General features: G+C 39.6%; 20 protein-coding genes and 1 pseudogene across 23 annotated transcripts; 12 read left to right on the plus strand and 9 right to left on the minus strand.

Moving 5' to 3' along the window:
* Positions 1-138,860: 138,860 nt before the first annotated feature.
* Positions 138,861-528,543, plus strand: astn1 (astrotactin 1). Its single transcript, XM_053329701.1, has 24 exons — positions 138,861-139,167; positions 211,744-211,925; positions 233,198-233,448; positions 233,893-234,035; positions 239,392-239,541; positions 256,682-256,831; positions 258,582-258,731; positions 264,152-264,319; positions 276,541-276,625; positions 279,519-279,593; positions 285,318-285,455; positions 297,175-297,325; positions 318,810-318,976; positions 324,215-324,409; positions 335,164-335,291; positions 361,200-361,304; positions 369,657-369,845; positions 482,236-482,513; positions 484,439-484,572; positions 485,091-485,242; positions 509,822-509,957; positions 513,956-514,056; positions 515,508-515,691; positions 528,306-528,543. Exons 1-24 carry the CDS (start codon positions 138,861-138,863, stop codon positions 528,541-528,543), a joined length of 3,957 nt encoding a protein of 1,318 aa, XP_053185676.1.
* Positions 528,544-534,264: 5,721 nt separating this feature from the next.
* On the minus strand, positions 534,265-609,677 carry pappa2 (pappalysin 2; the record flags this gene model as incomplete). Its single annotated transcript, XM_053330640.1, has 27 exons — positions 608,671-609,677; positions 604,041-604,273; positions 603,463-603,690; positions 602,683-603,281; positions 591,929-592,077; positions 588,554-588,693; positions 588,168-588,321; positions 587,202-587,394; positions 586,115-586,248; positions 581,138-581,320; positions 579,777-580,080; positions 575,781-575,909; positions 575,590-575,675; positions 570,427-570,623; positions 567,775-567,888; positions 565,728-565,863; positions 565,411-565,585; positions 563,944-564,009; positions 563,770-563,866; positions 561,001-561,178; positions 558,442-558,655; positions 556,603-556,771; positions 555,935-556,067; positions 554,816-554,937; positions 549,782-549,853; positions 537,954-538,052; positions 534,265-534,375 (listed from the first exon to the last, which is right to left on the minus strand). Coding segments are annotated over exons 1-27 (5,400 nt in total), but the record flags the coding sequence as incomplete, so codon positions are not given.
* Positions 609,678-618,633: 8,956 nt separating this feature from the next.
* cop1 (COP1 E3 ubiquitin ligase) lies at positions 618,634-634,119 on the plus strand. The gene is made up of 20 exons (XM_053329742.1): positions 618,634-619,227; positions 619,359-619,418; positions 620,285-620,382; positions 621,680-621,744; positions 621,865-621,984; positions 627,111-627,179; positions 627,321-627,380; positions 627,585-627,664; positions 628,087-628,150; positions 628,508-628,622; positions 628,783-628,918; positions 629,345-629,488; positions 629,572-629,680; positions 629,823-629,904; positions 630,017-630,133; positions 631,332-631,449; positions 631,539-631,663; positions 631,961-632,121; positions 632,472-632,516; positions 633,458-634,119. Exons 1-20 carry the CDS (start codon positions 618,863-618,865, stop codon positions 633,473-633,475), a joined length of 2,151 nt encoding a protein of 716 aa, XP_053185717.1. The 5' UTR covers positions 618,634-618,862; the 3' UTR covers positions 633,476-634,119.
* Positions 634,120-638,996: 4,877 nt separating this feature from the next.
* Positions 638,997-657,736, plus strand: xrn1 (5'-3' exoribonuclease 1). Of its 2 annotated transcripts, XM_053330218.1 has the most exons (40): positions 638,997-639,193; positions 640,556-640,788; positions 641,027-641,124; positions 641,661-641,770; positions 641,878-641,988; positions 642,078-642,163; positions 642,264-642,351; positions 642,465-642,633; positions 643,374-643,441; positions 643,681-643,815; positions 643,904-644,064; positions 644,159-644,248; positions 644,642-644,798; positions 644,905-645,024; positions 645,148-645,317; positions 645,397-645,514; positions 645,633-645,728; positions 646,912-647,015; positions 647,208-647,342; positions 647,461-647,623; positions 648,338-648,451; positions 648,987-649,085; positions 649,174-649,289; positions 649,415-649,561; positions 649,674-649,763; positions 650,160-650,295; positions 650,472-650,528; positions 651,830-651,962; positions 652,118-652,187; positions 652,455-652,650; positions 652,753-652,842; positions 652,936-653,019; positions 653,130-653,210; positions 653,350-653,478; positions 653,616-653,742; positions 653,867-654,039; positions 654,162-654,275; positions 655,380-655,485; positions 656,811-656,989; positions 657,119-657,736. In XM_053330218.1, exons 1-40 carry the CDS (start codon positions 639,119-639,121, stop codon positions 657,416-657,418), a joined length of 5,028 nt encoding a protein of 1,675 aa, XP_053186193.1. In that variant the 5' UTR covers positions 638,997-639,118; the 3' UTR covers positions 657,419-657,736. The 2 variants fall into 2 exon arrangements, with proteins under 2 accessions (XP_053186193.1, XP_053186194.1); XM_053330219.1 differs by lacking the exons at positions 648,338-648,451; positions 648,987-649,085; positions 649,174-649,289; ... (15 more) ...; positions 656,811-656,989; positions 657,119-657,736 and adding an exon at positions 648,101-648,303.
* Positions 657,737-662,363: 4,627 nt separating this feature from the next.
* On the plus strand, positions 662,364-665,684 carry LOC128369564 (uncharacterized). Its single transcript, XM_053330641.1, has one exon. The coding sequence runs from the start codon at positions 662,364-662,366 to the stop codon at positions 665,682-665,684; it is 3,321 nt and encodes a 1,106-aa protein (XP_053186616.1).
* A 15,587-nt stretch (positions 665,685-681,271) lies between these two features.
* Positions 681,272-691,742, plus strand: sall2 (spalt-like transcription factor 2). 2 transcript variants are annotated; one of them, XM_053330262.1, is made up of 4 exons: positions 681,272-681,861; positions 683,535-683,681; positions 685,530-689,404; positions 690,417-691,742. In XM_053330262.1, exons 2-4 carry the CDS (start codon positions 683,606-683,608, stop codon positions 690,708-690,710), a joined length of 4,245 nt encoding a protein of 1,414 aa, XP_053186237.1. In that variant the 5' UTR covers positions 681,272-681,861; positions 683,535-683,605; the 3' UTR covers positions 690,711-691,742. The 2 variants fall into 2 exon arrangements, with proteins under 2 accessions (XP_053186237.1, XP_053186238.1); XM_053330263.1 differs by lacking the exon at positions 683,535-683,681 and having other exon boundaries at positions 681,747-681,861.
* A 1,990-nt stretch (positions 691,743-693,732) lies between these two features.
* Positions 693,733-709,116, plus strand: mmp14b (matrix metallopeptidase 14b (membrane-inserted)). The gene is made up of 10 exons (XM_053330264.1): positions 693,733-694,342; positions 703,014-703,162; positions 703,271-703,393; positions 703,715-704,022; positions 704,534-704,695; positions 705,020-705,171; positions 705,259-705,397; positions 705,527-705,677; positions 707,150-707,265; positions 707,390-709,116. Exons 1-10 carry the CDS (start codon positions 694,241-694,243, stop codon positions 707,920-707,922), a joined length of 1,935 nt encoding a protein of 644 aa, XP_053186239.1. The 5' UTR covers positions 693,733-694,240; the 3' UTR covers positions 707,923-709,116.
* Positions 709,117-716,873: 7,757 nt separating this feature from the next.
* acin1a (apoptotic chromatin condensation inducer 1a) lies at positions 716,874-734,474 on the minus strand. Its single transcript, XM_053330261.1, has 18 exons — positions 734,337-734,474; positions 731,655-731,720; positions 731,432-731,543; positions 731,272-731,327; positions 728,167-731,067; positions 727,467-727,622; positions 727,151-727,236; positions 724,424-724,481; positions 722,399-722,438; positions 722,032-722,174; positions 721,746-721,889; positions 721,442-721,637; positions 721,152-721,297; positions 719,118-719,225; positions 718,930-719,037; positions 718,541-718,841; positions 718,357-718,457; positions 716,874-718,240 (listed from the first exon to the last, which is right to left on the minus strand). The coding sequence occupies exons 1-18, from the start codon at positions 734,472-734,474 to the stop codon at positions 717,881-717,883; spliced, it is 5,220 nt and encodes a 1,739-aa protein (XP_053186236.1). The 3' UTR covers positions 716,874-717,880.
* A 2,240-nt stretch (positions 734,475-736,714) lies between these two features.
* On the plus strand, positions 736,715-738,186 carry c12h14orf119 (chromosome 12 C14orf119 homolog). The gene is made up of 2 exons (XM_053330266.1): positions 736,715-737,476; positions 737,575-738,186. The coding sequence occupies exons 1-2, from the start codon at positions 737,039-737,041 to the stop codon at positions 737,746-737,748; spliced, it is 612 nt and encodes a 203-aa protein (XP_053186241.1). The 5' UTR covers positions 736,715-737,038; the 3' UTR covers positions 737,749-738,186.
* A 669-nt stretch (positions 738,187-738,855) lies between these two features.
* Positions 738,856-760,712, minus strand: si:ch211-14a17.10 (golgin subfamily B member 1). Its single transcript, XM_053330642.1, has 72 exons — positions 760,640-760,712; positions 760,445-760,509; positions 760,152-760,176; positions 759,806-759,865; positions 759,645-759,734; positions 759,474-759,542; positions 759,286-759,384; positions 759,029-759,115; positions 758,782-758,880; positions 758,316-758,381; positions 758,136-758,225; positions 757,633-757,719; positions 757,453-757,542; positions 757,216-757,305; positions 756,905-756,988; positions 756,718-756,780; positions 756,559-756,621; positions 756,400-756,468; positions 756,178-756,261; positions 755,883-755,969; positions 755,174-755,257; positions 754,996-755,064; positions 754,790-754,879; positions 754,571-754,660; positions 754,385-754,474; positions 754,235-754,297; positions 754,083-754,145; positions 753,718-753,780; positions 753,559-753,627; positions 753,337-753,420; positions 753,042-753,128; positions 749,840-749,923; positions 749,662-749,730; positions 749,456-749,545; positions 749,237-749,326; positions 749,054-749,143; positions 748,904-748,966; positions 748,752-748,814; positions 747,941-748,009; positions 747,667-747,750; positions 747,439-747,525; positions 747,226-747,309; positions 747,031-747,099; positions 746,834-746,923; positions 746,655-746,744; positions 746,477-746,566; positions 746,272-746,361; positions 746,097-746,177; positions 745,919-745,981; positions 745,610-745,672; positions 745,245-745,307; positions 745,086-745,154; positions 744,767-744,829; positions 744,615-744,677; positions 743,804-743,872; positions 743,530-743,613; positions 743,302-743,388; positions 743,091-743,174; positions 742,896-742,964; positions 742,699-742,788; positions 742,520-742,609; positions 742,342-742,431; positions 742,137-742,226; positions 741,962-742,042; positions 741,784-741,846; positions 741,633-741,695; positions 741,162-741,521; positions 740,895-741,038; positions 740,641-740,784; positions 740,403-740,444; positions 740,270-740,317; positions 738,856-739,601 (listed from the first exon to the last, which is right to left on the minus strand). The coding sequence occupies exons 1-72, from the start codon at positions 760,710-760,712 to the stop codon at positions 739,048-739,050; spliced, it is 6,411 nt and encodes a 2,136-aa protein (XP_053186617.1). The 3' UTR covers positions 738,856-739,047.
* A 5,971-nt stretch (positions 760,713-766,683) lies between these two features.
* On the plus strand, positions 766,684-771,342 carry dhrs1 (dehydrogenase/reductase (SDR family) member 1). The gene is made up of 9 exons (XM_053330265.1): positions 766,684-766,814; positions 767,309-767,458; positions 767,719-767,862; positions 767,978-768,057; positions 768,353-768,485; positions 768,629-768,769; positions 768,866-768,935; positions 770,656-770,736; positions 770,841-771,342. The coding sequence occupies exons 2-9, from the start codon at positions 767,315-767,317 to the stop codon at positions 770,975-770,977; spliced, it is 930 nt and encodes a 309-aa protein (XP_053186240.1). The 5' UTR covers positions 766,684-766,814; positions 767,309-767,314; the 3' UTR covers positions 770,978-771,342.
* Positions 771,343-773,089: 1,747 nt separating this feature from the next.
* Positions 773,090-778,284, plus strand: homeza (homeobox and leucine zipper encoding a). Of its 2 annotated transcripts, XM_053330027.1 has the most exons (3): positions 773,090-773,533; positions 774,320-774,410; positions 774,838-778,284. In XM_053330027.1, the coding sequence occupies exon 3, from the start codon at positions 774,856-774,858 to the stop codon at positions 776,860-776,862; it is 2,007 nt and encodes a 668-aa protein (XP_053186002.1). In that variant the 5' UTR covers positions 773,090-773,533; positions 774,320-774,410; positions 774,838-774,855; the 3' UTR covers positions 776,863-778,284. The 2 variants fall into 2 exon arrangements, with proteins under 2 accessions (XP_053186002.1, XP_053186003.1); XM_053330028.1 differs by lacking the exon at positions 773,090-773,533 and having other exon boundaries at positions 774,209-774,410.
* A 473-nt stretch (positions 778,285-778,757) lies between these two features.
* On the minus strand, positions 778,758-781,411 carry LOC128369566 (RING finger protein 212B-like). Its single transcript, XM_053330643.1, has 13 exons — positions 781,395-781,411; positions 780,889-781,010; positions 780,707-780,759; positions 780,515-780,589; positions 780,129-780,235; positions 779,931-780,033; positions 779,795-779,823; positions 779,669-779,709; positions 779,522-779,546; positions 779,343-779,409; positions 779,086-779,143; positions 778,919-778,949; positions 778,758-778,764 (listed from the first exon to the last, which is right to left on the minus strand). The coding sequence occupies exons 1-13, from the start codon at positions 781,409-781,411 to the stop codon at positions 778,758-778,760; spliced, it is 735 nt and encodes a 244-aa protein (XP_053186618.1).
* A 4,638-nt stretch (positions 781,412-786,049) lies between these two features.
* LOC128368979 (uncharacterized) lies at positions 786,050-787,937 on the minus strand. The gene is made up of 9 exons (XM_053329917.1): positions 787,871-787,937; positions 787,610-787,776; positions 787,430-787,533; positions 787,232-787,320; positions 786,971-787,151; positions 786,778-786,883; positions 786,592-786,677; positions 786,191-786,282; positions 786,050-786,114 (listed from the first exon to the last, which is right to left on the minus strand). Exons 1-9 carry the CDS (start codon positions 787,935-787,937, stop codon positions 786,050-786,052), a joined length of 957 nt encoding a protein of 318 aa, XP_053185892.1.
* Positions 787,938-789,806: 1,869 nt separating this feature from the next.
* LOC128369567 (uncharacterized) lies at positions 789,807-791,790 on the minus strand (annotated as a pseudogene).
* A 788-nt stretch (positions 791,791-792,578) lies between these two features.
* nedd8l (NEDD8 ubiquitin like modifier, like) lies at positions 792,579-794,362 on the plus strand. The gene is made up of 4 exons (XM_053329748.1): positions 792,579-792,705; positions 793,614-793,661; positions 793,757-793,839; positions 793,928-794,362. The coding sequence occupies exons 1-4, from the start codon at positions 792,688-792,690 to the stop codon at positions 794,049-794,051; spliced, it is 273 nt and encodes a 90-aa protein (XP_053185723.1). The 5' UTR covers positions 792,579-792,687; the 3' UTR covers positions 794,052-794,362.
* A 151-nt stretch (positions 794,363-794,513) lies between these two features.
* On the minus strand, positions 794,514-810,093 carry ap1g2 (adaptor related protein complex 1 subunit gamma 2). Its single transcript, XM_053329747.1, has 22 exons — positions 810,005-810,093; positions 809,080-809,282; positions 808,425-808,549; positions 807,995-808,136; positions 806,532-806,628; positions 806,335-806,411; positions 806,149-806,244; positions 805,671-805,751; positions 805,223-805,321; positions 805,078-805,133; positions 804,208-804,321; positions 803,388-803,528; positions 802,884-802,938; positions 801,871-801,993; positions 799,450-799,539; positions 798,756-798,883; positions 798,092-798,196; positions 797,830-797,977; positions 797,329-797,485; positions 796,961-797,112; positions 796,061-796,159; positions 794,514-795,814 (listed from the first exon to the last, which is right to left on the minus strand). Exons 2-22 carry the CDS (start codon positions 809,278-809,280, stop codon positions 795,707-795,709), a joined length of 2,394 nt encoding a protein of 797 aa, XP_053185722.1. The 5' UTR covers positions 809,281-809,282; positions 810,005-810,093; the 3' UTR covers positions 794,514-795,706.
* A 2,386-nt stretch (positions 810,094-812,479) lies between these two features.
* Positions 812,480-816,867, minus strand: slc7a8b (solute carrier family 7 member 8b). Its single transcript, XM_053329386.1, has 7 exons — positions 816,752-816,867; positions 814,814-814,937; positions 814,461-814,564; positions 813,937-814,033; positions 813,696-813,845; positions 813,155-813,332; positions 812,480-812,716 (listed from the first exon to the last, which is right to left on the minus strand). Exons 1-7 carry the CDS (start codon positions 816,865-816,867, stop codon positions 812,589-812,591), a joined length of 897 nt encoding a protein of 298 aa, XP_053185361.1. The 3' UTR covers positions 812,480-812,588.
* A 7,226-nt stretch (positions 816,868-824,093) lies between these two features.
* On the minus strand, positions 824,094-831,984 carry prmt5 (protein arginine methyltransferase 5). Its single transcript, XM_053329754.1, has 16 exons — positions 831,884-831,984; positions 831,456-831,574; positions 828,581-828,666; positions 828,255-828,389; positions 828,020-828,132; positions 827,856-827,905; positions 827,587-827,750; positions 827,339-827,500; positions 827,174-827,251; positions 826,577-826,635; positions 826,260-826,382; positions 825,772-825,947; positions 825,354-825,557; positions 825,138-825,248; positions 824,980-825,044; positions 824,094-824,884 (listed from the first exon to the last, which is right to left on the minus strand). The coding sequence occupies exons 1-16, from the start codon at positions 831,982-831,984 to the stop codon at positions 824,732-824,734; spliced, it is 1,899 nt and encodes a 632-aa protein (XP_053185729.1). The 3' UTR covers positions 824,094-824,731.
* A 1,336-nt stretch (positions 831,985-833,320) lies between these two features.
* On the plus strand, positions 833,321-834,316 carry psmb11a (proteasome 20S subunit beta 11a). The gene has a single exon (XM_053330645.1). The coding sequence runs from the start codon at positions 833,321-833,323 to the stop codon at positions 834,314-834,316; it is 996 nt and encodes a 331-aa protein (XP_053186620.1).
* A 1,098-nt stretch (positions 834,317-835,414) lies between these two features.
* psmb5 (proteasome 20S subunit beta 5) lies at positions 835,415-843,158 on the plus strand. The gene is made up of 3 exons (XM_053329902.1): positions 835,415-835,669; positions 837,264-837,570; positions 842,453-843,158. Exons 1-3 carry the CDS (start codon positions 835,445-835,447, stop codon positions 842,734-842,736), a joined length of 816 nt encoding a protein of 271 aa, XP_053185877.1. The 5' UTR covers positions 835,415-835,444; the 3' UTR covers positions 842,737-843,158.
* The last annotated feature ends 201,047 nt before the right edge of the window (positions 843,159-1,044,205 follow it).

The raw sequence follows: 1,044,205 nt of genomic DNA on the forward strand, positions 1-1,044,205 counted from the left end.
TGTGTACACTTAATCACATGTAGTATATGTGACTCATCATAAGTACTGATTGCAAATAAGGGTCAGCACTAGTCCACTCTCCAGGTGGTGGTGGTCATGCACATGAAACTGTATGGGGATTCCTTCCAAACACCAGAAGCAGACAACATTTGAATAGGTGGCAGTTTAGTTGCAACAATTACAGTTTAGCTATACTAAAAAAACAAAATCTCATGTATATGCATAAAATAACGCCAACACACTGAAAAGACATGAGCGAGATAAAAATGTGAGTGAGTGTCTTCTTCACAGGCTGTTACTCAAACTGCTCGCTCACCCACACAGATCATTCAGCGGTTGCAGAGGAACAGAGATAAATGCTACAGTAGCAAGTTCTGGATTTCTGGATGTTCAAAAAATGTGCAAAAATCTTGTGACTGAAACAGCTGTTTAGCACAAAGGCCCAGGTCACCTGACAGTCACATGATGTGCCAATCCCACTCTATATTCACAGGTGTACTGAAAACCAGCTCCTAGCTTGCTTCTTGAATACATTTACTCTTAGATTGTTTTCATATCTGATATATATCCAGTCTACATAAAACAACTGAAGCACCAACATGTACATTCATTCTTATTGAATTACCTGTCAGCATGCATATAAACCTGATGTCTGGAATAAAAAAAAAATATATATATATATATATATATACATATCACACAATCATTACTGACCTTGCTGAATAACATTATTATAGTTCATAATAATCAATGTTATATTAGAAGCTTTGTTCATGTGTGATTCCTTTTTTTTGTCATGGACTCTGAGCGGGTTCTTGACAACATGAAATAACCTTGTATGATTAGCCCTGCATTTTCACATATTATTTTGTTGTTGGGGGAATGTGTGTATATGACGTGTTAGTAGGCCATATCTTGTTATTGCCCCTCAGCCCCCCTCCCAGTTTATTTCAGCCCAGCCACCAAAACATAATGTTCAATTGATGCTACAATGTGTATCCACTGTTTTTCCAATCGGCTTCATCTATTTCTATCAGTGATTGCCACAGATTACACGATGCCCACACTGTAGAAGACTCATTCAAAAAAACCCACTTAACCTCACTTCCACTTTCAGTAACATCATAAAAACATAAAAGCACATGAATAATAGTTTCTTATTAGTGACTAGCAGGTGGACTGTCAGTAGTTGTTCTAAGTGGTTGTTATGCGTGTACTTACATGCAAATTAATTTTCTCATCTGTGTAATCACTTGTCAGATCAATTTCAGCCAACCTCGTTTTTCAGCAGTGGTGTTAGACAGTAATCACCTTGGTGACACAAAATGACTGAGCCCATAATGCTGATTCTATAAAGTGCACTGAACTGTAGGTAAAAGGTATTTCTCATTCTAACTGGAAGATTAAAAAAAAACATTTCAATCTGCTTCTTTTGTTAATTTTCAGATGCAATTTACAGTTGAAAAGCAAGTGAAATTAGAAAATTAGGCTATACATTCAAGGGATCCTTCCTTCATTCCTTCCCCTCCTTCCTCCCTTCTTCCTTCCTTTCCTTCCCCCTTCCTTCTTTCCTCCCTTCCTTCTTTCCTTATTCCTTCCCTCCTTTCCTTCCTTCTCCCTCCCTCCTTTCCTTCCTTCTTCCTCCCTTCCTTCCTCCTTTCCTTCCTTGACTCGAGGACAACAGGAGGGTTAAGAAAAAAATCAGTTTCCAACTATTACTACTGGTGATTTAGACTTTTTGTTCTTCTTCCCGTATTCAAAAATGTATTTATTTTATCCTTGAACATGCAAGTTATTCTCAGCATTGGAAACAGTTCTGGCTAAAAGTGCTTAATTCAAGGTCCACTTTACTATGGTAAGCATCCTCGAGAGACTCCCTTACATGGCTCAAAGTCTTTAACTCACAAGGCATCAACAGTTACCACTAAAAATTCAACACGTAAAGATCTCTGCTGGTACATCTTACACACAGGAGCCAGCAGAGAGAAAAACTAGACTGCATGCAACAGCTGTGAGAAGCATTTCATGAATGAAACATCACCGACCCCAAGACAAGACACTGAATAAACTCCGGAAACATCTGTTTATGAACAGCGGTCCAAACCGGCTCGCCACTCATCTCTCATGTGAAGCAACCAGAAATTGCTCTAACTTTGGTAGAAAATCATCGGGGACTGAGCAGCTTTTAGGGCTTTTTAGCAAGATGAATCATGCTTTTTGAGCTGTGCTGCAGAATAGATTTTTTTTTTTGCTACAGTGCTGTGAGAGAAATATTCTTCTGTGAACAGTTTTCTACAAAAACAACTTCTTATTGTTTAATGGATGATGATTATCTAGTCAGTCTAGAATGAAGCCTCCACTTCCTGTCATTGCCAGTGCTGGCCATTTATAGTAAATGGTAAATGGACTGTACTTATATAGCACTTTTCTTTTTGACCACTCAAAGCACTTTTACACTACATGTCACATTCATCCATTCACACACACTGTTGGGCACCAGGGCTGAGTATCATTTAAAAAATTATGATACCAGTACCAACCCAAGTACCCTTACTGTCATACCAATACCAACTGAGTCAATTCCCATCATGTGAATAGAAGCATTCAATTGAAGAAAATAACACCAATCCTCCACATCTAAATGATTTGATTTATAAGCAAATGCAATTCAACGTCTTCAGGGTGGGCCAATCATTAAAATCGCATTAAATCGAAGAAAGCTTGTGTTGATTGGCTGTAAGCAAATCCATATAAGTAGTCATATTTTCTAGCTCTGGGTGCAAAAACGATCGATTGCAGGTATTATTTGATGGGAGATGTTTTGATACTACTTGGTATTTATTTAATTGATTTATGTTGGTTGATATCTTAAAGGTATTGACTACTGATACCAGGCCCTAGTTGGCACAGACATCGGGAGCAATTGGAGGTTAAGTATCTTGCTCAAGAATACATGGACATGCGGACTGGAGGATCTGTTGGACAACCACTCTACTTCCTGATCCACAGCTGCTCTATAAACTATGAATTACACAGGAGTGCTTTGATAGTGTGTGTTACCACACATGCTGCATAATCACAGTATCCCTGTGCTGCATGTCATTTCCTGTTGGCCTCTATGCCATCTACTTTCAAAGGCAAAAATGTCCAAAAAACCCTACTATGAATTACACAGAGCCAAATGATAAAATAGACCTAAACAGACCCTGCATGAATAACTGGTACTGTAATGGTACTGAAGTAGTTTCAGCTGGATTTTCATATTGTATTATATTGCTATGATGGTTCTGTAAAATGCCAATCAGAGCTAAATACACTTTTCGTATTGAACCCTGCTTAAATCAACCATCTGAATAGTTCATGACTTGAATAAAAAAGCCATCAAAGCACTTTGCAGTGATTGGTAGTCAAACCATGGCACCAAGATACATGATTGTAAAAAAAACCTTCTAATGTGGCAAAATGACACAGCTGTCATAATGAAAGTGATCACAGCTATGGATCAAACTATGAGACGCAGAGTGAAAAATGTGCAAAGTGGCACCACAGCAACGCTTGTTTGGACAAGAATGTCATCACCCGCCTACGTAGAGATCAGGCGTGATAGCAGCGCCACCACACTCCAGCCTCAAGTGCGAGCTCTCAGCATCTCATGTCAAACTCCTCCTCCAAAAATTGCTTTTATTTAGTCAGAGCATGCATAAATCGTTCTTGTTTTGTTTTTTTTCTTTTTAAAAAGGTGACACTTTGAGAAGACTTTACAGCGCCCTTCAGAAAAGTACAGGCTTGCTGTTCATTTCACCGTTAATGACTTAGCAATAGTGCTTGGGTGGACTCCTCTGGGACAAATCAGCATTTCAGAACGGTTATGTAAAGCAGTGGAGAAGATGCTTTAAGTGGATTGGGAGTCTAAGTATTCCCTGTTTATCTTACAAACAAATTAGAGAATTAATTTCAGGTGGATAAATGCAGGCTCTGACATGAAGAAAAAAAAAACAATACCCAGGGTGCCACATTTTTAATTTTCACTGGCTGTACCCAGAGATTGCCGCAATTTTGAAGAAGCAATTAGCAGTCATCTGTCACACGAATGTATTTATGCATCTAAAAGCAGCATGAAGACTTGATGAAAAGGATGGCGGCGTTTCATGTGATGTGCGCAGGTGCAAATTAAAGCTGTTTTGCCTTGTTGGTATCTGATTCCTCTTGTTGTTATGTTCTAGAAGGGGTCAATCATATAATATGCAATTAGACAGCGATGTATGCAGAGCTTTGGGTGCCTGTTTGATATGCGTAGAGCAAAAACAAAAAAAAATACAGCAAGGAAATGTTTTTGAAATATTTTTAAAAGCAGGTACAGGGAAGAGAAAGCAATTACAGTAAGCTCGCCTTGTTCAGTCAACTCCTATGGGAGCGACGCAAGCAGAAGTCAGTGTGATGATACAGTGTGCTGCGGCTCTGTGAAGAAACTTTATGCGGCTTCATTTTGTAGAAGTCACACATAATAACACTCACTTTGCTGTGTTTACTGACAAGCAGGAAAAATGACAAAACGGCCTCGAAATATGCGGAATATCTGTGTCATGTGATCATAATAAAGCACAACATGCATTGTTTGACAGGGACGTCTTTTTGTGTAAAATGTCAATCATTCCGTTTTTATTCATATAGCTCCAAATCACAACAGAGGTCACCTCCAGATACTTTTCACATGTACAGTGCAAAAAAGTACAGTACAGCACAGTGCAATACAGTTCAGCACAGGACAGTACAGTACAGCACAGCACAGCACAGTACAGTACAGTGCAATACAGTACAGTACAGTACAGTACAGTGCAATACAGTACAGTACAGTGCAATACAGTACAGTACAGTGCAATACAGTACAGTACAGTACAGTACAGTACAGTGCAATACAGTACAGTACAGTACAGTACAGTACAGTACAGTACAGTGCAATACAGTACAGTACAGTGCAGTACAGCACAGTACAGTACAATGGAATACAGTACAGTACATTGCAATACAGCACATCTTTTTCTGCTGTCTTTTCCTTTTCCTGCTCATCTTTGTAAAACCCAACAGTTCCAATTCCAAAAGCTTACATTCCTATTTGCCAGCTTTGCAAATAAACTACAACATGAAACTAAAAATATTGATGCACTTTATACCCAGTGGCAGCTATTGCTTTCCTCTTGGTGTATGTATGTATGTGTATATATATATATATATATATATATATATATATATAATGGAGGGAGAGAGAGAGAGAGAGAGAGAGAGAGAGAGAGAGCGTTATAGATATAGATATAGATATAGATATAGATATTTAGATGTTGGAATTTCATCGATTCAAAGAAATTCCTGCGATGGTTTCTCACTCCAAGGAAGAGCCAGATTTGCCTTTCAAATGAAGTTCTGCAACTTCTTAAAATGCTACCTCTTCCAGAAATAAGAAATCTACCCATAACTGCCAGACCTCCTTCTTCTTCTTCTTCTCCTGCCTGCGCTCCTCTCCAGAGACTCCCCCATCCGCTAATTATAAGATGCATAAAACATGCCGCGAATGTCAGCGAGACAATGGGGGGGAAATTGTGAATTTTTAGACCTGACATTTAATGTTCTCCTTGCATTATTCACACACCCTTTGCGTATTTACCCTTCTCTCACCCAACTTGGGGAGCAGGAGGTAACGTATAAAAAGGCACGAATATCCCTATCCGTTGGGAATGGGGGGATGGGTGTGTGTGGGGGAGTGTGCTGGTGGTGGTGGTGGGGGGGGGGGGGGGGGGGTTAAGGCCAAAAAATCGACCCCACTTGTCGTGCTTAAACAACGTCTCAGAGATGGCTGCAGAGCCTGGGCTTATGTTTATTGGATTTTTCTCTATTGCCTTCGCCAAGCTTCACAGGCATCCAGTGAGTTGTTCTACCGTGTTTGCACAAAAAGGGAGAAGGCAAGAGGGAAAAGGAGGGAAATGAGAATCACTGGGAAAGCTGGGAAAGCTGGGGATGGAACAACAAGAGGGAGGGAGAAAACGAGTACAAACAGACAAATGTATTGGCAGATCTCTCAGACAATGTTAAGCCAGGGAAAAAAAGAAAGCGGGGCGAGAGTCGTTCCAAACGCTACTCCTTCCTCAAACTCCCCACCCAGCCGACCGAGTCACCGAGCTCAGGGCTTGAGGTGAAACCAGTTTGACCTCCTAACTCGTTTAAGCAATTCATGCTCCAGTTTCGGGGAGGCGGAGAATTATGTCGGGGGAGGCGCGCTGCTCTGGCTTTTTTTTCCTCCTTTATGAGTCAGACGAAATTACAACCTTCGTTTTTCTCCACGGTGCAGAGAGAGAACATGAACCTGCAGCGGAATTCATCAGCTCGCTATCTGCGTATTGCAATTACAGTGGTGGGGAATGCTCATCGGATCTGACACACATATGTGTTTTGTGTCCGTTTGAAGCAGTGGATATGTGTATCTGTGCAGATTTGTGGGTTTGTATGTGTATGTGTGTGTGTGTGTGTGTGTGTGAATGTGTATGTTTGTGCATATGCTGCTGAGCACCTGGTCAGGCCCTTGGCAAACAGAGCAGGTGGAGGTCCATCAGCATTAGAGGCCAGCTGTATTCCTCCACCCCAGCAGCTCACTACTCACCTCTCTGCATTTATACGAGTCAGCAGCAATTGCCGGCCAGCTGCACACCTGCTCTATAAACCACCCCCCACCCCCCCTACGCCACCACCCTCCTCTGTAATTCTAGCTCACCGCACACCGAGGCTTAGGGGGAAGAGGAGAAAAATGAGAGCGGCTGAGAGAGAAGGAGAAGCGAGAGCTGGACCGCTGCTCGCTAGAGGTGGATTGATGCTACTTGGAAGAGGATGACAGTCAGAGAGAGAGACAAACAGGGAAGTTAAGAGAGCTATAGAAGAGAGGGAGTGACATATGAATATAAAAGAAGAGACAAAAGAGAGAGGGATGGAACGTCGGGGATGGGCGCAGGATTCAGATGTGAATAGAAAACACAGGATGGAGGGCAGGAGATGGATTGGAAAAGGTTTACCAGACAATCCTGTATATGTGCATCACAGTTTAAAGTTTTTCACTTCATTTTTTTTTTTTTTTAATTACATAATAAATGTAAATGCCCTAAAGACCAGAAAAAAGGCACAACAAAAGTAAAAAAGTTTGTTTCTTGCTGCTCACAATCAACTGCCACCATGTCTTTTGCATTAAAAGAGATAAAGGCAACAGTAGATGTGATGTCTTACTGTCTATTTCAGTTTTCAGGAGCAATTTGAGGTTAAGTATCTTGTCCAAGGACGCAGTGACATGTAGACTGGAGGAGCCAGGAATCAAACCGCCAATCTTCCAATTCGTAGACAACCGGTCTACCTCCTGATCCACAGTTGCTGCTATTACATTGCTGTTTATCAGCTGCTGCAGTGTCTGCTGCTTCCAGGGAACCGGGGTTAAATGCTGCTGTTTTAGACTGTAAGCAGTTACTCCCTGTGTGCTTTATTAGTTGGCAGTATTTCACATTTTAGCCTTTAGATTCTTGTCAGCCTGTTTGGGAAATGTAGTAGCTGTGTGTGTCAGCAAGTAACACACTCTATGAAAAATACATCTACATTTCTCCTTTTTTGGACACTGTTGTACATTTGGACTTTCTTTTTCCTTTGTTCACCATCACACAGCATACTCCTTTCATATAAGAGATGCACTAATGACACAGGTCTGCTGAGTGTGTGTTCAACCCACGCTGCATCCATTCACATGATGATCTATGCTTGTAACTCCTCACGTGTCTTATAACAACAGTCAGGTGTCCGTATGAGCACTCAATTGGACGACCGAAGCTTCAGATAAACATTTAAACACACTTAAGCACAGAGTAAGTGCATTATTAAGGGATTTTCGAAAGGTCATTATGAAAAGGAGGAATGATTATGGCAAGAAAAACCTATTTCAATGTACATTTGGGCTCCTGACTGTTGTTTGAAGACAGAAATGGAAAAAACGCCATCTTTAAAATGAAGTCATCATGAATCATTTTTCATACAATGCTGCCTTTTTTTGTATTCTGTCAAAGCAACCTTCCTTTCAACCACAGATAATATGTATGTGTGCACTTGTGTGTGAAATTGTGTCTCTTTTTTGTCTTGCCTCACCTTTACTATTGGTAGCAGTATATTTTTCAGCTCGCAAGTAGAGCGGTGGAAGAAATGACGATTGCCCGACTGATTCAAGCTAAGTTTGTTTTGTGACTCACTCGCGAAATCCCAATATGACTTTCGAGAAGTCATCAACTGAACAAATAGAATAATAAAACAAGACTTGTGCTCTAATATATTTATTCGTAATTAGAAATGCTGAAACCATTGACATTATCTGGCAGCGTGATGGGGGGGATCATTCGAGTGTCAATATTTTAACACAGATTTGACAAAGTTTGAACGGAAAACAAAATCTGTCCGAGTCTTCCCACTCACTGAACTCAAACAGAGACACTCTTGGCCCACAATGCATCAGCGCTCAGCATCTCTTTACATTGGCGTCCATCTTTAATTCCGTGGCTTTTTTTTTTGAGTTTATAAAGTAGCTTGTTGACAAACCCGGAGGGGGAAAAAAAGGAGTGAAACTACATGATTAAAGCAGGAAAAGGGTAATCGGTGTGCTCCAGCCCACTCCTACATGGAACTGTCAATATTTTATGAGGCCATCTCAAAACCCGCTGAGACGATTAGGAAACCTCATCTTCACCAACTGAGCTTGCCTCACTTTTACTTTGAGATGTGATATTAAATAAATCCCAGGAAATAAGAATATTTAAAGAGTATATATATATATACACATATGAATCTGTACACTGATACATATAGATACATGTTCTGCCATTAAAAATGGTGAGTGGATTAATCATGTGAGAAGAAATTAAAAGGGTATGGCAGGAAATCTGATTGAAAGAAGGAGAAACATACAATCAGCTTTTTCTACAACACATAGCTCTTACTCACCCCACCCCCCAAAGAAACACACACACAAATATAGCCACACACACAAGAACAGCTGGTTTTCAAAGCAGCAGAGTCAGTGTACAGTGGAATGCTGATAATGTCAGGAGACACACTCTGATGGGCTGTGGTCAGAAACTGGAACCACCGACAAATTATATGCCTTGGTAGCTCTGTGTGTGTGTGTATGTGTGTGTGTGTGTGTGTGTGTGTGTGTGTGTGTGTGTGTGTGTGTGTGCAGCACATATTACATGTGTGCGTGTGTGCGACAGCCTTATCAGTGCGTCCTCTGGCCAATCTCCAGCTAGACAAACAAACAGCCATATGGTCAATTAAGGCCCATCAATACCTCTGTTAACATCTTTACCAGCTGATAATTAAGAAAACAACAGTCTGTCAGCAGCACGCTCTACTGAAAGTCATATCACCCCATCTCACATACCCCATGCCACTATGCAGTGTGAGGGACATCTGTCTTAAACTGTTTGTTGCTAACACCTTGTGTGTCATTAGCATTTTAAAACCCTGCTTCAAAATTTGCAGGTGATTTTCTTGTCTGGTGAGCTCACCAAGAGAAATCATGACATAAAGTGACATTAGACTATAGCAGTATTTACTTACTATCTCTATCTGCTTATGCTACAAAAACATCTGTATACAATAGGATAAAGCCCAGGTGAATGGAAAATTTGAGTATATGGTTAAGCTAAAAACAGGACATAATAGTTCATAAAGCTCTACTTTTTTCACTACAAAGCCACTCTAAGATTTGTTTTCAAATGTAAAGTGTACTACAAATAAAATGTACGTTAGACAATAATTAATAAAGTTAGTTTGAAAAAGGATGTTATTATTTACAAAATCTTTAAAAAGCTCTGCTCGCCTATTTGCATGCACTTTTGAGACAATCCCTTACTTTCATGATCCTATCACACAGAAAAATTATATTGTCAATAAGCTTAAAACGACACTATTTGTCCCTGGCCAATAAGTTAAAAAAATGGATTTACGAAGCAAAAACCAATGCACCATAGACATATAATGTATTACATCAAAAAATATTATCACAAAAAGATGTCCAAATAGCAAATGTTCAAGTTTCAAAACACAAAGGACCCTTTCTGTGGAGCATCTGAGCATCTTCTAACAGCCACTCAACATGCTTGCTTGTATACTAAATACACTGTATAGTAGTATGCAACCTTCAAACTGAAGTATATTGAGCTCTTCTACAGATTCTTTCCTCCAAAACATTTCCAATGAATCAGGATGTAAATCTAAAGACCTTACAGAAACAGAATGTTCTAAATAAACTGTGAACATAATGCCATTATGTTGCACAAAATGGGATTCAAGCAACTATTCAAGTAAAGCATGCAGGAAAACATCTGTGTCTATGTAAGGTTGGACTGACCATGATCTGCTAGACTCCAGCTAAAAACACCTTGTTTACTGTCTTAATTCAATTAAAACAGGAATAGAGGAACAAACACAGACCAGCACGCCCCAAATAACTCTCAGTGAGTGTCTCAGCTTCATTCATTAATCCTCTGGAACTTTGTTAACAGGTATTGAAGTAGTGCTGCAATAAATAATGGAAAAAACTAGTCGAGTTCTTTTACAAGTTACTAATTAGTACGTGCCGAAAACTGGTATTAAGAATCAGGGAAACAATCTGATTTTCATCACTTATGTACAGAGTAATTACTCCCTAAATGTACTGATGGTGGCATGAATCGTAAACCACGCAGGGTGCCATCCTGCTTATCTAGGAGAAGCTAAGATTCACACACACATTTATACACCGTTGGCATAGCCATTGGGAACAATTTGGGGTTAAGTATCTTGCCCAAGGACACATCGACATGTAGACTGGAGGAGACAGGAATCAAACCACCAATCTGCCAATCCATGGACGATTGGCGATTGGCTCTGAGCCACAGTCGCTTGTGTTAAGTATAAATCATATTCTCAGGCAAAATTACTAGACTTGGTGATCTACTTAGTTAGAGCATCATGTTGGAATACAGTAGGACTAGGTAGTGTTTAAAAAATTACAATACCAGTACCAATCCAAGTACTCTTAAAGTGATACTGATACCAACTGAGTACTTCATTTGATACCCATTACACATTTTGTGCTTTTATGTGGTGTAACAGTCATGTAGTGTAACTAGACTTTAGAGTGTTTAGGTGGTATCTTGGCTGCTGTATTGCTAAACGCTAACTCAAATTCACCACGACTTCACCACCACAGATGGGTTGTAGGTGGTGTGACAGTGGGCCAATCACGTGTCGCATTAAATCAAAGAACGCTTGCTTTGATTGGCTGTGAGCAAATGTTCTAGTTCTGGGAGCAAACAACATAGATTGCAGGTATCGTTTGAAAGGAGATGTTTCGATACTACTTGGTATCGATTTATTTCACTCAATCCCCTAAATAAAAACATACATGCTACTATGTAGATATGGCGCTACTCTATAAAACCCCACATATATATAGATTGCCACCCTATATCTTTCCATGTGTGACATCCATCCATTATTCCCTTCCTCCTTCTTTCCATACAGTGCTCATGAACCCCCATCCTTTCTCCCCATTTCCCTACCATGTTCCTCCTCCTACTCCTGCTCCCGCCTCTTCATTTTACACAAGCTGCTTACTACTGAGTCAATCAGCACCATAAAGTCACTATGTGCATACTGCAACATCTTTATTAGCTGCTAGCTAGTTTAATCCCCTCCAAATTGGTCCACACAGAGTCAGCTGGGCTTCTGTTGTTATTCTGCCAGCAGCAGCAGAAAGCAAATTCTAGTAATTGAAAGGACCACAGGGAATGGAAACTCAAATTACACGCACCATACAGCTATATGGGCTTACCTGAGGCTATCTACGGAATATACATGAGACTTACTTATGCCAAAATACCCATGTGCATAAACAATCTGCTTAAAGTCATAGGAAGGATGCTGAGTGGTCACTCTTAAAATATTTCAAAAACTACTTAAGCCGAGGTCCAAGGGGAAATTGCCTGAAAAATAAAAAAAGTAAGAGGACCAAATGAGCTGGAGAATGAGAATATAAACTCACAAATATTTCTAGTGCTCAACACACAAGCAAAGAGAACAGTATTGTTTCATTACAATTATTTCTTAAAGCTGCACAAATAAATTATTTTTTATATCAACACCAGATGAAATGACTGGGTAATGTGGAGGGGTTTCATGTAGTAATGGGCCCACAAAGAATTTGCTTTTATGTCTTCATTTGAGTTCAAATGACATAGTAAGTCACCAAATAAACTCAATGTAATATAACCACAGCTGGCTCCTTTTTTATTACCTACATAGGACCAAATGGCAGACAGAAAGTTAGTAGCTAGCTATTACACAAACTGTGGTGTAGCATTGTAGCATTGTATTTTTTGGCTGCACCACAAAAGCAGGGCCAACTGTATCTGTCTTGTCACTAACTCACTAACACACTGACTGACTGAGTGATGAAGTTAAAATGAGGGATGGAGCTATGGGGTGGCTTTTGTGGCTTCAGCGCCAAATGTTTCCTGAAAACCCCCAAGTTTATGCAAATAACATCTATTTAAGAACAATGGATCTGTGTGCTGTCACTAGTGTGAGTTTCAAGTTTAACATGTTTCATGCATATGGCGTCTTTCTAAAATAAATCACTTTCATGTTCAGGGTAAATAAAATGAATGCCAGTTGAAAGACAGTTACAAATGCCAACTTTACTCACATGAAACATACTGTATTGGGGTAACTGCACAGTAACTGCATTAAAATGATTTTTAGAGTTGCGATGGGCAAGTGATGTAATATATAAAACATAAAAAAGCCTAAATCTTCATTCAACCCAACTTACAACAGCGGTATATAATCTTATGTGTACAGCACCTTGAGGTACAAGTGCTATATAAATAAATAAACTTAAACTTAAATATAAACCAACATGGAATTAGAAGCCAAAAAAAACTCGAGTGTGATGTGCGCTAACAATATTATCCAGATAATGTATCCAACAACTTTATAACAGTGGCGGCTGGTAACAAAAATATTTTGGGGGGAGGGGCACAGTTTGATGGTTGGTGGTCGTAGGGTTAGTGTCAAACAAACCTTAGTGTCACTTCATACCGCAGCAAAAACAATAAAATAAGAAAGGAAAACCAATCTAAAAACAACACAACACACTATATGTCCCCTGGTTTGTCCCAGTATAGTATCTCAGACCCACAGAGAGAGGAATAAAACATTATAATTACATATGATAAAATGCCCATTTCCCTCACGTCACCTAAAGTTACCAACAGTTAAAGCAGACTTACCAATAAGGTAATATGCTTCAAAAGAGACACCACCATATATATTTTAGTTATTGTGTCTTCAGTCCTGATTTTACTGTAATCTGTTAGTTGTTGCAATACCTAAACATGACAATAGATGGCACATTAAGCACTATACACTGCTGTGATTAAGCATAACTTATTTAACTTATTTTAATAATGTACCCCAAATTAACTGTAATAGTCAAAATGACTTGACTGCCACTGAATGAATCTACTGTATGTTCCTCTTATGGAGCTTGGCATAGAGGAGGAGATGTGGCCAGCTGCAGACAGAATTCAGCAATGCTAAGCCTGCTAAAAAAAAGTATTTTTCAGAGAGATGTTTAACTCTCGTTCCTCCGTCGTTGTTCACAACGTTTCAGTGCTGACACTTTGAAACAGCAAACAGATAAAACAATAAAAGGAACAACTCACACTACATCCAGCTAGCCAGCTCCGTTTGTCATAACAGCAGCGGGAGAAGCTCCGGGTCTCAGTTCGTCCTTTATCACCTGCTGCTGTAGCCGGTCCGGTCTAAACTGCTCTATCTATATATTGTCTTCTAGTTAAAGTCTTGTGAAATTATGTTTTTGTAGAGAAATTACCAAATAATCTTCTTTAATTTCCGCGGCTCCACTTTAACGGCATCTCCCGAAACTACCGTCAGCGGGAGCTGACGAGAGGGTGTGAATGACAGCCGGAACTGTCCAATCACAATAGATAAAAAAAAAAAAAAAAACTTGGGCGTGTCCACACTGAGCTGTGCCCGGTAAAACTGAAGAAAGCCAATCAGAGAGCCTCAGGTCATGTGCTTGTCAAAAATTTGAGGGTTTACTGCCATAGACATATATACGTCTATATATATATGTGTGTTACAAGAAAATACATTTTATTTAATAATTATTATTTAGCATTATCTAATTTATTTACATTTACTATGTTTAACTAGATTTTCTCTAGATATTTGGAGGCCACTGGTTTATAATGTGATAATATGTCAATGATGTTGTTTTTTTAGGCACATCACTGCCTCGATGAGAAAAAAAATCAATGCAGCTTTTAAAAGTCACATTTTATATGGGTGTATTTTGTGTAATTCCACAAACTAAAAAAAAAGAAGCTTGTCAGCCTCATTGCTGTTGCTTTCAAGCCCCATTTAAACTCTTTATAATGCCAAATGTGCAACTAGCAAAGTTTGCCAGCTACCTTGAAATTGGCTGACTGATAAATCCTGAAAATGCTGAGTTGCTTGGTTAAACTGAACTCCTAAACTTTTATCCCAGCACACCAGCTCACAGAGGAGACATTATACATCAAAATTCAAATGTCACGACATACATATTATCATAGCTTCTAATTACTGAATCACCCCGAGCTGATGCTAAATATAATCAGTGCTGCCTGCTTCAGCACAACAGCCAGTAACAAGCTCTTAGCGGATTCCTTCCACAGCTGAGTAAAATCTTTACATATACAAACAGTTGGCGGATAATTGAGTGAGCATTGGGCTCCTTATGGGCGATCAGATGCTTACCAGTCTGGCCACGTAGGCTAATAGGGCAGCCATGCAATTAGTACTGGTCCAAATGTATTTGTAATGATTATTCCCACTATTACACAGACAAAAGGGCTTTGACCGAAAACACTAACTAGCCACAATGTCATTGTGATAACGCCTGGATACACATAATGCCGGACAAGCCGATTCTTGACATATTCAAATGCCGCAAATAGAAGCCACATTGTCAACCAAACACATCCATTAATGAGCTTATGGTAGCTTTTGTGGATGCACAGCTGTGTGACTGGGTGAATATATACAGATTGTAGTTGTACAGAGGAGCTCCTTAGAGAGTGAATACATTCTAACTAAGCAGTCACCACAGTATGAAATTAGGGTGATATTGGAGTCGAGAGGTTGGCTTTTCATCCACAGATGAATACACTGATTGATTTTGTGCAATTATTTGCTTTTGTTATTGTGCTGCTGATGAATAATAGCATATTGCATGTCAGTTTGAAGGTTGATTTGAGGTTGATTGATTTTGGAGGTGCTTCAAATTCCTATTAATATAAACCTCCCCTCCTTCTAATAATATTTGACCTGCCTCTGATACTTCCATTTGTGACAGCAGCCAAGCAGCAGTGACCACAGTGTGGACTGGCAGGGTCCATTAATCAGATGTGGTCAGTCCTGCTACCTGCCAATACTGCTAAGTTGACAATAACAGCCATTAATGAGTAGAATTAGCCATCGGCGAAAGCCCATCCCATTTAAAAGGAAATCTATAGAGAAACAAACAGCTGATCATTTACCCACTGACTGGAAAGGGTCACTTACTGCCATCAGAGGCTCCCTGATAGTCTGACAGACATAAAAGGACACACAGGACAACCAGAGGAAAGAGAATCATGAAAATTGCACAACTTAACCAAATCCACATCTCATGCTCTGTTACACACATGCAGTCATTCCAGTCCATGAAAATAGAATGAAGCTCCGCTGGCAGTTTCATCCCTGATAAATAAAGCTGCTCATATGCAATGGCCTGCCTTTTGTTTGTAGTATTTTTCAGGGCAGCCACAACAAAAGGCTGCTAAAGCACTGTTCTTCAACAAATCCATTAAGCTATTAGTACAATCAGTAGCAATGCTGTAATTAATTGTACTATCAGAATAATAAGTAGTGCAGTGCTGGCTGTGAATCTTGGTTCATGTCAAAGGAATACTCTAAAGGAACAGTTGGCTATTAACTGAGCTGGCTTGAGCACTTAAGGCCTATCAGATCATTGCCAGGCAGGCCATATGTAGGGTAATGGGCCAACCATGGTGTAAGAATGAATCCAGTGATAGAGGTGTTGAACTTGCCAAATTGCCCTTATCCTCATAGACCCGGAAACACAGGTGGACTCATTTGGATTCCAAACACATTCCGTATCTGTGTAACCTTAGTAACATTTTTATGGGGAGCAGCCATTTTAGGCTGCTGTGACCAGACACATGCACACAAAGCTAGATGTGAATAAGAATGAGAGGCAAATTAAAAGAGGGAGATTTGCATGGTTCAAGGGAACAGGACCTCCCATCAATAACTTGGGCAGAAATGGAAAAGGATGGGATTTAGACAGGAATCACAATATATCCAGCAGTGGAATGTAACTCAGTACTCAAATATCTTACTTAAGTAAAAGTTTGAAGTGCTTGAACTTTTTCTGCTACTTTGTTACCCCATTTACACCTCAAATTAAAATGTGATCCGTCTCATGCTTGTTGACAAGTCTGCCAGATGTGCCCAGCTGATTTGCATATTGAGATCAGAGACCCATAGATTGGTTGTCACTAACCAGAGACAGATCACATGTTTAAAGCAGATCTAAATGGGGCCTGCAATTCTGCTGCACTACATTTCAGAGGGAAATACTGTACTTTTACTCCACTACAGTTATCTGACAGCTATAATTACTGGTTACTTTCCAGATTAAGATTTAGCATACAAAATATATATTATATATATTATGTTTTTTGCAGGATAAGGATGCATGATAAGTTATTTTATTTTTGGCACTATAAGTATATTTTACTCATCATACTGTTTCACTTTTGAATGCAATACTTTGATTTGGAGTAGAGTACATTTATGTTATGTTTTCTATTATGTGCAAATTAATTTGCCTCAACATGCCTGTTTTAACCTAAACAAACCCCATATTCTGTATATTTTAATTTATTTTACTAATTTAGTCATTTGAACTTAGATCATTGATTTACTTCATGACTCTTCATAATGAATTAGCACTCTGACCTTTTAAATGCTGTGCTGCCTTGTGTGGTTCTGTATTTTTTTCTTCATTGTTGAGTCAAAAGTGCATTATAATCCAACATTTTCTTATATATAATGGATGCCCCATTAAATGAGCCAGAGTTTATGGTCTATGGTCACATTTACGCTGACAAGGGCTATGCCATCCCTTTTAAGGCCATTTCACAGGGTAAGTAATGGCCGCCCAGAAGTCATTCATCTTCAATAAGTGGTGAGCAGGCAGGTGGAGAGCAACGGGCCGTCTGGCAGCTATAGCGGCGAGCAAGTTTGTTCTGAAACTGTCATGTTTATGCTCATTCAGCGCTCGCCCACACAGCTGCTCAAGTTTTAGAAGAACAGGAGGTTTCTTTGCATTACGTGTGAAATGATGCTCCATAGTGGAGAGGGTCAATAACATATATTGATAATGTTTAGCTGTATTTTGCCTTCTTATTAAAATGATATAAGATTAAAAGATGAATTATCTTCTCTGTTATGGCAAAAAGTTAAAGAGCACTGCAGATGACGTGCAAGAGGCGGTGAATCACACCAGAATGTTATTCACATAACCTTATCAAGTAATTAAAAGTACATTCATTTAATGCCACCGGCTATGTATTTAAGCATGCACTTGTTCTGTAACATGACATGCCAATTTTAGTCCAAATATCATCATGGGGCTGAAACACGGAGGGGTTGAGAGGCCACATATTCACCCTGGCTCCCCAAATTGAATTTTGGTGTAAATATGATCAGTGGCAGGAAACCTTCACAGCATGGAGGATAGTGGAAATTGAAACAAGTGTGTCCTTCACAGTAGAATCAATGCTTCCCCTTGATAAAATCTGAGTCACCAAACACTGGCTTAGCCTCTCTACAAACTTGTTTCACGAAGGACTGTTGGCATCACACATCACTTAATTCTGCAAAATCCACAATTTCTAAACAAAACTTTTTTTTTAATGATTTCTTTCTACAATGTCTGAGCATGCAACAATGGTATGGTTAGGTTAGGAAAAGATTGTTGTTGATTGTGGTGGAAAACGCCAACCAGAAGAGAGAAGGAGATGGGAAGTGTGGTTCCATTCAGATTATAACACATAAGGTTGTGTTTCAGCATTGACGGTATCTGACTGCCTCCTAACTGATGAAACAGCACAAACAATGCCCACCTCATTAAATGCTGGTTAGGATTTCCTGAGGAGTGCAAAAATACAACTGGATGATGGTCTGAATAGAAGAAAAAAAGGCTTCCCAGAGCTGATATCAATATCAAGATGGAAAGCCCAAATGAATGCCTGCGTGATTCTCAATCACTGCACCAACCAGTGTGCACTTTTCTAAATCTAACATCTCAATCAGCTGCATCAAATCTTACAAAACCTCCATACAAGTGGAATCCAAAAGGATTATCAATCACCTTAGTCTTACCAAGCACACTGAATGGAAGCGTAGTCAGTAAATGTGTCAATTGCTTTTTTGGAAATTCACATTTTGGCAGTTCTACCATGGTTAAAGCTGCAAGGGCCCACAGATGGAATATTGCTTACCATCTTTATCCATCCTCGCCTTGGAGTCATAACATAGGGATAAATCCCAGCTTTGGTTGTAATCAATGTTTCTACATCAAATAGTCTTCAGGCCCAGACAGTGTCTGATCTATTTCTTACTAAGCTTGCGAGGCCAGTCTAGCCACCATTGGCAAACATTACATTCTGCCTTCATTACATTGGTATTTTGTGAAAACATTTCTCATGTGTCTAGTTTCATGTGGCCAGACAAATAGCTTCTCTTTTTTTATTGTGCGACTACGGGCCAGATAGCGTTCATTAAAATCCTTGAAGTTCTTTTACCATTAGGGAGAAGGTTTGATGTGGAATCTTGATGCATCTCTTTGTTTCAAACACTCATCCACTCAAATAACCTCTATATCTGAGGGCTTTTTGATATAAACAGTGGAGCATCTGCTGCATAATTCAGAGGTCCTAGAACTTTTTCAGTTCTAGACCAAAATGAAAAATGTAATCCCATCCCCTGGGTCTCATGCAGGCTCATTATTCATTGCCACTAATGTCATCCAGGAACCCCAGCAGAGGCAGCGCCATGAAATATTGCCGGTCCCAGCACATAGTTTAAGAAAGGATACAGCATGATCTAGTGTATGTGTGGGCAATGTGTCATATTTGTTTTAATTCTGTGGGAGGTCATGCAAGTCACCAGGGGCGAGCGTTATGCCATTGCTCCATTACCATGTGGAATGAGTATGAAAGGGCTTGAGTGTTATGACCCTGTCATCACAGAAATATGTTCCTCATTGTAACTGCATTGCTTCTGGTGGTGATGCTTAATCAAGGCCAATTGCAAGGCCATCGTCTCATCTCGCCAGCAGGCAACACATGTTGACGCGTGTAACTTGTACTTCATCCTGAGCACCTCAGCGGTAATGAAATCAGCTGCTGTTTGGGTTGAGATTTTTTTAAATTAGAAATAAGAAAACAAACAAAAAAATAATAGGAACACATGACCTTGGACCGCTTTCAAAGAAAATAATCTTCAGGAATTTCTCAGGGGAGCATATGTTTCTATTTGAACCTGATTAAAACCGTGCAAATTGAATCTAGTCAGCCACAAGCAGTAGAATTTGACTTTCTCAGATTAGCATTTTGGTGAATCAATAAAAGAAGCAACTCAAGGCCTTTTACAGGGTGGATTAATCTGTATGAGATTCATCAGAGTTGCCCTGTGGGATGGAAGTAGCCCCCTCCCTTCTTGTCTGTGTTTTCCAAATGAGAGAGACACTCTTGGCCCACAGTGAAAGAGAAGGCATGACTGAAGGCTTATTTCCCCTTCCAACATCATCAGGAGCAACCTGCCTCCATTACAGGAGCGCATTAGCAGCTTATAGTCTGTTCATTGAAATGTGTTTAAGAAGTCCCTTCAACTGTAACTGATGTAGTATAGTCTCCCGGGTATGTATACCACACACACACACACACACACACACACACACACACACACACACACACACACACACACACACACACACACACACACACACACACAGGAGTATATCTCCTACTCCATCACAGATAGATTGAGAGCTATTTCTTAATGATCTTTTCCCCCCCGAGATTCCTATGGAAAACCATTTAGTTAGCAGCACTGCTCCTCAATAAAGCCCGAAGAGGTCTTGTAATTGGTTCACTGGGCCACAGCAGTAACGCTTCATTTTGCTGACCAGAAACTGCAGCAGTTTGCATCATAAAAATGGCCCATCATCATGCATCTGTGCTGTATTTAACCTCCGCTGGTGTTACGGTGGTCGTTTTCACCTTTCCGGTCTCATGAACGCAGCACTGTCAATCAAAGGGTCGTCAAAAACTACAGCCAAAAATGATGCCTCGGGTCATTATTAGAGATATCAAAGACAATAGACACATTTTATATAATTAGAGAGCTGTATGTCATACTTTGGTCTGGTAAGCCTCCCCCAATTTGATTTGTGAGACATATTTGCTAAGCCCAAAAACCATTTTGCAGTACTGTTCTGTTCATGACGCAAGCTTAGATAAACATTGGGATCTTTGTTGCCGTGGCACCGCAATGACAGTAGAGCCCCAAGGAGACCCCAATTATCAGGGGAAGATTTAACAACAAAGCTAAGAGTTAATGTATGTAACAACTACATGACTGAAAGAGGATTAACTCCCATCAACCAGACCGTGACAAAGTGCCAGATGATTCCATTTGACATCTCCACCCTACAGAGTTCATGTTATCCCTCTGACAGCAGCCTGTTCACTTAAGATTTGTGATAATGACCAAACATTTCCTAAAGCTATCAAACTATCAAACAGAACAAGAAGATATAAATCCCGGGGCTTCTTTGCTGCCCCTTTGTCAATTATTAGACAGTACCCGATGCCCGGCAACATTGAGATATTTTCCAGTTAAATTGACTCATAAATAAAACATTGGCTGCAAATATTCAGCAAATCTAAATGTCTGTCTAAAGTGGAGAGTCATTGCGGCAGAGATAAATGTTCTTTTTCATGTGTGTTTCTGTTTCTGAGATGTGAACGGTGTCTGAAGGCATGGTCAAAGTGATCTTCTCCATTAAGACAGGGCTTCTTAAGCTAAGCACGTACATCCATTAGCATCTATACAGTACTCCCACTTCATCAAAAATCATGCATATCCATGTAGATGATAGACAGAACTTCCAAAGCAGCTGTTTTTTTAATGCACTTAAATATTATGCACTACATCCACCTCTAAAGAGGCAATGCCCTGGAGGATAGTCTATTATTTACTGTTTACTGTGATTAGGTGTATGAGGGAGATGCAGGACCAAAGCACTCATAATAACAAGTACAGAACATCCTCAAGGGTATAATGGCGTTTATACAATAGCTCCTGGTGCATGTGTGGGCAACTAAGTGAAATGTCTGCTATAAAAGACATATGTTAGACCAACAAACAGAGTGCTTTGCTTAATACCTCCTTGAGTTTCGTAAGAGTCAGAAAAGCAACAGTTAAAGCCAAGTTGCATTGTTTTCTTAAAATGAACACCAGTATTACACTGCTTGGTTGAGACTGTGTGTTGTATAAAGGTTTTATGGCTTCATCCTGATTGGATTATGATGCACTTTTTTATCTCAATAACAAGCTTATCTGCTGCTACCATATAAGAGACAATTGAAGCATATGGTTACTTTCACGACACTGCCAAACTTTAATTAGAGTGATGAGGATAAATGCTCATGAAAACTCTCATAAATCTAAAGACTTTGCATCTCTGAACTGTGCCGAGCCGAACAAAAAGATAATGAAATAACAGCAGCAAGGTTCAATCCTGTATTAGTTCCGTAATTAACCCATTAAGGTTTTTCTTTGAGGCTCCTAACTGCAGGAATTGTACATAATAGGGAAATAATTGTGAACAGTGCAGCCTTTGAGTATTTCTGTACTTGAACAAGAACTTGTTCACCTGTGTCAACCTCATCCATGTTGTTGCCATTGTTCTGTCACAATTTTCCATGAATACAGAAAATAAGCTATTTAGGAAGAATACCTTGCCATCTTTAACTGCATCCTAAGCTCTTATTGGTTTCTCCAATCAGTGGAAACAGCGAACACTGGCCTCAACAGTAGACCTTTTTCAATTGGTAAATCTGAGATGTGGGTACCTATTTATGGAGAGCTAGAGCTGTACATGGACTCACTGGAGAAATCTCATGCAGAATCTATCAATCTATCAATCTATCTATCAATCATCTAATTATAAGTCAAGACTACATCTAGGGTTAGGGTTAGGGTACATCACATAAGGACAGATAACAAACAGGTATCATGCTCTGAAATATTACTGTTCATGTGTCTTTCACTTTTTAATGAGGAACTGCCAAATTTCACATCGCACCTCAGTTTAATCCCAAAATCCTGTCTGTGGTTGGCTTTACCGTCACACCACAAATGAACCCTACTGGGATTGAACCAAGAGCCCTCTTTCCAAGTGTTCTCTGTTTAACTGACTTCTCACACACGAGACTTAATCAGCCAAACCAAAAGGGTTAGGTGTGAAAGCCCCATAATATATGGAAAACATGGGTTATGAATACCATTTTCTGCTAATCGTTTTATTTTGTGTCCTTCACTTGTGACGCATTAAGATCCGCTGAGCCATTTGCCTAATAACCAAGCAAGCGCAAAACTAAACAAATGGCGCGTGAAGGTTAAACCATATATTCCATACAACTGGCTGGTTGACAAAAAGGCTTGTTTCCAAAAAAAAACCTAGCCTGTGACTTCTGATGTGATTCCTTTCCCATAATTTCCCCCATTCATGTGCGCCAGGCTGTCATTGCTTTCAGTTGTCTCATGGAACTGTAATGTGATGGCACCCAAGAGACACGATGATACCCGAGGTGTTCTTTACTTTGATTACGGGTGCTGTATGACAAGGTTAGACACAAGAAAAATTGCACAAAAATGGTGTCATTAAAGAACCAAGAAGTACAAATGTTCATCTGTCATCTATTTCTCTCAGAGAAGGATATGAATGGTTCGGCAGCAGTCGCTTCGTAGGCTCAAATAGTCTACACACACTTAATAATAATAATTTTCACTCGCACAACCATATTGTAGGAGTGTGCTCTTTCAGCCTCCATGTATGACTCTCATGTATGAGGTTCAGATGAAGCAAGGTGGGAGGACAGGTGGGTGAGTAGTAAAGGTTAACAGAAGAGATCAATAGCAATGTATCTACTGACATATCCCCAATCGACTCCAACCACTATTTTAAAAATCACTCACAATATACTCAAAAGCCAGAGCTCATTGACTTTCTACTTGTATGTAGGTGAGCATAGATGCATGTATGTGTGTGTATGTGTGTGTGTATGCATTTTTAATTGGTACGGCCTGTCCTCTGAGAGTCCCCCACCACTTCTCAAACAATTAGTTTAATGGAGCATTACACCAGTATCTGGGTTAGCAAAGTCAATACATCGACATCCTGCAGACATAAAGTGTCAGTGCAGCCACTCATACGGCCATGGAAACTCTGCCATGCACTTTAGATTACACAAAGTGCACTCTGGTTAAGCAAAATCCACTATTAGAAGAAGTGTTATTCATGGAAGCTTGGATGTTTGAGAGATAGATTTATAAGATATTTAGACAGACTGGAAGACAGATGCTTGTTGTGACACTTGCAAGTGATCTAATGACAGTACACAATTACTGCCTTGTACATACCCTTGTCCAAAAAAGGCCATTTCTAGTCAGTCAGCCACAGCACAAAGGCAATGAATCTCGTCTGTTTAAATGGAAATTAATTTGCTAAATAGAATCTGAATGAAGACAGAAGTTATAGTGGAATAAAAATATCAGTGCTGAACCCTATTTGGCCAACAAACCCTATTATCCTAATTCAGATCAGGCTAATGTACTTAAGTGGAGACGTTCGGTGTAAATGCTGCAAACTGACTTGATTAGAGCGGTTTCAGTAATTGAGGAGGGCAAGAAAAGGATGCACAGACAGCACTCCTGCAATCGTGCCAATAAGTCTTCAGAGTTAGGTGAAAGCCACCATGAAGGACGAAAGAAATAAAGGATCCTTTAATAAGAAATTAAGCAGCTTTAGTAGCATGAGGGTCAACTATAAAATCCAGTATACTAATGATAATCTTCAAATTAGTGTTCGATGAGCATTCAAATCCGGAAATCCAAATTTTGGTCAAAGCAAGTGTGTTTTTAGCATCTTTCTAAAACCTTTTTTCCAACTGACCCAATGTAGGTTTCTGCATGACGACGATTGCTACATACAGTATACAACCAATATAAACCCAATGACTACGGGGGCTGGCAGAGCGCTCGCTGTTGCTGTTGCTCAAAGTTTAAAAAATAATCTCCTCCTCCTGCCAGTGAAGGACTCCAGATCAGTGCAGAATCCGGTGTGATTCATGGGTATTATTCGTCCCGACACTCCAGCTCTGCTCCTAACTTGCCCCCTCCAGAGCTACCGGGACTCAGCAGCTGTCTTTCCCTTCACTGTCCGCTGCATTTATAAACACCTGACACACTCAGAATCATGAGAGACATCGCTTGTAGTATATCTGGACAATTTTCCATGCTCAAAAATACAGGGAGAGAGTATGTTAGGTAGGCGCTGTCATTGTGTGTGTGTTTGTGTGGGTGGGGGGGCCATCAGAGTCCTAACCCATGTCAGCTGAGGGCGTTTAAACAACCCCGGCGAAAAACACTGAATGAGTCGTCCATTAAAAGTGTGCATGACAAATATTTCTTTATCTGAATATGCAGCACTTTTCAAGCTTCAGGAGATTAGCCCAAATCAACCTGAGATACTGTCAACGGAAGACATTTCCAAAATTGTGCTTTACCACCTTCCCCTTTTTTCTATTGACACTAGAAATGAGAGCTTACTGCAAGTCTGCACAACAATATTCAAGTCACGTACCACTGACAACACAGGCAGAGTTTAAAAGTTTGCCCTTTTCCCTCCCAGATCTCAGAGCAAATGCTATAAAAAAATAAGAGGGAGGGGGGCAACATTTAGATTTCCTTTAATCTTGCCACTCAAAATTATACTCTCATTCCTACAAGCACTTTAGAAACTGACTTGCAAGCAAGTACTCCTTTATCCATTCAGCATGGCTGCCTCGCCTCTTCAATGTACGTGTCTGAAGTGCGGGTTCATATGAGGTGTGTGTTTTTGTGTGTGTGTGTTTGTGTGCGTGCATGCTTGATGATTGTTACGGTCTTATTCCTCTTGGCCCTCGGGTTACAATGTGCATCCACTCAATCCTGCTGCGGTTGATGACGCTTCCTAGGTCTGTTAAAAGATTTGTTCTTTTCACATCTGTCTCTTACTCTTTCTACCCTAAACTTCAAGTAGATTTCAAGATGTAAAACCAAACTGATTCCAAAGATGCAGCATATCAAACACGTACCTCGAGAATATTTTGGACTTGTTGTAATTCACCACTCCACTGAATTGAACCTGTTGGCTACAAAATTTTGCAAACTTCATAACACGAGCATTTCCAAAGCCTACTTTTTTTTATCAATTTTGAGAGAGTCTTTAACATTTCAGTCCTGAGTGATTTGGCAAAATCGGAGGTAACTGGTGGTTCTAGTTCCATACAAAATCAACATACATCAGTATTGGCCACTGGCAGACACACCTTGAGCTACTAATATATCGGTTCAGCACAAGCAAACATACTGTGGGCTGAAAGGATGTATCAAGTCATGTTTTTATACTTATGACTAATGCTGTGGTACAAGTACATGGTTTCAACCCGATAATGGACACAACTGAAAGGAAAATGAACATTGCCTGCAGTGGTGTATTCACAGTCTTGTGGGAGGCTCTAAAAAATGATTGGCTATTAAACACCATTCCTATCACAAGCTATGTAATTGACAAATATAACCAAATTGTAGATAGTGACAATGCACATTTGTGCTTTTTAGTTACCAGACAAAATGATTCCCAAACTCTGGCAGTGTTTTTAGCCATTTGATATCCTGCTGACATTAGAGCTTCTAATATTGTGAGACATCCTGTTTGATACGTGATTCCAATCAGAACAAGATGTCAGCCAGCTTCTCTTTGCTGTAGAAGTGCTTGGCTATCAGCAGTCCCAGAAATCCTCCGCACACCACAGGACAGTTCAGGACCCCGTAGATGGCTGTAAATATCAACCGTGTTTGATATTCTCAGGGTGGTTCACGGATTGATTGCTGTGGTTAAGATTGAATCTGGACTGTAAATGTCTCAGAAATGTTAGTGCCAAGCTATCATCTGCTGGTTGACTGCGGTTATAACTGCTCTCTCCTTTGTGCCACATCCTCCCTTCCCCTACCTTCTTCCTCCATCTAAAGGCTAATCTTCCAGGCTCCTGGGTGATTGAAAAATAAAATTGCTAGTTGAATCTTTGCTTTCAGCTTTTTGTGGATGAAACACTCAAAGGAATAGTTTGACATTTTGGGAAATATGCTTATTTGCTTTCTTCCTGAGGGTCTGATCAGAAGATAAAGGTAAAGTACTATCAATTAGCCTAGCTTAACGTTAAGACTAAAGGCCAAAGGTAACAGCTAGCCTTGCTCTGTCCACAGTTTAAACAAATATGCCTACTAGCACCTCTAAATTTTACAAGACATTATATGTTATTTTTTCACACACAAACAGAGATGTAAGAACAAGTTGCGGTTTGATGAAGAGGTGGGTGCTATAACAATGTTTAGGAAAAAATGTGTAGCTAGTTAATAGTTAGCTTCTAGAATCTGGGTTTCCCATTTCCTGATGTTCTCTGAAGAGGATGATAACACTAACCTTTTCAAACACAAGAATTTCATTTCATTCAACCAACTGAATCCACAGCTTTGTTATGCTGTGCTCTGTTTCCATCCCAAATTGTGATTTAGCCTCCTAAACCCTATAAAGAGACTGAAATCATGCCTAGGTTGATTTGGTATAATATAATATGTAACTGCTGAGCCTCTAGCATGGTTCTTTTTGAAAAGGAAAGAAAAATTTGAATGTCTTACTTACATAAAATGAAGTAGTATTTCCATAATTTGTACAGTAAAGGCATTCATTTCTGTCAACCTCAATTTGTTCAATGCTGATAACATTCAATCTTTTCTTTCCTTTTGTTCACCTTGTTTATTTATTTCTATTTTATTTGTTGACCTCAAGATCTATTGCAAAGCAGAAGACATTTCCGTTCTAGCCAATTTTGACTAGCACATTTATAAGTCTATACTTTTGTGTCTCTTATTACGCGTTACCCTTGATAATGAAGCCCATTTGTCAAACACATTACTGCTCTGTTGCTGATTTTATTCCTGCCTGCAAAAAAGAGAGAAAGTCTTACTTGGAAATGTTGAAATGTATTTAATGGTTCATATTAGATGCAAATTGCTCTAATTTAGCCGTAGTCCATTTATACCTTTGGGGGAGATGGGAGAGTTTCTCTGCAGGGTGAAATGATTTTCAGTATGAGGGGGAATAATAAATCTATCACAGTTTGTCCCAGTTTCGTATATGCAGTGTTTCTTTAGACATTGATTAGGCTGTCCTCATTCTTAGTTAATGCTGAGATTGCTGAGAACAGTATGTGCTGTAAATTTGAATGAACACTCATTCAGAAGAACCCAGAATAGTTCCAAAGGGAGGCTTTCAGAATGCATCCAAATTAGATGTCCAGACCACCTCAGCATGGCTCCAATTGCGATTCAGCAAGTTCTACACCAAGCTCCTTGTCGATGTCAGAGCTTTAAATGTCAGCCCAGCTACTATGCAAAGGAAACCCATTTAGCCCATTTGTGTGCATAATCTCATCCACTGAGTCATTAAGCAAAGCTCATAACCATATAGGTTAGAGTTGAAACATAGATGATAAATCAAGAGCTATACATTTAGGATCAGCTCCCACCTTACCATCTTAACAGCCATTTACAGCAGCAGCAATAATCATGATATGGCACCAATCCATCTGTCTTACCCACATTTGTGATTCCAAGAAGATGTGTGTAGAGGTGTTTCTCAACTATACTTAGAGTTGTTGCTGCTCCACCCTCGGTTCCTTCCCCAGCCATATTTGGTAATGCATCTAACCACGTATGCCTAGTTTTGCAGATAGTGGTCAATAAGACTATTAACTTTCTAGAATATGTTTATTAGACACTGCTACATTTCATCAATTCTGTGAAATCTTGAGCATTTTTGTTAATTGATTCCAGACACCTTTTGAGAATCTAATAATAATCTTGCTGGTAGTCTGTACTGGCTACTCATTTTGATGTAGCTGTCCAAGAATCAGCCATGTGGTTGTTTAGGCAGGCACAAGCTGTTTCATCAGCACCATATTTCTCTGTCATTTCCCTATCTCTAGAAGTTGAAATAAACATTCTATTAATATGTGTTCTTGTTCATCAAATATGTATCTCAGTTCCTCTGGGGTAAATTATCTTGAAGTGCGATACTGTTCACAAACTCCTCAAATGCTCAGATGACACACCTGTGACAGAACAACTCGTCATTTAATTAGAAGATATGTAGTATATTTTCATGCTAATTTGGTCATCAGTCTGCACACTGGAGAACCCATAAAAATTCAAATTAGCTCATGCGTGCTCTTCTGATCACAGTGTATCAGGTACGTGGTCTGCTTAGGGTGAATAGACAGAAATAATGGACAGTTCAGAGAATCTAATTTCAATGCAACAGACATAGTCCAAGGTCTGATTAAGTTCATATTAATAAAGTAATTTTCTTTCAGTCTTACCTTGTCAAAGACAGTCTCTGATAGTAATGTGTTGAATTAATTTTAATACACTGTATGCATGGTTAATTTTAGGAAAGATTAGCAAAAGCATGAAAAGGTGGCAGGTATTGAAAAGTTCTTTCTATTCAAGAAGAAGCAGGGTAGAGACAAAGATGGGGACCAGGCCACACATTTAGGCGGTTTGAATGATAGCATGGCTGCACTGAATCAAACCAACAAAAGTGTTGAAATATTAATGGGGCTGACATACATAAGATTTACTTAGATATTAACAATTAGGGATATGTCATAGTTAAATTATCCTTATTTCCTCACCACTAACCCTGCCATCATCATCATCACCACTGGCACCCAGAGTGGCCCATATGTGTAACCCCCGTAATAAATTGGTTTGGTGGGCACATCACTGGTGATTGGTGCTGCTGCTAAAATTAGCAGTACTGGTTTGGTTTCATTCAATAACATTAAGGAACATGGAGAGTCACTAATAGAGCAATCTGTGCCTGTCTCTTTAGCTTTAGGAGTATGTGCCAGGCTTACAGAGTCCCACCGCTATTTTTTTGATCAATAACACATGTATTGGCTTTTCTACTAGGGTTTCACTTTGTGGATCGATACAACAATAGTTCTGCATGGTGCTCTGAATTAATCACACATGGGCTAGCATGCATGACTCACTTGATTCCTACAGTCCGGATCTAACGCTGGAAATGTTTCTTTAGGGAAGTCATTTATTGCTGTGGTCTATAAAAGTTTCTCGATACTGCCTGTCAGGCTTCAAGGCTTTGCAGTGTTTGTATGTCTAGAGAGTACATACTCTTTTGCTCTGTGGTCTCTCAGTGCAGCCATAAGTTTTGAAAAATACCTTTTTCCTCTAAGCACCTTTGAGGAGAAAAGCATTTCGTGCCTGTGCATGGGACCTTATCAGAAATTGGTGTAATGCTGTTTTTCTACATCACACACAAAAGGAAGAGAAAAATTGATCACCTAAACTATTCCCAGGCCTCAGATTAAAGCAGCTTTAAAAGTAGGGGTTTGTCATAGCTGCTTATTTACCACTATGGAAACATTGGGACTTCTCCCCCGGCTCTTTAGAACTGCTGAAGCCATTTGACAAATCATTTTCTCCAAGCGATATGTTTGTAGAGTTGCTGAGTGCATGTGTTTCCATTCCACTCTAATAATACAGAGCTGAGCTGAATTGAGCAGAGATGAGATGAGAAACTAGACTGGACCACGTTGAACTCAGTGATGGCGTTGCACATAAAAATGGATGCGAGGTTGAAAAGGGGAACACAACTAAGTAAAATCAGGTCAATCGGACTCTAATGGACAAAAAAACGAAAAAAGTTCCAGCTCAGTTGTAGAGCTGCCAACTGTGTCTACTGCACACATTTATTCAACATCTCAGCTCATGTACTTGAAACACAGATATTCACCAACCTGGTGCTTTACCAAAAACACTATTTTGGGGACCAGGAGAAGCAATGGGTATATTTTTATCCTAAACCTCCCCCTGTATTTGAGACTTGTGCATATGATAGTTCAAACTTGTATTCATTAAACCCTCTTAAATCCACAATCTTCTCATAAATTGCATCAGTTAATTGGATGAACACGACCAGTACATGAGAAGGCGTGTATTCATTAGTATAATCAACTCATCTAAACTTCCTACATAAGGCTCCCATATCCCTTTGGGAGAAGAAGAATGTCACGCAGCAGAGCCTGAATCTTCCAAATTAAGGTATTAGAATTCTAACAAGTTTAACAAATACTCTTGGGAAAGGTAGACTATCTATACATGATTCGTACAACAGACCTAGACCACTTTGGAATTCACACCCATTGAAATAGTTGGAGTACTACTATAATACTGATAGACTCGTAATGGGACATCTGAAATAAACATCCACTGATGCTGAGGAACCAAATGTAGCCTTGGGCTGCAATGGACTAAAAAGTCTTCAGCTCAAACCATCTAACTCAAAAGACGTCATTGGAGGTAAATTCTCAGATGTTACGCAGCTCCATCTAAAGCCACAAAAAGCTTACTACAACTTTTTTTGTAAATGTAATAGATTTTGTTTGTGTAAATTGGTGGCACTCCAATTTATGGGAAAACTCTATGTATGAGAACATTTGTGAATGTGACCCAATTCTCTCAAATCACCCACCACTCAACAGATGTGTTGAGTCTCATATGAGGCATGACATCTTAAAGTCACTCCATTTTGAGTTCTTTACTTAAACAAGGCTAATAACTTGGTGAGAGGCACACAAAAGTGCTACTTTAACAATCAATTATCTCCCATTCTTCCGAAAAAGGAAGTTTTCTCTACAATATTGCAGTACACAATTGCTATTGCAGTACACCCTTCCAGTTGACTGAGAAAAGAAAGACCACCAGTGTAATTTTTTCATTTGACTTTGACAACTTTTCGCTTTAGTCAGAGCCCTTTAGTGAATGTAAAAGCTCTATTTGTGCATCACTTCCAGTAAACTGTGTTCTCCTTCAAGGAACCAGGCCATCTACAAACACTTTCATCCTTTTTCAGAAGCAAAAGACTAGAACAGCATTTCTACATAACCACCCAAACTGCCGTCAACTGTTCTGTAACCCTTTTATCTTTAATTGTTTCTAGTGAATTCTTGGGGATTCGGGGACAGCAGTCCTCACTACTTCTTCCATTTATCTATATATCTCCCTTACTGGCTCTACCCCTGATTCACTTCTACTCCACTGTGTCCCCTCGCGAACATGCCTTCCTCTTCTATCTCGTCCTTTCTCTCTTTTTTTGTGACTCTGCTAACAACACATTAGGCAGCTGGATTCAGACAATGGACCTCTTTCTGCCTTCCCTCTCACTTCAATACCGAGGCTTCAGGAAGAGGCTGGAGAGACCTTTTAAACCTCTTTAAAGAGCCAGATCAATAGAGAGAAGGCTCTGCTGGCACTTTGCCCCTAAAGCAAGAGGAGGCACGTGTGGAACAAAGGTAGGGAAGGTTAGAGGGTTTCAGAGGTTTCGATACATGGGCTACTTCTGGGAAAAAAACGACTCTTTACCACTAAGTGTAGAATGAGTGATGGAAAAAATGCCACTGGATTTAAGAACTGAAACATACTTTTTTAGGACCACAAAGACATGCATTTTTAAAATGAGTTTTTAGATTGGTTTTATCATATGCTCCAGGGAAATAAAACTTATTCAGCACGTACCGTACTTGACCTTGTGAAGTCACAGTAGGCCTACATAGTGAAAACAGTGATGTGAAAAGGGCTAGATAAGAATGTGGCACCTCAAGACCAGCGGTTACTTTCTTTCTGTTTTTTTGTAAGGTTATACATCAGTGTCATTGCACCAAACACAATGACAGCAAAAGGCAACAATGTTGATTTTAATAAGGCTGTACTGAAATGAGTTGCAAAGAAAGTGGCTTTAGTTGACCACTTCTCAGAGGTTTTCAGTCAGTTTTCAAAGCTCATGAAGACCTTTTTAAACTGAAAGTGTTTCTCAGGTGGGGAGCAAGGTCATTTCATCTACAGGATGTGAAGTGATTGCTATTTATATACACAGTGGTGTTATATGCCTTTGAATTCACTTTGGTATTCTCTAAATTGTACATATTGTTGTTACATAATGTCTCTCCAATATCTTTCCGTTTTACTTTTTTTAAGAACATAGTTTTATACAATTTAAGCAATGCTCAGGAACTTTGCTTGTTGACAGCAAAGGCAACTGAATGCTAAAGACCCAATAAGTTGTAGGTTTTTCTTTTTACATACAATGTTACATTTGTCAGATAAATCGGTGATGGCATGGTATCAACATGAATTGCTGTTGAGCACAAGGACTGTTTGATATTATGACTGGGGAATGCCATACGATAGTCTGAAGTTCTACATATTCTGACTTTACAGATAGGCAAACATGAAAATAATGTCACATTATGTCTCATAATGCTCTGAAGTGGATATGGAGATGTTGAGGTTCAGCAATTGCATTCAGCAGATTTTTATGGACAGAAAACAAATTTGCTATGAAGAAACAATTTTGTAGTTCATTCTTCAGTTCAAATCTTGTTTTCATCAGTGTACATTCCCAGTGGGAAGGCATTAACATTTATGCTAGAGGAACTGTGTGCTGTTTTAACTTTGGAAAAATGGCTACACTGGTCCTTTACGTGTAACATCAAGTGCATACTGTTTCTGCTTTTTGGGCCATGTACATTTCCTTTGCAGTTTCCACTGCAGTTAATTTCATGAAACTGTTTTCATGCTACCTTCTTGGGAATGTTTCTCTTGAGAAAAAAGTCTCTCTATATGAGACTTTTGAATAAAGAAAAGAAAGAAGAAAGTAGTTCCTACTGTGTATCAATGTTACATAAAGCATGGTACATTCATAACTTATTTTGGATTCATACAAGCACAAATGCATTTTAGATGTTTCTAGGGCTTTGGTGTGCACTATTTCCAGCTTTGTCAAACTGTGGTGTGAAATAATTATGAGCAGGTGGGTTGGGTGCTGAACCTTGGAGCGGAGTGGGTGCAAAGCAGCATTGTCATGCCAACTCCCAGCCCTCAGGTTAAGAGAGAAGAAAAGAGGCAATAACGAGGGGGCAGGCCACGAGGAAAGGTCAGCTGCTTTAAATAAAAGGTCTTCCTCATGAATCTGGTGGTAAAAACCGACGTGCTTTGTATGGTGTTGACACACAGTATATAGATGCAAACTAGCAGGTTAGACATACCTGTGAAGAGATGATTATTTAAATTACTGCCAGGGGGCTTTTGCATGAAAATGTTGAGTTTTTTGGCCACCGTCACTTCTCTCAGTGTACTGTCAGAGTGGTGCTGTGATGCTGGAGGCACAGTGCCCCTGGCACTGCTGCCATGCCAACTCCAATCATGTGTCCTGCATCGCTACATAACAGCTGAGTCCCCTGGGAGGATGCAGCCAACAGCTAACGAGAAACAAACACCTCCCTGTTCTTCATGCACAATGAGAGATGGTCACACAGAGAGAGCGAGAGAGGTTCACTGAAAGAGAGAGAGAGAGAGAGATGACCAAGATAAAGGCACGAGGATAAAAAGCCAGCAAACAGAGAGTTTAATTTGCTGGCTGCTGCCTCTAAAAAGCAGTGGGCCACCGATTTAGCTAGCCCGCTGCTGTTGTATTTGTTAGTTACATTGCACTTTATTTTGACAAAGAAAAAAGTGACTGGTGTGCTGTGTGTGAAATAGACTGTAAGCAATTAGCTTCTCCACAGGGAATCTTTAAATGCGAGAGTAGGAGTGGAATAGGGTGATGACTGATAGAAGTTTGATTTAAAAAGTTTTCCTGAAGTAAAGTCTTGCTTGTAAGATGAAAATGATGATGAAAAGTGACTATTGAACTTCTACTTTCTATTATGTATAAATGTATAACAGAAAGACAAAAGTCGAGACTTGAGTCCGCATGATTCATAATTCAAAAACATTCCTCATTAATCTTATACTGTCCCTTTATGCAGCCCCTCAGTTCAGCCTCTGTTTCTAATTTCAGCCTCAGTTTTACCTCTGGTCTCTTTAAGACCCCCTTCCTGTTGTGTTAAGTTACTGCTGATATAAACCCAACTTTTTCTGCCTTGCTGTTTCATATTAAAAGCTTTTAAATGACTAAATAATGGGACATTTTTATTGTGAAAAACTTACAGGAATAAGCAGAGTTTGGTTTGCAGTACTATGAGGATATCTGGAGCTTTTTGTGGTGCGGATCAGTGACAAATTAATGCAGGGAGGGATAGTACAAGCAGAAACAGCCACAGTGATGATGATGTCCAGCCAGACAGGTAGAACAGATGGCCATATATAGAAATCAATCATGAGCCCATGCTGACTCGGACTGAAAGTGGAAAAAGACATACAGTAGGAAACCGAACGTTCAGAGCAGTCTGAAGCCAGTGCTTTTAGCTAACAGGAATAACTTCTACATACAGTAAGTTACCCCATTTCACGCTTTGGTCACGTTTAGACTGTAAAATTATATATATGACTGAAAATATGAGAAAAAGCATAATAGGTCTCCTTTAATGCCTGCAGTGATTACTGAACGGCTCTTTAATGAAAGCTCTTACTCTCCAGCTCTGCTTCAGACCACAGAGACTGCGACTACTTTCCACAGTTAGATTTAGATGTTAGAGAAGAGGGATCGCCTCGCTCCTTCTTATGTGGCTGAGGCACCGTTTAGTGTAGCCCCACAGGGTAGAAGTTTGAAATTAATTTCCTAAATTCCAAAAGTTTATAAAAAATGCATCAGTAGATAATGGAGGCAGCGGCTGCATCCCGTCTTTCCTATATCTGTCAGTTGCCTCGCTCTCACTTAGTCTCTTTGTATTTCTCTTTTCCTCTTCATCTCTCAGTTTTGTCTGGCTCTGGCCATCTCTCACATTCCCTCTTCCTCACATAACTCACTTCCCTCTCGCACTCTGAATCTATATCCACGGGCGTTTTCTGAATCTTCTTTCAGCTTCACAGCAATGGAGGAGCAACATCATTTTCAGACTCCTATTCAGTCTCCTGGGTTCATCTGCCGGCCTCTATATTGCCATGAAAAAAAAAATAAGAGGAAGGGGAAAAGCTCTGCCTAGGACATTTAATATCCCTCCTACATGTTTAAATGGGCTGAACATGAGTGTATGGCTTGAGTCTTTATGCAGCTTAATGTAATGACTAGTTCGCTTCCCCACTGATAGGAATATGTGGGTTTGGCTTTGCCGAAAGGAAGTATTAGAGGTTAAAACTGCAGCTTGAGCTGACTTGTGTATCATATGTTGAAGCACAATCTGAAGGTTCTGTATGAACCTGCAAGGGGTTAAAAGGGTTATTCATTTTAGGATTGCTAAAAGACAAAGACTGTCTCTCCTATCATGGCAGTCAATAGCTCACAGTAATACATTTTGACAGGTAAGATGAGTTAAACCGAGCAATCATTCAGCCAGAGTTGTAGTGTAGTGTTAAAGGATGTTTGTTCAAATGCTTGAAACAGCTTAGTTTTTTTGAACATTCGTCAGGATTAAAGTCCATGTGACGTTAAAAGAGACCACAGCATGTACCCATACCCATGTTACAGGATACTTAAATACCTAACCTGTTTAACTCAAATGAACTATGTTGCATTTGAATGTTCAGGTTGGTTGGGTTGGGCTGCTGTGAAAACTGTCCATCAAACTCTGGTCTGGACCAGACCTAGACTAAGACCACCTGAAAAGGCTTAAAAGGTTTGCTTCATTTGTGGTGTGAAAGTATACAGTAGCAGACCAACTACAGGACTGTCAATGTGAAGTGCCAATGAAGGAATCTTGATAGGCAACGTTGATATGCATGCTAATCATTGGGTAACAAATACATATGCTGTGCTCGTGTCCTATCTTATAGCAGTTCCTCATTAAAAAGCAAGTGATACATTGTGAACACTCTGGGATGTCAGTCAAATCAGATAACATTTTCATTTTATTTGAATTATTCAGTGATTTTAAGCAAATAACACCAAGCCTGTGACCAAACCTGATTTAAAGATTCATTATGAAAAATAGGATGGAAGTTCAAATAAATGCAATCTGACCCGTCCAAAATCAAAGGGGTGGTTTGGGTGGATGGTTAGATAGATGCCCACTTTTTTAAGAACCATACTGTAAGTACAAATGTCATTATTTGGATTATGGGATTAATGATGAGGATGTGTTGACAAATCATTTGATTTAATTTTGCCACGTTAAATTCTGAAATGAAATTAATTAAAAACAGTGATTTATTCAATTAAAGTAAAAGAGGATTCAAAGAAATGTAATGGGAAATAGAAACACTAACCCTGCCTTACATATGGTGAGGAAACATCAACCTAAAATGTGATGATGGATCAATTCAAAATCAATGTAAGAGCCATTACAAGTTAAAAACAACCTGTTAGAAAGCAGCAGCCCAAATCTGGGCCATCTGCCTGCAGGTGTTCGGTTTAGATGGACTTGCTCCAGGGGAAAACCAGTTTACCAAAAAACTCATTTATAATCCCAGTATCACGGTCCCTTATTTTCCAACAGGTGCGCCCCCTGAACCTAATTGAACAACAGGAACGGCACAGAGTGGTGGATTAGGACCAACTGATTTGTGGATAACTGCTTTCTCTCTGCTCAATTGTTGCAGGTAAGAAAGTGCAGTACTGCTGTATCTGCTGTTGACATCCCTGAATCTTCTGTTGTATAATTTTCAACAACTTTCAATTTCATCAAGGCTGACACTTGCTTATTTTGGCATGCTGAACAGCCTGTAGAGTATGATCTATCTTGGAACACTCTATGTATCTCCCCTAATACTCCCCCATGCCTAGCACAGACCAGCTGTCTATTTTAGATTGCTGCGTCTGTAATGCCCATACAATCCCATTATATTCCCATGCTTTTAAAGCTGATAGGCAAATATCTTTGGAAAGAGGATGTTGAATATTTCAGGTGGCCCTCAGCAAAATGGGAGAATTATTTCATTGGATAGTCATTTCCAGAGGAGATGGGCATCAGCAGTATAACCTGGCTCATCAGGGAGTGTTTTTAGTGCAGGACTGCTGACAAAGCTTCCGCCAGAAATAGCTCATGACTTGCAATTTAGCCGTGGACAAAAACCGGAGATGATTTTAGGAGAAGACGATAAGACTCCAGCTCCGATTTCTTTTTTTGAGAGACACAAACCAGTACCGCCGGATGATACTTTGTTATATTTGGCTACACAAATAAATTCAATTTGTTGTTGCTGTCATCTTATTTTTTTTTTATTTATACGGTGGTTCTTTTGCTGACATGAGTCCCATGGGACATTTCAGGTGGGTTGCACATCCTCTGACAGGGGAAGCAAATTAGGAAAAAGACTACATGAGCATGGAGAGGGCAGACGGGTGTTAATAATAATAACAGCAAAAAAATAATAATATGGGTTTGCACAGTATGCTTATGGCAGTACCAGACAACCATCTTGGCTCATAGTGTCACACTGAAGCCTCCACAACAGCTTGTGTCTGGTTCTCTGTTAATTTGTCATGGCGTTTCTTGTTAAGCCGAGTGCGTCATTGCTGTCATATCTTATTAATAATAGTGTGTTACAGCTTTGGGAGATAGGATTAACATTTTTGGTATATCCTGTTGTGTCTCATATGCATTTTTATGTACTCTCAATATTCATTTATTTATTAAGAGAACGTTTCACTTGTGGGTTTTTTTTAAATTATTATTATTTTTCAGAAACAAGTCACTATGTTTGCTTTACATGCTTATATTATATTACAGTGTATACGCTGCAGTAGGGAGATGTAGGCAAATAGGATTTTGGACAGAAAGAAACAAACACTCAAAAACAGATCCAGAGAGTGTTTGTTCAGCCTGTCACATGTACTCAGGGTGGTGGTCAAAACTAGAGGTCCCCTGTTATCCATCCGCCCTATATAACTGCAGCAGCTGCCACTGTAGCCTATCCTTCCCCAAGCGTCCTCTATGACAGCTTACTCCCAGTTATTTGGATTTCTTTTGCTTCAGGCAACACAGTCCTGACACAGAGCTCACTTGTTTGGAGTTTATGAGATGTCAGGCTGGACCACTTCATTACAAGTGTAAAAGGGGGATTTTTAAAAAAAAATATTTACTTTGAAATGTGCAGGTGCTAGCAACACATTGTGTGTTAACTGTATTTCTGTCTTCAATGAATGGAAGACAAAACACCTTTCATGTAGCAGAAGGAAGATGTTGAATTTTATCATGAATTTTAATCATATTCACAGATGTAGTGTTTGTTATGTGTTGTAAACAGGTGGACCATCCCGCAAACATGAAGCCCTTGTTTCATAGGTGTTCATCTTGGAATTGTGATTGGCAGGAGCCAGTACAGTCACCAGCTGTTTTAAGCTTTTCATATTCAAATCTCACCTAAATCAAACTGTCAAAGTGATGGTTGCTATACTGCTACTTGCCTGCAATCAAGACAAAATTCCATTACCAAAAAGATGTCAAAATACTTCAACAGGGAAAAAACTCAATGCACAACACAAGACTAACACTCATAGTATGCCAGTTTAACATATTGATTATCTTGGTGCTATTTTAATATTATCTACATGAGAGTATACAGTTGTACAGGAAGGTACAGGGGAAGTATTGAGGTTGTTGTTGCAGTATGTAACATTAGACATATTGATTATGGTTGGGAGAAAAAGGGTTTGTGGCTTTGAGCTTATATAGTTTGAGCTTGTGTGTTTGCTGTGCACTGTCTGTCAAATGTTTCAGTCTCTACAGACTCAAAAGTTTAGGAAAGAAGAAATGTTGGAAATACATCAAAAGTGTGTGTGTTAGTTTCTCACTAAGCTACTCAATCCTGAGAAATACCCGTTGTTTTTTGCAATGATGAGAAAAAGGTCAGTCTGACAAGTGTTTATGGAAGTTATCACTAACTTTTTGAGGGTTGTTGAAGCTGAACTGTGTATACTGAGTCACTGGTGTCACTATATAGGCTTTGTTTGTACTGAACTGAATATAACTGTATAAACCAACAACACAATAAACTTACTGAACGCACTTAATTTTAGAGTGAACAGTAATGTGACTGCTTACTAATATGTTTACAGTTATTTAAGAAAAGAAATTAACCAGAACATCTTTAAACTGAAAAGAATGTAATTGTTTTAAAAGGACCAAACTATTCATCATTTCATATGGTTTGTACAGGACTGTGACACTTCCTGTTAGGTTAAGGCTACTAAAACATTTGATTAATGTTAACAAAAATTGTAGTTAAAAAATTGAAATGTCAGTCCATATCGACTTTTCCAATATTCAAAGGTGAACATATATTTTCTATTACTATTGACAATGAATCAAATTGCTACATGTACATGTATGTTAGTACTTCCTTAAAGCTAGGCAACCTATATTGTCATGGCAACAGTGAGCACCACCAGAATTTGCATACAAAGAACGCAACAAAAACTGTAATATATAGGTACTAAAAATGATCATCCCTAAAAGCTCAGAGCTGAGAAAAAAGTACATTAATATGCTTGGGTCTGAAAACATGTCACTTGAGGTTGGACACAGGAAGCTAACGGTGGTCTCTAAATGCGCCTCCCCCAAAAAAGAAAGTCACCTTTTATTGATGTCATCCAACCTACATCACTTCCCTGGGTCATAATTACTACGCTCGCTAGATGGCATAAACCTGCATATATAGGTCGTTTTTTTCTGGCATCAATTTTTAAACTTGATGACAAGTTGACTTTAAAATATGTTTGCTGACCCCTAGAGGCCAAAAAAACTAAATTATTGCTGCTTTAAGTTTAGGGAAAAAAGAATAATCAAAGCACACTGTATTGTGCTTCAAGTCACTGTCAATTTATTTAAGTTGTCTAAACATAACCGTAAAAATTCATTGACAGTTAATATTTTGGGGATTTATTCATTATGGGTATTATGAATTTTGCATGTGACAGTTTTTAAATAATGCTAACTTTCTAAATACTTTTTTCTTCATCATACAGTCTATTAAGAGATCATCTGACACAGACATTGAAAAAGTGAGTAGTGGTTTTGAAGTAGTTCATTTTAACTATGCCACTAAATCTCCTCAGAGATTGTAATGATTGAAATGGCAGGAAGTAGATTTTAGCCAGTTTACGGTTATTAAAATCTTCACTTTCATACTTTGAATCTTAGACAGCTTATTATAAGAGGTTACAGCTAGTTCTCTCATTATATACTGTGTGAGGTTTCCAGTGTGTCACAATAAATCAGTCCCCACTGATATTTTTATGCACTAACTCAGCATTGTGCACTTTTTTTGTCACATTTTCTGCTCCGACTTTTGCCAAGAACAATAAATTAGCTGAAACGCAGCCGGGGCCAGTATTGTTTTAATGAACTGGAAGTGTAAAGCACCACGAGGCAACTACAGATTGTGCTGTGGAAGATATCAGACTATCTCTTGTCTCATCTTAGCTCACAGGTTTGAGGCAATGTTTCTTTTACTGCAAACAACGCAGCGACATATCACAATAGCTGCAGATGTAAAGAAGAGCGGGCGTTTGTACAGCTGCTGCATTATATAAAGCTGTCTCATCCTTTTCCTTATCTTAAATGCACTTCTGAAGGGTATGCTTTACATTTAGCCTCCAGGTCTTATCTCACATCTTTCTATCTTATCTAAAAGGCAGATGTACACTCAAATTTACTAGCACACACACACACCCTTCTGTATATTTAAACTATTGCACATAAACACGTTTCATACCCTGACAAGCAGGGTTATACATAAAACCCAGACATGTATGACTATCTGGACGCTGAGAATACACCATGGGAAATATGATAGATGGCAGCGGTCACGATGCATGATGGGAAATATGATAGATGAGTGCAATGACAGCGACCACGCCTTTTTGGTTTTTGCCTGAGAACAGCACAAAAAAAAAAACAGGATCATGATGAATGATTTCGCATCATGAAACCTGATGAAGCCCCGCAGTTGAAATGTTACGAAAAAAAAATAGCTTACAGTCATTATTTGTGGTGTATAAAATCTATTTATACAGTAGGAAGCAGATTTACACACTGCTTCTTCTATGTTGCCATTTCAGCTGACAGGAAAAGAAATGTATTCCTGCTTTGTCATGATTAGTATCAATGTTCTGTTCCGAGCCAAATACTGACTCTTCAAGAGCCGGGTGGAAAGTATTTCTCATTGACTCTACTTTCGATTTCTTTGAGATCTGTTCGAGTAGTAGGTTCATTTATGTAGAAGCTTACATAAGCAGAAGGTCACAAAGTTCTTAACAAAAAAATAAAATGAAGACTTAGGTAGAGTAAAAGCACCAGGGACCTGCATCGCTTTGAGGATTAAGAGGCATATTCATAAGAAAGGGAGCACAAAATTGATGGAGTAATCATCCCTATCTGTAAATCCAGCAGAAACCTTGACAGACCTCCTATCAGGCTGCTCTGGGAAGAAGAATTACAAAGTTTTGGTCTAGACTGAAAAATTGCCTTAAATGTAGGCTCTTTTAGCCCATCATTTAATTCTCACAGAACATTCTGAACACAAATAGGAAAGATGAAAGATGAGAAGTGTAAAAGTGTAAAAGGTAATTATATATGTGTTGTTGTTTTTTTTTTAACTTTTAACTGCTTTTACAGCTAGGAAGGTTTAGTTTGATTTCGAAAGATGTTTAGGTCAAATTTGGATGTATAAACTCTACGATATCTGAATGTTGGAGATATCAGCAGCTCAATCATATAGCATAGAAGAGGAGATAATTGGAATTACATGCAGTTGTGCAAATAATGATATGTAATCTCACACATATGAGCAGATTTGTGCAAAAGTTGCTGTAAATATCGAACATTTGTACCTTCTCAACAAATTTTTGTTGTACTGCCTGAGTGGAGCTCAAATAAACATACGCACATTCAAACATACATACACAGTACTTTGATTGACATTTGATGCATTGCACTCACTTTTAATCACTGTTTTTTTCCTGATGTACAATACGCACAACTACACTTTCCTCATTGTTGGTAATAACATGGGTGGGCTTGCATCCGTGCACCCACTCTTATCCATGCTGGTTCACAGTTAGATTCAGTGCCAATTGAGTGTTAGTGCGACAGCGTGAAAGAAGCATATTCCTGTGCTTTGATTAATCAAAAAAATCATAATAATAAAACCATGGTGTAATTACTCCATGTAGGATTATTTTAGAAAAAAACACATTTTGAATGCAATGTGTCCATTTTGATTAGTGACAGTTCTGATCTGCGTAATTTTCTCATGGGCACAACACAAATGCATTAGAGCTGTCTCATTATCGTTCCAACACTGAAGTATGCATAGGATTACATTAGAGTTACTAAATATAAGACTGGCACTGTGTGGTTTTATCAGTCAGTGTGTTGATATGTACAGTAAGTCTGGAAATGTGTGTGTTTGTGGATGTTTTTGCAAATATGAAAGTGGTTGCCTCAGCAACATAACTGTAGTACTGTCTCAAAAGCATTCTGGATGTGTGTTAGTGTCTTTTCAGCATGTGTACATAAGCTGCTATGAGGTCTACACTATAAATGGATTTTTAGGTATACATTTACATATACTCCATGCATAGACTTGTTAGTTTTCTGTTTATTTAGCTTCTAATGTTTGAGTTGTAATATTAATGGAAGCTCAATAAACTATTATTGACAAAAAGAATAGGGGTCAGCAGATACAGCTCAAGCAGCAGAGGAGATATGAGTTTTCCACACAACTAAATAATGGGTCTTGAGCACATGGAGTTCACTCACGGCTGCCTGTCTCACCTCCTGGAGCAGATTCTCATCTGTTCAGGCCTGTCTTTGGTAAACAGGCCATCTTGTACAGTACACATGGCAGAGGCAGCTCCCGGCCAAATCTGACAGATACTAAAAAAAAAGAAAAAACAAAACTGCAAGAAAACAACAAGAAAAGCAATAAGCTCTTCCATGTTTGATACTTGCAATTCGCACTTGCTGTTCCTCCATCTGTTTGGCCTGAACTGACTCCACGAGCACACACTCTCTCATCAACTGTGATTCCGATGTATACCCTCAACCAATAAGCAGCCCCCTGAAACAACCCATAAAAGTAAATGTTGCACACATCCCAATATGTACGACCACATGCTTACACATCACTTCGACCCCTCCCGATATCCCCCATATCGTCTGATTTATTCATGGGGGCTGATTAGGCTGCAAGGCCAATATAAGCCAGTAGCACCATTGTGAGGGTAAATTGCTGTTAGTCTGAGCTGCTTGCTAGATTTACAGCTCCCTAATGGGGTGAAATTGGAGGAGCGATGGTCGGTTTAATTAAGGAAGCCAAAAGCGCTGAAGAGCAGCTTCCAGAGCGCTGATGTGTACATGCAGGTGGCATAAGGTTGGGAAGGGGGGATGAGAGATGATGCATAGATAGATGTGTGTTTACATGCCTTTACCGTTATTTTGTCAAAGAACCTCTACTGAGAACCTTCCTTCTTTCCCAGCATGGCTTTATCACAGTCATCCAGCACCACTGATTGCTGCCTGGGACCAACCAGGACAATTACAGTCTCAGCAAGAGAAAGCCTGAAAGGGGAACTCCACCGATTTTGCTTACAGGCGTTAATGAGTACTATGTAGTAGTAATGTTGTCTATGCAATGTGAAAACATTGTACAAAGCCTTTGCGACTCCAGAGGGATCTCAAGAGATATTACTTGAATCAGCATTGTTTCTGCTGCATTCATTTTTATCCTCACTGTCGAGCTGGGTATCAGTACTCAATAATATTAAGGTATCGACCGAAATAAATCGATACCAAGTAGTATCAAAATGTCTCCCATCAAATGATACCTGCAATCAATCCTTTTTGCACAAAGGACTAGAAAATATGACTATTTGTATGAACTTACTCAGAGTCAATCAACGTGGATTTGGATTGATACTGGTATTGTAATTTTGTAAGGATACCTATCCCTATTGGAGTGCTTCTTCTGAAAAGCATTCATAATGTAACTTAAATGTTATTTGTGGAAATATTATTATTATGTTTACGGCACAAAGTTTGTCATATTCTAATTTAGATAACAACTGTTAATGTAGTCAATGTTTATTGGAATGCCTGTAAAGCAAAATGATACATGTGTAGTTAAAAGTCCCGGTGGTATTGTACTCTATATCATGGAAGGACACATGTCCAATCAAATTACTTGGTTGGAACTAACTGTTGTATGATTGTCAATACAACAGCAACAAAAACTCTTAATTCTATTAAATTAATTCTATAGAGAAAATCAATAAAATTGTATGAATACGTCTAGTAATTGGAAATCAGGTTATAGACACAATGGCTGGATGTGTACATTGTAGTTTGGGGGGTAATAGGGTACCTATAACAAACTTAGAAGTCAAAGGTATCAGTAGTGGTGAAAACAGTGATTGTTCAAAACCAAACCAATAAAAGTGATCATATTAGTGTGTCTTTGCCGGCTGATGCTTAGTTTTCATCAACTTGTGTAGCATTAAATCAAAGCTGACGTGAGTTTGTGTGTCTCTCTCTCTATTTCGTGCATGTGTGTCTCTATCTTAACCTCAGCATTATATAAATCTCTATGGACCGGCTTGCTTTGCTTTTATTTTCCAGGAAGTTTCTGGAGCTGTCCCGCTGTGAATCTTCTGTGAAAAGCAGTGGGGGAAGGCACCCTGAGGAGCTGCTCAGCTGTTCACTGTGTGCTATTAAAAGACTAACACTGATAGAACAATGAGCTTACATGTATATCAGGCAGATATGATGTGCGTTTTACTAATATTAAACGACATTTGTCACACGTTGGAGCCCATCTTTTTCCTATTTCATGCTCAATGTTCTATCTAAGCTACAAGATGATTTTTATTTAATCTACATTGACATCATTGGGAATTGGATCAGGGAAGAAACACAAGAAGCTTCTATCAAGTCTCAAATATGACTTTTACCATTTTAAAGGTGGTATTCCAAACAGACAACTTTGTGTGCTTAATGCAATTGAATCTTTATCTTAACTTCCAAACTGTGAGTCACAAATTGTGCCATATCCCAGTCATATCACCACAATGGTTGCCATTGTCTCCAAGGAGTGGAGGCATTATTCACTGTCTGTGGAGCAGCCCCAGGATTTGTCTCAGGCTGACGTCATCACTACGGGCTAAGCAGCCTATAAAAGGAGATGATTCAATTTCAGCGATTTCACCTGAGCTGTAAAATGCAATTTTTTTAATTAAATCAATTAAATCGATTAACTCTAAAAACTAAATCGAATGTATTTATGTTTTTTTTATGTTACCGTTGAACATGAATATTACAAGCAAAGAAATAGACCAAAATGTTTAATTATGGTCAGCTGAGGAACAGATTTAAGATTTTTCATATTTTTTATATTGTTTTACATGAATATATCCTATATTTATGTGGTCCTAAACTGATCTGGCAGTGCTATTATAAATCACTTCTGTGTGGCAGCATTTAGAATTAGGAGCCTTTCTTACAGGAGCAGTTGAGGCACACAAAAGATCAGTTGGATTTTCTTTTATACTTAAAGTGCATGTACTTTATATCCAGCAGTGATGGAACTTGTGGCTACTTCCTAGTGCAAATAGCGCTATATGTAACTTAATTTGCCTCAGCAGAAGATGAAGAGGTCACTTGGCTGATATTGTAACAGCAGGTAAAAGTTATTTCCTTTGTGTAATATATTGTTCCTTCTTATTTTAAAAAGCTGTTTGAAAGCTGGAATCGGATACCATAGGGCCCACTTTCCCTCATAATACATCAATTCTTGTACAGGTAGCAATAACTAACTGGACACTTTGATCTCTAGTGGATATTAGGATAACCTGTAAAAACTTTTTTTTTAAGGTTCTTGAGAAAATATTACTTTAAAATGTGTCACTTTTATTACAAGGTTAGATTGAAGAGAGATGATCATAGAAGAGTGTTTCCTTTATGGAGTGCAAAAGTAGAAATGAAGGCATATTTTCTGATCTACAGTAAGAAAGGGTTAGTATATTTCATAATAAACTACGACAGATAGAGTTGAGGTTGCCTAATATATATTTAAGTGTCCATATTATCAGATAGTCTTGTATCACATCCTGGTAACATGAAAAGATGTTCATCAGCAAGCTAACTAATCTAAGCTGAGCAGCTGGCTCCATTGGTCCACTCTACCTGTAGCCTATTAATCTATTATAAAACCTGTCTGGATATTAGAGTAACTTGTAATAACTTTTTTTTATATTATTCCACCTACAAGGTTTTTAAGAAAATATTATTTTTAAAGGTTAGATTGGGGAGAGATGATCATAGAACAGTGTTTCCGTCATGGATAGTCTTGGCTAAGGCATGAGTGCTAGACAAATAAAGGCTAATTTTCTAACCTCTACAGTAAGAAGGGGTTAATATATGTCATAATACACAACAACAGATAGAGTTGAGGTTGCTTGATATATATTTAAGTGACTATATTATCAGTCTTGTCTCACATCCTGGTAACATGATTTGATAGAGGGAGGGAAATGCTTCTTTGTTCATTAGCAAACGAAGCTAAGCTAAAGTAAGCTAATCTAAGCTAAGCAGATGGCTACATAGGCTCAGTCTACATAAGGCAGTTCATAGTACATTACAGTACGTGCACATCTCCTCCCCTGTGTTACATGTTTTGTTGTATGTTGACTGCCTAGTAAACGTGACACAAGCTCACATGAGGACAGCCTTGCGCGATTTCGCTAGAATTGTACAGTGTCTGTTTTTAGGTTGAATGGCGCTCATTGCTCATAGCATGCACAGTAAGTTTGCTGTTCTGTGCCACAGCCAGAGTCCACAACTGAACAATATAACTAACTTAACAACTGTAGAAGACCATATGCTCTGTACTGACCAGCTGAAGTCAAGTAAAGCTTGTAAATGGAAGATTTCTTGTTGTGTGTCATTCCACCCACGCACGTCTAACCAAGCTAAATTCAAAGAGGTCAAAGTACAACAATAGCTACATGAATCATAAGTCTGTCTTTGAAAGAATTTGTTTACAGCTGGGTTATTTTTTCCTCAGACTACTTTCTTTATCACTCCTGGCTTTTTTTAATTATAATAGCCTGAATCCAGTTATTCTTGGAGAAATTATAGCCTTCAAGTTCTCATGGGGGCAATTATGGCATTTAGAGACAATATGTGTCCTACTTCTATTACAGAAGCAGACTTTTTTTTAAAAGGCACTTTTAAGAAGGAGAACGACCCCGGAGAGGTTCCAGTATTGTTTTGAATATAAAGAATTGTTTATTCAGCATCAGTATTCATTTATACTTACAGAGATCATTTAAATTAAAAGTGCAGATTGCAGATAAAATGAAAATTAACTCCAGGCCTCTTGAGGACCATCGCTATGTTTTTGCCCCAAATAGTTAGTCCTCGCTATTCCCCTCACTACAATGCTCCTGACTAATAGTGGAGATGACAATACACATGTACACAGCACAAGTACACTATTGTAGCAAAAAAAGTTTCTGGCTACTGTCTCACTGTCTCAAACATTATTGATTATTAACTCTTTGATGACTGAGCTGCCCTTCAGCAGCACAAAGAAGTTTTGCTACGGAAAAGAGTCTCGCTCTCACAAAAATAAATCATGTTTTGCACACTTCTAATTTTCGGATCAATCTTGGAAAAAAAGCTTTCATTCAATGTAGGTGCATTCTACAAGACAGAATGAAAAGATGAACAAATTGCTGGAAACGCCTGAAGAAATCGACAAAAATCATCTTCCACACAGGTGGATAAAAAATCCTGGTGACGCTGACAGAACCTGCTTTCATTTTCAGTCTTGATTTAAAAAAAATAGGATGTGCATGTACTTTGTGTGTCTTTGTGAGGTTACAAAAGACGTGATTTATTAGTCTGACATACGCCCGGGCTGCTTTAGGAGTCCACACGGCTTCCTGAACACACCTCCTTTATCTCTGGCCGGCTTACAGCCCTGAAATTGCAATCAGAGATACACAGACACAGACACACTCATGGCGGTAAAAGCCGAGTTGCAAAGCATTGTACAATAATTTATATTTCATTTCTTATTCATTAACTTGCTCAAGCTCAGACTTAGAACCTCATCACCTCGGCTTCACAAGCTGGATGTTTTTGTGTGTGTATCTGTGAGTGTGTATATGAGTGTGTGTTTAGAGGAAACAAAAAGGGCCAGCTCGTGTGCATAGGGAAAACATGAACCCATTAAGGCCTCAGGGCTTATCTATTAGCTGGGAACAATCTCAATGACCTTTCTGTCTTTGCTAATTTCACACAATGGCCTGACCTTTAAGCAAGTCTGTCGCAGACATGCGGCCAGTTAAGGATCTTTGCCGCAACAATGGCGCTTTATCCTGCCTGACGACGACAAAGAAGGCTGTAATTATCTCCTCTATTATTACTGAGCCTCTTGGACTGTTTTTTCCCCTCATTCTATGCTTGTGGAAAGTTGATATTAAAACGATTCATTTTCCACTTATTGTGATTCAAAATGTGTTCATTCATTCATGTTTGTAAATGATCTATATTGAGGTATTTGCTGATGAATAGTCATGTCTCAGAATCCATTTCAGCTGCATTGTGGCACTGTATTTATTTAGTTTTTGAAATCTTTATTAGCTTCTAAAGATTATACTTGAAAGCAGGAGAGGCTGTGGAGAGATTCTTTAGAGGTGAAAGAAGAACTCACATCTCCTACTTAAATGAAAGGACAGATGTAATATCAGAATATGATACTTGAGATATCAGGTTTTCTGGTTTGCAAGAAAAATCTCCCGTGAGAGATTGTTAACACTGATGCATCAATGTATAAGTAGTCATGTTGTTTACCTACATTATACAGATGAGCTGTTTATTCCAGTGGTTTTTAACCTAAAGGTCAGGCTCACTATAGAGATATAATAATCTGGGGATCAGGGGATGGCTAACGTCGTAGGACAACAGGACTAGAAGGATTTATTTTGGCGTTTGGTTACGATGGGGAACTGGCCTTTTCCTGAGGTGTACAGAGGTTATTTCCATGACTGCGTCAGTTTGGTATCTTGGGGACTCAATGTAAGTCCCAGAGGGAGGAGAGCAGCAGCAGAGGTTGTGGCATTGATAATCCTGCAGTGTACTGAAATCTCTGTTCAGAGCAGGAGTATAGAATACACAGTGCACCTGTGCTCTTTAACATCTTAATTGCTTTCTGTGATAGGAAAACAGTGAAAGAGACATAGAAAGATTAAAATGTTGAGCTGATGATACATCCATCCAACAGATGAGATATTTGTGGGAAAATGTCACATCTTTGAGCCATTAAGAATTATAAAAAAATATATAGAAGAAGAAGAAAAGGGAAATGTCTGTTTGGTGGAAGTAGACCTGTCACAATGACTACTTTTATTGGATGATATATTGTCTCAGAAATAATCACGATAAACAATATTATTGTCATTTGAAGATCATTCTATACAACGGATATAATCATAATATAATAGCATAATAATGCAAGAGGGTGGGATTGGAGAGTGGGTGCAGAGTGCCATTATATTATTTACTTTTAATTACATATAAGCAATGCTGCTGGCATCTGCAGTCTCCACTCAGGACGTACACAGTGAGGAATGGAGGACTCTACTTCCCATGAATATTCTCTTAGCTGCTAATGTGAAGTGTGGCAATACTGAGGTCAAAAAAAAGATCATGGTCACGGTCCATGTATCATATGATAAGTCCATATATAGACATGATGATGTCCGTAATTACGTTATTGTACAATAAGTCGATAACGTGATTAGTGTGACAGGTCTAGGTAAATAGCTAATAAATCATAGACATCAGAAACATGACAAGGTCTTAAGTAAGCAATTTGTTTTTTGTAATCATCATCAGTTTAATCTTCAGCAATGTAATGTATTTTATAAGATAAATAAAATACGGTGAAGCAAGAAGAGCAAAATGTCCCTCTGAATTATACTGAAGCAGAAGTATGAAGTAGCATAAGATGGAAATACTTATTATAATAATTACACTAATAACACTCAAGTACCTAGAAATTGTCTTGAGAAAAGCGTACTCAGGTTCTTTTCCACCACTGTTATTCTTGTGCTTTCTACAGAGCAGCAGCAGGTGTTTGTGAACCGTTGTCTGCCCAACGGTAAAAGTCATTTTCTTTCAATTTTGTGGCATTACGGAGAGTTTGATCAAACATGTCTGCGCACCGCCTTTGTCTTTTTCACTCCTTCCCGACATCCCGGTCATTTGATTTCCCTCGGCGGCTTCTTAAGAGCAACAGAATAAAGGCTTACGGATAAGCATAAACTGAGCCCCTTTTCCTCCATGGCTTCATTTAATTGACTAATCTGCTCTGCCCTGCCCATGAGCGCAGTAAGCCAGTTGTCAACTCAAAGAGGCCCCTCACTTCAGATAAATGAAAGAAGAAGAAGAGGAGGGAGGAAGAAAAAAAAAAAAACACATCCAAGACTGGAGCCGGATTTCGCCCTAAACAGAGAGAGAGAGCGAAGAGACTTGTGAATTCTATTAAGATGTATGAGAAGACAGTTGCCAAAGCCATTTAATCACGCTACCATTCTGTTTAATCCTAGCCTGGCAGATGTGTGCCTGTAGGTGAAGCAGGAAAGGGGAGATGATGAGTCATGCAGCCAGTCAGTGCACGCAGAACACAAAACTAGGAAAACATTATTTTTTTAAAAACATACAGAGTCACATCTCCTCCCCCTCTCCTCCTCCTCCCGGCACTTTTTTTTCACCCTACAAATGAAAAACTATAGCTCAGGTGACAAGAGGATGAGTCTTTTTCCGCGTAAAATGTCTCTTTTTAGCCGGCTGTCGCTGTGAAATATGTGTGCCGACACAAAGGTTTGCGTGAGTGGGTGTTGGATATGATAGGCCCTGAATTTTCAACGCTGAACCCTTCTGTCACCTCTCTTTCACAGTCTGTCTCTCTCTTCTTTTTTCTTTTTTTGTCCTCCTTCCCAGAGGCTTATTTGTCTTCTCTCCCTTCACTTGCTATCATCTGCAACATAAAACAGGGGGGTGGCATTAATCGTGCCACAGACTTTTTTAGAAGAGGTAACATAAATTTGCATGATGGACAAGAAAAGGTGGGGGGAGTCGATGCCCCAAACGAGGAGAGGTGTGACACCTGTGGATAAAGCACCTGATACACACTTAACATTTTGATGTAGTGCAAATGGGCCATGTTATGTACATGCAACCCGCAGGCGACAGTTACTTTTTATGACACCTTTGAGCTCGCCGCTTGCTGCTGCCTGATGTTGTTCATATTGATTCTGACCCAGTAAGGGCTAACTGCTCACAAGCCGCACGGCCCCTTTCAAATCACAGTGAAATGTTTACAGCTGTGTCACGGCCTGAACACAACAGGCCTAACATATTAGCATCATGCCACATCCATCCCTATTTTGTTATGCTGTGATGTAGAATGTGAAACTGAGAAGGTTGTTTTGAAAGTGTGGGAGTCCATGTGAACATCTGCATGTTTTTTGTTTTTATAGACATAGCACCAGCATTTCTGGCATATGTGTATTCTGCTGTCTTCAGATGGCTCCAGGTATTTTACTGTAATTAACTGATGGGGGAATCTCTCATATAGTAAAGAACAGCTGTTCTTTAAGTCTAACTCATTACATTATTCTGCACAGACTGCTTTAAATAACATTAAATATTCATTTTTTTTAATGCCGATTTCAATGCAATAGGCAACCTGAACTCAATGCAGTATTTTAGTGTGTTTCAGCTCATTATTTTGGATCATTCTACACTTTCTCAAATGTACATCAACCCACACATGCCCAGCACACTGATAACATAGAGCAGGCTTGTTCAAACTATTCCATAAAGGGTGGTGTACCTGCAGGTTTTTGTTCCAACCAATCAAGAGCACACCATTCGACCAATCAACTGTCCGAAGACTGAGATCAGTTGATTAAAGAAGTGAAACCTGAGGCCTGTACTACGAAGCTGGATTTTCTCTTATCGAGATAACTTCAGGGTTAACCCTGGGTTTTCCGTACTACGAAGCTGGTTCACTTCTTACCGGGGTAAATCACCATGGTAACTTATGCTGAACGGCTAACCTGCTCTGGAGCAGGTTATGTTCTGGATAAGAGATCAATGAGTACAAAAGCACCACCTCCTAACCAATCAGATCTCTTAGAAAATGACCTGCCCATTCTTAGAAGATCCTGTCAACATTGGTGCGTGGATCGTGAGAGGAGCGCTTAGGAGAGAATGAGCTTTTAATGATAGATGCAATTTTTTAATTGGCCAAAATATATATTTAAAAAATAATCATTGAGGCACGTGGGGGTTATTATTCTGTATGTTATACAGTTGGTTTGAAATCATTCACTCAAATGGTTGAAGCGCATAATAGGTTTGTATTTTGAATGTTGAATATTAAACTAACTTAATGTCTCTTATGAGAGGAAGGGCACTGAGGAAGCGCTCCGCCCCAAACGTCTGTGCCGTAATAAAGTGACATTGTGTGATCAGAGTGCTGTCCGTTCATATTGTCTGATAAATTAATATTGTATGATCTCATGAATTTACACATTAACAGAGTCAGCAATTTTCTGCCAGCATTCCTTCCTGGCTTTTGCTGCAGCAACAGTGTTGCTTTTGGCCTGGATGATGTTTGAATTCTTCATATTTATGAAGAATAATTGTCTGCTCCTCCATGGTAAAGTAGGATGCTCTGCAGGGTTTCTCCATGTTTGTGATTGGTCAGACGCTGCAAACACCTCCCCTTTATGTGAACGCGCAGAGATCCAGATTGGAAAACCCTGGGTTGATTTACCGAGTTGATAACCAGCTTCGTAGTACCGCTTATCCTGGACTGCGAAGATCTGGTTAAGTCAACCCAGGTAACGGAGAGATATCCTGGATAGGTTAATCCAGCTTCGTAGTACAGGCCTCTGGTGTGCTCCTGATTGGTTGGAATGAAAAGCTGCAGCCACATGAACCTTAATGGAATAGTGTGGACACCTCTGGCACAGAGAGACAAAATATCCCTAAGGAGTCAGAGGCCAAAACACAACAAAACAAACCAAAAGAAAAAACAAGAGAGAAGTGTTTGCTAACATGTTGCCATGGCAGATTCATAGGACAATATGTCAATATTTCTCTACTGCCTCCAAATGTCTGAAAAATCAATACTGCTCCTCTAAGTATGAGTCCTTTTCTGTCTTAATTTTGTTTTCAGTTTGTTGAGAGAACCCTAAAACTACCTTTAAAAAAAAGGCTTTGGGGCTGGTGATTTTTATTATGCCTCAAACTAATGATTATTGTATGATTTGTACATATAAAATGTCAAAAAGAGTGAAATAAATGTTGGGAAGCCAGGCTGACATCTTCATATTTCCTGTTTTATTGAATCTACAAGTAATAAGAAGCCCAAATATGTTTCTGTTAAAATGCAGATGCAGCAAATGTTTGCATATGAAAGACTGGGACCAGTGAATACTTGGCATCTTTGCTAAATTATTAATCAATTATTTAAAAAACGTGGTCAAAATTCTAATTTGATTCCAATCAACTCAATGTTAAATTATACATTTGTTTCAGCACCAAAAACACACATTTATTTTAGTTCTGAACATGATCTGTGATCATAACAGCACCTTTAACCAAAACAGTTCAATAGTACAAAATAACACCCTTTTGTTATCATTAAAATAATAATAGTGAAAGAATCAGCTGCAGGTACCTCTGTGTGACATTTGCTGCTTACCAAACAGGCCAAAAAGCGCACATAAAAAAAGTCTATAAAGTATATAAATAAGCAGCACACTGTGTCCTTTCTGTCCATAACATAATAATTCATGACATCAGACTACAGTAAACAGCTCACTGAGTGTTTGCCACACCGACTAAAAGTGATTGCTGTAACTATGGCTCAGTAGTGCTCAGCCAGTCTTCTGTTAAACACTGTGAAGCACATAGAACAGCGTGGGTGTGTCACTGTCACTGTCAATAAGCTCCTATTATTAATACATAATAACCAGCCGTCGGCTTTATGAATAAGGGAGCATGTGGGTGGGTTAAAAAGTGTGTTAAAGGACAAATCTGCATTTAATAAAACCCCAAAACAACAATATTGAACCAGCTGCTGGTTCATTTCTGGGTTCATCCATTTTGTTGTTATTATGATATTTTTCATATTTCCTTTCTGATTAATGGACATGGTTATCATCATTACCAAGCTTAGGGGTGAGTTGAAAGTCACTCTGGGAAATGTAGCACAGTGTAATAATATATCAATCTTGGAAAGTGTTCAAATGTCATAAATCGGTCGTATGACACAGTAAAAGATAATACACCAATATGATGCACATCAAAACTGCCATAGCTTTTGTTTTCTGTGTAAGCCCACACATCAGAGGACACTATGCTACTGTCCTAATTCTTAGTGTCAACATCTTTTATCATGATGATGCTTCTGTATGGTGCATCGAAAGTGTGCTACAGGTCTCAAATGACAAGACAGGCCTTAAAACTTCATCAATTAGTATTTTTTGATATGAACAACAAGCCAAATGACAATGTACAATATTAAAAAAGGGTTGCTCATAGTGACAAACTCGCTCAGACATATCAGCCTTCTTAGAAGCCAACATAGAAGCTACTGTTAGCATAGATAATTAAGACAATTAGCCAGTATGAGTCTCTGAACGTATTCACACTCTCCGCCTTTAAATCCCGCCTGAAAATGTGCTTATTCCAAGTGGCATATTCTGTCTCACACAAACTATGTAATCACATTCTTGTTTATTTATTGTACTATTGCACTATGTAGTCATATTCATATTTATTTATTTTATTTATCAAAATTGCACTAACTTTCACATCAATGTTACCTGATATATAAGTTTACTGTTGTTGTGTTATGTGTGTCTTGTAAGGTGTCCTTGAGTGCTTTGAAAGGCACCTTTTAAATAACATGCATTCTTATTCTTATTCTTATTCTTTGTATTATTATTATTTCAGTGGGCAAATGTGGTTGGAACACCTGCTTCAAGCTGCACCAATCAAACATTTTACAATAACAAAGTAAGTTAGCAAAAAAGTGTAATGTTGAAAAGAGTCACTTGTAGCAATGAACCCACAGATAATTGCTATCTAATGGGAGCGAGTCGGAGAAACTTGCAACATTATTGAGCCACATATATTTCTCAGGAGATGGTTGGGACCAAACCGGATCTTAAAGGAGACTATTGAACATGAATTCATAATGTTGCGAGAAGTTTCAAGACAAATGCTAATGTTGCTACATGCCTGGTGGATGAGTAACTAGGCTGCTGTTTGCTAACATGCTAGCCATCACATCAACTTTATATGTTGAATATGCATGTGGTGATTATCTGTGTTATAGCATTGTAAATAAAAGTCCAAGAGGAGCTTAATAATGAAGAAATGCCTGACAAGCAAGCTAACGTTTTTCCAGTCACTTTATTCTGGTGTGCAGCAAAACAAGCTAGGCTAAGCTAGCCTGCTGGTTTATTTTCTCAGTCTTTCAGGTCTGTGAACTTAAATTACTGTCTTTGACCATTGCTCCTCGACATCAGTTCCAAGATATATCAACCAGGTAATCCAAAAGCTGTTGTTTATGGCAAAACAGTCAAAAGCCAGTAACACAGGAAGTAACATCGGCATCAAACGTAAACGCCTCACATCAGCTAGAGTCTGTCCTTCAATGTAATTAAACCCAGCTTTAATCGATAGTGTAATTTCGTCAATATATTTTGTATTTTAAACACAAGTGTTACACAACTGTCCTGAATTGTCAGATGATTTCAAGGCTCACAAGTGGAAATCTTTCTGACTCTTCCCGTCCACATGCATGGTAACACATAAAGTATATTTCAATTAATCTCTATTGAATTTGACAGCTGGTAGAGAGACTTTATCCTCGGGGATCTAAAAAAAACATGTAAAGGTTTGTTAATAAAATCCTCTGAGATAGTTATTTGTGACATGCACATGAAATAAAGAGACTGTTCCAATTCAACATTCATGTAGTATGTGATGAATTCACAATGTAGGATACTGCGTGACCTGCTAGAAGACTGATAAAAGACTAGAAGAAGACACATAAAAACAAAATGTGTGGTCCTTTTTCAGACGGAAAGAAATACAGGGAGAGAATCAAAGAGAAAAATAAATTCTGATGCCTTCTTGCTCCAGAATTTTCTCTTCCAATTTAGTCTGATTTGATGCTTGTGTTTCATCTGACCGTTGGGTTTTCCACATTTGTCGAGGCAGTGCTTGCTCCAAGATGAGACATGTGAATGTGCTGTATGAAGTTTTAGTGAGTAGTAAGCTTTGCTTTTGAGGCACTAGTGTGAACAAGTTTGCCTTTAATATTTTATCTCATCTACAAATTCATACGCAATCCATCTTCAAAGATATAAAATCTTATTTAGGTGAAGCCAGATTTGTACGCTGCTGGCACAAAAGTTGCATGCATAAAACCAACATTCCTTCACTATATGGGGCCAGATGTAAAAACGGTCTTGGTGTCAGAAAGGTTAAAAAGGTCAAGACAGTTTTGACTAACAATTAAGATTCCTGTCAGATGCCTCCAGGTGCTGCCCTGACCTGTCTTGTTGAGAGGCTGCAGTACCTTACTGATTTGTCTCCATTAGACAGTTTCTAGTTTTAAATGCTGGTCAGCCCACATACACATCTCATGTACTCTAGTCCACATTCAATCCATATTTTTTATGTGTTTTAAAAAAAGTTTTTCTGTGGGTTGCTTTGGGTAAAGATTTGCCCATCTAATGTGATGTCTTAAGTTGTGGTTTGAATCATAAAGTCTACAAAGAATTACGCTCTATGATCAAATGATTAAAGGGGAGAGTGTGTAGAATTTAGTGCCATCTAGTGCAACTGTCTTGTCAGAAATGGAATATAATATTCATAAGTATGTTTTAATTAGTGTATAATCACCTGAAAATAACAATTGTTCAGGTCCTCTTCCATGGAGTCTACCTTGTTGCAGCACCATGTTTCTACAGTAGCCCGAATGGACAAACCAAACACTGGCTCTAGAGAGGAACTTTAGCATTATTCGTGAGTTTCGTAACCACCATAGGTTCTCTTACTCACTCGAAGGGTGACGGGAAAAGGTGGTCATTAGTTGGTTGCAATCTGCAACTTCATTGCTATCCCACTAAATCCTACACACTGGTCCTTTAAATTATGGGAGTAGTTTTAGCTAGGCAACAGACAAGAAAAATGGATGTTCCTTTGATTCTTCTAACAGCTAAAAGCTGCTTCACCATGTTTAGTTTGAACTCTGGGCTCAACTATCTGACCTGAGTCAGTAGATCTCAGAGCTCTACTGGGTTTATATTCTACTAACATGTCATTCATGTATTCAGGACCTAAACCATTCAGTGATTTGTAGACCAGTAGCAGAACTTTAAAATCTATTCTATAGCTGACTGGGAGCCAGTGTAAAGACTTTAGAACTGGAGTAATGTGCTCTGATCTCTTTGTTCTGGTCAAAACTCGAGCTGCAGCGTTCTGAATGAGCTGCAGCTGTTTAATGCTTTTTTGTGGGAGTCCAGTCAGAAGACTGTTACAGTAGTCGAGTCTACTTGAGATGAAAGCTCAAAGGTCACTTGACTTCCAGTTTTGAACCTTTTTGACACCTTTAATTTCCCAATAATTTCAATTTTTGACCAAGAAATTGTAATCATTTCCATGATTGAAAAGGATGTTGCCAACAAGTCTAATTGGAACCAAAAAAATTCGAGTGTTTTTAAAAATGTTGAGTATAAATATGAAAGTAGTTGCTTTCCCAGTTGAGGAACACTGGCTAAAAAAGTACAAGAAAAGAAAAAGACAAACACCTGTGGATTTGGGATTAGAGTGTATCAGTCTATCATCTGTAAAATGCTTGGCAGCAGTCTGTGCACATCTTCCTCAGACTGAGGAAGGGCATCTTACCAGTGGAGGATTTCCATACCTGCTTCCTGCCTCCGGTAATCTGAAGTACATCACACGTCTGGCCGAGTTTTATTTCAACAGTCTAGAAAATAGATAAGCAAGTGACAGAGATGGAGATAACGCTAATCCCAGAGTGGCGCCAGGTTGAAAGGAGTGGCCACTGCACAACGACAAAGTAATGAGGAGCCCGGGGTGCTGAAATAGAGGGAACGAGAGGGAGGGTGGGGTAAGGGGGGGTAGAAGGACAGGGTGGGCAGTGAGGGAGATAAGGAGAGGCTTGGAGAGAAAGTGGAAAGATGATAGATGAGACAGAATGAGAGAAAAAGGAAGAAAAGGAGAAACAGATAGAGAGGGTGCAAGAAGGGTGAAGCAGAGGGAGGAAAAAGACAAGAGGAGGTAATGAATGTGCCGAATAGGAGTGTGAGACTGTGGGCACATCCACCGGAGGGGTCTGAGCTACATTATTACAGCCATATAATATGCTGCCAGGTGAGACTGCACACCATGGACATCCAAAACTTTCTCCCAGTGTCTTTTTGACTGTTACCTGGTGTGACACAGCTACTGCAACAAGTCTGAAAATGCTGCTTCTGTTTGGGCAAAAACAGCAGGATTAATGTCAGGGACACATTGCAGCTTGGTTAAATATTCTGTTCTAAATATCATGTACTATTTTAGTTTTGTTGTTTTACTTTATTTATCTTACTTTTATTGTTATTCTATTATTAATCATTTACTCCTTATACACTTGACACTTATTACTCTATCATTTTTATTGTGTTGTAATTTTAGAGCGATCTTGGCCCAATAATTTAATTTGCATTTATAGATTTGTATTTGGCCACTTGGGGGCAGCAGAGGAAGCTGTGAATGCAACATTGATATACTATAATTATAAACCTGTATTAAACTGTTATACGTATTGGCAAATGATGTGTTTTTACACCCAGCAAAGAAAGAGCAACTTTATCATTTGTCATTTGGAGACATGTTACTACCCTGAAGTGAAATGCGAGGGAAATATTGGACTCTTTCATAGCTAAATGTTTAGCTGTGTTCATTTGTCTGCCTGCTGTTTGGTGGTCGGCTGATAGCTAACAGTGAGTTTTTCAGAGCTGTATAGATCAAAACTGCTGCCTGCAGTTCATAATGGGAAATAACGCTGATGAGAGCTGTGAGATTCAGTCAAAACAATACAGATACTGGATCCTAAAATGCTTCAAAGATTTAAGAGGAAGTGTATAATTGGGTAGTAATTCTTTACCCGTTTGTCGCATTTAACGCACATTTGATCGATTATTGATATAAAATAGTGATTAGTGTAGCGTTTAGCCAAAATCTTGGTCATGATTAAAAGGAAGCCAGTTTGACTTCCTCCCACAAGGATTAGTAGCACTATAACAATGTTCTTCTTCTTCTTCTTCTTCTTCTTCTTCTTCTTCTTCTTCTTCTTCTTCTTCTTCTTCTTCTTCTTCTTCTTCTTCTTCTTCTTCTAATGCTATTATTTTAGTGATGGCATTTTCAGCTACTACACTCCTTGCTGTGTACATCTGCTGGACCAACCCCCCTTTTCTTTCTCTCTTCCATTCCTATGGCAATAAAGATAACAAACCAACACAATAAGATTTGTAGTATGCATTAGATAACCTTTCTGAGAATGATGATGATGATGATGAATGTTAAATTAATTGCTTAAAGCAGTCATAGCTGTGAGTTGATTTTCTATTACATTTTAATATAGCTGCCAAGCATGCTATGATAATAAAATCCACTTAGCTCATAATACAATTTCATACTAGGTGTGAACATTTTAGTTTTCCTATTATAAAAACATCATAGATAACCAGGGAATATAATTAGGTTGTTTTCCAAAAGAGGAGCTGCTAAATGATATAGAAAACACATTGCAGTAGTTGACTGTGTTATTGGCATCGTTCCACATTGTTCCCCGCCCACTATATCGTGAGTGCAGCCCCAGTCAAGAGCAGTCTGGCTGCGATGACAAGGACAAGGAATGACAAATCTCTTCAGAGCGATGTCTCTGTGGCAGACCTGAATAACATGTTTGACTAAAGTGTCAAATATTTGAACTCCTTGAAACGCCTGACGTGCTCTTGATCTGTCGCACCAGATAGCCTCAGAAGTGAACACGACACCCCCAGAAGAAAGATAATAGAAATCAAGCTCTGCTTCTGTTTTTTGTTTTTTGCTGTGATTTGGGGAAACAGCTTTGGTTTTCTTTGAGGTATACTCTTTGAATTATACATCAAAATATATCCCTATGAATTTAATCTAATTGGTACTCATTAAACTTATGTGTTCCTATGAGGTAATGAGGCAAATAAAACCCCACATTTGACTACAGTGGGCTGGGTATCATTTAAAAAAGTTATGATACCAGTCCCAATTCAAGTACCCTTAAAGTGATATCGATACCAGTTTAGTAATTCATTCAATACCTATTACACATTTTGTACACTTGCTTTCATCTGGTGAAACAGGCGTGTAGTGTAGCCACACTTTAGAGTGTTTAGGTGACATCTTGGCTGCTGAACTGCAAATTCACAACGACTTCACCACCACAGACAGGTTGTAGCTGCTGTAACAGTGGGCCAATCACATGTCACATTAAATCGAGGAACACTTGTGTTGATTGGCTGTGAGCAAGTTCATACAAACTGTCATATTTTCTAGCTCTGGGTGCAAAAAGAATCAATTGCAGGTATCATTTGACAGGAGACATTTCGATACTACTTAGTATTGATTTCTTTGGGTCAATACCTTATAGGTATGGAGTACTGATACCCAGCTCTAGACCCCAGTAGTTTCAATTTGTACAGACCCTCAGTCAGAAATTGTTGAAGTGTTCATACAATCTCCTCCTAGTATTTCTACATATTTTCATTCTTGGTAGAAGGACCGACATCAAGATGAATCCAAGAGACTTTGAAAATAAAGAAATTGATCCTCTGAATCAGAACTTTTGTTGTTGTTTTTCTGACACAGCTGACAGCACTTTCTCATCCATACACTCCTCATCTCTGGCTAGAAAGAAAGAAATAGCCTCTCTATTTCTTGGATTATTTATGGAACACAAATTCCATCTTCTTTTGGTACCTGGTCCACTTCCAATTCCTCTTCTTCCCTCTGTGTTATTTCACTGCAGCCACAGCTTGTGTTTTTAAGGCTTCACTGTCAGCTTGTTTCTCAATTCATATCTTACAAAGCAACTCATACACTTTTGTTATGTAGAGTCAGATCTCCAAAAAAAGCCATTAATATGATAGATAAGCATTAATTTTTCAACTAGTGAATAAAGAATTGTGATTAAGGCATGTAATAATGAGACACAGTTGAAAAATATGTAATCGAGACATGCTGTGGGGCCTCAGGGTAAAAACTTGTTATTGACCCTCTCCTACACATGGCAGCTTCATGATTTCCCAAGACACCCAGAAACCTTCTAGTACTTAACGGTTAGTTGATTCAAACAATGACTTGATTGAGAGGATTATTTATCATTTTGATGAGCAGAAATTCACTGGTTCCACCTTCTCCAATGTGATTATTTGCCAGGTTTTTGCATTCTTCTGTGACAATCAACTCTATTTCTTCAGGTTTTGGACCATTAGTTGGAAATTACAGTACCAGTCAAAAGTTTGGACACATATTTAAGGAAATGGGAAGGTGTATCCAAACTTTGAACAGGTACTGTATGTTAGTGTGGGCTCTTAGAAATTGTGTTAGGCATTTTCCCTCACATTCTGACATGCTATATACTCAATAGGTCTCTACAGAAATAATCAGGGAGACCAAACAAGGAGAAAAATTTAGTGACTAGCTGGTAAACATGGTGAAACATTTAGCATTTAACAAGAGCCAGATATTTCCCTAGTCAGTAGAGAGCAAACACAGAGCTAAAAGAGAGTGAATATTGGATTTACAATCACCAGGGGGACAGAAACATGACTCCAAATGAATGATGATGTTGATTCATAACTGCTGGTGTGAAAATAGGCGACTTTTTGCTAACAAATTCGACATAGCGACTCTGAAGGTGGTGAAGGTGTCAGTATTGTGTTCATAGCTTGTAGTAGACAACATTTAGTTTAGGTTTAAGGTATTTAAACTAGATTGGCATGGACCAATCTACAAGACCAAAACTACAAGATATAGATAGTGATCTATAATATTTTCTGTTCTGGCTATTTGAGAAATGGTGCCAAAAGGTTGAGCATGGTTGATAATCGAGCCTTGAATGATGTGAGGGTGCTTTTTTATGACACAAGACTTGACCCATTCTCTTGATGACAATAATATGGTCATTGTCAGAAACCTAGTATGTCCAAAACAAAATTACAAAAACTACTTTTTTAACCTTTGCTTACAAAGCTGCCATAAGCAGTTATTTACAACTGATAATTTTAACACCAAAATGACGCCAAAATTAATGATCAGCACTCGATACATCTGGTAACCTGGTAAGAGTTACTGATCAAATGCATCCAATGAAGGACACTTAGTGAGTGAAAATAATATTATTGAAAAACTGGAATGACTTTTCTGTAATTTTTACACTTTGCAAAGTTATCCAGTGGGCCGGATTTGAACCCTAGGTGGGCATGTTCTGGCCCACTGGCCATATGTTTGACACCCATGATCTACAGGAATTTACTTTATGTAAGTCAATAAGAGAAAAAAAGAAATACAAACTTCAACCAACACGAAAGTCTGTCCCTCAGTGAAAAACAAAACTCTGTCTCTACTCTTTCTTAAGCAAAGTGAATATAATGAATCCATTCATTTTCACCGGTTATTGATGATGCCTGAACGACATCAGGTAACCACATACATCATAACTCATCTTTTAATTAGGACTGAATGGCTTATGTCACGATGATGGAAAAGCGATTGGGACGGTAATACGAATGTGTGGTGGAGCATCCATCCTCCATTAGCGCCGCTCGATCCCTCCCCTCCATCGCACTCAGAAACAGTCACAGTGAACGTGTGCATCTCTATCAGCTTGCAGCTGAAGCTGTGGAGAATTAGCACAGCAATAGTGCTGTATTTAATTAAAGTAGTAAATGCAAGCGCTACATCTGTTGGAGTAAAAAGGACACCTGTTCGTACTATGTGAACACATGATTTCTGCATAGCTGCCATATGACACGCGTCTTGTACAATCCTTTCACTTCCTTTCTTTTTCTTTCTCCTTCTCGCTCCACTTGACAGGTGACATTTCCCTTCAGGTGTTACTTAATGGCCCTGGGACCAAGCCAAAAATACTGAATATGTAATATTAAAAGCTTCACCAAGTGTTTTTGTGAGTGGCTGAAAAGCTGACAACTTTTTGGGTGGGTGGGGGCTTACAAGGAATTGGTGGGCTATTCATGTAATATTCATAGGTGAGAGCACAATAGAGGGAGCAATATACAGAGGTGTCAACAGCTAAGCCGCCTGTTGCATAAGCCTGTATGTACACACATCAAAGCACAGCTTGATAGGTCAATTATCGAGCCGAACTCACTTACAGCTGCCTCTCAGTCATTGTAGCTGGAAAATGCACGAGGGATAAAAAAGACTGACTTTTTCTGTTTTTGTAGTGCATGTTAAGAAAGTTAAGAACCACCTTTTTATCTTTTTTTTCTTGCTCAAGGAAAAAGAAAAGCAATTAATTAAAAAGAAGTTTGCGTATGAAGATGCTCAGCACTCCTCCTCGCTTCTCTTTTGCCTGGAAAGTGTGTCATCACTGCTGCATCAGCTCTATTCCAAGGGGAGAAAGGGAGTCTCTGCTTTTTTTTTTTGTATTATTTCCCCCCCCCCCCCACTTTCTCTCTGAATCCTCCAATTTTCCAAGAACATCACAATGCTAATCTCATTACATTGTGTGTGTGGGTGGGTGGGTTAGGGTTAGAGAGAGAGAGAGAGAGAGAAAATGGTGCAGTCACAACAACCTAGGGACAACATGCTCAAAACCATGGAGATGATAGTAGAGCCTCCTATCACTGCACCCCCCCCCCTCCTCACCATACTCAACATCACCATACTCCTTCAGGTTTCAATCCCTCGGGACCCGAGGTGGGAGTCCAACATCAACACAGTCATCAAAAAAAAAACCCCAGCGGAGGATGTACTTCCTGTGCCAGCTCAGGAAATAAAATGTGCCTGAAGAGCTGCTGATCCAGTCTGACAGTGCAGTCATCGAGTCTGTTCCCTGCACATCCATCACTGTCTGCTTTGGATCAGACACCAAATACAAGATTATGAATGCAGACCTGAGCGTTATCCCAGGCGTGTACCCCTCCAAAAGTAGGAAACGGGGCTGGAGAAATGACTGCAGAGCCCTCACACCCTCGACATAACCCGTTCCAACTTCTCTCCTCTGGTAGGTGCTACAAAACACTGTACACCAAAACCACCAGACACAGGATATACATTATCTTCCACTTCGCTGTCACATTTAAGAACAGTTAACTCACTGTGGCACTGAGCAATGACCCTGCAACATTATAATACTCACTACTCCTGCATATTATATTCATTTTAGTATGAAATCCATAATGTGTTATACATTTCACTCACTACTGTAAAGGCTGTATATACTGTACATTTCTTTTGTTTTGTATTCAACTTATAATTTTCTGCTGTTTTCCTTTATTTTAATTTGCATTGTTTGTGTGTAATATTATTTAGGTAAATCATTATTTATGTTTATTTTGCATTGTTATGTTGTATTATCTCTTATAGGTGAGGTTTTAAATTAAACCCAGTGTGCTTCTACCTCACCCACACGTGTTTTATTTTTATTTTACTATTGTTCTCTGACTTTTATTTTACACATGTGTAAATTAACCAATAAACCAACCTACTACTAATAACATAATACAGGACTCATCTCATCCCACCAATCAGCTCTCCACTCTGCTGCCTTCAGGGACACGTTACAGGTCTATGAAGACCCGCACTTCCACACTAATGAACAGTTTTTTATCCAAGCACTATTAAAGAACTGAACTCTATCAAATAACACTGTGCAATAATTCATGATTCGTGCAATAATTAATAATCTCCTGCTGGGGTATGCAATACAATTTATTATTATTATTCATTTGTCTGTTTATTTATTCATTGATTCTACATTCGAATCATAGTTGCTTGTGTTCTTTTATCTTTTTTTATCCTCCACTTTTTTTTGGTAGTTTGTTTGTTCTTTTATATGCCACTGAAAGGAGAAGCACTGACATGTTGTACAGTTGCTGCTCTATTCTATTCTATACAGTATGTATATAAAGCAAGGTCTTTTTTTTCCTTTACCATTCAATATGTATCACTCTGTGCAGTATTTGTATCCTGCTTACAATTGACAGAAATGGTTTCACCTAAAGTCAGTCTTTGAGTGTACTCTTGAAGACTGTTGAGTTGTTATTATATGTACAGTAAATACACTGAGAGCCTATAAATCAGGGTCAAATTCTCATATGTGTAAACATGACCCATAAAGATTATTGTGATTCTGAGACATGGTTGAGTCTGTGCATGTGTGTGTGTGTGTGGAAGTACAAAAGGATGAATATGCTTCCATCTGTGTATGTCTGTCAGTGTGTGTTTTAATACAATATTCACATACTCCCATGGTGCTTTTCCATCAGGGAAATATTAAAAGCTCCTCCATAACTTCCTCTCCCTGCTTCACCAACTGTTACGGCTTACACAGACTGAGAACTGGGCTTAATCATCACACGGGGAGAGATTCCCTCCAGACCTGCCAAGCGAACTCAAACCCCCGAGCGTCATATTTTGTGACTCTCCCCCTTTCCACCGGGGGTTGGGGGGCTTGATATTTAATGCATAGGTGCCGTGGCAGGCGGTGATGGACGGGAGGGAGAGTTGAAGTTGACGTCGCGCTGGCAGAATGCAAGGGCGTCAAAACGGACCCACTGTCTGTGAGACACATGCCATGAGGAGAGATGGGCGGGTGGGGTGGGAGGATGGAGGCACAGGGAGAAAGGTGAAAGGGCTAAGAAAGAGACGTGAGAGGTGTTGAAGATGGTTGGAAAGTAGAGAGACATGAGGGGAGAAGAGGAAAAAAGTGGGATTGTGGGATCTATTTCTATCTGGGTGTTTCCTGAGAAAGCTGGCAGAGGATTAAGCCTCAGACACTGAAATATGACACTTAATGCAAGGCCAAGGACCAATCACAAAATGGCATGTGGCATAATATAATATCAATACACATAATGAAATGTGCCAAAAAATTGGGTGTGCGTGCCAATGAAAGCCTAATGTTAATGTGAAATAAGGAGGTTCACTGTATATCTAGATATTACATATATCATAAAACAAAGATAAGATCAAGACTTTCAATTTGACAGAAATACAATATGAAGAAAGAAAATGTTCAGAAAACACAAGAGTTATACCAATTCAGCTCATTAAGATGGCATCTTTGCAATCTGTATTTGCAGTATTATCCATTAGTCAGTATAACACACTGTGGAGGACCATCAAGATGAACCTCACCACCTGTAAATCTGAGTCATGTTAATTCTGCCTTCAGGAAACAGCCAGAGATACTTGTCATAATGGAAATGAAACACTTGAAATTAGTCTTAAGTTATCAAACTCACTGGAAACAACATGAAGCAGATACAGAAATGTCTAGTTTTTCTCTACTGGAAATATTATATCTTGCATCACTTTGTTTTATGAGCTACAGCCTCTAAAACTGTGTTCTCACCCAGTTGTCCACCTTGTTATCTAAACTCTAATCCATATGAGAGGGTAGTAGAGTAAAGGACACACTGGAGACTGCAGATTGATGCACATCAATAATCCACGATATGCCACTGTGCATCTCTGGCATCATGTCAACTTTCCAGAAAAGCAGCAATTTTCATCACATTCACTTCTCAGATTAGAGCATCCACACTTCTGTACTCTGAGTACCTCTTCAGTCTGTACCATACATCAAGAGGTGCCACCTGGCATTTTGGGCCCCGTGAAAGTATATCAAATTGGGCCCCACCACCACCACCACACACACACACAGGTCACTCCAACAATGCGCAATTTCTGGAACTACACCTCGACCGTAGTCCAATACTAAAACTGTATGATATTTACTGATGTTGAGCTGTTATATTATAACACTGTGTAGACATGCATACAGCATTCTGCATATAAATAAAGTGTTAGTTTAATGCATGACTTTAACTGTAAATGAAATATTCTATTGATGTCTATTATTAATGATATGTTAATTAAAAAATGATCTAATGTTCTGATATTTTTAGGGTCCCTATCAGTCACGGGCCTTCAGAATCATCCTAACTTTTCACCTCCTTATAGCGGCCCTGCATTAGGGCTGGGTGATACAGATAAAGTCAAATATTTTTGACCAAATACCTCAATATCGATATCGCAGCAAGACTGTAGGGATGACTATTGGTGCAGGTAGAACAATCTGGTAACTTCAGAAAATTACATAATTTTACTCTAATGCAGCCTTTAAAACCAGGAAAAGGCAACACTTATGCCATATGACGATATTACAATAAGCCAAACTAGCCAGTCAGTTAAACCTAGGGAGGGCAGAATAATGACAAAGTGGGTAAAAGGTAAATAATAGAACACTAGGAAAAAACACCTATGCTATATCACGATATTATGATATCCAAAATCTAAGACTATATTAAGTCAATCATGACCACACAATCAAATGATGGTTGGCGTTACATTTAAGTCCTTGCAGTGGATTCACCAGTGAGCTTTGTGCCCAACGAACAAGACCTTATACGAATGACAACTTAACAAGGAAGTGACCTGCTGGAAGAACCAACCAACACATTATCTGTACAGTTATATAATAAAATGATAAGTAGAGCTTTAGAACTGAGCACACACAGTGGACATGGCTACACTTTTATATAACAGTTAAACACAACCATGAATGTCACCCACGTGTCAAGGCCTTTACACTGGAGGATGCAGTCAGTGAGCTATTCATCATTATAAGCATCATGTTGCAGGACTTGTAATGTCCATAAGCATCAGAGTGGATTCGCCTAATAAAACATACATGGTGTTTTGCTCAGTGACAATATTTACTAAAAGTAATATGTGAAAGCCTTCCAGTGTATTCTTTATGTTAATATAGTGATGTAGGGTTGTGGAGTGTGCCGATGTTGCCACACAGCTGTGGCATGTCATATTTCACTGTAATATAACTGCTGCAAAGGATCATAATGTAAGGGCTCCATCATGCAGCAGGTGTTTCAAAGTCTCATTATGCTGTACACTACCATTTCTCTTTGCCTAAGGGAGTGGATATACTTAGGCATGGTGCAATACTGCCTTAAACTGCCTTTTTAAAAAGAAAAAGGATCAAAAAAATCAGGGTGTATTCAACTTTTGAAATATACTTGGTTGACCTGAGAGAAAAAAATATGTTTTGTAGCTTTGTTAAAGGGATCTTCTTCTGCTATTTGCTTACATCAGAATGACTCTATTCAACCTTTTAACACTTGTAATAGATATGTTTACTTGGCCATTTTATGTCTCTCCATCTCCTACGCTCTTGTGGATTGTTGAATGAAACTGTGAAGCATTTCTTGTCATTTAGCTGAGAAAGAAGCGGTGCGTTTTGTCCAATTTTGTTCCATTAGGTAAGCTGAAGGCTTGAGCAGGACTGGTAAAAAGCGAGGATGGTAACAGTTCTTCGGGCTTCCTCATTCGTCAGATCAAAGGAACAGCATCTACCGGATAAAAACATGTTGTCGCGCTGCTGTTTGAAGCTAGCGTGAGAAGCAACCGCCCACTGTTGTTCATTAATCTTCTGCAGGTAACGGTAGCTCGGTTAGTGACAAGCAAAGGGGGGAAAAACACAGCGGAGAAATGATGGAATTCAGGTCAGCGGTAAGGAGATGGTGACCGATCAAACCCAACCTTACAATCACATGCAAATTGTGAAAGAGGGTTACACTTAGAATGGTGAGGATAATTCTTCCAACAAGTTTTAGAAGATAACCTTCTCACCTGCGTTTTTTAGATATTACAATTTTCAAGCAAATCGGCTTCTCGAAAATTGATCGCATTTGAAGTCGGTTGAGCTCGGCGAGCGGTGACGACAGCAGGAACAGCAGTGGGATGTATGAAATTGGCCTCGAATGCTGCCAGATTCAAGCAATGCAGAAAACAATTAGACTGTGACCACATGCATGAAGAGTAAACTGAGAGAGACAGAATCCAACAGCGGAGCAGCACCACTATTACACTGTTGGTGTCTCACGAAAGCGAGCCATTTGTAAATGGGTTCAGATAGACAGATCATTAAATTTGTATATGAAGCTATAATAATACAAACAACCAGGGAGCTCTTTGTTTTTTCTCTATACTGTGGAAAATGTGCAAAAAGGTGGAACTGAGTGAATATATTTTATGTGTACTTATTGGCTGAGAAAAAGGGAGATTTGTTTTATATGAATGTCTGTATGTATGCATGCACATGTGTGTTAAGCGCAACGATCCCATTATAATTAAAATTACAACCACATAGGAAAAACTGATATAAAGGGCAAAAATCTCTCTTCTTAAATAGTTATCTTTGCTCCTGTGCTTCAGGCCACTCTTGCAATCTAGCATTGTTCCTCAATCAATCCCCAAATTTTGAGTTATCTACTTCCTGACAAAAAATCTGACACTGTTAGGTTCAACTGGCAGTAAAGTTACCAACACAAGGAGTCAACTTTAAGTAAACAATATCCAAACTGCAGCAATTCCAACTTTCTTCAACATCAAAATGTATCAAATCTGAACTGTCATTGAACCTCAGCTGCATGGTGTATCCTGTTATTATAAATACTGTATACAGTCTATGTATTGTATTTTGTATTTGATCAAAGTATGATATATATGGATGTATGCAAGTTTATTCATAGGTGACATTTTTGGGAAAATCCTTGCAGCTGATGCGATTCAATCCCTTTAGGATTTTCTGTTGATAAAGGTTGAGCCTCTGCAGGTGGCTTTCTTTTCTCTGTGAAACCAATCTGTTTATCCCACACAGTGCGGTGGATGCTACAGTACCTCAAACAATAAATGCATCACCTCCTGTGCGGCAGAGTCTTAACAGAGTGTTTAAAATCTTTCACAAGCTGGAGGTTGAATCCCTATTGTGTTTTATCAATAAGCAATAGAGACTCTCTGGTATAGGGAGTGTCGTGGACTGCTGCCTCAAATACTGAACACATGCTGGGCCAAATATGATACTGATGACACCATATTGTGAATAGCTGTGGCAAATACATGTACATATTTCATCATTGGATTTGTGTATTGATGGGGTCATTGTAGAAGCCTCATCTTCTAAGCACTATCAGCACTGCTGCATTACAAATGGCACACTGCGCTCATCATTCATCATTCACTGTATTGAGTTTTCTGAAGGATCCTGCTGGAGAGAAACCTAAGATTGACCCCATGACAGATAAAATTACAGCTCAATACAAAGAAAAGAGTGACCGCCTGACGCACTACATGGATCAGAGCTTTGACATACATTTCCATCAATCAAAGCTCTGTGTCCTCATTAACATTAGAGCTGCCACAGCGGAAAATGTACCTGTAGCAGTTTTTCAATCATATGTCCCCCTATCTCTGTCATTACCGAAATGAATGTTAAGCAGCACCCCCTTTTATTTAAAAAAGTGAAATGAAAAAGTCCAGATTAAAAACACAGGCATTTACACCTATAACCACCACAGGGTAAAATTTACCCATATATCAAATGCATTCGCTTTCAAGTGATTTATGTTTAAATATTCAAAGTTGCTAGGCAACCACATTCATTAGACTGTGTGATCTGACAACAGTCATAATTAAATTATAAAAAGAGCAGAGGAGAATGATCTGCAAAAAAAACCTGTGCCAAGCGCCTGAAGTGCAGGAAAGCTGTCTGTGGAAAATGCACAGTCAAGATGCTCAATGTCTACTTAAAGTGTTTGAAGGACACATAATGCTCAAATGAAGATGCTCTAAGAAGGAGCAGATCTAATTTGCCCGTTGCATTACTGTTTTCATGAAAAGGACACCAAAAGAGAAATATATACTTGTGTTATGATGTTCTACATAAAAAAGCTGTAATGGTTACCTCAAGTTTCTTAATGATGTTATCTTATTCGCATATTGTGCAAATGCCTGAATGAATAATTGATGAGGTAAAATTGTGCAATTGACTTTGTCATGTGGATTTTGTTGCGACATGAAATCACCCATAAGTGCAGTGGTTGTTTACTATCATTATAATGTCTCATTATTGTCCATTTGGGGTATTTCTTTGGTCATTTAAATAACATTGGTTATTTTCAACCTTAATGTAATAGAAGTGATGGAAGTGATAGAATAATATAACATCACACAAATATGCAATTATTTCTTTCTAATAGCCATTTTCAGCATAATTCCAGACTGATGTATACTAATGGCCATACAACAGTTCTAACAGTTCTAAAGCATACTTAGATTATTTTTTAAAAGGAATAAAACACAGGTGATTATTACACAAACTCATTTAATGATTGTAGACATTCCTTTGAGAAGACAATGCCTTATTTAAGTATAGTTTTAGAAATACAGTAGCCAGGTGCAAAGTAAATTCTACCTGTTGGTGGTTTTAGCTATATAGCGACCCCTGGTGGTTGTAGTGTTAAAAACCTACTTGTATAGATGCATGTGAGAGTGTGTGGGTGTGAATATTTGCCTTCTCAGAGGCTCATTGTTCAGTCCATTGGTCATATTGCTCATTTTAAATCACCTCATCAACTTTAATACTTTCTATGAGCTAATACACCCATCAACCTGGTCAAGGAGACGCACACACACCCACACGTTTGATATGCTCATTACTTCAGTCAAGGATACACACACCTTCATCAAAGTAGCTCATGCACAAATGCACTACCTCACACCTGTTCACTTACACAACCTCACTTTGTTGGTAATAGCCTTCACACATCTACACATTTTCAACATGTGCCCTATGTTGGAGCGTTTGATAGATTGGTAATCCCTGATGGCGATTGCCCCAGAAAAAGGTCACTGGACTCAAGCCGGACGCCAGGGGAGGGCAGATAATGATAAACATCCATCTTGAAGTATAGGGGGCAAATGAGGGGACACAAAAGCACTGGGGTCTATGATATGTTGTGATGTGGTATGTGTTATAGGCTCAGATTCTTATTACCTTCTCCGACAGCCAGACCAGCTGTGCTCGGGTATCAGAGTATTTTCTTTCTATTTGCAGTGCTTCCCAGAAACTCTGAGTGTAGGATTGCAAGTGTAATAGTGTCATGTGCTGCGTTTTAATGGATCGCTACATCATTGTCATGGATAGTAAAGCCTTACTAGAGAATAACTTAATGATAAATAAATGAACCACAGCTGAGGTGAATGGAAGCTTTCATCTTGCATTTTTGGTATTTTTAGAGCATCTCTTTGACTGAAAAAAGCCACTTTTCTGGAAAACCTACCTCTCCTTTGTGGTTTCACCATTTCCCATTGCTTATAACTAAAGGTCTTCATAGACCCATTTGGCTCCTTGTAACCGAGATCCAGGACCAGAGTCAGGTCAAGCCTAATAATGATAAGTCTAATTGGATCAATTGTGAAGGGTCTAGGCCCATCGTACAAGTGCCAGTGTTGGTTTTATCTCTCTGTTAGAAGCTGATTGGGTCAACAACACTTTGGAATAACTATCCTCAGGTCTGTCTAGATCAGATTTGACAGTCGTTGGGTGTCTTTGAAACTGAAACAGTTTCATATAGATTTCAACATGGGTTGGTATGGCATTGGGTCCAAAGTTTTAGACTCTCTTTGGGGTTTGTGCAAACAGTGTAGCAGTCAGTTTTCCAGTTTCACTATTAAACACCTGGGTCTAATATGGCATCACATCCTGTATTATGCTGCAAAGTCCTCCAGTAGTTTTATCAATTTTATGAGTGTTCACTGTAGTCTGAAGCTGTTTGACACTTGGGCCACATTTGATATGAACACATCCGACATTGTAAGTTTAAATATATAAAAATATACAATTTCTTTAATTCTCTGTAAAATAATGTTGCAAAATTAATATGGTGTGGATTTATTGATATTAAAAAGAGCACACAGGGCACTTTACATAGTTGTTTCACATAAATATTTAGCTGAAAAACTGCTACACTCACACTGACACTTGAGCTTTCAATTGCTGCCATCCATTATTAAATGTTAATCAGCCAACGTGCACAGTCATCTTTTCCATTAAATTTCACAGATGGACTCATGACAGTGTTTGACCTCTGATACAGGTAGTCATAATTGTATTCACAAAGGGAGAGTAAATCCAAATTTTAGCTTGAAGCGAGCTCTAACAATAGATACAGTTACATTAAATGAGGAAAAAATGAAGTATGGATCATCCTAAACACTATTTCCCTGATCACCCACAGATTGACAGGTATGCTTTTAATTTAAATGTACAGTTTGAAAGAAAGGTTGCAGTTACCAATTCTGGTGTTTAACAAAACAGGAAGTATGTTATTTTTAGATTTTGAAGAGGCTGTGAATTAAAAAAGAAGAAGAAAAGAAGTAACCCACTGCGTCAGAATTGGATGACTTGAGAGTCTCACTGAGTCATGGAGAGAATGTGCGTTAGCAGCTGACAACTTTTGGACAGCTCCCACTTTCCAATTACATGTAGGAAACTCTATTATACATATAAGAGATCACAAGATGGTCACACTCTGCTTCACAGTGCTATGAAACCGGCTGTAGTGGGGAATTTAATCTACAAGGAACATTTCAATTTTCCTACCATTAGTTTCCAGAGATTTTAATTAAGCATAAGCCATAAATCTCCATTTTCCCCCCATTTCTCTGCTGTCCCTCTTTACACTCTGTGCTCAGTCACTGCGCTGCATAAAAACCAGAATGCAGAGAATATGCAAACAAAACATTTCACTGCATTAGTTTCAGTACACACATGTGATGCAGTGTTAATATCATGGGCGCTGCGGTTTCACTACAGTAAATCTCCTACACCATTTGTGCAATATAACACTTTTTCTATATACAATAAGAGAAAGAACAACAGACTCATAATGATGCAAAGATGGACTACTGAGGATTAAATGAATGGTGATTATATTCTTACATATGATCATTTACGTGACCCTAATAAGTGAGATGGGTCATGGCATGATTGAAACACATTAATCCACAATAAATACAATTCCCTATATGTATTCCAGGCTACATCTTGTAGCACGGCCTCAAGCAACTTCAAAAATTTAAAGACCGCCTACACACTGTACAATAACTTGGAAATCCCAACAACTGGATTTAAATAAATACATCCACACAGCCTTGCATAAAAGCAAACATATACAAATGAAACCATTACCAGCAAAAGAAGCATTCACACTAGCTTACATCTCGGTTAACATTAACTTTATAAATCAATAATCATCCACAACTTTTCTCATTCTATTTTACAAATGTGACCAAAAAAGTATCAAATTAAAAATCTACCCTTACTTCTAATCACAACACTGAAAAACTTTAGGTTTTCAAGTGTGTTTAGTTATTCTGCCATATGTTAGATGCATTTATCCCATTCAAAAGAATTGACCACCCCTATTTCTTATCCTTGATTGCAGAGATAATATATACATACATTTAATTGAGGGCAGAAAATAGAACCAAACCATAAAAGATGGACTTGAGGCCTGGTTTAAGGACTCATATGATAAAATGATTTATTGTAGAACAGAGTGGTGCATTATTTATTTTAAAATTATATATTCTTGCCTAAATTAAACATTATGCAGAATGAAGCTCTATATATGTGTAGGTGCAAGTGTAAGTATAACAAAGAAAAAGAGATAGAAGACAAGCGCACACACACACACACACACACACGTATTAAAACCAATCCTACCCTCATACATCACTGTAACTGCCATAATAGTTGCCTCTATATGAACAAGTTCACTTACTCAGAACATTTTACAACCCTGGATTTCTGAAAAATCAGCAATAAAAGTTTGCAGAGAAGATAAATCCATCCTAAAGCTCAGTTTTTAGCCTGTGTTTTATCAAAATATTTGAGTTGATAGAAGACAAGTGCTGGCAGAAAGGATCCATATTATATGAAGTTTTTTTAAGGCCCTTTTCAGAGAAAAGTGATTCTAACCTTTATTGATTTTGCATTTTGTGATATGATGACCAGCCACTCAAAGGTCAGCTTTAATTTTTACAAGCTCGTTCCTCTTTGTAACGATACCTGGAAAACGCCTCATGAATAATGCACGTTTCTCCACCAACCGAACCTTTGCATGCTGATGTTTTTCCAATTATCTCACAAGCTGTAATTCTCCAGTGCTGCAGTTCAGACTGGAAGTTATTAAAAAAACACGAGAGGGAGGGGTATATTTCACAGGCTTTATTTTCTCATTCTGGGCCAGCAACAGGGTTTAATATGATATTGCTCTCAATCTTAGGAGCAAATCTTCTCTCTCGTAAAAAATCAATACCTTGCTCTTTCTTTTCTCTTCATGCTTTTAATTCTGTTGCCTCCTCTTCCTTTGTTGCAACCTCTGCTGCTCCTCTCCTCTATCCTATCGCCCTCTTTCCATTTCAAAAAGCAGGGCAGCGGAGTAATCTTCATGCGCTTCAACGGGAACTCTCTCTCGGCAGTGTAATCAGAGTTCCACTGGCCCTCCAACCCTGCCTGACCCTTCCTATCTCCTCCCTGAGTAATGGGCTCCAGCCTGAGCTCCTTGGTGACCTGCAGGGACCCTTCCAACCCTCCCATTCTCGTCCTCTGCTTCTTCACACTCTCTCTTTCTCTCCCTTTCTCTCTCAGCGGCCAATTAAAAAGCAGCGACAGCGGTTGACAGGGGCCCCACTGGTGCGAGTGATTGGACGAGGCCCAGCCTGCTCCCGGGCCCGCGGTGAGAGTCGGCGGCTCGTCCGTCTCCTTTGATCTCCGGCGACTTCCCGGTGCCCAATAAATCATTTTCTCAGTGAGCGGAGCCTCTTTGACCGAAGCAATCAAGAAATTCCACTTTATCTGCCGCCGATATCAAAGCAGGCTTCACCGTTAAACATTAAATGGTGATTTCGAGATGACCCCGGGATAGGTTTGGCCACTTGGTGAGTGGAGTCAGATGTGATTTATTGTATTGGTGTGTATGTGTGTTAAGGAGAGAGAGAGAGGGACCCACAGCACAGTGTAATCACGCAGAGGAAAACAGATTTACACTTCCAGACACAGATGCTCGGCTGTCATTTACAGGATTTTCAAAGAATTTGAGATTATAACCTGATTTAAAGAGTCAAGCAATGAAGATCCAGGACAGTAAACTGTATTCTGATCCAATAGAGGGAGCAGCTGGCCCAGACTGAGCCGTCTGTGCCTGTCATGCCCTCAACGAAGCTGAGATGACTTCACTTTCTCCTGAGAGGGTTAAGAAGCATGAAGTCCTGCCTGATTTATGGGTTAAAACTTGCAAGACATGAGGTTTACCGAATAGAAAAGAAGAATAGAACCAAAAAAAGAAAGGAATTCAAGGACCAGATCACCCAAATTACAAAATAAAATGTCCTACTTTCCTCAGCTTTCCTTCCTGAGCACCACAAATGAAATTCCATCAGTGTGACCACCAGAGTACTGAAGCAGAGGCAGACCTCACAACCTGGACGAACTAAACGAAACCACCATGAGTAAATGAACTGATTCGTTTTTCATAATTTAGGTAAACCAATGTTTTAAAATACATTTGATAAGCTGTTTTGAGAGTTCCTCACTCATTAATTTGATTCACAGGGCTTTATATTGGGGCCAGACACAAGTAGAGGAGGTCTAATCAAACAGGATAATGATCGGTAGTGAGAGCCTGTTGTGTATGCTGTGTGTTTAATTGGAGGAGCAGCTTGTTGAAAATTCTGTGATAGCATAATTGGTTGGAATTTTAATTTGGTGGTTAAGCGTGGGGTAATAAACACACGTGCATGATGTTCCAGGAAACAAATGTAATGAGGTTTTTAAGAGCTTTTGAATAAAGTGACTGAGAGAGGTGAAAAGTTGATGTTGCTTCTTTTGTTTTTCTATTATGAGTTTGCTTTAGATTCATTTTAGCCTCAAAATTTGCAACCTTAGCTTGAATAAATGCAGGTGGTGTCAGGGGAGAACGCAGGTTGGTAGCATCAGATGGTGGACTGTTGGATGACGTTAGAGACCAAGAAGAGGAAGAGAATCAAGGCAGAGCCAAGGATCAAATGGTGGAAATTGATAAAAGGAAGGATGAGTTAAGACAGGCATTGGGCAGATGTCTGGGAAGTGGTGAGGGAAGGAGATTGATGTCAACTGGACGGAGGAAGGAAGACATGGAGATATGATGGTGGAATGAAGAAGTACAGGAAACTCTATGGAGAAAGAGGTTAGCGTAGAAGAAGTGGGATAGCCAGAGAGATTAAGAAAATAGAAGTACAGGGAGAGGTGGCATACAGTAAGATGAAGAGAGAGGTGGCAAAGAATAAGGACAAGGTTGGACATTAAAGAAGGAATAAGGTCTTGTACCACCAAGACGACTTGCCAGTGAAAAGAGGAAGTGCAGAAAAGTATACGGAGGAAGAGGTAGGCAAAGAGGAAGTGGGATACTCAGAGAGATGAAGAAAGTAGAAATGCATACAAGGAAATGCAGCGTAAAATGAAGAGAGAGGTGGCAAAGAATAAGGACTAGGCGTATGGCAAGTCATACGAGAGGTTGGACACTAAGGAAGCAAAAAAGGACCAATAGCCAATTGGCTATAGAAGGACCAAGCAGGTTGGGTGATGAAGGATAGAGATGTCAATGTGCTCAGGAGAGTGTGTTGAGAAGGTGGAAGAAGTACTTTGAAGGGCTGATGGATGAAGATTGGTGGATTAACATGGATTACGTGAGGACAGCTATGAAGAGGATAAAGACGGGAAAGGTGGTTGGTCCAGATGACACACCTGAGGAAGCACGGAGGTGTTTAGGAGAGGTGGCAGTGGAGTTCTTAACTAGATTACTTAACACAATCTTGTGAAAGTGAGCGGATGCCTGAGGAGTGGAGAAGAAGTGTACTAGTACAGATTTTGAAGAATAAGGGTGCTGTGCAGAGCTGTAAAAAGGAATCCTTATAAGAAGGGCAGTGAGACTAGCTATGCTGTATAGTTTGGAGGCGGTGGCACTGAAAGACAGGGGAGGGAGCTGGAGGTGACAGAGTTGAAGATGCTATGATTTTCATCGGGAGTGACTCGCCTAGGCCGGATTAGGAATGAGTATATGACAGCGACTTCTCAGGTCGGACAGTTTGGAGACAGAGCGGGAGAGGTGAGAATGACATGGTTTAGACATGTGCGGAGGAGTGATGTTGATTATATTGGGAGAAGGATGCTGTAGATGGAGCTGCCAGGCTAAAAGTAAAAGAGGAAGGCCAAAGAGGTTTATGGATATGGTGAGGGAGGACATGCAGGTGGTTGATGTGACAGAGGAAGATGTAGAGGACAGCAGGAAACGATGTGGTGACCTCTATTGGGAACAGTCAAAAGAAGAAGGACCAGGTGTAAATTAGTCTTGAAAAAAAACAAAAAACTATGGGCTGAGACATGGTGGAACCTCTCCGGGAATTTGGGTTTAATTTAAGTGGAATTGTGTTCAAATTGCTATAAAAGGGTTTGGGTTAGGGTTTAGGGTTAGGGTTAGGATTACGGTTAGGGTTCAACTCTAAATTCATCTTTCTCAGTTTGGCAGATCAATATGAGGAACTTCATCCCCTCAGATGTCCAATGGGATCAAGATTGGGATCAGCTCAGGTTGATTTACCTTACAGATGGATCAGACATTCAGTCAGGGATGATCAAGTACTTTTAAATAGTTTGTCTACTGTTACTGTTCATGCTTTGTGTTGTTTTGTATGTGTTCCTATTGAGCTGTTGAGCTGCGTTTGTTTTCTATCTCAGGATGGGCAAAAAATGCTGTAGCATGGTCAATACTATTTACTTGTCCAAGAACAAAGAAAATACAATTAGTTAATGATGGTATACAGTTTATATTCACAAATTGGATATTACATCTTCAAAAATGTTGCAGACCCATTGTTTTACGATGAAACAACACCAAATTAAGAAAGAGAAAATCGATCTCGGTACACAACATAAACTGGAAAGAAATCCTTGATCAGGCCTACATGAAAAACATTCCATTACAAAGACGCTCTAATAGAAAAGCACATTGTGTCTTTTTGGAGGAAACCGAACCACAAGCTCCATCACTTCACATCACTGTGAACCTGCATCACGGCTAAATGTAACACAGCTCTCTGCTTCCATCACTTTGTCTCACAGGGAAGCCATGACCTCTCTATCCATCACAATGAATTCACCCATGCGTACACACATATATACACACGTACACAAAGCATGTATACATACAGTTTTTATTCTATTAATTGGTCGCTGGCTACAGACGAGTGCACACATACAGACTTTCACAAACATTTACAAGCTAAATGTGCTGCCGCCGGAGATCACAGATGTAAACACGTGTTCACCTACAAGTTTATTTACACGGAAAACTCACATTTACACAATTAAACACACACCCAAACACGTATAGGCTACATTACCAGCGACTCAATCTCCCTCCATGCTTGGATCTCTCCTAGTCAATAGCAGCAAATCCCCTCACAGCTTTTAATCAGATGGGCGACTATTGGAGCTTAGCTAATGAATGTACTGGGTTAATATAATCTCAATAATCTCTATGAAGTCACTAATTGAACCATATGCTAAATGTGATGTATGACTTCATTAGGAGCTGATGTCTTTTTTTTTATGTGATGCTGTTAGTGACCTTGACTGGCTTAGTGCGTCACTGTTGAGGCGATGGTCCAATCCTGTTAAAGCTATTCAGTGGAGCTGGCACATCACGGCTGACTGCAGGATCTGCCGAGACGCCAAGTTAAAAGCCACGCTGTAAACTTGGAACGACTTCTGATAACTGAGAGGAGGGGAAGTACAGAACAAAGATTTACTAATGTAATACTGGAACTTGGGGGTTTGTAATGGTTTACAAACAGTAGTAGCATACTGAATATAATGATTAACCTGCATTTGCCCAAAGGCTTTTAAGCTGTAATTAAATTAGATTGGCTTTAGCCTGTAAATAAAATTAAAGATAAATGTACTTTCACTTTGTGGAATTCACATTTGTTTGGCAGTTGCTTTTGCCCAAAGGGTCTTCCATTTCTTCCCATGCAACATTTGGAAGCAATTTTTGGTTCATTGTCTTGCTCAAGGACACTTTGACACATGGAGCCAGAGTTTGAACCATTGACCTTTTCACTAATCACCTGCTCTACCACCTTCACTTCAGCTGCCTCAAGAAAAATGAAAGAGGTTTAAAAAATGTTTTAATGGAAAATATATAAATTCCTGTTCAGAAAAAAAGCAAATATATTAAAACTAAGCCTGCAAACAATTCATATTTATTGCAGTATTTATTGTTTTTTTCAATTAAAAGATTAATGGCTTGATCCATTTGGATGTCAGAAAATGTGCATGTTGTCATCCATCAAATGCTTATTTTGTCTGATTAACTTATAACTAAAAAAAATGCAAATTCTTCCACTGGAGAAACTCTAATCTACAAATGTTTTACATTTTTATTTGAGTCAATTTAAGGGTTTACTTTAAGGAATTGGGGAAACAAAATTAAGTCTAATAAAACATCAAATATGTCTAATTTCTGTATTACTAATATATTTACCCTGAATTATATTTTTTATAATTACATTTTCAGTGTTAAGTTATTTAGAGATGAAAGAACTGAATCTAACAAGAATCTAATTTGAGTCTCAAAAGGCTTTTATTGATGTTCAATTATAGATTTACTATTACTATTACTGTAGATATTTATTAAAGAAACTTGCACAAGAAGGGGAATAGCTATTTAAGTCTGTATATTGTCCACAGAAGCAGAGAGCTAAGTATATCCTCATCAAGCGCTACTGTATGTGTCCTGAAAAGCAAAACCCAGGGTGGAAAAAACCCAAAAAGCACTCGCCACTCCTCCAGATGCTTAATCTAACAGAGGTTTTTGCAGCTGGACAGTCAGAGGACACCTTTTAGAAATGTTAGGCAGTAAATCAAACTCAAATTGTGGACAGGGGGGACACGTCCTCCCCATCCGAAGCAGAGGGTATGCCCTTGGATAAATTAGTTGTAAAAGTAATCAATTGGGCAAATCGTTGCTGATTAATTACCAGCAACTGTCAGATATTCAATTACCTGTCTAATTGTTTAAGCAAAACTTATTAAATTGTGATATCATGTATAAATTGAGGGCTGTAGACTTGCGTATTTTATATCATATAACACTGCACATGTTTCATTAATAGTCACAATCCTGTCTTTAACCTCACTCTGTTCTCCTGTTGTGAAGTTGCTGAGTGGCTGATTTCAACTGCTCCGATCAACTATGAGCCTGTATGTCTTTCCTGAACTGCTGTCTTATGTATGAATATTGATTGAGATCAAAAGCCTTTTACTTAAAGATAGCACATGCACACACGGACACAGACACAGACACACACACACACACACACACACACACACACACACACACACACACACACACACACATTCCTCCCAAGCATTGCATTTCACAGTATTCCTCCCTGAGATCCATGTGTTTGCCTTTTGGTGTCGTCAACTGCGAAAGTCAGATTCACATGAGCGCCTTTCCCAAAACTGTACGCATGAGTAAGTTCAAAGGCGCACGATTGGGTTAGTCAGCCAAAACGCAAGGGGGGGTGGGAGTGGGGGGTTATTAGCCTGCATTTTGGAATGTCTTCTCATGAATTAAATATGTAATCAGACATGAAAACCCAGCCAGACAAATTTAGAGCTTTAACTTTGCCGAAGCCAAGCCAATAAATGAAGAAACATGCCTCTCCAACGAATAAATTAGCATTATTAGGGCCACACTTCTTGGGGAGCTCATTTTCCCTCCTCTCACTTGGAAGAGTTTCAGTGAGTTATGTACTTAAGTATCAACATGTCTCTGTGACAACAAATGAAAAGCTGAGGGACTATTACTGATATTCAGTGAGGATAAACAAATCTCTCCTGTGCTCTGCACAAATTCACCCTGTGCTGTGAACTGAACGTGAACACTGCAATGTTGTGAACACATAAAACGGCACTGTGAAGATGCACTAAGCAGGATTTTTATGTTTAAAAAAAAACAAATTTGAATTTCATTAAATGGGGCCAAAATAAACTAGTGCTTTTGTTATGAGCACTGATAAGAAATGTTAAATATTGCAAAATCTTAAGTTGTTAAGAATGTCGCTTCCCCCTTATTACCTCCACCCAACATAGAAGAGTTTGTGATGTCACAAGGCAGGATTTCTGCTTAATGAAGGGTCAAAATAATCATAAATTGCATTTACTAATATATCAGCCACTGGGGGGCAGAATAACTCGACAAGTTTACAGATACACATACCTAAACATACTCCTAATCCAAATAGTTGTTGTAGTAACCGAATGAAAACAACAACAACAAAAAATATTTTTTTGTGGCCACTTGGTGGCAGTAGAGTTTAAATTGCTGCAGTAGTTACCTTAAATTATTTACCTTAAATATAGACAATAGACCTCAGGAGCACATTCTCCTCTTTTAGAAAATACCTCAATGAGAGAGTCTATTGAGTTGCAGCTAGTGGAAGATAAGCTACAGTCCAGAGGTGACTTCAGGACTCCAGCCCTCCATAAAGTTGTTATGGCTAACATGTCAGTAACCAATTGCCTCCAGCAGACATGAGGCAACATTAACTTCCAATTCCCGCCATGTTTATTGCCACCTGATTAATGCTGGTTCAATTTTCACTCTGCTTTGACCTCTGTCTTACTCTCAATCAACACCTGAGAAAAATATGTGGCTCTTTAGCTGCTCGAAGTGGGACTGAAACACACAGCAGACATGGCATGACGCCAAAACAGTGAGCTGAAAAAGCCTAAAAAGCTTGTGGTGCGGTGGGTTACAATTCTCTGGGGTTTACACAAAAGGTGACTTCTTTAATTTGACTATTTGATTCATTGCTAATATAAAAACAATGACTTAAATCAAATATTTAGGCGGTTAAGGGCTTAAGGTCCCTACTTTTATAGATTTCCTTGCTGTCACCTCTCCATTGAATAAATCCAATGAAAGTGAGATCACTTCTCCTAAAGTGTCATCCATATTATCCCCTGTAGATTCCACACCTTGCCTCTCCAGCTCCTCACATGTAACCGTGGTGACACACGCCTCCTGCGGGAGCAGTGGTGACGTGTCTAAACGGGCAGGGAGGCTATTATCACATCTTCCCATATGTTCGTGCCAAAGTCAGTTGGGCTGATGCAGCTGCCTGATAGGTTTTTAATAAGCACACCCAGCCGTTGCACTTCATTCCACTTTGAAGCAACCCCGCTCAATCACGAGGGAATATGGCTGATGTTTGGCTGTAAAATGTATTCCAGGGGCAAACGTGGATGTTACTGATTTAAGAAGCCGTGATGTTTGACTTGACTTTTCCTTCGCAGGGTTGGCTAATTCTTTTACAGCCCATGCATGATGTAAAACAGCATTAATGTAAAGTGTACTCTACGTGGTCACGCTCTCTCACTTCTTCCGTCTCTCTCCTTCTACTATCAAAACTCTTCCCTGTACCAAAAAGCCTGACTAAATGCTTGCGCAAGCACTGTGCACATGGATGCTGATAAAGTGGGTCAAGAAAGTACAATTGGTACATTTCTGCAGCATAACCTGTTTTGGCTTACGGCAGGTTGTGTGTAGGTGGATGGGTGGGTGGTGGAGAAGATAGGGGGGTATGGGGGGCAAATCTCCAGCAACAGTAAAAAAAATCAATGGGTGGGGGTTTGAATGTCAGATCCTATAAATCTGGTTGATATAGCTCAATACGCAGATCAATGCTGTAACTTATAATCATTGTACTTCTCGACACTAAATGTCTTCTCTAATCATCATCGGGAAGCGGAGGGGAAGCAAAAGGGAAGGTGGGATGGGGAGGAGGTGAGAGAAAGAGATTCCCATGCAATCATCAGACATTGTTGTGCAGACTAAGTCATGAATAATGTACTGCTTTAGCGCTGAGAGAGTTTGGCGTTCCTTAATGTTCCTTCTTCGTCTGCCATGGACCTGGGTGACAGGTTTTAGGCTCATCACTTATATATGAATTTAAAGTAACAATGAACTACATTTTTATGCAAATGCTTATCGGTTCTGTATTTTACTGTTTGCCTCTCCTGCAAAAACTCACAGAAAGTGATGTGTTTTCTGTTTAGCAGAAACAGTGATTTGTTTGTTGGGGATGATTAGTAGAACTGAGCAGTGGAAAAGAGGAAATGAGTGTCACCTACAAAAAAAAGGTCCGGCACAGATATAGTACCCCAGAGTACTTTTTGAGTGTCTTCAGTCCTAACACCCTTTGAGGAGAGACTTGCCCAAAGTGTGCACCTTATTCCCTCTTACACAATTATTGCACCTTGCAACTCTCTATGAATGTTGGCTTAACACCCCACCTTCAAGTGTTGCTGTGTTTTTGCCAGACGTGGTCATACGACACACTGTTCAAACTAGTTTGTTTCAAGACTTCCCCGGATTTAAGAAACAGACGAAACTGATTATCAAATCATAAAGTGAGCACTATACTTTGTAGCATTGTGCATTCAGCCATTTCATGCATCTTGGTGAAGAGCTAAAAGCCAAGTTTAAATGCAGCCCAGAACCACAGAGACAGTTTGCATAGTACAAAAGGTACAGAAGGTGTAATGTACAAAACAAGGTTAAGTCCATCCCTGAGTGAGTGTTTCTTCTTCATTTGTAGGCCAGTTCACAATTCTTTTGCATTTTTGTGCAGTTAATAAACAGCTTCTGGTGCTTTTTCACCATGCTGGACTCAGATTTGCATCAAGTGCAGGAGATGCAGATTTGTGGCCTGTCTAAAGGTCTTAGTATGCTGATAAGATCCCATGTTAGCCGACCATGTTTAATGGCAAGTGTTTCTGACCATACTCAGATGACTGAATCATCACAAGGTCTCCCCAATGTCTCTCCACAAAGTCTACTTACATGGTTTATTTTGTTCTAAGTGTAAAAAAAGAGCATTTGAGAAAATACGTCAAAACCTGTCTACTTTTTTGGGGCTGATACTATGTGACAAACACTGTTATATTATCATACTGTATGTGGTAATATGGCAAGAATCTTCTATATTACAAAATGAGTAATTATCACAGATAGACATATATTGTCATATTGTAAATTTTATGAAAATTTCATTGGAAATCATTTAATAGCTTAGAAAAACACTATCAATGTCTGTTTTTGGCCAGTCCATTGAAGTATAGACTTAAAGTCATTTACATTGCATTACTGCCAAAAAGCAGCTCTGCCTATTAATTGGCAGCTTTGCTAACAATGACATAAAGCAACCAGTCTGCATTTTAAAAGCTTATCTAGGGACAGGATTTGTAAACTACATGCTGTGGTATGTGGCATACGTTCTTGCTATATACTTGTTTGTTGTATACAAATAACGTCATGTACCCTCATGTGCTAGAAATGTCTGCCTTCAGTCTTTTATCTCATGGTATATATTATCATCTCCTGAGACTAAGACTAAAGAAAACTTATAAAATTGCATCTGGATGTTATTTAGATATAAGATGCTTAATGTGAAACGTACAAATGGGGCCAAAGCCATTAGACAAATCAACATCAGCTCACTAAGACATGTTTGTGTCACGTTTATGTCTTCACACAGTTTGGCTTTTTAGTTCAGTGACAGAACTCCGGCGAAAGAAGAAGAGGTCATTATACAAACATTTTGCTCTTGACCGTCCTAAAAACATGAGTCTGCAAAACAATTTCCTTGGGTGTTATGGGGAAAAAAAACAATCCCTAAACAGATTTTCCAAAGAAATTCATTAATGAGACAGACATTTTTCTACACAACTCAACAGCTTAGTCCATAAGAATATTTGGAAGCAGCTTTAAAAAAAATCCTCAAAGGATTAAATAAAAAAGAAAGCTGTTTTTTTTCTTCTTTTTCCCTCAATGCAGTGGTAAAAAGGGTATTAAACACACCCCACCCACATGCACAACACACACACACACACACACACACACACACACACACACACACACACACATGCACACACATGCCCCATCACTCCTACCCACCCCCTGTGTAGACTGAAATGTCAGCAAGGCTTTGGACTGCTACAAGTCCATGTTGAAGCCCAGCTCAGGATTAATGTACATATGGGAAACAATGGAGCGTTCACACAGCTCACTCAGTCCGATTCTCTTCATCCCCTCCTACCATGGTTGCAGTGGGATGCATGTGGCTTCTCCTTAAAAAGAGACAAGCACTTTGATGTACAAAGAGGAAGAGGAGAAGGGGCAAGAGAGAGAGCGAGAAGGAGAGAGTTTAACTGCCTTTCATGTCCCTCCCTCCCAACACTCCAACGCTCCCCGTTTTGCCTTAAATAAGCCACTGAAGCCCTGCCATGAGAGGCGTGTCAGCGCTGCAGATTGGAGCAGCGGCAGTGGTGGTTAGGGGTATTGTTTCATCTTTCTTTTCTTATTCCCCAGAGGTGCTGTTTCTAATGGCTGGCACAAAAACAGAGGAGATAAAGAGAAATCTCAATCTTTTGGATAACAAGTTCAGAGAGCTCAGCTCAGCTCAGCACCGGCTAGCAGAAGTAAGTTTAGGTCACTGCTACAAAGAAGACAAGAACATTTAAAATCCAGTTACATACCATATAAAACAAAGGATGTCTAACAGTATCACAGGACAGGACAGAAACTGTCAGTCAGTGAGATGAATTAGTAGATTACTAGTGAGTTAAGTGACAAGAATTATGATGATATTTAAAGTTTAATGTTATTAAGCATTCACTGGTTTCAGCTTCTTTAATGTCTGGATTTGCTTCTTGTTTTACATGATTGTAGATTGGATATGTTGAGGTGTCGATGGGGGAGGGGCACTTTTAAGATGTCATTTTGGGCTCTGGGAACTTGAAATGGAGATTTTTCATGTTTTAAAAAGCAAAAAGGCCAGTTCTCATAGGTCTACTTCGGAGGAATCCAGATACCAAGAACCTGAATCAGACCAAGTCCAAATTATTATACTCAGTCTATTTTAAAAGATGTATGCTACTAAATGACAACAGCACATTAGATTATCTCTAGAGTCTTTTACTTCACATTTGTTCTTTGCACATTATTATTATTATTATTATTATTATTATTATCATCATTATTATTATTATTATTATTATTATTAGTTTTATGATGCAGCTCTTTTGGACTGTGGTTGCTTGTTATTGGTGTTCTCTCTGTATTAACATTTTCAATCGGGTGTGATTATTCTCCGGTCTAATTAGATCAGGTCTGACTGTGGTTGGAACCTCTTCAGACTCAGGTCTCTCTTTTTTTTGAAAATGAATTCATGCTCTTTTGGTTTGGGAATGTTTTTTCAGGAATCCATTGTTTGTTCTGAGCAATTGAATCTCAATATGTCCTCAATGTGTCTTGGGGGCGTTCACACTGGTACTTACAGCTTTCCACTTGAGATCTGATAACCCCAAGACATGTTAATAATGCCTGGTGTAAACAGAGCCTACTGCTCTTGTGGTTGAATGGGAGCAAATCCCTGCAATCAGGTTCAGAAATCTGGTGGAAACCCTGAAACTAGAAGAGTGGAGGGTGTAATATCAGCTTATTAAAATCCGTGATTTTAAAATGGGTGCCTACAGTACATGTTGTGTCAGGTTTAATTTGTAGTGTATTAATGAGAGAAAGCAGAACATCCTAACATGGTCTGAAAGTCCTACTGCACATTTTTAGTGTTGTCTAGGTGTCTAGTAAGAATGATTATACCCTAATGCAGCTGACTCAAATGATCCCACAAAGCAACATAAAGCTTACAACACAACCAATGGTCACAAACCTGGATAGCAACTGGAACTATTTTAATTTTCCAATCTTACACACTGGTTACTCTACAAAATAGAATTTCTAATTTAGTGAGTGCTGCACAGTAAATGAGCGAATGATTTTGGACACGGTCTTTGTTTTATTTGGCTAAGTTCCAGGGTTTCCTGTCTTTACGGGTAGCATAGAGACTGTTTCTTTACTAGAAGGCTGTTCCGATGGAAATGAGTATCTGTTGAGTGACTGGAACTTCTGTGTTTTATTTCTAATGTAATTTTTTAGCTAATGTAAAATTCATTGACCTCCACTGTGCTGGTGTCAAGTAGTAATAGCAGCGATGGATAAGAAGTGTAGAAAGTGCAACCACCTTAACTTGATTCACCCACATTTTATTGCAGAGTGCATGGTGGTGCAGTGGGTATCACTGTCTGTCATCATGGCAAGAAGGTTCTAGATTTGAACCCAATGGTCAGCTGTGGTTGTTCTGTGTTTGCATGTTCTCCCTTTGGCTGTAGGGGTCCTCGTTGGGTACTCTTAATTGCGGGCCTCTAAACTGCCTGTAAGTGTGTGTGTGTGTGTGTGTGTGTGTGTGTGTGTGTGTGTGTGTGTGTGTGTGTGTGTGAGAGTGGTTGACTGTCTCTACATATCCTATCCCTGTGATTGACTTGTGACCCGTTCAACGTGGACCTCGCCTCTTGCCTAATGACAGCTGAGATTGGCTCCAGCTCCTCTGCGAATCTCTAGAGGATAAGCTAATGGATGGATGGACATTTTTATAGTTTTGAAGTCTTTATAATATGACAAGACTAATTAAATTGATATGACAGCATGGTCTTTAAAGGTAAGACAACTTCATTAGCTTATGCAGTTATTAGATTTATCTTTAAATTGGTGGTCATGAATAAAAAGCATAATTTGCCCAACTAGTGTACTTGTCTATCAGTGTGTGTACTGTGCGTCAGAGTGTACAGAAAGTTCATTCCTGATACAGCCAAGATAATGCAGCCTATTCTATATCTCACAATACTGTGGACTCACATCAGACCTTCCACCTACGTCTTCAACACAACAGAGATACAAATGTACTGTTCTTCTATCAATCAATAATCAATTACTGACGGACCACATTGAGCTTTCACGACTACATAAATACATAAAACATCACATGTAATGATCAATATTTGAGAAATGAATTAATCCAGCGCTTGGATTGATTTTAGCTGTGTTGAGCTTTAACCCTTTACCAACCACTTGCATTCAAGGTTAAAGTAGGTCACTCTACTGTGTGATGTACCAATTATTTTATGAAAAGCCATCTTTTGTGTTGTTATCGTTTTGTTATTGTTTGTTTTTTATGATGACCACAACAGCTAAAAACTATGGTGTAATTTAAAAAAAAAAAAATTATATATGATGATAAGATATAAGTTGTATAGATCCCTAAAGTGCTCAACATTAAATAACACATTATGGAATATATAATATAGTATATAAATTGCACAAAATATATAAATTATTTTTAACACTTCAGCATTTTCACAATGTCATGTATTGTCACTTTACATGGCAGTAGTGTTGACGCCAATCCACATCCCATTCATTTACAGCCTATCTGCCACTTGGTGGAAAAAAAGGTTAAATTAGAGCTACAACATTTATTTTAATTTTTAAAAAATAATCCATTAGGAGAACTCCAGCGAACCCATAAAGTTGGGTGACTCACAACAGACAGATTTGTTTTAATAACTCTGGTCTCGGCAGGTGGAAGTTAATGCAGCAGAGGCCAAAAAATATCCTGAAAATAGCTCCGAAAATGCTGGATCCTACATTTCCCATAAGGCAACTCCATAGCGCCGTTCATTAGATGACATCACCACTTAAGAAAGCTCCCTCCAGTGTTGTTAGCGGTTCCCTTTGTCATGATGATGCTTTACAAATCTTTACAGTGCCCCTTTAATTTAATATTAAAAACAATTAATGCAAATCAAGCAGAGCGATGTAGCACTCCACTTTACAGCAATGTGCATCCACGTTAAAAAATAAACCCTGTTGTTCACCATTACTGGCTGATAGATAGATGTTATACCTCCACCACATGTGAAAAACAACATCTCACAATGCTACGAGGTGAGACAGGTGGCCCATCTGAAAGCCCACTTATTATATTCCAATCGTTGAGAAATCTGCACTTTCAATATCTCCTCTCGTCCTTGCAGTTTTGGAGGACATGGCTGTATCAGATGCACGAGTCATTCTCTGAAGAGCCTACAAGCCGCGTACACACATTTACATTCGTATACATGAATTGAGCTGATGCACTTTTCTGCCGAGTGACTCACAATGGGAGCAACAAACGGATCCGGCTCCAGTGGCTCTAGTTTTTTTAGACCGCTTATGAAACAGAGCAAAGGTCACAGACAGAATACACTCTGAATACACGCAACCTTGAATGAATCTGTGACAGAGAGAAATGCAAAAGGGAAAGTGAGGGGGAAGAAATGATAGCTAATAAGAGAGGTCGAAATGGATTTTTCTCTTTTGAAGAGGGCAACGCGAGAGCAGAGGTATTATCTGATATTTCTGTCACTCAATGTGCTTCCACTAAAACGTCGCAATTGCACAATGCCCAACTGTGTTGTTTGGAACAGGAAAAGACTTCATAATCCCAGCAGGTTTAGACAAATTCAACACATTTTCTTTTTGTAAAACATTAGCGGGAAACAAAGAGGTTTTTTACTTTTGGTTGAATTCATTAAACTTCATCACCTTCCTGGGAGAAACAGTCCCAGCAAAACACAGATGCCACTTTGCTGAGAAAGTCAAGAGATATCCATAGAAATATACATCACTCAGTGTAATCAAACTGTCATCTTTAAGAGGTCTTTTTCAGAGTTGTTAGCTAAGAAATGTGTCTTTAGAGGCTCATCTATTTTAGCTGTGGGATACTGTACGCATATAAACTATGAATGTCGGCAACAACTGTTCCAAAAGTGCAGATTAGAAAGCACTGGGGTGGTTTAACTTGGGAGTAATAAGAAGTGGTTTAATTTTGCTCTTTGCTTTTAGATGTTGTGCCGAGAGAATGCAAATAAGAAATAATAATTAGTAAATTATAGATTTTGTTTCACCTACTGTGATATCACCTCTGACACTAACAGCTTTATGATTGTGGAAAACAAAGCAACAAAAACTCACTTCTACACAATCCTTATGAAGGTGAGGGGTGTAATTAGTTACTTTCACTCCATTTATTGAGGATTTTTTATTCATTAAATCATGGTTTTCTAATCACTGTTCAAGGGGTCTGTTGAATCTTGAACAGTGTATACAATGTACCATAGCGCCTTTCTAACCCCCCTTTACCCCACCTTCTAACCCCAACCCTGAAAAACATCTGTATTTTTCTTACTGTCAATTGTAAACTCAATGACAAAGACTAAAACAAAACAATGTTTAGTCCATCTTGCTGTACTTTCTGACTGTCCAACCTCCACTGGTTTCTATATCGGTAAATCTCCAATAACAGGTCACTAATATATAGTTTCATTTCTTGAATATTTTCAAACAATCTTGTAAAAACAGCTGGGAACTGCAGTTATTCAATAAAGTGACTCACACTGGAGGAAATAATGCATTTACTGGGGACTACTTTCTGCAGCGGATGAATCCACGTGATACTCTAGTAGGTATTTCTGCCAGCAGGACGGTGTGTTTGTGTGTGGATCAAAATAAACGAACCCTAACATGTATTTTTCTTACTGTCAACAATTTCAGTGAAGAAGACTCAAACTAACAATGTTCAGTCCATCATTTCTAACTATCCTGTCCTGTGGAGTTCAGCCTCAAGTCCACTGGTTTCTATATCAGTAAATCACAAACAACAGATCACAAACATGTAGTGTCAGTTCTGAAAAATGTTCCAACAATTTTGTAAAAACAGCTGGCCACTGCAGTTTTTAGATAAACTTACTCAAACTGGAGGACTTAATGCATTTACCGGGGACTATTTTCAGCGGCGGATGAATCCACGTTTTATGCTCTGGTGAGTATTTCTTTTTTTTTTTTTTTAAAGATTTATTCGGCATAGACGCCTTTATTTAACAGTAGACAGACATGGGAGAGAGAGGGGGTGTGACATGCAGCAAAGGACCTCCGGCCGGGATTCGAACCGGGGTCGACTGTGTATATGGCATGCGCTCTAACCACTCGACCACCTGCGCGCCCCTCTGGTGAGTATTTCTGCGAGCTGGGTGGTGTGTGTGGTAATTGAATCAAAATAAATTACAAAGTGTGTGTCTGTGGTAGTTAAGAAACATGTCAGCCAGTACTGTGTTAATAGTAAATGGACAACAATAGACAATAGAGTATTTTGAGTTGCTTACATACTATTATGTTGCCTTAGTTTAGTTTAGTTTAGTTTATTTGGATCCCCATTAGCTGTTACTCAGGCAACAGCTACTCTTCCTGGGGTCCATAGATGACATGGCTGACCTCAGCATGTCATCAGTTTTAAACACATTAACCTTTAGTCTGATGAAGATAGGGTTAACATGTTACATTAAGTTCCATAACCCTCAGTTCTTCCACTAATTAAATATTTTTATGTATGGACTTCTAGCGGTGACATATTGTGACAATATTATCATGATTCAATCAGTCTCGGGAAATTGTAATTGAAATTTGTTTAACACATTTGTTTATGTCAGATCTACCATGCACTGTATACAGCTGACTAAAAAGGCCATATAAGAGAACCAGACATTTTTTAAATAGGTGTAAAACTGTATTCTAGGTTTATAGAGTGTAAGAAAATACAGTTTCGTGAGCATTATGGGAAATGTAGGATCTGGTCTTTGTGGATATTTTAGGATGCTCAACTTCTGCAGCATCAATTTGGACCATTCTTTCTTTTAAAAACCTGTTTCTGGCAAATCCCTCAACTTTCTAAAGGTGGGACACTGAACTCCCTTTATCATCATCATATTGATTTCAGCAATAATACCCAACCCTAGTCACATGTATTTCTATTTTTAAGGAGGCTTGACATGGTAAAGGTTCAGTACACCTATTATAGCTATAGAAATCTCAAACCCATATATCTGCAGCTTTGTCCATTATATGTATTTAAACACTCTGTCAAAGTCCTCCTCTCCCACCTGAACAGATCACCTAATGGACACTCCCATCTGCACTCACTGTCAATACTGAATACTTATCGCTGGCTTCTCCTTTTTTTCGCCCGTCGTCCTAGTCATGATGTCAGCTCGGATGCACACTCACGCTTCCATTAAAGCACATGTCATTAGAGCCCTCGGTGTCATGCACTCAACCTCTCATTTAGAGCTACAGTATATCACATAAACCCTCCGCACTGTCAGCACGTCTCACTCTCATCTGAACATACACCGTGGAGGAAAGAGCTGTCAGCTGTCCTCTCCAAGTGAGCATGGAGTGTGTGTGTGTGTGCATGCATTGATTTGATTGGTACAGTATTTGCAGAACTGGAGAGGCGATTTCTCTCTCTCTCTCTCTCTCTCTCTCTCTCTCTCTTAGAGCTCAAGTGTTTGTGCCTTTGCTGAAATACTGAATAGGGTTTTGACAGTCCCCCCCCCCCCTTTGTTCTTTTTCCTCTGTGATTTGTTTGACAAGACCTCATTCCCACTCCGGGTGTCCTGCAGTGGCAGTGGGTGTTAAGTGTAAATGTGAGGCAGCAGCCCTTCTCTTTCTCTGAGGATTTCTTACGGCCGCATACAGTGGTTTCGACAAAGTAGCTGACAGGTAAATGTTGTGCTTATATGGTTCAGAGAAGCTGTGAGAAATTGCACGGTGCGTAGCAGGCATTCAGGGTGACTGATAGAGCAACTATATCACACACACACACACACACACACACACACACACACACACACACACACACACACACACAAACATGCATAGAAATACACTGAGAGGAGAGATGGAGGCAGGCAGGAATGTAGTGGTTGGTTGGGAACACACACACACACACACACACACATGTTGGTGAGATGAGGCAAAACAGAGGTTGAAGGATAAGTCAGGTTCAACTCCAGTTTCTGGTTAAAATAATGTGACAGGACTGGATTGTGGTGCACACACATGAAAATACAACATGACTGCAAAGTTATCCTGTGCACATACACTACAATTTTGCACACACACACACACACACACACACACACACATTTCCACAGCATGGTCATACTGTGAGGCTGCACTAATGTATTAAAAAAACCATTCAAATCATACGCATTCACACATAGAATATTTATGGGAGCTGACGCCTTAAGACCCACGTGTGATCTCTGATTATATGTGCACGTGCACCATCTTTAGTTGAACAGCACCGTTTTGAATATAAAATCTGAATTTATTGTCCCTGTCGATGAGGAAACGGACAAATGTGCTTCCCATCTGATTCATCTAAATTTAAGTTCTGGACTCTCCTCTTCATGCTGGTCGATCATGCGTTCATGCGTCACGAGTTAAGCGGTGTCACACAGCTACTGGCCACCCTGATCCTGCACTGGCTTCTGGCTTCGTGTGTCTTGTGCGTATCATACCGGGAGTGCGCTGCGCGTAAAAAACGCGCCTTGGCACGAAAACGCACAGCACAGCTATTCCTTATTCCTCCTGTTTTAATTTTTTCTGCAACCACGCAAAACACAAACATGTAAACTCACCCAGGGTGTGAACACAGGTCCTCCTGGCGCGTGTCTTGATGTGTGTCCGTGTATCCAGTTAAAAAAGAAAAAAGAAAGGGGGGATTGGAGAGCCAACAGCGGCAAAGGCGCTAACGAACTAGTGGACGGCAGCCAAACCACCACCGACTTCCCTCCTTCTTCTTTTCCTCTCTCTTAACCCTCCTTCTCTGTGTGTGTGTGTGCGTCCCTCACTCTTCTCCTCTTCTCCTGGTCAGGTTATGCAGCGGTTGTAATAATCCAGGCATTGTCATCAACGCATTTGAAACCACAGATGGAATTTTCTCCTTTTTTCTCTCTCTCCCTTTTATTTACGCACGTTTAGAGTTCAGAGGAATTCTCCTGTCTGTCTGACTGGAGATGCTGTGCAGTGTAATCCGCGCTCAGAAACAGTCTGAGTGAACAGTCCACGATTTGAAAACGATCTCGAGTCAAAGCTGGAGTTGAAATATTAGAATATGTGAGCCGTTGTTGCCCAAAAAAAGACGAGAAAGTTTGCTTTCAGAGTGACTGAAACGCAGCTGACAACGAGTGAGAAAAGGAGAAGTAATCCAAGCAAAGATATCTTCTTTTTCCCCACTCTACAATCTCTGGACCAAAAAAAAAAACTCCTCTCAGAGGGATTACAGCGCACCTGCTGCCGGAGCAGAGACGCGCAGGTATCCACAAACTGCACGCCCTCCCCTTCTTTCTGTATGTGTGTGTGTGTGTGTGTGTGTGTGTTTTAGTCCGCGTTTTTATTCCCTGTCTGCTGAGTCTCTCTGCGCCACGGTCATCACTCAGTGTCAAGCCTGGTGTTGCCTCTCCAAGTACCTCAGGAAAGCGTCTCTTTTCACCAGCGCTCTCCTCTCCTCTGACACTCTCTCTCTCTCTCTCTCTCTCCCTTACACTCTCTCTCCCTCTATCTCTCTCCTCTCTACAGTGAGCTCAGTCCATCCTCCTGTAAGTAAAGCCACACCTCCCCTCGGCAGTGATTGGCTGGTAAAAGGAAGAGGAGGAAAAAGAGGAGAGGGAATGAGGTGAGGGGCAGTGGTGATGCGCACGGAGGAGAGGATGAGAGAGGAGTGGGATAGAAGGTGAGGGGGGAGCGAAAGGGAGAAGGATGAGGAGAGACACGAGAAAGGAGAGGATGAAGAGGAAGATGAGAGAAGTGGGATGAAAGAGAAGTAAAGAAAGATGAGTGTGCCAGGAAAGGGGGATAAAGGAGGCTGAGAGAGAGAGAGAGAGAGAGAGAGAGAGAGAGAGAGGGTGGGGGGGGGGGGGTTAGTTTATGCACTGTGCTCTGCCTAAAGGGACAGGCTGGCTAATGAAAGTAAAAAACGCTTCCCTCCTTTTTTTTTCTTTCTTTCTTTTTCTTTTTTGTACCATCTAATTCACTGCTGGAGCTTTAGCCAAATTTGTCCACTGCAAATCTGCATTGACTCCGGGAAAAAAAAATCATACCGGCAATGCCCCCCCCCCCCACCCCGCTAACACCACCCTCACCCTCACCCCTCCTCCTCCTATTACAGAGCAGAGTCACACACACTTCTGTCCCCCTTCTCTTTATAAAATCTGGTGTCTGTCAGCTGAGCAGCCTCCTCGGTGAGTCTGTGATGAATAAGTAAGTGGCTGAAGGGAGACTTGGGGGGGAGGGAGAGAGAGAGAGAGAGAGAGAGAGGGAGAGAGAGAGAGAGAGTGGAGTGCATGTTGAATATACTGCCTAGGGGCGTCAAAAAAGGGAAATAAGTAACAGCCTGAGCCACCTCTGTAATAAGAGCAAATGAGGTAGGCGATTGTTGTGGGGCAACCTCACACAGTATATAAGAGGGGAGGGGGGGGGGGGGAAGGCGAGACTTAAAAGAAAAAAAAAGAAAAAATTGCTTGACAGCTCCTGGGAGAGGCTTTGATTGATGGCAATGCTCCAGGGAGTGTTTCCATATGAACTTGGTTAACTCAGGAGCCACGAGAAGCATTCATCACCGACTGCCATACGGGGAATGGATTGGGGGGGGGGGTTTGGAGTGAGATGCTCACCGCAAGCTCGGCGGCATTTTATTCTGAAAAAGGCACCCAGGGAACATCTTCACAGGCTCAGCGACTACCTATTTGCAGCTATTTTAGGGGCTCGCATCAACAAATCTCCAACGGCGCCTCAAATCAAAGTAGCAACGATCTGACTGGAGCTGCTGCAAGTCACTCATCAAGTTTCAAGGGTCTGAGGATAGAAAGGGGGGATGTAGGTGTAGACGAGGAAGGGGAAGGGGAAGCATTGGTAACTTTTGGGTTGTCTTGAAATATTCCATTCACATGACATTTATTTTAAGATTTAGTACCTCACAGTGGACATATCTCACTTTCTACAGAGCTATTTCACCAGGCTTGTCAGAGAAGGATACACACAGGAGTAGCTGACAACATTAATGATGCCTGACTACCATTAAAAAGTCCAAATGAACGTACGTCAGTCAGCAGTGTCCTACCATGAACTTGTCACTGTTGAGCAGATTAGTGGAACTGAGGACCGGCTGTCAAGAAAAAGAGAGTTCCACCTATACACCGTCACATTGCTCGCTAAGTTGTCGGACCGTGATGGAAAGTTTAAAAAACAAGGAACTAAATTGATGCAGCAGAGGCAGATATATATCGTCTCAGGTGTGTTATGCAAGTGATGGAGGATAAAAAAGTCAGACTGTATCAAAAAAGTGTGTCTGGGTTTTTTTCCCTCTATCTCTGAAAATGTGTTTGACTGGAAAAGGAAACATGGAACACGAGAAAGAGCAAGTTACTGTGCATGTAGACTCTAAATTAGTTCTAAAATAGTTAAGATAAATGTGTGCCTGAAAGAATATTGCCAATTTGTTTTAAAGTATAAATTACTTAAAAAGAGATGCAGCATTATACACTATACATCATCTAATAGAGCTAATTTCCATTTTTATAGATACAATTTAAATAAACTAAATTGAATTTGACATTTAATTTAAAGGAGGAAATGTAACTTGATATAGACATGAAACCACCTTAGCCTCAAGTGACATCACTTGGGGAAATGTATCAGATTAGACGCAGCTCCCTCTGGAGCAACAAAAGGATTTATACTATTTTTCTTCCATATATGTATTATTACTCCCCAAGATCTGTAAATACACTTAGATGTGTAAAACTGGTAGTTGCCCTATAACAGTGCACCTTTAATTTTTCTACTTCCTGTTTCAGGTGTCAGTTTAAGTTTCAAGTATTAACCCTAACATACAGTAGTGTTCAGGGTCACATTTGACCTATTTCTACATCTGAGAGCAGTAAAAAACTTTTCTTTTAGCCTGGAATTTGATGCCTTCCCCTAATGTGACTTTGAATATAATATATATATATATATATATATATATATATATATATTTGACTCATATTCATCCAAAATTTCAAGACAGTTCATTCTTCTCATTTAATATAAATTGTTGAAATAGTTGGACCATAATATAATCTGCTCTCTGAAAGCTTCATTAAGGATAAATCATGTTTATCTGTGACTGGTGAGGTCTTCATGAATGATTGTGGTTCAGAAGTTTGGGATAGAGACTAATTATTATTATTATTATTATTATCATTATTATTATTATTAGTAGTAGTAGTAGTAGTAGTAGTAGTAGTAGTATTAAAAAACATCACCAGAGTGGTCCCTATAGCGTAGTGTTTAAGACCCTGATCATGTTCCTGGTTAACAGCAGAAAAAAGTCAGCACACTGCAACTCCCAATGCAGGGACAATTTAACAGGATACTACATGTGATGTTTCAAGCCATCTGCTCTTCTTTAGACTAAAGACAGAATGTATAGTCACCATCTTAAATAGACAAAGACCCAGGTCACCTGACAGTCACATGATGTACAAATCCCACTCTATATTTACAGGTGTACATATACTGTAAGTGTAAAAAAGATCATACAAATCATAATAGTAGCACTATAAAACTAACGAAAACATGTGATAAACAATAATAGAAAAAAATAGAAAACAGAACTATAAATAATGTATATAGCCTACATATATGTACAAAAAATCCATAGACATATAGATGGGATCCCAGAGCACAGTAGCAGAACATCAGGCCATATAGCCCTAATAATATCAATATGGCTAAATTTGTTTTGAACGATACCAAATAATCCAAATACCACCAGACCTACATTATGTAAGGCTTCATGCTTCAAACATCTACAGGAAGTGTTGATTTTTGTTAACAGTATCTTAACACCAGTTTTGAAAGAAAAAAAAAACACTAGCAGCAGCTTTATTGGTATGACATCACCTCATCATATCATTCATACTGATGGAATTTAAGCAGTGGAATCCATTATGAACACTTTTGCATGTGAATAGAGTAAATGTTAGATTCTAAACTCTCTTCAATACTATTTAACCCAGCTTTTGTTGTGAAAGGTCTTCATTCATGCTGGTCATGACCATTTAATACCAACAGTCACATCACGTCATTCATATTTACCATGAACGTCTCCATAACTTTCCATACTAACTTTGCACACTGTCTAAACAAGACTTCTTTCGACGCAACCGGCAGAAGGGGAGTTATTTATATGGACTGACATCAGAGGGACAGTCCGAGCCTGTTTGGCAGAGCAATAAATAAACGGCGGCCTGCGGCGTGTACCCCGAAAATCAGCAGCTTCACAGGGACGAGAGACTTCACTGGGATATTGGATGGAGTCTCGAGCTCGGCAATAGTATCAGATGAGCAGAGAAAGCAATGTAAATTCAAATTTGGTTCCTGTCAAAGCATTCAAGGCTCAAAAACAAGAAAATGAATCAGGCATTGTTTGCATGTACAGTATATATATATATATATATATATATATATACACACACACACACACACACACACACACACAGACAATATGCTGCTTTTTTTCTACCTAATGCATCAGTGATTGACCTGTTTATTAAAAAGACTTTAAATATAGATTTTGACATAGACAGAATTTTTTTAAGTTTATGAACAAGCAGCAGGGGTCAAGCATGTCAGCGCTGACAGTTATAGAAGAGCACTTTACTGGCAGGATGTGCGTCTTTAGTGCATAACCGTTATATTTTGTATCATGGTGAAGGCCAAGTGTACTTTTTTATGTCTCTTCAAGATACTCAGTGTGGGATTGCTCACTCCTGCTCTTGTCATACCCTCGAACCCCTCCACCCCTCCTTCCCCCGTCCTCCTCCTCCCACTCGAAACAAATGAGAGATTAAAGCAGAGACGTCTACAGAACAGAAGACTGGGAGCAAAAAAGGATGACTGCAGCTCACTGAAATCCACAGGATATTTATTTCTTTTGTCTCGGGGCTTAGAAAGTACAACACCCACTCTTCAGCTTCATCTCTCTCTCTCTCTCTCTCTCTCTCTCTCTCTCTCTCTCTCTCTCTCTCTCTCTCTCTCTCTCTCTCTCTCTCTCTCTCTCTCTCTCTCTCTCTCTCTCTCTCTCTCTCTCTCTCTCTCTCTCTCTCTCTCTCTCTCTCTCTCTCTCTCTCTCTCTCTCTCTCTCTCTCTCTCTTTAATTATTTGCCATTTATTCTACAGTGTGCTGTCATATTAAATACCGGACAACATTAAATAATAATAATAATCATAGCTGAAGGATGTTCATGTTTCTTTTTAGTTCACACGTGCAAAAAAACACGATTTCTTTGATACTGGAAGGGCATCTATCGTTGAAATCACCTGCGATAACAGCTATCAAAGTGAAATGCCAAAAGATGAATTAAAATGCAGATCAAAGTGGGATGCACTGTCAGATAAGTGCCATTCGAATTTGTTGATGCAAACGTCTGGAAATGTCAGAAATGACTTGTTGAGTGAAGAAATTAAATCAAATGTTCTTTTTTTTTCGAGAGAGAGATGTCGCCTGTTGAGCTGACAGCAGTTAAAGAGTGAATAAGTGTAAATAAATATATAGTGTGTGCTTCAGTCTGTGATGTTTTTGTGTATTTGTCTAAAAAAGATGATGCTTGCAAAAAATCTACATACAACTACTAGAATGTGTCCATCGGTCACAAGTCAGCAAGCAACGCCCTTCCCCCCCCCCCCCCATTTGTAACAGTGTAGTCATGTTCTGACAGAATAGCTTCAGGGTTAGTTTGGAGAGTAGACCAAGGCCTATTTCAACCATTTCGGTTGATTTGGGTGGCTATATCATTAGTATTAGCACCAATGGATTTTTTTTGAAAATCAAGGTATATTAGCTGTATTATGTGTGGGTGAAATGGAGCAGCAGTACTTGACTATCACAGAAAACCTTTTAAATCAAGTTATGGCAGGAGACAATGTTGACAGCCAAGTCACCTTAAACCTCAAATTTATGGTAATTGGTAAATGGACTGTACTTATATAGCACTTTTCTAGTCTTTTGACCACTCAAAGTGCTTTTACACTACATTCATGGAATTAAGTATCTTGCCCAAGGACACAACGACATGCAGACTGTAGAAGCCAGGAATCGAACTGCCGATCTTCCAATGAGTGGACGACCGGCTCTAAATCTTGAGCCACAACTGCCAATAAACGGAATCTCAGTGGACGAACCTTTAGATTGTATGATTGGTGGAAAACTACTCTACCTCACAGGTTAAATGGAATCCTGCTGAGGTGTGTAGTGACTCAGGGGATTTTATACATATAACAAAATATATGCACACAGGTGTTTTTAACAAACGAGCATCAGGACCAGACCACCAGTCAGCTCAACCCAAGCCCCACTCTGTTATGAAGAGCTGCTGGACATTCAATACACATGTATTGAAGTGTAGATCAAGAAGGTCCTAGTCTTATGAAAAAAAGATAAAAGCATGACCATAGTGTGGTAGTCACGGTTGCTCACCATCCACCACAGTTGGCTTGTCTCGTATGTATTGCAATATTGCAGTTATTGCGAAAGCCTTACATGTGTATTTTGAGCAGGAACTCGCCAAGGTGATTCCATAGCATAGTAGATTGTTGCTATGGCGACTAGGGGCACTATTGGACAGGATGGACTGGATAAAAAGGGAGGACAAACGGAAATCAGTCAAGACACGTCAAACTGGTCTGGTACTTTTTTGGTGGAGCTTCAGTGGATTTGTTGAGGTTCTTCAGAGCAGCAACTTCAAGCAGGATGAAAAAAGCTGTCAATTATGAAGTCGTTAGCAATGCCAAAACAGAATTTCTAGAAAATCTGTTGAAGAAAACGCACGTTTATCCTCCCATTGTCATCATGCGGTGTTGAACATAGCATAAAAGCCAGAGGTAGAGGCCAAGGTGGACGAACCAATGTGTTGGAGTGAATTTGATCAAATCTTTGCTTTTCTGGAGAGTTAATGTGGGTTATGACGCTAGCGTCTGGTTTGAGGAATTTTAACACAGGACACAAAAGGCACGGACGAATTGATGCACTGTTGCCTTGAGAAACAAAACAGTCATGCCCCATGATAAATAAATATGACTCACTGCTTTCAGTGCCAGACAAAAGTAAAGGTAGATCACTTTGGACAAGGTTACCGTACTATAGCTCACTTAAACAGCAACATTTCAAGTAGAAGCAACCAAAAACTCTTTTCATTACACATGAGGTCAAGCATTGTCCTGCATTAAGTGCAGATGTGTCTGTTATTGTGAATTCTTGATGGGGTGAGTCATCTAACTCCAACCTATGCTTTTCAATGAGATTAGGGACTATGGGACTGTCACCTACTTTTAATCAGATGTTACTGAGACAAAAATAGATCCTAAGCAATGGACACAAGTGCAAAAAATGATTGTACCATTGACTGAATACAGTGTCAGCTTTTATGGAATTTAAAAAGTTAACAGTGAATCTGTGAATCTTTGAGCCTCAGGCAAATCATCCTCATCACCCTGGGGGCTCCGATCACAAAGACCCGCGAAGTCACGTTTTCTGTCTGGGCCCTCTGGCGATGAGGTATTTTCACACTCTTGTGAAAACTTTGAAGCAGTCAAACAGACGCAGACATGCAAAAATAATGTGATTCATTTATGATTTCCCTACATACTGTATGATTGTATTTTTTAATGATACTAACCTGTAATCATGCTCTACTGATGGCTGTAATGGAATACATTTGAGTTTCAACCAGACAGACTACCCTCACCAAGTTTGTAGGAAACACTTGCAACTTCAGAAAGCTGACTATGTGCTTTTTTGTGTGTATGTTTGTGGGTATTACTAAAGTAATTTTCAAACACACACACCAGATTGAAGACCAATTGACTGAGGACAGCTTGTGCAATTGGGGACAAATGATTGGATCAGTCGTTAAAGTTAAGGTAAGGAAAAGGTCTTCAGAAAATGAATGTAAGTCTATGTAATGTCCCCAAAAGTGACTATGGTCGAATGTGTGTGTATGTTTGACAGCACACATATTTGTTAGAAGAGTGAAGTAGCTCTGGGCATCACTGGGGCCAATCTGCAGCCCCGTAGATGAGCCAAAGATTGACTTTAGTTCCACTTTAAAGTGATAAGTCTGGAATTGTATTACATCTCACATTAAGCATGTGCTGTTCATCACCAGCAGCAAATGTAAAAATCTGCTTCAGTGTCACTCCTTCACTTCAGCCAACAATTCACTTCACTTTACCCATCAGTAATAACTCATGACATGTTCACATTAAATGTCCATTTTGGTGCTCACTGCAACTAGCTAATGTAAGCTGTCCGCCTCCAGCTCTTTCAAAATCTGCCAGGGTTGTTATAGTTTATTGTCTCAATTTAATATTTAAATAGTTCCAAACAAGCCAGACGGAGTGAGCTGGCTGTTGAAGAGCGGAAATACTTCAATCAGATGTCATGTAACATTGCCATTTGTAATAGAATGATAAAAAGTCAGTTGTACAACATAAACTTTTTGAATGTCTTTCAGCAAACAAGCTTAACACCATAGTGGATTAAATGTAACCAGATTTACAGACTATGGCCAGTCAAGATGCCAGCTTTGAATGCTAACAAATGAATCGTTGTATAACCTGGTAGATACTCAATAACATCATAATGTGGATAGTAAACCAGGAAAAGAACTTTAAAGGGACTTTAAATTGGATATTGCAAAGCAGGAGTTAACAGGACAGAGGCTAACTACATGCTAGCTTACTCTGGACATCTATAGGCAAAGTGTTTCATTATCTCAGATTATTGGAGCCAACTTCAGGCTAGTTTTCTGTTAATTCTACATGGTGGAGCTGACTCAAGGCCCCTACTGCACTTATTCTGATTGGTTGAGCAGTCAACAGGCTGATATTAATTCTGACTGGTGGCGCTGACTACAGGCTCTTGCATCACATGCTAATCTGACAGAGAGATGCTACTGGCAGCACAAAAACAGAAATAGTAACAGAAATTGTCTCCAGGCGGGATGAACAGCAGGTTACAGCTATTTCCTTTGTGTATTAGTGTTATGGCTTATCCTAAGGTTTAAATTTATATGAGGAAAATATAGCGTAGCCCTCATGAATGGTTAGAATGTACACCTAATCACCTGCACGGTGTGATACATGTGTTAAAATGCTGAGTGTCTGTAAAGCCTCTTTGTCACTGCCACCTCTCTGGGCTGCTTTTCTGAGTGTCAACACATTACAAGTGTGACTCGACCACAGTGAGTACTCTGTAACAGCAGTGGAGCCATTTCTTCTCTAATTACACCAGAAATAGAACGTGACGGAGCACCCGCGTTGCTCCCTTTATTCTTGCCCCCGTGAAGGCAGCAGTCCCTAAAACATTAAAGGGGCCAACAGAATAAGGAATGAAAACACAACCTTAACAAAATCATCTTTAATGTCAGTGACAATTTCAAATATATATACTATATTTTAGATCAAATGTGATTGATTCTTTTGAATTTTTTGCTGGAACAAGAAAAAAAAAGGTATTTTGGGGATATATCGCAAGTGCAATGCATTCTAATGAAGTTTGTGTTGCTAACTGTAGCATACAAGCAACACTGTAAACATTTTTTAGCCGCAAGTTAACATTTTGACCGTCACCATCTTGGTATTTTGGAGCCAGAAGTGACCGTATTTAGACAAAAGGGTGGTGCTGAACCTACCGTTAGCTGCTACCTTGGTGAATCTGGAAACTGGGGTTAAGGCATGGGCCCATTACCTAACCAATGTTATGTTGCAACTTGTGAATCACAACATAAACCAGCCCCTACAGTATACAGTGCCTTATTGTCTATTTAAGAAGAGTTTAAACTAGCAATTGACACTCTGAACGCATAATAAAAAACTGTTTACCAAGGAAATAAATCAGGTGATAAGTAGGGTCATTTCTTGTAGATTTCTACACCATCAGACTTCTTTATATAGTGGAACCTCAGTGCTGAACACACTGCAGCTATTTAACACGAAGAAACAAACTTATGTCACATAAAATCCATTTATTTGGTTTCATTATTACTCCAGGTGTGTCCTTATGACTGTCAGACTGATACAGATAGCATCCTGCTACACAACAATAACCTACATTAGCTTTCCTGCTAAAATCTCCTTATCTAATGTACAAATATGAAGTTTGTCCTGCAATGAGCCACCAAACCAACAAGTCACTTTGGTTTTGTTACTGTAGATGCTAGTATGGTCCACATACACAAAGAGTAGTATTTTTTTCCTTTTAGTAAAAAAACTATTGACAGTACATTTTAATCATGCTAACAATTGTTATTGCGAAAAAACAAAACAAAAAAGAAAACTAAATGTGATTTCAGTTGAACTTAAAATGAGTCACTCCAATGTCAAAACACTCCAGAAATAACTCCAAAGAGAGCAAAGGAGGTGTAAATTACCAAGCAGATATCTACAAAGTAACATAAAAACATGCAATTTAACTTCAGTTGCACTTTAAAACATGAGTCAGTATGATGCTTATAATGCCAAACATGAACAGTGTTGAACAATTAGGAAAATATCTTGTTTTTCCTCATATTCTTAAGCTGTTTTTCATCTTTCAGTTTTGCATTTCTGCATTTTGTTAATCTTCTCTAGTCCACTTAGCAATGAATTTGTTAATTTAAATCCACTTTAGAGCTAAATTTGATTTGACTGTGTGTAACTCAGTCTTCTCCCCCCCTTACAAAACTCTGCCTCAATGTCACGGCAGCAAAGCAAAGACAATTAAGGTGTATAAATATGTAAATATGGTCACGGCAGCTCAGCGGGAGGAACAGCGTAATGACATTTTCTGCCCTCGTTTGGCTAATCCCCAAGACACCTCCGAATTAGAAACCTTAATGACAACCAATAACGCACAGATGGTCAAACTCTGGGGGCACACCGGCCCTTCTGATGCTGCCCAGGCTCCTTGCAGCATTGCTCTTCATGCCAACAAATACACACATACACACACACACAAGCACAGGGACACAGAGATAAACACATGCAAACAGGCAAGCCGGCACTGGCATGCAGGGAAGCAGGCAAACAAGGACGCATGATGCAGAACACACACAGCGCACACACACATATGCACATTACCTAGCCAGATGCCACCCGTGCCCACGGGGGTGATCATGGTCGTAACTAGAAGGTCAAGTCTTGGCAGGCCATTTAAGGCCAGCCAGGGCAGTGCCACCGTGTGTTTTTTCCGTGTGTGTGTGGAGGTTATTGTTTGGTGTCTCAGGTAATATGTCCGGCGAGGCTTTGCAGCAGATGTCGACCATCCGTCTTGCAAAGCTGACATATAGAAACACTCCCCGCTGTCACTTCTCAGGAGAGTGTATGAGAGTCAATGCAGGGTGAGAGGGTTTGTGTATGTGAGAAACAGAGTGAGCGAGCGAGCTGAGTCGCAAGAGCGAGATGTTTTGGCTGCTTTCCTACAGTAATTAGTTCAACCTAGCTATTTGTTCTTCCTACCTCTATTAGATGGGAAAATGTTTCTTCAGGGAGTTACAAGTTTTTCAGAGGGCAAAACAGTGCAATGGAAGTAGAAAGATTTGTTAGAGTTTGCCAGACTCGGTCAAAAAAAAGTCAAACATAAGAGTACATATATATATCAGGGAGCTCACAGATATGCATAAGGCAAACAAAATAAAACATGCCTGCATTTTAAACCGATTTGATATGTAGATCATTCCTTTCTTTAAGATACAATTTAATCTTTTGAATCCCTAATATAAACTATTTCTGTTCAACTTTGAGCTTTGGGTAATGGGTACATAAGACAACAACACTAACTTCTCTGTATTTATTTATAGTTTTTGGTGTTTTTGTGATGATTAAAAGGAGCACATGCACACCATCTTTGGATATTTACTGTCATGTATCAGAGCTTTTCAAACTATGCTCCCTTAGATTTGTTCTGATCCTGGTTGATTTAACAAGTTCACTTAGACTTCCTCTAGAGAATACTATTAGGAAACACTCTGTAAATGTCTGTTGCTATGCAGACGATACCCAGTTCTATTTATCACTGAAGCCAGATGAAACCATTCAGTTAAATTAACTCCAAGCATGCCTCAATAACATTTAGACAATATTCTGATAGTAAACTCAGACAAAACTGAGGTAACTGTGCTTGGACCTAAACACCTTAAAACACATTATCCAATGATATTGTTAATCGAATAGTTTTGATTAACAAGTTCCAATTCCCCATGCATGTACATTTAAGATCACTAGTCTCCACTTCAACATGATGATGGAGAAACATACCTCTCTCTCTGTATCACTCCCACCTCCACATGCTCCGTATGAAGGTGCGTTGTAACCTGCCGAGTAGAGAGCAGGGAATTTTCTTCAGTGTTTGGCAAATATTAGCAAAATAATTAATGAGAAAACACATTAGGAAGTGCAGTGATTGCACAGACAATGGACATCCTCATTAGACAGGCTACTTCAGATTACACAGGAAAACACCAGAGGCAGCAACTTGATGATTGCACATTAAGTATTAAAAAGTTAACTGAAAGCACCCCATTGGCTATATACACCACACAGATGATTATGGGCTTAATGGATGAACAAATCAATGTGTTATATGTATTTACATTGTGCTTTTTACAGCAGAGCCATCTCTAAGACGCATTGAAAACACTCACTAAAAGAGAGAATGTTATCAAAGAAACAGGCCTGTGTCATATGAGGAGTTTAAAATGCCCTAGTGTGCTTTTGTTTGTTTTTACGGCATTGACCAATTATGCAAAATGAATAAAATATGATGTAATTGAAATTCTTCAAGTTTATATGTTTTTTTCTCATCGTACAGTATATTTAATCTATGATTTGCGTTTTTGGTTGTCCTGTCACTGAGTCATTTTCTCCTGCTTTGTGTATAACAAAGTGAATCATACCTGATTACTGCCCATAGGTTTGGAGTATATCAATAAAGAGAATGAGGGGTAAAGGGAGAGAAAAGATGCCATGTATATGATGGAATAGTGGCATTAGATTTAGTCATAGGACACCAAATGTTTTTATAGACATGATTTCTTCCAGGGGAGTATAGTTGGCTACTTATTCCCCACTGGCTGGCTACTCTATATTCTTGTGGTAAGCATCCTTGTGGTTATGGTCTGTAGGTCAGGACATAACAAAACCTTTTATGCTGAATCTTGGAAACAGTGATCTATATTTTTCACCATGTGCAGCATTTTATTGACCACACAACTAATCAGTTAATTGAGAAAATAATAGTCAGATTTGTTTATCTCTCCATTGTCTTGTTACCAATGAGTCGTGTACTGATCACTGGTCTCACTGGTTAAAATGACATGAGCTTCTTGTTGACAGTCTCAAATTTAATAGGTCTGTTGTCAGGTTTGCGTCCTCTCTCTCTCACACAAGTTTCTGTAGTTCTCACAACACCAATGAAGTGGCAAGCTGATCACATCACATTAAGTCACATCTGAGAAACAAGCTGGAAAAAAGGACATCATGATTAAAGCTTTAAACCACAAGATTTTTAAGTTGATGTGAAATTGCTCTTCAATTGAAATTGAATCTGGAAACAATGTATTTAGGACAAGCTGTCCTATCTGTCTCTATCTGCACCATGTATTACAGTTACAGTATGAAAAATGTCCTGATCAAAATAATAGTTTTATAATGCAATCAGAAGATATCAGCATTGGTATTAGCGGAAAAAACATTTTAATATGCTGCATTAAAGACCCATATTCTGAACCTTTGAACACAATCTTGATACTGAGAGCCACGTCTGTCAAGAAGCTAATTATAATCACATCTCTCTGGCAATCACCATCAAAGACACAGGAGGCACAGTCTCCAGGTGCTTCATTTCCCATCCTCGTGCTTCATTTTGCATTTTCAAGTTGCACTTCACAGGAGTTCAAGTGTATCTCACACCTTTTAGCATGTTTGCCTGTTATTGGAAACCGAGGGGAGCGATAAAGATCTGCCCTCCCCACATACAAACTCCTCAGACAGCACAGTGATATAATATTATTCTGGGCAGGGAAGCCTCATTGTACACGTGCCAATAAATTATTAACATCTTTAACAAATTATCCATAACCAGAATGTGTTTAAAAATTTATTGAGCACATTACTCACACCGCGATGTGGTTCATTTCTGCTCATTACACTCCACACTGGAGCAACAAAACAAAAAGGTTCTGTTCCATTTGGAGGTGACTGTTTGCAAAGGCATACTTGTCAGGATTGGGAAGGTTACTTTGGAAATGTACTAGGTTACAGATTACAAGTTACCCTATTTAAAATGTAATGAGTTATGTTACTATTTTAATTACTTCATTAAAATAATGTGATTTATTACATTTGAGCACTTTTTCATCATTCTAATGAAAGTTTTCAGCTGTTAGGGTGACTGTATTATATTGTCCTTAATCAAAAGAGTCCTTTCTGAGTCCATGGACTAGCAAACCTGAAACATTTGGTTTTACTAATTTAAAAATTGTCTTTTTCTGAAGACAACAGTACAGTAAAGGCCGTAAGCTTCATTTAAGTGGAGGAAATATGGAGGGAAATCTTTTGGTGCTGGTCATTATTCTGTTGAGGGGTCAGTATCACATCTTCTGTCCTCTATCAATCCCATCATTTAAATATTGCCCATTGTAGCATTGCTACAAAGTGCACCACAGACATTTCCTGAAAATACTGTTTTTCTGTACAGACTAGCATTTTACAGCTGACCCATTTTTCTTGTTATTTTAATCAAAGTGTCTGTGGATTCTCGGTTTTGTTGTGTGTAGTTTCATGTTAAACATGCTGTAGATGATCATGGAGGTCTCTACACAGTGATGAGGACACATTCATAAACTCAGGATGCACAAACAAACTACTGTGACCCTCATAAAAATCTTGAGACTCACCAAACTTGTCGTCCTCCTCTTCCTCCACCAGTCTGGTCACTCTGATCTGGTTGATCTTGACTGCTGTAAACCTGCAGTTTCAAGAGAAAAGCATCAAAATGATAATTTCTTTCCCCGTCCTTTATATTTAAAAAATGGATTCACAGTGTCAAACAGCGACCGGATTAAAAACTGTACCTCACTAAAGCGGTGTGCCACAGAGCAGAGGTACGGCAGCACCACAGGTGGCTCTTCATCACTGCGTAGTTCCTGACACCACTCGTCTGCGTGAGCTGTAGAGACCATAGCAACAACCATCATGCATTTAAGTTATGAAAAAAAAAGTAAAAGTCCTGAAACTGAAAATTCCAAGATTCATTTACATATAAAAGACAGCTCATTTGCATATTTTAGAAAACACACACACATGCATTTTTCTTCAGTAACTGTAATGGATTACAGTTACATTTATTTTGTTGTGAAAGTACATGTTACTAGTTATTCCCCAACACTGATACTTGTTGATGGCCACTAGAATGAGATAAGCAGTGCAACTGTACTGTGCGCTATTTAAATCTGTAAATAATACGAAACACATTTAATTGGCCTGTCAGATCAAAGCTTTGCAACAGATGCTATGTACCGGAGAACAGGATTACCAACTGTTTGCACAACAGTCAGTGGTTTTAGGGTTGAAAATCAAATTAGAGCTGTATGGAGCACAAATCCAACAAACATTCCTTTTCATGTATCTTTTCCATTTATCCTGATGAAAGTCTCACTCTCTTAATATATAAATCCCCTTTAATAAGAGAAATAGAGGAAGTCATGAATTTGGATGGATGAAACCAGGAACCTTGTTGGTTGGTGTAACAGTGGGTGTCATGTGAGGACTCAAATAATTCCTGAAAAGGCTGTAGTCAAAAATAAATATGTAAGTGGGAGACGCCAGCATGAGGGTGCATTCATCAGTCAGTGTTATCCTTTCCTGATGTAGGGAGGTTAAATAGGATTGTACCAAATTCAAGGTAGAAAGAATGATTATAAAGGCGTTTTTCACTTTTGATTTTATAGTCCACCTAGCCTTAAAACCAAAGGAGAGGTGTTTTTTGGGCCCCAAAGACTATCTAGACTGTCAAGGCCTCAAAACTCTAGAACAGTCTTCCTTTAATGTTTTGGTAGGGGAGCACCTTGTAACACTATGATTATTATTTACAGTACAAAGCACAAAGATATCAAAGAAACTGTTCTCAATGCCTACTCAACTAGGAGTGTAAAAGAAGAAGAATGTAGCCTTGTTAGTGCTGGGAATGTGGGGGTGGCATGGTTGTGTGCTAGCAGAGATAGTGAAATCCAATATCCTTCAAAATACTCAAAAGGTCAAACAAACAGTCTGTTAGAATAGAATATATCCCTCCATGTATGACTACCCAAACTACCCGCACATCTGAACACAGTGTGATGAATGAATGAAGAAATACAAATGTTGATTCTTCTTATAAAAGTCAAGAAGAAAGCACCAAGTTAATTTACTGTAATATAGACAGTACTATGCTAAGCCATTGACACCTGATCCATAAATGACAATTCCAGTTAAAGCATCCCATCCACCATCTACTTTCTTCAGATCTTTGTTGCAGTCACTTGTCTAGACTAGTCACTTCCACCAACTCCTCCTGTGAAAACCCTAAGGTATTCCCCAGCCAGTTGGGATATAAAATCCCTTTGGTGCGTTAGAGCCTAAAGCTGGGGTTTTGGCCCAGTTGGGCTCACCCTTCAAAGGACGGCTTCCAGGAGGCATTAGGTAGATGCCCAAATGACCTCAACTGGTTCAATTTGTTGCAACCTCAAAGATGTTCCTCAAAGATGTTCAAGCTCCTTACCCTATTCCTTAAGGCCATGATAATACCAACATCAGCACTGGTTGAGCAAATTTACAACTTTTATTTTGTTTTTGCTGAAGTAGAATAGTCTGACTTTTGAGAGAGCAACTTTTTGTTGGCAAGTCAGTCGTTGATATTTTTATCTTTTAAGCCACATTTTGAAGCTACACTATTAGATCCTGTGTATTTTACCAACTTAAAACAATTTAGCTATCAGACTTTCAGATCTTATGTTTTTAAGTTTCCTGGTTGGGATGTGCTGCATAGAATTGGCTTGTTTTTAGCATAGGAATAAGCTAGCCAACAGTAACCGCAAATAATATCACCACTGCTTTTATGATTTCACCATCAACACCGCTAACCAGAAGGAAACCATAGCTATCAAACCTGCGTACCAGAGGCTGAGTCATTGCAGCAGGCCCAGTCTTTGGGCCTGTATCAGTAAGGGTCATCCCCTGTAGGACTGTGTGTAAAAGTCTACATTCCACTGTGGGCTCCCCATGTACAACCCTAGCAGGTAAGTCTTACCCTGTGTCCTTGCCTGTTCACTACACCAACAATTATGGAATTTACCATGACCCCTTTTACTGACCACAGCTGCTTCTCTTTCCCCAAGCGACCACCTTCTGACCCTGTAAGTCATGCCTCCACTCACCTCACGATACAGATGCAACAGCTGCCTTTGCCTGACCCAGAAAATCTCTGAGCTGAAGTGATAATATCCATCCTGTACCAGATCAAAGGTGAAGAGCAGATCCTCACCCCCATGATCAAGCGTCAAGGTGACATGGACTTGGTGAAAGGGGGGGTTGTGGGATAGTAACAGCCCTGTTTAAAGATTCATACCAATACCAGCAAGTGTCATTTGGTAATTTTACATCATTTGAATAACTCTGCACTCTCCTTACATTTTCACCTTGCATTCTACTTAAAATTATTCATAAGACCTCTAAGATACTGAGCATGACATTTGCTGAAGGAGCTGCGTGAACTCATCTGTGATTTGCAGACATTTCTTTTCTCCTAATAGCCGGTGACTTCAACATCCACATTGATAACCCAAAGGATAATTATACAAATGAACTTAACACACTGTTTGACATTTTTGGCCAATGTCAGCATTTGAAGGAGCCCAACCACTGTCAAGGACATACCCCAAACTTGACTTCATCCTCTAAGGGTCTTTTTGACTTGTCTGTTAAGTCCAACCCTCAAGTCAGGTAATATCTTCACCTTCAAGTTCTGCTGAATAACTTCAGTTCCAAAATACTGTATATTATAAACAACATTGCACCATTAAGCATAAGACAAAGATGAAGCATAAGACAAAGGCGTGAGTGTACCCTGGAAACATGATTTAAGTGTAAGGCTGACAAAAAGAAAGTACAAATAAGTCTAACACAAATGGTGTAAAACTAATTCTCTGTGTGTGGCAACTAGCACTAGCTTTTGTTAATTAGACATTTTTTGCAACTTTACCTGTTTTGTGCTGAATGTATGAATATTGCCTAATTTACATGCATGTAAATGGTACGGCAGCACAGTTTGCACCCACATTTCACCTTTTTGTAGGTACTTTGTGAATTAGGCACTATTTGTTTTGTCTCCTGCCAAATCAGGGATTATTTTGTCACCATTGAGTACTATAATTCAAAGTACATGCCCTTTCCCTTGCCCCTGTGATGTTCCTCAAGGGTCAATTCTCATCATGCTTCTGTTTAACCTATACATCCTCCTACTTTCAGAACCATAACCTTACTTATCATAATTATGCTGATGACACTCAACTTTACTTACTACATTGTTATAGAGGCACTATGCAAATGCAGTGTGCAAATAAATCATTGAATGTTTCTAAACCTTTTCCAATTAAACAAAGAAAGAACAGAGCTACTTTTATTTTGCTCAGGGTTACTGCTCACCTGAAGGACAAGCCACTGAAAAACAATAGAGCAGATTTAACAGACAGTGTTTTAATTGACTCCAACCTAAGTTTTAACAGCCATGTTCAAGCAATAATTAAAAACAGCATTTTTTAATCTTAAAACATAACCAAAGTCAGTGACCTTATGACAAAATATGGTTTAGTAAAATTGATTCATGCTTATCTCATGCTTTTATGTTTCTCTCTTATTCCATTAATTACTGCAATGGACTTCTGACAGGACTTCCTAAAAACAGACCATGAGGCACCTATTCAAAATTCAGCCACAAGAGTTCTGACCTAAACCAAATCTCAACACTGGTTGCCAGTAAGCCACAGAATTGATTTTGAGTCATATCATTTATTTATAAATCTCTACATGGAGTTGGCCCTGAATATATGACTGATATTCTTAAGAAATATAACCCTGCGAGACCTCGTATATCACAAGGGAGTGGACTGTTGGTGGTGCCCAGGGCAAAATCTAAACAAGGAGAAGCTGCTTGTAGTCATTATGCAGCACAGCACTGGAACCAACTGCCTGATAGTCTTAGGAACGTCCTGACCCTCACAGCTTTTAAATCCGGACTGAAAACCTTATTGTTCTTGAGCACTTTTTAACTAAATATTTCTACAATACTATTATTTTTGTGTTACTATTATTTTGAATGTCTTTATTATTTTTTGTATTTCTGTGTTTTCCAATTATGATGTTCTAACTTTGTATTGGGTTGCTTCAACTTCTCTGTAAAGCAGCTGGAATCTACCTGTGTGTATGAAATGTGTTATAAATAAAACTTCAAAACTGCATTGCCCTAAAAAGAAGAGATTACACAGTAGAGTCATAAACTGTTTTCATGTATGCTACAGGTCATAAAGGTGTATTTTAAATTGAGAACAACAACTCTGTCTCTGTATAAGACTCTACCTGCTCAGGAGACTGAGGTCTTTTTGAGTGCAGGGGGCGCTCCTGAAGACCTGCTTTGACTGTTGGAATCAGCTATCTTTTATGGGGCGATCTGCTGGAGCAACAGCATCTCAGCTGCGTACAGGAAGAGACTGAACAAACTCATAAAGGCGGCCAGCTCTGGTTATCATAATTCATGCATGAAAGGGTTAATGTTCCTCATCACCATCAAACAAGCAGACTACACTAGAAATTGTAAATTGAAAAATTTCAGGATATTAACATATTGGCCCAGTCATCATCACATGCCTGAACTTTCACCTCAAAACAACATATAAGTAAGGATTTATATCATATCTAACACAGAATGATGAAATGGAGATGTATTAAATGATATGGGCACATCTTTCTGCAATGCATCCATCTGCCTTGAGACATCTGGGTCACACGCTACAATGAACTAAAAACTTCACTAATGTCAAAATAAGTTCAGTTGAGAGTATCAGTAGATCAGCCTACATTTTATAGCTCCTCCCTACTTATGAGTCACGAGCGATGTCCAAGGTGCTAATCCCCCCACCTCCTAATGACGCAGGAGACATCTGACTGCAGTCTTACTGGGTTTCGCTGCCCATTTTACTCATTCAGTCACACTTGTTAAAACCGTTATGTCACTGTACGTATCAGATCTCAGAGTCTCTCTCTTCTGCACTTTAGCAAGTGCTGAACTTGATTTGACTGATATTAACATGTTTTAACAGAACAGCTCTCTGGAGGAAATGTCTTCAACATGCCTGGCTGAGCTACATGGCATCATGTTATTACTTTGATTATGAATATCATGTCAGGTCTGTCAGGTCAGGTTTAATTTAATTAATATTAATTTCCAGGTTATATGTTATAACACTCTAATATGGGATATATCTCTTCTAATATTTCAGTGGTCAAACTCTGTGGCAGTCACAGAGCTGCAGTCTGTTTATAGTTTGCAAATTCAGAGGCTGTAAAACTATTTAATAAGCTTTTTATTCAAATTAGATTGAGGCCGCTTTTTTATGTTTGTCAGAAATAAATTATATTATGTGGATCCAACAAAGAATATTTAAATAAGGCTTTTTTTAAAAATGAAATTAAATATGAGTCAACCCAGCTCCCAATTCCAATCACTTTTATGCTGTTCCTTATAACATTCAATAAATCTGTTATCTGGTCACAGCGTCTTAGCCTCAAATCAAAGTTCTGAATTCTTAATATTCTCTGACATAAGTAGAAGACATTAAATGTCCAGATGATGTCAGCCTTTAACAGTAAACTGATCAATCACTGGTAAAAATGTCAGTGCATGCCATCAGCTGTTTTGAAGTCATAACTGCACTTTGCATCAGTCCCGACCTGTCTCCCTGATGTTTTCCTAAACTACACTTCAAGTCAGTCAATGTCATGAATTTACATATTATCAATATCTCTCTCAACACTCTTTCCACTATGAGGGAGTTGGAAGAGGTGCTTCAGATTTGATCAATCCTGTGCTACATACATTTGGATGCAGAATAGGCTACCTTTGGAATCAGTTCATTTATATTACTGCTGGCATGATGAGTCATTTTTTTTACAATCACAACCACAGTTGGGGTAATGCATTTCAAGATAATGTTCTCTCATGCCAAGTTTCACCTTTATTAAAGTCATGAACATTTTGTATAATAAGTAGTTGATAATGTGGGCTCAAGTCTTCCATATTCATTAGGATGCATCATAGAAATATAACCATTTGATCAGATTTGAATATTTAGAGCAAATTGTTATACAGTTGGATTTGGTGGGAAAAGACTCTGCTGTTGCCCTTTTTGACATCCTGGCTGGCCTCAGATGAATATGCAGCAGGAAACAGTGTCCTAATTCAAGGGAAATATACTCAACTAAATATATCTTATTCATGCGAAGCAACAGTTCTCATCAACAAACTGTTCTCATCAGACATGTAACTATACTGTTGATCACAGGACTTGGAAACTAACAGCACATATGTTGCAGAGCTACGGTTAAGCTACAGAGTGAGCAATCATGCCAAAATTGGATAAAGTATTTCCCAGTAATGGGCTAAATATTATAGAAACCCCCCTAAAAGACTCCAGCCCATACAGGAAGATCCAACGTTAACTGTTAGATTCACAGCAGTGCAAATGAATACATATACACTGCAATAAAAGAACAAATTGTGGATTAAAACAAGATTAAGCAGCTTAATATCAAACTGAGCAGCATGTGGAAACCATACAGTAAATGTCAATATTCAAAGCTAATCACTAATTGAATCTAAACAGCAACAGCACAGCAAACATAGGACATGGCAAACGACACTGCAGCTTCCTGTATTACTGGAAGCAAACATACAACCATGAATAAAGTAGCAGATACTGATTTCAGTCTCTGAAGATAATGAGTTAAAAACCAGAGCCAGCCCTTTACAGAGTGCTTGTAGTTTAACAGCAAACAGGCAAACTGGGCGTGTGTGAGGTCAGCATGATACTGAACATTAGGGGGGAAAATGACAGTGACCTGATTGAATATGATTGGACGTTAGTGGCCACACAGCTGTGATTGAGTCAATCATTGCGAAGCATATTAGAAACAGGTGGTGCCAATCAACCAATATTTCAGTGCTCGGTTTGAAATAACGCTACCATCACTCACCTGTAATTCACTGCAGTAACAACTTCAACATTTAACTGTAAAACTGCTGTGTTGTGGAACCCTGCTGATGTGTGGTGGAAGTATAGTAACAAAAAGAGGGACTTTGACACTATTAAGACTGTAACATTGAAATATATCAACTTGATTTGATTCATTTGAAGCTTCATATTCACTTCAGATGAGCTTTTAAATACATTTTTACACAGAAGGAGGACTGTGCATTTTGGCTCCCATCACTTCTATTGTAAGTGCATTATGAAGGGATCTACTAATGATCAGTATGAACAGGAAGAATGATTACAGCAAGAAAAACAGGCTTCAATTTTCATTTGGGCTCCTGACTGTTGTTTTAAGACAGGTTTGGAAAAACTGTGAAATTGTCCTTTAAATTGGTATCAATGAAGGCTGAAGAATAGACTCATTTGCTGGCTGTTGTCATAACTGTTTGTGGGTGTCACAACACTAGCATTAAATTTGTTATAAATATGGCTTTTGGAGAAAAAAATAATTTGAACGTACCCCTTTTGTTAGAATATCACAGGATGGATATGAATATATGAGAAATTAAAACTCAGATGGCACTTTTCTCAAGATTGTAAAATACCAAGCTGCCCAGGGTTGTAATCAAAAATAGGATGAAATATGAAATACATCACCTGATAAAAATGAGAAATATGGGATTTTAAAAGTGGAATTTTCTCTTTTTTATGGTTGAATATTTCACAAATTAATTTAATAAAACGCACATTTATTTGTAGCAGAGATTTGTGGATTTTTCTTATGTTTCATGATGTTAAAGTAGTTATAAAGCTACTGCCTGTAAATACTAATATTTTCAAAATAACATTCTAGGATTTTTTATTTATTTATCATGTCTGTGTAGATATGTCATGCTATTAAAAAATAAAATATCCCCATGTTCCCTGCCCATGTCTTCATCAAAGTCCGGTTCCGCTGGGATGAACACCAGCATAGGACATAGGAGCATCACTGCATCTGCCCCCAACATGGATGCATAAGTTAGTATGTCAGAGGGTCCCTGGAGGTGATCCATGCTGTTTGACAGAAGAGGTGCACAACTAATTTCAGGTACAAGAGGGAAACCTGAACACCAGACAACAAGTGTAAATACCATGGCAGATGTCTCGGATGGTTCCTAACCTTGTTGTCCTTTAGATTTTCTATTTTTTTCTGCCTCTGGAACCCGGTTTGACCAGAGCATGAAATGACTCCTTTGTTCTCTGTACAGCTGTGCTGGGAAGCTTCTGATACAGGCAGTCCTCCCTCAGAATCCAAGGTGCTCTGGGTCTTTTTTTTCCAATTTGGTCTTGATCTCATGTCATCTCCAGTAATCTTTTGAACAGCACTGTTCGTCATGCTTAGGGGATTTCTCACAGTGTATTTTTTGTCTCCTTAATGATAAAATCTTTGCATGTAAGCCATCCTGCTTTCATGTGTGGAACTACCTTTTACAGGTGACCTTTTCTTTTCTCAGCCAGATGTTTTTCTGCAAAGAGCAAATGGCATTTTCTGGTGCTAAGGCTCGAGCAGTTACATCTCTCTTGTTCTTTTGTGGTGTTAGTTAGATCATTATCAGTAACACTGAAGCGTGGCACATAAACTTTCATGTTGACATCTGGTACCCTTACGGATATCGTTTTACTGAAGCCGTAGCTGGTGGCCTTCCTTCTTTTAAAATGAACTGTTCTCTGTTTCAAGTCAAGTGTCAGCACAATTGGCAGGCAGGATAAAGACACTGAAAAAAAGCCTTCTACAAACCAGCAAAATATTGTATAATCTTGAAAATTGCTAGTTTCTACCAAAAGAAACTGCCTGTATTGTTATCATTTAGGCAAATTGATATGATTTCTCGAAACTAGGATTGAAAACAGGCCACAATAAAACACCATCACTTAAAAAATGGTCTACTGTATGTGTTGGTCTGGGGTGAAGCGTCAAACGTCAAATTTGGTCGTTGGGCTTCTTGGATCAGTGATGTGATCACTTGAAAGTTGCTCACTTTAAGGAGAAGATATGTGAGCAATAAGAATTTGACTTATAGGCTGATTCTTTAGAGCACAATTCTTAAGAGTACACACTGCATGTCTTCCTATCGACGGAAATCGTCAAAGCAAAGCCCCAGATCAGAGGTAAATCAGTGTTTACTTGGCGCTTGCAAAATTGGCACTCAATCACCATGTATGAACCATCCGAAGAAGTGATCCAAGGGACTCGCTGATGCATCGCAGACACCCGAAAGACATAAAGCAGACTAAATATCTGGACCTGTTGGAAAGTCCAAATCCTATAGCGTCAAAAGGGTTGTGACTGGCAATGATGGTGGCAATGACCTACAACCAATGAGACTGCAAGACATGGGGTACAGGAAAACCTTTGGAGAACACCTCCACAACGACCACATCGACAGGCATAGCTACAAGAAAATGTCCGTGATCTGCTTGGACCCAAGCAAATGATAGAAGTTTGGGAGGAGTGACAATGCGTTTTGGAAGAAAAAAGTCCAGTCTCGCGGGTATCACATGATTTCTCGAGTCCGTTCTTGCATGTGTTTTATGACCAAGTGTAGTTTGGAGATCAGACAGACTCGCTAGGTATTCCTCCTGGTGAAAGGTCTTATAATGCATGACATCCTGTCGCCAATCAGTCCTATAGTATGCAAAACACAACGACTTCAAGATTCCTGATTACAAGACAGAAATCAATGTGAACAGAACAGCAATGTGTTGACTTTGATATAGTGTGTGAATGTAGTGTGTGTGTTTGGGATTAGCAGTTTCATGGTCTTTGCAACTGATGAGTAGGAGGACCACAAATAAAATGGAATTTTCCCTCTTACAGTACATATGTATCCAGTTATACAGTGAGTGAGAGCTCATTTAGTGTACTGCAATTACTTTGTTTAAAGCTATAATATTAAAGTCAATGTATGATGATACAAAATATACTTCTGAGCTTGTTCTGCCCAGTATCAGTGGTTTACCTTTCAAGACCATTTTCATAGCAGTTTTATTCAGTTCAAATTGATTCAACATTAAAAAGGGATCATGATGCAAAAGCTTCATGATGACACTGTAGCAGGATCGACAGCAGCAGTGTTGCTGAGGTTGCAAGTCCTCTGCATAAATACTTCAAATGTCTCATTGTGGAGAAAAGCTCTCCAAATATTTCCCCCAGCCAGGGGTTTACACAGTATCTATTTCTTATGGTAATTTCTCTAGTCCCTGGTTACCATGGCAATCTCTCACTCTGCAGCCACTGGTTGGTTGGAGAAGTTAAGCTAATAGTGATCAGCTGACAGTGCACATGACTTCAAAGAAGTCAAGTAAATGATGGTAAATAGTTTTTTTTCAAATTTCTAGTCAACACTGCACTTCCACAAACATTCAGATAAGGTGTGCATGGTTTCTTTTATGTGTCCAGACCGTGGATCAGAGAGTCAGACACTAAAAGCTTTACTATTTATCTAGGTCTGTGTCTCCTGCAAAACTAGCTCCAATGATTCAGTGGTTTCACAAAACTGCAGAGTACAGCAATAAGTTGCTCATTTACAGTGTCATATCCAAACCTAATTTTAAAGAATCTGCTGACTTATGGTTAATTCCCACATCACAGAGACCTGGTTTACTCTGGAGAGAGGGATAGAAAAGAGAGGCAATTTGATAACCACAAGTGTTTTTCTCAGTGTTTCCTGAATGATTTCTTCCATAAATAGATACTCTTATTGATAGGAGATGTCTCCTTATCCACAGTATCAATCCAAAACTAGAAAATAGCTCAATCTGATTAGGTTTAAAGGGAAGATGAAAAAAAGTAAACAATTCTCTTTTCTCGGTTGCCTTGTTGTTATGGGATAAATTAACAGTACCATTCAAAATGACATACTCCTTTACACATTTACACTGTCCTCAAGAATACCAAGACCTATTTAAACACTGATACTGAGAAGTCATGTGCCAGGCCAATGAATGCAGGTATAACTACAACAAAGCAGCATCCAAAAATCCAATGAGGACAGTAAAAGAAAGAAGCATGTTTAGTTTGACCATCCCGTATTGGTCCAATGCAAATGTTTCCAGTCGTCCTGTGCAGGAACAGAACCCATTCAAATCACATTTCTCAGATTTTATATTAATATACCATACGCACTTACTCACCCAAAACCACATAGAAACTGTCTGCTACCCCACTACTACTTAAATCAATTCAATCTAAAGTAAAGAGAATCTAATAAAAACTGCATTCCACTGCAAAAATACAAACAAAAAAGTAGAATTAAATGTGGACCCCTGTCATCTTAAGCCACATTAATAAGCAATCTAATCTCAGAATATCATATTTGGATTTTGTTCTCAGACGTTGTTTTTTGTTTTCTAGTATATGATGTGCTGCATTTACTGTATGTACCACATGCTGGTCATAGGAAGGTGGTCAGAATTGATGGATCCTGGAGTGGTTTGTTTGTAACTTTGATCCAGCCTAACTACTAGGTGTACTGTGTGAGTCTGAACTGAACAGCTCCTGTAGCCAGGTGTGCTTTGCATACTGGGATTAGTGAATTTAACAAATAACATTTCTAGTAAATAACAATAAAATTAATTGAGATCTGACCTGGCCTTGTGCAACAAAGATCATTGTATTTGGCCAGTGGAGCTTCTTCAGGACCTCATTTCAGTGCTTACATTATATATGTGTTCTTGCCCAGACACATCTGACCTATGAGCTGAGTGAATTTATTACGTGGCTTGTAGTGATGCCTTTTCTCTGTGTTATAAAGAACTAAACTTGAGGAAAACACACCAAGTTTACCAACTCATCTAGAATAAATACATCCTGTCTTATGCTTTAACTCACTGTATTTTTCCCATTTTCTGTATTTTTACACTGAGATTGTGTAAACATAATAAATAATTGTGTTTTAGTTGCTATGAGATGATATTGTACTGTAAAAGCAGATGTGTTCCTCATGAATGCATCTGCTGTAGCAAATAAGTAAATAATGTAACTTCTAGGAGGTGAGATGCATATACATACTATACAAACCTTGTTGTATCCCTAATAGAAGATGAGGAAAATTGCAGTCAATCTTATATATCTGATAAAAAATTTAAAAAAAATATCCTTAATATGCTTTATGTACTATTTAGATTTTGATAGTAAAGTCTGTGGTCCATAAGAGCAGATGATTGCAGGGGATTTCAAAGAGATTGAAGTAAGCCGGTGGTTTGATTCTCTCAGTTAAGCAGTAGATATTGTTTTACAGAAATACTTTAGATAACCCAGACAGCTCTATATTCTGCCTCCTGAGATAAAACATGTTTTTTTAAATAAAAACTCATAGCGAATGTCCTCAGGTCCTATTGGAAGCAGACTGTGCAATGAAAGGAACCCTTTGCTTTGACTGTACACAACACACAAATATACACAGAACCCATGTAACCAACTATTTCAGGCAAATCCAGTCCTGCAGTGGTGGGTAAAAAGGCTCGACGTAATCTGGGGCCGGTTTGTCTGAAGTGGCACGTTTATATCGTACGCAGAGCATTTGGAGAGGCTGTAACTGTAACGACAGCCTTTTTCTAGGCCTGTAATCAACTTTGCATCCCACGCACAGGCTGAGGGGAGAGAGAGAGAGAGAGAGAGAGAGAGAGAGAGAGAGAGAGAGAGAGAGAGAGAGAGAGAGAGAGAGAGAGAGAGAGAGAGAGAGAGAGAGAGAGAGAGAGGAAAAAGAAAAGATGAATCTGTTTGCTCCTGATCACAGAACAAGCCATACAGCGGGACAAAAGCCTTGCCTAGTGTGGCAACGGGGGAAGAGTCTGAAGATTAAACAGTGAGATCTTTCTCTTGATCAGGCCCACAGTCTGCCCTCCCCACCAGCCCTGCACCTGCTAGTCACAGCCCCTGATGTATGTGCTCTTTTCTTCCACTCCCCCCCCCCCCTCTCTCTCTCTCTAAACTTTCACTGACTGTCTTTCTTCTGCAACCCCCCCCCCCCTCCATCCATCCTCCACCCCTTTTTTCACCGCTTTTGATTATCGGCAGCGACCCAGAACTCATGCAAGCGAATCTATCGGATTTTCATCTCTGCCTCGCTTGCAATCACTTTCACATGTGCACGCCGTCTCACAATCTCTTTGCACATACTGTACATTCATTCTCCGATCTCCATCTCTCTCTCTTTTACACACACATACACACGTACACATACACACACATTCACATTCGTAGAAACCTATTTTGTCATTCTCTCTTCAACTCTTCCCTCTACCCTTTAATCATAAACACTGGAATTCTGCATAATCCCAACTAGACTCGATTTCAGTGTATCACTGTATAATACATAGAAGAGACACTTAACACGAGTTGACGTTACAATTGTTCTCGCTGCATTAAGGAATTTTCAGGTGAGCCGCTAAATGTAGTCTCGAGACTAAATGAGTGCTAAATGCCTCTAAACTATTTAGTGAGGAAGAAAATGTAATTTCGGTCATCCCTACAGGGGAATCCTTTGTGTCTTGCTCTCTAGCAGAGAGATTAGAGGTATAGAACTGGTGTAGGTTAACATTCAAGGACACTGCAGAAGGTTGGGGGCCCATGTGTTGAAGGACAGTTTATCACCTTGCTGCCAGGGAAAATAAAGGGTGAGGTCTATGGAACCGAATCTGGGCCATTAGTTGCCAACCAAGTTGCTTACTTTAAGCTTGCAATGTGAACGTGACAGAGGAGGACCCTTCTTCGTTGTTACGCTGTCATTATTTCATGCCCCTAAAGTAATATCTGGGTCAAAAGAAACTGAAACTGAAAAAAATAGATCTGAAACTGAAAAGATGGGATTTGAAATTGTGAAAAAGAATAAGATTTGGATGACTTTTTAAATACATTGTTGTACTTTTCAAAATTCAATATCAAACCTTGGACTTTCACTTTTAAATCTCTTTTTCAAATGAAGAAAACTAATGGCCCAGATTTGGCTTGATCAGCATTATTCTGTATTTTTATATCAGCAAATCCTATTGGACCCCAAATCAAAAATTCTATGTTAAAGTTACATTATTGCCAAAGTTAAATTACGTACTATTGGATCAATACTTTTTAATACAAGAAAAAAATATATATAATCAACTATACTCATGGCCAGATCTACCATATGGGCAATCTGGGAAAATGTCCAGGGGCCCTTGAGCAGAATAGGGTCTCTCAGTGATGGGCTCCACAGAAATATGACACAAAGCTTGATCCATTCTCATATGTGAGTCACAAAGTTTCCACCCAACAGCAGTATTATCCAATTAGATTAAAATAAAAGGGGGGGGCATAAGCGTCAGTGCCCAGTGGCCCCTGGGGTTACTAATGCAGCCTCCAATATAACAGTACAGTCAGTTAGAACCATAGACTGTATAGAAGAAATGGACGAAACATCCGTGACGTCACCCATTGGTTTGTGGACTGCTGCTCGGAAGCCAATCGTTTCGAATCTGGGCAGCGCCATCTTGAACATTTCAGGTGTATGCTGGGAAAAATAAAAACACGGATTCTACTTATATGGGCATTCAACCTGTCAATCACGATGTAGCCACACCCTAATGTATACCCTGCTTTATCGTCACATATAAAATCAGGGAGGGCAAAATTTCACAAATGAACATCATACTGTAGGCTTTAAACTAGCGATTGAGACCATAAACACATTTTGAAAATGTTTACTGAGGTTAGAAATCAAGTGAGAAGTTGGTGAATTCTCCATTGACTTGTATGGAGATGAAAGTCCTTTTGACACCAAAACAGTCACCCCCTGGTGGCCTTTTGATAGAATGCAGCTCTAAGTTACTTCCGTGTTGGCTTCATTTCAGAGGGCCGGAACTCCCCGCCTGGTTAGAACATGTATAGATAAATACAAAATGTTGAGAAATCAGAAGGAATCTGTTCTGATAGCGACGGTTAAGTCAGAGTTCACACATCACCAATCTTTTCTTCAGTTTCAGCTTTCAGTTTCAGCTTTCAGCTTCAGCTACAGTGCTGTGCTGAGTGCATAGTGTATGAGTGAGATTTAGGGCCCAATAGCAATTGAGCTTGTGTTGTGTTTGATTGAATTGGATGTTGTGTGCCAATTTGATGCTCCAATGCTCCTTCAATGTTTGTAAGAGTGGATGGTGTTACTGAAATATCTGAGTCTCAGAACCAGGTGACTCATTTCTGTTTGTTACTCCTGGCTTTTTAAAGCTAGGTAGTGAAGTGAATGAAGGACAGTTGTTTTAAGGTCTTGCCAGAATTTGAGGGTCCTTCATTCAAAAGGTGATGTTCAGAGAGTGCAGGCTTAATTCTGTCCTGTAAGCAGTGTGTGGTATAATCCTCTGTGCTCTTAATATCTCTTTTTTATGTTTTATGTTAACATATTATCCGTGTCTTTGGTAGCTGTCATTACACCTGCCCAAGGCCTGCAGTTCAAAATGAACTATGATGGCTAAACTGGTACTTTTGCAGGAATGTATATTAATGTGTACTGTTGATATGACTTTTAATTGTATGAATAGATATTATTTTGTAGAATTCTGCTTGCATGTTGTTTGTTTTTTTGGAATTTAAAACACAGTGCTCCTTGGGGAGGCAGGGTACTATTATTCAATACCAGTGCTATTGGTTAAATAATTACTTTGAATACTTCCAGGCATTTATTTTGAAAAAACTGTTATCTATGTGATGACTATCTCTGTGTGTGGCACTCAACCCAGCAAGAAACCTGTTTGGAGTCTTGAAGACAAACTCATTCTTTGCAAATATCATCTAAAAACTATTCTTTCTTTAAACATGAGAATATGATGTATCTATGAAAGATACATGGGGAAAGCTCTTGGTTATGATAATAAACAATAGGTAAATGATGGTTACAGTTATAGGCAACTACAACACTTTGGGGAAAGACTGTAGTCAACCATTGATTGCAGGTCTGTGATGGGATGCAAACTGTGTTGTACTGAATCAACCAGTGTGTACAACATTGTGAAGGATACTAGACTGCTACAAAAGCAACCCAGCTGCTAGTCATCCCCATACTCAACCACTGCAACTCCCTCCTCATCTGACCCACGATGTCATCCAACTAGGTCATCCACCAGACTTCGGCAGCTTGTCCACCACCTCTCTGTTTTCAACACCAGCTTCATGTTCCTGTTACATGGGGTCACTGCCCTGCTCTGCTTCTGGACAATTGGCAGCATTTGTAGACCATGTGGTACCTTATCTAAAAATGTGTTAATTTTTGACACCCCCAACAAAGTAAAGAAAGAGAGTCATTACCATTTTCTAGAAAAAGCTGGAAAAATAACCAAAAACATGTTTCGGACTACAAACAAACCTATGCTAACGCTAACTATCAGCTCATTCCTGAAAACAACACCAACGACTCTACTGAACTGTAGCAATGAACAAGTTCTTAGTTGTTTGACAGGTATGTACTTTTGGAGATGGTTCTTTGGACAGAAAATGATTTACATCTTGAAAAGCGGATGAGAAATACTTTGTGGACTGCGTTTTTGAGTCATTTTCAGCCACGGATTAGTACTATTTTATATACTACTGACTATTTACAGCAGCTGGGTGGTCTATGTGGGGTTGGCTCAATATTCAGCCAGTACCACACTTTGGTCATTTGATATATTCTTCTTTTTTTCTCTTTTTATTGCATTTGCTGACAACAACAAAAAAGAAAAAAAATTAGAATATCATCAGAGAAGTGATGTTTAATGCTGACACAGTATATAGAAAAACTCCAAATCACCATTCAAAAGTTTCTCTGGGGCCTTAAGGCAATGTACCAGAAAAGTTTCACTCTTTATCTTAGCTTTATCTTTGCTGTCACTTATTTCTTCTGGTCTGACAAGTAGCAGAAAACCGTGAAAGTTAAAAAAGGGGTAAACAAATTCAGAAATAAAAGCTTAGTAAAAACACTTATTTGAACACTGACAAATGTTCTGTCTTGAGAACCACCAGGCTACCATCAGTAATGAATGTGTGATAGTCTGGGTGCTGTTTACTCCACTTATTTCCCTCCATCACTGTTAACTTTAATGTTTAATGGTCAATCATGGTCAATTCACTTTTTTTTGCCCTATTTTGGATTTTATAACTCAATAATTTCTGACAAGGACCGAAAGAGAGAAATGGCACTTAATATGGCACCACAGAGCTGCTTAAATATTAAATGGACATACAGCGGTGACACAGAAAATACAATCTTCTTTTCTTACGGCTTTGCATACAAATCCAAATGGCAATTGTCTGGTCAACAAAACAGTCCAGGGATTTGGAGTCTGAAAGCCCTCGGCAAATTTCTGTCTCAATCCAATTTCAATGGAGTTTTGCTTTTTGTTTGTTGTTCGCTTTATAGGCGTGGAAATCCAGATACAGTATAGTAAAAATAAAACAAATCACTGTAAAAATGTTTAAGTCAAGCCAACATACTAGCATAAGCCTTTTGACATTGCTGTCTTGAAAGTGTATTTTGACTGAAGCTTCCTATAGAATTAATAATTACATGAGACTCATTTGCAGAATGTCATCATTTATTGGTTTATTTTATTTCTCTTCAGCCTGATGAGTCTCCCAACTTGATAATGTTGCCAGTAAATTGTTTAGCCCTCCTCTCATTAACAGGCTTTCAGATTAAAAGAGTGTTTCTACCAACAACTTCAAATTCTTTTACAGAACATTTTAGCACCTTTCAGCTCATTGTTTTGGTTTTACGACCTGTTACTTTAATGTTTGGTTTACTCTCACGAAAGGCAATGGTTTTAAACAGGAAAAGCTGTACACAACCAGCACCTAACAGCAGACAAGAAGCTAACTGAGCTAAAAATTGGGCTTCTTTACAGCCAGAAAACTCCAAATGAATGCTCTCATGAGCTCTCATTTTGCTCTGTCCTCATAAGATGATAATACGGCAGTAACAGTTTACTGCATCTCCAGTCCACAAGTGACAGAAAAATCAAGAAACTTTAATGCAAACCTTTAATTAATTTATTTAGCCAAATGTGTTTATATTCAAAGTATTAAGATTCGTCATTACCATCTCACTTAAATTCTGATGCTGCATTCATGGCATATATGAAATTTACAATGGGAACAACTTTGGTATACTCATGCATTGACGTCAGCTGAGCCTATTTTATGCAAGACTTGAGACAGACACTGGACTACGGAGCCCCTAAGGGGAAATAAGGGAGAGAAAAAAAGAAGTAGATGGGTGAAAATAAAAAGATACATACTTTTTTATTCCCCCAAGATATATTTTGAATTGTACAAAGTACTTCTTGTCAAAACCCAAGAGAGGAGAAGAAGAGAGGGAACTGGTCATGTTCATAACAAAATGAATGAATGGTTAAGAGATTAAGTTAAATGGTAGCTTAGGTGAGGATACCTACATGTATGTCTGTATCATACATTTGTATACAACTCATTTGAGGCAGGAATGTTGCACCATTATTATAGATTACTATTACATATGTTTATGAAAGAAAGATGTGCCATGGAGGAGGATCTTCAAAACTTTCTACAATCCAGAGGAGTCCAAGAAGAAGACATAACTCCCATGAAAAGGACAAGGTATTAATGGTTTCTTGAATAGCTAGAGTTAAAAACATAGGCATGATTTATTAAAGGGAAGTTTTACCCTGTAACTTCTCAGATTATATAACTGCATATGTTTTTAAATCAAATAGAATTTTCATCAGTGGTGAAGATGTTTATATGAAATTGGCTTTTCAGGCTGATGGACAACACCTTCCCATACTGTGATGGTTTGTTTAGATTTGTCACAGTGTGTAGTATTGTGAATGTGGCTGGCTCGTCTGCGGACTCCTAGTGTTTCTATGTGTGTGCCCCTATTTGTCTCTCTCTGCCTTTTTTGTTTTTGTCAGTATGTGAACCTGGCGTGGGCGTGGTTCTCTTCCCTGCCCCCTCTGTCTCCTGACTGCTGACTCTGCTAAACACTCACACCTGCCTGCAGTGTGCTCATCAGTCTGCCCAGTCAACACATGTGCCTCTCATCAACTCACCTACCTGCAGTTATATCTACCCTGGCTTTCCAATCACTCATTACCAGGTTGTTATCTTGTGTATTTTGTCACTTGCTGACCTGCTCATTCTGGTGCCTCAGGACAGCATCAACTTTGCAATATACACTTATTTTACTAATAATCGTGTCCTGTGTTTGACTCTTGTTCATAACAGTGTAGTCTGTTAGATTGATGGATACTAATACATTTCCGCCTACAACAGGGGTGTCAAACATGCGGCCCACAGGCCAGAACCGGCCCACTGAGGGGAGTAATCCAGCCCACTTTCCTTCCTCTGTTCTTTTCCTTCCTTCATTTCTTCCTTCCTCCCTTCCTTCTGTCTGTCCGTCCTTCACTGTCTGTCTTTCCTACCTTTCTTCCCTCCTCCCTTTTGCCTGTCTTTCCTTCCTTCCTTCCTTCCTTCTTTCCTTACATCTTTTTAAGGATCCGGCACACGAGATCAAATTGGTCTGTATGTGGCCCTTGAATGAAAATGAGTTTGACACCTTTTTTTGTGAACTTGGACAAATTGAAAATGAATGTTCTTCTTTATTGTCATTTTTATGATGAGTTAAGAGCACTGCTATTTAATGAAATGTCTGTTCAAAATCCAGAAATATGTTGGTGCTCTGATGATGACAGAATGCAATAGTTGTCTACTTTTGTCTCTAAAGCTTGGAGAAAACATCAGGATGGTTTATTCGTTTAGTATTACCTGTATCTGGTCTATTCTTTTCTTCATGGTGTGGACTGGGTACTTTGTACATTACGCATTAATAAATTAAATCAAATCAATGATATCAAAATGGTTAAAAGTTATTTAAGAGCTTCAGACCTTGTTACATCATATGATTTTATGCTCAGCCATTTATGGTCTTTATTGTGCTATCAGTACTCACTGTGAGTCCAATACATTAACCATTGAGAAGACTGTGAAGCAACACTTAGTTTCATGTGTGATGGGGAAAAGTTGAAAGTTCAAACATTTAGCATTTAGACATTTTTGGACACATTCTATCTTCACTGCTCTGTCACAAGATGGGGCCCAGCAGGTTTAATTGTATAGGACCTTTCAACAACAAGGCAATTCAAAGTGTTTTATGTAAGACATAAAAAGGCACAAGAGAGATCATTGTTAACCAAGATGGCTCCCTTACATACTATTTATTGTCCAGTTTTCACCATTGGACTTGACTGTGAATGCCCAATGCACCAAAATTTGTATTCCTAAAATAGTTCAAATACTAGAATATAGTGATGAAGAGGTTAACTAAACTACTGTGCACAGGGCTCTGCTAAGCATCAAAGTGTATGACATTAAAATGCTTTTCTTTGCAGGTAGAAATGCATTTCCACCAAGACAATGAATATGAACTCTGCAGTGTTCCCCAATACAGAAACACCAACTAGTTCACAGCAGGTACACAGCAAGTATGTTGTCTCTTACAAAGATGATTTACAACATATAACAATAATGTATTACACAGTGCTCCATTATTAAACATAGCAGCTATCTCAAGACAAGGTTTTGAAGAGTCTTCACATTGGAAAAGCTCACTGTACCAGGTCACTCTGACCAGAAATGACTGCAATACTGCTGGTTAGCAGCCAAATATATTTCCTGCCTGCTAAAATGATTATAGCTTATCGGACATCAGCCAACTTGATAGATATTACTATACAGACAATGTCACAATGACAAAGCTCTGCCATTAATGTTGTACAGTTGTTCTGAATGATTGATTCAAGTTTGTTGATCTCTCTCTGGATCTCTTTTACATGAACTGTAATGCCATCAATGATATTTTTCAATGTCCCTGCTAAAAAAACATACATGTTTCACTGAAAGAGATGGACATTAGCTGGTCCTGGTTCATTTGTTTTCATTGCTCAGTCATCCTGGACAAAATAAGATGTTAAAAAAAGATGTTGATCTATAGAACTTAAAATGAAATGATTGCATAGGAGTTATGAGTAGGTTGCAGTAGATTCAGCCTCTGGGTTTGCAGGATGTCCAGATGTTTTTTTTTTTTTTAATATACGTTACATCTGGTATTTAATACAAATTACTCTTGCAAAATGCTATATAAAGTTTTCACATATATATCTTGTATTTGAGTAGTGACATGATTTTGACAGCTGAATAATTAGCTGTTTTCCATAAATCTGTCTATTGCAAGCATATCTTTTCTGAGGTCATTTTTGGAATAACATTCATACCTGCAGTTATAGATGTTGTCTTGGTGTCTCTCGCTGTCGTAGATCAGGGAATCTGTTCAGCTGGACGTCTTTCACCAGTTGATAGCATGACAGCGGACAAACAATCGTTGACTCCTTGTAGCTCCCCAGAGGAAAATTTTACTGCTCAAAGCTTGCTCCTTTACGGCTCGTGGAGCAATAGGTGAGACATGACTGCTAGCAACAGGAAACTTACTTGAGACACAACAGAGCTTTATTTGAGACCTCCTTTGAAAACAAAAATGAGAAATACTAGAGCTACTGTGGAGCATATATATTGACACTTTAAAATGTTGAAATCACCATTTTTAGTATACACCACTTTATAAAGCACAGCTTGAACAGAATCATAATAACTCTTGACATCTCTGACAATAGTGATCTCTTCAGAAAAAAATGCAGATTGCCTTAACCAACCTGTAACAACTGACTGTTTCAGCTAGCAGTTTAAAGACAGTCTATAAATGTGTCTCTTCTCAGTGAAACTTCTTAAAAAAGTGTCTAACAGTGTTCCACACAGCTGCAAAACAATGCAGAGCATTCAATTACTTTAGTCTTTAAGCTGTATTTGTGTATGAGGAATTATTTACCATGGTCACCTTAACAAATGTCTTCTCAACCGATGTCCATCCATCCATCCCATGCGCCATAGTGCATGACAGAAAGCCCAGATTACAAATAAATTCCCTTAACATACCATAATAACAAAATAACTTTGTTTTGTAATTTTCAAATTTTGGACTCACTATAGAATATGAACAGAATGATTGAAACACAGATTCATAGGAGCATGTCAGATCTACCACCTGCTGACCCAGATCTGAATATTTGTGTGTATGGGGGAATAATTAACGATAGAGTATTTTAAAACAAAACACGATAAAGTCCTGTGGGCTGAATACACATATGAAAAATAAACATTTAACAACAAAATAAGCAATGTACTTACTTAGGTCCAGATTAGACCCAGATGTGTTGGACCTGGAACACCAGCCAGGTTGTTCACCCCCTGTAACACAGAAGATTAATCATATTTATCATTTCAGTTATTTATTATTATGTTCCACAATTAAAATAGCTTGGTTGCTGTCCACATTACTTGCTTGTTTATAATGAGTAGAGATACATTTGCTCAGGTGAATTGTATGAGGAAAGAAGTATGTGGTGAAGGGATGATGAAATCCATTTCTTAAGTACTTTCAGCAAATCCCACATTAATATCATGTGTTGCACAGAAACCCTACTACTGAGACTACAGTCACTTCACCAAGAAACACATACACTCTCTAAATGCTCTACAGGTCTTTATTTCTGGGTTAATCGGCTTATTGAAATTATTTCTTACTATAACTGACTACTACTGAGAGCTAAGATCACCTTACCCTGCCTACACATTAAAAATGAATAACCGGACTACTATAGCTAACACTGCTCATGCTAACAAGTTCATAGTCTTAGGTGTGGTTTTGATGCTAACGTTAGCTAACGCGCTAACGTTACAATATGCAGACATGTTTTTGCTGAGGGAATCAGAACACGAACACTTGCCATTTACTTTTACTACAGGAGACATATATCATGTTATTTCCCTTTAAATAACACTCCACTGTGTGAAGCTGCACCTCCCTTCTGCTCTTTTCTCTTATTACATCATAGCAGGGTGAAACCAAAGGTGGGTAGAGTAGCCAAAAATTGTACTCAAGTAAAAGTACTGTTACTTCAGAATAATATGACTCAAGTAAAAGTAAAAAGTAGTCATCCAAATAATTACTTGAGTGAGAGTAAAAAAGTGCGTGATGAAAAAACTACTCAAGTACTGAGTAACTGTTGAGTAACATCTGATTTATTTGTTAACACAAGCATTCAATCAGACAGACAAAAATACAAAGTAAACATCTTCAGGCAAATTAGCTTAAAAATAGCCTAAATCAAAATAATCCAGGTAAATTCAAGTACTTCAATAAAAAATTAAATCAATAAAATAATAAAAAAATAAAAATAAATTGAGCAATTGAGTGTGTGTGTTTGTGACAAAACACTGCATAATGTAGCTTCTGTTTCACACTTTTTGTAAGGTAAACATACTTTCAGTATGAGACCAGCTGTTCCTCCTCGTCTGTGTCTGCATTGCCGACCGTTGATTCTGACATTTTTCATCCGTTTCTCTTTTTTGTTTGCTACGACTGCAAATTGTAAAGCTAACTCGCAGAGATTGAGTATGGTCATGTGACGAGACTGCATGGTAAGTGGTGGAGCCTTTAGCGGAAGTCTCTCTCTCTGTCAAAATAAAACATTAAAATCAGGCGTAAGCGGGAGAGATAAAAATAATGATTCTTACCATAGACTGTTTCACTCAAATATCAATAACTTTTCTCCTCCAATACAAGTAAAAGTAGCTTAGTCAAAAAATTACTTAAGTAAAAGTATTTAAAAAAATATCTCAGGAAATACAAGAAAATAGCTTTATTGTCATTATACAATACACTGATGCGATTCTGCAACAGACATGTTTATAGCTCAAAAATAAACACATAAAGTCAAGAAGCCTCAGAACACAGTTACATTTCAACACACTTAACCCCTACCTTGGACTCTTTGATATGAATTGTATAAAAAACATGAACAGAAAGTCAACTTAATCATTCAACTGCACTGCAACAGTTGCCATATGTTTAAACCGTTTAAAAATGGCAACTATGATACTAAAGCACATACAATTATGTTTAAAATGTTCATCTGCAATTTAACAAACATTAAGCTAGCTAACATTAGTAGCTACTTTACCATGACATACTTTTTCAGGTTGGAAGACAAGTTTTTGTAGGCCGTGATATAATTTGTTTGCGGTAAGCACAACAAACATTTAAACTGAAACGAATCAGTTTTTGTGACAAAAATCTCAAACATGGGTTTGAGATAAGGCCACGGGTGCTTGGTGGGAGTTTCTCCAGTTTCTTCCTCCATTTCTTCGTATGGCATGACATAGTAGAGGTACGGCAATATGACTAAGACAAACCATACGCAAATCAGCAGAAACAGTTTATTTATCAGCTGACGTGAGCTCAAAAGTAGCGAGTAACGAAAGCATCAATAGAAATGTAGTTGGAGTAAAAAGTACAATATTTGTCCTTCGAATGCAGTGGAGTGAAAGTAAAAGTATCCCCCAAAAATAATACTCAAGTAAAGTACAGATACTCAAAAACTGTACTTAAGTACAGTACTCAAGTAAATTTACTTTGTTACTGTCCACCACTGCTTACTCCTAACAGTAAACTACAGATTAACACACCTCCATTAGAATGATATTAGCAACACACATAATATGATAGCCACCTGGTACCATAATGTTATGGCTCACTAGGGTTAGGTTATGTCCTATTCTGGTTTTGCTCTCGACTGCAGAATGTTTTGAAAATTCTCCTTCATAGCACATCTTTCTGTAAAAAATGTTATATGTCATTTTAGGCCCAGAATAATGGCACAACATTCCCACCTTAAACAGGCTGTATAAAAGGGGCTTAAGCAACGTTAAAGCTAACATAAGCTTTTAGAATGCTAACATAAGCTAGTTAGCTTTGCCCAGTGAGCTCACAAAACTTGCTAATAAAGGAAACACAGACTTTGAACATTATTTGAACATACTGGTAAGAGTAAAGTTATCAAAGCTGTAAATTTACATTAGTGAACTAACATTAACTTATTGAAAAATCTACCATTAATCACTTCCGTAATGTTATGAATGACCGGTTCACTCTTTTCTTCTCTCCTGGGTTTTTCCTGGAAGTACTTCTTTTTTAAAAAATCTTTTTTTACGCTCATTAATTTCTTTCTCCTCCTTGTCCTTTTAGGGGCTCTGTACTGGATACTTTTGGTTATATTGTTCAAAATTAAGGAATGTTTTGGGTTTTTTTTAATCAACATTTTATTTTAAACCCCTGATCAGTGTTTACTTGACAAAGGCTACCTTTAGACTTGCACATTTTAGGTTTCTTCATATACAAGACTGTCCATGCATGGATCATTTAATTACTGGTCAAATATATGCTCCTTAATTACTTTTTACCTTAGGATTCTAACTATTAGACTCTATCTTCCCATCGGCAACATCACATGAGAGACAGAGGAGAAAAGCAAAGTTTCAAGGTCATGATTAGCATTTACAGCCGGTAAGCTGACAGAGAGGATATGGTTGGAAGCATGACTTTACCATCCTTCCAGATATAACATCACATGAACATCGCATGATTGCAGCTGGAAGTGTTACTGGCAGGCATTTAAATGCTCCATACCAATCAGAACACTGAGTCGAGATGGGGACACAGGAAGCCACAAGCTCGGCTAGTAAATGATTTTACAAAGCTCAGCTTTACATTCAAACATCTGTATGTGACTTTATTTCATCCACCACAATCCCATTACACTCTTTTTAATACTGTGTGGATGATTGCATGTTCCATTCAGCTACCATAAATCCCAACTACTAATAAAAAACCTGACAGTGGCGATGGATGATACCGTACTTTATTCATTATTAACATCAAGCTGCATGGCCACAATACCCAGTTTTACACATTTGTAGATCTGTTACTATGTGAGTGCTCATGAGAGGGGGAAAAGTGTATGAAAATTGAAGTTCAAGGACATGTTCACCTTTTTTCAAGTAGGTCTTAAAACCTGCCGAAATTAAGATTTAAAACAATTTTTCTTGCTGTAATTATTACTCTTGTTTATACTGACCATTAGAAGACCCCTTCATAATTCATTTACAATGTAAGTGATGGAGGACAAACTCCAAAGTCCTCCTTGTGAGTACAAATGTATTTTATGTATTTGATCTGAAGTTAATATGAAGCTTCAATCGTCCAAATGAGTCAAATCAAGTCTTTTATGTTTCAACGTTAGTCTTTTTAGTGCCAAAGTCTTTTTGTTACTATACTTCCACAACTCAACAATGAAACACAAAGAGGGAATTTGATGCTAAAAAGACTGTAAATGTGTCAGATATCCACTTGATATGACTAACTCACACTGCTGACGCCTCATGTGCTTCACATCTACTTTCAAATACAAAATGACTGTGTGGACACACTATGGCTCCCCCCCCCCCCCCCCCCCATCACTTACATTGAAAGCATATTGAAAGGGGATCTTTTGTATGAACAGGAGGAATGATTCCAGTGAGGAAAACCTCTTCCAGTGTTCATATGGACTCCTGACTGTTGTTTTAAGACCAATCAACCAATCCTTTTAATGGATGCCTTTTTTTTCTTGTCTTTTTTAAAACATTTTTTAATTTTTTTTTTACAGCAGACAAAAAAACACTGGTGTAACTATTAACACCATTAATTGCTACATTACAGCACAGAGCTGTTCCTGGAACAGGCCATCGTTATGGTTAGATGCACCTGTGGTCTCCTGGCTATGACATGGGAAAATGTCTCTATTATATTATTTCATTCAACTGTCCCAGTAAGCCATGACAATGTGACAGGGAGCCAGTATGATGTGCAATACCAGGAACCCAGCCAGCTAAATGGAATTCAATGAAATCCATTCATTAATTTCATTATGTATATATGTGCTCTTCCTACTGTGACACACGGTGGCCTACAATAATTATATAATCAGGGCACTGACATCTTGCACTTGTACACTTTACTCCTTTTCTCAAGATCCTGAGGTTTTTATTTATGTAATTTGATATTCAGATGAGATGCTCAGACAAGTGAGAGTGAAAACAGATGTGCACTGTTGGGTCCTCTACACCTTGCTGTGTGTGTGTGTGTGTATAGTTGTTGCTGTAACAGTTTTTTTTTAACTTCATATTGTTCACTCTACCTTCTTAGTGCTTGTTTCAGCACCCCCTTTAAAAGGCTTTACAGTGTCAATTCATGTGTCTGTAGTGGTCACACCAAAGATATAAAAGGACACAGACAGTGAGTTTTATTCATCAAGGACATCCACACCATCAATTAGGCAATTATGTATGAACCCAGTCAAGTGTCCACACCATCAGAAAGCTCGGGCAATCTACTAAAGATGCTCAGTAGTGTTGCTTAGTGATGATATGCAAGTCTGCATGAGAGGGCAAATTAAATTACAACTGATGCTGCTTTTGTTGATGTGACCCCAGGGCATAGTGGCTTGCATGTCCTGTTGGTGATCCAGGCATGGCCATTACACATCCATTTGAACACTTTATCGATCAATTACAGTAAACGGGTCAAAAGCATTAAAAACATACAGCTGTCACCCAGTTAGTAGATTCAATGCTGTATCTTCCAAAAAAAAAAAAAAAAAATCATGTGAGGGATTGTAGCCTATGTGAGAAACAAGAGGCGTTTGTTTCCGACACTGTGAGAGCCCGCCGGTGGATCACACCCCCCCTCACTCTCTACTCTCACTCATCCACCAGGCTGAGCGAGAGTGAAGCAGCTAAGAGAGAGAGAGAGAGAGAGAGAGAGAGAGAGAGAGAAACCAGCGAGGAAACGGAGAGACTGGAGATGGCGAGCATCAACATGGGGCCGAGACCGCTGCTGCTGAAGCTTGCTTGCTGGGTGCTTCTGGCCGCCCTAACGGTCAATGTCCGGTGTCTGAACGGCGACGAGGACCAGAGCCAGGACACGGAGTGCAAGATGAAGAGCGTCACCGTGTCGGCGCTGCCGTTTTTGAGGGAGAACGACCTAAGCATCATGCACAGTCCGTCGGCCTCCGAGTCCAAGCTGCTGTTCTCCGTTAGAAACGATTTTCCCGGAGACGTCGTGGTGGTGGACGACCTGGAAAACACAGAGCTGCCGTTTTTCGTCCTCGGTGAGTTGTCGAAACACAGCGGTCTCCCCGGTTCATTAGCCGCTAATTGAGCAAATGAAACCTCCTTTACTATTTATTATTACACCCGAGCATCAGTCTTACTAGCTAAGGCCTTTGCTACATACCTTATAAGCTACTCACTGTTATTTAACACATTGTGCCACATGTATAACAACCATGAATTCATATCTAACACAATTAGCTGCTTTTACGCGTTATAATCAGTCAGGCAACGGTCGATAATTAGCCTAGCGCCTGTTATTGGTAACACAGTGGTGCTCAAACATCATTTAGCACTTATTAGTCGAATAAAAAGGCCTCTTAGCATCTCAGTGCTAACACAATTAATATATTGTTTCTTTTAATTATAGCCAACAGTGTGTTTAGTAGTAAAAGCAGCGGTACTTTTACGCTGTGAGCACATTCATGTGTATTTACCCCCTAGCTTCATGTGTAGCGCAACAGACTTGAATGTAGCCAAACTCCACTCACTTTACTACAACTTTTGCGCTATTCTGTTTCTGTTGTTAATGCGTCACTTTGCGCAGGTTCCCGTTTAATATGTGCTGCGGGGGATTAAAACAAGGCATTTCACACTTTTGGTGTTCACTTTCAGGCCTTTTTAAACTTACTTTACCCAAGTTTAGACCGAAGCAAACTCTATTTACTTGGTGTTAAAGCAGCGTTTGAATAACAGTGAGTTTGGCAGAGAGGAGTAAAGTTTGCATTGTGAGAAGTGTGTTTGTCGCTGTCCATGGTGCTGAAACTTACTCCGCGGCGCTTCATGAAAAGTTAGAGCCGCTGGAGCTGAGTGACTCTGTGTCACCTAGTTTAGTCAACTTCAGGTGTTTGTTTTAGGGTTTTGTGTTATGTGGGTGAATTTGGCTTTGTTCAGTTATTTAGTGTTGCAGTGATATAAGCTGGCAATCAACTAGAAAGCAGTAAAAAAGGTTTGTGAGTTAGTCTGGTAAGTGTTAGATCTAGAGATACTCTTTTGGCCATGTCTGGTAGGTGTCACTTTGAAGGAGTTGCTTACTTTATACTTTCACTTCATTTGCATACTGTTCCTTTCTTTTCCTTTAAAGTGTCGTTTTTATTATTTTGATGTGTCAGATGTGCATAAGCAATGTGCAGTGAGTGTCTTAAAGTAAACAAAAAAAAGCTTCCTGTTTGAAAGTTGTCACATACTGACTTGGGACTCTTGGAAGATTTGCCAGTGAGCTAAAAAGAGATCCAAATAAATCAAAACAAATCAAACATACTGAATATTTTTGTAGAAATCAACAGAACAGACTTCAAGTTTAGCCTAGGTAGTTGTCACATTGATTTCAGGGTGGCCTGTTGCTTTCAAACAGGCATGGAAGTTATATAAGTTTGCAGATGTTTTCATGGGTAAATTATGTATGGTTTTATTTAATTTATGTGGAAACAACACTTGTTTTTGGCATTTTTGCCTTCATCAGACAACAGAAAGTGGAGAGCTGGCAGGAAATAGGGGGGAGCAAGTGGGGGTTGACATGCAAGACAAGTCCCTGGCTGGACACAAGCTGATGTTCAGCATCTTAAATGCCTTCACCGTCGCGACTCCCCAGAAATTTGACTTGGCTGTAGTTGTACAACACCACCCCTGTGAATTCAGACCAGTTCACTGTTTTACTTGCTTTACTTGGAAATCACTAGCATCCAGAGGTTTAACATTGCACAATTAACTGAAATAACTTGCCAGATGTCCAAATGAACACACACTAAGCACTTGGCTAACACAGCAGTTGCAGCAGTTGGTAGTGTCTTACAACTCATAAGGTTCTGGAAAGCAATTAAATCTCAATGAATCCAAAGCAAGCCAAATTCATGCTAAAAGAGCTTTGTTATCCTGGTGAGACAGGAGTAGGACTGATTTGGGATTTGTCCCAAGGATTGGTCTTGAATTGATACCCAACCATGACAGAGCTAAGATACAACATTCATCAACACTGTCTGTATTTGAATGTCTTTCAGCTATTAATTTAATGTTGGGCATTTTCAGTTTTCCCTATATGTAGCCATCCACTACTTATACTGTATTTACAGTAGACAGGTTAGACATCTCAGAGGAGTGGGCTTACTGGGGTAAATGAAAACACAACTAATGCTATGTGTAAAAAAGGGTTGTCTGTAACAGGGGTTGCACTGGCAACCCAATGAGATCATGCTCAAAATCTCAAATTTCTCCACAGAAAAGTTTAGTCATGTAGTTAGACTCTTCCACCTCATTGAAGAATCTAAATATTATAAAAAAATGCAAATGTGTTTTTCATCCAAATGTCTTCGACTCAGATTTGAGATGAGCACAGAGAAACTTTCCATCTTCCACCAAAAAAAAAACTCATCACTGCACCTACATCACTCTGCACAGAGAAGATTACACACTCAAGTGAAGTAACAGTAAGCGAAATACATTTTTCAGCAGAGGTACTTTAAACAACAAATTCAAGCACAGATATTAACTTTAGCTGCACGACTGGCTGTGATGGTCTGATGGTCCTCCAGCTGTCAAAAACATCCTGCTCTTAAATATAGCATACATACCTGTGTGCATATATTCAGTCACTGCTCTTAACACAAGCCTCTGCCTGTTGTTTTTATGAATACTGACACTGTATTAATAAATCCTAATGATCTCCAACCCTAGTTTCAGTATGACACCCTAGTTTGGTACTGATACCAAATGGCACTTTCTTTATACTTTTATTTTAGTCATTTTATTGTATTTTATATAAAATGATAAATTGGATGGGCCATTATGTCATCAAATAGTAGCTTCTTGTCATTATTATCAGTTTCTGTTGTCTGGTAAGTGAAAATAAATTACAGTACACAAATGCCAGAGATGTGTTTGAGGTCACTGATAAGTATCATCATTAATGTGCACCAAAGGCCACTGACAAGTAGGTCTCAAACTAACTATTCATCTATTCATCTACCAATTCTTTTTTCAATCAATTCTTTTTTAAGTCTATAATATGTCAAACAGTGATGAAAAGTCCAGATAATGTCTTTAAATATCTAGTTTTTTTCCAACCAACAGTCCTACAGCCAACAGTCCTAAATATATATCTGTTATTTGACTTATTGTTTCAAACACAAACTCTGCCCCATGCCATATTGAATATTTTTTCCATTTACTAAAACTGCTCAGTGCATCAGTGTTAACTTAGAACTTTGCCAAAAAATAAGTTTAATAAGTAAAAGGAAATATTTGAAGACAGGAAGGAAAGGAAAGAGAAGGCAATGCATTTGACTTGGTCAGATGACTTTTTGTCTCTTTTTTATACTCTAGGCTACATACACATTTCATTTGATATTGAAAAAACTATTGAGGTTTGATACCCAGACCTGGCAGGAGACGCTGTTAGATCAAGTACATGTACAGCAGAGAACTGAATGCAAATGTTTGAAGGTTAAACATTTAGAAGTAGACATTGTAAAACCCAGCACGACTTCTGCAGTGCTTTGGAAAGCCAGTGTCATCATTTATTCAGCCGGTTGTCTTTGTCAGTTTGAGCAGACACTGCAGTATATACACTGTTATGTATATGTCTGTTTTAATTAACAGACATATGGACGTGGGGAATAGTTCTATGATGGTCCCTAATGACAGTTCCGCTATTATTGAATGTTTATGCCATGAGACTGTGTCAGCTTTATGAATACTTTGAATAGTTCATTTGAAAAGGCCTAATTTAGACAACTGTTAATTCATTATGGGGTGGAGGGAAATAAGCTAAGGCAAATAAATGCAAAGCACAACAGACCTCTTAGGACTGATGTTGCATATTAATGAGTTTGAATTTGTGTCTGGCATTTTCCTTACGTAGCATTCTACTCTGGGACAGGAAACATTTAATGAAAATTCACACTGGGGAGACCAACGCCAAGTACTAGCATCCCTGCTACCCAACTATGAACACTTGAGAAGTTGCAAACTATTTATTTATTTATGTTCCTTTCTTTTGTTTGTAGTTTGATTTGTTTTGCTGTCTGACAAAACCTCCTTTGTGAAATACAGGTGCCAGCTTTGAATTACAATCCAGAACTTCCTGCCTACATTTGATACCGTTGTGTATATCTACGGAGTCCTCCGGGGGTCAAATGAGAAAAGAAAGTAAATCCCTATTCTCAGTTTAGAATTCTGTACGCACACTTTATACATTTTGTTCTCAGATTCATAATATGTGCCCTCGAATTACAAATTCATGTCCACGCATTTGCTAGTGGATATATATTTAAAACAATTTAAATATATTTTCGATACATTTTGATTTGTTTGACCATAACTGTGGAGATTATGTTTCATGAAAGAAGGAGTGAGACATAAAAGTATTAATATCAAGTGTATACACATTTAACATATATTTAGAACATGATGTAATGTAGTTATTAGCATACATAAGGACATCTTTAAAGACCAGTGTGTAGAATTTAGTGTCCTTCCATTTAAAAAATGTAGATGGCTGCAAACTCTTCAAGAGACAGTGTTTGATTTGACCATTCTGGGCTACTGTAGAAACATGGTGGAGCAACATGGTGGCCTCTGTGGAAGAGGACCCGCTCCCTGTGTAGATATTACAGGCTCATTCTAAGTTAACAAAAACACAACGATTCTTATTGTTAGATGATAATAGACTAATTATTAAAACATACTCTTACACACTGGTCCTTGTTATCACTTCTACTACTTCATTACCTGTTGCTTCCATTTTTGGGTGTCTACAGGAGGAGTTATTGTTGTTGTCTACTGTTAACTATAAGTAATAGTTTAATAATTAATAATTTTATAGACTGATTATTAATGATTACTATGGGGGTATGAAATAATGTGTAGAGAAACATGGTATTTCTGGGTTAGTGTGAATTATCATGTTTGATCAAATTCCTAGTTAGGGGTACAATTGGACAGTCACTGTTAGGGGGAGGGGTTCTGAGGGCTTTAGAAAATAAAATTGGGCATGGATTCGTAAATTCAATAGCATTGATTATAAGCCATGTGCACAGATTTCTAAAGTACAAGTACAGATTTAGACATGGATCTTTTTTTACTCAGTTAATTGTATGGTTGTGTTGTTAACAAGCAGTAATTACATTTAAACGGGTGTTTCAGCAAACGCCTGCTGAATGCTGTTTCTATAAGCAACTCTGTTCAGGTGGTGCTAGTGATACTAGCCATCTCATTGGCTGTTTGAGTCTGCAATAGCCTCCTTATGATTAATGTTGTACACGATTCCTCTCAGCATAATCACTGTTATACATGGAGCGTGGGACATTGTGCCAGGTGTGGTTTTTTTCAGAGTGTGAACACATACTGTAGGCCAACTCAGAATCAATAATGACACAATAACTACAGAACAGAGTAAAACAGATGATCTGATCAGACTGGGGAGCATGTTACACTGTGTACCTCTAACTGGGAAGATATCCCACAAGCACCAGGAATTTACTGGATTCAAGTGTGTGATGTCTCTCTTGTTGCACTGTCTCTGGCAAGGTAATTCGAAAATGTCTTTTTCTCCCTTTTTTCCCCTTCAGTTGAACGTTTGAGCTTCACTGTGCAGAATGATTTATGAAGTTTCAGTGTTCTCATTGAACATCTTATTTTAAAATTTTGGCCTACGAGCATGATTCATGACATTATTACTAGTCTGGAGACCAATATTCAATTTATTCTTGAAGCATCCAGTGCAGAATGGAGAATAGACTTTCCAATGAAAGTAGAAGACACCTTGTCTCCAGCATTTAAACCTCTGTGATGACATGTATTTGCATATTAATAGATCCTTGAATAAAAGGAGAAGAGGTAGGTGTCATTTGAAGGATATGAAAGTGGTAAATATACTTGTATTGTTGCTGGAGGGGTTCTTTAAGAACATGGAATGCACAATGGATTACATTGATACTTGTGGTCATTGTAGGGGTTAAACAGAACAATTGGTCTTCACTGACTTTCTCCATTAATAGTCTTAAAATGTCTTGTTTGTGTTTTGACCAATCTATCCAAAATACTCAGATTACTGTCATTGAAAAGAAGAAAACATATTTAAAGTGTTTTATAGTTTTATAGTCAGTGTATAAACAGTGACATTTGTTTCCATGGATTTTCAGTGTGTATTAAAACTTCCATAGGAAGGTCTGAAACCACAGGAGCAATTCTATGGATGTGTTGATAGTATTTTCCACCATTTAAATGCAACTGACATAAATTCAACCCCCTTTCACATGATAATAAACAGTACTGTAGCTCATCACACAGCACTTTCCTTACCAACAGCAGTCTCATGTCCTCGTCCAAGTCTCATCAGGACACTTTATCCTCAGCTCACCCTCCCCAGTAATTATTTGAGTTTTTGAAGACCACAGAGACAGAGATCAGAATCTTTTAAAGGATGGACTCAATGTTCTAGTTAATGGCCAAAACCTTAAAGTTCCATGCCTCATTTTGAGAAGAGAGAAGGGGAAAAAAGAGGATTCTTGTTAATGGCCATGCTGTGATTCTTGTATTTTTCTTCGCACATCAACCTCTTTGAAGTAACATCATTTAAAGAAGTGTTTCTGGTTTATAAATGCATTTGTGTGTGCGTGTGTCTATGTGTGTGTGTGTGTGTGTGTGTGTGTGTGTGTGTGTGTGTGTGTGTAGTTTGGGTGCAATTTAAATTCCACATTTTTTCCACCTTTTACAGTAGCTCACATTTTTCTCGCCAAATTGCTTCCCTGTGAAGCATCTAAGAAGCAATTTAAGAGGGGGGAGGGGGGGCAGGGTGGGGGGTTCTGTGACTGACAGTAAATTTCAGCCGCAGGACTGTAGCCACTCGTTAGTGTCAGAGAAGCATGGCTACGTTATTAGAAATTTACCCTTTTGGTGTTGTGTCATAAATTGTGCAGGAGGTGAGGTAATAAAGTCACCCTCTGGGAGAGACCAGAGCTGTGTTTGCTCTGGCAGTGATTTGCACATCTGGGCCGGAGGCTCGGAAAGGAAGTCAGCCCCTTTAACTGCCTCCCATTCAGGACAGCTTTCTGGAACAATCATTTGGCTGGTAGAGTTCAGCTCCGTGCCATAGAAGAGATCCTTTTGTCGCCAGTGAATTGAACATTAAACTCCAGTGTTGCGTGCATTGTGGCAGCCTTTTTTTAACATTTTTAAACTATATTAAAGCTGACAGGACTTCCAGAGTTATACTTGTGCAGTTTTGGATGAAGACATGCAGTAAAAGATGTCCGAGACCAGTTCGAGAATGTGAACAAGAATGTATTTATTCCTGCAGTAATGAAGTTGGACAGTAATGATGAAGTCAATGAGAAAGGTGACACTTCAAAGCAAAATAAGACCTCAAGTTATGACCTTATGGCCTTTAATTGATATATATAGTGGAGAGACAGACAGGACATTTGGAGGGAGAGAGGGGTAAATGACATGTCTTAAATGTTTTAAATTAGGATTTTAATGTGGCACACCTCTTATGTGTGACTCTCGATTAATTTGCCAATTGTTCCCTAATTAATTGTTCGATAATTTGTTATCAGAGTAATCATACCAATTATTCCTTAAGCAAAAACGCCAAATATTTTTTGGTTTGGTCTTCTGAAATGTGAGGATTTTTGAGGATGTTTTTCTTTGCTGTATATGACAGTAAAATGAATGTCTTTGTGTTATTGAAGTATAAACAAGCAATAAGAACTTATCAACTTGAGCCTAGAATGTGGAGTTCATACAATATTCTCACAATTTGTAGACATATAATGAAAAAAAAATCAACAATGACTATAATTTGTGGCAGTCGCTAGGCGATATGAGGGGGGAATACCATCTCCCTTGTTAACACCCCCCCCCCCCCCCCCCCCCCCCACCCCCTTCATCCCTTTCTAGCAGAGAGAGTGCAGATGCTGTAGGGTTGTTCAGTAGTCTGCCTGACTCATTGATCCTTTTTTAGAATCTATGGCCCCAACCACAGCTCTGAAATATCAGAAGCCTGACTGTGCTGTGTATTGATGAATCTAAAGCGCTGTCCGTGGTGCTGAAGCAGCAGACTGATTTGTAATTGTGGCTTTTTCTCTCAGTTCTGCCCTTCTGTCAGTTGCATCTTGGATCTATAATATTCTCTAAACTATACACCAGAAAAACTCCATTCTATAATACATTGTATCCTATATACTCCATAGAGTTTTGTCAGCTTCATGATCAAAGTGACTAGTTGCACCTAGTAGTTGTGGAAGAGCAAGAGGATCATAGAGTTACACTGCTGCCTGTAGTATCTGTAATATTGCTGTGATCATTCTGTAGCATCCGTGCTGCTGAAAATAAACCCATAGACTAAACTACCTCTGTAGCTAAATACTTCAAGAGGAGACATGCCTTACAGTTTTTACTATAGATGTTTGGTTTAACCTTGGAGTGGAGCAGGCCATGTGACTGAGGAAATTAACATGCACTGACTGCACCACACTCAGCTGACACACCTACTTCATTTGAGGTAAAGTTTACACCTTCAAAACTATAATGGGTTTTGAAAAATGAGAATTAATAAAAGGAAGCAGGAATCAATGAATGTTCAGCATTTTTGTAGCATTTAATCAATTATTAAAATTACTGTAGATCAGTTGATTGATGAGTATAATTTCAGCATGTCTTAATGATACTGTCAGTTCCTCTCTATTCTCTGTGGACCAACCATAGGAAACGTTTCATCACAAAGTAACATATAAATACAGTGTATAGTAACAAGATTTAATTTATTTATTTATATTTTAATTAAAAAACATTGCATGTTTCTGCTTAAATGAACACTCATACTCAATAAATGTCAAGAATCCATCATGAAAATATGCTGGTAACATCACCACAGAGTCTTCTCTGTATGAGTGAATACTGATTGACTCCTCCCTGAGCTCTGGATGAAGAGAACACCATTAATGAAAAAAAAAAGGTGGAGAAAAACAGTGTGTGTACCGTCATGTAATATTGCATTTAATCCTTGTCCAGTTGCGTGTATAACTTTGAATCACCCAAAGTGAATTCAAGCTTTTTTTTCTGATAACTCCAGTTCAGTCACTGTAATCCAAACCAGGCTTATTCGTCACACTTGCCTTAACCCATATTCTGTTACCACTCTGCCTCTGTGCTGTTGCATGAACACAGCAGCAGGGAGGATGCATCCTTACTGCAGTGCTGCTGAAATCAGTATCGATAACTGTTGGCCAGGGTTCTACAACATTGCCAAATTCTGACAGCGGTTGCCACTACTGAAGAAGAATTTCAGCATGGCAGGGGACCCTGATGTGAAACAGTACCCCCCTGAGCAATTAAAACTAACTTCATACCCCCCCCCCCCCCAACCCCTACCATTATAATGAATACGTTAGAGACGTGTAATCTCTGTACATGTAGGATGTCAGAGACGCTTAGTGGGCACACAACTCATTTATTAATTGGATTTTAACGCTGACTAAAGTGCTTTTTCTCAGTGTATGGGAGTTAAATAATCACAGGCACCCTTGGCACAGCTGGAGGCAACACTGGTCAGCGATCCCCGCTTAAAGCGCTTAAAGGAATGCTCTGGGTTTAAAGCCAGGATCGTATTTGTGGCCATTATTCTTATCAGTAATCATGCTGAGATTGACGGACTTTGTAACTGTGCTAAAACTTTATAATGATGAACACCAGTTATCAGATGGTCAGACAAAAATCTAACAATCCAGGTCGTCAAATTGTCAATTCTTTCATTAGTCTGTTGACAAAAAATTAACCATCAACTATTTTGACAATCAATTGATCGTGTAAGTCATTTACAAAGAAAAATTCAAACAATTTTGGCATGACAGTGGTTCTAGCTTCACAACTTTCTTTTCATGTAAGAGAGAGGGCAGCAGGTGGTCCCAAATGCAAGAGACCGAAGGCAGGGCTGCAGAAAAAGGGTTTTATTTTGGAACTGACAAAAACAAGACAAAACTTGATGAAACTAGATGGCAAGTCTTGACAGAACTTGACACTACTTGCCGAAACTAGAAACTGAAAACCAAAAACATGAGGCCATGACAATTCAGTCTTTTTTACCCATTTGACATATTTGGATATTGGACAGCTGCTCAAACAAACTGAAAAAGTTTAGAACAGGAAAAGGACAGAGGAAAATTCTGTGTACTGTCAGTAAATTGAATTAAGAAGAATCATTAGTCCTGCTCTGGATAGGTTTGGTCATTCAGGCCTTTTGTCATTACAGTTATTAATAGGGAAGCCTTGTTCTAAAGTTGGAACCAGTTCTACATTTGTTAGATCCAGGGTTATTTTTTAACGTTGATTCTTTTATCAGGACTTGAAGAAATAAGCAAGTGAGATTAGTGGAATTAGAAAATATTTTTTTCATTCATTTCCTTTGTCCTCTGCTTTCTGTGTGAGTTTCTGGTGAAGTGAAATAGAAAAAGTTACATGAGCTTAGGACGCTACCGTAAATGTAATAAAAGCTTTGCATGTAAAAAGCCAGTAAGTACCTGATCAACAAGCATTAACATGTAGAAAAGACATATTTACTTAACAGTCTTCCATCCACTGCCAGTATGTTTTACCATACTGTAGCACTAATTAGGCTAACATCAAATATCTATGAAAATGCTAACATGAAAGCTGTCTGTGTCTAACTGTTAAGCTTAATTAGCCATATGTCTTATAAATTGTTGAATTCTTTTAGACTGGCTGAGATTTGAGGTTTCTTTCCAATGAGTTATGTGACTTTTCTGTTCTCTACAAACAATATTGTGTTATACTTATATTATAAATCCCTTAATCTCCATACTGTAATCTGTTCAGTTATTTGTGTATTTTTTGCACAGTAATAAAAGAGTATTGATTGAAAGTACTGATATTAGTATCAATAAAATCCTTATCAATAATGTTATGATAATATGTTAAACATGGCTGGTAGGCTTTATCTGAGCACACAGAGCGGCTTCAATCAAGTTACTGGGTTGTTTATTCAGTGGCATTGCACATTTATGTGATGCGACTACAATACATCCCTTCTATTGACAGCGGGCTGCGTTGCCACATTGTATTATGCTACTCAAAACAGTGAGTCATTTGATGTAGGTGCAATATGTACAAGCAGGTGCTGCTGTTATTGGATTTTTATAAGAAGCTATAAAGGCTGTTTTGTATTGTACAGAGCTGTGAGCAGTCATATGTGACCCACTGGAAGAACACACACATCTGTTGTCACAAAATGCTTACTTTGTTCATCTATGAAAGCATTTACGCCCTCTGATTTTGACACCTGTGATATAATATGCAGTTTTCCAGCATATATTCACAGTTCTGTTACTTTTTAAATAGTGCTGACTGCAGCCCTAGTCTCCAATGTGTTCATAATAAAAGAACACAAAGGATTTAATCTGTGGTTTTGATTTAATGGCGGTGATCAAAAACCTGTCTACTCATCTAAATTATTGTAAAGACCTTATCCAATTTATGTCTTATTGTAAAGCTGTTCATTTACTTTTGAAGAACTTTTCTGCTTTAAACTGGAATAAGAACACACACCTTGATTAGAGCGTAACCTGGACAGGTCAGCACATTGTATAACGTTCTGTCATCAAGGACTGCAGACTGCTGCTAGTTGAAAAGACTTCTAACCCGCTCATTAAAAGCAGTAATTATCTTCTTAAACTGCTGCTTCAGGTGTTTGGAGCTTCTTATCCCACACACTGCGACTAAACAGCACAGTGGGCACCACAGTACACAAGCACTGTTTGAAGCTGCTTTTAATGGCTTCTTTACTGCAAATGAATTATAGTGGTCATGCATAAACTACAATCCAAGTTTTTTTCTTTTAGTGGGACAGAAAAACAAAGTATTTTGATATATTTTGTCATTTCCATTTGTTCTGTATTAAATAATATATGTAGAAGATTGTGCCGTACACTCTTTCACATAACGTGAGGTAGAATTTCATGCCTGTGTCCTAATTTCTAATTCCTAAAATATTGTCACAATTTAAGTTACTATAAATTATTTATTGTTAATATTTTTTCACCTCAAATACAACACATAAAAAAACACTTTTCTTGTCACATTTTTACACAAACACCAATTAAATTAAATTAAATTAAACTGTTGATTAATGATTGTTAAATTCAAAAATTACAACAACAAAAGAGGGTAGAGCTTTTTCACTGTGTCCTAATTCTTAAAAAAAATATGACAATTTTAGTCAATATAAATGTTTTATTGTTGTAGTTTTATTCAGTGTGAACACCCCAAATACAACTACACACTTTTTTTTTCACTTTTTTCAAGCTCCGAGTTCCTTCCACCAACACCATTCAAGTTATTTGTAATTGTTCATTAATAAATGTTCTAAAAAACAAAGAAAAAAAGGATTTTGATATATGTTGTCTTTGTCACTTTTGCTGTATTATATTACATATGTAGAGGATTGTGCAGAAAAAGTAGTTCTTGACTGAGTCATGATTTTAGTCACTATAAATGTCTTATTTATTCTGGTTTTGTGTAGAGGATTGTACCGCTCTGTCACAGAAAGTAGGGTAGAACTTCTCAGCTGAAATGTTATTCCACACAGTTCCCAAATGTGTTCAACATACAGTAAAATCATCACAGCAGAATAGATAGAGATAGCAGCTTCTGTGTCAGTGAGGTGGAATTCACAACTCTTTGAAATACCTTCACAATATTCCGAATTTCACATCCCTGTATTCTCTTAGGATTGCCTGTTCTCAATTCCCAGTCTGGATCCTCATCTAGAAATACCAGCGGTGGGGTTGAGCATAGCTCTGCGGGTAGAGCGCCCGCCCCATGTGTTGAGGCTACAGTCCTCGTTGCAGGTGACCCCGGTTCGAATCCCGAGCCGAGCGGTCTTATCCTGTGTGTCATTCCCCCTCTCTCTGCCTGTTTCCTGTCTCTCTCCACTGTCCTGTACATTAAAGGCAAAAAAGCCCGAAAAAATATACTTTAAAAAAAAGAAATACCAGCGGGATTATGAAGGGTTGTTAATTTCGGAGAATTTCCATCGGATGTCGGTTTGGGGATTAGGAAAAGTTACTGTTACAGTTACTGTACATTCACTATCCAAAGCAAGAATGTCAAAATTCTACATTGATTTAGTGTGAATTCAGCTGTCAGCACTGTGCATTCATCTGTATGCAGACATACTGTATCTCTCATTCATCTTCATGCTCTGTTGTTGAGTTTAGCTTTGGGCCTAAGTTCTGCATACATTAAGGTATCTGACTTAACACAATGTACAAACCAGGTCAGCTACATAAAGTTAGGTGTAAACTTGTAATATATTCTATTAGGACAAATAACTGTTGTTGTGGAGCAAAGCCCTTTTTGAGTAACCTAAACAGTTTTTTCAAGTATTACATTTATACATTATTCTATCAAGTCTCTGGTTATGAGTCCTCTTCCAAGACGTTGAAGTGATCTGATTAAATTAGTCAGATTTGATGACAGTCCCATATTTAATTTCCTCTTCCACTATTCATCCCTTTCAGTTACAGTATGTCTCAGTATAGTACAACTACCTTTCATTACTGGCAGTTTTAACAACAGCTGAAAATGTATATGCTTAAAAAGTATGTTGGAGTATATATACACTCGATGATCACTTTATACAGTAGAAAGAGATGCAGAAAGAAAAAAGGAATATAGCAGCTAGTGAGTGGTTTCCATGGCAACATGATTGGGTGCTTAGACAGGAGTTCTAAAGGAAGGTGGCATTTTTTATCTCCACAGCAGGAGAAAACAGGAAGGAAGGAAGCAAGAGACATTTGGGGTGGAAACATGAACTCTGTACAGTGCTGCAGTCTGAGTAATGATGAGCGCTAACCCTAAGAGACACTTTTTTGTCTTTTTTAGAGGAGAGATGGCGGGTAAACAGTATGTGCCACATACATAGACGTTGTTTCTAAAGGCTGAGGTTCTAAAGATTCATTTGAGAGTTTTGTAGTCATAAATATGTAATAAACATTGTGTTTTGATTAGGTGCTTATCAATCTACTGGCTAGCAATGTGAACCCATATATGTAGAGTAACCCAAAGTTTCATGTTACAAATGTTCAGTATGGATCCCCAGCATTTAGAAAGTGCTAGATACTAACTTGCATATGTTGGACAATTAGCATGATTAGCATTAATTAGCATAATCACCTATATGGACAATATTTCAGCAAATGCTTAACTGATTTGGACAGCATTTTAGTGATTTTGGAGGTTACTGAGGATGCTGAATCTATGTCTGACAGTTTTAAAACTCAAAATGGCCTTTAAACCACAAGTGCTCTTCTAAAACATCTAAATTGACTGAAACCAGGAAAGGCCATTTTTTAAAATCCCAGTGGGCTGATTTTAATGAATTTTCATTAAAAACTTAATTAGCTAATTAATGCTAATTATGCTAATAATGCAAATTGCCCAACATATGCAAGTTAGCAATTAGCAGTTTAGATTAGCATAAAGTGGGCATGTCTGTAAAGGGAGGCTCATGGGTACCAACAGAACTGTTGAAGTATGAAACATGAAATCATAGAATGTTGTTCGGCTCAGGGACAACTTCGTCACAGTCCAGGCACGGCATTGACATTGTGTTGCAGTAGATGGAAATTCGTTTGATATGACAAAATATCTAGTGACATTTTTTGCTATCTTGTGCTATGTATTTGTAGAGCATGACTGAAATCTGATCAAAGATCTGCTCTGATCAAAGAACAAGACCAGGCTTTAGAAGCCAGTGTTATGGAAACCTTTCGGTCACTACCAATCTGAAGTAATACATGAGTAAATCTCCTCAATTCCTCTGTGATGAAACATTTCCAAGACTAATCTCATTCCTAATAAAGACAGGTTTCGGCAGGAATGGAAAAAAAAAAGCCAAGCAAATTAATAAATCACCAAACAGCAGCAACATAAAGACACACTCAGATACATAGCCAGTTTTGTCAGCTCCCTCAGAGCTTGTTGATGTAGTTTTCAAAAATAGTATTGCTGCCCACATGTGTTTTATGAGACTGTTGGACCTGGAGAGATCAAGGGAGAAAGGAGGTGTAATCTGTATGCAGGCTCACAGAGGCCAGTGGGAGAGGGCTAGGAGCTGGACAAACAGTCAGACTCTGGCTAGAATTGTTTTTCATCCTTGTTTTAAGATTAGGGTGTAGTAATTTATGGCACACCATGAACAGACCGCCTTTGAGAGTTCTTAGAGCAAATAAAATGAAAGATTGAGGAATCTTGTTATTACGTGCACACACAAGATCGACGAATTTCACGTAGAAAAAAGGAAAAAAAACTCCTCCAATGTTCTCAGATTAACTGCGGTTAAAGGAGACTTTGCGGGGGAAAGTTCTCGTGGTAAGAGCATGCTAGTTTGCCGGTTTCCCCCTCTGATGTCCTGATTTCATCACCCCGGTAAAAAGCAATACATCTTAATTTGCTACTGTTATCACCGGCTGGCCTCGATCTGTCAGTTTCTCAACCTCTGGGAGAGGTGTTGCTCACAAGAAGGACATTGGTTCAAAGGCATTACGGCATTCCACCACTCATTTTTTAAAAGGCTGGTTAGTCGTAGGTTTGAGTGAAATCCGTAGAGCCAGTTTTGATTCTCCTGATGTCTTCGAAGGTCTTTGGAGTAAGAACTCTTAAATGTTCGACAAAACTGAACTTTGATGTCAGAAAAGATTTGATAACCATTTCTTAGAGGACTTTGATCATCTTCTGGGAATCAACTACACGAGGGGAATAAAAAGAAATTAATTGAAGCCTCAATGTATTTGTCTTCATTAAGTATACATATAACGTGCTTTTATGAGAAAGCACTCTAATATTCAATATTAGTAGCAGTCTGATGACCAGTGCTTTTACTTTATTCACTAATGACTAATGTTACACAGGATAAACTATTAAAATTCCACTAGAGTTGATTCATTTCTTTACTTTATGCAAAATATGATGCACTTAAAGGAGTCCCAAAACTAAGAAAATGTAGTAGAAGTGAACACAAGTAATAAAATCTAATATATAATAAAATAGTTAATGTCAAATGTATACTTTTACTATTGAAATCACAAAACTACAACTAAAACTACTTAATAGCTTGGTCAAAAATGGCAGAAAACTGTGAAAAAAGTTTCCTTAAAGACAAGGTGACATCATCAAGTTTGCTGTTTTATCCAACCAACGGTCCCAAATCCCAAAATGTTGAATTTATAGCCACAGCAGTAAATCCTCACCAATGACTCCCAACTGTGGACTGTTCTTTTTTTTTTATTTTAAAAATGACAAAAACGATCAATCTGTTGTCAAAATAGTTGCTCCATCAACTATTCTTTACAACTCTACTTGTCTTGTGGCTACTTCAGTGACCTCATATCAATGTATATCAATTTAACTATGCATGTCAGTTATTCTACTATATAGTTTTGTTGATCATCTCAGTTGTCAGTTGATGTTTTATATGGATGTGTAGTTGTTTGGTATCTGCAACTTTCATATCTCAGTTTCCCTTTGGCATCTGCTGACCTCATTAGGTCAGTCTCAGCCTCAGTCTGAATCAAGAGAGATATGGTTGCTTTAGATCAATCAGTCATAGCCCAATATAGGACACAAACTTTCTCCTATTGGCTCTTGGTTTTTGAAGATACACTGTTTTTATTCAAACCTGGGTCAAAAGTGAAGGACAAAAATTAGCATCTGTTCTTTTCAGTGTGGTCTTGATATGTTAAGCCTGGCACGTTCTTAGACTGAAGTGGAAGTTGAACTGGGATGAGATGTATATCTGAAAGAAATTTTAGCAGGCCAGTTTCATAGTTGAAATTTTAGATACTATATCAATATATTATGATATTATATATTATATATCATTATTATATAGTACAACAACTCATCTTACAAAATGGCCTTGAGTTCTCTAAGACTGATACACCGTGTAATGTAGCATCAATTGGTACTGTAGCCTAATTGTTAACATACTGTATTTCCTCAGATAATGGCCAGGGCCTTTATTTACCTCATCTGCAGAGTGCACCAGGCCTTTATTAGAAGCAGGCTTATATTAGAGATAGGCCTTTATTTCTAATTCTATCTGTTTGATAAGTGTATAAGTGGGCATTACACGTAAAAACACATGTCATTATGGTTGGGGACAGAGTTATTTACCTTTAATTCGTCTGCAGTCTCCACTCAGGACGTACACAGTGAGGAATGGAGGACACTACTAGCTTAGCCAATGTGACATGAATAGCTTAGCTGCTAATGTGAAGTGTGGCAATGCTGAGATCGAGGTCATACCGATCTCATGTTTATCATACAAGAAGTCTGTAATTATTGTGACAGGCCTACTCTGTCACTTATAGTTAAGTTCTATTAATAATATTTTAGCAGTGCACAACTTAGCTTTAGCATGGGGCTAGCATACACAACGGCTTAGCCGCTTTACCCTGGTTACTCTGGTAACCCATTTTCATGCAGTGTCACTACTGTTATATCCATCACCCTCTCGTTACTATGACAGTCAGTTAGAGGGCTACACATGTACTCATAGAACTGGAGTTACAGCCAGATTACTGCTATTCATGCTTAACTGCATTGTACAGTATATATAAGTCTGTATTTAGGCACTACACCCCCTGCCATTATACCCCAGCTTTTAATTGATTGCCATCTTTTATTGGAGGAAGAATGGTAGATTATGCCAGGCATCACATTACCATACACCTCATCTGCTATGCATAAGAGATATTATGATATAGAGCGTTCTCCTTTCTGCAGCCAGATAATGAGATTAAAACTTAGCTGCTGATCAAAGGCTGCAGCTAATAGGTCACATAGTAAAATATGCTTCACTTTCTGACATGTTGTTTTTAATAACCCAATATTTGGAGTCTTTATTGTCACAGCGGCGCCGTACTATTTTATCCCTTTTTAAATTGGATTGCATCGAAGAAATGATCATCCTAATTAAGCCCTTAAAGTTGAAGACTAAACGTAATACCTCATAAAAGTCGATGGAAAAGTTGGCAACGGTGCGGGAAAAGGTCTTGAAATATTCTGGGCTCAGGTTCAATGCGAGTAAAACCGAAATCTAAGTTGACGGACAGACGGCGCTATGTGTTTTTCACAGGAAGCATCTCTCCCTCCCAACACATTTCTATCCACTTAAGTTACAGTGAGGAGCAAACAAAAAGAGATGTATATTGTAGCAGAGGAACATCTTACATGTCCTGCTCTGTTTCCAGTGACATATCTCATAAAGTCCCCCGGCCTTTCCATAAAGCATTTGGAGGTTGAAACCAAGTGGATTAATGGGGATATTATTTTTTTTAACACAATGTCAAGATTGTCCTGAGGCTGGTACCGGGGCTGTGCCAGGCGGCTTGTGAATGTGGCGCGCATGTCAGCCGTTCCATGTTAGTGAAAAATTTACATGGTCATGAATTTTCAATTTTGGCAGGGATTGCTCGCTCAGGAAGCTTATCACCTATAAACTGTGCTGCTGGTAAAAATAGAGCCGATTTAGTAGAAAAATGGACAATGACACAAGGGTATGGGGGGAAAGAGGGGGTAAACGTTTAACAAGAGCAGGTTATGCACAGCCATGAGATAAATATTTAACCACTTTCTCAGGGAATTACTGTAATATTTCATTTCATTGTATATTAATGTATTACTGTGAGGCAAAGAAATGATTAGCACATCATTGCTGTTGTCACGATTTCAAACTCACTTTATCAATGTTTTTTGGGAACTTTTTCAGTCAATCATGTACAGAAATCCTAAAATATTAGCAGTGAATATTTAGCAGTATATTGGAGCAGCTAGTGCAGGTGTACATAGAGATAACACAGAGTGATGAGACTTTTTATACACAGTATCACTGCATAGAACAGGAAGCTGTAGCAATAGATTGTCTGACTGGTTCATATATTATTAAAATAACATTTTGTCTGCATGTGACTCCATTAGAGTAATGTCCAATCTTAGTCCTTTTATTCTATAAGTTTGGATGTTTTGGTTCTACTTTATCATCATTCTATACCTTTTATCTAAACTTTTTACATTTTATTTTTTGTTTTTTAATCTGTTTTTTTAACCTAGTCTAGTTTTTGTTAAACTCTATCTTTTTTATTTCATTGTACTTTGTTTTTTACTCTAACTTTTAAATGATCTTTTTGTCTTATTCTCCTATTTTTATTCATTTACTTTTTACTTTATTATAATGTTCTAAATATCTTTATCAGTTCTTTCTATGCAATTAGTTCTCATCGTTTTCTGGCTTGTCTTTATGTCGTCACTTGTTCTGTCTTATTATCAGCTTGTAAATCAGCTGTGAAGCATTTTGAGCTACATTAGCTTGTATGAAAGCTGCTATATAAATAAAGTTTGATTGATTAAATGATTGAGCGATACAATTTCCCCATTAAGTCAATAGCACTTAACGTGAAAGAAGAAATGACACATTATTTGTCTTACAAATGAAATTGTGAATAGCCAATACTAGCAAACTTAGACTATGATTGACTGTGACTGAGTCAGTTCTCCTATTTTATGACTCTTCTCTCATTGTGCTACTGTTTCACTATATTTTAGCAGATCATATGCATTTCAATGGCCTTATCCCAAAAATAATGTTAACAAATTGTAACCCATCAGGAGACATGTCCACTAATGAGAGAGAGAGAGAGAGAGAGAGAGAGAGAGAGAGAGAGAGAGAGAGAGAGAGAGAGAGAGAGAGAGAGAGAGAGAGAAAGAGTGTTACATTCCACTAGTCTCTCTTTAAACAGAACTAAGTTGCATTTGCTTGATTGACATGTGTCTCAGCCTATCACAGTCTGTCACCGCAGTGCTTTGCTCACCCCCAAACTCTAAACACACACACACATACACACACACACACACACACACACACACACACACACACACTCACACACACTAACTTTATCATTGATGAAATGTATTTTGGGTCTCCAGTAACTGTCAAGACTTCAGCGAGTGGTAAACTTCAATACTGCCTTTCCGACTGTTTATTTAGAAAGCTCACGGGGCAGCTGCTGCCAGACTAATGATCTCCCAACATGCCACGGTCATGAATAAAAGAACCAAATACATCTTTCATTCATTGTTATTTATCTAGTGATATTTCATATTCAAGTGCAGCTGATTTGTGCACAAAAAAAGGGTTTCTTTGGATTTGCCTTTTAAAATATATGAAATAAGATGATTTTACTCTTTATCCAAGGCTCTACCTTTAAGATATGTTTTTATAGCTCCCACTTTAACCCGTGTCATCCCCATTGCTCCATCAGTTCTGTCTCCGTCTGCCACTCTTCACCCAAGTGTATCCTGAGTAGCATTCCAATATATATTTATTAGCTACTATATCAAGGATATGAGTCTAGCATGTTAACATATGCAAACAGAGCTCAGCAGTGTGCATGTGGGGGCGCCCCCGTCTCGTCACACACACCTTTCAACTTGCTTACTACCTGCAATAAAAAATAAAAATAAAAAAGCCAAAGAAGCTGGCAGGTGTAAGATCACCAGCCAAGCAGGGTGGCTGTGTGTGTGAGAGTGTGTGTGTATACGTGTGTGTGTGTGTGTGTGTGTGTGTGTGTGTGTGTGTTCCTTAAATAGGGTGTGACATTAAGCTGATGATTAAACCCCTCAAGGGTGACAGGTGAGGGAAGCGAGAGACAAGCTAGCGAGGTAGCAAAAGACAGCTGACGTGCAAGAGAGGAGGCGGGGGGAAAAAAGGTGACAGAGAAGGAGAAAGAAGGAGAACCGAGGACAGGAAAAATGAAATGAGGTCAACGCCAGAGAGAGAGAGAGAGAGAGAGAGAGAGAGAGAGAGAGAGAGAGAGAGAGAGAGAGGGAGGAAAGACAAACATTAGGAGTGGTGTGATGAGGCGGTCGATCTATTAGATAAGTGTTGGTAATTGTTAGTGAGACCTCTGCTAATAAAGCTTCACTTTGTTTGCTTTGGTGTAATGTAATTAGCTTCAAGATTGAGTCATTCCCAATATGCAAAATGTTGAAGCATTTCTTATTTACAGTTGCAGAAACACCACAGCTGTGCTACAATATTCTGCTGACCTTCAAAATAAAGCGTATCTTAACACACTGTACCCCTTACATCATATTTAAACAGGCTGTGTTGCAGAGAGAGCTAGGAAACTTTCAGAACAACTTACTCTGAAAGCGCTGATACGTTCCTACAGCTGTCAGAGGCTTCACAGCTTTGTGTCGGACTCGGGTACGTTTCTATTTCCTTTTTACAGTCGCAGCCTGCGCTTCTAATAGTTTCTGCACACCTCCTGAGCATCTTTTTTTTGTTGTTGTTTTTTTTGGTTTTTACTCTCCAGGTGTTTCCAGGCGTTCGCTGGCTAACCGAGAGGAGAGTAGACATGTTTCCCAGTCCGTGCCAAGTGTTAGTACACAATTTTGGACCCACTCACACTTTTTTTTTCTCTCCTTCTCTGGCCACAGTAGTCACATCTATATTTTTTTAGTAAGTCAAACTTTATTCAAACTTTATGCTTGGCTTGCTACCGTAAGAGGTTTCATTTTTGAGTGAAGCAACCCTTTAATTCAACGTGTTTTGGCACATCCTGAGACATCAGCACGCTCAGATGGCGCCGGTGCTTTTTGAGTTCCAGCGTCTACAGTTGAGCAGTAGTGAATTACCCGCAGCGGACCTAATGCAGTGTGTGTGTCACCTTCACACACACACACACACACACACACACACACACACACACACACACACACACGCTCGCCTTACAGCTGATTGAGCCTGCTAATGTGTTTCTGCTCAGGTTCAGCTATGTGAAATAGCAGAAGCTGCAGGAAGCTGGGGCACATTCATCATTATTTAGGTTTTTTTTTTTTTGTTACATTTATTTTATTTTAGTCTAGATAAAGATGTCAGGCTAAATTTTTGGTAACATACACAAAACATGATGCACAAGACATTCAGACTATTTCTATTTTATGGAATGAGGCACATATGAAATAAGATAAAAAACAAATATTAATAATCTCACAGTGTAAACATCAGTTTGTACTGTGAAAGATTCATTTTAAAGGAAGGTCTCAAGGTGTATTATCAACAGTATTTTTAAAATTTGCATTAAATTATTATTATTTGTTTTTGTTTGTGTGTTTGTTTTTTTACTTTATCAAATAGAAGTGAATTAACTCATATTAACCCTTTTTTAGCCATCTTCAATATTCACATTCATGTTTTCTGAAAGTGACACCAGCTGATTCACTGTCTATGCCTGATGGTTAAAATAAAGAATAACAACTGAGGCCGAATAATTCAGTCAATGTATTGATTAATCATTTGGTCTATAACATTTTAGACAAGGTGTAAAGTGCCAATCACAAGTTTAAAGTTTGAAGGTGACGTCAATCAACAGTTCGTAACAACTGATTAGTCACTGAACTGCTTCAGCTCTATGTACAACAGTGTAGTAGTGTAGTATGCATGTCACCATATATGTAGTATATAAACACAATCTCAAATTTCATTCCTTTTCTACAAAGTCCTACCATACTCATAAATGTCTTTCTTTCACTTGGATGTTTGAGCTTCACTGTACAGAGTGATGTATGTTCACAGTTTGATACTGGATGACTGTCATCTGCTGAAAGTGGAAAGTTTCTCTGTGCTCATAGAAAATCTGAGTTGATGAGTCGGGCCATTGAGCAAGACTTGTGACATTTGGTGTGAAGACTTTTCAGTGAAGTAGGAGACATCTGACGTTCAGTAGTAACATTAGTGAAATAAACAATGATTTTAGTAGAAGGAGTCGATGTATAATGATATTATACACATATTATATTCCAAGCAGTGTGGAATATCTCACAGTAACCTGGTGTTTTGGTTTGAAGGACTCTGTATTGGTTATTAGCAGCAGGCAGACCTTCAACCAGGAGGCTAACTGTCAACGCTGAATTGATGTGTTGCTTTTCCATCTTGTGTACTGGTCATACAACAGCTTCAAACCCACATTAAGACATCTTGTGTTAGCCCTCCATACTCTCTCATCTATATGTTCTGTCAGTCAGTGGCTGACCTGCTGCAAAGTAAAAGCTATTAAACCTAAAGTTATATTGTGGGTTAGAAAGTTAATGGGAAAAAAACAGACAACCTTGTAAATGGGAGTCTTTTCAACAAAAGATAGATATTTTTTTTTATTTTCCTGTACTCAAAAGGAAAAAAATAATAACCCAGAGTGTTACTTTGCTCCTATCAGTGTTCAAAAATGCACTCAGATTACAGGAGTTCACACAATAAGAAATGTTCACAAATAATCTGACATGCTCACACTACAAGATTAGAACAGAAAACGTATCCAGATTTTGGTGCCAGAGGAGCTACACCCCACCTTTAGCTTCCTGTCACAGTCACACATGCACACACTCACACCCTTCTTCACACAACCCCCCCAACCCCTCGGTTGTCAGAGAGCGGGGTGAATCAAAGGTAAATCAGACTGAACATCCTTTAATACCACTGCTAGTTATTTTCCTATCACCACTCATCAAATTATGAACTTGACATTATACAATATTTGGCACAATTACAGTTTTCTGACATAATATCAGTAAACCATCGGTAATGCTGGTAAATTGAAATAGGGATGCACAATCGCTAATGTGGACACACAGTGCTGTGGTTTCTAGTGATACACTGGTTTCTACAGATGCACAATGACTATAGTTCTGGGGAGGAACAATGGTCTTTAGGGATACAAAGTGATCCAGGGTTTAGGTATGCAAAAGGATGTCTAGGGAAGCCAAATGGTGTGAAGTCTCTGGATGCACAATGATCTCCGAAGTTAAGACTATCTATTTTCTGTTTTACATTTTCCTATAATTGACAGCTGGGATTGGCTGAATAACTTGAGGTCTGGCAGTGGACAGTAGTTTCTAGGGATGGTCTGAGGTTTGGGGATACACAATGTTCTCCATAGCTAAAACTGTTTATTTTCTATTTAACATTTTCATATGAGTGACAGTCAGCTGGGAATGGTTAGTGATTTGGGGTTGAGTGGTTAATAGTGGTTTGTAGGGATGCCCAATGGTCTGAGGTCTGGGGATACACATTGTTCTCTATAGCTTAAAGTGTCTATTTTCTAGTTTACATTTTCTTATGACTGACAGTCAGCTGTGATTGGCTCAATAATTTGAGGTCTTGGGGTGGACAGTAGTTTGTAGGGATGCTCAATGGTCTGAGGTATGTGGATACATGATGTACTCTAAAGCTATAAGTGTCTATTTTTCTAGTTTACATTCAGCTGGGGTTTGCTTAATGATGTGGGTCTAGGTGTGGACAGTGGTTTCTAGGGATGCCGAATGATCAGGATTCTAGAGATTTGAAAAGAATACCATTTATTACAGTATGCAGTATCCAAATATTACATTATAAAACCACAATAAAACTGATAAAGAGTGGAAGTAAATGTCAAAATACAATAGTCTTGAGGTCTGAAATGGATACACTATTTCCTGAGGTCTAGGGATGCAGAATGGTCAGGAGTTTCTATATGCGCAATGGTTTAAAGGGATGTGCAGTATCCTGGGGTTGCATAGTGGTTTCCAGGGATGCCCAGTGCTTTATTATCTATTTAGATGTTCTCAGAGTGGAAATACTGATATAGCCATATAGGTAAAAACTATAATACTCTTTTTCACAGTTTTTGAAGTGATGGAGTCATCAGAGCAACAGTATGCATCTGACAGCTGTCCATTTGAAGCAGCGGGAAGCTCATAGTGCCAGAAGTCAGTAGAATAGATAGTAGGAGCTTCACACTGCGGTAAATATATGAGTTCTCCTTTTTTGTGATTGTTGGAAAAACAGGTGAAATTACGTAGGGTTTGTCTTTTAAGTGACACATCCAGTCTCTCTTGGAGGTTGTACTCAATTTAAAGACTGCTTTTATGTTTCTTTTGTATAACAAGACGTACCGCTTCAGAAGAAAAATGACATTAACAGAGATATGATACATTTACTAAACCCTTCCCCTGTTTTACCTCTGTCATAAGACACCTCTGAACGCTGTGGCGGGGTGAACACGCGTCCCTGAACACAACGTAGTACAGGCTGTGATGGACTCTCACAGTGAATATGTGGCTTGTTAGAAGAAGATTGCTGCGCTGCTTCTCTTTCCTCTCTCTCTCTCTGCTTTCAAACACATACACATAAATTGAACAGCAGAGCACAGAGGTGGACACAGTGAAGTGAACCAGGTGAAGCGAAGATAACTGGAAGATTACTCGAGTTGACAACAAGTACGCCAGTTACTGTAAGCGAAAATAACACCTTTGAGAGTAAAAAAAGCCAATAAACACCTTATCAAACCACTTGTGGAAAGCAACACGTCCAACTGTTCTGTCCACAGTCTCCAGATGTATGATTTACACAACCACAGCATGCTTCTTCAGCTAATAGTCAATTTTAAAGCTAAAAAGAAAGCTGTCACTAATATTTAAAGGTGGCTAATTCTTGTAAACCTAAGTACAGACTGAGACAAACCAGCCTCTCCTCCCTCTGCATTATGGTGAACCTGTTTTGTCACACATGCTTTTTGGCTGTTGTTATGACCAAAAGTGACATATTTCATCCTATAATTGTTACTTTTGACTATTTTTTAAAGACCGTGTAAAATGAATTCAGACATTTTCTTCTAAACACATTAAATAGGTCATAAATGTATTTCTAAAAAAGGTGTAAAAAGCATTTCAACCTTTTAGATTTGAATTGTGGAGCTAGGCTTCACAAACTGTGTTTCAAGATTTCTGTGTTCAGGATTTAGTGGGCGGGTCTGAAAATTAGCATAAACCAGCCCCTGCTGCTGTAGAGGTATAAATACATTCAGCGCACACTACTACTACTACAGTCTACAGTTAGCCAGTTAGCTGAGTTAGCCGCTGAGCTAGCCGCCGAGCTAGCTGCCAAGTTAGCCACCGAGCTAGCAGCTGAGTTAGCAGCAGAAAGCTCTAAGACATATCGCCCATGTTTCTGGTAGAGGTGGTGACTTTGATTGACAGGTGACACTTGGTAGGGGGTGTGGTTTCAGCGAACTTGGCGGGCACTCCCACAGCGTTTGGGAGCAGAGAAAAAGCCTGAGTTTTACACAACTTTGAAGCCTAATTTCATATATTCACCGATTTTTTTAATCATTCAAATTTGGCAGGGTGGTTAACAACACACTTTTCCGTGGTATGTCAAACTCAGAACACATATTTATTCTTACTTTACACGGACTTTAACAAAATTTGCCGTCTCAGGATGGTTGTTCCTATTTACATAGACGTAACGGTAGTATTAGATTGTTTGTTTGTCGATGTTCAGTCGTAGTGGATACTGTGAAAAGAGTATGGGTCAAACACTCCTTTTCTTTGGTTTATTTACCTGCAGCGGTGAATCACATTAACAGCAGACTGAGGAGGACGAAGGACAGAAAGAATCACTGATTCTGACTGATGTCTGTATCTGTGTCCTTCACTCTTCCTCAACTTGGGATTTGTTTCCTGTGAGAAATTGTTGACTTAGCTGTAAAAGCTCTAAAAAAACAGTATTAAGTTGTATTAAAAAAAAGAATCAATTCTAATCTAATTGTGTTTATTCTTTATGAAAAATGACAATTAAAAAAGCAATTCTTTAGTAGTGAAAAATAATAAGAGTATTGATAAAGAATTAGTCTGACTTAGGATGAGCAGGTTTTATATATTTATTACCTTGACTGCAGTTTCTAATGAAGTTCAAAGATTGCTTATTTCTGACAGTGTTAATCTCGGTCGATGATCAGCCTTTAAAAAAAAAATCAGTCGGCCTCTTCTATTTCTCCGGCAGGATCTTGTAACGTATCCCGTCCGTAGGATTAATAAAAAAGGGCCAGAGTGAGCAGTCCTGATTGAATCAACCTCCAGACAAGACGAGGCATTGCTGTTTCCATATAGATTGGTTTGAGACTCCCCGTGTATCTGACGCCTGATTCTAATCTGAATTTATAGATTCACGTGCACCAAATTCCTCACATCAAACAGGAGGGAGGAGGCATCTTTAATTCAATAAGGCTTATCTAAACTCTAACAGGCAGCTTTTAGGAGAGATGCTACACATACACACACACACACACACACACACACACACACACACACACACACACACACACACACACACAAAACAGGAATACATCTACACACACACATAGACACCTGCACAGTGACAGTACAGAAGATATATAGGTCTGCTTCTAATCAGCATGTGATTTTTGTTTTCCATTCGCCATTCTTGTTGTCATTGTTTCTATTAGATTTACAAACCCACTTTTTTTTTTTTACCGTTTTCTGATGTGCCATATGTGCTAACAGATGTTATCGTCGTAGCCCAGAGGAGGAAGACAGACGACCTGTCTTCACAACTGAAGCTGAGAAATTGTGTTTCTTTTTTCTTTTTCCCTTTACGGTGGAGCAGCTCTCACATTTGCATTCCTCTCCATGCTTTTTTCCCCCTCCGTCTGCCTGTACCGTAACAATGGGTTACTCCACCCCCCCCCCCCCCTCCCTCCTCCCTCCTCACTGTCAGGAGGGTTGTTTTTTTTTGGGGGGGGGGGGGTTGTATAAGTTTTTCGAGGTAAGCCGACAGTTGGCTCGAAGAGATACGCCTTGGTTTTTTTCAGAGGTGTACCGTTAGCGCAGCTCGCCACACATTGTCAACTCCGATATCGCTCCAGGCAGCCCCGCGACAGAAATATTTATTATGGATCAAATTATCAACAAACATAAGAAAGCACTCCTCTAAAAAACCCCCACCCACTCTCCCCTCTCCTCACAGATCTCTATTAATACGCCACCATCTCCCAGCATTCTTTCTGGACACTGTGCCAACATTGCAATTAGACCACAGCTTGCTTTATTTACAAGACCCATCACGTTTAATTAACGCGCCTACAATTCAGCAGCCCAAGCCCCCCCTCCTCCTCCGTCCTCCTCCCTCCACTCCCTCCCCTTAAGAAAAAAAGAAGTGGCGCTTTGCTTAATTACTGCAGAAATGAAATTTTAATAAAGCTAACAGAAGAACTCGACACGCAATCAGGAAGCCATTAAGTAGATGAAGGTAATCCGGCAGGACCGAGAGTAAAATTAGAAGTCAGCTGTGAGACAAAAAGCAGGAGAGCGAAGAGGCCGAGCTCTATGAAATTGACATTTGATTAAAGCTTGGCGAGATGCACCCAACAGATGCTAAAAAGTTTTTTTTGTCTTCTCTCATCAATTAGGCTGATTTTGCAGAGAAAACTTCATCTACATATTTATCTTTAGATCTAACAATCTATTCTTCACTATTATTCTCTCTGTAATAAAACAGGACAAAATGGGATGTTTTAGCTTCTTTTTGTGGCAGTTTTGAGAATGTAACACATCACAACTCAGCAATGAAGCATCTTCTGCTATGATTCACATCATGTGGCTGCTGTGTGTGTGTGTGTGTGTGTGTGTGTGTGTGTGTGTGTGTGTGTGTGTGTGTGTGGCTGGGCCTTTGGCAAATGAGAATTTATATGTGCAATATGACAAATAACAGACGTAATTAAGATGGATGTGGAGTTAGTTTGCGCGCTGGGGGCTGTCACAGTAAAAGAAGCATTCTCAGACAGGAGGGGGAAAGCATCATAATCATCATTTTGGATGCGAGTCACGCTTTGGGCCCCCCCGGGATAACGTTACGACAAGCCTTCCAGAGGGTGAATTATTTGTGAGAATGTAAGCAAACAAAACATGTTTGGGTTTTTTTTTTTTTTTTTAGTTTCTTTATATTATGAGGACAGTGATAACCTGGTCCACAATGATCCAGACAAATGTAGGGGGGAAAAAAATGAAAAATGCATTTCCAATTTTTTTCTGAGTAAGCCGACTCTGTTTGTAAGACATCACAAAAACAATGCTAAATGAGGCTGATTGCTAAAGGCAGCGTGCCACCCTTGTCTCTCAGCGCTGCCAAACAGTCATTGTGATTCATGACATGTGAATGTATAGTTCTATAATGACTGCGCTTTCACAAATTGCCGCACGTGTTGAGGCTTAGTCATTGTTGCGCTGGCAAAGTAAGTCATTCTGAATTGTGACATTTTCTATGGTGCTTAACAGAGATGCTTGGAAGTGAAACATCTCAATGGAGAGACCACACAGGATGGATTTAACAGGCTAGAATCATTGAAGAAAGATACAACTGATCTCTTATGGTTTCTATTTTTAATAATAACACATGTAGCTATAACCTATGACTAAATTATAGCTCATTTTTACCTATGTTAACCTATGTAACAGAAATGAAATGACCAGTAAGATGTAGTAGTAATAGGATTTAGAAGGTTGAGGTGTCATTTAGGAGTCTTGTTCACTCAAGCATTTAAATCAGCGACATTCCAGTTGAGAGAATGGAGCGACTGTGGGAGTGGAAGAATCATATTAGCCTCGTCTAATTTTTATGTAATCCTCCCCTGCTGAGTATGTGGAAAAGTTTGCAATCAGTTGATCTGATTACCCAAGCAAGCAAATAAACTATTTCACCACAACATCCAGCCAGTGAAGAAGTACTTTAAAATTAGTATTGGCTACATTATTCAGGCTTTACAGTGTGAGGTCACAAGAAAAGATTTACTGTGAAGTGTTCCTGTTCATCTGATTGAACCTTTAAAGAGTAACTAGTGTTTTTCTGTTTTCCACACCTGCACATTTCCACATGGCCTCTTCATTGAAGCCGGAATGAAATAAATGAGTTGGAGATTCTGTTCTGATCCAAACATCCTCTTAGAAACAAAAGCCACTGATCATTGTTTGTGTCATTCCTCCCTAATGAGCAAAGCGGCATGTCCGAATTCACATTATTTGCAGACTTATTAGTCATACTGATCCTGTTTTGAGCGGCTCTAATTGCCTGAAATAATGACATCCTCGCCCCTGCTTGGACCTCACTGTGGGAAAAGCAGCCTTCCCTGATGAGGTCAGTGCTACATTAAGGCCGGTCAGAACTATCGGTAGGAGGACAAGACGAGGTTTGATTGGTAAATCAGTCGCAGTCGCACACAGTAGCAGGAAGAGTGACAGGGAGATTTTTGCATTGTCATCATGTTTAATAAAAAAAGAACAGGTATAATATCCAGTTGGATGTTGTAGTTTTATTACAGATGAAAGGGAAATAGCTTAGATGTACACATTTGGCAGCAGAGGCAGAACAGCATGGTGTGAAACCTAAAGTCCTGCATTTTGAAAAGATCTGTCAGGTAAACTTAATATCAAATCCAGCTTTTAGTTGGCAAATCTGGATGTGTCACCAAACTTCAGTTCATGAACTGATAAAGTTAGTCCCAGCTTTTATCACTAGACTGCAGCGCTGCATCAGGGTTAATGCTCTACACTAGTTACATAAGGAATGATTGAATAATGAAATAGGCATTTAGTGTGGCACAATATTGTCATATATTATAATAATCTTCCAAATGCATAGATCATATTGAAGTAGAGTTAAGGAGCTGTAGCTGTGTTGGGGTTGAAATTAAATCTTGGTCAAGAAACACATATCCCAATGGGCCCCAAATTATAGGAAATGTTTTAGAAAGGAGGAGTTTGACATTTAAAGTGTTTACTGAGTTGTTCCTGTCTATAGCAGATAAACATGTCTCCATAAAGAAACAAAAAAAGCAGCCTGTAGTGTTCTAAAACTAAAGCCTGGAAGCTTGATGAGGAACAGAAACCTGCTTGGCTCAAGAAAAGTTGCAGTCTGGTCACGGACCTGAATTCTAATCGCACTGTTGGGTGCTTAAATTGAATAGAAATTAGATTTTTTTTTTGTTGGCTTAGCAAAAAAAAAAAAAAAAAAAAAAAAGAAGGCAAAGAGGGCAAAAGAGAAAGAGATATGCCATAAATTCTCAAAGTAGAAGGTTGCACAAATAAAAGTGAAAGCTGGAGTTGGTATACTTTGCTATTTGTTTTATTTCTGGGTTTTTAACAGTATATTTGCAACGATTAAAAAATATAAAATGTGTATGCAACTGTTGAAAAGACAGCCACAGAATGATTGAATAATAAGTATGACTATGTTCTTGTAAGGATAGATTTGTAGATTTGTTGCCATGGAAATGTACATTGTCCTGAACTTATAACCGGTAATCATGGAAGAAGTGTTTGAATTTACATTACAAGCCAATTAAAACAGGAGGAAATCTAATAAAACAAGACTTCTTACTATTCATTACCTTTAAAACAGATAGGTTATAAATAAAGGCCTGTCTCTAATATTGACCTGACTCTAATAAAGGCCTCTCTCTGCAGTTTAGATAATAAAACCACAAGCCACTATTTTCTTCCATTTACATTCACAGTATTTGCATTTTTAAACAAGTTCTTTAGCAGTTCAAGCACAAATATTTGTTGCTTTGAGAACTAATACAACACAGGTTGCCGATTGAACTGCCAGCTGCCAGCATATCATAACTTTCTTGTTGTGTGGGTCTACTTTTTTTGACATTGAAATAAATAAATGCAAAGAGCTCAAACACATTAGAATGAACTACCATTAATGCAAACCACAGTTTAAACGGGATCTAAACTTTCATTTGTAATGCAAATTGTGATATTTATTCAACCTCTGTCTCTTTCTTCTGCAGAAAAAGATTAATTTCAGATTGTTTTGTGCGTTTTTTTACTGTTATTGTGTTGTTCCATATTGGGTTTTTTTTGTAATGTTTCATTACAGTTGGGAGCAGGCTTCGTTGAACCCATGTCTTTGTTTGCTTTATCCATTTTATCACAGATGCTCATAACTGAGATTAAAGAGGGTTGCAATGTTTCTTTTGCTTTTGCCTACTAATATTTTTAGACATAGCAGTGTTCCTGCTGACTTTCTGCTTTGAGTCTGTCCTTGTTTTATTCCATCTGTGAGCCACGGGGTCCACGGTCAGTTTGTCGGGGGTCTGCAGTCAGTTTGTGTCGACAGAGGTGAAAACTGAGATTGCGTGCGTCTCTGAAAAGGCACAAGTGTCCTAACCAATCAGAGGATGTGGTCGTGTTGCCACTTGAGTGAAGAGCCGTTGAGGTTTTTAGGGGAGGTCATTGGTCTATGAAGTGTTAGGATTGATAAAAAACACATTCAACAGAAAATAGCCAATGGATAACAGAGGTGTTTACTGTAAATGTATAAGGAGAAAAAAGTTATATAGTTATAATATTTATTATACTTATTTTGTCTTTTACCCTGAGATTTGGTAACGTTTCCTAAAGTGACCCAAAATGCACGAAAATTTAAATATTTTGACATGCTACACTTTTGTAAATTTGGTATAGACACTTTTTATGAGGGGATTCATAGACAAGGTCAAAATTGACTCTGATAGATTATAAACAGTGTGTAAGAGTTAAACATGTTGAAGGTACTCCTGAATGTTTCTCTTTTCTAGCATAACCTCTCTGTAATTCACTTCCAGCACCTTGATTATAATTGTTCTCTGGCCCCTCCCATGTTTTTCTCCCTTCTCCTTGACTGAGAGCAGTTGCACATCACGTCAGAAGCAGACAGACATAAGCTAGCACCTCCCGAGAGTCACAGCCAGTAAATATTAGGTTAATTGCTCAAGCACATTAGCACTTGTTCCTCATGGTTGTCATTGACTTCCATTAGCATCAATTAAGATTAGCCTGCCTTTAATTCAACAAGACGAGGGGAGATGGGTTTATATTGCTGAAAGGAACGAGAGTGTGGCTTCCTGTCATTCAGCGGACGCGAGGAGACGTGAACTGGAGAGGCAGCTGAAAGGACACACAATGTCCAGTCTTGAAGCTCTCAACACAATTTTCGTAATATGATTTCATTATATCTGACATGCCGTATTGCAGAGTTGTACATGTCGGTGACTGCTAATGGTCACTTAATGGCTGAGTCTGAGTTAAGTAGAGCGAGTTATGTCTTATGGATCCATGCGGTTCATTGTGAAATACAGATGACATGCTGGTGTGCGCCTGACATTTAAATGGCCCTGAGCTGCGTTATGTTGGTGCCCCGTGTGGAGCACAGTGCAGATGAGGCAGTGCATGAATAGATGCAAGTATTTCAAATGATGGGCCTCATGCAAAACATTCTCTTGAGTTTCTCTTATATAGTCTCTTCATTTTCTGTTAAGAGAAAAAATAAGAGAAGTCAACTCCAGGTGTACCAAATGTTCTTAACCACCCAAATTTACTCATAGATAAATGGATGGATGGATGGATGGATGGATGGATGGATAGATATAAACATCCATTGTCAAGACAGCCACATATAACATAACCTAAAAACACATCTCTAACTATCCAATGGAAAAATCAAAAAGTAATTACCCCAAAAATTGTACAAAGATGTGTGTGTGTCCTTTTAAACTGTGAATAAGGGCAGGTGTTGTGCTGTGTGCAGATTCTCTGGCTCATGTCCAGGAATCAGAGAGATGCCACCATAAAAAAGAAAATAATAATAATAAGAACTTAAGCAGTAATGAAACCGACATACTGTAAAACAAACAGTGCGGTTAATGTAGTCCTCATTGGGTTCAATTGACCAGTAGTATTTCTTTATCTCATAAATGTAGTATTCCAATTACCACAATTACTCTGAAACATAATATAACTTTGATTAAATGATATCCATTTTTTCTATCTTCCCCAAATTTAAAACATATTTTTTCTTGCTTTGGAAAAACAATTTCTGACCTGTGAAAAAGAGATGGTTTATATATGTATATATATTGGTACGAGTGCTCTCAACCACTAAAATCTTCTCTTATCTAAGAGAAGAGCAAAAATAATGTCAGTGGTGAAACCTAGACATCAGTGGATACTAAGAAAATAAGAACAAATCAAAGGCAATGCATATGGCTGTCATGGAAAAAAGAAAACCCTACTTGATGAGAATCTGAAATAAATTCAAAGAAAGTTTAGATGTTTTTATTAGTCTTTATTATCTTTGCGCAAAGAGGTCAAACAGTCAAATAGAGTGTCATGCAGTTGGCAGGGTGCAAGGCAAAGAAAAAGGGGAAACACAGGATACACAATTCTGCCATTTAGGTTGGTTTGGACCAGACTTGCAGATAGAAAGTTGGGTCACAAGGTTGAACACTTCTTCTTCAAAAACAGGAACCATCTGGACAGTGTTATTCAAAGGCCAAGGGGTTACAGACAGAGCAGAGAGGCTAAAGAGGGGTCAAGAGTCTGCAATCATCAAGAAATAGAAGTATTTTAATTTCTCCTTTACACTGATCATTTTCACTTTAACTATTAACCATAAATGGTCAATGCAGAAGACTTCATGAGAATTGACGTACATGTTGTTCCTGCGAAGAACAACAGCAGCAGCAGACAAAAGTTAGCGAGGTTGACGGCTGCAGCAGCTGTTAATGCAGTCAGTGTAACAAACAACAGTTCCAGGAAATGAAATAAATGAATCAATGTTTCTCTAATTTACACAATCCATATGTGCAGAGGGTGGAGATGTGCCAGTGAGGTGACTGGAAGGCAGAGTGTGTGTCTCCAAACAGGCTTAATGCGTCTGACAACACAGTGATGTTTACTGCAGCGGTTTTCCATACACAAACTATATGAAAACTAATTAAACTGGTACTCAGTTTTAGAAGGTTTTATTACAAAACTCCCAGCACTTTGTTCTCCAGTTCTTTAAAGATATTTGATGTAATCTTGTATATCTTGGATGATCATTTCATTAGTGAGATACTGATAATAAAACAGATGTTTAAATTGGGCTCAACACCTACTGCAGATGTTTTGCATTAAATGTCTTCCAGCCTTGTCCTCATTGCAAAGCTTTTAATGTGAACAATCTGTCGAAAGTGAAATAATGCTGTGAAAAAGTTCCTTATGCTGAGTTTACAATGAAAATGAGAACTAGAGGTGAACCAGTGAGGACAGAAAGCTTCTCTCTGTAGTAATGTCTCTAGGATTTCAATAGTTGTGGTGACCTGAGGAAAATTTAATAATGTACAACTATGAATATGATGAGTTTCTAAAGCTGATTTTGAGGTTTTTGCATCAGTATTCTTCAATATGTTTTTTCTTTTGGCCAATGAAATCAAATGATGCAAGGATAAAGTGATTTAGTAGTTCTCCATAACTATTAACTCAGAGGTGCATCTGTGGAAATATTCATGGGGTGGCAAATTAATAAATAATCAGTCGAAAAATCTAAAGGTTGCATCAGAAATATAAAAAATATAAATTAAATTTGCGAATCTGGAAACATCTATTCCAAATCTCTGTGGTTGTTCTCCTTCTTCCGCCTCATCATCTTTCTGAGCATCTTTGCCTTCCACACTTTCATTCCCCTGTTGCTCTCTTTCTGTCGCCAGCTCTCCTGATGTATCTCTCTGTTCATTAGTTGCTGTCCTCTTTGCTAGGAAAAGTTAATGTCACCCTTCCTCTTCATTTTTACAAGTGTCTCCTCCAACATTCACAGTGACTGAAGGTTTTCCTTTCATAGTCACTGTTATTAACAATGGTGTTCAACTTAACACTGAATGTTGTTGAAGGTTTTAGTGACTTTGTGTTGTTCTTCACTTGCTGTCCCCTCAACGCATCACAACAGATTAAAAATAAAAAGACTCAAAGTGATTACTAATTATAATTAAGGGTTTTAAATCAGCCCCTAGGTAGAGATTTACATATAAATATGATATTCACCAACAGTGTTTTATACTCTGTGAGGCCACACACAGTGTTTCCACTGTTGAGATATATCCAATAATGTTGATTAAACGGCATAAGTCTGAAAATGTGGTGAAGGTCCAAATTCGCTGCACCCCTGAATAATTTAACTTTTTGTTTGGGGCTAAGAGTGAGTGATTTTACCGCTTTTTAATATGGGTGTTTTTTTGTGTACGACTGATCTGAAATTTGGTCATGTTTGTCTGCAAAATGAGCAGTTTCAGAGATGTCGGTAGCTGCAGGCAATCCAGAGACACTCGTAAACACTGGTTTAATCCGTCCCTCACACAATCAAACAAGTTACTATTACTAAACAAAACACGCTTCAACAAAACCAACACCGCCTCTATCCATCTGCGGCTGCTCTGTACTTACACTAGTGGAAGTTGGCAACCTGACAAAGAGATTTAGCAGGGGGAAAAAAAAAGTCATCCAGGACTGGGAGGGGCCGCACAGTAGACTGCTGTGGCTGGGAGAAAACAGAGCTGCTGCCCGCTGCAGGGACGGCTAGCGGCAGCTGGCGTGATGTCCATGCTGCATTCACTTGCACTCAGACATTAGGGCTTCTAAATTTCTGCCATATGCAGCCAGAACCTCATATGTTTTTGTTTGATCACTTAGTATAGCTCCTGTTTTATTTTGAAATGTTTTCTCCTTGTGTTTTTGTCACCTTTACTTCCTGTGTTTTCCTGTCTTTGTTGATTACCTCATGTGCTTCACCTGTGTCTTATTTCACTCACCTGTGTTCGGTTTGTAATCATCCCTTGTGTACTTAAGTTCTAAGTACACAGTTACTTTTTTTTTTTTTATTAAGAAAGACCTTTTTTTGTGGGCGCGCAGGTGGTTGAGTGGTTAGAGCGCATGCCACATACGTAGCCGACCCTGGTTCGAGTCCCGGCCGGAGGTCCTTTGCTGCATGTCACAACCCCCTCTGTCTCCCATGTTTCTTGTCTGTCTACTGCTTAATAAAGGCATCTATGCCAAAAAAAAAAGAAAGACCTTTTTTGTCAGTTTTGCTTTTGGTATTCAGTGTCTGCATTGAGGCCAACCTGCTCCACTCCCCTTGTGATAATTTTCTTTCCAGCCACAACATGGAAATATATATATATTTTTTAAGTTAGATGTCCAAAATTGGGGTGGCAGCTTGTGTGGCAAGGCAGTGTTTCTTTTTAGGAGTGTCAGCTGCAGTACCGTGCTGGCCCAGTAGAGGCCTTTAAACACCATTCAGGCCTTGTAATTTAAAGGAAATATAATTTAAAGAATATAAGAAGTGAATAAAATATCTATTTAAAAGAAGAAAGGAAAGGGTTTGTGCGTGCTGCTCAAAGCAAAAAACAAATATTAGCAAAAGAGGACCCCTAAATTGGACAGACTGTAACAGGAGTAAAAAGTAGTTCAAATGTAAACTGAAAAACCGGTCACAGACAATTATTATTTGAGTGATGTATCCATTATTGTGGCTTTGTTGTATACCTGCTGGAGCCTTGAGTGAACAGCTGAAGAAATGCAAATAGGTTCTTAGTAAGCAGATTGACACAATGACTCATAGAGAAAATTAATAACATGTCTTCCTGACATGACACTGACATGTGAAATTGCCAACAAATGTATAAAGTGTGTGTGTGTGCGTGTGCGTGTGCGTGTGTGCGTGTGTGTGTGTGTGTGTGTGTGTGTGTGTGTGTGTGAGAGGCTCTTGGTTATCCAGTTCCAGCTGTAGAGTATTAAAAGACACCTTTTCAATCAGGTATCCACTTCAACCTATCTTCAGCCTCCAATTTAAAGCTGTCATTCAACAAACTAAATGTCAATCCTCTGATACCTGGGAAGGACAAAGGTCTGACATCAAGGTAACACCTTTGTTCTACAGGAAGCCAAAGTATTTCCCTCAGGAGAAGAACATTTACTTTGGTTGTTGGGATATTTTATTGTGTTTTCCCAAATTAAGACTATTAGTAGAAATCAGATAATTATGTTTTATTGGTGAAGAAAATCATGTGCAATTATTAAAAAGTGTTTGGGTACACATTGCTAGAGGGAAGGAAGGTGGTTAATTCCATTCATAGATGGCTCACGACTCTTTTGTCATGAGCGTAATTAGCTTTGACATTTCATCCCCCACCCTGTGGGCCATTATTTCGTCTTACTCCCACAGTTGAAAACAGAAAGTAAATTAGTGGTTCCTGAGGTTAGACGTCGGAACAATCATGAACCAGTCATGAACATATGTGACTCTTTCACAATGAGGAATTCCACACATTTTAAAACAAGGGAAGATACTCTGATCTGGAGTTACTTTCCACATCTCCTTTTTATAGCCATGCAATCTCAGTATAACAACCCCCGCTGGCCTTGATTTCTTATTTAATCAATAATCTGCCTTTAGGGTAAGTGTCACTAACTTCAAAGCTTCAAAAAAGTGTGTTAAGAAAGCTTGTCTTTTATTCTCCCTGCATCCTTTTTCCACAGAACAACACATGGATAAAACTTGTGACAATTGGTAGATGATAGTGACTATGGCCTTTGGGCCTTTATTTGGAGCAGCCTTTATTTGGAGCGTGCTTATATTTGAGACACGTTTGTATTTACAGTTTCCACTTTGTTAATGCAAATCGAAAACACTTCCAGGACATTTTATGTATTACAAGCCTTCCAGTCATTGGAAGGGAAGGCTCGAAGATAGTATGGATATTGCTATCCATATCATATTGCTAAAAATGAAATACTCTTATTGTACTGAACAAATTAGCCAGAATAGACATGGAAAATTTGATTAATATCTGTTATGAGAGTATAGTGAGTGTGGAAGTAGTCTAAATACCCATCACTGATTAAACAAACCAGATTTCATTTTTCTCCAATGCTGCATTCAAACTGTTTTTCTCAAAGTCCTCCTTTATTAGTATCGCTCTCATCTGCTTCTGTTTTGTTTGTCGTAATGACTTGTGCTGATTAACGCTGTTAACCAATCTGCAATTAGCATTTTGCAGATGTATCATAATTGAACATGTGCTCACCCCTGCAAAGCGCTAACAGTGCAGGCATGAAATTACCTTTGAGGTACCTTCAGCTTCAAACGCTCGGAGAAACGAGACACATTTGGTTGGGGGGAGACAGATTTAAAGCATGGCTTGTTCTGTCTCCTCTATTCTCACCTCTAACTCACAGCAGCCTTTCATTAAGACACAAAAAACACGCATACCAAATTAATAGCCTTTCTTCTTAACATAATCTAGTGAGAACTGACCGGTAAACAAGAAATTATTCTTTCATAGTCAGTAGCTGGCAGACAGTGATGTGAGAGAAGCAATAGTGCAGTGCAACACACCCATGTGGTGTTTGAAATGCCTAGAATTGATCTGAAGTGTTTATATAGATTAGAGATGAGCTTCTGTGATTTTAGGCTGGAAATAAAGACCTTGGAAATAAAAGATCTAGAGAGTAGATCATATGGAGTCATGAGTCATCATTTTGAGGAAACGTTTAATTCTTAAATTTGCATCATTATAAGGATGCATCTAATCATTGTGGGATTTAATAGAATTATAACCTTTTTTTTGCTTTTATATTAACAAAATTCTTATTCTATTCTATTATGTGATCATGCACTGCATGGGACTCTGGACCATCAACAACATATCATGCATGTTATTTAGAACACTTGTCTGCATGTGTAATACATAGCTCAACTGTAGCTAGATAATGCATTTAACCCCAAAAAACATTGAGGCCAATTCCAGTCATAAAGAGAGGCTGCTTGCTCAATGTTTAATCAGTTGTCATGCAAACCATTTCCTGCTCCTCTAAACTCCAGCATGTACGAGTCTGCTTCAGTCCACTGTGATCCTCTGGGAAAACTTGTCACAGACTGATGAAGTCATTACGGATTAAAACAGATGCATGATTCTATCGTTTGTCTTGAGCGTTCAGTAGTTTGTCTAGCAAAGCGTTTATGTCTTTTTTTTTTGCGATGGTTACCAGAGCCACATTAGTGTTTGTAGTCTCTGTGGTCTTTTAAAAGCCGGATGTTTTAGTGGTCAGCCCCCCAATATTTTACAGTGTTTTCCTGGTCTTGATAGCTTTTTTGTCATTTTGGTCATTTTTTGTAATGCATCAGTTGGTTGGACACATTTGTGGTGCTGTATTTGCTTGCAAAGTAACATTGCTGTCAGAACTAATATATGAAGAATATATGTTTTGTTTATCCTCCGCTTAATCATTGGGTTTCCTCAATTATGATATATATATATATATATATATATACACACATCTCTAAATATATGTGTATATCTATATATATATATCTATTTATATTCATATCTATATTGTTCTCAATACTTTTTCTCTGACTGCATGCTCACTAGTGTTGGGTATCAGAACTTGATACCTTTTTAAAGTAAATTGATACCAAGTACTATCGAAACATCTCCTGTCAAACCATACCTGCAATTGATTATGTTTGCACCCAGAACTAAAACTTATAACTTGCCCACAGCCAATCAACACAAACATTCTTGGATGTAATGCAACGCGATTGGCCCACTGCCACAGCAGCTACAACCCATCTGTGGTGAATTTGAATTAGCAGCCAAGATGCCACTTAAACACTCTAAAGTGTGTACACTACACGCCTGTTACACCGGATGAAAGCAAGTGTACAAACTGTGGAATGGGTATTGAATAATTGGTATCGGTATCACTTTAAGGGTACTTGGATCGGTACTGATATCATAATTTTTAAAATGATACTCAGCCATAATACTCGTCCACTGTCTCACACACTTATGTTAAATACATTTACATTGATTCCCTTTTCCTTCCCCCCTTCTTCCTTTGAGGGGACACAGTTTGTCACATGGAATTATGCTCACTTGTCATTGTTGATGCAGCTTAGGCAGAAATCGGAGGCAACTGGTTTGATGCAGAGTTTCTCCTGCTAATACAAACATGACAGAATCATTGTCACATTAATATGAGATTGCAAAGAGGCCTGAATCAGGATCATGATCTTAATACGAACGATTACGACTTCAATTCAGAGTCAAACTACATTGGACAGTGGTGGTCTTTTTAGTGCATACATTTGATCTTAGGTGGTCCCTGTGGGAATTCAACCTCTTACTGTAGCGGTGAGATTGCAGCAAGGAAGGAGCTTCAGTGTTTCTATTTTATCGCTCACTCCTCTTTGATAACTCTCCTGCAGCCCGCCTGCTGGAGGGGAACAGCTTTAGGAGCTGGGAGGATTTACTGTCATGATGCAGAGGACAGGTTGCAGGGATCTGTTTCCTCGAGTGCTTGTTCAGCACAGCGGCATCTACATACCAGGGTTACTACGCCAGCACCCAAGTTTATGAATAGGGAGAAGAAGGGATATTACTATTTTTATTAATATTTTACTCATGCTAAAATTGGTTCATTTTGTCAGAGAAAGAGTACGTTGTAAGAAAATATGCTGGTGAGGCAGAAAAGTTTGAGTGTGGCTTTGTGTCTTTAACACAAGCAGAGCAAACTTTTTCCTCATACTATGCAGGATCTGTCAGTTGGTGTTCATAGACACAGTATTCAAAGTTGGCGCCTCCTCCTGGACTAGAACAGAGAGAGAGAGTACGAGTGAATGACAAGAGCGAGAACAAAGTAGTGAATCAGATAAATAAAGTGTTATTTTCTCATTGTTTCACAGTAGTTACCTTCTAAAACACAAATACACACACCAACACCGCTAGAATTTGTATGATGCAGAGCTTCATCTTGTCTGCTGTGGCCTCTCTGCTCTCTCTCTGCTCTCTCTCTCTCTCTGTGTGTGTAGCTCAGCCCCGCCCTGGGTCAAACACACACACAGACCTGCTGCTCTTTAAACATTCATCACACAGAGACAAAGAGGAGAGCGGAGCAGAGGAGAGGGACAGAGACAGTGATGTTATTGCCTGAGGGGTCACACACCTACTGCCCAATGGAGTAGTTTCAGTGTTGAGGCTGAATTCAATGTCTATGTCACCACCAGCATCAGATATAACATTTCTGTAGTCATAATCACCAATTTCTTTCATGCCAGGCTCACATTTGCAATGTTGCCAGTCTTTCAATCAAGACACAGCAATAATTTATAGTATCAACATTGCCTAATCTGACATGTTGACCACTGTGAAAGCATTCTAGCATTAGTAAATATACATTATTCATTAGGTTGTAATGTAACTGGCTGAGGGGTCACACCTGCAGCCAGTTGGAGTAGGTAATCATTAATAATGCTTATTTTATGGAAATAGCTTCCTAAACAACCAGCTGGACTACAGAGAGGAATCTGAGTTGTAGGTAAAGAGAAACCTAAACAACTTTTGGTGAATAAAATGTTTCATTTCACACAAATAAATATGTGAACAGAGATAAATAATCTTAAATGTTTAAAACTGTATTTCATTAAAAAACAGCTAATTTGAGTGTTTAATATAGTTTATAGTAGGGCTGGACGATTAATTGAATTTTAATCGCGATATCGATTTTGGTCTCCCGCGATTATAAAAACGTAATAATCGACATAAAACGATTATTGTTCCGCCCGGCGCGGCGCACCTGTGACATAAATCCAGCGCCCCCTTCTTTCCCAGCAAGTTCTGTGTCCCGCCCCTTATGTTAGACCCGCTGGAGGAACGGTGTGTTTCTGCGCAGATCTGGGAGATTTAAAATGACAGAAAGGCCTTTGGTTGACAAGAAGAAAGGTAGGACTGGGACATCTTCACTGCTCTTAAGTTTCATGAAAAGTTTGGCGTGAGATCACACAGCTATCAGGACGCTGCGCTCTCACACGCGCTGCATTGATCGTCACACACACAAGCGCCCGCAGTCACTCTCTAGCGCGCTCTCTTGCTCGTTCACTCCAGACTCCGGGAGATTGTGTCTCATTTGCGGGCGTCAGGGAGCCGCTATCAATATGCAGAGAGTTGGGATGTATGGATTACATAATATATTAATTTCTGTGCGGTGGGATCTATCACTTCTCAGCGTGAGAAATGACAGGTGTGGCGTGAGAGCGTGTGAACTGCTTGACACAGTGCAGGGCAGCCAGGGGATTTTTATTTTGGTAGGTTTTGGCTATTTATTTTAATTTATTGTTTTTACATATTGCTATTATTATTTCCATTTATCATTATATATATTTTTCTTGATTTTAATTTATTTCTGGTTGTGCTGTTCAAATATATTTCAAGTTGAGTTCTGGTGGTTCAATAAATGCTTATGTTTAGATCTACAGTATGAATAATCGTGTTTTATAATCGCGATTTCAATATCGATCAAAATAATCGTGATTATGATTTTTGCCATAATCGTCCAGCCCTAGTTTATAGTGACTTAAAATGCTCTATAGGCAGATAAACAACACTTAGTCATTGTGTTGGTGAAGTTCATTACAATTCAAGTAGTTAGTTTGCTGTGAAAAAAATCATAACTTTTAAGAAAGTTAAAGTACAAAGGGAAACACTTTTTTATTAGCTCGATTCATCATTTGCATTGAGAGTGCTGTGTGTGTGTGTGTGTGTGTGTGCCATATTTGCATTTCATTAAGGTGTGAGGTGAGTTAAGGTTAAAAAGGGAATAGTATTGAAAAACATTTCATAGTGTGATTTAAATTGAGTGATTCATACTCTACAGCTAATTGGAGGCGCTGTCATATATGTGTAATTCATAATAAGGTTAAATGTTTAAATGCTGGTCATTTCATTTCTGTTACATAGGTTAACACAGTCAGCCACAGGTAGAAATAGGTACCCATAGCACTACAACACTTAACACATTGCCACTAATTATATAGCTACATGTGTTTAGTGCTACAAAAATGGCATAGACATATTTAAAATAGACTAAATATTTATAAAAGAAAGCAAAGAAATGCCATAATACCAGATCTTTAAAGTGGCTACCATTGATATTTTAAAACAATGTATCAAATAGGGTTGAAACTCAGCATCAAATCAAACATTCTTGTCATAAATAAAAGGTAAATTGTTTGAAATGTATTCATGTTAAAACATTACATGTAGATAGTGAGGGAGCGATTGAAAATGTTGGGTTTTTTCGGTCTTTGGTCACGATCTGAGTTCTGACACGAAGAGCTGTGTTTGACACTTCCAAGCTCTGTAAACAAGAGTGCAGTCTTGTGAATCCTCATTCAGATGTCTAGACATGTAATCTTTGCTTGAATCATAGCATCCTTTTAGATCTCACTGATACGAGCTGGCCTTCGGGAAACTGGCTCAATATGAAAATGAGACTCCCATCTTCTCGCCTCCTGAGAACCACCAGCAATGAGGGATTTCCACACACTTTTAGATGTTTATTTAAAAAAAAAAAAAAAACTTGTTTGGGTTACACCAACCACAAACCAGAGAGATAGATTTAACTTCATTTCTGTCAGCACCCATGTTGTAGTCATGTAACAGTCATGATCAAAGGATGTGCTCTCAGTTGAAGTGCCAGCAGCCACGTGGTGATTCTGAAGGGCCTTTTGCTTATGCAACACTAACTCGCTTTTCCTTAATTAATACAACCTCTGAACTTGAAAGTCAATTTGCTCCCATTATAATTAACATTCGCCTTGGGCCCCTTTGTGAGGGTTGGGCCCCGCACAGATGAACCTGACATTTAGTTCAAAGGAATATTAATGTCAGGGATGTATAAAGCACAAGGTAGGTCAAGCAAATAGATGTCAGCATGCATGTAGCTGATCGAAAAAAAAACTGACTGAGGATGAAAAGGTGACAAATTAGATTCCTCCAAGGGATCCCAGATGAAACCTTGTCTGTAGGCTGCTGCTTGAAAGGTTCTCTGCTGCATGATGGTGCACAGATACGTTGGAAATCAGAGAAAGGCGGAGAAAGCCACCCCCAAAAAAATGGTTAAAGGTGTGAAATAATGTACAGTTAAAAACAGCTACTGTGTCATATCATAATACAGTCAGGACTATGAGGTGAATGCAGATTAGATATCATATTTTTTGTAATGCTGATTCAATAACTCAACATACTTGAATTTTGTATTCATGTTTTTTTAGCCAAAATACATACTTCAAATTAGTAAGATTTAGCAAAATAAGGTCTTGTCTTTCCTCAGTTTCACAGTAAGCATTTTGATGATAAATTGCTTTTCATACAAGTATATCTTCTTTGAAGAACCTGTGTAAATATAATGCTTAAAAAAAGATTAATTTGTACCTTTTAAAAAGCAAGGACCTAATTTGTTTTTTAAAATATGTTTAAATAATCTTTACTCAGGGTCCACCTACTAGCTTTTTTCCAGAGCTTTCAATCATTTCGTAGCCTATATATTAAAAAAAGGACATTAAAAGGTGTGACATCACCTGTTAGTTTGCAATGGAGCTAGTTTGAAGCTCAGAATTGCAGCTTTTGGTCTGTGCCATCTTTTCCATTTGGAGCCAGCACCTTCCAAATAACTTAGACTGAAGCCAACACTAGCAATGTACACATGAGCTAACATTAGTGACTTTAGCTGTTGTGCTAAAAGGGCAAGTATTGTAATCAAGTAACATTAAACCCAACTAAATATTGCAGGAAAATATCTGACAACGAGAGCAGCGGGTGAGCCAATTGTCAATCAACACCTGAATGTCAAATATCAAGCTACTATAAGTCTTTAAAACGTATCAATAGAGAAACAATTTCCAAAGTGACCACCAGCACACTTATTAGAGGGCCTGAATTTAGAGATTGAGACCGTAATGACCTAAAAAAAGATTGACTAAGTATTTCTAGAAAGAAGTTGACACTTTTGGAGCCAGCATCCAGCAACCATTGTTAGAATTGAACCTTAAGGTATTTCTGCATTGGCTTTAACTTCAAGTTGTGTTGGATGCGACTTGAACACATCTCATAGTCTTCATTGGTAGGAGTTCATCCACCCTGCCCTACTGCAATGCAGATGGAAGCTTAGAAAAAGCTACAAAAAGCTCAACCTTGAATTAAAATGATTTTGTGAGCAAAAAGCAGTTCAGTGTTATTTCCTTGCTACTAATTAAAATTTATTAGAAAACTTTGTGTGTGCTTTCAAAAAACTTTGTCTCTAAAGGTCCTGCTTACATTCTGACAGTCTGTTGTGGTGCCGATCGGCTCTACTCACTTTGTATGACCATCAGACGTCCTGGCCCCTGTAAGACCTCACTGAATGCATCGCACATGTTTCATCAGTGCTGGTCCGTCGCTGACATCTGAGTTTGGCTCTGGCGTTGTGAAGACAGAGCCATTTTCCACACGGATTCATTTGTGCGGAAACAGATGTAGTATTTGCATAATTCATCAGCAGCTTGTTTTGTGGATGGATTAAGGTAATCATTGGTTACAAGTAAATCTGTCTACCTGTACACAGTACAGGGAGAGCATTTGCATAATAAAACCAACTTTGCCAAACAATGTCCAAGAGTGAGATCTCACTCTGCATACAGAGTGCAGATCTCTCACTCTGCTGCATATTAACAAAATGTATGCATACCACTTTATAAAATAGCCATATTAATTTAACAGTATTTATAAACAGGGCATTTGTATTGCAATATAAGACTTAACATTCCAGTGAATGTATATTGCAATGAAAGTTGGGGGATTTGTGAGCGATAGATAAAAAAAAATCAAAATCAAAGAAGCTGAAGTGGAGATATCTGTTCAAGCTGCCGGTCAGAAAGCTCAAACAACCTACAAAACAAAACATAAGAGCAGCATTGATTCAGGAGGTCCTCTTGTGAAAATGTCAGCTTTGCATTTCTAAGTAAGATTTGACTCTGTTTCTTTTAATGAATTTGCAACAAAAGTGTTCAACAGTGTTGGAGCTGTACTTTTGTCATCTGATATTTCTTTGACCAATCCTTTAATAGGCACAATGTATATTAATGAATATAGAGGGGGTCAGGATGAAAGTATAACCTTTAGTATAGATGCATTTATTTAGAGTTATTTTATTGTTAATAACATACACAGGTTAACTACTAATACCAGCCATTTGAGGATAAATGACTTGTATGCAATCAGGTTGGAAACTGACATAGTGAATTGGTCATTTCTGACAAAATGGTAATAATGATAGTTGGAGTACTGAATATTTCTGGCATATAATTCTCATTAATGCTTTGTTTAGTCCTCTAAACGTATGACAATGTTACTCTCAAATCAGTATATCATGTCATCATGTTTATCATGTCAGTTTATCATGTTAATTGTATGAAACTGGTCCAATGCATCAAACTGGCCTTAATGCATAATCACCATTTTCTCTTGTAAATAACACTGGGTTGGAATTTAAGATGTTTAAACCGCCCTAGTACTTACTCATCACTTTCCTTAACAGCAATGATAGTTGAAGCAAAAAAAAAACAATTACACAAATGGACTATTAAGGGTTTTTTTTATCGTGAACCTATTAATGTCAGATATAAAGACACAAACCTAATCAAAGGCTTTTTTGTTCAGTCACTTGTTTAGAACATCAGTCCACATTAAAAACAATACAAAGTAGCCTTGAACAATGGATGGTTCACACACATTTATTCATTGTTTTTGTGAGTATGTGTGTTTTTGTTGTTAGTTTTCAGGTCACATCTGGACTAGTAAAACCTCTGGTGGTCTTCCTCATTCTAACCCTGGGCTTTTTCCTGCCAACACAAAGAGCAAAGAAATACATCTTTAATAACAGCAGGACAAAAGTAACAGCGTGTTACTTTCGTCCATCCCCTGTGTGGACCCTACCCTGGCTGCCACCAAAGATAGGCTTGCATGATGAATTAAACCTTCACCGGTACTTAGCCTTTGGATATATATATATATATATATATATATATATATATATATATATATATGTATATGGATCTTATACAAATAAACAGCAAACACTAGACACACCAGGTTTGTTGACCACCAGATAACATAAAGGTTTGAATATAGTCTTGGTTCCTGGTACGGGAAAACAGCCTCTCACATTGATCTTGATCTTGATCCTGACTGGCAAACTCACACCTCTTTCAAACCCCATGACATCAGTTTGTAACACAGATTTCCTATTACAGATTTTTAGTCTTAAACCCAATAATCACAAAGACCCCACCAGCTGCATAAAGCTCCCTGTAGAGCCTCAGAAAACATACGAGTCAGTCTTACTGGCGAAACGCTTCTTTTCAGATCTCAATATTGTCAGGTATAAACGCTTGAAATATCACGTTTGTTGTAATCATAAAAAAAACAGCCTTATTTTCACGTAGACCACAATTAACCATCTTTTAATTAAACCTGATTATTTTCATGCAAACAATAGTAATATTTTCATCTAATCCAATCTACTTTGCTAAGCGAAGGTTGGCATCACCGGTCGCTTAACACAACCTTTTTTTTTAGCGTTCTAATCATGTTTAAGCATATTGAGTGTGTAAGAGTGTGACTTTGACACAGTGGGTGGCATCTCTGTGTAAAGGTATTACTGTAGCAGCCTCCCCGCCACGCAGCCTTTGTTACCACGGCGCTTCTGGCCAACACCAATTGAGCAAAACACAGAAGGCAAACACTGAATACAAGCTTGTTGGCAATTTGTAGTGGGACGGAGCTTTGCATGTGATTTAGTTGTTTGCTTAATATGTTTAGACATGGTGGGGTCCACACTGAATGTAAGCCGCGGTGCAGATTATTACCAGGCCGCTGATTACTTCTGACACAATTAGTCACACTGTATGTGTCATTTCGATTAGGCACCGGAATGGCTTCGGAGGTAGCGTAACACAGAGGAGTTGAGGAGATGATGATGATGATGATGATGGTGGTTGTGATGATGTCGGAGCCAAAATGTTCCCCCTCTCCCCGATTTCTGATCAAGCCAAGATTGTCTCCGAGCCAAGATTGTTTAGCTCCGGTGTCATTTTTTTGGAAGATTTATGGGTACTTTTCTACACCGCCTGCCATAAAGCAGTTTTCCACCATGCGAGTCAGTCTGCAGGGGAACAGGAAACACTATTTTCAGGAGAAAAATACAGTTCAGAGTAATCCCGAAGGCTTCATTCACACTGCTCAGCTGATACGGTTGTTTAGCTTTATTTTTTGTCACTTTCTGAGTTGTTGAGAAACACGACGAGTACTGAAGGAATTTATACATGGCAGAGTCCAGATGCATTAATAATGCATTCCTCATATTATATAACACTCAGTTTTATTTATACACCTCAAAATCACAGTTTTTCCAGTTTTAAGGTGACACCAGGTATTGTTTTAACATAGAGAAACATAGTCAAGAAAACAGGTCATTTCTCATATAATAACCAATAACCAATTTATATTTTCTCACTGTTGTTGTTATTCTGCAGAAGCCTGTATGCTTTTATCTCGTTATGGTAATATAATATGAGTGATATCTCCAGTGGCAATAACACATGAAATATGCAGCAGAGCGTTCGTGTCGCCGCTTCATTCATTCGTCACCAACGCCGCCTCATTCATCACCTGTTTGGCAAGCAGCTGATTATAATAATGTCATATTAATACAGGTGTATAGTGTTCACTCCCTCTGCCACCTACAACCTTCTGCTTATGTGCTTTATTTTTACACTGTTGATTTAACTAGGATGTAAGGTGTTTATTGAAGGGTGGATAAATGTTCCCAGCTTAGTCCTTGTTGTTCAAGCTCACATTTTTGTCATCTTTAAAAAAAAATGTGAACAGTATAATTAGCTGTAAATGGTCAATTCCTCTAGAGAAGTATATCAGTAGTGACATTATTATAGGAAACAGTTTTAAATGGAAACTGGGCAATGGATGGAAATGGATTTATTAGAAAAGGTGCTGGCAGGAATGATTTATAGGTTTTATTGTAATACAGTATAATTTGTTCTTGTCTTTGTACAACGGCCATCTAGGACCTCAAGACCAGGCTACTCTCAACTTAAGAGATCCCCAAAGCTCTTGATAATCTAAAGTATTATTAAGATAAGATAATAAGATAAGATGTTCCTTCATTAGTCCCGTGATGGGGACATTTACAGTGTTACAGCAGCAGAGTGGATAGCAAAAAATAGAAAGAGCATCAAGGTAAGGCATCTGGTATTGCATAGATTTAAGTGGAAAAAAAGTGCATAGTTGAACTGAAAGGCATAGTATACTGATATTGCCCAGTACTGTACATTAAAAGTACATTAAAAGGGCAAAAATGTTACGTTAAAAGACATGATGAATAACTTTAATTCTTAAGTTTTCAAAAGATAGAGGAAAACATCTTAATGTAGCAGTTTTATATACTATATAAAGGCCTTTAGCCCAAATGTACTCATATTTGACACGCAAACAGGAGTTCTATCTGTCAAGCAGACGCCGTAAACCGACCTATGATCCACTTGAAACACAGAGAGCATTAAGATCGTCTCTCTGGTAACAGCCTGTCAGATGGAGGGAAGGACTCTGATCCACATATAGCCGTTCATCAGCGCAGTCAATGAAAGTCACCTTCACTTTGCTCCAGATGTCCAGATTGCAAGGAGCCTTTTTGACTTGACGCTCACTCCATCCTTTCCTTTAAGTAGGGACGTAGAAATTCAGGCGTGAGGGGAAAAAAAATCAAGTGCAAAAGGCTGACATAATAAGACTGATAGAACATGACTAGGAGTATATGTATGCTAGTATATGAAATCAAATGACATCAGGTTTAAAAAGCTGTGATGTGTCTCATATACAGCGTTGGTACCATCTGCGCCGCCAGTGAAAAATCTCATATCAGCGACAGTTACTGTGTCAGACTGTAATACGTCTGTCTGTGTATTAAGGTAACCCTCCCGTTTTGTTATTCCACACGGGGGAGAAAAAGATGGCATTGTACGCTTTTACAAATTGTCTGTTTGCAACAACGCTTCTTCATTTTCACTCTGACACCTCGTCTTTTGTCGTCGCTTTCGAAGCTTTCACAGCCTCTAAATAGATCTTTATTTGTCTAAGATATTCGTCCCACAAAAGACTTTTTTTTTCTCCTGACCCTCCATGGAACCCTCCTGCTCAAACTTTTATGTATTCTTGTGGCACTATCACCGATTCGCCAACAAAGGAGCGGGGGGAAAAAACCCCCCAAAAAAACGAAGGAATAGAAAAGCCCTGCTGTGGGCTTGTGCAGAGCTTCAATCAAAATCCTGGAAGCTAGTTGACATGCAGGGTGTGGAGGTCCCTGCAAAGTTATTGAACTTCTATCTTTTTTTTCCACCAGCAGCTTTTTATATTACCTGGCAAAAAAAAAAAAACGTCTTTTTTTTTTCCCCCCTCTCCGCCCTTCCTTCGTCCAAAGCTGGAGCCTGCAGTTTGAAAGGCTCACTGTCCCTAGATTAGGTTCTGCTGGTGTGTATGATCAATGAACCGGAGCCGTCTCGCGGTCAGAGCGGCACAGCAGGGGGTTACAGCTACATCCCGCCAAGTGGCTGGATGGTGATAAGTTCATTGTTGTGCCTCCTGCGTGCCCCAGATAAGCCCCCAGCACGTCGGGAGTTCGCCGCCACGGCAACGGCAGCAGCAGCAGCAGCAACAGCAGCCACAACGGCAGCAGCCCCAGTGTAAGCCGGTTATGGCTGGTCAGACCGCTGCGTTCCTACAGATTGTCATTCCCACCTCACAGGGTGTTTAGTGCTAATTTAGCAGGCTGATTACAGAGGAAAAACACGTTTACCGCATTTAACACGCCGAGCTTTGATTCTCAAAAGACGCTGATGGCACGCCGTATTTATACAGTGGAATAAAAAGTCACACAACTTGTGTTTAATCATCCTCAAAACAGCTTTATATTAACCAGAAAACTGGCGGGTCAGAATCCTGGAGGGGTTTGGGAGAATCAGCGGAGGGATATGTGATAAATCCTTTTTTTCTCTTCTCTAAACAACTGTTGCTCAAGTATGTTTGATCAAGACATTTAAAGGGCAATGCCACTGATTTTTACACATGTTCAGCTTACATCACAGTTCATTTACAAGCTGGTAACATCACAGAACAAGGACGACATAAAGAAAAGGAACTAAAACGATAAGAGACCAATGCATGAAGACCAAATAAAAATGATAAAAACGTTCAAAAAAGAAAAATGTGGACTCAAATAAATAATAGTTGCAAAAGAAATTCAGAAAAATAAATACAAAATAAAGGCATAACTGATAGACTGAGAGTAGATTGTAATTACAGAAATACCTTTCTTTTCTTTTTTTTATATAAAGACTGAAAATAATATTTTATAGTCTCTGGAAGAAGACACGCCTGAGGAAATAACCCTGATGACGTCACAGTGATGTCATCAAGGAGCCTGCCATACAAACTAGAGGCATGGAGTTTGAAAGAAATGGGCATTTACAAGGTATGGATGGTGTAATGGAAGATGCTGCTGAGTTACATTAATGGGAAATGTAGGATCAAGCTGTTTTTTAGGGCTTGACCCGTCTCGAGAAGCTGCATTGATTTTCATGCTTTTTGATAACTTAGTGGAAGAACATTCAGTGGAGTGCCCCTTTAACCTGCTGTTTTTATTAGTGTTTTATACAGTGTGCCACAGGAAAGAAACACTGCGCCTGAGATGAATGATGGGAAAAAATTAGTTCTTCTGTTTAAAAAAAAAAAAGTGAGAGATTCGATTGTGCAATATAACACCACACTCTTTCTATAATGCAATCAATATGTGTTAAAGCCTGCAGCGCCTTTTTTTTTATTGGTATTAGTAAATTTTATTTTTGAGTGTGTATCTCAGCAGCAGTCAACAGCTTTACTGTACATTGTTATTCGATCCGTGCAGCATCGATGTTTTGTCTAAAGCCAGCCTTCCAGTGGATGGACATGCCTAACTGCAGTAAGGGGGGCTCAGCTGACTCCAGAATCATGGATTATACAAATCACAAACGCTTTTCTCATGTCTTTTGCTTTTTTTTTTAGTTTTTTTTTAAGTGGGATAACACAGAGGGGAGAGGCTGTGTTTGGTTAGAGGATAGAACAGCAGTACGAGGAGTTAGAGTGTCTGTTCTCTACACGGGTGGAGTATGGTGTTAACTCCTCTGAGGTCAAGTACTAATACAGGTAATACACATATACTTTGTGTTAAAGCTTATTGCTTTCTAGGGAAACTTGCAACAAAGTGCAAACTTTTCTTCAATAGTTTCATCATCCAGCAGCTTTGAGTGAAATCAAACATTGCTTATCCATATTAATGTAACATGTAATTAAATATGCATACAATGTATTGAAGTTTGACTGTTATTTGATTTTAAATACAATTTATTATACATACATGGTTTGGATATATGGTCATGTGACTTCAGGCTAATTATTATACAGACAGGCTAAGAGACAAAAGAGAATATCCAATAAGAGACATGGGTGACACCATATTTGGTCCCATAAACCAGAAGTCTGAAGTCCCATCAACCCAACACATCCTGGTAGATACTTCATTAGCTGATACATGAATGAATGCACATAATTGGTTACTTTTTTAATATAGGTTTTTTTATCCTTTTGAAATTGTCTCTGCCTCTTCACCACTGTTTAGATATTGCTTGTAATGTGTTTTAATGAAACCGCAAGCCGAAATGTGTTGGTCTAACAATACGTTTGTTCTGTATACTACGAGTGTTGCTGGAGCTTTGACCTTTTTCGACTTTTTTCCCTTCTCCATGCATCTGGGAAGTAGGTGAAGTTGTGCCAGAAAGCTCTACTCTGCTGGAAGTCAGAGCAGTAGGAGCAGGTGGAGGGTAGAGAGGGTACTGTTTGTCTGACTGTTGTTGTTAGCTTGAATTGCTGTGGTTTTGGCACGCTTCCATTATCTCTATCTGTTAGGTTAGTTTTTCACTGACTGTTTGCACTGTGCAGAGCAGATTGGAGATGCAATGCATGGATGCAGCCTCCTATACATGGCATTAAGCTTGGAAGGTCAAAGAGAAACCAAGGGAGTGTGAGGTAATGTAATGTTTGGATTGTATATACAGTACAATAAGATTCATTTTATCAGGGGAGGAAACCTGACCAGAGGTGCTGTATCACACTGCTAAAGCAATTTACACACAACACAGTTTACAGTAGCTCTGTTGAGTCTGCGAATCTTGGTTTGGGCTTAGAGACTTCAGATTTACGACAGAAAGCAGGAGCTAACAGAACACTGTTATTGGAGGAATTATGGGAAGTGTAAGGTCCAATGTTTTTGGAGTTCAGCCCAAAAACACTTAAATCTCACAGCTTCGAATTTGACCATTTTTCATTTTTTTATTGTATTTGATCTGAGTTCTCCCGAATGTACGGAAATGCAAAACCAACTTGCAGCAATTCTCCTTTAATGAGAGTATCAGTTGTTTCTTACATAATCAAAAGAAATGTTCAACACTGTTATGATTTATGTTTTACCAGTGCAGTCTGTCCTCTATATATGTTTCCCCCACTCTCAGTTTCCTGTTTCATCTCTCTCACACACACCCTCTCACACACCTTTTTGTTAGAAGAATACAGACTTTATCTTTCATGCTACAAGAACAGTTTCCTTATTAAATGATCAGAGAGTCGATGGGGGGAAAAAGGGAAGGAACAGTTACAACTGTTTCAATCCTGCACACCTTTTCCACCCTGCACATGTTTCTTATGGTTACAGTTTGTCAGCCACATGCTGGCTCCATTCTGCTTCAGCGATCAGCCATCACTGTTTACCCCACTGTAATAATCACTAGATGGCACAATCGTTACTCTGAGGACGGGATCACATCGGCAGCTGTTTTTGGTCCAGTTCATTTTGTGGCACTTTCGTGAAGCCAGATGTGGTAAGCAGACACTTCATCCTACAGACGGAAGAAAGCTGACTCCTTGTCTTTGTCTCTTACTAAGAACAAATAAAGAAAGAGACGGGTGTGAAACTCAGGCTGTGGTGTCGGTACTAATGCATGAGTCTCCTTACACCAAGAAACCTTTGCATTCTGCTGTTGCTGCCTGGAGTTTCTTTAAATTACATTCTCACCACCAACACACCTCAGCTCACTTGGAAAGAGATGGAAAGATCTTGATGTGTGTTATTTGGTACAAACTGCGATTGACTGGCAGGGTGTTACCATACCATCTACCCAGGGACTACCTTTGGCTACCAGTCACTACAAATACCTCGATTTTTCAAATGCTTCAAAGTAAATCACTAGGAGTATTTTACAAGTTTAAGAACATACCCTAATTGCTTTGCTTTTTGTTTTACTTAACTTTAATACTCTATCTATAAAGGATTAGAAAAGTGACAAGACATTTGTGTTGAATATAGGGACATAAAGCCTTTTTTGGTATTATGCCCACACTTTTCGTCAGTCATTTATCGGAAAAACTGCCAGAGCCATTGAACCATGAGCGTCTCACTCATATATATACTTTGCAAGATGAGGAGGAACAACTAGTTATTCAGTCAGCGTTGAGGTACTTGCACTACTTGGCAGGCATGCTAAATTGCCTTTTGGGAACGCCAAGCAATATCCTCCCCGTGGAACACCGTGTTCAAGTATTCAAGGTGACTTGAGCACCTGATTCCCTTTAACTGTATTCTCCCATGCCATTATTCCTTTTTTTTCTCTTCAAGTGGTATTAAAGGACACTCGTAGTTTGGGTTGATGAAACGTGGACAGGTAAATTGGCAGATTAAACCACTAGAAAACATCTTCAGCCTAGAAATAGGCAAGTACAGTAGGGACACAAACAAGGCACTGATCTGAGGACCTGTAGTGACTTGATTTGACATCAAACCATATCTCTAGCAGTTGGTTGCAAGGTTACATTTGCATACAAGTCTCTGGAAAAAAAGGAATAAAACCTTTAAACAATGCTTCATCTGCTAGACAGGAAAAGACAACGCATGAAGTATGAAAAACATATGAAAGCTGATGGAGCAGGGATTTGAGCAAAATGGGGATTAAAATCTTTTCCACCATCAACATATATTTCTTCATCTCTCAGACATAGAGATTAAAGTGTTTTCCATATCCTCGGCTCGGCACAAGAACAAATGGTCGAACCAATGAGACAGAACAGAAATCGTAATTGCTATTCGTCGCAGGATGGCAAACAGCTCCGGCGTTTGTTTGGTTCATTGCGTCCCGCGCGTGTCCCTCTTTGCAAGAGCTGACGTGCATGTTGAATGAAGTCAACATGAAGAAGAGACGACCGCATTACAGGAGAGCGTTTGAACGTCCGCTTCGTTAATCTCATTCTACACGGAGGTTGACGCACTGCTTCTTTGTTCATAAGAGAGAAGATGTGTATTCTATCCAGCTTGGAGTGATCTGTGGTTTTGTGGCATTTAGGGATGTTTTGGCTCAATAATGTAGAATAAATGTGTTCTACTGAGAGCTCAAGAATATGATTTCATTAATGTCAAAGTGATTTTAAATGGTTGGTTTACCAAAATGATGTATGCTGAATGTACCTCTAGCCTAATAGAAGTGAGGTGGAAGGAAATTTGTTTGTGGTGTTTAACAGGATTTAAGAAATGGAGAATTTAGTGTTTGTTCTGGATAATTAGAACCACTTGATTCACTAGAAGGAAGCTCCAAACAAAGCAGAAATGTGTTATACACTTGGCAAAGGCTGGGTTAGATACCACTAGAGGTAATCAGTGTTGGACAAATTCATTACAGTTCTGTAATTTAGTTTTTTCAGTAATAAGCAGTATAAGTTATATTTTGTGGATGTTGATACACAAAGTTTAAATCTGATTACAGTCAAACAATAGTCTTATTTTATGTGAACTCTTAAGATAAACCCTTTTTTGATAAGGATGTCTTAAACTTGCTTTTTAGTTTTCTTTTTCTATTAAATCTATAACCAAGATATGTACTGAACCAATATTTCTTAACCTTTTGGTGGACATACAGTACTATTAATAAAGGCAATAGTGTTTCTAAATACATGCTATTGGCATTTCTGTGCTGATATTTGTTAAACTGTCTGCAGTTGTGTCAGTATTGGTGTACGTATTGTCAGTTAGCTCATATTGACTGATCTATGAACCAGTCTGATTAATCAGTCTAACTCTATTCAGTCAATACAGTTGGTAGTGGTTGGTGTTAGATAGAAGGTTGATATACATTGTCATGTCTATGTGTTAATTGAACAGAGTGGAATCACCTGGGCTTTGTTCAGAGATGGATGGGGTAGGTCAACCCTGCAGTTAGGCGTATAGGCTTGCTGCTTGGTAAACCAGTAATATCTAGTGTTCCATTTCTACACTAGTGATATTACAGTAGATGAGACAATTGTGTGGAGGTTTTAGAGCTGTTTAAGTTTTGATGGAACTGGACTGTGTAACAGAAAGTAATGCACGGACAAATCCAACTAATTCCTTTTGCCTGTCAGTCATGAGAAATATGAAAATAAATACAAATGTCTTTTCATTGAGTAATAATGAGTTATAGTTTACTTGAGAGATGGGACATCTCAAAAATGTGGAAATTACAGCCTGCAACAAATCAAGAGTTTACATGATGTTTATTATACATATTCATATTATTCATATGAGTGCACTCAAAGAAAGTGTCCTTCTTAAAAGCATTATGTGAAAGAAGTAGTGCAGGGTGCAGGTAGGTTACATAAGCTGTAATTCTACTTGTACACATCAATGCATTCGTGATCTTTGCAGAGGTAAGTATCTATATATTCCACTCCAAGGCTTCAGCATAAAAGAATCAAACAAAGCCGTAGCTGCAGAGTTAGCAGTCTCTGCTATATTATGTTTGCCACCTCATCCAGCGACGCATCACGCCTCGACGCCTTTCATTTAAACTGCTTAGCAACCTGTCGAAAGCATTCTTCATTTATTTCTTTATTTTTTATTTTTTTGTGAAACTTCCACTGTTGGCAACAATGCCTTTATTCTGCTCCGCCTCGCTTTAAAAAAAAATTGAATTCATCTGTCTGATCACATACACAGAAACTCCATGAGCGGAATTCCTAATCGCCGGTAAGTTGGAGGGGTCGGTCTCGTTGAATCTCATCAAACCCGAGCACCCCCATGTATTTTACAGCAGCCGCCCGCGCCGAGAACCTCCTGTGATCTCGGCTCACCTTGAAGTGGACCACCCCCCCACCACAACCCCCTCTGTCCTCCACGCTCTGTGTCCCATACATAATCATCCGACATGAAATTTTTAAAAGAAGAACTTCTCGAGCAACCGCAAATTACCATACGCCGGCTGTCTAGGTTAATACGTGGAGTAGCGTGTCGGGTGGCGAGCGACTTTGATTGATTGCTCTGTTTCCTACTCTCATTCATGTAGAAAATTGGCAAGGCCCGACGACCAACACCTTAAAAGCATTCTCCAGGAACACGAGTGTTTATGTCTATCTGTGAAGGACTTCTACAGCTTTTTCCATCCACCGTTTGTTCCTTTCACGTAATGCGGCGGCTGCTCGGACCTAAAAACAAAAGCTGCAGCCATCCAGCATCATTTAGGAGTACCTGCTCACTCTTTCTTCACTGTGTTTCATTTATGAAGCATAGCATCTTTGAGCACAGACATCAAGCCTTCTCTTTAATTACCGGTTCGGTCGATGAGATCGATACATAGAGGTTTTTCCACATGTGCCCGACTTTGTAGGTGGTGGTGGAAAGGTGAAGGGGGTCTTTGATAAGGATTCTAGACATATTCAAGCTGTCTCTTCTACATGTGTGTCGAGTTCACATTTTTGAGAACTCGCCTGAAGTTTGAATTTAGATCAGACCCTGATCAAAAACCAAAAAAAAAAAAAATCCAACACTGCATCTTTCTCTCTGCCTCTCCGTCCCTCGACTCCGATGCAAGGATCACCCACACCCCTCCACCCCTCCGCCCCTCCATCCACCCATTAAGCCCCTTTTTTACTATCTTCCCTTCCCCTCCCCTTTTCTAACCAGAAGCTACGAGAGGCGAGAGGTAGGAGAGGGCAGCTTCCACCCCCCCCCCCCCCCCCCCCTCCCTGACACTGCATGAGGATGTGAGCAGAATAGTTTCAGCCTTCACCCTTCTCATACCATCACACGTTAACTCACCCCAAGACACACACACACATACACACACACACACACACACACATACACACCTCTCTCTGCTGCTGTTAAATCCCAGTGCAAGCACACAGCTCCGTAGCCATATGGTACCCCCCCTCTCTCTTCTCCCTCCCCCTTCTCCCGCTCCCACTGGGCAAACAGGCCTCGGATAACAGCACTTCTCTCAGACCGTTGTTTAGTCGCTGATCTTCCCCCGAAACAGATCTGTAGGCCTGTCTCATTACTCCTGAACGCCTCTGTCGATATCTTCACATTTAACACTCGGCCGCGTTAAGGTTTTAAACTGACCCTATGGTCTTCTGCCTGTCCCATGAGTAGGCTATATGTGCTCTGTCACCATGTTGCTTTTTTAATATAACATAATGTCTGCATGCCTAAAAGAGAAAAATACCAATTCTGTGTTAAAAACCAAACAAACAGTCATCTTATCAAACTGAAACACAAAGTGGGTCTGCAGCACAGACACTTTATAGATTCACTTTATATAGCGGAATTAAATTCTGGCGAGGTGTGAGCACTTATCTGCTAACAGGAAGTTCCCAAATTGAAATGTAAGAGTCAAAACAGCGGTGAGTAAGCACTCGAGAGAAAGCAGGAATTAACATAATCAAACCCTTTTACCTCTCTTATTCTTTCCTATGTGCTTATATCCTTAATGCATTGCAGACCAGTCAGGTGTTTGATTTTTTTTTTTTTAAGTTAAAGTGGTAATTTTGTTCTAATTTTACACTAATGTCACAGCAGTGTAGCTTTAAATGAAAGGTAGCATTAATTCTCATATACTGGCTGAGCTGAAGAGAGAACAGGCTTGTGTTTTTAACAGGCTTATAAAAGAGGCTGTTTAACAAGCACACTGCATCATACTTTAACAAGAGGCCTTACCCGTTTTCTGATCCGCTCCCGTTTTAATTTGGCGTCGATGCTATTTGCTGTTACCGCAAATTCAACACTTCCTCCGTGATTATCGGTTGTTAAAGATAAATTGAGGATCATTTCCACGGCAGTAATTCCATCAGTGCACCAACACTCAGCATCAGAGTGGTGTTGTCTTCTCCAACTGAAATATTATTGCATTCAGTCTCTGGGTAGGCGTTCAGTGCTAGGTATTCTGCAGGAAGTGTAGAACATAAAAAAAACTTTTATATGTTTGTGCTGGCCATGACTTTTGGATGACTTGGATATTATTTGAATAAAGGCTTGAATTTGAGACTTTAAGTTAGTTACATGTTTCTTAGTTTAGTTTATTTTGCACAAATTAAAAAATACACCAAAAAAGATCAAATAACATACAGTGCAGGGAGAGGTAGGACACCTGAACGGGCTTATTGTTTATTTATGAGCCTAAAAAATATTAAAACTTCACAGTGTTGCAGAAAATAATAAGACTATATAAACTAAATAATATATAATAATAATAATAATAATAAGAAAATAAAAACAACAGAAGATACAGAATGATTGCATATGTGAGTGTAATATTAACACAAGAATAAAAGAGCCATGATGTCAATATCATGATGAAATAAATAGATATGAACTTATATTAGCTATTATTATTATTATTATACAATTATTTATCACTGACTAAGATGCATTAAGGTATTGATGTTATTATTTTGCTTTAACAATGACTTATATTTTACCATATTTTAATTACTCTGTACTTTTTTTTTCTTACAAAGCAGCATTTATGTGTATACAATGATAATACAGATTATGCCTATTGACTTGCCCAATTTACTGCTAAAAAAGGAAGGATACCTTATGACTTCTTCATAATATTCTTCATAACATTGTATAGTCTTGGCTTTTAGAAATGGATTGAATAAATGTATAGTTGTAGTTCCCTATAGCACAGCTCTATAGTGTAAAGTACATACACAAAAGAGGACACCATGTATTTTGAGCTTGGTAACATTATTTGTCTGCAATCCACAACAACAAAACACTTCCATTTCTATTGTAACCTAGGTGGATAGTCTGGCACAAACCATAGGTGGGTGTTGTAATGAATCAACATTTGACTCTAAGCATCTTCTAAAGGAGGAAACATGTTGATTAGATGTTAAACAACTCCTGGTCTCATACCATCAAACATCCTTTTTCTGTCTCGTTAATGAAATGTTTGTGTCTTTTTTAATTAGATGACTAGCACATGAGAACTGTGTAGTGTGTCACCATCTGTAACTTATAGAAAACAAATGAAAAAAGAGCAGTTTATCAAAGAAGAAGATATCATTATATTGTGGTTTTCTTAGCAGCTATGTTGATGTCACTGAAAAGCCACTTATGTTATGAAATGAATGTACAGAGTTTAACAAGACACTTATGTGAAGTAGGGCAGAGAATGTGCAGTACTGTAAACACGTATACTGCTATTTTACACAATATGATATATATAAGAGATTTAAAAAGTGCTTTAAATAATAAGAAAGAAGTAGTGAGGGACAACCTTTTAGCTTTTTATTTGATTTTACCTGTTTTAGAAAGCAGCAGAGCAGCAGACTGCATGCTGATTTAAAGATGGAGCCAAATTAAAATTCACAGCACATTGCATTATGGCCCAAACCAGCATGTTGTCAAACTGGGGAGAAACTGGTTTCTGTTGCTGGGGGAGATTAATGACTCAGCATAAGATAAAACAACTGGAGGCATATAAATCACTGCGTCTGTCTAAACTCTGTGTGTTAGCTTAAAGGCAGCATGAATATATGGTGTAATATGTTGTATGGTGAGAATAACACACCAAATCCAATATCGGTCATGGCAAGAGTTTGAGTTCATAGTATATCTACTCTGGAAAAGTAAAGGAATAGTTAAACATTTTAGGAAATACACTCATTTGTTTTCAATGTTTGATATCAGTCTTGTGTATTTGCATTAAATACGGAGCAGAAACCTTGTTTTAACATCTGGAAAACAAATATCATCATTTGTTTAATCCTCACCCAAACTGTCAGAAGTGTGAGAAAACAACAGGTCTTGGTTTTAGAGATTTATAACAGACAGATGGAGTTACTGTGTGCAGCTTTGTGAAGTGGTACGGTCCCTGTATGTAGCAGCTAAACATAGCAGCTAAACTCACCATAACCATAGATACTGCACACAAAGTACTGGGCAGATGGATTAACTGTTGTTTGTGGAGAATAAGTCACAGCTCACACCATAAATAGTCATTTAGCCTGGTTACACGAAAGAAAATTGGTTAAAAAAAACCTTGATTGTTTCTTTGTTTAGTTCAAAATTCCGACAGCACACAAATGCATCATTTCCTGTTAGTACAAAACCTTTATTTAAACAAGAAGAATCAGTGAGGTTGCAATGATGTTGAAGTACATACACGTTAAACATGAAGACAAATAAGGGAAAAAAAACACACAAATAAAAATCATTTAAAACAGTTACAGTGTGAAACAGGAAGTAAAGTAAATAGATTTATTATATGCTAACTGCAAAAACAAGTTCATTAAGATGTAGTTAACTGTATAATGCTTGTATGTACCATGGACTAGGGACACAGATCCAGTTTTCCTGCACAACAGTCTCTCCTTATATTCAGTAGTCAGTAATATTTAATTTCCCCTTTATTCTAAATGACATAATGATATTCTGAATAATCTCCTATCTGAAGAATCTCAAATATAAAAATATGTGCTCATATTACAATAGAATGAGATATATTGTAGCCTACCTTTTTGAGTGATGGTTTTCATGACCTTTTTAAGCTTGGTATCCATGGAGATAATTATATTATTCCATCCATGCCACACATGAAAACAGACAGTATATATAGGCTGATGATAGAAAGAGCAATACAGTAAACTTACAGTAAGGACTAGGCCATGTATCAGCTTCAGTGAAACTCCTATAGCCATGTTCACATAACCCAGACTAAAATATATTCAATAAAAATATGAACTTTAAAGGGTTTTTTTATGTTAAAGTGGTCTCAAAAACTTTCTGTCATGGTTTAAATGCTATGTTTACTGTGTGGAGACATCATAGCCAGTCAGAAATCAGCCTCTCTTTGGTGTAGTCAGAGGACGGGCTTGAAGGACGACCTCAATGTGTTCACATTGGAATAATGATCTGGAAATTAGTACCTTGTCGCTCCTTCACACTCATCCCTCTGTCAGCCGCCGGGGCTCTCAGCCTGAGAACACCGCGTTCACTTTAATGGCGGTTTATTACTGAGAAGTTTGGGGAATTGAGAATCAACAGCTCCAACGCCATTTCTGCTTATCGCCATGTGCCCTCTGGTGACGATTGTTATCGTCGTCTCAGCTCAACAGAGTGAAGTCAGACAGACGGAGAGAGAGAGAGAATACACTTGTGGCTTTGCAATCACTGAGAGAGTTAACTCCAACACAAGCTGCACTTAATGTCTTCCAAACAGTCTTATTTTTTGTGTTTTTACATACTGTGCTATGTGCATTCATTGATGGGTAAGGATGACTGAATCCTTGCCTATATTACTTTTTAAATTCAGGAGCTAAATATATATTTTTTTGTTTCTTTGATAGAATGACTTTCTATTAAAGAAACAGTTCTAGATCTAGAGTATTGGGGACACAGCCAAAGTAAAACCAGAAATTCAGTGTTAAGTTTTAGACATAAGAAATTATTGACCCTTACATTTGTAATAATGTAACTCAGTACAAATGAATTCCTACAATTTAACCTTGCACAGTATTATATTGTGCAGTTCAGTTCAGTTTGTCTGGCTTGGATGACTTTATACTCAACAAAGTCAAAATAATTTGATCTCTCAAAGCAAAAAGGATAAAATTGACATGGTAACATAGAGTGCATTGAATCCATCTTCACTTTCCTAGCGATGGATGTTGTAAATTGATCAAACAGCATAGAAGGAAAGGCTACGTCTATAAGCAGGTACATGACAAATGATACCTTTTGATTATTGCATTGAGATGGAAAGATTCAACAAAAAAAGTAATAAACTAAAGTAGTAAATAATACACTGGATGATTTTCCTTTTAAATATAATACACATTTCAGAAGGTATTCACTATTTCTTTACATTTGCTACACTTACTATGAACTAAGGAACAAATGAAAATAATAAAGTGATCATTGAAATTTGGTGAAAGATGCATATACAAAGTTTTGGACTTTTATTTGGGCTTATATAGTAACATTTTACTTTATGTCCCCATAAATAACATTAATAAGTAGTATACAAACAGTTAAAATGATTTATAACACACTATGACATAGTACTTAGCAGATAAAAGAGCGTTTTAATATACTTTTGATAAATGTCATAACTCCTACTGTGGGAACTGGAAGTTGGTATATAAACAGGTAATAATAGAGTAAAACACTGTTGTAATGATATGAAATATGTCTGTGCATTAATACACTTAAATGTCTTCTGCTCAGAAGTACAGCATAGTTTATTATAAACCACTTATTAGATATGTATATACTGCTAATAAATGCTAAAGAGAAGGACTTCAAGTAACATTTCTAATGCTAGTGAACCCAAAATATATCCATCATAAACACTTGATCAGAGAATTGAATAAAAAAGTTTGCATTGAGTTGGAGTGGCTAGTTGAACAGCGAGTAGACTGCAGGTAAAGTAAGGACTTAGACTTTCTATTCCATCCACCTGCACTGTGTCAGAAAAGGTCAGAAAACTCAGACAGATATTTCATACCTGTCTCAACATAATCAAAACTATCTGCATGGTTAGATCCCACTAGAAGTAAATGATCAAACACAGTGTGTTTCTTTTTTCTTTGTGATAGGGGTGAACTGAACATCTCACATTGTACTGACAGTAGACACAAAGAGAGCCCTGCTGACGTTGATGTTAGCAGTAATCTGTAGCCTGAAGAAGCCAGAGGGCCTGTATGAATGTGCCGCTGCTCCAGTTTAACACTGAGCCCCTCATCTTATCCACAAGCACTCTCCAATAAGATGAATGATTTTATTCCACAACTGACACTTCACTGTGATGTTATTGCCTGGAACTGAAGACAACCTCCCCGCTGGGTGCTAAAATCTGACAGTTTTATATTGCTGAATTCTCTAAAAAAATAAAAACGACTCCAAACAGACTGCTTTACAGCCATTTGTATACTTCTGTGTAGCATAAATCTCACCACATTACTGTAAGCATCGCATTTATAAATTCTCAAATCCCCTGTAAGGATTTTTCTAATTACATCAGCTGTGCATGGATAAGCAGAGGTCTAAGTGGCTCGTGACTTGGAAATGGAGAAAAAGATTTTTTACTAACTTTGTCATCTCATTTTAATGCAAAGCGCAAATTGTGGGCTTACCTACCGACAATACTCGTGTAAGAAAAAAAACAAAATGCACTGTGAAACCGTAGTAATCTATCACTTTCTGGCAGCCCGAGTGCTCTGTCAGTCAATTAGGGGATGGAGAAAAAAAATGTGCTTTGTGCTGAGACATTTGTTTATGCTTGGATTAGGCTTTCAAAATGCTTAAGATAGATACTTTTAAAGGAATTGAAACGCCTTTTAAAGTAAATGGTCTGACCAATCTGCATTCAGGGGAGCTTCGCTAATAATGTGGCGTAATCAGATTACCTTGATCCATTTGAACGCTGGTAGGTGGCCCCTCTCCACTACTCCTCTCATCCCTTCTGACATTTTCCCCTTTATTCCAACCCGCCTCCCCCCACCTGCCTCGCCACCGGGTGGTACTGTACAGGGTCCTGTGCAATACAAGGCGGCAGTCTCATTAATCTAGCTCTCATGGCTAACTAGTCCCCCGAGCATAGAGAGATAAAGAGAGCACACTTTTTTTTAAAAAAGTGCCCTGTCACATTGTGGCACATCATTTGCATTTAGGTTAAAAACCAGCCGGGACTCTTAAATCTTATTTATGGGTAGAGGGAACTCCTTCACTACACTGCAGCATGGGGGCATCAGTTATTGTCAGGCCCAAACCTTGTTATAATCTCACCATTACAAACACACATGCACTGTTGTGACACAGTAAAAGCATTAGGTGTGTTTGCTTTGTAAACGGGTTATAATCTATATCAGGGTTGTGGCTATTATCCAACATGCAAGTGTTTCCTCTGCCAGTAATCAGTATAATGGGCTGTCTGACAAAGAAGGCGGTGTAGTCTCACACAGCGTGAATGGCGAGGGACCGCATTGTAATCTTCTGCATGAACAACATGTGCACAAAATATTAATGCCTGCTCTTACCATGAATACTTTAGGCCAGGTAAGTGCTTACATGCATGATGTACACAAGGTAAGACGGCAATTTATATATGAACGTTTTCAATTAGCTAGGTGCTTGGGGAAAAAGCCTGGGAGATGAAAAATGGATGGGATAACAACATGGATGTATTGTAAGAGCACATAGGGAGCTGCTGTTCAGTTGTCAGATGACTTTTTTCCCCCAGTGGTCACTAGCGATACTGCGGCGCAAAAAGCATTTTCCCCAAAGACCACCATTGTAAAACAATGTTGACAGGACACCTTGAACAGCAGACAAAATCAATAATGACTCTTTGTATTATGAATTTTTGATCTATGGAGGTTTTATATTTGTAAAAACCTTTCTCAAGCCAAGAAAAATGATTTAAAAATCCATGATAGTATAGTCTGTGAGTCGTGCTGGATCTTGTGGGCAGAACCAGTCAGGGAAACTCTACTGTGTATAGTGAGTTGGTCACATAATGTGGAAGTAAAAGCAAAAGTTAGAAACTCTTTTTTGTGTATGCGCCAGTTGAGCAATTCTAATTGGACTGAATGAACGCTGTTTTTGGTCCATCCATGGATAAGAAGAGTCTACAGCCATGTTAACAGGCCTGTGAGGCTGTGCTAACATGGTGACAATGATAATGTATTTGACAAATGTATTTGCAGGTACTTGGCAAATTCAGGTTATTACAATTTATCTTGAATTGAATGTTTGTAACCAACTTTTATGGCAATCCAATAGCTGTTGAGTTGTTTCACTCATGACCGAAGATCCTCTGGGAACCATGCAAGTATGCACCAAATTTTGTGCCAGTCCATCTAGTAGATCTAAGTAAGTATTCTCCTGGATAATTAAGCTGTATATTGATCAGAGGAAAGTTTAAGGGATCACCAAAGTTATTGAGATTCATCCTCATGGGACCATGAGGATGATGGATCACAAAGGTTCTTGGCAGTCCATTCAAATGTTGTTATCAGCTATATCACTCTGGACCAAAATGTTGGGCTGAACGGCTGGGTATCATTGTCCTATGTATGAGCTAAACATTTGAGATAACATTGAAATAAAAATAGTTAATTGTAGTGATTTGGTTTTGCTAGGTATAAAAAGCAGGGGTGATGGGGAAATCGATTATCTTCTTTTTTTAATTTAATGAGTAAATAATTACCTTTGTGTGACAAACATACTGTGGACTTTCTACATGGTCACTCAGATATTAACGTTAGCGGGGTGGAGCAGTGTACAAACTAGCTAAGTAACACACATTGCAGCATTTAACAACTTAAACCAACTCTGAGGTGAAGAAAATAACTCTGTGCTCAGTCCGTTTCACCTCAACAACCCAACACCTGCTCAGTGTCTTGGACAATGATGGTTTCCCACACAGCTAACGGTGCAGAAGAGAGGCTGCTCTCCACTGCTGGAGACACTAATAGCACAGTGGAGCACTCCTCATGTTGTTACTATTTTAAATTGAGAATAGAATCCAAAATCCAACAATCAGAATCAAATAGGAACGTTAGATTCCAATTCTTATTAACAAGCTCCAAAAACACTAGTAGTACATCTCCCATCATGCAATAATATTTAGTTTTTTTGCATTGGACCCTTTGAAGCATGATCCCAGTTTGTAACACAATCTTTCCATTAGAAATATGTATTCTCAAAGAAAAGATTTTATGTTAAACTTTGATCTTTAATAATTAGTGTCATAATAAAGCAGGGATTATAGACGCAGATAAAACAGGATAAAGAAGAGAGAATAATTGATAGCTTAGAATCCTTTGAGAGCCACATTGTGCAGGTGCAAAGGTGTAACTGGTTCCATGTTCCTCAGGTTTAGCACAGTGTAAAATAGTGTGCTGTGATCAGCAGGAAAATGTTGCTTGCCACCACATCTTCAACAGTAATCAGTGTAATGGTGTTGTGCAGCATGGGTTTAGACTGTGTGTGTGTGTGTGTATATATATATATATAGATCTCTACTGTGAAGTAGGTTGTGTGATGTGAGAGCTGGATGTCGTGTGCGTTACATTGCTGCACCTCTTTACCTCAACGCCCTCCCCCGCGGCTTTCCACCCCTTGTTGTTCCCGTCCTAATTCTCATCTCCCATGCTAACACAAGTTTTTTAACTTACTGTTTGAGCCGCTCACTTCTGGACTTTTTCTTTTGATCAAGTATAATCCTCATTATTATTTACAGACCGCGACGTCTCCCTGCTACCACCGCACGAATAAACCAGAGCGTAGTATGGACTTTGATCAATTATGGACTATTCACTAATGGAGTGTGTCCCTTCAGTGTACCCCCCCCCCCCTTCCCCCAGCACACACACACACACACACACACACACACACACACACACACACACACACACACACACACACACACACACACACACACTCTCCCCTTCTGCTCTGCATTGTACTCGCTCTGCCTCTCTGTTAAGTTCATTGTGACACATCTGTATATAAAAACAGAGCTTTAAATAATTTGATAGTAGAGCACAAAAGCTTACATGTATATATAATAGATGTGTGTACAGCAGCGTGTCATGCTAGTAATTAGTGTAATAGTGTATTGCAATGGCAGAGGGTCCAAAGCAATCCATAAACAGTATGAGGATGTATACTTTGTACCATCCAGTAAGTATTGGCAGTAAACAGCAGATTCCTTATTAGTATTTTGTAAGTGAATGATGGACTTGGCTACAAACACAACAGTAAACCAGGAATTACACAATGCAAATACACTGAGTAGATAGTGCTATAAACATGTAGCTATATATAAAATGTTTATTTTTTTCAGTGTCACTGTTGATCTGAAATGAAAGAAAATGTGACCTAGAATGCCATGTTATTGATGGACCTCATCTTCAAATTCCATGCACCACATGAAGCTGGACCAATGGCCTTCAAGCATTTTTCTCATAAATACAGTCCATAAATAGTTTTTCAGTGTGTGTGTGTGTGTGTGTGTGTGTGTGTAATACATGTAGTCATTCAGTGTTATTGTTATTAGTAAGAATTAAGACACAAGGTAGATTTCCATGTGTGCAAATGATATTTTCTATTCTAAAATGGATCTAATTTGACATCTGATACGTACAGGGTTTCTGTGGTTAAGATTGTCACTAACATTAGAATAGCTGATCCACCTTAAAGGAGTCCACCTTAAGTTGTTGGAAGCTTCAGGGCTAACCTCTTTCACTTTGACTGGATGGCAAGCAAGACACGAGAACTCAGCTTAGGTCTTGATGAGTTGTGGCATTTATTCAAAGACGAAGAGGCTAAACTGTACACAAGCTTTACTCTCTCTCTTTATCTCTCCACCACTCTCTCTCTCCACCACACTCTCTCTCTCTCTACCACTCTCTCTCTCTCTCTCTCCACCACTCTCTCTCTCTCTCTCTCTCTCTCCACCACACTCTCTCTCTCTCTCTCCACCACACTCTCTCTCTCCACCACACTCCCTCTCTCGACCACTCTCCCCCTCTCTCTCCACCACTCTCTTGACCAATCTCTCTTTCAACCACTATCTTTCGACCACTCTCTCTCTCTTTCGACCACTCTCTTTCGACCACTCTCTCTCTTGATCTCGACCAATCTCTCTTTCGACCACTCTCTCTTTCGACCACCTTTTCGACCACTCTCTCAACCTCTCTCTCTCTCTCTCTCTCTCTCTCTCTCTCTCTCTCTCTCTCTCTCTCTCTCTCTCTCGACCACACTCTTTTCTTGACCACTCTCACTCTCTCTCTCAACCACTCTGTCTCTATCTCGACCTCTCTCTCACTCGACCACTCTCTCTCTCTAGACCACTCTCACACTCTCTCTCTCGACCTCTCTCTCACTCTCTCACTCTCTCTCTCTAGACCACTCTCTCTCGACCACACTCTTTTCTTGACCACTCTCACACTCTCTCGCTCCCTCTTTATCTCTCGACCACTCTCTCTCTCTCTCTCTCTCTCTCTCTCTCTCTCTCTCTCTCTCTCTCTCTCTCGACCACTCTCTCGCTCTCTCTTTCACAACCTCTCTCTCTTATACTTAGTCCTAGCAGGGGATCACCTCAGTGGCACAAATCCTGATATATGTTTTACATATTAAAATGAAATGGTCTAATTGAGAGTTGTGTTAATGCTGTTATTCTAAATATGATCTATCAGAACAGGAAGTAGTTTATTTAAGTGAGTAAATGATCCATGAGGTGTTTATGTGAAACTGAAGTGAAAAGTGTGAAAACAATCATTAACTAAATATAGCTTATGTTCTGGTAATTAAACATGTCATTCATTTACATGGTGTGAGTTCATGCTATCAAAGTAGAATGCCAAACAGAGTGCCAGTCAAAAATACATCCAGATGTTCATGCTAGGTTGCACTTGGAAAAACCTTTTTTTAAATGTAATTCCTGTGTAACCAGACACTGGTTAAGAACATCTTTTGATCCCAGCAGCAGACAGTTGGAGCAGTGTGATGGAAGGGGTGGAGGTGGAGGTGGAGGTGGAGGTAGGATTCAGTCTGGAGCAGCGGTTGCCCTCTCTGTGATCTCCGTTTGGATTTATGTCTTTCTAGTCTGCACTTTTACTTCTCTATGACTTATGAGCCTGATGCATCTGTGCTACTCCTCTTCACACTTACATAATAAAAATATCAGCCATAAAGCTTTGTCATGCATCCATAATGTTTGCCATTTCTACACTGTGTATGTGTATGTGTGTGTGTGTGTGTGTGTGTGTGTGTGGTGTGTGGTGTGTATTACTAATATATCAAACAGCTAGGACTGGGATGTATGGTGTAATGAAGTGAAGTGTGTAACAAAGCAGAGTGTTTCCTTTATGCTCTGCTGCTGCCATAAAATCACTGTTTACTAATCTTTATGATCACTGATGATTAACATTATTTCAACAGTAGAAGCTGACAGAGGAGTGTTACATATAAGAAGGGATGCTGGCTGTTAACAATATGGAGACAGATCACTTTTACTGGTTTCAACTGTATATCAGCAACTTGTTTACTAAGTCACATGTGGCTGAACTAGCCAATCAGAAGCTAGACTACACTAAATGAGAGAAAACTACTGAGATAGCTTCAGGCAATTATTGGAAGTGTTTACAGATGTCGATATGAATATTTGAACATGTTGATATGTAAATAATAATGTATAAACACACATATGGACATACTTAACTGTGTAAATAATGAACTGTTTTAACATTATAAATATTTAGTAAATTAACTTACATATATGAATGAACTTAAAATAATATAGTAAACTATATACTAAAGTTCTGGTATTTGGCAGATAGAACAATTTTACAATCATGTTCCTCAGATAATAATTACCAGTCTATTCACTTCACATTCAGAGAGATCCAGGTAGAGGAAATGTCCTCTAACTCTAACACTTATTGTCAGTTTTCAATAAAATAATAAATACTTGAAAAAAAAAAAAAGTTCTTTTGTCATTTCAAGTATAATAAAGACTGTGTTTATGTAATTTGGATAACAAAGATTTTTTAATCTGAAAATGAGAACAATGACATAAAAGGTGTAGTGTCAGTTTCTCTTTATCTTCCCATCTTAACAGTCTCAATTCATTTTATAACAAGTGATCTCAACATCTCTTAACAACTGAACAGCTTTAACACATGCTTCTCTCTTTCTCTCCCTCTTATATCCCACTCTAGTACTTCCTCTTGTCCAGAGAGAGAGAGAGAGAATTAAGATGGACTTTAAATCTGAAATGTGTGTGTGTTTATTTTCTGTGACTTCAGTTTGGATTGGAGTGGGTATGTTTGCACAAAAGCTTTGTGCTCTGTCTCATCGTGGAGCTTCACACTCCACGCTCTCAGAACAAATGAGACTTTGTGGTTTTGAACTTCCTGTGAGAGAAAAACATGGAAGAATTTGTCTATTCTTGATTAAAAGCTCATTTTCACTCTTTACTTTCCTTTTATTTAGAGCACACTGTTTGAAAATACTTCTCCCTGACTCACTAATTTCTAAACTCTCCCGACTGATGTCTCTCATCTCATCTCACCCGAGTGGCGATGCTTATCGGAATGCACAGATTTGATTGGCTGGGTGGCATCACATGATAATAAGATACAGAGAACAACCTCATAGGCAGACTCTTGTTTCCAGGAACATTAGACACTGTTCCATCTCTACTTTTGACTTAAATGATACTGTTTAAATGAGAAACTGTGATTTTGGACCTCTAACTTTCGTTATTGTCCTTGGACTTCAGGTTGGTGTTCAAGCTATTTAGGACAGGTGTTGGGCTGCATCTGTCCTGAGTTACAGTACATTACCAGTAAAAAAGCGGATGAATTGACTGGAAGGATTGACCACACTGATTGTCTGTGTGTTATTTAGTGTCTGTCTGGTTTTAAATCATAATGACTGAAGCTAAACCATCTGTATTTGCTGCTTAAGAGCTCAAAGCTAAGTGGATCTTCTTCATGATGTTGGAAATGGTTTCTCGTAAATACGTTGTCGTTTTTTTTTAATCCTCTTCATCCGTCTCTTGTGTCTGACAGAGATCTCCGGGAATTCGGAGGACATCCCTCTGGTCCGCTGGAGGCAGCAGTGGCTGGAGAATGGGACTCTGCTCTTCCACATCCACCACCAGGACGGCAGCCTGAACCTCCCAGAACCCACCGATGATCCGGCCAACGATTCGGCAAAGGAGGAGCTCCGTATCCTGCATATCTCCGTCATGGTAAAACTAAAGTTCTGAGGCTGGTTTTTACTCAAAGCAGCTACAAAGAGGAAATAGTTCAGCTTTTCTTTTGACACGTAGGCATAAAAAAACCCTTCATCTTTAATTTGCATAATGAAAACAATAAATTAAAGAAATTGCTTTTCTCTTATTTTATACAGATGGACTGTTTTTTTAATTGTGGTTGAGTTATTCTTCCCAAAGCTTAAACACCCTCACAGATATCATCTCTGTGATAAGACTACATCCACTTTATCTCCTTCTTGTTTTTGTTATTCGTGTATTTCAAACACGGCTGACTGCATACTTTTATCAGAGTAAAGGTTTTTTTTTGGTTTTTTGGGGAGCAGATAAATCCTGCACATGTCTGTCATAGAACAACAGCCTTTTTCTTTTTTTACTGCTAGTAATAGTGTCTCATTTACAAAACATCTCTCTCTCTGCTATAATAGCTCAACCTCGTCCCCCATAATTTCTATGATATCTCAGTCTTTTTTTAAAACCCCTCCACTGTCACCCCACAGCCTGAGTTGTTTATATTGAATGCGTATCGAACGCATGGCGTGCACTCTAGCCTGCTGCCACAGGGCGCTGACATGTTCAATAAAGGGATAAGCCCCAAGAGGCCGTGGTATACAGTGATTTTTAGAACAGCAAAGGGTTGTTAGGAGTGATGCGGGGCTCGATGCTGGGATGGTTTGTCAAGTTTTTTCTCTTCTTCAACAAAAACATTGTTGCTAGTGATAAACCGCGGGATCTTTCAACAGACACCAGGATCAGCTGATTGGTGGATCATTGATGTACCAGTTAAACCCCACACATAGACCAACAGAACCGCTGACACTATAGGAGTGGTCTCCATCCCTGCTACTGGAGAGCTACTGCCCTGCATGTTTTAGGTATTTCCCCACTCTAACACACCTAATACTAGTAATTAACTCATTATTAAACCCTTGACATGCTTCAGCTGCTTGATAATGAACTAATAATTAGAATCAGGTGTGTTAGAGTGGGGAGATACCTAAAACATGCAGGGCAGTAGCTCTACAGGAGCAGCGTTGGAGACCACTGTGCTATAGGGTTCCCTTTCCCATTTAGCTCCATTTTTGGTGATTGATGTAAAATATATAGTTGGACCTTTCTTGGCACAACACATCAAAGGACAATGAACGTACCACATAGTTCGGTTATGAGTCCCAACTTCGTTGACAACATGGCTGCCAATGTATCAGAATAATTCAATTCAGTTTTATTCATATAGCACCAAATCACAACCAAAGTTATCTCAAGGCACTTACACATAGAACAGGTCTGAGGTCTAGACTGTACTCTTTAATTTCATTTAAGGAGATCCAACATTCCCCCATGAACAAGCACACAAATATAACTTGTCAAAATATGTGGACAGTACAAAATAAGACAAATATGAACATGAGTACAACATTAAGATTGTCTCTCTCATTCATTTCGACAATTATGTCCCCGAATATAAAAATAAAGGGGATGAGGAGAGTAACAGTGATGTTATAGAGTGTAAAACAAAACCAGGACAAACCCTAACCCTAACCCCTAACCTAACCCTAACCCTAACCCAATCACAATAAAAGGTCAAGTAAAAATCTACTTTCTCAATAAAAAGACAGCAAAGACAATGAATTAAAAAGTGATAATGTTATCGGAGGGCAGAACCTAATAAAGAAAACACAACCAGCACCTCCCATCCAGTCTTAACCCACCCAGTACATCAAACTTAACCAAATCTGACATAGTGAAACAATTAGTTTGACGTAGTAATACTGATGTAATGTGATCACAGGTGTCCATTTATAACATAAACTCATGTTGGCAGTTGTCCTGTGTTAAAGCGTAGGCTCAAAACTTCAAAAACCGATCAGTACTTTTACCCTTTCAATGTCCAAAGTTCCAAATTTGGTTGCAGAGTGTAGATTTTTTGCATGCCTGCGCTGCATCAAACCTTATCTGCTATGTCGGCAGAGTAGGAAATGAATCCTCAGATCTCGCAGCTTCCTCCTCTTGCCTGAGGAAATGTATATTTATTAGATCTTAGATACTGTACGCCACACCTACTCCCAGTGCCCTTTTTTACAGCCCAAAGACATTACAATCGTGCTTTTGATGGATGATATGTATTTTCAGACATTGAAAGCACATTATGGCTGCGTACACAAATGATTAGTCAGCTCCAGAAGACTTTTTTGCCAGGAGCTACATCTGCTTGAACGGAGGCAGGGAGCCGCACTCTCCCAACACCCGCTGAATGTCAACCACCTTAAGACCTTGAGATAATGACAAATAACTGACCTTGACAGTCCTCTCCATGTTTTGCATGCATTAGCGAACATCAAGCCGATCCGGCGGGGCGCCCAGGTTCGAACGGTGACAACATTTGTTATGTGGAAATGAGAGAGCCGGTGTGGAGGTTCTGCTTCTTACCTCTTTGATTTTCCTCTAATCTCACTCTTTTTTTTTCTTTTTTTTCTTTTCTTTTTTTTTACCTCCCCTTCTCTATCTGCATTTCACATTCCATCAACCTCAGGTCTGTGTCTTTGTGCTCCCTTTTCTGTTAATTCCTCATCCTGAAAGAACGGCAGCAGTGTAGCCACCAGGGCTTTTTTTTCCCACAAAGGTGCTGGTAGAGAAGGATTAGCATGCAGATATGAGCAGACCGTGACAACAGATGGAAGCGGTGTTGCCGCTGCGCCGCCCAAGCCCTGCTGCAGCTTGCCACCCGGCTGGAGGCCCCGACCTATAAATCCAAAGCCGTGTCACTTGTTCAGCACCTTGTGGATACAAAAAGGGTCTCCTGAAGGCTGCTTTACGGAGCTTTTTAGCTCGAGGGCACACCTGTCACTGGACCCCTTTCTATTGTCTGTCTTTGGAGGCACAGGTGGGGCGCAGCGATGAATGTCTTAATTGTTTTAAGTCTCAGCAAAATCACATGAAACCAATGTGTTAGAGAAACCTGGCCGATGCCTGAAGCTTTACACAACCCCAAATAATGCTCAGTACATTGTTGGAAGTCATTGGGTTCAGGTGAGGTAGCTGAACTCTGGATGCCAGATTTTTAGATTTAGTTGGTGAGTTATTTTTTCATAAAAGCTATTCAGAGAGCTTAAATAATGACAATTCATGACATTAATAGTGCTAGTACTAGGAAAGCAAAGCATCAGTCATTGGGAGCTGTTCGAATTCTGTCCCTTTAGAAAAGATTAAGGCTAAAACTAATGACTTTGTTATTAATTAATCTGATAATATCCCCCAACCCAAGGCAACATCTTTATTTGTCAATATTGGGTTTCAGTTTCAGTTTTTTGTAGACCCAGCAAAATAAATTCTGCTTTTAATCCATTTAGAGAGAATATATTAGAGGATTATGGCAAAAATGTCTCAGTGGTGTAACCATAAAAACTTTGTACCAAATAATTAAACTAAATTCTCAATAAAACACCATATCAACTAGTTTGGCATGATCTTACATTATAACGTGTATATTAAATAAAGCTAATGGAATACAATTGTTCTAAATATTACATTTAATCTGGAGAATCATGGAGATCAGGAAACATTTAAATTGTTTTTAAATGAAGTAATTATTAGTGGAAGTCCACTTAAATACACTGTAGGTGGATAAAATATTTATCATTCTTTTGTGGTTACACCATTTGACATTTTCAGGAACATTCAGTCTTACTTTTGGTAAAAAATGGTGCAAATATCATTTCAAATGACATCAAACCAACAAAAATACTAAATGTACATTTTAACAAACCTGATGCTGCTTTATAATTATTTTTTAAGATATTTTTGAAATGCTCATCTTACTAACCCTTATTTATCACTGACCCATAAATCATATGTGCTTGAAAAATGTTGTCAACATAGTACATTTTCTGTAACTATATCATCTATAAGTATCCATATCCTATTAACAGCATGCTAGAAGTTGTCTAATAGTGTTAAAAGACACATCCTACCTTTTCTTTTATATTTGTCTCAGGGGTTTGTGTCCTTACAGCATGCTTTTTTAATCAAACACATGAAACAGAGTTGAACTGGTCTCAGGTCTGCACATGCTGACCAGGTCACCTCGGCCAGGAAGCAGAACGTCTAATCAGCCACAGTTCATTGCCTGGCCACCGTGCCCATCACGACACTGTTTACGCCTAATGGATGAGTGGGGACTCCAGCGTTTTTAGGCTTGAAGACAAGCCAGTCTTATCATGGGCCCGATCCTAAAGGGGAATCAGGTTCATTTAACTGCACCAAGCTTGGAGTCTGAGGCCAGAAAAGCAAATGTTGCCTGCTACACCAGCCAGACTGTAATCTTACCTGAGTATTTCATTTATTTTCACTCACTTAAATGAATTTTTTGAAGAGGATATCCAAATTTGAGCCAAGAAGTGAATCCTTTCCCTTCAAAATGCTCTTTTTTGAAGTGCTCTGTAAAGTGGAAGGCTCCCTCATGCAGGGTTCAAAGCTTCTCCCCCGTGCGTTCACATCCAACAAGGTGACCACGGTGTCCTCCTGCGGCCGCCGCTGCTCATCCATAATAGATGACTAACCTTGTGTTTGTCTGTACCGACGCTGGGTGAGACACTGTCAGTTCAAACGCACACATCCTCAACTCTAGCTTTAACCCTACAGACAGAGACAGCCACCAAGTAAACCCCAGACTCACATAAAGACCAATACAAACGCTATTTATTTAAAGCGGTATCGAATATTCAATGTGGCATGACGGGTCTATCTTTTGAGACATTTAAGCTCCAGTGTATTATCGTCATACACAATTCCCCCCTTTTAATTTGGAAATTTTAATCAGCTGCTGTTTTGCCACAGGGCCTCTATGGATCAATCCAATCATACATACAGTATGGAGGCATCTAAACCAAACTCAATCACTTATATAAAACATGTTTTTTCAAGCTGGATTGAATGTGTTTTTTTTCCTCAGAGGCCATAAAACAACTTTTTTAATTTGTGCAGGCACTATAGTGAAACCTATATAAAAAATAAATAAAGGAATAAAACAGAAATCAAATGACAGAGTTATGCAATAAGTAGAAAGCAGAATGTACACTGATAATGCACAAAAATCCCACTTGTCTGCATTCACTGCAGTCATAAATGCCACAGGCGTGGCAGCACAAGGCACAAAGTCACAGCCATTGTTCATTTTTACTATATATATATATATATATATATATATATATACACACATATATATGGCAATAGGGGCAGATTTGGTTTACCTCAGCTGTGTGGAAGCCCTTGAGGTACAAGTTTGCTGAGGATCAGTAGTGTGAAAGAAAAAAAGCCCCTCACTGTGCCCGCTCAACCCAAAAGGTGAAGAGCAGTGGAGTCTGTCAGAGCCGTATGGTGTCTGATGTTAACAGCAAACACTGCCAGGCTTGCTCCTTTGTTTCTGTCTGCTATGTTCTGGCTGAGTTAGAAACTTTGACACACACACACAAACACACACACACACACACACACACACACACACACACACACACACACACTGTAGGTTTAAATACTCAACAAGAAGTATTAGTATGTTTGTCCATTGTCCTAAAGATATGTTTATATGCTTCTAATTTGCAACATATCTGAACATGTCTATGATTTGGTGTCTAAGTGATACACTGTTAGGGCTCTGGCTATCATAAGGACACTGAGCTCATGTGCTTTATATGCTTTTGGTAGAATTGCTGGGTGAAAATAAGGAAAAGGAAGAAAAAGAAAAAAAACAACCCAGTAACCATCCAGTGTTTTTCAGTTCAATAAAAATACATTCAATCATTTTTTTATCGTGTAGAGAGGACTTTTCAACCTTAAAACTTACAGACATTATCTAGAATAATGGCTTGCTGAAACTATATTACTTTTTTATATGCTTTATTGTCATATAATGTTATACATCTTGCGCATGTAATATAAGCTACATAGTTTTTTTCTCAACATAAGCAATGTGATTAGGTGTGCCATCTAGTGTTAGAACATAGTATCAATCATTTTATGTAGCAATCAGTTCAGTAGTTATCATTACTAATTAATATTGCTGAATGAATATTTGTGATCTTTAATCAAAAATGATTGTGTAGGATTGACAGTTTCAACATGGATGGATATAATATGGATTTAATTGAAAAACCTTGTTTGGTTTACAACACAAGCTGAAGCTAAAGCTTTGGTAGCATTGACAAATGACAAGAGGAAGAAATGAAAGTCAGAAAAAAAACACTTTCACAATGTTTATCCTCTTTATTCCATAAAGCCAGAGACAAACTTAAAGTCCAAAAGCTTTCTGGCAAAAAGCAACATTGGATTTATGCTATTGTGTGTCCTCTCTGGGCTTTGCAAATAGTAAATACTACCATGCCCTTTTATTTTATTAGAAATATGGCTACCAGATTCATATTTATGTCTGAGAGCTGTGAATGTTTACATCCCCAGTAAACTGCTTTTACTGTGGCAAGTACAAAGGGCCCTACACTAAGTCCATTTTTATCTAACTACATGCTATTTCAAAACCCTCTCTACCAAGACATTACCACACCTCTAACAGAATGTCCTTTTTCTTTGGCCTGTAACAGATTTTTCAAATTAAAATGCACTCACACCAAAACACAAATTGCAAACAAAGATTGAATCAGGATTTCTTGACATGACAATCAAGTCCAGAAAGACCATTTCATCTCCCAATTCATAATTTCATAATCTTCCAGTGATTTTTGAAAAGTGGGAGCGGCATTACTAAGAGACAGCGATTCACACACACACACACACACACACACACACACACACACACACACACACACACACACACACACACACACACACACAAACACACACGCACTAATATTAAGCATTTACAGGAGGACAGAGAAGGCCATTGCGACACAGCTCAGCTCATGCGATATTGACATTCATGCGGTGACCCTGCTAAAACCGCCGTTGATAACATTGATCGTATAAACCTTAAATCAATGCTGGCCAGACCACTTGTAAAGCAGTAGCCTCACTTGAATCCCGGCCTCCAGAGCAGCTCTCTGAGCATCACAGCATGGCGTGTTTTTGAAAAGCCTGCCGAGCGAGACAAACCGATCCATAGCTCCCCACCCTCCCTCCCCCACCCCCGTACCCTCCCTACAGCTCCCCTCATGGGCTGTGTGGAAGGCACGCTGCCCAAAAGCCTGGTCTGTTTGTAGAGCTGCTGTATCTCTGATGCAGGGAACACAATACCCCGGTTTGCTTTTTCAACAACAACTAATGAAAAGCACTATTTTAGTAGAAAAAAAGGAGCATTTCTTCTATTTAAACTTCATTCATCAGTATTTTTTACATAAATAATTGATTGTGTAATGTGAAGAAGGTCAGTTGCAGTCATCCTGATAACCAGAGTGGATTTCCATTTAGTTTCACTTTGTACATTGAGCCATTGTGTCATGTTGAGTGCTTTCTTGTGACAGTGAGGGTTCGAATGTATCAGTCCGAGCAACGTCGTTTTTGTCCAGGGTCAGTTGAATTTTTTCATAAAAACTGAAGAAATCTGAGAAATGTGCAGATTGAAGACTTATTTCCAAAAGTAGAATTTAGTGTATTTTTGTGTCATCGTATTATCGTGGATGAAGCTAGTTGATGAACTAGCTTGCTATGTTGACAGATGATTGATCAGCCCTTCAAAGTTCAGATTGGTTGCGGTGCAGTGAGAGAAATTGGTGAGGTGAGCAGCTATTCAGAGGCTGGGAACCAAGCACAGTGTTTGTAGTGACAAGTGCAATACATGTTTATTTATAGATAGATAGGCAATGTGTGTGTGTTTGTGTATTTATTCCCCTCAGCTTTGTAGAGGATATTTCAAGGATTGATTTTTAATTTTTAGGATTGGAACACATTGATTTATGTTTCCATTAACAGTTTAAACACGAGGACCGAGATGGACCATCTGTGAAGTTGGGTCAAAGTATGGCTGCCCCACCTCTTCTCCTTGCATTTGCTGTTAAAAGAAGTGTTTGTTGCAAGATTCGGCTTTCATATCTGTTCTGAAGACCAGAGAAAATGTTTATAAAAGCCTCTGTGTGTTCAGTTCCCTGAACTTTTGCAGCTTCTGACTGAATCTCTGTGGTCTAAAGTTTAGCTTCTCTCCTGTGTTTCCGTTAGTACTTTCAGATACCTGTTTTATTTTACTGTTTCCAGGCTGCTTTCAGCCGTATCGGAGCCACGTTAAGTTACTGCTGATGAAAACTTTTCCTGTCACTGCTGCTGCTTCATATTAAAAGCTTTCAACCGGCAAACTGAGGGAAGGCTTTTATTGTGAAGAACTGATAGGAAATGAAATGTGTTTATCCACTGTTTTACAGCAATGACTTTGAGCGTGACTCACAGCTGGGGTGTACATATATATATACAACCTGCTGCTTTTCAACTTCTTGTGCTGGGCTGATTGGCCGAATCAAACCGAGTCAAACCAGCACATGTGTATGCCCTGCTGTAAAACCAAGCTAAAACCAGCTTCAAACCAGCACATGTGTATGCCCTGCTGTAAAACCAAGCTAAAACCAGCTTCAAACCAGCACAAAGTTAGTGACTAGCTGGTGAACATAGTGGAGTATTTCACAGCTAAAGAGCCAGATACTTTGCTCAGGAGTAAATGGAGACCAAAATCAAAGCCAAACATGTGAGAGTGAATACTATACTTACATAAATCAGGTGGACAACAACACTACTCTTAATGAATGGAGATTTTTGAACTCACCATAGTAGGAAAAGCACAGGTGTTACTAATAATATTAACAATGTCTATGTTTCTAAGCAGCATGAGGCAGCACGCACGATATCAGGACCCAGAAATTGAAGCAGCTAAATGGAATTCATCCATCATTCATCATATTATTTACTCCTGCACTTTCCCTGTGTGACATGTCAAAATGTCTTCTTTGAAAAAGCCCTGTTGTTTTGTAACAGGTCACCACTCCAACTCTGTGAAGTAATACCATTTAAAGTTTGTGTTTTCAGCTTGCTCACAGTCCCCAAGTGGGATTTTAACCTTTTACTGTTTTTTCAAGTTTTTTTTAAAAAAAGGAAAAAAGAATAGAATATAGTAGGTGATTTGTACTTGGATGCTATTTCTTTTTTTATTGTTAGTAATAAAGCTTTCCTGTTAGCTGAGCTGACATAAATGCACCACTGTTCTCACAGCACATACATATTTCAACTATCTCCACATGTATTAATAAAGCCCACATTAGACAAACATAGTCCACTCCAAGTAGAATGGAGTAACTGTAATTATGTTCAGGTTCAGAGTAGTGTGAGTTAAGCAGGAGGTCAGAGGACCAAAGTAGGTCTGTGATATCGACGGTAATTCTTCTTATTAATGTGGTTCCTTTTGTTCCTGAGTCTGTGTCGCACTTCAAGCTGTGAAAAAAATCAGTCAGACTCGATATGGCGTCAACAACAAATCATTTCCGCTCTCTGTTGGGATTTTGGAGAGAGCTAGCGTCTTATAAAGCAGACGGCATGCTTTTAATAAATAAGGGTTGCACAGGAGCTGAAATGTTACATGCTGGTGGGTTAGTGTATTGTCTCTTTGCAAATTTGGAGGACATCTCACACACACATGCATGACCTCATACTGAAAGAAAATGAACCATGGACTTTTAGCCTCAGTTTAATTTCCTATACACAGAATCCTGGCCACACTGATTTGTTTTACTATGTTTACATGTAACGCCACACTACTGTTGAATTTTTAAATACAGAGATTTTTGAAAAGGCTGTTGAGACCGTTGTAGTTGGTAAATGGAGATCAGTGGGTGTAAGGTATTATTATATACTCTCTCAGCCAATCACGTCATTGCTCTCATAGCTCTTAGACAGTTGTGCCAATCATAGTTAGATAGTCACTATAATTAAGATAGAATGTGATTTGTTGAAGCAGTTGGCATGATTATATTGGACCAATGCTATTTCAGCAATAATTCTAATACAGCTCACCTTATACATGATCACATTATTAAGTAATGTTAGAGAACAGTGTTCATACATGAGATGCTACTTTAGCTAAAAGGATAGTTGGAGGTAGTAGAGGTGTGTGTGGTTATACTGTAAGAGCATGGTGTCCTTTCCAGGTGATGTAATGAATAGCTGCGTGTAATGCTCTGGCACGGCACTTCTCAGAGGCTGCAAATATATGAACATATCAATCCTGCTGCCTTCACATGATGGAAAACAGTCTCTATATATACCCAATGTATGTGAATGGTCATGTGATATGTGTTTCCAGGTATTTTAGTATGGACAGAGATTATTTCTGATGTGTGTAGAGATGCTTTTCATTTATGTAATGCAGATTTAAAATGAACTCGTATTAGTGTTGATGAAGCGTCAGTCAGTTCTCCAGCTGCTGCTTTAACTGCTTGATAATATTCAGCTTCATGGACACTAAAGCCATTTAAAAACAAAGGCTCATCTTCCCACTGTCACCTTTTATGTAATCTATAAATGTAAATCAGGATAAATCCATCATGTAGTGACCCTTTCAATAACACAAATACATGCTTGTGCACAGCAGACATTGATGTACTATATATATATACACAATATATGAAAACATGTCCAAACATATGCATTTAGAGATTTAAAAGCCATTCTATTCAACATAAATACCCACTTCTGGTCCTGTATATCAATCCTAGCAGAGAAATTCTACATAACCCAGAGATTATTAGGACAGCTGATAAAAGAGTCCAGATATGTGCGGAAAAGATTCTTCTATTATCGCCTCCATTTGCATGACATTGTGTTCCTCGGGACAACACATTCCATCTAATCTGAATCCAAGGACTCAATAATCATCACCATTCCCTGTACTAATGGTAATTGAATATCATAAGGTTTTATGCACAACAGCGAAGCTATTATTTTCCTTGCGTTCGACCATACATTTCTAATTTTCAGAGCATTTGCAGAAACATGGTGGATTGCCACCTCTCATTCACTGCCACCAAATGAATTAGTCACACCTGAACGAGTCTAAAAATGAGTTTTGGATTTGTGCAGATGAAACTTTAGGAACGGAAGTCGCTTGAACATCCGTGCCAAGTGATATTGTGAATATTCCGAATACGACAATACACACACACACACGCATAAAAGAGAAAAGCAGCCGACTGTGGAGTATAGCATGTAGACACATATACGGCGAGATTAAAGGGAAATGTAATTTAAGCGGAGGTGTAAAGCAAATTTCAACATGAAAGAGAAAATAACTACACCTAATTGGAATTAATGGATTAAAATAAGGAAATATGTGCACAATAAAAGTAGCTCCTGTTAGACTGTGCAGCTTATGATGGTATAACATGTAGTTTTGCAGAATAATTATATGATAGCACACACTAGTAAATCATATATTAGATATTACACAAAAATAACACTTACACAGAATTCACTTAAAGAAATACATGATTTGAACATGATTAGACTATTAAGATGCACAGCCACGTATATTATAAAAGAGTTCAGCATGGAGTATATATTTATATGCATATGATACATGTACATATACCATACAATAATAATAATAATAATAACTTGATTTATGTAGCACCTTTTCAAAACACTTAAAAACATACAACACAGAGAGCAGTAACAAGACTAACATTAACTATATGAAAACGGAGGAAATATAATAATATAATACAATATATGTACACTCTTTTAGTCACTCAATTTATATATCCATATATGTTGTGTAATTGCTTGGCTATATCTATGGATAGATGATGGAGGAAATCAGCAAAATTATCCAATTCCTTTTTTTCCCTCATACTTTATTTATTGTCATCACTTTCATTTCATGCATTCTGCACTTACATCTCCTATCACACAGCAATGACAATCCTTCTTTTATGTGATTAAGTGTATCAGTCAGTGAATACAGCACAATAAAAAAACCTAAATCAATAAATTAATTAATACAGCAATTAAGCTAGCAATTAGCAATAATATTCAAAGTGCAAATACATGTCATCACAACACAGTGTGGATGTTCACATTCATAAGAAATTCAGGAAAAAATGCAGAAATAAGTGGTTAACAAAACAGACAAACCAACAAGAAACAACAACTGAACAAACAAACAAAAAGAAAGAAAGAAAAAAAAATCAACCTCGGTTTTGTTTCATATTCAAAAATACATGCAGGGCAAAATAAGAAATTACCTAATTCCATTGTGTCAGTATACTGTTGGTTTATGATGATGGGATGTTTTGGGTAGCAGGGGATTTGGGTTGGGAGTGTGTGGTGTTTCTTCTTCTTCATCTACACCAAAATTAGTGACAAGCCAAAAGGGAAAAACTGAAGTAAGAATAAATAAATAAATAAAGCAGTTTCTGACTAAGAAGGTGTAGGCTGAAGCATTTGCTTTATAACACCTACCCTTCTTCCATTAGTCATTCAGTAGATCCCAATGTACATAATCAACACAAAACATCCAACAATGCAGAGAAAATACACACATACATACACACTTGCTTATACATGCATGCAGGGGTGCCACTAGGGATTTTGGGCCCCACCACCACCACCACCACCACCACACACAGGCCACACCAACCATGCCTAACTGCTGTACCCACACCTCTACAGTAGACTCTACAGAGTACATTGTAAATAAAATCATTTATTAATGTATTTTGATCATTATTTAAGTTAATTAAGTTAATAAAAATAAATAAATAACACTCTATTCTAATCTTTTCTGGGCCCCTGTCAGTCGTAGGACCTTAGAATAAACTTTAATGGTCAAGGTTACCACACTGGTGCAACAATAGCACATTGAAGTGCTACTGTTGATTGAAAACAGCATGTGAACATTGGTAGTTTGTCCATGTTGGAGAGACTGTCTGGTCCAAGCCTTCCTGTCTCAACAGATAAATACACACCAGATTCTATTGGTGATACTATTAAAGACACTCTACATTATCTATAAAGCTTGCACTGCTCACAGTAATTAAAACAAAAGATGTAGTAAGTGAAAGAGACAGGGAAAGAGTGGGGTGTAATGCCAAGAATGCTGCAGCACCCACACCTCCTGCAACTATAACCCAGTGTTAATTCATGTGGAAATGCCCCTTTAAATCTAGTGAAATTATAATTGCCTTTTTTTTATCAATAGAATAGTTTATAAGAACAGTAAATTGGAGATGTTTGCATTGTTGTTTTTAATGGTTGCTATAATCCAGCTACAAATTTAACATAATCCATGTGACTGTATAGATTGAGCCTGGCTCTAGTGGGAATTTAATCCCTACAGTGAAATAAACAGAGAACCTTGTTATTAATGCACTTATCATTCCTCATACTTTACACATGTAAACATCATAACTCAACATTAAGCCTCACAGCGTTTTTTCTACTGTTTTCTCGATTTATTTGGTAGCCATATGCTACTTGTTAATTCTCCAGCTCTGTGGTTTGAGAGCGGAGCATCTCAGGAGGACTTGTGAGCTCCAGTGCTAATTTGTAATGTAGCGTACCACTTGGTTAGATTGGAAACTGACTGCTGTTGTTGTTGTTATTGTATAATGTTGTTGTTGTGTTGTGATTTTACATGCCTCGTCTATTAAATCATTTGAGTTTTGCTATTTTTCACACTCGCCCCCCTAATTGCCAGGCAAAGCTCCTCTTGTCCAATACTTCAAACAAAAAAAGGCTGGAAATTGTTGCTTTTTTAAAGAAAGTTGGTGGTGACTTTTTTCTATTATAACTATTAGTATTTACTCAATATGAATATCCTGGCTTGCTTGAGTGGTTTCTTCCAATATTAAAGAGCTTATTGGGTTTTCATATTTCAATTTTGCTGTTTATGCATCTTCCAGGTTGAATCGCTTTGGGTACATTTTGACATCAGCAAAAAAACAAAGCAGCAGTCTCTCTATTAAAACCGGTGCCATTATTTCTTTTTTTTTCCTGTGGGAAGTAACTGTCACTGGTTCGGAGAAGTAGGAAAGAGACAGTTGGAGCACAGACCTTTTCATGCCACTTTACCGCCGAGCTGTTCCATGGACACAATATCACAGGTTAACAGCAATATTCTGTTAACTGGTTTATTCATTACAGCGGGGATACTCAATCTCAGCGTGTCAGAGGGGCACATCAGGAGTTTAACCCCAATAAGACCTTAATGACAGCACGGCCAATAGCCTGGTCCTTCTGTGCATGTAAATGCTCACAATGTTCATGCCTCAAAACCTCTTTAGAATTACAAAAGCAGTGAGTGGAGTGGCACTGATTGCTGCCAGTGTGTTATATTGCACCTGATGCTTTAACGTCACCCTGTCATTTTTTGTAAACAAATAACTTTATGTTTAAATTCACTCATTCTCAGTAAAGCACATGGCAAATACCGTTGAGGCCTATAAACACATTGAATGAATTTCCATCACTATAAAACACTGGGATTAACAGTGTTGGAAGGACCCAACGCTGCACTGCTAAATGAATTGCCATCCTTTTTGGAAGAAATGTGTCTTGGCACATTACCACAAACTGTCCAATGGAGTGCGATACCATTGGCAGGATCAGTCATTGTGCCTTATTGTAATTAATAGAAAAGGGTTACACCTAAGACACAAAGGCAGCAGCATGGTGGTTAACAAGAGGACACTCGTGTAATGGGTAACTGTATGTTGCATTCACTTCCCAAAATCTCAACATGCGTTGGCTTGTGTGGCAAATAGGTTGATTGGTAGCTTCAAAAAATAAATACATATAACATCTGCAGCTGATTTCATTTTTTGCCTAAAACGTCTGCCATTATAATGATTTAAAGGTGCTGTAATCAGAAGAAATACAGCACACATTGTGGCTTTAAAGGCATCAGTCCAACGATGCAATTTTCCATTCTCAAGAGACTCAATTTAAATAACTCACACAATTAATAGTGTCTTAACGAGCTTTAGCAAGTGACTGTTCAAACTGCTGACCATGAATTCCAACAGCTATAATGACAACTGTCGTCGACAAATTTACTGAGCTGTCGCTAATTGACAACACTTTAAAAGAAATTTTAAAAACTCTGAAAAACATCTGACTCTGGAATAAAACCATGATTTCATTTAAATGGTCAATAGGCAGCAATTATATCGCACTTTTCTAGTCATACTCATCAAGCGTGATGTAGAACTTTCTTATCTATGGTCAGTCACCCATTCACACACACACATAAACACAATTACACACCAATTTGGGATCCAGTATCTTGCCAAAGACAGTTGGACATGCAAGGACAAGGAGGAACCAGCTCAAGTGTTTAATGGAGACCCTCCATTCAACCAATTTCATTTAACTCCCAATACAATACATGTTTACATGATGAATGCAATTCAAGGTTTTACAGTGATGCCTTCTCACCAAACACACTTAAACACTATTATGGATTCATGTCATATATTAGCCTTTATTAAATGCATCAAATTGAATCAAATGGTTTCAACCATTTCAGTCATTAATACTCATTTCCAGTGGAGAGACCCTCTTATGACGGCTGTGAAATAGGGGTTGTGACTTTCAACATTTGTTCAATGTCAAAATCAGGAGCGGATCGTAAAGCCTCTCGGTAATAATTCTCCCAATTCAAGTTTCATCTCATTGGAGGTATTCAATGGGGCAAAGGCTCTAACTGTTGATTCAAGTCGGTGCTGTAACCATTGCGCGGAAGGTTTCGGTGAATGAAAACCGTCAATGTCCATCATTAATATCGTAACTCGACATCAAATTCGATCAGTGCCTCTGATCAATTTTCTGTCCCATGCAAGAAACTTCCTTTTTCGCTATCTCGTCGCTGTCAGATAGTCGAGATATTTCCGCCATCCTGCATCTTAATGCCTCGCATCCATATACTAAGTGACAGATTGATAGCTCGCCTCTAATACCATGCCCACGCTCTGTCAGACTTGAGAAAGGCCATGTCTTCTCTCTCCCATTCAGGACTTACATGGCAGGGAGTGTAAGTCACGGGGTGCACTGGTGCCATTATAACATCATCCTCATCCGTTAGTAAGTGGATTATGGGGTTGGAGCGCTGGCACGCTTTGATGTGTGGTTGGGTTTTATTGGCTCTATAAGAGGACACAGCCCACTTAGTCCTCACTTTGATTCCAAGTAATGCCTGATATGAAGCCGTCTTTTTCTCCATACTGCCTGTTTTAGCCCCCTCTCCACATGGGCGCTAATGCAGGTTGATGGGTTTGAATTACATTTGTCACCGAGGGAGATTTGATTCTGAACCATTTGAGGTACTTGACATTTGACATCTTCTTCTTGTTTAGTCAGGGTTGAATGAAGCAGTGGCAGCGCTGAGATTAATCCACTGTATGCTTTGATAGCAAAGAACTGACATGCTCATATACCAAATTTGAACATTCTTGAACTTTAATTTCACCTATTTTTATTTAAATTTGACCATCTGAACAACCATTAAAACCACATGAAATCTCGTTCTCCAAGTGTCATACAATAAAACACACTTTAACTTGAGAATAATGTGTCATAAATGATAGGAACACAAGGGAAAAGCGCAGTTAAACATCCTGTTAGAGCCTGAAGACGTCTTATAGAGATACATGTGGCATAGTGTGTTGTGACCCAGTTGCTGTTGGCTACAAGCTCTGGATCTCTTTTTAATTACAACTCCACATAGAAATAACCAATGTATTGATTCCTGTTGTTTTTAAATGTGCTGATAAGGGAAGTGTAGGGAAGCACTGCCAAGACTGGAGTGGATGTGACACTATGTTGTACTTCTGGAGGGTGGAGTACAAGGCAACATCACTGACTTTTCACTGATTTTGCTTTGGCCCAGAGGACAGAATGACTCAATAATGTATATTCTGGAAAAAGGGAAAGGACCGCCACTGTGTCCGACTGGGACCAGACCAGAGTAAATTGATTGCATGACAATTAGTAAAGTTCAAGTTCTTTTATTTATTTAATGTTAAAACTGTGAAAGGCAGAAGAAAGTCTACACACTGTAGCTCCCAATGCAGCTGTAGTTTAATGGGATATCAAGAGTGACGTAGACCTCCAGAGCACAATAGCAACACATCAGGCCTGATGTTCTGGGAGTACTATTTATGTCTATAGATTTTTTTTTATGTGTGTGTGTGTGTGTGTGTGTGTGTGTGTGTGTGTGTGTGTGTGTGTGTGTGTGTGTGTGTGTGTGTGTGTGTGTGTGTGTGTGTGTGTGTGTGTGTATAGACATATCATTCCATATATTTTTCTGTTTTTGTTTATCTTATATAATTATGTGTTGCATTATCGTCCTTACACTTATATGTACACCTGTAAATATAGAATGGGGTTGACGCATATCATGTGATTGTTAGGTTAACTGGGTCTTCATCTATTTTTGATGGCGACTAGATGTTCTGTTTTAGTCTGAAGAAGAGCAAGAGGCTCAAAATGTCACTCTTGATATCCCACTCCAACTACATCCACTGTTCCAGCACCTGGTTTCACATTTTTGGTTCTGCATGTGCACGTCTACCACACAATTGTTTCAGTGTTAAAACACCCATAAATATATTCTACATTCAATTCTCTAACCGTCCTAACTATGATTTATTGGATCCTACATGAACAATAGAACAGTTTGGGTTATTTCAGTATTTTGTGGGGTTTTTTGTCGATCTTTTTGTTTTTCACACTCGGTTGGAAAAGGTTTAAACTTGATAATAATCTATGGTGTTTTGGAGGATTTTGTTTTTGCTTTTCAAAGCATTTTTTCTCACATTGATTTTTTACTTATTCAGTTATGGATGTAATACTTTGCGAGAAACATATGGTATAAGAACAAGTTATGGCTCTTTCTTTTCTTTTGGAAGGGGGGAGAGAGTGGTTGAACCCAAGCTATAAGTCGCACTTATACTTGAAACAGTATTATAACCTTGCAGATATGTGGCTGTGAGGTTGGACCGTCTACATCCAGCAGACGTGGACCAACATTAACATTCATGTGGAGTTGTGTACGAAAGACCAATATTTATTCTCTAATTTCTGTTTTGGTCTCCACCAGCTTTAGTTCTTTAGCTGCTAAATGCTCCATTATGTTCACTAAGATGCTGAATTTCTCTTTGTGACATGTTGTGCTGGTCGGGTAACAAACAATGAATTTATCAGAGCTTTTTTCTCTTAAAACAGCTGCCTGCTGATGAGAACTGGAGACCTGAGACAAAAGCAATAAAGCTTGCAGCAGTACAACCAAAACATTAGACTTTGCTGAGCTGAAGTGATTGACACCTTTACACATAGTCACTTCATCCATTGTGCAGCGTTATTTATGCTGTAATCATCATTTTTTTGGAAGCTAACTCTTTTCTTTAGAGTATCTAGTCATTGTTTTATCTGAGAGTGAGTCGATAACTTCATCAGTGACTTTCAAAGTGCTGCAAATTTAATCATTACAAACCAAATGACTCTGCTCTCCTTTTGACCACTGTGCATGCAGATTTACTGCATAAGTGGCCCATATCATGGTGTCATTTGTTAATGTCCTTGACTATGCAGATTAAGCAAACAACTTATGCAAATGGGACTCTACTTTTTTGCCAATTTAAATTAATATGAGCAACCAAAGCCCCCCCCCCCCTCACCCCCCCACACCCCGTTTTTTATTCAGCCTCAGAATTCTTAATATGTTTGAAAAGGGATTTTTATGTAAATGACTGATAATAATCCATTTTTCATTTCATCATTTTTTTTGCTTATCTTTCCATAACTCTGCTTGTTTGACTGAACTGACACAGTTTAATTCTAATTGATTTTTTTTTCTTCCCTTTTTAGTTTTATCAGGTTTCATTGAATCCTTGTTATTATGCTGTTGTTTTGGCCAGACTATTGATTAACATCATTCGCTTACTAATTTTGTTTTTTTTACAATAAATGAAAACCTCGTACTGCTGAAATGACTTTAAAAAGGGAAAAGTGGTGAAACTCTGGATGAGTTAGTGTCAGGAGAAGTTCAGCTCAGGCAGCACAGACAGAAACATCTGTAACATCAGCAGGCTGCAAGGACAACTTACCCAGTCCTTTTGTTCTCATTTTAAATGAATTTTTCGATCCTCTCTGTTTTTTGTGTGTTTTTTTTAAATCTGTCTCCAGAGAAAAATTGCCTCTGTACTTCTCTGTGTGATCTCACCTTAACATTTTTATAACTCTTTGTGACATCTTCCAGATCCCACAATGGATTTGATTTTGATTTGAGTTTTAAGCTGGCTATCAGATAAAGCACGGGGATGCGGTAAATTGCACTGCTACAAATGAAACATAATGAGTTTAAGTCCAGATTATGATCACGTCTGCATGTTCTCTCCTCCTCGCTGTCACTCCTTCCTACATTATCCCTTTCAGCAACCTTAAAAAAAAATGCAAATAACGGAATAAGATAAGTGTAACTGCCCAGAAATCTGCTATCATTGCTTTTATTCGCCGAGGAAACATGGAGCATGATATTGAAGCTGACAATCGCTGTCTGTCTCTTGTTTTTCCACAGGCTGTGTGCTTTCCACTTGCCTCCACTTTGATCCGTATCCTGCTTCTCGGCGAGATTTTCTCTGACTCTGCTCTCGTTTCTTTCTCTATCTTTGACACTCTCGCTCTCGTTGCCTGTCTGTCTCTCTGCTTCCTGTCTCTTTTTGTCTCTGCCCCCCCCCCACCCCCCCCCCCCCCGCCTGCTAACCTGTCCTCAGGGCAGTCTGAACACCCTTCATCTGTCCATCTTGTGCCCTCCTTCTCAATCCTCCACACACTCCCGCAGTTGCTGGTGTAGGCGTCGCCGCCGCATCCCTCCAACACACAAATGGCCTCATAAGTTATTGAAATCAGTGAAAAGAAGCTAAATGAGAGTGGTCATGTGTCCTGACCTAGTCATCTGGTATCAGTGCTTCCTTTTGGAGAACATGTATAAGCTGATATTCAAAGTCACAATCCACTTTTGTCTCCTGTGTCTCCGTAGGCGGTTGAACAGAGATGAATTTCTTATAACGTTTTTATTTTATATTTCAGGGTTGTGATGGAAATTTGAGTGCATATGTTGATCACACCAAAATTCACACTTTTCACGCTGTGAGGAGAATAAGACTCAGGGCAACTTCTTGAAGAATAATTCCATTTTATTATAACTTGGGCTTTATTTTGGCAGTTTTTGGCTGAGATTCAGGAATACAGCGATATCCTTAAGAATGGGGTTGACGTCCAGTCAGAAACTTATTCAGGTTCACTGAACTTGAGTAACTGAGAATAAAATAAAGGCAGACACTAAAGTTATGAACCAAACTTTCACCGTCATACATCACCATTCAAGTTTACTGACTGGCTTCCTGATTCAACTGTCAGATGTTCAAGTAAAGTTTAGATGATCTGGTTGAACTGTTGGCAGTTACTTTAATGAGTCTAATATCATTATAACCAACAGGACTGATGGACAAAACTATATTACAATTATACTACAATTATTGGTTGTCCTAGCAACACAAGACACATTCTTGTACATCAGTCTTCCATGTCTGCAGCAGTCACAAATAACATCTGTCAAAGTAAGAAGTGGAAATATCTGTAACTGTAATTGAGCTCAATGTCAGACAACTGAGCCTCAGTGTGCCAGAAGAACAAACACTGGTCTTATACAGTAATAGCTACTTAGCAGGTTTTGGGTTCTTGTGTGACACAGATATCTGTCACTGTCTGACTCTTCAAATGCAGCAATATAGTATTGTCTTTGAAGAGCTTACCCTGATGTAAGAAAGTTCAGGAACCTCAGCTTTGACAATAATAAAGTTTGGATAACCGGAACAAATCACAGGGGAAACGTTGATTATAGCTGCTCACATTCCATATGGCCTTAAATTACTAGACATCAGTCAAGAGCGGTCTTCTGAACTGTCCTGTACTTCCTTTCAAGGTGAAATGGCTGCACAGTAGCATGAGAGCTGCTGTCTGTTAAAAAACACTGTAGGAGTTTTTACACAAAATTGCATCTGCAACGTTTTTCAAAATGTGCTGTTGGCATCACGGCTTTGACTTTGATCTGTATTCTACTTGGCAAGATTCTCTGACTCTGTTCTCGCCTTTGACTCGCTCTCCTCCCTCTCTCTCTCTCTCTCTCTCTCTCTGCTTTTTTTCCCCCCTCTCCTCTCTCTTTATTTATGTTCTGCCTCGGCTTCAAATGCCACCCTCTTCCCCCTCAGGGCGGGATGATCGCCCTTCTGCTGTCCATCCTCTGCCTGGTCCTGATCCTCTACACCCGCAGGCGCTGGTGTAAACGCCGTCGCATCCCTCAGCCCCAGAAGAGCGCCAGCGCCGAGGCGGCTAATGAGATCCACTACATCCCCTCGGTGCTGATGGGAGGCCAGGCTCGGGAGAGCTTGAGGAACTCCCGTGGTCAGGGGCCCAACTCCAGTGGTACCCTCAGTATCCGGGAGACTCCTATACTGGATGGGTACAAGGAGGGTTTGGGGAGATGGGAAGGGTGAATGTAATTTGATGTTACTATTTGCTAAAAATAAGCATATTCAGCAGCTGGAACTAAACTGATTGTATTATTTAGATCAATTATCAGCAGACATGCTTTGTAAATCCAGATTTTACACTGCATCAAGAGGCAGCAATGAAAAACAGCTTGAACTTAACTACCTAGAAAAAAGATGATTTAATGCAAACTGCTAAGAGCTAATATTTAAAAAATATATAACTATCTGCCATGAGTTTTGAATTCAAGGATTATAAATCTGCCTAGTATGGAAGGTATCTTATCAGTACCTTCTGTCACACTCTGAAATATCAAGCGCTCCATCAAGCGCGTTATCCGCTTGTAACATTTTCGTTCTTAATTTAGATCAACCGAGATAACCCAACACTGATTGAGTTCTGCCTCACCCCCCAGGTATGAGTACGACATCACCGACCTGCGTCACCATCTGCAGCGGGAGTGTATGAACGGCGGAGAGGAATTTGCCAGCCAAGTTACCCGAACTCTGGACTCCCTCCAGGGCTGTAATGACAAGAATAATATGGACCTCGCACCTGGTGAGTTACACAAATAAACAGGTCAGAGTAAACAGTGATGCTGAACATGCAAACACAAACAGTCTGAATGATTCTCTAGTTAATATTTTATATGTTAATGAATCAAATGACTGTGTAATGTGGTATGAACAGAGTCGTTCACAGGAGAAAGGGGACTCATCACTTAATTCTGGTTTGTATACAGTTGAGTCTCTCAGCTCTCATCAATCAGGCCCACAGAAATGTATATCTGTAGCCAAATGCTAAAAAATGGCATTAAATGTAGTCACATAACAGTATAGACCTTTACTTTCTTTTGTATGATGCAAAAAGGGTTTTTTTTTAATTTTTTATCAAAACCTACGTATTTTAACAGAACTTTCCTATGTTATGTATATTTTCTCCTTGTGGTTCTCTTACCATTATTTCCTGTGTTTTCCCGCCTTTGGTTGATTACACCAATATGTTTTCCCTGTGTCCTGTTTCACTCACCTGTATCGTGTTTATAATGATTTCTTGTCTATTTAAGGTCAGTTTTCTATTCAGTCCTGGTTTTCTTTTTCTTTTTTTCTTTTTAATGATTTATTTATTTTTTATTTTATCCTGCGCATGCTGCATACAAACCCTAACCTTAACCTTTTCCTGTCAGTCCTGACTTTGCTTTCCATTGTGACACTAGCCTTACTCATCAACCACAATGTTAGCTTTTTAGCAAACAAGTCATGTTAAACTCACTGTACGCTACCTGCCCAGCAACATACGGTAGACAGACAACGTTAGAAGCTAGCTAGTGTAAACAGCAGAACTAGCCTGTCAAAAAACAATAGTATAAGTCTAAAATCCAAGCTGGCAAAACTACCTGTAGTTACACCATTGTAATCTAGAGGGCGTAGTAACAGTTGGATATAGTATTGTTTAACCATAGAACATTAGTTTTTAACAATGATTTGTAATGGTTTTGGAAAATTAGAGTGCATTACGATGGCTGCTTGATTGCGTTAATGTAACTATGGGTCATTTGTGATGGACCTATACTGTACTGTGTTCTATGATGCATTCCTACACTGTGTCATTTATTTACAATTACTGTAATTAACAGCATACAAGTTAAAGGTCTGCTTCATGCTTCAAAAGGAAAACTTGTTACATTTCCAGAGTGAGCGAATGAAAGTGAGGAAGAATTGCAAGATGTGAAGTTAATGGTGCTGAAAGAAAAACAAGGAGAAAGTAAAGAACTGATTCAACAAGACAGAAGCAACTGACTCAAGATTTAAAGACAAAGTTTGAGGAAACAGAAACACACAAAGGCTATCCAGGTGTTACGTGATGGAGAGATATGAACACATTCAAAGCAGGAGGCAGAACAGCTGGATCTAGATGAATTAATCCTCCGCTAAATATTTTTTAAAAGCTCAATCTGTTATCCAAATGTAAACGAAAGGACATCCTAACAAACTAAAGTCAAAGTGCAAGATTAAAACCTGCTGTGAAAGGATTTACACAGCTTTTAATACGGACACCAACACTGCACAACAACTCTATTAACCTGACGTTCTCTGTGTTTGACCTCAGTAACTGTTGTAAACACAGTTTCAGTTAATATGAAACAGAACATGCTGATTCATCTATAAGTCAAACTGTTTGAGTAAATCAATTCCCCAGATGTCAGTTCTGACTTTACAACGTGATTCTAAATTCAGAATCAAATGAAATGATCATTAACAGAGCGCTAACAGCTTCAATAAAAATCTGAAATGGAATTATTCATATTCTAACACTGTTTCTGAACTCAAAAACAAATGAAAAATGAACCCTACCCTACTAATCATTAATAAAATAACTTTTTTTTATTTATAGAGCACCTGTAATACAAGGGATGTGCCTCAAAGGGCTTTACAGAGAAAAAATAAAATGCAATACAATAAAACAACAGCATATAAACACATTTAAAAAAATGAAATTCATGTGATGTAGTGTAGCTCAAGTGACAAGGAATGTGGTAGGCACGCTGTTGTTTGAATGAGTAAAAACTGATTTATTCAGTCCAGCGTAACAACAAAAAGAATGCGTATCCAAAAATGAAATAAATAAAACAATTAAAAATGAACTGGCTTAACTCAAGATACTCAACTAAGGCATGAACAAGTGCACACAGCTACACCGTCATCCTCTGACCTCCTCTAAACCTACATCTCTCCCCTTAAATAGGCCCTACACTCAATTAGGCTGAACCATTACTACTGCAGGGGTGTCCTCTCCCTCGCACCAATTGGCACTTAACAATGTTACTAATGTTACTTACTCAGTCAGTACTGTTCACCATCCATCAGTCCCAACATTTCCTTATAAGACAAAACAAGAATAAATCATAAAGATATGAAATCAACCCTTTAAGTAAAATATTTGTGTGTGTGTGTGTGTGTGTGTGTGTGTGTGTGTGTGTGTGTGTGTGTGTGTGTGTGTGTGTGTGTGTGTGTGCACTTTGTCACAATGCAATTCAACACTTTGTAAAATGTGTGAACTGCCTCAAAAAGTTCATGTCAAGCCATTTGTTCCAGATGAAAATATAAGAGTTTATATCTTAATCTTTATATTAAATATGTATCACAGTGTTACTCAACTCAGTCTCCCAGCTCATTATTTTGGTTTTATTTATTTACATTCTTATATCTTCATTTCCTTTACTTTAGTGTCTGTGAAACTTTACTGATCTTTTTCGATTAATAGATTTTTTTTTAGCTGGATTATGTTTTTCATCCTCCAATTTGGAGGATAAAAGAAAAATACAACCTAAATGATGTTTTTTAAGCAGGGAACAAACATAATATAATATAATTACATTAACACCAGCTGCACTAAATGGAATAAGCGTCAAATTGAAGAAACTAATTGTGTTATTTTCTCATACAAGCTGGAAATAAATAAACATATAAATAAATGTTGAACCGGTGTTAGAAAAACATTTCACAAACATAAAGCCTGAACTCATGTTGACCCTGAAAAATATTCAAAAAATATAGCGAAAAATTAACAAAAGGGGAAGAAAATACAAAATAATAAGTATAAGACTTAAGAGTTCTATGTTGGATGCAGATATAAGTATTAAACTGTATATTCCTCATGCTTAAAATAATCAGAAGACCAATATCCCTGCCAAGAATGTTGTTGTAAGGAATATATTTTTCATCATGGGACGTTGGAGTCAAACACCACTCCCATGAGAATGACTGTATGAAGTGGAGCAGTTTTGATGCAGGTAGACTCTCAGAATTTCAATTAGCCGCAGATTCACTGCTCGGATTCATCAAGATATTGCTCACGGTGACGGCATACTACACCATGTTCTTATAAAATCCAAACAGCCCCACCCCAACCGAGGTGATGGAAGTGCAGTAATCCTGTGCATTATGCATTTAAGATGCTTAATGCGATGGACTAGAGAAATAGAAAATGCAGGCAGCAGGCCATGCATGGAATATTGAACTATATAAACACTTGAGAGGTCACATAGAAAATGGCACTAAAATACCAAAGACTTAAGACTACAATAACAAATTCAGAAAATATTTTTGGCTGCTTTGACCTTTCTTACTGGAATAATACAATAGTTATGAATACATAAACAAGTTAAAAAAATAATGGTTTGTCTCTATCAATTCATGCCTATTTTCAATTGTAAGCTTCAAATATTTGTATTCATGTACTGTACCTAGTAGTGTGCCTGCTTCGTCGCATCATATCTCCCCTTTAGATGTTAATAAAGTAATTCTTTTTTAGAGGAATACACATTTTGGTTTGGAAGCATTTGACTGGATACTGGAGGCTTGCCATGTTTTTGTTATTTCAAACATGTTCATGGGTTTTGTGTTAAGACGGAACTTTTGGAAGCTTTATTCTCTCGTAGAGTGAAATGAAGCTTCCAACTTTGGGTGTTGGAATGAAGTTTAAATAGCTTTAAAGTTATAATCCGAGAAGATTTCAGTTGTGGTTGATTTCATGGTTGACACTGAGGAATTACAGGGTCAGCAAACACTCCTCAATCAGCTACTTTGTCAGAAACATAACAGGAGAACAGCTGGTGTGTCTGTTTAAAGCACAGCCAAACTAGCTCATGTTGTTTGCTGAAGAAAACAGTAAAAAATCTGCCTTTTTTTCCATCATGCTGTGAGCAGCCGTGATCTGATTGCATTGTAGACACTGTGTGAGTACTATTCCACAGAACAGCAGGACATGGTGAAGTTTTGTTACCATGCTCACATTTCATTGTGGCTGCTCCAGTTTTTTAACAACAACATTTTTAAACTTTAAAATGAAGCAGAAGCAAAGGGAAATGTTGGGTTTGCATTAGTAACTTAACACAGATCTAGCTGTTATCAATGAGATAACATTACAAACAGTAGGCAGTAACGTTGCTGAATGATTACTGTGAATCCTACATGTGTTGGTAGGACCTTGACACAGACAGAGAATTCATTATAATAATGATAATTACAGAATATAAACCCATTGAATAACTACAGCTGGAAAAAATAGACCATAATTAGTATTAAAAACTCAAAGTTTGATTTAAAGACATACTATGCCAGATTTTTGTAGGAAAAAAAACACCCAAAAAAACTATTCATAGGCTCATAATAATAATAATATTAGTAACTTTTATTAATACATTTAAAAAGAAGATAAACAAATAGAAACTACTAGAAACAATAGCAACAAATGAAACAAAATACATTTAATTAACATAAAAGTTGAAAAAAATGTTGTTAATGGTGTTAATTGTTTTAAATGGTGATGTAAATGAAGCCACCAAGGTTGCTAACCAGATTTCAACAAGAAGAGTATTCTAGGGTTTTGGGGCCCTGCAGCAAAAACACAGTCTAAATCAGGTAACAGTTTTGTTGGTAAATCTGAGGTTGCATACAGGTATACAGGCATAAAAGCTGACACATACATGCTGGAGAAATACCATGTAGTGTTTTAAGGCTATTACAAAAATTAGATTCTTTAAAAATGTATTTGTTTTCACTGTTTCTCAGAATCTCTTTCTGATTTTCTCCTCTGAAACTTAAATACATTCTGTATATTCCCTTAATGAGTTTTAATTTCATGCCAGCTTTTCTCCCTCTTTAATTTAGACTGTTTGACTTCTGCCCCAGTAAACAACACCCTGTTTTCTTAGCCCTGCTATACTTTCTGCTTGGTCCATTTCAGTTTTAAAACTCCTGCATCCAACCAAGAACATATTTGTTTCCATGTGGCTGATTCCTCATTTTTGGAAAGGAAAAAAAAACAAACAAACAAAAAAATCAGTTTGTGGTTCAACTATTTGTGGCTTTTCTGCCTCCATGTTTGTAATTATATCCCATTTTCCCCCCAGTGAGCGACAACACCAAGCTGGCCCTTATGAACAAATACAAGGACAACATCATCGCCACAAGTCCCATCGATAGCAACCACCAGCAGAACACCCTGCTACCGCACAACACGTCCACCAGCCAACGCAAACGTCTCTCCAGCAACACCCGCGGTGAGTCACTCCCTCCCATAGATTTACCCTTTGACAGAGGATAGAAGAAAATAGATCACATTGAAACACCACCGCTCCATGATATCTTCCCAGCACCAGCAGCAACAAGCACTACATCGTACAGTTACATTGTTGTGTTTTATTGTGGTACTAAGGCTGTCAGATCGATTTAGAGATGATGGTTTTCATGTTCTGTCCTACATCTACTGTAAGTATCTTTATGAATCCTGTTTGTATGAAGGACATTTACATCCCATTAGAAAACAAATATTTTCTCATGGTATCAACCACATAATGGCTACGTAAGGTCAAACTGAAATATGAGCTATTGTGATATTGCACCTATTGTGCAAACATTTCCACTTTTCAAAAGGATAAATTATTTTTTGAACGTGGGCATCGTTTGACGGAAAGTTGAGAGGCGGTGTTGCTAGGAGACATGCTATTAACTACTGTGGTGCATTATTGACTGTCAAATATGCATAGCCTTCGAATGATGATGAAAAGAGTGTTTTTCCCCACTCTTCAACAACATCAAATAGTGTTAGTAATCATTAGCATATCAAGTCCTTTACAGCATTCAACATTTGGAAGGACATATGTTGTTTACAGTTTATTTTTTGATTTAGAAAGTGGAAACTTGTTAGCCTAATTTGCTGTTGTTAGCACTGATTACAGCTAAATGTTATTAATGTTATTTCAGTGCCTGTTGAGCCATTGGCAGCATCCGCATGTTCAGCGGAGTGTTTATTCCCTTTTATAGAAACGAAGGGTCTAACAAAGCAGTAACTACCATGGCTTGAGACTGAAGCCGGTTCAGAAATACCTTAGAGTGCAATACCACCAATGGCCACTAGGTGCTCCAACTGATTCACCTTTAAATAATGTCAATCTCTCTCCAGAAATAAAAAGTCAATCATATTTTTTTCAATGTACCAATCTCCAAATCCAGGCCCTCTGATAATTGTGCTGGTGGTCATTTATTAGATCTGTTAATGAGATTTTAAGACTTTGATGTCTGTGGGCATTGATTGACAGCTGTGATTAACAGTCGGCTCCCTTGCTGCTCTCCACCGGGTCCAGGACCTGCAATGAGTCCGACTATTGTCGCAATATACAAATGTAATGGAACACTCAGAAATGTTCTTGCTATTATAAAAATATATATAGTTTTGTCAATAAAGATGAGGTGGGGAATGGAGGTATTAGGTGTTCATCTCACTGCTGCAGTGTGATCAATGCCCAGCTGCACAACTCTTTTATCTGCAAATGGTTATCTCTCCCGGGGTCTATGGAAGGAAGGAAAAAAAAATAAAATAAAAATCACAGTGAGTCACTGAATTGCACTACACCGGTGAAATCATTGGCAATATCATGAATGCCCTTTGGAAAACTCCCAAGGACCCGGAGACATTTTCAACTCGTTGGTTAAAAGTTATCAATAGCATAGTAAAAGAACACAATAAAATGTTAGGAAAGTTAGAGCAGGATAAGCTCTTTGCAAGACAGTGGGAATAAACTGTGTGGCATAACACATTGACCTTTGCACAATAAATCAATAAAAAGAAAAAAGTGTGAATGTGGAATGAATGTGAAACCTCAACATGTGCATTTTTTAGTTTCGTCTACCAACATAACCAAATTTCTCTCAGCTGTGCTTCATTCATATCATTCAGAAGTACTTTGAATCCATTTGTGCTGCTTTCAGTTTGTACTCACCACTGTCATCATCATCATCATCATCACAAACCCCCCTCTTCTTCCTCCTCCGCACCATCTCTCCTCACAGTCACCCCTGTCTGCCCCAGCTGTGATAGCAAATGAGTTGTACTATATGACAGAAGATTGAAGAACTGGAAATGAAGACAGAGAAAGAGAGGGAGAGAGAGGTTACAGTTGATGAAACAGAGAGACATCATCCCATTATGATAAACAAGAGAGAAAGAAGGCAGCGACATTTTCAAAATGTCATTTTGGAAATTTTCAGTTGAACTCAGACAATAATTCACTTTCCTCCACACTCGGCTGCCTGGATGCTTTATTCTCAGCCCAATTAAAAACAATTCTGTGGTGTTGCGGTGAAGAAAACTCCAAAAATACATTTCTTCTCTGGCTGGAACAGTACAAAGTGCACAGTAATCCAGAGACACTTTCCGAACTGTCATAAAGACTGTTATTGTTAAGCAGCAGGGACAGAAGCGAAGGTGTTCGTCTGTGCGTTTTATCACATGGATTTGTTCTTGCAATCATCCATTTTTATTGTGTCTCATTCATGACTGGTGGAAACCCAACATGACTCTTGGGAAAGTTTCTCAGTATAAAAGAGGAAGCAGAGGAAGCAGATTTTTGCCTTTCTTTGACCTTGGTTCTTTCAGTCCACACCTGCTGCCACCGCCATTCCTGAACAGTGACGTAAGCTCAAATAAAAGAACCAGAGAGGAGGAAAACAACTTTCAAGCAAACCCTTTTTATCAGTAATAGAGGGTGAGAACAAAGAGTGAAATGTCCCAAACACCCAAAGGAAAGTGGCTCCAGGCTCCCTCGGTAGCTCCAAATGGTGGCATTGGAATATTAAGAAGTTCAGAGTCCGGGTATTCTGTTACATCACTTCAGTGAACTGCAAACAACAGAGTGGTGTTTACCTTCCCAGCTAGTCCGTGAGGCTTTATACCAAAGTGATGAGAGAGTCAAAAGATCCAACACTGTGTTCATACCGATATTAGCACCATGGCAAAGCAACACGGCCTGCCCATTCATTTTAATGATATCACTGTGTTGGCACAGCAGAGTTCCTGACAAATAGAGCAACTGGCAATGTCATCCAGCAGACATTGAACTGTTCAATCAAGCACATGTTCGTGGGAGATGACTTTGGAATGTGAATGGTAAAATTATGTTGTATACTGGTGTTGGAACTCACAGCTAGCAGTAAGTTTGGTTATTAGGAATAGTTAATAATTATCAATGACATGTATTACTGTATTAAAAATCAATACAATAATAAAACAATACAATTATTAATATCATTATAAGGAGGCATGGCCCTGATGTGAGGGACCAATAACCAAATAGTGGATGTTGTCTCAATAAAAAAGTGTTTATCCAAGAATGTCAACATCTGGGTTTGAATTCATCAAGCTGGTATTACATTATGTGTGCAAACAGCCACAGGAAACTTCTCTTTAACATGTACAACAAAGTTTATACATTTTAACGTTGTCAGTAACACTTCGATCAATAAACTTCTATCATACAACTACATTAAGCAAGCAATCATACACAATAGTGGTTGTAAACAGCAAAACTATACAGTATTGGTGGAGGGTTGTGGGTGGTTGGGTAGAGGGGGATGCGAGAGAGGAAGGAGGAAGAACAAGATTTAGGAGTGTGAACCCTGTGAGGTTCAACATCATGTAAGAGTTCCCATCAACCAGGATGACTGAAAGACTTAAAAAGGGACAGTTAAATCAAACAAACCCCAGTCAGTCATGCACCTCCTCCAGTCACCAAAATTGCGTTGGACAAAGCTGAGCACGTCTGTTTCATGCAACATGTGTCTGACCACAGAGTAGCGTGTGGTAGACTCGCAATATGTGTGTGTGTGTGTGTGTGTGTGTGTGTGTGTGTGTGTACATGCAAGGTTAGTGGGTGAAAGAACAAACTATCTCAGACTGTAGGAGAAAGCTGTGCTTGCTTTTATTTCCACAGTGACATTGCATGCAAACATCCTTATTTGGCAGCTGTGGTCTGACTTCAAAGAATAAAATGCAACCCATGGCCTCACACATGATGATAAGCTAACACAAAGCAGTCCAAGCAGTTGAACAAACACAAATCAGCTTAGTGTGATAAACACAACCACAAAAAGCAGGAAAACAGCAATAATATTTTTTCAGTTTTCCCACAACTTCACAACAGCCATAAAGCTGAAAATAACACACACTTTGGTAAGCTATCTCTGCCCAGACTTAAGCCTCTTACTTGGACCATTTAGGGGAGTGAGTAGGTGGGTGTGTAGTTCGTTGGTTAGGTCAGCTGGATCCTGACAGAGGCCGTCTTCTCGCTCTGTCGGTGGGTTTCCTGGCAGCTGATCCTTAGTTGTGGAGGAAACGGTGAGTCAACTCATGTAAAGACCAGCAGGGCTCAGGGGTTATCCTTTGCCTTTCTTCTGCAGGAAGAATAGGAGCACTGCGTTGCACAGCGGTCTCCTTCTTTGGATCCAGTAACATGCTCAGTTGAACACAAATACTACTTGTCCAGCAAGGATGAGATTGTGTGGCCTAGTTACAATTAACTTGTGTATATATGGTGATTACTTTCTTGTAGCTGTGTAAACAGCTGGAGGCAAAGTTGAGGGAGGGGATTTCTGGTGTTAATTCTCTGTGTGATGTCATGGCAGGGCAGGGCAATCCCTTGAGTGTTCTGGTGGGTCTCGTCCAATTGAAGCTGAGAGTTTAACTCTGCTGGATTTTGCAGGCCTGCTTTTGTCTCATACACATGGTCAATGAGGCACAACAGTGGAGAAAACAGAATGTGAAATTCTGTGTCATTGTGTTATAAGAGGCTGAAAATGGCAGCATTAGTGATTAGTTTGGGCACTTACAATGACCTGTGTTCCTGTTTCATTACAAGGACCTCTTGTGGCTGTACATATGATGACTGGTGTCTCTTGGACAAAAAAGCAGAGGTATCAGGAAGTTGTTTGTACTGAAGTCCTCTTGGGGATGCGTTCTGAGTGAATGAGTGGTCATACAAGGCTAGTGGGAGCATGCGTTCTATACCCTTTCTAATGACAACAGTCTACATTGGTTTATTTGAACAATAATCATTTTAGTTGACTATAGTCTACTGTACTAACCAAACCTTAACCATAGAGGTTTGGCTTGGTTGTTTACATTGGAGGACTTAGCTGTGTGGTCATTTTTGCATTTGTTTAACCTTGAAAACTTCCAACATTGTATTTTATCTTTGCACTTGAAGCAACATTCCTGGAACTGCTTTAACACATTGCGGTTTTTGGTCCAAAAACCCACTAATGTTGGTGAGTCTGAATTTGACTTGAGCAAATCAAATCTACCTCTGGTATGAACAATCTGGTCACATCAGTATTTAAGATGGTAAAATGTCACAGCAAAACCTCATATTGTCTATTGATAACCATGTTATCAATGGATTTGCTCGCTTGGGCTAAATACTTCTTTAAATTGGTGAAGTATGATATTGACCAATTGCACATCTTGGCAATGTCGATCTTTGAGGGACCAAAAATCAAGAGAGTCCAAAACAGAGGCAACTATTAGCTCAGATAATTTGTGACTCTTACTAAAATGTTTCTGTCACACAAGTGTGTTAGTGGTTAGCTCACCGGCTACAGTAGTTCACCAAACAGCAAAATATGCAATGCTTGAAGTTTGGGAATGTGGCGTATGCATTTTGCTGTGCTACTGCTGGTGTGACCAGAGCTTTAAGTTGTAAGGAATACTACTTCATTTTCAAAATCATAGAATAATTGCAAACAGTCTGGTACCCATGTCCAGCCACTGAGTTTAAGGGTCTAACAATGCTCTGTCTACTCAGTCCATTTTTGTCACATTTGGAAAGTGTTGTATCCTGCATATATAACATTACAGTTCTCACAATGACATGGCATTATAAGACTTCATTTATTCATACGACACACCTGTGTACGACATTGTAATGACAACCACTGTCCGTCACTGGCTTGTTAGTTGTAACTGCCCTCTGCTGGAATCGAAGAGGAATGCAACAAAATAGAAACAGTAAATGATGTTACACTTGAATCACTTTAACTGACTGTCTGAGAAAATCTTGTCTCAAATGTTGTCTTAAGTGTCAGCATCACTTGGCATCTCCAGGCTTAAAACACAATACAAGTCAGCAGTTCCAGGACACCAAGGCCTGAAGAGCCTCACTGTTGCAGTCCAGCAGCAAATTAAAAAAAAATCTGTGTTCACGGATTGATTCAGGAGCTCTGTGTTTTGGTGTCTTCCTCAAAAAGGCTTTTTCTTTTTCTTTGTCTCTTTATCTCTGTCTTTTTCTGACTGTATCTGTTAGAATACGGACAAGCCATGGGTCTCATTTTTTTCCCTGCAAGCCAGACAGCCCACTGACACCACAGTTCCACGCTCAGAAAAAGAAAGGGAAGGTCTCATTCTAAATCATTTAGTAAAGATTTGACTTTAAAATGCAGAACATGAAGCCCAAAACTACAGAATGGAAAAAAAAATCTCTGTGCATTCCTTAGGGTTGTTGTATCAGCTTTGCGTATGAAAATAGAGGGGATTTGCCTCTTAATGCACTCAGCCAACACACACAAATACATACGCATACACACTTGAAATGTTCGTGCTTCAAGGTACAGGTTAGTATTCACAAAAGCCAGCAGCATAGGAACGAGGCTGTCTAAGCAGGCAATTAGATCTGCTTCATGTAGTTTTGAGGCGTTGTTGTTAGCGTTTCCAGTCAACTATTTTCATCTTTGTCATAAAATATGCACAGATGGAGCTATTGTTGTCCTCGGTGGGCAACTTGTGCATGTGTGAGGCGAAAGCAGGTGAGGTAATGACTCGATCCCTTTTTGCTGAAGATGCCCAAGTGGCTCTCTTCACTTCATATGTCAGCATGTTTTATGCACTACAGAGTTACTTCTGAAGCAGCTGAGTAACAAAGTTGGCAAACAGAAGGAAGCAATGTCAGGAGGGAAGGGTGTGGCCCCCATCTGTAGTTCATGATTATTATGGCTTATCCTTCTGGACAGTACAATGCAATGAAGCTGAATTAAATTTGTGGACATGGTTATGGTTTTATTGGAGGTATTATTCTTCTGTATACATAACAAGGGTTACCATCATCTGTCATGTATCAGTAGGATAAAGGGTGACAATTATCATTGAGCTAGGGCAAACAATTAAGTCCCTGAACAGTAGTATGTTTCTGGGTGTCTAAATGAATTCAATCTTAAACATTTAACTTAGAATACATACCTTTTTACAGCATACATTTTGAATTGACAGTGAATTAAGTTGAGTTGGAACTAATAACATTAACGATGGCTCATTTTGACTTGAGTATGTCAGTAAGCCATATGATTGACACTAGAATAACACTATTGGTAGTAGCAGTATTAGGAGTAATGTGTTTATTGGGAGCATGTAAAGTCTTAAACATGTAAAGTGTTAAATATAAATGTTACCATTTGGTGTACTGTACCAGAATCTTCATCTGCAGTCACTTCAGCATATAAAAAACAGCACAAAGCAAAAAAATACACGACACTTACAAAATACAAAGCTACACGTCACTGTGTCAGATATTCTGAGTTATTAGCATAAAAGGTCTGTTTGTTTGTTCTACTTTGTTGTCAAGAAGAGAGTGGGAATGTAAGGATGCTAGCAAGGAGCTAGCAAACCAACTAGCAGGTGAAGCCACGAGCTAACATGTAGATAACATATTATTCATGTTTAGTGTGAGCTGCACTTCTTTCAGCTTCTTATATTCATACATGTGGCACCTGTTGTGTTGTCCATAATCTATATCATGTTGGTTATATCCCAAATCTATTTGTTTAATGGCCTGGATTTTATACTGTGCTCTGACCCCTAGCGATAGCTTTATATGTCATGGAACTGTGGACCAACTCAGACAAAGTATTACTTCATCTCATCTTTAGAATTCCACAGGATTAACTAAAAAATACTTATTTTAACAGTAAGGAGGGAGATTTAGTTATTCCTTTTAAAATGAGCAATTGGACTCAAGCATCATCTGTTAGTAATGACTCAATGCTTCAGAAGTAATGAATAATTATTGTCTTTTAAGAGTCTCTCCTTAGTGTTGTTCTTTTTACTTTTCCAATTAGTTATGCTGGTCAGTGTTTTCTTTTTTCTTTTACAACACTCCAACTTATGTTTATATGTCTTGGTCAAAAGTTGTTTTTTTTATTTAGTTATTTTTTAGTGCTGCTTCTCAGTCATCTAAGGCACAGTTTTTGGCATGACAACAGTCTCCAAAAATATCGTCCGTGCACTGTAAAGTCGTGACTGGTTGTTTGTTCAGAAACTTACCACTCCTACGCTTTAATTTCACAGATACTTTGCAGACAGTTGCAAACTTCTCCAACCTTTTTAATGTGAAAGAAAAAATGATGTTACTTGCCCTGCCTTAGAAACATATCATGGACATTTAATGTTAAATAGGCAGGGTTAATGGAAGTCTCGTTTGATTGAAATGTGGTAAATTAGAATAAATGTGGGAGGTGTGTTTATTTTGGAATATAGTTGGTGAAGAATTTGTGCATCTTAAGCTGTCTGCATGTGGAGCCCCTGATCCTTCATTATTCAGCTACAGTGGTTTTGTCCTTTAATGAAAAAAAAAGTAAAGCACTCACATATTGTGTTTCAGAGTCTTTTCATACTCCCAATGGTTAATTAAAACCCCCAAAAAACGGTGCAAGCTGCCAAATCTTTGTTCTCACCTCTGTGAAGACTTGCACATCTAAAAATATACATATTCTTTGAGTTTTGGTTTGATTCTCAGCATTAACCTAGGCTTATCTGCTTATAAACTGAATTCTGTCTTCAGATCCAATTTTTACCATTCACAAACACGCACAGTCGCCTTGACTGAAACATTTGTTGTCAAAAGACTTTTTCTGTTACACCAAAACTAAAAGACAATCTGCAACTTCAAGCCTCCTTATGTTGAGGGGTCTTTTGGCTCATGCTGTAGATACCATTAGTGTTGTTTGTTCTAATAAACACTACAAACAACTTGTAATTACAGTTATCATTTCCAGTCATAATTAAACAGTCTTTATCTACCGTTTCTACAGGTACTGTAAAGGCAGGTAAGAATATTACTGGATTATATTTTCTTCCACATTAAGTATAATACAACCAACTTTATATAACACACTATCATAGAGCAGCTAAAATATCTCCTTTTCCACATGTTACTTTGCTGTGAATGGGATTAGACGTCAATGCAAACTCCAAACACAGCGTTGGTTCTTTCAATACAACAACAAAGTCAACAGAAACATTGTTGTCTCTTACAAATGATTTCCAGTCAGTTCTACTTTGCATTTTTCAGTCTGTGTTAACATAAACAGTCAGTCAACTTTAACACCGACTATACTGATGTTTCACATTGTAAGTCTTTCATCGACTCAAAAGGCATCATTGATTCCATTTCATATAGGCTTTTAATATGAAGCATCAGCAGTTGATAGAGTTGAGTTGCACTTAAGTGGTTGAAATTGATTAGCAATCAAAAACAGTAGTGGTTGTTAGAGGCACTCTTGTAGTAATAATAATACCCTTGCAATGTTACTGTGGTAATAAGACATTTTTATTTTTGTACTGATGAATCAATACTGTGGAATTCCACCCTCCTCTTTATTGTTTTCCACTCTTTATTAATGACCACTCTTTATTTAATTGTGTCCCCAGTTACTATCTTATATAATGGTAAGTATGACACCATTTAGTTATTATTTTTAAATAGTATCAAGAATTGTTTCAAATGGGATTGTAATGTATCATTTTCAAGACAAACACTCATTTTTTGGTTTTACCCATTGTTTTAAGTTAGCTCTCATTGCAAAATGGGCTTATTTCTGTAAACAGGGGCAATTGGTGTCTCTGTCTTCTTGGACTAGGAATCAGCTTGCAGAAACAACACTCTTTTATTAAAAAATGATTGATATTCCTGTGATAGCTTTACTTCAAGTGGATGTTTCATTGTACAAACAGCTGCTATTGATGATATCAGTGGTCTAGACGTGTTAGTTGCTGTGGCATCCCTACTTTCTTGACTTGTTGATTTATGTGTTCACTTCCTCCGTCCGGGTAGATTGTCATTCAGGTGCCTCTCTCTTGCTCAGATTCTAACACTCTTCTATCTTTATATGGTTGTAGAGGAGTGGGGCAGAGGACATATTAACTTTTTTTGTCTTTTAAAAAGCACTCGTGCCTGCTGTGCATGTTGAGCGGTGGGTGAATATCCCACAGTGAATCTAGACGGGTCTGTCTTGTTTTCATGGCAGCGTTTAGCACAGCACCTTTTAGCTCCTGTTTAATAGAGAAGGATGATGAATACCTGCTGTGTTAGATCTAGTCTTGATTCCTCAGGAGATGCTTTTATTCTTCTCTGTAAGCCAGGCAGAAACACAGCACTACATTTCTAGTGTCATCCTGGTCAGAAACGTTGAAGGAAATAGTCCACACTCCTTCCTCTGTGATGTATCTTAATGACTCTTAAATTCCTGTCAGCACCAAGCTCAACCTATGAGACCTGTGATACCATTGACATGTTTTTAGCAAAATAGTTAAGAGAACGCTTCTCTCTAATTGGAAAACTTTGATTAAGTAAACCTTTCTAGCAGACGTGCCTTTTGCACTTGATTATTTTTTAATTTAACTTTTGCTTTAATCTTGAGCAAGAAATGTTATTTAAAAAAAAATTCAGCTGCACCTCTCAGTGATGGGTTGGTATGCATTCACATCACAAGCTGTAAGGCACATTTTCTCTCGACTGTCTACGAAACTACTTTTCTTCTTGTATATAACAGAGGGAGACATTCTGTCACACTTTGAACCACTTTAAGTTATTCCAGTGTAGAACTATTACATTGTAACCAGCACGTCTTTTATGTTCCCTCATCTTTAAAACTCACGTAGCCTCAAAGCTGTCCTTGACATCTTAGTTCTAGTCGGGTGTTCAGAGAGCCAATGAAAAAGGATGGTTTCCTGTAATTCTGGACAGGAACAGTTGTAATAAAATAGAACAAAAATAACAGATGGTTTACTTTGGTTGATCATTAAAATTTCGAACTTGATGACGTCATTAGATGAAAAGCCAGCAGATAACCAAAGTCATTAAGATTCCACCTCTGGAGACCATGGATATCTATACCAGATGTTTGGTGATCCATCCAATAGTTGTCATGAAATCTCATTAAAACCAAAAATGTCTACCTCATGGTAGACCCTAGCAGGGAAGTCAGGGGATTACAAAAGACAGTTGGCATCATTACTGGGGTACAATAAACCTGTGTACAAAATCATGGCTACCCATTCAATTGCTGGAGTATTTAAGTTGGGACCGAAGTGTTAATAATTTTCCCGAAGCTGGTTCCATTTTCTCAGATGTGTGGCTTTTCTGCTTTTCCTACTTCTATATAATTTATATTTGAATACCTTTTCATTTGGGGCTTTTGATTGACCAATATAAGCAACTCAAACATGCCACCATGGACTGTCAAAACCTTTGCTTTTGTTGTTTTGAAAATGCTTTGTGATGTGAAAATAATTATTCCATAGATCAGTAATTAAAGTGATCATTGATCATGACATGACGGCAGCCGCGGGGCCAAATACTGCAAACAAGAAACTTTAACTAAATTCTGGCTAAAACTTTACTTAAACTTTCACTATTAGACTACTTGTTTTTCCATCAAGTGATTATTTTTGTTATGAGTGCTCTTGCATGATTTTGGACTTTGAGGAACTGGAATTGAGAAGTCGTCGTCAGTGTTTTCTTTGCCTGAAGAGTACCCAAAACAGTTCTCCACACTGGGTGATTGTTATTATCCATGTTGATGCCCTGATGAGTTATTTAACTTCTTCAACTTAGTTTGTAATCTCATTAAGGCTACTCAGTCTGAGACACACTCTCACAAAGTCTATGTCCCAAATCAGGGTCAAGATATTTAAACAGACTGTCCTATTCCAAAGGTTCATTCAAATATGAACATTTCTTTTGCTAGAGTTAAGAAGACACTACTCCTTGTGACCATTAGTATTAAACAACATATTTAGCTCAGGTGGCCATTGGTCAAATGATATCATAAAGTTACCATGAGGTTGCACATATTTACAATTTTGTCGATGGCAAACTTGAAACGTTTTAACCATCCTGCCACTATATTGTTTGCTTCCTGTGAGCTTTTGGAGTTTCACTTGCAGAAGAGCAGTAGGTTTACCCCAGTACCCTTCAGTTGTTTGAAGGCCATATCTTCATGGGCTAACTTGTGACGAGCTGATGACCATCAAACAACCCCCGCATCTATTGTACTGTAATATGGCATACCAGCACTTTCTATATAAAAATTACATCCACTTGATAAAGAAAGACAAAGCTGAATGGTGACACTTTAAGTAAAGCTTTGCCCAGAATCCCACAAACATTTGGTTCCTGATCAATGGAATATTTCTTTCCATATGTTACCACATTTTGACATGTATAGATTACTTATTTTATCCAGCCATTAGTCAAAAATGAAAAGGTATTCAATTTATGAATTAAGATTACAGTATATCAGGAAAGCCTTACATCTAAAAAAGTGGAACTGGCAAACGCTTGTAATTTTTTAGTCATGCTACTTTGGTCCAGACTAAATTATATCTCAACTATTATCAAATGCCATGAAATTTTGTAGAGATACTCATTGTCCTCAGGGTGTGTTGAAAAATTCTGTGTAGTATACAATGCCTCTTGTTTCACAACTCAGCATTTTTCATACCATCAATGTGCCTGCAAGATGGATATTTATTTAAAGTCTACACATCATTCCGTCTTATTTTGTAGTTATTGGAAAATGCTTCCTGCTGAAGTACTCCCTTCTTCACCAATCTCCGCTTAGACATTTTATTTGACTTCATTTCATTGCAGCGTTTTAATAGCACGCTGAATAATGTTCCCGAGGACTTTGTTCACTGCCAGTAAACATTTCTGGGGGAGAAGTGTGCAGTGAATATTGCTTTATTATTAAATCAGTGGTGTGAAATGCTGCTGAAACAATGGTGTCATCAAAAAAAAAAAAAAAAGCCTTCCCACTTGTGAAGTACAGCAATGCCAACATCTGTGCTGTCAGATAGTCATGGCTGCCAATAATGTTTACACGACACATTCATATCCTCAGCGCATATTGTTTTAAAACCAACAATATGAAAAGCTGATGAAGCTGCCGTCATGAAAAAGTCCTTCTTAGTTTGTCACATTGACACCGCTGCCAACAGTGTTTTCAGTCCCCCCCCCCCAGTCCCCTCATTGTTTTCAAGGGATCTTCTCCACTTTAATCAAGCACTGCGTCTTGGTTGGGGATTTTTAAAGCTCTTTTCACTGAGCAACATTAGCATGAATTTTATTTCCATTCACATTTATCCCGCTGAGGCAGCAAATCTTTGCTGCTTTGATGGATTTTCCCTCTCACTTTTTTTGATTCGCAATCCGCTAACACTTGTAAGACAAGCTTCAATACATGCCCTCTAAATGTGGCTAATGCCTCTGCTAAAATACTCTCCATTGAAATGCATTGTGAACATATGGTAAGTGCAGTTTATTTATCACAATGTGCTATACACATATATATATATATAAGATATATATAAGATCATACTGTAGAGGTAAGTCACAAAGCAGTCGGGCCAATTCACAGCAGAATTTTTCCTCCTACTTCGAAGCAAAAGAGAAACATTTACTTGCTCATGCAAAACAGAGAATGTTTGAATGCTATGAATGGGATTATTTTTGCAATGGATGCTGCTTTTTTTTTTTTTTTTTTACCTTTTATCCAGCGCTTTTCCTTGGCAGCGTAACAGCACTTTGACAGGGCTCATGTGTTTGCATCTTCAATTAATCCCAGCTTAAAAAAAACAACCACCCCCCAAAATTAAAAAAATAAAGAGTCATGTTGGTATTGTCCAGCAAAAGGCCACATCAACATGTGTTATGCATGATTAGCAGTTTATTTAGTGTGCATGTGTTCAGTCTCTCATGCTGTATCCATGTCATCCACTGTTTCCATTTATAATTCGTCAAATTGATTCACTTTGACAGTCACTCACCCCATTTTGCCCTTAAATACCCCTGAGCTAATATATCATATATAAATAAAATATCAGATCAGAGTTACTTCCAGCTGTTTAACACAAAGCAATGTCAAGCTGCAGATAGCTGGAAACATTGTCTCTATTGTAAAACATTTGTTGTACTTTATTTAAAATAAGATCCTTAGTATACCCAATAAAAAATATAGAGAAAAAAAGATAATTAATCTCAAACTGTAAAATCTGAAAATCAATCAACTATTGTATTGATGAAGCAGTTTGGTAGTACCAGTGTCTGTTTCTCAGTGTACAGTATGTCATTGTTGCCCTCGGGATTGGACTGAATGTCACATTGGATATCATCAAAATGCAATAAGCATTTTTTTTAAATGTTTTTTACATTTTATAGGCTATACAATTAATTAATTCAAATAATATCAACAAGGTCAATACATAATGAAAATACTTGACAGGAAATGACTTAGTTACAGCAGTTACACACACAGTCAAGACAGCCACACGTAACATGAAGGACATCCCTAACTATCCACTGGAAAAACTAAAGATTACTAAAATACCCCAACATTGTACCACATGCTTAAATATAATGTAATAGAATGAAAATAAAAGGGGCAATGAACTGTTTTCCGTTGTCAACATGAGATAACACAATTGCTTTAGATGGTGAAAAACTAGAAGATTATTGTTAATGTTTACTCATATAAGCAAGTTAAAGCATACTTTAAGTTGATGTAATAAATTACAGTACATTAGTCAACCATAGCTATGTGGTAGAAACACACCATGTTTCAAACATATTCCTAATCCAGTTTTAGAAAAAAACATACAAAATACAGTGTTGTTGACAAGGTAAATACATTAAGAGGCAGTAAAATTAATGATATTCAAAATTATACATCGGAGAGAAAGGTTGAAAGTTTGAAGAAGAGCTAGAAAAAGTTAGTAAAGCTGTCACAATACACAGGCAAGTAGACTGTAGAGCAGACTGCACTTTACTAATGAACCCTACTTCAGAGAAATCCTGTAATTATAGAATAATCAATTTGTCTGAGCAGAGGTTTATAAAGCTGTTTGTTTACCTTTGAATCTGACACATTTAATATAATTTCCTAATTGTTCAGATATGTCTGTGTTCCCATGGAAACTCCAGAGATAGGTAGTGGCAACCTTATCAGACACTTGCGCAGTGTATTGTTATTGATCAGCGACAACACGATTTAACTGTTATTCAACTGTAGTGCTGCTGTACATGTTGAATTGAATAGCTGGGAATCATAGATCATAGATACATCAATGTCACAATGTAACATTATTAAAGCAGTGAGCGTTTTATAAAGTCAAAGGAAGCAAAACAAACTGTTGACCAGAAATAACACAGTAATGTCATATTGATTACTGAGAGGTGAGAGAATATTTATTCCTGTCTCTTTTAGTTGACAGGCAGTGTCAGTTTTGTTAAGGCTAGAACACACAGCTTGATGCAGGCTTGTGTTTGAAACAGGTGACAGTAACCCATTACATTATAATAAAAAACATAGTAAAATTTGTAAAACATCTAAATCTAAATTATTTAAGACTTTAAACCTATCTACACATCAAGAAAAGATGCACAATGTTGCAATAGTGGCAACCATAGCAACCCATGCTTCATTTGTGATTATATACAATTGGTGGAATGTTGTTAATATGATAGTTTCCTCATATTTGGACTGTCAAGTCCATTGCTGTGTCTCAAATTGCCTACTTCTGTACTTACACTTAATATTTTGAGTGTGTTCACATTGAGATGTATGGAAAAATACAGTGCACTGTAATTACCAGGATGGTTTCACTCAAAACAGTCAAAAAGTTGAGTGTGGAACTATGGACACTTCTCGCCCTCAATGGTCGCCATCTTGGCTACATAATGGAAGAGGAGGGATCACTTTTCTGACCACAAATGGCGACCGAGGACAGTGTAACTACGGTGAACGGTATGGTTTACATTGTACAAATGCATCATATGTGTGTTTTTTACACTAAGCACCACTTTACTGTTGTCACATATAAGCCATCAGTAGGTTTATTGGGTTAATTTAGCAGTCCAAATATTTGGTACCGCAAACACCAATGCTAACGCTAGCTTGCTAAGTACCGTAAAATCATTTCCTGTAAGTGCGCAATGGTTGTGTTTCATTTAAGACAACACTAACCTGTCAAAATGTGTGCACTACATAAGTCAGTACGTAGTGTACTACACAGCAGTGTACTAACAGCAGTATGTGATATGAGACACAGCATGTTTGTAGTTGGTTGACATATTAGCTTTTAGCATAAACTCAGATCAAGTAAACCTTTTTAAAAAATGACAGAATGCATTGAAAATAATACATTTTGGTGTGAAATTATAATGTTGTAATTGCTAATGTGACTACGCTTTAAGCCCTTCACTCTTAATCTTATCCAAAATGATTGTAGCCGTTCAGCAAGTCTTAAAATAATGAGGAAAAAATGGTGAAGTGGATGTGATCTAAAACTCTTTGCACTTCAGCAAGAAGAAGTTTCATTACTAAATCAGTGTACATTTCCAATGCTTTAATTCTTCCCACATATCCCCCAGTGTTAATATAAAGGAGCGTTTGAATTTCCTCTTAATATCTAACTTGATTTCCTACATTACTGTATTCCACTGTGCAAAGAGCTCACCGTAGAAGAGAAGAGTTTTAATAAATGGCTCAAGGTGAGGTACGAGTTGTTCATATTGCATTCCCCCAAGGATGGACTTCTTACTGTACAACAATTTAACAGCTTAAAATGAGAGAAACTCAAGAAGCTATTGTACCCATGTGCTCACATCCATGGGGATGGTTTGTCTGGCTTCATTTTCTATCAGGAAGTCACAGCAGGTCTTCTTTTAGTCTACTCAAGGATCTATATTAATGTACTCTTGTTAGATCAGTTATCACAGTTTGAGTGGAATGGAAAAATAACTGTAATGTTCAAAAAAAAAAAGAAAAAAGTTGTTTTCAAGCTTTTCTTTAATGCATGATATCATTAACTCTGCTTGGCTTCCATCTCCATTAGCCTACATTTCAACTATTGATTTTAGAAAACTTTTATGCTCTGATCTGTTTCAAACTGAATCCAGCAATGGGTTCAGATTCCCTTCTGGCTGCCCTTTCCCTGCCATCAGTCTGAGGCGAACTTGAGGACAAATTCCCACTCACCATTGGTCCAGAACTTTCTCTTTTTGTTTCATTGGAGGTGTATTTTTTGTGTGAATCCAACAGCGGGTTCAACTTTCTTGAACCCAGACGGGGACTCTGGGACGGAGGCAGACAGCGAGCCTCAGCTGGCCTTTTACACCGATCCAAACCGCAGTCGCCGCCGGAGTCGAGGTATGAGAAATGGTAACGCCAACAGCGCTTGGGGCTCAGGGGGTAAGGAGGACTCGTACACCTACAGACAGTTTATCCCGCCGTCTGACGGTATTACCATCGTCACAACGCATGACAAGTAACCTTTATAGTGCATATAGCAGATGGATAGTCCAGTGTTGTGTGTGTGTGTGTGCTCGTGATTTGGACTCCTTATGGAAACACATAGACTTTGTGTAAATGCTGTGTGCTGTATATATATCGGTGTGTTCATAGAGTGTTTTGTCAGTGGTTGTGAGCATGCAACACTGATCTCGGTGCATCTGCATACAATCTTGTTGACTGAAATCAAACAAGACGACGAGATCAGAGGTTTTCAGTGGCAAATATTTAGATATTGATTGCATCTTGAAACATAAAGAGCACCACTTTTTTGTAATAATGTTGCACACAAATATGATTTTTTTTAAAAAGAGGATGCTGTGCAAATACTGTCAAAGTGAAAGTCGAGCAGCACGCTTTATCTGTCGGCATGCCATGTCCTTGCAGCTTTGATGTACAGTAATGGGGTGTGGAAAGGAGAGACGGAGGAGGGAAGAAAAACATTAATAAAAAAAATAAAGAAGCAATGCACTCAAAATAATAGTTGCTGTCAGAAGGTGTTACAAGCCTTTACAACGCCTCCAAGCCAATTATTCCCCCGTCATGTGCACAGGTGTCACAAACACGGCGAAGCCTCCAGAAGTGCAGCCAACACCTTTAATTAGAGCCAGGTTTAAGAATAGAATAAAGAGGTTGCGATGCAGCTATAACTAATGTTGTTTAGATCCAGGGGAAAGGATGATTCACAAGGCCTGACAAAAATATTTCTTCAAGTCAGACGACTGATGAGAGGGAGGATGAGAATATTGAAATATTACGCTTTTTTATTTTTTATACAGAGAAGATAAATGTCCATGGGATAAGTTTTGCAATGAAAATGCAAGCCAATATAAACTTTAAAAAACGATGTCAAAAAAAGGTGAAATTTCGCCCACATGCATAGTTTTCTGGCTAAGTAACTTGATTAAATAAACTAACTTTACATAGAAATAATATAACAGGGTCAGCTCTCTGCCTTGCCTTTAGTTTAAAGCATCACCTCTGGCACTTTTTTGAATGAGAAAGTTCTTCCAGGGTAATTTAAAAGTGACAATGTAATCTAGAGTTATTCCGCTAGTGAAAAATAACCACTTTAAACAAAGCGCGAGTGGCTCCAGTCAAGGTCATTGTGTGATTTTTGTGCATGTGTGTGTGTGTATGCATGCCCCTGTGGGTATGAGGTTACGTTTAACACTTTCTGTGTTGCTCTCTGGAGTCAAAGAGATAAGGGAAGCATTCTCACTGTGGCGGAGAGAGAGGAGAGGAAAGGGGAAGAGGGAAGGTTGCGAAACAACCTCTGAACCTTTTTTATTCAGGCCCATGTCTCTTTTTTTCCCCCCACATCCCAGCGTGGGTGTTAATACCCTTCAAAGGTAAATCTTATTTCTGTGGCACCGAGTGGCCCCAGCCTAAACCTCCCAAAGGCTGGCATTTTTTGATCCAAAGGTCCTTTTCATGGGCGCTAAGCCCGTTTTTTGGCTTGTTTGTAAAACGACTCTGTGTAGGCAGTGTGTAGATGTTCCTGTAACTTGAGCGCATGTGTGTTTATAGTATGGAGGTGTTGTGTGTGTGTGGAGGGGGGGATTAAGTGCGGTCACTGCTTCACATATCTCTACTCGTTTGTTGTTCCCGCCTCCTCCGTTCCCCTTCCTTGTTTGTTTGTTCACAGCAGCAGGTTCCCCACGGAGCCCCATCAATAAGACCACCCTGACTCTGATCAGTGTCATCAGCTGCGTGATCGGCCTGGTTTACTCCTCTCACCTCTCCTGCAACCTTTCGGTGCGGGTAATCCTACATGTGCCGGAGCACCTCATCGCTGACGGTAAGGTTTTACACCGGCTTGTGATTATTAGACACACACACACACACACACCTACCTCTCTGTGGGCACCCAAAGCCCCGGGGGGCTGAGCTAGCTTTTATTTTTTCCGGTGCTCTCCAGGGAGTTCAGCCCGCTATATCTCTCAAACCGAATGCAGGCATTTTACGGTCGAGCTGCTGATTTTGTTCTCTCTCTCTCAAAGACAAAGGTAAATGCCAGGTCAGCCCCCCCCCCACCAAGGTTTCCCATGTGAAACCACACAACAGATGTGCCCTCAAAGCATCAGAGCACATTGAAGCCAGGTCGCAGTGACCACCCGCCGCAATCCCCCCCAGCCCCCCCTTGTACTTCCTGATATGTTGAACCACCTCGCTAATGAATTTCAATGTAGCACCTGCAGTAGAAGAAAGCACCGCGGGGGCCAAGCGCTGGCTCCTGCTGGCTCATTGGCATTTTTCAGCTGTCACAGGAGTGAGCTTGGCAGTCCAGATATATTATAGACTGTGACTAGGCTCACTCATCTATCATCTGGAGGTCTGATTTGATTCGGAGCGCTGCTGCCTTTCCGGTGGTATACGCTGGCCTGCCAGGAAGATATTAAAATTCCAGGGAGGCGTCCAGGGAGGGAACTTTGAAAGGAGATGAAAGATGGCGAATTCGCCTGTTGAATTACAAAACTGGGATCGATTTAGAATGTTTCCATAAATGTCTCCACAATCTCATCAGACTTGATTTGATGTCACGGTGAATCAGATGAAAATCTGGATTCCACCACCAGGGAAAGAAACTATTAATGCCAACAGCTGCGCATGTGTCTGCCTTCAAACACTGTGAAGAAAAAGCACAGTAATGTAGAGTCACACCTTTCTCCTTGGCTTTCACATCAGGGAAAGCAATCATGTGGAGATGTTTGTCTGTTTACATTGGGGTAACAATATCTACTATTCAAGATTCATGACAAAAGACACCACAGAGTTTCTTTACAACCAACTTGGAGATAGTGTAACATACAATATCATCTCAAATAGTGTTGTGTGGGAATATGTTTTTTTAAAGCCATCTTTCTTCTCTGAGTTGTGACCAAATCATTTCCAATATGTATAACTATCCTGTGGTCCATGTAAAGACAACATGTATGTGTCAGTTCTGGTGAGAGACCTTTTGTTGCATGACATATCTATTCCTGGTCCTGAACCTTTATGCTATGTATCATAGCTATGAAAGGCAATCAGCCAGAAGCTGGACATTCCAATCACTCAGCAGTGAGTCTTCTTGGTAAATTTTGGGTTGGAAAAAGTACACAATAAAAAAAAGCTAACAGATGGCTGGACCCTGTGACCAGACACATACATAGAGAATGCCACACCCGAGGACAAGTTTGACAATTTTTATTCACAGGTAATACCAAATTTAACTAAAACTATGGGAGTCAGGAGGCTTGGCCAAAAAGAACAAAAGATTAGTAAAGTCATGTGCCAGTCTAGCAGTTGGCCATAGGACCAAGAACCTAATCTAATGAAACAAAGCTAGGAAAACTGGACCGCTGGGTCACCGTCCTCTAAAGGAACAAAATGAAACAAAAAAACAAAAACAAATGAAAAGTGTCTCAATTGGTCAGGGCTGCATGCCAGGAGGAAAAGAGAGCTCCTTCTCTAACCTCCCATATATATGGTACTTATCAGCCAGCTCATCAAGAGCACCTGAAAGTGAAAGGGAGAAAACAAAAAGGGGGGGGGGGGGGCCATAACAGTAACCAAAAGAAATATTTACTCTGACCAAGACAGGCCTCCTTCATGGAAATATTACAGTGATATGATTGACTAGAACTGTAGTCTCATCTATCTTCTGGCCACTGGTGGCAGCACTAAGCAAGCTGCTGTTGAGCACCATTCCAGTCATGGGTGAGGAGGAAATCATGCAACATCACAGATTTTACACAGTTTGTATTCATTTTAATGGAAGAGACTTTTCTTGGTTGGAGTTACGGCTGGGTATCAGTACTCAATACCTTTAAAGTATCAACTGAAATAAATCGATACCAAGTAATATTGAAATGTCTCCGGTGATTTAATGCGACATATGATTGGCCCACTGCCAACTACAACCCATCTGTGGTGGTGAAGTCATGGTGAATTTAATGATGAGCGTGATTGGCCCACTTTGAAGACTTTCAAAATGCATTTGTGTAAAAATGAAATCATTTAGATGTGGAGGAGTGGTGGTATTTTATGCAATTTAATGCTTCTATTCACATGATGGGTATTAAATGAAGTACTCTTTTGGTTTCAGTATCACTTTAAGGGTACTTGGATTGGTACTGGTATTATCATATTTTTTTTAACGATCCCATCCCTAATTGGAGTAAATCATTGGTTTTTCACCTTACAGTTCACTGAGGAGATTGTTTACAAGTCAATACGTTTTTTATTTTCAACATTTTCCTATGGCAAATTCTTTGAGACACTAAGTGACTGAAATGTCTAGAGACTGCAACACATGTTATGGTAGTTAATTTTCTTCCTATGTGTTCCAAAAACCAAATAAACAAAAAACTATTAATATTAATGGTTCAGTTAGACACTTCTTGTTTTTCAATTGTGTTGATTTTTTAAGCTCTTTTGCTTTGTGATTTTTGAACTCATAAATATCTGATGTGATATTGCTAAATTTCTGCACAACAGCCCTACTCTGACCTTGATTAGAGTGCTGACTAATCGACTATTTAAGTGCCACATCCACTCCACTGATTCCCGCTGTGGAAGAGATTCACACTTGAAGCGATGATGAATATCTCAATCAAGGGGACTCCAGTGTCACATCAGAAGTCAGTTTTTAAAAAACTGACTACATACCCAAATAAGGACATCAAATGCACCATAAGACAAAAACTGTCACGCTTCTTATTGGTTCCTTGAGTTTGAAATTTTTCCCAACCAATTTCATGTCTCTTCACAATTAAGCAAACAAGATGCGTGTGGCCGTTTGGACTGGTGCGCTCTATTTTTAAAGGGATCATCAAAGGGAATGGCGCTAACTAGGACACTCTGAGCCTGCCAAGAAGTCATTAAATATGCTTGGGTTAACAAATGCCCAGTGCAGCTAGTGTTTTTTTGGAAAGGGCTTTGGTCAATGAGTTGTGCTGCTAATTCACAGAGATCACACAGAGATCTTTTAGTATCAGGTATTATAGTGACACCTGCTGTGTCTGGTGTCCACAGGCCTCGGTCTCCTGATACACTTGATGCTGTGGTCTTTATATGGATAGTGACAGCATATAAGTGATCTTCTGTTTTCCAGGTTAGCTTTAGTGGCTCTCAATGGAAAGATTACAGTAAATCCTTACTGAAGAAAGACAATTTGCAGCTTTATGTAATTCACTACACATAGATTCCTTGTTTCATCATGTTCCCTCTTTATTATAAGAGAAAGAAACCCGCTATAAGTTTCCTCAACTGGTCAGATGACAGAATTTTGAAATTTGCATTGAAAACAGCTTAATGATGCAACTTACCAACATTGTTAAGGTTTTTAACTAGAGCCCAACTAATGATGGATTTTTGGATCCGATACCAATATGAAGTAGTAAAGAAATTCCAATATCAATTTATTAGTTGCTCATTTTATACATAAAGATTATTTACATAAACACCTTAAATGTAGTTTTCAAAAACTTTTGACAAAAATATGTAATGAAGGCATGATATTTTACAGTTTGACAAACTTTATTGTTTAAAATGACATCAGTACACTGAAACGATAAACTTCACTGGGAATTATAAATCATATTTATGTATAAATAACTAGAACTAACTAAAGTAAAAAAAAAAAAATAGCAAGAACATATATGTAAATATTAAACTTGAATTAAGAAAAGGGATCAAATACATACTAAATGCTGTCTATATAACTACCATAAATATCAGCATATATTGGACTATTACAAAACAAAATCAAATATTGGTTAAATATATAACTTAACAAAATATTGGCATATATCTGACAGCATATAAGCAGATATATGCAATAAGCAATATATCTGCATTAGGCCAATCTCTGCCGATAATATCTACTGACTGATATATCAGTAGTGTGTGGAGATTCCTTGGCGGTTCAGGAGACAACTGTTAATTAATTGCCAGTTGTTAATCTTGTAGGCAAAACTGCTGAAAGCCTTGAGAAAGACTTACGACCCTCTCAAACAGCTCATGACAAAGAGGACCAAACATATAACTGAGAGTCAGGATTGCACAGATAATAAACCAACATATTAACAAAACCCTAACATTTCCAAGAGTTTAAGTAGAGGTTTTTTTACAGTCCTTTAACAAAGTTGCCATGCTTACAAGGCAATGTACAGTGGACACACACAGTGAATCTGTGTGTGCCATCATCTTTAGTGTAACTGAACTAAATGCACACTATATGGACAGTCATTGACTCAGTATGAAATGCATGAAAAACATAGAAGCGCGTAACACAATTTTCCACTTTACCAATGTGAAGGACGAAGAAGACGAGGGGTTTCACAGTAAAACCTGTCGGCAAACAAATACACACCCAAATCCTCCACCCAGAGCATTAAAACAACCCAAACCAGAACGAGCTGCTTCATTCTCTACACTAACATGCCATTTAGTTATTTATGACATTGTCTGACCCTTTAGCATTTTAATCTGAGCACATATTTGTCCAAACACCACAAAAAGTTCTCAAACCTCTATTTTCCCCTCACCATCGCCTGTTCCTCATCCTCTTGGCGCATCATCTGTTTGGCTGCAGGGAAAGACAGCGGAAACCTCAGCTAGCTGCCTGTGGTTACTGATAACAAAAAAACAAAAAAAAAACTCTATCTTGTCATTATAGGTATTGCTTCATTAACATGTTTCTCACAGTCTGGATATTTTCATCTTTTTCAGTTTTTTGGAGCCGTCAAGGTTTTTTTGCGTGTTAGCTACAGCTCTGACTTTCATAATACTAAATAATAAATTGAACTTTCAAATATTGCAGCAGGAGTTTGGACAGAATTGTTTGAGGCTTTTAATCTTAACTGTGTTGTAGGTCAGATTCATCTTGAAGCCAAAGAGAGTCTCACCTGTTAGAATTATTATTATTTTATTAAATCATCATCAATATTTATTTTTTTCTTCTTTTTTTCACCTCCCTGTGGATTCCAGTTTGTTGTCTTTAATTCAGATGAAGATATTTCCGTAGAAAAGTCCAAATATTCCATCCATGTCCTTTTTAAATTATGGAATCCCAATCTTCAGTTATTTGGAATGAATTTACTGTCCCTTTTCCCCCCTTCATCTCTCTTTCTTTCTATTCCATCCTTGTCTCTATCATTATTTCTTCCCTCTACATCTTCCCCCCTCTCTCTCTCTCTCTTTCTCTCTCCTCCCTCCTCCCTCCTCCCTCCTCAGGATCAAGGTTCATTTTGCTGCAGGGGAGCCAGTTGGACGCCTCAGACTGGCTGAACCCGGCACAGATCTTGTTGTACTACCAGCAGAATGCCAGCGGGCCCTGGGTGAATGAGCTGTGTGGACGACGCCTCCTGGACCCCTGCGAGCACCAGTGTGACCCAGAGACAGGTGAGCCAAGAGTGAGACAGAAGCAAGCATCCATTCTGCGCTATACCCAAATTGTTACTATGGAAACCTTATTAATTATTAGTTGATGTGAGCCAGCTCACAGCTCTCTGACTTGACTGGCTTCCATCATCATTATCATCTCCATGGAGACAACAGTTACATTAGGTCAAACGTTAAGATACCTGGCTTATTATTGTATGTATGTTTAATCAGTTGCATGTTAAACTAATTTCTGGATAGAATTCATAGAGGTAAGTCTTTGTGCTGTTACATAATGATGTGATTTATCATTTTAACTATTTAATCTGGCAAATGAGTAAGAAGCTAAATGTTTATTTGAAGTAACAACAGCGCAGAAGGTAAAGTCCACCTTTAAGGACCAATGAATAAGTGAATAAACAAACTGTAATAGTAAATAATGTCACTACTATTCATACGTACGGCACAGGCGGGTTAAAGTTTGACCTCAACCAAATAATGTGACTAATCATGGCCTTGCAGAGCTTTAGGTGTATTTCTATGAAGTTTTGTATAGAAAACATAGTGAAGTGGTAGTGTTAGACACTGAAAGTGAAAGTGTGGCCTCAAACCCTGGGGAGTCCAGAGATACTGAAAATGCACACTGTACCAATTTTAATCTGCATTTTTCTAATTTTTCATACAAACAAAAACATGTGGCATCAGGATAAGCTGTAAGACTTTTTAATCACATAAACAAAATCTACAAAAAGTCAACACCAAATATGCACAGCATGCAAAACATAGCTGTGAAAACCTGACATTAAGCCACCTGAGAATCATAGTCCACATTTGTTGGCATTTCTGATACATCTTTTATATGTGTCTTTTTTAATGCACTTGCCCTAATATTGCACCTCTGAATACAGTGTTTCCTAATTTCTGTAGATTTTAGGAGTTTAAGACAAATTATTGATAATGTCTTTAAAAAAATAAGCAAAACTGTATTGCAGGTCTTCAGTTTTAAAGTCAGTCCTCAAAAAGTGAAGTTACACGTAAAAGCGTCACTACTCAACTTTTTGGTTTATGTCTACGCAGTGAATGGTTTGTGACCTATTCACCAAACATGACTACTCTTAAATATTTAATACATGTGCTCATACAATTATACTGCACTTGTACTACTATACCACTTCTGTTAAAGATGGATTACACTGAATGGACAGTTTAACAAAGCAGTTGCTTGGACACGGCCAGCTTGATAGTATCATTATAGAGCATTGTTTAGTTGATTATCCTGTCATTGTAAATGGCTTGTACACTTGTCGTGTTTGGATTAGGAGGGGTATTAGCTACTGAATGGTCTCAGTCAACTCACTCTTGACCCCTTGCTGTGTTTCTCAACAATAGCACAGGCAGTGGATGTTTGAAGAAGCCTCTGTAATTGTTTACAGGTGTGTCCCTAACTGTGCTCCAACAGGCTGCAGGCCTGAAATGGAAAATAGATAGCTTGGAGCACTGGACCGGGTTTAGCCCAGGAGAGCTGTCTGTGGAGCTGATTAGTTAGTTCACATGTCTCCACTGTCAACTTCATTTGTACTCAGCAAGTTGGTACATGCTGTATAAAACATCTAGTTTAAAGATCCCCTGCGGACATATTTTTATAGAAAATACTCTGTGTAGAATAATTGTGGCTGTCTCATATTGTTTATCCATAAAAAGTTCAATTGCATCAAATATGCAGGTTCTTTTGCTACAATTTTTGAAACACTGGACAGAAAATGTCTCCTACTTTCTATACTCTGTATGTGCACTGGAGGTTAGTTGCATATTAGACCATAATTGGCTCTAAGCTAGTTGTGATGTCACAAATCATGCTCACAGGTACATGATATTAAGTCAGATTCAAGGCACAGAGAAACGTCTGCCTTTAGTAGATGAATGTGAAAACAAATTTCACACATACTGTCCATCATTCTGAACAGGGAAGCTCAAACACACAAGTAACAGCACAGTAAGCAAAATGCATTAAAAAATGTGTGTGTGAAGCTTTATATTTTCTATTCTGGGATTAAAACAAGACTAGAACTGCAGCCTCTTGGTTCAGCCTCTGTCACTAACAGGCAGTTTCTTGTCTCTTTAAGGCCCCCCAACCAATGAGCCCACTCTGTTTTGATCGGCCAGCTTTCAGGAAGCCTGTAAAGGGGCAGCTGTATCAGAGTTATGTTAAGTTACCACCGATGCAAACCCAACATTTCCTGGTTTGCCTTTTCATATTAAAAGCTTTTAAACGATTGAATAACAGGAGACTCTTATCGTGAAGAATTTACAAGAAATGAAACATGTTCCTCACCAAATTAGCAGAGCTTCAACAGTATGGCAACCAGCACACCTCTAACAGGTAAACACTCACAGCGTGCCAGCTCGACTTGAGTCATGGCTTGGCGTGACAGTCCCCAAAACAAACACGGAGCAGTGAACTCACATTACACGGAGCAGATGGCCATGTAAAGAAATCTCTCACAAGCTGACGTTGGCTCAGGCTGGAAGTAGAAGAAATGTGGGAGTGTTCAGACTGAAGCCGGTACCTTATGCTGACAGTGATTATTTCTACATACCATTGGCCATTTTAAATATATAAACATTCAACGCTGTAACTGTCAATTATGTATGATTGAGAATAAGGAAAATTATAGGTGCCCTTTGTTGAGTAATTTGACAAAATGTGAAGCTGCTTGTCATAACTCCATCTGTAATTGCTCTGCCTGAATAGATGTGGGATATGAAACCCAGCTATTGAATTGTTTACTCTGGGACTAATAGGCTCTCAAGTATACTGCATTTCAAAGCCAAAAACAAAACAAAAAAACAGGAGCTTCAAATAACAGTTTCAGTGATGGGGAAAACACTAAAAGACAGAATTAGAGTTAATTACCTCAATAATAAACAACTAATCAAACAAAATGAAATGGCATGTCTGAAAGATTTAATGGCCAGCCAACCATAACCAATATGAAGCTTACATTAACCTCCATTACATACTAATGCAGAGAAACTCTCCCTAAAACTATTGGAGGTAAAAATGGTGGATAATAGACGACATATTGGAAGGTCAGGTCACTACATAATTGCTCTATATAACAGTTGGAGACAATTCAGTGTTCAAGAACCCATTAAATGGTAAATGGACTGTACTTATATAGCACTTTTCTAGTCTTTTCGACCACTTTTACACTAAGCCATTCACACACTGATGGCAGGGGCTACCACGCAGGGTGCCAACCCTCTCACAAGGAGGGAACAAACATTCACTCACACATTAATGCACCATTGGGGCAGCCATTTGGAGCAATTTGGGGTTAAGCATCTTGCCCAAAGACACATTGACATGCTGCAAGGAATCAAACCTCCGATCTTCTGATTGGTGGACAACAACTCTACTTCCTGAGCCATAGCAGCCAGGTTGTAATGTCAATGACATATGACAACTAAAGCATCCAAATTATAAAATGAAACCCATAAAACATCCATCATGTGGAGGTTTTGTCCCCCTTTGGACACATAATGCCATATCAGCACCAAAAATGAATATTCTTGCTTTTTTTTCAAATTTTTGGGCATTGTTTGCCTTTATTTGAAAGTACTTGGGATAGAGTCCAACAGGAAACAGGGAGAGAGAGGTTAATGACCTGCAGTAAAGGTTCCCTGCTGGAATCGAACCAGGGATTTTTGTAGACTAATCTCACATACCTCTGTCAATTGACATATTGGTAAAGGGAGCACTAACGAGGCTCCTAAAATTAATTGAATGTTAAATCATCACAAACCTTTCCATCTGAAATAAATAAACTCCATTCTTCCTACTGACAAAATGTTCACACAGGGATACAATGACCTTTAACTGTGAGAGAAAATGATGACTATAAAACTATAAAACATTTCTACTGTGGATAAACTAACTCTGCACTGTTGATTATGTGGTGTTGCTGTATCGGCAGACAACATCTAGAGCTGCCACTCGACAAGCTAACGCCCCCTATCTCTTACACATATCAAACGCTGATGTTATATTCGATCAAATATCGGATCAATACTGGCATCTGGATTGTAGTGAGTTTCCACTGCTCTCGCTGTGTGTTTACTGTGTGTTCCTTCTTGCTGTGAAAGCCACATGGGGAGTTAAATGCGCAGTTTTCTGTCAAATCTGTTGTCAGATACTCACAGAAGCTCTTGGTTGTTTTTTTTCTTAGTGTTTGTGTAACCTCACAGTTGACGTTGTTTGTGCTCAAATTCAGATATTCTCAACAAAAGCCTTTCCACCAAAAGGTTTTCCCAGATCTTTTCTTTTTCACCAAGTAGAATTTTTGCACAGGTGAACAAAGAAAGATTTAAGGCCGCAAAATTGGAAATGTATACACAATGGCATTGGTATGATCTGCAAACATAGACGACTTGCCAACCCTTTACACACTTCTATCTTCTATTCTGTTGCATATAGTTTGTTTTCTTGTCAAGTGTCCCTACACTACAGATTGATGGATGGATGGTGGAATGCAAGCTTGAAGCCATGTCTGAAATGACTGATAAATAAATCATACTGTTGGCATGTTTAGAAAAAGCAGCAAGTCAATACATTTTGATTAAAATCCATCTTTGTGAGCAGCAGACTGGATTATTTGAAAAAACGCAGAATGAAAAGTAAGCACCAGCTTAGCACAATATTGTTCTGCTCTTCTATTTAATCTTTACTGGACTCTGCATGATCACGGGACTAACAACCGCTTACAACTGATATCTTTGCAAATGGACTATTTCACACAGACTGTCAGCTGCATAGCTAAACAAGACATTGATGTTAAACACAGCTGGGAATCTAAAATCTTGCCTGTAATAGCACGACTGGCAAACTGCTGATTGACGGGATGATACATAATGTCACACTGAGTGAAAACACCTCGAATTTATGGAGAATCAATTTGACCTAGTTGTTAATGCAGAACATGTTTCTGAAATATGAGCAACAACCATCAAACACAAACTTAAACTTTAAAATATGGTGGAGACACAACATTTGATTTGAAATGAGCAGACACTACATTGCAGATAAGAAGGCACGGCAGCACATTTAAAGTCTAATTATTGTGTGTTTGCCTCCACCAGCTCCTCCGCAACATTTGAAATTAGGGCCATGTGAAGCTACTGTACATTATGTTTTATTCAAACCAGAGACCACATTCAAATTCCAAATGATGAGAACAGCGTGCTGATAAAACAGAATTGTAGAACATTTTATTGTTCAACAAGTTCTTTATCACTCCCTCTGCCAGTGAATGCATTTTGATCTTCCCTGCCTCCAAATTCACTATGAAGAAAGTGGGAGGCTGTAAAACAGAATAATATAATACATCTTGTTGTTTTAACAAGTTAGAAACAATTTAGCTTGAAAAAAGTCCTCATTTCTGAAAGTAAATCTCACTCCACGGATGCCAATAAATGCTAATTTGAGTCAACACTGCGTAGTTATTCTCAGACTTTATAATAGTTTAAGCGACTTTAGTTCACTTAGCAAATCTTTCAGTAGTAAATTAGAGGATAATCTGTCATACATATAGGTTTTTGTCAGCAAACATTTTTTAAAGTGAGTTGCTAATGTTTTATATTCTTGTGGGGGCAATGACAGTAGAATTCAGATACAAGAATTACTGAGACTAGTAGAAAGAAAACAAAGAAGTGTATCAGAGACTGAGAAACAACAAAACTTTAAATTAGTTTCAAGAAAAATGCCATTACTTTCTTTGCATTATGTATTAGACCTTAAATGAGTATCTGTAATCATGTTGTTTACTGAAAGTAATAATCAGACTCAGTTTTACGTGCAATAAATAAATGTCTCTTACAACAAGTCCCCTAAATTAAAGGACAAAATATTTCTAAAATGATGCATAGAAGTGTAAAGAGTGGTCTATGTGTGGTGGTTGGGTCAATTTTGGTGGAAAGAAACAGCAGGATAAAGAAAAATAACTCAGTCAGGCATTTTAGTGAAAATGCCAGTCCTCCCATTTGTTTCAATAGGGGCAGTACATTTAGGATGTGGGGAGTGAGGGTCGTCAGGGGCGATGCAGCTGCTTGCGGCAAGAAAGTCGAACCACAATCAACTTTTGGAGAAACGCAAGCCGACATCGCACTGCGGTGGTCAATCAGAGCCGGCAATTAGACCGATCAGAGCTGTAAAACCCTGCCACGAGGGAGGACTAAGATGTAACTAGGAAAAGGGGGAGGACATTTCTCTTCGTTTGATAACGTTAAAAAGAAAGTTAGACTTTGCTGATGGCTTGCCGACTCATTTTGAACGAGACGAGAAAAAGAGAGCCCCAGAGAGAGAGAGAGAGAGAGAGAGAGAGAGAGAGAGCAGTGGTCAAGTGAACTACAGAATTAATGAAGAGAGCAAGAAGTGATGGCGAGAAAGTCGGTGTGTGAGAGGAATAACATGTTATTTTCAGATTCTTTCATAGTGGGTATAAACAAACATCATCCATACCTCGACCCTGCACCTCCTGATTATGTGTGAATTCAGCCTAACTCACATTTGACTCAACTAAGTAAGCGCCAAGCGTTTTCTTATCCGACATCCTTGTCAACAGGATGACATCCCAGTTCAATACAACTTTATGATTGGATAAGATTAGGCTATGTTAATCATGAACAACTTTTTCAGGGTTAGGGAATTATTTTAAATTTCATTTGTAATGGTTAGGAAAACTTTATCGTCATGGTTATAATAGTATATCCAACCCTAACTAATAACCACCAAAACTAAGCCAACATTGAGTTTCAGTATATACAAAATAAACTCACATTTTAAGTACGTACATAAAGCAATGAAACATAGTTTGTATTTCGATCTGCTCTTCCAAAGAGAGGCAAAAAGTCCAAGTCTACTGTAAAGTCACACAAGGTTCCAAGCTTCAATATTTGACCATGAGGTGAAAATAACACCTGTGCAACAACTCCTGCACCGCACATCAAATCTGTGTGAAATGTTACTGCAAAAACAGAATTAAATAAATAAGGAAAATACTGCAAATGATATCCCTATTGGTGATTTTTAGTCCTGCCTGGATTCTTGAAAAGTTTTGAGCCAGTGTGTCCCTCAAATTATGAGTTCAGGAAGAAATATCCCATTTAGAGCAAAGAAGTATCTTCCTTGCTTTGCATTCATTATTCAGTGGCCTAACTCTCCCCCGGGAAGTACAGAGTGACTTCTGAGACCTTTAAATGAATCAAAAAACTGGGCTAGTGTGTCTCATGTCTGACTTTCTTAGAATAATTTCAGACACTAACCCACCCACCCAAACCCACACTCAGCCGACTCCTTGAAATTATGTATGTACCAGCAGGACCAGCAGAAAGGCTCTGGTATTTGTATTGTATTTTTCATATGATCTATTCGTAATCAAACCATTGTGCGTGTGTATGCTTGTGTGTGTGTGGTTGTCAGCATGATACTGTGCACATGAGTGAGTGGAAGTGTGTGTGGGCTGCAGGGAGATTGCAGGGGTGCTATAGATAGCTTAAATCCAATCCTCTTTTCTGCTGGAGGAGATACTGATGAAAACTGAGATGAGCTGTGACAATATCTGTGCTGCTCCTGTAAGACATTAAAAAAGACAGAGGATGTTGTAATGCGCAGTGCCTCCCTTCCCACAGAGCCCTAAAACCGGGCGCTTGCGTGCCGATGTTTACGGGCTCCATACACCATCTTCTTCCCGTCTGTTGTAGAGTGTGCGTGTGGTACTTTTATGACACACAAAGAGACATGTTGTGCCTCTGGAGATGCTTGTCCCCACATCATAATATACTGACCTGATTAATGTGACTGCATAATAGATCAATGTGTGGATATCTGCTTGGTGAGCTAAATAATTTCAAGAGTGAATGACGAAAAAAAACATACTTCTGCTGTTGTTGCCGACACAGCAAATCAAGGCTTCCAGGCTATATATAGGCAATCTGTGCATAAATGCAGTTTAATCTTGTGTGTTCTAAAAGGTGACAAATAGCAAGGTGGGATGTGATCAAAGTAAAGTAAAACTTAGAAACTGGCTCAGCATCTGTATATTCAACAATGAAGCAATGTAACACCTGTGCAATGAAACGGCAATCAAAGCAAGATGATCATTACATTATGTTCAGAGCTACAGTATATGCATGTTGGGGACGTGATGGAAAAGCAGCCAGGTGATAGTAAAGGCTACGTGAGGAGGCGGTTTCAAACTCCTACGGAAATATTGTACAGGTGATGTTTCAGTAAAAACAACCTTCATTCAAACATGAATAATCTATGAGAGGCTGACTGATGCTGTTTTGTAATTAAAAAATATCTCTGTCAGTGCTCTCTGGTGGTAAAACTATGTAATGACAGCAGTTTTTCTATTTATTGGTCGCTAATTTACCCACATGTTGATCTTTGGATCTAAGATAGTACATCTGGAGTCTTTTTCATGCTGCTACAAAGTCAGCAGTGATGTTGGGGGAGGTTGGGAAGGCCAAATTCTGATTTTGGTTTAGATCAGATATTCTCAATGTGTTTGGTTTTTCGGCCCAGCAAGCGAAATAAGATAAGCTTTGCAGACCAGCAAGTAACTTACAACTTCAAGCCCAAATGTATAGCAGACTGAGCCAACTTTGCATGGACTAGAACCAGGTTGCGTCCAAGTCGTCCAGAATAAGGCCATTTTCAGACCTGCGTTTGTCCAATTGGATTGGACTCTAGTTTGTTTTCCCCTTCAGTGCATATGTGCATTTGTTTGGTTAGACCTAACACCCCTAGATTTGAACACCTAACCCTAATCCTTACCCAACTGTACTCTGGTGCTGACCAAAAGAACCACGCTGAGATCCTTTAGAGAAGTCGGTCTTGGTCCAGTCCCAAAACAACTCTGGCATTGTTTGTGATGGGAATGTAATCCAACCTTGATCGAAAAGAAACTGAATCAAGAGGAAAATGCACCGAGTTTACAACAACTCGCCAGCTGATTTGGATCAAAGTAACAAACTATAGGCTAGAAAATGTCTTCAGTGGTTTAGATAAACTAGCAAAACTTTTGACTGTTTCAATGTCACTGTTCCCAGATACTTTAAAACTCAGCTTGTAGTAATCCTGAAGTTTCATATGATGCAGATCCAACAACATAGTTGAGCTGTTCAGACTTAAAAATGATCTTACCTGGACTGCTCTTAGTCTGTACAAATTGTGTCTGACATTTTCAGACACTGTTGCAACTGTAGACTGGACTGAAAAAAATATGCCAATAAAAAATGCATTTTTCTCTACCTCATCCCTCCTATAAACCATTTAAGTTCTCAAATTAATATGTCTTGGTCAGTCAGAAAAGGGAAAATAGATACAGGTAGATGTAGTGATCATGATTATTAATTGGAAAATGTAAGCATATGCTGTCTATTGTTGGGCTTAAGCAGGATTCTCTCGACTCTGTCTCAACCCTCTTGAGCCTCAACTCAACTCAAGAGCACATAGCACAACTCATGAATACAGATATACTATCAAATACATACAGAATCAAAACCACAAACTGCTCTCTCTAGTCAATCCCTTTTGATTCAGGTAACATGAACAGGGAAATTCAGTGAATATGATTTGCTTTAGCCTGGCAGGTACTGACAGTTGACCTTTTCCATTAAGAGTGGTGTATAAAAACCCAGGGCCTGTGCCCTTCACTTGCCTCCTATTGAGCATGAGCAAAGCATGTTATACATGTTACCCCTGAGTAACCATCTAAACCAAAGGTGAAGCCCCATCAATCACAGTGAGCAAAGTCAAGGCCGACATTTCTCTTGGGAGCTGACAGCAGACCAAAAAGCTGATGCTTCAGTGTTCTTTGCTAAAAGGTTTCACTTATCAGGAGGAATCTATGTGGAGCATCCACATCACTCCACCAGTGAATTGTTCTAGTCCCATTTGTGGGGGATTGGACCTTTCAGAGTCCAGTTTCTCTTTCTTTAAAGTGATCAAACTAATATCAGCAGATCATATCAAGTAATCCCACATAGAATCCTGAACATCACAGTTGAGAAACATGATAACAGTGCCTCCATCTGTAGGCATAACAGATGAGATATACTATTGGTACTTGCCCCCAAATGTTGCCTCAGGCCTGTGTTATTAGTAGATTTGGGGAAGAGGCATTCCCAAGGTGTTGCTTGGGTAAATAATGGGTCTATTCATTTGACTAATCACTGATCTAATCACCTCCTATTTAGGTAAGAGATGCTATTCAATCAATGAGACCAGATAACTGTCTAAAACATTAATATAGACTGAACCTATTCAATTTAGATATTTGGAGTAATGATTCAGAGTTAATATCATTATTTACTTCCATTACATTTCAGGAACTAAGAAGACTAGGCAAAATAAATGGATAGTTATACTTGTGATTAAAACACATGATATCATCAAAGGGGTGCACAGTGGATCTCATTAATTGAAAATATCAGTCATTTTAGTAGTTAGGAATTGAGAACTGAAGCTCTTTTCTATGTAAAGTATCAGTGTTCAACAGAAGGAGGTAGGATGCATTTAGATACAGCAGTGAAGGGAGTTCTGGGCTCGCTGCACTGTTTTTTCAGTTTATGCCTTTTGGCCACAAGCAACAACAAAACAAGCAGCAGCTTTGTGTGTGACAGCTCAGACAGACTGATTTCTAAACTTGCCAGATAATCCACTTTCTCTGACTTTCTTCCAACTCTTTCCTTTCTGCTCCTGTCTCTGTATTGTCTCTGTACTTTCCTGAACAACTCAGGATACCTGCAAAGACAACACATTTTTAACACACTTTTTTTCTTCTTTGTCTTCCTCTCTTTTTTTCTTTTTTTTTTTTGGGCATTCATGCTGCCTGTTAATATTGCTTCCAGATATAAAGTGAAACTGAACTTACAGAATGTTAGACAAAGTTCATGCCCTCTACCTTTTTTGCGGACATTCTTACTCAGTTATGTTTTATTTTTCTATTGAGATACTATTAACTTTATTCTCCCAAAGGAAATTTAGTAGAAGTTTAGTATCTGATTGAAAAAATGGGCTAATTTAAGATAATCAACTATTTTTAATATAGTAGTGGTTTAAACAAAATAACTACAAATTCCAGTCCATTTCTCAATTAAATGCTCTATAATATTAGCACTGTCAACAGCACACATTTATAAGTTTAACAAAGTTTAATTCCACAAAAAACTGTGTGGATATAATTTGCCTCTGCAAGCAAATTAACTAATTATATTGGATTCTACTGAAATTAATTGACTTTGGTCAGAGCGCAAAAATTCATGTATAAAGTATAATAATAAGGACTTTAGATTAGATTAGTTTAGAAAGTCTTTATTGTCCCTGAGGGGCAATTAGATTTGCAACCAAATTCACACCATGAAAAAAACAGTACAATACATAGAAACAATAAATTACAACCTAAATAATAAGTGTCATCAGGTGTGTACTGTGTATTTGCTGTCAGTATGTTAGAAGCATTGTGAGTGCACTGAAGCAGAGAAACCTGGTAAATTGAGTCAAGCTGTGAGCATTGTTATAATTGAAATATGCTAGTTGTTTAGTGTTAGGTTTATGATGTGTGTATGTGAGTATTGGAAGAGTTCCTTGGTTTAGATTGTTGCAAACATAAAAAAATCAATACACTATTCTGCAAAATGAATTATATTACATATTTTGTGATATTGCTTTAGGGTCATGAGCATTCAGAATAACAGTGTTAATTTTCACCTCAAGAATATAATAAAGTCTGTCATACTTCAAGGTTTCTGCGTAATAGCCAGTGTGAAGTACATTGTGTCCTTATCAAACCTGTCAGAAAACCCATCCACTAGCATGATTCACAGTGGGGCGCACCATGGCTTTCATTAGGTGCCATTGGTCATTGCTATTTTTAGAGCAACTGCATTGTACTCTTTTGTGTAAAAGTGTAGATTAAAAGCGCTCCTGCTGGAAAACTTTGTGAGATTTTACTGAGAAATGTGGATGAAAATATTATGGTTCAAATAGCTGGAAAAACTTGACTACAGCATTACAAATAAGAGATGATTAAAAGTGCTCCAGCTGCCTGAAGAGGATCATTTTAGGGATAGATCTCATGGAGTAAACTGAAGAGGATGAGCAAAGGGATCCTCCAATGAATTGGAAGAGGCTTGACGATAATGAACGCATGATTGAATCGCTGCCTTTCTGTGTGCAGGAGAATGTCTTTGCCTCGACGGTTACATGAAGGACCCGGTCCACAAACACCTCTGCATCCGCAGTGAGTGGGGGCCCAATCAAGGGTAAGTTATGATAATTGCCTCATCGTGGTTTTATGATTGCTCATTATCAGTCTAAAAATTACTGGGAAATAATTTATAACAAAGGAATCATCCTGCACATCAAACAAGGCAATTCATTTACATGGAAAGATCAAACCATAAGAAATGCAATGCTGCCAATGATAATTATTATTCTGATTAGTTTTGAACTACACAGCATCGTGACTGCTGGTTATTCATATACATAAAATACAGATAGTTGTAGATAGTTCTCAACAGATTGTTATAGATTATTTTCAAAAGACTGTGAGTAATTGAATCGGTAGTATAAAATAGAATTACAGATATTAATTCGATATACAAAACACATAGGGATAAATAAATTGTGTATGTCATGCAATGTTATATTTTCATTTAATTGACTAAAAGTTATTACCAAAACAAGAGTGATGATCCCTACTATGGGTTAAGCTCCAAATGTCCTTAATCCTACAATTCCCATGATGCAATACTAGGATCTTTTCGTTAGACTCACTGGGCCTGAACAAAATCTTTCAAACTTCATAGCTCCACTTTGTAAAGAGAGCTTTTTCTATAAATCTGCACTTCTATGCCTACTATTAAAAAAACAAACCTTCAGGGCATCGCTATGACATAATCAGAAAGTTATTTCTTGTTGACTTGAAAAAGCCTCTCAGAACCACAGCGTCCCAGTGACTATTAAACTGATATTTATGTATAAATCAGTAGAGATTTCCCAAAACAATAAGACTTAATGTAATAAACCTAAAAAGACAGTTATATAAATCTTAACTCTATCAATAAATTGTGTCTGCAAATGATGAGTCAGTAAAGTTGGGCTTGCATTATCAAGCTTTTTGGTCCGCTCATCTCTTTAGGTGCAAGGCCACTTCTTCTATATTACAATAATGACTCTGAGTGATGACTTGATATCTTTTGGCTTTGAAAAATGCTGTTTCAGACTCCATCCCAGGAAGTCATATTAAACGCTTAATTGGGGTCATATGTGCTTGTGAAAAAGTCCTTGACATTTGGCTAACTCTGCTGCCACAGTGCCAACCACTGGGTGACCACTCAGGGTGTACGTGTAGGGGTGCTTTCACATCAGAAAAAATAGTGTTCACCTAAAGGACAGTTCACACTGGGAGCCCGCATACCAAAAATATCTGGAACGGTCATTCTGGTGCATCGTTCTGATGTGTTTAAAATTTGTTATTGGGTTATCTGTTTGACCGCCTTCTTCTGCCAAATTTGACCAGATGCACACTGCAAGAACATGCATTGTAATTGAGTTGTTCCTATTAGGCCCTGGACTAATCAGTGTGTGTGCCAAGGTTTGGTAATATGATGATATAGATTTCTCAACTATAACATATTTTTCCATAGTATTATACATTAACATTGTATAAAGAGTTACAGGGTTAGGGTTAGGGTTGGACTTTTAGTTTAGTTTAGGTTGTTTCAGGTCATTTTCGAGCAAGTCCAACTCAAACACATATGCAAATATATAACACCAACCTTTCATACAATAATCTTTATGTACATAACATACACAACATAGAGACACACAAAAGTAAGTGGAATAACAAAAAAACATTTAAAGTTTTAAGATTGTGATTTCAAGTTATTAAAAGCATCCTTTAAATGCAAGTTGTATTAATGAATTTATAACAGCTTTTGTAAAATGCATTAGCTTATTAATTGATGCTAGTTAAACACTGCTAAAGAGTATAATTATTAAAATAGCACACCCCCAGGCTCCATAGATTTCTCTTGCGGCAATTACATTGTTTATCGTGGCTATTTATGTCATAAAGTGAATCAGAGTTGCAAGTAATCACGTAATTAGATATGCTGATGCACACATTTTGTCATCATGCACCATCAGCAAAATACGTCGTTGTTTATGTGACAGACTGACACTGAGCTTACTTCCACTTTAAAGCTATTTGGCATACATTGAAGGTGTGCCAATGTCTATAACTATACATCTCCTTGTGGATTAAACCAGACAGAACAGGACTCTACCCTCTGCCAGCTTCTTTGCATGTTCAGAATGTGATTTCTTTTTTTCGGTCGACATTTTTTGGGACTCCTGTATTTCCCCCCCTTTAGCGCAACCAACTGTGCACCTCTTATTTCCCCCGGTGCTCTCCTGGTGTCCCTGTCACAGTGTGAAGGAGTGGGCATCCCAGGGGTGACTTAAATGTTTAATGAACACAGCCTGTGGCATGGGGAGCCGCTCCTCTCTTCCTCGATGTTCTTTTTTCTTGCTTACAGTAGTGCAGGAGTTTGTTCGGAATGACATCGGGCCCCTGTCACTTCTCCTCCTTACACTCTCACTTTGCAGACTGTTTAGTCCCAGAGCTGCCACTCCCCATTAATCTCCATCATTCTCCCTCTGTCACTTCTGCCTCTTGGCGTCTGTCTCGCCCCCTCCGCTGTTTCCTCTCCCTCTCTCTCTTTCTCTCCACTCCTCACTATTTGTCTCTCTTTCTCGTCGTCGTCTCTCAGTCTCTCCCTCTTTCTCCTTGTCTCTTTTCTCTTCTCCCGTTCTGTCTCATGCTGTCATCCTCTCTTATCCCCATCCCCTGGTAAACAGATATGAGCCAAAGTCACATTGCGTGTCAGCTGCAAGAGAACACATTTTTCAATCAGCATGTTTACACACAGCACACATCGTAATGCGGCGTGTGATTTGTGGCGCTTTGAAAGGCGGGAATGACTCGAAGTTAGACACTGAAACATGGCTTTTGATTTTAGGGGGTTTTAGATTAGGAGGATGGGTACACTGAAAAATTTAATGCTTCTCTCGCTTTGCTTTTAACCTACAGTTTTATTCTCTCTCCTCTTTTTTTGTCTCTTCCTCTGATCTACTGCTTTTTCATGATAGTCCCTGGCCTTACACCATCTTCCAGCGCGGTTTTGATCTTGTGATGGGAGAACAACCCTCTGATCGCATTTTCAGGTAAGACGAACTTCACAAAACTTTGTTTTTCATGACGCTGCACAATGAAAGCTGCACAAAACACTGTACAGTCAAATAACTTGTCATATTTCTGAGACGCTAGCTTTGATTGGCTCTCCCTCATGATTAAAGGGGATTGAACAGCTCTTAGTGCAGCATGCCTTCTGTAAGTGCGACAGTCAGTTTTAAGGTAAATGGTAAATGGACTGTACTATACTGCTATTCTAGTCTTTTGACCACTCAAAGTGCTTTTACACTTAAATTTCACATTCACCCATTCACACACATTTATACACCATTAGTGCAGCCATCAGGAGCAATTTGGGGTTCCTGTAAGTATCTTCCCCAAGGACACATTGACATGCTGACTAGAAGTGCCAGGGATCAAGCCGACATCTATGTGAATGACCGTTCCACTTCCTAAACTAAAGGTACTATGTAAGTAAAGGTACTATGTAATAGAATGAGAGATTAGATTCTCAACTTGGAAAAGCAGATACACTTCATTTCCCCTCAGCTCAGGTTCTCAGTTTGTTTTTTGATGTTGGGAATCAAATCTGAAGGCAATCAAAGAGCTACTGTATATTGTATGTCTAAGACTGATAGGAGTAGGCAAGCAAGGCAGACAAACACATGTACACTAATAACCTGCCTTACTTATTTTAGGGATCGTCTGATCACAGTAACCTTTCATTGGCTTCTGCAGTATCATAACAAACATCTAGTGTTGTTTCAGTCCCCCACTTTAAGTATTGTATTTTTTTTCCTGCACACATAATCACACAAATTCTTCTTGGCATATTATCTTAAAACTAGTATTTATCTTTGTTTTTTTCAACAACACACAAATATGCACAACTGGCTTGTTTGGAACGGAAAGGTCAGTTTAATGGAATTCTGCGGTCCTTCTCCTCAACCGTCCAGAAATAAAATAAAAGTGTATTTATTTTCGTTTGTTTACCCTGGTAACTGTGGTCCCAAGAAAAAAAAAGGACACACTGGCTGACCTACTGTTTTGTGGAGAGAATAGTCACAAGGATAGCCAAAACCAAAATATGTTTGGAAGGCTGTTTAATTTCTAGTTTCTAGCAGAATTCAAAGATGCACTTTAATATATAAGTTCATTTATGTGTTAACATTACATTTGTCATCTCTCACTGCATTTATCTTCAGTATTACTTCAAAAGATGATTTTTTTTTCTTGCTCTCAACAAATCTCTCAATGCCTACCTTGTCTGTGGTAAACCTTGTGGTAAAGCCCATTCATTCCTACTGAGGATTTAATATTTTTTGGCCTCTTGGGGATAGCACAACAAGAAATAGACACAACACATGTCATATTATCAACTTATAGAATTATTATGATTAGGGCTGGGCAATATGACCAAAATCTCATATTCTGACATAGGTCAGAATTTATCCTGATAAATATACCTATCCCGATATACAGTAGCACATTTTAATTCAATGAATGAATAGTTGGTCCAAATGATGAAAAATACTGCCTTAGCAAGTGTGATTTACAACAAGTTAGAGCTGATTATTTTCTCTTCTTAGACAATACATATCATCATATCACAGAACCCTAGTTATGGTTAATGTGTTAACCTTTCACATCCCAAAAGCACACCTACAGCAGGTAGAAAGCCAGCTCGACTTCAGTGCTTTCAGCATAGCTCAATTGCTCAAACACAATGAAACAATGCCTATAGTTGAACATTAAGCAGCTAAAGAGCCAGACACAGTATTGTTCTCAGGAATGGGTGGAGAACAAAACTGAGCTAAAATGGAACATGAATATCGCGGATGTCAGGAGGCCAGAAATACAACTTCAACTTAGGTGAAGCCACAGTTAATAGCAAAAACAACTGTTTAACACATTCACCACAACACTAGTTCTCTGCTCCCAAGTGGCAAATAAAAGTAATAAATAAGACATCTCAGAATAGATTTCAATTTAGTTTAACATCTTCATCAGCCTTTTCGCCCAGGGTTTCATAACATTAAACTGCACTGAATAGAACATATTGTCAACAGAACACCTCTTCTCTATATTCACCAGGTGCCATTTCACTAAAGAAAAAGTAGTAGAGCACTTGTCTGTGGCAGACATACCTAACAATGTTGTCTTGTTTCACTCCCTGACTTAAAAAAGGCAGAATCTAATAGAGGATGTGCTACCGACTTTATTAAAGTTCCTTACTCCTGCCATGACAGTATAGTTGAAAAGACAGCCAGAGACTGTTTGTTCCACTGCTTCTAATAACAGCGAAGCTCATACAGTTTATGCGCTTCACTCTCATTGCTCTTAGCATGTCTTTAAGTTGGGAACAGACGGAGGAGGCTGGCACCATTCTAATATCTCTAGGAAGTGCTTTGATACATCGCTCTCTCTTACTAGTGTGCTGTCTGCAAGAAGCCTTTTCCTTTTCATTCCGTCCAGCCGTGCAGTTTAAAACCTCTTTGTCCTCAAACTGCTCCCACCCAGCCATCCATCCCAATTTAACGTTTCAGTCTCCAGCTTTGAGCTTCACCAAACAATCCCCGTCGATTTCAGACGCATGAAAAAGACCTTGAATACCAGCGAGTGCTATGAGAGCCGTGCAGCCGTCATCTTGTTTGCTTAAGCAGATATTACCATTAAACACAGAGGCAAATGAGGCAATTAGAATCACAGTGGTATGGAGAATAAAAAGCGAAACAAAACAAACTCGAGGATGCATACAAAATCCTCCTGCGTCACAGGAGATAAACACTGAGAGTCAGCATTCAAACACTGTTTGCCATTCGCACAGTATTAACAGCCAGGAGATTCTCTAAGGACTGCAAACATGTTTTCCACTCAACAACTGTTTTCTCCGGGGATCCCTTAGTGTTTTCCACCTCCAGTTTCTCATAAGGTGAACCAAATAAGTCATATAGCAGCATATGAGTCCCTAGTTGTCCATTATAAAGCTGTGCTTGTTAATTGGCTGCTAATTTGTCCTGTGGTCACCCATATACGTCACAGGGAATTTCAGTTCTCCTGCTATACACAATCCCATAAGAGATGGTGAAAAGGCTGAAGAGAGAGGTGGCAACAACTTCCTGAAAAACAATGTGGACATATAACCATTTAAATAGACTCACCACTTTATTATAACTTGCTACAAGTCAGTGTTTTACAGTAAATGGAAGAACAATGGCACTTTGATCCACAGAAAACTCCACTTTGAAACAAGAGGAGTAATTGGGTGGATGTAATTAAGTGTTCCATTTCGGCAGTGGTTTAATCATTCTGTTCTTAAAACGACTGGTAATGAATGCAGTGCTCGCGATCTAGCGCCCGTTCCTTATGCTTAGTTAGCATTTTATTGAATGCAAATTGAACAATTGTGAATAAGAAAATATGTTTAGTCTGCATAAAAGTGGTTGTTAACCATTTAATCAACAAGTTCCCTCTCTTTTGTGCTACAAGTTCACATGCATAATTCATCCCCTCTAATAATGCATTTGATGTTAATCAGCGTGCACTGTTTAACTTAAAGTTGTATCCAGGATTACATTTCATCTGCAGAGTGTTTAAAGATTGATGATATGCATTGACTCACAAATAAAGAATTGTTTTAAAGCCCTGGTTCCAGACATCTGTTGTTTACAGATTTATAGCGCGGTTTTGTCTCAGGGGACACTGCTATCGGCTCTTTTTTTTGTCAGGGTTTCTTATTTGGTATGCATTGCGTCCATTAGCACACAGTGTCCCTCTGCTCAAGAAAGAGTTATGTAAAAGGAATAACTTTGCTGAAAGGTAAAATAAATAACCTCCAACCCACTTGATGCCATTATTCTGAATCACTGATGCAGTGAAAACATTCATCTTTGAAAAGTTTGTTGCTTTTACGTCACATGCTGGTTGTTCTCGCACACTGGGAGGACAAGACCTTGATGAGGTGTTAACTTAAACATACATTTTACACATTTAGCTGAGTTTTATGAGAATTTGTGTCTCTTTTGGCTTTCTACTGTCTGGGAAAATAACCCTATTTAGAGCTTCATACTAGGGATACTGTAAGGGTGCTATTAAGTCTGAGATTCCTGATACTGATCCAGATCAGCTTAATCAATAGTGTTTATTTTGTCAGCTATTTATAGATATAGCCTTGGTTTTAATACCAAGATCAAAATTTTGAACAAACATTTGAGTAAATTCCATCCTTATTGTTGTGAATGTCATTAAAACTAATAAAGTAGCTCTTTATTGTATTGTAAACATTTTGACATATCTGTCTTTTTTGAATCATCAATACATTAGTTGACAAACCTTTTGCAAACATTTTAGTCTAGTTTTAGTCAAGATTGAAAGTTTTTGTCAAACTTAAGCAAATTGCTTCCAGTCTTATTTACTTACTTATACTTACTGAGTAAAACTGAGCACATCTATATTTATAAGCCAAATTATATAGATGTTTTGTCAATGATTATGTACTCGTATTCCTTTTCAGTTTATTTTTCGATGGAAGTTTAAAGTGCTTTCAGACAACCAGCAGTTGCAATCACTGCCTCCGTTATGTCCAACGTGAACATGATAATAGTCAGGTAGTTGGTGCAAGGAGAGGGAAAGTAGTTGCCACTCTCAGTTTATTGCTACTGCTGTTAAAGTTGGTAGTTATTTTTTTCAGCTTGTTTCCATGACCACAGAAACTACAGCAAAACAATACAAGACTAATTTTACTGGTGTCTAAGGGCATTTTTTACACTTATAGTTAATTTGCCCTGGTCCACATCAGTTGATTATTGATTGCAGCACCATGAGTCATGTTAGAACGTTTACTTCATCAATTAGTCAGATGAGTCTTGGGGTGGGACCAATAACTTAAACACCTGGAAAAAAGGTCGACTGGCCAATTCTAACATACTACTTTACACTAGTCCAGGTCAGACCTCTATTCACTCTCTGGCTAGGTGCTAGCAGCTGTTAAATTTACTCATCTGCTCATCCCATTTAACCTGACTAAAGAAGTTACAGGAGTTACCTGAATTATACAGCTGTGAACAAACAGATCAATGAAGAGAGATGGTCAGCTTCAAAGTCTGATTAACCTGTCTGGAGCATTAAACAATATTAATGGTATCAATTAACAAAACTAGCTGTAGGCTATTAATTATGTCATAATGCAAACCATTTCATCTTTTAAGCTACAACCCAAACTATTTACTTGCTAGTGGTGCCTGGCTTGCCTTGGTGGTGGTACAGTATGTCTCTGATGCTCATTCAAATGCTCACATTCATGTCACTGTTGATACAGCAGTAAACACTCACTGTCTAAAAGCACCTTTGGCACAGTTCCTCTTTTAAGTAACATCCCACACTATTTAGTGCTTGATTAAATGTAGAAGTTGGATAGCAGCAGCCTGTGGTGTATGGTTCAGGGTAGCAGTAGGATCAGAGGTGAGCAGTAGCCATGGTGGTGGTGGTACGTCTCGCATTCATGTCACTGTTGATACGGCAGTAAACATTCACTGTCTAAAAGCACCTTCAGCACAAGTTTTGTTTCTGTTTTGTCTCATCAATATCTCACCGTCTTCAAGGATAAAAATTCTGTTGACGAGTACATCTCGATTTTTGGTTTTCATTCAACTCACTTGCTCTTGTTTCCAAATGTTTTCCTGCCATTTTCTGACATTTGCAAAACAAAAAAAACACTTAACCTTACTTGTCATACATACCCTTCTCATCCTCTGCAGATTCACATACACCTTGGGGGAAGGAATGTGGCTGCCGTTGAGTAAAAGCTTCGTCATCCCCCCTGCCGAGCTCGCCATTAACCCTTCGGCCAAGTGCAAGACCGATATGACAGTCATGGAGGATGCTGTGGACGTACGGTGAGAGATGTTTTTTATTGCTCTGCTAGTGTGATGTTACAGATACATGACAATAGAAGCTCCTACTAAAGAAATAAAAGGTCCTATAAGGCATAAGGCAGTGACAAAAGGTAGGATTTTGCTGACCATTGCACCAAACTTTAGAAGAGCACATTTATTTTCATTGCTGTACTAAAGTATTACCAGGAGTTTCTTTCCACTTGGGTTTTTTATTGTTTCTGATGAAGCTTCATAACACAAAAATAGATATTGGCTTTTTGATAAATATTCTCCATGACCATCTTTTTTCATCTGGCATCCCCCAAAATGTATTTGTTACTCTGTGAATGTCTTACTGTTTTATATTCCTATCTAATCAGCATTTTTCTTTTATTTACTATTGTTGTAGCAAGTCTTATGCAGCCCAGAGAGGTTGATAGTGATGGGAGGCCTTAGTGGTCATGATTCAAAGGGTAATAAAACTCTAAGATCTAATACACAATCGATTACAAAGAAGAACAAAAAAAGAAGAAGAAAAAAACTACTAGCCAATTGAAAGCCATAAAAGCTTATTAATTGTTAAAGGATTCACATCTCCAAAGAAAAGCTGCTTTGTGTGAAATTACTGTGTATTTTGTCTGGGCTGCAGACAGGGGGCCGTAACTGAGTCAAAACAATTCTGCAGTTGTAAAGTGGACTCGGCTGACAACAGTGACACAACAGAACAGTCTCAGAACAGTCTTAGAACAAAATCACTCAAGGTGCATCTGACATTAGTGGGGGTACATTAGTTGCTACAGTTGGGGCTGGCAACAGCAATTTAAAATAGTGTTGCAAGGATCAACATGAACTTTTTGGCTGAAGCAACCACAGACCAGCCCTATAACCTTGAACGTCTGTCACTGGCTGACTGATTGAGTGATGAAGTTACATCACTGGTGCGACTGGCCTAGTGTTTTAGTTTTCCCATTGGTCGTTGCGCTTTCAAAAAAATTGACATGAACAGCTTCTATTATGTCCTCAGGGGGTGTTTACAGTGGATCCCAGAGTGCAGCTCACTCTCAGTGGGACTGAAAGTAACAGCCCCAAAATTGTGTGCTCTCAAAGACAACATGGCACGGATGTAGGTCACACAGCTCATAAATTGTTAGCCTAACATGCTAATCCAATATAAACATGGATGAGACCATATGTTTACAGACAGATGTTTATTTTAAAATTGCTGATCATGAAACCTTTCCCTAAGACAAATGAATGAAGTTGTACACAATTACATATGTATTGAAAACAACCAGCTCAATTAGCATGTGTAATTTTTCTGGCACAGATATGATGATGAAGCAACATTGAATAACATTGCATTTTAACATTTTTACACTGTGCAATTTCCATGACCATTTAAACCAATTGGTAAATGGACTTTACTTACATAGCACTTTTCTTGTCTTTGACCACTCAAAGCAGAAATATTACATACCTCACTCAACTTGCCAAGGGAGCGGCATGTAAGGAAAATGCAGACTTGTCCGCCCTCAGGTCTAGTGCTACTAGCTTGATGAATACACTTTCTCTGAGCTGAAAATAGAACAAACATGCAGTGAAATGTAAAGTGTACGTGTAATGCTTAAGGTGCTATCCTTAATGTAACATGCAAAACATATACATGCTAGCAGCACTAGACCTGAGGGCAGTACACCTACATGAGGGCAACCCCTTTGGTCTGCTGCAGCAGGTAGCGCTTGAAAATGGACATACTGCTTGTCTGTCTTTACTGTACATCATCATAGCAAGTGGACAGATAATAATACGCCTGAAAGGACTTTTCTCTTTTCAGTGCAGTGACTGCTTAGTGTTACCCTCAACTCAAAATTCCAGTTTGAGTTGAGGGCTCCCAGTGTATTCTGCTGGCTGCTATAGTGTTATGCCATGTACCAATGCCATACTACATACTAATCCAAATATTATGCTTCGTAGCGTGTTCACTCTGGAATATGTACAGTACTCAAAATAGTCAGTACTCATACTGAAGAACAACTGATCTTGTGTGTGCTCATGATGGACACTATTCTCCTAAGGCAATCCACAAAGGAAGTGTGGATAGGAAAGGGATATGTCGCATGGAACTGGGACACAGTTTTTCTCTTGGTTTGATGCAGTGGTTCTTTGACTGTCGGGCTGGTTGGGGCCCCTTGGGGAGGAGGCGTAGAGGTACTGCAAGGCAATCATGTGTAACCATGTAAAAAATGCAAAGTAGAACTAAAGTTGAACAAATCTCTTTTATTTCAGGACAGTAAACAAGTAAGAACATCGCTGTGCCAGAAAAGTTATCAAGCCTCTGGCTGGGAAGATGTTTTGGCCAGCAAAATTAAGTGTAATGGACAAATTTCTGACAAGTAAGACTAGAAATTGTTTATACCCATCAAACAAACACCTCAGTCTGAGTCGTAGAAACAGTCTATCTGCATTGAAAGTGTTATTGGTCTGTCCATATTGGCTGTGATTGCATTGTAAGTGAAGGGATACAAAATCCTCATTCATCATTCTGTGCAAAAATAAACTGTCTGAATTAGTCAAATTATTTGGGTGTCTTGCAAAGTTATTGTAACCTTGGGGAGGACAAACCTATACACTCTTCTGAACCAAGTTTGCATTGTGGCCAACAGCATTATGAGTCACCTGGAGAGTTAGTGTGACTACAGCTGTTCTGACAGTATTATGTTGTTGCATAAAATCTGTGTGAACAGGATTAGTTGAAGTAGAAGAGGTAGGCTATTATAATTAGTGGTGAGAATTTTCTTTTAGTATATGCTGGATATATGAGTTGTCAACAACCTAGTGTGCACAACTGTGTCAGATCCTGCCTTAATTTGCCAATGGTTGTTTGCCCTGTGAAAATCATGTCAGGTAATATTAGTCTTGCTCAAATGAATATCATTATGTGTGTTGTGTTATGTGTGTTGACAATTCTAAACTTGTGCAGTGTGGTTATTCATAACTTTTGCTGGTTGGAATGAGTATTTAATGTCATTTTGTACAGCCACTTAATATTGCATCAGTTTTCCTGTACCCATCACTTGTTAGTTTGACATGTATCAGATCAGATGTACAATATCAGATGGATTGACATGGAATTTGGTATCAACAGTCATGGTCCTCAGAAGATGAATCCTTAACACTTTGGTGATCCCCTGACTTTTCTTGTTGCCATGACATTTGATACAGGTAACCATGGTGACAAGATGGTGAATCCTAATGACTTCAGTGATCTCCTGACTTTTCATTGAGCACAACTAGCAGTTCAAAACATCACCACCACAGACGGGTTGTAGCTGCTGTGACAGTGGGCCAATCCAATGTCGCATTAAATCATGGAATGCTTGTGTTTATTGGCTGTGAGCAAGTCCATACAAATAGTCATATTTTCTAGCTCTGGGTGCAAAATGGATCGGTTGCAGGTATCATTTGACGGGAGACATTTCAATACTAATTGGTATCGGTTTATTTCAGTCAATACCTTAAAGGCACTGAAAGGCAAGTACTGATACCCAGCCTTATCACTTCTCCAATGAAATACCTCAACATCTATTAGATGGATTGGTTACAGCATTTTAAAAAGATATTCATGGTTCCCAGATAATAAAACCCGAATGACTTTGGTGATCCCATCGCTTTTCCACTTGTTCCACAGTGAGGTTGACATTTGTGGTTTTGAGTGAAATGTCTAATATTGGAATTATCGCCAACATCAGGTCAAAGTTTTAATGATCCACGTTGCATCACAGGAGGTGGTAATTATGCTTGTAATTTATGCTGAGTTAATTAACCAACAACCAAAGAGAGTAAAATGCAGATAAACTCTTTTTAGACCATCAGAATTTAATATATTATGACCCAAAAAAATTCTAATTCATCAAAATAATATATCACCTCATGTATCTTGTGTATGAAGGTGTGTAGTGGAAAATTATATTCACAGATCATAGTTTCTGGACCCTTTAATCTCTACACACACACAATCATTGGCTGTACTGATCAATAAAAGCCATTGATCACCATGGTAGTTATCATATGATTAATTATGTGCTGTTTATACTGATTATTATAATCAAGTTAACAAGAGCAAAACCATTAAGATGATCAGTGTTGATGCAGGTATACAGTATGTGATGATGCATATAATAAGACATAATTAATTGCATTGTGGAAACAGAAACAGGAATAGCATTTTATTCCAAGTGCCATAAAGAACTGAGAAATATCACACTTTCATTACATGCCATGATACTTGTAATAGAAAGTGGGTTTAAGAACAAGGTTTATGTCAAATGACTGACAGTTTGGATTGGACTGATTGGACATGACATTATATTCATGTTAGTATTATATTTGCAAAACTGGGGGAGATTTGAAAGGGTGAAAGGGGAAACAGAAACTGAAGTTCAGCTGCAAAATGAGACTTTGCCTGAATAGTTTTGAACTCATTATATTAAGGGAAGTGTTTTTGATTTATTCGTATCTCACACAGTGATTTAAAAAAATATATTGTAGCCATTTGACTTCTGACTGTGCTGAACTTCAGTGAAAAAAAAGTCAGAGAATACATAAAAACATAACCTAGAAAAAGATAAGTGTATGTGTGCTTGTTGCAGAGCAGAAGTCACCAGTTTATTGCTAATGACTTTAGAGTGTGAGAGAGATGTGTAGAGATATTCATATCTGAGGCTACTCTGTGTGTGACTAATTAAAACTACTGTCCAAGTCACAGCTGGTTTAAACCACCAAGACTAATGGAAATGGTAGTCAGAGTTCAGTCAGTCGTCACATATTTTACATCAATTTTTACCATTTGAGTGACAGCAGCCATAGATCACATGCAGATATTACATGGCTTTAAATGATTTGAGTCGTACTAAGGTTTGCTTCAACAGTCAAAGCTTATGTCAAAGTCCTCCTGAAAAAAAATGTAGAGAGTCATTTGTTTCATATGTTTACATTCAGGTGACAAAGCTGGTGTAAAGGAAGTATTAAGTATTACTCTTGACTGTTCTGAACAAATGAGAAGGTAAGAAGTTGGGTGTAAGGATGGCTCAATAAAACCTGAGACTTCAACACAGTGGACAGCTGTTTGTTTGCTGTTTCCAACCATCAGTTGACATAGTTTACTTGTTTTAAAACCTTGATAGTTCCCTGACTTTATAACACATTTATATTACTATAACCCTGATGAGGAAGCGCCACTAAATTAAAAGAAATACTCATTTTAACCCAAACCAAGATCTTTTCTTTGACCCAAACCATGACCTTACTGTAACAGGGTGTTGTAGTTCCCTAATTTTAACCATACATTAAACTAAATCTCTTAATTTCTGGATGCCCTACCAGCGATAACAGTGCCACTGGAAGGGTATTGTGAGCTACTGTCTCAATAATAATAATCCCATGTGTTGCAATAAGAGACACACAATGATGATTTTTTTCTGATTTGCTATATTTATATAACACTGAAAGAAGATCAATCAATCAATCTTTATTTGTATAGCGCCAAATCACAACAGAGTTATCTCAAGGCACTTTACACATAGAGCAGGTTCTAAACCGAACTCTTCAGGTTTTAACTTTAAAGAGACCCAACATTCCCACATGAGCAACAGTGGCGAGAAAAAACTCCCTTTTAACAGGAAGAAACCTCAGAACCAGACTCAGAAGTGGGCTGACATCTGCCTCGACCGAATCTTTGAATAAATGTTTACTCTGTATTTTTGAGGCCTAGGAAAGAGGGATTAATATGTATTCATTTTTAATCCCACCTCCTGCTCTTGGAAATAATGCAGTGTGTTTTGGGATATATTGTTTATACCCTGTTTTGTACTTTGACCTCTTGTCACCAGTCATCTTTGTTACATCCTGTAGAACTGTACTATTTCTCTCCATATTTTAGATTTATGCAGTTTTGAGCACAACTCTGCGGTTGTCTTCTCCCTTTTTTTCTATGTTTACACATTTCAATTCCCTCTTCTTTTTCAACATTTTATTTTCATTTGGCAGCTTCCTTCAAGACGCTGTGTAAATAACTCATTTCCCTCTGATCCATGATCTGATGAACGCTCTTCAGCTTTTCCCCTAGGGGCCACAAGGAAACACTGTTAACACCTTCTGGAAGCTGCTGATTTACTATGCTTTTGAGCTGCATTCTCCCACGTTTGATAATCATTTGTCACTGTCGTGCTCCCTGGCAGACGGATAAATAAGCGATGCGCCATCATCTTCCCTCCCATGATTAGCTGGCTTCATGGCAGTTAAAATCACTGGATCAAGACATAGCCTTGGGTTTTGTTTTCTTAATGTATTTATTTGTGCTTTTGTGGCATTGCCTTGAGATCATATTCAAACAGTCTCTGTAGCTTGTGTATTATTTTGGCTTTTTTATATTTATTGAAGTTTTTACACTTAAATTACAAGTTCTGAGATAGAATGTGCTAATAGGAAATCCAACATCCAATACCTCCTTTGCCCCTGTGTTGAACAAAAGCTAATTGAGTGTTTATTATTGCAATATATAGTTTTACATCTTCTATAACCTCAAAATCAAACTCAGCAACGCAGTTATATGAAGACATACTTTTACATTACAATCCTGATCTTTTTTTTTGTTGAGTGTTGATGGTAATTTTCAGTTCTCTCTCTCTGAACTGAATAACTAATGCTTTGTAAATTGCAGGGTATAACACTGGCATTTAAACCTTTTCAGTGAAAAAACAGGTTGCTTGAATGGTTCTTTATACTGCTTGTTTTGACATACATTCACTACTAACCCTTTTATTGTTTAGCCAGCCATGTTAATCACTCTCATAATTGAGGCTTTATTTATTGGCTCTTTCAACTGCAGGAAGGTGTTTTATACAAAATGTTAATTATATCCAGGTAGTCCTTTTTGGCCATTCATCTTAAGTGTCTCCTAAATATAGGTTGGCAAAACCATTAATTTTAGTTGTTCATACTCTAAATCCAAACATGTTTGTTATATAATAAACTCTCCTAGGTGAGATTACTTTTACAATTTGCAGATGGGTATCATATCTTTCATGAAGGCAGTGAAATTAAATGTATTTTACTGTTTTTGATGCACTTAGATTTTTGGCATTTGGACATTTTGTTTTGTGACAAAGCTAAATAAGACTGCTATAATGTTCTGATTATGTCTGTGTGCATTACCAGTAAGATCAGATAAACATTTTAATTGTCATTTTCATCAGATAGGTGCACATGGATGCTATGCTACTGTACAGGCAATTATAGCTTGGAATGACAATTTCCTAATTTGAGGATCATTAGAAGGGTCATCCTTTTTTTTAACATGTATAACCCCTCTTGACAGTATTTGTCATTTTGTTAGACCATTCAACACTTTTTATTTATAATTCAATGCTTTGTGGAACAGTATCAAAAGACACAATAAATCCAGACAACCGCTTTAAACTGTACCACAAACTGTTCCTGTTGCCCAACCATTCAAACTTCCAGTGGAGCTTTCAAAAGACTTATTACCTTACTGAGAAAAATATATAGCTTTGGTCACCACTGCAAAACAAAAGACTGACACTAACCCCAACCCTAACCCTAACCCTTGACATAGAAAAGCATGAACTAAAAGCACATCATAATTCTTTCATGTCGTGTAGCCGCTTTAATGTTATACATTCATGGTGAGTGTCACACAGCAAAGTAGAAATGTGGGAAAAAAAGAAAAAAAAGCATGAATTTGACCCCACAGCAGGTTAATGATCAAGCTGGACTGAGGAATCATACATGAGCCTGAAAGGTTGTGTTTCTGTCAGTAATTACTTTATCATAAACAGTGTGACCTAAAAGGATATGAGAATTCTTGAGAATCACACAAGTCTGGAGTAGGCCCTTGAAAACTGCTGAAGGTTGGTAATAAAAAAAAAAGGTTTGCTAATGGATCTAACATCTATCATTGTGAAAGCACAAAGCTCTTCAGAATTGAATAAGGCCTCCATATTTTGTAGCACAATACATCTGTCCACAGGTGGAAAGTTTGCAGGCATGCTAAGTGCTCTGTGGAGCTGTACTGTATGTGAATGTCATTTCCTTTGGTGCAGTAGGTATATGGTCAAAAACATCAGTATTGGACAAAGTAGTCTCAAAAACAGGGCCACTTCCTGTCTGCTGTTACAAAAAAGTATGAAGTAAACATTTAAAAGGCTGAACATTCTTTGATGGTGGTTCTTGGAGCTCAGAAGAAGGTAGTCTCATTCATGTCACGACCTGGCCTAGAGGAAACCCTGATTCCCCATTTCCCAGCCCCTAAGAACCATCATCAACAAACTTTCGCAGCCCTTTAAATGTTTATTTCATACTTTTTTGGCTTCAGGGTGGGCTAACAGCAAAACAACCAACATAATCTAAAATTACCAACTCAGACAAAAGAACTGGTAATAAAAATACATGAACTAACTCATCAAAAACTGAAGAATAGAGAAACCAAAATGCTGGCCACCCTTAGAGAACCTGGGCTGCTATTTGAAAAGCTATTTCAACAACATATTGGTCAGAAGTGGAGAGTGAAGAGCCCATAAGAGTTTGGGGGGGGGCCGGCCTTTAAGCCACAATCTTGGAGGTTGGAACCAATCAGCTCCCTGAGCAACCTTCAGACTCACACAGTCCCAATCATTCACTCAGCCAGTCAAGGAAGCTCACCTGCAGCCCATTACACACAAGCACCACAGCAAGATTACCAGAGAGGTGAAGAGAGAGCCACAAACACCAGCACAGAGCAGACTACAGCACAGTATAAGTCCATTCAAACTAGAAAAAATGATCCAAAACCAATATAGTGTGTGCTGTCATTACTGGAAAGGTTTGCATTTTAATGGTGCTAAAAAGAAAATCACTAACACTCTGTTATGGCATGTCGTTCAAATGTATTTGTATGTGAAGGAAGTGTATACATTTAAAAATAAGTATTATTGCTCTAAAGAACATGCATATGTGTCAGTGTTGTAATTGTATTTCACTGAATGACTGACAATTTGGATTCGCTGGTGACATTATATAAAAAGTTCAAAGGATCACTAAAGTCATTAGGATTCACCTCTGGAAAGCATGAATAACCCACATTTAATAGGAACCCATTTCACTCAAAACTACAAATGCACACTTCATGGCTAGAGGAAAAGTCAGGGTTCACCAAAGCCAGTTGGTTTCATTTCACAATTGACCAAAATCGACCAAAACTCCATGGCAAGCCAGTCTGGACCAAACTGGTGGACCAAAATCAGTCCTATAATTTCTAGCTCTTCCTTTCTACATTTGCACATGATTATTCTGATAATATATCCAGATAATGATCATATGGGGACACAATGGGGTATTGGATAAGTGCCATAGTCTGGTTATAATATTCTCTTTAAAATGTTTTGGTCCTGGTTTAAGGGTCATATTTTTGTTAACTCCCAGAGTTTTTTTCAATTAAAGATTGGGATAACGTTTCATCTGCACAAACTCTATTCACTTAGCTCATCCATACACCACATGAAATTCTACATTTTCTATGTTTTCTATTCTATGTTCTCACAAACATGAGATACCCCCCCCCCCCCCCCCCCCCCCCATTACTGGTGAGAATCTAAGAATAGAAAATGGCCAGTGTGATGTTCCACTGCTTACATATTTTGGGGTGTAAGGAATGTTGTAGTTTCCCCAATATTGTCTTAAATCTTTTTTAGTTTTTTGTGTTTTTTTAATTGTAAATTACGTTGCAAATCAATTTGTGTATGTCTTAACTGTAATTGCAGTACCCAAATAATTCAGCATTCACACTTGCTGTGAGTTTCATCATCTGCCGACGCTCTGTTCAACGGGTCCCTCCTGAATAAATGACAACAAAGCAAAGGGCAATTATAACAGAAAAATTGGTTTGTGAGATAACATCAAGTTGACTATGAAAGGGAAGGAAACTCTGTCTTTTCTCATAGGGAAACTAGGAGGGAGTGGGGAGTTGCCTGAGAGGTCATCATTTTCTTTACCCAGGCGAGGTTCATGGCAATGCTATTACAGAAACTCTTGTTTATCATCAGCAGAACAATTTCTCTACATAAATAGCTCTGTGATTTAGATTCTATGAGAAAACACAGAGGTCCTCTTTACTTTGTTCTTCATCACCACCGATCTCAAATACTTTCCAATACTAACCACTGTTGTCCTTCTGCTGGACTATCTGCTTATTGACCTTGCATGAGGTTTATGTGGAACAAAGAAAAAAAATCACAAAAACACAAAGTGACTGCTCAGAGCAAGGTTAAAGCAATGAATTCATGGGTTGTTTTATTCCAGGAGTCTACTACTTTGCATAGCAATCGTACTGTGGAAAGCCATACAGTAGTTCTTCTCATGATGGGTACACAGAATGAATTAAACATGCTGATATGTGTAATTCATGAAAATAGATACCTTCTCACTGAGTTAAATAGAGAACAAGGTGTCACAGAGTGTCTTGCAAAGCACAATGTTGAGGCACCACTTTGACAAGAGAAAAAAAGAAATGTCATCTTAATTTTAATGAGAGGAAATTGCATATTGAGGCTAAACTAATTGAAGACTGGATTTCAGTCACAATCATTATCTTGTTTCTCAAACTCATTCAATTATATCGGTAATTATTAACTTTTCTGACATAGAGCAATAAAAGATGAATTAATGTGGATAGCATTGTTAAATATACATAAAGTGACACCATGAGGTATAGTGGTGGACAAATCATGCTCATGCTTTATAGCTAAACACCTGAAAAACCTTCTTACCATTGTATCTGGGTTTCATTTCACCACATGGAATGTTTGTTTAAAATATGTATTTATACCGTCTACGTCTGTCTCACAATCAATTACAAACCATTCTACGTCAGTGTGTACTTCAGCAGAGAAGGCTTACTATATGAAAAATGTTTTAAAAGCATCAGGTTTGTTAAAATGTACATTTTGTATTTTTATTGGTTTTATATCATTTGAAATGACATTTGCACCATTTTTTTAACCAAAAATAAGACTGAATGCTGCTGAAAATGTCAAATGGTGTAACCACAAAAGAATGATAAATATTATTTATTTGATCCAACTACAGTGTATTTAAGTGGACTTATACTAATAATTACTTCATTTTAAAAAATGTGATGTTTCCTCATTTATATGATTCTCCAAATTAAATGTAATATTTAGAACAATTGTATTTCATTACCTTTATTAAATATAAACAATCTATAATGTAAGATCACATTACACTAAACTAGTTGATGGTGTTTTATTGAGAATTTAGAGTTTTCAAGCAAGTTTAATTATTTGGTACAAAGTTTTTATGGTTACACTACTTAGACATTTTTGCCATATTTTGAAATTTGAACCTTTTTGAATTTGAGGAAACCACATGGACTCAAAGAAACGTCATTGACCCATGTAACATTGGAGAGTGCAGCACAGCTAATAGATTGCTCCTGTCTGGGGCTTCATTTCCTTTAAAGTTCAGACCTGTAAACATGTTTGGTTCTGTCAGCAGAGTAAACCTACTTGGGAAATTTCACTGTCAAAAATGATTTGGCTGTGGTACATTAAAAATTGTAGCAAGGCAACAGTTTACCATCATTTACCACAGCGAGCCCCAATGAGTAGTGTGCACATGCATGAATCTAAACCATCCTTTTTTTGTCACTCTTTGTCCGCTTTTCCAGAGAGGAACTGATGATCAGTTCATCTTTTGACTCTCTGGAAGTGCTCCTGGACTCGTTTGGACCTGTGAGAGACTGCACCAAGGACAACGGGGGCTGCAGTCGCAACTTCCGCTGCATATCTGACCGAAAGCTGGACTCCACTGGATGCGTGGTGAGTCATCTTTCTTTTCTAAAACTATGGCTGCCATACATTAGCTACAGTAGTGGAACACGACCTTTTGCCTCAGATTTCTATATAAATCACATTCAATGTGCTTCACAGGATATTATACAGTCCATATACATCCTTTTATGATTAATACAGAATGAGATATACTGCTGAATGCCCTCACCCCTAGCACGCGATTACATCTGTAGAGACAAGCCTTTGGGATTTTTGATAGGGTGCCCACTTATATGGCCTCTTCACTGCTGGTTCATATTCTGATGTATGAATTTCCTCTTGTGGCCATCAGTGTTAAAGCCCATCTACCCGTATAAATATTCATAAGCGTATCTGCAGGCCAAGATGACCCATATCAAGGACAACTGGCAGACCTGTACTCTATAATGTGTCTGAATAGATATTTTAACTTCGCCTCTTGTCTCCTATTGCTTCTCACGCCGACAACACATTCATTACCTCCAGGTGGTGTTTAGCACACCAGGATATGTAGCAGCCAGGTTTGTTTTCTTCTCCATCTGTTAGGGACTCCAGCAATACCAGTCTTGTTATTTGCAGAATCTTAGTGCCGTCTGCTAGTGTTTTGCTTATCCTAAATCCCTCTCCTCTATTGATAAGCTGTCAGGCATCCCCCCCCCCCCCTTCCCTTAACAATTTCATTTATTTTCAAGTACTTTGATGCACTTGAGAAGAGCCTTTCAGGTGGGTTGGGAAGATGCTATTTATGCAATCCTGTATGTTTCATCTCATCTCTTACAATACATCTCGAGGAGAGGGGAACAGCTTGCGAGATGTTTTTAATGGGAAAATGTTTCATTTGTAGATTAGAGGGAAAATGCCTCTTAATATGTAAGCAATTATATATCTAAGTAGTATGGTAAATAAATGAGCCAACATTGCTGCAGGTAATAGATAAGCATATAAAACCAACGCTGAAGTGTATTTATTGATCACGCTTGTTATTCATCATCTGACCTTAATCACTAAGTCTGAGACTTGAGGCTAAAATACAGTAAAAATGCTGCGTATATCTGAGAGGGGCATTAAAATTAGATTGCAGATTATTCTTTTTCAGTTATGGCACATTCAGTATCCTTTTACATATTTCTACTACAATAAGATATAAGATACATTGAGGACATTGCATTTCCATTTCTGCAGTGCCCTTTCCAGTTATGACTTTTCAATAAACCTGACTGAGAATAATGGAAACTTTCATCTGGGAATTCAAAGGTGATAAAACTTCTTTCTTTTTTTAAAGTAAAATAGCAGGTTGAGTGGAAAAGGTGTAAGGAGTTTTACAAGACATTTTACAGTACAATGAAATTTGATGGAATCACTAAAACAACACTCCTCTCTGAGTCCAGACATTTCTGCCTCTATGACCCAACATCAGTTACCACAATGTGCAGCTTTGGTTTTTGTAGTTTACTTCTCATATTTAGAGAAATGGTCCAAAAAACATCATCAGTTTGGCAGGTATTTGGTCATAAAACAAAGTATTGGACAAAACCAAGTGATGATCTACTTGTGGCACCACAGGAAAAGTCAGGGAATCACCAACATCTTAGATTAGATTAGAAAAACGTCATTAATCCTCTGAGGGGGAAACTCATTTGCCACCAAGCAGCTCATACATACAACAATACAAACAATACAATCAAGTAAAGTAGATGAATAAAACACATTAAAAACATGATCTTCAGCGTTGGATCAGAACAACAACTAAAAGTGTTAAACAGTCTGACTGCTGCTTGAACAAAAGACCTTCTAAAACGTTCAGTAGAACACTGAGGCATCACGAGTCCCTCACTGTTAAAGACTTCATGTAAAGGATAGCCTTCATAGGGTTAAACCCTTTTTAATTTGGACCTCGTTCTCTTTTCAATAATGACTTGAAGAGAGTCTGGGTTAATGCCAATCACAGAGCTATGTACACCTTTATCCTCTGGAGACTATGAATGTCTCTACCAGATGGGATAAATCAGTGTGGACCCAAATGGTTCTCAGTCCAGTTTTTATTGGTATCTCAATCATCTAGTTGGATATAATGTGTCAGATCCATATTTTACAGTATTGTATTGTATCTCTGCTCTCTGCTTCCAGTGACTCATTTTAATGTTGCATTATTCACTCTGTGCTTCAGAACAATCTTGAAAGTCTATAGTACAAAGAAGCGTATTGAATATTAGCTTGTTAGTATTTAGCTGATGTAATTAAGCTTCCGGGCCTTTTAAAGGTTTAGCTACTGTATGCCATTAATCCCAAAACAAATGCTCAGACAATCAACTTGTTTATTTCCTGTGGGCTTGCAAATGTCACAGACCTGCTGTTTGGGAAGATTAAATCTCCTGACTAAGCAATTAGATTACATCACAAATGTATTACCGCTGCCCGAGGGCACTGGCTATTCAGTGGCTCTCATCACATCCTGTGGCTGGCCAGGCCACTGTAGTTAAGTCAGCAGTCTCACAAACATCTTACTTGTTCCTACAACTAGTGGATAGAAGTTGGACCCTGAGAATAAGGTATGCTATCTGAAATAGCTTTATACACAGTGTGAAAGGAGTCCACTAAGTTGCAACAACATTGCACTGGTATGCCAGAGAGTGAAATATAAATCCAATTTCCGTCTTGTACCAGGAGATGACAGAGTGGAGATTTTTAGCCCAGGCTTTGAAGTCTCATGGGCATTTGATTATGTTTTACTTAGTTTAGACATTTATGTTTTTCCCGCTCTTCCCTCATGTGGGGAAGCACAAGAAGTAGTCCAGATATCTTGTAGTGATATTCTTTCTTTACATATAATTACTGGATGCTTTTATACAACCGCCCGTATTCATCAGCATCTAGAAGGCAGCTTCTTTGTGTTGCAGTGTGTTGCAAATCCTTGCCAAAAGCATCACAAAAAATCCAATTCCTTCTCCCTGAAATTAATCTCAAATGGATCCAAAAGAGAAAAAAAATCTTGCCAATGCTTTGAAGTGTCATGAGACTCTCCTTTTTTTAATGGCATTAATTATTTATTGTCCTGTTATATTTCCATCCCCGTGAGCATGTTGAAGAATACTGATATTTTCTAAAGAACCTTTTCAGAAAAAGAACAAAGTGAATGACTGTACTTAGTTGCAGTACTTATCCCTTAATGTTTCTGTTTGCCCATCATTTGTGAATGTTCACTATGCTCCACTATAACTAAAAATAAAAGAGAAATTCATCTCTGGAATAAATGTATGATTTCACACTTGAGTAAAGCCCCATTGAGAAGGAGCTGGGTAATATGTAAGACAAGAAGGAGAAAAAAAAAGTGATTGTGAGAGCACCATGAGGGATTGTCAGAGCGACCCAGAAACATTTTACAGAACAGATCAACTGCTGCTGCTATTAAAAGCAATTTATATGGAAGAAGTTTTCTGTCAAGTTTTGTTACTTGCAGACATCAGATATATGGCCAATTCAACAGAACATGGTAACATAATAGCATAGACCAACATGGTGGGTCACTTTTTAATTCAAATTCAAAGCACAGCTTCAACACTGAAAAAAAGATTCAATCTCAGACTCACAATTCAATTCTATTTACACTGTTTACGTGTTTCTAACAGGCATGTTCACTCTGATCTACTGTTGCCATTTTTAAATTAAAGTATTGTTCTCTTCTTTAATGTGCTGGCGGTAATTGTTGGGCAACTGTGTCTCAGGAGGGAGATCAGTCATCAGTCATCCATTAATCAGAAGATTGGTGGTTCGATTCCTGTCTCCTCTAGTCCACATGTCGATGTGTCCTTAGGCAATATACTTAAACCAGAATTACTCCCGATGGCTGTTCCAATGGTGTGAATGGTTAGTTTCCTCCTGATGAGCATGTTGGCACCCTTTGTGGTAGCCCCTGCCATCAGTGTATGAATGTGTGTGAATGGGTGAATGTGACTTGTAGTATAAAAGTGCCTTGAGTCATCAAAAAACTAGAAAAGGGCTATATAAGTATAATCAATTTACCATTTACAGTCCATTTAATGTGAAATGAAACACAAAACCCCCAAAAACAAGCAAGGACAGTAATGTGTGGCTCTATTTGACTTCTATTAGTCATATTTTAAAGACTTTTTTAAATGGGCTTTCCTTTACAGTAACACTTATCATAAAAACAAATGCCAACACGCTTGTTTGTTTGTCTCTGAAGAGAGGCATCGGAGCCACCACGAAGGAATGGAGCCACCTTCATTATAGAATCTAATGTTAGGCTAGGATTGAGCTACACAAATGATCATTCTTTGTCCATTCAAACTTTTTTTAGTTTTTGTTTTTGTCATTTCATTTCACATTTTATGCCTTGTTTATGATGTATGCTCTGCTTGGATTTGTTTAATTATCAAACCGACTCACTAGTCTTCCTGTCTGCCTTTCATGTGTAGTGCATGTTCCAAGTAAGCAATAATATGTGCTTCAAGCTTTTAGGCACATTTATTTTAAAAAATAAATAAAAATGAGTGATGATTTCACAAATATTGGGAGGTGATATTTAGTTTGATTTAGGGTCAGTTTTGCATGAAAATGCTGGGATTTAATGAGCAGGTGCTACAAACACATAAAAGTAAGGTTTCGGTCAGGTAGCATGTGCCAGAGAATGTAACAGAGTTTCTACTGACTAAATGCATCAAATAACTAGACATTTTTAAAAAGTGACAGAAGTGAACAATCATAATACGTGGAAAAAGATGAAAACAAGATTTGAGAATTAATTAAAACCAAACCAAGTAAATATGGAGTTATGGCTTGGTGCTTAACTTTTCTTAAACTACACGTTCACGAACTGCAAACAGTCTGGTGATGTTTTCTGCATCTTATTATAACATTGCGTTGTATTTTTATTGGAATTGCCTGTTGTTGGTGCTCATTTCCATTTCCTGATTAATGACTCTAGTCTGTTAATTACCAGCTATATTGTAATTTATTCAGCAATTGACAGTATTGCACAGGTGGAGTTGAACCTTGTGGCCTCAGGAGAAGTTTACTCCTCTCTATTTCTTCTTAAAGCTTGATGATGTCATCCAGCTCTCCTGCATTTGCAGAATCTGCCTGGAAGTCATTCCCAGGTGCTGCTGCTGCTACTGCTGCTGTCTTAGTAAATCAGACACTAATTACACACAGATTGTGAGCACAAATCGAATGAAAGCGGCAGCACAAATGTTCTCTGCGCTCTTATTTATGTAAACCCGCCTCAGGATGTACACTATTATCAATCACAAAGGAGATGTAGATAAAAAGAAGCAGGTGAGTTTAGCAAGGATTTTTCATTGATTTTGATCACCGTCTCTGTAAGAAAAGCATAACTCATTTCTTAAATTGATTGGTATTCTGTTTGAATGTCATTATTCCGCCATTTTTATCTCCAAGCGACTCATCGCAGGTGAGCCGAGCCATTGATCTTCACCCACACATAAACACATCGCGCTCCTGTCCATCACCGCACGGCAGCGCTCCCAGCTGCCGTTGCATATATTACTGTGCGTTTTAGTAATTATCTTGTGACTGTCGAGCTTATAAATGAGCCTCTCATCCGTCTAATCAGGGTGGTAAACTGGCTGGGCCCCAAGCGCTCTGATTCCACCCTAATCAATTAACACCTTGTCTGAGTCTGCGCTGCCAGTAGCTGTCCTGTCTGCATTTAATATCTTTCCCTGTGCGAGAGTCGACCGACGCTGGCGGTCTCCAGCGCTGACCCACCCCACCCGCTCCGTCTCGTTGATGTATTGCACTCCCGGGGAGAGAGGCGGGCGAGCGGTGCCTGTGGCAGTGGGAGCGTAATAATCACAGGATGATTGTGAGATTAATTAGCTTCATCTTGTCACTTGTCTCCCCCTGCAAAATGGTGGAAAAACAAGGATGTTGTTGACAGTGCTGTTTGCCACCAGGACAGAATGACAAGAATAGCTGGGCATCATCCAAACAGCTCATGAGATATGTGTGTGTGTGTGTGTGTGTGTGTGTGTGTGTGTGTGTGTGTGTGTGTGTGTGTGTGTGTGTGTGTGTGTGTGTGTGTGTGTGTGTGTGTGTGTGTGTGTGTGTGGGTATGGGGCCTGATATATAAACTGTCAGTACACAAGAAATGTTGATCATTAGAGTTGTTTTAGTGTGCTTTACGGCTGTTTGTGTCTGCTTTATAGCACTACACCGTGGAGAGAGAGAGAATGAATTGTGTGTATGAGGTATAAACAATGATGGTTATGGCTGCATTTGTAGTGACAGTACAGTGCGCCAACATGGTCGGATTTTATCCCTCAGACAGATTTGTGTGTTCCAAGTTATAATAAATGACTTGTTTTCTCCCTGATGGGTTAGACAGCTGGGTCACTCTGCCTCTATGAGGTTCCACTGTACTGTAAGTGTGTGTACGCATGTGTATCCATCCATGTGTTATGTTTTTGCCCCGTGAATTACAGAGAGCAGAAGACTGCTGGTGGGTTGTTTTCTCTGAGTTCAAACATTCGAAGGTCAGAAAATCATGATGTTTTTGACAGCTGATGAAAAACACCTCAATTGATTGGTCAAAAAAGGCTAGAGTTTGACCTGCTTTAAAGTTTTTTAGTTTAAATGGGAGTTTAGGGGCTTTTTGCTTATTTATTATTCATTTTCTACTGAAAGTAAACAAAGAAACGATCCCCCTGGATAAGCTTTTGTAGGTAACTGCATCACAAATCTACTTCTGGTGCAACTTGTTAGCTAACCAAGCATCCACCTCACAGGCTCGTTTGTTAAGGCTATCACTGTTGATTTAGCTTGTGTGCATGTCAGAAAAGTTGTACCAAATGAGAGAAAAATTTTTGTAACTGCAATTGTTCAAATTACAAAAAACCCCCAAAAAAAAACAAACAAAAAAAAACAATATACACAGTTTAATAATCTGTCACTGTATCATAAAGCAATTTGTTCTACAAATGTATCCAAATACAAGCATCACATAACTCAATGGTCTGTAAGTAGGCCTATTGTGTATACTGTACTACATAAATCTGAAAAAAGTATTTCCTCTTCATATTGCACTTCTATAAAGGAAGAACTTGCAAGACACAGATTAAAACAAAAGAGAAGTTGGAATGTACCCTACAAAGACTGAGATGTTCTGACTGTTTGGACCTAGTATAGTTTAGGCTATTACGCTTTAACATGTCGATATGTCCTTGGGCAAGACACTTAACTCCAAATTGTTCCCGTTTCTGTGCCAACGGTGTATGAATGAGAATTAATGGTTAATGGTCCTCCTGATGAGCCGGTTGGTACCCTGCGTGGTAACCATAACCCTAACCCTGCCATCAGGGTGAATGAGTTGTAATGTCAAGTGCTTTGAGGGGTCGTAAAGACTAGAAAGGCGCTATATAAGTGCAGTCCATTTACCATTTAATAGCATCTTTTGGTCAGACCCTGACTGTGTGATGAATGCCAATGTCTTTCAGTGTTTCACATACAAACTCCCAATGAACAGTAAACTGAATTCAGTGTGTAAAATCTGTAGGGCTTGGTGTCGTTTAAACAATTATGATACCAGTGCCAATCCAAGTACCCTTAAAGTCATACGCATACCATTTGAGTACTTCCTTCTATACCCATCATGTGAATAGAAGCATTATATTTAATAAAATGCCACCACTGATGGATTGTAGCTGCTGTGACAGTGGGCCAATTATGTTGCATTAAATCGAAGAATGCTTGCGTTAATTGGCTGTGAGCAAGTTCATACAAATAGTCATATTTTCTAGCTCTGGATGCAAAAAGGATCGATTACAGGTATCGTTTGACGAGACATGTTTCTACTCGGTATCAATGTATTTAGGTCAATACCTTTAAAGGAATTGAATACTGATACCCAATCCTAGAAATCTGTGGACTGTCCTTTAAATGAAACAACAGCAACACACTTTGTTGTCCTTTTCATAAATTATGGCATTGAAAGTATTAGTAGGCCGGTCAATTCTGATGCATCTTGATGAGTTTGTGATTCAAAAGGTGAAGCATGATTAAACTGAAGAGGCGAAAACCCTGAACACCACAGTAGTCCAAAAAAAAGTATCTCTTTCTTTAAAGTACTTCAGTTCCAATTACTGTTGCCCCAGTCAACAACTTACCACCACAAAATACACCCTATAGTGTTACACAATTCTGCAGACAACCACAAACCAGAAACTAGATCACGTCATCTTTCACTGGTTGGCTGCTAACTTCTTCAGCTGAACAGGGAGAAAACTGAGATCTTGGATGTGGGTGTTAAAGCCCAGAGACAGCTGGTCTACCAGTATCTGGCATCCACATCACTAAAATAAATGAACAAATTAAAAAGGAGGAGTAACCATGGATGCTGAACTCAGTTTTAGGGATATTATATCAAGGTTGCCTTTTTCTAACTCAGAAACATTTCCAAAATCAGAGGCTTTTTCTCCCAGTTTGATTCAGAGACACTCATCCATGCATTTCTCATGAGCAGGCTGGACTACTGTAATTCTCTGTTTGTGTCTCCCAAACAAAACAATCCATAGATTACACTTTATCCAGAACTTTGCTCTACGAATTTCAACCAGCACAAAAAAAAGGACCATATAACTCCAAACCTCCGAAGCATTCACTGGCTACCTGTTGTTTTCGGAATACAATCCAAAATCCTCCACTTGGTTTACAAAGCACTTGGTGGTCTGGCTTCACAGTACATTTCAGACATGCTGTCAGTTTACAATCCTCATAGATCTCTCTGGTCACAAGGTATAAATCTCCTCAATGTGCCTAGAGCATTTTTTAGTCTGCTGTCTGGCACTCAATGCACCGAAAGAATAGAACCCACACTTTGTCCTTTTTAAAAGCAAACTAAAGAGTTTCCTTTTCAGTTGAGTATTTTCTTAAGTGAACACACTGTATTTGTACAGTATGTATCTTTGTAGGTATGTGTATGTATGCATGGATGTGTGTAAAGCACTTAAACTGTTTTCATCTTTGCATAGAACATCAGCATGACGCTCTTAGCACTTAACAGAGCTACACACACAATTATACAATCTGCACTGCATAATAGCAGCAGAATACACCACCTGATGACCAGCCAGGTGGTCTTTAATAACATTTTTTTGAAGAGTAACATACAGTACAGTATGCTGCTGGCTAAAGCACTTCTGTTTAACACTTTGTATTGGTGCAGTAACCCTTAGGCAGCAAAAACCAATCTTGACTGGGATCACATTTTAGGACACTAAGCAGTGTTGAGTGGAGTCAATACCTGGCAGAGATATAGCTAGACCTCAGCCCTAAAGAGGAATAGGAGCACATTAGATTGTCAGTACTGATGTTTTCTCTCCTCGGGTCATTGGATTTATGTGAGAGTGTGTTTACACGGAGAAAGTTGATAAAAGCATCTGCTGAAGAGCAAGTCAACTATGGGTTAATTTGTCTTGGAAATTTGTCGAATAATGGAAATGTGGAAGTTTTTTGCTGAATGTGTTTATTTTAAACTTAAAGTTTATTTAATTTCAGTAACTTCTGAAGCACTGAAATGTGAAAAACAAAATGATTCAGACAAACCCTGCTTTTTTCAGTAAGGAATAATTCATTTGAATGATTATGTTTTTTATTTTATGTACAGTATGACTGGAGCATTTCCACTGGGTGTACCGCTGTCATGCCCATCTCACTTTTCAAAATCCTGTTTTTACATTTATATTTGAACCCTAACCCATTTATTATTTGACTCTCTAAATTCTTTCTGAACATTTGCTTTTAACAATCTAACTGCTAAGACCCATATTTAAGAAGAGAGGAGTAAATCAACATCTGAGTCAACTTCAACTAGCACTCTGTGCTCTGAACAGTTAGGCTTTACAAGCTGCAGATTTTTTGAACTTTTCTTTACCTCAGTTTTTCTCTCAGGCAACATAGAGGGTAAGGCTGTATGCAGTCTTGACAGGAAGACCTGCAGACAGACTCAGAGATGAACAAGACAAGGTTTGTCTGCACTGTGAATAAAATGATAGAGACAGTTTAATTTGAAATGACAAATACAGGAAGTGGCAACAAATAGTGAACAAGCCCACAGGAAGTACACCAGGCATTGATTGAATCCAGTTTGTCACAGGGCCTTTCTCAATACTAAGTACCCCAACTTTGGACTTGTGTACTTACTAGTTGATGTTAGGGAATTTTCCATCATTAATATGCACTGGGTCAAACTAGGCTTTGCGGTCATAAGCAAGGCCTCACCAAATGATAGGTTCAGTACACATTACATGGCCTGATGCTTCCTTCAATTCTGAAGTTTCTCTCCTCCGGGTATAGACCTTAAACCACACAGATAATGCCCAAGGTTGAGTCATGCCCAAATATGGACAGATCCAACACATCTACAATATACAGAATTTAGTGTACTGGTCTATAGACAAAACATTGCTTAGACAACACTCAGGACCTTTGTCCTACATCCAACACTATATCAAACTTCTGACTCCAGCTGCCTCTACTCCATTCAGGGAAAACAGTCAAACACATATCTGACCTCGGCTGCTATAGCAACACTATCAGAATGGCTCCTGTTTACCCCAAAAGGAGCAGACACACTGCTTACCACTATCTCAAAAAGGAGACAGTGTCTAAACCTATCATTTGGTGAGGCCTTGCTTATGACCGCAAAGCCTAGTTTGACCCAGTGCATATTAATGATGGAAAATTCCCTAACAGCCGAGGTCAGATATGTGTTTGACTGTTTTCCCTGAATGGAGTAGAGGCAGCTGGAGTCAGAAGTTTGATATAGTGTTGGATGTAGGACAGAGGTCCTGAGTGTTGTCTAAGCAATGTTTTGTCTATAGACCAGTACACTAAATTCTGTATATTGTAGATGTGTTGGATCTGTCCATATTTGGGCATGACTCAACCTTGGGCATTATCTGTGTGGTTTAAGGTCTATACCCGGAGGAGAGAAACTTCAGAATTGAAGGAAGCATCAGGCCATGTAATGTGTACTGATCATTCCTTCAATTCTGAAGTTTCTCTCCTCCGGGTATAGACGTTAAACCACACAGATAATGCCCAAGGTTGAGTCATGCCCAAATATGGACAGATCCAACACTTCTACAATATACAGAATTTAGTGTACTGGTCTATAGACAAAACATTGCTTAGACAACACTCAGGACCTCTGTCCTACATCCAACACTATATCAAACTTCTGACTCCAGCTGCCTCTACTCCATTCAGGGAAAACAGTCAAACACATATCTGACCTCGGCTGCTATAGCAACACTATCAGAATGGCTCCTGTTTTCCCCAAAAGGAGCAGACACACTGCTTACCACTATCTCAAAAGGGAGACAGTGTCTAACCCTATCATTTGGTGAGGCCTTGCTTATGACCGCAAAGCCTAGTTTGACCCAGTGCATATTTTTTTTTTTTTTTTTTTTTAAGTATATTTTTTGCCTTTAATGTTCAGGACAGTGTAGAGAGACAGGAAACAGGAGGCAGAGAGAGGGGGAATGACACGCAGGATAAGACCGCTCGGCTCGGGAGTCGAACCGCGGTCGCCTGCAACGAGGACTATAGCCTCAATACATGGGGCGGGTGCTCTACCCGCTGAGCTATGCTCAACCCCGACCCAGTGCATATTAATGATGGAAAATTCCCTAACAGCCGAGGTCAGATATGTGTTTGACTGTTTTCCCTGAATGGAGTAGAGGCAGCTGGAGTCAGAAGTTTGATATAGTGTTGGATGTAGGACAGAGGTCCTGAGTGTTGTCTAAGCAATGTTTTGTCTATAGACCAGTACACTAAATTCTGTATATTGTAGATGTGTTGGATCTGTCCATATTTGGGCATGACTCAACCTTGGGCATTATCTGTGTGGTTTAAGGTCTATACCCGGAGGAGAGAAACTTCAGAATTGAAGGAAGCATCAGGCCATGTAATGTGTACTGATCATTCGTTCATTTCTCCTCCATGGAGTAAATAAACCTTTTCAATACAAGACATCCTGGACTCCTGTCTACTCTCTCCATTAATTTATGGGCTGCATAATTAAAATCACTATCAGTTGAGACTTGGCAAGTTTAACTCATGAGTACAAACTTGTGAGGATGCAGTACGACCAATCTGCAGTTGAAACAGTGGTGTACTTTTTGACAGTAGAAGCTCAGCTTCAACATAACTACCTGACTGTACTGTGACAAAATAAGGTCAACTCAAAGCTCCACTATCACTTTTGTCTTCAAACAAAAACCTCATTGCCAGAGAGATACAGACTATTAAGTCTGTAATGTAGCTATAATAGAAATCCAAACTGTTAATGTAGTTCAATAAAATAAAACAAAATGTAATATAGACTTATCTGTTCTTTTTCATAAATTTATATTTATTGAAATGTGGTGATATCTGTTCATATAGAGACTCAGAGGCAGTGCTGTGGTTCTGTCAAGTAAAGACATGAAGATTAACTTAATATTCAGACAAAGTCATGTTGCAGATGCAATTTTTAGATTTCATCAGTGAGACCAAAATGTATCTTCCAAAAGGAGTCATATATCAAAATGCTACAGAGACATTAGAGCCGGCAGTAAATCTCCAAAGAGCTGCACAGATCAGTTCATTGGATCTTGTTCTCTTGTAATGACGACATATGTTGACCTGCCGATCTTCTCAGGAGTCAGGTTATGGCGAGTGGATAGTGCCAATTTAAGGATTAACAGCAGTAGGGGCAGTCAACCCTTTCGTTGCCACCAGACTTTGTGGAGTTTTGAATGAGATTGATTAGGACTGCAGTGGAAAGAACGTCTACTAGCAACAGTGGCATATATCATACATTACTGTATAAAAATGGACCTGCTACAGTAAGTACTTTTGAACATGATAGACATCCATCACACATGGACAACAACAGCATTTTTTTGTATAGCACTTTTCATCTAGTACTCATAACTCAATGTGCTGTACAAATAAGAAAAACATCAAAAATACTTAAAATAGATGAAAAATGATAAAACATTAAGATAATTAAACATTAGAGAATGCAGACTTTATGCTGCTATTGAATGGGTGAATTAGAGTTAGGTGAATTAAGACTTTTTAAAAATGTGTTATATATTATTCCACTTTCCCACCACAATTCTAAAATGGTTTTATTGCCGTTCATATCAAGTTAATCATTATTGCGAGTGGTAAATGACCCCTATACAGTGGGTTTCATGAGTGTAAAGTTTGTTATTTGGATAAACTGAACAAATAATGAGATCTAAACGGTTTCTTTCTTGCTGGAAAAGATATACATTCATATCCTACAGACATTAACAGTCCTACAATGAAAATTGCAACAGCTTAATCTCTGTCATTGCTGCCGGCTGATGCAAAATGCATTCTGGGATACCTTCATCACTCAGTCAGTCAGTGTGTCATTGAGTCAGTGATCGACAGTTGCAGTTAGAAGAACGTATTACTTCATTGATCTTCCACTTCTGAAATCAAACTTTGACAAAAAAGTTAGCCGCTAACTGCTCATTAAAAAATATAACTGTAACAAACAGATGGAAAAAAATGCAGTGGAAAGTCTATACTCATTTAAACATGCTATCCTTAGTACTAAATTCAACAATGTTGAAGCTTCATCTTCCAAACTACATTGACTTCAGTTTTGGCCTCAATAATGTAGTTAAATGTAAAACTGTAGCATCACCATAACGACAGTTGCTGTCTGAATTTTGCAGAGAGCTGTGAGATCAATTGCATATTTATTAGTAGTGTACCAGGACTGTGATGTGTATAAAGCAGCAATCCCCAACCTTTGTTTAACTTTAACTATGAAAGCTCAGATCCTCAGATAATCCTGCTGAAATGTCTGGTTCCTCATAAACCAAAGAGTGTCTGAAAACAGCAGAGAAAAAGAAAAAACAACACGACCTCATTAGATCACAAAACTTCAAATACAGCTCAAACTTAACCAGACACTTGCCACACAGTATAAATAATGCTAATAAACTAATAAAGCATTCTTTTGTTAGAAGTTCTGCTCACAGTAACAAGGGTCTGTTTAAGTTATTAGGTTTTTACTACTAATTCACGAAGACTGGAACATTCTCTGAATTTACAAATCTCACATTTGTTTTAAGTCCATAAAGTTTAATAAATAACTTAAATAACTTCCTGAATATTTTGTGGGTAGCAGCCGACTACAGCTCAGCACAGATTGTTATATCATTAAAGTGCCAGATGTAGTGATACAGCAGTATCAGCCCCAGTCAGTAAGGAAGGTCTTCGAATGCAACATGGCCATTTGACCTCAGTCACGCTCCCTGTTGTGCTCTTTGCACTTTGCTGTGAAGGAGGTGAGTGGGGTTACTAAATGTCCAAGATTTTTCTTGGCCAAAATTACTCACCATCACAACCACAGGAGATAGGAATGAGGAGCTACTGCTCTGGGACAATCTGGCCTTTGACCCACGCTGCTTATCTCACCACACTTGCCTGTGTAAAATTATCTCAAGGCAACTTCTGCTATTAAGAAACATCAAAGGAAAGTCAAAATGTTGGAATAGTGTTTTAGGCTACAAAATGTGATTTCTCTAACAGACCCCATCAGAATAGATACATTTCTCTGTAAACTTGACACAATTGCTCCTGTGGGCTTCTCTCTCAACAGTGTGGAAAAGCCTTTAAAGTTTCTGGCAAATGCATTATCCCAGTTCTCTATTTGATGCATCAGTCAATATGCTTTTTAATGCTATGAACATATTTAATCCTAGAGTACCATTTGAGTTATACATGGTCTTAATAGACATGGTTATATAGGTTTTGCCCAGGAGAAATACATACTTATACTGCACAATCTAAATGTGTGTCCAGTTGAGCTGAATTTTGATATCATGAAACAAACTGGCATGATAAAAAAAACATTTTCCCTGTAGAAAAACACTGGTGCGTGTATTCAAGGTTCTTAATCTGTAGATTATAATTACCAACTCTGCTGGGCTCTCGAAAATAGAAGAGGTAATTTGCCTGCATTCTCTCTAATGGCCTTCAGGGGGCAACTCCACTGGCTCCAAAAAGAAGTCTGATTGTATCGAAGTGTATTTCGAAAATGAGAGTAGGGTCATTTTCAAATGACTTTCTTGACTTTCTTGATTTAGTGCATAAAATAGAATCAGAGTATGCTGTAGAGCATGACTATGTTGTGATTGACAAGTCACTATCACAGCAACAATGTTAGTTAGGTGACATAACCATGGTGTAACTCCAGAATCACAGAGTCTAGCCTTCGCCATCCATTATAGTTATTATTATAATTTTTTTAGTCTCTGGTTAAGTCACACATTTTCATTACTCAACCATATTCTCCAACTAGAAGTATGTTTATGTGATAAAGGTCTGAGTATACGTAAGCCTAAGTGCTAGTCAGATCGTGTGAATTGCACTTAGACTAGCACATATTAATATCTGAAACCCTACTCCCAATGGTAAAATGGGATATATCTGCATCGGACAATTTTTTACAACTTCCCAGTTGTGCAGATATGAGAAGGCAGGGTTTTTCTGTGAATATTCTGTGTCATCCACGTCATGGTATATCAAGATGAACAAAGTCAAGTGCAGCTCGACTTGGTCGAGAGGTTTCTGATGATTTTTGAAGAGGCATTTTGGATGAGAGGCTTAGAGAATCTAAAGCCAGTCTAAACACATCTCTAAGGACATTTTCAAATCTACAGTTTGTTTGCCCCGGTGTAAATCAATTGACAAGGCGTGCATTTTCCCCTTGGTTTGGTTTTGTCATCACACAGAACAATGTAAGTGAACCAAAATGCATCATGAGCAATGCATCATCACTGAAAGTCATGTGAGAACATTCACTCCACATATTGGTCAGATGTGAGAACACAAACACAATTATTATATCTGTATTTTGTTGTTAGTCCAGATTGCACCTTAATTCATTATCCAGCCAGCTGCTAGCAACTGTTGATTTCACTTACTTGCATCCCAGTATGCAAAGCCGCACCATTAATCATTTAGACTGTCAAAGTATGTACTCAGTTTTAATTTATTTGAAATATTAATTGAAATCATTGTGTTGAGGTTACAAAGACATGGAAAATAATTATTGGAAATAGAGTTATCAACCCAAGTTTAAATGTATGATGTAAAATATTTAGTTGAAATAATAGCAGGCTCACAGCAAACCACTGATTACTATACATCAGTATCTTTTTGTAATTGTTTGTTGATTTTGACGGTAGCTTCACAGTAGGGGACGGATACAGACAGCAGACTAAACCACGTTTCAAAGCAAGAACAGCAAGTGTAATTTGTTAAATTTTTCTTAAAGACAGTTAAATGAATCAAGACCTTTTGTACCTTCTTGATTAGAATCCTTTGAACAATGATTAATACTTCTCTGTTCTTTTTTTTCTGGTGAATGCCTTAGCTTGCTGTTTAAGTCTTCAATCATTGTAGTTCTGCACTGATCTGCCTATCAGACTAATTTGAAAAGTGCATAGCTTATCCAACTCCTCTCACAGGGATTTGTTGCTGTTTGGCAATGGCACAGTGCTGATTCCCTTAAGCCTCAAAAGCACTGCAGGAATTTATCTCCATTAAGAAACAGGATTAAAAGGCATGGTGGTTCAAGGGTTTTTCAGAGCAAGCTTTGTACTGCTAGCTTCCTCTACAGCAGGGCAGACAGCACTCTCACTCACTGTCCAGTTATTAAATGGTCCAAGATAAATGGTGATTACTTTGCCTTCAAAGAACTCTTTGTTAGTGTCAGTAGCTGGTCATTATCTAGTGACCAGTTCATTATTTTGAGATGAAATATGCTCTTTCCAGTTAGCTGCAAAAAGACCACATACAATACCTGAGTGTGATGTAATTTGCTTTACACTTAAGGTTATAACAACTTAAACTCAGACTTACTGACCAATGCAATCACAGGGTTTCAGTAAAATATTCTTTCATCCTGTAGTAAGAGATAACTAAGTCAGTCCCGAACCTGTGTCTCTTCAGGGCTACCGAAACTTTGACCTACAGCAAGCAACATTATAGAAACCTGTCAGTCTGAAAACACAGTGCTACAGTCTAACTCTCAGAGCTTTTGAACTCTAAAAAAAAATGTAGAATGCTGTGCAATGAAGGCAAGATTTAAAAGTTCACGCTGCTCTGGAGGGATTAAATCAACATTTTTAGCAAGGTTCTTAACCTTTTCAAATATCTTAAATCACAAGTAAGAGCTAATTACCTTTTTCTCATAAATGTCATATGGATATCACTTTAGGGAAGACAAGCAAGATATAAAATAACTATAATATATAAACTATAATAACTATAATAAATTCCCAATTCTTTTGTGAGAAATAAATTACCAAGAAGCAACACTTTGGGAAACACCGTTTGTTTACCTTCTTTGCACCTAAACCTTTGAGGACTTTTAAGAAGTGTTAATCTGGATTATTTTCTTATTACACCAGCCATGCTGAGTCATTAGAATTATTCCACCTTACTCTTTGCAAACAAAGCAACCTCGTTTTTAATCAGATAAAATTTAAGGATTTAGAGACTGTTTACTTTGGGAGTGGTTTTATACAGAGGATTAACAATGATTTACCCAGGATTATAGACCAGATTTGTGGAAATCTCAAGTGATAACAATCCAGAGACAAAGACTCCAGCAAGCGCATATTCTTAATGATTATTATACTATGGACAGCTGGAAAATGGCCCAGAGTTATCGCTATTCCGGCATGTCAGAAGCCTATTACGGCAGTCTATAACTAGAGCTATCTGTGGTTGGCAAGCTACAGTGCAGTGACCCATCAATACAGATTCCTCTCAGCCTGCACCACATGTCCACACATCCATTGATTGCACTGAGTTTCAGTGATTTAAAGACTCTGTGCCACAGATGTGTTAGCCGATTCAATGTCGCATGTGCTCCTTGCATTACAGGTAATAAATCATTTGTCACAATGGCCCCTTGCAGAGTGACAAAATCAATATGAGTTTCTCAAGGGAACAAGACCAGTAACCACTCTTTCAACATGTGGCCCCATTCTGTACAAGCATGACAACAAATACCTGGTCTGGAACTCTAACTTATAAGGTTGACACAGTAGACAGAGGACGTTTTACAATAGATCCATCCTCTGTCAACAATTGTAGCACATTGGTTTTAAAATAGTTACAAGTGGCATATGCAGTATACTGTATAAATGATTCTGCAACAATGTACTGGCTATTACTGTCCTCTTTTTTAAACGATGTAGACACAGTCAATTATGAACTTTTAAATGTCTGGTCCCTCAACTACAAATCATACTTGTTATAGAATTAATTTTATCAACTGGCAAAAGTTGAGAAAGCCCAGCATTGGACTGTGTCATGCTTTTTACTGGTGAACAGAAAGGTTCTACAAACCACGTTTGCTAAATGAGGATTTACAACCTGGTCAGTAATGTGTCACTATGTGTTTTTTAGAGTAACATATCCAGAAAACTGCCAAAACTCTTAACAGTGATGAAAAAAATTATCATTTCTTTTTCTTTTTCTTCAAACCACATATTAGATCCCATTATAACTGCATGTGCACACGTTTGACTTAATTCTAGGTTGTCATATTCAACCTTTCAGCCTGCCAACCTTCCTTAGACCTTTGATTTTCATTGAACTCTCCAGACCCTGTCATTCCTCATATTACCCCAAGCTATCATCACACCGACCTGCACACTTACTTCTCATTTCTTCCTTTCCTTTCTTTGTACTGTCTATATTCTTTCCCCTATGGGCATCCAAATGAAGAACATATCTACCATCTTGCCCCAGTACCTTGCCAGATGATGTCTAAGCCAAAAGCTTACAGCTGTTACTGTCTGTGCCTACGTGGTTTGGATTTGTTTGCCAGCTCGGGCTGCCAAATGCAAGCCTGTTTATTTATCACAGTATCTTATTCAACCTGCTCCGACTTTATCTGCACTCTGGTCATCTTCCCAGTTGCCTTCATTTAAATCACACTAAATAACACACATTGCAGTAGCTGGGCTATCTTACCAGTTATATTTTTGCTTCATCCGTGTTATCATAAAGTAATGTCAGGCTTACAAGAAAGAAAGGTTGCAGTCTTGGTTTTGGGACAGTACTGTTGGGAAAGGGTTTCTAGTCTGTGTTCAAAAACATGTACGTACTGTAGATGTAAGACCACCAAATGTAACTGTTAGGGATCAAGCAGTAAGGCAATGAGCAGACAGGAATATAGAGTTTTATTTACCCCAAAATTAAATATTTTACAAAAACCGAGGTAAACTTATTAACTAAGCCTATAAAAGAGATCAACAAAAGATAACTATACTCAATATAACAACAAAGAACTGAGATGTGAACAGAACAGGACAATGATACAGAACTACTTCTACTACATTACTACTAAAGTGGAGAGTGAGTGTGTTAGATATTAACCTGTGTGGCTGTGACCATCACTGTAACCTGCAATCTGTACAGTATATATGCATGATCCAGGATGAATAACATGCGCGGCTAGGTGCAGGCTAACTGTAGATTGTGCCAGTCATTTGAGAGCAATGACTTCTAATACAAGTTCTTCATTTAGAGACATTTGCGTCAAAGAGCAGGCCATTTATAGCACTGCATTGGCATATCAACGGAGTAATGGTGAGAAGTGGGTAGCTGTAAAGGCCACTGTTAACACTTGAATGAATATGTGTGGCCATGAAGAAATGAATGAAGCAGCTGATGCCAGTCAGATTATTCAACTAGTTCTCCATCTCTCCATGCTCTCAGTTAGTTAGATTCTCTAAAAACAAAATACATTATAGTATACATCCACAAAAAATGTTAAGTAGACTGGAATCCACAACAGGCATGTTACGGTTTTTGTTTGTTTCTGGGATTTAATTAAAAAAATATATCTTTTTTAGCTAAATGAGTGACTGGGGCCCTCCTAAAGAATACAGTATCCTGAATAATAAAATGAGGAGTTGTAAATACCTCACTGCATAGAGGAAACCAACTGCCTTGTCACGACTCTATAGGTGGGGATACCTTGTTAAAACGCACTCCATCAAAGTTTCCTTTGAAGTAATAGTTGATAGAAAAGTTGATGTGAATGTGACTTGACAGGTCTGTGCAAAAAAATGTCTCAGGGAAAACTGAACAAGATAGTGGAGGAGGGGAACCGGGGTGAAGTTAGGTCTCACACTACTTTTGTAAATTCACTCCAACACACAGTGCATTTCAATTAAGAAGCTGTTCATTGCTCTGTAAAACTATTATTTAGTCTTTCTCAAACTTTATCAATGACACCCATTCATGTTTTGCAGGGCTTGTATGGAAATTAGAATTGAAACCCACAGTATTGCTTCATCTTAAAGGGGGTTTCATGATAGATGACACTGGTTCCCTTCCTTTTCATCACTGTTCTCATCACTCCCTGTGCCATAGTAAACAAACTAGTTTAATGCATAGGCTCTGTTGTTTCTAATGCACACAAGATGAGAGTTGAAAGGTCTAGCTATTGATTATGTCATGAAGAATTGACCTACTGTGGTTGATTATTGAATGAGTTCAGCAGGGACAGGATTTGTCAGGGAGCGATTCACTATTCTTGCATTACGATGTCACAATACTACAACACATGAGCAAGTAAGGACACAATTATTAATGTTATCTGACACTAATTTGTTAGTTTTTGTTTTTTTTCATATTGACTGCTTGACTTTGGTTAGTCACACTCATTCTGTGGCTCTAGTAATGGTAATGGAAATGGCAGTCTGGGCTAATATTAGCATAGCTTCCATGAGCTTGCTAGCGTGCTAAGGTTAGCATTTAGCTCAAAACACCACTGTGTGTAAGAACACCCTCCCAGAGCTGCTAATGTCTTGCTATCATATTGATATGTTTAAAAAGATTTTGTGATACATTACAAATTATACCTGTCAAATATGTAACTTATACATGTAGTTGTCAATAAAATTTTAGCAGGAAAGATTGATGGTGTAAATGTGATAACATGTCCATTGTACTCAATGTAATGCAACCTGACAGCTTTCCACCTCATTGATAGAAATGACATGCATGGATGTTCCTGTTTGTCCATTTGTTTTTAACTCTTTGTGTACTTTGTGTCACCAGTGATCATTTCCTGTGCCTCTGTTGTGGTCTCATTTTGTTATTTAGGCTGATAATATGAGAATTTAACATCTTGCCTTGTGCAGTTTTACATACTAAGCTCTGTGTTCACACAGGCTGCACTAATGGGAACAAAAATCTGAGTGTTTGAATTCTGTGGCACAGATGTTATCATGTCTGTTTACCTGTCCCATCTGGGATGAGAGTTAATGTGGCTGCTTATCACTTTTTTTTGTTTTAGGCAGCTGTAAGAAAGTGTCCCTCCAGCACACAGAGTTAAAAGTCAGTAATTGCTAACATTAGTCATTTTAAAAACACCTACTCCTCCTTACAGTGCCCTCCAGGGTTGAGTCCTATGAAGGATGGGACCGGTTGCTACGACCACCACATCGGCATCGACTGCTCTGACGGTTTCAACGGAGGATGTGAGCAGCTGTGTCTCCAGCAGCTGGCCCCTCTAGAGGATGACCCCACTCTCTACAACATCCAGATGTTCTGTGGGTAAGGAGGAGCACATTCACTAGCTTATATTTTTTAATTACTATAATTATTTTATTTCCTAAGCATGTTATATTAAGTCCTGTCATCATTCATGTGGTGTCCAGTCCTGTGACTGTCTGCACATTGATAGAGAAAGTAATACCCGTCTCTGTATCATTATATCAATACTGAAGGATTGAGTATTGGTTTTAGCACATTTATTTTGACAACAGGACATTTTACAGGCAAATTGATGATGCAGTTTGAATTTTTGGAGTCTCCAAAATTGCAACCATTGAACTAAGTATTTGTTTGAATAAACAATAAGTGCAGTTTTCAGTTTGATTGGGAAGAATAGTCATTTATTGGATTGTTTGTTCCCTTTTGGATGAATACTTTATATATTATTTTAAAAATATCCTTATATCTGCTAACAACTACATTGTACTTTATTATAAAACATTCATTAACTGTTTACACACTGCTTGTAAAAGCTAAATATTGGGACTTTAAGTAAAGTGTTACCTACAAAAGTCAGGTAATACACAACCCCAAAATATACATTAGGAGCTGTGTTACCATGCTGATGGATGGCAAACATCAGTGCTCCTTGCTATATATTTTTCAAGTCTCTGATATCTATCTACTTGAAGGATGAACATCAATACTCCCAAAAAGATCTTTCCCTTGTGGTCTTCTTGATGATGACGATGGTGAGCGAGGTCCAAAATATGAAGATCTACTCACTATGAGGTTCACAGCATATTATTCACACCATTATTTCATATTTATAAAAGTATTTAGTGAGGCCAGCTGGAGTCAATTAGTTGAGGTCAACAGCAACAACAATGACTCTTAATTCCTCAGGTGTATCATGCAGTAGTCCTGTATCCATGTGTATTCATTATGTTTGCCCACTTATTAAGTGTTCCTTTTAATCTGACACTCACACAGCTGTTGACAGTGATTTAGATCTTCCTGCATAACAATACTATGTGATAGTTGAGTAAGTCTAACTCACCCATCTGTACATTTAATGTGTGTTTCATTGATTTAATAATGCTTAGTCTAGAACAATAGAGGATCTTTTAAGTATTAAGTAATTTGTGTTTGCTCTAGTAGTCAAGATAGATAGATAGATAGATAGATAAATAGACATATATCTTTATTGTCATTGCACAATCATATCAAGTACAATAGTACAACGAAATTGGACTATATATATATTTTGCCTTATATAAATATGTCTCCCTCCACATTTCTAGTGACCTTTCATGTACACGTATATGAATCTTTAATTTGTGTGGGTGCTACATGAAATATTCTAAATGCAGCAGTTCAAAATCAATGCTTGCAGTTATTATGTATCTAATCGCTGCAAGCAATGCTACTTAATATAACTAAAGCTTTTAAATGCTTCTTCCAGCTAGTGCAGCAAGTGACATGAATTTTCCCATTAAAATCAAATTTTACCAGCATCTGGTGCCCCGTGTGAGGCGATTTCACTCCCCGCTCACGTCCTCGAGTGTGATTCAATACAGAGCTGGGCATACTGTGGAAGCAGATATTCTTTCACTTGCTAAATTCTCCAGAAATCAATGAAATTCATTTGCTTGGTTAGGTTAGAGCCCAGCCAAAACTGGCCAGCTGAACAAAAATAAGCAATATGTTAGTGTCATGATGGGTCGGACAAGGCCAACAGAGTATTAGTGAGTAAGCATGGTTGAGGGAGTTGATAGAATGAGAAAGGAATGTTGGGTTGGTTCGGTGCTGACATGTATGCAATCTTTGAGAAATGTTTTTGGTAGATGGTGGTTAGTGTGGACGGCTGGTGTTTTCATACCAGACATCCCACTCATGAAGGATAATTTTTAGTAAGTCACTCACTCTGCAGTGTGGGCAACAAACTGCAAGTCCTCCATAGATTAGGAGGTAGTGGAGAAAGTGGAATGCTGTCAGACCAGGATTTGTTGTCGAGTATTGAGTCTGTACAGATTCTGATGTGCTGTGGTAATAGTTTCTGAGTCATCCACTTTACAATAGAACGAAGCTTCCCCCGTGATGATAGATAAAAAATAGTTCACCTGAATGAAAGTTTATTTTCTTTTCACCTTCTTTTAATCGAACTCTCAGTCTGAATACTTTCCCCAGTCTTTGCTTTAGTGGCCTTGACAAGTATAAAATCTTGAGGGAGACGTTGAATACTTGGAATGTTCTGGGCAGAAGCCTGAAAACACTGACTATCAGCTGAACATTTCAACTGACATTTTATTTATCAAAATTTATCAGTAAAAAAGTTACTTGGCCCTGCACAATCTGAAGTTTTCTATATGATGATGGATACATGTAGGACAGATGGCCGTGACAAGGTTCATATTGATGCAGCACTGGGGAAGTGTTTTTTTTTCCTTCACTTATTCAGGAGACAGGTATTAGATTGTTGTCGTTTTTTGCCTCCTGCTTTTTCAAATTAAGTATTCAAGGACAAATTTTAAAAAAAAAGAGTCCTGATTGTGAGCATGTAAAATGCATAATTCAAAAAAAATCTGAACAAATTAAATGATAAAAGAGAGTAAATGCCAAATTGTGGAAAGCTTTTACATTTTCTGGGGGAGCATGGGCATTTCATAGAGATAGAGATGTTCATGTTGGTCATTTTTGGGGAAAGGTTTTTAGTTTAATACGTTCGGTAATACTCTTACAGCCAATAACTAGACAGTCCAATAGGTGCTTTTAGAGATTTGCAGGGAGAAAACAAATTTATAAGCATCTGCAGACCGGGCCAGATTTTTAACTGCATTTGGACTTATAGCAGGTTCTGTGAGATCTTGTGGACATCTTTGCAAAAGCTGTACAAATAGGTTGATAAAAGTTAAACTTTTTCGTATACTACAGAGTAAGAAATTCCAAGTGAGATGCCACTGCATTGATTTCAGTTCGCTGACATCCACCCACATCCTCAAATTAATCCATGAACTGTTGATATAATCTACATTATATAAAGCCTAATGTAGGTCTAAGGTCAGTCGTAGTTACTATATATACTTTGTTGAGATATACATACACATAGAGATCCTCTCAGGACTGAGCAGGCATGTACATATATGTTTCCTTCATTGACCTCTCTCTCACTTACCTGTTGGCTTTGTTTCACCTTTTATAATTGAAGCTTGGTGAGCTCATGTAAGTCAGTCTAATGTAATGTTTGAAAGTGTACATAGAAGTCATAAGTGATGTAAGAGATGTAAAAATCCTCTTTTTTTAAATCATCCTGATAGTGAAAACATTATCTGGTTCTGTAAACATCAGTTTTCTAATTGAAGTCAGCAAGCTGTTGTTTGTTCTGTCATATTTACATTCAACATCATGTTGCAGATGCGTAGTGCCTCACCAGATTTACATAAACACTAACTGCTGCATCACCTAATTCTCAACAACAGCATTTTGTTGTTGTCACTTCCCACAGTGCAGATGTGGCTAATCCTCCACTGTTCCCACTGGAGACAGGCATTAGCTTTGCCACGTTTGGCATCCAGCTCCTCTCATTGTGAATCCCTGACAGATTATCTTTCTCTTCTTAACCCCCCCCCCCCCCATTTTTATCATCTTCTCTATTTCCCCTTCGCCTGTCTTTTGATTCATTTCACAGAGTACATCAGACACCCACATGTCAAAACATCATCAGTATGAGAAGAGTCTTAGGAGGACTCTCACTGTTTAGATTATAGCTCCCTTTTTGGGATGGAGGATTTTGTGCTGGTTGAGTAGAATTGATTTAGCCGATTTCTCACTGTTGAGTTGTGAGGTTTTGAGTTCTGAATATTTTGAACGCTACAAAAATGTAGAAGCAGATATCTCACATTGTACAAATCCATATTATTGACATCTGATTGTAAATATGTTTACACTATACATATTCATCACATAAGAAATGGAATCGAACCCTTAGCTTTAAAAGATAAGTCTGGTCATATTCTGTATTTTCACTACAGACAACAAATTCTATGAAAAGATTACATTTAACAGTGAATTGATCCTTTTAAAAAGTGTTGTCCAAATCTGGATATCTTATTCCTCTATGTGTAGAACACCATTGATGTTCAATAAGCCACTCTGTTGAATGGGCTGGTGTATTTTTTGTTACGATGAAAAGATACACAGGAGTTAATTTTGAGAGCCATTCCACGGCTGAAACTAGTCACCATGAAATGCAGCATTTCCTCCCTTTTTAGTAACACTTTGTAAACACTAGATAGCCCAGCTGTTACTCAGCATTGTTAAAAAATAAAACTGCATATTTGTGAATGTTTACCGTGGATTTATTAAGAGAACTGGATGTAGCGCCACTGTTCAGGCTTGCTGACAACTTTCCCTTGTGGCCACTCATGGTATTGCAGCAAAAATCATTTTCCCTGTTGACCACTATTATAAAACAGACATCTATAAAATAGTTTACAGGACACCTCAAACTGCAAATAACATCAACTATTACTATTTGCATTATGGATATTTAATATAGAAAGGATTTGCATTCATAAATCTTTACTTGTGCCTAGAAAAGTGGTTTTAAAATCTGTCACATCATCGCAATATAAGGAGTCAAGCTAGAAATCACGCCGGGTCAACTCAAGCAAAAAGGATGCTAGACCTTCATGGGTCATATAGCTGGCAAGGGGTTTTCATTCTATTGAATAGGCACCATCTTTGAGTCCAGTATGTGGTTCTTGTAATGCATCTTTGATTTGTACATATTTAAATAGCTTCATCAGGACTAAGGTGTCTTGGGGCTGAGTCTACAGAAAGCAGTCAGATCAGAAGCTAAACCCAAAGAAAATGTGGTCATGCAGCTCAAAGATTGAAACTTCTTGATCCTTTTCATCTTCTTTGTGATCCTCCATAATCATTTTAAACCTGCCAAGAGAGAGTAGCTCCCTGTCATATCATTGACGACTTAATTTAGAGCTTTGCGTTTTTCAGATTTACTGTCTAACCAGCTCCAGCTCTGTAAATATCTGATTAACATGAACCTAAAAATGCTCTTGTTTAATTTTCTGCATACTAATGATTTTCTCACCCTAAAGATCTACATTGAAATGAGTTTAGGAAATGCGGGAACAAAGAAAAAGAGAAAACAAGGCAATTAGCATACAATAAAGGAGCAATGTGTAACCTAATGTCACAGTTCTCAGGAAGGACGGAAGGAGAGAAGGAATGCTCTATATGAATCATTAATCAATTTAATGACTCTTTTCACTCTAGGTGTATTGAGGACTATAAACGGGGGCCAGATGGGAGGTCGTGCCTGCCGCTGTCTGAAGCCTGCACTGAGGGGATAGACTGCGGGGAAGCAACGGACATCCCAGCTAACCAGACTGTGTTTGGAGACCTTTTCTACGGATACAACAACCACAGCAAAGAGAGTACCACTGGACAGATCCTCAAGGCCACATTCAGGTAAACACACAAGCTGTTTGTGAAGTGAAGCATGTGGGACATTGTTCTGCTATTTGTATCTCAACAGGGAAACAGTTTGGCAGGGTGTGGGCGCTTGGCTCCCACAGTTGTGATATCCGTGGTTGAGCTGTTTTAGTTCTCATACTTTAAAGTGCTTTTGATGAAATGATCTGTGAAGTGGCAGATGTTTTTAAACACTGCATCACATGTCAAATGTTAATGCTGCATATGGATAAATGGATAAAAATGAGACACACCTGGCATTAAACCTGTAACTGATTTTCTTATCTGGATAAAGTCATGCTAATGTAGGCAGAATGCTATTTAATCAGCCAGATTACATCAAACAGCAAATACCTTGGTTCAAGGCTGAAGCCAAAGTAGATGTACAATAAAGTGTAATACCATTGACAGCCACTAGATGCTTCAAATGACTCCCGTTTAAAAAGTGTCAACTTCTCTCTAGACAGTCATTGGGACTCACATTGAGTCAAACTATTGTCACAATATTTCTTTTTAATGTTATTTAATAACAACATCTGCCACATTACCACAATTTAGCTAAAGTAAAAAACATTATGCTGAGTGTAGAGAGATTGATGTTCCCAGTAAGCTAGTCTTAAATTGGGTCCAAAGTAGCAGGGCCTGTTTCCAGAGTGTGAAAGGCATCACCCTGCACTCCCTATTTGGAAGCTCCTGGCTCCAAATGGAAAAGATGGTGCCAACCATATGCTATAACTCTGGGCTTCAACCAGCTCCAATGAAAACCAACAGGTGATACATCCATGTTTATATACAGGCTAAGGATCACAACCAGAGGTTTTCTCTGGTTTCCAATGTGATTGAATCTCAGCTCGGTGTAAATTAAATCTGCATGATGTGGCCATATTAATAAGAAAAATACACATATCTGACTAATTTGAAAGGTTACCACCATAAAGCTATAGATGTAAATAAACAGAACCCATACAGCAGCATTGACTTCCTTGACGTGGGAACTTAATTGATTGGTACATTCTCCAGCTCCATCTGCAAATTGAGATCTGATCACAGCGCAGGCAGGGTCAAAATAATAACAGTTATGTGAATTATAACTGCACAGGCCCATGATTAGGTAATTAGATAATCCAGATAATATCAAGATTTTAAGGCCATACTCAAGGATCATTGACACTCTTCGATCCTTAAAACAGCAGAAACTGTTCAAAACCATAAATCCTGTTACTTACAAGAAATTCTATTCTAATCAATGTCTATTCATTTTTGCTTGAAAAAATACATGCAGAGAGCAAAATATGTACATTTACACCAGTTCAGAGAGCCATCCAACAGCTACAGCAAATAGTGATTTTGCCACCTTTAAACAATATACCCAATTGGCTCCAAGCAACAAATGTGCCTTCTGGCCTGCTTTACACAGTAATAAACTCATGTTCTGCCAAAAAGACATGCCCCCAGAAAACAAAAAATCCCCCAAAAGGTAGGTTCTGTACCTCTGGCTACTCTAGCACAGAGATGCTGATCAGATTTATTTCCATACTTCTTTCCGGTAGATAATTGCACATTCTACATTCCATATTCATCAGGGGAGTTACTACAAATGTATCACCACAGGGCAAAAAATAAGCAAATAAGACACTTATTGAAAAGTCAGTAACCAAGCAACAATATATTCCGTCAGATGCCTTCCATGGGGATTCCTGCTTTCTCATATTTAATTCCACCCCCATTCAGACAGATATATAGTGCATTTTAATGTGCTGAAACCCCCTGTTGAACACCACTGTTATTGTTGATAGAGGTGTAAGTAACCTAACTGCCATGTGTCACAACCTTTCGGACTCTCTCGGGTATGAATGCAGTTTAAATCAGACAATGGTAAAAATGGAAACATTTGTAGTGCATACATACATAATCAGGAAGTAGACGCGTCCACAAAGGTTGTAAAAGCTCCACAGATTGAATTGATATATTTAAAGGTTATTTCCTGATGGAGGGAAGATTTTCTGCTAGATTGTATGTCATTTCCCAGTAAAAAAAGATAATAGTGATAGTAAACATTGCCATTGTCAGGGATTGTCCTCTATAAAACATGAGGCATTTCTCCTATTCTTATGGAAATACTCTGAGGGGATGAAAATACTAAAAGACCCATTACCTCTGTGGGGTGGATATAAAGCCACACAGGTCTAAGGAGATGCCTTTTTCCCCCTTTTGTGATTTGTATGAATTTTCTGTGGATAGTAGAGTACTTTGAGGTTGGTTAATTATCACTACTCGCATATTGTAATCATTTCCACTGAACTCAGGAAGCCAGAAGGTCAGCAAAGTCGTCTGTAGCCGAGGAATTTAATTTGGGCGATGCATGGAATCCGCCGCCTGGAGGCAACTCACTCACTTAGGGATCCACCACAGGAGTCGTACAGAGAGTACAGAGAGAAAGGGGAGGGAGGGACGAGTCGAGCAGGAAAGTTAATATCATCAAGAATCTAAATCTCAAATGCTCTGATCTCATTTGAAAAGTGCTTGTGAATGGAGAGTGAGGTCTGAGGCAGACTTTGAAGAGCACCACATGCTTCCTGTGTGGATGAGGTGGTGGGAAAGGGAGAGGGACTCTTTTGGGAGGCATGGTTAATGCAAGGCCTAATTATAAGAGATGGCAGCAAATGAATTAAATCTGACCAGGAGCCAGTGTGCTGAGATTGAATCTAATTGGACCAGAGGAACATTTGAATGTAAAATGAACAAAAGTCACGGGAAAGGAGAATTTGCAACTGAACATCTCTAAGATTCATGGAGGGCAGTGGAGCTCCTTATTTCAAAAGCTGAAAGACAAATAAAACTGTAGAAACCATTTGGAACACGTGATAGTGAATGCACCATGATAAATCTGTACCCAAGAAAACTAAATGTCAAATTTTAATGTTGGACAGCAAGAAGGATTATGCTGCCGGCTGGTATCAAATGGATGCGCAGACTGTAATGAAAAATGAGGTTGATATTGCAAGATACGTAAGATTAGGTCTTCAATGTTGCATTAACAGAAAATGTCAGATGTTAAACGCAATTTCTGATGAAGGGGCACTCCCTCAATTTATATTTACCCGTCATGACGGCATTGCACAGTCTGTTGGATCAGTTGTATCATGTCTGCTGTGGCTCCTCTGGAAGACATCACAGATCTGATAAAATCACTGTTGTGTGATATCCCATCCCCATAATCCCAGTTTGAGCCAAGAAGTAGATATTTTGAACAAAAAGTCTACATTACAAATGAAGGACACGTAGCTGGACAGAAGGAGAGTCATTATTTGTTGAGAAAAACACAAGTATTTTGAAGTTTAAGTGAACTTTGCAGGTGATGTGATTGCACACAAAGTCAATGGAAAGATGCATCCACTCAAGTTGAAAATGTTTATGTTTTACTTTGATTTGATTTATTTATGCCTGCAGTAGAGTATACTGAAAAACTGCAGAATACAATCAAATCAAACTGTTAAAACCTAGAGAGAACATACAATAGAACATTTTCACATGGACATAAAGTTGCGTTTTCGAAAAATGTGTTACAATATTACAGATCTTCACTACTGTGTAATCAGTAATCAGTATTTTTCTAACTTCTCCTTTCAACTGCTCTCACTTTAAACCTGTGCAATAACAATATTACTCATTTACATTTGTATATAATGTTACTATTATTTACTATATATATCTTTTTACTACTATTGTTTTTTGATTGCTTTTGTACTTACACACTTTTTTACTATCCACTGTGCTGCTGCAATATTGTAAATGTCCCCATTGTGGGAGTCATAAAGGAATATCTTATCTTATCTTATCTTAAAAAGTAAATGCAGCTCAGATTGCCTTTAAGAATATGTTGGACTCTTGATTTAGAACATGTTTGAATTTTAAGAAGAATTATGATTTGACTCGAAGCAAAAATATGCTTGAACCCCACAGCTTCATGAGCCTGTTGTTATAAATGTACAGAGACAACAGCCCAAAGTAGAGATGGAAAGGAAACAAGTGAGAGAACAGGAGCCTCTGGTGAGTTGAGGGGTTCATTCAGAGGCTAAACTACACACAAACAGGCGGGCGCATAAACTCCCTCTGACATGCATCTGTGGTCGGGCGCTCTAATTTACACAATGAATGAAAATGTGCTTCTTTTTCTGTCTGAACTCATAGCTTAATGAATTTGGGTGTTTTGTAAAAGTAGAAACAGAGCCACAATGGAAGCAGCTACCAGATTTTAAACTAAGTCTTTTGAAAGCCTTTTTTTGCAACTTGACCCTTACTTAAGAATAAAACTCTTGATATCTAGACTTCTGCTGCACCGATTTTGACCATTTAAAAATCTCTTGCAAGACCCATCCGCATAATTGGTTGGGTACTCTTCAAAGAGAAATAACATCAGGAAAGTGTCTCTTCCCCCTTTTTTAAATGAAACGCTGAGCAGCAGATTTGTTGCCTCCTCCTTTTTTGAGAAATCTCTGAAGCTTTGAGAAGCCGTCCTAAACACAGGACTCAGTGGCCAAATCTCTTCATCACTTCCACTCCCTCCGCTCCCACTGGACAGTAATATTGAGGACCAAGGAAGTTCACTTGACACTGTGTTAAATGACCCGTAGTCGGAGAAGCTTTCAAACTTTTTGGAAAATTCTGTTATCTCGTAGCCACTGGAGGCTGAAAAAAGTGCAGCACGGTGGAATGTGGAATGTGCAGCATGTTATTATTGAGCTGCAGTGGTATCAAGAAAATATGCAAGGAGAAACAGCAATGTGGCCTGCTGTCCTGCTATATCCTTATTAAATGGACTGTTTGCCCTTGAGAGGAAACTAGAGAGAGAGAGGGAGGGGGTAAGTAAGGAAACCTTTATGTGATGTTCACTGGCACTTCATCAAAAGACCCTTCCCCACTGCTCTGGAGTGGCGCAAAGCATCTGTCTCCATCATTCAGCAACGATGAAAAGAAGTCCACCAAATTTGATATTGTTTAATCATGAGTGAAGGTTTGAAAAAGGAGGGAAAAACACAGAGGCAGTCCGAACACACTGGAAATTTAAAAAAAAAGATGTTTCTCTTTTTGAATTTTTCCTTCAAACCCATGCTGCATACATCTGTAAAAACATCTTCTTTCTTCCTCTGCTTCTTTATTTACTCGCTTCACCTCGCTATCTGGCGCAAAACGCCCCGCTCGTCCACTGAACATTGAATATATTGTAAACAATCCAACAAGTCAAAGTTTTCAGCACTAATCTTTTATTTATCTGGTGAGAAAGACCTGGATAGGGGGGAAGAAGAAGAAGAGAAAAAAAGGATTTGCTTGGTGACCCCTGCAAGGTTTTTTCTATTTAGACTGTCTGGAGCAATAACAGAAAGAAAGGGGGGAATAAAAGAGAAACAGCAAGTGGTGAGAGCAGATGCCCAGTGGTGTAACGTACACACACGCACACACACACACACACACACACACACACACACACACACACATACATATATATACACATGTAGAAAATAGCCACGGCACTTAGGCACAAACACAAACACATACCCACACACGCACAGACACACACACGGGCATATAGCTACAGTCGGTGTGTGGACTCCCCATCTACTGGACAGCCAAGTCCTTTCAAGCTACGTCTCCTGAGATTGTAATCACACACACACACATACACACACACACACACACACACACACAAAGCTGGTTCGATTCTCTCCACCCGGCACGGCTCCCTCACGGGTCATCTTTCAAGCTCGCCAGCCCTGAAACGCTTCTCATGTTTTTCGAAAATGGGAAGTACATCCTAACCATCCCCAGGAAGCTTCCTCTCCTGCTTCAGAGGCTGAGACTTGTTTATCATTTCAACAAAAAAAAAAAAAAAATGGAATGGGGAGAGAGGTGGTATTTGTTTGATTTCCTCGTGTCTATGGGAAGAAGTGGATATCCGGTCGTATCATCATAACAGGCAGCAGGCTGGCTGCTGAGGAACGGCCAGATGATTTCGCTTGTAAATAAGCCAAATATGAAACGCCCAGGAGGAAAAGTCCTATCGAGGCGAGATCTCAGGAGTGCCAGGCGCCCCCGATATGATCTGGGTTCATATTACAGAGCTGTGTGACAGGGGCTTCTATCTTCCTGTCTCTGTGGGTGTCAGCGGGCTCCAGTAATGAGATGTTAAAAAGCTAACCTCCTCTCATTACTCCCCTCACTGTCCTCCCTCTCTCCTCCTGTCGTCCTCTCTCTTTTCCTCTCTCTCTTTTCCTCTCTCTCTCTCTCACGCGACAGGCTCAGTGCAGGTTTTAATGAATATTTTAGCATCCTTTGTTCTCATTCTGATGGCTGCTCGGGATCAATGATTAGACCACGCTCCCACCTGACAAACCCCACCCAAACTACTTAGTGGGGGCATCTCTTTTTCACTTCTCTGATTTTTTTTCTTCTTCTTTTTTCTTTTTTGGTTCACAGACTCCCACTGCCTCGCATTATGTACAAGAACCACACCCCCCAAAATCCCCCCCCACCCCCACCACCCGGAGAGGAATACCCTCACTGACTCAGTTAATTAAAATAGGAAATGTGTTTTAGGCCATCTGATGGAGAGGGTGAGGTAGGAATTGGTTCTTGGTGGCCACTAATGAGTTCTTTTTGAAAAATGTGGCTTTATTCAGTCACTTATTTACAAGGTTCAGCATGAAGAAAGCAGAAAAAAAAGGTTCTTGTCATTAATCAAAAGCACCCTTTTGTTTTTCCGTCACATTTTGCATTTCAGGTCACATTTAGCAAGGGAACTGAGGTAAGGTGTATCAGAAATTAATGTCTTCGATAAGTTTGGGCAGTTTGACAATAGTTCCTCCAACTTCAAGACAGATTTTGCTCCGAGAAAAGGAATTCTGACATCCTTTTGCAGATGGCCAGATGGTCGTTCAATGTTACATGTCATCATCTAACAAAATGAGCAATGAAAATTGTCAAGAAATGAAAGCAGTGACTGGAACTTGACCCGTTTTCCACTTGAATGATTCAGAGGGAAAAGTAAATAAAAATTAGTGACATCCTCAGTTAAGAAAACTGAGATTCACTCATCATGTCTGCTGATTGCCGAGAACAGTCGTAATTGCTTCCAGCAGAAACCGACAGATGTTTGACTCCAGTGTCAATAAAAACCTCCAAACAACCTTATTTTTCATGGTTTAAGCCACGACACTTCAGCGACAAAGTTGATGATGCATATATGTATCCAAGTGCATAATATATTCCACTTCTACATCATTATTCCACTCCAGAAACTCAAGATGCATGAAGAGGCATCATCCCAGTTTAGTGCCTTACCATTCACTCGCATTAGCAGATAAGCTTTGTTTCACATCACCTGCAGCCAACTTTAACAATGTTTTTATGACTTCAATTTCTTTCTAATTATGTTCCACCCCCGGCCACGCTGTGACCATGCAAATACAATGTCATTTGAATGGTGATATTTGACGCAAGGGCTCCGGCGCTGTTTCCATTCCAGCCAGTGGCTTCTGTTGTTCTCAAGCTGTGACTTTCCCAAAGGCAACAGTTTGCAATTTGTAAATATTTGTATACCTTTTTTTTTTCTTTTCACATTTTCACAGCTCAGGCCCAGAACACTGCATGAATCAACTGCTACATATTGTATAATGGCGTGTATTAAATGAAAAAGCACTGTGTGAACCATGAGGACCTCTCATGCTTTTTTAATGGCTGCTGCTATACATATTTTAAACACGTTAGGCTTTTATCACAGAAAATCCTCTATTTTATAAAGCAACTGAGAAGACCGTCCATTTTCTCTAATTGAGATGCTGTACGTCACATTTGCTCTTTTAATATCTGGTGTCAGATATAGTTACTGGCAGCATAGAGAAAGTACTCATTAGAAATTTGAGAAGAGGAAAATAAATAGCTGTAAATTAGTCATTCCTAAATTATGACAGATGATGTTTTGCTTCTCTTATCCCATTGGTGTTCTGTGGTATAGAAGCTCACAGATCAGCCATGTTGGTAAGCTATATGCAGTTTACTGAAAGGATCATTTCCATTTTTCACCACCTGGGTCTTATTTTGATAGTTCGTGTTGGTCTATCTGTAAATCGTATGCATACCTGCGTGCAGAGCCATATTTTCGCTGAGGGGTGCAGCAGAGCATAAATTCTGTGCATGTCTTTGTATGTGAACATGCTTACACACTTACCTCCAAATCCATCTGCAATAACACGTGACAAGTTACTTCCACTTCCTGTCGACGACCTAATAGAATAGAGATGCAACCCCTCATTAGTGTAAGTGACAGGAAGTCTGTTAATAAGGTCTCTTAGATAATGCTGGTTTATGTACAACCTGCATCAACATCTAATTACTCTATTTTTACACTGGCAGTCTTCATTTTTGCCGATGTTGCCATGCCTGGGTGAGGCTACCCTTACTTTTACTGTCAGAAATAATGCTCAAAACTGTAGTGGCGATTTGTCCTAAACATAAAAAATAGGAAGAAAAATAAATAAATAAACTCAAAATGAAACGACCACTGAAGCACCTCAGGAATGAATCTTTCTTTTACCTTTTAAGTAAACAGACCAAGAATAGTGAAGTCTGCCACCTCTCATGCTCTTCCTGGTGCCTGCTGGTCCTATACTGTACCTGCCTACCTATAGAAATAGATTCACCTCTGTGCCCCAAGCTGCCCAGAACCCTCAAAACAAAAACATTAACCAAAATTATACTTATTATAATCAAACTAATTCAGACATATTCTGCAACAAAAAATACATAAATATAAATTATTACATTTAACATCAATAACAAATAGCTCCAACCACAACTATTAAAATATGACCCAAGTTGTAATGAATTGGCTTTATCGCATGAAGCTGATTTTATTCATAGTGATATATAAAGCTTGGATTAATTGAATTACATGAAAGTTATTTATAGTGAAAGACACACAGGGAATTATCAGCCAGCTCTTTTCCAATAACTATTTCTTAGTGTCTATTAGCTCTACAACTACAGCCTTACTTTTGGTTCAGTCCTGTTGCTCTCCTTAACCTTGCTTCCAGCAGCACTGACAGGCCGGCAGTTATCTTCAGTGCGGAAAGCTCAGATAAACTGACACTATCTGCTCAGCACTAGAAGGCAGACATAGTTAGCTGGTGAGCATAGTGGAGTATTTAGCAGCTGAAGCCTCAGAGGTTACAGACCAAAACAGAACTTGAACGATAATGAACAGTGGACTACAATTGTCAGGTGGCCTGAAACCCGACTCCAGCTGAATGCTAATAATGCTCCATGTCTGCTTGATTTGTTTTTAGGCCATAATATGTCAAGCATGTGATGTTTTTAGGTTGTTGTCAAGTTCATCCCCAAGGAGAAAAAAAGAAAGTGGAATGCAATTTCTTTAATACAGCAATTACTTCTAGCTGCCTAATGCTGCTGTAAATATACAAGATTGCTTTTACATTTAAAAATGTAAAATAATCACAGGACTGCAGACACCAGCAGGAGTAAAACAAACACACATTGTAATCATATTTGGTCCCCCCAGACACCATCCTGTGACTTAAGTTACTGATTTATTGAAGTCATTCTGTTGTGGAACCTTGTTGTGAACCTAAGTGGCATTGAGGCAAAGAATGATGGAGCGGACAAAATGAGTGAGTTCAACCAAGAGTCACTCCTGGCAACAGACAAATGAGGACATCAGCTCTCCGACTGAAGATGAGTCATGTATCAGCAGAACAATCAAATTTAATGAAATATGACGGGGCTTAATGTGAGGCTTTGTCTCTTCAATACATATGAGTCCTGCATAATTGTTATTTTCTATTGATTTGCCCTTAATGATCTGCCAGAAAATATTGCTTTATAATCTGCCTCGTATGACACACACACACACACACACACACACACACACACACACACACACACACACACACACACACACACACATACTTATTTATGCATCATTGATGTACTCTGCTGCCCCAGCCTTCATCTCTCTTTACTTCATTCTTATCTGTGTTCTCCACCTTTGCCTGTCATCACTGCTGCTTTAAATAAAGGCTGTCATTACATATGATTCCTATTTTTGGTGAATGTGGAGGAACTTTATTTTACTAACTCAGGAAAATGGTAAATGCATTGTACTTACATAGTGCTTCTCTAGTCTTTTTTGAGCACCCATGTCACATTCATACACTGATGGCAGGGGCTACCACACAGGGTGCCAACCTGCTCATCAGTGGGAAACATTAACACATTCATTCACCATTGGCATAGCCATTGGGAGCAACCTGGGGTCAAGTATCTTACCCAAGGACACATCGACATGTGGGCTGGAAGAGCCGGGGATCGAACATGCAAATGGTGGACGACCGCCCCACCCCCTGAGTCAGAGCCGACCAAAATAAAACCTGTAGGTCACTCTGTAACTGTAGATAGATCTGCATTTGTAGACAGAATTTGGGGAACTAGGTCTGAGCTGAGTCAAAGTCCATGAGGATGGTGGGTTTGGGCGAATTTGAGAAACTGTACCATTTAATACATTTTAATTTCACCTGCATTTCATCATCCGTTCATATTTATCTCTCTTATATCACTGTAGCTCTTTGGTGTTTTTATTTCCCTCCTTACCTTCTTGTCTCCCTCCTTTTGCCAACGTTGGATGACTGAGTTCCTCCGTCTCTAAATAGGACCTCCTATCATTTCTCTCTTCACACCAGGCAGAAGAACTTTGCCCGTGGCATCGAGCAGCAGCTCCCAGATGGTATGGTGGTGGCATCGGTGCCAACAGAGGTTCAGTGCCACGAGGAGCTGTCGGACCCCGTGCCCGACCCAGAATACCTCACAGGTACGAAACCATATTTCATAGTTACGCTGTGGGTTCACAGCTGCACCGGAGTACTTCATCACTTGGTTGTCGGAAATTTTCATTCCTCAAAAAAAAAAAAATCAACTTCTCAGAGCTTGAAAAACTAAAATGAAATGCTGTTTGAATACCCCGAGGTTTCTGCATATAAATTCTGACATTCTAGTCATTTGTTATGTCTGGGCACTCTGCCACCCTGAGACCAGACCTGGGACCCGGTTTGGGCTAGGACCAAATTACAATCTTGTCACCAGGCAAAAACATCACTGGACAATTCTGCATAACCACAGATTAACTTCAGTGGCAGCATTTCCCTGCATGCATATATAGAAATTCAGATGTTTTGGGGCAACGTCATTGTTATGGTTCATTAAAAAGCTGATACCAGGTCAGGGTTAGGGTTAGAATGTGATATCTGGTCTCCTGCATGAAAGTTAGATGCACCACCTATCCACTACTTCAATTACACTTCTTCAAATTCCTCTGGGCTTCATGTGTGGGGTACACTACCTCCCATATCAGCATTGAGAGTTAGTGTTGGACATAAATCCTGAAGTTGGGAGTCATCCAATATGGATGTTATTCCTGGAGATACTGGGTCTAAATGGTCTTGAGTAGATTTCTATTGCCCCGAGTCTCATGGCTGTGTGTCAATATGTCTTATACCCGAGTGGATCCAAGTGCACTCAATGGAAGCTCTGATTACATGGTGAATTATAATCATCAAAGCAACAGAGCAATTTTTTTTAGGCGAGATTGGTCATTAATTGGTGGAACATCATTCTGCTGCCAGTGTTGGTGTCTATTTTGGGTCTGTTTAGCCTGACCGTATTTTTTTTTAACTAACTAATTATCCTTGGGTTCATTTCGGATCAAGTCTCTTTTTTTCCCCGAAAAAATGTAATTTTGCACCTCACGCTCAGGTAGGTTATCCAGAATTGCAGAAGTCAAGATTCTTTGTAACTTAGCAACATTAGGGAGGTCAGACTCCTCAGCTCGCTGTCCAAGTCAATAATGAACGTGAAGGGGAAAAATAGGTAGCGCATTAGCAAAATAATGATGTACCACCACTGTCAGGATTCATTAGCTGGTGGCATCAGAAGGCAGCTCGCTGTTCTCTTCATTACCAGCTCAGCACATGCCAGCGATGTTTGAACAGCACACAGCCGTCCAGCGTGAAACAGCTGCCATTAACACAGAAACGGGGGAGAGAAAAAAAAGAAGAAGAAAATCCTTGGCTTGCTCTAAATCAAGCTATTTCAGAAGGCCACAGATTTTCATCCATCCATCTGGATGCCTCATTATCTTCTGACCTCACTCTTTTTTTTAATCTTTCCTTTTTTGCTAAGTTTTATTCTCTAGATGTTTGAAAATACCCGGAGCCATCATATGGCATGAGTGTTTGATAGAGTAACTGAAGAGGAAAACAATCCATTTGACAGGAAAGCTGTCTATAAAGAACCGCTCCAATTTGACAGAAGCTTAGGATAATATTTCCACTCTTACCTTTTAGTCTGGCTTTTAAGTTGTAGAATATGTCGAAACAGCAGACATCTGTAATGGAAGGGATATCCTCATCCTCCTCTTTGCCTTCATTACTCATAACCTTTCTCTTTGTGTTTGAAGTGCAGTTGAGGGTACCGCAATGGAGAGTATAAAATTAATAATTTTATTTCAGCATATTTTCCTGGAAATGTTTCAGGCAGCCTGCTGGCTAAGCTTACTTCACACACCTGTGTAACTGCCTCTGAATTGCCTTACAGTGGAGATAGCAGCAGATTGCAGGATGGGTTTATCGCTTGTTGATATAACCGCGGAGATACAAGGTCAGTCACGGCGGCAATTCAAAACCGCATTGCGCGAGGTTACGTCCGAGGTGATGGACAATCACTGCCTACAACTGCCATTTTATTGGAAACTTAGGAGGATATTAAAACTCTAATCTAAATGGATCTTCTGCTGTCGCGTTCCTGAGCCCTCGTCCCCTCTTCGTCCCCCCCTTCTGACTGCTCAAACCTTTTTATCCCTGCATTGCCCCTGGGCTCACAGTGCACACGGCCCAGAACAGAGTGTAACACAGCAACACTCCGCCTTTTGTGCCTCTGTGTTGGGTCTTTGATGCAGCAGCTGTGGGCTCTATTGAAGAATAATATCATGAATGGAGATATCATTTCAAAGCATCCAGCAGGGTTCCATAGAAGCACACAGTGTACTCTGGGACAGAGTGCTGCAGTTTTCCAACCCAAATGAGTCCATGCCTGATGCTGGAAGGTGCATGGAAAGTATAATAAGGTGATCCGAGGAAAGATGTTAAAATCCAGGGTCACCTCTGGGTTATCCTCTTTTCCTCTAGCTTCTATAATTCAGTGCAATCTCTGAATGATCAGTCAAAAGTGAAACCTTTTTTTCTCACAGTATTTTGTTAGTATTCAAAAAAACTACATCTCATAAGTATAAATATATATAATATGGCAATAGCTTCATCACAGTGTTGTGCCAGTGTTGGATGGTGTGAGGTAAGAAGCCTTGAGCTCTTTTATATTTAAGTTGTTTCTCAATAAACTGACACACTGTTCCACCGCCTTGTCAGAAATGATGCAAGTATCCTATAAATGCCTCCTGAAAGCTGACAAGCATTCACTCAGTGTCCATAAATGCACCCAGCTGTGCTTCAGGCATAACAAACGGGTTAGTTGAGTTCATATTCTGCCCATCTACTTATTTTTTTACAGAGGGTAAATATAATAGCTGTTTTTAACATCAACCCTGGAATAGATAGTACTGTACCTGTTCTGTTCTCTTCTGTTCTGTTCTGTTCCGTTCTGTCCTGGTATATACCATTCAGTATTATTCGAGGTCATATGATATGTTATATTTTTCTGTTTTGGTCATGTGATTTCTTTTTTTAGACTGCAACAGTTGGTCCTGTTTGTTCCTTAATCCTACTTTAGTTACCTTAAAAACTTGTTGAAATCAAAAGATATCTTTTAAAATAGACATAGACTAATCATTTGTCAGTTTATTATGGCTCACTTGTGTACATGTGTGGCCTTTTTCACAGTAGACATTCTGACTCTTCAAAGCAGGAAAACCAGAGGTTCAGCCATGTGCCTCAAAGCGCTTGGGGAGTTTCATACTATCAGTCATCAAACTGTACAACACCACAGCTACCAGTACCTCCCACTCCCACTAATAAGACTGAGGCTGTCCTTACTGTTTAATCCCAGGAACACTGCACACTTGTATATAGTATAAGGAATGTATGTATATTGTAAATTCATGAGATTATTTTGGAGATTGTATTTAGTATTTTAGACATAGTTTTTTGTATATTTTAAATACATTTTTATCATCATTACCAACGTCTCTATGCCATTAATTTTTCCATTAAGCAGTGAATGAACCTGCACAATACCACAGCTCTGAAAATGGCTCCTTTAAATGGAATGCAACCATCATTAATGTCACCTGTGCATTTCTGCCTTGACATGTCAAAATGTCTGCTGTGAAAAGGGTCTATTATAATTATTAGGGGGTATGATATTAAATTCACATTCACTTAATCTTAGTTTCATAGAAATCCTCCCAAATGAGTCATTTCCCTCCTAAAATGTCTCACAAATCACCTGCACTGGCAGAGTGATGAAAACGGGATCACAAGTCGGTCCTCTCCAGCGTCGACTGATAAAACATTCCCAACAGTGTGTGAAGAAAGTACATCGCCTCAGTAAATTCACCTGACATGTACTTTGTTTTACTGTATTTTACAGTCATGCTAGTGCATTCAATTGTTGAAGTGTTTTTCATTTTGAAGTTTCTGCTTTACATGTTTAGAAAGTTTGACTGCATGACATTTAATCACAGGGATAATTGAGATTTCAATTAAACGTTTAAAATTAAACCAAATTATAGGGCTTTTTAAAATATAAGACATTTCAGGTGTGGGCAAACATGAAGAGGTGGAAAATGAAGGCATGTAGGTACACTGTTTGAGATACACTGTTTTAGATTAATCTATTTTGTTCATGAAAAGATACAATTATGTACAATTTCTGTTAACTTGACAAACAACAAATTGGAGTTGCAACAATCAGAGCTCGCTATTTTGAGTACAAAAAATGAAAATCACCTAAAGTTGTTGAAAGGTCGTGATGACTATTGGATAAATATGGAGTTGTACGCTCCCGGTCTCATTGCAGAGTATGATGACAGCAGTACTTGGCACCTTAAATGGAAAAGAACAAGTTTTTCTCCCAAAAACAGTTAAGGCCAGAAAGTTTTTGAAAGCTAAAATCTCACCAGCTGGCAGAGTAATCATTGAGTCATTGGTACTGATCAGCAATCTTGTCACCCCACTATGTAGATATATTATGGCCATAATGTTCTACAGGGCAGTATTGGCCTTTTTAAACAGATGGCCCGTCATACGCTCATTGAATTCATTCTTATAAACATTTGCTACCTCTCAACTGTATGACAGCGAGCTCTGCGACGGCTGCAGGAAAATCTTGTTTCAGCTTAGAAATCTTGGCTGAGAAAGTGGTGACAACATCCATGAGAAGTCACCTGGGGCGTCTTCTCACCTTACTGCACCTGTTCTCTTGGCCTCCACATTTCCACCGAGTGCACAAACAGAACCATCCAACGCAGCGCTCTCCAGCCCCAGCTAGCTGATTCGCCGCCGCTTTCCACTCGTCTCTTGGCATGCCATCAGCATTATCGCTGTGCCTGCAGTTAATTGCAAGGCTCAGGTAATTGTCCATGGGGTAGACACACGTGCGGAGGCGGCAAGCAAAGAGGAACTTCTGTTGAGCCACAATGAGCGCATGTCACCCCTCTGTCCCTTGCTGATTCGTCCAGGTTTGGTTGCTGTGGTCAGTGTATTTGTCACAATACCAGCACTCCTTGTTCCAGCCCTCTCTGGCCCTCGCAGGGGTGAAATCATTCATCTTCCTATTCATCTCCGGGCTTGGAAGCCATTCATCATGAGGCCAGAGACCTCCATCAATTATTCCGATGGGAGAACGCGTGAGGAAAGGGAGGCTTTTGAAAGGCAAATACATCTTGATTTAATTGGAAAGCAAGTATGCTCAAGGCTGCTAAGCAGATTTCCCCGAAGATGGAGCTCGAGAGATAACTGATCAGAACAGAGGAGATAGACAAAGAAAAATGAAGGAGGAAAAGGGACAATAGAGAGTAAGAAAGATGGAATGAAAGACAATGAAATTCAGTGGATAAAAGGTGGGAAACAAAGAGCAAAAACCTTTAGGGGACCCAACAAATGAAGGCGGGACAGCCATTTTTCTCTGCAGTCTTCATTCATAAGATGAGCTGAGTGGGGGACGGGGAAATCCATTGGTGGAGGGGAAAAGGGCAATGTGGGAGGAAGGAGCATGACCTGTTCTCCGCTTCCACTAGCGAGCGTATAATGACACTTCCTGTGCTATCAGTGTCTTTGAATTTATGTCCACATGGCTGTATGTCCAGACAGATGTAACACACCATAGAATGCCAAAGATGAAATAGTCACCCCTGCCAGTCACTGCCGCTCTGCAGCCGACCCCCATGTCATTTGTCATCAAAGCCAAAGATTTATGCTTATAGGTTTGGAGAAATGGCTGACACAAGAGTTTAAGTCCTTGTAAAAGTTTCTGAAGAGAGGAGACAGGAAGGACTTTTTTTAATACTTTTTGGTAAAAGTGATATAGAATCCAAGGTCAGATTACCAACCATGAAAAGGGGACAACTATGCCACGGCCCAAGACCCTCAGGGTCCCAGGCTCTCAGTTTAACAATTACTTTGTGGTAATTAGATTTATAGCAAATTGGTTAAATTATAGCAAACTACACTATTACAACACAAAAGTGCCTAAAGGTGGCTGTGGCATTTTTACCTAATCTTGAGTCTTGACCTATGTCAACATGTAGTTTTAATACCTGTAATAATTCACTTGGTATTATGCGTACATGCATGCGTACTGTCCTTTAAGAGAAATCTGTTCAATCAAATTATTAGGGGCACACTGCAAACATTGGGCAGGGTGTCATACCACTGCTGACTGGCATCTGGGACACTGGGAGCAATGGGTTAGTTAGGGGAATGTGTGTATAGGGGCACTCAGAGGGGGACCACAGCTAATTTGTACCCCTGTACTTCTGCACCTACCATTATTCATAGTCCAGTATGCTTAGTATTAGCTTTCATAGTGGACTATTCTGCATACCACAATTAAACTTCAATGCCAACATTCAGTGCCAATGCAGGAAATTGTTTTACCTACACCCTAACTAAACTTTATTGGCCATTTCCACAACCATTCTCTTAACTATACCGTTGTTGCCATGAATAAATGTGTTGAATTGTCCAATTGCTCAGTTGAATAGTCCTCTAGTGGCTATATGCTTGCCATATAATAACAAAATTGAATCTTAGCTTGTAGATTTTTTCTAAACCTCTGCATATTGTGTCAGTCCCTTTTTCTTTCAGTCTTTCTTTTTAGTTCTGAGACCATGTCAATCTATCATCCACTATTTTTGAAAGTGTGCATCTTGTTCAGAACCATCATCCTGTTTTAAAGCAGTATTAGAATACTGACATTAACTTTTTTAAGCATCATGCATTTTATTCCAAAATCCTGTAGACCCCTGTGCAAAGGTTCATGTTGATAACAGCACCTCATATGTGATTCAATCACTGAGAAAAAATCAGTTCCTTGAAGTAGGAGGAAAGATGGCTCTTCTTTATTGACAAGATTTATCTTCTTGCACTGCTACCGATTATATCTCAGGAGCATCTTGCCCCTTTTCCCTTTAGTTTTTGGTATTTGTGAGAGAGAGAGCAAAGGCGAGACTTGTAAAGCTTTCACGATTTTCTATCATGCTTTTCCGTGAATTGTAAAATCGTGCCAAGAAAGTTGGTACATCTAATCTCTGATCATCTTTCACATTGTGCTTCAGGGTTTGAATATAGAAGTATGGACCCAAAATCACACTTGGGCTGAAATGTATGAAATCGCTGTTGGATGAACTTCAAACTTTTTTCTATTAGAATTTGACTTGACATTTATGCTGAAAGGTTAAGACACAAAGTTAAATGCCAATTGTTCCAAACTCAGCTCCTATCCATTAATAATACATGGTTATGGGTCCAGATTGCAGTTTAGGGTAATGAATATCATTGCAATCAGTGTGTTTTAATATGTAGAGCCTTGATTAGAATTGAATTGATCACACAGTCCTCTGGAAGACAGCCTCTTTTATTTATTGTTCTTTTCTTAGCTCCGAACCAGCCAAGTTTTCTTCATCAAGGTTATCCTTTGTGTTACTGTATTCCCCTCATCTTGTCATGTTCAACCTGGCCTCCCCTCGGGTTTCGCCCACAGCCTCTCCGCACGCTCCCCACGCTGCGAGCCTTTAGATAAGTCAGCACAGAGATGGCAGAATAATCTATATTTTATAAGGCCTTGATATAATTGGTGGCAGTGAGGGAAGGTCATGCCTTAAGGGACCATTGTGTTTCCCCCCGTCCGATGATATCTCTGGACGAAATCCTCAAACGACGGCCCTCTGTTTCTGTTTTTCGGTGGCATGGATTGGACACGACGAGGCAGCGAGTACGGTGTCACTGTTTTTAAGGGGAGTGGAGATGCACAGTGTGCTGGAGCGCAGCAATTATTCAGCATGTATTTACTTTGAAAAACATGCGGGGGACATAATTTATTCATCACTGAGACACATTCTAGAGTGAATTCTTGAGCGTGACAACAGTCATGGCTCGTAGGGAGGATTTCTATGCCAGTAGTGTTAAAAATAACCTTTCTTTTGTGAGATAAAATGTATTAAATGTGAAAAGTTTTTAGTCATTAACAATAATGCAAATGTCTATTTTTTAAACACAAAGCTTCAAAATGATACTGATGCTATTTAAAGATTGACACTAATTCATTTAATTTGTCTGGTGAAATAATTAGTATATTAAATATGTTTTTGTTGTGTTTTTGGATATTGTATATTTCTCTTTTAATTTTTTCTTTGATCCGTGGTTTTGCATCTTTCCCATTTTCCCTTGATTCCTTGGCAACTTTAATGAGATTTACTGACATGGAACTTAAAAAAAAAATGCAGTTGGATATCATGAAATTGTATAATACAAAATAGAAATAGAAAGAAAAAGATAATGTTGTTATACTACTGTGGGGTTTCTTTGTTTATTTACATCAATAGGCTCAAATCATCCATTTATATGCAGCAATATTCAATTTGAAGCCCAAACTCATCAACTTTGTATTGTTACATATTAATTCAACTGGAACCATGACGTATCCTGATGCTACATGAATTAATGTAAATGTTGGACTGTGAATGGAAAAAATAAAATGAACCCAGCCTGAAAACAGTTCCATTGCCAATTAAGTTCAAGTTCCAGTCAAATTAATTGTCCCACTTGGGGAACTGTTGATGCAGTAAGCATAGAAACACCCATTGCACTACATTCAGTCAGACAGTAAGCCATACCATATGACAGACCCATAACATTATACTGAAGAATCAATATACTGCTTAAATGTGTCCAAAATTCTTCTGTGAAGCATTCATAGATCGGCTGATTGGTAGACTCATCAACATTCATAAGTTAGTAGTTTCTCTGGCACAGTCTAATCAGCTGATTTACAAGCTAGGGCCTGATAGTAAAACTAAGCATTGTCATTGAACAGGAAATATTAAAAAAAATAGTGTCCTCATGGGGGACAATGGGTTTATTTCACTGTATAACACGTAAAATAAGCCCACACATACACACATAAGTAATTCACCAGTGTATAAAACTATTTCCTTACATTTACACATTCCTTTTGCATCAACGATAATAAAGTTCCAACATCCTCAAACGATCACTTCCGGATTAACAATGTCGTAGCTTGTTGCTGTTGCTAAAATTAGTCAAATGTTGTACAGCATATCAAACTACAAACTGCATTAAGCATAAATACACAAGTTACAAGTTTCAACCATAACATTTGAGGAGGTTTTGTACCTGGTCCACTTCTGTTTGGGGATTGGTTGTTGATTGACTTCACCAAGATGCCAGCTGTCTGGTTTTTATTAGTGATGTATTGTGCTTTTGCTACCACTAGGTGGCATAAAAAAAGCAAGTACAGATGAGGACAGAAGGTCTGCGTTAAATAGAATGAGGTCCAGCAAACCCGAAATGTAATGTCACCATATGAGTAGTAAAAACATGATCCATGAATAATGTGATGATCAAAGTTCTTCATCACAGTTTGGATTATTTTATGTAACTGAAAGCATCATGCATTCAGGGAATGACACATGTATAGTTCCTCTACAACTCAAAATGAACTTAGAAGCTAATAGTTGTTTTTGTTTATTTTAATATAATATTTGTGACAATTTTGTTACAAGATTGTAGATTACGATGTATGATGTTGTTGATGGCATTACTGTAGTCCTGAAAAAGCGATTAGACCAGCTTTAACTGCTGACCATGCCCCTGAGGGTACGTCTCCAAATAACGGTAATAGAATGTTATTCTGATTAAAATCATTTGGCTAGTTGCCCCCTTTGCATTTTTTTAATGGTGACTGCAGCAAGAGCAGGATTTAATTGCTGAATATGTTTTAGGTCTGCCTTTGGTCACTCTATGGAGAAATGGCAAACTGCTAGAAGGGTTATTGGAGTTTGGGCTAATCAAAGCAATATTTCAGGCATTTCTAGATATTTCACTGATTTTTACACTCATACAAATGTAGCCAGAGTTTAACTGCTTGTTGCATAAGTAGTTGTCGCAGCAAGAAGTAAGATTTGAATTATTCCAGTAGATAATATGAATGATTAATATGCTTCCGGGTGCAATTCTTTTTGGAAGGGTTTTGAGTTAAGAGAATATGTATCTGTTAAAATAAGAAGAAATCATCTTTAGTGGCACCTGCAGTACTTATTCAGCACAGATGGAGGATAAAAGATGAAATACCTTTATGATCCTCAGCAGAACAAGTCTCTTTATCAACAGCTTTTGGTCTTAGTGTTTCATCTTCAGAGGTTGGTGAAGGGCATCTACAGCCCATCATTTCACCAGCTTTGTCATCCAGTCCCCTTCCGTCTCTCCCCTCCCTGCCCCTGGGAGAAAAAGTCAACAGCAAACGCTGACATAGGAGCTTCCATACCTTTGTCTTGTTCTTGGATGTGATCAATCTGCCCTCACGCACACGTGGCCGAACACGCGCACCCACATTTCATTTCACACACATGTTAAATCACTACCAAACATTGTGATCACACCTCGACTGTGCTGTGCTTTGACCCGTTGATGTTACTGCACTTTAGCTGTACCCCCCACCCCCCTACCAGGAGGGTTGCAACCACGCAACACTTCCTGTCACATCACTTTCTGTGCTGGAGTTTTCTGCTTTGTCAGTCTCCACGGATCTCTTTTCTTAAGTGCTTCTCCGTCTCTGTGTCTTCTTCTACAGCTTATGTCTCTTTCTCTGTCAGTATTTTGTGTTGACAACGCTGTTCAACATCCATCTTCATCGTAAAAAGTGAAACTTTCATCAAATGCACTTTGCAGAATGTTGAAGGAAATATTTGAAGTATTATGCTTTCCAATTGTGGATAAACTTCCTTGTCTTGTGTCTATTTTTACAATGGTTTTTATATTTTAAAGTTGCATAATTCCATAATTCATTGAATATTCTTTATTTTTAACAAAAAACAGATATATCTTACGAAGCTGCTGAAGAAGTGTTGCATTCTTTTCTTTTAATTCATGCCTTTGCAAAGACTTTATCATGGTATTTTTCTGCTTTGTGCATGGTCAATTAATCAATCACTTTAATAATCATAAGTCATTTAAGACCTATTTCAACCAGAACATTCCCACAACCATGAAGACACATGACCTAAAGTAGGACTGACAAGTCCATTTTGTTATAACCATGTCTCTGCCACAAATTACCTTTTTTATATGCGACTTATTTTAGTCGGGGAAAAAAACAGTCTTTCCTTTCATCCTAAACCTTAACCTAAACCAAAAAGACAGTGTCTAATATTGAATAATAAAACTGTACTGTTTGTAACCCACAGGATAGTGACTTACAAGAAAAAAACAAAAACCTAACTATAACAGTGTTACAATATTGTTATTTCACTCAAAATAACATTTGAGTTGTTTAAATAATGAGATATTCAATATCCAGTGAACACATCACAAAAGATTGACAAGCTATCTTGGGCCAATCAGAGATGATCTGACTGCATCTATTCCCACCCCCCTGCTCCCGTCTTTTGGGAGTGTGTTTTTTTCACCTTTTACTTACGGAGTGTGGGAAGAGACAGAAACAGTAGTGTCGGAGAACTGCTAACAGAGTTGGTGAAAAGACTAAAAAGGTTGATGAAATTTCAGGAAATACCAGTTAACCTTTATAATATATGCGGTATGGTGTGTCTTTCACAAAGTGCTTGTGGAGTATCTAGATTCTAGAAAAAGCGAATTAGCACAGTTGCTAGCTCCAGCGCTAGTAGCCTCAGCTAATAGCCATTAGCTCCGACAGTGGTGGGCCCTTTGATGTCTGTGACCTTCCCGCACACACTTCGTCTATATCACGCCAACGACTGTCAACCTGTGAGTTAACTGAGCGCCGCCATTTCATTGGTGAGAGTTATTTTTTCTTCTAAATGAGAGAGTTTATTTAACTTGAACCTCATTGAGTCATTTTTATGCACTTACTGTTTACTGTTAGCTGTGAGAAGATATTTTGTAGAAAAAAGAGTTTTTCGTTATAAAGTGGATGAAAGTAATTTTATTTTTTATTTATTTTTTGCACGTGTCAATGTATATTTTGGTTACTGTACTTTTACACAGCCTACATGTTGGAAGTGAATGTATAAAGTTAAAGGAAATAGAAAGTAAGGTGTAAAGCCTACACAGTGTTATTTTGTATTTAAAGGTCTGTATTAATGCATTTTGTGTGATTTGAAAAACGGATAAAATTATTACTGATAGGCAAACAATAGTTAAAGTAAAACTAATGATACTTCTCTGACACTGTCTATTGACTGGTCAGGTTTTTTAAATTGAATCTGATCAGAAAGAAACTGAATGGAATGTATTTACTGTGCATTCAGGTTAAAGGGTGAACTCAAGATAGACACTTTGCAATGAGGCATGGTGAAATTGAAATTAGAGCAATTGCTGATGTGATAAAACCTTATGTCTGTGAGTCTCATTTAAACATTTCACCCTGCTCCAGCAGCCGAACCTGCTGGTCCTTTACATGCTGTAACATTCATTCACCACATATCAGTCTCTTATAGGAGTGTTATATGTTTATGTTGACTTTTTTCAGTATTTTACTCCCTGATCTCACCTGAGTGTTTTTGACCAGACAGGACTATAAAGAACATTTATGCTTTGGCTAATGTTTGTAGTCATTAAGCATTTAGCAGATGCAGAGCAGTGTGTTTACTGCTGCTAAAGAATAGTGTATAAATGCAACTTTGCTGGGACAAAGTAGATTTTTCTCCCATTCCTGTTTGTATTTCTGCCACATCTGAAGAGCCATGAGGGGGGAATTATTTTCAATATTTGAATTGATGTAATGAATGGATTTAAATGGGACAAACAGTAGTGGAAAAGGGAGACCAGGAGCTTGAGAATACCTATTCTCCTTAATTTTGGTTATATATTTTTTGTTTTCTCATTCTCTTTTGGTTTCTCTTGCTAGTCCTTTGTTCATTTGGACATATATTCTTTATATTGTTCTTTTTAGTCTAGTCAGGAATCTGACTGCATAACTTTCTTATAATATCAACAAACATGACAAGAAATATCCGTCCATTTCTAGTGGAAGACAGTACTGCTTGCTGTGTGAACAAAGCTACCACCAGAACAGCCTTCTTTTGGGGCAAGAAATTCTGGCTGAGGAACTGAGGAAATGTAGTTTCTTCTTCTTTAAAAGTAGGTAGAGAAAGGTTCCTGAGATGCCTCATGTGGCCCATAAAAGGTTCCTGTGATGGAAACAGGCATGTGGTGTCTCCTGACTTGAATGTTAAGCATATTTAATTTTGAAGTTTTGGTTTTTGGGTTAGGGTTAGGGCATGTCAGTAATGTCAGATAATCATTTCAAAGGTTTCAAACAACAAAGGATGCCCTTATAAAACCTAATTGCATTTTCTAGCAGGTTGAATTTAGGCTCTTTTCATTGGCAGGAGGTGTATTAAAGCTATAGGTTGATGTGTAAATACACACAGTGTTCCAACATCCTTTTCTGTTTTCAGGCAACTCAAATATAACATTTGACACTCAATTAAAATTCAATTTTGAATGCAGACACTCAACAGTAATCATGTTTAGGAAGAGTTTTTAATTTATTCCACAACGCTGATTAATTGCATTGAATTGCTCCAGCCATTTCCTGTGTTAAACGTCAGTTAATTAGCTGACAGCATTGGATGGGATAATTAATACAGCTGGGGGTCACAGCGTGTTACCAGAGGGGGGGAGGGGGGGGCCTCAGGCGGGAGCTCTGGAGGTTCCTGGTAACAGAGACCTGCCTGCCTTGTTGCCACCTGCAGTCAACATGAGCAGGTGGCTTGTTTTAGACCCTAATGAGACTCGAGGTTTGAGTCAGAATGTTCTTCTTAAAGGCCCATTCTTTAATATTTGAAAAATAATTGGGCAGCAGTGTCACAGCAGGACAATGGCTGGTGGATAAATGACATCAGTGGTCCACTGCGGAGCAAACCTCTCTATCAAAGGTTAGGGGATATGAGTTGTTTGTTTTTTAGAGGTAGGTGAAGGGCATCTAGAGCCCATCACTTACTCCAGGTTTGACTTTATCCACACATCACTGCATCCACCTCCACACACACGCCTCAGAACTTTCTTTCTTAGCCTGAACACTAAAGACAGAGACCTTTTGTTTTCAAGCAGATGTTCCCTTTAGTCAGATCAGATTTTATTGTGTTTGGCTGCTGATTCATTTTATTATTATTATTTCATTGAATAGCATGTCATCTTTTTTGTTGTTTTCATGGACTTCAGAGTGAGAAAGTTACAAAAAGAAACTTCAGTTCGACTTGCATCAGCTATTTCTTTCATGCTTCATAATCACTGGCCTTGCCACAGTTGTTTGACTACTAGCTGACAAGTAACTCCCTATCATATTCATACAGTTGCACAGCGTGGCCATTATAACCTGACACTGCTTGCTATTTCTCCGCCGATAGATCCATGTCATGCCTCTTGGCCATTAAGATCTGCGGATGAGGGCCCTGCCGGTTCCTCCCAGGTCACGGTTTATGACTAAGGGGTGGTCTGGCTTTTGTTATTATAACCCCCACACTATGGAACTCTCTGCTTACTGAACTCAGTCTGAACACATCAAGTATCCAGGTTATTTTAAATGTCTTCTTAAAGCTTTCTCTTTGTGAAAGCTTTTGAAGATTTTTTTTTAAATAATTTGATTGTTTAGTCTTTACTTTTGCCATGCTCATGACCTTTGACCTTACTCATTCTATCGGCCTGGCCTAATTTCATTATTTTTTTTGTAAAGCACTTTGTAACATTGTTAAGAGCTAAATGAACTTTATTATTATCACATATAATGGGGTTTGTTGCCTCAGCTCCCCCCACCACCCACCATTGTGTCTAAAAATAATACACTGCATCATTAAAACATGATAACACTATGTTTTCTATTAGCTGAGACCTTTATTATTGAAATTAACAAGACAGCAATATGACTGGCTCAGATAATATGAATTAACACCACACCCCACTGGTTTATATTCTGCTGTATGCATCTCTCTTTACACAGGGCCTATGTATAGTGCCTATTGTAAAAGAAAAGTAGAAGGTTCACTTGGATATTGTCCTTGTACAAATTACTGTTGCAATTAACAGGACCTATAGAATGTGATTCAACACATCCAGCAAGGTGACTTTAATTTGACTCTTCCACAGTTCATTTTTCTGCTCATTAGATAGGTTTGAAAGTAAAAGTATCACTTTTGAACCCTGGTTCTACTTTTAGGCTCATAAAATACATCAGTGGTTTTACGTTTGGTTGACAGGTTCAGTTTGAATTCCATGCCCACAATCAAGATTAATTTCTTTTCATTAATTGCCAGTTACCAATAAGCTGTCCATATTTTTAGATTTTTAATTAGGTGTAGAAAGAGGTGTAAATGAAAGAAAACCGTGGTGTTAGATGCCTGTTTAACAGATGTATCAGAACATGGTTTATTTATAGTAAAGCAAAGACTTGTGTGGGCAGTGTTTAAAACCAGTAGGATGGGGCTTTGAGGCAGGCAGAGTGGCAGTGATTCATAGTTCAACCCAAAGTCCCTCTCTCCCCAAGTCCCTCATAATTAAAGTCGAAGCATATGGCCTTGTGACCATGCAAGCTCAGAGGTATCTGCTCAACTTTCTTGGCATCTTATTTTGAATCGCTGGCAACGACACCCCCCACTACCCCCTCCAGGCCTTCCTTCAGCGCAGCGGAAATGAAAAGCGTGTCACCTTGAGTTGTCACGAGCCACATCTGCCAGCCTCATTAGCAAGTGTTTTAGGCTTATTGATAATGTGTTTGTCAGCATGGTTTGTTAAGACGGTAGATATATTTGTCAAAACATGGCTTTATGCACAAAATCACACGTGTACTCCACTGTCACAGTTGTTGTCACTTACAGCTGTTGGATCAACCTTAAGCACACTGAATGGGCTGATGACTTTCTTTCAGACGCACTTTATTTTTTTTAGTTTTAATTGCATTTTTAATTTGCTCCTCAAACATACAGGACTGAATCGTTCACTTTGATTTTACCTTTAAAATAAGCAGACGTGTAGCAGAAGCTTTTAGTCAGTTAATGGTTGGTTAAACAGAGTCTGGTGCCAGGTTAGCAGATGTGATAGACTATTAAAATGGGAATTTTAACATGTTGCCATACAAGAATTTATGAATTAGCATTAAACAAATATTACAACTAAAGCTGTCATCTGGCAATTTGTAATTAGCCTTGCTGGCATTTTGTTATAAACCAAAGTATTGGACCCAATAGCAGCACTAGATGAAAAGTTAGGGGATCACCAAAGCCACTTCAGAGGGGGGCATTAATTCCTGTATCAGTTTAAGCCAATCCAAATAATAGCTGTTGAGACATTAAAGTGTCCTCCTACTGGTAGCGCTAGATGAAAAGGGGATCAGGGGAATCACCAAAGCCACCAGGATGAATTAGTGTTGATCTTTAATGTCACGCCAGCTCATTCAGTAGAGATATTTCTCTGTAATTGAAAACTTTGACCTGCCGGTGGTGCCAGAGTAAACGTCAGAGGCTCAACAAGTCAGTAGGAGTCATCCTCTGGAGATTACAAATGTCTGTACCAAATTTCATGGTAATCTAATATTTGTTGAGAGATTTCAGTCTCGGCCAAAGCCTAACCACTTGGCCAAAAAAAAAAAAATCCTTATCTGACAGTGCCACAGATTAACAGTCTGAGTTGAGTTCCATTGTCACAGAAATACTATTTGAAAGGACTGGGAATCCCACAGAAAGAATCAAGGAAGAGGCACAGGAACCACACTGCCCCGAGGAATAAAGAGGATTCACAGGGCATGGCTCTAACTCTTCTCCCTTTTTTTGCATCAGCAGTGGTTCACAGCAAACCTAATATTGCCTTTGGACATGGTTTAAATGTTATTTCAGAGGCCACCAAGGACATTTTCTGGTTGAACGTGGTCCACAGGAACAGTAATGTTAGGATTAGTGTAAGCATTTTTGCGAAGACTACCTGCCTGAATGAGATGAGCATGAGTGGTGAAGGCCCATATGGTGATAATTCTTCACAGTAATCTTCCTTTGCCTTGAAACGCATTTGGCCTAGGCTCTAACATAACTATCCCCTGGGTGTTTGCTCGTCGTTTCAGAGGGCCAATATTTTGTTCCGTCTTTTTTTTTCTTTCTTCTTCTTGTCAGAATTGTCTGGGGAAGAAATCAGGGCTATGCTGTATTACATTTAGTCTCCCATTAGATTAGAGAATGGGCCTGGTGGATCATTCCCACTGTTCCTCCTCACTTTCTGTACTTCTTCCTCCTCACTCACTCTTCCCCCTCTCTTTCCCACTAAATCATTAATTTTATCCGAGAGTGAAATGGAGCACAGGCCAGACTAGTTAATGGGGTTCTATGAGCCATAAGATTACTTTCCTACCTGAGCTCATTCCTATGAATCTTCCTTAGAGAAGCGACTAAAATAACAAACCACTTCCAGCCGTGAGGCGATGTTACAAGAGGAGTGCCGGGTGTTTAGACAGGCTGTGCTTTCCGTCAGCTCCGTGCTTTCAATGTCGAGCATCGGAAAGCCCTGCGCTTGTCTGATATTCTCGGCCCCGCTTCCCGACGGGACGGAGTCACACATGTTAACAAGAGAACTCAATTTACATTCCCCAAGCAGTCTAATTGGAGTCAGAACAAAAGCAGCGTGAGATTTTCTCTCCTTTTTCTCAATGGAAATCACAAGTCATATTGAGGTTTTTTTTACTGACATAGTTTTTGTTTTACTCTCTATTAGTTCACATGCAGAAACTTTGCTATTTAAGTTGTACTGTGCTTTGGGACTTGTAAGTCTCATTATCTAGGATACTCATTATTTGACTTATTTAGCATCTCAACTGAGTTAGCTGTTTTGTCAGAGAACTGTCAGCACTCTTATTATTTCTTGTGACCACGTTAAATGGCTTTAAAAAATATACATAGGATCAGTTTGACACCTGAACTCAGCACTGTTGTCACACCTGTCCATTCTGGCTAAAGTTCTGTGGATGATTACATGTGCTTTGCCAAAGCAGTTCTTTCAGTGAGCGTGATATCAGAAATATAGTTGGGAACAGTTCAATGGGCTTTGTGAAAATAAGAGTTGCTAGTTGAGAATCCCATGATTATGCAAATAGGAACTAGGAAAGGATTTGCCACAATATATTAATTGGTATTAGAACATAGACAGATAAATTCTGCAGTCTTTACTGGATATATTTGGTTCTGCTCAGCACCGAGCCGCAAGATCTATTACCGGCAATTCAGCTTAAACCATTCGCTGTGTTTCATTGGATAATGTGTGTTGGTGATCTTTAACAGTTTAGCACACAAATTCTCCTTTGTGCTCCAAGTGCTCATGTTGGAATACACTATACATTTATTCAAAATAAGGAGTTAATTAAAGGGTCTCATGAGCTGAATACCTTGGGACTTCATCTTTAATTGCACAAAAACTCATTCTGTGTCACAAGATCCTGGAAAATTAGACAATTCAGGTGCATCAGAAAGATTAATAAAAAAAAGTTGCTTTCTTTTAGTTTAACTTGGGTAGTTTATCTTTCTATTTGAACAATGAAAAAGCAGACACCCTTACAAAGATGGATCACTGAGCAAAAAACTCCAATAGTTGGGAACTGATCTCTGGTTCTCATTGTGGGATTCATAGAGGGGCTGGAGAGTTTACTTCCCAATGGACTACTTCACACAGTATCTTGCAGAGCTGGATTATTGATTCAGTTTTACTTTGATTTATGTAACTGCTATGCACTCTAGGCCCAACGTGGTCATGCCTATATGAGTTTAAAGTATAAATATAAAGCGTCTAGACAGAAACCTTCTGCTTTATCATTGAAACTTCCTGCTTACTTGTTGTAACTATGTATTTTTCTATTTAACTACTGTGTGATCATATAATATTGAATGTTATGGTTGGTATAGTAGATAAACATCAACCCTGATAACATTATACCCAGTATTTTTGTCTCCACCATAGACCACACGTTAGATTGTTCCCACCATAAAGGGTTTTTGTTTGTCAGGCTGCATAGTAACAGCAGGAGATACAAGTACTTTCCACATGTACCTTACGACATTTTTACAACTTGTATTTTTACAAAAGGAATCGGTACATAATGCAGCCCTGACCAAGCTGCTTCCATGAAAGGCTTTGGCACTGACTGCATGGAGAGAGAGAGAGAGAGAGACTGTGAACTTGGGATGTTTGCAAAGTGAAGTTCAGTCAAATTAATCATTCTGTCAGACAATGAGAGCAGAGCACCCCAGGGCTAAAAGGGAGACAAGGCCTTTCAGCAAGAAGAAGAATACACTGCGCTACTGTATATGTTTTGGGCTTGTTATTCATTTTCACTAAGGGAGGTGGAGGATGGGGATGGGGAGGTTATGTAGTGGTGTGCTCTTGCTCTCTCGGTGCCGGGGAATATATCTATCGTTCCGGGGAGCCATTTCCCATAAGAGGGGATAAATGGATGTAGCTGAAGGTGAGGACAATGCAGGAACATCACATTTAGAGGCTTATTCATCAAGTTCATAGGTGGTGTCAGGCCTCTGCCAAATGTTGCATTTTCACAGCACCCTTGTAAAGGAACTGTTACTGGCCATGCATGCATCCCAACACTCATATCCAAATTGTGCCTGCATTTTAATGCTCAAGTAGCTGCGTTTGTTGCTCAGCTTTAATTACATTTCTTCCATGTCCATAATTGGTTCCATTCATTTGGACAAGAACCAAATAGATTACTTTTTAGTTCTTTCCAAGTTTAAAATTTAAAACTAAAGGCCACCAGGTCATGGCTTTACTGACCATTGCAGCCTAATTGTAAGTTCTTATTCAGAATTTTATGATTGTAGTTTCGATCTCATGTTTGCAACAATGCAACTTTTTACCTAAGTCATGATGACCTGTGAGGTTGCTTCAACATCTCCAATATGGCACAAATTTGAATTAAATGCTGTCAGGTTACAAATGGTTCAACAAGGAAATATGCACCACTATCTCAGACCTACTAAGTGGTGCACACTTTGGCCAGCGTTAGCTACTTCAGCTAAATGGTGCTAACCATTTAGGGCAGGTATCAGAATCAGATTACATTAACCTCGCCTTTTTTTGGATATGCCAGCATCTAGTGGCTGTTGATGGCACTGTAATTCCAAGTATACACAGAATTTTTGAACAGCACACAACAGCAACAGTGAGTGCTCTGTTTGTGCCTCTACACTGTAGGTTTGGAAGCCCTCAGAGCCCAATACACTGACTACAGTTATGTGCCATCAATGGAGGAAAATAGACTTGAAGCCTAAAACAATGCTTCAGGTTGCAGTTATGTGTGTATAGGAAGTGTGATATGCAAGCAGAGAGTCATTTTTTTCATTATGCTAAGTAGAAATGTCTGGTATAAATGACAATAACCTGATTTGATTACTGTGGAAGCGTACTGTTCCATCAGACGTACATCAGATTAACAAGTGAAAAATGCTGCTGAGACTCTTTCAGTGCAGACACAGTGTAAGGTACTTTCACATTGGCTTCAGCCTCAAGCTGTGCTATTTGCTTGGTTAAAATAGAAGAGTAGAGTAAAAACCAAATATATTTGGGCACTGTTGGAGTGAGAACCAAAATTCTATAATATGTAAATGATGACTTTAACAAAAGAATTTCTGAGACTCTTTGGATTATTTAGACTGGTGAGAAGAGAGAGGGGCAAACAAGATGGTCATAAATAAAGACACAGAATGTAATGTAAAATCCATCACTAGATATCATTATTATCCAACCCTGCATTGTCCTCCAGCTGTGCTGCCACTGCAGTGAGAAGGAAACAGGACTTAAGGCTGTCTCTCACTCACCAGGTGCAAAATATGGTGCAAGCGGCAAGGTGCGATCCTTGTCATTTTGATTAAAGCTTTTAAGACACATTTACATAACACTGACCTATGTTTGAATTCCAAAAGCCATTACACTACCAAATACATGAAGATAGTGTACTGTTACAGATTCCATGCCTGAAAAATGTATTTTCTACATACAAACTAACACACACATATAGTACATATACTGTAATTTCTCAACATACAGTTTTTTTATAAATAGCATGAATTTTGTTTCACTGTGTTTTCTCAGTATATGGATTCATTTGCTAAACTTACACAGTTTATATGTTTCTTTATTACTTTAATGTGGCCACCTGGCATCAGAGAAAAACATTTGTCTCAATAAGTAGAAACAGTATGATGTTTTTAAATAGCATCTGTATACTGTTGTTGTAGTCACACAATCATAGGTTGATCTCTACAATTAACAATAAGAAGGCCACATTTGTAATCTGTTTAAACATTTTATTCATACATAAATCAGGCATTAAAATGAATTCTGATTTGTTAATACTTGAAGCACAGTTTATTCTCAGAGAAATGACAGACTGTGACATTCATCCTCGAATACGCATCACAAGTTCTCCATATGCTGTTATTTGTGTGAACCGTTGCCCCTTGCTGATGATGACATTGTTCCCCTCTCTTTTTATTGTCTTCCCCTTGTGTCTCAATTGATCTCTCTTTCACACACGTCTGCTCTCTCCCCTCCCTCTGTCTCTTTTCCGTTCCCTTCTTCCACGGCCGTGCTTGCAGGATATGTGTCCCCGTCACAAGCATTATCCAGATACCTTCTGGATGTGCTTGTGAACACGGTGGGAGCAGTCATAGTGATGTATGGCTGTAATCCCACTGCTGCAGCATGACACGGCTGTCAGTTGCTATGGGAGACGAGATGATTTATATTCTGCAGCTCTGCCTATGGCCCAATATAAGTTCCTTTAATGTTAACAGGCCTGATCCTGGATTCTGATGCAAAAAACAAGGAGGTCCTAAGACTGACGGGAACAAATGATCACAGACACTTTAATAGCTCTGGTTTCATAATAATTGATGTTTAATTGTAATGTAATAATAAAATAAATTTGAGTCGACATCTCTGACCAAACGACAAGGCTGGGAGATTATTTATTAACTCCAAGACCTGCTCACTGAGAATCTGTGCTCCATCACTTTGTAGCCAGTATTTAGAAATGTGTAACATTCACTTGTAAGATTATAAGAGTCATCACCTCTATTAATTATGCCACCAATTAATTAATTAATTACAAGGAGAAAGAAAGGAATCAAATGAATCACTGTTGTATCTGAAGGTTGTACATTGTGAATATAGTGGCTGCCTTAGAATGAATGGGTACATTTAGTTAAGTTATTTTGGACAGAATGAATGAGTTGATTAATTAATGTTATCAAACTAATCAAAATAGCCAATAAGAAGTAAATAATTAACTAACAACCAATGCAAATGTATGTAGAATTAGGTCTTTGCATCAACTCCTCAGTCAGAATGCTTGTCAAATTTCTATCTGTTTCTGTGGGTGAAGGACTGATGATGAGGCCAACTTTTGGGAAAATATCACGCGAGGCTATACAGACTCGGTGTGATCTTCAGGTCACCAGGGCAACAGTCAGACGAGAACCACTGCATCTTGAGTGAAGACCTCTGGTTCACAGCTTTTTTAGGAGGGTGAATCCAATGCTGGTGAGGGCACAGACTCCATGAGGCCACAGAGTCAACTAAACACACTGTAAGGCCGTGTGATTTAGTGTTAGCATTCAAAGGCAGGCTGGAGGATTGAAGATGAGCTCTAACTATTAAAGAGTTCTTGGTAAAGTCTTTAAAAAAGTTTTAACTTTGCGATATTAGAAAATGAATATATATTCAAATGAAAAGGTGTGTTATACTGGTACTCGGCTTGTGGTTTTTAGGTGTATTTCAGTCTTTCTGGAGCTCTCAGGCATAGAATAAAAAGGACAACGCCCGAAATGCCAGTCCATTCTAGCTGCAGGGTCAAGAGGAATATAGAAGAAGCAGCATTTTTTCAGCAAGCCACAAGGCCAGTAGAAGACAAAGACTTGTAAAGCTTATTATAGTAGTAATAGTATAGGAGGTATGTCTTGGAAGAATAGACTTGCCATTCTTTTGAAAAAGGATATGTTGATTACTAATGAATTGATTTGTATGAAGTGAAAACTGGTCTTCAATTTAACAGTGACTCATTTTATTAAAATAAAATATTTTTATTATATAAAATATTTAAAAAACTATTTATTCATTTCTGTCGGCAATGTTGACATATTATGAGAACCAGTGAGGAAACATGTAATATTATAATATTGATTAGCAAATAAAAAACAGACTAGACTCATTTTTTCTAATTTGTAGTTAAGATAATGTGACACACAGCTATGGTAATAAATGATCCTCACACTCAACAATAGCCAAATAATACACTCATACTGTTTAAAATCAAATACACTTATGTGATGTTGTGTAAATTCACAGATTTGGAACAGTTAGAATTCAGCATAATATCAAACTAATGAAATAGTTCTAAAACACAATAAAAGTTAACATGGGTTAGCTATATCAGGATACATATATTTATACACTTAGTAGCATGTTTAACCATTGTAGACATTGACTGTAAATGAAAGGAAGAAATAGGGACATACTTAGAAGACATTTAGCTTCTACCAAAGTTCACAGCTTAAGAGATCCTTTCCTTCTGTAGCTGAAGAGAAAAATAACGTTAATTCAAACTGTCCATGTTTCCTTGACATCCTTATGGCGTTAGGTCAGAGGTCATTGGATCTATGTGTGTGTGCCCCCGCATCTGCACACACAGTTAGATTAATAGAAATCATACTGGTGTAGAAAGAATTGGACTTTTTGTCTGTGCCTGGGTTTTGTTTCATTACAACATGATGCTGCATGTATAATTGATGTGTATAAAAGGGGGCAGATTAGTCCTCTTAGGCTGTGTTAGTTAAACCACTTGGTGTCTCACAGTGTTTCATAATGGATATCCTTGCTGCCTTGGTTGTACCGTTGTTATTTCATTTACACGTCCTCATGTTTTGCTTTATCTGACACCGACTATTTGTTGCTGCGGATAAGACGACAGGTCATCGGTCAGTGGCGCAAGATGCATGCATAATGTTTGACAGACCGTGCAGTGCACCAAAATGAAAAGAAAAAAAACCCATCGGCCCATGTGTGACTCTTGTGGCAGTGGAGATAGGTGATATTGATTTCAGCAGGGGGAAGGATCGGTAAATGAGACAAAATCAATAAAGATAATATACAGGGCTGTGTGAAAGCAACATGAAGAAATGGTTATGACAGAGTTACATTTAGCTACACTGAAGTACAGTGTTGTTAAATCTTGTTGATGACTGGGATCTGCAGTGATGGAGAGACTGGGACAAAAATATTGACTTTTACTGAGTCAATTAGTCAGTTATTTGCTTAGTCAGCAGTAGGGCAGGGGATTCATAGCATGTCTGTCTGAATCCGGTATTGAATCCACCAATCCATAAACATTTGATACTTATAAAATACATTTTGGTTCAGCTTCTCACAGTGTTTAGTGTAAAAGTGTTTTTTTGAGTTTTTTTAGTAAGCTGGTCAGTTAGATTTTTTGTGTACATGTGGTTCAGTCAAATTTAAAGGGGTTAAAATAACTTGCACACATTATTATTTGTGGACCCAGCATCACATTTCTGTATTTAAAAGAGAATATATTAGAGGACTACGGCAAAATGTCTAAGTGGTGTAACCAAAAAAACGTAATAATTCATCTGGAGAATCATGTCAATCAGGAACAATGAAGCAATTATTAGTATAAGTCCACTTAAATACACTGTAGGTGCATAGAATATTGAATATTTATTATTTTGTGGTTACACCATTTGACATTTTCAAGAGCATTCAGTCTTACTTTTGGTACAAAAACAAATAGTGTAAATGTCATTTCAAATGACATCAAACCAACAAAAATACTGAATGTACATTTGAACAAACCTGATGCTGCTTTTAAAACTATTTTTAAAGAAATGTTCTGCTCATCTTGCCAACCCTTATTTATCACTGACCCAAGCAGTGATGACAGACATACTCCAGTTTTGAATGGCAGTGTAATTATTGTTTACATCCTGTAGATAAAACTAGAGTTTAAATGTTAAATATGTATCTGACACATGGTAATAACAGCTGTAGTCTACATTTGCACACTTTGTTTTTCACATTTACTCCCAAATGGTGATTTAGAAAAGTCTTCATTTAGGATCGTAGAGAGGAGTGAGGGTAGAAGCTGTTCTCAAGCCTCTCAGTGCTGGATTTATTATTCCTGAATCCCAAATTCATTATAGTGACTGGTAAATTAAGAGTCACTATACTGATGCTGTGTACACCACATGATCTCTATGATCCGTGAAGTGGAGCTTTTCATTAACATACAGTGAAATAATGAACGTTCTGGAAGATTGTTGAGATTATGCTTTTCTTTTTTCTTTTTTCTTTTCTCTTTTTTTTTAATGTTAGTGTTTTTACTTGACATGATAATCAGCAGAGACCCTAAACCCTAACCCTAACCCAAACCTTCCTCAAATTCATAAAATGTGGCTGTGCTCCGTCTTACTCTGAGTGTTTCTTTTTTATAAACGGGGGAAAAGTCGGTATCCTCAGCATACCATTGATATGAAAATCCTCATGTTTAATATGAATGTGCTGTATATTCAAGTGGGACGTTGGCCTTCACTTTCATCTAACGCTGAACACTTCACCCTGCCTTCTACTATATCGCTATTTCTGAATAGATTTTACGTTAATATTCCCATTTTCCCGCGCCTTTCCGGGGAGGCCGAGCCGCAGTTTTGGCTCCACTTTGATCTAACACTGGAGACTTTGCTTGCTTCCCTCTCCTGTCATCTAATATTATATTAATATGTATTAAATATTCCTCCTGATTCTTCAGGTAAAGTAAACAAAACTGAGCTGTAGGGCTTTCTTTTGATCTAGAGCTGGATATGACAATCTCGTATCCACTATAGGGAAGTAAATGTCATGAATATTACAATTTCTCTATATGGTTTTACAGGTGTGACGGTACCAAGACTACATCCATATGTATCAATGTGTGTTTTTGTGTGTGTGTGTTATTGCAGGAATGGTGAACTACAGCGAGGTATCTGGCTACCCCCTCGTTCAGCATTGGAGTCTTCGCTCGGTGCTGTACCACGTCAAACTCAATCAGTGGGTCCTCTCTCAAGGTAAATCACTCACTGCTTCTGGAGATTAATAATTTATATCTTTTTCTTATTACCGATTGTTTATTTATGCTAGAGAAGACTGTGCCCGGGTATCTGTGGCATAAACTCAGCGCCGTCGACTATCAATTATTTATCACGTTGTAATTAATATGACACATCAAGGTTAGCAGCTCATCATAAACAGCTTGGGTATTTTGTTTAATTTTCCTTCTTCTATCAGCGATGTGATTAACAGGCAGGCTGCCAACTTGTTTCCAGACTGGGATGCGTTCGCTTCTTTGTCGGTGCTGAAAAACACTCCACTGATGACTTTACGTAGCTTTCAACGCCAAAAACGCCAACGCCTCATTTTAAACATATTCAGACTCCAGCACATCACAACAGGGCGCTACGCTGGCAGTTTTTTGTAATGTACCTCTAAATTGTTCAACTTGGGTCCATTATATCAAATTAAACCCTTTCTGAAGCAGTCAATTACAGACAGGTTATGGTTCTTCTGTTGAGCTGTGGTGCTTAGTGGGAGCTCTGAGAGGCAGTGAAAGGGTTAGGGTCAAGTTTCCTTTAATCACAAATGAGCAAAATGTCATTGGAAAAGGGCAAAAAACAGGGAGCAATTGGTATTACGACCTCAACTTCTGTGGTAATGTTATAATAAGTCATGAAAATGTTTAATACCCAATAATGTTTAGAAGCACACCTGCTAATCCCACAGAGTTATGGTGAAGGAGGTATTCAGATACAGTGATGCCAAATAAGCATCAGCAGCTTTTATTTTTCCCCCCCCTCAGCAATAATCAAGAAAGTTCCTCTGAATATCAAAGGAGCTCAACAATCCACATAAAAGGTGACCTTTCCAGCGAGCACCGGAACCCAGGTGCCTCATAACGTTGGGTGCTAAAGTTAGGTTACTGCCATCTGGCCCGGAGCAAATGAAAACACAAAGTCATAACAGCAAGTGACTAAAAGAATGGACGTTTTCTTTATTTAAGAGGAAGTAAAATTGCCTTGGACAGATCTCCAGGGTTTTCTAATGGCAGGAAGGAGACATGTGGGAGGGTCAGAGAACGATGAGTGATGATTACACTCACAGTGGCACAGTGCTCAGGAGTGAGGGGACGTGCTGTCACCTGTGCTGGAAACAAATCCATGCAACATTTGGTCAGTAGCATTAGGGTTTTATTCCCCAACACTCTTGTTATTATAAATACACAAGATCAACACAATATGATTCACTCGAGTAATGATATGTCTGAAGTTGAGGCTGGATAGCAGATATTGGTATGATTAGATCTGAAGGAACCAAAAATAAGGATAACTGACAAATAAAGTAAATACCAGCACATTCTTATGTCAGTTTGCACTTTAAGTTACAGCAGTTTAGTTTGGGTGAGTTCACATTAGGGCTGGGTATTGTTAAAAAATGACCATGTCAGTACCAATCCAAGATAGCCATACTAATTAAGTACTTCATTTGATACCTATTACACATTTTGTACACTTGCTTTTATGTGGTGTAACAGTCATGTAGTGTAACTAGACTTTAGAGTGTTTAGGTGGTATCTTGGCTGCTGTATTGCTAAACGCGCTAACTCAAATTCACCACGACTTCATCACCACAGATGGGTTGTAGTTGGTGTGACAGTGGGCCAATCACGTGTTGCATTAAATCGAAGAACGCTGGTGTTTATTGGCTGTGAGCAAGTTCATACAAATAGTCTGATTTTCTAGCTCTGGGTACAAAAAGGATCGGTTGCAGGTATCATTTGACAGGAGACGTTTGGATACTACTTAGTATTGATTTATTTCAGTCGATATCTTAACCCTCACATACTGTTCATGCTGACTCATAATTCGTCTCAACACCAATTCACATTAATGAGTTTGCCGTTAGTTATTGATGAATGTTTGATTAATCCTTAATGAAGCTGTCAGAGAGCAAACAGTGTATTGTATTAATGAAAAAAAATACATTTACAATAATTATATATGCTCCTGCAGGACATTTTGTAGAATATGAATAATGATTTTTGATTTTGTACTAAGATGTGTGTCAGATGTATTAAAAAAAATACAATTATTTGGGTCACATGAGTGAGTGGAAAAGTATAATGTGTTTTTACAGCTCTCAAATGTAAAAATGGGTCCAGTTTGACCCATGGACAATATGTAAGGGTTAAAGGTATCAAGTACTGATACCAAGCCCTCAGATTTACAAAAACATCTCCATATGCTGAAGACATTTCTTACAATTTAACTTTGCACAGGATAAAGGGCTATAGATTCTCTTTTTCAGATTTTGCCATTGTCAGTGTTTTCAAAAATTTGGTACCATATCATTATTTCAAAAACCCCTCTGACCTCTGCCTGTAATTATTATTTCAGCATACTCAGCGCCATCCACAACTACCAAACCATTAGTTTCAGCTGCATCTTAACAATTTGAAATGCCCCATTTTAGAAATTCTAAAAAGGTAACAACAAAGGTAAGGCAAACTACTGCAGCACTAGGTTTACACAGATCACTGCATTACTGTTTTCACTGTTGATTTTTCAGTGTTCTTACAATATGATTTAGTTGTGTTTTAACCTGTCAGAGTGTAGGTCTGGGTTATCTTTGTTTTATCTTATTGTTTATATTTTGGTACAAACAAACAAACAAAAGAACTGAAGATTATGAATTTTATGACACATGACACGGAGAAGAAAAATACATTATATAGAAATAAATCTTCCCAGGTCTAAGTTTTTAAAATGATTACAAACATGCTTTCAGCTCACCTAGACTAAAAAAATAACATATTTATTTCTAAACTAGTGTGTTCTCTTTGTAGTGTCTTACTCACAGTATGAATCCATATACAGAACATATACTAATAAGTGTACATCCAATATTGAGGTACATGTGATAAATAGTGTGTAAATGTATATGTGGGCCACTATCTTTTTGGTTGTTCCTGACTGAAATGAAGCACCACGTTATTTCATGCAAGACATGGAAGTCATACGGCCCAGCTGTTATTAGCTGACAGCTCCTGATTGATTCAGCATTCCTTATCAATCTCACACCAATCACAGCCATTCTCACAACAATGCGGCCCATTTAAGTACACTGATCACTGCTTACAAGCTTGCCTCCACCTTTCTGGTTCAGGGTCACAGCCTGGGTTCACAGGTCAATCTGAAAATCATGTCTTACTGTGTATTAGGGGTTTGGCATTGTGCTCCCTGTTGTCACTTAATATCAATCTATGACAATAGTCTTCCTGACTTAAACTACAGGTAATAAATGTACATGGTTGAATTGGCTTGATGAAGCCGTTGGTGATCTAGCAACAGGTAATAGCAGCAGAAATCCTCTCACATCATCAAGTTTTTGGTTAGATATTACAGGAGCATTTTCCTGAATATAAAGTGCATGTCACATGCAAATCTGATGATTGAGACCGATAGAAGGGTGGTTGGATGAAGACCAACGTAGAGAAATATGTATTTCATTTTATTTTCCTTGTCTTTTTTCTCTTTCTTTCTGATAGCCTGTCATATATCACAAAGCTCTGTATCTATAGCAAGATCAAGCCGTTGTGACAGCGCCTGCCACGGAAACTTCACAGAATAAGATAACTGTGGATAGGTATTTAGTCAAGCAATACTTCTTCTGAAGGCTGCTCCTAGCTGCTGACACGTCAGGGATTATACACAATATTTTCTGACAGATTCCTCACTGCTCAATGTGTTATTGTATGAAAATATATCTGGTTTGTTTGCCTCACTACATAACTTGAGTTATTCCATCGGCAGTGTTTCAGGGTGAAATGACATTTGTCGAAATTTTACATTCAGCCTGGATGGAGGGAAGCGCGTCATTTCATAATTTGGATTTTTGTCATGTTTTTAAATGCATTCATTATTCATAAATCCATCACGAACAGTTCCCATTCTGGTAAGTGCAGCCACCCTACTGTAAATACAGCCATGACACCTCTAATGCATTTCCAATGGGCGCTGCTGTGGTTTGAAAGTGGCTGCCGCGTCTGCCGAGGATACAGTTTCTATTTTCTCTTCGCTCAGACGCAACTCGGCAGCCTTTTACTCCCATTTCCCACTTTAGCTCATCATATTTCAACAGCCACCGGAGGGGTGAGGCTACTGATTTGTACATCTGATAGCAAAGCCCCCATCGCTCATCCACACTGCACTCCTCTGTCTCTCACTTCAGTGGCCTCCTAATTTAATTTTAGAGAAGTAAGAGCGAGCGGAGCGTGAGTGCTGAGATATTAATACGGCTTCCTCTGGAAATGATAATGATAAACTGCCATTGCGCGTTTTTGCTTTCCAGAGAATCCCAGTGAGCACATGGTCATCTTGTTATACGGCGGTCTATGTATCACATCAAACATGCTTCCCCATGTGTTTTATAACATCTTATGTTTGACTGAAGTGGGGATAGCATTAGGGGACGTGTTCTTTGCTTGTTTTGTCAATGAAATGTGTCGTTCTGCTCCCTGAAAATCCACAGGTATCATGACAGAATTATTCACATTAGATTTTACAAGTCCTTTTATCCACCATTGTGAGAAAAAACCTGTCACTTCAGCTTAGGTCTCTCCCAGGACACAAAGTCCCTGAGGCGGATTTGCTTTTTAAATTAGCTATAAAAAGGTATCTGTAACCCCAAGGTTCTTACTACCACTTATCCAGGTCTAAATAAAGAGAGAAACCGTAGTCTTCTACACCTCTGTGTCATACTGATGCTTCTCTGCTGTAAAGCAGTGGATGCTGTTGCCATGCATAGACAGAAATAGGGCCACATGTTACACAAATGGTGTCTTTTCATTGAGAAAAACTTTTTACAATAAAGTAATAGTTTGAGGCTGACATCTTCTTGTCAAAATACATTCCATAAACACTCACAAATGATATATTTGAATGAATTATTACTAGAAGGAAGTAGTCATGATAGCAGTAATGGTAAGAGTCTTCACCAGTAAAGCAATGCATGCAACTGCTGTAGGTTTCGTGATGGTCTAGGTGGCTCAGGGACCCCAGTCTCAGTTTGTAGCCCACTTGCTCTGGAGCTTTCAACCACATTACCTGTCCCCTCATGAGCACACTGAGTTTGCTCAGTTTATATGGAACTGTAGCTTCCATACCCTCTGAACACCTTTTTCATCTTTTGGTGTCCGTAAAAATTGCTTGACATTTCATTCCTGACCTTGTAAACAACAGCTGATGGAACCATTTCAGTTAATGGTCCACCTACCTGTATGTTCCGGAGCTTTTTTGGTGTATCACACAGTCTTCCAATCTGCTGATGTGGACAGTGTGAAAATGGTCAAAGGCTCCAGAAGACGTGGACTTTTAAGACATTTTTTCATAATAAGAATGAAAGTACTTGAATGTACTAAACCACAGTATCAGCTGTATAAATAAGGGCTTTAATTCCCTGCATTATCTCAAAGATGGGAGCTGTGCCTAAATTGACATGATGCTTTTTTTAAGTAAAGTTTCTTCATAAATTTGTGTTGAAGCGAGACTGTGTAACTTCTGAAAGTAGAACTAAGACAAGTGAAAACTGAAATATTACTGTCCATGGAATAAACAACCAATCTTACATACATCTAACCTTAATGTTTAACTGCCATTACTGGGACAATGCAACAAGGAGAAATTGGTATGGATATGAAAACCTACCATGTACTTATTCATGAATGAAAGACTGACAGTAGCCTGACAGTGGAACAAAGACAACTGCTGACAAGAAAATAAAGACAGAGTTGCAGAGCAAAAGGAGCAAGTTGCAAACATGAAAGTTCTCCCATTCTGTTTGAAACTCCGGGTGCCCATAGCTTAAAGAAAAGTGTACTGTATTTTGTGTCTGAATCTCCCAAGAGGCATTATTTATTTATCCACACCAAACTTTTACCTTCATCAGGTATTCTGATGCCAATCCTTCATCAAGTATTAAGAAGCACCCTCAATGTTGTTCAGGCACCTTAACTGAGCCTCTAATACACACAAAAATAGCATTGACATCAACATGATTCCATTTTCACTGTGTCTAAGTATGTAGAGATCATTATTTTTCTTTATTTTTTTCTCATGAGGGACCATTCTTGTTCATGTCCATGTGTGGATAATCAGCTGTCTTTGGTTGAAAGGGTTCATGAATAGTAAGTAGCTGGCTCAGATGTCCACTAAAGCCGTTTAAGACACTTAATGCCAGACGCCTGACAGAATCTGCCACTTCATCCACTGTAATTTCAAATACCTATGTGCAATTATTAAAGTGAAACAACCCAGGATTAAAAAGGATCACAAAGTTAGACACCAGTGCTTTAATAAAGGTTGCTAGAACACACTGATGATATGTCATTATCACACTACTTCAATTATTTGTGAGAACATGTGGCAAATGACATGGCATTTGATTCAAACTTCAAACCATTGACACAACAGTATTTTATACATTTTTCATAGTCACTTTGAACTCAACAATTTTTAATATCACATGGAGCTAAAGGCATGTTTTGTTTTTGGGCGGGGGTGGGGGTGTGTATCTACCTCTGCAGCAACTATTAACCCTTACATACTATTTGGTTCAAATTTGACTAATTTTGACATTTGTCAGCTGTAAAAACACCCAAAATATATTTAACCTTGAAATGTAATGAGTTTTCTTAAAGTGGCCCAAAATGCACAAAAACTTGAATATTTTAAAATATTATACTTTTGTATAGATGCTACAAATGTTTGGGGTCAAACTTGAACCTTGTCTATTGACATGGATTTTTGATTAAATTAACAGTTGTCTATAAGCTGCAGGTGCCTACATTGAAACAAAGGAACTTTACACAGGCTTTAAAGCGATGGTTCGGCATAATTTCGACCTAGCGTCATATGCACCATGAGGTCTATCTAATATAAAATAGTGGAGTGAGAGCCCTCAGCTGAATGGCTTAGTACAGGCGCTAACGGGAGTGTATCTGGTAAATGACCCCACTAATAATGCCTGGACTGCTATCAAACTTCTACAGTAGTACAAATAGAGTCTTTACTCATAAATGGATGCATTGGAAAGTTTGTAAGTACACTAGGAGTTTATTAAAATAAACACTTACCTGATGGCTTTTACTCAGCTGCTACTGCTACAGCTGGAAACATTGTTGAAATATTACGTGATCACTGAAATACTGTGTGGTCACGCGATATTTTGACGAAGCTTGTGAAATTAGCTGCGTCATTGTTTAAGCCGAGAGGTTCAAAGCGTGGGAACAAAGTAGCGCCTTATAGTCCGGAAATTACGGTACAACATAGTAGCAGTTTTTTTCTCCAAAATTGAGTGGTGTAAAATCTAAAAAATACACTCTCTCTGCTCTCTGAAACATTGATCAAGGTTTAATCACACATTTATTGATCAGTCAGATTGAATATTGATGCTTTCTGTTTGGGATAGACACTTTTTATGAGGGACAAAATTGATTAACATACTGCAGGGGTGTAGAATATGAACAGTATGTAAGAGTTAATACTGCAACAACTGCTGCCTTTACTTCTATAACTGCTGTACTTTTTTACTAATGATATTGATAATAATGGTGGATGGATGGCTGAAATAATCATGCAAGTCCTTTGGTTACTGAGCCATTAATATAATAAGCAATTAGCATTTACAAATATTCCTCTAATGTCAGCAGCGTGTCCCAAATACCATAAAAAATGGTTCTCACATCTGGTGTTCGAACTGCTAAAGTGGAACATTTTTGTCTGCCAACCATCACAGGCATTTTAAACACAAACACTCTACATTTAGGCATCATCATGTTTTTCTGCTCAAAATGATAAGCAACTGTGGAGAGCAAGGTGGGAACATAATAGAGTGCTTTTCTGATATTGTTGTGAATACAGTGATTATATTAAAGCAAAGATCCATGCAGGGAGAGGTGGAGCACGTACATGACTAGAGCTAGAATAAAATACACATTAAATATAGCATATGACAGGGTTATAATGAAAAATATTGACAGTGAGATTACAGCAATTTAGTAGTTGAAATACTTATTATTCTGTGTCCAAACATTTGTAATAGGAACTCCCCTTATTTACTTCCTAAACAGCATCTGTAGTTTATCTGGGATCCATACAAATCCAGTAAGAATCTACAGCTTTATGTGCCTTAGAAGATAAGATAAATATTTATACCTCTAGAAAATGTGAGCAAACAACAACTTACCTATATTTTCCTGTTCACCCAGACTTTCTTTTCTTCTATTCTGCTCAAGAATCTGATTCAGGTTTTTGTTTCAACTGGAAACATTCATCAGCTTCTTTTTTTCCCCCCCTCGGTCCTCCCAGCCTTCAGCTCAGCCATCCATTCTCTGGACGGCGCGACACAGCGGAGCGACTTTGTCTCCATCCTCAGGGAGTTCGGAAACCACTATGTGCAAGAGGCGGTGTACGGCTTCCAGGAGTCCTGTACCATCTGGTACCCCAACAAACAGGTCCAGAGACAGCTGTGGCTGGAGTACCAGGACATCAGCAAAGGTAGGACACACACACAGTCTTACACTGTGAGCGCACATGATAAAGAATGATAGTTATAAGTGGATAAATGAATGGCAAAGGTAAGACCAACGTGTGTATGTGTGGCTGTGTGGGAGGTTGAAGGAACATGACTTTAATTCCTGCAGTTATTTATACGTTCATTGATTGTACTCATTTTATAAGCTGTCACCCCCACACTATATATAATAGAGAGTGTGTGGTGGGGTGGACTGGATTATCATATAACAATTTTAGAATTGGCAGGACTCTTGATCATACTTCAGCTGGGAGTAAAACGCTTGCTAGGTGAAAAGCTTATGTGAGCTATACATAAAACCTTTTTAGTAAAGCTCTTCTCTTGTCCCTCTTTTTATTGGTTGTATCCAATTGAAGAGCAATGTAATGGGCTCCAAGGATGGCAATCTTTCACAAATGTTCTGGAGGCCTTTTTCCACCATTAGAGGTTGTTTTGGACCGTTTATAAAGGTACCCTTCTGTGATTGTTGTGGTAGATCTTTTATAGGTGTTTTGGATGTTGTGTTGGCACCATAAACCATGCAAACAAGCAAGTCTCATCAGAGGTGAGGGTGTGAACCTCAAACCTTTTTGGTACTGATTGAAATGGGACTATGGTGAATATAAAAAAGCATCAGGTACCAAAATCTAACATTGAATGTCTGGACAAAATGAATGTGTGGGTATCCATACCAAAACATAAAAGGTACTGTATCAGAAAGACTTGATAGACTTGAGCTGGATTGGTTGAAAAAGTGCTCTGTGTTGTTAAGTACATTAACTCAAGTACAGTATTTCCATTTTTTACTTGATACTTCTACTCCACAACAATTCAGAATGAAATATACCTGTTTCTGCTTAAGTTACCAATCGGAGTACTTCTTGGCCACTGGTTGTGAAGACGGCAGCACAGAAGCTCTTTTGTGCATTCTTATTATTTCAAGTACATTCAGGCTGGTGATTGTACTCTTAATAGCCAAGCAGATGACACTTATTTAACGTGTTTCCACATAAAAGATCCTGTACAAACATTCATGTGAAGCAGCAGCCACATGTAACGTAGTGAAGTCATCCATGTAAATGACAGCTACATGCATTTTCTTGTGTTAGAAAGATTTTTATGTTGGCATGTCACATCTGTTCGCTGTCTACACTGCATGTGCATCAAATATTCCAAGCATTGTAACGCTGCAATGCTTTTGTCATGTGTTTGACTATCACACTGAAGCACAGTGTGTGTTGTAGATCAAAACAGGCTTTGCAGTAAAATCAGCATTGTTCTATCTCAAACAATTACAGTAAACTTCACAAGCACTGTGCAGAAGCACTTTAAGTAGTTCTACTTAAATGAAAACTCAAAGAATCAATGCCTTTGCTTTTTGTTCTATGACTCAAAATGCCAGCACGTCAGCCATCCATCTTTTTGTTACCTGTGCTTGTTTTCTCAGTAAGTCAGAGCAGACGTAAGTAATAGCTGGTCTCTCCTCACCGTTTCACCTCAGTGGCTCCATACTGTCCGCAGTCGTTTCCTTTTGTTTGCCTCGGCCACTTTTCTTCCCTTCCCTTGTTTTGTCCAAGGACACCCCCGCTGCGCTCCACTGTTCACTCCCAGTTACCTCTGTGCTGACAGATGGCATTAGATGACTGAGTTTTCCCACCCTCATGAAAAGCCCATTACTCTTCATTTTCAGCCTCTTCTGACACACCACTGGCAGACGCTGCTAAACGATTCAACACAATCAAAGAAAAAAGTGCTATGCCCCTTCTTTTCATCCTAGTGACTTTAAGTTGTTCTCCAATTCATGCTAGATCAAGCAACTCTTTTCCACAACTTGTAGAGCTCAATATTACGTGCAGGACCAGTGGAAAGTTTGGACATATGTTCTCATTCAAATGAATAGCAGTCTATGTAAGTACTACTGGCTAATATTGGTATAGGGATCAGTCCCAATAATCCTATATCAGTCAGGCCATACTTTGTTATATGGTGCGATCATATGTAAAAGATGTATTGACACCAAAATGCTGAACAGCAGATTGCAAGAACAGAATAATGAGGACAGATTTGTACATAAACATAAATCATGAATAATTCCCAACACTTGATTTTAAATGTTCCACAGTTTTCCACAATTTCCTGTTAAAATTAACTGAGATACTTTTATAAGGAAACTTTTGGAAAATAATCAGTTGGTACACAGCCAAGCAATTAATTCCTTCTCCATACTTTTAGTCAGTGCATAGGAGGCAGTTTGAACATGTGAACATGCAGAATTAAAGTGTAGGCAAGCATATGTTCTGAGAATCAAGTTTAACATCAATTATTAATGAGGGCTTTTTTTCTTTGATGGCAGTTTTTAAAGAAGACTTCTCCAGAATCAACAACTGCTTTATGAATTAAATACAACTTAATAAACTCAGATAACTGGCTCAGAACTTTGCCTCTATATATGTATATATTTCTTCTATAATTAGTACAAAATTGCTTGGTTATTTTGGGGAATTTACTAGGAGATTATTAGTAAAATACAGAGATTTCAAATGTCCAATGTCCAAAAAACTAAACTACAGCTATACAAATAGATGTTAGTGTATAGTTCATATATGCAGTCACCCTTCCTTACATGCAGCATACATTATCATACAGCAGCAATATAGTACAGCTACTATACATAAGATCATTTGTATTTGCTTAAAGCTATTGCAACAATCACTTTCTATTAAGCTTATTGTTGTTATATTGCTTTGGATGAGGCCATATACTGTATTTGCTCAGGCTGTACTCTTGTTATCAGTCCCCATGTTGAAATAACAATAAAAACATCAGGTTTGCTCCATGTGGAAATGAAAATCTGATTGCCTGCACTGTTGCGAAATCTATCCAGAATCCATTTTTCCATCGAGCAGAGAGCATCATGATTACATCGGGATGTGAAGATCTGAAATGATTCAATATAAGTGGGTAACTGCTTCAACCTGGCACAGGACCATCCGTTTCAAGGAAAGAAATAGATTTCATTGGCAAAAAAACTCTAAATCAGAGTCATCTTTCTTAATCTCTTCCCGGCGTCTCGGAAACATCCTGGCCTTTTGGAGGGAGTAATGAGCTCACAGGAGAGTTTGATGATCCATGTCCTCGCCCTTTGCTCCAAATACAAGATCTGCCCGACTGCAGCTTCCTTCCATATTCAGTGAGAAGGGCGGCTTGATCATTTTCTCTACCTTAGCTACCTTGAGCACAGCTGCTACCTGCACTTTGAAAGCTTATTTGTGTGTGTGCTTCATAATTATAACTCCAACAGAAAAAAAAGATAATAGAATAAAAGATGAACTCTGTGTTTTTGCAGTACTTCATTGAAACTTTAGAGTGTTGTAGAAAAGAGTGGACTTGTTTAATACTCAAGAGGAAAACCACATTCACATATCAAATACTGTGTGGATCACTCAAGAATGTAAGAGGGAAGCATTTGTGGATTCTCATCAATACAAAATGACACTGTAACCTAAAATAACTGTTCCTCCAGTGTGGAATTTCACTTCAGTACAAAATCAATAGGAAATCATCCCAGGAACTGTGATATTCTGTGGCAATTGTGCATGGACTGTAAATTATAACCCAGCAGACCGGAGCTCGGTAGGTGAAAGAGGCGCATAGTACTCCATGCTCTGTAAAGTTAATTGACAACTTACACCAGTTGTTTCCTAATGACCCAGGAACTTGAAAACAACACATACACACATATACACACACACACACACACACACACACACACACACACACACACACACACACACACACACAGTGCCTGACTGTCATTGCTGTATCAGTCATGTTTGTAGAGATGCAGCCATAGCTCGTTAACTGTGGTCAGTGAGTGTGTGTGCGTGTCTGTGTGTGTGTGTGTGTTTTATGTGTGTGTGTGTGTGTATTTGGCCATGATGCCTTGTCTCTGTGATTAATAGCACTTCTCTCTCTGCACTTGGATCTGATATGAGTTTCCTATTGTCAGACACATGACCTCAATTACTACGCCAGAGATCAGGCATCAGCAGCTAGAAATCCTCTGTTGTCTTTTTCATGTTGCAGCAGTTTATTACATTGAGGAAAAGTATTTGATTTGAAAGTTTAAGACCTTTTAAGTACTATTTGAAGCAGCTGTAATTACCATGTGGAATAATATGGTTGTATTCCCCATATTAGCAGGGTTTGGTTTATGGAAGCTGTGTTGATGGAAGTACTAGAATAATAGCGTATGGATGGATGGATGGATGGATGGATGGATGGATGGATGGATGGATGGATGGATGGATGGATGGATAGATGGATAGATAGATAGATAGATAGATAGATACTTCATTGTCATTGCACATTGGTTTACAGCAGCTACATCCACACTTAAGACTTCCACACATCACATCACATAGAAACACATCTCTGACTATCCAATGGAAAAAACTAAAAGTTACTAAAATACCCAAAAGTTGTAATAATAAACAAATGTACATATGTATATATATGTATGTTTATATATATATAAATATATAATAATGAAATATTCAGTGTGCAAGAAAGTACCAGTAACATGTGGTACTGTGTCTCCTAAAACCACAATTAAATTATTTAAAAACTGCACTAATATGTTAAACAAGTCCTCCAAATGAAACATACATATGCATGGTTTGACCATGTGCATTCAGAATGACCTATCAGCACTTATTGGTAGGACATCATTTATCTGTGCTTTCCAAAACCATTACACATCACTGTTAAAAATAATGTTTTATATGATGTTACAAAGCTGTTGTTAAGGTCTGCTTAGGTTTTAGATGCCCACGAGGTAATGGTTAGATGACTGTTGTAGTTACAGTTTTTTAAAAAACATCCCAACTCTCAGTTAGAAATAGGACACGGAGAGCTTAATGTCTGCGTTCACCCCTCCTCCTCCTCTGATTGAGGAAAATTGTCAACATGAGATGTGTATAGTGAAGATTTGATGAACCCACAGAGAATTATGACCTAATTCTGCAGTTCTCCTCAGCTATACAGAGCATATTAGAATATTTCAGCTAATTGTTTTGGTTTTATGGTCAACAACTTTACTGTAATAGTTCAGTAACACTGCTCATCAGTTTCCAGCAGCAGTAGGAAGCTGTAAAAAGCTCCAATAAAAATGTTGCACCCTACCAGCCTAGCACCAGACAGCTGACTGACAAGGTTAGCAACTCCAACATATTTGATCATTTAGATAGCTGAAGAGGCTAAGGCTATGAGTAGGTGTTGATGGAGACTAACAGAGTTGAAAGGAAAGTGAATATCAGACTCTAATGCTGCTTCATGTATACTGGATATGTAACCATGCTAACACATAAGCTAAAACTACTGATACCATGATAATATGTCTATGTTCTGTCCTTAGCTTGTTCCTCAGGTGGATACAATATTAATAAAGGAACTTCTAAAAGACACCAATCCACAATATAAATGAAGAAGAAGAAAAAATAAGAATACATATGTTTCTTAATATGTCTAGAGAGTTCAGTGAATGGTTTGAAAGGTATGAAAATGATGTGAATAATATCCTATGTCCTTCACAGTCACCAGATCTTCAGATTTTACAGAATGTGCTTTGAGAGCTATGTCCCAATTTCATTCAAATCTTTTGAAATGGAGTCTACAGCCGCCTCCATCTTCTCAAGGTGACATGTTTTCATACTTGTCAGGAAAATCTCAACAATGCCACCAAATACCATGTGGGCTGCTTAAGAATATAAAAATCTTTAAGGAATCTTTAAAGCACTGCCACCAAACTTGGTTTATTACTCCTAAAATGAGGACAGTACCGCAGCCATCCCAAAAAGCCTTCACTAAATACACAGGCTGGATGTGAATATGATTAGCCTTATTTAGCTCGCCTCGTCTCTTGCTCACTTAGTGACCTGTCACATGGAAAATTTGTGAAGACCAGCTCGCTTCAAAACAGCTTCAAAATAATTAGATGCTTTGGAGTTCTGTCAAAACACTCCAACAGCAATTAAAACTTGAATATGCTTCAAAAACACCTAAAGGTGACATTATGAAGCTTGTTAAATTGTTAAATGCCAGTTGGAAATTTGAAAATACCATATAGACATGAAATATTCAGGCAAACAGCAAGAGTATGTCTGCAGTAAACAAACCGTGTCAGTCAGACTTACATCTCTTCCTATAGTTTTCTCTATCCATACCTATCTCTCTCCATTATCCTTTCTGTCTCAGGCTCCTACTTTCTCTCTCAATTAAATCACCATGACCTCCTTCCTCAACCTCGCTGCCCCCCCACCCCCCACCGAGTCAGGTGTCAGCTCTTTACCAAGCTCCAGCGCAACGTTGCGTGCTGGTATGTGTGTAAGTGTGATCAGCCTGCCAGCAGCCAGGTAAAAATAGGTGCCTTATTTATTCTATTAGGACCTGTCATTTTAAACAAAGAAGGCAGCGGAGGAAGTCTCGCTTCAGGGGTGAGAGAGTGGAGCATAGGAGGATGAGGAGGAGGAGGAGGAGGAGGAGAGGAGGAGGGGAAGGCGAGCGATGAGGAAGAGTGAGAAAGACATGGGTGAAATAATTCGGAACTGGCCCTGACCTCTGTGGCCTCTCTACACTAGCACGAAGCACGCACACATATCAGATTAGCACCAGCTGCCCTGTCTGGTTACCAGCTGAGAATTACACAACAGTCACTGCTCATACCAAACAAGGCATCTCTAGTTGTGTGTGTGTGTGTGTGTGTGTGTGTGTGTGTGTGTGTGTGTATGTCTGTGTGTATGTATGTATTTATATTTATATATATGTGTGTGTGTGTGTGTGTGTGTTTGTCTTATTTTGTGTATGAGTATAATAGCAGTGGTGGTCTCCAAGATATGATATACATAACAAATAAACATGAAGACATTATGCATAGTGACCAATGAAAACCATGAACTGTATCTCAAAGTGTTTCCTGAAAACTGCATTTTTACAAAGTTGAATGAAACACAGTAAATTAAGCACAAATGAAGATACATTGCTGTGATGAAACTACAGCATACTGCTCTTAATTACAAGCAGTGAAAACGGTACAGAAAGGCACAGTTCTGTTTAGAAATGTTCCAAATTACAGCATAGAAATACACAGTGTAAATAATAATAATAATACCAAAAACACCTAAATGAACTGTATATCCCCTCTAATTGGCTGGGTTGTTTTTTTCCAATCGAGTAAACAGTTCATGAACAATACTTTTTCTTTCTTTATTGATGTATTTCTTTATTGGTTTCTTTCTTTCTTTCATTCTTTTATTACTTGCATGTGTTTGAATAGCGGAGGAGGTGGTGGTGGGGTTGATGGTGGGTGATAATTCAGAGCTCTAGCTTTTACCAAGGTAAGAGATTCAGGGCTGATTGGTTGTTTGAATGTCATTGGTCTGGCTGCTGTGTCTACTCAGATTATGTGGGATTCATGCTTAATTGAAAACTGCAAAGAAAGTACATTTAGGCTGATAAGGGATTCACATTGTTGGTGGTGTGATGAATTTTGTTGATCACCCATTCCTAGTGGGAAACCATATATACATACATATGCATCTGATGACTATTATTTGGGTTAAAAGGGCTCATTAAGGAACAAAGCAACTGAATAACAGGGTTAGTTTTATTTTACATTAACAATATATTACTAGATTGACAGAAATCGCAGAAAATATGATAAGCGTCATCTAACAAGCCTTTCACTTCAGACTGTACAATCTACAGTACATGGTCAAGGTCTACAAATGTTTGGTCAGAGTGTTGAACTTCCCTGCCAAAGCCATACTTGTCTAATATGTTAGCTCTAATACCTGAGAGTAAAGCCCAAAAAGTAATCATAGATCGAGGCTGTTCATAGAATGATTGTGTATTTTCTCCCAACATGGCTGTCCGTAACCATTGGTAACTACTTCCAGAAGAAAAATGGCTGTACGTAAAAATAAATAAAACGGTTCCATTGTGACTTGTTTTCGATATTAACCCTTACATATTGTCCATATTCTGATGTGTCACAGTATCCCCTTCATAATTAGGCTCTATATCAAATTTCTGGACCACAAAACATAAACTAATACCTCATCAATCACTGATAAATGGGTAGTTAATTCTTAATGAAGCTTTCAGAGAGCAGAGAGACTGCACTCAAGTTTTTAGGCTTTTCTTTAATGAAGAAAAACATTTATAATCACACTATAAAGTGCTCCTATGTTACATAAAGCAGAAGAATGTAAGGACATTAATGAATTGTATAAAATGTTTAGAATACAACATTTTTTGGAGTGATTTTGAAAAGAAATACGGTTCAAACACTGCAGAAATGTGTATTAGCAGCACAAAATGTGTTTTAAAAGTTAAGATATTTCCTTTTTTTGTATATTCTGGATAACATTAGGAGAAGCCATCAAATAAATGTGACCCTGAACAGTATGTACGGGTAATAAGCAATAAGAAACATGGAGGAATGATAGATATTCTGCAGTATTCAGCAAGGAGGACTTTGTGTCTGGAAGACATGAGTCATTTGTGTGGGCTACCGAGGTAAAATAAGGTTCAGTACTTTCTAACAAATTACTAAGATACAGAGTGGGTTTTTATCACTTAGTGTTCTAAGAGGCTCCTACAATACTAATGCACAGTTGATAAGTGAATCATGATCCCAGTAATTATCATGTCATACAATAAAAGGAGATCAGAAAACTTTGCTCATAATACATACATGATACTTTCATAATAAGTTCAATAATCGGAGTACAATAACAATATATCTCATCTGTAAAAATAATATTTCTTATTTCTACTGATGCTTTGCTGATCTTTCTCAGATCACTACTTAAATACAAAGAAACAGCACGAAAATGTTGAACTGTCTAGTATCAGACATGTTAATGAAATCTGTTAGACTCAGCAAACAGGTGAGTCGTCTGCATACAGAATGACTTCTCACTCTACAACTATCATAAAGGTTGTTCTAAGAAAAACATGAAACATTTTCAAAGCCGGGTTTTTGGATAAAAAAAAAGAAAAGAAAAGTAAATCATGCATTTTACACTTTCATGTTTGATTGCTGGCAGACTTCCTTACTGCTTCTATCAGCACATTACTACGTTTCTTGCCGTATAACCACCACAAAACTGTTGATCAGTAGAAACCAACAACAGACCCTGTTAGCATGCAAACAAAAAGCTGATTCACTTTGCTCTCTAGTGCTACTAGTTGTCAAACTCAACATAAAGGTAGCTTTCAAGTAGCTAGTAATATTGTGGTGTATATGGGGTTGGTAATGTATTGTCCTTTCAGCTGCTAGATACTAGAATGCCTATGATTTATATGTTAGGCTGTGTTGGTGCTTATTTTGTGCTCTTGTTGGGTGATGCTTTGTTGCAAAGTGTGTTTTCATAACTCGCTGTAAATCAATGTCAGTATAATAGCTCTTTGTCTTCCTACACTGATAACCTTACTGCTACAGACTGCTCCGGTGTCCTCTACTCTACCCCCTTTTAAAAAGTGTAGTAATGTTGAAAGTAAGTTTCAGAGGGAATGTATCTGTTCAAATATGAAAGAGAACATGAGATACACAGAATGAGAGGAGGAGGAGCTGGATTCATGTATTGTATAATGATGAGGGGGTGCTGGTTATTATAAGGATCTATCTGATACTTAGAATATGATATAGAACAGAAAATGTGTGGTAATTCATATTGTTGTGTGTCCGTTTAGGTTGGTCTGTGTCATCATCGGTGTTCATCATTTCTGTACTGAAGTGTTATTCTCTGAATGAGACTTTGACTACCTGCTGTCCTGCCCACGTTTTACAATCCAATATTCTTTTCAGCTCTGTTTTCTTACTTCTACTTTTTGACTGTTTTTTTCCAACACCTTTAATTAAAGTTAGTTGAGCCAAGTATCTCCAAGTATTAGTCATAATATAATTTAGGAATGTTTGGATGTGTTTTTGCAGAATGTTCAAAACAGCATTGAGTCTCTCTTCAACCTCAACATGAATGATAAACTGTGGTTCCATAGGTCATTTGATCACAGTTCTGCTTTGGCAGCTATAATTTCAGTGGCAAACATCTGGATTCATAGCCGATCCTCATTAATCAAAGATGCATGGATTGGTCCTGATCTCAAGCCCGTCTTCTGGCTTATGCTACTAGTTTCATCCATAACCTTCTCATTTTTTTGACTTACTTACTTGATGACTGCACACACAATCCCTGTATCCTGTTTTTTGTGGGTCATATTTAGGGCTGGGTATCCTTTTTAAACAATTACAATACCAGTACCAATCCAAGTACCCTTAAAGTGATACTGATACCAATTGAGTACTTCATTCATTACCCATCATGTCACAACTCCTCCACATCTAAATGATTTGATTTTTGCACAAATGCATTTTGAAAGTCTTCAAATTATTAATATTCATTAAATACAAAATGCTCAAAATGAGTAGAAAGTCAAATAGTCATATTTTCTAGCTTTGGGTGCAAAAACGATGGATTGTAGGTATTTTTTGACGTGAGCAAGACTATATCATAATACTGACATTAAACACATGTAACTGTTTGTACATGATTACACACTAGTGTGAGCAAACAAACTGCTGGGTCACTCCATCAGTGGTCACCAGTAGTTTCTAAGGATGATGACGAGAATCAGTGCCCAGTAGGGTGCCCCTCACCTCGTGAGGTTTAATGATGTAATGTGCCCATTCCAAATCAGCAGGACACACCTTTTATAAGTAACCTGGCTATCATTAAAGTCATTTTTTACAAAAAATATATCCATCTTCTTTGATGCCCGTCCACCAGGGGGCATCCTAGGTGACCGGTTAGCTCACCTATGCTGGAAAACTGACCTGTTAATATAAGTTGGTCTATTGCTGGTGTGGCAAAACATTAGATTAGAATTCAAATGTGTTTCTTGTGGGGTTTTTTTGCTGAATGCAAGCATTTTCTGAATCACAGATACTCACATTGCTGTAACTGAATTTTGACGATTTTTCTTTTTAATTATTTATTTATTTGAATCTCTTCAGACCTCTGTAATGTTGAAAAGAAGGGTGTCTGGGTACATGAGATAAGAACTGGAAATCCACCGTAGACAAATTGAAAGAATATGCCTTCATATAGAGATTAATGCTCTTAAAATCAGTAAAATATTCAGTGAAAGATTCTACAAAATATAAGTAAAAAAGCACCAGTTCTGGTCACAGTGTGGTTAAGAAGTAATTATTGATTCTCTAGGAAATATGTGATTTTCTTTTTCCCCCTATAAGATGGAGCTTTAAACAGTGTACTATTTCTTAACACCAAATCTTATACAGGGCTTCCTGGGAGGAAATCTTACTAAAGTTTACTTTAGGAGATTGAGCATCTGTTTTTAGCGGCCTGTGTAGACATTTAAAAGCCTCTGCTCATATCATTTTTTATCTGACCTCTTTTTTTCTCTCCTGTCAAACCTACTGTTGTAAGAGACAGGTGAGGTCAGAGAATGACAGTAAAGCATGAGTCCAGTCCAGCCTTCAGGGGGGAAAAAAGATGAGGGGAGGGTGGCTAGGGCAGAGAGGAAGGTGAAAGAGGTGAAGAAAAGATTGGAGTCATTAGACAAAAGATGGACAGAGGAGCCGGATAAAGAAAATGAACAAAAATGAAGGATCTGACGTCGGCCAGACAATTTGAAGATGATAGAAAAGAACAGAGGGGAAATTGAAAAGAAATAAAAGTTAAGGAAGCAGAGAATGTGAGAGGAGCAGATTATAACGACGAAAGAATGAGCCTGACAGGGAAGGAGGAGGAGGAGGAGGAGGAGGGATAGAAGAGATGTTGTGGAGAGGAGGTGAATGCTGGAGCAGCTGTGATACGGAGGCAGTGGGAAAGATCTGAGGTGGTGTGGGAGGAGGTGTTGGAGGAGATGTCATCTGCCTCTCCCAGGAAGAGGCTGGGTGATAAATGTCTTCTGCTTGTTCAGTTACCAGACAATTACAGACAGACGTGTAACAGATGCTTGCAAACTCCAAAACGTCTTTTCTGATAGTGTGTGTGTGTGTGTGTGTGTGTGTGTGTGTGTGTGTGTGTGTCTACAGTTTCCACGTCCGCATGTGTGAATCACTTTTCCTTCTGTATTTGTTTACGCCTGTATCAAGTATAAGTGTGTGTTTGTGCTTTTGTGAGCATTTATAAATGTGCGCCAGTGCGTGCATATGTGTGTGTGTTTGTGTGTGTGTGTGTGTGTGTGTAAGATTCTGCAGCAGAGGGATAGAACAGAGTTTCATCCAACTTGTCACATCTAACGAAGTGGAACTGCTCCAGCAGCTAAAGTTGAAGTTGGAGATGAGAAACAGATTGTCCGGCTGCTCCGCCGCAAAACTCGTCGGAACACGAGCCTCGTCAGCACAATCACACACAACTTGCCTCACCAGAACTGGCAGGGCCCAAGGGTGCGTATCGGTTTACATGCAACAGGATTACAGAAATCTCATTACCGCAGGATTATTTGAGAACAAAGACAGACAAAGAAGCATGTTACCGCTACCGAGAAATCACTAATCAAATGGTAGATACTTAGAGATTATATAGCGGTGCCTCTCTACATACACTGCTGCAGGGAATGGATCAATCATTGTTTTTTGGGTTGTTTTTTTTGTCCAATCCAGAAATTCTGATCTTTGTGTACTAGCCAAAAGTCAGAGAGGAGCTGTGGTGTGTGTGGTGGATCAATTTTCTGTTTTGAATATTTAACCAAGACCACATTCTTTCTCTGACCTGTAATTATGTGGTTGAGTGTCCCAAACATAACCATGAAAATGTTAATCAGTAGGAGAAAAATAAATGAAAGAAGTTGCTGGTGAATATTTTGCAAATGTGATCAGTATGAAGATTTTGCAATAGGAAAAGATATCTAGCCACGTAGGAACTGCTGTAGTTTGGCCTGTCACGATAACTACTATGATGTATCGTCTCAGAAATAATTACAATAAACAATATTATTGTCACTACACTACACACAGACTGCCATTATGGTTGGGGACAGAGTTATTTACCTTTAATTCTTCTGCAGTCTCCACTCAGGACGTACACAGTGAGGAATGGAGACATGAATATTCTCTTAGCTGCTAATGTGAAGTGTGGCAATATTGAGGTAAAAAATAAATGATGTATCATATGATAAGTCCATATAAAGACATGATGATGTTGATAATTACATTATTGTACAATAAGTTGATAACATGATTATTGTGGCAGGCTTAGAAAGCCAACATGGTCACAATGACAATGCTAACATGCTGATAGAAGAAGAGGTAAAATATTAGAACAGCAAGAGCTTTTCTACAGCTAATGCTTCTGTTTGTAACATTTACACAAATGTATTCAATGACGAATCAGCTGTGTTTTGTGTGTATATACAGTGTGTGTGTGTGTACATGTACACTTTGGGATACATGATCAAAACTGGTAAAATGTGTCATTTAACGTATAAGCCAGTGACATAAATAAGAAATATGTCATCCTCAAATAAAGGATGTCATAAAAGCAAATGTAATCAGGTAGTGGCATCAAGGTTCTGTTTGCTCAAACAGCTGTAACTTTAGTTATCGTTCCTCACTTATATGTCACAATGATGAACCACCAAGTCATAATTACTGGATACAGTAATGAGAGTTTAATCTGACATCTGTTTAGTATGTTAAATGATGATTATATGATCAGTCTATTGTCATTTCTTTACTTTTGGTATGTCTGTGTGATTTAATAATACATGTTGCTGCCACTGAATGTAATGTTAGGAGACAAGGTTGCAAGATGTGAGTTTGTGCTTGTAAAACACTGGCAGGCGACAAGAGTCATGTGGTAGCATAGCTGATGACTTAATGACTCATTCTTATCATATCACCTTATTTACTGTTAAAAGTGGTGAGATGGCACGTCTTAGTGTGGGTGCAAGATGTTTTGATTGGCAAACGCAGGAACACAGCACAGCAGCTCACCAGTTTGTCTTATGTTTTAATTGTATGTGTGTGTGTGTGTGTGTGTGAGGGGGTTCTATCTATCTCTCTACTTGTAAAACATACACTTTGTCATTAATTGAATTTACACATTTGGATTTATGATAATGTTAACCTGGCAAGCAAGGCATGATTTGTGAAGTATACATAAATATGCCTCAAAGTAAACTCATTAACATGAAGTAGCTGAGCATTAGTGGCATGAATAGATGTAATTCCACTGTCAGGTTTATACACTGCAAAAACAAATCATTAATTTAGTTTGTTTTTATATAATTTAGTCTCCTGCCTCAGATGATGCAGGGAAATACTTTTACAGTATAGTTTCATTTTTAGTTGATTTTTAAGGCAAATAACAGAAAAGGTCATATTAAAACACATTCTAAAATAGTTAAGTCACTTTTTATTACATTCATACACTGTTTATCTGCTTATTACATCAGTAATATTTGATCTTTTACAGTTCTACATAGATTTAACATTAATCTAACGTTATCACAGAACCCTTAAATAATCATTAATATTTTTAGTCATGCTGCCAACAAAAATCTTTCATCAGATTCTGATTAAATATTTTATTCAGACTGTGAAGCGCTCATAGGGCATATATGATATTCACAGGCATGTACAATACACTGTTAAGGCATGGATGCTTATCCCATATGTTCCCATGCTCACTCAGAATCATACATACACACACACACAGACACACACACACACGCAGACAGAAAAGAGCAGGCAGCCTTAAATCCCCTACTAGACATCTGTGAGTCATTTTCCTTGTTCAGCAAAACAGCCAACCATTTTAGACAGGTTTATTTCATCAAAAGTAGAAGCCTAAAAGATATCATAGGGAATGAATAGTCTGTCTGAGTCAGCTTAGTGTTTGATAACTAGAGGCATTTTAAGTTTTAAAGGAAAGGATGGGTTGTGTAAGGAGATGTTTGCTGCCAAAGAATGCAGTATTTTGGGGGCCACATTTTTGTTTTCTCAGCTCCCTGTAAACTCGAATAAAGTTTGGTCAAATATCTGCATGTTACACATTGAAAGCTTTAATGTTGTGTTGTACATGTTATATCATGCATATCATATCTACCTATGGATAAACACAATCAAAGTGGCTTAATATATAGTACACAAACAGTAGAGGCGTTGATGGTGTGACACAACAATATCATCCTGTAATGTGAGATATGAGGGTTTATCTCATCTTCTGCTCTCAGGGAAAAGAGCAGTTAGATTCCAGCCATGTTTGTTTGGTTAGAAGTAACAGCTGTAGTAAATAGTAGATCTAGCTGTCATCTGGCTCTGATTGTACCATGGTAGTCAGCTCAGACCTAGAACAACTCTTGCCCACCTTTCCATGACTGTACCTTTTTATGGAGATCGGCAAGATGCATTTTCGGAGCAACATCCCCACCTTTAAACGGTTGTGTAAAAAGAGCTGTAGTTACCATGCCAACACACAAAGCCACACTAGTAATAGAGAAATCAGATCAGAGACACAACAGCAGTACTTTAATCTGACCTTTTGTGTTACATATTAGTGGTTATTATTATTATAATTGTCAAAACTTAATGAATGAGCCTTTGTATGTCTGTTGTATTGTCAGAGCAACCTCACACACAATCTGCTTTTCTTCAACTGGAGCAAAATATTCTGTGAGACAAAACCCACCATCCTTCCACCTTCACCTCTAATCTGAAATACACTACTCATGGAAGAACAGGCGGCATGCCGGTTGTGATTCATTATGTATCGTAGCCCACCTTGTGTTCAGTATTTTCTAATCATGTCCTACAAGATCTGTTTCACTCCAGCCACTTGAACATCCACTCTTCTCCACACAAATTAAATTCCACACTCAGCCAGTCAAGGTCATCCCACAGATGAAATTTAAACATTTTATTTTCCTTGGCGGGAACATGTGGAGGAGGAGATGGAGGAGTGGAAGGGCGACAGGCCACGCATCGTCATCGCTCTCCCTCTCTTTTCTTCTCTTCCCCTGTTATTATTATTCTTGGTTTTGCTCTGGCTAGAAAAGGAGCATTTTGACCCGTTCACTGTCTTTTCTTTTCCAAAGAGTGAGCTTTTTAATATGTCTTTTTCTTCTTCTTTTTTTATTTCATTTTCTCATCTCAACCCCCTTCCTCTTGAAGTCCTGCCTGGAGGGAATTCTCATTGTTGCATTCTTCACACTCCTGCATTTTTCTATCATCTCTTTTTGTGCCTGTACTTATATGGTTCTCTCTTTGTGTTTGTGGTGACAGATAAGACAGCAGAGAGAACCTTTTTTGTTCAGACCTGGCTGCTCTCATGACATACTTGATCAATTTCTTACGATTTCAATCTTGTGTTTTTAGTAATTGATCTTATACAAATTAAACTTCCAGTGGAGTATGAATGATTGGATGCCTGATGAAGTGATGAATGATACATAACTTACATTATGGTTTTGAAAACAGTCATGTTTCATTTTAAGCCAACTGGTGTACAGGGCTGTTTTGATTGTATATCCAAGTAAGATACCTTTTCATCAATTTCATATGAAAGCAACACTACTCACATTTGTGGTTCATACCTGAAAATACTGTAGTGATATGCAGGTCATCTGATTTAAATGTATGTCTTGTTTGCGGTTCTAGCCTGAGAAGCTAATGACCAGCTAAGCCATTAACCAGTCCAATAGATTGTTAGGTTAGACATGAGTAGACACCTTGGTTGAATGTATAGTGGACTTCTCATTTCCCACCACTGGTGTCGGCCTCTCAGTTATGAGCACTAGCATACCATTGGCTTGCCTCAGCAACTTCTCAGTAGTCTTTCTTTTAAGATATATAGGCAGCATTTTATATGTTTGATCCTTTTTTAAAAATATATGTATGTCTTGTTTTTTGCTCTTTTGTATATAACTGTTAAATTCCTTCCTTCCTAAATTACTTTTTAAGCTCAATTATGATATTTTAAATAATGAACTTTATTGTTTGACTGTAAAAGTGTTTGAGAACTACATTTGAGGTATCACAGTTAAAATGTATGTACATATTCTGCATATATAAGCTTATCGGCCGATATATCCATATTGGAACTTTATCGGCCCCAAAAATCCAGCATCGGTCGAGCTCTAGTCTTACTCTGTGCCATAACTATGAGTGCAGTGGAAGTTTAGGCAAAATGGCAAAAAGCTTACTACAGTCAGTGTACACTGTGAGATCAAAACCTCTTTCTGTCAAATTTCTGAAAGGTCATGAGAATTATAAACGACTAAATGCTTTTCCGAACACTAAAAGTGTGACCGTTACCTTGACCAAGCCCAACCTTGATTATTGTGCCTGGTGTGACATACACATGCTTCTTCTGAGCTGTGCTGCTGCTGCTCTGTCGACGCAAACTAAATAAAGAAGAAAGGTTTGAAATGCTGCCTCTCTCTGAGTCACATAATGAAATGTCAATAACACTGCAGGGAACACATACAGTACCAGTCAAAAGTTTGGACACGCTTTCTCACAATTCCAATGAATGGAAGGCTGTGTCCAAACCCTTAAAAACACACACACACACACACACACATATATATATATATGAAAGAATAGAAGATCTAGTGTGTGAGCACTACTCCGTCTTAAATATTAAAACCCTGCTGTGCACACTTCCCACACCACATTAAAGCATTTGTCTGTTGCTCTGCTCCCCCACCTCTAACTCCACAGTACCACACCATATCCTATCAGTCAACCCAATTTCCTCAACTAGCCGCTTCCTCCACGACAATCTAGCGCGCTGACACTGATGAGCGAACAGGCCATTTGTCCTGTACTGCATGGTCTCTCTGCTTCTGAGCTCAAACTATTTTTGACTTCTTTTTCTCATTTATAAACCCCCTCTCTTTGTCACCCCCTTTTTTTTGCTTAGCACTTAGCTGTGTGTATTCATAGTAGAAGGAAAAACAAATGTGTGCTGTTGACTTGTTTTACTGGCCCAATTACAGCTAGAAACACATCATCCCAGCCTGAATAGCAGTTTATTGAGTTTTCCTCTTTACAAGTTTATAGATGTGGGCTTTGCTGCTTTTCTTTCTTTCTGATGATATTGAAAAGTAAATTTGTTGGATGGATTTGGATGAGAAACACTGTTGTTGTTGTTGTTATAGGCATTTTTCTATAAATAGCATTAATTTCACAGTGGATTTATACACGCTGGCAAACCACAAGAGTTTGTTGGTTGGACCAAGCGTTCTCTTCCTCTTATTAATTTGGGATTAGGCTAACCCTGTCTGTGTACTGTGCTTGGCTAGTATGCTCATTCATTTAGGATAGTGTGTGTGTGTGTGTGTGTGTGTGTGTGTGTGTGTGTGTGTGTGTGTGTGTGCTTTGAAGGCATTTTCTCAACTTCCAGAGTCTAGCTGGTCTATGATTTAATGAGGACACGTGACCCAAATGCCTTTCCCATGGAGAGACAGACAGACAGTGAGAAAGAAAAGAGTGAGGGAGAAAAAAGAGAGACAGAGATATCAAGGACAGTTGGGGAAATCTGTAAACTCAGCTGGGACGTCTTAGTGGTAAATCTATCCCCCGTCCCCTAGTGTCTTCACAAATGTCTAAAAGCAGCAGCTTTGCCAGCTTTGTAATCTGCTGCTTGACTAGAGTCCATTTTTAATTTGCAATCAAGGCACATTACTGAGCTGTGTGTGTTTTTTGATGTTGTAAATTCTCTTTCTCACATGGGATTTGTGTATGCATCAGTGAACCTGGGTAATAGCACTGCCTCTTTTATGTTGCATTGTAATGATTATCACATATCAAAATCCAAGTAGAGGGATACAATCTGGTAGTTACATGTTGGTTTGTTGTAAGAATCGGTTTATTACTCACCAACAGAGTGAAGCACAATTACTTTGTAGTTATGTTGGACTTTGAATCAGATGAGGGAGTGTATGGTGAAGCATATGGGTCGATGACATATTTTTTGTGTCCATGTGGTTTAGTCAAGTTTAAAGGGGTTAAAATTTGAAAACAAATATGAATAACTTGCACACATTATTTGTGGACCCAGCATAACATTTCTTCTTTTGATCCATTTTATATTAGAGGATTACGGCAAAAAATGTCTAAGTGGTGTAACCATTAATACTTTGTACCAAATAATTAAACTTGCTTAAAAACACTAAATTCTTAATAAAACACCATATCAACTAGTTTGGCATGATCTTACATTATAACTTTTATATTAAATAAAGCTAATGGAATACTATTGTTCTAAATATTACATTTCATCTGGAGAATCATGGAGATCAGGAAACATTTTTAAAAAAGTGTTTTAACTGAAATAATTATTAGTATAAGTCTTAAACACACTGTAGGTTGATAAAATATTGGATATTTATCATTCTTTTGTGGTTTCACCATTTGACCATCTTCAGGAGCATTCAGTCTTTGGTAATAAAAATGGTGCAAATGTCATTTCAAATGAAATAAAACCAACAAAAACTAACTGTATTAAATGTACATTTTAACAAACCTGATGCTGCCTTTAAACTATTTGAATTGATCATCTTACTAACCCTTATTTATCACTGACCCATATATATTAATCATCATTTACAGATGAGGCCTCCAATGTATTGTAATGTACTGACAGTGTCAAGAAAAAATCAAAATGTATGAGCTTTATAAAAGTAGAATTTATGGCTGTTCTCGTATTGGATTAAATTAGATTGCACACATGTTCCTTATTAAGTGCTTCTGGGGATATTTTTACTTTTAGGGCATTTTTTATATAAAACTGTATAAAAGTGAAGAAGTGTCACTGTAATAAGTTAAGAAGACTGACTGGAGGGTTACTAACATGGCCTTTTTAGTAACAATATACAATAACATCCCCATCCCCTATGTAAGTTGTAACTGCTTTTCTTTAATGACATTTACCGCCTCATCAACAGTTGTCAGCTTGGTGATGGTACAGCCATGTTCCTGACACTTTATCTCACAGCATCTCTTCTATTGTGGCAAGAAATGGGCTCCACATACATCTAAGTCTCTTCAACTTGTAAATGGTGTACTTATGTCAATTTTGACTGCTGCTGTCCCTCAAAGGAAATCTATGGAACAGATTGCTTGTATCTGAGAGAAACCCCTGGATAAACACAGAAACAAACCATATGTTATGTCTTGTTTTGGGCACAAAGACAGGAGACCAGGACAAGAAGAGAAACAGCTGGAGATCAGCTCTGAGATGTCACACGCACAAAACAGAGTCAGAGTAAATTGTTACAAAATGATTTGTTTAAAAAAAAGAGACACAAACTGCAGAAATACTCCAGCTATCAAGTTTGTAAAGAATGTTTTTTTATAAGCTTCGAAGTTTAGTCAGTGACCGGAGTGGTGGAGGCCAGAAACAACAAAGAAACAGCAGCTACCAGATTGTCTTCCTCTACTGGAGCTCACCAAGCAACTTTAAACCAAGGAAACAAATAAAGGCTATTCTGCACTAAAAAGACAGCAACTTTGAAAGATACCCACTCCATTTTGCTACACAGACTTCTCAAGATTCACAGTTTCAGACAAACTTTGATATACATTTTTGTGCAGGATGAGGGCAGTAGATTTTTGCCTCCATCTCTTTCAAGAATACTTTCAGAGTCAGTTTGGAGAGTAAGAGCTGTTATAGTGATTAAGACCTAGTTCTTTTTTAGAATATACTACTGTATCCTTTAAAGTACAATAGAAATTAGATACCAACCTACAGAGTTGCATTGTAATTTGAATGTCCTGTTCTCTTCTTTGAAAAAGAATTCAAGTTTATTTGATTTTTACAGCACTTTAAAAAGCAGACAGACTTTGCACCAAAGTGCTTCACAAAGGCAGGCATGTATATGCACACATAGGCATAAAAGGAGTAAAATTAAAATTAAACCAAATGTAAGCACAAATTTAAATCCCAAAGAAATCCAATAGTCGATCTAGGTAGCGTTTAAAAAATGATGATACCAACACCAATCCAAGTACCCTTAAAGTGATACTGATACCAGTTGAGTACTTCAATCTATACTCATTGCACATTTTATGCACTTGTTTTTATATGGTGTAACAGTCATGTAGTGTAACTAGACTTTAGAGTGTTTAGGTGGTATCTTGGCTGCTGTATTGCTTAACGCGCTAACTCAAATTCATCACGACTTCATCACCACAGATGGGTTGTAGCTGCTGTGCCAGTGGACCAATCACATGTTGCATTAAACTGAAGAACACTTGCGTTGATTGGCTGTGAGCAAGTTCATACAAATAGTCAGATTTTCTAGCTCTGACTGCCAGAAGGATGAATTGCAGGTATTGTTTGACAGTAGACATGTTGATACTACTTGGTATGGATTTATTTCGGTTGATACCTCAAAGGTATCCAGTACTGATACCCAGCCCTAAAAGTGAGTCTTTAGATGCATGTTAAGAGTATCAGCAGACTCAGCCTGTCTAATGGCCTCTGGCAGGTTGTTCCAGAGCTGAGGGGCCGCTACAGAAAAGGTCCCCAGCCAACATGCTCAGGTGGGAGGATCTGAATCAGAATTACTACCCAAAAGGAAAACATCTTATATTTTTTGGTTTCATGATTGTGTTCTCTTCTGTGCATAAACCACAAACCACTATATGGACACATAGACAGGATGCACAGAGTCAATCAAAATATTATATTCAAAACAGCATGTGCATGAATCAGTGACATCACTGTTTTGTCATAGATTGGCAATGACACAGCCATACAGCCGACTGAGACGCAACACAAAAAGAGCCACGGCCCTTGTAGCTGTAGACACATTAGCTATCTTGCTAATGTGTTACAGTTCAAACAAGGTCATATGTCTTGCTCTGCACTTCGGTTTGCTGATGTAGCTCCAGAGAATGCTGCACAAGTTTGTTTCTACAGTGTCTCCTCGTTCCCCCTGCTGGCTCAGCTGTCAATCACACAGACAGCAGCACGCCCACTCCAAAGGCCTTTTTAGAAAATCACTTTGGCATGCTTTGTGACAGCAGGAATGGATGTTTAATTGTGTTTTCAGTTGATCTTTAAAGTCCACAGGAGTGCGATACCCTTGTCCCCACAAAACAGTATCCCAAGTGACAAATTACTGGAAGTGGATTTCACAAAGCAAGCAAGCAGATAACTGGTAAACACTGTCTGACATGAGTTAAGCACTTTGTCACTTCAAACAAAGATAAAGTGCACTGTATGCAATTGAAAAGAAAGTAGATTGAACGTACGCGGGGCAAACAACAGTGTGTACTTGTATGAAACACCCCAAAAACTAAAGATATGTGGTTTTTCATTGTGAAAAGAAAGATAAAGAAATGCATGAATATAATAAAAAACAAACAAAAAAGGGGCTGATGTGATTTTAAAAGCTAAATTTGAAGAGTGTACTTTTTCTTTTTTTTTGGCTTAATACATAAAACCTGACCTTGTGTGATAGAACAAGATCAACAAAAATAGATGCAGTATGTGAAATCTCTTCACATTATATTATACACATGGAAACACATCAAAGAATAAGAAGGCTTTCCAAACACTTTGATATGAAGATCCCCCAGATAGATAAACATAAGAACTGGATAGAAACCCATCTGATTATGTATTATTGAGTATGAATTGGCAAAGAACCTTGCAACTGCAGAGATTGAACATCAGAACAACACATTCCACAGTATGATGCTTTAACACATACTAGCCTACTACATGGTATATTTGACTGTTTCTGTCACAGATAGGTTAAATCTAACCAGAGGCTGTCTCCACTCATTCCCTGGGACATTTGATGTTGCATGAATGGAGTTAACTGTTGTTTTAGTATTCAGGGCTCTATTCCCTCTCAGCATGCAGCATGTACTGTATGAGGAACATGACCTGCACATTTTTTCTCTTTATGCGTTAAATCCAGCAGTGATTAGACAGAAGACCTCACATCCATAGTAAAATGCTGACAAATTGGTAACTGGAATTAATTGGACTGTGTTCCACATCCTGCATGTAAATTGGAGGCATTGCTTTGGCAGAAAGGTTGCTATTGAAGCCTGTGGACAGAGAGAGTGTAAACACGTCTGTAACAATGTGTTTGGACAAGGTGGTTAACCAGTGGGTCTGTTTCACTGATTAACATTATGATTAATACAAAAAAAAGAGAAGCATATGCATCAACAGAAACTCTTTAAGCTGATTCATCAGCTGTCACACTCTAAATGCATTACAACATCATTTCACAGCCTTTTTCTATCCATTTTGCATAATATAATTAGATTTTTTTGCAGCCCTCTTCATAATCAGCACACTCGCTGTGTTCCATAGTTGAAAATATTGCCAAGTCAGGCCTCCATGCACCCGTTCACCACATGTAGTCTGTCCCTGTGCTTACTCCTCAATCGCTCCTTTTATTTCAGCTTTTCAACCGCAGTTCTAAAAAGAGTGGAGATAGTTAGTTCCACCCTTTTAAGTGTCTAGCTGACACACTGCAGTTGAGCATTCTGATGCTTTTCAAAGTCAGCCTCAGATGGAGGGTCAGTATTGGACTTCATGCTCAGGTGAAGTCTGGTTTCTCCTTTTTGATAAAGCGTAAATATATTGATCAAAGATATCGATTTAGATAGCTTTTAAAACACAGTACGGTATTTGTGAGCCAACAGACATGCCTGTTATTTTCTGAGTGTGCCCTCCGTGTGAGGAAGGATCACACAAAATAACAAGAAGGGAATATTAAGAGAGCAGTTGATTGGTATTCTGTTAGATTCACAGAGGTCGATGCAATTTCTAAAGGGTCAGTTTTGTTTGGAAAATCCTCTGCGTCTATACACAAGTGCAAATATGTGCAGGTATGGTAAAGGGAATCATTGGTGGGGAAGAGAAAATTGAATTAACTTGTTATCTATAAAAATCTCAATGAAAGCAGAAAAAGGATGAAATCCCTCGTTTTTTAAATCTTTTTTCCCCCAAAGCAAACATGTACATTTGAACATGTAAATGATGTACATTGGTCGCTTTATGAACAATCATCATATATCTTTTTATGTCAATCTCTTATGTTTCACTTTTAATCACTTTATCACTGATGTCCAAATGTATTTCATGGAGTTTAATCATTACCATTGTTAATATTTGTCAATATTAAATAATTATTTGAATTAGCAGAATAAAAGGTTCTAGGAATGGCTAGACTCATTCAGTCAGATAGATATTTTAACACCTATTGAGTGGACTTCCATGAACTACATGCAAAACTAACATTTCCCATCAGCATCAGCTTTGTATTTGGTGCTAATTAGCAATTGTTAGCATGCTAACATGGTAAACGAAGAATAGTGGTATAAAATGATCTTCAAATGACAATAATAATAATTGTTTATCACGATTATTTCTGAGATAGTGACAGACCTACTACTACTTTCACATTTACTTGATCACATCTGCTGAGTATTAAAACTCAATTTTTTGGCTTTTATCTATCCAGTTTTCTTTATAATAATATAGTAGCCACAGAAAGCATTACAGCCTCACAGAGCTGCACATATGACTGTAGTCTTTGTGTCATTGCTACACTTTTATTATGTCTTTGTTCTGTTGAATCTTAGAGAATGCACCTGTCAGATGGTCCAAGCAGCAGATTGTGTAATTACATGTTGCCTTGGTGAGCCAGATGTTAACAACAGGTGCACAGGTTTAATAAAAGACTTGTGTATGTAAATGTGGCTTTAGATCTTCATAACTCCATTTCTCATGCCAAAGAACAATCCCTCTGCTTCATTTACAGTGAAAGCCTTATTTTATTGTCATATTTATTCATAAGTCAGTGTAACTGGAGGGGGACTAGCTCAATTAATTACAATAACACAATAAGACATTTGGTTCTGATCAAACAAACAGTTTAAGGAATTATGTTTTACAAAAGTTTTCCTATATTTTATTTCTAGCTTCTAGCATTCTCGCCACTGTTTAAAAATGCATATATTTTGGGCTGAATTGCAAACATTTGGGCTCAACCCCATCCATCTTTTGGGGAGAATACATCTACAGTAGCATAAGTCTAGTAACATGTTCTCAACGTCACCTGTCTCCCCTCTGCTGCGCTTTCAGTGTGTGTTTGGAGAGCAGAACAGAGGACACAAGGCAGCCTGTAAATGACAAAACACTGAATTGAGTGCAATGAAACGAGATAAACTAGATACATAACAAGAATAAAAGGGAGGAGTACAGGACGTTTGCATCACTAGCTTCCCAAACAATGACACAGAGGTCAGTTCATGTTTCAAACAGGGCAATGCACAGTGGCTCCCAAACACTAATTATGATCATTGATTTCCAAATGAATTAATATTTGTTAATATACAGTTCTCTACAATTCTTGGTGAAATACTGTATATCCACACTTTTAAAGTGACTGTTTGTGAAACACTTGCCCAGTTTCCATCTTGCTGTGTCTGCACACTGTCACTCAGTGCTGCACTGGAGGACTCATCCCACACAACTTCATCCCACACATTCATTAAGTAGAAAATATGCAGGTTTGTCTCCATATTACATTTCTCTCCTTCAAGGCTGTATCTGAAGTTCACTTTGGAAAAAAAAAGAATCTTGATCCAAAAGCCATAAGACAGATATGTTGTTATTCTAACATTCATGTTTTTCTGTGGCTCGTCTAAAAAATCAACCCTGTTTGTGCTGCTGGTCAAAATTTAGAAAAAAAACATTTTGACTGACGCTACCGCTCTGAATAGATTGAAACTTATATTGTACCGTCAAAAAAAACGTAGGTTTTGTCCCAAAGGGAGCCCTCGCTAATTACACTGAGAACAAGACCTTTTTAGCCCATGTGTAAAGTCAGCTGGAGTCTTTCTGATTGGCTCTTTAAGTATTTTAATTACAGCTCGTGTGGCAAAGGCTTCATGCTCCAGCAGCGTTTTTGTCGCCGGAGATTGAGATGGTCACGGATGAAAAATTGCTGAAGTTATAGAACGGAGCATAATGGATGACTCACATGGAAATACGATGAGATAGGAGATTATGATGGTGTGTTTGTCTGCAGCTGTGTGTGTGTGTGTGTGTGTGTGTGTGTGTGTGTGTGTGGAGGTTCCAGTGAGGCGTAGAGCAAATGAAGAGTGACAATAGTGTTCAGGTGGTTTGATAAGTGAGAGAGTGTGTGTGTGTGTGTGTGTGTGTGTGTGTGTGTGTGTGTGTGTGTGTGTGTGTGTGTGTGTGTGGAGGTGCTTTACTTTATGTAAACTTGGCTTAAGTCTAATTGTCCCCTTTTGCCACTGCTGCAAATCAATAGTTTCCTGTTTCTACAACATCAGAGACAAAATCTCCTCCTCTGGCATTATTGAATAAAACGGAAGAATTAGCTTTCTGCCCAAGGGCCTGTGTGTATTTTTATGTGTGTGTGTGTGTGTGTAATGGCAGAGAAGCATCAAGGCTTAAAACTGACAAGCTCCACCACGTAGCTGGAGCATGGCTAAATGTGCGTGTGTCTGCATGACTGTTGTGAGATTTCACATTTTGCACGTTTTACAGTACACACACACACACACACGCACACACACACACACACACACATATACATACATCCAGTTATACCCATCCCATGCTGCGCTGTAAGATAAGCTGAGGATGTGTGCCAGGTGTGTGTTTATGTACATTACCAGAAGGAAGCGAGAAGTTAAAGCTTCATGTTCAACACACACTTTCTACAAATATATTCATAATTTTAACTCGTGTCTCAGTGCAATTTTCATATTCATAGTTCTCATAGTAAAAAAAAAAATGCTGAACTAATGAACAGCAAAGATGACTCAGTGTTGAATCATCTCCATGTCCAATGGTAGTTAAATTGATTCTGGTCAGAAGTCTGTTTTTTGATACCATGGTGACTTTTTTTTTTTTTTTTTTGGCCCAGAAACTTGTTCAGAAAAAAGTTTGCAGTAGAGCAGTTACTGTGAGTAATGAGAGCAGCAGAAGTTTGCCAGGCTTTATGATCAATGCTTTGTGGATCTATACTATAAGTGTATGTGTTAGGCCACAAAGACTTTCAGTGTGTGAGTCAGTGACAGCTGCCGGCTGTAATTGAGGTTTGATAGAGTAGACAGACTGATGATTTCAAATGGATCAATTTATTCTTGTATACACTTTATTTTCAGAGCGTAAACATCACAAAATGATGTTAATGATTCACAGGTGCATAGAGTTTGCTTTCATGCTCCCCTGTGGCTGATAAATAGCAACTCATATCAGCAGTTTTTTCACTATGTCAAATATGATGTAATGTTAGCAGCCTTTAGGTAGAGGAGATACATTAACTGAATGCTACACATTCATGATGTAGAGCACTGGAATCATCTCATTTCTTACCACTTTCACCCTGTGACTAAAACTAACTAACTACCACCTGTCATTTCTGATTTAAATTCCTTATATGATGTTTTCTTTTTAGTTTACTTCCAAAAAACTTCCTTTATTGTTTTCCAGGGAGTTGTTGTGTTTTTCTAAATGTTGTAAATGAGCACAGACAAAGCATCATTCTGTTATATCAGTGTGTCTTAGGGATTTAAAAAAAAAATGCAAAGCTTATTATGCAGATGATGCGCTGCTGTTTGTCTCAATGTAACAGACATTCTGTGCTTCTGTGCACTGAGATGAGTCATGAGATTGTTTTCCATTATTTATTAGTTTAATTCAGCTTAATTAACTTTTCTATTTATTTGATTTCAATTGTCACAATAAGCTGGGTGGGTTCAGACTTCTTTCTCCTTCGCTACCAGATAAAAACGTATTTGCATGATGTCCCTTATCAGTAATACATGAATCAAGGTGACTTTTTGTCATTTTTGAACTAATTAATAATGACATTTGATGTCCCGTGTTGTTGTCCTACCCTCTTTATTAATATCTACTTATCAGAGTCGTGTTGCAAAACTCAACATTTCCTGCTTTTAAATGACTTTTACTGTGAAGAATCTACATGAAGAGTTTTGTTAATGGCACTAAATACCAGTCAAAACAACAACCTATGGACATATTTTGAGTTGTTTGTTGAGCACATAAGTTATAAATAATGCAGGTAGGAATAGTACAAGCAAAAGCAGTGATCATTTTTGATGAAGAGCTGTAGATGAGCAGCACACCTCCAACAAGTGAACTACTTATTTTACTTTGACCTGCTGTGTAACAATTCACAGTGTGCCAACTCAACTCAAGTCATGGTTCAGCAGGATTACTACCAAAACTATGGAAAAACACCACAGTGTTATCAGAGCAGAGCAATGGACTTGTGTGCTGTGTGTGGGGCAGAAAAAGAAGTATGTCACGAGATGACATCAGCTTGGACTGAGAGTAGAAAAAACATTGAAAACCAAGCATTCAGAGCAGTCTGAAGCTGGTGCTTTTTGCTCACAGGATTACTTCCACATGTGTACATCATTATTTGATAATTTAGCAATGTTTAATATGAACATCAGACATTGTTACATCATATTTATGACTAACAATAATGAAAAGCATAACAGATACCTTTAACTTACAGTTTTTACAATTTACAGCATAAATATTGTAGTTGACTTTGTTTGCAGACCGGCTGTTAGTTTGAAAGGGATTCTACACAGTGGGTGTTACATTTGAGTTTCATCTGTGTTTGCTGCTGTTGAATCATAACAAATCATTCATTACCATCTGAGTGGCACTGTTTGGCACCTTTCATAACTTGTGAAACGATGTAAGCTGTGAGATTCGTGAGAGAAGCGATGGGAGAAATTACCTGAATTTGTTTACATAAGAGTGAAGTTAAAAAAAAAAAGAAATCATAACTTGGCTGGCAAAAGATAATGATAAAAACAGAACAAACTGTGCTCCAACCAGCACAAAATCATTTCTCTCCACTCTCACTTATCAGCACTCTGTGGAGGGTTGCTAATTCAGCCAGCATGTGGAAGCAAAACATCTTGATTAACATATCTTAGTAAACTCAAGGTCCTGCTCTGAGGGCTTGTTTTCTAGGTAAAGTGTATACATAATTCTGTTAGTTCATCTTTGCCACACATAAGCTGCAAGCAGAAAAAAAGCCCCAAAGCTCCCCAGTGCAATACAGCAAGCGTGATGATAAAATCTGTTTGACTACAGTTAAATTTCATCATTGCTTCTTTGTTCTTGCAGCTGCGCCAGCATTGCCATTGAGATTGCCGCGCTCCCATCCAGCAACTCTCACCCACATTTCTTTTTCATCAAAGCAAAACTGAGCCCTGGATTCCATTTCATGGGGTTAAGTATGTGAGATTAGGATATAGAACACTTAGTTTTCCATGGCCCTTTCAATTAAAACACAAACTAAAAGCACCACCACTCATCCTCGCCACATGGCAGCAGTGAAAAGAATAAAGGACTTGTACACACACATACACAGGGATAAATTAACTTTCGCTTCCAAATGGGAATTGAGCCAGCAATTAATTTGTTGATGAAAAGGCATTCATCTTTAATTATTTCTTGTTAGGTTAGATGTGTCAACCTCTTCCTGCAGAACGCAGCTCAGTATCTGGGGTTCTGCAGGAAATCAACTTCAGCTGAATTGATTGTCAATTGAAGTCAGACACTCATCAGCCTCACCCCATGGCACACACACACACCAAAGTATACTCCTCTCTTCCTCTAGTGCAAGTGGTGTCATGCTACTAAATTGCCCCCTACAGGCCAAAAAGCACTACAGCACTTTTTAGTTGAGGAAAGTGTGAGTCCCAGCAGTTTGACTGGATGAACTGTAACAGAGCCCTTGGGGGCCAAGCCAAATCTGTTTCAATGGAATTATGAATATTAAACACTGTAGCAGAAACTTCCCCCATACCCTCCCTCCCGTCATCCCTCCCTCCTTTTGTTTGCTAACTGAGCTGTATCAGTCCTCCTAGTTTATTCTCACGTCTAATTATCCCTGCAGAATGCAATAAGAGCAGCAGACTCTCCATTCAGTTCTTTTGTTTAATTACGTCTGAAGATGAGGGAGGAGAGGAGAGGGCAGACACTCGTCTAAAGAAGAGGGCTTTTGACTTCCCAAGGCTTTTCCATTTTTGCATGCAGCATACACACTCTGAGTCTGAATCAAGCACAGGCTGGTTCTTGTTTTTTTTTTTTGTTTTTTTTTTCTGAATCAATTTTATTGGATAACGGATTTTGACAGTGTCCTGCAGAAGCCTCACATGTCTAAAATTATACATGTGGCTTTTAAGGACATGAGGAGATGCATAAGTAAAGGGTTATGGCTGCCTTTACCGTGCATAAAACCCACTCATGCTGAATTTATATGAATTTTTATTGGTGAAATAGAGTGATTTCATCATTTTGGACCAGCATAAATCTTTGCTTCTGGCTTTTTGGCTTGCATTTGACAGGGACAGTAGAGATAGGAGAAAGAGAACAAATGACATGCAACAAAGTTACCTGTCAGAACTCGGATGTTACTCTTGTAACATTGTGCATACATGGTCAAGGTCTTAAAACCCTAAACCACTAGTAAACGCCAACAATTAGGTTTTGTTTAGGAAAAATGTTTGGATATGTTAGATATGATAGAAGTAGGATTCCATTATTATACATTATTGCTGGGTTGGCTCTCCCCAACATGAGTAGAGTGCTATTGACCTTCTCTGAGCCAAGCATCTCAGTTTTGATACCAAGATTTGAATGTGCTGCTGGATTGATGAAAGACTCTTCTTTAATTGCCATTAGGATTTTAGTTATTTTACTAACACTATTATCAATACATATCGGTTGGATTCTTTATCGTAACTCTTGTCTATTCTTTTTCATTTCTAGATTAAGATGAAAGGGAAGAATTGTGTTTTATAACTATAACGTTTAAAACAGAATACAATCACAACAGGATTAGAATTGATTTGTATTTTAAATGTAACTAAATATTGTTTCAGAGCAGCAACAGTAGTGTTTACAACAGCAAAGTCACTATATAAACTCACTAAACAAAGGTAAAATGGCAATAAAATGAATACTATTACTGACATTGAGCACATACATTAATCAGTATCAGTCCTTCATCCTGCCCTCTGTCCTCCCTCTGCTGCTGACATGATTCACTGCCTGGTTTATCATAAAAAAGGTACGGATAAAAAGGTCTGAACTCACAAAAAGTATCCCGAGGTTCTTCAAATATTAGAACTGGTTTGAGTTCTCTGTTTCAGGTAGCATCACCAAAGTACTAAAAAGGCACAGGGAGGTGACAAAGCCACTGTGCCTCAGGGAAGCACTGTTCACATTGCACCTTAATAAAAATAGAGCTCATGAAGTTCTACAGCACATACCATCTGTCTAATCTCCAACATGAATACTGTGCAATGTCAGTGTGTCAATAAGACACTACAATAGGCAACATGTACCTTACTTTTATATGCAAAACATATCCAACACAAGGGAAGATGTGAGATTCATGCTACAGTATTTTAGTTGAAAAAAGAGAATGTTTTACCTTTTTTTTTCTCAGTCCTTCCTAAATTAAAATTCCTGATGCTCTGTGTAATGACGTTCTTGTCACTGCTTAGTCACACTATTCAACTTCATATTTGCCCAGCTAATCATTTAAAAATGTATCTGGCACTAATCTGTAATTGAATGTCCACATGTGTTTCCTGCTCCCTTTTCTTTATATCCTCACCACCATCTACAGCACTGATCACTCATATTTAAATATACATATATTTTTATCATCAGTTTCTTATTTGAACCTTTATCAACCCACCTGGTTCTTTGTTCTTTTCTACTCTGCTGCTTTTTTCTCTTCTTTTACTGTTAAAATAAAGTAAAAAGTGAAAGTTGTTATCACTGTATGAAAAATGTTAGTGCTGAAGGTTGATAAGACAGAAGATCAGTAGGAGATCATCCAGTTCCTTTCACACCAGCTTACCAAACACCTAATAGAAGTTGTTGGTCCAGCAAAAACAGCATGATCCCTCACTGGCTTCCCAGCAGCAACCACTGCCAATTGTGGTAGCTACCTTTAATGCTTCCAACCTAGGGATGCTGAGTGTTTTTTTCTCTGCATGATTCAAGGACCTTACACACTAAATATAGTATCAAAGGCTTAGTTGATCCGTATGAAGACCGTTTATGAATCTATATCAGACATTTTTCCAATCCTTTAAAAGCCAGTGCAAATCCTTTTCAAAAGTAAAATGGTCTTATTATGTGTTAATAAAATAATATAATAAAATTATTCACATGTTAAGACATGAAACATGGCCTTCAACCTCTCTTTTGTGTTTCAAGGCAACATCCATTTTCCATTCAGCATAATATGGATAGCATTTTGATCTGAGGAAATTGTTGTAATTCACTACTATATAAATGTGCAGCTGACAGATTGAGAACAGAACCTGAACACATGCTGTGTAGCAAAAAGCAGCCGCTTTAAGTCAGGATCTGATGCAATGGTTTCTACACTGAGCAAATACAAACAGATAGGTGTAAAACACATACACAGGCACAGTTGTTAAGTAAATACATCTACTTTGAACACCACAGAAAGTGAATGTCCATATCACAGTCCACAAAGGACAGACTTTGTCTTTCAGAAGCTCAGTGTGGATCAACACCTACTCAAAGAAAACTACATTTAGAGAAAGACCGATAAGAAAAACATTCAAAAAGCATGTCACTTGGTTGTTTTTACTACAAAGTACATATTTCAGAAGCTACATATCAGCTGTGTTAAGTTAAGCTTTTGTGTGCGTCACTTTTTCGTGTAAGATTTTTACTTAGGGGTGACTGAGCCACATAATCCAGTAAACCAAAATGTTATAGGTGTCCATAAAGTCCAACATTGACATGTTGAGTATATGTACAGTGTTTGTTCTACAGGCGTCCTCTGTGAAATCATTTCTACCTTGCTTCTGTTTGGAATTGGTAAAATTTTATCACAAACAGACAGCTTTGCCAAAATCTCTGAATAAAATGAAATCATTTTGTGTGGTAAACAATAAAATAACGCTGTGTTCTTAGCCAAGGTGTCTATCAGCATGCTTTCAATCATTTTTTAAGATAAGAGTCCCCCTACTGAATCCCAAGAAGCTCACTGCAGCTAAGATGCCAGTGTGTTTGTGGAGGTGTGTGTGTGGGAGGGAGGGTGTAGGGGTTGATTAAGGCTGAAATTTTTGTCATTGACTCAAACTTGTGGGCCGGTACTTCTGCTTCTGCTCTCCGGGAGTGATTGGCATAATCAAAAGAAAACAGAGAGAGAAAGCGTCTGTTTGAACAGAGAGATGCAGTTGGCCAGAATCAAACCTTTACACAAAGGAATCTTGTTTTCTCGAAGGAGTTGTAGAAGGTAATTTGATGTAAGAAGTCAGAGTCGGTAATAAAAAAGTAGATTTTGTTCCCAATTGCTCCATGGTGCATGTTTCTTTTTCGTTTTACACAACACCAACCTTCCATGTGAGAAACCGCTGTCAACTATGACAAATAGCTCTGTGGTTTTAGTGTGATTAAAGAGGCACCTGCATTGACAAAATCAAATTTCTCTTGTCAACTTGATTGGGCCTGTCCTTGTAAGAAGATGCACATTCATCAAAGGCTTTTACATATTGATTTTTGCATTCCTCTGACACTGAATTGTGTATTGGGGCTTTTATCTATTCTTCTAAGGCTATTCTAAGGCTTTTATTTATTTATTTATTTACTTCATTTGTGTTTAAAGCAATTTGAAAACACTTTAAATTCAAAATGCATAAATGTAGCAAAACCAAAAATGTCATCACCTATATTTTGAAGGTACAGAAAACATCAGCAGTTTAAAATGACCAGTTTATCATGACTTTTGTAAATACTAGGATGCAATAGGTGGAAACAACAGAGCCACCTAGCATAGGTTGCCATGGCAATACTCAAAGATGGCGCACATTCTGAAGGCAACCGCGGTATCTCACAGCCATAAACTGTATGAGACCTTAGCAATGATGAAAGTGCTCACAGCTCCATAATCAACATAACAAGATGAAATGTTCACATACACCGAATCTATTCAGCAAACCCACGAATTATGAAATAAACGGTGTATTTTGCTCCGCTTGCATCGGAAAGAGAATAATGAGGTAATTAACACCCACAAGATGCACATACACAACAGTGAGTGCACCTGCCTCCATTGGCATAGGTCCGTATCACCACACTGATTTGTTTGACAGTAGGAGTTTGAAATTTCTGAGGGCTTTTTGTGCAACATCAACAACTAAGGCATACATATTTATCGCTTTTCCTTCCCCTCATCTGAATTACAATGAATGCTGGAGGTCCACAGGGTTCAGTTACACTACAAAGATCAAACCTCTGTATACACAGTTGGAGAAACTCTTAGACACATGGACCTCACAGGAATGAAAGAGTCATGCAAAGCAACACAAGCTGGCTGCATATGGGGCCAGAACAACGACAGTTCAAGTTTGGCATCGGAAATAAAATTTGGCATTGAAAACAAAACCTGAACCGAAAATGGAAACATTGGCATTGAGACACTAGTATAGGAGAAAAAGCTTTATTGGCACTGAAGCAAGTACTGGCAGTAAAATAAGTTCCACTGAAAAATGAATCATTGACATAAAAAAATGCAATCTCACAGTCATATTTTAACTTTTTTTTTTTTTGCATTATGGTGTAATAATGCTACAGTAGTAATTCTAGGTAATGCCATGGAGATACATCACAGAAGAACTGCACAGATCAGTTCATCAGATCATTTTCTCCCTAGGATGACGAAAACAGTGGCTGAGAGTTGAAATTGAAAACCAGTGTCACTGGGATAAAAACTCATAGCATTAAAAAAAAAAAAAAGTCACTGAAAAAAAGACAGACATGAAGGAAAAAGAGCTGAACATGACATTGCTGACATTGAAAAACACTAGAGATGGAAGGATCCACCAATTCTCATCAGTGCACCAGCATAAATGTTCATGATGCAATTGCTTCAATGTGCACTGGATACAATTTGAGATAAACTCACAATGCATCATATATGGAATTATTAGTATATATGACACATGCCTTTATTGTTTAGAAATGTGACCAGGTTGATTAGTTGATTCCTATTTCAGCCTCGGTGGTGGATATCTACATCCCTAAAACACATATAATAATGCTTGTCATATTTTTCATTATAACTGTTTTTCAGTGCCAATAAAACTTTTTTTTCAATGCCAATGTTTCCTTTTTCAATTCAGGATGCCAAAATGTAACTGGTTGTTCCTGTCCAGTCAAAGCAGTCACAGCCAGCACTGACAGCTGCTGTGTGTGTGGGTGATAACCCGGGCATTGCAATGTAGGACTACTGATGTGATGAGATTTGGAGTGCAGCCTTTTCTTTTTCTGTCATCTGTTGAGTTGTTTCTTCATCAGTATATTCTTTACTTTTCCATTTTTCAATTAATGTTGTCATGACAACTACAATGCATAGAAGACCTCAAGGCACAATACCCTCAAGATGCATGTCACTATGTCATGGTATTACTGAAATATAGTATCATTGAATTGTATTTTTATAGGAGAGTCTATTTTTTTGGATCTTTCACTCAATGTTTGGTTTCTGCAAGATGAAACAGGGTTACATTCTATCATCCAGACAGTGGAAATGATGGAGTCTGTATACTTAAAAAGAGCAGAAGAACTTGGACTGATAATGGCACAGTCATGCACAACTGTGGACTGTGGCAGTCGACACTACTGAGTCACACCAGTTGGTCACACAACAGAAAAGATGGCAACTGCCACTAACAGTTCACACGACTTGATCTGAATGCCAGTCTAAACAGTCTGGTTGACCAAGCATGTGACAAGTAGCTAAATATAAATATGGAGGAATTATCAATACCAAGCTTTCAAAATGCACAAAAACATCAAAATCCCTGCAGGAAACATTGTGAAACCCATATGAAAATATCCTTTTAACAGTTTTCATTTAAATAGGTGTGGTGATATTGACTGCTGTTTCCTCTGTTGGAAACACAACTAAGCCCTTTGTAGGTGGGATTAAGAATTGTGACTAAATGGCAGTATGGCAAATTTCCACAAAATGATGGCAAGTGTAGATCAAATCAAACAGGACTTACAGAAATAATTTTAAAATGGACATATTTTGGCATAACCTGTAGCAAAAATTACCAAAGACTCTGTGTTAACTGATAATGACATTGACAGGAAACATGTCAATCATTACTGATTGCTTGGGGCAAAATATCCCCCATCTCCTGCCTCCTAACTCAATATCTCACAAACAGAAGATGACTGACATGAACACAATTTCAGACTGAATAATTAAATAAACCAAAAATGGTCAGGCTACTATTTAAAGGCTTTCAAAATATGTTGAAACATAAGTCATGTAACATCTTGGTAACCAATGGTCTTTGATAATAAGTTAGAACCACTACCAATCATGGTCCCTGTTTATCCAAGCATGGTATTAAAGGTAAGCTTGACTGGAGCACCCCAGTAATGGAATGGTCACATTGCATGCCACATAATTGCAATGTTCCAGGCTCAATTCAAGTCTGGGGACCTTAGTTGCATGTCATACCCATCTCTCTCCCCTTGATTCCGATCTACCTCTTCACTAATGACTGGCAAAGAAAAGGCAAAGAAAAAAAGGCACTGTATGGGAACCACTTTTACATTTTACATTTATCTAAACTTTTTTTTTAAATTCACTTGTGTACTGTAGTTATTCCTCACCCTTGCCTTAGTGGTCACAGTCAATGACCCATTGACCTATACTGACCACAGTATAGCCTATAGACTGTTTATTTTTTATTCATGAAGTCAAGTTTCATAGCACATCTCTACATGCCCTCTGCTGTTTCCAAGCACTCAGATTGAAAACTGTAGAATAGGAATAGTATGGTCTATATTGCATGAGATGAGATTATGGGCTGTAATGTCAGAAGACCTCAGGGGTGTACTGGAGTTGGGATGGACACTGAGAGAGCCAGTAAAGAGACAAACAGTGCCAATATAAACTTTATGGATTTTCTTGACGGTTCACCGACCCACTGATATTTGTCCCAGTTTGCTCAATGACCAGTAAACCAGTGGGAGACCTTATTGCACATAGACTCAAGGTAATGTACTTTTTGAAACTTCTATTTAGACCATATGAAGCTCAGGAACCTGTAGGCCATTCCATTATTTTCTGTATACATGCAGAGTAAATACATAGCATCAAAAGGTTACGCGGTCCTATTTTTTTCTTGACCATGCCATGTAAGTTTAGAAAGCAGAGGTCAACACCCGCTGGAAGACACCGATTGAAATGTTATAAATGTGACAGTCAGCCTGTGTAAACATGTTTTAATGTAAAAAAGAAATAAATAAATGAAAAAAGATTTAGACATTCCTTGAGCAGAATAAGTTTCTTTAAAAAAAAAAAAGTTACATTTGACAAAACCCTCATGAATCTGGAGTAGACATGTGGTAGACTTTAAAGCTGTGGTTGCTGTCAGCCCGTTCAGCCAGAATCAGCCTCTGAGAAGCACCACATTCCTTTTTTTTCAGGGAAACTGTCTGAAAAACTTAGCAGCAGGTCCATTGCTCAGGATAAGTTGACACTGTTTATTACGTTAAGAGTAAACTTTCCAGAGAACACGTGTTCTTAGGTGAAAGGAGCTGATTTCTTTTTTCCGTCTTTACTCACATTTTCACTCAAGCTGCTAAGTTAAGAATAAATTCATCATCTTTGTATTCACAACACTAGTTAATAAGAAATATCCCCAGTCTAGAATGAATGCTCTTTGCTGAATAAAGTCAGCAACAAGGCTTTATAGATGGAATCTCATCAGAATACAAGGTAGTACATCAGACTCTTGGATTATCTAATAGTCTGTCAGTATAACATGGAGACCTACACCTTTTGTTCATCTACCACATCTCGCCTATTAACAAGTGTGATTAATTGCCTTCTCACACCACTGTGCCAGCGTCTGAATCAGATCACCGCCACAGAGCCACAGATTGCACAAATGCTAGAAGATGGGAATGTTAATGAGCAGAGCGCCAGCCAGCCAGCCTCGCTACTTACCTTCTATCTTGATGAGGGGAATGAAAATTAGATCATGAAGGGAAATGGAGAATCGGAGAAATAAAGATAATATCATCCGAGCAGCGGCATACAAATTCGGCTGTGGTTTTGTAAACATGTGCTTGAGTGTGGATTGCCTGGCAGTGTGATGTATGGAGACAGGATCGTGTTTAATTTAAGCGCCTGAGCAGATATTTATGCTGACTTTTTTTTTTCTTCTTTCCCCCCCAAAAAATCAGAGATAATCCTCCCCTGCTTTCCTCTCATTTGTGCTTACATCAATCTGCATCTATGACACTCTCTTCTTTTCTCTTTGAATATGTCTCCTGGTTTCTCCTTGAGATTCACAATCCCCAAGCATTTTATTTTTATTTTGGTAAAGCACACAAGGCCGGGACCAATAATGTAGGATTCCAACCCAGACGACTCCCATATTAACCTTCATTTCTGTCTTTGTTCATGCCTGGCACGGTGTGATATTGCACTATGTGCGTTGTGATACGATTTGCATGAATAAACAGTGTGTGGAGCTGTGTAATGACCTATGAAAAAGCTGTAGGCAATGCTGTCTGCAATGAGATATGTAGGAAATCGGAGGGCATTGAGTGCTGAATAATTATCAGGTATGTAAATGTGTAGGGGTTAATGTGTCTCCATGTGATGCATGAAATCAGGCTAATGGATGTAACTATAGATATATGAGGATCTTTGCTGGATCAGTACTTGTATGAAAACCCTTCTGAACCACAGAGTGTCTTTGAATATTGCATACAAAGGTGCTATAGACCCCCAGGCTTTCACATGACAATAAATACCTTGGTCAGAATATAATACTGTTTCGTATTATAAGACCACCCCTATGGTTTTGTAAGAATCAGGATTACGTGTGGGCTCTTTCACTGTTTGAGATTTTACAATTCAATACAGTCCCTGGTAATAGGACTGCCATTCCCTGATATACATTTCCCAAACTCACTGAGTCCTCATGTTCATTCCATCTATCATGCTTATTTTTCAATGTGACATCTAACAGACGTGTTTTTAAAGTTTTTCAGTGCACTCTTCTATTAAGCTCTTAGAAGCATTTGGACAGATTTCCCTCGAATGTTTTGTTCAGACTGTCCTGTGAGAAAATGTCAGACTGACCTGACATCTGCTCACGCTTCTTTATGCCATTAATAATCTGCTGCTTTGCACATTTTTTCTCCATTCTGTCAATTTTATTAGTAATGAAGTTGGGAGACACTTTCCACTATTTCCTTCCTGGTTCAGATTACACACTGAAGACAAGAAAAATACAAACTTATGGCATTTTCTAAGCTGCTTAGTTTAGAATCATTTGGACAGATCTGAACACAGCATTGTACTACCAATAAACACTACCAAGACTAGTGCTGGGTATAGTTTAAAAACGTTACGATACCAGTACCAATCCAAGTACCTTAAAGTGATTCCAATACCATATCATTCCATACCCATTCCACATTTAGTGCACTTTTATTTGGTGTAGTGTAACTAGACTTTAGAGTTTTTAAGTGGCATCTTGGCTGCTGAACCGCTCAGCTAACTAACTTAAATTCACCACGACTTCACCACCACAGACTGGTTGTAGCTGCTGTGACAGTGGGCCAATCACATGTCACATTAAATTGAAGAATGCTGCCGTTGATTGGCTGTGAGCAAGTCCATACAAATAGTCATATTTTCTAGCTCTGGATGTAAAAATGATCAGTTGCAGGTATCGTTTGATGGGAGACGTCTCAATATTACTTGGTATTGATTTATTTTGGTTGATACTTTGAAGGCATCGACTACCGATACCCAGCACTAACCAAAGGACTTCAGTGGTAATGGTATCAGTCTGATCACATACAAAATCTGGAGAGGTTTGTTTGTGGTGGGAACGTGATGGCATCTCAATCTGACCCAATCAGAGATGTAACATTTTGATTGAAATGAACGTTTTCTGTGTGAAAAGGAACCGAAGAGGAAAATTTAGCTTTAAAGCAACAATATGAAACTTTAAAAACTCCATCACTTATGATGTCCTTTAATGCATTACAATCCTCTCTTTAAAATGCCTCTTCATTCCACACCCATGAACTCAAAGTAGACATTTTGACATTTGAACAGTTGAGCTCTAAGCAGCCTATAATCAAGGACCCACTGTCCTAAATAGATGCTTTCTCAGTGCGCCTAAATCCTTAAAATGTGCAACTTTCCATTAAAATCTTTTCAAATTCTGTGTAAAATATTCAGACTGTGTCACTACAATGGCCTGGAAAGCAGCTGGTAGCCATCATTACCATCACATAGAGAAACCAGTGGGCACCATCTCGCTGCAAGCTTATTAAAACACTTCCACAGGTTAGGCCATTAAATTCCCTCGTTAATCCCGTGCTGCTCATTTCCTCAAATTCCCTTCCATCCTGTTTTTTTTCTCATCCTATCAATCTTTCCCTCCAACCGTCTTTACCCATCTCCATACATTTGCATATCCTCCTCACATTGACCCTATATAGAGCCGTAAGACTCCGTTTCAACCGTGGAGCTCCCACAGAGCTCATTTCTTCTGTTCTCAACCTAGTGCCGTCCATTCCCTCCAAGGCTCCAAGGCTCTTTCACCCATTCATTCCTTCCCTACCTCCCTCTCTCCTGCCCATCTGTCCATATTTGCATATCCCAGGTGGATTAGCTCTTTTTCCCTGACTTGTCCACTTTTTTGTCTATATCTAACTGTCATACAATTCCCTTCCTTCCTTCCTTGCTTTCATCCTCTTGAGGTTTTTTTTTTTTTTTTTTACCCTCCCTCTTGTCTTCTGTCTTTGTTGCCTTCTTCTTTCCTTCCTCTCCTCTTGTATACATCCTCCATATGCTGCCATTTCCCAAGTGACCCCATCTTGGGGCCTTTGGAGTGTAGTAGGGATGATTAGATGATCAGAAGCTCTTCCTCACAGTGGGAAGGAAAACTATCCCACACCACTGATACACACTGAAGGCATTACTCCTCCATCCTCTTGCCTTCCTACCTATCTTCATTCCACCTAAGCTCCCATTGAAGCTTTCCAAGTTACTCTAACCTCCCAGACATTCACCGTAATCCCACCAGTGATTACATCTGTATGCCTAGGGCATGAGAGAACGTGCGTGAGAAAGGTATAGGCCCATGTCTTCCGTCACACATTCACACCGGTTCACCAAAGATTGTGTGAGACAGAGGAGAGGGGAAGGAATGAGGATAAAATAGGGGGAGACAAAAGGATCGGTGGTGGAGTGAAGGCGAGCCGGAATGGAGGGAGCAGGAAATAGGAGAGCAGAAGAAATGGAAAGGCATGGTGTAAATGAGAAAATGGAGGGAGAGGAGAAACAATGAGCTGCAGCACAGTGAAAAGAGAAATGGCAAGAAGAGGAGGATCTACTACAAGAGAAGAGTTGAGGATGAGGGAAGAGAACAAGAAGATGGGAATTGACGAAGGGAAGGAAAGATTGGGAAAGTGAAGAAGAGGGAAGAAAGTGCAATATGGTGTGAGAAGAGGAAAGAATGGTAGAGTAGAGAGACAAAAGGAGAGGAACGAAAAAGAGATTATGAGAGGGCGGGAAATGTAAGGAAAGGAATATGTAGTAGAGGAAAGAGAAGCAGCTGGAAGAAAAGTAAAGGGAAGATTAGGAGAGGAAAAGAACAACAGAGCAGAGAGAAAAGGAAAGAAGAGATTAGGAAAGGAATAGAAAGAAAAGGAAGGTAAATGCAAAGAGAGAAAAGGAAAGATTAGGAGAGGAAAGGAAAGGAATAGATAGAAAAGGAAAGGAGAAGAGAAAAAAGCATAGATTAGGAGTGGAAATGATAGAAAGTAGAGGAGAGGAGAGAAAAGACATTGAAGGATAGGATAGGCAACATGGAGAGGGAATCGAAAGGAAAGGAGCTGAGAAATAAAAGGAAAGATTAGGAGAGGAAAGAAATAGAAAGACAAGGAAGAAAAGAAAAGGAAACATTAGGAGAGGAGAGGGGGAGTAAACAAATTGTAAGGAAAGGAAAGACGGTCAAGTAGAGGAGTTTAGAAGAGGAAGCAGCAGCTCTGAAACCATAAGTAGGCCAGTGGAAATTTCAGAGAAATTGATTAGCATTCAAACAGACACAGTAGGCTGCAGGGGTGGATGAATATTTATCATCAAATGTCTTCCAATGGCTGGCACATAGGCACACCTAAAGGCTGTGAAAAGAGAGAGAGAGAGAGAAAAAGACAGAGGGACCTATGCAGACGGAGAAGGCAAAAAGAGAGGGAAACAGCAGGACAGACCTCCAGAAGCACAAGGAGAGAGGAGAAGAAGTATTAGGGACAGACAGAGAGTGAGTGACACAGAATGAATACATCCACAGGCTGCTCTACTGCTACTATCACACTACTAGGTGAATAGATGTAGGCTTTGACTGACTTCCACTGCACACAATGTCTCACAGCACTGGTAATGCATTTGTATGTGTGTGTGTGTGTGTGTGTGTGTGTGTGTGTGTGTGTGTGTGTGTGTGTGTGTGTGTGTGTGTTTATGACTTTCACCTTGCCCAGGGATGTTTTGTTGTATATTTCTGCGGCGGTATCCCTGGGGTGTGTCCTTGCATTAATTAGCAGGATTCAGCCGCACATGGGTAGATGGCTGCAACCAGAGCGCAGCAGCACACAAACCAGCCCCCCCCCCCCCCCCCCCTACATCCCACCCCACCATCCTCTCCTCCAATCTCTGCTCTAGCTCTGACAGCCTCTGCTACTATGTATATATAATTCCTAGGTGAGATAAACCACTAAAAAATGCTGCAGCCAGACTTCAAACTGAAGCATTTATCTGAAGTTAAAGCTTGCTATTTGTGTTGGCAATCAGTAGCCATTTGTTTCTGACTTTTTTTTTTTTTTGGTTAACCCATGTTAAAAAGGCATCATTTTCTTCCTATTTGTTATTATTTTTCAATAAAACTCGGGTTTATCTAGCTTTTGATCCTTTGCTTTCTCGATTCGCACCCCCACAGTTCTCAACACCTCTGCTCTAACAGCTGAAGAAAAACTTCTTGTTTATATTTTCCCAAATAATATTTCTTGATGGAGTTGCCACAGATTGACCTCATGTGTTTTATACTTTAAAAAAAACAACCTCAAAACTGCAAGTAAGCTATTTACAGTACAGCAGCTAAAATATAAGTAAGGATACAGGACATTTATTGGCTCATTCAATCCTATAGTTATACCAATAGAGAGACTGCATGCTATCTAGAAGGACAATGAATGTCCCTTTGATCAACTATGACAACCCTTTCTTATATGTCCAGTGGTGGAGAGTAACTAGTTTCATGTTACAACCTTACATCATTTAATTACAAAATAAATATAAGTGTAATCCTGACAAAAATGTCTCATTAAATTAGTTACTTATGAAAGAGGTTATATCTGAAGTCAGACTTTTAATATGTTGCAGATTTTTTAACATATACCATGTTACTGAATACATATATTGCTTAATTATTTGAATCAGTTTTTTTAATATTTTCTATATGTAACTAAATCATGATGTGGGTTTAAATTGTGTCACAATATCAGTTAAGCTCATGCCAGACTTTTGACTTTTTTCATCAAATATCTTTATTTTATATTCCAAAATGAACTAATGAATACATTTTCAAATGAGAGATAAATGTTGCTTTATAAGAAATGATGTCTCTTATAGACCATGTCAGTATTCATGAAAAAGAGCTGAACTTAGATTTTGATGCTTAATGGGAACACTTTCCAACCCTGACTATATCACAGTCAGAATCAGATATCATACAAAGAGGGCATCATGTTCTAGTTTGGAGCGCCCCATGTAACCTTCAGGCTGGGCAAGACTGCTCAAGTCTGTTCTCTTTTGTCTTTATTTTGCTCTTTTTTCCTACTATCTCATTCCCTTTCTTACAAAATATCCTATCTGTATGTGCTGGCCCATGATGTGAAATATTCATATGATGCTGTCTGTTGTTATTGTTTGATTAACGCCATACAACATTTAAAAATAAAAAGATGCATTCAATTATATGTATTTTATAATCCAGCATGCACACATTTAATTATCAGTGTGAATAATATGAAAGTCAAAGCTGCAAAAATGTCAACAAAATTGTTTGCTTTCATAATGAATAATGAGCAAAATGAATGTAAAGAGAATTACATTGCACTGAGCAAATACAGATACTTTACTCTAGATTTAGTATTTTAGAAGTGCACAGACAAAGCTTAGTGCAGATTACAGGTGATTACAGGTGATTTACTCTTCCTCTACTTCTACTTTCTGCTGGCAGTTGATAGTAAAATGGTGTTTATGTTCACATATTACTAGGGATGCTCGATGTTGGCTTTTCTGCCAATATTGTCCAACTCTTAATTTACGATTCCGATATCACCCGATACCAATATATGCAGGCATTTTACACCAAAACTGTTATAGGTAACAACATAACATATCTCCTAATGTGGAATTAACACATTATGCCTCAGTTTATTGTGATGCCCCACTAGATGCATGAATGCAACATGGCTTTCCACATGTAAACACTGTCTGTGCAAAATAAGAGAACAACAATAACTTAAGTTATGGAAAAAAGTGCCAATATGACACTGCCATATTTATTATGCTGCTTTGCAGTCATTGCAAATTACAAATTTACTATCAGTAGGACACTTGGAAATAGTTCCAAACCACAGGCATAAGTCCCCGTTTCCACTGCATGTATCAGAGGGCCGATATTATCAGACATCCCTACATAGTACAAGAAATGAACTGATAACCTGTAGATTGTGATGCATTCATTTTAGACATCACCATTCCAACGAATTCCCTCTTGACAGTACTAGAAAGACAAAATAAGCTGTGATAACTTATGGAGTGCTAATGGATGTGACGCAGGCTCACTACCTCTGCAGTTTCACACTTGAACCTGAATGTGATGTCACTGAACTGTGCAAGGTTAGACACTTGTAAAAATACATGCTCAGGAGGAGTCTGCTGGGAAATGAAAGACATACTGTACTCATATATCTTCTATGATATCTATACTGTTAAACCTGATTAAACAGTGTTGATATTTATCATGTCCATTTTTGTCCTTATACTAACCCCTCTTACTCAAGTTTGTGTTATTGTCTAGTGAAGTGTTTTGGTTTAAGGAGCCAGTGTTACCATCTGCTGGAAGCTCATTTCAGCATGTTTAGTTTCTCCTTGGCAGTGGATGTGTGTGCTGCCCATGTGGATGATAGCGCTCACCAAGTTCCAACCCTCTGCCACATTATGTTTCTCCATGTTTTCTTTTACTGTATGCCTTTCATTGTTCATGGCACATGTTATTTTATTGTATTTTTTCCCCTCATCACCTGCCTGCACTAGTGGAGCATGAACGTTCGATACAGCCATTTTCAATTGGATGATTCTGCAACACACAATTTGCATCAAATGCGGGTGTTCAGTGCCAATGCTGGAAGCAGAGTGACTTGTAGCAAAGCGGAAACTGATGCTGGGACAGCTGTTATTCATTGCGAACAAGATTTGGCTTTGCAGCCTGAGGCCCCCCGCTGAAGCTTCAAAAAGTGCCTAGATACACAGGGGAAGTTGACTTTATGCAAATGTCCTCTGATGCAGTGCAAGTGACAACCAGATAACAGCTGATTCATGAAATAACACAAAAACGTATGGACATGTCATGGAAAATGTCTGTAAACATTAATATGAAATAATACACAAAACACTGCTGGGTTTAAGATTACATCATTCTTATTGTACAACAAGCTCAGTCAGCTCATCTCAGTTGGAAAATAACAAACCTGGTCAAACATATCAGCTTATATCATTTTACCCAATAGAAGATGATCACAGAGCAGAACATATATATGCACATCTTACACTGGTCATGCATCCCCAAAGTCACAGCCTCAAGTCATATGTGATTTTTTGATACCTTACGATGATCCTCACACCCAAAAATAAGTGATCTTACACCCACAATCCTGGATTAAAATGATCAAACCAATCATTGATCTTTCTTAACTTTTACAGACACAGATGGCTATCATTGTTGGTTCACAGCAGCTACGTGACAGAACTGTCCATATGGAACACAGCATGTAAATGACATGCTCAATGCAACATACACACATACAGACCTACAGAGAGTCGTGAGATGCCAGAGACTGCCTTCTACTTTATATCAAAGGCTGTGTGGTAAATGGATGAGAAGCGTATACAATTTTCATGTGAGAAATCATGTCCTATCACAAACCAACAAGAAGTGGTTTGTATTTTACTGTAGAGGAGGTATAATTTTATGCAAATTCAAAAAGCAACATCACTGAAAAAAGGAACGCCTGCACACTGGCCGCAAGCCACAGAATTTATTCAAATAGACAATTGTTTTGATCCAAGGCAGATCTTCATCAGGCCAAAGTGTTTTAACCCTTAGAGCCTGACAGATGCAATATACATATAAAGTCATTTCCATTCTTTTCAGTTGAATCACTCAATAAGTTGTCCTCACAGTTAGGTGGAGCGCATATCAAATGAAACAGCACAACTTGAGCTTGTGTGAAAACTAACTTTAAGTAATGAGCACAGAGCTCTGCATCCATCTCCAACCCTATTACTTTTATTTGAATTGCTCACATCAGAACTTACCCTTTCTGTTGATGCTAATTGATTCTCTTAATGACAAAGCATAGTTAAGTAATCCAGTGCTGACATTACAGCAAATGTATGCATCATCTCATTGTCAATATATGGTTGACAATACATCCTACTCTGTATGAAATATGAACATAAAACTATTAATGTAGCTGCTAACACCTTCAGTGAGTTGATTATGACTGACATCTTCTGCTGACACTTTGTATGAAAAATAAACACCAATCTTGACGTGCATCTAGCTACTAACACCTTCAGTCACTTAGAAGAATGACATCATCTCCTGACACTTTATAAGAAAAGTCAACATGAAGCTATTAGACACATCTACCTGCTAAAACCTTTAGTCACTTAGAAGACTGACATCATCTCCTGACACTTTGTAGGAAAACACTTCACTTAACTATGAGATCCATCTAGCTGCTGACACCTTCAGTCTCTTATTTACCAATGACATCGTCTCCTGACTGTCTGACGGCATCTGCTGACACGTTGTATGAAAAATAAACACGTTTTCTTTCATTTAAATGATTCCAAAGTTGTGGTCAAAAGACCTATGCAGGTCACCTGTGCATAAGTAGGCTCATGTGCACATGTGCAAACAAATTTTTGCTACACATTAAACACATACTGTAATTTTTTTCAAATTGTTAAGTCAGAGAGCCCACCAACACGGTCGTGATGTTCCTAGATTCCAGACAATCACCCCTACACTATTATTACAAGGTATCTCTGCCAGCATTTTATAGTGAGATTACACACCAAATGATGGTAGAACTGGATAGCCTAGATCAGTGGTCACCAACGCTGCTCCTGGAGAGCTACTACCCTGCATGTTTTAGGTATCTCCCAACTCTAACACACCTGATTGTAATAATAAACTCATTATCAAGCCCTTAACAAACTGCTGCTTGATAATGAGCTAATAATTAGAATGAGGTGTGTTTGAGTGGTTAGATACCTATAAAATGCAGGGTTGGTGACCACTGGCCTAAACTATTGTATCCTTAAAACAAAGAAAAACAACAAACAACCTTTTAGCAAGACTTAGGTATATAGTGTTTGTGCTAAATCTGGTGCTTAACTATCAAGTATATGTTGAGATATTTCATTGGATAAGTCAATATGTGTAACTGTTGGTGGTTTTATTGTGATAAGCCGAAGAATCGCTAAAGTCATTATCACCATGAATGAATTCCAATGGAATCCATTCAGTTGTTGATATGTTTTGTTCAGGTTGGGCCAGGGGGCAGTCCAAAGTGTTGGACTGACTGTCCAACTGAAAACAGGTTGATTGGTTTTACCTGATACAATAGCCTATTTTATTGCTTGACATACTACACATATCCATCACTAAGGTAATTAGATGCAAAGTATTATTAGGCCTTATGTCCTTCACTTTGTTCTCCTAGATTTCCCTTGCTGGTTTAAAGGTTCATTCCTCCAATCAAAATCCTCAAAGTCTTCCAATGTATAGTGTGCTGCTGTCTCACTTAGCCTGCCAATCATAAAGGCAACTCAAAAGACAAAATATATTATCTTGTCCAGGCTGTTACTGTTTGAAGACTCTCTACAAAAGCAGCGTTTACAGTCTGCCCGCACATGGTGTAGCGATATCATATAGTCACTACATTAAAATAGTCTTTTTATATCCAACATGATCAGAGTAAATGGTTTTTGTCCTTTCAAATCATTATCATTGAGAGGAGGAAACATTGGTTCCCTCATCATATGGAATTGGCTCTCTGATTAAATGAGCTTTCATCATTCCTTCCACACACCCCTCCCCCTTGTCTTTGTCAGTGTGTGTCTCTACAGTCAGATCATCTTCCTTATGAAGTCATCCAGTAATGAGGCGAATCACATTAGATGAATGGATAGGCTGACTAATCGCATAAAGCCTGTTAATTGGATGAATATTGTCATGGCTAACTGTTATAGCATCATAAAGTCATAGAGCGGATGAGGGTGGCACTGCTCTGAGGTAGCATTCATGGGCTAACGTGAGGGCAAGTAGGCATGACAATAAGTCAAGGAGGATCTTACAGGCCTTATGCTGTACTCGCTCTCGCTCTTTCTCCTTGTCACATATCTCCGGCTCCGTTCTCTCTCATCAGCCCCTGATAATCATTTTTAATTCCAGACCCAAAAGCTTTTCCCGCCCGCCACTCCCCCCCTCCCTGCCCACCTGGGGGTATTTCATCAGCCTTTTCTGCTTAATTACCTCAAAGATGCTGTCAATCTTGTGTAATTATAACTCAATTCTCAGCGTACTGTCTCAGAAGGGCGGGCTCTCAATTGAACCGTTAAAATCCAGTTTATTTGCATGACCTCTGGAACTCCCCTGTATAATAAGACAGATGTTACACTTGTCCTCAAAGGGAAACCCTACCCCAAGACATTCGCTCTTCTTGTGACACTGAATGCCAAATTTAGTGTCTATTAACATGGATAAATAGGCACTGCTTAACAATTCTCCAGCTCCTCCCCTTACACTGCAATTGAAATGCTATGCTAAATATGACTAGTCTTGATACATCATCCATGTTCAGGGTTTTCACTATGGGAGTACTAGTTTTTCACTTTACTAAATCAAGCATACTGTTATTGTCAGGAGGTAAGAATTAGCATAGCAATAGGTGTGATTATCAGTGAAAAAGCCCACTTACAAATGTATGTCCCTGCTTATGTATTTGTTATAGACAAAATACAAAAAATAGGATGGCATTATTTATTTTTCTTACAAATACCATGAAAAACAAACAAACAAACAAACAAAAAAACTAAGTCCATCTCAGACTACCGTGCTAATATGGTCACAATGACAATGCTAACAGGGTTTCCCGCAGAAAATGTGTTAGTTAAGGTGGTGGGGAGCAGTGCGGGGGGTGTCTTGTCAAAAGTAGGCTATAAGACAGCCACGTGTAGCCTAAATGGTAAATGCAACTAGCCTTAATGGAGTGGACAAAATATTAGGAACACCATTCAATATAATCATGCACACCACAATCACTCAATAATGAACATAAAGCAGAATTTTCACCTTATTGTCAAAAAATGTATAAGCTTCATAAACGTAGAATTTATAGCAGAGCTGCTGTATTGGATTAAATTAGATTGCACAGGTTAAGCAGGCTAGTTATATTCAGCTTCAGTAGCATCATCACGTTTTTGTTGAATCTGCCTCACTCTCTCTCTTCAAGTCTGTTGAATGAGAAACATCTGAGTGACTTAAAATTGACGTTTTGTAACATCAGTAGATAAAACGCGCAGCACCGCAGCATTTTACACATTGCACCGCTAATATCACCTGTTCAGTTGGAGCCGTTCATTTACTCAGAGCCGGTTCACAGTTAGCCGTCACAGTTAGCCTGAAACTTGTTACTATAGTAACGTCACAGTTACCTGTTTGAGGATTAACGTTGTTAATGTTGACATCACATGGCGCTGCCGGTGTCATTAGTTTTTCGGGCTCCGGTGTTTTTTTCTGAGCAGGTTCTGCCTCAGATGATGTAGATTTATGTTTTAACCAGCGGTCTGTGTTTGTTTCCTTAAACTTAATATCACTGTTAGCTTGTCTGTGTTATGCTAGCGGGAGGTACAGAGAGCTACAGGTGCGTTCAGGGTCGAACTCAGACAGTCGGACACAGCGGTTCCGGCCCGCTGCAGACGTTGGTTGGATTTATTTATTTTATTTTATTTTATTTTTTGAAGACGTTAGTTAAGGCGGCAGGCGTGTGTTGCTTAGGCGGCCGCCTTAGCTGTAAAGTGCTGTGGGAAACCCTGGCTAACATGCCTGATATTTAGCAGGTACATTTTTTCCATGTTCATCTTATGAATCTGATGGGATCATTAGTTTTGCAGATATTTGGTCATCACCCCAAAGTTACTGTTAACATAATAAACTGAGATTTTTATCAGATAATTTGAAAATTCTGAGAATCACCAGCAAGAATGTCTGTACCAAATTTAGCAGCACTCCATCCAACTGTTGTTGAGACATATCACTAAAAAGCATAATATACCTCTTGCTGTCCCCAGTACAAGGGATCACCAATGTATCACTTCACCCAATGGAGACCATGACTGTTAGTACGAAATATTATGGCAATCCATCCAATACCTTTTGAGATATTTCAGTATGGACCATTGTGGTGGACCAACTGATTGATCAACCTACACTGATCATTGATTACTGTACATTGACCATTGATTGAAAACAGAAGACTTTACTCAAATATAGAAATAATAGTTTGCTGAGGAAAACAATAGACACTAAATTGTGTTTACGTCTAAAGGACAGTTTGTTTATTGCGTTCACTGTCAAATACCAACACAGATCCAATGTCAAAAGAGACATATTGCTGAATGATTTCACGGAGAAAACATCATAAAACTGTTTTTCAATTATTTTTGTGTAAAATAATAATAATGATGATAATAAAATCAGTCTTCCAGTGGAAACCAACAGTAGCTGGAATACCAGTAGGCTCACATGTTGCAGAAGTTACCAATACAGACTGTAGAAAAACACAAGTTCTATAAGACCTCTGACAGTGTTCTCTACCATATCTCTGTATATATACAGTACTTGCCATTCTTGAAAATTAAATCAGGAAACCTCTGTGACCTCGACTGTGTTCCTTTTATTATTAATGCTCAGGGTTAAAAAGAATAGCCATGCTGACCAATGCCATGCTGATCTCATATTAAATTCAAATGTACATTATGTTTGTGAAAGGAAATTTCCATTTTAAAATTCCATCATTATACCAATCGATTTGAACAGGGGCAGACCTCATGTGACTCAAACATGCAGTAGTTGGAATGGATATTGAAGGTGGAGGTCAGTGTAGTGGATGGGCAATTTGACTTGCCTTTAGCTGATGGACACTCTTAAAACATGTCTTCCACTGAAATGTCTATTTACAGTATCTCTCATTTAAATGAAAAGGAATTCAAATCTGAATGCACAGCAACCCAGAAGATGTAGTATTAAATACAACGCTGATTCCCCATTACTTTTAATCCTTTCACTATAAAACTATTTAGATTTTATATGATACTACAAATAAACCACTTTTCGTTATTGACAGCTCATGTTATTACTGATTCTGGATTGTAATGTTTCATCAATAACTGGTTAATTCTGGTCTTGATAGCCTTTTTCTGAGTGTACTTAGTCACATAAGGGTTGTCTTGTTCACCGTATTGATTTTCATATCAAGTGTCTATCAGCATCATGTATGAGCAGACACTATAGTTTACAAAGAAAGCATCAAAATGAACATTTCACCAGATGTGGTGACTCACTTGTGAGCTCTGCATTGGTACAATTGGTTTCTGTTTTACAATGAGTTTCTGTGCACTTTCATCCCCTCAAGGTGAAACAGCGGAATGAAAGAAGCAGAATATAATATTTGTACAGTGCCATGCTACGTTCCTGTGTGTGTTTGTACCAGATGGGAAATGGACAGACTGTCCTCTAAAACAAAAAAAGACAAACAAAAAAATGACAGGGTCAGTCTTTTATGCAAGTATCTTGTTTTCCATCAAAATACCTTCTACAGCAATACCAAACCTGCTCATAACAACAGACTAACTTTTGTATGGTTATTTCTAGGTATTCACAGTACTCGGTAAAGGTGAGGGAAATAAATAGTTTAGGTATAAAACAGGAATCACAACATATTACCTTACCATGACCACTCACAATATGAACTCCAGTCCTCAGTGTCAGAGTCTTGAACTTTGTTACCCCAACATTTCGTCCACTAAAAAAATGTGAGTTTAGTTTATTAAAGAGTAACACCCTCTGACAATGTTGTCGTAGTGAACATCCAACGGTTTAACTTAACTTCAGATGGCTACAGTGAACAGCAGCCACATATATGATATCCCTGATATCACGATATGACAACGTGATATCAGGGAGATAGGGTTGGCTGTTTGTGAATTCAACACTAGCCTTATAATTCCTCAACACAGTGTCTGCCTGGTAACTGTATGTGTGAGGCAGTGGCTAAGAAGCACCACATTAATGATGACACATGCAGTACATCACACATTTGTTGCTTCACACCTTTAGGACAGTAGCTCTTTTGATAATAAATTCAAAAAACATTTGAAATGCTGCCACCAAACATCAGCACAACTGTATGACACAGAAACTGAACTGATGTACAAAACTCTCTCTAAGAACTATGTTAGTTGTCATCATTGGCGCCATGCTTACTGTCACCAATAATAAATGAAACCAGTTCTGTAATATCGGAGCTTCATAATTACCTCAGTCATGTTTAGCAGCAGCAGGGCTCTAAGAATACTTGTTTTTTATCAAGACAGCTGTGCAAAAGTGCAAATCAGACTTTTTAAAATAAGTTAATTGCGTTCAAAAATGTTTTAAGTCGTACTAGAATTTGAATTGTGATACTCATTAAGATACTAAACATCACTCAGTGTATTGGTCAGACATAGAACGTTCTGAAGTCCACACAGCTGGTTGTCAACTGTTGAAGCAACTGAAGCTGTCTGCCTTCTATGACCAACTGACATCTCCAAAATGAAGTTAAATATCTAGTAAATGGCACAATAGAGTGCATTTAACAAAGAGTTCTGTTCTGAAACTATAGGATTAGTAATTCTTCTTTTGTTGGAAGGATAACAGATGCCTCCTGGTGAAATGGAGAAATTTCAAAGAGCATAGAGCAGATTCTGTTTTTTGAGGGTTTTTTTTTAACTGAGCACCACAGAGGCACAGAACAACACGTGAGTGAGACGAAATTAGAGGGAAAAAAAGGGAGTGGTGGAGGGAGCTCTGTTTGTATATGTCTCCATTAGTAATGATTAGCAAAATACTGGCATATTTTCAAATTTCCAAAGAGAGCGGAGAAATCACACAGAGCAACACCTTGCAAAACATCGACCATTTGGTTTATTTACATACGCACACTGTTGGGGGGATTAATTTGTTAGAAACAGCGTGATTCTCAGAGGGAGACACAAACAAACACAAACAGACCTGATTAGCACATCATGATTAATGATTTTGACAGCTAATTTTGAAACTCGCACAGAAACCATCAGTCTGTGTGTGAGCGCGTGGCTATACGCTGCTCGTGCTCATGCATACATTGATCAAAAGTTTGCGATGACTCACAGCTGTATGATTACACTCACATTCACATTTTTTTTTGTGAGTAAGCTGCTTAATCCAAATCTGTCAGGGGAGCAGCAGAGGTTTTTGATGAGTGATGTGTGTGTGTGGGAGCATATGTGCACATGTGCTGTGCATGTACAAAGTGCAGTCTATGAAGAAATACCTTATAATTAAAGCAATTTTTTACAGTTAGTCAGAGCAGAAATGGGAAACAACTTGTAGCTGAACTTGTACCTTGTTCACATTTATTTTTCTCCCTTTGTCCAAATTGCCATTTTCTCCCTTTAAAATAAATGGAGAGCTCCCCACAGAGAGAACCAGAGGTGTTCACTTTTCGAGTACTTTCGAAAGTTGAGAGAGTGATGTAACTTTTCGGAAAAGCACAGAGTGACACGAACAACTTATTTTTCAGCTGACTAATCATGACAGAAAAGTCTCATGCCCTCTAATAGGGCGACCATTTCTTCCAGCTACACCTGTGCTTGTTACACAGTAAGTGAATATCAGGAGAAATCTCTGTTCCCCATGGTCAGTAATTGGTAAATAATATCAGGATTGTTACAAGCTACAAAGAGTGATGAGATCGATGAGCTGAGTGGAGAAAAAATCTTCACAAAATGTTTCTTATCACCAAAATGCTGCTAAAACACCTCATGCAACGTGATGAAAGCATATGCTCTTGCTCATGGGTGTTGTTACCAAGTCATTTTAGTCATTTAGACATAAGCCGAGGACATTGAGGCGTGATGTAGAAAAGAGGATGGAGCAGGATGGATACATTACCCATAGGAGGAATGCAGTATCAACAGGTGGATTTAGTATGGGCTTAAATAAAAGTCAGTCACATCAGATCCTCTCATCCCATTTAGAAGTAGGACATTGTTTATTGGATGATGTGACATGTTTTTGTGTGCTGGTTTACAACAGCAGGACGTGAAGATTTTGCTCTCTGATAGATAGATAGATAGATAGATAGATAGATAGATAGATAGTTGGATAGATAGATAGATAGATAGATAGATAGATAGATAGATAGATAGATCTGAATGGAACACTTGTAGGAACCAATCTAATGGAAAATGCTATGAAATTTAGGATAAGAACACCAAAATCAGGCCCTATATATTAATAGAGCACTCCAAGTATGCTTTCAAAGGCAGACAGTGTGCCTTTTAGATGACATTACATTTAGGACACACATAATAATAATAAAGTAAAGTATTTTAAAAGATAGTGATATATGAGCAAATTTGGGAATAAGTGCAATTAATTTTCAGGACAATACAATATACCATATATAGCCTATTGATAGATAGTTTCCTATATATTAATTACATGATGAAGTGATTTCTTTATAGTTGATATGCACAGAACTACATTATAAATGGAAACAAGTATCAATTTGCTTGCTTTATGATGGATACATGTGTCTAAAGAACTGAAAGGATAATGATGATTTTAGATGACATTCATGGGGACAATCACCATCTCAAGATGAAAATTGGATCTCAGTCTAAATGAGACAGAACTCCACATGCATGAAAGTCTATGTAATTATGGCAAAGCCTTGTGTGTGCTCTCCCCAACTAATGCCGTGTAAATAGATTTTTTCTGTTTGCATTTGCAGCATGCTGCGTTCTGAGTAGGAGGTCCAATTTCATGCTGAAACGAGACCAGAATGTGCCCTGCGCTGTGTGTTCTGCATTAACCACAACTTTAGCTACACCACTCCACTGACCTCAGCATAAGTGGGTTTGTTTGGAACACCAAACAACTGAAAAGAAATTATGGAGATGCGCTGGAAGAAAATGGCATTTGCAAATGCAGTTAAGTCAATCAAATCAAACTTTATTTGGATAAGTGGCATTAGTTTTATACTAAGCACAAGCTCTGCTAGGGATAAAAAGAAATCACTACAATGTGTCTGGATTTATGCTAAAATGGGTTAAAAAGACACTATGGACAAAAGTATTGGGACACATGGCCATTCCACCTACATGAGCTTTCCCATCCCATTCTAAATCCATAGGCATTAGTATGGAGTCATTTCCACTCCTCTGGAAACTCTTCCAGCGACAACTCTTCTGACCAATCAGTGGCCGGCAGTCTGTTGACGTCACATTTAGTATCGGCTCGGCTCGCTTGGAACCTCAGCAGAGCAGGTACTAAAAAAGGTATCAGGTACTATCCCTAGTGGAAACGCAAAAAAAAAACGAGTCGAGTCGACTCGTGCTGGAACTGTGTAGTGGAAAAGCTCCATTAGTTTATCGTTGTATATGTAGCAGGGACATTTTACAAATAGACTTATTGCAATGGTGGCATCCTCTGACAGTACCACGTTTGAGTTCACTTAGCTATTCAGTACGACCTGTTCTTTCACAAATGATTATGAATGCAGACTGAATATCTTAGGTGCTTGATATTATACGTGTGGCAATGGGTCTGGATGAAACACCTGAATTCAATTACTGAGTTTGGGCTGCATCTTGGCAGGAAAGGTACAATACAAATAAAATTATTATGACCATAATAGTATATAACAGAAAACATGTCTTCATCACAGTGGAGTAGATGAACAGATAATCATACTGTAGGTGCTGTTATATATGTGAATAATGCACCATTCACCATCCTCCTGTAGCCTGTGTCAGCTTTAAAAATGATATGTGGAGCTTCTGGGTGGCTCAGGAGAATAGGCCTCATTGTTCTGTGGTTATGCCACAGATATGAAAATGTCTCAGAATTCATATTGCATGCAGTACTATCTTTCCATTGTGTATGTGTGTCACTTGCTGTGCACAAATTAATGCAAGCTGATTAAAACAAAATAAAAATTCTCTTATTGAACTAAATAAATAAAAAAGTTGCTCCGAACAGATCCTCACGCTGTTTGAAACCCTGCAGAGCCACATTGCAGTCTTCCTCGCTCACTGCGCAGTGGTCTCTGTAGATATTAAATATTGATAATGGTTATGTGTGTATGAATACAGTATGCTTATCACTACGAGGGATGTTTGGAGATTATGGAAGCAGGGGATATGAATCTGGGCTAATAAAAAGTGGGATGTATTTTTAATTATTATTATTTTATTAATTAATTTACTTTCAAAACAAGCCTACAGTATAGCAACATCCCAGCAGATCCAAACTGACCATTTCAGTTCAAAAAGGAAATACAGATAATTGTCATTTGGTCACACTCTGTCAGGAAGAAGATAAGAACATCACCTGTTCTTTCTAAAAAAAGACTCATTAAATGATTCTCGAGGTGAAAGCTTTGATATCATCCTCACCACTTCAGTCTTGAGGGAGAGATGTAGATGAGCAAGAGGGGAAAGGTTAATTAAGACATATAAATGTCCAGTCATGTCACAACCAAGAGATAGACTGTGCAAAATGAAAAGGAAGTCAGTGTTAAGATGTTTATGTCAGTATTTTCATTTTGAACCATTTTTAGAAAAACTACAACTGTATTTATTTTTTACTTGGTAATAGCAATGTGATATGATTGAATAAATAGGGTCTACATTAGATTATCTAGAAAATGCCTCCATAATCTAAGAAGATATTGTGTAACTGTTATATGTTACATTACATGTCATTCATTTGAGAGGTCCTTTTTTACTAATGGACTTTACACTATACCTTCAAACACTATAAGAACAAGAAACAACATCCCTTAAACAGACAACTAACTACATGTTCAGTCTATGATTTGGACCACAATTCATAAATTATATAAAGTGTCACCTTATGCACAAATGTGTATGTTGTGTCATGTAACATGTGAATTGGGGAAACTGTAGTGTATGTATAAAGGTCTTATATAGCTCTAATATTTGTCCTGAAAGGTAAACAACAAGTTATCTGGCATCTATGGTCAACAGTATTGATCATTATTGTAATAGACTTTTTTGGCATTTATTGTACAGGTGACAGTGAAGTGAGATGGGTATGACATGCAACCAAGGTCCTCGACTGGAATTGAACCAGTGATGTTGTGGTATGCACAGTAACTATTCAGCTACTGATGTATTATGTATTTTAGAATGGCATGGGAATGCTATGAGCACTGATTGTTCTAATGAACTGCTCTGGCAGAAGAAATCAAATCAAGAAGTTAAAGGTTCTTGAATGTGTGGGAGGACCCAATGGGGAAATTGACACAATATAATATTCCATAGATATTATCATACACCATTAAGATAAGGGTTAAAAGAATGAAGAATAATCTGTGCTGAACATCCTGGAACATTTCTGCATTGTAGATGGGAGTGCACAGTGGTCAGAACATTCCAGGTTAAAGTTGTGGGAGTTCTGAGTCAACGGTCTGGTTTAATAAAACCTTTGACTCCCAGCTTGTGTCTGCTGGGGGAGAGATCTCAAATGCCAAGACACACCATGTCTCAAAGTGTGTATACTCAATCATAACAGTTGGCTTGGCCACTGCTTCCAGGATTATTTTAAGACCCTGGAAATCAGTGAAAGCCTCTGATATAAAGGAATGGACAATGGTAGGAACAGCAGCATATGAAAGTATGCTCAGTAGATTGTAAGGTGATGAAAAAGACATGGATTATGTGTGGGAATGTTTTTTGGGCTCATATCCGAATCACTGATATGCCCACCTAAAGGCAGTGTTCTCCTTTATTATCTCTTCATTATTTATACTCTGCCCTACGATACTTTCCCCTCTCAATGCTGCTGTTAACACTGTTGTTGTTGAGCAACTGTTTTCTCTGTTTTTCAAAAATGAATACCTTAGTTAAAAAAAATCGAGCATGTTCAGAGATCTGCTAAATTTGGTGGGGGGGGTGGGGTCTTATGTAAGAAATTAGACTTAGGAAAGCTGCTGCTACGTCATTTTGGAACATTTTTCTTGGGACAGTAGTTTGGTCAATCAAATGTGTGCAAGCAACAGCACAAGGAAGCATACCTTGTAACAATGTGCCATGGCTACCTTCCAAACATCCTTCCTCAAAGGAGTAAAAAACAATAGCATCTTGGTGTGTGATAAGACTTTAAACTAGACTCCCTGGTTTATATTTCATCTTTTCTATGTGTACCTGTAGTGACACACACACACACCTGTACTACACTAGCACAGCTCTTTGGTTTTTCTTTTGTTTTTTTGTTTTTTTGCAGTGGTACTATTGTCCATCTGAATGCACCTTACTGCTGTGTCTATGCTTCCACTTCCTTTATTATGACACTCACTGATGATTTTGCTGTGGACATTTGAAATCACCACAGTCATGTCTTTAGATTCTTATAGTATTATATGCTAAGTAAGTAATCTCAAGTAAAGTCAGGTATGATGGAATTCACCAAGCCAGTATTAGACTCTGTGTGTGTGTGTGTGTGTGTGTGCGTGTGCGTGCGTGTGTGTGTGTGTGTGTGTGCGTGTGCGTGCGTGTGTGTGTGTGTGTGTGTGTGTTTCTCATTCCCTCTTTCTTTCTTTTTCATGTTTCTTTGATGTTTGAATAAAAAAGGGTCCCAGCCTTGAGCAACCCAGTCCCGGTGCTGAATTCATATACACTTCAGTATGATGACGTTGTTTTTCCTTGGTCTCTCTCTAGGTTTTGAGGGAAGCAGGTTTGCTTTGTAGTACGTGTGTGTTGTCTTGTTTTTCAAAATAGAGAGAGATGAGTAACATATGGGCTGTGTGGCAGACACTAAGGCATTCATTGTGATTATGTCTTTGTGGACCGTCGTCCTCCTCTAACACCTTTTGTAGATATTATTGGTTCTCTTACTGTTTATTGTAGACATAGGGCAAATTAACTTTGAATGAATGTAGAATCATACAGATTAAGACTTGAAAATAACACAAATACCATTGAGCCTCTTTTTGTCATGTTTGCAGGAGACAGCATTGCTCATTTGTTCAGATTTGATTAGATTTTTATGAGCAGCTATTACAACAGTGCATTTTTCATCATTCCTGTTAGTTACATGTTGTCTGTGCACCTGTTCACAATTTACTCATTAATTTACTATCATTTTATTCAAATCTATATTATATATAATCATCCCAAGTCAAATATGACTGTCCATCACTAAGTCGTGCAATGGTCATACTATTCCACTTTCCAGTTGATGAACACACAATAACCAACAGACTGAAAGTTAAAGTAAAGGTTTTTTATTTCTCTGTATGGTCCTTTCCATAATGTTGTCAGTCACTTACAACAGCAGTCTGAACCTGTCAAAAACAAGCACTTTTTGTGGATATACATAGATGGGGCACTATTGCCCTGCCGTACATACATAGTCGCCTGTTTCACAGCTGCTGGCTGCAGTGCTTTCACTCAATACAGGACCAATTTCAAAAATGGTTCCCATTAGTCACTCAGACACAAAGGGTCCAGGTTGAAAAGTATTGAAGTTTCCCTATAGAGAGAACCTTCTAGTAAAAATCTAAATTGATTCATTTAAATGCTCTGGACAATACACATCATGTGGGCAAAATCATGCATTGCTGGAATCTGTACTGAACAAGTTTTATTTTCTATTTTGGAAGTTGAAATGGAATAGGCTTTGACATTCTAATGATGGATTGACCTGCAGCATCTTACAACCAACATAAAAAGATCTTTAGAGTTGTTAAAGACCTTTACAGAAGGCTCTTTTGCATATTCTCTTTCATCATTGAGAAATGAATGCAACATTTGCCTTTCACATTAAGCAAACTCTAAGTTCCATAGTTGTAATGCTCCATCATTATACAAATATCAAATATATTCCATCTTGTCTGTTCACCAATACATTAAAATCTTCATATGACACAGATTGCAACCATCAGAAAAAATCTACATGAAAGGTATTTTTTTCCCATGGCTAAATGAAAGCCTCTCTGGTTAGTTATTTATTTTCCTGCAAAGACAGAACAGGAATATACAAAAAAGAAGAAAGGTCAAACACTTAGTCATTCCTTTCTGTCAAACTTGGTCACATAATGACTGACAATATGTTAAACATTTCATTATTATTTATTATTATCTATATTTTCTGCAACCTTTTGCATGCTGTACAAATCAATGGGACTTACATTCACATACAGCTCTCATTGTATCCTTTACATTGAAGTAGTGAAGTGACCAGCACACATGTGCTTCACAGATCCTAACTTTTAAGGTTGAATTGTGTTGAGTGCTGCCTCTGAGATGTGAGTGACTTAGAGCAGGTGAGGACTATGAGTCTGTACCAGTCAATCTGTGACAACCTGTGTCAGTGTTTGATAGTCTGCAGTGTGGGGGATGCTTTCCTGTAGCTGACAATATTTGTTAGTCCTGCCGACATTGGACTTCTGGGTAGCTAACTTATCATAGACAAGATGTTATATCCATTTCAGACTGAGACATGGGCATTCCCCTGTCCTGGGTTAAATATGAGCCACACATCACTGGCCTTTGGTGATGCAACTTCTCTGGAGTGTTGGGGGACACTTTGAAACCATAAACAGTGGAGGTACAAGTAATACTCCACAGAAAATTGCTTCCTACATTACAAACGATTTAGAAAAGGTAGCTAAACAAGATATTTCGCATGGAGAAACACCTACACAGACACACATACACACACACACACACACACACAAGCATGCATGCTCTGTGTGGGGCCAACACGAGGATGGCAACCTGCTGTGAACACATCATTTATTAGCAGGCATTTAATCACAGACTCAAATGAGCACCAATGGAACTCATTAAGAAGGCTGATGAAGATCAGCCTCGACAATAAGACAGCATGAGGGGAAGGAGTTCAAGTGGAAATTGGATAGATAGATAGATGGGTAGATTGGTAGGTAGGTAGGTAGGTAGGTAGGTAGGTAGGTAGATAATATACACAGAGAAAGAAAGTCAACACATTAGATCAGAAACAGAACAACAGTTGTTGGTTATTGAATTTTGTATCTTCCATCTTGGTGTGTTGTCATCTGTGTGGAACATCACACAGGGCTGTGTACAAGAGAGAGATGTGAAACACTCTCATTTGAATGTTTTTGTCTTCCCCCTCATGCTTTTTTGTGTTTTCACAGAGGCACGTCAGACAGTACACAGAATGAGTCGCATTGTGTTTTGCTCTCTTGTAGTTCTGGCACCGTCTCCGCACTGTAATCCAACATGAGAAATGTCAGGAAATGGCTGCCTTTTGTGTCATAACTTTCCCAGCTTTTTTTGTCCTTTTAGTGTAGAATCAGAATGAAATGTATAGAGTGATTTTCTTTCGGTCGGCATATGTGCGTTCCTGCAGTTCCAAACATACAGTATCAATCTAAAGTTAGGATACATTTTGTCATTCAAGTGAATGGGAAAGTGTGTTCAAACTTTTGACTGGTACTGTACACTGAGCTGGAGAATCTGCAGGAAGTCTCCTGTTTAGTATTTCATCCCAAACCCTAACCCTAACCCTAAGACCCTAACCCTAACTCTAAGCCAAATATCTGTTTTCCCTTTTAGCAAGAGACTGGTTGTGTTGCAATGCTTTCTGACATTGCAACACAAGCTCAACTCACGTAATGTCAGTTGGTTTCCCAACAGAATAGCATACTGTGTAACTCTTGGCGGGGTTATTTTCCAAGTCAGCTAAGGATAAAATGATTTTGAAAAAGGCCTTCATGGTATCTTCTGTAAGCAATAACATCTTTGCAAACATCTACACCTGGAGGCAGCACAGTCTTATTAAGCCAACAGCCGAGCAGTGAGTCCAGCTCATCTAGCGGTTCACATCCCCCCAACTCCCTCCCACCCCTCCTCCTCCATTTTCACCAACACCACTGTAAATTGAGGGACGTTGTAATCAGCGGTGTGACTTGGTTGGTAAGTGACGGCATCGATCGCCTGGGATTGAAGAGTCAGTCTTAATACCAGCTGGTTTCAGGAGTGGAGTAGTGTTGAGGCGCAGGATGCCAAGGAGGCAAGAGGGGTTTTTATAACGAGGATGGATGGACAAGTCTGGTGGAGGGAAAACTGGTCTCCGCTCTCATTTGGAAACAACCGCTTCAATCAAAAGACGCCATGGTTTAGAGACTTGTGATTTAACTGTTCAATCCCTCGAGGAGGTTAGAATTAAGGTTTGGAAAGTGTTGTGCATTTACAATGGAATTGCATTCAAAGGTTTCCAGAGTGTTGTGCCCTTGGGGGAGTTGCATAGTTTTCCACTTTTGGGATTATAAAATAGAAAAAATCGAATGTATTGCCTTGTTTTAGAGACAAAGTAAGATTAAGTATAAGGCTCCTGAGAAACTAACTTTATTTCAGAAAGGTCCGTGGAGACAAAGATGTTGTGTTTCTTTGAGTTTTGCTAGTATGAGTGCACCAAGCCGGATTCAACAAACTATCTTAACTGGCCAAAGTTGTCGTAAATCACTTTTGATGACCTGTTCGTGAGTACGTTTGCGTTCTTGAGATCTCCACTTAACAATAATAAATGTCCCCAAAATTGCCATATAATGCTCCATACTCTGCTCGGTTATGGGCAAAGTTTCATTGACAAAAATGTTAAAGTAATAACAAGAATTTCACATCACAGAGCGTCAAGTCTTGTTTTTAGAGAACAACAGATAAAAACATAAGTTTCATAAGTGTCAGTAAGGGATCCAAAACAAGTAGTGATAATGACGTGTCATCAGAGCAGCACTGTAATGTGACAGAAATGAAGAGGGATTGCTTCAACACCTGAAGATAGATGCTAAAAAACATCTCAGACTCTCATGATGGGAGGCAGTCGAGGGAAGTGACAGTTACTGATCTATTAGGAGAGAATAGTATCTACAGTAGGTGATGTTACACTGTCAGCTGCAACACCACATCATACTGGACAGAGACTCACAATGCCAGTAACAAATGTTCTTAAACCAGTCATAAGTGCCTCTTCAGAATGCATGAGTCATATGAGTGATTCTTGAGTGAGGCCCATTGGCAAAGTAAGATCTTTATGGTTTCTGTTGCTACATAACAGCCAATGTAGCTGTGTATAACATTTTAAATAACGGCCAATAAAGGAAATGTATGCAGTTAATTAAATTGTAGGGACTACTTTTTTTTTTTTTAAAGCATCTGATAGACTTAGTAGGCTCTTATCTATGACGTGTCCTTACAAATCCATACTGAAGTTCAGATGCAGTTTTATTGATGTAAGGAAAAAAACAAAAAAGACTGAGAACCAGCTGCACAAAAATATCAAATAATACCTGATGTCTTCCGACTGTAAGAACATCGTGATGATGGAAGACGTCAGTGACCATCAACAGAAAATATCGTAACTCTACTAACTCCCTTTGTCCAAAACTCCCACTGCCACCCAAGTGAACAAGTAAAATAAGAGGAAACCAAATGTTCTATGGTCATCTCAAATCCATATACTACATACCAAAAAGTATATGAACACAAACTTTACACCAACACATAATTATCAAACGTCATCATCAACATAACATCATCATCAACAGCATCTAACAGCCTCCACTCTTCCGTTTTCAGACTTCCCATCAGATTTTGATCCTGGCTGCATGGATGCTAGTCAGCCACAAGAGCATTAGTGAGGTCCAACACTGATGTCAGGAGATAAGGCCTGGCTCACAGTCGGGGTTCTAGTTCATCTAAAAGGTGTTGGATGGGGTTGAGGTCGGGGCTCTGCTCAGGCCGGTCGACTTCTTTCACACCAGTTTGGGAAATCAATTTATTTGTAGACCTGACTTTGAGCACAGGTTTCTATAGATTTGGAAGAGCATTAAATCTCCTTTTATGTTGCTGCAACAGAACCTAATAATGTAATAATTTCCCAATATTGTAATAACATTATTACATTTGTTATTGAATTATGAGGGTTTTTTATTACATTATTGGGAGTTATGGCATTATCAGGTTCTACAGGGCCTAACCCAAAATGAGAAACAGCCTTACTAAGACTTATGCAGTCCATTAGAACTGTCCTGCAATAAACCTGTATCAAAGTTTTCATGTTTTTGTTGGAACTATTCTAGAGATTATAGTGTTGTGGAATTACATTGTGATATACTAAGAAGGCTTTGTAATATTTAGTCTACCCTAAATGATATAAATGAAGTGGACAGGGTATTAAAAACACCATTCAGTATAATACATTACAATTTAGGATTTATTGCAGGGTTGCTACACTGTATTAGTTTTAGTAATTAGATGTACTGTAACTAATCAAATTGGGCCAAATTGTGTATTTAACAACTCAGTGAGTAGGAAGATATCGGAATGTGTATTTGTAGGTTACATGTGCATGCAAGCTCGTCTCCATATTCATGTGTCTCTAAGATGTGTAAGCTGCCGAGGTGCGTTCAGCCATTTCACACTCCAGATGTCTCCTGGGGTACGGGAAAGAAAAACATACCCTCCCACACACCTCCAGTACAAACACACTAATACCAAACCTGTGATTTTTTATTATCACAAATGCCATGACAATCAGGGATTTAGTTGTGTGAAAGATGTGTCAGACACACCATAAGATAAGAAACCAAGTTGTTTCTTTGTCTTGTTTGTCGTCAACAGAGAGAAAGATCAATCCCAACCGATGACACACACAAATAAAAAGATTCCTCCACTAACAGGTAGAAACAATTAGATTAAATCAACCGTCTCTTAACCTGTTCACGCTTGTGTTTGTTGACTTCCTCCCCATGGGTTTACCCTTTGGTTTGAGAACATCTACCTACCTTCACGCTACCTTGATGCAGAGACTTCCAACTTGTGCGTCTTGACATTTCGAGCTAGGTTAGTCTAAGCAAACGAGTCATTAATTTCATCCATTAAAATCGAAGTGCTTGAAAGCAGTAAGTGAGTAATCCCAAAACTCCAAGAGTCAATTAAAATCTGCATGACTTCTTTGAGAAGAGCTTTCTTCAGCTTTGCATCTGAGACACACACAAAAAAAATGAACCTGAAAATAGATACCTGTCGTGCACAGCAGGCTTGCTTTAATATAAGTTTGCTAATTTGTTTGTTTCCTCCAGCAAGGTGGAAAAGAGTTCAGAAAGCCTTTCATGCCTGAATGCCTAAATTAGAAGAGATCTATTTTATTTATAGAGTTTCATTTAGTGTAAACGTTAGATGTCCTTGGTTTGATTGGGTTTAATTAGAATGCAGACGTTTGTTTGGGAGGAGCACGGGTGGAAGGGTTGGTGAGATGAGATGAGAGCTGTTTCCTCAGGTCGGACAGAGTGCTTGTAATCTAGAACGGCAGCTGTGATGTATTTGTGTCGCCGTGTCGTGCGCCGCTGTAAAATCCTGAGTGGTTCTTGTGAGCCACATTCACTTTTAGTAACAATAAGTGAGTCTTTTACTTGTCTGTGCGAGGCTTTCGTCAAGGTGCGCTGAAAGTCCATTTCCAAATCGTATGAAAAATCCTTCATTCTGACAGCAGACATCGCCACGGGCCAAAGATAAATCTGAGCTTCAACACTCCGAGCTCAGCGCAAAGCATTTTTATTAAACAAGCTGCTGGCCTACCAAGTCAATTCATCCAAATCACTTCTGCATTCTGTGGAGCTGTAGGTAGATGATAAAAAAGAAGTTCAGTTTGGTTAAATATTCCACTTTATTTATTCATCTTACCATTTCAAATTCAATGCAAATTAGTTTAAATATTTTTCCACATTCATTATTTTGTGGCTGTTTAATACATAAGTCTTACAAAGCACTAAAGTAATAAGCTAATTAAAGAATTTACTGTGATCAAACATACTTATTATAATAAAGAAAATAAGTTTTAATATTTCAGGAGTGTTTGTTCAAATAAAGAGATTTAGATTTTCTTTTTTAAAAAGGCTGTGTTCTTGCAACACAAGTAGAATCTAGTTTATGGCTTTTGTTTTAGCAGCCTTCCATTAAAAACAACCCTGGACTGCTTTGATTGACTTGACTTGTGTGTGTTGCTTAAGGTACCTGTGAGAAATTACCCAGAAAGTCCAGTTTGAGTTACAGATCCCTGAGTTTGAAAGCTTATCTGACACAGGATTTCACAACACTGGAAAGTTATCACAGCGGCAGTGATTTCATTCTAACCCTGACTCTTCCCTCGCAATGACCGCCAGATCAACGGTCAAAAGTCGACACATGCTTGAACGTATTTCACTGGCCTTCACACGGTGCCTTGTCAGAGATTGACGCATTGTGTTGCAGTAAAAGTTAAACCTGCTTCAACTTTTCTTTTTTTCACTGAATGATTTCATGTTTTTGTCAGAGCCCCCCACTGAGGCACCAGATTGGCCTCATTAAAATGAACAAGAGGGCAGCACTTTTCTTCACGCGGGGCACATTGGTGGTTTGAACGCAGCCTGTGCTCACCCTACATCCACACAATTGTGTTGATCCAACACTGATGTGGGTGTGTTATGAATATTCTGCCTTCATTTCTCACTCACGCAGCAGCTCTTGTGACAGACAAATGGTAAGCACATCTCTTCACCTTCACAAGGAAAGCCTCTGTACAGGAGGCACAGTATGACAGTTACTCAGTGATCAAGTCACTTCATGTGGATAAAGGTATTAACACAATACTGATGACAGTGATATATATCTTAGCAATATTTTTGAATATAATTATGTCGTTAGAAATTAGGCTCATCTCGCTCTCTCTCCCTCTCTCTCTCCCCTCCCTCCCTCTCTCTCTCTCTCTCTCTCTCTCTCTCTCTCTCTCTCTCTCTCTCTCTCTCTCTCTCTCTCTCTCTCTCTCTCTCCCTCTCTCTCGGTTCCATGTACTTACAAATAAAGGCTCAAAACTACCTCTTCTACTACATGTTTAGATAGATAGATAGGTAGATATTCTTAATTGTCCGCAAAGAGAAATTCATTTAGCTCAGGTCAGTTCCATACAGACAATGAAAAAATAAATAAAACAATAAAGTGCAAAATCTTATTTTGTAGAGACAAACATGATTGTAAAAGACATTTCAAAAGAAAAACATTGCCTTCCACTGATTCTGTGAGTGAATTTCAGTGATTCAGTTTCTGTGTGTTCAAGTCTTTTCCATAAATGTACATAAGGCAGTGTGTAAAGAGCACTTCTTTATATTTACATGTGTTAAGCCTGAGGAACTGTTGAGTTGTTAACAAATGTACAACCCATGTAGGTTACAGTTACTGTAGTCTGTACAGAGATGACAGCAGCTGATCAGCTCTGCAGCCCTAATAGCCCAGATCATAATAAACAGTGTCATAATTCATCAGGTCTTCAGCATAAAGCACACAATCTGTTCATGTTATCTGTATTTTTCCACAACTGTCTTTATCTTTCTTTCTGTCAATTTCTCTCTTTCACACACTCTCCACTTCCATCTCTCTTTCTCTTTCCCTTTCACACACACATACACTCTGTACTGTACTGTAATGGAAAAAGTGATTAGCACACTTAAACGGCATGAGAGACACCCGGAGCCTTTGGGTGATTTGTTCCGCCATAATTTCTTTGTTAATTACTTCTCTGGGGAGGCATGAGAGAAAAGAAGGCCCCCGGGTAACTAAATCTGCCACACTTACACACTGGCCTGCTTTTGGGAGACACTCTCTTCCCATCCCCAGCTCTCTTCATATCACTCTCCTCCCCCCTACTCTTATTAACTTATGGCTTCCTCATTTCTGGTATGGAAAACCTGTGTGAGATTCCCATTTAACCCTTTCCTGTCCTCTTTTCCCCTTTCTTCTCAGCTATGCATCACCTCTGTTTCACCATTCATTCTAGCCTTTCTGTCTTTCAAATGCCCTCCTCTCTCATTTCTACACAACAATGATTTTTCACTTTGCATCCCCCCGTCCCCTCCTCTCTCTGCGCACTTCCTTCCACTTCGTTGCTACTTTGTTATTCCAGAAGTCTTTCCCACTGTAGTTCCTCATCCCACATTGACAGCAAAGTGTACATTAAAGCACAGCCACATCCTCACATCACTGATTTATGGCACTTGACAGATAAATTACCTTTAGGCACGAAAGACAGCCATCATGAAAGGAATGAAACACCGCAAGGTGGCAGGCTTCAATTCAGTCTTCAACCAGAGGTGAATTACTCACATTTTTGCCAAGACTGAAGGAAAGTGGAAATTTATAACATAAACAGCACTTGCTTTTTCTGATCTCACTTTCATGTGCCTCCTCTAACACTTTTTAAGGTGGTTTTAAGTCTGGCATGTAAATCAATCACACTAAGCTCAGTGTGCAGCAATAATCTGCCTTTCTAGAGTCCCAGGCCTTCCTCTTTACCCAGCAGATTAAAATGCATAATTGGGATTTTGAGATCTGAGTTATGCTTTCTTAAACAGGTATTCAGCCGCCAAAAATAAGAAGACAGAAGTATCGACGAGTAGGGCAAATCCTCAGTCTCTTAAATGTGATTGTGTTTCTTCCCTGACTGTTCTGCTCTTACATGTTCACAGTCACAGTAGTATTATAAGACCTGACATTTGTTCAATTTTTTTTTTGTAGATAATTGAGTGATTTTTAAACTGGAACCTTATTATGCACTCATTATAGGTCACTCTGGTTAGGGCCATTAGCTAAATGACTTTAATGTGATCCAGTGAATTTAATTTGGTTGTTTAAAAATAGGAAGGTAGGAGAGACGTATCCAGTCACCCACACAGGCCGCTCAGCTTAGCTTCACTGTGTTGTTAATGTTTTATTTAGCCTCCAGCTCTATTTTTGTGTTTCTTTTTTGAGTGAGTTTTGTTCTGTAATTCTGCATTTACTGAGAATCAAACAGTGATTCATGATGGAGAAACTGGCCTCACCAGAAAAACAAAAGCATTTGTTGCTTGTTTATATACCTCTAATAACCTACACTTACATTTACCTGACAAATACCTTTTGTGGCCATGTGAACAATGACTGTTGCCTGTCAGAAGCAAAGGCAGAAGCAGTGTGATGTTATACAGCAGCAACACCTCTCAGGGAGGAGGTCAGAAGAGATGGACAGGTCAACAAAGAGTGTAACAGAACAGGCAATATTAGTTTTCAGACAGATAACATTGTCTTCTATTAAACAGGACCACATTCATTAAAACGCAACTTGACACCCCATTGTAGCTTGAGCAATTCAAAAAAAGCATTCAAAAGCAGGCACACATCCCTGCCAGGTTTAATTACTAGCTTTTGTTTCACAAGGCCTCAGCAAATACAGCAGAGGCATTAGAGACTGACAGAATAAGTGATGTGAGATGTGGTAGGAAGAATGTAAAGTTGAAGAAGTGAATTTTGCTCTGCAGAAAGGCAAATAACAGTAGTGATGAACACTATAGACTGGGATCAGGATCAGTTTACAGTGAAATAACATGACTGGTTAAATTACCCGTCATCCCTAACCCTGACTAGTATGATACTGTTTACTATCTTCCTTTAGCCTAATCATGTAGTTTTACCTGAGCCAAATTAAGCTTAAAGATAGTGATGGCATATCAAAAACAGTCACATGAATTATTTTTGTAATGTTCATATGTATATGTAAGTAACCCTAACCCTTACACCACACCAAACACAGATTTTGCCACTAAAATGACTCGTGAATGCTTTCACCTGTGTGTAATAATTTAACTATTTGTGGAGTCAAGTCGAAATAGAATAAGTTTAAAGAAAAAGGCGTCACTTCATGAACTATCCTGCTGTACAGTGAGAAATCTGAGTGAGCTGACCTCGTGGAAGACATACAGTACAGGTGTCTGAAGACACTTGCCAGCCACTAATGCTGTTTGGACAGATGAGTGGGTGTGAGGCAGGTTAAGATGCCTTTCAGAGTCTCCCTCTAGATTTGGAGTCTGACTGAACTGAACTGCTGTAAATGACCTTTCACCACTTCATCTGGGTCTGGATCACATGAATTCCATTTAGGCTTATTCTAAAGCTTTTTGAAGTCCGAAACCCATATAGTTCCATAATGCACTTACTTGTATAGGTTTATTCTGTGCCTCATTTCTTGGGTTGACACTGCAGGATATCAGGAAGCAATTGAATTCTTTTAGTCTTTAGAAATCTAAAGGCTCAAAAGGTCTGCACTTTAAATGCACCATTACGTACAGTTAGAGAATGGAGTACTTGATTATTAACACTGTAGCACTTTGAGTTTCGCTATAGTGCTTAGCAAATTGAATGTATTATTTATTGATACATCTGAAATATAACTGCTAAAATGACCTTCCCTTTAGAAATATGCTAGTAGACCTTTTGAGTGAAGCAATTACCCTCCAATAGATCTATCCAATGACAGAATATGGGGGCTGTAATGGTGAGTTTCTACCTGTGAATAAGTGTGAATAGAGGGGCAGCTGAAACCCAGCGAGCAGTGCTTTGTGAAGCTTCCCCAGGCAGATGAAAGGTTAAATCAGAGCATTTACCCCGAGTATCCTGTCCTCTAAAAATCTGTTAGGCGTTTAGTACATGAGTGGGTGGCAGAGGGATCATTTTTGACACAGTTAGGCGTGAGTCAATTCTCACACTTCAAAAGGTCTGGAACAAAAAGCGTGAACCGCAGGGTTGAAGGAGACTGGCTTGCTCCCAGTGATGGAAATGCCCGGGAAAAGTTGTCAGAACCGTTAGCTCCGGCATTTACAAAGAGGGGCCTGTATGCTAAATGACAGGGTTGCTGTGGTGATAACCTTCCATGTTGTCTTCTATCCTCGAGTATATTCTGATACGTTTAAATCGGGGGACCTTTTAATTACACAGTTATGTACACAGAAAACAGGTGACCTTTTGATGAGCATTAACTGTTGTTTAGTTAGATGGCGCTGACCTTTTATTGGTTACAGAGAGAGAGTGCTTATATGTGAGAGTGTGACAGGAGTAGAAAGAGCATACACACATGTTTAGGGTTTAACACTGAGGTTTTATTTCATTAAAGTTATCACAGAATTGCTGAGGGGGAAAACAGTCACATCACACTTCATGTATTAACATATTCCTTCCTGCACACACACATAACCAAACAAACACCTAAAGCAAAACCATTTGCATATATTAACTAAAATTGTATGTGTGATTTAATATACACAGTTAAACTTAACAGTAGCAGTAGCATTAAAAGTATACTGAAGTTTAAATATAGCAGTACACAGCACTAACAATGACTAATTAAGAGCATACGTTAGGCATTCTGCTAAATTCTCGAGACAAGAACATAGAATAGGATCATTATTACAACCCCAGTTATCATATTTGTAGTTGTGGCCATTATTAGTGTCAGTAAACATAATGTTGTACTCAACAAGTTAATTGCTGAGATCTGGGAACACTGTGAAACAGCTAAATGAGGGTTATACCCAGGTTAACTACAATTATTTGAAGGAGAAAATGAAGACTAATGGTAAAATTAAAAACCATAGTTTGTTTAACAAGCTGAAGTCCTCCACTTCAGCTTTTAATAATAGTAATTATAATGTTTATTTGTGTGTTTTAGATACATTTGAAATCTAATGGTGATCTTTGGAACAGATGGAAATGATGGCCAAAAGTACCCAAATAAAAAAGTAGTGTGACCCTTCTGGGATTTTTTGATGGAGGGATGAGAATCATTGCTGTGAACATTCAGTGCTGGCCAATGAGCATGCATCAAATGATAGAATCATCTTTCAATAATTGTACAAAGGAAAACATTTAATATAGTCACAGCACCAAAGTTATATTTGTTTACAAGTCATTTAGAAAAGCAGGTATCCAGTAAGAGTTTGTGGCGTTCTCTAACCCATCACAGCTCTCCACCTGACTGCACTTTGGTGGTTGGGGCCCTCTCTGCATGACCCAAATAACAAAGCTTTTATCACCCTCCTGGTTAACCTTTGAAGCTGATGATCTCTCATACACATAGAGGCTTATCTCTGAGCCCCAGAGGTCCAGTCTGTTCCAGGCTTCCACAGAGATGTCATTACTGTGGGACCAAACTATAACACACATACTTAGCTTAATCACTCAGAGGCTACAGTTGATAGCAAACCTGAATCGACACCTTGCTGCAGGTTTATTTAATGACCTGTTTGCCATTTTAAAATATGACACCACAGGAAGCATCAAAACAACCTGCAAAATCTTTTTATTTACTCTCACGCTCTGTCTCTACATATCTACAGCACAGTGTGTTTGAAAACAGCAGACCTTCACTCAAAGAATTAAAAAGTCATCCTTAACCTTAACCTTAAATAAATAGATATTTTACCTCAAACCATGTTCTTATATAGGAAAGCAAGTCGTGCTTAAACCCAGGCAAGCCTTAACCATAGTGTTGTCACATCATAAAACATGTTTAACTTTCAACAGGGAACAATTATATTGTGCTGCAGATAGAGGCATCAGATCAGAAAACTTAAAACTAAGTACATATTTTGTCATTTAACTTGGAGGATTGTTATTTTGTCAGTAAAATGTCATTACTGCAGAATAGATACTGATAGAACCACGAGAAGACTCCCTCTGAAGGTTCCTGGGGTTCTGCAGCTGATCTATCTGGATCCACTGTTAGTTGGTATGATACATTGCAGTACATCACCTAAAATGAGTATAATTCTAATTACACACAATAGTTATAGTTCATTTACCTGAGCTTACATGCTACAATAGTTCAGCTCTGTTTCTTTTAAGATCCCAGTCTGGGCAATTTGGTAAGAGTACAACAGCCAGATAGATAAACACAGAAGGAACAATGTGCCTCAGTAACATATTAAGGAAGGTTAGTGTGGCCCCTTGGACACTCTGCATTGAACTATAAGCAAACTGCAAAAGGTCTAGAAAGGTCTTAGTTTCAGACAACAGTTCCTCCTTTACCAGGTTCTCCAAACATTTCATAATGAGGGATGTTAATGCTATTGGCCTGAAGTCATTTAGTGTCATGGCATGTCTAACCTTTGGGCACAGGCCCCATTGTGGCTTGTTTCCACATTTTGGGCACTCTCTGGAGGGCAAGTGATCTCTGAAAGTTGTTGTAGAACACTGGCCCCAGTTGTTGGGCACAGACCTTCAGTAAAAGCCCACTAATATTATCTGGGCCAGGACTTTTCCTCACATTACAGCCCATAAACACCTTTTGTTAAAACCAATTCATCAAAGAATTTGTTACCACAACCAGATCCGTCTCTAACAAGAGTCAAAAAGCGTCACATCGTAAAATAACCTGTTTTACTCCTCTGCCAGTTTGATATTTGAACCATACCCAGCTAATTCAACTTTCTTGTCAAAACAGCTCTTAGACCTAGTCCTTTCCAAACAAAGCCTAGGTTGTTCTTGCTCTGTTCCCTCTCTAGTTGTGTTACATCATTTTGCTTGGCTTTTCAGATTTCAGTCCTCATTTCCTTCTTCAGTATTTACCTTTCAGACAGATGGCCTTCCTGAAATACCTTACATCTTTCATTCATCTGTATTTTTAGAGATTTTGTGGGCCAAGGCTTACTGTTGGGAAAGGTTTGACTGACTTATAAAAGACAAGGTTGTCTTCACAAAGAGATGTAACTACAGGTAACGTCTGTGAGTTCATCAATATCTGAACAAGAGTCTGTACACTCCAACAACCTTGTAAGGATATAATAAACTCTTCAGTCCAGAATCTAAAGCAGTGTTGTTGACAGGGATGAGGAAAATAGTGTTGTGGTTCATTGATCCCACAGGTGGCTGAGCAACAGACTTGTATGCTTATTTAACTGATGCATATCAAAGATCAAGAGTCCTGATATATGTACATATATATATATATATATATATATATATTATAGATGTAGTCTATAATTTTTGTACAATATTGCTAAAAATCTCTGCTGCATTTACTTAATTTGCCCTGGGAAATGTATTAACCACCTTGATAAACAGTTGTGGAAATAAACGGGGAAGGTATTGTGGCCGAAGTACACACACTCTTCCTCACAATAGCAGATCTGCACCATTGATGATTAATAGGACAAACACTGCTACCTTGACTTTTCCCCATCATTGGTTAGTTTCTGTCAGTGCATAAATGAACGCCAAACCCATCAATAGTGAAGCAGTCATCAGTGTCACTGTCTTTTAGCCACATCCTAAAAGTATCCCTGTGGGCACGTTGGAAATGTTCTGCGGTTTGCAGATCATCAGTCTTGTTCTTAAGAGATTGGACATTGGCCAGGACGGTTGTGGAGAGGGGAGTCCGGTTCAACTGAAGTGTCCTCAGTCTGTCCCACACCACCTTTTCCCCTATGTTCTGCATTTTCTGAAAGTTTTGATTCAAACCCATTACAAAAGCCATTAGTTTGGACTCCATTACCACACGGTGAGCATCGGTCCATTGGCTAACGAACATTATGGGGCCTATGCCATCGAAGGAGAAACTCTCTACCTGTCTGTCTCTGCCTTACCCGTTTTTTGACAGGTGTTGAATTTAGACAAAGAGGAAGGGGGTTATGGCCCACAATAGGACTACGATTGTCATATCCATTCAGCAAATTTGACATAACATTAAGTCACTGAGAACTTTACAAATGACAAAAACATATGAGGAGACTTTCAAGTGGTCTCCATCCTCTCATCCAACTCTCAGAAAGAAAGCAAACAAGTGCCTTCCCCAAAATGTTTAAGCCTTTAAGTTAATTTCATATGTTTGAGAAACCTTAACCTAAAACTTTTTCAAGTTGTAAGTATCGTGTCTTTGTGAGCAAGGAAAGACCATCCTAAACAAAAGTTTTTTTTTCCTCTGGGCAGCAATTTAGGTTTTAGAACCTAAAAATTAAGCACATTTTTTGCCAAATAATCACATTTTGACCAGTACTCCTCCTTCATGAGGCTTTTATAGAGTTAACACTTCAGAGGTAATGTTAGGCTTAGGTTTGGGTCAGGGTAAAGGATTGACATGCAGACAGTTAGAGGTTAGAGGGTCACTATGCTGAATGGACAGTCCTCATAGGATCACATATACAAGAATATTGAGCATGTGTGTGGGCGCACATCTGTGTGTGCATGCCAACGCTCCTCCCTCCGGCTCAGCAGCACATTATCCTGTGACTCGCTGTGGTCAGAACCGCTAAATTACCCACAATGCATTTCATCACTCTGCACTCAGCCTTGTCTGACAGCGAGAGAAATGACGCCACGTCAACACCTCGTCACTTGCAAACCCTGGTCGCATGTGGTGTTCACCTTTCATCCGAAGTCCTTGAAAGACACACACACACACACACACGCGCGCGCGCGCGAAAAAAAAAGGTGTGTAATCAAAAAATCATCAGCCTGCACGAGCGCATACATGCATACAAAAGTATGGCGGCACACAAACTTCCTCGCACGTACAGGCTTTTCCTTTCTGTCTTCTTCTCTCTTACAAATATTCACACACACACACACACACACACACACACACACCCGCGCACTCAAAGAAATCCATTTCTCATCCTCAAATATACTCATAGACACACACATATGCTCAATCCCATGGGGACTGTAGACTAAATCAGTGAGTGGAGTTTCAGTGAATGATGGTGACAGGATAGACAGGATAGATAGATGATGGGAAGGAGAAGAAGATGAAAACCGAAAATGGATTTCAGAAGTCCAAGCATGTACACTACCTTTTGGTTTCTGTCTTGAGTGTGTGTGAGAGAGAGAGACAGAGAGACAGTCAGATTTCTATTGTCTATCTATTCTGACAATAGGAGGAGAAGTGCTGGCATCATCAGACAGTGTGGTGCATGGAAATCTTGAATGAAGTGTCAGTCATCGTGTGCATTTGCACAAACATAAGGATGTACTGAATATGCAATGTGAAGCATACACACATGCACAGGAATGCTTTGTTTATTTCTCTTTATTTTATAACTTCTCTCTCTGCCTCAGACACAAACACACACACACACACACACACACAGGTTCCAGGTGTCAGAGGGCCCAACCATTTCTAGCAGGGCTCTGAAAAGTGTCTGTCAACCAGCATAGCTTCTCTCTTTCCAACCTAAACTACAATGACAGCCACATCATTACTACTATAGGAGGTGTTTGTGTGTCTGTGTGTGGGTGTGGGTGTTAGGAATTGTGTGTGTGTGTGTGTGTGTGTGTGTGTGTGTGTGTGTGTGTGTAGTTATTACTATGCCAGTGTCCATCTGCTCCGCCTTGACAAAGTGGAAAGTTTCTGACCAACTTCACCAGATGTATTATAGATCTCTTTCTTTGAGGCTTTCATGTCTGTACAAAAGAGTGTGTGGATGAGAGAGAGAGAGAGAGAGAGAGAGAGAGAGAGAGAGCATCTATAATATATAACGCCTTTTCTTATATCACATTTGATATAATATTAGCATATTACTGTATATGTATTGCTAATCATATGTGTTAATTGTTAATGTTCTGAACTGCACTGGCAATATGGGTTTCTCTTCGTTCATGCCAATAAAGCTTCTTAGAATTTAAAAAGGTTTTAGAGAAAGACAATGATTGTGGAGGAAGAGAAATACATGAGGATGTTAGAACAGAGAGGTAGTGTAATGATGGTCAGATGGAAAAGAAAGGTCAAAAATAAGAGAGAAAATGGGAAGGAAAAGGATGACATGGAAGAGAAGTGAAGTGGAGAGATGGAGAGAGAGACGGACAAACTAATGATAGACAACAAGAGCAAAAAACTACACTTGGACAAAATGTAAGAAGAGAGTAGCTGAAATGGTACAGTATGCTTCTGTTCTGAATGGACGTACAACCATACAGATGAAGAGGAATTGTATTGTTGAGAGGACAGGCTAACACTTGAAGGACTTCTGAAGACAGATATTTTTGGCTTTCTTGGAAATGGAAAAAAATGAAGAGACAATTTTATGAAGCCTGCAGAGACCAGACGGCTCTGGGCAGAGATACTTAGATTGACCATCCTCAGCTGTCAACTCAAACATTACATTTAGGTCTGAGGGTAATCAATGTTGTGTAATCAAGTCAATTTGTCTCAGAGTGTTTTACAGTCGAATCAACCTATGATAACCTCTGTTCTTAGACTTATGGGAGAAATACCAAGAAGAACAACAACTGAGGAATCCATTTTTCATGATTTATGGGTCAGTGATAAATAAGGTTTGGCAAGATGAGCAATTTAAAAATATCTTTAAAAATAGTTTAAAAGCAGCATCAGGTTTGTTAAAATGTATATTTAGTATTTTTGTTGGTTTGATGTCATTTGAAATGACATTTGCATCATTTGTTTTTACCAAAAGTAAGACTGAATGCTGCTGAAAATGTCAAATGGTGTAACCACAAAAGAATGATAAATATCCAATATTTTATTCACCGACAGTGTGTTTAAGTGGACTTATACTAATAATGACTTCATTTCATATAATGTAAATGTTTCCTGATCTCCATGATTCTCCAGATGAAATGTAATATTTAGAACAATTGTATTCCATTAGCTTTATTTAATATAAAAGTTATAATGTAAGATCATGCCAAACTAGTTGATATGGTATTTTATTGAGAATTTAGTGTTTTTAAGTAAGTTTGATTATATGGTTTTTATGGTTACACCACTGAGACATTTTTACCATAATCCTCTAATATATTCTCTCTAAATGTATTACATACAGAAATGTTATCCTGGGTCCACAAAAAAAAGAATGTGTGCAAGTTATTCACATGTTTGTTTCCTAATTTTAACCCTTATAAATGTTATTAAAGCACATGGACATAAAGAAAAGGTAATTGACCCACATGCAGAAAGAACGAGCAGAAGTAGAATCACAGTATTAGTTTCTGGACAAATGATGAACACTTTAGGGAAATATGCAGTTATTTAAACTGAACAGCCACTAAACAAACATACTTTTGGAAATATTTAACTTACCAGCTCCTTGTTCAGTGTAGCATGGAGCTTAGCAACCAATCACAGGCTGGATCAACAGTACAGGCAGCCAGTCATGTGAGGCAACATTCATATTACATGCTGAAGTGGCCCAAAACCAATATTTTTGCCTCCGAGTGACTCATATCAGACTTTTTTTCACGGAAGTGTGAGCAAACCAAATCAGATCTTTTCATATCAGATCCAGGCCACTTGCATATGTGGTGTGATTCATATCCGATATCCGACTATGCGACCAGAATTCATGTGTGAGGGATTTTTTTCTTTTTCTTTTTTTCCGTCTCACTTCTCTTGCCTGTCGTCAGCATTCAGCGTTGGCACCTCACAGCTCGGTAAAAATAAAACATGAGCAACAACAGCGACAGGGGTCAAAGGAGAGATGAGGAAGTTTTGAATTAGTTGGACATTTGTGGAAGAAAAGTTTCTATTCAAGTTGTTCTGGAGGGAACTTATCATAACAGAGCCTTGTTATTCTTGTCTGTGCAGCTCCCATTTCACTTAAATCTGTGCACGTCTGACCGTTTAGTGTTCACGCCGCAGCGAGATGCATGTCACTTACAAACATGAATGTGAACCATCAACACAAAAGGATCGGACATGACAAAAAAGTCTGAATTGAGCATTAAGGCATGTAATGTGAGTATAGCCAAAATGGACACACACTGCTCCAGCAGCAGAGCAGAGAGAACACAAGAAGCATCACACTGTCTGCTGAACAACAGCCAGCCAGACTCTCGCTTCCTCTCAGCTTGAGCCAGAACTTCATTCATTTGTAATGAACTGCACGCATTCCCCATCTGCAGTGACAGCTGCAGTGCATTTAAGAAGAGGCATACACTGAATTTATACAAAGCATATATCCAGTCCTGTATGTATAACTGTGCACATGTGTTATATTTGCTGTTATCCCTGCTTTTTATTCCACATAACCAGCATTTATTTATTTCAAATATAAGTTGTTATACTGGCACGGCATCAGTTAAGTAGATGGGGAGCTACAAATGCGCTGTGTGTCAAATCTGACAGCTGTTTGCAGCTGTCTGTATGCGGTGATATTTCATAATAGCAGCCATCTGCTCCTCATGTTTTTTGCATGTGGCATATACATCAGCTGTGCTGTCACTGCATGTAGACAGAGACAGAAATTATGAGCTTTGTCTTTATAGTTTTCTTTTTAGCGCACATCAGACACAACACAAGAACAAGGATTGTACATGACATGTTAGATTTGTTCTTCTTTGGTAGAGAGCTTTATGGCACATCTTAAAAAAGTGAATAATTCCATTTCATTTTTATTTTATTCTGTGACTGAACATTTTTGTAGAGCATGGCCTTTTACTAGATAACATTTTACAGCCTGTTTTCAGGCATATTAGAATCCTCACTCCAAAAATTCACCTCCTTACAAGTCTAATAAAGTCTGATTTTCTTAAATGAGTAAGAATATTTCAACGAAGAAAATCAAGTTGTAGTTTTATAAAATAAATTCAAGCTTTTTCCTTTACTCAGGGCAGCTAACCGCCTTAATCTTTCTTGTTACAGAGATGGATACAAATTTCTAGACATGAATTTATCTTCTTTTATTAACAGAATGAAGGTTTTAGGACAGCAGTGACTTGATAAGATGGAGATTTTTGCACTGTGCACCTTCTCTCTTACAGTTCACTTCTCTTAGTAAACAAGTAACCAGGCCTAACATCCAAATGTTACATGACCAGAATTGCATCCAGTGGCTTGTGTTTCTTCAACAAAGAGTTTCAGACTCTGGACTAAATGACTTGTTAAGGTGGAAGTGACGGACAACTTCATGGGTTGTCCAGCAAGTATTGGGTCATCGGACAATTTCCTGACACAGAGCAGCTTAATACAGACAGGGGCATCATGTCTCTGGACCTCTCGGCTTGCTCTCTATCTGTTCCTCCATCACCCACATCAGTCTATTTCCTTTCATTTGTCCCGGCTCTCCTTTTCTCTCCACCATGGCACATCTAAATGGTTTGAGCCTCCATCTCTCGCTCCCTCTCACCCCTCTCCTTTACAATTTCTCACCCTCTGCCTTCAATCCATCCATCTCTCTTTGGTAATGCATCTAAAGTGACTCTCTCCCTTTCTCTCTCTCTCTCTCTCTCTCTCTCTCTCTCTCTCACTGCTTCCCTCTGCCCTATCCATCTGTCCAGACTGGTGTGTCTAAAAGGCTTGGGGTGGTGTGCTGTGCCAAGCCGAGTGCACAGATTTGGATAACCGCTGTCTGGAGATATGTCTGAGATAACAGCTATAGTCACTCACTCCTGGCCTGGCTGCCAACATGTGTGTGTTAGAGAGAGAGAGAGAGAGAGAGAGAGAGAGAGAGAGAGAGAGAGAGAGAGAGAGAGAGAGAGAGAGAGAGAGAGAGAGAGAGAGAGAGAGAGAGAGAGAGAGAGTGTGTGTGTGTGTGTGTGTGTGTATGTGTGTGTGTGTGTGTGTGTGTGTGAGAAAGATAATCCCAGAGCCTCTTGCTTCTGTCCCGGCCAACAGTGGTTTACAGCTGATAGCGACAGCAAGGAAATTTCACGCATCGCAGAAGTGGACACCTCGAAAAATAGATATACTGCAGAGGGGGAGAAACGTATGGAATGTGTAAAAAGTTTTGACAGGTAGTCCAGGGAAATATAGCAAATGAATACAGATGACAGTATGTGATGAAATATGAAGACATCTAGACTTTACACAAACTTCTATAATATTGAGTTTAATCCTGTTTTGCCAGCAGAGCAGCTTTTGCAAGTGGAGGCAGAGACTCTCTCAGGTTTCAACAGCCTTCCACAGGGATGTTCGCCCATGTTTATTCAGGTGCTTTCCACCATATCAACCCAGCCCTGTCTTTTAGTGCATCTCTACTTGGAGTACCTCTCTTCTATCCCATTGCACGGATGCTTAGTTGGATTCTCGTCATGTGACCGCAGAGGCCACAGAAAATAAACTGATTCGACTGTCATGTTCATGGAACCATTCACAGGCATCTCCAGCCATGTGGAAGGAAGGCAGTGAAAACTTTCAAGAAGTGATTCAACTGAGTCAACGTGATGTTTGCTGTGTTTTTTGTGGGGGAGATTTTATCCTCAAGAGGCCCTAATTTGTGTCATGAAAACCCAGCATGCACCACCAGCATTCAGCGGTGTTTACAAGTGGCATGATGGATGCAGTTTCTCCTCAAGTAGACAGGTGAAAGTCAAGTCAGGCGTGGCAGAGCGTGCATGTTCAATAAACTTCTCCCAGATGCCAAGGTCTACTCATCAAATTCACGGTTGGCAGCTGCCGATTACAACCTCAGCGTTCCACTGATGGCCAGTGAGCAGCTCCACTGGGGACAGTTGGGGTTAAAGACCATGCTGTTGGGCAGCAGAGAGTCTCATGGCTTCACTTTCCTGTTCATATTTTGTAAGCACTTTGGCTGCCATACATAGTCAGTGCTGAGGTACATTTTATTTGGCTGTTCAGGCTTTTACTGGTCGTTCCCACAAGTGTTTTACAGGACAATGTGTTTACTCGTATTGATTTTTCAGAGGACGTGAGCATCGGTTATTTAAGTGTGTGACGATACCAATTAGATTCTGTCAGGATCGGATTGCTTACCAATACATTTTAGAAATTAAAAAAACAACTCTAACCCCTTTTTTTGTATTTAGACATTTCGACATTGGCCTCATACACTCTTTCCCCTCTAGTGGTGACACTTTTAGACAGTTTCTACTGTGTTTCTAAAGGCTGCTGTGGGTTCGATCTTGTTAACCTGCCTGTCATACCATCGACCAAGGCACTCGCATAGTGAGTTCCTAGGTACTGGACTGTGGCTTCCCACTTCTCCTAAATAGTTTGGATGGGTTAAAGGCAGAGGGAAAATTGAGGGTATTTGTTCAAATACACTTCACGATGTTCTGTCACAGTACAATATGAGTACTGAACCAGTAGTTCTCATGAGGACCAAAGCCCGGTCCTAATGAGACAATATGTTATATCTGAGGTAATGGTCAAGCTAAGGAGGTATGAATTTAGGTTTGGTTAAGGTTAGGTATGAATTGGTTTGGGTTAGGCTGTCTTACAATGAAAGTCAATGCAGTGTCCTTGAAAGGATAGTTGTGATAGCTTCACAAAGTAAAATATCATACAAAACAGGTTTAGGGTATTCTTTTCTAGAGTGGAGGTTAGCCATTAGGTCTGGCATTAGCAGTTAGCTCCACTAGGTGTTAGCTTAGCTTATCTACGATTTGGTGACCAAATATTAGATAACACAGTTTAGATGTTTGGTACATAAGCTATATTTACCATTGGAATATGATGTGAAATATTTACCATTGTAGCTATTATTCTTCAAGTTATTTCATGTTTAATGCATTATATATTGAACTTTTACTGCTTCTTTGCCTTTGCTACCAATGGCAAATCTGAAATCACTGAGCTCAGTTAATCACTTGGTTCTACACACTGAAGCACTGTATTAGTAAAGTGACAGAACCAACCATGTTCAGTTACAGGGCTGTATTAGAGGGCTGTTGACTCAATGACCATTTATAATGATTATTGTCCTCTACTCTGCACCAGTAAAGCATCATCACTGTGCTCTTACATCACTGTCCAACATTATTGTTGTGGAATTTGATAGAATTCAAAGCAGTTAAAAATGTAGTTTAACTTTTTAACGTTTTCTTCTGTCTCTCTCCCCCACTACACAACAGAATAATACAGGTGCCTTCAGAGTATGTTTTTAACATGGAAATATTAAAATATCTTTGGCTACAGTACCTTCGGCTTGGTAATACAAGAGCAGTAAAAACTGTCAGTGTTTGTGAGTGGGAAGCCGGTGAGGGATTATGCCTTTGTTACTATCTTTATTATCTAGTACGTTACTCCGGTTCACTGTGGTGGATGAAGGTTGATAGAGTCCTCGTTATGAGCTAAGTAAATTAAGCTACCCTCGTACTGGGTCTGAAGACCTTTTCATTTTGTGTGCCGAACACACTGCACAAGAATCTTGGTTGAAAAAATGCTATTAGAGATTTTATATATATGTATCTAAGCAATGATTTCACACCTTAATAATTAACACCCTGCCTGTGTAATACTTGATAATGATGTGTCTGCAGAGACAAAGCTGAATTAATTCACAGGCTGATAGTTACAGGCTGGACACTGTAGATAGAAGAGACACAAAACAATGAGAAATAGTTCACAGTTAGACATAAGTGTGACATTTTTGTGACAATTTTCGCCATAGTTTAAAATTGCAGCATGTATTCTCTGGCTATTCACATCCCACAATATATATCACATTGCTGCCTTAAAATAGTCTTAAAAGGACAAGTATATATAAGATTGAGGTGGATCCATTGGCGGATTTAATGGCAGAAATGTATTATAATATTCATAAGTATGTTTTAATTAGTGTGTAATCACCTGGAAATAGGAATCATTGTGTTTTTGTTAGCTTAGAATGAGCTCCTTATATCTACATAAGGAGAGGGTTAGGGTTAGGGTTAGGGTCCTGTTCCATGGAGTCCACCATGTTGCCATGTTTTCTACAGTAGCTTTTGTGAGTTTTGCAGCTACTGTACATACTGTACACATAAATGCTTAGAAAGGAAGGGGGAGGGGTATTCATTTGGCTGCAATCTGAAGCAACACTGGTCCAGTTTAATTATAGTATCAGTCAAATATGTTCTTTGAAAAATGATGTTTGAAGAAATGGAATACAGCACATCTGATTTTTCCCTTGAGTGAAATGTATCTTAACTATTTCACAGTTTTCCCCTCATCAAGTTAAGTGTAATGAAAGAGACCTCCAGGCTGCGATATCTTCACTTTTATTCCCTATGGGTCAAACTCCCAAAATTCAGGATACTACTATTAGCATTTCTGTTAAATGATTTAACGCTCAAGCCCATGACAAGATAACCCTGATGACATCACCAGGATGATTTTATTCTTTGCTAAGCTTCCCCAGAGCCACAGAAGACATTATACAACTACTGTACTACTACATCACAGGCTAATAAGTACTCTTCATGATGAGTACCATAAAAAAAGGGCACTTGACCACATATTTAGCATCATCCTACATATGGGCAACAGATGCTTCTCATACATTATTCCATTTATATTTTCATAATTAAAAGCCTCATGTAGCAACATTGTAGTCTAAGGGGTTATTGGCAGTTTTTATTGTGTGTAAGTACCCAACAAGGCCATATTTGTCTGAAATCGTGTCAGTTGAAGGTCTTTGAAAGTTTCTAGAAGACAGAAAATCAAGACACAATTTCCTGTGAGCCTCATTAAAACCAAGGCAATCATTGCTTTTGGTAATGCAGAAGGATTTTATAGATTTCATACAGATTATATGACCATTACATTCTAATTACTTGTTTACAGAGTAGAATGTAAGGATTTGTTTTGAATAATTAACAACAGGCTAAATTTTGGGTAAATCCTTCTCTTTGGCTGTTCCAGTATACATGTAGTCGTTGGAGACTTCTGCACAGTATGCACAAGCCACATGATGTCTTATTTCTCATACTCAGCAAAGAACTTTTTGACCCTTAAGTTGGCTCTGAAACAGATTCTTAATTAATTCTTTAGATGTGATATGTACTGGACCTGGCTATAGTCCAGCACTGTGAGTTACAACATCAATCAAGTGGAATATTCCAAATTTCAGTGTTTCCAGCATGAAGCACCCTCTTTTTGTTACAATCTCTCCAATACAGCTCTGTAAAGAAACAACTGTGACACCAAATACAGAAAATGTTGACCTGAAAAGACTTTAACTGAAACTCCAGCTGAATTTTAGAAAAATATTTGACTATAAAACTCGCCTTCCTTGGCACTGTTAGGGTGGTGTGGTCAGATTTGATTGATGATAGGCTGGCAAAATAAGCAATAACCTGCCATATTACCAATCATATTTTGTAACTGAGTCCCGCCCACGTCAAAGCAGCGAGAAGAGGATAGACAAAAACAAAAAAATGACAGAAATAACTGTTATATAACTGTTGTGTGTATGTGTGTGTGTGTGTGTGTGTGTGTGTGTGGAACCCCAGTACACAAACATAAATACATAATACACACACACACACTTATAAAATAGGTTTTCAGGGCATTTCAACTCTGTCATGAAAGCAAAACCATCCTTAAACCACAAATCTCTATAAAAAAAATAAAAAAATGATACTGCTGATTGGCTCACACTTTTTTATTAAAACTACATAAGACACTTATATATAACACATAACATATAATATAACACATATACACACTTATATATAACACATAACATATAACACACTTTCTGTATGGTTCCACATGGATACAGTGCTATAAACAGATGCTGTTAATGCATATTGACCCATTTCATCCACTGTAACCTAGCTGCCTCTGCTCTCTGCATGTGAACTTTCTCTACATTACCACACAACACAAATTAGTCACACAAGAGCATGCAAGCAAAGAGACAAACACCATTTTAATGTGCGTGTCAGTGCTCATGTATTTGTATGCAGAGAGCTACAGCAGTGTTTACTTGGAAAATATTTGAGAGGTGTCGTCTGAGCTTTCCACACTGTGTTTGCTCCTTGTTGTCGCTCTACATACTGTTTGACAAAATGCTGGAACACAGGAATCAGCAGGCTGTTCACAGTGACCAAGCATCAAAAAGTGAAGCGAAGATATGTTTCCCTAAAAATAAAAAAAATCACAACTCAGTCTGAATCTGTAAGCATACAAAGAGAAACAGCACCCGAAGAGAGACGCTAATTATCTCAGTGATGTGCTTTTAAAATTCATTTTTGAATCATATTATTAACTTAATACTTATGGCAATTTAGGCAAGTCATTGTTTCTGCTCTAGTTTGTGCTTTATGTCTCTAGATACTTGTTTCAGATGCAGACCATTGCATTTCATGAACAACTGAATCATTTTCTCAGTTCTTGAAAGAAAAGATTCCCTCCAAACATGTAACGCTGCGGGCTTATTAAGCGGAGATCTGGCCACCGTTGGGAACAGTGTGTGCTTTCAATAGCAATCAGCAAGAAAGAAGCCAGTGGTTTCTAAGAGACAGGAAGATGTGTTCCTGATAGTCCCGTCATGAGCTGTGCAGGGTTGAACCAGCGTGAGCCGACAGTTACATGCGGCTGCCAGTTTCATCCTTTTCCAAAAAGGCTCATGTCGAGATTCCCTCTGTGTCAGTTTAATTTGCTAAGATGGGGGATCGATAATTGGTAAGGGAGTCCAGACTAAAGCTGTCCTTTTAAAGATTGTGTATTAAATGATCTTTTCAGATACTCTGCATTATTCTGTGCACAGTTTTATAACAGCTTTTAAAGTTTGCTGCCTTGTGGGGCATAAAACTCATTTGCGGAATCCAAATTGATATTCAGAGCAATTCTCGATCCTTTATTTGTTTTTAGTGTAGGTTTATTTTATAATGTATTAATATCTATGAAATAAACAGAGCAAATTGAATTAGTTTGTATATTGTGACTATTTGCATACAGCTAGAAAGAAAAATAAACAAAACTGTCACCACCTCAGTTTTCACAAAGTTTTGCAGGACTTTCAACAACCTCGAACTATAACTGCAGTTGTTTGAAACACTTTGAAGGACTCAATCACTGCTGGCAAACGGTTCCCATTTAACAAGCACTGTGTCTTCTTCACTCTGCACTATACTGGCTCACTTTTCACTCTCCTGGAATACATGCACATATTGTCTTCTTCTACTCACGTTGAAGTTCTCATACCAGTCCTGACAGTGAATGGTATAACATGTGACAATAATGCCTGAGTTATACAGGGACTCTCATGCTCTATGGTTTGTCAAAAGTGGAGTAAGAATACTTTATTTGTCAGTTTGATGGCTGGAGAAAGCTTATAACAAATCCTGATGCTCCAACTCTTGAGTTAAACTCCTGGAGAATAGTTGTAGACAATGAAATACATTCCACAAATGAACTCAACATGCTACCTTTTATTTCCCCAAAACTGGATTGAACTGATCAAGAATTCAAGCTGGTGTCACCAAACCTCCATGTCCCCAAAGTCTTAGGTTCACTGTGTGTCTGTTCATTTGGTAATTTGATTAACTGCATATTTGTTTTGGGAATTCCACTATATTAGCAGTAGATCATGAAGGGGCCCAACAGCAAATGTTTGCACTGTGGCCCCCTAACAGGTTAAAGGATCCCTGTGGAGTTTTCTTACAAACAGAAAATTAGCTTTTCCCCTCCGGAGTGTTACTCTCTAACAAACATGTTGAATTCATTTCCTTCCTCATTAAACATTAGCAAATCCTTCACCTTTTTAACTCAGCTAAGCTCTTGTCATGTAAAAACATCGTAGTGTTACTCCAGTCTTGGTGATTTTATGGGGCCCGTTTGTGCGTTGAACTCCAAACCTTTTTGAATATGAAGTGGAATAATGTAGAACAAGTCAAAGCTAAAAACAAAGTGGATTTCTTCATCATTAAGATGCTCAGTTGTGGGTTTAGAGCCTTTATTTTATAGAAGTAACAACACTGTGAAAAAAACCCATTCCATTACAAGTCAGGCACTGGAAATGTCAATTAGGTACACATGCATTTAAAGTGCCAATTAAAACTTCTAGGTACTTTAATCACTGATGATGCATTATATTGTGTGGATTTAATATATGTTTTGTATGTAAAATCTTAATCTGAAAAGTAACCAGTGACTGCAAACTAAACATAGTTGGAGCTCAGGCTCAGGGGGCTTTGTAAAGACAATATTAAACAACCAGTAGTAGCAGTACTCATTCTTTACTCAAAATGTCAATTTCTCACATCCGTACATGTTGGAGCAGGAATCCAATATGAAATATAAGTGTGGACAATGCAAACAAGACCTTAGCAACCAGCATAGCAACTACGCTTATGGAACAGATGGTCATTAATGCTGACGCCAGCTAGTAAATAAAACCCTGGGATTGACTTGCAGGAAGGATTTCTACATACATTCAGGATATTTAACATCATAACAGTATTTAAATGACAGAAAACCATACGCCCCCTCTTTAAGTGGAAATGCTTTTATTTTGGTGGGTTAGGATGAATTCATTTATCATTTTGACAATTTTCTTTTCTTTAATTGTAGACTTTCAGTTCATCTTCCTGGATCGTCACTGTCAAGTGTACATCATGTGTACTCTATGTGGTTATATTTAGGTTTTCAGATGGATTGAATGATTGAATGTTGGCAATTCTAAAGTTTTCTAAAATAAAACCTACAAAACCTCTGGATATCTGTTGAAAATCCACAATCATGAAGCAAGTTAGATAACAGATGCAAATAAGACAATAAGAAGTTGGGGGATGATGTGTGACTGTGGTCCCCAGCATTGTGGATATAAATCAATGTTAACGCCACTGCTGCTGCCGCTCGCTCGTCTCTTAATGAAGCCACCAGTCCCCACTAACAAGCTTAACGAACGTCTCAGATATCAGGCAGTAATTGCAGGGAGACTCTTCTCTCTGCCTAATTACTGATATTTCCTGCTGCACCGATTGGACCTGAAGCAGGCGGGGAGGGATGGAGGGATGGATGGAGGGAGGGAGGGAAGGAGGGAGGATGGGGGGGGGGGGGGGTGGTTATTATATTCCATTTGCTGGGACAGCTCCTGCAGGAAGACTGCACTCTCTGAAATGTCTTCCATAGGTTATTTATACTCACTGGAAAGTAGGAGAGAGCGAGTGAGAGAGAGACACTGAGAGAATAAAGGGAATGAACAGCTCAACATTACAGTATGGTGTGTGTGTGTGTGTGTGTGTGTGTGCGCATGAGAAATTGAGGTCTGGCAACTTAGCCTCTGTTGCCTCTTTCAACCTCTCAAATCCCCCAACCACTAATCAATTTCTCAGCACTGAATGCTCCAGTCCATCATTATTGAATCTGTTTTCTTCTATCAGTATCAGTATCTACCAGTCAGTAGCAAGTGACATATCTGTCATCCACCAGTTGATGACTTGTGTTGTCATTTAACAGTTTCTTTTTAATTAACACATGCAAGGTTGTTATTATGAGGAGGAAATTATGTGGTTTCTTTTCTTTTTTTTAACAAATAACAGACACTGACTTCTATCTCTCTCCTCTGTTTCTGATTTTTCTTGCATTCTTTTTGTATATTTTATTTTCTATATTATATCTTCCTTTCCTTATTTACAATCTCATGTCAGCATGTGCTCCTTCCTTCATTCCTCCCCTTCTTTTCTCCTTTACTTTTCTAGATTCTTTGGTGTCAACTGTGAATCCCACTTGGATCGATACATCCTAAATCCCTGTGGGATATACATGTCCATTCTTTTCTATTCTATCAATGGCTTTTTTTGTCCACATGGTTTAGTCCAATTTAAAGGGGTTCAAATTTGAAAATTAACTGATGAATAACTTGCACACATTCTTTTTTTGTGACCCAGAATAACATTTCTGCTTTTAATCCATTTAGAGAGAATATATTAGAAAATTGTGGCAAAAATGTCTAAGTGGTGTAACCATAAAAACTACCAAATAATTCAACTTGCTACTTAAAAACAGTACATTCTCAATAAAACACCATATCAACTAGTTTGGCATGATTTTACATTATAACTTTTTATATTATAATATTGATCATTCTTTTGTGGTTACACCATTTGACATTTTCAGGAGCATTCAGTCTAAACCAATACTAAATGTGCATTTTAACAAACCTGATGCTGCTTTTAAAACTATTTTAAAGATATTTGTGAATTGCTCATCTTGCCAACCTTTATTTATCACTGACCTCTATCCTGTTATTCAGTAGCCTTGCACCCTCATGTGATGTGCATATACTGTACTTACACTCCTTGTATTGAGAAACTCCGAGGTAACATGCTGTATTCTTTTTAAGGTGTTTTAAGCTGCTATAATGAATCAAAGAGAGAGAAATATGCTGTTTGCACTGTGCTAAATCAATGGCTAAACTGGCATGACAAACTATGATCGATTGGCTTTTGGATCATACTCACACATGAGACCACAACATCCCCATATGCTCCCAGGATGAGTCATTCAAGATAAATTAACAGGATGAGCAGGGAAAGCCAAAGCTACAGAAAACAACAACAGCAAAAAAACACATAATTATACATACTGAGACCAATCTACTTACAGTATAGGAGCTTATCTATAAATTCCATCTGGCATTATAACAATTGATTTGACTTACTGTACACCAGTTTTCTGCAAATAAATAGTGACAGACAGTGAATCCATGAGTCTAAAATTGTGCAATATGTGAGGTGAGATGAGCTACTAGAGGATAATTGTGGTAGAAGTGGGCTCCCCAGGGAACAGTGTTCTCACATTGCTTTGATTCTACCTACACAGCCAGAGATTTTTATGTTAAACCCTATAGCTTGTCAACAGCCTTCAGTGAGCCTCTGCTTCCGAGCCCCTGTAATGAAAAGTGATTGAAACACACCACGGAAAAGTGATGCCCCCCTCTCCCGCCGCAGTGAACTTTAAACAGGTTTTCGCCATGTAAGCTGTGAGATGACGCACTTGATAATTCAATACATTCAATACCCCCCCCCCCCCCCCCCGCCCCCCTTTCAACACACACACACCTTCTTTTTATTCATTATTTATTCTTCTTCTGTTTAATGCCATCCATTTCAAACTACCAATTGTTTGCCATTTGTGCTGGCTTTGTCTTGAGTTTATCAGGGTTTTTTTGTATGCAAAAGTTTTCAGATGCCTTTCACCCAACTTCTTTTTTTCTTTTTTTTCAATTTCTCCCTCAGCTTAGTTCGGATGCGATGAGAGTTTAGCGGTCGGGAGCAGCGTTAGGCCCCCGCTGTGAAGGTCAGCGTCGTGTCCGATAAAAGTGGCGCTGACGAAACTTTCTCTTCTCCCTCGCCTGCTGTAATCTCTCTGTGTGAAAAAAAAAAAATGCCAGCTACCAGGCTCATTTGGAGAGATAAGAACCCCAAATGCACCAAGCCACCCGCAGCAGAAGAACAGCCAGGGAATAAATATGTAGATGATAAAAATGGAGGGAAACTTTCAAGTAAATATATTCTCACACTGGGCTGGCATATATCTGAGAAGCTGGAACCAGGTGTAAATTATATATATATATATATATATATATATATATATATATATATATATATATATATATCTGTGTGTGTGTGTGTGTGCTGGCTGTCGAGTCTTCGCCGTAACTCCCAGTTGGCAGAGTAAAATGGATGGCCTCTGCTATAGATTTTTGGCAGACAAGTCCCCCTACAACCATCTTATATCTTATTACCAACAGCCTCAACGCTCAAATTGATCTTTATCGGTGTGAAAAAAAAACCAAAATCCCCCATGGCATCGTCGACCTTTATGGTCCTTACCTTTCACTGGTGATTTTTTTTTTGCTCCCATGAGTGTTGGTGTGAGGGTTTTTGTGTGTTCCCCCATGCAAGCCTTTAAGAAATAAATAAATAAAAAAAAAAGCTCCAGCAGGCACACCAACAAGCATTGATGGAGAGTCATTTCTGGAGCAGTCACTGTAGTAAGCATGTCCAAGGTGATAGCCCTCAAGTTGTGCTTAGATAGGAAGGAAATGAGATTTTTTTTTTTTTAATATAAATCGAAAATCTAGTATCATCCGCCTCCTGAAACTGTCATTAACATAAATATGTTGTCACAGTCGTGGGTTTTTTGTCACTTAGGGAAAAAAAAGTTGTACTTCTGTTGACAGTCAAATTATAATTTTTTTTTTACATTGCTGATGAGCTGGAGAAGAAATTCCATCATGGGCTGAATCACACAGTTACTCAGTGCTGACAGATCACCGATCCGAACACTTAGAACCTGCCTGTCACTTTCATGAAAAGTAGAAAGACGTTAAAGCTGTCAACACTGAGCTAAAACTATATTAAGTATTAAATGTTCCTTCTGCTGCACTTTTGTTTTCACTTGGTATGATTGTTAGGAGAAAAAACTCCCATCCCTCTATAACTGAGACATACTGTTGATTCACCTTATTTACCCACATGACTTTAATTATAATGGTGCTGATTAAGGTCACTGATCTCTATTCACACAATATATGAGAAATGAAAACATCAAAGTAAAATACAATTAGTCATAAGCAGCAGGCAGGCAGCTCTGTGCACAGAGGAAACTGAACTGGACTCACAAATAATTATAGCACATTCTCACATTCTCTTTGACTCTCACCACCCACTAACAAGAACATAGTTGCATTGACTGATTGTTTTTTTGGGCCACAGAACAATCTGAAAATGCAACATCTATCATATTATCACCTTATTTATTTGCTATGGCACATGTGTTCTCAAACAACTCATGAAAAGCAACATGAGCCTCCCACTGGAGTCACATTTCTGTCTACCTGATGAAGTCCAGCATTCACTCTTCTTTTTAATCAGTTTTTTTATGTGGCTCTCTACCTGCTAAATGCTCCACTTGGTCCAACTGCTATTTGCTGGTTTGCAAGTAAAACAAAGGTAATGTTGATAATTCTCTGTGGCCTCATCATGACAAGCAGCAGCTTTGTTGTTACATTTAATGATTTGACCCATTTTCAGTGTAAAAAATGTTAATTTTAGGTGAAGGAATTCACTTTTATCTGTGTATCCTTTAAACATAGCCACCATCAAATTGTGAGTAACTCAGAGTTCCACCTTTATTGATAGGTCTTTGAAACTGATGTGTCCATGTAGAATTATATTATTCTCCTTCAAGTCTAAACCTTTTTATCTCCTCCCTCGTGAGTTACACTGGCTCCATCTTGTATTGTCTCTATCTTATTTTCCACTGGTCACCTGAAGCACCTTAAGACCTTACTAACTATGGCTGTGTATCGGTACTTGCTACCATTAAGGTATTGACCAGAATAAATCAAGTAGTATTGAAACTTCTTCCGTCAAACAATAGCTGCAATCATTCTTTTTTTGCACCCAGAGCTAGAAAATATGACTATTTATATGGATGTGCTCACAGCCAATCAACGCAAGCGTTCTAAGATTTAACGCAACATGTGATTGGCCCACTGCCACAGCAACTACCACCCATCTGTGGTGGTGAAGTCATGGTGAATTTGAGTTAGCAGCCAAGATGTCACCTGGTTACACTACACAGCTGTTACACTGGATATAAGCAAGTGCACAAAAGTAGTGTAATGGGTATCAAATGAAGTACTCAATTGGTATCAGTATCACTATAAGGATACTTGGATTGGTTCTGGTATCATATTTTTTATACAGTACCCAGCTCTTGTAGTAACCCTCAGAAGTTAAAGTGAAATCATCCCTCTGCACCACCACTCAGAGAATTGTAGACATAACATCTTTTCTCCCCCTTTGTTCTGTCTTTCTTCAAACTTTTACCAGCAATCAAAGGGGTTACAGAGCAGTCTGGACACCAGTAGCTTGTTAGAGCTTGTTTTTGTAAAGTGAAAGAAACACTTTGGCTATTGGGTTTGATAGGAGAGTGTTGACAGTACTAATGAAGGTAGACTGAAAACTTCCTGAGGTGATCTGAAGTCAGATGTGGACATACTGACAGCCAGGCTCAGAGGCTGAAGTTGGCTCTCAGTTGATGCAGATGACTTATTTTTGTCTCACATCCTGTTGCAAAACACCACAGTGGTGATGACGTAGTATAGAAATGGATGCTGATTTGTACACTGTCAGTGAAGTGAAGAGTTAATTTGTGACATTAAACTACAGATTGTTATTGTTAGTTTGGCACATCCATTGTGTGACAAACACAGATCTAATATCCACCTTGTATTGAAGTATTTCATTCTTCTTCATTAAATCAGATCTGCAATTATTCCCCACATAATAACAGTGCTGTGGTCTATTACAGCAGCTATTTTCATAACAATAGCTCCATGACCTTTAATGTGTTCTCAGTTTGTTAATGATACACAGGAGGTGATGGAAATCTACACTCATCATTTACTCATAATTGAAGCTTTAAATACTTTATTGTTTTCGTGTGGTATGGATGTGTCTTATTTTGTAAATGTATTGATTTGTAATGTAATGTTTTGGGAATCAATTAAGAACTCTGTGTCACTGTGTGTCACACTAATTGAATTCCCCATGTCTTTAATTGACTTGTGTGTATGTATCTATAATTATGTATAGATTTATGTTCATAGGTCAGTAGCTTCTGCCATTTTCACCTCCTCATCAACAAATGGGTAAATATCTCTTATTCAAAGTAATAAAAATGTATTATTCATGTGTGAACACCAGCACAGTCGAGAAAGATGAGATATAATACAATACGATATAATATTATACGATACAATATAATATTATATGATACGATATAATATTATATAATACGATACAATATATTATACAATACGATACAATATATTATACAATACAATATGACACAATATAATATTATACGATATAATATATGATACAATATAATATTATATGATACGATATAATATTATATAATACGATACAATACGATATAATATATGATACAATACAATATATTATACGATACAATATGAAACGATATAATATTATACGATACAATACGATATAATATATGATACGATACAATATATTTTACGATACAATACGGTACAATGTATTATGCGATACAATATAATACTATATATTATATGATACAATACAATATATTATGCGATACAATATAATACTATATATTATATGATACAATACAATATATTATGTGATACAATACAATATATTATGTGATACAATATGATACAATATAATATATGATACAATACAATATAATATATGGTACGATACAATATATTATACGATATATTATAAATTACAATACGATATAATATTATACGATATAATACGATACAATATAATATTATACGATACCATACCATACCAATATACGATATAATATTATTATATTATATCTAATATTATACGATACGATAATATACGATCCGATACAATACAATATAATACAATACGAAACTATACAATGCGATGCGATATAATATTATACGATACGATACGATATAATATTATACGATACAACACAATACGATACGATATAATACCATACGATACTTTACAATATGATAAGACTCCACTGATTCCCATAGGGGTAATTAACAAAAGTTACAGCAGAAACAAGGAGACAAGCGAGAACTAGGAGTAATAACTAACAAGTAAACAAAGAAGTCAAGTAAATGGAATTCAGTCAATATACATATAAATATTACAGTACTTAGGCTATATACATGACCTGACTTGTGGATTGTAAAATAAATATATAACAGTTTTAAAAAATACATTGCAGATATTTGCAGAAGTAAAGGTGTAGCTATAGTTATACATGTATATTTTATATAGGTGAAGTAGTGAACCCATCCATCCATTCTCTTTTCAGCGTATCCTCCAGAGGATCACAGGGGAGCTAGAGCCAATCTCAGCTGACATTAGGCTAGAGGCAGCGTACACCCTAGACAGGACGCCTGTCAATCACAGGGCTAACATATAATATAGAGACAGATAACCATCCACACTCACTTTTGAAGTAGTGAATATAAAATAGAAATAAAATATGCAGTGGTGATATGTCCATCCAGCTATATTTCTACATATTGTGGTCTGTGTGGGGTAGGATGGAGAAGGTGGTTGCAACTTTTCTTCTATAGTCTGATGAGCCCTTCATCTTGCTGTTTGAGGGGGGGATTACACTGTGACCCCCATCTGCCACAACTCACTATAGTGTGTGTGAGAGAAGATGGCACTTATCTGGTCCCTCATCCTCCTCCATGCCACAGCCTTCAGACTGTCCAGTTTCAGATTTGACCTTCCAGACCGACTTATAAAGCGTGCCGGCATCAGCAGCTGGCTCGCTACCACAGAGTGCTAAAACATCCACAGTACCCTGTTGCACACATTAAAGGAGTTCAGCTTTCTGACAAAGAACAGTCTACATGAAAGCATGTGTTTTCTTATCACATTGAAGTTTCTACTTAAGTTGACCTCCCTTTGAAGGAGAAATGCTAATTTCTTTGAATTCCAAGAGAATGTCCATTGAAAAGCCTGGGATTTAAAAAAAAAAACAACTCAAGCACACACCAAGATATAGTATGATGTTATATTTATATAGAGATAAAAGTGCATTTAAAATGTATATCAGTACAATGAAACAGAATGTCGAATTTGGATTCTTGAATGAAACATCTTGACATGGAGTCTAAAGTTCCTTCTGTGAAAAGCACAAAGAAAAGGTCATCAGTCGAGGAGTTTCTTTGCAGCCAGTAACATATTCAGGCTCGTAAGGCAGCACTACTTCACTGATGCAAACCTGGCCTTTTCTAGTCATGCTTCATGTTATTTCTCAACCACCAGCAGTTTCTAACTCCATTACACCTTATTCAAGTCGTCTCTCTCCCGGAGACAAAACAGTCTCTCTTGGGTTCATTAAAGCCTCCTCCAGCTCCTGACATATAGGGGTGCAACAGAAACAGACTGGAGACCACCATCAGCTAAGAAACACTTTGCTACACTACATTACTCAGGTCTTTAGTACCAGGCGGGCTCACACCACTCAGCATTATAGCCGGCAACAATTCACAGATCTTTGAGAAAGAAAAAAAGAAAGAAAGAAAGAAAAGGGGGAAAAAAGCCGGCGGTGTTATGTTTGACTGGGAAGCATGCAGGTGGAAAAAGTGATAAATCGCTCTTGGCTAAAATCTCTCAACAAAAGCCATCATGTTGAAAAGCAGATGGGGCAGATAGAAAGAGGTAGTAGAGACAAAGACAGAGGAAGAAGAAGGAAAGTGGTAGAAATGAAACATTAGAGACCGTGCCTACATGTATGGTGAAAAACTACTTCTGCTCCAGTTATGGCCTTTTTTGAATGAATAAATACTTTATTATCCCCGTAGGGGAACGATTTCCCAGTGAGTAAGCATGTCAGTCTCCAGCATGACCGAAAATGCAGAGTAAACAAAACAAAAAAAACAAGACGCAAAGAATTAAAAATAAGGAAATGATTTGTAGTGTGTGTGCCTTCACTTCAAACATCCATGCAACCCCATTGGGCGGTTCTGGTCATCACTGGTGTGTGCTGGCCTTTTACATTGTCATTTTTAACAAACCCTAAACTCTAATGCTCTACTTCAACCATATTTAGTTTCCCTGTCATAGAAATAGTTCTTTAATTTTTTATAATACTTTATAATTTATTGTCATCATATAATTCTATGCATCTGTGGTGTGATGTAGTATAAGCTACATAGTGATGACAACCTTCTTTTGACAACATAAGTAATGTGTTAATATGTGTCCTCCCAGTGATACAACATACCAATTAATGAATGTAGCAATTGGGTAAAGTAAATCACTAACAATATTTACAGTACAAATTTAAATTGTTACAGTACATTGTAGTCATTTTAAATTCAAATAAACTATACAAGGCCCTATCCAAAATTAGGTACCTATGGTGGTCCCTTTAATTTAAATCATTTTAAATTTGAAGAATGTTACTGAATATAATCTGGACTTTTGCCAAATTGTTCCATATCATTGTTGATCCACCAACCAACCAATTAACAACATTTCTTCATACGCTATCTGTATATTCCTGAGGATATATTTTTTTAGCTCGTCACTCTAAAATGTGTTACTTGCACACTGAACGATGCCAGTTCCTGTATCGAGTGGAGCTGGCAGGTTTTTGTCACAGACAGTTCCAGGCTCCTATTATACCATTAATTAGTTCAAGAAAGTATGTGCTAATACCAGCTTGACTATTCTCCCAAGGCTATTATTTAAAATTCAGCTTGCACAGACAGTGAGAACCCTATGTAAACACGTCTCAGTGGATATCAGAACATTCCATATATTGTGATCCTGTTTTATGCATCAACCTATCAACCGAACACTTGGGGAATCTGATATTTACATTAAGGGAATATTTATATAGACCTTGCAAGAAAAAAACTTTTAAAAAACCCAAGGAAAGTAATATGTATAAATAAGAGAAAGCAGTACACTATGTGAAAGGTAAAGCTGATGGATATGAACCATGAACATGTAGAAACACACTGACAGACAGACAAACAGACAGCATTACTGGACCCTTCAGTCTTCATGAAGGAGATGCCACTAATGGGTCTGTCAGGCCTCGGTCAGCAGCCCTAATCAGCACTTAGACAAACAGCGTCTGCTCTCAGCCCGCCATGCCCCACATACTGCTTTAAACATAAAGCTTCCATCAAGGCTTACCGAGCCTTGTCAGATACTGCTGTAGATAACTTCTTTCCGTGTGTGTGTGTGTGTGTATGTGTGTGTGTGTGTGTGTGTGTATGTTGGTTATGTAGTTAGGGTTTGCAGGATGAAGCAGGATGAGGCAGATTGAAGGTCTTTGCTCAGCTAGGCTTGACTGTGAAAGCCTGCAAAGGTAAAAAGGGTAGGGGGGTAGGCGGGGGGGGAGGGCACGGTAATGCTGCAGATGTACCGTCACGTAAAAGATTGTGCGGTCTCCACATGCTGTGATGTAAGTCCAGATATTTTTCCATCTTCTTTATCCGTTGATCCATGTGTGGGTACAGGGAATAGATTTTTCGCCCATGCATGCCAAAAAGGGTCTCAAAATCTCACATTTAACACATTTATTTAATAAGTGGTTTTCTATCAGCCTGGATTGTGTATTCTTTGTAATATGAGAACCTTTTCACTTTAGTAGAGCAAAAAATGTTTTATAATATTAATATATTTTATAACTCCCCTATTAAATTTTTTGTACATTGCAATAAAGTAAGTATAAAAGCAGATGGGTGGAAACATATGGTCACAAAGTGATACAATCTGATGCTCTGCCAAAGGTCAACATCACTTGAAATAGAACTCCACTTTCCCTAATGTGATAGAATCACAGTGTATTTCAGAAAAAGAAAACTATTGTACAGTAAAGTGTAAAGAACTGGTACAGCCACAAGGAAATACAGTACATGGAAGTGAATTGAGATATAAAATGAATCATATAAAATGATTCACCAGACAAGTTTAAAAACAGCAGAACATATTTGTCCAAGTTTTTCTGATTTGACATTTTTAGTGGCTAACATTTTAAACATTAGATATTATTGACCAAAGTGAAGAAATGAATAAGCAACAAATTAAAATTCAAGCTTGGATTTTTAAAAAATCAAATAATTTGTTATTATCATAGATTAACTCTCAAAAACACCTAAGCTTTATCAGTGATGTTTGGGGTTTGTTTTATCAAAGTTAATTACCTGTGGCATGGCAATCCAACTACTGTTGATTTTGGTGCAGATATTGCTAAATCCTGCTTAATGCAGGGAAGTATGTGACATCATCTTTTCTGAAACTGAGCATCTAGCATCTAAAAACTAAAAAGCACAGAAAAAAATCACAAATACAGCAATCCCAAACCTTTTCCTAACTGGCATAAATTTAAATCATATGTACATACCCAATCCCATCACTCATAGTCAGAAGCTGATTGAGAAAGCACCTGTTCAAAAAACTCGAAAAATCCGATTTCACGGGTGATTCTGCTGGCATTTGAACTGCCAAACAGAATCATTCCTTACTTTGAGCTTCCACTTCAGGTGGCACAGCGCTGAGCTCAGAAGATCATTTAGCATATCTGGCCTGCAGCAAACACACTGGGCCTCCTGATGGTGTGAGACGCATCAGTCAGCACCATTCACACATGAAGCCCCTGCCAACTGCGTCCTTGTGAGCAATCCTGATGAAAACCATTGAAAGCACCCCACAGCTAAACAAGGAGCATATAGTGCTGCAGCATGCCCCACAGCTGAATAATGCCGTGACTTGTCTGGACTTTACAATGTGCATTTGTCTTTTCTGATATTCATTCTAAAGCGGAAGAAATCAGTACCACAACAATTTACGGGTCATTAATTGAAATAATCGGCTCTATATGTTGCTGACAACATGCTTTTGGAACAATAAACCAGCAGAGAATTTGTTGAATTATTATTCTAACTGCAGTTTGATGCAAAATATCCATTCTTCGCCAGTAAACAGATAAGTAATTACCACAAAATGACCAATCAAATTACTGTAATCTGTTTCCTCAGCTTCATATTTCCCCCATTACCGAGTCCTTAATGTGAAGGAAGTGATGAATCCCGGGTCAATGAGCCGTTACAACAGTAAATTAGGGATTTGTAAATTGATATGACAGAGAAATGGGTTTTGCCCTCTGGCTGGGGTGCGGGTCAGCCAAAAAATTTGAGTGTCTTGCTCTAGGACACATCAGCAGTCATAGTGGGGCATCAAACCCAGGCCTTCAAGTGAATGACAACCTCTCTATTCACTAGTTTCTTTATATCATGCAGTTACTTTTACCACAGCTTATTATTACATCCTGAGTTGGCTTTAACAGGTCGGTTCCAGATGGCTGCATGCATGTATTATATAAGTGTACAGTATATAATATATTCAGCTTTTTTGGTGTTTGTGCGCCGGTTCTGATTGTCATGTTGAAGTGGGTGATTGTCACGCCGACATGGATTCACAGGGGAGTTCAAGTGCTGTTACACTGCGTGGCATACACATGCTAATGCATATCCACCCACATACACACACATTTCATTCTCTGTCAGTCATTTCAACTTATCAGGCTCTCACTCGCACGCCGCTCCAGCCCCTCCAACCCCTCTCAGTCTCTCACACACACACACCAAACATACACACACAAACACAGTAACAAATGAATGCCTTCCCTGCATCTCGCTGTTTTGCTCATATCCTCCACGCAGATGCAATCACGCCGAATCTCAGTGTGGCTTTGCAGCCGAGGGGAGAAAGATGCACACTTTCTATTTACAATTTGCTTTAGCCGGATACGGGGCGAGCGTCGACCCCGCTGCTGTGAATTATCAGGTACAAGCTCCATGTGGCTGCCAGGGAAGATGTCGCTTCAAATGCACACACACACACACACACACACACACACACACACACACACACACACAGGCACACGCCGAGCAAAACTGCACAACACACATCTGAGAAGATTTGCCTGTCACACAGATTTGTTTAAGCGCTCTGATGTATTCCTTTCAGCAGGTTTGGGAGTTTAGAATGTATTATACAGACAGACACACAGCATACCCAGAGTATTGTTTATCTATGTGTCATTCAGTTTCTTCTTTGCTGCCTCTAATTCTGTTTATCATTTTATTTTTCCTCTACATACAATAGGCGTGATGGCTCCAAAACCCCCCCTTTTTAATGCAGTTTTCCATCTCACTGCTTTCCCATTAGCTAAGCTACTGCCTGCTTTGATTTCCGACATTCAGATCAGCAGGAGCTCGTGATTACATCCCATAACCATATAATGTTCATTTTGGCCAAGAACATTTAAAAGGTTAGGTGATTTGCCCTGCTTTTTGTCTGCTGAACAGTGGAGCATGTACATTGATAGGTTCTCTTTCCAAAACATGCTCTCATGCCAGTGGTGCACCACCACCATCTAGTGGCTGAAATTGGGTACTGCACTCTTGCTGCAGTCTCAGTAAATGGTGTAATTCCACACAAGATGGAGAGATGGGTTCACGCTGAGAAAAAGCGGGAGCCACGGAGGTGTCACGTCAGCCATTTAGTTTAAAAGCCTCCATTAAAAAATGAGGCTGATGGTGTCAGGGGCTAAAATCACAGTGCTTTGATCACGTAGATGAATGATGATTTAATGAGTCATCTTTTCACCAAGAGGTCTGATGAAAGGAGATATAATGGAGTGGATCCGCAGGGCTGCAAGAGACAGGAAATAAAGGCTTTCACTCAAAAACACTGTAATATATCAACGAAAAAAGTATCTTAATATTACACGTGTCTTCCTCTCCCAGGGTCTCTCTCTTTTCTTTCTCATACTTATAAACATTTATTGACTTAAAAGTATATTTTTGTAAACAGAAGGACTGACTTCAGACAGTCAGTGTCGGATGAACAGGAGTTATCTCTCATTGCAGAGTGTGGGAGGACAGGGTGGATGGAGAGGTATTATATGAATATGAATAGCTCTGAGCTCCATCTGTTGTGTACTACAGAGATGATGAGTCACTCTGCTTGGTACAGCATGGGTCAAAGAAGCCCCAAATCCCCAGCTTCATACCACACAAACGCACACACACACACACACAAAGTCATGGATCAGCACATGTACCAGTACATGCCCATGCTGCGACTTTCCCATCATGCATCTGTCCTGTGTTTACAATTTAGAGAAGCCTATTAGGTATTCAGCTGGTATCAAAGATTGCTTTGCAGGCCATGTCCAAGCCTTCTGTTGGGAGAAACATTTGGAAACGCTCTGTAAATCACTCGTCCTGTGTTCTCTCTTTAGAAAGTCTGAAGCCTAACAGGAGACAAATATATTTAAAGGGTTTGTTGTTTGTTTCATGATGGAATCCCCTATTTTTGGATTACATCAAGGGAATACTGTCAGTTCCTGCTGAACATTACAAGAGCCACAGACTGAACACCGAGCCGTATTAGCTTTCCTGCTAAACTCTCCTTAGAAAACACATCTTGTCCTGTACCTTAGCTTGTTTAAGGACCCAACTAACAAACATTTACTGCTGAAGTGCACAACTAACAGCATTGCCGTTATTTTTGACTGAAAAAATGAGTTGATAATTCTGATTTGCAGACTTAAATTCTTAAATATGCTAATAGCTAAACCCAAGTGTGGAGGTTAAACCCTTTTTAAAAAATCTACATTCAGTGAACATTAACCCAGGTTCTAAATCCAAATTGAGCATTATCCTAAAACTGTGTATTAGTTGATCTTTGACATTAAAGTTATGTCTAAATTAGCAAACAGCTGTCTATTTAGTACTATTGGCAATTATTTAAAGGCACTTACTACATTTCTGGCAAATGTAAGTGCAATATTCATTCTTCTTATTGGTTTTGTGTCCAGCAGACTAGTAGTTACTAAACCTTAAACTCTCTAATAACTAATAGCTAACGTTAATATAGCAACGGAAGGAAAAAGTTAGCTAAGTGCAAACTTGATATTGTCTGCCGTTTTATACTGGCCAGGTAATGTACAATTTGTCTATCCGAGTTTTTTTCACCTTCTATGTGTTCATAACTATCAGTAACAGTTTCCTCATTACAAGTAATAACTTTAAGCAGTAAATGTTAATGTGGAAAAGCTTCAGCTTTGATCCTCACCTCCATGTAAACTTTAAGTTAGCTTTAATGCTAACAACATCTTAACACAATTTAACCCTGCGAGAAAGCGAGGACTGATCAAAAACACTTCTGCACTTCAAAAACTGAAATATGTTGATGCAAACATAAAAATAACACACACACACACAGGCCCACAAAGGTGCTCTATGCCCCCTCCCTCCCCCATGTTCAGAAATAGATCAAATCAGGTAGCATCTAGCAAAAATGGATCCTAAATTATATTTTTGAAAGGACAGCGGGGTGGAGCATACTGAAAATGGAGCTTCGTTTTCTGTGTTTTGTCTTGTCATCACTTTTCTTTGTAAGATGTCTGATGCTGTCAAACATTACATTAATGAGCTGTGTGTATGTGTGTGTGTGCTTGCATATGTGTGCATTTTGTGCAGATTTATTTTCTTCAAAGCAATATACTGCTCATCATTAGGCTCCTCAAAAAGCAGACAAATGTTTGTGTATGTGTGTAAAAACTGACAGCAGTTTAAATGCTTAGATAAGTGTTGGAATGTGCATTTTAGACTTTAAGAGAGCTAAAGACTTAAAGAAGAAAAGGTTGGGTGGGGGTGGGTGGAGGGGTTGGGGGGTTGGTGTTAGCAAGTTGAGATTTAAAAAGGTAGTGAGAATTCAAAAGCGGCGAAAGTGTCAGGAAATGTGGGAGAAGAGGGATTGGTTTCCTTGTTTTAACAGAGCTGAAATGTTATATTACGTCTTCCCTCCCTCACACCTACCACACAAGTATTTGCATTGCGGAGAAGAAAAAAAATGTGATTGTGCCTTTTTTACTGATAAGAGAGCCACAGAGAATCACAAAGAGGCTGTAAAAAAAGGCAGGGAATGACAAAGGGAGAGACATGTTAAGTCAAGTTCAAAGAAGAGCGTGGTGCTCGCTTGTTCTCTTTTGTGTGCCAGAAAAATACAGCATGAATATTAGATAGAATAACATTCATACCTCACAGCTACAACTCATAGTTCATCTTGGGAAAGCAAATAGTCATAGAGACATCCGTGCATGAGAAACCATAATATTCTCAGCATCAGAGACCTGTGTCCCTGAACGCATCACACACAGCAAGATTCATGCACCACCTGTCCCTAAAGATGTAAATTTAATCTGTTCTGAAACTCCAAACTAACACATTTATAAAGCTCTGGCGATCTTTTTCTCCTAAATTGATACACATACTGTAGTAGCATTGTTGCACCAACAACAGTCTGTTCTCTCTCACAGGCTACATCACTGATGGATTTTAAAACTTTTTCATGCTGCTGAAGTCTTGATTAATGGGCACCATTCATGCGTAGGGAAACTGAGCGGGAGCAAGTGCTAATGTGATTTTTGGTTTACCCCTTTTGCATGTATTGTTTGATCTGATATGAAAAGTATCTCCAACTTGAAATGTAGTGGTTTACAGTATATCATGGTTTTATGAAACTCATTTGATTTTCTTTATGCATAAGAAATGATAACTGAGCCACACTCTTCCTGCATCTACTGTATCTTATAAGGTGATACAACATGCACCTTTATGTCCTCATTGTCAGTATTTTACCTTGTGCTGCTGCAGCCTTTATGTTAAGGTGTTTTATTTTCTCATGAAAGTGATTCAGGCACAAGACCGACATGCAAATTTGCAATGCACATACCATAGACAGAAAATATTGTCCATATATACAAATATATGAACTTAGAGTAGATCTAGGAGCCAAATTGTTGCCTAATATGCCTGTCAGGGAATCTCATCTTGACATATGAATGAAACACGCATATAAACAAATGGTTAAAAACAAGCTCACTTAAATTTTGTAGAGCTGCATCCACTGTGGCCATAATTAACAATTGCAGGATTAAGATAAATGCCAAAATGTAGTGTGACAAGTAGACAAGAGTCATGAATTCTGCAAACTGCCACAGTAATCCAGTCCATTATACATCAATATCATTCTAAAGTTTGTTATCACTGGTTAACGTCAGCTACTATAAATGACTGTCATACCAAATTGAGTAAAGCTAGGGCAGCAAACCCTCTGAGAGTATTGAACTGTGCTATGTGTGTTATATTTCTGAGTTCAAAGTCTCATTTGTAAGAGACATAAATGCTTGTGCTATTTTCAAACACTTTGACCTGACAAAGATCTGACACAGATTGCAACTATTCTATTTGAATACATATTGTGGCTTAAGATCAGTGTGTACGCACTGCTTTACATTCAAGACAAAAACAGTGCTCTTTCTTCAGCTATTCAAAGTCATGCAGTCTTCCTTTAAGTCAACACTATATCTGTACATACTGTACTGTTCTGTCTATATTATATACTTACCCACTAAACTATAAATTTGTGAAGTGGAACTTGTGTGACAATCTACTGTCATCAAGAGTCCTCAGGCAGGGCTGCTCGTCCATTTTAATATTCCCCCGTGGTTCCAGCTGACACTGAACGCTGCTGAACTAAACCAAAAACTAAACTGAACTAATCATTGCCAATCTACTTTGCTCTAAAAGGCTCCCAGCTGTCCTAATGTAACTGCCACATTTAATTTCCATCTGCCAGGAGGTGGCAAGTGAAGATAGAATGATGAGAGCTGATTAGTGGGAAGTGAGCCAGTTTGACAAGGATAGATTCTAGTTTGGCTGGTCAGGAGTGCGAGGACCTTGACATCTTTGGGAGCAATCAAGTACGCAGGTGTGTGGGTGGACTTGTATATGTGCACTTGCACAACAGGGGTCTGCAATTCACTTTTCTCAAAGTACTGGTTGTTTTTTTCCCTTTATCTCTCTATTTCCTATTGATTTACTTCTACCCACCCACTTAAACACACTACAAACAAAAGCCTAATCTTCTTCTTTATTGCCTTTGATTGGTCAGGTAGAGTCAGGGCCTGCAGAGTGCCTCTACTGTGGGTGTTTTGCACTCAAACACACAGTCATGTTTCCATCACTTCAGAGGACATTACACTGACTTACATTCATTTTGTTGGGACTTTTCCTAACTATAGCCACTACTTTCTTAATAACACCCCTTACCCTAATCTTAACATAACCCTAAACTAACCTTAACTTTAAAATACGTCTTCACCCTAAAATTAATGATTTACAATAAATGGATTTGCTTTTTGTCACCATAAGGGAGGCGAATTCCTGTAACATGACATGTGTAAAAAGTTTGATGTCCCCACAACATAAGGAATACCTGGTATACACACACACACACAAGACCACTCAGAAGTAAAGATGTGTGACCATCCAGAGTTTGATGTCGTTCTCCCCTGATGTGATTGCCCCCTCTATCAGACCTCATTTCCCTACACCTCCCTCTAATTGGTAAGGGCTTATCTGCCAATTGGTCTCAGCGACCTAATCACAAGGTCTCAAAGCAGCATGATAACATTGTCATAGATACAAACACTCAAAATGCATGCACAGGCAGCCACACTGAGCAAGGGAATTACAAGTGAGTAATGGTATTGGACTTGAAATGTTCTGTGGGACGTATACATAGATACACACCTGTACACACACACACACAGCTATTCATTTGGGTTCATTCTTTCTCTGTCTCGGCAGCATTCAAACGTGAGCCCCTGTTTTGTTTCTTTGGTACTTTGGCACTGGTCGTCATTGGTAGCTGGGTTAGGTGAGGAATGCTTAAATGGGTATCCTTTTCTGTTTATTAGGTTTGGCCAAGCTGATTTTCCAACATTAAAGCCACTATGTGTAGGATTGTAACATGCATGCCTTTGGTGCCCCCCAGTATTAGTATCAAAAAAAGACAAAAAAAAACAACTTATGCCATGATATTGAAAGATAGTGTAATCAAATAAAAATGATGCACATAGTGATATTAGTTGGTAACCATTGATGATTTAGGTAAGTGGTTCGTAACTTCTTTCCTCAAGGGTCCCTTATCTTACCAAAACTGACGACCCTCATCAGAGTTACATCTTTTGGACCTTTTTTATACAATGTAAATTTGTATCATACATACCTAAAAGGCTTCTTTTTGACACATTAAGTGTTCTCTTCTCCCTGACAATTGGCCATTGTTCCAGTAGCTCTTTGGCTGTTTTACTTTTGTAATACAGGATGAAGCTATTTAACTGACTTGCTACATTAGGTTTGCAGAGAGGGAAGGCTCTGTGAATATGGCTTATGCTTCTGTCCACACATATACATTTTTATCCTTGCAAGACTTTAGTTTTCTTTTCCCCCTGAAAAGTTAACGATATCAACTTTAAGACTAAAATGTATTTGTTTTCTTCACAAAAATGAACAATATACTGAGACATAACAACACAACATTCTCTTTCTCACACCCATTAAAATCAAAAGGGCTTTGCAATCCCATGTAAAGCTTTGGTGACCCCTATGGGGGTTAGGGTCCCCACCTTGGGAATCGATGCATAAGGTTAATATACCCAGAGAATTAATTTGCAATGATCAAGGACCCAAATAGCCCTTTTTCACACTGGCCTCAGTAAACAAATAAACTGAATATCTTAAGAATGACATTGTTTTTTTTCTTGAGTGTTTCTCTTACTTGCCTGAACAGAAATACAATCTGCCTTTATTCAGCTGAAATAAACTTTCTGTAACTTGTCAATCATGAAATTACTTGGAAAACTGATAAAGATTTTAATGACTCGATAGGTGTCAGCTTGAGCGAAGCAAAGTGTTTGTAGTTTTAAAATGTGTGGGATATGAGGTATAATCAACAAGATTTAATTACCAACACACCCACACAAAAGCAGGCCCTGAATATTGTTATATCTACACTTACATTCTTAATCTCTTTTTAGTGACAAGTCACCCACAATCAAGTACACACACACACATATACAATAAACAAATATGTACATTCACGCACACATCCAAACACGAGACGCTCTCTAACTGGCTTTTATATTTGATTACTTAGTTGTTCTGTTTAGTAATTGTCTAAACAAGACAAATAAATTATTGTTTGTCTTCATAGATTGTGAAGTGGAAGCAATGACATGCAGTATTGCAAATGTTTGCTCCTAGAAATAGTGAGCTGTTGTGAAACTACAGTAGAAGTAAGAGAGACAGAGCTGATACTAAAAGGAAATTCAGTAATATACAATTATCTAGACACACAGTACATCTGTTACACTGAATTAAAAGAAAATTGAGTAAGCAGAGGAAAATCAAATCACAAGTTACATTAAAAGTAGTAACATTAAAAGTAAATGCATTAGCACAAGGTGCATTAGCATTAGACCTGTAAGGAAGAATTGGCTTTGCAGTCATTATAGTGCATGTGTGCAGGCCCCTGAGCATGCACATGCATTCTTTCCTATAATCCCATGGCCTATAAACCTGTACTGTATTCCATCAAAGGCCCGTGCAACAAACCTATTCCCTAATTGGTGTTTGAGCTTTTAAATCGCCTGTCTGCCCACAGCCGAGTCAACTGAAAAATGCACTCGTTTTTAAAAAGAAAAATAAATGAACTGCATATAGTATCTTTCTAGTCTTATAGACCAGTCATGGACATGCACCAGCGCCTTACAGTACATGCCAACATTCACCCATTCACACACACTTTCAAACACTGATGGCAGAGTCTACCATGCAAGGTGCCAACCTGCTCATCAGGAGCAATATAGCACTTCCTGTTCAAAGCATGAAACTATGTTTCTTTATTCTCCCATACACACAAACACACACGAATGGCGCAGCCATAGGTTGAAATTTGGGGTTTAGTATCTTGCCCAAGGACACGTAGACATGCAGACTATAGAAACCACTGACCTTCAGATTAGTGAACGACCCGCTCTACCTCCTAAGGCAGCCACAGTCACCACAGCTGCCGCCTATAAGCAGAAATCCCACTCTGTCTGAAACAAAAGAACATTTTATGAGGCATAATTGACATTCACATACGTACTTAATACAAAAATTATTCCTAACAAACTTTTGCAATTTTTCAGGAATCTGGTGCATACAAAACATGGAGATCTGGTTCCTTTTGAATCAATGGTGTGTTGTTTTTGCCCAGAAAACACATGTGTGTATGTTACACATGAGCATTAGGGCGTTTGCACAACTGCCGTGTTTAGTTCAATTCAATCAAACTTAAATGCATTTACCCCCTTGGTGTGGTTCATTTGGGCAGGTATGAACCAAACAGTCCAAAACAATTGCTCTTAGACCTTGTTGAAGAGGTGGTTTCAGTCCAGTTAGAAACTTTGGTATAGTTAATTTGTGGTATCAATGTGACCCAACTGCAGGAAACATTGCACATTTGATATTAAACCAGCTCCTGTAAACAGATGCGCTATGCATTATGCTGGGCTGAGGAAGAGCTTGTATTTTAAACATGAATTGAAGGTTGACCTGGAACGCTGACAAAATATTTAGCCTTCTCCTACTCAGCTGACTGGAGGCAGCACACCTTCAAATAATGTGAAATAACAAAGTGTTTGCTATTTATTGCCTTGACTTGTGTTCAAGTATGTTATTTTGTTCACATATTATGGCTTGGTATATGGCCCAGATGATAACTGCAACCATACAGAGATGCCAATGCTGCCAGTCCACTCTACTCCATTCTCCAGATTTTTGACCAATGAACAGAGTGACAGCTCCTGCATGGCTTTTGTTGATACATTTTGGGTCACTTGACATTTTTCCTGTGTCAAACCAAACTGACTCAGAGGCAAAATGCAGAAAAGTAGCAACTTATTCACCAAAGCAAACTGAGTTGGTCAGCACCTGAATGTCTGACAGATTAACAAGTTGTTGGATAAATTACATATTATTTACAGGCGACATGGCAATTCCATAGGCAAATAATAGGTGTGAATAGAAGAGGCTTTTGTAAGTGCGTAGAGATTCTTAGAATTGCATTGTCTGCAACAGATGGGGGTTTGTGGATGATAGGGATGTCTGTGTAGCAGATGGTGAGTGAGGCAGGCTATACAAGAGAAAAAAGGAATATCTAGTCAGCGTCCCTGTCTGGTGGACTCACACAGTTAGACTCAAAGGTCTTGGGGCTGGTGCACAAAGGTTGACACACCAGGTTCAACCCAAAAAAAACCTGACAATGGCTCTGAATCAATTCAGAAACAAAGTTTCAAACATACATGTCAACCAACTTGCTTAGTTCAGTCTCTCTTTATAGGTTTTTAGTGAACAATCCCGCAACTTTCATAATTTCACAACAAAGCAACAATAGAGGATGCAACCTGGTGAAACTAAGACAGTGAAACCAGGAAGTGCTCTGCCCCCAGAAAAGCCTAACAGCCTAAATCTGAATCAAACTCAGGAACAAACTTTCAAAAATCAGAACTTTTTCTGATCGCTGAGATTGCAGTTTGTTTCCTCATTTCCAACAATGAGTCAACATTTCTAGTTTTAAATCATACCCACAATCACACCCCAATGTCAACCATATAACCATGACGGTGAAGTAGTTATTTTAACCCAGACTACCAGCTTTCCTTAAACCTAACCAAGATTGAATTCCTGCATACCTTCAGTACTTACTTAATTAGAGACACAACGTTTTGGTCAGGCAACAGATGCCCTCCAATGGTCCATGGTAACCACACCATACCAAGGTCTCTCAAAATTCAGTGCTGCTCATAGTTGTTCATTAGATAACACTTACTTTAAATAAACATGTAACTGAGCTAACTGCATGAGTGGACTATAAAGTGCTTTTGTACTATTTGGATTAATAACTTCAAACTATTATTACTGTTTGAACAAGGTGGAGACTACTCTTGACTCTCTTGGTTTCTACATCTTTCTCTGTCGGTCATGTTTTGTGGCATCTCATCAAACTTCATAATCTTGGCAATTCTTAAGGTCAACAGCAGCCTATTATATCAGTAATTGTAAGAATAATACAATGTAAACATTTCATTGATAAATACAGATTTCCCTCTTCCCCCTGTTCACCTTCTGCGCTAGAGGGATCATCAAACTCTTTGTAGCAGTAACTGTGGCAAAAATATTTGTACTGCTCCTCTTTTATTCTGGCTGTGATGTAGGAAAGCTGAAAAAAGTCTCCTAAAGTGAGATATGGGAATGTGGGAAAACATTAATGCTTTGTAGTTTTTCGATGCTGCTACAAAGGAAGGAAATATTCTCTCAGTTCAGTGTTTTCATTCCCACATCCACTTGTCTCATTACGAGGATCATGTGACCTTGCCAGCTATCTAGTTTGTATGAATATCAGTAATATGAATAAACATTAATCATGAATGAAACATGAATTACATGAATAAATAATAACTTTTTAGACTTCCTTTTTTATTTATTTATTTCTTTGTTTAAATAATAAGCCAATTAACAAATTTCCTATCATCTGTTCATACAGGTAACTCGCCTTCGGAGGAGTCAGAGGAGCGTGACAAGGAGCCCAGGACACTGACCTATCCTGCATACATTGCCAGTCTGCTAGACACGGGTGCTAAGCGTATGGCAGCCGGAGTACGCATGGACTGCTCCAGCCAGGGCCAGTGCCCTCGTTCCTGCCACCTCTGTCACATGAGTCCTAGGGCAGCACAAGGGCGGCAGCAGTCCGAACCTGTCCTGCTTCAGATCACCAAGGCAGCACCCATCTATGAATTGGTTTCCAACAATGAGACATACCAGGTGTGTTTTTGTCCTTAAGGTACACACAGTAACTATCTAGGACTGTCTAGTGTCTGAAAGCACCAATTTCTATCAGCACCCATTATATCATTTTCTGTTACATCTAGAAAATTGGTGGCTGCACCTTCTCTCATCTTCCTCAACTGGATTATCTCACTTACCTCTTCAATGAATGGTTAAAAGAACCATTCGTTGTCCAATGTCCTTGTTATCCTTTGTTCAGTAAAATCTAAGCTTTACTTTGATCTGGAGAAAGTAAACTTTTCCATCATTTTCTCATCTAAGCTAGCCTAATGTACAAGCACTGCAACTACTAATACAAAGAAAATGAATCCAGCTATGAATATGGGTGTGTGTGTGTGTGATCATTAAACCAGTCAGTACATGGTGTCTTGTAATTTAACTCAATGTGTTTGTGACTGTATGTAGGTGATCCATCAGGCCTGAAAACCCCACAGCCTCATTATGAAACACATGACAGAGACAGAGTACCTTGTGGGTTATCATGCCTTACACAGATGGCAGCATGCTGTGCCATAATCTGCCACACTGTGCTGTGACTTATTTGACTACATATTGACACTGTAGGTCGATACTGCCTCTACTCCTCCAGCAGGAACAAAGGTCGATATGGTGCCATCCACCCCCAGGCTTTCAGATGAATACAGCTGATGTTATTGACTAAAGACTGTGCAGCTGCTGGTGAAGATGCAATGCACAGACTAACTTTTGGATGAATGTAGATTTTAGACTTTGTAGAGTCAGTATCATTATTAGATAAGATAAAATATTCCTTTATTAGTCCCACGACTACATCGATAAAAAATAATAATGAACAATAAATAATAAGTACAAAAGCAAAAAAAAACAGAAGTCGTAAAAATTGTGATAAAATAATTGTAAAGATTAGTACATAAGAATTACAGGTGTATATCTGTCTTTGACAATTCAACACATATCTAGATGCATATTCAGTGATCTGATACAAAAACAATACATTTGAATGTGACTATACAATACAATGATTTGATATTTCTTTCTTATTAAAGAATAATGATGTATTTGTTTTTAATACCTAATAGAAAAACATCATTATTCAATTATTTTTTATTGGAAATACTGAATAAAAAACTTTTAGCTCAGTTCCTAAGAAGGATGTTTTTATGTTTTGTTTTTTAATAAAATGCTGCTAACTGTGTAGCTAGGTATTAACATCAGTTTCCATGTCAGTGTCATAAACATTGATTTAAAGTAATTGTGATCTTTTAATAATGCTTTATGGGCTCATTTAATCATAAATGAAATAGCTCATAGCTTCAGGTTATTGCTTCCAACCCGAAAGAGTTTTGAGGCGTGCTTTGAAAGTAGCATTAGCTGCTAATGCTAGCATCACTCACCACAGGTTGACTGATATCTAGCTTACTGTGGACGCTTACATCACATGGCATAAGTAGTAAAGTAAGTCTGTCAGACAGTCAGGTAGTTTGTTCTGCTACAGACACATTTTATAATCTAATGTTGTGCTTTGTTGGACAGTAAGTAAATCTATTCAAGTTTCGAGGTACTTCTACTTAACTTAAATATTTCATTTCATTTCATTTTATATTTCAACTTGAAATGTAGCTGCTGTATGCATAGTTACTAGTTACGTTTCAGATTAGATTTAATATCCAAAACACAAGATCACTTTATCACATATGATTATTATAGATTAAACCATAATAGTATATAAAGCAATTAGCTGTACCTCAACCCACTAAAACAAAATACAGCTTACAATGATAATAACATCAATATTGAATGAAAAAACTGTAATGAATGACTGTAAAATGATGTGACAATACAATACTGTTTACATAATCTATGTTCCAAAATGATATGTTGTTTGAATTTTGGCTGGTGTTTGTAACTTTCTCTCTCTACAGGCTCTTCAGGAGGCGATGATGAGCATGTTATGGTGTTCAGGGAAGGGAGATGTTATTGATGACTGGTGTCGGTGTGATTCCAGTGCTTTTGGCACAGATGGACTGCCCACCTGTGCCCCGCTTCCTCAACCTATGTAAGTAACTTAGAATAATATTACCTTCTCCAAGCACATTACTCTCAGATGGACTGTGGTTAGTACCATCCATCATTTTACTGGCAGAGCTCTATCTCCTGCTGCAGCATTCCTGTGTAATGTGCCATCAGGTTCCATGTGTACGCAGAATTTCATTGCAACCAAACATTACAGCAGTCATTGATTTATCTCTCCTGTCTGTTTGGGGTGTGCTAATCAATGAAATGAGTTACTGTATTGATTGGTTGCCATGAAAACTCTGTACAAATCATCTTGATGCCATACAGCTGCAGACAACTGCTCAAGAGTAAGTCAACTTAGACATTAGGGTATAAATGGTTATATTTCCTGTTGACAAGAGTGTCTGTGACATTGCATAATGTGTTTTCACCGGGTTGCAGTTTTGTTGAACAGGAGCTATAATGTCAGCAGCTGTCAATTACAGTAATGGGACCAGTTTGCTGATAAGATTTTTCACTCAGTGGCATGATTTTGCATCTCTGTCACTCTGTTGCCAGGCTGAAACTGTCTTACAGCTACGAGCCCAGCAGCTCATTGGTCATCATGGAGTGGAACCACACCGAGTCCCCAATCGGCGTGCGGATCGTTGATTACCTCATCAGCCAGGAGAAGGTGACAGAGAGGACCGACCACTCCAAAGTTGAGACAGGTACCTCCATCCAGACCTGCCCACATCAAGAGTTTGGCCAATGACTTTTAACAAGGCTCAACAGTTTGGAAATTGTGAAATGGGCTAGTGTTGCCAGAAAAGCAGTAATTCCAGTTTTAATGGTGAGACATGTAGCTCCAGAAAGTTAAGTATGAGTTATTAATATTCTGGACTGTTCTATTACACTTTTATAGATACAAAGCTTTACCACCCACCCTCTGGCTCTCACAGTAACCAAGTGCAAGTGTAAGTCTCTTGCATTAGTATAGTTCAGTTCTTCCACCTCACTCCCTGTGTTTCCAATGGTTACTGAACTGGCAAGAGGGACAGTTGATGTTTTGTGTACCACTTTGAGATGGGTAATGATGAGTAAGTCACTTGGCCTCGGTTTGTATGGGCAGCTGTTGGCCAGTGTTCATTATTTGTGCTGGCGCAGACTATAAATGCCCCAATTTGTCAGCACCATGTGGCCACAAAGGCCTTATTTGTTTTATCTAGTCTACCCCCTGGAAGGAATCCTGGTCCGAAGGTGATAAATAAGGGATTTTGTAAAAATGTAGGTCTACAGTTTACACCAAGCACTTACTACATAGAATCATGTTTGGGAAAAGTTCTACTTCAAAAAACATAAAAGTCAATAAATAATAAATAAACTCAAAATACTTAATGGTCAATCTGATTCAAGCATAATGTATTTCTACAAGCACTGATCATCTTGTATATAAATATGCATTATCTTTTCAAACAGTCATACTTTCAACATTTTTTTAGGCCTATTTTAGTTGTAATTTTTAAAGCCTCCACTAGATGGTGTACAGCAGTAACAGTATTAGAGTTATGGAGTATTCATTTACAGTATTTAGTTTGTTGATTAGACTTATTTTTTTTACTTCCCCCCGTGCTCATAAACAAAAGATTTTATTTCACAAAATTATTAGGCATGTCCGTTGTATTTATATGAACATTGCTATCAAATATACTACTATAGCCTAATTGTTGACATCATTTGCACAGAATATCAGTCTGACAACGTGATTGGCAATATATCCACAAATGTAATCAGAATCATCACGAAAACTTTCATCATCAAACCTTTCCAGTAAAAGTTTCCTTCAGTGAAATGGCCTTTTCCCAAGCAGCTTTTCTTAATTTAAGTGTTTTCACTGTTTAATCCATATGGATTCAGTGATTTGCTTATGAAAGCATGTTTTCCCTCATGTTTTCACTAAAAGGAGAGAATCATATGAGCAGCTACAGGAGCAGCAGGAGTGTGTGGATCCTTTTCATCCATAACAGAGAACACTTCTTATTTGGCTGGACCTATATGAGTGGAAGCTGGCAAAACAGGGGCAGTTTATTTTAGCAGTAATGACCCAATCCATAATGGAGACTGTTAGAGTTCCCTGTGTGAACCAAAGTTTGTTTGTAGCTTAATGAGAGAATAAACTGTATTAGTCGGAACATTGAGGATCATTAATCAATGCGGTGAATTCAGAGGGGAGAGGAAAGCAGGAGAGCATTTTCTTTATTAGTGCTATTAGTGAATATGAGCTATGGGTTTAGCAGTAATGGTTTGTCATAGCTGTGAGGGATTTCATTTTCTGCAAAAAAAAGTTGGAGCCTGACTGAAGAATTATTTATGTAAGTCAGTATTTCAAACCCTCAATGGCAGACTCAAAAATAGTTCATTTGCAAAAACAGATACCTCCATTTTTATACATTTGCATAAATCATGTTTTTATTGTGCAGGCAAAGTAGTTATTACTTACAAAGTTGAACTTTATTTTTTTCAAACTTTTAGGGTTTTTTGGCAAAAACAAATAATTCCAACAGTCGGTTTTGTGTTTTTTGTTGTCTTTTACATAAAACAAGTTGGCACAACAAGTGCTGAAAATTGCAACATTGTGGTGTCATTAAAGACCACAGTTTTTTTGAAGAGCTACCACAGTGGTGATACTCAGTATTCAGTATGTCACCATATTCAGTGTGACTAAGTATCTCATTTTTTAAAATATTTCACAGTATTCAATGTTTCAGTGTAACTCTGTTTTACTTACTTCTTTCTTTTTATGCCCTGAAGAGATAAAAGCATGGGCTCATCCAAATTATTCATCTTTAAAGATGACTTAAAGTCAGGGTTACACTTTGACTTTCAGACAGCACATCTCCAGCTGAACCATCGACTGTATTTAAAGATGAACGACACATCTCCACTTTCTACTGCTGTGCAAAATTGAAGCCAAAATATAATGTTTTCTGGGGTTGTCATCTTGCTTGTGTGACTAAATTTGCAACCAGAGCCTGCACAGTAGAGTCGGGGGGGTGGGGGGGGGGGGTGACTGCCCATGGGACACATCCCCTGTGTCGCTGCCGAGACCCGAGTGAACCCAGAAGCCAAGAGCCAAAACTGCCAGCTGCAGCTGGTAGTGAATCACAAATGAAAAAGTACATTAGTGTCTTCCATCAGAAACTGCTGCAGTCTCTCAGCTCATCTGCAGCATCTGACAGATATTTGAGAGCAGCTTTCATTCATGACATCACACCAAGATTTTTATTTAATGAAACAACAATTTAAAAATTATAAACAGCTACTAACTATTACTATTTAATAATGAACACTTGAACATATATTAATGAAAAACTACCTAAAATAACAGAAACCGTTTTTGGGGGGAAAGTATTTGATGTCCCATCCTCTAACATGGAGTAAGCAGGACTTGTGGCCTTTACTGCAACCAGCCACTAGGGGGCGATTGAGATATTTTGGGTTCAATTTTGGGGAGCTGGCACAGTCTTTTGGCTGAACATAATTGCTACCTTATTGCGTCACCTGACCTGAATACTATGCACTGATTTATCTGCTTCAATTCAAGACCAGCGCTGGTGTTTAATATTCACAGCTTGCAATGTCACGCTTTCGTAACTAAACACACTGTATTTAAGGTTCACAATGTGTTAGGAATAACTCATGATGGTCAGTTCTTTTCTTTTTTTTTAAACAGATGGCATTTATTGTTTTTTACAAATAAACACTTCATTTAACACTTACTTAACTCTATAAGCAAGGACCAAAATATGCAATGTCAGTTTTACTGTGTAAACTCTATAAATTTTACATTAAAGAAGGCGAGGCGGCCGTCTCTCTCTCTCCTCCCCTCTCGCCTTTCAAGCGGCACAGTGTATTTTTCAAAGATTCGTAATCCAAAAGCATATAAACATGTTAAATCATGATCACAGGGCATTCTCTGTGCTTCAAAGTATTTTTAAACGTACTGCCAAGGCACGGCTGTCTTTTGCCTATTAAGGCTGTGGAGATGTGTGTTTCTGGAAACATCACCGAATATAACTCTGATGTAAAATTTAAAATATTTCTTTGCTGGAGGGACAAAGCAGTAAAGACACCACCAAAGGCTGTCATGAAGCCGATTGGAATTGTGTTTTTTGATCATCCACACATTTAACAGACAAGTCTGAAGTAGGCATGGTGGATTTATCCCCTGAACAACTGAGATACACTGACGTTACACCAAATCCTCAGCCTATAGGCTACAGTGACAGTGAAGTGTATATACTGAAAACCCCTTACTAATAATACATTTAAGGGGCTGCCACAAGTGTGATGCAACTCAAATAAATAAAAACATATATCAAACATTTTCTAAACATTTTTTATTTCAAGATTAATTAATAATCTATATTAATAATAATTAATTTCATTATGTCCGGTCAACTTGTATTTTATTAGTGCGTATCACATATTTATCCAAAAGTTTCAATCAAACCTTCAGCTTTTGCAGCCCCTGGACATTTGATGCAGTGGGATATTTGCCCATTTTGCCTGGTCGGTCCTCTAGGTTTATTCATTGTCACAGTCCCTTTATTTTTCTTGTATTTCTTCTGTGTGAAATTGGAGAAGAGAAATGGAAATAGTGCAATGACAGTGGTACCGTTTTGCTAATGTACACTGACTCAAGGAGAACAGCTGAAAATTTTCTTCATGTACCTTTTGAACAAATCGCCTGTGTCAGTTCACTATTACGGCTGTGTTCCTTAGTGTAACACAACAAATGTTTGTCCCATTCCCTAATCTATGCTGTCAGAGTGATAAACAGAGGAGAAGGAAACAGTAGATGCTGGAGTATCCAGCATGACTTTCTGTGGTTGGGAGAACATTTTGCTGTCCGGCTGTACTGTCAAGATATAGTGTTTACTTAGACTTAAAGTTCAAACAAACTTCTTATCAACCCACAAAGTCTATCTTTCAGCCATCAGAATAGCACTTTGGTACAACATCAAAGTTTTTGGAAACCGTTAATCATGATCACACATGTTTAAAAAAACCCAAAAAAAGCATAATTTCTTTGTGACTCAGCAGGAACTGCAGCAATTTCAAGTACAGATGAAGTCGTTACTAAAATAACCTGCTTACACTATGTCTCTTTGTTGTTATCAGTTAGTAGTTGATAGAGATAGTGAGGGAGATTACAATCAGATAAAAAGCCTTACAGCAAATGGTCTCGTGTCTAACAAGATATTGTAACTATCATGGAACTTGAAAGCGTTTTCATGGAAATTAGCATTGGTACCTTGCATGAAACACAGAAACTGTGGCACAGGAAAATTCATGACTGGATTATGGTCATGCTGCGCTTTTCTAGTTTACTGGTTCTGTTGCACTGTATAAATGAGACAATGCTTGCACTTTAGCCATCTTCATTAAACGAACTGAGATGACGTTCTTACACAAGGGAACTTCTTTACTATCCCTTCAGCCTCTCTCGCTCGGATCATTTCTTGAGAGTTTCCAGTCACTTACAGAGCTAATCACTAGCTCTTTCTCAGGCTTTAAAGGATGGCATAGATATTATGCTACAGTATGTTCTCATTAGAAAAACAAACTCCAGTCTCTTCATTAGCTGCTTCAAACAGAACTCACAAACACGCAACTTGCCTGGAAGGTAAAATCTATCACTGCAAAACTGAGGCTGTGGATGAATTTCTCAGACCTTTTCTCGTTTGTTGCCAAAAGCCCCATTTTTATTCATTCTCTGCCACAATAAAAGCATGACACTGCACAGTTAAAAAAGCTGAGTTGACTTTAACATCTGCCTTAGGATGTTGGCGCTTTCTTTTACTACTCAATCTACTGAATCTTTATCTATAAAATTTCCCCAACTTGGATTAATAAAAACCAAGCCAAATATTATCCAGTACTATTTAGTCTTTGGAGTTGAGTAGCACTCAGAAGCCTATCTCTTTTTACTTGAAAAGTTGGCTGAGATTACTTAGATTTTTCTTATTGTCAACATGTGCTTGTGCAGAGCCAAACCAACAATGAACTAATCCTACTTACGAGTATTGTGCCTGTATCCAAAGCCTGAAATATCGGCATCACTCTGTTGTCCAAAAACTGTGCTACACATCACAAAGTCTTGAACTCCTACTGAAGTTCTTTGAGATATTTCCAGCGAGAGCAAAAAGTCCAGAGGTTGTAGCTCGTTTATTCAGGTAGTTAACGGAATAGTGTTCCTACGCATTTGCAGAGCTGGCCATACAAGGACCTACCCCTGAGACGGAAAATGTTATTGCTGTTATTAGTCTTTGGAGCCATTTCTAAACAAACTAACATGTCCTAACTCTTGGTAATGAAGGAACATGTCACCCAGTGAAGCGGTATGTTCCACTCATGTGTTTTTAATGGGTTTTGGACAACAGCGGAAGACAATATATCAGGCTATGGATACACACACAATACCTTATCCTTACCCAAAACATTTTAGTGCTGTTTCCCTACCAAACAAACAACATCACTTTAGTATCCTACAAACAATGTTGCACACAGTCATTCTCTACTAATTCCCAGTGCTGGAGTATGCCTGGAGTATTTTTTCTTGATGAAGTTAGTACTAATTCGTAAGAGATCAGCACAAAAGACAAAGACCTTTCTGGTACAGAACATTGATGTTGGCGGTGAGTCAAAGTCCAGCCTGCTCTGCAAGTAAGGGCTCCACATCAGTTCAGGCCTGTTTGAAGTGCAGGGCAGCTGTTTTGATTTTGTGGACTCACAGAGATATTTGTTGTTATGCTGTTGGTTTGACTGTAAAGAGTTTCTTCATTTTGGAAGAAGTTGAAGAGCATCAAAGCATTTGGGTTTTTGACTCCAAGACATACGGCACCTTTTAGGTTCCAAGTATGCAGAGAATGCTAACATGTTGTGCTTGTATTGAGTTTTGAAACCTGAACATACATATTCAACATACATATTATTCATTTTCAAATGTTGTCAGTTGTAATTGACACCATATCAAATTACAACAGTTTGAAGACTTATACATGGATTCATGTTTTAGGCATCCATGCCCAAAGCCTCCAAGCATTTTCTTTGATATTCTTCAGTTACCAGTTTGGTGTTTATAGCTGTCTTGTTGGCAGGAAAGATTAGCATATCTTGAAAGTCTGCCCTCCACTCAAAAATATGTTTTTCTTCTTGTTCCTACAGTTGGATGTTTGAGCTTCAGTGTGGGGAATGATGCATGTGCAGAGTTTGACACTAGAAATCTTTTTTTGTTCTTCTGTGCTCATTAAAAATACAATTTTAAGGGATGGGTCTATGAGCATGATTTGCAGTATCACAACTAGTTTGAAAGGTATTCACAGTCTAGTATGCAGGCTTACACAAGTGTGATGTGGAAACTTGAAGGCTCCAGTGCACAGACACTGGGAATTGACTTTTCGGTGAAGTAAGACACATCTTGTGTCCAGAAATTAAACTTTTTTGAAATGAACAATATGTACATATTCACTTTAATGATCTTCACATGGTAATTATGCTTTTTTAGACATATTAATGAACCAAACAGAGTATTTTTAGATGTTTGAAGGGCATCTTAAAGGTTGTGATAGTTCCATTTTCTTCTACTGGCAGTTAGTTTTGTAATATACAGTGCAAAAGTCAGCTAGAAGCAGCGCCAGTGCAGACTGATACTGTACTACTGACTGAACTCAAGAAAGACCCAGTAGCATAGCTGCAAGAGAGACGAGTCCATCCTCCCATGGGTTTCGGATGACGGAGTGCTAGATGTGACCCTATTAATGTCAATAAATGTTTGCTTTGGGCTATCTCAGCTTTTTCACCCACTTTAAATGACACACAAAACACAAAACTTTCTTCTAAAGAGCTACAAGAGAGCGCTGCGTTCAGACAAAACCTGACGCCCAAATATATTTGAACCCTTTCACCTCCTTCACACCCACCAGACACCACGAAGATAACGTATATGTCAGAGGATCACGCAGTTTGCTGAGATCACATTCCATAACTTCTGAGTGTTGAAGTTGTTAAAACTTTTTACAGCTCCCTCTTGCTGCCATTTGGACTCTCCGATGTGTGAAATTGCCCGGCGCTGCTCTAATTACACTGAGTGAAAGTTATCCAGCTATGGTTGCTTCATTTTCATTACAAAATAGAAAAACACACACACACAACGAGTTCGATCGGAGCTTTCCACCTAGGCATGATGTTAGTGAGAGCCCACCTCGCCTTTCACAGATGATTGATTACTTTGAAGAACTCACCCTGAAGTGAACACAAAGGTAAAGATGACTGGGCATGGATGTTATGTTGAGTTACAGAGGAAGAGGAGAAAAGGACCACCACGAAGAGAAGAGGAGCAAGGGAATGAGAGAAGGAAACAGAAAGACAGGAGCAGGGTTGAAAAAGATGGAAAGATCTGGAAAGCGGCCTGGGCTATGTGGTTTTGATTTTAGCCGTCAGTCTTCTGTCATCTCAGAGAATCCGTCTCACATGAGCTGATGTACAATTCTCCACAGATCTCCCCTTGGCTTGCCTTTCCTTTTTGTTTTCCTTCACCCCTTCCTCATCTTTCCTCTCAATCTACTGTTCCTCCTCTCCCGTCACTTTGCCCCCCCTCCCTTCCCCTCCCGTCCCAAATTCTTATCTCATCTCTTTTAATCTGTTTTTGACCACCTCCTCTTTTCTCATCCTTGCCTCCTCCTTCTTTCCTCGAGTTTGCCCTTTCTCTGGCCTCTTCTCTCTTTTCTTTTTACCACATGTTCTTTCTTCACATCGTTGTTTTCCCTTTTCTCCTTTCTCATTATCATCCTCTTGTCTTCAATTTTCTGTTTTTCCCCCAATGGCATAAAGAAAGGGTAAACCATAGGTCAGATAAAGCAGCTGTTGGATAGAAATTACAGGATATACAATCAATCTAGTCGGATGTATACAGCCTTGAGGTGTTGCGCAACATTTTCTCATTGCAAATGAATGAGCGAAACTCCCAGCTCAGTGGATAAAGGCTATATCCATGACAATACATTTTATAGGATAATAAATTATGAGTTATGATGGATGCCTTGCAATATCTTTACACCATGATACTTTAACAGGCATTGATGTAACTGTGCAATGTGGTCATTTAGATCAAATGGAATCCCCATTCAAGATAAGTAAGGGAAGTCCATCAACAAGAATGTATGTGCTTGGTTTCTACAATTATGGATTTACAGTAGGGCCTATATATAACATTGAATTATACTTTACTAAATACATGGCTTAACCGCTTACTGTGGGTGTGGTGAGTGTAATAAAACTCAGAATGTGTATACTGTATAACATAAATTAAAGCTATAAACCTTCCTAAACTTAAAGACAAATGAATCTACTATGTTTCAGTGGTTTGTTAATGTTGTTTTTACAGTATCTGCACCGGTTTTCTCCAAACTTTTTGTCTTTAAACACAGACAGTAAAAGGAGCATGATAGTATAATATCAGGGCCAAATGTGGAATTGTGAAAATGCGATGGATGAGTGGATGGTGGTTGTACTACATCCAGAGATAGTTTCTGTTTTTATCATTTTTTTTCCACTTACATTTTTCCTTTTACCTCTGTGTATCTTTTCCTACTCCTCTGCTACTCACCTCAGCTCTAGCTGGTGTGGTCTCCTCACGAAATGTTACATTTTGATGTTACAATTCTGGGGGGAAAAAAGGTGCAATCTTCTCATCAACTATCAACCAACTGTTGACACTAGGATTTGCATTTTAACCCAATGTAAATAATTTGTTTTAACACTAGGGCCACTGCTCTTGCAAACTGTTTGATGCTACATCAATATCTGAAATATTATGTCTTCCCTGAATTTAATCCCCAAATGGGCTGCATGATAAATTCCAGAAGGACTGTGAAAACAGAGCATCCATTTACGGGAAAAGATCTGAACAGACACTACTGATCATCTGTGGAAGAAACACAAAGATACAAAAAAAAGAAGGAATATCTGCCCTTTACTTTCTCTGAAGGCTCATCAGAAACAGATGTCGGAATATCCCCACGTTTTCTACAAAACATCCTTAAGATTGTGTTGTTTATACACAGAGTATATAGTCATTGACAGCTGCACAGTTGCATTTGTGTATTTTTTTTCATGTTTGTGATTATGTAATGTTAGACAAGTCTACATACATACAGCTGATGATTATAGCATCCAGGACTCAGCTAGATCTGGAGCTGACAACAGCTTGTTTGTGCAGTAATCTCTTCCTTAACAAGCTTCAGGCACACAAGGTGAGATCATAGTGTAAGCGCACACATAGACACACGCATATGCACGGTCCCCAACAGATGTGTGGAAGCTTCATGAATAGGAAGTCTGCTTTAAGTCAGGGTACTACTCTGCTGGACCAGTCTCGCTGTGAAAACAAACATCCCCTGAGCTGTAAGCAATCCAGTGATGTAACAGCTTTGATCACCCAGCGAGGGCAAGGTTTGCTCAAGGGTCAGTGGAACACAGAATCCAATCAATAAACACATTACTCACCTATCCACATCACACATACAGACAACGGGGTTGACCGGAACATGTGTGCTTCACCCCAAACCTAAACCAAACCGAGCTTCCTCTTAGCACCAGTCACTTCCTTCCAGCTGCCACTGCTTGACCACCTCCACCTGCTTTCTCTTTACTGCAGTGAGTGCAGCACTTTGTCCGTTTTAGCAATCAGCAGTTGGTCCCTTCAAACATATTATATGTAGTTTCCACACACAGCTTTTATTCCCAGCACCCATTCAACCACACGTTCCATGCTTTTCATGGTACAGTTTTGGTAAGGCTAGCATCAGCCCAGAGGTCCCTTTACCTAACCACATTCCAGGTCCACCTCGTTAACCCTGAGGCATTCTCAGTCTAGATGAGATATGGATATGTAATTCTTTAAGCATGTATTGGATGAACCCCTCAGATTTCTGTAAAGTAAGATATACCCTCCACTGGGAGGCATCTGTGGTGATCTGTGGCCTGAACCACCTCATCTGGTTCTTTTTGATGCACAGTTGTTCTTGTCCTCACTCTTTCCTAATGTATGGGTGTATGTACCCTGTCCCTAAGGGTGAGCCCAGGCAACCTGCAAAGCAAACTGATGTTTTTACTCTTGCTTCCATCCAGTCATTCAGTCCCAACCCACAGGATGTGATCATAAAAGGACATGTTAAAAGGAAAAAGCATTTTCAGGATCATCTTGATACAACGTATGTAGACATTGCAGCAATATGCTATTCAATCATCTGCTAGCACCACATCTAGCACAACCAATAACAAAATACCACTTGATTTTAAGACCTCAGACACTGCAGGTTTACCCATCTTTGCCAAAATGATCATTGAAGTCTCCCTGTGAAGTCTTAAATTGGAGCCATCTCCAGGACCTGCCCAAGGCTATATTTTCAGAACTCATTCTAAATATTGATCTGTGTCAGAGTTTCTCTTTCTGCATTAGGCATCACTTGAGGCGCTCATACTCAGGGACTGATGGATATCCTCACACCACTTGGGGGTTCTCACCATGTACAAATCCATTTTTGAGATTTAGGTTCCTATCAAGAAGTTCAGAATCAATGCTGCAAATACAAGTGTGCTGGACAATATGAAGTCAGAACTGGACATGAGTCTTCCCCAAAAGAGAAATTACATTCATCTTTCTATTATCCAGTTTGTATAGCCATGGTTCAGTCTCTTCGAGTACCCTTTCCAGGCCTGTCTCCAAATTGTCTCAAGACATTACCATGGGAGATCCACAAGAGCCTCTTGATCCCTGACAGTGTTGCAATGACCTCCAATGACATCACATGATGACACATTTTGCTTCCGGATTATTTATCTATATCTACTGTTAATGTACTCAGACCTACACAGTATATAAATTCTGATTTTCATATAACTAATTCAAATATTCTAATATACTGTAAACTATCATTTATGTAAATACGTTTGGCCGTTAACAGATTATTGACTCGAGTTCTCAATAGAGAGCCCAATTATTGTATGTCATTACTATAAATATGATGTGCACCAAAACTGTTTTAATATGATTCCTTATTTAATTGAAGGCCTGTTTTCTGTATTTATTTTGCCTTCTTGATTTCCTGATTTCATTTTCAGACAGGGCTAAAATTGTAAAAAAAAAAAAAAAAAAGTTTCATAAATCCCAGAGAAATAAAAAGGTTAATTTGATAATTAGTAAAGGTCATGGCTAAGGTACGGTATTTCCTTTAATAGTGGCCTAAGCCTTTATTTACCTCAACTACAGAAGGTACCAGGCCTTTATTGGAAACAGGCTTATATTAGAGGCCTTTCTAATTACCTCTGTTTGATTTGCTCATATTTCAGTAAAAAGCCTCCTTGTTTTCTGATCTGCTTCCAATTGCTCTCTTAAATTTTTGTTACAGCATTATGCTGTTAATACAGACTCAACACTTGGCCATGGAAATAATCCCTTCATTTCCTGCCTTTCATAGTGAAACATTTGCAGGCATACCATATGCAACAACACCCAGACAATAAAGCAAAGTGGATCAGAATGAATGAATCAAGGTTTAAAACGCCACCATTGTCTCAGTTTGAACCCTGTAAAGCATATTGGGTACATTTATTGGAAATATAGTGTATAACAGTAGATAACAGTTTTGCAAGGCTGTTGACATTTTTAAGAACAGTACCAGTAATTGAATTCTAAAAGTGTATTCTTAAAGGTAATTTATCATCAGTGCCATGTTAATCTGCAAGATCAGTTTAATATGTACCAGAGGGTAAATACACCCAGATGTCACAAGCCATTCCTATTTACAGCACAGTCAAATATTCTGTAACAATCCTATCCAGCTTCTATCATAATCCAAACTGAAAAATAGGATATTGCCTAAATATTACAATTATTGCAACATTAGTGGTGCAATTTCAGGTAGTCACTGTCCTCCTCCTCAAAATCACAATCCTCGGCATTATCACTGTACTCCTCATCATTGTCAGTAAGAACAACTTTATTGTTAAATAACTCCTCTTTATTTTCCTCATCCTGGGCTGCTTGGCATCTCTTAACGCAGCTGTCTGAGCTTGGTGAGAGCCTTCCGTCCACCAGTGTAGGGCTGCCCCTCCCTGAAGCAGAGGACGGGATTGCCTTTGCTCCACAAACTCTTAAGGATTTTCTGATCACATCTTGGTCAAGTTTGTGCCAGGCAGTGACCACAGAGTACATGAGAGGTGATGGGTGGGGGCTTACCTACGGATATGCATTCCTTATCTGCATCACCAGCAATCCACTGATCGTAGGGTTCACGTAGACTAGTTGAGGGGCTGGTTCCACATCATATTTTGGGCTTATATGGAGCAGCTTCCCAGAATCACTGCTGTTGTGATATTGATGCATGAGGCAATGGCGCCTTATAACACTATTAAAGATTCAAGAATTTTATAAATGACCCTTAACAGTATCATTTTGATTGTTTGTGTTTCCATAGAAGACATTAGAATCTGATCTGTAGGAGCTCAATGTCTTCCTGAGGTGAAAGAAAGAAACACCTCATCTTTAAGGAATTCATTCCCGTCAGTGTCTCTCCCTGTCTGCTGGGCATCCAGATGAAGGAATGACCTAATACATACAAAGACACATACGCACATACACTCCTTTTTTGTATTTATTTCTTCTGCTGGTCATTGACAGTGTCAGGCTATCCAGATTCACATTTTCCTTTGGGTTGGACTTGAAAGACCAGAGCACATGAACAGACAGCTGATGGGATATGTTTACTTTTTTTTAGAATATTGTAATCAAGATACAGCATTATTAAAATGCTTCATTAGATACAACAGGAATATTAATTTAAACTGTGGAAGCAACTGTGAGCGAGCTTACAGCATCAGTAGCACAAATCATCTTTTATTCTCATTAATTTTATTTGTGCCATAATATTTTATCACATCCATCAGCTGTTCTCATTGCTGCTTTGAACTGCCTATTAGCAAGGGTTACTTTGGCTGAAACCATCCCTGGAAAGATGATGGGCCTGTTTGGGCAACATCATGAAGAAGATAAATGTACTGTATGTCAAAGGCTACACTGCACTGGTAAATCAGTCTCTCTGGCATGCGCTCGTGGAATTAATGAAAAACACTTCACTAATAGCATTCCGGCACTGTCTGATTCCTCCCAACTCTTGCTTATATCATTCTCCATGTGGATTTGCTATTCTTCTTGTAAATACCACACACAACCCTCCCCCTTGCCTTGTAAAAAAAACAACTCTACACCTCTACAGTACATGCAAATGAACAGCAGAGCGCACTGTGCTTGTATGCTTGAATCTACCTTATGTCTTATTTGCCTCAACATGATGAATTCAAGCATAACAATCCTAATTGAGTTAATGTCTTGTGTTGTCCAGTTAAAGTCACCATGGCAAGCTGAACTTCAAAACCAATTCAAAACCCAACCATTAATCCAGTCTGAAGGCTGCTTAAATATTATTGGTACTTCAGTTGTATCTGTTGAACCAACCTAGTTGTTTCATACAATAGCTGGATAATTAATCATTTAAATAATAATTTAAAAACACATTGGTCCAGAGTAAAATATCTTGGCAATATTTCTGTCCAGATATTCATTGTCCTTACATGATCATCTGTAAAAACATGGTGATCCACTGCTATCAACACATTAGCATTGTTGTTGTGAGCATGTTAGCATCCTGCCACGTTTAGCTACAAGCATTGCTGTGCCTAAGTACAGCCTCGGTGCTATCTAGTGCTGCTAGCCTGGTTGTAGACTTTGAATCTTCTTTTATCAGCTAGCAAGCGTCTCATTGAAATTGTCAGTGTTTAAAGTTGCAACCAATGAAAAACTGGTTTACCGCAGCAATCACAATGGTGTGTGTGTGTGTTCTCAAATGTGATTTATCATTCTCTCTTTCTCTAACTGGCCCTCTACTAGCTATCAGTTTTGATGTTTAATGAGTTGTAGAGTTAGCATCAGCCTGGCCACCTAGTGGTCAGTAATCAATTAATTGTAGCAAAAATTCTTGAAATCCACAATTATTCAAAGAAAGACCATTATATTGTTGAAACATTAAGACCTTGTTGTGACAACAGATAAAAACCTTCAACTTCCTCCACATCTCCTAAAGAGCATCACAATCACTACAAAGTTCTGTTCCATTATAACTGTTTGGACTGTCAAATTCAGCTGGGAAAGACATGTTGGATTTAACAGCTAATTATTCTGGCAGATAGTCAGTACTAACCAGGAAGGTGAATAATGTATCATTTTGAGATGCTGTTACATGCTGGTAGTTGACTATATTGTGTTTTTGGCTAAGAAACCTTTGGCAAATTCGCAAGCCAAGTAGTAGTTATAATGATATGCTGTGCATATAATGAGTGTGCTGGTGAGCATGCCATATTCTGCATTGGTCTGTTGCCATTGCCACATTACTTATTTATTGTGTGAGAAATCCTTGCCAAAACAATGTTATAATTTTGTCTTTGAAGGAGAAATTATACCAGCAATAACAAAATAGAGCATCAAATCAGGTTCAGGTCTCTGCAGGACCAGGTGGGTTTAATCAGTTTAGGTTTTGAAGGCGTGGGTACAGACAGGGATAGGGTTTCAGTTTTAGGCCTGTGCAGAAGTCTAAAGTGAGAGAACTTTAATTTGGAAAAAAGATGCAGTGTGTCTGCTGTTTTACACAGAGAACAATGCCACATTAAACAGAAAAACCATATTTCAATGAACACTGATCACTGGCCAGTGAAAGCAAGGAAGAGTAGCCTTGATATTTTCAGCCAGTGGTCCAGGAGGATCTGGAGTCCCAATCAAGAATTGAGCATTGTTCCTCACTAACAGAAAGTGAGGAAGGAAAGGAATGTGTTGTCAGAAGAAAATAAGGAAGGATGCATAAAAATGACGGAAGGGAACTGATATTATATACTCCAACTTCTGTTACATTCATAACTGTCAAGGAACTAGCACAGCTCAGGTGCTGAAAGGACAGTTGCAACCACTATATTCACTGACTACCATGAGAGCTACCACCGAAACTACTGGTCAAATCAATGGGTGAAAATAAATTATACAGGCAGAAAACAGGCATGGCTTTAAAGTTTTAGTGAAACCAAAAAGTTCAAACTGAAACTGTGGGCCTTGATCGATCATTATAGATTTCAGTTCACAAGTTCAAGTGTTGGACATCTGCGTGCTTTCAAAGACTTTCTATTGGGATTGTGCTTCACTAAGCATGCAATGAATAAATACACTTGGAACAAGCGGGTGTGAGCTGACACGTTTTTAGAAGCACATCGTTTGCGTGAGACGAACAACTGATAACTGAACTCCAGAAGCACTTAAAAAATGATTTCAGTGTGGATTGCCCATAAAGGAAAAAACGTCAATTGAGACAAATTGAGAGGAGAAAGACAAATAATGAAAAATGGAGAGGGGAAAGAAATTTAAGAGAGATAAAAATGTTGAGAGAGCCCAAAATCTTTTTTTAAAAACCCATAGAAAGCACTGATATGTGTGTTTTTGTTTCATTGTTTTCTACCTTTCCGTATAGTTGTTTACGAGGTATTACATGCATGGAGTCTTAGCCTTCTCAAACACTGCTGGTGTGTTATTGACTTTATCTGCTTTTGTCCAAGGTGTTTCATTCTTTTATTGACATATTTGGCAAAATTTACCGTTGGCGTGCAAAGCACTCTCACGGCAACTGCTATCAATTTGGTCAGACGCACAAATTATAAAACAATTTATCGCCTCTCTGAAGATGTAATGTTCAATGAATTATACTGCCGTGACGCAAATGGCAGCTCTGCAGTATACATATCAAACAGAAATTGTGAGAAAGCGCACGCAGATTCAAGTGCCGTTCCTACTTCTTTCACGCAAGACCGCTTTCTTTCTTTTTTTTTAATGACACCCTCAGGCCTTCTGACCCCCCCTCGTCCTCATTTTACTTTTCCTCCTTCTTCCTCCGAGTCAAGAATTGCCCATTCATATCCAATGGGATGTTGTCCTTCAGAAGTCGAAAACAATCCTCTCTGTGTGGCCAATCATCATGGTCTGGTAGTGGTTGCGTTCAACTTCGTAATGCCAAGAAAACGAGAGTGAAGGGATTGTCAGTGATCTGTTGTTGTGTTGCCGGACCCATTGCCTTTTATTCAATGGAAAGGTAGACAACTAAGTCCAGATGGTATGTTGAGGTTTTATCTGCCAATTTTGTGTGTGTGTATGTGTAGCTGCCAATTATAGCTAGTTACAAGGAAGCTGTCTGCTTTAACTGAAGTGGATGAATTCCCAGGCAGCCCATAGTGAAACCTGTTATAGGATGGAGAAAGGAGAACATTTAAGCCCAAGTGTTTACCTTTATAGGCAGCATCTGTGTGTTTGAGTGTAATTTTGTGTGTGTGTGTGTGTGTGTGTGTGTGTGCGTGCGTGCATGTGTGTGTGTGCGTGCATGTGCTCGCACATTGCTACGGCACTGTAAACTTCCCATTTGCTCGCTCCCTCTCTGTGCCCCGCTCTTGTTTTCTTCCCGCCCCGCTCCTCTCAGTTCATCAGGTTCATCATATGCGTCTCTCTAAACCTGAATACTGTGTTAGTGGATGGCTGCCTTTTCTGTAAGACATAGTGATATTTCAGTAAAATAAGTATATAAAAAAAAGGTTTATGATGGTGTATTTTTAAAGTGTGGTGAATGTAGTTCACCATGCCCTTCATCTTTATCTATTATCTTTATTATTGTGTGTTAAGTACAGAGCTGGAGTCAGGGTTTCGTTAGCCTAGCTTTGTGTAATGAGCAGAGGCAGTTGAAACAGCCAGCTTTCAAAAACACCTACCAACAGGCAGTCTACCAAGCCACAGGTTAAACAAATGAGATACAATGTGTTAATTAGTCAGTTTTAGATATTTTTCAATTCTGGACAGAGCCAAGCCAGGTGTTTCCCCCTGCCTCTAGTCTTTATACTAACCTTGGTTAAACATGTGTTGACTCCAGCTCCATAATTAACACACAATGGGAGTGTGTTGTGAGTTAAGTTAAAAGGAACACCTTAGAATAGGAATGTAAAAAGGATGCTCGCAAGTTGAAGTGTTGGACATCTGCGTGCTTTGAGTTCAGTATACTTTTACCTCTTTTGTTTCCATATAGGACTATCTGTTGTCTGATCCACAGTAAAAACATTATCATCTTTAGAGCACCTGTCCTTTCCATTAAGAAGCAGAAAAAACAGCAGTGGATTGGCTGGAAGGGTCAACACACACACAAACTCACACACACACTTACGCACATGCACACACATATGCACACTAAGGGTCTGGGCCTGCACAACTGAACTGACGACAGCAGGCACGACTTCAAAAGGTGAAACATCCCATAACTCACATCAGTCTCCTGGCAATCCTTGATTTTTCCAACCAATCAGACTTTAAGAATGCTGAGGGTAAACAACTCCAGCTGAATGACAAGTTTCTCAGAGTGCCCCCCTCCCCCTTTTGCTAAAACCGGGTCTCCACAATCTGTGTGTGTGGTGCGTGTATGTGTGTGGTGTGTCCACATTATTACTCTGCATAGGACAAGATTTTCCGCTGTAGACAGACTCTGTTTTATTTGACCAAATTTGAAAAAGACGATTTGTGTTACCTTTGGTCATGTTTGGTATCTTGTGCCCAGCGTAGGTGGTAAAACACTCAGTGCGGACTACATTTATTCAAAATTAGTCACTCTTGTAAAATCTGCTCGCATAAAATACTCTGCATCAGTTTTACTACAAAATTTGAACTCTTGAGTCCGCTTGCTATTTTTTTCCAGAGCTTTCAACCGCATTACATCTTCAGCAGATAGAATTTGCTCCATCGTAGAGCTGTTTTCACTTAAGTTTCAAAGTATGTAACCTCGGTCACATGATAACAAGTGATTGTAAATGAGGAAGTTGATGCATGGAGATGCGGTTGAACTATCACACTCAAAAATGACACCTGAGGAAATATCTACCTAATATCTCCTTCCTTCTTCATAAAGTATTTGCAACTTTTTTCTTAAAAGTTTGAAACAGTCTTCCACTTCCCTGCCTTTGTTAGCTCACTGCTGCATTTCCTGGCACATTACTGCCACCTGGTGGTCAGTGGAACCGTGTGAAACAATTGGCAGGAACATGTATTGTGTCACTTGCATCACGTCTATATTTATTAACCTTTTATTTTACCTTGAAAGACCATTGAGGAGGAATTTTCATTTACAAAGGTGTCAAGAAACAACAACACAGCGACGCAAAAAATATGTAGGTAAACTGAAGAAAATAAAATGATGAATAATACAAGTAGACATAAGATTACAGTGAAGTTAAAAACATTTACAATCATTTAAAACAATAAGTGCATCTTCGTCCACAAGACCAACAAAATAGGGACCATATAGTGCTACTAGAAGGCAAAGCGTTCACACTATATCTTTATTTATTGCTCCAAATAGAAAGTTTAAATCTGAAATTCCAGTCTGACTCTAACATGTGTGAAAATGGAATTTCATGAATGTTTTATCTATCTCCACAAGGTTTGTGGGTGGACTGCCTGCACGAAAACAAGTAGATCCGTGCCTATAGCCATAAATTTTAGAAAACCAATTTCAATACCATACTTTTACTATCACATTCACACTATCTCAAATAGTGGCTGCCTAAAATAGCGGATGCCTGCACAGGAGCAATCAGGCTAGAATTCCCTGCCTCACACAGATTTACTGATGTCGCTAAATAGACAGATGTACAACACTTCCCAAATGAACCTTTAACAGTCTACCGATGTCATCTTAGGATAAGCCGTCTGGCCGGTGCTGTAGAAAAGAAATGCTGGATCATGTTCCTCAGATGGTGGGGAGTACAGACTGTTACACCATCTGAGAGAAAATACATTTCAATATGTTTTGAAAAGTCTGAGCTACTCAAAATGTGCTGTTTTTTTCCTGCCAATAGTTCAGTTGTCACTTCCAAGATATGATAAATCATCAGACCTTCATTTTCCCTTTTGATTCAAAGTGTCATCCGACTGCTGTTTTGCCGCAATCTGCATTGTGTTCAATGTACAAAAGGGTTATTTCTCTTTTACATTTGCCTTCCTAAATATTGAGCAGTGGAGGCTTTGAAGAAGTTGATTGACAATTGTGTTGGAACCCCATGCTACAATGAAAAATGGCTTTTCTTTATGTACTGTGGCTCACAGTAAATCAAGGAGGTCTTACTCTGTTAAAGTTTGAGCATCCTTAGGGAGGCTTACGCATCTATCTAGAATATGTGCCGACAGAATAACCCTATGAAGGGGCAACCTAGACAGAGATTTATGATGATGAAATGTCTCTGCAATCAAGCCAATAGATGAAATAATCAGTTAATAATAGGTGATATGTAGAATCCAAAAGGTTAGAATTCTTCACATAGTGTTTTCATAGGAATTTTCAAGTTCATCATAACAGTCATAAGCTGGCCAAGTCAGCAGCCGTCAAGGGTGAAGTATTGCTCTGATTCATTTCCAGAATCAATTTCATTTTTTTAGCTGTCTGTCAGCAATCAGCGGCACTAAAGAAACATTTTGTTTCTATGTATTCTTTTTCTTCCTCTGATGTTGAGTCATGTCCATAAATGCCATGGCAGCACACAGTGTTACACGTCTCCTTTGACTGAGATATTTGTTATAGTCGAATTAGGTGCACTTTCTGTTCCTTTGGCCAGCAGGCCACCCACATCAAGCATTCCTCTCGTCATGACAGTGCGCTACAGGGTTCCTCAAACTGTTTTTAATGGGCTGCTCACTGCAGTTCTGGTAGGATTGATGGGATTGACAGCAAAGATTGTACAGATGGTGGCACTTGAATCTATAGAATAATGTTATGCATCTCAGTCTGCCACAGTTCAAGGTGAACCAGTGATGCAAAGGTATTTTCAGAGACTCATTTTTGTGCTGTGTACCTCCGTGTTTTAATAAGCTCATGACTTTGTGTTTGAGTAAAGGCTTGTTAAAGGGTTCATGAACAAACCGTTTTGAGTCAGTCTCCTCCTTCTACTTCACAACTTTTCAACATGTGAGAAAGGTGGTTTGGGAATGAGAGCAAACAGGAAAGTGAGAATATGAGCATGTGAGAATGGATCACCCATCTGCACTTGGCTAACAATTTTCTAATCACAGTCCATTTTACACTGCCAAAGGCAAAATACGCGCCTTGACATCAGTGATTGAGGTGAGGCCAAACATGCAATATGGTTCAAGAGAGCAATATAACAGACTTTCTAGTGGGTTTTATAGTGTAATGCCTGTTTATCACGACTCAGGTCTTCTTTTTGTAGTTTTGGACGTATTTTTCTATAGGTTATGATAGTTGGTTATAAGCCACAATTTCACTTTTTACACTCTCACAAGCCAAGGTGAAAGTAGCATGACAGTTCTATTGCACTCTTAGGATAGAGGTTAGGATGGATTACTGAGCTTACAAAGTGTTTGACACTGGAGAACTCTGTTTGCACCTCATCTTCAAACATCTGACCTTTCTTTTGAGATTTATTTTTAACATGACCACAATCTTTCCTTAAAGGTGCATTTAGTGGCATCTAGTGGAATGGACCTGGCAGCAGTGGAATATAATATTTATAAGTATGTTTTAATTAGTGTATGATCAGCTGAAAATAAGAATCATTTGTTTTCATTACCTTAGAATGACACCTTTTAGTGAGAGGTTCTTCTTCCATGGAGCTTGCCATGGTGCACCACCATGTTTCTACAGTAGCCCAGAACAAACAAACACTGGCTCTAGAGAGGGCCTTTCATGTTTTGCCAAGTTTTGCAGCCACCATGGGTTCTTCTACATGCTAGGAACGGGAATTCAGCTGGTTTCAATGTGCAACCTCACCACTAGATGCCACTAAATCCTACACACTAGTCCATTAACGTTCAACAAAATTTATTTCAATTGCCGTAACGTAATCAAACCCTTAAAAAAATTAAGAAAATACTCTTTTTTGCTTTCTTGCAGAGAGTTAGATGAAACATTTCCACTCATGTCTTTCCATTAAATGGAGTTACAGCCAGGAGAATGTTAGTTTAGCTCAACATTCAAAGTGAAAGCAAGGGGAAAACAGCTAGCCTGGCTCTGTCCACAGGTTAAAAAAATATCTGCCTACCACAACCTCTAAAACTCACTAATTAACACGTTATATCTTGTTTGTTCAATCTGTAATGAATCCTCAAAGGTCATTTTTACCTTTTTAAACCAAATGTGGTGTGTTTATGTTATCCGAGTAGGGGGTAGTAGCCTCAATGTGATATGAGGAATCAGGCTATTGAGGGCCCCCTCTGGAGCCACAAATACATATGCAGTAGTAGGCTGCTCCCCAACACCTGGAAAGAGCTTTTGATGTGTATATCAATGTAGTTCCCCTTGTTGATTTATTGAGTTCTAGAAACAGTATAAAAGCATTACAGATTAGCCAGCTCAGAAGCACATTTGAATATCAATTTCAATCATGTACCACACTGTACTGCTGCAGTGGTCATGAGGGGATTTACAATAAAAGAAAAAAGGCAGGGTATCTACATGTCCTGCCTTTGGAATCACTGGTCTTATATATAGCGAGGCATGACAGAGAGCCAAGCACAGGAAATTGTTTAACCCTTTCTATCCTGTGTTTTTCTTGCTGTCTACTGTAGCTGAAAGGGAAAATAAATAGCTCCCATGCTGTATTTCTCTTATTTCTTCAGCCACAAAAAGATTGAATTTGTGCCATGAATGTACAGCTAATTTAAGTCTCATTCTGTAATGCTGGGCTGTTTTTATTCGACTCTTTAAGTATGTTTTTGTAAGCCTCATAAAGACCCTGCGGTATGAGACAGTTGCGGTAAACATGGACAGTTTGTAAGTAGTTAATACATCCACAAATCTAAACTGAACTGCTAATGTTGCGATGCTTAGACAGACCATAACTGTATATTAAGATTGATGCCGCTCACAATTTCCCATTTAGAGCTCGACTTGTTCAGATATTGAGAGAATAACTCAACATATTTCCAAACTGCGTTCTCCAGTGAGGTTTTCAAACACTGTTTCCTTTTTATACGCCTCCTTACACGCCAGACAGATATTCCAACCGGCTTTGCAATTAATATGCTAAGTGGTGCAAAGCCTCACAATGTCACTTTTCATTTACATCTCCAGGACTGTTTATATCTTTCACTCGCGTGTCAGTCTCTACACTAGGTAAACACCTCGCTCTGACAGCTGCCACACACTTTTTTTTTTAATCCTCACGCTCTCTCCATGACTCCGTGGCACTTGGCCTACTGTTTACCAGCTGGTGACATCGGCCAGAGTTGACAGGGAAGACATAGGTGACCACCTCAGAGCACCTATCATTCACACATTCACGTATTTACACACACATAGAGGCAAAGCTCTTGTGGAAGAAAAGGCACAGGTGACCACCCCAGGGTGTCCATCACATCACACACATCCACACACACGTACACATATGCCTGTCTGTGTGTATAAATACACACAGACAGGCGCTGCTTGTGTAGAGGAGGGTCACTTATGACCACCTCAGAGCACCCATCTCTTCACATTACCTACACACACACACACACACACACACACACACACACACACACAGACTTTTTTCAAGCAGAGGGGTTTTTCCCCTGTACAGTGAAACACACACCCCAGTAGCCAAATGCCCTTTTGACGTACGAGGTGCCAGCTGGGAAAACATAGCTAGCTGCATGTGTCACCACCAAGCTGGGCAACAGGAAAGGAGCCCTGAAGATGAGGGGATGGAGGAGGAGGAGGAGGTGGAAGTGGAAGTGTAGGTTCACAGGGTTGCTCTCATATGTGAGATGCTCAGGTTATCCCTGATTATAACTATTCAATCCACTGCAGTTTTTTAATGTTGTTTTGAAATATAAACTTAGTCTTAAAATATATATTTGATAGTTTATTTATTCTACAAACTTTTGATACAGATGGATAATGCAGGTCGTTATAAACATACCCAATTATAGTTTTTTCAATCATGTTGCACATGTGAACTAAAAATAGGATTTTGTGATTTTGTATTACGCAAGTGTTTCAGTCCACTTTGCTTTTATTGTTGCTTTTTTAAGGTTTCGACTGTTTCAAAGAGTGTGATTGTTTTATTACCCTGTAGATGACGTCAAGGACTTATGTATAAGGTGGGAGTGGTAGAGCTGCAGTAGAGGTGAGAGAAAAGTCATAGCTAAAAGGTTTAGCATTTTGAATCTGCTGGGAAAAAGCGGGTTGGACAATGAATGTGTAAAACTCTTCCCTCCTGCAGCATCTACTGTCAAGGTGCCCTTAAATAAAGTATCAAACATCCAGCCACAGTGAGTGGACTGCATGTGTAAACCTGCATCTGTGTGAAACAGAACACGCTGTTCTTTTTGTTTGTCTCTGAAATCAATGGAAGTAAATGGCTGAGTAAGAACATATTAGGTTTCTCTAAAAAGTATATTTTTGAAGTGATCAAGAGACTCCTAAAAAGAGAGATATTCATTAATCTATGAAAAGATCAACTTCCCTTTTCATCATCAGAACTCGAAAATGATTGTGTTGTTGCTGTGCTTTATCAGACCTTTAACCCTCATGGATAAACCTTACAGTGTGTTGTGCTCAACCATAGCAGTGCTCATCTCTTGCGAATTTTGTTGAGACTTCTGTTATCAAAACAGCAGAGAGCTATGGCTAATGTCAGCCTCCATAGCAGGCACATGCTTATGCAGTATACTTTATTAAACCCAGTGGAGGAGGCCCTATCTTACCTCAAAGTAGTTTAAAATGCATATTTAAATTCATTTAATCATGCACTGTTTTTACAGTTGTCTTTTATTTTACTTTATTTATTTTCTTCTGTTTATTTTATCATGTTTGATGCATTGTTTGTTTTGTATGTGTTTGTAAGGTGTGCTTGAGTGCTCTGAAATCTGCCCATAAATAAAATGCATCATCATCATTATTATTATTATTATTAACTTGTGATTCTTATAATATTTAGAAAAGTTCATCATAGTTGTATTTTCAAAGTAATAGTTTTTTAAAAGAGAAAAGTCAGGCACTAGCAGCACATGCATTATAACATTTCATGTAGCATGTTCTCATATTTTACATGAATCACTTCGGGGTGACATTCTGGGTTTAATGATGTCATATTAACAGAAATGTTTCCTTCTCTTTGTGCCACAGAAACGCTTTTGAGCTTCGTGGATGACATCTTGTCTGGAGCCAGGTCTCCATGTGTGATGTTAGGGGACATCCCCAACCTCCTGTCCTCTTCCATCAGCATGATCATTCGCTGTCTGGAGCCTGATACCACCTACATGTAAGCTACTGACTGTTTATCTCATGAACATGTCAACTATATAAATATGTATAAACTAAATGGACCCAGTCCTGATATCAGTCCATACTACATGCTACTTCTAAAGAGGTTTTGAGTATGTTGTGTGTTCTCGTGGACAAAATTAGAAATTCCTGTCAAAACACTTGATTTTTGAGCGTGCTATTGATAGACACTATTGTCCAACATTTCAAAGGAAATAGAGGAGCTACTCACAGCTGGAAGAGATAAGCATTATCATGATTGGGGTTAGACAGCTCCAGAAAGATCATAGAAAACAAACGAAAAATTATCTTTGGATAAACATTTGACTGAAGTTTAGTAAGCATTATCACAGTTTGATTGACATCTAACTTTGTAGAAATGGCAGAATTACTATAAAATAGTTGTATGTTGATTTATCATACACCAACTGCAAAAATGGCATACTATGAAGATTAGTAATACATAGTATAATTAGTATGTAGTATGGAACACAGCAAAGGTTTATTTGCCAGAAACAGCATGTGTATCTGAGAGATGTTACATGTAGCTAGCTTCATAGAAAGTGACTGATTTGGCAGTGGGAAGTAGCTAGTTTACCTTCCAACGTCTCCAAAGTGTCTTACTTACACATTGGTGCATTTAACATATGAGGGAATACAAATAGAGACTGTGTTAGGCAGCTACTTTGTCAGAAAGTGCAGCTGTCTGTTTAAAAGACAAAGCCATGCTGTTTTAATAAAGAATGAAGACACAATGTCAAATACATTTCATTTCCTTTGGCTGCTTTACAATGAAAGTGTTGCTGAACGGACTTATATGAAGCAGCAGTAGAAGGATGTTCCGTTTGTTCTGGCACCGTGTAAAGAGAGTGAATGGTGAGGTTGTTATTATATGCACTGGATTGTTATTATATGCACTGGATTTCATGAATGAATCGTTTCCCTGTGAATCCTGGATGCTTAGGTAATAGGAATCTAACACAGGAATGGTGGACTTCACCACTCTCAATAAAAACTGCTATACAAAGATAATTACTGAATGTAAAAGTATGGAATGGCTATTGCTCATTTAAAGCCACAAATGATTCTCATGTCATAAGTGGTGTACATCACTGCATGCCACATTTTATTTTTATATTACCAAGCATCATTTTTAATCTTTATATTACAATCTACTAATCCTCAGTTACTGTAGAGCAATTAAAGGGGACCATTACTCTCATTTCCAACCTTATTTTTATTCTGGGAGTCCACTAAAATAAGGTTGCATGATTCACAATTTTTTAAACTCCGTATTTATCTTATACTGGCCCTTTATGTAACCCCTCAGCTCAGCCTCCGTCTCAAACAGTCAGTCTTAGCTCCTGTCTCTTTAAGGCCCCCTCCCCATGAGCCCACTCTGTTCTGATTGGCCAGCTTTTGAGAGGCCTGCTGAGGGGCAACACTTATCAAAGTCGTGTTAAGTTACTGCTGATGTAAACCCAACATATCCTGATTTGCTGTCTCATATTAATGACTAAACAATGGGGAACTTTTACTTTGAAATATTTCAAGGAAATTAAACGCGTTCCTCACCGAATTGGCAAAGTTTCGTTAGCAGCACGAAAAACCGTTCAACACAACAACATCTGGAGATATTTGGAGCTGTTTGAGTGGATCAGTTAGAAATAATGCAGGGAGGAATATTACAAACAGAAACAGTCAAAGTGATGATGATGTGTGATGAAGAGCTGCAGGCAACCAGAACACCTCTTACAGATATACTACTTGTTTTATGGATGGTATGGATGGAAAAACACTCAGTGTGCCCACTCAACTCAAGTCATGGCTCAGTGTGACTACCCTGAAAATTATGGAAAAACACCATAATGTTAGCAGAGCGGAGCAGTGAACTTGCCTGCTGTGCATTTAGCAGATGATCATATAAATAAATCCATCACGAGGTGACATCAGCTTGAGCTTAAAGTTAAAAAAAGAAAATGTTGGGGACCAAGCATTCAGAGAAGTCTGAAGCCGGATCACTTCTACAAACATTTACATCATTATTAGACACTTCTGCCATGTTTAATATAAACATCTGATATTGTAATATTGTATATAAATATGACTGTAGATGAGGACCAGCATAATTGATCCCCTTTAAATATTTCTCCTCTGTGATTTTATAGTATTTCCTTCTAGTGAGCCAAAGAAGGCCAGTAGGTCAAATACAGGTTAAGTTAGAAGTTCATGACCACAGTATTTTTTCACGTGTATTTAAAGTCCTAAGGGAAACATTGAGTTCATTTCAAAGTGAAGTTTTTACATGCTGTACTAATCATTGACTAAATGTGTGGGGTGTGGCACCGATCCTTCCTTTGAGAGGTAGGTAATTGGTCCAATTCACTCTGTATTTTTGGAATAGTATGAGTCTCTCAGCAGACAGCTGTTGATGCTAATAGTAAAAATATGATTTATTCCATGTTACATTTAAATTGTAGGAGTTTGTGAAGTAGTGAGTTTCTCTGCGCGCGCACACACAAACATATACACACACCGGATGCTCTCTACACATGCTGACACTTATCTCACAGACAGCCTGCCAGGAGGGAAACCACACGAGAGAGGAAGAGAGGAAGAGCAAGGTGGAGAGGAACGAATGAAGAAGAGGGGTAGAGCTGGAGAAGTAGAGGCAAAGTTTGGGGTAGAGACAGAAAAGGAGGGGAAAGTGAGAAAAAGATCAAAAGCTACAAGTGGAGGTAAAGAAAACAAAAAAATAATAATTTTAAAAACAGGCTAAGAGGCCCAAGGACGAATCCCCTTCAAATAGTTTTGGTGTATGCAGGCAGAGTGAGCAGCTACACATGCCGCTTTAATCCCAGTATCAGCAGGACTCCTGCACGCTCTATTCTGTCTGGCAGCTCATTCATCTCTCTGAGCTGAGGCCTCGTCGCTCCCTTACAAAGCTTGAGATTGGCACCTTGAATAGCGAAAAAGATGATGTATTGTGTGGTGACAGGTATGTACATGCTATTATGTAAGCATGACACAGAAAAAACGTTCAAATAGTGTAAAATCTGATGCTCAAGTTGTCAAGTTTCTATTATCACTGAAGTCTGCATTTAATCCACAGATTAGGCTATTAGCATTCTGATTATCAAGATGTCAGCAGGCAATGTCTTCATAATTCATTCCTAACATTTTTATCTGTAAGTTCAACTTGAATGAAATAACAATGATATCTTATATATTTACTATTCTCTGATGCTGCAGGTGGATGAAATGTTATGTTTCAGCCACTAGGTGGAGATATTAATTCAGAGAAATGGTGTCTTATTAGCCCTGTGAAGAAGTGTTTATTGTCAGTCTGGCACCAGGGGAAGTTCTGTATTGATAATGCAGGCTCTCATCTCCAAGGGGAGTCATCTAATTGAATTACCAGCTGCAGGAAATGCAGCAGCTGCCAGCTGAGAGGTTGTTGGTGCTGCTGACATGATGTTGGTACAACAGAATCATCACACTCCTTTGCTGGAGGCCCATATATTACATTTTGCAGAATGTTCTTGATTCTGTATTGTTGATCTTAGTGTGTGTGTGTGTGTGTGTGTGTGTGTGTGTGTGTGTGTGTGTGTGTGTGTGTGTGTGTGTGTGTGTGTGTGGCATGGCTATCATTATGAGCCAATTTAAGTTTAATACCAGGGAAGTGAGGACATTTTTGCAAAGTGAGGACATTTCAGCTAGTCCTCACTTTCTGACACACCTTCAAAGGACTGTTTGAGGTTTCAGACTTGGTTTTAGGGTGAAGGATAGAATTGGATTTAGGTTCAGTTTTGGGTTAGGGTTAGACATTTAGTTGTGATGGTTAGGGTCAGGCGTTAGAGATTACATTATGTCTATGAATGTCCTCACTGAAATAGCTTTACAAATGTCTGTGTGTGTGTGTCTGTCTCTGTGTGTGTGTGTGTGTGTGTGTCTGTCTCTGTGTGTGTGTGTGTGTGTGTGTGTGCGTGTGTGTAGGTTCCGGCTATGGGCAGTAGACAACACAGGGCGCCGTTCCAGTCCAAGTGAGGTCACCATCAAATCTCCGTGTCCAACTGTGGATGACGTCAAAGCACAAGGTGAGAAAAAGAGACACAGACTGAAGGCAGAAAGGTTGCTGATTGCTGGTGGCTTTTAGAAATTAGTTTCATTTTCCAACACTGTACACATGCTGAAGGTGATAGTGACACTAAAACAAAAGTACTGTGTACTGTAATGTGCAATATGGGTTTGTTGAGTAGTTTACAGGATTAAGTCAGTGAGTGATGAGTTGTTAAAGGGAAAAATGTGTGAGATTCCTCTTCTTAATGTTCTATTAACCAAATGAAATGTAGCTACAGCTGTAATTCATATTTCTATAAACAAACATATTTGTGTGTTTTGCAGTTTGCAAAATTTGAACTCAATAAATGTTAAGATCAGTTCATTGTGTGAGTCAAAGAATCACATACAGAAAGCTTTAGTCTCTGGATCAGGGCTGCTGTTGGACACTGTACTCTGCAGTTTGATGAGGATATTGACTATAAAATATGTTAATCCACATGGTTAAAAAATTTAGCCTGCTGCTGATTTGAATCAGCCATTGTAAAAGTGCGCCAGCTGGTGAAGTGTGATACCACTGGGCTTATGCTGTTGATTTGAATGCCTGGAAATACATGAATGGTGTGAAATACAATATTTCCAGTGCACTGGCTCTGTTTTGGACAGACTTTATTGACATCGTCATGCAGAAACAGGTGGATAAGTCCCCAACCTGACAAGCCATGAAAAACTTCCCATTAAAAAAGAAAAAAAACTCAGACCACTTTGTATTTTAGAGGGATATATTAATGATTTATTCATTTTAAAATGGCACCAATACCAAAATATGTGTGTAAAATGACATCTGCCTTATTAATCTAAAATGCAAAGTGGCACTGCAGTTAAAAAAAAAAAAAAAAAAAGGGAAAGAGCACCACATTTTTTAATGGAGACTCCATGGATTTCTTCTTTGTCTACAGATATTCTGCTGTACATTATGTACTGGGTTGAAAAGTTCTCCACACAAAGGAAATAGCACATCAAACCTAAACAATGTCAAAAAAACAGAAGAGAAAGCTGAGTCTTTCCTTTATCTCCCTTTATCTTCGCCCTAGCAAATGAACCTTTTGCTGAGAGAATCTGCTTAGACCCTCTAACTCATGGTTATGATACAGAAATCTATAATTAAGATATTGTTATATGCTGATGATGTTATGTTATATATCACTCTTATCCTGTCACTTATTATATATACATATGATCAAGGGAAATGAAAAAGAGCACATTATGATCAAATTGCATGTATCTTTCAATTTATTGTTGTACTCAGGTATGTGTCTATATGTAAAACACTTTACAGAGAAGATTCGTCACCAACATTAGACATTCTTCCTGTCTCTTCTTCTGAAATCACTTGATATCAAGTATCACCAATCGACCAGTTTTCTATGTACCATGAGACTGCACGAAGTTTGTCGGTGTTGACCTGTGATTGTTTTTGCCCTTCCAGAAATTGCAGATAAGATCTATAACTTGTTCAACGGCTACACCAGTGGGAAAGAGCAGCAGACGGCTTACAACACTCTGATGGACCTGGGTGCTCCCACACTGCACCGAGTGCTCTACCACTACAACCAGCGATACGAGAGCTTCGGAGAATTCACCTGGAGGTGTGAGGATGAGCTAGGACCCAGGTATGAAAAATCACTTCAATCCTTTTCTTTTGGTCAGACGTTTCAATTTCGGTTCTCAAATCAAGGTAAAGACCAAAGAGGCTTTTCTTTTTTTCTTTTTTTTACCTTCGAGGCAACTTTTGCTTTGATTCTAACTGAGGAAGGAAAACAATGTAACGGTAAGGCTGTCAAACTATTGGAACACAGTTTGTAGTTCAAAAGTGCCCACGTCTTATATGTAACCTCAGATCACAAATATGCATTCCTTCAAGCAAATTGATCATCAACTTGAACTTGATGGCCAATTTATCAAAAGACCCAACAGTATACAAAGCCCTGTAGGTCTGTCCTGAGTCAGACTTTTACAGAATACCAAAAGACTGAGCCGTTTTAATAATGTGTAGACTGTGTTCACTGTAATCAGTCTCTGAAATTGTGGAGTGTGTGTGTGTGTGTGTAAGTGAGTGAATGTGTGCCTACTGAATTCATGAGTTGCCCTCCCACTAACAAAGTGCAATCTGTCGTACTGAAGTTGTGCAATTGACATTGACGTCTTTGAACAATAACAGTTCTAAGACAACTGCAAGATTGGCTGCAAGACTGAAGAAAAGTGGCAACCAGACAAGAGTCTGGGTTGGATCAGAGCTTGGTGTGAACACCACTTTCAAGTGCAGTTTAAGCAGACGGTCTTTTCAAAAATGAAATGGTGATCAACAATTTCAAATATGCTAGAATACCTAGATACTCATTAAACTGTATACAGTCCATAGAAATCACACATATGGTAGATTTGGACCAGACTACAATTACAGATATGCCTCAGTGGTGATTGCTTTACCCCCCACTGCACATGTTAAACTCTAATCAAACCATACCTTGAATTGCTAAAGCTGTATCCAAGGTTGAAAGTATAAAGCTGAAAGAAATTCCATTCTCAGACCAATACCATCAATGAACTGAGTTTTGGAAGAAAACAAAACAAAAAAATGGTTAGTGTGGTTGATTTTGACTCACACACACCGTCCTGCTGCCAGAAGTACTCACGAGTGCACCAAATGTGTATCTATCCGTAACTGAAAGTAGTGCATACGGGTGTATATGTATATTACTCCTGTTAAAAACTACAGTGTCCATCTACTTTAGGAAATTACTATAATTTGTTTTAATGAAACTACATATTCATGGCCTATTTTGATAGATGTGTGTCTTCATAAGGAGTAGGCTTTCAGCTGAGGGCCACAGACACAGAAGGGAAGTCGTGAAGTATTGCAAGTTGGGCTTGGTTTTGGTCTTTTTATGGTGATTTGTTAACACTAACATTGCCAGCCTTACACCGTAGTTTTATGTGAAAAATCAACTGATGCAAAGTATCCCGGAAAAAAACATATAGTGAGTTGAAACCTGGCTCAGCTTTTTCCACAGTACCATGTCATCCGGCAAGCAACTGTACTCGAAAATGTCAAAACAGAGGATAAATGTTTCCTGAAAGTTTTACAACTTTCCAGAGTTGTAAAACTCTGTCTTATACTACTGTGCAGTGTTTTGTCATCTGATAAGCCTTCCAACTCACAGATGTATAACTCAAACTGGCCTTCGTGGATCTTGTCTTATTGCTGGTAGATGCAGCAAAATGCCCTCACCTGCACAACCACTTGTTTTTTTAAGCTTTGTGCCATTTTCACAGAACATTCTATCCTGCTCTCGCCTTTTGTGCAAAAACAAAATTCTCCATGTCTAATAAAGAATAATACATACACAGGACAAGGGGGTAGCCCTACTTCATAAAGCCCAAACAATCTAAACAAAACCAAAACAAAGGTAATCCTACCTAACCAAAGCATTTCCTTTGCACATTTTTCAAAGTAAGTAAAAATTTGTTCCAAAACTACCTTTTTTGTTCCCAGCACAATTATAAAGACATCCTACAGTGGCCCGCACAGCCAAATCTCCGTGGTATCGGCTCATTCAATGCTTCGCGTTGTCCAACTTTTGTTTTGTTTCTCAAAGGTGGGTAGATGTTCCGCTCCCAGCATCCAAAGTGCTGTCTTTGATTGTAGGCAGTTGTTTGTGTGAATTAGAGTTACAGGGAAATTCATTCAAACTGACTGGGAAGTGAGCTTAACATCCGTGACATCACCAGGACCATTTAGTAACAAGCAACCAGGGAGGGCCCCATATTTCCCCCCAAACTACGGATAAGTACCTATAATGTAAAATTGTAGCTTAATGTTTTATAAACAGAGCCATGTGTCCGATATAAAATATACTTATAAACGGCAGTCTGTGGTACATGCTTTCACTTTGGCAGGTGAAACTGATTAGCCGAGGCTCCCTTAATTCTCTCTGTTTCTCTCTCTGTCTGTGGGTTCCCCCACCCTAAATGAAAGGTTGCTTTTAATAGGGCCCATGCTGGAAAGAGTTGATGTAATTGAGGGAGTTGCTTCTGAAGTGTTCCATTAAAATACACTTAGATTAACAGTCCCCCCAATTTAGTTAAAGGAAGGGGTGATTAATGTTAATAAAGGCACCTCAGAGCTGGAAAACAAGTAGAGAATTGGATTAAAGGTGAGGCTTGGCAACAGAGAGAGGAAGTATAAACATTTTGTTTAGCCAAGTCATCAGATAGACATCAGCCCTTTCTATGTATCTAGTTTGATTCAAGGAAAGAGCTTCTTTACTAGAGCTGACACAGAGCTCTGTGTTGTTAGCAGGCAGTGAGGTTAATGGCCTTACAGCTCCACCGCTGTGTGTCTGAGTGTGCTGACAACTTCCCCGCGGCGTCAAGACGTTTGTTTCTCTGACGTTATTTGACCGCTGGGGAAAACAAATGCAGCAGACAAATGGTTGTACTGACGCCAGGCCAAAAATACTACTGATATCATTTTTATCAAACCAAAATAACGGGCATGCAAAGTTTCTGACTTTTCAAGCATACAATGTTGATGTTGGCCTGGTCTTGTAAAAGCACCTAAGATCATTTTGATCATTGTCATTCAGTTGAACAGAGGCTGACCAGAACAGTGAGGGAAATTAAAATGTGATCTAGATTCGTCTTAGCATGAGTCAACATCATGGTTATATTAGGATGAAGATTATGTTTCTGTTTTAATCAGAAGTATCAATCAAGTGCTTTACAACTAAGCTCACCTGGCTGACAGGAGCCTTTTGATTAATAGTTCAGTGTTGAGTTTCCCTTCTTAATATTACCACCATAACACTAAAAGGATGTACTTTATCATATCATGCTCTAGTTAGATTCCTTCCAGTAACTGTGTTAACATTGTTTCAATCACTTTGTCATTGAAGCAACGGTGGGAAAGAGTACCTTGAGATGAAACTTATAGGAGGAAACTTAAGTTAACCATGCTGACCAATCCCAGTTCTTCCAGACCGCAAATGGTATCTCTAGATGCTATCGCCGTAAGGTGTAGTTAGATTTTGGAAGAGGCAGCCCCACAGTTACGATGTAGCTTTAGCACATAGGTATAGAGGAACCCTTTGACGCTAAAGGTATAAATCCAGCTAAAATTGGCATGAAAATGACAAATTATTGTCAGACATGTTTGCGGGCACACTGGAGCCGATCCCCGCTGAGATTGAGCTAGAGGTAGGGTTCACCATGGACAGGTCACCAGTCAATCACAGGGCTGACACATAGAGACAGACAACCATACATACTCACATTCATGTCTTTGGTCTGTGGGAAGAACCCAGAGGAAACCCACACCAGTACAGGGAGAACACGCAAACTCTACACAGAAAGGTCCTCGCCGGTCAACGCTAGACAGTAGACAGTCCTCGTTCTCCATCAACCCCCCCCCCCCCTTTAAGTCCCTTTTGTTAGTTTTTTTTTCTTAATGTTTTTGGCCTCATAAGAGAGAGTACATGTCTCCTGACCAAACAACACAGATCTGTGGTACAACTGACAGTAAACAGCAGAGCAGACAGGCTCCCCTCTAGCGCACACACACTGACCACGTACTGTACATGTACAGACCACAGACACAATACTTTACTGATGCACCCACACACACTCACTCACTCACTCACACATGCACGGACTGTCTCATCTTCCCAAATCAGCTCAACTTGTTATGAGGAGAATTCCCCAGTTTCCTTGTCACAAACAATGAGGACTGAATAAACTTGATTTTCATTAGCTAGTCAAAATACAGATAATAAGAACCCTGCTCAGGCTCTGATTCAATGTAAACTCATATCAGCCAAGTAAGCAATATCTGGAAACAAATGACAAGACTATTTGGCATCCTCAGGAGGACATTTTTGTTGCCTTTTTCATGCAACATCGCGTGACGTTTTAACTAAAACCATAAACTCACCGAAAGGCTGTCTCTCCAAGGCTTGACACTTCTTCTCCTGAGGGCCAGACCTTGTCATCGCCAGGGGAGTACCCATTATTTAAGGCACGCCGCTTGGCTGTTGACTTAGAAACGCTAGATGTTTTGGCTGGGCTGAAAGAAAATCCTCAATCCGCGCCATTTCAGTCCTGACCGTGTCCTTGGTTGGACTCCGTGCCCTTTGAGGAACTGCAAAATATTAGATTTTTTTTCTATTTCCTTTCTGTTTTTACATGACAGTCTCTCTAATCAGAGGAGTGCTTGCGATAATAAGTATTGTTATGGTTGGAATTTCTCTCAGGAAATCATAATCATAATCACAGCAGACTGTTTACTTTGCTCTCTGACTTTTTTTAGATGAGGAAAGGACAAAAATACACGCAGTGAAAGCAGAAGTGCCTTTTGGCTTCTCGTCCAACAGTGATTTATTGGTTTCTGTGATACTGAATAGTGAGGAGAAACATATAAATATTTACACAACGTGATCTAAATTTCCAGTAAAAGTATCCCATTAACAGTACCAGAATACTTTGTTATGAGTTTTACTTAATTAAAAGTACCTCATCTGCCCTCACCAGGAGACATCCAGGGTGCTACTGTTTCCTGTCAAAAGCACCTCTATATAGAGGTACTGGAATTGTCACATTATTTTTTAGTAGTTGATAATGACTCTTCAAGTATGCAGTTTATCAAATCGTAATATTATATATTTTTTCCTATGCTGACCTAGAGAAAAGAATTCTAATAGTGGATTAAATAGAAAAATGTGACGGTTGAAGGTACAAACACTTCTACATCTGTGGTGAATAAGTTTGACCAAGTTTTAACCAAGAAATGATGTTACATACTGGTTATTTCCAACAGCAGATATGTTTGATAGGAATGTAAATATACACCTTATATTTAGTTTTTTTGTTGTTTTTATTGATGGCACTAGCATAGCGGCTTTGGGGATAACATTGACTGTAGGTCAGGCAACCACTTTGGTCCTGTGTTAAATATCTATTATATCTATAATATCTAAATTATTGGATGGATTACCATCAAATTTTCTACAAATATTCATAGTCCCCAGGTGACGAACCTCACTGATTTTGGTGATTCCCCAAGTTTTTCTCCAGCACCACAATTGGGTTGACAGTTTTTGGATGTTAGAGAAAAGTACTGAATGCCATGAAATATTGGGAAAGATATTCATGTCCCCCTCAGGATGAATTGTGATAACTATGATGACCTCCAAAGCCTCTGCCACTAGCATTGTTGCACACTCTTTGTCTTGTTATCAATATAATTTGGACATTTTCAATGAACCTTGTCTGCAAAATATTCACTGACAACATATTTCATCATATTGTGTTGCAACAAAAGTTGAGCAAGGTGAAACTTGGTCTTGGGTTGTGTGTTAGTATCCCGCAGAGCTTAAGTTGTTCTGAATTCAGCTTTAGAGGTTCACTAAGTGGCTAATATAGTGGAAATAGAGCTACAAACATGGACTGGAGAAACACTGAAGCACAGAAACGTGTGTTAACACTGCAGAGGATGTGTTCACACATGTTTGTCAGTGCGTACGATCCGTTCTGTCATAAATTTCAGTCTTCTCATGGACAGTTTGTGAGGTCCTGGACAGATGATGAAATTTATGACACACTGCCCTTTGCCAACCCTGAAGGCCACACAGATGCGGAAACTATAAATTAACTAAGAGGCCAAGTCCATATAATCAGAATCTAGAATCGAGTCCAAGTACTTCCTGCTATCACAGAGCTTTAGTCTGTGTGTCAGTATGTCAAATACCTAAGTGCGTCAGAGTGGACTCTTTATAAGCTCTAATCATAATCATAAAAGAAATATGTGGTTTTTTGAGGTGAGGGGCAGGAAAAATGACTTTTATTTTGTCTTTTATCAACGGTAGCCAGTCATTTATGGATGATACATCACGTTGCTGTCTGTGCTGGGTCTCTCTTTTTGAGTCTGAGCAGGTTAACCACATTTTTAATTCTATCTCAGTATCTTTAGGTCTATTTGGATTGGGCCGTTCTCTGGATTCTTTAAAAAAATGTAATGGATCAGGTCCAAAATGACTTGTATCTCTAATGTTTTGAAGTAAAAATGTTTCTGATCCTTGCCTGTCTTGTAGACTGGTTGAATTTTTCTGACTCTTTTTATATGAAACAATCAATTGACTCATGCAACTTAAGGAACACTGAATATTTTTAGTGTAACTATAAGCATTTTATAAATTTGCTATTTGATTGAAATGATTAAAACAGTGTACACCTACACACCTTACCATGTTAAATGTGTGCCTTCAAGTGTGACCATGTATGTACACAGTGCAGACAGTACATACACTATGTGTGGATGATTGCATTTGACATGTGCACAGTCAAAACCACACAGAAGTTGCAAGTGGGACTTTTTTTAAGGGGCACTCACGTATCTTGAAAACCATTTTCCACTCCTATACATGCACTGGGATTTATGGTGACAACTGTTGCTATTTGGAACCTGTGAAACGTTCCTCTGCCTTCCTGAGAAATGAAAGCATAACAAACCACATTTTTTTCTTTATTCTAAGCAAATAAATATCCCAATTTCCTGAAACCACTGAAATCTGTGGCAAAATATTGGGAACATAAAGGGGTTTCAGAAAAATGATATGAATGACAGCACACTACCAACACAAGGCTTCTTGTCTGCAGACAGGCTGTCCAAGACGACTGACATCATTAAAATTATTATTTCTTTCTCTGGAGCCCCCATAGCAAAAAAAACAGGGGCTGTTGGCAGTTATATTTGCAAAGGAGATGTTGTCCTGCTGAGCATCCATATGTACATATAACACTGAAAATATACTCAGATTCCAAAAATAATGTATTAACATATGCCAAGTGCTTATTAGCCAGGCAGCTGCACAGAGGATGTTTCTTCTCATGTGTCTCTATATGTAAAATGGTTTTCAAATTAGAGAGGAATGCCAACAATAACGCAGAAATATGTTTGACTTAATCTGTTTTGCCTCTTTGAATGGAATTACGGCCTATTGTGGCGTTCAAAGTACAGTCATTTTCCAGAAATAATACGGACATTCAGCGGAAATATGGTGATGTGCTATATGTTTACAGAACAGCAGTTGATTTGGAGTGAGTCTAGGACAGGAGATGAAATACTGTACAGGCCTCCACAGGCCACACAGTGTCTGTATTATTACAGTGTGTTAGCCAGCGCCAAGTTTAAGAATTGCAGCTTATCGACAGGATCAAAAATAAAAGAAGACTTCTGGGCCATCACTTTGAATAAGTGTTTGACAAGAGGATATTAAGTTTACCACAGAGACTTGAAGACTCAAGCTACTTCTACTATTATCTAGCCATAGTTGATAGTTTTAGTTTTATTTCAGATCATGGTCTTTATCCAGACACAACTGCAACTCAGTGTAGACTAGACTGGTGTCATTTACTACATTATGTAAGTATACTTGTGTTTGAGTATTGTTAGAGTTTGATACAGAATGTGACACACATGGCAGACTTTAAATTAAAACCTGTGCATGTGCGTGTCAGTTTCTGTGTGTATGTTCACTCTGGATTAATTCACAAGAAGATTAATCATAGCACAGATGCAGCCAGATGTGTTTTGTTTATTTTTTACTCCTCTTTGATATTTGAGCTTCAATGTGCAGAATTATGTATTGAAAGCGTATGAAAAGCTCATCTTAAATCTAAATTCAAGACATGGAGCTACAAGAATTATTTGTGATATTACAGCTAGTATAGAGCCAATCATAGTGCAGTATTCAACTTACACAGGTGTGATATGGAAACTTGAATCCTCTAGTGCACAAACACTGGGCATGGACTTAACAGTGAAGAAGGAGACATCTTGTGTCCAGCAGTGAAACAGTTGTTTTGCCTTTATTTTAGAGAGTAACTGGCAGAGATGCCGACAGGGTGCAAGGAGAGAGAGGGGAATGACCTGCATAGGTCTCTGGCTGGAATCGAACCAGGGACACTGTGATTATGTGGCATGCTCTAACCACTGAACCACCAGGGTGCTCCCAGCAGTAAAACTTCTGATATGAACAGTATTTACATAGGTTGTTGAATGAGAGGGAGGATGTGGACCACAGATGAGAACTTCAAAGCTGACACCTGATTCATACTCACTAGGAGCACATGATGAAAAGGTTGTTTTTTGCACTTGACAAAACAACTCAAGGTCCATTTACTTCCTGTTCTAGAGGTTTTAGTCAAACCACACAATCTTCATCAGCAGATTGTGTTTACACAGTTATCATGGACCAGTAGATATAGTAGATTTCCTTATTATTCCTTTTTATTCAAAGCACTGTAAGGACTTCCCTGTGTGCTTAAAAACGGAAGTCCAACATTCATTCTTGGCGTTGGAAGCAGCTGTTGAGAAACTGACGAAGCTCATTTAGTAGATCTTCAGAAGCTTCAAACTGCTGATGAGGGTCCAGAATGAACTTAATCACCAGTCAGAATCTTGACTTCATCAACACTATGGCAGCTGTCATCATTTTCATCCATATCGCTGTCTCCATTTTCAGTCCTATCTCTGTTACCATCACGTTCACCTCTCCATCATCATTTTCATGACAACCATCATCACATCATCATCATCATCATCATCAGATCTGCCTCGTGACCACCAGGTGAGTGTCTTTGATGATAGACTGAACATCTAAATTCACTGCAGTTTGCTTCCACCTGCACATTTTTCACCCTTAAAGTGAATTAAATGAAAGCTCGCAGCAGTGAGGATGAATGCTTGCAGGTGGCCGGCATAGAAATAGACATGAAGACAGAGCGATGGATAGGTAGAAACAAATGTTTATTCCATCAGTATGGTCATACATTTCATTCATTTCCTTTAACTGCTGCATATTGAATGTGTAGCCTGGGTGCTCTGATGTGTCATCAGTTCATCAGTATAATGTGCCGTGGCTCTGGTGACTTTGGTGCATCCAGCAGACTTGTGGCTTGGCAGAATGGGGACTCTGCACTGTAGAAGTGCTGGTTTGGCTGAAGAATGAGGAGAAACTGTGTGTGGAATGAACGAAATCTCGTCCCGCTGCCATTTTCTGACTTTAGACAAACACTGACAGGGTTTCTTAACAAGGGCCAAACGGGCTGCATCAGGCTTAATGGTTATTTATTGCGCTCGGTGTCCCTATGAGATGTATTTATGTGAACTCTGTGCATCATGTTACTAATGGAGATGATTTTTCAGCTGGGCTGGTTTGGCCTACAGACAAGTTCAAGCATTTCATAGGAATCAAACAGTCTCTCGTCTGCCTCTGCCTGGTATCACAGCCGTCCATTAGCCTGCTTCCCTCCAAAGCACCAGCTCTTTCCTTGCCACGGCCATTCATTTATTCATTCATTCACTTTTCCACTGTTTTACTTTCATCATTCCCACCCAGACCCTCAGCAGCCACTATGTGTGCTTTGGGTCAAAGTTGGAATGTGTCAGTAACCGTGCACCTTACTCTTCAGACAGGAAGCAGTTTTGTGGATGGTTCGGTTTTAGGTTTTGTCATGTGATGATGTCACTCTAAAACAACAGCAGAGCCATGGTGTGATTAATGGGCTGCAGACAGTCTAATGTATCTGAAGCCTGATGTGCATCAACACTGAGATTCCTCTTTTCTTCAGATGCTTGGCAACAAGCATTTCCCACAGTTCACTGCATTTCACAGTTGCCGGTTGGCTGCTTGATTTCTGTGATGCCAACAGCTCTCTAAATACTTTCTAAAGAAGCAATGTGGAGGGTTGGGCAGCCTCGGGAGTAGATGTGCTTCTGGTTAAAATAAGATAACTTTATTGTCTGTCATAAACAAAAGAAATTCTTGTTTGACACGGCACATCAACAAGCAAACACACACACACACACATTTGTCTTTATATCCTTGTGAGGACCCTTATTGATACAATGCATTCCCTAGCCTTACCCTAACCTTAACCATCACAACTTAATGGCTAAACCCAACCCCCACTACAAACCTCTTGAACCTAAATCCAATTCTAAAATTGCCCTTTGATGTTGACCACCAAATTTTATACTGAAAAACACACAAACACACAGGTTTACATAAGTAACTTTTAGGGGTATTTACATAGACTTTGCTAGAGACTTATCCTAACCCTAACCTTTAACTTAAGCCTAACCTTAACCACTGACCAAAACATCCTGGTGTGTGTCCCTGAACGTGACTTAAGACACAAACCAAATATGTTAACTCATCATCTGACAATAACATAGTTAAACAGGGTGATGATTTTAGAAGGAATAAAAGTTTTTTGTGGATGTTTTTTGGGGCCAGTGGAACTTTGTAGCATTGTCCTGATGGCGGTAACTGAAAGGATTGGATCCGGCTAATCAGAGTGGCTTTCCTGATTAGTGACCAGGTATAGAGTTCACATAGGGGCATTTGGGGTGACCCAGTTCTTTTACTTGCCTGATGAGTTATGTGGTAAAGTTTTGTGTTTGGTTGTGAGGACTTTGTACCAGGGTGAAATGTTAGATGAGTGTAGATTCAATAAGTGTCGTGTAAACCAGGGTTAACATGTCCTTGCTGACTTTAAAAAACCTTAGCTTCCTCAGCAGGCGGAGGCGCTGCTGGGCTTTCTTGTACATGGGGTCGGGTGTTCTGGGAAAAGGACAAGGAGGTGTCTATCTCTCCATCCATACTTGTTCTACCAGCTGGCCTTCGATACTGAGGGCTTGGAAAAGATGTGGTTGTTGTGAGTCTGGTTTCTGTCTGCTCCCACAACACAGCTCCTTGGTCTTGGTGATGTTGAACTCCAGGGAGTTTTTCCGAAATGTCCGGACCAGGTTGTTTACTTCCTGATGGCATTCAGACAGAGCTTTGGTGCCAGTCAAGTGGGCCACTAGGGCCATGTCATTCGCGCACTTTAAAAATGTCATTCCTTCACTGCCGCAGGAGATGTTGTTGGTGTAAACAGAGAAGAGAATGGGGGATAAAGTGCAGCCTTGGGGGACTCCTGTGTTTAAAATCAACTTACTGGATTTAAAATCATTCACAAGCACCTGTTGTGGTCTGTCCTGTGAAAAAAACCTTATAATCCATAAAACCAGTGTCAGGCTGACCTGAAGTTCCACTAGGCGGTGCAGTATGGTGTTTGTGTGTATAATATTAAAAGCAGGAGAGAAGTCCATGAATAAAATACAAGTGTTGGGGTATGCTGAGCCCAGGCGTCTGGCCGCAGTGTCTAAAGGGTCAGTCTTGTGTCCTCCACCCCCTGTTTCGCCTTTTAGGCAAACTGGAGCGGATCCAGTCTCTCTGCTGGTCATACAGTACTTTCCCCAGGCATTTACACATCTCTAATGTCAGGACAACTGGCCTGTAGTCTTGTGGGTCTTCATGTGTCTTTTTAGGGATTGGGGTTATGGTGAAGTGTAGCAATCATTTCTCTTCTCCTGTTCTACTTTGCTATTTGGATGACTTCTTGTGTCCTAAAGTAGGAGCAGAGGGGCAGTGGCTATCCAGGGGGGCACTAAAGTCTTGAAAATGTTGAAAACTGACCATTCATAGTAAATTATTGGATTTGGCAGAAAAAGGCTCAGCTCTTTGACGTAGTTCTCTAAAAAAAAAAAGTGAGCAGAAATGAGTCTGCTGGAGCGCTCATCCCAAGCATGGACAATAAATCGTAGTTAAATCAAATAATCCAACAACCTGTTGTCCAACATGAGGAACATAAAAAATAGAAGATATTGAAGGCATATCTCTGTTTTGTGGTAGCTTGCAGAATTATTTAAAGCATCATAATATAACATTTATTAGTCATGTATATAAGTCAAAGGGGGCAATTGCAATTATACAAACAGCCTTTATTGGTCTGTGAAGAACACTGCTCAGTGAGTAGCATGTATAATCCTGGTTCTCTAGCAGTTTATCCATCAGTTCCTCAAGAAAGGGCCGAACGATGTGTTTCTGATGCCTCTAATGCTGACTGGGATTCATGCTAACCAGCTGTTCATATTGTTATTATCACGTGATGGTGTAGACATGTAATGTGTTTTACAATGCAAACATCAAATTCATTTATTACCCCTTGCCGATGATTAAATGGAAGTATACTGTATTGTACGGGTGATTTTTGTTGAGTCCATCTCCTTCACAAAGAAATGTATATTGTCTATTCTTTTTCAGGGGTTAACAGGTTTGTGGATGTCATAAAGGTTTAAAAAGCAGAAACACAATTTAACCATGTGTGTTGTTCATGCCAACAGGAAGGCCGGCCTCATCCTCTCCCAACTGGACGAACTGTCCCCGTGGTGTAAGGGTCTTCTTCAGGAGGCAAAGATCGGCCTTCGCAGGATGTCCCTCAAGTTCCTGTCCTGCCGTTACACTGACACCAAAGCCTTTGGACTAAACTGGGCGAACATGGGCCAGGATGTCCACAAGGCCTGTGACGAGCAGACGCTCACTGTCATGTATAATGACTACGGCGAGCCCAAGGAGCTCTAAAGCTATTCTGAGGTTTTTGGTTTGGATGTGCACAGGAATAGAGATTTGTCAAACTCAACAAGGAATCAAATAAAATGCAGGTTTTTCATTTATTTCTATAAGATATGTGCATTTGAAGTGACATGAATAAATGTTAATGTCCATAGATGTTTATTGTGAGATAAATTGGTCATACCAAAAGAAAATCAATATAGGAGAACAAAATGTTACTCCTCCAGTCCACTTACAATCTTCTTATGAGGATTAGATCAAATCAAACATTCGATGCATCCTTCAGACAGAAGCTGATCTCTCCATGAGTCCTAATGACAAAACATCTCATAAACTGGAGCCTCACTGCTTTATTCATCTCTGCTGTGCTTTTCTTGACCTAGAAAATAGAAATGTAAACTTGACACATGTTGATTCACAGCTAAAGCACTTCTTTGTCTTTCACCAGACTTTCATCAGTCTTGCTGTATGAGTGTAGTGGTGCATACAGTGTTTTCTGAACAGATCAAAGCACCGCCGTAATTCTAAGAAAAAACATGATTGAAAGCTTTGACAGCAAAGCAGCTGCAGGTACGTGATGTAAAAGACTAGCTCGTTGCTTAATTTAAGGTTGAGCTCTGTCAACATCTGGAATCTTGGAAAGGAGGATTGGAAGGCTATGACCACTTGAAAACTAAATTAGATCAGACCTCGGCAAGACCCTCAGCCCTCAAGGCCGGGGTTCTTCGTCATTTCCTGTTTTGTTTCTGCTCAATGCGACGTGGCATGAAAAGTTTATAATACAATAAAGTAAATACACATAAAAAAGATGAAATATGGTATTGTACATTCAATGCACATGTTTTAGTGGAACTAAATGTAAAAAAACTCACTTTGTTGGACTTTGTTAAATCTTGGATAAAGAAACGTTACTTTGCATTAATCTGATCATTTACTACAGCGTCATCTAAACAGAACACCTGGTATCATTTAGCTTCATATTCAGTGCAATATTAAAACTTCATGAAGGGTTTCACATCAGCTCTTTTGTGCCTGTTTAAATCCAAACGTAATCATATCTTTACAAGTACATCACCTTGTATGATAAGGAACACTTACACACTGGAGACCGTTGATGTCAAACAAGAGGCCAAGAAACTGACGATGATATTGATCACGACTTTGTAGGCAGTCCATGTCCATCTGGCAACATGGATACATGTGATGGTTAGTTGCTTCTTAGATTTGACTTGTTTACATGAGGAATGGACCCAGGAGATGCTGATTCCTTTTACAGTTAATAATCATAGCAGCTTCAGTTTAGCTAGCATGCTCCAACCACCGCCGACAGCTTCCCGTGCTCGTCGTGAATAAATGGAACAACAGTAAGCAGGTGAACACGTGGTCTCTACAGCTGTACATTGTGTGGGTATTGGCTGCTTTATTGTGTGGAGTTGCTTATACTGAACATCATCAAAGACACGCTGTTTTTAAATCTCTTTTTATATATTTTAAATGTTAGTATCATGACCTGGTTTTGTCATTTAAACACATTGAACACTTATCGGAGTGTGATATATATATATATATATACATGGAATTGTCATGTAGCACCAGAAACAAAGCCAGTATTTTACAAACGGTCTATGTTTGTATGTATGTGAGGTAGCATGTTAAGATAAGGCTAAAGAGATTGAGATGTTATTAGAAAGATAAAAATGGAACAATGTAGATAGAAGATGTAGAAGATGGTCTGCTGGAAGTTATTTTAGTAGTGTAGACATTCAAAATGAACGCTTCATATAGCATCATGTTAAAGGTTTAGTGGTATAACCTGCTGAATGTAGTACTTACAGCTAATGAAGTTGTTATAAAGGAGGTTTACTGACTAACAGTGATCACAGAGGGATCCAACTGAACTGAACTTGGAGGAATTGTGTACAGTCCGATTCATTATCTCTACGTATTGCCGCAAACCTGCCAAAACTATCAGAACGTATTTCATTTATCATTATTATTATTATTATTATTATAGAGGAGAGATCATTCAAAATCTAACCAATGAACACTGTTACAAGTGACATTTCTGTATTGAAACTGCTAATTAACAGTGTCTTAATGTTTCTGACTGCTTCTCTGTATGTTTAAACCCCATGCAATAATGTACATCTTTAGAGAGAGTCTACTGACATTCTTTTCAACTAATCCAGTGTGATTGATTTGCCTTGATTTGTCATGTTCCTCAATGTTATTTTTATTACTGTGCAGTGGCCATGTTGGAGATTGATGTCAAAGAAATGCAAATGTATATTAGTCGTTGATTTTTAACAAATCTCACATGTGAATACTAAACTGAACGCTTGTAGATTTTTGTATAGGCGGCAAAGTATTTCATAAATGCATCACGTTCTAGCACAGTGCAGTGTTTTCCTCCTGTATATAAATGTACAACGGGTGATATTTTATGACATTTCCATGTGCTTTGGTAGATACACTATTGTCCTGTAATATCTGCTGTGTAGCTTAGTCAGATTAATCCACTAATGTAATGTTCTAATGTAAAAAAAAAAATGTTTTTACTTCTTTTAATCTGATTTTGATCTGAAGACAGCTTGAAATTAGATTGGACTTTAAATGATTGGTTGATTCATAGGTTAAAGTATCATTTTGTTGCACATGAATGGTGATATGACAAAAGAAGTGATTTGAACTTGAAATGAACCAAGCAACAAGAATGACACCTTTTGACCTATGAGAGAAATGGGAAGCAACCATCTACTATCTGCATGATATATTGTCTATACTGTATGTGGCTATCATAAACTCAACTTTTTTCACTTTGATCTTTGCTACTTCAAAGAACAATAAAGAATATATTATGAAACATGGCTGTATGAATATTCTTCCCCCTGCTGTTATAAATCTACCAGAGCTTACTACAAGAGATGTTTTTTATTTTATGTTTGCACATAAGTTATTGATAATGTTGTAACTTAATTTGTGGAGTTGTTTATTCATACTGGAACTGAAGTTACAGCTTATTGTTGCTGCTCTGATCAGTCAGGGAGGAGCACTCTGACTATTAAGAGGAATTACTAGTTTTATTCCTTCATATTAATATCATCTGATACTAAATTTAGTGAACTGACTATTTATATTGAAGTGTAGTCATTTGTGATTGATGCAAGATGTCATGTATATACTCTACTGCATTTGTGAATGTAAAGTATTACAGTCGTATTCGCTCTGCAGGAAGATGCAGGTCCGTGATATTGATACCGTCGGCATCCCTGCTCATATATTACACAAACCAAATGCATGTCCACATAGAAACCAGCTGTGGTAAGCGTCATTCAGAAAAATGTGGCCTACCTGGAATTTGAAAAGGAGGTTAAAGTAGAAGTCAGTCTACTGCATGGCCAAATCGAATGCCTTCATCCATGATAAAGCATTATATCTAAAGTGAAACGACTTCATTGCAGGTCTGCACATTTCCAACCGCAGACAGTTTTGGAAATGACTCCCTAATAATTTAGAAGTTTGTCCGGGTTCAGAAGGTAAAAGTTTGTGGGTAATAGAGTTGTCATGACATATTGCAACCGCATGATATGAAGTTTTAGTGGTAGCTGAGTTATTTGTGCTTACCATTATAAGCACAGTAGGTACGGTATGTCTGCAGTCTCTAAAGTCTACTGCCTTCAGAGTTATGTTGTCTGTTCAAATTACTAAAACCTGATGAGAGAGTCTTAACTTCAATATAGAATATCTGAATAAATGAAATGACGCCTGTCTTTAACTATCAGCAAAGAACTTTGTTTGCAAGTTTTGAACCAAAAAAGCAATTATGGACCAAATAAATGTGTGTATATGTGTATGTAATGTGTGGTCTGTCTTATGTTACTTTTGAGGACACATTTCAGATTTAGGACCGGTACATTTGGTGTGGCTTGTCCACAATTAGTTGAGGATTGCTTGTGCATTGGGACAAAAGTTGTGTCCCCAATTGGAAAAAGGCTGATTTTGGGGTCAGTGATGAGGGTTAGGGTTAGGCAAGAAGTGTGAAAAATGAATGTAAGTCTATGTTATGTCCCCAAAAGTGACTATGGTCTCACATTGTGTGTGTGTGTGTGTGTGTGTGTGTGTGTGTGTGTGTGTGTGTGTGTGTGTGTGTGTGTATGTGTGTGTGTGTGTGTGTGTGTGCACCAACCACCCTAAAGCAGCTACATATAACTACATTATATTTCCTTCATATAACTGGAGTTCATTTTATTCAAACATCATTTGTACATGCACAAAACAAACAAAAGACACATCCTCTATGAACAAACACAAATCAAATAAACCAGCAGAAAGACATAAAAGGAGTCGATATAAAGTTGCTATTTATTTCATATAGAGTATAAAGTATTGTAAAATATCACAAAGAACAATGATTACACTTTTATAGATACAATATTTGGATGGGCTACTTCATCATTTCTGGCTAATGGATAGCAGAATATTTCTGACATACATACAATATATGCAAGCAGAAATCTGTGTTGAGCTGAAAAGAAAAGGCATGGCTGGTTGTCCCAAAGATATTGGGTTTGTTTTTTTTCTTTTATAGCTTGTCTCTTTCATAGTGTGTAATATAAGAGTGTTTGTGTAAATATAAATACGACAGCATGAAGCCCTGTGCACATGCTGTACGGCACAGATAAATGATGTTATTACTGGACGTGTGATATAAATAGAGTGTTGACTTCGTGTGACTAATACGTGATCTAGTAGATATGTTAGGTGATCCAAATATATTAGTCTATACATGTTAGTCTTTTACAGTGTGTATCCTTTTACATTCCTAACAGCTAATGATATGACTGAACTGTTTTTGTAGAAGGATCTGAAGCACGCTGATGAAGATTTGAACTGTTTTAAGTGTTGTCTTCTTTTCCTTTATCATCTAGACTTAAATCTTCTATATCTTGAGTAGTCATCAGATGAGTTAAAATGAACAAACGTGCCTTTTTAAAATGAGTATACGGTTATGGCCCTTGGTATGATTTGAGTAACCTACTTTGAAACTTCTATTGGATGCTAATATTTTTCCATCTAACAGTATAATTAGGTAGTTAGTAGCAATAACTCTCACTGTAAGGACTGTGCATGTGCTTAAATGTTTTCAGGCACAGTCAGTCCTTTTTGGTTTCTTTATCCTGACATTAATCAACTCCAGAAAAGTACTTGAATCCATAGACAATAGTGATTTGATCCAATTATGACGACTTGATTTATACACAAGTGGACCGACAGGGTTTTTTCTTAACCTGAACTGAACCAGACTTCAGAGTTTTCCTCCGTTAATGCGCCCTATTTTTATTCTTTTTGTATTTTTTAAAACATAATTTTCTGCTATTACCCGAATCCAGCAGTGAAGACAACCCTTAACCTCTTAACAGGAAAAGAAAACATTACATCTGCTTGTGGATATTATTTGACTGGATTGAAGCTGGAACACATAAATCAAATGTATAAACCACTCGTGATGCTTTTTAACAACAATATTGCTTTTGATTGAATTAAAAAAAGGGGGGGGCTCTCACTGTATGGCCTGACTTCAGTCGCATTCTCTGCGTCACAAAATGTTAAAAATCAGATATTTTTTGTTTGTTTGTTGTGGTGTGTAGCTTGTGGTTTGACTCTGTTTAACACAAGTTCAGCTTCTTTTATCCCTCCATCTTAATGCATTCCTCCTCCTCCGGCTCCTCCTCCTCCTCCTCCTCCTCCTCCCAAGTGTTTGGCATTGCTCTTATTCTCCTCGGCGTCCGGATCACGGCAAGTGCACTCATCCTGATTGCAGTCCGCCCCAAACTGAATGACCTGTCAGTAAACAAGCACAACATTCAGCGCTCTGCTTACCAGAGCCACTATAGATCTTTCAATCTGCGGCTGGATTCAAACAAAAACACAAGATGTGACATTTCAGGCCTGTCTGGTGCAGATGTCATTTTTAATGGATGATTAAACCGAGAAAACACACATTCCATTTGGTTGGTTTCCCTGTTTAAAACTGTCTGAGATGGTTCTTTGATGAGATCTGATAAAAATCTTGCTTCTATATTCCATTGGAAGGAAGTGGAACAAAAGCATAGAAAGAGAAGTATGAAAGTAAATATTACATCAGGACTTTTAGTATAAGCAGAGAAAAATGCACAAGTTGAGGAGGCATCCCAGTTGGGTTGTTACCTTTCAACTGTAGCAAAGAGCACGTCTTTGAATGGCAAAAACAGACAATAAAAAGTCAATGTGCTTGAACTGAGCTAGCAGCTAGTGGACAGTTTTGTCCCCTTCTCCTACATTTGGTTTGTGCTGAAAGGTAAGTACCGCTTAGTAACCCGAGCGTGGTCTTATTAGACTTGTTGTATTTCCTCACAGTTTCAAAGAGAACTCCCACGACCCCCCGGAGGCCGATAAAGTGCATGATGTCAAATGGTTCAACGTGGCCTTTGAACGGCGAGAAACCTTGAGGGTCTTCAGGGGGAATGGAGGGAGGAACGCACCGCCGTGGAGGTGAACGGATGAACACATGTTAAGAATCAACAACAAGAGGCTGCCAGCTCTTGTCTAGGAAGCGAGCCATCACCACAAGTTGCAAAATAAACTCTGGTGCCCCGCGAAGCAGTCTGTTGCAAGAAATGTAAACATTCGCTCCTGGAGAGAAGGAGTGAGGGGGAAGATTGAGAGAAAGAAAGAGAGAGGGGGAGAAAGGAAGAGTGGGAGGCGAGGAAAGAAAATAAGGATGACGGCAAGCAAGGCGAGAAGGAGAGTGGGAGGTAGCAGCTGGTCGGCCTTCACTGCTGATTGCACTCAGTTTTGGATTGAGACGGGGTTGATGGCAGGGTAATAGTTTCACTGAACGAGCTGCAGAAGGCCCAGCTTCACTTAAAATGCGAGCAGTCCCATTTAAGACGAATTGGCGCGGCCATTAAATGTTTCCTTAACAGCTTCATCTTGATTCATTGATGCAGGCGTGGAACAAGCCAAGCAATACTCCACCTTTGATGCCTTCTAACAACCTTTGGAGAGAGAGAAAGGGCTTTGCTTTCTCCTTTATCCACAGAAACAAAAGCCAAGTCTTTTGGCTGTTATCGAGTGTTTGGATTAGTTGCCTCCCTGCTGTTTACTGCAACATATTCATGAGCACAATTCATGTGACGAGAAAAGCTTTCGAATCGATGAATTCAACCTTGCATGCAACCCAAAGCGAATGGTGTCATGTCATCTACGGCTTCCTTCCGTTCGCTCTGCTTCTTTTACTGCTTTGGCCCCCGCGTCGGCCTAAAACAGCGACTCGAGTTAACAAATCAAAGGGAGATTGTGTGCTTCCATAGATGGTGTGGCAGCTCAGATCTTTTCTCTGCTGGCCAATGACTGAATCCCACCTGAATCATCTCTGGTGTATCCCTCCTCCCTTGTCATCACTGTGACTACCCCTGTAAATAAAACCAATACTGCCTGTGCACTCCATAAAAAGTAGGCAGCTGGCCTCTGTGGACTGATCCAGACGCAAATAGATATGAATATTGATTCAAATATTTGATGTAGTTCAGATGTGGATGACTTCTGCTGCCAGATCCTGAAACAATCTGTATTACCAGCAGAATAAGGTAAATCACCTCATTGTTGTCTGTGTGTTTTAACCCTGATTATAGGTAAGTACTGAAACTGTAGAAAATTGCCAAAAAATATCTCAAGTCTCAAGTTTTAATTTTTTTGGCAGTGGAGAAAATATGTGATCTGGGTCACGCTGTGTTAAAAACCTGTAATTTCCTACACCTGCATAAGTCGAGCCACATAGAAACAGAGAGTTCTGTAAACAACCCCCGCCATCCAGCGCTCTTCGTTACCCTCCTCCTTTAACCTAACCTCCCCCACCCCCACCCCCCGCTAACTGCATCACTCCGCTGGAGCGGCGGCGGCAGTCAGGATGCTGACTCTCACGGCGGTTTAGTTCACTTCCTAAGAGCAACCCCTGCTCGCCGAGCTGCTGTTTTACAGTGGCCGAATGAACCGCAGACCATCAGACACCTCGCTGCTCCCACCCTCAGACCCCCTCCCTCCCCCTTCCCCTTGTAAAAGAGCAGTTAGTGGCAGTCTGGCAGCTCATTTATTATGACGGCAGCTACAGACTCGCTGAACTCCTTCTCCATTTAGGAAGGAGCTGCCAGTGAGTCATGGCGTGCTGCGGACATGGAGGAGACAGCGGAGGCTCGGCCAACTGTAGGCTATAGGAATTAATAGGCAGGGCCCCCTGAATGGGTGTCATGAATATGTGGCTGTACAGTAGCCAAATAGGGTATAGTAGGAGGAGGGGGGGGGGGGGTAAGCTACTCCCAAAACGTCCACACAGGAGAGAAGTTCTCATGAAAGCGCAGAAAAATAGGAAAAAAAGACGTGTTTATGTAGAGGTAGTTCAGGGAATGAGTGCCCTGGTTTCCACCACTGGCCCAACGCGGGCTTCCTCATTATTATTCATACCATTCCTCTTACCCACCCAATATATACAGCAATCATTTACTGCAATTAGTGTAATGTGATACATTTGCATCTTGTAGCGAGCACGAATGAGCTATCACCAGTGAGAGCATGTTAGGATGGATAAACACGAAGATATCCAACATATTCTTCATACTGATTAGGCCTGTACTAGGCTTCTTGTCATCAAATTATAGACCGAAATCACGCAGTAGAGCTGCGCAACATAAACGCTTTTTATCCACACTAAACATGCTTTAAATTAAGTGTTTTCACCAGTTTAGTAATACATTAGGATTTTCATGCTCATCTGCTAAAATTGTTATAGTGTAATAAAAAAGAATCTCTTGTGTTTATATACAAGTATTCTGACACCCTGACTCCTTGACTCATTACTTGTAGTGGAGAAATGTCTTAATATGAGAGGTGAGAAAGCCTATAGCAGCATGGGTGGTGAAAACCTGCTTATTTACCATTTGAGTGGAAAAGCTGGAGGGCACAAGTCTCCTCTGTTGTTTTAAGTACAGATGAGGGAGACTAAATAGGCTCAGTCATTAACAGGAGAGAGGGGAAAGTAGCAGGGATCTGTGTTTGTTTGTTTAGTGGAAGTCTCCTGCGTGGCAGCACAGCACTCCAAAAAGAGATGGATTTCTTACTACTGTAAACAGGAAGAATCTGGCTTTGAATCCAGCTTCAGCCTCTAAGCTCCATCTTGATTGCGAGACGCGAGCCCTGCCACCTTTGTAACAAAGTGGACAGACATTATAAGTTATATTATATCTATTAAAAGAATACCCTGGAGAAATATATTTTATTATTGAAAAAACACAAGCCAGATGGAGTGAAATGAAAAATCAATCTTTCTCTTCCTGTGTAAATATGGCAGACAGGAGGTATAGCACTGGAAACGCTTGTTTGTGTACCTTTCTGGTGGAGAGTGTGGACGGGCAGCAGTCTCCTCCGTCATACTGGCAGTAGGCCCGGTTGTTGATGGTGTCACACCAGCCATCCCCTCCAAAAGGCTAGACACAAGTCACAAACAAGAAAAAGTGGTATTTATTATGGTTTGAGAAAGTTGTCTCCCAACACAGCGTGGAAGGCCAAACAAAGAAATGTAATCCACGTCTTCCCAGAAAACAGATTTTCACTAAGTGGCAAACATTGTCATACAATGAAGTTGTTTGGAACAAATGTCCATGAAACAAATCAAAATAAACTCTCATGCAACATGATCTGAGTCCAGTCCAAGTTGTACATTCAGTCATACCAGTGAGTCAGTTGCATGGTTATTGTTTGCTCTGACAAATGTCATAGAGAGGTCGACTTGTATACATTGAACAGGCTGGAGGCAGGTTTTCAAATCAATGTACAAGCATCATTAGATACATGATTTATTTGCATAACTTGTTTTTTTGCTGTGGAACATGTGATCCAAGCTTTTTGCTCTCAGTCTTAGCTCCATATATCTATGCAGTCTATGCACTTTGGGGTAAACAAGTTCAGTCAATAAGAAGCATTAATGCACTGCGTACATATATATATGATATTAAGCAAGTAGGTATTCTAACCTAATAATAATTCTATACACATTCTCCAACTCCAAACTTGAATGCTTTTTAGATTTAATCATTCTCAGGTGATATGTATTTGTGTAATGAGGACGGGGTTGGCCTAAAGTGATTAACACCTTATATCAAGGTGTGAATAATTATAAAGCAGCTTCATTACCTCTAGTGAAATGGGCCAAAAAAGAGTTTTAACTGACACTGAAAAGTCTAAAATTGCGAATTTCACACTCTTGAACTAAACTATTAAGGTGTGACCACCGCTGACAATCAAACATCCTGTTGCAAGTAGTCAACACGGTTGCAAAAAATGCATGGCGAAGACAATGCACAAATTAACTGCGAAAGACTTGAGAAGAATTAAACATGAAAATCCCATCATCTTCTAGCCACCATATTCCAGAACCGCAACCTACCTAGAGAGTCCAGAAGAAGGATGTGTCAGGTGATCAAAGACATGGCTGAGGTAAAGAGGGCTTAAACAGGACCACCACTGACTAAGATTCACAAGTTGAAGTGTCAAGATTGAGCCAAGAAATACTTGAAGACAGATTTTTCAAAGGTTTTATGAGCAGACGAAATGAGAATGACTCTTAATGGACCAGATGGATGGGCCCGGGGCTGGATCACTCTTGGACACAGGGCACCACTTATCAGGTGCCAGCAAGGTGGTGCTGGTATGGGCTGGTATCTTGAAGAATGAGCTAGTTGGACCTTTTCAGGTTGAAGATAGACTGAAAATCAACCCCTAAACCCACTGCCAGTTTCTGCAAGATACTGTCTTCAAGCAGCGGTACACAAAGAAGTCCTCAGCATTGAAGAAGGTCATGATATTTATGCAGGACGATGCTCCATTACATGCCTCCAAGTGTTCCACTGCTTGGCTAGCCAGCAAAGGCCTCAAAGATGACCGAATAATGGCCTGGCCCCTTCCTCACCTGACTTAAATCCTATTGAGAACTTATGGGCCTTTCACAAATGTGAGATTTACAGTGCGGGAAGACAATACACCTCTTTGAACAGCATTTGGGAGGCTGTGGTGCTGTTTCACTGAAAGTTGATCGTCAACAGATCAAGAAACTGACAGACTCCATGGATGGAATGCACATGGCAGTTATTGAAAATAAGGGGTGCTATATTGGTCACTGAATATTTCTGAAAGGCCAAAAATGTTATTAAATTGATGTTTTGCGTTACTTTGTTTGTTACACTAACTCTAAAGATTGTTGGGAAAATGTCTTTTTGTAATTGGGTTAATGGCTAATAATTCTGCACACTTATATTCCTCTGAGAAAGACAAACCTCACTTTTCCTTTATGAAACTAAAATTCAGGTTTGAGGTTCAGTAACCTACTACCTGTGCTACCAAATACCTTACTGCCATCTTCTTTTAGCAATAGTCTTGAGTCTTGGTTGCTTACTTGGTTGATACCAGGATTATAAATTAAATGCTGAGGTAGGCTTATATTAGTGTATTTCTCTGGATAAACCAGCAATGTATCCTTCACATTAGCTTTGTAAAACATTGGCAGGATTTGTTTAACATTCTTAAGATGTTGGCCTAACACAGTGAAACATTATAGAAAGAAGTCTGATGAACCCAGCAGTGTGTCCAATGTGCCTTGAATGCTAGAGTAAGTCAATGGTTGGTGCTTTAGGATTAAGGCCATGTAGCCTGATGTCTGTTATGGTAATCCTTTGTATGGTGGATTTGCATAGTTTAAAGTCTGAGCTAGATTATGACACAAGGGACTGAAACATCATATTGAGTATACTGATAAACAACGGCATACCCCAAGACCTGTTGCGCAAGTAGAATCTGCTTTCACTTTTGAAATCTTTGTGAAGATGGAGTAAAGGTTTTTTTTTCTTTTTTTTCTTTTGGCATTGCAGAATAAATAATATGACAAACTGATACAGAAAATCATTCAATGTAATTAAATGCAAGGATATGTTTATTTTTACATCCTTTTTGACTGCCTTTTAATTAAACTACGGTGGATAGAGTGGACAAATACACATGCAGATGTCATTTAATGACTGTCAGGTATGCTTCATGTTACTTAGAATACCTGTTAATGACAATTCCTCAAACTGTTTTTGCAATGCCTTGGCCAGTGTGGGAGTCATTATAGAGAAACTCTGGAGTGGGGTGCACATTTGTGGAATTCAACTTACATTGAATCTCAAACTTTTCATGATGAAAGCCTTTTTAATGTTTTCGACTAAACCTTGAGGGCTTCCCTGAAGTGCCAACAATATGAAAATAAGTGCAGAGTGCCAAAGATACTTTTGGCTTTCTCCGATGGACTGATGGAGTCATTTCAAAGTCTCAGGGTTCTACCTAAACTGCGCGGGGGGAGAAAGCAGCTGCTGAGAAGATTTCTGCAGTTTTCTCTTCACTTCAAAGAACTCCCTACTTGACGAATCCCCTTGCCTTTCCTAACTAAACTGCCGTGGCATAAATAAATCTATTTAATTGTTCTGTTGCTGAGTAAATACTTTACCAGCAATTGCACCAGATGCCTCACCCAAATCACTACTAGTATGTAAATCTTTGAATTACTTTTCTTGTCTTAGGTAGTCAAGAATAATACAGACAAGCTTAGCCTAATGTCACGTTTTATTTGAAATTTAATGAGATCCATAGCTGAGCTTTATTGTGGGTTTTATTATTTCATGTACATCTATTTCCTTGCTGAGAACTGCTAAACCCCATGCTTTACACACATGAGGTTAATTTTGAGGTCAGGGCTCATGTAGAGGTTAATTAGTATCTACATTGCTGCCAGGCAGCATATATTTTGTTTTCGACAGAAATGCGCAGACCCATGTAGAGTATTAAACCAGCAAGACTTGGCTGCGCACCTTAGTCCCCTATGTGTAATTAAAAGGTCAACTGGTTTGTGTATTACCTTTATACAGGAACTCCCTTCAAGTCAGTTTAAACGAGACAGAGATGTACAAAGCAGCAGTAGCCAACCCCACACCTTGCTAACATAAATATTTCACCTCTTAGCATCGGCTGTTTCAAATGGGAGCATGTGCTGTCATCAGCACCTGCCAAGCGCTTCATCAGAACATTATAAAACACAGATATGAATTCTAGTGAACACTCATCTGTCAAGTAATATATTTATTGTTTTACTTCTCGTCCATGTGACTGAAAGTGTTTTTCCTTTTGATAGGAAATACAGTTCGTGGAGTTTAAGGGAGGTGTGTGTATGTGCGTGTGTGTGTGTATTGACGGTGGATATAGTTTGGGGGGTTGTAAAACAGTCCACCACAGTGTGCCAAATATTATAGGATATGACGCATAGGACTTGGTGAATCATTGGCTATATGTACAGAATAAAGAAAAGAATGCGAGAACTAGAAAACCAGAAAATGCTGTGGTGTGTTCATGTACTGCAACAGGATACAACTATGGATTACTCCAAAAACTACCATTTACATGGGTCTGTTACCCTTTACACTTCATTTATTTTTGATCCATGCTTGGCATATTTAAGTGTATTATAAGTAGCTGGATTATAGACTAATTAGAGGCATGTTAGGTGGTGAAACCTTTTCAGTAATGTGACACTGCCTCTTTAAGAGTTTTTATATTCGGGTTTCTCGCTTACATACGTTTTAGAAATCATTGTTATTGCCAAAAAATCTGTGAATAAACAGATGACTTAAGTGCACATAAACACATGATTGAAGTTCAGTGCCTGCATTTCAAAATGTCACTCACTGCCAGCTGACTGCAAACTTTTGCTGCTGGGGGACTGAGCTTGCGCTTCAAAATAAAATGATATGTCACCAGGTCAGCTGTAAAATCCCTTTTACACTGAAGTGTCATATGCAACTTTTCAACTGACGATACATCCTTGTGTTAGCTAGGAGCTTTTCCACTGATGATTCACTAAAAGACTTATATTGAGGCTACAAGAAATTCAGCCTTATTTATGACCTATAACTTCTCTGACCACGTAGCTTAGTTATGGTAAAAGAAGAAGCAGGCATTGTGCTGGATAAATGACGAGGTGCAGGTGAAGGGCATTCATTGCATTTCGGGTGATCCCTAAAGCCGCCTAAGACTGTAATGTTTCATAACTGTATGGAAATTTGACATCACTGGCTCTGAGCTCTAGAGTACTTGGAACCCTCATGGCCAGCAGTGATCACTGCAGAAAACACCCCCAGGGTGAGAACAGTCTGGCTGTTCTCAAAATGCTCTTGGAGAAAGGATAGCATGTCCTGCAGAGAGCAGGAACGTGGGTTGATGGTTCTGGACTTGGACTAGTCCTAAAACAGCTGTAAATGAGCTCCACACACCTTTCCAAGTCAGAGAAGATCTGGTACATTGTCGCAACACTTGCCTCCTGAGTAACTCCCAGTGGAGATATATCAGGCATTTCCAACTGGAAGACTCAAGGGAGACCCCAGGGAAGACCCAAAACATGCTGGAGAGATCATATTTGCAGAAGAGCCTGTGAACACAGCTGGATTCCCCTAGAACACCTGGAAGATGTGGTTAGGGCAACGCAAATTTGGCCACTGCAAACTGAAACCTGGATAAGGTGGAAGAATGGATGGATGGATAGGTAGGGGGAAAATAATTTAAAAATAAGTCAAGCAATTTGTGGTGTCAGGAAGCAACAGCAATATTAAGGAACATGGGCATCTATTTTTATGTTGGCAGCGCAAGCAGAGTTACGACAGTGTACTTTCCTGAGCTTGAAATTAGCCTTGCTCGTCTGTGTTCTAATTTGGTGCAGTGAACACGGTGCACTGGTGGGAGACACAATAGGGTGGGAGGTTCATTCAAATTAGGCCATGCAAAGAAAAGCTCTACTTTACTGTGCTTATTGTCTGCACTTGCCGATATTTTTTTATGTATTGTATTGTGGTGCAAATTGAGTCTTGACATTATCGACGTCTCAGAACCACTTGTGTCTGTCGAGCATCTTCCTTGGAGCAAACGTGCACCAATAATTAAATGATACCTATTAAACACTCTACATTCAGTCGATGCACTCGGTCAGTATAAAAAATTATGTTAAATGTGTTTAAAGCAGGAACATCGGTAAAGAAGTCTGCATTTACTCAAGACAGTTTATTCTTTCAGTATCTGTTGTCTTCTCCTGCTTGATACCATGTGAAAAGCGTCTCCTTCAGATGTGTTTACCTTCATTAAATTACATACGAAATGACTCCAGGCTGCTACAAAAGTAACCTCTATATTTGGATATAATTTATAATTCTTTTTTATGTGGGAGATTACTGAGGTTCATCAATCCTGTGCCTCCTTCCCAAATTTATTTTTAGCAAAAGTAGTGTCAGTAATGTTTTATTCCTTAAATGCATCACAGTACGGGCGCTGCTGTCACATCAATTACAATATGTCAGATTAATGGGATCAAAAAAGGGCTTGACCAACCATATTTTTCATGAGCTAATGTAACTGTTTGATTCACTGTGATTGGCTCAGCTGTTTCACAGCTATGAAGCTAGACTGGCTGAGAGAGTATTCATTAATCACCACACCCTCCCATCCATATTCACCCTCATCCAACCTTTCTACACTTTGTTCTGCTACACAAACATGAAACAAAATAGCAGGTGCGCTTGGACGCAACCAAGCAGTCAAACAGCACCCAAGACCTACCACTGAGTGCATTTTTGCACTTGCGTGATTAAAATAGGGCCCATAGGCTTAGCTAACAAACTTTCCTGCGACAGATGAGTACAAATTTCCATTGCTAAGGAGAATAATCAGTAGATGGTATGTGTGCAATCAGACATTTTTATCTTAGTTAATCAGAATTTCTAGACTTTCTCTTGGATAATAAGCTTTCTATTTGGAAAGCTAATAAAGCTTCTTCCAAATAATTTGTTCTGTGGAAAGACTACTATAATTCCACTTATTGTAAATTTACCAAATATCATTTTTTATCCCGCTGTTCAACAGTTAGGGCTGTCTGTCCTGTGAACTAGCAACCTCTACTCTTCTGGCTGCCTTCACTCTATAGGGACTCATTTGTTTAATTTGTTTTGGTCGTGTTTGTCTTCAATTATACAGCTACAGCATGTGTCTCCAAATACATTTGAAGAAACAGAGTAGTGTATATATATATTTATCAATAGTCTGTAGTCGTGCAATTGTAATCACAGTTGATAGACACTTTGTTTAAGCTAGTGGATAGAGTACAGCCAATAAATCAGATATGTTCTGTTTGTGAATATTCTGCTTCATGCAGATCTATTGTGATATAAACACAGCTATCCCTGATCCTTAATGTGAACCCCCATCATTGCTTATTTTGTTGCTTTGTCATGTGATCGAGGGGATTAGCACAGCCTCCATCAGACCAGTTTAAACAGATAGATTATAGCTTATTTGCCCAAATGCCTCACATTAAGTGTTGCATGAGTCAATACATTTAATTGGCCTGCAGTTACACACTATTATCAAATTCTTTGTCCTTATTGGTCCAGGAAACAATTTAGACATGTTGACAAATGACACTTCTAGAAAGAAAGAACAGGTATTCTATCAGTGATGGAACCCTCTGTTAAGGCTAAAAAGTAGATAAAAACCCTACTGAACACATCTGGGCCTGTCAGCTGTATAGGGGCTGCCATGATGATGCAGTAGGACGCCTCAGCTGATATTCACACTAATTGTTGAATTGGTTTAAAGACAGAAAAGAAAGTAAGGGAGTGTAAGTAAGAGAAAGAGAGAGAGCTATGGCATCTGGATGAGATCTGGCATAGAGCATATGCAGCACATGTGGTCTGGTATAATTTACAGTGTTGTCATGGAGGAGTGGGTTATAAGCAACTGTTTTGCCTAGCAACATTCACGGGAAGGTGGAAGGGGAAAATGTAGAGCTGGCAGGTAGGAAGAATATTTTAATACCGTGAGACATCAACAGTTTATGTGTTCCATCAGTAGTTCCAGCCTTTTCTGAACCCAACGGATGAATGCCAAATAAAAACTATCTGGCTTTATGATTTTAGATGATTTACTGTCACTGCTAAAATATTACTGAGCAGAGATGGACGTTAAATTGTAGATTAAACAAACTTTCATTTATGATACAAATTGCAGGGCACACGAATTGTAATGATACAGAACATAAGCTCAAAACTGTAAAGTCTTCCTACAGTGGCCCATAGAGGTTGCAATGTTAATTACACTCCACAATAAAAAATAAAAAAAGGAGTTGAATGAAACAAACTATTACTATGATAAGGAGATAAGGTGGTCAGGAGTTTATCCTTCTAACCGGAGGGAAGACCATGAGGTCATCAAAATCTGAGGAATTTTTACCCTCAGATTTTAGCTCGACTGTGCTCAGGAAATTTCATGGCCCATTAGTTTTGATATTTCTTGCGTAGAAATGGAAATGTTGGCCTGATGGTGAAATGAGCGTGAAAGTTCATTCTTGATCTTGGAAATAGTAGATCTTCACAAAATAATCATACCTCAAGGTTTCTGGAGCTTTCGACATAATCTCATGGTCTTCGTCAATGGATCAAGTTTGCTCAGTTGCCGTGGAGATGTCTCACTTCTCCAAAGAGTATTTGTGAAATGGCATTTCCTACATATACAACCACCAGTCATCATGTGACCAGTTCCATATTTAATTCATGTGATGGCAATTGCACCATTTCCATAGCAACTGAGCAAACTCTGTCCACTGATGAAGACCATGAGATGTCGTTAAATGCTGAGGACTTTCAATATCAACAGAGGTTTTGGCAGGAAATACAGCATAGTTGTTTATATACTGTTATGGACCAGCTGTAGAAGAAGTATTCAGATACTTTAGTGAAGTTAAAGTACCAATACAGCAATGTAAAACTACTATATTACAAGTCCTGCATGAAAAACCCTACCACAGTAAAAGTGCAGAAATATTATGAGCTTGATGTAATTGAAGTATGACAGTAAAAGTACTGCAGTATTATGAGTGATGTAGTATGCAGTATTACAGTAAAAGTACTGTAGTATTATGAGTGATGTAGTATGCAGTATTACAGTAAAAGTACTGCAGTATTATGAGTGATGTAGTATGCAGTATTACAGTAAAAGTACTGCAGTATTATGAGTGATGTAGTATGCAGTATTACAGTAAAAGTAGTGATTTATTATATATGACATGATTAGATTATTAATAGGGTTATAGTGTTAGAGCAGCATGTTACTGTTGTAGCTGCTGGAGGTGGAGCTAGTTTATACTACTTAATATACAGTTAGCTAGTTTATACTACTTTATATACAGTTAGCTAGTTTATACTACTTTATATACAGTTAGTTAGTTTACACTACTTGATATACAGTTAGCTAGTTTATACTACTTTATATACAGTTAGCTAGTTTACACTACTTTATATACAGTTACACTACTTTGTATACAGTTAGCTAGTTTATACTACTTTATATACAGTTAGCTAGTTTATAGCCTACTACTTTATATACAGTTAGTTAGTTTACACTACTTTATATACAGTTAGCTAGTTTATACTACTTTATATACAGTTAGCTAGTTTACACTACTTTATATACAGTTAGCTAGTTTACACTACTTTATATACAGTTAGCTAGTTTATACTACTTTATATACAGTTAGCTAGTTTACACTACTTTATATACAGTTAGCTAGTTTATACTACTTTATATACAGTTAGCTAGTTTACACTACTTTATATACAGTTAGCTAATTTAATCCAGTGGTTCCCAGAGATCGGACCCCTCCAAAGGTTCACCAGATCAATTTGAAAAGTCGTGAGATGATTAAAGGGAGAGGAAAGAAGAAAAACCAAAGTTCTGATACACAAATGTGTTTTCAGCTTTTGGACTTTTTACTCTAATCTTTGATTTTTCCTGAAATACTGGATTATTTGAACATTTCTTGAAATTAAACCATGTGAGAAGTTTAGAGGGAAAAACACTAGTTTCATCTTTAACAATGTGTTGTATTTTAAAAGCTTGTTATATTATCCATTGTGTCAAATCTTCATCTGAAAATAATGTGGCATCAAATGTAAGGACTCAAGCAAAGTACCTGAAAACTGTACTTAAGTACAGTAATTCATCAATTGCATTTAGTTAGTTTCCACCACTGACACTTACATTGGTATTGGGGAAATGATCTGACCTGACAGTGGCACATTTTGAATAGTCATACCAAACTACAGAGCAATCTGAACCAACTGAGGTACATCATCATGCTATAGGTGTATTTATAGTTCTGTGTTTAGGGCTGATAGCATAAGTATGGCATATGTGCACATAGCAGCTGTACTGATGATGTAGGCTATATTCTGTGACTAATGTTCAACTCAAAAATGTACCAAATCAAGGGGCTATGGCAGGTGCTGAGATATCATGGCAACATTACGAAAGCTGAAAAAAATCCCAATAATCCTCTCCTTTTCCTTTCCTTTACACATCAAGCAAAACACCTCCACTGCAAACCATCTGCTTCACCACAACCAACATTCTCTGTTACAGAAAATGGAAGAACATAAACAAGGCACAGCAGGAGTTTCCCCATTTAATAATGGGACAAGGAAAAATCAAAGTTACTTGGATGCAATTCTGTTTTTATGTGAAATAACCTACAGCCACTACATCACAGAGTGAATAAGAAAATGTCAACACCGGTACTGTGAAGAATATAATGAAAGCACAATACTGCTTGAGAAGTGTTGTTGTCTTCCATAATTCAGACTGTAGTGTAAGAGTGCAACTAACAGGTTTAGTTTTCATTCTTAGTATTGCATCACACTAAGATGACTTTTTATCCACTATTTCTTTTCTTTGTGCGTAAGCTCAGACAGAGCAAAGTCTTACATCTAACAGGAGGAAAGGTCCATCACTTTTATTTTAAACCTGTAACCAATAAGCAGGATGAATATTTGTGTTGAACTGACTTTATATGCTGTATGTTCTGTCTCAGTAAAGAAGAATTTATAGGTATACACTTAATATCATACATGTGGTAATAAGCTTAAAGTTAACTTTCACTTTGTCGTATTGAGTTACAGTTTCCTATGAAAATCATTTTTACTTGGCACATACATGAGTACATTCACCAGACATTTGACTTTTTTACCTTGTCACTAAAAATGAAACTAGTCCCTTTGTAAAACAGTATGAGAGTTCCTGCACCTATTAAGTAGAGTGTTTTTAAACTAGGCAGAAAGATTTAAAGGCCTTGTGTCAGGCTGAATAATTAATCTAAATCTAACATAATCCAGTGATTAATTGATTTTCCTTTATCAGATAATCCATTAGTCTTGGCAGGCATAACAACATTTGGCAATGCCCAGATCCCTGGGAAAAAAAACCTATTTGGACACATTTGAAAAGGATTCTTGTAAAGTTTGAAGTGTGAGAATATCAATTTCTGCCTGAGATTTGTCATCATGAAATGTGAAGCACATTGCACACTAGCTCTGGTATCTTGAATAGTGATGACAACAGGGCTACAGTGTGTTTTGCCTCATGTTTAATATTATTGGAAAAGTCTGGCTAAAGCAGTAAATTTAATGTGGTTATGCCCAGAAATGGTGTAATTGTTTTAAGGATTAAGTATTCCCTTTTTCGATGTTAATAAAATATATTTGATAATAACAGGATGAAAACCTCACTGAGATCCTTCTGACCTTGAGGCTTTGAAAGAACACATACGCACATACTAGACAAGTTATGTAAGAAGCAGTTAAGCAAGAGGTATCAAACACCGTGTTCACAAAGTGCCTTAGAGTTGCAGATACGTGATATCAACTTGAATGGACACCAAAGGACGAGTGCATGTGCAATATCATGGAAGTTGCCAGGTGTATGGTTCAAAACAGGACACACTGTATAGTCATGACCACCATTCGTTAATTTTATCTGGTCTGCTCAGATTTGTGACATACAGAAAGGAAAAATCTTAACTCAGGTACTCTCATCTGCAGTAAATATTGTTGTAGTTTTTGGCCAGATGCAGTATCAGTTATGGCTAAAATAGACATTCAGTCATGTAACAGTTTCAAAAACCTGGGCAAGGTTGGATGGAACCGTATTTGCCTGCTGAGTTGGCCTTCACAATATGCATTGTGGATAAAAGGGCAGGATGGATGAAAGACAGTATCCGCACATACCGGTGTATTTGACACAGGACCTGTTTGGCTCTTACCTCACATGACTGGATGCAATGGATGTGTTGAGGGTCAGGGTACCACTTCATCATCCCTGTGCAGACTATGCTCTGGAAAACAAGGCACACAAGGACAAAAGTTGAGCAATGCAGCCACAAGAAATGGATCACCATCGTGTAGAGCCATGGAAAACAAGCCACAGCCACAAACACATTTCTTTTTTTTGTAGGCTTGACACGGCAAAGTAGGACTGGATTATAGGGAACAGTAGCAGTATTAAACTGGAATTGGAATATCAAACCACCAATCCAACTATTTGGGGTGTTTATGTCTTGGGTGACAGAATTGAAGATAACACTTAATAAAAACAGGAATTGACAGCTTAACCAAATTTAAGGGTCATTTGTAAGTGGTACATAGTTGAAGTCACTAAATAACTGAAAGATCTTAAGGTCATCACTGACTTTGTGATGAGATTCATTTACCAACTACTGTTTCCAAAGTCAAGAATGACATTTCAATCTAAACTTTAGGGGCCAACCTGGATGAAAAATATTTACAATGCTTCAATTTTTTTTTTTTTTTTTTTAAATATCTACAACTCCAAGATTCCAAGAGAAATTGGGCAACTGGCAATCGTCTAGCCAAACCTATTCCATGTTTATTTGAAATTCAGTTAAATTCATCTGGGAACATGAATGTGGTCAACAAATTTCATGGCGATATGCCTGTTGGATTATAAGACACGTGTACAAATGTGACATTTTGGTTTGGTGGTGGAAAAGCCAATGGAGCATTGAAAATGGTTTGTGTTCATCCTCTGGGGATAATGGATGTGTGCCCTAAATTTAATGGGATTCCGCCCTTTATTTCTGTAAAAATACAGAGGAAACATTGGCACTGGAGGAAAGATCAAGGAGGTCACTAATGGAAACCTTGAATATCCACAGCAAAACTTTGTAGAAATCAGATTATTACAAACTTTGACTTGAAGGTGGCATTGTGGACATTGTGTATGTCCATTATGTAAAGCAGGCATGTCAAACTCATTCCACAAAGGGCCATGTGACTGCAGGTTTTCATTCCTACCAAGCAGGAGCACACCAGAGTCGACTCATTTAATCAGCTGAACTCACTCTTCAGTCAGCTGATTGGTGCACATGTGTGCTCCTGCTTGGTTGGAATGAAAACCTGCAGTCACATGGCCCTTTGTGGAATGAGTTTGACATAAGGATTCATAATGAAAATATACAACTACAACATCTCATATGCTTACAGTTTAGTCATTTAGTGGCAAATCAGCACATTACATTCCTCATAGTGTCGACTGATTCAGATACAGTTAAATTTGTGCCAATGATCCACTAGCATTTGGCCTCATACATACACATGAACAAGCCTACATGTTGCACTTATTCTGATTACTGACTGTGCAGATACGTGTTCTTTTTATAGACATATGCAGTACATTTGTGTGTTATTTGTTTGTTATGCATGAAAAATTTGTGATGGAAGGGAAAAAAAGGGTTTTATTCGACTTAAGTAGAAGCAAAACATAAAAATTTGTGGTGAAATTTGGGTGAGGCTTGTGGTCTCGTGTAATTTATTTGACCCCAGGAATTTACAAGGTGGTTAGCAGATAGCTGATTGACTAACAAATACGAATGGAGAAAGCGGATCCTCCCCTGTGATTTCCCGAGCAGCCTGACGCAGCAAAGGAGACCTGATTCTGAATTTGAGATAACACAATGCCTCGAAATCACAAGGCAGTGTCAGAGATATGGCGCAAGTTACCAGACCTCCATCCAACTATTTGACCTTGGCAAGGGTGCATTTACTGGCTGGCTGGCTGGCTCTCTGACCACCCAAAAGTAAGGTGAAACCAGAGCAGTGTTTGCGACAGCGTTCACGTAGAAGCGATTCCTGAGATATGATGTTGGGTAACATGACCCACCTTTATAACAAAAAACAACAGCACTCTAACCCCAGAACCAAGACCTGACATTCCTAAGTTTGTTCATAGTGACTTGTATACACGGTGTGTGTGAGAGATGTGTGTATTTCCTCAAAGGCTTGACGTCAACTGCAACCTTTACTCTTGCTATCTGCCTGTGATTTCCAGTAATGTGAAAACACTTGAAATGATAACGAACACACTCTCAAATACACATTGGGAGGATTCTGTTGTGTGATGGCGTGTGATTATCTGGTGCTGCTGGGAATTAAAAATGTTTTTCTAAAAAACTCTAAAAGATACTGCCTTGCCAGCGAGTCAGTCAAAAACCAGATATGAAACACATTTACACATCTTATGATGCGTTTAAAAAATTGAGAGAGAGTGATTTTTGGTCATTTTCAGTCACTCGGGGAGACCTTTGGACCAGTTTTTGAAGCATCTTGAAACCATTCTTTATGTGAAATTAACGTCATTTATTGTGTTATTATTCACAAGAGTGTGCTGCAGAATACGCCTGTTTTAAAAGGTGCTTGATTTCAATATTGACTTTTAAAATTATTAAACTAGAAAGGAGTTGTTTTTAACAAAAATATAATAATTTCACAGCAATTTCCTGTAGTCTGTAGAGGCAATCACTTCAATAGACTGAAGAAAATTATCTTGAAGTCCAGAAAAAATAATAAATAGCTCGAATTATCCCACTCCACTGAATGTTTTACAGTAGAAGACTTACAAATTACTATATTTTTTTACATTTAAATTGGAATGTAGTAATGATTATCTCTAATGTATGTTAAGGGGCATATATTTATAACCAGTCTTGTAATGCAGCTAATAATTGTGTAGTTAATTCTAGTTAAAGCGATATGAAAAGTCTAGATCAAGGGTGTGAAACCTGTTAGTTCAGACAAATATATACACTCACTGTCCTCTTCATTAGGTACACCTGTGCAGTCTATTGCAATCCAATACAACAGCTCTGCTTTAAGTGCTACATTTAACAAGTTTATACATGTTCAGTTTTTGTTGATATTGTCAGGAAGGTGGTAATTCTACTTTGTGTACAGTATTTTATTGATGTCATAGTGGGTGATGGTGGTGCATTAGGGTGCAATGGTGTTCCTAACATTTTGGCCACTCCATTAACATACATGTTATATACAAACATACAAAAAATACAAATTTGATAAAGTAGAATTTATAGCAGAGCTGTTTTGGATTGAATTAGATAACAAAGGTGTACATAATGAAGTGGCTGCTGACTGTATATATAATACATATTATAATTAGGACTACAAGAATATCTAGGAGTACCTTAATGAGAGATACTAATAAAATGTGTCTAAGCCCACTGAGGAAAAACTTGACAATTATCTAAAGTTGGATGTGCACTAGAAGATCAGAAGCCTTGACTGTGAATGGTGAGTAAAAATGAGCAGGAATAACAGTACATTTTATTGAAAACCTGGTCTAGATCTTCCTTGTGTGGATGCCACACATTACTGGCTTCAACCTAACAAAGCACAAACCCTTTTGAGAAGTATTTTTAGTGTTCAAAATCACAACTCCATACTCTGGCTCACAGGGAATCACAAAGTGAGGCTTCTTAAGTGTGTTTGTTTAAGTGAGTAAATCCACTGTGTTTGTGTATCGACTGTTTCACAAATTAGGCGTCTTTGTCTTAAACTGTAAGTGATCTTAGCGTTGGGCTTATCCATAAAGGTGAGTCAGTCTGGAGCAGTAGCTCAGTTTACTCCGTGCTGTTGTTCAGACCACCAGATGTTTGGATGCATTATTCATTCTGATGGGTGTTTTTGTGTATAAAAAGAAGAAAAAAAAATCTCAGCGCTGTTTGTCAACGGATCAGCTTTCACGGCGCCCCGGATCGGTCGCATGGCAGCAGGCGAACAAAACAACAACTGTTTTGCGAAAGCTGCCAAGAGTTTCCAAATGGTAGCGAAACCACAATCCCTTGCTTAGTTGCTTATTTAAACCAATCAAAGTTATCTCATTTTTCACCACATCATGCTAAATGAAACAACTTAGAAACAGGTGCAGCCACATCTGAAAGCTGATCTGTGCACCCTCCCCCCCCCCCCACCACCACCTCAGCTCTGTATTTTAATGAACAAATGAGTCACCTGAGCATTAATTAGAACCATATTGTATAACTATATTAATATATTTAATGCCAGCTTGTGAATAAAACTAGTCTTTACCAAATATAGATTTTGCTGCAGATATCAAAATTGCATTTATACTGCCAACAGCAGATCATTTGAATTTTAGATATTCAATGTCAGAATAATGATCAGGCCAAAAGGAAAAAATTACAAAGTATTTTGAAACCTGTTGTTTCTTTAAAAAATGACATATTTGGTGAATCCTCTGAACAGCATTTGGAGCATGATGAGACATATTTTATAGGTAGGATGAAATTCTATCATATGTAATATTTGTCAAGTCTGAGAAAATGACTCTAGTGATATTAGTACACATTAGTAATGTCAGGCTGATTAAAGAGTACGCTATATAAAATATTTTTAGAGCTTGAGCCCCTCTCTCTCAAGTCTCCATTACTACCATAGTGACATACGGAAAAAAACAATGGTTGCCTGAGAGGCAGTAGATGAATCTAAACACCTATTCTTTTAGAAGTACATAAAGCATTAACCTTGAAACCACAATGGGACAGGGTGCATACCGGGTTTCACAGACTGACAGCACTCAACCTGCTGAGTAAAAAAACACAATTGTGTTGGTCTACCACTAAGACAACAGTCAGCAGGAGACCTGAAGATGTGTTGCTATGTGTCTTCTGTCCATGTCCATGGACGTGTAGCAACATTAGTTGTGTGACTATAATAGAAGCAATTCCTTGGCATTTCCTTTTTATAATATGCAGTGGAGATATGCTTAAATTCAGCTTATTAAATGAAAGTTAATCAAACATGAAATATTTTAACAATGCATAAGGAAATGGATGAATGATGTTTTTTGAGTTATTTAGTATTTGAGAGGTAACGGTGCAGTGCAGAAAAGAACTGAGCTGACCTTAAGTGAACTCAAACAGAAGAGTAAAAACAAACTGGAGGAAGCTGACACCCCTCCTCACCTGGACTTTGGTGGGCAGCATCCAGTGCTTTAAAGAGTCAGCTGTAGTGCCATTGGGCAGAACCACCGGGTCACGCAGATCCATGTCCAGAGCCACTACGCATGTTGGGTAGCAAACAGCACCTGCAAGGAAGGTGTAAAAATGTATTTTTTAAAAAATCAAACACTTACCTCTTATCCCTCATTTACATCTGTTGAATTTATTCATGCGCAAACATTGAGGAGAAAACAGACCACAGAGCGTCAGACCACGCCGTCATCTGTCATCTGTGGCTCGGACTTTTGGCAAGCGTCACCGTACAGTAAGAGCGATACTACTGTTGGTCTGTGAGCTTGTGAGAGTACGTCTGTAAATTCAAGTTCCCAGGAGTATCCTCTTGGTATTTAATAACAAATTTTCCTACGGTGCCATAAAATATCAGTATATTTCAACGGGCAGCCCGACAAATCAGTTTAAAAACACCGCTTTTGTCCGCTTGCCAGTGCGTGATGTCATAATTTATTTTCGCAGTCCCACAATGCCAAACGGTTAATGTTCAACAAATATTTGCTAAAGCGTGTACTGGTGATTTCATTTAACACCCGGCACTCCAAACAGAAAATGCTTCAAAACCTCATTTACAACAATAATAAGCAGAACTGATATTTTTGGTATATTGAGTCAGTGCAGTAACATATTCCTCTCCTTCCAAAATCCTCCAAATTTGTTCTTTAAAGAAAAAAAGTGGCGTTATTGGCCAATTGCTCTCAATGTGTGGCATCTGTACTCCAATTTACCTTCTCAAACATAATACATACTCCTTATTTTTGTCACAGATTTGTCACATATTTCAAAGAGTATTTTGTACACTAGATTTCCCATACTGTGTGCTAGTCAATGAGTCAACTCCAAATCCAAGTCAAAGACAGGCATTATACAGTGACGGATGAGTATGAGAGAAAAGGGAAACATAAATGTTGATGCTCCACCATCATGACTGTCTCATCTGTCGAGAAGTTGTGCATCCAGTCTCGTCAAATATGACTAACTGTTTGACAGAACTTTGCCCCAAAGAGAATAAAATCAGGAGTGTTTACTTGATGGATTACGCTGTCATCCCTTTAAGAAAATGACTCTCACCGACATCCATCCCCAGATCACAGCTGTACTCTACAGAGTTAAGGTCAGGAGGAGCAGAGCAGGATCCCTGGAGCTTGGAACACATGGTGAACTGTGCTGTCCATTTACCGTCCTTAGTGCAGCGAATCACACTCTGGAAACAAACACATGTACTGACATTCATTGTGGTCATCAAGGAACTATGTGCTGTCTTACACGTTTGCTGCTGCACTGTCTTCCAACAACTCGAGAGAAACTTGATGGGGAATAATTGATTCAGTTTCAGTTGAATTGCAACCATAATGCAACAGACTAATTCAATAATTAATGAATGACTTTATTTCTGGATTTAAATGATACCCTAAAAAACACAAACAAAGGCTTTCATCTCATCATTTTTAACTTACATTCTAAATGTAGCCTCTAATGTAAAAAGAGAGCACTCAGAAATTCTAAACATTGTAATGTAGGGACAATGACAGCTCCTTCACATGTGCATGAATAGTAGCATATAACACAACTGCAGCACCGCAGCATGTAGTGTACATAGCTGTGTCATTGATACATGACTGCAGCTATAACCGCTGCTACAGTCATCATAATGGCTCCTGCTCTGAGCTGAATGACTGAAATTGAGTCTTGATTGTCACATGACTGTCGATAAAGCAAACGGACATCTGGACTCTTACGTTTTCTGAAGCGTCTGGGCATTTTAGGGTACAGAGGCTGTCATAGTACAGGCCATTGGTGCAGGTATACATGCCCTGGAATACATCAGGTAGGGCCGGGCAGGATATTGGCTCACAGCCAGTTTTCTCCCACTGCCCCCCCTCCAGGCACTCCAACTTAAAGTATTTCCTAGAGACAGCGGGAGCATATGAAAACAAAACATTACTTCTACGTCCAAGCGGCACCAACAGGCTTTTTAGGAGTTAAAGTGCATTCAGGGTTTGTTTTGTCTCCGTGTGGATTGTCATGACTACATGATATTTTTTTCCCATGTCTTCTCCTTTCTTTTCTTTTGCATGTTCTCACTGCATTTTAAAGTGATGGATCAACTGTTTTGCTTAAAGTGTTAGTTGGATTCAGGTGTACTATGTGTGTATTACAACAGAACTCCCTTAGGTAACCACATACACACATATTATACAGATACACTCTATAGCCCCGCTCAACTTCTCTTTTGTCCCGTTTTACTTTTACTGATTCAATAACAAAAAGCATACTGCAGAGTACTGCCCACTCTATAGTAAAAGAGATCTCCAGTGTGGGGCATGTAGTGTGTAAATGCAACAGTATGTGTTATAACATAAATTTACGTGGGTACATGTGTCAAAGGTAAGAGTAAAAAGCCTGTTTAAAGATCTTTAATAGGTGCTGCTGTTCACATTCACATGTTGGACTAATAAAGCATCAGGGGTTATTAAAATGTTTACACATTTGTTTGAGAAAGCTTGACTCATAAAGATACCCAGCTGCAAATGGATCTCTACATAAAATAGTTTTTCACCTCATTGGATGGAAATTTAATATAATACAAACCTATAAATGTATATTTTACTGGCCGTATCATATAGTAAAAGATAGTGAAACTCAGATTGTGAGTTATCTGATATGCTGCATTTTAATCACAATGCACGACAGTACAATGAAGAAAATACAGCATTGCTACATATCTTATACATGAACTCAATGACATGATCGGTAGGATAATACATACTATAATTTGTGAGGAGAGATAGCTGACTTCATCTACAGCGGGGTATAAACTCACCCCAGAGGCTGTGTCTCCTCCTAATGGGAAACCCTCATCTCATTAACAACATGTGAACTGTGTTCAGTAATGAGCAAGTTGCCCAATGAATACAATTGGCAAAGTCATGACGAGGCCCAGTTAGCAGCAGTACAAATTTTATTGGACCCTAATGTGAGCTTGTTACAAAACTGAATATAGTTTTGCAGATGATGGACCGAAAAATGCCTCTTTAAAACTGCACCCATTGATATTTAAAGCTTAGCCCTAGGAGGTTTGGGTGTACATGTGATGCATTTTTATACTGTTGCATAAGATATCTAAATCAAAGATCCTAATTTTATTAAGCAGTGCGTAATGGGAATCTTGTAAAATAAAGGAAAAGAAGGAATTTCCTCCATTACGCAGGGAGGCATGGATGATAAAACACTGCATTTCATTTACTTTGGTCTTTTGTCTATGCTGACTTACTCGTATTTAAAGGAATTGCACAACCCACAGAACATGGTTAGAGTGAATTGTTGTTGCAGTTTTTTAAGTCCTAGTTTATTTATAAATTATATGCCTGAAATAATTAATGTCTTTATAATTCGAAGTGTTTTTTTTTTTAAGTGTCTCTGAATAACTCAGACACCACAGGAAATAAAATATAAATACTGTTTTCACTACATACATTTTTCATGTTGGTGATCTCAGTGTGAATGCTCCACAAAACCCTTGCAGCAGTAGTGCTATTCTCTGTCCACTGAGCTGCAAAAGATCCCACAACACTTACCTCGGTGTCTTCTTTTTGAGACTCCCTATTACATAGAAGCCTGGGTTGCATTTGTAACGGCAGACAGAGCCAACATCATGCCCTGAGGCCAGGCAGCCTGCTGTTAGCAGCTTGGTAGTGGGTATGTTTGGGACCTCTGGACACTCTATCTTGCAGTAGGCCTCTGGGAAAGACCACAGGCCATCCTCCAAACACACCAACCTGTCACTGTCACCTAAAGAGAGGAGAGGAGAGGAGAGGGTGGCATCACATCCACTTTTCTTACATTAAAGTGAGACTGTAACAAAGCAGTGGCCCCGGTGGCCACATGTGGTAATTACTGGAGAATGCTTAATTTTCCAAGTTTCTTTACAGACGTCATCATTGGGCAACATGACTGTAAGTGAGTGGAATGGAAACTAGCCAGGGCACAACAAAACTGTCTCCTGGTGAGCTATAGTATGTTAACGTCTTGTTTTTCTTCATAAAACCACATACGCTAACAGTAGACAAGAGTCAGCAAACTGACATAATGACAGCAATATCTAGTGCTAACATTAGCCACCATAAGCTACTGGTCACACCAGACCAAGGCTGTAGCAGCAAGTTTCTCTTGAGCTGGTTACTTTAAAGAAATCATCACTGGGCAACATGATTGAGAGTGAATGGGATAGAAAAAAGCCAGGACAGAAAAAAATGTGGTGAGCTAAAGTATGCTAACATTAGCCACCATAAGGTACTGGTCATATCAGACCAGGTGAGACTGTAGCACTAATACTTGTACGAATGTTGAATTGAGCAAGTTTGTTTTAGTGCTTATGAATTCAGCATTTAATTTATGAGAGGAAGAGAGTTATAGGCCTGCTTTAAAACTTACATCTATACTAGTTATATATAGGTTCTGTACTATACAACTAAAGCACAAAAAAAGTACATACTGTAGGAGCACAACTAGGTCAACATCATGGATTCATTTCAGTCCCGGAGAACATTCTGGTTTTGTTTCATGGCTCTGTCTTGTGCAGTTATGTGGAGAAGAATGATGAAGAAGATGGCTTCTATGTTGCCCAAAGCTAATATTTTCTATGCCTGTATGGCCCCACATGAAGCATTAGTACTGGTATGTGTGGAGAATCGTAACACCCTAAACCTTTCACGATTTTTATTGGGTCTATAAAATGTAATGAATCTTTAACATGGCATCACATTTTTTATAAGCTATTTAAACATTGTGCTTGTGTTGTGATTATCAAAATACATTACAGCTGTACTGGTGTGTAATGAATATATTCTCGTGAACCCTGCTTTCAATGCTGAGTGATGCATGATGGCCTTCAAACATATTTCACCAAACCAAAAACCACAAATAGAATTATTTCTGTGCAATCTGTGTTTAGATCATGAATACATGGGTCTTAGTGCTGACTCTACAGTGACATTCGAGCTTTCACTGCGGCTTTCCGACCACGAATATAAGTGTGTGGACATCACGCTTGTTCCATCTAATCACTTCAAGAAGCATCTACTACATTGCGTAACTTGGATTACTGAAGCGGAGTAATGCATCTTTACTTTTGTCACAAAAACACACAAATTTGTACTTTTGGCTGAGGACAAATTTGTGTGCGTGTTTGTGCATGTGTGGTGGTATTCCTGATTATGGGTGCCACGGGCAATATTTGTACTGACTGGTTATGATGCAACCAAATGTTTTTGAAAACATTGTGGACATCTGAGTGAAGGGAATGTGTGCCTTTGTGTGTTTGTTTGTGTGTGTGTAATAAGGCACCAGAATATGCCATGTACATGTTTCTACCAGCGTTCAACCTGAATTTCAACGACTGCAACACAGTAACATTTTAAAGGTTGTAAAGCTGAATGAGAAAGCAACATGAGGAGCAAGCCTCATTGAGTGAAGACATGGTTGTGATTTTGAAAATAGCATTTCCACTGTGATTTTATTGCAACACAGTAGATTAGTTCCTCTTGTCTACGCTGTTTTTTCAATTAATTTGTTTAAACAAACACTATAACTATAACAGGATGCACACTAAAAAAAATCAGGTGTTCAATTTTAAACCATTATTGCATAAAATCAAGTTTAATGTCTAGTTTATTTTATGGACTGTAGTGACTGGAAGAATGTTGCTGCAATTTTCAGAAGGTGGGTCTTAAGGTAGTATTAGTTCTCTATCTGAAAAGAGTGGATGAGCCTAGTTTATGGTTTGATTATGGCATCAATCATTCAGTATTGTAAATAAAAGTTTGTTCTTCAAATTGAAAAGTCATTGTGACTCATTGAATTCCACTTCATCTCACTGGTAAAAACAGCCAATAACAGATGAAGACTGTCAAAAAACCATCATAGTTGCAGTGTGAAGGAGTTCTGCTTCACTTCCTGATGGCTTTCCATTGCTGTTACATTCATTTGTGTTTTACAGGCAAATTGCTAGTTGTATCATCATTTTGAGGCATGTTTTGAAATCTTTCCATGGTTAGTCTGGTGCTATGAAGTGTGACCACATTTTTACAGTCAGTTGTTTGTTCATGATCCATTGCACAGACACATCCACAGTTTACCTTGTAGTATTGCTGGCGATCCACAGGTGAAGGAACACTGTTTACCAAAGGTGGTTCCCCAGGGGCAGCTGAATATGGCGTGGTAGACGTGAGACTGATCAGGCAGGCCGCAGTCTACAGGCTGACAGCTAACTACACGATCCCATGATCCGTGGAAACACTCCAGAGCTGTCTGTCTCTGACGTAATAGAGGGGGAACAAGCGTGAGAGAGAGAAAGACACAGAGTTTAAGGGTGGCTGAGGGGGAATTTGCTTTATGACAATAAAAGGGATGCATTCCCAAGTGTGTGTGATGATGGGAGTATCCTCGCAGTGGATGTGTCATCTTTTTATGTGTACAATTCCCAAATTCAAAAAAAGGACAAACTGACTTTGTCAACAATCTATAAAAGTGTCACATAACAACAAATTAAAAACTTGTTTTCAATAAATACTCAAAGGGGAATAACTGGCCAAGAACCCTGTAAACATGCTTGTAAGTATCTGATGATTCAGAAAAACACACTGTTTACTGATTATATAGAAAATCATGAAGAGTATCAATCAAACTGAACTTCAGTGAAAGTTCAGTCAGGAAGAATTTCTTTTGCTCAAGTCTGTAGTTTTATCTCTCAAACCATCTGTCATTTCCATCCCTCACACATGCTCGCTCATAATTTCCTTGCTGTCATAGCCGGGGGTGTCGATGGAGACATCAGCTGTCCACGTCTAACCAATGGCAGGCAACACACCTACACTGTCAGCCTATCATCAATCTTTCTCAATATGTTTTCTCCTTCACTGCCTTGACCGCATCACCGTCAGGTATTTGATGACATTCAACAGCAGTAAACACATTATGGTTGATGCAGCCTGACATTCAGCTCACTCCAGTTGTCTTCAGTAGCAACTATGTTAAGTGCATGCTTTCAAAAAGCTGTTTCATGCAGTCGTAATCAAAGCGTCCCATATAAGCACTGCTCGTAAGGCAAATTGCTCAGCAGCTAACATTTACACGAGTCATGGGTATGTTTATTCTGTGGCTTTCACTTTATTTAATGTACTCTTAATGATGAAACAACGTACGGCTGTCAAAGTTGCTCAATCTCAAGTGAGCCAATATACTTCTACAAGATGATTCATTCAGCATCAATGGTGTGAGTCTCTCAGCTACAACTTGTTTGTAAGATTCATTCATACCTGAACAGCTATGGTAAGCAATTGCATATAACTGGCGGTCTGTGGTTTCATGTTTAATCTCACCTCTACTTAGCTGCTCTGTTTAGGTACTTATTTCTGGTCACTACTGGGCTCTTTTGGTGGGTTCAATCATTGCTGAATTCAATGAATCAATGTATATTACTACCTAAGCCTAATAATCACTATAAGTCATTTCTGAACATTAGCATTGCTAGCCAAGACACAAACATTGCAAGCAAGTTGTGCTGGCTAAGTTCAAGTTGTCAGCTGTTCAGGTCATTCTCACCATTAGCAAGCCAAATTCACCTCTGTTAGTGAACGCAACTCCTCTACCTTTTGTATCGACTCCGTACCTACAGCATTTTTTAAGAGGGTGTTCGACAGTGTTTTAAGTCATGTCCTGAACATTATAAATCCATCACTTCAAACAGGAATCTTTTCCAGCTGCTTTCTAGTGGTTAAACCCTCACAAAAAACCCAACTTAGATGGAAACGCTGTGTCCAGCTAGAGGCTGACATCCAACAGGAACTTTTATTCTTATGATATACTGATTTATGATTCCTATCCAGTCTTTAAATTGTGATGTAAAACCCTTTTAAAATATTATTTTCCAGGTCCAAGCCTCTTCTTTTTAAAATGCCACAGTGATATTATGTACTCAGATGTGACTTGCAGTGGTAATACAGGCATGGTGTGAAGCATTGTTCTTAAATACAGTATTACACTGGAAAATGGTGAATTGCACGAAGCATAACAATATAATGGTAAGTCTATGTTCAAGGTGTAACATAAAATAATATAAGGTTTAGATTGGTGGCTAAAGCCTAAATACTGCAAGCCGGTCACTGTTGACCTATTTGTAGCTGTCCAGGTTAGTGCTGACCTTGTGTTCCTTGCCTGTATTGTTCCTAAAATTCAGTTTTTTATATGACAGGCAGTATCATCTGTAAAACTGAGCACCAACTGAAGACCTATAATCTGGTTAAACTGGTTTCTATCATCACTCACAGGAGATGTAATTGCATTACCCAGTCAGCTGGGTTTTTGGAGGCAGAAGAGAAATGCAACCACAAATGGGTGAGTAAAAGAAAAACAAAGTGTTATAAATAGTTAACAAATGAATCTAGTGCTACTCTAGAAATTATTAGAAAGAAACACTACAAGCATCATGTATGTCATTGTGTTTCTCACAAGACTTTCATACTCACACTCCTAAGAGCAACACATACTATAGTGAATCATCTGTGTTTTGCACTTTAAATCTGTTGAACCTGATTAAATATGAAACTATGCATAACAGGATTGTATATATCATAGTAGGAACGGATTGTATAAATATATAAATGTTTATTTATTTTGAACATGAGAAAAAAACAAATCAAAACAAGAAGAACTGTCCGAAAAGGAGTAGGAAGCAGTTTACACTATAAATAAATGCCTACCCTTTTTTCACTACTCCTCCATTAACTCATATATAATTTAATAACAAGTATAAATGGTATCTATATAGATCAACTGAGATAACTTGATATTAAAGGGACATTATATGATGTTTTTTGACAGTTCAACTCATAAAACATTGAGTGTACCTGGTGGGGTGGGATTCCACGGCCGTTGAGGACAGTGATACTGAAACCACGGTGACACTGAACAGAGCAGTGAGACAACTCCCCTCCTCCCGTACACCTACAGAGACACACACTGACATATAGATTCTTCTGCTTCGTTATTTCAGCTGTAATTCATCTTTACAAAGGGCTTACCTGACAGAGGCGTGCTCTAACTGGGGAGGATTGCAGCTCTCCATCTGACACGGCTGCCGCAAACAGCTATTGCACGGATGCGGGGAGGGAAGGAAGGAGAGGGATGAGAGGCAGAGAAAGTAACTTAGAATCCTACACTGAGCTAGGTTAGCTAATTCAGTCACTGCAAGGTTTTTGGGAGGCTGTCATTTTGGTAATTTACCTGTTTTGTGAGTTCAACAAGCTGTTATTAATGCCTTACACAATCCCTTACATAAAAATGCCGAGCCTGGAAATTTATCAGTTTTACTGGCATGTGGGGCTGAAGCCAATATTCTAAAAGGTTTGCTGTCATGTTTTAATAACAAATGTGTCAAACTCCCAAAGACCTGACATTTTAACTTCACAAGTAACTTTACCTCACTGAAGTAAGATTAGATTCAGATGTTTTCTTAATTTAAATGAGAATACTTCAAGTTTGCATTCAATATGATGGGATGTATGCATGTGTGCAGTGCTATAACTGTTTCTAAGTTCCCTTTTCTTGTACTATATAAATGGGTTGCATGCATGCAGTGTGCGTCTGTGTGTGTGTGTGTGTGTGTGTGTGTGTGTGTGTGTGTGTGTGTGTGTGTGTGTGTGTGTGTGTGGGTCTGTCATACTGTAGGGTACTTTTGGGGACACATTTCTTAATAAAGACCAGTTAATTAGGGACAGCTTGTCCAACTGTGGATAAAAGTGTAACCAATTGGTAAAACACAGATTTTTGGTTCAGTGGTTAAGGTAGGGTTAAGGTAGGGTAGGGTTAGGATAAGTCTCTAGCAAATTAATGTACAGTACAGTTAGTCTGTGTATATGTAATATATTAATATACACACAAACTTTTTTTTCAAATATGGTTACCAAACAATTGTGACACAAATGTGTAATGTAACTGTAATATTTTACAGTTTAAGAACAAACTGAAGTTTAAAAAAAATGGCATCAGTGCACTGAAAGAGTAAATTTGAATGGGAATTTAATATGTATATATTAAAAAAGGATTAAATATACATTTGGCCGATACAGCTTTAAAAAATATCGGCACATATCTGATGGCATAAAGACCAATACCGATATATCTGTGATGGGCCAATACCGGCTGATAATATCGGTGATCAGTCTGGCTCTAATATAAATACCCTAAAAGTGACTTCAGTAAACGTGTGTTTGTTTTCAGTTTAAAACCAGCATTGTGAGGACATTTTTGCTGGACCTTTCAACTTCAAAGGACAATTTTAGAATTGGATTTCAGTTCAATTTAGTAAGGGTAAGGATACTTATTGTTAGGGTTAGGAGAAGTCTCCAGGAAATTAATGTAAATCTATGTAATGTCCCCAAATGTAACCTAGGATAATATATATATGTGTGTGTGTGTGTGAATGTGTGTGTTTGTGTGTGTGTGTGCTAAGTAGGTAGTTGTGGGAGAGCCCACCCTCTGATGCGCACCCGGTCAGGGCGAAGGTGCTGAAGTGGCAGGAGGTCCTCAGGGCGATGCCTCCTATTGCCACAGCAGGGGAGGAGAAGAGCAGGATGACGGAGGCCGTGAGGAAGAAGGGTCGAGAGAGGTCATGAGTCACGTTCACCACCAGCGGGTTCCGATGGCATGAGAGGTCATGTGTTCCTTGGGAGATGGGAGGGTGTCATTCATACTTTGATTTGCCTCATTGGGTGCTTTATAGTCTTAATCATAGGACATTTACTTACTTTAAAAATACGTACGTAAGAAAAGAAAAACACATACAAACTGATCAAGTTAAAAGTACCTAGTGAGTGGTTCTTGCCAGTAGTATCAGAGAGGAGGATGGTGGCAGTCCTCCGACACTGCTCCCCAGACCAGGACCCATCTGAAGCCAGATACACCATCACAGAGGCTGCTACCCCAGGATGGACAAATCCCACCTGGATCAACAGATACAAAATGAAAAATGCTGCTTTGAGAAGAGTCAGAACAAAAAACATACTGTAAGAATAGTATGTTGTCATCAGTGTTGTGTCACTTGGAGTAACAATGTGTACAATAAATTGAAATTCTAAGTCACAAACACGGCAGATTCAGATCCATCAGAGTGGACATTGAGTAGAGAACAGTTCAATAGAGTGACTCTGACCATATGAGGAACAGATGGGTGCTACAGAAGTGGTATGGTGATTGTGTTTAATGAACAGAATCCTGCGTAACTGCTGTGATTCCAAACTGACCTCGACGTCTGTTCTCTGTGATGGAAATGCAGCATTTCACAGCCACCTGTCAAGCCTACAGACTGTGAGTGTTTCATACTCAACTATTTCGATTTCAGGAAGAATGACGCCGTATAGAAATCATAAAGACCTTTCAGAAAATGAGAAAGGGCTTCCAAATGGAGAAGCAGACCTGTTAAATGAGACAGATGCCTTGATAGGGACGGCTGAGGAACGCTCTTCAGGTAGCACGAGGCTAGGTATTTTAAGGAGAGGGGGGCCTTTCAGAGATAGAGAGAACACTTCAAGGAAAAAAGAGGTGTTTCAGGGAGAGTTGGCAGATACGGGCGTCATAATGAAGGCTTTTCAGACGGTGAAAGAGTTTTTAGGGAGGAAGGCGGCCTTCCAGAGAGAGGTTTGCGAAGATGTGCCTGATAAAGAGGGCGTCCATAAAAGAAGCAGGGGATGGAAAGATGAGTCATTCAACTAAAACTGTGGAAATGATGAGAGGGAGAAAGAGAGAGAGAGAAAAAAAAAATGAATGCGTACATGTGAGGAAAGAAAGAAGCGAGCTTGGGGCTGTAAAGGACCCTATAATGTAGAGCATGACCGACAAGGTTTTGAAGCGTTCAGTCAAATCAACAACTAGCCTACGCTTAGTCTGGCCCGGCGACGTTGATTGCGGGAAATGCGGCTGTGGAAAGATGAAATAATACAAAACAACTAAATATGAGAACCAGACACAGGCTTGGAATGGAGAGCCAGGTCCAGATACAGTGAGGTACACAAAGCAGGACATCTACGTGAGGCACTGTTGGCTGGAGAATGTTGGAACTTTGCGAAGATAAGCGAGGCAATTAGGCCTGTGAATGATTTGAACTGCAGCAGCTGCATTGTATTCTGCTGTCACCGCCAGGTTTGACAACGATACAAATGTAATTCATTTCAAACATTTCTTCTTAATCACAAATAAACAATTAGTTAATGATATATCATGTTTGAGAATCATTTTAATGATTAACACAGCCGGTAATACATCTCTTTTTGTGGCTATTCTAGAGCCATAATATTTATAAATTACGTGTCCATGTTGAGTAAGTGTATGATTTCAAAATGATTGTTATTATTCCTTCAAATGCCAGTATTTTAATAACTTCTGAACCTTTTAAATATTTAATTATGAATGATGAGTTAATTATACACTCTGGTCTTAGTAAACTAATACTGATCATTACTGAGTGATTTTTTATTATTAGTGCCCTCGCAGTCAAAAATAAAGGCACAAATGTAAATAAAGAATGAGTAGAGGGTTAGTCATGACTTTGTAATCGTCTACAGACCATTAGCACTGGACTAAAACGTTAAAATTAGTAATTATACTCACCAATGCATAGTATCAATCATGGGATTGTTAGAAAGTAAGGAATGTGTGTGTGTATGTGTGTGGGTCTGTGTGTGTGTGAGAGAGAGAGAGAGAATGAGCCAGTGGTTTGTGTGCGAAGCCCTTCAATCCCAATTTAAAAAGTATTGGAAAGTGTTGGAAACTGGTGAAAACAGAGTAGCCACCCACAGTCGTTCAGAAGAGGAGAAAACAAATACAGTGGGTGCACGTACACACACACACACACATACCTTCAGCCAATATGAATGTTCCAAGTCATTATTTGTGTCGGACCGGGCCGTGCAAGGGAACCAGGCATCGTTGGGAGGGTTGTCACTCATCTCAAGGAGCTGGTTTCTGCAAAGCTTCAAAGACAAAAGGGGAAATACACAGTGCTAATTGTGCAATGAATAATAATGACAATAATAAGAAGAAACAAGAAAAAAGTAGTACAGTCTGTGGTCAAATATTCTTTAAGGTGAAATAACAGGAAATAAGTGGACAGTAGGGGGAAAGTTGTCAGGCATGGTGGGTGGGACACTTTCCAGGTTCTGTTCCCATCTTCCTACCAATGTTTCTTCTGCATGAGTGTGAGTTTACATCTTTAAAGTGCTCCTCCGCTCGAAAAGGGTGTTTGCTTATTGTCACTTCACTTAGATGTTGGACCTCCATTGTGCAAAATGATGCATGTGCAGAGTATTTCTTCTACTGAAGGAAAGGAAAATTGCTCTGTGCTTAGTTTCAATCTTGTTTCGAGACATGTTCGTACCAGTATGATTAGTTTGGAAGCAGTACTGTTAAGTTGTTCATCCGTAATATTCACAGTAAGTGATTTAACCACCATTCTTGTGCCTTTTAAATTGAGAAAACCTTTTTATCCTACACACATTACATTATCATATGATTTAATTGGTGGTATTGTCATGGATTGTATATTAATGGTGTATATAAATTCTATTGGACTATTTTGTGCCTTGAAAAGAGCCTTGAAAAGAGCCTTGACATTCTCCGGTACTGGTCAGGCTGACCTCCGTTGAGACTCTTTGATTTGTCTTGTTTATTGAACCTTTCCTCATACAGACAAGTGTAGCGTGACAAATGCCAGGAGGTTGGCCAGTTCTGAGATGCTGGAACCAGTATGTCAGACACCAACAATCCTCCCTTGATAAAAGTGGCTTAAATCATTAAATTGTTCCTTGCCCAACCGAGCAGAACTTGCTTAACCCCGCATCTTTGTTTTTGTTCCTGCTTCGTTTGTAGGGGAGCAGCGTTGACGTGAGCACACTTGACATAATTTGGCATATCGGCAATGATGGACTTGAGAGGCCTCATGCGATTGCTTTTTTATGGGAGATGTCAGAGCTGGATAATGATTGATGTATCTTGTATTACAGTTGTAAAAAGCAAGGAAGGAGTTGTGCTGTGTCAAAAGTTGTTGTGCTGTCTGTCATAGAAGGTCGTGCCAGAACAAAGTTACGAGCAAAATCCTCCCTACCTCAGGTTTTTGTCTTTACCGGTCGCTGCTCAATCGCATTTTCACTCATTCGTCTCTCGGAACAGAAATTATTTTAGTTTGGTCAATGATGCACTGCCTCATTACAGGCTTGCACTTTAATGCTCACTCCAATCTGAAAAGTTTTGTTACCCTTTGTTATCCCCTTTTTAATTTGGTTTGGAGTGTGTAAATATGAGGCTGTTTTTCGAATACAAGAGCTTTTGACTCACTAAATTAAAACAATGTTGGCGTGCTGCACTCCACTCCAGTCAGTGCAAGGACAAATTATGTTCCATCTCAAGTATTAGATTTAGGCTGTATTAATTATTAATGGAACCTAATACATCTGCAATCCATTAGAATTTGTATTTTTGTGACTTTGTACACACCTGACTGATGTGGATTTTCCTAAACTGAGTCAGAGAAGTACACCAGTGCGTCTGGACCATATTCCTGAAGTAGATGCTTTACTTAAATAGCCAGTCAGGACTGTGATTTGTAACGTACTTAGTATAGAATGTGATGACTCTTTATATACATGTACACTAACACCAGTAGCGATGTGAAGTAGCAGGCTGTGTTGGTAGAAAATAATGTTTAATGTAAGTGAGAACAAACTTTAAAGTGATCCATCTTTAAGGTTGTGAATATTGCCTCATATGAGGGTTTAGGCCAAGGCTGGATTAGTACCCCCAGGGGCCCCTGGGCACTGAAACTCATTCTCATTTTCGCTAGTTGATCATTTTTCCTACACTCACGTTGATATAACGTAACCACAGTGTATTGTGGCCTGCTAACCAATCCTCACTTGCCCAGCTATCAAATTGACAAATAAAACAGTCAATCATGACACTTATTTTCCTGGAACTTTTATTTTATTCCGATTGGATAACGATGCTGTTGGGTAGAAACCTTGTAACTCCATATTTTGTTTTGGACATACAGTGTTGGCTTTGTTTCCGACAGTGACAAAAACTATCAATGTCAAGAGAACGGGTCAAGCTTTGTGTCATATTTCTGTGGAGCCTGACCAAAAAGTAAGTGCACTTTTTTGTTTTTCTCCCATTAAGGAGGGCCCCTTTCTGCTCAGGGGCCCCTGGGCACTTGCCCAGATTGCCTGTATGGTAGATCCGGCCATGGTTTTATTCATCTGGTCAACATTTTGTGAATTTATGCAAAACTCTTTTTTTGTGGTCATGTTCAGGGAATTGGCCAAACTATGACCAAAATTTAAGGCCTACGTCTCAGACAAAAATGGTGCTGAGATTAATACATCTTTCAAATCTGCTGAGTCAACCAAGCTGTTTAGAAACGCAGCCAGCTGCTGACATTGTTCCCCCAGAATTTCCACAATGGCCTTGTCATCACCTGGAAGTCTTTTATGTACCCTGTGGTTTGTACTTCATACCTTTGTAAGCGACGGCTCGCCGGTGGCAGCCTTGGCGGGGCAGTTGTGGGGGTCCTGGTGAGAAGCTGTGGCGGTGGATGCCCACTGGTCTGTGTAGCCCAAAGGTGTGAAATACCCACAGTCCTGAACACTGGAGCCCCGCTCGAACTCCTCACACACACCGTCACCATCAAAAACATAACATTGACTGGGTTCACCTTTGGAAGACGGAGAAGAGAATGCGAGAGAGGAGGATTTATGAAAGAATATAAAGCCTGGTTTCTTAATCTGGCAGGGTAAACATTCATCCCCCACTGTTAGACTCCCATCCAAATCTCTTTGTCAGTGAACCAAATCTGAGCAAATCTATTCTGTATTTTCGTTGGCCACTTTTAATGTTAGCCCTGTCAACTCAACCATATCAGGCTCTCTGCGCTGTCAACGGACTGTAAATGATGGTAAGGAATGAACTTTGACTTCAATTAATTATTGAGGATCACAACAATTTTGTAATGTTAATAGGCAGGAAGAGAACCTAATATGTGCCTTGGCCAGTTAGTGTGATCCCACAAGCACCTCAATGGGCCACGGGTATCTATAAGTCACCAGGTGACAACAGCCGCATTATGTGATACAGAGAACTGTCAAAGCAATGCTCAAAACCTCATCCAAGTCTAACAGAAAGAAAAAACTGTGACAGGCAGGAAAGTATTCATTTTGCTATTAGTGGCTTTTATCAACTTTCAAGAATTCAATTACATAAGCAGGGGACAAATAAACAAAATCAGCCAATAAGGGTCCATGGGGGTTGAAAGTAGCTTGAGGGTAATAAAAAACTGTTTAATACAACATTTTACGATTATTTTATGGCATCTTGTCGTTACCTGCTCTTGTCATTTGCCTCTTTTTAGGCAAATTGTCAAAACTGTGTAAATTTTAAAGGCTACTGAATTAAAAGGTAATAGTTTTTAGTGATAAATTATTTTTAATTCCTACTAATGTAGGTGTGTAACACATACAAAACATGTCCAACGGTTTATCAACTTTTAAGGCTGTTAATTGTAAACTAATACTTGTTTTCATGTACTGTATGTTTCCCAACTCTTCTAGCTTTTCCCACACTTTCAATGACATCTCCTGGTCTTTATTGGCAGTTGTCATAAAGATATCTAGAGATGCAGTTGAAAGCTCTGGAAAAAGCTAGTAAGTGGACATAGAAGGATAGGGTTTTTTTTTTTTTTTAAGAATGAACTTTCATGCTCCAATTTCCATGAATGTTTTTGGGGTTTGCTTTTCTTTCATTTACTGTGAGGTGATCTTGCAGCAAATCACTTAATTTGACTCTTTAGTAATGTGCCATGGAATAAGGTCAAAGACGCTTTCAGATTTTGGTAAAAGGTAAAGATAATATTTAGTCAAAACACCCTAATGACTGCAGTAAAACCTGATGAAATCAGTCATCGCTCATACTTTATTTCCCCATAGGTTACTGTAATGTGCTGCTTGGCCAGTAGGTCTGGCAGTATTTCTCAGCCAGTGTATAGTGTATAGGAATTTTGGACTAAAGCTGGGGGAAATAAACTAAACTAACACACTTCCTGTAACACAGCTGCACCTGAGCTACGAGAAGTGATTGTGTGAGCAATGGAATAAAGGGTATTGATAATAATGTCCTGCAGCGCTCTGTCAAGAGTGGGAAGCACAAGATGAACAACAGCTTGTTAATGCAGCAGCTATTCATAAAAGAGGGCGGAAAAACATCAGACACTTCAGACGCTTGGCCTCATTAACATCTGGACGGATGCAGAAGTTAGACAGACAGAGCCGCGTCAGAGAGTCAGCGCTACACAATTGGCTTCAATTAGTTTACGGAAACATGTTTCTGATAAAATTTGGCCTGGACAGTTCAAGCGCCATATTGTCATCCTGGGTTCATTTGGCAATACAACACCAAGTGAACTCACCAAACACTCCTCCCCTGCTTTGACAACACCTGTGAAAATTATTAAGTCTTTTTAATTCCAAGTCTTGTATTTATCAAGCTTCACAAAAGAGGACTGATTGACAATCTTCGCCCAGACTATTAAGACCATCTGTTTTTTGTTTAAGGTCAGCATGTTGTAACCATATTGTGCAATTGAACCTTTATTTAATCAGGCAGTGTAAAAATTAAATTAAAAATCTGTAAAGTTTATTAAAAACAAGGACCTGAAACCTGTAAGAGGCATGTCTCAGTGACCTTAAGAGACACAGCTGTCCTTGAGTCTCTCTGTGACATAAAGGACTTTAAAAGTAGTCGGTGTGGTGACTGAACTATACACAACTACAAATCTATTGTAAATTTGCTTGAACACAACAAAACAAGAGCAAGACAGGAAGGAATGAGCCAGTTGGGGATAGTGGGAGTTAACATGGTCAAGCGAATGTGACATTAAGAGATACATCTTGTCCGTGAGTCTATCTGTGACCTAAAGGACTCTAAAAGTAGTCGGTGTAGTGACTGAACTATACGCAACTACAAATCTATGGTAAATTTGTTTGAACACAACAAAACAAGAGCAAGAGGAAGGAACGAGCCAGTTCGGCATAGCGGGAGTTAACTGGGTCAAGCGAATGTGGCAACGAAACCCAAACAAATATTCTGTCTATGACTAACAAGTACGACTGAATAATTGGTTTTAAGTGTTGCAATTTGTAAAAACCTGTTTTTGCCAAATTGTTTTCCTTACTAGTCATGATGTGTTTTATTGTAAAACAAAGACATGTAATAGTTTCAGTCACGGCATGGCTGGTGGGAGAGAAGGGGAGGAGGGGGGTCAGTCTCTGCTTGTTTCCCCTTGACAAATAAATGGACTGGATGACGGAAATTTTAGACCCGTAACAAGCTCTCGTAACACAAACCCTCACACCGCACTTTGAATAACTACCATCCAGCTGCTAGTGGGAAACAACACACACAGCCTAAAAAGGAAGCAGCTAACAAACTTACTCAGCTGACTTGTCACATCTTCTCAGCAATATCGGGGTATGTTTCTGAAATTACACCAAAAGTCGGATGTGATAAAAAGCCGTACTCATTCAACTTAGCTTTTGGCGACACAGAGGGGGGGGGGGGGGGGGCATTCTGTATGGAGGATGAATTTGAAAGCTGTGGAGGAACACCACACACCACAACAGTAGAGCTGATTTCTCATGTCATGGCGGTTAATAAATGCTCTCATCCAGTCTGAGTCGCTCAATGACAAACAGACATTTGGATCGGCAGGATTCTGTGTGTGTATATGTGTGTGTGTGTGCAGGTATACATGAAACCCCCTGATGTGACATTATAAAACCACGCATGTCGATATGATTCATGTTCTCAATGCTCTCTGTCTGGTTTTACTCTACCACGCTGCACTTATTGAATGTGTTTACCAAATATAAGGGTCAAAAAACACATGTTTGAGAGAAGCAAAGTCTTCAGCCTTCTGCTTACAATGTTCCGGGTAAACTCCCTTCCATATTGTGTTTTGAGGCTTCTGTTGTGGCCTGTCTGCATGCTTCAGACTGGGCGAGGGCGCAGACACCAAAGTTATGTTGTGCTAGGGTGGGATCACAAACGATGGGGGTGCTCTCTGCGGCTTCTTTGTTTGTCTTTTGCCATCTTTATGCTGCATGTTTTTGGTAGTATTTACTGCTTTTTAACCACCTGGCCCAAGGGTTAGCTGAGCAACATTTGGCCGTGACCTCATGGTAAAAACAGTATATGAGATTCATATTAAAAGGATTGCAATCTTTGTGATATTTTGGAGGTCTTACACAAGAATGACTTTTAGATTGAGACATGGCAGTTCCTGTTATTTTGTATTCAAAGAGTCATGGCAAAAATACATCATCTTCAATCCAGCATTAGCACAACTACACGTGATTCTTATTTTTACAGATTGGAGTGAAAAACATCAACTCGAGCACAAACAGATAACATAAAACAGAACCTGCGGGTCGGAGTTTAAAAGTTGAAGAGCCTTAACAGGTGAATCTTTTTTTTCGGCGACGGACTCTTGAACACCCACCAAGTTGTTTTCTGGCAACCACATTAGTCACTGAGCCACAAATTAACTGTTTCTTAATGTTTCTCATCTTACCATAAATCTTTGGTTGTTTATTCAAAGAACAAATCGCACATTCTTGCCTTAACCTCACCAAAGTTAACCTGGCATAAACCCTTACCGCAGTTGCTCTTTCCTAATTCTGAGCTTCTTGTTGGGTTAAAAAAAAAAACGTTGCCAAGAACGGATGAGAAGTAATGAACCTCCCCCCTTCTCTCTTCACCCCCCATCCCCTTTGCATGATTTGATTTTGGCGGTCGGAACTACAAGGTGGCCTCCAATCACTTAACTATGGGGTCATTGTACAACAATTGTCAGAAGCAAAGGCTTTTACAGCTGGTTATGATCTCTCTCACTGGGGAGTGCTGGCTGACTGTTGCAGATGTGATTTGATAATAAAAAGCATATTACTTACTTTAGCATATCAGACAAAATGAAAAATGGCAACAGGGTCTCAAACATAACCGATGTTGTGTGCTGATTTTTTACAAGTCTCCAAATCCAAACCACAACATGATCTTTGATCAAAATCAATAGGCCTCATTTATCAATATTCCCAAGTCTGTATTGATTGCTCTGAGTCTTAAAAAAGGCCAAAGATTATTTAATAAAGGAAACACGTCTGACATGTGTTTTGAGACTAAAGAGTGTACTTCAGTGCTGAGTGTGTTTTTCTGCTGTTTCTCTGCCAGCCTAATATCAAAACGCCTCAGATTTCTAAACAAAACTTGTGACTTCGCGAACCAAAAAACTTTGCTTTCACCCTTTCTGCTCATCTGTTTTCTCTTATGTTCTGTGATGTTACATTAATGGTTTGTGGAATCAATTCAAGCCTGAAACTTTTATGTCTTGTAAATTAAATTTGATTGGTTTCATTTTTTCTTCTTCTTAATGCCGCTGCATGCACAAATGAGAAATTTCTGGCTATTTTGTGACTGCTCTTTTACACCAAATGTTTATATGGTGTTCATGTTTCTCATGAGAGCGAGGGCAGAGTTTTTGGGGTTTGATGTATGACAATAAAATAGTATTTCCATTGCACCGACTGTTACACCATGTGTAAACCTAAGATGGAACCAGAGAGCTCGCTCACCGTTACAGTTGAAGCCCATCTCCTTTTGGCACTTCTTCGAACATCCGTCACCATCCAGCAGATTACTGTCGTCGCATTCTTCTGTCCTAAAGAGAGAGGAACATCATCGCTTTTATTTGCCATTACCAGTTCCATGTCAACATTTAAGTAGCCATCACTTGTATAAATACATCTGCTTCAGGGCAACAGACCCTTGTATGAGGCCATCCCCACAGTAGGACTGCCCATAGGTGTAGAGGAGAGGTGGGGAGGGATCGCTGAGAAGACCATCCGCCTCCACCTGGATCGTGTACTCGTACTTTTCTCCCTGCCTTATGGAGCTACAGAGGAGAAGAGTGGAAGAGAAGAGAGGAAATTGTTTCGTGAGTGCTTGAAATTGTAAATTTTTTTGGCATAATAAAATTATTAAGTAGAATGTTATGTTCTTCAGAGGAGCAGTAAGCAAGACTTTATCATCGTATAATCTTTACGGGCTTGTTGATCAATACCAATGACTCATTCAATACAAAATTGCAAAAATATTGCGGTTATTGGTGCATGTGGTGCGGTGCATGACATAATACCTCCTTGCAAACGTGCAAAAGTGCTATGATTGTTCCCCAAATAAATACATGCTTCACTTCTCTTGATGGATTCTACTCACGGGATCGGAGCAACAAAAAGTGGGACTTGTACCAACCGCGGCTTCTATCCATAACCTTGCAGTGTCCAGTGACCTTACAGCCACCACAGAGGGAAGTGTATCTGTATTGATACCTAGGCTCCAGTGTCGGGAACTATTGATCTGTTTTGGTGGGCCGTGTCTATAAAAAGAGCCTCTCCTCTGTTTTCCGAGGACAGATCTACTGCTTCTGTGTCTGCACTAACCAGGAGAAGTACAAATCACTCAGTATCTCAGGTGTGTCCGGTTTCCAAGCTCTACGAATTTCCTCTATAAATTATGGATCAGAGAAGGAAAAGAAGATTTTGAAAATCTCCCCACTTTCCTATTTATCTGCACTGTATCTATATTTGGCCATATCCTCCTTACTTCCAACCTTCTGCCACAGCCCAGTGCTTTCAGATGCCTCTCATTGGTGAGGTTGAGGTCATGTTTTTCCCCTTTGCCTCTCTTTCTCAACTCTATTTCCTCTGAGACTGCTAGAATAATTAGCAAGAATGGTAATACAATATTGCTTTTCATGTGTTGCAGAAAAATCGATGTTTGTGTTATCCTCCTAACCCTAACCCTAACCCCTAACCCTAATATAATCGAGTTCCAGTATACCATCGATGGTAAACTGGACCAAGAAACATACACTGTTTGACAATGTAATGGAAATAAAATGATTTAAACAATAAAAAGTCTACAAGCCCATGCCTTTTATTTGGCTGAGAGGTCAATATATATAACCCTATAAACCCTAACCCTAACCCACCCGAGCACTTAACAGTCTACAGCCATGCCAGCACCTCAAGACGTCCTTTATCCCAAAGGTTATTGTCAGCATACAAACATGCTCTCAACAACAATACTATGATGTTAAGCATTTAGCCTGTTAGCAAGCTATTTGCTAATTAACACTAAAGATAAAGTACAGTTGAGGTTAGTGAGAATGTCTTTATTTTAGCAGGTATGTATATGTACTGGACAACCTACAATGTTGACCTGCTGATGGTGCTAGATGAAGTGTTAAGGGATCATCTAAGACAGATGTGTCCAAACTGTTCCATAAAGGGCCGCATGTTAGCAGGTTTTAGTTCCAATCAATCAAGAGCACAGGATTCGACCAATTGGCTATCTGAAGACTGAGCTCAGTTGATTGAATGAGTGAAGACTGGTATGCTTTTGCTTGGTTGGAACGAAAAACTGCAGCCACATGGATGACCATTTATGGAATAGCTTGGACGCCTCTGATCTAAGAGATTACAATTCATCCTGAGGTCGACATAAATGTGTGTAACAAATATCATGACAATCGATCTAATAGTTGTTGCTCAAAACCATAAATGTGAACCTCATGGTGGCTACAGTAAGGTGATCACCAAAGGCATTCGGATTCATCGCCTGGTAATCATGATGTCTGTACAAAAGTTTGTACCAATCCATCAAGTCGATCATCATATTGAGATATTTCTTATTACGGGTGATTTCCCATTGTCTGGGGACCATGACTGTCTGTAGAAAATTTCAAGGCAATCTATCAAATAGTTTAGAGATACAAGTATGATCGTCTACCCCTGTCATGGCCTGTCACATCAATAGCATGGCTAAAAAGAGTTGAGAAACTCTAGAGAGAAACACTGGGTTAACTGCATACTTCCAATGTTGGCAAACATCCCTGAAATCCACATGATGGTAAAAACAAATGTGTTTAAGATTGCCACAACTACTCATTTGTATGCTAGCTGTGGGGCATGGATTTCCAAGAAAAGTTAGACATGGACATATAATTGAAAGACAACAAGACGATTTTGTGACAACATAATGGAGCTAATCACATGTAATTACACAGAAATGAAAAGGATTTCTGTAGTTTTTTCATATTTTAATTCTTAGGAAATTATTGATTAAGTCTTTTCCCCCTCTATATACTTCTCAGTGAGCCTGTGCTGACCATGGTGCAGGTTCAGCGGGAGGAAATGGCTAAGCGCCAGCTCCAAGCAGTCACTGGTGTTTATGGCCTCTGCTGCTCACATTTGGTTCATATTCAAAAAAAAAAAAAGCCTCTGCTTACTTTTCCTCACCTCTGCTGCGGTTTCGTCTGCTTCTGTCCCTTCTTACCCTTCCTCACCTCTGGCGTCTCCTTCCCTCACCTATTCTCCATCTGAGTCCTCATTTCTTTTCTTCTCCCCTCTTTCGTGTCTCTCTGCTTATCTCCTCCAATTCTCTGTTTGTTGGTCCCCCTCGCTCCTTCTTCTTTTTCATCTCCTCTTCCCTCCATTATCCCACCCTCTCTCCCCCTTCTCTTCCAAACTCATTGCTCTCAAACACTCTATTCTCCTCACATCAACCCCACTCTGCCCTCCACAGTCCCACATAACTCAATTCCCACCGGTTCTTACATCTTTTTGCACTTAGACACAGCTTGTGTAACATAGGAGACGTGTTCCCTGAAAAATAAACTGTTTTTGAAGCTGTGTCCACCTAACATCCGCCTTACTCTGTAGAACAGCAACAGCTTCTCAAAAATTCAGAGTACCACAGCGTTTGAAATCAGCCCCAAATGATCTGTAATCATGTGACACAACCATCATATTATGGCAGGTTCTTATCAGGGTTTTTTTGTGTGTGTGTGTGTGTAAAAGCTGTATCAAAAAAAGCGTGAGAGTAGACAGATTTAGAGGTCTTTTTTTAGGGAGGACTGCTATTTGGTGAGATAAAAAACTGGCTTGTGGCTTTACATTTGGATTCCGGTAATCATTTGGACACCCCGCAACACAAAGCAGAATACAAACTGATTCAACTCAGCCCTGAGACTTCAACAGGCTTTTGATTGAGTATATGGTTGTTGAAACAGATTTGGATCCGTAGCCACAGCTTAGCATCCCCATGTTGAAAGCATTTGTGTTCTGAACTTTTCAAACAGAACCAGACCCACACTTTTGAGAGACAGATAACCAGGAATTAACAGATTTGAGGACGGACGGGCACACACACACACACAGAGGTAAGCTGTGGAATTTGCACTCCTTGCTGGCCCTCACTAACTTTTTTTTCACCCTCCGTCTTATTTTCCTCTGAGCTTTGGGCGTGTGTGTGTGTTTGTGTGTGTGTCTAAGCAGCATTAGTAGTTGGCACAGCCTCCATGTTATAAATATTCATCTATACCTGACAGAAAACCAGACTGGTGAACTTGCCTCAGGTGGAGTCCAGGGTATTTTAGGTTAGTTTGGGCAGAAAAACAATACACCTGACAATTCCTATTACACACTGTGGTAACCTCCTGCAAAGCTGGTTGTTTAATTTACGAACAAAGTATGTCTCTCTGAGCACATTTAACAGCAACCCAAAATTGTTGCCACAAGGTTAATTCTCCATCTGCGGTCACTTTTACAATACTGATAAAGTTAGAGCAAAATAACACTGAAAGCATTGCCGTGAAGTTTCCTAAAGCTGAGTTTTCTGATTTTGATGAACAATTTATGATCACTGTCTTCTTTACGTGGGTATTTTTTTGAAAATCAGTGACTATGGCGACATTTACCTGTCAGTGTACGTCTGCTGGGTCTGAGGGGATGGGGATTTGGTGGTGAAAGGCGGCTGCCGGTGAATCCGATACAGCAGAGGTTGGCAGCCGGTGCACAGAGGGCTGCCGAGGCCCGAAGACAACATGGCAGCATCGATCTCCATCTTCTCATCGAAGGTGCAGAGCTTTATGGCGGCGATGGGAGTGTTGTGGGTGTTGAGGCGCAAAGTGAGGGGCATGTCGCAGAAGACGTGCTGTGGTCCGAGGTTAATGGTATTCCCCGTTTCTGTTATCAGCTCTATGTTGGCTATGGCTGGGTTGTCTGAAGAAGGGAAAGAGATATATTTCTATATACAGTTTTTGGTCTGTATCCAAATCTTTTGCTGTCATTTTCACACCCTGTCTTCAAAGAGATAAAGAACTAGCTCTATGTGTATGTATGTCCTCTGCGTATTTTGAGACATGTTCATGTGATCCACTTTGTATTTGGTAGGTGTATTGCTTAGGACCTAAGGAAGTGCAGTGTCAAATTTGGTGCAATTTGGACACACTATACTTTTGAAAGCATTGAAGCAGCAATATCGGAGGCCGAGTAATGGCCCATTCCGAACAGGCATGTTTGGAACAGGAACTATACTAAATATATATCAACTTTAGCTAACTGCCTTGAAATTTTATGGTTAGAGAAGAAAAAGAAAGTTAAAGATTCAGGACTCTGATTAAAGTAAACTTCAAGCACCCACTGCTAAACATTCACCTACTCGGCCCTGATTACAAATGGAAGTCTTTAAATTTTGTGAGTTTGGGGCATTGGCTGCACTGATTTCTGCAACTGTTTTCAAACTGAGGGTTTTGGGTGCTTACTATCTTACATGGCTTAGTAACCCTCAGTAGAAACTGTTTACACTTCCAGTCTCTGAGCCTTTGACCACAAACTAACTTCTTTTAGTGAATGCCAACCGCACATTTCTCTCTTGCAGTCCTGCTGAATAATGTAACACATCCCCTGCTGCCTTCATTAAATATAATTGGCATAATCAATAACAAATTTCACATTTAGGCACATAGTTTTATGCAAACGGAATTGTAATTGAATAAATAATCTACTCAGTTTGTTTTACGATGGTGGACCAAGTGTTTCTCCTCAGGTTTCTTTCAGCAGCTGGGGGTAAATATTCTTTGTCTGTGGTGAACTGAATTTATACAGTTAAAGTTCTGGTAAACTGATGAAATTCACGATTAATCGCAGAGATGCAAATCTCATCATTTTTGCTTAGTGCAGCCTTTTCTGTTTTTCCACTGCTTGTTCCGAATTATATAACTCACAACTGTTTTTTAAGTGCAAATTTTGTAACATATAATTATGGCATGAGACTTACTCGTAGAGATGTAGGTGACCCAGAGGGTTAGTGCGTGTGGGACAATGGGGTAGAGAAATTTCAGGGTGAGGGTGCAGCCCTCTGTGTCGGGACATGGTGATGTCACATTGGTGTCATAAAGGCTAAGCTCAGGACTCCACGCCTGGAGACTCGGATCGCATGGCTGCTCCACGTCAGGTGGGCCTGGGGTTCAAACACATTACAAAGACACACATGTTTTGTATTAATGTACAGTGAGGGGCTCTTAATGACTACATTTGTCTCCTTCAGTTATACATCAAGATCAAGATGGCTGAAAATACCTCTCAATAGACTTGCCTTTGCTTCTGAACCGACAGTGAAAGTCGGATTCAGAATATGTAAGTAACAATTTCTCCTCCTCTACTGTTGTTCTCTTCAATAAAGCATTTAATCCGTATTTGTTGCGGTGGAACTGCACATTGCCCAGCAGTACAGTGCTGTGGTAACTGTGCAGGCTCAGGCATAAATCTGAATATGTGTTACTGGCAAGTTTCAGGAAAAAAAGATTTTCCCCTTTAAAAAAAATTGCTGTGAACATAGCTCATGGGCTATTGGCTTGGTGTGAAGTACTGTCATTTGCACCTCGTGTGTGCGTGTGTGTGCATGCATATGCGAGATTGTGCCAAACCAGGCTGTTAAACCAAACAGACCAAATGCAAAAAAGAAAAAGAAACAGGCTCACAACAATGACCAGATATGTACATGAGCAGCAGTCTATCATTAATCAGCACATTTGTCTAAATGTCAAAATAGTCATTGCATGGCCAACAGTAAGAGGTGCTGAAAATGTATTTCCCCAATCAGTCTCTCATCCTCAGAGAAGGAATCCTGTATCTATGAATACACAATGTTCAGCCAAAGTTAAGTATGATGCTTTGTATTTCTGTACATCCCCCAATATGCATCAATATTTGAATATGATGACAGATGTGCAGTGTTTATCGTAAGCTGCCAAGTAGATGCCACCATTGATCAAACCACATCCGCGCAGTGCTGATGAAGCAGATTAACTAGGGTTTAGTTCTAATAAATAATCCTGAAATGTATGTCTGTGGTGTTCTGCCTTTTCCTCAAAATGTCTTGTCCACTTCAATTTAGCAGTGACTGATTTAATACATTTCCCACTGTTACTTTTAGCATCTACCAGCAATCTCAGCTCTCACAAGTAACAAGAGAGAGCAGAATTTTCCAGATGAAAAAGTTACGAGTTCTGCTCTCTTACTTAATGCATGGCCCGCATTCAAAAACACAGTAGTAACACCATTACGCCGGGCTAATGAGTTGTTAATTGTTACAGTGTCTGTGATTAGCACAGTTGAATCACATTACAGTAGGGTTATTATCGGCTGTCCCCGGTGAAAGCCAAATAAAATCATCACGTTAATGAAGTGTTACATATTTCTCACACGCTATGATCATCCATGTGTGGAAACAAGATGGATTGCCAAACTGTCAGAAAGACAAAGAAGAACAGGTAAATCATGTCAGTGAGTGTCAGCTGGGTCCAGACAGGCGAGAACCACTGTAGAAGTCAATTCTTTAGGCCATTTCTTAGTTTATTACATTCTCACAGCTATTTAAGCACCACAGTAAATATATTGATAAAAAATCTTAACCATTAGATTAAAATGTTTGTCTAATGTAGTAATTAGCAGGAAGAAATACAAATTTGAGGTATCTCCAGTACTGAAAGGGATTTGAAACCACTGCCTACGTGGTACAGGTGGAATTCATTGCGGAGTCGGTGTGCTTATACAGTTTAAAAGACATACAGTAAGATCAAAGGCATGTGGCAGTGCAAAAGTACAAGCAGTAAAGCAGAGCCAGTGTTACATGTTCATAAATCTGAACACACACAACACGACGGCACAGGATCGACCCTCTCTGACCCCAGTTTTATGGCTGCGCTGCAATATGTCAGATAAGAAGCCCTTTGTCATCAGTTTACCCACTGCTGGGCAAATCTGCGTGAGTTCATCCTTGTAAATTCAGGAAACATGCAGTGAACATAGCAAATATCTATGAAAATCATATGTTCATGAAAATCCATTACTTGCTGTTGAAAGCTGCAGAAACTTCTTTTTTCTTTATAGTAGCAATGAATCAAAAGTCTGTAAATAATTGACAAATCCAAAGAGAATGAATCTATTTTGGATTCATTTTAGTTTTCCTGCCCATGACTCCACTCTTATCAGCCTCATTTCCAGGTTGACACTCGGCCTGTCAGGATAACTACTTTTGTTGGACGATATATTGCGATAAACGATATTATTGTCATTTGAAAGTCATTTTATACCACTGATATAATGATGTGTGGCAATACTGAGGTAAAAAAAATGATCAAGGCCATATCCATCTATCATACAATTGATATATAGACATGATCAGATGTTATTGTACGATAAGTCGATAACCTAATTATCACCAGTGGATAATTGTTCACATCGCTAAATGTTTAGAAACTATAGAGACTATTGATACTTTTTACAAGGGTTGCATTTAAATATGTTTTTATGAAAAAGTTGGTTTAAACACATAAGAGAGTAGTCAGATATGTTTTTAATTACTGGCAAGCAATTTTCTCCATATTCATTAACACATGTTTATGCAGCTACAATTGGCTATAAGGTTCACATGGTAAAATAGAACAAATGTGTATCACACCCTTTGGTTTTCTGTAGCCTATACAGTATTACAAACTGTGTGTATGCATGAACTCCTATATAAAACCGAGGCAAGTATGTATTCATTTCACAGTCATACTATTTTAATCTTACTCTATATCATGTGTTTACATATTTCATGTATTTATTTCATATTTTAATATAAGAATCGTGTCAATGATTTTTCTCTGCAAACTCTTGTTATGTTTAATGCTTTTGTTCTGTTTAATGTCCTTGAAGTTCTTTTTAGATTATTACTTCAGCTACAGAAAGGATTCATTTCCTCCACAGGTATTACACATTTCCGTCTTTATCTATCAGTCAGTTTAGAAGTGTGACATTAAAGTTTCAGTCACCCTCTGCAGAATGACTTTGAACGGACTTTACCTTTCATCCCCTTTCCCTGCTCTGTCATCCGTGACAAACTGCAGTACAATAAGCGATGTGATCCACCTTTAAAAGCCTACTTTAAATGTCCTCATTTTGAATTAAAACCCCCACTTTAATGCTTGATGCAGCACATAAACCAATTTAATCCCTCTCAACAGGGGAACAAGCTCTGGTCCGCTCCCTCCGCCCGAAAAACTGACTCAAACCCATCAAGGCTGTGGCAGAGGCAACATTTTGAGGAGATGTAAACTGAAATGTTGCCAATGATTCTAGCCAACAGTGTTTTGCCATTAAACTTATGTTTTGTGCTGCCAGCTATGATATCCATATTAAATTTGTCCAATTTCCTATTTCCCCTTTCTCTGCACAAGGCGATATTGCCCATCTCCGCTGGCTGACAAAGTGACCCCAAGCATCATGGTCTTTAGAAGTGGGAAAGAGTGAAAAGGGAGCCAGGGAAGCCAGTAGACTGGCTGTCTCCTTAGCTATGTGCATACCACTGTTTAGAGTAAGACTGTAATTGACTCTTTATCATCATTATGATCCCGCAGCGAAAGAAAGGGAGCCGTAATCCCCCCTGTTCCTCCTCACCGCTTGTTTTCAAAGCATAAATTCCAGCAGAGGATTTCCACATATTTGGGTAGAGTTTCCACGGAGGAGATGGAAAGTGGTATTATGTTAGTAAGTTCATTCGTTCTTTTTTTTTTGTATTCCTCCTTCTTTATTTTTTTCTTCCTTAATTTGTTGTTTGCTTCCTTGTGTTCCTTTCTCTTTTTTTCCCCTTTTTTCTTGTTTCTTTTTCTTTCACCCTACATGTCATGTCAAAGGAAACTGGGCTTCTCCAAAAAATTATGATTGGAATAACAAGGACCATGTGCTTACATGAAGCGTAATGTTTCAAAGTACAGTGCTACAGGATACACTTTTTTTTTTTTTTTTTTTTTTGGCTTTTTTGTTTATGACGGAGGTTCGGTGTTTGAACAGCACCCAGACATTACCCAGAGTAGACGCTTTCCCTAATAATCCTTGTTCTCGCTTTGGCTAAAACAAGACAGAGACAGAGAGAGGTCTGTAGCTGAGGGCAATTATCATTTAATGATTTTCTGCTTTTTCCTCTTCCAGGAGCCATTAGCCTTGCACGCACCTGAAATTTACAGGGAAGAGACGTGTGTGTGTGTGTGTGTTGTGTGTGTGTTTGTGTGAGTGTGTGTGTTTGGTGAGGAGAGCAGGAGGAGGAGGTGGAGGTGGTGGTGGTGGTTGGAAGGGGGGGGGGGTGATCTGCTCTGTGGAAACAAGACAGAAGTAGAACTCAAGGACACAAACTCAAACCTGAAACCGCCACGTTCCTTCCTGTCAATAATTATTGACAGGAAGGAACGTATCAGAGGGAAGAAGAAGAAGAAGAAGAAGAAGGAGTCCACTACTGTGGATTTTCATAGGAGAAACTGGTTAAAACAACAGTTTGCTATCTCGCTACTCAAATTCAAGCTGGCTGTCATTTCTTTAAATAAATTCACACAGTAGAAAAATAATTAATTTTGATTCGGTAACTTAAAAACCTTCTCACATGGTGAAAATTTGAACTGAGTGTTAATAATTTGTCTGAGACTTTACATGCGGCTCCAGCAATCATCTTTTCATCTTCAACAAGAACAATATGTCATCACCACATCTGTGCCGCAGACTGTAATCTTATTCATGTGTTATATTGTTTACGCCGACTAGAGGAGAGGTGCAATAAGTAGTACCGTGAGTATAACAAATTCTGTTTGTGTGTTGTAACAAGTTCAAGGCTACTACTCTGAAACACTATCCTGGTGTGTACATATTCTGGTGTTTAAATATTCATCCTCTTTTCTAAACACACATACATAAACACACACACAGTAATTATATGACTGACCGACAGCCTCCTCAGGTGTCCAGTAGCCTGACGTGTCACAGATGCGAGGTGAGGTAGCCTCGTGGGCGTACTGGTGGAAAACGCCGTCTTTCTCACACTCTCCGCAGCTGACACCAGACACATGGAAGGAGGAACTAGGATAAGAGAAAACAGAGCTGCTGTTTCGTGAAATAGCACAGACGCTGTGGCTTTTAGTCATCACAACAAGGCAGATGGGTGTCACTTTTAATACGAGGACTACAGTAATGCTGGGCCAAGCTGTTTTTGTTTGGTTTTTTTTCACCCCTTCATGGACTAAACAGGGAAGTTTGAAGGAGCTCCAACCCAAATCACATTGCGAAATTCAGCCTTCTTGTGTCCACATGTGGAGATATAAACCAGTTGCATTGACTGTCCCGTAATCAATCGGCCACTAGTCAGTTGTTTATTGTTCAGGTGATCTTTGTCAACTTATAAAGTCAGCATGCATGACAACATCATTTTTACCATGTGTTTGTCTTCACAACACATGAATAATAAAAACAACACTGGAAGGTAAACTGCTGATTGTTTTTATTTGCAGCCTGAATATGCTTTTAATTATACTTTCCACCTGTGGTCCAGCATGTGATAACACATTATGTCACCATTCATACTGTAAACATGGATGTTTATCACTGCTACACCCCTTTGCAGTCTATTTGTGGGCAACTTTAAACGGACAAATCTTTAACTTTACATGTCATTCACTTGTGTGAGGGTAAAGAGGCAAAACATGTAATCACTCATGACTAGAGCTTGACCAATAATGGATCCAATGGACCAATACCGATATTGGGGAATAAAACAATTCTAATATTGTAGATTTTGCTATAATTATAATAACAAAAGTGCTCAAATCATGGGAGGAACGGGAGAACATATTTTTTCCCAGTGATGTGGGTTTAAATGTAATGTATTTGAATCCATAGTTGTACATTCTTTGCCCCATGTCCCAATTAGGATTGGTATCATGATGGAAAAATGAAGTGTAGAAAAAAGGCAAAACTCAATTTGTTGTATCTCTTAAAAGGAAAATAATGAGGCATTTTAACCCCTGTGACCATACCTTTGATAGAGTGGTCCCCTAACAGGTGGCAGCCAATAGATAGAGACAGAATCTGGGCCTTGGGCAGTCACTATTGGGGCCAGAGGGATGGGGGTAGGTTGACGTTCCATCAGCCAGTTCTGGTAGACCAAGTCGAGATAACAGTGCATCCGAGCCACTTGGTTGGGAGTGAAGTGGTTGGTGCAGTTGTCATCTGATGTGGTGCAATTAAATAGAACAAAGCCCCATTAATCATCATGGATCAGGATCAAACTTGAGCCTTCACCTAAGTGCTCCACAGATCACATGGCTGGAAATAATTTGGTTTATTTCAGACATCTGAAGAGAGGAGGTAAGATAACAGCGTGTGAACGTAACACCAATGTCCTTAATTAACCTTTTTGAGAAAGTAAATCAGATACCATTTAGAACTAATGGTTGTTTTTTCTTTAAAGACTAAAAAGGTATCATTTTACTTTAATGACCCAAAGAAAAATGGATGATGATGTAGGTGCAGGGTGTCTTAAAGTAGATCAATATTTGTTGTCGTCCACTGAAGAGAAATTGCACAAAGTGTCTGTTTTATTGGTACTATAACATCTACTCTTGTCTTGATTTTATTAATCCCAAAGAGCCACTTGATATGATTTTAGGTAGTTTCTTGCGTTGCCATCTATGTAGATTAAATACTTCTGACAGGCTGTAACCGAGAACCATGTGTTATTCCTACTGAATTTAGTCTCATACAAAATACAGCACTGTTTCTAATAATGCAATAATATGTTAGGCAGTGTGTCTATTTTATGTTCTCTGTCATCAGTATCCTGCAAACGTTTATCTCTACAGTTTCATCTTTTCAGGAATAAAGGAGGGATTAGTTGATTTTCGTATGTTCCACATGGACCGCTCATTTGGTCATTAATGATTTTCAACATGTTTGACTATATGTCCACTGTTAATTACAAGTAAGCAAAGTAAAGAATGTACCTGTGTAACTCATGTAATTATTATAAGGGGTGTCCTGGTACATGGTGACTCCACAGGTATCGTTAACAGCTCCGGGATCATGACAGACTTTAGATTTGGGTGTTGGGGCAGTGTCAGCGCAAAGATCTCCAGTCTCCATGGATGGCGTGGTCTCCTGCAAGTACACATGACAGTACTACTAGCAGAGGACTGAAGGGAGGCACAGCTACAGACATCACATGAAGAAGTTTTTCTTTAGCTTTTATGTCATCTTGAGGAGAATTGAAAGTGATTCATGTTTCAAGCATAAGGGTTGAAGAGGAACACTTTACCACATAAAGTTAACTGATACAATATACAATAAGTTACATAAATATCATCAAGAGGAGAAGATTGAACAGTCCTACCTGGCATGGGTCATCACAGGATTCCCGCTCGCTCACCCCCTTGAAGACATGGTACAGCCCAAAGATGTGGCCCATCTCATGGATCATAGTATTGTGGTGACCAGTTGTACCAAAGTATGATGGGTTCAGCACCATCCCGCCTGAGGGCAAAAGGTAGAATTTGTTGTATGGGCTATGGTATTATTACTATCTAGACATTCATATATTTTGAAAAGCCAGTCAGTCACATTAAGAATATTAAGTGCCTTGAAAGTGAGTCTTCACAAGATACACATACCACACGGTCACCTTCTTTCATTCCACCACTTTGACAGGATGTAATGATATGGTACCCTGTCCTTCAACAGGTGAACTTGTTTATTGTCCTTTAGCAAGACAATAAATCATGAAACCAAGTTCAGACCATGAAGGATTGCCTTTTCACTAAATTTAAGGAGCATCTGCCAAATCATAAATGATGTGGCACTGTTGTGAAATCCATATTCTAACTACCAGCTACTGTGTGTGTCTATTCAACTCCATTTTTACCCTGGCATTTCCTAAAGAGAAACAGACCACTATACTAAAAAGACTAAGCACTGTGACATTTAAAAACCAATTAGGTACAGAGTAAAACTTTAGTACTCTAAACCAAAAACAGGAAACAGGACACAGTGAGGTGGCTACCGGTGGATATGAGCCACTTTTGCCTGCCTTTGCCTCATTTTCCTAAAAACTCATAGCTACCACCACTGTCTTCCTTGTTGGGATGAAAAGTGCATGACCTTGGTGTCTGCTCCTGCACTTCCCTGAATGGAAAAAATAATTATGTCACTTTGTTTTTTACAGGCTTAGACATGGATTAACCAATTCTTTTTACTGTAGAAAAGTTACAATTGTAATTAAAAATCTAATACCAAAGAAAAACTCATATAATTAACATGGTATCTCAGTGCTGGTAACTTAAATCTCATGGTTTTGGGGTTATGATGAATTCTTAGAAAAATGGCTTAAAAGTGGACATACAAGTTTTCTGCAGCATGCTGATAATCGCAGTATCAAGAACAGACATGACAGTTATTGGTTTTCTAATTAGAAACAGTGTGTTCAGTGGTGAAGACATTGAGGAATGAAGACATTAAATACGAAGAAACTAAACAACGGGGCCTCCGGAGACGTCTTGTCATCCACTAACTTATTTTTAAACAGGGACAGATGCAGAGCAACTGAAATAAATGGAAAAGGGGGATATTCAGTAGGATGCTGGATTCAGCCGAGTTTATTCTAAAATATAACATAAAGTCCCTTTTTAAATCAATTATACATTACATATTATTTGAAGCCCAGAAAATATAAATCATGTAACCTGTTCTTTTTGATACTGAGAAAACTTTAAAGTGGATATAAGCATTAGTTTTTAGTGAACAAAAGCTGTCAGGTTTTTTTTATATTAATTACACAGTATATTAATTTATAAACTCTGTGTTCATAGACAGCTATTCAGACTGTGCTCCCTTAACCTGAGATGTCCAGCTCATCCATTGGTGGTGTGAGCAAATAGACCTACCTCTATACTCTACTGCAAACAAATATGATTCAACAAAGATGTAATTTGTTCCCTTTTTCATCAAAGTGGTCAGAGTTTGTATGTTTTTTTGTTGTAGATATCTGGATAGAACTTCAATTTCAAAATAGAAATCAATCAATCTCAATCTTTATTGAGAAATGAGGAAAAAAGTCTGTTCAGTGTAAAGATGCATCAAGAACAATGGTCAATGGCTAAATGCCGGTGCAAATATCAACTTTTTTGTTTAGCAGTGCACTTGTTTGGCTTTGATTATGCTGTGTGGGCTAATTTGATGTATATTATGGACATAAAAATGTACCTGTGTTTTGCCTATAAGGCTACAGCTAACAATTTCTTACGTTGAATCACCAACCGTATTAGTTAACTACCAATGTAGTCTATTAAATTAGATATTAGTACAAATCAATTAACTGTCCATATAATCAATCATTTTAGGGTGAATGAAGCAAGACAAAAGATTCATTGGTTTGCTGTGATATTTCTTCAATTTAAACATATTCACTTTACTAAGTGTACATAACTGCTGGTGAATCTCCTTTGTCTTCTAAACAGCCTGGCTTTTCGATGCATGGAATTCACTAAGTTGCTGGGAATGTTATAGGGTTTTTTGTGCATGCTGACTAGTGCTGGGTATCGGTACTCGATACTTTTAAGGTATCTACCGAAATAAATCAATACCAAGTCATATCAAAACGTCTCACATCAAACAATATCTGTAATCGATCCTTTTTGTGCCCAGAGCTAGAAAATAGGATTATTTGTATGGATTTCGATTTCATGCAACATGTGATTGGCCCACTGCCATAGCAGCAATTTATTGCTTCTATTCCCAAGATGAGTGTCGAGTGAAGTACTCAATTGGTATCGGTATAACTTTAAGGGTACTTGGATTGGTACTGGTATGGTAATTTTTTAAACGATATCTAGCCCTAAAGTTGACACAATACAATCAAGAAGTTCCACTGATAATTGTAGAATTAAGGTCAGACATTCATGTTGCAAACCTACACACCCTCCTGATGTTCTACTGAGTCGAGACAGGCTGCACAGATCGCTAAAGCGAGTAAAGAAAGGTCCCTGACATTTTTCTTGAGAACACCTTGGTCAGACAGATGTCAGTTTCTGACTGTCCATCATCAGATTACAACACAAATAAAGACTGTGTTTTCTCCCCAGTTCAAGCAGTTATGTGCCTCTAGCCGAATATTATTCCTGACTGACAGTCGCAGAATCAGACTTGGGATATGTTGTATGTTCTACTGTACGTACCTCATGTGCCCCTCCACACACTACTATTACACTGAGGTCTGTGTCTAGAAGTACATTTGCCCCATGTGTCTCCTTCTCACTACTTTGTACTGGCACCAGAAGAAGAAAGTTCATAATAAATAAAGAACAGCTGGCAAGTAAGCATGGGTGGCAACATTGCCCACACTGGCATTTGTTTGTTTGGTTGTTGTTGGGTTGATTAGCCTTTTCCAGTGGAAAGGGGCCTAATGATTGGAAGAGGAAAGAGGCAATGTGCCGGGAAAAATCTCTGCCAGCTCCAATTGTTCTCCCCATCTCATTTAGATACCGCCAAAGCAGACAACAAAGGATGGAAGGCAAGGGAAGAGAGGAAGGAATGAATAAAAAGAGAAAGAGGTGAAAGAAAGAAGAAAAATAAGAATGGACAAAGCTGGAGAAGGAACAGAGAAAAAAGAAAGACAGAAGACTGAAAAACTGTAAAGATAGACAACAGACTACAACAAGGGATGAAGACAGAATAAAGAAATAAGAAGAGACGTACAGTAGTTTGATGTAATTACCTTGATGGGTAAGAGCCTCCTTTGCCCATGGCCAGGTTGCAGCTCCTGCCAGCTCCTCACGCACCGAGTTGCTCGCAAAGAAAACATTGAGTATGTCAGTGCCACTGAGGCGTAGCTCCTCCTTTAGCTCTTTCACACTCATGTAGGCCCTGTAGAGAGAAAGATTTTCAATTTTAGTTAAGTTGTACCCAGAGCTATCAGACTGTAAGTGCTGATCAGGAATGCCATGTGAAAATAATGCATTTCGTTAGGACCCCTGAAAGTAAACTGAGATGAAAAGGTGAAATATGTTCAGGCATCGTATGAAGCAAGCCTATTATCTCAAAGTTGCCCAAGTAAAACCTTGTAGCAGTTGAATGTTAACGTACTACCTTCTCTGTTTCCATAGTAAATGAAGATGGTGGACAATTAGTAGAGTATTTTCACAGTAGATGTATATGTGGTTGTTCACCTTTTAAAATAAACCTGGCTACACTACACCATAATAGTGTGACTAAATATTTTCAGTTTGTAAATCAGCCATAGTCATCAAATATAGCTTATGCTAAAGGGTTGTAATGTCTATGTGCGTATCACTGAAACAAGGTTAATTTCTAAAAACATGATGCATTGAAAGAAATACATTTCTTTAAATGCATTTATTGACTGTGCCTGAAACTTCCTTGAGTTATCTTTGTGTATTTGAGAGCTTGGTTCATGTATTTAGCCAAGCATAGCCCTAGTAACTTACCGCAGCCAAACAGCGAGCCACAGCCAAACTTTTCAAATCTTTTTAAAATATGCTTTTTCCCCAAAAAAATTCTTATTCACAAACTGAATCTTTTTAGTTAGCAAGCTATTTAGTGATACTTCTACCAATCATAGTTTTTTTCCTGAGTTAGCTCAGAAACGTTAGCTAGAAAAGTGCCTAAAGCCAAGAGACGATTAAGACTTCTGAGGTTCTGGATGCAGTCACTGGGCCCAACTGTACGCTCCAATTAGCTCATACTGAAACCACAATGAGTGTTACCACATTCTCTAGTTTTCTTCTTACCACGACACCAAAAACACCCATACAGGTGTTTTCACTTATGTCTGTTTAGGACTATTTTGGCTTTTTCAGTCCTATGATTGGCATCTCTCTTGTTAATTTTGTAGAACTTAACCTTAAAGGGTTTAAGATGTAAGTTGGTCAACTTAAATCCCACTAGTTAAGCAACAACACCAATATGTCATCTCAGTATATGCAGTTTGTGACCTAAAATAATTCCTAGCATGAATATTGTTTCTTCTAATTTCAACTTGAGCAGAAACTAGCATTAAGCTAGCTAGCTCACTTTCTGTTACCAGTGTTTGTGCCACACAAAATCTGGCAATGCGGCACGTTCCCACAGAGTTATGCAGCGGTATGGGCGTGCTTTATGCTTCAGAACATAACTGACAAACAATAAGAAAACAATATTTTATTTATCTGAATCACAGCTTTGATCATCAGTGCCCCTGGATATCTTCATTCACTCTCTTGTTTGCTCTCTCTCTCTCTCTCTCTCTCTCTCTCTCTCTCTCTCTCTCTCTCTCTCTCTCTCTCTCTCTCTCTCTCTCTCTCTCTCTCTCTCTCTCTCTCTCTCTCTCTCTCTCTCTCTCTCTCTCTCTCTCTCTCTCTCTCTCTCTCTCTCTCTCTCTCTCTCTCTCTCTCTCTCTCTCTCGCTTACAGGTTGATCCAGGGAGGAGAAGCCAACTTTAACTGCTACTTTTTTACAAACACCAACTGACAAATCCTGCATGGTATACCTTTAAGTCCAACTTAGGCTAAATACATTTTGGACGAATATATACTGGAGGCTCAGGAATTTCATGTAACCTCTGGTAAATATTTGTTCCTAAAGGTTATTACTATTTTAAGCATCCAGACAATTGAGACCTAAAGAATTTTGCTCAATGTGAATGCAATTACATGTTGTAAGAGTGGTAGTAGAGTTGTACACTCAGTGTTGGGAAGCTTTTCAGAAGAGGACAGTTTGCTTCAATCCATCAACATCTGTCTTTGGCACATAATTAACTTCCAAATCATAATTGTGTGAATTGGTCAGGGTAATTCAAACCACTGACCCCCATAACCTACAACCTCCCACGTCTTTCTCTCTCTTCCTCTCTCTCTCTCTCTCTCTCTAACTGTGATAAATTGGGCTGGAGGCACTATGATGTATGAAGCCCACTTTGTTTTCTCTCGACTGTGGAGATGTCACATGTCATTTTTCTCCTTTGCTTTCATAGCTGGAAAGCTTTTGCACCTATCAACGTGAGGACCTGCTGGGTCTGAGAGCCTGACTGCCCAGCGCTCACATGCCTGACAGTTCAGGCTATTAGTTTTGCCTTCTGTCATTTTCTGGAGCATTACAACTGCTTGATGAAAAAAAAAATCTGGCTGCGTATGGGAATGTGTGTATGCATTTCTTTGCATTTGCTTTATGTGTATAAATATTAACACAGCCAAGTGTTAGATTTAATCAGTTCATATTTATAGAAATACATTATGTTACATGCATGAATCATACATGTTTGTGAAGTATTTTTGTCTTTCATCTTGCCCATGCAAAGCTTTGGACTTAAGTGTTTTTTTCGACAATTATAACGTAATGGTTTATTGTTTCATGTTGTATTTCCTAAGCAGGGAGTTACGGCTTTATGTGATTGATCAAGTTCAGCTGTGGGGCTAACTTTGTTAAAATTACTAAGCCATACTTTAATCTTTACCTCAGTCACTCTCAGTGTATTTGGATGATTTGTTTTATGTTGCATTCTTAAAAAAGAAGTTAAGGTTTATGCCTTTGATCAGGCTCAGCTGTGGAGGAAAATTTATTAATATTGCTTAACCATGCTTCAATCTTAAAAGGCTTAAAAGTGCTCTGTTTTGTTTTTTTATCAGAAATATAATTTATATAATTGCTCATTAAAAATACCCTCCAGGTTTGGCTCAGTGCTGCTTACATTGTTCCAACAGCCTGGAGGTTAGACAGGTGAGCTTGTGACTGGAAGATCTTAGCTTCCTGCTGGGAAGAGTATGGATGAAACAAGACTAGGTCAAAACCTAGTACAGGGGTATTCAATTAAAATTCAAAGAGATCCAGTTAGAAAGTCATAATGTCTAACTTGTGTTATGATTCAGTGCCACACAAATTGAAGTAGCCTAGTAGTGGTGTCAACATCTGTATGTAGTCAGCTGACTGCCAAGTTTGGACTTACGTACTTGCTAGTTCAGACTTGGCAAGTTTGACTTGGGAGTACAAACTTCCGAGGACGGGAGGATGTGGTACTATCATTCTGCAATTGTAGCGTACTTGTTGAAAGCAATAGCTCAGCTTCAACACAACTACCTGACTGTACCGTGACAAAATATCTCAACTCAAAACTCCACTAACACTTTTTCCCCCCACAAAATAATAACCTCATTAACAGAGAGGTGCAGCAAATTATGTTATTCAGTCTGTAATGTAGCTGTAATAAAAATCGTAACTGTTATGTAGCTCAATAAAATAAAACTAGATCTAATATAGACTGATCCGTTCCTTTTAATACATTTATATTTATGTAAATGTGGTTAGATTTCTGTGAGACCAACATTTATCTTCCAAAAGGAACTGTATATCAAAATGCTACAGAGGCATTAGAGCCAGCAGTAAATCTCCAAAGAGCTGCGCAGATCAGTTCATTGGATCATGTTCTCTCCAAGATGACGACAGACATTGACTGGCCGATCTTCTCAGGAGTCAGGTTATGGCAAGTGGATAGTGCCAATTTAAGGATTAACAGAAGGAGGAGAAAGGGCAGTCGACCCTTCCATTGTTGCCAGACCATGTGGAGTTTTTTAGACATTGATTAGGAGTGCAGACAAGAGGCCGTTGGAGACGTTAAGGCGAGTGCATGGAAGGAACGTCTGCCGGCAGCAGGGTGACTGCAGTGTATATCATGATTTGCTGTATAAAATACACCTGCTAAGTACATTTGAACTTGGTAGCTTGGTTTAAAGCCATGTGATATACATGTTGTCTCCATGTATGTTGAAAACATGAGAGAAAATTTCCATATTGCTGTTATTTGGATAAATAGACCACATATAGGGATCTTAATGGTTAGTTTCTCATTTGAAAACAAATCGAAACTTGATAACGTTACATATTAACAGTCTTACAGTGAAGATTACAAAAATTTAATCTCCATCATTGCTGCCGGTTTCCGTGAAATGCGTGAAGTTATGCCATTGGCTGCTTTCAATGGCCTAACTTCACCACTCAGTCAATGAGTCTGAATAAATGTACAAAGAGAACTGGATACAGCAACGGATGTGGGGCTCATTTATTCCTATGAAAGTTGCTCAGCGGTGCATGAAGCCAAACAAGGCACTTACTGCTGTAAAGAAATACCTGGATGAAAACTTACTCCACACACTCTATGGACCCAATGCGTTCATGGAGGATGCTCAGTAGAGGCTTCTGCTGTCTGATTAGACTGAATGGATCAAATTCTGATAGTGAAACTAGTCTTTACAGTGGTTGTGATGTTTAAAACAATGTATCCGCTGATTTACAAAAGTCTCTTTCACAATGTAGGTCTATGGGAAAAAGTCTTTTTGAGCCCAATAGCATCATGTAATTGCACGGGTTGGCCACTATGTCAAATTGGCTTCAAAGCCCGGTGCTCTTGCTGGGGCTTGGTTTCTAGGGCTGGCCCTGCTGTTACGGTCCAGCCAAAAAGAACAAAGTAATCCCCATCCTGCCATACACTACCGTCAATGTATCATTAAGTGAGGCATTTCACCTTTGAATTGGTCCAAAGGTGTTGCTCAGCAGCCAAGAGCCCTGCATGTGTGTAATCCTCCTCCTAATGCAATCCCTCCCTGAGTGCATGTGTTGTTCTGTAAATATGAATGTGTTTTCTCAGGCACTTTGCCTGCCTAAATAAGGTTTAAGATTTAAGATGCTTCAGGGAAACCCTGCTCTCACTACATTACTGAAGCTGAGTTCAGCCGAGGCTGTGTGCAGTATCCATCATCCTAGGCTATGCAATTGCAAGTGACAGAAAGTTGACCACTAAAGAGTTGACTCTTCAACTTTAGAGACTCAGAAGATGTCTCAATGGAAGTCTAAATCCAACCTGGCAAAAATAATAAATGGCTCTACATGATTGAGGTGAAACCCCTGGTTATGAATTTTAAAAATTACCATTTGTGGGCAATTCAAACACTGTGCGAAATCAACAGCAGAGTCAGCACTAGCACTGTCACCATGTAAAACTGTAACTGTGTGTCCATTTCAAATATTATTGTGAACAAGTCTGTTACTTTGAACTCTCACGAAACAGGAGACAGACTCTAAAAATATCACGCCAACAGCCAAAAATTTTAACATATTATATACTCAACTGTTCACTTCTGTCTTTGAAACTATGTTACATGTTGAGGTAAAGTAAATACAAAGCATCTACAATCCAAACATTTGTTCCTCAGGTCTTGATAAATGCAGTGCGAGGAGAAAATCCCAGCACACACAGTCACTTTTATTGCATGAGTGCAGAGTGCTTCGATGCAGAAGCGTACTTTTAACATACTGAGAACCAGTCACCCACAGCGAGCACTCAGCAGTCACATTTGCATGCAACGGCAATGTTTCAAATTTGGACAGGCATGCTATGGCAGGGTCAAGGCCTCGCCTTCGATAAACCTTTTCGCTAAACCCCTCCCCTAAACGGCAATTATCCAATCACGGCTAAGCAACTGTAACTAGGAGTGGCAGGCCTGTCAAGTTTTGGTTTTCTCAATAGCATGGTGTGCATGGGACTGCGGCGCGATACTCAGTTTTATGTTCTCGTTTTAAAACAAAGCAGCTGCAAACAATAAAAAGTCAGCTGGAAATAGCATTATAATAGCACAACCCATGGAGCTTTTGTTAGCTTAATTAGTGAGTAAGCTACAGCTGATAAAAATGTGCTAGTGACAGTTGTTCATTCAGCTGGCAAAACTGTGGGTTAGAATTTGCAGGTAAAATTGGGAAGTCTCTTTCTTTTTTTTTAAACACCTCTACCTGAAATCAAGGACCCATTGTTTCAAAGAAGGATTTGAGTAATAAATCTACCCTTATTCACCTAAACTGTGCTGTAAACTGTATGGCGCCATAGAAGAATGGTTAGCTTGACAGGCTTGGTAACGCGCTCACTTAAGTATAAAGCATAAGGCAGGCGTTAGGCTAAAGACATCAATGGATCAATCGTGAGGTAGGATTGTCCCACAATGTCATTCAGATGTAGAGCAGCGTTCACTGTTCTGGGAAACACTGTAGTAATGCTTTTTTATTAGTGAATAAAACATGACCACAATAAAACTTGATCAGAATAAAATTTGATCTGAAATAAGCATATCATGCATGAGATTTGCATGCACGTAAAGCGTCAAACAAGGTTGGAACAGGGTTGTTCTATCAGGGGAGTTGCCTGGAGCTCTTTGCGCACGAGCGCACTGTCCAGAATTTGCTGACCAAAAAATGTTAGCAAATCCTGGACATGTGTCTCAGCATAAATGGACATGATGTCCCCCAACTCCCCATCACTCCCTCTCCACCCTCGCCTTTCTCTCCATCTTTCCTGCTCGCTTTCCTTTCTTGTGATGCCAGAATCTGCGGTGTACCTGGCCATTGCTCGAGAACTGGCTCTTGACAACAAATTTGTGTCGTGACAGCAGCTGGCTTCGAAAAAACCTCTGGCCCTGTACTGGCCAACAGCAGCTGCACACATATAGGGTCCCACAATCTGAGTACCTGGCCAAGAGCTCAAAGAGAAGAAGGGGGGAGGGGGATATCAAAAACCCAGATCCCAAACATAAAACTGGTTCAGTGTTCTACAAATGCCAGCGAAATGTCATCCTCACATTAATTCTCTCTCTGCTTGAGAAAGATGCAAGTTGGGATCCAGGGACACACACACGCACGTATGCATGCATGCATGTCCAAGCACTCAAACACACAAAGCGTTTTCAACAAGCTGGGGTCAGGACCTTTCCAGAAGACCTACACTACTGTTAGTCCACCGGGTCCAGTTTTTATGACACTCTGGTCTCGTGTGTATTGGCTGTTCATGTTGTTTTAAGTGGAGGGTCGGGAGCTTATAGACAGGAACTCTGGCAAGAGTCATTGCAGAAGTTACATCACTGCATAGAAGCACATACTGTGACTTTAGAGTTTAGCTTTCAGATTCAGACTTGGAGAGACCTTATTTATGAAAGTCTCTCATGAAAAAAGAAAACCAGATCAAATCCAGAGTGGTGATTTATAAAAGCACACTCACATCAAAATCAACACATCACATTGATCTCTCCAATTCTCTGTCATATATCAAGCTAAAACCGATTCCCATTATTACCCAAAGGTAAGTGCGGTGGAAACATTTTCATTTGGTTCTTTGGAATCCTCTTTGCAATAACCATCAAATTAAATCTAGAATAAATCACAGAGCATTTCATGTAATTGAGGCCAAAGGAGCAGACCTCTTAATAACGGTGTGTTTGTGCAAAACAACAAAGCAGAGTGCTGTCTGCTGTCCAATTTTTTTCATTAGTGTCCATCTCCTCTCTGCAGGGCAGCGAGCTCAGGCTGAGAAAGGGAATATCTGACCATAACAACGGTTTGTCCCACCAAGCTCATGACAAGGCAACATAAATTAACATTTACTCATGACACACTCAAAGACCTTCCTGCACATGGCCAAGCAATGAGACCACACACGCGAGCCAACTTTTTTTTTTCTTTTACTTTTACCTAACTTTCACCTGTGTCTTCAAGGGAAAGAGTCAACTGAGCATTATGCTCATTTCCAGAAACAGCCCGTTTCACATTTCACAACTTCATACAGTTGCACATATTCACACATGGTAACTTCAAAGTGCAAACACAGTCTCCAACTCTTAGCCATTGGAAGCTGTCCAGTTCGACTTTTCTTCGTCTGTTGGCCACAGAAACAGTTGGAGGGCACCTTGAGCAAGGCACGTAAAGAGAATGTATTGTGCACATTTCCACATCCATAATTTTATTCTGGAGTTCTAGTGGAATATCTATGCAAGATTTACAGCTCAAAAAGGTAATTTTTTGTCTTATACTGGCTCTTTATGTAGCCCCTCAGTTCAACCTCTGTCTGAAACAGTCAGTTTTAGCTCCTGTCTCTTTAAGGCAACCCTCACGATGAGCCCACTCTGTTCTGATTGGTTAGCTTCTAAAAGCTTCCTGACTTCTACCAGCTCCGGAGGCTACATAAACAAACAGTAGTAGGAGGATTTCACTTTTATTTTGCATTAACGTTATTTACTTCTCAAATACATTGTAGAAGTTAAAGCCAAATCAGAGCAACCTTAGCAATGAACTCAGCAACAGGGTCTGGGTTAGGGTCAGGGTTAGGGTTACCATGATACATCGTGGAAAAATTAGCTCACTCCGGGAAATATTATTCAAATTTCAAAATAGCCACAACATCACAAGGAAATGTCATAAATTAGAAGTGTTGTTTCATGTAGCATTATAACTCCTCAACACTCCAAACAAGATAGCAAAATAACCCAACCGTTACCTACAATATATATCTGACATTGCAACTAAGACACGGGTATAGGTCTTACATTGGTACTACTTCCTGATTAGTCAGAACTAAAACATGGATAAGCTGCTATTGGTACTCATCGAGCATTTATTCATTTCTCAGAATGCTTTTTACATGCAGTTAAGTCTTTTTTTCTGTAGGTACTTGGCCATCTATCAATTACAGCACACTTGTAAGCATACATGAGGCTTTGTCTATTTTTTTATTCTTTATTATTTATAACTGTAGACAAATTATGAGGATTAATCATTTCTGAGAGGATGTGAAAATGTAAACAGGCTAACTTTAACTGTGTTTTCGGCCTTTTCTTACCCTTTCAAGCTTATGGCAAAGTGGGCAATGAGCACTCTACCATATAAACATATAAAGTTCAGTTTACTCATTATTATTTTTTACTCATAACTGTCTGTGAAAACAGTTGTCTTCTGTGGCTCTGGTGGGAAGTCTTACAAACCTGATGATGTCATTGGGGTTATTTTCAGCCTCTCTCAGCTTGGGCTCTGAGACTACAAACTTATAGTGAGTTTGTAGCGTGAGAGATGTGGGTATTTAAGTCTAAGAAAAATTATATTGAATTGTATTGTGGAAAATGTAGGATCCAACATTTTTGGAGCTAAAACAATACTGGGAATTAGAAGTCAAGGATATCTTGGCCTCTGCTCAAAGATTTTGATCATTTTTTAAAATAATGTGTCACTTGCAAGTCCCTCAACTTTATGGAAGTCTTCAGAGAACCCCTTTAATTTTCTAAATTATTTGACTCTTTTTCCAAAAGAAGCCATATGGACAGCACAGTATGTTGACAGTCTAAATAGTACATAATTATATGGTGCAGTTTACTCTTAAGTGAAATGAAGAACGCAATTTCAACTTTTGCTTTAGTTACAAAGTTGGGATTTGTTTTATGGCACAAGTAGTCATAATAACAAATCTTGTATATTGGTAATGAGAGGTCCATTTGATCAAAGAAAAAAATTGTGTTTTTCTGGTTTAAAAAACATTAATCCATCCCTGTGTTAAGCTGTCACACTCTGTCAACTCCAGACATCAAGTTCTAAATCTATCATCTTAGAAAATAGCTCCAGTTCCCATGTTCTGTTTCCCAGCGGCTCAGTGTAAAGCTTGTGGTTTCAGTTTGGTTTAAGAATCGGGTCTTTAAGAACCTGGGCCGACGACCTCATGGCGAGACTTCATGCAAGCTATTTGGAACTCTGCATGAGCCTGTCTGTCAGACCAAATGGAAGGCAGCAGGCTGCCGCTCGAGTTGTTTAGTAAAAATAAGTGTGTACTTTGGCCTCTTAACCCACCATCCCCACTTCACAGAACTCTCTCTAAAACCACTGGGGAAAGTGAAAGTACCAATTTGTACATGTTGCATGTTGAGCTGTTCATAGCACAGCCCTTCAGAAGCACTGCAGCGTGCTAAGACAGATATTCACCTCATGGGGAGTCTTATTAGTGGCCATTTATGCCCAGAGACTTCTTGCCCCTGGAAAAACAAGTTCTCTTCAGTGGCCGAAAAACCTAATCCCCCTGGTACTTTCTCTACTGTGTCTTACCTACAATGTAGCCTTTTAAAATTTCCTGTTAAAATGTTTGTGACCAGCTTCAACCTCCCCATGAAAATGAATTACTTAAAATGGTCTAAATACTGAGCCTCTGAGTCACTTTTTGTCAACATGCATGGACAAAGATGGTCATTGGTATTTTAATCCTACCTTTGATAATGTTTTATAAAATAGAATTATAATTAGACTCTGGAAAGATTCACAGCACTAATTTTATCTGTACAACAACACAGTACTGTCACGCTCACCACTCTGACTCCTCTGAGTTTCTCCTCTCTAACTAAGTATTGTTTTGATTCACTGATTATTTCCAGTCCCTTCCATTATCCCATTTTTGGACAGCGGTTAAGCTACTGTCACTGAAACCCAACACATCCTAGCCAAATGTTTCATATTAAAAGTCTTCCAGGGGCTCAATGGGCTTAATAACTCCTGATCCTGGTAGGCTTTTAATGTGAAAAATCTAAAAATTAAAAAAAAATTGACAGTAGCTTTAATGAGATTGGAAATAAGTAGTGAATGGAACCAATAGTTCATGCAGATACTGATATGACATTTGTCTGTTAACCTCACCTGTCAGGTGACTCAGGATCAAAGCAGGTCTTGAGGACATCTGTGACATCCGGGTCACAGCAGTCTCCATCATCATAGTCATAGTGTATACTGTTGCACTCCATGTTACAAACCCCGTCCTGTCTCTTCCAGTTATAGCAGGGCCCCAGTCGGAGGCAGTCCCCACCATCATGGCCCGTCCTTGGGTGGTCACACTCAGGATCACATTGGCGGTTACCAACCTTTCCAATTCGACAGTTGCTGAGAATAAACCGCTGTCGGAGGCTAGAGTTTTCAACAGTGTGTATGTTCATATCTAAGGTGATGTTGTAAGGACGAAAAGCCTCTGTGAGGGCCTGGTGCTGGAGCTGGATCTGGTCTTGCGACACGGTTGGGTCTCCTCCATCGTCATTAGAGAGGTTGACAATCCTGTAGCGAACCCGCTTTGGGGCACGGAGCTGCCAGTTGTTGTTGTAGCTGAGGATGATGTCAGTGTTGTCACATGGCGTCAGGCCACAGGGTGGCGGCAGGAAAGAGGAAACAAGCTCTTCTTCAGGGACAGGAGTGGTGATGATGGTCGGGTGAAGGCCAACTTTGTGTGGAGTCCACAACTGTTCCACCTAACAATTAGGAGCAAAAGCAATTAACTTTAATATTGTTTCCCATCTATTTTACAATATTTTGACTAGATGAGTAATGCTGATGAAGACCAAAATAAAATGTACTAAATCTACATAACCTAATGGCTGGAAACTGGACTGGAAAAACTGACAGTGTACTGTAGAAACTGAATATAGTTACATTAGTGAAGTCAGCCCACATCGCCAGGACAGGCTCGCTCTTATCAGTTTTGAGTGGTCGCTTCAGCAGGTCCTCGTGAGAGCGGGCGTAGCCCCACAAGACTACGCCTCCTATATGGCCCCTAAAGCTGTGTCCCTGCTCTGATTGGTTACTGCCGAGGAAGAGGGTTCTGCAGGTCTTCATGAAGGGGCTGTAGAGATTACCTGACTGGAGACTGCTTTCGCCCACCTGAGAGGAATGACAGGGAAGAAAGGTCCATCAAGAAGTGAGGAGTGGCAGAAACAGGTATTTTAATTATTAATCATGAAATCTGAAATATTCTTCATTTGGCTTAATGTTTCAAACAGCTAAGTGCACGTTAAGCACTAATAAGCACTAAGCGGAAAAATTACGTTCTAGGACTCAGTCTTACAATCTTTTATGCCAACTGTCATCAATCAGGTAGCCCAATGACTAATTTAATGTTAAAGAAAAGAGTGGTGTCGTCGTATTTCAGTGATCAAGAACCTGAAAATACAGAGGTACATGGCAAAAACACAACCTAATAGTGGACCAAAGCTTGCACCGAAACCACACACCTTAGCTCCATCAACATACAGGCTCATGTTGTGACCGTTGTAAGTGGCCATGAGGTGAGTCCAGGCATTTGTTCGGTACCGCTGGTGGCTGTAGACAGTGGTGGATTTCACGGCTCGGTCTGTACGGAGCGTGAAGTAGAAGCGTGCATCTTTGGCGCCTACAGATTCCACAGTGCGAATGCCTACCGACCAGCCCTTCTCACTCAATGAATGGGAACAGTTGTCAAACACACCTACAGCACAGGGGAAAAGGGGGTTAAAGTAAGCCAAAATGTTTTCTTATCGTAATAATTTTGCAGATTAGATGGAAAGCTAATTTACTAATGGCCACTACCCTAGAGAAAATGAATAAATAAACACACAAACAAGCAATCTTATTAAGTGATTACAGTCCTGCAGACACAGGAAGACTGGCAGGCAGAGAGGCTGAGACACACCGATAGAGAGAGTACGACAGAGACGGAGAGAATAGACAGAGCCAGAGACAGCGGGAGAGAACAGAGAGGGGAAGGAGGACGGAGGTATTTCACTCAGCCAAGGCAAGGCCCTGATGTTTCCATCTGCTGTTGCAACAGACACACACAGATCCACATCTGCTCCCCAGATGTCAAACACTGGGACAGCGAAGGGTCAGGGAACCCCTTCACCCTCCTCAACACTGTGTGTGTGTGTGTGTGTGTGTGTGTGTGTGTGTGTGTGTGTGTGTGTGTGTGTGCGTGCGCATGTGTATATGCTTACATGCGTTTGTGTGCATGAGTGTGTAAAGTGGGCAACTGTAGCAAAATATCCCCGAGGAGGTGAGCCAGTTTCATGGTTAAGCATTTAATTCAGTTAAAGAAAGCAGCAGTTAGGAGGCCATAGCTTTGCCAAGTGAATTAGATTATACAGTACGTCGCCAACTGTACTACTAAATGTAATTACGCAAAAACATAACTGTATATGCAACAAATGAAATGCTAAAGGTGCTATATATTGCACTTTAACATCAAAAATTCATCAACAACTTAACCTTCCATTACCAAATCCATAGCAAGGTTATTATTTTACGGCACACAACAGGAAGAGGATGCTGTTATTCAAAGTGAAATGGAGCTTAAGGTTTCATGTGGCTTCATCAAACCATTGATGGCAATGGTGAAAAACACACTATACCACACATTATTTGGAGACCATCAATCATCTCCACCACACTGTCATTTGCTTACCGTAATTGTAATATTGAATGTGTTGTTTAAAGCTGCGTTCATTTGTTTTCTGGCCACTTGAAGGCAGCGGGCAAACGTGTTAGCAAAGAACACAGAGCAACATTAGCATTCATTTGGAGTTACAAATGTACTTCTAATATTTACTCTCCTTTAAGCTCAGTTTTGAGCTCCACCGGCTATGAAAAAGCTGCTAAATGTACCATTACATTTACTATGTGTTTGCTAACAGCTGTTAGATGTTGGGAAGGTAGCGCAGCCAGAAAACAATAACCATGAGCTAAAGGATGCTAAAAACGTTAGCTAAACTAGGTAAACATAAAACTGAGAAGAATTGCGGCATCTGATTTTTCTGTGGTTTTATCATTATGAATGACATCTTTTACATTAAACCTAGTAATTTAAACCATTGTTTATTTGTTTTTAAATATGCAGATTTAAACAGTTCTACATGAAAAGAAAAAATAAAGATTGAAATCGCAATTATTACCATTTCTGGACAAATAACAAGTGTATTTTGAATCGAATTTATTCCGTAATAAACACCATGTCATGCACAAATTTAGCAGTAACTCTGTTGCTCACAGTTGGCACACACTGAAACATAACCTCCCACAATACACAGAACCAAATATTCAATAGGGCATAAAAATGAAAGACAGTTTTATATCAGATCCAATGTTAAAGGCATTATGTTTGTCTAGACTTGGTTTTAACACATTAAACGCAGATGGTCAAACTTTTACAACTTTGAAAATCAAACCCTGTTTTGAGAATCTAGTACTTGTATTCTCTTAGCATGTGTGGTCTTCTCTTTTTAACAATTTAACAATGTCATAATGTTGCAGTCTTGTTGAAATTGCGAGACCCATACCAATATAATAGCCATTATAATCAGGCAATGCCATCAGAAACACATTAGTATTGGTATAAATGTTTGTTGATATGCAGAAAAATAATAACATTATATAATGCATCACATTATTATACAAGGAAATGAGTTCGTGTCATCATACGTTTGTTGACCATCATACTCTGTTTACAGCAGAGGGTGAAATTAAATGTACAAATAAGTAGATCATCAGTGACCATTAGAAGTCAAACCAATGTCAATGTCATGTCTAGCAGAAACAATAGGAGTTTGTTTTGCACTGTATTTGTCAGATTCCTTCAGGACACTACAAAGAGAAAGGCCCATGCCACAAAATGCCGCCCTCACATAAGGAAGCAATGAGGGGAAAAAAAGTTGAGTAATGGAGTCAGATCTTTGATCAGAGTAAATGTGAGCGGACGTAACAGTTTGTGGTCTCCCTCACTATCTGGACAGCTGCGGTGCTGCACCATAGAGCTTTTATCCTCTTCAATTTGTTTGATGTATGTGTTGTTCTGTCAAATATGCAGCTTTTCTTGATGTGGGGCTCACTGGTTAAAAAAAAATTAAACGGCGATGGTCATCTTCATGTGAAAAGACTGGTTAAATGCGCCTGCAGCCGTTAATCAGAATCAATGGGAATCCACGGGCGAGCTGACTATGAGAAGCGGGACTGAATGAAACACACCCTGGGAATTTTCAGGGTTATGTAACAGCATACTCATGTAGGGTCTGGATTTAAAATGAAAACACTGGTTCAACTAAAAATGGCTTAAAACAGATTATTATTGAAGTTATATAATATTTATTTGAGTCTGAAATCACCTACATTTACCTGCTGGCTCTAGGTTTAATGACTATTTGCTGTCGATTACCATAATGTTGACATTATTGTGGCCATTGTGATCAACTATTATCATCATCATTATCACGACAAGCTATCCCCCCATCATCATCATTCACCTTCATTAACACATTACCTTTGTCAGTAACATTATCCAGTCATACTAATTGTAATTGCAACATTGTTGTCAGTATTATTATCCCATTACTCCCATCATAATTATTAGTGTTGTCAGTAGTGGTTTGACCACAACCTAAAAAATACTGAGGTTGAGAGGATGTGCTGGGATAGAGGTTTTTTTGTTGTTGTTTGTCTTTAAAGTGCTTAAATGGAAGACCCGATGTGCTTGACTCACGGTCTTGAGAGAGTAATGGGGGCCGACACAAAGAAAAAAATCACAAAAATAACAAATGGAGTCGTTGGCACTCTCACATACATGTATCACTTCTTTAATGATGCCCATTGTCTATATTTGGTAATTTAATTGAACATGCATTGCTATTTGGAAATATAATGCAGTATCTCAACTCTATTCTGTAAGTTTACCTTTGTATTTCATAGACTGATTTTCAATAAAGAAGCCTTCATCGAAGCACAATTAGAGTGATGTTCTGATTCTTTTATAGAGATAACCCAACTTCCTCTATCTAGTCTGGTTCATAAGTCAGCACCAGTTGGCAGAGCACATCTGTCTAGACTTGGATGAACCTCTATACATCTTCAATTGTGGTTGACAATTTTTTCAACTGACAATTATCAATGTCACCAAGGAGTATTTCAATTACTGATTGAGCTGTTGAATGTTCTGATTTGGTCTATAGTCTATAAAACAGTAGAAAAAGAGTGAATAAAGACATAGCCACAAGGTCAAACTGATTATTTCCAACCAAATGTCCAAAACCAAAAGAAATTCAATTTACAATGTTATCTAACAATGATTATTATTCATCAAACATCAAATTTGTTAGTGATTTGTTGGCAATATATTTTAATCGACTAACCATTTGATGTCATTATACATTCCTGCTCCCTGTGATTTTTTCATCAGTCAACATACCTCAATTAGAAGCCCTGTGTTGACCTTGTGGTGAACATTACACCCCTGAGACCAGTGTATTTTCCTTCGAAACCATATAATGAAGAAAAAAATCACATTGCACAAGAGACTGCTGTTAAAAGAGCAAACCCAACTGCTGTTAAGTTTACTGACTAACACAGGCTATTTGCAATGACATACAGCGTCATAAGGCACATGTAGCAGAATGACATTAAACAGAGTGGGAGACAGAACAAGCAACAGCAGACAAGCAGAGAGGTGACAACAAAGAGGCTGGAGCCACAAAGCAAACAGACACTAACTGATGCTGGACAGGAAGACATTTCTATCAACAGGAGCATGATAGAAATATCCTGAAACAGACAATTAACCTGTCAAGCAGAAATATAAACACAGGGTTATGCTTTAGCTAAGCCTGTCACCAGAAAATGATATTTAAATCCACAGAGAGGGCCAGTGTGATTGGATATAATATTTGAAACGTGTTCCACTCCTGATGTTATGCTGTCACTGAGCAAGGCATGTATCCTAAACTCAGTGTGTGGCCTGTGACTGTGGTTAAAACTCTCAGGTGGAAACAGGCTATGTGAGATGCCAGTAAAGACTTTTTTCCTACATTGGTGCCTGTGATGCACACATGAGCAGCTTTCACCCACCTGCTATGACCGCCGGGTTGCTCTGCCCTCCTTCGGGCTTCACCCACAGCTCCAGGCTGAACTTGGCCCTCGGCAGCTCCACCCCTGCAGCCGGTTTCACCTTCAGCTGCTCCCGGCGCCCACTGAAGTACAGGGCGGTCATCCAAGAAGGGGGCACCCTTGGCACGGGGCTCCCCCATGGAGAGGAGCTGCCGACGGGCAGGCTCGCAGGCTGATCTGCCTCTTCAACCTCCCCGGAATAGTCGCCGTTACTGTCCTCAAGAGTACCCGTCGAAGGCTGCTGATCTCCATCTCCTTGTTGCAGTCTGCGGAGCCCCTGGAGCCCCTTGGAATCTGTTGAGCTGTCGGGTAAAACTTTCTCCCAGCTGGAGTTGGTTTCCTCGTAAGGAAGCGTCCCGCGGAGGTTGCGAGCAAACCGGGAGCCGTGTGAGGACCGTGCGTGGCCGGAGGAAGAGACGCTTCGCCCGGCGTCTTTAAGTAAAGACTTCCCTGGCTGCTGTGTGGAGTCTTCGCTGGCGTAATTTGTGTCTCTCCCGTCATTCGGCGAGCGTTGTTCATAGACCCGTCGAGACAAGCCATCATGTCCGTGCCCCGCTCCCACAGCCACCGCCACATCTCCCGTGTCACCCCAGCTTCCCCTCTCCTCCCCCGCCGGAGCGACCCGGTGCACCCCGGTGTCAAACCCGCACCCTCCTGCACAAACCACAGGAGCGCTCTTACTGTACAGCTCTCTGTGGCTCGTGTGCGTCCTCGAACGGGCCACTGGAGGGCGGTGTTGGGACGGGGAGAGGGAGCGGGGCTGCCGCCGGGACCTCCAAATGCCGGAGACAGTGCAGGGTTCACCTGCTATCCTGGGGATCTCACGGTCTGCCCGCCGGGCCAGGGCGCGTTTGTACCGGCTGAGTGCATCGGAGCGAACCGGGTTGAGCAGCCACGTGTTAGTGATGAAGACGAGGAAGATAGCCAGTAGTCTGATCAACAACATTTTCTCAGGTTAGGCAAAGTATTTTTTTTATTTATTTAATTTTTTTATTATTATTTTTTTTTATTTTTTTGAGAATAAAGAAAAAAGAAAAGATCTTAGCTCTTAAAAAAGTCTGTGTCTGGTTTCCCAAGTCAGCAGCAAGGAGATCTCACACCAGACTGTGGTTATTAGATTTATTTGCGCAAATTTCACTAGAAATAAAGAAGCAGCTGTTAACGTTGCCTGTTTTGGGAATTTAAAAATTCACTTTTCTTGGTAAACAAATTAAGAGAGTAATCAAATATAAACTGTCAGTGCATTCCAAAGAGATCAAAGTAAAAAAGAAAAGAAAAAAGAAAAGAATTATAATGTCACATTCAGAGTTTCTCACATGGACTTATTGCATAATGAGGTTCTTGGTATATGTTTGGTATTAATTTTGAGCAAGGTAGACTTGAAGAATCACAGAAATCATTCAGATCTGCAGCTTAAATGAATGTAAATGCTTTGTTGGCGCAGCTGCAGTGGATCTCCACTCTCCTGCACTTTGCGCGGACCTTTCAGAGGCGACGCTTTACCTCCTTTCCATTCATGCTCACTTTCTGCAAAATATCTACAGCCTCTGTCACTTTCCTTTCTGTTTACTTGCAGAAATAATAATCCCCCAAAAAATGTAAAACCCTACTTCTGCGCGCGTTTCAGCACTAAACCCATGAGGTAAAGATTTTTTTTTGGAACGTCTTTAAGCTTTCTGATTTAAAAAAATTGAAATCACCTCACTTAATTATTTTATTACTGAGGAAAACATGAATAAATCAGAGTTCCCTCCATACTGATTTTGCACCAAATCTCCTACTTCTTTTTACCTGACCATTGCTGCATCATTTAGTGCGTCCTGTTCCAAAATATGGCTGCAAGGTGAATCAGAGTAATAATTTAAAAACAAAAACAAAAAGAAAAGGCACTCCAGAGGCAGAATGAAGTACAGTGCAAAGTGCCAGCCCTAAAATAGCTACCCTACTTGTTGAGGGGAAGAAAAGAAGCTTTTCCTGCAAATTTTCTCTGAGAGAGGACAAAAATATTAGTCCATCAAACCCTCATCACGGTTCTGCGTCCGAGCGCGTCAGGTCCTCTTGGTTTTTGTTGTGCGTCTTGTGTGTGCGCTTCAGAGAGTGACTTGCTGCTCCTCTGCACCGGTCCATGCAGTAGTAGTAATATCCTCCTCCATTCACTCCTCCATCTCTCTCTCTCTCCCTCTCTCTCTCTCCCTCTCTCCCTCTCTCTCTCATTCTCCCGAGTCCAAAAGGGTTGTTTTTTTTTATCAAGGAGCCCCTGCCCGCCCTGACATCACCGGTAGGGGAAGTGTGCTGGAGGTGGTGGTGCTGGTGCTGGAGGAGGAGGAGGAGGAGGAGTAGAGGAGGGAGGGTGGGGGGCGTCCTAACCTTGCCTTACGTTTGTGTTTTACAAGGGAAATCCTCTCTCTCTCTCTCTCTCTCTCTCTCTCTCTCTCTCTCTCTCTCTCTCTCTCTCTCTCTCTCTCTCTCTCTCTCCCTCTCTCTCCTACAGTCCTATGCTGTGCACCCCTTTAATGCAGAGGGCAGACAGGAAAACAGAGGGCTGTAAAGCTTATTTATGTATTTATTATTCTTGTCCTGACCTCCCATCCCACCCATCCACCCATCCACCCATCCATCCATCCATCCATCCGTCCATCTCCAGTTGTGGAAAAAGTACTCAAATCATAAAGTAAAGTATAGTAAAAGTATCAGTACTGTGAAAATACCCTGAATCCTACATTTAAAGTGATGCACACAATGGAATGCATTTAATAACACCAAGCTCAGCCTGTTGTGCTTAAGTACAACTTTCTTGTACTTTGTATTTCCATATTTCCATTTGATGCAACTTTATACTCCTACTGCACTCATTTCAGATGAAGATATTATAGTTTTTACATTTATTTCATCCTAAATTATAAGATTTTAGACATAAAACACGTGACAAGCTTGTACAACTATGTTACACTAGTACTAAACTGTGTTAATTTGGAAAGAAATAGCTCCACCTTCACCAGCTACATTCGTAAAATGCCACTTATATGAATGTATCAGTCATAATAATCCAATAATATCATTCATAATCATGTAACACTCACAGGGAATGAGTTATGAGTTGAATTATGAGCACTTATAGTACTTGACATTGACTTTTACTAATAAAAGTGTTGCTACTTTTATTTAAGTAAAGTGTTTGAATACTTCCCCCACCACTAGTATAATGTGGTGAAGTGCAAGGAAATTACGCCTCTCTATTATATTGTATTACATTATATTATATTATATTATATTACATTGATTTATTTGTGTTGATGCATTTATGTGTAATGTATTTTACTGTTGTAGTTTGCCATGGTGGTGCTACTTTAAAGTATTTTATATTCACAGTTTGATAGTTAAATCTATAACCATAAATCATATTGTACAGGTACAATATGAATGTGGTGGAATATGTGACATTAGATTGATGTATTCAAGTACAAATACCTCATAATTTAAGTGCAGCATTTGTGTAAATGTACACAATGGGAGGCTCCACTGTCAGCCTGGCAGTGGATGAATGATGGTGGAGGTGGCCGAGCTGGCGGGTGAGAGGGGTGGGGAGGGGTGAGTGGAAGGGGGGGGGGGATATGCTGCAGTAACATAAGTGTGTTTGATGTCTCCCACTCTCTTTCTTCCTTTACTCTCTCTCTCTCACACACACACACACACACATATACTCTCTCCAAAAGTGAAGGAGGTGAGGTTTGAGTAACCCCCCCCCCCTTCCCTCCACCTTCCCTCCCTCACCTCCCCTGGCCCCCTTTTCTCTTTTTCCTCTTCCTTTTACTCTCTCCCTCCCTCTCCTCTTCTCTTGATCTATCTATCTATCTCGCCAACTCATTCCCTCCAGCAAATCCTCCAATTAAACCCCCACATAGGTCGTTCCAGAGTGACACATAGGTGCATTTCCTAATCAGGCGAATTTAATAGGAATAATTAGCAGGATGACATCATTTGTTAAATCACTGCTAAAAAAAATAATGATGTTTTATGGCGTGACAATGCTACAGTTAAGGTCTGGTTAGGTTTAGGCACGAAAAAGCACTGGGTTGGGGTTAGAGGAAGGAAAGATCATGGTTTAGGTTAAAATAATCATTTGAAACATGGTGTGGGTTAAAATTAGGCAACCTTTCTCACCATGGCAACAGTAAACAGCACAACAAAACTGTCCTGACTCTCGGTCAAGAGCGTGACACTCGCTGTTGGAAACGGGAGATCGCTTGTCGCCATCTATCCATCTCACCCACCTCCTCCAATTATAGCAATTTGTCACCTAATATTGACGTCATCTGCAGTTCCGCACTTCTCCAGGTCGTAATTACTTCGGCAACTAGATGGCGTCGGTCGCACAAATTCACGTAACTATAGGTCGGTATTTTTGGGTTTTGTTTTTTTTTGTTGTTTGTTTTTTTTGTTGGCAACTGATATCAAAACCCCCGTTGCGTCGTTTTTTCGGTGTCGTTTTTTGGGGAAGACGGTCTCCAACATTCTCTGGTTCCCTTCAGTGGTACAACACAGACAGGCCCAACATCTGTCTCGCACATGAAAAGGGTTTTTTTTTTTTTTTGCGAGCTTTTTATCTTCCAAATATGCTATCTGCTTGTGTTCGTGTGGGCCGAGCCAGGACTGAAAAAACAGGGAGAGGACGCATCGGGTGAGAGAGAGGAATGAAAGCAGGAGAGGATATAAGGAGAAATATACAAGGAGAAATGTTATATAGTAATGGGAAAGCTGAAATAACTGAAAAAATATTAAGTAGGATGATTTAACATATTATTGGATGTGAGAGACTCTCTTTATGGTTTTAAAGGATGCTGAAAGTTTGAGTTGAGCTTTCAACCACATTAGATTTTGCTCAAAGTTTCAACCCACTGAGAAAATGCCATCCATTGAGGGTGACTCTAGGGGGGGAAGCTAGTTAGGGTTAGGGTTAGGGTTAGGGTTAGGGTTAGGGTTAGGGTTGGGGTTAGGGTTAGGGTTTAGGATTTTAGTTTTTTGTTTGTTTGTTTGTGTTGGTTTTTTTTTGGCAATCAAATTTTTCCAGTGTCAAAAATGAACTTTCCTTCCTGAGGATACACCGCTGTTTTTCCCATTAAATCGGGGCGACTGTGTTTCCATACGTTCTGACGGTAAATGTTACATCCACAGCCATCGCAATCGGTTACAACCTGCACGGTCCCTCGCGGCCACATCCTCCAAATTTTTGACTGAACAGAGTGATACTACTGGAGGAATTTTTTCCCCTTCATTCCTGCTTAGCCAGCAGAAGAGGTGACTCCTCAGAGCACAATGTAAGTGAATCTTCCTTCAGTGATATCCCACACAGAGTTTTTTTGCACTAATTCCAGCATTATCCAATTTTTTTGTAATTTATGTGTTGAAAACATGCATTTTAACTGTTCTGGAATGTCTTTATCTTTCATCCCTTTCTGTCAGACTGTGTATATTTGCAGCGTATCATATATGGTTGAATATTTTGACACATGAAAGATATCTTGCAAATGGAAAAATAGCTTTTGGCAACTTGTGCAGACCTTCCTAACTCAAAAGACAGGTGTACTCGCTGAGATGTTTCCAGCCACTCCAAACAAAATCTATACTGATCTTTAAAATACTATAAAACTTTATAGCCTCTATATACTGTCAGCTGTTTGTAGACTGTTTGTGTTTTAACAACCAGATGATTTTAAAGCCGGGGTTGATTTGTGCTGTCGTGTTTGCGATTATGACTAATTACCTCAATAAAAGATTATACATCCATTTAAATGTTTGTTTGTTGTTTCATTTATGTTTTCAGTCATTATTTATTCACCACAAAAAAAAAAGAAAAAGAAGTGGCTACTACTACTACGGGCATCTGTTGCTGTTCCACACCTTCTGAAATGTCGCCCCTTCCTATCCTCTCTCCCACAGACCTCGCTATTTTTTGTCAGGCTCAATTTGCAAACAGGGCCCTGGCTCGAGGCTGGAGATGGAGATGGAGGAGGAGGCCGCTGGCAGCTATGGCAGGGGCCCCCGAAGGGGCAAAAAACGGTTCCTAAAGAGTGGGAGGCAGGAATTCCACAATCCCAGCCTGCCTGACTGAGGGATCTGCCTGCTAAACATTCAGCTTTTTCTGCTGGCAAAGTGCCCTTTGAAATCCAGCTGCAACTGTGTTGGAGAAAGAAAAAAAAAAAAGAAGAAAGAAACAAGAGAAATAGGAGGGGTGGGTTTCAGAGAAAGCAACACACAAAAAAAAAAGCGAGGGAAAGGGAGGATGAAGGAGAAGAGACAGAAGAGGAAGAGAGCGATAGAGGGGTGTGCGATGTGGGGTAGAGCGTGTGTGTGTGTGTGTGTGTGTGTGTGTGTGTGTGTGTGTGAGAGAGACTATGAATGGGCGTGCACCACCGGGGCCTCACCCCCCACTGTAAGGGAACTCCACAGATTATCCTTCATCTGAGCTTGTCGGTCTTGACCTCACTGACCCTGAGGCCCGCTTTCTGTCTCCCCTCTCTCTCTCTCTCTCTCTCTCTCTCTCTCTCTCTCTCTCTCTCACACACACACTCACACACACACACACATTTGCTAAGTCATTCATTTCTCCACGCACCCTTATTATTTTCTCTCTTACCTCTGCTATACCCTCTGATGCGCTGCCGACCCCTCCGGCTCCACCCAGTTGCCACTGTTGCCACTACACACAACCACACACACACACACACACACACATACACACACACACACACACACACACACACACACAACCTGGTCAGTCCCTCGTGCAAAAGAGGGGGGGACCCAATAGGAGCAAATCCAGGCTGATGTGCAGGACAAATGAGGAGGGGAAGAAAGAAGAAAAGGGGAGAAAGAAAATAGGCGAGCTTTTCACCACCACCGGTATAAAATAGATGGTGGGAGGAGGAGGAGGAGGAGGAGGAGGGGTAGGGGGCACTGAGGGGGACAAATGCAACACGATGTATATACAGTACTGCAGGTGCTTTGCTTAAAGTGTCAGCAGTTGCATGTGTGGAGCTTTTAAAAGCTTCAAGTTAAAAGAAAAGACTGATAGTAAAAATGAAAAAAACGTATGCAGGCAAACATTTTTATAGTTTTATGTGGTTTTATTTTGTTGATATCCCTCCTATCACTCTACATAAATGCATTATCTCTATAAAAAGCCAAAAGTTGAATTTAATGACATAAAAAAGTGTATTTCTGTGTCAAAATGTAGAGAAAAAAAACACTAGAAAAATTCTCAAGTTGCAGCTTTAAAAATGATTGTAGGGTTTAAACATTTCAAACTGCCACGTTATATTTAATGCAATCAGCCAGAATGTTGCATAAATACTGAGTAACCATATTAACACACTGACTTTCTGTACCTATTTCTAAATGAAGCCCATCTTTTCCCCCACTCCACCCCCACCCTAGCTTGACTGACTGATGCTAAGCAGCACAGAGAAATCTGACATTTCACACGGTGGTCCTTTTCAGAGAATTTACTCTTCGACCTATCCAGTAATTTTCCTTTGGCTGAAAAATGAAAAAAACCTTATTTCACATCCTAACTTTGCTCCATAATGCTACATTTTTTTTTTTTTAAATCCTTCCACAAACAGAAACATTTGCCTCCATGTTGCCTGCTCGTGCCTACATGGAGGAACCCTTATTTACTCACGTGGAGGTAAAAATGGAAAAAGCAAGTAGCAGAGCTTGGATGAACTGCGAGTGTGAATGCGTTAATGCTCTTTAGGTTTTATTTGAAAAAAAAAAAAGCTGCAGGTGGATGCTTGAGTGACAAGACGCTGTTTTTCTTGGCTCCGTAGCTGCGTGGCTGCACTTTAGGGGACGTGACCTACCTGCTGGTTTTTGGATGTAAAGGCGATATCATCACAAATCATAAGGACAAACATGAGGAAAGAATCTGTGGTTCTATGCTGGAGTGAAACTATTAGAATAAAATACTTCTAATTTTCTAAGAAGAATAATAATTTTAAATATATTAGATATTTGTATATGATCCTTCTATAATGCAAGATTTCTTGATTATTATAGTATGGTAATGGTATTATGGTTCTGCTGCTATGGAGCTGTACTTTTTTATCATCTGTTTTATCAGTTTGCTGATACACCGGCCTTTTATTCAGTACTAGATATTGATTACATGCAACAAAACTGATGGAAAGGCTCAGCTTGATATTTCTCTTATGTGACATTTTGATCAGATTCCACAGAAATATATATAGATTTACTACGGCTGTTGCAATTTATTCTGAGTTTCAAATGAGGATTTCAGAACAAAGAGAATAACATTATGATACCTTTTATTTTTTTAATGGTTTTATCATATATGGTAAGGTAAGGTGAGATATCGTCATTGACCCCCTAGAGAGAAATTCAAAAACTGACACATTAGCCACGTAATGGTGAAAGTGATAACAATAAAATGAGATCAAATAAAATATACAAAAATCTCTGTATAAAATAATCTGCAATTATATAAATCTGCAATATACATACATTTCTGATACTATATACAAGAGTGCAATGTTCCTGGGATTTACAAAGTAAAGTTCAGTGTTTCTTGGATTCAAGTAAGGACAGCCTCAGTCTTTTTTAGTGGGAGTGGGAGGTACTATGAGCCATCAATAAATGCAGGAGTTGAACTGTTCTTGCTGAGAGACGACTGTTTTACTTCCTTTGTGTGTTGGCTTCATTTCATGTCTGCAGGCTGTGTTTTGAGGTGTTATATTGGATTGCATGTATCTGTGAAAACATAGTCTCAATTTAAAGATTCACTTTCTTTTTCTGAGCTTCTAACAGTATCAGATTCAGGTATGAGTTCAAAGCTCAGAAGTCCACTGATAGCTACATTCAAATGACTTTACAATATAATGGAGTCCAGTCAAACAACATAAAATACAGTATAATGCCAAAGACAGTTTGTCAATTTTACCAGTCAAACAAAAGAGGACTTGTATTAGATTGCACAACACCACAGCTCCCAGTACCTCCCATTCCACTGACTAGGACTGGGATTAAGACTCAAACCACACATCAAACACTCACAGTCAAAAAAAGACTGATGCTACACATGTTCAACAGTATGCATGAGTGTATTTACTTTATCCCAGGAACATTGCACATGTCTCAGATTTTCTGCACATTTCACATTCATTTTTATCAGTATGAGAGTCTCTATGTGAATCTCAGGAACATTCACATGTATATAATATCAGGAACTTCTGCATATTACACACTTATATATTGCAGATTTATTTACACAAAGATCCAGTGTACTGTTTCTAGTATTTTATTTATTTCATCCTATTTTGTCTTATTTATTGTTGATCCTATTTTTAGTACACTTTCACCCTTATGCTTCGACTTTTTTCCACTGTGCTGCTATGTTAATTTGAATTTCTCCCATGATTTCTCCCAGGGGGGGATCAATAAAGAATACATTTTATCTTAAAGACTTGATGGGGGGAATGTAGTAATTTATATTTAAGGTAAAATTAAAAAAAAAAAAAGTGGAAAGTTTTAAACAAAATATATATATTATGTGTGTCTAATTTTTTTTAATGTATGTATTTATTTTTTGTTGTTCTATCCTGCACAATCATCTCGTGACCCCTTAGATTTATCCAGCGACTCTTTGTGGGGGCCCCGAACCCCAGTTTGTGAGCCACTGATTTAACCACAGTGACCGCTGTGTGGATATTTCTATGGGCGCGGTTGCACTCCTGCTCACTAGAGGGCGCTGCGTGAAAGCCGGCGGACACTGGCTACCTGGGTAATCGAGGAAACTGAAGAGATTCCACTTCGTAGCTAACAGTTGCTAGCCGGCTAATCTCCTGGACAACGCAGTTGTGTTTTTTTACTGGCCGTTTCAATGTCCGTGTCTTTTTCTCTTTTATACTACTGTAGTTTTTACATAGTCCCGTCAGTGACAGAAGCGAGGCAGACACCGACAGGTGACTTTAAAAAACGCTGAATGTTTGGTCACACTGCTGCTTTCTCCCAGGATGCTAGCACATAAGCAAGTCGACTAGCTAGCCTGTCTGCTAAAGTAGCCGAATAAGCAGCGCCGTCCGGATGCTTTGAACAGCAACGCAGCGGATTTTGGGGAGTTTCTAGTCGGTCCTGTATGATGTCAAGCAACCGGTCACAGCAGGGCGCCGGCGGGGCGAGTTCAGTGCCCAGCACAAGTAGCAGCAGCAGCACAGGAGGAGGCACCGGGAACACGACCGGTGTCGGTGGGAGCAGCAGCGCAGTCACAAGTAATGGTAACAGCGCTGGAAATGTTGTGCCCTCCCGGACCTCGACAGGAGCCGGCGGCGAGGGCAGCGTGTCGGTGCCAACTTTGGCTGCCGTGCCGTCGTCCCGGGGAGGCTTCGCTTCTCTGAGCCGACCCTCTGCGTCCTCTGGTAGCAGGAAGAAGTCCCTCCACCAAGCCCCCCTTTACAACGGCCTCTTAAATTCATACGAAGATAAAAGCAACGATTTTGTCTGGTTAGTTTTTTCTTGTCTAAAAGTGTAGCTTACATTTAGCTGTTAGGTTGTATTGTAGCTGCTGTAAAAGTTTGAAAGCTGATTTTTTTTGACACTCGTTTAAATTGTTTTGTTTGTTTGTTTGTTTTCAGTCCCATTTGTTTCGAAATGATAGAAGAGGCGCACATGACAAAGTGTGGGCACAGTTTCTGGTAAGTGTTGTAGTCGTTTACACTGGAAATATAACACACCTTGCTGTAGAAAACTGCTCCCTCATATTTAACTTTTAACATAGTCATAAACAAAGACTTTCACCTTCCTCTAGATATTTCCTCATTTTTAGCAGTTTCCTCAACTTCTTAAATACACTTACTGGTTCCTCTACACCTCAGCAAAGTTTAAAAGCCTTATCAGGGTTCCCATGGTCATGAAATTCCTGCAAAAGCTATGAAATTAGAAACTGTTTTCCAGGCCTGGAAATGGTTTGGAATTAGGTGAATGTTTTGGAAATCGATAATCGATATAAGTCAGGCTGCATGAACCTGCCCCCTGAACTTTTACCATGTCAAAAATCAGTAGATTAATTTAATATGAATATACTAATCGTCAACTTCTACACTTTTAACTTTTTAATATGTTCTAATATGCACCATCATTTAGTTAGATCAAAGTGTCAAAACACCTGTTAAAAGGGACTAGAATACTCTGTTAAAGGTGTTCTGGGGGAGGACCCTTTGTTAAACTACTTAAATTAAGTCATGGAAATGGGGTAAAATATTACGGAAAAGTTTTGAAAATGCATTGGCAAAAATGTGTGGGAACCCTGCCTTATGTATGTCCCCTCTTTAACATATAAGCCAGTCTTTACATCATGTTTTACCCCTTGCAAAATATGAGTATTTAACAGGTATGGTCATGTGAGTGAAGTCGTTGTGTGTGGATGGGTACATGCTAGAGTTCAGGTGTCAAACAGACCGAAATACTGTAAGGAAAGGATGAAATGGTTCAAGTGTTAACATGAAATTCTCTCCAAAATCTATGTATTTTAACACAAACCCTTCTTCTCCCTCTCCCGCAGCTTCAAGTGTATTCGCCAGAGTCTGGAGGACAGCAACAGGTGTCCAAAGTGTAATTATATCGTCGATAATGTGGATCAGCTTTACCCAAACTTTCTTGGTAGGTGTTTAAAAGGCTGAAGTGGGGATTTGTTATTTTCCAGATGATCAGAAAACGGCTGAAATGAAACAGTTTTTACAGTGCTGGTCCCATAAACATATGATATAATTGTCTGTTAGTTGCCTTGGTGCACATCCATTGTCCTACATTTTTAGAATCAACACATTTAAATGAATTAATATGACATTTTTACATTTGCTACTATGATAAAGTGAGAGGGAAATTTAGTATATTAATGTTTAGTGAAATGGAATCATGACCCTGTTTACACCTGACAGTAAAATGCATCTGATCACAAATGGACAGGTGTGAATGCACCCGAGACGCATTGAGATCTGATCACTCAGACCACATTCTTGCCTGCATATGGCCTCATAGTTTCATCTGTGTACATGAAAGTGTCCTTGGGCCACACTGAAGGTCTGTCTACCTAACCGACGTCCTCCACCTAAGTGAAGTATGCACTCTGTCACGTGCCAGTGGCGTCGTATTAACGTGCAAAACAAGAAGCAGTCACAACAACAAGCGAACTGAATTCTTGTGGACGTAGTACACACAAAACACGCTGTCTGATTTCCACTCAAGCTGAAGAGTTTTGTTTTTGGTCTCTACAGATTTCTTCTTTTTTCTTTTATTTTTGGATAGACTAGACACAGGAAGGGTGTCGCTGCCTCCCGCCACTTAAAAAAAATAACAACAAGATATTTGTTCTTTGAAAACAGAAATGATGCACGATTGATTTGCATGTAGAGCGGTGGAAATGACATCTTGATCACAAGCGGTCACTGGAGACGCTAGGTGTGAACATCACCTATGATTTAATATTGTCAGTGAGTGAGGTTTGGTCAAGCACTTCATGTCATTCTGCTCAAATCAGAACAAGGTTTTACACATGATACTGCTCTTGAAGTGAAGCTTGCTAAACTTATAAAAGGATTAATTGGACTCTCCGTGAATTTAAAAGTAATCCACTGAGAAAAGATTTTTAAAAATCAAGAAAAAAAGAACCTATGTTATATATAAACACGTGATGTTTATGTATAAATGGCTCAGCTTATGTTATCACATGCTGCACAGGACAGATTCCAGTGATACTGAAAAAACTGCTATGAAAGCGACCTGTGTGTCCTTTTTAATCACAGTCTATCATGAAGCAAGGAAACTCGCTCACTCAAAGTTTCACAGCTGCTCCTCTGTTGTTTAAGTCACACTCTGGTTTTGTTTCTGTCATTTACTTATTGAGTTTTTCCCTCTCTCACCACCACCACCTACCCCTCCTGATCTCACCATTTCCCAGTGAACGAACTGATCCTTAAACAGAAACAGAGGTCGGAGGAGAAGAGACTAAAATTAGATCATCCTGTAAGTGTATAACACACATAATTGTTTGTTTCTCTCTCTCTCTCTCACACACACTGATTTTTATTCTCACATTATTAGGAAAGTTGAAGTGTTTACTAATCAGTGTCTGTGACCCTGCAGAATGGGTCCAGGTGGCAGGTCTTCCAGGACGTGTTGAGTCCTGACCAAGAGAACCTGGACCTGGCCAACGTCAATCTGATGCTGGAGCTGCTGGTTCAGAAGAAAAAGCAGCTGGAGGCGGTGAGTAAAAGACGTGCTTTTTATCCTCTTCTCTTCATTCTCTTCCAAACGTTTCTTTCATTTTGGCCGTTAAAAACTCACACTGGTTTGAGCAGTACTCTACGATGAAAGGTATAAAGTTATAATGAGGCACAGATGACTCACAAGCAGTTATTTTTTATGTTAACCCTTACATACTGTTCATATTCTGACCCAGCTTAAGTATTCCTTTATAATTAGTGCCTATGTCAAAGTTTGAATCGCCAATGTATATTGTGTTCATGTTTTCATTACATTTGACACCATTATACTCACAATCACACTATATTATGATCTTATGTTATCTAAAATAAGAACATAATGTGGTGGCAAAAATACTTTGCTCTGTGGTGAGGAATAATAATTGCAGAATCAACACTGATAACAACACTGAGCCCAATCATAAATTGAAAGAACTTATTACAGTGTATCAAGTCAATTTGAAACAAACAACAACAGAAGCCAACATACATAGACAGGGTCTCGTTATTCGGCCGAATAAGGTGCAGCCTCTCTCAGCCTAGATGCCGTCAAGAGTCTGGACACCTGTTGACTGTGAGACTGGCCTTTAAATATACTAATGACAGAGATGGTTACATAAGCAATCAATCAGTGTCTGTCCTGAGTTGTACTACAGACAAACAGTTCAAACTTTATTTACTGTCCCATGTTTTTTAACATTGTTTGTTTATGACTAGTCATTGAATTTAGCGCTATTTACCCAGACAGTTCATTCAAACACACATTCAGAGAGAGAGTACATTATCCGCACGATTTGTACATACTACATCAGAAAAACAGATTAGATATAAGATTTCCTTAACACATAACAGCCATAATCAGTAGTTGATTTACTGAAAGTGAAGGATGCAACAACATTTGAGCGGCAGGCTCCACCTTCAACAACCTCTGTGTGCAAAAATGTATACCAGCTGCACTAATATTCATAATTTTAAAAATATTTCCATTTTTGGGCATTCTAGGCCACTGTAGGAAAAGTCATGAAATTTCAGGCTTAAATAATGTCATTTATGTGTTTTTAGTTGCTTTCAAATGTTAAAATGGGTCAAATTGAACCTGAACAGTATATAAGGGTTAAAGGTAGAAAGACACACAGTCACTTAACCATTATATACTGTTCAGGGTCAAATTTGACCTGATCTTACATTTGAGGGTTGTACAATGTGCAAACTACTGCATAAAGGTGTCATGCAGCTGCATGTTTTCATTCCAACCAATCAGGAGCACACCAGGCTTCACTCATTTAATCAGCTGAGCTCAGTCTTCAGACAGTTGATTGGTCAAATCATGTGTGCTCTTGATTGCTTGAGACAAACACCTGCAGCACACAGCCCTTTATGGAAGAGTTTGCACATGGCTGCTCTATAATAAACACTAAACAGTTCACTGAACAGTGAGCAGCAAATCAACATTTCAGACACTAATTAATCATGAAAGTAGTGTAGATGCCATGGACATTAAATCAGAGGTTAGAACTGATATCAGGAATGCTTTGATTGCTTATCTACACAATAAGAAATGAGAATTTATTCATTATTATGAAATATTCAAATCATGAACACATTTTTGTAAACCTCCACTTTTGTTTTGAAAGGATGACAAGGGAGTTCTATAGAAATGTGAATGTTTTACATCACTCTGTAGGTATAATTATGGGAGTTTTTATACTAGCGCATCTACAGTATGAGGAGGTTTATCAGTTGCTCTCCCAGCTGATTCAGTGAGCAATGCTATATCTTGGATTAGCAGTTGTACCATAAATATACATGCAGTGTCCTGTGTTTCAGGATGTGTTGAAAGAGTCACGAGTTAAATGTTGGTGTTCTGTAATACTTACACACACACACACACACACACACACACACACACACACACACACACACACACACACACACCGTGTGTTTCCTGGATTACACTGGCAATAAAAAGCTTACTCTGAAAGTATAAAACATCCCTTTTTTCTTGTTTTTGACCAGCTGCATGAAATGAAAATGGCTCACAAGAAAAGAAGTGGACACCAGTCTTTCCTGTTGACTTAGAATGTGTCCCTTCAGCACTCTCTTATAGTGATAGCACACATAAAGCTTTAAAATCCTAGTTATGAAATTCCTAATAATATACAATTTATTTATATAGATGTTGTAATCCATAAACATCACCATAAATGTAATGACATTTAACAACTTAACAATAACATAGCTTATATAGGCACATGTCCATATATGAATGTGACAACATCAGATCAGATGAGGCTGTGATATATACAGCTGGTTAATATGTCTGTTGTGGGCACAGATGAAACACGATGTGCACCTGGCACAGAAGTGAAGATTTATTTAGATCAGTTCCACACTTACCAACTTTTAATTTAGTTACAGCCGTACTATATTAGTGGTGCAGCACATATGCAGGCTGTATATAAGACTGCCAGTGACATGTTCAGCTCATTCTGCCTTTTCTGGCTTCTAACCACCAGCAGTAAAGCTTTTCCACATGTTTACCACAATGTCCTCTTTAAGTTTCAAGTTATTTTATTTCTATAGCACTTTAAAAAGCAAACAAATTTTGCACCAAAGTGCTTTACAAAGGCAGGCATACGTACACGCATACAAGCATAGACAGAGCAAAATACAAGAACAAATTTCAAACCCTAAGAAATCAGATAACAAATAAAACAGATTAAACAGAGTTAAAGGCCAGAGAATACAAGCTCAAGCTGTCTCTGCAGTGAGTGACAGTTTTCTCCACTATTGCACCGCCCCAACAGAGCTTTCCTTACATAGAGAAATGGGGGCGTGCTAGTGTGCTAATTACCAATAATAGGATTCTAATTCACTGACTAAGAACAACATTGTCTGGTGCGCACGTGTCATAAATCCAATGGTAACTTTGAGCTGGACTTATTTCGTGTGTAAAAACACATATTACACCACATATTAGTACATATTAGTAAATGAGGCTCATTAACTCACGAACCTTATCCTGTAATCTAAACCTGACTCCAAGGTCTGTGTTCAAGAAACACAAAATCTCATCTGGAGCTTTAGTTTTGGAAATCGCATGAGCATAAAGAAAAAAAAAAGGTGTTTATTAGGGAAACATTGATGGCTTTCCACTGGATGTTTTCAGACCACAGTTTATAGATGGAGGTCTTATTTTCATCCTCAGAGCAACAGCAGCTGCTCCAACGTCAGAGCTGCAGCTCGGGTGAAGCAGGGGCATAAAAACAAAACTTTTTAGGCTCGTGTCCTGGAACACCACAACAACAGCACAATTTCTTCTTCAGGAGGAGAGCAGCATACAAATGTGCTCTAATCATAAAGTGCAGCTTTATTTGATCTGACTGTATTGTCCCTAGGGAGGTGAATTGATAAGATTTTATTGATACCAGATGATGATTCTGCTGATCAGTCTGAGTCTTGATTCATCCCTAATTGTCCCCCATGTGCACTACCACTGTGGGCAGTTCATCCTTCCATTGCTGTGAAGTGAGAGAATCACTAGAAACTCATATTCAGTCACTCAGTTTTCTCATACCAGTTGGAACAGAAATGACTCTGACTATCAACAGCCCCCCCCACACACACACACACACACACACACACACACACACACACACACACACACACACACACACACAATTAAATAACCATGTTATAAATTATGACTCAACAAAAACAGGAAAGGAGGAAACAGTCAGAATTCTCATGAATCTCCAATGAGGGAACAGCAGAGGTATGATAAAAATGTAAAAATTCAACATTGCCAGAAACAAATCAAATAAAAGATAAAAAGATATATGATCAAATATAATAGTAAATAATAAAATAAAATAGTGGACAACCAAGAGGACACGTGATGATATTAATACAATGAATAAATAGTTACATATATATAAATATCTCACACAGCCTTAACTGACCACACTATCCACTGCTTTACTGATCCTCAGTGATGCTTCTCTGATAGTCGTGTGATTTTTGGAACATGGTGATTGGGATTCAGATGAAAATAGTCTGTGTTTATCTTCCTGCTGAAATAGTTCATCTGGCTCATTCACTGAATTCACTTCAGCTGCTTTTAATATTTTTGGCTGGACCGCAACAGCAGCGCCAGCTCTACCAAAACCCCAATGTGTGTCCATCATTGAGTCATCGACTGACTGACTGACTGAGTGATGGACATTGGTCGTTTGAAATGGGGACAGCAAAGTATCCCAGAATGCATGTCTTTATTTAGAGGTAAAAATTTGGTTTGGCTTTCTATGCGGACGCCAATGTTTTTTTGCTTTGCTTGTTTTTAAAGAGGTTGCAACTTAAAGAAACAGTCCATCTTTTTTCTTTTTTCTTTCTTTTTTTTGACAGTGTCAGCATTCTCAAATATAATGAGATACACAGACAGAATCAGCAGTTTGTGTGTGTTTTTCAGCAGATCTTCTTTGGAAGTATTAGACTCTATTCCTCATGTGTTTTCTACAAATGTTACAGATTTTTGAAGTTTTGTGGTGGGGTTTCAAGCTCTTAAAAGATAATATCTCTTAAGTTGTTGTCGTAGCTTACTTCCACTGCTGTTTGTATTAGCTTAAACCACCAAATATGACCATTAATCCAAAATTTGACTTTACTTCCTGCCCTTGGTAAATTTTACTATTCTAGGCATTTGAAGCATGAGAAACCTCTGGCCACAGATGTCAACATTAGACTCCCAACACCCTATAAACACTTGGGTTTGGGATTGTTTCCTGTAGTTGAGCTTAAATTATCATACAATGATCTGTGCCTGGTTTTGAGTAGCAGAGCAATGAGATGGGTATTCTCAGGTGTCAGTTGATTTTCATGTGCCCAAATATGTTACATTTTTGTTAAATGACTCCAAATGTTCTCGGTCTTTTTTTCTGCACAACAGGGTTTAGTCTGAGTGGAAGTGCAGTCGATGTGAATATGAGAATCTGTGCTCTTTGTCTTTCCCATCGAGGGGCTTAACATTTTTATACTATTTTTATGATCTTTTCAGCAGATAAGCAAAAATAATGTGCAGCTTTACTTGTAGTTGTGTGAGATCATGTACGATGTCTGTCTCTCCACCAGGAATCCCAAGCAGCTCAGAGACAAATCCTCATGGAGTTCCTTAAAGAAGCCAGGAGAAACAAGAGAGAGGTGCTCTTATTTCTATACAATCTCCAAATTATCCATACATTGCTGCTTCAATGTTGTACAAATATAAGAAAATAAAAAAAAAAAACAACATAAGTCATAAAATGTGGTTTTATTTATGTGCATTTTTGGTTCTGTCAACAGCAATTGGAGCAACTACAGAAAGAACTCAACTTCCTCGAAGAGGACATTAAACGTGTCGAGGTAAGGCAACGGCAGCTCACCTTCTAGTCGAAAGATGCGTTACCAAACGTTGAATTCACAGTGTATTCTCATTGGGAAAGGTAGAGGAGCGGTGCTGCAGCATGACTATGAACATGCGTTATATCGCCAAAGGATAAAACAGAAACCTTCTCTTCATCTCGAAAGCCAAACATGTTATTTGCGTGCGTGTGTGTGTTTTTCCAGGAAATGAGCGGGCTGTACTCTCCAATGATGGAAGCAGAGTGTACCGTGCCTAATGTCGAGGCTCCCTCACCAGCACCCAGGTACAAATGACCCTTGACTAATTATCTTTATCGTGCATGACTGCACAAACACCATTCTGCCTTTTTTTTATTTAATTTAATTTATTTAGTTATTTCAAAAATAGAAACTAATTCCCAGCACAGATCTGCGCTTCCTTGATTGAAATGTTTTGCTTTTTATCCTGAATGACAACAGCAGTTTTCTGTATGTTTATTAAGCTGTACCTTCGGCTCTCCTCTCATTTGTATTTATCTATCATTATTTTTTATTATAGCTAAACTATCAAATCTCATGTACTTACGTGTGTGTGTGTGTGTGTGTGTGTGTGTGTGTGTGTGTGTGTGTGTGTGTGTGTGTGTGTGTGTGTGTGTGTGTGTGTGTGTGTGTGTGTGTGTGTGTGTGTGTGTGTGTGTGTGTGTGTGTGTGTGTGTGTGTTGAGTAGCTGTAGTAGTATTATGGAGCCACCAGACTACAGTCAGCCTCCTGGATTTGGTGGAACAGCCCAGGTCAGTCATAAACGCATACATAAACACAGCTGCTGTTTTTACTCATTTGCAACCTTGTTTGAAAGTCATTCCTGTTCTTTTCATCAAGATCTTGCTTGATTGAAGTTTTTTTTTTTTAGTCCCTAAAATGATTCCACAGAAAGAAAATAGAGATACAAATGTGTTGCAATATGAATTTCAATTCTTCCTAAAACAAACATGTAGGGAAGTTTTTGGCATGGAATCAATATCGTTAAAATCAGGACCCATATACTCAGAAAAATCAGCCCTTTTTATATTATAAGTCCTTCTAACAGTGTAAATGTTGGTATGACTGGTGGACTTTTAGAAACCTAATTTGACTGCACTGTCTAACAGGGAAAAAGACAGACCTGGTACAACAGCACTCTGGCGTCAAGGAGGAAACGGCTGACGGCTCATTTTGACGACCTGGAGCAATGCTACTTCTCCAATAAAATGTCGCGCATCACAGGTAGTAATCCTGCGGTAAACGCCATCAGTGTTCTCCTCCTAGTACAACAGCAACCAGACTACCAGCACCTGTAGATGTAGACTTGATGTTAAAATGAGAATGTATTGCATAGATGTTTAATAGCAGGATTTACAGTGCATGTCTGGTGTTTTCTTTTTAGATGAAGGCAGGAACTTAAACCAGCTGGATGACTTCATGGAGTGTCTCTCCAAGTTCACCCGATACAACTCTGTGCGGCCGCTGGCCACCCTCTCCTACGCTAGTGACCTTTACAACGGCTCCAGTATTGTCTCCAGGTATGATGAGGCAAAGCATGGTCTGATACACCTGGCAGCTTCAATCTTTAATGACTCAGTGTGTCACAAACAAGATTCTGAACAAGCCTGCGTTAGTCACATGGTGAAATTATAGAAATGATGTTCTCCTGAAATAATTGAACAGAATTGTGTGACTTGAATAAAACCAGTCTGGTCAAAGTCTAAATTCATACTTTCTTAAGTATACATACTGTCTTAAGCAATAACCAATCTGTGATTAAAAATGTCCCTAGCACAATGTTAGTTTCATATATATTTAACTTTTTTTTCCTTTTCAATAGCACAACGTTTTTATCACAATAGTGTGTTATCTATTATAAACTGTGGAAAATGCATGGATATGTTTATTCTAGGGTGATTTTGATCAGTCTACTGTCAGTGACTGTGTTCTCACCTGTGTTTCAGTATTGAGTTTGACCGTGACTGTGACTACTTTGCCATCGCTGGTGTGACCAAGAAGATCAAGGTGTTTGAGTATGGCACTGTGATCCAGGATGCAGTGGACATTCATTATCCTGTCAATGAAATGACCTGCAATTCCAAAATCAGGTAAATAACTAACTAATGATCTTTCTAAGAATATGAGGAGGGGTGAAGTTCAATGCTCTAATCCCAAATTTGTTTTTTCATAGCTGTATCAGCTGGAGCAGTTATCACAAGAACCTTCTGGCCAGCAGTGACTATGAGGGTACCGTCATCCTGTGGGATGGGTTCACCGGCCACAGATCCAAGGTCTACCAGGTATGATACCCAAGTCCTAGAGCATTGCCAATACTGGTCAATTCCATGTTCGACCAAATGGATGGTTCGGTTTAAACTATCCATTTCATGAACAATGTTGCCATGGTGACCTTTTTAAAGATTTCTGTCGCTTTATTTTCAGGAACACGAAAAAAGGTGTTGGAGTGTTGACTTCAATCTGATGGACCCTAAGCTCTTAGCCTCCGGTTCTGATGACGCTAAAGGTAACCGAGTCTGTCTGACAGGTTATCAGACAGAAATCACGTCCCACTTTCAAGCTTCTTTTACAACCTCTTTTCACCCATCATGAATTGTTCTCCTGTTGTTGTTTTGCAGTGAAGTTATGGTCAACCAATCTTGACAACTCTGTGGCCAGCATCGAGGCCAAGGCCAATGTCTGTTGTGTTAAGTTCAGTCCTACCTCCAGGTATCATCTGGCCTTTGGCTGTGCAGGTATGATAAGAATTAGCTTCAGGTTTTTACTGGAAGATGGGTTTTTTTTTCCTTCTTTGTGTAATGCAGTGTATCAGCAGATTTAGATGCAAAATGACTTTACATCCAGGTCAAGGGTGTTTTTGGGGGGTTTTTTTATAAACACTTCTAGGTTTACAAGTCCATAGTGAAATAAAAAACAAGCCAGACGTCTTCTACATCACAGACAGATAAACTTGTTTTCCCCTACTGCGGTGTCATATTATTGTTGTGCTCTGACATGGCACAAACACCTCACACCATTGCATTTGTCCTTGTAGACTTCTAAATTCTTCTGTGGTCACACAGACTCCGGTGGTCCAGACAAACTTCTGAAATCTTCATTCATAACTTTCCCAAGGGAGATATAAGGATTGTAGTACTGTTGAATTGTTGTACACAGAAACAGTCCTTAGAGTGATGAACATTGGATGAACAGAGCTCAGTGTTATCCAGCGGTGAATTGCCCTGGCTTATTTACCCCATTCTCTGTGTCTCTGAGGTCCAAGTCCACTAAGCCTAGGAAAAGGAAACCCCTCCTTGACCGTAGAGTTGTTGGTTTACTGTCAGGAGTAAATCTCCGACTCTACTACAAGCCAGCAGCACATAACTTGTTAGAAAAACATATTTTAGCAAGCGTCAACAAAGATTTTACACCACCAGTTCCTTGTGGCTACCTGCCTTGTGGTTACTGGGTATGGCATTGACATGACCTGACATGTTAAGAAGTTACGGAAAACACCAGAGATACTGATACAGAGACTGATACCATGACACAAACATCCACAGTCCCATGACTCGGTTCCATCTCCAGTGTTGCATGCCATACTAAAATATGAAACAAACAGAGGGAATTAGAATATACAATATAAACCAGCCTGGTACCCTCTGCAAGTTGAGGTAAATAAAGGCCCTGGACACTATTAGAGGAAATATGGTGATTTTGTTTACTTATTAATGCTGAGGACCAGTCTACTGTTTATTTTTGTGTAATCTATCTTCATGGTCTTCTTCAATGTTCTTGATATTCCACATTATCTTTTATTCAATAAAACCCAGAACTCCCCTCTCAAAAAAGAAACAAAACAAGGTCTGAAATAAGTCATTGCATCCCTAGAGGACACCAAACCAAACCAGAAACGGCTTCTTCAGGACTATTTTCTTCTTCTCTTGCTCACAGACCATTGTGTTCACTACTACGATCTACGCAACACTAAACAGCCGATCATGGTGTTCAAAGGCCACCGAAAAGCTGTGTCCTACGCCAAGTTTGTCAACGGAGAGGAAATCGTTTCTGCGTAAGTCTGCTTATATCGAAGGGGGTGGGGGTTCAAATCGATGCCTCACATGTTAGACTCATTCTGTGTTAAAACTCTTTATACGACAGGTCAACAGACAGTCAGCTGAAGCTATGGAATGTCAACAAACCTCACTGCCTGCGTTCCTTCAAGGGTCACATCAACGAGAAGAACTTTGTGGGTCTGGCCTCCAATGGAGACTACGTAGCCTGTGGTAAGCATTTACTGTGAATCAACCTGAGAGTATATCAGCCAGGGCTGCAACTGACGATTATTTTAATAATCGAGTAATCGGTCGATAATTTTTTCGATGAATCGGATAAAAAGTAATAGATAAATACTGGCTCCACATGTGAAGTGAACAGCTCCACGACATAGTGAGTGACGCATTAATCACGCAAAACATTTTTATCGATTTGTTGAAAATGAATGAGTAATTCAGCTTTCTCTTAATGTCAATACATCACCTGTTTGTTTGTGTGTGTGTGTGTGTGTGTGTGTGTGTATGCAGGCAGTGAGAACAATTCCCTGTACCTATACTACAAAGGACTTTCCAAGACACTTTTAACATTCAAGTTCGACACAGTGAAAAGTGTCCTGGATAAGGACAAAAAGGAAGACGACACCAACGAGTTTGTCAGTGCTGTCTGCTGGAGGGCGCTGCCTGATGGAGTGAGTTCATCTCATTATTTTATTGTTTGTTCAATATTAGACCAGCTGGTAAGTTATTGCTCTCTGCTCATAGGAAACAGAACATGTCAGAATAATGCACACAAGCTCTTGTTAAGTTGAAAGTGTGTTTGAGCCGTCAGCCTGTGTCTTCACCCTAAGTGGTATTGTGATGGGTAGAAACTAGATCAGTTCAATAGAAGGAATTAAGCAATTGATTTATAATAGGTTCCTATTTTGATTATTGTCACATTCACATTTTTTCTAATATTGTCCTTTAGTTAATGAAATATCCATGAAGTCACTTTCACTGTGTTGACCTTTTTATTAATAATACTTTCTTTTTTTTCCAGGAGTCAAATGTATTAATCGCTGCAAACAGTCAAGGAACAATCAAGGTTTGTATTTCAACACTTAATAATAACCACAGGCCTGTTGCTTCAGTTGCCAGACTACTGTGGTGAACTACGAACTACAGTCCTGTCTAGTTAGAGCTTCATTTTTTTATAGACAATTACAGTATTGTAATAATTATTGAAAGTCATTTTTCCAACAGAAAATGTCTCAAATCTGAGGATTTGCTGCTTTTCTTTGTCTTATGTAATAGTTTTTCTTTAGGTTCTAGACTGCTGTTTCAACAAATGAGCAATTTTAATGTCATTTTTGGCTATTTGAAATGATAATGAATATTTTTATTTAAAAAATAGTTGTGAAACAAGAAATATTTAGAAGATTAGTAAATAATGAATTATCATTCTTATTTGCACCCCTCTGTTATTGTTGCCCCACAATTTGTCCAACAATTCCATATGTGATATCAGTTATAATAACATATAATTTGTCTTCAAAACATTCCCACAGTGACACATTGAAATGTCTTATTTTGTTTGACCAACAGTCCTACACCACATATTCAGTTTTTACACTGAAAAACCACAAATCGTCACATCTGGAAAGGTGCAACCTTAGATTGTGACATAGTTTGCTCGAAAAATGACAAATGATCAAAACCAAGGCCAGTTAGTTTCAATCAATCAACCAATACTTTGAGTTCCAGTGCAAAAGCCTGTGTTTTTCTGCATGTCAGCTATTATCGTACTTTTCTGTGAAGGCTCATTCATATTACAAATGATGCCTTTCAGAGCTATTGGCGGTCCTGCACAGATCATAGTTCCAATAAAAACAGTAATTTTTGGATGTTTGTACAAAACACACACTATAACAGTGACAATGAATTATATTTTCATATTTCAGAAGCTTTGTGTCTTCACTTAGTCTTCACTTTTGGACTTTTTATATCCATCTAAGCAGCATCAACATGTCTTTTCTCTCTGTGCAGGTGCTTGAGCTCGTCTGAAGGCGCTCTGGATCTTCATAGTGTGATGAGAACTACCTTCAGCCTCTCTCTGTTTGGTTGAGAATCAGTCTGATGTGATGGACAGAGAGGCCAGGCTGCCTGCTGAACTCAGATGCCCGACACCTTCGGGAGAGCTGAATAAATGGAATCTGTCTTATTTTTAATGAGCTACAGCAGAAAGACTTTGGACCAGTACATCAGTATAGAAGGAGATGTGCTGTCATTTTACAGCAAGATGAACTGAGGACCTTGCTTGGGCACAAAATGGAACAAGAGACTTTTGAAAGCATTTTTGTTTCTTTTTCAGTAAAGATATATCAGCTACAATAGAACACCTCTTTATGGTTTTAGGTCAAATCAAAACTTGTACCCTTTTTTTAATTAAGCTGTCGCTCCTGAAGGGTATAATCCAGCCAAATGCTACTAGTGTGATGCATTTCCCTTTTTTAAAGGCCAAAGCACAAGAGTCAATGACATGCAAAAATGATGTCTTCACATAAAGCTTTTAACTCCCCCCCCTACCCCCCCCCCCCCCCCTCATTGTTTGTCATTCTTGTTTTCCCTCTTTATGTGTAGTTTTTTTTTTGTGTGTTTATTTTTTTCCAGATTGGGACAAACCAGTTTTAATAAATATGATGAATTCATTCTGTCAAGCGTATCGTCAGTTCATTAGAAACGGCAATTGAGGAAGAGCGGCAAATTATCTAAATAATTCACTGTCACGAAATTCCTCTCTGCTGTGCTGATAGTTCTGTTTGAACAAAAAACAACAGTTCTCATACTATTTACGGTGTTGATCTGCAAAGCAACATGAAACTGGATTCTTGTTTCTTCTTACCTCACAGAATCAGATTTAGCTTTCAAAGTAGCAATGGAATTACTCTGATTATTATTTAAAAACTTGTGTGTCCGTAGAGTGGTGATCCATGTTGACTTTGACACTTGGAGAGGATTTGATAAACACCAATACATTCTAAGATGTGCTGGGACTAGGGCTGGGTATGAGTACTCATTAAATGATGAACAACAGAAATAATCGATACCAAGTAGTATCAAAACATCTTCTGTCAAACGATAACCTGCAATCGATCCTTTTTGCACCCAGAGATAGAAAATCTGACTATTTGTATGAACTTGCTCACAGCCAATCAACGCAAACATTCTATGATTTAATCAGCATGTGATTGGCCCACTGCTACAACCCGTCTGTGGTGGTGAAGTCGTGGTGGATTCCAGTTAGCATGTTTAGCAGTTCAGCAGCCAAGATACCATCTAAACACTAAAGCGTGTCTACGCCACACACCTGTAACGCTGGATAACAGCAAGTGCACAAAATGTGTGATGGGTATCAAATGAAGTACTCAGTTGGTATCAGTATCACTTTAAGAGTACTTGGATTGGTACTGATATCGTAATTTCTTAAACGATACTCAGCCCTGGCTGGGACACATAAGGGATGCTCCTAAAATCATCAGGTGTTTTGGCTCTTGCAACATCAGACACCCTCACTCAGGTGACCCAGCCAGGGTTGATCAGACCCTGACTTGTGTCCCAGCAGCATTGGCCCATGGTGTGAACCTAATGATCAGACCTTCTCCGCAGCCTCTAAGGTGGACTTGATGGCTATGCTTTTGTTAGCTCCTGTGATGCCAAGAAGGGTGTAGAGCTTGCACAATGAGTAACGGGCAAAGCCTCTAAACCCAAGCTTAATAGGCTCACAGTGAGCTTTTCTAGCTCTGGCTATGACACTACTCCATTTCTTTGTACTTGGACCGCTTCCGTTGGTTTGCTTCTTCTATGCTGTCCTCCCAAAGGACAGTTAGCGCTATGCTTAGAAGAGGCAGATGTCAGTACCACATTTGGTCTCAAGGAGGTTGCTGTAATATAGTCCGGGAACTTGAGCTGCCTGTCCAGGTCTACTCACAGCTCCCAGTCTGGTGACCGAGGTAGGCCAATCAGCTGGTGATGTAGGCCACCAGAAGTGCTACAGTGACTTAAAGAAAAAAATAAGAGTTAAGATGAGAAGGCCTTCCTGAATAGAAAGGTTTTCAGCCCTTTTTAGAAGAGTCTAGAATCCGTGCTGCGCATCCTCCATGGTGAGGAGCTTCGGACAAGGGGCCAAGCTGTTGGCAGATCTGAGGGTGCAGCTGGAGGTTTGCGTTTTGATCTGATTTTGTAGTTAAGGAGGTGCATGTCTGTTGATGGATTCGTAAGTTTTTGTGAGTAGCAGGGCTTTGTAGTCTGTCCCGAAGGAGACGGAGAGCCAGTGCAATAAAAAGAGAATTGGTGTTACATGTTCGTGTTTTTGCGCTCTCCACAGGATCCTGGCAGCGCTGTTCTGAATGTTCTGGAGTTCCTGGATGCTCCAGCCAGGGATCCCTGTGAAGAGCACATTGTAGTGAGGAGACAAAGACATCTGACAGGGTTATAGAGGGAGGAGGAGTTTAGAGATGTTTTTGAGAAGGTAGAAAGAGGTTTTGGATAGATGTCTTATATGGGCATCAAAGTCAGCTGAGGGTCAGACAAACCTAACAGCAGGATTAGCAACTGAGGAGGGAATGAGGATGTCCTGGGTGTCAAAACTGAGATGAAGAATGGGGGATGACTGATTCTGGAGTGAAGTGCCAATAAGGAGAGCTTCAGTTTAGCTGCTGTTAAATGGAGGAAATGTGCACTCATCCAGGCCTTTATCTCCTTATGACATTTATTTGTATAACTCAATAAATTATTTCGAAACGATTTTGTCATGTTTTATATTTTTTGGCATTTTCACGCATTCTCTTGACTGAGCTTATATGTGTGAGTGATGTGTTTACTGCTGTCATCGCTAATGGCTTTCATATGTAGCGTTTGAAAATCTTCAGATACACTTCTGTGTGAGCTGAGTCAACAGAGGAGCGGTATTCTACTTCATTTGTGTGAAACAAGCATCCCCCTGAGGAAACTTTACATGATCTTCTCTAATGTAAAGATACATATGGGAAAATAATGATAAGTGACTCGGCAGTACAGCAGGGAGTCTCAATTCTCAGATCTACAAGATGAGAATGAAATGAACTGAAAGTTTAACAGAAAGAATGAACAGAAAATGAAAAAATAAATGAGGTAATGCAACAATATTTAAAGAGGTGTGGTCTGAGGTTCCTTACAACCAAAGGGGATCAAGTAATCTCACTGTCTTGTTCATTATGGCTCATATATTTGTGTTATGTGTCACATTATATGTGTCATATTTAAAGGTCCTGTGGTTGTTCATTAAAGTAACATTTTATAAATCATATTTATTAGGTGTTTAACATTTCTTTATTTCTACACAAGCTTCTTTTTAAATTTATCTTTTTTTTAACAAATTGTACTAGTTATGTGTTTTTTATAGAGCACATCCATGTACAAATGAGATTAAATGTAAATGTTTTACAGTAAAATGATTGAGAAGCATATTTTTACAGTATGTATATTCTACCATGACAGTTTATGAGATAGATAGATAGATAGATAGATAGATAGATAGATAGATAGATAGATAGATAGATAGATAGATAGATAGATACTTTATTGTCATTGCACATAAAAATAAAATGAGCCCAGCAACAAATTATTCTGTTTTCATTTATAATCTGTTTTAAAGAGGTGTCGATTTACTTTATGGTAGTTTTGGAGGTTTGTGGTGCTGTTGAATTATATTGGGTTATACTGAGAACTCAGAAATAGATGAAAGAAAAACAAGACATGTTTCTTCAATTCATTTGGGTTGTTAGAATTCTACTCAGGTTGGAGTGGCTCTGAGGTGTGCTGGTCATTTTGTGAGCTTGGGTCACCAAACTCCCCATTTATAAGAATAAGATGAATATATTAGTAATAAGGTATTTTTAAGGCTCTTCCAAAGCAGATATTTTGAAATGTACAGGAGTTACTAACAATATTAATAATGGTTCTGTTTTATTCAGGTGTCCCAGTAAACCATGAATGACAGTGATCCAGCATGCACAATAGCAGGAGCCTGAAACTGAAGCAGCTAAATGAACTTATGCTGTGAAAAGGTCACTTGTCCAACTCTACAATATAAATAGAGGAGTGATGGAAACATCAGTCTGTACACACAGTCAGTAAAAACACCTGTGGAGGTGGAACACAGCTGTGTAAGAGTCTTTAAATGTGATCTTTTTTTTTTTTAACAAGCGTTGAAAATGCACCTGGAAGTGATAGATTAGAACTCTAAGCCAAAAGTTCACCCGTCTGATGTATCACTAGGTGCCTGAATGAAGCCCCATACACTTTAATGTGTATGCGGTCTATCATCTATCATCACTCATTAGATTAGGCTAAACAACGATTTTGTCGTATTATAAGATGATCTATTGTATGCATAGAGCCACTTTTGATAACCTGTTTACAGTTCACAGAAACAGATTCAACTGTATACAACAATAAAGATGATTCTGTTTCTGACTATATCTAATATTAAATGACAAGTAGGAGTTTTAGCAAGTCAACGATGATTATACTAAATTGTGCAACTTAGGGGGGAAAAAAGGGTTTCTTCCATTTTACCCCCAATAAAAGTTTTTGGGGGAGTTTTCTCTTATTTGAATTGAGGATGTGAGCACAGAGAATGTGTTGCTGTACAGACTACAAAGCCCCTAGATGCAAATTTGTGATATAAATCACAAATCATGACGTTTATTCATTTTAGATTGCTATTTACTCATTTCAATTTGCGCTATTTTTCTTTTAAGGTCAACAATATTTTGTTTTAATATATATGGAAGTGCCTACTAAAAATGACAATAAAGGAAATCTTGAATCTTGAAAATATTGAATACAAAATTGACTTGACTTGAAAAAATGCAATATTATGACTTTTTAAAATTCATTTTATTGTCACTAGAGCCCGACAGATAAAGCACTCCACCGATATTGGCTTATCATAGATATATTGGTATCTGAGTGTATGTTCCTCGATATGTGTCAATAGTTTTTAAAATGTATATATATATGTATATATTTAATACATCTTATATTTATAAATATGTTAAATGTGTTTTTTTCTTAATTCAAGTTTGATATATACATAAATGTTTTTTGTTTTTTTATTTATTTATAGTTATTAATAATTCAATTCCCAGTAAAGTTGACTCTTTCTGTTTACTGATGTCACTAAATAAAATAAGGTTTATTCCTAAACTGTAACAACATTTGATGGATCATTGCAATACATGTGTATTCATACCTCTATTCTATAAGTATATCGGCCGTTACATCGATATCGGAATTGTTTTACTCCCTATTGGTACTGGCCCCTAAAATCGATTATCGGTTGGGCTCTAATTATCACCATTCTTAAATTATGTATGTCTTCTTTTTTTCTAGAAGGAATAGGTTTCCGAACAGGGAGGAGAAGAAACGAAACCCAAACAAAAACAAAAAAGAGGAACGATCGTTTCCTTGGTGGCAGCGGAATGTTTTAGCAGACGGACCACGGACAACTAGCTAGTTAGCGGGGCCGTTGGAAACAAAACCGGACTCCACTGAGAGCAAGTTGTCAGTTTCCCCAGTTAACCCTGCACTGTGTTCAGTCTGTATTCAAGTCCCGCTTTGGTTTGAACTGTGTTATAATTGGGGGCTGAGGTTTCTGCGGTCAAGATGGGAGTGCCGAAGTTTTACCGCTGGATCTCGGAGCGCTATCCGTGTCTGAGTGAAGTTGTGAAGGAACATCAGGTAGGAGAGCAGAGATGTTTTAGCTTCACTGCTGAGCTAGCAGCGAGCTAAGTGTAGCGGGCCGTAGCGTTATAGTTCACGTAGCTTTAGCTAACCAACAGGACAGCTTTCTTAACTCCAACATAAACACCTTCGTTATTTAATAACATACACAAACAAACGACGGAGCGGAATTCCAACACTAAGCAGCTTTATATTTAGCTCCTCTTCATGTACACACCATAGCACAGGTCGGACTATAACTGAGCTATTATATTTACCAGCTTGTTTAGTCTTTGTTGGGCAGGAACATTCTAAACAACAATAAAGCTCCCAGTCAGCTAGCTACTCTTAACTAACTAGCTGAATAGTGGCTTCCGCTAGTTACTGTTGTCAATTTACACACATTACGTGACGTTACTTAAGTTGTTACGTCAGTTGCTTAAAATGCGTTAATTCTGTAGTCAACTTGCAACGTAAACTAACTGGAAACTGTGAAGTAGAACTCAAACGAGTCACTGAGTTGTTTACGAACTTAAGAGGAGCATATTATGGACTTTTTGGTGACCTAGTTTACTGTGCGGCGGAGGAAGATAGTATTTCATTGACTGAGTGGCGGTTTCATCAGCTGGACGTTGTTCAGTGTCACTCATGTTGCATAAGACAGTTCGAACCTGTGTGTGAAGCCAAAATAAAGACTTTGTATTGTGATCAGCTTTATTCTGGATATGAACAATCACCAAGTAAACCCCTCTGTGATACTAAAGGTCACTCTGCTGTAATAGGAGCAAAATATAACAAATTAGAGCTGTAACAAGTCCATATAGTTATAGTAAGAGAATGATTAGTCAGCTGCCACGTATTCAATTCATTACCAGCTATTTTGATAAGTTAATTGGTTTGAGTTATATTTTTTTTAGCATTCCAGCTGCTCAAAGTGCATATTTTCTGTTATCTTTAGTGCTCTATTAGAGTAAACGGAATCTATTTGGCCTGTTGGTTAGAACAAAACAAGACATTTGAATCTGTCAGAAGCAGTAATACACATTTTTTTTTACATTTCCTGACAATTTATGGACCGATCGACTAAGCGAGAAAATAATTAACAGATTCATTGATGATGAAAATCATTTTTAAAAGCTTTACAACTGGTAATATTTTAGTCTCCTTGTTAGAAAACTAACATGTCAGTGTTGTGGGAGAGGTTACATTTTTTTTGTCTGTATTAATTTGGAGGAACTCACTGGAATGTGTGTGTTGATGGACAAAGATGAGCAAAATTTGTCATGTTAAGGATACCCTACTCCCACACTTATTTGGTGTATATTTTACTCATTATCACACATAATCATTGCATTATTTTTGTTTGTTTTTTCGCTTCAGATTCCAGAATTCGACAATCTCTATCTGGACATGAATGGGATCATTCACCAGTGTTCCCACCCCAACGATGAGGACGTCCACTTCCGCATCTCCGAGGAAAAGATCTTCGCTGACATCTTCCACTACCTGGAGGTGCTCTTCAGGATCATCAAGCCGCGCAAGGTTTTCTTCATGGCCGTGGACGGCGTGGCGCCAAGGGCAAAGATGAACCAGCAGAGAGGACGCAGATTTAGGTAGAGAAGTTTGTTTATTCTCTTTTTGGTATTTTGGGTCATGTATAAACTTCTTAACAAGAATGAGGCCCAAACACACTAAAAATAAAATGCACAATCTTCAGTTTGGTTTAAGATTGTAAAAAAAACAGTCTGCAGGCAGAGTAACAGCTAGAGGCTGACCCACTCTCTTTTATATTGTCTTTTGTGTGTGTGTGTGTGTGTGTGTGTGTGTGTGGGTGGATGTCTGTGTGTCTAGGTCCGCCAAAGAAGCAGAGGATAAGATAAAAAAAGCTCTGGATAAAGGAGAGGTGCTTCCCACAGAGGCTCGCTTTGATTCCAATTGTATCACTCCAGGTAAGTGACGCTCTGAAGCTTTAACACAACATGAACAGCACACATTAAAACTGATAATATGAAAGGAACCACAGTGGAATGTGTAGAGTGGGCAAATGGATGGTTCAATCCAGTTATTTTGTATTTTTTCAAATTCGCAGTTCATCTCATTTGCCATTTGTTTGTTTTACATATACTGGATACACAGCCTGCAGCCCTGTTAATTTATTTTTATATTAATATCAAATTGATTTCAAGCATAAAGCTCAGCCTGGATATGCATTCATTTCCATTTGATTCAAAAAAGCATCTCAACATATAACATCTTCAATTTTATATATTACTGCATGACTTTCATCAATTGATACAAGAAGTCGAAAGATGAATATTAACTTTATTTAAAATAAGCTCTAAACCTAGTAGGGGTGGGAGTCTCACCTGCCTGTATGAGGATAGCAAACTGAGGGTGGGAAAGACATCATTGTACAACAAGCTCAACATATTTGTAACGCAATGGCAGCAATATTTATAATGATAATTATGTATCTGTCTTCCAGGCACTGACTTCATGGCAAGACTCCAGGAGCAGCTCAAGTATTTTGTCCACAACAAGCTCTCCACTGATAGGCTGTGGCAGAATGTCAGAGTCTACCTGTCCGGTCATGAGGTGTGTGTTTCAATTTGTGTACAGCTGATTGTGACAGCTAAAGAAAGTCAATGCTGATCATACTGAGTGTGTGTGTGTGTTTGTGTGTTATCTCCTCTTCCTTATAGACACCAGGGGAGGGAGAACATAAGATCATGGAGTTTATTCGCTCTGAGAATGGCAAGCCGGGCCACAACCCTAACACCCGACACTGCCTATACGGTCTAGATGCTGATCTGGTAGGGGTTGTCTACACGTGCTTTAAATTTGTATGTTATCACTGAAACTCTCCAGATGCTCACACTGTCTCTCCCTCTGTGTGCTGTAGATCATGTTGGGTTTGACCAGCCACGAGCCAAATTTCTCCCTGCTCAGAGAGGAGGTCCGCTTCGGAGGAAAGAAAAACCAGAAAAGGTTTAACACGCTCTCCTCTACTCTTAACTTGTTTTCTGTTTTCTTTACTGTTATTTACATGTCTGTTCTAAAATGTTCTTTTTCTTTTCTTCTGTTGTAGGATAACAGCTCCAGAGGAAACAACTTTCCACTTGCTTCACTTGTCTCTCATGAGGGAGTACATTGATTATGAGTTCTCTGACATCAGGGTGAGACACACACACACACACACATAATATGGGATAAACAATATATAGACCGCTTTACTACATGCAGTCTTTATTCTGATTATGTTCATAAATGTTTTGTTTTATTGTTTTAGAAACACATTGGTTCTGACTATGACTTGGAGCGAATAATAGACGACTGGGTCCTAATGGGGTTCCTCGTGGGAAACGATTTCATCCCTCACCTTCCTCATCTTCACATCAACCACGATGCTCTGCCACTGCTGTACAAGACCTACATCAGTGTACTGCCCAGCCTTGGGGGTGAGAAACACACACATCAAGCTTTACATTTCGCTTATCTTCAACGCAAGTTACAATGTTGAATGTAAATATCAAACAAAAGGGCAACACGTCATACTGTGAAAGCACACAAACCAGATCTGGTGCCGTAATATTGCAACCAAGGGCTGAAACACTAATAAAAAATAATGTGACTTCCCTGTGACGGCACGCACCTGTCACTCAAATTAGTCATGGCTTTAATTATATATAATTTCAACCCTTAATAAAATTGAAACTGGTGAGTTGTATAAAAATGCATCCCCTGTACACTTGTCATGAAAGGGAAAATTAACTATAGAGCCAAAAAAAAAAGAAGAAGAAATAAAGAAAAGTGTTTTGTACCAGGATGTAAAATGTTTATTTTTGCTGTAAATTTAGGTATTTTATACATTGGGGTCTATGAGGATTGGCTAGCTTTTGGAGTCAGCCTCAAGTGGCCATTCAGGGAACTGCGATTTTTGGCACTTTTTCTGCATTGGCTTCAATTTTTCAGCCTCAGAGGTTGCCACTTGGTCGGCAGTGCATTTCACCACACAGCACGTTAGGGCATTTTTCTGTTGATTGCTAGCAGACAGAAATGATAAGGAGACACCTTCGCACAATACAAAATCACTGGAGAGCAATGAATTATTCTCCCCTATGAGTGAGGGTGGGAATTCTCTATTGTTTTGTTTACATACATAAGATACAAAGCTGAATTTGACTCTTTTTTTACCCAGGTTATCTGAATGAGAACGGCCACCTAAACCTTAGGAACTTTGAGAAATACCTGGAGAAACTTTCTGAGGTGAGACAACACACCAACACTCTAAAACTCCAAATGAATGAATGCAAGCAAAACATGTTTTTCTATTATTTTGTTGAAACGTGGTTAGTGCTGTTTTTTGTTATTCAAGTGAGTCTACAGCCAGTAGACTGAGTGATCCATTTGTTGTGTTTTTTATGAATTATAACCTGGGCATGTATTCTAACAAACCATCATTAGAACCTTTTTATTATAAGTAACTATAAACTCTTTCTGTCCAGTTTGACCGGGAACATTTTAGTGATGTGTTTGTGGACCTGAAGTGGTTCGAGAGTAAAGTTGGTAACAAGTATCTGAACGAGGCAGCGGGCCTGGCAGCAGAGAAGGAAGCTGCCAGCAAAGACACCAACAAGGAGGTAAAGACTGCAACACTCACTCAGTGTTTTCATGTATAGTTCCAGTCCTGTATCAATAACCCTAATGATTTGTTGTGTGTGTGTGTAGGATTCGTCTCTCTGCCTGGCAGCTCTGACCTCATCAGACAGAGTGACGGAAGGAGGGAAAGCAGAAGACGAGGAAGAAGAGGAGGATATGTTTGAAACGGAGTTCAGACAGTACAAACGTACATACTATATGACCAAAATGGGCGTGGATGTGGTGTCAGAGTGAGTGTATAAGCACAAATACACACTTAACATAAATCAGTTGAGTCATTTGCAGATGATCCCTAACATATGCTTTTTATCCTCATGTCTGCAGTGAGTTTCTAGCCCAGCAGGCCAAATGTTACGTGGAAGGTATCCAGTGGATTCTGCACTACTATTACCACGGCGTCCAATCCTGGAGCTGGTGAGGACTTCTCTCTTATCTCACTTACTTTTTGTTTGTTTTCATTCCAGCAGCCTGAGGACGTCACATCATGTATCACTCACAGATTTCTATCTAGCAATCAATCAAACTTTATTTATATAGCAGCTTACATTCAGGTTAATGTAGTCTAAAGTGCTTCACAGCTGATTGACTAGCTGATAAGACAGAACAAGTGAAAAAACAAAAAACAAATTACAAACAAAATTGAGACCAACGCACACAAGAGAAAATAAGTGATAAGTAAAATAAATAAATAAAAATAAACAAAACAAATCAAGTTATGAGTAATTAAAGCACTTAGTGATTAGTTAAACATCTCCTCTCTACCTGCTCTTAAATCAGTCTTTACATAATGCATATGTCTCTCTCCAGGTACTACCCCTACCACTACGCTCCCTTCCTGTCCGACATCAGGAATATATCCGGGTTAAAGTTGACCTTCGATCTCGGAAAACCCTTCATGCCCTTCCAGCAGCTGTTAGCGGTCCTGCCTGCTGCCAGCATGGCACTGCTGCCCGAGAGTTACAGGGTAACACACACACACGTTGCATACATTTTGCATATTTATCAACCTATTCAGGGATCACGCAGGACTCTCATGTGAAATGATGAAAATTATGTTTTTAATGTTTCAGCCCCTGATGACCAGTGAAAATTCAGCCATTATTGAGTACTACCCTCTAGACTTTAAAACGGACCTCAATGGGAAGCAGCAGGAGTGGGAGGCTGTGGTGCTCATTCCCTTCATAGATGAGGTAAACACACACACACACACACACATACACACACACACACACAAACAAACACATTGGTGGAGATAAAATAATGCCATTGTGCTTAGTCATGGTGCACTCGTGTGCTTTTGTTTTTTTTAACAGAGGTGCTTGCTGGCAGCCATGGAGCCATGCAATCATAAGCTGACTAAAGAAGAGAAGGCCAGGAACTGTCACACAGAGTGCGCCGTCTACACATACGACCCCGAAATAGACTTCTCCTACAGCTCCAGCCTACCTCAGTTGTTCCCCGACATCGTCCACTGCCACGCCAGGTAGATACATCACATCGAATGAACTGATGCCACATTTTCATTCCACACAGGTTAATGGAGTTGTGTTTGTATGTTACAGGAAAGCAAACATCGCCATGGACGCCTGGCACGTGGGGTTAGATCACGTGGGCAGGCGCATGGATAAGTCAGCTCTGTACTTCTGCGGCTTCCCCACCCTGCAACACATCAGACACAAGGTAGAGCCGTTACACTGAAGCTACACTCATTTTAAGACTAAACATGTTGCTATTTTGTAGGTTACTTGGAAATACAATAATAATAATAAAAATAATGCTCTTTATTTCTCTCTCTTAGTTTTACAAGAAGAAGAGTGGCGTGGTTGTGTTCCAGCAGAGCAGCAGAGGGGAGAACACGATGCTGGACATCCTCCCCAGCCAGGAAGGAGAGCCGGTGAGCTTTTGTTTGTGTTTATTCCTTTTAATCTAGAAGTATTTATTGGGGAATCAAAGCAAGACTGTCGGAATTTCTGCTGAGCAGCAGCAACAACAGCGGCCTCTGCTGCTCACAAGTGGTAATTACAGGACACTGGTGCATTTAAATCTGTTGATATCTGAGCAATGAGGCTGCTGCACTGTTATAACATGAGGGTATGCAACACACTAAAACAGTTATGTTGTGTCTGGACCACAAGCGTAGCATGAGCTGCCCACGCTACGCTTGTGGTCTGGACACAGGGTTGCTGTTGTGACATCCCTCACCATGCTTCTGGCTGATCTCATTTCATCAACATCTAAACCCACTGCAGCTGTGTGCTAAAATGTAGTTGGGAACAGTGAACAGCTTATTGTACCAGTACAACCCAAGTTGCATAGTGCAAGAACAGGAGCTTGAGGCACAGAGTGGGAATAAAAGAGGTGTCAAAAGTGATTTTTTAATTGTTATTTTATGGTAAAATAGTTAAAATAGGATCATATTGCTTTAAAGTTTCCGTCTGGAACTTTTACAAATAAATTAGCGTCCGTTACATTCAAGCCCTCGCCAAATGAGTTCACACAATGCTGATTAATCCTATTACTGCCAGATAAATCTCTCTGTATTTCACAGTATACAGTAAATTCCTGCTCTGGCTGTTCAGTTTTGCAACCAGAGACTTTCAGTTTAATCTCTGCTAACTTGAATGGGGATGAAATCATTTAGTTGTTTGGCTCTTCTAGAATTTCCAGATATTATTGGACCAAATGGCAACAGAGTAGACTGTGGTGGAGCCTGCAGCATAAGCACATGTTAACAGTGTTTTTGTAATAACGCTCACTGCCAGAACGGGGAGATGAAAGTCACACACTCCAGCTTTGAGTTCTTTAAAAGTTTGCATTACAGTATTATTTGATATATATATAAATATATAATTATTAATACATATATACCAACACATTTATATTCAATAAGCTATTTAACTGACATGAATGTTAATAGACAGATATAATGAAAGTAATAGAAATTCTCAATAAGTGGTGTGGAATTAGTTTAGTAGAGTAGAATTAATTAGGAATTTGAACAGAATTAATCATTTTTAAGAGTGTAAGCTTCTGCGTGTTCTTGTCCACATGTCTTTTTTTTATCTCTCTATCTGCAGGTCTGCGATGATGTTGCTGCACGAGTACTCGGCAAGCCGGTGTTTGTCAACTGGCCGCATCTAGAGGAAGCTCGTATTGTTGCAGTGTCGGACGGAGAGACAAAGTGAGAATTTGACACCTTTGCCAACAGTGATGTATATAGCTTCTAAAATATAGCTTAAAAAATTATTGTCAGTGTGTCAGTGGATGCTGACAAAGAAACTACCACTGGGGGGCGCCAGAATCAACACATCGTAGCATGCATAATAACCCTGAATCATCCATTCTGAATCAAATATTCAACTGTGCTTTGTAGGTTTTCTCTAGAGGAACCACCAGGTGTCCAAAGAATCTATGACAGGCCCTCCACTCCCCCTCCCACCAAAGTCAACCGCCTGTCAGACAAGGAGCAGAAGGACTGGGTGAAAGACGTCCAGGGAATCACTGAATAGTAAGACACAAATGAAATGAATGCTGAAGTAAAGGTGTTATAACAAGATAGTTATATTGAGAAAGAATATTGTATTGTCCCCAACATTACAAATGCTTTCTTTCTTTCATTCTCAAAGTTTCATGAAGAGGAAAGGCATCATAGTGAATGAGACAGTGGTGGTTTTATACGGCCAGACGCTGACGGGAAGGAAATACGTCCCCAAAGCCAACGGGGTGGTGGAGCTAGAGAAACAGTGGTCCAAACAAGTTCTTCCTTTCGCCTACCAGACTGTGGTTAAGGTACACGCATACATATATACATATATTTATATATACAAGAAGGAATACACTGATAAAACTCATTGAATCATGCAAAAACTGTTAAAACTGGGGGGGTTGAGCATAGCTTAGCGGGTAGCGCACCCGCCCCATGTGTTGAGGCTATAGTCCTCGTTGCAGGCGATCCCGGTTCGAATCCCGTGCCGAGCGATCTTATCCTGCGTGTCATTCCCCCTCTCTCTGCCTCCTGTTTCCTGTCTATCTTCACTGTCCTGAACATTAAAGGCAAAAAAGCCCGAAAAAATATACTTTAAAAAAAAAAAAACTGTTAAAACTGAGAAAAACTTGAGAACACTTGAGAAAAGGTTGGAGTCATGTTTTCAGTTATGAGGTTTCTCACACACACACACACACACACACACACAAATACAGACACAGACAGAGTTGCAGTATCACCTAGTTTGAGATTTGATGCTAAACTGTGCTGTTTCCCATCAGGGTCATTGAGGCTACAGAGGAACCTGCCTGAGCTGAGGAGTGCAGACAAGCTAATTCATTCTAAACTAAATAAACTTTGCAAACAGCGTGTGTGACTGTGTTAATCTAGTGCAGGATTTAGTGAAGTGAGGCACATATCACAGTGTACATTCAACTGATGATCTTAATAATCCACTCTTTCATCACCTTTCTTACCCACCCGCTCTTAAAATCTGTGTCTCCTTCCATCTTTAACAGGACATCAAGGCCTTTTACTCGTCCCTGACCTGCTTTAAGAGCTTAGACGAGCTCTTTCCTCCTGCAACTACCGTCTTCATGGTGGGGAACCCGTACTACGGTGCCATTGGAGAGGTGCGTTAGCTGATCTCTGCTTCTTGAGGATTAGCATCCCTTAGGCTGTCATGATAACTACTTTTGTGGGACAATATATTGGCTCAGAAATAATCATGATAAACAATATTATTGTCATTTGAAGATCATTTTATATCACTGATGTAATGATAATATTGTAACATGAACATGCAAAGAGGGGGGGGTATTGGAGAGTGGGTGCTACACTTCTGTAAAAACACAGACTGCCTTTATGGTTGGGACAGAGTTATTTACCTTTTTAGTTCCACTCAGGACGTACACAGTGATGAATGGAGGGCACTACTTGCTTAGCTAATGTGACATGAATAGCCTCTTAGCTGCTAATGTGAAGTGTGGCAATATTGATGTAAAAAAAATGATCAAGGTCATGTCCAAGTATCATATAGTCCATATATAGACATGATGATTTCGATTATTACGTTTTTATACGATAAGTCATAATTACTGTGACAGGATTACATCAAAAGTGTCTCCTTTTCTAAATATCTGTTGCTTTTCAAACCTTACGGAACAGGTGCAGGACTCCAGCGATGTCATCAAAGACGGCCGGGTCCGTGTGGTCTTCAACGTGCCGCACGAGCCTCAGTTAGAGCCCTTAATCCAGAACCAGCATGTAAGACACACGCACACTTTTTAAGGCATTCAATTGAGAGTATTCTTCATTCTCACCACCTAAAAACTCATCTGTGTGTATCTTGTAGAAATACTGTGTGAAGTACAGTCCCGGATACGTCCTGGCGTCTCGCCTTGGCATCACCAGCTACCTCGTCTCCCGCTTCTCAGGAAGTGTTTTCATTGGCAGAGGATCAAAGAGGAAGTGAGTTTTTAGTCACCTTTTGTGATCTGATGTATCACAGAAATATTGAATGCATCATAAATCATCTATGGTTGTTTGTTCCTGCTTTCTCTCTGTATCAATGTGCTCTTCTCCTCTTCTCCCAGTCCCTGCGGTGAGCAAAAAGCTAACGTTGGCCTGAATCTGAAGTTCAACAAGAAGAATGAAGAAGTTCCCGGATACACCAAGAGAACTGAAAAAGAGTGGCTATACTCTGCTGCTGTGGAGGAACTGCTCGCTGAATACCTGGACCGGTAAGAACAATAAAACATTTTATTTTAAAAGCGGTCATTAGAAAAGCTTTTGCTTTCAAAGTAGCCTCATGAAAGAAGTGTCATTTTTGATGGTTTTTTTATGCCTTCATAGATTTTCCGAGGTATTTAACTCAGTGTCCAGAAACAGCCATGATGATGTTTTCTATGAGGATGACATCTGGCCTGGAGAGGACCAGAACGGGTAAAAAACACACACACACACACACACACACACAAAAACCCATCACACTTTGTACAATAGATTCTGTCTCTTGTTATTTTGGAGACAGTTGACACAATGTAATTGCACAATTTATGAGAAACCCACAACTCTGTCCAACTGTGGCTTCTGTTGTTCATTATCTCCTCTAAAAACGTTCTGGCAAATCTGGCAAAGACTATGTTTACTGCAGAACTCAGTGTTCACATGCACCAAAACAAATCTTCCTTCCAAAAAGGTCTGCAACCCAAAAAACATCACAGATAAAGATGTATTCAATTAGGAAATGATTTTAGCTGCAGCTATTCTATGTTAAATGCTAAATTTAACCATCTGACTGGATTTTGGATGTTAAATTACTTGATGGACGTCCCGCAGGGCCGAGAAGGTGTCTGAAATCACCTCATGGTTGAAAAGCCACCCAGTCAGCTCCATCAGCAGGTCGTCATGTGACCTGCAGGTGCTAGACACGGCCATCGTTGAGAGGATCGAGGAGGCGGTGGAGAAATCCAAGGTGACACACACACACACAGCTTGTAAAAATGTGTCTGCTTCTCTGTCCTTACAATGTGTTTCTGTCACACTACACACACACACACACACACACACACACACACACACACACACACACAGCTTGTAAAAATGTGTCTGCTTCTCTGTCCTTACAATGTGTTTCTGTCACACTCTCAGGTGAAGAAGAGCACCAAGAAAGTCCGTGTGACTGTCAAGCCTCACCTCTTGTTCAGGGTAAGTTTATTTCACCAGCATGTCAGTCTGAGGGAATTTTATTATTTTGGGTTAAAGCAAATGTAAATCTATTTCCTGGTGACATGCTGTAAGATTCCACCTTAAAGAGTCAATACATTTTCTCACTCTTCTCTTGTGATATGTAGCCAGTGGTCACAGTGTCGAAATATTACATCATAAAAAACTTTTCTCTGCTCACATCTTATTAGAGTCTCATGCCCAGACAGAAGTAAATCATATTTGGTTGAGGCCCCATTTATACATACCCGGTTATTTTTAAAAACGGAGACATTAACCATCGTTTGCACCCTCTGTTTAGACGCAAACGGAGAATTCGCCCCTGAAAACGATGCTTTTTAAAAACTCCGGCCATAGTGGAGATTTTGGAAAACTCTGTTTGCACGTTTGCATGTAAACGGAGAAAAACGGAGATTTGGGGAACCGGAAACTGCTCCTTGGTTAAATGTGACATTGTTTATAATCTACAGTCTATGTTTATAATCTATGGTGATCATGGATGTAGAATAGTAGTCACATTTATGTTGGTGCAATCCTTTGTATTGGTTTGCATTTGCAAATACAAGTGTTGTACTATGTGGAGGAATGAAGTGATGTTGTTGTTGTTGCTATGCGGGATTGTGATTGGCTAACGTGGGCTTGAGCTGCTCTTGATGACATATATACACGGGTTAGTGTACACGGAAACTTTTCTGAAAACAGACTGGTGTGCACGCAGTTCTTTTTGTAAACGGAGAGGGTGAAATGTCCCTTTATGAAAATAGCCGGGCACGTGTAAACGTAGCCTGAGTCTGACTTTAGATGTTTTATATTCAAGCTCATTATCAAGCCCTTAACAAGCTTCAGCTGCTTAATAACAAGTTAATAAATAGAATCAGGTGTGTTTGATTGGGGAGATACCTAAAACATGCAGAGCAGTAGCTCTCCAGGAGCAGGGTTGGTGACCACTGTTATAAAGTTTCTTGAAATTGGTCAATTCTAGTTAGGAAATGACACAAACTGGTTTTAATAAGCACAGAAAAAATTATATCAAAGCCTGCCAATACGACTATAAGCTACTTCCATTAACTCTTACTTACTGTTCATATTCTGACTCATTATTAGTCTCTCTACACCAATTCACATTCATAAATTCACCATGAGTCATTAATAAATGTTTGATTAATTCTTCTGTTTGATTCATCTAATGTAAAAAAAAAAAAAAAAAACGTTTAAAAAATGATGTCATTGGCTTTGTTTACCAGATTTTATCCAGTTTTAAACGTGTGTGTGTCTGTGTGTAGCCATTGGAGCAGCAGCAGGGTGTGGTCCCAGACCCCGACGGCGAGTATCGCCTGTTTGACAGAGTCATCAACGTGAGGGAGAGCTTCACCGTCCCTCTGGGACTCCGAGGAACCGTCATCGGCATTAAAGGAGGTGAGGACACGCACACTGTCTTCCTCTCATTCCTTCATGTAGATTAAAAATTCTACCAAAGCGTCGACCATTTTCTGGGGTAAAGTGAAGATGTCTGATGTGAAGATATGAAGAAGAAAACATCATTCAGTTTAATATTGTGTTTGTGTCTGCAGCTGAGCGGGAGGCAGAGGTTCTCTATGAGGTGCATTTTGATGAGGAATTTGCTGGAGGACTGAACATCAGGTAATTCAACACTCATAGTCAAGTCTTGCCCAGACAAGCCGTCTCCTTCACGAAAATGAACAAAACATACCTGTATATAATACATAAGTGTATGTGTAATCACAGCACTGTTGAAATATGTCAGCTGTTTGCTAATTGGCTAATATTTCCAAGTTAAACAGCTGTTCAGAATTTCAACCGTTCCACTAGTCAATTCAAACTCTCCCTTTTGACACCAAAATGATTTCTGATCTGATCACGTGTGACTGTGTTCGTCCGCGTCCTCAGGTGCGCGTCACTCCGTGGTTACCGCCTCCCCCCCTGCGCTCTCATCAACCTCTCCCACGGCGCCCGAGTGGATCACACCTCCCACAAGCTCACCGCCATTGTCAAACCTCAGCCCGCTGCGGCCGGCAACTTCAACTCCCAAAGGCAGATGGGCGGCCTCAACCACTCGCCGCGGTCACCCTTCATACCCACACAAGTAAGACAGCTTAACAGCTTCACTGTTTTTTTTTCTCTCCACTGTTTGAAATGATCTAATAATCAAACCTCTCCTCTTTATCTCTTTCTTCCACCTCTGCAGCACAACAACAAACACAACACAGTGAAAGCAGCGTCCCAAGGCAACAGGAGCTCTCCCTCTAAGGGTCCCATCCAAAAACAACAGGCCAAGGTAAGCAGGGGGCATTTTTGTCAAGCCTCCTTCTCACTTTTACTCCTTTTGACAACTGTGGTGCTTTAAATGTGCTTTCTGTCCTCCTCCCAGGGTAAAGAAGAGTACAGTAATGTGTGGCAGACTCTGCAGAACTCAGGACCTCCTACCAAACCTCCTGCTCACTGGCAAAATAATGTAAGTTTGTGTGTGTTAAACGAAGGAGAAAGGAGCCTTATATAGCTCTATACGTATATTCAGATTCATGTTTCATATATATACTTAATGTGTGTGTTTGGACTTAGCAGGCCCCAGCTGGTAACATCAGGCTATTGAAGAAAAGCGAAGATGCCAACTCTCTTTTACCCACACAGAACACAGCCAATAAGGTACACACACTTCCTTTTTTTTCTTTCTTTAATCTCCCTTTTTTTAACTTCTGTGTGTTTATTAGTACTGTAAAGGGAGAGTACAAAGTTTTAAGGTTGGCAGGGGTCATATCTACTCTGCTGTGTCTTCTCACATTAGACCACCACTGAGTTTGAGGACCTGATAGCCAGTCTCAAGATTTCCAAGGGTACCCCACCTCCTGCTGCACCTGCACAAGCACCCACCAGCCAATCAGACGGGCCGTTGTCTCCACAGTCCTTTGCCATGGTGAGTATAAATAAAAGGCACCCATTGGTTGAAAAGCATTTTTTAGTGTTAAGTACAATCACAATCACATTATTTTTATAAAGGATAATTGAATTGACCTTGTGTGTGTGTGTGTGTGTGTGTGTGTGCTGTTGTAGAAGGGGACCATGATGCTGAAGGAGATGCTGAAGATTGACAGCGCTGGAACAGGAAGTCCCTCCCCCCAGGACATGGCCTCCTCCGGGGGTCAGCAGCAGAACAGGAGACGATCATCCAAAAAACTGGGTAACAAACTGTTCATTACTGCTGACTGCAACATGATCAAGTAGTTAAAATTAGGTCTACAATTACTACTGACTCACAATTTCAACCACTTTTCTTTTTTTCTCCTGCTTTTTTCTCCCTCCAGCTGCAAACATGAACGTCCCACACGGAGACACAGCTTCACCAGTTCCTCCTGCGTCCGCCACCTCGGCCAACCTCCCCAACACCATGCTGGCCAGTAAGGTGTCAGAGCTGGCGTGTGTGTGTGTGGGGTTGGGCATGGCACCACCCGATTTCAGCTTCATAAGGAACAGACAGGTAACACTGCGCACTCTGTGTTTTTACTATGTGTTATGCTCTCCTGAAAAGTACACAGATTTTTCTTATATTTTGCAAACCTTGTCCCCTCTGTCTGTGTGTGTGTGTGTGTGTGTGTTCAGGGTCTGGTGGTGTGTCAGGTGAAGCTGTCCAACGGGTTGATGGTTCATGGTCCACAGTGTCAGTCAGAAAATGATGCCAAGGAGAAAGCTGCTTTCTTTGCCTTACAAAGACTGGTACAACACACACACACATTTGTGTTTATGTGTGAACGTGTGCATGAGAGAGTGTGTGCGTTTATCCATCAGTCAAACTTTATTTATGCAGCACCTTTTAATACAGGTTAACATAATTCAAAGTGCAAAGACAATCTGATAATAAGACAGAACAAGTGACGACATGAAGAAAAGGAATAAAAAACAATGAAAGAACAAATTGCAAAGAAAAAACAGTGACCAAAGCATGCAAGAGAAACTAAAATAAATAAAACTTTAGATAAAGTAAAATATATTAAGAATGAATAAATATATAAGAATTAAAGAAAAGTTTTATTTAAAGTTAAAAAGATTAAAAAACAACGTTAAAGTAGATTGAAAAGACAAAAGAAATAAAGTTCATTAAAAGCTAGATTAAAACTAGGTTAAATAAGAGATTACAAGACAAAAGAAGCATCAGATAAGAAGATAAAATCTATAGAGTAATAATAGTAACAAAATAAAATAAAGTAGAACAAAGTTTTAAAAATATCAAAACAAAATTTCAACACTTCCAGCTGTTCTCAGTTTAGTGGCAGTTATACTTGGTAGGGTCTAAAATAAATAATGAATTATTGTCACAAGATCATCACTAAGCTGTTGTTTAGAAGCAGCACACAGCACGTGATGCTTTTATTTGAACCATCCATCCTTCAAAATGAAGAAAAAGATTAAAAAATGTTTAAAGAGCAGCCAATAAATGGAGACTTTTATCTTTATTTTCATATCAGGAAATAATGTTGGCAAGTGATGACTCATTCTTGACAGTGTCTCATAAACCAGAGCACACACTTTTTTTAAAAATGTATAATTGTACCCAACAAAAGCAGAACTTCATATTTTGGAATCTGTCATTCAATGAATTACTGTTGCAAAGCCATCTGTTATCCAAAGAAAGAAAGTTCAAAATAAGTGTTTTTATTTTCAGTCTGAATGTGATTATAGCAGGTTACTTTAATGACTGCTAAACAGAATACTTGTTTTTCCAAATAGCACAATGTTTTAAATATGAATGAAAATATCAGAAGTGTTGTTAAGATCTCCATTTAAACCTTTTCTTGTCTGTTTTCTCTTGTTTATCTGTAGAACTCAGTGGGCTCAGGCTTCCCCCTCCCACCTCCTATGTTCCCCGGGATGGGCCAGATACGACCTCCACCTATTGGAGCCATGAACCCAGTCTTCAACCAATCAAGTAAGTGTCCCCGAGTGTTTCACTCTGAGTGATTGTGATCCCACCGGGCATCACGTTTCAGAAGCGTCTCTCTGCTCCGCTGTGCTATAAATACGCACCGAGTCTGTTTTCAACAGAAGGCAAAGCGGCGTCAATCTCATGTCAAGATCGAGAAATAGCAAAGAGCATCCGGTCAATTTTCAAAATAAAACAACCTGTCCAGACACCCGGTTGTATTTCAGCAACAAACACGAATAAAACAGACAAATAGAGACCATTTAACTTCTTAGTCTACTGACCCACAGTAGAAGCACAAAAAAATGACCAAATGTCTAATAGGATAAAATGGGTTTTAGATTGAAAAGCTTCACCTTTAACATCATAATGTTCTACAAAAACACTTTTCTGATAGTTATTCAACATCAGAACTCAGGAACAGAAGAGGAGATTGTGACCATATTTCACATTTAGTCAGATACTGAATTGGTGACACTGATCTTGGGTGCCCACCTTGAAACTGTGGTGATTTTATTAACTAAATTAAACTAACTAAATTGTCAGTACAAATATTATATGAGTCTGAACTGACATGGATGTAAACTGTAACTTGATTGAGTGGCAACTACAAGATGCTATTTCTAGTTAATTTATTGGTCTTTTTTTCTGTCTTGCTTGAGTCCACATAAGTAAATTAACTGTAGCTTTTCAGTAGGCAGTTTTCTCATCAGTCCACTCTGTTCTGTTTTTGACCAGAACAAAGAGATCAGAGCACATTACTCCAGTTTTAAAGTCTTTACACTGGCTCCCAGTCAGCTATAGAATAGATTTTAAAGTTCTGCTACTGGTCTACAAATTACTGAATGGTTTAGGTCCAGAATACATGAATGACATGTTAGTAGAATATAAACCCAGTAGAGCTCTGAGATCTACTGACTCAGGTCAGATAGTTGAGCCCAGAGTTCAAACTAAACATGGTGAAGTAGCTTTTACACAACTGGAACAAACTACCAGCAGAACTGAAATCAGCCCCAACAGTGAACACTTTTAAATCCAGGTTAAAAACACTTCTCTTCTCCTGTGCTTATGATTGAGCTCTTTTAAAGAACTTTCATTTGTACTCTATGTCCTTTTAATGATTTTAAAGCTAATTTATTATTTTATGCTGCAATCATTTTATTTATGTCTTTCTATTTTTCTGTACTTTGTTTTTATTATGGGGGGGTGGGGGTGGGGGTTAATTGTATGTTTTACATGTTTTTCTGTTTTATGTAAAGCACATTGAATTGCCATTGTGTATGAAATGCACTATATAATAAAACTGCCTTGCCTTGCCTTGCCTTCTGCAGGTGGCTTGCTGTTGCCCCCCCAGGGTTACCCCGCGCCTCTATGGGGGATGCCTCTTCCTCCCCACCACCACCAGAACCAACCGTTCTTCGGAGCTACTGGGACATTCCCCGGTGCTGCTCGCCCCCAACCTGCCACATCACTGCCCATCGGCTCACACAACCAGTTCATCCCGTTACAGGTCAGCACATAAACACACACACAAACTTACACACGAATGAATAACTGTTGCTGCTTTTTATTTTAAATCTGATAAAGTCACATTACAGTCACAGTAACAAGGCTTTTCTTTCTTCTTGAACATCGACAGGTGACTAAGAAGCGAGTCTCGGCCAATAAGAAGAACCAAGAAACTCGAGAGTTCTACAGCGCCGCCCACACCGTCGCCAGGAACCAATCGCAGAAAGCCCAAAACCAGGTGTCCGGCCAATCAGACCAACAGCCCGCCAGCAGCAACCCCTCCTCAACCAGTCCCAGCCCAGCAGACGTCGTGCCCATGACCCCTCCTCGGCAAAACCCCCCATCGACAGGCCACACCCCCGGCTCATCCTCAAAAAGGAAGCACAGGAAGCTGGCTGTCAATTTTGAAGCGGCTAAAGTCTCTGAGTGATGAGCTGCTGTGTGTGTTTGTGTGCGTGTGTGCGTGTTGGAGAGAGCGAGATAGGCTCAGCTGTATTAAGGCCTGACTCAGCATCTCTGATCAAAACCTCCGTCATTGTGAAACATTTTCACGCAACGTTTCAGTGCAGAAAGCAGCTTCAGTCAAGACATTGGGTCATATTTTCATGTTTTACTAACAGGAACATTTCCCACTTTTATTTTGTCATCTGCCTCTAATCACACAGATCAAACATGGCATCTCTTCACCTCTTCACTTCAGGTCAGGTACACTTGTTCATCAAAAGTTTGCTCCATTCTGTTAAAATGAAACAAACATTTTCATGAGGAAGGAGGCATACTTTTTATTTCAACTTGGATTCTTTTTTTGGTAGCTGTGGCAATAAGTTCTAACAGCAAGGAAAACATTACAAGTATTTGCTAAGATTGTAGAATTGGGGAACATTGCGAAAAAAATTAGCTAACCGAAAGGTCAGTCAGATGATTTCTTACATTCTTCTTTACTTTGCTCGACTTGTAGTTGCGGTTTTCTGAGATGACTGGCGTGGAGCGTAAAGACAGCCAGCAGCAAAAGTTTAACAAATGTCATAACAAATTCTCATATTCAAACCAACCAATCAGAATACGACATGAAATGACATAGAATAAGCTGGCCAGCAAAACATTTCGGAAGCACAACTTCCGGAGGGGCGGGCGGGCGCTGTTATCCACTACATGAATTGCACATAGCCTCAAATTGGGATCATAGAGTTTTTTTGCATAGTGTGACGTGAAATAAACCTCCATGATAGTCGTCACACAGTCTTGTGTGCTGCATATTTGAAGACCTATTGAAGCGTAACACTGCCTTAAAAGTGCATTGTCTTAATGAAATCTGCATTTTAGTGTCAATTCTATTGATAAGCAGTAACTGCTCACCAGTGCCGATTTTTACAAAAACAATAACCCTAATTTCAGTAGAAAAACCTGTTTCGAGTCATATGCACAGTATTTCAAATTTAGATGAGCTTAATTGACTAATTCTCAGATCTTTTTAGCCTTTACAGCCTCCTCATGTCAGTCTCAGCTCTGCCTCTGCACCTCTTTTCAAATGTTGCCTTCTGTATCTGCAGCTGAGGGACATCACAGTTTTCACATTGACTTTAGGCACTAGCATCATGGCAACATACACTAAGAAGAAACACTTCTTGATGTTTGGTAAAAGCTCTTGATGAAATCCGGATCTTTGGTCTCAGGAACGTGTAGCCGTAATAGAAGCTCTCATCATACACGAGTCTTAGATTTGCGCTGCAGTAGCAACTTGGGCCTGCTTTCCGAACACTTTCCTCTGAACGCTCACACACATACTTCGTTATTTACATGCACGAATTTTAGAAGACTTGTTTGCATGCACAGTGGGGGGTGTTGGTGTATTTATAACGCTTAAAATCGACCCTCTATCACAGCTACACTGATCAGAGCATGAAGAAATAAAGCTTACAGTGTTCACATGCATCAGGTTTGTTAGGTTTGCATCAGCGGTGTGTTAATACGGCTAACATTTATTAACTGTTGTGATGTTTTGTGATTGTTTTTTTCCCCCCGTCAAGATAGAAGCTTTGCTACTTTTTATTTCCTTCAGTGACCTTTGACACCCTGCTGCATTTTTATACTTTTTTATGGTTTGTTTATGGCACCTAAAAAGTAAAAAGTTTTCGGGGGTTAATTTTCCACTGCAGAGCTGCTTTACACCAGCACATCAACCAGAGTCAGATTCCACCTGGAGTAATTAGTGTTGCACTCACCTTTTGATCTGTCCTTTTTGATTTTATTTTTTTTACTATAATGTGGACCTTGTGACAAAGTCCTTTTCAGAGTTTCCAAAAGCATCCTGATTATCTTCAAGGCTGGATTTACACAGGTGCAAATAATTCAAATTTTACCCTTTTTTTCCCCTTGGTATACATTTTTAGGCTACAAACATTTGAAAAAAAAATCTTGTAAATATATGGACGCTCACTTGATTTATTAGGTCGAATTTTGTAAATGAAATCCGACGATTTCAGAGTTTCTTTTACGGAATAAGGTCTCGCCTGTGTGTCGATAGCTAGAATTTAATGTGACAGTTGTGTGTATCTGCATCATGTTGTTGTCACGGTCCTCAGAGAGTGTGTGTGTGTGTGTGTGTGTGTGTGTGTGTGTGACCTGGGATCATACATGCACACACACACACACACACACAGATAAATTAAATTAATCTGTTGTAATCAGATGAAAAAATGTAATTTCTGTATCTGTGTAAATGCAGCCAAAGATCATTATTAGTTAAATGTAATGATGAATAATTTAATGGCGCGGATGCATTCAAAACAATGAACATTTCTTTGAATATCTTTGAGATGCTTTTGGAAAGGTTCCAGCAGGTCTTGGTTGACAGTTTTCTTAAGCTGTGTGGCTATTTTAAATCCTGGCCTTTATTATTCTTAATATACACATTTGTACACCTGGACTTATTTACCCAAGCACACATACATACGAAGATCTGTCCATTTTAAAGATTTCTTTTCCTTTACGAGCTATGGATTTTAATCTATACCCTTTTTATAGACGCTCTTGGGGTCTTTTCTAAGCAAGCGGAGTAGTAATATTGTTTGAATAATGTTTGTGGTGAAGCTACAGTGGTGGAAGCATCTGTAGCGACAAGTAATATGTATTTTACTTTGTCCTTGTTTTGAGGGACGTCGGCCTACAGTATGTTTTCAATGTTTTTGTCTTTTTTTGTTTTTAAGGCTGATATCCTCACGCCAAACCCTGGGACTCAAGTCTATAAGGCTCTGGTGCAATAAGGGGAGGTTTTTTAAAAAATTGAAAAAAAAAGTGGAAATTGAAGCACACCTGTTGTATATCTGTTTGTTTGTTTGTTTTTTTTGCATATTAAAAGAAGTTGAGAATTCTCAATATGAAGAGATAATGACTTGCTGTTTTGATTCAGGAATGTGCTGTACATATCCATTGATTAAAGTGACTTTTTTGTTACAACATGTCTGCTTTTTTCGTACGAGGAAATTACTTTTTTCAGATTCTTGAAAAATGACGAGCATTGATATTGCACATCTTTTCATAACCTTCCCATAACGTTGAGCTATGACCTGACTGCAAATATATGAAATGCTGATTAATTGTTAAAACCCTGATGATACATGAGATCAATGTGTGGACCATGACAACTGATAAGTCTACATCTAAGGAAGGCTATCATTTTATGAATCAAAGTAAGGCTTACTTAGATGTAGGGGCTGTAGTAAGGCTATAACCTTACTTAGATGTAGACTAATCAGTTGTGATTTTATGAGTCATCTACATATTGTTCTCATCAAGGTAAGGCTGTAGGCTTACTTAGATGCAGGGGCGTTAGTAAGGCTACAACAACTGATTAGACTACATCTAAGTAAGGCCTTACTACAGCCCCTACATCTAAGTAAGGCTATAGCCTTACCTGGATGAGATCAATGTGTGGATGACTCATAAAAATCACAACACCTGATTAGTCTATATCTACATGAGGCAACAACCTTTATACAGCCCCTACGTCTAAATAAGACTATAACGTTACTTTGATGAGATCAATGTGTGGATGACTCATAAAATACCAACTGATTAGTCTACATCTAAGTGAGGCTAAAGCCTTACTACAGCACCTACATCTAAGTAAGGTTATAGCCTTACCTTGATGAGATCAATGTGTGAATGACTCATAAAATCACAACAACTGATTAGTCTACATCTAAGTAAGGCTATAGCCTTACTACAGCCCCCTACATCAAAGTAAGGCCATAGCCTTACTACATCACCTACATCTAAGTAAGGCTATAGTCTTACCTTGATGAGATCAATGTGTGGATGACTCATAGAATCACAACAACTGATTAGTTGATAACTAAGTAAAGCTATAGCCTTACTACAGTCCCTATGTCTAAGTAAGGTTTCGGCAGGGCCTCTCCTGCCGAAAAGTGACTGCACCCTATAACTCTTTATTGCAAGGAGTGATATTGTCCAAATTGACTGTACGTGCACCTGGTCTCCTCTACTACTCATGCTGAAAAGACAGAGAATGTAACCCCTTCCAATCCAGAGTTACCGGGTGCAGTCACTTTTTGGCAGGGCTTCTCCTGCCGAAAAGAGAATGTAAGCCCTTCCAATCCAGAGTTAGGGGGTGTAGTCACTGTTTGGCAGTGGGCAGGGGCAGGGAAGACAGTCACTGTGGATTCAGAGACTAAGTCACTTACAGTATTCTATAATTAAAAAGAAAAAATGTTAATTTAAATTTGCCATTGTATGCTATACCTATGTATACATATACTTTAAGAAATAATTATGTTAATACATGTTAAACTTATGAATCATTATTTATTGTTCTCTGCTTTCATATATTATCACTTTATTTAATTGTACTTGGGTGTGTTTTTTCCAGAGTTGTACATTGCTGTACCATAAAAGATTATACTGAGGTCAGCACATCCGTATTAACAGGAAAGAATATTTTAAGGACACAATATAAGAGGAGCATGAGAGTAAAATCAATATCAATTAAAAAATTGAGTGAACATATTTTCCAAGAGGTTGAACTGTTCCTTTAGGATAATAAAAGTATCAATAGTGACACAAAGTGGTGACAAGCTGAAGTTAACAGGCTATTTCTTACAGCTACCTTCTGTAATAATTTTGCACTGCTTCAATGGTATATCACTGAAGATGTGTCCAGACTAGGCATCAGAAGATGTATGTACACAGCAAATACCCTGAGTGATCAGTGACAGCCAGGAAAGACTGGATGACAACCATGAATAGTGTGGTGACTACTGGAGAGTCAGTGACAGCCCGGAGAGACGGCAACCGGGGCAGAAAGGGTCGGCAACCCAATCTGCATCCTCTGAGAGGAGGAACCCCACCAAGCTACGATGAACTCTATGGAAAAATACCCCCAGGGGTGCCCGAGAGGGGGGGAGGATGAGCAACCCAGCCGGACAGATACAACGTTAACAGACCCAGGCAACGGACAAACGACTACGAGCATGCAGTGTACATGCGGTAAAGTCTGCAAAAACATCCGTGGCTTAAAGATCCACCAATCGAGGATGAAGTGCCTGTTGGGAGCAGCAGCAACACTACGCACAGGTGTTACACCTGGTGAGACGCAGGAGGTGCCAGGCCCGGAGTCACCCCATAGTGCCCAGAACCTCCAAGTGTTGCAAACTAATCCCTCGAGCATCCAGTCGGACAGAAGGTGGATCAAATGGCCTGCAGCTAGCATGACTACCCTCTGGAAGCAATTCGATGACGACGTTGACCATATTCTGGAGGCAACTGCGAAAGGAGAGGCTGACAGGAAGCTGCAAGCTTTGACAACAATCATTGTCAGCATTGCAGCTGAAAGGTTCGGCGAGGAGGAGAAGAAAACCGTCACAACAACGTACTCCAAGAATCAGAGAGCTGTGAAGATTCACAACATCAGGCAGGAGATGAAAGCACTGAAGTCCCAGTACAAGGCAGCAGGACAAGAGGAACGCACAGGCCTAGCCCAGCTAATGTGCATCCTCCGGAAAAAGATCAGAGTTCTCCGCCGGGCAGAGTGGCATCGGAGGCGGCGGCGCGAGAGGGCATGTAAACGTGCTTCTTTCATTGCTAACCCCTTCAAGTTCACAAAGGATCTGCTGGGGCAGAAGCGCAGTGGCAAACTGGCCTCCTCACAGAGAGACATAGATCAACATCTGAAGCAGACGTACAGTGATCCAGCAAGAGAGCAGGAGTTGGGAGAGTGTAAGCACCTCATAGACCCCCCTGTACCAGAAGTGCAGTTTGACATGTCGGAGCTGCAGCTAAAGGAAGTTAGGGAGGTTGTCCACAAAGCAAGGGCAAGTTCTGCTCCAGGACCGAGTGGCACTTCATACAAAGTGTATAAGAACTGTCCCAAACTCCTGCTGCGTCTGTGGAAAATCCTGCGAGTCTTCTGGAGAAGGGGGAGGATCCCAGAACAATGGAGAGTGGCTGAAGGGGTCTGGATCCCAAAGGAGGAAAACTCCACTCGGCTAGACCAGTTCCGCATCATCTCCCTGCTGTGTGTTGAGGCAAAGGTTTTCTTCAGCACTGTTTCCAAACGTCTGTGTACCTACCTGGCAAAGAACACCTACATCGATACATCTGTCCAGAAAGGCGGCATTTCAGGAATGTCAGGATGTTTGGAGCATACCGGTGTAGTGACACAGCTCATCCGGGAGGCCAGAGAGAACAAGGGCAACCTATCAGTGCTGTGGCTTGACCTGGCAAATGCATACGGCTCCATTCCACACAAGCTTGTTCAGCTCACTCTGATGAAACATCATGTACCCAGCAGGTGTAGAGACCTCATCGCTGATTATTACAGCAATTTCAGGATGAGGGTCTCTTCAGGAGCAATAACATCCAGCTGGCACAAGGTAGAGATCGGTATCATCACAGGGTGTACTATCTCTGTGACACTGTTCTCACTAGCCATGAACATGCTCACTAAATCTGCTGAGCCAGAGTGCAGAGGGCCCCGTATGATTTCCGGACAAAGGCAACCACCCATCAGGGCATTCATGGATGACCTCACAGTCACGACAGAATCGGTCCCAGGATGCCGGTGGATTCTGAAGGGACTTGAAAGGCTAGTGGATTGGGCCCGGATGCGTTTCAAACCCGCCAAATCCAGATCAATGGTGCTGAGGAAAGGGAAGGTGGAGGACAAGTTCCGGTTTACCATCTCAGGCACAGCCATCCCAACTATCTCAGAGAAGCCAGTTAAGAGCTTGGGCAAGGTTTTTGACTGCTCTCTGAGAGACACAACATCTGTCCAGTTGACATGTACTGAGTTGGAAGGCTGGCTGAAGTCCGTGGACAAGTCAGGCCTACCTGGGAAGTTCAAAGCCTGGGTCTACCAGCACGGCATTCTTCCCAGGATCCTGTGGCCTCTCCTCGTCTACTCAGTCCCTATCTCAACAGTAGAGATCTTGGAGAGGAAGGTCAGCAACCACCTCCGGAGATGGCTTGGTCTACCCAAGAGCCTAAGCAGCATTGCACTCTACGGGAACAGCAACAAACTGCAACTGCCCTTCAAATCCTTGGAGGAGGAATTCAAGGTAACCAGAGCCAGAGAAGTGGTTCAGTACAGGGACTCATGTGATCCGAAGGTGGCTAAGGCAGGGATCCAAGTGAGGACTGGCAGGAAATGGAGGGCAGAGGAAGCGGTCGAAGAGGTAGATGCAAGGCTGCGTCACAGGAGCCTGGTGGGAGTGGTCACTCGAGGTCGAGCTGGGCTTGGATCCTTTCCAACCCCCCAACTTAACACCAGGGGGAGGGAAGCGCGGCGACTTGTTCAGGACGAGGTGAGAGCAGTAGTGGAGGAGACAAGAACCTGCAAGGCGGTGGGTATGAAGCAACAGGGTGCTTGGACAAGGTGGGAGAATGCTGTTGAGCGAAAAGTGACCTGGGCTGAGCTCTGGAAAGCCGAGCCACAACGCATAAAATTCCTAATCCAGGCAGTGTATGATGTACTCCCAAGCCCGTCAAACCTCCACACATGGGGCATAACTGAGACACCAGCATGCCCTCTGTGCTCCAAGCGAGGAACCCTGGAACACATCCTAAGCTCCTGTTCAAGGGCACTTGGAGATGGACGGTACAGGTGGAGGCATGACCAAGTCCTTAAGACCATCGCTGAAGCCATAAGCACAGGACTGGCGTGGGCAAAACAGTTCCGCCCCTCCAAGAAGACCATCGCCTTTGTCAAAGCTGGGGACAAGCCAACTCCTGCCAGAAGAACATCAGCAGGCATCCTGACGTCTGCAAGAGACTGGCAGTTGTTGGTGGATCTTGAACATCAGCTGAAGTTCCCCAGCCACATCGCAGTCACCACCCTGCGACCAGACATTGTCCTTGTGTCTGAGTCCACCAAACAAGCGGTGCTTCTTGAGCTTACAGTTCCGTGGGAAGACCGCTTGGAAGAAGCTTTCGAGAGAAAGCTCTCCAAGTACGCAGGGCTGGTCAGCGACTGCCATCAAGCTGGTTGGAGAGCGAGGTGTTTCCCTGTGGAGGTTGGATGCCGAGGATTTGCAGCCCGTTCTTTGGCAAGAGCCTTCAGCTATTTAGGTATCGATGGAGAGAGGAAGAGGAGAGCCATCCGCAGTTCCACCGAAGCGGCAGAAAGGGCCTCAAGATGGCTGTGGCTCAAAAGAGGAGTACCATGGAGTCATGGTGGTTAGCTAGCCGTCTGGACACAAGCCGGGACTTGATCAATCCCGGTTGGGTCACCTGGAGGAGGGCGTATGATTGTTGAAAGACCCGAAACGTCCAATGAGTCCAGGCACATCACTGAAGATGTGTCCAGACTAGGCATCAGAAGATGTATGTACACAGTATAAAATATGAAGTTTACTAGACATAAAGTATCCCTCTCCACTGTCTGTTAAAAAAATGTGTATTGTTACTTCACTGTGCAGTGATTGAAAGTTGAAACTTAATAACAGTTTTCTGTCTGCGGGGGGCAGTGCCTCAGTAGTTAGAGCGGTTTGATTCCCGTTTCCTCCATTCCACGTACCAATGTGTCCTTGGGCAAGATTATTAACTCCAAATTGCTCCCGATAACTGCCAACAGCATACAGTATGAATGGGTGTACAAATGTGTCTGTGAATGGTAGTCCGCCCTCCCCCCGGTGAGAAGGTTGGCACCCTGCATGGTACTTTTATAATAAATATTTCCCGAGTATTTTTTTTATATTGAATATGTCTGGCAGAGCTCTTTAAATAACTCATACCTGTGAAACTAGTAATTACAGCTGATTTATGTAGACATTACTCAGCCTCCTACTCGACAGTCATTTGTTACACTTTAAGTTTAAGAGACACTGATACTGACAGCAGACTAGCCATATTCAGCTGTTGTTTTTCATATCACAGGGCAAGAGTCTTTGTGAGTATTTGGCATTCCTGGAGCCCATGAGAGTGGATGTCAACCAAGTGGGGGGCACGGAAACTTATTAGGTAACTTAAATAATAAACTGTTTTTCAATAAGTTCACAGTTAACAAATGAACCCTTGTTCTCAGATGGCTTTTGTTATTTACTTCTACTGAATGTTGACATCAGCTTCTATTCTATTCTTTATATATTGTCTAGGTTAATCTCTTATTAGTTCATTCTATGTATGGAAATGTATGGCAGTAGTCTCTTCTTGCACTACTGTAAGGTTACAGTTAAGCATTCATTACATATTCTTGCTTTAATGTTTAATTATGCTTATGTGTGGAAGCATGTACTGTATGTGGTTACATTCATTGTTTGGGTGTATATTGTCTGTCTATGTTTAACCTTTGGGCAAAATAAAACTGGAACAAGAAGTTAAGATGTGAATACGTGTGGTTATAATTTTAGACAGCTGCTTTGTCTGTTTCCATCACCTGCTCACCTATTTAGCCTTATTTTGTATATTATCACAGAAGGATAGATAGGTAGGATAGGTTATCACATAGCAAAACCGAGTCTTGTCTTCCCCAACATATTCATTTTGTAATATCTCTCTCCTGGTTGGATGCTCCTGCTTTGCATAATTTCTCTTCCATGAAATGCGCCCATCAAAAACAGCTCCACTGAATGACAGTGAATAACTACTCTGTTCTTACAAGAAATAGAGTTGGGAATAATACAAGAAAACACAGAAGCAAAAGTAAGCATGTAAAGCTTGGGGAAATAATTGATGATAATTGATGTAGCATATTCTTAGTGGTTTCTAAGTTTCATAGCATGGTAAAACAGAAAATATGCCACATATCTTGGAAGCATAATCTTATTCATCTATCAATGAACAAAAATAACATGTTCCAATGTTTTTATTTATACCTTTTTTGTCTTTGACGTGAGACTGGATTTTGACTCTGCAGATATTAGGTCAATATGCGAAGGATGTACAACAACAGCCAGATGACCAGGATCCCTGAGAATACTTCACTTCTCTTTTGTGAAGACTCTCCCTACTACACAAACATGTTGGGCATTGTGGTAGACTGGGTGATATTTCTTGTAGGACCACCTGAAGTCTGCCTTGCCTGCCACGCTCTCCTGAATCTAGTCAAGAAGGAAACAGCAGCTCCGATCTTCGCCATAAACATAAATCATCAAAGTCCGCTGTATGGCACGAATGTTCATCTGCTTGGGCCTGACCTCCAGTTTGGGCTTCATGTTGCTGATTTCTGTAGAGAGGTATTTAATGGTGGCCTGTCCATTGTGGTACCACACAAAGAACAATGCAAATTTTACCATCCTGATCTCAGTTTGCATGTGGACTCTCTCTCTCTCTCTCTCTGGCCTACTGCTCCCTGGATTTTGTCCTCTTGACCCACACCAGATACTCCTTGTTTCTATTCTCCATCACCTGCCTCCTCCCTGCTCTTGTGGGTCTCTTCATAGCCACATGGAAAGCCCTCAGCAGGCGTACAGCCACTTTATAGATGGACATGATCTTTAAAATAGAATATCAATTTATTTGCCTTTTACCTGTTTTTATTTCTTGTTAAATGTGTCTGTATTAATATAATAGTTTGTTTAGAAAATATGTACATTATCTACACCGGTGGTGAGTGTTATTATCAAAATGCTGTCATAAGGCTCAACCTCATTGCAAAGTGCCTCTAATTTTCTGTCTCTTAGAGACACCTAGTGGCAAAATTATTGTAAGACATAAACCACAGCACCTCTCAGCTACAGTGTGGGCTACCAGGTGACATGCTTGAGAACTGATAACACAATGCTTAATCTATGTGATGTAAAAAAGAAAACTAGTGTCAATCTAGAAATTCAGTTCAAAGAAAGGGAAGGCGGCACTCTCCAGTTGGTGGTGAGGAAATGCAACAACAGGTACAACCACTTCAACATCAAGGCCAATGATCCGTCTCAAGTCACAGGACTTCTGGAGAAGATTAAGTGGATAATTATAGACAGCATGCTCTATCTTAATGCAAGTGAGACAGACAACTGGGAGGAAGAGCAAATTGCGGCAGAGACCATATCATCTCCTGGGGAGCCTTGTTGAGATGTTCAATGATTTTCGCAAAGGGAGAGAGGAAGACCTTGTGCTGAGTATTAGGAGAATACTAATCCAGATAGACTCATATTCAACTTTACAGAAATTAATCTTTTCCAGACAGGGTATTTCAGTGAGTCTTGACTTTTGTGTACATGCTAGCTAGACTAAGCTGGTGAACATGGTAAATATTATTTTTATATGCTTAGCATTGCTGTTGTTAAGAACGTGAGCATGCATTTAGCTCAAAGCATCACTATGTCCAAATTCAGCCTTCCAGAACCACTAGCATGAATGTAGTCTTGTTGTAGCCTACTATATTCCCAGGAATCACTTGTAAATCAAATGGCATATCCCGTACTTTAATGTCTTCAGCTCTGAGCTTCTGGCTTCTGTACACCAGGAAGACATGTTTTATCAAAAGCTGAGACTGTGAAGGTATGATCTTGACAAGGGACGAATAATTGTTCTGTTACTTAGTTTTATATGACAATTCTATAGGGTATATATTTTAAAATACCTTAGATGTTATGTTATGTTATGTGATGTCATGTGGTGTGTGTGTGTGTGTGTGTGTGTGTGTGTGTGTGTGCGTGTGTGTGTGTGTGTGTGCGTGTGTGTGCGTGTGCGTGTGTGTGTGTGAGCACAGGTCCAATGAGAAGAAAGTTTCTACATGGCTGAGAGAGCAGCAGTGTGGGAGACATCTGAATATCATTCTGATCTTCAGTCATCATGGAGCTAGGCAAATTAATAAATGACGTACAGTACATTGCAGAACATAGGCCTACATCTATTTCAGCAATTGGATATCTTATATTCAAGTTAGACAAGGAAATTATTTTGGCACTGATATTAAATATTGTGAAACTACATTCTCCATACAGTCAGTTGTTGGTTTATAAGGTAAGATTAGCTAAGTTACAGTTTGGCACTTATTACATATTCTTGCTTTTCTGTATTATACTTGTGTATGGAAGCATGTACTCTATTTGGTTACATGAATTGTTCAGATATATATTGTATATACTTTCTGTGTATGGGTTTAACCTTTCGGAAAATAACATTGGAACAAGAAGTTAAGATGTGAATACATGTGGTTACAATTTAAACAGTTGCTTTGTCTCCATCACCTGCTCACCTGTTTGGTCTTATTTTACATATTATCACAGAAGCATAGGTCACATAGCTGGACTGTTTGTTCATTACATAACAAAACAGAGCCTTTCTTCTCCGACATATTCATATGGTAATATCTCTTTTGTGGTCTGTATAATTCCTCCTCCATGAAATGGCAAGATCAAAAAACTTTGGACTGCTCAACTGAATGACAGTGAAGAACTAATCTGCTCGAACAAGATATTGAGTTGGGAATCATGCAAGAAAACACAAAAGCAAAGGTGAGAGTTTAAAGCTTGGGGAAATAATTGGTGAGAATTGATGTGAAATTTTTCTTGGTGGTTTCTTAGTTTAGATTCTCAGTTTACACCTCATAGTAAAACAGAAGAAAGATACCTAATACCTTGGAAGTATAATCTTATGGATTTAACAAAAATAATATGTTTAAGTAATCTTATTTAGTCCTTTTTAGTCTTTGACGTGAGACTGTGGATTATTAGTTAACATGTTTTTTTTCATGTCAGGATGTTTGGAGGAGGAAACGGACAAAAACTATTCCTTTAGTGTGAATAATTCCACAGCTGAAAGCATCAAGGTCGATACTAAAGATGTCCAACTACAGCCGGATGACTGGGAAACATTCTCTTCTCTTTTGTAAAGACTCTCCCTACTACACAAACATGTTGGGCACTGTGGTGGACTGGGTGATAATTCTTGTAGGACTACCTGAAGTCTGCCTTGCATGCTGCGCTCTCCTGAATCTAGTCAAGAAGGAAACAGCAGCTCCGATCTTCGCCATAAACTTGCTCCTGTCAGACCTCATTCAGATTGGACTCTCAGTTGTCTTTATCATCACTAGGTTTTTTGATGCCACCATTGAGCCCTTCATCAAAGTCCGCTGTATGGCACGAATGTTCGTCCGCTTGGGCCTGACCTCCAGTTTGGGTTTCATGTTGCTGATTTCTGTAGAGAGGTATTTGATGGTGGCCTGTCCATTGTGGTACCACACAAAGAACAATGCAAAGTTTACCATCCTGATCTCAGTTTGCATGTGGACCCTCTCTCTGGCCTACTGCTCCCTGGATTTTGTCCTCTTGAGCCACACCAGATACTCCTTGTTTCTATTCCCCATCACCTGCCTCCTCCCTGCTCCTTTTCTTGTGGGTCTCTTCATAGCCACATGGAAAGCCCTCAACAGGAGTACAGCCATGAGACATGAGAAGAAAAACAGGAGGAGGGTTTTAGGGGTTCTGAGTCTGGTATTGGGGACATACATAGTTTTATTTTGCCCCTTCAGTATAAGAAATCTTTACTACTCTCTCCAAGATGATAGTACAGAGGACTCGGCCAGGGAATGGTCTGGTATTTTGACTACTGCTCTGCTCTACATTAGCCCTCTGATAGACTGTTTTATCTATATTTTCATTAGGAAGGACATAATGGACACAATAGAAGCTTTTCCTTGCTGCAAAAAACCACTGATGAAGCTTAAAGAGTTTCAGGAAAAGGTATCAAGCACTTCTCAGACAGAGACAACATTTTAGCTTGAGGGCTACAAAATGAGCTTCTACTTGTAGGAGTTTTCCTTTGCGACTCATATCGGGGTCTATCTCACGCTGTCAGAAAACAGAATTCAGCTGGAAAATCCTACAAAAGCAACACCAAAAAAACTAAACCACTCCAAATGTGGAGCAGGTTTTAAAGTCAAACTGTTTTGATCAGTGCTATTATCCAGCTTATTCAGGAAGACAGATGGGAAAAAAAAGCTGAAACTGTGAAGAAAAGAGAAGTTGTGCTACTTGGTCTTATATGACAATTCTTTTCTTTTTCATTTCTATTTTAAAGGAATAGGTTTATATTTTTGGGAAATAAGCATATTGATACCCCTCATATGTTTGAACAGTAAGTAGGTTAAAACCAGGAACCAGGTTATCTTAGCTTAGCACAAACCAACCAGCATAACCAGGGAGTAAAAAGCTAGCTTGGTTCTCTCCAAAGCTAACAAAAAAACACCCAACCAAGAAATAATCCAGTCCATAACTCCCTGTAAAACCACAGATAGTAATTCTTACAGTTCTGCTGTCATACTGGTTAAACAAACAATAAAAATGCATAAATTAGTGAGTTTCATAGATGCTATGGCATGCAATAGAGCCAGGAAATCTGTTTCCAGCTGCTTACAGTCTTTATGCTAATCTAAACTGAATAGATGGTAATGGAAATTTGCATAACTTTCTTTTCAAATATGGACTAATGTAATGATACACTATATGGACAAAAGTATTGGGACACACCTCTTAATCATTGAATTCAGGTGTTTCTTACAGACCAGACCCATTGCCACAGGTGTATCAAATCAAGCACCTAGCCATGCAGTCCGCATTTTCAAACATTTGTGAAAGAATGGGTCATTCTGAAGAGCTCCTTGAATTTAAATGTTGCACTGTCATAGGATGCCACCTTGGCAGTAAATCAGTTTGTGAAATTTCTACGGTCCACAAGATATTACATTTTCTTGCTTTAATGTATTATGCTTGTGTGTGGAAGCATATGCTATATGTAGTTACATTAATTGTTCAGATGTATTTGCTTTCAGCTGAGATGTGAATACATGTGGCAACAATTTAAATAGCTATTTTTCTGTCTCCATCACTTGCTCACCTGTTAGGTCTTATTTTGTATATTATCACAGCAGCTTAGGTCACATATCTCTACTGTTTATTTATTACTTAACAAAACAAAGCCTTGTCTTCCCCAACATATTCATAACGTAATATCGCACTCCTGGTTTGCATAATTTCTTTTCCATGAAATAGGCAGATCAAAAAGCTTTGGACTGCTCAACTGAATGACAGTGAATGACTACTCAAGAACAAGAAATAGTGTTGGGAATAATGCAAGAAAACACAAAAGCAAAGGTGAGAGTTTAAAGCTTGGTTTCTCAGTTTTGTTTCTCAGTTTACATTTAATTTTAAAACAGAAAAAAAGATACCAAATACCTTGGAAGTATGATCTTATGGATTTAACAAAAATAATATGTTCCTCTGTTCTTATTTATTCCTTTTTAGTATTTGATGTGAGACTGTGGAATTTGACCCTCCAGATTATTAGTTAACATGTTTTTTCATGTCAGGATGATCGGAGGAATGAGTGGACACTGATAAAAGGAAACGGACAAAAACTATACCTTTAGTGTGAATAACTGCACAGCTGAAAGCATGATGATCAGGACACTTAAGAATACTTCACTTCTCTTTTGTGAAGACTCTCCCTACTACACAAACATGTTGGGCATTGTGGTGGACTGGGTGATATTTCTTGTAGGACTACCTGAAGTCTGCCTTGCCTGCCACGCTCTCCTGAATCTAGTCAAGAAGGAAACAGCAGCTCCGATCTTCGCCATAAACTTGCTCCTGTCAGACCTCATTCAGATTGGACTCTCAGTTGTCTTTATCATCACTAGGTTTTTTGATGCCACCTTCGAGCCCTTCATCAAAGTCCGCTGTATGGCACGAATGTTCGTCCGCTTGGGCCTGACCTCCAGTTTGGGCTTCATGTTGCTGATTTCTGTAGAGCGGTATTTAATGGTGGCCTGTCCATTGTGGTACCACACAAAGAACAATGCAAAGTTTACCATCCTGATCTCAGTTTGCATGTGGACCCTCTCTCTGGCCGACTGCTCCCTGGATTTTTTCCTCTTGAGCCACACCATATACTCCTTGCTTCTATTCTCCATCACCTGCCTCCTCCCTGCTCCTTTTCTTGTGGGTCTCTTCATAGCCACATGGAAAGCCCTCAACAGGAGTACAGCCATGAGACATGAGAAGAAAAACAGGAGGAGGGTTTTAGGGGTTCTGAGTCTGGTATTGGGGACATACATAGTTTTATTTTGCCCCTTCAGTATAAGAAATCTTTACTACTCTCTCAAATATGATAGTACAGAGGACTCAATCAAGGAATGGTCTGGTATTTTGACTACTGCCCTGCTCTACATTAGCCCTTTGCTGGACTGTTTAATCTATATTTTCATTAGGAAGGACATTATGGACACAGCAGAAGCTTTTCCTTGCTGCAAAAAAATACTGATGAAGTTTAAAGTGTTTCAGGAAAAGGTATCAGGCACTTCTCAGACAGAGACGACATTTTAGCTTGAGGGCTACAAAATGAGCTTCTAGGAGTTTTCCTTTACACTTCATGCATTTTTGCTTGGACTGCACTATAAACTAGATTTGTCCATTCTCATATCAGGGTCTATCTCACGCTGTCAGAAAACAGAATTCAGCTGGAAAATCCTACAAAAACAACACCAAAAAAACTAAACCACTCCAAATGTGGAACAGGTTTTAAAGTCAAACTGTTTTGATCAGTGCTATTATCCAGCTTATTCAGGAAGACATGTTTTCTTAAAAGCTGAAACTGTGAAGAAAAGAGAAGTTGTGCTACTTGGTCTTATATGACAATTCTGTAGGTTCTGTAGGTGTATTAAGGAGGACTTTTTTCATAGATCAGATTGTTCTAAGTTTTGTTTTCTATTTTAAAGGAATAGGTTTATATTTTTGGGAAATAAGCATATTGATACCCCTCATATGTTTGAACAGTAAGTAGGTTAAAACCAGGAACCAGGTTATCTTAGCTTAGCACAAACCAACAAGCATAACCAGGGAGTAAAAAGCTAGCTTGGTTCTCTCCAAAGCTAACAAAAAAACACCCAACCAAGAAATAATCCAGTCCATAACTCCCTGTAAAACCACAGATAGTAATTCTTACAGTTCTGCTGTCATACTGGTTAAACAAACAATAAAAATGCATAAATTAGTGAGTTTCATAGATGCTATGGCGTGCAATAGAGCCAGGAAATCTGTTTCCAGCTGCTTACAGTCTTTATGCTAATCTAAACTGAATAGATGGTAATGAAAATTTGCATAACTTTCTTTTCAAATATGGACTAATGTAATGATACACTATATGGACAAAAGTGTTGGGACACACCTCTTAATCATTGAATTCAGGTGTTTCTTACAGACCAGACCCATTGCCACAGGTGTATCAAATCAAGCACCTAGCCATGCAGTCCGCATTTTCAAACATTTGTGAAAGAATGGGTCATTCTGAAGAGCTCCTTGAATTTAAATGTTGCACTGTCATAGGATGCCACCTTGGCAGTAAATCAGTTTGTGAAATTTCTACGGTCCACAAGATATTACATTTTCTTGCTTTAATGTATTATGCTTGTGTGTGGAAGCATATGCTATATGTAGTTACATTAATTGTTCAGATGTATTTGCTTTCAGCTGAGATGTGAATACATGTGGTAACAATTTAAATAGCTATTTTTCTGTCTCCATCACTTGCTCACCTGTTAGGTCTTATTTTGTATATTATCACAGCAGCTTAGGTCACATATCTCTACTGTTTATTTATTACTTAACAAAACAAAGCCTTGTCTTCCCCAACATATTCATAACGTAATATCGCACTCCTGGTTTGCATAATTTCTTTTCCATGAAATAGGCAGATCAAAAAGCTTTGGACTGCTCAACTGAATGACAGTGAATGACTACTCAAGAACAAGAAATAGTGTTGGGAATAATGCAAGAAAACACAAAAGCAAAGGTGAGAGTTTAAAGCTTGGTTTCTCAGTTTTGTTTCTCAGTTTATACCTAATTTTAAAACAGAAAAAAGATACCAAATACCTTGGAAGTATGATTTTATGGATTTAACAAAAATAATATGTTCCTCTGTTCTTATTTATTCCTTTTTAGTATTTGATGTGAGACTGTGGAATTGGACTGGATTATTAGTTAACATGTTTTTTCATGTCAGGATGATCGGAGGAATGAGTGGACACTGATAAAAGGAAACGGACAAAAACTATACCTTTAGTGTGAATAACTGCACAGCTGAAAGCATGATGATCAGGACACTTAAGAATACTTCACTTCTCTTTTGTGAAGACTCTCCCTACTACACAAACATGTTGGGCATTGTGGTGGACTGGGTGATATTTCTTGTAGGACTACCTGAAGTCTGCCTTGCCTGCCACGCTCTCCTGAATCTAGTCAAGAAGGAAACAGCAGCTCCGATCTTCGCCATAAACTTGCTCCTGTCAGACCTCATTCAGATTGGACTCTCAGTTGTCTTTATCATCACTAGGTTTTTTGATGCCACCTTGGACTCTCAGTTGTCTTTATCATCACTAGGTTTTTTGATGCCACCTTCGAGCCCTTCATCAAAGTCCGCTGTATGGCACGAATGTTCGTCCGCTTGGGCCTGACCTCCAGTTTGGGCTTCATGTTGCTGATTTCTGTAGAGCGGTATTTAATGGTGGCCTGTCCATTGTGGTACCACACAAAGAACAATGCAGTTGTCTTTATCATCACTAGGTTTTTTGATGCCACCTTCGAGCCCTTCATCAAAGTCCGCTGTATGGCACGAATGTTCGTCCGCTTGGGCCTGACCTCCAGTTTGGGCTTCATGTTGCTGATTTCTGTAGAGCGGTATTTAATGGTGGCCTGTCCATTGTGGTACCACACAAAGAACAATGCAAAGTTTACCATCCTGATCTCAGTTTGCATGTGGACCCTCTCTCTGGCCTACTGCTCCCTGGATTTTGTCCTCTTGAGCCACACCAGATACTCCTTGTTTCTATTCCCCATCACCTGCCTCCTCCCTGCTCCTTTTCTTGTGGGTCTCTTCATAGCCACATGGAAAGCCCTCAACAGGAGTACAGCCATGAGACATGAGAAGAAAAACAGGAGGAGGGTTTTAGGGGTTCTGAGTCTGGTATTGGGGACATACATAGTTTTATTTTGCCCCTTCAGTATAAGAAATCTTTACTACTCTCTCCAAGATGATAGTACAGAGGACTCGGCCAGGGAATGGTCTGATATTTTGACTACTGCTCTGCTCTACATTAGCCCTCTGATAGACTGTTTTATCTATATTTTCATTAGGAAGGACATAATGGACACAATAGAAGCTTTTCCTTGCTGCAAAAAACCACTGATGAAGCTTAAAGAGTTTCAGGAAAAGGTATCAAGCACTTCTCAGACAGAGACAACATTTTAGCTTGAGGGCTACAAAATGAGCTTCTACTTGTAGGAGTTTTCCTTTGCGACTCATATCGGGGTCTATCTCACGCTGTCAGAAAACAGAATTCAGCTGGAAAATCCTACAAAAGCAACACCAAAAAAACTAAACCACTCCAAATGTGGAGCAGGTTTTAAAGTCAAACTGTTTTGATCAGTGCTATTATCCAGCTTATTCAGGAAGACAGATGGGAAAAAAAAGCTGAAACTGTGAAGAAAAGAGAAGTTGTGCTACTTGGTCTTATATGACAATTCTTTTCTTTTTCATTTCTATTTTAAAGGAATAGGTTTATATTTTTGGGAAATAAGCATATTGATACCCCTCATATGTTTGAACAGTAAGTAGGTTAAAACCAGGAACCAGGTTATCTTAGCTTAGCACAAACCAACAAGCATAACCAGGGAGTAAAAAGCTAGCTTGGTTCTCTCCAAAGCTAACAAAAAAACACCCAACCAAGAAATAATCCAGTCCATAACTCCCTGTAAAACCACAGATAGTAATTCTTACAGTTCTGCTGTCATACTGGTTAAACAAACAATAAAAATGCATAAATTAGTGAGTTTCATAGATGCTATGGCATGCAATAGAGCCAGGAAATCTGTTTCCAGCTGCTTACAGTCTTTATGCTAATCTAAACTGAATAGATGGTAATGGAAATTTGCATAACTTTCTTTTCAAATATGGACTAATGTAATGATACACTATATGGACAAAAGTATTGGGACACACCTCTTAATCATTGAATTCAGGTGTTTCTTACAGACCAGACCCATTGCCACAGGTGTATCAAATCAAGCACCTAGCCATGCAGTCCGCATTTTCAAACATTTGTGAAAGAATGGGTCATTCTGAAGAGCTCCTTGAATTTAAATGTTGCACTGTCATAGGATGCCACCTTGGCAGTAAATCAGTTTGTGAAATTTCTACGGTCCACAAGATATTACATTTTCTTGCTTTAATGTATTATGCTTGTGTGTGGAAGCATATGCTATATGTAGTTACATTAATTGTTCAGATGTATTTGCTTTCAGCTGAGATGTGAATACATGTGGCAACAATTTAAATAGCTATTTTTCTGTCTCCATCACTTGCTCACCTGTTAGGTCTTATTTTGTATATTATCACAGCAGCTTAGGTCACATATCTCTACTGTTTATTTATTACTTAACAAAACAAAGCCTTGTCTTCCCCAACATATTCATAACGTAATATCGCACTCCTGGTTTGCATAATTTCTTTTCCATGAAATAGGCAGATCAAAAAGCTTTGGACTGCTCAACTGAATGACAGTGAATGACTACTCAAGAACAAGAAATAGTGTTGGGAATAATGCAAGAAAACACAAAAGCAAAGGTGAGAGTTTAAAGCTTGGTTTCTCAGTTTTGTTTCTCAGTTTACATTTAATTTTAAAACAGAAAAAAAGATACCAAATACCTTGGAAGTATGATCTTATGGATTTAACAAAAATAATATGTTCCTCTGTTCTTATTTATTCCTTTTTAGTATTTGATGTGAGACTGTGGAATTTGACCCTCCAGATTATTAGTTAACATGTTTTTTCATGTCAGGATGATCGGAGGAATGAGTGGACACTGATAAAAGGAAACGGACAAAAACTATACCTTTAGTGTGAATAACTGCACAGCTGAAAGCATGATGATCAGGACACTTAAGAATACTTCACTTCTCTTTTGTGAAGACTCTCCCTACTACACAAACATGTTGGGCATTGTGGTGGACTGGGTGATATTTCTTGTAGGACTACCTGAAGTCTGCCTTGCCTGCCACGCTCTCCTGAATCTAGTCAAGAAGGAAACAGCAGCTCCGATCTTCGCCATAAACTTGCTCCTGTCAGACCTCATTCAGATTGGACTCTCAGTTGTCTTTATCATCACTAGGTTTTTTGATGCCACCTTCGAGCCCTTCATCAAAGTCCGCTGTATGGCACGAATGTTCGTCCGCTTGGGCCTGACCTCCAGTTTGGGTTTCATGTTGCTGATTTCTGTAGAGCGGTATTTAATGGTGGCCTGTCCATTGTGGTACCACACAAAGAACAATGCAAAGTTTACCATCCTGATCTCAGTTTGCATGTGGACCCTCTCTCTGACCTACTGCTCCCTGGATTTTGTCCTCTTGAGCCACACCATATACTCCTTGCTTCTATTCTCCATCATCTGCCTCCTCCCTGCTCCTTTTCTTGTGGGTCTCTTCATAGCCACATGGAAAGCCCTCAACAGGAGTACAGCCATGAGACATGAGAAGAAAAACAGGAGGAGGGTTTTAGGGGTTCTGAGTCTGGTATTGGGGACATACATAGTTTTATTTTGCCCCTTCAGTATAAGAAATCTTTACTACTCTCTCCAAGATGATAGTACAGAGGACTCGGTCAAGGAATGGTCTGGTATTTTGACTACTGCCCTGCTCTACATTAGCCCTTTGCTGGACTGTTTAATCTATATTTTCATTAGGAAGGACATTATGGACACAGCAGAAGCTTTTCCTTGCTGCAAAAAAATACTGATGAAGCTCAAAGTGTTTCAGGAAAAGGTATCAGGCACTTCTCAGACAGAGATGACATTTTAGCCTGAGGGCTACAAAATGAGCTTCTAGGAGTTTTCCTTTACACTTCATGCATTTTTGCTTGGACTAAATTGTTTCTCACACATTACCACTAACTGCTTGTGAATTTCTGAAATACACCACAAACTAAATTTGTTCATTCCCATATCGGGGTCTATCTCACACTGTATTAAAAGGAAGTCAGCTGAAAAAACTAAACCCCGACAAATGTGGAACAGGTTTTAAAGTCAGTGACCAGAGTAGCTCAAGTCAAGACCAACATCAAGAGAGAGAGAGCGGTATTTTTCAAAGTGCAAATACTATGCAAATTTCTTCAACATACTAAACCTTTCATCAATTCATGCCAGTGTATATAATAGCTGACTAATAAGTCCATAGATAAGATAATAAAGGTACTAAAGGTAAAGCTGAATAGATCTATTCTCCTTCTTTTTCGTTATTTTTTTTTCAGCTGCATATTTACTGTTTTGGTTCACTTTCACTACAATCAATCACACATCAGACTTATTTCCCGCCTCTTTTGGTGGGTTTGATCCTTCACACAAGACTTCTGTGCACACATACACACACACACACACCTCTGATCAACTGACAATAACTTGAATTGAATATAGAGGTATATTATATGTAAAACATAAATGTATTTGATTTTTACCTGTTTTTATTTCTTGTTAAACATTTCTGTAACAGTTTGGTTTAAAATATGTACATTATCTACACTGGGGTGAGTTTTATTATCAAAATGCTGTCATAAGGTCAGCATCATTTCAAAGTGCCTCTAATTGTTTGTCTCTGAGAGACACCTAGTGGCATAATTATTGTAAGACATAAACCACAGCACCTGTCAGCTACAGTGTGGGCTACCAGGTGACATGGTTGAGAAATGAAAACAAAATACTTAATCTTTATGATGGTGATTCAAAAATTTCAACATTGAAATTGCTCAAGCACCTAGACGACACTTGAGCACAGTTTTACCTGAACACATCACACAGTCTGAATGTACATATCACACAAACACTGCAGAAATTCATATTGTTGCTGCTTCTTCCTCCTCATTCTCCTGATTCCAAAACTGATATAATACTGAGCCATCAAAATGAATTCTTCATAATTCATGAAATTAGTGGTTTTGGGAAACAACAGAACGGAACGTCTTGCTCAGTAACCACTAACCACACAGTCTTTCCAGCTACAGCACCATCATTAGCTGACAAATTCAGTTTTGTGCTGCGACTGTTAAACTTTAAGTCCCTGTTGACTTTCTTCACACCTTGCTCAAAATAGTCACAATCTGAAACTGGGATATATTAGTGTTTCAGCAGTACTGCAGTCAGGAGGGGAATTATCTATAATCTCTACACATTAGGCCTACTATACATCATAGTTTATAGACTATGGCGGTTCAACAGTGATAGAGTGAGTAAATTAATAAATGAATGATACAACGTGAGACAAGGAAGTTCTATTTCTGCTATAACCACATTGATACTTTAAGAGCCAACTTGATCACCAGTCAACTAACCACATTAAGACATGCAAGATACATTCTAGTTCCTCATAAGACTGTAAATACCTTGTAGGACTTGGCTATTATTGGATTTTATTTGGATTGATGGATTTGTTTCTATAGATTTTTTTTAAATCTCCAAATGACCTAAATAAAATGGTGAAGTGGTCCAAGTACTTGTCTTTGTCAGTGGAGATGGTTGCATTGGGTGACAATTTGGGTTTCTAGATCATCTAGATCAGTACTGTACATCTATACTTCCTGTTCACTGTGAGTCAACGACCCACAATAGACCTTTAAAGAGTGTAATGCCAACCCATCAGATGTATTGAGATAGCAAGAAACATTGCAAATCATTTAACTAAATGACCTATTTTTAATTAAAATCTGAAATAATAATGTTTTTTATTACAAAGGTGGAACCACCATTATCCACACCTGTGCCAATCTTACATCACCGTCACTGATTCAGCCGTGCTTTTGAAGTGTGTGCCCGGGCCTGTGCTCCTATGTGAGCTGCACACTGAGAGCCAATGTGGAGGTAACCTGTTTCCCAGAGGACCGTCTGGCTGCGAGGGCCATTAATTATAAGAGACAGGGAGCCAGACAGACAGAGAGACAGACAGATTGAAAGACAGACAGCCAGACAGACAGACAGCAGGACAGACAGTACCGCAGAGAGCGTAGACAGGCCGGACAGGAGCAGGCCCCGACAAATACAAAGAGAGGAGGAAGAGCACGCACGGCCAAGAAAAAAATAATCCTCCCCCTGTACTGAGTACTACAGCTGTCTGCACCGCCCCTGTCTTTCCTCCTGCCAGTGGACTATGAGTAAATACATTCACGCATAATAACCCTTTGTCATAAGAGAAAGAAACGCGATTTGCGGCGGAGATAAATAATTGAAAAAAATGCGGCTGTCCGACTGCGCATCCCTGGGAGTGAATAGGGAAATGCTGCGCCAGTGTCCCGGCTGAGAGACGGAGCTGATCTTACCCAACATAAGCTCCGGTGCTTTTCCCCCCTTGTCATACACAATATCGCTGCCAAAAATCATCGTTTCAAACATGGTAAGTTGTTTTTGTGTTATTATTAAGAAGGTTGTGTCGGCGACGAGCGGCCTGTGGGGGAAATGCACATCCGGGACTGTATTTTTTGGAGAAGTCATAATATTTTATGAATCATAACTTGTTATGATGTGGGAGCGCGCGTGGCGTGCAACAGGTCGCCGTACAGTAGCGGGGACGCGCATCTATTTTTGCGCTTGTCTCCAAACATTGGAGAGAAACGTCCGACCGTCGTAAACGCGATCATGTTGGCAAGATGGCACGAAAAACAGGAATGCGTTGTTGGCACAATAGACTTCGGGATTTATAAAAGCAACGATATTGCCTGTTTTGACTGTTTTATAACTATTACAGCTTACACTTCTTTTTGCATTTATAAAATATGATCAATTACGCAGTGACGCATGTGTTTATAATGATCTTCTTTTTCGATCATTGTTACTGTTCGGAAATCACTGCTTGGTTTGCATAGACAAAAGTGTCCACAGGGCCTTTATAGAGAGGACATAAATCCAGTGTTAATCTGTCCATTGGGGTGTTGAATGAATAAGACTTCCACAGTCCAACAAAAGCAGACGTTTTAATTAATTTAGTGGTCATTAACTGATTGGATAACCGCACTGTAACAGTTAGACTTCATATCAAACGTCGGAAGCGTTTTATTATTCTGTCCACAAGCTTCAGGGAGACAGAGGGGAGGTGAAGGGGTGTTTAAGGGGGGGGGGGGGCGGTGGGGTGTCATAGGGCCCGGGGTGAAAAATGATTTTCCTTCTCACTCAGGCTGTGTCTTTCTTTCAATAGCCTACCTCTCTCCACGTGGTAAGCAGTCGGGATGAGGGTGAAAAGGGAGCATTGTGCGTCCAGTCAGTGGCCTTATGTGTTGGAGAGGCTCTGAGAGGGTGATGTTCACTCAGCTGTGCTCCCTCAACGCCATTGTTGCAAATTCCTCCTCATTTCAGTCGAGTTGTTGACTGAGCTCACACGGGAGCCTGCTGGTGTTGAGGCAGCATCATGTAGTCCCACACCACACATATATACACACCTTGAGTAGTGTTCATGTGTGGCAAGGTGACCTGTGACATATTATATGCTTTGGTGAAATGTCAGAAAAATGAACCAGAATTATTTTAACCTTGGTTGGCTTTTGCACCCACCTACACGCACGGTTTCCTCCTGTTACGTACAAGTAGATATATAAAAGGTAAATGCGTAAAGGCTTACCAAAGGATTGCCACTCTGAGTTTTTCATATCACTAATCGCAAGCACAGGCAATGAGGGCCATTATGTGATGAACTTAAGCGTCAATGTATGAGGGTTTACTGAAGAGAGGCAGTGGACTCTTGGCTCAAAAGAAGGGGTGTTCACTCGCCATTTGAATGCAAAGTAGTGGATGAACAAGTGAGCTGTGTGTGTGTGTGTGTGTGTGTGGAGAAGAGAAGGAGGGCCAACGGTGAGTTTTGAGAAAAGGGAGACTTGTTGAGAGAAACTGTCACACATGCCTCTTTGGCACTTTAGTGCTGTTTTTCTTTCTCTGCACCACAATGCCACCAACGTGGACCTGCTTCATTATGACTAATCGACCCGGAGCACCCAATGTAACATTTTTGGAAATTATAGGCTATAGTTTTTCCTCATTCTTTTCCATTTAAGTAATTTAGAAACTTACTTTTTTCAGTGTGCAGGGAGACAGAATAAACGTTGTGTGTTGGTCAGTGCTCCCCTGCTTCGGTCCCATCCTGCAGGAGCATGTCCCGTCGGAAACAGAAACGACCCCAGCAGCTTATGAGCTTGACCCTCGGTGCCTGTCGGATACTTGAACATGGTGAGAAATAGACAACATATCAAAAGATTAATGGTTATTCAGTATCATGAGATTAAGATTGAATGAGACTTTTAAAGGTCACTAATGAAGTCACTTTTCCTCAACATGAGGAGAATGAATGAATATTAGTGTCTGATTTTATGATATATCTCAAACTGTATCATTAGACATTTTGTACATATTGTGAATTTTCACCTAGAATGAATTGTCCAGCCTCATATGGGAAATAGCAGTTTAGGATTTTGAACTGAAATATTATTATAGGTCATTATAGGATTGTGACTTAATTTAATTAATTAAGGTGATTATGAGGTGCTAATCAAAGTTTAATCAAAATGTAATATGGAATTAAAATGTATGTTTTGGTGCCTATTATATTTGCCCTCCAAGAGAAAGAAGGCATGTTAAAATGATTTGCTTACTCTGTCTTTGTGGTTGCAGTGATTAGTTGCTTTCTCTGTCCTGTAAAATCAAAGTGTCTTCACTCCTCCTCACTGCAAGGTTCAAAGACACAGACCACCCAGAACAGGAGGACAGAAATCCACAGAGAAATATTTGTTTTAAAAAAAGAAAGGAGAAAAAAAAAGAATGTACAGTGAATTTGGAAATGTGTTATAAAGTCTAGATACGGATTTGTAAAAGATTAACCATGAGAAGGTCAACGAAAAGGAAACTTTGTGAGGCACTGTATAAGGTGTTGTAACTGCAATAGCATTAGACCCCATTGTCCCTTTTGAGCTTTGTTGCTGGGCACTGGAGCATGAACATACCCATGAAGAAGTGTGTGTGTGTGTGTGTGTGTATTTGACTGTGTGTGTGCACACTTGTGTGTCTATTTGTGTCTGTCTGTCCACTCCAGTTACAGGAATAGGGGCCACCTTGTCACAAAATTGTAGCTTTCAAACAAACAGCTTTCAAACAAACAGCAATAAGTACTGTATGTGTCTGCGTGGGCATTAGCAACCCTTTGCATATAAAGTGCTTTTTGTGCTTATGTGTGTACTGACAGGTATGCTGTGTGTGTGCATTTTCACCTCTGTCCCTCAATACTTTTCTGGGCTAATTTACTTTGTTGATGGTCTGTGATTCATCATGTCTGTATGCTGGGCTGTTTGTTTTCTTTGCACGCCACCTCTCTTCCTCTGCCTGCCCCTAAACCGTATCAGGAATGCGACCCCAGTGTTTAAGGTCAAGTCTGCCAGCCAATCAGGCACCCAGTACAGTGTCCAGTACCCAACCAGAACCTGACCCCTAATACCCCATTGGGTTACTGGGGGAAGGGCTCTTAAGAAGATAAAAGCAACATTGAATGGAGGAAAAGAGACGGAAGAGGAAAAGAAGCAGGGATAGAAGAGTGTCTTGGTGTGTGACTGTGGCTTCTTTTTTATTAAGGGAGGGGGGTGTAAACTCCATTGTCTTGTGCGTGTTGCCCTGGAAACAAGGTAGGCTTCTCTACTGGTGAGCAGTGTATTATTGCAGACCAGTGGAATCTCTGTGTATGTGTGTGTGGAAGCATATGTGCCTGCATGCATGATGTGTGTGTGGTCATGGTGATGGGGAGGCTGCAGTTGATGAGGGTAGACAGGACAAAGAGGAAAATAAAGCAGTGGTGAATGATAAGGTGGTTGAAATTAAACCCAGATGTTAAAAGTCACCTCTTAGATCCCTGAACGCTATCATTTCCTACACCTAATAACACCATCTACTAACTACTGACTTTTGTTAGCTATCTGTAAGTGTCCTACAACTTTTATTATGATTAAGCTATATTATAAATAAAGATTGCAGACTACTCTATAAACCTTGATATTTTTTCATGATTTTCTTTTCTTCTTTCAATTTCCCTAGATGACCACTTGGCAGTGAAGTCAAACTCCTATCTATTTATCCCGGATTCTCCCTTGTGCTCTCCATCTTCCTCTCCTCAAAGCTCTCAGCTGCCCCTCGCTCTTTGCCCAACTTTCAAGGGCTCACAGACACCCCCCCTACCCATTGAGGGTCCACAGCCATCCTGCTCACCAAGCCAGCCCTTCCACCAGCTTCTTAAAAACCCACAACCTTCCGTTTCCCCCGATTTCCCTTACCTTCCTCTCTCTCCCCAAACTCATAATCCAGCAGCCCATCCACTCTCTGTTTGCAATATTGCGTCTTCTGCAAGTGCCCTCATCCACTCTTCCCGAAGCGCACACATGGCCTCTCCCAAACTAGGGCTGTCAGCCACCACCACCACCTCCTCTTCCTCCTCATCATCGTCTGCATCCCTATGTCCGCCACCGCACCCCGGAAGCCCCAGTCGTGTGCCTGAGGGTCCCCCAAGTCCTGTTACTCCCACTCCAAGCCCAGGAGTGACATCTGCTTCAGCTGCACCTTCTCGGGCCCAACTGAGCATTGCCCTGATCCTAGAGGAGTTGCGAGTGCTGCAGCAAAGGCAGATCCATCAGATGCAAATAACAGAAGAGATCTGTAGACAGGTACTACGCCTGGGTGGAGCATCGTATGCCATAGACACACCCTCCCAGTATCTCCTCCCTCCCCTTCCTCAGCTATGTCTGGAAGGCAGCAAAAGGGCTGCCAGCCCAACAACGCAGCCAGGTGCATCTCAACCTTCCACCTCTGTGGCTCCTCTACTGGCATGTTTCTCCTCCCTGCTCCCCTCTCAGGCAGCCAACAAATCCTCAAAGCCAAGCAGTTCTTTGTCTCAAATCCTGCAACCCCACAAGCCCCAGATGGAAGGCACAGGAGGGACTGCAGGGGCTCATGGTTATCTGAGGGCTAGTTCTCAATCCTCAGCCTCTTCCACCTCTTCCTCTGCTGCCATCTCCATGGCTTCCTCCAACTACCCACTAGCCCTGTCTTTAACTCTGCCCAACCGTTATCTTCATGAGAAATCTCCAAATACCACTTCAGTGAGTGGGCACAGTGGCCTATCCTTCCTGAACTCATCCCTCCCAACATCAGTCTCTGTTGTCCCAAACGCCCAACATGCTCTGCAATCTGTCTCTGGAGGAACAGACTCTTCCTCTACATCCAACAATACTGTCCGTCTCCACCATGCCTGCCGCTTTTGTGGAAAAATGTTCAGCAGTGACTCTGCCCTGCAGATACATTTACGTTCACACACAGGGGAGCGGCCCTACCAGTGTCCAGTGTGCCTCAGCCGCTTCACCACGCGAGGCAACCTCAAGGTGCACTTCTTACGCCACCGTGAGCAAAACCCAGAGCTCTCACTTTCACTCCTGCCACCATCATTGTTTGGGGTAGCGCTAGGGTCCACTGGGGGGTCCGATATGGGACAGACTGTGAGCAGTGGTTGTAGTACGAGTGGCATGAATATGATTCAGAAGAAGCGAAAAAGCAGGCCTGAAGATGAAACATATGGAGATAATTTGGAGGTCAGTGGTACCAGCACTGGGCTCTCTCTGGGGGCCTCTGGAGGAGCCACCCCTTCTACCCTACCTCTGCCTCCAAGTGTGGATCTGGCTTTGATTTCCCACTCTCTGCTGCAGCTCAATAGGGCTGCAGCTGTAGCCGCTGCAGCTTCTATTGCCTCTGGCTCTTCCCACTCATCCTCCTCCTCTTCAGCTTCCACCTCCTCTCTGGCCACCTCCCTCCTCTCTAATTCTTCCTTGTCTTCGTCTTCCACCATAACAGGGTTATTCAAGGGTGCCAAGCAGCAGCATTTTGATGAAAACACTCCTCCTCATGGCCCCATCCTTTCTCCTGCAGCCTACTCCCAGCTAGCCCACCTACCTAAGCTCCTTTTCCCATCTGTCTCCACTTCTTCTGCTACCACTGCTGCACATTCATCTCTCTATAACCATCCAGCATTGGGATTGCTACGGACTCCACTACCCTCTACTCCAGGGTCCCACCAACTTGCCTCTTCCAGCCATTCTCAGCTTTCTTTCCCATTCTCTTCCTTTCCTAAAGTCCCAGGTCCACCCACCACCACTCCATGCTCCGTGCCTTCCTCCATGGCTACCTCCACTCCTACGTCTGAAACTTCAAAGCTGCAGAGGTTGGTGGAGAAGCTAGAGAAGGCTCCTCCCCACTCCACCTCTCCATGGACTTCTCCCTCTACTTCCACGTCCATGCTGGAGGTGTTATCTAGTAGTACCACTACCTCTTCAGCAAGTTCAGCCAACAATCGTTTCACAAACACCAGCAATTCTGCAACTTATGTCATGGCATCCCCATCATCCTCGACTCTTGTCACCACTTCTGTTTCAAACTTCACTCGTGAGATGATTGCTGCCCTAGGCATGAGTGCCAATGGAGCAGGTGCTATGGCAGGGGGCATGCTACCATCACTGAACATCACAGGTCCAACTGGTAACCTGACAACCAATCAGTGTGGGATGTGTCTACGGGTGCTAAGCTGTCCCAGAGCACTCCGTCTGCACCAAGCGACGCACCTTGGAGAACGCCCTTTCCCATGTAAGATATGTGGGCGATCCTTCTCTACCAAAGGCAGTCTACGGTCACATCTGGCCACCCATCATGCCCGACCACAGAATGCACGTGTGCAGAACTCTTGCCCACTGTGTCAGCGGAAGTTCACGAATGCCCTAGTGCTTCAGCACCACATCCGTATGCACCTTGGTGGACAACTGCCCCCAGATGGCACAGAAGATTCTTCACATGAGATGACAGCTGAATCTAATACCAAACCCTTGTCACAATCCCAGACCCAATCCACTGACTCAAATACTGTCTCTAATAAAACATCTCCTCAAGCCAGACACTCTAAGAGCCCAGCCCCAAGTTCACAATTTCAAACGCCACCTGTTGGCTCAGTCTCTGTGTCCGGCAGTATGAAATCAGTTGAGTACACCAAAAATCCTGGCAAGTGTGGGTCCTCCAGCCCAGAACTCATCCCTCCATCTGACCTTAGCCCTGACCCCTTCATACATCCAACTACACAGACGCCACCACCAGGCAGCGTGGAACCCCCTGTCCTTTGTGTTAGCGTCCCCTTGCCAGCCCCCCAGCAGACAGATCAAGCTTCCCATGTTATTGAAGATAATCAAGTTGAACAACAAGCCACTGCTGATGTCCCTCTCGCTGAATCCACCTCACCTATTTCCTCCATTGTGACAAAATCCACAGTGTCCCCTAATGCTATGGTAGTAGATTGTGGAGCAGATGAAACATCTACCTGCTCAGATGCATTCCTTGGTTCCAGATCAAACCAGGATGATTTACAAAGTACAGCTGCCCATGGTGCCCACCATGCTTACACCTGTTCTAGTACTATTTCCAACCTGAGTCAAGACATTCCTGATGATCTTGCTACACCAACCCTGGAGTCAGATTCAGTCTCCCCCAGACCTCAATCACCAGAGCCCATGGAAGAAGACAAAGACCAGTCTCATCCACCAGCAACACCAAAGCAAGACCAAGAAACTGTGCCTGATGAAGATCCCAAAATGACGCCAGCTTTGGAGACTGCAGACACCATCAGTGCTGAAGAAGGGGGTGCATCACATAGAGCTGCCACATTTGTAAGGGAGACACGTCAGAGCTTTAATTTTGGTTCATATGGGAGGGAAGACCGAATGGAAAGTGTGAAAATTAGCGGATCGGCTTCAAGTGAAGTGGCAGATGTTTCTGTTCCCATCAACCTTGCTCCAACTCTCCCATCTCCAATGTCTCGCCCTGAGAAGAAAACCTATTGTTGTGCTGAATGTGGAAAAGAGTATGCTAGCCGCAGTGGGCTGAAGGTAAGGAAAAAGACATTCATGTGGTGTAAAAATCATTTGGACAAATTAAGTATTACCTGTTAAAAAACATCTACATGTGCTGGTTCAAATAACAAACTAAAGGTACATCAAACAATCTGCGCAGGTCCAAGTGAATTTAATTTAATGGAGCAACATTTTAATCTAAAAGATAACTTTGTCAGGCATTGTCATCATGAAGCAGAACTAGCATACATATAGACACAACTACATCCATAACGTCATGATTGAAAGTCATTTTACTCTTAGACCGAACCAATCAGGGCAGAGCTGGAAACACATGCTTCTATGGAAAGGACCAAAATAGAATAAAACATTAACAAGAATGTTACAGCAGAACATATTAAATTGGATAAATCCTGAAAATGTAATACATAAGTACATAAATAATTCAAAAAGGTAACGATTATCATTAAAACATTTAGACTTAAATAGTAGATAATAATAGTAGGAAAAATCATAAATACTTGGAAAAAAATTAAAATTGTCAATACTAAAATTCCACCTTAGGTGAAAAAGGTGTTACGGGTAAAGTTATTCCTTTCTCTCTTCAGAGTGATGTTATTAATGTCTCTTCCCCTTCTGGAAATTTTCCAATGTTCGGACTCAATGCATCTTAGTATAGATGGATTATGTATAAACAAAATAAAATGCACAACCACTGGATTCTTTTCATCAGTAATATGTATGGTACAACTCTGAAATAATAAAAAATATTCTTAAAGAAATTATTTGAAGTTAATTGTAAGATTAGTTTGTTATAGGTCTGTATTGAAAATGTAATTTACAGTTTTAGTACAGCATCATATTCTGTAGTTCAGGACTTGCACGCAGCATCAGAAAAATGTTGCGTGCTCCAGTCAAAGTTGAGGCTCAGTTACCCATGGATTTCATTCTGCACTGCGTTTTATTGTTTACCTTTTGATAGTCACTATAACTGAAATCAGAATGATTTTTACACATTATTCTTTAAAAAAAATCTATTCATTCACAGGGGCACATGAAGCACCATGGTATAGCTACCAAAACAACACGTCCACCAGCCCGGAGTAGTCGTTCCTCCACTGACCAACTTCCTTCTTCTACATCTATGACGTCCTTGAACATTCCTGCCACCAGGAGCTCGGCAGGTTTCTGGAACCAGTACCAAGCTTTCCTCAACACCAGTACCGAGTCAGCTGATGACCCAGCCTCTGGCAACAAAGGAGAGAATGAGTCGCCCGTTCTGTCTCAGATGGATCCAAGAGTTCCAGAGGACGCTGAGGAAGAGTCTAGTGAAGGACCATGACTTGAGTCAGCATGATTGTCTGGCTGATGTTCTGGTGTCAGTGTTCACCTTTTGGTGTATGGAAAGTATGAAATTTTGCATAGTACTGCTTCCTTAACACATTTCAAGTAGCCTGTCAGTTTGATAGTCAGAGTAATATGTATGTGAAAGTTGTGCGTCAGTCAGCTTGGTCTTGTGTTAAAAAAAAAAAAAAAAAAAGCTATTGTACAAATAAAAGTAAAAATATTCAAGTAACAAAGTGAGTCCAGTAATTGCTGTGACACTATGCTGTCTGGCTGAAGTTGTTAATAATTTGATGCAAATTCTAACAAAAAAAGAGTATCTCTTTTGTATCAATGTTTCATATCAAACCTGGGTCAATTAACTCTTGGTGGGGGGGTTTTCTGAACGTATCAGGCGCAGTTAGTTCACAGTTGAACAAATTTGATATTATCAGCTAACAAGTCAAAACACACAAATTGTTTCAAATAATTTTAATCCATGATCAAAACATTTTCGTACTCATTGTGTTTCATCATGTACCAAATCTGACCCAGTGGGCACCAAAGGAGGCTCAAGACAACCAAAAGTAAATGTTTCTGCAAATGCTACCTGGCGTAGGTCTGTTTGATAACTAGACAATTGGTTCCTTCAATCACAAAGGAAACTGATATGAATGAGGTAAGCAAAATGACATTTTGTTTTGCAATAGCAAACAAGGCCAATATGAATGTGTTTTTATGGAAAATATTAATTATTTTGTCCCCCATCTTGTGGTTCAGATAAACTACTCTGTCATGTCATTGTGATTTACTTTTCACTGTATTGTCCTGTCAAAACAAGAAGCACAGCTGCAGTGTTTGTGAACCCAGTTAGGACATGGTCTTTGTGTGACCTTTGGCCTTCAGCTTTGTGAATATTATGAATGTTGTTTGGTCCAAAAGTAATATCTGTAACACATTTTCAGTTACTAAAGTTACTAATACTTTAAGTTACTATATATATCCGAAGTCTCTGTCTGTTTGTTGTAAGATGTACTTTAAGTATCTCTGTATTAAAAACACATTTGGAAAGAAATTCTTGCTCAGTCTTGTTTGGGAGGATTCTGCACAACACATATATTGTAACTGGCATACTAATATTACTTTCCATACACATAGTGTTTAAAAATGCTTATAGGCATTTTTATGTCTGGTCATAACTACCATGTTCCCACACACAGATGTCATTGATCCCCGCTCCCTGCCAAGACAATCAAAGCTCTCCTCCCTTGTGCCACATCAACCAAGAAGCTGAGGGGAGTGGAGGAGGCCAGCTGTCTTTTCACAGCTGTAGCCAGCATAGCAGCTGAGCTCATAGTGTAGGTTACAGGAAACATATGTCAAGTCAAAAATTAAACAATCACTCTCTTCAGGTATGAATGTTTAAATTTGTTTCTAAGTGTATGTGTATATAGCTGGTAATACACAAAGTCCACAGCAGCCACCTTACAGCCAACATCATTAAATGTTTAAATTCATGTGCAGTATGTGCGTTAGAGGGCGCACTTACTCCTTATAAGCAACAGAGATGAAGAATTTACATTATGTTCAGGCCTATTCATAAATGTGAAAGAAGTGTACATAAATGTAAGGACAGACAGTATTAAAGTGATAAGTGCTCAATAATTAGATCATAAAACAGGTGGACGGTTTGAAAAATTGTTTAAGTGTTTGATTATTATTGAGTTTAGTAAAAACACAGACTAACTTCAATCACCATCAGCTCACATATAAAATATATGATTGCATTAAAGTATGCAGGTAGATAATTAAGTTTCTAATGTAGGGGAGGACAGGGTTGATTGTCACACGGGTTGGTTGTCACAATCATCAGATCTCCGTCCCTAGAGGGCGCTGTGTTGACACTGAAAGTTTCAGAAAGTAGGTGAGATGTTACTTCCAAGATCATTTCTGGAATAAACCATTTGACATTGAGATGAGAGGACGTTTAGTGTTTTTCATGTGTAAAACCTCTTCGATGTTTCTCTTCTAGGCTTGTACACAATGAGTTTATAATAAGCAATCATTACCATTAAAATGTATGAAGAGAGAGCTATAGTTGGGTAGGTTTTCTTTCATGTGGTTGTTAGGGTTAGGTTGGCACATGTTGGCATACATATACTGTATGGTGTGATATATCTATTTCTTTCTTTCTTTCTTTCAAGATAGTAAAATGAGCAGGAACTTTGTCAGAAAGACAAACAAAAGTCCAGACTCTTCCAGATGTAATACTCAGAGCAGTCAGAGAGGTGAAAATAAAGAATATTGCTATATAAGGATAAAAAATGCACTTACAGGGATGATTTGTCCTGTTTATGTCCTTTTGGTGCAGGAGATGTGTTAGGTTGTTCTATTTCAATGAAACTTAACATTTTAAATACATTATTAAGATTGTCTGCATTTTTGATTTTTCCTTATTACAATAACACAGGGACAACCATCCCCATAGTGTGACTACCAACCCCATGATGGGGACGGTTATCACAAGTGCACAAGACATATTTGACGGCCCATATCTTTTGAACAGAATCCGCTAAAAGAGAGTAAGACCACCCACTCAATTCCTACCTGACACTTTAGGCTTCAGATATAAATTAAAAGGGAAAGTAAGGGTGGTAAGTCAATTCAAAGGAAAGTAAAAAGTGTGCCTACCAACCCCGTTCTCCCCTACTGATAAAATAGCATCCCAATATTCTTATGAATGTTTCTAAAATCAGCCATGGCATCACTGAAGGCTATATTCTTTCAGGACTAATAACTACGTCATTTGTTGACTCATTATAGTTTTTGCATCCTGTTCCCTGCAGCTTCATGCATTTTAAGGAGCATTAAGCCATTTAATCACCGCCTGAGGGTAAGAGCTAACCGTGCCAAGACCGATGCCAAGGTCACCAAGTTGATTCCAGTCCTCCATTTCAGAAAGGGGCGGGCTGATTTAGGAGAGGGGGGGCGGGGGGTTTACAACCCTCTACTTTCCAGCGTTCTCCGGGGAGTATCAAACTACCACGTCTGCAGCGAGGAGAGAGTGGGGAAAGGAGGGAGAGGCATCAAAATAAGCCGACCGGAGAAAAGGAAAGAAAGGACAGCTAGAAGTTAAGATTGCTTCATGAAAACAAAGTCGGCTGCAACATCTGGAGCGAAGCGCCATCTGAATTTGGACATAAAATACGCACAGCCTCCATCTTCAGAGCCCCCCTCCAGACTTTGTGCTTCCAGTACGCACTAATTTGGTTAAAAATCGCGAAAAACAATGCACAGACTGAACAAATACCTCTCGTAGTTTAAGTAACTCCAAGAGTGAGGCGCACTGCTGCATATCATTTGGAATCTCTTCTTGTGCTTTGCGCCAAGTCAAGCACGGCTGGAAATTCGTCTCGTGGGATTTCGGTTGTTTTTTTTTTGTTTTTTTACAGATAATGTTTTGACACATAGAAAAGTGAAGATTGTGTGAAGTGTTGCAGGGAGATCTGTGAGTTCTTGATTGTCCCCCCCCCCTTGGAGAGTCAAGCGATGGCACCAAGGCTGAAAACGCTTGTCCGACTGCTGCTGCTGGCGGTGGTGTGGGAGCTGAGCGCACAGGGAACCACGGACAAACGACAAATCAATCCAGAGGTAAGGATCCTGAGTCAGAGCTGGTTAATGCAGCCAAAAAATGAGGAAAGAGGAAACATGACTGAATCAAATACTACAGGAAGAAACCAGAGAAATAAAAACAGTAGAGTCATACAGATAGATTAACCTAGAATAGAGAATAAAGATAAATGAATATAAAATGAAATAAAGCATGATACATGAATCCAAAAGTTATGGAATAAAGTCAGTTAAATGAGCATAGATAAGAAGAATAAAGACAGATGTTAAAAATCTGGAATAGAGGAATAAAGGGAGATAAATTAATCCAGAGTTTAGGGAGAAATCCTGAGCCAGAGTTGATTAATACAGCCAGATAATTAAATCCAGAGTTGAGGAGTAAAGCCAGATAAATAAAATTCAGAGTTGAGGAGTAAAGCCAGATAAATAAAATCCAGAGTTGAGGAGTAAAGCCAGATAAATAAATACATCCAGAGTTGAAGACTAAAAGCCAGATAGATAAATCAAGAATTGAGGAGTGAAGTACATTTAAAGGGTAGATTAACTGGTGACGAATGAATCCAGACATATTCCTACAGTGTAACCTTTGAAGAACAATGATGTAAAACAGACAGGAGGATATGTAAAGGGTTGATTGTGAGTGAGTCAGATACAAGTGTCTCTGTATATGAGCATGAAGGATCTGATAGAAAACAGTACTTTCATGGCGCTGCACATAATAACAGACTAGTTTGGTTTTCATGCAAAATCAGCAACCATAAAGGCTTATTTAAAACTGTGTGTCCTTACGGATTGTAATTTCAGCATGTTGCCTACTGGCTGGCACAGAGAGACATGGGAAGGGCTTTGACCCAGGGTGAGAGGAAGCAGCCCATAATGATGATAGCACTCATCAAAACACTGTGAAATGCTGACAGGGCAAAAGCAAGGAGAGCAAAAGAAAGCAAATGAGAAGAAATGCATGAGCTTGTATTGTGGTCGGGACAGAGGCAATTTTTGTGGGAGTGGAGGAGGAGGGGGGGGGGGGGGGGTTTGAGAGTTGCGGGCACAGTTATATTCAGAGGGATGGGGAGATGTAATTGTTGACATCTGTCCTGAGTTATGGCTCAGCGGAGATTGGGGGGAGGTGGGTTTTTACAATCGGAGAGGTTCTGCAGCATCTCAGCTACAGTCAGCTGTGGAAAAACACTCACCACAGTTTGAACTCCTTACATGAAAGACTTCCAATAACCCACCGATATGAAGTACCAGCTAGTACTAGTAGAGTTATAGAGGAAGGTTCTGATCTTTTCCCTTAGATTCTACTTTGTTCTCTTCTGTCCTGCTCTGAGTTGTACAGTCAGTTCTGTATTATCAGCAGTCTTACAGCCAGTTTTAGGGAGTGCTGTGTTATGCTGCAGGATGTGACATTGTTATGATAACTCTCTACACCTGCTTCCTTCAGTATGAATTGCCTTATTAATGAATAATGTGTATGTGTGTGTGTGTGTGTGTGTGTGTGTGTGTGTGTGTGTGTGTCTGCATGCAGAACAGCGGAGCCTGAATGACTGTGTTAGATCATACAGTGGCGCCAAACGTCTCTCTAATCATTGAATCCTGACTATGGACTCTGAATTATAATTCCAGCTGTGCTAGTGGAAGAAAGTTAGCACCATTGACCTACATTACACTGCCAGCTGAAAGGCACCATTTGTGATTCAAATGTAAACATAGGAGCAGGCTCACCACCTAAATTTGAAACTGAGGATTTGAACCAATGATTACTTTACTATTGTATTGCACCAAACTACAATTAAACCAGTTATTCATATTCTGATGCTTTTAAAGGGTTGTTCACATTAGCAATATATGTTAACACAAAGGTAGGACTATATTTTCATCTAATACGCAAAAATGTTTATTATATTTAACACTCCTATTGTGTTTGAAAAGGACACTCAGTGTTTGTGGGTCAAATCTGACCCTTGTTTGAATTCATTAACAAGTAGTGAAAAAATACTAATTGTCATCCAGTTAAATGTTTTATCTGCTAAGTGACTTATTTTGTATTCATAACCATATTTTTACTTACTTTGATGATCTATCTACCTTAGACCACCTTAAAAAGGCACAATATATCTATGTTATTGCTTGTGATGAACAGAACAGTCAAATATATTATAAGACCAGGAGAGGCTAATGATAAACTAAATAATTCCCAAAATAACTTAACGTCTGTTGTGTTAGGGGTCAAAATTGGCCGCAAATATTTTCCTATGGCAAAAGGTGAAGGGTCTTAAATAACAACACTTTATTTTGGTCAATCACACAACAAGTGTCATCTCTGGCATAGTGTGGGTTGGTGTGTGTTCGCCTGTGTGCCAGGTGTGTGGTATGATGAAAAAAGCATGAGAAAGCCCAAGCCAATATACTGCAGCTGGGTGACAGGTGATGTGAGTGTGTGTGTGTTCTACTTTCATTGATAAATTTCAGACTGAAGACAAAAGCTGTGCCCACAGTTCACAAAAAGCCTATTTTGGGGTCAGTGGTTAAGGTTAGAGTTATGGTATGGAAATGAAGTCTATGTAATGTCCCCAAAAGTGATCGAAATCCGGGTGTGTTTGTGTGTGTGTGTGTATGTGCACTGTGCCAGGTGGGCAGTGGGATGTGAGTAATAAAGTATTAAATAGTTGCAGCCATACACACGCCTATACAGCTGCAAGACAGATGACGTGTGTGTGGTTGTGTGTGAAACTGTGCATGTGTTTGTGGGATCATATTTCCTGTGTGTCACTCTTCAACAGAATTCAAGTCAATACCCTTTCCTGGCATGAAATACCATTTTAATATTGTTACAAAATATTATTATACTATTAATTTTTATTGCAGGATTTTACTATTATTATTATGTTGTTGTTGTAATTTGTATTATTCATGATGGTCTGGCAACATCTACCATGTATTTCTCTGCATAAACAACCCATAATTACTACTGGGTCAAATGTGACCCATAACACCACAGATGTAACTTTTTTTAAATAGGCATTTATAAAAGATAGTTGTTCAAAATGTATTTGATTGTACTCAGTAGACCACTGTGGAGGATGTAATGAAGCCCTGTTTTGATCACACTTCTAAAACTCAGAAATGGGTCAAACTGACCTGAACACAACTGGAGGGTTAAAATTGAATTGTTGAATAACAATCATATAAAACATATATTTATACTCAGAGGAGCATATACACAACTAAGCTACTGGAAGATACCTTAAAGGTAAAAGCCTAAGAGTAACAGAGTTGCACAAATGAAACTTTAACACTGAACTTTCAAAGTGAACTGACATTGTAACTGAACCACTCTGTAGCTTTCAACAGCAGTGATTCAGAGGACTGTTATCAGCTCAGCTGTGATTACTTCCTGCTAAAAATCTTCCTGAAAGAATGCGATAGCAGCAGAGACTATTATGAAGCAATGTCTCTGATGCAAATAGTTAGCTGCTGAGGTATTCATTTTATAAACAGTGCTTGCACAGGATTAACTGTACTATTAGTATACTAGTGCACAGAACTGAATTAACAGTTTCAAACAGTGAACTAGTGGTAAGAACAGTGATGCGTTCACTTGCTGATGTACCTTGTGAAGTACATCTGAAGGGTGATACGGACACTTAAAAGTGATTTATAATAACTACACCCTCACAAGTCAGGTTTTTTTCCTGAAAATGATCCAGTTGGAAGATACAAAAAGCGTATAAATGTTCAGTTGTGAAATTTAACATAGAAATTACCACTGCAACAAGTTATTTGCTTTGTTGGTTTGGAAATATTTTGACTCACATTTATTTTGAGGTAAACTTGTGTTCCATCACCAAGAACAGCAACGTCAAGGCCATTCAACAGTTAGTAACTCAACAACCACAATGTATTGAACATGCCAACTGTCTGCCTCAGAGCCTCTTAGTGCTGTATAAGCAGCATTCCTGTGATTTAAATAGTCAAAAAGTACTGGTTGTGCCTTTAAGTAGAAAGGCTATGGAGTTTTTTGCCACAGCAGAAGTGTACAGTCCCGACCTGAAGTGGCCTGACCGCTGTGTTGGTTCAGTGAGTTTGCATTCATTTAGTGTTTCACCTCCTCTGTTTTTGATGACATCATTATAAATGGTTCAACCGCTGTTTCTTTATTTACTTGATTAAGAAGTGTTTGTGATCTCATAAATTGCCTCCACAAAACCAAAATTCACCATTATCTATCAGTGCTCAGTTCCGCTGTGAGTAGGATGTTTGTGTTTTATTTAACAATAAGTCTAATTTAGTAAGTGGCTGTGTGCTGGTCATTGTGTCTGTGTTGGAGAGATAAACACCTGGGGGCTGTGCGGACGCAGAAGCCATTTCCTATGGTCTGTGGTAGAGACAAGAGGGTGGGCAGTTAGTTTTTGCTTCCCCACTAAACACCTCAGTGTGTCAGCAACTACAGGACTCTCCTACACACACACACACACACACACACACACACACACACACACACACAAACAGATCTTTTCTTATGCCCACATGCAGAAATGGGGGTTCAATTCACAAAAAAGAAGGATAAATTGTCATGACATGAGAGAATGAAAGCGAGACAGAGAGGACAGTGAGGAGGCTGTTGCAGATCAGAAAGGAAGGCATTATGGTGATGGGAATGATGCAATGTGGGAAAAGGACAGATGGAAAATGAAGCAATTATCTAGCTGAATAGGACAGGATGTAAGTCATAGTTGTCATGCACGGATGTATGAATGTATTGTATGTCTCTTCCAGTCTGCTCATAAGGAGAAGTGATGCTTTAGAAGAACTGGAATAGATTAAACTGGTAACATTACACCAGTCCAATCCTGATGTCTGACAAGCTATATAAGTTCCCATCATTGATACCACCTGTTGTGTTCCAAATGTGTTCTTATGAATGGATTATAAAGTCATTATAATTTAACTATTATTTTTAGCTTTTTAAAAGTGGATATTGTTGCAGAAGATGGACGTTTAGTTTATTCATTACATTTAGCTAACGGTTTCACTGTTCATCTATTACTTTTAGCTATTGACTTAAACTGTTATGTTTAGCTTTAGTTTAGTTTAGTTTAGTTTTTTTTTGAGCTTACTATTTCAACTTATGTTGCTTGCTAAGTAGTTTTCATACACTCTGCAGACTGGTGATAATTATGTGCTGTATCCCTTACAAAATATATAGTTCCCCCTGCAGTGCTCGTACTCCTGTTTGGGAATCTTTGACTTAGCGGAAGGAAGGAAGAAGGAAAGAAGGAAGGGTGTGTAGTTTTTAAACAAAGCCACATCCCAATCATCCTCAGGGTGGTCTGAAGGCAGACTCCCTGAGGATAGGTAGTAGGTGTTACAGGAAATAAGGTAATGTGCAAAGCCATTGCCTCATTCCCTGTTCATGAACGGAACAGGAAGTGAGCATCAAGCCAGATTTTGGGAAAAACTTTTTTTCCCACCAGTGACAAAATTATGCAATGTGGAGGCATGGGATGAATTTATTGTTCAAATGACATTGGCAGGGAGGAGTGTTTTTCCACTCATCCTGTGTCACCAGTTCTTATTGTTGTTGGCCAGGGGATGGATGTTTTAGTAGACAAAGGCTAGAAGATTACACACACACACACACACACACACACACACACACAGTTAAAGAGATTTCTACGTGTTTGCTTAAGTGCTCCTAGACAGAGGGGTCAGAGGGTTGTAAATGACAGCAACAGGAAGAATGAGCAATAGCCAGGAAAGGTTTAAGAAGTTTAGGTTTAATGTGTTGTACTAAAAATGCTTCAACACACATTTAAATTAAAGAGAAAATTCACACAAACGCACTCAGTCACACGCTAAAAGCCAATATCGAGCAGTCATTTCATTTCATTTTCATTTATGACATCTGACATAATGCTGCAGCTGGACAGAGTGTGAATGTGTGTAATGAGGAGCACTGTGTGTGTGTGTGTGTGTGTGTGTGTGTGTGTGTACGCGCTGTATACCCAGTATGCCTCAGTTGGACTCCCATCGCTGTTGACCAGAGTTTCTTTCCACTGGCCCACACCAAACGGAACAACTGACTCTCTTTTCTGAAACACTATCCCTCCCTCTCCCTCTCATCCTATGCAAAAACGAGCACTCTGCCTCCCGACATGCATAGCAACCGTTGCTTTATTCTTGTAGATCTTCCATTAAACAATAAACTCACAACGTTGCATGTGGGCGAACTGTGCCTTTAACCACAAAAACCACCTTCTAAAAAGTACCTTCGCTCTGTGTCTTTGTGTCATCAGAAATCACAGAGTCAACACTGACTTTCAGACTTTTTCTTTTTTTTTTTCATACAGCAAGATTTATATGTTCTACATCAAAAAAGCTGCGTTAGCTTGGACTGTCATTTCTCCTGCCACTGTAAATAGTGACTATTTCCTCTTCCTGCCTCCTCAGTTACTCAGCTCATTAATGGGTCAAAAATAGCAGAGTGCGACGGTGAATAAGACTTTGTTGAGTCACCTGAGGAACCCCATGTAAGAGGCGCGGGAGCCTTAAAGCTAAAACAAGTGTTCAGTGTCACTCAACAACAGCCCTTTGACTGAGCTGAAAAAAAAACAACAGTGAATGTGTGAAAGAGAAGAATAAGGTTTAAAATTGGGCCTTAAACACTCTTTTCCTTGTATTAACTGTGAAGTAGATCTCAGTCTGTGATACCGGGGGCTGTTTTTGACCACTATTCGCATTTATGTTGACTCCAGGAGAAGCATAGCGTACACTAATAATTATAAATGGATCCACAAACGGCAGAGTCTCATTATGAGTCTTAATAACAACCTTTAGATCCAACTAACCTCCATTTTTCCTCCTCTCTCCCCCTCCTTGTGTGGATGTGCTGTGCAACAGTGGCAAACAGTAAGTCTTTATATGTGTCCACTGGAGCTCCGTGGGTGAGTCAGAACCAGAAAGGGCTCATTCAGAGGTGAAGTCTAAACACTTGGACCTCCGTGTATTCAAAAGACAGACAGAGAGGTAGAGATTAGACCTTCCAGGGCCTCTGAAAGTGCCATTCTGCTATTTGCTCCTGGCCAAACTCACCTAAACTGGACGAGCATCAGGGATTTTCATACGTGTGTAATATAAACGATACATCCAGATTTTTGTGTGCTGTGCGTTTTTTTCGGCGGGGAAATGGTTAAACGATGATGCTAAACATGTTCTGCCTTCTAATATTTTGCAACTATCAGTAGCAGATAGGCTAAAGAGCAATAATTGAGCTGCTCTGGGTGCGGTTGTTCATAAGTATTTACCCTGAAGTCTCTGGGTTTTCCATAAGAGAAGGATGAGGGAGAAGAGAGGAGAAGGGGTGGAGTGACGAGGCGAGGACAGAGACATGGACGTGGGGGGAAGAGTTTGACTTTGAGGTTTGGATGAGATGAGGAAGAAATTCCCAGTTAAATTACTGACTGACGCTGCTACTCAACTGGAGACTTTGGCTGAGGTTGCCCAAGGCCTGAGTCTCACCCTGGGACACTCCCTATCTCTCTCTCTCTCTCTCTCTCTCTCTCTCTCTCTCTACTCTTTCAGTCCCCTTCTCTGCACATACACCCACTCTGCCTGTTTGTTTTTCTTAAAATCCAAACCATCCAAACCAAATAATAATTATAATGATAAATCACATCAATTTAGGTCACATCATGCCCCTAGCGTGCAAGGTAACCTTTATCAAACAAGGTCATGGAATACCCAAACCATAAAACACGTCGTAAAAGTGCACTAAAAGCTCAAAAAGTGACTGTGTACAACAGAAAATCAAAGTAGTCTGGGTTTTCATAGCGCTCACAATACCCTCAGTGTTATTTTTTTGCTCTACTGTGAGAGGGAAAGAGTTTAGAAGAAGAAGTAGTGTGGGAGAGGTGCGGAGCAAAGCCGCTGGCCCAGGTCCAGATGTCAAACCAGCACCGCAGTGAAACGGGTTTCCAGGGGAAAATAAGGTCAAGCTTAGCTGAGGCCGAGAGCTCAGGAGCACTGAAGAACTCAGTGACCATTGCTTGAAAGTCTTCAAACAAATGTTTTCATCATGTATAAAGTCAACAGTAGGAGTTGACTGAATTGTAACTCTCTACACTGAAAGTCAAACAAATCAGGACAGTGTAGAAGTGTAGAAACTGCTGTTAATGTTTAACTCTGAGAAAGGAATTTTCTCATACAGTTTCTGTCTTACAAGGTTTTTGTTGAAACCTGAACTCTTTGTTCGTGTTGACCTTAGTTTCATTAGTCCACTAGTTCACTGGAGAGCTGAATGCTGATGGTTGAATAGCTTTTGTATTCAGTCATTAAATGGAGAGATGCCAGGTGCTTCAAGTAATGCTGCTCCTGCTGGCTACACGATATTAAAACACAGAAAAACATTATTTAAGAGCTTATTTTCTCTGTCTGTGTGGAATGTGTTTTTGCAACAGTTGCATAAAAACATCTTTAAGTTCTTGTAACTGATAATCATTCAAAACAGTACCTTTTCCCTGCTTCATTATGTTGACCAACAAACAATCAGTGTAAATATAGAGGATTTCTGTGTCTGTTTCTAATTGAAATGGGGTTTTTTCACCATTCTGAAACTGGAGTTTCCTTGGTTTCATTTTGCGTCATTCCACATGAGTCACATTGTTGACACCTTCTTTTCTTTTCTCTGCAGTCATGGCTACAGCAGTATGGTTACTTGCCCCCAGGAGACATGCGGACCCATTCCCTCCGTTCACCTCACTCTGTGCCCTCCGCCATCGCCGCCATGCAGAGGTTCTACGGCCTCACTGTCACCGGCTCCTTTGACCCCAAAACCATCGAGTGAGAAGCTTCAAACTATTTATACATACAGTGGAAATAAAGCCATTGTAAACACATTTATACTAGTTTTTACCTTGTGTTGAGCCAAGCTTGTCTTGTGTCTGTCAGGGCCATGAGCCGGCCACGTTGTGGTGTGCCAGATAAGTTTGGTGCCGAGCTGAAGACCAACCTGAGGAAAAAGCGATATGCCATTCAGGGCCTGAAGTGGGACAAGAAAGAGATCACATTCTCGTAAGTCAGCAATGCTACACGTGAACGTGCTGGGACATGATGGAGCTGTACTCAAAGATATTTAACTGTACTTAAAGATATTTTTTGCCTGTCTAATCTGAATGTACTGACGTTTGAAAACCCAAATTAATGATGAAACTCTTGAGCAATTGCATTGGTTCTACAGGCCTAAATAAACAGTAATTAACACCAACACTTGATGATGTAAATAGTAGATAATAAAAACCTTCACTTTCCTTGTCTCACACAAACTAATTTGTCTCTCCCTGTCTCACCTGACCCAACCCCCTACACCCACATACACAATTACACATTCTTCAGTATACAGAACTACACCCCAAAGGTGGGCGAGTACGAGACCCACGAGGCCATCAAGAAGGCCTTCAAGGTGTGGGAGAGCGTCACCCCGCTCCATTTCCGGGAAATCCCCTACAGTTACATACGTGACAAGGTGGAGGAGTTTGCCGATATCATGATCTTCTTCGCCGAGGGTTTCCACGGTGACGCCAGCCCGTTCGATGGCGAGGGAGGGTTTCTGGCACACGCCTACTTCCCCGGTAATGGCATCGGTGGAGACACCCACTTTGATGCATCCGAGCCATGGACAATTGGAAACCGGGATCTGCTAGGTGCGGCTGACATTTTGATTACTAAGGGATCTCTTTTCTTTAGTGATTCATTTAAAAACTGATGACAAAACAAAACCTTAAATGTTCAGTTTCTTTGCATGTTGGCAAGACTCCTTATTTTGGTCTTTTGAAATACAAGCAGCAACATGTTCTGTCTTGTGTCAGTATGTTTTAGGGCGTGAAAGCTCCAGGGTATGTTGATACTGCAGACATGGAGAAACAGAAGTGTTTATTTCTGGTTTGCAGCATCAGCTATTTGAGTTAAACACATCTTCACATGATCTGAAAATGACATTTTTTATAATTAGTAACAGGTCAAGTATCCATGTGCTTCTGAGTCACATTAAAGTATGACCTTAAGTCACAAAGACTTCCTTGTTTTCTATGTATATATAGAAAATGATTATATATAAACAGTATGTGCTCTTAAAAGTGCTAAAAGTTACGTAAACTGCCCATCCAGTAAAGAAAAGTCATATTAAATGATATTTTGGTGTTGACATTGTTTCAGGTAATGATGTATTCTTGGTGGCGGTGCATGAACTGGGTCACGCTCTGGGTTTGGAGCACTCCAATGATCCTTCAGCCATTATGGCTCCTTTCTACCAGTGGATGGAAACAGAGACCTTCCAACTTCCTGAAGACGACCTAAGAGGCATACAACAACTTTACGGTGTGTTCCTCGACACAGTTAGCATCCAAATCATGATCCAAATCTTCAAAAGATGCTAAATTCTAATTTCCTGGTTGCATTTTTTTACTATCAAGTGTTGGAAGCAATAGTAGAAATCATTTACCTATGTAGACTTGAAAGGCTTAATTTTGCCCAAAATATAGCTTGTGCCACTTTTGTTGTTTGTTACTCTGTTGTTTGCTCCTATGTAATCTCCGTGCTGTGTCATTAAGTTTAATTCAATCTAACAGGACCAGCATTGGAGGATGTGTAGAAGTTAAAAACTACATTTAGGATTCAATTTTCTCATCTTTGTTTACATAGGGACTGGATCGGGCCTCCCTCCTGTGACGCCTCATACACCTTACAACCCCCAGCCCACCCACTCACCAGACAGGCCTCGCTTTGGCCCCAACATCTGTGAGGGACACTTTGACACCATTGGTATCCTCAGAGGAGAAATGTTTGTGTTCAAGGTAAACCTCTCTAGAGTATCGCTGGTGTGGCTCAAGTGACTTTTTCTGGAGAGCTATAAGTCATTTCTTTGTCTTTTTCCTTTATAGGATAAGTGGTTCTGGCGAGTGCGTAACAACCACGTGCTGGACGGATACCCCATGCCAATTGGTCATTTCTGGAGGGGTTTGCCCACAAATATCAATGCTGCTTTTGAAAGGGAAGATGGGAAATTTGCTTTCTTTAAAGGTAAGTTTTGCTTTGGTATTTCACATGATTTCCATTTTAAAAGGATAGCAGTCATCATCAGACAAGCAACTTTTTGCAGCCGCCTATTGTATTTCTCTCTTTAATCTTGACTTCTCTGAATGTCTGCAGGGGACAAGTACTGGGTGTTCAGTGAATCTTTGTTGGATTCTGGTTATCCAAAGAGCCTGAGGGACATGGGCACTGGGCTTCCAAAAGACAGAATAGACGCTGCTCTCTACTACACCCCCACCGGACAGACATTTTTCTTCAGAGCAAACAAGTTAGTCATACCTCGTGTGTGTGTGTGTGCATGCGTGTGTGTGCGCGGCTGTGTGTGTGTGTGTGTGTTTGTATTACATGACATGATGAAGTTTATAGACTGGTGAGTCGAAGGAAAATCCATTTGCGGCAGCCCTACTAAAAGATATGTTTGAATGATGACCATATAAGGTTGACACACTTGAACTCAGTCACTTCTCCTGAATTACAAACCTGCTTCTCATTTAAAACGTTGAGGGTAGTTTAAAGCTTGCAATGACTCCCCATATTTACACCACTACACCATTGTTATGAAAAAGGTGGGTAAAACCACCAGTGAGTGATTATTATAATGCAAACAGCCACCCACACAAACAAAAGTCAATGACATTTCAAGAAAAGCACACACACACACACACACACACACACACACACACACACACACACACACACACACACACACAGCAAATTGCATAAGACAACAGCTCAGTGCTCTGAAGTCAAGTCTCAAAACTGTCAAGTCTCAAGCCAAGCCTGAAGTCAGTCAGAACAAGTTTCAAGTCATGTTTAAAGTCCTTTGGGACAAGACTCAAGTCCTTAAGGGCAAGTCTATGTCAAGTCTCACATATGTCAGCTCCTAATCAAATCTCAACTCAAGACAGAAAAGTCAGAATTAAGCGTCCAGTCTACCAGAACAAATCTGAAGTCACGTCTGAAGTAAACCAGAACACGTCTCAAGTCACATTTCTAGTGCTAGAAGTTGAGTATCAAACGGGAAAAAATTAGTCTCAAGTCTATGAGAACAAGTTTCAAGTCTTCAGTAATCCAGACTAGTCCAAGATAAGTCTCAAGTCCTTTAGGGCAAGTCTAACTTGAGCCTCAATTGTCAGTTTCAAGTCAAGTCTCACGTCAAATATCTAGCCTACCAGAACACGTCTCAGGTCATATTCCAAGCTCTTGAGGACAAGTCCAAGTAAAGTCTCAAACAACTGAGAAAAAAATCAGTCATTAGTCAATGAGAACAAGTCTCATAGTAATTGAATCTGGTCAAGTCCCAAATATGTCAGAATAACTTTTCAAGTCCAAGTCAAGTCATTTGTGAGTCCAAGTCCAAATTGGGTCACAAGACTTCATCAGCAAAGTACAAGTCAGAGTACAAGTCTGTCTTACATTTGAACATTTTCCTTCTAAGCGGTGTTAACTTTCTTTCCAAATGCATGAGCTTAATAATTTAATATTCAAGGTGTGTCGCTATGCAAGGTCTTCCTGTCGCTGTCTTTTTTCTGGGGTCAAAACATGCACATTTTTGCTTTTCTGTCTCAAGTCGAGTCTCAATGAACTCAAATCTCACGTGAATCAAGTCGGAGTCAAAATTAAAGTCCTCATAACTGTGACTTAAGTCAGAACCAAGTCCAAATCTCAGGTTTACAGTTCTATGTTAAATTCACATTAGCTATATCCTCCTTTTAACTTTCTCTCTCATTCTTTGTTTAGGTATTATCGTTTCAATGAAGAGACACAAAGTGTTGACACTGGCTATCCAAAATCTGTGAGTGTTTGGCAGGGAGTGCCTGACAACCTCAAGTCGGCCTTCATGAGCAAAGACCAAGGTAAGGGTGGAGTGTCTGGAAACTTCCTAGCTTACTGATCTTTGGATTCCATTCTAACATGTTGAGGATGTGATTATTTTGAGTTCATGTTGGGTTTATGACATTTCCTTGTTTCACTCCTCAGCGTACACCTACTTCTACAAAGCCAACAAGTACTGGAAGTTCAACAACCAGATGATGCGCGTGGAGCCAGGATACCCTAAATCGGCCCTTCGTGACTGGATGGGCTGCCCCAATGAAGACCCCAAGACAGACGGAGGAAGAGGCGGAGGTGGACACGACAAAGACAAGGAGAAGGAGAAGGACAAGGAGAGGGAGGATAAGGACAGAACTAGAGATAGAGAGAGGGAGAGGGAAAGGGAAAGGGAAAGGGAGAGGGAGAGGGAAAGGGAGAGGGAGAGAGAGAGAGAGAGGGAGAGAGAGAGAGGAAGGGAGCCTGACACAGGGAAGGGGAAAGAGGAAGATACGGAAGTGATCATAATTGAAGTTGACAAGGAAGGAGGGGTAGGTGGCGGTGCAGGAGCAGCGGCAGTGGTGGTGCCGCTATTCTTGTTGGTGTGTGTGATCGCAACCCTGGCAGCCTTGGTGTTTTTCCGTCGGTACGGTACCCCACGCCGACTCCTCTACTGCCAACGATCTTTATTGGACAAAGTGTAGACGGAAAAGAGGAGGAGGAGGAGGAGGAGGAGAGGGAGACAGGAGAGGAAGACAGTGAGAGAAAAAGAAAAAAGTGGAAGGTAATGTTGAACACAGATAATCAGGCAGAATAGAAAGAGATTTTTTTTTTTTTTTTTTTTTTTTTGTAAAGGGGAACGAGCAGAAGGAAAAGCGCCAAACATGCATTTGAAAAAAAAAAATTCTTACCACCGCCAGATTCCTTTTGCTCTATCTCTCAACCACTCCGTCCTTGCATTTTTTTTTCTTTCTCTCTTTGCCTCTCTCTTCTTGGATACTGACGCCAGCTCATTGCTGTTTGTTTTAGCCTTTTTCAATGTCTTATTTTTTAGTTTTTGTCAGTGGTCAGTGTTTGTGTCATTGTGAATTTACGCTTGGAAACCTGCATTTTCACGACGCCCATTCTAGCATGTTTCTTCATGTAAGCAACCAACGTGTTTGATCCTTCGTTTTTTCTCCCCAGAGTTGACTTGCACACTCATATGTAAACTCACAGAGATGCATTTGGAAACCACAGTGACACAATCACGGTGTTTCTTAATCTTCCAGTAAAGTTTCAGTGTCAGAGCCAATATGGACCTAGAGGGTAAACAAAACACTAATCTACTTCCTTTTGAAGCATGAGATCACATCGCAGTCGAGCAATAAAAATACAGCTGTGTCTTTTCCTTTTTTATATCAATGTTTTTAATGGTAATTATTATTTTATAAATGATGTTGTCATTGTTATTATGACTATTACTATTATTATTGTTGTTGTCCTACGTGTAAAGAATGTGTTTTTGTACATTGTCATTAAAAAGTCCTGCTGGACAGTGACATACAGTTTTGAAAGTGGCCTTAATTTTATATGTGGGGACAGTGAATGGGGAAGGGGGTTATGTGTTCTTGAAACTTGATTGTCTTTTTTTTTTTTTTAAATCTTGAAACCATCTCAAATGAAAATAAATTGAAGATATAAAAAATGACTCCTTTTTGTCATTGTACTTGTTTACAGTTTTTAAAACCATGGTGCTACATTACTAGTCAGGGGATATAAGTAGTTGCACAACAATGATAATGATACTAGTGATGATGATGATAATGATAATGATCTAGTTGCCTCCATGAGATTGTGTCTGTGTCCTTATTTACTTATTTTTTAAAGCTTTTCCTACTACTAAATAAAGTAATTTCAAAAGTATTTCTGTGCTTTGATTTTCACTTAGTAAACATACACTTTGTCTTTCTCTTTCTCTCAATACTTTTAGCTAATGGCACCACTCACCTCCTTTAATGCTGCAACATCTTAACTTAGACCTACCTGCTTTCATATAACCCAGCTCTTACCTGGACTCTTCACCTTTACTTCACTTATTGATCATATCTCTCCTCCATCTGGTCTTCCCCCAGTCTTCCTGGACCTCCAGGTTTCTTGCTCCCCAACCGCACCACTCTGCATTACTGGGGCTCGAAAACTGGCAGGCCAGAAACTGGGTCGGAAAACGCGGACTGGATCCAAAGCTTAAGTAGAAACAGGGATGAAGACGATTGTGTCAACCCATTGCTGCACAGCAGGAAAACATATCTCAGCCATACTACAGTTAAAGAGGGTGTGTGTGTGTGTGTGTGTGTGTTCTTGTATTTCCATACTTATGAGGACCAAAGAATCCTTCAGTACAGCAGGACAAGAAGGAAAATCATCCAAAGTGATCTTCTTTTGTCAGTGGGATGAATTTAGATCAACAGTGAGGAAATGTAAGATTTCATCATGGGCTCAAACAGTGAATGTGATCAATGCAGATCCATCAAATATAGAGATAAACACATGTTTGTGTGTGCATGTTTTGCACAGCTATAAATGCCTTTATTTGTGAAGTATACCCTGTTCATGTGTGCACACCCCTCCACCATGAGCCAATAAAAGCTCAAACTGCGAGCTAAGGCGTCTCCCTCCTCTCCTTAATGATCCCACTAATGAACAACTGCCATAGAGACTTTAAAGACTGCAAAGATGACTGACTGAGAGAGGAACAGAACGGGTTGGGGTCAGCAACTCCATCATATGTTATGATTACAGTAAAGGCGTTTTATGCAATGAAATGATGAGGTATTTTCCTATTGTGCTGAAAAGATTTAGGGCGCCCATTTGTCTCCACTTTGCTGCAGTGTTTTGAAGAGCCAGGGCTAGGGAGAGCAGTCACGAGGATTTTTGTGGGGGGTGGCGGGGAGAAAAAGGAGGAGTCAGGAGGGTTAAGTCACATTTGGAGGCTATGGATGAAGCAGAATTCCATGAGCAACATCTGGAATTCCAACTGCATCACGAGGGCCAGATGCACAGCGGGACACAGCATGGGGGGGGGGGGGGGGGGGGGTAGTTTTTAGGGGATAGTAGTTGGCTTGAATTTGTTTAATCAAAGCCACGGCAACTTGTATGTGAAGCCACAATCATGTGTTTTTGCAGATTGAGCGTGTTCATCATCACTGTGACCCACACACAAGTGAGACATTTAGCACTGTGGGTCATTATTGGATGTTTTCTGTTTTCCACAGCTGATTCTGCAGAGTGAAGAAAAGAATCGCCTCAGCATAATTCTTCCCCGCCGCCTCTTTTCTCTTCTCGCTGTGTAACCGGAGAGCCTTTTCACTGTCTGCGAAATGACTCACTTCTTTTTTTTTTTTTTCTTCACAAAGCCTAACAAAGGACCACACCACAATGCCCCCGGTCTCCTCCTGCAATTTCCACTCCTCTTTTCCTCTCACATTTCACCCAGATAAATGAAAAGCTGATCTCTCGCCCTGATTTCACTGCTACTTTCTTTCTACACAGTCTGCTCCACTGTGTAGCGCAAACACAAGCGTGCCTTCACATCTCCTCGATTAATCTCAATGTGTCATCTCTGTCTCGTTTCAACTCTAGTCAACTAACGTCACATGCGAGTTCCTTCTATGTTAGTGTCTTTTCCTGCGCCGGACACTTCCTGTGCGTCTTGGCATGCACTGATCCCACAGGCTGATGAATGGAAACTTCCCAATAGGGGAAACCCTGCTCTTGGTCTATTGTGCCTCATAATAGCCAACCCGAATATCATACAGTAATTGTGGGACCAACCTCAAAAAGAACACCAACAAGTAACTTTCCAATTAAATGAGCATGACTGATGAACAGAAAAGGGTTAGTGTTGCACTTCTGCCAGGTTACAAGCATGTGGGATGATGGAAAGAGGTATTTCTTAAGGGGAACTCGTGAGTGGCTATATAGGTTACACATGGTTTTCATTTGCATCAGTTAAGACTCTGCCACATCCTGCACTAACCACTAACACAACAAACATGGAAAGAGGCTTTTGCCATCTTCTGTGTCTTCTTGTCTCTTACTCTCACACAAAGCAAACCCTAAATGCAAGTAGGATGTAAAGAGAGTGAGCTTCAGGCATTTTGTCCACTTCCTCCATCGAATAGCAGAGGTGATGTGGTTGCCTGTTGGTTCTCCGTGACCTAAATGTTTCCAGAACAACTGGTAATGACTGACTGACTGACTGAAACTGTGCCTTGCATGTTGGCGCTTATCTGAGAGGGGGAAAAAAATATCATGTTTATTTTGTGACTCCAGCCATTCTTTGAGTGCCACCATCAGGCTATATTTTCATTTTAAAAAATGAACCAGTTTGCAGGCTTGTGACTACTTAAAGTTGTCTAGCAATTTAGCATTGCACTTCTACAGCTGGGGAAATGTGTACACAATTGATGCAGCAGATGATCCTACCCATACTTCCCATAATGCAATATGATAAGTGTCTCTCAAACTAACGCCCCCAGTCTGTAACGCAGGCCTTCAGTTAAAAATGTTTTAGTCTCCAAACCCGAGCTGAGACTTTTTTAAAATGATTGTGCCTGAGCTTAGTGCAAATTTGAACTGATTTATAGTGGCAGGTATTGAAATATTAAATCACTGCAGACCGTGTCAATATCTGTAATATAATTAATTTGACCTAACCTTGACTCATATGGCAAATTTCTATTTCCAATATAGTGTTGACAGTGAACAGTGACTAGAGTAAGCAGAACGATGAGATCCAGATCTTTGCACATGGACCCGAGTAAAACAAACTAGTTCCAGGGCAGTTTCATAAAAATGTTGTTTGGATTTCTTTATAATACACAGTAACAAAAGGGGATAACCCCAAAGTTTTCTCTAGCCCTATACAGCTGCAATACCAACTGTTACAAAAGTACTATACACTTCAATAAGCATTATGGTGCTGGGTACTTGATACCTTTAATATATTGACCGAAATAAATTGACACCAAGTCTTGCATCAAACGGTACCTGCAATCGATCCTTTTTGCACTGTGAGCTAAAAAATACAACTATTTTTATGGACTTGCTCACAGCCAATCAACGCAACCGTTCTTCAATTTAATGAGACGTGTGATTGGCCCTCTGCCACAGCAACTACAACCTGTCTGTGGTGGTGAAGTCGTGGTGAATTTGAGTTAGAGTGCTTAGCGGCCAAGATGTCACCTAAACGCTCTGAAGTGTGGCTACACTACACGCCTGTTATGCTGAGTAAAAGCAAGTGTACAAAATGTGTAATGGGTATTGAATGAAGTAGTCAATTGGTATCGATATCACTTTAAGGGTACTTGGATTGATACTGGTATTGTCATTTTTTAAACAATACCCAGTCCAAAAGCATTATAACAAAATGTTTGCCAGTCATAATACTGACATATCTCACAGCCCATTGCCTGTGGCAGCACTTTAAAAAAGTCAGGCGTGCTGCATCTCAAATGAGATGGACTCACCATACAGCAAAAGAATTGTGAAAGTCACTTTCTTTGCTTTCTTTCCATCAACCTCAGCAATAAAACCTGTGTAATCCAGCTTGGATGCAATATAGTTTTCCACTGATATGGAAAACCCACATATTCAGTCCCAAGAAACTGATGTGCACAAATAGTTTTGAAATTCTTTCAAAACTTCTCCTCAAGCATGTGACTTAACTCTGGGAATACTAAATCTCACATGAAAACAAAATATGTTTAAAAAGAATGGGATAGATTTTTTTCCATATAACCTCAATTATACCACATATAGTTCACACACTTGCTATGTATTCTATAAGTAGTGTATATTGAGTTCATTTGAAAAATCCATTTAAAAAAAACACTTTTCTCACAGTAGACATTTAGATTTTCCAAAACGTATACTTAACATATAACATTAAGTATCCCAGCAAGCCATACCAGTAGACCAACATGGCCTTAGAATTGGCTAAGATAATTGGAATGTAGCCATTATAAAGTCAACATAAATTACAGTAGTCCTGCTATGACATGACAAAATATCTGCTGTGAAAAAGGTCTGTAAGAGTCAAGTGGAGGCCTGCACCCTATTTAAGTACTTTCGTGTTGATACTTTTAAATTAAAACACGTGTTGTCCTTTACCCCAACGTATTTCACTCCCTGAAAGAGCACAGAGAAAAGCTGCTGTATTTTTAACACACACAGGGTTTATTTGAGGTATACACTGGCAGTGAGAGGGATCAATAGCTAATACTTTTTTCCGTTATGCCCGCATCTTATTATTCCATTTAGCTACAAATGGAGCTATGCATGGAAAATAACTTTCTCCCCATTAGTTGCACATATTTTTTTGTGTTCCCCAGATGTCACATTCTCCGTTCACTGTGTGTTTTATGGTTTGTGATATTTGTTTTCTTAGCCGTTGCAGTTTTGGCCCCTCAGCACTGAATCTGCTTAAAGCTATCAATGTAAAGTAAAGCTGCATGCTTCTGTAAGGCTAAATACAATGTCTGCACTTTGAGCTGGGTGTGGTGCAGTGGGAGCAGTCTCTTAAATGTTAGAGGGAGGTATTGTGTGGGTGAAAAAAATACAGGTGCAAGGAAGTTGAACAATCAACATTTCAACCTCTTAAGCTTGCCTTTTTTTTTGTTTTAAACCCCCCTGTCTCATATAGCATGGTTTCCCAAGCCCTGCAGGAAAACACCTCCTACATAAGAGATGCTGATTCAGGCTCTGCTTCCCGACGCAGCACGAGCTCCAGCTACCCTCACCCTGACCCAGCCCTATCCGCAAGGAAACCCCCCTGCTTCGCTCAGGGCCTAGTCAGGATATTGGGCACATTTCATCTGCCATGTAAATATATATACTCCGTCACTGTCTGAAGTCCTGAGACACACAAAACTCCTCATTCTTCCAAGTCAACCGCCTCAGAACTCCTGCAGTCTTTTAATGAACTATCAACCTTGTGCTTGTTTTTTTCTATTTTTCTCTGCGCCTCTTCCACTGCAACAGGCAACATCTGGTTTCCATAGGCACATACATGTCATCACAGAGAAGCGGGGGGAGGAAGAAAGAGGGGAAGACTGGGAGAGAAGGGGGAAGGGTGTGTATATCAAGGGAAGTCTAAGGAGTGGTAAGACAGACTGTCAAGATATTGCTGTCTTTCATCATGTCTAACTCTTCTCACATATGTTTTCATGACACAGGCCGGCTTTCCCCTCAATTGAGTCTTAAAGGAAATCTATAAGAGCTAGTATGCATATGGGAGAGAGAGAGCAATCATGGGTGAGTAGGTTACAGACAAAGCGAGAAATAGTCCAAGGAGAGTAGGAGGAAAGTCAGCGAGACGTGCAGAGATCAGAAAGGCCACATCAGAGGTTGCCTTTGAAAGTGGAGCTTAGTGGGCCTCTATGCTGAGTTCCTAACAGTACTGGACACAAAGACCTGTGGTTACATTGAAGAGGGGAGGGCTGAGAGTAAGGGAGGGGAAGAGGAGGCGGATGAGGGAGGAGGGGGCTGCTTACAGAGCGAAAACATGTTGTTTTAACTGCCCACTCATCATAATGACTGGCCTTGCTCAGCTGACTGGCCTTTACCATCAACCCAAGCTCTACAGCAGCCACAGGTGGTCTGCTGTGGTCCTCTCCAGCTGTCACTAACGGTGCGATAAAAGACCCACAACTGAGGAAACAATGTTTTGACTCATCTCCGCGTCTGTGAACGCAGAGCTGTCCATCTGTTCGAGGATCTTTTTCTCCACCACATACGGGCAGTTCCAGCTTCTCCAACCTGACTGTGCTTCCTGGTCTTAAGTTGAACTTGGAGAACTGTGCTCGTCTAGGGTTAAAGCTGCAGTAGGCAGTTTTTGAATGTTGAATTCTTCAGACTTCAGTACTCACAATGTGGCATCAGCAAACTAAAAATGTTCTTGGTGGTGCCTGGAGTTGCATGAGATGAAGTGATTCTCTTTGATGGGGACGGTTTCCTGTGGATAGATTGTTCAGGCGTTGCCGATTTGAGGAGATGATATTAGATTTGGTTATTTCCTGTTAGTGGAGAAGACGGCTATCAAGGGGACGACTGCCCATAAATGTCAGGTCTAAATCTGACTTGTCCAAGAGTTGGCTCAAATTTTCAATCCAAATTTCCAAAAATATTTACTGCAAATAATCATGGACCCCTGAGGCTTAAACCAGAGCTAATCAAAAAATGTCTACATCACCAATAACGAGTTAGAGTTTGCAGTGAAACCCACCCATTGTGAACACTCTGCAATTCCCCTCAGCTTTATGTAGCCCTTTAGCTTATTTTGGCTCAGTTTGGTTTTACAGCAACTTTTATACTGTGGCTCACTCTCACGACTCTCATTAATGTTATTCACAGCTGAAGCAGGCAGCTGTTGTGAGAAAAAAAAGCACTGATAAACTTAGTCTCTGTTACATGCCCAGCACCAAACGCCAGACAAAGATAGCTACTAGCTTGTGAGTTACTGGAGCATTTAGCAGCTTCCAGATCGTTTTCTTAGGAAATGGTGGAGATCAAAAAAAGGGGGTTGAATGTAGTCCGGTTAGAATGTTAGTGTAATCTTTCTCTTTATTTTCTTTGAGAAAATATATTTCCATATTGTTGTTTTATTGAGAGCATAATTATCCCATCACCTTCTTTCACCCCAGTCCTCCTTTTCATATGAGCACTCTCTTCTCCATATCAAACGTAATTATTTCTTCTAGCCCATGTAGCCAAAACATCATCACTTTGACCTTCAGTTCAACTTCTTTTCAAAAGCTCTGATTACACGGCGCAAACAACCGCACAGACGCTCCGACACACATACACGTCTTCTCCTGTCAAAGAGGTACCTTCTGCATGCGAGATAAACACTCATTAGGGATGAAAGACGAAATCCAACGCTCTCATTCCAACTAGGCTGCCCCACTTAAAAATTTGCTCTTGGGCTGCCAGGGAGATGCCAGGGTGAAGGATTCACTGGTCCTAGCAGAGTCCAGACACACAGAGTTGCATCAGGGCAGAAAAATGTTATGCTCAGCGACCATAGGGCTGTAATTACATAGGAGCACTGCTGAGCTCTGCAGGATGAACGTCAAGACCGAAGAGACGGAACAAGAGAACCAAGGAAAGAAGAGGGCAAATACATGATTTACAACAGACAGAGAGGGGAAGGGAAGGGTGGGAAACACATGGATTGTAAAAAGGGTTAACACTCTAAGCTTGGAGGAAACCACAAGATTCAGATGAATGTGGAACAAAAGAAAATTCAATTGGTTATCACCCTAACATGACATTGTAGGAAAAGGGCTTTTATTTTTTCAATATACGCATTGAAGAAGTTGTCAGTCAGTGTGCTTACTCAAATATCATTTCATAGTCTTTGTTTAACTTGGCTGCCCAAAGAAACTCTCCTTGTGTCAAATGTCATGACCAAGCTGAGGCATGTGTGGTGTTACTGACACCTTGTGGATTTTAAGTGTAACTGCATATTTGTCTTTTAGAGTGTGTGCTTAGGTTGAAAAAAATGTAGTCACTTTGCTTGGAAAATGGCAGTAATCTTTTCTCAATGTCAAAATCCAGTCACTTCACTTCAAACCCCGTCTGCAGGGAAAATGTAAAGAAAACGTCACAATAATTTCAAACTTCAATTTTTATTTGTACATTCACCACTGATAGGCGTACTCAAAGAAGAAAATTAAAAAAAAAACAAAAACAAACCTTTGTACTAAAATGATAAAATAACGATTAAAAAATAATATTAAAACCATTGTGAGAAAACTCATAATGCAGCCTCCCCTCTTGAGCCTGTATTGACACAACAGGGTAAGAGCATTGGAGGAAGAAGAGGAAATGGAGGGAGGAAGAGAAGAGAATCAATGATAAAAAGGACATAATCATAAGTTGTGTCAGGTGTGACAGACGTCGATTCTCCCCCACAGAAAATTGTCTCATCTCTTAACTCAACGGGCGGGAGAGAGGAACACTGCATTGCCTTAGTAGTTATTCCACACCTGTCCGAAAAATACCCCAGAGCTGCCTCATTTAAAGACTTGGGTTTTTTTTAGTAATCTTATATGTCTGTACAAAATGTCAAACACGTCAATTCCAATATTTTCAGATTTATGCAAGCCTCCGCACAGAGGGATGAGTTTTCTCTTTAGGCAGGACTGGCAAGGAGAGCCTTGGACTACATGCAGCAACAAAAGGATTCCTCATCCAAATTGCAGAGCTGGCGACGACAACTGATTGCAAATCATAATTGGCACCTACACTTTTTGGGGCAAATGGGGAACATTAGGGAGAAATAATTAAAATGACCCAGCGTGCCATACTGCTATGCCGTCAAGATGAAAAAAAAAAAAAAAACAAAGAAAGAGAGATGCAAACATATAAAGAAAATATATCAAACCTCGACAGGAGCGAGACACGTACAGCACTCTGGGAAACAACACTGCAAAAAATCATGGTCCCCTTTTAAGCATGACTGTGTGTAGGTGTAGATGTGCTTTGAGGTGACAATTTGAGAGATGGTGACGACGTCGGTTGGTCCTCTGTTGGGTCTTAGTTGTAACAAAGTACATGTAGTGAAAGGCAAATGGAAGAGGGTGGGTCTCTAGGACAGTTCCATCAGCTGATTGGTCATTAACGCCGCCTTTCTCGCGGGTCGCTGCGGCTGCGGGAGCGTCTGCCCCCGCCTGCCCTGCTGCTGCTGCCCCCTGGCCTACGGTAACCGTCCCTGCGTTTGTCGTTCTCCCTCTCCCTTTCCCTTTCCCTCTCCCTGTCTCTGTCTCTACCTCGTTCTCTGTCTCTGTCCCTCTCTCTGTCTCTGTCCTTGTCTTTCTCACCCTCGCTCCGGTCACCTGTGGCGGCGGCGCCACTTGCTTTCATCCTCTCCTTGCGTTCCTCTTCCCTTTTTTTCTCCTCCTCCTCCTCCTCTTGCTCCTTCCTCCGTTTTTCACGCTCCTTCATCCGTTCTGCTCTGGCGGCTTCCCGCTGAACAAACTAAAATGAAGAAAAAGCAAAAGTTGAGGCTTGAAAGATACTCCAGTCTTTGTCATTTAAACTTGTGCATTACCAAAAGCAAACAAACAAAAAGCAGGAACCGATTAGTGTCTCACCTGCTCCTCTGTAAGTGGAAGCCAGTATATGCAAGGAGCTGCTTTAGTTTTTCGGAACAGGTCATCAAGCAGCTTAGCAGGGGGGTCCTCAGCTGCTTTCTCTGCCAAAAAGACACAGTATTAAAAAAAGTGTCTGTTTTATCTAACACAAATACAGCCCTCATGCCACATCTCCATCTCTTACCCTTCTTCTCAGTCTTCTTCTCCTTGCTCTTCCCCCTCTCCTTGCGTCGTCTCTCTCTGGAGCGTGACCTCCGGGCGCCTCCCTCTTTCTCCTCTCCGGGTTTCCCGAACTCTTTGACCTTGTCACGATCCCACTCCCGCTCTGCCCGGGCCCTCTCCCTGCGCTCCATTTCACGCTCGCGCTCGGCCCACTGGTCTCGCTCTGGGAGGAGGGAGGGCAGGCCCGATGCTCGGCCGCGGCCGGGACCCTGCTCCTCTGCTCCGGGTCTGTCGGCTGCACCCAAGCCTTTGTGGAAGTCCAGCTACGAAGCAGAGACATATTCAGGATACAGACGGCAGAGGATTGTGGGCATAAAAGACAAAAATGCACAGAAGCCTTTAAGGTCTTACTTCATCCTGCTGGCAGAAGTCTACGCTAAGGACTTTTGGGTTGCTCTGAGGCCATTTCACTCCATGAAGAGCTGCCCGTGTGGTGACGGCCTCCTCTGAGCTTGAGTACTAAACGCAGGGAGGGAGAAGAACACTGTGAGAATGAAAAGGACCCTCTACTGGCCAGAAGCAGAATGGTGAAAACTTACAGTGACATAGCAGTGAGACTTGATTTTGTCAATCCAGAAGCCGTCATCCACCAGGGTGCCAGTTCTGCTGAGCAATTCCTTCAGCTGCCCCAGAGTGAACGGCCTCACCTAAAAAAAACATTACAATCAAAATCATTATCAAAAAGCTAATAATTCACCAAAAACAAGAGACTGCACATTGAACTTGAGACTGCAAATATGAAATGTTTCAATTGTTAGCCTGATCATAACAGTTTGATCCAGAAAGATGCAATGAGGTGCCTGAGGGGGAATCCAGGAAAAATCAACTCTGGACTGCGCTGTAAGCAGAGTGCATTTCAAGGATAAACCCTGGCATCATTTAAATTCTTTATTAAACAATAAATCCCAGAAGACACCACAACCAGTGTTGTCTCTAGCCAAAGCGTGACATACATAGCATATGTCTCTGTCAAACAAGAGTCGCTCTGTGTGTCACTGGGCCTCCATTACAATGAACACTGGCAATGTTATTTATTCTGCATGAGTTCTACAACTGCCTTATTAATCTCTGGGTGGCTCCATGTCAGGCAGATATCACTTTGTATTCTTGGGGAAATTACTGTATTTATACTGGGAAGAAGAATAAGCTACACTGGCTATGTGCAATACCAAAATTATGACTTCGATTTGATACCGGTCTCATTATCTTGATACTGATAGAGACACAATACCATGGCAACGAACCTAAAAAATAAGGGAAAGTAGTCAGTCTGGATGTGAAATGTGCAGTATGCATATGAGGGGGGAAAAAAAGAAGAAGAAAGAATAAAAGGTTGGCAAGCCCACTATGCCTGCAGGGAGTGGAACCGGAGTGCAGCACACACACGCACACTGCCTGACTGATGAACATTGACGCAACTCATAGGAAATAAGGCTCTTATTAAAATAATGTCATTCTTAAAGTACCAGTATTAATAAAATGGGGTATAATTCCATTTTTAACAGCAGAGTATTGTGACAGCCCTTTAGTGTCGATTACCATGCAACACTTTAGGCTGATTTATACTTCTGCATCGGAACAACGGTGTACCTACGCAGAGCTCTCTGCGTCGACACAGACCCCTACACCGTAGCCTGACGTGCACCTCCAAAAAATCCTAACTACGCGTAACGGCAACGCGGACCACAAGGGCTGTGATTGGTCCGGTCAAAGCGTCAGTTCCTCCGGCAGTTGCTTTATTTATTAATAATGAACAAAAGGTATGTGCTTTCTGTTATTAGAGCACATAGCGCAATGCTACATGCTACTGTGACCAGATGATAAACAAGGATACAGATAGAGACTCCTCTGAAACCACACACACACATATACACACACACACACACACACAGTCACACTTCCAAGCAACACGTTCCCTCGATGCAGAACTTCGAAAGGACAACGACGACGTCGCTCTGACGGCATAGCTCCGAGACAGAAGTATAAATCAGCCTTTAATGTGCAGTGTACTGACAACATATGTTTCTCAATGCAAACTGTGTGATGGTCTCATGTTAGTTTCTGGATCACAATGGAATTCTATGGAGAAGATGGGCAAACTACATCACACTGTGGCAACACAAAGCTTGCGTGTAGAATAAATGTAAAGCTATTTTATTCTTTCTTGATAGCAATAAAGAGACAAAACAACAGCCTGATGCTTTAAAATGGGTAAAACATACTTTGCTCATATAAAGAGACCACTAAGTTTCTATAAAAAGAAGCCCGGCTGTGACATCTGAAAGCTACATTAAACTTGAACCACTGTTCACACTGATTCAAGAGGCTGGGTCAGTTTAATTGTGGCTAAAGACAACAAGCAGGCAGTAAGCAACATGATGCAATGTTGTCTCATCAGATGCAACCTATTCATGTAGTTTCACAGATTACCAGAGGGATCACCACAGATAGCATTTATTAAGTTATGCTTTCCCTCAGTGCTGCACTACACAGTATCAAAGATTACAAATAGCCCGAGTCCATGCTGTGTACCATTAAATGGTACACAGCAGAGAGGCAAAGTGTTTTCTCACCAGATTGCAGATGTGAACAATGTTGGAGACTTTGCCGCGAGGTGGAGAGGGCTGCCGTGCAGTGCGCACAGGGTCGTCAATAGTGATGGAGACACCTGTTTTCTGCTGGCTGATGGAGCGACGAATGAGGGTGTCGCTGGTGGTCACTAGGATAAGGAAAGGAAGAATAGGAAACACAGTATCTCCATTACTCACACAGTACTTCTAATGTAGAGACAGCTGACTTAAACTTTTATTAGTGTAAGCAACTTTTGTAAAAACTTTAAAAACATTAAAGTTAACTCTATTACCAGTGTTGATTTCTACATCATGGCTGGTATGTGATGGTGACTCGGTTTCCATGGCGGCAGGAAAAGAGGTGTCCACCTTCTCTTCATGGACCCTTGTCTTTTCTCCGTCTCCCTGTAGGTCATCCTCTTCCAACTCCTCATGTCTGCTCCTCTTTGCCTCTTTCTGTCCATTCTCTTGGCTCTCCGGGTGCACCACCTTCAACAGAAGGAAGGCCTCACATGAGAGATAAACTCAGACTTTCCTAATGTAAAGGCCGTTCCTTTACTTACTACACTTAAAAACATAAAAGAGTTGTAGACCAACCTGTGTGACAGTGCGTCGGATCTGAAGATCCTGGTCAGAGCGCTCCCTCTCTTCATCCTCTGCCCCGGAGAGGACTGCCTCCTCTGGGTGCAGGTCCACTACTGCCTCTTGTCCTATACACGGTCGGATGTCTGGGATCAGAGACTGGACAAAAAAAACACAAGACGGATATGAGCTTGCTACATTCAACACAGGAGATGAGAGGTGTCTCATATTGCATCTATGCATCCACAAGAGAATATGTAGCAACCACAATGTAACATTAGTATTGCTATGCTGCAAATACCTTGAGTGAATCTGTGGTGATGCTGATGGAAGGTTTCTTGGCAGTGACTGCTGTGCTGGAGCCCCATCTCCTCTTGCGACCTGCCGCGGCCCCAGAGTCCTGCTCGCCCTCTGCACTGCCAGTGCCTGGGGACGATTTGCTGCCTGGTAACAACAACAAAAACTAACTGAATATACAGGCACATGGCATATCCAGTCAAAGTCTTTTCACCATATACTATTGAAATACAGATCCACCATCAAGCGATACAAGTTATTTAAGATGCATTTGTGTTGCCATTAATAGCTTATACATCATCAAGCTGCTATAATGAAATAGAAAAAGGCACAAAACCAAAACGGAGGGTAAGTCTGGAAGGGGTACTCACTGCTGAGAGAGATCTTACGAGCGGAGAAGGCCTTAGGTGTCTGAAACACAAGAAAATAGAAAACAACCCAAGATACATGGGAGAGGTGAGAGGCAGACAATATGGTTTAGAGACAAATGGTCATCAAGGACTGGCTGGAGGGAAGGTGGAACAATAACAGGAAGTGGGACAAGTAGGGACTGAGAGTGAATGATAGAAACTGCTGTGCAACATCTTTCAAATTCAAGGCTACTGATTGCACTAAGCTCTGTTGTTTTTCTTCTTTCTTTGCACCATACTGATTGTGCAAATTCATAATTATTTAATAATCTACAGGTTGAATATAGTTTGTGTTGTAGTTGCAGTCAGCTGGTGAAAATACTGCAGTTCAAATCGCAGAGATGAAATTTTGTTATTTTTAAGTTTAGTTTCACAGACGTGAAAGTCAACAGATTTTAAATACAAGTTCAGTTCAACAATTTTGATTAAACTGCAGTGGCCACAAATAAAATAAACATTTTTTAAATGCTGCTTCTCCCAGCAAGGCTACAGAGAAAACAACTGGAAACTAAGCATTTTCAAAATAACTATGAAATATAACAGTGAATAAACGTCTACTTATTCCCTGGTACCACTGCCACCTGATCCTTACTGGTTTGGATATGGCCCAATCACGACTGCATGTACTGTATCTAGGCAACAAGGGTCCAATCAAAGGTGGCTGAGATGTTTGGGTGGAAATCTGAAAGCTGGTTGGCTGGCAGGATGGGTTCAATAGTTCATTGGGGTAGGGGCTTGAAATTGCTTTTGGCCAAAGCCGTCATCCTCAGGAGTTTTGACAAAAGTCCTTTTAACGTTGTTGCGAGCTCTTCTAACAACAAACAGAAACGAGTCCAATGAGTTCAGACCAGAAGATGAATGCTGACAACAGTCACTGGGCACAGTTGCGTTTGAGGAGCAGAAAGTTCATACAGAAAGTCAAAAGTAGAAAATCTCTGGCGATGGCTGTTGTTCAAAGGGACCTAAATGGCAAGTCCTTCTTCAGTTCACATAAAAACTGCCCACTGCAGTCCACATAGAAGATTTGGGATATTTGAAATTCTCATAGTATCCAAGAAGGGTATTTGCTGGAGAGATCCCATTCCAAGAGATTAACAAAATCCAAAATGTCCTTTATCAACCACGTTACAGTTCACCAACACATGTCCATGATAGCCCACTTTTTTGCAAGTTATTGTGGGATAAAAATGTCTCGGAAAATCTGAAAACCACTCAGTTGTTGACAGGGTTTCACAGCGGCCTTGATGAGAACACACTTCCTTGCGCATTTCTTCTGCATGCTGATTTTAAGGTGCATGGCCAGATTAGTGTATAACAAGATAAGAGAGGTGGGCCACACTGACTAGCCAACCCCTTCTTTGAATTGTCTAGTCCAATCAATAGCTTGTGCCAGCCATATCCATGAAAATGAGGCAGCCTTTGTTGCCAGGGGTGTCCCTCTGCAGTGCAGCCTCGGGGGCTTATCTGTGGTCAACTCTGGATTCTTGGGGACAGTGGAACAGGTGCAGCAGTAGCAGTAGCAGTAGCAGTAGTAGTAGTAGTAGTGGCAGAGGTAGTATGCAGGTACCAATAGGGGCAATGGAAGAGGCATGAGCACCTTTATAACAAAGCAATCATTTGGGGTTTAAACATCAGCCACAGTGAGAAAACACCCTTGCTGTTTCTGCTTATGACAGTGTCAACAAAGGTTTTACAAACAGCCAAATCAAAAAAATGCAACTACCTACACACATCCTACCACTTGTGAAAAGGGCATAAAGTCATCTAATGGGAATATATTTTTAAAATGTAAAGCTTTTCAACAAAGAATACAGACATACTCAAATGGCCTACAGTGTAATGTATCCAGGTTAATAAATGCTATGTGCAAATTAAAGAAATTCCACTACAAAGTGCATTAAGGTTCACACGGGTTCGTCCATCTAAGTCCTCAGCTACTGACAGCTTTGAGGACCAAGATGATTCGCTGTTCTTCAGCTGCCTTACCTCCTCGCTGGTCTCTGGAAGCTTCTCCGGCTCTGCCATGGCAGACTCCGTCACCTGCCTGTGTAGTGTCAAAAATACATATCAGCAGGAATAGAGGAAACAGATGAGCAGACCATTAGAATGGAATAAAGTGGTAACGCACCCTCCTTTTAAAGTCATCACTATGACAAAAACGGTAAACAGTAAAATCGAGACAGTAGGTCACAACAAAAATAATAATAAAAAGGTACACAAATGTGATACATGTAGTACACATTTTAATAGAAGTAAGGAAACCTGGAGTGTCTAATTTCCAAAAATATGAAGACAAAATCACCTAAAATCAAACTTTCTGAATTCCAGATTTAGGAATAGTCAATTCATTTTAAAATCAAAATAGCTGTAACATGCTTTGTATATTATCTGCAATTATGTGAACTAAACTAAATAATTCTTAGTAAACAAGCTAAACTCGCAAAAACATTGGTATGTTCCTTCAAATCTCATGAAACTACTGAAAGCTTTTGCAGTATAATGTAAGATGTACAGAAAACGAGATGCATCCTTCAACATGAATAATCATTTCTTTTAAAATGACCACAAGACTGCATATAAAAAACGTATTGAAAGTCTCAGCGGGGTTAAAGTGCTCCAATGAGATACATAAACAGCAACCAGTGCTACATTAAGAGCGCTGTATACACCTCTCGGTCATTTCACAAACGCGTTGTTGTCGCTGTTAATCGTATCGGCGGGGGTCAAGAAGTGAGCCGAGGCAGAAACAGAGCCACCGCAGTCCTCCTTCAAACCTGCTGCGTCCGTCCGGACCGACCAAAGCGCTCAGCGGCAGCTACACAATACCTGACACGGCTCATGTCACCTCCATAGGCGCGCACCAGAACACGTCCACTCATCCTGACTAAAAATGTACTTGGGGGAACTTCATAGCAAAGAGACAGACTGTGTTCGGTTAAAACGCAGCAAAAACACTATGACTGCTGCTAAAAAAAAAACAAACCAAAAAAAACCCAGTGTGTCGCAGCGAGCCACCTCTCCTCCCTCCCTCCCTCATACCTTCCTCTCACCACAGACTACTCCTCTATGAACGCATTCATGTCCGCACCGGCTGTCAAACACAATCTGCGACGGACAAAGCCTCGTCTGCTGTTTAGCTGAACTCCTCTATGTAAAAAAACAACAATAACACATAGACCGCTAGATAGCTAAAGCCATCGACGAAGCACGGCCATGTTGCAACGAATGAAAAAAATGATCATGTATTACAAAAAGAAAAAAAAAAAAAAAAAAAGGACCCGCATCTTCTCAGCCACACCGGCTACAAGGCAGCCTCATCAATCGCCTGATGGGAAACTGAACACCAGACACACTCTTATGATACTGTTTTATCTTCGCTGTGTAGTGTTCTCAAAGCATTCAGCACACTGATGGCTAGGCTCTAATGGAGGAGGATATATGATGTAATGGTGGCGTTAAAGCAAGGGCACAAAGCAACATTTTACAACATACAAACACCACAGATTCTGCTTTATATTAAACACTCTATAGGTGTTGCCTCTGATGTTTTTACTGCTTAGCCTCTCTGCCACTGACACCAATTCTACCATTTCTACTTGTTGCAAGGATGCATATACATTTCACCAATTTCTTAACTGAAGCTCAGTAAATTGCATTAATTAACCTGCAATCAAGGCTTCTTCTAATCGTCCACACATGCCTTGTTTTGTCATTACACCGACTGAAATTGCCTCTGTTCAACAAGGTGTAATTTGCCAATCATCTTTTGACTTAACTCGCTCATGGAAAGAATGACTACTTTCATAAATTCAGTGATTACGTTTTTATGAAAACGTTTTAAGCTGATTTCCACCAAAAATGACAAAAAACATTTGTTTCCATCAACTGGTGCTGTAAGAATACTGAAGAGAGACTGCAGCAATATATTTCAGATAAAGAGTAACATATCATCTCTTTAACTCATTAACATTCATTTGCACATTAGTGGAAGTATGTAGGGGGGTGGCACAAATACTCTAAAGCTGCACCTCCAAAAAAAAGGGAGCAAACATTTCCATTGTGAGTTCTTAAAGAAAAAATCCTTATGTACATTAAAATAGGAGGAGTTATAAGTAAATGACAGCTGTATTTAATAATAAATGAGTAGTGAAATCTGTACATACCACTGCAGAGAAAAATGAATGGCTCATAATAGCCATTCCATATAATACCAATCCTAACTCAAACCATTCACACCTTTAAACGTGATTTCACACCACAAACAACTTCTATAAATGTGTTCCTGATAAAAAAGATAAAAGCAGGTCTGTACTTTCTTAAATAGGGTCTTTAAATGTGTTCTGTTGAGGAAGAAGGCACCAACATCACTGATCAACCAGATGCAGATGACCTGGGGGGGGTGTGAAACACTAAACCCAATAACTTTTGATAAATCAAACCACCTTAGATGAAACTAAACATAAACATAAAGTAATTAAATAACTAAGAATGATAAGAAAGTAGAACCTCACATGCTGAGCTGGAATAATAAGCCACTGCCCACGCTGTACGAAAGAATGCACTATTGAAATAACAGTCAATGTCAATAGAGTTCGACCATCACAAAACACCATGTTTACATGTGTACTATGCACTTCAAAGTTTTAAGGACACACCTACATTCACACCAGTGCTTGTTAATCAGACATGGAAACGTAAGATTTGAAAGCAAACCTTTGTTTGTCCTTCTTTTCTTCCTCTTCTTCACTGTCCTTTCTCTTCCTTTGGATCTCCTCTCTGGTTGGTGCATCCAATAGCTTCTGTGGATTTAAAAGGGTAGCCAGAGGAATAAGATGGGAAAATATATGTTGGTGAAGCAGTTAATATAACACTGTACGTAGAAGGAACAAAAAATAGGCTAGATGTAAAGCCATCATGTGGTACATCTGTAGAACTCCTGAGTTTAGGCTAAATATTTCAGAGTAAGATGATGCGGTTGTCTTATTTGGGCATAAACTCAAAAACCTGCAGATATGTATTAGCAACTGACCTCAGTGTGACTAGCTCTATCAGCAGCTGTGTTACTCTTCTCCACAGGCATCTCTCTTTTGCACAGGGAGGCTTTTGGAGTCTCCTTTACACCTTCAGCTTGAGCCTCTGCAGTCACCCTGTGCTTTGGGGAGGAATCTCTTCCAGGTTTCCCTTCCTAAAAGCACATGGGAGAAAGCATTGAACACATGGAACAAACAAACATTCAAACAATCTTTTGCAGAGAATCTAAATGTCAGTGAACCTCATCGGCACTGTAAACTGTAAAATGTTCTCCGACATACTTGGAATGGCAAACAAACACACATTTGCCGAACCTGTTTACAGTACTAAATTTGGAAGCTACCACACCAAACAAAGCTGGGACCATGGACATCTTTGCTCCACTACAGAAATAGGAGAGCCAAGAGGCAACCTGTCTCTTTGTATCCACACATCTGAATGTACTGCATCAACATAAGTTTATCCTGAAAAATGAATACAGCAGAAAGCAGTGAGGCCATGAAGTCTGCTGCGATAATGCCGTTTGACTGTCAGAGGGACTTCAGGCAAATATTAATAAATAAGACACTAATATGTTAAGCTGCCGGCCGTGACACTCAAACGGCATTTACAGGGGTCTCTCCTTAAAATAGGAAGAGTTCCAAAATGTCACATTAAATGTCAAGGACAGAAAGAAATTTGACTTTTACATTCCATACCTTTCTGCCTCTGGAAGTGGAGCAGGTTTTCTCTTGAGAAGATGAGGATGAGTCAGAGGACCCAGATGATGAGGACCCAGAGTCCCAATCGGAGGAAGAGGAATCATTAGAGGATGACCTTTGTCTCGTTTGTTTCTCTTCCTTCTTTGCATCTCTTCCTCTCCGCTGTGCAGCATTTACTGGGCTTGAAGGACCCTTGCCTTCATCTGCATCTTTCGCCCTTTTGGTGGACTCCTTGGCAGCCTTTTCTGTCGCCACTGAATCAGCTTTGTCTTTGCTCTCTGATCCTGTGCTTGTGTTCCCTTCTTCTTTAGGATTCAGTGTGGTACTTACAGGAGTCTCCTCCTCAGACTGGCTCCTCACAGAACCCTGTGGCCTGCTGACGGCCGGTTCCTGGCTTGCGCTATCTTTCTGTTCAGCAGAGGGCTGCGATCCTTCCTGCTGACGTTCCCCAACGCTGGCCAAGGAGGACGCGGGTGAGACCTGGGGCTGAGGGCTATCAGAGAAGGTACGGGGCCTCTTGATGACCATGGGAGTAGAGGAGGATTGGGGCTGAGTTGGGGGATCCCTTAAGAACCGGAACTTCTTGAATGTTGACTGCTGCGACATAGATGTTGGTGACATTGGCGAACCTGCTTCTGTTGCTTGGGCGTCACTCTGGGACATTGGAGCTTGGGCGTCTTCCTGCGCTCCTTCCTCTGTCGAAGATTTTCTACCTGGTCCTGTGGAGAGGGGGGGAGGGGTGGGCAGGGAGGTGAGACCAATCTCACGGCCACGTTTGGATGGAGGGAGGTGACTCTCCCTCTCCTTTTCAGCCATCCTAGCTCTCTCTTTCTCCTGTTCCAGGGCCCTCTCCTGCTCCTCCTTCTCTTTCTGCATGGCTTTCTCTCTCTCTAATCTTTCTCGCTCCCTCTCCTCCTCCAAGGCTTTCTCTCTTTCGAGCTTCTGCTGCTCCAGAGCTCTCTCCAGCTCCAGCCTTTCTTTCCTCTCCTTTTCGGCTCTTTCCTTCTCCTTCCTCTCCTGTTCCAGAGCTGCCTCTCTCTCTGCCTTCTCCTTTTCCTCCCTCTCTCGTTGCAAGGCTTGTTCTCTCTCTATCCTCTCTTGCTCCAATGCTTTCTCTCTTGCAATCCTCTCCTTTTCCTTCCTCTCAAGCTCTAACCTCTCCAACTCTTGGGCTCTCTCCCTCTCCAACCTCTGTTGCTCTAGAGCTTTTTCTCTTTCTATTCTCTCTTGCTCTAAAGCTTTCTCTTTTTCGATTCTTTCTCGCTCTAAGGCTTTCTCTCTTTCAATTCTTTCCCTCTCCAAGGCTCTCTCTCTCTCTAGTCTCTCTTGCTCTAAGGCTCTCTCCCTCTCTAGTCTTTCTTGCTCTATGGCTCTCTCCCTCTCTATCCTCTCTTTCTCCAACGCTTTCTCCCTCTCTATTCTTTCCCTTTCCAACCTTTCCTGCTCCAAAGCCTTTTCTCGTTCGATCCTCTCCTTCTCCTTTCTCTCAGCCTCCAAAGCTCTTTCCCTCTCTAACCTCTCTTGCTCAAGAGCCTTTTCTCTCTCCTCTCGTTCCCGCTCCAAAGCCTTTGCTCTTTCTAGCTCCATTGCCCTCTCCCTTTCTTCTCTCTCGCGCCTTTCCCTCTCCTCTCTTTCTCTCTGCAGACGTTCTTGCTCCAGGGCCCTCTGCATTTCAAGTTCTTTCTGCCTCTCAAGCTCTAGAGCCCTCTCTCTTGCCAAGGCTTGCTCTTGCGCTTCCCTCTCTTTAGCCAAAGCTTGTTCCCTCTCGAGCCTCTCTCTTTCTAGAGCGAGTTCCCTCTCCCGCTGCAAAGCCTTTTCTCGTTCCTCTCTTTCTAAGGCCTGCTGTCGCTCAAACCTCTCTTGCTCCAAAGCTCTCTCTCGTTCCTCTCTCTCCAGCGCGAGAGCTCTTTCTCGCTCTTCCTCTAGCGCTCGCTCTTGCTCGAGTTTTCTCTGCTTCTCTTGCCTTTCCAGCTCAAGGGCCTTTTCTCTTTCTATCTCAGAGTCCCTCTCTCTGTCCCTCTCTTCTGTCGCAGTGGCCTTGAGCACACTCACAGGTACTTGAACACGGGCCGAATGTGCTCCTGTGACACCTTGGTTGGTGCCTGGAATCATGGGAAATGCCACATGGCCTGCAGTGTTGGCTGTGTGAGTGATGGCAGATACCAAACCCTCTGGAGGTCCTCTGCCAGGAAACAATGTAGCTGCAGGCAAACTGCTGTCCTGCCTATCGCCTTCCCCGTTGCCGCCATGCCAACCTGCTCCAGAGAAAGCACCTTCAGACTCCATTTTACGTGCCAGAAGGGTCAACGGGCCGGGCTTGCGCTCGGCGTGTCCGCTCCTCTGTGGTTCTGGGCTGCTACTACGGCTGCCGCTGCTGGAGGAACCAGAGCTAGAGGAACTGGATGAGCGTCTAGCTGGTGCTACATCTGGACTCGGGGGGCTCTGCTTAGGGGTGTCAGGCAAGGGGAAAGATAACTCTGGAGGTGGGGAGGGAGGAGGGGTTGGCTGGCGGAGTTGAGGAGACAAAAGGGAAGGGATGTGTTGCTGCTGGGGTTGACAAGATGCTCCAGACCTCTCCCTGGTCGCAGGCCCTCTGGCTGGCTCTCTAACGTTTCTTCTGCGCATGTTGCTGTCCCAATCCTCATCATCACCATCCTCTTCGCCATCCTCGCTGTCGTCATCGTCGCTGTCGGCCACGAAATCGCTGGGTGCGGCGCCCCTCTCTGGCCGGTGCTCACCACCAGGAACACGCACGGGCACTGAGCCAGAAGCAGGAGGACCAGACATGTCAGCCTCCTGGTTCCCGTTATCTTCTCCCTCATTTGCTGCACCGAACAGTCCCTCTCCGCCAGAGGGGCCGGGGGGCTTGTGCTGGTCAGCCAATGCTGGTGTGACATCCTGATGAGGACAGAAAGGGAGTTGAAACTTATTTTGTCACAGCATGGTGCCGCTTTTCTCCCATGAAAATGATCGGGCACAATTCTTACCAGCGGAGTCCTTTCAAATGTGCAACATCTTTTAGGGCATGAAGAATTTTCAGATAAAAAGATTAGAAAATGTAACTGATAAACAACATGGAAGGAAAAGAAAATTATGTCTGACCTGGGCTTGAGGAGGACCTGAGGTGCTGTTATTAACTTCTGTGTGATCTTCTTGCTCTGTGTACAGAAAGTAAATCAAAATCACAAAAACATTTTCTGCCATGAACAGAGGTGTGTGCAGTAAATCCCTTAGTACACTAAAGGATTCTACCTATACTTACCATTGGTTTCATATGCCTCACGAGCCTCTCTCTCCAGACGCTGCCTCAGGAGCTCCTGCTGTTTAGCCAGATATTGCTTAATAAAGCTGTTCTGGCTCATTTCCTCACCAATCTAAACACAGGGAAAGAGTTGTAAACAGACTGCAAGATTTTGCACTGATGGAAATTGTCTTTTACTTCAGAGTGCATGGGAAGAAAATAAAACACTTCTTTGAGAACTTACCTGTGAGTTTGGCTGCAGTCCGATGTGAGCGGTGGAGGTCCTCTGCAGATTCTCCAGCATGAGAGCCTGTTATTGAGACAATAAACTTTATTAGGCATTCTTCCAGATTTGTTAGAACCAGTAATGGTGCTTCTAAGTGTATGTATATCTATTTATATCTTATTTCTGATAACCTAGTTACTGTGTACTATATTCATTTTGATTAGGACTTTCAATATCCCCATCCTTGACACAATATAAAGAGTCTCAGTGTGGCCTGGCACAAAATATGAGGGACAAACGTCTTTCATCGTCACTGTCTCCCTTTATTAAAAAAACTTTAAGAGTTGGAGAATTCTGTTTTTATAGAGCTTACAGTAGAGAATGACAGGAAACCTGCTGGGAAACAGAGGAGGATGAGGAATATGGTTAGTAATAGTCATAAGGGTCAATCGGACCATGACAGGCAAAGCAACCCACAAGCTGTGGTGAAAAGCAGAACCGACTGGATATAATCTGGACAGGGTAACATGCAAAAGCTGCTGGACATCACCATTGAAAATGTCTACATTTTTAATTTAACACGTTCACTGTCAGCCATTCAGCCTCTCTGACTCTACTCGTCATAGTCTTTCAACCAGCATGTACAAACATGCATATGAACAAAAAATACTTGAATTATAATGTTTAATAAGTGTATACTGACCAATATTTCCTACATTGATGTTGTTTGACATACAGTACAGTATAATAAAGTATGGTATGGTATTGTATACCATAGTAGTACCACTTTAATTCAGATGTACTATGGTAGGTACCATTTGGCCTTCATTTTGACAAGTTTACAAAGCCAACTAACATTAAACTATCTCCATAACTAACTACTATTAAGCCTATCGCTGTCATTCTGTATTATTTAATTATTTTCCACGTTGTATTGTATTACCAACATGTGTTACAGTTGACTAACAGTATCATTTGCCACTTAACTTAGGAAACCTCACCAATACATTATCAACCTGAAGAGTCCATACAATTACCCGCATATTTGCAATAGATTTGGTGTGTTACGATTATACGATTGTTTTTATAGTTCTGTAGTTTTTAATAGTGGCTACACAAAATTAGCTTGTAGAGACCAAGTGAGTGGTAATACAGGATAGATAAGTTTACGATATGAAAAGTGTGCAAGTGTTGAAAAATATGGTTTATTTGTATTTTATTTATTTTTAAATACTGTATTTTTCAATTATGTAGTCTTCCATTCAGAGTTGTGCACCTGTCCCTTATCCCAGGAACACTTCAGATTTTCAGAAAGACATAAAAGAATAACTATAAGAAATCCCACTGAATTCAAGAGGCCGAAGGAACAGATTTTAGAAGGCTCTCATAGCTTTTCTCTTATCATTCTGGCTATGAATGACTAGGAAGTTGTTACCAGATAGAGAGACTGGATAGTTTTGTTGAACATTGTGTGTTTAAAATTGTACATTAAAGTTGGACTGTAAAACTGTTCAAAGACATGTATGCAAGACAAGAATGAAGCTGAACAGCATACAAACATTAGTGACTCATACCTTATTGTTACAAATTTTATTAGACTTTGAAAACATGACCTTTTGATGTATTATTAATGTCCTGAGTAGTTAAAAACATGAAGTGAAAGAAATTCAGTGTGGTATTACATTTGAATGAATGTTATAGCTACAATAAAACCAGAATGATGTCTAATATTAAACGCTATGAATTGATTGTCATTTCTCTCTTGAATCAACACAGGTGCAGAAACAAATGCTTTCTAGGGGTAAGCACTCCTCAATGCAGTAAAAATTCACTTCAATAAGCACATGTCCTTTTCTTCCCTCGACACGCACACATACATAGTTCAGCTAACAATATATTGTGGAGTTTTTTTTTCCAACACTGAAAAGGAAATGTAAACACCTCTTGTTATTTTCATGGCGCAATTCAGGGAACAGATGCTAAGTGGGCTAGCTTGCTGAAATAGAAAAGAATGTCCCAACTTTCATGGGGGACGAGATAAGGCTGATTACCTGCCGCAATGTAAACAAACCGGCCCATACACCACAGGCAGCTCTCGGGCCTACAACGCATATTCAGCACATTTGAGCAAAACGGTTCCTAAACAGAGCGTACTGTGTCTATTCAAGTACACTGCGTAAACATTTGGAGTTAGCATTGGCGGATAAAAACTTGCCCAGCCTATTAAGTTAACTGTTGTAACGTTAACCTCCCCGACTCAACTCATGCACATCAACAGTGTGCGGGGCATACTTACGTTCACGGTAACGTTAACGGCAGCGAGCCAGTCGCTAAAGGCCACCGCTCAACTCACAGCATTAGCCAGGGGAGCTAACAGGCTAACAGGACAACATCACCCCCAACACACACTTCGAGATTACACACTTAAGTTGACTCAACTCCCGCTTTTGCTGCGGCTGGTGTGTTCGTGCGCGGCGGAAACACCACTCGAACGCAGCATAGTGCAATTGCGCACACTTTCAACTGATTAGAGATCGTTAAACTCGACAACTCTCGCTCCTACGTTGCTCGACAGTAACAGGAACGTTACTCAGTTGTCGGCCCTCGAGAGAGCATCAGCCCGTCTCACCGTTAACGTTAGCTCGCAGGCACAGTCCCCCCCCCTCCTCTCTCTCTCTTGTATTTCGCTGCGGAACTCACCCCTTTGAGTCTTTTAATGAGAGCATTCTTCTGCCCGCTTTTTGAAAGCCCTCTCTCTTCAAGAGCAGCTTTTAAATCCGCCACACGAAGGGACTGAAGCGGTCTCCCGTCCAGCGTAACGTCTTCGAGGTCCGCCATTTTCCCTTCCTCTAGTCAGTTCCCAGCGAGAGCGACGAGCAACGCCCTCCTTCACTGACGTCAGCGCCAGCGACTTCCCCCTAATCAAACCAATAGAAAATAAATAAACAAAACCAATCAATAACTGCTATTCCTAGTGGAATCCTTCAGTCAAGCCAGTTTCCCTGTGAAAACCACGGTCTAACTAGTTCCCCACTCTATTTTGCGGTGCGTGTATAAGGCATTACGGTAAGACTGAGCCCGATCTGATTTTTTTTTAAAGAAACATTTATTTTCACATTTATTCTGCCAAAAATTACTAAATGAGAAAACAAATAAATAAAAATATTTAAATAATAATTAATCAAACAAAATCAATAATCTAAGCTATTTTTTTTGTTTTTGATTTTATTGTTGTAGCTACCTATGTTATAATTGCATTTTAAGGTCATTTTTTGTTTTTAATATTATTGTTGTATAGCCTACATCTGTTTTTTCTCATATCACTATCTTTTTGAGCTGCTGTAGCGGTTAACTTATTAAAATGAATAGTTATAAAAGTAACATGAAGAACTTAGACTTCCTGTTTTCCTTGTCAGGAATGTTCTTTATCTTATCAATCATTGTCTGCAGACTGAGAAGTTCACTGCTGTGTTGAAAACTTTTCTGTCATTTTTCCCATCATATATTTTTTAACACCTGAGGAGTAGGAGCCTCATCTCTGCAGTCAGATTGCATTATGTCCTCATCTATTTTTGCTGGCTTCTCAATAGACACATGGCTCTGGGAAATTGTTTTTGTAAGTCTTGGACTATCATATCTCTGTCATCTGCTCTTCCCGGTTATCTCTTCAGTTCCATTTGATTATGAATGCTCCTTGAAAATCCACTTTTGCTCCTTAGTCGTTTTTACTATCTACTGTGACAGTAAGTGTGACTGGGCAGTCCTTGGCAGTAACCAAGACACTAGAATTCAGGGCTTGTTTCTTTGCATCTTAAAACCTTTAGTAGGCTATGTGCCTTTTGAATCCAATTGAGCAATATGGATACTCGGTCCTCAATCCTTTAGAAATGACATTTGTCCACTGCAGTCCTTTGTTGTCTTTTTTCTTTTTATGATATTCCAGTCTTTCCAGTCAATGAAGTATGATGGTTTCTGTGGGACTCTGATCTCAATAAATCTATCTTCATCAGGTATATAACTTATGGTGCCCTTAAGAAAACACACATTGTTATTGTGTTTACAATTTTAAAAAAAAATTGTACACTTGATTAATAGCATGTTGTATGTGAACTTTGACTCTTTACATTACCATGTTCACAACTTTGTAGGGTGTTTTTACTTTGCCTATACTTCAGAGTTGTCAAGTGTTAATACAAATTGAACTAAATTGAACTATGGAAAAACCATGAAATGTGAGCGTCAGTCAAATCAGTAGTGAGGGCATGTGTGTATGAGTGTGTGTAAAATAAAGATGTTGACTGAATGAACACAAATCAACAAATGCACTGAGGAGCGATATAGCTCATATATGCTCATTTATGTGGCTTTAGGGGGTTATTCCTATCTTTGTTAAGTTATTTTTCTATGTTATTATTTATTTATTGTATTATTATCACGTTTGCTCTGCTTCCTGTTGCTACGTTTAAATGTATCAACCAACTGAAAGAGAGTGAGTGTTTCTGTTATTGTCTTGATGTCACATGCTGTAAGTGACAGTTTCTATAAATAATAATATAAAAAACTTTGTACTCCTAAGAAACAATATTTAATTTGTTGTTGTTTTTTATTTTATTTTATAAAATGGGTACTAATGTACAAATTAATGTATTTAATGTGATGTCATATTTGGTGTTCAGGGGGTTGCATAGTAATATCAAATATATAACTTAGATTCTGATCATTATTTTTTCTTGGGGGGGGGGGGGGGGGGGGCTCAGGCATACACTACAAAAAATACACTTGAAGTACCTCTATATGTCTTTATGCTATAAAGCACATATAGTACAATTTTAAGTATTCCAATGTATTAGTAGTGTAGTAGTAATAGATGGAAATATGTTAACTTCCATCAAAACTCAAAGAAGTCCAAAAAGTATGAAATATTTAGATTTAGATTTAGTTTAAAGGAATGTAATATTTATATATACAGATATCCAGTTAGCTTTTGTAGTGTAATGGCATGGTGTTACACTCCAATCCAGTAGGGGGCGACATACAACTTCAACGTTGCTTTGTAGTCCGCCAGTGAAACCAAACAACAACAAGAAGTACATTTGTTAGCAAGATTAGCACAAGTCTGGTTGAACGTCGCTGCTCTTCAAATATGCCGACAACAAAGTAATTCATGTCCAAAAAGTTGGGTAGAAACAGCCATTTGTGTTAAGAGCAGTGTAGTGTGATACAGCCGACTTTACATTCAGACTCCGACGTTGCCAATGCAGTGATAAAAGCTACATGTTAACGTTACCCACACCAAAGGATTTGCCCTCTCGGCAGCAGCTGGCACTTGAGATTAATTTACAGCAGAACCGGTGAGAAGAACCGCTGGCTCTTCTCAGGCTGACTCAAACCTCTTTCCAAACATGTCGTGGTTCAGTCATGTCAGTCAAAGCTCAGAGCAGCAGCAGCAGCAACAGCCCACTGACACTCACAGACTTTCATCCACTGACTTGTGTAGCCCTCACCACTCCAGTCTCAGGGGTCCCACACAGGGATTATCCACCATGGCATCCCAAAACTGGACCGGCTTCTCCTCTCCCAGCCTGGACGTGTTTCCATCAGTCCCGCAGGGCGTCACCTGCCCCCCGAGCCTAGAGAACCTGTCCTGTGCTTCTCCCAGTGCAGGCCATGCTAGAGACCTGGAGCCCATCTCATATGTGACCCTTCAGGAGCAGAGGTGCGTCCTGAGCTGGTTCCAGGGCTGGACCCCCACACAGAGGGAGAGGTTTCTGCAGGACCTGCTGGGAAAAGCTGTTCCTGGGAAAGTCTGCACCCTGCTAGATTCTCTCAGTACTCTTCAGGTACTTTTTGATGCACTCTCACGACTAGGCAATAGACTGGTGTCATGTCTGGTTTTTTAACATTTAACATCTGTTTTGTCATTTTGCATCTTGGCCAGGTTAAAGACAGACTACCAAACATCTTTGAATGCCAGCTGCGCCTGTGGACCCAGTGGTTTGACTCTTGGGGAGAAGAGGAGAGGAATCATTTCCTGCACATACTGGAGGAGCGGGACCCAACATTTGTAGCACACTTCTACAGGAGTGTAGCGGGTACAGCAGGAAGAGACTGAGAAATACTTGTGATAGAGAAGCAGATGTGATAACAATGTGTTTAAAAGCAACTTGAAGAGAAATGTGTATTATATCTAAGATCCTCTTCTGGTTGAGTGAAATATGTCTAACTATGATGGGACTTGAAGGTTATCCATTTCATTTTCAGCAACAGAACAGTTCAACAAAGCTTTTTTTCGATTCAGTTTTCTACACCAGATTCTTCAGGGCCGCACCAAACATTACATCGCTTTCTACAACAACAAAAAAAAGTGTTCTTTCATGCTTACATCATGAGTGAAGCTCTGCCATTTAGCAACCCTTATTACGTAAACTTGAAGTAAACCAATTTAATATCTGGCTGAATTACACTTCAGAGAATTATAATTAAGAAAATTCTACTTTGTGTATCTGGATGACATGTACAAGAGGACATTTTTTTTTGTAAACTTACAAGAATAAACGGAATTCATTGTTGTATATTTGTTGTTTTATTTGATTTGATTAGTTTACACGTATACAGATTATGCACATACACAGGCAACATGAAATGTGTTGGAGAAGTGCAAAAAACCATTGGGGGGGCTTATTCTAGGCACTCTCCACTAGTATGAAGATTACATTAAAAGGAAAAAGAGAAAACTAAGATTATTAAAAGGTTTAATAAGGTCGAAAGAGAGATCAGATTTCACAAAATACAGATAAAAAAATCTCTGTATATATTGTACAGTAGCACAAAGAAAACTAAAATTAGGATCAGTGTGTTGTTTACACAGATAGTCCATAAGGATAAGATTACAACAATAAAAACAAACCTTTTACAGCTTTCTTCAAATTTACAGGTACTAAGTTAAAATAATTGTGATGGTAATGTATTCCAAAATGCTGAACCTCTGTAGAGTAGACCAAACTAACTGGGATGTTTGACATATAGGAGGCCTGAGTTTAAAGGTATTATGTTATGAAAATGGTGACAGTAGGAATACAATTCCTGATAAAACGGAGGAAGGGTTTTGTTCAGAGCTACCTCCGTGTTTATCTTGGGTCAAACTTTTCCTAAGATCCCAACACTTTTAGTAATTTTAGTTGTGATTGTGCCAATTAATTTTTTCCAAGATAGAGATCCATCAAGATGTATGCCGAGAAATCTCTATCGATAAAGGTGTTGTTTTATTGTGTGAAACAGAATTAACAGAGGTCTGTGTATGACATATTGTACAGTTACAGAGATTATGTATCATGTAGCCTACTGAGATCATCATAAATGAGTCACATGAATAAGATTGGACAGATAGTACAAACATAACCTGTCGCCTTTCCTAATTTATCCAGTCAATTGATGCAGGAGGAAGCAAACTTATTGGAGATCGATTATCATGTTCCTCAACACAATAAAGGACAAATGGATAGATTTTGTCTGTAAACCTCTGACCCGTAAATGTGTACAAATGAGATCTGGCACCAGCATCATAGAAAGAGATTTGGCCCTTCTTGTAGTCAAGCAGAATACCGAATGTAATAGGGTGTGTCCGAACACGAAGAGTGACAACTCTCTTATCAAAAGCTTTGTAGACGCCCTGCTTGTTTAGGACTATAGTCCAGTAACCGGTCGAAGGATGGAATGATAATGCTCCCTTTCTGGGAGAAGATTCACTGGCCATCCCAATTTGGAAACAAAGCCTCCCAGCTATAGACACCTCCCAGTACTGCCTGCCAGATGAGAAGCCAGGCGAGCCCAGGGCAGCAAGAGCCACGTCAAACCGGCCCGGAAGGTTAGGGACATTTTGTTCTCGAGTAGCAGTGGACATCTCAGTGTTACCTGCTGACAAAAGTATTCTTGCGTGTGCTGTGTCTGGATCGAAGGTCACACTCCCTGTAGACAGAAATGTAGGAGATTGTGGATCTTTGAGAAAGAAAATGGACCTCATCAGGTTTTACGAAGTACTTCATATATCACTTACATAAAGTTAGGGTGGTCACAAGAGATTAATCTGACAAACAATGTTTCAAAGTGAAGCTGCAGAAGCTTGAGGTATCCAGACTTTTAGTCCCTAGAAGGGGTCAAGCTCCTGGAAAAAACACTGGATCCTAATTTTCCCACAATGCAATTGGACAACATCAGACTCCATCTGCCTGGTGCTTTTCTCTTGCATAAATAATCAAACAGCTATTATGAAAATGTGCAATATTATTTATGTGCACATTTACATTCTCCATACTTCATACCTGTCCAGAAATGAATTATTTCAATTATTTATTAGTTATATATCTATTTCTATTTATTGTATGTTTAACAGAGCTTTGCTTGTAATTTCATTCTCTTTGCATCTTGGATGCTATGCTGAATGACAATAAAATTGAATCTCAAATCTTCCACACCTCAGACTTGACAAAGACGACATGCACCATTATGGGTCAAAACTACTGTGTAAAATTGGTCCCCCTTTAAAGTCAACCATACAGTTTTTTCTAGACAGTAGCATGGATGTGTGTGTGGGGTCATCTATGTGTAGGTTATATAATACAGTACGTGTGACTTACTGGGATGGATAGTTTTATCCTCAACATCATCCAGTTGGTTTCTAAGTTCTGAGGAGAGAGCAAAAACAACACAACTGTGAGGGGGGATTTAGTGATACTATGTTTGTACTCTCTGCACTAAACTAATTTTTACCTTCCAGCGAGTCTGAGAGTTTTTTCTTCTCATTTTCCAGTTCTATAATGGAGACAGAATGAGACAACAGGATTTTATTAGAAATCACAAAAACAACTACCGCCATTACTCTGTTGTACACATCCCCAGACAGTCAAACATACCTCTGTTTTCATTCTGCAGATTGTTATTCCACCTCATCTGCTATTAACTTTTCTTCTATCACAAACTGAGTGTATGAGCAGAGAGGGGAACTTACCACTATATTCCAGCTGTAGTTGGTTATGCTCGTTCGCCTGGTTTTCCAACTCCTGCTGCAGCTGGGTGATTATGGTATCCTTGTCTTGCAGCTGCAGCAGGCAATCAGCATTGCTATCGCTCTGTCGCAGCTGTCTCTTTAAATCTGTTGAGTAAAATGTATTGTTCAAAACCTACATCAAATGACAGACTGAATGGACTTGCTGCTTTAAGCTATTAACTTTTCTTCTATTACATACTGAGTTCGGAACTTACCGCAAATTTCCTGCAGCAGTTGGTCATATTCGTTCGTCTGGTTTTCCAACTCCTTATGCAGCTGGGTGATTATGGTATCCTTGTCTTGCAGCTGCAGCAGGCAATCAGCATTGCTGTCGGTCTGTCGCAGCTGTCTCTGTAAATCTGTTTAATAAAATATATTGCTCAAAAACTACATTAAATGACAGACTGAATGGACTTGCTGCTTTAAGCTATTAACTTTTCTTCTATTACATACTTAGTGTATGAGCAGAGAGGGGAACTTACCGCTATTTTCCTGCTCCAGTTTGTTATTCTCTCTCGCCTGTTTTTCTAACTCCTTCTGCAGCTGTGCGAGCTCTGCATCCTTCTCTTGCCGCAGCTGTGCGAGCTCTGCATCCTTCTGCTGTGCGAGCTCTGCATCCTTCTCTTGCCGCAGCTGTGCGAGCTCTGCATCCTTCTCTTGCCGCAGCTGTGCGAGCTCTGCATCCTTCTCTTGCCGCAGCTTTGCGAGCTCTGCATCCTTCTGCTGTGCGAGCTCTGCATCCTTCTCTTCTCGAAGCTGTGCGAGCTCGGCATCCTTGTCTTTCAAACGCTGCTGCAGGCGATCCGTATCCTCCTGGCTCTGTTGCAGCTGTTTCTGTAAATCTGTTAGATGAAAAATTCGGTTCAAAAGCCACTTCAAATGATCCACCGAATGTCAAGGAGAGTTCTACTTCATGTGTCAATGCTTTAAGAGGGTCATTTTCAGTATCTTACCTTCACACTGGGTGTTGACATCACTGCAGCACATTTTTAGTTCTTTGACATCTTCCTTTAGGTCTGACAGAGGGAGGAGGTTGAAACAGTGGTAGTATCAAACATAAGCCAACATAATAATAAAACATTTAGTAGGATGTGCAGTACACACCATTATTTGTGCTTTCCAGTATCTTCTTCTCTCTTTGTTGTGTTTGTAGTTGTTGCTCCAGTTCTGGGAGAGAAAGCATCAAATTCTCACAACTCTCAAAACCTAGATTTCCTTCACCTTAGACTGATTGTGCTGAATGACAGCAGAGACATAATAGGAAAGTAACAGACTGACAAACCTTTGATTTTGTTCCCATCCACCTTTGGTGGCTTTTTCTCAGCCTTTTTCAGTTGTGCTCTCAATTCTGCAATCTCCATCACTAGCAGACACACAAACACAGCTGTTGTTATTTTGACCTTAAAAGAAACCAACAAAATGACACGAAAACATGATCAAATAAGACATTTTCATACACAAGTTAAAATTCTTCGCGTCTGCATCATTGAGCTGACGCTCACTGTCTTGCAGTTGCCTCTTTGTCAACTCCAGTCTCTTCTGAATCTCTGTAAGCAAATTAGAGATCAACAAAATACATCATCAGAGACATAAAACTCTTTGTATATGTAATGTTTTTTTTTCTGGCATATAACAATAAAAATGTCCCATTTTGTTCTCTACCTGCAAGCTTCTCTGTGTTTGTGTTTTTTACGTCTGATATTTGGTCTTCCAGTGGTTTGAGTTTCTTGTGGAGTTCCATAATCTGAGTCGCTAAATGATAATAAGACACAGCAACATACTTTTAATATCCAGAAGCAAATGAATAATTCAGTTTTTTCCAACTAAACAAAATACCTACACAGATTAGTAACCCTCAAATCACTTGATTCCAGCAGCGCTGTCTTTTCTTTTATCTGATTCCTGACGTCGTCCAGCTCGTTCTCCAGCTCTTCAAGAAAGACAGAATTGTGCTTTATTTCCTCAAAATGCACGAAAAAGCATATAGAATACATTTAAGGAATATATACTGCTCCCCACCTTTAATTTTCTCCAAGTCTGCTTCTATCTGCTTCTTTTCTTGCTTCTTCAGTCTTGCTATTTCATCTTGCTGAGCCAAGATCTGAAATGCTAACAGAAGAAAGACCGGATTACATTCTGGAAATTCACTGAATACAAGACCAACACACACAATGACACAACCTTTTCATTTTACTGTAATTATGATGATGACTCACTCAGTTTAGTATTCTCGTTGTTTTCATCTTGAATTCCGTTAATCAAATGATTCAGATGATCTTGGAGTGCTGTACACAAGCGGCAACATCAAAACATAATTTCATAAAAGCACATGTACTTTTTTGTAATAGAACAGTGTTTCTGGTCCTGAGTCCTTAGTCTATACAGTCAAGATATATATTTCTGTCACTCACCTTGAATCTTAAAGTAATCGGACTCATTTGCTGCGACATTTGACAGTTTCTCAATCTGTGTTTGTAACGCAATAATCTGTAGAACTGAAAGGAGAGTTAACATTAATAATCATAGTCTTGCATGTATCATCAGCCACCTTAATTATACATATCATTCAGTGATTTTAATTGTCAGCAGGTTGTCAATCAATGCTAACACAATGCAACTCACGTCTACGTGGTTGAGCACTTCTTGCCTTCAGCTCCTCTTTCTTTTTTTCCAGCTCCTTATTCTTCTCCTCTATAATTGCTTCAAGCTCTGCAGAACACAGACAAAGGCAATTTTTTAACTCTGTTGATATTCTTTGCTCTTCATACCTCATATCACTGTTATGAAGTTTAAGCTGCAAAGTAGGTATTTTACATCTAAATATAAAATGACAACGAAACACACACTTACCTCTTATCTTGCTTTTGGATTCAGTGTTTTCTAGTTGGTTCTTTAGCTCCTCAATTTGCAGGGATAATGTGGAAATTTGAAGAGCTGAAACAACAATTGTACTGTTTATGTCAATGTTAGTTAACAGAGAGCAAATCCTTCAGGCTGCATATGAGTAAAACAAAATATAAGCTAGAATTCCACTCTCACATGGATGGACAGAGAACAGGTCATAAATCACATTTTATCAGTACTAACACTTTGAGCAAAACGGTAATGCAGGCCGTCCACTCACCAAGTGAAGTAACACTGTTAGATTTGGACTCCAGCTCCTTCATTTTGTCATCCAGGTCATTCTGCAAATCTGCATATACACATACACATCAGCTGTATACCCCACATACAGAGGAAAATATTAGGACCCATATTTGTGGCTTTGACAGGCAATATGTGCTCAGCAAGGTTTACTGCCCCTGAATGAATTGAATGATCATATATCTATTGATATGTCACTGTTTCCGATTCCCAGGGGGGGTTAATAATGTCCACAATATGAATGAAATAACACTACAACACCACAACTACAAAATACCACAAAGGACTTGCAACATTTCTTAACTCATTCCTTACCAATCTATTTAAGTTAAGCAATTCCTCTAGCTCCCCCTGGTGGCTTGTGGGAAAAACAATCTGTGGCTGTTCAATTTTTATGAGACAGTAACAAAAAAAACAAACTATAATGCCTCAGCTTTTCAAACAAATCAATCGTCTGGTGGGGTTGATTCATAAAATGTTGAGCAGTTGAAGCTGGAGCTAGATGTAGGCCCTAAAGCTGGTTTCATTTTAAAGAAACCTCGGTACACCACCACTGTCTAGAAGACTTCATGTATTCAAAAAGACTATTATATACGGCTAAAAGGAAATGTGTTTTATACATCATGTCATCTCTCTGGTGAAAAACACAATCATTTGTTAACTGACAAAGATGTGGAGACTTTTATTTCTCCTTCAAAGTAGACAATAAATCCATTCATTACCCACAACAGAGCTAAAAGAGTGTTCACATGTTAAAGTGAAAAGTAAAAATCTGCAGAGACAACACTCACCTCGTAGTTTCTGCTCATAATTTGAACATTGCGCCTCTGTCTGGTTCAGCTTATTCTGCAGTGCTAGTAGAAAACACAGGTTTATAAAGTAAGGCAATGTTCTGCTTTCATTTCTTGTTGCAGCAACATCAACATGCACAGACTTAACTTACCTTCGATCTCAGCCTGATCACGAGAGTGTTCCTCCTCTTTATCCTTCAGCTGTTCCTTCAGCTCTGGAAAGGTCATTTATACTTCAGTTTAAGAAGTGTGTACAGCTAATACATGAATTCAGTGCTGCCATGATAGAAAAACACACTCACTAGCAATTCTAGAAGAAGTTGTTTGGGCCTCATCACCCTTTTCTTTTTCTAGGTTTCTGAGTTTGTTCTGCAGGTCAGTGTTTGTCAGAATTGACAAACACAGAGCTGCTCTCTACTAAATATGAATATTGTGCTGAAGCCTTAATGACAATATTGTAACTTCACTCACTCAGTGCCTCTTTAGAGTCTCCAGCTTTGTTCAGTTCTGCAATCTTCTTGTCAAGTTCAGTCTTTGCCTCTGATAGAAACAGAAACATAATCCAAATCACAACTGAAACTGGAGGGTGAATCATCAGACTGTTTAACTGCAGTCATGTTAACAACATACGCTGATATCTTTCTTCAAGTCCAGAGCATTTTTCAGTCTTTAATCGCAGTGTCTTCTGCAGCTCTGTTGTTGGACATTAATTCTGACTTGTAATTGTGCCTTTTGTTATATATTGTTTTCTTATGAGGACAAAAACTGTTAAAAAAGGAATCTGGTTCATATATCATTTCATCTCTTTGTATAGTGAAAAATCCAATCATTTGCTAAAACTGACAGACAAAGATGTAGAGACCACAGTTATTTGATTTAAAATAGACAATAAATCCAATAATTTCCCACAATAGAGTCAATAGAGTGCTCACAGTTTGTTGGACATTGTTGGCCAGCAGGGACAGTAAGTAAAAATCTGCAGAGACAACACTCACCTCGTAGTTCCTGCTCATAATTTGAACATTGTGCCTCTGTTTGGTTCAGTTTATTCTGCAGAGCTAGTAGAAAACACAGGTTTATAAAGTAAGGCAATGTTCTGCTTTTATTTCTTGTTGCAGCAACATCAACATGCACAATCTTAACTTAGTTGTTTCTTCAGCTCTGGAAAGGTCATTTATACTTCTTGAACATTGCGCCTCCTTCTGGCTCAGTTTATTCTGAGGTTTATAAAGTAAGGCAATGTTCTGCTTTCAAACATAAGCCAACATAATAATGAAACATTTAGTAGGATGTGCAGTACACACCATTATTTGTGCGTTCCAGTATCTTCTTCTCTCTTTGTTGTGTTTGTAGTTGTTGCTCCAGTTCTGGGAGAGAAAGCATCAAATTCTCACAACTCTCAAAACCTAGATTTCCTTCACCTTAGACTGATTGTGCTGAATGACAGCAGAGACATAATAGGAAAGTAACAGACTGACAAACCTTTGATTTTGTTCCCATCCACCTTTGGTGGCTTTTTCTCAGCCTTTTTCAGTTGTGCTCTCAATTCTGCAATCTCCATCACTAGCAGACACACAAACACAGCTGTTGTTATTTTGACCTTAAAAGAAACCAACAAAATGACACGAAAACATGATCAAATAAGACATTTTCATACACAAGTTAAAATTCTTCGCGTCTGCATCATTGAGCTGACGCTCACTGTCTTGCAGTTGCCTCTTTGTCAACTCCAGTCTCTTCTGAATCTCTGTAAGCAAATTAGAGATCAACAAAATACATCATCAGAGACATAAAACTCTTTGTATATGTAATGTTTTTTTTTCTGGCATATAACAATAAAAATGTCCCATTTTGTTCTCTACCTGCAAGCTTCTCTGTGTTTGTGTTTTTTACGTCTGATATTTGGTCTTCCAGTGGTTTGAGTTTCTTGTGGAGTTCCATAATCTGAGTCGCTAAATGATAATAAGACACAGCAACATACTTTTAATATCCAGAAGCAAATGAATAATTCAGTTTTTTCCAACTAAACAAAATACCTACACAGATTAGTAACCCTCAAATCACTTGATTCCAGCAGCGCTGTCTTTTCTTTTATCTGATTCCTGACGTCGTCCAGCTCGTTCTCCAGCTCTTCAAGAAAGACAGAATTGTGCTTTATTTCCTCAAAATGCACGAAAAAGCATATAGAATACATTTAAGGAATATATACTGCTCCCCACCTTTAATTTTCTCCAAGTCTGCTTCTATCTGCTTCTTTTCTTGCTTCTTCAGTCTTGCTATTTCATCTTGCTGAGCCAAGATCTGAAATGCTAACAGAAGAAAGACCGGATTACATTCTGGAAATTCACTGAATACAAGACCAACACACACAATGACACAACCTTTTCATTTTACTGTAATTATGATGATGACTCACTCAGTTTAGTATTCTCGTTGTTTTCATCTTGAATTCCGTTAATCAAATGATTCAGATGATCTTGGAGTGCTGTACACAAGCGGCAACATCAAAACATAATTTCATAAAAGCACATGTACTTTTTTGTAATAGAACAGTGTTTCTGGTCCTGAGTCCTTAGTCTATACAGTCAAGATATATATTTCTGTCACTCACCTTGAATCTTAAAGTAATCGGACTCATTTGCTGCGACATTTGACAGTTTCTCAATCTGTGTTTGTAACTCAATAATCTCTAGAACTGAAAGGAGAGTTAACATTAATAATCATAGTCTTGCATGTATCATCAGCCACCTTAATTATACATATCATTCAGTGATTTTGATTGTGTCAGCAGGTTGTCAATCAATGCTAACACAATGCAACTCACGTCTACGTGGTTGAGCACTTCTTGCCTTCAGCTCCTCTTTCTTTTTTTCCAGCTCCTTATTTTTCTCCTCTATAATTGCTTCAAGCTCTGCAGAACACAGACAAAGGCAATTTTTTAACTCTGTTGATATTCTTTGCTCTTCATACCTCATATCACTGTTATGAAGTTTAAGCTGCAAAGTAGGTATTTTACATCTAAATATAAAATGACAACGAAACACACACTTACCTCTTATCTTGCTTTTGGATTCAGTGTTTTCTAGTTGGTTCTTTAGCTCCTCAATTTGCAGGGATAATGTGGAAATTTGAAGAGCTGAAACAACAATTGTACTGTTTATGTCAATGTTAGTTAACAGAGAGCAAATCCTTCAGGCTGCATATGAGTAAAACAAAATATAAGCTAGAATTCCACTCTCACATGGATGGACAGAGAACAGGTCATAAATCACATTTTATCAGTACTAACACTTTGAGCAAAACGGTAATGCAGGCCGTCCACTCACCAAGTGAAGTAACACTGTTAGATTTGGACTCCAGCTCCTTCATTTTGTCATCCAGGTCATTCTGCAAATCTGCATATACACATACACATCAGCTGTATACCCCACATACAGAGGAAAATATTAGGACCCATATTTGTGGCTTTGACAGGCAATATGTGCTCAGCAAGGTTTACTGCCCCTGAATGAATTGAATGATCATATATCTATTGATATGTCACTGTTTCCGATTCCCAGGGGGGGTTAATAATGTCCACAATATGAATGAAATAACACTACAACACCACAACTACAAAATACCACAAAGGACTTGCAACATTTCTTAACTCATTCCTTACCAATCTATTTAAGTTAAGCAATTCCTCTAGCTCCCCCTGGTGGCTTGTGGGAAAAACAATCTGTGGCTGTTCAATTTTTATGAGACAGTAACAAAAAAAACAAACTATAATGCCTCAGCTTTTCAAACAAATCAATCGTCTGGTGGGGTTGATTCATAAAATGTTGAGCAGTTGAAGCTGGAGCTAGATGTAGGCCCTAAAGCTGGTTTCATTTTAAAGAAACCTCGGTACACCACCACTGTCTAGAAGACTTCATGTATTCAAAAAGACTATTATATATGGCTAAAAGGAAATGTGTTTTATACATCATGTCATCTCTCTGGTGAAAAACACAATCATTTGTTAACTGACAAAGATGTGGAGACTTTTATTTCTCCTTCAAAGTAGACAATAAATCCATTCATTACCCACAACAGAGCTAAAAGAGTGTTCACATGTTAAAGTGAAAAGTAAAAATCTGCAGAGACAACACTCACCTCGTAGTTTCTGCTCATAATTTGAACATTGCGCCTCTGTCTGGTTCAGCTTATTCTGCAGTGCTAGTAGAAAACACAGGTTTATAAAGTAAGGCAATGTTCTGCTTTCATTTCTTGTTGCAGCAACATCAACATGCACAGACTTAACTTACCTTCGATCTCAGCCTGATCACGATCACGTTCCTCCTCTTTATCCTTCAGTTGTTCCTTCAGCTCTGGAAAGGCCATTTATACTTCAGTTTAAGAAGTGTGTACAGCTAATACATGAATTCAATGCTACCATGATAGAAAAACACACTCACTAGCAATTCTAGAAGAAGTTGTTTGGGCCTCATCACCCTTTTCTTTTCCTAGGTTTCTGAGTTTGTTCTGCAGGTCAGTGATTGTCAGAACTGACAAACACAGAAACATGTTAATCATAGAAGAAAAAGACTTCATGTTATTTTTAATGATGCATGTAACTACTGTGTTCACTTTCTACTTACTTAATTCAGCATTTGTCTGATTCTTCTCAGTCAGCTCACTGACATATTTCTGCAGTTCTTTCCTCTTGTCTGTGAGCTCGGTGGTGAGCTCTGAGACAAATTGAAAACACATTTATTAGTTATATGCAACAAATCAGGATGCAAAAACTACATGTTGTATGTTAGTTGTATGGATTGGGATGAATATGGGAATTGTAAAGGATGGATGGAGGTACTTACCGGTTACCTGAGCTGCTTGTAACGTATGGCGTTCTGACAGCTGTTTCTGCAAATATTCCACTTGAATCTGCAGCGCCATGATTGTCAGCACTGAAGCACACAACAACGAGATGTCCAAATATAGTTTATACTGTAATGAGTAATCTTGTATAAGCAGGACAGCGTGTCTGTGAACCTTTATTTGCTCTAATTTATTTGCTACTCACTCAGTTTTGTGGTTTCGTCATCTTTGTCATCAATCTGACTGAGAAGATCATCCAATCTGTTTTGCAACCCTACAAAAAAATGTAGTCCTTGATGAGGATTATATTTTGTCTTTTGTGATTTGATTTGTCAAATAATGTCACTCTGAATTTGGTGCATTAGCATTCAAAACAGACTTACCTTTTATATCAGCATCATTGGTCTCATTAGCAGCCTTTTTCTGAAGGTCCCGTATATCATCCTGCAGCTCAATGATTGTTAAAACTGAAACAAACACACATGCAGTGAGTCTGACTGGATTTATTGCTTGAGAAATCTGTTTTAGCAGCCCTCAATATTACAGGCACAATGTGTATTTACTCCTTTTATGACTCCATATTTCCATAATCTACACTAACTGGTGTAAAGTTAACAAGTACTTATGGTGCGTGAAACAGGACTGTTTGCTCAACAACAGCCTGATATTTAATACTCAAAACATCAGTGGATTAAAGAAAAGAGGACAGGGCAACACACTGAAGTGCATTAATACTCAATGCTAACAGCAATGTTAAGTTGAGTTTATACATTTTGGGTAAAAATGGTCATTTTTTGACTTCAGTTTCTGTGATTTAATTCAAATATTTGATGAGATTGTGTTATTTCAGAGATTCTCGAGATACTGGCCGAGGAGGTGGAGTTGCAGCCATTTTTAACTCAGACTTAATAATTAACCCCAGACCTAAACTTAGTTACAAATCAATCGAAAGTCTTGTTCTCAGTCTTTCTCATCCAGCCTGGAATACTTTACAGCCAGTTGTATTTGTTGTAATATACCGTCCTCCTGGCCCGTATGCCCAATTTTTATCTGACTTCTCAGAGTTTTTATCAAATTTAGTCCTGAGTACTGATAAAGTAATTATAGTAGGCGACTTTAACATTCATGTGGATGTTGATAATGACAGCCTTAACACTGAATTTTTTGCTTTACTGGATTCAATTGGCTTCTCTCAAAATGTGAATGAACCCACTCACTGTTATAACCACACCCTTGACCTTATTTTGACATATGGTATTGAAGTTGAACATTTAATAGTTTTCCCTCATAATCCTTCTTTATCAGACCATTATTTAATAACATTTGAATTCATATTATTGGACTATAAGCCGTTACACAAACATGTTCTTACTAGATGTCTGTCTGATGGTGTTGTCACTAAATTAAAAGAAATAATTCCATCAGTACTGAACTCAATACCATGTCTCAATACAACAGAGGTGACTTATTCTGACTTTAGTCCCCCCCAGATTGACTGTGTTGTTGATAGTGCTGCAGACTCACTGAGAAAAGCTCTGAACTCCATCGCCCCTCTAAAAAAGAAGGTCATTAAACAACAGAGAACAGCTCTGTGGTACAATTCCCAAACTAGACAATTAAAGCAAACTTCACGAAAATTAGAAAGACTATGGCGTTCTACTAAATTAGAAGAATCTCACTTAGCCTGGCAAAACAGTCTTAAAGCATATAAGAAGGCCCTCCGTAACGCCAGAGCCACCTACTACTCATCACTTATAGAGGAGAATAAAAACAGTCCAAGGTTTCTTTTCAGTACTTTGGCTAAACTGACAAAGAGCCACAATACTACTGATCCATGTATTCCTTTAACTCTCAGTAGTGATGACTTCATGAGTTTCTTTAATGATAAAATTTTAACCATTGAGAGCAAAATCAATCACCTCCTGCCATCAATAAGCACTGATTTATCCTCTAACACAGAATACCTAGAAATCGCTGTTAAACCTGATACTTTAGACTGTTTCTCTCCAGTCAACCTTATAGAATTAACTTCAATGCTTACTTCATCCAAACCATCAACTTGTCTCTTAGACCCGATTCCAACCAGGCTGCTCAAGGAAGTATTTCCCTCAGTTAGCACTTCCTTATTAGATATGATTAATCTGTCTTTGGTGACAGGTTATGTACCACAGTCCTTTAAGGTAGCTGTAATTAAACCACTTCTTAAAAAGCCTACTCTTGATTCAGAGGTTCTAGCCAACTATAGGCCGATATCAAACCTTCCCTTTCTCTCTAAGATCCTTGAGAAAGCAGTTGCTAATCAGCTGTGTAACTTTCTCCATAGTAACAGTTTATTTGAGAATTTTCAGTCTGGATTTAGAGCTCATCATAGCACAGAGACGGCACTAGTAAAAGTTACAAATGACCTTTTAACCGCATCAGACAATGGACTTCTCTCTGTCCTCATCCTGTTAGACCTTAGTGATGCCTTTGACACTATTGATCATCAAATCCTGTTGCAGAGACTTAAACATTTAATTGGCATTAAAGAAACAGCATTGAAATGGTTTAAATCATATTTATCTGATAGATTTCAGTTTGTAAATGTTCATGATAAATCCTCCATGCAAACAAAAGTTAGACATGGTGTTCCTCAAGGCCCAGTGCTTGGACCAATACTATTCTCCTTATATATGCTTCCTTTAGGAAACATTATCCGGGATCACTCAATAAATTTTCATTGTTATGCAGATGATACTCAATTATATCTATCAATAAAGCCAAATGAAACTAACCAATTATCTAAACTACAAACATGCATTAAGGACATAAAGGCCTGGATGACCTGCAGCTTCCTGTTACTAAACTCAGAAAAAACTGAAGTTATTGTGCTTGTTGTGCTTATTGTGTCGCCGGGGGACTCCCATGATCCACGGGGCTCCTCTCTCCTCCTCCTTCTCTCTCTCTATCCATCCATCTATATCCATTAACATCCATGTACTATTAATGCATTCAATAACCTAAACTTCTTCCCCGGAGTTGTCTGTGCTTTCTCGTCTCACAGGTAATCTGGGTCTGTAGACGTCCGGATGACAGATTCCAGTCTCGGACCATCTAGCTCCATTGTTGATTTTCATTGTGCTTCTCTCCTCTATCCTTCCTCTCTCTCCTCTTCCTCTCTCTCTCCTCTCCTTCCTCTATCCTTCCTTTCTCTCCTCTCAACCCCAACCGGTCGAGGCAGATGTCAGCCCACTTCTGAGTCTGGTTCTGCTTGAGGTTTCTTCCTGTTAAAAGGGAGTTTTTTCTCACCACTGTTGCTCATGTGGGAATGTTGGGTCTCTTTAAAGTTAAAACCTGAAGAGTTCGGTTTAGAACCTGCTCTATGTGTAAAGTGCCTTGAGATAACTATTCCCTGTATACAGCCATGATGTGTGTCAAACTCAGTAAAATAAACAGGAAATTACATTTGAGGATGATAAGGTGTCAACAGAGTTGATATTTGAAGTGCTGACAAATCAGACACCAAGTATTAATTTATATCTTTAACAATGATTTGGACTTAAACAGTGACCAGATGATCACAGCGTATCAAATCAATGTGCTTACTTATTCTGGGGTTGGCAAACACTTTCTCTATTTCTGCAGTCTTAAAAATCACTTCATCTTGCTTCTGCTCCAGTTGCCCCTTCAGCTCTGTGGAGAGACAAAGACAAACAGTGCTAAGAGGGAGAGGCAGAAAAACATCAGTCATTCAGTCTCCTACAGACACTATAAAGTCTAATCTTGGTTAAAATGAGTGAAAACTCTGATAATGTGACACAACTTTCTCAATGCAAAACAAACAGTTAACACAGATACATATGTGCAGAGTCAAAGATGGACTGTTAACACTGTTACTCACCTGTGATCCTGTCTGGGTCATCTGTGTTGGAGATCAGAGCCTCTATAGCCTTCAGATCATTCTTCAGGTTTATCAGGGCCAGGACTGACACAGAAGAACAGAGCAAACATCACTACTCAGCTTATAATTCTCAACAGAACTATCAGCTGAAAATAGGAGAGATCTCTACTAAATATGAATATTGTACTGAAGCTTTAATGACAATATTGTAACTTCACTCACTCAGTGCCTCTTTAGAGTCTCCAGCTTTGTTCAGTTCTGCAATCTTCTTGTCAAGTTCAGTCTTTGCCTCTGATAGAAACAGAAACATAATCCAAATCACAACTGAAACTGGAGGGTGAATCATCAGACTGTTTAACTGCAGTCATGTTAACAACATACGCTGATATCTTTCTTCAAGTCCAGAGCATTTTTCAGTCTTTAATCGCAGTGTCTTCTGCAGCTCTGTTGTTGGACATTAATTCTGACTTGTAATTGTGCCTTTTGTTATATATTGTTTTCTTATGAGGACAAAAACTGTTAAAAAAGGAATCTGGTTCATATATCATTTCATCTCTTTGTATAGTGAAAAATCCAATCATTTGCTAAAACTGACAGACAAAGATGTAGAGACCACAGTTATTTGATTTAAAATAGACAATAAATCCAATAATTTCCCACAATAGAGTCAATAGAGTGCTCACAGTTTATTGGACATTGTTGGCCAGCAGGGACAGTAAGTAAAAATCTGCAGAGACAACACTCACCTCGTAGTTTCTGCTCATAATTTGAACATTGCGCCTCTGTCTGGTTCAGTTTATTCTGCAGAGCTAGTAGAAAACACAGGTTTATAAAGTAAGACAATGTTCTGCTTTCATTTCTTGTTGCAGCAACATCAACATGCACAGACTTAACTTACCTTCGATCTCAGCCTGATCACGATCACATTCCTCCTCTTTATCCTTCAGCTGTTCCTTCAGCTCTGGAAAGGCCATTTATACTTCAGTTTAAGAAGTGTGTACAGCTAATACATGAATTCAATGCTACCATGATAGAAAAACACACTCACTAGCAATTCTAGAAGAAGTTGTTTGGGCCTCATCACCCTTTTCTTTTCCTAGGTTTCTGAGTTTGTTCTGCAGGTCAGTGATTGTCAGAACTGACAAACACAGAAATTACATGTTAATCATAGAAGAAAAAGACTTCATGTTATTTTTAATCATGCATGTAACTACTGTGTTCACTTTCTACTTACTTAATTCAGCATTTGTCTGATTCTTCTCAGTCAGCTCACTGACATATTTCTGCAGTTCTTTCCTCTTGTCTGTGAGCTCGGTTGTGAGCTCTGAGACAAATTGAAAACACATTTATTAGTTATATGCAACAAATCAGGATGCAAAAACTACATGTTGTATGTTAGTTGTATGGATTGGGATGAATATGGGAATTGTAAAGGATGGATGGAGATACTTACCGGTTACCTGAGCTGCTTGTAACGTATGGCGTTCTGACAGCTGTTTCTGCAAATATTCCACTTGAATCTGCAGCGCCATGATTGTCAGCACTGAAGCACACAACAATGAGATGTCCAAATATAGTTTATACTGTAATGAGTAATCTTGTATAAGCAGGACAGCGTGTCTGTGAACCTTTATTTGCTCTAATTTATTTGCTACTCACTCAGTTTTGTGTTTTCGTCATCTTTGTCATCAATCTGACGGAGAAGATCATCCAATCTGTTTTGCAACCCTACAAAAAAATGTAGTCCTTGATGAGGATTATATTTTGTCTTTTGTGATTTGATTTGTCAAATAATGTCACTCTGAATTTGGTGCATTAGCATTCAAAACAGACTTACCTTTTATATCAGCATCATTGGTCTCATTAGCAGCCTTTTTCTGAAGGTCCCGTATATCATCCTGCAGCTCAATGATTGTTAAAACTGAAACAAACACACATGCAGTGAGCCTGACTGGATTTATTGCTTGAGAAATCTGTTTTAGCAGCCCTCAATATTACAGGCACAATGTGTATTTACTCCTTTTATGACTCCATATTTCCATAATCTACACTAACTGGTGTAAAGTTAACAAGTACTTATGGTGCGTGAAACAGGACTGTTTGCTCAACAACAGCCTGATATTTAATACTCAAAACATCAGTGGATTAAAGAAAAGAGGACAGGGCAACACACTGAAGTGCATTAATACTCAATGCTAACAGCAATGTTAAGTTGAGTTTATACATTTTGGGTAAAAATTGTCATTTTTTGACTTCAGTTTCTGTGATTTAACTCAAATATTTGATGAGATTGTGTTATTTCAGAGATTTCGTGCACCTTATTGATACCTGCAGTTAAACCTCCTCTATTCCCTGTATACAGCCATGATGTGTGTCAAACTCAGTAAAATAAACAGGAAATTACATTTGAGGATGATAAGGTGTCAACAGAGTTGATATTTGAAGTGCTGACAAATCAGACACCAAGTATTAATTTATATCTTTAACAATGATTTGGACTTAAACAGTGACCAGATGATCACAGCGTATCAAATCAATGTGCTTACTTATTCTGGGGTTGGCAAACACTTTCTCTATTTCTGCAGTCTTAAAAATCACTTCGTCTTGCTTCTGCTCCAGTTGCCCCTTCAGCTCTGTGGAGAGACAAAGACAAACAGTGCTAAGAGGGAGAGGCAGAAAAACATCAGTCATTCAGTCTCCTACAGACACTATAAAGTCTAATCTTGGTTAAAATGAGTGAAAACTCTGATAATGTGACACAACTTTCTCAATGCAAAACAAACTGTTAACACAGATACATATGTGCAGAGTCAAAGATGGACTGTTAACACTGTTACTCACCAGTGATCCTGTCTGGGTCATCTGTGTTGGAGATCAGAGCCTCTATAGCCTTCAGGTCATTCTTCAGGTTTATCAGGGCCAGGACTGACACAGAAGAACAGAGCAAACATCACTACTCAGCTTATAATTCTCAACAGAACTATCAGCTGAAAATAGGAGAGATCTCTACTGAATATGAATATTGTGCTGAAGCCTTAATGACAATATTGTAACTTCACTCACTCAGTGCCTCTTTAGAGTCTCCGGTTTTGTTCAGTTCTGCAATCTTTTTGTCAAGTTCAGTCTTTGCCTCTGATAGAAACAGAAACATAATCCAAATCACAACTGAAACTGGAGGGTGAATCATCAGACTGTTTAACTGCAGTCATGTTAACAACATACGCTGATATCTTTCTTCAAGTCCAGAGCATTCTTCAGTCTTTAATCGCAGTGTCTTCTGCAGCTCTGTTGTTTGGAAAGAGAAAGACTGGACATTCATTCTCACTTGTAATTGTGCCTTTTGTTACATATTGTTTTCTTATGAGGACAAAACCCACTCACCGTCTATTTCAGCCAGAGCATTGGAGTATTCCCTTTCTTTTGCTTGAAGCAAAGTCTCCAGGGCTGATTTACAACAGTGAAATATTAAAAAATGTAATCTTTCCAAATATTTATGGCAGCTATTTTTGGCAATTATCACATGGTTTTGGCAGGACTGTAATAATGGCAGCAATAAATGGTGACTCACTGGTTTCTTGACCTGTTGATGTTGTCTGCTGCTCAGGATCACGTAGCTCTCTCACCTCTTTCATTAAGCTGATAATCTTCATGACTGCTCCAAGTAAGAAAAAAAGAAGCCCAAATTAAATTTTAGAGGTTAGAAATTTAAACTGTATACATGTATTTTCATTTTGCTTTTGGTAGTTTTGGTGTCACATTTGGTGATTTCAGAAAATATAAGTAAGTAAATACCAGTAAGTGCAGATTTCTTTTCCAAAGTGAAAATATAACAATCTCACATTATATTTGTTGTAATGTATAACTGCCGTTCATACTCACTCATTTGTGCCTGGGCAAAGTCTGTCTCCTCCAGCTGTACCTGTAGGTTTCTCAGCCGTTTATTCTTCTCATCCAAAAAAATTCTTAATTCTAGGATGAAAAAACATACATTTTTGCCTTTTTGATTTTGCTGTATGAGTAACTGAAACATTTCAAGAAATATTTGTAGAAGTACACCTTGTAATCATTTCATAATATCACAATAAACAACAAAATAAAAGCTGTAGGATCATCCACCTTTAATTCTGGAATCAGTTCCAGTTTTGGCATTTTGCATCAACTGTCTAAGACGGTCCACTTCAGACTGAAGATCCAAAATTTCCTGGGCTGGAGGTAAAAATAAGATGTCAAAGTAATGACATTGTAAACAATAACAACTAAACTTCTTTTTTTTTAAATAAAAAATTGCACACTTACTAAGTTCTGAGTTATGCTCATCGCGGCTCAACTGCATAATCTTCTTTTTAAGGAGTTCAAGCTTTTGCCTCCATTGCTTTTGGTAATCTAACCAAAGAAACAAAAATTAAGGATTCAAGCACCTCTCGATAACAAGCAGAGGCGATTGTAGGATCAGACTTTTAGGGGGGCTCAGCTCCTAATGACAATTTGACATACAATGCCCTGCAAGTGTTCAAACCTCCTGCTAAATTCCACATTTCACTAGATAACATAAATTACAACAAGAAATATTAATACACAGTAGAGTAGTCTACTATAATGTATAATAATAATGGTTCAGAATAAACAATGACAGATTTCTACGGAGAAGACGCTAATGAACCCTGAGGAAAAGATTATATATTAATGACATAACTATCCAAAGTTAAACCTGTCTCTAAAATCTCTAACAGATCACCACTGATAACAAGACAAGGTCTACAACACTATGAGATCTCAAGAAGTACAGAATAATTACTTACCAGCAGCATTCGTTCTGGATTTCTCAATGTGGAGAGTGAGGATCCTCTGAGTCACTGTAATCGTACTGTGCACAGAAATCAGCTCCAGCACTGGAGGACCAACAGAGAATATGTCAGGAAATGTTTGATACAGAAACTTTGACATTGCAAATTATAAATGGTGTGGAGAGATGTACTGACAAGCTGAATTGGGGTCTCCTTTTTCCCTCAGCTCACTGATGAGCCGGTCCAGTTGTCCTTGTAGAGCTGATGGAAATGAGCAGAAAGTGAATCATTAATATAAGAAACAAATGGATTCCTGCAGAATGACATTTATAAATATCAAGGTGGTATAAGGTGATAGGATGTTAAAGCAACACTGTAACTCTTTTTGAGCATCAGCCAATGCAGAAATAAGTGGCCAGAATGAAATAATGATAAATGCTTAGGTATAATATAAATGATTAAGAAAGAAAATGATGTTCATTATAAAGTAATATTTACCATACTGGACAAAGTCAGACTGTAGCAGAAAAAAAGCTTGAGTGAACTGAACTGAGCAAAAGTGTGTTTTGTTATGAATTCAATGTTTTATTAGTGAGTTATGTCTCCTCTTAAGGGTTACATAGTCTTACAACTAAACATGCGGGTAGTTACAACAATTTACCCTGCATCCTCTGGTTGGGCTGAAGACTGATTTCTCCTCTTCTTGACTCTTCCTGCTCTAAATCCCAGATCTGATTTTGCAGTGAGACGATCTGAAAAACTGAACATGCACATAAAAACGAATCAACCATTTGTGAGTAGCTAATGAGTTGGCAAAAATCATAATAAGACCTGCCCTTGAGATTTGTTGGTGTTTACGGCCATTATACAAATGTCTAATAAAGGCTTGTTTTTTTAAGTGCACTTACTGAGTGCTGCGTTTGAGAGGGTTTTCTCAATCTGCTCCTTCTTATGCTGGAGTTCATCGATCTTCTCTTGCAGCTGTCTCTGCAGTACTGGAGGCACAAGTTTAGATATGAAACAAAGCTCACAGAATCACTACGGGATTAGCCTTATAGAATATCAAACAGCTGGGTCAAAGTTCAAATATTTATAGGTAAAAATAATATTGAGGCTGCAAAATTTCGCCAGCAGATATAGAACAAAATAGTGGAACAGCACTCACCTGTAGTGTCAATAGCACTTTGAGTAGAATTAGAAGCAGCCGTTTCAATCTTCCTCCTTAATGCATTCACCTCCCTGGTGAGTGTGATGAAGTTCAGAACTAGAAAGAAGTTTGGCATTATTAGGCGATGAAAAAAATTGGAAGAAATGGCGATGTGTGATATGTGCTACAAAACACAGAAGGCTTACTCTGAAATGTCTCGCTATCATATGTCTGCAGCTGCCTTTTCATTTTATTGTACAGCTGGTCTTGATAAGCTGTCAAGGAATTAAACATAAATTTTAATGTGTATTCATGTTGTGTGTATCACTTCCACATGTGGCAGATATGTAGAGAAGGATTGACAATAAAATGCTTACAGTTAGTAATAGCTGAGGCTGTCGCACTGCATGTTGCAAGCTTCAGATTGAGCAGTCTGACCTCGCTCCTCAGCTCAAATGCTTCCCCATCTGTTTGAAAGATCAGGGGTTAAATCAGAGATACAAGCTAGCCAACACCTCCTAAAAGGATGTATACTAACCTAGTTGGTTGTAGCGGCGTGTTGCCTGACTGTTAAGGGACGTAAGTTGTTCCTTCACACCTGACAAAGACAAGGCATGAGAGCAATGTAAAATGTCAAGTCTGCATTATAATGTGTTTCCACAGTTGGCTGTTGAAGTTAGTACTCTATGTGAGCCTTGACTTATGGTGCAAAACTGCAATGAAAATAGTTACTTTTATCTCATTCAACAGTGTTAACTAACTACTATCAACATACAAAAGCTGACTCCTCAGTACCGCAACCCTGTCACTGTAACTGATAAGTACACACATACAATCACATAATATGTATGTATTGTTAGTTATAAGTACAATGAAACACTCACCAGGGCATGTTTCGTCAATATCTGACTGTAAGAGAACAAAACATTAAGAATTAATTAAAATAAATTTAAAAAGTCAACTTTAAAAATCATTTTAATTTATATATTGATATATATTGATATTGAATCACTTAAGAGATGTATAAGCCTGAACAGCATTTGTGATATCATTACATTTATACCGCTGTGATCAATGCTGTTTAGTCAACAGGAGAGGACACAGTTATCAAACTGTATCAAACTGTTTATATGAATATGTTTATCTCATCTGATAAGTGACAGTCTGGGGAACTCACTGGTATCTGAAAAATGATATGGTCCAGCTGTGGATTTCTTGTGTGATTGTCTGCAGTTTTCACATCTAGAAGGACAGATGTTTGACAAAAAACAAGAAAAAATCAGCTAGGAATTGAATTGAATGTAGCTGTGAGAATTTAAAACATGTATATTAATTGGCTGCTCACTAATGTGGATGGGTTATTGTTGCTTACCATGCCTGCTGCCAGATGCTTGGAAGCCACAGGAGAGGAGGGCAACCCAAATAAAGACAGAACCGCCAGCCATTGCACCTCTTACTGGAAACTGTCTTCTTCTATCAGTTACTGTAATGCTTTTATAAACAGCTGATTGATCAATGTATGGGGGCAGGGGCTTGGCTGTTGGCTTTGGATTATGATGCCCTTTTCTAAGAGTAAGCTGAATAATCAATATTTTGAAGCAACTTCGTAGAATGAGGAAGCATGTCCAAATTTTTGCTTGCATGGGCCCAATTCAGCAATCTTAACACAGAGTTTGACCCGCATGGTGAAAGTGCATTTAAGGTGTGTCTAAATTCACTTTCTAATTTGCTGATGCTGGCTTTCAGCAGATATTATTTTCATCACATTTAGTTCCCCATGTGTTGCAATATTCAGCAAATACTGTGATGACCTTGATTGTAAGATCAACAAATCATCTATCTATCTATCTATCTATCCATCTATCCATCTATCCATCTAATAAGGTAAAATATCTTTTGACAAATCAATATAAAATGCGTGGTGGTGTTTAGCTCAGTCCTCACAGCAGGCGACCCCAGTTCGAATCCCGCACCGAGCGGTCCTATCCTCCGTGTCATTCCCCTCTCTCTGCCTCCAGTTTCCTGTCTCTCTCCACTTGTCTGTCCATTGAAGGCAAAAAAATATACTTAAAAAAAAAAAAAAAATTAATATAACATGTAAAGTAAGCTTCCCGTTGACTGAAACAGTCCTAAATAGTCATGAAGATCACAACAATTACCCAACTTGTGACTTGATTCATATTACAAGAGGAATAGAATAAAGAAGACAAAGGTGTATTTTGTCTGGCCCTAAGAGAGGGCATGGGGGGCCAGGCAGGTGTTTGTTACCCATGACTCATACAATACGTGGTATTTGTTTAGTTCGGCTTGAATTAAAGCTTCAGCTTTTTTCCCATCTGTGTGGGCAGATTCCTGTAAAGTTCATGTGTTTATAATGACTAACTATCCAGGTCATGTTTTGTCATTTGTTTTATTTGTTTTACATTGCCAGACATAAAACATCTCTTTTGCTAAAGACACTCACTCTAATGTGATGCCAGTTACCAAAGAATAAATACTGCGAATTGGGAATGCTGAGCAAGTATTTATTAGTGTGGAATCATCAGAATATAAAAATGTCATGCATGCTTGCGCAACAATTGCCTGATCTCTCATGGCTTTAGACACACATTTACACAAGAACTCCAAGCCACCCACTGCTTGGATTTTGATGTGCTACAGGTGCTTGGAGCAGGGAAAAAGTTTACTTCTAATACTATTATTAATTATTCTAGAAATAATTAGTAAGTCATAAAGTTCCACAATAGGTCCAGCAGTAGCCTACTGACTCCAAAAATGGATTTATGGAAGAAATGTTTTTAATCCTACATCAAAATTAGATGAAAAGGCCTTCTGATGTCTGGAATGGACTTTGACACCTAACTACTCAAAAAGTACAGTTGAAAGTATTTGAGCAAGTAGTCTGAGAATTAGAGCCCAACAGTAAAAGTTATGTTACTGGTCTACAAATCACTGAATGGTTTAGATCCAGAATACATGAATGACATGTTAGTAGAATATAAACCCAGTAGAGCTCTGAGATCTACTGACTCAGTTCAAATAGTTGAGCCCAGAGTTCAAACTAAACATGGTGAAGCAGCTTTTACACAACTGGAACAAAGTACCAGCAGAACTGAAATCAGCCCCAACTGTGAACACTTTTAAATCCAGGTTAAAAACACTTCTCTTCTCCTGTGCTTATGATTGAGCTCTTTTAAAGAACTTTACATTTTAATCTTTCATTTGTACTCATTTGTCCTTTTAATTTTAAAGCTAATTAGATTAGATTAGATTATTTTTATTTCGAATGTGTGATAGAAGAAAAAACAACTAAAAAACTAAACAAAAACAACATATAAAAAAGAAAGCACAATGTTCTCAGTGAACTTACACCTGACAGAAAATATGATGCAATGCACTGTCAACCACATTTGAAAGGGAGTGGGAAGAAGTCAACACTTATTGAATCCTACCCCACTTCTTAAATCAGTGGTTGCTAGCTCCTAATTTAATTATTAATTCATAACATCCTACAATTCTTACTAATAGTATATGTAATGTCAATATGCATTTGTCCAGTCGGTTGTTGAAAAGTTTTTCAAGAATTTTAGAGAATTGTGGATGTAAAGAAACAGTTCTGTAGTTTGTGAAGTGGTGTCTGCTGCCAGTTTTGTATAGTGGAATGACTTTTGCCGTGTTTGGAATGATAAATTACAGCTGTATGTTAATGGTTTAGAAATCCCCTCATATCTATATCATTACAATCCACTGACAATCCACTGTTCTTGCAGTTTATGACAGTATTAGTAATTTCCCTTTCATCTACTGCTTGGATCAGATCAGGTCCAACATTTACAAAGAATTTATTAAAGCTATTTGCCACAACATCCATATTTATATTCTTCTTGATCCTTCACAATAAAATACTCTACGAAATCAATTTGTTTAGATCCATTTTTTATAATATTGTTCAGTATGCTCCACATTCCTTTAATATTGTTTTTATTATTATCTAATATTTTCCTGTAGTATTCTTTCTTGCTATTTCTTATAACATTAGTTAGCTTATTTTTGTATTTTTTATATTTATTCTCTGATTCTTTAGTTTTCTGTTGTAAGAAGTCTCTGTACAGCATATTTTTCTTTTTGCAGGCATTTTGCAAACCCTTTATTATCCATGGACATTCCGCATTTTAGTTTCCTGCTATATTGCATTATGGGACAGTTTTTATTATATAGTATGGTAAATATTCTCATAAAAATTCCTCATAAGCACTATCAACATCTTTATTTTGATATACATCATCCCAGTTCTGCGCCAGTAAGTAAGTAATAAGCATTTATTGTTTCCTCTGTTCTCAGTCTCCTGTATTCTTTTTTTCGTTGTACCTGGTGACAATGACAATAAAGATCTATTCTATTCTATTCTCATCTGACTTACTAATCCTATAGTTTCTGTCATATACTGTAAAAACTGGTACGTGATCACTAATATCATTTATCAATAGCGCACTAACTGTATTATTTTCTATGTCATTGGTGAATATATTGTATATGAGAGTGGCACAATGAGATGTAATTCTGCTGGGTCATTATTTTATGCTGCAATCTTATATTTAATGCTCTATGCTAGCATTTTATTTCTCTCTTTCTATTTTTCTGTACTTTGTTTTCATTATTAGTGTGGGGGGTTAATTGTATGTTTTAATGTTTCTCAAATTGCATGTTTTTCTGTACACATTGAGCACATTGAGTTACCATTGTGTATGAAATGTGCTATTCTGTTTCTTTGTTCACCTCTTCTCTACTCCCTGCTCTTTCACTTTTTCCCTTTTAAGTTTGTGTAGTGTATGTGCACAAATCATGCTGGCACACGCAGTGAGTGAGTGTGTGTGTGTGCATGCATGTCAAGAATGCACACACACACACACACACACACACTCATATGCACAGACGAACATAGTTGTGTACACACAAACACACACCTAGAGGGTAAAATGGGAAACAGGCATATCATACATGCATAATATAATAATATATTAACAATATAAATATTTTTTAATAAGAGGAACCATTAAAATATCTGCTAAAACTCAATTCAGAGGGTGGCCCATTTTACCCCTTTAATGCCCCCCTCAACCGTTTGGTAGAGCACATTTTGAGACTTGATATTATGTTGGGAAAAATAAAAAAAATTTCACCTGATTGAACCATCTCTACATTTGGCTAGCAGATGTTATGCACAAAACAACCACTAGATGCCACTGTGTTGCTGTTCAGCATGATTTTTCAATCGGCTTCCTAACAGGAAGTGAAAATTGGAAAATTCACTCCTCAGATCTTTGGTGATTTTGGTCAACTTTTCGGAGGTAAGCATATTATTTTTACATACTATAGTATCAGAAGACTTGCTTAACAGAATTATGAAAGTTGTTGCACAAAAAAAATCTTAGAAAGGGTCTAAATATTTTTTTTGAAAAACGTGTAACCAAATGGTTGAATTGGCCTTGTATAGTAAAAGTTAGCCACATTATTGTTTCACAGTTTCAGAGATATTTTCAAAGAAAACATGGTAAATAATTGGTATATTAATGGTACTATGACTAATACTTGTAGTACTTCTTATTTCATGGATATGTGATTAGCTTTATGATTTTTTCACAGTTTCAGAGCCATTTTGAAAGAAAATATGCTGAATATTCCTCTAGATTCATAGTATTACTACTACTACATAATTCTAACATTCTAGCATGTATTTCATTTCAATTTCCCTTCTATTTTATAATTGATAGATGGATGCTAAACTTTTTTATGGAACAAGGCCCCACAATCGTCTGGCTGTGATACCAGCAAATCCCCAAGAATCAGACGCGGAGGATCTAAGTGATGATGACGACGAAATACTCGATCCAGACTATCTGCCCACGCTAGCAGAAGCATGTCCCTTTGAGCTAACACAGGCCAACACAGGAAATGGACAAGACATTGACATTTTTTTTGTTTTTCCTAGATTTATCTATTATAATTTATGATTTTTTTTTTTGTGTATTGTTCATTTTCCAACAAAGGTGTTAAGTATGTAAGCATAAGCAAAATTCAGTTTTATTTCAGTTTAAAACATCAAAATCTATGATTTTTATAGAAAATGCACTTTTACCATAAGTGGCCGGCTCAACCGTTTGGCAGATCTTTATAAAAATAAAACTGTGTGGTCAGTTCAAAAAAAAAATTGTTTGTTGTTATTTGTGTCACAATAAACCAAAAAATGCAAAAAAAATAATTTTTCCATAGCTTTTGTCTTGGTCTGGCTTTTAAAGGGTTAAAAGAATGGCCCTTTTTATCTAACATGTTAAGGTAAAGTGGGCCAGTAACTAAAAATGCCTTTTCATTAAAAATTAGTATATTTTGCAAAAGATCAGCATTTTATCTGATAGAGGACATCAAGATATTTATTATGAATCACTACTTCTAGATGTTTGTTTCTTTATTATTGAGTTGTCAACCTTATCATTGACAAGTAAGATTTGGTATGCCAGGCACCTAAACACACTGTTTTCTTCAACAGTCTTGACATGAGGCATTGTCCTGCCCACCTTAGCAACAGACCAGTCAAATCAATTGTTACATATCAAGTACAGTTGTGGCAAGAATTTGAAAACATTTGCAGTCATTGGCTGTCAATGTTTAAAGAGCTAAGATGCTCAGACCTTAAATGGCCCATTTTACCTGATGGCCCAATTTTGCTGATATCACCCTAGTTATTCATAAAGTTCCACAATAGGTCCAGCAGTAGCCTACTCCAAAAAAGGATTTATGGAAGAAATGTTTTTAATCCTACATCAAAGTTAGATGAAAAGGCCTTCTGATGTCTGGAATGGACTTTGACACAAGTACAGTTGAAAGTATTTGAGCAAGTAGTCTGATAAGTAGAGTCGAGCAGTAGTCAAATCAAAGTTAGACAGAAAGGGTGATTTTTTTGTCACTACTAGACCGCAGTAACGCTTTCCCTAGATCATAATCATCATTATTATTATCATCACCACCGTCATAAACTATATGGATTTATTTTTTTGAGAACTATGGCGCCATCGTGTGTGAATTTAAGTTCAAAAGCTTTGACGTTAAACCAAAGACTAAACTGTAGGATAGTTCACTGTCCAAACAACTGATCAAACCCATGATTAAACCACAAAAGGCAGATTTGATACTCAAAATGTCATCGGTAGTTGATTAAGTTATTAAGTTATGACCGTTTGGTGTTTAATCATTTAACAAATTGAATATCTGGAGCGAATGTGTGCCACTTAAGTCAAGCGAAGGAGGAAAAATCTGCAGTGAATCCTGTGACTCTCATACTCTCCGCTTCGTCTGGCGTCTCGCAGTATCTCGCGGTAATTGCATCGTAATTGTCACATTGCTCATAGCTTGAGGGCACTACAACCGACTACAACATTGATACCACCGCAACCCTGCAAACCGGTTGAGAGATTTACACCACAATATTTCCTTATCGGGACTATTATTATTGGCACTTGACGAAACAGATCCAGCGCCTACAGTGAAACAAGGTATTTACGATGCAGCTGAGCAAATTCAATACATGTTTTTTTTACAATGTACTTCTACAACATACTGTGTTAAACAACATTGGGGTTAATTTAGTTCAAACGAGCCACCAGTTTAGGCTTTTACTGACTTTTCCTAATTGTTAAAACTCAAATATGTGTTGTTGTTGTATTTGCCTCTTTCAGTATTTAAAAATAGTAGCTGGGACGTTTTTATAAGTCTCCTAATACTTACTTATATAAGAACTCACCCTTACCCTATATTCGTGAATGAGTAATCACAGTTGAATCACTGATCAGTGATATCAAGCTTATGACTGATATCAGCATAGATATGATGTTGAATAATAGTTACTAAGCAATGGAGTTGTGCAATAGTAGTTGGGAAGGAGGGGGGGGGGGGGCGTTTCCTTTTTGCAATACTCTTATAACTAGTTTGACCTCTGCACAGGCTTAGCTTACTTTTTCATAAATGCTGTGTTGTCCCCCAACTCCAGAGGAAAATGTCCCTGTCTGGCTGGGTTTGTGTGGTAACGGGTGCCTCCAGAGGTATTGGCAGGGGAATAGCCCTCCAGCTGTCTGAGGCAGGAGCCACCGTCTACATCACTGGACGCCAGGAGAAGACTCTGAAACAAACTGCTGCACAGGTGAAATTATATGAGCTTGTTTTCTATAGCTGCTAAATTTGACAACTATTAGGTAGAAAGAAAACTATTTTCTCAAACTTATCTCTTGCTGTTAAAAGTGCTATCAATTTGTGATTATCATTCAGTTAAGCTTGCAGAACTGTGAATTGTTCCCTTTGGTCCTTGTTTGGTGGATAGAAAAGGTTGCTTTGTAGATTAGTATTGTTTAAGTCAGGATCTTCTGACGTGGCTCACAGCGAGTGTGTTTATTCTCAACACAGGTCAAGGAGAGGGGTGGAAGCTGTGTGCCAATTATTTGTGATTCTACAAAAGATGAAGACATTAAAGAACTGTTTGAACAAATCAAACGTGAGCAGAATGGCAGGCTGGATATCCTGGTTAACAATGCCTACGCTGGCGTTCAGGTTGGTACCACTACCACACTCAGAGTAGAAAAAAGCTGTTTGAATGAAAGAGGACCAACTATACACAGCCCACTATGTGATTTACCTAAACTAAAAACATGATGTGTCACCCCAGGCTATCTTTGAGAATATGGGCAAGAAGTTCTGGGAAACAGATCCATCTATGTGGGATACCATAAACAACACAGGCCTCAGGTATGCCTTTTTGCTCAGTCATGTCTGATGAGTTGACTTAGTCATAGCTTACAGACTGCTTAGTCATTGTCTCATATCTAATTATATGTTTCCAGCTGATTGTGTCTGTTTGTTTGTCTTTTTGTTTTGAGTTCAGTGGAAATTCACTCCTAGGTGTAGCTCTTTCAGAATGAAATTGGTCCAATTTGTATACCTTACGTTTCTCTATAAATAAATAAAAAGTATGTACTTCAGATACATCATAATTAAGCAATACGATTTATTTGACTTGTTACCATTTTTATTTTTCTGGCAGGGGCCACTATTATTTCTCAGTTTATGCATCCCGGATGATGGTGGCTCAAGGCCGGGGTTTGATAGTCACTATTTCATCAATGGGAGGGCTGCGCTATCTCTTCAATGTGCCATACGGTGTTGGTAAAGCTGCAGTAAGTTCTCCTCTCATAAAGTCATAGACCTATGTCCCAATTAACACAAACACATATAACCATATAATTAGGTCGAAACTCTACAGGCACACCTTGTTTGTGCAATAACAATCTGTGTTTTTTGTATTGTGGTTTGTTTCCAGTGTGACAGGCTGGCAGCAGACATGGCTGTGGAACTGAAAAGTAGGGGAGTGGCTTCTGTCAGCCTGTGGCCAGGAGCAGTGCAGACAGAGTTGGTATCTCAGTTTGTACTGGAGGATACACCACAGAGTGTAAATTCTAAGGTAGATTTTTCTCTGACAAATGACAACTGCTCTGTCAAATATATATCCATGGAAACTACTTCAGCTGGTTTGAAATTGAAATGATCTTTTCCTCAGTTTAGAGATGTATTTGCCAATGGAGAAACCACAGAACTGAGCGGGAAGTGCATCGTCAACCTTGCAAAAGGTAGGATGGCATTCACCTCACAGTTGACTCCTGGGGCCATACTTATTCTCGTTGAACACACTAGTGGTACTTCGCAGTGCATCTGATATTTTCTTGGCCAGGCTCACTAGGTGCACTTGTATATGGGGTGGGACCAGAAAAAAATAATGATCATATATTATAGGGAGGAGGTTGTGACAAATGTGGCCAATCACTTCCTCTGAAGAAATGTATTGTTGTCTGGGATGTGTAGGATTTCAAATATGAATACAGCAGATCAAATATACTTTAAAGAGCAAATGCTCAGTCCAGGGAGAAAGACACACAGCCCACCCCTCCCCCCTCTGTTGGTCTATGGTTTCCTCCCCGCTGTGTCCTACAATCCATTACCTGTGGTCAGAGGTGGCCACATTCTATACTGATTTGACTCCTTTACTCAAGTAAAAGTAAGAAAGTATAGGCTCTGAAATGTGCTTAAGTACAAAAGTAAAAAGTAAAACTGAATTTTTACTGTGAATGATACACAATACTGCTTTTGATAACTCAGCAAAACTAATAAAGTTCTCAGCACAAAAAATAGAATAATTTTGTTAACAACCTGCACAGGAACAAAATTCTCTGGACAGTCTAGTCTAGTATATGTACTTTGCATCCCGTTTTGTTTTTTTACTATTCCTTCCTGTATTATTTCTAACTAATCCGCTGAACAAATAGCTCCAAGATGTTTTTTCACCCGGTTTTAAGTGCTGCTAACAAAGCTCTGCTAATTTAGTGAGGAACAAGTTTCACTTCCTTTAAATTCCTCACAATAAAAGCCTTCTCTTATTTTACAATTTAAAATAATAAAACAGGAAATGTTGGGTTTGCGTCTGCAGTAACTTTTCACAACTATGATGCGAGACAAGAGCGCACATTGACTGTAAAGAGACACAGTGAGTACTGAGGGGCCATTATCAGATAAATCAGTAACAATCAATAAAACACTACTCCAGTGGAGTCCAAAAAAATTACAGCTGGAAATTAGCATTATAGGTCCTCTTGAATGTTTTAAATGCAAAAATACCTGCTGACATTTTGGGAGGTTGGTTTAATCTCCATATTGTGACAAATACATGTGACTCTGGTAATGTTGATGTGTACATAAGCCCTGAGGTATCTGTGTATATTGCAACAGTCTCGTCAACACCATCATTCCAATTAGAGACTGCAGATGAAAAAAGAAACTATGTTACGTACTGAATTCAGATGGCTAGAGATTTACCAGATTAAAGGGAAGGTTGTGAGTATATTATGCTAGCTGGTAATAATAACCCATCAATCTTTATTCAGTCTGTCATGCATTATTGCCATAACCAGAGATAAAAGTCTAGCGATGAGCAAAACACCTAAAAGTGGTTTATGTGATTTCAGAGAGGTTTATATGGGTGTGCCTTCCTTAAAAAAAAATAATTATGGAACTTAAGTGTGTGGAGCTCTAACCCTAACCCTGCTCTGAGCAGGTGGGTGGTGCAGGAAAATAAATGTTGCTAAACTGGCATGAAAGTGGGCCCCCTGGATGCGACACTGAATTTCAGCCAGAAAGGCTTTATACAGAGAGTAACTGTATGCACATATTTGATCTGTGTATACTATTTGCTGTAAAATATTTTCAGAAACAGTTTTTTATTTCTGATTATTCTAGAGACTTTGTTTGTTTGCCAAGTAAGCATATTTTGGTGTGGTTTCTCTCTCTGTCTGAAAGATAAAAGTCTGATGTCGCTGACCGGGAAAACTATACTGACTTGTGACCTGTCAAGGCGCTATGGGATTCAAGATGTTGATGGTAAATTTTTGTTTGCCCTTTTTACATTTTAAGATTACAGATTTGGTCTGACTATTTTGTGCTATCACCTCATTCTAATATTATGTCCATTTGTTTATTTCCAGGGCGAAGTGTAGTTGACTACACCTCTCTAAAATTCCTGTTGACCCAGGTCCCATATCTCTCCTGGCTCTCAGTTATTGTCCCTTCATTTCTGCGACTGCCACGCTTTGTGCTCACCTTGGCAAATAACCGCTTCTAAACATGCTTTCTTGTATCAGTACTGACATGACGGTATCATACTTTGTTTCAGCTCATGCATGCGGTCCAAACTTAAAATCCTACATCATGTAAGCATACACAAATATATATGTTGTTGTTTTTTTTAATGAAGGAAGGTTGTTTAACCAACTCTACATATCGACTCCTACGTGAGTTATTAATGAACGTGATTCAATGAAGTTTCAGATAATACTAGAGACTATTTTGTGTATTTTAACATTTAATTTACCATCACTTGTGGATGAAGTCACACAGTGATGGGAATGATTAATATCACTACATGTTTGTTTTCAAGCAGAAGATCAATCACAATTTTAAACAGCAAACTATGAGACATTATTGCAACACATGAATGTTATATTTTCAGTTATTTTTGCATTTATTTGTAATATTTCTATTAAATGTATATACACACCACTAAAACCTGTAGTGTGTTTGAGCCATCCAGTAACATCTTGATAAATAGACTCTCACTGCTGTGAATACTTCTGATTTCTTTTTTGCTAATTAACAAAATGATCGCATATCAAAAACGTATATATAAATAAAACATGTATTTTAAACAGCGGGTGGAATTCAGTGAAGATTAGTTGACATCTACAACTTGTCAATGTTGTTATATTATTTGGCATTAAAATGAAAGACAGTCATTGCTGCCTTTGACCCGTGTATATTTTCAGTGACAGAGGAGCATGTCTGACACTGACGCCAGCATATTGCGCAAGACACACAGTACCACTGAAGCACTTAAGTGATACTATACTTCTATTTTGTTTACAATACCAAGAAAAACCTCAAGTTGACAATCTACATATTAAACATGTAGGCTAAACTGTACACAATACAGTACATCTACACCTACCTGGGTCTGAATTTTTGGCAATATGTTGGGTATTGACCCCAGCACAATTTAAATTGCATAATTATTGGCTAAAAAGTTAAGTATACTTAGTCTAAAAATCTGTCAAGAATATAACACCAAGTGTAATGCCAAAAACCCCAGGAGAAATATTTCAATGCCTTCAGTGGTAGTTATGTATAATAATTAGCTCTTGACTGAAAAGTTTGGTCCATTAAGTTAATGTGGGAAGGCCCTAAATGATAATTAGTAATTTAACTTTGGTTTATTTTGTATGAGTTAGGGAAGTAGGTGTTGAGTGTACTGTTGAAGCTGAGTTTTTTTTTCTTCTTGATTTTATCCTTTGGAACACATAAACACACACATATGTGTATGTATATGTGTGTATATATATGTATACAGGGTGTCCACATAGTCTCTTTACAATTTAAAAAATGCATTACAAAAACAATTGATGAGATATGTTAATCAGATTTGTTCTATGTACTCAGTGGTTATCAAAGTTTTTAATCACATTGCATTTGTGTGTCATGTATGGAACGAAGATATGGGACATCAACGATCTGAAGCAAAAGATCACTGATGCCATTGCCACCATTGATGAGGCTATGCTACAGCGAACATGGCAAAAAATCGAGTACCGTCTTGATGTGCTTCATGCAACTAATGGTGCCCATATAGAGGTGTATTAAATGATTACTGTGGATTATTTCCACAGATTTGTCTATTCATTTGCTTTTGTAATAAATGTGTTAAATTGTAAAGAGACTTTATGGACACCCTGTGTGTATATATATACATATATATACACACACACACACACACACACAAAGTTATGAGTATAATGTAGCCTATAACCGGTCCATAAGAAATGTATTAAAAACACAATTAGTTTGAATGCCTTCTTTTTCTTAAGGCCTAGTATCATAGTGCCTTATGATGCAGTTCTTGATTTTTTTAATTTTAAGCCAAAAATTTGATTTGGACATGTTTGTGGCTGAGAAATTTTCCCCACAATAAAATTATCCGTACAACGGACATAAAACATAAAAAATGCATTTATCCTGAAATTGGATTGTTTGATTTGGAGGTGGGGTTGGTGAGGTGGGTGGTTGACGTGAAAATGTTTAGCCTACTGCCTCGGATTTATTATACAGGCGCCTCCTCCCTCCAATCCATAGCCTGCTATCCCGGACGGGCACACCCACCGTCCCCCGCCGTCACGGTGGGAGAGTCAGTCGGGCCTTCTGGGCTTCCTGGTCCTCAGCTCCGCCTCGCCTCGATCTGGCCGGACAGGGGAAACACTTCTCAGTTAAAGAACAAAAGCAACAACGGACAGACGGAGGAGGACGAAGTGACGGCCACTCAAATTCGGAGCCGAACCTCTCGGATTTGGAGATTTGAGCCCTCCACAGCAGGAATCAGCCGACGACTGAAACTCCCACGAAAGGCGACAAACTTGGTCGCGTCGCATCTTTGTATCCCGACCGTAATCCGTCGAGTTGTGTGATAAATAAGACAAGGGTCAAGCAGACAGACAGACGGTATTGTTTCCCCTGGTCTTCTTCCAAACTTCGGCCATTAAAAGCGGAGTAGCAGAAGGCAAACTGAGGATTTCTTTTGTTTCCTTTTCGCTGGCACGGACCTCTGGAGTAAAGGGTTATTTTGGCATTTTCGGTAAGTTTATTTTTATGTTTCACTGAAGCGTGTCTGATGGCGAAGTGCGCCTGTGCAGTGTGAAGCGTTTTAGTTAGTACGCCATAAAGAGGGGGAGACGGGACTACTATTGTCACTGGCACAGGGAGCAACTTTTTAGCTTTGGTTACACTAAATAAAAAAAAACCCCGATGTATAAACTGTTATAATGTATTTCAGTGAAACATCAAACAAACTGGGAAGGCTAACACATGATCTCATCGTAGCTCGTCTGAGCATGTCACCAATGACTAATACAGTTGATTTCATAATTGCTCGGTAATGTTTTTGGTACACTTGAAAATTTTCTTGCGTGCCTCAAGCGACCTAAATCGTCGGCCATGGCGCAATCTCCAAACAAAATGCGCAACATTTCCTCTGGTGTCCCAAATAGAAACCAGCTCCTCTGAAATGAGAAGTTAATGTATTTATAAAGATTCGGTCCCATCAGTAATTGTTACAGACACTTGACTCATATATTCAGTCAGTGAGTACAATAGAACAAAAAATACATTCAACACCTTTTTATAGATGCAGTTTTTAAACACTAATATTTCTTATTCTTAGTCTTCTTACAGACAAACTGACATTTCAGTAGTGATGTTTTCAAGTGATGGAAACATCTGGCTTATCAAATGAAATACGTTTCATTCCCTTAGCCTCCCAAATCATTTTTCATTAGAAATAAGGTATGTTTAGTACTGGAAAGTATAGTGAGCCAGGACTTGAGTATGACTAATGCAACTAACGCATTTTGTCCTTCAACAGGTTTCTGTTGAACTGTCTGCCTTTGTGAAGAGGCTACACTTATCTTTTGGACTGAGAACTTGGAAGTGGAACAAAGCCTGACTGGGAAGGGGTGAGAAAGTAGATTGTGATGAATTTCTCATGGATCCCCATTCCCCCCACTCCCACCCTTTGCTACCAATCCCCCCACTCACACAAAACAAAAGTCAGTCACCACACTTTGGGGGAGGGGAACCCAGTCTGGACAGAGAGTATACGACTAGTTTCATTGGGAGTTCAGAATAAGGAGTGTAAAGTAGGGGGGAAGGGGAAACAGCTGTTAGATAATTGACTTTGAGAATGAAAGAGAACAGAAAGTTCTTAAAACATCATAGTCTGTACTTTTGGCTGTACTCAAAGAAGACATTTTCCTACTCCCTACAGTGTTCTTATCTATGAAGTGAAAACAATTTGGCAGTTGAGATGAGCAAAACACACACACACACACACACACACACACAAAGCTAAAGGACAAAATTAATGTTTTTGTTTCTTTCTAGGTGAGAGACCCTACTTTCATGTCCCAGATGGCAACCTACAGTGAACCTAATGGAAGAACTGGACTACTTCTGAGCATGAAGGAGGCTTACAAAGGCAAAATAACAAAGATGGAAAGTGAAGGAAAGCAAGAAGCTAAACGCTCTGTCAAGGATTTGCGCCACTCTGCCAGCCCAGCCGAAAGCAACCCAAGTGGTGTGGCTAGTTTCACAACTAACCACAACTCTGTCGTGTGCCTGCCCCTAGTGTCAGAGGGACTGAAATTGGTATGGACACAGTCTGATCAGACCCGAGAACTTGACGCCATCCCAGAGCTGGTCCAAGCTTTTAATTTATTTCCATACCCATCGTCTCGTGAAGTTAACGCCCTAGCCCGGGTATGTGCCCTGCCACTGGACAAAGTTAAGGTGTGGTTTATGGTTCAGAGAATTAAATATGGCATCAGCTGGTCCTCAGAAGAGATAGAGGAGACACGGCGGAAACTGTCTGTGCCTGAGCTTTATGATGACTCTACTGAAACAAATGAAGAAGCCAAAATTGATAGCAAGAGCAGCAGCTGTGATGAAATGATAAGTGAAGATAAGGATAATGACATAGAGGGTGCTCTTTCCAGCCTCAGCCCCCAGAAAAAGAAACCAAAGTGTGAATCACCAGATTCCTATAAACCAGCCAAACCCACTTCCAAGTGTTTCAGTTCCACCCTCCCACCTCCTCAGGATTCATACTTCTACCGCCCACCAGTGGACACACCAGCAAGTACTGCAGCTGATGTCTCCCTTGACCTTTCCGAATCATCTTCACGACAACACCGTCATGGACGTTACAAAAAGTCTAAAGCTCAGCTTGCTGCCCTTCGCAAGAGCTTTCTGAGAGAGAACTGGCCTGCAGAGGTAGAGCTTAGACGTTTGCAGGAAGAAACTGGGTTGAGCCGCAATGACATCCGTAAATGGTTCAGCGACAGCCGTTACCAGCTTAGGGTTGGTCGAGGAAGCCTGGCAGCAGCCCAGAACTATTCTCACCTTACTGCTGTTGGGGGTAAACAAGATCAACAAATCCAACCTCTTCCCCTTGTTACTCAGAATCCTCGTCAACTAAATGGTGTGAAGGGCCAGGAGGTAGGTCGTAGTAATGGGATTAGAAATTCACATTTCTTTCAGACCTTCTTGTCAAACAGCCTGGAGGCATTTGGGGAAAAGATCATTGAGGCAGATGGGTATGAAGTGACAGAGGAGCTTTCTGGTGATGGGGACAGTCTTAAAGATGAGGAACAGAGCGAAGAAAAACCTTTACAATTGACCAAGAGCTGCAAGACTGAGCCAGATGTTCCACAGGAATCATCAGATATATCAAAATCCTCTCCCTACTCTTCCCCCTCTGGCAGCCCACCACTCACAGCCTCACCTAATAAACAACTTTCAAACAGTATCAGCACATCAAAGAGGTCAGCCCATTCAGCCAAAGCCAGTCCCTCACAACCACCCTTGCATGTCTCAAGGGCCTCCTCATCTACATCCCCTGCCCTCACTCCTGCTGGGCGACCAAGAAAGACCAAGGAGCAGTTGGATGTGTTAAAGCAGCACTTCTTACGCTGCCAGTGGCCCAAGAGTGAAGACTACACAGAACTTGTTAAGCTTACAGGTTTACCACGTGCCGATGTTATTCAGTGGTTTGGGGACACGCGGTATGCTGTTAAAAATGGTCAACTACGCTGGGTTAAGGGTGTCCGCGACCAGTTCTTGGCAGAACTTGCTGCCCAGCAAAGTAGCAGTGGCTTAAGTAATGGAAGTGGCTCTGGCACATCTACTCGGGTCGGGGGTCGCAAGCGAAAATCTCAAACAAATGGAACAAGTACAGATACCCCAAACATCCAACCATTGGTATCGTATTACCTTTCAACAGGCTCACTACATGAAAAAGACCTTGACACTCTATGCAAGAAATCAAAAATGAGCTACCAGCAAGTTCGAGATTGGTTTGCAGCTCAGGATGTTGGGGAGACTGACCAAGAACCTCTTGTTACTGATTAAGAGACATAGACACTAAAGACTATATGAAAGTTGGTTGAGTGCTCCTCACATCCTTCGCACCAACAGGCATAGTTATGACTTGGGTTTATATTTGCTTTAATTGAAGCAGGTTTGTAATATTTAGTCTTCCCAGTACAAGCCCAAAGTGAGGTTTGTGTTTTTTATATTTGTTGCGTTTTCTGTTCATCTTAATATATTTGGACTTGAATATAATTGTGCTGCCTGTGTTGCTGTAAATAGGACAGTAACTTGTACACTGGTTTGCTATATTTTTGAGCTTACTATTTTTGTTTAGATATCAATACTACAGATTTTTTAGTATGCTATTGTAGCAGTAATTTAAACTGGTTGTATTTTTGGTACCTAAGTATAGCACATGAGTAAATGCTCTGGAAACATTTCTATGTTGATAATTTTGTTGACTGATCACTGTGTGTTCTCATTCCTTTACACCCAATAATTCCTTATCATGAAAAGCACACTGGACATGTATACTTTAAATTGACATCTTGCACTTTGGTTTTAGAGCCTGCTGCCATTATGCCTATTAAATCCAATTATTTCACAAAATACGAATTCCTCACTAAACAGTGTCCTTTTTGACCCCTTAACATCAAAACCCTGTATCATGCCTTTTCAAAAACATAATCGGTATGGAATAGACTGTTGCCTCTAATCCAGTTAATTTCTTCAGCATATTCCTGAAATACATTCCCCGATCTGCTTTTTGGCATTCTGAAATACTTGATTTACTTTGCACCTAATTTGCATTTTTCAGTTAAGGGTCCCGGTACCAAAAAGCAACAATCACATTGAAATTATACAGATATCAGAATAGCCAACATTTTTGATTTGCACCCATTGATTCAGTCAGTATTTTTATATCCTCTTTTGTCTTAATAGATAGTAGGGTGTGACTTGATGGTTTATAGTATAGACAAACTAGATAACTGATGATGTTCCATACATTGTATAACTAAGTGGCAAAGGGTTTGATTTAACAATCCAAAGAAAAACTAGAATTTCATTTCTGTCCTAGATTATTCATTACATCACAAACATTTCATGTTGAAGTTATCAGTACAGGCATTGTTAGTTCATACATTTGCTGTGTGTAGTACTCTAAAGTACAACTCAATTGACATGCAGAGGGTTAAGTGGACTCTAAATTGAGTAAAAGTTAAGTTTGGGTATAGTTTATAGGGTCTAGAACAGATGAACAGAATTTTGATATATCAGTGTATAGCACTGTGTTTTGTGATTCTGTTAGTCATAAAAACATTCATGCAAGTATTGTGCTGAAGGGAAATCTCCAAAACACTTTGTCTTCCTTTGCAGATGTTTTCAATGTAGTTTTTCCTGTTAAAAAAAATTCTTATTTGCACAATTGTGTCACTGGAAACAAGTAAAAGATTTGCCTTTTATAATCATGTGTGAAAGAGCTTTTTTGTGTGTTCAGCTGATTCTGATTGGTCAAATTAACTTAAACTTTTTCTTTTTGTTAAAGTCAATTCTCTGTTGTGAGCAAAAAGCAGGTAGGTGTGAAATGTTTCTGCAGAAATGGCTCAGAGATAATTTGCTGATAATATGTTAATGACCAAATAAGATCATTTTGCAGTTTAATAACTCAACAAGAGAACACTGGTGAGGTCAGTACAGTAACATCCATACATCCAACCAACATATAGTCTCAACAACTATACAACACCCATAATCAACCATATTCAATCATTTGTGCTATCTGTTTCTGGGTAAAAACAAATCTGTATCTCCTACAAAATATGACAGTCCTGATGAATAGATCTATAACTAATAACAGCTAAGCTGACAAAAACATCCCCAGAATTGTTATCGCCCATTTCATTAACGCCTTGGTGACAGTATTGATAATCCACTCATAAACTGGAATGGGAAAGTGTTAGGAGTCTGGCGTTGAGTTCTGAGGATGACAGAAATGGACTGACTCAGCAAGTGCATGAGAATCATCCTCCCATCAAAAGAATTATGTAATCAAATGTTTTATAGCACAAATTAATGGGAAATAATAATTTCTTACCTTGTAGGAGTGCTGAAGGAAGAAGGTGTTCCTTTTTAAAGCGGAAGAAAAAGGATTGTGATAAAAGATGGAGTGCATTTAATGTTGAGTTGATTAAGCATAGTGTATCCACTTCAATCACAGGACCAACACTAGATCTATGAAAGTGTGTTTGCAACCACACTTACTGTGTCCATGTTCATGAAGAGAACTATGGCTGGAGAGAGAGGTTGCTGATCCAGGAGTCTGATCAAAAAAATAAGTGTTTGTTTTGGTTTTATACAACAAAAATAGTTCATGCAACCAAACAAGTTTCTTGTTAACCTTTTATGCCTTCAAGTTTAGAATTAAATGTTAAATGAATACTATGGAAATACATTGGGTTATCAAGCCATAATATTAATTCAAGTGTAATTACATGCAGCCAGTTAACTGCAAGGCTTACTGTGAGTGAGGAGAGACTGGGACCTCTGTCTCTGGTCCATCCCTGGGACTCTGCTGAGCCTATGTGACTGAGACCAGACAACACAATTGTGTACAGGATGTTTTGCAAGCTATTTATTACATGTGATGATGTAGCAAATAAAGAATAAATTCAAAAGAACATGACAATGTAATACATGCCTCATAGGTCTTGAACGAGGGGTAACTGGTAAAAGAAAATAGGCACACATGCACACACTCCTCATCAACCTGAATCCAAACATTTTTAATTCACTACTAATGCTTAAAACAATACTGTAACAATTCATCTTAAACATCTTGGCTTACCTGGGGAAGTGACAGCGATAGGTAGTGAAATCCTTTGATTACTGTGTAAAAAAATAGAATTTAAGAATGAATACTAGAAAGTTTGTTATCAAGCATGATAGTATTGAAGTTTAAACTGGATTTTACCCATCGTTTTGAAATTGTGCTGGTGAAACCTGTGGCAGGCAGAAAGCATGCAGTCAAAATCAGTCATCTAACACATTACCTCAACACTGCCATTTTTGTTAACATTAGCGTCTCATCGGACTCTTGGAACACTTACCCTCCTCTGTGAAAGAGGCTTTTTTAATTCCGTGGTCTCTCTTTGCAGCTCTGCAAGTTTCTTTTTTAAGTGAGCATTCTCTCTTTTCAGCTCTGAGTGTTGCCTTTCGATAATAGACATTAGAGGAATAGCGTTGCAGTCAGGAAGTAATATTTATACAGTCTCAGAGGATTGAAAGAATGAAACTACTGAAATCACCTGTAACTCTGCTCTGTGACTTCCTTTAGATGCCTTTCGAGTTCAACAGACTTACGCTTGAAGTGTGCTGTGACTAGCTCCATCTGTGTTCGCTGGAAAAGTGCAATCTGGGGAGTATAAAGACCTCACTATGAAATATTCTTTCAGTGAAAATAAATTAATCTGTAAATCAACTTTGGCTTTTAGATAATAGTTCAGAAATTCCCAAATGATTTTATGCTTTTAATCTTTTCAAATATCACACTAGCTGACCCAATCTCTTGCTGAATTACTCACTGACTGGATATTAGTTGACTGACTTCTCTCACATTTAACATAGTGGTGTAACAGTTAAAAAGGACAGCAGCGTGGGAGCTTGGGGTGAATTCTGCACAGAGGAGACAAACCTGTGATATGTGCTCTAGTCGTGATTGGATGAGCTTCACAGGCTCTTGGAAAAACACTTTTTCTTGCGGCTTCATCTAAAGAAAGACATTTGTGCAGATGTGATATGTTGGCTGTATAAAATAAGAAGGCTATTCTCTGTTGGTGTAAAGTGGCAGACAGTAACTTGCAGTGAATATGTCAAACTGACCTACCTCATCTGTGATGGGCAAATAACTGCAGCTGGCTCCACATACACTGCACTGCTCTGAGGGAGAAGGCAAAATCACAAGAGGCATAAGTAGCTTTCTGTTTCAATGGTTTAAATTATAAAGGGTTGTGCTGAAGAAGTAAAGTTAAAAGCCGAAGTAAATAAACTTAGTACGCAAAGTTTTACTCGATTTAATGCATGCTTCACAGAAGATGTGGCCACAGCTGGACACAGCAAACTTCGATCCTCTCGTCGTTAAGCACTTGTTACAATGGAACCAGTCCATTTTTAGTCCTGGTTTCCAAAATCTGCAAATGAACACAAGATCACAGTAAACACATGTGATTATCTTACAACAACCACACTAATTCTATAGAGAGCTAGATCAAAAATGAGTAGGGCTATTCTATTTTTTTTTAATATTTTGTGACAAAAAAGTTTCAGCATACTTTGGGAATTCCTAACCCTAATAATAATTAAATAATAACCTCATTTTCTTTACCTCTTCAACTTTTTCAGAAAATTTGTTTTTTGTGTTATTAAACCAACTTTACTGAAGTAGGTCACAATAACCTGTTTGCATTTCCTGTGGTAATATATTAAAATTTCTCATCCTCATCATGTAATTCTTACAGGTATATAAAGTGGCTGCTGGGTTTATTACTATATTAGTATAGTAAGTACAGTGTTACTTTTGGTCTGAGGCCATTTTTTATAGATTGCCTTTTAGATCCAGTTAAAGATTATGTTTCTAATGTACTCCATAGAATATTTTAGATTATAATGTACTTCCATTCCTTCCTTTGTTGCAGCTGTTTGAAGAAGGTCCTTTTCTGTTTCAACATGTCAATGCCCCCGAGCACAAAGTTATGTGTTTGATATGAAGCAACTTCAATGGCCTGCACAGGACCCTGATCTCAAAACCTTCCAACACCTCTGGGGTGTACTGAAATAAACAACTGCAGCCCAGGCCTTATCACTGAACCCCCCCCCCACCCCCCCACCCCATAATCTTTAATACTCTTGTGGCTTGAATGAAAGAGAATCCCTACAGGTTTGCAAAATCTGTGCATTTAAATGCCCACATTTTTGGACTGAGATGGTCAACAGTCACATATGGTGGTAATATCAGTCAGGTGTCCACATACTTTTGGCCATGTAGTGTACCAGTGTGTGAAAAGGCTGTTTTAATTGCAGACATGTTGAGTTTTCAAAACAGGAAAAGCACAGGTGTAAATAATAACATGGCAATAACAATTGGTCTATCACATCAATTATCCAAACACTGGCTGTTGTAGAAAAATATTATTAAGCTAGTTCTGACATTCTCTCTCTCTCTCTCTCTCACACAACCTAGGAGTACAGCACATACCACCATCAAAAGAGAAAGTTATCTTCATCAACAATGCTAATTTATGGATACTGTTAGCTAGGAAAGCATTTTTTGTTCGTTTTCCTGTTTTTTTGCAAAATTCACTGGTTATTTTTGACTGGATAATGACGCACAGGGTGTAAAAAAAACCCAAACAAGGCTGAAAACGTCCGTGAACGTTAGCTCGAAAATATATGCCGTTTCCTTTTCGTTATGTTGATAATATTACCTGTGTTTTATGGTGATAATGGAGACAGGTCAGGTCGAGCTTCTTCCCGCCTCTTCACGCCCAGCAGCGGGTCAGCGGAGCGCGTGCTCTCCTCCTGTGTCTATTCACTGTTAATACGCCAATAAACTACTTTTAACGATAGTGATTAAATACCGAACTATCCGACTTTTAGTTTTCACGTTTTTAAAATGATTAAGTCACAAAATAACCTTTAGTGAACCATTTATTTATTTACTTATGTGTGTGTATCAGTGATAAGGTTAAGGTAATGTGGGACACTTTTTGAAATTCTGACTTGTTTACCATATTCACATATGAATCCAGTAGCCTACATCACCACGTAATGTCATTATGAAATCCTCAAAATGTTTCCTTGTTAAATCAGAAGACAATTAGATATTGTACTCAAAAGGAAAACAGCACATATTGATGTTCCTTGTGCCAAATGGTTTTGTGGACTTTGTAATATGGGACAGGGACACTAGTTTTTAGGCCTGGAAATATTGATTGATACAAAGCAGCCTTATCTTCCAAAACATTCTGAAATGTGCATGTCCATATTGGGTCATTTAACCCTTGGATGCATGAACGACCGATACCTACACTCTTCCATGAGTGGGGTCAAAAATGACCCCAATTAGAATCAATGTGTGTTTTTGCAATTAATTTAAAAAATGTCTTTCATTTTGGTTAAAGGTGATTATATTTATTATATTTGAGTCAACAAAAAACTGATTTTACATTTAACAAGTTTATTTATAACTTTTTTTTTAACACACACACGCACACACACACCCCCACACATGCACACGCACACACACACCCACACACACACCCACACACACACACCAATCAATATTCAATAATCATATAATAGGTTACCTAATAGGTTAGCTTTTATTACAAGGAATTATGAGTATAGTGAGTCTCTACACAACAAATGCAGTAATATCAGCTGGTTTACTAAGCTAGTGTAATGTTAGCTAGCTTACTAAGGCAGCTAACATTACACTAGTTTAGTAAAGCCAGCCAGTGGCTTTTTGAAGGGCAGGGGCGAAAAGGGCACTTTTGCGCACGTTTTTGCCACCCAAGAGCACAGTTTCGCATGTTTTGCCAACCAGGAGGGCACCCTAGCACGCGTTTGGCTCCCAAGAGGGCACCTTAGAGCGTTTGGCTCCCAAGAGAGCACCTTAGCACGCGTTTGGCTCCCAAGAGGGCACCTTAGCACACGTTTGGCTCCCAAGAGGGCACCTTAGCACGCGTTCTGGCTCCCAAGAGGGCAACTTAGCACGCGTTTGGCTCCCAAGAGGGCACCTTAGCACGCATTTGGCTCCCAAGAGGGCACCTTAGCACACGTTTGGCTCCCAAGAGGGCACCTTAGCATGCGTTCTGGCTCCCAAGAGGGCACCTTAGCACACGTTTGGCTCCCAAGAGGGCACCTTAGCACACGTTTGGCTCCCAAAAGGGCACCTTAGCACGCGTTCTGGCTCCCAAGAGGGCAACTTAGCACGCGTTTGGCTCCCAAGAGGGCACCTTAGCACGCGTTTGGCTCCCAAGAGGGCACGTTAGCACACGTTTGGCTCCCAAGAGAGCACCTTAGCACGCGTTCTGGCTCCCAAGAGGGCAACTTAGCACGCGTTTGGCTCCCAAGAGGGCACCTTAGCACGCGTTCTGGCTCCCAAGAGGGCACCTTAGCACACGTTTGGCTCCCAAGAGGGCACCTTAGCACGCGTTCTGGCTCCCAAGAGGGCAACTTAGCATGCGTTTGGCTCCCAAGAGGGCACCTTAGCACGCGTTTGGCTCCCAAGAGGGCACCTGAGCACACGTTTGGCTCCCAAGAGGGCGCCTTAGCACGCGTTCTGGCTCCCAAGAGGGCACCTTAGCACGCGTTTTGGCTCCCAAGAGGGTACTTTAGTGCGCGTTTTTCAACAATTGGGCAACGAGGCGGGGCGACCGCCCCTTGTGCACACCGCTGAAGCCAGCTAATATTACACTAGCTTAGTAAGCTAGCTAACAGAGTACAAACATTACTAATAACATTATTTTGTAGTTAGCTAACTAATGTCTACTTTGTTGAATATGATTGATATATATATATGATGATTCTATAGGAAATGCTTGGGGTCATTTTTGACCCCACTTATGGAAAAGTGGGGTAGTGACACAAAAACTGCAATTTCTTTAAATGTATAAAAACATTTTAAAAAATTCAAATGGCCTCAAGTCACAAACATGTTTTATGAGGAATACCTGGAATATGGAAGTGTAAAAACTTTTAATTTCAGAGATTTTGAAGAATAACAACCCTTGGGGTCATTTTTGACCCCACTTATGCATCTAAGGGTTAATTTAGCAGGCCTACATTTTTTTGCTTTCTTAGGTTATAAAACTAGTAGCCAGTACGTTGACAGTTAGCTTTAAAACTGAAAAATAGATAAATGCACTAGAGCTTAGTTGTCCCACATTACTCTAATCCACCCTATCACATATTCAGCCTCACATCAAGGTTGTAATTCATGATTAGCTGACTTATGTCTGTTAGATATTTTATCACAGGTTGCCATGTATTCCTAAAAACCTCCTTTCCCTGCTTTATCTTACCAAGTCTGCCCATTGGAAGGACTCCAAAGATTGGGCCAGTCTTAAACAGTGAGTGAGTTCCACTGTTTTGTTTGTTACACTTGTGTGTGGGGGTGGGAGGGGGTTGATATTTGAGTTTAGCTGCAGAAATCATGAAGCATGGTCATGTAAACACAAACACAACCAAGGACAGTTATTGCACCACATCATGCCCTGACCTGCCATGTTTCCACTTCCAAAATACAGTCATTTTATAGCTTAATCATTAATCTCAAGCAACTACTAGTATCTACATTAATGCTAGTTCAAGTCGCAGTCTGAATGACTGCGACTTGAACTACGGATGAAAATAAAAGTAACATGTCAACTTCAGTAATGAAAACCAAGCTGTTGAATAAAACTCAATACATTTCTTGAGGCATTTTAGGTAACTCCTTTTTGACCCAGAATGTTAACTTTAGCTTTGGAAGAGACTGCTGGGAGGAAAAGCTACTTTGATCAGGTAAGGCTGCAGATAAAGTTTAAAATGTGAAGGGGAAGAGAACAAATAAAAGTGCACATTTGTAAAACAAAGTATGAACATCTCTATACAGTTTGAGCACTTAAACTCCAGGGTAGATTAAAGGTTTTTTTAGGCATTAAAATGTAGAATCTATGCCCTTTTAGATACAGTACACTATGCGGTCCATATTGCCTATGGCAGTGCCTGGCAAAGAGTGAAGAGAGGGAAATGTGAAGCTCCTTTGTCACATTTTATCTGCGGATATGTTTGAAACTGATTTGCATTTAGGTTGCTCGAAATAATCCCATTATCCCTTGCAATGGCCAAATATAGAACCATGAAATTATGACCTCCAATACCCCCTTAAGATAACATTTACAACATTGTCACAGAGACTAACAAAAATGTGGAGCATTGTGCAAAGTGGTTTTGATACATCTTTAATGGTCACAATACAATCTGAAATGCAAGGAAAAAAGCCAGCAGTAAACTTTCAGAAGCTTGTAAAAATATAAAAGCCACTTTAGATCAAAAGGAGCCAGTGCTTAAGATGATTCATTCCTGCTGGGGAGAACACAAATTAGCAAGCCAGTTGAGGACAAACAATACAAGGCTTTGAGATAGTGTTTTGATAAAGTGAGATCAAGTTTCTTACAATGATACTTCACGATTTGTAATCAGTGATGGTTATTGGCCCAATAACTGCTGTTTGTGCTTCTCCATGTTTCACTGTTAAAAAAAAAAAAAAAAAATTAGAGCACTTGGACCAGCACAACACCACCGGTTAAAGACAGCAGAGACATACCTGATGCTGTCCTCCTCATCTTTCTGGACTTGCAGCTGGACTCACAGCAGTCACATAGATTGCTATATGCAGGGTTATCCAGCAGCTCCCAGCTGAGTGAGATAGAAGGGGAATTACTTATGATTTGAGTGATACAAGTTCATTAATATTTGAGTCTGACACTATGGATATAACTAGTCAATTAGCAGATTGGCCAATGAAGACTTCCTCAACAGAACTGAGGCCATCCATATAGTGCATCTCAAATAAGATGCTCTTTAAAAACTGCAGTTCCAGATACAGGGATAAAACCACAGAGTTGTAGTTTACAATGTTTATCACAAGCCTGAACCCAAATTCCATATCAAATTTTAGCAAAGATTTACAAAGTTCAAAAAACCTCATGATAAATGTTGTTTTACCCATGCTCTTTATTGTAGTGGCAGGCCTTTTTAGTGTTGTCAAGACCAGAGGGATCCCAAGCTACAAGTTTGCAGTGGATAAACACCTGTTGAGTTGAGATATGCGTCAGTCCATAATGCCAGTGTTGACACCACTTGATTTGGCTCCTCAAAAGAACATTCAGTGTATAGAACAAGATCATTTACCTCCTCTCCAAGTGCAAACCTGAAGGCTTGAAGGGATAAATGGATTTCTGATGATTTTAGCCTCTCTTCAAATTTTGAGCGTGACACCTTACTGTCCACAAGACATCTGTATGTTTAAAAAAAAGCAGTAAGTGTTACAGTTAATGTCTGGACAAACTGTTTCATCAACCAGTGCTTATATTCTCAAGAGTACCCCTTATTGGTGATTATTGGGTATAAATTGCTCTCAGGCTGCAGCTCTGGTGTGGTTGCAGCTATACATTCCTCAAGGAGGAGCAACAATGGCTGGTGGCGATTCTGCTCAACACTAGCCATGATAGGAATAAAGGAGCCCAGAGGAAAAATGGTAGATGTAGCCGGGCCTGAGAAGTCAGCTATAGAAGCAAGTAGAAAGATTTGGTTATTAGTCATGGCAATTTTGTAGTTGTCAGTGATGTTTTATCTGAGCACCTACCATTCATAAGTGCCATGTGGAACACTAGATCTCCTTGACCATATGTATTAAACACTGGTTCATAGGTGAGTGGGTACCAGTCTTTTGGTCTGCACAGTAAAAAAAGATTTCAGCAGCTGGTTAGGTTTAATATACATCTATAGAACAAGACCATATTTACCTTATATGACTAGATATCAGAGCAGTATGAACACCCACCTCTCAAAGGCACAGACAACTGGGTGGATGAAGGATTGTATGTGGGAATCAGGAGAGGACTCATAGGTCAGATCATTGCTATACACCAGCTGATCCCCAGAGACCTACAAGATTAACAACTGTTACTAAACTGTAGAGAATAAAGCTTAGAGAGAGTCTAGTTAGAGGTAGTGTACTTACCAGTCTCCTGAAGTTACAGTCACTGAACTCCACATTGAAAACTGCCTCCCTGGCTGTGACACTGGTGGGCCAACAGTTACCCAGGCGGACAAGTGAGGGGTCAGCCTGGGATCTGCTTTCCATCCACACCACAGACACATAATCAGGCTTGCAGTCCAATTTCATATCTGTAAGGGACACAACAAGAGGTAAAGTTTGTACTAATGAACAGTTTGAGTTGAGGATGTTCAAATTAAATTTTCTAGTTACGCAATATTATACCTGCATGCACTGAAATGGCAGCTGCGAGGCTCAAAAGCAGTGCACATTGCCAAAAAGAAGCCATCATGACTGATCACGCAGTACTGGCACCGCTGCTGGTTTTATTCCTTCTGACATTGAGTGAGTGTCAATTAAGAAAACCTCTTTCACCTGGAGTGTGTCAGCAATCTCAGGTGCACAGGCCATGTATTACAATGAGCTTGCAGAGCAACAATTACTACACCCCATATATATTATTATATCTCATATTGATATGACGTAGCTTGATCTTTGCCATGTTTAACATGTAGCTGTAAATTTGATACATTTTATAATTATAGAAAGAAAGTTGAAAACCTCAAAGCTCCATTCAAATGCATGCAAAAGTGGCCCATGTCTAATTCTTTACCACATACAGTATATAAGTGAGAATCAGGGGTTAATATGAGAAATCACATTGACACAGGCATTTTCAATGTTGATTTCATATCAATTATATTTCTGTATATCTCAGTATAATATAAAAAATGATTATGTCAATGCAGGGGCTGGATCCTCTAAAACAGTGGTTCTCAATCATTTTCATTTCAAGGACCCAGAAACTGACACTATTGACCACAGACCTACATTCGATAAGTTTTTGTCCCAGGATCTCCCTCATTTTTGCTTCTGAATCTTTCATTACACAAAGTGTGTGAAACCCATGCCAAAATGAATCACATATTCTGTCACTGTGTTAGTTATGGGATTATAGTGAAAATAAATGATTCCCCTTTATGCTGGCCACCCCCTGGAATCCCAGATCCCATTATGAGAACCGTTGCTCTAAAGCATCTGAGTCACAAAGATTGGTCTGGAAACATTAGTACTGGACAGAATGTATTATTCAATTAGTAACTTACATTTAGATCCTTATTTTTGTCAATGTCAAGTAATGTAAAACCACAATTTCAAAGTTAATCATGTGCCAGTTTTCTTGAAACTGCCAGCAAAAAACACATCCACAAAACAAGACACTAGTGGTAAATTGAGACAATGACAACTTTACCATATAATACAGTATCAGGTTAAACTTTAAGACAGCATGACTTGGATAAAATAATGTGTTAGTGAGCTCATTAAATCTAAAAGAGCAGAGTACCAGCTAACTATCCATTTGCCACTTTTGATGTCAACATAAATCTGAAATTTCACAAGCTGAACAAATGAAAAAGTAAAACATTGTCCGTTATTATGGTAGGTTTGATAACTGCCTATATAATCATTTTAAGACATTGGAAAACTGCTGTATTACCAGAGCTGGAACATTGGATAAATGTAATGATGGAGACCCCATATGCTCAACAGACTGAAGGGGAACATAGACAATGGGGCAATCCCTTGGGAACTCTCTTGGGACTATACAAGGACTAAAATCATGGTTCATAGCAGCAGTGACTGGATACAGTACACTCCCTAACTGCATATGGAAGTGAGAAATTCAGTTCATAATAAAGAAGGACTCTATTGTCGACTGAAATTCTCACTACACTAGAACCAATACCTGTATCACCAACCCTGCAATGTTTATTATGTAAAGCACCTTGTGTTACATTACTATGCATGAAAAGTGAGTACAAAAACTGATTGAAATGTCAATTAAAAAAATTAAAATGACAAAAAGCTGAACAGGAGTTTACATCAGGTTTATTTGTACATCAGAATGTTTAAGATGGCTCACACTGAGTCATTACTACTGCATTACGATGACTTTGCAGACACATTAAGTCCAGGTCATGTACTGCTGTCTTGTAAGTTAGGATGCTGATGCCATCTGCTACTGCCACCTCTGCTGTACAGGATCCCTCCATTCTCGCATCAGCTTAGAGTGATCTTATCATGTTAAAAGATCAGGAACTTTAGTTATTACGTCCAGTGTTCACCAAAACATATTTCCAAATAAATAATTGATGGTTTATTATACCCAAGACTCATCCAAGGCAAACCCCAATGATTTGTTGAGGGCCGTGGATGAAAACGGACACACTATGATGAGGGTTCCTAACACAGCATTGTGACTCAGGTGCTGGGATGCTGAAGGAAAACAAAAAGGAAGGCAGTGATTTTAAGAGAAAGCACCATTCAAACATCAACCAAGTTGGCATAAAATTAATATCCCCATCAACTCCTCTTTTGGAGCGTGACATGCAGGTTGAATCGCAGCAGCTACAGAGGCCACCCTGAGATGGATCATCTAGCAGTTCCCAACTGAGAAAAGAGTTAGCCATAAGTTAGAATACCTTTTTGGATGTGTTGACAGTGTTTTCTTGCCATGAGTGAGTTGAGCTTAATGTAACCAATTTTTTGCAGAAAACAAACTTTGAAACTCTGCATAGATCTGACCACTGACACAATGGAATTAAAATGGCAGTGGCGCTACTGTTCATACCCAAATTTATATCCATGCTCGATACCATTGTCACATCTGAGTGTTAAGTATGGAGCTAGAGCCAGGAGGAAATTAGCCTAGCATAAAAGTGGAAACAGCTGGCTTGGTTTTCCCACAAGTTGATACACCACTCTGAGCAGCCGGATGCAGCGACCATGGTTGCTGTGATAGTTACAGCACGTAGCTCCTGTTTACTTAATGACCAAACAAGAGATGCAAATTATTCTGTTTTACAGGTGATTCTAACAGGAGGCAATTTGCTATTAGTATACAGGTATGAAAAAGAAAGCAAACAAGAATATTTTCCAAACTGTCAGACAACTCTTCTAAACCATTACTTCTCATTTTCCTTTGAATAGTGGCAGGCTGTCTTGCCTTCAACCAAGAAATTCAGAAACCGAGGCAACCAGTTTGCAGCGGATGTACACCTGAGCAACACATAAAACATGTCATTTAAAAGAAAACTTAAACAGGGTCAGATAGCAGTGAACATTTCTCTTATATGCTCTCCAAGACCAAAATTGAAGAACTGTAAAAGGTGAGTGCAGATGGTACCGAGGGTTGAATCTGGAATTCCACCTGCTTTCCAAAAGACATCTGGAGAAAGTTAAAATTTTACAGATTAGCAACAAGGCATCTTCTGGAGCAAGTACTGTAATGACTTACCAGTATCTGAATCCTACCCCTTATTGTTAATGATGGGGTAAACCATGCTGTTAGGCTGCAGCTCTGCTGTGGTGATTGCCACACATTCCTCCATCAACAGCAGCAACGGCTGATGGAATAAGTGGTCCACTGCGGCCCATATGGGTATGAACAAGCCCAGAGGGATAACATTTGTCGTTGCTACGGCTGTTAATTGCTCTGTAGGGGAAAATAAACAGGTTGAATTTGTCTCTGAATATCCTCATATTGTATTTTCTGTAATTTTGGCAGTGTGCAGACTCACCATTGAGGATTGCCATGCGGAATATCAGACTACGCCAACGTTCAAAAACACCTGATCCAGGGTTTAGGAATGCAGGAACCCACCCTTCAGGTCTGAAATATATAATTGGGAATTTCCTCATCCCTTACTTCAGCAAAAAATGGGATTTTTAGTTAAAAAGATACTCTACCTTTTATAAACACACTCAATGAGATACATAAAGGCTGCATGTTTTGACTTTGGCCTGTAAGTCAGTTTATTTTGATAGATGAGGAATCTTCCTTTCAGCTGTAAATGAGAATGACAGGTTACTAAGACTAAGTGGATGAAAGACATACGAGTTTAAAATAAGGAACATTTTCCAGTCTTTGAAATTGGCAGGCAGCAAAGTGGTAGTTGAACTCTACTTCCCCCTCTCCAGTGGGCAGCACATATAAACGAGAAGCCGTGCAGTTTCCAAGGAAGAGACGAGCTGCGTTTGGCACCAAATCTGCACCGAGTCTATTGCAATCAGATTCTCAGACGTGAAACCCTTCACAAATATACATAGAGCTTATCACACCTATAGTAGAGATGAGGCACCATGACAGAATGATCAGAAGCACATTAAAGCTTTAACAATCTATCCTGCCCTTCTTGCCTAATTAGCTGAATGACCAACATGTGTGGGACAAAGCACTGAGTCAGAGTTCATGATTATGTTGAGGTGTTTTTGTGCATATAATTTCAAATACAATTATATATTTCATTACCTGACAGTTTATACTTCTACTTCACTACATTTTATGTACTGAGCTGTTAAACAAACTATATGTTTAACAGCTTTAGCTGCTAGTTACTTTACATTGCTTATATTTTATATAATATCTTGTATGTGGGGGGCATTTTGCTTTTATCCTGAGATGAAACATTTCTATCCTGATGGGAGTGGTCTCTTCCAAGATGACAATGTCCCCATCTATAGAGGGGTCACTGAGTGGTTTGATGAGTTTGATAAATGATGTGAATCATAAGCTATGGCCATCGCAGTCATCAGATCTAAAAATCTGTTAAATATTCAAATGAAAAATATGCATTAAAATTCAGCTCCACCTCGATCAGCTACAGTAATACACCAATGATATAATCTTCACATAAATACAAACATTTCAACTGCAACCTTAAATGCAATTCTGAACTTATTTGAGTGAAAATGTGGATGGACTTTAACTTGCAGTGTAGTATATTTTGCACAGCTTGAAATTACCACATTTACACGAACAAAGGCTCTAAAAAAAAAAAAAAAAAAAAAAAAAAAAAAAAACACCAGAGCGGAACCATTATTCTCCTAGTAAGCGTAGACGTCGGAAAGTTTTTAGCGTGCCACACAGAACAGGAAGTAAACTCGAGCTGGGCAAGCAGGTTGCTATTCTCCAGCTTACGAAGCGTTTTGTTCATTATCACTTTTTATCGTGTGGATTTGTAGTTCACTGTTTATTCAACATGCTGATTAAAGTGAAGGTAAGGTCGTGTTTTAATCAGGCGTCGCTCGCTGTGCTGCTGCAGCCCGCTACCATCAGATGACCGCTCTTATTTCAGGGCCGGGAAGCAATAATAGCTTTATTCTAATTTATAGAGAAGCTTATTCATTATTTGTTAAATCCATTTTAACTCATGTTGTGTTTTTTGGCGCATTATGAAGCAGAACTGTAAATTGTGCGCCAACTTGCTGCACTTGGAGTGAGCCTTAAAGCCGCTACTGTTACCTGATATCTGCTGCTTTTAATGTACAGCAAACAGTTTACTCTATGCATGAAATCAGACATGGTGTCTGAGAACATAAACCCTGTAAAATACTATGTTGTAATTTTAGTTATTGGTAGTAACTATAGCTATCACATACATTTAAATGTTTTATGTTATTATGCTTTAATGTATATATTATGTAATTGATCAATCATATCACTCCTGTTCTTCAACAACTCCACTGGCTTCCTGTCAAATTTCGCATACACTTTAAAATCCTGCTCCACACTTTCAAGGCCATCCATAACCTCGCCCCCCATACCTCTCTGACCTCCTCCACATCAACACTTCCTCCCGGACATTCAGATCAGCCTCCTCCATCAGCCTCACTGTGCCCGTCTGATTTCTCATTTTATTGCATTTGTGTCCTTTTGCTCTTTTAATCGTTGTATGTGTATTGTAAGGTGGCATTGAGTGCCCTGAAAGGCGCCTTAAATCAAATGTATTATTATTATTGTATTGGGTTCATGTTTGACCAATTTGTCAGAAATTTGATGGGTCACAGTATTTGCTGTAACACCCATTATTAAGAAAAGTCGCATGAAAATAGACAAGGTTTAGTCTATTGATTTCATATCCTATAGCAGGTGTTAATGTGATCATGTCCAACATTAATGTTTCAGACTCTCACTGGAAAAGAAATAGAGATCGACATCGAGCCCACAGACAAGGTGATGTCTCAATAAAAGAGAAGATATGCAAACTTAAGTACTTAACCACAAAGCGTCACATCTTCTCTAAAAGTCTTGTCTCTTTGTAAATAAAGGTGGAGCGAATCAAAGAAAGAGTGGAGGAGAAGGAGGGGATCCCCCCTCAGCAACAAAGACTCATCTACAGTGGAAAACAGATGTGAGCTCAATACACAGTGAATGTTCTTGCTCTGTAATAGTGACAAGAGTAAGCCTTATGATTTTTTAAATGGTCTTTTTGATCTCAGGAATGATGAGAAGACGGCGGCAGACTACAAGATCCAGGGAGGCTCGGTGCTCCATCTTGTGTTGGCGCTAAGAGGAGGCTCAACGCTCCACAGGCCCTGCATACACCTCAACTCTTTATCATGAGTGGCTGTTGTCCCGGGGCCAGCTGAGTGCCAACGCTTTAGGTGTCCGTCACCATCTAACCATGTTGCAGCACATAGATATGAGATCCCATTCTCCTGGGCCGAAGCAAACAAAATCAAACACACCCTCACCTCCCACAAAAAAAGAGAGAGAGAAAGAAAAAAAAAAGGACGTTCTAATTCCTTTGTTGTTTTTTTTGTAACCCATATTGGCTTTTCTGAGTTTGACCAGTTGATGCAGACACTCATGCAGTACAAGAGACAGTTTTGGCAACACTGTGGTCTTTTTTTTTTTTTGCTTGTGAATAAATGCTGAAGTTGAAGAATTGAAGCGTCGTTCTGCCATGCACACACTGAGCACAGATACCCATGCGAGTCACTGCTGAGGATTCTGAAAACTGATTTTTTCTTTTATTTAGAAAAATGACATGAGACAGAAGCTTCAAAGAGGATCTAAACAGCTGATAGAATAACTCCTCCTGGTCTGTCCATAACATTTTTTTAAGTTAAGGTAATCTGAAACAGTCTGGTACAGATTCCACTGAAGCACCATTGCTGACATCCAGCATCCAGTGTTTTGTTTTAAAAGATAATGAGATGATTGATCAAATTACTAACCGGCTTCTAGAGGTATGTCTGCTTGCATGTGTAAAATTGGTCAAAGACTTAAAATTCTTCCAATTGTGCTTACTGTATATACTTAATATCTAAAATATACATCTTCCAGAGAGTAACCATGCCCATTTTTGTGTCACTGTACACAGCCTTCATAAAATACAATAACTCAGCAAAGGTATTCTGTAAACAATAGACGAGGAGTACTCTTCAGAATAAGCAACAAGGGTTGCTTGTATGGGAATGATTAAAACATGTATACAACTCTAACTTATATTTAAAACCGTTTCTTGGCATCCAAAACTATATAATTACACATTTTTAGTACATGAGAAAACCTCTGCTCTCAAAGGTATGAAAGGCACAGGGGAAATAAGGAGATGAGACAATGTTCATATGTTGTACTCTGAGAAAAGGATAAGAGCAAACTGAAGACCAAATGGATGCAAGTCATGTGGTTGTGTTTAAAACCTGGATAAGAGTGTTTCGTAGCAGTGGTTCATTTGTTAGTGGTCAGCTGCTTTTAAACAAGGATCAAGAAAAGTATTTCATAAAGGAAATCACTTTGAAGGGAGGGGACGTGGAGTGCTGTGAGACAGGAACCACAAAAAAAAAAAAAAAAAGTACATATTTTGAAGTGTGGAATAAGAATATAACCAGCTGTAGTTAAAGAAAAAAAAAAGACAAGGTGGTACTTAGGTACATGTGTGTGGACAGTAGTCACTGCAAATTCCAAGAAAAATACCAATTGAGTATTTTCGTGTCATACCTGCATATTCCAAAGCCTGTGCCACATCCATCTCATTTACATTAGAGTTCCAAATGAAGGGGAGTTCATACATGAGGCTGCCATTTCCTGTGAAAGAAAAGTGTTCCTCAGTCTTAAAAAAAAACACAAATAAAATCAGGTATTTGAGACACAGCAGCTTGGACTGTAGTGTAGAGGCTCTGACAGCACAGAAACGCTTCATCAGTGAGGTTGACGCCTGCTGATTCATTCACAGACTCTCGTCATAGTCCTGTTGGACTGACAGGCTGCTGTCAGTGGCTGGCAGTATTGAGTCCAGGGAAGGAGTCGATCTGGACTGTATCCTGAAAGCCGGATCCTTGGGTTGTGTAAGATATGCGTACCCTCATCTTCAGGTTCACCTGGAGGGAGAAGCAGGATTTAGATAGTAGCTAGAATCATCATCTGGGATGGGAGTAAAAAAAGATTTGGATCTAGCACATTTTTAGTAATGTGGGATATTTCTTGATGAACACAATACATTTTCTACTACAAAAACTTCTATCTGTTGCTGATAAAGTCTTAATATGAAAGAGGGTAACACTGTTTCCTGACTTTGCCCCTTACTGACAAAAACAGTTTTACGTGTGCATGTGTGTCAAGCCCACCTTGTTTGGGTTGTTGAGGACCACCATCTGGGTCACCTTAGCTGCGCCATGTGCAGGAAGAGAGTCCCCACTGGGAGCCTTCATGTGTAACTGGACACTCTGTGGGGGGTGGGGGGGTTCAAATGGAACTTTAAAGTGCAAAGCAGCAAAACACACACATGCTGTTTTTCACTTGCATTTTACTGCACTGATGACTCTGAGAACATGCTGGAGTTTAAAACTGACACCAAGCAACACAGACCAGTCAGTGCTCTGGTATGAGGCAGTATAAAAAAACTGTTATTCTGCCATAAGTAGCTCTTGTATAAACTACTGCTGAATCTGTTGAATCTTTTCACTTAAGTGGAGTGTACAGCCACGCTGGTTCCTCTGTGAGGCTGTACTTTGGCACAGTGGGCTTCAAAGCTAAATGCTAAAATGTTAGTGTCAGCATGTTAATAAGCTCTTTTAGGGTGAATTAGTAACATCTGTTCACAGAGCGTGATTGAAAACTACTCTTTTGACACATTTTAAGCACAGAATATGTCACTGCACAATCCCTGTCAACCAACAAATAACTAGATCATCACAATGACAGTGACAACATCCTGAAGTTAAGCAGGTATAATGCTAAATTAAACATTAAGGGTTCCACAAAGTACAATTCATCCTGGCAACATGAATGTCTACCAAATTTTAATGGACATTCATTCAATATTCGTCAAGACATTCCACTCAAAACTACAAAAGTGAACCTCATTTTGACACTAGAGGTCCACCAGGGATCACAAAATCAGGGTTCATTCTCAGGGGAACGTACATTTTTTGTCATTCCATTCAATGATTGATGCTCTGGAAGAGAAAGTTTGCTCTGTCAGTGGGTGATTAACAAGATGAGGACATGAGTGTGTTGAGACGAACCTTGGGCACTGCAGCCTGTAGAGTGAAGCTGCTGATGTCTGAGTCACTAGAGTTGGAGGCTGTGAGTGTGACTGTCAGGCCTGAGTCTGACTGTTTCTCACAACTTAGTGTCAAAGTCACACCGCTCTTCTCATACACTGTCACCGCAGGAGCTAAGAAATACAGAAGAGAGAAGGAAGAGGTGCAGATGTTAGCTTCACATTCTCTTATTTGCATTAGAATTTTAGGCACTTGCCTTTAGAACTATGAACGTAAAGTTTCAGTCCTAAATTTGATATTCTCTTGTTTCACATCCAAATTAATTCCCCTCTAGTTTCTTTCACTCCTTTCGGTTTCTCCTTGTGTATGTGGAAATCTGAGAGTCAGACCTGGTGCGACGGGCGTGGGCTCTAAGCCTCCCAGCAGATCCAGAAGGTCTCCTCCAGCAGGGCTGTTGATGGGCAGGCCTGGTGCCATGCTGCCTTGTGCAGGACTGGGCTGCAGAGGCTCCCCAGAGCCCCCCAGCAGATCCAACAAATCACAGACCTGAGGGAAACCACAGACAACTCAAATCATTGCTTCAACCTTCACCCCAACCTAAATATTAGAGCAAGTTTAAAGGATAATATGAGACTATGAGAGTGAGTAGTACATGACTGAACTGGTACTGAGCTGAGTAGACTTTAAACTATTTCAAAATCAAACCAGTAATAGATGAAGCTTTTGACACTAGCTTTATGAGATCAAAATCTAGCCCGATGAGGCTTGCTTAAAAATCAACACGTCACAAAGGAAACCAGCTCAGATGCAGAGAAAATGCAGGGAACACAGTGCTCACAATGTGTTGTCATGTAACCTGAACATATCTCTACTATCATCATGTTTTTTACCTGGCTAGCTGGCTGTTGTGGAGGCAGCAGCTCTCCCTGCTTGACTTTGGCGGGCTGGATCTCCTTGATGGTGTCCCCTGTTGACTCTCCGTTGGTATGACCCGGAGAGTTCTTCTCAATCACAGGCATCCTCTCCAGCACTGCTGCCCTGTGGAGAGAAGGAACATCTCAGCTATTTCAGGCAGAAAGCAAACAAACAAAAAAATCACTTTAAAACTGCAGGAAAAATCTGACTTTTTCATCAGCACAAGTCACTGCGTACCTCATGTGGTCATATTTTTTGAATAGAGCGTTGTATTCGACTGCCCTCTGCTGGAGCTCCACATCTATACAGCTGCCGTAAATGCTGACGATGCTTCTGATCCGACTGACCGGGGATGAAGACAGAGAGAGAGAGTTAGGAGATGTATACAAATGATGCAAAAAAAAAACAAAAACTAAGGAATCCATGTTCTCTATGATGACCTCTGCTGGCAACCAAAGCTGCTGTGCACTGATAACACTCCCATCTGTTTACATTCCACATGTCATTATTTAAGAAATATTAGAATCATATCTTTACTGAGGCATGTGAGCCAGAACATTTTAGAGGAAATTTAATAAGAAATGCTAAATATTGGATAGTATCATTGTTGTAATTCCCTGCCATGTTGTAGCACTCAAATGCAGGCTGATGGTGTTTGGAAATGTCAGTGTGTTGAGGGTTTTGTTCCTCAGCAACCACTGGATTGGTTTTTCTACACATGGCAAACTAACCACCGAGTCACCAGTTGGCACCGGCAGTCCTGTCTGTACAAATACTGAGTTTGATGCGTTGATCTTTTTAAACGATGCAGCTAAAGAAGAAAATCACATTCCTCCCTACTTTAAAGTCAACACAGTGGCGTGTTAACTGCATTGTGAGCTATGACAGAAATGTGTCTTACTCCACATTATCAGTGATGCGTGTGCTCAGTTTCATGGTGGCAGTGAGAGCAAAGCCTCTGGTCGCCGGGGACGACATGTGGGACTGTAGAACAGTTTCCAGGGCATCCAGGACGTCGTCCTCAGTGACCTGATCACAAAATAGAGAAATACTAAGTCTGAACTGGGGATGTGACAATGACAAGTTTTAGTGAGATGATACTAAGATGATCTATCACATTTATTATATGAAGATAAAGAGTATAAGCATTTGTATTACTGAGAAAAAAAGGACTGAGGATTAATTAGGACTCTCAGTATTGCTGATGTCATGTTTGTAGTTAAAGAAGAGTCATCTTCTCATCCAGAACAGATTGGACTTGTTTCTATACACTTTTATGTTTAAAATCTTGATATATTCAATGTGGTAACTGTGTCTGAAAAACTCTTTGTATACTCAGGTATGGCTGATATTACTTTTCATGCCAATTACCCAGATCCTCTGTTATTTCCAAACCAGCTTCAGTTGTGGTGTTGAAACCACAATACACTTTCACTTTCTGGAGAACTTTCTGGACTTTTCTTTGGGGAAACCTACCAGACATTAGGTAAATGTGGAAGTTATCATGACCTAACACAAGGCTGAATCACTATTTAACCATCAAGAGAAACAATAGAAAAGAAAATATGAGTCAGTGTTTGTAGTGCCCTGTGTACCTGAACAGGCTCAGTGTCCTGACACTCTCCTCTCAGCAGCAGGTCTCCGTACTCTCCTATACACCAGCATGCCACCTGGACCAGGGGTTGCTGCGGATAACACACAGTCAAAATAACACTTACAAACTGTCTCTATGTACTTTATATTTATAGCAAAATGTGTTAATCATAAAGAAACACTTCCTCATTTCTTGGCAGATTGGCTTGTTGGCCACTGAAGCGGGGCAATTTTTTTCCTGATTTCACAGGAAGTTAATGTGGCCGAAGACGAATGAGTACATGGTTACTCAGCACCCGTCTAAAAATAAACCTGGTTGCATCAGCTGGTTTCAAACTCGAAGTCTGGCTATTCTCACTACGACAAAACCAAACTCAGCTCTGCCTGGTTCGGATCAGACACACACCTTTCTCTTAGATGAAGATGTTTCCATTCAAGGTTTTATATCATACATTGTGCTACAAAATGATTTTGCCCCTTCTCTTCTGAGTTGAATTCAGTCATTTCTATTAAAAAGATTTTATGATTAAAATAGTTTCATGAATTAATAGAAAGGTAAATGAAAAATGATAAGCGTCAACCTCTGATGTTTTTAATCACCTTGACTTAAAAATAACAACTGACTTTTTACACAACAAAAAGATCGGTTTCACTTCATGAACAGCTTCAAGTTTCGGAGAGAAAATTAAATGTCACGCTCTGTTTACTTCATCTGAAAATACCTCGAGGGTCATTTCACTGAAATCGGGTCAGTCCATGTATGTGAAATAAAAAACATTCACTGAAAGTCCCCCGTAGGTATTTTTGGATCACCTTTACATCAACTGTTTGCTGTGTGTATAAGTGTTAGGTGGTATTGTAAGCACTGGATGATGAAAGTCTGATAGTGATGTCTTGTGTTTCATTATTTGCATTGTATCAAAGGTTTTACATCATTGTCATTGCCCATAATGAAACTGAAACAAGAGTTCTGACTTCCTGTGAAGACCCCTGCTGTCATCTTTTGTTTGGCCTTGGGATTTATGCGTCTGTTCCATTTCTGCAGGTGTTCGTTAGGGCAACTGGCCACACCTGAGGGCCCATGGGGTTGCCGGGTTGTTAAAATCCAGACTGTGGCTGTGGCGGTCTCACCCTGCTTTGACTGCTGGCAGCTGGTACTGTATGCAGCTCTCTGTTCTCCCTTCCAGTTACTTGGTTTCGTTATATTTCACCTTCTTGCACTGTATAACACTCACACGTTACACCCATGCACACCATACACCACTAACACTACTGATATTAACAGCTGATGCCTTACACACAAAGTTACATCTTCTATTTGCAGTTTAATTGGTTAAATCAACGTCTTTTTGATTAAAATGTATATTCTGTGTCTCTTTTTTTGTTGTGGCCACTTGAGTTGGGTAATCACACTGTGGGTATTTTTTCATCTACTGAAGTTTTTTGGAAAGTTTTTGTTGTTTCAACTTAAAGCATCACAGGACAGGTTAAAGGAGCTAGTAGTATCAGAACTCCTCATCAGACAGTCAAGTCATTTAAAACAAGATAATCCAAAGTTTCTATAAGTTTCCAAAACTGAAATTATGACATATCACCCTTTAGAAAAAAGTAAATAAAAATGCAGAGCATGCAGAAACCAGAGGCTTGAGAAGCGTGAGGGAATATGCTTTGATTTAACATTCTGAATGGGACTTTTTTTTTTCTAATCACAAATAAATCTGTCAAAATGTCTACTTAAAAAAAAAATAGTTTGCCTGCATATCTGCTTATGATCAAACAAAATGTTTAAATTTATGTTTGTATACAGTTGATACAGTTTGTATAAATTACCCCAAATTTCCTGTTAATTCCCATATATTCTTAGCTTTGGAATATTTAAAAAATTCCAAAGATTAACTTCCCATGGAAAAGTTATCGGAAATTTCCTGCCCCTTTACAACATTAAGCATGAAAACGAATCAGTGCAACACTGCTAAACTGCTAATATTTTTCCAACATGCTATTTTGTATCTTGTGCTTTTTTTTGTTCCTTTTGTTTTCTGTTCTACAGGATTACATCATTGTATTTGGGGATTTTTTGGTAGTTAAATAATCTTTAATCTTCTCCTTAAATAATTCCCCTTTAAGACCAAGAAAATCTGACTTAATCAGCTATCCTGAAGAATTGATTTTGAAAGCGATGTAAAATAACTTTTTAATAACAAAACATTATTGATGCAAAACAAAAGATAAACTATTCTTCCTATGATGTATCAAACATCAGCTTTTATCTCTTTATTTACTGCAACACAAAGCATCAACATGAAGAAACCTGGGGACTGAATGAGTGAGTGGACCAACAAGCCAATCTGTAAGAAACTAAACCTGAGAATGCTCCTTTGATGACAGAAACTACACACACACACACACACACACACACACACCTGAGAGATGTCAGTGAGCACAGCCCGGTATAGCTTGTGAACGGTGTAACAGTGCAGCTCTGAGGCGTTGGTGATGAGCTGGATCAGGTTCGGCACAGTTTCGTCTCTCACATCGCCCCCTGCCTGGCAGAGTGAGAAACAGCGTCAAACACAGGCACAAAGAGACACACACACACACACACACACACACACACACACACAAAACTCCAATAACTAGACAGCTGGTCCAAGTATTTAGGTCGCCCTACATTTCCTCTCAGACACAATGACCCAACTTGGTGGACATGTCCATCACAGCTCATGCACATTACAGTATATAAAAGGACATTTACTGATGAGGATTAAGCTTTAATTCGTGCCATGTATCCACCATTACTCTGTCTACATGCATCCTCCTTTCTATACACTCCATCATTTTAAGAGAGCAAAGGATGTGTGTAAACATTAGCTTTTAACAAATCATCTGGGTTTCACTTACTGCCTTATGTGGATAGAGCACAAAATAACAAGTAAGGATGTAACAAAGTGCAGAATGGAGAGTTAGTCCAGAATGAACCGCCTATTTAGTATCTATTTAGGGGCTGCATGTACGGTAGTTTGTACAGAATCTGCAATAAAAAGGGGACTATTTGTTTTTCTGTGTTTCTCCAGATTTGATTCTTTTGTCAGATTTTTGGAAAAACGTTGCACAACCATTTTCATAAATGAGTGCGAAGGTGTGTAAGATTAAGCAGACATTTCTTCACTGAAAAATTGCATCACTGTTTATCAAAAAGAGGAATGTGAAACCTACTTTCTGTTAGGAAGCTAAAGCAGTGCTGTTCAAACTGTACTAAACTTCACTTATCAAATTAATTGTTCATAAGTAACAAATTCAGTGTTTACTTAATGCATACACATCATTCATACATGTGGCCCCTGGTGCAAACACACAGGTGATGGCATAATAAGTTTTAAAAGTGTGAAACCCACATAAAAGGCAGGAGTGTGTGTGTGCCATAGTCTGTATTTACCGTGGTGAGGACATGCAGGATGGTATCAATGTGCCAGCGCTGGGAGGGTGCATACCTGACAGAGACAGAGACACACACACACACACACACACACACACACACACTTCAGTGGTGCTTGAGAGTGAGTCAGAAACACACACACACATACACTAGTCCATCAGCATCCTCTCACTGCTTTATACACATACAAACAGAAGTGCATCAAGTGGTAGAGAGATATCCAGCAGAGACACAGAAGACTATTCATGGTCACAGTGCCAGTGAAGTAAACGGGGATATCACTGACACAGAGTGAGACATGTAGACACACAGATACTTCATCACAGCTTCATCATATTTTTATTTTATTCATATTTTTACCCACATCATCATCTTTTCTTATCTATATAACAACGCCAATTCTAGTTCTGCTTTAAATGTATTCACATAAATGTATGTGTGTGTGCTTGCATGCCTAAAGACAATTGTGTATGTGCGCATTTACTTCTGTGGTGTCTCACTCACCTCTCAGCGGCGTTAAATATACCACTGGCAGCATTAGACCTGAGCTCGGGGGGGCAGGAGGAGAGGAAGAGGAGCAGTTCCTTCATCATGGAGCGGATGTTGCTGGCTGACACCAGAGCCAAGGAGAGCTCCAACGCACGGCTGCAGGGTTGGACAGAGAGTTCAATGACAGCTGACTCTGCTGGAATACACTTGAACAACACACTGACTCAAAAGAAATGATCATCACCAATTAAGTTATTATCATCATCATTAGCGGGGCTGGAAATCACTGGGTAGCTCATGATAAAATGTTATCACTTAACCATAATATCCACATTAATGACAGTATCACAACTCTTCAGAGTATTGACATTGCATTGCAAATGATCATGAACAGTATTTGTCTTGTCCCTCATCATTAGATAGCTGTAAGGTTGTGCCTCACACAGCACTTCTCTATCATCATGTCTTGTTGCACTTGGAGAACAGTTAATCGGAGCATCAGTAAGTGTTCCACACATGAAAATGACACTTCTTACATTAAATCCTTTTAAGTTTGAAAAAAAAAGAAGAAAACTTTAATGTCCAGCTGAAATCACATTTCACATCTGCTGGATGTTTGTTTGGTGGCTCATTGAACAAATGAAAGTGCAGGATGAGACATGTGTTTATGATTGTAAGTTAGATAAGAAGGAGACTTAGCAGGATGCGTTCAGGCTCAGTGTGACATTACGGTTTATACAAAAATCTGAATCAAGTACTATATATATATATATATATATATATATATATATACATATATGTTTTCCATCCAATTTATGTAACAATAGATATATACCGCTTGACAGAAGCATCCTGGTCCTTTAGGCAGTCCACTATGGTTCCTCGGTGGCGCTGCACTGCTGTGTGGTCTGTCCCAACAATCTTCTGAAGAGAAGTCATGGCAATATACCTGGACAGCCAAAAATGAGAACATCAGGTTTCAAGTTTCATGGAGCAGTATGATAAAGTGCTGTGAGGAAGCGGAAATGATAGTCCAGTGTGTCTACCGTAGCAGACAGTGTTAAGCAAATTAATCATATTTTAAATAATTTTCTACCGAACGAAAACGTTCAAGTTTAATTAACTGTGCAGTACAAACTTTACTTTCTCAACTTGGCGAGATGAATTATTAATCTTTCAACTGGAAATGTCTCATGAACTGATCAAGTATTTATGTGCGCACAAGAGAGATCTTATCTAGTCAGGCAGGTCTCACAGGAATAAACCAGTCCTATTACTGTCAGACAGCCACAGTGATACAGTGGAGCCGCAGGTAAAACCCAGACTGGCTTGTAGTGACTTCAGGGCCCCATGGAGACAAAGCGTAGAAATAGTTTTATAACAAAACCCTAAGGACCCTGTGACAGGTCTCCATGCTGTCTGATGAGAAATGACAAGGCCTGAAATGAAGAGATCAACATTAACAGACAGACTGTGACCTTCTGGTGCGGCTCTAGGGGAACTGTTTCAGCGGAGAGTGATTAGTGAGCTCAGGCTGATAACGGCCTGTCAGGAGGTTTCTCTGTCTGGCTGCAGTGAGGTTGCCATTGGCCTTGTGGAATGGAAAAAAGTAAAATGACCCTGAGAGATAAGAAAGAATGGCGGGAAAGATGGTGGAAGAGTTGTAAAGGGGGAAAAAGAAACAGAAACAGAAAACAGAACTGACCGAATGTTCCTGTCGTTGTTCAGGAGAAACCGTCCCAGGATGTTCACGGCCAGAACCTGTGGAAATGAAACATATGTGCAATTATTCATTTACCATATTTGAAATGTATGTGAATAAATAGCATGTCAGCATTTCAGTCTCTTACCCTGAGGCCGCTCTCTGACTTGATGTCTAGCACGGTCAGAACAGTTTCATACAGCACAGCGTTGCCCACAGTCTTAGTGCTGTCAGTGTTGGTAGCCACCTGTACACCACATCACACACACACATACACACACATTGTTACATTACTTTAAATACATCATACATTAAATCACTTATTCAGATTTTAAAGAAAAATTGAATAACATTACTTGATATGGGGCATGTTTTTCCAGTGGAAAATAGGAGATTAAATCATGTCTTTCAAGTTTGTTTGAGAAAAAAAAAAAGAAGATCTCTGGAGTCAGCATAATTATTGATAACAACCGTGGCTGAACAAACAAAAGATAAGAAACTCAAGCAGGAAGATGCTACACTAGTGAGTATAATCTTTGTGACATTTATGTATAAAGGCAGCTAAAAGCTACATTGTAAAAAAGGGCACTTCAAACCTGAGCTAGTAGGTCATTCATGGCGTCGCTAGCTGTTTCATTGTTACGGCCGAGGATCCTCAGCAGCCTCAGGATGCGCACCTGGGGATGGAAACGGGAAAGTGAACAGCTGGACTACAGCGTGAGTTATTGCGGTACACTGACTCAGTGAAAACAGAAGGAAGAATGGGAGGATGTCTGTACTGTATGTGCTCGTGAGAAAGAAAGAACCTGAAAGAAATAACACAAACAGTTTATTACCAGTCTGTGTCCATTTAAGACTAAATCTGAGCCAAATGAAGCCAGTACAGGCTTAATTCAATCAATTTGATGCTTCATATTGAAATAAGATTAAAAAAAACATTAATAGTTGTCAATTTCAGGAAAATGGAGAACAATGCTAAGAACAGATAAAATGTCTAACATAAGTATTATTGTTCTACGTAGGTAGATAGGTTATAAATAAATAGTACATAGTTGCAGGGGAGCTCAGACTGACCTGCAGGAAGGGATCACTGATTCCTGCCACGTCGTGCTCTGGAGAATAACCGGAAATGACCAGACCTTTCATGATCTGCACCAGATCTGGCACCGTCTGAGTTACACACAGCACAAACACATTATTAAAACATGTGGAGGTACTGAAAGGTGTGTGTGTGTGTGTGTGTGTGTGTGCTCTTCGTACCTTTCTGAACCGCTCCAGTGTTTCTGGATTCCGCTCACACAGCTCGGTAATGAGCACTACAGCACCATGTAACACACCTAGAGATAAACAGCCGAAACCACAATGAATTGTTGGAACCAGTATCTGGAAGACATGCTTACCAGGATCAAACTGCCTGGTAAACATATTTTTAAAATGTGCCGTTATGATCAACTAACCGTGGTTCTTCTCAGCCAGGAGTGCACGAGCTGCAGGCGCAAACATCTCCCCAAGATCATGAACTTTCCTCACAATGTGTACGGCACACAGTGCAGCCTGAGTGGACAGTGGGAGAAGTCATCGTCAGCACCATTATCATTACAACACTGAGCCTGTTGTGAGTTTTAATAATGGCGGGAGAAACTGAAATCTGTTTGAGACATTAAAGGATTTGGCTGATGAGTTTCTACATTTCTTACTGTCAGCAAATCTCACGTGCAGAGCCAACTCATCTTACTTACATGTATTGTGTATGTGCATCCAAAGTTTGATATATCATATTTCTCAGTGCCGTAGACCTCTGTCGTTGTCCAAAAAACACATCAGTGAGTCACACTGCTGCATTGGGTGACATGCTCCTTCCTCCATGAACGCAGTGGTTACAATAGTTTGTTTAGAAACGCCTCCAAAGGGTAAAAATAGTGATAATATAGTAACCTGCTTGTCATGATAACTACTTTTGCTGGACGATATATTGTCTCAGAAATAATCGCGATAAACAATATTACTGTGACTTGAAGATCATTTTATACCACTGATATAATGATAATGTAATAATATAGTAATTCAAGGGGGGTAGGGGGTGGGATTGCAGAGTGGGTGCTTCTCTTGTGTAAAAACACAGACTGTCATTATGGTTGGGGACAGAGTTATTTACCTTTAATTCTTCTACAGTCTCCACTCAGGACATACACAGTGAGGAATGGAGGACACTACTTGTTTAGCCAATGAGACATGAATAGCCTCTTAGCTGCTAATGTGCAGTGTGGCAATATTGAGGTAAAAAAAAAAAAGATCAAGGTCATGTCCGTGTATCATATATAGACATGATGACATCAATAATGACATTATTGTACGATAAGTCAATAACATAATTATTGAGACAGGCCTAAACAAGCTACAGTAACCACTGTCTTCAGGAACAACCAGTGCAGCAGCGTGACTCCTTGTGATATTAAGAGTTTTGTTTGAAATGGTTTTTAATCGTTTTTGGTCTACAGCCCAGAAGAATACAACATAATACGTGACAGCATGTTCTAAATGATTAAAATGATGACTCGTGATGTGAGGGCAGAGGTGCCACATTGCTTGTTAAATCATTTTCATTACATATGGAACGATGGTTACAGCACTTCAAACAGCTTGTCTTTGTGCAAAAACACAATTTATCTTACATGGTAGGGTGAATGTAAGAATGAGATCACCACAGCATTAAATAAGGTTAGTGTTATTTGTATGGCATTTTTCAAGCGAGGAGCACAAAATGCTTTCGAGTGCAGAGACATAGCATTAAAATACAAACACAGAAGTAAAGACACAACAGTCTAAAATGCTGGGACTACAACTGTAGTGTTTTTAAGTGCTGCTGAAGGAAATTTCAGGAAAAAAAGGAAAAAAAAAACAAACATATGGAGGCCCTCACCTTCTTCTTAATGTAGGAGTTGGAGGCTCGGAGCAGTCTCTCAATCTCTGGTGCCAGATCTCGGCACATCTCTGCTGAACCCATACAGGCCAACGTGCACAGAGCCAGAGACTGCACATACTGGCTACTGTGAGAAAGATCACTGAAAAACACACAGAAGACAGTGCAGTTAAGCATTTTATTGGAATATCTGCCAATTTTAAAATGTCTGACTTGTTATATTCTTCTTATCTTATGTTCCCACGGATCCCACCCCTCATTGTATCTACTGGAATAATTCTACGATATTATCATAACATATGATCTACAGTAAATTTACTCATTAGTACATTTTGTGTTCAAAATAATCTCAAAGTTCAAATAGTGTTCAATGCATTTTAAGATTTCCAGTTGTTTTATTAGATGTTTGATTCATTTGGGCTGCTCTTACTTCTTGATGGAGTTAGTGATGAGCAGGCTGGCATCCTGCTTCTCATCCAGCAGCATCATGGCTCCCAGGTATCCGACACGCTTCTCACTGTAGCGAGGGCTGGCTATCATCCGAACACACTCCATCTAGCGAGAAGACCGACAACTCCTTTGAACACAACTGTACTTGAAATACTAATACTACTGATGCCCCTGGGGAAATTCTCCACTCTTTGCACGCTACAAAGTGGAGGCACGGGAGGGATTCAGTGGCCCAGTTTCAATGTCCACCCTCTTGGACTTATAGACTTTGACATGGGTTCCCAATGTTGCAGACTTTGCTTGAGGGAATCTACCACAGTCCAGAGTGTTGTAACTACATGAGATGTGAGAAATAGCAAGAAAGTAAAGTTTATATGTACATAACAGCAAAAATAATAAGTAAAATGTGGACTATTCATTCTTTTCAGGTTATATGTGATTTTATAATGTGTTGTTTGAGCTCTTCCACCTTCATTCACTTTGCACACAAATGATGTCTGTGAGGGGGTTCAGTATTCAGGACAATTCAGTGGTTAATTGAACCCAAATCCTTCTGCTCCCATGGTGGTTTCTCATCCCGCTAACCCCTTTAACCCAAACAAACCCCGTGACAGGAATTAGCCAAATCCTCTCACCTGACCAAAGTGAGCAGGGTAGCCCAACATGTGCACGTAGAGCAGCTTGGCCAGGTTGTGAGATCGACCCCCGTTGTCGGCTTGCCTGAACTGTGCCCGGATGGCAGCGCACTCCCTCTGGATGACACCCCGCTCCTCACACTGCGTCCTGGCTGACCTGATGGCCCGGATCATCTCCTGCAGGGGTACTGATGGGGACATGGCTGTGTGTGTGTGTGTGTGTGTGTGTGTGTGTATGAGAGAGCAGGAGTGTGTGGGGGAATGTGTGTTTGTGTGTGTGTGTGTGTATGGAGTGTGTGGGGGAATGTGTGTGTGTGAGAGTAGGTGGATGTATGTGTGTGTTAGTATGTGTGTATGTAGTATCAAGGAAGTGAACAAAAAACATGATCAAAGATGAAACTACTACACTGTAGAGTTGTACTGTGCTGGATAGTATTTCACTTCCTGTATGTGAAACCCCTGCAAGGTGTATGTAAGGTCATGACAAAGCTATTACTACGGCACATATTTAGAAGAGCTCTACTGTCTCTAAAAACAAACGATTAAAAGTGCGTATGCTGTAAAAAAAAAATCAATTAAAACAACTTGAACTACAAGTCTGGTGAGCAATGACTGCTCATTCTGCTGACTACTGCAGCGTTATTCACTCCCCACAGCTGTCTGAACATAACAGAAAGTTACTATTAATCAACTACGTATGTACGACTTAATTGCGTTGTAGAAAAGACATTTAAATAGCCGAGTTAACCACAAAGTTAGCAGCCAGTGAAACGAGCCAGAGGCTAGCCAACTGACCGAGGCGAGCTAACCTTGCAGATGCTGTCAAGCCTGCCCTGTAGGAAGCTGACGAGAGCTAGCTGAGTTAGCATGACAGTCTGTTTATGCGGAAGGTTTTCACTCAGAAATGAAAAAAAAACAAACATACCTTTACACTGTACAGGGAGTCGTCAGAATTCAAAAAGTAAACTACTTCAAACGACCCCACTATGATACGCGGCAGCAGTCTCTTAGCTGGAAACCTAAATACTGTATGCAGTCCATATAGTGTTTATTTTTTTCGCACCCGTTTTCTGAAACGATCCGCCCTACTCCGCCTCTGATTGGCTGACGCTGATATTCTTGACCAACCATAACCAACCAAACCGATGAAGGCAACGAGTAATAACCAATCAGAGGCAGAGTAAGGCGGGTCTTCTCGTAATACGGGTGGGAAACAAAAATAAGGCGTCCACATAACCCACAGTCAAATTATACACAATAATGACTCACTTCCTTTCACTACTTTCCAAATAAAACCCCTTAATTTAAAAAATAGCATTTTGAGTATTATTAGCAGAAGTATTTGGACAACTACTGAAACCAGACAGACCCTTAGGGAATCTGACATGTTTATTTTGTAGGGTTTTTTTCCAGGTCATAGCCTGGTACAGATTGATAGGATGAAAGGATTTTCCTCAATAGGCCTTTTCACAAGAGATATTTTTGACATTTCATAGCAGGAGATACACAGGTACAACTTTAACATTACCTGCATTGTTCTATCTAGCTCCTTTACTGGCATTCCTTTAGAAGTTCACTGGAACAGAACCAGAGCCTTAGGCAGGATTTTACAAATATTCAAGTTAATTAAATTCCCCCAGAAGGACCCCACCCGCTAAGAAATATTTGACTGTAGACACACATATGCGTGCACACACACACACACACACATAAAACTACATTCCCATGTTTTCATATTATCATATATGTTATCTGTAATGTGATTATTTCCCTACATGTAGGTTAAAATGCTGCTTCAAAGAATTCTCCAGCTGCTGGTTATATAACAGGCTTTTTTCACAGCAGACATTCTGAGTTGTTGCAGAAGGAGCACAGGTGTCGCTAATAACGTTAACAATGGCTCTGGTCAAGTATGCCAATAAATCAGCCTGACAGTGATTCTATTATTAACACTTGTGCTGTACCTACTAAGACATGTCGAAAATGTCTTCCATGAAAAAGGCCTATATAGGGCCATAAGTACTATATTAAATTCACAGGAAAATTACCTAAGTTTATTCAGTGGTAGCTGTATCATTAAGACTAAATGGCACCCTTGTTAATCTTACTAATTACACCCCTGTGACAAATCAAAAATGTCCAGTGTAAAAGGTCTATTAGTCAAGTAAAGCAATATTTGACAAAATTATCTTAACCCAAAGTCCACTTACTAGGTTTTATTCAAAGCTTCCAACCAAATCTCAGTTATTAGACATTAGTTATGGCTCGGCCAGTGTTGTCATTCAGACTAAACATTTAATGAAATGCACAAATTATACATCAAATATTATATATGTACCCCAACCATACCCTTTTTAAAGTAGTGTATGTGCATTTTTTTGTCAGGAAAATATCTATGGTTAAGGGTTCTAATAACTATCATGGTATAGTCCTAATTATGCTGTAACATATAGGCTGGTGTCTCATAATAGAAGCAGACTACACCCTTAAAATACTTAGTTTGTAAGTTTGTAACTGCCCCAGAAATTGGAAACTATTGGGAATATGCATTACTGATCGTTTACAGGGGCATCTATCTAGGCATGGGTAACACCCATCTGTACTCTTCAGTGTTTAGTGTGAATTACAGCATTATTTGGGTGTACAAATGTTACAATTAAGGCTTTTATTTTAAAAAGGGGAAATCTAGTTTCCTGTGTCATCTGGGGTGATGTCATAAATTGACCAACCTAGGCTTGCCAGCCGCTCATGACTTCCGCAATTTGATCCCTCATTGTAAGTAGGCTCCACCTCGCTCTATGTCAGGTGCTCCAACAGGTGTATGAAACATTGATGAGAAGGTGCAGCAGGCAGCACAATACCAATTCAATACCACTGCAGTACAATACAATAGAGTGAGACAACTGCTCATAAGAGGTACCATATAAATGTGTTAACTACTGCGTGTGAAGGTTAAAAAAAAAAAAAAAATTGATTAAGAAAAATTAGAGGAAGTGTCACCATGCTAAATATGCAGATGGTATCATTTAAGGGAATAATTCTAATAGTCAATCCTGATGTGTGCAAAAAACAAACAAAAAAAGAGATAAGTATAAGTATAAGAAGCCAATAAGAATTCAATCAACTATTAAACCATGTAGACATGATCTTTTAAGTGAGGTGACAATATTAATACATAGAGCTTAACACATACATTGTGACCATTAAAATACTTTTCCACCACTGTTCATACTGGCAACCCCTCCCCCCACACACACACACTGTACAAGACAAACAAGTTTCAAATTCTAATGTGAAGACAGAAACAGTGATATTTTATCTCAAAGATGTGTTATACAGTGAAACGACTGTTCAAGATTAAGGCCAGTAAAAAAGTCCAGTGCTGTAGAATATATTGCTTCAGTGTTAATTGAACAATTTCAGTGTATCTTCATCTTTCTGGTAGACTTAGAATTTATTTTTTTCCACCCCTAATGAGGCATCGTCCACATTTTTGTGCATGCACATGTTCAATCAGCTGTTTGTGAGCTTTTTCCATCTTCTTTATCTTTATGTTGAGGTCCACTGGGTTCTGGGCTTTCCTCCACAGCTGGATAGACCACCATGCAGAACTTTTGGCACAGGTGAGTTATTTTACCTGGATGGAGTTGGTAACAGAAGAAACCAGGGGAGAGGAAAAAATCATTTTATCATAAAATAATGGCTCTGTATCAAATTGGGTTGACATGATATGAATCCAGTTTACTATCTAGAGGGAAGAGTCATTTTAGCTGCATTTGTTTTGGGATTTAAAATGCACATTTACAAGAGAAAAAGGCTCACCTTAAGCACTAATTAATGCAGCAAAACCTTAAACCTCTAAATCCCAGCATTAAAAACTGAACCACACTGTAGCTCACATAGGAGTGAGGGGCAAATCAGACTTCAAATATTTTCAACAGCTCAAACTGAACAAAAGAGAGATCTGGAGTTCTAATAAAACACAGTGAATACACCACAGTGCTATAATGCCATAATCCTTTTTTTCTTCAAAAGCAGCCATAAAGATAAAGCCACCACCAAGAGGTTTCCTTACCCATAGTATTATCAAAGCACTGTGGCTTGTTTTCCCAGTAGACTCCCAGGAAATATACGGGGACACCGGTCATCATGATGGCCAGACCAATGCCACAGACAATAGGCTCAGAGTAGAGGGAGAAGACGAGCAGGAAGGCCCAGAACAGCAGGTAGATCACTGGCCAGAACAGGCTCACCTGATGAGGGACACAGTTGTAAAACCCTCAAAAAGCCTTCAACACACATCTGAATTTTAGCTTTAAGTGCAGTTTAGACTCTTTACACACCGATTAAACACTTAGGACACTTTTTCTGTCCTGCCAAGCTACCTTTGTTGTGCATGATTTATGAAATTGGATTATTAGTTCAGAATTGCATGAAAGTCGGACAAAAAGTTATATTTAGAGCGATGCATAGTCAGCACAATATCGAATACTGTGTTGTATTGTGCAGTGGTGGATAATTGTGGTAAACTTTCATGTTGCTAGTATGCCATGATGATCGCCAAAAAAAAAAGTGGTGGCAAAAGTTCAATCAAACTGCCGTTACTGTGTCTTTACCTTGATGGGCCGATGCATGTCAGGCTCTTTGATGCGCAGCACAATCTGCCCGGCAACAGTGACGCCATAGAAGAGGTAGTTGATGAAACCCACATAGTTTATGAGGGTATAAATGTCACTGGTGCACAACATCAGCAGAGTGGAGATCAACTGAATGTGATGAGAGAAGTGGGGAAAGTAAGGCTTTCTTCACATGGAGAAACAGTATAATGTTATGTTCTCTCGTTTTATGAGAACTCACAGTAAACAGCAAGGCTGGGATCGGAGTGCAGCGCGAGACGTGGATCATGGCCAGCAGACGCGGGAGATGGCCTTCCCTTGCCCCAGCGAAAAACAGCCTGAGAGACAGAACAGAAGACAGTTAGTCCTGAGAGCAGAGCCAGCTGGTGCTCGCAATCGGCAGCTGAGGGGAGAGGGGGGGGGGGGGGGGCAGCAGGAAACACAGTTCAGTTGACTGTGGAAGCACCGGTGCAGAGAGGAGCTGCTTCAGAAGTGAAGACGCAGGGGTGAAAAATGGAGCAAACAGGACAAAAATTGTCTCAGTACTTTTGGGATTTGTGTGTTCAAACTGCTTATATATTTTACTCCTGTTAATTAAATTTTTATCCTGCTTACACTGTTTCCCCATGTAAAGGTATGAGTCAGAGCATGGGAGCGAGAAACTTTAAGAAAAAAGGAAAAAAAAAACCCACAGCAACCACAGAGGCTTAAACGAGGTGACAAGTGAGACAGGAGGAGGGGAAATGGGGGAGAGGACAAACTGACCGCGACGACGTGAAGAGGGAGCCATTGACCCCCCCGAAGGTGGAGAGCGCCACAGAGATGGGCATGATCCATGACATTACTCCTAGCAATTTCTCTCCAAATGTCTGGGGGAAAACATTAGGAGTAGAGAGAACAGAAGAGGAGGAGGGGGAGAAAACAAAAAAAAGTACACAGTTGAAAACGGACATTTTAATAACAGCGACTGATGGAGACATTACACTAAGCATTATTCTATGATGATGAGCACATGGCGTTAAAGTGGTTACTGTAGATGGCTGCTGGGCGACTACTCCATTTCAGGGGCATCACAAACATAGACAAACACAGTCAGTCAGATTTGGGTGTTTTCTCACCACTGCCACAGCATTGGAAGCCAGCAGCTCCTGGGGGCTCATGGCTGTGACGTAGGCCACGTTGGCAAACACGTAAACGAAGGTGACCACGGGGATGGAGATGAAGATTGCACGTGGTAGATTCCTGCAGGGTGAGGGATAAGATTAGTGGTCCGACTGGAGCTCCATGTTCTTGTAGATAAAAACTTTTCTAATATTTGATTCGATTTGTAAAAAATTTAGGTATAAGCAGTGGCTACAAAAAGGTAGACTTCAAGAGGCGTGCTTCACCTGTAAGGGTCGACCAACTCTTCCGTAACGTAGTTTAGGAAATTCCAGCCTCCATAAGCAAAGGAGCCTTGCAGGAAAGACAGAGCTATGAGACCGACGTTATATTCACGGAAGGTCTCGAAGGCATGCGCTGGCTCCAACCAGTGATAGTGACCTGTGAAGCAGAACCCCAATTTGAGTGTGAAGTGGCAGTACCGCAGTCTGAGCAGCAGAGGGCAGCAGACACAAGATGCTTGACTTATGATAATTCAGTGTAAGAAATAATGTATAAGTGGTCATATACAGTTCATGTCTGCCTTTTGATTACTGATGCAGTTTTTTTTGTATAAATGCTATCTACAAAGATATCTTTCTGGTTATAAAAACTTCAGACTGGCTTATTTTTTCCGTTTCTTTCTTTGGAATTCTTACCTAGAAAATGAAGAAAAAAATATATATAACTACAGGGCTGCAGTTTTACCCTAAAGAATGCCTTCAGGTATTTAATTTATTTACTAAATGTACTGAAATCTAAATACAATAGGTTTTACATTACTTATATGTACACATCCAATTCATATGGGATGATTGCACTTAAATGTGTTTAATTATATTTAAGAGATAGATGGACTGCAAGAATCAAAACCAGATCAGATTAATCTATATTGATGGCTCTGCATCATCAGGCAGTAACCCACTAAAAATTCATCACATGAAAGAGTTTGTTCCCTGGCCCTGGCAGTGTGTGTGTGTGTGTGTGTACACAGAATGTGGCTGAGGATTATGGGTGGGATGAAAAGCTAAGAGGGGCTGTAATCCCTCGTTCATGTTGGGATCACAAATCCCGTGAGAGGCACAAGGAGACTGTATTGTGATGGTGGCTGAAGTGTTCCTGCTTCAATATTCTTCCCCAAAATGTTGCCATCATTTTAAAAAGCAAATACTAAACTTCTTGATAGTTTTATCTCATCAGAACTCCAAGTACTATTCAAATGTAACATTCTGAGAAAGGAAACAGGTCGAACTCATAGTTCAGACAAATGTAACCTGAGACAAGGAGGAACAAGATGTAGATGTAGATACACTGCAGTAAGAGGCAGACTGCCCTAAAACAACAGTCAGGAGCACAAATAAACACTGGCACATGCTTTTCTAACCATAATATTCCTCCTTTCTTCACACTGGACATTAAGAGATCCCTTCATAATGCACATTCAATGGAAGTGATAGGAGGCTAAATTCACAGACATCCTTGTGTGCAAAAATCTATTTAAAAAGTACATTGTTAAATATATTTCAGCTGCACAAGTCAAATGAATATCTTTCCATGTTAGAGTCTTTTTAGTATCACATTCCCTTTTTGTTATGATCCTTGTACTGCAGCTCAACAGGAGCGCAATGTCCTTTGAGATATAAAGAGGGATTTTTTTTAAACTATAAAGAGTAACTGTGGAAGATATCTACTTTATTTGACTAACTCAAAGAGCTGAAGTCTAATATTACTTTCAGATAAACTTCAAAATATTTGATCTTTTAATAGCCAGTATGAACAGGAGGAATGATTACAGAGAATAAAACCTGTTTCGGTCTTCATATGAGCACCTTGCTGTTGATTTAAGATGGACTTAAAAAATGATGAACCTATCCAATGGGTAAAACTGAGCAAGAGACGGCAAAGATAGGTAGTACCTTTGCATATCTGGACAAGACCCAAGATTATGATGAGTCCCAAGGCCAAAAGCTTGCCAGCAGTGAAGACATCTTGGACATATGTGGCCCAGCGCACACTGTGGCAGTTCACCCATGTCAACAGCACTAAAAAAAAAAAAGGCAGCAAGAGAGAATAACAAATTAACTTGACATTTGTTTTATCAACAGGCGATCCTCGTGTCTCTTTAGTATTGACACAGGCACCAGAATGAGTCATTTTCATCCCTACACGGGTTTGTGTTTTTGGATCTCTCCATGTTTTCCACAGGTACCTGGTTTGTTTTAGGCCAAGATATTAAACTGCTGACCTGATTTTCTATGGTGATATTAAAGCTGTAATAGGCTTCTTGACCTCTTCCTAAATAACAAATGTAGTAAATGTTAGGAGCTGCAAGAACTTACTATGGAAAAGAGAAAAGTATCATATAACATCTCATCCAACCACAAAGAGTATCATCCGACTATGGAAAAGCCCACCCTAGTTTAAACATAAGTCAAACATTTTCTGACGTTAGGGTGGGCTCTGACAAGAATGCCCACTTCAAAAATCAGCAATTGAACAGATATGCAAGGTTGAGAAAATGGGCACACAGCTACTTCTGTCAGTTTTATGTGTACAACCCTTACCATTTGTCTTTAAGAGACGGTCAAAAAGTGGGTGCCTTTTTTTAAATCCCAATTTGTACAATTTGTCACGTCTAACTCCTTTATGAAAGCAAGATTTTAAGACCAGGTATAAACACTTTTTACCTTTCGATATGGTTGGATGAGGTGTTCTATGATCTCATTCTTTTCAAACATACTCTATATAGATTGGCCCTATTCGTCCAGTTCAGGACAATAAAGTTGCAGAGGCTTAAAAACAGGCATCACTTTGAGTTACCACTACAATGTAGATTGGTAAATGTGTGTCTGTTAGTATGTTGTCAGACAATTCCAAATATATGGGCTTACATACCCAAACAAAAAGCAGAGGTTTTTTTCCTCTTTTTAAAACCTCAGAAAAGAACCTTCATTTTCAGACATACAATAAAATGAAGACACAACTAAAATCAAATAGCAATAAATAGAATACATGGCTATATCAATTAAAAAACAAGGCGACCCAAAACTGCTCATCTAGCCTCATGGCTGCAGCTTTAAATATAAAGCTGGTGATTTGGTATGTGTTTTTTTCTCATGTGTAAAGCCAAAGACAAAGAAAAGTTTGGACATACTTTCTTATTCAAGTGAGTAGGAAGCAGTGGCTAAACTCTTGACTTGTAAAGTACTTACAAGTATTGTTTGTATATCCAAAGCCTGATATATTGCATTCTTCTTAGCTGTAAGCCTCCATTGTTGTCCGAAAACGATTAAAAACAGATTAATGAGCCACACTGTTGCACTGGGTGACATATTCATTCACCCTGAAGATAATAGCTACATTAGTTTGGGGTAGCCATCTCTACAGAGATGAGCTAGATTGTCGTGCTACGTATCACAACCTCTTGACTTTGTACTTACAGCTCTCAAAGAACATCAAAGTCAAACTGCAGTAGCTATTGCCTTCAGGGAGAAAAAATATCACTGAGTGCAACAGTGTGGCTCACTGATGTCGATTCGATTGAATTGCTTGCAAGTAGGATCAGTGCATTGTTAGTTTGGCTCTACACATGATTTGTAGACAACAAGAAACATGCAGAAAATTGGTTAGAATTATCCTTCAGATTAACTGATGCATTTAAGCTTTGGCAGCTCTGATGATGTGTGTGTTAAGCCAATATTGCCAGAATTTCTGCATATCCTTGTTCACTCCCTCCTGCTGCCTCATATATTAAATCTGCTGCTTGAAGGGGTTTCTTTCTGCAAGCAGATTTAATAACAGGCAACACATTTTTTTTAGAAAGGGGGCAGAACAGACTCTTTAACGACCCTTTTCACTATAAATGCACTGAACTCTACCAATAACTTTACTGTATCACTCACACAGGCAGACAGCAGCCAGCAGGCTGAGGCCACTCTCTGGGGGCAGGCAGGATGGAAAGAGGGGCTGCAGGACGTAGTTTGCGAAGGTGAGAGCGATCACAGCCTGGTTAGTGGGATAGATAACCAGCACGGCAATCCACAGACGCAGGAAACTGGGACACAACATAAGCAGGTGGTTAATGAGACATGGCAACACACTCATGTCACATACCAGCAACTGCATACACACTCAAACACAAGTATAACAGTGTATGAGAATACCATCCCTCATTACTGCAAAATGTAGTGGCAAACAAAAGGGAAATTAAGATCAAATTAGCATATCAGCTAAGTGCATTACAGTAATGCACTGAAGCATTGTTGTTAAAGAGGAGAGAAATGAGTGGAACTGGGTCAATGACATTCTGGGATGCTGGAAGTAAATTACATTACAAGGGGCTTTAATTACATGGCGAGCACAGCTATGAGGAGGGGGGTGGGGGTGGGGACGGGTGTTTATTGGAAGCCCTCAAAAAAGGCTTGCTACAACCTTTCTGAGACTGCTTAGATGCATCATATGCCGAAAAACATCAGATTTTAAATGCTACACATGGGGGATAATGTTTCTTCTCACCCAGCCAGTCCTCCAAAGATGTCCTTGACATAGGAGTAGTCTCCCCCTGACTTGGGGATGGTCACACCCAACTCCGCATAGCAGAGAGCACCAATGGCTGTGATGATACCGGTGGTGACCCAAACGATCAGGGCTACACCCACTGAGCTGGCATTCTCCAGCACTCCCTTAGGACTCACAAAAATCCCAGATCCAATGATGTTGCCTGAGAAAAAAAATACAGATAGATGCAGAACGGATAAAGAAACAGATCATTAAGTGCTGGCTGCTTTCAGACTGTCAGTGTTACCATTTATATATACACACACACAAAACAACTATGAATACATAACCGATCTGTATAAAGACAACACACTGCCGATACTATTTTCATACACAGTGGGAAAAAATGGGGCCAGTATAGCAGAATGTAGACTATAAAGGGAAAGCTATAGCTTCCTGTCACATTTTCCATTTCCTGTAGTGCTCATGTTTTCCTCTCTGATAATAATCTCTCTCAACACTGAATTAGTCTGGTAGTCTCTAACTACGGCCTCCACTGAAATAGTCTTTTTGGATTGCATCATTTCATTACGAGTTACAAAGAAATTTAAAATAGTGAATAGAAAGAAATTTAATGCCCAAAAATCTATTAGACGAGAAAAAAAAAAAACATGTGATTCCCATGTGGGCCATTTGTGGGTATGCCCATGTAAGCCCCCCGCCACGATATTCCCCAAGTGGGTCCTTTTGTGGGTTTCCTGGAGGCAATTTACACTTGGCTTGAGCTGTATGTGGGTACTCTGGGGCTGGGTTCCCTTGTGCCAGGGCTGCTGCTCAGTGGAGGGATCCCCATGTAAATTTTCTATGCATATCCTACATTTAGTGTGTCATGGACTCGTATTATAGTGTCAGGCCTGTTACAGTGGCACCAAAACCATGAGATACTACTGTTAACAGCATGGTGTAGATAATCATTTCTGTACTTATGTTTAGTTTGCCTGTGGTTTGGCAGAGGAAATGGTTTGTTTTGCCTTTTTAAATCCTGAGAAGATGCCAGAATGAGTTTATATGACTGTAAAGTCTTTAGTGTGTGAAAAGAGATAAGAAGGTGAAATTCATTTATGACTAAGTGAGACCTGCATGGTAACCTCAAACATGTTGAGACTTAAGGTTGCACTGCAAATTAGATTTTCTGCATTTTGCATGACATAATACCCCGGCTGTTACTGCAAACCTGCATCACATGTTGGGACTTACGGGATATTTGTGAATGATGAACTTGTAACCAAAAGCAACCGCAGAAGCAGTCAGGCAAGAGTTAAGCTGATCAATTTCAATTCATTTTACTTTGTATGAAGTTAATTTTCAAATCTTATTGAATTGATAATCCTTTAATGCATTAAAACCTTGTGGTGCAACTTGCCGCAACTGTTAAATCCTCTTTTCTTTTGGGCCATAGCATAGTTGCAACAATACTCTGGGGTCCCATCGGGTATGTGACTCCCACTAACTGCACGGAACAAACTGTGCCAACACAGAAAATGAGGCTACAGCCATTTCTTTCTAATGGTGAAGCAACCATGCTCTCACCATGCTTTTGAGGGTGATGGAAAATGCAGCCTCAACAATAGCAGACAACCATTAGCGGGATTGCTTTTTATTGACTTTTCTTTTTTCCCCCCCTCTCTGCCTGTGTTAGGGTAGTCTGACTGGGTTTGAACGCAGTTTGCAGTTCCCTGGAAACTGCAAAGTGACTTTGAATGAACATGAGGGAGATGTATGATACGGAGAGTGCACTAATGACGCCTGGCAATCATGACAGAGAGAGAGCGAGGATGCAAATGAATGAATGTCCTCAAAATATATTAGTCGGGATCTTGATACTTAGAATTAGACAGGCTGTGATGGAATTCCGGTAAAAGAAAATGTATGATTTCCAATTGCTGTTTAGGTTATTTAAACAATGCCATAGATACTGTATGGCCACCTGCTGGATTTTCTGTTTGCTCTTGAAAAGGGGCCTTTTAAAATTCTCAGCCTTATCCCATTATTCAAGTCCAACACATCCTTATGAGATGAATGCATGCTGTGAAACGCCAGTGATACATGAGGAGGTCTTTATGCAAAAAAAAAAAAAAAAAAAAAAAGTCAGAAAATTAACCTACTGATGAGAAGTTTTTCACATTAGTAGTGCAGGGCTGTGAGAGGAGAGACCACCATATGGATGCACTTACCCACTATAATGCCACAGGCGCTCACAAGTCCGATTTGTTTTTTCAGAGCCACATCTGAGCCTCCTCCTGCATCTTTCCCGACGTCCGGCTGGGAGTCAGCGTGTTCAGATTGAGTGCCCCAGTCGCCCCCACCTCCCTCACAGCCGCCGCTGCTGTTCCGCTTCCTCGGACCCTCGGTCATCCTGAGGGCCCCTGCTAGTCCAGTGTCCGGCTCTCTTTTGTGGGGTCAGGTGAAAGGAGCAGCCCCTCCCTACCTACCTAACCATACATTAAGCATTGTTATTTTTTAAAAAAGAACAATTTGCTGAGTAATTTCTTCCAATCAAATGTTAACATGCTGATGATGTTGGTGCTTTCTGTAGATTTAGCCGGCTAAATTAGAGCAAAAATTAGAAACCACATTACAGCATTAATTATTCAGAGTGCTACATGATGGTCGACCTGGCCACAGTATATTCAGGGTGTATTAGTGACCACAGACATACTTTTAAGTGTGTTTAGCTGAAACATTTAGGCCTACATTAGCTTAAATGTTCAAGTGTTCCAAGTCAAAATTCGCCGGTTTAACGTGTCTCGCGGACGTGCCATCAGTAGGAACCTCGTGCTCTTTATTTCTCTGTGTCAAACTGCAATAAAACAATTAATAAACATAATGACTCACCTTTTCAGCTGATGTGACCCGCAAAAAAACCCCAAAACCCCCTGAAACTCCCCGTTATGTGTCGGGCTTCATGTTGGGTTGCATGACTGTCGGCAGGTCGTGGTAAGGGGGATAACAAAAGACTTCCAGCTGACTGCCTCGATAAATAGAAAAGCTGGTTATTTTCAGCCAATCAGCGAAGCCCAAATTGTCAACACGCCTCAGGACCCGCCCACTGGAGTGAGACCCAAGGTCTGTTCATCTCATTGACAAAATAGTGGTTATAAAGAAATACTACACTTTCATTGTTTCATTGTTACAAACTGGCTTCAATGGTAACGAAAGTGTTAAAATAAATGTCCAAATCTGTTAAAAAAAAAAGGTAAAAAGGTAAAAAAAAAACAACAACAAAATACAAACAAACAAAAACACACTCAAAAACCATACAAACAGAAAACTTTTTTTATTTATTTAAACTTGGATTGAGACTTACTTGTGGTACACGTGTACTTTTTGTTGCCTAAAATAGTTTAGTTGAAATATATAAAAAAATATAAATAATTTCAGTTAAACTGTGTGGTATGTGTGTGTATATGTATATGTGTTTATATAGCCTACATATATTTCACTTCAAATATGTGCAATGACAGTATCAACTCAGGTATATTATGATTTGACATCATTAATATTGTGTACATAATATGACTATTCTTTTTACTGTTTTTTACTACTATTGTCTGTTTGTTTTATTGCTTGTCTGCTTACTTATTATTTCTTGTTTACTTATTCTTCTATTTTTACTGTCCACTTGCTGCTGCAATAATGTACATTTCCCCACTGTGGGACTATATCTTATCTTACATGTATATAATAAATATAATTGGTATTACTTAGTTGCTCAAATGATTACATAAGATGACTAACCACATAAAATGATGACTTGATATATCATGATTCAGTTTATAATTTAAAATAAAGATGCAGGTTCAAACTTGTTTTTTTTTAATATTTTGAATATTTGACATGTAGTTTTATGAATAATGGTACAGATATTAAATGGGTTGTTTTTGGTATGAGTCACCTAGTCACATGCACTTCTATATCCTTGTAATATTTACATCAAGAACCAATGCAGCTACACTATGTAATAAAAAAATGGTGGGCTTAGTCATGTTGTCCTTTAACATAACCTACATTTTATAGAATTGCACAGGCAATGTGTACAAGCCTCAGTTATGCGTGTCTATCTTGAAGAACTGCATTTTGTAAAATATATGCAAACAAGTGTATGCCACAAGATAAGGCAGGGTGTGTTCGTCAACCTACATGTTGACTGAAGTGATGACATTCAGCTGCCTGGCAGGATAGGTTTTTAATATAGAGGAGCCCTAGTGTTCAAATAAGACATGGAAGATCATGGGTGTTATGCTCCAGATATGCTCATTATAGAATTAAATCATGTTAAGCTGGATCACTAACAGATGCGATTGAAGAGCTTTTTAAGAACTGAATTGGTTTTGTTAAATGCATTGACACAAGCACACAGCATTAGTGTGTTAAGTGTGGAATTGGTGACTGTGTTGTTACATTTGACAGGTCTGAATTACCACTTAGACCAAAATAAACCACCTATGCCTCTACTAGTCTGTGCACATTAGGGTAGGTGTGAAGACTACAACCAACAGTAATAGCTTTTGAACAGATTCCCACAAGGGTGACACCTACTGGACAAATCACACCCTTGCGTCATTTCATTTGAACAAAACTCTAAAAATATTTCTCCTGCAGTCATTCAGAAATTATTCAAACTTTTTCAATAAATTTACACACCAATTCAAAAATTGCGCAGCGTGATGTAACCAAAAAAAAAAAGAAGCAGAGAATGTATCGAGAACATTACAGTGTCATCTTTATTGACATGGTTCAAACTTACAGAAACAAAGTAACAAAGGTATGAAGACAGCTCCGAAACAACACAGTATGTAATATGAATGGTGTAAATGTCCTGTGACCTTTTTGAGTTGAGGAGAAGGGTGTTTTTGTCAGTACTGGTATGGAATGTGCATTTGATAAGGCATAGGTCTTGTTGGATTGAATGTGTGTCTGCAATGCCAGTTCACAACAGTGGAGAAAAAAACAACGACAAAAAAACCCAAAAAACATGAGGAACAAGTGGCACCGTGTTTGACCTAATCTGAATAAGCCAATCTCACAGCAACAATACACTTCGTGTCCATGCCTGCTGAAACAGACGTCTAGACCAATTTCTGAAAAAACACAGACCGAAAAATCTGCTTTATCCCGATCAACTGTTTCGATGCCGACTCGAAAGTGCCTACAATTGGTAGTTTTCAAACCCAGACTGCACTGCCTTTAGGAGGTTCAACATCACGCTTCCAGGTTTGACCAAACATCTATATATAAAAAAAAGAGCCCAGGTCCACCCCCACTTCTACTGCCACCTAGTGTTACAGAAACATGTGAGAGTGTATGCCTGTTAGACGAGTGTGTTTTATGTGTCGTCTTCACAGGCCGATGGTGTAAGAGCGTCCTGCGGGGTTGTGAATGGCAGAGCAGGAGGGCTCGGTCACGGCCCATTCATACCACACTTTCTTCCCGTTGTTGCAGCGCCAGAATCGGACTGTGACGTCATCATCCCGGGATATGGTGATGGGTTGCTATGGTGATGGAGGAGGAAAAAATATGTACTTGTGAAGACAACTAAATTTAAGACTAAAAAGGGAATTAATCGAGAAGAGACTGTGTGACTTACTTTGAGGGGGAAGAGGATGGGGAACCAGGAGAACATTCCAGGTGAATGTGTATCTGGTTTTATACCTGACACAAACACACACACACACAATATTACCATGAATGTTTAGACCCAATCTTAGCACAGCATGATGTCCTCTTTATAAAAAGCTGACTTACTGAGTGTGACATCTTTATACAGCGTGGTCTCAAAGTAGCCAGCAAAGCCGTGGAGCACCGAGTTACAACCCACTGAGAATCTGAGGCACTGATACCTGTTGTTGTTCATATCTGAAAGAAGAAAGGATCATCAGCTCATTCAAAACTAATCATGTAAAAGTGTTTAATGAGCTTGTTTATTAGCGTACAATATGAGTTTTATGCGTTTCTGTCTACCTTTTGTGGGGTGTTTGAAGGTGAAGCATGCTTTGGGCTCAGCCAACTGGTGGAAGTTGTGGAGGCGCACTACATAGGGTGTCTCAAAATGGCACTCAGGGTCCTTGTCACGTTCCCGGCATCCCCGTACCTCGTTGTAAAGCTTGGAGGAGGACAGTGGAGCCAGGAAGGACGTGTAGGAGCAGGGAATGCTTACGCCATCATCTGAGAGTGACATGGTGAGAAGAGGGGGAAAAAAAAGGGAAAAGAGAAAGTGAGATTTAAGGATGCATGGCAGGTAATGGAGGATAACATTGTTTTCACATTGCTTGTTGTGGCAGGCAATGGAGAGCTGGTACAGTATGCTTTCAATTCTTACAAAAAAAAAAGAAAAAAAAAAGGGAGGGTCAAAAATTACTTAAACGCAACAATAAAGTACCTTTGAGAAAGTGCTGTGCTCCGTCTAAGCACTCAGGGGAGAGTTCATTGTCACCAAACGATCCGAGCAGCTCGCTGACAATGATGTCGGCCTTCTCAGGTGCCGCCCATTCCCGCATGTCACATGAAACCACTGTCACCTGATCACCCCACTCCTCAAAGCGCCAATTCTCTAGCCTGAGGAAAATGCCAGTGTGAATGTGGTGCAGTGTAGGGAATCAATAAGACATGTAGACAGATTTCTAGGCTCCAGTCTACAATCTGGTAAATGATTGTGTGCAACAAGAGTTGCAGGTGTGCGTGCAGCTGTGGAACTCTGAAAATATCTTAAAACCTTTCAGTCAAACTTTTCTAATATTATGCTCCAGTGGAACTCATCCTGGTAAAGTATATTCACATGATAAAAGTACCTGTGAGTATATTTGTCAGTATTTTTTCAAAGCTGGGCTCAGACATGATCACTGACATAATGTTTAGTGTTCAACTCACGTGACGACAGCATTGGGATTTTTCTCCACAGCGTACACCTTCAGCTTCCTGTCTGCCTGTCTGGCAGCACGCAGGGATGCATTGACTAGGGGACCCCTGCCTGCACCCAACACCATCAGCACCCTATGTCAAGGACATAACATCATTTTAGGGAACAGTGCTCACTCACCAGTGGAGTTATAATATTTAATGTTGCCAAGTGAGTGGCTGATCCACAGAGGAGGGTTAGTCAATTCTGAAAGTGATTTTCCACTGCAATTTCTGAATGAAAGCCGTTTTGTTATTGTTTATGTAAGGAGTTGTGTACTGCTACTTACTGAACATTGGTGTCTTTCTCCTCCTCTGGGACTCTGTCAAGTAGACATTTATATACAGCCTGTAGACACAAGACAAAGCAGTTTTTAATCAATATGCTGAGTGTCAAAATCTTGAATATTTTGCAGCCAGGCAATTGTCCCAACCAAGCTGGCCTACATTAAAAATGCCACTAGAGTATAGTACGGGTAGAAGCTATTGTAAATTGAAGTGGTATCAACATTAAAATTTCCACTGAGAAGAGAGGGGAGAATGTTTAAGGTCCCTGTCTCTCTCCCCACATCTGAATTGTTCAGAATGATTCAGGCATGGTTATGAGAAACAGACAGAAAAAAGGCAACATGTGGATGACAACAACACAGCTGTACAGGTTATTGTAAGTTCACAGAAACAACTAATCTTGATAAGGCATTGTGAAAAATGCTTCTACAAGCTACAGCTAGATGACACTTGCTTCTGATTAATTAGTGCACAAAAAACCTCAAACCTAAATGAATCCTACATATACACATTATCTTGTGGCTAGTCAAGTGTATGCTCTATTGTGTTTCTGTACATGGAAATGTTTAACAATAGTGTCAGTTACAGCTGTGTCTTACCTGTTGGTACTGTGAATATTTAATAGGATCCTTCTCAAATACTTCATACGTCTGAGACTCCAGGTTGTCCATGAGGGGCTAAAAGATGGGGGAAAAAAGTTCTTTGAGCTTTAAAGCATCAAAAAAGCATTTCATGTATGTGAACACAAATAAGCACTTGCTTACCTGGAGAGGAGACTGCAGGTAGTCTTCGTAGCCTTTGGCAAAGAGCTCGTAGGCATTGGGTGCAGGCCGGTTCTGATTGAGGTATTCCAGGTACTGCAGGTAGGATCGGAAGTCCTTCTCAGTGTGGCGACTGGTGCCTGTAAAGATGAACTGGGCCTCCAGCTGAGAAAGAAGACGGCTTTCATTAAAATTCCATGCCTGTGTTTGGCAAGTAATGAATCCATGTCGAACCATATATCACAGTATACCTTGAAAAGACGGAAGATTATTCGCTGATGGGCTTTTGACAAGACAGGGAAGCCCTTCTTATTAGTTAGGAAGATGCTGGTTGGAAGTATAGCTGCCTTGATTGGTTCTCCGAGCCATTTATCAATCACAGCTTCTGAGGGCATGTCTGCTCCAATTTCAATAGCTGCAGGGATACAAAAGAGTTCATTTTCAGTACAAGACACAATAATTATTTCTTAATGCACTGACTTGGCCTCAGGTGGCTGCTTCATAGTGTGCTCTCTCTCACCGAGACAGATCCTCTTGTTGTAATCACAAAGGGTTCTAAACGAGTGCCACCTAAAAGGGTGGAGGCAAGTAAACAAAATGAGTCACGACTTATAAAGGAAATCAATAAAGGGGGTTTTTAGTATGCAGACAGCATTCAGTCTCAGGAAGCGGCGTGAAACTAACCAGCTCCAGGTCTTCTCATCAACGCTTGAGTCATCGATGCAAGTGGTCGGCTCGTTCTCAATCAGATCTTCCCGCATGTCGTCTGAAGACATCAGCGGGACGCGAATCCAGAACTAATCACACAAAAGTGGACAACGGCGATTAAGTGATGACTCGAGCTGTCTGATCCTTAAAAAAAAAAAAAGAAGCTATCTACATGAGCTGTTGATGTCTCTTTTAAGGCTTCGTGTCTTACATTTGAGGTGTGGTGTCCAGTGTGGATATGGTTTAGCAGCACACGGGCGAGGTTGGCATTACAAGCTCCTTTCAGAGGGACCATGAAGACAGGCAGGCCCAGGTAGGCTGAGAAATTCAGCTCCTGTGAAAGAGCCTGGAGAGAAATAGGGAAAATAATGATTAGAGCATGAAGGGTTGACACAAGGTAGAGAGGAGAGACTGGACTGGTGAAGTTCACTCATGCTACTAAATCTTGACATCAAAGAACCCTTTTCCAGCATCGACATCCATGATGGGTTCAAAGAAAGTGGACTTCAGAGAAATTGTCCAAAGTGAGGGACTTACAGCCTCTGAGTTTCTGCGTTCTGTCTCGATTTCGGAATCTGCGTTGATCCATGGAGAGAGCTTTCCGACAATAAGAGTATTCCAATCTGGAAAAAGGACAAAGGATTGACAATATTTTGTTAGTGTTGTGAAGACTGACAGTTAATACAAGTAGAAAATGCAGCTTTACAGCCACAAAAATATACACACAAGTTACACAGTAATAGCAATAATTAACAAGAATTGCTTTTTACCGTCACACAACAGTTTTCTATGGTGATAATGATTTTTTGGGGTGTCCGATACGTTTGATGTTGTCTGCTTCCTGAAAATGTATTTTAGTATCAATCGCTTGCTTATATGATTATATTTTCTAGCATTTCAGCTCCTATTTTCAAACTTAAAATGAGACACTGAATGCCTGTCTCTGTCTGGATAAAGGTTGATGAACAGTGGAAAGCCTGGGAAAACGCTGGAAATAAGTCCACACTTTACAAAGTCCAACATGTTTTATTTTATAAATCAGAATTTTGAATGTACATAAATCAAACCAAGCCAAAATAGTGAGAGAATAAATTAAAGATAAAAAGTAAAACTCTCACAGTTTGATCTGAGTCCCATGAGCTTTCAGTTCAAGGGCTGTCTGAGATGCTGGTGCTATATAGCAACATATAATGGGGATCAATATTGTACATTGCACCTTTAAACACATGTATTACGTGTTCCCTTTTTGGTTTGAGAAAATTACAACACTGCTGCTAAAATTTCACACACTCATTAATATCTCAAGCACTCAATGGTAATGATTTTCACTCACAAACTGTGCTACTGTTTTAAGTCATCCCTCCTCTCCTGAAAGGTATAAGAGTTGGAGTAGAGTAGCTCCTTTAAGAACTACAGCAGTGTGTAATGTGTGTGTGCGTGTAGCGAGTGTGTGGTTAAGCAAGTGACAGAATAGTGATAGTGATTACAAGTGGAGCATAGGAAAAGGTTAGCATTAAGTTGTCAATCTGGCAGTAAATGTACAGTACAGACTACAGTATTTAAGTTAATGAATGCTGCAGCTTCTCAAGACCAAGAAAAGTCTTGTCTGTTGTTTCCTCAACTGCTGGAAAAGTGAAGGGGGCTAGTGATAATGGGTTAGCCTCACCTGACCAGACTCACTTAAGGCGGGTTGACCTTTAAGGTGGACCAGTTATTGCCATTTCAGTGTCAATCGCAGCCGATATAAACAACGGATAGAGAATTTTCTGGCTGCTGGCTGTATTTGCACTGCAGGCTTCAAGTTTACACATCACACTGGTTATGGTCATTGTTGATTTTCAATGTGCCTTCTCTCTCCTATCCTTCTCTCTCTCTCTCTCTCTCTACCCCAACCGGTGGAGGCAGACGGTCGCCCACTTTGAGTCTGGTTCTGCCTGAGGTTCCTTCCTCTAAAAGGGAGTTTTTTCTTGCCACTGTCACCAAGTACTTGCTCGTGTGGGAATGTTGGGTCTCTTTAAAATTAAACCTGAAGAGTACGGTTTAGAACCTGCTCTGTGGAAAGTGCCTTGTGATGACTGTTGTGATTTGGCACTATACAAATAAAGATTGATTGAGATTGATTGATTGATTATGTTTGCATGTTGGACCACAATCGTCTACCAAACGTGTTGTGATGTCACAAATCAGATGTACACGTCTTATTATTTGAGACTTGAGGTGAGAAACTTTCCCCTCCGGGAGTTTAATGTGGAAACAACTTTCTAGTGTCAAAAAGTGCAAATACATGATTCTACACATGTGAGGTAACAACATATTTATACACATAAACACATTTCTGAATGGAGGTGGACTTTAAAGACATTGTAATAAACATTGTAATTTTCATGCCTGATTAAGAGTAAGTTTTGGATACATATGGTTTCCAGAGATCATTCACAACACAGTATTAAAGTAATAAACACTGTGCAATGATGATTGAGTTTAAGTAGTGTTCCTATGAGCATGACTTGACACATTGCACTTTTAATGTCCAATGTTGTGCAATATTAGTACTTCATGTATAATACCAATTTCAATTAAACTGTGCGATATATATGAAAAATATGCCGCCACCCCCCCCCCCCCCCCCACACACTTTAATGTGTAATAACAATATAATCTCTGGTACATTATCACTCAATACCAATATTACTGTTGTGCTGAAAATAATGCCACAATTATCAATTATTATTATTTTTTAATTATATACGCTATTATTATTATCACTGTTTTTCATACTTATTTATTGATCTGTATTCTTTCTTATTGATGCTCTTCTATTTTTACTGTCCACTTGCTGCTGTAATACTGTACATTTCTCCATTGTGGGACTAATAAAGGAATATCTTATCTTATCTGGGACATCACAGCTAGATTTGAAGCTAATCCTGGTCCAGTATGCAACTTACACAAGTGTGATGTGGAAACTTGAAGCACCTACACTGAAAACTAACATTACAGTAAAGTAGGAAACATCATTGTAGCAGGAGATGTGGGGGAAAAAACACATGGGTCTCATATAACTATTCCAAGCATAGTGTTTTCATAAATCTGAAAATATATCTGATGGAGCTCTTTAAAGTATTCGAGCAGTACATTATGAGAACATGCAGAGAAACCTAACTTGGAGATTAAAGTTTAATTAGTCAAAGTGGTTGTTGTCAATGTGCCAAATGTTCAACAAGACGAACTGAAATTCAGGGGCAAAACACCCAATAAATAATTCATTCGTCTACATGTAGATTTACACTTTGGAACAGTTACATGGGGATCACAGAGGGGGGGGGGGGGGGGGGGGGGGGGTTCCTTGCATACAGGTGTGCCCTCGTTAGATGACGTCTAGTGTCTGTGTTAGAGACTGCAGATATCTAACCTCTTCCACACAGGAGCAGATCTGACCGGGTCTGAGCACCGAGCCTGGATTTAGCAGGCTCCAACTCAAACTCCCTGTTGAACCTCGAGTGGAACAGGGGCATGCACAGGAAGTCAAACCTGGACAGCAGAGAAAGAAAAAAAGAGAAATCACAACATTTAAGCATTTATATGACTTTTAATACCAAGCACAGCAATACAATTAAACATGTTTACTTAAGTATCCATTAGCCAGCTAACGTAGGTTGGGCAGAGCAGCCTTCATAGGAGATAATAAACACTGCACACCGGTCTCAAGCAGCACTGTGATTGGACACGTGCTGTTGATTCACCGGCTAGCTTAGCATCACGCACTGACATTACATTATCTTCCCGTACATTCACTTCTCCTGTACAAAAACAGCCCACACCGTGCAGCAGTCTGCTTACCCAAGCTTGGCAACCACAGCTAGCGTGTCAGCTACCTCCGGCACACAATTCAAATCCCTCCCGCAGGACACCCTGCTCCCCGCGCTGCTGGCGGACGCCATGATTTGGACTGAATGGGTAGACTGTGCTGGGACCGTCTCGTTTCTCCGGTTTTCGAGGAGACTGGCGCCATTTTGGATCTGCGAGGGCGTCCATGGTCATTGGTTAGTGAGGTGACATAGAACCGGAATGGCTACGCAAGTGCGTCAGTTGCTCATCTCGTACATTATCGCGATACATACAACGTGCGTATCAATCTATCAATTTGGCTTTAGTTTATTTTAGCAGTTGATGTCAACTTACTTTTTCAAAAGAGATGAATAAAAGTTTGTTCTGTAAATATTAAAGTTTTTTTATTTTAAAAAATAGAATAAAATAAAATAAAACTTCTTATAAAAGTATATACTAGTAGCCTAGTAGTAAAGTATACTACTACTTCAGTTCAACTGTGCAAAATGTATATATATTTTTTCACTTTAAATCTGTACACTAACAATATCAAACTCGGCTATATTATCACTTAGTATTACTCTGGTACTTAATGTTACTATTACTATTACTATATTTTCCTACATTTTCAATAATATTTCCTATCATTTTTATTGTTTTTGTACGTATTTATTATTTATTGTTCTTTATTCTTTCTTATTGACGCTCTCTGCAATAAATGTGCACATTGTGGGACTAATAAAGGAATATCTTATCTTATCTTAACTAATTTGAAATATTCTTATTGGTTTCTTCTCAGCTGAGTAACTTCTCTGTGTTAATGTTTTGCTGCTGGTGCAGGTCACTGTTCCCTATGTAGCCATAGAGAGCAGGTTTGTTAGAAAATAACTTCTGCTGTTAATGGTTGTAGCCTCACTTTAATAAACTGAAAGCAATAAAAAAAGGAAGAAGTCTGAACTTGCACACAGCTGGTAACATCATGCAGTCACACATTAGAACATACAAGGTTTGCAGAAAGTGGCTTCTCTACATATCACTTTCATTGCAGGTTAGATAAAATATCGCTTATGTCAACTCAAAGGCTTTTGGATAAAGGTGTGTGTGTGTGTGTGTGTGTGTGTGTGTGTGTGTGTGTGTGTGTTGGTGTGTGGGTGTGTGTGGGTGGGTGATTGGGGAGTATTTTTGTGCAAGCTGTCATATTTCAGAGGACTATAAAAGGGTCAAAACTGTTTTTTGGAACAGTAGATGAGAGAGTGAGAGGAGATGGCTACATTCCCAAGAAAAAACAGACTGGGATTTGTGATCTTATGACTTTATTTGACTGTTTTTCCTCAGGATGGACTTGGGTTTAATCTGTGTTTGAGGAGTATATTTTTTATCATCCTTCCTCCAGGAAAGACATTTTAATTTTGTGATCAAAGAATCTATATCTGCTTCACTTACATCGTAATGGCTCTGGAAGATATTTGTAGCTTCAAGGACTCTCCTGTGCATGACAAGTGGTTTCCTGCTTTGCCTTTGGAAGACATGGCCACATCTTTCAATTTGACTGATTACAACCTTGGGTGGAGGAGACTGAAGAAATCAGAAAGAAACAGTGGCGCCCCTCTGCACATATTTACCCCAACCGTGCCAAACTCTGCCCATTTCAACCATTCAATGACAGTTCGCAGGCCTTTCCCTCTGTGTCATGGAACAACGACCCTGGGCTTCATCTTCCAAGGTGGAGTCATTGCAGCTGCAGACACACGTGCCAGTGCTGGAGGGCTTGTTGCTTGTCCAGCTGTCCATAAAATAACCCCAATTCACTCCCATTTAGTGGTCACATCCTCTGGTAGCGGTGCAGACTGCATGCTGTGGGAGCGAATATTGGCAAGAGAAATCAGACTCTACCAGTTGAGGCACAGACGCCGCCTGTCAATAAGAGGCACTGCCAAGCTTCTCTCATTTATGCTGCACCCTTTTAAAGGCACTGAAGTGTGTGTGGCCCTTACACTGTGTGGCTGGGACACAGAAGCAGTTACCTCTGACTGTGCAAATGACAGCTCCCTAGCTGTTAACCAAGATGTTACCACCGTTACACATTCTGCATCCGCTAACTGTGGCCCAAAGCTGATATATGTGTGCAGCGACGGGGCCCGTCTGCAGGGAAATGTCTTTTCTGTCGGCTCAGGCTCTCCTTATGCTTATGGAGTACTGGACAGAGGGATGAGGTGGAGCCTGAGCAAAGAGGAGGCCATCTCTTTGGCAAGAGAAGCAGTGTTCAGGGCCACTCACAGGGATGCATACTCAGGAAACAACGTGGACCTCTTCCACATCACGGCTCAGGGATGGAGCCAGAGACCCAGGGAGGACTTGAAAGAGGAATATTACAGAGAGATGGAGAAGAGGGCAAAGATAGTGGAGAAGAGAAAAAGAGCAAGAGAATTAAATGATCCAAGATAAGGCAAACAATTGATGTGTGTGTGGAGGGGGTGGGTTAACAGGGGCTAAATGTTATATTATGAGATATTATAGCATATTGATAGGCAAATAGCAGCCCATGGACGAAATCTGGCCCTGATTAAGGTTTTAATTTTCATATTTTACATCAAAACTTACATACATTTTCCACAAATCTACTGTAGATTTAACCAAAACATGTTGTACTGCCACCACACAAGAGGATAATTTAAAACTATGGTTGTGCCCTGCTATTTGAACAAGGAAGGGTGCTGAAATTAAGTTTAATAAACCTAAAATCAGTTAAAGTTTAATGTGTGAATTCCACAACTTTAGCCTGTGTGACCATAACAGATTTGTTCTTCACAAAAACAAATGGTTGGCAGTCTGACAGAAGTGGTGTTTTGAATTTTAGCCATATATTTCTTATCTGTGTTATAAATCTATTTCATTATTAAATGAAATAAAAGACAAAACATATAGCCTTGAGAGTGTATCCACGTGTTCAGCTATAATTAATCTATGATGTTTAATATAATTTAACATTATGAATATGTCACCTACACAGGGGTTGACAAACCTACGGCCTGTGGGCCAGAACTGACCAGCCAAGGGATCCAATCCGGCCCACTAGATAACTTTGCAAAGTATCATGCCTCAGGAGCAAGTTAAACTGTGAGGAGCCTACTTCATGTAAAATCATGCATCAGAGGTTTTTCCACCCTGACCAGAATACAATTGTGGTCATATTTAAACCATTCATATATTAAACATTAAACAGCAGCTTCTGTGCAAAATAATCTGTAAAAGACTGAAACATAAAGTTGTTGAAACTGCACTAATTTTTGTTAATCTGTTTTGTAAATAGATGGTTTATTACAGTACTGTTATATATTATTTGGAGGTTATTATGCAATGGTTTTACTGGTTTGGCCCACCTGAGATCAAATTGGGTTGTATGCGGCCCCTGAACTAAAATGAGTTTGACACCCCTGACCTAATATTTATCTACCTACCGACGTCAGTGCACAGATGTTACAGCCCACACAGGGGGCGCTGTGGGGATTATTTGCCCTCATCACCAGCCATAAACGGCGGAAGTTGGTTGCTCATCATCAGACAGCTTCAAAGATGGCTCTTGCTAGTGTGTTGAACAGTGATTGTGCGGATTTTTCATTTGATAATAGTCTACCTTCTGGTTTTGGTTGTGGACCCGGACTGAGCGGTCTGGGGTTTGAGGCTACGCCGAGCGATAGTCTCAATTTCACCGTGAGAAACCCGCTGTGTGCCGTTGGAGATGACGGCGTCGAGAGGAAAATAGAGTTCCTGCACGGAACCACCACATTAGCATTCAAAGTAAGTTAACGAGTGGCCAGTTGTAGCTGACTGACCTAAGGCATCTTTAAACGAATTACTTTGATTTTGAAGTGGACGTTTGATAAATCATTCACACCGTTAACATGCTTAAGAAGTGAAATTACGTTACATTTCCATCGTTAGCATGCTAACTTAGCATGGCTACAAATCGCCTTCTCATCGCAGATGCTCTCATAACTTGAGCCATTTGTGATGGTTTGTGGTTGACAGTACTGCCTTCAAAAGCGATAATACGCTTATTATTGACAGGAATGTTTGTTCTTTTCTTGTGTGTCACTTATTAATGGCTGTAACATTAACTCTTTAAAGCTTTCTTTGCACATGAGTTATGCTTGAATGGGAAGCCGTCAGCCTAATCAGTAAAAAGCCTCTGTGCAGTATAAATACACGGCTGTTGTCTGATTTGGTGAGATAAATGTCAGCTTTGGTTATGTGTACACTTTGATACTTGATATTTGATATCTCGAGCAATGTTCTTTCAAACTCAAATAAATAAAATATATATAAAATGTATAAATAAGAGGCCTAACTTTAAAAATGTGAGTTCAAGTGTTCACCAATATATCCTTTCTGTATTTGCAGCATTTAATGTAGGCATGAGCCAAGAGAAGAAACATGTTAAATATTTTTAGTTAAATTTTTTTTCTCTCATATGCATTTTTATTCTGCATACTGTATAGTATTCTTTTTAAATGCAATTGGCATCTGTGACATACCTGCCTGATTCGCCACAGCCATAACACATCATTTATTTATGTCATTAAACACTGTTATTAAAGTGCTTCTGGGGTCTCACCGGAGTAAAGAATAAAGTAGTAACTCCTAATGCACCGGTGAGTGATAAAGAAAGAGGAAATTGGATTCTCAAAGTTGAAGGCATGCCGCTTCCATCTGTAAGATTGAGGCCATGTTTAAAAGCTAATTAAAATAAGTTCAGCTGGGTTTACAGTCCACTTAAAGGATGAGTGGATCTTATTACTTTTCAATTATTACCAACAAGTGCCACAGATAGACCAAAACCAATAATTCAAGCTACTAACAAGAAGGTGTGCGTAGCCAGAGCCTGATATAGTTTCTGTGTCACAGAACTTCACTGATGTCCAGTGACTATTACAGACACACAAGTGTCACACTGTTGTATTGTGGTGGTGCGCCTGTTCATTACAGTATACAAACGGCTAGTTTAACAAGCTGAGAGGAAAAAGCTACACTGGCTGAGTAGAGTAAACACTGAAGTCCCTGCAGTTGCTGGTGGTCTCTGTTGATGTTGCTTTAAAAAAACAAAGTAGTAGTGGCTAAGTTTTTATAAAAAGCAATGATTCTCTGGGCAAAAAAACTTGTATTGCAGAGGCATCCACATGGAGGGCAGTGGTGCAGGGACCAACATAAGTTACCCTGAACCATTTGTGTTTTTTCAGGCGCAGAATATAGAAATGTAATTCGTACATTTGTCATTTAATGTTTTTTGTCGAGTATTGCAACATTTTGATGACTCGATCCATCAGTGACTGCTCTGTTGGACTGTGTCACCCTCCTGCTGTAATGTGTTCCCCTCCTGCTGCTCTCTCTTCAGTTCCAGCATGGTGTTATTGTTGCCGTGGACTCCCGGGCCACAGCGGGCTCCTACATCGCCTCACAGACGGTGAAGAAGGTGATTGAGATCAACCCCTACCTGCTGGGCACCATGGCTGGAGGAGCTGCAGACTGTAGCTTCTGGGAGCGCCTGCTGGCCCGCCAGTGCCGCATCTACGAGCTTCGCAACAAGGAGCGCATCTCTGTGGCAGCGGCCTCCAAACTGCTCGCTAACATGGTGTACCAGTACAAGGGCATGGGGCTCAGCATGGGAACCATGGTGTGCGGATGGGACAAGAGAGGCCCAGGTAAACACAGCTCTAAATGACATAGAATATATAATAGTAGAAATGCACAAATCGAGCTATTTCCTCCTCCTGCATGTCAATCTGATACCAATATGTTTTTAAGGGCTTGCTTTATACATCTTCACCAAATCACCTCACTCTCCATGTGACTCTGCCCCTCACCCTGACCAAAAATGACCTGCTTAACAGAGTAGCTCCTCCAGCAACTTTCTTTTTAACTCCAGTTGCTGAAAGTTTGTTAATAAAGTCATGACATCAGCCGACCTCCTTTTATCAAGCTCTGCCAAACATGTAATGTATTCCTCCCATGCAAAGTTTCATAATGACCTCCCAACACAAAGTGCACAAAATGTCTAAGCACACTCTTGTGTAAAACTTTAAAAACACTGTCAACATTGTCTTCACATAAAAAACACATTTATTGTGCAGTAAATAAGGAAGGGGCGAAGTATCAGCCTGAACTTTATGGATATTAGCTGAACGGGGCATGACATAAAACTGTGTTGGCTCACACCTGACCTGCTTATTGAGATTAATACTTCCAAAGATCTTGGTGGTGCATCCCTTTGTTTTATGTATTTATGTACTGATCCAAAATGAAATTTATACGAGTAAAAATTACAGTTAGTACCTAAGTTGCTCATGATAGTTTAAAACTGAAGTGAGCTATCTTATTTACAATTTTAATATAATTTTTTAACAATAGTTTATTTAACTATACGCCCAGTAAAGTTCAGGTTGTAACACTTTTCCAAAATGAATGTACAGTCTCAGAAAGATTTTTGTTAAAGGGGACCTATTATGCGTTTCCTTATTTTCAGACATGCACATAATGCCACAGTGTCAGATGTTCATATTAAATGTGATCAAAGTGTCTTTATAAAGAGGGAAACGTATATAGGAGTAATCCCTGCGTATAAAAAGCATCAGCTTCAGTCTGCTCTGAACGTCCAGTTTCCAACAATTTTTTCTACTTTTTTTCTACCGAGCTGATGCCGACTCATGACTGATTTCATTATATATCATCTGCTCCATGCACAGTCTTCAAGTTCACTGCTCCACTCCACTAACATTATGGCTTTTTTCTCCATTGTTTTGGCAATAGTTATGCCGAGCCATGACTCAAGTGTTTTTTCATTCCACAGCAAAGTAAAATAGTTTGTTTACCTGTTGGAGGTGTGCTGGTCGTCTGAAGCTCTTTGTCACTGCATCTGCTCTGTTGATCCACTGAACGAACAGCTCCAATTATTTCCATATCTGGCTGTGTCACCCCTGTTTTAGTGCTGATAACAAAGCTCTGCTAATTCAGTGAGGAATGTGTTTAACTTCCTTTAAATTCTTCATAAAAAAACATTATTTAGTATTTAATAGCTTTTAATATGAAGCAGGAAATATGTTGGTTTTTCATCAGCAGTAACATAACACAACTCTGATAAGGCCTTAAAGAGACAGGAGCTAAAACGGCTTGTCAGAGACAGAGGCTGAACTAAGGGGCTGCATAAAGAGCCAGTATTATATAAATAAGTTTTTTTTGTACTGTGAATAATGCAAAGCTACTCTAATGGAGTCCCAGAATAAAAATACAGAGCTGGAAATGAACCTTTAATTTTTTTCCTGCTTTTTTGTTTTGTAACATACTTAATTTATTACTGCTAGTAAAGGTTAAATATTCTCCAAACTATTGGTGATGGATTTTTTTTTAAAATGAGTCTTTCTGCTGTTTTTAATCCACCCTGTATTTGTGAGGGGAGTGTCTTATTTTAGCACGTTAATCTCAAATTCCAGCATATCACATGTCAGTTTTGTTTCATCATGTTTTAATGATGACTCATCTGCCATACGCTTTAGTCCAAAGCGCCTCTTTTGACAGCATTCATTATTTCCCAAACTGAGATTGAACATGAGTTTAACATAAATCTGACATGAAGGTCTTCTGTTGCAATGTTAGATTAGCAGGTATTCTTTCTTGCTATAAAACAGATATATAATGTAATAATCTTTTGTTGGTCTATTAGTCACATGTGCTGTTGCATTGAAGTAGCAGCACATTTGTAGTTGCTGGCATACTCCCCACCAGATGGCACTGCAGCCTCTATTATGCTCCGCTTCTCTTTTTGAAATGAAAGCTGTGGCTTTTGGATGCCACACAGTGTGAGGCCGTACATCACACAAGGTGTGCTTAAAGAGGCCGCCACAGTGACACAGTAATGGGAAATCGATGAAGCTGGGACTGCAGGCCAGCGAGAGCACGGCAGGATGACGGACGTCGGGTCCAAGCCCTGGACAATTGGGTCGCATGCATAATGCCCATACACCCGCTGAGATCGATGCCAGCTTTGTCTGGAAAAGCAAGAGAGGTCCGTGTAAACAATGACGACTCGCCGCTATGCCAACAAACGTAAATGACACGCGCTAAATCCTTGGCAATCAATTGGGTGGAGGGGGGGGGGGGGGTAATGATTCCTGTATAAGTTGAATAGGTGTTTGGTGCTAGCTTTGGCCCCTATAACGCCAGTGATTGAACGGAGAGGTAAATGTCATGTAAATGAAATCAATCGCGATTAGTCGGGAAGCTCATTAGCCGGCTACAATCACGTCAAGAGCACTTATTTCCCTGATGGAGTGTCTTAAGCTGCGTGGAAAATAAATCGAAGAAACGCTATGTTGAGGAGTTTGACAAACACGGCTCGCTGTACTAAACCTAAATGTTGTGACACCAGTAATCAGGCTGTAGTTAATGTTTGGTTGTTGGGTAGTAGGGTTCGCTTTCAAGAAAGAGAAGCGATTAATACTCCACTTTTCGTCCCCTAGTGCTCTCTACAAGGTCATGAGTCTATAATAACATGACATGTGATTTAACTGGATGTAGCCTCATGACAGAAAAGTAGAATAGTGTCTGATATATAACCTTATCTGAGAAGACCCATGTGGCAGCCTGTTTTCCCAAGAGAGTGATGTAATAATCCCCCCCCCCCCCCCCCCCCCCCACTCTCTGTTCAACTGCTGCTCTCCCTTTTTTTTTTTTTTTAACGTCCTGATCCAGTGGTGAATTCTAGCGGGAACGACAGATGACGGACAGACACCGACCAGTTTGATGCTAGCCACCCATCCATCGCACTGTGCTCCTCACCTCACGCTTAAAAGCTGTCAGTCCAGCCCAGCTGCACAGGCTGCTGTTAAAAAAAGAAGAAGGGGGGGGGGGCTCCTTAAGCACCTGTCAGCTGAGTGATGGAGTGGAAGGAGCCTCTCTTGGCCACAACTGCTTCAATGCTCTACCATGCAGGCAGCGTTCAGCTTTAATGTGGGGCCTCATGAATTTCAAACCACCCCCCCCCCCACCATCCTCCTCTCTTCTCCCTTCTTTTTTTTTTTAGTTTCCTGAGCACTCATCAGTGCCTTCGTACTTGCCTGCGTCACTGTTTTGGCGTGCCGAGGCCATGAAGTCAATATAGCATTGGCCTCTACAAAGACCCCAGGTGTGTTTTAGGAAATGAATAGATGTGGGAAGTGTGTTTTTTTTTCTTTCTTTTTTTTCCCCGGCGCCACTCTGCTTCTATACTTGGACCTCCTAAAGAGTCCTCATCCACCTCCGTCAACCGTGCTACTCAACACGAGAGGCTGCCTTTTACAACTCTCTCTGCCTGCCTATTATGTTTTTAACGAGTCCCTTACAGTTTTCAAGAGAGGAACAGGCAGGTCTCAGAATGGCAAATTACCCCCGTGCACAGGCTGGCACTGGATGATTATCATGGCAAGCTAACGACAGGCTGAGGAAGCTGCAATTTGCCAATTGAAAGCAATGGTAAGCTGCTTTTTTTTTTTTTCCTTATTTATTTATTTATTTTTCAGAAAAAGCAAGTGGCTCTCTACTCCCTAATAGACTGTCACTAGTTTAGCTGAGCAACCGCGAGCGAGAATGTGCAATCTGAGGGCATTTTGAAGTGTCTTTTTAATGTGCGAGATGAGCAACAGCAGAGGATATTAGGCAATTTTCTATGCGTGTGTTCCTGCGTCGCTCCGTGTGAGTATCATTTTCACAGAATTTTTTTTTTCCCGCTTTTGTGAGGCACTGTGAAAAACATGCCTTTTCACAGGCTGTCTTTTTCACCATCTGCAAAAGCCGGCTGTGGGCGAAACTCGCAGGCTGGTGCTCGTCACCCCCCCTACTCACGTCACTCTGGGATCAGGCCCCGGTGAGTGTGTCATGGCGCTGAACAAAATGTCTCGAACGTGTCCTCGAAAGCGTGGCCACGAAACAAACTGTCCCTCACAGGTCCGTCAGAGCATTGTGTGGTGGGATTACACTTTAAAACATTTTTTTTGTATTAGTGTCGGCGTGCCATGTGTCATTCAAGTGTGCGCCTTGGAGGTGAAGAGGATATCCGTGCGTACATGTTTGGAAGGATATAAATGCGCTGTAGTCCTCTGATGTCCACAGGATGTCAGCTTGCTGTTTTCACCCCCCCCCCCCCATCCCTTGAGGTGTGAGGTGCCGTTACCTGCGCAGCTCAGGGTTGCGGGTCGATAGTTAATTTTTGGCCTGTTTGTGGAGGATCAATAAGGCCCGGAGTAGGGGCCCCTGGGCAGACAGCAGCGTGGCCCGTGCCTCGTCAGCAGGTTCCATGGCCGGCTTCATTTTACTTGAAGAGGATGCAGCTGTTCATATCTGCCAGCATTACTTCACTTTGAGAGGTTGCAGCTGTTCACATTGTCTCTCTGGAGGACACGGCGTGTGTATGTGTGTATGTGTGTGTGTGTGTGCTTACAAGTTTGCGTGTGTTTGTTTTGTGTGAGAGAGCAGAAGTGTTAGTTGTGCACCAATCTCATGAGAATGGAGGATGCTCACTTTTTACCGTTTCCTCTCCTTGTCCTTCCTCCACAGGGCTGTACTATGTCGACTCAGAGGGGAACCGGGTGTGCGGCGACCTGTTCGCCGTGGGCTCAGGCTCCATGTACGCTTACGGTGTGATGGACAGCGGACTGCGGCAAGACTTGACGGTCGAGGAAGCCTGTGAGCTAGGCCGCCGCGCCATCTACCAGGCCACATACCGCGACGCCTACAGTGGAGGGCAGGTCAACCTGTACCATGTCCACAGCGAGGGCTGGACCAGGGTCTCCCAGGAAGATGTGCTCATGCTGCACCAACAGTACAAGGAGAAGGCATAGTCATTAAAATCAATAGCACAGTAGGGTGAAGAAAGGGGGGTTGTTTGGAGAATAGTTTATTCCAGTATCCAATGTTTAAGATGTTGTGAAATATCAGTAGGGTTGACACACTAATAATATTAAAAACAAAACGGACTCATTAACTGATTGATCTCCACTTGTATCACTTCTCTGACCCATATTTGACTTGTTACTAGCATATAGCTGTATGTTGTACATTTTTAACAATGCCAACGAGCTCCACTCAACCTGCACAGTGTCTGAATTGAGGGGCTGCAGAGAGGGGGGGGCCCGAGCCCGATGACTCAAACACATTTTATTACAGTGTGGGAGTAGTGTGGTGCTTGCCCTACATACATTTCATTTGGATTGTACTCTGGGAAACTACATCTTTCTCAATAAATCTATGATCTTTTTTTCAAGAGTTGTTTTGTTATTTTGAACAAGCACTGAGTTTACCTTTAGGTCACAGGACAGCAGCATGTTCGTTCTCACAATTTACTCTCTTTATGTAAATGTGTCTCATCTCCTCATCGTCCTTTGATGTAGTCATTTTTCCCCCTGTTTGTGTTTACATTTCAGTCATCTGTTCCCCCAGCTGTTGGGATACCGAGGTACATCCAAAGCCTGTTTTGTCTCCACTATATGTTCCATGTTTATTAACAGGGAGTCACGCTGTCTAAATAGCACAATTTAATTGCATACTACCAACCTCCAGTAATTGTGCCTTCTGAGTTGTAACACTGTTTTCTTCTCCTCATTGATAATGTTCCCTTCGTCCGCTCACATTGCAGAGAGGCGTCTTTTAATTGGAGGGGTGAGGGGAATTTATTCTTTAATTCCAGCCCGACACACTTAATTTCTGAATGCGTAATGTTGTGTGCCACCCTGGTGTTTTACAGTGTAACGACCTGCGCTGGCTGTGGGTGCCCCTCCAGTGGCTTTTATGGTTGGGAATAAACACTAATAATGGGGATGGGATTAGAAATCCGAAGCCACCGCACTTTTCAAACCATGGTTAAAAACCAGTTTCACAGGTGACCAGTTAGCAGATGGAATAGAAATGGGATTTCGATAAATGGAAATGAGCAGGTCTCGTCTGTGATGCTGCTCCAGTTAAAGGAAGTGATGGGAATGGCGCCATCAAAACTATCTATGCACGTGTGTATGGATTTGTGATAAAATGGAGCAAATGTGGATAAAAGCCTCAATACTTAAGAGGAAAACTGCTTTAACAACCTTTCTCTTGAGCAACGTCTATGATTTTTTTTCTTCCACAAACAGATGAAGAATTACTCTAAATTCCATCCTCACAATAGCAGATAAAGACAAAGTCTTCCAGCACCATTAAATATCCGACATACTGCACACTGCCATTTAAGAGCACTGTAAGACTAGCCTTGTTTAAAAAAAGATAGCTTTGAAGAGGCTGCAATTTTAGTCCATAATTGTTTGAGATAGTACTCAAGCAAACGAATTGTGGAATGAGTTGGAAAATTGAGATTTAACCAGGAAACTTTTTCCCCAGTGTACAATTTGAACCACCTATTAAACAAGCAACCAGCACATCCTTTAATTGCACAACTACTTTGTGTGTGTATATATAGAAAGATGGATTTTTGATCAATAATTTGAAAGTGGATATGGTTCAGAAAGTGGGTTGGCATTTTTTAATCTTAATTGCCTTCTTTTTTTCAAGCCAGTCTCCGAGGACCAGATTACGATTCCTCTGTTTGCTGCAAGATTGCTTATTTTTGTTCTTTACGTTTCATTTAAAGGCGCAATATGTAAGAATTTTGTTGGAAAACATTCAAAAATTGACTAAAATAATCAACAGAATGTGAAGAAATAACAGTTTTGACATTATGCCAAAGACGTCTATGTATTGTGTTGCAGAGATATTTACTGAAGTAAGCATGCTAATCAGTTAGCCCCGGCTCGTGCTGTCATGTAATACCACTTTGTACCCTGAGAGGCGATAGTGAGTCACTGTAGCGTCCAGCCTGCCATCAGTCCATCATGAGGGGATGAAGAGGACAGCGCCACTACTTATTCCAGGTGATATTTATTCAAGCAAATGTTAACTTAACCTTAGCGCTGTATTGATACTGCTGTCATATTTTGTCTAAGTGGTAGCCTAATGGTGCGTTCTATTTGTACTCAGATTATGGAATTTTCAGGTTCAAAGTTGGAAATTTCAACTGGAATTCCCACAGAAGTCAGATTGCTGACTCGGAATGTCAGACAAACTTCCCTAAAAGTGGGAAAGTTGTAGTAATATTCTGTTAATTGGCAGTTTTGCATTATTTATCACACAGCACTGTCCAACTTCTATCTTCTATGCTGTTTGTATGTGCAAAATACAGCAAAGTACGTTTTTATTAACTGGTATTACTATCAATGGCTAACCTGGCCAGAACTGGTTTTCTGGCTTCTAAACTGGAACGATTAAAACTCGTGTGTGACGTCATTCCCAGCTCCGGTTTCCAACTTCCATGTAAAATGGAATGCAGCATAAAACTCTGAGCCTAAATCTGACCCGAGTTGATTTAAACTTGTGATGGAAACTCTGAGTCAGTTCAATCAACTCTTGAGTATGTTCACTCTGACTTGAGCATGTGTGTAGTGAATGACAAAAAATCCATCAATAGAGCTGCGATACTACAGTTCACCATGGCAACGGGTAAATAAAAAGTAGAATGTCCATTTAAATCCAGTGGATGTAACCCTATTAATACATGTGTATGTAGATGGTGTATCTATTATAAAAAGCCAGCAAGAGTCAGTGCAGGGGAAAATGTCAGGAAGTTAACAGTTTTGTTCTGTGGTGTCCATTAATTCATAATTTAGCATACTTACATTTCCTTAATAGAAAGAAAAGTGGTGGAATCTGACTGCATATCAGGCCGTAACCTACATTACATTTTAAATATATTTGCTCAGCTTTAATCTGATGAGGGCAAAACACAGGAGGCAGAAACTGAAGATGAAAAATGAGAAGATTTAAAAAAATATGAAGATCAAAGACATAGAGACATTGTAAGCTCACAATCTGATCCATTAATAATGTGTTTGGTGATTTGCACTTGAAAAGGCATCAAGGTTAAAATACAGCAGATTTAAAATTTTTAGACATCTATTTGGATCTTGTTTCAACAGCATTCAGTAAATTAAATTCAGTTACTTCAACAAATATAGTAAATTAAACCCTATCACTGAAATGCTGTAAAGACATAAAGACTATGAATCCCATTTAAATAAATAACTACATTCTGCAACTGCACAACGATCTTTCACTCAGAAATATTAACATATAATCTCTACTATAATAGAAATGATGCTCCATCAGTGTGACCAATCACATCATGAGTGATAGAGATAATTATTCATTGAGAGCACTGATAATGCAACATTAATTTGGCGCTAATGTACCGTGACGTAACGGACACCCCAACTGTGTGGTGATATGCTGCCCCCAATTTGTTTGGCATAATTGTGAATTAGACAGATGACCCATTATTACATATAACACCTTTTAAAGGCACCAATATGCTTCAGTCAGGTTTTTGTTGGAGCATCAAACCACACATCCCCTACTCATATTTCCAAATTCGGAAAAGGTCGGCTGCCAATTTTTGGAGCTTTCTAAAACCAACAATCTGATAAGCACATTCATTTCACACAGTGATCAGCCAGTGGTGTGAAGGTGAGAAAGGATATGAACTTTTTTTTTAAGCTCGCTCTCTAGTTTTTAACACAACTACTTCACATCACTTTTTACTCATGCTGGCCGCATAACTTCATGAATAGCAGCAGCATCTGTCAGTCGACTCACTGCTTTTATCCAGATTGTAATATCTCAACAGCTATTGAATAGATTGCCATGAAATTGTGCAGACATTGATGTCCCCCAGAGGAAGAATCCTACAGACTTGTTCTCTTTTTTTCCCACATCTATCGCCACCAGCACACTTATATTTGTGGCTTTGAGTGATATGCATCAACAGCTAATGGGCTGATTGGTATGAAATTTGGTGCAGATATTCAAATCCCTATCTTGATGAATTGTAATAACTTTAGTTACCCCAGATGATTTATTGTATGACCTAGATCATTTCATACTGAACTCTCAAGAGGCTATTTTGTGTGCGGGGTGAGAGGTACTATTTGGTTTATAGTTATATGTGTAAAAAACTGTTGCAGGTGGAGTCCTGTTTCTTCTTTTGGCCTGTCTAGTCAAATATGGCTGAAACACTTCACCCCATGAATTTTCACCATGTTGAGAATCATCCACCCTGTCTGTGTCTGTGTGACCTCGGCATTAGACCAGCAGACTGTAGATAGTGTGATGGCAATGGTAGACGGTCATCCATGTCTGGCACGAAGATTGCAGGTCTTCAACAGGTATTTCCTGAATAGCTGCTATTATCAGCGCTGCCTTTCAAAATATTCCCACAAAGCTTTACACTCAGGGCAAGATGATGACACTCTGGGGAGGCATGACAAAATGAAGAAAATATAATTTTTTTTCTCAGCTGAAATTAGACAGCAACGCAATGAAAAAGACCAGCTGGCGATACTGAAAGGTGCCAGCATGATGATTTTCACACTGTCAGAAAATAACCCCTGTGCTCACATTATGCCATCTGTCAGGTGGTCATGAGTGATTTCACTCCCGGACACCAGATCATATCGGAACGCGGTCCTAAGTGTGCCCGGACAACTCTTTTGGAGTTGCACACATCTCACATTTGAGGCATTGTTTCCCATGATTTGCTGCTCGGAGTTTGTAATAGGATCCTCAAAAGGAAAGTCACCCACAGTAAGGGTGAACGTTTTTGGTATTCTATCTAGCAGCCATTGTTTATTCCAGATGATGCTTTACTTCGATGGAAAAACAAATGAGAAGTCTATTTGGCTTGGGTAATGACTCCCGGCTGGCCGCCTCTCGTTCACCCCGAAGGCTCTCCAGGTGTCATATAATCAGTACACCCAAGTCCTTAAATGCGTGCCAGTTCTGACAAACAACAAAGCTGGCATGAAGATAATTACGTTTGTGGTCCCTGTGCATCCCTTTCCTTGCTGGCGCAAGAGGCAGCCGCTGCCTCGCCTCGTTTGAGAGGTGCTGTTTTTCATCCCTTGCGATGACAGCCACACTCTTGTCATTCCCGCCGCGTGCTTGCCACAGCCGGCTCGCTCTACTCGAGACTGTTCTTTTTTTTTTCTTTGCCTCCCCCCTCCTCTCGCCCTCCTCTTCCCCAGCAATGTTTTTGGCAATTGCTTTTCTTTTTTTTTTGACTCGATTAATTCAGTGACACGAATGAATACAGCCCGGCAAAGTAAACAGTGCAGCCCTTGAGTTCTGTCCAATCTGAGTCAGTGCTCGTCCGTTTCCCAGCAGGCACTTAGGAGCTTCTGCCAACACCGCTATTGCTGCTCTTGACGATCATCATGAGGGTGATGGTGAGGATGAGGATGAGGATGATGATAGCCCCCACTATTAGTGCAGACTGTGCCTCAAGAGGCCTGAAGCAGTTGGCTGTTTATCCCTTGTCATGACACCTGACTGTATAAATGGGGCCTGTCTGTTTGTTTTATCGTCAACAGAGCCAGGCCTTGCCTCCCAGGCAAACATAGACAGGGTCAGGGAGACTACAGCTAAAGACATGGCAGCAAGAGCGATGGTGGTCGCCACGGTCACTCCACTTACTCCCATGTGGCTCCTGGACACTTTTTTTTATTTTTTATATTGCACCGCGTCCTTTAATATGTCGTGTCTAAGTCCCTCAGGGCAGAGAAAAGTGAATTGCGGATTCTGTTGTTGCACAGTATCAATGTGCTTTTTTTCCCTCACTTCTTGCTATTTTAGTAGCAGTTCAGTTCTGGTTATGTGAGCACTTACATCTGTTTTAAGTGACGCACGCATACGGAGTATTGTGTATGTCTCTGGACTGACCTTGCACACTGGTTGGTATACAGTACTTTGCTACTGTAATCTGTATTTGTTGACATTTTTAATCGTGGGATGTGGAGGTTGTCATTTTTATAAATCACTGGATTCCACATTATTTTCCCTCTGATGATCATCCGGATATTTCTGCTTCATGATTCTGATAGAAGAGTACAGAAGTACAGTGTGTTTTTTGTTGGTTTGAAGTGCCACTCACAGTCCTTTTGACAGAGTAGCTGGCCTCAGCGGAAGAGCCATCTCGAGAGGAACAACTCTGCCAGGCCTGAAACCTGCATCCCCCTTTTCTCCATTCCTCTATTTCACCTCTTCATTTGTCCATCCTTTTTTCTGTTACACATTTTAACTTAATCCTCCCTGTGGTGCCCTCAGCCTGTCGTCAACTTCCCTCCAGCCTAATCCTACTCTGACCAATGCCTACCGCCCCCCTCCCAACAGAACCAACGAGGAAATGGAGGCATTAATTACCCACCCCAGAGCTTGTTACCCAGGCTCAGCTCTTTCAGCTTCCTGGCTCTTCACTGACTCTGCAATTGTAATTCAGCAGGGGACCCAGGACGTGAGGGTAATAACAGAGGGTACCCATCCAAACGGACGATAGCCCACTGATAGATGATCCGCTGGGCCGGACGTGACGGAGCTGACGTGAGGGGGCCAGGAGTGACTCTGAAAGTGATTGACACACAGCTTTGGCACTGGGATTATGTGTGAGAGAAATAATTTATGACTTTCTCTTCCAGAGCCGAGACGAATGCCAGAAATGAGTAATGACCTCTTGGAAGTTCAGCTTCTCTGATCGCAAACAATAGCCTAGGTTGTCACCGCTGTGGAAATGACAGAATTGATGGTGTTATGAGAATGAGAAGCTAATGGACTAAATCATGGAAATGGCAGCTTAATTAAATATCAGGACCCCGATATGAACAACACATTACATTAGAGACAATACTGACTGATCAATACCATTGTTCTTTATCTTGCTAACTGCCTCTCATTGTATATCCTCCTGTAGCTTGTCAGCGTTTCTTCTCGCTGGCCCTTTGTGTCATGCTTTTTCTCTGACAGTTTGAGTGCCAAAGTCTTGAGTGCCCAGCAGTTGGCCTCCTTTGTGTTATTCAGCGTCTGATGTTTTCATGTAAGCACTGTGGTGGAAAAGTAAATGTCTTATTTGCTGAGCAACTGTCTCTCCTCAAGCATATCCCACCATTCCCCCCCTTTTTCACTATTACCATCAGTCTGTTTGCTGTCTATCCCTCTATCAGCAAGTTTTCTTTATCCTCTCATGCTATATTCTCTATCTGACTCACTCCTATTTGCTCTTTTCCTCTGCCACACTGCTCCCTACCATCCACCCGTTCCTTTCCCTCTCTACTTTCCCCATTATCCCACCCCTTCTTTCCTATTCTCCCTGCTCCCCTTCCTTGCCTTTCTTTGCTCAGGATCGATCTGCTCTCATTACATTGATGGCCCTGATGATTCAGTTGAATGGTGCACTCTCTCTCCAGTGCTTCTCCATGGCCTTCCTTTGCAACTTGCTCATACAGCAGCACTCAATGGTTCTTTCTCTGTGGGCACAATGACAGCGCGTCACCTGCTGCTCAGCCCCGTGACCCCTCTATAATCATATAGACTACAGGGAGATATGTGAACTGATGTATGCTTTATTTACCATGACTCATCAGGTGTAAACATTGTAGATACAAGAGGATACAGCAAACAGCAGTCGGGTGTCTGTTTTTTTTTTGGGGGGGGGGGGGTGTAGGTGTTGTAACGGTGTGAGAATATTTGATAAGGAAGTACATTTTTATTTAATCTTGTTTTCAGTCTCTCACACTCAACTGGCCTATTTCAGATCTCAGGTGCAGGAGTTCCCCTTTGATCTCGGCACAACCCAGCAAGTGCCGGCAATACTTGTTACCTGGACTAGCTGCTTTATTCATCCCTAATGGTGCATCACCTGATCAGAATTACCGACACTGCAGCTGACTCTGGTTTGCCTCCACTCCAACTTACTCTAGTCACTACCACTGTATTTTGCTAAAATGCAAATATAATGTTTCACATTTCTTCTCTACACCCTCACTCTCAACCCCCATCCCCATCTGCTTGTACACTCATCTGTAATATAATGTTATCCAACACAGAACTTAATGTTGTTAGGGGACTCTTTAGTCCCTCTCCTCCCCTTTGATACATTTAGTCTTATATTATTTATAGTCACAATGCAGCTGACCTTGCACTTTGAGAAGGAAAATGAAGCGTAGAAGTTGGTAGTGCCACAGGATGTGATCTGGCATTTAAATGGTGAATTTACCAAATGAGTCTAAAGGTTAGGCTGTGTGAGGCTGTCTCACAATGACAGTGCTAACATGCTGGTGTTTAGCAGTCCATGTTTACTATCTTCACTGTGTCAGTCTACCATGTTGGTATACATTTTTGTGGAGAGAGATATAATTTCCCATTCATTTTCTCTTGTTTATGTACATTGATGTAAAAAAAAACAACCCAAAAAGAAGTGAGAGCTGCTTCAACCAGATGTTCTTCATTGCAATTTGTCACACTCATGAGCCAATAGCATCCTTTACAGACCAATAGGAAATATCGGAACACAGAGTAATGATCGACTTTGGCTCATCGTTCTGACTGACAGATCAAACATTGGAATTCCACATGATAGACTGACAACGGTGAGATTCATATTATTGTTGTTGAATGTTCAATCAGTGAAAACAAGTTCAGATAAATGATTGACAGACAAATAATGGTTTGCTACAGATGGTGGCTTTCCAGCTAACATTAGCCTTGTGCTTGTGTGTACATTATAACTGGAGGTGGTTATGTACAGTACACCTGGTTCAGATATATAGTAGTGAGTGAGACGTATTGCACAGTGTATTTTAGACTAAAATAAATATATATCATTTGGAAGTACAGTGAGTATTATAGTGTTCCAATGTAAATGTAAAATATGTTACCCCAGTCTCCCCTGCAGCAGACTGACTGGTTTAATATAAAATAATCAGCCGACCTGTAGATCTAAATGATGGAGTATGAGTGTGTTTACTGTAGCTAACGTTAGTCCAGCTGCTGGAAACAGCTGCTCAGCTTGACGGATGTCCCGGTAACAAACAATCCTGTCGCTCCGACTTTATCTGTACATTTACTGCCACCTTACAAATGCATTTATACTAAGATCAGGGGACTGTCGCTTATTTAGTTCATCACTTTTGTGTTGATTTTGTCGGAAGCTTTATAATCAGAGTCCTGCTGTCTAACACTCAGCGATCAGCCTGCATTAACCGAGCAGCTGCTTCTGTTAAAGATGTTGGTTTAGCATTAGCATGAACCTCAGATACCTGAACTGAATAGCAGCCAAACAACTCCACATCTTTAAGCTTCATTGTTAACCAATAGGACTGCCGCAGTGAGCAGATTGAGGCATGCTGTGACTTTTATTCCTCAAAAGGCAGAGAGGTGCATTTGTTTTACAGTTTGTGTGACCCTTACAGGTGGTGACCAAACACAACTGTAACTCAATCTGAACCGTGTACTACAGGAAATCTAGACATTTTCTAACAGTTACGCTGCATGTCCCTTGTCTTCTGCATTATCGATTAACATATTTATAATCAGCTGCATTATTAACAGCAATTAACCAATAATTGATTAACCATTAGCATACCTACTTCATATCATCTATTTTCTGTGTACTAGTAGGCCCAATTTGCAAGATAGACAAGTCTATGTGAAATTTCTTAATAACCTAAACATGGGTGTGGGTGGATGTGTTTTAAGGCCATGCACCACAGTTGAATAGAGACTAAATAAATCCTGTTCTTCTATCAGAATAAAACTCATTAATATAAACCCACATACAATATATTTTTGTATTATAACCTTTATCTTTTACCTTATAAATAATGCAAATTAGTCAAATCATGAAATAAGGCAGAACAAATATAGCGACTTCAGTCAGTTGTCTTCCCTCAATCTTATTGTATGTCTATAATAATTAATAAGAAATAAAAAAGTATGTACTGAGAGGATATGTAGACGGTTTTGATTTTTTGAAGGAGTAAAAATGAGACAAGCCTCAGTATCAGCTTCTTTTCATTGATTTAAGATGGTCTTGAAAGGAACCCCTCTACGGCTTTGCATCTTTATCACCTTTTTTCACCTCTGATGAGTTTGCACCCCTGATCTGTCATTGTAGCTAACATCTACATGGAAGAAGTAGAAAGCTGATCCATTAAATCAGTGGACTGTAACATCAAGTTCACATGAGAAGACTTCAGGAACAACAGCTTGACCTTTTTGGACTGTACTGTACACATTGAATTATAAAGGAACCCCCCACGCACAGACCAATACTTACTCTTTGACTCTCACCACCCACTGGAGCATAACATAGGAGCTATGAAACTGTACCAACAAGTGCAAAGGCCCAAGAGAAGGAGTACAAACACCTGAAGGATGCACTTAAAGCTTGCGGATACCCTTAACAGACCTTTGTGAAAACAGCCAGGAAGAATATCAACACGGGGGATGTTGAGGAAAAGAAGAATAACTGTAACAACATTGTCATTCAATACATGCCTGGAGTATCTGAGAAACTCGGGAGGATTTTCAAACCCAGCAACACACTAAGACAGAAACTGGTCCACCAGAAGGACCGCATACCCAAACACAAGAAAAGCAATCTAGTATATGCAGTCCAATGCAGTGAGGAATGCACAGACTTGTGTATCGGAGAAACTAAACAACCATTAATCAAACGCATGGCTCAACACAGGAGGGCCAACTCCACAAGTCAAGACTCAGCACTTTACCTGCACCTGAAAGATAAGGGACACTCTTTTGAGGAAACCAATGTACATATACTGGGTATGCAGGACAAATGGTTTGAAAAAGGAGTGAGGGAGCCTATCTATGTCTACGATGCCATTTAACCCCCACCCACAATGCTGTTTTTTCATTCCTTCCCAGGAGACTCAACATTCATTTACAGGTAACTCCAGTGACTGCAACAACTGTTGTTAGAAGCACTAACGAATGTGGTATCAGTGACATTGACAACAACCCCACAGAGGCGAAATACCGGAGACTCCCCACCAATCAGTTAGAACTGAAGAAGCCCCTTGGATGAGAGGTGAAACATCTTCATTATCTACTACAACCAATTCCAGTTGCCTTCGATTCAACCCTCCTGGGACAAAGCAGGTATGTTTGACATTGTGGAAAATATGCTTACTTGCTTTTTCCCTATGTGTTAGTTGACAAGATTGATACCACTTTCTAAAACTAGGGAAAACAACTAGCACAGTTCTGCCCGACAATGAAAACAAATGCTATATCGTGATTGTTTGATGTACACAAAAAATGAATTATAACAACAATTAATTGAGTCACAGAGTTCTCTTGGAACTCTTGGGAGTCACTGTTTACATTCAAGAAATAGTCAAGCAAATAGTCCTGTAAAGTCACAAATTTTTGTTTTTACACTTTTTTGTATGGATTAAACAAGTGAGACTTAATGGGTAAGTACTTGTAAACTGATTCTTTTTTAACCCTTTTTCTTTATGCCAAACTAAACTAAGGCCTGATGGCTTTAACTTTCTATTGTGTGTTGGATTGTTAACGACACCTTGCACTACAATGTTGTCCTATCAGATTAAATTAAATACAGATTGGAATATATATGGAGGCATCACAACTTTTACATTACATTAAAGTTCCTAATTGATAGGAGTTGGGGAGTTGATGTAATTGGTAACTCATACTATGATTTTTAAATTCAGACAGTTAAACATTACACATCAAATATTCCTGTTTTTCCTCCATGTCTGAACAATAGTTTGAATTTTGAATGAAAAGTGACAGCCCTAATGCACACACAGTAGTAGTAAGAGAAGCAATACTGAAACACCCCAATAAAAGAGCTAAATAAAAAATATTGTGTTTCTCTGACTATTTTCATGGTAACAGCTAGTGAAGAAAATGTCTCAGTGAAACCACCAAATGTACAACTGGCAAAGTGGTCTGAAAGTTCAGTTCAGCAGGTGAACTGCCAGGAGAGTCAACTATTGTCAAACAACAAAATTGCTCCAGTGCACTTAATGTCCAACAAAGTAAATCCCCAGAATGCACTATAAAAAAAACAACACAGTGAGCATTGGTTAGAACTGATGTCATTGCATTGCCCTTCTCTGCATGTTCTGTAGATATTTTTTTCAATTTAATGTCATGGGTACAACAATTCAGAGCTGCCTTAGTGAGAAAAAAATAATTGTCACAGTTTCTTGTTACACAGGAAATCTTTCTCTTTATAACTAGAGGGATTTCTCACACAATCAAGATTCTTGTTGCAAGACTTTATCCACAGTTATAAAGAGAATGGGGACTACAGTGCTTGCTGAAAGTTAGGCAGATGAACAAATGATGAGAGAACAGGCTATCCCACAAGGAATAATGCAACATCTTGAATGGCTCTTTGAATAGCCAAAGTGGCTCTATTGGATAGAAAAATCTCTCTGAAACAAAGCTGCAGATAAGACACAATCCCATGTACTGTTCTCTCACTAATGACATACTTGTTGCCTAACAAGAGCAGCATTTGTGTTTTTAAGCCCCGAAATAATGACTTTATCACTTAATTCAATACTCATAACAGCTTTTAATATTTTGATGGCAGTTCAGAGGTGTTGTTTAAGGGAGACCCGGCTGTATCTTATAGAATAATAACACTGCTAATAGTTAAGCCTGATTTGGGCGAGTCAGTAAACAAACACTTAGATTATAATTTTAAAAATGAAAGGAGAAAAAAAAGGATTAATTTTATTAGCTGCAGCTGTGTTTTCTGCAGTATAAGAACAACGAATTTTACTTAATCAATGGAAGTACATTTTTCAAAAAGGCACCTAATTTAGAACTTTTAGCTTGTCTGATTGTAATAACATTTTTTTTAAACATAAATGGGCAGTTTAATGGTGTAGTGTGCAAGATTTAGTGCCATCTAGTGGTGAGATTGCAGATTGCAACCAACTGAATCCTCCCGCCCTTCCAAGTGAGGACCTGCTCCCTAAAGGACTCATTCAAAGGTAACGAAAACACAACAATTCTTATTTCAAGGTGATTAAACACTAATTGAAACATAATTAATTAATATTATATTCCATTTCTGCCAGTTCCATTCTGCTAGATGCCACTTAATTCTACACACTGTATCTTTAAAGGATACTTTGACAAGTTCCTTTTTCTATAATTTGTTATGCTTACATTCACACAAAATACTTGTTTCGCAGACAGTTGTCATTACAATAATTGCAAATTCTCTGGTTTCTGTCCTGCCCTTTATATCTTCCAGTCACCCTGAAAGTTCTGGTGTTACGAATTGGAAATTACAATAGTCTGTACTTTTGTTTTTCATACAACAGATACTTTTAAATTTTTAGCACTTGTTTAAATTCAACATAAAGCTCACTTTTCCTCTTCTGCATGAACTGATCTTTCAGCCTCTACTCAACAGTTAGTTTCAACCAAATGATGCTGTTACACTTTTGTGTGAGCCAGAGGTGAGATAAACCACAGTCATCCAATCCATCTGCTTGACCTGCAAGACCCTTGGTGACTCATATATAGCTGAATTATGCGGGATGATCAAGTGGTTGTACATTATACTGACTGACTGAGTTTACTTTCATTGTGTTCTATCAGCTCCCCCAGTAGCCAATAATTCTCTTTTTAACTGCAACACAGTACCTTTCCAGCTCCCTATGCACCATATTATTGCAGGTTGTCATTTTAACTTTTAGGGTTTGCTTAAAGGACCAGTGTGTAGGATTTAGTGGCATATATGGGTGAAGTTACAGTAGTGAAAAATGCAAAACATGGTGGTGCAACATGGTGGGCTCTTTGGAAGAGGACCTGCTCCCTATGTAGATCTAAAGGGCTCATTTAAAGGTAACGAAAACACAACAATACATAGTTTCAGAGTATTATAGGCTAATTTAGACTTACTTATGAATATCACTGCCCATTACTGCCAAGTTTGTTACACTAGATGCCACAAAATTCTACTATTTGTTTTTTTGCATGCATACAACATAACTGGTGTAACTGTTTACATTTTATCCTTCCTAACACTGGGAACATTTTACGTGTAAGTCACAAGTAATGTCCTATTTGGTAGCAGAGTTATTTTAGTGCCACCTCATGTAGCTCTTCTCTTAGGGTGCCAATCTCAGCAAAGGTGACATTGAAATGAAGCCCACTACATCTTGATACCATACAGTGATATGTACTGTAGCATGGGTGGCCAACCATATGCCATAGAGAGCAAACAGTCTGCAGGTTTTCATTCCAACAGATCATCTCAGCAGGTGTCCTCACTGATGAGTTCTTCTACCTGAAGGAGTGCTAATTAGTGGCTCCTTGTTCAGAATGGAAACTTGCATACAAATGGCTCTCATGGCACATGGTTAACAACGCAACTATCAGTCTACAAGAAAATGACATGATGTGCACCAACAGATGTCAGTCAAATTGTGCCTTCAGAAATACACAGCCAATTGAAATCAACAAAGAGAATACAAAATGTATTTTTTTCCTCCAAAGTTTTAATAATGTATTGTTTGTTTACTGAGATTCTCCTGGAGCTGTCTTGACACCATCTGCAATTTGTTTAAATTATTTCCAGCTGTGAGCAGCTCCTCCAATTCCTTTTTGCAATTTATTGCAGGGTGATAGCATCCATCAACAGCACCCTAAAAAATGAAGCAAATTTAATATGCATACTGATCAATTTGAGTATGAATAATTTCAGGTTTCCAGTGTGAAAGAAGTATAAACTTGCAAACTGGGTTAGAATTAGGAATTGGGATACAACTCACGACTCGAAAAGCCATTCAAGGAAGGAGTAACTGCTGTATTATATTAATTGGCAACATGTTTTCCAGTACAAGTTGTGCAGTACAAAATTTGCAGGGAGGTGGTCTGCATGAATGAGGGACATACAAAGCAGAAGAAGCTAGGTTTCCTTTCAAATAGAGCAAATTTTAATTGAATTTCCAGGAGATGGGCTAAATTCAAATTAACACAAATTCCCATCCACTGAAGTAAAACAACTGGTCACTTTTTATTCCAGTCAAGGGCAACAACATGGCGTAACTACAGAGGCAATCATACTTCAAATGGTGAAAAAAACAACTTAGAAAACATGATGGAAACATGGCATTTATGAAGCATTACAGCCTCCTCATCGCTCCACACAGATCTGAAATTTTCACTTACCGCTATTTTTAAATGTTTTTATCTCATCAGTGGAGCACAAAATTCATTTAACATGAAAGTCATGTGCTTCATTTACATCATGACTTATTTGCTAAGTCTGTTTCCATTGCATATTTTTGCATTTGGTTTTATCGACACACCAAATTTTCCACTTCAACCAAGCGTGAAGACATGGTGGTTTGGGATTCCTTCCCATTTTTGACTATTCCATGCATGCTTTTTATGTGCAAATTGAAAATGTGAACAAAAACAGATTGATGGAAACATGTTATTGACACCAGAAAGTAAGGTTCACATCCTGACTGTGTTCTGTGTGTGGTTACCTCAGGGCAGGCATATCCAAACTATTTCATAAACGGCCAGGTGGTTGCAGGTTTTTGCTCCAACCAATCAAGAGCACACTATTCAACCAATCAACTGTCTGAAGACTGAGATCAGTTGATTAAATTAGTCAAGCCTTGTGTCCTCCTGCTTGGTTTGAAGGAAAACCTGCAGCCACATGTCCCTTTATAGTTTGGACATCACATGGCTACAAAGCCACGTTGGTTAAGGAGAAGTGAGATTGTGTATTGGGTTCTTAATGTAACTATGATAACCTTAATTATGCCCCAGTTGCCATGACCGGATATTGCAGGCAAAATAAATGAAATACACACTATGGATGTGCTTTCTCATTTGTATGGAATGAACATTCTGCTTTTCAGATGTTAATTTGAAACATTTCCTTATTATGTTGATAAACCTAATCCAGTTGCATTACCTTTCTTTCAAAACATATTTCCTGTTGAATATATGTGACGCACAAATATAATTTTTAAATGACAGGTGTGGGGAAATAAATAGACCTTTCTGGACTTGTCGCTGTTGGAAAAGCACAGGTATAAGTAATATAATTAATGTCTCTGGCTTATTCAAGTGTGCCAGTATACCATAGAGCTACCTAACACACACAACATTAGAGAACCCCCAAATGATATGCAGCTGTTTTAATAGTTTATGTTATTAGTCATGCCTGTGTGTGACATCCACATTGTCCACTGTGAGAATGGTCTGTAAGTCTGTTTTTTCAGTGCAGATATTTGGACATGTCACACCAGGGAAAGCACAGGTGTAACTAATAACATTAATAATAGCTGAATTGCATTCTGGTGTGCCAGTTTCAGGGCCTTCTAGTGACTCCCTGCCAGTGGCTTACTGGGACAGCAGTGGAACAGAGCCATCATGTATATCATAGGTTCCACCTGTGGTTCTCATGCTAGGACAAGTCAAAATGTCTGCTGTGAAAAAAGGCCGGTGTGTAATTATTTGCTCTACTTTTTTCTTATTTGTGTGGATAAAGTGGCCAGACGTACAAAATAAAACATTTCCAGCTTTCTATAGCATCAGTAGGAAAACATTGGAATCAGGCATCACTCCCTCAGATTCAAGCTAGCTTTTTACCCTGATGTGTACATAACTATTAAACAGGTAGAAACCCATCATAGAAGGCGCAGAGATACCAATTACTCCACCTACAATGGCCTCAACAGACTAGACTTCACTGCAGCAAAGATGTTGAACAAAGCTGTGGTTTTAGGGCACCTCTCTGATGTTCCTTGAAAGAAAAACTCTCGCACTGGCAACACTTAATTAAAGAATATCACTGTACATTACTTGATATTAGTATAAAAATGTATCCAAGACTATCTAATTGCAGCTCTTTCCTTTTAGACACTGCTGTGGTCTTTGCCAGATGTTAAAATTCTTGATGTGTCTGTTTCATCCACGTCCCGTCTGTTACTGCCAAGCCAGCTCTGCTATTTTGCTACCTTTTTTCTCTTGTTAAAACATATCAGAGTAAGCCTAGCCTTTGCTTTCCCTTCGCCTGTAATCCCTATAGTGCTTGTTACGACAATACCCTTCATCTAACTATTCAGTAGTGGGGTTTCTTATTGCTTTGGGAGGGTCTTCCAGTACAGATGCTTGTTGTGGATATTTACTGCTGCGTCTCGCTGTTGCCGCATATTGTTGTTCCTCAACACAACCTTGTAAAACTGTTCAGGTGTATTTATACAGTGTCTCGTACACAGTAAGCCGTGCTGTTACTGTCCCAGAACATAAAACATTAACGTGTTTTTCTCACCTCTGAGTGTGGATACTCTTTTTGTGTACTTTTCCCTTTCATAAATATATATTTACTGTACCCATTATTCACTGTCAAAAGGGGTGTAAACCCTTTTGTGCTCTCATTCTTTATCTTTACCTTTTGCTTGTTATGGTACCCTGTATTACTCCCATAAATAAATGTAAGCTCTCTGTTCAACTAGAAGAAAAAAGAAAAGAGAAGACAAAAAACACCCATGAGATCCTAACTGATTTCACTTCTCATTGTCTGTACCTCCTCTCAATCTGCAAGTGATATCACAATGATTTGCAGCCTTAAATTAAATTTGTTTGTTTGCTTGTTTCCCTTCTCACCTGATTCTTGGTAATCTCTCTCCTCCGCCTGTGATGTGGCAGGCCTGCTTTGGCGTAGGCTTTCATCTCGCCTAATTGGTTCTGATGGCCTCTGCAGGGAATTCCAGGGGCGAGATGCTGCAGCGCTCGCCAGGCACAGAAGACGAGGGGTTAAAAATGCCCTGCGTGGGATTAATGAAGGGTTAAAGCAGCAGATGAGAGGAGAGGGCAGGAGGTCTGACCGGCGTGCACAACCCAACTGCTCCTCTTTCCTCTTTCCTCTACCGTCTGCTGCCAAGACCCCAGGCACGAGACACAACAACGGAGAGGAGTTGGTGGCAACCGTGAGGTACACTGTAGAGAATGATGATGCTTGTTAACACATGGGATGCATTTTGCTCACTTGTCTTCGCCTGTGGTAATCTGTGTAATTTGTTTATACGTGGCGGATGGTGTGTGAGTGTGTGCATGTGCAGGGTAGCATCTGTGCATGCTGCGTGCGTGCAAGTGGACGGCATCGAGGCCGCCGTTCCCTATTTTCCGTGTGGTTTCACCTTGTCCGTCGGGGATGCGGGTTTCTGATGGTCTTCCACTTGAATACAGTTGACCTGGTGCCCGTAGCAGCCCCTGTCACCTCCTTGTTTCTCTCCCTCCCTCCATCCTTCCATTTACTGCATTGTGCCGCCACACCTGAGGTCTCCAAGCACAGGCTGCTTCTGCCAGGTGTGTCCCTAATACCAACTGAGACACACATGCGCATATAAATACCCACAGAACTAGTGTGTGTCTACCATCTGCACGCATCCACCGATATTGAAAAGTGGATGATGATTCTCATCCCGTGCATCTACTTTGCTTTCTGTCCTTTACTGCAATATTTGAACTAGCAGAACATCAGAAAAAACGAGTCCCGTCACTGCACTCTCTATTCCCACTCGTCTCCTTCAAAAGACTATGATCAGATTTTTGACACAGCTCTCCTGTCTCTTAACCAAATATCACTGTCTCCACATCTGAAATGCACAGGCTTTGTGCAAGTTGAGGTTACGTAGGTGTAAATGGGTTTTCTTTTTTTTTTTGTGGTTGTTTTTTGAAATGTCAAAATTCAGTTTGTTTTTCATTTCCATGCCGTTTCCGTGCTTGTGCATAGATATTCATATCGAGGTAAGGCAGCAGGGGCTTGCATAGAAAAATATCAGTCGGCCTGTCTGACTGTCTGTCTGTGTGTCTGTCAGTTTTCCCCATCTGTGCATCTGTATGATTGTCTAGCATGCTTGTCAGACTGTCTGCTTTGCCATCGCCCCCCCACCCCACCCCACCCCACCCCCAGTTTTCTCCAAGTTGACTCTTGCCACATGTGTGTGAAGCAATCACTCCCCTCCTCAGGCTTATGGCATTTATCTCCCTCTGTGCCTGAATTTGTCTCATGGCTTGTGTGTTTGTGCTTACATGTGTTTATATGTTCCCATCCACATGTGGGCTTAGGAAAAGTGTGTCCGCGTGTCAATCTCTGTTTGTATAAGACCGCTGCGTGCTTGCCCACCTGTCAGTCAACTGTCTCTTGGCATGCCATTAGTTATCTGTGAAGGCAAGGTCATGGTGCCTGAGACACAGGTAGAGCTACCACTGAGCCTTCAGGGCAGCACTACAGCACTCTTCATTCCTTTCTCACGTGGAGGACACTTTAAAGGAAATTTATGGATGATTACAACTTAGCTTTTAGTTTTCTAGTTTCAGCCATCATTTCTATTAGTTATGATAATACTATTCACCAAGTTAATTACTGACATTCTAAAAAATAGTTGGCAAGACGTGAGCGGTCACATAATCGTCCAGTCATTACTTCTAGTTGAACATTTTACAAGGAATACTAAAAATGGTCAGTTATGTCTTCTAAGAATAAAAGAATAAAAACAAATGATTTGAAAGGGACTGTGCTGTACAGAGCTTCGTCAAGCTGTAACCATTCACCAACCAACATCACATACATTTCTAATGCATAAAGATTCAAAGTGCAAGTCAAATTATATGAGTTCATATGGTGTAATATAAACAACAATTCCATTTGGTTATGTATCAGTTTTAAGCTTGTTTTAAACACACTGTACTAATAGTTCTTTTAATTTTATATTGGTCTTGAAAATGTAGTTTTTTAAAAACTCCTATTATTATATATGTATGGATCTTGTCCTGTATATATTTGTGTGTAAGAATGGACCCCAGTAAGACCTGCAACCATGTCAGTGGAGATTAATGGGGGTCTTTCTTAACATTAAAGTAATATGTCAAATGTTAGCAAACAGCACAGCATATTTACATATCTAGCAGATAAGCAACATTAGCATTTAGCCATGTTTTTTGGCCACCTGATGCCCAATATCCACCATCCCAAGAAATATGTGGCTCTTTATCTGGCCTCTTTTTGTCCTTAACTGCTTAGTGTACTGTATGTTTATCAGCTAATCACTAACTTATTCTATGTGCTGTTTGGTGCTGGCAGGTATCGTATAGTTTGTTTTTTCTCACTGAAAACAGCTGCCTGCTTCTGCTACAAACAATTCAAATGAGAGCAATGAGAGTGAACCAAAATGCGCACAATTAAACCAAAACAATTAGCTTAAAGATGCTAAAATGCTCCACAGATCTGAAAGAAAATGCAGTGATACTTTTTTGTGGATTCATACGAGCGATCCCTTTCACATGCAAGTTATGTGTGTTTATCTATTGTTAAAATACAAATACTGAGTTAACTGCTTAAAACAAGCCTCGGCCCAGATTGTGCCTCTCATGTTTTATAGGAAGAACCATCAATCTCTTTTTACCTGCAATTTTTGAAAAACACAGGTAAGTAAAAATTATAAAATGTTGCATTGTTATTTTGTGCAAAAATATGAATATAACAGATCATAACGGGACAAATATGTGTACACAAATATAACTAATAATATACGTTTTCAATTATTTTTATATTCACATATTTCCAGCTATCCGTTTTGTATCAGGAAAAGAAGTCACAGCTTGGGAATTTTTATTTATTTATTTATTTTAATGGGAATAGTTTCTCATCCAGATGGCTGGAGTCTATGATCACTTGGAAATATCTTCAGAAGTGTTGTTAAATGGCCTTCTGGTTTAATATTTCAGAAAACTGGACACTTAAGCTTTGTTAGCAAACTGTAATACATGAGAGGCACAAACTGGTGTGAGGTTAGCCAAACATTGTTGGAAGAGGAAACAAAGGGCAAACAGTAAAATTATAACCCAAACTGTTGTAAACCTCCATCACAGTTTACAGACTGATTTCATGGTCCAGCTACGCCAGAGAGACACAGTTTCCCTGTGCGATCAGGGATTATTCCCAAATTTTTTGTGTGCTCTCACTATCTGTATAACCTTCAGATAACATGGTTTAGAACATTTGGTTTAACTGTTGGCTTTTTTGAAACCTTTATGATTTTCGGACTGCCCACGCTTCTTGATTTTTAACTTTTTATTCTCTGATGTTCCCTTTGTTACCAAATCTCAGCTTGTTGAATAGAGCATCTTCATAATGGCCACAAACCAGGAATTTATAACACAAATTGCACAAAACTGTAGTTTTCCTTGATGCTTTGGGCAAGCAGATAAAACAGATAATCAATGCTGATACAAAAGCAAATCTTACATGTACACTTCAATCTCAAGTGAAAACGCACTTTAGTCTGTAATCAAATAACCCCCCCCCCCCCCCCACAAATGCATAAATACACTAACAGATGGTGGATGTTCTGCAGATACACAGAGACAAATTTGGCTACCTAAGCAGATGTGTACACAAACACACATCACACACACATACACACACGCACAGAAGGAAACACACAAGTTTTCAAGAAGAAACCATTGTCTGAAATGGCTTCAAAACGTGGGCATACACACACAGAAATTGGCAACCAAACAGATGTGCGCAAACACACGCAATCAGTGTAAGAGGGGAGCGAGTCACCCCCAGTGAGCGCACAGAGTCAGAGCAGGGAACTGAGGGTCCTGTGTATACAGAACTTGGATCTCGACCACATGAAGAGAGAGCAGAGCAGCGCGGGAGGGAGAGAGAGAGAGAGAGAGAGAGAGAGAGAGAGAGAGAGAGAGACGGAGGTGGAGAGTGAGGGAAGGAGAGGGGGAGCAGATGGGTCAGCCATCTGGTGGATGGAGGAAAAGCGAGGGAGATGAAAAGAAGAGGGAGGGTGCGCTGGAGAGAGAGAGAGCGAGAGCGAGTTGGAGGGATGTGTGTGTATGTGTGTGTGTAGGAGGAGGGGTGGGGTGGGTGTGGGGGGGATCATGGGAAATATCTGTGTGTATGTGTGTGTGTGTGGATGGAGTCTATGAGTAGGAGTGAGTGTTGTGTTTGTGTCGGACTGTTTATGTGTACATTGAGTTTGGTCAGCTGAGAATCAGGTGCCAGCGGACAGTGCAGTTGAGTTACTCTGGCACGCTGTTGAATGCACTTATGTCATACATACACACACACACACAATGGGTGGTAAATCCCAACTATAATCGTATACTACACACAGTATCTTATTTAGAAATGTAATCATTTTCACATTAGTTATAATTAATTTAAAAAATAAGTATGGTGCGTATCATTCGATGGCAGAAGCAATTTGTTACTTAGCAATTAGGGATATTACTTTCCAGCATTGCCTTCCAACAACTCCAGCCACCGATCCTCCTAACAAGCCTCATGAAGCTTGTTCCACTGTGCCATAGCGGAGCTCCATTGTTGGCCAGAAACAATTAAATACCAATCAGATAGCCACCACATTTACATTTCCTAATGTTTGGCTGCGGCTCAGGAGGTAAAGTGGCTCCTGTCCATGTGTCTAAGTGTCCTTGAGCAAGACACCGAACTCCAAGTTGCTACCGATAGTCGGGCCAGAGCCTTGCATGATATCTCTGCTGCCATCGGTGTGTACACAAGTGTGTTAAGGTACAAAAGTGTATATAAGTGCTGTCCTTTTAGTTATAGAATTTATTGACAATTTGTTGTTTTACATGGGGTTATGTGACTATGTGTCTATTTTGGCAACCAGCGGAGACTCCAGGAAGTAGTCTGGCACATAACCCCTGTAAATGTTTGTTAGCTTTTTGTACAAAATATTAATTAGGGATCTTTAGAGGTGTTGATAGATAGATTTGTAACCATTAGACAGAGCAAGCCTAGCTGTTTCCACCTGTTTTGAGTCTTTGTGCTAAGCTAAGCTAACTAGCTGCTGTCTTTAGCTGGTTTTTGGTCTTTTCATGGGATTTATTCAAAGCAAGTTAGCTAGCCAAGAGCATTTTCACCTAAAGTCACAGGCTGTTGATTTTATTTTCCATTTCTGCTTTTGTACAGATTTTTAAAAAATGAGCTACATGACCTTTTAGAGAGGCAAGAACATGTATTTTTAAAGTTTGGGGAGAGCCAGGTTAGCTCTTTCTCCCTTGCTTACAGTATTTATTCAATCCTAGGCCACTATCATCCCCAGGCTTCAGCTCTAGTTAACGCACAGACATGCACCAGGCTCATCTTATTCTTGGAGAGAAAGCAAATAAGCATATTTTACAAAATGCTGAACCATTCCTGTACAACACACATTCTGTCAGACAGGAAATCATTTTGCATATATATGGAAAACCAAGGACACACGCACACACAAGTCAGGTACATGTACATGTGTGTTTACAATGTGGCTTTATATTCTCATTCATATGCAGGGAAAAAGAAATATACACATTGAACCTCACCATTATATGTTGAGTAAAGAATACCACCCAAGGCGTGACATGGTATGTTAGTGGTAATGACAGAAGCACAGTGAGATGCAAAAGGAAAAGGAGATGGAAATAGAAGATAAGAAAGACACGAGATAAAGAACAGATAAGTGACAGGATGGCAAAAAAATAGGGGAGGCAGATAGTTTGATGAGACAGAAAGAGAGATAGACAGGACGAGAAGAAAGAGAGAGAGGAAGGCAGAGAGGGTGATGATGTAAAATGGAATACCAGAAAGCGTCTGGTAAGGCTGAAAAGATCAAAGAAATCATACTTCCAAAAGCCTAGATGTCAGAAAATAGAGACCAATTTATTGTGGATGGCAGGAAGTATGGCTCCACCTATAAATTACACTCTGTCAGCCGGAGCAGTCCCGAAACAATACCTGGTCCTGATGAAAGAGAAAGTGAAACATGATGGAAAATGACTTTACATGGAGGGACGACAAAGATTGCTCTTCTCACATTCCACCTTGAGCGGGCCAACTTTGTATTCCGCTCACGGAGGCCACTTTCATCACTGTATGAAATACACTAATGCTATAATTATTGTTAATATGATCGCAGGTATGGACAATTTATCATTGTTAGCTGCTCAGCCACTGCCAACTCAATTTTCTCTGTGTGCTGGGTGGGGGAAAAAATTAACCAGCATATAATTTGTTCAAACTTTATTTTCTCTCTGCTTGGATGGCTGGTGATTATCATCATTACTGTGATTATCACTCACTTGGCTCTTGTTTTCGTCGTTCATGAGCAGGCTTTTCTTGCTGACTTGTCCCAACGGATTGTGCAGATGTATTCCTGCTTGTTTTATTTTTTATTTTCTTCTTTTATAACTCTTATGATGTGATATGCAGATGTGTATACTCTTTGTTATCTTAATATTCTGGTGTGGTCGCTCACCTTCAGGGACACACTGATGCACAATCTTTACAGGGGAGAACATAGACTAGAAAGGCAGAAAATCCTTCTATCAGCTGGCAGGTTGACATTGAGCCTGTGCTCTTGAAGATGAAAGGTGACACCACACGCCCACACACACATATATTCAAATCACACATTTTCAAACACCGGATACATTTCCTGACATTTCACACATTAACAATGTATAGTGAGACAATACTACAAAATTCAGTTTGAAAGTTTCAAGAACATGTTCATTTATTTATAATGGATGAAAGAGCTTTTCTAACAATACTCACTTTTCCTTGTTTTAAACTTATTACGTATTTATCTGTAGTTTCTTTTCAGATCCTTGTGAAAAAAACTCTCATACAGAAAAATAAATATGTTTTGAAGATGTCAATTGTAGGAAATGTCAAACATACAAAACATACACTGCCTAGTTACAGCTAATAATAATTACATACTTCTCTATATATTAGGTTCAACTTCTCTTTTGAAGTCATCACACTCCACCACCACTATCATGTGTGCTCTAGCACTTTAAGCTTCTATATAATTAATAGTGAATTCTTGGCTTGTTCTCTTATGTGCCATAAAGCAAACCTCAAAATTTGTAAAATTAATTATAGATGTTACTTAAGGCTCTCTGTCACTTCAATGATAGTCTCGTTGGTCTACATTAATTACAGACTTATCCTCCGACTAATTTATGTGTTGTGCTACTTGAACTGAATGCAGTTTCACTTAACAGTTTTACTTAAAGGAAATGTTTGGGTTATTTTCAAGTCTGTCTTAATACAATGCTGATGTGCCACTATGCATGTAGAAATGGGTCTTGCTTGCTGTGACTATTCCTACTCTTCATACTGGCCCTGAAGCTATTCTTACTGATCGTGACTACATTGTAAGAAATTGAGGCCAAAACATCTACATCTTTCGTTTTGTGCAGAAATGCAGCTGAACCATTGATGCTTAATGGAGTCGTTTCGTCTGACGTTGCAGTGAAAGCTTGGATCTTTGGATCGTTGTTGGTCGACAATCCCCTCTCTTGATGAATGAAGGCAGCCAATGAAATTATAGATGTTATTCAGAGGTAAAACACTAATCTAATATTATTTATGACATAAGCTTTAGGAAAAACAATCAGCAGTCATTTGTCTGACCTCCACATGGTGGCAGTAAAGAGGGTCAGTATGCTTCAAACAAGTGTTTGTCGGTCTGTCGAACAGAATCTGAAATCCCTTTTTCTCCAAACCTCTCCTACGTCAGAATTGGAGGAGCTTTTGAGCTAAGACTACGCAATAGTGTGTGTGCCACAATCCCCATTAGAATGATTATTGCCCATCAACAATTTTGCCTTTAGATGAAAATCAGATGGCAGCACCAGCTACTTTGTTTTAAAGCACAATCCAGCCTTTAAAGTTCTATTTAGTAAGAAAGGCTAAGCCAGCCCTTTTCAGAATTTGCATATTTGAGATTTTTACAAATTTAAAATCCATGAATTCTTAAATGGTGTGACAAACCTCTCTGGGCAGACTTGTTGTCATCTTCCTTGCAGGAACCTGGTACTGGCACAGTCAGGGAGATTCGGCTCGCTGGATTCCCTGACTGGCTTCTATTTAAACTGGTGGAAGTCAGTCACTTGATGTCTCTCCTCTGGCTTCCACCATGTCTGGTTCTGGTTGTGTTTGATTTCATTCACCTTTAAGTTAAGCACAATAAATCTATGTTTGATTTACAGCTCAAAAATAGATTGTGTGTGTGTGTGGTCTCCCCTCCTTTGTCCAGACTGAAGCTGGGTTTTGACAATAGTAATCTGATGAAATACACCATCATTCAGTACAAATTTTAACAATATGAAATTGTGGTCAGGAAACATTTGCAGAGAATGTGGTTTTAGAGGGAACGTGAATATTTTATTTAGAATGAGACTTTTCAACTGAGCAGCTGTTTGGGGATTTTTTTGGAAGTAGAGATCTTTACATTTTTCATTTCTGGGTTGTTTTAAAAAGGTTAAATAATAAACATAAACATATAGCATTGGAAGTGAGATGCCACTGCAGAGGTGGCAGCTTGTTCATTTCCATTTACAACCCAGAATAGCCCGTGTGATAGTCGAAAATCGAATGTTGAATTGGCCCCTTTTAAGTAAAGTGAAACAAGGTCGAAGTTCACAATCTTCACACTTTCGGCTCCACCGGGTCACAAAATGTGCAGCTGCATCTTGACAGGCTCAGGGCTCGTTTGACAGGGAACCTCTTGTGTTGTCTGGGCAGTGGTCCTGGAGGCCAGGCTGTGAAGCTCTCTTCGCCATGGGAGCTGGTTGTGAGCTGGCCAGGAGAAAGGCAACAGAAGCCACATACATTGGCACGACTCCTGTGCAGGCACTGGCCTGGAACTGCTGGAAGATGAAGGATAGATGGCTTTCGAAGGAGCCCAATGGCCAGCAAGAGGAAGGAATGCCTGAGTTTAGTAGATATTTGACTGTATAAAATCAGTCAAGACAAGAGCTTTTGATCTCTACTAAATCTGCTGCAAAGACCCCATAGATGATAATACACAAGGTCAATTTAAAAATTAGGTTTCTGGAATATACCATAACTATTTGCGATACCATCTCATTTATCAGGTGTCGGCTCGTGTAATGGGGATGTTTGGTAGATCAGGCTTTTTTCCAGCAATGCTGTCAGACCTGCTGTTTTACAAAATAACAAAATAAGTATCTGATTATAAGCAACAGCATATGAATTGATTTATTTGGAAACCTTGGAGTCAAGAGAAGTGAGCTTTCTTTTAGACAGAGTACACTTACCTGGGCTTAAGCTGCAGGTTTGACTAAATATTAAAGTTGTTTATCATCGTTAGTTGTTACTCTCAGAGGTTTTATCCCACAGTGAGGTCTTAAAGGCAATCTGCCTACAGCAACAGGACTCAGAAACACTTCATGCCAACAGCTGTTTCACACTATTTAGCACAAATATATTACGTTATCTGAACTGATGTGATTGTGAACTGCTTCAGTGTAAAATGAATCCGAAGCAATAACAAGATTGAATAGAACATGATTTTGTCTGATACACCAATCCTGCAGCAAATGTGAATTTCTTCTCATTCAATTTTAGTCCAGACCACATACAATACATTTTTGCCTGATCTAACTCATGAGATTAAGTTTAAAAGAAACATTTTGATAGATTAGATTTATTCCATGCATGATCGATGAAATAAGGTATTTAACCTGCCAGGGAATCAACTTACAAGGCGAGGTAAGAGGGTTCTCTCTGTAGCTGTTAAGGTGTTGGAAAATGTTATGCTTGCTGTAGCGGCTTAAATTAGGCTGACTTGGCCAGGGGCCGGGGTGTTTTACCTGATTTTTCTGCTCCGTTGAAGCTGCTGCTGATGACAGCAACATCTTCGGCTTGTGGGCTCTGTTTGGCTTTTTGTTGGGTTATTTTGCATCTCAGATCCAGCTGGTAGGCAGCTAGCATCTGGGTGCACGCGCCCTGCTTGCTCTCCAGCATGCACACTGCAATTTAATATGCTTACTGACTCTGCGAATATTCATCATGTAATTATCTGGGTAATTCACTGACCAACTAAGTCCTGCTTTAACAGAATATATACGCTAGGATCAGATATGACAGCTGATTTTCTACATATCTGATTCAGTGTGTGTAAGTGTGTGTTATAGTGTGTACTGTATGTGTGTTTTTCTTGGATGCAGTGGAACAAACAGATTATAGCAAACAGACTATTATTACCGGGTAAAATAAAGGCTAATGTAATGTAATATACCTCCCACCACACACAGACACACACAGACATACACACACACGCACACACACACAGTCATAAACAAAAGACACACACACCACACACGCACACACAGTCATAAACAAAGGACACACATATACACACTTATACTACAATATAATATGGGCACATTTATTTTCCCACACCTCTAAAAACATTGTGTAATATGTACATAAAGCTTAATGTGTTTTATTGGTTTTTTGTGTTATTGCCATATCAAGCCTGACTTTTTGAGACGTCATCATGAGAGAGAAGTACTTCTGCACAGCTTGTGGGAGTGAGGGAAAAAAACACACCTCACATTGCATCCTTGTTTCTTGCAGCTCAGACAAAAATGGGGTCCTTTAATTTCTCTCTAATCAGATTCGCTATTAGACTAAAATAACCCTTAGCAAGCATTCCTAGACTACACATTAAACTAAATATGCTGTGCGCTTGAAGTTTTCCGGGGCCTTCAACTAAGGGTTTTGAGGTAGCATAAATTCCATCAAGGTCTCACTTAATTGGCACAGCGCCTTTTCTCTCAGCCCATGTGTGGGTATTTCTTCAAAAGTATTGTGTAGGTGTAGTTTGAGTGAGACTGAATGTAAAAATATAAAATACATCTGAATGAACTTATCAGAATCAACTTTTCTACAGTCTAGAAATATATAGATCTGCACTCAATTTTATATTTTGGATCATTTTTTTGAGGGTTAAATGAAGTAATGCAGTGAATTATCCAACAGACTTGACAGAAACAACATTTCCTCCAAGTTAAAGCTAAATACAAATTTTATGGATGTAAAAATGCATTGAGATTAGTGAAATATTTGCTTTATCATCAGGGGAGGCTGCAATGACAAATTTATGTGCAAGTCAAATGCATTTTTATGTAATACTGATACCAGGGATATATAATTTTTTTCAGATATATATGCAGTTTTTGAAATGAATTTCCCCTGAAACTGTACGCATATAGCAAATACATAAAACTTTTCTAATATTTCGTAGACCCTGAACACACTGACTGCATTTGGCATTCATTTAATAATTGGGATTGAGATGTTGCTAAAAAAGGGAGCCAAACTTCAATATATATTGTTGTGATGAACAAGTCAAATAAGAACGTGTATGTATGTATGTATGTATGTATGTATCCATGTATCCATGTATCCATGAATCCAGTACCAAAGCTGCTTATTGGATCCAAATGCTTTTTTATACTTCATTGAATCTATTTAGGGTTACCTCTCATGCATGTACATTGCTAAAGTTAGAAATAACAAACTGAAAGACTCAATTGACTTTCACCTGTTGTTAGCTGCAAAGGCATAGAGACTAGTTTTTAGCAGCAGTCAATTGATGTTCACAACCTGTATCTACAACACATAGTATAAAATACTGAATAGATATGGATCTGACAAATGAAATAACAAGTGTATCCTACTTACATTTGCAGGTTGATTAAAACAAAATACACCAATTAAAGCTGCAATAATACACTTACAACTGAAAAAATAATTGCATGTAACATGAAAGCAGTCGCTCTGACAATTAACATAATTATCAATAATTGCTCAACTCTGCAGTTCCCCTTTGCTCGTTGGAGCATTTTAGCATCTTTCAGCTCATTGTTTTGATTTTACAGTTGTTACTTTACTGTTTTGATTTAGTCTCACCATAAACATCAATCTTTTTTTCAAACCTGCTGTATGATTTCTGCTTAGCACCAAATGGCAGGCAAGTTAGCAACTAGCTGATATACGCATTGGAGCTTAAGAGTCAGATATTTCTGATATTTCTCAGGGGTCGGTGGAAACCAAAAACAGAGCTAAAAAGAGAGGGAACAATGAACTTTGCCAGGAGATATTGGAGGAAATAATTCCTAATACTTTTCTGACTTCTGGTTGCGTAAATAGGTAATTGTTTTGCTAACACGTTAGCCACTGTTGTGTATTTTTTAGCCTGTTGTGCTGCCACTAAGTTGCTCCAACCTCCAAAATGCAGGTTTCTTGATAGAATCTTGTATTTTTCCTTCTTCCTTTTAAGTAAAGAGCAAACTACAAAGCATCCAGGTTGGAGGCCTGTCATTTCATACTGGTGCTGACCTTTGCTATCACTTGTTGAAATGACAAAATGTTGCTGGTGGTCAGCTCACGTCAGTACAATTTTCTAATTTTATACATAAAAACACTCCACTTGCAAGTATTGTCAGGTATTTAAATGATTTGGCTTAATGCAGAGCGCTTGCATTGCCAGTTGGATTCTACAATCCTGTGATATACAAATGTGACCAGCTGGACTGCTAAAACCCTGCTATATCAGACCCTCTGAAATGCTATTCAGTGACAAATTTTCCACATGGGCCCACGTGAAGGACATTGTCCAGATTTAGCATAGAAGAGCAGATTTTTCACCTCTACCCCCTTTTCCTTTTCCTCTTTTTTCTTAATTCATATCTTTCTCTCTTTCACAGATCATCAATAGCCACTCAAAGGCTGAAATGATTTGCTAAAAGGATCTGAGCCAGTTGGATGAGTGACAGAGAAAAGGAGATGGAAAGAAAAGCTAGTATCTCGCTGCAAGCGACAAATGATGGGGTCCAAGCAAAATGCACGCTTTTAGAGAAGAAGAGGGCTTGAAAAGCTTGAAGAATAGGCAAGATGAAATTGACAGTGTTCACAAGGAGGACTTGAACCCAGGACCTTTGTATTCCCAGGTGAGTTTACGTACACTGAGCCACTGAAGACATGGTTTAGTATGCACCAGCTCATATTTTGAGGGAACCATAGAGACAGGCTGAACAGGAGTATTTTTAGTCAGTTTAAACTTGAAAAATCAGAACAATTTAAGTGTTTGGGATCCAATTCTGAAGAAAAAAAAATCACTCGTTAACCTACTTTTCTTGGGTGTATTGTCAAAGATTTTAGGGAAATTTGACTGTTATTCTTTATGTACAAATCACTGCAGACTCACTGTTTTGACACATCTGAATACAAACTGAAAGTCGTGGTGTTTAGTATGTAAAGACTGTCTGTCAGTGTGGGTAGCATTGAAATGCAGATGTGTGGAGCTATAGATGTTAAATGATTTTGGATTTTTTGAAAAATACAGAGTGATTGACTTTTGAATAGACCACCGGTTGCAGTGAGACAAATCAGTTTCGACTGCAATATTGATGACAATGTGACCTTACTCTGATGACCAAACAATAATCGTAGAACATGTGGCAAATTTTCCCTCAAATCTGCACAACTATGACATTTAAATTTTTCACATTTATGGCGCCTCCTAGTGGTCTATTGGTATGAACTTGGGGATCATTCACAGAATGTCGTAAAGACCTAACACGTTAAGTTTGGTGAAAATGAGATGATGAGTTGGCGAGACACAAGACTTCTACTCTGTTTAAACATTTTGATGATTGACTTGTAAAATTGAAACAGAACAGCATAGTGAAATTTCTTTAATGACTTATAATCTGTGAAGTCTTTAGATGATCCTGACTAAGTTTTGGGATGATTGGCCCGGCAGTTTCTGACAAGATGTCGAAAATAGGATTTTGAGAAAACTGACTCTCTGCCAAGCCATTTTTGACACAATTGCGAAAACGTAAACTTGATTATCAGAGCGCCACCTTGAGGTGAGTGAGTGTCATTTTATGTGCATGAGTATTGGATAGAATTTGCAGCCCACCTGCCAATTTTGGTGTTTATAGGTATTATGTTTATTGCTGCACAAACACTTTTTGCAGAGAAAAATCATAATAATAAGAATAATGAGAACAAAAACGATAGGGCTCCATCAGCTTCACTGCTTGGATCACTAATAAAAATGCATCCATATAAAGTCATTTGCATTCCGACAATTGCTCATGCACCCTCTCTGGCTCTAAGCCCTTGTCACATTTATACCTGGAGCACCAGCAGACACACAAATATTCCATCCACTCACTGTGCTGTTTGTTCATGGTATTATTGTAAGGGTAGCACCATTTTAAATGGTAAATGCCACACAAAAATGAAAAGGAAAGGAAGGGAGAAAGGGAAAGGAAAAGGAGGCAAGAGCGAGGAGAGGAGGAGGGGAGAAAAAGAGAAGATGACAGTGCCTGAGGGAACAAACATCACCTCCTGTCTGGCTCCCTGACAGCAAGGAGCAGACAGGTGGAGAAGGGAGGAGGACAAGTGCAAGCAGTGTGTGTGTGTGTGTATGTTTGTGCGTGTGCAGAGGTGCAGCATCTTTCCAGCCGAGAGAAGGGCATCTGTCCGTCTCTGCTCGACTCAGGTTACAGCGTGCGGCAGCTGTCCGTGTCTGTCTGAGTGTTGTGCTATTAAATGCTTTACCTGGCCAGTGTCTCACCGTAGATCTGGAATACCATCATGCATCTGTCCAGCCGTCTGTTATCCTCGCGCTATCTGTCACTCCGCCGGCCTGTCCTTGCGTCTGTCTATCTCCTCGGCAAAGCTGCACGTTGCGTTTGCAGCAAGCACACTTTCTGTCTATCTGCCCACCTGCTTGTCTATCTGATGCATCCATAGCTGTGCTGCTTTTCTGTCATCCTGCATACCATCACTAACTTTCAGTATACGCTGTGCATATGCCAGCACGGTCTGTCTCTCAGTTCCCTGTGGATCTCATATACTGATAGATGACTGGAAGATATACAGGGATCAAAGCGCCATAGTTACTGCAGGGAGCATCCCCTCCTCCCCTCCTTTACAGCACATGACAGTGGCCTTCAAAACACACATGCTGTCAGCCTGCACACATACCCACATAACACATACGCACTTGCTCGTGTGCACAAAAAAATAAAGTGTCACGGGAGAGAAGCAGTCATGGGATTGAGAGGGCAGTAGATAAATCAAGCGTGCACGTGCACGTGAACATGTATCTACAGCATGTGCGCAGGTTTGTTTGATTTTTATGGTTGTTTTTAGATCCCTGGGGAGTTCAAGAGAGACTTAGCTTTAAACTGTGGGAAGACTGACACAGAAAAAACAGAGCAATTGAGATTTTTAACCTCACACCAGCTTGATCTGATAAGTTCTCAGAGTAAAAACAACTCGCCAAATAATTATGTGATACTGTCATTTAAATAAATATCAGTTTGGTTGGTCAAACACTGATTAACATGCGACAAAAGTGATTCATGCCACTTCCCATTTGTGAAAGCTTCTGCATTTGCTTGTTAGGTCTTTGCGGAGGTCAATCGCTTTGCCATACAGATAGTAATGAATTTTTTGTGTGTGCTTTGTGTAAATATAATAAGGGGTTATTATGACATTTGTTCAGAGATAGCCTCCATGGACTAGAGAGATATAAAACCTGATGTGACCAGATACACAATAGATTTCTTCAACAAACTGATCTGCTGAATCTCTCGTGGCTAAACTGAAAGACTAAACACAACATGCAACAGAGGGTTAGGAGGTATGAGGTGTAGTGTATTGTACATTCAGCATCCATCATAGTGGAGAAGATGATAACCCTAACCCTAACCCCTAACCCTAACCCTTTACCTGTCAATCCACAGACTAAACTGTTCACAGGAACATCTTTATTAATAATTAGTTCCAACAAGACTAAACAACTGCACTAACAGCTCTTTTAGGATGCACTTAGCCAAAATGATCCTTTGTGCAAAGTGTCATGGAGGTTTTGTTGAGTAGATGTGTTTACTATTTTGCTATCTTAATTTAGCGTAACAGAATGTTTAGCGTGCCAATTAAGTGCTAATTTTAGCGTGCAACTGGGGTCGATGGGATTGTCATTACTTTTGCAAGAATTCATTCATAAATCAACATATTGGAGAAATTGAAATAATGACCTGATTGGGTCACTAGACAAAAAGTCGGAGGATCATTTAGTCAAGTCATTTATCTTCTAGTAATCTTGAATGTCTGAAGCAGATTTAAGGAGAGCCCATTCAATAGTTTTAAAGTATTTAACTCCAAAACAGTTAACTATTAAACTCATGGTGGCACTAGGGGAAAAGTCAGTGGATTACCAAAGTCATTAGGCTTCATCCTCTGAGGACCATGACTGTCTATATAACAGTTAATGGCAATCTATCCGATAGATGTTAAGATATTTCAGTCTTGACAAAAGGGGTGGACTGACTGACCAACAAACCTACAATTTCTTAACCATAATGTAAACGAGACCTGGTCACCATATTTGGGGTAAGGGGATTAGACAAACCTAGAAGGCAGATTTTGCTGTCCTGTTCCTAACTGTCTTTGTGATACTGCCCTCCCAAGAAAAATGATGGTAAGTCATGATGTCAGACAACCCAAAATAATACATTGTTACATAAAGTGACAGATGCCATCTCGCAGCTGTAGTAATTATGACTGTAACCGTGGCACAGTTGAAATGATGTAAGCTGTCAAATTTCGTCATTCAGAGGAGGTAGGGTGGATGGATTGGTATAACCCAACAGTGGACCACAGGAGACCACAGGAGACCACTGTTCGTTTCCCATTCACAACCATGTGTCACATCTCCAACCTTGAGAACTTAACCTTGTGGTTATTTTTGTATTATTTTCTATTGTAGACCCTAACCAGTTGTTTTTTTGTGTTTCAACCTAACTAGACCAGTGTTGTCAAATCATAAAACATCATTATTTTTTAAGTGATTAGTAATTGGAGAGCACAGACAAATGATACCGTCCTGCCGATTACTGCCTAGAAAACACTTGTATGTATCATTCTTGAGAGAGCTTAGTCCTTTGATGTATTTGGTGCAAGTGCACATGTGCATAAAAGATAAAGGACACATAAGACTTGAGACAGAGAAAGTAGAATCTGAGAGGCTTAATGAAAGACATGACTTGGAGTGATGTGTCCTTGTATTTTAAACAGTTCCCAATTAAAACTGAAAGAAACACAAAGTAGCCTGCAGAAGAAAATGAACAGACTACGCTTTTAAAATAAGGTTGAGGGTTTGGGGAATCTGGATGCTGATTTGACTGCATGAAAGACTATGTCTACATGCAGCAGATGACAGGCTACAGGTTATTACAGGTTGCTTCAGAGTATGTAAACATGTTCCCGGATTACCTGCCTATGTTTCTATGAGTAACCTTTTCACACAGGTTCATGTCAACTCACTGATTGCTATCCATAGACGCTGCTACACTTCTCCCAGCAAAATCATTGGATTATCCAGACTATATTATCCTTAAGTGCTGGCTCTGGATGAAGGTTTTGCTTGATGATTTTTTTAAAAATGTGATTTTTCATGGTATGAGAACAGCAGGAACTAAATTTCCTTTCACGTACATTGTTTCAGGGTGAAGGCATAAATCACAGAGAAAGATGTCTTCAAACTTGAGCTAAAAAACCTGAAACTTTCTACTCGATACTGCAAGGGGTTAGGGAAGAAAATGTTATTTTTGTAAATTGGGTGAACTGACCCATTTAAGTAGAGTAAGACAAAGCTTACTAGATCATAAACTGCACAGCTAAGAAAGAACTGGTGTGACACACGTGCTGATTTTGAACCTAGCTTGTTGTGGCACAAGTTGTCTCTTTAAACAATGTGTAAAAGCCTAAAAGCATATTTTCTGGTTGTGTGTACAGTACATCCAGCCTGTTTATGCTACCTCGCCAACTGTCTTTGCCTGCCAAACACATGTATGGCAAAACTGACTCTGCAGGCTGCAGCAAAGTGCGGCACATCCAGGCAGGCGTGCACCCTGGCCAGAGGGAGAGAGGAATCAAAGCCGGCTGCAACACACACAAACACACAGATGTATGCGTTCATTTTAATAATGCACACGCACATATGCTCCGTCGTTCAATAATAAAACCAGCAAAACAGGGAAGAACACACTACTCTCTCTCTTTCTTTCGCTCTTCCTCCATGTCGCTCTTCCTCACGCAAACACACACACACACACACATATTCAGAGTCTCTCCCGAGTGGATAAATCAGTCCTTTCATGCTCTGTCGTCTGGCTGGCCCTGTTCTACTGTGTTTCTATAATAGAGAAGAAGCAGTCCCTCTCTTTGACTATTCTAATGGTCACACATACATCTTCCTCTTCCCGCTCTCTCTCTCTGTTCTTCAAAGGGTTTCTGCTGGAGTCAATCTACAAGTACAGTGTAGACTGAAGATAGGGGACTTACAGCATGTGTAATGACTGAAGAGGATATATAAGCCTAATGAAATGAGTGCATGTGTGTGTGCACGCGTTTGTGTGAAGATGACGAGGTATAATTTGCTCTTAAGTGATAAGGATGGGGGTAATGGCTTTTTGAGATGGGATGATGAAGGCGGTCTGATTAACATGAATATCGTCATGTTATCATTGGCCTGTAATCAGGTGATGTCTTGGTGTTGATAATGATGGCCTAATGATGATGGCACATCTGTAATGACTCAAAAGAGACATTTTATAAAGTTGCTATAGAGTAATAACAACAAAACTAGTGTATGTCCACATGTTAAATGGGAATAGAGTAATGATGACAAGGCTAAAGGAGAGTCCACAAACTATAGGAAGAGTACACTGTAACATAACCTACATGCTGTATGATAACTGTCAAACACTGCAAATCAATACAGGAAATATTAAAAATGAGCTTTTGGTACCACTTTCTGAGAAGACATGGTTTATAAAAGGTTTATAAGTTCTAACTAATGGCTTAAATAATAATTCATGAATCCATTACTAAACCATCATGGAGCAGTTGAGAAGTAATAAAAGCAACTCTTGGGTTGTCAGATTTATTAGAAAGTGAGAAACCATGAGTATTTATTAATGGTTATAAATAAAAAATCTTTCATGTTTCTTTTTAATTGTGATTGCATAGTTACCATATAAGAAAGTATCATTTTCTACTAAGGCATTCTTAATAAAGGGTTAAAGTTGTAAGTTATGTCTATATTAATGGTCAATGAATGTCTGATAGGTACTGTAAGCATTTATAAGTAACAACATTAGCATTTATTGTTCTATAAACCCTGGCAGCCCAGATGTTATGTTCTTATTAATGTCTTATAACTGACCTATAAAGACAGTGATTTCCAATAATAAAGTACTGCTTAAAACTGTAAATCTTTTCTAAAGGGTTCCTAAAGTGCTGGCTGATCAATACCTCTTTCTAATAATGCAGCCTTTATTGGCTATGAGCATTACTAAGCAACACATTCATTGGTTATGTACTCTATTAAAACCACTAAAAATGCTTACATGATTTATGAATCACTAATACAGCCATAATGTACAACTTTATAAACCTTTTTATAAGGGGTGTCTGATTAGAAAAAGGTTCTTAGTGTTACCAATGTTGTAGTGACTTGGAGTGGGAGTATATTCTGTTGTGATTATGATATCCTCCTAACATGAGCATTAGACATCAATAAATACGTTTTTCACTTACCAATAAGCCTGGCAGTGCTAATCCAAAATTAATGGCTTATAGCAGATATATAAAACATTAGTAGGTAATTTATTAACCATCATCGAATCTATTAGATACAACTTTATAAACCCTTTGAAAAGGTTGCCTTAATAAAGACTGAACTTTTTTTTAAAGGAAAAGACACTACACTAACACAAATGACCAGTTTTAACCCACATTGTACTCACAATGTCTCACCACGGGGATATTACGCAAAATAGAATACCATATTATTATTTGGATATGATGATGGTGTTGATGATGATCATGATGATGATGATGATGATGATGGTGATGGTGATGATGATGATGATGGTGGAAGAGTAGGAGGAGGAGGAGGTGGTGGTAGTGAGTAGGCTATGTCTAATGATTGGAATAATACCAACACACTTCCGAGAGAGCGGTGATGATGAAGAGATCAAGAGAAAGAAAGAGAGACAAAAGCGAGAAATTAGAGGTTGTAGGGACGGGCTGAGGGATTTTCAAGAGTCACGGTTTTATTGAAGAGAGAGAGAAGAGAGAGAGAGAAAGAGAGAGAGGGAGAGAGAGAGTGAGGCGAGATAACAGCGTTTGTCCTTCTTGGACTCAGTTTTGTGACCGGCTGACGGGCAGAACGGGCGACGGACGAAGAAACTTGAGACAATCCCCCCTAGATATCGACATCCAGAGGTAAATAATCAGTTTGTCTAAAAAGCAGATAATCCTGTCATTGTGAGCATGTATGATTTTTTTTCTTTTCCGGCGGTCAGGCTAACTGATGAGCAGACCTAGTTTCCCCTCGCTTGGTATTTGGGAATTGCGTCTCTCTCTCTCTCTCTCTCTCTCTGTCTCTGTCTCTCTGACTGCCTGCTCTTTGGCATCACCGTATGACATTCATCATAGATCCCGTCTGAAACTGACATTACGGTACGTGACACTAAGAATAATCAACCAATTTCTGGTTGTGCCTTGATTGTTTAAGATTGTATTCTATTTTTCTTTCCTCACGGCGGACAGGTTCCGTGCGTATTTGCGAGACCCTGAAGGCTTCCTAACTGGATTTTCCTGCTTTTTTAAAAGTATATCCTTAACAGCACAATGTTAAATGACTTGACCTGTGGTAATAACAGATGAGACAGTTTTATAATGGGTGCTATCGAACAGAGAGTCCTAATTGGGAGCGCTTGGTCAAAGAGACTGAGGACCTGTCCGCTGGCGCACACTCGTATATCTTTTTATGTGGGGGAATTTCAGCACCATAATAACCGATCTGTACACTGATTGATTCATTTATTGATCCGCCAATCGATTCTACAAGAAATGTAGTGCATGTTTTTGTCCGATTGAGGAAAAAAGAGGGGGCTGTCACTTTTTTTTTTTTTTTTTTTGGTGCAAATTGGACAAGCGCAATATTTTTACGCGTGCGAGCTGTATCCTAACAGACGGCGTGCGTGTGCGCTCTCCTGTCTGTCTGCAGACTGCCGTTAACGGAGAACGGTAGGGTGGGTGGAGGGAGGGAGCTGGGGGGTGGAGGGTTTGGGGGGGGGCAGCGACTGACAGACACCGAGCACCGACACCCCGGGGCAAATATTTTACCTGCTTGCCATCCGTATGCGCAATTTCTACTCGGTTCAGCGCGCCTCTAATGAGGTTGATCGGCTCCGAGTCGCTCCGAAAGCCCGGCTTAATTGCGTCCATTTATAACACGACCCTATAAGTCGGTGATAATAAGTATTTGGCTTCATATTCAAGGGTGTGATGCGCTCGTGTTGAGCTAAAAATGCTCCTTCTTTTTTTTTCTTTTTTAAACGCTGTACACAAGTGTAATAATGTTTGTGTTTGTGTGGGACCTCAGGCATCCATTGCTCTTCTGGGAAATACATTTGCTTAGATTTATGACCTCCCTTCTCAGGTTATATCGATTAATGCAGCCTGCCGTGTACTGTATTTTTTTTTGTAAGAGCAAGAAAAGTGGGTCTGCCATATCTAGATATAATTTCTTTTTGTTGGAAGCAGCTTTTTGATACAGTCATCTCTGCAGTTGGGTCAATTCTCAAGTGGAAAATCTGTGCTCTTATGGCTCCTTCTTGAGTAAATACATAAAAACTAATGGGAGACATGAATGGGCCCCCACATACATACTGACACACACACACACACACATACACATTATTACACACTGACAAACACACAGGCACATGATGGGCCTTTAGCGACTGTAATGGCTCTGATCAGTGTGGAACATGTTTATGTATGTGGAAAACTCATGTATAATACATGATGGTTGCACCAGGGTACAAGAGTGCAATCAGCTCAATGTGTGTGAACGTCATGAGTCTATATTTGTTTATATGTATGTGTTTATATGTCTGTGTGTGTGTTATGATTCATGCACATTTATTCATATGTTTATTTCGGTATCAGTATCTTGAGTGTGCAGGAGCACTTTTCTGCTCGGTGTCACACAAGTTGTTCTTGTTTTTGGCAAAAAATAGGACCAGTGATTGGACACACTCTTCTCTTTTAATATGGTTAAGAGGGACGACAGGGCAATCTGTGTGTCAGCATTCAGTTAGTAATTGTTTACACCAGATAGCTCTCGCATTTACCCAGATGGGGCTCCCGCCGAGTGATTTTGAGCTGTAAAGGAGGGCATGGGGAATGAGAGAGAGAGAGAGAGAGAAAGGAGAGGTTAGGAGACATCAAGGGAAGAGAGGGAGAGGTAGTTAGATGGAAGAAGGGGCGTAGATGAAAGGTGGACAGAGGTAGGGGTGGGACCGAACATGAGGAGAGATTAAAAGGCTGGAAAATGAATGGAGAGTAGGAGGAGGATAGAAAGGAAGAGGAAGGGGCGAGGCCGCCTCTCATGAAAACAGACAAGTCGAGTCGGTGACTTATGCTGGCGATAAAACTGCCTGAGGAATAGAAGCTGGAAATAGAGGTGCTGTTGTTGTGACAAGAGAGGGACACACTGAATCCCATTAGCGGACATTACTTTGTATTATAGTCAGCAGTGGATGAAAGGGGTTTGGAATAGATGTTGGGATAGCTAGAGAGAAAGAACAACCGACCGACGGACAGGACCCTGCTCAACCCCAATCAAGGACGTATGAAAAGGTGTATGTGAGTTGAAGGGAGAAGCAAAGACATGGAACAGAATTTGAATTCAGGTCTTGGCTGAACATTTTCTTTGACTATTTTTTCTCACCAATATTACATAACCTTGTTTCCTCTCGCGCCTGGGGTGCCTTGCAATGTTTTTGCCTGAAAGACAGATTACTTACTAATAGAGACTCCTCTGGCTGTCTTTCTCTAAAAACTCCATCCAACTCCATCAACGACGCGCCCTCGGAAATGTTGGAGACGTTTCTAAACATGCTGATCATCCTTCTATGGCGAGAAATAAGGGCTTCAGACCCCCCCTCCCCATCTCCTTTCCCCCCCAAAAGGGAAACACACACAGAGAGCATGGTAAGCGATCAGTGAGCCTCTATTTCCTTTTGATTCCCTCCTAATGAGAATGGGAGAACCCCCAAGATGAGCACCCATGGGGGCTTTTCTCCTCCGAAAGTGTGTGGCAGTCGACGGACGCGTACCATTCATTAGCTGACAATTCAGTGAAAGGAATCAGACAACATGGCCTCCCAGGGATCCTCTTGAAGAACAAGGAAATAAATGCTTAGTGCTCAAGACGTGAACATTCCCTAGGGCCCTCGCAAAGAGAGATAATGTAATGGCAGAATTCAAACAGGAAAGGAAACAAGGAGCTTCCATGATCTAACATCGCCTCAGATCCTGCTTGTACTCCCCTCAACTTGCTTTCCAGGCACGGGGAAAAATGTAATGAGCTGTAGAAAACCTTTGGCGGAGTACTCTTTTTCCTCTGGTGTCAGTCTTTTGAAGGAGGAGTGAAAAAGCCGGTGACTCTGCCAGTGAATCTGCGAGGAGCTAAATCTCAACAATATCATCTTCAATTACCTACTCAAGGCAAGTGAGTGACGAGCGATCTTTTCATCCATACATGATGCGTCCTTTAAACTCCTGATGTAAAGGATGATGAACTATACCGTCTCTAGGCGCCCTTTGATGGTGATCGTGCATCAAAGAAGGAGAAGACTCGATACCTGATGCTGACTTTTAAAGACAGGGAACCTGCCAAGGGTTTTGCCCAGATTTCATAACAAGCATCTCCCGGGAAACTCTAGGATTTATCTTGAACGTCCTTCACGCCCCCCTGCCCCCCCAAATCATCCCCAGATGCAATACTGTGTGTTCCCAGCATCCCTCGACAGAGGTTAGAGCAGGACACACTGACCCCTATCCTGAGCAGTGCTATGTCGAGACATGGAGCCATTCTCTCCCTGGTGGTGATGAGAGGAAGGGAGGGGAGCGGTCATTTAGAGGAAATGGCTATATGTCTAGCGGTGCAGTGTTTTTTCTCTGTGGAGGCCTGTGGGATGGTGCTGCAGAATCTGTCACGGTCTGTTTGTTTTCAGACCAGCCTCACCGTTTGCCCGTGTGTATGTGGTAAATGCATTGCGGGTGGGGATGCGTATTTGCATACGCGTATTCAAGAGAGGCCAGTCATACATAATCACTATCTTCCCCCAGTGTCTAGAAAGCGCACATGCACACTCACGTTACCCTGATTTTTTTCTCAGTTTTCTCCCCTCGATCAGAATTGAAAGTATGGAGGCGCATTCTCTATCTGCTGCCAGCAGGGGGGCTGTCTTACTGCCAGACTAGATTGAATTTCATTGGGATGTTAGATTGGTGGAGGCGACTCTCAGCTCGGTGGCGGATGGATGTTTAGACGGGTGGGATGAAGGAGGACTCTAGGGGGAAAAAAAAGTACAGCAGCTCGCTCCACTGGAGACATTAAAGACATGAGACTGCTCTGGGCTCAATGTGTGTGCCCGCGCGTGTGTGTTTTGTGTATTTACATATATAGCGCTACTGTGTAGAAATGAGAAAGAGGTAGGCCAAGAGAGTCAGACATTGACAGAGCGAGAAAGCGTGTATGACTTTTAGTTGGTTTGGTGTGTGTGTGTGTGTGTGTGTGTGTGTGTGTGTGTGTGTGTGTGTGTTGGTTATGGACTTGCTGCCACTGGCTGAAGTATTGGAGGAGCAAGCTAAAATGAATCTTTTCTGTATTTCTGACGGGAAGTTGATTTGGAGCCAGGAATCGAGTTGCGGATAATGATTCCGTTGCATCTCCTCACACTTCTTTCAAATTCTATTGGAAAGATTTCAATGTTCGCTTGTGTCAGGTACACAAAAATTAAGAGCATGTCGTGAAGGAGGCGGAGAAACACTGAGTAAATAATTACATTCCCACCATCTCTGAAGTTAAATGAAATGAGCAGCAAGGAATTAGCTTTAAAAGCAGTGTTGTTTCAGTAATGTGATTACTTTCCCCCATAACGAGTAGTGTGAGGGATTACAATATCAATTAGACACAAATCCTAGTGACTTTATATGCCCTTATATTAAGTGTGTTGTAAGGTTGACTTGTGTGTGGTGTGGGTTGATAGTAATGTCTTCTTTATGTGTTCGCTTGTGTAGGCGGAGGTAGCATGCCTCCCTGTAACTCAAAAGTTTACTGGAGTGGTCCATGTGGTCAATCAATCAATGAGTGTTTTAAAGGCACCTTTTGCTGTTGAGTGATCAGTTAAGTATTGTAATTACTTTTTTAATTTTTTGGGGGGAAAAAAGACTTTTTGAAGATACACTATCACACTGATCCTGTTGGACAAAGTTTCCCTTAGACACTGTTTATCCAAGGAGAAGAGAGTCCATCATTGAAGCATCTTCAAGGAAATACTTCCATTAAAGCTGAACGCAAATTGCACATTTGTGTAACTTGTCTATCAATCACATGCTCACGCTCTCTCCTGTCAGGCTGCTGAAAGCGGTGAAATGATTTTCTCCAGCATATACTATTTTTCAGACTTTCTTTTTTGTCTTTTTGAGCTCCTCATCATGTGTGACAGCAGTAATTTTTGGCTGCTTTGACAGATCGGTGTGACAATCTGTTTCTAAAGTAAAGATGTCGGAAGAAGCTATGGAGTCGTTTTCACCTTGTGATTAATTTATTTCCTCTGCGGCGGGAAAAACACACCACACAGAAACTCCTGCAAGTTAAACTGAGTTAACAAAACACTTTTACGGCTGACTAACTACAACAGACACACTAATGGACTGGGAGACACTCGCTAGCCTAGCTACATTAAGTCTTCAAACAACCCATAATGCAACTGGCTTGTCAGAGCTGGCGTTAACAGCAGTACACTCTTATTTAAAAAAGATGTCTGGTCTTGTGAGCATATAATTGTCTCGTCCTCAAATGTGCGACGACCACAACTTTTTCAAATGTCATTTTAATATATCGGTCAATTACCTTTTTTTGTGTCCATGTCATCTGGTCAAATTTAGAGGGCGTTACAATGTGAAAATAAACGTATGAATACCTTGCACACATTCTTTTTTTGTGGACCCAACATGTGTAACCATAAAAACTTTGTACCAAATAATTTAACTTACTTAAAAACACTAAATTCTCAATAAAATACCATATCAACTAGTTTGGCATGATCTTACATTATAACTTTTATATTATATAAAGGTAATGGAATACTATTGTTCTAAATATTACATTTAATCTGGAGAATCATGGAGATCAGGAACAATGAAGTAATTATTAGTATTCTTTTGTGGTTACACCATTTGACATTTTCAGGAGCATTCAGTCTTACGTTTGGTAAAAGAATGGTGTAAATGTCATTTCAAATGACATCAAACCAACAAAAATACTAAATGTACATTTGAACAAACCTGATGCTGCTTTTAAAACTATATTTAAAGATATTTTTTTAATTCTCATCTTGCCAAACCTTATATATCACTGACCCATAGAACATTATGTCTAACATCATATCAAAATATAACACTTTTTTTTTCAAGTAACTTGTTCAACACTGCTTAAAACTCAATTTATGTCAACAAAAGGTCTGCTTGCTTGTTAAAACTGCTTGTGAAGCAATAATTTGACCTTTTACTTCTCAGTGGATGTAATATAGGCACATACCTGACAGCACTCAAATACATTGTGGTTGACATATTGATTTACTTGCCTCTGCATTAGGAGGGCAGCTACAATCCCTCCCACGTGGGGCTAAACTAGATTTTTTTCTTTTGGTTACATTTCTATGGAGGTTTGTCCAGGAAAAATTATCATAACATTCCTTGAAATCATGAGTCATGTTGGTGGGAGGACTGAGGTGTACCAGCGATGAACAGATCAAAGAACAGGCATATCAGTCACACAGCCCAGCTTGCATTACTTACATGTACAAGGATAATGAGGGTGGAATCCATAAGGAGGGTCAAATCTCACTGAGCTGCACTGAGACAGAGGAGGCGACAATTAACACTTGAGCACATGTTATCTCTTATCATCGTATTAAATGCTAAATTCGGTTTTCTCTATTTAGACCGCACATTGAGGTGATTAGTTCTGGTGGAAATATTAAACATAGAGGACTCGCAGTTTTCAATTTTACAGCTTTCATTGACTCGTCCTGATTTCTCCACTTCATAAGCACACGTGAAATTGGAAGCTCTAACTGTAACTACTTACTGTAAATAATTTCGCCATGGTTTAACACAATTTAGGAAGACTTTAATAAGCTTTGCAACAAAAGGTGCCGATGACTGTAACCAGTGTTTTTTTGGGGGAATTTAATTTATCATACTCAGGAAAAGGAACTATTGTTTCTTAACGTTTGCTTTCGAATAGAACGCTTCGTTTCCTTTGCACAGAAGGCAGCTGATTTTTTTCGGGTTATTCATCACTTCTGTGTTTTGACTCATCTTTATCAAGGCTGTCAGTAATTCTGGGGAATGCTGCGTGCGCCTCAAGTCGGAGCAACTGCGTAGGTGTTTGCTTGGGCTGGTGCTAATATGCATCTGCACGGCTTCATGTATCACATCAGCTGCAGACATGTGTGTGTGTGTGTGTGTGCGCGTGTGTGTGTGTGTATATATATGTGGGGGGCCATGAAAGAAATAAACCTACAGTATAAGCTGCCACCCCTGACATAGGAGTCCTATAGGAATTGAGTAAATCCTATTGTAAATTTGCCTACTCCATGAAGATAATTGGCTTATTCCTGTGTTAAATAGCCGGTCCTACAGGACACTGACTGGGCTTAGCATGCTCCGTGTAGACAAGTGTGTCTGTCTGCTCCCCTGCTTCTCGGGGACTTAGAGGCACATTACATACTGAATTACTGTATGACAATGATGAACTGATAACTGCAGTGTCTGGCCCACAGCTCCTGTGCGGGGACTGACGAGCACAGGAGTCTGCAAGGGCACAAGTTTGAATCCCACATGGTGCTCCTTTTAAAAGATGAGCCTACGTGGCTCAATGCTGCTTGATGTATGAAAAGAATAGTCACACAGACAGGCTGGTTTAGGGACAATCTGCACTTCAGAGCTGTATTTCTCATGCCGCTTAAAACTCTCAATTTTTAGTTTTCATGCTCAAGTCTACACAACAGTTTCAGGCTTCTATTGAGCTTGGTGTTGCATAGCCTTACCTAAATCATTATCCACACATCAAACACCATCTGGGTTTCACTCTGCTACTTTGAAGATTCCTTCCTCATCAGTCTTGCGCCTAAAGGAAACACCTCAGATAAATGTGTGTGCTTGTGCACATGCAAACGAGCTTACATGTGGCTCTTTTTATGCCCGTTTTAACCCCTGTAGTTGCTCAGTAACCACACTAACGTCCATTGCCTCTCCGCTTATTGGCCTCTGGGCAACTGCTTAGTGATGAACCCCAGCTCCAGCTGATCCAGCAGCTCAGAAGGGGGGGAGAAAAAAAGCACCAAAATGCTCAAACCAGAAAATGAGAGATTCAGAGATGGATGAATTGTCAGCGGATGTGCAGCTGTTCATTTGTGTGTGAGTGAGAGTGTGTGTGTGTGAGAAAGAGAGGGAAGCTAGAGAGCTAGCACGCATAATTCTGGGACATGACCGAAAACTGTCTAGTTAGAGTGCATCAGGAAATGGATGAAAGGGAGAATTCCCTTCACGTGGTGAGAGGAGAGAGACAGAGTTGGAAGTGCTTCATCTGTGTGTGTCCTGATGGCTGCTAAGTTGAACAAAGACAACCAAGAGACAATATCTTTTCAAACCAGCGCTGCGTCTCTGTGAAAACACGCTGGACATGCTGTGAAGTGAAACGGTTGAAAGCGTCTTTTTAAAGGTTGACTGATAATATTGAGCTGATGAAGTGGCAGCACCCTAGGGAGGGGTTTTTGAAGCTATAAATAGAGAAGCAAATGGGAAATTTTGTTCATTCTTCAAATTACATTGATAAATACCGTGATTCTTGGATAGGAATGACACACTTTATCCTTAAGTGGTAGAGTGTTACAGCTGCCATTTCTGACAGCGCTCACACTGTCTCCCTTTGCATTTCGGTGCATGTGTACATATGTCTAGGTGTGTGAGACTGTCTTCTAGTCTCCCCACAATCACAAGGAGGCGAGCCCCAGAGCACGAAGGTTCATCAGTAGTGTAATTAATGTTGTGCGGTTCAGTTGTCATGCGTGATATTTCAACGCTGCAATCTACTTGAGAAGGCTTTTTGATGAATGGCCAATTAGAAGCAGACTCCTCATGCCTGGTGGCTGACTGATCTCTTTTTAATGGCACTCCTGTTTCTTTGATAAAACGCAAAATGAATCATCGATACCCTGGCCCCCGAGGAGCACCGAATGTAATTGTAATTGGGTGTGTAGCGGTACTTTGGGGTCGAGGCTATGACTGTGTGCGAGTGAGAGCACTTTTGTGGTAATGACGGTCAGTCCCAGTCATACTCCGATGCACACGATTGCTTTTCTGAAGCATTATGTGTAATCCCGCAGTGAATGCATGTTCCTCTTTTATTTCTCTATTTCTCTACTTATTATTATCATTATCTACATTGATCTGCTACATGTACATTTCAACCACAAGATATGCAGCTCTGTGTGCTTACAGCAACAACAATTGAGTCTAATTTGATTGCTATTAAAGCATGCTACAATTAAAACTGGCAGCTTCCCTTTCCCTAAAACCCATGCATAAAGTGTGCTGCTGTGCTTTAATCAAAAAGTCTCACTGTATATGCATAATTCATGCTATAGAAATGAGAAGACAGCGGGGAAAAAATGCCCTAAATGTTCAAAGAAATACTAAGTCTCTTTTCTGCCTTATTTGCCAGTTCCTCAGGAGATGGCCGAGATGCATTTGCTGTTTCTCAGAAGGGGGTTTCATGGCAGGGGAGTGGGTTGTTTGAACCGAAGCTGTGAAAACACACCGTGTAACAATTTGAGCGAACAGCTAGCATCTTGAACCGGAGAGCCCACCAGGAGCTGTTTTGGACCACCCAACAGGCAGGACAGATCTCTGTTATGCCTTTTTATTTTGCTGCAGTGTTTTCCCTGGGTCTCGGCCGTTGGAGGTGTCTTCGCTTCCCTAACCAAACAGAACAGGTTCACAATGAGGTGATTAGTGTTGTCAAAATGTCATTGCGTCCCCCGCTGATGTCACAATGTTGGGATGATAATCTTCTAATTCAGGGTTTGAAACTGTGGAAATTTGCTTCTTGTACCTGCATGCCTGTGTACACTACCCCCCCCCCCCCAACACACACACACACACACAACCCTCCCCCCCCCATGCACTGTGCTTTTAGGTTTATGTGTAATTTCCTCAGCCTGCTTCCCCAGTCCCGCCGCACAATGTGACGTGGCTTCTAGCAGAAATTGCGAACCAGACCTTTCACACTTGGTCACAATAGAAGCTCGCTCTGCAGGTAGGCACTTGGAGGGGGAGATACAGAGGGAATCTTATTTTGTGGATTTAGACTTCATAAACATCATTATCATTTCCCCCGACCTTGAGTTGCCGCGCTGTTCAGCGGCGACCCCAATTTTTGTCAAGAACCTTGAATGGAGATGCGCGTGCTCTCCCCTGGGCACACGGGCAATCGAGTCAACAAAAAGGGAATTTTTCCAGCGGTGTGTGGAGTGTGTGTAGCATGTCTGCATGTGTGTCTGAGAGAGGGTTCGCATCAACGTTGGTGCGCTGACTCAGTAATCTTTCTAGCCGGCTGCCTGGAACCGTCAGCATCTTTCCACCAAACAAAGTTTTCTGACTGTGCCTCTGCCAGATTTAAACTGTGTAGAACATTAGTGTAACAGCCCACGCTCTTAGAATACAGATTTGTTCTTGAGTGCACGCCAAATGGCCTCTATATTTTATGAGCCTTCTCTCTACTAACATACCGTCTTGAGACTAATTATCATGGTCGCACTCAAACACAAAGCTCGTTTATTATTGCATTGACATCACATTTGTTTTGGCTTGGCCTACATGGCAGGGACTTCACAGCGCTACGATGCTGGAATCATGTTTTTGAGCTTGTCAGAGCGCACTTCCGATGGAGAATCTGTTCCTCCTTGCGTCGTACAAGGTGTTAGGAAGAAAGGTTGTTTGTTCTTTACAGTCTTGTCATCCGTCTCTCTTCAAGTGGACTGTTTTCCTTTTCTTTTCTTTTTTTTTCCTACTTCCACAAGCTGGGCTGCTGCACACACCAAGTTAGCCGCTCACTGGGGAGTAGAGCTCGATTCTTGGGAAGCAGTTTTCCTCCTCTTTCGGTCCTGCCCTAGAAATGCCTTGATACTTTTTTTTTTTATTATCATAATACCCCCTCCCTCCCCTCTCCCCTCTACCCCCCTCCCCCTCCAGCATATTGTATCTGTACACTGATTCCAGCTATTTTTAAGCACGCTGCAAGACTATTAATAAAAGCCTGAGTAATTCTAGTCTGGAAAAAGTAGAATGGTACATGAAAGAGGGCTTGAAATTTTAAAAGGAGCTCCCAGTAATTGATGTTTAATTGATTTTAGCCTTTTTACAAGACATATTTTTTTTGTACTGTTGTCTAATTATGAAGTGTGAAAAAACATTAAAATACAATGTCTTGAATATTAAAAAAACATATTACAAGGATACCACCTCCTTTAGGGATGCACAACTCATTCCAAAAGCGAATAATGAATAGGTATTTCACCAGTCATTTATTATAATACTAACTAATTCCTGTCCAGGTTAATAAGTATGCCAGAGCCTATCCCAGCATGTACTGGGCAGAAGGCACAACATATCCTGGGCAGGTTGTCAGTCTATCACTGGGTGAGAACATAGACACACAAACACATGAATCGACAAATAACGTAGGCGGGGTTTGAACTATGATGCTTCCATGGTAGTTTCTAAAAAATAATATTTTGGGTTAATGTGTAGGAGTTAATGATTTTCTCATGCATGGCCTAAAACATGGCAACGTAGCACAGAAAATATAACAATTACACTATAAATGCTCTGAAACAAATAGGTCTTGTATCAAATCCACGCCTACAGCATGTTATAGCATCCTGCTCAGCGATGGTGAACCCACACAGGTGTTTTCACTTAATTAGCTGATTACACCTTGATCATCTCAGTTTGTAGACAGGGTGAAAGCAGTCATCTCCCCAGCCGGTTTCCAGACCTCCGCATTAATACTCACGTCTCAGATTTGTTTACTGGTGAGGTATTGAGCTCACTGACAGCTGTTTCAACCGGTTAAGGTTAAGGAAACGCTCGACCAATCAGATATCGGTAAGCGAGATTAAGACCGGGGGTCATCATCTGGATGAGATTGGCACAGATGTACATGTTGTTGTGAGAAGACTTAAAGACATGGCTTGACTTAACATCTGTCTGATTCTTATGTGAGTACCATTGCACCTGTTAGTGAAGGACATTAGGTGCATTTCCATCCACCTGCTTTTATTTACATTTAAAATTTGCACATGAGAAAAACCTGAGAAACATAGAATATTTAAAAAAATCTCAAGAAATTGCAATTTTATACACTTTGTTGGTGTCGGTGTGGTTGTAACATAGTGCGATGGAAATCATTACATACATGTAGAGGCAGAGGAAAGTCCACACACTGTAGCTCCCAATGCACACTGTTTATTGGAATATCAAGAGTGATATTTCAAGCCTCTCCTGCAGTACCTGTGTTTTTTTTACTGTAACTGGTTGAAGACTGTAACTCTCCTCAAATTAACCCATGAAACTACTATAAAAGCCTTTTTTCCCCATATTTTCTCCATATTTTTCACAATTTGAGATTTGAATGGCACTGTAATTGTGTCATTTTGTTGTGCACTTTTATTCTACAATGGTGTAATGACCCCTAAGAGGAAAACTCTCTTTTGGAAATTTTGTGGAAATTTTGTTAAAATTTGCTTTGAAAAAAAAAAATCAAAAAAAGCTGCATTTTGATAGAAAACTAGACTAGTGAATTTAATGAAATCTGTCTAATGTGCACCTTTCAACAGTTTGGTGACTCTAGCACTGACCTAGCATAGCTCTGTCTGCAAAGTATAATTAGCTCCAATACATAAAAACACCTGTGTAGGTGTGCAGGGCTGTTGAGGCCAATGTCTCTATGCAAAAGAGATGAATATCATTGTCATGATTCAATGCCACAATCAGCTGAATGAATACCTAGCACACCCTGGCTAATCAACCTGTTTGATTGCAACTAGACTGAAGCCCTCAATACCACTATATATACACCACTATTATATATAATGTAGGTGCTTTTGCAGTAGGACTGAGCTCTCCTGTGCATCCCCTTCAGTTTAAAACCATGAGTGACACATCATTTAAAAGCCTGCAGCAGTTACTAAATTCCAGCACGGCACTGTAGGAACAGATTGCTCCTGTGGCTGCTTGACATTTCTCCTCATCCACAAGTAAATAAGTCATAGGTGTATCCTAACATAGCAATGACACGTTAACGCGTGCTTGATGACTGAGGTGTTTGTTCACCTGTTGCCAGCCGTCGTGCACGCGAGACACTTTTTCATTGTGGCAAAGCGAGGGACTCTTCTACTGCCTACTGTTGTGTTTGTCATCTATGATCACAGGCTGTGGCGATGACTACTGTACACCACTCATGTTCATCTGACTCCCACAAATTGGCTCATAAATTTTATGGCTATTTATGTCTGAGCGCTTTCCAAACTGAAATTTGTCCGTTCTCGATCGGGCAGTTGAAACGCTTCTGAATGCCTAATAATCTGTGCCAAGTGTGATGATAACACTGCTTTCAATGTACCACATGTATCAAGCTCTCCTCTTCCCACTTCTTCTTCTCGCACTTGATGTGTTCGGAGTGTGTCAGGCCTACAAGTTTTGAATAGTTGATTCGTTCCCCCGTTGTCCCAACAACATACATACTAACATATTCCACTGATCTACTTTTGTCACCCTCTCTTTGCATGCATCCATGTAGATATGCAGTGACACACGCAATACGGCAAATGTCAGCCAAGACAAAAGTATGCACATGAATAGATACTCCTCTGATCTGTGGTGTAGTTGTGCACACACGCACATGCATACATACAATCACAACCCTGAAGTAGTACACCCCCCCCCCCCCCCTCCCCCCAACCTCTACTTGCAGTGGGAACAGCTGGAGATAAAGCAAATGTGTAGTGTGTGTGTGTGTTCTGGTGTGACACATCTGGGTAAAGTGACAGAGGGGGAGAGAGGGGGGGGGGGCTGAGTGAGAGCCTGTTCCTTTTGTGCTCTGTCACGCTGAGGCTTCTTCCACATGCCTGCCTTCCACCGTATGCTTGACGCTGCCGCTAGCTGTTAGGTAACCTGATGCTAGTGTGTGTGTGTATGTGTGTGTGTGTGTGTGGTTGTGTGTGTGTGTGTGTGATACCGGGGTTAAAAGCACCAGCGTCTACGCACCGCAACCTCAGAAATGCGCGTGACATGACATTGGCACCCCTTGAAAGATTGCGAATGAGAGATTAAAGGGACGTAAGAGAAGAAGTGATGGCGCGAGCTGCTTTATGTCAGTGGAATCTGAAACGGGCAGAAAGTTCAGTTGATGAATGAATGCGCCGGCGACATCCGTGCATCACTGTGTGACCACGGAGATGACACCGAAGGACTCGGCCAACACAAACCATTTCCATTTTAAGTGTGAAATCCCATTTCTCTGCTTTTCGTTTTCCCACCATGCTCTTCAAGGTTGCTCATGACTTATACTTCATGTATGTGTGATGAAAACTGATATTTTTTTTCTGTTATGTATGTATGTGTGTGTGTGTGTGTGTGTGTGTGTGTGTGTGTGTGTAGACTTGCAAAGGTGTGTTTGTGTGGGTTCCCACTGGGGATTGTATTTCGGTCGGTCAAGCCTGACAGATAACAGCCCACCGCGCTCGTCACATCTATTATTGAGGGGACGGGAAATTGATCGGCTCTAACGGCGAATGTTACCCTGCCTTCCCCCTGCGCTGCAGTTCCTCTTTCTGCACTCACTACCGCTGTGCTCCCCCTGCGTTATTTGTCCTTCATCCATCCCTTTCTCTCGCTGGCGGACTCCCCGTCGCCCTTGTTTTCGGTCATCATGTTACTTTTTTACCTTTCCGTCTCTCAACCTCCGTACCTGTCTCACGAAGTTCCTCGCTCTTTTCTCTTCATCCTCATTTTCTTTGCAAAACTTTAGAACGCACACACACACACACACAACCACGCTTGTCTTCCATTCTCAATTGCCGTGATAATTTGACTTCTAGTTTTCTGGCAAGCTGCTCTCCTGTTGAAGTTGTTGTTCCACAGTGTATCAACACACCCGACTCCTCCTCCCCCCCCCCCCCTCAGTCTGCACAAGCGAGTTAAAGCCCTCTTCACCCCTCCTCTCCTCTGCACTCTCCTCATCTCTCCCCCTCTCTCCTTATCAGCTAGAAAATCACGTCTCCGGCTCACCTTTGATCACTCTCCCTGGGAACTCTTCATCGCAGAAAGCAAGTTGTTTTATCTTTGTTGTGTGACAATTCGCTGTGGAAAGACCACGCTCTGCCAGCCAACACGGCTGTTTCGCAGCGAATGTGCAGCCCCGGAGAAGAAGAAGAAAGCCTAATTTGAGCTCAATTCATCATGGCAAGATTGCCCTGCATTTATTGATAATTGCTTTTTTCCGTTTAAAGGGGGATGGCGTTTTTAAAGCGTCAGTCGTGTAAACATGAGAGATGCAGCTGTTGCCGCAATTAACTTCTCACTTTCCCTAATGAAAGGATTAATCCGCCAGCAAATCTCTCGGCTTCCTTTCAAATGCCAAGCCCCCATTCAGCTCGCTGCCAGTGGAAGAAAGGCGGCCCGTATCGAACAAAATGAGACTATCTATAACCCGAGCCAAAAGTCACATTCATCGGCTCTGCCTGGTGTCGCATCACCAGGGTCCCTTTACTGCTGTAGAACAAGAGGGACCCTTAACCAACCGCTGTTTGATAATTTCCTGAGCGCTGTCGCTGCGAGCGGCTGTTTTCACAGGCAGGCCTCTCCACACTGCGCCACCTCAGCCCCTCCATGCCTCCACACACACACACACAGACACACATACACCCTCCCGCCCCCCAGCCTTTTCTTCCATCTCGATCTCGAGCTCCGATTCCTTCCTCAGCCCCCTCTCCTGAAAACACACCATCTCCTCTTGTCAGAACCCTTCAGAATGGACGACAGGGAGTGCTTTACTTTTCCACAGACAGTTGAAAGCCAGAAAGTGAATAGCTGTCTCCTGCTGGAGTAAGACGTGTCTGGGCAGCTGGCGGTGAATGACAGCCTGTTGAGAACGAAGCAATAGCTAAGGCTAAATCTTTGAAACCATCGATCAGACGTATTGACGAGTCTATTTTTTCCCGCCGCAACACAGAGACAGGGAGACAGGTGTGGAGATGCCCAGATAGATCAAATCTATGACAAATGCCAATCATCCTTCCTCTTCTCGGTCTGGGGCATTGATCAGAAAGAGGGGAAGGTCTCCTTGTTTTTGTCAACATTTGCTCAGCTTGGTTTTTAGATTTTAGTTTAGATAATGAGCTCAGTCTGGTCTTAGTCGATTTCCTTCTCACACTGGCTTTAACAAACAAGCCAAGAGTTGTTTTTGTGTTTTTTTTACTGTAGCTCCATATGAACTAACAGCCCTTCATTGAAGCTCTAAAGTCATGCTCTTATTACCTGTTTGGCATCAGCTGTTCCTCAATAACCAACTCATTCACAGAACCATGAGTCGCAATGTCCATTCATATTGGCGCAGGTGCACAGTTTGCCATAACAACCTGACCCCTTTTCACTATTACTGACACGCTGTTTACTTCCTCCCCGTATGCTATATTTTTCATCTTGATTGATGTGAGATTTCATATTCACGTTTTGTTTATTAAAGAGGACAAGTGCTCTCAGCAGGACCCTTGATGCTGTAGTGATTCATTCAGAGCGGAGATAAAATCTAACTGTGTGACCGTTTGTTATTACATGTTCTCTGGTTCAATAAAGAGCTCACAAAAGAAATGAATTCCACCATTATTGGTCCAGACTGCCACTTGACCTCCTCTTATAATTCCTTTACTGACAAACAGGATAGAACTGAAGAGAGAGGAAAAGAGTGATATTTTACTGTAAGATCTTTCTTAAACATGGACACAGTTAAACGTATCAGTTAGTTTGCAGTCAACAGATTTAGGGCGTTTAATACAGTATAGTCCGATAGTCCATTTGCATTAGTCTGAATCAGTGTTGCCTTTTGCTGTTAGTTTGTTTTCACACAAAAAGAATTCAAGTGATCTAAAATGTACAACTAAAGCCTCAGGACAGTGTTCACTCCATTCATTGGTTAGATGTGTCAGACCTCAATTCATTCAACGGCTAGCTGCTAGCAACTGTTGACTTCACTAATGGTAAATGCTAAATGCTAAATGGACTGTACTTGTATCGTGTTTTCTAGTCCTTCAACCACTCAAAGTGCTTTTTACACTACAAGTAACATTCACCCATTCACTCAGGCATTCATGCATCTTTGGTGCAACCATTGGGAACAACTTGGGGTTAAGGATCTTGCCCAAGCACACATCGACATGCGGACTGGAGAAGCTGGGAATTGAACCGCCGATCTTCCGAACAACCCGCTCTACCTTCTGAGGCACAGCTGCCCCTTTTTCCCCATCTGAATGTGCAAAATGCATGCTGTTGCAGGAGCTATTTAACTCAGACTTGCTACAGTAAGAGCGCCTTGTAGTTGGGTCAGATTGAGTTTATATGATATATATGTTTTATTGTGGTTTAAATGGATTTAACAACACCCCAAAAAGCCTGTAGTTGGTCCTTGGGGTGCCGCCAGGGATTTTTTTGCCCCATGAAAAGATATCACATTGGGCCCCACCACCAGGCACAGGCCAGACCAACCAATTGCTGTAACAACAGCACTACCTGTGACGGGTTGCAACTCTCTGGTAGTCCAATACTAACTGTACAATAACAATATCTATTTTGACACTGAGCTGTAAAAATAGGAGACAGGGCTGAACCATTTCATGTAAATAGAGGGGGGTGTATGGGAAATACAGAGCCTTTGGATGGTTGATTTTTGCCAGAAACCAGAAAAATATAGTGTTAGTTTAATGAGTTCTAATATTCTAATATCTTTAGGGCCTCTATCAGTCACGGGCCCTTAGAATCATCCTGACTTTTGACCCACTTACGCTGTCCCTGATTGGTCCTCTTTGCTTTCTCACCAAAAACAAACTGTGCATGGAAGCAGACCGTGATCTGCTTTTTAAGCAGTCTCAGTCCAGTCCCCACTATATTGTGACTGACAGCACAGAGTTGTTTTTTTTAACTAGACTGAAGTCTGGACCAATTCATCTAAATACCAGGTTTGAAAATACCTTTAAAGATCATATTCAAAAGTGCATATAAGTGCCCTTTAAAGGTGGCCAACATCTGTCCCACCTCTATTACCTCAGTAAGCTCATTTATTTGGCTTTACCCAACTCCATATCCTTGGTTATTAGTCTATTGATTGCTTGTGAGAGCTCTAGATAAAACAACCATTATTGGTCAGACCTAGACCGCTCAGTGTTAAGTGGATGCTCTCTTGTTTAAATAATCGTTTCCATGACAGTGGACCCATAACAATTTAAATTCATTATTCTGTCTTGTTTATTTTTGCTATTTTTAGGATCTGTAGCCATTTCTATTCAATTTGCATATATCATTATAACAGTCTTTGTACAGGAGTAAGTGTTACAGGTTACCACTCTGATACTGAGTTTGTACAACAGCTACAGAGAGTGGGACTTTTATCTGAGACAAATATTGAGTTTTTATTAATGCGTCTCTGTGAGTTTATGCTTTGTGTACAGTTTGTTCCGCTTGAACTAAATGAAGTGATATTTGAAGGGGGATTAAGTATCAGCCGACGCGCAGATTTATAAAGAGCTACTGTCTTGATCCTCGGCTCGCCGAGCCCTTTATCTTTGTCATTATTAGTGTCTCCGTATCGCTACCTATTTCTCTCACAATCCCTCCGTTATAATCTCAATTTAGAGCTCCTCCTCTGACCACAGCGGTAGCCAACTAATTTTAAAGCCCAAGATTACACAACTGCCCTTCTCCGTATCTCAACCTCTTCATCTCTCACTCTCTAGCTCTCTCTTCGCTAATCCTAGTATCTTATCTCTCAGCTTTGACCGTCTCCCAACTGTCCACCTAATTCTTTCTCTCTCTCTCTCTCTGTTTGTCTGTCTGTCTGCCCCCTCCCCTCCTCCCCTCTTTGCCTTGCTTGACTTTGCCTCTTTGCTCTCCAAACCCCCCCGCCCTCCTCTCGTCTCCCCTTCTTTTCACATTTAGGGTTTCAGATTGAGTTTATTGGTATGACAGGCGATCATCAGCAGAAGCTACAAAGCGTAATGGGTGCAAGCACGCATCCACACACACACAGGCACGCTATAGCATCCTTAGTTCAGCATAAAGGCACGCAGGCAGCGGGTGAAAACACACACACACACACACTCACACACACACACACTCACACACTCTCTTTCACAGCTGAATGAGCATTCACTTCCTACGTGCTCTCTTCTCTCTGTCTATAAAGGGAGAGAGAGAGAGAGCGGGAGAAAAAGTGGCCTGCTTTGGACCTCAGCAGATAGAAACTAATGACTGTCTGATTAATTCATTAGCCTGACCCTTTATTGCCTGGCTGCTGGAGTCATAGCTGTTTACTTTTTTATAATGGACCAACCCCACATACATCATCTGTTCTCTACATGCAGCCTCTTCCTCTCTCTTTTTTCTTCTCGCTTTGTCTCCTCCATCGCCTCGTTCAAAAAAAAGAAGAAGATGATTTGAGCACCACCAAAGCAAAAAATGATACTTTGCTTGGAGTGCTCTTCTGAGTCCCTAGCTTTCCCTCCCATCTTCATCAAATCCCTTGTCTTACTGACAATCTCTCGTCTCAGCCGGCCAACTGTTTCAGAGGCTTTTCTGAAGTCTTTTTTTTTTTGGCTGAGGACAAGCGAAAGCCACCAGACCCATTCCCCTTCTCTTCTACCGCAACCCTCAGTGCATTCAGATTGATCCACTCGCTTGATTGGTGATTAGCCGGGCCACTTAATTCTATCTTTAGTCAAACCCTCCCAGAAAAAACAAAGTACTTTTTTTTCTTCTCTCCACCAAGTACTCCAGTCGGTTGGGAAGAAGGAGTTTGAAGAGCGAGATGAAAGAGCAGCCGGCTGTCAGACGCGGCGCTCTCCACATCGCAAGGTTAGCTTAAGTTGGCACGCGAGAACTGGTAGAGCAAATGGATTTGAAGAGCAACGCGTAGAGATGGAGCGGAGGGTGCGATGGAAAGGAGGAGGAGGAAGGAGAAGAAGGAGAAAAGAGAAAGAGGGAGCTGTCTTAAAATGAGAACCTGTGGGGAGTGATAAGAGCTGGCAGATGGATAGAGCGATAAATAGACAGATGGGTAGTTAGATAGATGGAGGGGGCTGGTTCGGCTGAGATGGAGAGGTTGGGACGAGATGATGGGCAGATGGGGTAAAGAGATAGAAGACCAAACTTTCTTCCTGTGCAAGCGCTTTAAGGCTCGCTGTTGTCTTTCAGGTTTGTTTCGCCAGTCAGTCTCAGTCTCTCTCTCTCTCTCTCTCTCTCTCTCTCTCTCGTTCGGCCTCTGTCTTCTCTACTGTCACCCCCACCCCTCCCATCTTTCTCTCCCTCTCTTCTCTTCCGCTGTCTTCGTCTCAGCCACCACCGCACTCACAGGATATTTTTAATAGAATTAGGCTGCTCTTGTTATCAGTGGAGCGGGTAGCCACGGAGTGAGGCGAGATTGAAACAGCGATTTCCAATTTGAGATTGTGTCGCACACATCTCCCTGCGCCCAGATAGCATCAACGAATCACCGCCACCATCTCTCTCACTCACTTTGTCCCTCTTTGCCCCCCCCCCCCACCCACCCATTCCCTCTTCCACTCTTTCAGACATCTCTTGCCCCCCCACCCCCTGGCTCGGGCCTTTCCTCTTCCGCACATGCAAGACTAACATCTAAATGCATCCATGCTCCCTCTCTCTGTCGCTCTGGATTCGCCGGCTCCTCTTGACAGTTTATCTCCTTGTCTCTTCCGCTCTCGTCCAGGGCGCGGGCGGAACTCTCATCTCTCTTTCTTCACCCGAGCCCCCTGTCCGCACAAACAGCACCTCCAAGTAAAAACTCTTTCTCTCCTTTTTTTCCTTCTTTTTTCTTGTTTGTGTCTTTTTTCCCACTCCTCCCACACTTGTTCATCATTCCTCATACCTCCACCTCTCCTCTCACGTAATTTTCGCGTCTCTCCATCTCCCCCTCCCACACACTAACACACACACAAGCCTCCACTTCCTCTGCCGGTTTCCGCCTCCCTCCCTCCCTCCCTCCCTCCCCACCTCCCCCTCTTCTCTTTTCATCTCGTCCTGTGTCACTCTCTCTATCCCCAAGAATGGTTCTCCTCCCGTCATACTTCATCCTATGCTCTCCTCTCCCTCTCCCCTCATCCTCATCCCCTCTTCTGCCTCAAGGCGCTGTATCCCTTTGACTTGTCTTGTCAGGTCTTTGGATTTCTGTCTTACCTCTGGAGATATATTGTGTGTGTGTTCATGCAGTATAGTCCTCATTGCTCGTGGCCTTGTGTGTGCGTGTGTGTATGAGGCTGCATTTGAGAGGCGTGATTGATGCTGCTGTTGGTGTTGGGGTGTGTGTGTGTGTGTGTGTGTGTGTGTGTGTGTGTGTGTGTGTGTGTGTGAATGTGTGGGTGTTTGTCAGGTCCTTTACTGGTTCCCATGGCCAGAGGGCCTTTTTCTCTCTTCACCACAATGCCACAACTTCACTTTCTGAAAGAGCCGGACAGAAGTGCTGCCTTAACAAACAGCCCTTCTCTAATATCCTCTTCCATTAGGCGAGCCAGCCGAGCAACCTTCGTTCTCCCACTCCAAAGAAAAAATTATTCTTCTCCATGCCAACTATTCTATCGACACAATAATTGCCAAAAATCACAATGTGTGAATGTTTTCTATTACACACCCTCTCGACTTTTTTGCACTTCTTTGAATGCAAAAATTTGACTGGTGCTTGTTAGGATGTGACCTCTCCTACCAGGATAAAATGCGTCGTCCTTCACCTCTTTCCTGTCTTTTTGTAAATTGAATAAACTTTGAAATCTTTGTGGGCTTTGTTTGCTCGTGGTCTGTGCTAGGGAGAGCATAATTAAAATACAACAGATGGACAGGTCTTAAGTCCACGCTGTTAAACGTCTGTGTACATAAACATATGAATTAATGAAGCATCATATAGGCGGGAAGGCGACTCTGGCTTTTTGAATTATTCACGTATTGCACAAAAGGGGTTAATAGTTCAAAGAAAAAGCTCCAAACAAACTTCTATAATGTAGGCATTGGTATGTTTTATACACCCACACTCATGCACAGATGTACAAATGTATATGTGCACATGCAGGCGCTGAAACAAAGGAAGTGTCCTCCTTTCTTTCATTCTCTCATACGCTCTTTAAACAGTATGTGCTTAAGGCTGTAGTCGGATATTCTTTAATGTCTGCGAAAGTCCCCCAAAGCTTATTAGTGGATAATCAGAGGTGGAAACAGCATTTTTAATGTCAGCTGTCAAACGCCCACATGCAGCCAAACAAGCAAGTACGCCTCTACTGATCTACATATAGAGCAAAAACACTGGTAGTATGGTATTTCTGCATGTTTATTTCACTGCTGAGCTGATTTAAGTGTTCGGTTCACCCCCAAAACACCTGCACTGTTCTGAGATGAAGAACTATTTTTCATTTAATTGCATTCAGATAACCGCTGAAGTAACTTTTTATCCCTAAGATCGCTCGAGGCATTTAATCAAGTGGAAGGAGATGCGAGAAAATGCAAGATGGAGTCCTAGGCGGATAAAAAACCAGATGTTTCAATATCCGCTTTCTTTAAAACTAATGTGCTTTTATGTATAACTGTGTGTGTGTGTGTGTGTGTGTGTGTGTGTGTGTGTGTGTGTGTGTGCCTGTATTGCAAAGTGATGCTTTGAACAGGTGTCTAAAGAGCATGAACCTTTTTTTTAACACAAGCACAGATTCAGTTTGTAAATACACACTTAAGCTGAAAAGAATGTACATTTATTTATGTAATTATTTTTAAGGGATCCGTGTTCCATGTTAAAAGAGCATAATTATGCTATTTTCTTTTTTTCTGGGAGTGACTTGCATTGTTGGCAGCTCTGTTATTTTCTCGCTAGATGTGCCACATTTAGTGACAAATCTTTTATTGTAGATATGTTACTCTCCCAGCTGCATATTCAGTGAACATAACTGCAACCAAGCCAGAAACATGAATGAGATGTGATATGCCTACCAGCATTCCTAATGACCAATCACTAATCCCCTTTGTTTGCTTGGGGAACTACTTCTCCTTTGTTCAAAATGAGATACATTGATTGTTTAACTTGGTTTTACCTTTTCACTAAATACTTTACCGTTGTATTCACAGGAAGTTAGCTTTATTCTAGTGATTTGTAGGTAGATTTAGATGCATATGGATGAGATTATTACTGCCTGAATAATAATACCTGATAAAGCTAGCTTTGTCAGTTAGCTAGAGTCAGTTAGGCTTATTTTAATGTAATTTTGTGAAAGTTTTTAATCTTTAAACTTTTAATCTGTTATGATAGGTATGCAAATTGCTGCATTATGATACAGCATAGTGCCATCTGGCCACTTTTTGAGCATGCTATTGTCTACTGGCAACATTGTTTAAGGTCCGTTTACAGCACACAAGTACCCTGTTTTTTTATTTCCTCCAGTCTTTAAGCTAACCAAAGCTTAATGTGTCTCAAGTCCAGCTGCGTATTTGACGCACACATTCAAGATTGATAAAAAATTCAATTAGCCTCAGAATGAAGTTCAAAGCACATACGTTCTTTTAGCAGTGTTGAACTAGTTCTCTGAATATAAATATTGTAATTTGATGTAGTGGTGTTAGCTTAAAACTAATTTGCATCTCCAGTCCCTTGGCAGGTCATACTTAAAGTGCACACAATGACTTATGACACTAAGTAAACAGCCCAAGGCTCTTATATCTTATTATATGCATACACACTGTGTACACATATATACACTAATATACTGAGGAGAGCTGTTTAGCCATGAATGATGAGCTTCTGATGGGAGTGATTTGATTACGCCGGTCGTTTGTTCTTGGATACCGTACCCTCCACCTTGCTGTCTCTCTCTCTCTCTCTCTCTCTCTCTCTCTCTCTCTCTCTCTCTCTCTCTCTCTCTCCCCCGTCCTCCGCAGCAATCCATTTCCCTCTGAAAGTGACACTTTAAAAGGTTGATAGCTCTTTGGCCAAGTCTCAGAGCCTCAGATCGATGGCTGGCGGAAAGCAGCATTGAGGTACTTGGTACGTCTCACGTCTCCAGACACAGGAGTTGAAGTCAACACGCCAGGTGAAGGCACTTTTCGATTTGTTGCCACCACATGATCCTCTGGTCCCTGTAGACAAGAATGGACAGCCAGTGAGATTTTTTAGCTTTCTGAAATCAGAGGAGGCTGTGTCGCTTTATCTGAAGAAAGTCAGGTTGTAATGGAGTTCACCCCAGTGTAAAGATAAAAGAGTAAATATAGATAGAAAACAGCGAGAAGACAGTTCTACTGTTCCAGAAATGTGCTTCAGTTAATTACATAGAACAACATTTATGGTTTAAAAAAAAAGAAGACAAAATCTCTACATTTGTTTCTCTTTTGCCAAGAAAGTTCCCTGTCTTTCTTTTCTCATGCTGTTTCTTACTGCTATAAGATTCTTCCCTCAAACATTATTTTGCAATCAGAGTGCTCATTCTGGCTCCTATAATTACTCTCCCTCTTCTGTTCAGCTCACTGCTGCTGAACAAAGTTGCGTTGAAAATGGAACCCATTTTTACTTTGACAATGGCTGCTGAGGTGTGCAGCTTGATTGTGATGAGCTGGAGACAGGGAGGACATCTGGCTGTGCTCAACTTGCAGCTCGTGTTTCTCTCCCAGCCCTGTGGTTACTAGTGATCTATCCACACCACCTGGCTCCAGTTCATCTCCCACTGAGCCCCCCCTGCCCAGAGGAAGACCCCCAAGCCGGGCTCTGCTGCTTCCTTCCCTAAAGCAGCCTGCTTGGCCCCTGCATGCAGCCAGCCTGGCTTTGGGGGAGCCGAGAGCTGTGGAGCATGGAAGGATAACCAACCAGGGGTAAAGCCCACCTTGAGGTGCAATGAATGGCAGGGGAGAGGGGGTAGCAAAGGCCCCCTGGAGGTATGGAAAGAGAGTGGAGCCAAGAGAGTCAGCCAAGCCTGTTTCCACACAGGCTCTATTGCCACCTCAGGGCCTGTCACGCGATCAAACCACAGAATCAGGGACACGGAGTAGGGAGTGTACCAAAAAACCCCACAGTCGCATACACACGTTTCCCCATTAGAGAAACACAATGTCCTCAACTCTGCAACTTTCCCTCTCACATTCACATGATAGAGTATCACCAGCAGTGTAAAGCGGCACAGCTGAGATCAGGCTGTGTTTAAGTGTGAACAGTATAAATATTCATCAGCCAGAGAGCAGCCGTGTGGAGGAGAGGCAGTGAAGGATCTCAGAGGGGAAAGTGAGCTTTTCTCTTTTTTTATATCCTCACTGCTGTGGAACCACGTATTATTGTGTCAGAGCACTTGTCCCTTTGCAGTTAGAAATGCCATCCCTGTAACTATAGGTTAAATCTGTGACCACCTCTTGCCACGAGTGACTCTCCTCCTGGACTCTTATGAACCAGACTGTGAAGCCCCGTTTTATTTACCCTTTCACACAGGCCTGCAGAGGGAAATGTAGCCTTAAAGTCCACTCTCACACAGCCAGCCGATGCCCCACCTCCCGCCGGTGACCCCCTGCAGGCACTGGATTGCGACCCAGCGTGCCAGGGGCCTCCGGGCCTCTCCTTTTTTCTCCTTCCTCTGAGTGCACCCTACTCATATCTCCTCATCTCTCTCAGTCTTTATCGCGAAAACACAGCACACCACATTTTAATCATGCCCCCGAATAGAAGACACTTTTCCAATTAATGGAACTGCCGTCTTGATGCACTGTGACTCTGTGAAGCCGCAATGCGCAATTGGCCCAATAAGCCACAGCCGCCGCTGTGATGTATAACCTCCTCACAAGTTTTGAATGTGAACAATATGGTTTTTGAAATAGAGAATTCTGTGGTGAATGAAAGCCTATTGGTGAGGCAGCAAGAAGGAGGGAAAGTGAATAAGTAATGCTCCGGTGAAGCTGCTGAGTAGCCAACAGTGGATGTCTGTGGTGGAACTGGGCAGCTCTGAGGCATGAATGTAAGGAATTGTATGAATGTGAAGCAGGGTATCACTGAAATAGAGCACGCTCAGCAAAAAAGCTGGCCCGGATAAATAATAAAGGGTCAGAAAGTGTTGTCATCACTCCAGATTGTGCGATTTAAAATCAGAATCTGTTGATAGGTCATTCGGTCGGAAAGCAGACAGCCCCCCCCCTCCCCCCCCAGCCCCCTCCTCCTCCCGTTATCCTTCCCAGGCAGCCGCTGAGTTATTTCCAAAAGAACTGAATGACTTTAAAGAGGGTTTGGAGTTCCTGGGCCTGGCATCATAAACAGCGAAAAGGAAGTTCGGCAATAAATGGAAGCGTTGCAGAGTTTCACTTGCTTCTCGATTGGCGCTTTATTTCAGGCATATATTTCCCAGTGTGTATTTATAACTTTGGGTTCATTCCAGCTGAGACGGGGACCTATCACTTTTCTCTGAGACACAGCCCACAAACACACAGCGGTGAAGGAGACATACTGTTGTGTGTGTGTGTGTGTGTGTGTGTGATTATATTTGGGCGAGAAGACATAGTATACGCTGTGAGTCATTTGTACTCGAGTGCAAATGTATGTGTGCGCTGTTCATTTTAAGCCGCCTGTTTGTGTGTGTGTGTGTGTGTGTGTGTGTGTGTGCACGCACCCACAAGAGCACGACATTCAAATGGCAGACGCCCTCACGCTGCAGCTCTTTATGCAACCTGCCTCCTCGTGGCTTTCACATATTAACTTGCCCTCCCACTCCATCAACCAGTTTGACACCAATCAGCGTGAATCTGCTGCGCGTAACGTGTTTATGAAACGAAATAATTTTCTGTTGCTTCGCCACGCTGAGAAATATGTCGAGCATTTTATACCTGGCTCTCCTCGAAAGACACACTGCTTGGAACGGAATTAAGAGGGAAATCGCTTCCCCTCCAGCACTTGACAGGGGTGGTTGAACGGGCGTATTAACCAGAGGTAATTGAATGTAGAAGTAACAGTGCACAGTTTAGCGCGTGGATTAACCCATGCACCTCTGCTCTCCCAACCAAGGTCTGGTAAAGAAGCCTGTGAAGTTCAGTTTACAGAGCCTTTGGTGAGAGGAAGCTGTCGTGCTAGTCTGGCAATATGTAGAGTTTGGGGCCTTCGAGACCGCCATAGTTCAGCTCAGTTCATTGCTATTTATCATGAGTGACAGGTGTGTAGTGAAGAAAACTCAACACCTTTCTGCGTGAGCAATGGACCTGTCTTTTTACCCACAGTTAGGAAGCCAACTGGGTGCTTACTCCAGTTCCTTTCTGAAAAAAAGACAGGAACAAGCATGAGCAATTCATCCTTTTTAACTTTTTTTTATTTCTTTTTGCATATTTCACTATTCTCTTGAGATTTCATTATTTTAACTGAATCTGACAGCATAGAGGAGATGTGAAAGCAATAAAAATGGGCAGATGTTGGATTTAATCTCGACTTGTCCGGGATGATATAGCATGCTGGCATTTGGTGCAGCAGCCTTGACTGAGAGCCCATTTTACAACTGTTTTTTACTCCAACATTGAAACTGACAGGGGAAAGCAGATACAACCTTATCATGCTAAGGTCAGGATCTTTTCAGCAGTCTGCAAGCGTCTCAGCTCGGGATTTTTCCCCCCAAAATTTTATTTTTCACTTAGAAACTTTGTGAACTTTAGAATGTCGGAAGACGTCTGCATGTGTCTGTCCTCGCGATGGAGACGTCAAAGATGGCCAGTGGCCATGGCAGTCAATAATTGGTTTTAGAGCATAATAAAGTGGAGGGTCAAGATCGCATGGGCTGAAGTTAACTGGTTATAGAAGAAGTGCATACTGTACATAGCGAACCAAGGTCAAAAGAAAGGTATGAGAATTCACATTCAGCCACTGCGAGGCTATGCAAATATGTGAGGCGACAAGGACTAAAATAGAAAAGAAAGTCCAAGAGAGAGAGAGAGAGAGAGAGAGAGAGAAAAGGAGAGAAGGCGGAGCCGTGAATGAGAACAAAAAGTGAAATGTACGGTAATTGCTCCGAAGGGATTTTGACACATGAGTAGGTTTCGGCGATACATAGAGCAGAATCAACAAGATGAGAAAATGGGCAGAGGGACACAGTAGAAAGAGCTAGAAAGTAGAGATGGGATGGAGTAGATAAAGAAAGACAAAGTAAGAGAGAGAGTGAGTAAGAGGACTACTATGTCTCCATTTCCACCGAACCACAGGCCAAGCTAGTTTCCACCAATTACATTCATGTCAGTGTATGTCCTGGATTCAAAATGCAACAACAGCCTCGAGGGGCCTTCAGTCTCCTGGTCCACAATCAGCATCTCTCCCTGCCTGCCACTCTAGCATTCCCCCCCTCCATCCCCGTCCACACTCAACCCCCCAAATACAAGCAGACACACACACACACGCGCACATCCACCCACACACGCAGACGCTGTTTATGCACATATCACACTCACACACATATTAATCTCATCCCTCCCTCTAGCTTTGTCTCTCTTTGTCACCCATATTCACTCACTCACACACCCACCTACCAACCAGCCAAACACGTTCCCACCCAGCACTCACACAAACACACACACACACACACACTTGGACACACACAAATCTTCTCCAGTGTCACTCCCCTCCACTGTCTTCCAATTCCATTTCTCTCACTCTCTACTCCCCAGGCTCTCCATCCATCCATCCACCCCCTACTTGTCTCATTCTGTCTGCACACACACACACAAACACGCACACACATGTATGTACTGGGCGTGCGTCTTGGTGCGTGTGTGCCCTCCTCTCCTCTCAGATGATAGTAATAAGGCCGGTGATTGCCGGAGATGGAGATGAGGGATGGCGCCTATTGATGATCGTGCCTGTGACAGCCTGGCAGCAAGCTAGACGTAGGGGATTCATTATTAGTGGTAACAATAACAGCAACACTCAGGCCTTAATTGAATGAAAAAGGCTGCTGGCAGCCAGCATTACTATAGAGAGGTGGGTGGGAGAGTTGGAAAAAAGGATGGACAGGGGGTGGGAGTGATGGCGAGGTACAGAAGACAAAACGTGACGACAGAGAAGCTGGATAAAGAATAGAGGAAAATAGAAGCATGGGGCATGCACACAGCGAGGGGTGGAGGTAGTGGTGGTGGTGGGGGGTGTAAATGCACAAAGGAAGAGATGTAGAGGGGAAAAATAGGGAGACATGAGGTGAAGTGGAAAGTGTGAAAGTCAGAGGACCAGAGAGTGCTCTGGAAGGAGTGTGACGAGGTGACAGAGGAAACCATGGACAATTAGGACATTTTTATTGAGTGGAGAGATTAATAAATAATTGACAACATTCTGTTTGAGTGAGAAAGAAGGGAAGAAATGAAGGTTATAAAGCGGAGAAGGCATTTTCACTGAAGAAAGAGAAGCACAGAGAGAGAAATATAGGCACCAGGAGGAATAGCCATATAGGAAGATTTTTTCAGTTCACCCAAATTATGAAGAAAAACACGTTTTCCTACTTAGCTACGCAGATCATTTTAATTAATCCAGGTTCTGAGATATCTGTCTCATGAGACGTTAATTTCTAGCCGAACACAATGGAGGTGAATGGAGCTTCATTTGTGATACTGAAAGCCTTGAAAAAAAGCAACATCTCTCTTTGAAACATCACCCAGTGGAGGCCCTGCCAGCACAGAATGTAGCACAGCAAAATTCATTCATGTGTCCTTGTGAAACAGATGATGAAAAAAGTTTGGTGACATTGGGACAACTCGCAGGGCTAGGTGGTGAGCTGCTTTAGCTGGTGAGCTAACATGCTAGCAAGCCAGTAACCGTAGCTTTCATAGCGTCAGTGTTTTCTCTCTGTACTGTCAGTTAGGAAGCTCATTAGCTGGGTTGATAACAGAGCAAAAAGTTCAAACAGTTTATTCATAAAACATATTTTTGCCTGTCTTGTTACTCCCTGTGAACCATTTCTGTCTAGTGGAGCAGAGGAGGTTAAATAAAAGTAGAGTTATGGTAGCTTTCTCTATTTTGAAAGATTTGTACTTTGCTTCCTAATTGTGAAATTGATCAACTTTGGTGATATATTTAAAGTTGAAATGCTGGGGTGACCACTGACTGTATATGGTCAACATATGGACACTTCCTGCTGCTATGCAAAAGTGAAGCCAAAATATCTCCTTTCTCGGAGCGGCCATTTTGCTTTCGTGACATCATTTGGAGCCAGAGTCCATGCAGTGGAGTCGAGCATCCTGTTATAGAGAGTGGCTATCATCGCTGTTGATCATGACATCACACTCCTTTTTAATGAAGTTAAATAACTAATTCAAATCAAACTTATGAGAAAAATGAGCGCTTGGAAACATCAGCGTGATAACAACGAAATGACAAATTTTGACATGTAATTTGATTTGTTTAGTTTGGCTCATGTCCCATCTGCTAACATGAAGGTACATCCATCTTTATATAAAGTCAATGTGTGTAACCAAGACACTTTATGTGGATAATCTGTACAACTCAATTTCACCTATTTTCAAAGGGACTATTCTTTAGAAAGCAGGCTAGAAAACTCAAAACAGCAGTAGAGAAAACTTCACAGGGAGGTCTGTGGATCATCCAGGCAAGCAAGGACACCATTTCTGCAAAGATATATTGCTGTTGAATTTTTAGAATGTAATTTTTCCTTGCTATGAGCACCACAAACAGACTTCCATTTATTTCCATTGTACTGAAATACCAGCACAAATCTCCCAGATAGATTTCCCAAAACCTTGGCAAACAGAACCTAAACTCTCTGCTGTTAGATTCTACTTGAAAAGAAAGCATGTAAATCAAACAAGACAGTGTGGTGGATACATTTTTATGACACAGGGAAACAATAAAACAGACGACAACTTTACAATTGGCTGACAGACATCATACAGTACGTGAATGTGCACTGTAGATGTGTGCATTTATTTTGTGCATGTATGGATCTGTGTCTCAGTGTATTCATGGCCCTTTTTATTACTGCGAATTTGTGAGTCAACATGAGATGTCAGTCAATCTGCACCTTGCTCTCTCTGATAGACTTGATTTAGCAGCGCAATGACTCCACATCCAAAGCTGCTAATCAAATTGTCACGGCGAGCCGCAAACATGCTAACAATGCAACGAGACAGGTCCGGGGATCACGCTAACGACATCATCACTCATGGTAATGACATGGCATGCTTTTCCAATGCCCTTTCTCTCTCTGTTGGCATTAAAAAGACAGAAAAAACCATAACTGAGGAAAAATCAATTTTTGCATCTGCACCTTGTTTCCGCTCCATCGTGGGAGAAGGAATACATTAATCAGGGTCAAATCACGCTCTGTCTGACAAAAAAAAAAGAAGAAAGAAGAGAAGGAAAGAAGGAAATGGAAATGAGGTTGAAAGAAAGAGGAGAGCAAGGAGAATTGAACTGATGAAGCGAACTTGGAAAGGAAGAGAGACCAGGCAAGGGGTATGGGAATGAATATTGATAAGGTAGTGATAATATCTGGAACTGAAGAATGGTAGAAAAAAAAGAGAGACTAGCAAAAAGACAGGCAGGTGCATCGCGCTGCACCTTAGGTGGCTTAATGACAGAGGGAAGCTCTCCGGTGGCGAACAGCAGCAGCTGCCCTGAATTTTTTATAGCTGGCTTCACAGCGAGATGGCTGAGAGACACCATGATATGTCTCACCCATGTTCCTCTGAGAGCAGCCTTTCATTAGCCGTCCCCCGACCCGAGGTGAAAGCGACGCTGAGACGAAGTCAGGAGGAAATAAAAGTCGAAATTGTTTTGAGAAAGGGGGCCAAAAGAAAGTTAATACTGAGGAAGTTGTGAGTGTATATTTATAGCCCCCCTGAAAAATAAAAGCATTTGCTCGTTGCTGTTGGGAGCTGTTATGATAGATTTTGGGGTAATGGAGTTTTGATGGATGATGAGTGTCTGGCGAGTGCCTAGGTCTGAGTGGAGGGCGGGTATGACTGACTCCTCTACATTGATATCTGACCACCTGAAATCACAGCATCTGATGCTCTACCCAGCATGTTTTAATTGTCTAGCTAAATTGTTTAGATATGTAATATTGAATATCCCATAACCTTTTATAAGTGCTATAAAACGACTGCAAACCCTCAGAGACAAAACCACAGAGGAGCCTCTCAAATCCACTTTCCCTATGATCTCAAACATCCAGAAATTCCCTTTTGCCCCCCCCCCCCCCACTCCTTTAAAGAGTGCAATTAGACGAGGTAAAAATGATAATGTTTTCGTCTTTGGCGTCCCTTCGGTAAACATTGCCGTTAGGATCAATTAACCAGCGGCTAATGAGCAAAGTGGGGGTCTGCCTCAATATTGCACCATTGTTCATTGGCGATTTTTAATTAATGGGTTTTGAAGTGAAAAATCGCAAAAGTTTTTAATTGTTTTTTCTTTTCGAGTGGGGGTGGCGATGGGATGGGGTGGGGGGGGGGATCAGAGTGTTAATTATAAAGTAGGGGCTTTAAAAGTGAGGAGGATTTAGACTTTTAATTAAAGAGGAATTTGATGCGACCAACAGACTGAGTTCAATTGCCATACAATCCCCCTGTTATTGTCCCTCGCCTCTCTTTCTCTCTTTCTGTCTGTTCCCCTCTCCATCTTTCTGTTTTGCTGCCTTCCATCTCCTGCCACTCATCTTGCTCTCTCCCCACCCCCTGTATGGTGTTGATGTCTCCCTCCTTGCAGGGTGTTGCTATCAGGCGCCGGATTAGGGACTTTGAGAGCTCTGTTCTCAAATGGTGAAGATGAGGTCTGGGTGAGGAGGAGGAGGAGGAGGAGGCGGAGGAGGAGGAGGTGGAAGGAGGAGGGCAAGAAGAAGGGGCGGGGGTGGCTCAGTCACTCGGCTGGATTTCCACGATTGAATTAGCGCGCTTTAGACAAATCGGAGCCCTTTTGGACGTGTTCACAATGTTGCTTTCTCCACTTTCCCCTCTTTTCTGCTTCTCTCTCAGCTTTCCCTCTTCCCTCCCCTCTCTCTCTCTCTCTCTTTCTCTCTCTCTCTCTTTCCTCTCCCCACCTCCTCCTCATCTGCTCTCCCTTAATAGCGCGTAAGATTGTTTTCATAGCAGTGATAAATTAGGCTGAAGTGATTAGCGTGGTGTGAAACGTGATTACATACTCTAGTTCTGCTGATTTGTCGAACAGATGCCCTCTACCAGCTAGACTTTGGTAGGTTATAGTGTTAAACTCAGTTCCCCCCTCCCAGCCCCCCCACTTCTCCCCATACAGCTGGAGATCCCTGCAGACGTATACAGGTTAATTGCCTTGATTGTGGATATAGCTGCGCCATACCGCTGGGAATGCAACCTGCAGTCCATTTGTTTTTACACACACACACACACACACACACACACACACACACACACACACACAAAAAGACTAAAACCAAGTACTCACATGAATAAGAGTGGACTGAAAAATAGCACCAGCTGGGAAGCAGCAGTGACGTGGGATTTCTTTTGGTGTTGAGTCATGATGCCGTCAGTTTAGACTTAAAAAAAAAAAAGATGATAAAAGGGTTAAAATTAGAATATAAGAACACCAATTGCCAATCATCGGGATTAATGCGCTCGCGGCGTAACTTCCTCTGTCAGAAGGCAATAAGATGTGAGACAAAGTGCTGTTATTTTTTTGTGTGGAGGAGCCACACCAGCAGGGGTGGAAAAACATGAAAGAATAATAACTAGAGAAATGGCTGACCTCCTGTTGTCTCACTCCTTCCGCCTGTGTTGCTGTGATTATGCCAATCACTGTCATTAGCATTCCTCGCGATTAATGTGATTTCTTATGCTTTGTTGCATGCATGCTAATGTCTAGCACCCAGCTCCCCTTTTTTTTCCATTTCCAGCAGCATGAACTATCCTCAAGCTCTCTCTCTCTCTCTCTCTCTCTCGAAACACTCATCTGGCACTGAATTAACAGAACTCCTCAAGCTGTACTGTATTAATACACGCCGTGTAGCCGGCAAATCCACTCCTGATTAAGGCAACAACCTGACCTGGCATTCAGCTAAACCGTAATCAGCCTTTATCAATTTTAGCTCAGCGTGATACTCATCTCCCATCCCTCTTTCTCTCTTCTTAACTCATCTCATTTCCTCCCTGTTTTTGTGTTTTTTTCTTCCCCCCCAGAAAAGGGCAAAGAATCAAGAAAAGAGGAGGAGGAGGAGCTGGGATTACCAAACGTCAATCTCTTCCCCTCATCCCCATATCTTTTTAACTTTGTTGCTTCTAATCACGTTTGCGCTCTACTTATCTGTTTATCCCGCTCCAGCTAATCTTAATAATTTTTTTTTTTTTTTTTTTTTTACCACTACCATCCTTTTGCTCTCTGCATTTATGCCTTTTGTTGCTTTTATCTGATTCTGAATGTTTTACACTCTCACGTGTGCCCTGGCTGTTGCTCAAGGTTTCTCTTCAATTGCGCATTAACCATGTTTTTAACAGAATAGATAGAGTTCACAGGAAGTGAGAGATACATTTGGCTAATATCTTGTTATGGTCTCTGCGGACAGTTTTTAACACAAACAGGATTTGGAATATTTATCTGAAGAAAAGGAACATATACTATTATCATGATGGGATTGCAATGCTAATCTGTCAGTCAGAACCACAGCAACAACAGCATTTGGGAAGATTGCTATTAGTTTTGTACAGACATTCATGATCTTCTGAGGATAACTCCCAATGTCTGTGACAAACCCCCAATTTTTCCTCTAGGTTCACGTTTGTGATTATGAGTGAGATGTCTTGACAACTATTTGACAACCACAGACTTTAATAGAATGAACTGTAATCACTTTGGAAATCTTACTTTTGATCAAACGCCATCATCAGGTCAAAAGTTTTATGCTTAACTTTAATAACTGGAAAACCAATGACATTACCATCATCTGTGCTTTGTGTTTAGTGCTAAATGGTAAAAGTTAGTTTGCTTACATGCTAGACTAAAGTGGTTCTGGTCGATGTTGTTAGCGGGGTTATGTGATGCCCTGGAATTTTTTCGATGTTTTATGTGAGGACACCAAAGCAAATTCCTATCAATTATGTTGAATCTTTAATCATGGTGGTTAACGTCTTATCTACTTAACATCAGCATTGTCATTTTGCGCATGTTAGCATCACTGTATCTATAAAGTATCACTGTGTCTATAAATACAGCCTTACAGAGCCACTAGCGTGGCTGCAGACCCAGTGTTATAACATTTTGCAACTCATAGTTCAGACCATGAGGTTGACAGTTGTATCAGTGCAGCATCAGCAGTTATGCGAGTGTTGTACCAGACCTTGTGGTAAAGAAAATGCTGAACCAGAAGACAAAGGCTCTCATTACTGGTTGGTCTACGTTCCAACTAGAGCCTGACTGATATATATCAGTCAACCGATATTGTTGGCTGATATTGGCCTATAACAGATATAATCAGTGTTTATGCTGTCCAATATGAGCTGATTAAAAATAAAAAAAAGATATATAGGCCACATTTTATGTATATTTAATCCTCTTTCCTAATTCAAGTTGGATATAGTGAGGTTTACTGTTTCAGAGCACTGATGTCATTTAAAAAAAATTAAGTTTATTCTTAAACTGTATGACATCATGCTTCCATTACATACCCTCGTCACAAGTGTTTGCTAACCGCATTTTGAGAAAAAAGTGTTTATGTATATATCCTGTGTATATGAGATTATTGGCCAATGTATCACTATTGGAATTTTTTTATTCCCTAGTATCGTTATTGGCGTCAGCTCCAAAATTCCAATATCGGTTAGGCCCTAGTTCCATCCCTCAACTATCGTCATGAGCTTTGGATAGTGACTGAAAGAATGAGATAATGAATGTAAGCAGCCAAAATGAGCTTCCTCTGGAGTGTATGGACTCAACCTTAGAGGTAGGATGAGGAGCCCTGATATCCTGAAGGAGCTAGGGGTAGAGCGGTTGCTTCTTTGCACTGAGAGGAGCCAACTGAGGTAGTTTGGGCACCTGGTTAGGATGCCTCCCAGAGGCCTCCCTCTGGAGGTCTTCTGGGCTCATCCAATTGGTAGGAGACCCTGCGGCAGACCCAGAACATGCTGGAGGGATTACATTTCACTCCTGGCTTGGGATCGCCTTAGGATCCCCCAGGAGGAGCTTGAGGGTGTTGCTGGGGAGAAGGATGTCTGGGTTTCTTTACTTAGTCTGATGTAACCATGACCTGGTCCTGGTTAAGTTTTGGAAAATGGATTTATAGATAGTTCAATAATATATGTACTTTCATTGGCAGGCTTAGAGTGGAGGTCAGCACTGAAAAGCTACTTTTTCCTCCAGCCTTGCTTTGTATTATCTTCTTGGATTAATACCATGTACAGTAGTTTTTACAGTTTTGTTTTTTCTATCCTGAGGGTTCACTCCACACAGGATAGCATTCATCATGATTATGCTGCCCTGATAATGAGAAATAGTGGAATTAATATTCATTTGTCATTCTCCATCCACTGGGACTCTAAAATGTAAATGGGTGTACTGGAGTGTGGCACACCAGCTTATGTATTTGAGTCCAATCAAAGTGGGATTCAAGGTGAAAATGCGTGGCATTACTTTGAAACTTAGTGAGTTAGTCAACCATACAGCTTGGCAATGTGGCCCTTATTCTTGTTTAATGTAACAATGTAGTTATTAGTCTGATCTGGAAGTCAGGCTGCTGCAGCACTGTGGAGACAGTCCAACATGAGAAGCATTTAGCGTACAGGGATGTTTTTTTCCCCGCGTAGCACTTGTGGCCAAGTCGTTTCACTAATTAAGTGGGTGTTTTTTTTTAGACTCACAAATGACTTTTATTGGCACAAGTTGGAGGTAAAAAAAAGGCAACGTATTTAGGTTTTTAAAAACTGCACCTAATTATACTAGTGGTTGCTCATGCATCGCATTTGTTGCTCTGCTTCTCCTGAGCTCAATCTGTGCTTTTAAGTATAATGTTCCACTGGGGGTTTGAAGTTGAAAATAACATCAGGTGCGCTTTTGACAAAATGAGCACCCCCCCCCTACCTTACACAGCTTTGACATGGAGCCTTGTGCATGGTGGAAAATTAGAACACAAAATTGTACATAATTCAGTTCTAATAACAACACGGTTTCAGATGTGCCACGTTGAAACAAGGACGATGGGGTGTAAAAACTATGCTCCTGGTGTGGAGGTGATGCACTGAAGGGGACAGTTTTCATTCTGCCTGGCCTTTAACTTTGCAGTTTATTAATTTCTCTCTGTGGTGCTGTAGCCTGCCGACGGTGTACATTGCTGCCGCTGTCGATGTCTTGTGATAAGGGTATGAAGGCTCTGTAGGGTAGAGGTCTGAGTGCAATCCAGCACAGGCGGCAAAATTCATCAATATGCAAACCCTGAAAAGGTTAAACATGAAAAGCTTCTTTTGAAAAAACGGTACAAAATTGAAATTGTGATAAATTAGATTTTCTCAATAGAAGACACTTTACATGTTCTTGCTGGACTATATGAGCCTTTACAAATCTGACCTTATCTACAAGTGTTTTATACTTCCTGACTCATTGATTTAAATGTGTTGGATAGCAAGTGTTAACATCTGCTTTCCATCAGAGTTTGTGTCCACGAAGCGAGCCAGGTAAGGACACAGCTCAGGGTTAACAGGCCGGGTTCAATGTGGAAGCCCTCCAGAGTCTTTTGAAGAGAGTGTGAAAAGAAGAAAAAAAAATTTTTGAGAGCGAGAGGTGGAAATGGAGAGAGACACGAGGGCATAGCAGAAATGACCTCTGCAGTTTGTTGATGACATGAAGCGGAATGAGAGGAGAGACGAGGGAGAAGAGGGGGAGACAAACTGAGCAAGAAGGAGGATTAAGAAAGCAGCTGGTGAGGATGATCCAGAGGAGAGTGAGGGAGTGGAGAAAGAGAGAGAGAGAGAGATGAGGAGAAAGAAGGAGGTAGAGGGAAGTAGAAGGGGAAGTGCAAGAGATTGATGAGGGAGAGTGAGAAACTAATTCTCACTTCACTCTGGGCTGGAAGATTAAGATTAGAGAGATAGAGTGAGGGAGGGAGAGAGATGGGGGTGATAACTTCTACCACATGCCACAGAAAGATCTTTGAATGCCTAATACCCAGAGAGAGAGACAGAGAGGGGGAGATTATGAAACAGAAAGAGCGTTATAAAAAAAGACCAACATACAGGGCGAATGCGCCGGGTAGAAGGAAAGAGACAAAGAGCCGGAGTGACAAGAGGATGGATAGATAAGGACAGGAGCAAATCGGGCTCAGAGGACTCCTAATAGTAGTGATCCGTGAGCGTATAAATGTCCTTTATATTAGAGGCCATTTCTACCAGTGCGCAGTAATCCATGCCATGGGAGCACAGATACAAAATCCAGGTCATCTATATACCTCTCCACTACTCGCTTTCACTGAGACTTCCCATTGGGATTCATTCTCTTGTACTGTGCAAGACTGTGTGACGGTATCTTTTTACATTCTGTTCTTTCACTTTGCAAAAAGGGAAACCTATTTTCCATACCCTGTCACTGACATCTATTTATTCACTCTCTTGACTGTTGGTGCAAAATTTCAAAAAGATGCAGCTATAGGCAGCATACTTTTTTCTTTTCTTTTTTTTTTAAGGAGCGAGGGTTGATGGTATGAACGCACCGAGCGAGCATACGTGTGCATTACGCTGTCTTTGACGAATGTATGTGTCCACACACACACACACACACACACACATACACATACGTACACATAGATATACACATGCGTACTGCCAAAGAAGTTTCTGTAGGAAAAAAGAGGAGAGGGAAAAAGAGAAGCAGAGTGCTGCAGTGGCAGACTCAATCCGTCATGCAGGATTACAGTGTAAGCTTCTCCACGGCCATAGATGTGGTTTTTATGGGAGAAACACAGGGCTTTTCTGAACGCAGTGGCCCCTGCTATCCCCGCTCCATATTAGAGACAAATGCAGAGGGCGGAGGAGGGTGGAGGGGATTCTCCCCCTGCGGTCTCTGCTGTCTCACTGCTGCTATCTCCATCCACGGAGCAGGAGAAGGGTGGGGGTGGGGGCGAGGTTTCTAGGGGACAGGTTGGAGGACGACCTCAGATTCCAACTCTGTGCCCTCAAACGCTGGAGGTGGGATCATTACCGCACCTACGTGGAGAAAGAGGTCACCTTGGAAGGCGACAAGAGACTTGCCTCTCCGTGTGTGTGTGTGACTGTCTGTGTGTGTGTGTTTCTTTTCTGATGCTGGGATTGGTGTGAGGTGTTTTAGAGGATATTTCCGTCTAGCAAGTGTGTGCGTGTGTGTTTTTTGTCGATCTGCTCCTCACGTCTTAAACGGAATTTATAGTCCCAGTGCTGGAAAAGCGCCAGAACCTCCCAAACATTACACAGCATGAATGCACCCTGCAGAAAAAAAATCGCCCTGAAAATATAACATTGCCAAACTTTGATCTCCTACATCGCCCTGCAACACACCACTGAGACGGGCAAACGCAGCTTGGAAATCTTCCCTCAACATACACCCACAGCCTCGTTGTACGTCTTTGAACTAACACAGAGGAAGGTCGCAATAAAAAATGAAAAAAACACTGCCACAAATATAGTCAGAAAAGGAAAAAGAAAATAAAAAAGAGGATAGTGAACTGTTTGCCCGCATAGTAGAAGCCGTCGTTTGAGCTGCTGACTGCCCCGCTGTAAACAACCGCCGCGCCGCTGCTTTACCGGATGTTGCACAACATCTTGCCGCACAAAGCACTCAGTTTTAATTTCCACATCCTTTATCCGATCCTCACCCAAGGTGGCCCCGTGCTATAACCTGCCAGAGATAGCGACTTAAACATGCCGCAATCTGCTCTGTCTGCCTGAGCCGCTGGAAAATAAACAAAACAACAAACTGACCCAAATAGAGAGAGACAAAAGGGGGAGATGAATTTGAGATTGAATCAACGTCATTAGAATTCCAAAAAAAAAAACAAAAAAAAAACCCAACCCACAGTCAGTTACGGTTCAGGAGCAGGACCTAGGGAGCATGAAAGTCATACAAAAAGGAAAGGGTGGGGGGGGGGGGGGGTATATATGCTAATAAGGCTGGGACTTAGTGACTTCAACAAGGGGGATTAAAAACTGTGACAGTACAGGCTTCCAGGCCCTGCGTGTACACACGACGTTCAACCAGCGCAGCAGAGGCGTGAATGCAGCAGTCTACGATAAGGCAGCAGGACACAACAACATCCTTGGGATAGATGATTCTGACAAAACACAGATAACCAGTCAGTGATGAACAGATGCACGCAAGCAGTGATTTTTCTTTTTAGATGGTTTGAGTTCATATTTTCGGAGGCACGGAGAGCTAAAACGACACTGTATCTAATTGTCCTCTCACACAAAGTAAAGAGTAAAGAAAATGAGATCAATAATAGTAAACATAACCTCTAAGATTCATTGAGTGACCCCTAGGTTATGAACCACTGGTATACTGTATATTCTGACATGGTGGTCTGTGCTGCTGTGTAATGATTTTCAAAATACAGATAAGGCATTTGAATTCAAGTCCACCACTTCACTGACCACCACTGACTTATCTCAATAACTGTTTGATACATTACAATGAAAGTTAACACAGATTCATAATGACCTCAGTGATCCCCTGATGATTCATCTATCCAGTTAAAAGATCACTACTCCTACTAGATCCATTGATACAACATTGTGGACCGACATTTACAGTTCAACATTATGCCCTTTTGGGGTTTTCTGGAATTTTTACTATAACACCACCAGCAGGTTAACACTTTTTGTATTAGTATTGTAGTATAGGAAGTTCTTTACAACTATTAGAGGGATTGACATAAAATGTGACCCTGACTTTTCCTCTAGCGACACAGTTTTGGATGTCAGTGTGTTGAATTGGTTTCTGACCTACGAACTTAATGGCATTCTCCTCAGCATCAGTTGTACTTTGTGTTTGCAGGCGAACATGGTAAACCTTAAAATCTGCATGTTAACAACGACTTTAGCATGTATCTCAATCACCGTTATGAATAAAGGTTGAAACAAACTATGAGGGGGATCAAAAACTCCTAGAATTGTTAATGAGAGTCACCCTGTGGTGTTCTGCTTACAGCCTCAATGAGAGGACTGACAGATTGCATTTTCATTTTGACACCAAAAGAGCACATTTCTAACTCAACTAACACATGGGTAAGTGGAAAATTGTAATGATATTGTAGAATTACATTTTCGCTTTCAAGTTTACATTATCATTTTAATAGTTCCCCTATAGGCTTCCATATTATTGATTCCATAAGAGTACCATTACAAGTAAGCCTGCTTCATCTTGCCTCATTTCACTTCCCAGATGCGTGGACGGGAGATAAACATGAAAAGGATCCTCAAATATAAATTGAAGGGTGAATTGGGTTGATTAAAGTGGAATATTAAGTGTCTTTATTCACTCTCTTTCTTGGCCAATACATTTTTCTACAGTGTGCCGTCTCCTCCTTGGCAGTACATTGCTTATTATCACTGACAACCTTGGGTGTGTTGTGTTTATTCATCTCTGAAATGACCCTCTCTCACCTCGCTGTGTCCCCTCCACCAACCTCTTGTTCAGCCTCAGTGCACTTTGAAAGTAACGCCCTTGAAAGGAAAATAGTGGAGATGGAAGGAAAGGGTTGTCATGAATTCAATCTTAGACAAACACATATTCAAGTGCTGTGCAGTAAAGTACCACTCTGTCTCCTAAACAGTAGTAACGTTATTAACCTGAACTATAATACATGGTTCCTAGCAATGAAAGGTGAGTGTATTCAGAGTTCATACCAAAAGGCTCTTATTAATGGGTGATTTTCATGCAAACGAAGAGCTTGCCTGAGAAATTATACCTTTTCTCATTCTAATACAGACACACACACACACACACACATGCACACACACGCACACATACAGCTTTGGGGGAGACAAAGTCCATTTGCAATTCCCAAGGACTTTAGCTGAAATGTCAGCCAGTGTGTTGAAAAGATCAGATAGCTTTTTGATGTTGCACATGCAGCCAGGTGGAAAAGGAAGAGAGACAGGCTTGATAGGAATCAGGTGTAATTTTGGTAACTGCTCTGGCAGCTGATGACTCACCATTCAGAAAACGCTGGCTGAGCACCTACCTGGGAAGACACTGGCACCGACCAGATGAGCCGCCTGACACTCAAAAATATCCCATGACCTTTGTGCATGAAAATCATTGAAGCTCACCAGCTCCTTCAGCTTCTCAGCAGAGAAACAGCAGAGGGGCTTGAAGGTGGAGGGATTTCACATGTTGTTATAATTCACTGACATAATAATAATTTGCGATGTGTGTATGATGTCAGAATAAGGACCACCACACTAGTGTGCATGTTATATTTAGTTTTTCTATCAAATGATATAAGATTTCACCTCAGTACTGGTGTTCACACATCATAAAAAATACTGTTTGAGATGCCTGAGATAAAAAACAACTTTACTTTCATGTAAAATACTGTATGCAAAATAGATAGAACATTAGATAAATGTAGGTTTAATTACTTTTTTCTCCATAGTTGAAGGAGGGGATGACTAAGGCACACAGTATGCAGTTATGATTTAGACATCACAACAATTTAGATCAAGGCCATTCCAGTCTGGTCCAGTCCAGTTTTGATACTGTAGATGTAAAATCATAAAGCATGTGGTGTTTATAGATTCTAATTGATTGCCTTTCTGTCAATAAGATCATTTGTGCTGAACTAGAACCGCTGTCACTATCAAATGGCCAGTTCGCTTTACTTCTATGAACTTTCCTGCAGCTCTCCATCTACCAATTCCTTCCAATTTAGTATTCTGTCTTTAACTTAAGTGATCAAGACAGACAGTACGGGAATGTGTAAGAATTTGTGTTTCTGTGGGATTTTTGGGGGTTTGCCTTGCTATGCGTCTCATCTGTGAAATGAGGATTAGGGTTAGAGCTGAGAAATGTTGGATGTACAGTCATATACGAGACACACACACATACATGCAAAGCAGTTAAGATAAGGCACTAGAAACACTGTGTGCCCTAGGCGTAGTGCCTTAGTGACAAATCAACAATAGATGCAGTTTCTCAAAAGGCAATCGACTGAGTGAGAGACACCATGAGCATCTGCAAGCCTGTTAAATATTAATAAACACCAGTCCAGATGTATTGATCAGTGACAGCAGAAACACAGTGGATTGTATTTAACATGTGCATCAGTGATGCTGTGATTCAAGTACACTCTGTTTTCCCATCGATCTGCAAATGGCGCTTGATCTCTGAGGATACTAAACAGACCCGAAATTTTGCCCAGCACTCGTGAGCCACGTGCATAGCTGTGTTCCCTGTTGTTGGCCGACATGTTAGCCAATATGAAGCAGGAGGTGTTCAGTGAAGCTACACTTCCAATGTGTTTTGGAGTCACTTAAACACTGAATATTGACCTTTGTGTCTTTCTGATGATACGGTTGCTTAGTTACAAATGTTAGGATGACAAATATCCATATTTCACATATTTGGGTGACCTGAAAGATTTAGTAAAATGAAGTGGCTTTGCAGATTTTTCTACTTTTTAATTATTGCAGTAGATGGCATGATTTGAATTTCAGGCTTCTCACAAATAATGCAAATGCTTTATTCATGCGTAATTTACAGTTTTAATGACGAGCAGAGTTTAGCTGTAAATCACAGGCCTTCAGTGGGTCAGTGCTGTCACTGTTGGTATATCCACACACTCTTAGCCAGCACTTCACCTTAACAACCAGACAAATCAGACTGAGGACTACTTGAACCCTCGCCAAGGCAGTAAAATATGGGCCACAAATGTTGTCCCTGTCGTGACCTACTGGCACTTCTCCTGGCATTGTGATTCTCTGAACTGTCTCCTGTCAAGATTTATTTGATCTTTATGGCACCTCTCACAGTTTATATACTGTAGCCTAAGATAAAGCAGCAGCAGCAGCAGCAGGACGGGAGCTTGCATTGCACTACATGGTAGAGATGGAGCTGACTTCAAACCTACCCTTGTTATGAAGTCAGCAGAGTGGAGATTCTACTTCTCTAATTAAAACAGGCTGTACCACACAGTTATATAGCAATGAGTTAAATATTGATATAATGCAGGTGTAACTGTTGATTAGCTAACGGAATTAACTGACAAAATGATCGTTAGCTTGCTAATACGACTTTGAAGTTAAGAGTAAAGAGATTATATTGACACATCTGACTTTAAACTTGATAAAAAGTGGATAATGGTTTTGAGTAGTGGGCAAATCTTATATTACACATTACAAAAATAGCACAATACACTTCAAATTACAGCTAGCTATAGCTGGTGAAGTCCAATGTAAAATGGCGCTTAAAAAGACTGACAAAAGTAATGCTAGCTTGCTAATACAACCACTTTAGAGTAAAAGAGATAATACTGAACATGGTTAACAAATCTGACTTTACACTTGATTAAAAAGCTATTTAAGGATTATGAAAAGTATTCCATATTACAAAAACACAAAAATACACCCCACTTATTCAAAACTGTATGAATTATCAACTCCTAACAAGTTAAGATTTCAAGGTTAAAATTTCAATGTTGCATCCCGATTATATAATTTCAATAGTTTGAAACTAGTGATTTACTCATGTTGGAAGGACTTTTAATAAAAACAAAAGAATACAGTCCAATCCTGTATCTTAATATATAATGGTGCTTAAAAAGACTTTTGTTCTCTCATCTCTCGTGTTTGATCTATTTTGTGCATTTGCTGCATTTTGACATGCAGTGTTCTGCAAGCCTCTGACTCTTGCCTTTTAATGTAACCCCATTGATCTAGCTGAAAGCCAAATCCAAAGCCTTCTGTTGCTGTCTTTTTAGACTTAATCTCACCAATAGGCTAACAGCCACCATAAGTGGACTGAATTTCACAGCTCTTATACCATGCAAAATTCACTCCATTGTTTTTAGTTTTTTTCTACTGTAAATCCAGTCACATTGTCTACCTGCTGTTGTTCTCTCTTCATCCTCCACAAACCCACAGTCGCTGGGGAATCATCTAATGTCCGTAGGCTGGCGCTACAGTCTCTCCCAAGGGAGGTTAGCACCTGCTGTCAGTATATCAGTAAGGCAGAGAGGACGACAAGGCAGGCAAAGCAGGTATTCATACATTAACCGACGAAAGCCCCTGCTGCTTTTTGCCGTCTCACACACTGGCAGGTCTGCTTTTATCCGCAAAGGTTCAAGGCGAGGCCAGAGCTGCTTTACGTCATTTCGCACTTAAAAATTACCTGCTCAGTCTTCCAAGGAGGGCCCAGGCACCCTCCCTCTGCCCCTCCACACCTCCCATCCTCTACTCTCGCACGCTTACACACCCACAATCACTCCACAGAACTTTCTTGCTTTTCCTTCTTCTCCGTCTCTTTTCTGCAGCTCGCCTTTGTTACTCCATGCATAATTCTTTTGGGCTGGCAGCTTCTGCTCCTCACTCCTGGTGTGAGAGAGCGCTCCCTTTCTTCTCTTTGACTTCACTGCGTCCACAAAGACTGTCCCCAGAGCTTTCTTTATTTTTCTTACCAGCAGATATAAGTGGTATGAAGAGGATTTCTGTGTGTGTGCATTCAGGGTTGTTTGGAGTATGCAGGTTTTGTGTGCGTCTTCATGAATGTGCATTTGAGAGGGTGGATGAATGTGGCTTTGTGAGTCCAGCCACTTTGTTTTGTGCGTATGCGTAAGTAAATAAAGAAATCCTTTTTTTCTCTGAAGAACGTTTTGTCAGCGGTACTTGAAGTCGCATGTTGCGTGTGTGTGTGTGTTTGTTGATTGTTGTGAATAGGGCGCGCGTGGGCGTGCTGCAGCGGTGACGCGTTTCTCTGTTTGCCTGTTCGACAGAAGGGTTACGGGCAGAAAAGAAGAAGATAGACAGCAAGCAAGGAGGTGAATCGTAATTAAAATTTCCAGTCTCGTTAAGTTGGTGACAGCTCGCAATCGATGGAAAGGATCTGCCCGCAATACTAACGAACCGAAAGATCATTTGAGTTTTAAGTGGGATGGGACCAGTAAGGGAAAATTAATTAAGATATTTATGGCCCCAATTAATCAGTTCACTGAGAAACCCGCTGCAGGTATACTGAACTTGCATAGAAATGCTGTACAGTTGCAATCGTGTGGCCTTTGAGAATATACCTCAAATATACATTTTCTGCAACTCTAATTAGGATGTGAACACTCCCTGGAGTGACCCGCTGTAGCACCATATCATCTTTATTTACTCTACTTGAAATCATGGTTCTGTATGTAATGGCTATGGGTAAAATCCCTGTCCTGATACTAGCTGGTTCCACAAGGATAAAAACAACAGTTTTGTCATATAACATTATATAAAAACTCTAATGAGGAAATATGAGCTCCCTTGCGCTTCAAACCGTAGCACCCAATTATCTTCACCTTACTGCTGTACGGGGCGATGAACCCAGGGTAATGACATAACAGTAGCTCTTCCTAAAGGTGCCCAGCACAATGTGAAGGTCTGTGACATGGATCAATATGTTCCAGAAATGCCTTAAAGGGACAGTGGGTAGCATTTAACATCATCTGACAGTGCCACCAAATGAATACACTCCCTCCTTCTCCTTCCAAGCGTATAGGAGTACCTACGGTGGCCACGAAACAAAAAGGCCTTACCTAGAGCCAGTGTTTGGTTTGTCCATTCTGAGCTACTGTAGAAACATGGCGATGCAACATATGCATACATATAAAGGGCTCATTCTAAGGTAACAAAAACACAAAGATTTTTATTTTCAGGTGATTATACATTTATGAAAACATAAATATGAATATATTCCATTTCTGCCAAATCCTTTCCACTAGATGCCGCTAAATTCTACAAATTGAACCTTTAATAACCTTTAATCTCCTCAGAGGGAAATTAAAAGCATTAAAAGCAATAAAAGCATTTTTTATTACTAATTTGGCGCCTTGACGAAAACCTCGGTGTCAGAACCTCACATACGAAACGTTATAAATTTGTGCTCAGCTGGGGACAGTGCCATGTTGATATTCTGCCCTGCATCCCGCCACCTGCCCCAGGCTTGTTAACAAGGTGCCCGTGGCAATGATTGCCTGGCCATCAAACTCCCAGCTGATAAGTTCCTCTGGGAGAGAGAGAGAGAGGAGCTCTGTCATTGAATTCACCCTGATCGCTTCCTCGTGCTGTACATTCGAGATAACATGAGGCCAAACCTGGATTCGCATCCTCCATAATGGCTTCTGTGACGTTAATATATGTCTTATTTGATCATATCATTCCTGTATTTTGCAGTTAAGTCTATGTAACCACTGTATTTTATCAGTTGATGACCAGATTTATATGCACAATTATGGTGCTGTAGCCTGTCGTCAAGATGGTTGCCAGCGAGACACCTGTCACTTTCAATGTTGCAAGGCTGAAGAAGGAGATTGGCTGATTGATTGAAGCTTCAGAGTGCACAGAGGGTGAGGGACGCAGTGACAGGCCTGTGATTGACACAGATGAGAGAGAGGAAAAGAGGATAGGAGCTAGCAGTGGAGAGGACAGGATACTAAAACAATAGCAAGTTAAAGAGAGGGGATAGAGGGAGATTTAGGAAGATAGATAGACCGAGAAAGAGACAGGTGGTGAGTGGGAGAGGTGGGAAAAGAGAACACAGAGGAGGGGGAGGGGTGGATAATCTTTTTTTTTTTTTTTCCTTTTCTGTTCATCAAAAAGGTTTGCTTAGAGAGAGAGAGAGAGAGAGAGAGAGAGAGAGAGAGAGAGAGAGAGAGAGAGAGAGAGAGAGAGAGAGAGAGAGAGAGAGAGAGAGAGAGAGAGAGAGAGAGAGAGAGAGAGAGAGAGAGAGAGAGAGAGAGAGAGAGAGAGAGAGAGAGAGAGAGAGAGAGAGGAAACTGAGGGCATTGAGGAAAAGATGAGAGAGAAAGAGGGTGAAAAGTATTCCTAGAGGAACATCCCAACTTCAGTCATGCCCCAGTGAATGTGCTGACAGGGTCTGCCTGTGCCACAGCAGAGCAAATGTCATACACCCAAACAAACCACACCACACTGCACAGGACAAGATGGAACTGGTATTACGTAAACCATGACACAAAGATTCACAAAACATATATAAACATAAAACACAATTGTTGGTCGCTAGTTATTTCCAAAAAAAATGAAGGAAATCCCTAGGTAAGTTCAGTTTAAGTGTAAGTACCATTCAGCCTGTAAAAACACTTCTATAAAGTGTTCTGAAAATAATCCTGATGATGTCAGCAAGGTTATCTGGAATTGAGGCTTTTTAACCGAAGATAAATTTGGGATGTGGAGTTTGATAGATGTGGGTATTTAACAGGCATGGGGATGTCTAGTAAAAGAGACGATTGATTGATTGATTGATTGATTGATTGATTGATTGATTGATTTTATTTGACAATTTAATTTTAACAACACCAGCTCTGCCAAGGCATTGAGGGCTTATGTAAAAAGGAAAAAGTCAAGATAACACAATAAATTCCTGAGGCTTATTTCCATTGTGGTCCCTTTGGGGATGAGGGTGTGTGCATGATACAGAAGCATTAATCAAAACAATAATATAGTACAATACAATGCAATATAATCATCACCATCACTAATCTACACTGTTACTCAGCAAGTTATTCATTATATATCGTCAATCTCTGCCTCACTTCTTCACTGGACAATGCCTGACCTTGCTTGCCACTCAGTAATTCTAATTCACTCTCTGTGTCAGAAATAAATACACCAGTATATCGACATTACTTCACAGCCCCCTCAGCAGATTACATGCATGCATGGGTCTGTACATAATAATTAAAATAAATAAGCAACATCAATACAAAACCAAGAAAATAAAATTAAAGAGACCCTATTTTCAGACATCATATCCTGCTGTAAATAACCTCTGAGCCAATTCTTAAGCACCAGCTCGAAACCTCCCAAGCTGCTTATAATTTTAAGATTTCCTGGCAATCTATTTCACAGATTTATTGCCATGTACGGAAAGGTTTCTTTCCCCAGGTTATTTTTAAAGGTTCAATGTGTAAGAATTGGCCTTGTGATCCAAACAAATAGTGGGCAGTATATCAGCTACGCACCACCATCAGTATCACTCACTGAATATAGCATTAAGTTTACTGTTTACAGTGAATCTATGCAGCAGTAAATGACCAAAAAGTTGCACTGATCAGAAAGCCGTTGCACAATGGAGACAGCATAACTCTAAGTAACAATAGTTACACATATGCCCCTAGGGTAGGTGTAAATCATAGCATGCCACAGAACAGTGACCTAATTCATTGATATGATTTTTCAATACTGATCCATCTTACTACGTTATGCTACCATGCCAAATGGCTCATGCCAGCTTACACATAGCTGGTGCAACCCACTGTTGATCAGCTGACAAGAGCAGCTGATGTCTCCCCAGCCAGCATCTGCAGCAGCTGGCTGATCCAACAATGTTAGTGCAACTTTCCAAATAGGTGTTATTTGAACAATAGAATAGTATAATCAAACCTTTCACACAATTTTGTGCAATGACAATAAAGGCATTGAATTGAATACCTCCCTCTTCATGTAGTCAGTTAAATACAATAAACAGGTGTCAGTGGAGTGGAATTTTCAAAAGTCAGATTGAAAATCGTACAAATTGTTTGAGGACAGATGTTGTTAGTTTGATTAAAAACAATCTTTTCAATTGAGTACACAAGATAGAAATTGTTGTATTGTTGTTGTAGAGAGGAATCACTCTAGCAAGTTTACAGGGGATAAGACCTTGCTCAATAGACAGATTAACAATATGGATGACGCACAGTGATTTCCACTGTATCTCTTTTGCTTTGTAGCAGTTGAGCACCTCAAGCACAACTGCTGTAGACACCTGGGTGAAGGAGCAGCCATCAACTTGAACGCCTTGCTGAGAGTAGTACTGAAAGACATGCCTCTCTCCATATTGTTCTGCCCAGCATGGCAGCTTTTCAACTAGCTCTCTGGCAACTGATGTAAAATGCTTACTGAGAAGCTGCTTCAGAAATGTCCATATGTTCAACAATCTTCTCCTTAAATAAGTCCTTTTGATACTATCCATTAATCTTCTTGCTTCTTTCCTTAACTTTTGTATTCAACTCTGATCATTCCTGTTTTTCCTGTATATATCACCATTCATCCAGAGCTCTATCCTGTATTTTATTGTTTCTCTCTTAATAGGCCCAGTTTGTCTATAGCTTCTAAAAACATACATTTACAAAACACCATGCTTTATCAATGTCAGTACAGTGCAATACAAGAGTCTACTCAGACAATGGATGAGTGCTCCTCTGCTACATTTTTTCAGATACCTAATTGTTATCGAGTTATGGCAGTTCAGCATATTTTCTTTCCTTGTACAGGAGACAAAGGAACGGTCACTCAACCTATAATGTAAAACACCATTGCTACCCTAGCCTTTTCAAGGTCAATGATAGTTTGACTGTTAAAACAAACACGTGTTGTTTTATTAATCGGTCGGTGGAAACCAAACAGGTGAGAAATGAATTAGAGTATCCTGAAGGGTCTGTATTGTAATGTCAGTATTAAAATCACCAGTCTTGATCACTCTAGATTTAACCAAGTCCTCACAAATAGTACAAACCTTTTCCAAAGGCTCATAGAAGTTTCTCTGATTGGACTGTCCTGGTTGACAGCCAATCCCCCCTTTTTTTCAGTCAGGGATCTTTGTTGCATATCATGCCCATCTCCCTTTCTCCTTGTTTCCTGTCTGCCTTTTCACTGTCCAGTGGAGGCAAAAATGCCCCCCCCCCAAACAAATCTAATGTTTCCCTGATCAAAAGGCCTGCACCAAGTTCCGACTGACATAGGCTTTTTCTTTGGTAAAAGACTATCTAGCCATCCACTTCAATTTGGATATCAATAAGGTCTTCTCTCTAATTAAGGCCAATATCCGCTCTTATATAAACAGACATTCCTCCTCCGTTTTGATTGCAATCTTTCCTGACTAAAACATCATTCTCAATTTCAATTTCAGTGTTCTTAATTGAGTTATCCAGCCAAGACTGCATCAAAATCCTACCTAATTGTTTTTTCATCGCGCATATCTCGTTGATCTTAGGCAGAAGGTTCTTTATATTTAAATGAAGCACATTCAGTCTCCTCTTGGAGAAAAGCAAGTCCACACTCAAAATACCCATGCATCCGAGTCATACGAAGCCTTCTGTGCCAAAGGCAGGTGTGGTCCCCGTTTTTAAGTAACATACTCCCTGTGGGATGTGGTTGCTCCCATTAGGCTCAGATCTGTTCTACCTCCCTTTATGTTTTCCTCTGTGCTCTTCCTCCTAGGAGATCAGCCAGCATGGACGTGTGTTCAATCCTATTTCCACTAGCCTTCTTGGTGACGAGACGACCCCAACGTAATTTTACTAGCCCTGGGCATTGATATATATCCCCTGATAATAGTGGGCAGATGGATATGTTTAGATGGTTTGTTAAGTTACTTTGACATATGCCTCTTGAGGCAAGCATTGTTTCCATATCCAGAATGGTTGTTGGTTATGTTGTTATGAAGGGACGCCTGAACACAAGTGTTTTGTACACTATGAAAGTACCAGTACTCAAAAAGTTTAAAAAGTCCATGGATTAAAAATGGCACTAATACACTAATACTCTTTCCAGCTACAATTGAGTGACATCCTTGATATTGAATTGCATCATGGGAAATGTAGGAATTAGTATTTTTTTAGCTTGACCTGTTTACAAAACTACAATTTTAAAATATCTAGGCCTCTTTTGATTTGATTTTGACAGATCTTCTGGGTCCCACAACATTATGGCACTAAACCCTAAATCAGTGGGATGCCCTTTTAAATTGTTGAGTTTTCTGAATTAGATATTCATCAGTCTTTCTTAGGATATAATTATAATAATTAAATATTTTTTATGTTAATGCGGTCTGGCAAACTGTCACATTATCGACTTGTCAGATGCGTAGGCTGATGTTATTGAAACACTACTGAAATGCGCCTGTTCTTATCTTAAAACAAGCACACTGATTGATATCTGACATTTTGATTTGGCGTAGGATTTCCATTAAGGCTCAAGTGCATTGGAGACACACTGAGAGCGTGAATCAGAGGCATGAGAGCTGAGAAACCTTTTCAGATCGCTCAAGGCGCTGTGTACAACAAAGTGCATCTGCATCTATGCCTTGCATCTGTATTGACATTCTAACTGACTGATCAAAGCACAATGTTAATCCAGCTAATTAATCACGCATCAAAGTGATACGAAGCTAGTTTCATATCGAGGCCGCTCCCTTTCTGCACTGCAGTCAGAAATCCTTGACAGTTGTTCTTATTAATAATAAGCGCTGAGAGCATTTTCTAATAGTATTATCCTATCTATTTTTTATATAGAATAGTATGATGATAACTTTGTCCCTTTGTATCTAATAGATGTGAGAAAAAAACACTTGGGTCATTATAAAGGTGTGAATGGATGTGTGTTGTGGGCCTTAAAAGCCCTCTGTGCTTGAGAAAAAGAGATTGCTGCTCTGTTGGTCTGTCCTGCTTGCTTGTCTGTGAGTTCCCCTACCTGTCTATGCTACTCCACTTTTAATTAACGCAGCGCAATGATTAAAGTTTTAACTTAATTATCTTTATCTTTTCTCTCAGGGTGTACAAGCCTCCACGGGAAACTGAATGAGACGCTTCGCGAGAGGAGTGGGAAAAAACCAGCAAAGAGAGGCTTGCTGAGATAGAGGAAGATATTTGGTGGTGTGAAAAGGAAGAGAGAAAGAGTGACTGACACCTGCCCTCTAGCTCAGTGTGAAGGGCACGGAATGAAAGATTGAGAGGAGGGGCACCAAAGGAGGGCAAACAGGAGAGAGAATGAAGACAACCGGAAAACAAGGCCTGCCTCACAGCAAACCTCGCTCAAATTAGGACATCTCGCCACAAGACAAGATGATTACAAGAAATCTGCTCCTAGTGGTTTCCCTGTGCCTGTCAGAGGGGCTGGCAGGAGGTGCCTTGGCCAGTAAGATTGTACGAAGGAGAGGAGTAGGTGGATCACACATGGTGAAGCTCGGGGAGAGCAGAGCCGCAGACCAGTGGGATACAAGCGTGGATTCCAATGCAATGCCTGTGGTGACTCTGAGAAACTTGATTAGTCACGAGCAGGCGGGAGACACCGGACCATTTTCCTACTCCAAAATATTGCAGAATCATGGCGCTCCATCAGCAGCTAACAAGGAGAGGCAAGTGTACAAGCCCAAGCGTGAGGTGGATTCTGCTAATAAAAAAGAAGTGACTCCCCACATATTAGCCAATAACAAGGAGTTAAGCCAGGATGTAAAGAAAATCAAGAACAATACTAAGAATGTTGAGACTGCTACCAAAACAGGACGGTCAGAGAAAACATTCACAATCCATCACAAGCCAGATCTACATTCCAATAAAACCAGGTTTAAATCAGGTTTAAGATCCAAAAGCAGACCTGATTTGAGCGTCCACACTACAGGTGTACCAGGAAAAGGATTCAGCATCGACTCGAACCGAAAACTCAACCTCACTGGCAGTTACGGGGTTCTGAAACTGCTGTCCAAAGAGAACCTCGTTAGGATCGTCAATTCCCAAATGCAGAGCGTTCCCAGCCTGAGCTTTCCGAGCAAGGGCAGTAGGAGCAGGAAGAGAGATTTGATTGACGTTAATCATGGGCAGTTAGAGGGTTTGAAAGTGCAGAGACAAGATATGGCTGTCACTCAGTCTCACACTGGATTTGATAATCAGACCGCATTTCCTTATGTAAGCCCAGCCACTACTCCAGATCTTAATCGAGACCAGAGCGCTGACACTCGTATTAATCCGCTAAGTGATGTCAACCCAGCTTTAAGTGGGCAGGATAACTTGGCGATGCAGGCTTCAGACAGTGGTGATAGCAAGAGCAAACACCATGTCCGCTTACTGTCAACACCTCGCAGCGAGGTCAGTCTCAGCTCAGGGAAAGAAGTAATGATCAGCCAAACAGAACCGCCATTTACATCGACAAAGCATCTTCCACTGCATGTTCCCTTCGAAACAAATGATTCTCCTCCGTCTGTGCTGACAGTGCAACCCATGGGAGTAAGACCAGGGAACAGAGCAGCAGATTCCCATAGAGACCCATTAACAGAGTCAGTTGACGCTGCTCAAACAGAACTCACTACAGCTCAGTACCCTGCCGATGAAGACAACAAACTTGTCAACAGCAGTCACATCCTAAAGCTTCGCCCAGCTCCCGAATGGAGCCGCAATACAAAAGACACCGGGATACAAGCTGTGAATCCAGAAAATGGGAAGGGACTTGTGTTTGAAGAAGAGGTGGAAGAGGATTCGCGCAATCGTATGGAGGTGAAGGGGTCGCGCTCCCGCAGGAGGAGGAGCTGGATCTGGAACCAGTTCTTTGTGATTGAAGAATATGCCGGGCCTGAACCTGTGCTCATCGGACGGGTAAGAAAAAAAAGAAAACTTCATTCATCATTTACAAGGGTTGTGAACTATTTTATGAATGTTTTATGAATATTTAAGACACTGTTACAAGTCTCTTACATGGCTTATTTAACCTCAGGTCCTTTTCTCAGGTATACATCTTATAACAAAAAAGCAGTTAGCATAATTTAACCCCACAGTCACACTCATTTTTTCGTGTGTGAATTGTTATAAACCTGCAATTGGAATTGATTTACATTTCTTCAGTGTGATGTGGTGCCTTCCAGGTAGCCGTAAAAACTTCAATGAATCAATGGTGTACCGAGGCACAACAAAGGCCCTAGATCCTGTGTGCCCAAGGGGCTAGTCATGATCACTACCAATCTGCACTCGCCAATGGGAATTGACATATCCAGGAGAATTAATAGCTTTACTTTTTCCTTCCACCATTGATCCTCACCCCAAGGCAGAAAGCAAGAGTAGTCCGAGTGTTCCCTCATTTCCCTGTAGGTCAGCCCTGTCAGCTCTCCTCCCACATGGTCAGAGGTCTGCAAGGTCCCGCTAATGCTATTTCATTTGGACTGATTTACACTTACTTTGACAGGATTTATCACCGCATTCACCCTCAGCACAACACACAGAGGGCTGTAGTCCTATTGCTCTGCTCTGTAATTTATTACAATCATTGACTGGGCATGTCTCACCCCCAGCGCCCGACGCTCTCCCTCCTCTTTTGATGGAGTGAGCAGATTAGCGTGGAGGAGGTCACGTTGACTGGACAGAAGGTGTCTCGGAGCCATGCACTGTAATGGCTGCTTTCTCAGTCCTCTGCATGAGCCAACTGTCTTGATACCCAGCTGCGGTAGATGAGCTAATTTATAAGCCTGTGTGGCCAGTTTGCTCAGCAAATGAATAGTAATGATCCCTGTGTGACTGCTGCAGGCTGTTGGAAGCCATGGAGTAAGGAGCTTGTGTGTGTATGCGTGCATGTTCGGGGTAGGGCTTGCGGTTTAAGAGCTTCAGCTCAGTGGGATGTGTCTCACACCTGACAGACATGAAAGGCCCAAATTGCTTTGTGGTTTTATATTTTAATAAACAGGTGCACACAGATGGACAAGACCCTCCAGCCCTCACAGACAGCCTCCCTGAGTCAGCCGATGATTAGCTAACATTTAATTTAGCCGTTCTCGCCTTTGCGCTATGAGTGATGACGCTCTGAAGCAAATGCTATGAAACACTGTTAGTGGCCATGGAGAAGATGCAAGAGCTAGCGGTCCAGCTTACAGATGGCACTGCGTGTAAAGCCATTAGTGCCAATCTGCTGTGTCAAGCAGGTATTTATGCCAGCACATTGTATGGCACTCAAGGAGGGAACAATGCCAGGCCACACACACATGCCCATATGATAGTGCTGACACTTGGAGTACACCCAGAACGCTATTGTGAGTGTGTATGTGTGCCGAGCTACAGAGATGTGCACGATTAGTACCCTACTGTATTAGACAGTGACGGCACACACATGAATAATGCTCTTATAGATCTTAATACGCTTATGAATTTTTAATCTCCTGCTCTGCTCTAGTGTAGGCTGACGCTATAGGTAGAGAGATCAATGCAGACAGGCCTGCCTTGTTTTTATTTTTTTACCCCTATCAGGGAACTGATTGTGCTTTAATGGCGAGAGCTCTGATGGAGAGTGTGAAGAAATTGACTGTACAGGCCAGAACAGCTCCTACTGCCAGATCCAACACCGTCCAAAAACAGCCTGCAAACACTGTTGACTGTGACTCATAAAACATGTCTCTCCTTCAGTCGACTACACACACACACAAACACACACACACATACACTTAGACACATAAAACTTATTTGTGTGCGTGTAAATCTGAAGGTGTGATTCTGTATTTCACTGCGGGCCCCTCTTTAAAAAATCTGCGCTCCAACACTGATTCACGCTGTGGTTTTTTTTTTGTGTGATCTGGGACAGTTCGGTCAGGATAAATCTCTACTAAAGCTGAAAACAAGAGCCAAGACTGTAATCTGTGATGTCAATGGGAGACAAAGGCTCTGCGGCTAAACTGATAATGAATTAAGGGCCAACTTTGTGGGCACAGTCGGTAATTTTCCGGGCATATTTATAAGCACTTTCTCTGATTTCAAACTGTTAGAAGCACCATTAAAAAGCAGCTCATTTGGTTTTAAATCTATGTGTTGAAAGCTATCCGTTCACTGTTGTTGGAGTGGTTCTTGAAATATTGTTTTCATAGTGTTGAAGATCCTGTTTTCTTCCTTTTCTCTGGTTATGTTGTTTTGAGAGAGCCGTTCAGGTTCACAAGAGTTGCCAAAAAGGGCAAGAAATATTCTGAGCACTGAATTGTCTGACTCAGTTTTCTGCTCTCTATCAACACACTCTCTCTCTCTATCTCTCTCTCTCACACACACACACACACACACACACTCATGCATAGACCCACACACACAAACACATACACGCACTTGTTTGCGCATACGTACACATGCGCAGGCTCGCAGACGATGCTGTGTTACTATGTTTTCTCACGCTGGAGTGTCTCTGCCCCATGATAATTGTGAATTTAATTGATGCTGTCACATGGTCTGTAATGGGGTTTCAAGTGATTGCAGAGGCAGATTTTTCTTTTCTTGAGGAGAAAAGGCGCCTCAGCAGAGCCGGGATTAAGAAAAAAACACCCTTTTCTGATTAGCTCTACTCCCCCGCCCCCCCCCCTCCCCCTTCACTCTCCTCTTGAAATGCAAACTCCCTAACACCTCGTGTGGGCAAAAAACGTGACAATATAGTAGTTTCTTCCTCTCTGTGAGGAAATTCCAACATCTCCATCTTGCCCTGTTTCACCTTTATAACAGCTTAAGTGTATGAGCTCCCCAGCAAGTCGGCAGATACGCATACGTAATTCACCAGTGCGTCAGGAAATGGACCTAGGCTATCATCGTCATTAGCATATCATTAACATCAGCACGGACATACATAATTCATAGTAAGTGAAATTAGCCTGTATTACACAATTAACATGATTGTCTTTCCCACACATGACACTCACACTACAGCACAGCATGAATATAAAACAAGCAGATATCAATGCGAAACAGTAATTAAGTACTTTCAGCTTCTGACACACCAGACTGAGAAGCGTATTCTTAGCTTTCTTGTTATGTTGAAACGTTCATTAACATTCAGAGCTGAAAATCGCACCACAAATTGAAGTTAAAAGATTCCTCCAGCCTGCAGGCATCTAAAGATATATAAATAACACAGTTATTGACCGTTCTGTTATTGATAACTCCTGTGCCCCTGTGCGTCGCCTCTGGGTGCAACGTGCGCTCACATGATATTGCAAAAGCGCTCGTAGGAAGACGAAGGAGTGATGCAAGGATGAGAAGGAGTCTGTCACAGCAAGTTAAGCGGTGGTGTGTGCATGCACGTTTTTCTATGATGCTGACTCCAGGAGAAACCCTTCCTCATTGGCTGTGAGCCACTGGTGAAAGTTGCATTTACTCAAGCACAAATTTGATTGTTTTTTTGCCAGAGTGTTGATTTAGTGCTGCTTAATACTGCTACTTGACTGCATTTCAGAAGGATACACTGTGCGTCATACTCTACCACATTTATTTCACACACAGCTATAGTTAGTTGTTTCTTTACATATTTTACACAGAAAACATGATTAACAATATTATGCAATTATAAAATGCTGCATTAACAATTGCATGTTAACAATCTCAATTTTCAGTTTAATTAAAGGTTACTCTTCTTCCTCTATTACATGGAAGACTAAGAAAATCAAATATTCATATTTGGAACCAGATGGGAATATCAAAGCAGTGAATTTCTGCTTTGGACTTAAAGGGTCAATCGATTTATAAAATGTTGCTAATTGACTATTGAGTTACTGATAAATATGTATAATAATATAACTGATAATTATATAAAATATATAAATGATATGAACAGATTTTAGTCCACTTGGGGGCAGTGGAAAAAAAGTTGCAAACACTAATATAGTATAACCCATTAAAGGACTAGATTGACACTTTGCGAAAAAAACATTTATTGGCTTTCCTGTAGCAACCTAGATAAGATAACACTGTCTATATGCTAAATGTGTAGCTACAGTTGGCATAATGACTGTACTGTAAGTAGGTGGAAACATCTAGGCACCTGACCTCTGTCAAAAGGGCAACAAGCAAATATGAGAGTGGTATTGATCTTCTCTAACTAATTTAACTCTCAGCTGTTAGTAAGCACATTTCACGTATTGTTGACATGGCAACCTCATTAGCAAACAGTGACCTCTTCACACATCCAGCAGATACGGAATGTCGTTAGCATTCAATTGGAGAGCTGTTTTTGGCATCACGGCAAATAGAAGTCCAATATTCACTCTCCTTCCAGCTCGGCTTCGGTCTGTCGCCGACCCTTGAGCTGCTAAATAGTCTGCAGTGTTCACCAGCTAGTCATTGCCATCTGTTGCCAGTGCTGTCCAGACAGAAGCACGTAGAGTGAGTTTATGAGAGCGTTATCACTGAAAACAGCTCTGATAAGAGCGGTGAGACTGAAGTAAAACAGTCGAACTCGTGAGTCACAAAATCAAAACAATGAGCTGAAAGACGATAATGCTCTGTAGAGCTGAGAGGAACCACAGAGTCAGTGATAATTCTCTGTGGGTTTGTCACCATGAACACCTTTCACATATTGATTAAACATATTGAGAGTATTTTTATATTGAGATATTGTTACTCTTATATGTGGGTCATTGACAAATAAGGGTTGGCTAGATGAGCAATTCAAAAATATCTTAAAAGATTGCCTTAAAAGCAGCATCAGGTTTATTAAAATGTACATTATGTATTTTTGTTGGTTTTGTCATTTGAAATGATATTTGCACCATTCTTTACCAAAAGTAAGACTGAATGCGCCTGAAAATGTCAAATGGTGTTACCACAAAAGCATGATCTTATCTACCTTAAGTGTACTTAAGTGTACTTATACAAATAATTAGTTCTTTTTTTAATGGTTTCAGATTTACATGATTCTCCAGATTAAATGCAATATTTAGAACAATTTTATTCCATTACCTTTATTTAATATAAAAAGTTATAATGTAAGATCATGCCAAACTAGTTTCGATGGTTACACCACTTAAACATTTCTCCCATAATCCTCTAATATATTCTCCCAAAATGGATTAAAAGCAGAAATGTTATGCTGGATCCATAAAAAAAGAATGTGTGCAAGTTATTCTTACATTTATATTCAAATTTTTACCCCTTTAAATACCCACATGGACACAGAAAACCCTATCATTGACTCATACGTAGAGGATCTGAATATTTCTTCAGCTGCTTCTGTAAACACAAGCCTAATTTTCTCCTGTGATATGGAACAAACGCTGACACACATGCTGAAAAACGCACAAACACTGTTAGTTCCAAAAAAATCCACATTGCGTTGGCACCCAACCCTGTCGCAGAATACAGAAGCCTTGTAAGTCCTGCTTCAAAGACACAAATAACACTGCTCAGATAAAAGAGTCCTTTATGAAGCAGGTAAATCGAAGTAAGGAGAAAGAAGAGAGGCATGAGGTCACACAGACAAACACAGGCAAAAAAAAGAATAAAAATAAAAATATAAAGCGTGTGATGGTGCCAACAGAAAGGCCAATGTTAACAGTAAATGCACACCTCCTGACGAGGAACTCTACAATAATTATTAAAAAAAGACTACCCTCTGTTTTCTTGTGCCTCCACTCTTACTCTCCCTGCAGAAATCACTTAGCCTCCAGGTCTGAGCACAGCAGGGGTGAGACAGCAATTAGAGAATGACTACCATGTTGGAGGGAGGGAGATGGGGGGGGGAGATAACAAGACAGAGGAGCGAACCATTACCATGCAGGACGAAGAAGGGATGAAGCGGAAGAAAAGGGAATCCGACAGAAATCCGAAAAAGTGGTGAAAGAAGAAAGCGCGGTACAGTGAGGGCAATGTTAATGGCATGTGGATATACAGAGGAGAGGGGTAGGAAGGAGAGAGAAAAAAAGTGAGGGAAAGTTAATGGCTTACAACTGATGGAGTGGAGGAATGTGTGAGGCAGTGTAGGAAAAAAGAAGCAGGGATGGACTGAGAGATCACACATGTTTTTAAAGCTGACCTCGCAAGCCTGTCAAGGTCTGAAGTGAGCCGGTGAAGGATGGACCACAGAGAGAAGGAGAGGGTTATGAAAAGAAGCAGCCGGAGGAATCCAGGGCATCAGCGAAGGGACAGGCGGGGTTTACACAGAGGAAAATACCAGAGAGAAGAGGAGAGAGAGGGAGAGAGAGAATGGAGAAAGCAGTTTGCAAGCCCCTGTGGAGGCCACATTCAAATGTGTCTCGGCGCTGAGTGGGTGCAGGATCACAGAGAAAATAATAAGACGGGATGACTGAGGGAACAAGACTATGAGGGGAAAAAGAGGAAGAAAAGAGGAGAAAATGTGCAGTCTATTAAAGATGGAATTCAAAGGAAACACAGTCTGTCTTTCTCTCCTTTACTTCCAATCTCCCTTCTCTCTTTATAGCCCGTGTTTCATCTCTGGATAATGTCGAACAAATCAGCAAAGCGAGCTTCTGAATTTAAAGCATCATTCTCCTGGATGTGTGAATGGCAGTATTTTACCTCGAAGAGTATGTGAACCTCTTTGAATACATCTACACCATTTTCAATGTAATATGAAAATGCATTTGTAGATAACCCCAGATATGTCGGATAGTATATGTGCGTAACCTTAACAACCCTGGATAATGTGATAACATCAAATACAACGCAAATTGATGTCGAAGTCGGTTTACTGCCTGGAGTTAACCTCTCAAGGTTAAGCGCGTCGATGGTGAGGAGTACAGTGTGAGTTTAGGTGTTGAGCCAGTTGCACTGTGATGTGACATGGCGAATATGTGAAGTGAAGAGGGGTGTTGCAGGAGTCAAATTCATGATTATGCATAACCCACTGTGAGCTCTGCGCCTGAGACCTTGAGGTAATATTTATGCGTTGGCCCGGACAGTCCGCCGCACTTCTCCCCGTGGCCCTAAAGGAGCCCATGAGTCAGGGAGTGAAGGGGAAAAGGAGAAAGAAGAGGGCAGAGAACACTACAGAAGAGGAGAAGCCGCATGAAATAGAGAGGGGGGGGTTATTTTTGGGGGAGGATGGAGGGGTAAAGGAAAGGAAGCAGGAGCCGGAGAGGTGACACAACTTTCCCTCTGGCAGTCACAGATTACTGTCATCATCATAGAATGTGATCACATCTCGTTGGCTTAACTGTCAGTTATCAGTGGATGAACAGGGTGACATATTGATATAATCAGTCAGTTAATAATTTGATATGAACCTCTCTGTCTGATTTTTATCTGAGGCGCCCGGCAATTATCCTCAAAATACCCACACATTTTAACACCAAAGTCTAACAAATACTGATGTTTTCTCCCAACTGCTGTGGAGTTCTCCCATGTCAACGTTAATGCTGCGATAAATTAGGTTACATGGTAAGCCTCCGCGCTGTGAGATTTAGTGTTCTTGGACTAGATTCCAGCACTGAAGGCAGCAAAGCAAATTTTCGTCTTAATCAGAACATTCATTTTTTACTTCTAACATGACTGAGTCACACTACATGACACACATTACTCACAATACTCAGTTTTCTATATAAAATGAACAAGTGAAGCGTAGCGTTAGTTCAGGTGTTAGGTGAGCAGTTTCATTCATGTGTCACAATCATCTTTCTTTCATAGACATTTGGTTCATAATGTTGCTGTATTTATCAAGGTGCCAACACTATTTGCTTTGCTACCCCCCCCCCCCCCTCGCCCCAACCCTTGCAACCTTGATTTAACTAACATCTTATGCTATTTTATGCTGCTATTAATAGCAACTGCTACTATTAGTTTCCCAGCAGAAACCTTGTTGCTGCTCATATTCTTTGAGAGCCTCTCACAGTCTTTTCCACCCAAGCTAATTGTTTAATCAATATAAATGGTCAATTCCTCGACATAAGTGTCATGAGTGAAGCGTTTCCTTGCACCTAACAAGTCTACAGCCACATTAGCGGCGCTGTGATGCTAATTGTAAAGAAAACCAATGATGGATAAAAGCTAAGGTTTGTTTGTTTCTTTTTCTTTCTTCAGCAGTTGTGGCAGTTTAGATTTAAAAAGTTAAGCTGCTGGTATGTTAGTAGTTGCTATTGGCAATGTAGCTAATGTAGCAGGTATGCTTAATTTAGTCTATTAGCATGCTAATGTTTGCTAATTAGCACAGACACTAATAACAGCTGATGTTGAGAGGAATGTTATTAGCTTTGAAGGTGTTTGGTCATGAACCACATTGACAATTTTGACTTAATGGTGGCAGTAGAAGTCAAAAGTCAAGGGATCAGCAAAGACCTTGAATGTCACTGAATTTATTACAATTCATAAACACTGTTTTATTTTTGTGCACCAAATTGGTGACTAAGCAACATTTCCATTCCTTGAGCTGTGCTGCTAGTGAGGAAAGAATTTCATGTTGAATTTTTTACTGGGCATTTTCCTGAAATTCCTGTAAAAGCTAAATGAGCACCCTAAATGAGAATTATTTATGGCTGCTATGTTTTTTTATATCTCTCTAGCTTTGCAATAAAAACATCAATATTTTAATGCATTTCTTTGAACACACTTGGCAGTTATTTTTGCATAGCAGCTTGTGTGAGCAGTTGAGGCCATGGCAGAGAGGCGAGAGGCCTGGCCTCTGTGGACAGGAGGTGCGTACTGAGGGCAGGTCAGAAGACGAGAGCAGGGTCAGAATGAGAGGAGCAGGAGGCCAGGGGAGAACAGAGTGCATGGGTGATAGGTGGCAGCAGATGATGTGTGTGACAGAGGTGAAGAAAAAGAAAGAGGAGGAGGAGGGATGGAGTAAAAGAGCTGGAGAGGAGGGAATCCTCTCTTCACCTCGCTGACACACTGGTTAATTTTTTAATGCATCCTGAGAGGCATGCCAACCCAAAAGCCCACATGCTGTGAGATAATTAAGCTACAATGACACGCAGCATTTATAAAGCATAAAGTGTGTACTCTGGATATATATTTAAAGACCATGATTATCTGTAAGGACTCTGCATACACTTTGCTACTGAACAAAGTAGTCCTATATTGTATATATTATTTACAATAATACAAAACATGAGTACATAACCTATTTTTTCTTTATGTATACACTCACTGTCCTCTTCATTATTACATTTTTGACAATGTTAACAAAAAAGGAAAATGTATAAACTTCAAAAAAGAATTTGTGGAAGAGTTGTTGTATTAGATTGAATTAGATTGCAGATGTACCTAATAAAGCTGGTGAGTGTATATAAGTGATAAATACAGGGAAAATACCATATACAGTAATATTTTTTTATTTTATTCTTTTTACAATTTATAAAAGTGGTAAAAAGTCATTAGAAGTATGGTGAACATTTCTATTAAAATGTTTTCCCCAATATAACACAATACATACAATATATTAAAATATGGTATTAAATATGCCATTTATCCTCATATTGACCATATGCTAGCTCCTCAATATTGGTTTATCTGTGTTTACACATTAGTCCTACACAACTTGTATGTCTTGTATTTTAAAAAATCAATAACACACCCATTTAACAAAAGCTTAATACTAATAGTGATATAAAAGAGAAAAAGATGTGTGAAATAAAAAGTGAAAATTAAATAATTAAAATTCCCTTTCAGTATTGCGCACACTTCTAAACACACAGGCACACACAGACACACACACACAAACAAACACACCGCACACACAGTAAACCACACATTTGGATCCCGATGGTTAAAGCCATTCCTCTTGGCAGTGGCACGCGGTGGCATATATGTGGGCGATTTGCCCTTTAAATGTACAGCAGTGAGTTAAGCCTCCAGTGGCCTTTTCCAAGCCTGTCTCCCTTGGCTAAAAATATGATGTGAAGTATACACCACCAGAGAGAGGAGCGCTGAAGCAATAAAACACAAACAATCACCCGACGAGCAGCCACGCGCATACACACACACACACACACACACACACACACACACACACACACACACACACACACACACACACACACTCTCTCTCTCTCGTACATCAGCTGATTATGATAATCAAAAGTGGGATTTGCATACTCTGAGGCTAAAAGCACAGTTTTGTCCTGAATAATGTATCGCGTAGGAAGGGAATAGTGGCGAGATGCATTGAACAGCTTATGGTGCTAAAGGAAAAGTCTAATAATGATGAATAATAAATGTTCTATTAGGAAGTGTGTGTGTGTGTGTGTGTGAGTGTGAGTGTGACATAGAAGGATTTTTCTGTCTGCCTATGTGTGTGTGTATGGCGGGAGGAGGGAGGTGGTGTTGGGGGGGTGTGGGGGGGGTGTTGAAGTGGAGGCCACACAGCATGCCCTCCAGAGACAGACCGAATTAGATCAAATGAGAACAGGGCAACATGTCCACACCACAACTGAATTAAAGAGGAAATCGACGCTAACCTCAAACTCCCAATTCCGAATCAATGGTCGATCAATGCTAAACAATTAACCGCTGCTCCTCGTGACGTGTTTAAAGTGCGACCTCGCTGTTAAGACAAGCAGACAGAGAGCGGGAGAGAGGATTGTTTTCAATACTGGTTGACATTTCACTGCGAGCCTAGAACAAAAGGGAATCCCCCTTCCTACTCCTCCTCCTCCTCCTCCTCCTCCTCCCCTTCTACACTTGCTGAGAGAATGGGGCTTGATTGAAAGTTCAGACGGAATTTAAAAACTTGTCACAGCACAAGGGTCTGTCTTCAGAAGTCAGAAGTGCTCCTCAGAGGCTGGCTTGTATCTGCTTCTGTTGGGAAGGGTGGAGGATTGTGATATGTTAAAGTAGCTCTCCATAATTGGGAGGTGTTTTTGTTATGTGCCTGCATTGATTAGAGAGGAGAAGATTGTAAATTACACGCCTGTGTGCTGCACCTGTGTGAAACACTATTTGCATTCTTTTTATGGCTGTTGTGGTTATAATGGTTTGTTTTAACCTAGCAGGAGGTATTTTCACCTAATGATCATTTATTGGAGTTGGAGTGAATTTTAAAATTAAAGGATAATTATAACTTTGGTTTTGTTTTTATGCAGCGTGCCATCATCTCTGTTTGCTTATTATACTAACATGATACTCATTTAAATAACTGCAGAGCTCTGGAAACATTGCAACATGGTTAAAACATCATCACACAGGGGAGGAAACATGAGTATACACGATCAGACACATTTTGAATATTTTCACCAGATTATCGTCATCACTTTATTTCGAGTTGGAACTGAAAGTGCAGTTAATGATCTCTAATTGCACAGGAAACGGTTTGTGCACACAAATTAAGACTAGTGTGGTCAAAGTAAAAAAAAAATTAAAATAATACCCTAGTTGTAATTTGCTTTTATATTTATGACTAATTAGGGACTGTGTAAAATGATTTGTTTTAGGCTCCAACAATGCCTGCTTTTGCACTTTGGACATTATGTGTTTGTTTAATAATGAGAGAAAAGGTTGTGGTTATTATGGTTGGTTAGTTTAAATGACTCCAGGGCAAAATCATTCTGGTGCTGAGGTCTCTTAGCACTGACATGTCTTATTTCTTGTGCTATCTTGTTCAGCAACAGTGGTAATAACGGTTCATTTAATTGCTCTCGGTTAAAGAACGATTTTTGTTGTAGTGATATTTCCAATAATAAATGAAGTCGTGAATGCATACTTACATGGGTTTAAATTAATTTTTTTTCAAGGAAATCTTTCATTTTCTCTCATTATAACCAAATATTAAGTCTGTCCAGGAAACTTGTTGGACGTTATTACGAAATTAATCAAAAATTTGGACCCAAGTGTTGCTGCTTGTATAAATTGGTGTCTGTGTTACACATATGATATTAGAGGAGAAGGTTTTTCATCCAAATGCATATATTAATAATAATGCTGGAGAGAGTCTAAAAAAATAAGGTTCAGCCCCCTTTCAAAATTTCCACACAGTCCCTTACCTTGTAAATTAGAATTACCCTGATGCAGTTAATCCCACGTCTCACCTTTGGATTTGAGAAAACATACCTTTCCCCACATGTACTGTATGTGTGTTTAAGTGTATGTCTTGCTCTCTGGAGGCCCTAATAGGGATCCATCGCCGTCTAGATGGGACAGGGAACGACAACGTCTGATGATAGCATAGCACATCACAGCCAGCCCAGAGAGTTGTTGACTTTAATTATTGGTCGCTGTGTAGATGTTGGCCTCAGCTTTGTGCCGCGCTCTATTAACCACCACACACTTCCTGGCCTGCTCTCAACTGTTTCTTCTCTCTCCAGGTCAGACGCTGCCAGCACTCAATGACACACAAAGTACATAGGCTGATACACACACACACACACACACACACACACTCTCTCTCACTCACACACACAAGCCCGCACACACACTCACATTCTTAGTCACGCGTTGGCTTCTTGTCCACTCTGTGCAATGACTCTGCCAAGTGAAGGTTCAGCCAGGGCAGAAGGAGACTCGGAGTCATTAAACCTCTTTCTTTCAAGTTACACTCACACACACACCAACACACTATACACATCCTCACCTGAAAGGCTGTTCTTAAAGTTGTCATGTACATTGTAAGAAACGTGCACAAAATCATGCACATGTAAATACTTACACATACTCTTTAGTTTTACTTGAGGGTGGCAAGGCACAGCTTCATTTCAAATAGCCTCTTTAAAATCATATGGGCCGTGTCCCAAATTAATTTTGCCTCTGTATTCCCTGATCGGGCTCTTTTTCTTCAGACATCTTACTGAATTGGTGGGCCTGCTCCAAATCGATTGGCTGACCCTCTCCTCTCTACCCAGTTTGACACTCCCTGGTTGATATGAAAGAGCTGGCTCAGTTCCAACCTCGATACCTCCACCCAGCCTGGTTGTGGAAATTGAGTGGTCTGCAGGCTCCTGAGGTTGTCCTGTCCTATAGGCCTCTGGTCCTTTTGAAGTCGCCACACAGTAGATGAATAGGCCCCCCTCCTCCATGTGCTTGTCGAGGAAATCGGAGGGCTATTCTCACACCTGCCTGCGTGCCCTCGCAAACTCTCCCTGTTGTGTTTGGGGGAATTGAACCTTGCTGCCAATCTCAGTGCTCAGCGGTGCCCTGCACTGCCACCGTACGCCTGTTGGCATTTTACGTGAGCTGCCAGCCGATTTTCCGCACTTTGTGATTTTTGCTGCTACTGTAACCTCACTTCCATTTTAGCCTCACGCAAGCACACAAGCACAGCCACCACACACACACACACACACACACACACACACACACACACACACACACACACACGCATACATACATATTCACAGACTGAACTTGTGGGAGGAAAACATCCACATTCATTAGGCTAATGCACAGCTGTGGAAAAAAACACATTTTCCTGGTATTTTTATGATTTATTGTGCAGCAGAAATGTGAAATTGTGTATATGGGGTATTAGTTATTTAAGTGATTTAGAGGTTGGCAAAGAGTACTTTTCCTCCTCGCTTCATGATTTATGGTTATTGCAAAAATATGAAATTGAGTATATGAGTATAAGCATATTACCTTATGATAATATAAGTAATTGAAGAGATTAAGGAGTCTGGGGAGGTTGGGTGTTGCATACACAACGGACGCCAGGAAAAATGGAAATGGCAGCTTATCAGGCTGAAATCACTCTCCAAGCAGAGATGACACATCCGTAAATTTGCCTTTTGTGGCCAGTGGTTTCATATTGTTTGCCTCTTGATATATTTGATGGTATATCATGGGGATATGAAATGCAGGAGTTATGAAATGTCATATTATTCAAGTTAAACGGATGTGAAATATGGTGATAGCCGGTTTTGTTATAATATTGTTTGGTTATTTTTGCACACTGACAGGTGGCTGAAGGATATTCTTAGGCTGTGCCACCTCTGTAGCCATAAAATATCCATAACCGTTATATGTGGTGAAGTGCTTTTTCCTTATTACACTTTTCTATTAATCTTGGAGGGAGAGATAAGGGTGAGAGGTCAGCTTTAAATGGATTTAGTTTCCTTAGGCTGGGTTCTCCTACTCCAGAATGAGTCTGAGCAGCGCTTTCAATCAGCGCTGCCACCACTCACTGTGGTAATGATGGCCAGGGCTTCATTAAGAAGCTCGTTAAGGCCCCTCGTTAAGCTGCAGGGCCGTTAAGACTTTGATTGTTAATGGCTCTTCGTTAAAGAGAGTGAGGAACCAGGATCCCATGGTGGTTTTGACCAGCCGGGTGTTTTGGCCAATTGGCCCCAGTTGGCCTCCATGTAAGATGAAGGATGAGAACAAAACTCTTAACTTCAACTCAGAGTAGGTCAAAATCTAAACACTTTTATGTGAACTTATGGCTGCAACAAGCGCCTGCACAGGAGATTGGCACAATAAAGCAAATGCTTAAACCAAAGGAACCACTTCTGCTGGTTCTGAACTGTTCTATTTAAAGTGGGTCAATGTAGGAAAAGTGCCAAATAAATAAAAGTGATTACTGATTACTAAAACATTTAGTATATACATACAGTACATGCCAATGACACAGATGTACTTCAATGAAAGACACTTAGCTGGTGACCTAACAAGACTTAATATGACTCAAGCTTACCTGCTGGTTGTGAAGATTGAAGACATTGACACTGTTCGATGTGTCCTTGTAAATTTGTAAGTTTCATTTTGTGCCTCAACAGGCCCTTAAGATGATTCTGTTGCCAAGACAAGCCCATACTGAGAAAGTTTTGAAAGTTGGTTAAAATCTTGGTAAAAGTCTTTGGACTATGAAGCACTGAACACTTGTTTCCAAAAATTAAAAACAGTCCTTAGAGACTTCATATTTTTTAAAGATTTTATCAAAGTATAGTAGATACAAAGCTTCCATAGCAAACCGTACACTCTTAAGTTCTGAAGAACTGAAGCGGTACACAAAGGAGCACCTGCTCAAGAGCTTTGCAGAGTTATGAAGATTGAAGATAAATAAAGATTGACATTGAAATGTTGTGTTTAGGTATAAATGGTTGTAACAAAGATGTACTTTTCTATCAAGGACAAAGTTTTCACATCTACTGTAGAAGCTTACAATGATGAAGTAGCACTTCAACACACGATCGCTGTCAATAGTTTCTGGAGACAACTTCAGAAACTGAGCTACCATGAGCATGCTATGGCTAGGTTGTGGCATAGCTGATAAACGATAACCCCCTCACTTATATTGCAGTGTAGGGTGCATGGGTACAGAGAAAAGCCTTTAAATTGGCACTAGATCTATTTCTACTTTTGTAAGTGCCGTCTGGTTTCACACAACTGCCTCTCTGCTGGCTAAAGTGCTTTTAGATTTTCAAATTTGCATTGTCATTTAAATAGAGGGATATTTTGAAGGTGAAGTCTCGTTTAACTTTTGACTTCGTGCCAAATTGTTCGCACAGTTTTAAGCTTTCAACTTTCAGACAGTCTGAACTTATGATTGCTTTCTTAGCTATAAACAGCCATGTCAACATCCGTACTTATCGTTTACCCCCCAGGAAGCTGCCGTATCCACGCTATTTCCCCCCCTTGAAAAATGGCAATCCTCAAAGTAAATGAACATTTCGATTCACAGTATCCATTCTCATTTCATTTAGCAAATGTGCTTAGCTGTTGCCAGGCAACAATGCTTCCTTGAGCTAAACCCTCATCCCCTCCCCAGCCGCCTCTCCGCTCTTCTCTCCAACTAAAGTCACAATGTCGCACTTTCTTGCGAGTGGAGGCTAATTTAACACTTTTTTTGGTCACACTTGCTATTCGATCCACGTAGGGCCAGGGTAATGAGATTGAATCTTGATGTGCTGGGCGCATCCCGCTGGCGTGCCTCTCTCATCGGGGATGGAGGACAGTGTGGAGCCTTCCCTGATATTACCTCTCCCTGCATGAGAGGACGCTGGTCGCTCCGCTGCTCTGCTATCCCGCCAGGCGCTGATCCAATAAAGCTCAACACACGGCTGTGATCGATATGGCATGTCCCACTACCATGCACCCATCCACTCGCCCTCATACACACCTATTAGTTAGGGAATAATTGATTGGCCTACTGTTCATTATTCCTTTGATTTGGTGCTTTCATTAAATAGCCAGGGCACTGCGTGTGCACAGACTAATAAGCTGTTGCCATCCACAGCTGCTTGGATGTGAATAGAGGCTTTAAGGGTGAGCAGAAGAGCATGCGTTCTGTATATCATTGAGATTAAGGAGATCCTAGTTCATAACTACTATTCTGCACTGTACTGTACAATAGAAGGAAAGTGTGTGTGAGAGACAGTGGATAAGAGGGAGGTATTGTACGTATTTCCTTTGTCTGCCTCTGTTTAAATTCATTATATCCTGGAGGCATGCAGGGGATAATCTGCTTGTTTTGTCTTTACTGCCTGTCTCGAGAAAACAAACTTAATTTTTAACTGGTGTTTACTCTTTGTCTTCCTTTCCCAACCCTTTATTTCTGCCTTTCCCTTCTTTGTTTTACCCTTTCTTCCTATCCTCTCTCACATAGCTCCACACTGACATGGACAGGAATGATGGACGCACTAAATATGTCTTACGAGGAGAGGGGGCGGGCTCAGTCTTTGTAATAGACGAGAAGACGGGCAACATCCACGTCACCAAGCCACTGGACCGTGAGGAGAAGGACGAGTACCGTCTCATTGCCACAGCCACCGACAGGCAGACGGACCGTGCCCTGGAGCCCTCATCACAGTTCATAATTCGGGTGCAGGATATCAACGACAACCCACCTATCTTTGACGAAGGCCCCTACACCGCCACTGTGCCTGAGATGGCAAATATAGGTACTGGTTGCTGGGTGGGCAGTGGGACAGTGGGTTTAGAATATATTTATGGTCATGGAGGAGCTAAGGATGACATCATGTCCAATACTAAACAAAATGAATAAAGCATGAAATAAATTATTATGCAATGTTACATACATTTTTTCCCATGACAATGTTATGTTGTAATGCCCTTCAACCAATCATGTATGCCCTCAGATTGTTAGCAGTCTCATCAACTGCTAGCCAGTAAGCTCTTGTTAGTTAGCCAAAACAATGCCAAAGTATTTCATCAACACATTAGACTATACTGCTGTTTATTTTATACACACTTATAGTTCGGTAACTAACCCCTTCTTTTATTTAGCTTAACTAAGCAACACGTGCTACATAATTAGCCAGTAGCTGGGTTGTTTCTGGGTTGTTGCTACTAAATAAAGTGAAAAAGCTCTGTTAGCATAAGCAGCTAACTGGTAAATTCAGTTACCTCCACAAAACATGACAGATTTCAGACACAGGTGTATAGTCTCATGACTAATTTTCATATCCACTGTATTTCATCTAGAATGGACGGCTTGTTAGTAGAAACTAGTGAAGTGTAGCCTACATATTACATCCCCCCTACTGATGGAATAGCTACTTTATGGCACTGTGTGGTGCATACATTTTCACTCACAAGTGGGAAAGTAAATATAGTGCATTGGTAAATAGGGAGTGATTCTGGACACAGTGAGAGCCTGTTTGATTGTTGTAACCAAATGGATATGCAGCAGCTAGCTTGCTGGCAGTCAGTTAGCCTGCTGGGAGACTGAGGGCACATGGCTGAAAAGTGAGGGGGCTGCCACTGTCAGTGTTTAACTCCACTGACTGTCATGAAAAATGACATTAAGAAATAAAAAGAGACTTTTTTAAAAAGGGAATTTTGCAAAAACTGAACTCCAATAAAAATGAAACAATTTCATAATTATTATGGTTGTTTTGACAATTAATTACATCCTTTTATAATATGATTTCATGGTTATTTATTTCATAACGTATTTTATATTAAACAATTCCATGGAGTAGTAAAATTTTTCTGTGTCCTTATAATCATCAAAAAACAAATTGCACAAATACCTGTGCAAGGAAAGAGAATCAAGATTGTCACATAATATTGTCATCTGAACTTTCAGCTGTGATATGACATGCTTAGTAGTCCACTGAAACCCAATTTGTTGCATATTTCTCACAGTTATACCATGAACAAATTGCCAGCGCAGTGCCATCTGCCATCCAGAAAGTGGTGATTGTTAACATATTTTATAGTAGAATGGTGGTTTAATTTAATCTTCAATCCAGAGATAAACAGATATGGATATATCGTCGTTATTGCAGTCTTTTGACCAAGTTATGTTTGTGCAAACTTGAACATGAGGTAACATAATTCAAATCCTGGATTTTGGAAGTTTTGGTGGTTTGAGACAAAAACCGTATGATTTCCACTTCCTCCACCCTGCATCTTTGTCACATGTCAAACACATTTTTCTATCCTATCTTTCATGTCTTCTCTCTGCTGTGATATAAGAACAATAAGAGCAAAGATGATTAAAAAAATAATCTTAAATAGGACAAGAACTTACCTTGAATGATTGATTGAAGTCCCATTCTGTATACAAACTAAGACTATAGCAATTGATTGGTTTGCTGTTTAATCAGAATAAAGTACCAGCCAGTCACTGCTCTCGAGCTCCAAAATGATGGATGTTTCCCCTGACTGCAGCTAGGCAGTATGTTTTATTATTTCTATCTCAGAGGACTGGATTGTCTGAAGGTATTTTATTCAACAGTCTAGTATAGTATAATCAGTTTTCCCCGCAAAAAACTCCCTTAAACTGAGAGAAATGATGGTTATGTTGAAAAACAGAACATGCCAATTATTGGCAGTTATATAAAACAAACAATAGACACAGAACTGGAAATTTGAAACCTCTTGAGATGAGTGTGGACATGAACTAATATTTGAAACAGAAAAAGCATATTAATGTAGTCATAGATGTCGTGCATATGAGGCTTTGAAAGGTGCAGTTATGCAGCTATTATACCAACACTAGTGCCATAACATTAGTGCCTGCTAGTGTTCCATTCACAATGTATTACTATTTAATACGCAGCCTTTTTAGCCTCCATCAAAATGAATTCTAAAATAGATTTTGCCTCACGCATTTATGAAGGTTTAATACAATACATGGAATACATGGAGGGTTTTAGAATGCAACACTGGAGTCGGGGCAGAGTTTATTTACAACTAAATATGGATCCTGAATCCTGAACCCTAATATCAAAACAACTTTACATAGCTTACTGCTGCTGATAAAAAGGAATCCTGAATTTTGATGAACACTGTTCCCCGAAGCTGTTGGATTTTTTATTCGTATCATCTCTTCACTGTGGCCACAGAAAATGCAGCAATCTACATGATGATGTACCTGTTCCACATTTCCTTGAGTTCTTTTTAAACACAGAGTTCTTTCATCTGTCACAGAAAAACCTTATTCTTCCTTTCAATCCAGCATAAAATGTGATTAAAAATTCCAAATTATTTAATTTTTTTCTTGGAAGTGCTTTTTAGAGAGACGTGAAAAGACTTTGTCATAAATTCAAATCCAAAACTAGCACTAGTAGAAAATACATTCTGTTCTCACATTGTTGAACTGTATGTCCATTATCAAGCAGTTAAAGCTAACTGCATCAGCTCCAGTCTATACGGTCATCTTGTTTAGTTCCATTTTGTTGAGCTGAACTGATATTGTATTCAAAACAAGCATCATCTTATGCCTTGAGTGATTTCCAAATTATAGCACTTAATATGCTGAAATATAATTAAGTAAAAACAGGGCTTAACCTGCTCCAGGTCTCATGAATGAACAATTCAGTGATGCATGACCATATGATATGTTAATAAGAGGCCTGTTCTATCTATGTTGTCTTTCTCTTTAGGTTTTTTTTTTTTTTTTAGAAAGTCATGGAGACTAGAGGAGCCACAATGTTAGACATCTGTCAAACTGGTTGGCAGGTGCAGAGAGGGAAGAAAGTGAAAGGTACCACATAGTTCCAATAGAGCTGCGTGTCCATGTAGCACAAGTCAGCATACAAGGATCTGAGGAGTCCTGGGTGCCCTTTTCAGACTGTAACAGAGTTTATAAAAGACCTTCAGTGCAGTTACTAACTAAAAGTGGCACACAGACAAGGACATTTGTACTACTGTAATACCTTTTATATGTAGGACACATGCTACACCAACAACAGCAACTTCCAATGCTTTAAAAATACTTTTTATAAGTGCAATCATACAGTCTAAATGTACAAAACCTGTATGAAAGCAAATGTTAATTATCCACTTTGCGTAACACAGTTTTATATGAGCACTCAAATGCACTTTGTGTTCCTATTTTGTGGGGAGCAAGCAGGTCAGGCGCTGATGTTCAATTTTATGACTCTTTTTGGCATGAAATTGCCTCTCTGTTTCCGTCTGCTCAGACCAGACAGAGAGATTTTTTTTTTCATGGATCAAGTTAGCGGATGTGCACGCGCAGACCTCTCCAAAATCCCAAAATCAAATGCAAATGGAAATGCAATTTAAGGACGACGCAGGCAGAATCTGTAATGGGTTAGATTAATGGGTCATGTTTTAATAGTAATGTCACTGCAACTGCTTGTAGAATGTATGAGACCCTTCCCTATTGTTGATTAAATACCTGTAGCCATTACAGCGCAGCGGGAATGATCCAGTGGATACAATCTATCTGCAGTCTCTAATTTAACAGATGTGGAGCTTATAATTATGCACTGGTCATACAGCATAGCCTATTATGGTAATGATAATATAGCTATTGTTATTATGAGGAGGCCCCAGTTTCTGCACAAACTGCTTCAACAAACTACTGTTTTTATCACAGCATTTGCAGTTTGATTGTGAATGTAAATGTACAGCACACAGTTATGACAGACTGAATACAATGCTTATAATCACTTGAGCACACAAAAATGCATGCAAACAGTTCCATATTTTACTGTAGTGTACTAGAAGAAGACATAATTTGCCTATTAGGGTTGCTGTATTCAAGTTCTGTATACTGTGTAGCTGCTTTGGGACTCTGCTGCTTCCACTGAAGAACAATTTTCTACTTTACACTCAGCTCATTAGGGAGCTGTCTGCCGCCTTAAAGGGGATGAGGAGCTGATGTGACTGACCGTAACTGAAACCCACCCCGATTCCACCTGCGAATAAACTATCCCATTTACTAATAATATATTCATCCCGCTTCAGTCTCTTTTTCTAGGGTTGTGTTTATGCCTGTTTGAACTAAAATTGCGAGAATTAATCGGATATATCCACCTGTGCTTTTGTGCTTGTGCTTAGTTTCAGGAAAACAGAGACCTCAGAGCAGTTTGTGAAGCAATACACTATGAAATGCTTTTACTGTTGCTTATATTGTGGATTCTTCAAAAGTTGAGCCTGGGTACCTCAGTATATAGACTATAAAAATCTAAATCCGAGCGTACACTGTTGAAATTCCTGTGCAAACATAGTCTTGTTTCCTGTTGACAATGATGTGTGGCAACTGTTTATCAGATAATGTTTACCTCCCCTAAAAAACTATAATACAGTGTGCCAACTAAATCCACGATGGCAATGGCAAGAGCTGTGACACTCTTATGTGATATTCAGGTGTAATTTCATAGAAATATAAGAAATTACACATTTCCCACATTTAATGAGAGATAGTAAATGATTTTAAACTCATCTGATCCTTTGAAAAAGATCATATTCACACTGCCTCAGCCACAGTGACCTGATAATATCCCTGTGACCGCAGTAAGATCATGTACAATCTGACAGAAGTGCTCGGAATAAAAATGAAATCGGAGGTGAGGGATAGAGATGGGAGCGATTTTTGCACTCAAATTGCAGTGAGGTGTTGGAGTGACAATAACTGTCGAAGATTGTAATTCAGAGCATGGCTGCTGAGTGCCTGTAGGAAACAGTTTGTATGTACAAAAAGTACTCTGATCTCCATTTAAACTCCGCTCTGCCCCTTGAAAATGGGTTCTACTTTAAGGGAGCACTCTTACCTTTTAAAAGCAGGGAGAATTGCTTTCAGGAAAACTTTGGCCAGAAAAGAGCATATTATTTTAAATAATTCACCCTTAAACTGGTTAGTTTAGAAAAGTTCAGGAAACTTAGCCCCAAGTCCTCACCATCTGCTTCTTAAATGTTTTTTTCCCTACATCCACGTCCCTATTGCACTGCATTGTTTAATTCAGATTAGAATAATGACCCTGCCAGCAGCCTGCCAGGGCAGGGCCCAAGGAGAGGGGGTGATGGAGACGAGCACTATTTAGTAATCCTATCAGCCGCCTTATGAGCGTCTGCTCTTCATAGCAGCTCAGTCTTCAGATTGAGTTGTTCAGTCAATCATGGATTCAATATTTACTTGACGATTCAATATTTACCAAGGCGCTTTGCAGCAGGCATGACTGGGGAGATAGTGCTGCTGTGAGGATCCTATCAAAGACTCATTACATGAGACATTTAAGGACGAGGAGGAGATGGGGTGTGTGTGGTGTCTCATCTACGGCAATGAGACACTGATGCAAGGTGCGCTGGAACGGAGCCAGATCCCTGCTCAAAATTTGTGTCTAAAATTGTTTTGTGTTGGTTTCACCCGACTGGGTATGAAATCTTGCCAGATGTGTATCTGCATTTGGGGAGAATGGCTCACATTTAAAGTTTAACCTTGAGTGTGAATATTAAAATCCAATACACATACACACACAATCATATAGCCCGTATAAATATACATATACATATATATACTGTTAAAATATATATGTGTGTATAGAGAGGGTGAGAGTGTACGATTCCTGCTCTTTTCCCCTAGAGGACAGATGTCTTATGGTTCCAGATGGATGCTTGGCGGTGTGAATATTTGATCCTTGTGGAGTGTGACTGGCTGTATAGCACGACTGGCAGGCTGCATACCAATAGGTTTGCCTCCGCCTTGCACTTTTTGCATCAACCTCACAGCCAAACTGTTTGATCTTTGAGTCTGATTAGTTTTTACTGCTGTCAAAAGAAGCATTTCCGTCTACTTATCTTCTTATGCTCCCCTGCACTTATCTACAATATGTTTGGTGAAAAGTGAAACATTAAGGGATTCAATAGAGGACACTTTGTAGTCAGTCCGAGAGCAAGACCAGTATGGTGAGTGAGTGCTTTCAAATGATAACAGGAAGTGCAGGTAGTGCTGTAAAAGTGTTTTTTCTCAAAATTGTGTAAAGATGAAAAATAATGACCAAGCATCTGAAAACAGAACTGAAAATTAGATACTCACCACTTTGTTTCTTCTTCTCCACACTGCCTCAACAAACACACCATGCTATAATAATTATATACAGTACTATGCTTATAGTCGAATAAAACCACTGACAGGTGAAATGAATAACACTGATTATCTTGTTAAAATAGTGGGAAATATTTTGCAGCAAGTGAACAGTAAGTTCTTGAAGTTGATGTGTTGAAAGCAGGAAAAATGGACAGGTGTAAGGATCTGAGCGACTTTGACAAGGGTGATGACTGGGTCAGAGCATCTCCAAAACGACAGGCTGGGTGGGGGTCTTCCCGTTTTACAGTGGTCAGGAAGGATGACCTAAAAACTTGTGACAGGGTCATGAGTTTCCAAGGCTTTAATTGATGATTCGTGAAAGAGTTGCTAGCTATCATACACAGGTGTCAGAATACACATGCAGCTTGCAGACTGGTCAGTGCGCACATGCTGACCCCTGAAAGCACCTACAATGGGTGTGTGAGTGTCAGAACTGAACCATGGAGTAATAGAAGAAGGTGGCCTGGTCTGATGAATCACACTTCCTTTTTATATCATGTGGACAGCTGTGTGTGTGTGTGCATCATTTAACTAGGAAAGAAATGGCACCATGATGCAGGTGAAGAAGTCAAGCCAGCAAAGGAGGAGTGATGTTCTGCTGGGAAACATTTGTGTCCTGCCATTCAAGTGGATGTTCCTTTGACACGTACCAACTACCATTGTTGCAGAACAAGTCCACCCCTTTGTTGCAACAGTATTCCCTGATGGCAGTGGTCTCTTTCAGAAGAATAATGTGTCCTGCCACGCTTCAAAAATTGTTCAGGAATGGTTGAGAAACAAGACAAAGAGTCAAGGTGTTGCTTTGGCTTCCAAATTCCCCAGGTCTCAATTCAATTGAGCATCTGTGGGATGTGCTAGAAAAACAAGTGAAATCCATGGAGACCCCACTTTACAACTTACAGGATTTAAAGGATCTGCTGCTGACATCTTGGTGTCAGATACCAGAGGACACCTTCAGAGTCTATGCATCAAAAGGTCAGGACTGTTTTGGTGGCAGACTGATGGTTTTAATGCTATGGCTGATCGGAGTATATTAATATACAAGAAATCAATGCAGTTTAATACAAATTGATTAATTACAGATATCAGTCAAACTGCTGTGTGGATGCCAGGGCTAATTAAACTGCACAAACTGTTCTTCCAAAGATTCGATTGTTATTTTCTTGTTTTCTGCGAGTTGTCTCACAAAGAGCTACGATTTGCTTTAATCTTTTACAGCTCGGAGCAGCTCCTCCCTTTTTTCCTCTGGGCATTGCATTGTAGGACAGCCGAGCACATAAACAGAACGCACAAAAATCAAACATTTCTTTAGTATGCAGACGGACTCTTCTGAGTATACTTAAAGGATCGTTCTGATTTGCTTAAGCTTGCGTCTGATTTTTGTTGGTTTTGACCATCATTTTTGTTGGTTATGATAATATCGCACTCATTGCTGGGACTTGGGAACACAGCATCTTCCCATTTTAACTTTGATCTGCAGTAATTACTGTAGCTGTGAGAGCACATGGTTTTCTTGTGCAATAAGGGATTTTTATCGGCATTATGTGTGCAGCCACGTACAGTTTTAGTCCCAATTAAAGTGGTTTAGATAATCTGGCTGGTTTATTTAAAACCTTACTTGGTGTGTATGACGTTATCATAACAATCAGAGAGGATGGGTAAAGCTACATAAGAAGAAGTAGAATTAGCCTTTAAGTTACTCTTTTTTTTGGCAGGTTGAAAACACTGTAGAGCAAACCTGCTTAGAATTAGCATGTAGAATAACATTTTTCTCTCTTTCTCACACTACACACATGCTCGCACACACACTCTCTTTCTCCCTCTTGAACCCCGGCGCAATCCCTGCAGACGTTACATCTACCATCTGTCAATATCTCCCCTGATTCTTAACTACCTGTAATGGATCAACAACCAGATGATCCCATACCCGCCTCTCCATCTTCCCTACACACACTTAAACACACACACATAAACACACACTCAACCTATATTTCCCACAGTAATACTGTCATGGTTTTGATCAGAAATAAAGTAGCAGCTGCTCCCACAAATCCCTGTCTTCCTCCTATCTTGTTCGTTTGGAGTCCCATAGGGAATAATCACTCCACACTTATATATAAATATGTAAATAAACAGTATGAATATACACCATATATATATGACATATTTTTACTGTATTTTATACATTTCCATTTTTTTTTTGCCCACAAGATCAACTAATTCTGTGCCAAATTGACACTCCATGATCCGTAGAAAGAAGATTTAAGAGGGTGAGAGGGAGGCAGACGGTCCGATTGAGAGGGGGAGCAAAAGGGAATTGGAGACGGAGATGAAGAGAAATGAAGTGAGACAGAGGGAATCAGGGGGGAGAGGGGAAGGAAGGTGAGCAGCAGGATAGAGGAGGGATAGGGTGTGTGCATGTGTGTGTGTGTAAGGGGACAAATACAATATTTGTCACACTGCTGTCTGGAAGAGATTGAAAAAGGAGTGGGAGAGAAGAGTGGAGCTTGTCTTGATATAAAGCTTTCTTATGCACTTAAAGTACTGCTGTTTTCCATCCACTTAGCTCCAGCTCTGCCTTGTTTTGACTTTGTCTTTTTTCCTTTTTCCCTTTCTCTTTCTTTTCTCTACTTTCCTTTTCCCCTATCCCTCTCCCATCTCCCTCTTTTCCTCCCTCCTTCCTTGTGTCTCCTCCCTGCAGGCACGTCTATAATCCAGGTGACAGCGACAGATGCTGATGACCCGACTTATGGGAACAGCGCCAAGCTAGTGTACACACTGGTGCAGGGCCAACAGTACTTCTCAGTCGATCCCCAGACAGGTGAGTGTGTTTATATATCTGTGTGTTTGTGTGCGTGTGTGCGCTCACATCTGAATCTGTGCCTCGCAGAACACACATGGGCTGAGAAGTGTAAAAGATGCGCAGATGTTGAAAAGCAAATACACACATGCTGCAGAGAGGCAAATATACTCAAGATGTGGAATGTAAACACGCATATTGTACGAGCAAGCAAGTGAATTCAGTCATGAATAACGCACACACACATATTTGTATAGCTATCCAAGTGAGGACACCATTTACATAATGCTTTCCCTGCCTGAACTTTAACCATCACAATTAAATGCCTAACTCTAAACTGAACCTAAACCCAAGTCTAGCCATCATCCTAAAATCAAGTCTTAAACCTCAAACAGCAGAAAGGTGTGTCAGAAAGTGAGGACCGTTCAAAATGTCCTCACTTACCTAAAATGTCCTAATTTCCCAGGAAAAATACTCGGTTCTCACAATGATAGCCATACAAGTACACACACACACACATACACAGAACATGCGAGGGTGGACTCACACCTACATGCAGGTGTGTATGAACATGCAAACTCAGGGAGAGTACAAAATCTGAGAATCAGTGGGGGTGGAGAGAATCACTCTCTCTCCTCACCATGCTTTCTTTCACTCACTCACATTTATGCACGCACACACACAAGCACAGATGCATTCAAACTAACACCTCTCTCCTTGTGCATCACTCACTCTCTTGTCACACTTAGTCATCCATCGTTCCCCACTTCTCCTTGCCCTCTTGGGTCCCCTCAACCACCTTGATTTCACACACACACGTACACATACGCCCCACCCCCACCCACCCTCTCCCAGTGTTCCCCACTCTCAGGTTCATCCCAGTATGCGTTGGCAGAAATATATTCACGCTGCCAGGGCCTGTGTGCACGGAACAAAACGCAGCAGCAGCCTAATGTTATTATTTCTGGATGAGGCAAAAACAAAAAGACGTGTGTTCAAAGAGAGACGTCAGAGGAGGTTTGTGAACTATTACACAGGACAGATTACAGAGGGCTCAAAGGACCTGTCTGGCTGTGTGTGTTCTTAATATGCCTCAGTGTCATGCATATCACCCAAGGGCAAAAACTTTTTTTTTTTTGTCGGGTATAGGGGTTGGATCACTGTTGGCGGGTGTTTTATTTTCTATTTTATTAAGATTACTTTTTTAGCATCACACCTTGGAGGGAAATCATAGCTCGGTTCACTTGAGAAATGAATTCCTGTCTGATGCTTTAGAAGCTGTTTTGATTGAAGTGTGCACAGAGGCACTTAGCATTTAGCTCACGATGGCGCTGCTGGCAGTTGTTAGCTATTTTGGTGCCTGCATGTGAGTGCTTATTATGCCCACATGGGTCAAAGGTGTCCCACACTTGCTATTTTGCTCAATGAATGTCAATGTTTAGTAATTGATTGCATTGACATGTGAGGACCGGCTGCAGCACCTTTTGAAATGCTAATTGGGGAATATAAACCTAATTCCACACAGTGTGTATTAGCCATGACGCTGCGCTATTAGACAAGGTTCAGTATTCAGAACATGTCTGCTGCTCTCTTCTCCTCTTTTTCCCACCGCTCTCCATCTCCCTCTTTCAATCACCCTGTTTCACGTCGGCTCCACCACCAAAGGTCTTATGCAAAATGTACACTCCGAAGCGAGCAAACTTGTTCATGTATTCAGCTTGTTTGCTTATGAATTCTGATCAGAAATCTAGACATAATCTTGCATGTTAGTTAGCATTCAAGGCAGCCCATGTTGAATGCGATTCACCTTGAGCTGCTAAGTCATCCAGGCTGGTGTTTTGGCTGATGTTCGGCGAGAGCAGACAGAAGTTGATGTGCGACACCTCGTCACATGTAGCAGAATGAGGTCATTTACACAGAGCAGGTGATCGATGTTGAATGCGTGTAAGTGACGCGCCTTGGTGTGCCTTTAAAGAGTGCAAGATACAAAACCAGATTTTCCGCTCTGTCAGCATGTCTGGTTGTTACCGTTTGGTGATTTATCTTTTCCATATGAGCTTCTTCACACATCTGTGTTTGTGTGTGTGTGTGTGTGTTTTTGTGTTCCTGTGTGCCTTTCACGGGACATTAAGTAACATATTGTCACTCTCGAATGTCAGAAAAGCTGCCAGACTGTCAGGGAAAGTAGTCACGTCTTCAGCTACATGACAGTCCTTTTTGACATTGTCCAATAGGTTTTGAAAGGGCTCCAAATGCGTAAGGGGTCTTAATCCATGAATTAGAGTGAAAACACTGATATAAGTAAAATTGCAGCTGTGGAGTTTTTCCAAAATTAAAGCATGATGTGCTTCCTTTTCCTGTAGTAATGATCAAGGAGCTGCTGACTACACTGACCATTTGAGGGCACAGCTTATAGCCTGATTACCTACATGAATTAAAGTAAAAATGTAATCTTATTATGACAGAGGATGAGTACAGTACATAATAGAAACGGGTACCACTTTATAATGAGGCATACTTTATGAAGGGTTTATTAGTTGTGCTTTTGGTAATGGCTTCCATATGGTTTATCGATGCTTTATAAATCAATTCAAGTCAGAATAACGTTTGACTTGTCAGAATGTGAAACATCAATTTGGCTGCAGCACAACTTTCTGTTTTAGTAGCTGTTTTACCAGTTACCTTCCTGCAAACAGCTGAACAGCATCTAGACCAAACTCTTTTAAATAATTTCTTATTAACATTTATAGCTTCAGGCTAAGTGGCATATTGGACAGCAAGAAACCCATGACCCTTTATTAATGACTTACTAACATGCATAACTGCAATCTTGATGAAGTCTTTTATATAGGGTCATGACTCTGTCAGTTCATAATGTGCAATCAGATCAGATGTAATCTAATGTTAATAAGTTATTAATAGAAGGTCATGGTGTCTATTAAGATTCTCAGTAATTCAAGTCATATCATATCTGCAGTTACAAACTAGATGTGCAGTTTTATTGTAGAGATACAGCATATCCAGTTGCCCCTGACTCATAGATTAAGAAAATGGTAGATGTGTTTATCACTTTATAGTAAGACATCAGGTCTGCAGTTATACTGATAATGTTAGTAAGTAATTTATAAAGGCTTGAATTACAAAAGGTGTTGAACTGTCTGATGTATTGTTGCTGAGTTACAGTAAGAGCAATGACAAATTATGCTTCGTCAGGAAGTGGTACCTATAAATGTATATTTAACAGATAAGCTATCATGGTGCATTCTACATTTAAGAAGATGAAAGTGTGAATATAGCTGGATGTTATCCCAATGTGCAGGGACCTTTTGTTCCAAAGCTGAGCACAGACCAGAAAGTGTATTTTGGAAGCCAGAAGGTTCAGTACCTGGTAATCACAGAGCCATAAATATTGATTAAAAAGAAACCTTTTATCCCACGTAGATATATTATGGTCATTTGGTGCCATTTCACCACAGTAAAAACCTTATTTTTCCCTGATTTATTACGCGTCATGGCAACCCTCATGCATCTCTTTGTGTGTTCTCCAGGTATTCTGCGCACAGCTGTGCCTGACATGGACAGGGAGACCCAGGACCAATACCTTGTGTTGCTTCAGGCCAAGGACATGGGAGGCCACTTGGGAGGATTATCTGGGACCACCACCGTCACTGTGAGGCTCACTGACGTAAACGACAACCCACCACGCTTCACCCAAAGTGAGTTTCTCAGCAGCTTGTGCAGCCATGTACAGAAAATAATTGACTACCAGGAATAGACAGGCAGCACAATACAATAGGAGGCAATTACTGTTGTTGTTGAACATACTACACTTATGTATGGACAAATATGTACAGCAATGGTTTGATCTACATCCCACCCAACCCCACCCCCACCATCACATACATGCAACACTGACACTGTGATACTTCATTATTGTATGTTTTACCCAGCTCAGGCGAGCAGATTGGTTGGGCTTCACCTCATTAGCACAAAGCAGTATTAAGTGAGATGTCAGTCACTGTAAAGTAATAGAAATTACTTTTAATTACTTTGTTAACTTTCTGATATTCATTATGGAAAATACTATGAGAAAACAAACAGTGGGCTGCATAACAGCATAAACACAGCGTTTGTTTTGCACCAGAAGGCAGAGGAGTTCTCAGACCTTTTTGACCTGTAGGTCCTGTCAGGATTTCAACAACAGCAGTCAGGCAGAGGAGACTCCTGCAGGGCTGAAAAGTGCCTCATCACACATTCAGCCATGGATTTCACTCGCCTGTGCAATTATAGATCTGCTACTTTTTTCAATTGCAGCTCTACTTTCAGATTATAAGAAATAATCCGACAGCACCTCTATTTAGGCCATCGTAATTGGCTTCCTAAATTACTCCTTGATAACATTTAATGCAATTTCACTGTGTTTGTGATCATGAAGCCATTTCAGTGTGAAGAACAGATGGAAAATGTTTACTTTGTGTATAGCCCTGTGATTTATATTACTGATAAATTCAATTCGATTAAGCCTTACTCCTGTGGCTTGGTCTACTATTGAATTAGTAGAAACAAAATTTAAACCCATTGAATCCTTAACATAATGGCGCCTCATTGCCATGAAAATTTTGTAATCACATTGAATTATTATATATTATTGTCCTAGTAAGACACAACACTGTAAATCATTTTTTAGTTATACAGAAAGAGGCTGATGCACTGCTCAGAGAGCTCTCTGTGTGGCACTGCTCTTGCATCCATGTTTTTTCACCTCTGTCATTGGACGGAGAACACTGATGTGTCTTAGAGGCCAACATTAATTAAGTCCATTTTTGATATACCTCCAGAATCGGTAGGTGTGTCTTTAATTACCTTCTAAAGGACAAGCCAGTTAGTCCTCCTGAGAATGATCGCGGGAACCAGATGGCCTTGATGGCTACTGTTCTTGTCTTGTTTCACTTAATTTCTGCCATTTCTCATCTAAGCCAGCACTGTCCCTTCCAAGATAACTGCTGACCTTACTCCAATTAAAGTGAGGAGAGTTAAAGTTGGGATACAGTTTTTGAACTATTGCACTTCATTTGGAATTTCAGAGGGCTGATATGAAACATAACTCACTGCTGAAATTTAAATAATGACAGTTATATCACTCTATAAGTTGTAAGTGTGGTGAGCAGTTTTAGGAAACATGTAATTGTACATCAATTAACTCCAAGCTTGTAGTTGTGGTTTACATAATTTTAAACAAGGTAATTATGTATCAAGCATGATCACGAAAAAATTAAGTTTTTCCACAAATAAAATAAAGCTTATTGAGGTCCTTCCATGGTTCAAAGTAGTCAGAAAAAGCCAAGTAATTAAACTTGGCTAATATTCAAATATAATAATACAAAGTGGCTTTTTATTGAACAGCTACATAGTTCTCCAGTTAAGAAAGACAATTAGAGCTAGTTAGAGCAAATGTTCTTCTCATGTTCAAACATTTTCAACACTTTGCTTCAGTTAAACCACTTGAGCCTTTCCATTCACTTCATATGCCATCTCAATGCCTTAAAAATTCACCTCCCCATGACTAAATACTGTTGACAGCTCTGTTCTTTAGCGTCTTTAAGCTAACGTTGGTGTTAGCTTGACAGACTGAACACGCTTCTTCTCTCTGAATCCAGAGGTCCTTAATCAGAATTTTGAAGGTAATCAGCTTAAATTAGTGATATAATGTACTTAAAAGCTATACTTGAGAACTACTGAGCTATTTGCTAGCTAGCTGCACCCAATTGGTATGAAGAGATTACCTTGATTATAATCTGGTATAGCATCCATTCCTTTGTGGCTGTTTTTTAATAGCTAAAGACTGCTGGCTAATTGTGTGTATAGTTTTCTACTTGTTATAACTCAGAATTTGTTTAATCAGCTGAGCAAAATTGCCTGTGATAGCTGTCATCATAGCTTGTCAAATCAACAGTTTGCAATTAAAACTTTCAACTCCTACACTTTGTTTAGACAGTACAGTATATAGGTTGCAATTAAAATCACTGCGCTTGTGAAATCGCTCTTTCAAAACACAATTTAAATGCAGCCCTAATTACTCTCTTAGTATCGACATATATAATAAAATGTACACTGTAAACTAAAATTAGAATATTAGATTGACATTTCTTACTGTTTGACGGTTGTAAGAGCAGGTAAATATCGCCTAGTGTCTGTATTGAATGCTGGTTGACAAAAGAAAAGAGTTGTCAGGCGTTGGAAGGGCATCGGAAGAGTGTTTCTAGTCCAACCGACCACTGGCTTTAATGCCAAAATTGAACTAATGATGTCCTGGGGTGGGACGTTGGTTGGTTGAATTGAACCCCCATCAAAGCTGGTGTTTTGGACCGGCTGTGCTGAGGACTGGAGGGCTTCTTGGAGGAAAACTGATCTGTGTGGGGGATGAGGACCCTCAAGGAGCCAATGCCTACTCTGAAACCTCACTCAGTCTTACCAAACCTCCTGGCTGTTCCCTTCAGGAGTCCTGCTGATGACTCCCCGCATGTGTGTGTTTTATTAAACACATTGATGTTGGCCTACACGCTGAGTTTGTGTGTTTGTGAGTGTGAGCAACCCACAGATTCAAGCATTTTGTTTGTCTGTGTGTGTATCCCCAGTCCTTCGCTTGCCTCTTTACTGTGTGTGTTCTTTCACTGTCGTGTGCACGCTCTCCTGCTCACTTGAGCTTGCGTGAACACCATCAAAGCCAGCCACCCCGCCGCTCTACTCAATTACACACCCAGGCTTTTAAAAAGACACCCTCAAATCCGGCCCCCCGCGTCTCTCAAGGTCAACACTGCTTATTCCTTGTGGCATTTACCAGAGGGAGAGGATTACACTGGAGCGTACGGACCAGGTATCGGCTGTACATTATAGCCCTAACAAGAAGAAAAACCAGGTCTTGCTTTGTGGGCTTGTCTTTTCATGGCGCTCTAGAATTTCTCCCTATCCAAAACACGATTCCAGGAACTAAGTGGGTTTTGTTGTGTGTACGGCTTTGAACACAGTCAGGGGATTTCTTATGCCCGGAGGAGGCAGTATAGCAAAGGGAAAGTAGGCTACCATACAGATTGTAGCCGTTTTTTGGTTAAATGATAAATGGGAAATGTGAGATATTTTCAGACGCTTCATTGGCAAACATTACACTCTCTTCACACTTTCCTTTGGGTCTCACGATAAAATGCCATACACTCCAAAATGTATTTGGACAGCAACATGTTTTTTTTGATGTATTAGCTCTGCATTCCTCTCAGTTTGGGTTTCAATTGATTTGGTGCAAGAGAAGCATTAATTTTATTTTCATCCATATCAAATGGACTTTTTAAAGTTAGCGGCTTTTTGAACATTTTAAGGTGACAAATATTCAGATGCACAGTCGACAAAGCAATCATTTTTAGTAACTTGCTGAAAAATTATTCAGCAGCAAAGATTATTTGATGTCTTTATCCCAGATATATCATTGGACTTTTAATATTTTTGCACAAATACCCACTGGACTACATATCTCTCAGTGGGCTTGTTTTTTCATGTGAACATGTCAGATTGTGAACAGATAAACTTGTCCCATAGCTATAATGTGTAGTTAATAAGGCATTTGGATGAATGCTGAAGGCAAGTTTCTATTCATTCCACATTGACTCATTGCCTGATTAGGCTCTTAATTATGGCAATGTGGTGCGGAATACATGGTTAGCTAATTGTCTGTAAACAAGGCTGTTGGGTATCAAAAAACATCTGACATGATCAACTTCCTGTCACAAAGCTTCAGGATAGGCATAGTCAATGACTTCAATGGTTGTTTTTACTCCTCTGGTAATCCATAGGGAAATTAAGATGATGGGACTTCCACAGCATGATAGAGCTTTGTAGAAGGGTCATAGTGTTGTTGAAATCTCATACCCTTGTTTCCATGTAGTCATTTATTCAGACATGTTTTTCCATGTTTACTGTAGCTGAATAATTTATGGCTGTGAGTACTCCACAGCTGAATTCTCTCCGGGATAAATTGAAATAGAGGCCTGTAGCATCGGCTGGATGTGTACCTAAAAATAAGGTGACCACTTAATTTAACACAAAGAACAACCTTTTTTTTTCTTTTTTTTTACTATTACAGCAGCTCCAAAAAGTAGGTTATTAGGAGCTCACTTGTCTGTAATACTACCCAACTCAGAGATTATTGACATTATCTAAAGATAAAGTAGTATTCACATGATGAAATTTCACACACAATCTGATATGCAGCTTTTTAAAATAATCTTTTTAATCAGATTTTCTTTTGTACCGTCAATAATATTTTACATCAAATACCATCATGTCAACTAAAACAGCAATTATAGCATCCCCACTCGCCTTATATTCTTCCTTTATATACCTTATTTTTCTCATCTCTTACATACAATGTCAAAATTAAATACACATATTTCTGCAGTCTCTACATTTATACCTGAGGAAATAATACACAAGACAAGTGCGAATATTAAAAGAAAAGAGGTAAAAACTCATGCTTTTAAATCTAAAAACGTAAAAATAAACATGACCCAGTTCCTCCTGAAGATTCCCAATATTGCCTCATATTAGAAAACAATGTGCCATATTTCCAACCCGAGCATGAGCATCAGTATTATAGTTCAGAACAATCACATTATTTGCTTGTAAAATGCATTAATGAACTGCGCTCGTTAATAACAATTAAAATCAGTCGAGTATACTTCATTAGTTATTTGGTTACAGTAATATCAAACATTATCCAGAGAACCCCCCCCCCCCCCCCCCCCAACCCTTCGCCTCCTAGGATTTCTCCAAATAACCGGAGAACTGAAATTGAATTGTCTGTATGCGACAATACAGACAATGTGGAATTACTGTACCATGAAGTGCAATGCACTACAGCCACTATTTGCTATATAAGATTTGCCTTCTCTCTTGAAATACTGAAGGCCAAATCCACAGAGAATAGGTTGCAACCATTAATAGAAATGTGAATTGGGCAGTATTTGCACCCGCAGTCTGCCCTGTTTTAAGGTCCACAATTGATTTCGATGATATGCTGGGGCAAACATGCCCATAAAATTTTGCAGCAGAGTGCAATTTTCCCTTGTTTTGCATCTGATTGAGTGAGCAGAGCAGTTTTCAGTGTTTTAGGCTTTTTTCCACATTTCACCTCACAGATTGATCCATAATAAAAACCGCAGAGAGCACAAAAACCTCAAATTGTGTATCTTAAATTTGCAGAAGTGCACACACACAGAGCTTCCCACAATCACAAAGCAACTTTTATGTATACTCCTGTAGTATTTTCCATCTTTGACATAATCTACTGAAATGTCCATGGCTACAGCTATTAATGTGAGTCAGGCAGGTCTGAAATCTGTTATATTAATATCAGAATCTTTCAATAATGATGTTCAGGTGTCACCGAATCATCAGCACTGATGTTGTTTGTTGTCCACAGCTGGCTGTGTGTCACAGCTGCCTGCAGCATCACACAGCAGCTGAAACAATATGTGCATCTTCAAACTGAGAAAGAGGTTGTATTTATGCACAAGGCAAAGCAGCAGTAGCTTAATTAGCACCAGATTGGTCAGGATCTAACAATCTGATGACTGTTACACACAGATCCAGGTTGACATGGTGGAACTGTCTGTTGTAAAGCTGCCTTTATGAATGAATCCTGAGCTCCATCAGAGCTGTCAGGACTTTTTTTTATTTTTAAGAAGCTCAAAGTCTGAGAGAAGCCTACCAACCCATGTCCACCTGATTCTCACTCCAATGTCTGGCTAAAGATTGTGCACTTGATATCACTGAATATCAATTCATTATCATTCAAGCTTCACAAGCTGGAAGATATGAAGAGAGAGATACAGTGAGAGTGAGTGAGAGTGTGTGTTTATTACAGTAAACACCAACTCTCTGAGGAGGCTAATAACTCCACCCAAACTAACTAAGCTTGTGGCAATTAGCGCTGGTCTTTGTGAATTAGACTGTTTTTGCAACAGTGCTTAGTTGCAGAGAAAGTAGCCAATTTTGTGTTGAATGTATGAATATGACATATGACATAAATGCAAATGGAAGAAGCATCATGACACATGTTTTGCTTTGTGGTGCATTTCACTTTTTGCAAGGCTTTGAGAATTGCACCTTATCTTTTTGTCTCATTTGCCACAAAAGCAGTGGAATCCATTTGCTAATTTGGACAGTCAATTTCAATTTCAGTCAATTTTGGACTATTGTGGCAATATTTTTGTAATCTTAATATTACTTGATTACGATACTTGTCCTGTTAATAAAGTTCAGCTAAGGTATCTAACATTAGTTCAAGTATGCACTACTGTGTTACCAGTAAGATAGCGTTCACTTCATTCCAATGTAGTGGGAGGTTTAGCATGAAAGACAACATCCTGTACTCATTATTTGGGCATTGCTGGCTCCAAATGGAAAAGATGGCACCGACCACAAGTAGCAACTTCAAACCAGTTTCAGTGAAAACCAACTGGTGAAATCATACCTCACTACATCCACCTTTATATTCACACTATGGTATATGAACAGCCAGCTCAGTCATGTGCGTTGTGGAGTATGAGATATAACTATATTCCTTGTGAATATTTATAGACAAAATCTAAGATTGATGAAATTAAACCAACTCAAGATCCCCTTACTAGCTTTTTTTCTGGAGCTTTTAACCTCATGGCACAGTCTTCATTAGCAGATGGTGTTAGATCATAACAGCTACTGTCCTGAGCTTGCCTTTCAACAGACCCATGTCCAACAGGAGTAGACCATGCTCCACCTTTAGTTAACCTTTAGTGGGGATTTTATAGAAGAACTCCATCTAGGCTTACTAACTATTTCAAATTTATGAGTAAGGTATTGGTCAGAAAACTTTGCAATGTTATCACTTTCTCAAATACAGTATGAGAGGGTTACTTGAAGCTCTGTGCAGCTTAAAAATACATTCAGCAAAGTCCTCAGGTTCACAAAGCATGATGTACTCTCTCCACTTTTCTGCAATTTACTCTCATCAACCCCTTCAGTAGATCAACCAATTTAAAAGTGTGAAATTCTGCTGTACTCCTTATTGATCCACCTGCTGTATTTATTTTACACCATATAATAACATTTCACGCGCAAGCTGTGCTAAATCAAAAATATTGAATAGATGAATAAAAAAAAAAATATGATTAGCAGTGCTGAAGACTTGAATCTTGCATTTTCACATCCAGTGTGCTACAAGCATAAAGAGAATAATTAAAAGCACGCTGCCTCCCAAATACTTCACTCTATGTACAAGATGATGTTGGCTTTAATCTAAATCCTCTAAATTAAAAAAAACAACTTCTCGAGACGATTCACAACCATATAATTCTATCTGAAAATACCAGAAAGTGAAATGTTTATCTTCATATGCTTTCTCTTGATGAAGTGTCAACATTTGATGTGTGATCCGACCCAATCCCTAAGATCCCTACACTAACTGTACCTCTTGTATAGAGCTCAAAGGAATCTATAGGCCACCAAAGGGCAAAACTGTAATTCACTGGTTTGTGGTGCTCGGAGCAGTACTTTGTTATACTTTAACTACACATGAAGAAAGTCCCAGACGCATCGGGGGACTCGTAACCCGCTCTCCTGCAAAACTCTGGTTCTTCAGCTCTGCCTGCAAGAATTGTTTGAACAGCTACAACTCCACTTGGTGACAAGTCCACAGACGGAGGCGCAGGTGCCGTTCCCCCCCGTTTTTTATGTGGTTTCCAAACAACCTTGGCTTGCCAACGGTGCCACATAAAAACGTTGAGGGAGCCATCACTCTCCCAGCGGTTTGATGGATGGAAAGATAGATGTGCTGACAGATGACTACATAGGTAGCACCGATAAGATCAGTGTCATTTTATGCGCCAGGGAGATGAGACGGAAGAGAAAGAGGGAGTAGTTCAGAGAAAGCTTCATCATAAATATTACTAATTCATTTCCCTGGAGAGAGAGGCAGTTACAGAGAGAGAGCATGAATGAGAGGAGAAAGAAAGGAAGAGAGAGAGAGAGAGAGAGAGAGAGGAAGAGGAGGTGCGTGCAAGTGAATATACGTCTTCCTCTGTGTGTGTCGTTTTGTGCCAGTGTTAAATGTGTATTTTTTTTTTTTCCTGAAACAGAAAAAGAGAAAGATGTAGCCGCTAAGAAAGGTGCGATAAAGCTGTCAGAGGAGTAAGACAAAGGAGAAAAGCAAAGAGTGAGTGGGTGAGAAGAGGCTCAGAGAGCATGGAGGGAAAAACCACAGAGAAACGGAGGAGACAAGGAGACAAATGTACAAGAAAGGCAGCGGGGGAGTGAGTCAAATGAAGGAAGTCAGGGGGTATAATCAGGGTATTATGTCCTTTAGTAAAAAATGAGACGCCAAAAAAAAAAAAAAAAAAAAAGAAGAGGAGTACAGACAACAAAGAGGGATGAGTGGGTGAGCTAAAAGAGGACTCACGGATCAGCATAATGGCTTAACCTTGTCTGTGTTTTCTTTATACGTAGCACAAGCTGCTACTCCATCTGGCGGGATCTACCTTGATGTTGTTGCTTCCGCACACATTGGCGCACACTTGTATGACCAAGCATAGGTGAGGAGACAGAGAGGTGACAGACTTTTTGTCATCTCCTGTCAAGCCCTGGAAAACACACATACAGTACATTTCACACACACGCACGCTCACATTAGCCCGTTCCTGACTCCCACTCTCTCAGCGTGCTCTCCTCACACACACACACACACCCGGTACCGTTATTGTCTCTTAACGCTCTCTCTCCCATCTGTTACTGTTTAAAAACACCCTCAGCGCACAATCATTTTTAGTCAGTGTGGCAGAAAGTGTCGTAGCTGAGGGATCCCACTCGTCAAAGCGTCCCCTCTCTCACACACAAGCCCCGTCGTTAACCGCAGCAGCTATTCTTAATGAATATTTGTGTACGCAGCCGAGCTGTAATTCCCATTCTCAGGGTTAATATTGGCCATCGAAGTTTCTTCAAATACAGCTCTTAAATTATGAATCAAGCATCATACAATATTCATGTGTAAAATAATATTAATAGAACATGAGGAAAGTACTGTAAGTTTCCTCTTTTTGTGCCTCTGTGCATCTTTCTTTAAAACAACAAAGAAAACTTGCATGTGGAATTAAACTGCCTCTTAGACTAACTTGCCACCAGTGCTGGCATCATTTTCTGTTATATCCTATTTAGCAGTGAAATCACATTCGATCAAATCTAATGCATATCGAAGATAGCTTGTGTCCTCTTCAATAGGGCATTGATAATGAATTTAGTTAAATGGCATGACTAATGTGCATTTGTTGGACTCGTAATGGGCTCATCAGAGTTAAGGGACACACACGTAGGCCAATTGGGTCCGGAGCGGCCCGCCCACGTCTTGTCATCTCGTCCAATCATTGCCGCCCACGCGCTTGACGTCTCCCATTGTTTGGACTGGCATGATAAAGACGCAAAAGCCTGCGCTCTTTTTTAGAATGCATGAAAGCAAGTCCTGGGGGCAAGTTCACCAAAGCGTGAAGGAGGGAAAGATGGAGGGATGGAGGGGATGGAGAGGAAGAAACGGAAAGAGTAAAGCTAATGGCTTTATGGCGACAGTGATAATCAGGGCTGGCTGAAAATCACTTCATCTCACACAGAGCTGAGAGGATGCTGGGGAATGGAATGGAATGGAGCAGGTTTTCATTGCTGTGTTTAGAGGCCTTGATACAGATGTGCCTGTGCACCCATATTCCTGCACGTGTGCTTAAATTTAAGCCGGACTCTGCATGATTCTGATTTATTCATGATATATATTTTCACACAAACACGTGGACATACATTCTCACATACAGTATGCAAAATCTGTATATGTATATGTGGTCAGCTCAGAGGTTCAAGATACTGCTGCGGTATGAAAAGCCATCCCTGATTTGGCTCCATTATATCACAACGCACAATTAGGCCTGCCATCACAGCGCCTTTTGCCCTGGAGTCAATGGTGGCACAGCACAGAGCGCTGCTTGGATAATTTCCTCTAGGCCTCTACCCTGCGTGGGTATGAATGCTGCAGCAGCCCACTAACTGCACTATGTACGTGCACATCGTGTGTCCAGCGGGTGCACGCGTGTTGAAGTAGCAGGGGGTCAGTCAGCCTCGTGGGAAGCCGCTTTTTTGTTCTCCTTTCTCTCTCTCTCTCTCTCTCTCTTTCCTGTTCCTCTGCACATACACAAACAAACGAGGCTTTACACTGGCACATTAGAGCCGCATCAAATTGGCGGCTCCTGTGAGGAAACTGCGGGCAACGCTCCCTCTCCCTCCTCCTCCTCCTCCTCCTCCTCCTCATCCTCCTCTCCACCGGATGGAGCTTTCCTTCTACAATCCGGTACAGCCAAAAGAGCCTGTGAGGAGAGACTCATCATGCGGTAATCGCCCCATACAACACACGGTTTCCAATAGACCTACACGCAGGCAATCCAGCCTCACGGAAGCCCAAGAGCGTCTTAAATTCTCCACACTCCGACAATCTCCATTCTCACAACTTTCCCCCCGCCATCACAGAGGAGAGGAGAGGGGAAAAACAGGGGGGGATTTTAAAAGTTTATTAAAACCTCTTTAAATGAGGCCATTCCTATCTCGGTTTCCTTTTTTCTTCTTCACCAGGTGTGTAAACTCAGTCTCCGGTGGAAATTAGGTGAATCCATCACACTTTTTTTCAGGGAATTGCTGGCTCCTTTTGCTCTCAGAGAACACACAGGAAAAAGGCAGGCAGAGACAGGGCACAAATAGACTGTCTTGACAATTTTTTATTTTTTTATTTTTTTATTTTTTTGGCGTTACTTTTTCATCTGACCTGGCAGTGTGCCCCCTCACGCAGAATAATAGGAGCTAAAGCCATTCTCTTTTTTTTTTCTTCACCGAGCCATCAGTGAGCCATGGAGAGCCGGGGAGGAGGAAGTGATTTCCATGTTAATGGGAACCTTCCCGGCAGCATCCAAACCTCTCTCTCTCTCTCTCTCTCTCTCCTTCCCTTTTCCTTCCATCACCCCCTCCCCTCCCTCCTCTTCCTCGTTTCCTGTCTGTTTTGTGCTTACCAACCTTTACCCATTGTCGTCACCGGAGCACTCAATCCTACCGCTGTTGTCTTGCAACGTTACCTTTCACCTCTCAGCCTCTGTTTACCTCTCTTTTCTTCCTCTCCTCCCTCATGCTCTCTTTCTCTGTCTAGCTTGATGAATGGAGTCGCTGGACTGTGAGCGGCACATCCTCAACGGGGTGTGGCGGGCTGTTGCTAGCTGTCTCACATCGCTGTGTATTTGGGTGTGCTTTTTTTTCTTCTTCTTCTTTCTTTCTTTTTTTTTGCTTTCACTTAGCCTGCCTCTCTTATTGGTATACATGGATGCAAATCCAAATCCAAACCCGTCAAAATGGATCCTTGGAAAAGCAGCTGGACAGGGAAGAACACTTTCTAAGAGTGTTTTAAATCCCTTATCCCCAACCACTGAGAAACTACACTGATGTCCACTTGGCTGAACTTGTACAATCCGCACCTAACCCTCCCGCGATCCCCGAGCAGCCAGCCCGAACACGCTCCCTGAGGTCCCTGCCATCCCCCATCCTCACCCTCTCCGTACTTTTGACCCATCTCTCCCCACCGGCCGCGAGCCTCAAAACACAGCTGGAAACGGGCCAGCGCGTTATCTCTCGTGAGATATGCTAAGTTTGCTCCATCCGCTACACGGCCCCTGTCAGAAAAACAGCGGTGGGTAAACTACTCTGCCGCAGGGGTGCAAAATAAATCGCCTCGGCCCCGCGCCCTCATCCCTTATACATAAAGGCTGGCAAGGCCGAACTGCGAGCTTCCAGGGAAAGTTTACGGCATTCTAATAAATCATAAATATACTCTCAACATATTGGGTAAACAGGTGATCATTTCTGCGAGCTCAACTGATACAAAGTAAACTTCGGAGCGAGGGGGCACCCTGCGAGGGCTTTGCGGGATTCGGTGACTTCCAGCTGTTTAAATAAAGAGAGCAGGGGTGGCTCGTTTGTTTGATGTGACTGAGCAATACTTTCATGCTTTGGAATGAGAGCTGCAAGAGGATGAAAAAGGGTAAGAAACTGGAGGAAGACAGAAGGGCCTGTCCTAAAGATAACCTCACACAGTTCGCTCGGAGGAGTGAGCAACCTGCCGTCACGCCTCCCAACGATTCATCCGCAGGAAGGAGAGGAAAACATCTATATCTATCTTGCGGTGGATTTCAAATAAAAACCTCTATTTTTTCCCCTCCTTCCTGTTATTTTTCTCCGGGAACGCTGATGAAGCTCTGCACCTGCACCGTCATTGTTTTTTTTTCCCTCAGAATTGTGCCAAGGCTCTCGTGTGGTTTTGGTGTATTCGTAATTACAGGGTTCAATCCTCATTGGGCTTGTTTTCGGTGCCGCAAGTGAATGCAGGCAGCCGCTGCCGCTTTGCATAAAACAGGCTAAACTGCAGAGAGGGGAACGAGTGCTCTCCTGAAGTCAACTGTTCCAGATGTGTTGCTTAAAATATGTTTATTTATCTTAATGCAAATGGTTCATTGTATTCAGCTCACGATCGCATGTGTTACATTCAACATGTTAACATCTGCTGCTGCTATCTGCTGTTATTATAATGAGTTAAACTGCAATGAAAACACTTTGACTACACTTTTAAATTCTCCTTTCCTTTCTTCCCCTCTCTTCTTCTCTCCTTTCCTTTCCACTCAACTCCTTTCCTTCTCTCTCCTCCCCCCTCCTAACCTCTCCTCCTCTTCTACATCACTATCCATTTCCCTTTCCTCTCCTTCCCCTTCTTTCCTTTCCTTTCCTTGCCTCTCCTTCTCCTTTCCTTTCCTCTTGTCTCCTCTCATTTCCTCCCCTCGCTTCTCCTTACCTCCCTACTCCTTTCCTTTCCTTTCCCTTCTTTCCTCCCCTCTCATCTCTTCAACTCTCCTCTCCTTTCCTCCTCCCCTTCTTTCCTTTCCCTTCCTTTCCTCTCTTCAACTCTCCTCCCCTCTCCTCTCTTCTCTTCCTTTCCTTTCTTCCTCCCCTTCTTTCCTTGTATTTCCTTTCCTCTTTTCTCCTCTCCCATTCTCTCCTTTCCTCCCCTCTTCTCCTTGCCTCTCCTCTCCTGTTCCTTTCCTTTCCTCCCCTCTCCTCTCTTCCTTTCCTTTCTTCCTCCCCCTTCTTTCCTTTGCTTTCTTTTCCTTTCCTTTCCTCTCATCAACTCTCCCCTCCTCTCTTCAACTTTCTTTTCCTTTCCTTTCTTCTCCTCCCTTCTTTTCTCCCTCTCCTCTCCTCCCCTCCTCTCTTGCTCTCCCCCCCCCTCTCCCCTAGTCTCCTGATACGTCACAGATCTGATTGCAGTTTTCGACTCACTGTCATTACCGAACATAATTCCTGCAATCAGTGTAAATGACTTTGCACAAACAGACCTTCAAAAAATATTCATTTTTGAATCTCATTGAATCCTTTCCTCCCCCTCTCCTTCCTCCTCAACAAACCTGCAATGTTGTTACAAATTGGTGCTTTTTTTTTCTCTCTCTCTCTCTTTCTCTCTCTCTCGTGAGATAGCATTTCTCATCTCTGCAAAAATCCTCCTCCGGTCTCCTGCCCGCCTCAAGGCTTGGGACAGCACCTCGTGTTAATTAAACCCGGCCTGTGGATTTGCCTGCTCCGCACCGGCTGCAATCAGGGGGGGGAAAAAAATTGAGCGTTTGATTCCTGGTGAAAAAAAAAAAAAGATTTGACTAATTTCATCTGGCTCAGACGCTCGGTTGTAGTTGCAAAGAGTAATAATGATTACGCCGATAACCCAAACAATTAGGTAATAGGCAATAATTTCCAATAATTGTAATTCCCTAATTAAGTTTTACATCTTCAGAGCCCAAAATAAGAGATGGAGGAAATGAAATGAAGAGGAGAAACTAATTAAAATGGAGGTGGCTAATACCAGCGTGCTTTTTTATCCTTTTATTTTCTCTATCCCTCTGCTTCTCGTGCTCTGTATTAATATTTCATCTAAAGTTCAGCGCTTTCTGCTTCAATAGACAGTAAAATCACTGCTGGAAACATTGCTCTCAGTCACATCTCTCTCTCTTTCTCTCTTTCTGTCTTTGTCTTTTTCTCTTTCTCACTCACCGCCATCCCCTCGCTCTCACCCTTGTGTTATATATTTCTCCATTATTTTTTTTTTTTATGTGTGTGTTTCTCTCCTTCTTCTCCTTTTCTCATTGAGCTCTCGCCTCCTCTGTTTCTCTCCTCTGTCGCACAATATCTCGCAGGTGGAGTGTCGGTGGCGAGCGTGACTGGTTCGAGCCGCTCGTGCATTGTTCCCGCTCTTCTCTCAGTCACATCAGTCAGACGTTCTTTCAGCCGACCGGCCGAGCAGCCGTCATTTTATCATTTTTGTCAGCGCGCTCCACAGTCAGTCAATGTAAAGCCTTTTAGCCACTTGTTATCCCACATGGCTTCTCCTCCATAACAGCTGGGTTTCTCTTCTACGACTTATAAAAATATTTCAATGAAGCTGTGCTAGAAATCTCCATTATATACTTTTTAGTCACTTTACTTAATCTTGACCTGAACAGAACTGCCATACATTCAGGATTGATGGAGAGGTGATGGAGTTGACTTTGTTTAGCGCAGTTTGAACTTCAGGCACCCAGGTGCACCCACGCAAGCATTCCATGCAAGCACAGGCATTCACATACTAATGCACTAATGCACACACGCACACACACACGCACACACACATGCACACACACACCTTGCCTTTTCCTCCTACTCCATACAGCATTATAGAGAGCAGAGCTTGGTAATGGCTAATGGCCTACCTCTCTGCACTAGGCAAGTTAAAGAGCATCATGCAGTGTTTTATTCTGCTTGCTCTGGAGCTTGTAAACGGGGGGGGAAAAAGTGCAGTGTTTCATTATTAACCCCATTAGCACCTAAATAGAAGGAGTCATTTTCACTTCCACTCACATTGCACGCAGTCTAATTTAACCCTGTAGCGGCTGGGGAAGAATAAAAAATGTGCCAAGGCAGCAAATTGGGTGGCTGTTTGCATCTCTTGATCTCCTCTGCCTCAGCTATCATTGCTCCTCTCTGTCTCTATCACTCCTGATATAAATTGCATCCTCCTCTCCTCCTCTTCCTCCCCTCTTGCCTTGATCCTACCATCCTTCTCAGGCCTTTTCCCTTAAGCCCTCTTGAGTATGAGTGCCTGTGTGATGGACTCTTCCTCCCTCCCTCCCTCCCTACCTTAACCCCCCCCCCCCCTCTCCTAAACGGATGCAGATTTTATTCAGGCTATTTTCGAAACCACTGCGTGCGCTTTAGCCAGCTAGACATTTTTTTAATGAACCACCCCCCCCCCCCCCTCCCCTCCCTGCCACCCTAACTCGACTGGCCTTCTACCGCCATCACCGCTGCCACCGCCATACCAAGAAACACTTTGCCTCGGCTTGAGATAAAATGTGGCCGAGTCACACTCTCTTTATTTATTTATTTATTTATTTTATTACTCCTGCTCCCTTCCCCTGCCCCTTCCCCTTTCCCTTCCTCTCTCCAGTTCTCATTCTTCGAGTGCTTTTACTGCTCAGACCTAGGTCCACACTTGTCTTTAAAAAAAAAAAGTGGCTCCTGCTTTTTTTTTTCTCCAGTCTATGCTTTCCTCTCTCTGTCCCCTCTCTTGCTGCATCTTACTCCATCCCCTCCTCTTATAGATCATCCTCACCCCCCCTCCCCTTCTCCCTCCCTTCTTCATCCAGCAGTTTGTCAGTTGTTTTGCACTTTTAAAACCTGTATTAAACCGCAGCCTCTCTAATTAACACTCACCACCTATCATCTCACTTTGTCTCCAACTTAATCCCCTTGCCAGCATGGCCCCTGCTCATCCAATCAGAGCAAATGCTTGGCAGCCCCCTCCCCCCACCCACCCCTCCCTCGTTAGATTGTGATGTCCTTTATAGTCTAACAACTGTCACGGGGGAATCAGGATAGGCTGATATGGACACGGCGAGTAAAAGCGATGGAGAGTGTCTCCTTGTCTGTTAAGTAGCGCCCAAACCCACCACACGAGGGCTTTTCGATCTTCCCTCCCTGGCGCAATTATAGTTAGCACAGTGGGGGACACCTATATTTGCGAGATGTGACGCATTGAACTGGCGCCCTCATGCTGTTCCCCTCGCAGCCCCGCTCTAATGGCTTTACCTGTGTGAACAAAGGCGAAGGACGGATCCTAGACACTCTCTATTTTCATCAGATGTGTGATTTTTATCAGGGACCTGTGCTTGCTGCTTTTTGAGCTTCTTTCATTCAGTGCAGAATGAGCTGGGACTCTCCCTGCCACTCACTTTTTCCACTACCCCCCCCCCCCCCACCGTCACCTCTGCCAGTCCATCACAGGTGGAAATGATGTACGAGTTGTGTTGCCAGCCGCTCTCCCGTGTGAGCAAAAAAGCTGATAATGACTAGATGTAGCCTACTTTACCAGCATCACACCCTGCCTTTTGTCACTCTCTTCCTGAGTGCTGCTTGTGTGTGACAAGTATGTGTGTGCGTGTCTGAGAGAGAGCAAAGCTAGGAGAACATTTCTTTTGTCAGTGTGTGTGTGTGTGTGAAAGAAAGAGCGCCCATGACAGGGGACCGATGTAGGTGTGCGTTCTGCGTACAATAGAAGGGATCAATAGAAACCACAGCCTCTGACTTGTAAATAACTTCCCTCATTTGCTGTCTCATTAGCAATAGGCCTGTTTGTTCGAGTCGTCTCCGTCTCAGCCGTCTGGTGCTGTGTCAGTCCCCAGATGGTAGGCATGGCAGTCACACCACATAAACTGGAATTTAGCGCTGATTCATTGGCGCACGTTGTCCCCTTTCAGCGGGCAACCCCTGCAGGGGCCACGTGGGCGTTGGCATTGTATGTCAGTGACAGAATATATTCACATCAAAAAGATCTTTCTTATGTTCATCACGTTAAAATGAACTACTTTGATAAAATAACATCCCAGGGCTCAGTAATGCTAAAAGCTAATATTATTGTAATAATATTAGAGTTACACACCAATTGAAAGGCCCCACACACCCACACAGATGTTTTCAATCACTCTAATTACACTTCCGCTCAGGTTGATAAGGCTGTGCTGGGAATTACATGATGTCACTAAACTCAATGTGCCAATACGAATGATAAACATCTCGCCGTGTGTTCAGACAGAATGAAAAGTGGGTTTTTATGAGGTCAACGGAGGGATGCGAGCACACGCAAATTTCGACAAGATGTCGTGAATTGAAAATGGATTGAAAATGTTTCAACCCGAGCGAAGGAATTTCAACAGGAGCTCCATCAATCGGTTTCATGAATTGCACAGAGAGGAGAGGGAAAAGGAGAGAGGGGGGCCACGGGGGAAATAACAGAAAGAAGCAGAGTTTCTGGTGAGTCAGAAGCTGAGCTGAACACAAACACACAGATGCGTTCGATCTGTCTGTCTCTAGCTGCTTTACATTAAGTGCATTGAGCAAATCAAGGATTGGAAGAGCCAGAATTGACTTCAAGTAAACAAAAAGTGAATTGATAGTTTTTGGAGCCAAGGAAGAGTGATTAAAACTCAGTGCTTAGCTTCAATCGACAATGTTAAGAACCACAAACCAAAGCCAGAATTTCTACAGCCACATTAAGAGAATTGCAAATATCACCTTAAGAATACATCAAGAATTAAAAAGTCTTAAGTCTGAGCAGGATTTGGAAAACCTTGCTCATGTATTTATGTGCAGCAGACTCTACTACTGTAACCGTGTCTTTACAGGTCTCTAAAAAAATCGATCAGACAGCTACGGCTGATTCAGAACGCTGCTGCTCGAGTCCTCAATAAGACCAAGAAAGTGGATCAGATCACTCCACTTCTCAGATCTTTACACTAGCTCCCTGTCAGTCAAAGAATTGATTTTAAAACACTACTGTTGGTTTATAAGAGCACTGAATAGGTAGTCTGGAACAGGTCTGCTTTCTGTTCCCAGAGTCAAAACATGTGAAGTAGCACTGGAGTTTTTTTTTTTGCTCCACATATCTGGAATAAACTCCCAGAAAACTGCAGGTCTGCTTCAACTCTCAGTTCTTTTAAATCGAGACTGAAGACTCCTTCTTAAAGACTTCTGTTTGCCGCTGCCTTTTATTAAATCAAATTTGAGGCCTTTGATTCATTTCTTCTTTTTATTTGTGTATTTTATCTGTCTGAGTTTATTTTAGCTTATTTTTTATTTTCTATTATCTTAACTCTTTTGTATAAATGTGTTCAATGTTTTTTGTAAAGCACTTTGAATTGCCTTGTGGTTGAAATGTGTGTTTTTAGACTTAACACAGTGAGTTGTCCCACTGTAGGAGGCATAAAAAGGTTAAGAGGAAAGTGAGGGAGGTGTCAGTCAAGCACAATATGCACGTCAGTCTAATTAGCAACACCTGTGTGGTTGAACCATGGATGTTGGCTTTAACCCTTTCATGCATGAATTATGATAACCTCAGGATTTTGTTTCCAAAGTGTTTTTATTTCTCTTTAGATTGGGGAAAAAAACTTTTATTAAATTAAATTAGATTATAATAACATAAATCACACCATCAATCTTTTTTAAAGCCAAAATAAATAGTGCAGATGAAGTGGTAGTGTATGGGATGATGCAATAGTGTCCACTGTAGTGGCTGAAGTGCAACTATGCCATTTAAATCCATGCATATATTTTAAAAAACAGCTTTTGAGTAGTGACCACTATGCATTGAAAGAGTTAAATGTTCACCCTATATATAAGTATCAGATTATGATTTGAAAAACAAACCACTTTGCCAACACCTCATCAACATTTTCCACACAAGTTGTTGCCCTCTGAGTGAGATTGAAGTACTAATGCTAGAAAATGTGTCCTTTTGGGGCTTTTCTTTGATTGGATCATGCTGAGAACTGCCATTTAGTGTTTGTGGTTACACACAGGAATTGGAGCCAATTCCCATATTTGATAGCTAATATTTGTGAGCCTGTACTTGGACACTTGTGGTGCTTTGAGCTAAAAAACTGAATCTCATCATAACACCAAATGAAAAGTCAAAGGATCACCAAAGTCATTACAATCTGTGTGAACATGAATGTGTGTACCCAAAAGAAAAAAGTACCCTATGTCCCACATTGTCTAGAAACCACGAATATCCGTCCAACAATTGGTTGCCATCCATATTTCAGTCAGAACCAAAGTGGTAGACCAACACTGCCAAGCCGCTAGCATAATAATCACATATTGATTCTGACATGTTAAGACGGATGAATAATGAGCTCTGTGGGAGTTTTTCTGTCCAACTGTGATGTCCTACATTCATGGCCTGTAGTACTTTAAAGTGACCCCAAATCACTTGTTTCCCCCCCCCCCTTTTCAAAAAAGTAGCTATTAGTCAATAAGTTACGGTAAGTGCATCGAAACCCAGCCATTACACCCTTTACATTACACCTTAAAGCACTGGGAAACACTCTTTGGAGCATGCACCTTGAGTAAATTGCAGAAGAGGGGGAGGAAGTGGGAGGAAGCAGTTGTTCACCAGGAGGTAAATGAAGTAAAGTAAAAACGAAGTGGGTAAAGAGCAGCCTGGAGAGAGGCATATGGTAATGGCGCCAATTCATGGCCCTTTAGAGCCATAAGGCCAGCAGTGAGCTTAATGCCGCTGTCACAGTTACTGCTTGTAATTTGTGTAGAGAAAGTGCTGTGGTAGTGCTAGCTAGCAGCTAACCACTTACGCATATTTGGCTTTGGAAAACAAATCCTGTTTGAATGTCAGTAGTGAATTTGTGTCATCTGTGCTGTTATGTAATCTCTACAGAGAAACCGCTTGGCAAAAAATCTCATAGCTATTACAGGGGCAGCCGCAGAAGGATAGCACTAATAAACTAATAATAAATTTGATTTGTAGGGTACTTTTCCAGGAGAATTCCCCTCAGACCATAAAACAACAATTAATGGAAACCAATCAGGTAAACACGGGGATCATAGCTGGGTAACAATATGATTATACAAGGCAGATTATTAGAAAATGCGAAACTATTTGACTCACTGCGGTTTCATTTTGATCTTGATGGAATTGAGCCAAATTCATCTTGAGAAAGTCCATGAGATTACACTGACTGAATCACCACAGCAATAACATGTTGATTCGGAAGTCCATATCTTCTGTTTGTCAGCTGGGATAAATTAAGGGGGTTAGTGATTTTTTTTTTTCCTCCCCTGCCTGCCATTCCTATTCATCTTTTCTGCAAAGTGTTACATTTTTTATATGTAATTGACTGCTACATTTCCTTCCACTGATCCCATTCAGGCTGACACAACACTTAAATAGCTTATCTTACAGATGGATGTCCTCATTGCGGGAGTGATGCTGTGTTTAGTTGTTGATGGTGTTCAGATTCTGCAGCTGTAGAGCATCTTCATGAATCTGTGCAGACAACAACATCAACAACTGGTACCTCTGGACAAGAAGCAAATAAGTCAATGTACAGTTTCACACTATTCCATTGATTGACAGTGGGTCTTAGGCAAGGCTGCATTCGTACCCCCAGGGACCCCTGGAGACCGAAAACTCATGTTCCCCAAACAGCTTTTATTATATTCTGAATGGATAACACTGCTGTCGGGTGGAAACCTTGTAACTTCATATATTGTTTTGGACGTACTGACAGTGACCATAATTGTAGACCTCAAGAGAATGGGTCAAGTCTTGTGTCGTATTACTGTAGAGCCCATCATTGAAGGCCCTTTCCTGCTCAAGGGTCCCTGGGTACTTGGCCAGATGATCCATATGGTACATCTGGCCATAGTCTTAGGGAATGTATATGGGGAAAAAGTGTTGTAAAGTGTTTTGTGCCTCCAGACAAATAAATAAAGTGATAAATTGCCTCATTAGATGTCACTTGAGTCAGTATTGGTTGGACTGAAGGTTGTGTAATACTTATAAGAAACAAATCCTTATTCTTTCCTGAGTGGTTCCAAAGACAAATAAATCAAACTCTCCATTTTTTTTGATCAATTTGATAACATGCTGAACAGTTTATGGCTGCATTCAGTTTTCCACTTTCTTTCCACTTCAGTTCAGAGATTTTAATTCTTTAACTGCAGATTTCAAGTGGATTAATTCAACTTGCGAAAAGCCACTTTGTTATGGTGAGAATAATATAACACAAGCCTTACCTTGTGTTGGATGGAATTGAACTAACAGCTATAAAGTTAACAATCTGCATATTCACCAAACTTTTAATTAGAATAAATCTGTACCTAGAAGTAATTTTTTCTGAACTCCAAGAGAGAACTGAAACTGGAGAAGGGCTTGACTCTTAGCTTATAAATACTGTATTTCAATCATCGCTAAGGAAATATGTATAACACATTTAGAAAAAGGTACAAGGACTAATTAGATACTGTTTTAAACTATGTCTAACTATGTTAAGGAATGCAATGCTAAATTAGTGTGCCACTAATGGTGATAAGAAATTTGGTAATGTAGCAACAAATGCAAGAAAGAAGAATGCAAACTAGCAAACATCAACATAAATACATCATTAAAAATATATGAAAGACATTTTTTTACGATGAAGGAAATACATTCAACCTCAAGGACACGCACAATGTGTTCTGGTGAGAAGCACAAAAGGTCCGATTTGAATCACACAAGCACAACAACAAGCAGAAAGTGGTGGGTCTATGGCACATGGGATGCGTGGGTGTCTTCAAGAGGCTTGGTTTTATTTTGCATAGAAGAAGCAGATCAGAAAACGCAGGATCAGTTATCATATGAGCCATTTCTTGAAGGCGACGACAAGAAATCTGTTAAGCAGTTTAGGTCGGACCAGTTAGGCGAAAGAACTCCCCTTGAATTTGTGATATCAGTAATTACAAGTCAGGAAGCCCACCTTACAGATTTGACATGAACAGACTTAAGAAAGGACAACAATCAAACACATCAAGTGATAACATTGGTCGCCGACATCCATTTGATATCTGAACTCTAAATCTGATCCCCAAAAAGCGAAACAACCTCACATTTTGTCTCGCTGTGATGTCAGATTTACAGAATTCCTCTGACTCTGTGAGTTGGCCCAGATACTGTCTTGTTGAAGTGCTGGCTATCTTTTATTCTGTCAGCCCAATGTGTTTGCACGCTGTTGTTCTCCCTCACATTTACAGGTCTATCTGATTCCCTTAGCTTTAGCCTGAGCAGATAACAGCTCTGTTTGAATGAGCCTATTCTGTGTGTGCAAGCCAAATAATGATATCTTACCTTTTTCCCCCCTCGCTCAATTTCTATCTCTCCTACCACACTTATTCTTGTCAGAGAAGCTTGTGGCCAGTGTCTCTCTTTCTCAGTGTGTGTGTGTGTGTGGGTGTTGAAATGAAGTGGTAGGTGGATATTTAAATTTATGCCTGTGTGCTTTTTTTATGTAATGATGTGAGTCCACAGATCCTGGTGCACCATCATCAGAGAGGTGCATCTGGTGAATCACTGTATGTCGCTATAATATAAACAGCAAAGCCAGCAAAAGGACTCATAACACGCTGTTTTAATGGGCACGGCATTTAAAGGAAAAACACAGCATGTGTAAAGATGAAAGAGCCTATTATCTTGAATGAATCTTTGGATGAATACTTGGACTTGTTAGCAGGAGGCAGGACGGGACAACTCAGACATGTAGAAGCGGATGTTTGTGATGAGTAGTTACCTCATGTCATCAGGTTCAGTAGCTTTGCTTTGCAGTAATCTTCACTTTTTCTATATCACGTTTGTTCCTCCTGTTTCTTTTTTAATCATCGCTTCATTTAGTTGTTTTTTTTTAACAGCAGGTTTTCAGGCCATATTTTACCTTTTAATTACACCTCAATGCAGAGCGCTCAAACACAGACCCTGCCTTTCTCTTCTTTTATCTCTCTCTCTAATCCTCTGAGGTTTGTTAAATTAAATGCGGCCTTATCTGAATGGAATATTGTAAATATTAGCTTGGCACAAGTGGCGGAACAGCAATTTTGAAAACAGTTCAAAAGACAAACCGAATGTTTTAATGACATATGAAGCGTATCAATGCTAATCTGCTGTCCCGTGTCTTTCCCAGGTATGTGGTCCTTCTCTGTTTCCGAGCTCGCCATCCCCGGCGCTGAGATAGGCCGTATCTCGGCAACCGATGCAGACCTCGGCGAGAACGCCAAGCTGGATTATACCATCCTGGAAGGGGAGACCGGGGACACGTTCAACATCACCGGGGTGAACCAAGAGGCGGTCATCACCCTCAACAAGGTAAGAGATAGCTGGAGAGATGGCTGGAGGGAGGGATTGGAAGAAAGAGTGTGTGTGTGTGTGTGTGTGTGTGTGAGGGGACAGACAGGAAGGGAAGGGAAGGGAGGAGAGAGGGTCATTTGAATGTCAGGGGGAAACGGTGGCAGAAGGAGAGGACAGATTGATGTGGGAGGGGTTGGGAAGACAGCACGTATACTGTGTATAGAAGAGCGCCAGTTTGGGAATGTCAAGGGAAGAAGGGTGAGAAGAGAAGAAGAGGAACAGATGATGAGGGGGAGGAGATGCGATGACACAGGTAACGTGGGCAGGTTTTGAGTCAAGGCATAGCTAACAACATGTTGCCTAAGCCCATTAAGGTGGATTTACCTGGAAACACAAAGATGCTCTATAAGCCTCATAAGATTTGATATGATTCATCTCTAAGCAGTCTTTAAATGAGGATCTTTATTCATCGTACCCTTTCTCCTCATTTGACTCCCATCCGTTGTGAGCGTTCTGATGGGTGTTTTGACAAATTGATTTCCTGGTTGATTCACTCTCTGTGAACCAGCCTCCTTTTATTTATTTTTAATCAATATTTCCATCTGTTTACAGCAAGCATAATGAAACACCCTCGCAGAAATGCAAATGTTTGCAACGGCTGAGTTGAGAGTAATTTGCTGCAAAAAAAGAATGTTTTGACCGCCATTGAGGTGTTTTGACTGCTGCCTTTCAGCAAAAGGTTTCCATGCAGCACATTTACATACACAGAGAGATCAATGCGAGCTTGCCTTCCCATTCTGGAGTTCAGCTGGCTAATAGTTCCCTTTAGTGTAATGCTAGATGATTTCAATTTCAAACGGTCATTCCCTAAGCTGCCTGTCACCCCCAGTAATCACATTCTTATGAAGATGTGTGGGCATGGTGGGGGTGATGAGCACTGACACCCACTCATTACCAGTATGGCTTGTTAAAGTGCATATAGTGCACATGTCTGTCTTGGGAGAAGAACAGGGCCACGGCACTCACATGTAATATCGACTTAATGGGTAGGGAGGGCCCCATGTGAGAGGCATGTCTCAGATGTGATGCTTTCATTTCAATTCAGCCCTTCAGAAGTGCTTCAGACGCTTCAATAAAAATGTGAATAGTCCTTTATTCATGTCAGCCGTGTGTCTGCTCTGAGAGGATGTCACTCCTCCAGAGTGCGTGCTTGTTGTCTGTTCTATGTAATCTGCACCACATACAGTGTTAAACAAAGCCTTATATTTGTCTTACTCTTCTGTCACACAGAGCTCTATCACTTTCCAAGAACTATAAAAAACACATCACACTGTTGCACTGGGTGACATGTTGCTTTATCTTTATGAACATGGTCAATAAAAGTTATATCATTGGATCCTATGTACACCTTCCTGCTGCTGTAAATACCAAAACACTACAACTACTACTGCTAAAAACTACAGTGCTCAGTAAAAACAAAGAAGAAGAAATTAATGAACCTTAAAAACAAATAAAACTATCCATTCGTGACCCTAACCAATACAGAAGGTGTATAAACATAGATGAACATACAGTATTTGGTTTTAGTCTTTTCATTGGATTTGTTGACAATAAGAAATGATCTAAAAATGATCTACCAACAATTAAAAAACAATAAAAAAACAACACATTTTTAAAAATACCAAATTACGAGGGAGGGGGTTAAAGAACAACAGCTTTAATTACATATCTGCCAGTTAGGCATGAAATAACAGCCAATGTCCAATCTTAACAGTCATCTTAATTAGCTACCAGAGCAGAATCACAGTCTCAACAGGTGAAACAGTCAGATTAGTTATCAGAGCTGAATCACAAATGAGTCATGTAAGCAGTCTGTAAAAGTTTGTTTTTATTCTTTTTATAGACATAAAACTGTTTAACGCTCCAGCAGATGTCTAGTATTAGCTGCTCTTTCTCTCTTCACTTCCCTTTACTCATTAGACTACATTCTTTATTTTTAATTTACTCATTTTGCATTCTGGGTTTGACAGGCTGGCCGCTCATACATCAATCAAGTCAATCAAGTCACACTTGGATCAAATGGCAGGTTCCATAGGGATCCACCAGCATAGGCTTTGTAATCAACTGGTGAACCATGATTGACATATGAGGATTGAATATCACCATCCTCATCCTTTAATGGTCATCTTTTCAACAACTAATAAGATGGAAGTAGATGATAACACAAGTTTAGTCTTTTTAGACCTTATAATGTTTCAAATGTTATCAAGGTTGAATTTAATGGCCATTTTTATTACCTGTTGATTATCTTTCAGGTTAATCAGTTAAAGAATGAGTTTAAAAAAGTGCATTTCCCAGAGCTAAAAGTTTGAAGTTGAGTTTGAAATTGCTTGTTTTGTCTGACTTATAATTGAAACATCAAGTTATTCAAATCAAAAAGGTGTCAAACAGAGAAACACAACACATCATGACATTTAAGAAGCTGGGAGTAGCTTCAGGTGTTTTTGCTTGATAAATGACTTAAACAATTACTCAATCAAAAAGCTGATTATCACTTAACTAATCAACTAAAGGTTAAGTAAATAGATGGAGACAGTCATTGTTACAAGGCGGCTTGTTTGGGACTAAAATGCACAATACTTCAAACTTTATCCTGTTGCTGTCCCCTGAAAACTCATATTTGATATATTTTTTGGGGTTTCTATTATACAGTGATAAAAGACAGATGACAGGATATGAGGGAAAAGGGAGTTGGGTCCCAAGACAGACAGACAGGAACCTGAATATGTTGCGGATTACAATCGAAGTTAATAAACTGAGAAAATGATCCACTCATATATTCACCTGTTGTAACACCCCTGTGAAAACCCCATCAAAATCTCTCCACAAATGTTCCTGAAGTTTCTGAATCAAGTCTACGCAAAAATGAAAGCAACTTTGAGAAAAATCTGTCAAAAAATATATTTCTATTTGTATCCAAAAGTCTGGGATTTGTGTGCATTGTGTGTTTTTTTAGTATTTGTGTGTTGTGTGTTCTTGCTGTCAGTTGTAAGTACGCTGGTATGTGTATGTGTGTGTGTATGTGTGTGTGTGTGTGTGTAAATGTATCACTGTCTTACGTCTAACCCCTGGGTCTGTGGGATTCGTTAAAAACAATCTGCACCTGGAGGTGGTGTGCAGAGCAGGATTTCCAAGCCCGGTATGAGCCCCTTTGAAGAAGAGCAGAGAGGTGCAGGCAGAGGACTGGATACGGTAAGAGATGCAAGAAGAAAGAAATCGAAGGCAAGGACCCAGGAACAAGTGGAGGGGTGCGGGGGAGGAGGGGAGGAGGGAGAGAGCAAGGGATGAAGAAGGAGGGAGAAGATGGTGAGAGCTAAAGGAGGAGTGTTAAAATGAGGTCCTGAGAGGCAGTGACAGGAAGTGAGTGCAGTATAACAAGGCAGTAAGAGTAGAAGGAACAAGAGAGGGAGAGGAAGAGGGAGAGAGAGAGAGATATGGCAAGAGCTTCAAAATCAGTGACAACCACAGAGAGGAATTAACACAGCTAGAGTCTGAGATGCACAGGGTGCTAGTAATACTCATCCAGAAAGACAAGCAGGAGAGAATGAAGAAGAATTCAAATGAAAGGTAAAATGAATAAAAAAAGAGAGGGAAAGGAGGCAGCGTGGTAACAACAAGGTAAGTGAAGAAGAGATAGGAGAGAGGGAAGAGAGAGGGAGGAGAAGGAGAAGCCCGCTGCGTGTAATAAAAAATAAAAAAATAAAAAACAAGCAGAATCGATAGCTTCAACACGGCGAAAGGCGCAGGAAGAGAAAAAAAAAGAAAGAAAGAAATGTAAACAAACACTGCAAATAAACACCTCCCACCCACCATAATTCTCCCACCGGATTCAGCCACCGCGTTCCCAGACACACAAAACAAAACGTACAATTAGTATTTCAACATGGCCTCCTTCTCGCTGTTTTGTGTTTGCTTTAATCTCCCTACAAAAGGTGAGAAAGAGAGAGAGAGAGAACATGATGGGTGAAATATGAAATAAAAAAAGCACACGTTACATACCGATTCCTTTTTCTCAATGCATTCTCGAAGCAAAGTGGAGCAAATATTGAATATTTACAGACGCTGCTAGGCAACCCTTTTTACAAATATTTACATCAGCTGTAGCGTTATTAGGGATTTTGAAAAAAAAGAAAAAGGAGAAGGTAAGTCAGGTGGGTGCGCCACACGATAAAAGTACATGAATGGAAAAACAATCCGACTTGAAGAGGTTAAAAGGGGATTTAGCCTTTCAGGGAATCCACGCACAACTAATGAAAAACATGCGAGATAGGCTCTAATGGAATTAAAATAAACAAAGCGTAAAATTAGCGCTAAGCTCTCCCTCAGTTTCCACATCGTTAAACAAAAAACAAACCAAAAAAAGAGCTAAATATGTAAAAAGAAAAGAAAACAGCCATGCATTAAATTTTTATTGTGTTTGTGTGTGTGTGTGTGTGTGTGTGTGTGTGTGTGTGCATGCGTTTATGTGTTTAAGTTGTGTTAATAATGACTCAAATGCACCAAATGTCCATTTTTCCGGAGTCTGAAAGCTTTCAAACTGTGAAAGAATTTGATGTGTGTGTGTGTGTGTGTGTGTGTGTGTGTGTTGAGGGGGGGGGGGGAGGGGGGTCGGAGGACGAGATGATCTGCGTGCCCCCGGAGAAGGGAAGCATTTCCGAGCGGAACAATTTGTGTTGCCACAGAGTCGGCCTTGACCTTGCTGGTCATCTCGCTGCTGTGGGCTGAATCTCTTTAACCGTTGATGTGAGATATATACACCTACACAAGCGCCAATAAACCACAGAGAGAGATATATACACAGGCACACGTCAATATAACACACTTGACATTGTGGCCTCCTTGTGTTTAAAATCTGCGGGAACGAGGGAGAGGAGCCTGAGAAGAGATAGAAGAGTGGTTGCTCATTTAAGGAAGGAGAGTAGGGGATGCCTTACCTCGGGATGTCAGATGGGAGGAAAAGAGAGAGAGAGAGGGGGGGGAGGGGGGGGGGGGGGGGGGGTTAAAAGCAGATTAGGGGAGAAATAGAGCCAAGAGAGGCTAGCTGGAGAGAGTTTTAAAAAAAAGAGACGGCGAGAGAATGCGTGACGGCAAAATGGTGCCAGAGAACGAAAAAGGAGAAAGAGAGAGAGAGAGAGGGAGGCAGACAGCGAGGGTTAGCCAGGGACACGCGGGTCATTAACATCCTGCAAAGTCTGGGTGCCGACTGAAGCTGCCTGCTTATCGCTGCTTATTTACTGTCAGTCCCGCAGAGACCCCCAGCAATAAAAAGATTGCTCTCCCTCCTCCTCCTCTCCCCCCTATTCTCCCTTCCTCTATCTCCTCACCCTCTCTCTCTCTCTCTATCACATCGTCGGCGTCCGACTCTCTGCATTTCGTTACCCCTGCACCGCCCGCTCTCCGTCTGATCTCCCCACACACGTCCAAATGTGTGAGCGGGAGAGGGGAGTTGAGGGATGGAGGGTGAGGGGGTCGACACGCGAGCTAAAATGCAAGTAAATGCAAACACGGACCATCCTCGCTCCCTCGCTCCCTTCCTCCCTCGCCTTGTCCTCGCTCTGTTTTGTGTCTGGAGGCCCTGTCAGTGTGTGTGTGTGTGTGTGTGATTGTCTGTGGCTCTGACTCAACCCAGGTTTGCCTAATTCAGATTCTCACACACACACACACAAACACACGCACACAGGCAGATACAATACACACACACACACACACACACACACACACACACAGATACAATACACACACACACACATACGCAAATGGGGACTATTCATCCATTTGAAATCAATCTTTCTACTTTTTCTTCAATTGTCTTTTATTGGACACTAATCTCTTCTCTTTTGTCATTTTTTTGTGTGTGGCCAGTCAGCACTGCGGTACTCCATTTATTTACTTATTACATATTGCTGTTAATGAATGTACATATTGCTGCTAATAGATTTTTGATACAGTGTGTGAACAAGGCCACAGTGTAAGTAGCAGGTAATTGAAGAATTAGCATAACACTCTGCACACCGTAATAACTCCTTGCCACAGCTCGGCAGCAGTGCACCCTAATGGCCAGAGGGGTAACGTTCAAAACTCTTAACCGTTGTCTGCTGGCTGAGGTTTTTCCTTGAAATCAATCACCTCATCAAGAGTTAATCACCTGCAACAATGAGAGCTAATTAGAGGGAAAAAATGGAATATCTTGTCATCGCATTGAGCTTATAGAAGCAGATACTTCAGAGGCAATCAGACACAAATCAGACTTAGGATTTAATGAAGGCCCAGTGAATATCCACTAATACAGAGAAAACCCCTGAAAAAGTTTAAAAATAAACTGGGATAATGCCCCCGTTTCATGACACCTCATTACTTTTGTATTCCGCGTTTAATAGCACGCGTGTAACAGTCAGATCACTCGACGCAGCTAGGCATGTCACAACATCATTAATACGAACCCGCCGTCGTCCCGATTCAGGAGGGTTCCCTTTTGAGGTATGTTTTTTGGGCTGCTCTGAGCTGTGTAAGCCTGTTATTTTGTGCGCCTTTTCTTTCCTCTTACCTGAGGGACAATCCAACTCGCACATGTGTCAGTTTTGCCGTTATTATTTCCATATGCTCTCACTTAAAACGGCTGGCTAATCCTCGGTCACACGCCAGCAGCGCACCCAGGATTATCTGTGTTTGTTTTCTCACGCGGAGGAGAGATTGTGTTAATCTCCTCAGAGGGAAAAAAAGAGGGAGAAAGAGAGAGAGAAAGAGAGAAATTTCTTGCTTATAAAACAAGAAAAAGGGGGAAGACACGGGGACATCTGAGAGTGAAAGAAGACAGAGACAGAAGACAAGAGACAAGTGACAAAGGAAAGGGAAGGCAGCAGAAGAAGAACAAAGTCAAAAGGGAGCTTTAGAAGCGTCTTTGTTCTCTCAATTCTGCAGTTGTGCTTGTTGGCAGAATTGTCCAAAGCAGCGTTTGTCATCAGACAATTGTGATGTATGATCTTGATGTAGAATGCGCACAAAAATCAAGAAAGAACCTCAACTGCCAAGGACAGTAGGGCGCTGAACACACACACAAGCACCGAAGACCATGCAGACGCGGACGAAATTATCGGCAGCCTTGCATTTTGTTGAAGCCATTCGCCTTTCAGTGCTGGAGTTAAAAGATCTTTTATTTTCAGTGCATGTCTACGTTTGGTTTGCAGTGGAACAAAACGAAACAGTTGTGAAAATAACTGAACTCGTGCTTCTTCTACAAAGACGTTCGAAAATAGCCTGGACAAAATGATTGGTACCCTTTTAGAGTAGTACGAAATAATTGATGTTAGCCGACCATTGTGCTTTAATTAGTATCTCAGGTGTTTTCATTTTTCTAATCACTCATGCAGCCAGGTTAACAGGGGGACATGACTCACTCTGTTGTTTTGTGCCATTGAGTGCATCACATTGAACATGGAAAACAGAAGGAAAAGTAGAGAGTGGTCTAAAGAGATTGGATAACAGCCAATCATGGTCAATGTAAAAATTACAAGACCATCTCGAAAGATCTCCTGTGACTGCTGTTGCCAATATTGTTAGGAAGTTTAAGGCCCATGGAGCTGTAGCCAATGTCTCTGGATGTGGTCGCAAGAGGAAAATTGGCTCGAGATTGAACAGAAGGATTGCTCGAATATTTGAGAAAGAAGCAAAGACAACTTCAATACAGATCCAAGCTGTTCAAGGTACTGTAGTTTCAAGTGGTACCATCCGTCGCTGTCTCAATAAAAATGGGCTCCATGGTAGAAGGTCCAGGAAGACCCCACTTCTAAGAGGGAGACACAGAAAAGCCAGACTGGACCAAAATTCTTGTTTACAAGCCACAGTTCTTCTGGGAGAATGTGCTTTGGACAGATGAAACAAAGTTAGTTTGAATCACACCAAGCCTGTATTAACAGAAGAAAATATAGAAGCCTTCAAAGAAAAGAACATTATGCCTACCATGAAACATGGAGGAGGCTCAGTGGTGTTTTGGGGTTGTTTTGGTGCCTCAGGCATTGGGTGCTTTGAATCTCTATAGGGTACAATGAAATCAAAAGACTAGCAAGGCATTTTTGGACAGCAACACACAGCCAACTGTCAGAAAGCTGTATCTTAGTCATATAGGTCATGGGTCTTATAGCAGGATAATGAGCCTGAACAAACATAAAAAGCACTCTAGAGTGGTGGAGAAGAAAATGTTGGACTTTTCAGTAGTGGCCTGCTGTGAATCCTGATCTGAAACCCATTGAACATCTGTGGAAAGAGCTGAAATATGAAGATGGGAGATGGCACCCATCAAACCTGAGAGAACTGGAGCAGTTTTCTTAAGAAAAAAGTGGATCAAACTACTAGTGGAGGAGTGTGGAAACCTTAATCAGTTAGAGAAAGCACTTGACTGCAGTTATTGCTTCCAAAGGCTGTTTTCATCAGTTTTTTAAATAAAATGTCAAGTTGTCAATCAAAAGCAAAGTTTCAGTTATATTGAGTGTGAAATAAAGAACGATGGACACCATATACTTCTGTCAGTTTCAACTTAATACAGAGAAATTGTTGAGGTTTTTTAAGTTGGAAGGGTATCAATATTTTCTACCATGTCTGTATGTACTGTACACTCTGTGGTGCACACAAACACAGACACACACTGTGAGCATACAGACCATGTGTTCACCTGCGTACAGAGAATCTTCTAATACTCTGGGGATTTAAAGCCTTGCCCCAGCAGTACTGTACAGTACATCTGCTGTACGTGTAACACACACAGTCACACTCATGCACACTTTCTCAATCGAGCATGTACGCCTATGGGTCGGCCTCTTTCAGGAAAGATGTATTATGTATAGCCAGTCTAGCATGCAGGTTGGCTAATTAATTTCTGCTAACTGTGAAGCGAATTTAAAAGGGAAATTGTATAGAGAAATTTGAATTTCAAAAAGGACTGTGGGAGCACTGCATCACAGGGCAGGGGAAGGTTACACTTGTAGAGCGTGTGCTTGTGTGTGCGTGTGTGTGTGTGTGTGTGTGTGTTAAATAGGAGGGCAACAGTAAGTAGAGATAAGGGCCTGTGTGTACGAATGTGTCAGGGCTGCAACTACTAATTAGTTTCTGTATCATTTAATGTTTCAATCAGTTTTGGGAGTAGTTGATGACTTGTTTAGTCTGTAAAATGTCCAAGATAATGTGTTCAGACTGCTTGATTTGTATGACTAACGGTCTGAAACACAAAGATATTCAATATTAATGATATGAAACAGAGAAAATCAGATAATTCTTGCATTTTAGAGGCTAAAACAAGTGAATTTTGTCACTTTTGATGAGTAAATGACAGACGACTAAATCAATTTTCAGAATTTATAGATTTTCTTTTGATAAACGAATCAATGAATTGACTAATTGTTCAGCACGAGCACGTATACATGTGCATTTTTCAACATTTATATGTATGTGTGTGCTTGAGAAGTTGTTTTAGTGTGTTCAAGAGAGGCAGAAGACATCATAAAACAAAAGAAGAGAGTGTGCAAGCAACAGCCAGAAGGTCAACTATGACTTAGCATCTGTGTGTGAAAACATTTATGAGGCTTCACATCCACTTCACACATGTGTACGAGACAGAGAGAACACAGAAAAACAGAAAAACAGTTGGGTCGCTTGGTGATAAGTGCTTCCTGTAAAGGCGGATGAGGGAGAAGGATGAGTGTGTGTGTGTTTTGTTGGAGCCCTATCGCTCACACACTAGGGGAAAAAAAGGTGGTTGGGGGTCGGCTGGTGGGTGATGGAGTGTGCGAGGTAGCGGAGGAAGGGGGGGAGCGGAGTGATGGAGTGCTGGAGTGCTGGATGGAGGGAGGGCGGGGGTGATGAGTGTGTGCTCACAGTGTAAGTGACACCTCTCCTCCTCAGACAGATTGTCCCTTTCTCTCTGTAATGGGGACCCTGTTAGAGAACCTTTTTTTCTCACCGTCTACCAAACACACACATGCACTCTCACGATCTCCATCTTCCCTGACAATTCTTCTTGTTTGTTTATTTTTTCTCGCTAAATTACCTGCATTTCAATGTCTTTCAATTCACCCTTTTTCTCATCATAATTTTTAATCAATCTTCATCTCTTTCGAAAACTGCTGATTTTCTATAGAGCAGTTTAAAACTCAGACAGATGGAAGAAAGGAGAAGAAGGAGGAATGGAAAAAAGAGAGATCTGAATTGAAGGAGAGAGTGCAAGAGAGAGAGAGAAGATATCAATATTTCCACTGCTGCTAGGATCCTCAGGATGATTTTTTTCTTCCTGTTAGTATCTGACAGCGAATATTCTGCACAGCAAGGGAGCCTATTTATCCTCTGTCCAACATGCTTCTCGGTGCCAATCACACTGAGATGATTCATATGCACGCTTACTTTAAGTACACGCATATAGAAGACCTCAGGGAGCACAAAACCTGTATATACACACAAGTACCTGCACTCTAAAACACTTCAAACATGTATTTTGAACCAGATCCAAACGTGTTGCTTTCTCTAAATGTAATCAACAGCAGGTGAAAGTTAGGGTGTACGTGTCAGACAGTGGATGTATGTGATTACCCGTGTGCGCCGCTGCCCTTGCTAAAAGCCATCTGGGCAAACCCGATCAGAGGCTGTCTCATTGCTTCAGTGCCGGCCCACTGGTGGGAGCGTGCCGCACAATCACATGAATGCTTCAGACAAATAGGCCTCATAACTTCTCCGCAATAAACAATTACTAGGGCCGGAGCCACTATCCCAAATGAAATCTCTCCTACGTGCGCAGATGCAAGGATACACAGGAATTTTTAACTTTCCTCCAAGACAGGTACGAGTCTCCATGGAGATAGCAGAGTTGCCATGGTGATGGAGATGGTGTTCTAAATAAGAGAAATGTTTTTTTATGAAGCGTGGTTTTGTTTTCCATATCGCTGTGGGAAAATGTATTGTTCATGGAAACGATACCGCACTACCTCTGAAACTCCAAATCCATACATGCTCACAAATCCAACTTGTTTCACCCACGATGTTTCACAGGGTTTAAAAGCTCTCCTACTATCATGTTAGTAACATTACGACAAAACACACTACCTGCCAGGTATCCACCAACACACTTAGAAGTATCTTGCCAACGCCGCAGCATTAAACAATGCTTGAACTAGATACAATGTAGAATCTAAGTACTGCAAATACCTGCTAATACCCATCTGTGCTGCATGTGTACAGCAGCCATACTCTTACACAACACCTACGATTGCAGTACCAACTCTCAATTCCAATCCCGTAACCACCAAAGGTATCTTCCAGTCTTAACATGTTGTCAAGAATATCCCAATATCAGCAATGTCAAGCCAACATTCAAACATGTCATTACTTCAATCTTCTCAAGAATCCTTTTTAACTCTTTGAGCATCAGGAAATGTCATTGGCAATGCTGTAACATCAGCACCTCATGAATACCTTTTCCTTCTTCACACAAAACTCGCTCCAAGCATCTACCCACAACAACCTTCAAAGGGTCGCTCCAAAAAAATCCAAACATCACAACATGTAAGGTAACCATGGTATTCTTTTCCAAATCATCCTCGCACTCCTTTCTTCAGCCTCGGCACGCTGTCATCTGTTGGAATAATTCATAATTTGCAATCGTTTTACTTTTGATGTGTAATTTCCGGAAAAGATTTGTGTGAAATTGGATCTAATGGAAGCACACAGCAGATGAGTGTATCTGATGTTTTTAAGAGTGAAATTTGCATAATTTCTTGCTTTTAAAACGCATTACTTATTTCACATTTCACACAAGTGTACATCTAAATCTTGAATGATTATAGACTATGTGAAGCATGTTTACCTACTTGTAATGCGACCATATCACTCCTCTTCTGTCCAGCCTGTAGACTATGAGACCCGGAGCTCCTACTCCTTCTCTGTGGAGGTTCTCAACCCCATAGTGGACCCTCGTTTCTTGCGTCGAGGCCCCTTTAAAGACCGGGCTTCCATCAGAGTAGCGGTGCTGGATGCAGATGAGCCACCGAGGTTCTCCAGGGCCCGATACCACATGGACGTGTCTGAGAACTGCCCACCGGCCTGCACCGTGGGCCGGGTCAGCGCTGTAGACCCTGATACTGGACTAACAAATAATATCAGGTAAAGTACAAAGCCTCTGTCCTCATATTGCATAGTTAAATATTGCTTTAGCTCATAAAGATTAAAAAATGTGGGTAAACTCTTAAGCTTGAGCTGGTCTACTTTTTTGTGTCCCTTATTATACTCTTTATGGAGGATTATGGATAGTCTAGAATTAAAGGAGTAGTGCAACATTTTGGGGAATTGTTTGCTTTCTTGCTAAGGGTTGTATGAATTAAACAAACGAGATGTAATGTATTTTTGTGAGTGTTACAATTGCTAAAAGGCCGATTTTGCACTAAGCTAGGCTAACCAGCTGCTAACTGTGGACTCATTTTTCTGAGCAGATATGAAAGTGGTATTAATCTTTTCTTTTCATCTCGCTCTAAGCATATTTCCCAAAATGTTCTTAAATAAGCTATCAAACATTTAATGGTCCTTTAAATCTTAACTTGACATTTTGAAGCAGGGGATATCTAGTTTTTTTGGATAGAAACTCAAATTCAGCTCTTCAGCTAAAATAAACAAGATAAAACAGTTTAAGAAATACATATAAGCCAACCAAATGCCAACTCAGTGTCCTGAATCAGACAGTAGCCACAAAAGATTGCAGTATGCTAGATATTGGCGCACCTGTTGTTTCATGTTGTGACTTCTATAATTAACTCCACCTGTTTCTATTGATTGTGTAATTGCCAGTAGACATGCTTGAAGCAGGGTGTTATGCCCAAAACAAGTCTGTGCTGTCCTAGTCTTTCTACAGTATTATATGTCCAATGGTTTCACTAGTGTTTGCAGTAAGTTTACTCTCAAATGGTTTGAGGAGGGGAGGCGAGTAATTTGTCATTAACAGCCACAGAAAATAAATCGTGTCCCAATTAGCACCATAAAAAAAGAGCTAAGAGTGAGTGTGTGGGAAGGAATGATAGTTGGTCTATTCATAGAGATATTTAGATAATCGGTAGCACTTCAAAAGAGCTCCTATCAGCTGCGATAATCTCGCTATATTAATTCTTTGGCCATTTGAATGCTGACTTTCTTATCGCTCCCTCACACACTTGCCCTGTCTGCTTCTTTCACTCTGCACCCCACTGTCATCTCTGCCTGCTTCCTTCCTTTCTTTTACTTCACTCTTCCTTACTGTACTTCTCTGTGCCACCTTCCTCATTTCACGCCTACTCCTTTTTTCAATGCTACTATCTTTCATCTTCCAATCTACTCACTCTTCTCCAGGTTCTCCATTGATCCTCAGTCAGACCCGGAGGCTTTGTTTCGAATCACCCCAGACACAGGCCTCATCACCACGGCCATGGAACTGGACCGAGAACGCGAGCACTGGCACAACATTACAGTCATCGCCACCCAGAGAGGTTAGAGGGCACTCTCTGTTAACACCGAGGCATCATTAGACCTTGTTTGTTGTTTTCTTCCCATTTTCTGTAGAGTAAAGACTCTTCAATGAAGCCAACATTTTGGAACTACTGACACCTGCTCCCACTGATGAGCATGAGGCTTGTAAGAGGTTTATGGGAGTGTAAACTGTATATTGTATATCTGAAAAGCACAGTATCCAGTGTGTGTGATGCAGTTCACTAAGCGGCTTAGCTCTCAAGTCATGAAGCCATGAGAGGAGTGCTGTTTGGTGGCACAATAGTTTGTAACAGCATTCCAAAGGATCAATTGATCTATATTGTGTGAGTTATCTGATGCTGCAATACATCATTTCCTATAAGGAAACGACTGGAAACAAAGTATTAAAGCAACAAATCATAGACAACCATTGGTTTACACCATGCTCTGTGATTGCACAGGCGAATGGAGAACTCCATGTAAGGACACCTACAGTGAAACACATACTAAAGTAACAAGTTAAAAGTTTATTTCAACCAGGAAAGACACCACAAGTGATCAAAAATGCACATGACAAAGCAATTTTACCACAACATCCATTTAGCAACTGTCCAGCAGCATTCAGTCAGGATCCAGGTCAGACTGTTTTGCCAACTGTTGTTTAAATGGTCAAGAATAACCATTGAAATTAAAATAATGCAATAGATTCCATGACTCTAGTGATGGTTCAGTATATCTGTTCACCACCAACAACTATTGGGTTGGGTTGTCATGACATTTTCTGCAGATATTTATGGTACCCAGGGGATAAATACCACCAGCAGGTCAGATATGGATATCATCAAGACTCGTAGTCCACCTTAAACTAGGGCTTTAACGCAGAGGTCAAAAATTCTAAAGCTTCATTTTTTTGCTCTGATGAAGACAAATCAGTCCAACCCTAAAATGTTGTTTGATGTGTCATTTGTCCTCCCTAGAGCCATATTTTAGATGCTACCCCTGAGAAATTTGAAGAATTGCTTTCCTTCTTTACAAAAAAAGATCTCAAATATAAATAATTGCATTTCTGCCTCAGATTCTCTTATTACAGTTGAACAACCCTGTGTAGTCTCCTTTTGCTCTTTTAATCCAATCTCTCCAACCACATCAACTAATATAGCAATGAAAATGAAAACCTTAACCTGTCCTTTAGATGTTCCACCTGTAAAATTTCTGAAGGATATTTTGAACACAATGTCTCCCTTTATTTTACTAATTTTAAAGTGCTCTCTGTTGTCAAACTCCATTGTTGAATTTCTCTAACTGCCCCTGTCCAATCCACTTTAATAAAAGCCATCTCTTTATTATTACTGGAACTTTATCTAATCTTACAATTTTAGACCTGTTTCCAAGATTCAATTTTTAGCCAAGCTTTTGGAAAAGGTTGTAGCAGAGCTGCATGTGTTTATACATGAGTGCCATTTATTTGAGCAATTAGAAAAAATCATATTACTGAAACGGCCCAAAGAAAGGTGTTTTTGTGTGGATATTACTGATGCCAGGTCAGCTGCATCAGGGGTACACGATGGGGTGCCACATGTGGATGTCTCAACATTTTTGCAGGTAAATGCTGACAAGAGCGAGATACTAATCATAGGCCAAGATAGTCCAAACTTTAATAGTCTTGATTCTTTGTCTCACTCAGTAATTCCGTACTGCAGAAATCTTGTTGTCTTTCTGACCATAACCATGGCTAAGATAAACATGCTAAATCAATGGTTCAGTCCTGCTGAAATTCATGCCTTCATAACCAGTTGTCCTTTTTAAAAAAATCACCTTTCTGCCTCCAACTCAGCTGCCAGGATCTTGATGTAAGCTAGGAAGCATGATCACATTACTCCACTGCTGGCTTCCTTATATTGGCTACCTGTTGCTTTTACAATTGCTTTGAAGATTATATTGATTACTTACAAAGCCCTGGGAGGCCTTGGCCCTAGTTGCCTATCTTTTTCCTGATCTTTCAGTACCTTACGTCCTTTCTCGTCCCCAGAGATCCGTAGAGGCGTAATTTCTCACTGTTCCAAGGTCCAAACTGATTGACAAAGATGACAGAGCCTTTGCAGTCAGGACTCTTTGGAATCCTCTGCCTTTAGAAATTAGGGCTGCACACTCTGTTGCAAGTTTTAAATCATCTTCTTTCACTGTGTTATTTTACTCCTTATGCCATTTGGACTTTATTCTCCTTGTGTATTAAATGTATTTCTTCTTTGTTGTAAAGCACTTTGTAACTGTGTTTTAAAAGGTGGCTTATCTTATCTGGTATCATAGAGTACTTGGATACAATACTTGTTAGTCAGATAAATTAATTGTTGGTTTTGGTCTTTCAATTGGATTTAGTGACAATAAATTAGTGGTGGGCCGTTATCGGCGTTAACGTGCTGTGTTAACATGAGACTCTTATCGGGCGATAAAAAAAATATCGCCGCTAATCCTCAAAGTTGGGTTGGGAGCTGGGTCTATACTACGCAAGCTATGATGACTTTCACCTTGATATTTTAGCGCGGATGTAGTGGTAGCGCGGAGATCTAGTTTGTCACCAGAAAATGTGAACAAGCTGGTCTGCCTGAGTGACTGGTGCTGGTCTGCCTGAGTGACTGGTGGAAGAAAGGAGAAATAGAGCTTGGACTGATTGACACAAAGCTACTGACTGTAAACAGTTCATCACGACCTCTTATGTAGGCCTACAGTTCAAAATTAGTAAACACAAGTACATCTTATTGAACATGATTTATTTTCATCACCAGTTATCATAGAACAGCTTTCTCAAGCAGTTTGTGATGCATTTTGGAAACATGAGCCCCTGGTCTAATGTGCCACCTGGCTTGAGAAACCCGTTCTCAAAGACTTACTTTTAGTCATTATTTGAGTAGCACACATATTCTGAATGCCTTCGACAGAATTCAAATGAGCCATTTTAATCTAGATTAATTCCAAGATTACAGTGAGATTAATCTATGCCCACCACTACAATAAATACAGAATATCACCACATCATCTATAATTTAAATGAGCTAGGATGATCATTGGTTGGCATAAAAGGAAAGCCTTGGTTGTTTAAATGCTTAAAATGATGTATGTCTGACACAGAAGACCATTCAGTGAAAATCAGTGCTTTTATTTAAGTGTTACCACTATATTTCCCTTTGACCAATTAGGTGTTGTGCCTACACCCAAATAAAACTTGACAGAGTAGTAAACAATCTTAGGACTTTTTTGTCGTGGTAATATTTGTTTTAAAAGGCTGACAATGTCACCTTGCCAGATTAGAAAATGCTCATAGGAGTTTCTTTGAAAGGCAATGATAAACAATCCTTTTTGAGGACTTGTTGAAATTTACACCACCTCCTTGCTAAATCCTGGCTACCCTCCAACAGTCTCTTTGGCAGATGACAAGCCATTATTTGGGTCTTCATTTCAGCCATGAGAATCAAGCTGTCTGGTGTAGAAGTGAAAGTACTGCTGGAGAATTCTTTCCAGTGGCCAGTGTGTGCAAGGAAGGGAAGTTATTTTCCTGCCAAGCCTTACTCTGGACAAAGTTAATCTTTACTTAATATCTACTCCGGGTTCCTTGTGGCAGCAGTGTTGGTTGGGCTGTGGAGGCAGCACAGTGGAGTGCCTGTCTTGAATAATGAGCTCTATCTAATAAACAGGCTGTTGGAGGCTGTGTTGACTTACAGCACAGCAGGAGCCCTGCCATGGCCAGGGGCAGGCCAGCTCACCCAGTGGCATTACAGCAAGAGCTCATTTTCAGTTTTTCAGCGATGGGAACCAGTTGCTGTCATCCATGACACAGCGTTACCTTTCTAGGTTTGAGAACATAGTGTGGGAGTATATATTTATTTATATATATGTGTATTCGTGTGTGTGCATCATAGATGAGTGGAGATATGTGCTGGTAATCCTGGATTGTGTCTGAGCCTACACAAGAGCAGCATGAAATGTAACGGTGAATGTTCAGCTCAGAGTATGACTCCATGCGTTTCAAGCGTGGCTGGGAGAACTTCATGTTTCAGTGTGTGTATCCAAATGAATGGGGTGTGGGAGAGCCTCTGCCAATCCATTTAAACTGCACCCTGGTGTGACTGCATGCAGATTGACTGCTTTCTACATCTCTCTCTCTCTCTCTTTCTTAGAAACACACACGCACACACACACACAATGCTGTGAGATGCTTTGGCTAAGAATGGAACAGTTTGATGTGGAAAAAATGTGACTGCTATAGAAGCGTCAGTCGTACTCCAGCTGGGAGCCTGTGAGCTATAACACAAACCAAATTAAACCGAATGTACTTCTGTATATTTAGCCAATTGTGTGCTCGTTAATGTGATCTGAGTGCTGTTGAAGTTTCTGGACAAAGACTGAAATGCTTGATCTCGCCCACGAGTACAATTGAATGAATTTAATGGAGTGCACAGTGGGATTTCTATTCATATCATTTTCAATATTGAGATGTTTTGCGTGCATGTTGGAACACTGTATTGTAAACTATCTGCCTCCGATTGGCTCTTTCAGACAATCCAAGCCAGGTGTCCAGGGTTCTGGTTGCAATAGAGACATTAGATCTGAATGACAACGCACCCGAGCTGGACAGGCAATACACAACAGCCATGTGCGACTCATCGACCATCGGGCAGGTCAGTATGTGTTTTAATGTGTGTTCCATGTCTGCTCCAAAAGTAAGAATTAAAGCACCAGATACTTTTTTGGGGGGATTGTGGCATCTTTGAAATGAGTGTGCTGGCATAGGTTTTTGTTGTTGTATAAAAATGAAACAATCCCAATGAAATGTATTGTCTGTTAGCCCTTTTCCACTGCAGAAATATAACTAAACTTCTAAAAAAGTAATCAAATTTTGTCATGAGTTCTGAGTTTTTCTCCACTGTTCACTGCCTGCCAGGAGTTCCTGGAACTGACTTTAGGCACTGCTCTGGGTGTGATACTAAATGCAATTTCCAGTTACTTTTAAAGGGTTACTGACAGTCCTGCTGATTATAATTGACCAAGCACACTACATCACAACAATGACAACAGGAACCAACAAACACCACAGAAACCATGGTTTACCTTCTGCATTTGTGTCAGACAGTACTTTAACAAAGATAAACACTGGAAAATGCTTGTCGGATGAACCAAGATGTCCAAGCCATTAGTCACTGTCATTCAGAGGGGGATAAGAGGACTTTCAAAGAAAGCTGGAGTCAGAAATGAAAAAGTCCAGCAGAAAATGTCTCAGCGTGTAGCAGAAATGAAGCAAAGCCTTTTAGCTCGTTCGGCCAGTCAACTCAAATCTACTGTTACACTTGCAGACATGTCATACTTCTCTAACTACAACGTATGTCTAATATACCCTCTGAGTCATGGCTGTGTACTTATGCAGTCAGTATTCTTTTGACTCTTCTCTTGCATGCCTGCTGCCACACTGCTCACCTAAAAGCAGTGCTGCTACTGCCACTGCCACTTCGGGTGTTCACACAGCAGTTCAAACCTCTACCCTGGCATCCACTTGTAGGTCTGCCTTCCCCCTAGGAGGAAAGTTATTACGGTCACTTCACACTCCCTGCTGTGCCGGGCTTGGCTCTTCCTTGTGGGTGCAACAAGATCAAAGTCCAGATGCTGTAAATATTCTTTACTCACATATTCATCTATTCTATGTGAGCTGGCCGACTGAAATGGGAAACAAACACACAGCCCTACAGTGCAAGGAAACACATTAAAAAGGTGGAACAAGGTTATTGAACATAAAGGATCGCCCTGCATACAGTGCAGCAAACTGAAACAATATGAAATGTGCTGAATACTGCTTTGGGCCACTGGCTGCTTGTGCTGGCACCAACAGTGCTCTGGATTCAGCACTAATGTAACAGAAAATCAACAATATCCACTGTTGTCTGTCCCACAGCTGATTACTTCACTCTCACTATTCAGTCCTATTTTAGCCCTTTTTATTGAGTCCAGACTCTCCTGGCTTGTCAAATACAGTGGAAATGCAGGAACCAGAGCCTCACAGGGCTCTTGAAGGTTCAGGTTATGGGGTTTTTTTCTTTAAATTCCTGCAGTGCAGAAGGGTTACAGTATACTGTATGCATTTGTTTCAGACCTTTCATCTGACCATAGGGAGATCATGGTGCATAGCTGTCCACAATATTTTTTTTCTCACACCACCATTGGATGGCTGAAAAGAAAAGACAGTCCTACACATTATGGCTCTGAGCACATTTTAGTGTATACTGATGTTGCAATAAAATACAGTTTAATTCCTTCAAATATCAACTATTGATTTGGTAAGTTTTGTACAAATTGTACTTTTGCTTATGCTTTATAAATAATGTATGACTTTTATGCCATAGGCAAACCATACTACATTGTACTCAACTAGTATAAACAAAGCATATGAAAGATATTCATAATGAAAAGAGACTGTTTTGTCAGGCAAGGTATTTCATAAGATGTTCTTGCCGTCAGTCGTCACAAGTTAGATTTATTTATTTGAAACGGTGATGTCTCTTGTAAAGCATACACTTCTAAGCTATTTCCATTCAAATGAGGAAGCATGAGACTCAACAGTGGCACAGCGCTTTGCACCGTTGCACCGTTTCCTCACAGCAAGAAGGTCATGAATTTGAACCCTGGTCATCCCAGGCTCCTTCTGTGTGGAGTTTGCATGTTCTGCCTGTGTTTGTGTGAGTTTCCTCCCACCATCAAAGACATGTATGTTAGGGTTAATCCTCTTGTCAGTGCTCCTGATCACTGGCATAGGTCCCCAGGCGGTGCACCATGGCTGCCCACCACTTCTATTGTTTAGGCTGGGGGATACATTTAGTTTCAATGTATATAAATGCTTAGAAATGACAATAAAGAGGGTTTTCATCTCAGTCTTAATCTTATACAAAGCTACCCCTGTTCAAGTAAAAGACAGCATATGTACTGTATTGTTACTATATCTTTTTAAATCTGACAGCATACACCTACAGTATAGATATTCACCATGGAGGCAGGTGAATCCTCCCTGGCCTGTTATCTGACACAGCAGCTACTCACATTGTAATTAAACTCAAGCTTCCTCTCAGACTGTCTGCCTATTCCTGCCATCTGTCTCGCTTTATTTGTCTTCTTGTCTGTTTTTTTTTCCTGCATCGTGGTGTTCTTACTTTATCCTACCTCAATTATTGAAATAATGTCTGTGCTCCTCAGTCTCTGTCTAGAAACCATTCAATGCCCCCCCTCACCCCTCCCACCCACCCTTCTCCAAACCCCTCCATAACCTCCTCCTCCCTCCGTCTTCAGTATTCCATGCTGGCTTTGTCGCCACAATTTGCTGTCTTGGCCCATCTGTTGTTTTTTGCCGGTGTTTTCATTGCTCCGCTTGTTTCTTTGTTGTTTCGCCACTAAATCTGTGATTCTATGGCAACGACGTTGATTTGTGTGTGTGTGTGTTTTTTTTTTTCGTTTTTTTTTTCTCTTCGCCCTGTGATGCTCGTGTTTGTGTTTGTGTACGCTGCCATTGTGAGCGAACGGGAGAGGGTTCAAGAAAAGGAAAAGATTATGATATTCCTCGAATGTGTTTTTTTCGGGGCTCGTATACTACGCACTGTCTCGACGTGACAAGTCATTAGCCAACACGCGGTTTTGAATATTCACACTCGGCGACTGATAACATAATGCGACTGTACATAACAAAATCTTGTCGAGGCCCAGAGACAGTGACTAACTCAGAGAGAGAGCAGGCGGCACTCTTCATCCCTGTGTACAGTCTCTCTCTAACTAGCACTCGAAAGCATCCCTGAAAGGAAATCTCGCATAATGACAAGTTTGTTTTTTTTCATTAAAAAGAAATTACCCATCAGCTTAAGCTCCAAGAGATTTCTTTTTGAGATTAATTTTGTTAGGATTGCCACTGTAGACTTGACTGCAGATGCCATTACTAAATTGAAAGCCACACCGCGGCGCATTTGAGAAAAGACGATTCACGTCAGACGCCGTTATTAATTTGGTGCGAGAGTATCAGACACAGTTGGCTTGTGTCTCCATACTAATTGTTTGGCTTGTTTTGATTCCTGCTGACGTTGGCTAATGGTTTGTCGCTCGCTAAAAGCCCTCTCGGTGTGTTTCTCCCATTACCTACTTTTCTCTCTTTTCTCTGCTTTACTCCTCTGCACACACAAACACACACACACACACACACACACACACACACACATATATATATATTCACACACTCCCTTTACCCAATCTCCTGTGCTTTCTCTATCTCTGTGTTTCAGGTGGTGCAGGTGTTGCGGGCGATTGATAGAGATGAGGGAGGGAATGACAGCACTGTGTATTTCAGCATCCCTCCGGAGTCCAGCGTGGCCCTCAACTTCAGCGTCAGGGATAGTGGTGGTAGGTACTCAATCTTTCCTTCACTCACTATTTCTCTTAATTCCTTCTTCTTCTTCTTTTTTTGTTCCCTTGGCACATGGTTCTTTCCTACTTTTTTTTTTAAGGCTCTTAATCCCACGTTTTCTATCCGCCTTTCTCTTTCCATCTTCATCTCCTCTCCCATTCTCCTTTTCTTGTCGCCCCCCCTTCTCAAAACTCTTTGGCTTTTCCTCTTCCTGCCGCCTCACCTTCTTCCTCTTCCTCCTCCTCTTCCCTTTTGCTGTCTCTGCCTCTCTCCCTTACCATCCATCTCCCAACTCCGGTGGCCCCATTGTTTTGCTTTGTTATCCTCCTCTCTTTTGTTCGTCCCTCTTGTTTGCCTTCCCCTATCCTCCACATCCATCTTCTCCTCTCTGCTACCACATATACTTACTGTTCCCAATGAAAAGCTTTTGAAGAAATCAGAGCTGCTTCATTCAATCCACTTCAAGCCAATTGAATTTAGCTACTTAGTATTTGTTTCTAGTACGTTCTCAGTCTGTGTCTCTTCCTTTGGTCTCTATTCTTGTAGTATGTAGCACAGTGCGGTGCATGTAGGAGACTGTCCTCCCAAAAAGAAACAACACAATGGGTCATAATGTAGTTACATTTGAGTGGCAGATGCCATCTAGAGGCTGTTCTAATTTTGACTGTAAAATCTGGAAGTACACTCATCCTCTAACCTTAACCTGTTGTTAATACTGTAGCCATGACGATGAATGTTAACTTTAAGGAAGGAGTAACTTAAACCCACCTCACGTGTTTCTCTAGCCTTAACAAAGTGATCATTTTAACCCAAACTATCATCTTTCCCTAAACCTAACCAGACCTTAACCAAAGCATTGTCTCACCACCAAAACATTAGTTTGATTAGTTTTTAACAGTGATTTGTCACAGTTTTGGAAAGAGCAGACAAATGTTGTCCTGCTGACTACTGCCACTACCATCACCAGCTTAGAAGACCCTCCTATGTGTCATTCTGCAGTGCATGGACAAACAATATATTTCATTGTTTAATATACAAACATATAAACGTTCACTTTCACACATGTTGGGCTGGTTAATTCAAGAAAGTAACCAATTATTTGTAACTCTGTGCATTAAATCACAACATTTAGAGCTTATTTTTGTTACATGACTGTCAAATAAATAATAAAATATTTTTCTGCGCTATTATTATCAGGGTTGAGAAGGTCATTTTAGAAATGTAATCGGTTACAAATTACTAGTTACCCTTTTTAAAATGTAATAAGTACTGTGAATAGTTCAATTACTTAATCAAAGTAATGTAACTTATTACATTTGATTACGTTTTCATTACTTTTCTAGTTTTCTAACAAATGTTTGCTGATGTATGAGGGAGATCAGACTTATCTCTCATTTGATATATGTATTCAGTAACATGTTAAATATTAAAAGATGAGGAAAAAACCCTCCTGAGCAAAATCTTAAAGGTGTGACTTCAGATGTAACCTCCTTTATAATCATCTACATTTCACAAGTAAATGTAATTTATTGACACATTTTTTCTCAGTAACTGTAATTAAATTACATAACACCATTACATGTAACTAGTTCCTCCCCAACACTGATTATTATTATAGATATTATTAGGTTCTGCAACATATTTTCTTTTTTATTTAAATGATTTTTTTGTTGTTGTATGTAAAAACAATATATTTGCTCCACAAATGAAGCATTCTGGTAAACAAACACTACAACACACACACTGTATTATTCAGGCTTAACAAACTAAGTGAAACATAAAACATCTGCAAAGCAAGAGTTTTGAATATTTAGTGTTTTTTCTATGCCTGTTCATGTCAAGCTACATTAGCAGTCTTCTTTATTCTCGCCTGTTGATGTCACATTGCTACATTTTCTGATGCATTTCTGTCACAGTGCCACCAGTTCATGGTGTAGCGTGACACTTAGGGGAGTTTAAAGCTCGCATGTTGTACACATTTGCATTTAGGTCGCTAATGCAAATCTGGAAATTATGCCTCCAGTGGTCAAACTCCACAGGAGACTTTTGATGTTTGCTTAAATATTCTCTGGCTTACATAATGTGGTAATTTCTCTCCACTCTCTCCACTAACTCATCAGTTAACTCAAGCCTAAAGGTTATAACTTCTACATCTCTTATTAACTAGAGATGACATTGCAAAGTATCCCATTTAGTTCTAAAATACTTTTTTTAATGAGGTGCATGTATGAAAACCAAAACAATGAGCTGAAAGATGCTAAAATGCTCCATAGAGTTAAAGAGGAAGGGCAGAACCAGGTGTTTACTCCATATGAGTTAGTCTCTGCGAGCAACATCTGGTCATTTAACCCAATGTAAGCCAATTCTTAATAATGAGAAAGTTTTGGGTATTACTGTGTGCATTCTGCTGTCTGGCTGTGTGCAACCTTGATTGTTTGAAAACCAAAAACTTTCTGTATCTAATTTGAGTCTAATATTACTGTTAGTGTCATCACACAGCAGCATGACTGTACGACCAAACATGAACCGCTGATGATCTCAACTCTCTTCAGCCATCGTTGGCACCACGCTGGTGACCAGCTCACTAATTGCTCCTAGACTTGGCAAAACCATAAAAAGCAAACCTGTTCTAGTTGGACTGTCGAACAGAAGGATAAACTCACTGACATGTGGAATCAAACACCTCTTTGATGTGTCATCCAACAGTAAAGCAGAGAAAAAGAAGAACACGCTCTGATCTCACACGGACAGCTTGTCTGACAAATACATGTTACAGTATTTGCTTTGTTGGAAGACGATAATGATCCGATCTTTGATTCGGATCACAGAAGATTGTTTTGGTAATTGAGTTATGTTTATTTGACTTTGCCGTGCCTTTCATGCTGATGAAATTTTTCTCCACAGTATTTCTTCGTACCCTCTCATCTGCACCCTTATCTTCTGTGGCCTTGCACATTTAATTTAGAAGGAACCTGATTTAACAAAAACACTCCCCACACATACACCTCACAGCTCTATAGCACACCAATAAGTGGCGTCTCACCAATACAAGTCATTATGTTGTTGCGGCTCTCCATCCTTTTTTTGCAGAGAGAACATCTCTTTACTATTGAACATCTCAAAATCTCATGTTAGCTGATATTAAAGTGTGAGTGCTTGCTGAGTTCCATGTATGGAAACAACCAAATGGATAAAATAGTGTGTAGTGTGCATGCTGTTCTAACACGACTGTGCTGAAAGTGTCAAAAAGGAATGGGATAAAAGGTGTGCTGGTTTTTGTATTAGACAATACTTACCATACAAATGGGTAAGTAGTAATAGCAAGACAGTTATCGAACAGCACTTCTGATAGCGGCTTTACAGGCTAGAGTATAGGAGATTTGATGTTTTGTAGCCACTCATGAGTCATAAATCTTAAAAGTGTTGCTGCAATATAAATGAGGATTCTAGCTGCCCTAATTAAGACACTCTACAGAAAATTTATCCTATTAGCCCAAATTATCATTGTTGTTCTTCTGGTGTGAGACACAGCTTCAGTGGTGGAAAAAGCTCCCAAATCACAGGTGGTTGTTTTCGTAGGAATAATGAAGAAGGCTGGACTCAGCAAATGAAACTACTTTGTCTGCCTCTGTCCTTTGTGGCATAAATCAATCATTAATTGATTGGAGTCGCAGATTTGCAAACATGAACGTAGTGATGTTTTTGGATAATTTCCTATTCCTCCTGCTGCCATTAAGCAGATCATTAAGCATTTTACAATAGCTGACTGATCTTCCTCTCTGTTCTGTCTCTCTCCAGGTCCCACAGCCAGCCTGGTGCTGCTGTCCCAAATGCAGCCACTGTCCCGCTCCCCATCCTCCACCCTGACGCTCTATGTGCCGCTGGTCCTGAGGGATGGTACATCAGGCCTCACCAGCACCGGGACGGTCACTGTGTCTGTCTGCCCCTGCCTGAGAGGAGGGGCGCGAGCCGGGGAGAAAGACAAGGACAAACAGACAGAGGGCGAGTGGGACTGGGAAAGAGAGGCAGTGTGTCTCCCTCAGCAGTCCACTCTGCCTTCCCCTGGTCTCAGTACTGCCGCCCTGCTGGCCATCCTGGCTTGTGTTGCTACACTATTGGGTAAACACGTGATGATACATTCAGTCTATAATACATACTAATAAAGTCAATGATCTTCATAAGTAAACTGTTAAAAAAAATGTAATGTTTATGTTTCCAGAAGATAAGATTATTGTGGTGTCCCTTGAAAGACCCTTTCTTATGTAACTAGCACATCCAGGTTTTACTACAGCACTTAGCATTATGTATACAGTGACATTATATCATTAAGATGTTCAGCCTGTAAAGGAGTTTAATGCTAATCTACAAATAAAAAGATGAGTAAATAGTGTTTAGGGCTGTTTACCCTTCACTACATCCCTGGATGCTTAATCTGCATATGAAAATAGTGAAAGCGGCAGCGTAAATATTTCTCTTAGTCACAGCTGCTCAATAGTGGGGGTTTACTTTTCCTCACAATTTTGATCCAGTTATCTCCTCTGGCAGGGTCAGTGCTAATCACTGCTAAAATTACAATTCTGAGTGATTATCTAAGCCCTCCGGCTTTTGATAGTGGCATAATATAATGTCACTGCCACCTCAACAGAAACTCTCAAAATGCTCAATTGGATAATGTCTAGGTGCTGAGAAGGCTTTGGCTCCTGGCCAACATCATTGTCATTTCTATTCACTCTGTTGGATCACTACTCATGCCTTGTTGATAGGGGTATTATCATTCTGGAAGAGACCAGTTCAATCACGAAAGGAATGCAACATGGCGTGAAGGTGATCACACAGAGTGGCTTTTGGTACCGTTTTGAATTTAGCTCTCTCAGTGACAAGGGCAGAAACTACACCAGGTTACACACAACTTTATAGCATTCAACTTTGTAGCCTTACTGTAGAGCTAGAGTTTTGTTCTTGGACATATGTGTTTTTATGTGGTCCATGCTAATTCCTAACAGTTTGACAGGGCCCTCCACAAAATACCAAATGTTCTTACAGAAGCTCTGACAATAGCTCAATCAGGATCCCATCTGGTTATTAAAAAGGGCTTGGCATAGATAAGATGGATATCATGCCATTTGGTAACCATTCATGCTGTTAGGATAGAGGCTCCCAACAAGAGAGAAATACATGTACATGATGGCATGAAGGTGATCCCTCAAACTGTTATGAAAGATTAGATTTTTCCCACCATTTTCAGGGATCATTGGATTAGTTTCAGAGAAATCAAATAATGCAACCTCCAGCAATATTAAAGCTGTAGATTTACTTACTGCAGCCGCTTAACCACCTGCAGTACATCCATATAGAGCCACAATCACATCCTCTTGCACAATATATGCACACACTGACACACTGATAAGTAGAGATCTTTCAAATTGAATGCAGTATAATTGACAGTTCGCTAAATCCCTCCTTTAAATTGGGATTGTCCAATTGTAGCTTAGCGTAGAACCAATCTGTCAAGGTTTGAATTTCTCAACATGCCAAAACTGTTTGCATGGGGCATCTAATAATAGTGGTACTCAGTATTCAAAGAGTTTGGAGGAGAGTATGTGTTTTTAGCTTTATAAAACCAAAAATACAAGAAAAAATAGCTAACAACATTATTTTTAGGGGTTACAGGTTTCTAGAAAAAAGAGCTGGAACATTTGCCTGTGGGTTTTACTGTATGCTAGTATATCAGAGATTAATGTTGCTCTTTGTTTAAAACCTTTTACATGTTTCTTGTTCTGAAGTGAATAGAATGGAAACATTAGTCAACTGAAGACAGAGTTTAATAGTCAGTCCATGGTCAGTAGTCAGCTGGAGACAGAGTTTTCAACCAACTTCTACCAGACTTCTAGCCGGAGCAGTAGCATATATTAGCTAGCAGCAGTTGATAAAAACTTTTAGTAGAGGTCAGCTGAGGGAACACATAGCTGTTGGCGAGAAAGTTCTGTGTGAAATTGAAGACCTAATGGTTAAAAGATTTTTTGGCACTAGGCACTGAGTTGGGTCCTTATTGGATTAGGTGTCTTTTTATTAAAATCCTTTTTACACATCACTTTTGGGTTTGGTTTTCAGGGTTCAGTTTTTGGATGATGTTCAAACCTTTAAGCCTGTGAAGACCTTACATACAAGTATTCTCTGTTATTACTGTATAGAAGAAAAAAGTTTAGCAAAAATTCTTATCAAATAGTGCAGTCCATATTCATCCTTTTGGGTGGGTTTTCATCACAGGTAGCCTTGTTGAACATATGTCGAAGAGCTTGGTTCTTTTCCCACAGCCCTAGGTCAAATGTAGATCTCTGCTTTGGGAATATGGAATAGGAATCATGGAGTCATGGGAGAATAAAGCGTCCATTTGCCTGGCTGGGGCTTAAAGTCAATTACAGAGTGGAGGCATGCAGCCTGCTGATATGATATACCAGCCCTCTAACCCAAGGCCTCTTCTGTATTCGTTTTGTCTCCCCTCTTTGTCTGCCTGAATTTCTCTCCCTCGCTTTCTCACCTCCTCGCTCCCTCTCTACCTCCTCTTCCTCCTTCCATTTATTTCCCTTGTGACTTTTGCCCCCATCTGCCTTGTTCATCACTCTTTTTCCAATTTCTCTCCTATGCCTCAATATTCTTTATTCCCTCTATCGTTCCTCTGCAGCGGTGAGTGCCCTGTCACTGTCATTGCGCCGTCAGAAGCGAGACTCCCTGTCACCGCTGGAGGAGGACGATGTACGTGAGAACATCATAACGTACGACGACGAGGGAGGTGGCGAGGCCGACACAGCCGCCTTTGACATCGCCGCGCTCCAAAGTGCCCCGCACAGCTCGCGCTCACGTGGCTATCGCACACTAGACAGCAGGAATGTGTAAGTATGCTGTGGGAATGTGTAGGAGGTTATTTGCATTTGGGGAAACATATTAGGCCTGTTGTTTAATTCCATCAGACCTCATGCCTGGCCCCTTATTAGATGGTGAAAGGAGGGCAGGAAGGAAACAAATTTACCCCTTCAGAGTGGAAGCTTTCATCTCTGTGCAGCACTTTATAGATCCACTTAAGGAACAGATCGAGCTGTAAGTCCCAGGTCATAATCAGTCACCAATCAAAACAGTGAGACAGAAGGCTATCAAGCTTTGCAGTCCTGGGAGACCACTTTGTTGTGCTCATTTTCTTAAAGCTTGTTCATGCTCTGCTCCATCAATGAGTTCTTTGCACCCACTTTGATGTTTCTGTGAAACATTGTTATTGCCTTCGGACTAATAATTAGCTCCGATGAATTCATGCGAGTCACATGGAGGGGCCATAAACAAGTACAAAGGCTGCTTTTAGTTTATCGAAAATTGCTTCCCGCTATTTATGGAGGTGGACACAACAACATGAAAAGCTGTATACATCTAATGCAATCCAGTGCAATATCCCTGCAATAAGTACTACCTTTGTGAAGCTTTTAATGTCTTATTTGTGTTGATGCTGTGTCATGGGGGGATAGGGACTTATGAAGCATTATTTTGTGGCTTTCATGATTTTTTTAACTTTTCTCTTGTTATCCAGCCTCTAGTGATAGCCGCCTGTCATTGTGATCCACTCATTTTGGTCTAGACCAACATATCTCAACAAGTAGTGAATCTAATTTTGCTCAGATACATGGATATATAGGGTAAACACTAAGGTCAGTTTTAGTTTGTTGATATTTTAGTTTGTGTTCAAATTCCCATCATCCTCAGCTATACTTTGTGCTAATTAGCAAAGATTAGCATGCAAACACACTAGAGTGGAATTGTCAACATGATAAACGTTATACACTTTAAACATCAGCATGTTAGTACTGCCATTATATTAGTTTGCTGACTGTAGCATTTAGCTCAAAGCACTGCTATGCACTGGTAACTCCTCACAGAGATGAACCATGGTCTCAATACTCCAGAGACCTTTATACCTGTCGCTCTCTTCTGTCAGCTGTCAAATAAAATGAAAAATACCAGAAAAATAACCTGAGGTAGGAGAGTTAAATGGATTTGTTTGTTGTTTTTTTGTCCTACAGACGTTACAGCCAACGTACCCAAGAAAAAGCCCGCACCTACAGCTGGGCTCAGAATCCAGGTGTGGAACACAACTACTCAGGACCAGGAGGACCCCTCTATGGTCGCCTCTGCTACAGCAGCCATACGTTACCCGTTCTCCGCCGCACACCAGGTGGAACATTTGAACCAGGCCTGGCAGAGCTGGGATACCGCTATCCTGGAGGCCAGCCAGACCACTCCCTGGTCATCCAGAACCAGGCCGCAATGGTCGGAGCCATGGAGTCCGGAGCCGTGTACATAGCCCCTACAGACCTCAGCACGGGAAGCCGAACGGGCAGTCGCACAGGAAGCCGCGACGGGACCGCACCCCAGAGTGGCGTGAGCACGTCGGATGGAGGAACGCCACGGACCAGTGACAGCCAGGAGAGAGGAGGAGGGACAGGAACTGCTAGCAACTGCACGGAGGGGAGCGGTGAGGATAAAGTGATCCACAATCAAGATGTGGACTGGGTAAGCATTACACGCTCACTGCTTTCACACCAAACATGCAATTTTGACATTGTACAGAGCAAAGGACAGTGCACAATGCTGTGTAAGCCATAGCATTGAACACTGTACTGATTTTCTACCAGCTTTTGTGAACTAAATTGAACTTTGACACAAAACACACTGACCTCCATAACAAGCATCCATTGGCATTACAACATTTATAGAGAAGACAGAAGTTATGATTGAATTTAGCTTTAGGGTAAAAAAAAAAAAGGAGGTTCATTTTGTGTATCTTTGAATTTAAATATTTATACAGTTCTTCTCTACGATTTGGTCTACTGGGTCTGCAAAGAGATGATGGGGGGGGGGGGGGGGGGTGATAGGATGGAAAATAAATAAATGAATCTACATGGTGCAAATGATGCCTATATAAACATTTGAGAAAATGATATGTAAATGAACATAGTGTAATATATGGATGCATGGATGTGCAAGGAAAGAGAAAAAAAAGAACAGATGTTGCATTGAATAATGAATTAAAAATGAATCAATGACTTGATTAATGAAACATGACGCAATTGAAGAATGTATTAAAGTTATATGAATGACTCTATTCATTTAAATAAGCAAACAGCCGAGTAATTAAGCAAATATACATTTACAATTATGTTTGCCTTCAACCTGATGTGCTATGATAGTTATTTCTGTAATGTTCTGAATGTGTGGAGGGTAGCAGAAGTGTCCAGGACAATGCTGAGGGGAGATGATGAGTCAGGCATATCAGCACATTTATATCCTGCTGTTCATTATCTTTTCCTATGTTTTGTTTTATTTATTAGGCCATAGCGAGCCTCTATGGCCTTTCCTTTATTTAATTTTCAAATATTTTATCTCTCGATCACTTCCCTCTCCATCTCCCTTTCACAGTGCAGTGTTAGCTCATTCTAGTGTTCAATTAATATCCAACTCTGCTTCTCTTCCACCCCGCTTTTTTGCTCGATGTCTCCTTCATCTCATCTTGTGTTGTTTTTTTTCTTCATTTTTTATCATCGTCATCTCCTGCTTTTCCGCCATTTGGGCACTGTGTCATCACCCTCCTTCATCTTTATGCTTTTATTACGCTTCTTTACTAAATAATCCTCCCCTGCTTTGGGCAAATTGTTCATCGCATTTTCTCAACTGTAACCGAACCTAACCAGTACCAATCCATACCCCTACCCCCGACTGAAACCACTCGTGCTCGCCTACGTTCCCTCCAGGTGCAGTCGGAGACATTACCCAGGGAGCACAACCTCGTCCTGACCAGATCCGGCTCCATGATGGGCCAGGGTCACGGCGTGGGGGGCTGGGTGTGCGACTCGGCGACGCTACCCCTGGCGGGACGCAGGGCCTCCCGTGCTGGCTTGTCCCCGAAACGCTCAGGCGCCGGCCAGGCTGAGTCTGACCCCAGCGGTGGAGGAGGAGGTGGAGGTGGAGGAGGAGGAGGGGGAGGTGGTGGGAATGGAAATGGGGGTACCTCCTCAGATGGACAACAGCAACCTGCCAGCGGACGCAACTATGCCACTATGCTGCAGGGGGAGGTGTGTGGACAGAGGGACTACCCTGGCAGCCTGGGGAGAGGAGGATTGGAGATGGGGAGCAACTTTGTGGTGGCAAGGCCAGACAGGGAGGGCGGAGGGATATCACTGACGGGGAATCCATCTGTCTACCCAGAAGCAGCTGGCTTTATCGGGGACTGGCGTGATCGCGTGGGTTTGGGGGGTTACGTGTTGGCAAGAAGGGATATGACCCCTCAGCTTTTGCCCTTCCCAGGTCAGGCTCAGGGAGCGTACGGTGGAGTGATGGGCTTCGGGGCCGGCTGGGTTCCAGGAATGGAGGCTGCCAGAGGAGCGCCGGGGCCTGGCGGTCCCTCCTTGGCGCTGAGGGTGGGCGAATTCCTGCGCCTGAGGCTCGCCCAGGTCACTTTCGATCCCTCGCAGCCGCCGTACGACTCGGTGCAGGTGTACGGCTTGGAGGGCACAGGGTCCAGGGCGGGATCCCTCAGCTCGCTGGAGAGCGAAGGAGAGAAGGATGCTGACAAGGAGGACTGGGGGGCAGGATTGGAAGAATGGGGTCCCCAGTTCCAGAAATTAGCCCAACTCTTTAAAGAAAGGGAGAAAGAGAGGGAGGACAAGGAAAAAGTTGACGAGAGTCCCAAAAAGGAGAGAGAGGAGCCAGAGAAGAAGGAGAAAAAAGAGGGAGGGGAGAAAGCTGGAGAGGAGGGGAAAAACTGAGGGATGAAAATGAAACAAATAGGGGCAAAGGGGGAGAGAGAGGAAGGGAGGGAACAGGAGGATGATGAAAAGGCAACCAGAGCTAGAATAATGCGAAGAGAAGTTAAAGGGGAGAAAGATGAAGAGGCAAAGTAATAAAAAGAGACAGAGAAAAATGAGCCTAGGGAGGATGGAGAGTGCGAGGGCAGGGGAGGGAGTGATTGATGTAATTTAAAGCAATAAGTGTTGAAACGCTGATATGGTTGAGCACAGATACTGAGACAATGCAGAGGCTGCTTGTGCTCAGGGCAGCAACAATTTGTTAAACGCTTTGGACAAAGAAAAAAACAAACAACTCAAACAACATCCAAGACTCGATTTAACTCAACTTTCACGTATGAAATGAGAAAAACAAGCTCCAAACAGGAAGAACGGAATAGACGTTTCTCTCACCACGCGTGTCGGTTTGCTCTTTGTGTCTACACATGTGTTTGTGTGTGAGAAGAGTCAGTAAAGGTGGGTGTGGATGTGAGAGCGGATAGAAATTTTAGCGTGTGTGTGTGTGTGTGTGTATGTGTGTGTGTGATAGAGTGGAATTGGCAGTGAAAAAGCATGACACCTGGAGTCAATTTAAAGATGGGGACTGATGACTGATGATACATAAGCTGCAACATTAGTTTTCAGAGCAACATGCAGGAGGTAAACATTTAGCAAGGGAGTTAAAGAGAAGTGGGACAGCACACAGGGGATTAAATATATATTTGAATATAAAGCAGAGGGTAAAAGGGGGGAAGGATGTATAGAAATAGAAACGACCGGGGAAGTGAGACGATTGTACAGACACTGTTACTTTTTATTCCATCTGCAGTGGCAGAAAAGTGAATTATTCAGCTCACTACTTTATTCCAAATGAAAATGATGAATCATTTAAATCCTGCAAAAGATTCTCCCTCCTCTCAGCCCACAAGGAAAACAGACATTGTGAAAAATTTAAATGATTTAGGGATGTGATCCCCCACCCCCCCAAGCCCCCCCCCCCTCCCCCTCTTCTTTCTCTTCACCCCCCGCACCTCCTCTCATCCCCCAGCTTTTTTGTAGTTCGAGTGTTGGTATGTTTACAGAGATACACAAACACACACAGACACAAAGGAACTGATTTACACCACAAGGCTTTGATTGTACAACAGCGAAATTATAAAAGCAAACCCCATTCACAAGTATTCCATCTACTGTATGGGAGAAATGATGACTCTATTACTGATTCGCTAAATGTTCGAGGACAAAGAATGCATGATTTTTTGAAGCCTACAAAAAAACAAAAACGCCACTTAAACTGCAATCTATCCCCACTTTAAACCCTTGTACTGGCCAAATGAAAATTTTCATAGATCAGTAATGAAATGACAGGGGAACAACACAACAGAGACTCCCGCGACAGGCGTTTTGTTCTTGCTAAAAGGTCAGGATGCAAATGAGCCGGAGTTTTCAGCTGGAATGCACTTTTATACTGTGTAATGTTCAATAATAGATCATGAATAATGTCAAAGATTACAGTTGTTTTTATATGATGTCAATTAAACAAGAAGATACAAATGTTTGACTGTATGCAAAAGCATTTCAAATGTAAATATCACTGAATATTATTGCTAAAAAAAGAGAGTATATAAAAATGAAAAATGAGTATAAAAAAAAAATCTAAAAGAGAAGTTACATGTCAGGAGCACTGTTGGGACTATCTGTATGTACTGTAGATTAGAAGTGGATTTAACTGAGCTGGACTTAACAGCCTCCTGGACTGAAAAATGACACCATGTATTCAACATCTGTGTACCTAGTGAACAGGTTTGGGTTTGTTTTGTGGTATAGCTCCTGTCTGAGATGGACAAGCCAAGCTTTCAATTATATATGTGGCCTCTGGCAGAAGTTTGCTGTGCAAAATATTAGTTACAAGAAGCCTCAGAGCTAGCCTGTCTCAGTGAGGAACCAATTTGATGAAAGCTCAGTGAAGTGAGGAGAAACTCCATTATTAGGGATACAATGAAAATTCAATATGTTACCTAAAGTTGGATTATTATTCTATTCCATTATTATGGAATATTTAATTAGGTTTGAGAACATTTCTGTCATTAGTGTCGCACTGCCCTGGAGATATGGAACATAGTTTTATAGATAGTTATATAAGTTAGAAAATGGCTTTCTATAAAATTTCATCTTTCATGCATTTCAGGCAAGACAACTCAATGACCACATTAAGTTTGCTTATTGCTTTACTTTGAGTACAAGTATCCAAATGGAAGGAAACTCATTTAGTCATTTTGTAGAATAATAAGACTTTTTTCTTTTTTTAGAAAAGAAGAAGTTGTTGGAGTTGTGAGATGAATATTGCCACAAAGCCTAACCTAAATGTGGATGTCCTTGCTGTGCCATCGCAGAAATGTCACCATTTATCACTGGTTCACTGTAAAGCCACCCACATAAGTTCAGCTGCCAGCTTTGCTAGTGTCCACCGGTTTGGTCCATCATAATCTTGTTGTCAAGGTCTGCTAATGTCAACACTTAGTTAACCAATCAGGAAGTCAGGTTACACACTGACTGAAATAAAAATCCATATACACCTCTATACCCTTTACCTGAGCCACAGACTTGTCCATACAGTGCCACTGTGCAGTCTGGATAGTACTAGGACCAATGTACAAATACTGCACAATAACTGGAGAAGAGTGGGGGTTACAGAACCACAGAAAGGGGGGGGGGCTGGGTTGTAATTAATTTTGGCTGATCAAAAATACCTCAACACCCTTAAACTATAAACTTTCATCTTTGGAACAGTCAGTGTAATCCAATCAAATAAAAAAGGGCAAACGGTTTATTAGACACTTCACAGTAATAAACTGTTGGCCAACCTTAAAGGGTCATTCTGGTCCATCAAAACTTGGGTCTTATTTTCATAGTTTTTGCCATTGTTTATATCAGTAATACTATCTGTGTTCTCAGCCAGCTAATTGCTGAGGTCTAGGACTGAGCAAAAATAAGCCCAGTGGGGCAAAAAATACTTACTGGTTTTAAATAAACCATCAGCTTAGGGTAGAAGAGAAAATAGAGGTAAAAAAAACTATAAAGACCAACTTCCTGGGTCAAATTGATCTGCCACATTTGCTGCTGTTGTGCATGCACGCAGTGTTCCCAAGCAACAAGGTATTATTATGTATAATTAGGTATTTAATTATTAAAGTATAATTAAACATTATGTCCCCACTTCACACTACAAACCGGTTAGTTATTGAATATAAAAGTTCATCCAAGAAGCATTTGAAATAGCCTAAATTCCAGTTGCTTTGCCTGTTGTAGTGTTGTTTGATTCCTGATCATTTAGAATGATCTGTATGGGTCAGGGTTTGGCTTGAACTTGGCATCCTGTGGGCTGGAATAGGGCCGACCTTGATTCCTATGTATCAAAGTAAAACTAAATATAAATGATATTATATTACATCTCATCTAAATGTTAGAAAACACTTGAAATGACAAGTGTAAATGAAGTTTGGGGCCCTTTTTGGTTTACCTCCACATAAACTGTCACTAAGTCTAACCTTACCCTTGTCAAAAAGTCCTAGGATAGGATTTTCATCTTTTACAATAAAGTAGGATCCTATAGGTGCCCATACAAGTCTAAATATCCTATAGGACACATTTTGTTTCTTTTAGGAAATGTAGTCCTTTTTTTATTTAAAAAAAAAGTTTTTATTCTTGTCCCATCTGACTTTGCTGTAGCAATGTTGCAGTATGTCATGTTTTTTACAATTATTCTGGTATGTTCAATGTTATTAAAACTGATAGAAATGATGGTCAAAACTACAAAAATTAGACCCAAACCGGAATTATCCTTTAAACCTCAGTTTGCTCTGTTTTAAAAGTCAGACAGTTTGAGAATAGACCAAATAAATTCATGGCTTGAATGATCATTTTCACTTGTAAAAAACAACTGCCAAAGAACTTGACACCATTTTGCTGTGAGAAACATTGTTTAAAAGAGAACTAATATGTTGCTGTGCCAGTGCATCATCTGGCCAGTGTTCCTGAGCATTTACATGGAATGTGCCAACTTTCTCTCTCTTTCTCAAAGCACAGAAAAGCCCTCCTTATTTTCATAACAGCATTGCCTGTTATAGGGCAAAAGCAAAAGCCATTAGCATGGTATATCAAAGAATGACCTTTCTTGCCATTCTGATTATGTGGTTTATTCCACAGTCTTGATTTTTTTCAGGTGTTTCATCGTCACTGATTGATCTAATTCAAAGTTCTGCTCCGGTTGATTGGTCAAAATCAAAGTGATGATTCTCCTGGTTTGTCTTATATCAGAGTTCTGGAGTACTGCGCCGTATAAAGCACTTGACGGAGCTGATTATCCCACCTCCTGGGCCCGGCAAATTGGTTCAATCAAAATCGCGATTAGTTGAATCAGTTGTTTTAAATAGAATAAAAGCCTGCAGTCTCTGCAGCACTCCATAGCTCTTTTTTCTGTCTTCTAGCTAGCTTAGATACACCAACCCAAGCCATTTGTCAAGTCATCTGCCAAAAAAAAAAAAAAAATACTGAAGAGAATAAAGCCCCACTCAAAGGATAAAAACGGTTATCTTAGCGTCTAGAAATATGAAGATAAGTAGCTTAAGGGTGCAGGTTGAAGGTCTTTACCTTATGGCCGCCTTATGAGCCATCTTCACCCCAAGTAGGTAGACCCCAGTTGGTTCTGTCCCCCCCAGCAACTTCATTGCCTGCACGATGTTGATACAATTCCACAATTGCGTGCTGAACAAAGTGTATTTATTTCTGTTGTACTTTTTCTTTTTGTAAATTTGAATAAAAAAGGAACTATTTCAAAGAGATGAGTCAGATCTGTTCTGTGCTCCTTTTTGTCTGGGTAATCAGGCCTGTATGCTTGGGTTTGCATTCTGTTTCTGTGTGTGTGTACTGTATATATGTATGTATACAGACGTGTGTGTGTTTGTGTCTGTGTGTGTGTGTCTGTGTGTGTGTGTGTGTGTGTGTGTGTGTGTGTGTCTGCTAGAGAAGGAGACAGTGGGAGAGAGCTATTGAGAGATGAGCTGTGCGGTGCATACAAATGTGTGTGCACCTTGTGAGCATGTGTCTTGTTGTGAGTAGGTGGGTGTGCCTTGTCAAATTGGCCCCTTGAAAATTCTAAACCACAGACAGACTGTGTGTGTCTGTCTCTCTGGGTTTGTGTGTGTGTGTGTGTGTGTGTGTGTGTGTGTGTGTCTGCTCTGACTGCAGGATGAAGGAACACCATGTCTGGTCTGATCCAGTCTGATGAGGGGATGTGAGGTCAGTAATAGAGGACAGACGGAGAGTTACACAGAGCAATCACGCTTTCAGACAGAGGGGGAGAGTTTTCTGTTTGTTTGCTGGCAAAAAAAAAAGAAAAAGAAAAAAGGACATTTTGAACTCCAGAGCAGCAGCAAATAGAGCAGACCTGACAGCTGCGACCAAATAATACGAGGACCCCTTTACCAATCCTTACAGGACTCATATATCCAATATTCTGCAGCTCTCATCCCAGTTGAGTGATGGATTGGGGGGGGGGGGGGGGGGGGGGGAGTTGGATGTGCACCATTGCAGTGTGACTGAATAGCTGGTTAAAAAGATTTATTACAATAATCAAATATGAAGGAGGGGATTATTTCTACATGATGGTTTAGAGAATGATCGTGTTAGCTGGGCCTCTGCTTGATTACAATGATAATACCCGCCTCAAGTCAGGAGAGGAAGAGAAAAAAGGGAAGGATAGAGAGAACCATATTAGCAGTTAATATGCAAGTCTGTTGCATTACATAAAACTGTATTTGTGATTAGGTTTGAGCTGATTCTGCAGAGTGCAGAAGAAAAAGCCCTCGCCGTATCTGTGTCTATGCATTCTCATAATTATGAGATTCATGGACCTCCAGTGAAGCAACATATCTAAAAGAGGATTGAAAAGTCGGTTGGAGGCAAAACTGAGCTCCGACCGGCTTGAACCCGCCGCCCCACCCTTCTACCTGCAGTCACCCGACTGATAAACCACATCAACTTGAAAGCAACACAACATTCTTATCGATTTATGACTTGCACATGTACGTTTATCAGTCAGCCTTAAGCATCAACACTGCAATGCAGCATCCGAGATGAGATGCGATGTCATTGCACTGTCAATAATTACAGCATGCATAATTGATCATAGTATAATGGTGGAGCTGGAGATAAAAATGGGCTCTGTTAAAGCTGTACACCTGGGAATGACTAACACTGTACTGGAGAGCTACACACACATGCATACACACATACACACACATACATACACATACACACAGGCGTGCAAAAGTGTGTGCTGCAGAATTGCATCACAGGATGTACAAGTTTGTGTGTGTATGTGTGTGTGTGTGTGTGTGTGTGTGTATGAATTCAAGTACATGGAGATTCCTCATTCTGTTTGAACCATACTCACACACGCACAATCCCTTCTGGCTATTCAGCACAGTGTGTGTTTCTTTGTGTGTACAGTGTGTGTCTACCGCACTTGTGCCTGTGCATCTTTGCATTTCAAGTACATATAGGCTTTAAAGCTAACTTTTAAACACAGGTGAAAGTCTAAAGGGATGAGGTGAATTTCGACAGCTCAGGCCAAGTGTAACTTTGGACTTGACAACTTCCTAAGCGTCTAAAACTGCCCGAGTAGCTTTAAAACTCCAACCGTTTGGTTGGCCAGCTCCTCTTCCTCGCCTCCCACTTGTCTTTCTCCTTCCCTTCGCTTCGCTCTCTTGCTCATGCGCTTTGCTCGGGACGCTCCCAGAGTTCACTGGCTCATTTGAAGTGGAAAATTAAATCTTCATTAACAATCTTAATTAGAGTTCGATCTCCCCCCATAGCAAGCCAACAGGGAATCCATAGTGTAACAGGGGGAGACCTGAAGCAGGAGTTGGTTTCTGCAAGGTGGGGGAGGATTAGAGGGGTAATTAGTGAATGGGAACTTCAGGGTAAATTACACAAGAGGTATTTACACTTCAGAGGCAAGGGGGAATGGATGGAGAAGCTGGATAATTAAGTGGCCTGCTGGTTCGATGGCGGACACCAAAATGACATTTCAACATTTGTAAGACGTGTTATGGGAGCGCTCTCTTTTCTGCATTGTTTGCAAACTGGGGCTCAAAGAGAGGGGGGGCATTATTAGTCAGAAATCTTCATTGGAATTGCGTCTTGTCTTGCTTGTTGGTGACATGGTGTTACTTGAGGCGACATAATCCCTTATCATGCTTCCATAAGCATAGAGCATTTGCTTAATACCAGACTGTAATCATTCAAAGACACTGCTAAGCATGCAGCCCCAATGCTCCCTCTCTTATCCACATTTACATACTAGAGGAACACCATCCGGCTGCTGTGTTTAAGGGACTGGGTGGTAAATAAAACAATGATGTTCCAGCCTAATTACAATATGCAGACGGCTCCCGAAAAATGAAAGCAGGAAACTGGCTTTATCTGCAGTGCTCCTTCTTCAGTTCCTTCAGTGAATTATGTCTTTTCTCGCATTGTCATTAGCCAGCCTATCAGAAACCATCAAAATCCCTCTGCGGTCTTCTTTGTGAAGGCATTGAGCTGAGGAGAAGAGATTTTTTTTGCCTGAGGGAGACCAGGCCAGTTGAACCAGCCCAAGACCTGCAGTAATCCTATGACAAGAAGCCCACATATGCCCAGCAAGTTGGCCTATAAGTGAGACAGTATTTGTCCCTGTAGAGAAGGTTATTTGCTTAGCTGTCCGGCTGCTGCTTTATTTGCAGAGAACATAGAAATATACATGGACAAGGAATATTTCTAAAGGGTGAGGGCAGGAGATAGCGTCTGGACCTTGGTTTTATTTATCTGTTTTGTGCTGGTTTCCTGGGAGCTGAGCTGCTCGACCGCTCCGAGCAGGGTGATCATATCTGTGGTAATATTGCTGTGACGGCTGAAGACTCAGGAGAACAGTCTGTGGATATGTGTGTGTGTGTGTTTGTGTGTGTGTGGGTATGAGTGGGGTGACAGACTCTATTTACACAGCTGATCATTAGAGACGAAACAAAAAAGACAACATGATAACCAATTATAGACGCACAAACACAGGGACAGCACGGGAGAGTTAAGTGCGTTCATTAGCCCATTGTGTCAGATTGGTTAATTGTTCAATGAAGTGAGTGGAATAATAAGTTGTAGAGGGAGGGTGGTGGTGGTGGTGATGGTGGTGGGGGGTTATGCCTTTGGTGAAATGTTCAAGGGGATTTGTTCTCATCAGCTGTGCCTCCTATTGTCCTACATAGATCGTGGAGAAATGCTAACAGCTGAGGGCTGCAGAAAAAGGCACGGCTAATGTTTGGTCAACTGCCCACTCACAAAATACCAACAGACACTCAAAGTGTGTGTGTGTGTGTGGTCATTAATAATCCCCTTGTCATTTGACAGAAATAGTCTGTGAAGCACCAGACCCTTTGCCAAAAAGACCTCATCTGTCCATCTGACAGTACTGGTTCAGACTGAGTTATACCGTCTTTATTATAAGAATAACAGCAAACACATGAGTCAATGAATGAAGCTTAAGAAAAAGGTGACCACAAACTGAACTGATGCCCTAAACAAAGATTTATCTTGCAGTTATGACCTTGCAACATGAGATATGCATCACTTATACTCAACATTTTACAAAGAGGATCAATACAGATTGAATTAATCTGTTCATAAGATTTACACCGTCAGTCAGTGGTGATCTGGGATGGGAACCTCCAGATGTCTTACATACATAAATATGTAAGGATCCAGCTTGGGAACAGACTTGTAAATATGACTGAACAGCAGCAGACCAGAAAAATCTTTAACTGAGACATTAAGCTTAGACATCTCCAGATTATTGAGGTGTACTCTTTATTTTGTTTTATTAATTTATTCTTTTATCTCTCAAAGTAGGTCACAGTGTAATATTCACGATGGTTCCTTACAGTATGTATGAGAAAAGATATACTGAAGTTCTAAATTACAAACATATCCCCCCATGAAAATCCCCCATGAAGCAGAATTCAACCAAAGAGTGCAGAGTTACACTCAGATGGTTATCATTAGCTTTAGATACAGACAGATTTAATGGGGATTTTTGTAGAGGCTTTTGTTACATTAGCTTGTTAAGTCCATTTCATGTTTTATTACTCATTATATGATGATTTAAAGGCGCTTTTTATGTAAAATGTCCTTGAGTTCTTATGGTTGGATGGCTATAACTTGATGGGGGGCCAGGTTTTATTTGGAGAGCTTGGGATGGGAGACAAGGTTCTTTATTTGTAAGAAGTACATCTTGTGTACTGACAACTTCTTCTTCTACTTGTCTGACAAATGTCACAACACATCATGTCCACATCCATCAAGTCCACATCGGCTGGGCACATACTATATGTGTGCATGACACAGCAAATAAAACAATCTACCAACTGCAGTGTATGAATAATCTGATATAGAGACACCTGATTTAACACTGGTGTGGGTCCCAAACTATGTACGCATTTTTGCTTGCATATATACTAGATTCACCCACGTATTTTCAATCATTATAAAATGCAAAGTTCAATATCCAAACATCAGTTACATATGAGTTATTGACTTTTGTGGCTTGGTAAGTATGCAGGTGTTACCTTTTTTTCATTGATACTACACACAAAAACAGACAAGATTTAACACTATAAAATAGTTTGATTGTCAAAGTCTTCATTCAATCTGCGTAGAAACACTGTGAAATGCAGAAATTCATGACATCACAATAATGGACTAAATATGGGACATCTTATTAAAGCATCCACACTGAATCTATACCATGTCCAACCACACTGACATAAACAAGCCCATACAGCTGCATACAGTATATCTACATCAGTTTGTATATGCTGCCCCCTGCTGGAATATATATATATGTATACCACTAAAGATAGAGAGAATGATTTTCTCTCCCTGCTTATATCCATTCTCTCAGCATCTGTCTAGTGCCAATCCCAGTATGCACAGAGGGAACACCCTTCACAGATCATCTGCTCATTATGCATGGCTAACTACCTTGTACAGTCGCTTTCACGCACCTGTAGTCAATTAAAAGTCTCCAGTCTGCCTGACCTGCATGTCAAATCCCATAGAAACTTCATCGGGATCAAACCTGCACAGAGATGAACACACCAGACATTCAGACACTAGAACACCTTGTCAAACTGATGTATGGAATTTCAATGCAGCTGAAGGGCTTGTTAATTTTTCACTGCATTAATCAAATCACATATGGAGGTAGGGGATTATATCTGCAGAGAGCTTCAGAGAATGATCGTGTTAGTTGGTTATTTTCTTGATTAGAATAATGATATGTGGTGCTGGCTGAATGACTAACACAATTCACAACCCTAGAGTATGACAATAGCATAATTTAGATGTCTTTTAAGTGATTATAACACTTCTTTCCTGTGCTTAGAGAAAGACACGCTATTTGTGGAACTAATCAAACAAAGAAAAACACTGATTATACTTTTTTTTTAATATACAAGAGAGTCACAAGCTGTATCCACAATTTGCATTTGTCTATTTTTATAAAGCCTCGTCTTTTGGTGGCATTGTCTTTACTTCAGATCACGTTGACATTTGTAAAATAGCAATAATAATAATAATAATAATAATAATAATAATAATAATTGCAAAACATGTGGAAACGTATGAGAGTCCTTCTCTTTGCCAAAAATAGTGCCTCCACATTTGAGTAAGTTGACACAACTGACCACGTAGTGTTTTTACACCAATGTAAGAAATATGTTTAATGTTTTATGTCCTTTTTTCACAGAAGAAAGAAAAGAAATGTACAGTTTGTCATCCTACATAGTGATGATACTTACAATAGTGTATGTTCGGAGTCAGTTCAAACCTCAGAAAGGTCTAAATCACCTCTCATGGACAAACTGATATAAAACCCACAAAGATTTGTTGTTATTTGGGATTTCAGAAATGTGGTGCTGCATAATCACTATCATATATGTAGAGCATATGATAATCTGTTGTGTTTAACTATGTTTTACAGCTGGAGTCACTGAGAAGACAACCACAAGTGTTCCATCAATCTGTTGCAGACTTCTGAAACATACCTTCAGTTGAAAATAAGGTTCTATTAAAATAATAAGAAAGAATACAGGTCTAATCAGTCATCTTTATATGTTAGATAACATACAATAGAAGAGTGTGGCTTACAGATCAAAAATGGTGTGCGTTTCTCATCTAATAATAATTATAGTCCTACTTTCTTATTACCTTCATTAAACTTTCAACAGCATGAGACGACATCTAAAACTTTGCTATCATTGTCATCCAGTTTTAGTCCTCATATTAGAAGACTTGTCAAACCATTTGGGAATGAAAGCAGATTTCATTCCTCAGATCTGTTCACATTTGGATCATTGACCTTTCAAAACTTGTTGAAAGGTCCATTATTTCTTTCTTTGCACCTACCCTGAATTAATGTAGCAAACTGGGCTGCTATTGTTTAACTCCAATATGTGCTGTGTTTTTGTAGAACTCAGTCAGATTTTTCAATAGTGACTCAGAGAAGTGTTTTGTCTAGAATATCCATTTTTTAGTCTCACAAAACCCTGCATCATTTCCTCATTACCAACTTAATACTACTATTCCTACTTGTATAAATAATAAATTACTAACTTTTCTAAAACAAAGACTTTTACAATCAGGGCGAATAAAAGATTCATAGGCCGTTTGCACAAGAAAAGTGAGCAGCCCCACAGCGTACAGTACAGTATATTTTTTCCCCTCATATCCACTGACTTTTTTATTCAGCATAGAAGTTGTTTTTTTTCTCAGAAGCCTCCCAGTTAGTAATCATTCTCTATCATCCCATGTCCATCGATACGTTCTTCTCCAAACCTGTCCCTTCTGACCACACTGTTTGCCCTTTGGCCTGAGCCAATGTCTCACACAAGGAGAACATTTGGTGTAGAATAACATAAAGTGGGGCATGTTGAGAGAGCACTGTGTGAGGTCTCCTCAGGCATTTTGCAACATGATACAGAAAAACTTTCAGTTTCTATCTTTGTTGCAGGAAAGTTGCAATGATTCCACCATTCCAATCATTTTCCACCGATTTAAATTTTTGCTTACACCTACAACAAATAAAGGAACTTACTTCATGGTATCTTTGAACAGAAATAAAAAATTGGGCTATTTAATTTGGGAACAGTATATCTGTGAGAAGGCCAATAAGGCTGCAACTTTAGACTGGCATATTTTATCTACTTCGATTAAATGTTTGTATTCTACTCTCTTTTCTATAACTCCAAGCCACAGTAATTGCTTTTTCCATTTTCCATATAAGTCTCAATTCCCTATTGAGCAGCAGCTACAAAGGGTCAAAAGAAACTCCTATGAGAGACTTCAGCACAAAAGACTGAGATTAAGACTGAAAGAAAATACTGCATTTGGTCCCAAGATAACAATTTCATTTTTTTTTTTTTTACAGACTTATGGACTCAGTAGGTTTTATAACCCAGCTGCCTCAAATCCTTCCACTCTGATCGCTGTCATCAGTCCCCTGCTGATGCAGCGGTGAAAAATATAGACCACAGCTGCTTTTTTGATAGCACTGTGAAGGATGGGCAAACAGAGCTGTCAATAAAATTAAGAGCAGAAACATAGGAAATTCTGCATGGGCGCTGAGAGAGTTGAGATGAAGAGATGGCAAGGATGGATAAAAGTGGTTTCGCGTGTGATGCAATTGGTGCATAATTAGGGCCACAATCAGTCTTCTGATAAACGACATTAAAGTGCATGCTTAAGTGTCTTTTCTAAAAATGGAACAATGGGAACACTTTGATGGTTGCCAGAAAAAGGCACAGTCATTTAGATTTAATTCCCTATTTATTTATCAGGTTTTGTTCTTCAACTTATTATTTAACACTTCATAGACTGTGCACTGTACTAACTTCAAACAAAGTCATTTTGTTAACCTTGGCATAAAGTAACACTTATGCAAAACACCTAAATCTAATTAGTTAACACTTCAGCAACTTCACTTTCAGACATTTATAGTCCCCTGAGGATGATCCCTACTGACTCTAGTGACCCCTGCAGGCTTCATCGAGTAACTCAACCAACACTGTGGGCCATTTTTAAGGTATTTCAAAAACTAATGTCTCACTCCTTCATCCCCAGAGGATTAGTCCTAATGTTTCTGGTGCCCTCTGATGTTATTTACTCTTGTGTATATATTGTATACACACCTACACACAAAAACAGCAGTTGTAACACATATAACTCTTGCCAACATGATCCCCAGATACAATTGTGCTCTATGACTCAAAAGAAAAACTAAGCTGCTTGTCTCCTATTAACCCCTTTTCCCTCCCACTCTTGATGTCATGTGAATAGTTCCTCTATGCAAGAACTCTACCTGGTGGCAGATTTTTTCATGTATGTATATACAGCATTAACCTGAAATAACAAAGGTCTTAAAACTAGATTTAGGGATTCTCTTCAAGACAGGGTCTCAAGAGCCAATATAAAGCAGAATCCACCTATAGTCTCTTACGGCATGCTTTAGTGTTGTGTATGACTGAAAAATATTCAATTAAGTAGCATAGCTTGGTGAGCTTGGAGATCTGGAGTCCCTGACTGTGGACCTCAGAAGATGATTTCTTTTGCTGACAGCTTGACTTTCCATCTAATAACATCACCAAAACTACACCGGTTTGTTAGAAGTGATTTCTTGTTGTGTTTGTAATACTGTATTACGCTATATAAATAAAATTGACTAGTCTTGTCTAATATAAACTTAATACTGGGTTGCCATTAAAGCCCTCTTCTTGATCCCCAGAGGATTAACCATTTCCATTTTGGATGCTCGATCAGCACTTAGCACCACCTTCAATCACCTTAAATGTCACCTTTTCACAGAGAGCGTTGTGTCATAAGATAAGGGGTAGATTGCTGAGCGCATTAATGCTCCCAGGAGACTAAACCATTTTAATGTTAATGTTTCTGTAGCCTCACCTCTAGCACCACTCTCCTGACTTTATTTTACATTATTACAGGTTCAGTGACTCTAAAAATAGCACAATCATTTGCATGGTGTTCACTGCATCCAACTGCATCCATTGTGCTCTTTCTTTTCTAATTCTGAGATTATATGTCTTCCACATTCTAGGATACTGATACTAACTGCCTAACTTGGCAAACATCCATCGAATATTACTATTAATTAATATACTACCTTGTCTAATGATGACTAGAATTAAGTAGGGGATTACACACTCACACATACACATACAGGCACACAAACACACACATATACGCAAACTAACACATGCAGATAAACAAAACAGTAAGGGATAATTAGTTTATTTATATATTTTCATATTAGTTCCAAGGATTCAAATAATTAACCTGGATTATTTCTCTCTCTCTCTCTCTCTCTCTCTCTCTCTCTCTCTCTCTCTCTCTCTCTCTCTCTCTCTCCCTCTCTCTAGCTCTCTCTCTCCCTTTTTTGAAACCTGATAAAAGAAGGTGCGAGATTAGTTTCACTGTATGAGGTGAGTCCTTGAGAATTATAAACTTTGAAACGCTTTGAAAAGGGGTTATATATAAAAGTTAGAGTTTGTTTCTTGTTGTCATTGTGAAGACACATCACTGAATTAATTCTTCACATCTCTCTCACATCTCTAAAGTTGAAGGCTTGAAGTCAAGGGAAAGGTTATTTGTCATTTGAACAAAACGTAAGAGAATAATTCTTCCTCTTTATGTTTGTTGCCCGCTGGTTATTGAAAAGTAGTTTCATCTGAGGCTTGTGATCGATAAGAAACTTAATGTTCAACCTTCACTTCTGTTGGAAAATCACAAATCAAAAGATACAACTGTTATGAAAGGATCTTTGTCACAGTATGTGGTACTGCTGTTTACACTGGTGAAATATCTTTTATTTTATTAAACTGATCTTTCTTTTAACATTCTTGTACTGATTGTCAGATAAATGGCAAAGGCTGTGCTGCATATAAATCTTTATCTCAGTAAAATACAAATTTTGTATTGTTACCCCTGTTCATTTGTCAGGTACTTTATGTTTCTTTGTTGACTACCTAGCTAGCCCTTTAAATAAAACACAGACAGTAGTTTTGGCAGCTCTATGTGGCTATGACCTTGTCCAAGTTATCGACCCCCTCTTTTGTCTCGTTGTAGTCTCAGACGATTTGTGGTTTTCTGTCATCTCTGGTTCTCAGACAGCATCTGCGCATGGTCCTCATCAGCAGGACATTTTTCCCTTTCTTGAGGCAATAGGAGATGACAGTGGCTCTGTCAGTGAAGACAAACAATGAAGATGTTACCTTCCTGTTCTTTATCGTAAGAAGCTCAGAGGGAAGCTCTGGCTTATTTTTTCCCCACTGTCCCCAATATGGTAACCTTCCTTTTCAGTAGTTCCTCACCCAGAGTGTACAACGTGAAAGAATGATCACACATAATGTTATGATCATTCATTCCTCTAGTCATGTCTAATGCCACCCTAAACCACTGTTTATTTTCCAAGTGTTTCCACAGAGGATTTGGGTACCAGTGTACACCTGCATATTCCAGACACAGTGAGACTGTGCATCACATGCTGCCCATGCTTTGAAACTGTATCTAGTTTGCTTGATAGGCTATTGTCTGAAGGAACAGTGAATCATGAAATGCAACCAGACATTCATTCACAGTCACATGGGGGCCTGTATTGTAAAGAAAGGGTAATCACTGAATATCCTCGTCCCATACATCCCATATTGCTATGCATGTCTCACATTCTTGCTGACTCTCCCTTGTTTGAAGCCTATGGCATGGGACAAAACATGAAATGACTTTATAGACATGATGGCTAGAAATATTGTCCTTCCTGTGTCAGCATTCCAAAGGCTTGATGTTGCTTTGCCTTTTGACTTGTACACTCCAAGCAGGAAGCTCTGGGTCAAAAAAAAATCTTTATAATGTCCAGCAGAGGGCGACTCAGCTGGTTCAGCTGACTCCTAAAAGAAGTCTAATTGTATAGAATGTCTATGAGAAAACAACCCTACTTGTCACTTGATTTATTGCCTCAGTAAACAGTTTCTTAATTAATTTATGGTCTCAAACACTAGTTTCAAGTCTTCTTCAATCTATCATGATATTAATAAGTTATGGTCCCATTGCTTTAGAGCATGCCTATGTAGTCATTGACAAGTCGCTACCACAGCAGTTTTTGACAGTAAATGACAGTAAATGACAGTAAATTGTAAAATTGACAAGTAGAGTGAATGGGGTTCATTCTATTCTATTCTATTCTAACCAGGCTGTGCTAACCAAGCCATCAGCTAGTATTAGGGTTATGTTCAACCTCCTGGCCAAATATGTTCAAATCTCGCTCCAAAATTCCAAGATGGCAACCACCAAAATGCAAACTTGAGGCTTCAAAACGGGAGTACTATTTTACAGCTTATGGTACACTCCTGCTGAAATGAGCAACCCAATGAAGGCTTGCAAGTAGATCACATCCAAGTCTTTCCAACCATCCCTAAACATGTGCTTCCCCTCTAAGTTTGTTGTCTCATGTATATCAGTTTCGATTGATGGCGTTACAAAGACCTCAAATGCAGATTTTATGTCTTGGACATAGCTCACAACGTATCTGTTGGGGCCTCGTATCATTTTGATGACATTGATTTTATTAGCAGCACTAAGTCCATTAGGGGGTAGGATGCTGTATAATCCTCCTCAACATTATCCTCTGTCTCAGACACATTCTCCTCTAGGTCACTTTCACTATCAAAGAGCTCTGACAAAAAATCACTGGTAAAAAAAAACATTTGTGTAGAGATCCTTTTCAATAGAGAGAATGCATTAACAGAGAGTACACACAGAGTGCCAAGAGAATTAGAAGGCTGCTGTGCAAGCTTTAATGTGTTTGCTCCTCCTATGTTGTGTAAATTATCAATGTCCTCATGAGAACCAAATTGCCCTGCCCACAGGTTGTGGGAGATATCAAAGGTCTCATGGGAATTATTTTCCCCTCTACCATTTTGTATGAGCTACCAGCAGTTCTCACACTACTGGTATGGTTATGTTAAGTTAGGGCTTTGAAGCAGAGGGAAGTTTTTTGAAGATTATACAATTGCATGTTGTAGTGACCTCAATATAATCCAAAACAAGCAAAATAATACAATTTTGATATTTCTTTTATGTTTTATGCAGCTGAAACAAGTTGACCCCAAAGAAAACTGATATGTACAAAATGTGTACAAGACACTGAAAACACATCATTATGCTAATTTTATGTTATCCCTGTTGTCCCTATTAAATTAGAGAAAAATCAATAAATATGAAGCAACCACCCCCACCTCTAGACCCCCAAAAATACAACAATGTCAATCATTTATTTATAGACATTAAACACTGAATATGTTCAAATTGACCACAAAGATAATAGGAGGGTTAAGTCTTACAAAAGCAAAGAATACATCTAGAACATTTAATTTTCAGTGCATCTCAACTTGAGCTTTATCTTGTTTGCACTCATAAAAAGATTTTCAGTCAAAATGTGATACCAGATAAAACGCTGAGAAATGTATGTATGATATTTGTAGCATGACAGCTTTGTTACACTGTCTGGCCCTGCCTCTTTAAGCTTGACCAGTGAAACTACCACCCTGAGGGGAGCCACCATGTGTTCACCTCTCTCTGAGAAACAGAGTAGCCTGAAGGGCAGATCATTGTATCATTGTAGGGATCTGCAGCACAAATATCATCTAAAAAAACAACAGAATATTTGATTTGTAGCTACAACAAACCTCCTGCAGCTCAGACTCCTACTTGCAGGTTTCTGCTATATGAGATCAAATAAATGTCATAAAATTTTGAGCTTGTGAAATGATGCCCGGAAATAATTTGTGAAAGTAAAGTTTGTGTAGCCCATACATTTTTTTCAACACTGCAGTGACACAAAAGTTCTAAGAGAAAATAAGACGCTTTGTGAATATCTGAAGTATTCAAAACAGTGAAAATGGTGTGTCACAGAGAGTAACAAGCATGATTTTTGTTTCTGCAACTGCTGCTGGCTTCTGTTCCTCTATGATTTGTCACTCAGTGGGTTTTTCTCCCAGGCAAAAATTCTTTCATCAAAAACTGAAATATGTTGCTGGAGTTTTTCTTTTATTTCCCAAGATAAATAGTTCTTTACCACTGTGTTGGCAAGTAAAAAAATTGGGCACCTTATGATTTTAACTGAAGAAAAACCATGTTATGTCATCATTTAACTATTGTAGAGTAGCTTAAATCAGGCTGTCACGGCATGCCAATGCTTAGACACATGGAACTTGTTGTTGGATGTTATCATGAGTGGTGCTTTTTTGATTGATCCAGATGCTGTCCACCTCACAAATCATGAAATCAGTCAAGTGGAAGATGTGCAATACTGCTGCTATCACAGATCATCTTACTATACATATATGTCATGTATATCAAAAGGTAGTATACTAATTGTTGCAATATTATGCACAAAATATACATTATGTTATCATCTTTTTGGACTCATGTATGCAGAGGATCATATCAGTCGTTATACTTCTGACCAGTGCTCGCAGTATCACCCAGTTTATTGTAGTAACCTGTCCCCTGACAAAACTATCAAAACAGCCTTTCTTCAGGTTTTCACAGAGGCAGCTTCTTTTATTCAAGATGGTAAGTGGATTTTAAAGAAAGCTGTTATCTAGGGCAATTCTTCTGGGGCTGTATAACACCTGCAGATTGCCAGAACGAAACAAATATTGCATTTCGTATTTGACAAAAACTCACCACTATGTAAACAAGTAACATTAATACAAAACATGCAGAAGCTCCAGGCTATCTAATACTAGGTGATAAAACAGTCAGTTGTTCTGTTTTAAACTCTTCTAGTCTTTTTTTTCCTAAAAAATGACTAGAAACTAAAAAATAAAGCAAATGACCTCATGCAATATTAAACAAGTCTCCTCAAGTGACAAACCAACAGAAAAACTGTCAACTCTGCAGCTCTAATTAGCTTTTTAGCCTCTTGGATCAATTTGTTTTCATAGCACATTCATTGTATGAGACAGCAAACAACTGATGACTGAATGTAACCCGTCCAACACCCAACAGGAGACACATTTACTAAGTAGATGATGAGCACAGTCAGTATCCAGCAAATAAAGAGCCAGATTTTTGTCAGTAGTGATTTGGTAACTTATTATAGTAATAAGTCAGGGGATATGTGTTTCTTCTGCCCCCTGGTGGACAGAAATAAATGCAGCCTTAATTTCAAGACAACATTGTTGATTTTAAGACATACAAATATAAGACAGAACATAAACTGTACAGCAAGAGGAAAATATACTAGTTCATTAAGAAATAACTAAAAAGACAATATAAATATAAATATAAATATGAATATATTTATTTGTACTGTCCAACATCACAAATCACAAATTTTGTCTCAATTTACAGTCTGTACATCAAAACAACATCCTTTGTCCTTAGACCCTTAATTCAAATACTGAAATCCCCCAACCTTCTCCCCAAAAAGCCCTTTGACAGGGTGAAAAATGGAAGAAAAAAAAGAGCAACAGAGGAGGAATCCATCTATCAGGACAGACAGACATGCAGTAGATGTGTGTGTACATAATAGACCACAAATTACAGAAATACAGCATGGACAAACAGGATGGCCAAATTATAATGGATTTATAATACTAATGAAGAATGTAGTCAAGAGGACGTTGAGCAAATTCTAGGTTGGGCCAAAACGGAATAGGACATGAGCCATGTGACCTCCATCACCATGGAGACCTGGGAAGAGGACAGAAGGAGAAGGAAATAGTGAAAGAGAGGGAAAAGAGAAAGAGAGGGTGGGACTGGGGTTGCTTGCGGACAACAAACAAACAGAAGGGTAGAAAGGTGCAATGCTTACCAGAACAGCTGCAGCAATCAATAATCTCATCAGCAGGACAGACAAGGTTTTTAATTAGTAACACTTTGAAATAAATTCATTGAGACAGAGACTGACCCACAGTACAGTACAAGGTCCTGACACAATCAATTAAAGGCCACTAATTGAAAGTTAAGGCAAAAAGATGAGTTTTAAGGGTTCAAGAGACTAAGATTCTCTGGCGTTAGCAGTTTTAGAATGATATGAGTTCAATGAGTAACAAGATCTGTGGTAAAGTTTCCTAATTCTCCCAAGAATTGTGAATCAGGGCCAGGTGGCTGATAGAGATGAACTTAGACAATCACCATTATATAAAAAAAATAAGGTTACAGAACATATATATTACCCAAAATGTAGGATAAAGAGAATTCACAATGCTAGAACAGACAGCAAATGATTAAAAAGTAAACATTTCTCTGAGAGCTTCAGTCAAGATCTTAATTCTTAAGGCAAAAAGAGGCAAATCTACTGAGAGGTACAGTATAGAATAAATTAGGTGCAATTAACAGTTATTTTCATTATTTTCTTGATTAATTGATTGGTCCATTAAGGAAAATGGTGACAAATGTCAATCACTGTTTCCCAAAGCCCAAGATGACATTGTCAAATGTCTTGTTTTGTCCTGACCTACAGTCAACAACCCAGAGATATTCAGTTTACTATCATAGAGGTGCTTTGATTGGGCATTTACACACCTAATTAAGTTTTCATTGCTGTACTAGTTCATGTTTTAGTTCACAGAGAATCAAAGCAAAATTAACTATGCTCCACTTTGCATTCTGGTTTGCTCAATAGAATGAGCGTTGTGTTGGAATGAGTTCAAATACACAATATTACACCCATACTCAACTCAGATTATTGCATTGCTCATTTTTCAACTCATCCTTCCCACCCAGTGCATGCTGGGATAGGCTCCAGTCGCCTCTGCCCCAGAGAAGGAACAGATGGGCAAAGAAAATTAATGAGTGAATGAAAGAAGAACTGCAGGTATGCTTGACTGGGCTTGTGCACTGATCACTGAGTCTTTGAGTCGTACCTGTAAGTATTTACCTGCTTTGTTAAGGCTTCAAATTTTGAAATGTTGATTACTCACATTTAAATAATGACTATTTAAATTCCTCACTAAATACTTGTCCTGCTGCCAGGCATGTTTTTGTCACAGTTTTCAAGGAACACTGCATTGCTGCTATTCACAAGAAATGTTATTTAATGTGACTGTTTGTTTCTAGTAAAGAAGGACTAGTCCTTGTTGAGCATCTGCTACAGTCTGTCATTATCCTCCATTCAGATGCACAAAATGAATATATTACTTATGTCAGGCAGATGCAATTATTTTTCTTTAAAACTGAATTTCTTTATATTGAAACCTGCTGCTAATCACAAATATGTGAATTCTGTCCCAAATATCACTAACTCCTAGTTCTTTTCATCTGGTATGGCGTGTCACTAAAGCTCTGTTTACAGCTGGCATCAACATGCATCTCGGGTGTGCCGATCACAAGAGGACAGCTGAGACACATTGCTGTCCACACCTGTCTCTATCATGTGTCTAAACCTGACCATTTGTGTCCAGATTTTGTTGCTGCCATGCTCAAATGGCCGAGTACAGTTATTAAGTCAGACAAGCGCCAAATTTGTTTTTAGTGCTGGCTAAAGAGGTAAGAGCTAATAAAAATGTCTCAAGAACATCTATGCTCCTTTTGTCATCTGCTGGCAAACTTTTACCAAAACATCCACCACATATTTTCCTGTTACATCCTTGTTGGGGACTTAGTATTTACACTGATATGTGGTCAAATGCATCCCAGACCACCTCTGTCATGTAGTTTGAGTGATCAGATCACAATCTTGTCTTTGTGGTTGTGAAAACTTGTTGTATTTAGCACTATCCACTTGTGATCGGATGTTAATACCAGGTATGAACAGGGTCATCGAGATCTGATAATATTTCAAATCCTGCCACTCAATCTTGTGTTTTTTCCCTCCCATCTATTTATCTTGTGTGTTTTGCCAGGCTTTCCAGAATTCTTCATCCCTGTTTTTTTCCTGACCTGCTTGTTTTGACCCTGCTTACCTGCTCTCTGGATCTTGGATTCCCATCTTGCCCCTTGTCGGATTTGTTTGCCTGAGTGACTGATCTCCTGGTTTTGACCTTGCCTGTTGACTGAAGTAAACTGAACTCCTCTTGCAACTTTGTCTGTCTCTGTCAGTCCTGGTCATGCTTTTAGGTTCAAACCTGTCAGGACCAGTGAATGTTA

The sequence above is a fragment of the Scomber japonicus genome, chromosome 12 (assembly GCF_027409825.1).
Source record: "Scomber japonicus isolate fScoJap1 chromosome 12, fScoJap1.pri, whole genome shotgun sequence".
Taxonomy (NCBI): Eukaryota; Metazoa; Chordata; class Actinopteri; order Scombriformes; family Scombridae; genus Scomber; species Scomber japonicus.

Bases quoted from the DNA above. Each gene is read 5' to 3' on its own strand.
- acin1a (XM_053330261.1), bottom strand. From the start codon at position 734,474: ATGGCGGACCTCGAAGACGTTACGCTGGACGGGAGACCGCTTCAGTCC. The intron at 731,721-734,336 runs GTGAGTTCCGCA...TCTCAATAACAG, and splicing joins TCATTAAAAGACTCAAAGGG to GCTCTCATGCTGGAGAATCT. The intron at 718,842-718,929 runs GTAAGACCTTAA...TCTGCTTCGTAG, and splicing joins ACTTCTGCCAGCAGGATGAA to CTGGACTTCCACAAAGGCTT.
- sall2 (XM_053330262.1), top strand. From the start codon at position 683,606: ATGTCCCGTCGGAAACAGAAACGACCCCAGCAGCTTATGAGCTTGACC. The intron at 683,682-685,529 runs GTGAGAAATAGA...CAATTTCCCTAG, and splicing joins CTGTCGGATACTTGAACATG to ATGACCACTTGGCAGTGAAG. The intron at 689,405-690,416 runs GTAAGGAAAAAG...ATTCATTCACAG, and splicing joins CTAGCCGCAGTGGGCTGAAG to GGGCACATGAAGCACCATGG.
- LOC128369564 (XM_053330641.1), top strand. From the start codon at position 662,364: ATGAACTCTATGGAAAAATACCCCCAGGGGTGCCCGAGAGGGGGGGAG.
- psmb11a (XM_053330645.1), top strand. From the start codon at position 833,321: ATGGCTCTGGAAGATATTTGTAGCTTCAAGGACTCTCCTGTGCATGAC.
- mmp14b (XM_053330264.1), top strand. From the start codon at position 694,241: ATGGCACCAAGGCTGAAAACGCTTGTCCGACTGCTGCTGCTGGCGGTG. The intron at 694,343-703,013 runs GTAAGGATCCTG...TTTTCTCTGCAG, and splicing joins AACGACAAATCAATCCAGAG to TCATGGCTACAGCAGTATGG. The intron at 705,678-707,149 runs GTTAGTCATACC...TTCTTTGTTTAG, and splicing joins TTTTTCTTCAGAGCAAACAA to GTATTATCGTTTCAATGAAG.
- dhrs1 (XM_053330265.1), top strand. From the start codon at position 767,315: ATGTCCCTGTCTGGCTGGGTTTGTGTGGTAACGGGTGCCTCCAGAGGT. The intron at 768,486-768,628 runs GTAAGTTCTCCT...GTTTGTTTCCAG, and splicing joins ACGGTGTTGGTAAAGCTGCA to TGTGACAGGCTGGCAGCAGA. The intron at 770,737-770,840 runs GTAAATTTTTGT...GTTTATTTCCAG, and splicing joins TGGGATTCAAGATGTTGATG to GGCGAAGTGTAGTTGACTAC.
- LOC128369566 (XM_053330643.1), bottom strand. The intron at 780,590-780,706 runs GTAGGTCAGTTT...GTCTTTCTTTAG, and splicing joins ATTTGCCCATCACAGATGAG to ATGAAGCCGCAAGAAAAAGT. The intron at 780,236-780,514 runs GTTTGTCTCCTC...TATACTCCCCAG, and splicing joins GACTAGAGCACATATCACAG to ATTGCACTTTTCCAGCGAAC.
- si:ch211-14a17.10 (XM_053330642.1), bottom strand. From the start codon at position 760,712: ATGGCTGGCGGTTCTGTCTTTATTTGGGTTGCCCTCCTCTCCTGTGGC. The intron at 749,546-749,661 runs GTGAGTAGCAAA...TGTGTGCTTCAG, and splicing joins TGACGAAACCACAAAACTGA to TGCTGACAATCATGGCGCTG. The intron at 742,432-742,519 runs GTAGGTATTTTG...ATTATCATTTAG, and splicing joins TTTGAGGGTTACTAATCTGT to CGACTCAGATTATGGAACTC.
- prmt5 (XM_053329754.1), bottom strand. From the start codon at position 831,984: ATGGCGTCCGCCAGCAGCGCGGGGAGCAGGGTGTCCTGCGGGAGGGAT. The intron at 827,906-828,019 runs GTTAGTTTCACG...CCACCCTTTTAG, and splicing joins GATGAGAAGACCTGGAGCTG to GTGGCACTCGTTTAGAACCC. The intron at 827,252-827,338 runs GTAAGCAAGTGC...CCCATCTTTTAG, and splicing joins ACCTGCAGTCTCCTCTCCAG to CCCCTCATGGACAACCTGGA.
- ap1g2 (XM_053329747.1), bottom strand. From the start codon at position 809,280: ATGTCCCCATCAGTACCCCTGCAGGAGATGATCCGGGCCATCAGGTCA. The intron at 805,752-806,148 runs GTCAGTCTGAGC...TTCCATCCCCAG, and splicing joins TCAGTGATCCCTTCCTGCAG to GTGCGCATCCTGAGGCTGCT. The intron at 804,322-805,077 runs GTCAGTTCTGTT...TTGGCTGTCCAG, and splicing joins AACAACGACAGGAACATTCG to GTATATTGCCATGACTTCTC.
- LOC128368979 (XM_053329917.1), bottom strand. From the start codon at position 787,937: ATGATGGCTTCTTTTTGGCAATGTGCACTGCTTTTGAGCCTCGCAGCT. The intron at 787,534-787,609 runs GTAAGTACACTA...TTAATCTTGTAG, and splicing joins ACTGTAACTTCAGGAGACTG to GTCTCTGGGGATCAGCTGGT. The intron at 786,678-786,777 runs GTAAATGATCTT...TCAACTCAACAG, and splicing joins GGTTTGCACTTGGAGAGGAG to GTGTTTATCCACTGCAAACT.
- slc7a8b (XM_053329386.1), bottom strand. From the start codon at position 816,867: ATGGGTGAACTGCCACAGTGTGCGCTGGGCCACATATGTCCAAGATGT. The intron at 814,938-816,751 runs GTACTACCTATC...CTCACCCTGCAG, and splicing joins TCTTGTCCAGATATGCAAAG to GAATCTACCACGTGCAATCT. The intron at 813,333-813,695 runs GTAAAGACACAG...GTCCCTCATCAG, and splicing joins ACATGCATCGGCCCATCAAG to GTGAGCCTGTTCTGGCCAGT.
- cop1 (XM_053329742.1), top strand. From the start codon at position 618,863: ATGATGTCAAGCAACCGGTCACAGCAGGGCGCCGGCGGGGCGAGTTCA. The intron at 621,745-621,864 runs GTAAGTGTATAA...GTGACCCTGCAG, and splicing joins GACTAAAATTAGATCATCCT to AATGGGTCCAGGTGGCAGGT. The intron at 631,450-631,538 runs GTAAGTCTGCTT...TTTATACGACAG, and splicing joins GGAGAGGAAATCGTTTCTGC to GTCAACAGACAGTCAGCTGA.
- nedd8l (XM_053329748.1), top strand. The intron at 793,662-793,756 runs GTGATGTCTCAA...TTGTAAATAAAG, and splicing joins ACATCGAGCCCACAGACAAG to GTGGAGCGAATCAAAGAAAG. The intron at 793,840-793,927 runs GTGAGCTCAATA...TTTTGATCTCAG, and splicing joins ATCTACAGTGGAAAACAGAT to GAATGATGAGAAGACGGCGG.
- c12h14orf119 (XM_053330266.1), top strand. From the start codon at position 737,039: ATGTCGTGGTTCAGTCATGTCAGTCAAAGCTCAGAGCAGCAGCAGCAG. The intron at 737,477-737,574 runs GTACTTTTTGAT...CATCTTGGCCAG, and splicing joins ATTCTCTCAGTACTCTTCAG to GTTAAAGACAGACTACCAAA.
- homeza (XM_053330027.1), top strand. From the start codon at position 774,856: ATGTCCCAGATGGCAACCTACAGTGAACCTAATGGAAGAACTGGACTA.
- xrn1 (XM_053330218.1), top strand. From the start codon at position 639,119: ATGGGAGTGCCGAAGTTTTACCGCTGGATCTCGGAGCGCTATCCGTGT. The intron at 641,771-641,877 runs GTGTGTGTTTCA...TCTTCCTTATAG, and splicing joins TCTACCTGTCCGGTCATGAG to ACACCAGGGGAGGGAGAACA. The intron at 645,515-645,632 runs GTAGAGCCGTTA...TCTCTCTCTTAG, and splicing joins TGCAACACATCAGACACAAG to TTTTACAAGAAGAAGAGTGG.
- psmb5 (XM_053329902.1), top strand. From the start codon at position 835,445: ATGGCTCTTGCTAGTGTGTTGAACAGTGATTGTGCGGATTTTTCATTT. The intron at 835,670-837,263 runs GTAAGTTAACGA...CTCTCTCTTCAG, and splicing joins CCACCACATTAGCATTCAAA to TTCCAGCATGGTGTTATTGT. The intron at 837,571-842,452 runs GTAAACACAGCT...CTTCCTCCACAG, and splicing joins ATGGGACAAGAGAGGCCCAG to GGCTGTACTATGTCGACTCA.
- astn1 (XM_053329701.1), top strand. From the start codon at position 138,861: ATGGCGAGCATCAACATGGGGCCGAGACCGCTGCTGCTGAAGCTTGCT. The intron at 239,542-256,681 runs GTGAGTCACTCC...TGAATCCAACAG, and splicing joins TCTCTCCAGCAACACCCGCG to CGGGTTCAACTTTCTTGAAC. The intron at 256,832-258,581 runs GTAAGGAGGACT...TGTTCACAGCAG, and splicing joins CAGCGCTTGGGGCTCAGGGG to CAGGTTCCCCACGGAGCCCC.